The sequence below is a fragment of the Macaca mulatta genome, chromosome X, assembly GCF_049350105.2.
Source record: "Macaca mulatta isolate MMU2019108-1 chromosome X, T2T-MMU8v2.0, whole genome shotgun sequence".
In the NCBI taxonomy this organism is placed as follows: domain Eukaryota; kingdom Metazoa; phylum Chordata; class Mammalia; order Primates; family Cercopithecidae; genus Macaca; species Macaca mulatta.
The window spans coordinates 124,307,659-125,423,942 of NC_133426.1; the positions used below are offsets into that span (position 1 = coordinate 124,307,659).

Below are 1,116,284 nucleotides of genomic sequence, written 5' to 3' on the forward strand. Positions count from 1 at the left end.
GTGCTATGCTGGTTTCAGGTCTGACCCAGTGCAGTCCCCGTGGTGGTAGCTACAGGGGTGGTTGTGTCACCCCTCCTGCAGCTCCAAATACTTACAGCCAACTGATCCTCAACAACGCAAACAAAAACATGAAGTGGGGAAAGGACACTCTATTCAACAAAAGGTACTGGGATAATTGGCAAGCCACATATAGGAGAATGAAACTGGATCCTCATTTCTCCCATTATATAAAAATCAACTCAAGGTGGATCAAGGACTTAAATCTAAGACCTGAAACTCTAACAATTCTGGAAGATAATATTGGAAAAGCCCTTCTAGACATTGGCTTAGGCAAAGATTTTATGACCAAGAACCCAAAAGCAAATGCAACAAAATCAAAGATAAATAGGTAGGAATTAGTTAAACTAAAGAGATTTGGCATGGCAAACGCAACAGTCAGCAGAGTAAACAGACAACCCACAGAGCGGGAGAAAATCTTTACAATCTATACATCTGACAAAGAACTAATATAAAGAATCTGCAAGGAACTCAAATAAATTAGCAAGAAATAAGCAATCCCATCAAAAAGTGGGCTAAGGACATGAATAGAGAATTCTCAAAAGAAGATATACAAATGGCCCACAAACATATGAAAAACTGCTCAACATCACTAATGATCAGGGAAATGCAAATCAAAACCACAATGTGATACCATTTTACTCATGCAAGAATGGCCATTATTGAAAAATCAAAAAATAATAGATGTTGGTGTATAGGCAGTGAAAAAGGAGCACTTTTACACTGCTGGTGGGAATGTAAACTAGTACAACCACTATGGAAAACAGTATGAAGATTCCTTAAAGAACTAAAAGTAGAACTACCATTTGATCCAGCAATCCCATTAATGAGTATCTACCCAGCCAAAAATTAGTCATTATATGAAAAAGATACTTGTACATGCATTTTTACAGCAGCACAATTCACAATTGCAAAAATGTGGGCCCAGCCCAAATCAATCAACAAGTGGTTAAAGAAACTGCGGTGTAATATATATACGATGGAATACTGCTCAGCCATAAAAAGGAATGAATTAATGTCATTCACAGCAACCTGGATGGGATCGGAGATGATTATTCCAAGTAAAGTAACTCAGGAATGGAAAACCAAACATTGTGTGTTCTCACTCATAAGTGGGAGCTAAGATATGAGGATACAAAAGCATAAGAATGAAACAGTGCACTTTGGGGACTCGAGGTGGTAGGGTGGGAAGGATGTGAGAGATAAAAGACTACAAATTGGGTTCAGTGTATACTGCTCAGGTGATTGGTACACTAAAATCTCACAAATCACCACCAAAGAACTTACTCATGTAACAAAATGCCACCTGTCCCCCAAAAACCTATGGAAATACCAAATTTTTAAAAAAAATTAAAAAAGACAGAGTGGCTGAAGGGATTTTTTGAAAAATCAAGACCCGATGATCTGTTGCCTACAAGAAACACACTTCACCTGTAAAGTCACACAAAGGCTGGAAATAAAGGGATGGAAAAAGATATTCCATGCCAATGGAAACCATAAAAAAGAGCATGAATAGCTATGCTTATAAAAGAAAAAAAAACAGGTTTCAAGGAAAATCTATAAAAAGAAACAAAGAAGGTTATTATATAATGATAAAGTTGTCAATTCAGCAAAAGGATATAACAACTGTAAACATATATGCACCCAACACTGGAGCACACAGATATATAAAGCAAATATTCTGAGAGCTCAGAGTGAGATAAACTTCAATATAATAACAACTGGAAATTTTGACTCCTCATTATCAGCATTGAACAGATCCCCCAGACAGATCTCCCAAGAAACATAAGACTGAATTAGAACTATAGACCAAATGGACCTAGTAGATATTTACAGAACATTTCACCAGGGGCCACAGAATATGCATTCTTTTCTTCAGCATATAGATCATTCTCAAAGGCAGATCATATTTTAGGCCACAGAACAAATCTTTAAAAGCTCAAAAAACAAAAATTACATCAAGTATCTTCTCTGAACACTATGGGATAAAATTTGAAGTCAATAATGGGAAATTTTGGAAACTTTACCAACACTTGGGAAGTAAACAATATGTTCTGAATGACCAGTGGGTAAAAAAAGAAATTAAGAAGAAAATTGAAAACATTCTTGAAATTAATGATAATGGAAATGCTACATACCAAAACGAAGAGGATATGGTGAGAGCAATAATAAGATATAACTATAAGCACCTACATCCAAAAATGGAAAACTAATAAACCACCTAAGAATGCATCATAAAGAACTAGAAACTCAAGCACAGACCAAACCTAAAATTAGTAGAAAAGGAATAAGAATTACAGTGAAAATAAAAACAATTGAAATGAAGAAAATAATACAAGAGATTAATAAAATGAAAACTTGGCTTTTTGAAAAGATAAACAAAATTGACAAGCCTTCAGCCAGACTGAGAAAAAAAAGAGAGAGAGAACATGCAAATGAAATCAGACATGAAAAAGCAGACATTGTAACTCAAACTACAAAAATTCAAGGGATAACTAGCGACTACTATCAGCAACTATATGCCAATACATTGGAAAACCTGGAAGAAATGGATAAATTCCTAGACACATATAACCTACCAATATCTAGCCATGAAGAAATCCAAAACCTAAACAGACCAAAAATAAGTAACAAGCTTGAAGCTGTAGTAAAAGGTCTCCCAGCAAAGAAAAGCTCAGGACCCAATCTTCACTGATAAATTCTACAAACATTTAAAGAAGAACTAATACCAGTCCTACTCAAACTATTCCAAAAAATACAGGAAGAGGGAATACTTCTAAACACATTCTATGAGGTCAGTATTATCCTGATGTCAAAATCAGAAAAAGACACATTAAAAAAATAAAACTATAAGTCAATATCCTGGTTAACATTGATGCAAAAATCCTCAATAAAATACTAGCAAACCTAATGCAAAAACACATTAGAAAGATCATTCATCATAACCAAGTGGGATTTATTCCAGGGCTGCAAAGATATTCAGCACACACAAATCAACCACTGTGATACATCATATCAACAGAATGAAAGACAAAATCATATGATCATTTCAATTGATGCTAAAAAGCATTTGATAAAATTAAACATCACTTCATGATAAATGCCCCCAGTAAACTAGGTATAAAAGGATCATACCCCAACACAATAAAATCTATATAGGACAGACCTACAGCTAATATCATACTTAATCAAGAAAAATTGAAAGCCTTTTCTCTTAGATCGGGGACACAAGGATACCCACTTTCACTACTGTTATTCAACATAATACTGGAAGTACTAGCTAGTGCAATTAGACAAGACGAAGAAATAAATGGCATGCAAATTGGAAAGGAAGAAGTCAAATTATACTTGTTTGCAGATAATATAATCTTATATTTGGAAAATACTCTACCAAAAAACTATTAGAACTAATAAACAAATTCAAGATAATTTTGTATGTTTCAACTAATAAACAAGTTGCCGGATACAAAATAAACATATAAAAAATAATGGCATTTCTATTACCAACAAGAAACAATCTGAAACAGTAATTTTAAAAGTAGCCGCATTTACAATACCCAACAAACAAAATCAAATACCTAGGAATTAACTTAACCAAAGTAGTAAAATATTTCTACAATGAAAACTATAAAACACTGATGCAAGAAACTGAATAGTACATAAACAATGGAAAGATATTCCATGTTTGTGCATTGAAAAAATCAATATTGTTAAAATGCTCATGCTACTTAAAGCAATGTACAGATTCAATGCAATCCTTATCAAAATACCAATGACCTTCTTCAAAGAAATAGAAAATAATCATCCTAAAATTCATATGAAACCACAAAAGACCCACAATAGTCAAAGCATTTCTGACCAAAAAAACAAAACTGGAGGAATCACATTACCTGTTTCAAATTATACTACAAAGCAATAGTAGCCAAAACAGCATGATACTGGTGTAAAAAGAGACAAATAGACCAATGGAACCGAATAGAGAACCCCGAAAGAAACCCATACTTCTACAGTGAACTAATTTTCAACAAAGATGTCAAAAACATACGTTGAGGAAAGAACAGTCTCTTTAATAAATGATTCTGGGAAAACTGGATATCCATATGCAGAAGAATAAAACTAGAACCCTATCTCTTGCCATATACAAAATTCAAATCAAAATGAATTAAAGACATAAATTTAAGACTTCAAACTATGAAACGACTAAAAGAAAACATTGAGGAAACTCTCCAGGACACTGGGCTGAGCAAATATTTCTTGAGCAATACCCCACAAGCACAGACAACTAAAGTAAAAATGGACAAATGGGATCGCACCAATGTAAAAAGCTTCTGCACAAGAAAGGAAACAACAAAGTGAAGAGACAACTCACAGAATGGGAGAAAATATTTGCAAACTATCTTGACAAAGGATTAATAGCCAGAATACATAAGGATTTTAAACAACTCTATAGGAAAAAAGAAATTAATAATCTGATTTAAAACGGGTATAATAGGACCAGGCATGATGGCTCATGCCTGTAATCCCAGCACTTTTTGGGAGGCCAAGGTGGGTGGATCATGAGGTCAGGAGATCGAGACCATCCTGGCCAACATGGTGAAACCCCGTCTCTACTAAAATACAAAAAGTTAGCTGGGTATGGTGGTGCACACCCGTAGTCCCAGTCCCAGCTACTCTGGTGGCTGAGGCAGGAGACTCACTTGAACCCGGGAGGCAGAGGTTGCAGTGAGCCGAGATCACTCCTGGCAACAGAGCAAGACTCTGTCTCAAAAAAAAAAAAAAAAAAAAAAAAAAAAAAAAAAAAAATGAGTACAATATCTGTATAGACATTTATCAAAAGAAGACATACAAATGGCAAACAATCATATGAAAAGGTGCTCAGCATCACTGATCATCCGATAAATATAAACAAAAATTACACTGATATCTCACCCCAGTTAAAAACATTTATCCAAAAGACAGGCAATAGCAAATGCTGGCAAAGATGTGGAGAAAAGGGAACCTTCGTGCACCTTTAGTGGGAATATAAATTAGTACAACCACTATGGAGAACTGTTTGGAGTAGCCTCAGAAAACTAAAAATAGTGCTACCATGGGTAGGCATAGTGGCTTATGCCTATAATCCCAGTACTTTGGGAGGCTGAGGTAGGCAGATCACTTTAGGTCAGGAGTTCAAGAACAGCCTGGCCAACATGGTGAAACCCTGTCTCTACTAGAAGTACAAAAAATGGCCAGGCATGGTGGTGGGTGCCCGTAATCCCAGATACTCAGGAGGCTGAGGCAGAAGAATCGCTTGAACCAGGAAGATGGAGTTTGCAGTGATCTGAGATCGCACAACTGAACTCCAGCCTGGGTGACAAAGTGAGACTCCATCTCAACAACAAAAAATAGTGCTACCATATGATCCAGCAATCCCACTGTTAGGTATATGCCCAAAAGAAAGGAAATCAGTATAGTGAAGAGATATTTGCACTTCCATGTTTATTGCAGCACTATTCAATTAGCCAAGACTTGAAAGCAACCAGTGTCCATTACCAGATGAATGGATAAAGAAAAAGTAGTATATATACACAATGAAACACTATTCATCCATAAAAAAGAATGAGATCGAGTCATTTGCAACATCATGGATGGAACTAGAGGTCACTATTTTAAGTGAAATAAGTCAGGCACAGAAGACAAACTCATATGTTCTCACTTATTTGTGGAAACTAAAAATTAAAGCTATTGAACTTACAGAGATAGAGTGGAAGGATTGTTACCAGAAGCTGGCAAAGGTAGGTAGTGGTGGGGTGAAGATAACATGGTAAGTGGATACAAAAATATAGATAGAATAAATAAGATCTAGTATTTGATAGCACAACAGGTTGACTACAGTCAACAATAAAGTATTGTGTATTTCAAAATAGCTAAAAGAGTAGAATTGGATTGTTTGTAACATGAAAAAAAGATAAATGCTTGATTTTTAAAAATCTGTTGAGACTTGTTTTCTGGTCTAATATGTGGTCTGTCTTTAAGAATTTTCCATGTGCTGATGATAAGAATGTGTATTCTGTGGTTGTTTGGTTAAATGTTCTATAAATGTCTGTTTGGTCCATCTACTCTATAGTGCAGCTTAAATCCAATATTTCTTTGTTGATTTTCCCTCTAGATGATCTGTTTAATGTTGAGAGTTGGTTGGTAAAGTTCCTATTCTTGTATTGCGGCTACCTCTCTCTTTAGTTTTAATATGTTTGCATGTATATCAGAGTGCTCTGTATTAGATACCCCATTTACCCTGATGGATTACACATTGTATGCCTATATCAATACATCTCATGTATCTCATAAATATATACACCTACTATATACCCCCAAAAATTAAATATGAAAAAAATTAAAGATATAGAATGACTCCATGGGTAAGAAAACAAGACACAAATATATGCTGCCTAGAGGAAAATCAATTCATCTGTAAAGACACAGAGAGACTGAACTTGAAATAATGGAAAAAGATATTCTATGCAAACAGAAAACAAGTGTGTAGGAGTAGTTAAACTTATATGAGATAAAGTACACTAAGTTAAAACTGTAAAAAGAGGCAAAGAACATCATTATATTATGATAAATGGATCAATTCAGCAAGAAGATATAACCATTGTAAATATATATGCCCCCAATGCCAGAACACTCTGATATATAAAGCAAATATTATTAGAACTAAAGAGATAGACCTCAATACAATAATCTTTCTTTTTTTCGTTCATCTAGAGAGAAAATCAACAAAGAAATATTTAATTCAAAACTCTCTGTAGACGAAATGCACCAAACAGGAATTTATAGAGCATTTTACCCAACAACTGCATAATACACATTCTTATCATCAACGCATTGAACACTTTTAAAGATAGACCATATGTTAGACCAGAAAACAAGTCTCAACAAATTTTTAAAAATCAAAAAATCAAAATCATATCAAATATCTCCTCAGACCACAATGGCATAAAACTAGGACTCAATAACAAAAGGAACATTGGAAACTGTACAAATACATGGAAAGTAAACAACATGCTCCTGAATGATCAATGGGTCAATGAAGAAATTAAGAAGGAAATTTAAAAATGCCTTGAAACAAATTGAAATAGAAACATCACATACCAAAATCTATGGAATATAGGAAAGACAGTAATGAACGTGATTTTTATAAAAATAAATGCTTACATCAAAAAATTAGAAAGATTTCAAGGAACAACCTAACGCTACACCTCAAGGAACTAGAAAACCAAGCAAAAACGAATTCAAAATTAATAGAAGTAAACAAAGTTAAGAGTATAAATAAATGATAGATTAAAATAGTACAAAAGATCAACAAAAATGAAAATTTGGTTATTTGGAAAGATAAACCAGGTTGACAAACAATTAGCTACACTAATAAAAAGGACCTAAATAAATACAATCAGAAAATAGGAGACCTTACAACTGATACCACAGAAATACAAAGGATCATTAGAGACTACTATGAACAGATATACATAGACAAATTGGAAAACTTAGAAGAAATGGATAAATTCCTGGACACATACAACCTATCAATACTAAGACAGAAATAAATAGAAAACCTGAAGAGATCAAGAGCCAGTAATGAGACTGAAGCAGTAATACAAAATTATCTCATCAAAGAAAAGCCCAGGATCTGATGGCTTCACTGAATTCTACCAAACCTAAAAAAAAAAAAAAAAAAAAAAAAAACTGACACCAATTATCAAACTGTTCCAAAAACTTAAAGGGCATGAAATTTTTTCAAATTCATTATACAAGGCCAGCATTATTACCCTGATACCAAAGCCAGAGAAGGATAAACACACACACACACACACACACACACACACACACACACACACTTTACAGGCCAAAATGCCTGATGAACATAGATGCAGAAATCCTTAGCAAAATATTAGCAAACCAAATTCAACAGCACAACCAGAAGATTACACAACATGATCAAGTGAGATTTATCCCAGGGATACAAGGATAGTTCAACATATGCTAATCAATAAATGTGATACATCGTATCAACAGAATGAAGGAGAAAATCCATATGATCATTTCAATAGATGCAAAAGAAGCATTTTACCATTTCATAATAAAAACCCACAACAATTAGGTATAGAAAGAATGCACCTCAACACAATAAAGGCCAGATATGGCAAACCCACAGCTAACATCATACTCAATGAGGAAAACTTAAAAGATTTTTCTTTAAGAACTAGAACAAGACAAGGATACCCACTTTTATTACTCATTCAACATAGTACTGAAAATCCTAGACATTAGACAAGAGGAAAAAATAAATGGCACCCAAATTGGAAAGGAGGAAGTCAAATTGTCCCTGTTTGCAGATGATATGATCTCATGTATAGAAAAACCTAGACTCCATCAAAAAACTCTTAGAACTGATAAATTCAGTAAAGTTGCAGAATACAAAATCAACATAAAAACTAACTAGTGTTTCTATACACGAATAACAAACTAACTGAAAAAGAAATCAAAAACGCAATTCCACTTACAACAGATACAAAAATAAAACAAAATACCTAGGAATGAATTTAACCAAGTAGGTGAAAGATATCTACACAGAAAATTACAAAACACTGATAAAAGATATTGAAGAGGAAACAAAGAAATGTAACAACATCCCATGTTTATTGATGGAAGAATTAATATTGTTAATATGTATTGAAGCAATCTACAAATTCAACACAATTCCTATCAAATTACTAAGGCCCTTTTCCCAAAAGTAGAAAAAAAAAATTCTAAAAGTTGTATGGAACCACAAAAGACCCAGAATAGCCAATGCAGTTCCGAGCAAAAAGAACAAATCTGGAGGCATCACACTACCTGACTTCAAAATATGCTACAAAGCTATAGTAAACAGAACAGCACGGTACTGGCATAAAAGAGACACATAGACTAATGGAACAGAATAGATAACCCAGAAATAAATCCATGTATATTAATCCAACTGACTTTCAACAAAAGCAGCAAGAACATACACTGGAAAAAGGACAGTCTCTTCAATAAATGGCGCTGGGAAAACTGGATGTTCATATGCAGAATACTAGACTAGGCCAGATTGCCACTTTTCATCATATACCAAAATTAACCCAAAATGGATTAAAAACTTTAAGACAATAAACTATAAAACTCCCAGAAGAAAACACACAAGAAACACTTCAGAACATTGGTCTGGGCAAAGATTATATAGCTAAGATCTCAAAAGCTCAGGCAACAGAAGTAAAAGTAGACAAATGAGATTATATCAAACTAAAAAGCTTTTGCACAGCAAAGGAAACAGTTAACAGAGTGAAGAAACAACTGGCAGTATGGGAAAAATATTGCAAGCCATTCATCTGATGGCCACGCATGGTGGCTCATGCCTGTAATCCCAGCACTTTGGGAGGCCAAGGCGGGTAAATCACCTGAGGTCAGGAGTTCGAGACCAGCCTGCCCAACATGGAGAAACTAAAACTGTCTCTACTAAAAATACAAAATTAGCCAGGCGTGGTGGTGGCACATGGCTGTAATCCCAGCTACTTGGGAGGCTGAGGCAGAGAATCGCTTGAACCTGGGAGGCAGAGGTTGCAGTGAGCCAAGATCATGCCATTGTACACCAGCCTGGGCAACAAGAGTGAAACTCCATCTCAAAAACACACACACACACACACAAAACTATTCATATGACAAGAGATTAATATCCAAAATATATAAGGAACTGAACACAACAGTAGAAAAACCCAAATAACCTCATTTAAAAATGTGCAATTGACCTGAACAGACATTTCTCAAAAGACATACAAATGGCCAACAGATATATAAATAAATGCTCAACATCTCTAATCATCATGTAAATGCAAATCAAAGCCACAATTTGATATTATGTCACTTCAGTTAGAATGGCTGTTATCAAAAAGATACTGTTCAAAAAAAGAAAACCCCGAAGAATGTAGTTTCCAAGCATCAAATAAATAAATAAATAACAAATGCTGGTGAAGATGCAGAGAAAAGGGAGCTCTTAGACACTGTTGGTAGAAATGTAAATTAATACAACCATTACAGAAAACAGTATGGAGGTTCATCAAAAAACTAAAAATGCACTACTGGGTATATACTCAAAGAAAAGGAAATCAAGATGTTGAGACATCTCCACTCCTGTGTTTACTGCAGCACTATTCACAATAGACAAGATATGGAATCAACCTAAGTGTCTGTCAACAGATGAATGGACAAAGAAAACGTGTTATAAATACACAATGAAATACTATGGAATCACAAAAAAGAACAAAACCCTGTCATCTGCAGCAACATGGACAAGCCTGGAGAACATTAAGCGAAATAAGTTAACCACAGAAATACAAATGACCCTCCATATTCTCATTCATGCGCAAAAGCTAAAAGTTGGATCTGATAGAAATGGAGAGTAGAATAGCGGTTACTAGTGGGGAGTGAGGATAGAGAGAAGTTGGTTAACAGATACAAAATTACAGCTAGGTAAGAGGAATAAGTACTAGTGTTCTATAACACTGTAGTGTGACTACAGTTAACAATAACTTACTGTACATTTTCAAAACATTAGAAGAGAGGATCTTGAATATTCCCAGCACAACTAAATGATAAATGTTTGAGATGACAGATATGGCAATTACCTGATTTGATCAACATGTGTTGTATACATGTATCAAAAATCACATTGTACTTCATTAATATGTACAATTATCATGTGTCAATAATTTTTTTTAAAAAGGTTCCCAGGATAGCAACATTAGCATCATCTGGTAGCTTCCTAGGAATTCCAATTCTTGGCCTTCACCCCAGATGTAATGAATCAAAAGCTCTGAAGGTACAACTAGATAACCTTTGTTTAATAATTTTTATTTCAATAGCCTTTGGGGTACAAATGGTTTTTGGTTACATGAATGAATTGCATAGTGGTGAAATCTGAGATTTTAGTGCACCTATTACCCAACTAGTGTACATTGTACCCAATATGCAGATTTTATCCCTCACCCCCTCCTACCCTCCCGCTTCTGAGTCTCCAAAGTTCATTATACCACTCTGTATGCCTTTGCATATCCATAGCTTAGCTCCCACTTACAAGTGAGAACATATAGTATTTGGTTTTTCTTTCCTGAGTTAGTTCACTTAGAATAATGGACTCCAGCTCGATCCAAGTTGCTGCAAAAGACATTATTTCATTCTCTTTTACGGCTGAGTAGTGTTCTATGGTGTATATATTCCACACTTTCTTCATCCACTCATTGGTTGATGGGAACTTATGTTGGGTCCGTATCTTTGCAATTGTGAGTTGTGCTGTGATGGACATACACATAGAAGACTCTTTGATATAATGACTTCTTTTCCTTTGGATAGATACCCAGTAGTGCGACTGCTGGATTGAATGGCAGATCTGCTTTCAGTTCTTTAAGAAATCTTCATACTGTTTTCCATAGAGGTTCTGCTAATGTACACTCCCACGAGCAACGTATAAGTGTTCTCTGTTTACCACGTGCACGCCAACATCTCTTGTTCTTTGACTTTTCAATAATGACCATTCTTGTAGGGGTAAGGTGGTATTTCATTGTAGTTTTAATTTGCATTTCCCTGATGATTAGTGATGTTGAGCATTTTTTCATATGTTTGTTGGACATTTGTATATCTTCTTATGAGAAATGTCTATTCATGTCATTTGCCTACTTTTTCATGGGATTAGTTTTTTCTTGCTCATTTGTTTGAGTTCCTTGCAGATTGTGGATATTAGTCCTTTGTCAGATACATAGTTTACAAATATTTTCTCCCATTCAGTAGCTCATCTGTCTACTCTGATGATTACTTCTTTTGCTATAAAGGAGATTTTTAGCTTAATTAGGTCTCATTTATTTCTTTTTATTTTAGTTACATTTGCTTTTGGGGTCTTAGTCATCAATTCTTTGCCTACACCAATGTCTAGAAGAATTTTTCCTAGGTTATCTTCTAGAATGTTTATGGGTTTCAGGCCTTAAAGTCTTTGATCCATCTTGAGTTGATTTTTGTATAAGGTAAAAGACAGGGATCCAGTTTTCCCAGGATGATTTATTCAATAAGGTGTGCTTTTCCTGATTTATACTTTTGCCAGCTTTGTCAAAGATCAGTTGGTTATAAGTATTTGTCTTCACTCTTGGGTTCTCTATTCTGTTCCATTGGTTTACATGTCTACTTTTATAACAGTATCATTCTGTTTTGGTAACTCTAGCCTTGCGGTATTATTTGAAGTCTGGTAATGTGATGCTTACAGATTTATTCTTTTTGCTTAGGATTGCTTTTGCTATTCAGGATCTTTTTTTGGTTCCATATGAATTTTAGGCTTGTTTTCTCTAATTCTGTGAAAATGTTGGTATTTTGATAGGGATTGCTTTGAATCTCTAGATTGCTTTGGGCAGTATGTCTATTTTTATGATATTGATTCTTTCTATCCATAAGCATGGGATGTGTTTCCATTTGTTCGTGTCATCTATAATGTCTTTCAGCAGTGTTTTGCAGTTCTCCTTGTAGAGATAATTTGCCTCCTTGGTTAAGTATATACCTAGGCATTTTGTATTTTTGCAGCTGTTATAAAAGGGATTGAGTTCTTCATTTGATTCTCAGCTTGCTCATTGGTGGTGTATAGCAGTGCTGCTGATTTGTGTAAATGATCTTGTAACCTGAACTTTACTGAAGGCATTTATCAAATCTATGAGTCTTTTGGAAGAATCTTTAGCATTTTCTAGGTTTACAATCATACCATTTGCAAAACGCAACAGTTTGAATTTCTCTTTTCAAATTTGGATGCCCTTTATTTCCTTCTCTTGCCTGATTGCTCTGGCTAGGACTTCTAGCACTATGTTGAATAGAAATGGTGAAAGTAGGCATCTTGTCTTGTTGCAGTTCTCAGGGGAAATGCTTTCAACTTTTCCCCATTCAGTATAATGTTGGCTGTGGGTTTGTCATAGATGGCTTTTTTATTTTGAGGTAAGCCCCTTCTGTGGCTAGTTTGTTGGGGGTTTTATCATAAAGGGATGCTGGATTTTTCCAAATGCTTTTTCTGCATCTATTGAGATAATCATGTGGTTTTTAATTCTGTTTATGTGGTGTATCACATTTATTGTCTTGCATATGTTAAACCATCTCCGTATCCCTGGGATGAAACCCACTTAATCATGGTGTATTATCTTTTTGATGTACTGATGTATTTGGTTAGTAAGTATTTTCTTGAGGATTTTTGCATCTATGTTCATCAGGGATATTGTCCTGTAGTTTTCTTTTTTGGTTATGTCCTTTCCTAGTTTTAGTATCTGGGTAATATTTGCTCATAGAATGAGTTAGGAAGAATTCCCTCTTACTCAATCTTGTGCAATATTTTCAGTAGGACTGGTACCAATTCTTTGAATGTCTAGTAGAATTCAGCTGTGAATTCATCTGGCCCTGGGCTTTTTTTGTTGGCAATATTTTTATTACTTATTCAATGTCACTGTTATTGGTCTGTTAATGGTTTCTGTTTCTTCCTGATTTAATCTAAGAAGGTTGATTCCAGGAATTTATCTGTTTTGTCTAGATTTTTCTAGTTTTTGTGCATAGAGATGTTCATAGTAATCTCAAATAATTCTTTGCATTTCTGTGGTGTCAATTGTAATGTCTCCAGTTTCATTTATAATTGAGCTTATTTGAATCTTCCTCTTCTTTGCATGATTAATCTAGGTAATGGTCTATAAATGTTGTTTATCTTTTCAAAGAACCAACTTTTTGCTTTATTGATATTTTGTATTTTTTTGTTTCAAATTCATTTAGTTCTGCTCTGATCTTTGTTATTTCTTTTCTTCTGCTACTTGTGGGTTTGGTTTGTTCTTGTTTCTCAAGTTCCTTGAGGTATGACATTAGGTTGTCAATTTGTGATCTTCCAGACTTTTTTATGGAGGCATTTTATGCCACAAACTTTCCTCTTAGCACTACTTTTGCTGTATCCCAGAGGTTTTGATAACTTGTGTTACTATTGTCCTTCATTTCAAAGAATTTTTAATTTCCATCTTGATTTCATTGTTAGCCCAAAAATTGTTCAGGAGCATATTGTTTAATTTCCATGTATTAGTATAGTTTTGAGGGTTCCTTTTAAAGTTGATTTCTAGTTTTATTGCACCATGATCTGAGAAGATCTTTGATATTATTTGATTTTTTTAATTTATTGAGACTTGTTTTGTTGCCTATAACTTGGTCTATCTTGGAGAACATTCCATGTATTGATGAGAAGAAGTGTATATCCTGAAGTTTTTGGGTAGAATGTTCTTTCACTATCTGTTAGGTCCATTTGTTCTAGAGTGTAGTTTAAGTCCATTGTTTCTTCATTGACTTTCTGTCTTGATCTGACTAGTGCTGTCAGCCGAGTGAAGTCTCCCACTATTATTGTGTTGCTGTTTATCTCATTTCTTAGTTCTAACAGTAATTGTTTTATGAATCTGGGACTCTAGAGTTAGATGAACATAAATTTAGGGTTGTAATACCTTCTTTTTGGATTGATCATTTTATCATTATAGAATGACTTTCTTTGTCCTTTTTTTACTGTTGTTCCTTTAAAATCTGTTTTATCTAATGTAGGAATAGGTTCTTCTGTTCACTTTTGATTTCCATTTGCATGGAATATCTTTTTCCACCCCTTTACCCTGAGTTTAATGAATCCTTATGTATTAGGTGAGTCTTATTTTTCCCCTCCAAGACAGAGTATTGCTCTGTCACCCAGACTGGAGTACAATGGCGTGATCTTGGCTCACTGCAACCTTTGCCTCCCGGGTTCAAGTGATTCTTGTGCCTCAGCTTCCCAAGTAGCTGGGGTTTCAGGCATGCACCACCACACCCTGCTAATTTTTATATTTTTGGTAGAGACAGTGTATCACCATTTTGGCCAGGCTGGTCTTGAACTTGTGAGTTCAGGTGATGCACCCAACTCGGCCTCCCAAAGTGCTGGGATTACAGGCCTGAGCCACTACACCCAGCCTGATGAGGCTCTTAAAGATAGCAGATATTTGGTTTGTGATTTTTTTTAACCATTCTGACATTCTGCATCTTTTAAGTGGAGCATTTAGGACATTTATGTTCAACATTAATATTGATGTGAGGTACTGTTCCAATCACCATGTTAATTGTTACCTACTTTGTTTTTTTGTTATTTGTGTGTGTAATTGTTTTATATGCTCTGTGAGTTTCATGCTTTCAAGAGGTTCTATTCTGGTGCACGTTTACTTTTTATTTCAAGATTTAGAACCCCTTTTATGATTTCTTATAGGGCTGGTCTGGTAGTGACAAATTTTCTCAGCATTTGTTTAAAACTAACTTTATTTCTCCTTCATTTCTGAAATTTAGTTTTGCTGCATACAAAATTCTTGGCTGACAGTTATTGTGTTTATGGAGGCCAAATATAGGACCTCAGTTCCTTCAGGCTTATAAGGTCTTTGCTAGTGCTTTTAGTAAGCCCTCCATATGCTTCTAATGCACACTAAAGTAAGAACCACTGAATTAGAGAACTGGCTGCAGTACTCTATGAGTCCTAGAAATCGATTCAAAGTCTTAAGTTAATCAACTCTGGGTACTCCTTGTTATTGTCAGTCTAATTTTCCTATGAGAGAAATATAACCATAAGGGATCCCATTTCCCCTTCTGATCCATATCTTTTCTTAAAGGATTTTTTTTTCCAAAAGTGCAGTAACAACTGACAAACACTCCCCTTACCAACAAGTCAAGCTATCACCTAAGCACATATTTGCTCATTCACCCATTCATTCATTTACTCAATCATTCACTAATGTGTTCCACAAGTATTCAAGAACCTCTTATGTGTCATCCACTGGTGCTGCATACTAAGGATATGGAAAAAGTTGATAATGACAACCACAAACAGGAAATTGCACAGTATATGAGACTGAACTTTGACATGTGGCAGCAGTGCTGACCACTTCAAAGGCTATGACTTGATACAAGTAATGGCCATATCAGTTCAAATGACTGAGGAAATTAAACCCTATGAGGAGTACACTATTCTTTTGTTTTATTACTGGTTGTTTCTCATCAACAAAGGTGTGCCTGGAACATGAGATAAAACACTCTAGGAATAAAGTTCAATTCTATAGTCCCCCAGTGAAGTGTCAGCTAGAGGTTATTGCCATATGCCTTTTTCGACATCTCCCATGTGACATAGATATATACTACTGTAATAGTTGGTTTCACGTCATCAAAATTTATTTACTATGAGGCTAACACCTGAAAAGACCTTATTTTTTAAAAACACTCCAGGAAAGACCTTTGAAAGTGTGGTGATATATAGCCCCACTTCTAGAATGTAAGCTCCATAAAGGTAGGAATCTTATTGTTTATTTTGTGCCCTAATATATTTCAGGTACTAAGAACGGTGCTCAGTACATAATAGGTACTCAACAAATATTTGTTGTAAATTATTCTAGCCTGTCCTAATTTCATATAACTTCATATAGCTATTCTTTTTATAATAAAGAAGATTTGTCAAATTTGTCAACTATATGTTACTTTATTTGTGTACCTTGGTCGGGCTTTTCACACATGTAAATTTCTCCCCTCAGAAGCCATGGTTAAATCATTTACCATGTTTTGGTTTAGGAAATATGGTCATCTCACTTACAGCACATACCCGCTGAATCTTGACAAATAAGCCAAGAATTAAGTTTGGAAAAATAAATCACTTAGGGGCACACAAGCCAGATACAGTTTCTGGTCCCTAGAAAGTCTTTCCAACTGGAGAACTCTTATTTTCTCGCAACAAGCCAGGAAGGCTGAGAACACAGGGCTTGCCCTTCCTGGCTGGCCTCTGGAAAAACCAGGCTGACGTAAGAAAGCCTCTGGTGCCTGTTTCCTTTTCCAAAGCTGTTGCTATGGATACCTAAGGCTAGAAAGCAATGGGCAGAATATCAGATGCCTAGGTTCAAGTTATCAAACTCAGGGCAATGATGGGCTAAGGCAGGAGCGGCAGGGAAAAAAAGATTTGCACTCATATACTAGCCAGAGAGGAGGTCCTTGGCAGAGCTGGCGGTCCTTGGAAAGGTCTTGACAAGATGTGTGTGTGTGTGTGTGTGTGTGTGTGTGTGTGTGTGTGTGTGTGTTATCCAAGGCTCTTCCTAGTGTTAAGATGCCACAGACTGAAATTCATTATCAGAAGATTACAGGATGCACATGAACTCAGAGTACAGACAAGATGGTGTCTCTGGGTAAAAAACTATATTTTACCCAGGCTACAGTGAGGCCTATCCCCCAGTTAAGGAAAAGGCTTCCCTGATGCCTGAAATGTACATTCCTCCTAGAATCTGTGTCTGAGTCCCTCTGACCCTGGTCACTCTTGGCTTACCTTGCTGTCTCTTCTTTTTCTGTTTCTCTATTCTTCCCTTCAATTAATAACACTCATTTATACTACAGTCAGTCTCTTCTCCTAATTTCTAGCTTGACTCACAATGTTCTGTCTCTAATTATTATGTGTTGATTGTATGAGTCAATATTTTGACAATCTAAGGATTCCTTACCATTGCCTCCATGTGTGGGCTTCAACACAATTCCATATTTTAAATTGTTTATTAAGCCTCAGAGTGTAATATATATATATATAGAGAGAGAGAGTGAGGTAACACCTCTTAGATCTGAAGATAGATGTCCTTGTTGTCTTGGTGTATACCTTACCCCACAGATGAGAGGAGTGTGCGCAGGGTGAGACAATGAGAGAGAGAGAATGAAAAAGACAAAAGAGAAAGGGGAGAAAGATACCTGATTATCTGTGATCAGAGCTACAGGTGAAATAAAACCACAAATGTTAGCTAGTGAATTCAGAGAGACTAACACTACTGCCCATGCTTTGTGTAGCTAACTCTTCCAGCTACTTCCAGACTGTTTCACAAAGTGTGTGTACTAAAGCAGGCTCCATTGGGTCCTCTTTGCTCATTCTGATGCTCCCCTTCCTAGATCATCAGGGTGATGATTATCTCATATATCTGTGGTTGCTGTATCTCATTCACGTTCATAGGATTTTGTTGAAGTTGTGTATCATATGGCTATAGGATTCCTAATGAAAGGTTCATGGCCATGATATATTTTCTTGCTATTTGTTTTCCCAGCATGAAATGGAAACTGAACAAACAAATGATTCTTTCTGAAATTGTTCTCTCTCCTAGGGACTCAGTGGAATTACCACACAAAGCCAAGAACTCCTCTGCCAGAAGTCACAGAGAAGACTGGTTATTGCCTGGCTAAGAAGAGAAGCTTCACAAAGGCTGATGCCACAGAAGATGGGTAGGGATCAATGAATCCTTTGTTTTGTACCTTATGCCCAGGGGGAAAAAGCTACTTCTTTATTCATTATTGATTCAACTCACCAAGCATTGAATGAACACTAGTAGGTACTGTAGGAGACAAAATAATAAATAAGGAAGGTCTCTGCCCTCAAAGAGCTTGAAATCTAGAAAGGAAGATGTATATTTGAAAGAGTTGGTAGGACAAGACATTGGTTTAAAAATGGCACAAAATACTGGAACAATAAAGAAGAGAGAGCGATTACACCAATTAAAATTGTTTTGTGATAACATCTGCCAGGACAACAGACTGGCACCATTTTTTTTTTTCAAATGATGTTGACACACATCCTGTCTGCTCCAATTAAAGTCCCCAGCTTGACGTCCTCTTTAGTAGAAAAACCAAGGTGTTCTGCCAGTATGAACAGAGAAAGCAGAAACTCAGGAAGGAAAAAAGGAGGAGATGCTAGGAAGAATAGAAGATATAAGTCATTGTTTGATTTATCAAAACAGGAATATTCACGCCTCATTTTAATCCAAAAAGCACTGCTTAGAAAAACGAATTGAGTTGGAAAGAATCTGAGTCCTTATCTCATTTCACTCAACCACTGTGTAATGCTTCAGTTCCCTTTACAATATCCCCACCAAACAGATGCCTCCTAAGGGAGATATCAAAAAGTTTTACGGAAGAAAATGGCATTTCAACCAGGTCCTCAAAATATTGAATTTTGATGTTTGAAAACAAAAAGGATGAGGAAATGACAAAAACCTAAGGGCTCTAAAAATGTACAGGTCATTTACAGGGCGATAAATGTTACAAGCTGGATGGAGTATACAAGGATGTAAGGGAAGGAGTGGATAATGAGGACAGAAATCACAGGAGGAGTTAGATCATGAAGACTTTTGAATCTGGCCAAGTAATCTGGACTTGATTCAACAAATAATAGGTAGCTACTGACAATTTTAGAGCAGGAAGAAGACATGATTAAATGTAGATTTAGGAAGATGAATCTGGCAGTGAAGTGGAGAACAGATTGTAGGACAGAAAGACTGAAGGCAGAAACATAGGCTAGTAGACACTTGTAGTAGCCAAGGAAATGGATATGAACTCTGGTTGTGGGAGAAAAGTGCAAATAGAAAAAGGACAGAATTTCATAACTATTCCAGAGATAAGACTTGGTGACTGGTGGTGGGTGTGTGGGTAAGAGAGTGTGTGTATATGTGTTCAATTTAAAGATTTTCAAAGAGCTAGAAAATTATTTCCTTTGATCCTTCCAATAACTTTATGAAGTCGGTAAGACAAGTATTTTGTCTCCATTCTCTAGATAAGGAAGTGCAACCAGACATTCCAACTTATGAGAGGTAAGTGTCATATTGAATAAAATTAGCCTCAGGATCCGGGCAGGTACTGAGACCTCCCAACAACCAAAGCAACATCTTTCCCTTTATACTCACAATCGTACACTTGTACTCCAGGCTTTGTGAAACATTCTACCAATAAGAAAACTTCTCTTTTCGCTTGTAGATGATCTATTTTCAAAAAATATTTGCTTTTGTTTGCTGAGTATAAATTGCTTATGACAGACTAACCAACTTTCATTAGTTTGTCTCCTTATCTTAAAAACAGTTCCAGGTCAAGGTAATCTATTCCCTGTAGCACTTTAATCTCACCTGAGTCATATTGTTCTGTGGATGAAATACACCAAGGGAAGAGCATTATTTACTCAGCCTTCCCACAAAATAAGTGGTCGCTGGTACAATACAGTAACGGAAGCCTGCACTGCTATGAGAACACCACCTCTTTTTTCAATTATTGATTTAGAGGATTTCTGCTACAAATAAAATGAAAACCCAAGAAAAATCCCATCTGGGGCTTTTAAAATTGCTACCAAATGAAAAGCAATGTGATGACTTACTGCCAAACTTGGCCTGACCGTGAGAACAGACATAAATGAACACAGAGGAACTTTCTAGATCAGTTCCAAGCAGAAGACAGGAACAGTTCCTGGTCTAGGGGAAAAAATGAAGGGCAGGTAGCAAGAGTTCAAAAAGAGATTTCTAAAGAAGGTACCAAGAGACCTTCAAGGAAGTTCTAAAGGCCACATTTTAGGAAGGGAACTGAGACTGAAAACCATATGGTTCAGTCAGGCATGAAAATGCAGTAACGTGGGTAATGGATAAGGCCATTCATTCAGTAATTTTTCTTCTTGTAAACAGTAGGTGTTTGGCCTCTTGATGCTCAGAGGAACCACTCAAGTCTGTGCTATTCATGGATTTTTCCCCTTATAACCAAAAACTTTTCCTGTCTCTGACTATATGCCTTACAAATAGGTTCTGGTTGAGAAATTTGGGAGTAAAGGTATCAACCACCCTTGAAATAAAGTATTTATAAAGTGCAGCTGGGACACACTTATCTCAGTGAACCCTGGGCATAAGTAGCCCAGTGCGGTGGAGAAGGAAGAAGGGAATTACATCCCAGTCTCAGCTACCAACTCACAATGAGAACTTCCTGTTAGCTTCCTTCCCTTGTTAATTCAAGTACAGATATGCCCCAAAGCAAGTGTTATCTGCTGGGCTCCTGGGTCCTGCTCAAAACCCAGAGCAGGTTTGTGAAAAAAGTGGTAAATCTTGGCAGTAAGGTAATAAGATTATGCCTTTCAAACCCACCTGGGCATTTCGCTATGTTTCTTACGTCAGTTGTATCGCTGCCCTAAGCTTACCAAAAGGAGCTTCTTCGGGCCACTGATAGGAGGTAATATGACATAATAAAAAGATATCTGAACATGACAGTCCAAGTACATAGATTTAAGTCTTAACTCTACTACTTACCCCATGTCTCTCCCAAAGCAACTCACTTCACCCTCTGAGCCTTAATCCCTCATCTATAAAAAAGGAGTATTTATTCCTACCTTTTTTATAGTTAAGTATGGCGTAGATCTGTGGTTTGCAAACTTTTATTAAGCAGAAGAATCGTTTTTCCTAAATGAAATCCTAGTTGAAACACTAATACCAAAAAAGCAGACAGAAATGGAACTACTCTGTTCAAAGCTACCCTGGAGAGTCCAGGAGCTCACCTGCTGGGCCTCCACTGCCCCTGCTGGCACTTGTAGGAAGTGATTGGAAGATCACCTGACCAACAAAAAAGAACCTGCCCAAGGGAGGAGTCAAGAAATGAAATATCGGCAGGCACGGTCGCCTGTAATCCCGGCGCTTTGGGAGGCCGAGGCGGGCGGATCACGAGGTCAGGAGATTGAGACTATCCTGGCTAACACAGTGAAACCCCGTCTCTAGTAAAAATACAAAAAATTAGCCAGGCATGGTGGTGGGCGCCTGTAGTCCCAGCTTCTTGGGAGGCTGAGGCAGGAGAATGGCATGAACCTGGGAGGCGGAGCTTGCAGTGAGCCAAGATGGCGCCACCAGTGCACTCCAGCCTGGGCAACAGAGCGAGAATCCGTCCCCAAAAAAAAAAAAAAAAAAAAAAAAGAATTATCTCATTTTGGTTTACCAATAACTAGCTGAAATCCCATCTTTAATACCATATCTCATCAGGTTAAGGCTTTGATACCTGGTGAAATCCTACCGCACTCTCCTTTCTCAAAAGAATGATATTCAGAACTCTTGCCAGTGATTCATATCTCAATGTGAATAAAGAATATCAAAAGGGACTCTTTGTTTCCTTTTAACAAAAAGAAATCTATTTTTGTTTTTATTGATCATAAAAGTAAGGCATACTTGTTATAAAAACATAAACACCACGGAATATAAAATATAAAAGAAACCTTTTCCTTAGAAACCCCATTCACACCAGCTACCAGTTGATATTTGGTAAAACGCTTTCCAGATTTCTAGGATTACAGCATATACATACACATGACCCTGGGGGTGGATACACATGCTTTTTAAAACCCAAGTGTATTATCCTACATCCTACATCCTATCCTGTCTTTTTAAACAGCTGCTTAGCTTCTGCTTGCACCTTATATAAGTTATCTAACCTCTTATTGCTAGGTCTTTAGGTGCTTCTACCTTTTTTGCTATTGAAAACACTGCTACAAACACAGATCTTCTCACAATCTCTTGATTGATGGTGGGAGTAGAGAACATGAGGACCTTAGTTGCTGGTGGTGAAAATACCAACACCAAAGTCACAAAGGATAGAGAGTCTGGGTCACCAGAATTCAGCCTAGGCCTCCTTCTTCATTTTGTTGGTCTTTCTAAATGATTTCTTTTGTCCCTGCAAAAGTCTGAGGCAGGTTTTTTTTTTAAAATTTATTAACACACTGCTTAGAAATTCAGCAATGGCTTTTCCACTTTTCTCAAAAGTTAGTGTTGACTATATAAAGGCTATCTCAGGCTTTCCGGATTACCAAACAAAACCAAATGGCCTGGTGATAATTATTATTCAAGCCTCAAGCCCATGGGTCAACCCACCTATGAACTAGACCTCTCAATGACGTTGACTTTCCAACCCCTCTGGCCTCCCACTCATCAATAGGAAGTGGTGCATGACCGGTCTTGAAATTTCTTCATGGTGAAAGACTGAAACAGCCATAAACCTCACCTTAATTTAGTCACTGATTACACTAACCATGCACATTCATTTTAGAGCTTCCTAGCTTATGGGTTTTCACTCCATTTACTTTCCAAAGCCCATCCTGTTGAATATGAAATTTATTGCCAGCCAAGACTTCTCAGTGACTGACGTCAATACCAATTTGGAAACAAAACTAAAGAAACACAGATCCCGTGCCAGCACTGTGGATTGAGTGAAAAACTACTTTCTATCTTTCCCAGAGGATCATCTGGTCAGATGCTTCTTGAATTCTTCCCAAGAAGTGTTATTATACATTTTTAAATGCATTTCCAGAAAATAATTTTTGTTCTGTGCACTTCTGTACCTCAGCTTTGCAAAAAGGGTGGTTTCACGGACCTATCAATAAGCATCAAAGTGCCTAACATGACCAAGACAGCTACAAGATGTTGAGGTTGCACAGATGAACAAAATAGAATTCTTATTCTCGGAGAGCTTAGACTTCATTGTAGGTATGTAAGACCTGCACATATCATTGACACAAAGATGAGGAAGAAATATATTTCATGAACTTTAAGAGAAAAATGGTGGAGCAAGCAAGAAATTTCACGTTATAATCAGCGACCAAGTCTTTTATGGAAGAGAAGGTATTTGACATGGCCCTGAAATGATGATCAGGAATTTAAATTGGAGTGGAGGATTTCTCAAACTGAGATGCCTTCAGAAGCCCAGTGGAGAACATAAATAAGTATAAATGGGCTACCTGTAAGAAAATAGCAAATGGGCCTGTAATCCCAGCACTTTGGGAGGCCGAGACGGGTGGATCATGAGGTTAGGAGATTGAGACCATCCTGGCTAACACAGTGAAACCCCGTCTCTACTAAAAAATACAAAAATCTAGCTGGGCGAGGTGGCGGGCGCCTGTAGTCCCAGCTACTCGGGAGGCTGAGGCAGGAGAATGGCGTAAACCCGGGAGGCAGAGCTTGCAGTGAGCTGAGATCCGGCCACTGCACTCCAGCCCGGGCGACAGAGTGAGACTCCGTCTTAAAAAAAAAAAAAAAAAAAAAAAAATAGCAAATGGGGCCAGGCACGGTGGCTCACGTCTGTAATTCGAGCACTTTGGGAGGCCAAGCAGGGTGGATCAGGAGGTCAGGAGATCGAGACCATCCTGGCTAACACAGTGAAACCCCATCTCTACTAAAAATACAAAAAAATTAGCTGGGCATGGTGGCTGGTGCCTGTAGTCCCAGCTACGTGGGAGGCTGAGGCAGGAGAATGGCGTGAACCCAGGAGGCGGAGTTTGCAGTGAGCCAAGATCGCTCCACTGCACTCCAGCCTGGGTGACAGAGTGAGACCCCATCTCAAAAAAAAAAAGCAAATGGTGGGATATATGATGAATGAGTCAAACATGTCCCCATTTAAAAGCAGGTAATAAACATTTACAGACCAAACAACACGTATGGTAGGCAGACTTTAGATGTAAAAATGCTAATCTGTATCAGTGGAAGAAGGGAATGGGGAAATTTCAGGAAGAGGCAATGACAAAATCAAAAGTAGGAGTTTGGAATGAGTAAATTATGCTCAAATAAAAGATACTAGTTTGATTAGATCACCCTGGAAAAGGGGAAAGGTGGGGTGGGAGGTGAGGAAAGAGAAAGGAGGAAGGAAAACGAAAAGACAAAAAGAAATTTATTTAATTTCAAGTATCACCTACATTGTCCTATTTGATCTCTGCATCTGCCTTTTTAAAGTAGCTATTATCTTTCTCCATTGTTTGTTCTTGCCATCTGCGTCAAAAAACAGTTGGTTGTAAGTGCTTGAATTTAATTCTCTGTTCTCTACTCTGTCCATCAGTGACAGACTGGATTAAGAAAATGTGGCACATATACACCATGGAATACTATGCAGCCATAAAAAAGGATGAGTTTGTGTCCTTTGTAGGGACATGGATGCAGCTGGAAACCATCATTCTTAGCAAACTATCCCAAGAACAGAAAACCAAACACCGCATGTTCTCACTCATAGGTGGGAACTGAACAATGAGATCACTTGGACTCGGGAAGGGGGACATCACACACCGGGGCCTATCATGGGGAGGGGGTAGGGGGGAGGGATTGCATTGGGAGTTATATCTGATGTAAATGACGAGTTGGTGGGTGCAGCACACCAACATGGCACAAGTATACATATGTAACAAACCTGCACGTTATGCACATGTACCCTACAACTTAAAGTATAATAATAATAAATTAATTTAAAAAAAAAAGAAGGATTAAAGTTGAAATCTAGGGCCCACCAAAAAAAAAAAAAAAAAAAAGAAAAAAGAAAAAATACTCAACATCATTAATCATCAAAAAAATGCAAATCAATACAATAATGAGATATGAGATATCACCTCACCACAATTAAAATGGCTATTATCAAAAAGACAAGAAATAACAAATGCTGGCGTGGATGTGGAGAAAGGGGAACTATTGGTGAGAAGGTAAAATAGTATAACCATTATGGAAAACAGTATGGAGGTTACTCAAAAAATTAGAAATAAAACTACCATATGATCCAGCAATTCCTCTACTAAGTATATATCAAAAGGAAATGAAATCCGGATGTTGAAGAGATATTTGTACTCCTATGCTCATTGTAGCACTATTCACAATAGACAAGATATGGAATCAACCTAAATGTCCATCAACAGATGAATGGATACAGAAAATGTGGTATATATACACAATGGAATACTATTCAGCCATAAGAATGAATAAAATCCTATCATTTGCAACAACATAGATAAGCCTGAGAACATTAAGTGAAATGAACAAAGCACATCTTTACCTTTGCTCACTCCACTCAGTGTGATGTAATGGAAAGAAATTTTAGAAATAGGGAAGGTTTGGTTTGTTCCCTACCTCTCCCACTCTTACCTGTATGGTTTTGAGAAATTTAGCTACCTCTTTTATATGAGTTTTATTTTTCTTTAAAATGGACTGTTAATACCTACTTTTTTGGTCTAAATTTTAAAATTGGTTTTAATTGACCCAAAATAATTGTACATATCTATGGGATATGCAAATACTGCATATTCTCACTCACATATGAAATCTAAATTTATCACACAGATGCAGAGTAGACAGTGGTTACCAGAGGCTGGAGTGGGGATAGAGGAGGGACGATATAGGGAGAGATTGCTCAACAGGTACAAAGTTACAATTAGGAGGAATAAATTCTGGTATTCTATTGCACAGTAGGGTGACTATGATTAACAACATTGTTTTGTATATTTCAAAATAAGTAGAAGAGAGGATTTTGAATGTTCTTACCACAAAGAAATAATAAATGTATGGTGATGAATATGCCAAATACCCTGATTTGATTTTTATATGATGTATGTACACATCAAAACATCACACTGTACCCCATAGATATGTACAATTATTTGGGGTCAATTAAAAACAATTTTAAAATTTAGACCAAAAAAGTAGGAATTATCAGTCCATTTTAAAGAAAAGTAAAACTCAGATAAAAAGAAGTAGCTATATTTCTCAAAACCATACAGGTAAGAGTGGGAGAGGTAGCGAACAAACCAAACCTTCCCTATTTCTAAAATTTGTTTCCATTACATCACACTGAGTAGAGTGAGCAAAGGTAAAGCTGAAAATTTAGGATCAGGTTGTAAAGGTCCTTACAAAAAGCAATTAGCTCAATGAAACATTTAGTTGTAGAAAATCAGATAAAACATTTAAAATGTTATACCTTTCACAGGTTCCATATGCTATGAATATGGAACTTATAACCATTTCATATGAAAGACATGCTATTTTTATACTGCCTTTCTCTGCCCTTTTCCTACTTGTATCTCATTCCACTTTGCTAACTCTAAATCAAGCAGTGCTATGTTAATAATCAGATCCTGGCACCAAACTACTTGCATTTGAATTGAATCCTAACTCTGCCACTACTGAGCAAATTATTTAACCTCTCTGTGCTTTGATTTCCTTGTCTATAAAATGGGGATAATAACAGTCTACGTCATAGCATTGTTGCGCAATGCTTGGCACAGAGTAAGTGCTCAATACATGTTAGCTTTTCATTTTATCTGAACCAAAAGAAAACCCAGTTACAACTAATAGGAACAAGAGGAGTCTTAATGATAGTCCCAAATTGAGTTTTGGAAAGTAACAAATTTGGATATGAAGTTAGACGAAGAGCTGGATTGGCACTGTGGCAAGGACTGTTTGTTGCTTCCCAACATTTATTCTCCCTTCTTAACAAAGAGAACCTCGAGTTTTAGCTGAGAATATTCAACACAGAAAATACTGGATTTTCTAGGCTCCTTTTCAGCTAGGCGAAGCTATGCTCCTAAATTCAAAAAAGTGAGATGCAAGCAAAAATATTACATGGAACTTCTGGGAAAGATTTCTTCAAAGGGGGCACACTGTTTCTTCTTTCTTCTTCCATTCTGCTGCCTGGAAAGTAGATGTGATAGCAGGAACTCTAGTAGCCAACTTGAACTCTGGCAGTGGGTTCTCCAAGATGATTCCAAAATACACAAAGGTTTAACAATTTGTTTATATCTAATGTGAATATTGCCTTCCATAAAAATATAAATTCATTAAGACTGTTCAATTCATAATATAAATGATTTTATCAGATCCTTTTTTAGGAAAAAGTTTATGAGATATAAACAGTATCAGGATAACAAATGTATCAACCTGTTTTCCCTTCACTTATCATGATATGTAATTATCCATCTTTTCCACTAGAATGTAAGCTTCATATTATCTAGTAAAAACTCATATTTAATATGGGCCAGTCAATCATATATAGTCCTCATAACAATCCTATGAGGGAATCTACCATTATTCCCATTTTACAGATGCAGAAACTAGGGCACAGAGAGGTCAAATGACTTGTCTACTATCAAACAGCTGGGAAGAAGCAGTGCCAGAATTCAAACCTAGGTAATCTGATTGCAGAGTGAGCATTCTAACTGCTGCTCTATGTGGCTGCTTTGTGAAAATTGAGATCTTGTATTGTTCACAACTTGTGTCCTCCATGCCTAGCACAATGTTTGAAAAATACTCAAAGCTCAGTAAACACATTAAATGAAGATTTATTCATTACACATTATATGAAGTTATCAAAATATCACATGTTCCCTGAAAATACATACATCTATTATGTATCAATGAATTTTTTAAATAAACAAAAAAAATGAATGAGGGAAAAGAACAGACAGAAAAACTGACAGACACTAGATTTGATTTCACATAATTCATAATCTTGGCTCCAGGCAAAGTTCTTCCAGAAATAATAAAGAATATAGAAACTTACAATACTGTGGGGATCTAGATCCTACAGACGAGGCTCTGAGAGCTTTCTCCACTGAGGTTGTATTGGCTTTAGCCAAGAACTCTTGTTAGACGAACAAGATGAAGTTTCCCTGATAAGACTAATTTTGAGAAATAGAGTTTACAAGGGTCATTTCTATCTAGACCTCAGCAATAGAAGTTATCCTCCCTTTACATCCCTTGTAAGTTGGATTCTGAGGTATTTTATTCTCTTTGAAGCTATTGTGAATGGGAGTTCATTCATGATTTGGCTCTGTTTGTTTGTTACTGGTGTATAAGAATGCTTGTGATTTTTGCACATTGATTTTGTATCCTGAGACTTTGCTGAAGTTGCTTATCAGCTTAAGGAGATTTTGGGCTGAGATGATGGAGTTTTTTAAATATACAATCATGTCATCTGCAAACAGGGACAATTTGACTTCTTCTTTTCCTAACTGAATACCCTTGATTTCTTTCTCTTGCCTGATTGCCCTAGCCAGAACTTCCAACACTATGTTGAATAGGAGTGGTGAGAGGACATAGATGCAGCTGGAAACCATCATTCTCAGCAAACTATCGCAAGAACACAAAACCAAACACTGCATGTTCTCACTCATAGGTGGGAATTGAACAATGAGATCACTTGGACACGGGAAGGGGAATATCACACACCGGGGCCTATTGTGGAGAGGGAGGAGGGGGGAGGGATGGCATTGGGAGTTATACCTGATGTAAATGACGAGTTGATGGGTGCTGACGAGTTGATGGGTGCAGCACACCAACATGGCACATGTATACATATGTAACAAACCTGCACGTTGTGCACATGTACCCTAGAACTTAAAGTATAATAATAATAAAAAAAAAAAAGAAGTTATCCTCCCAACCTGATCTCTGAGGCAGTTTTCATAGACTCTGGTTGGCCAGGATCACCAATTAAACCAGAAATGTAAAGAACACTGCTAGCCTCTTCCAACTCTCTTGCTCTGCGCCAAACAGGATGATTTAATCCAGAATCAATGTAGTGACAGCTACAATCAAGCAAGTAATAGCAACTTCGGATCACCAATTTAACCAGAAATGTAAAGAACACTGCTAGCCTCTTCCAACTCTCTTGCTCTGTGCCAAACAGATGATTTAATCCAGAATCAGTGCAGTGACAGCTACAATCAGGGAAGTAATAGCAACTTCAGATCACCAGAGTTGGGAAAGGGGAGCAAATAGAGGCCTGTCATTGTCTCAGATACCAACATGAACTTCAATGAGCCAGGGACATTCAATTCCTGTTTTTAAAAGAAACAAATGCCCCTAGGAGAAAAGAGAGTTTATTTTGTCAAAAGTAGGAGGAACCTTGTTTTACATTCAGGGTTCAAAGTATATTAAAATTTTCAAATACTCCTGTTGTTTTCCAAGAACACATTCACAACATTTATATAAGATCCAACTGTGCATTTAAGCCTTTTATGTACTCAGGGCTCTCCTAGTGGTCTCTCTGAGACTGAAAGAGCTCTTTCCATAATATTAATGGCTTCTCCTTAATGAAGCACTTTACCTGGATTTGAAGATAAGAAAAACCCTTCCTCTACACCCCATGAATTTTGGCCACTTTGTTCTTAGTCTAGGAAAAGTTTGTAAAGTTATTTATTTATTTATTTATTTATTTAGAGCCTCATCCTGTCATCCAGGCTGGAGTGCGGTGGTATGATCTCTGCTCACTGCAACCTCTGCCTCCCAGGTTCAAGCAATTATCCTGCCTCAGCCTCCCAAGTAGCTGGCATTACAGGCACGTGCCACCAAGCCCAGCTAATTTTTGTATTTTTAGTAGAGATGGAGTTTTGTCATGTTGGCCAGGCCGGTTTCGAACCCCTGGCCTCAAGTGATCCGCCCACCCCAGCCTCCTAAAATGCTGGGATTACAGGCATGAGCCATCTCGCCCAGCAAAGAGTTTGTAAGATTCTTAAAATGTACACACTTCTGAAGTTTCATGTATGAAATAGGAATATTAAGCAAAGATACTGATTACATAAGCCACATGCCATGCTCTTTATGGTTCAATATGGCACTTTACTTCCATTATCTTCCCATAAACACATTATTCTCACAATGTGCAGTTCCTATAGCAAAGTGGCTACAGCACCGGATATAGTGAACAAGGAAAACTCAGCAGACTTTACTGGGGTTAAAACTGGTCTTACCCTATTTGAAATCTCAGCAACTGACAACTACGGAATCTTAAAAGAAGCAAAATGTTCAATAGGTGAAAGGCAGCATCCTCTTTCACATATAATAGAAGCTTTAATGAATGTTCCCATATTGATGAAATCTGAACATCCCTGTTTTCCTAAGAAGAATGGTGTCTATAGTTTCTGCAACAGTTTGTACTTTAAGTATTCCATTCCATTGTCTCCTTAAGTACACTAAAATTTGTCAGACCATGTGTACTCACTTGCAGTTGGAAAATATGGTCACCACATTGATAGTTTGAACTATGCTAGACAGCTGTTACACAAGTTCTGAAGAAAGATGAGAGCAGAGCCAAAACATGCCACAAATTTGTCACTCAGGAGCTGATAAAATACTGAACTGGGGTTTTTCACCTGGCTGCAAATATGCAAACGATACTCAGCACAGTAAAGAATTTAGATATAGCTTCTCTGTGTAAACCAAATCTTAACAAAAAGAAGACATTCACCCCTCAGAAGGAAGAGAAGTTTGTGAGTTCTACTTCAAACTCTGTGATCTCAAGTATTTCTTCTCTGTCAAGCCCTCAATACTGTTTCAGTATGGCCTTGGCATAAGGTTCATCAAGAAGGGGATACCTCAGTATTCAAAGGGATAGATAAATCATTTAGAAATGCACCATGCTGATATGAAGCAGAGCTTAGTTGTTTCTTCATACAAAACATCTGTATAACAAACAAGTCTTTTTCATCAAAAGATCAAATACTATTTCAAGTCAGGAATTATTTTACAGACCTAAAACAACTAGTAAAACGAGAGGTTTACATTAGAGTGGCTGTGAACTAAAGGAAAACCAAGCAAGCTTTATCAATAATGCAAGAAGTGAAAGGAATAAGAGGGAAGGATACAGCAAAAACAAGAAGGGTCAAGGAAAAACAAAGAGTCATAAACAGAAAGCAAATTCTATAAACTTAAATAATAAATTGAAATCAAAATTTTAGAGGATTGCTGATCTCTATTAAAGATCCCTATTCTGCTTTGAAATTTAAATAATCAAGTGGAGCTAAAAATAAGAAAAAATCTACAATGGAGCTTTTAATAAAAGTAAGTGAACAATGATACAATGCCTTTCATGACCACTTGTATACCTTTCTATAGTTCTTAATTTCATTTCCTTTCTTAGTTCACCAAGGAAAACATCTCCAGCTCACCCATGGAACATAACCTAGATTCCTCTTCCTGACACCACGCCCCATGAATGTGGCTACACTGTGATCTCAAACATGTGACATTCAATACTTACCTCGGACTTTTCTGGAAAAATTCATGGGACAGCCTGAAGGGGTGATATCAGCAACTCCTGTCATGCTTTGAAACACCCTCTCTCCTGCCAGTTGAACTTGCTTACTGACTGAAGTAGCCACACCAGTCTCTGGATTCTGTAGAACTAATGAAGTTATTCCCACAGATAACCATTTTGAACAAACTGCTTAAGTCTAAAGCAATACAAATATCCTATACACACATCTCATACTTCACTAAAATGTTCCAGATCAGTGATAGAAAAGTTATCTCACTAAAACCTGACACTCTTCAATGCCTTTGATTTCTAAGTTAGGAAGGGCACTCCACCCAACAGACCAAACAGCGACCTTGGTGATCTTGAAGTTCCAGAGTCCTCTATCTGTAACATCATTAGAGCTATTTTGTTTGTTAATGAACACCTATAGATTAATAATACATTCAAGAGGGCTTGAGGCCCTACAACCCTTTGTGGTCCAAAATGCCCTCATCAACATAGTGTAGTAAAATGAGCATGTACTGAGAGTCAGATGGGCCCAGGTTCAAATACCAATTTTGTTACTTCTTACCTATGTGACCTGGTCAAGTCACTCAAACCGAGACTCAATTTTTCTTCTTATAAAATGAAGCTAATGAAGATAATAATAACCATATATCCATAAATGAATATAATGTAGGTAAAGCACATGGCACCATCCCTGGCACATAGAACCAGCGGCCACTCCAGAAATTCTGGAAAGAGGGTCTCAAGCGTAACATTCTGGTGGAAAGGGGCTGGTGAGGGAGACTCAATAAATTTAGTTCTCATCAAAGCCCATACCATTGTAAAGGTCAGAGATTCAGTGTCTTTCGAGGCTGGAGTCCCTTTAAGAACTAATACCAGTACAATATTCTTTAATCCTGACAGTTCCACTCTTTTGAACACAAAATCCAGAAGGATTTTGTTACTTGGTTTTATCTAGCTGGGATCAACCCATTGAGGCACATTCAGGAATAAACCAGTCTATTACCATAAAGTAACTGAGTGGTTGTTACAAAATCACATGTGCAACATGTATGTTCAGGTCCATAAATTCAGGCTATTTTTCTTTTGTAAATGATAAACAAAATTAGCAGCTCTCTTCAGCCTTTGGCATAAAACATAAAGGAGCTAAATTGACCTGAACTCAGAATGCTTGAAAATAATTAACAACAACTGCAAAGCCTTGTAGACCTACTGTTTAGCTCAGCCTGTATCTAGGAAGCTTGATCAAAAAGATATATACCAGAACATACCAGAGACTCAGTCCTGAGGTTCTGCAAGGATCTTGCTTCCTTGGCTGTTACCAACTAACAGAACATGGAGGGCAATTCTTGGCATTCAGAGAATAATTCCTTTTCACTTCCATCTTTGATTCAAGCTTTACTAATCCTACATATTGCCTCATTCAATGAATATTTACTAAATAGTGTGATATAATGGATGTGGGGTTTGGAGTCTAATGAACCCAGGTTAAAGTCCACTTTGCCCCATACCAGTTGCTACATACCAACTTAGAAGGGAAAGGACAAGCTGTGATATTGAAACCAAATAAAAAAACATGTGCGTGCCTGTAATCCCAGCACTTTGGGAGGCCGAGGTAGGTGGATTGCTTGAGTCCAGGAGTTTGAGACTAGCCTGGGTAGCATGGCAAAACCCGATCTCAACAAAAAATACAAAAATTAGCTGGATGTGGTGGCATGCACCTGTAGTCCCAGCTAATCAAGAGGCTTAAGCCCAGGAGGCAGAGGTTGCAGTGAGGTAAGATTGTGCCACTGCATTCCAGCCTGGGTGACAGAGTGAGACTCCGCCTCAAAAAAAAAAAAACAAAAAAAAAACAAAAAAAAAACAAAAAAAAACCATAGGCATACATGTGCCTTGATTTCTTCATTTAAAATGAGAATAATTGCTTCAGAGGGTTTTCATTTAGCACAGTGTCTGATATAGAATAAACAAGAAATAAAAATAGATATTTATCAAGTGCCCACTGCCAGACACTATTTTAAATGCTTTATATGCAAAAATAAACAAATGGTAATTATTTAAACTCTATAATAAAATCATAGCTAACACTTATTGAATGCGTAGTACCCCGTACTCTATTAAGAACGTATATTGACTTTGTAAATCCTCACAACAACCCTATGATTCTGATTTTATAGATGAGTAAGTTGAGGACCAGTTGAATACATTGATCCAGGATCCTGCAACTGGAAAATGGCATAGCTGGACTCAAAACCAGATAATCTGACTTTAGAGTCCATGAGAGCTTCTGAGCAGCTGTTATCCTGCCCTGAGTTACACTTCATCCCCTTCACCCTTCATTCAAAGCTGCTCCATTGCAGCATAGCGTGGAAGAACTATAATGCAGCCCAGGTGATAACAGCACATACCATTTATTAGCTTTTATTGTGTGCTAGATACTGTGCTGGGGTGTTTTGCATATGCTATATTGAATCCTTACATCAATAACATACTGTGATTACTATTAACATTGTTTGTACATTAGAGTAATGAGGATGCCCAAATTTACAGCTACGTTTCTTGCTCTCTGCAAACCCCAATTCCTCTGACTCCAAGCTACATGTTCTTTATAATTCTTCATGCTGATCCCTCACTGCCCATATCCATCCCCATTCTCTACCTCTAGAATGGACATGGATCATTAACTAGAAGAGAATGGATTTTTTTAATTCCTTTTTTAAAATGTCTTAATATAGTTTCTGCACAAGAAATTTCTAGCCATTGCATGCAAAAATACGATTGTATCTGGTGTTTATCTGAAAAGTGACTTTTTAATGCTTTGTTTTAACCAGGAGTGGCACTCAGCTATCAGGATACAAGAATCTTGAAATGTTCTTTGCCAATCTGGACATCAAGGTACCTTTTAGACTCCAATTTTAAAAAATTATCATTTCTCCCTTTTCAGCCTCATAAATTATGACTTAGTATATCTGCTCCATACTTGTACAATGTTCATCCTCTTCCCAGGACAGAACAGGGGCTCCAAAGCATAAAGGATGTGGGTATGATGTGTATGCAGGTTGGGGAGATGTCTTTATATTTCTGAGGACTGAAAGTTCCTTGAAATATGGAAAAACTGGAAAAATATCTCTTTGGTTAGTAATTCATCCAACTGACTAAAAATGGTTCAGAGCAGCTGGATAGCCTAAATGAAGGACCTTGAAAAGAATTAAGCTTTAGGAGGTATTAAAATGAAATGAAGTTTTTTCTGAATTCAACAGAGAAACTATACATTTTATGTCTTAATAAGTGTAGTTCATCTAGTTGATTTTTTTAATCTCTCTATCTGAAAGCTCAGTGTCAAAAATCTTCGAAGGAACCTTATTATACCCAGCTGTCATCACTTAGAGTACTGAAGCAAGTGCAAGACCAGGCCTCAGGAATTCCAAGTTCTAATCCAGGCCTCATTGCTGGCTCACCGAATGGCCATTAGAAATAGTGTAAGATCCTTGCCCCAGTTTGTCAGTGTTAGCAACGGTCAGATCACAGGTGGGATCAGTGAAGAAAATCTGCCTGTTCTCATGCTAAAAGGGAATAGATAGAATAACTACTAAAAATGTGCCCAATGTGAAGTCCAGATTGAGTCCTCTCCCTGTAAATGACAAAAGACCCCTTCTCCTTATTCCTGCCATCAGGAAAAGTGGGCTTGGTTAATGAAGAACATGAGTCTTGGGCAAGAAGTTTGAAAAAGAAGAATGTAGGTTATTTTTCTTCTTTGATAATCTTACCAAAAAATAGAAGTCATATGCCTAAGTGTTATAGGTAATACTGTTTACTTTTCTAGATATATCTATAGACACCCATGAGATACAGAATAAAGGCTCTATGCCGAGGCTATGGGCCCCACAGAACCCACTCTAATCCATGCTTTTCTTCAAAATCTCTGATTCCTTCAAAATAAACTCAAAATTTGTTGAATGAATGAACAAATAATAAGATTGTCCTACTTACCCTACTTAGAAAAGGGACTTCAAATCATAGGAATGACTGACAAATCTTTAGAAACTCACTAATGCTCCTAAATTTGGGGGAATAAAACAGTTATAGATTATCACAGGATATACTGCTAACAAGCACTTACCCTAAAATAAAAAGATGTAGGTGTGAGATTTTGCTTTGACAACTTACTCATAGCAGTTAAACAAGTCACAACCCCTTGTAGTTGCAGTGTGCTGATGAGCAAAAATGGAAATAATACCTGCATCATTTATTTAGTATTACTGTTGCTTATTTATTCATTCACTTCTTTAACAATAATTGAATGCTGACCATATCCCAAATACTGTGCTAGACACAGTGGCAGATGCAGAGGAATAATACAAGCACTGGACTTTTTTCTTTATGCAGTTTTTGAAACATACGAATAAACAGAAATACTATGATGATGGTGACAGTTGATCTTTCTTGATAAAATAAATCCTATTTATTGAGCACTATTTTATACCAGGGACTATGCTCTTCATAAATTACAACATTCTTTAGGAATTGGCATTATCATATTCATTTTACATATGCGATAACTAACTTGCCATAGATCACACAGCTTGTAAATGGCAAAACTGGAATGATTTCAACCCAGGACTGTCCAAACTCTAAACTTGTACTCTTTCCACCTTATCACACTGTCCACAGACGCAGCTATTAGCTGGATATTGTTTTTTTTTCTTTCTCATCAAATATACCAATGACTCACAAATGTATTTTTTTTGCCCAATCCACCTTCTGAAAAAGACAACAAGTCTTTCTTAACTCAGCCTTGGCACAATGCAATCTGTCTGAATTGTCCTCTAAACATGAAGGACAGTGTGTGTACATATAACATATCTTGCAAGAGTGAAGATGACCAAAATAGTCCTAGGCAAAAAAAAAAAAAAAAGCACCTCAGCCTAATCAGGGCCACGTAAAATGACACATACAGCATTTATTACCACCAGAGAGGAACTGGATGTGCACGGTTTCTGGAACTCAGTGTCAGGCCAATGATGGATTGAAGGGACAAATGTGCTTCCATTTTTCCTTCAGGGATTATCATAATCATTTAGCATCATTGGTGGCATGGCAGTCGGTCATAATGTAGTGTGAGCAGCAGTTGTCTGGATCACTTGTGTCGATGCAGGTCATTGGGCAAAGAAACCTTAAAATTCTTCCTCACACAAGTCACAGTTGCTACCATGAGGTCCAAGTTTAAACATTAACTCTTCATTGATTCACATTCAGACAGCAGTAATATTTCCACTGGAACAACTATGTAGCTGAAGGAACCAGATACTGTATAAATGGTTAACAGACTATGCTCATCGACTGTTAATTGTATTAGGTCAGGGCTGAAAGGAAACTTAGAGGGCATCTGACCTAACTCTCACTTTACAGGTGAGAAAACGAGCTCAGGAAAGGGAAGTGACTTCCTCATGTCATACAGTCATTGCTTACTACTTACTGCAAAAAAAAAAAAAAAAAAATCAAGTTGGGGGAAGGGATAGGATATTAGAGGTGAACTAAACTATTCATCCTTCTCAGTCAAAAGGTGAAAAATAAAAGAGGGACACAAAAGTTATTTTGTGTTACAGATGTAACCAGTAGAAGAACTGAAAACAAAATCAGTCCCGATGAGACCACAACCTACCTATGTGACCTTGTGTTAACTCCCTGAATTTCAGTTTGGTCGTCTATAAAATAGGGATGCTGTCCCTGGTGCAGCTCATTTCCTAAGGTTCTTAACGAAAAACAAACAAGATGGTAGATGTAGGAAATGGTGATAATTCTCAAGTCAAATCCAGGGACGGTTTCTTAGCAATTTTTTCCAGTTCATTTATATAATAGGGCTCCTGTAACAGCCCATCAATACCTACACTGACTGCCTTACCGAGGATGTCATCCAATGCTATAGTCTACCCTTTCTAACCTCGAGTTAGGAAAAATTCAGTCTTTGAGACATAAGTACAATTAGAAAATATCCAATTCAATGGTCTCTCTCTCCCTTCCCCCAAATCAAGATTTCCATCTGTTACTGGGTTTTCTCTTTGGAGTCTGAGATTCCTTATTCTAGAATTTACTCGCTGTACATGGAAAAAAAAAATCTACCCTGGTTTCTTTCCCTTTGTCAAAGAGGTGCTGAGTAGAGTAGCAAGCAATATAGGAGGACAAATACCATTCTCTCTAAAGGGTTTTAAAGCCAAGTTGGAGCAATTGTGAATGGAAGTTCATTCCTGATTTGGCTCTCTGTTTGTCTGTTACTGGTGTATAAGAATGCTTGTGATTTTTGCACATTAATTTTGTATCCTGAGACTTTGCTGAAGTTGCTTATCAGCTTAAGGAGATTTTGGGCTGAGACAATGGGGTTTTCTAAATATACAATCATGTCATCTGCAAACAGGGACAATTTGACTTCTTCTTTTCCTAACTGAATACCCTTGATTTCTTTCTCTTGCCTGATTGCCCTAGCCAGAACTTCCAACACTATGTTGAATAGGAGTGGTGAGAGAGGGCATCCCTGTCTTGTGCCAGTTTTCAAAGGGAATTTTTCCAGTTTTTGCCCATTCAGTATGATATTGGCTGTGGGTTTGTCATAAATAGCTCTTATTTTGAGGTACGTTCCATCAATACCGAATTTATTGAGCGTTTTTAGCATGAAGGGCTGTTGAATTTTGTCAAAAGCCTTTTCTGCATCTATTGAGATAATCATGTGGTTCTTGTCTTTGGTTCTGTTTATATGCTGGATTATGTTTATTGATTTGCGAATGTTGAACCAGCCTTGCATCCCAGGGATGAAGCCCACTTGATCATGGTGGATAAGCTTTTTGATGTGTTGCTGAATCCGGTTTGCCAGTATTTTATTGAGGATTTTTGCATCAATGTTCATCAGGGATATTGGTCTAAAATTCTCTTTTTTTGTTGCGCCTCTGCCAGGCTTTGGTATCAGGATGATGTTGGCCTCATAAATGAGTTAGGGAGGATTCCCTCTTTTTCTATTGATTGGAATAGTTTCAGAAGGAATGGTACCAACTCCTCCTTGTACCTCTGGTAGAATTCAGCTGTGAATCCATCTGGTCCTGGACTTTTTTTGGTTGGTAGGCTATTAATTATTGCCTCAATTTCAGAGCCTGCTATTGGTCTATTCAGGGATTCAACCTCTTCCTGGTTTAGTCTTGGAAGAGTGTAAGTGTCCAGGAAATTATCCATTTCTTCTAGATTTTCCAGTTTATTTGCGTAGGTAGTACCATTCAGGACATAGGCATGGGCAAAGACTTCATGTCTAAAACACCAAAAGCAATGGCAGCAAAAGCCAAAATTGACAAATGGGATCTCATTAAACTAAAGAGCTTCTGCACAGCAAAAGAAACTACCATCAGAGTGAACAGGCAACCTACAGAATGGGAGAAAATTTTTGCAATCTACTCATCTGACAAAGGGCTAATATCCAGAACCTACAAAGAACTCAAACAAATTTACAAGAAAAAAACAAACAACCCCATCAAAAAGTGGGCAAAGGATATGAACAGACATTTCTCAAAAGAAGACATTCATACAGCCAACAGACATATGAAAAAATGCTCATCATCACTGGCCATCAGAGAAATGCAAATCAAAACCACAATGAGATACCATCTCACACCAGTTAGAATGGCGATCATTCAAAAGTCAGGAAACAACAGGTGCTGGAGAGGATGTGGAGAAATAGGAACACTTTTACACTGTTGGTGGGATTGTAAACTAGTTCAACCATTATGGAAAACAGTATGGCGATTCCTCAAGGATCTAGAACTAGATGTACCATATGACCCAGCCATCCCATTACTGGGTATATACCCAAAGGATTATAAATTATGCTGCTATAAAGACACATGCACACGTATGTTTATTGCGGCACTATTCACAATAACAAAGACTTGGAATCAACCCAAATGTCCATCAGTGACAGATTGGATTAAGAAAATGTGGCACATATACACCATGGAATACTATGCAGCCATCAAAAAGGATGAGTTTGCGTCCTTTGTAGGGACATGGATGCAGCTGGAAACCATCATTCTTAGCAAACTATCACAAGAACAGAAAACCAAACACCGCATGTTCTCACTCATAGGTGGGAACTGAACAATGAGATCACTTGGACTCGGGAAGGGGAACATCACACACCGGGGCCTATCATGGGGAGGGGGTAGGGGGGAGGGATTGCATTGGGAGTTATACCTGATGTAAATGACGAGTTGATGGGTGCAGCACACCAACATGGCACAAGTATACATATGTAACAAACCTGCACGTTATGCACATGTACCCTAGAACTTAAAGTATAATAATAATAAATTAATTTAAAAAAAATAAAAATAAAAATAAAAATAATAAAGCCAAGTTGGCAGAGCATCAGAGGTTGGTTGGGGCCCCAAATAGTCATCTCAGAACATGTTGTGGCACTAAGAAACAGTAGAAAAACATCATCTGTGCTCCTCTTTCCAGTGTTTATTATTCATAAGCCTGAAAGGAAACTGCTGATCTACCATTCTAGTCTCCAGAGATATGTTATATGTACACACACACACAGGCAAACATGCACAACATTAACACATAGGCTCACACTCTCCCTCACCTTGTGGGAAAAATTTTCCAGCCCTCTGAAAGGCTTTTTGGCATTAACAGATTATATAGTCCCACTAAGCAGAAAATCAGACTTATATTTTTGTAGAGAAATGCACACTTGTTCCAATTTTTCTGTCTAAATTATCCAAGCCCTTACAGTGGTTCACTTAAAGATCATTACTCATGTTACTGAGTGGGCTGCAGAGTGATCATGCCTACGCAAGGTATTCTTCTGGGTGTTGGAAAAATGACAGGAGTTAGCTATATCATTGAATGTGCTGAGATTAAGTCAAACTTGCAAAGTTACATCAGCACCATATAAGGCAAGATATTTATCCTGCAACTGAAGTCAGGAAGGGAAAGGGGGAAGGATGGAGGTATTAAGTGATTTATGATTGAAAATGTTCAAATTGGCAGACAGGCTAAAGGTCCCACAGGAAGCTGCTAGCAATTAACAATATAATCATTTGAAGCTGTGATTAACATAAACCACTAATGCAAAATTAGAAGAGTTTACTAAAAAAAAAAAAAAAAATCTGTCAAAGTTTCCCAATTTCTTTTTTTTTATTTGGCACATAAAGACTACTTTCCATGTGTCAATTTTAACTATGATCAAACAAGCATCATTTTAAAAGAAACTGAAGAAATTATCACCTGAACATGGAGGAGAAATTACTTTTTAAAAAGTGAAACAAATCGCAGTTAAAAGCTTGTTGTTTCTTATAACACACCCCAAGAAGTGTCTCAAGTCTTAATTAGCTTTCCTCCTTATCTCTGGTAAAATGGGTTTACAAAGTTTTCCATGTCATTTCCACGAAGGAATGTGAAAAATATGCGATCACCCACCTGGAAGATGTGTAAGTTCATTTCCAACCTATTTGAGGCTTATTGCTGGCAATGTGTGTACATTTGTACATTTTGACTAATGATTATATAAAATTATGGGAGATGCTGTCAGAAAAATTGGTTCCATTACATTAGGAAGGAATATTCTTCCAATATTTCTGTAGTCAGAGTTCTAATATCACAATAATTTACAAAATGAATTTCAAGTCATTTTAATGAAAATTATACTTTAAACTAGAATTATATACTCATTCAGAATTTGATGCTGTTCCATTGTGTTCTTAAAAATACAACCATTAGTTAATTGAAATTTATTTCAAAAACATTTGATACACCCAAAGGATCAGTTTTTGAAGAGTTAGTTCCCTAAATAAAGGTATCTACAGGTATCCTGTGTTGCTTCTTACTCTTCATTAGTCGACTGCAACTTTTTGATAATTTGGCTAATATATTCCTTGCCAAACTCAAATACGTATGGTATTGCTACTACTAATGAGACTCTGTTGCCAGTCTTTCCACATTTAAGATTATTATTAGCTCCAGTTGAAATGCACATTTTAAAGTGTGACTCATTTCATTCTTCTAAAATGTTTACCCCACATTTCACAGAGTTCTTGTTTGAGTCTGGAGCTAAAATCTGAACGGAGGTTAATCGGCCTCGATGCCCTCTTGCTCTAAAAGCAAACCAGGCTTCCCATGGGTAGAATATTTGGATTGGTGATCATCAAATGACTTCTTTTTATCATGCAGGAAGTTTGTTATTATTATAGTTTTTAAAATGTATATTCCAAGAATATCCACAAGAGAGAAAAGAGAAAACAGAGGGATTTATAAAGCTCACCTCTCATATTCTGTATGATCTTAACCCACCTCTCAGTGCTGCAATAGTTCCTTTGCCCCACAGCAATATTTGAGCATGCCCCAGGCTGGTAGAACCCAGCTGCTTCTCCGTGGCCTGGTTCTAGCTGTGTAGCCGCCTCAACCCAGAGACAGTTATGAACCTTGATCATTGGTGTGGAATATAACACAAGAGACAATATATCAATGTGATTCCCATTGAATTCAGGGTTGTGGTTTCTGTAACATAACTAAGGCAGGCCTATTTCAAATATTTCAGTCCCACTTTATAGTAAGTCTACATCTCTTTTAAATAGATCACCCTACACATAGCTACATCAAGACAGTCTCATAGCTTCAAATTGCACCATTTGGCTAATCCTTCTATTAATATAATTTTAAAGTAGCCATTTTTAAAATACAGAGGAACAATAATTATTCATATAATAATAATGACTATTATATGGCATGATAGTAATAATAATAACAGCTACCATTTATCAAGTGCTTACTGGGTTTCTGGTGCCATGCTATGTGCTTTGTGGACCTTATCTCATTTAATCTCTACAAAAATCCTGTGAGGTAGGTACATAATTATGTTCATATTACAAATCAGGAAGCTAAGGTTCAGAAAGATTAACTTAACCAATATAACAGCAGCCAGTAAATGAGAGAAATGAGATTTGAACATAGCTTTGTTTTAAACCCACTCTCCTAACCCCCAAACTGGTGATTCTTAACCCAGTCTGCAAATTAGACTCACAATTGAATTTGTATCTTTGGAAGTGGGACCCAGTCATTTTTAAAAGATCTCCATATGCTTCTGTATAGCCAAAAGATTCTTGAAATTCTACTGAAATTCTATGCTTGAAAATATTTGTGGCAGTTTGGTTACTTTTATAAGTTGGTAATTGGCCATATTGGACCTTCAGAAAATTACTTCACCTATTCAAGAGTCACTTTCCTTATGATGGAGGTGGATTGGGGAGCTTTAAAGACCTAGTCAGGCTTAAATATCCCAAGATCTACAGTTTAAATTAAAACTTGGGAAGACCCATTTACCTAAAAACCTAAATCTAGAAGATTTTAATGGTCATATATATGGAGCTAGAGCAGCCTAACTAAACTATTCCACCACTGAGGGCATTGTTGTTTGAGTAAACCCTTCCACTTCCCACTCTTTTGAGCACATTTTGATTTTTGCCTGCTGGACACCCTACCCTGCCCTTTGGTGCCTGATGCTGGCCAGAATTTCTTGTGGCCTTTGTCCACGTTCACATATAAATTCTTACTCTTCAGGCATAAGCAGTCACTACTAACTGTTCTTCCTTTCATTTCTTCAACAATTTGCTGGGTGGATACTATGTGCCTGGCACTGTTCTAGGAGTAAATATATTAAACGTTAATGTAACATTGAATGCACCAGAAAAAGCCCTGCCTTCACGAGGCTTATATTCTCACGGCAGAAGACAAATAACAAATGAGTAAGCAAATACAATATATTTGGTGGTGACAGGTGCTAAGGAGAAAAAAAGACAAAAGAAGGAGTTAGAAAGCCGAGGTGCTACTTTGGATAACGTGTTAAAGGAAGGCCTCTCAGAGAGGGTGCTGCTTGAACAGAGGTTTGAGTGAAGGGAAGAGCAAGGCCATCTGGTGGAAGAATATTCCAAGCAGCTGGAAGAGAACATTTTTCTAGAACCACACCACAAAACTTCAGGGGACATCTCATGGGTGAGGATTGGGCCAGAGCTGAAAATGCATCTATACAATTTGGAGATCAGATGAGTTCACCTTAGCCTAACCTCACCTTCTTAGCTCCTACCTCTGAGGCCTTTGTTATCATATGCTCATTGAAATAATCTTTGAAATAGGTCTGTTCAGAAAAAGTAGGCTAAAAACCATAGCAATAATTCAAGGCATAATGGCTAATTGGCTAATAACAGAGTTTATGTGTGACAGACATGGAATCTGATCTCCGCTCTACCTCCTAAGAGCTGTTTGACCTTAACCAAGATACATCAGCTTTCTGTACCTTAGTTTCTTTGTCTGGAAAACAGGAAGAGTGAGTTAATAAAAATATCTTACAATATCTGGTGCAAAAAAAAAATGCTCAATAATATAATTATTATAATTCAAAACAGAGGAGTAGAAAGGGAATCTGGGGTAATGTTCTAGTTACATCACTTACTAAACACGTGACCACAAAAAAGTCACTTAACTTCTCTGGGCCTCAGATTCCTCTTCTCAAATATGGAAATGGAAATAATGATTAACACTTGTTATGATTTGACTTTGTGTCCCCACCCAAATCTTATCTTGAATTGTAACCCCATAATTCCCACAGGTTGTGGGAGGGACCCCGTGGGAGATAATTGAATCAAGGAGGCAGTTTCTCCCATGCTGTTCTCATAATAGTGAGTGAGTTCTCTCAAGATCTGATGATTTCATAAGGGGCTTTTCCTCCTTTGCTCAGCACTTCTTCCTGCCACCATGTGAAGAAGGACATGTTTGCTTCCCCTTCCACTATGATTGTAAGTTTCCTGAGGCCTCCCCAGCCCTGTAGAACTGTGAGTCAATTAAATGTCTTTCCTTTATAAATTACCCAGTCTCGGGTATGTAGTTATGGCAATGTGAGAAGGGACCAATATAAAACCTAACCTCAAGGACTGGCATATCAAACAAAAAAATTAAAAATTGTAGAACTGTTTAAGAGTGGTTTAGGTAAAGAGTAAGCTGTGATCTGAGAATTTGTATTGGCTCAAGGCACAGGATTTTTAACTACCAATACTTGGCAACACAAATAGCCATTCCAAAGTAATTTTTACAAAATTACAAACACAGGCAATTTGTTTCCTCTTCAGCATGAATTCTTACATTTTCTAGTCACCCAAATCTGATAAAATCGTTTTTAACATGTGGAATGATTGGAATACAGACGTTTATAACTGACAGGATTCTCAGAGATCATCCTATCCAACCTTATCTTTGTACAAATAAGAAACTTGAGACCCAGAAAGGTAAAGTGATGAGGTATAGGCACACAGTTACTTAGTGGGAGATCCACAAGCAAAATCCAGATCCCCTGACTCTCTCCAGTGTTCTTCAGAGTACAGAAATATTCTCTATTTCTTACTGTTTCTTAGCCTCGATCTCACATAGTTTATTGTGTTTCGAAAAGGGGTTTTGCTTACAAAATGAACTCCCTAGGTATTTTTCTCAAGATATGTATGTTTCCTTATCTGATATAGCCACATATACATATGAAAGAAGTCTACTGCAAATCTCTCACAATATTTCACATTCGCAGTTAAGATAGTACCAACAGTTGGACTGCATTCAATTATACATTCATTTTTTTTTTTGTTTTGTGTTTTGAGACGGAGTCTCGCTCTGTCGCCCAGGCTGGAGTGCAGTGGTGTGATCTCGGCTCACTGCAAGCTCCGCCTCCTGGGTTTACGCCATTCTCCTGCCTCAGCCTCCCGAGTAGCTGGGACTACAGGCGCCCGCCACCGCGCCCGGCTAATTTTTTGTATTTTTAGTAGAGACGGGGTTTCACCGTGGTCTCGATCTCCTGACCTTGTGATCCGCCCGCCTCGGCCTCCCAAAGTGCTGGGATTACAGGCGTGAGCCACCGCGCCCGGCCTACATTCATTTTTATGGAACTGTTTCAACAGACTACAATAAAATTCCTCTTATCATCATAAAAATAATATTTGAATATCAGAAAAAAGGAACCAGTGGTTTTATAATGTCAAAGACCATTAAAACCCACAAATGGGTTAAATCACCAGAAAAATTCTAGCATTCCCAGGGGAAAAAAAAAAAAGCATGATAACTAGCCAAAAGTTGGCTAAATGTAAGGATTCCTATGGAGAATAACAGTAAGCACCTGATAGACAAAACTTGTCATCTCACTTGACACTTTCTTCCAAAGCCATGGAAGCACTTAAGTCATAGATATGGTTTTCCCTAATGACATCATGCTGTGGGCAAATAATGGACAGAGTTTTCACCAAAAGATCTCCACATACCTTGCAACACAATGCACTCAATAGAAGCTGTACTATAACGCCTAGATTCAACCTCCTATGAAGTTCCGGACATCATCTGAAAGACTTGGTAAAGATGAAGAGGTCAGTGGAGTATGAGAATGTTCTGCAGCAGGACTAACAGAAATTCTCACAGAAACAATTCCTTTTCTTTCCTGTAGATTCAGGACCGGAGTAATTGTTCAAGAGACTGACATTCTCCAGCCACCTAACTAAATTAAATTTTAGAAATGTTTCCTGCTGAGGCAGCACCTCTTTTTGTGGTGCCAAAGGAAAAAAAAAGACCCTAGCTCATATGGTGCTTCCTTCCTGCCCCACCTCACTGGTCAATAGGTCTTATATGCCATTCAAAGACAATGGTCTCCTCTCCTGAGTTAGAAATATCACATGCCATTTCAGATGCTGATGCTATATAATAATGCTAATCACAGTGATAACAGATCATGCTTATTGAACGCTTTGTGCAAAGTAACTCCTACCAGGTCATTTAATCCTCATAGCATTTGGAGGTAGATACTATTATATCTCATTTTTGCCAGTAATGAAATTGAGGCTCAAAAAGGTGAAGCAAGTTGCGTGAGGTTATGGACTAGTGAGTGATAAGTAGGAATTAGGTCCCAGCAAATATGACTACACAGCCTACCTTCTTAACTACTCATGCTTGTTTTAGAGGTTAAAACCCTATATGATCTAAAAGGCAAGAAGATAATTCAAGCCTAGGAGCAAGGGCATAAAACAAAGAATACTAATAAGATTCTACACGCTGTCCAGGAAACCTCCCTTTCTGATGGTTCTTGTAAACAGCACACCTCTTTCGACAGATTCTCTCTCTCCCTCCCACCCCCGCCCCCACACACAAATATAGAGGGGCACAGCATTGTCGGTATACTAAATACCACAGAATTGCATACTTTAAATAAGGTTTTTATGTGGATCTCACCTTTAAAAAAACTGCATTTGAGAAAGATGTTATTTTTATTCATGGAAAACTTCTATCCCTCCTCTACCCCCCAAAATTGAAATGTTTTTCCTAGCATTTTGAGAAAATCAAATACAAAAGAGAAAGAGAAATTCTACTTGAAGTTCATTATTTCCTGATATCACACAGAGAAGCTCCGTTACTGCTTCGGTAAAGCTATTTCCATTTTTCAGAACCTACAATATCAGAATTGGAAAAGAGCATGGAGGTCATCTGGGAAACCTCCTTCCCAAAGCAGGAATCGTCCCTATAGTGTCCTTCACACATAGTCATCCAGCTTCTGTTTAACTCATTCAGTGACTCAGAACTCACTACTTGAAAGTTGGCCATTCTATTTGTAAATAGATCCAATTAGTAGAAAGGTCTTGCTTATGCCAAATTAACTCTACTGGCCTGGTGCTTCTGTACATTTTTCCCTTTTTTTTTTTTTTTTTTTTTTTGAGACAGAGTCTCACTCTGTTGCCCAGGTTGGAGTGCAGTGGTGGGATCTCGGCTCACTGCAAGTTCATCCTCCCAAGTTTGCGCCACTGGGACTACAGGCACCAACCACCATACCCAGCTAATTTTTTGTATTTTTAGTAGAGACGGGGTTTCACCATGTTAGCCAGGATGGTCTCAATCTCCTGACCTTGATCTTGTGATCCACCCGCCTAGGCCTCCCAAAGTGCTGGGATTACAGGCATGAGCCACCATGCCTGGCCACATTTTTCCTTCTTTAACCTTCTAGAGCTGTTCTGTCCAACTCAGCAGCCAGCAGTCAAATACGGCTATTTGAATCTAAAATGAGTACTATTTTAAAAAATTATAGATTAATAAATTTAAATCTCAGTTCCTCAGATGAAGTAGGCATATATCAAGTTCTCAGTAGCCACTTGTGACTAGTGGCTGCCATATTGAATGGTATAACTATAGAACTTTTCCATCAGCTCAGAAAGTTTTATTGGAAAGCACTGCTCATTAATAAAACAGACTACTTCTTTCACACGACAAACCATCCAAATGTTCCCCCTCAGTCATTTTTTATCCAAATTAAATATGCCTAGTTCCTTCAACATTATGGAATTGTGTACAGGCTCTTCCTGGCTTACAATGACTCAATTTAAGATTTTTCGATTTTATGATGGTGTGAAAGCAATACACATTCAGTCCAGGGTTAAATCTGGATGAATGTAACCCTGAATCGTAAGTAGTTACTTGTGACATTTTCAACTTACCATGGGTTTATTGGGACAGAACCCCATAAGTCAAGGAGCATCTGTACTAGTTTTCTATTGCTACATAAAAATTACTACCAATTTAGCAGCCTAAAACAACACTCATTTATTACCTCACAGTTCCAAGGCCGGAAGTCAAGCTTAACTGTGTTCCGTGTTTTGAGCCTCACAAGGCTGAAATCAAGATGTTGACCAGGCTAGGCTCTGGAGTACAGGTCCATTAAGTCATTGGCAAAATTCTTTTTTTTTTTCAGCTGGAGGACTGAGCTCCCCATTTCCATTCTGGCTGTCAGTCAGGGGTGCTCTCAGCTTCTAGTCACTCCTTCCATGTGGACTCCTCTATCCCCTCATCTTCAAAGCCAGCAAGAGTGCATCAAATCCTTCACATGCTTCCAATCCCTCTGACGTCCTTTTATAGTACCAGCTGGAGAAAATACTCCGTTTTAATGGCCTCATATAATTAGATTGGTCCCACCTGGATAATCACCCGATCTTAAGGTAACCTGTAGAATCCCTTTGTAGATATGTCATCGTATTCACAATCTGGGGATCTAGGTGGGAAATCTTATGGAACCATCATAAAATTCAGCCAACCACAAATGTAACTATCTAATCATGGCTCTGATGCTTATATTTTCCAGAGAGCTATTGGGCCTATGTCATTTCTTCCTTTGGGTTCTACAAAACAGGTGTTACCTCAGCTGGAAATATTTCTAAAATTTAATTCCAACCAGAATTCTAGTAAGGTGCATAAGTGCAGTTTGAGGCCTCCTAAAGATAAGTAATTTGCAACAGGATTAATACCCAGAACTAAAGATCTTTTTCCACTACCTCACTATTTAAAGGAACTAGGAGATCACAGTTATTCATTTAATGATATTCACATGTGCTCAACTAGTATTCAATGAGAAAACATGAATCCAAGGAGAATTTAAATAGGATTGACTTTGTGTGTCTAAAACAAAGTGTATTAAGAGAAAATAAAGCAGATTTTAATAATTGCAAATTTAATACAGAAACTCAGGCAAAATTATTAGAGGCAGTGGAGTTAGAAAAGGGTTAGCAAAATATTACATTTAATGGTAATATAAAATTTTGACTTTTCTATTACCAGCACAGTATTACCCTTGTTAACTCTTTCTAAATGCCAAACTTCACAGAAATACTTCCCTCTATTGTGGCTTCTTGCAGAAGACAATTATTATGACTTGGGACACCTTAGAAGTAGCGGAATGATATTCTAAAGAGTTTGAATATGTTCAAATGGTGAGTCAATGACAACATTCTTTCAGCCAGAAATAACTATTGGGTGAATATCCAAAACATCACCAAGCATTCTCCTTTGTAAAAAAGTCAATAGTCATATCTACTTTGCCTACCTCAGGTGCACAGAATAGATAGGAAGAAACAAAGTAATAATGACTAAAATGTGCTTTGAAAGGATAAGAGTTCTATATGAGTAAAGGTGTGATAATAACAATGGTGATGATTGCTATCACTATTTTTACTATTATTACAGTACACAAAACTGAGGGGGAAACCTACTTCACTGGATTCCTGGAACTTCAGGCAAAGCCATAGGAACATATTGCTCTGCGATTTCCTCATCTTGAAAATGGAGACAATGTATATATAAACAATTCTGCAATAGACTATGACTTATATTTCCTGGACAACAGTGTTGTTCTGATTGGAAAAAAAAAATGGTTTATAGACACTGCGAGTGGATAATACTCAGATAAAAGAGGGATCCTCCATTACCATTTCCCATAGTGCATGCTGACCTCATATCCTGCTCCCAACATCATCCCTTATCCCCAATATCCAATAGGATGTCATACCTGCTAACAAGGTAATACTTATGGGACTGGCCCTGGCTACTTTGTAAAGGGATTTCACAAGTCACCATTATCTCCAGAATTATTTTCAATCCTACTACCTCCAAAGAAGTTGTCCCTCCTTCGACATCCCTGTTTCAACTTTTCCCAAGGTTCATTTTCCTCAACATGTACAGTTGAGGTAGAAGTAATGCCATAAAATTTCAGAACTTTGAAGCATCGTTTAAAAATCGAGCTTAATTCCATATTTTCTAAACGAGGAAATTGAAGTGAAAACAGGTTAGGGTCATAGAACTCAGTCCCATGTTCACACTCATTGTTTCACAATCATCCCTCAGCCTGGCCTAGGATTGTCATTACCCGTATATGTAAAGACCTGCAAAATCTGACTCACTCATAAGGCCAAAGAAGAATCATGGATCAGACTAATACCCACTAGCAAATGCTGAGTTTAGCTCCACTATGGCCGGTTTATTTCATGTTGGACAGTTAACATTGTACGTATAAACTTCAGATCATTTTTAACTTCTTATTCTAAAATAATTTTGGACTTACAGAAAAGGTGCAAAAATAGTCCAGAAAGTTCACATATACCCTTTACCTAGCTTCTTTAATGTTAACAACTTGTATAACCTTCATAAAATTATCAAAACCAGAAAATTACATTGACTTAATACTATTAACTGAACTACAGACCTTATTGGAATTTCATCAGGTTTCCGGCATGAATGTCCCTGATCTGTTCTAATCCAGGTCCCCTATTGTAATAGTTGTTGTATCTCTTTGGTCTCTTCCAGTCTGTGATGGTACTTTAGTCTTTGTCTTTCATCACCTGGATACTCTTACTGATATTAGTCAGTTATTTTGTTGAATGTTTCTCAATTATTTTAGATCATTATAGAGAAGTCTGAATCTCATGGTTCAATAAATTGGAGTTCTCACTTCCCATTTTCATCAGTTTCACCTCTACTGAAGTAGCGTCTGGGTTTGTTTTTCACTTATGACCATTCCCTAGATGAATGAAGTGAAATTTATCATCACTCATTTGCCAAAATTAGACTTGCTATTCTTTAGGTGCCTCTGGAGAATCACTTTATGATGCATCGTGAGTAATGAGAAACTTGTCAGGGTATATGATGTGAAGTTTATTAATATGTTAATAATAAGTCTGTGTTGTTATCTTGCCTAGTTTAATTGTGATAGAGTACTGTGGTGAAGCTGAACAACTGGGCAACGTGGTGCAGTTAAAAGCCATGAAGAGATGATTTGTATGTTACTTGAAAAGCTCTGGAAATGCAAACCACAGGAGGGCCAAACAATGTTAAGCCAGCCATATCCCAGAGCACCAAAACCTTCCAAGTTCTGGGCGATATTGGGCATGATGGACAGCAATAAACATTCCATACCACACCCCATCCTTTGATACATCATGTTTCCATCATAAAATAGAGGGTATGTGTCTATGGAAGGTAGCTGAGAAGAAGTCTGCCTGGGTAAGTGATCTTAAGCAAATCTCTTAATATCTATGAACTTGAGTTCCCTTATCTGTGACATGGGATTAATAGAGCTAGCTACATTTGCCTCACAGGTCTGCTGGCAATGAGGATGAGGGAGGGAAGACAAATGAGAGGATATAAAGGAAAAGACACTAGATAACACAAAGAGCTAGTGTGGCAGAGTCATGTAAGGGATAATTTGATAGCATTATCTGTGGCACCAAAATGCCACTCTTCTCACAAAACCTTTTACTAATACAACCATGGTTGACATTTTGACAATCTTGTTGACAATAAACTCTTGCCTTATCATCAGGCTTCTCATGCTTACTCCCCTGTTTCCCCAGCTCTGTGTATGAGCTCCATGGCAGCACCTTTTTCCAGGTGGGTTTTCCCTTTGACACTGAAAACTTCTTGGGAGGAATGGGCAAGGCTACCATTGGGACATACATGGATCAATAAATGTTGGTCAAATGAGTTAATAAATGAAGAATCTGTTGCCCAATAACCCCGAAAAGCAAGCAGGATAGATATTATTTCCACTTTAACGAAGAAAATGAGACTTAGAGTTTAGAAGACCTGCCTGAGGTCACATGACTTAAGTGATTTCCACAGTGCTAAACCAGGGAAAATAAAGAGAATGACCTGCATTAAATGCCAAATTTGTTCCATGACTTATGCTAACTAAGCCAGTAATAGCACACTTAAATGCCTTTAAGGATAATCTTAATGTGGGCTATCAGACAGTGTTAGACAATAGGAGTGGTAGGGGAAGTGGCAAAGTGAAGTGTGTGCATGGTGCAGCACAAACAAAATATGCCTGCAGGTCACATTCAGCCTGAGGAACTGGCAGGTCATGACCCTTGTGGGCATGTTTACACCCAGGATCTCATTTTACCCTTATCACAACCTGTAAAATCTGCATTATCATTTCTCTTTTACAGATGAGGTCACTGGGGTTTAGAAATGCTAAATGCCTGGTACTGCTGTGTGGGAGGATGGGCCTGGGCATTGCTGTGTGGATAGGAGGGTGGATGGGAGGACAGATAGGCCTAGGAAACCAAGAACTGGAGATGCAGAATATTTAACTTTTATAACTGCAGACAAGTAGAGGAAAAGTCAAAGAGAGAAACTCAGCAAGGCTGCAGCTATGGATAAACGTTGTGTTTTGCCAAGTATCCAATATAGATCCTCTAACTTCTAGCATATTAGAGCAGAAAAATATCTTAAAGACCATCCAGTTCAGTGTTCTTCAAACTACCAGTCACCACTCTCAGGGTTGTAAAATCAGTTTCACTGAGTAACAGCAAACAATTAAAATAACAAAAAAGAATAGCACAAAAAAATATCAGGGTCTGGGAGGCCGAGATGGGCGGATCACGAGGTCAGGAGATCGAGACCATCCTGGCTAACATGGTGAAACCCTGTCTCTACTTAAAAAATACAAAAAACTAGCTGGGCGAGGTGACAGGCGCCGGTAGTCCCAGCTACTCGGGAGGCTGAGGCAGGAGAATGGCGTAAACCCGGGAGACAGAGCTTGCAGTGAGCTGAGATCTGGCCACTGCACTCCAGCCTGGGCGACAGAGCGAGACTCCGTCTCGGGAAAAAAAAAAAAAAAAAAAAAAAAAAAATACCAGGGTCACTCAACCAAGAGTAGTGCTGAATGCTATTTTGTGAAACTTGTAGTCACAATTTGAAAAAAGAAAAGGTGGAAATGGAAAGTCATTTCTCCATTTTACTCTCTTCACAGATGAAGAAACTGAGTGGAAAAGTGACCTGTCCAAATGGAGGGAAAAGACAAAGTCAGAATGTGATTGGTCAAAGGAGAATTCAACTAAACCCCCTACCCTAGGTGAATCTGAGAGTGAGAAATGAAGACAAAAACTCTCTGGAAAAGCCATTTCATAGAAGGCAGAATACAGCAGAGGTTGCTGCTGGATGGAAAGAGATTGATTATGATACATGATCATGAGCCTCAAGGTTCTAAATAGATAATGTACCAACTGCTTTTATTGTGTGGGTTTTCTTTCTTTCCTATTTCAAAGCTGGCACTCTTCAGATCTTTCGAATTTTTAAGCTATATTACAGGACCAACTTCTTTGTGCCATCTTGTTCTCCTTCTGCTTTTATTTTTCTTCATATTTTTAGATATGAGCTCTCTGTGCCTGGCCTCCAGGATAGAGTCTGTAGGGCTAAATACTTCTTAAACCAGATAGTTAAGTGATTTATGGATGCCAAATCAAAGATCTATTCTTGTGGAGAAATGGGGTGGTAAAGGAAAGAATGGAAATGGGACTAAAGATAACTCAAGGCTCAAGGTTGAGACTGGACAAAGAAATGAACAAAAACAAAACCCAGGGACATCTTAGGATCTAGGTCACCACCAAAATTAATTCCAGTGATGGCAAAGAAGCAAAATGGCAGAATAGAAGGCTCCACCAATTATTCTCCAGCAAGCACACCAATTTAGCAATTATCTATATAGGAAAAAATCACCTTCATAAGAACCAAAAATGAGGAGAGCACTCATAGTAACTACATATTACTGAAAGAAGCACTGAAGAGAAAGGAAAAAGTTCTGAATCTCCAACACCACCCCTCCCCTACCCCCAGCAGCAGCAGCAGCATAGTGCTGAGAGCATCTCTGGGAACTAGGGAAAGGAGAACACAGCAATTGTGAGGCATTGAACTCAGTGCTGTCCTGTTAGAGCAGAAAGAAAAACTGAACAAAACTCAACTGATGCTCACTCATGGAGGGAGCATTTAAACCAGCTCTAGCCAGAGGAGAATCACCCATCCCTGCAGTCTGAACTTGAGTTCCTGAAAACCTCATCACCTAGGGCCAAAGTAAATTTGAAAAGCTAATTTGAAAGTAAATTTGAAAAGCTGTCTAGGCCATAAGGACTGCAACTCTTAGTGAGCCCTACTGCTGAACTGGACCCAGATACAGTGAACTGTGGGAGGCAAGCAACATACTGAGACACAAGCTGGGGCAGCTAAGAGAATGCTGACATCACCCCTCCCCTAACCCTAGGCTGCACAGATCTCATCTCTAAAAAAGACACCTTCATTCTGCTTGAGGAGAGGAGAGGGAAGAGTGGGGAGGACTCTGTCTTGCATCTTGGATACCAGCTCAGCCACAGCAGGATAGGACACCAGTCAGAGTTGTGAGGCACCCGTTTCAGGTCCTAGCTCCCAGACAACATTTCTAGACAAACCCTGGGCCAGAAGGGAGCCTGCTGCCTTGAGGGGAAAGGGCCCAGTCCTGGCAGCATTCATCACCTGCTGAAGAGCCCATGAGCCCTGAATAACCAGCAGCAAAACACATGTACTATGTTGAGGGCTGATACGGTTTGGCTCTGTGTCTCTACCCAAATCTCATCTTGCATTGTAATCCCCGTAATCCCCAGTGGGAAGTGATTGGATCATGGGGGCAGTTTCCCCCATGCTGTTCTCACGATAGTGAGTGAGTTCTCATGAGATCTCATTATTTTATAAGCATCTAGCATTTCCCCTGCTTGTACTTCTCTTGCCTGCCACCATGTGAGAAGGTCCAAGCTTGCTTCTTCTTCGCCTTCCACCATGATTGTAAGTTTCTTGGGGCCTCCTCAGCCATGTGGAACTGTGAGGCAATGAAATCTCTTTTCTTTATAAATTACCCAGTCTTTGGTATTTCTTTATAGCAGTGTGAGGATGGACTAATACAAGGGCCTTGGTGAGCCTCTGGGATTTGCTGGCTTCGGGTGAGACTCAGCACATTTCCAGCTATGATGACTATGGGGTAAAACTTCTTCTTCAGAAAAGTGGAGGGAAAAGTACAGGATATTTTGTTTTACACCGTAAGTACTGGTATAGCAATAGTGGGGGTAGAGCACAAAGTGGGCTTTTGGGGTCCTTGATATCAGGACTTGACCCTTGGATGGCATCTCTGGACCTGCTCCGGGCCAGACGGGAGCCCACTGCCCTGACAGGTGAGTCCCAGAACAGGCAACATTCACCACAAGCTGACTGAAGACTCTTGGGCCTTAAGGGAACATCAGCAGTAGTCTGGCAGAACTCCTCATGGCCTGTGGTAATGGTGGCTATGGGGTGAGACTCCTCTGCCTTTGGAAAAGGGAAGGAAGACTGGAAGGACTGTGTCTTGTGGTTTTAGTGCCCACTAGGCTGTAGTACAATAGAATACTGGGTAGACTTCTAAGGTTTTTGACTCTGGTCCCTGACTACCAGACAGCATCTCTGGACCCACCCAGGGCCTGGGAGAACTCACTACCCTGAAGGGAAGGACACAGGCCTGACTGACTTCGCCACCAGCTGATTGTAGAGCCCTGGGGCCTTGAGTAAACCCAGGCAGTAGCCAGGGAGAGGTTACAGCAGGCCTTGGGTGAAACCTAGTGCTGATGTGGTTTCAGGTCTGACCCAGTACAGTCACAGCAGTGGTGGCCATAGAGGTGCTTGTGTCACTCCACCCTCACATTTAGGTAGCTCAGAACAGACAAAGAGACTAAGTTTCTTTGAGGGAAGGTAAGGGATAGGAACAAGAGTCTCTGCGTGGTAATCCAGAGAAATCTTTCAGATCTTGTCCGAGAACATCAAGGTGGTACCTCTACAAGTCTGCAGGAACACAGTGTTACTGGGCTTGGGGTGCCACCCAAACCAGAAGAAGCTTAGGTCACAACACCCAAGTCCTTTCAAACACCTGGAAAGCCTTTCCAAGAAGAAAGATTACAAATAAACCCAGACAGTGAAGACTATAATAAATACCTAACTCTTCAATGCCCAGACATCAAAGAATGTCTACTAGCATCAAAACCATCCAGGAAAAAATGATCTCACCAAATGAGCTAAATAACGCACCAAGTACCAATCCTGGAGAAACAAGGATATGTGACCTTTCAGACAGAGAATTCAAAACAGCTGTGGTGAGGAAACTCAAAGATATTCAACATAACACAGAGAAAGTATTCAGAATTCTATTATATAAACTTAATAGATAGATTGAAGTAATTAAAAAGAATCAAGCAGAAATTCTGGAGCTGAAAAATGTAATTGGCATAGTGAAAAATGCATTAGAGTCCTCTAGTTGCAAAACTGAACAAGCAGACAAAAGAATTAGTAAATTTGAAGACAGGCCATTTGAAAATACACAGTCAGAGGAGACAAAAGAAAAAATAATTTAAAAAAGAAGCACACCTACAAAAGCTATAACAAAGCCTCAAAAGGGCAAATCTAAGAATTACTGCCTCTAAAGAAGAGACAGATAAATAATGGTAGAAAGTTTATTCAAAGGGAGGATTCCCTCTTTTTCTATTGATTGGAATAGTTTCAGAAGGAATGGTACCAACTCCTTCTTGTACCTCTGGTAGAATTCAGCTGTGAATCCATCTGGTCCTGGACTTTTTTTGGTTGGTAGGCTATTAATTATTGCCTCAATTTCAGAGCCTGCTATTGGTCTATTCAGGGATTCAACTTCTTCCTGGTTTAGTCTTGGAAGAGTGTAAGTGTCCAGGAAATTATCCATTTCTTCTAGATTTTCCAGTTTATTTGCGTAGAGGTGTTTATAGTATTCTCTGATGGTAGTTTGTATTTCTGTGGGGTCAGTGGTGATATCCCCTTTATCATTTTTCATTGCGTCGATTTGATTCTTCTCTCTTTTCTTCTTTATTAGTCTTGCTAGTGGTCTGTCAATTTTGTTGATCTTTTCAAAAAACCAACTCCTGGATTCATTGATTTTTTGGAGAGTTTTTTGTGTCTCTGTCTCCTTCAGTTCTGCTCTGATCTTAGTTATTTCTAGCCTTCTGCTAGCTTTCGAATGTGTTTGCTCTTGCTTCTCTAGTTCTTTTAATTGTGATGTTAGAGTGTCAATTTTAGATCTTTCCTGCTTTCTTTTGTGGGCATTTAGTGCTATAAATTTCCCTCTACACACTGCTTTAAATGTGTCCCATAGATTCTGGTATGTTGTATCTTTGTTCTCATTGGTTTCAAAGAACATCTTTATTTCTGCCTTCATTTCGTTATGTACCCAGTAGTCATTCAGGAGCAGGTTGTTCAGCTTCCATGTAGTTGAGCGGTTTTGATTGAGTTTCTTAGTCCTGAGTTCTAGTTTGATTGCACTGTGGTCTGAGAGACAGTTTGTTATAATTTCTGTTCTTGTACATTTGCTGAGGAGTGCTTTACTTCCAATTACGTGGTCGATTTTGGAGTAAGTACGATGTGGTGCTGAGAAGAATGTATATTCTGTTGATTTGGGGTGGAGAGTTCTATAGATGTCTATTAGGTCTACTTGCTGCAGAGATGAGTTCAATTCCTGGATATTCTTGTTAACTTTCTGTCTCGTTGATCTGTCTAATGTTGACAGTGGAGTGAAGAACATCCCAAAACTAGAGAAAGATATCAATATCCAAGTACAAGAAGGCTATAGGACACTAAGTAGATTTAACCAAAAGAAGACTACCTCAAGGCATTTAATAATCACACTCTCAAAGGTCAAGGATAAAGAAAGGATGCTAAAAGCAACAAGAGAAAAGAAACAAAGGGAACATATAATGGAACTCCAATATGTCTGGCAGCAGACTTTTCAGTGGAAACCTTACAGGCCAGGAGAGTGGCATGACATATTTAAAGTGCTGAAGGAAAAAATCATTTACCCTAGAACAGTACAGCTGGTGAACGTGAAGGGGAAATAAAGACTTTCCCAGACAAACAAAAGCTGAGGATTTTCATTGTTTTAGTCCACTCTCATGCTGCTATTAAAGACATACCTGAGGCTGGGTAACTTATAAAGGAAAGAGGTTTGATTGGCTTACAGTTCAGCATGGCTGGGGAGGCTTCAGGAAACTTACAATCACGGTGGAAGGGGAAGTAAACACATCCTTCTTCACATGGTGGCGGGAAGGAGAACAAACGAGAACCAAGTGAAGGAGGGAGCCCCTTAATCAGATCTTGTGAGAACTTACTTACTATCACGAGAATAGCATGGGGGAAACTGCCCCAATGATTCAATTAACTCCTACCCTTCCATCACACATAGGGATTATGGGAACTACAATTCAAGATGACATTTGGGTTGGGACACAAGAAAACCATAACTCATCAACACCAGATCCGTCCTACAATAGATGTTAACAGGGGCATTTCAGTTCAAGTGAAAAGGGTGTTAATGAGCATAAGAAATCATCTGAAGGTACGAAATTCACTAATAAAATAAGTTTACAGAAAAGCAGATTATTATAACAGTGTAACTGTGGTGTATAAACTACTCTTATCTTAAGTAGAAAAACTAAATAATAAACAAATCAAAAATAATAACTACAAGTTGTCAAGATATAGATAGTCCAATATGATATAAATAGAAATAACTGAAAGTTTAAAAGCAGGGAAACAAAGTTAAGGCATATAATTTTTATTGGTTTTCTTTTTGCTTATTTATTTTTATGCAAACAGCATTAAGTTCTTATTGAGGTAAAATAATGGTTTACAAAATAGTATTTGCAAATCTCATGGTAACTTCAAACCAAAAATCATACAATGGAAACACAAAAAAGAAAAAGAAAGACACTAAATCATATCGCCAGAGAAAATCACCTTCACTGATGGAAGACAGGAAGGAAAGAAATACAAAAGAGAACAACACAAAACAGTCAAAACCCAGATAAGAAAATGGCAGGAGTAAGTCCTCACTTATCAATAATAACAATGAATGTAAATAGGTGAAACTCTCCAATCAAAAGACAGAGTGACTGAGTGGATGAAAAAAACAAGACCCATTGACCTGTTGCCTACAAGAAACGTACTTCACCTATAAAGACACACATAGACTGAAAATAAAGAAATGGAAAAAGATAATCCATGCAAATGGCAGTCAAAAAATAGCAAGAGTAGCTATTCTTTTATCAGACAGTGTAGAATGTAGATTTCAAGGCAAAAACAATAAGAAGAGATAGAAGTCACTATATAATGACAGAGGGGTCAATTCAGGAAAAGGATATAAGAATTGCAAAAATATATGCAACAAACATTGTAGCACTCAGATACATAAAGCAGATATTATTAGAGCTAAAGAGAGAGATAGACCAAAATACAGTAATAGCTGAAGATTTCAACAGCCCACTTTCAGCATTGAATGGATCTTCCAGACAGAAAATGAACAAAGAAACTTCAGACTTAATCTGCACTGTAGACCAAATGCATGTAATAGATATTCATGGAACATTTCATTCAACAGCTGCAGAATACACATTCTTTTCCTCAGCACAGGGATCATTCTCAAGGATAGACCATATGTTAGGTCACAAAAAAAGTCTTAAGGCATTCAAAAAAATTGAAATAATATCAAGCATCTTCTCTCACCATAATGGAATAAAACTAGAAAATAATAACAAGAGGAATTCTGGAAACTATACAAATACATTGAAGTTAAACAATATTCTCCTGAATGACCAGTGGGTCAATGAAGAAATTAAGAAGGGAATTTAAAAATTTCTTGAAACAAATGATAATGGAAACACAATATACCAAAACCTATGGGATACAGCAAAAGCAGGACTCAGAGAGAAGTTTATACCTATAAGTGCCTACATCAAAAGAGAGGAAAAACTTCAAATAAACAATCTAACAATGCATCTTAAAGAACTAAAAAAGCCAGGGACAGTGGCTCATGTCTGTAATCCCAGCACTTTGGGAGGCCAAGGTGAGTAGATCACCTGAGGTCAGGAGTTCAAGACCAGCCTGGTCAACAAGGCAAAACTCCCACTCTACTAAAAATAGAAAAAAATCTACCCAGGCATGGTAGTGTGTGCCTTAATCCCAGCTACTTGAGAGGCTGAGGCAGGAGAATTGCTTGAACCTGGGAGACGGAGGTTGCAGTGAGCCAAGATCACACCACTACACTCCAGCCTGAGTGACAAAGTGAGACTCAGTCTCAAAACAACAACAACAACAACAACTAAAAAAGCAAGAGCAAGCCAAACCCAAAATTAGTAAAATAAAAGAAATAATAAACATCAGAGCAGAAATAAATGAAATTGAAATGAAAAAATTACAAAAGATCAATGAAACAAAAAGTTGGTTTTTTGAAAAGTTAAGCAAAATTGACAAACCTTTAGCCAGGCATATCCAAAAAAATAAAATTTATTTATCCAAATAAATAAAATCAGAGGTGAAAAGGAGACATTACAACTGACATTGCAGAAATTCAAAGGATCATTAGTGGCTACTCTCAGCATCTATGCCAATAAATTATAAAATCTTGAGGAAATTGCCAAATTTCTAGACTCAAATAACATGCCATGATTAAACCAGGAAGAAATCTAAACTCTGATCAGACCAACAACAAGTAATGAGATTGAAGCTGTAAAAAAACTCTTCCAGTTAAAAAAAAAAAAAAAAAAAAAAAAAAAAAAAAAAAAGCCCAGAACCTGATAGCTTCACTGCTGAGTTCTACCAAACATTTAAAGAAGAAATAATACCAATCTTACTCAAACTATTCTGAAAAAATAGAGGAGTTGGGAACACTTCCAAACTCATTATATGAGGCCAGTATTACCCTGATAGGAAAACCAGACAAAGACATATCAACAAAAGAAAATCGCAGGCCAATATCTCTGATGGATATTGATGCAAAAATCCTCAACCAAATACTACCAAACTGAATTCATCAATATATTAGAAAGATCATTCATCATGACCAAGTGGGATGATTTATCCCTGGGATGCAAGGATGGTTCAACATATGCAAATCAATCCATTGTAATACATTGTAATCCAATGTAATACATTGTATTAACAAAATAAAGAATAAAAGCCATGTGATCATTTCAGTTCATACTGAAAAAGCATTTGATAAAGTTCGACATCCCTTTATGAAAAAGCCCTCAAAAACTGGGTATAGAAGGAATATACCTGAATATACTAAAAGCCATATACGACAGATTCACAGCTAGTATCATACTGAATGGGGGAAAACTGAAAGCCTTTACCCTAAGATCTGAAACACCACAAGGATGTCCATTGTCACCACTGTTATTCAACATCCTCCAGGAAGTCCTAGCTAGAGCAATCAGAAAAGAGAAAGAAATAAAGGGCATCCAAATTGGAATGTAATAAGTCAAATTGTCCTTGTTTGCAGATGACATGATCTTATATTTAGAAAAACCTAGACTCCATCAGAAAAGCTGTTAGAACTGATAAACAAATTCAGTAAAGTTGCAGGATACAAAATCAACATATAAAAATCGGTAGCATTTCTATATTCCAACAGCGAACAAACTGAAAGAGAAATTAAAATGTAGTTCCATTTTTAATAGCCATAAATAAAATTAAATACCTAGGAATTAGCTTAACCAAAGAAGTGAAGGATTTCTTACAGGAAAACTATAAAACACTGATCCTAGAAATTGAAGAATACATGATCATGGATTGGAGGAACCAATATTATTAGAATAGCCAACTACACAAAGCAATCTACAGATTCAATGCCATCCCTAACAATATACCAATGATGTTCTTCACAGAAATAGAGAAAAAAAAATCCTACAATTCATATGGAACCACAAAAGACCCAGAATAGTCAAAGCTATCCTGAGCAAAAGAAAAAAACTGGAGGAATCACATTACCCGACTTCAAATTATACTACAGAGCTATAGCAACCAAAACTGCATGGTACTATCATAAAAACAGACACATAGATAAATAGAACAGAATAGAAAACCCAGAAAAAAAAATCCACATACCTACAGTAAACTCATTTTCAACAAAGGTGCCAAGAACATATGCTAGGGAAAAGACAGTCTCTCTTCAATAATTGATGCTTGGAAAACTGGATATCCATATGCAGAAGAATGAAACTAGACCCCTATTTCTCACCATATGCAAAAGTCAAATCAAAATGGATTAAAGACTTAAATCTAAGACTTCAAACTATGAAACTACCATAAGTAATCATTGGGGAAAATCTCCAGGACGTTTCACTGCACAAAAATTCCTTGAGAAACACCCTGCAACTACAGACAACAAATGCAAAAATGGACAAATGGGAATCACATCAAGCTAAGAGGTTTCCGCACAGCAAAGGAAGCAATCAACAAAGTGATTGTTGATTATTTAACCCACAGAATGGAAGAAAATACTTGCAAACTACCCATCTGGCAAGGGATTAGTAACCAGAATATATAAGGAGCTCAAACAACTCAATAGGAAGAAGCCTAATAATCCCATCAAAATAAGGGACAAAATATTCGAATAGACACTTCTCAAAAGAAGACATACAAATGGCAAACAGGCACATGAAAAGGTGCTCAACATCACTGATCATCAGAGAAATGCAAGTCAAAACTACAATAAGATACCTTCTCACCCCAGTTAAAAGAGCTTTTATCCAATAGACAAGCAATAACAAATGCTGACGAGGATGCAGAAGAAAGGGAACCCTCGTACACTGTTTGTGAGACTGTAAATTAGTACAATCACTATGGAGAACAATTTGGGGGTCCCTCAAAAATCTAAAAATTGAGCTATCATATCATCCAGCAATCCCACTACTTGGTATATACCCCAAAGAAAGGAAATCAGTATATTAAAGAAATATCTGCACTCCCATGTTTGCTGCAGCACTGCTCACACTAAGTTAAGATATGGAAGCAACCTAAGTGTCCATCAACAGATGAATGGATAAAGAAAATGTGCTACTTATACACAATGGAGTTCTATTCAGTCATAAAAAAGAATGAAGTCTTGTCACTTGCAACAACATAGATGGACCTGAAGTTCATTATGAAATAAGTCAGTCGTGGAAAGACAAATATCACATTTTCTTATTTTTTTGTGGAATCTAAAAATCAAAACAATTGAACCTGTGGAGGTAGAGAATACAAGGATGGTTACCAGAGGCTAGGAAGCGTAGTGGAGGAGCTGACGTGGGGAGGGGGGGCGGTTGGGAAGGCGAATGGGTACAAAAAGTAGTTAGAAAGAATGAATAATAACTAGTATTTGATAGCACAACAGGGGGATTATAGTCAATAATAATTTCATTGTACATTTTAAAGTAATCAAAAGAGTATAATTGAATTGTTTGTAACACAAAAGATAAATGCTTGACCAAATGGTTACCCCATTTTCCATGATGTGATTATTACACATTGCCTGCCTGTACCAAAAGTTCTCATGTACCCCATAAATATATACATCTACTATGTACCCACAAAAATTAAAAATTAAAACATTTTTAAAGTGCTTTAAGGCATACCACATGCAGCCCCCCTAGTCATTTATAATAGTGGTAGGCTTTGTTTCTTGGGACTTGATTGTTGTCACTTAGTCCTAAGAGAAGCACTAGGAAGGAAAAGCAGATTGATAAAAGGAGATGAATGCAGGTCTTAGGGGGACCAGTAGGTGGAAAGACAATTAAGCACACATTTAACCAGAAAAACAGTGGGATGGCGGTTTAAGATAAAGAATCAGCCAAGACACTGGTTTGCATAAAGGAAAAGCTAACAGTCAGGGGGCCTTCTGGGAAGGCAGCTCCCTGTTTAGAGGGCACGTGGACTAGACCTAAGGTCAGGGGAGCAGCGGGCCCTTATCAAAAAAATTAAAGCTACTGAATGTGCAGCTCTCAGTGGGGAAATAGCTAAAACTGGAATGCATGCCAGGTGCTTATTCCAGCTAATTACAAAAGATTATTCACCATTATAAGATACAAGTTCTTTACTCTCACCATAAAAGGTATCTCTTACATTATCATTGCATTATTTGAGATCTAGTATGTATTATCCTGGAGGGGTGATGCCACATGAAGCCTACCACTCATTTTTGTGTTGCCAGGATCATGAACCATTTTTCTGGCTTAAGTGGTTGAGGAAACCTAGGAGGACAGTCAGAGCTGCTGATCCCAGTGGTGGTGGTGGTGCAAAGAAGAGGTCAGTGGAGATAGGTGGCTTCCAGTGAATCAAAGAGCCAAATCCTACATAGATCCCCAGTTTAGAAGGAAAGGCTTTGCATATACCTTTTCTGTATTTAATGAGACAGAAAACCTGGGCAAGAATCTTGAAGGGTGTAGGTATCCTGAGGCCTCCACAGCCACATGAGACTTGTCATTTCCTCATTCCTGAACACAGACATGTAAGTCACAGGTTCTGGTCCTCCTGAGGTCTATTTCTCAGGCCAAGGACTGTGAGGCAGAAGGGGCAGTGTCAGGTGGAGGAAGACTGGATATGAATCCTTACTGATTAGTATATGCTTTCTGTTTGACGAAAGACCAGTATCTTTCTCTTTACTTCCAGGTATCCCTGCTAAACCTTTTCTGGGAGTTCCTGGCCTCCTGTACTCCAGATGGTCCAGCTCTAGGCTGCCTATCTCCCTTTTGATACATGTTTCACTTCATTTCCACCATTGCCCAAATCAACTGTGTTCTTTTTTAAAAATATATATATATTTACTGAGCACAAGTGCTGTTTTATTACATGGATATATTGTGGAGTGGTGAAATCTGGGCTTTTTGTGTACCCTCACCCAAATAGTGTTCATTGTACAAAATAAGTAGTTTTTCATTCCTCAGCCCCTTCCCATCCTCCCACCTCTTGGAGTTTCTACTATTATTCCATTCTGTATGTCCATGTGAATGTATTATTTAGCTCCCACTTATAAGTGAGAACATGCAGTGTTTGATTTTCTGTTTCTGAGTTGTTTCACTTGAGATAATGGCCTCCAGCTCCACCCATGTTACTACAAAAGACTTGATTTCATCCTTGCATTTTTGACCTTCCTAAACACCGAGGGTCAAAGGTGCTGCCAGATCCTCTTGTTACGTGTTGCTGCAATGTCAGACTTCAGGCCAACTCTCTTGACTCTTTCTTTGATTAGAAATTCCACACATTCTACCGTGGACTCACCGGAAGGCAATGGTGGACACAGTTACAATTTCACTGTTTTGACTCTATACAGTCTCATGGACCACACACATTCTACCTTGGACACATGGAAAAACAACAGTGAAAACAGGTAATATTTCACTATTTCTTTGTCCCACTTAAGAATGGAGGGAACCCCAGTCTTTGCTTAGTCACCATTCCCAACAGAGCCTCTGTCCTTGATACTATGCTAGTAATTGAGAGGCCTCTGCCCATGACTATTAGAGTCACTGTTGCTCTTCTCTTTTCTCCAGTGATTAGCCTTTAATCACGCTCTTATTACCGTGTCAAACCCTTCCATGGCACTGCCACTTTCACATGGGCCTCTCTAGTTGTGATAATGCTCACTCTTGGTGAAAAATTCCTCAAGAGGTGGTTGCCCACCTTGTATTGCTGCTATTTATAGTTCAAAGGAACTATAAATTGAGTTATTCTCAATTCTTGTGAATGACCATGAGTCTGTAGCTAAGCCAACCTAGGGCTGATTTTTCCTCCGTTTTCCGCTGTCAAGGACTGACAAGAGGCCTGGATCCACCTCTCCCTCACTTAACAAAAGGACCATTTTCCAGAGACACTGATGTCGTGAAATGGGCTCATTGTTCTACAACCTATTGTGCTCTTATATCTAACTCTTTGTCAGTCCACCAGTATCCTCCAGCACATTGGGCCATACAACTGTTTGTTTCCTTTATATGCTTAAAATCTTAGCGAACTAGGTGGGTGGCTCACTGAGTTTTCAGATCTTTGTAAGCTGTCTGATCACTATATATAGAAAAGAACAGATTGGTGGCTCCCGCCATAATGAGTAAAACACTAATTTGGTAGCTTTACTAAAAGCCACCCATTGCTCACTCCTTCATGGTGTGTTGGAACATTTTAATTTTCCAGGATGCCTTGTTGGATTTTTGTCTACCACAAGACAGCCCCTCCCTGACTATGAAGCAGCATGAGTAATATGGCTGGGATTCCCCATATGAATGGGTGCCCAAGTCTCATTATGGCCACCCTCACAGATATACAAAAACATGAGTGGTATGTGTAAGACTCAGTCTATGCCTTTGAGGCTGCTATCTGCTTCACAGTGAAGAGGAAGGTAGCAAGATGTAGAGGCTCCTTGATCAATGTGTTTGTGAGGCAATTTTTCCTGCTTCCTTACTACCTTCAGACTTCTAAGGGATAGTTCACTCTTCATAACCCACCTTCTACAAAGGGATCAGTTCTTCGATTTATATGCCCTGCTAGCTCATTGAAATCTGTTTTTTTAACCTGTGACAACACATAATTTTTGCGTTGGAAGCAAAATTGGTAGTGGCTTCCTGATGGATGAGTGCATGTTCTTTCAAATTCCAGAGACTCTTGATATTTCTATATATCCCCCCTAAAGTTACTGCCAGATATGCTCATGAAAAAGAACCAGTCCTGATAACTCACATGAAGAGGTAAGTAACTGATGGAGATTAAAATGGGAAACCGTCAAAGAGTAGAAAACAAAAAGAACAGCCAACAGATGTAGGAAATGTACACAGTCATGTATTCTAGCCATGTCCCAAGGACTCCTGACAAAATATTTCTTCCCTGTTCTCTCTGGATGGAATTGTGCCCTGGAGCTGATTTACACTGCCTCAGGAGAAATTATTATTTACATCTCTTCCTAACTCCACTTTCAGGAATGGTACATAGTAGCTTAAAATCAACCATGGTGGAAATATTTATACCACAAATGATATAAATGGGGGCACCTCCCTTTCTTTTCCCCAGATTGTTAAAATGTTTGCCTGCATACCACTGAGTATAAATAAATGATTGAGCTTAAATATGAAGAATCCCAAAAAGTAGGGGAACACAGAAAGCAGTCAGAAAACACAATTATGTCACAGAGCCCCAAGCATTTCACAGAAGCGATTCACCTGGCTCATCTCTTGAATATTTTCCTGTGTTTTTTTGGTCCAATCTTGGAGAATGGATATGAAAAGCCTCCTGCAATAGTGATCAAAATCCTCCTGTTTGAGACTATGGTACACAGGGTCTATGCCCTGCTTCAATAATTTATAACAAATTTCTCTTTACCATTCCTTGCGCATAGCTATGGGTTTTACGTTTTTTCTCTTACCAAAAAAAAAAAAAAAAATCAAACCATACCTCAGAGGTCATGACTCAGTTTCTTCCTGTATTTTGCTCTTGATTCTTCACTTGACACGAGGCTGAATTACATTCAGCCCATTCTGCTGAATAAGCATAGCTTACAGTTCCCTGACTTTCTGATACCCTAGCACTGTGCTTATATGCAGTCATGCGCCACATAACGTTTTGGTCAACAATGAACTGCATATATGATGGTGGTCCCACAGGATAATAATACCATATTTTTACCATACCTACTCTATGTATGTATACAGAAATACTTACCATTGTGTTACTATTGTCCATAGTATTCAGTACAGTAACATGCTGCACAGGTTTCTAACCTAGGTGCAACTAGGCAGATGCATATAACCTAGGTGTGTAGTAGGCTATACCATTTAGGTTTGCATAAGTATACTATGATATTTACACAACTATGAAATCACCTAATGACATATTTCTTAGAATGTATCCCCATCATTCAGCAATGCATGACCGTACTTCAGGAACTCACCTACGAATTAGTGGCAAAGGTAAAAGTTATGAAATTTTTTACACCTGCTACCCTGACCTCACAGTCTGAAGTCATAGCCAATGGGGGTTCCCTCACTGATATGTGCAAAAGCAGCCCATTCTTGTCCTCTCTCTAACTTTAAGATCTCATATACTCGATGAGATCTTTTACTCACAGACCCTATATGATATGCTTCCAGTTCCTTGGAAACAGCCTGTATCTGAAATCAAAGGTGGAACTCACTATGGCTGGATCTGCTAGCGCTTTACCACAATTTTTCCCTTTCTTCAGAGTTCAACCTTAGCCTATATTTCCTACTCTCCTTGAAAGTAGTGTGAGAATTAATGTGCACTACATCCAGATCTGGCCAACAAATCTTCCCACCTGCTCTTCAACTGATCCATCCTCCCCTGTTCTTACTCAGCGGCTTGGAGATGATAATGGCTGTTTGGGAAGCCACAGATAAAAGACAGTTCCTGAGTGACTGCACGGAACACAGCTACCCTTAGACCTGGAACACAGTGCTTAACTCTTCTATGAGTAAGAAGTAAACACGTTTTATTTGAGCCATTTTCATTTTGGGTGTGTTTGTTACATTAGTTTAGCTTACTATAATAAATATAAAAGCTCACTTGTGTTCAATGCCATAGATTTCCCAGGCATACTTCTCAGGTTTCTGGCTCTGCTTTTGACAGCTCTGAAAAAAATCACCCTCCTGAATCCCTGATGAAAATTTCTATTGTTAGAAAATTTTTCACTGGTGGTGATCATTAGCCTTTTGAGCCCTTGGGCTACAACAACCCCACCTTCCACCACAGGACCAGCGTGTTCAGAGACTTGGCTGAGACATCATACATAGATGGTGCCTACCTTTCTTACTTTTGTACTAGCGAATATTCTAAAATTGTCCTCTTGGGCCACAAAGCCCTCTTCTATTCTGGCTTGAACAAAGGCTTGTATGAGATAGTTGGGGAATAACTGGGAAATGTTAATATTTAGTGCATATTTAAATGTGTACTGTGATCAAAATTATGAATTTTATTAGGTAGGATAATGGTGTTTGTTTTAAGAAGGAGAATTCCTTCAGTTGTAAATATACATACCAAAGTATTTAGGGGAGAAAGGTCATAATGTTAATTATTTACTTTAAAATACTTTAACAAAAATTAGATTAAGCAAATATGAAAAAATGTTTACAATTGTTACATGTAAATGAGTATGCACCTGCTCATTACACCATTCTCTCTACTTATCAGTACATTTGAAATTTTTAATATTAAGAATGAAATGAAAAATAAAGTCTTTATTCCTTGTAAAAAGCTCTCAAGTTATGGGCTTCCTTGCACAATCAAGTTTGAAATATTATGGTGCCCATCTTCTGTCTCTGGTCATTTTGCTATTATGCCTCATCCTGGCATAAGAGGCACAATGGTTTTGTGAAATGGGTAGGAGGGCACAGTAATAAAATGTCTCCCTTCCCCGGCTCCCCCATGACTCTGACTGTGTCCTTCCTAAACTCATCCAGGCCTACATGGAATATCTAAGACTCATATTGACCTGAACACTTAGCATGAGGGAGAAGGCAGAAGATGGGTGTGTATGCATAAGTCAACTCTTCTTGCCAACTCACTGACTTGAAAAACCTGAAGAACAGATCTCTATCTATGACCTCCTCTACCTTCTTCACAGGATGAGTTTTGCTGACGGCCCACCACTACCACACCTCTAGGAATTGCCATGTCCTTGGAAACCTTTTGTATCTCTATCAGTTGTCCCAAACATTTTATTCTGGGCCCCAAACTAGTGGAGACTTATGACCTATATGCAGGCATTCAGAAGCCTTCCAAATGTATCCACACCTTCCTTGCAACCTTCTTAATTCCTCCAGCAGGATAGTATCTTATCATCTCACTGACATGAGGGTGTCAAAAGTCAATTAGGTTTAATACGGGCAATCTTCTAATAAAGGACCAGAGAGGAGACACAAAATATGATAAGGAAGGTCACAGATATCCCAACTTTATGACTTCTTGCAGACTTCAGGCACCTGCTCCTGTGTCCGAGTGTCTTGACCTCCGCTCACTCTAATTTGTCCCACAGAAACAGCTCTAGAGCAGGGGATTTTCTCTCTGATGGAGGACACAAGCCTTTTTTTTTTTTTTTTTTTTTTTTTTTTTTTTTTTTTTCAGCACTGTGCCTCTGCTTCTTCCTTCCTGCCATAGAGCATGAATATAAATGTTTAAGGCTAGAACATGCTAAATGTGTTTGGGTGCCCTGCTGCCACATTCCCAGCTATTCCAGACTGAGCCTTATTACTAAGATTTGCTACAGCAACTTCATCACATATTTGTTTTGTTTAACTAAGAGCTTGGTGGCTTCCTTTTTAAGTAGTCTAAAACAAATGCTTTGAAATGTTAGCTCAGATTATGCCGTATTTTGTCATTTTGCACTTGTTTTTTCTACCTAAATCAAGATAGCATACAGTGAAGGCAATCCATTATGAGATGCAACAGTGCAAATTCTCCCTCCCTGGTTGCCTCCCATTCTTGGCCATAATGATGGCTTTTTGAACACTGGGAAGCCTGAATGCATGCCCAAGCTTTGGTGAGGTGGAAAGTAGAAAATGGTATGGTACTCACCGACTCTTGAGTAGAGATCAGCTCTCTTCATGGACTCTGTCAACTTTTTAGAAATATCTGGCCTCTTGACTGGCAAACACACACATTTCCCTTTGGACATCAGGAGGGTAACTGTACCTTGACCTAGCTATTGTTGTAGACATCAATTTGGGGGACTGCTTGGCACAAATAACTTCCTCGTTCATGGAAAAGTATCTTTTGTAGGGATTGAGTCACCAGCATTCATATCAGCACTCAGGCCCTTTGGCAGAGCCCTTGCTTATTGATCCAAAGGTATTTGAGCTAAACCTGGTCAATGACTGTGATTACCAAGGAGTCTTTAACTGATGATGTGGAGTGGGTGACATTTTCTTTATGGTGGGGAAAGCTGGAAGTTTTGGGAGCTCCCAATCACAGTCAGTACCATGTCAAGGAAGCTGGTCTGCAGGAGGAGGTAATGAATCTCACCCTCAGAGAAAAGCAGAGTCATAGAGTACTGTCAGCATTTGTTTCTTTCTCCAGTTTTTACTGTATCCTAGCTTCAGTCCTGGTCTTCCTAAGGGTTTGAGAGATGTCCCACTACTGGTCTACTATGTTTTTCCTTTTAGTGTAAGCTGGTTGGAGTTTAGTTTCTGTGGCTTACAATCAGGGCCTCTTTTCATTCCATATTCACTAATGTCTACTAGAACTACTGTTCCTTTTGGGAAATGCCTTCATTAAGAGATTTGTATGAGGAATTTAAAAGCCTGCTACTAAGATTGTGTACCATTTATGGTACATTTGGTGTTACGTGTTCTCCTCTAATGTAGCTATCATGCAAATTCCTCTAAGATCAGGAGGGAACCTATAGGTAGTTGTCTTCCTCTGGGTTTTGGTTTTCATTACCAAGGAAATGAGTAAGTTTTAAGACATGAGAACTGAGAAATCAGACCTTAGGTAATGTATCTCTCTGCATCTTGCTCTTTGGTATCAGGACTTTGAGCAATCAAGAAAGCTTCAGTGTGCTCCTTGGTGGTGGTGGAAGGAAGGCTTTTGTTATACAGAGTATGGTCAGCAGCTAGTGAACAGTGTTTTCAACCATTTTTGATCAGGCCCCACATTAAGAAATATTTACATTATTTACATTGCAACTGTGTGTGTGTCTGTATGTGTATTGTTTTGTGAACATTATTATATATACCTACATGGGTATGTATATGTGTATAAGTATATATGTATACATAAATATGTAATATGTATATATATACACATATATAACCAAAATAAAAATTCACAAAAAACTTAAAATTATGATGTATATAGTACACTCTATGTTTTATTCCATTTCTGTAAAAAATGTTGCTAAATCAATTTTAGAACTAACACCAGCTGTACCAGCTGTTCTCAATCTTTCTGGTCTCAGTACTCTTTTACACTCTTAAATTTTTTGAGGACACGGAAGAGGTTTTATTCATGTGGATTATATCTACTGATGTTTACTGCATTTCAAAATGAAATATGGGGATATTTTTAAATAAAGCATGTATAAACTCATATTCTATTACCTGACTGATCAACTATATCATTATGCATTCTTTAGCCTCTGGAAAACTCCACTGTACATTTGTGAGGAAATGAGAGTGAAACAGGCAAATGTCTTACTATTGTGATGAAAATGATTTTGACTTTGTGAACCCTCTGAAATGGTCTCAGGGACACCAGTGTGCCTAGACCACATTTTGAGAATTTTTGTACTAATAAGTTATGACCAGACTTTGAAAAACACTAATCTAGAAAAAGCCCAAGCTGATTACAGACAAACTGAACAAAGTAAATCCAATTAGCTAAATTTCGTTTCCCTATGTGTTTTCCTTTTGTTCTTCCTGACTGAGAAGGGTATTATGGTTAATTCCATAATGATTTCATATAAGATAATTAGTCTAAGCCAATCCATGCATGAAATTCCCCTGGCAACTGGGCCAGGGGCAGTCATATCTCCTAAGTTGACTCCATCAGACTGAAAAGAAGGATTTAAATTTCATGGTTGGGGAGAGGTTTTCTCTCTCTGGGTCTTAACTAGACATGATACTGGCAACACAGTGTTTGCAAAGCTATTGTAAACGGAATGTGAAGAAAAAGAAAAACCCTAGGTGTTTGAGGACATTTAGCTAATTATACCATGCCTGAGTCTTCTTTTACCTCCAAAAAGGCATTGAAGATTTGTGAGAAAACACATTTCCGTATTGTTAAAAGTTGGGGTTTTCTGCTTCTTGTAGTAAAAAGCACCCAGTACACTAAGGATTTAGAGAAACCATATGAAATATTCCATCCTGATTTTTGCTGAGTTACAGAGTATTTTGAAGGACAAGTTGTATATGACTCTATCTAGCACAGAACCAGCAGGTTGGTAGTTGGTGTAATTAATGAGAGATTTGCAACAGGAAGTTGTACCTCAGAGGATAGGTGCTAGGATTTCAATGAGAGGTTACCCTTTCCCTATGAGTACTCTCTCATTTCCACATTTGTGGCCACAGAAACTGTATTTTATTAGGGCAGGTCCTCATTTCTTTATAGCCTTCCACTCATTTTACAAAGACCTATTTCTATGACTCTGCTCAGATGTTGCTTCTTTACACCCATCATAGCCTCAAGCACAATACAGTGTAAGTACCTATCTCCCCAATTAGATTGAGCTCATGACAGCAGGAATTGTTTTATTCATCTGTGTAGCCTTAGGACTTTTCACTGACTGATATGAAATAGGATCACAATAAATTTGTGTTGAAAGAATAAAAGAATGGTAATGAAATATGCTTTTGTAATGCAGGGGTCAACAAACTACAGCCTGTGGACCAAATCTGGTATGGCTCATGAGCTAAGAATGGTCTTCACATTTTTAAATGGTTGAAATAAGTCAAAAGAAGAATATTTTGTAATACATGAAAATAATATGAAATTCAAATTTCAGTGTCTATAAATAAAGTTTTATTGAAACACATTCACACTCATTCATTTACATATTGTCTGCATCAGCCTTCACACTGCAACAGCAGAGTTGAGTAGTTGTGATGAAGACCATATGGCCCACAAAGATTAAAATATTTACTGGCTCTTTACAGAAAGTTTGTCAAGCCCTGTTGTAATATCCCCTCCTTTTTTCTTTCAATAAATGTATGGCCTTTAGTCTCACTTTTTTAATTCAATCTTTGTTAATCTTAATCTCATTGCCAAATAACACATACAAGGTAAAGATACATTTGATAAAGCTTTGATAATACTTGACAATACATGATTAAGGAACACTAAATGTAAATAGAGATGAAATATCCACTATGAGATATGAATTATGCAAATTAGGTTCACTGATGAAATAAGTGTTTTAATTGTCTGGCATCACTATTGCTTAATTACACAAACATCTGATTTGATCATGTCAATATTCAGTAATTTTTAAACTGACAAATGCCCAACACATTACCTAATTGTTAAACTTCACTTACTACACATTACAAAATTGCATCCTAAATATTGCATTGATGTATTTTGTATCAGACGTTAATGCATGGGTGTATTAGAATGTATTTTATACCAGAAAATGATGTATTGATGTATCAGAACATACTTCATATAGTATATACAAAAATCATGCTGATTTTTAAATAATTGTGTATAAACAATATACTCATAATTGGCAGTAGTGATCTTGATATGTGGAAGATGCTGGATGACTTTTTTCTTCTTATACTTTTCAATTTTTCTATATTTTGCATTTTTATAAATACCAGAGGTTTTAAACACCAAATTATTTGACCAATTTAAAATAAAATTCCCTTAGTCTCTAAGAACTTGCTTTGCATTTACTTTTCTTCCTGCCTACTCACAAAGCTATTTGATGTGCAAAGGACTAAACCTGTGGTTTAGGCATAGGAACTAAGAATAAAATTAGAGGCACAGCCAACTTTGCACACAAGAATGTTTGCTTACTATTCTTGTGGGAGGAAAACATGCAAAGGCCCTTGAAATGAGAAAATAAAAGGTCACATGGTGGAACTAATTAAATAAGACAGGACTTAATTTCCCTGTGGTGCACCCTGTTGTAGGCTAATATAGAATCATTTTAGCAACTCCCAAAGAAATATTACATATGTATGTATTTATGTATGTATGTATATTTTAGTCTCTAAAGTAATTTTAGAAAGGAAAGAGTTTCAGGTCATAATTTCACTTTTCAGGGCAAATACTGATTATCAGATGAATTTTCTAAAAATTATAGAAATAGGCAAATTCTTTCTTCATTTTTCATATTCCAGTAATCTTGACCAAGAAGGAAAATCACAAACCTTTTGAGATTTAGTGAATTCTATAACTCCTCTTTCAAGTAGGCTAAGAACTTAAGAAGAGCAAATGTGAGAAATGCTTATAAAGCCAACTAATAACTGGCAGGTATTTTTTCATAAAGACAAATAGTTAATTCACTGTAAAGCAAAATGTGTAATAATTTTCCAGGTGTTAGAATTGTTTAGTAATAGCAACTACAGTAAAGTGTGAACTAAATTATATTGTAAATAACATACATAGATGCAGAAAAGCTACGTTGTCAAACAGAAGTGGATATGTATGTTTTGTGTTATTCCCTGTGGCAGACTGCTAGAAGATCATCAGCCCCATTTCTTTGTCTTTCTGGGCACACGACTGTCTGATATTTTCTAGTTTCTTTTGTGTTTATATGTAGCCACAGAACTGACTTCTGGCCACTAGAATGTGGGGACAGGTGATGTGAGTAGAGGTAATGTATGCTTCTTTCAAGCCTGACCACTATAGCCCTCCCACCTGCAACCCTCGATTTTTCTTCTTCTGACTGAATGGAGAGGACTCTGAGAACTTAAAAGGGGAGGCCACAAGATGGAAAGAACTTTTGCTGCTTGGAGAAGAGCCATTTGATCAGGCATGCCCCCATGCCTGATCATTGTTTCTGAATTATCAATCTGTCTTATATACTCCTTGTATTAGTCCATTTTCCCACAGCTATGAAGAAATATCTGAGACTGGGTAGTTTATAAAGAAAAAAGAGGTTCAATGGACTCACAGTTCCACATGGCTGGGGAGGCCTCACAATCATGGCAGAAGGTGAAGGAGGAGCAAAGCCACGTCTTACGTGGTGGCAGGCAAGAGAGCGTGTGCAGAGGAACTGCCCTTTATAAAACCATCAGATCTCATGAGACATTTTCACTATCATGAGAGCAGCATGGGAAAAACCCCTCCCCATGATTCAATTACCTCCCACTGGGTCCCTATGGGAGCTACAATTCAAGATGAGATTTGGATGGGGACACAGCCAAACCATATAATGCCTCCATTTTTAGACAGGTGTTAACTATGTGCAAATGGCTGAATCCACTCTGCCTATAAACAGATAACTGATACCATTGACCAGCTGCTCTGGCTTAAGAACAATAATGCTCAAGAGGGATTTTCAAATTCATAACAAGCTTTCCTAATATTCAAATGTACTGCTACTGAGAAAATTGTTTACTTAATTATTTAACTCAAGATAGAGGCAGTGACATCTGCACTGTTAATTACCCAATGGTAAAGAAATTTGGAGACTCACTAGTTGTATTTTCATAGCCCTAAATTTTTGGCTCAGATTTAATCCGATCATCTGCAGATAAAGTAGAGAAGATCACAATATGATGCTAATATAATTCTCAAATAATCTTTCACAAAAACATTTTTCCTTTGGGATCCTAGGTCAAGACAAATCTCTAAGATAATTTTACACAATCCCTTCTCATCAGGCAAGATGGATCCTCTTGAAGATCAGGGAGACTAAACTCAGAATTGTAATTGCTCTTTTGGTTTAGACATGGTTGGCAGTTCTGCGGTGATGAAAAGCCAGTTAGCATCTTCCATAATCTAATTCCCCAAACACCACCAGCAATGAGTTTTGATGAATAAAGTTAGACTTTGTCAAATTCTTTTTTTCCTTGAATAAAAAGGCATAAATATTCACTCATCCAAGCTGCTCAGAGCTGTAAATTCTGATCACATTTTGCCATGCCAAAAATATAGATATTTAATCAAAGGAAGTCAAATCAGATAATAATGGGATGTCTCAGACCAAAATGACATTAAATGTTTTTTATTGAACAAAAAAAGATAAAACATGGAAGTTGAATTTGTTGAGCAAAAGCAGCTCTCCAGGTGAAGCTGCTACAATTTGTGCTAAATAACCTTATGAACTGAGTATACAGAATACGTATAATATGCAAGTTACCTCAACAGCAAAGGAGAAGGAGTAGAATACAATTTTTGAAGATAAAATCTGGTCAAGTGACAAATTTTGTTGCTCAAAATTTCTAGCCCTTATCCACCTAAATTCTGTATGGTTCTACATATATGCATTCAGTATGTGCATACTGAATTCCCATTTTAATAGAAGCTGCTTTTTGGAAGAATTCTTTTTAATTTCACATTTATTTGATGTGCCACTCAATTAAAAAAAATATATTTGACATATGTGTGTGTATGTATGTGTATGTATGTATACACACTTTAAAAACACCAAACCCTTGTTTATAAGTAGAGGGTTCATGCTGCTTTTTAAATTAATATTAGTGAATTTAAGCTATTTCTCCTGTGTGTCTAAGAAACTTTGTGTTCCCAATGCACCCACACAGTCAAGTGGGTTGACAGATATGTCAAAAATACTTTATGAAAAGAGGGAGGTAGCTCATGCGAGTTGGCAACCTTTTGTGTATTGTTTCCTGTTCAAGCAGGCTGCCTCCCTTTGACATCTTACAGTCAAAGATGAAAGGAAAACTTTTACTTTGAAGCCTAGTGAGCACAGTTGTACATTTACTATAATCCACCTTCAACTTGGCTTATTGGGTTTACTAATGCAAGATGACAAATACCTTACACCCAATACACAGCATTTAAAAAGTACTGAAGAAACATTTTATAGACGATACTTTTTTTTCATATGTTAAACATCAGCTTCTATGGGATACATTTCCAGAATGGTTGTGTTACCACTTTATAAACACTCTAGGCCAAACAAACAGCACAAATAACATCAATGTTGTCTTTTTTCCAATATCTGTATCAATTACTGGAGGCTAATCCTAACATATATACTACTTAAGGGGGAAAAAGAAGAGAATTTATGACACATTGCAAAGATAGAACTACAGCATCTTAGTTGTAGAGATGATCTTAAGGTGCAGAAAGAGGGGACTCTCTAGAAGGTGATGGTGTGGTTTCTTCTGGTGGAAAAACTGTGAGTGTGCAAGCACGAATGCCGCCAAGGGATTCTGGGAGATCAAAAACCTTATGCCATTCATCTTTATCTGGATCATATTTCTGCACTATCTCTACCATACAACGATTATTCCAAGAATACCCCCCAACCACATAGATTTTATTTTCAAAGACAGCGACCCCAACATCACTCTGCCCTCTTAACATGGCAGCAATTGGGGTCCACTGGTCAAGGATAGGTGAATAGTATTCACAGCTTAGGACATCATCATAATCACTTGTTCCTCTGAAGTGATTGCCACCAATGACATAGAGCCTTTCTCCCACTGTACACATGCAATGCAGACCTCTGACCGTGGTCATTGGCGCCTTCTGGATCCATTTGTCAGTATCAGGGTCAAAGCACATGAGCTCCTTTTGGAAAGTATCATGAGTAATTCCTCCTAAAGAATAAAACAATAGGTGTGAAGTAAATAGATTGTTATAGAAATGCAAAAATAATTAAAAGAGCTCTGTCAGAGATAATTAACTTTTAGCCACATATTATGACATATAGCTTATCAATACTGTTCTTAGGACTGTCTTCCCTCCATAAATACATTCTCTGGATCAAAAATAAAGAAAATAGCATTTTCATCTTCTTAAAGAACAAAACAATCACATTATTGCAATGACTTTCTCAAATGGAGATCCATGGTGTTTTTAAAAGACTTTGCTGAAGGAAAATATATTTTGGTCACTGATAGAGTTGGATCTGTAGTAAATTCCATCTACAAAGCATCATTCACTCCTTACTGCCTTTTAGTGGGTATCCTCCAGGTGCTGAGCACTGGGCTAGAGCACATTAAATTCCAGGCGCCCATTTCCTCACTTGCCACAAAACAATATCTACTCCAGTTATTGCATCATGATTGTGACTCTGAAGTGAGGTATTTCTCAAAAATGCCTTGGAAAAGTTGAAAGTCTTGCACAAGTGTACAAGCTTATAAGAATATTCAGAATTGTTTATGTTTATAGAGTTTTCTGTGGGCAGAGTGAGGATAGATAATGTCATCTGTTATCAGAATGCATGTTTAAAAATCTAAAGAATTAGAATGCTGAATATACGTGGAATTTTATACATGCAGCAATTTGTTGTTAATCTTATTGAGTCTGTATCATCTACAAAGTGTACTCTTAGATCACATATAAATCAGCCTCTACAACGAAAGTATCAAACTATACCTTCTGTAGACAAGGGAGAGAAGTAAGCTAATTTTCAGTCAAATTATTCAAAGTTTTACTGTCAAGTGGCCAGATGGCAGTCACTATCACTGTTTTCTTCTGCTTTTAAAAAATATTTTCTCTGTGCTTTACAGATTTCCCAGAAAGCAAAACAGTGTTCATTGTTTTGAAAATCAGCCATACTTTCTAACCACTCTCAATTGGGAAGGTCATTTCTGCAATACACGCCAGTTATGCCAAAGCACCACTAAAACAATTCAGGTGTCATTTTTCTCAGAGGAGTTGGAGCTCTCATTATAATGGTACAGCAGCTGCCCACATAAAATAGATAGATGGTATAAATCACGGATTAATGGGAGCAAATTTATTACCTGTATGGTTCTTCCAATATAAGACATTCTGTAGTTGCTCATGAGTTTAACACCAGAAACCTGCCAATCATATGCTACAGGCCTTTCATTGATTCTTATTGATTACAGATTTCATAAGGCAGTGGTCAGACAATCAGGCCACAAATATCGCCTTTACACCTTTGGTCTCTAGTAATGTAGCTGCTGGCCTGGCACTGGCAGGCCTTCATTCAATGGGGAAGAATTGTCCCATGTAGAGTGTGTCAGGGCCAGGTGATAATAACCTGACTAACAAAGTTAAATGTCAGTACCAGAGGTGGTCTTTACATTCAAGTGAGACTTCTTCCTAAATTTTACAGGAGAACAAAAGCAGAAAATGCATTAAAAAAAAGAAAGAAATTTGACAGTAGGTTGATTTAAACACCAACAATTTGAGAATGAAAGTTGCTGCTGGGACACTGTGAATAAACTATATCCATTTCAGAATTTTTTAACAGAAAAATATATCTTCATGTGCATAAAATACAGATAATCAGCACAGAAATATTTATGCAATGACACCATAGTAGAATCCTCTTATAATGCTAAGGAAGAAGGAAACCCATATTATGGGCTATACTGAAAGAGAGAATGAATATTATTATGTACTATTACGCACACTGGAAGCATGTTTTATGCATAGGAGAGCTTATATGTTATATAATGATACACTCCTTCACACAGTTTAGCTAAACCTTAAATAAAATGAATTAACTGTTGCTACAGAAACTATGAATGGTGCTTATTTGAATACAGAGCATGGGAACTGGAAAGCAAAATTTGAATGCTTTTCAATTTCTTCTAAGTTATACCTTATAACAGGATTGGTTTACTAGTACTCTTATAAATCTACAGAATGCCCAAGGCATTCATATGCAAATACACACAAAAATAGTTTCTAAAATCGACATAAATTGTATTTTGATTATCCATTTTTCTGGATTTTTTTTTTTTTTTTTTTTTGAGATGGAGTCTCGCTCTTTCACCCAGGCTGGAGTACAGTGGAGTGATCTCAGCTCACTGCAACCTCCGTCTTCCGGGTTCAAGAGATTCTCCTGCCTCAGCCTCCCAAGTAGCTGGGATTACAGACGTGCACCACCACACCCAGTTAATTTTTGTATTTTTAATAGAGACAGGGTTTCACCATGTTGGCCCGCCTGGTCTCAAACTCCTGACGCCTGAATTATTATTATTACTACCACTATACGGAAAGATAACCATATAGTTAAAAGCTTATATATTATATTGTGTTAACATAATACTTGTTTACCTGAAATATACATCACTCCTCCATACACAGTTCCAGCATGGCCATAGTGGGGCTCACTCATTTTGGCAACATAGGTCCATTCATTTGTTCTTGGATTGTAACATTCTACTGTAGCTGTTTAAAAAAACAAAAAAGAAATAAAATGAATTTTAGCTTCAAATTTAGCAATTAATTATTTTTCTCTTAAGTGGAACAGTAATAGTATCCAAACACTTTACACATATCTATTATAGCTATGATAGATACGTGAAAGACTGTGGGGGGAGCTCTTATAGTAATTATTGAGACTATATTAATAATATAAACTATTAGTACATGTTACATTAGACTAGATAGTGTAAGAATCTAACAAATTTCTGTCATTGCAGAAATCACTAAGATTTATTCTGTAATCTGTTTACATATCAATAATTTGACATTTCTCCATTTTCTTTGCTCTAAAAACATAGGAAGAAAGGATGAAAAAAATCAAAAGGAATGAAAAACTCCTCAATTCTGGGTCCCCATGTTGATATAAACAAACGTTAATACATAAGAAGCAAACTTTTACATTGAGAATGAAAGTATACACACTTCTTGGTTCATGTTCTGAAGCCCACTGTTTTAGTTCATATACAGACTACAAAGTGGACGCTGATGACAATTTCTCTACATTTATACTTTAAAGCTGATAGTTTGTATATACCCACCATCATTGCATCCAGTACTACTCTTAACCTGAAGATGGTTGGCGGCATAATACAAAGGTCTTTATTAAGAATACTTCCTCTCAGTAATATATGTATCATCTTTTAACATAATGTATTTGGAGAAGTGATCTCAACTCACTTAAGTATCTTTCAATCAATCTGTTATAGCCTCAAGAACAGAACAATGTCACCAAGAAAGATGGAAAATGTAATCACTTTTTAAAAGGCAGAAAAGCTATTAAGAGAACTCATCAAAAGCATGAGGTCTAGATTAACTTGAAAAGTTCGTATTATTTATTGCATACACTGCCAACTGCTAATCCAATTTCTTGCATCCCCCAACCCCACTTTTTTAAACTAACAGAACCACAACACTGCTTAGGGAAGAACTGCACCAAGCTAAAAACGAAATTTAATTTAGCAGGTTCCCTTGAAGCTTTGGTCAACCGTATGATATAGTTCTGGGCAGTGATGGGTAAGCAGAAGTTTATTGAGTAGGACAATTTGATCAAGCCACTGGAATTAGGTTAGCTACTTGCAACCAAATGCAATCCTGATGAATCAACCTTTGAATGAGATTCTCTACTTAAAAAAAAAATAACATGGTGACAGGCAAAACACACATACATACACACACACACACACGGGGGGGGGAGAGAGAGAGAGAGAGAGAAACTACTTTTCCACTCTATTCAATAATTTCATTTCATCATCAAACTCACTATGCAAAGTATGCTTTTCTCCTCCAACCACACCTATATTATGCCACTTCTTGTATCTCTCTACTGACTTCCTTTTCCACTTACTTTAGCTTTGAATTTTCAGTCTTATTTCAAAAGCTTTTACTATTCTCACTTTTACCTACTGCTTTGTTGGCTTTGTTCATTGCTTTAGGCCTGGATCCTTGCCAATTCTATTTCTTTTAAACCCTATTTCTAAAATTAATAACAAGTTAAACTGCCACATCTCTCTCTCTCTCTCTCTCTCTCTCTCTCTATATATATATATATATATATATATATATATAATTTCTCTATATATAATTTCCCTCTCTACATAGAATTTCTATATATATATATAATTTCTCTCTATATATATATAATTTCTCTCTCTCTCTCTCTCTCTCTCTCTCTCTCTCTCACCACATAACAGAAAACCTAGTGCATTGATTGGTACTTGGCATTAGCAAAGCCATTAATGGGAAGGTTTTAGAAGTAATTAAACCATACATCCTGTCAGAAACGGGGTCTAAAAAGACTTCCAGATATCATCTTCTTCATCTACTTGAAGCCAAAGGCAGGATTCAGTATAGCTTTACACTTTTCTTAATGCAGGACTCTGACTTAAACTTTGAAATTTTTGGATTGTAACTTTCCTTTCTTATGTTTAATTCAAACAGGATTCAGTATAGCTTTACACTTTTCTTAGTGCAGGACTCTGACTTAAACTTTGAAATTTTTGGATTGTAACTTTCCTTTCTTATGTTTAATTCAAACTGTTCCAATGTGATTTCCTTTAGTTTCTTCTTATTCTTTCTATAGTGGAGTTAGAATTTGAATAGTTATTCACTTTTTATTATTATTAATATTTTCCAATGTAGAAGGATAATTCCTCTGTCAGTGACTTAATTGCATCTTCCCCTAATAGTGGTTATAAGAATCCATTTATACTTTCTCATACAGGAGCCCCTCAGTGCAAGATAGCTATTAACCACCAATAACAAAATTACTATATAATAGTCCATCATTCTTGAACTTTTTTCCAGCTAAAAATCTATCTCCTTTAACTGTTCCAGGCGTTTAATTTTTATTGTCAACTTTTATTGTCATGCAATTCTCCATGCAGAATTGCTATTGTTATCAGTAAAATCAATAGTATTTTATTTTAAAATAAAATACATCTAATTAAAAAGTAGATACACATGCTCTTATTTCCATTTTCCATATTTATAAGACACTCAGATATAGGTTAGTACCAACAACTCTGATGGGAAGAGGAAGCAAGGGATGATGCAAGGCAAAGAGTTGGAGCCACAAAGCAGTGCTTCAATCATAGTCTATAAGAGTTGGAAGTGGTAAAGAGGCAACTGGAAAAATCTAGAGCAGGTGGCAGCAAACCTCAGTCCATAGGCCAAATCCAGTCTACTTCCTGTTTTGTAGGGCCCACAAGATAAAAATATGAATGATTTTATATTTTTTACACATTGAAAAAGAATCAAGACTATTTTGTAACTAATGAAAATTCTATAAAATTCAAATTTCAGTGTTTACAAATAAAGCTTTATTGGAGCACAGCCTCACTCATTTGTTTATGGATTATGTAGGGTTGCTTTTACACTACAACAGCAGAGTTGATTACTTGTGACAGAGATTGAATGGCCCACAAAGCTGGAAATAGACCCTTTCTGGCCCTTTACAGAAGTTTGCTGGCCCCTAATCTAGAGAATTAACTTCAGTAGTCTGGTGGCCTAGTGTTTACATTAAAGAATCTCTCCAATTTAAGAATTACACTTAGGTTGGTTATCTCACATATATCAGGAGTTCTTATTTTCCGAGATAATTCCATAGAAATCCAGAATCGGTCCTAAAAGATGATGTGGAATTTATTTGTTCTTTAAGATTAGGAAAGAGATTAGCCTAAAGAAAATCATTTGAACAATGATGGCTCCCTTAGAGGGGAGATGGACTCTAGAAACAGAACGCTGGTGAGTGACCAAGAAACCCCCAAATCCTTTGGGGGGTATAGAGGCATTTAATAAAATTTAGTAGTTTTATTGTGCATTTATTTGAAAAACATCTAACATGCTTTCTGTAAGTTATTTCATTATTTGAAATCTTAACTTATTAATATTTAACTGAAGTGAAAGATATTGGAGCTGTCATATTCTTCTTCAATATAGAAAACTTCAATGGAAGATTGATTTTTTTATATGACACAATTTTGAAAGATACCAGAAATAACTGACTTCTTTTACACTTAAGTGACAGCTACTCTAAACTTCCCCTAGTTTCTCATTGTAACAAGTGTCAAAGGAAAGCAGCATTTTGAAGGAATTATATTTCAGCACGAAACCAGGTGAGCAGACGTGTGCTAGTGCATACACACGCGCACACACACACACACACACACACACAGTCTTTTTTTCATGAACAATGGGCTTAGGTTTCCTTTGGTCCAAGTACCCCATGAAAAGATTTTCAAAGACCAAATGCATTAAAGTGATCTAAACTGTCTTGCAAATGTTTCCACTGTTTTCTTTTTTTAATTTTTAATTTCTGTGGGTACATAGTAAGTGTATATTTTTATGGGGTACATGAGATGTTTTGATGCAGGCATGTAATGTATAATAATCACATCATAAAAGATGGAGTATCCATTCTCTTAAGCATTTATCCTCTGTGTTACAAATAATACAATTATATATACTCATACTTATTGTAAAACATACAATTAAATTATTATTGACTATAGTCACCCTGCTGTGCTATCAAATACTAGGCTTTATTAATTCATGCTAACTATTTTTGTACCCATTAAATTTTTCTTTTTATAATTATATACAGGCAATGGTTACTGTGTGTAAGAAGTGATATATTGGTACTAATCAACCTGTTAAATGACTTTCCCATCAGTCCCCTTTTCCTGCTACCCATTCCCATCACCTCCTTCTATTTACAAAGGCATATGAACGTGTCAACTTAATCAGTTACAATGGGAATGTTAATTTATTATAATAGATGTTAATGTGTGCGTTGAAGGGGGAATTCTATTTTTAAAAAGCACTTGTAGGGTAAGGGAAATGTTAAAAACTCAGTTTCTGGAAGGAACATTCAGAAATATAGGCGAGTTTCTTTAGAATCAAAATCTGCTATTCTGCAAAAACAATGGGCCCAAGAAAACTGGAAAAGCCAACTAATACAAATTCACTTTTTATTTATATAAAGAGAAAGAAGATCAATAGATAAAATTCAGGAAATTTCATTAATATTATTCTTTGGGAGCAATAGTAATCAAGGCAGGTTTCATCAAGTTTGGTTACCTCAGTAATATAGAATGTGACATGACAAGACAAGCTACTTCTTGCTTCTATTTGAGTATAACATAGAAAGAACTCAAAGTGGGTGGAGTGGATCAGAAAGAAATGAAACCTCTTGCTTCTTGGCTTTCTCTGATGACTCTCTTTGACCTTTTTTTCTCCTGAAATCAAGACTCTAAATTTGAGTGCACTTACTAAGTCAATCACAAAATATTTTTTAAACTTCCAATGTATTGTATAATAAAATGTTAAGTACAGAATGCATTTGATGGGTATGCTGATTTTAAGGGACACAATCATTTTCTACAAAAGTTTAGCTACTTATAGATTACAAATCTATAAGATCATTATAGATTTGTAATCTATAGATCATTTCAAATGGAATAAAATATCAAATAATTGGATGATAACTAGAATTAGAATTCTTGGAATAGATGGTTTGTGCCTGTATTATAATGACATGTGTATTTTTTAAATGCAGTTTATGAAATAAGATTAAAATGAACCTATATATACCATTAGAGAGGAAATTTTTTAAGTCATCATCCTTAGGTTGAGCTTTAGAAATTTTATTGTTAAAGCCTAAATATGAATTTAGGAATATCCTAAGAAAAGCATGATTCCCTTGTTTCTTTTCCCTTTCAAAATGAAACACAAAAGACTGTTTTAAATCAGAGATGGAGGGGTGGTTTCTGAAGGTCAGGAGTAAGGATTCCTGTGTATGAGCCATTTGCCCAACAGGGTGGTCTATTTCTAGTTCCTAGATGGGTATACCATAGGAGCAACTGAAAGAGGGTTGGGATAAGTTAAAAAAAAAAGCCTCTAGCATCTTGGTTTTATGTAATGACTCTCCTCGGCCTGAAGATTATAAACTCCCAGAAGAATATGGCTTCTAATTAGTGTTAGGAACTATATATTGAAAACTAAGTAGCTGCATATTAACAGGGGTGATAATATGAACAAGCAAGGACCGACTTTGAAAAACGGAGCTATTTCCTCTGAGAAAAGAAGACTGCCCAGGTTAATGACCTATTATTTGTGAAGAAAATATTTAAGAAAAGATTATCTTATACAGGGATTTTCTAAGAAACAACCAAGTCACTACTTGCACTTTCTAGATATTTCCAGATACCACAAATTTAAAATAGTATAATAATGTGAAAATAATGGGTGTAGGTTGACTGAGGAGGCCTAAAGGACAGTTGTACACTAAGGACACTTATGGCTTAACTGCTTTTAAAAGTCCAATTATTAAAATATATTGGAACACCTATGCAGTTCATGATCATGCAACACAGTCCAACAACCTAGAAAGTCTGGTCTTAGAAAAAAATATCATTGTAACAACAAAGGAAAAAACTTTGGGTAGAAAAGATCAGGAAAAAGACCATGTCACTAATAAGAAAGGGTTTTATAAACAGGAAAGTATAAGAGCTGAGAACAGTTAATCTTTTCTCTGATAAATAGCTTAGTCTCAAATACATTAAACTATCTTTTATTTCTTAGAATATTGAAAAATAAAGATTCTGAGAACTACTCTGAACTTATCCAGAGCCAATCTCAATATTTTGAACTATTCCAGCTCTTTGGAGCCTGGAATTGATCAACTACAAGGACTTTATTTATTTATTTATTTATTATTGGGTTCAAGCAATCCTGCTTCAGCCTCCTTAACAGCTAGGACTACAGGCATGAGCCACACCTGGCTGGCTTGCTTGCTTTTCTTTCTTTTCTTTCTTTCTTTCTTTCTTTCTTTCTTTCTTTCTTTCTTTCTTTCTTTCTTTCTTTCTTTCTGTCTGTCTTTCTTTCTTTCTGTCTTTCTTTCTGTCTTTTTTTGTATTTTTGTATTTTATTTATTGACTTATTTATTTTATTATACTTTAAGTTCTGGGGTACACGTGCAGAACGTGCTGTTTTGTTACATAGGTATACACGTGCCATGGTGGTTTGCTGCACCCATCAACCCGTCAGTTACATTAGGTATTTCTCCTAATGCTATCCCTCCCCTAGCCCCCCCACTCCCCAACAGGCCCTGGTCTCTGATGTTCCCCTCCCTGTGACAGACTCTATTTATAATAGAGAATAAAAGAATTGAAAACAAGGCCAAACAATAATGGCAATGACAAATATATGTCATAACACAAAATGTGGACTTCCTGCCTTTATTTTTGGAAAAATTATACTATCCCAATTTTATCTGAAATAATAAAATTATACCTTTTTCGGTTAATTTATATAGCCAAAGTATTCTGTATCAAAGTATGTTTATGGTCAATTTTATACTGGGAAGACAAAAAAGTGACCATCAAATAAAGCTTGCCAGATGGGCTTATGGTAAAGAAAACTATCTGATATTATGTCAAGAGAATTGTTTTTAAAACAAACAGTCATAGATCATAATATTCACAGTGAATAAACTTCGTATAATGTTGGACTTTGTACATTTAATCTATAAAAAAAATTATCTATCTGACCTCTAATAGGTAACAAATTTTGTAAAAGAAGAAACAATGAAAGTTTTCTGTAATGAAGGATTGTAACCTGTTGAGTAAAATATCATGTGGCCTTTTAAAAACAGAAAATGAGAAAACATGCCAAACTTCTATCCAAGACCTTATTATAATTTAAATGAGCTAAGTATACGTTTTAGATGAACCTTCAAGATGAAGACCACATACGCTGCACAAGTAAAATATTCTACAATATACTGATGTATTTGTAAGATACAATTTGTTCCCTCACCAACGATATATGCCCAGATAAGGCATAAAGATGGTCTCCAATATTTTCTCAGAAAAATAGTTTTTAAATGAAACCCTAGCTAGCTACATTTTTATCTGATTTTACAGGACTGCTTATTTTATGATTTGATAAGAATTTCTGAGTGAAGAAATTTGTCTCTATGCTTAATATAAATGCACACTTACGCAGTTCACCTGCTGCATTTCGCCCACCAACTGCATACAGATATCCTTTGAGGGCACTTAGGTGGAAGAAGGTACGCTTTTCATTTAAAGATGCAACTTGCATCCATTTATTGTATCGAGGATCAAATCTGAAGACTGTATCAACTGCCGTCTTCCCTTTTGTATCATAATTACTCTGTCCACCAACGACATAGAGAAAATTTCCAATGACGGCAATGCCATGCTGGTACCTTGGGGCATCCATGGGGGCTAATGATTTCCACTCATGGGCCTTTTCATCATACATGCGCAATTCCTTACTGACAACCAGCTGCTGCCTCAGCACTCCTCCTAGTGTAACCAAGTGAGTGGTGTCAGATCTAATGGCAGTTCTGTCTGACTGCATAACTGGCTGCATATATGGCATCATTTGGTAATTGCTGGCTTCCAAAAGCAAATTCACACAAGTATTGTCAGTTCTCATGAAATCCACCGTTTGCACGTAATTAATGAGCTCCTGTGGTGTCATCAGTGGAAATCGTATGTTCTTCATTAATTTTGCAGCAAAGTCCATCCGAGGCTCTTCCAGGCGAAGCCAACGACAGGTAGCCTTAAAGAGCTCAAGTTCAGTACAGTGCTTAAGGCTATTACTGGAAAGCACAAAGGCAAGACGCTCAAAAGGGAGTTTCAAGAACTCCCCCGTGCTCAGCAATGCAGGAAAATTCTTCAAGACGAAACTGTTAACGTATTTATCCACTTCGGTTAGATTGTAGGTGTTGGCAATCCGTCCAACTTCAACACAATTGTCTAAAGTGACCTATTAAGCCAATTTAAAAAAAATTAAAACATGACTACTTTCATGGCAATCACATCTTGATACCACAAATACCTGTTCTAGAATAAGAGTAAATTATGTTTTTAATGTTCATTTAGATGCAAATAAGGATTCTTATCTAAATGTATCAATGATCTACATACAAATAATCTGCAAACCACCTTTACTTAATCTGGTAGAAGGCTAACTAAAAGAAAATGATCAAAGTCAGTAAGTTAGAAGTTACTCTAAGAAACAATGTTATAAGTGGAATATGGCCAAATTAATTACTCTTGTCTCCTCAAAAATGTATTCCACCCCCACCCCAAAAATACTGATAGAATTCCTGCTAGATGGAAACATGGGAAAATAGAAAATTATTCTATTATGATTCATGTCAATCCACTTCTTAGTCATTATTCTTAAAAATGCTACACAGCTAGCAGATCCATGAACAGAAAAGTTCTAATACCCAATCCCTAGATTTCCCGTTCATGTAAATAGGCATCACTCATTACTATCATTCATTTTGGTTCCTTCAAAGTTATTACTCATAAGAAAAATAATTTAATAAGATAATTATTCCTAGGGTAAATTAATTTTCAACATTATTTATCTGGAAATATAAGCAAGGAAATGTCTTTCTTAAGGGCAGAGGGGCATATCTACATCAAATCTCTCCTGTAAATGAGATTTTGGTATCTGTGATGACTGCTTCCATCTGGGCAACATAGCTTTCCTTAGCCACTCTTACTTTCACAGCACATTCTGTTTCTCTCTGGCGTCAACATGTGCCCAGAACCATTTCCCCACCATAGAGCGAAATATACCATAAAGCGAAAAGCTAACAAAGAAGAGAAGTGACGGAGAGGCCTTTCCTCAGTAGAACCTCTTTTCAATGCTCTAATAACTGACTGGTCAAAGGAAAAATAGGAAAAATAATATTAGCAAATATAATACAAAGAACAAACCACAAAAACAAGCCTACCATAAAAAATGCCAGTGTGTATATATATGTATATATACAAACAGACACGAATCACAGGCAAAAGACTTAAATGTTTGGTTGTTTATAAAATTTTGTCAGGTTATGTGTCCTCAATGTCACACAAACTTTATCAATGTATTGTTAACCTCATAACTGTATTGTTAACAGATTTGGCAGATGGTTAAGAGAAAATCAAATAATCCTTCTGTTGACATTTCTTTAAAAACTGAAATAAAGCTAAAAACATTACTCCTCCACATAAAATGACAGCCTAGTTAGGATATAATATCACTGAAATCTCTAAGGTTAACACACACACACATTGCTATTTTCATAGATTTTTAAAAATAGACTTTAACTTATGGGATATATGTGTGGAACGTTCAGGTTTGTTACATAGGTATTACACATACCATGATGGTCTGCTGCCCCCATAAACCCATCATCTACATTAGGCATTTCTCCTAATGCTATCCCTCCTCTAGCCTCCCAGCCCCCGACAGACTCTGGTGTGTGATGTTCCCCCCACCGCCCCCCCCCCGCCGTGCCCATGTGTTCTCATTGTTCAACTCCCACTTATGAGTGAGAACATGAGGTGTTTGGTTTTCTTTTCCCATGTTAGTTTGCTGAGAATGATGGCTTCCAGCTTCATCCATGTCCCTGCAAAGGATATGAACTCATCCTTTTTTTATGACTGCATAGTACTCCATGGTGTATATGTGCCACATTTTCTTCATCCAGTCTATCACTGATTTATTACTCAAAAAGAATTTGTGCTCTTTTAAGTAGCTGATTTGCTTTACAAAAATGTTTAATTGCTTATTTTACTTAGTAGCCATATATTTTAAGAATACCTAAAACATAACTGCAACATAAAAAAATAGAAAAATAAATTAACAAATTATGAGTCTCTAGAAATAGACAGCATAGCACTGTATAAATACCCTGGATTTCTAATGTGGTTAATAAAAAGTCCATTTTAATCCAATTTGAGGAGCTGCAGGTTGGTGGTTCAAAAATTTAAGTTATGTAAATGGAGTTACAGTCAATACCTGTTTTCCCAATTCACCCTGAGTGGAAGGAATTTGAGGTCATTAATTCACTTCCCAAGACAAGTAAGAATGATCTCTTCCCCAGAGTGAAGGTGATTTAAACTTTTGAAGACGTTTATTAGTACAGTTACGCAAAAGTTGATGACAACACAGATATAATTCCCAAGTATGCAAATTCTCATCATTATTGATATGATTACTAAAAAACAACAAAGAATGGGTACTTTAAGCCAGCAAAATGATACTACCAGTTGTTAGTCACCAATCTGAAATCTAAATTTATAGCATGTAAAATAGAGCAAAATTAAATATTAAAAGCCAAACTGTGTAATTTATAGCATGCAACATAGAGCAAGATTAAAGATTAAAAGCCAAACTGTATAATTTAGAAATGGGATCAAAGGTATTTAATTCCTTCACCTTTTCCCTCTTCAAATTTATCCAGTGAGAAAATGATTGCTAGAATAACAGGAGAAAGGAACTTACATTTTATTTACCGGCATTTGGAAAATACCTTCTGTATATCAATACATTCATATATACAGACACACAAGACTAGAAAAGACTTTGACAGACCATCAAGCCAATACAAATAGCTGCCTACTTTTTTCTTTAAAATCACCAGAGAATGGTATTCCATAACCTTTCAAACTGTTATCTTCTTGATAGAAGAACTATTTTCTTTTTTTATTTCTTTCCATTTTTAATTTTTGTAGGCACATAGTTGGTATATATTTATGGAGTACCCAAGACTAAGTATTTTCTATAGCTCATGTACAACAGCTACCATACTGTGAGTATGCAACAAAGGCTAAATACTACAAATATCAAAAATATAAAAGGTACGATGATGGATGCAATTAAAAATAGGATACCTGTTGAATTAATGTAGCAAATTACTAGAACCTTATTAATTTCAAAATGAGACACAGACAAGAAAAATATTTAATAGGAAATTAATTCTTAGCAAGTATATGTAATCAAAGCTTAAAAATTAATCATAGAATATAGAAATTAAAGAAGCAAAGCCTACAGTAATAATTAACAATATAAATAGACCAAAACTGATGGAATTATAGTAAACAACTTTCAGAGAAATACATAATATTCTGTTATGGTTCATTTTAATCTACTTCTCCACCATGATTCTTTTTTTTTTTTTTTTTTTTTTTTGAGACGGAGTCTCACTCTGTCGCCCAGGCTGGAGTGCAGTGGCCGGATCTCAGCTCACTGCAAGCTCCGCCTCCCGGGTTTACGTCATTCTCCTGCCTCAGCCTCCCGAGTAGCTGGGACTATAGGCGCCCGCCACCTCGCCCGGCTAGTTTTTTGTATTTTTTTAGTAGAGACGGGGTTTCACTGTGTTAGCCAGGATGGTCTCGATCTCCTGGCCTCGTGATCCGCCCGTCTCGGCCTCCCAAAGTGCTGGGATTACAGGCTTGAGCCACCGCGCCCGGCCTCCACCATGATTCTTAAAAATGACTCAGCTAGAAGATCTCCAAACATTAAGCCTAGATAGTATTTTTAAATGGATACATGTATTTGTGTATCCATTGGATACATAAAAGGATAAATGGATAACTGGATATCCATAAGTGGATAATTGGATTTATAATGCAATTTATATATATAATAGAATGCACATTGAAAATACAAAATATGAAATTTAAAGCTTATTTAAAAAATGTCTAAGTAGAAATTTCATCTGAGTTCATCTTTTATTTCATCTGAAAACCCGGCCACAATTCCAAAGAAGGTACACTTGAAAACAGAGTTATAACAGAAGTTAATCCAAATAACACATTGGCATTTAAAAAGAACAACAAGGCTGGGCGCGGTGGCTCACGCCTGTAATCCCAGCACTTTGAGAGGCCTTGGCAGGTGGATCATGAGGTCAGGAGATCGAGACAATCCTGGCCAACATGGTGAAACCCATCTCTACTAAAAATACAAAAATTAGCCAGGTGTGGTGGCACACGCCTGTATTCCCAGCTACTTGGGAGGCTGAGGCAGGAGAATCGCTTGAACCCGGGAGGCAGAGGTTGCTGTGAGCTGAGAAAGCACCACTGCAATCCAGCCTGGTGACAGAGCAAGACTCCCTCAAAAAACAACAACAACAACAACAACAACAACAACAACAAAGGATAAAATTCTTCGAGCACCTGTGGGAACCTATAAAATTGTTCGTAAAATAATCAACTGCTCGTTTACATTTCCTTGATATAAATTAGTATAAATTATTCTTTTATAACCAAACAACATTCATAGTCATCCTAAAGGCACTTCCAACATCATAACATTGCAAGTGGTATTCTCAGTAACATACTTGTCCTCACTGCTGCTGTACTATTCAAATTATATCTGATGTGCCCAAAACACTGTCATTAACATAATTTGCTATTTTAATGAAAGATTTCATCTGAAATCTAGGACTTTTTTTAAAGATTGGTGTTTTATACAAATAAATTCCCATTTAGAAAAAAATGGGTATCTGCTCTTTTTTTTTTTTTTTTTTTTTTTTGACTAGCCAAGGGAAATGCAAAGACTAAGAAATCTGGCAAAATGCAAAGACTAAGAAATCTGGCAAAAATTTGGGGAACTCCTTAGCCATTCAATGTGCCAAATTCTACTTGGTGCTATCTAGTTTATTAAAATGACAGGCTGATATCTAGTACAATCAATGCAGTGAATGAAACCATGTCCACAGAATCAGGCTGGGAAGAAATCAAACAAGATACTTTAGCGGGCAGAGGATGTACAGGTATCTTTTCTCAAGCCTCCTTCCACAGATGAGACCGGCACAGGACACAAAGAGACACTTTGGTAAGAACAGAGGGATAACTGAATAATAAACACCTCTCTCTCTTTCAGTCTTTGTCTTTCTTCAGTTTCTAAATGCTATTTGAGGTGAATGTCACTGGTGTCTCCAGCCCAAAATATTCAATTCTCTATTTCTTTGCACTTCGAATGCACTTCCTTTATTGAATACAACGTTAGTTATTACAATGGCTTTTGTGAGGCTGAAGTGGTTCGAGCCCAGGCTACGCCTCTTCTTCCCAGACAGAGTCCCAGATAGCAGATGGGCAAGAATGGGTGCTCAAGGTTATAGGCGTGATATTTAGAATATTTAACAAGCACACAACATGGGTATCAACCAATCAAAATGGATGGCCGACCATAAGCAACGGGGATGACCTTCTATGTACTATTTGCCCAATATCAGCCCTGGCAATAAGGAAGTCAAGACTGGTTTGGTTGGGAGGGAAATAATTTTGATTCATTTTTAATTTTAATTATCTATACAATTTGTCTCTAACTTGCATTAAATTGCCCTCAAAGGTGAAAAAAATATCTTAAAAAACATGTCTATTAATCTTTATGGGTAAATACAATTTAGATTAAATGAGGAATGTGAAATATATGTACTATACAGGAAATCCTCAGTAATTTAGTAATGGAGGCAAAGCAAAAGGAACTGTCTTCTCCAATGACATCTGATTCTTTTTGTTTTTCTTTTGAGGGAAACATATTCTCTCTATTCCTCTCTCGTCTCCTTCCCACTTATGTACCTCCTTTATTTTCTGTCTCCAACTCTTCATCTCCTCCAGTCACCTCAATAAACTTTCTCTCTACTTCACTGCAAGCTCTCCACCTCATCACTGATAACAAATGTGCAGGTGGAACCAGTAATCTACCTGCATCAAGTGGGGAAAACACAATCAAAAAATTATTTTAAGAACGATTATCCCCAAGTCTAAATTCCAATGACATCTTCATTCTCTTGTTAAAAAATGCTTTTATACAAACATAAAGTGATTTATTTCTCATCTTTATTCTGTTTTGTTCATTCTATATACTTGTATATTTAAATTGTAACCTTTTGAGTTCAATTACAGATGCCCTGTTTCAGTAACCTAACATTAAATTAGGCTGTTTGTGAACTAGCCTAATATCCTCCATAACAATAGTTCCATGGGACAAATGCTAGATGCTAAAAATTTCAAATTGCAAACAAAGGATAAACAAAAAACTTACACAACTTTCTTATAAACTAGTGAATGGGGCCGGGCGCGGTGGCTCACGCCTGTAATCCCAGCACTTTGGGAGGCTGAGGTGGGTGGATCACCTGAGGTCAGGTGTTCGAGAGCAGCCTGACCAACATGGAGAAATCCTGTCTCTACTAAAAATACAAAATTATCCAGGCACAGTGGTGCATGCCTGTAATCCTAGCTACTGGGGAGCCTGAGGCAGAAGAATCACTTGAACCTGGGAGGCAAAGGTTGCAGTGAGCCGAGATCCTGCCATTGCACTCCAGCCTGGGCAACAAGAGTGAAACTCTGCCTCGGAAAAAAAAAAAAAAAAAAAGCAAAGAAAAAGAAAAAGAAAAAACTAGTGAATAGGTGCACAGTATTTAACATGTTGTAGTTATACAATGTCCTAAGGACAAAACCAATGCAATTTTTAGGTATGACTAAACAAAGGTAATTTTCCATTATCTCCATAGTATATAAAAAAAGTGGTTTTAGCTTTACAGAAATTTTTACCTACTATGCTTCATATCTATCCTTCATTGTCATCCTTCTGTATTCATTTCATTGTCCTCTTTTCCATAACTCCCAAGAAAATAACATAACAAAAACAAAAATGCCACATCCTATAAACTATCATACTAATTACCACCCTAAGTAACACTGCAAAGGACGGCAAAGTTAGATGGGAGGTTGGTTCTTGTTCTATTAAGACTGATGCTCTGTTATAGAAAACGGTATCTCTATCCCACCAAAGGTGAGTATGGCTTTACTACTGTATCTAAAGTTATCATTCAAAACTAATACATACATGTTTTCTGGGTTATTCACTGATTCGCGTTTTACGTACCACTGCTACTGATCCACATTTTATGTACCACTGTTCCTCTTCCTCCACACAAATGATTGAGAATAGGATAGAACAGAATTGTATTAGAAGGGAATTTTTCTGTCTAAAAGTTCAAACCCAAATAGTGTTTTGGTTATGTGAACTATAATATCACTATATCGTTAAAAACATAAATCCCATTTCCTCTAAAGCATCTGATTTCAGCACACAGTTCTTAAACATGAGAACGTTGTATTAAAATTTATCAATAATAACTTAGCTCATGGAAGAACTTCAAGAAGTCCTCCTTTAAAAAATATAGTATCTTGGGACTTTCAGTTTTTATAAGTAGAAAATACACTGGGTTACTATTTTTCTTTTTTCACTTGATTGCCGAGAAGGAAAGGGGAAATAAATAGGGCAAGGCTGAACATAGGTTTAACTAAAAAACAGAATGCATGAAAGAAGGGTAAAGGAAAACTTGGATTTTGCATGTTCCTGGAACTAATCATCTGCCAGATTTTCTCAAAAATTACCATGGATTCTGAGAGATAAGAGATTTCTACTCTAAAACCATACAGACATGTCCTCCGCAAAAAAGGATGAAGGACAAGTAAGATAGAATAATACAAAGAAAAGAGGTAATTCCTAAAAGTTCATAGGCAAGAAAATTCTAAAACTGAGAGGTAGGAGCAAACTCTACCACAAGTAATCTTTGCTAGAGAGAAGCCTCTTCTCCATTAGAAATAGGTTTTAGGATGTCTGCAAAGGATGCAAAAAAATAATGAACATGAGATTTAAGGCAATATTAAGTGTTTATAAAAATGAAGACATTTCTAAATTGTTAAACAATTATAATAAATGTTTCAACACAGGTTAAGGAACCAACAGTCTAATTGCTGGAAATTAGCATTACAAAGTGACTATGGCCTCATCTTTAAATAAAATTGCTTTAAATACAGTTATCTAGAACAAAATTCTTTTCTATTATTGTGACAATAATATTACTATAACTTTCTTGTATTGTGTATTATCCAGTTTGGTCCTTTTCTTTCAGGTAAAGGAACTGATCACAATCAATATCTGAAGTTCTAAGTACTAAACTTTCGTATTAGAGGATAGGCCAACAATGTCTCTTGTTAATGAATAGTTCCAAAGAAATCATGGCACTTTCCTTAATTTGGCTCACCATGACCATGTGTTGCTAAGATCAGTATAAAGTAATGTTAAGAATCTATAAGTATAAGCTTTAAGTGTTACTGCTAAATTAAATTCTGGACTTGAGGCATTTTGAAAATCACATTCAATACGATTCATTTTTCCTTGAAATGAAGTTGTTATATCATGCCAGTGACACAACCACAGGTGAGATCCTAATAGCTCTTGAGGGAATGGGCCTTGTATGATCAAATTAAAATAAAATTTAGCACCTAAATTCAGTAATGGAGGCAAGCAATAGCATGGGAATTAACCAACCTCACTTGGGCTACTTGTGCAATAAAGAAGACAATACAAGTCAACAATATAGCACTATGCTGCCATAAAAACCCTTAAAAGTGGCAATTAGTTCAAATTTTATAAGTAATTGTGAGACAGTAGTCTGAGTTTCCTAAAATCAAACGTACAAAAAACACACTTTCTTTTTTTTTTTTTTTTTTTGAGACGGAGTCTCGCTCTGTCGCCGGGGCTGGAGCGCAGTGGCCGGATCTCAGCTCACTGCAAGCTCCACCTCCCGGGTTTACGCCATTCTCCTGCCTCAGCCTCCTGTGTAGCTGGGACTACAGGCGCCCGCCACCTCGCCCGGCTAGTTTTTTGTATTTTTTTAGTAGAGACGGGGTTTCACCGTGTTCGCCAGGATGGTCTCGATCTCCTGACCTCGTGATCCGCCCGTCTCGGCCTCCCAAAGTGCTGGGATTACAGGCTTGAGCCACCGCGCCCGGCCAAAACACACTTTCAATAGGCCAGTTAAATTAGTCATTGGCTGACTTTGTAAGATAGTAAGTACCTTAATAATAAAATAATTAAGGACATGTTCTCTTGAAAGTTACTGTTTTAAAGAAGGTTCCATGTTCAAAAAACGTACGTTGCAAAGATCTGACAGCAATTATTTACCGATGCTAAGATTGATATGAGTTAAAAAAAATTATAGAAAACATATCCGTCAACATAATGAGTTAGAAAATATACCAAAAATTACTATTGCCAGAATTCTTAATCAGAAAAACAAGCTCCAGACCTCTGGAAGTCTTGGCAATATTTCTGTAAAATGTAGCCATTTATCTTCCCAGAAGTAAAATTTAAGGGCCTCAGCTAAAATAAAACACTCTCTTCAGGAACTGGGCGACTACCACTAAGTACTTCACTGATTAGTGGTTGTATGTGCCCTATCTTATTTATTAAAAAACGGCTAAACACTATTCAGTAGGTGATATGTTTCTATGGAATCAAGACTGACATTCTTACAGGTTTGCCCATAGGTATTAGTTCTTCTTAAGATCTAGCTCCCATATTAAAAGATGAAATTTTAAAAGAGTTCTAGAAGTTCAGATTACTTTTCCATTCAATTACATTTAAGAAGCCTGCTTGTATAGTCATTAAGGTGAATAAAACCAGATTATGGTACATACCATTATCAAACAGTTAAAGTATATATCTTTATCAAACATTATTAGTATCTAATGTCATTTGATTACACAGAGGTTTTTTTCTTTCTTCCTGAGATGGAGTCTCACTCTTGTTGCCCAGGCTGGAGTGCAATGGCTCGATCTCAGTTCACCACAACCTCCACCTCCCAGGTTCAAGTGATTCTCCTGCCTCAGCCTCCCAAGTAGCTGGAATTACAGGCATGCACCACCATGCCCAGCTAATTTTTGTATTTTTAGTAGAGACAGGGTTTCTCCGTGTTGGTCAGGCTGGTCTTGAACTCCCGACCTCAGATGATCCGCCCACCTCGGCCTCCCAAAGTGCTGGGATTACAGGCGTGAGCCACCACTCCCAGCCAACACAGAGGCTTTTATTAAATGATTCTATTTCATACAAATGCACCTGTTTCAATCTCACCTTGCTTACAGATCACATACTATAAGACACACCTGTCTAATGGCAAGTTTCACATTCCTGCACAGCAGATTTCATGAGTCCTAATCTAAACAGGCTACATCAGACTCTACCACAGAAGAAAACAGATTTCAAAATATCTTACCCCAGATATGAGAAATACTTTACAGAAGTCCAAAACTGGCAGAATCTGTAGAAAACTGGCAGCTTCCAGCGTGTCTTGAAGGTTGTCCATATTAAGAGAAAGTTTTGCAGTATAAATGAAATCAATAATTTTCCTTAGACCAACTTTGCTCACACCATGAAGTTTAATGCACATTAAATCTTGTTCTTTCATTCCACCTTAAATAAAAAGACATTCAATTAAATGAAGGTGGATAATTATGGTCAAACTCACTTCTGCTGCTAATTAGATGCAATAAAATCAAGGGAAAGTCTTATTTTATATAAGCAGTCGTATTAGAGTCAGTCTGCTGCACATTTTACCGTTAAAATAAAGTACTTAAAAAGGATAATCCTATACTAATGGAGGTCATATATGATGCAAGTGCTTCCAAAATGTTCTCACTTCCTATCTTTTGATATAGAGTAGAGATTGTATTAGCAGGACACAGAGTCTCTAATGGCCCACTCAGATATGAGCTTGAAAAAGAAAAGCTGTGAGATAAAAATGGACAGTATGAAAAAAAGTGCATCAACTTTCCATGTTAAAACAGCACCACCGAAAACCATACATACTGTTGTATACTTCTTTTGAAGTTATTTCCAAAAGAACTAAATTTCAGGTTAGAAATAAAAAAGATTTAAACACAGATTTTTCATATTGTTTTAATGTGGCTTCAGAGTTTTAAAAGGCAAACTACCTGTGAACATAGCCTTGAAGTAATCGCTAGCAGATGCCATCATGACTCTATGCACAGGGAAAGCATCATCTGTGTCACCTGGCATCAGGGTCACATCGCAAAGCAATCCTTCAAGTCGAAGCTGGTCAAAGCCCTACAACAAGAACATGAGTTGAGTCATTAATCAAGGTAAAATGAGGTTACAAATCTTTGTGTGCTAAAATTGTTTGAATATTAATGTGGTGCAACATATGTGGAACATAAAGGCAATAGAATAATTATTCAGGAGAAGAAAAAATAACTGCACAACTTTCCTGATATGTGACACTGCATATTTTCTTTCACTGCAGTAATAACACAAAATTAAGATTAATTTAGGTTAAAAACGATTAAGGAAAGAGTATATATGTTTGCTTATTTACACAATTTTGAGATTTTACCTTATTTTGAAAAATAATTACAATGTGCACTTCTATTTTCCCATCTGCAGAATGAGAGTATTAGACTGTCCAACATTCCTTTTCACGATAATTTAATAGTCCTTTTATAGTGCTTGACTGAAGCATCTTGGTTTTGTTTTGTTTGGGGGGAGGTTGAGAAAGAAAAGTAGAGAGCAACTGTACTGAGCACATGATAGGAGTTCTTTCTACTAATTGTATTGTTTCACCTCTCTGAGAAGGCTGTACTCAGTACATTGCTGCTGCCTGACCAAATATCTTTCAAGTTTCAAGTTTGAGACTTAATTATCTTTGGGGGAAAAAAGCCCAGGAAACCCCAACGTGAGACTTAATTGTCTCCAAATGCATAAAGGTTTAGTGGAAAATTAACAGGCTAGCAGCCACAATTCAGAGGAATGACAGAGCTCTGGTGAGAAGAATCCTTGTTGATTAGCTTTTCCACTACACCCTGATGGTCTCAACTAATGACAGACAAACAGTAGTTCTATTGATATAAGTTAGAAGAATGACAATCACTTTAAGATTATAACAGGTTGAATCTACAACATACACATCTTTCAAAACATCATGTTTTTCGTTTTTTATCTTTTATTTTTAATTTTTATGGGTACACAGTAGATGTATGCTTTAGGGGATGGATACCCCATTCACCATGGTGTGATTAAAATATCATGTTTTACATGACAAATTATATATAATGTTTATTTGTCAATTAGGAATAATGAATTTAAAAGGATTATAACAGACTAGTAAAGTACACCAAAAGGGGACAATATACAATTTAATAATGATGCAAAACAAATGAACATTTTGGCAAGATTGAGTCTGTAGTTTCAAAGATAGAAATGTTTCATTATAAAAAATCAGGAAGACAGATACACAAATTGCTTTCTAATAATAAAATACAGTAAGAATCAATAGCATTGATTACTCTGTCCCCTTCATATTTTAACGACTTCAAATAAAACTAAGGTTACGTTTCACAGATTTAAAGAGCAAAAGGCGTAACATATTAAGAACGCAGTTTTAAAAATATTGATCCTACACATATGTGTAATATAAACCCCAGTTAAGTTTCTCATTTTAATTTTAAAACTGCTTTTTAAAGAAAATGCTTGAATTACAGAACTGGAACTTCAAAGAGATGATCTGATCCAGCCACTTTCCCTCTAGGGAAAGAGATGAACATTTTCATTCCAAAACTATTTACACATTATGCATACACTTTAAAACAAGTGTATATATCATATTTTTCTTTTTCCAACAATGATTTACATGTTTGTTAACAAATATCAAATCTTTCACAAATGTCCTTTTTTCTTTGTAAACATTATATACCCTATGCCACTATTTTTATTTTCCATTGCTAATTCGTCTGCTGTTTCTGTTATTTAGAAGAGTAGAAGTAAAATAATAATAGCTCATCTTGTAAAAAGAGATGCCAATTTTACGGGAATATTCTCATGCTGAAGGCATGCGAAGAGCCATTTCAGCTCTTTTAAAATTGATATATGGGGTCTAAATTGCAATAAATTTGTGGGAATCACCTTTCAAATGTAGAGTATTGGGAAGTACTCAGTGAGGACACTAGGGTGTGGGAGAGGATAGTCAAGTATCAGCTGAAACAGTTGAGACTAGCATCTTTGAATTCCCCAGTGTTTGGCATATTGTTGGTACTTAATATGTGTTCCATGAACACATTGTTTGTTCCATGAACAAACAAACAAAATTTCACTCAGAAGCTACCACTGGTAACTTTAAATCCATGTAGCCACATTGGGTAGGATGTAAACTTTGCAACAAGTTAACTGGAAACCAGGAACTTATTTGTGAAACCTCTTCCAATAATAAACTGAGTTGTGCTTAAAGTGTTCGTTTGTGGTAGTTTGTGGTAGTGGTAAAGGTTAAGGTAAGAGAAAAGGTAGTGAACCAGGAGCTGGGGAGAAAACATTGGCTCCCAAACTTGTGTTTGTTTTCTCCCTCATATAAATTTCAGGTTTAAAAATTTAATATGTGCTTGTATGTTTTTTGAAGTCAAAATACAGAAGGATATAAGTTTAAAACTTAAAGGCTACCTCTTTCGCTTACTAGAAGTAACTACTGTTAACAGTTTAGTAAGCATACTTCAAGACCTCATTCTCTATGTATCATAATCTACATTATGCTTGTATTAAAATATATAAAGGCCTTTTTAAAGTGGGTTACTATACATACTGTTGTGCATTTTAAAATTCACTTGAGCAGATAACACAGATAGTCTTCTATCTCAGTGCACAGGACTTACTTCATTCTTTTAGTGCATGCACAGTAATCTATAGTGGGGGCATGTCGTAAGTTATTTATCCATTCCCATTTAGTTGAACACTCAGGTTTTCCCTCAATTTTCGCAGTTAAAAGGAATGCTGCAATTAACTTCCTTGTACATACCCTTAGTTGTCTAAGTATATCTGTGGGAGATAGTCTCAGGATTGAAGTTGTTGGTTTGAAGGACATTTAGTTTTAAAGTTTTAAAGAGCTAATGGCAAGTTAAAGGATTTGATTTTTCTTGGGAGAAATAACATACCTTGGGCATTGGCATAAAAGAGAGATGACTAATGAGATGAGCCTAGGTACTGTATGCCCCCTTTATTTTTATTTATCAAATAGGTTTTTATTCTTCTTCTCTAAAGCATACGTAGACAATATCTTTATAAAGCAATTCTGGCTTATTTAATCAAAATCAATGATTGTATCTGATCCAATATTTTCTTCCACTAAAGAACAAAAACAAACCAAAAAAAAAAAAAAAAAAGAAAGAAAACCTTCTTGGCTTATTTGCTAGCCTCCTGACTTTAAAATATTCCTGCAAATATTTTACAATTGTATTGAATAGTCAGTATGTTCCAGTCCTACTATGTATTACTTCTTTTTCCCTCTGAAAAAAGAAGTAGCTAATGCATCTTGTATCGTTAGCTGTGTAATTTCTTGTTTTGTCCATATTCCATTCAAACTGCTTGTGGAGGTATGAAATCAATGCTCAAGATCTGGACAGCTTTGCTCAGCTAAGACACCGGGAGCTTTTATCCTCTTCACAGATTTTATCATTTTGCGTCCCTTTACACTATCATTTTTTTAAAAATCCTTTAACCTTTCTCAGTATAATCTGGTGTCCCAAAAGAAAAGAAGTTGAGGCACCTACAGCATTTTTAACAAATTCGGAGTATCTTCTATTCCACGCTTAATTTATCTACCTTTGGCAAGTTATCTGCTTTTGTAAGGTTTTGCATGTATTTTCACAACATACAGCGTCCCTTTCTAAACATTTCATAACCTTTATTTTTATATGCATAAATGAACCACCCCACTATCCAATTCCATATTAGTGAATTTTATTCTACATTATGTCTATCTTTATCCAAATGATATCTGTCAATTCAGATTGTTTTCAAACAAATTCTAAACATCTTGTTTGTATATCATTTTCCGGATATCCCAGTTCTGTCTAAAGAGAAGCTCCTTCTGACTATACACATTGTTGTGTACAAGAAGGTAGTCATTTCTCTAAACAACTTTTATTCTCTAATCTTCTAGTGGAGTATGTATACATTAAAAGAAAAAGAGAGAGGTTCATTATCCTCCAAAATTCTCATCTGCCTTCTACATATCTACCTTTTGCTTTCACTCATAAATCTTTTCCCAATTTAAGAAGTCTTTCAAAGATTCCTGCCCACTCGAAATAAGTCCTTTTACTGTAAAATCATTTTCTTTCACCAAATTTGTACTCACTCTTCTTGAAAGATTTATATAAACATTTTTGTCTATTTCCATATGCTGGTATACCATATACCTATGCAGCTCTGCTTTAGGCAAATTGTTCAGTTTCCAATTAGTTTTTCAGAGTGTCCTTAAAACTGCTTCTGTTGATTTAAACTCATCATCTTTCCAGTCTTTCTATCTCAACACTTATCTTAGTTCTCTACTTTGCTGTCTCTGTGCCTTGGGTTTGATTTAAGAGGGGCTTGTCTGTCTTCAATTTCTTTAATATTTCCCTTTCTTCTTCTATAAATCTCCCCATATCTTCCTTTATTTTCTTCTCCATATCCTGGAAAAATAGCATCATTTAATGCTATACTGATGCTGGAAAACAGCATTAAAAACATGTTTTTTCTCTTCACTGTATTAAACTTACCTAATGTATCAAAACTTCAACCTCTATTAAATAGAGAGAGGTACATATCTAATACCAGGAAACAAACAAAGACCGAAACATACTAATGAGTTTGATAAATTTTAAAATGATCATATTAAAACAGAATAGAATATGACTTGACATTACAGGATTGTAACATGGAAACCAGACAAGCCATGAATAATTTGTATAAAAATTGCTTGGATGTCAATAGCTTTCAAGTGAAATATAATGCTATTTTGAAAAAAAGCTACATTGATACTGTCAGTATTTAAAAGGAATTTGATAAACAAATCATTCAACTAAATTCTACATTAGAACAAACTTACTACCATATTATATCTAGTTTTGATCATTGTCATTTTAAGTAGAGAAAAAACGAAACGCATCCTGAAAAGAGTAGTGAAAATTATAATGGAAAATATGTTCTATGAACAAAGATTAAGGAACTAAAGAAAAGCAAGTTAAGAAATGGCTTTACTCCAATGTTATGTAAATGTAATGTGTTCGATAAAAACAATACCAGCCATGTTTTTATGAGGCTGCTTTTCATTTTATTCAAAGGACAGAAAAAGGAACAGATGCTCTTAAGTTAAAAGAAATACATAGGCTGGACATAGATGTTTGTATTAGTTTTAAACTCTGTGCTCATTATTTAACACTGCTTAGACTTTAAAAACTTCTTAAAGGCTCTCACTGCATTACAGCACAACTTCTGGCTGCCAGAGACTTCTTTCATCTGACCCCAACCTTATTTTGTATTAGTTCCCTATGTACTCTGACCCGTCTTATCAGGTTGTTCTCCAAACTATCTTATTGGTAATAAAATTTTTTTTTCACTTGGAATATCCTCCCTCCTTCAAAGACTAGTTTAAATTAGACCTCCTTTGTTGTCGCTGTTTTGTAGAAAAGGGGTCTCGTCATGTTACCCAGACTGGCCTCAAGGATGCCCCCCAACCGCCACCTGTCTCAGCCTCCCAAAATGCTGGGATTACAGGTGTGAGCCACCACACCTGCCCAAATTTCACCTCCTTTGTAAAGCTCTCTCTCACACAATCATCTCTAAAATAATTAGGCATTTTTAGTCTGGATTTCACCATTACTTATTCAATTGTATCCTATAAATTTGTTTCCAGTAAGAGAGATTAGACTTACATTACCTCCTGAAACTCTTTAAAATCAGACAAAAATATATGGGAAAAAAGTTAAAAACACTGAAGGAAAGGGATCTGTGAAAGATAAGAAACAAATTAGGTGAGCCCTGGGACTGTCTAAATTTACTGCCTACGGATTCCCGACAGAGGTACAGGGAGTGGGAACCCAGGCAAAACCTAGTATTCTCCTAGAGCTGAGATTCGGGGGACGTCAAGGCAGATAGGACAGAATATAAGAAGAGAGATCAGCACAGAGAGAGGATTCCAGAGCTCGGAAAACAGTCACCCTCAAGTATTTCAGCGAGTAATGATAAGCATATTTGTCTGCAGAAAGAACCGCCAAAAAGGAGCACAAGGAATACTCTCCAAGGATCACAAAGGGCTGGAAGTCGTTTCTATTCAAACCGTAAGAGTGGAAACCTTACAAGGCTGGGGCCTTAGGTAGAGTGCTCAAAAGGATTCTGTCTCAGTACTGGGGGAAAGTTTGCTCTAGAATAAATGCTGTCCTGGTGCAATTTCACGAAGCTTAAAAGTAAATGAAAACCACATGTTAATGAGAGATGAATTGAGAATGAAAATCAGAATGCAAACTCTCACCAAGCTGATGGTGAGTCCCCACCCCACCCCCTATCTTATATTTCCCAGTGTACCCCAACCTGGACTTATAGGGCATCATGTAACCCGGAAACAGTCACCTGTCAACAGACAGAAAAAGCTCCAGGAGAAGCCCCCTACTTCTTCATTTATTTATTTATTTATTTTTTAAAAATTTTTTGAAACAGAGTCTCACTCTGTCGCCCAGGCTGGAGTGCAGTGGCGCGATCTCAGCTCACTGCAACCTCCGCCTCCCCCAGGTTCACGCCCTTTTCCTGCCTCAGCCTTCCGAGTAGCTGGGACTTCAAGCGCACGCCGCCTGCCCGGCTAATTTTTTGTATTTTAGTAAAGACGGGGTTTCAACGTGTTAGCCAGGATGGTCTTGATCTCCTGACTTCGTGATCCGCCCGCCTCTGCCTCCCAAAGTGCTGGGATTACAGGCTTGAGCGACTGCGCCCGGCCGTCCACGTCCTTCTTAAAGAGAAGATTCTCAAAGCTTAGACAGCTTGGAGAGGACGCCTCGCCTTGCTTCGCCCCGCCCCGCCCCCTCCTCCTTGGTCAGAGAAGCAGTGATTGTCTTTCTGTGGTGAATATTCAATTCAATTCCTCTCTGTCTTTGGACCAAGATGTGGGTGCAGTCATGATAATTGTGTGGCAGAGCAGGGAAAATAAGGTCCCAGCTTTCAGGCCAAAGGGCCAAAATAGAGCCCTGGCAACTGGAAAGAATCCGGAAGATGGTCCAGGTGGAGGAGCATGGAGAAGAGACCTCACAAAGTTCCATACCATGGAATACTGCTCAACAGTAAAAAGGAACAAACTATTGACATACATAACAAAATGAATGAATCTCAAAAATATTATACCAAGTAAAATAAGCCAGCCCCAAAAGCTTACAGACCATACAATGTCATTTATGTAACATTTCCAAAAAGACAAAAATAAAGCGACAGAAAATAGACCAGTAGCTTCCAGGGTTTAGGGATGGTGGTGGGTATAATTACCAAGGGATAACATGAGGGAGTATGCTGAGGTCATGGAATGGTTCTGTGTCATAATTCTGGAGATTAAATGAAACAATATATATGTTGAAACTCATAAAAGTATGTACTAATAAAAAATTGACTTTTACTGTATGTTAATTTACAAAAATAAAAGTAAAAGGATAAAAGACATACAAAGCAAACACTAATTCAAATAAACCTAGCATGACTACAGTATCAAACAAAATAGATCTCAGAGCATAGTACCAAAAATTAAGCAGGTAATTTCATAATAAAGGTCAGTTTACCAAGAGAACATAAATTCCTTAGATGTTTGTGTGTTTAATAGCAGAGTTTCAAAATGCATGAAGCAAACTCTGAGAGAACTACAAATGGAAATAAATTTACAATTATAATTGGAGATTTCAATACCATTATCTCAATAATTGATTTTAAAGGTGACAGAAACCAGTAAATATATAGAAATTAGCAAGGATATTGAAACAACACTATTAACCAATTGACCTAATTGGCATTTACAGAATACTTCACTGAAGAACAGTAGAAGGCAAATTATTTTCAGGTATATGTGAAACATTTACAAGATAGATCATATTCTGGGCCATAAAACTAGCCTTAAAAAATTTTTTAAGGATTTAAGTCATACAAATTATTAATATGTTCTCTGACCCCAGCTTAATTATATTAGAAATCAAAAATAGAAAAATCTCTGGAAAATCCCCAAATGTTTTGAAACTAAAACATACTTCTAAATAACCCATGAAGAAATCAAAAGACAAACTAGCAAGCATTTTGAACTAAATGAAAATATAACATCAAAAATTGTGGAGGGCAGATGAAGCTCCACTTAGGGGAAATTTATATCAGTCAATGACTATATTAAAGAAGAAGAAACATCTCCTATGAAAGATCTGTTTCTTTCTTTAAAAACTAGAAATAGAAGAGCCAATTTATCCCAAATTAGGCAGAAGAATTGCAATTATAAAGATCACAGTGGAAATCAATGAAATAGAAAACAGAAAGACAGAAAAAGCAATAAGACCAAAAGCTCTATAAATCTGATAAAACTCTAACAAGACTGATTAGGGGAAAAAAGAGAGAAAATACAAATTACCAATGCCAGGATGAATAGAAGTGGCACAAACTAGAGATTCTACAGGTATTAAAAGGATAACAAGGAAATACGAACAACTTCATGCCAATAAATTTGACAACTCAGTTTACACGGACAAATTCTGTGAAAGACACAAGCTACTAAAGTTTTAGAAGAAATAGATAAGCTAAATAGCTACATGTCTACTATAAAATTAAATTTTAATTTAAAATTGTTTCCCCAAGGAAAACTCTAAGATGAAATTGTTTCACTGGTGAAATCTATCAAACATTTAAGGAAGAAAGAACACCCATACCCCACAAACAAATCCAGACTATTAGGAGGAGAGCATATATCCCAAGTTATTCTACATGGCCAGCATTACTCTAATACCAAAACCAGACAAGACAATCACAGAAAGCCAAGATCAAAATCCGCTGGGCACAAAGATGTAAAACTTTTCAACAAAATTTTAGCAAGCTAAATTTACTGATATATAATAATAATAAATACATCATGACCAAGTGAAGAGTTTATACCTCCAATGCAAGGTTGTTTTCACAATCAAAAATTAATCAATATAAATCACCATACTAACAGACTGAAAAAGAAAAATGCTAAGATCATTTCTTAATTGCTACAGAAATAAAAGGCATTTGTCAAAATCCAACATTCATTCCTGATTTTTTTTTTAAAGTAAACTCGCCAGATGTGGTGGCTCATGCCTGTAATCCCAGCACTTTGGGAGGTCAGGCAGGAGGATTGCTTAAGCCAGCTGTTTGAGACTAGCCTGAGCAATATAGTGAGACATCGTCTCTACAAAAAAAAAAATTAAATTAGTCGAGTGTTGTGGCACACACATATAGTCCCAGCTACTCTGGAGGCTGAGGAAGGATGATTGCTTGAGCCTGGGAGATGGAGGTTGCAGTAAGCCAAAATCATGCAACTGCACTCCAGTCTGGGTGACAGAATAAGACTTTGTCTCAAAAAAAAATTAGAAAAATAAAATAAATTTTTAGCAAGCTAAGAATAGGAGAGAACTTCCTCAAACCTACAGGTAACATCATACTTAATGGTGAAAGACTGAATGCTTTCACCATTTTTCTGGAAGTTTTATCCAGTGCAATAAGGTAAGGAAAAAAAGGCATCAGACTGGAAAGAAAAAAGAAAAGAAATAAAACAAGAAAAGAAGAAAAGAAAAATAAAGGAATAAAGGGGAAAGAAAAGAAAGCAAGGGAGGGAGGGCAAAGAAAGGAAGAAAAGGAAGAACAAAGGAAGGAAGGAAGGAAGGAAGGAAGGAAGGAAGGAAGGAAGGAAGGAAGGCAGGCAGGCAGGCAGGCAGGCAGGCTGGCTGGCTTATTTATAGGCGAAATGATTGCCTATATAGGAAAACCTATAGAATCTACCCAAAAAAGCTGCTAGAACTGATAAGTCAGTTTACCAAGGTTGCACAATGCCAGATCAATAATTAATAACAAACTGTATTACTATATACTAGCAACAATCAGAAATTCAAATTACGTATTCCAGCATATTTGACTTTCAAGTTGGTATGTGAGAGCCCTCTCATCACTTCGACACTTGCAAATAACCAAAAATACTCAATTGAGAGAGCAGGACAAGAACACACAGAAGTGGCCTAAAAAGGGAAAGCGGCAGACAGTCTTCCAACTTTTATCCTAAAGATGCACAGTCAATTCAAAGAATAAGAATAATGTATTGTACCCCAACCTGAGTGCCCCATGAGCTATGCCCAAGAAAAGCTATAGACTCATTTCCCTATATTCTAGCTGCTATTCAGGAAATGAAAAGAAATTAAAAGTATCATTTTCATAAAAACCACAAGAATCTAGACTGTTTGAACTCTTATTTTATAAAACGTAAATTATCTTAATCATTATGCCTGTTTCTTTTGTTAACAACGTATTAACAATATATTTTTAAAGCTGTTTATTTTATTATCATAATGTTTAGAAAAAGGATATACTTCATCAACATGACATTATCAGCAACCCAAGCATTTACCTAAGGATAAACATTCAGAGAAGTTAACCCAGGGAAAGGCAACACATGTTAATCTGTATAGGCTCTTAGAATAACCCATTTCTTTAACATTCTATTAGCTAGATGATAACTTAAGACTATAAAATGATATCTTACATTGACTTTAGAACTAAAAATGAAGAGAGAAAGTAAATAGCTGTAAGGGAGGAAAACACAAAAAGAACAGTCCAATAGGCACCAATCTTAAAATGAGAAAATGTCAACTAGAAGCCTACATAGCCAGAGTAACAAGGCATTTTCAACCTTTATAGGTTTGAGTAAGTATCGCCAGTAATCAGGAAATGATTTGTTTCCATATACCTAAGTATTCTGTAATTAATATACAGTGCCACCAGCTGAAGCATGATACCCTAATTATGGCCTCCAGGTCTTAAGGATGAAAGGGATGTTTTCAACTGGCAGTTAACATTTTTCTCCCTGTTTTTTTCTTTCTTTGTTGTTGTTGTGGTTGTTGTTGTTGTTTTCTTTTCAGCAGGGGAATGGAAGAAAGGCAGGCCAGCAAGAAGACATTCTGCATAATTCTGCTACTTCTATCAAGAATAAAATATTTATTATATCATTCATTCCAAACTTTTAGCCTTTGCTAATACATCTTTTTACATTTATAGTTAATGAACACAATATTTATAAACATTGTATTTTAAAAGGTAAGACAATTTAGAGCAAGACCAGTAGAAATAAAAATACAAAACTATACCATCATCAAATCTGGGTTCAAGTCTCAGTGTTTATCACTTACTGGCTATGTGAACTTGGGCAAGACTCCTAATCTCTCTGAGCTTCAGTGTCCTTATCTATAAAATGGAGATAACAATTCTTGCCTTTTATACCTCATAGCATTTTTTCAAGTATCAATGAGGAAAGTATATATGAAACTGATTTATAAGCTGCCATCCAAATTAATTTAATCCACAAACAACATCAATAACAGCATTAAAAAGGCACTGAGTACTTTCTCTATCCCAGGGCTAAGCTCTTTATATGTATCATTTCTTAATAAAATTTAATTTTTAATTATAATTGACACATAATAATTGTACACATTTATGGGGTACAATGTGATGTTTCAATGCATGTATACATAGTATGTATAATTAGTATGCTAGTAATACAAAAGGTGGACATTTATTAATCAGCATCATGTACTGATCACAGGCATACAGAAACAACAACTTAGATCCTAGACCTTGAGGAGCTCACTGATAGGTGATATTTATAACAGATAAAATGTATGAATAGAAGAAGCTACTAACTCTGCTTGGGTCAAGAAAAGTTTAACAGAAGAGGTACCATCCATTTAAGATGGATCATATACACCATGGAGTACTACACAGCCATAAAAAATAATGCAATCTTGCCCTCTGCAGTAACACGGATACTGCTGGGGGCCATTATCCCAAGCAAATTAAGGCAGAAACAGAAACTGAAATATCGTATGTTCTCACTTATAAGTAGGAGCTAAACATTGGGTACACATGGACAAAAAAATTGAAATAATAAACATCGGCGATTCAAAAAGGAGGAAGGGAGAAATGGGAGAAGGGTTGAAAAACTACCTATTGGGTACTATGTTCACTACTTGAGCAATGGAATCATTAGAAACCCAAACCTCAGCATCACGCAGTATACCCATGTAACAAACTTGCACACGTCCCCCTGAATCTAAAGTAAAAATAAATACTTTTTAAAAAGAAAAAAAGATAGGTCATTATAAATAAATTGAGGTTTACCAGACAGGAAAAGTAAAGTAAGGGCATTCCAGGGAGAGGAAATGTGTACAAACACACTAACATATAAACACACAATATATGTTTAGGGAATAGTGAAAAATCCAAAGCCTTCCAGGTATTTTCCTTGACCTTCTCTCCTACTAACTTTGCCAAGATAATACAGAAGCAAAGATTATATGGCTGAACGGATAAAGAATTGGAGATTGGCAAAGCAATTAGCAGAACAAGAAGGGACCATAAAACTGAAGATGCTTGGAGAAAATGCTTGTAAATCATGTACCAGATAACGGATTTGTATCTAGAATACATATATATGTAAATATATATATGTAATATAATATAACATATATGTGTGTATGAACTCTTACTACAGAGTAATAAAAAGATAAACAACCCAACTAAAACATGGGTGAAGGATTTCTTTTTCTATTTGTTTTGGTTTGTTTTCTTCTTTCCTGGTGACTTGGCACAGAACAAGAATAAGATTTGTTTTTTCTTCCAGGATCACATACAAATGGCCAAAAGCATTAAAAAAAGATATTCAACATCATCAGCAATCAGGGAAATGCAAATCAAAACTGCTTCACACCTACAGGGATGGCTATAATACTTTTAAAAAGACAGTTAATAAATGCTGGTAAGAATGTGGAGAAATTAAAAACCTCATGCACTGCCAGTGTGAATATAAAATGGTGCAGATACTTTGGAAAACACTGGCAGTTCTTCAAAAAATTAAACAGAACTACCATAGGATCCAGTAATTCCACTCTAAGGTATATATGTCCTCACAGACACTTACACAAGAATATTCATAGCTTTTATTCATAAAAGCCAAAATGTATGAAAAAAGAAATACTTATCAATTAATGAATAGATAAACAAAATATCCACACAATGGAATATTGTTTGAACACAGAAAGGAAGGAAGCATGTCATATGCCACAATATAGACGAACCTTGAAAACATTATGGTAAGTAATAGAAACAAGTCACAAAAGACCACATATCGTATGATTCCATTTATATGAAATGCTCAGAATAGACAGATCTATAGAAACAGAGAAAAGATAAATGGTTGTTGTATTAATCCATTCTCACACTACTATAAAGAAATACCTGGAACTGGTCATTTATGAAGAAAAGAAGTTTAATCAGTTCATCATTCCACAGGCTATACAGGAAGCATGGCTGCGGAAGCCTCAGAAAACGTACAACCATGGCGGAAGGTGAAACAGGCATATCTGACATGGTGAGAACAGGAGGACGAAAGTGAAGGGCGAGGTGCTACACACTTTCAAACAACTAGATCTCTTGAGAACTCACTCACTATCACGAGAAAAGCAAAAGGGAAAATCCACCCTCATGATCCAATTGCCTCCCACGAAGCCCCTCCTCGGGGCTTACAATTTGACATGAGATTTAGGCAGGGACACAGAGCCAAATCATATAAGTTGCTATATTGAGAAAAGAGTTGGGGGCAAGTGTGGAGTGACTGCTGACAAATATGGGCTTCTTTTTGAGGTGATTATAATGTTCTACAATTGATTGTGGTGACCGTTGCACAATCCTGTGAATATACTGCAAGCCATTGATTTGCACAATAAATGGGTGAATTATATGGTATGTGAATCATATCTCAATAAAGCTATTATTTTAAAAACTGAAGGTGCTAGGAAGGGTATCATTCAACGAATTACCATAGGATAGGACAATAAGAGAAAGATGCTGACAACTTGGTATAATAGGGAGAAGTCAAAGAATAGAAAGTTTCCATGAAAAATAACCACAGATGTAGTAGTAGCCAAGGAGTGAGTGAAATGAAACAATCCTTGATTTTACCAATTACTACTTAAGCTAACCCTAGTTAATCTTTCTTACTTGAGTAAAATTCATTTGCCCTGCTAACTCAGTCATGGATTATCCTGGAAGTTGTTCAAGATTCTAGGAATCCAAGCCTGTTAGGTATCAAATGACTTTCTAGGAACTTTCTTTGACAGCCTAGTTTGCTGAAGCCATTCAATGGAGATGAGTAACCTGCTAGACCTGCTCAAGCCAACTATTTGCTCAAGCCAACCAGATAGATACCTTATTTGGTATACCCATAACTTCTTTTTTTATTATATAATCACATATTAATACATAATCATTTAATTCATTAACTATTTTCTGTTTTCTTCAATAGTCATCGCAGAAAATAAGTGGCCTCATCCATCTGCCCAATCTTATCCAGTGGGAGACACCATGACTCCTACCCTCACTGCTCTGCTCTGCGTAGGTGGGACTTAAAGAGAAAAAGGAAAGACCCTAGTCTGAGAGGAACCACATCCCATAGCCAGAGCCTGGTCCATTAATGACCCAGGGGCTCAAGAGTTCCCTGTGATATATCCATAACTTCTGATCAGCTCTATTTCCTGTGAGACCGTCTCCATTTAGCTCAAGTGGAAGGAAAATAAATGAATATTTATTATGCACCTTATTTCCATAAATTATGACATTTAATCCTCAAATCTCTTACCCAGATTACAAATAAAAAAAGCTGGGCCAGAGAGTATAAATGACATTCCCAAAGTCACATAACTAGCTAATAAGGGGCACGATTAGAATTCTAGTTTTGGCTGAAACCCATGTCCTTCTCACTACAATTAGACAGTGGGTAATCCTGCAGAGTGAGACTTATTACAACAGTTTCTCCCCATGGATCAGTTCCCCTGACAGCTACTTTCAATGCCTTTTGAAGCTGGAGTATGTGTTATTGCTAATTTTAAAACAATGATAACATTTACACATTAAACACTTCTCTAGCTTGTTCTCTTGACAACCACACACCTAAGATTAGATTTAAAAAAATGTTCCCTGTTAGTGCTTGGCCTTAAAAATCGCAATTTGTGAGACCATAATTTTTAATAAACTTTTAAACAGAACATAGAAGGGTTTTAATAGCAATATAGAGTGCTATCTCTATGCTACCACAGGAGACATTGTAACAACATAAAAAATCAGTGGAAGAAAAATTATCTTCAAGTAGCACAAAATTTCAGGTTACTTTCATATAACTGTTCTTTCTCAGCCTAGACCAATGAGCTAAGGCATGGCAGAGCTAAGGGCTCTGAGACCCAGCTACACTTGTTTTGTCGGCTGTTATGTATTTTTTTTATTACAAAGGTTATGCAGAAAAATATTTCCATTGTAAATAAAAATTAAACACTGTAGGATTTTACAGAGCAAAATATGACAGTATTCCTCAGCTTCCCTAGTGTTTCCCTACCATTTGCTATGCATTCACATTCATATGTATACATATTGTATAACTTTTCTACTGATAAAAAGGATTATATAATACATATTGCCTTATTACATTTCTAACAGCTTTATTGAGATATAATCTGAATACCATACAATTCACCCATTTAAAGTGCACAAATCAATGGTTTTAGTATATTCACAGATATATGCAACAATATCCAGAGTCAACTTTAGAATATTTTTATTACTGCAAAAAGAAACCCTGTACCCTTTAGCTTTCATTCTCATATCCCCCCAATTTCCCTAGCTGTAAGCAACCAATAGTCTACTTTACATCTCTATAGATTTCTTTATTCTGGACATTTCATACAAATGGAATCACATAAAATATGGAATCACAGAAAATATGAACTTTGGTGACTAGCCTCTTTCAATTAGCATAATGTTTTCAAAGTTCATCCATATGATAGCATGTATTAGTACTTCATCTTTTAAAATAGCTGGATCATATTACATTGTATAGATATATCACATTTTCCCTGTTACTTTTTTAAAATATCTTATATTCTTTCCATTGAATGTGTACAGATATTACTCTTTTTAGTGACTGCACAGTATTGCATGGTTTTGGTGCAACATATTTCATGTAACCATTAACCTACTGATAGATATTTAAGTTATCTCTAATGTGTATCCATTGTAACAATAATTTATAACCTACATAAAATATATAGCGAGAAAAGAAAAGGCCATGACTCTTCGTGGAAGAAGGTCCCACCTCTAGAACAATGGTCTTAAAAGTATGTTCCCTGACCTGCAGCATCATCTAGGAACTTGTTAGAAATGCAAATTCCTGGGCCTTATCCCCAGAGTTTTTGATTCAGAAATTCTGGTTTGGGACCTAGTGTTCAGTGTTTTAACAAGCCCTCCTGATGATTCTGACATGCACTAAAATTTGAGAACCATTGCTCTAAATATCTCTCACTGCACTACAGTGGCAATCATTATTTGGTTTCCAGTAAATTTTAAAAATTAGCAGGACTACAATAATTGGCTTTAACTCATGACTACTATGGGCATTATTACATAAGGTAGGAATATAGTAGTGAGTGGGGTATTTCTTATTTTTCTTTAGTGAGAGCACTTTAGTATACCAAAAACACTTCTTCCTCACATACTTTTCCTGTTTGACCCCTTATTCTCTCTTTCCATAACTTGAAAAATCAACAAGTAAACCATTTATACAGCTTTTTTTTGAGCACCTTAAAAATCTATCCTCAGATATATAACAAACAAAAATAGTCAAAGACTCGTTTTCATATATTGGAGGATTAGAGGGATTTTTTTTTTTATACTTTAAGTTCTGGGATACATGTGCAGAACATGCAGGTTTGTTACATAGGTATACACCTGCCATGGTGGTTTGTTGCACCCATCAACCCATCATCTACATTAGGTATTTCTCCTAATGCTATGCCTCCCCTAGCCCCCCACCCCCTGACAGGCCCTGGTGTGTGACGTTCCCCTCCCTGTGTCCATGTGTTCTCATTGTTCAACTTCCACTTATGAGTGAGAACATGTGGTGTTTGGTTTTCTCTTCTTGTGTTACTTTGCTGAGAATGATGGTTTCCAGCTTCATCCATGTCCTTGCAAAGGACATGAACTCATCCTTTTAATGGCTGCATATTATTCCATGGTGTCTATGTGCCACATTTTGTTTATCCAGTCTATCGTTGATGGGCATGTGGGTTGGTTACAAGTCTTTGCTACTGCGAACAGTGCTGCAATAAACATACATGTGCATGTATCTTTATAGTAGAATGATTTATAAATTCTTTGGGTATATACCCAGTAATGGGATTGTGGGTCAAATGGTATTTCCGGTTCTAGATCCTTGACGAATCACCACACTGTCTTCCACAATGGTTGAACTAATTTATACACCCACCAACAGAGTAAAAGTGTTCCTATTTCTCCACATCCTCTCCAGCATCTGTTGTTTCCTGACTTTTTAATGATCAACATTCTAACTGGCATGAGATGGTACACAATCTCACAATATACAATCATGTCACCTGCAAACAGAGACAATTTAACTTCCTCTCTTCCTATTTGAGTAAACTTTATTTCTTTCTCTCACCTGATTGCCCTGGCCAGAACTTCCAATACTATGTTGAATAGGAGTGGTGATACCATCTCTGTGGTTTTGATTTGCATTTCTCTAATGACCAGTAATCCTGAGCTTTTTTTTCATATATTTGTTGGCCACATAAATGTCTTTTTTTGAGAAGTGTCTGTTCATATCCTTCACACACTTTTTGATGGGGTGGTTTGTTTTTTTCTTGTAAATTTGTTTAAGTTCTTTGTAGATTCTGGATATTAGCCCTTTGTATGATGGATAGATTGCAAAAATTTTCTCCCATTCTGTAGGATTTCTGTGCACTCTAATGATAGTTTCTTTTGGTGTGCAGAAGCTCTTTAGTTTAATTAGATCCCATTTGTCAGTTTTGGCTTTTGTTGCCATTGCTTTTGGTGTGTTAGTCATCAAGTCTTTGCCGATGCCTATGTCCTGAATGGTATTGCCTAGGTTTTCTTCTAGGATTTTTATAGTTTTAAGTCTTACATTTAAGTCTTTAATCCATCTTGAGTTAATTTTTGTATAAGGTGTAAGGAAGGGGTCCAGTTTCAGTTTTCTGCATATGGCTAGCCAATTTTCCCAACACCATTTATTAAATAGGGAATCCTTTCCCCATTGCTTGTTTTTGTCAGGTTGAACAAAGATCAGACACTTGTAGAAGCATGGCATTACATCTGAAGCCTCTGTTCTGTTCCATTGGTCTATATATCTGTTTTGGTACCAGTATCATGCTGTTTTGGTTACTGTAACATTGTAGTATAGTTTGAAGTCAGGTAATGGGATGCCTCCAGCTTTGTTCTTTTTGCTTAGGATTGTCTTGGCTGCACGGGCTCTTTTTTGGTTCCATACGAAATTTAAAGTAGTTTTTTTTTTTTTTCTAATTCTGAGAAGAAAGTCAGTGGTAGCTTGATGGGGATAGCATTGAATCTATAAATTATGTTGGGTAGTATGTCCATTTTCATGATACTGATTCTTCCTATCCATGAGCACAGAATGTTTTTCCATTTGTTTGTGTCCTCTCTTATTTCCTTGAGCAGCAGTTTGTAGTTCTCCTTGAAGAGGTCCTCCACACCCCTTGTAAGTTGGATTCCTAGGCATTTTATTCTCTTTGTAGCAATTGTGAATGTGAGTTCACTCATGATTTGGCTCTCTGTTTGTCTATTATTGGTGTATAGGGATGCTCGAAATTTTTGCACATTGATTTTGTATCCTGAGACTGCTGAAGTTGCTTATCAGCTTAAGGAGATTTTGGGCTGAGATGATGGGATTTTCTAAATATACAATCATGTCATCTGCAAACAGACAATTTAAATTCCTCTCTTCCTATTTGAATAAACTTTATATCTTTCTCTTGCCTGATTGCCCTCGCCAGAACTTCCAATACTACATTGAATAGGAGTGGCGAGAGATGGCATCCTCGTCTTGTGCCAGTTTTCAAAGGGAATGCTTCCAGCTTTTGCCCATTCAGTATGATATTGACTGTGGGTTTGTCATAAATAGCTCTTATTATTTTGAGATACGTTACATCAATACCTAGTTTATTGAGAGTTTGCAGGATGAAGGTGTGTTGAATTTTGTCGAAGGCCTTTTCTGCATCTATTGAGAAAATCATGTGGTTTTTGTCATTGGTTCTGTTTACGTGATGGATTACATTTTATTGAGGAGTTTTGCATCTATGTTGATCAGGGATATCGGCCTGAAATTTTCTTTGTGTGTGTGTGTGTCTCTGCCAGGTTTTAGTATCAGGATGATGCTGGCCTCATAAAATGAGTTAGGGAATATTCCGTCTTTTTCTATTGTTTGGAATAGTTTCAGAAGGAATGGTATCAGCTCTTCTTCGTACCTCTGGTAGAATTTGGCTGTGAATCCATCTGGTCCTGGGCTTTTTTTGGTTGGTAGGCTATTAATTACTGCCTCAATTTCAGAACTTGTTATTGGTCTATTCAGGGATTCGACTTCTTCCTGGTTTAGTCTTGAGAGGGTGTATGTGTCTAGGAATTTACCCATTTCTTCTAGATTTTCTAGATTATTTGCATAGAGGTGTTTGTAGTATTCTCTGATGGTAGTCTATTTCTGTGGGATCAGTGGTGACATCCCCTTTATCATTTCTTATTGTGTCTATTTCATTCTTCTCTCTTTTTTCTTTGTTAGTCTGGCTAGAGGTCTATCTATTTTGTTGATCTTTTCAAAAAACCAGCTCCTGGATTCATTGAGATATTGAAGTGTTCTTCGTGCCTCCATCTCCTTCAGTTCTACTCCGATCTTAGTTATTTCTTGTCTTCTGCTAGGTTTTGAATTTGTTTGCTCTTGCTTCTCTAGTTCTTTTAATTGTGATGTTAGGGTGTCAATTTTAGATCTTTCCTGCTTTCTCTTGTGGGCATTTAGTACTATAAATTTCCCTCCACGCATTGCTTTAAACGTGTCCCAGAGGTTCTGGTATGTTGTGTCTTTGCTCTCATTGGTTTCAAACAACTTATTTATTTCTGCCTTCATTTCGTTATATACCCAGTAGTCATTCAGGAGCAGGTTGTTCAGTTTCCCTATATTTGTACGGTTTTGAGTGAGTTTCTTAATCCTGAGTTCTACTTTAATTGCACTGTGGTCTCAGAGACTGTTATGATTTCTGTTCTTTTACATTTACTGAGGAGTGTTTCACTTCCAATTATGTGGTCTGTTTTACAATAAGTGTAATGTGGTGCTGAGAAGAATGTATATTCTGTTCATTTGGGATGGAGAGTTCTGTAGATGTCTATTAGGTCTGCTTGGTGCAGAGCTGAGTTCAAGTTCTGAATATCCTTGTTAATTTTCTGTCTCTTGAATCTGTCTAATATTGTCAGTGGGGTGCTAAAATGTCCCACTATTATTGTGTGGGAGTCTAAGTCTCTTTATACATCTCCAAGAACTTGCTTAATGAATCTGGGTGCTCCTGTATTAGGTGCATATATATTTAGGATAGTGAGCTCTTGTTGCATTGATCCCTTTACTATTATGAAATGCCCTTCTTTGTCTTTCTTGAACTTTGTTGATTTAAAGTCTGTTTTATCAGAGACTAGGATTGCAACCCCTGCTTGTTTTTTGTTTTCCATTCGCTTGGTAAATATTCTATCCCTTTATTTTGAGCCTATGTGTGTCTTTGCACGTGAGATGGGTCTCCTGAATACAGCACACTGATGGGTCTTGACTCTATCCAATTTGCCAGTCTGTGCCTTTTAATTGGGGCATTTAGCCTGTTTACATTTAAGGTTAATATTGTTATGTGTGAATTTGATCCTGTCATTATGATGCTAGCTAATTATTTTGCCCCTTTATTGATGCAGTTTCTTCATAGTGTCAATGACCTTTACAATTTGGTATGTTTTTGCAGTGGTTAGTACCGGTTATTTAGTGCTTCCTTCAGGAGCTCTTGTAAGGCAGGCCTGGTAGTGACAAAAACCTCTCAACATCTTCTTGTCTGTAAAGGATTTTGTTTATCCTTTGTTTATGAAGCTTAGTTTGGCTGGATATGAAATTCTGGGTTGAAAATTCTTTTGCTTAAGAATGTTGAATATTGATCCCCACTCTTCTGCCTTGTAGGGTTTCTGCAGAGAGATCTGATGTTAGTCTGAAGGGCTTCCCTTTGTGGGTAACCCGACCTTTCTCTCTGGCTGCCCTTAACATTTTTTCCTTCATTTCAACCTTGGTGAATCTGATGATTATGTGTCTTGGGGTTGCTCTTCTTGAGGAGTATCTTTGTGGCATTCTCTGTATTTCCTGAATTTGAATGTTGGCCTGTCTTGCTAGGTTGGGGAAGTTCTCCTGCAGAATACCTTGAAGAGTATTTTCCAACTTTGTTCCATTCTCCCCGTCAATTTCAGGTACACCAATCTAACTTAGTTTTGGTCTTTTCACATAGTCCCATATTTCTTGGAGGCTTTGTTTGTTTCTTTTCATTCTTTTTTCTCTGATCTTGTCTTCTCACTTTATTTCATTAAGTTGATCTTCAATCTCTGATATTCTTTCTTCTGCTTGATCAATTCGGCTATTGATACTTTTGTATGCTTCACAAAGTTCTCGTGCTGTGTTTTCAGCTCCATCAGGTCATTTATGTTCTTCTCTAAACTGGTTATTCTAGTTAGCAATTCCTATAAACTTTTTTCAAGGTTCTTAGCTTCCTTGCATTGGGTTAGAACATGCTCCTTTAGCTCGGAAGAGTTTGTTACTACCCACCTTCTGAAGTCTACTTCTGTCAGTTTGTCAAACTTATTCTCTGTCCAGTTTTGTTCCCTTGCTGGCGAGGCGTTGTGATCCTTTGGAGGGGAAAAGGCGTTCTGGTTTTTGGAATTTTCAGCCTTTTTGTGTTGGTTTTTCCTCACCTTTGTAGATTTATCTACCTTTGGTCTTTAATGTTGGTGACTTTCAGATAGCTTTCTGTGTGGATGTCATTTTTGTTGATGTTGATGCTACTCCTTTCTTCTGTTTGTTAGCTTTCCTTCTAACAGTCAGGCCCCTCTGCTGCAGATCTGCTGGAGGTGCTAGAGGTCCACACCAGACCCTGTTTGGCTGGGTATCACCAGCAGAGGCTCAGTTGGAAATGTAGAAATCACCCACCTTCTGCACTGATCTTGCCAGAAACTGCAGACCGGAGCTGTTCTATTTGGCCATCTTCCCTTTTCCCTACACAGCTTCAAGATGCCAGGAGATGGAAAGATTTTCATTCCTGACTCTCAAATATCTATTGATGATACCCACAGGACAATGAAACTTAGATAGACCTCAGCTCCAATTAGAAACTGAAATACTGGGGAAATGGGATTTTACTGAATTCAAAGATTGAAACTAGAAGGAAATTTAGAGGTATGCTAGTCAGAAGTCACATTTTGGAGAAAAAGAAAATGAAATCTGGTGAAATTACATTTAAACATAGAGGATGCACAGCAAGTTTAAACCTTGTCCCTCATTATATTATATGCTATATACAGCTTTACTATAATGGTTCTTGATCAGGGATATGCATGAAATCCATCTGGGGAGATTTCTTTTAAATATGCATTTAGAAAGACATATTTTCATTATCTTACTAAGAGTAGTAAGAGGATAGTTATATCTTTATAACTATAAAAGATAGTTATAATTTAACTATCTTTAGAAGACATTAATGGACATCCAGTATCATATTGCCCTCTAATTCAGCAACGCCCACAGAAGTTGGAAAATGTCCACAAAGGTCAGAAGTACTTAGGCTTCTAATCCCTGTGCTAAGTAGTTCCAGATTGCTGTGTTTCATGTTCTTTTGGCTTTCTACTGTGTTTCTGTCCCCTGCTTTGATTTTAGTTATTACTTATTGTATGTATCAGAGGGTTTGTATCCAGCAGTCCTAACCTCTACTCCCACAGGTACTACTACCAATGTGAGTTGGGGCACCAAATAAATACAATCTTTAGAACCATTACAAAGATGATAGTAAAACAGGCTGTGAATGAGGAACTAGAAAATTCAGTGTAGGGACCCTGTAATACTTACTTTGACTGCTATGGAATGAAATCAGATATGGTATTCTGTAAGAAAGTGGCATACTGGCAAAACGTCCTTTACACAAACCAAACAAAAAAATTGACTCTGAGGATTTTTTAACCTCAGGAATGTGTGCATTCCTCCACCAAGATTTCTCTCCTGGTTAGTTTTTGTCTTTGTTTCTTTATTTAATAAACTTCATTTTTTAGAGCAGTTTTGGGTTCACAGCAAAACTGAGCAAAAAATAGTTACCATATATTTCCTATTCACACATACATACCCACAACCTCCCCCACTTCTGACATCCTGCACCACAAAATCCATGGTGGGTTTTTTAAAGCTATGTAAATACTACCAAAGAGACAGCTTAAATTACCTGTAACACCACAGAACTGTGGGTATTGCTGGTAAAGATGCGTGTAGGTCCTGCCTTGGAAGACTGCAAATGGGATGAGAGGCCCATTTCACTGCCTCCAAGGGACAATTTCATGTGTTGGTCTTCCTCTTCCACAAGAGATCTGAAAGTTTTTTTACATAAGAAAGAAGGGGAAATTAAAACTTGTAAAATTTACAATGAGATCATTTAGAAAAAAAATCAATCACTATTGCAATCATATGACCATGCAATATGGTGAATATTGTTTCACTATATTATATGCTTGTATCACTCTTTATCTTAGAAGAAATGTATATTTGTAAAATGCTTTCCAAGTACAGAAAATACAGATGATAACTGAGAAATCAACTTAAAAGGTGGTTCAAAATTATAGTCACAGAGTTTTTAGAGGCCACAGTAATTACTGTTGATATTTTACTATTTAGATAGCAATGCCATCAAATTGTGTTGCATATAGTTAAAATTAATTTGGAACACCTAATTTTGAAAAGATAAAAATAATAGCTACCATTTGTTGAATAGTCATTATATAGCAGGTACTTGCCAATAATTTTATACACAGACTAAAGAAGGGTCAGAAACCACTTACCTGGGGTCAAAATGTTATTAAAGTGGTTGGCCCATGGTTTGAATCTAGGTCTAGTCTGATTCCCACTCAAAACCCCCATTAATAAAAGTAAAAGATTAGTTGTGATATATTAATGCATTACTTTCTCTTCTGTTATTAGTAATAGTTCCAGTCAACCTCAACTGAACAAAATTTTTCACATGAAATAATTTCTTTTTCTAACAGTATCTCTCACTTACCAGTTTGAGATTTTTTGTTTTGTTTTGTTTTTGTTTTTGTTTTGTTTTGTTTTGAGACGGAGTCTCACTCTGTCGCCCAGGCTGGAGTGCAGTGGCCGGATCTCAGCTCACTGCAAGCTCCGCCTCCCGGGTTTATGCCATTCTCCTGCCTCAGCCTCCCGAGTAGCTGGGACTACAGGCGCCCGCCACCTCGCCCGGCTAGTTTTTTGTATTTTTTAGTAGAGATGGGGTTTCACCGTGTTAGCCAGGATGGTCTCGATCTCCTGACCTCGTGATCCACCCGTCTCGGCCTCCCAAAGTGCTGGGATTACAGGCTTGAGCCACCGCGCCCGGCCGGGATTGTTAAATAGCTACAATCTAGTCACATTTCCACCTTTTCAAAGAAATGAATACTAAAAATATAAATACAGACAATTCTGTATTTGCATATATTGCAGTAATAATATTTTCAAGGGGCATAAGTAAGAGGGGGGAGAAACTTAGTCAATAGGTCACTTAGTTGCAAAAAGAATATGACAATACATTTGGCAGTTTAAAAATCTCAGTTAGGTTATACTAAAAATGGGCCATTATTAACAACCTTTCATCATTTCGTAGAAGAGATCTTGTGTTTCTCCATAGGTATACATTGCTAAAACAGTCTCTGGATCACCTGCCTAAGAGTGGGGAGCCCATGGCTCATGAATTTGGTTCTGCATTCATAATATAGACTGCTAAAAAGACTGCTAAAGTAGACATTAGGAAAAAAGGAGAGCAGATTTTCAAGCGCTGGAACGCTTCATCTTTTCTATAATTTCCTCAATTTTGGATTATTTGCTTTTCTAACTGTCTAATTGAGCTATCCAATATCAGAAAGGTTTCACCTTTTTTTCCTATGATACCTATAACCCCAAGTTGATCAGTTTTAACAAGAAAAAGACTATACTAAAGATTCTACTTTTTGAATTATGACAACAACCAAGTGGTTTTAAGTCTTGCAATAATTAGCAAAAATTCTGGCTTTAAGGGTGACATCAATTCTTCTTAATGATATTAGAGCCATAGTATAACCAAAAATGAATTAATAATACATAACCATGTTTAATTCAATTCTGATAGATATTTAATAAAGAAGAGAATTTAAGTAAGATTTTAAAAAGCATAAAAGAAAATGGATATAGCCTTCCACCAGAGCATCAGAAATAGCTTTAAAGAGAATTAAGTTATATTTATGATATATAGCACACACACACACACACACACTTTTAAACAACTTTTGTGGACAGGCATTTAAAATTACAGAATCAAGTGGAAAAGTCAGAAATTGATTGATGGTGACTGGTATCCCTAACCAGAAAATGTCTATTCATCCAGATTATATTAATAGGATATTCAAGCAGACTGTTTTATTAGTTTCTGTATTCCCTGCACAGAGCCTGGCATGAGAGACTTAATATATGTCCTCTGAATGAATACAGAATCTTCTTTCTGTAGATCATTCCAAAGACATTTCTTTATTATGCAGTGCTTAAATGACCATCAATTTTATAAAACCATCAATTCTTACAAAACCACAGATGTAAAAGAGATAGGAGTAAGGCTGAATTCACATTGCCAAATGACATATGCTGGAAATTGCTTTTTTGAGTAAACTACAGATAACAACTTGTTTACTTTGTCATTTGTCTCTTGCTCTTAAAAACAGAAAGCAAAAAGTGAAAATGCAGCCCTTTCTTGCCAATATAATATACTTGCCTTTTTAATTAATTACTTCAAAAGCTGAAGAAACCTGGACTAAAATTATCTTTTTCATGATGTTTTATCAGTATCTTCTGACTTTTTAACATTCAAAACACTCCCTACTAATTTCTGCATTGGTAACAGTACATGCCATGTTAACCTTCTTAGCAGATTCAATATTCCCATCTATCTCCCCTTTATTAAGTTTATTGATTGAAAGTGAAGCACACTGCTCTTCAACATTGCAAAGAGGTAACACTTCTCTGCAAACCTCAAGCCACAATTATATCAATCTATACTTAAAGGAATGATTATCTGAGTAATGCCAAGAAAAAAAATTACAGTTTTTAATCTGATGTTTTTTCAACTCATATGGTTAAATACAATTACATGCAAGTCATTCCCAACGTGGGCAGGGGGAGCAGAAGGCATTTTGCCCCTCCTCCCACCCCCATGATTCGTAATGTCTACAGACATTTTTCACTGTCACAACTGGGGATGCTGCTAAACATCTTACAAAACACAGGACAGTTCTCTAGGTCAAAGCTGTTCTCAGGCAAAAAAGTCAAGTGCCAAAGGTGAGAAATCCTAATATATAGGAATTTACTTTCTCAAGCAATTTCATGACTTAAATAATTTCCCCATCATAGGGTTGAATCCATGAGGTAATGCTAGCAACATGAAACACAGCAGGATTATTAATTACCACTAATTCTTCCAAGGCTACCTAACAGAGTACCTCTGCTCTCCACAGGCCTATCAGTTTGAAAATTCAAGTCTAAGAATAAAGAAGTAGATAATGGCTTTGAAGTTTATAAGAAAATTATGCAGCAAAGCTTTTGTTTTACATAAGCCCATGTAAGAATAATAATTTCCTAAATCTGCATAAAACAGTTGTTATTTGGATCCACTTTTACATGTTAAGTTAGAATCTGGCAAATTCTGTCTAAATAGTCCCATTTCACCAACCCTATACAATTATTCATGGGAGAGACTATATTAACCAATTTTGTTTCTCAACATTAAATCTCTCTTTTCCCTACAATATTATAGTCTGTATATTGCTTGCATGCCACCCCCGGCCTACCCCATCACCACAGCACACATCTTATTCTTGAAACAATGGCCAACCATAAACCTCAAGAGCAATCTTTCACAAAGAATCGCTCAACCGTGCTTGCTCAAAGAAAACAACTACTTTTTTGATGAGTATTAGCTTAGAGATGGAGGCACTGTCTGATCATTTTACTGAAAGCCTTGTAAACGTGGTCAAACCAAACATACACAGACTGTGGCATTTCTCTGCACTGCATTTAAAGACAAAGGGAAAAAAAGTCTCAGCCATTGTCATATGTTAACAAAGGGCTGCCAACATTGTAATCTTGCCTCGAAATGTCCACATATTTAAAATTACCCGAAGGGAAACATGTAAGTGATATGAGCACACAATTCACAAAGATCAAGGTACAAATGGTTAGCAGATAGAAAAATGTTCAACCTCATCAGTATTCCAGAATATGCAAATTAACACAAAGATTCTATCTTTAAACCTGCAAAATTATCAGAGTACAAGATATACTCTCAAAATTGCTAGTGCAAACATGTAATAAACTCCTACTACTGTCTGCATAGAATTGTTCATCCAAATGGATTTTTTCAAAGGAAATTTAAAACTCACTAAATGGACCAATGTGGTTTTTTTAATAGCAAGCAACATGACAATGAAGAATTGTGTCCTGGTATCTATGTCCTGGTAGGTAGGCCACAGCAAGAGTGTTCTGCTGATCTGATTTAAATGTGTTTTCTTCAATGAATCTCTCTGTAGAGGTTTAATTGGAAGAAGTTCTATAGAAAACCATGTACTCTTATAATTCATTATAGTAAACATGTTTGTTGGAATGCTATATGGGGAAGGAGAAAGCACCTCTTAATTGCATCATTTGGCTCAAAATCTACAAATAATCTTCCAATGCTCCTCAATCTCCATACCTAAATAAATCCCATGATAATCCACTGAAACCAGTACCATTGTGTTTAAAAAATAAGATATCATCTTGATAAATTATAAAATATGTACCTCAATTTCTTGGTTTCTACCATTGCAAATAGCAGTTCATGTTATACAGAAACCCAGGTGTGGTCAAATTTCATTGTCAAGGAAAAGGGAACATTTTAGTGCTTCTTGAAATTATTATCATGAAAACACAATAAAAACACTTAATTTTTCTTGGTAGAGAGGTTACGTGTGCCAACTCATGCATTGGTACATTAATGTCTAGCTCACATCAAATAAAAAGCCACATCTTGATACTGCTATGAATAAAAGATTGTCCTCTACACTTTCCTGTACTATTTGTAATTTCTGAGGGGAAAAAAGAAGAATTAGAGAAAAGCTAGAAAGGTAAAAGTATATGAACAACACTTTTCTATTTAGTTCCCTCATTTGTTTCATAGTGCTTCACTTGCCATCATTTCATTACCAAAAAGGTTAAATCTAACAATATATTCTAAAAACTCAGTTTCACTGCAACAAAAGAATGAAAGTCCCAGGCCGGGCATGGTGGCTCACGCCGGTAATCCCAGCACTTTGGGAGGCCAAGGCGGACAGATCACCTGAGGTCAGGAGTTCGAGACCAGCCCAGACAATATGGTAAAACCCCGTCTCCACTAAAAACACAAAAATTAGCCGTGCACGGTGGCAGGCGCCTGTAATCCTAGCTACTCAGGAGGCTGAGACAGGGGAATTGCTTGAACCTGGGCAGGGGAAGGTGCAGTGAGCCGAGACGGCGCCACTGCACTCCAGCCTGGGTGACAGAGTGAAACTCCGCCTAAAAAAAAAGTCTCTTGCATTAGTGTCAAAAGTATAACATAGATATTTGAAGTTCCCAGATTAATAATATTACCTTAACTAAAGTTAGTGACAGTGGGTTGGTACACAGGAACAATAACAATAACAAAACAAAATGAAAACAAAAACAAGAAAGCTATGAATGGTTTAACAATACAACAAAACAGGTTGGTTAATCAAGGCACTGACTATCCACTACCCAATCCCCAGGAAAATAAAATACATATTGCTCACATTCACAATTTAAAAAGAAAATCAAGAAAACAGTTTTCTTCAAAGTACTTTCCATCCATTTGCTTTTCTGCTCTGAAACAGAGAAGTGTCTGCTAGCAGCAGCATTTGCTAAATGAAACATTTCTTGTGATAAAGTTGCATGGCAGGTGGAGAAGAAATTTCACCACCTGTTCTCATACTCATTTGAATGTCAGGGCTAAATCTGTCAAGGTATTTCCTTCCACCCTTGAGAAATAAATTAAAAACTTAAGATGGTAGAAGCCATTTCCCATTGGCTTTTCAAGATAGAGTCAAAGTATTCATACTGCATTGAATTTTAAAGATATTAATAGCTTTTCTACTCCTCTCTTTCTCCACATTTCCCAAACAAAAGCCGAATGATATCACACAAGTTTGAGTGTACACATACTCAACTTTCATTACGAAGAAAAGGAACATGTTTTGAAAAAAATCGGGAACAAAATTTCCAACTCATGAAGTAAACTAATGTATATAAACTAAGCCTGGCATTTTTGTTGAAAAAAATAAAAACTTAAAATTTCAAATATTGAAAGATTTGTCCCCCAAGTAAAATGTCATTTACAGTATCATTACACAAAGAAATTATAAATATCATAGCAACTTCACTCTCTTTTTTCTTTTTCAAATACCAACAAGAGTGAGCTTGAAAGTAATATCTATTAATAAGGCATAAATTAATTGTTGTTTAAAGAATATATCTTCTTAATGAGGTGTTTGCCTGAAAGGAATCAAGAAAGATAAAGCTTTTGTTAGTTATTTGTAGTTTTTTTAATGACATAAATATATTATCATCTACTTGAAATCATTTCACTAATGGAACTCTTTAGTTACAGATGAGATTTTATAAAATAGCTGCTATCTTTCCAAGGCTATAAGAAGCTATTACACGGGCTATAAGAAGCTATTGCACAGGCTTCTTATACGCATGTCTGTCACATTTAAAATAGAATCATATTAATAAATAGCTTATGTCTGTTTTTAACATAGGAATAAGATCGTTTACCCAGCACCTGCTGTGTACTAAGCACTGTACCAGGCACATTCTAGTATCCTACTTAATCCTTGTAATAATCTCATTTAAAGACAGGGAACTGAAGCTTGGAGAGTTTAAGGCCTCACCATGAGTCTGGTAACTATGATTTGAACCCACATCTGAATCGAGAGCCCACATTGTTCCCATTTATACCAAGCCTAAAAAATTAAAAATAGCAGACAGTAGAGGCGATAAGTCACTTAGCATTTCAATGCTTAATTTATAAGCACAAGGAGGATATCAGAGAGATACACTCTGTTATAGGCAAGTAATTTTCTGGTTTAATTAATTCAATCTGAAGATCACTTACTTTTACCATTCTATTTCCATAAAAACAATACCAACACTAAAAATCTTTCATGCTATTGTCCCAACACATATGGGGTAGGGAGGTAGTAAATCCTAGAAAATAACTCAGATGAAATTTGGGGAGAATTTCACACGCTGATATCAACATTTAAAACAACAGATTCTGAACTCTAATGCCAACCATCACAATAACAGATATAACACTATGACATAGATAAGGGAATTGGGCTAGACAAATGATACTCCATTAGATAACTGTAACAGGATAAAAGTTAATTACCCAAATCAAAAGGCATTTCCACTGAATATCTCAATCTTGTCCTTAAAGAACTTCAAAAGTAATATTTGCTCCCTCTACTTACCATATTTCAAGATTCTAGTATCCCTTTGTCTTTTAAAATTTATGTACCAGTTAAACTGCATCATGCCTAATTCATCTTGACCAAAAATGTTTTCTATTTAGAAAGCTTAGTTTATATATTAGTTCTCATTCTCCACATTTCTTATATTTGTGTGAAAGCAAGATAAGTAGATGGGTAGATTGGTAGGTAGATGGATGGATGGATGGATGAATGGATGGATGGATGGATAAATGGATACATGGATGGATGAATGGTAGGTAGACAGGGTATGTAAGAATCCATTATATTTTCTGAATGAGATAATTATTTTATTTCTAATGAAGTAATTTAAAAATAATTAGAAGAATGAATTTCTAAATGTTGATTCCATACCTTCTATACAAACAAGTGAATTCAAATCTTCCTTGCTTGTATAAAACCACATAGGTGAAGGAATGCACATGTAGTAATGGTGGTAGGGAGATGGCAATATGTAGAAGTGGGATGGGAGAAACAGCATGTGCTCCCATCACTGTCAAGAGTCCCCTTCCCAGTGTACAGAGGAAATAGTTACAATCCTCTGGTGAAGCATAGGCCCTCTGGAAGGACGCTTCGCCCTACAGCTAGCACTGCCCTTTGAGAAGTCTCTATATCTGCAGCAGTGAGCTTGCCTTCTCTTTCTTTAATCCAAAAATGAAGAAACTGGAATGGGTATTCCAATCCCTTCAGTGCCCAGGCCAATTTTCTAGGAGCTTTGCTTCCAGAGGATTTGTTAACCAAGGTGTCATTTTACTCCCGTTATCTGTAGCTCATCAACTTTAAAATTTGACTATTTTGCTAAGGTGCATTAAAATCAAAAAGCATGTTAAGAAAGAATTGTGTTTCACCTCCCTAAGATTTTTATTAAATATTCAAACATCTGAGTTACCCAATTTTAGCGTTTATTATTAAAGCAGATTCTACAAACGCAAAGCCAATTAAAAATAACTGAGACAAATCTATTTGGGAACAGGAGACTCATTAATCAACTGCTAAAAGGTGTTGAAAATCCTATCCTTTTCTGAATTTCCCAGTTCTATTCAACTTCACAAAGTCAATAATTCATGACCAGGTCTTAAGAGAATGTTTATTTATCTTTTAAAGGGAAACATGAAAAAAACTAAGAGTAAGACTCACAAAGTAATAACCGTTGCATTCCATGTTATAAGAAATATAGCTGGCAGCCCTAAGTGTCCCAATGATTCTATGTATTTAAAGCCCATAATAAATTTACCAAATCTCAGTCTTGACTTTTTTAATGGCCTGGAGTCATCTCTAATTATTTCAATGAATGTAGGAAAAAATCAGTATCAAATCAATCATACGTTTTCAATATGACAGCCAGTATTTTTAAGACAGGGGAGAATAATACAAAAAAAGAAGACAGGCTCTCAACCTAATGAGTCTGGGAATCACTCTTAGGATAGTTCTTTCAAGTGCATCACAGATATGGGGCTCAAGGGAAGCAAAGACTCTAATTTAAGTATCATTTTTTGACATTAAAGTTATTGTCCCTTTTCTGCATATCTGCCTCATCATTAAGGGTTTTTTCCCACAAAATTTTGTTACAAGACTTCAACTTACCCCTTTTGCACTATGCTTCCCATAAATAAACATACCCATTGCTGGCCATAAGCTCTCAGGTTGTTAGGAGATGCAAAAAGTCTTTACTGTTACTTACAGCCCCCTCACCTATCTACATATTTAGTTATCATACTCTAAGAGTACATATGTGGTCTTTAACTCTAGAACTGGTTCCTGGTTTTTATCCTAAAATGTTTTAGAATCCACCATTTTACTACACTCCTAGAAAGCTATTTTGATTAAGATCACTATAATATTCCAGTCCATATCACAGAGCAATTTCAGGATCTAGTCACAGACAACTCTGCTAATGTGAATAACAAAAATTGCTCTACCAAAACTACCGTAAGTGTTTATCCATGGTGCAGTAACTCTAAAGAAGGATTCATCTGGGCAAAGTATTTATGTGTCATGACTATACATCATTACCTAAAACATTAAAATTTATTTACAAAATGTATAATGTTTTTCTGGAAGGTAGACTGATTATTTGGGAAGGAGCTATTCCAAATTATAAATCATTGAGGAATTTGCCTCTTTGAGGGTAAGATGTTTATTTTTAGAAACACCATGTTCTCTGGCTAAAAGAAGGCTATGTGTTCTTGGGTAGAACATACCATTGTGATAAAAAAAAAACATAGTAGGCATCAAGCATTCAAATCTCCTGGTCATTTAAATGGGAATTCTAAATTGAAGATAACTGGAGCATTTTCAGATTGTGTGTACATGTGTTTTGCAAAAGCAATCTATGAATTATGAAGTAGTAATGAAGTACTTATCTTAATCTGTGTGAGATAAATGAAAAAAGAGAAGTATTCCTTTCCTTCCTTTTATGCAGTCCTTTAAAGCAGTGTTTCACACTCCAAACTATATATATATATTTTTTTAATTTATTTATTATTATTATACTTTAACTTGTAGGGTACATGTGCATAACGTGCAGGTTTGTTACATATGTATACTTGTGCCATGTTGGTGTGCTGCACCCATCAACTCGTCATTTACATCAGGTATAACTCCCAATGCAATCCCTCCCCCCTACCCCCTCCCCATGATAGGCCCCGGTGTGTGATGTTCCCCTTCCTGAGTCCAAGTGATCTCATTGTTCAGTTCCCACCTATGAGTGAGAACATGCGGTGTTTGGTTTTCTGTTCTTGTGATAGTTTGCTAAGAATGATGGTTTCCAGCTGCATCCATGTCCCTACAAAGGACACAAACTCATCCTTTTTGATGGCTGCATAGTATACTATAATTTCTGACTCTCAGTGCAGGTGAGAAGCAGACACAAGGGGAGAAGAGTCACCATGTAGATGAGAGTAGCAAGGAGTCAAGGTGTTAAAAGTTTCCCTAGCTAGTTGGAAAATGCTACTACCCTCACTCACTCCATCTCCATGAGCTACTTGTTGAAGCGATCATCATTTTTACATCTTCAAAATCCAATCTTTTCATATGTCAAAGATATGCTTAATGGTAATGAATTTGACTACATACATATTTCTTAATGACCATTCCTAAAATGTTGGTCAGTCAGAAGAAATTTCAGGAATCTCCAATGTATCCTGATATTATACATTCAAGAGAGCTACAGATAAAATATTTGGATTCTAAAAGACAATTGCTATCACCAAAATTATTTGACCACCTTTGACCCTTGCTTCTTCCCCATCTCCCATGTCCAATCAACTGTTAAGTTCGACTGAATCTCTCTCTAGAATGCTCCTATCCCTCAACCCCCATCCACTCTCACTGCCTCTACCATAGTTCTTGTCTCTGTTACCTCTTACCTGGATTTAATTATAATTTTCACATACATAATGGTCTTTATATATACTGTGATTGTATTTATAGCTCAGAAAAGCACTCCCTTGCTCAAAGGTATTCAGTGAGTCACTGCTTGCTGAACAAAAGCCAAATCCTACACTCTTGAAGTCAAGGCTTCCTGGCCTAGCCCTCCTTAACTAATTGCACATTCCAGCAAATTATTCACAATAAATGTTTAATGACCATAGAACAAACAAAAATCCAAATTTACTTACAAACTACCAATTGTTTTGCTTTGGAATATATTGCTTTTACAAATTTACAGCTATGCATTTTTTGTCTATTGCTAAACAAGCAATGTGTAAAAGCCATTGTATTTAATCATTTTTAATAGAAAGAAAATTCGTTTAATTTAAATCTAATATCAGCTAAACCTTTATGGTTAGGTTGAAGCCCTTTAAGTATAAAAAATTCAGAACATAAATGTAAATACTTTTGTGAGTGTTAATTTTTAATTTATTTCTCCTAAACCCTAGTCAGGTTTTCTTTTTCTCTGAGTCAGTGATTTCTTTTATCAAACTATACACACAAAACACATTATCATTTAAGTACAAGCATATTAGCTTCAAAATATAAATATCTCAAATAGTTTTCTGCATTATGATGAACGGCATGTAAAAATAAGTCAAATAACTCTTAACTTTGAGAGTAGTTTCCATCGTAGAACAGATTAAAAAAACTTATTTTCCTTATCAGTTACAATTTGATGAACCATCACTAAAGCATTTTGGTCACTGGTAAATTGCTTCTAGTAAAATTACTTTCAGTCTGTGCCAGCATCATGGTATTTCTAAGCAACAATGAACAGAATCTGGATTTTTGATTAGTTCTTTTCATAGGAAATACAGTCATAACTTACTCTCTAACAAGACCATGATACGCAATAGCCCCCATTATTCGGTGGATACATTCCAAGACCCCCAGTGGATGCTTGAAACTATGGATATACCAAATCCCATATACACTACATTTTATTCCTATACATACGTAACTACCTGATTTATAAATTAGGTACAGTAAGATATCAACAATAATAACTAATAATAAATAGAACAATTATAACAATATACTTTAATAAAAGTTATGTGAACGTGCTCTTTTTCTCTCTCTCTTTCTCAAAATATCTTATACTGCACTCACCTATTTTCATGCCATGGTTAACCACGGGTAACTCATTCCAAGGAGTTAGAAACCATGCATAAGGGACAACGACTATATTCAATTACTGCATATATCAGATGAATAAACTTAACACTCTCATGTGAAGTAATTTGCACAGAGGTACAGACCTAAAAACTATTCTCTAAATTCATTTATAAAATCGACATTTATTGAGCATCAGCTATGTGCCAGGCACTGCACTAGACGATAGGAAAACAAAGAGCAGTCAGGATACTTGCTTGCTAAGAGATGATAATAAAAAACAATTACTTTCCAAATAATTAAATGATATAAAATTATAATAAATGTTTGCCATTATTTACTAACAAATATCATGTTGTATAATTCATATAAACCACAGTAACAAAACAATTGCCAACTTTTTTCTCTAATCCAGAAGAGTATCAGTTCATATTTAGCATATAAGCACCAAATAAAAATAAATAATAACATCAACTTTCCTTACTATTATTTTAAAGGAGTACTTGTTCCATATCAGGCTATCTGCAGGGCTGGATCAGCAATCACACAATATTCACTATTCAAAAAAATAACCTGCAATTTTAATTACATGGAAGAAAGTCAAAACTCTTGATGATGGGACAGTACCTCATATCATTTGAAAAAAGACACTCTAATTGCATCTATCTATATGCTTCAGCAACATTTCTATGAAAAGTATATTAATGAGCCAAGTCTCCAGTCTACTTAAAACCAAACCTTTGTTTCCAATTCCACGAACTTTGTTTAGCTGTGAATCATTCAGAAATGACTGCATGCACACACCCTCTGTAGGAAAGTGATCATAATGAATGAGAAAGTCACTTCAACTTGATGATTCTAAGGGGTTATCTATCGGACAATGATTCACAATCTAGTGTCATCTATATACTTTTCAAAATTGTATTTCAAATATTTTGTAGGTCCACCCAAACTAAAGCTAGATCAGACTATTAATTAAGAACAAGTTTCACTGTCAGACAAGAGAAAAGCTCTGATATAATCACATCTAATAATCACATCTAATAAAGAGAAACCTAGTTAAGATTTTGTAGTAAGCTGATCTTTAACATTAATTTTAATGCAGTTGAAGAAATGGTATTTTAAAAAGGAAATATAAATTAAGACTGGATTAAATAATCAATACAAATGTACACAGATGGAGGAAAAGTGATCAGGCCTTAATATCACATTCTCTTTCACGGTAAATGGTATGACCAAAAGGGTGATTTCTAAGGTTCCTATCAGCTTGTGGATTGAAAGAATCCTGAGTGAGATAATTATGTGCATTATATGATGTCAAGGTCTTATCTCATTGATCAGTGAAAAGCTCTATATTTTTGAAACCAGAAAAAAAAAGTGAAAATAAAACATGTTACAAGGCAACTTGTAAATGATTAGCCAAGTTAACTTAGAATTTTTAGAAACAGCTGTGGAGAGAGACTTAAATGTGGGAAGCAAGAAGGGAGTGCAGTTAGGTACAGAGGGATCGCATAAGCACAAATTAAGCCCAATTGCCCATACACACTCAACTGAGCTTGCCACTCCAATTCGCCATTCTCATAATATTTGGTTCTCTAAATTTTAGTGCTCTGAAACACAATATTTTCAATCTAAACCTTTTAAATTTAAAATACCATCAGAAGGCCAAGTGTGGTGTCTCATGTCTGTAAACCCAGCACTTTCGGGGACACATGTGGGGTGGCAGGGGGTAGCTTGAGGCTAGGAGTTCATGACCAGTCTTGGAAACATAGCAAGATCCTGTCTCTACAAAAAAAGTAATAATAATAAATTAAAATACCATCAAGCCCCTGCACCTGCCATAATAGGAAAACAGACAATATCTAGAAAGTTTGGTAACCAGATCTGAGACCAGAACTTTCCTGGATGCACCTCCAAGTTTAGAAATGCCACTTTTGAGGCCATAACTTGCTGAAGAATAAAATATAATGGTCAATGACTGAGTAGCATAGACAGTCCTCACCTGTTATTTAAGTGTTCCTATTTCACTCAGTAGATGTTAATTGACGTTCAAAATTTCAATATTTGCCCCCTGCGCCTGCCAAAAACCAAACACTAAAGTGCATTAGCAAAAACCACATAATCATATGCCACTGCTAGCTAATTATGTACTATGTTTTGAAGATTTTTTAAGGTTCTCAACAACCCGTATTATTTGAATTTCCAGAGACATGCAAGGACCTTCTAGTTGCTAACTATTATTTTCTGGTAGCCTTTGTGTTCAATCTGATTTTGAACAGTCTTTTGAATAAACTGAAAATGTTTTCAGAAGGTAGAAATGTAGAGTCCTTTGAAATTTTTTTCAATGCAATAAAATGCAATCAACCTCAACCAACTTGTATTATGCACACGTTTAGTACTTTTTTTTTCGTTTATTTAGTGTTATTTATTTTAATATTTATTTGCTTTTCCCTTTTTTAAATGGCTCTGATAACAGCAGAATTATTCTGAATGATTGTTTGTTGCGTCAAATTTTATTAAGAAAACTAATTTCATGATTTTATTCAAAAGGTAGCACTATTACTTATTAACTTTTAATAAGAGACTTGGGCTATGTGAACCATCTCAAAATAGCCTGCATTTTAAAAAGAAAAAAATACAGTTTTTAAATTACTAGTATCTTCGATTTCACTCACATCTGTATTTTACATGATTGTACATGCTTGCAAAATTGATGTAATCAAAGCAATTGTGCCTATTTTATAAAATGTATAGCACAATAAAAGCTCTAATAGGAGAAACTTGTTTTCATGATACTTTCAACACAACCCCAGATTATAGTTCTGTCACTGGATAATTCCACTTTTTAATAAGATTTCCAGGAAATCATTGTTGCAAGGGCTTATAACTGCCTATGTAATGTTTAAACTATTATACTTTTCAAGAACAAAACTACTGATCCAGAGATTAATAAATATGGTTTAGTTACAGGAATGTAAAATTTGTAGAACCATGTGGGTTAATTGGAACACTTTCTACAATGCACGTGTAAGCCTAACATGATTGTGTTCAACTAGAGTGTTGCAGATAGAACAAATGACCTCCTAAAGATGTCCACATCTTAACCCCAGGAATCTGTGAATATGTTGTTACATGGCAAAGGAGACTTTGAAAATGTGATAAAGGTTACAAACTTTGAAATGGGGAGTGTCTTGTTTTATCCATGTAGCCTAATCTAATTACATGAGTCCTGAAAAAATGGAAGAGGAAGGCAGAAAAGTGAGCCGGAAAGCAACGTGAAAAGGATTCAACCTGCTTTGGTGGCCTTAACGAGAGAGGAATAGGGCCAGAACGCAAGCAATCTCTAGAAACTGAAATTGTCCTTTAACTTACAGCCAACAAGATGATAGAAAACTTGGTCCTACAGCCACAAAGAATGGAATTTTGTCAATGACGGGAATAAGCAGGAAACAGATTCTCCCCTAGAGCCTCAGCCTTGCTGACACTTTGATTTTAGCCCCATGAGACCAGTACCAAATTTCTGACCTGAAAAACTGTAAGACAATATGCCAAGCATGGTGGCTCATGCCTGTAATCCTAGTAGTTTGGGAGGCTGAGACAGGAGGATAGCTTGAGCCCTGGAGTTTGAGACCAGCCTGGATAACACAGCGAGACCTCATTTCTACACATAAAACTAATAATAATAAGCTGGGTGTGGTGGTGCGTGCCTGTAGTCCCAGTTACTGAGGAGGCTGAGGCAGGAGGATTGCTTGAGCCCGGGTGGTCGAGACTGCAGGGAGCCATGATCATGCCACTGTACTCCAGCCTGGACAACACAGTGAGATCCCCACCTCATAAAAAAGAAAACTGTAGGACAATAAATGTGTGACATTTTAGGCCATTCGTTTGCAGTAATTTGATATGGCAGTAATAGAAAAGTAATACATAGAGGTTTGAGGGTTTTTTTTTTCCCATTGAGTATTTACATGCAATTAAGTAGTGGGAGGATAATGTCCACAGGAAAGTACTAAACATATTGACTGGGGTAGAACCCTTGGAACGTGCTAAAAAGAGTACACCAGCTACAGCACTGTCTATGGTAGCTAATTGCCATGAGTGGGAAATGTGTGTAATCAGTGAAGGTGGAATAATGCTTCAAGCAACTATGGAAACATCAAGAGACATGAAGTTAATCCCGATATCATATGAGCAAGTAAAGATAATTGCTTCAATATTTTCCTTCAACTTCACCACTTGACAGTATTCAAGTAAAGCTTTCTAACCTCTTCCTATACCACCACCCAATTCAAAAAGCTTTTCCCATCTACCATACTTCCCTTTTCTTCTAATCCTAGTAAGGTATTATATAATTAATAGATGAAATGAAAGTAGCAAAAGTCCATAAAAATGAAAAGGCACTGGAGAAATTACGAGCTTTGAAATCATGTGGCCCTAAATTTGAATTTTGGCTCAACTTGTGATTTGATGTGTAACATTAAGCAAGTTAATTAACCTCTCTGAACTTGTGTCCTTATTTGTAAAATAGTGAGAAGATGTACACTTATAGGGCTTTTTGGGAGGAACCAAATTAAGTGCTTAGCACTTCTATAATAGAAGAAAATAAATTGTATTATATTTAACTATGCTAAACTAGGACATTTTAAAACTTTGGAATATGTCTCGTGAAATTTAGAATATCTGTTATACATGCTAGATTAAAATTTAATATAGAGTTCTGAAACTTGTTTTTATTTTTATTTTTTTTTTTGTTATTGAAGGTAAGTTACTTCATTACTCCATTGAACTATATTATAAGAACTGCTCTCCAATAAATTGGGCATGTTCTTGCCTTAGCATGACATAAATGTGGGGGGGAAATGGGTTAAAAACAACAGATACCCTTATCATAGTAAGTTATGCTGGGAAAAATACTTTAGTATAATTGGAAACACAGTATAATTTTATTTTAAACTAAGATTCCATCTTAGAGTTTGAGATCAAATTATTACTGCTTGGAAGGTAATATATGTACCCTTGTGTGCTATAAAGCACATAAGTGCATTATTTCCTGAACAGTACATTATTCCCTGTCCAATGTAAAGAATAGTATTCCATTCTTGTTGTTTAAAAAGATACCATCAAATTTAAACATAAATTGCTTCATTTTCCATCCTGTGCAATATGCACTTTAAAATGTGTTATCTACCTCCAATCCAAGTCTCCTCATTTAGTCCAGATAAATTTTTCTTCTGTAGTGTTTTCATTGCCCTTAAATCCATTATCAATATTGAAAATACAGTAAGCAAGAATTTATTTAACCTGTTTGTCTTGGTCCCAAATTTTCACGGCAGTAGAATAAATTCAGCTATTTAATTGTTTATGAATGAAGATAGTATGGAAGATAAAAAATAATCACTTTGAATGATCGTAAGGACTATGCGCCCCTAATCATCAGCAGAGTTATGCCTGGCACATAATAGACAGTTGAGTAACTGCTGAATGTTATAAACTTAACATACAGGGTGATTGAAAAAGAACTGAGCACTTTCTAAAATGAATTACTTAGTAACTTATTTATGTACTGATTCCCCAAGAATCTCATGTTTATACCACCTCTATCTCAAAGTCTTGAGGATATAAAGCAACACACCATGGCAGCCATGTCAATCTAAAATGTTATATGTATGTTGTTTGTAATTCATAACTCTTTAACTGCAAGTCATTAGTACAAATACTTGCCTATCCCATACTTCTTTCTCATCTCTCCCTCTCCCCAAGTTTGGCCGCATTTAAGTCTCTATTAAATATTCTAGGTTTCAAGCAGAATATGTGAAATTCTCAGTAACTCCGTATTTCCCCTGATGGTATGGAGATTTGAAATTCTGCCTCTCTTCCCTCCGTAGAAAGTGGTTTCTTTGCAGTGGGGGGAGCGATTACTTGGAAGATACACTAAGTATAAAAAAATGAATCTAGATAAATTATTGACCAGTGAATGTCTTTGAAATATTTGAAAGTGACAGGAACACTAGCTCTCTGTCTTGCAAGTGTCTTGTGTGCAATATTTTTCTGTTACATTAAATGATTTCAAGAGGTCTTTTAAAAAACATACACAATAGGCTTTAAAACAAAATGTTAACTTCACTTGCACATGCCAGGCTTCCTCAAACTAAAAGATCTGAAGAAGCTAAAAGAATAAACACAGACAGTGAGGAGCAAGCAATCTGATCATAAAGCCTTCAAAAAGGCAATTTGCAAACTGTAAATTCACTAGGGGCCAGTATGAATCCTGTAATTAAAAAAATATATAATCTCAGGCCCTTTAAGACAAGCAGAGCTTCTGCTTAAAGGAAGAGAACTGTCTTCTATTTGGACCCCATGTGGAGCGACACATTCAAATGTAGTATCTTAAAGATTAACATGAAAAAACCATCCAAGTGAGGACAACCAGGAGAGTGAAGGGTCTGAAAACCTTGTCACATGAGAAGACACCTAAGTGTGCATGTAATAGATGTTTTTTCTATATAGCTCTATAAGGCTACACTGGGAATGGGAGATAAAAGATACAAGGAACTGATTTTGTTCAATGCAAGGAAAAGCTGTCCATGAATGAAGGGTGCAGCCTTGGTGAGGTAGTGAGCCCTTTGTCACTGACAGCGTTCAAGAAGGACACGGAATGCCATCTTCAAGAGGTGTCATGGAATGAGTTCCTGTGTTAAAAGGGGTTCGGACTTTCTAAATGACTTCTAAGGTCACTTCCATCTCTATGATTTTCCATTAATAAATGACAACCTAGTCCTTCTGCAAGCTCAGACAATGCAAATTCCCAAAGAACATGCCACAAAAGTTGCAGACTAACACAAAATTTATCTTAGGTGTTAGCTGTGTTATTTTTCCACGTAATTTCGTTAAATTGTGCATATGTAATAAAAACAAATTAAGTAGACACAAGCAAGAGTTTATGTTTTGAAAGCAACTAAACATTCTTTTCTATTTTGAGATAATCAATTTAATAAGTATTTTGCTAGATAAGAAATATTTATCTAACCATGAATGATTATCAATTTAATAAGTATTTTGCTAGACAAGAAAGATTTCTGTAACGACAAAGTTTTGTTTTATTTACTAAATTAGAAAAAAAAGACAATCTTACGGGATAGAAACATGTCAAATTTAGAAAATTCATATTTTTATTATGTCTGTGCCGTGAATCACCTACAAACAAGGAGCATTTATACAATATTCACAATCTTTTCTCAGGAAATGCCAGGCACTGAATTTTATTGAAGAAATTATAGTAGCAATTACTATAAAACGTTGTGTTATTGGCATTTATCATAAAAATATTTTTTACATATCAAACAAAATAATTATAAATAGGAAGCTAACTGAATGTAAGTGCAGAGTCTAAAGGAGAACAAGCCTAGTTCACTAACATTCATTGTCTTTTAGACTGAGAAAGGTAACATTCTAAGGAAAACAACTCACAGGGCCTGTCTTGCTAGAATTCATTGTTATATTTCACTGGTTAATTCTTACCTAATTGCCTTCCTGCTTGCCACACTATTATTGTCAAAACTCGCTGCTGGAAAAGAAAAGATAAAAGGATCACTAGTGCTAATTTTGTTCTATTTCAGTGTGTCCTTAGCATCTAACAAGGCATTAACCCTATAATATTAGCCTGAAGGAACCATTTGCTGTTTTAAAACAATGAATACCTAAACACCATAAAAACACTTAAGATGTGATTGCCCTTTCAGCTTTATTAATTTAGGCAAAATGACAGAGTAATTTATATGGTTTGCACCTGACAGGGGCAGAGTCTTTACTAATGCAGTTTACACTGAGCAGGAGATCCTCCCTCAGGCTAAGGTTGAACTTCAACCTACTGTTGAGCAGAGTGCGAAGCAAACACATGTCACCAAGTACTCTATTTCTATCAAGACAATCCCTTCAGAAATCCACATAGATGGCACACCACCCTGCAAGTGCTCAAACCTAAAGCTGAAAGAATATATGTACCCAATAAAGACTATTTGATCATCAATCAATCTAGAGACTGAAGTATTATTTTCCTGAATCTTTTGTATTTAAGATATCCCACTTTTCTAGTATGACATTACAGCAAATTTTTAAGTGCTTTATACTATATAAGATGTTATTTCTCCTAATATTGCCACAAACACTACAGTCTTCGTCATAGAGAAATCTTAAAAATGTTGGGACATTTCAACTGTCATGCAAGTTCTAAACAAACAGAAAGAAAACAAACATGGACTTTAAACCCACAAGGAAAAAAGTAAAATAGTCTTGCTGTTCAATGTTTGTAGTAAGTAAAATGTTCTCTATTGTAGCCTTCACTAGCACAGCAGTACTGCCCTATCTGTAGCATCAATGAAAGAGTTACAGCGAAGAAGCACATACACTGGGTTTAGAAAGAGACCATAAAGAGCCTTTAGATTTTTCCCACACATGCTCAATCACTATAACACATTTTTACTACTACCTAAAAGATTTCATATTGAAATTTCAGTCTTTGACAAAGTATGCAAGTCTTCAATGAAAATCACGTAATATATATTTGACAAAGCATGGTAAGTAATGATAAAACATTACAAACCAATACTGATGCTATGCAAGCATACATACAAAAAGATTTTATATCACCTATGAAGAATTCTATATTCAAAATAATACTTTAAATACTTACACATGATTTTACAGGTAAATTTCCTATATATCACAATTTATTGAGGAGTCAGAATTGAACAATTCCATTTCAATGCAAAGAGTTTAGACCCAAAAGACACAAGTAACCATTTAAACCTATGTCTGCCAGCCAAATTGTGAGAACAAATATAATGTTACTTGACACAGTAATCTAATTTAGTCTTTATCATTTTTGAAGTGAAATTATGCTATACTTAAGTATCATTTTGTGTGTAAATGTGTTGAGGAATATAGAGAAGTACTGATGAGAAAAACATGTTAAACATGATGCTTTTATTTTTGGCCAAGTGAGGTAATGAACTGTGATCTAAAACGGTCAAAAATTAAACAACATATTTAAAAACCTGATTTAACCTCCCCAAGCTAGTCTTGCTACATTTCACATAAATTTCTATCTGTGCATATTTACTTACTATTAAGTATTAATATACATATAAAGAAAAGTTAAGACCAATTCAATAATGTGGTGTTAAAATGTCAAAATAGTCTGTAACAATGTCAAAATACTCCAGCCTACCATAAGCTCTTCAAATATATTTTTCCATTCTACCTATGTGCACTACCAACAACCAATAGTCAACATGCAAGATCTATTATATTTTGTAGGTTCTATCTTCTAAATTGATTCACTCATACCATCAGGTCAAAGAGGTAAGTACTTAAAAGGAAGAAAGTGATTAACTTAAAATGTTGTGTTGAGTTGTATCTGAGCTTGTGGCTAGTATGAATTAATAAAATAGGGGCATTTATTTCACCATCTCTAAAAGTCGACAAATCAGCTACAATAAGGGCTGCAATTTGGATCTTTTGGACATTCAAATATAGCAGGAATATTAGAAACATTAAAAACCATTATTAATTTTAACCTGATTTTAGTGAGGTTTTGTTTTGTTTTTATAATAAAGTTGCTTTGGGTAAATCTTTAGTCATTTCTTGCCAGTTAAGATGCATAAAGTCAGGAAGCATCCTATTTTCTCAGATTATTTGAAAGAGCTCCATTAACTTCTCACCTCCATTAACTTGTCACCTCTATTAATTTGTGCTTTTGACAAACACAGTTTTTGAAAAACAAATATAGCTGGTTTATTTTTACAAACTAGCCTATTTTTTTTACTTCATAGAAAACAAGTGTAACACCCAAAGAGATAAAAATATCCTGGAACATAAACAGAAAGGAGCATTAAAAAATCTGAAAATAAAATGATGACAGGATTTAATTCTGAAATGGCCTCATTTTTCAGCACTTTCCAGGGAGTTGCTTCTTTTGGACTGAGAGCATAACCACACTTTCTCAGCATCTGAAAGCCTTTCAAAGAATGAGATAGATGTAATTGTGCATCTCTACCTCACATAAAACAAAAACTAAGTTAAAAAATGGCAACTCACCACAGCTCTAAATACACAATTAAACTAAGGCAGGAGAAGTTTTCCACATCTTTCCTACTGATAAATATTTTTAAAGGAACACTCAAATTTAAAACATTCTTTTCAAAAGCTTTTCTCGTACTAATATTTTCTTTTAAAAAAGATTCGGTTTTACTCCACCAAAAAGGATCATGAACAAAAAGAACATTTTATTATATCTCCTGGATTTTGCCTTTAAAGCAACACTGCACATTTAAAAAGATTTTCAAAAATTTTGAAAATTTCTAGAAAGACTTCCCAGTGCACTTCAGTACATATTTACTTAAAATACATTTTTAAAACAGACATTTGTAGAATACTTTTTCAACCCCCATAATATAAATAACTGCTCATAGAGATATAATATGCACAAATTCAAACTTACACTTGAGAACTTGAATGATAAAGCTGAGAAATATGTAATATTAAACGTATTAATATTCATACACAACTAAAGTATAAAAGTCTCAATTAAAAGACTCATTTTCTGATCCATGTTAACTCTGCTTTTAATTCATGAAAAAATAGTATAGAGGCATTGCCATATTTAACACACCACCATCAGTTTTTTAATGCCATTACACAGAATAAGTCATCCTAAGTGTTTTAGATATTCAAAAATTCAAACAAATCCAACATATGTTAAATATTAAAGTTAATTCTTTTGCAATTCCTTAGTTACGCCTTTGTACTTTCACACTGGTAATTAGATTGCCATTAAACACTTTAAATAAACATAAACTTTAGAAAAACAAAACAATGATGAAGTGTGGGCATGCCAACATCTTTAAATGTAAGCAAGCTTGAGGTTTTTAATCCTGTAGGTTTTTGGATTTTGCTGTTTGGGGGCTCCCCCGCCCCCGTTTTGCCACAAGGTAGATTCATGAATGAAATACCACTTTAATATCCTATTTTCTCTCACTTACATGTATGCTGGAGAAAGTGGAGTTGACCTGGATGTTTTAAGCACAGGAACTGGGAATTTCCAGATAGCAGGAGAGCTCGTTTTCCATTTCAATGGCATGTTGTCACCACGGTACTACAATAACAGTAAAGAGCGTTTCCATAACAGACTACCAACTAGGACTTCCATTCCACACTGTACTGACACAGCAGTGGCTGCCGCGGAGAACAAGCAAAGGATTCTGCCAGTGCCCTTAAACCGATGCTTCCAATCTGTAAAATAGGGCTGTAAGGTACCTCCTTAAATTCTTCTGTTCCCTAAAGCAATATGATGATTCTATCATTTCAACTCAACAATAGTGCCAGAAAAGCGCTGACTGCAGTATATTTTTTTTTAAGACTGCACTATGCATACCATACAATGCAGCTTTATTTAATAAAAGCAACCAGGCTTTTTTTTTTTTTTAAGCTTGCAATACCATTGTTCTACCTTAACAGGGATACTGCAGCACTGTACTATATTCTGCACCTATTAACCTGATTTCTGACCAATAGTAGCAAGAAAAAACATAGATGGGTTTCATATGAAAATGAAACAACATACCTACTCAGAATACACTTGTCATCCTCTGAACAATCTTCTTTTGAGCTGCAACAATACAAATGAGATATAAACCTCAGCATAGCCTTAGGCCACCGCTAACAGAGATCAGTGACTAAATTCAGCAGCCTGCTTTCCTCCTGTGCAAGCTCTGGCCACACAATACAAGAATGCCATTATGGGAAAAGCCCGTTTCAAAAATTCCAGTCCCTCTGTTTTCCAGCTAGGAGAAGGCAAAATGTAAGAAGAATATAAACTGCTGCAGAACTCTGCAAGCTCTTCTAGTAGCTTCTGATTCAAGTTGCTCTCATTTCCCTATTCTTATTTCCAAGCTGAGATGAGCAAAATCTCATACATTTACAACACGCTATAGTAACACAAATATCACTCTGTCTTCTGCAGCAGAGAAGTACAGAGTAGCATGATCTTAATAGCAGTACTCAGAGGGACGCTATCAACAATCTAATTCAATACTGCCCTCCCCTTCTCTCTCCTTTCCCCTCTTGTTCACCCCCCTTACTCCTCCCCTCCCTCCCCCGCAAACAGCTCACAAATTGCCTAGAGGAAAGACCAAAGCCGCTGGCCAAGCAGGTGTCCAGCAGGGACCACTCCAAAGCTCAACAGCGGGTCCGGTAACCTATAGGGATTAGCGATTGTCAAGGAGGTTCAAAAATTGAAGCTGCTGTCAAAGGCAGCTTGAGGTATTTCATGAAAGCAATGGCAAATAAAGGGTTCATCTATATTGTTTTAAAATACTGCCAGAAAACAGCATTGTAAATGCCCTGAAAGTGACTTTTAAGCTTCTGTTTAAAGCACCAAAACAAACTCACAAATTTTCTACACAATTCTAAAAAGTGAATACAGGTTAAATGAGTATTATGCTGAACTCTTTATTTATAGGCTGAAGAATTTTACTTCTGATATAGGCAATTCACGATCATAGTACCCTTCTGCTTCTACCTAAAAACAGAATTATCCATTTCCATCAATGCAAGCTTAGTAAAGGCAGACCATGATTGACATGAAAGCCACTACCTATTTTAAAAAATCACGCCGGGCGCGGTGGCTCACGCCTGTAATCCCAGCGCTTTGGGAGGCCGAGGCGGGCGGATCACAAGGTCAGGAGATCGAGACCACGGTGAAACCCCGTCTCTACTAAAAATACAAAAAATTAGCCGGGCGCGGTTGTGGGCGCCTGTAGTCCCAGCTACTCGGGAGGCTGAGGCAGGAGAATGGCGTGAACCCGGGAGGCGGAGCTTGCAGTGAGCCGAGATCGCGCCACTGCACTCCAGCCTGGGCGACAGAGCGAGACTCCGTCTCAAAAAAAAAAAAAAAAAAAAAAAAAAAAAAAAAAATCACTGCAGGGACAAAGAGCTCATATTTACTTTCAAGCCTGTATCCAAACAATAAACTCATGCTTCCAACTTAAATAGTCGGCTTTTGGATACTCTTTCCAAATTATTCCTAGTTTTTAAAGATTGAGATTTAGTCCCCAAAGAGGCTTTTTCATCTGCATTTTAGAAACACACATGAATGTTTCTATAGTAAGGAACTATTTTCAAAAATTCCAAAATACCAAATTTAATATATGAGAAATACAGCATGAAGTCAGCTAATGTAATCACAAACACCTTCCTTTTAAGATACAGACCAATATCAAGGCAAAAAGACAAACTACTATTTTCCTGTGAAGCACAAAACATATATGTACATGCAGTATGTACATATACACACACATACATACATATATGGAAAGAGAAAGCGTACTTTGAAAGACTGACAAGTAATATATGAACTTTGTAAATATTAAAATTATGTCAACCATCATTACCTTACATACAATTTTTATTCAACCTATCATACAAAAGAAACAGCCCTCAAAAACCCAGTCAAGCAATTTAAAGGGTTGAATTATATGTCCAACTCCTTTTAGTACTCGCACACAAAACGGACTCATAGAAATTGTCAAAGGAATCAGAAAAAGGAATATTTATCAATGCGTTAGTGGCCAAAATATATTTAAAAGTTTTTTTAACCTGCCACTAATATGCATAAATTATAGTCAATATTTTACATTAGAAGGCTTTCTGCAATAATCCTTAATGGTTATATAGCAGAAAGCCCTCAGGTATAATCAGCACGGGCAACTTGTTTGAAATCCAAAGAAGGAGAAATACATACACACACACGCACGCACACACACAGCCACACACACGTATGAACACATCAAGTTTGAAATGTCTTACTCCGCAGTGAGTTTCAAACAAATTTTCAAAACCCGAAGCATTTGCAAACATTTAAAAATATAAAACATAAAGCAGCTATATATTATGTAGTAAGGAGGTGATGTTTTAGAAAAGAAATTCAATCATTTTCCAGCTTATGAATCTTTTTGTTTGCTTGCTTTTTTGAGATGGAGTCTCCCTCTGTCACCCAGGCTGGAGTGCAGTGGCACAATCCAGGCTCACTGCAACCTCTGCCTTTCAGGTTGCAGCAATTCTCCTGCCTCAGCCTCTTGAGGAGCTGGGATTAGATGCACCTGCCACCATGCCTGGCTAATTTTTGTATTTTCAGTAGAGACAAGGTTTCACCATATTGGTCAGGCTGGTCTCGAACTCTTGACCTCAGGTGATCCACCCGCCTTGGCCTCCCAAAGTGCCAGGATTAAAGGCGTGAGCCACCGTGGCCGCCCTACTTCACCTTCTGAGAATAAAGATCCAAAAACCTGTGTAAAAACATGGTAGTGAAGTGTTTCCAGCAGTTTATCTGTCTATGAAGGCTTCTCAAACATTGATGAGTGGAAAACAGGCAAGTTAAGGTCGAGTTTTCCAAATTCCCAAAAAGGGAACCACCACAAACAAGTGAAGATCACTTTATTGTAAAGATTATTCTTCTACAAGAATATTCTTCTATAAGTTATTATTCTTCTATAAACAATCAACTGATTCAAAAAAACCAACATATTTTTGTCTAATTTCATTAGGCTCCAAAGAAACTATCTAATACCACGAATCTTCTATGTCAATTTTCAGTCTAGATTCCTTGCAGACTTAATATTTAATATTTGTTTCTGTGGTACTCCAATAATTTTATTATTTGTTCAGAGTGAAAAGAAAGTATGGCTGCCTCCCTACACCCATCCTCAGCACTCTAAAACACCTAAAACCCTAAAAGCATTATATCTGATGGTGGAGATGTATACATATTCAGTTCTTACTTTTCCTTTAATAAATTATTAAGTCACTTATAATTACCTCTCATGAGCAAACAACTATTATGCCAAAGTCCTTAAAAATAATCCCTTTAGGCCGGGCGTGGTGGCTCACACCTGTAATCCCAGCACTTTGGGAGGACGAGGTGGGCAGATCACGAGGTCAGGAGATCAAGACTATCCTGGCTAACACAGTGAAACCCCATCTCCACTAAAAGTACAAAAAATTAGTCGTGTGTGGTGGCAGGTGCCTATAGTCCCAGCTACTTGGGAGGCTGAGGCAGGACAATTGTGTGAACCCGGGAGGCGGAGCTTGCAGTGAGCCGAGATCGTGCCTCTGCACTCCAGCCTGGACGACAGAGTGGGACTCTGTCTCAAAAAATAATAATAATAATAATCCCTTTAATCAGAAATACAGTTCATGAACAATACTTTACACTATTAATTCACTTAACAACACTATTCCTCACATATCATTTAGAAATAAACTTCAGCCAGGTAAAATCATCCCAATTACGAGTTGGCAGCATCCAAACAAATCAGATGTTACTACCCTGGTGGAGAATCCAGTCATAACTATGGAGTGCAATTATAATTCCCATTACATTCTAGAACTAAAAATATGTTCACCTATGGAATGAACAAAAATGATTAAACACATATTTTAAATATAATTTTATGCAGGCCCAGTGTCCCACTACTTTAATATTTAGAATAGCAAATGTCAAAAAACCCTTGGTCACATCATAGGAAACACTTATTTTGATTACAGAACACTTGGTTTCTATTATGTACAATTGCATAAAACAGGAGAGAAAGACATCATACATAAAAGCTCTTCAACACATTTTATGAACATTAATCAGTTAAAAAATACCTGTGACATGCATAGCTCAGAGATGTAACAAACAAAGGACAATGATGGGTCTTGGCCAAAGCTACAAAAAGAGCCAACTCTTAGAATGTAAAAGGAGAAGATTTTTTGAAATTTTAGGACTCTAAGAATTCATTTTTCTCAGTACCCTTATTGCATAAATGAAAACACTGAAACCCAGAGACGCTAACTTGCCCAATGTTGTATCACAAGCTAGCAGCAAAAGAGGAACTAGAAACCAAATTTCAATCTCCTAGTACAGGACTCTTGTAGAATCCCTACTGTTCTTCCCAATGAGACCATTCCACAAGATGCATGTTTCTATTTGAAGTGAACCACATTCTATAAATGTCTCAACGTATTCTAAAGAAACAGGACTACAAAGAGATATCAACTCTTCCAATTCTATGTTCAATGAAAAATAGAAGTGGGAGAAAAATACCATAAAAGAAAAGCTGTGCATGAAGAACCATTTCCAAAATCTTAATTCCAGAAGATGTTTAAGAATGTTCAGGGCCGGGCGCGGTGGCTCAAGCCTGTAATCCCAGCACTTTGGGAGGCCGAGACGGGCGGATCACGAGGTCAGGAGTTTGAGACCATCCTGGCTAACACGGTGAAACCCCGTCTCTACTAAAAAATACAAAAAACTAGCCGGGCGAGGTGGTGGGCGCCTGTAGTCCCGGCTACTCGGGAGGCTGAGGCAGGAGAATGGCGTAAAAACCCGGGAGGCGGAGCTTGCAGTGAGCTGAGATCCGGCCACTGCACTCCACCCTGGGCGACATAGCAAGACTCCGTCTCAAAAAAAAAAAAAAAAAAAAAAAAAAAAAAAAAAAAAAAAAAAAAAGAATGTTCAGGAAAAAAAAGTAAGTATAACTTAAGCAGTCACGGTATGAGAGAAAAGGTAAATATATTGCCAATACTCTGATATTTTTTCTCAGTGTAAATGTTCCTAAATAATTTTATAGCAAAACTTAATTTGCTAACTGACTGCTACAATTTGTACCACCTCACCAAATGAACTAACATATCGTGTTTCTAATCTCTTGCTCCATTTTTTTCCTGATGTCCCCTAAGAAATTACCTACTTTTTCGTGCAAGTTTTGGTTAATCCTGTGGTAGGTACAGCTAAAGACTAATAGCCCTAGTCAGAGTTTGTATGAACAGGCACTGTGTAATCTTTTCAGTTCTGAAATGTCTCTTCAGATTAATCTAAAATATCCATGTTATTCACAATGCTCAGACAAGACTGCAGATCATGCCAAACTGTGTACTTTGTTTATGTTCCACCAATCAGTAAAAGTACTTGGATGGCAACCAAATAGGACTGTTAAACCCTTTAAAACACACAAAAAATTCTGGAGAGCAGAGCAAAATTCTTGATACATTAAGGGTTCCTTCTTACAGGAAATAAAATTGTTCACATTCATGGCTATGTACACTTATACAGTTACATGCATGTGTGTTTGTGTGTATCTTTTATACACATATACGACTATATATTCGTGCATGTGTGTGTCTCCTTTGTTTCAGGAAATCATCAGATATATTAAAAATTTCTTACTAGATACTCAGATATGTAGCCTTGCCACAATAAAAAATGGAAAATCCCAGATATTTCTCAAAGACAACTACACTGGAAAGTTTTACATTGGAAATTTCCTTAACAGAACTATGTGAAACCTAGTAGGCCAACAAAGAATCTACAAAGACATCCCCTTTTGTAGCTATGACTATGCCTTGGATTTATATCAAAGGTATCAAACAATATAAATTAGTCAAAATCATCAAACAATACAAACAATGCTATGCAGGCACACACTCATGTATATGCACAGAGAATTCCTCACACCATGATGGCGTAAGCAATGTGAAGGGCAGTATTCTTCCTATCTGTAACATTTCCATAGGATAAGAAGATAAATATCCCTTATCTTATTAAGATAAATAAATAAATATTTATTTATTTATTTCCATGTTGAGCAGAGAGAAAACAGCAATAAGAGATGCTGGTGTGTTGAAAAGGCAGGAACACTAGGTAATGGGTCCAAAGGAGAAGACAATAGGGGTGAGGAAGGTAATGACTGGCTGTAAGGGGAAAGGAAAGCCAGAGTGGTAGTAATTGCTGAAATTTACATAATACTTTTTATAGTTGGGTGTCAGATGAAAGAGGTTATGGGGCTAAGACAGGAACTGGGGCAAGTGGGCAAAAATACAGAGACTGAGCAGAGCACAAAGATCCAGTTGTTGGGGGCCCAATGATCCACAGATTCTGACTACCTTTACTCTTTCACTAAGGCTGAAAAAAGGAGTAACACTGAATGGGAAATTCAGAAGTTCTTGCCCTTCCTTCTTCATTTTGTTTTCTGGCACTATCTATACTCTTTATGGCTTTTCTTTCTTTCTTTCTTTTTATTTTTCCTACCCGTGTATGCTTCAAAGTATTCCCATCTGTTTATTTAAAAAATGCTTTAAACTCCAAACCAGGATGTTTGTGTATGCTTGGGGTTGTGGTAGTGGAAACCAATGGTTTTTATTTTATTTTATTTTATTTATTTATTTATTTTTGAGACAGAGTCTCATTCTGTAGCCCAGGCTGGAGTGCAGTGACACGATCTTGGCTCACTGCAACTTCCGCCTCCTAGGTTCAAGCAATTCTCCTGCCTCAAACTCCCGAATAGCTGGGATTACAGGCATGCGCCACCACGCCTGGCTAATTTTTTGTATTTTTAACAGAGATGGGTTTTTATCATGTTGGCCAGGCTGGTCTTGAACTCCTGGCCTCAAGTGATCCACCTACCTCGACCTCTCAAATTGGTGGGATTACAGCCTTGAGCCACTGCACCTGGCAAATCAATGGTTTTTAAATATATATACTATTTACTATTTACATATGTGATTTTAGATTGCCTTTTTTAAACTGTTTGATAAGAGCAATACAGAGAGACAATTTATCATCATCAGTAGGGGTAATATATCCAATTCTCCAAAAAGATGCCATGCTATTACCACACCCTGTGCTATAGACATTTTACTTCATCTGCCCAGGATGTCTTTCCCAAATTCCTATGTGTCCCTCAAGAAGGAATCCCTAAATCTTTGTATCTTCCTAATCAAGCACCATTCCTGGCCCATTGGAAAGCACTCAATAAGTATTTGTTGAGTAAACTGAAAGGGAAATTTATAAGCAGAAGAGTGAAAATCAGAATTATATATTGAAGCCAGAATATATCCTGAAGGATTTTTAAAACACTTGTTAAACCTGCTATTACCACAAGCAGAAGAGGGATATTTATCTGTTAATTTGATAATTGTAGGCTATAATCTCCTTAAAATGAAAAAATATATAGAAATATACTATCTTATTAAAAATAAGCATTATTGAAGGAAATCGTCCAGAATATACATATACTTTCTTAAATAAATCATTCCAATAAGAAAAACTCTATCACCTGAAATAGTGATCACTCACCTGTTTAATCATCTCTCAGCAACTTCCTAAGCATCTCCTCAAACTACTTTGAGTAAATAAAATAGTCAAGCCATTGTTAGCTTTTCTGATTGAATCTGTAAACTTATCAAAATAAAAAGCCACTTAAAATGTACAGTGCAACTGAACAATTAAGAATATGGCACTAGTGAATGAAAATACATTCATATGAAGCTTTCCAAATAGTTTCACTTATTTGTTTTAATTTTGGTAGCATCAAATATGGAAGCAAGACTGCCAAAGTGGCATGAAGACGACATAAGGAATACTGAAAGCTTTATATTTGTAAATCCTGCACTATTTTGGTAAGAAAAAAACAATTTCTAACAATGTTTATTTATGATGGTTGAAAAATTTTTCAGTAATAAGCACATCACCTACCAAATCTCAAAAGACATGCCAGTTAAACAAATTCAACATTTGCCATGTTCTATATGATTTCAGAAATATCTATACTTTTATAAAAATCTGAATTTCTGAAAGATCTTTAGAAGAGTATATTTTCTTCAACATCCCAATTTTAAATTAATGAAATAATGCTATTACCTTGAAAAATGTATATTTACATCCAAAAAGTTATTATAACATTCACACGTGCATCATAAATGTTATAACCCAAAATGAGGTTAGAAGATTACCTGGTTATCCAATCTCTTCCTCTTCCTATTTATAAATATCGTTTAAAAATACTGATAGAGTAGTCAAAATAACATTTTGCTAACCAGCAGCACTTTCACAGAAAGCTAATCCTAATGACTAATTAAGACTATTTAACACTATTTAAATTTTCTATAAGAGCTGTTTATATTCAATTGCTTTAATTTTTTACCATTTCATAGACTTAATCATTAAAACTGAATTTCCTATACATATATCCACAGAAACTATTGTTGTCTAAAAATAAAAGGTTTTGACCAAATAATGAATGAGAAAATCTTACACTTCATAAAAGGCTCAATTTCAAACTTGAACCTTGTGACCCATTGCCATAACATGAAACCCAACAGTTTTCTTAAAGATATCCTATGGTCACGTTATTTGCCCACTATGGCACTATCCAAGAGACTTAGCAACCTGGCCAATACCTCTGTTTTCATGACTATTTCCAGATCCTTTTCATTTTCCAATTTAGAATTCTTCTCTTTAGTGATTTTAAATTCTACAAACAAGTAAAGAGTACAGAGACAGTTATACTGAAAGATGCCAAGTGTATGGTCATAGGTCTAAATTGTAGACTCTAGCTGAAAAGTGTGTAATATAAAATTGCTATGCCTGCAAACAGAAATTCAATTAAAATCCTATGATGTACAACATCATTAGCACATGCCACATCAAGTGTTTATGTGTTGTAAAATAATCACAGCTTGTTTTGGCATTAGGTTTAGCTTTATTATTTGGATGCAATGGCTATCCAATAAAAGGGAAATCGTTTCTTTTCCTTTATCTCATGGTCTGTTACTAACTAAAGTAAATTCCATTTTGAATAAAAACAGAATTCATCTTCTAGGCTGAATCTAGATTTAAGCTAGAGGTAATCTAAATCTGGGTTTCCTGACTTCCTTTCTATGTCTGTTTACTTCAACTAATAATCAGAACCACTTCATGTCTTCAAAATCAAATATATGTTTTAAATAATCAGTTACTTCTCATGGAATTCTGAAGCTACATAACACTGAGTAAAATACATTTTCCCTTTAGCTAGCATATATTTATTCATTAATTCCTTATTCAGCTTGATTTAAGTCAGAGACACTTGAGCATTTTTATGAGTCTCCCACTACAGGGTCTAACCATTTGTTTAAATTTCTATGATATTGTTCAGAAATTAAACAAAAATATTTATGTTTAGGGGTTTCTAGAAATACCGATTTTTCATATTCAGATTTGTAAAGCACAGAACAACATAACATGTATTCCAAAAAGGGTGAAGAGGCAAGATCAAGCTTGAATGGATACTCTAAACAGGGAAAAAGTACATTTATTAATTAGGACCACACTTTCACATCTGTCAACTAAAATGCATTTATTTCAACTGAAAACTTCTTAGTATATTAACCATTACTGACAGTGCAAGATAATCTCCATAACTTCACAAATGAAATCAATCAACTTACTCTGCCTAGCCCAAAACCCCTAGAAAGGAGATACATGCTGAATGAGTTATTTCAGTCATCAATAAGTATCAAGAACTTATGACTTTGCTAGATGTTACAAATATACAAAAGAACACATGTTCCCTGGCCACAAGACCATTATAATCTAATCAGGCAGACTAGATATACACATAGGAAACACAAATTAGTGTAAATACATTGTTACAGTAAACCCATAACTACCAGAACCCTGAATAGCCTAGTTTTCTATACAGTTTTTTAAATTACTTTACAGTAAAAACAACTGGGAGAGGTTATTAAAATATCAAAACTCACTTATTTTTCACCTTTTGGCAGAAATCTTTCTGCCCCTCATGTCTAAAATATACACAAACCTTTATAAAATACGTCAAAGTACCACAATTAACAGTAGCTATTGTGACATGCTTCAGATGTACATACAGCAATGTGTGCAAATAATATCTGTCATTCATCACTCTGGCTTGCCCCTTGCTTCCCACTGCCATGGTTAATATGGTTTTACATGGAACACAGAAGTTGCTGAGAGAAAAATGGCTCTTTTCTTTATGCTGCAATACATATACCAAAAGAAAAGTTGTTTACCTTTAAGGCAGATGTGCTTAAACATTAGTGTGCATAAGAATCACATGAGGTGATTATTTAAAATGTAGATATCTGGAGGTGGGGCCCAGTACTCTGCATTCTCAACAAGTACTACAGCCGGTTATCACACCAGGTCTACTAAACTATTAGAGAAACACTGCTTTAAAGTCAAGGTTGCTAACCCCTGCTGAATATCCCTTAGCTATAGTAAGATTGTTTTCTTTCTCAGTCCCTGGCCTTCCTTAGCATATGAACACTGGCTGCTCAACACCAGTTGTCATAGCACACTGTACAGCCATTATCTTGCCCTCCCACATTCCAGATCTTTCTAGGTCTGGGAGAGTCTGAAAGTAAGGTCTCCAGCTGGCAGACAGATAGGCGCAGAGGCAGACAGACAGATGCAAAGTGGGAAACTGAGAGGTACAACAATTAGAAAACAAATTATCTTGATTGTGTAATACAGATTAAAAAGTTAAAAACTTATTTCAAACTTTTTTCATGAGGAAGAACGCAGAAGAGGACAGAGCTAGTCATCTGTGGTCCAACTGCAGCTGTGTCCCTGATTAGCTTTCTGACCTCCAGTGTTATCTTCCCCCATCTGTAAAATAGGGAAAATGCTGCTTTCCTTGCCCATCTCACAGTGTTTTCATGAAAACCAAAGTAATTCATATTTGTGAAAGCATGTTGGAAAATATAAGGCACAATACAATGATGTGTGGCATTTTTAACAGCATGATTTACATATTTTTTTTCTAATAAACACAGTGCCCTAGACATTACTGTAACTATACTTGATAACTGTCTTCTAGTATTCTCAGGGTCTTTTGTGAAAACAAATTCGCATTGGAAAAAAAAAAAAAGATGAGGAAAAATGCAGACCCCTGGACATACCCTGAAGTCGATTTTTTGAATATATCCTTGAAATCGGCTTGTTTTAATGACAATTGCCTCCGTCTCCTGAAAGTGGAGTGCAAAAAGAAACCTGGTTAATTGTGGTTTTATTATATTTAGTTCAAATTTTTCAAAGCATACCCCGACAGCATTTTACCTGTAAATTAATAAACCATATGTATAAATCCTGAACAGTTAAAACCACACAGAACGATTTTAAACTACGTAAATTAACTTTTAAAAACCCTTAACTAGAAAGCCATAACATTCTATTTATTTTTAGAAGCTTTCTTAATGTCTCAGAAAGTCTGGAATAAAGATTGGCATTAAGTATAACAATTATTGGCAGTTGATCTAAAATACTAAACTAGCCAAATTAGGACACAAGGAGACAATTCTCCAGTAAATATATACTCGCCCCTTGGAATAATTTGTCATTTTGTAGCTTTTTAAGCCTAAAGGTCAATTATTTGCTGATATACTGCTTTGCCATAAAACCCTGAAAGCAAATGACACATATTACAAGCTTTCAGAGAACAGATGGCTAATGTTCTTCTAGGTTCATTTACTACCAATTTTTTTTATTTTCATACTGCTTGTAATTAATAAAAAACATATAAATAGATATACTGTCTCCTAACCAGAAGATGTGGTTTTTGTTAAGTTCTATCATATATCTAGCTCTTTTGGGCTAATACAAAAATTAGCATTGGATAGACATACTTCTGGTGCTGCCTCAGGAATCCAGTTTTAAAAATAGAGACTACTACAGAAGCACTGCAGTATAGGCTGTTGACAGTCAACTCTCTTTAAAAATTAAAGTATGCTGGCAGATGTTTGATGAGCTCTAATAAAAATTTCACTTATTTCCATTTATTTCATTTATGTTGTTATCAGCATATAGAAAGTAAGCATTAGCCTTATCTCACGTTTTTTTCAAAATAAACTGTCTTGATTTTTTTCTGGGTCATCTCACAAGCACTATTGCATTATTAAATCCATAACTATATCAAAGTCATAGTTTAACAATATCTTTAGAAAGACCTTGACAAAGACCTTATCCAAAATGTGATACTAAATCTAATGACTTCCTATGAAGAAAGGTAGGTGGAAAATATTTTATTTCTTTTTTGGAATGATAAATTCAAAACAGCATCTCCTTAATGACAGTACTATTTGAAAGTATACTTTTAAAATGCTATACACATAAACATTATTGTTGAATGACAAAAAGCTGTAATAGGTCAAATTCATATCTGTCATGTTTTACAATTACGCCTTACCAAAAAATAACAATTATATTATTTCTTTGCTTAAAAACGCATCAAATTGTCTTTAAATACAGCTTATTTTATATCCCTATTAATATTATTCCTTTTCCTTGTGCATTTAAAAAAATCTGGTATGCCACCTTCTGGCAACTGAGTGAAATTATGTATTTCTACATAAGTCACTATTCTTTATTTTAACTTTTTAAATATATGTATATAGAGATATTTCTTACCTGCATTACATTTAAGCTATATAAATAAATCTATAACACAGTCTGAAGTAAAATAAAATTCCCTTAGAAATCTTATTCAAAATCAAGCTTTGTACATGCTTCCTATGATTTTTGCATGGTTACCAATATGTCTCCTGAATTCTACAATACATCTAAAATTGATTTTTGTATATCGCTTCACAGCCACATATGGAAATAACAGGCTTGCTATTTTAATGAACAAGTAACAGCAGTAAATAAAGGAAAAGAAAGATCTCTTACCAATAAGCCCATTTTTCTCTTAAGGTTTGAACTCTCATCATTTGTCATGTTCTTGTGGATCCCTCTCTCATCAAATTCTCTGGAGTTTTAAAGTTAAGAGCTGTGATGCACAGCTAGGCTCTGCTACATAGTAGCGCACCCCAGTGCATCTGCCTGGTATAACACTTCAGTTGTAGCTCCCAAAAGCAGAAACAGGCTTTATATATATATATTTTTTTAAAAAATCCTATGTACTGTATACCTTCCCTTGATAGGAAATTGTAGTCAGTGTAGTTGAACTATTTATATTTCATATCTAAACTGCTGGCCAGATATGAAAATGAGAAGCACACATATCTTGAGCTTAGTTCCGGTAAGCTGAACAGGAACAAAGTGTTCATCTTTGGAGCAAAGGTGGAATGAGACAAATACTAACACCAGGAAGTCTGACTTAGAAAAAAAAATGTTTACCTGAAAGTAACCTTACTTTTTTAAGGGTCACTATCCTGCTACTTGTTATATTATCTTAATTTTTTATTATCTTTAATTCTTACCTCTCTCTTGCCCATAGTTGCCAGTCATTAAGTCCTATCTTTTTTTTCTTTATCAATCTCCCAGGAATCTAGCCCCTATCTTTTTTAAACAAAGGAGCTACTTCAAAAAATATATATAACTCATCTCCCTGCATTGCCCATCTTCAATCTGTCAATCCCATTCCATCTAGATCACTTTTTAAAAATAAAACTACACGTGATGTAAAGTAAATGATCACTGAATATTTTTCAGTATGTATTTATTGATTTGGCTACATGTTAGGTACTATATTGGTGGTATGGATGTAAAGGTGAACCAGACACAATCCCTGGCCCTCAGGAAGCTCATAAGCTGAGTGAGGGAAGCAGGCATGTATTCTGACGACACAAAATATAGTGTAGAAGCTTTAGTGATATAAGCCTAGCATTCTACAGCAGCAGAGGTATAACAAAAATTCCGTTGCAACTGAGGCTGAAGAATGAAGCATACATCAAGTAAACTCTAGAAGAAATAGCCTGTGCAAAGAAAGAAACATGTGAAGGAGGACAACATGTTGGAGGGATCAGCAAGTTCTTCGATATGACTGGAAAGAATTCAATATTACTGAAAAGTGGGTACATAGTGTTGAGTGGAGTATATTTTAAGGGATGCAGAAACCACATTACAGAAGACCATGCATGCCAGAAAACAGGTTTGGGTTTTATCCTGTGGGCTATGAGAAACAATCTGTTGAATGAGTAGATCAATCAAATAATTAATCAAGTAACTAAGCCTAGCACTAAGAACTCAGTACAAACCGGCCAACCTACTCTTCTAGTTTACTGTAGTAAATCATAACACCAACTTCCAGTTCTCTATCTCAAAAGCTTTCTTTGTTCTTTCTCATCTTTGCTCCAGAGGTCCCTCTTGCATGAAATCTCTTCCCCACTCCACTTTTCTGAACTCAACCCATTCTTCCAGATCCAGCTCAAATTCCATTTGTTTCTGTGATACCTTCCATGGCAATTTGAGTCTATGGTTTTAAAAATATTATTTCATCACAGGGACCAGAAACCATGCATTCTTGCTAAAGTTTAGCACTCAGTGTTGAAGAAATCTTTTTGATCCTTTGCCCACAAAATAAAAGAGGATGGTGAGAAAATCACACTAAGGCAAAGGTCAGAGCCTCAGGTTAAGTAAGCAGGTCCCTGAAAGCCCACCTCCCAGACTTCATAGTGCACACTAATCTTAGTAACTTCCTTCACCACTCTGAGCCTGAAAAGGAATTGTGAAGAGAGATGGACCTGTATTGGGCAGCAGCTCTAAATTACTATGCAACATTGCTGGCTGTATACCTCACAGCCCTGGTTCAAAAATTCCAAGGAATCGATGAGAAAGGGATACCGACAGAAGAGCTGAATGATGGAGCTGTGACCTTTGGAAAAATAGAGCGGTAAGTGGACAGAAATTGTGATTGTGCTTTACTACTCATAGTAAACCAAGATAATTCACCTAAAGATCCATATAATAAACAAAGAATTCATGAAGATCTCGAAAAGAGATGAGTGGGTGAGTGTAGGTGCTTGGGTATAGAAGGTTTAGAATCTCCAAGGGTGAGCTTCAATAGGGGGAAATCCAAGTGTAAGAAAGGGGTGTTTCAAAAAGGGTTAACAATGTTAGCCAGGAGACTGGGATAAGAAACTATCAGAGAAACAGGTCCTTGGGGGTAAATATTTAGTATTCTCTCTCTGTGGAACCACATTCCATTATGCTCAGTGTCAAATACCCAGTAAGTACGCAAGCTTTCGTTGATTTTGGCACTTAACATTCAGCTTTGTCTCATCGTTTTTATTTATGCACAATCTCTTAGATTTATGCAATGATGCAAAAACCATGGTGCTTTCTTTTATGTAGACAAAATCTTTCCATCTTAGTCAACCATTTTATGTTAAAATGGATTAAAAGATTCTGCCAATAATTTCAAAAAGTAGTTAACACTTAAAAATATTCTCTCAATGACTTAAAGAATTCCCAGATAAAAGCTGTCTACGCCTTCCTCCGTTTTTCTTGAGTGAAAAAACTGACCAGTTGTCTTTCCACTAACTTATAAGGAAAAAAAGCAAGTACAGAATAAGAGGAGAATGTGAGTTGGTGAATGTGCCACATTTTCCAAATAATCTTCAAAAACGGGCAGTACTTGGGGGACATTAAAATGATTTAATCAATAGCATCTTCAGAAGAATGGTTTTAAACTGGGTATCAATGGCACCATAGATTTCAAAACAAAGAGAAAATAAGCCAGATCATTTCTTCATTTAGTTTTGTGAAAAACAGACAAATTGACAGATTATTTCCTTAGGGCCTGCTAGAAAAATCTCAACAACCATTTTATATTATATTTTGACTAGAATAGGTGTTTTATCCAAATTCACATAACTAGTTCATCCCTAAGTTGCAAAGGCAGAAAGGCGGGGAGGGGTAACTACCTCTTGGAAGTCCACAAGTGTCATATAATATTAGTGATTATGATGACAGGGTCAATACTAGTCTAGTATAAATAATTCAGTTACATTCCATTTAAAATACCATTGTGTTATCTCATCCACAGCAGTACTCTTTCCCTTTCTTCTGATGTATGTAAGATGGTTCAGAGCAGGATGACTTAAGTGGTTTACAGAATCTTCTGTCCTGCTGAAATATCCATAGTGATAGATTTTGAGAACCACTGATCTAAAGAAGGGTTAGCCAGGGGTATTTATATTGGGAGCAATTGCTCATACTCCTATAGTCTAGAAGTTCATATTTCAAGTGATTTATCAGATTTCAGTAGATTACCACTCAATCTAATGTGGGAGATGGGGGTCAAAGGAAATAAAATGAATGGAAATGTCATTTTCTGCTACTAATAACTGCTGCCTGCATTGTCACTGAATTAGGAAAAATGGCAAAGAAGGCAGAAGGCCAAAGTCTCATAACCTCCCAATCCTAATTGAATGAATCAGAACCCTCTTATACATTTCTAAAATGGAATAAAACTCGTGTCCTACCACCAAATGGAACCATAAATGATAGACAGTAACTCATTAGTAATTCAAACTACTTAATGGGTATGAATTATTCAAGATTGACTATGAAATATACCAACTTATATTTTACTCACCTAAATCTTAAATCAATTGCTATTTAATAGTTATACTGAGAATTTAAAAGAGCCAAGATATACATGCCAGAACATTAGGAAGTTTAAAATTTTTATCATGTTAGTTTGGAAACATAGAAATAAGCTAAATGACATTTCAAAGACTAAAGGGCAGACATAGAGGGTTAATGAGGAAGTAAGAATTATTTTCCAACCTAATTTTCCTATCCAGATACTCCACAAAGTATTTTACTTGCTTTAAATGTCAGTTTAACCTCAGCCAGCAGAATTTCAAGTAAAAGAGTTTATTATGCCTCTTTATTTTTAAGAGTTTCATTTTCATTTTCAACCTGATCCTGAGGCAGGCAATGCAGGCGTTAATATTCCCATTTTACTCATGAAGAAACAGAGCTGTTAAATGACTTGGCTCAAGTGACATAGCCGCTGAGAGAAGTGGAAAACAATAAGCCAGGTCTCCTGATACCTAATTTGGTGTTTATTAGTCACCTCTGTATTGCATTAATATTTATATTAATATTTATTTTAGGGGGGAAACTACAAATATGACTCCTAAACATCTCCCCTCCAAAAAAAAAAAAAAAAAGGTCTTCACATACTAAAGTAAATGTCTGGAGGAGGGGAGAAGTAAGTAATAGTTAATGGAAGCTACAGAACAGCTATATGACAAAAGTTACATAAATGATCAACCTATATCTGTGCCAGAAATACCTTCCCAATGCCAATTACACAGAGCTCCCTTTCATCTGTCAATTAGCAATTTCTTGGTATACATTTCAAACATGTCATACTCCTTCATGCCTCAGTGGCTTTACATCTGATTCCACTTGGAATTCCCTGCCCTTCTACTCTATCAAGCAAACTTCTAGTCATGCTTAAGTGTTCAAGCAAACCTCCCTCAGTGAAACTTTCCCTCACACCCCTTAGAAGATGCAGGTAATGGGTTTGCTATCCTCCTGTGGTACTTTGAATATTATAGCTCCTGTCTCTTTGGGTTAAAACTGCTTCTATGTGTCCCTAGATTATAAATTTCTGACAACCGAGGTTGGGCCTTCCTTATGTTTGTATTATACCTAACTCAGTGCCTGTCACCTAGTAACCCAATTATAGGAGGTGATTTTGGTGAAATCAAGCCAGCAGAGGTAAGTTCTTCCCTCCTCCATGCCTAACCACACTTTTCTGATGATAATTAAATAAGAAATCATTAAAGGGCCTTTTCCTTCCAAAACTAAGATTTGAATCATAAGAAAAAATAAAATGTTACAATTGCACATACTATACCTAAATGGCTCCTTTTGATGTTTGCATGAAAGACCCTATGTGCGCCTGGCAGGGTGCCCAGCATAGTAGGTATATAATAACTTTATGATAGATGAATGAGGATGGGGGTGTGAATAGGTCAATAGGTGACTGCTGAAGTGAACTGAGTAAGGAAAACACTTAGCTACCATAAGGAAGGGAAATGTCAGTAATCAGTTTTCTAAGTCAAGATAGGATTGGTAAGGCAAAGGAAGGAATGCATTTTATTAGTTTGTCACCACCTAGGCCAGGGAATATTGAAAAATGAAACAATATCTCCTAAAAGCAGTCATTTTGTGGACTGGTAAATGAAAAGGACAAAAAGTATATTCTTTGGACTGTTAAATCCTATTAAATTACTGTTGCAACAAGTGCTGATGAAAGAGTAAACCACAAAATTCAATTTTAACAATCACTGCTCCACTACATGGAGCAAAAAATGAAATAGCAAATTCAACCAAGCAAGTCACTGCACATCACCCATACCTGGTAATGTAAATGGTATGCTGAGCAGTCAAGAGCAAAATATACAAATGATACACACGAGGGCCCAATGCTAACAAGCCCTTTTAATGTTCAAAATAGAGAAAAACATACATATTTGATTAAAGATCTATGAATCCTGTTCCAATGAGAGAATTACAATTTAGGCTTAAGGAAGTGTCTCAAATCCCTTTCTCATCCCATTTTCTGGCTTCTCCTTTGTGCAGACTGGTGGAGGAGAAATATCAAGAACATTTACATAATGAACAATATAAAGAATAAAAGACAATGGGGTTCCCCAAAGGGAAGAGCTTATCTACAACACGGTTTAACATGCACAGGTTAGGGAGTGGGTGTGGAGGTTCCTGCAGCTCTGAGGGCTAACTGATGCAGATCATTAACCACTATCTCCAGTGTGTTTTGGGGGTATGTTTGGAAAGGCTGGAAATTTTCATTTAAAAGTTTAAAAAAAAAAAAAAAGTCTTATAAATGAGAGTTGGGTTTTGCTAACATTAGACTTGAATTTTGGGACACAGAAACATAATGTATAAGCCCTTATGTGCTAGTTGGGAATACAAAAGTCATAAAAGCTTCTGGGAGCATTAATCCTGAAGGAAGATTGGGTCAGGAGCTACAGAGAACAGACAGCCAGGGAGAGAGACACTAACAATTAAAGATGAACCATGAAAAATGGTAACCAGAAATACGATTCTGAATAAACCAATCCCAAGCCAAAAGTAAACAAAATACTCCATCATTTCTAATTCAAAATTTAGAATTCATTATGCCTCCTTTATTGGTTTCATCATCTTAAGCTTTTATTCAAAAACTTTCCATGACTACTTATTTCTATGGATGTATTTGTAGACTCCACTTTCAAGGTCCCCTCAACCCCCAGCCCCATCTTATCTATTCAATCCTATTTCCCATTAAACGTAATCCCAGATTTGCATACAACTAAAAAACACAGTACCACCATACCCAGAACGCTACAGAAGTTATTCTTTAAAAATAATGGTAATAAACAACATGCAGCCTATAGTAAGTCTGTGAAGAGGAATACACGAGAACAATCTGGGGGAGGGAGGTGGAGAAGAAAGGAAAATTAGGCAAAGCTCTTGGCCAAAGCTTTCCCTGTCTCAAAATATCTTCTCCTACAGTGAAACTCTCTCTCTCTCTCTCTCTTTCTCTCTCTCCCTCTCTCTCTCTGTAACCCTCGCCCCCCTCCCACATTGTTTGCTCTGTACCAGTGCCAGAAATTCCAGCAATTACAGGTTCATTTGAGCTAACAAGAAGGCTGTTAAAATTGTAATAAGTACAGCTGCCAGGATGAGGTGGCTATCAGTTATTCACACACTAGCGTGAATGAGTTTAGTCAAGTTTCTTCAAATAGCAAAGAGCTGTTGCCCTGAGGGAATGAGGCAGGCTGGAGGTGAGAGAGAGCCTTTTAGAGCCCTAGCAACTTTGGGTGGGGTTCTGTTTCAAGGAAGTTAGCAGCATGGGGTGCCTTGAGAGATACAGAAACTTTCTCTTAGAGAAACTGAGATGTTAAAAAAAAAAAAAAAAAAAAAAAAAGGTGCAGAAAGGGTCATAGGAGAACAACAAATCTCAATTTTCTCTATTACTCTGTCTTCTAGCCCAGAATCCATCACACCTTTCCTGATTCTCTGTTCCCAGGCTCTGGAGCACTATCCCTGGGATAGTTCACTATTAAGTAGGTTAAATACAATATTTTGAGCTGGCTAGAAATGATGTATATTATGTGTCATGTCCAAACAAATGATTTGTAAATAAATCTTTAGAACACACCCTGTTTATAGGTTATGATTTACTTGTATTTTTCAACATATACCTTTCCCCCATCAACACACACACACACACATCCTAATTAGACTGGTCTCTTCTCTGTTTTGCTAAGGCTGAGTTTTGTTGGTTTTTTTTTTTTTTTCTTTTTTTTCTGTCACCACCCATTCAACTCATAAAACATCCCTTTTGCGTAGTAGATTGTGGCTGCCCCTCTGTTCACAGAAGTTCTGCCTATTCTTAAGTTCTATATCAAGCTCCACCTTTTTGAAGTCAAATTTTATTACCCCAGCACTCACCAAATGCCCTTTTCTTTCTAAACTCTTGCAGCACTTACTACACAATGTTCATAGTTAGTCATCCGTACGTGTGTTCAACTTAGCTTCCCAAATGAAGACTGTAAACTAGCTTTCTACAGGCAGAGGCCATTCAATAATCCACCCAAGCACTTAATAAGCATCTACTTTATACCAGGGGCTGTGTTTAGGGTGGACGTTCAAACCTCAGCAAACCCAGTTTCCCACCTTCAAGGTGGACACAACCCAGGGAACATCAGGTACAGTCACAGTACTATATAAGCTGTGCTATAAATGAGATACGTTCCAAAGGATATAAGTGCACATGGAAAGCCCTAAGTGGACTAGCACAGAGGATCAGGGAAAGTTTCACAGAGGTGACATCTGAGCTGAGTATTTCAGAATAAGCAAGAGTATGTCAGGCAGTCAAGTGAGACAGAGGGGATGGTTAGGAGAGAGGGTGAGGGTGCAAGACTCGTTAAGGCACAACTGCAATTGTGACAACATTAGATCTTAAACTAAGGCAATGGTAGTGGGTGACATTCAAAAAGATTTTTAGGAGATAAAATTGACAGGATTTACTGACTGGAGATGATGATAATGGCTAACATTTGTTTGATCACATACCGTGTGCCAAGCAGTGTTATAAATGCTTACCCCATTTAATCATTTAACTTATTTAATCCTTACCAAAGCCTTAAATGCAGTTACTATTAACATCCACGTTTTACAGAAGAGAAAACAAACACATAGAAAAATCAAGTGACATGACTAAGGTTACACAGTGTGTAAATATTGGAACTGGAATTTGAACCCAGGCAGCAGTCTAGCTCCAGAGCATACATTCTCAAGCCCTCTACTATTCTACCTTTAAATGATGAGATTGTTAGGGAGAGAGGAAGCCCAGAGGACTGTCAAGTTACTGAGAGAGAAAAAGGTAGAGGCAAAAGGGACCACAGTATATGAAACTTGATTACATTATCTGTTTTTCGTTTGTTTGTTTTTGTTTTTTGTTGTTGTTGTTTTGTTTTTTTGTTTTTTTTTTTTGAGATGGAGTTTTGCTCTTGTTGCCCAGGCTGGAGTGCGATGGCATGATCTCAGCTCACTGCAACCTCTGACTTCTGGGTTCAAAGAATTCTCCTGCCTCAGCCTCCTGAGTAGCTGGGATTACAAGCATATGCCACCATGCCCGGCTAATTTTTATTTGTAGTAGAGACAGGGTTTCTCCATGTTGGTCAGGCTGGTCTCGAACTCCCGACCTCAGGTGATCCACTCACCTCAGCCTCCCAAAGTGCTGGGATTACAGGCGTGAGCCACCACGCCCGGCCTGTTGCATTTATTGAGTAATTTTGCTCCCTGTTTCTAATTTTAAAAGCAACTTTTGCTCTAAAATGGTTTCCCACCAATTCCCATCTTTCCATCAACCACCAATGCCAATATTAAGTTGGGGTTTTGTTTGCACTTATACATAGAGTTTATTTAATTTCTTCCCATATATCCTAGCATCTTCCTTCCTCCCTCCCCTTCTTCCTTTCCTTCCTTCTCATTTTTAGTAACAGGGTCTTGTTCTGTCACCCAGGCTGGAGTGCAGTAGTATGAGTATAGCCGACTGCAGCCTCAAATTCCTGGGCTAAAGTGATCCTCCCACCTTAGTCTTCTGAGTAGCTGAGACTACAGGTGCTTGCCACAATGCCCACTAATTTTTTACTTTTTTAGAGATGAGGTCTCGCTATGTTGCCCAGGCTGGTCTTGAACTCCAGGTCTCAAGCAATTCTCCATCCTTGGTTTCCCAAAGTGCTGGGATGACAGGCAAGAGCCACTACACCCAGCAGCCTATTCTAGCATATTCTTAAATGGTACTGGTAATCAAACCAAACAGGTACCTGGTCTTGGCCTCAGTCTGTTTGTCCTCTGTTCCAGTCTCACTGGGCACATTCAGCTTCTTCCTTGAATTATTTATAGATTTGGCTTATCACCTTTAGGTTGAAAGTTTTTCCTTTTTTTTTTTTTTTTTTTTTTTTTTTTTGAGACGGAGTCTCGCTGTGTCTCCCAGGCTGGAGTGCAGTGGCGTGATCTCGGCTCACTGCAAGCTCCGCCTCCCAGGTTCACGCCATTCTCCCGCCTCAGCCTCCCAAGTAGCTGAGACTACAGGCGCCCGCCACCACGCCCGGCTAGTTTTTTGTATTTTTAGTAGAGACGGGGTTTCACCATGTTAGCCAGGATAGTCTCGATCTCCTGACCTCGTGATCCACCCGCCTCGGCCTCCCAAAGTGCTGGGATTACAGGCTTGAGCCACCGCGCCCGGCCGAAAGTTTTTCCTAAGGCAAAAGTCACATCTCGTTCAACTTTGATAAACAGCAACTAGTGTCCAATATGTTGTCACTAAAACTTGGCCAGGCACAGAGGCTCACGCCTGTAATCCCAACACTTCGGGAAGCTGAAGTGGAAAGAGTTCAAGACTAGCCTGGACAACATAGTGAGACTTCGTCTGTATAAAAATTAAAAAAAAAAAAAATAGCAAGGAGTAGTGGTACACGCCTGTGAGTGAGGCTGAGGTGGGAGGATCACTTGAGTCATAGAGTTCAAGGCTGCAATGAGCTATGATGGTGCCACTGCACTCCAGCCTGGGCAAGAGAGCAAGACTCTGTCTCTAAAACAATAATAATTATAATAATAAAATAATAAAAATTAAAATTAATTGGCTTGAATATAAAACAAAATGTCTCTTTGAAGCTGCCATTTTTCATTCATTTGTAAATTGCCTTCATTTGTCACATCAGTACCATCTTTCTTATTTTTTCTTTAAAACTTACATTTATCTTTAAAGGAAAACTTATTACAGAAAACAGAAAACTAATAATTTCTCATAAAGAGAAGGGAACTGTAAAAATAGATACTTAACTCCTGTAATAATAAGAAATGCTTATGAACAACTTAACATCATCCTATTCCCCATAAAATGTCCCACATACCACACTACTGGGTAAGTTGTTGTTTTTTTTTTTTTTTCCATACTGAGGTGAAATCCACATAAGATAAAAGAAGTGATTTTTTTAAATTTTTTATTGTACTTTAAGTTCCAGGATACATGTGCAGAATGTGCAGGTTTGTTACATAGGTATACATGTGCCATGGTGGTTTGCTGCACCTATCAAGTAAACAATTCAGTGGCATTCAGTGCATTTAGAATGTTGCACAACCACCCCCTTCTATCTTGTTGCAAAACATTTTCATCAACCCCAAAATAAAACCCATACCCATTAAGCAGTTGCTCCCCATTCTCTCCTCCCTGCCCCTAGCCCCTGGCATCTACATTCTGTCACTATGGATTTATCTATTTCAGTATTTCACAAAAATTGAATCATATAGTATCTGATCATTTGTGCTTAGCCTCCTTTCACTAACATAATATTTTGGAGGCTCACCCACTATGTATATCAGTACTTCTAATATACTATATGGCTGAGTATTCCATTATATGTACATACCACAATTTATTTACCCATCCATCAGTTAATGGGCATTTGAGCTCTTTCCACCTTTGGGTATTGTGAATAGTCCCTCCCTGAACATGGGTGTACATTTGTTTGAGTATTAGTTTTTAATTTGGGGGGATATACACCTAGGTGTTTCTGAATTTCTGGGTCATATAACTCTATGTTCAACTTTTTAAGGAATCTCTCAGATTTTTGTATAGCATACTTTGTGTTTCAAAAAAGCACAGGATTAACAGGTGTCACACCAGATTGTGTGTCTCTACACATTGACATACAAGGAAAGAGGTTCGTTCTCATCATACTTATGAAAATATAAATTTCAAATACTTTCATCAAATTTGTGTGATAGTTGTTTTCTTTGCAGTTGGTTCTTCTGTAACAGTAGCAGACGTTTCAGACAATTTGCTAAATTTGGTCTTCAAGTTTGTCTAAAGATACTTGACTAACTTCATCAAAATCTTCCCCTAATAAGATTTCCCTCACAGTCTGCACCTTTACATTTTAAAAATTCAATTTTTATCCACTGATCCATGCTGGCCTCAACAAGAAAACAAAAAAAGAGCACAGAACTGATTCCAATTCACAATTATGTATGTTATAAATACTTTGTATATTTAAATATTACTATTTTCTGGGAATAGAGTGTTGCTGCATCTATGAAAAGAATGCAGCAATACATTCTCGGGCATGCCTGAACACTGCACCAGTAATTCACTTGGTCTGGGTGAGGTGTTGTTACCTGCATAGTCTTAACTTCAGTAATATCTAAGAGATGACAAGTGTGATATACCAGCCTTTTTTTCCTAATCAGCATTAAAATAAGTAACAAATATATTCAAATTGTGTTAGTCTGTCTATTTCCAGGGGGTACATATACCACCAGTAGCATGCACATAATACTTCAGAAAACACTGATCAAATCATAGCCTATTTTAAAAAAAAAGAACTACATGTGCTAAGTTCACATATTATTTGCCAAGGAAACAGGACATTTCCATCTCATCTGCAAAAAGATAAAGTATGGGTTCATCACAAAATATTCAAAACTAAAGAAGGGTTCCTAATAAATCTGAAGACTCATCCATCTTGACTTTCTAAGATAAAGGATTAAGTGTCTTTGGTGGGCATCTCACAGAATCCAAGCTATAAAGACAAATGCTTTGGGGAAGACTCACAGTCACTTGCACTTTGCAACATCTTCCACTGGGAGATGCACTCATCCTGTGATTTGACAGGATACTTTGCATTCAAAGAGTAACCACCCCTAATTTAAATAGTATGCTACATTTTTTCATAAAGTATGCCATCTCCTAGAAGCCTACTGACACACTCTCTTATGGAAAAAAAAAGAGAGAGAGACTGAGTCATCAATTTTAAACAATACGTTTCCCTTTTTCAATATAGAGATTATCATATAATCTATTTACTCTAGTTCTCAGGTGAAAAGTGTTTAACTATCTTTTAAAATGTAAGTATCCATGAATAAATATAAAAATAGAAAATAACTGAAAAACAACATAAAATATAATGTTCTATCTGTGGATTTTACTGCCACTGAGTTTTCACACATAATTGGAGGTAGGTTTCAATTAAAAAAATAAAACAAATGAACAAAAATCTGTCTTCAAGCAAAATATTTTGAAATCAGTATAAGACATAATAAAATAATTTAAGAATATAAGGATGAATGTAAAGATTCAATATGAGAATATATGTAAAGTACGTATCACAAGGCTCATTTGTGCCACAAACATTTAATAAATTGCAGCTAAGGTCCTTCAAGGTCAGATGATTCTCCTTGGAAATAATCCATGAATCCTCAGGCCACAATTAAATTCTAATTGTCAGGGCTCCTATTTCCTCATTTGTTCGCCTATTTTAGCACCCAGCACATTCAGCCTTGTCTAATAATTCTATGTACCAATGTATCTATTTTATTAGTTTGTAAGTACCCCTGAAGGTACCCACAAAGCTCTTAAAATAAAACATAATTGAAATTTTGAAAACATAGAAAACTATTTAATAAACACAAGTAATATCACCACTTTGTATGGTACTCTACTAATTACACAGCACTTTCATGTCCTTGATTTCATTAATTTATGATCTTTTATATCTCTGCCTCACCAAAACAGAAATTGAGATGCAGGGAAGTCAAAAGCAATGCTGGGGTTGGAAACTAAGTGTATGAAGGCAAATAGATGGAGAAGGAGAGAAGAGTGAGAACTCACAGTGAAGGTGGTAGGACATGAATATAGAGAACGAGAGACAAATACATAGGTACACAGAGACCCCATGGGAAGAACAGCTAAACTTCATTGGATTTTGAGACATTTCCCTAAAAGATATTTGAGTTTTTTCAGCTACAGATACAATGGTATCATCTCTTAAGAATTGCCTTGCCAGTGATACATGGTGGCTCAAAGAGATCTTTAATTGGTTGCAACTGTCTGGGTCTACTCAGGAGAGAGAAACCACATAGTAATTTGAACAGGGAGAATTGTACATAAGGAATTATTAACTATGACAGAGGGTTGGAATAAAAGGAAATTGGAGTAACGAGAAATTGGCTAGTAATAAGTAAAGAGATTCTTTAAAAATCATAAGAATCAAAGAATCACAGATATCAGGAGCAACTACCCCTAGGGCTGAGAAAGAGGACCAAAGAAAGTGACTTCTGCTCAAGGCTGAGATCTAGACATTATTGGAGAGGGCACAGTCACAGCTCGATGAAGCATAGAGAAGCTGCTGTGGTGTTCATTAGCTGGAATCTGTCAGAAACCTACCCTTTGGAACATGCTCAAAATACACCTTCTGGAAAGTGTCCTACCAGAAATACTCTGCTATAAAACTGTCTCTGGGGGCACCAGGAGAAGCTACTGACTACTGGGTAAAGAAGCTGAGCACTGGTGAAGATGCCCAAAAAACAGCCTGCTGAGCAAGCACACAGGGAACCATGAAGTAAAACCATATAAATGCTATGTAAATTATACATATCATATATAACAATTATATAAACATATAAATATTATATAAGCAACTATATAAACATATAAATACTATACAAATTTGTACCATACAATTATTCCTCAAAATTATGATTTGATACGTTATAGTGGTCACCATTGTCAAAGTACTTCCTTCCTGACATGCCTTTCCAGCACCCTCTACTGACAAAACTTCAGTGTCAGGTGGTAAAGGAAGCAACCATTCAAAAGGTTCAAAACAAAACAAAGATAAAAACAAAAGGTTCAGGTCCATTTTCGCAGAGCAGGCAACAAAGGGTGAATCTGAAGCTAAGGGCCAATAAATAAATAACTGGCACACAGAACAGAGAAATACTGTTTTTAAGCAAGAGCCAAATTATAACACAGTTAGGTCAAATAATTGTTTTACCAAGTCTACTTTCTAGACAAATTTACTAGGACAAGAATTGTGTAACTGTGTTGTTTTGATTCTATTCGTTCATACTATATAACTTCTTCTTTAAGATTATTATTTTATATGCTAATGTGATCTTCATTGTCAAAGTACTTTCATAGCTCCTAACTCATTTTATACTTGTGAGATGGGAACTGTTAACGCCATCTGATGGATAGAAACATAAGCTACAAACGCCAAAGATTAATCAGTTAACCTAAGTTCATGTAGGTATTTAACATTGCCCTTACCCAAAACAGACCAATCTCCTCACTAATCTATTTGGCCAAACAAATACAGCCAGGAGGACTTGTCAAGCTAGAACCCATGCCTATCAGAGAATCCTAATCCATCACTGGGAATTGTGGATGGATTCAGGCTGCAACCTTCTCTCCTGCCCCAGCGTCCTCAAATTGCTACAAGATAAACTTATTTTCAATCTACTTTGATTAAAAGCATTTTTGGAGATTTTTTACAATATCCAAAGATTATAACCAACAACAATTTATTTCCTTGCAAACAAAATAGAGAGGAAAAGTATTATTGGCTAGGGATGAGTGTTAACAGTAATGTTATACTCACTTCAATAGCTTTCAAGGGCTGTTTCCCATGCTTTTGGATTTTGTGGACCAATGTAATTTCAAAAACATTTTGGGGTCCTACATAGGATACTCAACTTTATTTTACAAAGTCAGGACATTTTAAAAGGCAACCCCTTATCCACAATTTCAAAATCCAAACACTTGGAAATCAATTTTTTCTTGCCTGTAACTCATTTGGCAGCAAAATCTGAACTGATATGAACTCATCTGGCAGTCAAGCTTGACCTGAACTGACGCGAGGCTACTCACAGGCTTTTTCTCTCACTTAGTATAAATATTCTTTTATTTCACTGCAGAAACATTACTGTAACTGATTATGGGGTGTCACCTCAAACCCTACTGGGGCTGTTATGTAATATAGGACACACAGACTGTTACCTTTCTAAAATCCAAAAAGAATGTAAGTTCTGAAACATATTTTGTCTCAAGGGTTTCATATAAGGATACAGATACAGTCCTTGATTACCATCGTAAATTTAATTTCATTAAATTAAGGACAAAAGAGCATTTGAACAAGCAAAAAGTGTAAAGAATAATCTCAGAAGAAAGGATGGTCCTTTGCAATCAATAAAGTTAGCTCTCTGGTAGATAATCACTACACTGTTGTTTCTCATACATCACTGCAGACCTGTGGCAATATCCGTAACAAACCAGCTTCCATGAGTTAACTGGCATATGAGAACCACTGCCATTAGAAACCTGTCTACTCAGATGGCTTCAAACTCAAAAGATGACCTTTGGAACCTTTTCATAGTCTGGGGTAGGACTATCGTAATAGGATCTGAAGATATTCTATGATATCCGTTAAGATATGATATCCGTTAAGATTTCTATGGCTCCTGCAGGCCATGGATAGATGATATTTAAGCAGCAAAAGAGCCAGTGGTAATGTGATATCCATCCAACAACAGAATTTTTCATTGTTTTCTCCTTGAACTGTTTTAAGTGAAGAAATCAGAAAGTACCTACAACTCTGATCCAAATCTAACTGAAAAGATTCTTTGATTTTTAAAGAACTAATGCAATTGAATGAACATAAGTATACAAGGCTAAATCCTGATTGTCAGAACACTGGACAAGATGGAAGAAAAAGCCACCAGCTAGGTCGGGTATGGTGGCTCACGCCTGTAATCCCAGCATTTTGGGAGGCTGAGGCAGGTGGATTGCTGGAGCTCTGGAGTTCGAGACCAGCCTCAGCAACATGATGAAACCCTGTCTCTACCAAAAATACAAAAAATTAGCTGGGCATGGTGGCACATGCCTGTGGTCTCAGCTATTCAGGAGGCTGAGGTGGGAGGATCGCTTGAGCCTGGGAGGTAGAGGTTGCAGTGATTGTGCAAGCCTAGATCGTGCCACTGCACTCCAACCTGGGTGAGAGCGAAGCCATATCAAAAAAAAAAAAAAAAAAAAAAAAAAAAAAAAAAAAAAAGGGGCCTCCAGTAAATCATCGTGTTGCATAAGAATCTTACATATTTTTCAGATTTCTTATTTCTGAACACTGCCAATTCTCTGAACAGTTTGATATATTAACAAACTGGACTGCCTGGACGTGTCAAATTCTATCCGAACAGATACTAATGAATCAAGTGTGATGACAGTTTAAGAGACATAATTTAATCTCTCCTATAAAAGCTACCACCTGCATTATAAACAAGACAATAATTATTCAGTTTAACAACACTTAATGAGTCTCTACTTTGCCTAAATCACCAGGTTAGATGCAGGAAACAGGTGGCTAGATGGGAAGATGTCATTTTCCTCATGGACTTCATGGTTTGGTCAGGAGAGATGATTAAAAAAATTATTATACAAAGTGTTAAGTGTTATGATAGATGTGCAATAAAATGCTATGGGATGGAATGTCATGCAATTCTCTCAGAGGCAGGGTTCATAGTGCTAAGATCCATCAAGAGCAAAGGCACAGAGAAGGGCCTAAAATAACATACAGGGGCCTGAATTACAGAAAAGGTTATGGTGCTCCCTCACATGTATTTCAAAATATAAATAATTCTAAACTATGAATTAAGTGTAAGGAAGTTCAACAAAGATCTAATTTCCTTGATGATGACATGAAACATCAAATACTCTTTTTCTTCCTCATTGTTTAGTAGCTATGTCTGCTTGGTGTTCCAAGCATGTGCTTGATCTACCTTCTGGGTAATCGCACACTAACACAGAAATACAAAAAAAATGTGGCACACTTGGGGAAGGGTAAATAATGTGGTACAGTAATAGCACAGAGTACCAAAATGAGAAGCAGCAGAAACTGAGGCTAGAAAGGAAATTTGAGAACACAATGTGAACAGCTTTCTATGTCATGCTAAGGAAATCAGACTTTTTGAACTCATATTCCTAACCCTAAATAACCAGGAATAGGTTACTGTGCAATAGGTTTTTAAAATACCTCTATTCAAAAATGAAAGGCTTCACTCTGGCCAGGCATGGTGGCTCACACCTGTAATCCCAACACTTTGGAGAGCCGAGGTGGGAGGATCACTTGAAGCCAGGAGTTCAAAACCAGCCTGGACAACATAGAGATCCCATCTCATTTTTTTTAAAACTCTTTCTTCTAAGCCAGCTTTGCTGAGAGTTTATATTTATCAGTGCTGTTTGTTTGGTTAGTGAAAAGAAAAAAATTAAATAAAAAACATAAAAATAACAAAAAGAAGTATTATGAGAAAGAAGTAGTGATTATACCATAATTATGTGAAAATCATCTTATTTCCAGTTGCCTCATTTTTAACACCTTATTAGTTAAAAATCAAGCCAGTGATAATAATAAACCAGTAAACAAATTAATATTAATCTGAAGAAAAGGACTCAAATTGACAAGCAAAAATCTCATAAATTATAAATAATAAACCAGTAAACAAATTAATATTAATCTGAAGAAAAGGACTCAAACTGACAAGCAAAAATCTCATAAATTATAATTTTAAAATGTGGATGTTGACTACAGGAAAGCAGAATTTATAGGAACTACAATAGAAAATAAATATCCAGTACAAGGGTAGTAATCCTTACAAATCATAGTCGTAAGGAAAAAGGTGGCAACAACTCATCAAAGTACAGAAAATGTTCCTTCCCTTCCCCTTCCTGAACGGTTCAATCCATTAGTAGGGCCAAGCAAAGTAGGCATGCCCTGTGAAGAGGGCACCATAGAGACTCTTTGTGGGGCTTGAGAAGATGAGGAAGGTGTCATTGCAGGAAGACTACATCAATGGTAGACTGATGTGGTAAGGTGAAGTGCAAACAAAATGAGGGTATTCATGCAGGGAGGTGGCAGCTACAGCCAGGATTTCTGGAAGTCAGAGTTGGGGAGGCAAGGGTATGTCAACAGGGCATGGGCTACATGTGAAGGAACTGGTCAAATAATAAGAGAGATGTTTCTTAATGTTAGCAATTGAGAAGTTGGCAATTGAGAAGTGAAATCATGAAAAGGGAGAAAACTAGAATGAACCCTATGGTATTGGGTTAAAATTGAAGGTATTGGTCAGAACTCATGGTTTCAATGGATAAATATATAGGCATATATGTATAAATGTATATACGTATTTATGTGTGTATATACATGTATACAAATATTTCCTAGCTCTCGCCATCAAAAGGGCCTTGGAACAGCAATACTGGAATAGCAATGAGCACTCCTAGCAAACAGATTTTGGTTCAAGACATGATTCTCCACTAAAAGGAACCATGATGTCTGATTCCAGAGCTAAGGCAGAGAAAGTACAAGATGAAATGGAATGTAATGAAGCACTCAGAAAGTACAAGATATACTCCGAACATAAGGAAGGATGATTGAGACTTGTCAAAAAGATACATAAACCAGCTAGAAGGGGATCATACAAATATGGGACCACTTGGCATCAAAATAAATCAAGGATTGTAACTGAATAAAATAGGAAAGTATGACTCCATATTGATGCAATAAATGAAATATTGAAAGTCTGATAAGGAATAATACATTCGTATAGTCTCAAAGTATTCTCAACCTCATGAGAAATGCTATGAATTAGAAATAAAAGAAAAAGTAACCTTGCAGTGGAGAGGCCTGACAGATACCACCCTAATCACGTTATCAAGTTGTATGGGACAAATCAATATCAGGTGCCACCTGATAGGATGCAATGAGAAGATTATGTCTGTGCAATTCCTGCTGAAGAAGCAAAACCTCAATAATATCATGAGGAACAATTAAGACTAATGCAAACTGAGGGGCATTCTACAAATTAATTGGCCTGTAATCTTCAAAAGTGTCAAGGTCATAAAAGTCAAGAGAAGACCGAGAAAGTGTTCTACATGGAAAAACATTAAAGAGACATTACAATTAATTGCAATGCCTAATTCTGAAGCTGAGCTTTATCCTATCAATAACACTTTTGGGATAATTGAAAAAATCTGAATGGCCTTTGATTAGAATGTATTAATGTTATCAGGGACTTGAGCATATGTGGATTTTTGTAGCCTCAGGGGGTCCTGGAACCAATGCCCCACAGATAACAACAGATGACCGTATATATAAAATATTAAACAATTATTCATAATGGCTGGAAACTATCTTGCATGGAGGGCATTGGGACAAAGATTTGTGATAAATATTTTTGAAAATAATTTTTTAAGTTGAAAACAGCCATTATCTTAATACCCTCCGAAAGAAAACTCACAGTATGGTATAGTTGACATAGACATAGGGTGTGGTAGACAGGATGATGGGCCCCCAAAGATGTCCACATCTTAATTCCTGAGACCTGTGCATATGTTGTCTAACACAGTAAGAGACGATGCAGGTGTGATTAAGTTAAAGACTGTGAGATGGGGAGATTATCCTGGATTACTCAGTTGTGCTCCTTAACATTGGAAGAGGAAAGCAGCAGAGGTTCAAGTGAGGAGATGTGAGAAAGATTTGACTTGGCACGGCTGGATTTGAAGATGGAGGAAGAGAGGCACGACCAAAGGCACATAGGTGGCCTCTGGATGCTGGGAAAGGCAAGGAAACGGATTTTCACCTACAGGCTCCAGAAAGGAACACAGTCCTTTAATTTTAGGCCAATGACCTGCAGAACTGTAAGGTAACAAATCAGTGTTGTTTTAAGGCACTGGATTTATGGTAATTTGTTACAGCAGCAATAGAAAACTAAGACATGGGCCTATAAATAGCTGGAAAGAAACTGTGTAATGATTTTAGCAGTCTTTTTTAGGGAAGACAAAACAACTGAGGCAGGAGAGTGAAGCGTAACTGAATTAACAATGTTGTTAACAGCAAGGGCTGTGCCTGGATATAGGTGTGTCATTAGATATATGTTTAAGGCCATATAATACATCAGAATTGCACACATTGCAAAGTTTAGAACAGACTGGGTTGAGTTTCCATTCCATTTTTATCCATCTCCCTACCACCCAGTGATTATTAGATCAATACTTACTTTCTATCCAACCCACAGAAAAGAAACTACTGGAACTATTTAGATAAGAGGGAAAGTATTTTACATATAAAAAGAGTGGTTAAGGCTATACTAATTTAACTATAAATACTAAGTTCATCGCATGGACTGTACAATAGTGACAGTCTAACAGAATACATTTTACCAAAGAAGGGCTTTATTTTGCATTAAATATGTGAAATGCAGATTTCTGAGGCAAAAATAACTCTTAAATGTGCCAAAAAACAAACAAACAAACAAACACCAAACCTCTGGGTACTCATGTCTTGGCCCTTTCCCTTGCTATGTGAACTTGGACAAATGATCTCACCTTTGAATATTAGATTCCCTGTCATTTTACATTTGAGAGGGTTAACACTATCTCTACAATCTTTTCCTATCTAAAAAAGTGTAGTATGTTATTTGTGGAGCCACAGCTATTCTTAGAAAAACAAATAGTCTTAACTCTGCTTTCAGCTCCTTTCAAAAAAATCAGCTTGAAGTTATTCAGGGTCCACCTTTCAGGGAGAACATAGTGATTCAAGCATATCATCTCATTAATTTTCAAGACAGGAGAAAGTATTTTTGTTCTGACAACAGGAATAAGAAAGAAACTGGTACCACTGTTAAGTTGGCAGAGTCAAGACCAGAAAACAGTGGTTTTCAAACTCCACACTCAGTATCACATTCTGCCTTTACAACAGAAAGGTCAATCAGGTAAATAAACTACCCTTAAAGGGAAATGGGAAGGAGTATAGGGTCGAAAGATAATATTAATATACTTTCCCCTTTGTATCACATAGGTAGAGGATAAATGTAACATTGAGGGGCAGGCACTTGGGGCCGGAGACCAAATAATTATCGCTCCCTAGAGGCCTTATTAGACTTAGCACTGCTTCAGGGAATCTAGGGAGAAAAGAGTGTTCTAGGTGACCTCCCACTGATTTGAGTAGCCTCCCAAGTTTGAGAAGTCAGAAGTAGGAGTCAGTCAGGTGAAGTGGCTCATGCCTATAAGCCCAGCACTTTGGGAGGCCCAGGTGGGAGGATCGCTTGTGGGCTAGGAGTTCTAAGCCAGCCTGGTGAACACAGTGAGATCCCATCTCTACAACATAGAAAAAATTAGTCAGGCATGGTGGTGTGCACCCGTAGTCCTAACTATTCAGGTGGCTGAGGTGGGAGAATCACTTGAGCCACTGTACTCCAGCCTGGGCAACAGAAGGAGACTCTGTCAAAAAAAAAAAAAAGAGAGAGAGAGAGAGAGAGAGAGACCTGCCAGCCCTGGAAACTGGCTGATCTCAGCCAAATTTGGGCAAAATTATATATTAGTATTTTCAATAATGTGCCAGGGAAAAAGAAATGACACTGTCTACATCTAGGCACAGCTCTTCCTGTCAAAAACAACATTAAATTTAATTTGGATTCACTCTGCTGCTTCTGTTATTTGTTTCCCCTAAAACAGATTGCAAAGATCACCAGAGGATTGTATTGTAGCTACCTATAGCTCATATCTATGTCAGCTATGCCATGCTGTGCTGATATAGGACAACATCTTTACCTTCAGGATCATGCATTTCATAACACACCATGGATACAGAGGGCCTCAGGAAGGGAGGAGGACACATTGCCCTTCTCTCAATGGTGGATTAAGGACTCTCAGAAGAGAATCATAGTAGGCCTATCTGTGGATCACAAAGCCTTTAAATTGCCATAGCTATTAATAAGTGCCAAAGACAGGCACAGAAACTATAACCCAATGAAAAGGTAGATCTTCCAGGGGAAAAAAGGTATTAATCTTTTTCTTTTCATTTTAATCTGAAACAAAGCAATGGTACAAAGAAAACCAAGTGCCGAATGGAGGGAAGGGGTCAAAATATCACACAGCACTGATAACCAGAAAGACAAAGGAAAACTTTGTCCTCTGGCTATATATTTTTAAAAGCATCCACATTGAGGCTCTGAATTATTTCATGGGTCCATATTCCTGGTCACATGTAACCCAAAATAGAACATTCCACAACTGTTGTTCAGGAGCCTTTGAAAATTTTACATAATCTTTCTAACGATCACCTTGTAACTACATTTGCTGGGAAGATGAAAAGGGGAAAAAATAAAAGACTGAAAAGGGAGGGAAGTGAAAATTTGTTAAAAGAAAAAATTTCTTTTGTCAACTTCCAGGCTTCCAACTCATTAATAGTACTTAACCTATCAGTGTAAATGTATGCACACCCAAAATAAGCAGAACTAGCTTGGCCTTAGGGTAAACGCCATGGGTGTCTATTACAATGACTCTTGCCAATACAACCAATGTACTACTAGTATTGGAACTTTAATATCTACTACAGACACCACAGAAATAAGATCTAATACTATGGGAGCTGTAAGAAAGGGATACCTAATTCTGCCTGGAAGAGACAGGAGGACACATTCCGCTACATTCACTTCCTGGCCTCTCTAAAAAGATCATCATGGGAAGTGTTTATTACTACCATGAATTAGTTGTAGGTAATGAGACACAGGAGAGGTGATACAGGACAGGCAAAACCCTTGTCCTCAGGGAGTTTGCATTCCAGGGAAGGAAAAAGACTGGCATATGGCTAAATGCAAAGACTCTGGAGCTAGACTTCCTGCATTTGAACCCTGGATCCATGTTTATTTACTGTGCGACCTTAGACAATTTACTTAATCTCTCTCTGCCCCAAAGTCCTTGTTTGTGAAATGGGAATAATATGAAGTGTCTACTTCATAAGGTTATTATGAGAATAACATAAATTAATATGCATAAAGGTTTTGTACCTAGTACAAAGTAACGCTATTTAAGTGTTAGCTATTATAATGACTCTTGCCAATACAACTACTATGAGTACTGGGACTTCAATCCCCCCTGCCAACACCAAAATGTAAGAGTCAATGCTATGGGAGCCATTAGAAAGGGATACTTGGCCACATGTGGTGGCTCACGCCTGTAATCCCAGTACTTTGGGAGGCTGAGGTGGGTGAATCACTTGAGCCCAGGAGTTGAAGACCAGCCTGGGCAACATGGCAAAACCCCATTTCCAAAAAAAAAAAAAATAATACAAAAATTAGCCAGGCATGGTGGCACATGCCTGTTGTCCGAGCTACTCAGGAGGCTGAGGTGGGATAATCACCTGAGCCTGGGAAGTCAAGGCTGCAGTGAGCCATGATTGCACCACTATACTCCAACCTGGGTGACAAAGTGAGACGCTGTCTCAAAATAAATAAATAAATAAGAAAAGGACACCTAATTCTGCTTGGAAGTGGCATGGGATACATTTCAGTGAAAGTTTCACAGAGAGGTCCTAAAGGATAAACAGGAGTGGGTTAGGCCCAACATATGAGAGAAAGCATTCCAGAAAGAAGGGTGGCAATATGAGGGAACGTGTCACCTTCCAATGTTGGGGAAGGCTGCAGTGCATGCTCTGCACAGGAGAAAAGCCTGGTGAGGTAGAGAGGAGCCACATAAGAGACCTTGCCACACTGGGAGCCACTGAAGAAATCTAAACAAGAAAACAATATGACCATATTTACATTTCAGAAAGATCATTATGGCTGCAAAGAGAGAGATAAACTGTCAGGGTAGAAGGGGAGGGCTAAGACTAGAAGAAAAAAAAAACAGATTAGAAGGATATTTTAATGATCTACCTGACAAATTATGTGGGCCAAAACTAAGGAAGTGATAATAAGGATAAAGCAGCAGGGGGAGTGAATTGGAGAAATAATTGGGAAGGAGAAGTGGACTTAGTGACTAACTGAATGTGAAGGATGAGAAAGAGTCCAGGATGATGCCCCAGTTTCTGAGTCAGGCACCTGAGTGAATGGTGGTGTCATCAAACAAGACCAAGACTATAGATGAGAAGGCAGGTACTCAGGGCTAAGATTACATGGGATTGGACATTAGATATGCCATGCTTACAATACTGGGGAATCTTTGTGTTGAATAAACATTTGTATTTATGAGATCTGAAATATTAACAGCACTTTCAGTGCAGTGGGATTACACTTTCCTATAATTTTTCCAAATACTTCTCAATTAGCATAAATTATACAATTGGATAAGAAAGATATAAATACTTGAATATTCAATTTTAAATAACAAATAGCTAGTTACTTCTGATCCTGCCTTGCCCAACTTACTGTTGAGTTAATGGGTGCAGCACACCAACATGGCACATGTATACATATGTAACAAACCTGCACATTGTGCACATGTACCCTAGAACATAATGTATAATAAAAAGTATATATCTTGAAGACAGAGTCAGGAAAACCAGTGCCAGCACTGAAACTGAGACCTGGCAATGTTGTTGCTTTTTAAAGCAGCCAGAGTTCTAGTACCTTTTACTGTGTGGCCCTTTCTGACCACCACCACCATCAATTCCTCTTTGTGCTTATATCAAGTCAGAAATTACAGCTCCTGGTATATATTAGGAAGCCATTGTGCCAGACTCTGAAAATGGGGCATATTAACTTATTTCCACTGTGACAAATGATCACAAACAGTGGCTTTAAACAACCCCAATTGATTACCTTACAGCTCTGGAGGTTAGAAGTCAAAACTTAAGTATTAGCAAAGCTTCAGGGGAGAGATGGTTTTCTTACTGTTTTTGTTTTCCAGATTCTAGAGGCTACCTTCATTCTTGGCTTGTGGCACCTTCCTATATCTTCAAAGAGCATCACTCCAACCTCTGGATCCATCATCACATCTCCCTTTTCTGACTTGCACCTGTGTCCCTTTTATAAGGATCCTTGTGATTGCAATGGGCCTGCCTGAATGATCCAGGATAATCTCATCTCAAAGACCTTAACTTAATCACATCTGCAAGTCCATTTTGCCATGTCATAGTCACAGGTTCTGGGGATTAAAATGTGGACATCCTGGGGGGCCTATTCTGTCTACTGCTGGTAGTATTTGTCAGATTTCTTCACTATAAAGTTATAATATTTTTCCATTCCACATTCTTGTCTTTGTAAGCGAATCATTAAATTAACACCCAGTGGAAGGAGAACAAAGTTCTAGCATATAAAGAAGATATATATACAAACAAACATTCACAAATAAAATATGGAATTCTTCTGTAAGGAAGACTTATCTCTTCTACCCTACTTATTTATTCAATCGTTTATTTCTATTAATATTGACTCATGGATAAAAGAGAAAAGGGTGGGATTAATACACAAGAGCATAGACAGAGGGGAAATGGTTAATTCCTTTATTCATTCATTCAGCAAATATTTATTGAGCAACTCACGTGTGTAAGAAATGGTTGCAGGTGCTGAGATTAAAACAGTAAACAAGTCGAACAAGATGCCTGGCCTCTTGGAGCTTCTATTCCAGTGAAAGGGGATAGAAAATAAATAAAGAAGGAAAATATCTAATAGTTGGAGGGATGAGTCTTATGCAGAGAATTAAACTGGGATGGTGTGACAGTAGACAGTACACAGGTGGCCACTTTAGATTGGATGGTCAAAGGAAACCTCTCAGAGGAGAGGATATTTAAGTAAAGATCTAGACAACAAGAGTCAGCCACATAAAGACCATGAACAAAAAACATTTTAAACAACAGTACAAAGGCCTTTCAGGGAATCCTTCTTCCTTTAAGAATGAACAGACAAAAACAAAAACAACTAGCATGGAAAGCAGTAATGGAAATATATTGAAAAACACTATTTCTTATTGAATACAGAAACATGACTTCAATGAGCCAGGAAGAGAAAGCCAAGTAAGACAAGATGAGGAAAGATATAAATTATGTTGGTCGAGGAAACTAAACCAATGTGATAAACAAAATGTACATTAAAGGGAGTAAAGAGAGGATTTGACACAGTATAGAGCAAAAAACAATACATAGAAGGAAAATAGATAAATTATAACAGATATGGAAGGCACTACTACAACTAATACCCCCAACATGGAATCAGCCTAAATATCTAATATCAAGACATGGTTTGTACCACAGAATGGCTTATACTATCCAGCTATTATAACTACAAGTCTTTACTGACATCAAAATATTCAAAATCTAGTAAGAAAAACAGGGAGGTACAGACATGATATATAGTATACCAAAACAGTAAGCACTTCCATTTACTGAGTATTTACCATATGCCAGGAACTTAACTATCTTACAAACATTTTATTTAATCCACAGAACAATCCTATACAGTGACATTACTTTATTTTATAGATGAGGAAATAGACTCATAGGAGTTAAGGCACTTTCCAAATTTCACACAGCTAGTAAGTAGCAGAGTTCGAATGAAATCTATATTTGGCAGACTTCAGAGCCTCACCCTTAACCACACTACTATAACCAGATCATATTCAATAAGTAAAACCTTAGTTACATTTAAAAATGTACCAGAAGACTAGAGTGAGAATACATCAAGGTGTTAATAGAGGTTATCTTATGTGATTATTTACCCTGCATATATATAATTTTCCATTTTTCTAAGTGTTCTATAATAAATACGTATTATAATAATATAATATATAATATAATGTACTATAATACATATTTATTATAGATAATTATAATAAATATATTTATTTAATATATAAATAAATAACTTTATATATTTATAAAGTTATAAATATATATAAATACATATTTATTATAATTATTTACCTATAATAAATATGTATTACTTGTAGAGTCCAAACAAACAAAAAATGGTGGAGGGAGAAAACAAACAACTTTTAGTCTGGGACTCAGAAAAAATTTAGACTCGAGCTATAAATGAAAGGTCTTCAGTATGTAGGCAAGGACTGAAATAATTGCGGTAGATGAGATTGCACAGCAAGAATGTAAATATGAACAGCAACACTCAAGAAGAGAAACTGGAGTAGCAATTATTCTCCCCAAGAACAGATACACTTTCTATGACCTGGAAAATTCCTCCAAATATAGAAAACATGCAACGTTACTAACAAGTTCATATCCTTTGTATGAAAGCACCCAACTCTTCAGTTATAGGAACAAATATGGTGATAAATTTCATGTGCATCTACCATAAGATCTTATGACAATAATAATGGATAACCAAAACCTACAGAATTTCTAAACCAAAATAATTCCAATGTATAAAAAGTAACTGGTCTCAGAATTTCATGTGTTACCCTCTTATTATTTTTATTGGCTAGATCTTCTAGCCAAAGATTTGGCTTACAATTATTGCCACGCTTATTTCACAGACGATAAAACCCTCGTAAGTTTTTAATCTTCAAAAAACACAGAACAAATATCTTCATTGAAAGTGAGAAAACCAAATTATGATAAATTAATAAAAGGACATCTCCAATGGCTGATCACCTTGTTAAATTTGTTTTATATGAAGTTAATCACATATGTGTTTATTTACATACATTATGGTAATGTACTATGTGCTTAGGCTTAAAAATATAATTTTAGACTTTTAAAACAAAAGGAAGACTTCCATCTTCCAATTCTTAAATTTTACAGATGAGGATGCCGTTTGACAAATAGTAAAGGCTAAATATTTTTAAACATGGAATGACCTGATTCCCAGTCCTGTATTCCCTTGACATTCTACACCATGAAGACATGATTATACATTATGTCAGTACAAAAGTCTGGGCTTATTCCTAGAATCTATACTAAATTCAATTAGCCTATTTTACAGTTTTAAAGACTGTCACTTAATATTAAATTACTTAACTATAAGTAAGAGTTAACTGTGAGAAACAAAAGAAAACTAACCATTTTACTGAATAAAATCACCAGCCAGTAATTGTTGAAAAATGCTATAACTTCTACAGGTATTTACTGAAAGCTTATTGGTGCAAAATCCTGCATTATGCACAATACAGGATATAAAAATACATTAGATGCAGCCAGTCACTCTCTGAAAGGGCTCCCTTAGGCATAACCAAATAAAGGCTCAAATTACTTCAATGCAGAACCAAACATGATAAAATTCATTGCAGTGGTAAAGCAGTTCAGAGGCAAGAAGCTCTCCTGATCATGTGATTGGATTGATCAGATGAGACTTTATGCAGGGTATGGAATTCAATATGGGTCTTGCGGAACAAGTAGGATTTTAATAGTCATAAACAGGAAAGGACAGTCTAGGTGACATTATCGGATTAACAATTTTAAAGGATCATTCTGACTAGAGTGTGAAGAATCCAGTTGGTTGCCAAACATTGTAAAATTTATCCCTAAGTATTTCACGAATGCATTCCCTTTCATTCATTCCCACTGCTATCACCTTTGTTCAGACTCTTCATTTCTTTCTTTGACTACTACCACTGGTCTCCTAATTTTCCCATCCTCCTTCCCCAAATAATCCACACAGCCACCAAAGTGATCTTTCTAGCAGTATAAGGCAGATCACATCACTCTTCCGTTTGTAAGTTTCAGTAGATCTCTGCAGTCTGTGAAGTATGTATACTCCTCAGCATAAACATAAACATAAAATGCTTCTTAACTTGGTCCATACCTCCCTCTCCTAACTCATCTCCAGCCTTTTCTTACTTTGCTCCTTATCATTACAATTAATAATCATCTGATTTTGATTATAGCTCTGTGAATACATCATGCTTTTTCATGTCTTCATGCATAGTAGTGCAATGTGAGGTTAACACTGGATGTTATCCTAAAATTAAGATACAGCTATAGAATAATTTGAAAGTGAAAAGGCAACATGGCTAGATTTGAATTCTGAAACGAGAACTCTAATTAGAACCCAGAGAAAAATGAACTAACCCATTGGTTATTGCAGGATGTCAGGCAAAAGACGAGAGTAGCTTGAACTAAGATGGTGGTAGTGGAGTGGAGATGGAGAGAAGTAAAGGAAACATGACTTCACTTATAAAGCCTGCCCTGACCACCCCCCTCCACAAGACCAGGTGTATATATGTGTTATACACATTCAGTAGCACCCCATACGTCCTTTCAACAGCACTTAAGAAACACAATTATTTGTGTGTATTCCCCACTACACAGAAAACCATGTATTATCATTCACTGCTATCCCTAGCACCCTACCCAGTAAATGGTGAATAATATTTGTTAAAATGATAAAAATATGATTGTGCAGTGTTTGGTATTCTTTCTCCTGTGTTGGAAATACCAGGCAATATTTTATACTGTGTTTCATCTACAAAAGACTACTTTTAGAAGACTGAAACTCTGTCAGAGCATTACAGAAATGCTTATTAGATCCAGGAATGCAATCAGAAAATACTGCCACAACAAACTGGTGATTCTCACCACAACGTGTCCTCCTAGACATTACCATAATGTATGCATGAGGATGTTCAGATAAGTATACTGTTTGCATCAAAGCAAGCCACATGTGGCTGACTTCTCCCTATACCTCATAAAGCACTAGAATAAAACTTCATATAAGGTAAAATATATGATGGATGGTAGGTTACAAGACTAAACACATGCAAGACTGATAAGAGGTTAATGCCCTTCTACATTGACCTCTGCTCACTCTTAACTCTTTATCTTGCCACCTGTCTTATTAATTTTTCATAATAATTTTCTCCATGACATATATTTATCATCTGACCACACCACACCCCCAGAAGGAGGTCAGTGAGTAGAAGAACTCATCACTTTTCATCATACTTTTGCATGTGAAAATGTTTAGTTCTTATCAATTACACAATAAATATTTGTTGAGTCAGAAACAGAACAAATACAGATTTTTTACTAGTCCTTCATTTATTTAGTAAATTAATGAGCAACTACATAGCAGACATTGTACTAATCATGGAGATACATTTCTTTCAGATATTCATTATCTTATTGAAGATTTGCTTCGCCAAATTTTTAAATATCCTACTAAATTTATGTAGAATGTACATGATAATTTGGAAAGAATGTATCTCTTCTTAGCATTTAGTCTTTTATCAAGAACCATGGTATGTTTAATTCTGCATTCTTAAAATGTCTTCTTCCCTGTCTCTGAGTAGAATTTTTAAATATTCATCATATAAATCCTAGACATTTTTGTTGGGGTTATTACTAAATATTTATATTTTGTGGCTATTATAAATTGTTTTCCATTATATCTTCTAAATGGTGATTTCTGATACAAATAAAAGGTACTGTTTTTAAAAAACTTTTATTTATATCCAACTATTTTTTATAACTCATTAGTTCCAGCACTAAGGGGTTGTTTTTAAGACTTACTTTGCATAGATATAGAAGCCTAAACTTTTTTATTTATTTCTATTTTTATTGCATATATTTAAAGTGTACAATATGATGTTTTGGTATACATAGACAGAGTGAAATGATTACTATAGTTAAACAAATTAATATATCCATCACCTTCCACAGTTGCCTTTTTGTGTGGTGAGTACACCTAAAATCTACTTCCTTAGCGAATTTTCAGAATACAACCTATTATTATTAACTATTGTCCTCATGCCATAGATTACATCTAGACTTATTCACCCTACCTAACTGCACATTTGCATGCTTTGACCTTCTTCTTCCCATTTCTTCCCACTCCTGCCCCTGTGTTTCTATCTATTTGACATTTACAAATACAGTATTTTTTGTTCGAAGTCTGCCTTATTTCATTTAGCATAATATCCTCCACATTCATCCATGTTGTTGTAAATGGCATTATCTCCTTTTTTTATTATTATTATACTTTAAGTTCTAGGGTACATGTGCACAACACGCCAGTTTGTTACATATGTATATATGTGCCACGCTGGTATGCTGCACCCATCAACTCGTCATTTACATTAGGTATATCTCCTAATGCTATCCCTCCCCCTTCCCCCCATCCCATGACAGGCCCCAATATGTGATGTTCCCCACCCTGTGTCCAAGTGTTCTCATTGTTCAATTCCCACCTATGAGTGAGAACATGCGGTGTCTGGTTTTCTGTCCTTGCGATAGTTTGCTCAGAATGATGGTTTCCAGCTGCATCCATGTCCTTACAAAGGACATGAACTCACCCTTTTTTATGGCTGCATAGTATTCCATGGTGTATATGTGCCACATTTTCTTAATCCAGTCTATCATTGATGGACATCTGGGTTGGTTCCAAGTCTTTGCTAGTGTGAATAGTGTCACAATAAACATGTGTGTGCATATGTCTTTATAGCAGCATGATTTATAATCCTTTGGGTATATGCCCAGTAATGGGATGGCTAGGTCAAATGGTATTCTAGTTCTAGATCCTTGAGGAATCGCCACACTGTCTTCTACAATGGTTGAACTAGCTTACAGTCCCACAAACAGTGTAAAAGTGTTTCTATTTCTCCACATCCTCTCCAGCACCTGTTGTTTCCTGACTTTTTAATGATCACCATTCTAACTGGTGTGAGATGGTATCTCATTGTGGTTTTGATTTGCATTTCTCTGATGGCCAGTGATAATGAGCATTTTTTCACGTGTCTGTTGGCTGCATAAATGTCTTCTTTTGAGAAGTGTCTGTTCATATCCGTCGCCCACTTTTTGATGGGGTTGGTTGATTTTTTCTTGTAAATTTGTCTGAGTTCTTTGTAGATTCTGGATATTAGCCCTTTCTCAGATGGGTAGATTGTAAAAATTTTCTCTAGGCATTATCTACTTTTTAAAAGACTGAATAATATCCCATTGTGTGTGTGTGTGTGTGTGTGTGTGTGTGTGTGTATCACAATTTCTTTATCCAGTCATCCATTGAAAGTTGTTTCCATATCTTAGCTATTGTGTATAATGTTGCAATGAACATGAAAGTACAGATATCTCAAGGAAGTGCTAATTCCATCACTCTTGCATATATACCCAGAAATGGGATTACTGGGTCATATGGTAGTTCTGTATTTAGGTTTCTGAGGAACTTCTGTACTGTTTATCCTAATGGCTGCATCATTTTATATTCCCACCAACAGTGTGTAAGGGTTCTCTTCTCTACATCCTCTCCAACACTTGCTATTGTTTGTATTTCTGATAATGGCCATCCTAATAGGTGCAAGGTGATATTTCACTGTGGTTTTCATTTACATTTCCCTGATGATGTGATGTTGAGCACCTTTTTATATGCCTGTTGGCCATTTCTATGTATTATTTTAAAAAATATATCTATTCAGGTCCTTTGCTCATTTTTAAGTTGTGTTATTTGGTGGGTTTCTTTTCTACTGAGTTATGTAAGTTATGTTAAGATATTAACCCTCATCACATACATGGTTTGCAAATATTTTCTCCCAATATGTAGGCTGCCTTTTCATTTTGTTTATTGTTTTTTTTCCCATGAAGAAGATTTTTATGTTGTCCCAACTTGTTTATTCTTGTTTCTGTTGCTTAAGCTTTTGGGGTGATATCCAAAAAAATCTTTGCAAAGGCCAATATCAAGGAGTGTTTCCCTTGTGTTTTCTTCTCTTTTTTGTGACGCTCTTCCTGATAGCTCTGATCCCTTGTGTTTACTTTTAGAAGCTTTATGATTTCAGGTCTTACGCTTTGGTATTTAATCCATTTTGTGTTTATTTTTGTGTACAATGTAATATAAGGATCCAGTTTCATTCTTTTGCAAGTGGATATCCAGTTTTCCAAGCACTATTTATCTTCTAAGAATTGGTAATTTTGTCTTCTTCCTTCCATTAGTTATGCCTCTTTACTGACATTGGACAGAATTTATAGATATATATTAAATACTATGTTGATTGTGGGCATCCTCATTTTATTGCTGCCTAAGGAACAACTCTTACATATGACCATTAAGTGTGATGCTGAATTGTTGTCTCAGAGAGATATTTTTTTCTTATTATAAGAGCAAGTTTCCGTCACTAATCTTTTAAGGGCTCTTTTCTATTCTTAAAATGAGCATTTAATTGTTTTCAAACACCTTTGGATTTTCACTTTTGGTTCTCATTATATCTATGCATTCTTTTTTTTTTTTAATTATACTTTAAGTTCTAGGGTACATGTGCATAACGTGCAGGTTTGTTACATATGTATACTTGTGCCATGTTGCTGTGCTGCACCCATCAACTCGTCAGCACCCATCAACTCGTCATTTACATCAGGTATAACTCCCAATGCAATCCCTCCCCCTCCCCCCTCCCCATGATAGGCCCCGGTGTGTGATGTCCCCCTTCCCGAGTCCAAGTGATCTCATTGTTCAGTTCCCACCTATGAGTGAGAACATGCGGTGTTTGGTTTTCTGTTCTTGTGATAGTTTGCTAAGAATGATGGTTTCCAGCTGCATCCATGTCCCTACAAAGGACACAAACTCATCCTTTTTGATGGCTGCATAGTATTCCATGGTGTATATGTGCCACATTTTCTTAATCCAGTCTGTCACTGATGGACATCTGGGTTGATTCCAAGTCTTTGCTATTGTGAATAGTGCCGCAATAAACATACGTGTGCATGTGTCTTTATAGCAGCATGATTTATAATCCTTTGGGTATATACCCAGTAATGGGATGGCTGGGTCATATGGTACATCTAGTTCTAGATCCTTGAGGAATCGCCATACTGTTTTCCATAATGGTTGAACTAGTTTACAACCCCACTATGAATAACTTTCATGATCTTAAACCATTCTCATGCTGGGATAAAACTTTCTTAGTCAAAAAGAGTTTATTCCCTTTATATATTCTTTTTTATTTTCAGAGTCTTGCTCTGTCGCCCAGGCTGGAAGGCAGTGGCACGATCTCAGTTCACTGCAACCTCCGCCTCCCAGGTTCAGGCGATTCTCATGCCTCAGCCTCCCAAATAGCTGGAATTAGAGGTGTGCACCACCACACCCGGCCAATTTTCTTTGTATTTTTAGTACAGACAGGGTTTCACCATTGACCAGGCTGGTCTTGGACTCTTTACCTCAGATAATCCACCCTCCTCAACCTCCCAAAGTGTTGTGATTCCAGATGTGAGCCCTTTCAGATATTTCTGAATGTTTTTGGTTTTATTGTATTTAGAATTTGAAATTGACCCATAATTTGTATATGGATGCAAGCAACGTTTTTCTCAAGTTTTGGCATTTGAATTATGCAGCTTCCCATTATTTTCTATGTTCTGGATCACTTTACTTAGAATCAGAATTATATTTCTTTCAAAGGGGCTTTATTTATAAGAAAGGTTACAAGAGAAGAAAATCAAAAGTCATTGTGTTATAAACTAGGGGCCATAAGACTAGGTCTCTCTGTAATGCCAGATTTAGCTCAAGATATCATTCAGTTACCTTGCCATTTACAAAGGTATTAGCTTAGAATTAAAAGTACAAAGAACTTTTCTTCTGTAAAGTGGTCTTATTAATTACTTAGATCCTATGTGGAATCTAGTATGTACATTCACTTCTCTGGTTTGTGGCCAATAATGCATTTATAATGTGTAAAACTGTAAAGAAAAAAAAAACTGTAAAACTAAAACTGTAAAACTTTTGGAAGAAAGCCTCAAATTTGGAAAGGCAAAGATTTCTTGGGCAAGATACAAAAAGCACCAAGCATAACGGAAGAAAAATGATAAACTGAACTTCATTTAAAAAAGAACTACTGCTCATCAAAAGACACAAATACCAGAATGTGAGGGTAAGTCATGGACTGGAAGGAAATATTCACAGTACAAACACCTATATATCCAGAGTGAATTAAAAACTCCTAATAATCAAAATAAAATAACAACCCATTTTAAATGGCCAAAACACTTGAACATATGCTTCTAAAATATATCCAAATAGCTAATAAACATATGAAACCTATTCATATCATTAAACATGAGGAAAATGAAGAGTGAAAACCATAATGAGGAAGTACTACGCACCCACAGAATGGCTAAAATTAAAGAAGCTAACAATATCAAGTGTTAGTAAAGATTCTCACTTATTATTGGTGGGAGTATAAAATGATACGACTATTTTCAAAAAACATTTGGCAGTTTCTACAAACGTTAAACAACAGTAGCTTACTCTATGTCCCAGCAATTCCACTTCAGTATACTGTAAATCTAAACAAAATGAGTGCATGTGGCCAAAATAAGTTTTACACAAGAATCCTAATAACAGTTTTATGCATTACAGCCAAATGTTGGATACACCTTAAATGACTATCAACAGGAAAACAGATAGAATAAATTGTTGTATATTTAAACAATGAAATATTACATAGCAACAATAAAGAAGGAGCTGCTGATACATGCAGCTATAAATTCAACATCCTCTGATCTACTCCTGTTTTCACCCAACATGGCCACATATTATCCCTGCTATGATTTCCCTATTTTCTATATCTGTGAGCAAGTCTATTTTATAGCTCCTAAGGTGAATATTCCACCCTAGCCCACGTGATAGTACAGTAGTCCCTGCTTATGCATGGTTTCACTTTCCCCTGGTTTCAGTTACCCACGGTCAACCACATTCTAAAGAAAATATCAAGTAGAAAACTCCAGGAATAAACAATTTATAAGTTTTCAATTATGTATAATTCTGAGTAAGGTGATGAAATCTTGCACTATCCTACTTCACTCCACCCCACCCACAACATGAATTATCTCTTTGACCAGCATCCATGCTATAAATGCTACCCACCCATGAGTCACTTAGTAGCCAGTTCAGTTATCAGATCAACTGCTGAGGTATTTCAGTGCTTGTGTTCACGAAACCCTTATTTGACTTAATAATGGCCCACAGTGCAAGAATAGTGATACTGGTGACTTGGATATGTCAAAGAGAAGTTATAAAGGGCTTCCTTTAAGTGAAAGGGTCAAAGTTCTTGACTTATAAAAGTATGCTCTCCCTCCACCAGGACACATGTTTACCTACGTAAGAAACATGCACATCCTGCACATGTGTCCCAGAACTTAAAATTAATTTTAAAAAATCATATGCTGAGGTTGCTAAGATCAACAGTAGCAAAGAAATCTTCTGTTGGTGAAACTGTGGAGAAGGAAGAAGCAGCTCGTGCTAGTTCTGCTGTCACAGTAAAACTGCAAGTTATGACCGCAATGCATGATAAGTGCTTAGTTAAGATGGAAAATGTTTATATTTGTGAGTAGAAGACATGAGCAGAAATATGCTGATTGATGGCAGTTGGATTTGGTACTATCCTCAGTTTCAGGCATCCTGGGAGCCTTGAAATGTATCCTGCATGGATAAAGGGGAACTACTTATACATTCCAACAAACAGGCACCCTCATATTATATTTCCCTAATGGGATTATTATGAAAAATTCCCTCTATGGTATCTGTCAAATAACAGTGACTTTATATATGTTCCCTTCTTACCTCAACCTTTCCTACATTTTCTTTACATCTTACAACATGCCTGTATTTTAAAATACGTCAGAATTGAAAAACACTAATACTACATTTTCAAAATAATTAAAATCTCACTTTTACATTTGAATAACATGAGGGATCTTCAAAAAGTTCATGCAAAGTGTGTATTTTGAAAAAAACTGTGCACGGATTTCAATTTTTTTGCACGAAAATAAACTCATAGTAATGTGTTCTAACATGCCTGAACAGGACCTGGTTTGAAGCACTAAGAAGTATAAGACATCAGTTTGAAAAGAGACCCTATCAAAGAAACATGAATTCTGCTAAAATTGAAACAAGAACAAACATCAAATTTTTCACAAAGTTTGGGTGGAAGAATGGTGAAATCGTTGATGCTTTATGAAAAGTTTATGGGGACAATGCCCCCAAAGAAATCAGCAGTTTACAAATGGATAACTCATTTTAGAAAGGAATGAGATGATGTTAAAGATGAAGCCCGCAGCAGCAGATGATCCAAATCAATTTGCAAGGAAAAAATTAATCTTGCTCATGCTCTAATTAAAGAGGACCAATGAATAACAGCAGACATGATACCCAACACCACAGATACCTCAGTTGGTTCAGCTTACACAACTCTGACTGAAAAATTCAAGTTGAGCAAACTTTCCACTTGATAGGTACCAAAACAATTACACCCAGATCAGCTGCAGAGAAGAAAAGAGCTTTCAATGGAAAATTTTAAACAAGTAGGATCAAGATTCTGAAGTATTTCTTCAAAGAATTGTAACATGAAATGAAACATGACCTTACCAGTATGATTCTGAAGACAAGCACAATCAGAGCAATGGCTAGGAAAAGGTAGAAGTAACCCAGTCAAAACAAAAGCAGAGTGGTCACGAGCAAAAGTCACAGCAACAGTTATTTTGGGATGATCAAGACGTTTTGCTTGAGGATTTTCAGAAGGGCCAAAGGACTATATCATCTGTTTATTATGAGAGTGTTTTGAGAAAGTTAGCCAAAACATTACCAGCAAAATGCCTAAGACAGCTTCACCAGAAAGTTCTTCTTCACCATGACAATGCTTCTGCTCATTTCTCAAACAAGGGCAATTTTGTGAGAGTTTTGATGGGAAATCATTAAGCACCCTTCTTACAGTACTAATTTGGCTCCTTCTGACTTCTTTTTGTTTCCTAGTCTTAAAAACCCTTTAAAGAGCACCCATTTTTCTTCACTTAATAATGTAAAAGAGACATCACTGATATGGTTAAATTCCCAGGGCCCTCAGTTCTTTACAGATAGACTAAATGGCTGGTATCAACACTTACAAAAGCATCTTGATTTGGGTGGAGCTTATATTAAGAAACACTTGTTTTTTATTTTTATCTTTTATTTCCATTTTTCCATGAACTTTTTAAAGTTCCCTCATACTAGCTTATATATACTGCTTACTATCTGCCCAGCTCACTCACTCATGCCTGCTCTCCATTTTTTTCTCTCTCTCCACACATACACACACACTTTCACACATCCCCCACCTTTCACACTTATTTAATCTTCACAACAACCCTGCAATGTAGGTACTATTATTAACACCATTTCATAGGTGAGGAAGTTGAGGCATAGAATGACTACGAAACTTGCCCAAGGCTACACCACTATAAGCATCAGAGCCAGGATACAGAAAACTCTAACATACTATTCCAAATGTTTCACCTAAACTGTACAATTAAGCTACTGGGAATAAGAGAGACTCTGTCATAGCTGCAAAACAAGGCTATTTTTCTTTAAATAATAAATTTAAAATCCTAGTGTGTCAGAAGAAGCTTTAAATATCTCATAGTAACTCCCTGAAAAGGTTTTAACTGGATTTTTAAATAACATAAATATATACAATCACAGGACAATCCTATTTTTAAAAATGTGTTGTTGGCACATCTATTCTTAAGCTATGGATACCTCTATTTATTGAAAGATATGCCTTTAAAACTGAAAATTCAAATAAATATCTCCAATGACTGTATTCCAGCTGTTCATAATTTATATCAGTTATATTTTCTAAATATATTCTCTATTTTTTCATTATCTCAAGACACATTGTCACTAACATCCTCTTTATTCGATTTCTTTGTCACTTAGTCATTCTCTAATTCATTCATACAGTAAACACTTATTTTATACCAAGTATTCAACAAATATTTATTGAGTGCCTGCTATGTTAGGTATAAAAATAGATAGGAAAGACATTATATAAGTTAAACTGTTTCCATAAATATACCGGTTACGAAGTATTGCAGCAACCAATTCCCCTCTATGCAGATGATCCATCACCTCTAAAAGTTGGATAATGACCTGTTCAGGAGGAAAAGAAGCCAATATTTACTATGAAGATTAATACTAGAGTTTTCAAACTGTTCTGTTTTTATAATATTTTTATATATTTCATGGTTGAATTAAAGGCAAAATGTATGCCCCTGTACTTAATGTCCATATTACATCTTAAGAAAATTAAGAAATTGAATCTTAGTTAAAAAACTTAAAGTAAAAATTCTACAAAATTTAATAGTGAATCACTAAATACTATTGACTAAATTTCATGTGAAATCAGTAACTAATGATTATCCATGGAAAAGCAACCAAGTGGAATAGTCCTCCCTTATCCATGGTTTGGCCTTCTGCAGTTCAAAAAATATTAAATGGAACATTCTGAAAATAAACAATTCACATGTTTTAAAATTGCACACCATTCTGAATAGCAGGATAAAATTTCACACTATCCTGCTGCACCTCACCTGAGATGTTAATCATCCTTTTGTGCAGCGTATCCATGCTATATATGCCACTTGCTTGCTGACCACTTAGTAGCAGTCTCAGTTATCAAAAAAAAAAAAAAAAAAAAAAGTATATATAGGGTTTGGTACTATCCCCGGTTTCAGGCATCCACTGGGGGTCTTGGAACATACCACCTGCAGACAAGAGGGACTATTTATACAGGACATTGGAATAAACTGAGAATCAGAAGACCTAAGGAGTCTGTGTGAAGTTGGGTTAGACAAGAGAAGTTAGAAGGTGGGAGGTGAGGCAAATACATGCCACATAGATACAGACACACTGATTCCCATGTTACCTGGGGGACTTGGGTCTGAGAAGTCTATAAACAGGGAACACAATTTTAGAATTGGTTGCAAAAAAATATAAGCTAGAAAGGTATAGTACTTTGAAATTCGAAAGACATAAAATAGGGCATAGAAATATTTTCTTGGCCTGGGTTGAATTTTTGTTTCGGTGATTATTTTTGTAGGAGAAGAGTAGATGAGTTTTGGTAAACTGAACTATATCTAAAATACTTACATTTTAGTAATGCCAGTGTATAGCACTGGGAAGGTAGAGATATTTTATGTATTTATTCCATTCATTTCAGATATATTGGGAAGCAAAATGTATATTCTACTTAAATATCTCTTGTTAATAAAATCAATTTATTACATTGGGAAGATAAAAATGCATAATACACAATTTGGTTTGTTCATAAAGTTATGATGGCTGGGTGCAGTGGCTCACGCCTATAATCCCAGCACTTGGGGAGGCCGAGGCGAGCAGACTGCTTCAGGCCAGGAGTTTGAGACCAGTCTGGACAACATGACAAAACCCCACCTCTATAAAAATACAAAAATTAGCTGGGCATGGTGGTACGCGCCTGTAGTCCCAGCTACTCAGGGGGCTGAGGTGGAAAGATCTCTTGAGCCCAGGAGGCAGAGGCTGCAGTGAGCCAAGATCACAGAACTGCACTCCAACCTGGGTGGAAGAGTGAGACCCTGTCTCAAAAAATAATGATAAAAGAAAAAGAAAAAAAAGTTATGTGAAGATCTAAAATAATTAAGCAAGCAGGAGGAGGGATTCTTCATTGTCACCAGCCCTCTTCGCCCCTGAATTTAAGGAAAAGAAATAGAAGAGGAAAAAATACTCTGTTTATTGGGTTTTCATAATTCTAAAAGGAAATAAATCAAATGACATCATTTATGTTTATTTGTACAATCATTTTTCTGCTTATAATTCTGTTATTACAAGTAAAGAAACTGAGTAGGCTAAATGAAATTAATATTTTACAGAATCTCACATGAACTGATCTTTGATTTACCTTCTCTAAAACATGTTAAAGTGATGAGAGAATTTGAGATGTTAAAATGTTTTAATTATGTTTAGACTATACAATTATTTAGAAGATGTTGAAAAGGGAAAAATCTATATCTAGATGACTGCTAGAAATCTGATAATGTAAAACTAAATAACTCATGCCCTGTTTCACTAATTGCATCTAGGATGAAACATATAGGTCCTGAAATTGGGCATGCAAATTTTCTCTTAATCTCCACTACGGTTTGAATGTGCCCCCAAAAAAGCAAGTGTTGGAAACTTGACCTCAACACAGCAGTGTTGGGAGGTGGGGCCTAACAGGAGGTGTTTGGTCATGGGGGCACCACCCTCATGAAGGATTAATGTCATTATCATGGGAGTGCGTTCCTTATAAAAGGACAAGTTCAAGTTTATCCTCCTCTTGTGTGTCCTCTCTCTCTCTCTCTCTCTCTGCCTCTTTTTGCCCTTCCAACTTCTGCCATGGGATGACACAGCAAGAAGGCCCTTGTCAGATGCCAGCCTCTTTATCTTGAATGTCCTAGCTTCCAGAAATAAATTTCTGCTCATTGTAAATTAATATGTTATATTTAAATTATAATGTACTCTGTTATACACAAAGCACAAAACAGAACAACACAGTATTCTTGTTTCAACCAATCCTCATACTGTGCCTGGATTTTGAGTCTGGGACATTCTCATTCAGATTCTCTAGAAAATAAACTTTTTGGTCTCCTAAGGAGCACGGAGTAGGTGACAGAACATGGAACTGCAGCCACTTATCAAAAAGATTTTCAACAAATAACTCATGTATCCAATCTCATGACACATTCCTGCCTTCCACAGACCAGGTGCCTCCAAATCTTAAAATATTAGGAGTTCTATGGGAAGAATTAGCTGGTTTCTCTCAGAAGTTCATGTAGAAGGAGATATTTTGAAGTTGAAACTTCCATTGCAATAAGTAAAAGTTAGAACCTTACATCTATCAATGCTTCTACTCCTGTTCTCTTTGTGTTATTGAGTTTTTCCACGATCTTACGCTCGTTTTCATGGAGTTAGGAAGGGAGAAGTAAACATATGTGATCAAATTTATCTGGGAATTAACTTTAACCAAAATTTTTAGCCAGGGAACATACATATGCATGTGTGTGTATATATATATATATACACACACACACACACACACACATATATATAGACAAATATATATTTGAAAATCAGCACAGCTCCAATATGGGGATAGAAGAGAGATAGACTAGATATCTAGAGATCAGTTAAGAAAGTTCTTCTAGAGTCAAGAACTGAGATAAGAGCCCAGACAAGGTCTATGGGAATAGCCAGAGTGAACTAGGACTGATTGACTAAAAGATCATGAATAGATATTACAGGGATAGGGATATCATAAACAAAATCACAAAATCTGTTTAAATAACTGGGATGAGGATGAAGATATCAAGTGAGGTAGCACATAGACAATCAGGAAAAATATTGCAAAAAGGAGAACAATCGTCTGATATACACACATTTATGTACCATAGGACACACCAAACAGTGTCTAACAGAAAATTGAAAAGATTACATCTAGATTTAGATTGGAACTAGAAGTGTCAATGTAGGAATATTTAGCCAATTAAGTAACAAGGGAAGTGATGAGATTGGGAAATGTTACTCAAGTGAAGGCAGTCAGAGCAAGATGGCTGAATAGAAGCCTCAAGTGATCATCCCTCCTGTAGGAAGATGAAATTGAACTATTTACACCTAAAAGAACTTTCATAACAACCAAAAATCAGGTGAATGATCACAATACCTTGTTTTAACATCATATTAAGGAAAGAGGCCCTGAAGATGGTAGGATATGCAGCCTGTAATCACCTACACCACTCCGCCCTCCATCCCCTGGCAGTGGCGTGGCCACATTGTGCAGAGGGAAAATCTGTGCACTAGAGGAGAGAGACTGCAGTAATGGTGGGACTTTCCTTGGGAACTCAGTGCTACCCTGTCAGAGTAGTAAGCAACAAGGGGAAAAACTCAGCCAACAACCATGGAGGGAGCATTTAGACCAGGCATAGGAAGAGATAAATTGCTTATCCCAGTGATTAGAACCTGAGTTCCATCAAGCCCTGCTACCATGGGCTAAAGCACTCTGGCATTCTAAATAAACTGAGAAGGCAGTCCAGGTCACTAGGACTGCAATTCCTAGGCAAGTCCTGGTGTTGTGCTGGGCTCAAAGCCAGTGGATGTGGGGTGTACATGACCCAGTGAGATACAAGCTGGTGCACCCAAGGGAGTGCTTGCATCAGTCCTCCCATAACCCCAGGCAGCACAGTTCACAGCTACGGGAGAGACTCCTTCCTTCCACTTGAGGACAGACGGGAAAGAGATGATTTTGTCTTGCAACTTGGATACTAGCTTACCTACAGTAGGCTAGGGCAGTAGGCACAGTTCTGAAGCCCCCATTCCAGGCCCTAGTTCCCAGATGACATTTCTACAGACACCCTGAGCAAAAAGGAAACCTGCTGACTTGAAGGGAAGGATCCAGTCCCAAGCAGGATTCATCATCTGCTGATTAAAGGGCCCTTGGGCCCTGAAAAGTCAGCAGTGGTGGCGAGGCAATACTCACTGTGGGTTTTGGGTGAGACTCAGAGCCATGCTGGCTTCACGTGTGACCCAGAACATTCCTAGATGTGGTAGCTATATGGAGAGACCACAGTGGGGTAAAGGACCAAGCAGGCTCCTACAGTCCCCAATTCCAGGCCTTGACTCCTGGACGGTATTTCTGGACCTGCCCTGGCCAGAGGGGAGCCCACTGCCCTGAAGAGAAAGACTCAGGACAGGCAGCATTTACCACAAGCTGACTGAGGAGCACTTGGGTCTTGAGTGAACATCACTGGTAGCTAGATAGTACTAATTGCAGCCGTGGGGTAAGAAAAGGCTCCTATAACACAGTGAAATATAATTACAAGGAGTGGCTCCTCTGCTTCAGGAAAGGAGTGGGAAAAGTGGGAAGGACTTTGTCTTTCAACTTGAGTGCCAGCTCAGTAACAGTAGAACAGAGCACCAGTTAAGATTCCTAAGGTTTCCGACTCTAGGCCTTAACTCCTAGACAGGATCTCTGGACACACCCAGGGCCAGGGAGAACTCACCATGCTGAAGGGAAAGACACAAGCCTGGCTGCTGGATTCACCACATGCTGATTGTAGAGCACTTGGGCCTTGAATGAACATAAGCAGTAGCCAGGAAGTGGTTACCATGAGCTTTGGGCAAGACCTAGGGCTGTGCTAGCATCAGGTGGGACCCAGTGCAGTTCCAGTGGTGGTTGCCATAGAGGTTCTGGTGTCACTTCTCCCTCTGCTCTAAACAATTCAGAAAAGAGAGAGAGAAAGAGAGAGATTGAGAGAGAGAGACTCCATTTGTTTGGGAGAAATTAGAGGAAGAGAACAAGAGTCTCTGCCTGGTAATCCATAGAATTCTTCTGGATCGTAGCAAAAACAACCAAGGCAGTATCTCCAAGAGTTTGCAAGAGCCACAGCATTGCTAGGCTTGGGATGCCCACTAATGAAAATATAGCCACAGTGACCAAAGGCTTAGATCACAACACCCATTTCCCTTTAAATACCTGGAAAGCCTTCCCAAGAAGGACGAGTAAAAACAAGTCCACACTGCAAAGATTACAATAAATACATAACTCTTCAACGCCCAAACACCAACGAAAATCTACAAACATTGAGACCACCCAGGAAATATGACCTCACCAAACAAACTAAATGAGGCACCAGAGACCAGTCTTAGAGAGACAGGGATATGTCACATTTCAGATGGAGAATTCAAAATAGCTGTTTTGATGAACCTCAATGAAATTAAAGATAACACAGAGAAAGAATTCGGAATCTTATCAGACAAGAGCTGAAAAATACAAATGCCATACTGAAGAATGAGTCAGAGTCTCTCAACAGTAGAACTGATAAAAGAGAAGAAAGAATTAGTGAGCTTGAATATAGGTTATTCGAAAATAGAGAAACCAAAGAAAAAATAAAAAAGAATAAAGTATACCTACAATAGCTAGAAAAATAGTCTCAAAAGGGCAAATCAGGGAGTTATTGGCCTTAAAGAAGTGGTAGAAAGAGAAATGAGGATAGAAAGTTTATTCAAAAGGATAATAACAGGGAACTTCCCAAACCTAGAGAAAGATATAAATATTCAAGTATAAGAAGGTTACAGAACATCAAGCAGATTTAGCTCAAAGAAGACTACTTCAAGGCATTTAATAATCAAACTCCCAAAGGTAAAGGACAAAGAAAGGATCCTGAAGCAGCAAGAGAAAAGAAACAAATAACATACAATGGAGCTCCCATACATCTGTCAGCAGTCTTTTCAGTGGAAACCTTATAGGCCAGGAGAGAGTGACATGACATATTTAAAGTGTTGCAGGAAAAAAAATCTTTTACCCTAGAATAGTATATCTGGCAAAAATATCTTTCAAACATGAAGGAGAAACAAAGACCTTCCTTGACAAACAAATGCTGTGGAATTTCATCAACACCAGATCTGTCCTAGAAGAAATGCTAAAGGGAGTTCCTCAATCTGAAAGAAAAGGATATTATTGAGCAAGACAAAATCTTCAGAAAGTACAAAACTTACTGGTAATGATAAGCACACTGAAAAACACAGAATATTATAACACAGTGAAATATAATTACAACTTTTCACAGCATAAACAGTATAACAAGATATAAATAGAAACATCAGGCCAGGCACAATGGCTCATGCCTGTAGTCCCAGTACTTTGGGGGGCCAAGGTGGGTGGATCACTTGCACCCAGGAGTTCAAGACCAGTCTGGGCAACATGGCAAAACCCTGTCTCTACAAAAAATACAAAAACTAGCCAGGCATGGTGGCGCATGCCTATAGTTCCAGCTACTAGGGAGGTTGAGGTGGGTGGATCACTTGAGGCCAGGAGGTCTCAAGGCTACAGTGAGCCGAGATCACACCACTGCACTCCAGCCTGGATGACAGAGTGAGACGCTGTCTCAAAAGGAAAAGAAAGAGACAACAAAAAGTTTAAAAGCTAGGGGAAGAAGTTAAAGTGTAGAGTTTTATTGGTTTTCTCTGGTTTTCTCTTTGCTTATTTGTTTGAGTATTTACACAATCAGTATTAAGCTGTCAACAGTTTAATGAGTTATAAGATATTATTTGAAAGTCTCATGGTAACCTCATATCAAAAAACATATATCAGATATATAAAAAATTAACATATACAACCAGAGAAAATTATTTTCACTAAAGGAAGACAGGAGGGAAGGAAAGGAGGAAGAGAAGACCATAAAACAACCAGAAAACAAATAACAAAATGGCTGGAGTAAGTCTTTACAACATTGAATCTACACAACTAAATCCTACAGTCAAAAGACATAGATTGGCTGAATAGTTTTCAAAAACAAGACCCAAAGATCTGTTGCCTACAAAGAGTACACATAACCTGTAGAGACATACTTAGTTTGAAAATAAGGGAATGGAAAAAGATATTCCATGCAAATGGAAACCAAAAAAGAGCAAGGATAGTTATATTTATATCACGAAACATATTTCAAGACAAAAACTATAAAGAGAAAAAATGGCATTTTATATTGATAAAGGGGTCAAGTCAGCAAGAGGATATAAAATTATAAATATATATGCACCCAACACTGGAGCACCTAGGCATATAAAGTAAATATTAGACCTAAAGAGAGCGATAGACGCCAATACAATCAGAGCTGGAGACTTCAATAACCCATTTTCAGCATTGAACATATCACCCAGACTGAAAAATCAACTAAGAAACATTGGACTTAATCTGCACTATAGAACAAATGGAACTAATAGAAATTTACAGAACATTTCATCCACCAGCACAGAATACACATTCTTCTCCTCAGCATATGGATCACTCTCAAGGACAGGCCATATGTTGGGTCACAAAACAAGTTTTAAAACATTCAAAAAAACTGAAGTTACATCAAGCATCTTCTCTGACCACAATAGAATATAACTAGAAATCAATAACAAGAGAAGTTTTGGAAACTCTACAAACACATGAAAATTAAAATATATGCTCCTGAATGATCAGTGGGTCAATGAAGAAATTAAGAAGGTGTTCTCTCATGGCAGATTTTATAAAAAGAAATTAAGAAGCAAATTCAAAAAATTCTTGAAACAAATGATAATGTAAAAACATACAAAACCTGTAAGATACAGTGAAAGCAGTACTAAAAGGAGAGTTTATAGTTATAAGTGCCTACATCAAAAAGATATAAAACTCCTAATAAACAACCTAACAGTGCATCTTAGAGAACTAGAAAAAAGCAAACCAAACCCAAACTTAGTAGAAGAAGAGAAATCATAAAGATCAGAGCAGAAATAAATGACATTGAAATGAAAAAAATACAAAAGATCAACGAAATGAAAAGTTGGTTTTTTGAAAAGAGAAACAAAACTGACAAACCCCGAACCAGAAAGAAAAATGAAGACCCAAATAAAGAAAATCAAAGAAGAAAAAGGAGACATTACAACTGATACTGCAGAAATTCAAAGGATCATTACTGGCTACTACGAGCAAATACATGACAATAAATTGGAAAACTGAGAATAAATTAATAAATTTCTAGACATATACAACCTAGTGACTGACCCATGAAAAAATCCAAAACCTGAACAGACCAATAACAAGTAATGAGATTGAAAGTGTAATAAAGTGTCTCCCAGCACAGGAAAGTACAGGATCAGATGGCTTCTCTGATGAATTTTACCAAACACATTTCCAGAAGAAATAATGCCAATCCTACTCAAACTATTCCAAATAATGGAGGAGGAATGAATACTTCAAAACTCATTCTACAAGGCCAGCATTGTCCTGATACCAAAACCAAACAAGGACACATCACAGAAAGAAAACTATATGGCCCAATATATCTGATGAACATTGAGGCAAAAGTCCTCCATAAAATATTAGCAAACTGAATTCAACAACACATTAAAAAGACCAGTCATCAAGATCAAATGAGTTTTACCCCAGGGATGCAAGGATGGTTCAACATACATAAATCAATCAATGTGGTATATAATATCAATAGAAGGAAGGACAAAAACCTTATGATCATTTCAATTGATAATCAAATGTATTTGATAAAATCCAACATCGCTTCATGATAAAAAGAAAACCCTCAAAAACCTGGGTATACAAGGAATACGCCTCACCACAATAAAGGCTGTTTATGTCAGACCCACAGCTAGTATCATATTGAATGGGGAAAACTAAAAGACTTTCTTCTAAGATCTGGAACAAAATATGGATGCCCACTTTCACCATTGTTATTCAACATAGTACAGGAAGTCCTAGATAGAGCAACCAGACAAGAGAAAGAAATAAAGGCTTACAAAATGGAAAGGAAGAAATCAAATTATCCTCGATTGCAGATAACATGATCTTAATATTTGAAGAAACCTAAAGGCTCCACCCAAAAACTATTAGAACTGATAAATTCAGTAAAGCTGCAGGATACAAAATTAACATAAAAATCAGTAGCATTTCTATATGTCAAAGTGAACAATCTGAAAAAGAAAACAAGAAAGTAATCCCATTTACAATAGCCACATATAAAGGAAAATGCCTAAGAATTAACCAAAGACATTAAAGATCTCTACAATGAAAACTATAAAACACTGATGAAAAATTGAAGAGGACACAACAAAATGGAAAGATATTTCATCTTCATGGATTGGAGGAATCAATATTGCTAAAATGTCCATACTACCCAATGTCATTTACAGATTCAATGTAATCCCTATCAAAATACCAATGATATTCTTCACAGAAATAGAAATAATAATCCTAAAATTAATAAGAACCACAAAAGACCAGAATTGCCAAAGTTACCCTGAAGCAAAAAAAAAGGAAAACGAGAAGAATCACATTACCTCACCTCAAATTATACTCTAGAGCTACAGTAACCAAAACAGCATGGTGCTGGAATAAGAAAAGACACATAGACCAATGGAACAGAATAGAGAACCCAGAAATAAATCCATACATCTACAATGAACTCATTTTTTACAAAGGTGCCAAGAATATCCATTAGGGAAAGGACAGTCTTTTCAATAAATCATGCTGAGAAAACTGGGTATCCATATGCAGAAAAATGAAACTAGACCCCTATCTCTCACCATATACAAAAATCAAAAACTATGAAACTTCTAAAAGAAAACATTGGAGAAAGACTCCAGAACATTGGTCTAGGCAAAGATTTCTTGATCAATACCCAACAAGCACAGACAACCAAAGCAAAAATGGACAAATGGGATCACATCGAGTCAAAAAGCTTCTGCATAGCAAAGAAAACAATCAACAAAATGAAGAGACAATGATAGATGGATAATTTGCATCTATTTTTCCCACATGCAAACCATCCATCTGACAAGTGATTAATAACCAGAATATGTAAGGAGCTCAGCAACTCTATAGAAAAAAAATCTAAATAATCCAATTAAGAAATGGGCAAAATAGGCTGGGTGTGGTTGCTCACGCCTGTAATCCCAGCACTTTGAGAGGCCAAGGCAGGCAGATCACGAGGTCAGGAGATTGAGACCATCCTGGCTAACATGGTGAAACCCCATCTCTACTAAAAATACAAAAAAATTAGCCAGGTGTGGTGGCGGGTGCCTGTAGTCCCAGCTACTGGGGAGGCTGAAGCAGGAGAATGGTGTGAACCCAGGAGGCGGAACGAGACTCCATCAAAAGAAAAGAAAAGAAAAGAAAAGAAAAGAAAAGAAAAGAAAAGAAAAGAAAAGAAAAGAAAAGAAAAGAAAAGAAAAGAGAGAGAGAGAGAGAAAGAAAGAAAGAAAGAAAGAAAGAAAGAAAGAAAGAAAGAAAGAAAGAAAGAAAGAAAGAAAGAAAGAAAGAAAGAAAAGGAAATGGGCAAAATATCTAAATAGACATTTCTCAAAAGAAGACATACATATGGCAAACAGGCCAATAAAAAGGTGACTGATATGATTGATCATCAGAGAAATGCAAATCAAAACTACACTGAGGGCCAAGCATGATGGTTCACGCCTGTAATCCCAGCACTTTGGGAGGCTGAGGCTGGTGGATCACTTGAGGTGAGGAGTTTGAGGCCAGCTGGCCAACATGATGAAAACCCATGTCTACTAAAAATACAAAAAAACTTAGCTGGGCGTGGTGGCGCATGCCTGTAATCCCAGCTACTCAGGAAGCTGACAAGAGAATTCCCTGAACCCGGGAGGCAGAGATTGCAGTGAGCTGAGATTGAGCCACTGCACTCCAGCTTGGGCAGCAGAATGAGACTCTGTCTCCAAAAAGTAAAAATAAAAATAAAAACTACACTGAGATATCATCTCATTTCAGTTAAAATGGCTTTTATCCAAAAGACACAATAACTAATGCTGGCGAGGATGTGGATAAAAGGAAACCCTTCTCCACTGTTGGTACATTAGTACCACTACTATGGAGAACAGTTTGGCAATTCCTCAAAAAACTAAAAATAGAGCTACCATATCATCCAGCAATCCCACTGCTAATTACAAACCCCAAAGAAAGAAACTCTATGTATCAAAGAGGTATCTGTAATCCTATGTTTATTGAAACACTATTCAATAGCCAAGATTTGGAAGCAACCTAAGTATCCATCAACAGATGAATGGATAAAGAAAATGTAGTACATATACACAGTGGAGTACTATTTAACTACAAAAAGAATGTGATCTTGTCAATTGCAACAACATGGATGGAACTGGAGGACATTGTGTTAAGTGAAATAAGCCAGACACAAAAAGACAAACTTCACATGTTCTCACTTATTTGTGGGAGCTAAAAATTAAAATGATTGAACTCATGGAGACAGATGGTAGAATGATGGCTACCAGAGGCTGGGAATGGTAGTTGGGTAGGGAGGAGTGGGGATGGTTAATGGGTACAAAACTACAGTTAGATAGAATGAATAAGATCCACTATTTAATAGCACAACAGGAGCAACTATAGTTAATAACAACTTAATTGTACATTTTAAAATAACGTAAAGAGTATAATTAGATTGTTTGTAACTCAAAGGATAAATGCTTGAGGGGATGGACACCCCATTCTCCATGATGTGCTTATTTCCCATTGCATGTCTGTATCTAAACAGCTCATGTATCCCATAAATATATATACCAACTATGTGCCCACAAAAATTATAAATAAATAAAAAGCCAAAAATGAGTATATTCACCATGAGAAAGTGGAATCCCAAAGAAATGGAAGAAGACAAACTAGTAAGGAAAACAGAGAGAATGGTAGGAGGAAAACTATGAGAATTGTGAGATAAAAGCTAAAAAAGAAGAGTAGTTCAAGAGCATTCCACAAATTCAAGACCAAGTAAGATACATCTACTTGATTTAACAATTATGAGTGGTGACCTTTACCAAGAGCAGTTTCAATATCAGTGGGGAGAACCTTTTGCAGTGACTTGAAAAATAAAACAGAAATAAATAAATAATTTCAAAATCTTGTGAGAAACACAAATATAGCAGGTAATTACTCTGGGGTAAAGATGGCCTTTCAAACAAGTAAGAGAACAGGGGGGATGATTGAATAAGTGATTTCAGGACAACTGGGTAGCCATTTGGTTGTGTTTATTTTTTAAAAAAGCAGAGGTTATCCACTATTTCACTTGTTGCCCTGAAATACATTCCAGAAGGATCAAAATTTAGAGGTAACAAAATGAAGCTGAAAGAGTACCAAGAGAAAACCTAAGTGAAATTATTTCTAATCATGCAGTGAAGAAGGCAAGCAGCACCTGAATATCAGAAATCATAACATACTATTCAATCTGACCACAGAAAAAAATTAAAACTCTGTACTTCAAATATGCCAAGGCCCTCAGGCAACTGATAAACTAGGAAAAATAATTCATAACACACATGACAGGCAACAAAGGGCTAATAATTTTAACTTACACAAAATTAGTGAAAACAATAAAATATAGTCATAAGGTAAGGAAATAATATAAGCAAGAAGCACATATAAAGACAATATTAGGTTGGTGCGAAAGTTATTGCGGTTTTTGCCATTAAAACTGCAATTACTGTTTATAACATAAACCGCAATTATTTTTGCACCAACCATAATAGAAATAAGAAACAAATAAATGCTATTTTAATTAAGGCACTGTTTTCACCTATGAATTCACTCACATGTGCATGCACAAGCACAACACATAAAGCCTGTTTATAGCCTTTATTTGTGAGAAGGAATATGAGATGGGAGGGATGTTTACTTTTCATCCTGTACTTTTTTGCTCAATCTATTTTGAAATAAAAATATAAAAAGGATCTGGTAAAAAGAGTAAGGAGAGGCCATGGGCTAGAAGGGAAACCAAGAAGGTGTGGTAACCCAGAAGACAAAATAAGGTGTTATATGAAGAAAAGAGTAAGCAAGTGTGTCAGATGCTGCTGAGAGATTAAGTAAGGAAGTGAGAAGTGACAACTTAGTGTAGTAACATAGAGACAACTGGAGACCTTGTTAAGACTGGGTTGTGTGGAGTGATGGAGATGAGTTGATTAGTGTGAGTTTAAGAATTAGGAAGGGAGAGAGAAAACAAGTACATGCAACTCTTACAAGGAGTGTTCCTTTAATAGAGAGTAGAGAAATGGGTGGCAGTTGGATGAGACATAATGCACAAGTAGTTAATGTTTTGTTTTATTTTGTTTTCAAAATGGGAGATACTAGAGCAGGTAAATCTGAATAGCATTACATTAGACAAAAATGTAAACTGAAGAAGTTCAAGTACACACATGTACACACATATACATATACATACACACACACACACATACATACACACAGATATAGAAAAAGGACAAAAATAATAACGGAAATGATAAATACCAAATTTTGGACAGTAGTTCCCCCAGGAGAGGAAAGTAGGAAAATGTAAATGTGGAAGGATACTCTAGGAGCTTCACCTGTATCTTTTTTGTTGAGGATCTAAAACAAAAATGGCGAAATTTTGAGATTTTTACACAGCTACATGGTGGCTACATGGGCAACTGTTATATTGTACTTTTCTGCATGTTTGGAATTTTCTAATAAAGAAGAAACAAAAAGTAGAAAATATTATTTCTGCCCTAAAGTCGGGACTCTGTAGGTGAGCAGACAGGATATGACATAGAAAGGCCAACATTTTTTTTAAGAGCTTTCAAAGAAATAAAACCAGACAGAACAAAAATATAACCAGACAAGTGTTGTAATTAAAAATGCACACTTTCCCCTGGCCATGACACCCTCATGAATAAAAGGGAAACTAATCATTACTCAGAGCACATACCTGCCAAAGACCTAATTGTAGTTTTGCCCTTAAAATATTCAATATAGCTCACCAGAAATAAAACTGACAAAACTGCTTATGGTAGTTGAGATATCTTGCATAAGTTCAAGCAATTTTATTCATAAGTATTTAAGTAACTCACAAATCTAATATTTCTCAAGCACCTATCTTAGATAATATTTCAAATAAAGATTCCAGTTTATGACCTAGCATTTAATTAAAACCCACTGTATCATTCTTTCCTACTCTGTCCAAAATCCAATAGCTTTAAAATAATCAGATTTGAGATATCCTTAGCCAATTTCACACTACATAAGGTAAGTCTCACTTATGAATTAAACTGATGCTATATTAAAAAATTTTTAGGAGTTTCTCTAGCACTCTGTCTTCAAATAAAATTTTGATAAGTACTGTGGTAAGAAAAGAAAGCTGACAGAAAGGATTAGTGAAAAATGCTAAACATGACAAAATCAAAAAACTGCAAAATCTACAAAAACTGTACATAATTGCACTCCTCTAAATTAAGTTATATATAGCAGCATCACAAAAATTCAAAATCATCTTGAAAATGCAAAATCTGAAGTTTAACTAACAGAATTGTGTTCTTTAAAAAATAGTTTGTTAGACAAAAGTTGATTTTTTTAAATGTCCCAGAGTGTTAGATCATAGAATCATTTAGCTTATACTCCCCTCCCACCTGTGGCACTAAAGAGGTCTTATCCTAAAATACCTGAGCACTAACTGTTGCATTGGGTGGTGATTTTTCACTACAGTAAATCTAAAAATTGATAGGTCTATCTGGTATGCTCCCACATATGCACCCCTAACAAAATAACAGTTGCACTATACTAAAGGTTGCAGCTAAAGCCTACTTCAGAACACTCATTTTAAGTACATGATCAGCCTGCCTGGTTTCCCCTTGACCAGCATCTTATGCTACAACTAGGGGGTCCAGAGAGGTATGTCCACAGCTACTTTTAGGTCTAAACTCCTACCAAAAAGACCGGATTCCCATGTTTCTTAAGTTTCTCCCTTTTCCTGGCCAAGTGCCAGAGTGGCTGACACACTCTTTTCAACAATTTCAGCTTCCCTGTTATAGTCACTAAAGCAATCTGCCCATGTCACCACCATGCGGTCACTATCATTTTACTTTCTGTCAGCTATAGGTATACACCATACACCATGCAGTTCCACTGCTTAATATCATTCCTCCTGTCTTTTCTTTATTTTTCCTTTTTTTTCTTTTTAGATAGTAGAGTTTCACTATATTGCTCAGGCTTGTCTCAAACTCTTGGCCTCAAGCAATCCTCCTGTCTCGGCCTCCCAAAGTGTTGGGATTATGGGCATGAGCCACCACACCTGGCCTCCTTTCCTGACAAGATCCCCTGGTAGTCCCTTCTCATGTTGTCATTCATAATAGGCTTTAGGAATGCCTTTGAGGTATATTGTTGGCTCATGGTATCATTTGACTCATCATTGCAATTGGCTTTTTTGCCAATATTGAAAGTATTATCCTTCTATTAATGCAATTCTATATGATTTTCTAATGGTTGTGACCCTCATATTGCAAAGACTGAACTTCATCTTACAAACATTCATTAAATATTAAATGCCAGGCTTAGGATTAGCTGTCTTTATTTCTTGCAATTTCATCATGTTACAATTCTTACTTATCTATAGGAGTGATCTTACTTTGAATCAGATTTCCCTCTGTCAACCACTAAAATCCTCACCCTAAATTGTATACTTAATTTCTTTCTCTCTCTCTCTGATTTACTTTTTCCTTATTCACTTAATTAAGGAATTAAGAAATTAAGGAATAATTCATGTCTCATCATTCCCCTCCCATCTTACCCATGGATGATAGCGATGTGTCTCAGCCTATTCAGTCAGTGCTCATTCTATGTAATCCATTGAGCCCTGATACACACACATCTTGCAATTTTTTTAAAAAAGTGAGAAATGAAAATATAAGCAAGACAGCATAAAATTATTGTTTACATCAGTGGTCTCCAAACTTGAGCATACATCAGAGTTTGGAGACATGTGAAGCACAAATTGCTGTAAAGAGTTTCTCCTTCAGTTCCTGTGGGATCGGTCTAGAGAATTTGCATTGCTAACAAGTTCCTGAGGAATGTTGCTGCTGCAGGATCATAAATGATTGTCTAAAAATTAATGATTTATAGATAACATAAGGTTTATGGAAAATGCAAAAGAATCAACTGAAAAACTAGCACAATGAGAGGCCCATTACAAGAATGTCAGGTCCATGAAAACAAGGATTTCTTATATTCCACCAATATCTTATTCTAAAAGTACTGGAAAAAAATATCATCTACCTGAGAGCAGCAAAGTTTGTAAAAAAAAAAAAAAAAATTACAAATATGCTTTAAAAGATGCATGAAAGACATATGAAAAATAAAATTTTTGGCTGGGCGCGGTAGCTCACACCTGTAATCCCAGCACTTTGGGAGGCTGAGGCGGGCAGATCACGAGGTCAGGAGATCGAGACCATCCTGGCTAACACGGTGAAACCCCGTATTGACTAAAAATACAAAAAAAGTTAGCCAGGTGTGGTGACAGGCGCCTGTAGTCCCAGCTACTTGGGAGGCTGAGGCAGGAAAATGGTGTGAACCCGGAGGCAGAGCTTGCAGTGAGCCGAGATCGCGCCACTGCACTCCATCCTGGGTGACAGAGTGAGACTCTGTCTCATAAATAAATAAATAGAAAAATAAAATTTTACTGAAGCACATAAAATAATAAATGACCCTGAATAAATGGAAACACATGCGCTCACGTGCACATACACACACACACCCACCATATCCAGGAACAGACAAACTCAAAATCATAAAGATGCAAACTTCCCTCAAATTTAATATATAAATTCAATATAATTTCAATCAAATTTCCAAAAGAGTCAGATTTTTTGTGGAGAAGGTGGATATTTTGTACATTGAATCTATAGTTGATTGGGAGAACTGAACACATAAAAATTGTCTAATAAGCTTAAAAAAGAAAAATAAGCCATAAACATACTTACAACAGGGTGGTTGGGGAGGCAGAGGCAAGAAAACTTTTTCCAGTGGATATTAAAATGTAGTAAAAGAAATATAGTAACTATTACAGTGTGGTACTAGTGTGGGAACAGACAGAGGAATGAACAGAACAGAATCTAAAAATAGATCAAAATACATATGGTTATTAACTATATCATGAATGTGGCAGTTGAAATCAGTAGGAAGATAAAACTTCTCAAAAAACACTTTAGGGAAAATTGGCTATGCTAGGGAGAGGAGATTAAAATCCTATCTATACCATATGTTCCAGATAGATTAAATATTGAAATATGAAAAAGTAAAATTGTAAAAGTAATAGAGGCCGGGCACAGTGGCTCACGCCTGTAATCCCAGCACTTTGGGAGACCAAGGTGGGCAGATCACGAGGTCAGGAGTTTGAGACCAGCCTGGCCAACATGGTAAACCCCGTCTCTACTAAAAAAAAAAAATATACAAAAAATTAGCTGGGCCTGTTGGCGCACACCTGTAATCCCAGCTACTCAAGAGGCTGAGGCAGAATTGCTTGAACCCAGGAGGTGGATGTTGCAGTGACCCAAGATCGCACCACTGCACTCCAGTCAGGGCAACAGAGCAAGACGCCATCTCAAGAAAAGAAAAGAAAAGAAAAAAAAAGAAAAAAGAAAAAAAAAAACTAGTGGAAGATAGAGGAGAATTTTTTTTTTTTTTTTTTTTTTAGTTTTTTAATGAGTCACAAAATCTTTCTAAGGGCTGACACAAAACTTAGAGACCATAAAGAAAATAATTTTTAAGTTTGTTGGTTAAAAAACGTTGCAATTCTATATGGTACAAAATGCCATAAACATAATTAACAAAAGGCAGGAGGGTGTGAGGTTGGAAGCAAGGAGATCTGCAACATAGGCAAAGGTTTAATATTCATCATACATAAAACAGTCTAAAAACATAATGAAACAAAGGTGAGCAACTCTGTGAGCAAATATTTCAACAAGCCTTTCACAGAAGAATGGCAACAAAAAGAATAAGCATAAGAAAAGATGTCCAATCTCAATTTGTGTGTGTGTGTGTGTGTGTGTGAGAGAGAGAGAGAGAGAGAGAGAGAGAGAGAAACCAAGAGAAAATCTGAAACCATAGAACATAAAACACCTCTCAGGGTCCTAGTTATCATGCAAAATCCTATTTCTCCCACAATAAATTACAAACAAGAAAAAGACAATGGAGAAAGAAGAAAAACACTTACAAAAGATTTTAAGTGGAAGTCTATAGATAAATTGAGGGAAGATAAAAAACTGTTGAGTATTTTATAGGGAAAATTAAATGGCTTCATGTGTTAAGTGGCTTTCAATTTGGGATGCGTTTAAGCAAGCAGGTGCAAGTTGTTTCTTTTTTTCCTCATCTCCATGCTAACAGGCTATAATTCAATTTGTCCTCCATGTTCCAAAGGGTAAAATGCTTAAGTGCTTTTATATTACAGTAACCACCTTATCAGAAAGCTGTTTATCCAAGCAAAATGAGATTCACAAACTATCTTAAAACAAAAATGCCTATTATCTCTAATATAATAAAATATGATTAAGTTCTAAGTAACTCTTCAAATCTAGATGTGAGCAGCATTTTTATAACATGACATTCTTCAAGTATAGTAAAAGAAAAACACATCATTTTGCTTTCTTTGTACAAGAGATCTTTAAGCTGAAGGATTCTGGTTTTTGAGTGAATCTATAGCTGAAATCTAAAGTCCGTGCTCTAAACACTAAGCAACATCTAAATAACAACAAGAAGACATAAAAGTATTTCTTCAGCAATGACAAGTTTATTATTGCATTTCTTAAAAAATAAGTATTAATCATTTGCTGAAATGACATAGACTAATATGAATTAAGAACCCTCTTTAAGGTCCACTCCAATTTACATATCACAGTCAGTCTTAGAAATATTGTGAGTACTGTATTAAATTATAAACTGTCTCCTTAAGAGTTTATCATATTCCTCAATATTACATTAAAAAGACAAAGCATTTCCTTCTAAATAGGTACAACACTGTTTAACATCCTATTCAATCAAAAGCCACAAGTCAATTAAATGTAAAACAATTAAAACCTGTTCTGATAAAATTCATATAGTCAATTTACTAAAGTTTTAACTCTTTTTAATAAGTGATTTTCAAATATGGTTAAAAAAAAAAACTGGCAAATCACCAGTCAGAACTCCTTAGAAAGCAGCATTTCAGATACAAATATTTCCAGCAGAAATCACCATGTTACCAAATTAGGTCACTCTACGTTTACTGTGCAAGGGATTCAAGGGAGTACAGCATGCAGGTCTGGATAAAGGTAACAGTTTTTCTGGATCCATAACAAATATTTTTAGCAAATTTAAGAAAATAACAGAAGGCATAAAGGGAAGTGTAGGTAGCTCTATCTTTTCCACAATCTTCATAGCCACAGTAGAAGCCATCTTATGGAACACATTCAGACCCACAGTTCAACAATAGATAAAAAATGTTAAAGTAGGATATGGTTTACTTTATCATTTGATATAGAACTAAGGCTTTTGATTTGCACAAATGCCTGTTAATTAAATCTTGGCATGGCATCTTATTTCATAAATTAACCTCACTACCATGATGAATGCATGAACTGTCACTTACAGATTTGGTTTCTTTAAAACAGATATAGAATGTAAAGACACTTGCAAAACAACCTGAATTCAGAATCTTTAGGACTTTTTACAATTTCCTCCAAATCTTCTATAACCACAGGGCCAAAACTGATGTAAAATAAGTGAGGGTCTCACCTCAACCACAGAAATTTAAGGGGTTGCAAAAGAAATTCAGTAATAAAGATGAATATGCTAGGCATAGTGGCTCATATCTGAAATCCCAGCAACTCAGGAGGCTGAGGCAGGAGGATTACTTGAGCCCAGGAGTCTGAGACCAGCCTGGCCAACACAGCAAGACCCTCAGCTCTAAGAAGAAAGATGAATAATAATTTAATGTAATATTTTTAAAAATCTACAACCAACACTATACTTGATGATAAAACATTAGATGCTTGCCCCCTAAAATCAGGAACAAAACAAGGATGTCTGCTCTCACTGCCTCTATTCAACATTGTGCTAGAAGCTCTAGCCAGGGCAATTAGCCAAGAAAAGGAAATGAAATTCATCTTGGAAAACTCAGGGAAATAATTTTTTCAAAGAAAAAAAGGCACCCATATTGGAAAGGAGGAAATAAAACAATTTTTACTTTATTTTTTTAGAGCAGATGACATGAGCTTGTATGTAGAAAATCCTACAGAATTGATGGAAGACTATTAGAACTAAAAAAATGAGTCCAGCAAAGTTGTGGGATACAAGATCAATATACAGAAAAATAAATTTTATTTCTATACATGTGCAATAAATAATCTGAAAATGAAATTTAAAACAATTCCATCAATATAAATATAAAATACTCAGAAACAATTTTAGCAGAGAAAGTACAAAATTTATATTCTGGGAACTATAAAACATTGCTGAAAAACAAAATAAGATCTAAATAAATGGGAAAACATACCATGTTCATGGATTGGAAGCCTTGATATTGTTAAGATGGTAATACTCCCCAGAGTGACCTGCAGATTTAACACAATCCTCATCAGACTCTCAACTGACTTCTTTGTAGAAACTGACTAGCTAATTATAAAAGTCATATTTAAGTACTCAAAAGCCACACGTAGCTAGTGGCTATTGTATTGGACAGCAAAGCCTTAGCTGTCCTGGGTAAAAAAAAATTACCTTTTTACCCTTTGAATTAATTTACAGTAGATAATATACTTATAAAATAATTATTTATATTAAATTCTCTTTGTTCAAATAACTCATGTGATTTCTTTCTCTTGATTAGACCCTGGTTGATACATTTATTCAGGTAGTTTAATTATCAAGGCAGCATGGTAATAGGCCTGTAGAAGCTTAATGACATAAGTTCAGTTGTCACCTTCTAGCTGCACAAGCAAATTACTTCATTTTCAGAATATTGCTAGGTAAAAACGGGGAGCCAATACCCACTTCCTCAAGTTTGTTGTGAGAATATATGAACAGCTGACATATAATAGGTGTTCAATATATTTTACTTTTTTATTCATTTCTTTATTATCAGCCTCCAAGCACTTAAATGTATCTATCTCAGCTACAGCCTCCCAGAATATTTCTTCCCCTGTCAAAACCACACTGTACTTTGTCCCTTTCCTTGGGACTTTTTTTTTCAGCAAAGGTTTATCTTTAAGTGTAATCACAGCAGAACAAGCCTGGAGGACTCACACTTCCCAATTTCAAAACTTACTATAAAGCAGTGGTAATCAAAACAGTGTGGTGTTGGCACAAGGATAGATCAATGGAACAGAATCGAGAGTCCAGAAATAAAGCCATGTGTCTACAGTTAACTATTTTCCATAAGTGTTTCAAGATCATTCAATGAGGAGAGGAAAGTCTCTTCAACATATGGTGCTGGCACAACTGGATAGTCACATGCAAAAGAATGAGGTATACACCATATACATATACATTTGTATATACTATATACAAATCTTAACTAAAATGGATCAAAAAACTGTTAGAGCTAAAACTCTCAGATAAAAACAAATTTTTATGACCTCGCATTTGGCAAAGGATTTTTAGACAAGACACCAAAAGCATGAGCAACAATAGATAATTTGGACTTAATCAAAATGTAAAACTTGTGCATCACTGGATATTATCAAAAATGTGAAAAATCAGCTGGGCGTGGTGGCTCACACCTGTAATCCCAGCACTTTGGGAGGCCGAGGCAGGTGGATCACGACGTCAGGAGAGCAAGACCATCCTGGCTAACACAGTGAAACCCCACCTCTACTAAAAATACAAAAAAATAATAATAATTAGCCAGGTGTGGTGGGGGGTACCTGTAGTCCCAGCCACTCAGGAGGCTGAGGCAGGAGAATGGCATGAACCCGGGAGGCAGAGTTTGCAACGAGCCAAGATTGTGCCACTGCACTCCAGCCTGAACAACAGAGCGAGACTCTATCTCAAAAAAAAAAAAAAAAAGTAAAAACTCCTACTGAATAGGAGAAAATATTTGCAAATCATATACCTGACAATAAATTATATGTAAGGATATACAGCAACAACAGCAATTTAAAACTGGACAGCTTCCTTTAGGCCCAAACAGTCATCTTCCAGTAACCTGCCAAAATGATGAATATAAAGAGAGAGAGGCACTGGTACACGTTTTCTACGCTTTTTAGAAAACATGAAGTTGTCCAATATCAAAATAGCCAGAAGTGATGACGCCAGGAATCTAACCCAGAACTGTCTGATTTTAAAGCCTCTCCATTACATAGTTACCAACTTAGCCCTTTAAATTCTGATGTCAGCCCACTGTTTCTCATACTGATGTCAATAATTGCAGCTCAAAGTCAACAGTCTATTAACAGTTTTGATTTGCCTTCTAAACATGAAACTACAGAGTAATACCTCCAGAAATCCCTTCCCCTACTCTCCCCATCATTTTTATTTCTCTTACACAAAAAGTATACCACACTAATTTAGTGCTCTGTCTTTATCAGCTTCCACCTTCCTATTACGCTCTCTTTTATTTCATTCTACAGCTCCTCTCAGAGTTCCTAAACACCAAGTACTTTAATAGTTCTCTACTCTTAAATCCATGGCTAGTGTCTTGATCTTTAAAAAAAATTATAATCCTTTGCTATCTTGATGAGGTATTACTTCTTCTGGGTCAATAACTACAGTTCAGTTATGCAAGGTGTCCAAATGAATGCTGGTCATGAATTTATCACCCAAAATATTTGTTGACTTTTCCTTTTAAACAGGATAAATTAAAGCACAATTTCTTTCATTAAGGCAGAAAGAATTTTACTTTCCAATAATAATCAATTACAAAATGTCACTAAAACAATCTACTGGAAAAGTACCTGAGCTTCTGACTATTAAGCCACACTATCCCTTTTAATAGACAGAATGAAAATTGACAGTATTTTATAATATAATGTCTAGAATGAAACAATTTTGCAGTAACTTCATCTCTTCAAAAGACAGTAAAGAAACAAGTAAAAAAGAGGCCTCAGAGACAGAATAGATATCACAAAGCTCAAGCACAAATGCACATTCATGTTAGTAACTGACACACCCCTTAGTCCTTCACGTACAATTCTAAACCTCTTTGGCCAACTGGTTTTGATCATGCAAAAAATCAGAAGAAGGAGAGAAAGAGCTGAAGGAAGACACACTGAGGCATGACAGAAGAAAATGCAAAAGCTGTTCAAGGAACATCAGAAGAGTACAACAATCTGGGATCATATGTTGTAGAAGCAAATAGTTCTACAAGTCTCAACAGATCCTACAGCATCTCTAAAACACTTTACTGTAAGAGCTGTAATGACAGCCATGAGTCAGCAGGTAAAAATTTAACCAAAGTATTGGAAATGAAAAATACATTGATGTTAAGGAGATAAAATCAGTTGTAAATAAAAATACAATAAAACAAAATTCTGGAACAGTTCATCTCCTAAGCATTTAAGAAATCTGAAGTTTTAACTGTTACGAGTAGCATCTTCACTTTTCTTCTCATGCTGTTTTCACTACAAATATAGCAAATTCCCTAAAGTTACATCAATCACCTTAACCCTGCTATCAATGTATAAGGGAGCACAGTCCATGATGACATCCATTTTAAGCGATTTGGGGGCTTACAAGGAAATTTCACTCTCTATCACTACAGAAATATATTTTTAATGAAGAAAATGCATTTTGGAGACACAAACTTTATCTAAACCTTCAATACCAGTAGTACAAATAATATAGCAGAGTATAACATCTTTTCCAAGCATCAGGACATGCACACACACACCCCCAACTTGCCTCCAGGTAAAGTGTGCTTCGGGTTCTCGGTCCTACCAATTAAATGCTCCAAACTCTCTCTCGGGGCTACACTGACCTAAAATATACTAGATGATGAAACTTCTATTCTCAGGGAAGAGACATTATACTATAATGGTTAAGAGCATGGACCCTGCAATTAAGCTATCATGGTGTTCAATTCTAGCTCTACCACTGAACTGTGTTACCGTGAGCACTTAACTACTGTCTGTAAAACAGAGACAGAGACAGCATCTAGCACTTAGCATTACTCATAAATGCTGGTAATATGTAATATGGCACATCTACAAAGAATCAGGCACTGTGCAGAACGTTAGGAATATAAAGATGAACGAGGAACAGTCACCACATTCAAAGAGCTCAGTCTCATGGAGAAAACAGACATAACGGAGCATATAAATGCTACGACTGAAGGTATGTGTGCTATGACACTATGGAATACAGAGGAAGAATGCTTATCTCCGCATATTCACAGAGGACAGGTATACTGTGTCTTAAAGGAAGTTATGTAAGCAAAACAAAGGTTACAATAATATCTCTTGAGGCACAATGAGGGTAATCCTTGTGCATCACGTACACCTGGATGTGAGGTACTATGACTTTGTAAAGTGTTATATGTACATTATTGAGTATAAAGGTATTGAAAAAGCCCTATGACCCGCAAATCTCTCCCTCATCCACCAATCAGGCAGCCTGAAATCCCCACAATAAATGTCCATCTAACAAGTATGCCATTACATCATTTTTGGAAATGCAAAGTACACCTAAAAATGGAAGCAGATGAAAAAAGAAGTATTATTTATAGAATTCTTCTATGTACCAGACACTTTACATTATTTACCAAATCTTCACAACAACCCAGAGAAGAAAGTATTATTATCCTCATTTTAGATTAAAAAAAAAAACGGAGGCTTCTCAGAGTTCATTAATATGCTCAAGGTCACCATTGCTAAGTGGCTGATTCAGAATTCTAACCTTGAAAATCCGAACTGCAACCACTAAATTATACTGCTATCTTGGCATACTAACATGGAGATAACACATATTAAGAAGTATCAATCAGTCACTGTATTAGTTTGCTGGGGTTGCCATAATAAAGTACAAACTGGGCAGCTTAAACAACAGATTCAACATGTCATCACAGTTGGTTTCTTTTGACGTCTCTCTCCTTGACTTCCAGATGGCCATCTTCACATGGTCTTCCCTCTGAACCTGCCTATGTCCTAATCTCTTCTTAAAAGGACACCAGTTACATTGAATTAGAGTCTACCATGAAATACCCTATCTCCACACATCACCACATTCTGAGGTACTGGTGGGGTTGGGACTTCAACATTTGGATTTCAGGAGGGCACAATTCAATCCACAACAGTCACACTGAAAAAAGACTCCTCTTCCAAGAGAAAATGGGGATTAACCTTAAGTGTTTTTAAATCATAAATAAAATTTGTGGAGGTTGTTTTTTAAGAAACGTAAGCATATACATTTAGCTAGGAATAGCCAATGAGTCCAATACCCCTGAGGAGCATTTTGGAAATGTGTGGGGTACTTTTACCACTCAAAATTATTGAGAGAAACCACTAGCATTTGGTGGGCAGAGGCAAGAGCTATGGAATACATGGAGCAGTCCCAAACAATAAAGAACGGTCTCATATTCCAGAAGAGAGAAATACCCTGCCAGGTGAAACTTAACACAATAAACACAAGGAACACTGCTCTGTATACTAATACAGGTAGATTTGACAAGAAATTAAGAGAAAAGCCCAATAATTTAGGGCAAAGTCTTTATGGAGGCAGAAGCTTGAATCAAATAAAGACATTGTCTCAAAACTAAATTATATATTCACTCTATGCACTACATAGTAGAGCATTTCTAATTATGTATTTGTTGAAAAGAGTTTAGTACAATAGTGCAGTTACTGCAAAGGCAATGAAACCTCTGCAAAAATGGCAGAGGATATTTGAGTCCATTCTTAAAGATTACAAACAAACCGTTATTAAATTCGTAGAGACACATGAACCACAGGGATCTCAATAAAAATTACTGAAGTTGAATTCTGAAGAGCAAATTTTTAAAAAGAATACAAATTACTTAAATGTTTCAAATTACGAAATTTTATGTGTTAAAAAAAAAAGTTTTGTAACACTAAGAAACATATCCTGTAAAAACCCATATTGAAAGTATTCATTTGGTGATTGCCTGTTATTTTTCTATCTTTTTTGTATAGAGACATCTACTGCCCCATCTTCTCCATAGCTTACTGTTTTATTGTTTATCTTTCTAATCCATCCTTTCTATTTCTCATCACCTAGAGAAGAATTTGGTCATCAAGGTCTTTTGCGTTACCAGAAACCTAAACCATGTCTTAAAGTGCTAGTATTTCAAAATAGGAAATATGCTTTCTGTGATACCTCATCCGTGTCTTGTTCTCCATCACAATATAGGAAATTACTTTGTCACTACCCTTATAAATGTGGCCCAAGTCCTTTGTGAGAATATCATACTTCCTCATTTTCGATTTTGAGAGTCTAATTTGTCATGACATGTTTTCTCAGCTTCAAGTATTTCCTTCTTTCTCTTATTATATACAAACAAGTCTGGTCTGTGGTTATTTATTCTAACATTTTTATGTTATGGTCCACATGTACCACTAATTTTTCATTTTCTGTAGCTTTCTATGCAGAATTACCTTGTTACTTCTCATAAACCTGAACTTATTCTTTAGAAGTAGGTACAAGCATTATTTCCAAGATTAGGCTACAGACATAAAAAAAGAATTTTTTTTTTAAAAAGAAGTAGGTACAAGCATTCACTACTTCACTACATCTTCTAGTACAGTTGGGCCCTCACAGTCATATCCTGAAATATGTATAGTTTCATTATAAATTATATTTATTTATTCTTTATATTATAATCATGGTATTATGATTTTGTTATATGTATATAAGTAGGTCATATTACCTATAAATTCTATTTCCCATTAATTAAACAAACTGTTACAAAATGTTTAAAAGGGTAAGGTCAAGGTCTGATAGGGTTGAAAGCCACATATGGTGACTTACAGAGACCAGAACCAGGAGAACACAGAAACTGTCCCCGAATCTGGTGACAAGGAAAAGGAAAATGTTATTTTCTACTGGTCCTCTGACTAAAGAGCAAACACAGCTAAGAAACTGTAGCCAAGAAATTGGAAGCAAAGAATAAGTAAAAGAAAAAAATAGAGAAGTGGTTTATAAGAAACCAAACAATTAACTGTGAATATGCAAAACTGGTAGTGTTTTTAGATCTAACCTAGCAGCAGCCTAGCATTGGGGTTGATTAAGGGTTGATCTAAATAGATATGAAGAGAGACTAGTTAGAATTTCAATCCTGAAAGACTGCCAATAAACTGGATTTGACTAATAGGTCAATTAATTAAATCCATAAACCATGCTCACCGCTACAGTAAAATTTGGTTGTACATCAACGAACCTGTATATGTGCTGTACTTTAGAGGAGTGGAAAAAGGGAATCAAGAAGTCAGAGAGAATAAAAGGTCAAAAGATCACAATACCAAGAGTTTAGCTTCAGAAGAAGAAAATTGTGTCACTAATAAGCTCCCATCCTGTCTCCAAGCTTACCAATGAGGAAAACATTAGAGGTACTGAGATGAACTACAGAATACAATTGGTTCAACCCATTAACTCTAAGTGGGCTTCATTTTCCCTACACTGGGCCAATATCTGGGCCAGTAACTCAGCGTTACTTTTAATTAGGTACTTTCAGAACAGAAATGCTGAGAGCAGTTTGGTCAAAACTCTTTATGTTTGATGCTTAAAGTATGTCATGCTATATTACTTTGTCCCTAGAAAAGGTAGCTTGTAAAGGAATAGCCACACTATTAAAGAACTAAAATAGCATGATTTTGGTTGCTCCTTTTATGCCCTAAAGGGTAGCAGCAATGTGAACTCTGGAGCATCTAGCTCATCCTCATCTCAAATTCCTCTATTTCACAAAGGTCGTTGTGAATTCTTAATAAAGCATTAAGCTAGATTTACTTTATATCAAATTAATTTGAAGTCATGAGCCACATCTGATCAGACTACTTACAAAGAGAGCACAGTCTTACCTTTTGCTAAAGTCTTAATGCATATTCTTCACCATGCAGAGACAAAAATTATTATAGTTATTTTAGCAATTACGCCCTATCAGCTGTTATACATTTTTTCTGACTAAGTCTGAAGTTACAATAAACCAAATAATTGCTCATTTTAGTTGTATGGACAAGGCCATTTAGGTTGATAAATTAGAAGGTAAACCATCATTAACTCACAGGTAAAACTCACAAATATTTGAAGGACAGTTTTACCTCTATATCATCAATACCAGACAACTTAAACTGTTTTATGTAACTATTACATAAAGCATTTATGTTATAAAATTTGTCTTTAATAATAATTTCCAAAGCATACATATTTTCTGATTTTTTACTTAAAAATGTGTTTTTGAAAAATAACAGGTTTCAAGTGGATAAACATGGAAAGCTTAATATACTGCCTTATACTATTTAGCCAGTCTTTGCTTTCCTCTTCTTGTTTGTTCAGACTAAAAAAGAAAGGTCAGCTTTCCCTTTTTCCCTCCAATTCCCAATTTAGCATGCATTAAGGTTTAGAATATAAGGTTAAAAAACATTTCTCTCCAAACTGAAGAAGCCACTGCTATTTTTAAATATTGATTTATCACTGTAATGACCTCTAAAAAAAATCCATGTGCTTAAGTGACTAACATTAAGTAACTGATATGACTCTCTTTTTGCTCCAGATATGGAGAAATGATTATCATATGTTTGCCACTGAGACTGTCTTAAGTATACAGACAAGAAAATGAACTGAATAGCTTCTGCGTAGTCCTATTTATAGCCTCTTTTAGAAAAGTTTAATAAATGTACTTTCATACCCCCAAACAGTAGAGTGAAGAGAGAAGAAACTGTGGAGTCACACAGACTTGAGCTTAAATGCTAGCCTCACTACATATTTGCTAGCTGTTTTCTGTGAGTTTTAGTTTCTTCACTGCTTCTAGGATAATAATGCCTACTTCTCAAAGCGTGGCTATAAGGGCTGAATAGAATAAAATATGTTAAGTGACTGACTAGGCAGAGACACAATAAATGTTGAGTCTCATATCTTCCCTTCCTTGCAAATTGGAATTTTAATATATCTAAATGAAAACTCTGCAGAGGTAAAATTGTAATGCATGTCTAATATTTTAAATATTAATTTTCTTTAGCCTGTAACACTTTCAACTGCTGGATCGACAAGACGTTCAGTATGTGGATGACTGCCACCTTTGAAAATAAAGAGTACTCTGTGGTCAATATATTTGACTAAATTTCTATGTGTTATATAAGTTTAATTATTTTTAACATGAAAGTAATAAAAGAATAGTCATCCTTTGATGTCAGTGTGACTTTCCTAGTTTTGTAATCCTTAACTTAGTTTTTATTTTTTTAATACAATGAACTTTTTATAAACTATATTCTGAAAACCAAATTAATTAAAATTCATTTTAAAAGGTAAATGTATACCAACCAGCATTTTGTGAACTTGCAGTAGACCCAACACCCTTCTCAGTCTATGAGAACTGCATACCGTCTACCCACAAGGCAAACATGGGTTGTTCTTTCTGATCTAACTACCTTTGGGCCATGCTGATTCGAGCAGAAGTGGAACTTGTCCTAAACTAATTATATATACTATCTCTCCTGGGAATTGGAGCAGAGCAATTCTAGTCTGGCCAGAAGTAATCTCAAGGTCTCAGGGCAGTCATATGCACAGAGAATCAGAGAAAGCCAGTCTTCAGAAAGAGAGAGGTGTAAAGGACTCACATAAAAAGAAACAGAGCCAATGTAGCCTGGAACACAAATGATACAAGAAGCAAGAATAGCTCCCAAGGTTACTGAGCCCTTCTAGCTTCCTGCCCTTGGCCTCCCTAGGCCCCATTAGGGTAGAGCAAGCTCCAGTGTGTTTCTGCTACGTAGAAGTAAAAGAAACTTAACTAAGACAGGAATAGGTAATGAAACACAAATACCGAAGAGTTATAGCTCCTCCAGGACTGGACATCGCTATTTTAATAGATACTAAAATTCTACAGTATCACAATAAGTTCCTTCTATTACTCCATTTACTGTTTTTTTCTGACAACATAGCTGACTGTATATTATCTAAAAATTTGTAAAGTCATAACAAAAATTAAACTGTGTTTAGAGAAAAACCAAGTAGAATTGTTACAAAGCAGACAGAACAGGGTAATGACAGGTAATATTTATTTAGTAGTGGAGGTGCTGAAGATTGTGAGTTCCAATTCAGAAAGATAGTTAAGCCAGTATGCTTTTTAAATTATCTGGATCCAGTCATGAGACATGAAATCTGTTTAGTGGGTCAGGACAAGTGTTTATTTTTAATGAAACAGAACTACAGGGGTAAAATAGTAAAAATAAATATTGGTAAGTATTCTTTCATGACACAATTTGCTCCAGATACTACACACTTTTAAGTCACTGAACTACGAAATCAACTATAGTTCTAACTTCTGGCCAGGGTCAAAAGAGCTTAAATGTCACTAACAATCCCATGCTTCCAAAATACCAACTGGAGGCAATAACTCCCAGTAACACATTTCCATAACATATTTATTTTGTGAGTTAGACAAATAAAAGTATTCCTAGCAAATAAATCTTATTTGCTTTAAGTTAACTCAAAGTGGATCACAGATCTAAACATAAAATACAAAAATATACAACTTCTGGAAGAAAAGATGGAAGAAAATCTTCAGGATTTTAGGTTAGACAAAGATCTTGTAGCTATGAAAAACATGATCCATGAAAGAGAAACCTGACAAAATGATCTTTATCAAAATTAAAATATTTTGTTATGAGAAAATCTACCTAGAAAATGAAAAGACAAACCACAAACCAGGAAGAAAAATTGCAACCCACACATCTGATGAAAGATTTACATCCAGAATCAATAAAAAAAAATACAACTCTACAATGAAAGACAATCCAGTTTTTTCCCTTAATGGGCAAAAAATCTGAACACATACTCAAAGATATATGGAATAACAAATAAATATATGGAAAGATGCTCAAAATCATTGGTCATTAAGGTACATGCCCATGAACACAATGAGACAATTCTTTATTCTTCCCATTAGTATATACATAGAGTTTCCAATAGTTTCTCATTATAAGTACAGTCATGCATCACTTAACAATGGGGATAGGTTCTCAGAAATGTATCATTAGGTGATTTCATCATTATGCAAACATCATAGAACACACTTACACAAACCTAGATGATATAGCCTATTATATACCCAGATTATATGGTATAGCCTATTGCTCACAGGCTACAAACCTGTAATGCATGTGACTGTACTGAATACTGTAGGCAACTGTAACATAATGGTCAGTATTTGTATATCTAAGCATATCTAAACTTAGAAAAGGTGCAGTAAAAATATGGTTTAAAAGATAAAAAATGGTACACCTGTATAAGGCACTTAGCATGAATGGAGCCTGCAGGCCTGGAAGTCAGTTGCTCTGGGTGACTCAGTAAGTGAGTGGTAAGTGAATGTGAAGGCCTAGGACATTACTATACACTATTGTAGACTTCATCAACACTGTACACTTAGGTACACTAAATTTATAAAAATATTTCTCTTTCTTCAATAATAACCTTAGCTTACCGTAACTTTTTTACTTTATATACTTTTTAATTTTTTTACTTTTTGCCTGTTTTGTAATAACTTAGCTTAAAACACATATACAGTTGTAAAAAATATTTTATTTCTTTATATCCTTATTCTATAATCTTTATTCTATTTTTACATTTTTTTTTCACTTTGTAAACTTTTTTAAAACTAAGACACAAGCACATAGGCCCACACAGGGTCAGGATCATCAATACCACTGTCTTCCACCTCCACATCATATCGCGCTGGAAGGTCTTCAGGGGCAATAACATGCATGGAGCTGTCATCTCCTATGATGATAATGTCTTCTTCTGGAATACCTTCCAAAGGCCCTGCCTGAAGCTGTTTACAGTTAGGTTTTTGTATACATAGAAGGAATATACTCTAAAATAACAATAGAAAGTATAGTAAATATATAAACCAGTAACACAGTCATTTATTATCAAGTATTATACACTATATATATACACATGTATATATATACACACACACACACACATATATATATATATAAAACAGTGTTGCTATACCTTTATACCACTAGAAGCAGCACAGTGGGGTCGTTTACACCAGCATCACCACAAACACGTGAAGAATGCTTTGCACTACAACATCAGGAGGGATCTGACTTCACTAGGCAATGGGAATTTTTCAGCTCCATTATAATCATATGGGACCACCATTTCGTAGGCAGTTCATCACTGGTCGAAAGGTTATGTGACACATGACTATAATATCGCATTCTTATTTACACATCTTTGCACACACACAATTTCTGTTGGATCCAGTCTTCAGAACAGTATCACTAGAAAAGCGCAAAGGGTAGAGAGTAAGATGGCCGACTAGAAGCCCCTAGCCCTCCTCCCTTCCATAAAGACAAGCAAAACAACAAATAAACAGTTATATTTTAATGAAAATAACTAATGAAGAACACCAGGGTACGTCAAAGGAGTAACACAAACCTTGGTGAGCACAGAAACTCAGGAGAGTCACATAAAGAACAGAAGGAAATACTAGGACTCCATCACTCCATCCCCCATGTGAGATCACCTGGGAACCAGAAGGAACTTTTCTCTGTGGTGCAAAGGTAGGCAAGAGGATCCCAGCAGCCCCCATCAACCCTTTGGATACCTACAGTCCTCACTACTGGGGTCCCCTGCAGTCCTCACTAGCATTAAGCTCAACTGAGGGAGCTGCCTAGAGACCACAAAGCTGTGATCCCCCCACAGGTAAGAAGCCAACACTGTGCCCCACCCCAAGTGGCCCACAGGTCTACTGCACTGAGAACTAATACTACAGTATGTCTTGCCCCAGGATGAGTACGAGTAGTCACAGCACATCTTCTTCCCTGAGACGAAACTGCCTTCAAACCACCCCTGCTTAGTGGCCCTATATCCCCAAGTCCAGCTGTGAACAATTGTCCCTTCCCTGTGGGGCCAAGCAATGGTGGAACTGCTCCACCCACTCCTTCCCCCACCCCCTCAGGCAGAGTTGAGGCTGCACAGTCCCTCCTGGGGAACCCACACTTTGGCAGAACAGCTCCATCTTCTCTCAGCCATGCCTGCACCCTGCCCCTAGGGACCTGAGCTGAATCTGCACACTGCTGCTGAGCAAACAGCGCTTTGGTGGAGTCCTGCATCCTGGTGAAAACAGGGCCACCCAGAACAGTCACACACACACACACACACACACACACGCGCGCGCGCACACACACACACACAGGCGCGCGCGCACACACACACAGGCGCGCACACACATACACACACCCTCACCTGAACTGAAACTGACAATTGCCCCTTGGGAGTTGGTGCCTTCACTGAGCTGAGCAGCTGCACATCCCTTCAGGAGGTATTCCAGAAAAAAAAAAAACATTGTTACCATAGGAAATGACAGCTCCATGCACGTTATTGCCCTGAAGACCTTCCAGTGAGATAAGATGTGTTAAGTGGAAGGCAGTGAAATTGATTATCCTAACCCTGTGTAGGCCCAGGCTGATGTGTATGTTTGTGTCTTCGTTTTTAACAAAAAAAGTGTAAAATGTAAAAAAAAAAAAAAATAACGATTTTAAAAATAGAAAAAGGCATATATGTGGTAAAAGCCAAGACTTCACCATTATACAATATACCCATGTAACAAAAGTGCACTTGTACCCCTTACATTTATACAAATAAAAAACAATATTAATTCTTCCAGTTCATGAAAAAGGAAAAATGCTTACATAAAGAAATTATATGTATATATATATATATGGATATAAAAAATGAATTTTTGTATAGCTGTGCAATATGTTTTTGTTTCAAGCTAAGTGTTATTACAAAAGAGGCAAAAAGTTTTAAAAAATTAAAAAGTGTATAAAGTAAAAAGTTACAGTAAGTTAAGGTTAATTTATTATTAAAGAAAAAATATTTTTTATAAATTCAGTAGAGCCTAAATGTATAGTGTTTATAAAGTCTATAGTAGTGTACAAGAATGTCCTAGGCATTCACATTCTCTTCTCACTGACTGACACCCATACAACTTTCAGTCCTGCAAGCTCCATTCATGGTAAGTGCCCTATGCAAATGTACCATTTTTTATCTTTTATACCATATTTTTATCATACCTTTTATATGCTTAGATATATTTAGATACACAAATACTGATCATTATGTTTCAACTGCCTATAGTATTCAGTACAGTCACATGCATTACAGGTTTGTAGCCTGTGAGCAGTAGGCTATACCATATAGCCTAGGTGTGTAGTAGGCTCTACCACATATGTTTGTGTAAGTACACTCTATGATATTCACACAATTACAAAATTGCCTAAGGATGCACTTCTCAGAATGTATACCTGTCCTTAAGTGATGAATGCTCTGTAAGCATTTAAGGCTACAAATTTTCCTTAAGTTTTGCTTACGCTGCACCTCACATGTTTTGCTATGCAGTGTTTGTTATTGCTCAGTTTTAAGTAGTTTACATTTCTATTAGGATTTCTTTGACCCTATGTGTTGTTTAAAAATGTTTTTCAATATCCAAACATGGCTATTTTTAGTTATTTGTTTCTTATTTTTAGCATAATTGCACAGTAACCAGAGAATATACTCTAATTTTCAGTCCTTTTACTAGTTGTTGAGACTTGTTTGATGGCCTAGTATATTAAAATATGGTCAATTTTAATAAATGTTCTGTCTGTACTTGTGAAAAGACATTTTCTCCACTTGCTGAAATATTCTATGTATACTCAATAAATTAAGCTTGATAATTATATTCAAATTATGTATAACCATACTAGATGTTTTTTGTCTGCTTGTTCTATCAGTTACTGAGAGAGGTGGTTTAAATTTTTCCATTCTAATTGGTAGATTTGTCATTTTTTTATTGCTCAGTTTTGCTTTATGTATTCTGAAGTTATGCAATAGATCCACAAAATTTTAGAACTGTTTTCTCTGCGTGATGAATTGAAGACTATATCATGATGTGGTCAAATGGAGAAAGAGGTTGGGCATAGTGACACATACCTGTAATCCCAGCACTTTGGGAGGCCGAGGTGGGAAGACACCTGAGACCAGGAGTTTGAGACCAGCCTGGGAAACATAGTGAGACCCCCATGTCTCCAAACATTTAAAAATTAGCCAGGTGTGGTGGTGCATGCCTCTATTCCCAGCTACTCAGGAGGCTGAGGTGGGAGAATTGCTTGAGCCCCGGAGGTCAAGGCTTCAGTGAACCAAGACTACACCACTGCACTATCACCTGGGTTACAGAGTGAGACACTCTCAAAAAAAAAAAAAAAAAAAAAAAACCCACAAGTGAAGAAAGAAGTCCTCATTCCCTCTATTTCTCCCTTCTCCCCTATATTAGTCTGTTTTCACGCTGCTGATAAAGACATACCCGAGACTGGGCAATTTACAAAATAAGGAGGTTTAATGGACTTACAGTTCCATGTGACTGGGGATGCCTCACAATCATGGTGGAGGGCAAGGAAGAGCAAGTCACATCTTACATGGATGGTGGCAGGCCAAAAGAGAGCTTGTGCAGGGAAACTCCCCTTTATATAACATCAGATCTCGTGAGACTTATTCACTATCACAAGAACAGCATAGGAAAGACCCGCCCCCATGATTCAATTACTTCCCACTGGGTCCCTCCCACAATACGTGGGATTCAAGATGAGATTTGGGTGGGGACACAGCCAAACCATATTATCCCCCAATATCATCCTCTCTACATACACTTGGCTGTGGATATGATAGTAGATTGACTGAAATTTTAGACCTATCTATACTGGGGGTTGCTGTTAACATTATTGTGATACAAATGTAGAATGTAACCATAGAAAGTCATAGAAGAATTAAGGAATAATTCTGAAAGTTGAGGGAAGGGATGTTTGGAAAATAATGGTTAAACTTCCTAACAATATAAAGTTGGCTATCCAGACTGTATGTCCAGCTTAGTTTTATAACTTTTACTCACTTCCACCAGTCATGACTTCCCATTTCTCTTCCTTGCCAGTAATTGTCATGTGAGCCTGCCTCTATTTCACCCTCGTATCTGTCAGGGAGGTCACTCTAGATCAAATCATATTGTTTCAGTGCTGGGACAGACCTTAAAAGATTCTATTATCTTCCTACCCTTAACATACTTTATAAATGAGGAACCTGGGTCCTCATAGCTAACTAATTTTTAGCAGAGTAGAGATTAGAAACAATGTCTCTCCTTTCTGACTCCCTTGTCCTATTTTTTCTGCTTTTTTCCATTTTAGTTCCCCATTATAGTCACAGATTTTGCTATCTGCTAATTACTGGAATGTTCTACCTATATAAACTGTTAAAAAAAAAAACTGTTTGTTTCTCCTTAGGAGTCTCCTTGGTGTGAAAGAACACTATGACCTTAGCAGAAATGTGGGTTCTACCTAAGGGTTTGTTTGTGAAGTAAAATCCTCAACCATAAATCTGTCAGCCCTTGTAGGTTGAGAAAAAACTGGTTCTCATAAGGGTCCAGAATCTCTTTTAATGCATATTTATGAGTCTGACCTGGCAGCAGACATTCATGTGCATTTCATCTAGTGTAATAAATTTGTTGGCCTCATCCTGCTGTGGGGGTTGCACCTGCATTTTTCTTAGTAAATCGTGCTTTCTTCACTTATCATGCAAACTGCCAGGCCAGGAAATTTTCCATGGATGTTCCCACTCCTTTGGATTATGCCACTGCTTTCTGTATGAGCTGGCTGGAGCAAGATAGGGTAAATATCACATGTCTTTCAAGCCGGTCACTGAATTTATGACCATGGCAAACATTTTCCACTGGTGATTTTGTAGGAGCTTACTGCCAAGTTGTAAACTCTACAGAAAATATCTGTGCCCATAATTATTATCTACATTTGAAAACTGGACCTCCAATAAAGTCATTTTTGATTCAATGCCACCCACCCCCAAATTGTTTCACTATAAAAATTTGATAAGATTTTCTTGGGGTCGTGAGGTTGCTTCTATTTTATTTCTTTCTTTTCCCCTGTCCCAACGTGGGCACATTTAATTATCCCTCCCCAAGTGTTCCCTTCCCTTCTAGAGATTCACTATTTATATTGGGAGTTACTGATAGAATGCACTACACATATGAATAGTATGGGAGAAATAATACATTGAGAACTACTGGTTCAGCCCCTTTGGATTGGAAATTGTTTAGACGGTCTGTGAGGCTTTTTGACTCAGTATCTCAGATCACTGCTCTTTTCCCAAGCTCAATATACTACAGTTAATATTCTTGTGTCTGTGACGCTTCTGAGAGGTGACAAAGGTTTATTTCAGTCTTTATTAGACAACATGTATGGGTTAACTAGGCAAAGTGGGGAAGGGAGTGGGCATTCCAGGCTGAGGGAGTCACATAAGGGAAATAAAACATAAACTAGAGCAGAGAAGTCAGTTTGTTTGCTGTGTGTAGAAGATTATGAGAATTAGCAAGTGACCAAGTCCATACTGAAGGGTTTATGTGTAACTCAAAAAAAGTTTTTTTTATACTGATGATACTGGGGAGCCACTGAAACACTTTCAAGTAAGAGTGACTTCAGAATAGCATTAGCAGTATTTATGAAAATGCAGTTGAACAAACTGAAGGAGGGCAAGTCCTGAAGTCAGTGGATCAATTAGAAAACTGATAGAGTAATTCAAACAAAAGAGTCTGAACTAAGATAAAAGAGAGAGGAGGGATGAATTGAAAGCTATTGGACGGTTTCACTACTAGAATGGATGCAGGAGTGAAAAGTGGGGAGGAATAAAGAATAAAGCTCGGGTTTCTGGCTTGCACTACTTGGTGCAAGACCTGCCATTCCCAGTGGCATGGAATAAAAGAGGAAGGGGGAGAGGAAAAAGAAAATCATGTAGGATAGGATGAAGAGTTAAATTCTGGGCAGGTTAAAATCAAGGCACTGTGTGCCATCCAAGTTATCTAGTAGACACAAAAGAATTAATAAATTTCAATGAGATCTTTCTTATTATCAGGAGATATTCTAACTGAAGGTTCGGTATGCTTTACCAAAAGTTCATTATTTGCTCACTAGTGTAATAGTATGCTAGATTATATTTCTGTGTCATAAGATATTTGTGGGGAAAAACTGTTTTTAAATGCTTCATTAAAATAGTTAAGACAGTTTTTTTTTTTAAGTAAAAGCAAGTTTATTAAGAAAGTAAAGGAATAAAGAATTGCTACTCCATAGGCAGAGCAGCCCAGTTTCTAATTTTATGTTTATTTGAGCACTAGGAATTTCAGCATTAGTGATTATTAATATTTATACTTTATTTTACAACAGTTTTTGTCTCTTCTATTTCTTCTTTCTTAATAAGGTTAAACTGCAGTTTCAGTTGAGGTCACTGGCACCTTATTTAGAAAGAGTAGCATAAGAAGGGAATGTTGTAATATGTTCCAGGATTGAGGTTTATTTTGAAATTAATTCTTCTGAGAGGTTTTTTTTAAATGTGACTGCAATGTAACAAAACTAACCAATCACAAGATAAATTATTATACACAATTGGGATTTATCTGCAACTTTAAAATAACTTGGAAGTTTTTTGGTTATGTGATCACTATAGTTTCTGAAGCATTATCATTTAGTTAGACCTTTCCAGGAATTTGTTTAGCATGCCTTAGATAAAACTGCTTCCTTTTTAAGGAGGTGGCTCCAACAGCAGTCATTGCATTGGGAGAAGGACTGGGAAGAAGAGACTCGTGGAGCATTTTGTAGAGAAAAAAGGGTCTAATGGTTAATTTGTGTGTCAACATGGTTATTTGGTCAACCATCATTCTAGATGTTTCTGAGTAAAGTAGGTTACTTTGCGTAAAGTAGGTTATCCTTCCTAATGTTGGTGAGTCTCATCCAATCATTTGAAGCCCTTAATAGAAAAAAAACTGCTCCTTTTTCTGTCCCCCATCCCCAAACAAGAAGACTGCCTTTGGCTGGAGCTTCAATATTAACTCTTCCCTGGGTCTCCAGCCTGTAGGCTTCCACAGTTCCTTAAAATCTTTTTTCTCTTTCTTTTCTTTCCTCCTCTCCTCTCCTCTCCCCTCCCCTCCCCTCTTCTCTCTCTCTCTCTCTCTCTCTCTCTCTCTCTCTCTCTCTCTCCTCCTCCTCCTCCTCCTCCTCTCAACCCCTATCCCTTGACAGATAATCTCCTAATGGTTCTAATTCTCTCTGAACAACCCCAATTATTAACACAGGGAGAAACATACTTTTGCTTTATTACTATATTTTGCTTTCCACATCCACCTCTGTGTTTCCTCTTGGCTTGGTGCTTTCTGGAATCATGTGGCAAACTTGATTATGGCTGAACTTCAGTGAAAGTGCTAAGACCTTACAGTATAGCAAGGCACACTGCTTGCTAGCTGGTGTGATGGGTCTCCAATGAACTAGGCTAAGTACTTAATGAGTTTACAACTGGAAGCAATCAAACATCTATATGAGACAATGCCAAATGTGATCAATTCTATAAGAGAAAGTTAAGTAGCATGCAGTGGGAATCTACAAAAAGTAATTACTTCTGCTTGGGCGAATGAGGACGTTTGGGGCTGGTCCTTAAGGATGGATGAGGTTTAAATTACTACCTTGTTGTGGAGGGTGTGGGAGTATAAAAGTATATTCAAAAACGAGGGAACATGGTGAGAAAAGGCCTGGGACCAGGGAAGTAGGGGGTGCATTATGAATAAGGAAAGATGTTACTTATTATGCACCAGTATTTTGTGGGGAGCACTCACCAAGGAGATATGCTCAGAAATAAACAGGCCCTAGAAAGGAGACAGCCTGCTGTTTTCTCTCAGCAGCCATGGAATATAAATGTGTACAAATACAAGTTTACATGTATTCTCTGTTTTCTTCCATCAAAGTTGCTTCTGTTTGGGGACACCACAGCCTTACCATATAATTTGGTCTGTTCTGTCTGGGACTAATTTTTACCTCTGGGTTAAGTGTCACTCAGGGAAAAAATGAACCTTGGGGTCTGACAATCCCTACTTCACAATTGCATTCATAGTCATAGGGGCTTGCAGCTTCATGGGAACATTTACTCTTTGCTAGTGAGGCATTCTTTTGCAATAATTCAAAATGAGATGGCATATATAAAAGTACCTTACAAACTCTAAAGTAATGTACAGATGCAGACATTATTATAAGTTTTTTTTCTAGAAACAGTGGATATTATGTGAATGCCATATTCAAGTTTTTGAGCAAGGTTCTTACTCTAACTTTCTGCAATCGAATATCTGTGTAACAACTTTTGTTTTAAAAGTTACTTTTATTTTCAAATTGGCCATTTTTGAACCTCATTCAAAGGATTTACTTAGTAGAGGTAGCAGAAGGGGTTCCTTATAGTTTAGTGTCACCTATAGCAGTTTGTTGGCAAGTTCGTATTTCATAATCACAAATGATGGTCCAATTTATAATACAAATCACATGGGTTTAATTTTAAACATTTTAATTAGGTGTATTGAGGTGTAATTTACATATGGAAAAATTCACACTTTTTAGGTGTACAGCTGAGTTTTGACAAACATATAATAGTCATAATTACAACCATAATCAAGATACAGTATAGAACAATTCCATCACTGTACAAATTTCCTTTATGTTGAATCACTCACTTTTCACCCCCATTCTCCAGCAAGTACTGACTTGTTTTCTGTCCCTATAATTTTGCCTTTTCCAAAATGTCATATAAATGGAATCATAATATATTTAGCCTTAATGAGTCTGACCTCTTTTAGTTGATTAGCATTAACACCTTTGAGATTCATCCAAGTTTTTGTATGTATCAGTACTTTGTCCCTTTTTATTGTTAAGTAGTATTTTTTTGGTGTACATATACCACTGTTTGTTTATTCAATCACCAGTTGAAAACCACTCAGACTGTTTTCGGTTTAAGGCAATTATAAATAAAGCTGTCATAAACATTTATATACATATTTTTCTGTGAACATAAGCTTTTACTTGTCTAGGGTAAATACCTTGAAATGAGATTGCTGGATCATATATTAAGTGTATGTTTAACTTTGTAAGAAACTGCCAAATTATTTTCCAGGGTACTCATACCATTTTGTACTTCCATCAGCAATGTATGAGAGTTTTACTTGCTCACAATCCTTGCCAGCACCTTCGCATTGTCAGTTAGGTATTCTTTTTTTAATTTTAGACATTCTAGTAGGTTTCTAGGGGTATCTCATATTTTATTGCAGGTAAATTATACTACAGTAAAATTGATCATCTAAAAATAAAAGACAATCAACAAAAAAGGATAAAATAATAGTAATATGCAAAAGTGACTAAGAATAAAAATTCAAAGGAGAAAAAGAATTCACAAAATTCAAAAGAAAAGCACAAATAGGGCAAATGATTTGAAATTGTAAATTCGCCGAAAAAGAAATGTGAATATCCAAGAAGCACAAGAAAAGATTCAGCCATCTCTAGCTAAATATCAGGACATAAAATAAGGCTTAAAAGATGTATAGGAAGTCTAGCCAGAGCAATCATGAAACAGAATGAAATAAAAGGTATCCAAATAGGAAAAAAAGAAGTTAAACTATCCCTCTTTGCTGATGATATAATTCTATCATTAAAATACCCTAAAAACTTCACCAAAATGCTACTAGAACTGATAAACCATTTTAGCAAGATTTCAGGACACAAAACCAATGTACCAAAATTATTAACCTTTGTATACACCAAAAACACCCAGGCTGAGAGTCGAATCAAGAACACAATCCTATTTACAATAGTCACAAAGAAAATGAAATACCTAGGAACACCGAGAACCAAGGAGGTAAAAGATCTCTACAAGAACTATAAAACACTGCTGAAAGAAATGAAAGACAACACAAATAAATGGAAAAACATTCCATTCTTGTGGATTGGAAGAATCAATATCATTTAAATGGCCATATTACCCAAAGCAATTTACAGATTCAACGCTATTCCTATGAAACTACCAACATTATTCCTCACAGAATTAGAAAAAAACTATTCTATAATTCATATGGAACCAAAAAAGAGCACAAATAGCCAAGGCAAAAGGAAAAAAGAAAAAAGCCAGAGGCATCACACTACCTGATTTCAAATTATACTATAAGGCTACATAACCAAAATAGCATAGTACTGGTACAAAAACAGACACATAGACCAATGGAACAGAATAGAAAACTCAGAAATAAAGCCACATACCTACAATCATCATATCTTTGACAAGGCCAACAAATACTAGCAATGGGAAAAGGACTCCCTATTCAATAAATGGTGCTGGGATAATTGATTAGCCATATGCAAAAGAATGAAACTGGATACTTGCCTTTCACCATATACAAAAATAATTCAAAATGGATTAAAAAGAACTCAAAGTATAAAAAGTGTAGAAGAAAACCTATGAATACCCTTTTTTTTTTTTTTTTTTTTTTTTGAGACGGAGTCTCGCTCTGTCACCCAGGCTAGAGTGCAGTGGCGTCATCTTCATCTCGGCTCACTGCCAGCTCCACCTCCCGAGTTCATGCCATTCTCCTGCCTCAGCCTCCCGAGTAGTTGGGACTACAGGCGCCTGCCACCACGCCCAGCTAATTTTTTTCTTTTTTTTGTATTTTTAGTTAGAGACGGGGTTTCACTGTGCTAGCAGGATGGTCTTGATCTCCCGACCTCGTAATCCACCCGCCTTGGCCTCCCAAAGTGCTGGGATTACAGGCGTGAGCCACCGTGCCCGGCCATGAATACCCTTTTCAACATCAGCCTGGGCAAAGAATTTTTGGATAAGTCCCCAAAAGCAATTGCAACAAAAACAAAATTTGACAAATAAGACCTAATTAAACTAAAGAGCTTCTGCACAGCAAAAGAAACTATCAACAAAGAGACAACGTACAGAATGGGAGAAAATATTTACAAACTATGCATTTGACAAATGTCTATTATCCAGAATCTATAAGTAACTTAAACAAATCAATCTGCAAGAAAAAACCCCATTTTAAAAATGGGCAAAGGACATGAACAGACACTTCTTAAAAGACATACAAGCAGCCAAAAAGCATATGAAAAAATGCTCATCACTAATCATCAGAGAAATGCAAATCAAGACCACAATGAGATACCCTCTTACACTAGTGAGAATGGCTGTTATTAAAAAGTAAAAGAACAACAGATGTCAGTGAGGCTACAGAGAAAATGGAACACTTACACACTGTTGGTGGGAATGTAAATTAGTTCAGCCGCTGTGGAAAGCAGTTTGGAGATTTCTCAAAGAACTTAAAACAGAGTTACCATTTGATCCAGCAATCCCATTACTGGATACATACCCAAAGGAAATTAGATCATTATACCAAAAATACACATGCATTTGTATGTTCATCATCATGCTATTCATAATAGCGAAGACATGGAATCCACCTAGGTGCCCATCAATGGTGGACTGGATAAAGAAAATGTGGTACATAGACAGCAAGGAATACTATGCAGCCATAAAAAAAGAAAAAAAATCATGTCCTTTGCAGCAACATAGATGCAGCTAGAGGCCATAATCACAAGCGAATTAACACAAGAACAGAAAACCAAATGCTGCATATTGTTACTTAGAAGTGGGAGCTAAACATTGAGCACATTTGGACATAAATATCGAAACAATAGACACTGCAGACTACTAGAGAGGTGAGGGACAGAGCGCAGCATGGGTTAAAAAGCTACCTATTGGGTATTTTGCTCACTACCTGAGTGCGACATACTCATGTAACAAACCTGCATATGTATACCCTGTATCTAAAATAAAAGTTGAAAATATTTTTAAATACTCCCTAATAAGAATAAATTATTTTTCTATCAAATTGTGTGTACACCTGTGCCAAAGAAAAAAGTACATCAGATATGTCAAGGGGGTGGGCAGATAGTTAAACTCACTCATCATGGGAGCATGACCTTTGGAACAACTTGTCAATATCTATAAAAAATAAGAATACAAATACCACTTGTTACAGTGGATTTTTTGTTTTTTTTAAAATTGATACATAATAATTGGACATATTTTGGGGGTACACATAACATTTTTGATACAAGCATACAATGTGCAGTGATCAAATCTGGGTAATTGAGTTATCTATCACCTCAAACATTTATCATTTCGTTGTGCTGGGAACATTTCAAGTCTTCTAGCTATTTTGAAATATTCAATAAATTATTGTTAACTACAGTCACCCTACTGTGCTATTAAACACTAGAACTTATTCTTCCCATTTAACTGTATGTTGGTACACATTAACCAACCTCTCTTCATTCCTCCTGCTACCCTTCCCAACCTCTAGTAACCATCATTCTTCTCTCTACCTCCATGAAGTCAACTTTTGTATATGAGTGAGAACATGTAATATTTGTCTTTCCATGCCTGGCTTATTTCACTTAACATAATGACTCCCAGTTCCATCCATGATGCTACAAATGACAGGATTTAATTCTTTTTAAGGCTGAATAGTACTCCATTGTGTGTGCGTGTGTACATATACATATATACGTGTGTGTGTGTGTGTGTATATAAGCTTTTCTTTAGTCATCCTTTGACATACAGTTAGGTTGATTTCATATCCTGGCTATCGTGAATAGTGTTGCAATAAACATGGGAGTGCAGATATTTCTTCAATATGCTGATTTCCCTCCTTTTGAATATATAGTCAGCAGTGAGATTGCTGTATCACATGGGAGATCTATTTAGATTTTTTTAGGAACCTTCACACTATTTCCCATAGTGGCTGTACTAATTCACAACTCCACCAACAATATGTAAGTTCCCTTTTCTCCACATCGTCCCCAGCATTTATTTTATGTCTTTTTGATAATAGCCATTGTAACAGGGTGAGATGATATTGCACTGTGGTTCTGATTTGCATTTCTCTGATGACTAGTGATGTTGAGCATTTTTTTTAATATATCTGTCGGCCATTTTTATATCTTATTTTGAGAAACATCTGTTCAGCTCTTTTGCCAATTTTTAATCATATTATTTTCTTTTTTGCTAGTGAGTTGAGTTCCTTATATATTCTGGATATTATCTCCTTGTCAGATGCATAGTTTGCAAATATTCTCTCACATTCTGTAGGTTGTCTCTTCACTCTTGTTTCCTAGCTATGTAGAACCTTTCCAGTGTGATGTAATCCCATCTGTCTATTTTTGCTTATGTTGCCTGTGCTTTTGAAGCTTAGCCAAAAATTTCTTTCCCCAAAGAATTTCAGACAGCACTTCCCCTATGTTTTATTGTAGTAGTTTCAGGTCTTAGATTTAATTTTTTAATCCATTTTGATTTGATTTTTTTGTATATGGTGGGAGATAAGGGTCTACTTTTCATTTTTCTGCATATGGACATCCTATTTCCCCAGCACCACTTATTGAAGAGACTGTCCTTTCCTCCACTGCATGTTCTTAACACCTCTGTTAAAATCAGTTGGCTGTAAATATGTGTATTTCTTTCTGGGTTCTATATTCTTTTCTAGTGGTCTATGTGTTTGTTTTTATGCTAGTACCATGCTGTTTTCCTTACTCAGGCAATGTGATTCCTCCAGTTTTGCTCTTTTTGCTAAGGATAGCTTTGGCTATTCTAGGTCATTTGCTGTTCCATATAAATTGTAAGATTGTTTTTCTCTATTTTTGCAAAAAACATCATTGGTATTTTGGTAGGATTACATTGACTCTATGAATCACCTGGGGTAGCCAATATAGACAGCAGTATGGAGGTTCCTCAAAAACCTAAAAATAAAACTACCATATGATCTAGCAATCACAATTCCTGAGTATACACATGTATATATCATCATATCAAAAAGATACCTGCGCCCTCATGTTTACTGCAGTGCTATTAACAATAACCAAAATATGGAATCAATCTAAGTGTCCATCAACGGATAAATTAATTTTTTAATGTTATATACATACACAATGGAATACTATTCAGCCATAACAAAGAATGCAACCTGTCATTTGTGACAAAATGGATGAACTTAGAAGACCTTATGGTAAGTGAAACAAGACAAGAACAGAAGGACAAATACCACAGGATTCCACTCATAGTGGGGAATTTTTAAAAAGTTTATCTCATAGAAGTAGAGAACAGAATAGTGGTTACCAGAAGCTGGGCGAGAGTAGGGGGTGGGTAATGAGGAGAGGCTGCTCAACAAAACGTTACAGTTAGATAGAAGGAATAAGTTCTAGTATTCTATTGCATAGCGGGGTGACTACAGTTAACAATAACGTATTTTAAAATAGAAGAGAGGATTTCAAATGTTCTCACCATGAAGAAATGGCATATATTTGAGATGACTGATATCCTAATTACCCTGATTTGATCATTATATAATATATATGTATCAAAACATCACATTGTATCCCATAAATATGAACAATTGTCATGTATCCGTTAAAAACAAAATAAAACGTTTTTAAAAGGCTAAAAATAGATGCACTATGCATCTAGTTTAATAAGCTACAAAAACAATGTTATAAATATCAAAGAAAGTACAAATGTAGAAATAATAAAAAACAAAAATAAATGAAATAGAAAACTAAAACAATAAATGATCAAGAAAATCAAAATGTGAGTTGTTGTAGTGGCTCACGCCTATAATCCCAACACTTTGGGAGGCCAAGGTAGGCGGATTGTTTGAGGCCAGGAGTTTGAGATCAGCCTAGGCAACATAGTGAAACTCTGTCTCTACAAAAAAATGTTTACAAACTTAGCTGGAAGTGGTCACATGCACTTGTAGTCCTACCTGTTCTTGGGAAGCTGAGGCAGAAGGATCCCTTGAGCCCAGAAGTGCTATAATTGCACCTTTGCACTCCGGCCTGGATGACAGAGTGAGACCCTGTCTCAAAAAAAAAGTTGGGTTGCTGAGGATTTTATTAGCTGAATAATAGTGACAAACTTCTTAAAAGATTGATCCAGAAAAAGAGAAATAGTGTGAATATATTAGGAATAAAAATGAACATCACAATGCTACAGAGATTCAAAAGACTTTAAGAAAGATTGTGAGGAAAAAGGTACTTAGAGGAATAAACTAATGAAACTTCTCTGAGGGGCAATGAGGATATATTTATAAATGCACATGCCTTTTGCTGCAGAAATTCCAACTCTCAACGTATATCTCACAACTGTACACAGAAATGTGCAAGGCTGTTTTCAATATCAATCACAAAATCCATACCTAACTATAATGTCTCTATGTAGCAGACTATTTAGATACATTATAAAACATTCAAATGACACAGCACTATGGAGTGATTAAAAATAAGGTAATAGGCTAGGTATGGTGGCTCACACCTATAATCCCAGCACTTTGGGAGGCCGAGGCGGATGGATCACTTGAGGCCAGGAGTTTGAGACCAGCCTGGCCAATATGGAGAAAACTCGTCTCTACAAAAAATAGAAAAATTAGCTAGGCATGGTGGCACGTGGCGTAGTCCCAGCTACTCAGGAGGCTGAGGCAGAGAATCACCTGAACCCAGGAAGCAGAGGTTGCAGTGAGCTGAGATCATGACACTGCACTCCAGCCTGGGCGACAGAGCAAGACTCTGTCTAAAAAATAATAGTAATAATAATGAGGTAACATACCACATAAAAAAAATTGTACACAAATGCTAACAGCAGCTTTATTAATAATAAGTAAAAAGTGAAAATAACCCAAATGTCCATCAACCGATAAATGAATAAACATAAGTAGTAGTATATTCATACCTTGTAGAATTATTCATCCAGAGAAAGAAGAAAATACTAATACATGCTATAACTAAGACGAACATTTTAAACGTTATGCTAAGGGAAAGAAGCCAGACACAATAGGCCATTTATTGTATTATTCCATTTATATAACATGTCCAGAATAAGCAAATCCATAGAGACAGAAAGCAGAATCATAATTGCCAGGAACTGGGGAGAGGGGAGATAGGAGTGTCTGCTAATTGGGTACAGGGTTTCTTTTTTTCCTTTTTTGAGAGTTTAGTACAGATTCAAACTTTATTATAGAACAAATGGGATGAGTAAAAGGATATATATATTTTTTTTTTTTTAATTTCAATAGTTTTGGGGGTACAAGTGGCTTTTGGTTACATGGATGAACTGTATAGTGGTAAAGTCTAGGCTTTTAGTGTACCTGTCACCCAAATAGTGTACATGGTACCCCATAGACAGTTTTTCATCCCTCATCCTCCTCCCAGTCTCCATCCTTCTGAGATTCCAGTGTCCACTATATCACTCTGTATGCTTTTGAATACCCACAGCTTAGCTCCCACTTAAAAGTGAGAACATATTATATTTGCTTTTCCATTCCTGAGTTACTTCTTTCAGGATAATGGCCTCCTGTTTCATCCACATTGCTACAAAAGACATTATTTCAGTCTTTTTTATGGCAAAGTAATATTCCATGGTGTGTGTGTTTAGATATATATATATAATATATATATTTTATATATATATATATAATATATATATCATATATTCTTCATCCACTCATCAGCTTATGGTCACTTAGTTTGATTCCCTATCTTTGCAGCTGTGAATTGTGCTGCAATAAATACATGCATGAAGATGGAATTTTTTTTTTTTGAGATGGAGTTTTACTTTGCTGCTCAGGCTGGAGTACAAAGGCACAATCTCGGCTCACTGCAACCTCTGCTTCCCGGGTTCAAGCGATTCTCCTGCTTCAGCCTCCCAAGTAGCTGAGACTACAGGAGTGCACCACCACAGCTGGCTAATTTTGTATTTTCAGTAGAGATGGGATTTCACCACGTTGGTCAGGCTGGCCTTGAACTCCTGCCATCAATTATCTGCTCACCTCGGCCTCCCCAAAGTGCTAGGATTACAGGCGTGAGCCACCGTGCCCGGATGTCTTTTTTATATATGGCTTTTTTCCCCCCTTTGGGTAGATACCCAATAGTGGGATTGACAGATTGAATGGTAGATCTACTTTTAGTTCTTTGAGAAATCTCTAGACTGTTTTTCTTAGAGGTTGTACTAATTTACATTCCCACCAACAGTATATAAGCATTCACTGATGAAAATGTTCTAGAATCAGATCACTGTAATGGCAGCACAACTTTGTGAACATACTAAAAGAAACACTGAATTGAATACTTTAAAAAGTTGAATTTTATGGTATGTGAATTATATCTCAATTTTTTAATTATATAAGAAATAAAAGAATAAGGATATGTATTTATGTCCTGATATAGAAATATCTATAATATAAAGTTTTGTTAAGTAGCTATAAATCAATGTGTATCATGTACTTCCATTTGTGTTTAAGAGGATATACACACATGCTTGTATTTGCATAGAAAACATCTGTAAGCAAAGCAAATGAACAAAACAATACAATGGCTGACTCCAGAGACAGAAGACTTATTTTTCATGGATATTTTGGGTTTCTGTAAATGTTCTCCCATGTGTTAGATGGCTTTATAATTTAAAAAAAAAATAGAAAGCATATGAAATATGTACATTGAAATTCTTCCAGTCTATGAGGCATGTATTAAAATGTGTTAGCCCTATATGTACCTATGATGAAATACAAATTTGGTGAAATTATAAAACATAACCTTAACAAATAAGGATGTTACTCTACAAAAAAAACTTTTATTTTTTACTGTTAGACATGACACTTAAATACTCTAAAAATTGGAAAATAGAGGATTTCTCTTATCGAAAATGAGAAAAATACAATATTTAAACTATGCCCAAGTCTCCAAAGTTTAGGTAAAATTTGAAATAATTCAAATCATAAAATCTCAAAGTTGAAATGGAACCTTCCAGATCAAATTGGTCCTGCCGCTTACACAATGCTTAATTTCCCTCTAAACTCTCATCCCTGTTAAGAAGTTAACTAGCCTTCCCTTAAACCACCTCTAGTAATGGGAACTCCCTATAATTTGAGATGGCCCATTCCATATTTCAATAGCTTTATCAGAAAAATCTCCTTATACTGAGGTGACATCTAACTCTTTGAAACTTCTACCCACTGAATCTGTTCTTTAAAATATATATATTATATATATATATACACACACACACAGACATATATATATATATATATCTTCTGTGAGTACATTTATTCATTTATCTATTTACTTATATAAATTTATCTTAGGTTAATTAAATTATGAAACACTCTAAACCAGACATAGTCATCCACATTTTTATCCCAAGAGTATACTTTTTCAAAATAAAAATTAATAAATTTGGGGACCTCTTTATCTAAAAGAGTCTGGAAATAAGATTTCTGACTTCTTTCCTTTTATTTATGTATGCATAATACAAAATTAAAGCACATCTTAAATGCTTAAAGAATTACATTTCAAAAAACTTTATCTGAATCTCTGTTATGGGAAAGGTCACTTTCTACCAAGTATTACAATTACTTTCACCCTTCCCATCTGCTCCAGTAGACTCTTTGAGGGCAGCTTCCAGGTCTGATTCTTCCCTCACTGTACCAGCTAATGGAAAATATAGTGGCCCCAGGATCAGGGAATCTGAATTTGAGTCCCAGTTCCTTCTAAGTAGCTTGTTGCTTTTCCCAGGTCTCTTAACCTTGCTGGGCTTCAGTTTCCTCATCTATAAACTCAGAGGGCTGATATATAGAGAGTTGTATTCAGCTCTGAATATTTTACACTTTTAGGTAAATTTTACTTATGACCGTCAATGGATCTTCTTCCCCTTTATCAGTGGATTTCAACTGCAAGAGCAGGGGAAAGCAATGCCACTGATACTATTTTGAAGCCATACTATCTAACTCCTTTAAGAGTAATACAACAGAGAGGCCAAGTAAATTCACTGTAAGCTACTGAAGTACCTAGGAAATTTATTGTTAAAGCAGATAGTCTTTCCCTCAATCCAATCTACATTTACTGTTTCAAAGAATGTAAAGCAATACCCTGTGCCAGTATTTTACATCTCTAAAAAGTTTTGATGAGAATTATGTGATTACTAGTTAACCAGTACTGCAATAATGTATATGTTAATCATTACTTAAGCATTATACATAATACATTACTGAATTCAGTATGATACTCATCCCTATTCTGACTTCAAAATTTTTCTCTCATGAAATCTGTCATCTATATATCACTTCACTTTTATTGCCCTTAACGCAAACAGGATTTTAAATAAGTAAATTCTTAAAGATATAACAGACACATATGTGGTACATGTTTCTTAGATTTAGCATTTTGTCTTACAAACTAAGGAACTGTTGCCTACATAATGATCACTTTAAATAACTCTATTGACAAAGCAGCAAAAGAGAATATAAAGCCACTCCAAAATGTCTCCTGAGTTAGGACAAGGAATAGTTTCTGGTTTCAAGATACAATTAAACTATAATAACTTACAAAAAATTCAGCAAGGCCAAAATAAGTCAAAATTCCTCTGGAAAGATGAGAGAGATGCATTTTTTCCTTCTTTCTCCTACAAAATATGGCTAACAACCATGGATATTGTATATAAAAACAGAAAATGGTTCTGAAAGGTGGCAGGAAGAAGCAGATGAGCTAGGGACCTCAGGACCCAAGGAATAGCACAGTGGAGATTTTCCTGGGCATTCCATTTGCCTAATATATTCAAGGCATAAAGCTGAAGAAGTTGGCAACCTAGAAATGACAGTAAGTACAAACCAAGAAAAAGAGCAGAATGTCAGGACAGGAAACTTTTAGACAATAATTACTCTACTCCAGCTAAACACTACAGAAAAAAATATGGCTGCACCCTCATCCACGTCACCAAAGGCTTAGTGGGAATCCTAGACTTCCACCTTCACAATGCTGTAACGAAACACACTCCTTTCTGCCCTGGGATGGGGTCAGAAGAGGCCCAGTGGAGAGCCAGGACTTTCACCACTATCCAGTGGCTGAGAGACCATTCCCCTAATGATGTCAGTAAAGGCTATGTGTAAAGCAGTAACAAGGCAATCTTAGCCCTCTCAGGCAGGGAGATATCACTGGAAGTCTAGTGAGGAGCCAGAACTTCCACCCTCACCCACCAGTAAGGAAAAACCACCCTCTTAGGTATCAAGAGAGGTCAATTAGGAAACCTGGATGTCTAGACCCACCTGGCAGTAATGAGGCAGTGCCCTCCCTCCCCTGACACAGCAGTATCAGATGAAGCCAGCTAAGACAGAAAGTTTCATTCATACGGCAAGATTTTAAATAAAATTAAGTAAATAAATAAAACAAAAAGTTTCAATGAGATCCAGAATCTTATGACATAATGCCCAAAATGTCCAGGTTGCCATCAAAAAATCATTTGCCATACCAAGAACCAGGAAGACTCAGCTGCATTTAAAAAGTATCAATAGGGCTGGGTGTGGTGGCTCACACCTGTAATCCCAGCACTTTGGGAGGCCAAGGCGGGTGGATCATTTGAGGTCAGGAGTTTGAGGCCAGCCTTGCCAACATGGTGAAACCCCATCTCTACTAAAAATATACAAATATTAGCCAGGTATGGTGGCGTGCAAGTATAGTACCAGCTACTCGGGAGGCTGAGGCAGAAGAATCTCTTGAACCAGGGAGGCAGAGGTTGCAGTGAGCCAAGATCACACCACTTCACTCCAGCCTGGGCAACAGAGCAAGACTCTGTCTCAAAAAAAAGAAAAAAGAAAGTACCAATAGATGCTGACAGCAAGATGACAGAGATATCAGATTTATCTGACAAAGATTTTAAAGTAGCCAACATAAAAACACTTCAATGAGCAATTATGAAAACATTTAAAACCAAGTCTCAGGAAAAAACTAAAGTCTCAGTAAAGAAATAGAAGATATAAAGAAGAAACAAATGGAACCTTTAAAAGAAAAAAAATACAATAATTGTAATAAAATACTCAACAGATAGGCTCAACAGCAGAGTGGAAAAGACAGAGGAAAAATCAGTGAACTGTAAAATAGAACAACACTAATTACCCAACCTGAAAAACAGAGATAAAATAAACAAAAAAAAAATATGAATACAGAATTAGGGACCTTAGAGCTATAACAAACGATCTAACATTTGCATTATGAGAGAAGAAGGAGAGAGAAAGAGGGTGGGGCTGTAAAAGTACTCAAAGAGATAAGAAACCTACAGAATCAAGAAGCCATGCAAATCCCAAATAGAATATACCCAAGAAAATCCATTCTAGGATAAAGAAAATGTGATAAATATATATATATATATACACACACACACACCATGGAATACTACTCAGACATAAAATGGAATGAAATAATGGCATTCACAGCAACCTGGATGAAGGTAGCATCATTATATACATATCAGAATATTCTAAGTGAAGTAACTCGGGAATGGAAAACCACCAAACATCATGTATTCTCACTCATATGTGGGAGCTAAGCTATGAGGATGCAAAGGCATAAGGATGATGCATAAGACTTTGGGGACTCAGGAGAAAGGGTTGGGGGTGGCGAGGGATAAAAGACTTCACACTGGGTACAGTGTACACTGCTTGTTCGATGGGTGCAACACAATCTCAGAAATCATCACTAAAGAACTTATTTATGTAACCAAACACCACCTGTTCCTCAAAAAAACCTATTGAAATTTAAAAATACATAAATAAAATAAGAAAATCGACTCTAAACCATATCATAATCAAACTTTTGAAAGTTATTAAAAAATAAAAAATTTTAAAAGCAGTGAGAGAAACACCTTACCTACCAGGGAAACAATTCACATGACAGCAGATTTTTCATCAGAAACCATGGAGGCCATAAGGGACACACAGGATTTTTCAAGTGCTGAAAGGTAAGAACTGTCAACTCAGAATCCTACATCAAGCAAAAAAAAAAAAAAAAAACTTCAGGAATAAAGGGGAAATTAAAGCATTCTCAGACAAAGGAAAACTAAGATTTTGTCGCCAGCATACCTACCCTATTAGCTAAAAGAAGATATCTAAACCAAAAGAAAATGATAAAAGAGGGTATGTTGGAACATCAGGAAGGAAGAAAGAACATGGTAAGCAAAATATGTATCAATACAACAAATTTTCTTTCCTTCCTCCTCCTGTTGAGTTCTCTAAATTATGTCTGTTGTGGTGAAACATTTCTGTATCTTCATTGTGAAGGCAGTTACATGAATCCATACTGTGATAAAATGTCACAGAACTATACACATACATTGTACCAATATCAATTTCTGGGCTTTGAAAATATACTATAGTTACATAAGATGTAGTCATTTGGTGAAACTGGGTGACAGGTACCCAGGACATCTCTATACTGTCTTTGCAAGTTCATGTGAATCTGTAATTATTTCAAACAAACTTTTTAAAAAGTTTAGTCAAAACCAGGCTACTTCCTAATAGTGAAACAATTTTAAAACAAATTCTATCGGCATGAGTTAAAGGCAAAGTCATTCATAGTCTGGTGGTCTTTTTTTTTTTTTTCATTTTCTTTAATTATTTGCCAAAATAATTGACCATAATAATGAGTAATTTGCCTGCTAAAAGTGACCCTTACTAATTGATAACAATTAAATTGCTAATTTGTCATTTACCTCATTCTTTATATATTTCTTCTTGTACAAATGTCTTAAATAAAATGGCTAGAAAGATAAATTTGAAACTAAAAGCCAAAGTTCCTTTCATAACCAGGTAATACTAGTTATATAAAATAATAACTAACATTTATTAAATCTTATCATATTCTAGGTACTACGCTTAACACTCACATACACTACTTTATGTATGCTTTTGAAGGTTTCCCCCAAAAAATAAGTTGTACAAATTTTCTAGATTCAAATTAATACAACTTAAAACTTCATTAAACTGAAAATTTCCTTCCAATTCCTAGGAGAAAGACAAATGATAATATAAACTGTTTTAATTAGGTCCTAAAAAGTAAGTATTAATATGTGTCTGAAGCTATAAACTTAGAGACTTTCAAAAGCCTAAGTTAAAGCCAGCCATGGGTTAAAGCCATGATTTTAAGTCCAAGGGTACACAGCTATTAAATAAATACACTCGGCTGGGCAAAGTGGCTCACACCTATAATCCCAGCACTTTGGAGGCCGAGGCAAGTGGATCACTTGAGGCCAGGAGTTCGAGACCAGCCAACCTGGGCAACACAGCAACACCTCGTCTCTAATAAAAATTTAAAAAAAAAAAAATTAGCTGGGCATGGGTGCACACACCTGTAGTCCCAGCGACTTGGGAAGCTGAGGTGGGGGATTCCTTGAGCCCTGGAGGCAGAGGTTGCAGTGAACTGAGATGGTGCCACTGCACTCCAGCCTGGGTGACAGAGCCAGACCTTGTGAAGAAGGAGGGGAGGAGAGAGGAGGGGAGGGGAGGGGAGGGGAGGAAGGAAGGAAGGAAGAAAGAAAGAAAAGACACTCACCCTTGACTATACAAATGAGCTATACTATTTATATAATAAATCTTTCTCTATGTACATACTTTTTGTCTATACAAAGTCAAAATTCCCTCACAGGCACACGAAGTAAAGGTTCTCTCTTCACGCTTTTCATTTTTAGATGATGCCTAATATACTATAGAGAGCTCTGCTTATTGTTCTTTGTAATTTTTGGCAAAATACAGTATACCATTTTCACTTTCTACAAAACAATTTTTGAACAATGGCTCCAAAATGCACCGGGAGAGTTCATGCCACTAGTTAATGTACCTAGTCTCCGAATGGCTGGCAAAATAGCACAGGCTGATGCTGCAGCTGCTACCACGTTCTCAGTTGCTTCTGGAATTTTTATAGTTTATTGGCGTAATATGAGAATGTATACAATTATCTATAGTATGTCATGACTAATACATATGCAATACTAATACTATAAGCTTGCTACTTACACTTACTTTCTCCATTAAGAAAAACACTGACACCGTTATGTTAATTATCATGGGAATTGATAGTATATCACATTTTTGCTTTTGAGCAAAAACGAGAACCCATTAAGTTCATATTTTTTAAATGGCATATTAGACAATATGTCAGTTTCATGACCCATTCAGCCTTCAACCCAGCCCACCTATCAGATACAATATAAAAAAATTGTATTACTCGCCTACTTAAAACTGCCAATGATTTCCCTCAGCAGCCTGTTATTCAAATCCCTCCATTTTCTAGCCCAATTTTTCTGTATTCTCTCTTACTACTAAATATCACTCAACTAAAGAGATCTCAAAATTCTCCCGTATATCCTTGTCTTTCCATTTTTATTTATACATTGCCTATATCTTGAATGTCTTCTCATATCAAAATCCTACTCAGCCACCAAGGCTCACTGTAAAACCAAGATCCTTGGTCAAACCTAACTTGACTATTCCAATCATTTCTACTCCTTCGGCAACTTTTTCTCAATCACCTCTTTCATGTCTATATATATCATCTGTCTAACAATATTGCAAGATCCTTGAAAGTGGAGGCCCTTGAGCAACTAATTTAACTTCCTTCTATGTATTAGTCATGTGTCCTTTTAAAATCTTTTAGAAGGGCTGGATTAAACGATCCCTAGGGCTCTTCCTAACTCTTACACATCAATTGTTTGTGCCTTCTATAATTTATATATTAATCAACTGATGTTTATTTCAAATTATTTTATCAACACCTTTTACAAAATTACCCAGTCCTAGCTACCAGAAAATACTCTAAGTATTGCAATTTCCAGATGGTAGATAGGAAGAGTTGACATCTTAATCAAAGAGTCATAATTAGTAAACTAAATATTCATTCATTTTCTTACCAACAAACATTAACTAAAGCTCAACTCTGGAGCAGGTATCATGCCAGACAATACAGATAACTGAGTTGGCCCCTTCACTCAAGGAATTCACAATCCAGGGAGAGAGATACAGAAGGAAAAACACTACTTATAATAAAGGTTGCTAAAGAGAGTCATGAGCAATACTATGGAAATACATGAAAGAAACACATAACAGGGGTTTGGAGTAGAGGAGGCTCAAGAAAACCTTCCCAGAAGAGGTGCTATCTAAACTGAACCCTGAAGGACAAAAAGTAGTCAGCAGTTTAGGCTAAGTAATGATATGGTTTGGCTCTGTGTCCCCACCCAAATCTCATCTCAATTTATAATCCCCAAATGTCAAGGGAGGGACCCGTAATCCCCATGTGTCAAGGGAGAGAGGTGATTGGATCATGGGTGCAGTTTTCCCCATGCTGTTCTCATGATAGTTCTAACGAGATCCGATGGTTTTATAAGTGTTTAGAAGTCCCTCTGTCACTCTTCTCTCTCCTGCCACCTTGTGAAGAAGGTGCTTGCTTCCCCTTCACCTTCCACCATGATTGTAAGTTTTCTGAGGCTCCCCCTCCATCAAAACTGTGATTCAATTAAAACTCTTTCCTTTATAAATTATCCAGTCTTGGATACTTCTTTATAGTAGTGTGAAAACAAACTAATACAAGTAGCAAGTACAAATGTGTGATAAGAGAGCATGGCCAGTTTGGGGAAGTCCAAGTAGTCCCCATAAGGCTGTAACTTTGAATGGGGTGAGACAGGAGCTAGACGTACAGGCAGGAGTCAAGTCATGATGGGCTTGTATACTCTGCTGAGAAGTTTTAATTTTTACCCTGAAGCAAATGTGTAGCTGATGTCATAGAGATAATATCTCCAGATAAGAAATTGATGAATGATTAAAGGTTTACATTATGGACAATGTATAGCAGAGAGTGTTAGTTATTCCCCAATATCTGTTCTTCCCAGCTCATATAGTAATAAATTTTTTGATTGGTACATATCCATGTAGTGAAGGGCCACATTTTCCAGCTTCTCTTGTAGCTAGGTATCACCAGAGGATTAAGTTCTGGCCAGTGGGGTATGTGTGAAAGTGATGTGTGCAAATGCTAAATTACATCCTTAAAGGAAAGGAGTGTGTTTTCTTCTGCCGCTTTTCCTATTCCTTTGAATGTAACGTTCTTAGAGAAGATCAAAGAGAGTGCATATAAAACTGAGAGTGCCTCACAGAATGAAGATAGAACTTTGTTCACCACTGCATCCCCATCACCTGGGTTAAAGAAAGTACTTGCTAATTTCTGTTGAATTAATTTGTGTAAAATACCTCATTTTCTCTCATTAGAGAAACAAAGTGCTGCCCTACATAGTAAGGCTAATTAAAGCTAGCGAATCTTCTTTATGTGCAGATAAAGCAGATCCCCCTATAAAACAGGTAGATGGACCTAACCTACATGCAGAGTCATTCTAAATCACTTAAGACTTTACCATTTTAGGCACTGATTTAAGCAGAAAATCAAACTATTGTGAAGTAATAGTTTATGAGTATAATGTAATAGGTTCATTTGTTAAAATCAATAAATGATACATTAAGTCACAGAAAACTCAATATTCACATTACTCAAAATCCTCTCTCCTAAATGATGTGATACTTTCTCATTCAGCATGCCCCTCTTATACCAGACCAATTTCGCTTGCCTTAAATGAACAGGCTTCTAACCTCTTTTAACATAGCCCAATATCACAATGGCTAATAACCAAAAGCTAGCCGTGAGGAAAGGTAGCATCATACACACAAGCCAGAATTTCTAAATCAAGTAAGCTTTTTGTTTTTAACTCTGCGGCACCTGACTCCCTGATTCCAGGTGATGTCAACTATTGAGCTTAGCATAAAGAGGCGCCTCCACCTAATTAATATAAAGGTGTGCTTCGTTTTTTTATTCTAGTGACAGCAGTGCCATCTTAATTGATTCTATCCTACCTACTAGCTGTGAAATCACTACACCTTTGCCATACATGGCAAAGCAGAAATTCCATCTATGCAAATAAAAAATATACTTAAGATTCACAGGAAATCATTTTATCAACTCACTTTAATTTCAACTAAAACTACTTTGACCCCTGAGTAGAAACAACCCAAGTATATAATAGGCATTTAAAAATATCCAAAAAGTGTAAAATGACGTTTCAAGATCATTCTGAAAGAAAAATTCGGTAAAATTAAAAGTAGGAAAAATCATAAAAAGAAAAAGAGAACAACCTAAGATTAACTCATTTTAAAAGACACTTATGTTCTTTAGGACATTTAATTATGTCTGAAGGTCATTTTTTAATAATAGAAGGAGATAGTAATTATTTAGTCTGAAAGATACACTGACTGTAGCCTATTACTTTATTGAAGACCTGGGAACAGCCTGCCTCCCCCAACACACACACAGATGTTTGGTTTGGTAACTCCCACTGGACAGAAACACAGTCCTTGACTATAAACACTAACTGTATGTTTTTTGAAGTCTAAATAGCTGAAAAGTCAGTGGCCAAACTTTTTTTAATTCCAGTTGTTTCATACTATCTGTACACAGTATCATGGAATACATTTTATAAGATATTTTTCAGCCACATGCAGTTGCTCACACCTGTAATCCCAGTACTTTGGGAGGCCAAGGTGGGAGGACCACTTGAGCCCAGAAGTTCAAGAACAGCCTGGGCAACATACCGAGGCCTCATTTCCACTAAAAAAAAAAAAAAAAAAAAAAATTGCTAGGCATGTTGATGTGCGCCTGTGGTCCCAGCTACTCAGGAGGCTGAGGTGGGAGAAACATTTGAGCCCCAGAGGTCAAGTCTGCAGTAAGCTGTGATCATGCCACTGCATCCTAGCCTGGAAAACAGAATGAAGCCCTGTCTCAAAAAAAAAAAAAAAAAAAGACATTTCCCACAACACACCACCCCAATACTATGCCCCAGCCAAACAAAAGGTGTGGGGGAGTTGCTTTTACCTCTATCATCTGTCCACTAGTAACCTATGCCAGGTATAACCTTTAGAAGTATTTAAAAATATCAGTGTATACACATAAAATTTCTCAGAAATCTTTGGCTCTGGCCCATTATAGAGCATACACAGACAAGGAGGCAGCCACTCATACTAGTGGGTTTAGCAGTTTTGTTTTAAATACAAGTCTGGCTTTGCTATTTAGAACTAAGATCAATACCTTTATGACAAATACAAATATACAATCAACTTGAATTGAGAATTCAAAATTAGATCAATCCATAATCCCTTGAAAGACTGTCACCGATCAAAATTAAATTAAAAGGAGGAAGAGCTCTACAGCAATTTGGAGCTAGACTGCAGAAAAACGGCATGAGGTCTGTTAGACTGAGCATAAATCATGAATATTTTGATAGAGAAGCAGTAGTACCAACAGACACACTAGTTCCATCCTCTTTGTGGCCACATTTGTTTCAAAGCAAGTTTCTCTTTTTGAGGTGATAAAAATGTTCTAAAATTGTGGTGACAGTTGCTCAGCTCTGTGAGTATACTAAACACTACTGAATTATATTAAACAGGTAAATTGTATGATGAGTGAATTATATCTTAGTAAAGCCGTTAAATATTTTTTTCAACACAGGATTGTGAAGTCAAATATTGTACACAAAAACAGAGCTCTGATTAGCTGCCAGTAAAAAGATTCCCAGTTTGTTTTAACCTCTAAAGTTTTTTTCCAGTTTAAAATAAACACGCCCACACACACATATACAGACATGCATCTGTGCACACACACATGCACATATGTACACATAGCTTTGGGCATTAAAATATTCAGAAATATGTTCCTTGCTTTTCAATAAGACCTCCTTGAAAAGTGCCTTCTTCAAAATATCTTTCCAACTTTAACACCCTCATCTGATCATTTCTCTGTATTTCTCTAGAATCTGTTTTCTAACATGCCTTTTTTAAATATCATGCTCTCTTATATAATGGCTTCTGTCAGAGACAGAATGAAAGGAAGTGTTGTGGTTAAAAGCATAGACTCAAGAATCAGACTACATGGATTTTATTCCTAGCTCTTATATTTATTAGGTGTGTAACCACAGGCAAGTTATCCAGCATCTATGTGCCTCAGATTCCTCATCTGTAAAGTGGAGCTAGTAATAGTTCCTACCTCATCATATTGTTATATGGTTTAAGTGTATCAATGCATCAGATGCACTTGGAAGGGTCCCAGGCTCATAATGAGTGCAATAATGATTTATTAGTCACTGGCTGGTTGGTAATAATATTAGTATTGGCCGATATCAAATTGACTCATGTTCTCTGTTGCCCCTGGCAAGATTATAACCTATTTCAGGGCAGTGAACACATTTTCTACCTCCTAGTAGAGTGCTTAATGTATAATTGCTTGTTCATAAATGTTTACATGGATACTGTACCTATATGATACCAAAAGTACTTATAAAATTCTTACTAAATCCAAAACTCATTTTGATAAATACCAAATTGTGCAAGAAAGTGTATAGGTATAGAATGTAGGTATCACAACTACTGACATTTTGCTTTAACCCCATCAATTGAAAGGCTACAGATATTAAAGGATCCTTTGGGCTAAAGAGCTTTTAATATCATTAGTACAAAAGCATTGGATTAGAAACTAAAGGCCTACTCTTAGCTCCACCTCACAGGATGCAACCCTTCTGCAATTTACTTAAACTCACTGTGCATATTCCACAGGAATAAACAGAATAAGGACAGTTAATCATGCTTCAAAAGAAAGATGCTCTAAAAATAAAGGGTATTATCTTTATTTAAGGTTTCAGCTAATGACCTAATGGTAGAGTAAGTCTAATTTTTCTAAAATATATATATATTTGACTATTGTCTTTTTATCATCAAATGATACTGAGTATGATAGCTATCTATAAATGTAGGTATCACTGCTAATAAATATTTCATCAATATAGTGAGCTAAGTTTTTCAAGCACTTGGATATACATTATCTTAATAACAGTCACAAAAACCTGTGAATATACAGTATATGACCAATGTGTTACCTGGTCTTTTCCCTTCTGTGCACCTGTGGCATTTCATAACCAAGGATTATCTGTCTCATCATTTGTCTGACATTGGAACCAAAGGGCATCATGTAAGAAAGTAGGAAAGATACATTCATGTACTTTCAACTTAAAAGATTAGTCTATCCCTCTAACATCTAAAGCTGTTCTCAATACTCCATTTAGATTTATCCATTCATCAAAGCTACTATCAAACTTTTATCTTCTCTTAAAGTATTATTTGATTTGCTATTAGAGTAATCATGATAAAAACTTGAAATAACCATAACAACTCAAAATGCATAAAAAGACATTATTCACAACAGAATTATACCTCTTCTCAATGACTTAACTATTACAAATGCTTCAGTATTTTCTTCTTTGGCGACTTAAAATCTGGAACAATTAGCGATAAATCAGAAAAATGTGTGACCTCTGTGATTATCAGAAGACCAAATGTTTTCATGTTTAAAAGACAACATTGTTCATAGTATACGTTATCCTGCATATCCCTTTTCCTTCAAAATGGATATTAAAATTTAAAATCCTATTAAACCAAACAGTATCACATTTAAATAAATATTGGGTTAATTGTATTAAAAACTGACATTTTTCTTGGATTCAATGTGATGCCATATTTGAGTAAGTAATAAGCCAAGCATTCACCGTAAACTTTCTCGTCTGCCAGAAAACTAGTGTTACTTCTAAACAGTCTACTCACCACTTACGAGATGCACATTCGAAAAACAGCATTCCAGCTAGGATTAAGACAATATAAACAAAGAAGACACACAATATCACATTTCTGCTTCATATATGATTGGCAAAGCTCCTATAGTATGCTCCAAGTTATCAACTAATTCAGCCACAAATCGATGAAAATAGTCAATAATAAGTAAAGTTATATTTCATATGTGGCTTAAGTGTGCTTAGCACTCTATATGCGTTATTAATTTAATCTTTAAACTAGATGAGATAGTTGACAAGGGAGATAAACAAGGTTCAGAGAGGTGAAGCAAGTTGCCCAACAAGAGGCAGTCAGGATTTGAACCCAAGCCTATGATTCCAAGGTTCAAGATCATAGCCATTAAGCTCTACTGCCTTTCCACTAAGAAATATCCAAGAGTGAGGCCAGGTGCAGTGGCTCATGTCTGTAATCGCAGCAAATTGGGACGATGAGGATTGCTTGAGCCCAGGACCAGCCTGAGCAACATGGTGAAACCCTGTCTCTACAAAAAATACATAAAATTAGCCAGGCGTGGTGGCATGCACCTGTAGTCCCAGCTACTTGGGAGGCTGAGGTGGGAGGATCAGTTGAACTTGGGAGGTTGAAGCTGTAGTGATCCTTGACTTTGCACCACTGCACTCCAGCCTGAGTGACAGAGTGAGACCCTGTCATCTTAAGAGAAAAAAGAAACATCCAAGAGTGGAACAGAAAACTTTGTTGAAATGATCTTTAGAAATGTATCGCCATTTTTTAAAAGTGGGACCAAGAAACAAAACTCTACAAGCTACAAGCAAAACTCTTATCTCCTTTTACTGAACAGACTGTAAAAGCACTTCACACGTAGACTATAAAGACCATCCATTAATCACAATCCTCTATACCCATGTCCTTACAAGCTTTGAGCAGTAACACAACAATATAACAATGTCAGGCCCTGTGAACTATGCCTGGCATGGAACAACAACAATGAAAGTGGAACTGCAATAATGAAAATCAGTTGAAAGATTTAGTGTTTGACTTACTCCATTTACTTTCATCCCCTTTCTTCACTGCCTTTTTCTTCTTCATCTTTCTCATCTGGAGCAAATTAAACCATCACGTTGTAACAGGCATTCCTCCAATGCTCTGCTGGCCTATTTTCAAAACCATCTCAAACTGTAGAAACCTTTTATCAACCTCAAAGCACATAATCCTTGACAACTTTCTTCTAGTATTAACTATTTCAGTGGCCAGCAATTAACAAAGCAATTTGTATCCTATGTTGTAAATGAAAGCAACTTTAAAGTTAGCAAAAGTGAACTTCAAATCAGTGAGACAGGCAAGTGTGCACAGAACAAGGCAAAGGTTTGACACCAAGAACTGTGCTGCTTTAAGTTCGTGGTCCTTGTGTTCTAATAACCTCTAACTTTTTTTTTTTTTTTTTTTTTTTTGAAACAGGTTCTCACTCCATCACCCAGACTGAAGAGCAGTGGTGTGATTATAGCCCACTGCAACCTTGAACTCCTGGGCTCAAGGGATCCTCCTGCCTAAACGTCCCAAGTAGTTGAGACTATAGGTGTGTGCCTCCATGCCCAGCTAATTTTTTAATTTGTTGTTGTTGTTGTTGTTCTTATAGAGACAGGGTCTCGCTTTGTTGACCAGGATGGTCTTGAACTCCTGGGCTCAAGCAATGCTCCCGCCTAGGCATCCCAAAGTGTTGGGATAACAGGAGTGAGCCACTGCGTCTGGCCTAATAACCTCTAATCTTAAGATATCATTCCCTAGGCAGGTCCTTCTCAGTCACCCTTAGCCATTACCCACCAACATTAAAAACTCTGTAAGAACTCAACACATGTTTAGATTTAGACCATTAGACCAAGGGTAGCCAATATGTACCCTTGAAATTGCGCAACAGAGAAAAACATTAATATCCATTAACTTTTCCACAGGACATCATGGGAATTTATGGCTATGAAAATGTTTGGGTGTTTGACTAAAAGAACAGATTCGGGCAGTACAGCACCACCTCAGTGTTTTCCAAAGGGTCATCTCAGGGTTACCACAGCTGTCCTTGTAAGCAGAGACTTTCTCTGAAATATTGGGGTTTACCTCAAATTTTCTATGAATATTGTGTTCTAAGGCAAATTCATGTATCTGAATTTGCTTAAAGATTTTTAAATAGCTACCAGTTAACGTTCTCCTAAATCTCTGTGTAAAACAGATGCTTCAAGAAAATACAAGCTGCTTTATTTTGCGGCTCCTGGGTGCACTACCTTGTCACCACCCTGCTCAATCAGTACATGTGCTCCACTTTGAAGGACCCAAAGTAATGGAAAGAGCACTAGATAGAGATTCTGTTTGTTTAGACTAGCACAATGCTTGGAATATAATAGGCACTTAATAAGTATTTGTTGAATGAATTGGCAGGATGGTTTCAAGGACTAGTTTTCAACTGCAAGAAAATTGCAGAAAAAATCCTTTGAGACATATAATTACTAGCAACCCCACAAAAGTAAAGAAAAAAAAAAACAGGCCAGGTACGGTGGCTCATGCCTGTAATCCCAATACTTTGGGAGGCCACGGCATGAGGATCACTTAAGGCCAGGGGTTCAAGACCAGCCTGGGCAGCATAGTGAAATATCTCTACCAAAAACAAAAACTTAAGAAAATATACCAATTGTATATTGGTAAAGAACAAGAAAATCCATTTTGTTTTAGTTTAGTCAGAAAAGAAAATGCTGTCAAGATGTTATATAAAGATAATACCATGGGGGGTTGTGTTAAGATAATTAAAACCCAGTTCATATCATGGACACCAAGAAGAGTTTTCAATTAACTCTTGGGTTTTCCTTTGCATGTTTTTAATCTTAATGATGTCAAGTTTACAGAGGAAAATAAAGAATTGTAACGCACACTCATGTTCCCATGTAACCATGCAGGGCGCTGGGGCTAAGGAAGGTCAGGAATCATGTCTCATTTGTTTTCTACCTTTCTCTTGCTTTTTTTTTTGTTGTTGTTGTTGTTGTTGAAATTGAGTCTCACCCTGTCACCAGGCTGGAGTGCAGTGGCACGATCTTGGCTCACTGCAACCTCTGACTCCCTGGCTCAAGCGATTCTCCTGCCTCAGCCTCCCGAGTAGCTGGGATTACAGGCACATGCCACCACACCCAGCTCATTTTTGTATTTTTAGTAGAGACAAGGTTTCAGCATGTTGGCCAGGATGGTCTCGATCTCCTGATCTCATGATCCACCCGCCTTGGCCTCCCAAAGTGCTGGGATTACAGGCGTGAGCCACCATGCCCGGCTTTCTCTTGCTTTTAATACAGATTTCTATACACATTAGCAGTTCAACAAATGTTCAACAACTACAAAAAAAAATAAGTGTCTAATCACATTAAATAAATTCTTAACTGAATTTCTTACCCTCGCCCCCACAAAAGACTCTCTTGTGCTAAAGAAGCATAGTTTGGTTTAAATAACAACAGAAAAACAAAAAGTAAAGTGCTCTGAATGGTATCAGATGAGAGTACCAACAGACGAGTCTTGGCTCATTTCAATTACATGACCCTGCCATATCTATTTCCCTATGACATGAGGACCATTCAGCGAGTCCTCTATTCACAGAGTTACTGCATGAGTCAATCAGTACATATTTACATGGTAACTATTATGAGCAAGCTATTGTGGAAAGATAAAGTAGTTTATTTACCTCCCTAATCACCACCCACAGCAACAACATACTATGTGCAAGGCCCTGATTGAAGCAGTTTACTGCAAGGTGTACAATCTCATTTTAAAATCTTGGTGCCAGATGTGTTTCTGAATTTAGGAATGTCCAAAGCTTTAGACAGGAAATAAACTTCATATACCATATGTTATGTAATACACCATTAGGGTCTATGGTGCAACCCCATAAACATATTAGCAATTCTATAGCAAAACAAAATAAAGATCAACATTAAGTAGAATAAAGACTATAAATATCCTATGCCAGTTTAAGTCAGGTTTTGCCACCACATGAGTTTTGGCATCTAAGTTACCAAATAACATTTTTATCAGTTTTCAGAGCTTTTGAAATTTAAAAATTGCAAACAAATTGTGGGCCTAGGCCAGGGGAGGTGGCTCACGCCTGCAATCCCAGCACTTTGGGAGCCCAAGATGGGTGGACCACCTGAGGTCAAGAGTTTGAGACCAGCCTCGCCAACACGGTGAAACCCGTCTCTACTAAAAATAAAAAGTTAGGCCAGGAGCAGTGGCTCACGCCTGTAATCTCAACACTTTGGGAGGCCGAGGCGGGTGGATCATGAGGTCAGGAGATCGAGATCATCATCACTATCATGGTGAAACCCCGTCTCTACTAAAAATACAAAAAATTAGCCTGGTGTGGTGGCACGCACCTGCAGTCCCAGCTACCCGGGAGGCTGAGGTAGGAGAATCACTTGAACCCGGGAGGCAGAGGTTGCAGTGAGCCGGGATCATGCCACTGCACTCCAGCCTGGGCAACAGAGCCAGACTCCGTCTCAACAAAAAAAAAAAAAAAAAGAAAGAAAGAAAGAAAGAAAAAGAAAAAGTGGGCCTAGCTAATTCATGTAATCTTAGCAAGTACCATAAGAGGCAAGTTCTATTATCCCTTTTTTACATATAAGATAACTGAGGTACAGAGAGGTTTACTAACTCACCCAGTGTCCCACAACTATTAAGTCTCCTAGCTGGAATTGAAACCTAGGTGGCCTAGTTCCAGAGCTTGAACTCTGAACAAGTATGCTCTACAACCTCTCTCAGAAACCACTTCAGAACACCAGACAAACACATGAAAAGTATATCAAAAAATTAATAGGAGAAACATCACAAGACAGCATTTATTCATTATTCAATAACTATTTATAAAGTGCATACCATGTGCTGGGTGCTCAGAATATAACAGTGAGCGAACCAGATAAGGTCTAGGTGGCCTTCATGAAGCCAGAGGCAAGTGGGGAGATGGCCAGGCACCAAAATAAGCATAATTATGACACAACAGGGCAAGTGCTGTTCACCTTCAGATGGGGAGATCTAGTTCAATGAGGAATAGTGTAATAGGACCTGGGATTCCAAATGACAAAAAAGAAAGACAAGGCATCCATTTGACAAGCACCTACTGTGCACCTACTCTATGCCAGGAATAATGCTAAGCACAAAAGTTCCAAACTGGGGAAAATCAGTTTAAACCAATAGAGATTTGTGAAAGAGAATAATAAGGACATATGGGAAAGTAGGCTGGGATCAAATCATGGAGGATCCTTGCTTGAGTGGCTCAGTTAAGGAGGAAGTTGACCCTGCAGGCACTGATCAAGGTTATTTTGCATGTTATTCCCCCACAATATTAGGATTTACTCCTGTGGAATGTCAATAATCATCTGCATTCCTATTTGGGACCAACTAGACCTCAAAGCTGGATTGCTTTCAAGGAAGGGCTTAGGGCAATAAATTCATTGAAGCTTCAGGAAACACAGTAGCCCTAATCTCTCAAGGAATAAAAGTATGGCCATTTGAAAATGTTGGAGAGGCAACAGGTAAAAGAAAATGATAAGCCCTTCTTAAAATTCCAAAGGCCCTTTCTAAAACCTAGGTTATTCCTTTACACACAAATAAAATGTCCAACCTTCCAAAGGAAACATATTTCCATGAGAAAATAAGACATCATTCTTTGAAAAATAAATTCTTAAGTTGAACAATGATCTGATTTTTAATAAAGTTGGTGACAACTTACCTTGTAGCACAAGTCACAATGTGACAGTGGAAAGTAAACTGCCTTTTAACATACTCACCTCAGTGTTCCCATTCCCCCATCCCCTTACCAAAACAGAGTAGAGGAACTGGATTACATGATTATTTAGCATATTGATCATACAGTTTTTTTTTTATTCTCAGGTATTAATATAAATGACTGAGTGAGTAGACATTCTATTTATCCTCTGCAAAACTTTTTTTTAATTTCCTTGGATAATTTTTTTAAGCCAATGACCTTCCCCAGGAAAGACTCTTCAGTGGCTTCCTATTGTTCTAAGAATCAAACCCAAATTCTTTCTCAGGACCTCCAAGTCCTATTTATCTGTTATTGAGCTGCTTCTAGGCTCTGTAACATCTTCTTTAATCACTATCAGCTCACGAGGATCCAGTCATGCTGACTTGCTTTCTGCTCTTCAAAAACGCCAAGTCTCTTTTTCCCCCCTCAAGGCCTTGGCTCTTACTCTTCTCTCTGCAAGAATGTTATCTGGGGAATGTTCTCCCAGATTCTGACAAGGTAGGCCTATTCTCTCTTCTCTTTCAGGTCTCTGCTCAATCATCTTCTCTGAGAGGCCTTTCCTGACTTCCGACACTAAAATAGGCCCTTCCTAGTTATCTGTATCATATTCCCCTACTTATTGTCATTGCTGTTACTACAGTCTATAAGGATCTTCTTCATTTGTTTGCTTGTTTATTGTCTATATTCTCTGGTAGAATATAAGCACTGTGATACTCCACAAGAGCAAAGATCATGCTTTATGAGGTTTATCATTGTGCCTAATACAGGGCCTTGGCACACAAGTACCAAATAGATTTTGTAAAATGAATTAGTAAATGAATGAATGATACAAAAAAAACTGATTGTTATGAATATCAGTAACTTGAGAAAGCCGTTCTTATAATTTTGAGATATTTTCTCTAGGGCTATTCATTTCTCTACAGTCTTTCCACATTTTCTGAAATAATTCCTGGAAATTTGTTGTATTATTTCATAGCAATAAAAATACATCGGTTTCAATCAGTGGATTTAAGAAAAAAATATTTTCAAGAGGTTTTAGTGGCTTACCAAACATCAATAAAAATCAAACAATTTGAAAATTGGTCAGTCTCATTTCACTACCGCAAGTCAAATTACATGAAGAGAATGTGAAATGTAAATAAAATGAGAAAGAAGATAATCCAATAAATAAGTGCAGTTACATTTAGTAATAACAGAAATATCTAGTCTGATAATCTCTAGGTGTACCAGATGGACTATCAAACACATATTGAGTCATATTGAAGATTCAGAGCAAAATGTTTATGGCTAATTCACATCCACCTTTATTCTTTTCCTGGCAAATACAGTCTTACTATGCAATCACATTACTAGCAATCTTAGCTTAGATTTTGTATCAATAACAATCATGAAAAGAAAAAAGTAAGAAAATAGTATAAACTCTTTTCCTTGAAAAAGTTGTAAGTTTTTATGTCTTTTGAGAATGGTTTGCTAAGAAAATTACAGATTTAGAAAGGTGGGCCTATTAGAATAAGTACCCTTTCCCTACTACATTCCATTTTTTAATAAACCTCAAGTAAACCCAGGAATTTACCAAATCAATTGGGAAACTACAAATCATCTGCAAGTTATCTAACTAAATGGATAAGCAATAGGCTTTACTTTTCTTGTGAAAACTACTTTCTTCAGAACATCAACTAAGCCTTATATAATCACACGACACTTTTTGAAGTGTGTTTATAAAAATGGCAAATTAAAAACCTTGGGCTTTTTAATAATTGAAGCTCTTATTTATCTGTTTTTTAAATACATCATTTGATGCTGCAGCAGAAACTACTCTCATCTCACTGCCATAAGAAGTGCCACCGGGACAGTGAAATTTAGCCATTATCTTCATTCACAACCTGGTTTCTTCTGAGATTGCTGCCAATTAGTGCACACTGTGTCAATGGCAACACTAGGTCACACATCAGGCAAACAACTCTTTTACCGTTAAGTATGAGGCTATTAATAAGAACTTGCAGTTAAGGGAGCTAATATTTTTAGATGTAAAATGATGTCATAAATGCTGAATTATTTCATTTTTCTCAGTTTTTAAATTTGAACACTAGATACAGCCTATTTCCAAAAACACAGCTGCATATGTCAGCATGTGCTTGTTCACTGGTATTTGCCTCCACTGTGTGCTTCTCCATTCAGTTTTCTTCACACACTAATTGCAGTATGGAAGTGAGCAAATGAACCTCAGTATGGGAGCTAACACCACAACTACATGGGGAGAAAGTGATATCCCTAAGAGTGAGTAGTCTTTTTTGTAACTACGTGGTTTTAAAATACGCTGCTTTTAGACGGTTTATACAAATATGAAATCTACTGTTAAGAAACTGTGGCTTCAAAAAAATAATAAATTTTTTAAAAAGCAGGTGCTCTCCAGAGACAGTTTTAAATTCCAGCGTTTCTTAGTCTCCATTCAATGTGCTTAGTTGCCAGCCTATGCTAACTTGAACGACTTTATCCCAAACCACTAAAGTCCTCTGACTACATTAAAACTATGAACATCCCAGTTTACAATTAGAGAAATGGAGCCAGGCATCACAAGCCCCACCAATCCTCTCTCTCAGGCCTGTTCAGCAGCCAGGGAATAATCAGATTTAGGACCATGTACGAAAATTGCGTACAAACATATATACATACATTTTAAGTGACTATTGTTCTTGGGCTAAGTTAATGAAACCTAGAAAGAAACTTTAAAGTTCCCTAGTTGATATTTACTAAGGCTATTTAGTGAAGGGATGATCTCATCACTTTCAGTAAACTGTAGCCTAGACTATAAGCCTCCACGAAAATCATTAGTCAACTGTGATTAAACAAGCAAACAAAAAAAAAGTCAAAATATTCAGAGCTGAAGACATTCAGAGCGAAGTTAAAAGCTTCGAGGAAGAAGAGGAGTGTGCTCCTGACTTGGGAGCCAGGAGAGGAGCCTCCTAAGTAAGAAGCTTCTGAAGGAAGAGATGGATTAGGAGGCACAAAGCAGAAACTGTTAGAGGGCAAGAGACAGTGGGGCCGGGGCGGGCAGAGGGACCCCAGACCGTCAGGGCAGCAACAGCGAGGCCCAGAGAAGAAAATCTTGGAGAGATGACAAAGAAGCACAGGAAAGCCGGCTTCTGGGGTCCTAGAAAAACCCAGGCGTCCGACGGAGCCAGAAGGACCGGGAGAACGGGATGCGAAGGTGTAAGGATGAGGGCGCGCACCAGCACGCGGGAGAAAAAGAGGGGGCGGCGGGCAAAACGAAGCTGGTTCCCTGCTCCTCTACTCCTCTGCCCCTGGTACAGATCGCAACTCCTCGCCGCGCACCGCGCAGCGCCAGGTCCGGAGGCAGGGAAGCGGCTGATGGAGCCCCTGTGACTTCGGGACCCTGCCTCACCTTGCTCGCCGCGTCCTGGCGTCGCGCCGCTTGTCCGCCGGGTGCTGCGCTCCGAGGGCCAAAGAGGGAGTCTCGCGGCGCAGCCGGGGCTCCCTCCTGCTGCGAGGCACCAGCACCCGCACCTTCGCACCCTCTGCTAGTCCCGGCCACTTCACCCTGTCCTGGCGCAAGCGGAGAGCACGGACCCTAACCCGAATGCCGCTCCAGTTATTTTCAAAACTCCCCGTTCCAGGCTTCCCGGGAATAGGAGCTGAGCTACTGCGGCCGCAGCGGCAGAGCCTCCGCCTGACCTCACCAGGGTGTGGGGGGGACTGCTGAGGGAGGGGGGGCGGGAACCCAGTTGGGGAGGGAGGGGGCAGTGGGGGGAGGGAGCGCGCGGGCGGGGGAAACATGGCGGCGGGGGTGGCCCCGGCGGCGCCTGCGCGGGAGGCAGGGTGGCGGGGAGCTGTGGCTAGGACAGTGTGTGGGGTCCCAACGGAACTCCCGGGCTGTAGCCAAAGCTTGACAGGGCTGGACCCTGAAGCTGAATGACCGCTAAGTGGCCCTCACGCCTCCGAACCCGGGAGGGTCGAGTGTGAGCCCACATGGCTTCTAGTGCCGGGAGGCAGAGAAAGTGAAAAGTGTCAAGTATCCAAGGACAACAGTGCAGCCGCCCTGGGTGAGCCACTCCAAGGAGGTCCACCCGTGCATTCTGCCAGCCGTGGCCTCGGCCTCCTCATAGTCACGGCAGGGCCCCGGCAAAGGGTGTGCTCTGGAAGCGGTGCCACCTCACCTCAGTGGGGCCCACGTCTCAAAATAAGCCTGACCCAGGCTCTCACACAAATACCACTCTTCTGGTGGGATAAGCGCTTCATCCCTCCCCCTCCCTGCTGCAGTACACAACATTAAGAAAGAGGAAGGATAAAAACTACAAATAACCGTTTAACATTTTACTGAGCGTCTGCTATGAACCAAGCACTGAAGCTTCAACTTACCTAATTCACAGCTACTCTGTAAGTTACACACTATTGTCTCCATTTTACAAGTGACAAAACTGAGGTGTATAGGTTAAGCAAGTTGCCAGAGGTTACGTAAATAGTGACAGAGCGGGACTCAGGATCCCAAGCGGTGTGATTCTGGCACCCAGGCTCTTAACTATGCGACCTGCTTCCCAACTCTGGTGGGACTGCTCTTCTAAGTCAGAATCTTGATTCTGTTCTATCAGCCTAGCCCCCAACAAAAACCCCCGTCAAGCCTGTTTTTCCCCTTGCTTGTCTTCTATTCATTCTTTGCCTTCTTGACGGTTACAGCCTGGGGCCACCTTCTTACACCTCTTCCTTTGCCCTTCCTTGCCTTTCTACTTATAATTCCAGACTCCTCCTTGGGAAAATAAAGGGAGTTTGCTCTTAGCAACCAGTTTAATCACTGTTGTGATTTTTTTCTTTGGCTGTTTTTTGGTTTTTTTTTTAAGGAAGTGATGCGGTGAGTGTGGAATCTTTATGTTTTCTAGGATTTCTCCCTCTGGGATCTGAGATCTTCAACATTGCTGACTTTGTATTTCAACTTACATACACTGAAATTCTAGTAGAAGGTTTTAGGTAAATTTGAGAATAATCAGCTACTCAAAAACTTGCTAGAACTAAAGATAATACCACATTGTTGGACTTTACCAAATATTCAAAGAACTCCAAATATACATAGAATTTGCATTATTACCTTTTACCTGCAAGTGTATTGAACCCAATTCCCCTTTGTTAACAGGAATGCATCCATTGGCTTCTCCACTATGCTTATTCAATAATTATTGTACAGCTACCTTACACACTAAATGCTTATTAGGTAGAAAGCACCTTTTACAGAAGTTTACAATCTGACTGAGGTGATATATTTCAAGCAATCACTTTTAGCATGTATCAAAAACCTGGCACATAAGTTTAAAATAAAAAAAGTACAAACTGAGCTGGTGTACACTCGAGTCACTGCTTTATCCTGCCATTAAAAGGTTCAAGTGGGGTTAGTTTATAATAAGTTTCTCCCACAGAAAGGCCAGTAAAAATGGGACAATCCAGTGTGGCCAAGCAGGCCTTATCTACACAAAGAGAAAACCCTCATAGCAAGGTTGTTGAGATGGGGGCAACTACAGGATCTGCATTTGAACTACCAGTAGCTTGCACAGATTCTCAGTTAAAGAAGAAGAAGAAGAAGGAGAAGGAGAAGGAGAAGAAAAAAAAAGAACTGGCAGTAAGATATTACAAATATACTTATCCAATAGAAGTCCATTGCTGTTTGTTTGGGTTCAGGTGCTTTATCTGAATACTTAATCTACTGGATAGAGCACTAGACTTGGAGTCAGAAGACAATTTATGTGCTATGTGACATTAAGTTAGTGCTCTGAGAGTGTTTTCCCAAATTTCCAGTGGGGAGTAAAATAATACTGGTCTGATATGCCCCACAGCATTGTTTAGGATTTCAAATAAGATAACCTATGGGAGAGTAAGTTGTATTTGGAGAAATGGTCTTTAAAGAGGTAATTCAGTTAAAGTGATGTCTCTAAGATGGGCCCGAATCCAATATGACTGCTGTCCTTTTAAGAAGAGTTTAGGACTTAGACATATATGCACACAGAGGAAAGACCATGTGAGGATGCAGTGAGAAGGCAGCCATTTGCAAGACAAGGAGGGGCTTCAGAAGAAACCAAACCTACCAACACCTCGATCTTCTAGAATTACAAGGAAATAAATTTATGTTGTTTAAGTTACCCAGTCCATGGGGTTACACTTTGTTATGGCAGGTCTAGCAAATGAATACAATGGGGAGCATTTCAAATGCCAGCTAGAGTATACGCTGACTTCGTTATTGTTCGTTGCTAAAAACACACACATTAATTATCTGTTTCCATGTGTCAGGAGTCCAGGTATGGTTTAGCTGGGTGCACTGCTCAGGGTCTCACAAGGCTGCAATCAAGCTTTTGGCTGGGCTGTGTCCTCATGTGGAGCTCAGAATCTTCTTCCAAACTCATTCAGATTGTTGGCCAAATTCAGTTCCTTGCAGTTACAGAATTAAGACCCGTAGCATTTACTGGCTTTAGAGGCAGCCCCTCTCCATTAGCAGTTGACAACATGGTTGTTCTGCTTAGCCAAGGCCAACAGAAAAACTTCTTTCTCCTCAGGAGGGGTCTAGTGCCTCTTTTAAGGTCTTTTACCAGATTAAGTCAGGCCCTCCCAAGATTATCACCCTTTTGATTAATTCAAAAATTAACTGTGTGCCTTGATTACATCTGCAAAATCTCTTCATCTTTGCCACATAATATAACCTAATCACAAGAGTGATAGCCCAGCATATTCACAGGTCTCAACCACACCGAAGTGGAGAATGTATAACAGGAGACAAGAATCTTGGGACCATCTTAGAATTCTGCCTACCATGCCCCAAATATTTGACAGCACCAATTAATTATACAATTATAAAAATTAACTAACAGACCATACAGGCAGATGTGGGCACACACATAACATACATACAAACACACACACACACACACACGCACACCCCCAAAGTGCACAGAGCTGGTAGCTGATCTCTAATCAGTCTAAAAGCATTTGCAAGCTTGCTGTGTGCCTAATGTGAAACTAAAAGATTTCAACTGCATTAACTCTGATTAAATAACAAATTGAAAACTATTTAGGATACATTTTGTCTCTCTGGTAAATTTGCGTTTCTTCAAAACACTCATCTCATCAATTATTGAATGGAACCTATTATTGAATGGAATCTATTTTTTAAAAAACCCTCACAGGGCTTTGGGTAGCATACACAGAAGGGTCTTGCTTTAGAAGTTAGAGATAAATCTGACTAAAGAGGTGCAAGACCTGTCCTGAAAACTTTAGGCTTGAATAAATGTAGAGATATACTGTATTCATAGGGCAGAAGAATTGATATCATTAAGATGTCAATTCACTCCTAATTGATCTATAGTTACAGCACAACCCCGATCAAAGTCCTAGCTGGCTTTTTCTGTAGAAATCAACAAGCTGATTCTAAAGTTCATATGGAAATGGACTAAAATAGCCAAAACAACTTTTAAAAAGAGCATTAGGGGGATAATACTACCTGATTTCAATTTTTACTGTAAAGCTACAATATTCAAGACAGTGTAGTATTGATCAATGAAACAGAATAGAGTCCATAAGCAGACCCACAACATATATGGGCAAGTGATTTTCAACAAATATTCAAAAACAATACTTCTTTCCATAGTGAGTACACCAATTTACATTGCCACCAACATTCTCCACATCCACATCAATACCTGTTATTCATCCTTTCTATAATAGCCATTCTGACAGCTGTGAGGTAATATTTCACCGTGGTTTTAATTCGCATTTCCCTTGATGATTAGAGATTTTCAACATTTTTAAATATATTTATTGGCGATTTGTATCTCTTCTTTTGAGAAATGTCTGTTCAGATCCTTTTCCCCGCTCTGGGTATATATTCAAAGGAATTGAAATCAGTATGTTAAAAAGATATCTGCACTCCAGTGTTTATTTCAGCATTATTCATAGTAGTTTAGTAGTCAAAACATGGAAGCAATCTAATAATCCATCGATGAATGAATGGATAAAGAAAATGTAGTATATATACACAATTAAATACTATACAACCTTAAAAAAAGAAATTCTGTCATTTGCATCCATGACAACGTGGAAAGAATTGGAGGAAATTATGCTAAGTGAAATAAGCCAGACATAGACAATACTGTATGATCTCACTCATATGTGGAATCTAAAAAAGTCAATCTCATAGAAACAGAAAGTAGAAAAGTGGTTATCAGAGGCAGGGGAAGGAGTAGGAAGCATGGGGAAAGTGAAGATGTTGATCAAAGGGTCCAAAGTTTCAGTTAGACTGGAGAATAAGTTTTAGTGACCTATTGCATGGCATAGTGACCGCAGCTAATAGTGTATATTTCAAAACTGCCAGAATAGATTTTTAAAATTCTCTCCTCCCACAAAAAAAAAAAAGATGAGTTGGTGAGGTGATGGATATGTTACTTATCTTGATTAAATCTTTCTATAATGTATACATAGACCAAAACCTCACATTGTATCCCACAAATATACACAAGTATTTTTTGTCCATTTAAAAAATTTAAAGGCAATTCAGTGGAGAAAGGATAGCTTTTTTCAACAATGGTGCTGGAACAACTGGACATCCATGTGAACTAAGATCCACACCTAATACCATCTACAAAAATTAACTCAAAATGCATCAAAGACCTAAATGTAAAATCTGGAGCTATAAAATTTCCAGAACTTTGGCAAAAACCTTTGTGACCTTGGGTTAAGCCAAGATTTTTTAGCTGTAACACCAAAAGCATGATCCACAAAAAGACAAATTAATAAGTTGAACTTTATCAAAATTGAAAAGAAACAACTCTTCTATAAAAGACACTGTTGACAGAAAGAAAAAAGAAACTACAGACTGGTAGAAAATATGCAAAAATCATATCTAATATTAAAAGACTTGCATACAGAATAAAGAACCTTCAAATCTCAATAACAAGAAGATGAACAACAAATTAAAAATAAAAACAGGTAAACTATTTGAACAGACACCACTAAAGAAGATATATCAAAAAAGCATGACAAACAAGCACATGAAAAGATTCTCAACATCATTAGTCATTAGGGAAATGCAAATCAAAGCCACAATGAGATAACACTACAATGTACTAGAATACCTAGCACTAAAAAGAATAATTGTAATAAGTTTCTGCAAGGAACTACAACTCTCATATGCTGCTACTGTGAATGAAAAATGGTACACTCATTTTGGAAAATAGTTTGGCAGTCTTTTAAAAAGTTAAACATACACCTCCCATATCATCCAGACATTCCACTCCTAGGTACTTACCCAAGAAAAATGAAAGCATATGTCCATACAAAGACTTGTACATTAATATTCATAGCAGATGTATTAGTTATTAGCTAAAAATAGAAACAACCCAAAAGTCCATCAACAAGTGAAGTGATAAACTAGTACATCCATAAACTGGAATACTACCCAGCCATAAAAAGGAATGAATGTACTACAATATGATATGCATAACAATATGGATGAATCTCAAAATAACTATATCCAAGCGAAAGATGCCACACAAAAAAGTATTCGGTGTATTATTTCATTTATATAAAAGTCTATAAAATGAAAATGAATCTGTAGTGATAGAATGCAGATCAGTGTTTGCCTTGGGGTGAGATTGGAGGGAGGGCAGAAAGGACAATTGGGTACAAGGGAATTTTTGGGATGATAAGTATATTCCTTATTGCTTTTATGGTAATGTTTTCACAAAACATGTCAATATTTATCAAATTGTACACTTTAAATATGCACAGTTTATTGTATGTCAGTGATACCTCAATAAAGCTGTTAAAATTAGTCATGTGCCTTGACAAACTGCAGTATCTCTAGTTTACTCCCTTTTTGTGAACAAGAATACAAAGACAGGAATACAGGCAAGGCTCAGGAATGGTTTGGAATCAGGGACTAGAGTGCTGGAAGGACTATCTCTGTCTCTTTTCTGCACAGTACCAGGAAATCTATTTCATTATTCTCTTTTATCACAGATGGGGATTTTATGCTTTCCCGGCTGCATGATAGGACTCAGTTGGTCACATATCCCTGGGTTTTATCTCCTCTATTCAACAGACCAGACAGACTGAGGCTGAAATCTCTGAAACCTAACTCTATATTCCATTGGAGTTATCTCTGACTGGCCATTTTGGTATCAGGTACCCAGTTCTGGATCAATGAACTAATCTCTGGCCTAGATTGAATCTAAACTAGATGGAGAAAATCTTAGCATAGCTGTTAAGAATTTGGGAAAACAAGCCGGGCATGGTAGCTCACACCTATAATCCCAGCTAGCAGGGAGGCTGAGGTAGGAGGATCACTTGAGGCTAGGAATTGGAAACCACCCTGAGCAACACAGCAAGACTCTGTCACAATAATAATAATAATAATAATAATAATAATAATAATAACTTGAGGACATAGTGGTCATGACTTCAAGTCAGTATTGAGGTTTCAGTTAGCTCCAAGAAGGCTTTTGTTATTTGCAACCAAAAGAGTTCTAACAAAATCACCTAGCATTTGTAATGGAGATATACGGTAAAAGCTAGAGACATCAAGTAGGCAACCACAATTTCTAAGGTCTCACCAAAAGACCTCCTGAGGCCTCCTCTTGCTATAAAAAATGTATTTCATGATTCTCATTGTAAACTCAAATTCTACCATAATTAGTAGAATGCATAACGGGGCATCCAGAAATTTAAGAGAAGGGAAGCCTCCTATCTTCTGTTTTCACCCTACCACATAGTTTTCCACCCATGCTCTGAAGTTAGGACCATTAAACAGAGAACAATGGGAAAGACTAGCTTTTAATCAAATTGAAGAAAGGACATATCATTCTCACTATAAGTAACTACACTGTTGTAAGTAGCAAGAAATTTAGGATGCCACCTAATACAAGAGGGATCATTGCTCCCCTCACACAACACCCTATGAACACAGAAAATGACATGGATGATGTTGGAGTTCAGGGGGCTATTTTATTATTTTTAGAGAAAAGGTCTCCCTCTGTCACCCAGGCTGGAGTGCTGTGGCATAATAAGAACTCACTGTAGGCTGGGCACACTCATCCCAGCACTTTGGGAGGCCGAGGCGGGTGGATCACTTGAGGTCAGGAGTTTGAGACCAGTCTGGCCAACATGGTGAAACCCCTTCTCTACTAACAACACAAGAATTAGCCAGGTGTGGTGGTGCGTGCCTATAATCCCAGCTACTCAAGAGGCTGAGGCAGGAGAATTGCTTGAACCTGGGAGGTGGAGGTTGCAGTGAGCCAAGATCGCGCCACTGCACTCCAGCCTGGGCAACAGAGTGAAACTCTGTCTCAAAAATAAATAAATAAATAAATAAATAAATAAATAAATAAATAAATAAATCATTGTAACCTCGAACTTCTGGACTCAAGCGAGCCTCCCTCCCCCGCCTCCCGACTAGAGAAAATGCCATTTTATTGTCCATACATTAGAGAATTTGTTAAATACCACTCACAAACTACAGTGGCATCATATTATACCAAACGTTCTATAGAAAAAAAAATGAAAATTATAAAGGGTTTGCATTGCACATGAAACCCCAGCAGTTATACTACTGACCACTCGGAAGAGAGATAGGCAGCAAGAGCTGCTTACTGAGTATATCAAGTTTAGAACTGAACACTTTTTTTTTTTTTTTTTGAGATGGAGTCTCGCTCTGTCGCCCAGGCTAGAGTGCAGTGGCGCAATCTCGGCTCACTGCAAGCTCCACCTACCAGTTCACGCCATTCTCCTGCCTCAGCCTCCCGAGTGGCTGGGACTACAGGCGCCCACCACCACGCCCGGCTAATTTTTTGTATTTTTAGTAGAGACGGGGTTTCACTGCCTTAGCCAGGATGGTCTCGATCTCCTGACCTCGTGATCCACCTGCCTCAGCCTCCCAAAGTGCTGGGATTACAAGCATGAGCCACCACACCCAGCCCAGAACTGAACACATTTTTAAAAGAAAACAATATTTTGTCTACATTTGTGAAGACTTGGAACCACAGACAGTTTTTAAGGAAAAAAAAAATTACATTACTTTCAAGTATTTAGAGAAATGCAAATTAGATTGGCTAAGAGTTCATAGAAACCCTTAATAGACCGGCTATATTAATCAGAAAGATAATCAGCCAAGTAAGGTATCCAAGTCTTCTCATATATTGTTTCCTGTAAGGACACTATTCCCCAGCCCTATTCGCCTAGACAACTTCCACAAGTCTTTAAGTCTCAGCTTGGTGCTTTTCTCCAGAAGACCTTTCCTGATACCTTAGACTAGAATGAGTATTTCTGTAATATTCCCAAAGCACCCTGTACTCTTCAAATCATAATGTCATCCTGTTAATGTAAACCATTATTTATCTTCTTGCTAGAATGTAAGCCCCATGAAGACTAGGTCTGTCTTGTTCTGTTACTGAATCCCAGTGTCTGAAGTAAAGCCTGTTACATTGGGACTGCACAAATAAATACTGTCGATTTAATTTGTTAACTCAACTCACTAAAGAATTATGTTGTGTGATGGACTAACTATATTAGCTTACCAACTGTACCTAAAAGAGGACATCAACGGTATTTATTCTTCTAAGTTCTTTATACTCTCCTGATACAATCTTGTCTATAATACTGATGTTCTTGGCAATGCTTTTATTTTTCCACAGATAGGGCAAACTCTCAGTTTCTGTCTAAATATTCTCGGATTCTCAACTAGTGAAGTACACATTAATGAAGCTATACTGCATTCTGATTAGATTATTCTTGAAACTTCCTAATAACCACTTCATTTCAGGGATTAAAAAGTTTCAGAATGTGATGTGTCTACTCAACATGAATGATTTTAACTATACAACTCTTTTTTATTCAGGCCCTGTGTACCTTAGCTGCCTAAATACGGAATTTTGGTATAAATCCCACATTCATACATCCAAGATACAGGAAATTACATTTCAATGGCATTTGTAATTTATTGGCACTTTTAGTAAAATTGGTTTTTTTACAACTGTTTCCTTACATTATAAATTATATCCAGCCAGAGGCTGCTCTTTAAGTATCCACACTCATCTTGCTCAACGTCAACACTATGCTAATTAGAAGTGTAGCCTCATTTGAGTGTCAGAAAAGCCCTGAACTCTTCTAGGCCTCCCATCTCACTCCTCACCCCAACCTGCTTACCAATCAGTACTTGTCGTTCTTGGGTTTGACATCCACTGATATTTCCTTGATTATTCTTAATAATGAGAATGAGTTGAGTTTATTATTTATTGAGTGCTATGATATGGCAGATACTGTACTCAACCCTTTAAAAACATTATCTCATTCAGTCCTTGAAACAATCCAGTGAGGTAGATGCCGTTAATGTTCCCACTTCACAGAGATGAGATCTGAAGCACAGGAAGTTACATAACTTCCTTAAGGTTTCACGAGTATTAAGAGACAGGGATGGGCTTCAATCCTGGGCAGGGCATCTCCAGAGCCTATGCTACAACATTTTTATGAAAATGTTAGTATATTGTTGTCACTCAGGGGAGGGCTTTCCCTCACCTTCCACCTTGCTCTGGCCTTCTCAGTGAAACAGGAAAAATAAATAAATTATATTACTTTTACTTGAGATACTTGGGTACAAACATGGCCAAAAAGAACATCTATTTTTTTTCATTTTAAGTTTCATCATCATTCTTCTTCCTAATCTCTACCTACACTCTATGTATTTGAAAATTACTATGGAAGATTCTCTTTACAACAGGAAAGTTATACACAGAATATCAATTTATCCCCACATTCCTTGTTATTGACAGTTCTTTCTTCCATGTTCAAACTTAACATTTAAAAACTGAGTCTGGGAACAGTGGCTCGCACCTCTAATCCCAGCATTTTGGGAGGCTTAGGTGGGTGGATCACTGGAGGCCAGGAGTTTGAGACCAGCTTGGCTGACATGGTGAAACCCCATCTCTACTAAAATTACAAAATTTAGCCAGGCATGGTACCAGGCGCCTGTAGTCCCAGGCGCTCAGGAGGCTAAGGCAGGGAATAATTTGAACCTTGGAGGCAGTGAGCCGAGATAGCACCACTACACTCCAGCCTGGGCAATAGCGCAAGACCCTGTCTCAAAAATAAAAACAAAAACCGAGTTATGCCAGGAGTGGTGGCACCTGCCTGCAATCCTAGCTACTCAGGAGGCGGAGGTGGGAGGATTGCTTGAGCCCAGGTGTTCAAATCCAGCCCGGGCAACAGAGCAAGACCTAGTCTATACTAAAAATAAAAAACAAAAATAGCCTGGCATGGTGGTGTGCACCTGTATTCCCAGCTACCTGGGAGGCTGAGGTAGGAGGATCATTTGATCATTTTCACTGCAGTCTGGGCAAATGAGTGAGACCCTATCTCCAGATTGATGGATGGATAGATAGGTAGATAGATAGATATTTAATAGATAGATTTTAATTTTAAAAAATAAATTAATTTTTAAAAATTATATGAATAAAAAGTATTAAATTTTTGAGTTGGAAAGAACCTTAAAGACGATCCAACCTCTTCATCTTACAAGTGAAGGTCTCTGGATCAAGACTCAATATGCCAGGCATTTAGTTAGTTAATTCTGCAAATATTTATTGAGTACCAACTATGTATTTGAGATGGTGCAGAAGAGACAAAATTATGAGTTTGAAAAGCTTATATTCTAGTAAGGTAAGATAATAATCAAGAAATACCATAACATGATAATTCCAGGTAATGATATGTGTCATACAAAATAAAACAAGGAAATGTTTTATAGTAAGTGAGCAGTATACGTAGTGAGTGATCTGGGATGGGAGAAACTAATTCTGAAGGGATAGTCAGGAAAAACTGCTTTTAAGAAGTAAAATTTATACCGAGCTCTGAATGTTGAAAGGAAGTCATGCCAGCAAAGATCCGAGGGAAAATCATTCCAGAGAAGGAATGGTAAGTGAAAAGCCTTGAGGTGGGAATTAATTCAGTGCATTGAAAAAATAAAAAACAGCCATTATAGCTGAAGAATGGTAAATCATGGCAGAGTGGTAGAACATGATGTCATAAAGGTCAATCAAAACAAAATCATTTAGGGTCTGTGGACCATATCAGAAGATTTTGATATTATTCTAATTGCAATAAGAAACCATAAAAACGTCGGGTGTGGTGTTTCACACCTGTAGTCCCAGTACTTTGAGAGGCCGAGGCAGGCAGATCACCTGAGGCCAGGAGTTCAAGACCAGCCTGGCCAACATGGTGAAACCCAGTCTCTACTAAAAACACAAAAATTAGCCAGGCGTGGTGGCGCTCACCTGTAATCCCAGCTACTCAGGAGGCTGAGACAGCAGAATCGCTTGAACCCAGGAGGTGGAGGCTGCAGCGAGTGAAGTTTGCACAACTGTATTCCAGCCTGGACAAAAGAGCAAAGACTCCATCTCAAAAAAAAAAAAAAAAGAAAAGAAAAGAAAAAAATAAAAAGAAACTTTGGAGCAAGGCAATGATATGCTCTTAGTATTTTAAATGACTAAGTGATGCTAAAAGCTTAAGTCTGAGTACAACAATAGTTATACTTATCACTATTTTTCATTTGTGTACAGAATTGACCAGTTATGAGTTGAGTTTATTATCAATGTTTTAAGAAAACAATGCTGCCTGTGACATCCCGCCCCGGGGGCTAAAAGTGTCTGCCACCTTTATCTGCAACAGCATGGCCATCCAGGAGCTGTTCGAGTGCATCTCGGAGCAGTTCGCCGCCATGTTCTGGCGCAAGGCCTTCCTGCACTGATACACGGGCGAGGGCATGGACGAGATGGAGTTCACCGAGGCCGAGAGCAACGTGAACGACCTGATGTCCGAATACCAGCAGTACCAGGTGCTGGTACTGTTGAGGAGGAGGACGAGTTCGAGGAGGAGGACGAGTTCGAGGAGGAGGCCGAGGAGGAGGTGGCCTAGAGCCTCCAGTCACCAGGGAAAGCACCAATTCTAGAATTGGTGCTGTTAAGTAACTAGTTAACTAACTAACTAGAATTGGTGCTGTTTCAACTTACCAACAGCAACTGTTTACCCAACTCCAAACAACACTACATGGATGTTCCTAAAGGCTAGAATTTACAACAGTTTAGCTGTTTAGAAAGCTTTATCACCAAACACCACTCCCTTTGTTTCCTTGTCCTTGGGAGCCAGTATATAGACCATTAGTTCTTTTAATTTTTTTTTTCCTTTTTCATGGAAAGGTGTGCACTCTTTATTCACTCCCAGCCTGCCCCGCTGTGTGCGCACTTGCTGTTTTCCCTGTCCACATCCCATGCTGTACAGACACCACCATTAAAGCATTTTCATAGTGAAAAAAAAAATCAGTTAATCAGTTTCATAGTGGAAAAAAAAATCAGCGAAATAAAAATCAGTTATCTAGTTAACTAACTAGTTATCTAGTTAAACTTTTCTGACCTACCCGCCTAGGATGACCCTCCTACATAACTATCATTATTTATTTCTCATGTATTCTTTCAGAATTTATATTTTTTATTTGAGAGCTAAATCAGCAAAACTATATTTTTATGGTTTTTAAAGTAGTGAATGGAGCAAAATAGGGAAGATATGATGGCATTTGTTAAAAGAGAACAATTTCTGCATAGTATGTTTGCTATTGGGTTTTATTAAGTAACTAAGGAAGTATTTGTTAAGTCTCTTCTCAAGCATGATTCTAGGTGATGGCTATAAATGTATTCCATATAAGAACATTATCAATATACTATGGTGAAACCAAAATTAGGTTTTAATGGACAACTTTAATTTCATATGTAATAAAACAATTTTTATAAATGCAATATTCTCTAATCAAGAAATCCAAATTTTCTACTGAACATGTTAAAGGAAAGTGAACATTTAGAAAACAACTGATCAAATACAAACAACTGGAAAGAGTAAATGAGAAGTTAAAGAAAATAAAAATACAGGAAACTTGGGGAAATAGCTTTAGGAATGTCCATAGTCATTAGCTTTCAGCCACCAGGAAGATGTCCAACCAAAACTAAGATTTAAATGCCTTCAGGGAAGAAGGAGTTTCAATATTTAGCAGTTTAGTTACTAAGAGAGTATCTGACCTAAATTCACAGTAGAGTAGCTCATATTTTAGGTTACCTCATACTAATTCATTTCTCAAGCTTTTAACTACATTTGTGATATGATGGACACAAAAACATTTTAAAACAGAGACCACACAGGAATTTTAACATTAATCTGTATTGGGCTAGCAAACTAAATAATGTACGTCCTGATAGAAATCATAACGCAAAGCAACTACATCACATCATGCTGCACACAATGCCAGAAGAAAGGTTTGGTTAATCACGAGATATCACCACTCACATTAATTGTATCCTTGTATTCCCCTCTGGGTCGTGTGAAAGAACTTTCACAACTGAATCAGTTCAAATATGTCCACAATGTCTTTAAATATCCTTGAGGGTTCAGCATCTCATTCTCAAGTGAATACTTTTCCACCCATTTGTGTGAGTATGCTCAAGGTATTTTTTTTTTCCTTTTTTGATAGAATTGCAAGGAGAAATATGGTCAAATTTTGATATCAAAAGCAAGCAGATTTTTAAAGTAGATTTTTTAAAATGTACTTCATATGAAGTTTCCCAGCTCTGTTACTTTCTTCTATTATCCTTATAGAACCAGATTGTGGGGAGGTAGAGATACTATTAATGGAATAGTTTGGATGGAACACAACATAAGCAAGTGATGCCTTTCAGTGGAGTGGAATTCAGGTAAACTTGGTATTACACAACTGTATTAGTCAGGGTTCTCCAGAGAAATACAACCAATAGGAGAAATATATATACATACACACAGAGAGAGAGAGAGAGAGAGAGAAACTTATTTTAAGGAATCGGCTCACCTGATTGTGAAGGACGGAAGGCTGGAGACCCAAGAAAGGGTTGCTGTTGAAGCTCCAGTGGAAGGCAGTCTGTTGACAGAGTCCCTCCGTCTTGGGGGGCTGGTAGTGAGTCTTTGCTTTATTAAGGTCTGCAGGTCAGGTCATGTAAGCTGGAGTTCAAGGCAAGAATTGAACCTCAAATTGAGGAACTGGAGTGAAAATCAAGAACCCACAGCAAGAGGCTACTTCTTTAGACTGAGCAAACCAAGTCGGGGTTAGAAGGAAAACTTGGAGTGAGTATATTCAGGTTTCACTTCAGGTCTACGGATTGGATGAGGTCCACTCACATTGTGGAAGATAATCTACTTTACTCAAAATCTACTGATTTAAATGTTAATCTCATTTTTAAAAATACCTACACAGCAACATCTAGAATAATGTTTAACTAAATATCTGGGTGCCAAGGCCTAGCAAAGCTGACACATAAAATTAACTATCAGTACAACCAATCACCAACAAATATTTCTTGAGCAATAGAGATGTTCCTGGAAAGTGGTACATACATATAATTTTTATAGATAGAGGCCCCATGGGGCTTCATGCACTAATGTCTTTCCACCTGTAGCCCAGTCCTGCTAGTTTTTGAGGAATCCAAACAAAGGCAAACAACCCAATAAATGGTAGATTCAGCCACCCTATGCTTCAGACCTGGGAGATTAGTGGTCAAGCTTGAGAAGAGCAACAAGCTGGAAGACCTGAAGTGAAGCCTGAGCATACTGCTTTGAACTTTGGACTCTTTATTATTTTCTTTTTAAAGTCAAGGACTTGCTCTATCTCGACTTGCTCTATCTCCAGGCTGGAGTGCAGTGGCATGACCATGGCTCACTGCAGCCTCGCCTTGAACTCCTGGGCTCAAGCGATCCCCCCACCTCAGCTTCTAAAGTAACTGGGACTAAAAGCATGCACCAACACATCTGGCCTTTTTTTTGTTTTTGTGTTTGTTTGTTTGTTTGTTTTTGTTTTTGTTTTTTTTGAGAGAGGGGGGGTCTTGCTACGTTGCCTACACTGGTCTTGAACTCCCAGCCTCAAGCATTCCTCCTGCCTTGGCCTCCCAAAGCACTGGGATTACAGGTATGAGCCACCATACCTGGACTGGATTCTTGATTTTTTCACTCCAGTTCCTCAATTTGAGGTTCAATCCCTGCCCTGAAGTCCAACTTTTACTTGACTGGAGCCCAAATGCTCCCCTTCCCCCATGAATTGGTGCTGTTTCAACTTACCAACAGCAGCTATTTACCCAACTCCGAACAACACTACATGGATGTTCCTAAAGGCTAGAATTTACAACAGTTTAGCTGTTTAGAAAGCTTTTTCACCAAACACCACTCCCTTTGTTTCCTTGTCCCTGGGAGCCAGTATATAGACCATTAGTTCTTTTAATTTTTTTTTTCCTTTTTCATGTTCTACCCCTTCTCCACTAGCCTGTGCCAGCTTGCATAGATTATGGAAGTAGATGAAAAGGGGAAAAGGTAAAAATGAATGATCCAATTGTGAAATGAACAATCTCACTTATCCATTCTGCAGGATCAGATTCCTGACTATCATATTTTCACAGAACCAAGTACATTCATATTTGAGTGTGGATTCAGGTACACCTTCTAGAACAAAACTGAGAAGCATACACTATAAACAATACAAACGTGATATATTTCATAAGTCTTACTTTAATTCTATCACAAAGGGACTTTCTTTGTATGGGAATCACATATTCTAAAATTATGATCTTAACAGAAAAATGAACTACAAAAAAAGATTTTCAACGGTGATTCATAAAATCATTTTAAATACATTTATATGCAATATTAAACCAGATTTGTCCAACAGTGCCTAGTTTGTAAATCAGATACCTATGAAAGACACATTTTTAGCTGATGTATATTTTTTATATACTGGATGATAATTTTTTTTTTAATTGGAGTTTCGCTCTTGTTGCCCAGGCTGGAATGCAATGGTACGATCTCAGCTCACTGCAACTTCCGCCTCCCGGGTTCAAGTGATTCTCCTGCCTCAGCCTCCCGAATAGCTGGGATTACAGGCACGCACCACCACACCTGGCTAATTTTGTATTTTTAGTAGAGACAGGGTTTCTCCATGTTGGTCAGGTTGGTCTTGAACTCCTGACCTCAGATGATCGGCCCACCTCAGCCTCCCAAAGTGCTGGGATTAGAGGCGTGGGCCACCATGCCTGGCCCTCAAAGCATTTTCATAGCCATTATTTCACCTGGCAGAGATGAGGACTCAGACACATGAAAGAAGGCAAGAAGCCCAGCTGTCAGAAATGGTGAAACAATGTCAAGGCAACAATGATAACCCGATACTGAAACTCAGATGGCTAGGCTAGAACTGCCCGACTTGCCCCTGTCTAAAATCAGGATTGGTCCAGAGACACAGGTGGGATTGAATCCGTGAGTGGGTGGCAAGCAAGTTAGTTCCTGTCTGTGGAGGCAAGCAATGGGGCTATGAAATAGGCAGCACCTGATGGCAATTTCATCCAAAAAGGCAAACAGCTCTAGACATCCAAATGAAGGGACATGTTGACTTTGGCACCCTGGAGAATGTGACAAATTGGGCTGAACCTTTGAGAATTATTACCTGCAGCAAATGCAACAGAACTTGGAGTAATCAAGTTGAACAGAAAATCCTTAGCAGCAGCTGATGTTGTTGTTCACCATCACTTCTTGTTGAATCATCCCCCCGTTGCTCCCCAAGATTTCCATGATAGATTCTCCTGCTTTGCCTATTGCCTCTCTGGCTACTCCTTCTCTGTCTCTTGCAAGTTCCTTTTATTGTCTTTCAATGTTCCCTAGCTCAAAGAATAGTACCACCAGCCACCTAATTATGCAAACCAGAAATTTAGACACTTTCCTTAGCATTTTTCTCTACCCCCGCCCCATGTCCAAATTACCGTGAATTACTATAAAGTTTACCTGGTAAATATCTCTTTAATCTATTCACTTCTCTCCATCACCACTACCCTGGTCCCAGACACCACCACCTCCGACCTTGAATACTGGAACAGCCTCCTGGGATAGAATCTTGGCTCTCCCACATTCCAGCTATGTGTTCTTCAGCAAGTCTATTCACTTCTCTGAACTTCAATTTCCTCATAGGTTAAGTGGGGACAATAACAGTAGCTACCTTGCGGGGTTGTTGCGAAGATTCAGTGACAAGACATATAAAATACCTTTCAACAGTGCTTAATACAGTAAGTGCTACATCAATGATAGCTTTTAAAATATTATCTGCATTCTCACTCAACCCCCTTCATTATTCGCACTGTAGCCAAAGTGGCATTTTCCAAAATAAATATGATCATACTCTCCCCACCACCACTACACACAAGCACCCACAGAACACTCTGACAGATTCCCATTGCACTTAAGATAAAGTCAAAACTGCTTAACATAGACTAGAACAAGGCAGTGCATGAATTTCTGCAGCATGAAGCCACAAATGAATTTTCCATTGTACTCTTTCACCTTCCTACTAGCCTACTAGCCTACTAAGCCTTCTCTTACTTCCTCACACCCAACCTGCTTCCTGTCATCCCATAGCCTTGTTCTGCCTACCTGAAATGCTTTTTCTTTCTTTCTTTCTTCTTTGAGATGGAGTTTCACTCATGTCACCCAGGCTGGAGTGCAATGGCCCGATCTCGGCTCACTGCAACCTCCACCTCCTGGGTTCAAGGGATTCTCCTGTCTCAGCCTCCCGAGTAGCTGGGATTACAGGCACCTGCCACCACACCCAGCTAAGTTTTGTATTTTTAGTAGAGATGGGGTTTCACCATGTTGGCCAGTCTGGTCTCAAATCCCTGACCTCAGGCGATCCACCCGCCTTGGCCTCCCAAAGTGCTGGGATTACACGCATGAGTCACTGCGCCCAGCCAATGCTTCCATTTTTTAACTGCACCTTATCCTTTGGTTTTCAGCTCAAGCCTCACTTCCCAAGGAATGCTTTCCTGACCAAAGATGTATAAAATGCTCTGAAGCAGCCACATACCTCTCCCATTGTGTATATCACAGTGGTCACTTTTTATTTCTTTGTATGATTAGAGGATTAGTTTTTGCTTTTCTGACCTGACGGTAAGTTTTGTGACAGTAAGGAACTTGTTTTTGTTCACTGCTACCTCACCAGCATGTAGCACATATCTAGCACATAATAAGTGCTCAACAAATTGACAGACTCAATGAAAGAACGAGTGAACCACACTTGTGCATAAGGATCAAATGGAAGCAAAAAAGGAAATTGAAAGTTGTAATCATATCTGTAGATAAGATTGTAAAATGGTCTGAGCCTTGAAACAGACTGTGAAAGCTAAACTTCTTTTTTCTTTTCTTTTCTTTTTTTTTTCACTTTGAGATGCAGTCTTACTTTGTCACCCAGGCTGGAGTGCAGTGACAGGATCTCGGCTCACTGCAACCTCTGCCTCCTGGGTTCAAGCAATTCTCTGCCTCAGCCTGCCAAGTAGCTGGGATTACAGGCGCGTGCCACCCTGCCCGGCTAATTTTTGTATTTTTAGTACAGACAGGGTTTCACCATCTTGGCCAGGCTGGTCTTGATCTCCTGACCTCGTGATCCACCCACCTAGGCCTCCCAAAGTGTTGGGATTACAGGCATGAGCCACCACACCTGGCCGAAGCTAAACTTCTTAAACCGAAATCGTGTTTAAAGAAAAACAGGACAGAGAAAAATGGAGCTTAGACTAATAAGAGAATCAGGGTGGAAGAGAGAGGATTGTTGAATCCACTAAATCACGACAAAACAACGAAGCACGATTTTAAAGTTGTGTGCACACGCGCGCGTGTGTGTGTGTGTGCGCAGACATGCATATTTGCATTTAACAGTCTTTCACTTTCCAGGTTTTTAATCACTCCTAAGCTATTTTTGACGGGAAAAGAAAATTCTAGGAAAAAAGGGAGAAAAGAATTAATAAGGATTATTTTTAAAAATTGAGCAGCTAATGTATTTTTCTGACTCTGAGGCTCACACCATAGCAGTTTATAATAAAGCAAACATTCAAGCTAAGAGCCTAGGATTTGAATCCAAAGTTGCTGATGTCAGAGAGTTTTTATCCTGAGTCCAAGCCTACAAAATTCATTTGAAAAAGAAAAAACTGTTTGCACAGAGACCATAATAAAGCCTAACTATGTTTGAAAGATGTTTTTTGTTTTTTGTTTTCATCTTGCAGGAAATGTAAGACCAAATTAAAGTTGCATACAGCACATGGATTGGGGTTTTTGGCTTTTAATTTTTTGCTTCCTGTATGACATTTGTAGTTTCAAGATTTGTTATAAAATATTTTTTAGAAGAGCAAAACAACACTGAGACTTAACACCATAAATGTTTTCCTAGGGCACAAACACACACATTTTTCATTATTATGTTGTTCAGAAATCCTAAATCTTTGACAAAGTAGCTATAGGTCATTAAGCAATTTGCCTCCCTATTCTGAGACTCAGTTTAGCATTTACAAAATGAGTGAGTTAAAATAGATAATGTCTAAGTTTCCTTTAATGTTTTTAAATGTTAATTGTGGTAAAGAACACAAAACATAAAATTTACCATCTTAATCATTTTTAAATGCATTGTTCAGTGGTGTCAAGTATATTCACATTGTTGTCCAACCAATTTCCATAAATTTTTCATCTTGAAAGACTGAAACTTTATACCTATTAAACAATAACTCCCCATTTCCCCCCTTTGCCCAGCTCCTGACAACCATCATTCTGCATTCTGCGTCTAAGAATTTGACTTTAGATACCTTATATGGGTGTAATCATACAGTATTTGTCTTTCTATGACTGGCTTATTTCCTGCATGCTGATAATCAACCATATGAAAAAATAAAATGTGACTGACTGCTTATTTCACTTAGCATAAAGCCCTCAAGTTTCACCCTTGTTGTCACAAATAATAGGTTTCCTTCTTTATTGAGGCTGAATAGTATTCTAATATGTACACACACCACTTTTTTTTTTTTTTTTTTTTTTTTGAGATGCAGTCTCGCTCTGTGGCCCACACTGGAGTGCAGTGGTGCAATCTTGGCTCACTGCAACCAGTGCCTCCCAGGTTCAAGTGATTCTCTTGCCTCCAACTCCTGAGTAGCTGGAATTACAGGCATGTGCCACCAAGCCCAGTTAATTTTTATATTTTTAGTAGAGATAGGATTTCACCATGTTGGCCAGGCTGGTCTTGAACTCCTGACTTCAAGTGAACCGCCCACCTCAGCCTCCCAAAGTGCTGGGATTACAGGTGTAAGCCACCACGCCTGGCCCACATTTTCTTTTTTAAATAATTTTTAAGAGATAGGCTCTCACTCTGTTGCCTAGGCTGGAGTGTTGTAGCATAATCATAGGTCACTGCAACCTCGAACTCCTGGGCTCAAGCTATCCTGTTTCAGCCTCCCAAGTAGCTGGGACTACAGGAGCACACCACCACACGTGGCTTCCCCACCCACCCCCACCCCACAGACTGGGTCTCTATGTTGCACAGGCTGGTCTCAAACTCCTGGGCTCAAGCAATCCTCCTGCCTCAGCCTCCCAAAGTACTGAGATTACAGGGGTGAGCCACCGTGCCCAGTCTACACTACATTTTCTTTATCAGTTCATTCATTGATGGATATTTACTTTGCTTCCACCTCTTGGCTATCACGAATAGCTTCTATAAACATGGGTGTGCAAATATCTCTTTTGAGACCCTGCTTTTAATTCTTGTAGATATATGGTCTGAAGTGGGATTGCTGGATCATACAGTAGTTCTATTTTCAATTTTTTGAGGAAACTTCATACTGTTTTCCACAGCAACCACACCATTTTACATTCTCACCAACGGTGTATAAGGGATCCAATTTCCCCATATCTTCACCAATACTTTTTATTTTCTATTTTTTTAAGAGTAATCATCCTAAAAGACGTGAGGAGGCTCTCATTATCATTTTGATTTGCATTTCTCTAGTGATTAGTGATGCTGAACATCTTTTCATGTGCCTGTTGGCCATTTGTCCGTCATCTTTGGAGAAATGCCTATGTAAGTCATTTGCCCATTTTATAACTGTGTTGTTTTTGTTGTTGAGTTGTAATTCTTCATATATTCTGGATATTAACCACTTATTGAATATATGACTCGCAAATATTTTCTCCCATTCCATAGGTTGCCTTTTTACTCTGATAATTGTGACCTATAATGCACAAAAGTTTTAAAGTTTGATTTAGTCTATTTTTGCTTTTGCTGGCTGTACTTACATGCTATATCCAATAAACCACTGCCAAATGCAATGTCATGAAGTTTTCCTCTATGTTTTTCTTCTAGCAGTTTTATGGTTCTAGGTGTTACATTTAGATCTTTATCTATTTTGAGTTAATTTTTGTATATAATGTAAGGTTGGGGTCCAACTTTATTCTTTTGCATGCAGATATTATTTTCCCAAAACTTTTTTTTTGTACAGACTGTGCTTTCTCCATTGAGTGATCTAGTACCCTTGTCAAAAATCATTTGACCATATTCACTAGGGCTTATTTCTGGGCTGTTTATTCTATTCCATTGTTCTACGGGTTTGCCTTTTTGTCAGAACCACACCATTTTGATTACTACAGCTTTGTAGTATGTTTTGGCATCAGGAAATGTGAGATGTCCAGCTTTTTTCTTTTTCAAGATTATTTTAGCTATTCAGGGTCCCTTGAAATTCCATATGAATTCCAATCCATGAACACAAGGTGTCTTTCCATTTATTGGTGTCTTCTTTAATTTCTTCTGGCAATGTTTGTAGTTTTAGCATACCAGTCTTTCACCTCCTTGGTTAAATTTATTCCTAAGTATTTTATCTAAGTATAGTATCTTTTTGATGCTATTGTAAATTAAAGTGTTTTCACATTGTTCATTACTAGTGTATAGAAACGCCACTGATTTGGGGGTATTGATTTTCTATTCTGCAACGTTGCTAAATTCATCTAACAGGTTTTTTTTGTGGAGTCTTCAACATATATGACTATGTCATGTATGAGCAGCGACCATTTTACTTCTTTCTCTCTAATTTGGATGCCTTTTCTTTTTCCTGCTTACATACTCTTGTTAGACCTTCCAGTACCATATTGAATCCCTCTAAACCTTATCAATTTCTAAGTAAACATTTGTATATTTTACAAATTGTTAAGCTGACAGAGTTGACAGCCTCTTCCTCCTCTATCCATGTTCTTATCATTCACTGATGGCTGTCAACTCTTTTCTCCTTTTGTTCCTCCTCTAGCATTTCTCCCCCAACAACTCAGCTCAGACTCCTTTTTTTTCTTTTTTCTTTTCTTTTTTTTTTTTTTTTTTTTGTTGTTATTGTTGTTGTTTTTGTTGTTGCCCAGGCTGGAGTGCAATGCCGCAATTTCGGCTCACTGCAACCTCCGCTGGGATTACAGGTTCCCGCCACCACGCCCGGCTAATTTTTGTATTTTTAGTAGAGACAGGGTTTCACCATGTGGGCCAGGCTGGTCTCGAACTCCTGACCTCGTGATCCACCCACCTCAGCCTCTCAAAGTGCTGGGATTACAGGCAAAAAAAAATATTTCAATTAGCCAGTTGTGGTTGTGTGAGCCTGTAGTCCTAGCTCTCAGAAGGCTGAGGTGGGAGAATCATTTGAGCCCAGGAGATTGAGGCTACAGTGAGTTATGATGGCACCACTGCACTAACTCCAGCCTGGGTGACAGACACTGTGTCTCTCAAACCAACCAACCTACCAACCAAATAAATAAATAAATAAATAAAACATGGTTTTGGCTTTTTGTATTCCACTGCTACATGTGATTATAACTGATCTTTGTTATCCAGAAGCACCTCACATAAAGAACATGTACTGGGCCAGGCCCAGTGGCTCACTCCTGTAATCCCAGCATTTTGGGAGGCCAAGGCAGGAAGATGACTTGAGGCCAGGAATTTGAGACCTGCCCAAGCAACACAGTGAGACCCCTGTCTCTACAAACAATAAAAGAAAAAATTAGCCAGTCATGGTGGTATGCTCCTATAGTCCCAGATACTCAGGAAACTGAGGTGGGAGGATTCCTTGAGCCCAGGAGTTCAAGATCAGCCTGGACAACATAGGGAGATCCCCGTCTCACAAAAAAAAATTTAAAAAGTAGCCAGGAGTGGTGGCGTGTGCATGCAGTTCCAGCTATTTGGGAGACTGAGGTGGGAGGATCACTTGAGCCTGGGAGGACAAGGCTGCAGTGAGCTATGATGACATCACTGCACTCTAGCCTGGGTGACAGAGCAAGATCCTGTCTCTAGAAAAAACAAAAACAACAGTTTATTCTTCTACTTCTAATAATCCCTACTCCTAATAATACCAATAAAATATTCACAATAGACTCTTCCTGTTACCAATGCATACATTTAAGTTCACAGGCCATAGAAAATTCTCAAAAAAAGTCCCCTCACCACTTGTTAGTTGCTAACTCAGTTCATCTTCCATGAAAAGAAAACTTATCTTGTCATCAGTCCCCAAGATAAAAAAAAAAAAAAAGGAGGGAGAGGATTATGCGTTATGTCCTTGGCTGCCTCACAGAGTTGACCAGCTTGTTCTTTATGTCTTTGGGCCCATAAACACAAGCAAATAGATATTAATACTTTTCTCGAAGGTATTCAGCAATTCCTATATAAATGTTCTTTTACCTCCAGGGAGATGACTATAAATATGAATGGTGCTTTAAGCTATTAAATGTTAATATGCTTAGCTCATTAAATCTTCTTAGGAATAATCTGCAGTAAGGGAGGGTCTATTAACATTCATATGCCTATCTGTATGTCTGCCAGAGGCATATGTGGTATCCAAAGAAGTATGGAGTAAGTCTCAACCAAAGCACAGCCTGAGTATGAATGCTGCTAAGTGGTACACCTGCTGCCAAGGGGAGCCAGCCAGTCCCAGATGTGAGTAACATGGAGGAGCACTAGAGTGCTGAATATGAGAGTCATGGTGGATCGGGCCTCTTGAAAGAAACTGTCTGCAACATGTGAAAAAGAAACTGGGAAAAGGAGGAATGGGCTACAACTTGGATTATCCTTACAGGATATTCTTATTTTTCAAAATACCTCTAGATCCTCACAATTTTTAATTATTAAATATTAGATACCTACAATAGAATGTCTGTAATGTGTATGCAAATTATAAAGTATAGCCATAATACCTGTAAACCCAATGTCCGTCAAGGAGATAACAGAGTTCTGCTTTTGGCCTCTGTATTCCGGCCAAGTCTGTTATTTGGTTTTGATTTGGGGCTAGGTCTTTGGAAAGCTGAATAGCCAAGCCCACATCAACATCCTTTCGGTTTCCCTGAACTTGTGCATGATCAGAGAACAACATTTGGAATTATTATATCAAAATATCAAAATATTCAGCTTCAAATGTAAGCATTCCAGATGATAATTGGACTGAAAATTGCCTCTGTTCTCTAGATGTCAAAATTCTCAATCACTTGGAGCATAAATACACATCTATGCAGGAGTAAAATGCTGCACTAATAAATAATGATTGAGGAAGCTGTTAAATTTATGTACAAGCACAATGACTATGCACATCAAGTAGGTAAATTAACAGGGGATCCTAGCTACTCAGAGGCTGAAACAGGAAAATCACTTGAAGCCAGGAGTTCAAATCTAACCTGGGCAACATAGCGAGACCCTATCTCTTAAAAATGAACAGTAGGCAAATAGATTGAGAGTTAGTATAAATAATTTAAAAGAGTGTGTTTACTTGATAACTATATGAAAAAATTATATACTTTTCAAGCTAATAAACGTTCATAAAAATTACATAATAATTCCAGAGCAAATAGTATAGATTAGGTTGGATAGTAATTCAAATATTTTTTATTTGTTTGATGTACTCGTGTTTCCCACATGACACAACATCATCTTTAAGGAGTGAATTTAATTTCAAGTATCTAATTCCATATAGGCCATAAATAAGACTTTTAAGGAAAAGTCCCATTTGAGGCCTTAGTATTTTGTGAGGATGAATTAAAAATCAGCATTGTTGCCTCTAAGTTTCACAAGGAGGAAAATTCCAAAATCATTTATGACTACATCCATGACAAATCGTCTTCAACTATATACGTAATAGAGAATATACAGAGTATAACAAAGATGAAAATATTAAAGAAAATTGAAGCACCCTAAAAATAGCTTGGTTCTGTAGTGACCTCAGTTGACAGTGAGCATCTATTTAGTTTCATAAGTGTGTAGGTCAGTGTCCACAGGAGCAATCTAACAGTTAACAGTGTTTAAAAAAAAAATTGTTCCTATACTGAAGGTAAAACTAAAACAACTGGGATATTAAATGGCTTAATAATGGAAGTATAGCAATAATACATTTTTTAAATGAAATTTCAGACTTGTTCTATCTCAGAAGTTCATTCTACAATGATGATATTTGGTTTGGGCTGAATATTACACTAGACCTTTTAGTATTTTGTATTTGTCATTTCTTCATTGTTTTTTATTGCTTTACCACGTGTATTGCTTAGCTTTGCTCATAATTGAATGTTCCATTTTTAATTTTTAAATATATATTTGTGTGTGTGTGTATATATGTGTGTGTATATATATACACACACACATATACATACATACATATAATTTTTTTGAGACAGGGACTTGCTCTGTTGCCCAGGCTGGAATGCAGAAGTGCAACCATGGCTCACTGCAGCTTTGACCTCCCAGCCTCAAGTGATCCTCCACCTGAGATCCTCCCACCTCAGCCTTCTGAGTAGCTGGGACTACAGATGTGTGCCACCATGCCTGGCTAAATTTTTTTTTTTTTAATAGAGACAAGGTCTCCCAGTCTGAACTTTCTATAGATGATATTATACTACATGAAACATTCTGGATGTTGACACTGGAGGTGAAATTGCTTTTTTCACTCAATATTATGTTTATGAGATTTGTTTTCTTTCCTACATCATGTTTCATCTTATGTTTATGCGTAAATTTATTTATCTATTTTCTGTCAATGGACATCAGTGTTGAACATCGAGGCTGTTTATTTCTCTATTGTTACTATTATTATCAAAGCTGCTCTAAATATTTGTGCCCATGCCTCTTTATTTACATGTACAAGAATTTCTCAGGAGTATTCCCTGGAGTCGAACCATTGGGTTGTAGAGGACGTACATCTTCACTAGACAATACCAAAGTGTTTTTGAAAGTGGTAACACTAATTTATACTCTAACCACGGTATCCATACCTATTCTTTCCATGTAACTTCACAGCAATCTTGTGACAATACTAAGGTTTACAGGGAGAAAGGACCTGGGATTGTGAAATAAGAATTATTATAGGTGCCAGAAGGTCTGCTTTGGGTTCTGCTACTAACTTGCTGTGGAACTTTAGATAAGCGGCTTCACTTTTCTGGGCCTCAATTTATTTACCTCTCAAATGAAATGTTTGGGTAAGGAAATCATTGTGAACTTTCTTTCAGTTCCAAAATTATCTTATCTCTAGTTTACAGTTGAGAACACTAAAACACAAAATGATTTGCTCTGGCCAAAATATAGCATATCGGCAGAACTCAAGTTCCTCATATGTGAAGGGAGGCTAGACAATATGATCTTGGATAGCACTTCCTATTTTATAGTTCTTCTGCAATAGTCCATAATTTCAGAGCCAAGGTTAATCACCACGCATCGCATTAACTGATCTATTACTACAAACATTAATTAAGTACATTCTATGTGCAAGTAAAACATTATAGATACCAAGGAGAGAATGGGACATGTCCCTTGCCTTTCAGGAGCTAACAATATAACACAGGAGACAGGTGGGTAAACCAAGACCTATCCCACTATAGTGAGACAAGTGCTATGATGCAAATGTGCACACACCATGGTAGAAAAGAATACTAGTTGAAGGAAGTAATGCTTGAATGGCATTTTGAAAGGCGAGTTATCTAGATGATGGAGCAAAGTCTCCAGAACTTATCCCATATTATAGGTTACTGACTGTCAGCCCTCTGAAATGTAATTTCTGTGAGGTCTCAAATTGGACTTTGCCTGCCTTGTTCTTTGCATTTTTCCAAGCATCTAGTGCAGCGCTTGGTGCAGCGTAGTCTCTCAATAAATAGTTGTAAAATGAATGAAGAGTAATAGTACCTTATCATCCTAAAACATGTAATAGTTTACAAAAATGCTACTCTATACATTATTGTAATTGATCTTATCAGGTCCTTTTGGTACAAGCAAAACACATGGGATTGAAAAATGGTCCCTCAAATGGTAAGCATGAAAAGAGATTTTTAAAACACCTGATAAAGTTGTTGTTGTTATTTTAACTATACAAATCTGTTCTTAGCAGAAGATGTTTCTTATATATGAGGAAAAATTAAATCTGAAATGAGGAAAAAAACTCTCTGAAACATAGTATCCTCCATCATTCCTGATTGCCAAAACAACTATCTCCTATTAAATGCATGAGGCACTCTCTTCCATATTACTTCCCTCCCTCTTTTGCCTGTATATGCTCAAGAAATCAGAAAACAGATGTAGGACTAATTGCTATGAAAAATCAATTCCTGTCGTTTTCTATTTTTATCATGACAATGAATGTTGGATTGTTGTATCTGAATACAAGAATGGGTATTGTTCATGCAGAAGAAATCAGACATGAAACAAAGAGCAGCTCTGTATAAAGAGTGGAGTTGAACATTTCTGAACTACTTCAGAAGTACTGCCTGAGATACCTCTTCAGTGTCTCATTCCTATTAATACCTTATTTTCCTACAAACTGAACTGCTGCTTCAGAGCTATATTTTGGGACAATTATTCCAGATCTTGGCAAAGACCCAATCTGGGTCTCTGAGAATCTACAAAGGGGTTGGCAAAGAGTAGAGGCGGTGAGACTGCTGTTTCCCCAATCTAAATAGAGTCATTTGGTTACTTTGTCTCTTAGCACCTGTGTTCCCTCAGGTGCTAAGACCTTTATCACAATAAAGCTCCAGTTCACCCAAAGGTTAAGTTCTAAAATCAGCATATGGAGTAAGAGTCAAGATTACTATTAATAACCACTTAAATCTCCCATAAAATAGCATATAGTTGGTTTGTGAGTACTACCTTGTATGTAAATGTATTCTGTGAACAGGAATATTCTGTATATAATAAGTTACATAGGGAAAATATAACTTTCCATATTTTAACTACATAAAAAGGAGGGTGTTCAGAACAGAAATCACAGAAGTGCACCTATTCTGTTACTCTGTTTATTGGTGTAATTATTTAATGCTTATCACTCCCACTAGTCTTCTATCTCCACAAAGCCAGGAGACATATCTGATTTTGATGGTTTCTGTATCCTAAAATGCCTACCTCAGCTGTGCTCAATAAATAGATGTCAACTGACTGACTTAAAGTTGAAATGGGAGGACACAGTCAGGATAAAAGGTTCATTTCAGAACCAGGCTGTTCTGCCACCATAGTGACCTCAATGATGACAATGTGTCCTATGAGCTGTTGGGCCCTAAAGATCACCCTGCTGGTTAGCAACACTCCAGCTAGCTTCTATAGCACTCTGCTTCCTTCCTGCCAGCCTGAGAGGTGGACCAGAAGGAGATCTGCAATGGGTGGCATGTGTACACTAAAGGCCAAAGGCCAAATGATAATCATTTAACTACAGTTATTTCTAACTTGGGTCAATAAAAGTGTGGACTTTTATTATTTTATAAATTTAGCCTGCAATTTTACTTTGAGAATTTCTATGTTTACTGTTTTTAATCACTGCTACATGTGAATTTTATCATTTCAGAAAGGTACCCCTTCAGTTTCCAGCTCAGAGAAGGCCAAGGTACAACCTTCTTCAGTCATCCTGAATCTGGGCTCATCTAACACCAGCTACCTCATCATGCCACCTAAGTTCAACCCCAATGAGATCAAAGTCATATACATGAGGTGCACTAGTAATGAAGTCGGTGACACATCTGCCCTGACTCCCAAGATCAGCCCCCTGGATCTGTCTCCAGAACAAGGTTGGGTATGACATCACCAAGGGAACTGGTGACTGGAAGGGTCTGGGGATTACAGTGAAACTGACCATCAGAAGAGACAGGCCCAGACTGAGGCAGTACCTTCTGTCTCTGCCCTGGTCATCAAAGCCCTCAAGGGACCAGCAAAAGACAGAAAGAAACAAAAAGCGTTAGACACAATGGAAATATCACTTTTGATGAGATTATCAACCTTGCTGGACAGATGTGGCACTGATCTTTAGCCAGAGAACTCTCTGGTACCATTAAAGAGATCCTGGGGACTTCCCAATCTGTGGGCTGCAATGTTGATGGCTGCCACCACCATCATGACATCATAGAGGACGTTAACAGTGGTACAGTGGAATGCCCAGCTAGTTAAGAAGTACAAAGGAAAATATTTCAATAAAGAATCATTTGACAACCAAAAAAAAAGGTGGGGGGAGGGCAGATAGTACTCTTGCTCAGGCCTTAACAAGATCTAGAAAAATGACAGATAATCTGCTCCCATCTGTCAGTTAGGTTTCATTGCACTGACAACCTCAGCTAGCATCATGGACCATGAAGAAACAAGCTGAAAACACACAGGAGGGAAAACCTGAGACTTTTTTTTCTAGGCATGTAATAAACACATACAAATAAAATGCCTTGATAGACCAAAAAACAAGGGAAATGGGATTATGAATGAGCTTTATTTTCCTTCTTATATTTTCCTGTGTTTTTTATAAGTGTTCTATAATGATTATATGTTTTTTTAAATCAGAAGAAGGCCAGATGCAGTGGCTTATGCCTCTAATCCTGGTACTTTGAAAGGCTGAGGGAGGAGGATCAATCGAACTCAGGAGTTCAAGACCAGCCAGGGGAACATAGCAAAACTCTGTTTCTACAAAAAATAAAAATAAAAATAATTAGCTGGGCATGGTGGCATGTTCCTGTAGTCTCAGCTACTTGGGAGGCTGAGGTGGGAGACTTGCTTGAGCCCAGGAGTTTTAGGCTGCGGTGAGCTGTGATGGTGCCACTGCATTCCAGGCTGGGTGACAGTGAGACCATCTCTAAACATGAAAAAAGAAAAGAAAAAAAAGATTGTGAAAAAGAAAAGTTAAGAGACACTGAAAATCTAACTGTGATTATACTATTTTAATTGTGTAAAGATGCTACTTGATTATTTCTAACTTGGGTCAATAAAAGTCAGTCTCTCCCAATTAGTACTTTTTTTGAGACAAAGTTGCAAATTGCACTCTGATCACGCAACCATCTCTTGACTTAAGTTTGTCTTGCATTTCATTCACCACCTTGAAATAAGTACGGTTTCTAGGATGTTATAAATGAGAGGCTTAGTGAGCGTCAGTGAAGAAAGAGACCATGGCCAGGCGCAGTGGCTCACTCCTGTAATCCCAGCACTTTGGGAAGCTGAGGCAGGCAGATCACCTGAGGTCAGGAGTTCAAGACCAGCCTGACCAACATGGAAAACCCTGTCTCTACTAAAAATACAAAATTAGCTGGGTGTGGTGGCACACACCTGTAATCCCAGCTACTCAGGAGGCTGAGGCAGGAGAATCGCTTGAACCCGGGAGGCGGAGGTTGCAGTGAGCCGAGATCACACCATTGCACTCCAGTCTGGGCAACAAGAGCGAAACTCCAAAAAAAAAAAAAAAAGAAAAGAAAGAAAGAAAGATAGGAAGGAAGGAAGGAAGAGGCAGAACAGCCACGCTGCTTATTTCCATACATTTCAAGTGTGACTACCACCTTCTCACCAACCACCCCTTAACTTTTAGCATATTGACATTCTTTTTTTTTTTTTAAACAGGTTCTTGCTCTGTGGTCCAGGCTGGAGTGCAGTGGTGCAATCTCGGCTCACTGCAACCTCCGCCTCCCAGGTTCAAGTGATCCTCCCACCTCAGCCTCCCACGTAGCTGGGACTACAGGCATGTGCCGCCACACCCACCTAATTTTCATATTTTTAGTAGAGACGGGGTTTCACCATGTTGGCCAGGCTTGTCTCAAACTCTTGACCTCAGGTGATGTGCCCACCTTGGCCTCCCAAAGTGCTGGGATTACAGGCATGAGCCACCACACCCAGCCTAGTTACATAGATCATTTCCTTGCAAATTTAGCTACCATTTGTATAATCCACATTCTTCAACTGCATTCTATAAATGCAAATACATATGAGGAGAAATAAGGAAGTAACTGAATCACACAGGTAAAAAGTCATGGAACAGTTGTAGCTTCCTCATCTTACCTCAGGTCAAGCACTGGCATGATACATATACATCCTTTTAGAGATAAGGTTAATTTCCTTTATATGCCTCGAACCCCACTGAATTAGAGAACTACTGTATTGTAGTTTAAAATTAAAGGAATGGGTTTAGATGGAATGCAATATCATGGGAAGCACACTGGGCTGACCTCAGTTCTGAGCTCCGCTACCAAGTAAGATTTTGGGTTAAATGTTAAATTAGAAAGTTGAAATAAAAGAACTCCATAGGCCATTTGAGTTCTAAAATTTCATTATTTTTCAGATCCTAAACTGTGAGCATACCACAATATGTTAAGTGACAGCTCTTTGTTAGCAAATATTTTTTTTTTCTCTAGCAGCACTGGGAGTTTTGCATGATGTCTACAACTCACATCATTCTGGCATCTATCTAAATATTCCTACTAGTGAAACATAAACCTCTTGTAGTCTGTGGCAGATTGGGCATGTAGCTGTATTATCTTCATCTGTGATCCACTTATGGCTACTTAATTCTACCAGGTGAAGCTGAGTCAACGCTCTGACACGGGTCTTCCAAGGTACACCTAGGTCCTGCGTCTAAAATTAAGCTGGAAAAACACTACTCAGTGCAATTCCAACTCACTATCTAGCACAGACTGAGAGCAACGATGTCACTTCATTTAAGATGAAACAAAACTTTGTAAATCGGCATCATGATGCAATTTTACATGAAGAGTATTGGCCAAGGCCAGGCAAGGTGGTTCATGTCTGTAATCCCACACTTCAGCAGGCCAAGGCAGGAGAACTGCTGGAGCCTAAGGATTCATGGTTATGGTGACCTATGGTCCTGCCCCTGCACTCCAGCCTGGGCAACAGAGTGAGACTTTGTCTCTAAAAAAAAATGTTTTTAAAAAACAATAATCTCACTATACTTCTATTCATAGTTTGCATAAGCAATTTTGGGGCCTTATCTGTTCTAAGTGGATCACTCCCAAATCTTCATCTCCATCTCCATCTCAGAATAATCTTCTGAGTTCTAGACTCATATCTCCAACTGCTGAATGGCATCTCTCCTACTTTTTTGTCCACAGACACCTGAGACTCGACATACTCCAAAATGAACTCATCATCTTCTGCTTCTGTTCCTTAAATTGACTCCTCTTCCTGTGTCTATGATCTCTGAGAACAGCAATGCTTTCATCTTAGGGACTTGGGTTTTAAACTTCAGCACATCATCTTTGACTCCTGTTTCTCATAAGTAATTAGTTGCCATGTTCTGTCAAGTCATGTCAATCAGCCCTTCAGCATCTCTGTTATCCATCTGCTCCGCGTATCCAATGCCCTATCCTCTAGTTAGGCACTATTCTCCCTAATTCTAGTCTCCAATTTCTCCCCATCAATCCATCTCTCACATTGCTGCCAAATAAACTTTCCAGAAGCACAGATATAAGATTTCTATTCCCCAACCCCAAAACTTTCAGAGGTCCCCACTTCCTATAGAATATTGGTTTTCAGACATTTTTATTTTTCAAAAGCAAATGAATGCTATCTTAGACAAAAACTTGTCACAGAACTCCGGTGTATAAAACACACGAAAGTGATATCTTATTGAAACCACCATTGCAGGTTTGTGGCTGGGACAGTGAAAGAGATCTGATCTAACCAACTCCATCTTGCTTCTGGCCTCCAAGCTCTCCTCGTTCATTCCTGGGTGTAGGCTGAAATAACTTTGGGAGGAACTTAGTTTATAGTATATAGTTTAAAACAAAGATGATAATAGCCCTTTCCCAAAACAAACCTTCTTGCCTGTGGACTAGACTGCCTTTGTAGGACTAACAAATTAGCCACAGAATTAGAAGTTACGGTTTAGGAGTCACGCAGCTGGAGGCTACAAGATTCTGACCCTCCCTAAACTGCTCCTAAGATCAGTGCTTGAGATATTTTGCAGACCCTGCACTCGATGGATCAGCTGGTACCACCCAGATCAATAAACTGGCTCCTCTGATCTTGTGTCCCCCACCCAGCAACTGACTCAGCACAAGAGGACAGCTTCAACTTCCCACGATTTCATCTCGGACCCAACCAATAACCACTCTTGACTCACTGGCCTTCCCTCACCCGCCAAAGTATCCTCTGATCCCTGAATGCTCAGGGAGACTGAACTGAGTAATAATAAAACTCCAGTCTCATGCACAGCCAGCTCTGCATGAATTACTCTTTCTCTCTTGCAATTCCCCTGTCTTGAGAAATCAGCTCTGTCTAGGCAGCAGGCAAGGTGAGCCCATTGGGTGGTTACATTATTAACATGAATTTATTTTGTAAGTTAAAAATCATTACATCTATGTATTTTGAAATCCATCAGTGAGAAAAATGGGGCTCTTTTGATAAACACAAAAACCTGAAATCAAGAACTACGTTCTTATATTAACATCCAATTTGATTCTGTTTTTGTTTTTGTTTTATAATAGAGCTGGGTCTTAGGCTGGAGTACAATGGCTATTCACAGGCACTACCATAGACCACTGCAGCCTGGAGCTCCTGGGCTTAAGCAATCCTCAATCTCCCAAGTGGCTGCAACTACAGGTGTGCCCCACCATGCCCCACTTACTTCTGTTTTGTTTTGTTTGTTTGTTTGTCTGTTTTTTTGGTGGTACAGTATTGAGAAAATTCTTACTCATAGATAAGTAGCTGCAAACGCTAACAATTTTAGCAGTTCATCTTGTAAGATACTTTATTTGTATAAGACGCTTTACTATAAAGTCTACACAAAATAGGTCAAGAGGTAGCATAATTTTAATTGTCTCTAATATGTTAATTTTTATGTATTTTACATGGTTTTAATTTTATTACAGTTTGTGTGTGTGTGTGTATATATATATATATATATATATATATATATATATATATATATGAGACAGGGTCTGGCTCTATTGCCCAGGTTGGAGTGTAGTGGCACAATCTGGGCTCACTGCAGCCTCCACCTCCTGGGCTCAAACAATGCTGCTGCCTCAGCCTCCTGACTAGCTGGGACTACAGGCACATGCCACCACGCCTGGCTAATTTTTGTATTTTTTGTAGAGACAGAGTTTTGACACATTGCTCAGGCTGGCCTCGAACTCCTGAGCTCAAACCATCCACCTGCCTCAGCCTTCCAAAGTACTAAGATTATAGGCATGAGCCACCATGCCGACCTCAACATATATTTTTAAAGGAGAAATTTAAACCAAGCATCTGTGGACCCCAGAAGCACTTATATAGAATCTTAAAGCTCATGAAATGTAATTTGAAACCCTTGCCATAAAAGAATGTGCTTGATGGTCTAGCCTCAATCTATTTTTCTTATCTTATTGTTTTCTATTGCCTTTTACACTTTTTTTTTTTTTTTTTTTTTTTTTTTGAGACAGGGTCTCACTCTGTCACCCAGGCTGGAGTGCAGTGGCTCAATCTCAGCTCACTACAACCTCCACCTCCCAGGTTCAAGCAACTCTGATGCCTCAGTCTCCAGTATAGCTGGGACTACAGACATGTCTCACCATGCCTGGCTAATTTTTGTATTTTTTGGTAGAGAAATCGTTTCGCCATATTGGCCAGGCCAGTCTCGAACTCCTAATCTCAAGTGATTCACCCGCATCGACCTCCCAAAGTACTGGGATTACAGGCATGAGCCACTGCGCCCGGCCCTTTCACACATGCTTAAAAAGAAAGAAAAGTTGTTTTGCTTTTTCTAATTATTGCTGTGAGAATGTATATGTAAGAAAAGAAAATAATAAAACAGAGAAAAATTCCCCTTAATCCCTAAACCCAAGTATAACTACTATAAATGTTTTAGTGTAATTTCCTTCATAGTATGATTGATAGTTAGGTTATAGAGAACTATGCCAAGCACTTAAATAGAACTGTGCCAAGCACTTAGATATTATCCCATTAAATACTCACAAACACCCTATTATGCAATTAATTTTATTATTTTCATTTTACATTAAGGAAACAGAGGATAAAATAGGTTGAGTAACTTGCCCAAGGTCACATAGTAAATTGCAGAGCCTGGCTTCACACCAGTATGTCTGACTCCAGAGACTATGTACTTAACCACAACATTGTATGGCTTTCCTTTTCATGCCCTCTTTCACTTACTTTAACTCTGCCCACGTTAATTTACTATTCCCTGAAGGCATCTCCCTCTGCTCATGCCATTTCCTTTGCTAGGATTTCCCTTTTCTCCATTTCTGCCTAGTCAAATCCTGCTTATCATTTACACGCCACCTACTCCTGAAAGTCTTCTCTAACCCACTTCCAGCTCTCCCTTCTAGAATGCCCTTCTAGAATTCCTGGACTTTTTCATCTACTCCCTTATCCTGTATCAACCTCCTCCCCTTCCCCAGCCTCCCACACTCTAACAAAGACAGCAGGAGTTTACTATATTTGTCAGTGCTGAGTGACTAGTGGCCTTTCTCCAGTTCCCACGCTTTGGACCTAGGGCTGAGCAGTTACTCTAGGATGCGGCTACTGGGACAGAGGGAGGTGGCTTGGCGCTCTAATACTAAGTAAAAACTGGAGCTCCTCTGCACAGAAGTCAAGAAAACTATTCCTTCTGTGATCTTGGCAAAGCCAATCTGCCACTCCTCCCCCTACTCCCCAACACTGCACCCCCGCTCCCAGGGCTCCCTTTTGCTTTTTTAACTTCTTTTCCCCCTCAAGCCTGCCCTTGACATTCCTTTGAAGAGGATTTCCTCTTGATAAGTCATTCACAATGTGCGATAATGCCAGCTTTGTGATCTGCTCTGGCTTCTGCAAGGGCAGCCTTGGTGGCTAAACAAATTTTCTTTGCCTTATTTCAAAGTTTTTGTGGCCCTCTAAGGAGACCATTACAATTGAAAAGCAACGTTCTGGATCTGAGATTATGAAATGTAGTTCCATTGGAACTGTGTTTCTGAGCTTCACAAGTCATCCCTAGGGATCCTTGAAAGTGAGGACATGTTTATCCAACTCACTTGTTAAGGGTGAAAGCAATGGATCGTCTGTACATATGCCAACTGGAATGCAGCAGCCTCAAGTGACTGGGACTAGAAGCCATGAACCTTCTGGGTGCATGCCATTTGTGGAAAGACAGTTTGCTGATGTATTTCTGATATACCACATTCTTATTACAGGGATGTGGGAAAATGTCAATCTCCAGCCTGAACTTTGCCTTGAATTCAAGATTTATACATCCAACTGCTTACCAGACATCTTTAACTGGATATAGGACAGACATCTCAAATTTAACATGTCTAAATGAGTTCCTGATATTCCCTCCTCCCTCACCTACCCCACCCCCTAGACACAAACCCTTCTCTCCCCTCAGTCTTCTTATCTCAGCTAAGGGCAACCTCATTCTCTGATTGCTCAGATCAAAAACTTTAGTGTCTAATGTGGTAATGTATTTGGGAAAAAAACAAACCTTAGTGCCATTTTTGTCTCCTCTTTTCTCTTTTCCCTTCCACCTCAAGGTTTTGTACTTGCTCTTCCCTCCACCTGGAAGGCTCTTTCACCAGATGTCCACAAAGCTAGCTCCCTCACTCCCTCCAAGTCCTTATTGAAAACTCATCTTCTCATTGAGGCCTTCCCTCACCTCTCTCTAAAATGGAAAACAAATACCATGACACTTCCAATCCTCCTTCTTGTTTTACTATTCCCCTCAGGACTAGGGAGAGTTAACAAACCATGCGTTTTACTTATTTAGCATGGTAGTAGGCTGACCACTCCGCTAAAAGTTTAGTCCCATCAGGGCAGGGAATTTTTATCTTTTTATTCACTGCTTTATCAGCAGTGTCAGAACACTACCTGGCACATAGTAATCACTCAACAAACATCAAGTGAATAAATGTTGAATGAATGAAAGATGCCAGACCTGAATGAAGAACGGTTTCACCCTAGTTTAAAACTTTTCAAACTGCTTTCAGAGATTACAAGGGGAAGGGACCCAAAGGAGTAAGTTTCTGGACCTCCAATCCCCTGCCTTTACCAGAAAAGACCCAAATCTTACATAGTGGTCTTCCATGCCAGCCTTATTTTAAAGGAAACATTACTTGGATAACATTTTTTGTTTTGTTTTGTTTTGTGATGGAGTCTCGCTCTGTCACCCAGGCTGGAGTGCAGTGGGGGAATCTTGGCTCACTGCAACCTCTGCCTCCCGGGTTCAAGTGATTCTCCTGCCTCAGCCTCCCGAGTAGCTGGGACTACAGGTGCGCGCCACCACACCTGGCTAATTTTTTGTATTTTTAGTAGAGACGGGGTTTCACCATGTTAGCCAGGATGGTCTTGATCTCCTGACCCCGTGATCTGCCTGCCTCAACCTCCCAAAGTGCTGGGATTACAGGCATGAGCCAGCATGCCTGGCCAGTTTTTTTTTTTTTTAAACTACTGTTCTAATTCTAAACAAATTAGATATTATAACCTCCCCAGGCTAAGAACAATGACCTTGCTTCAAGGGGCTGGATCCACAAGATACTTCCTTTTTTAAAAAATTATTTTCCTCAGGAGACAGGCTCTCACTGTGTTGCTCAAGTTGGACTTGGAACTCCTGGCCTCAAATGATCCTCCCACCTTAGCATGTGCCACTGCATCCAACTATACTAGATACTTTCTAGTTCCATGTTCCTCAAATTGGGATCCTATGATGTGACTTGGGTGTCCCAGGGAATGCCATGGAATATAAAAATGACACATTTTCCTGAGCAGCAATTTTACCCCAAAATTTGAGAGCAAATAATAATTTTCTATTCAAACAAAGGATGAAGCAGAATAAAAAGTTCTCATATATTTAGACAGTAAAAGACAAGCTTTAACAGAAATTATGTACTTGCAAGAAGCCACTTTAAACTACTCCTTGACTTGACAGAGGGTATATACTTTCCCTGACTATCAGAAAAAGTAGAATTATTTGAGAAGCACTATGTCCAGGTAATCCTCTGTACTGTGAGGGGAACAGAGGAGATTAGAAATAAAGAGGTGTCAGGCTGAGTGCAGTGGCTCACACCTATAATCCAAGCACTTTGGGAGGCCAAGGCAGGAGGATCACTTGAGCCCAGGAGTTCGAGATCAGTGTGGGCAACATAGCAAGACCCTGTCTCTACAAAAATAAAAAATTAATTGGCTGTAGTGGCATGTTCCTGTGGTCCTAGCTACTCGGGAGACTGAGGTGTGAGGATGGCTTGAGCCCAGGAGTTCAAGGATGCAGTGAGCTATGATGATACCGCTGCACTCCAGCCTGGGCGACAGAGACCTCACTGCTAAAATTAAATACATAAACAAAATAACATAAAATGAAAAATAAATTTTAAAAAGTTTAAAGAAAATATGCTATAGCTGGAGCCCTTAAGAGCATGTAGACAGAACTACTTCCCCAAAGAAGCCTGGGCCAGTGGAAAGAACAGCAAAACCTGAAATTGCAGTGAAGTATTTATTCCATTCAATAGATACTTACTGAATACCTACTCCATATTCAGTACTAAAATTTAAAAAGTATAACATGAGGGGTTTTTTCTTCTTTTTTTTTGGTCAACCTACTCACCAAACATGGTTTTTTAAACATTAAAATGTTTTTAACAGTTACCACAATTATAGTTATCTAACCAACTAAAAACAGTGCTGGTAGCAATTAGGGACAGTGGAGCTGGCAAATATATAAACATCTTAAGTGCCCCTACTGATTGATAAATCTGAGAACTCATTGGCTATAATGAGTCTGCATCTAGGAAGCATAATTTTTACTGGCAGCATTTTCCATCATGGCTATCATTTATAGTGGGTTCATAATATTTATTGACTTCTTAGGAAGGAAAGTACCAGAGTCATGGATGAGGGGATGGTTGATCTCCACAACTGATCTATGTAGCTATTCCACAGTCACAAATAATAAAGATGAAGAGCTCTGGATTGAAAAGAAGAAAGAAACCCCAGCTCTTGTACTAACTCTGCCACTAAATCACTGTGTCACTTTCCCTCCCCTAGGCCTCAGTTTCCTCATCAGTAAAATGAGGACTTTGGTGGATGAGATCCTCTCAAATGTTCTTTCTAGCTCTGATATTCTATGAGTCTATAAAACCCACATTCATAGCCAAGCCACTTAGTGCATGTACATATCTGAAACAGTCAACAACCACCACCACTGTGTAAGCGAATAAGCAGTCAGGGAAAACCCCGTTAAACAAATGGACTTTACTCCCTATTCTCATTTTCAACAGAGAGGAGAAAGAGTTCAAATTCCAAGAAACACCCGAAACACCACCACTTCACCCTCCTCCCACCACGTTCCAACACAAGGTTATTCTTTAGCACTTCAAAAGTCATATCAGAGATTGTCACAAGTCCAGATCCAATCTACCAAACCCCACTTGGCATGTTGGCAGATATGGAAAGCATTGAACAGAATGTGGTCAATTACTATTAAAGATTTAGATATGATCTGGATTTAAATCTACCATGGTCTAAACAAAAAGTTAAGAAGACCACAGGCCCACATAGGAAGGTGAGAAAGTCCACATGGGAAAAGAAGTGGACGCCCGCTCAGTCCTTGGCTCCACTTCAGTATTCTCTGAGAGCAACAGCATTTCTTTCTAGATGCTGTCTGGCCACACACCCACCTGACCTCATTTCAGGGGTTTAAAGCATTTAGTTTTCAGGTTGGGTTTTTAAAATACTACCAAATAATGAAGGGTCATAGCTAGAGGGCCCTCAGAGAGGAACTAGGCCAGGGCTCCAACTGGCAGCAAGTGGATTGTATTCAGCACATTTTGTGAGATCAGCATAGATTTAAAGAAATGGTGGATTTTAAAAATATATTTGATAAGAGCACAAGCTCTCCTGTTCCTCCAGGTAGTCACCACTCCTGGACTTCCACTGAATAGCGTGGGATCAAAACACTCTTGAGTTAGAGCTAAGACTCAGAGACCAAACTTTCCCATGACACCATTGCTGCCCTCTAGTCTCCCTCCCTTTGCAGCCACAAGCCTTTTCACCAGCCGCTATCCAAAATCAGCTCAAGCCTTCTCTGAGAAGACTCTTAATTTGCACCTGACAGTGCTTCCCCCTTCACTTCCTTCTATACTTTAGCATTTCAGCAAATGTGGGAAAGCACTTTTCAAGTGGGCCTATGTACCAACCCATGGGTCTTTCTCCCCATTGCAGACAGGCGACCAGTGTAAGCCACCGTGGGGTCAGCAAGGTGTTTTGGAGCTGCCAACAGCCAGAGCTGAAGGTTCAGACACTCATGCAAACACAGGAGCCTCTGTGTATTTGCAATTCACTAGAAGGCAGGTCCATCCAAGGGGTTTTAGTTACCAAGATATTGAAAAAGCCAAAAATACAAAAAGACCTGGTGACAGAGGGCTGCCGCCTGGAAAGTAAGGAACATAGTGAGTCCCTAAGGTACTTTATTTGGGTTTCTGTAAGAATGTCTGCCATGTGTCCCACATTGTCCTGGACATTCCCACATTTCAATACTATGTCCCACTGTCAGATCATGTGTTCCAATTTGTTGTTTCAAAAATGTAAGTACTAGGCCGAGACATGTATTAGTTCTCCACGAGGAGAGCAAGACAGTCCTGGCAATATTTATTTGGTGAGGAGATGAACAAAAGTATCTCAGGTTTTTTTCCTTTTTCTTCCCTTCACATTTATTTTTTTTTAATAGAGACAGGGTCTCACTCTGTTGCCCAGACTTGAATGTAGTAGCATGAACACAGCTCACTTTAGCCTCAACCTCCTGGGCTCAAGCTCACCTCAGCCTCCCGAGTAGTTGGAACTGTAGGCACACAGCACCACGCCTAGCTAATATTTTTTTTTTTTTTTGGCGGAGTGGGGAGGAGACAGAGGTGTCATCATCTTGTCCAGGCTGTTTTCAAACTCCTGAACTCAAGTGATCTTCCTGCCTTGGCCTTGCAAAGTGCTGGGAAGCCACTTCAATGGGCCTCAAATTCATTTCTTACCTCTAACACAGGCTGGCTTTTACTCTCACTCTCATTTCAAACTAAGACATTAGAATTTGTACTTGGCAGTGATAGAAGCTGGCATAGAAAAGATAAAAATTATAAAATATTATTTAAATCAAATGACGCAAATTGGAGGCCTAGAGGCATTGTCTATGTGGTGCACATGGTTTATTGCTTCTTTTTTGTAAAAGGTACTAACATTTAAAAAGCGGGAGATTTCACATAAAAATCTATATTTCCATCTTTTCTTGAAAAATCAGAAAGTCAGGCAATACTGAGCCCATATGCTCCTGTGGCAATGATTGGCCAGAGCTGAAAAGAAACTGCCCCATTAGACCAGATGTGTATTCTCTGTGCATGTCGTGAGGTAGCCACATTCCTCGCCATTCCCTATTGCCTCCTTGACACTGCAGTTGGGTATCAGGAGCCCTTTATCATTGCATTTGAACTGTTCTTTTCCTTCCAGTAAAGAAGGTGAAATATTTCTCCTATCCATGCCTAACAAAAATAAGAAAACAAAAGATAAATATGGACTCTATATTTCAAGAAAAAAAATGGGGAGAAGAGCATTTTTTACAGAAGTGAAGAATATTACTACATATTCAATATGCAAAACAAATGTGTCTTTCATGAAAATCCAATCTGGCTTGCATCACTCATTTAAATCACCTGTCTGCCCTGACAGGCATCTGAGTTGCCACTTCTACTTTACATGAACAAATATTAGTCCTAGTGCCCTTTGCAGCTAAGAGGACAGTGCCTACTTAGGTTCCAGAATTTTATTCTGTTCTATTATTTAAACAGATGCTGACTCAGGAAATTAGGCAATAAAACTCTTTCCTTAGCTGGGCAGGGTAGTGCCCACCTATAGTCTTAGCTACTCAGGAAGCTGAGACAGGAGGAACCCTTGAGCCCAAGTGTTTGAGGCTTCAGTGAGCTGTGATCATTCCACTGCACTCCAGCCTGAGCAATCGAGTGAGACCCTGTCTCTTAAAAGAAAAGGGAGGAAGGAGGGAAAGAGATAGGAAAGGAAAGGAAAGGGAATGGAAGGGAAGGGAAGGGAAGGGGAGGGGAGGGGAGGGGAAGGGAGGCGAGGGAAGGGGAGGCGAGGGGACGGGAGGGGAGGGGAGAGAGAAAGAGAAAGGAGGGAGGGAATGAAGGAAGAAAAAAGGAAAGAAAAGACCTCTTTCCTTTTAATTTTTTTGTTTGTTTACCTTTCCTATGGTGCTGATCCTTTTTATTTACAATGCTCCAGTTGTGTAAGCGTATCTAATCCATTTTAGAATTATCTAATGTATCTAATGCCACAAGGAATACACACACACACACACACACACACACACACCCCTTCTAGTTGATTTTATCTGTATAATAAACTCTCACTCTGAGGGTGGAATTTAAATGATGCTATGCTGCTCTTTGGTATCCTCCACAATAAGAGAGCACGAAATACTGGACAAGCACTGATACACTCCTATACACTTAACATTTTGCCCAGAGCTCTCTTATGGTATATACCACTTTTCTATTATGTATTAGACAGTTTGTAACTCTCCCACTCAATCTCAAGTTGGCTGAAAATATAATTTGTGTCTAGTTCATCTTGATGTTCTTATGGCACATAGTACAGAGACTTTCCCTGAACAGGTACTCAAACTATATTGGATGGATGGATGGATGGATGGATGGATGGAGAATGGATCAATGGATGGATGGATGACAGAATGAATGGCTCTCTCTCATCATCCATCACTGCTTAACCATTTTGTTCTCTTGCTTCATCATTTTTCCTTTGAGGACCTGTGGGTGGAGTCAAAAATCTGGCTACAAAAGCAAGTGAAGGTAGTAAAGAAAAAATGAGTTTTTCACACTTAGATGAGGCATAAATACAGTTCCTTAGTTCAACACAGATACAGATATATAAGACCATTCAGTCAGTCATGATCAAAACCATCTGCTACTCTGAGGCCTACCTCACCCCAGCTGGCTGTTTCACCAGTAATTTGTCTCTTAGTTCAGCCTCATAATGATCTCCTGTGAACACTAGTTCTGAAAGGCACTGCCTAAAATACTGGGCTCTGTTTCCACGCAACCCTGGCCCAACAACTTACAATATAATTGAGGATATAAATTTTGGAGAGAACATAGTTTGATGGTATCCATATTCTGTCCTTTGATTACTTTTAGAGTAGACCATGTTTCAATGTAGTATAAAGGTAGCTAACACTAATTATGCTTTTCAATTTTTTATTTATTTTTATTTTTTGAGACAGGGTCTCACTCTGTTGCCCCAACTGGAGTGCAGTGGCACGATCACAGCTCACTGCAGCCTCAACCTCCTGAGCTGAAGCCATCCTCCGCCTCAGCCTCCCAAGTAGCTGGGACCACAGATGCATTCCACCACTCCTGGTTATTCTTTTATTTTTTTGTAGAGACAGGGTCTCACTATTTTGCTCAGGCTGGTCATAAACTCCTGGGTTCAAGAAATACTCCTGCCTCGGCCTCCCAAAGTGTTGGGATTACAGGTATGAGCCACCCTGCCCAGTCATGCTTATTTTTTAAAGATTACCTCTTTGACAGTCTTTTTTATTATTAGTTAGTTCTGCCATGTATGGATAAAACCATAAGTGGTTACTAAGACTATACCTGGTTTTTAAATCATATTCCTTTCCATCCATTCAAATGGTCCTTGTTCCTAACCACCGAAACATTTATCCTGGATTTTTCCTAGACCATAGACCATTATAGCCAGAAACAATTTTAGAGATTGCCTAGTCCAACTCCCTCATTTTACAATGTGTTAGTTCCTTATTGATGCTCTAACAAATTACCACACACTTAGTGACTTAAAACAATACAAATTTATTTTCTTATAGTTCATAAGGCTAGAAGTCCAAAATCAGTCACACTGGGCTAAAGTCCAAGTGTTGGCAGTGCTGGTTCCTTCTGGAGGCTCTAGGAGAAAGCCCTTCTCCTTGACTTTTTCAGTTTCTAGTGATTGCCTGTATTCCTTGACTGATGGCTCCTTTCTCTATTTTCAAAGCATATCACTCCACCCTCTACTTCTATCATCACACTGCTTCCTCCTCCTCCTCTGAATCCTCTTGCCTCTTTTTATAGTGACCATTGTGAATATACTGGTCTCACCCGGATAATCTAGGCTGATCCCACCATATCGAGATGCTTAATTTAATCACATCTACAATGTCCCTTTTACCGTATAAGGTAACAGACACATCTTCCAATGATTAGGACATGATCATATTGGAAAGGGGCATTATTCAGCCTACCACAATAAATGAAAAGTTTGGGGTCCAGAAAGGGGTAGTGACCTGGCCCACGTCAAGTACTTAGTTAGTGGCAGGCAGAGCCTGCACTCTAGGTCTCCTGATTTTCCAACCACCATTCATGATACAGCAAATCTTTACAGGATTAAGTACTTTGTGTCTTCCAAGGTAACAATCAGCTAATCTGATAAACCATCTTGAAATGGCTAGAAAACAATAATCAGGATCCACCTCCCTTTTCCAGCGAATATCTTTTTATTCTAGCATGGCCTTCCAGAGTTACCTTATAGTGAGAATGTCAGAGTAGATCAAGAAGTGGAGGTCAATGGGAGTGACACAGAGGAGGGATGGGCCAGACGAGACTTCTTAGGATGATCAAAAGTGAGGAGGCTGAGCTGATTAGCAGTAATGTATAACCTTGTCGAGAACTCTGAAAATTACTTTATACAAGTAGAATATAGAATCCATTACAATCAATACATGAACAAATTCATGAATAGTATATACCTTCTCCTATTGGCATCCATTAAAGATCAGAGAAAATAGACATTTTTCAACAGGTAACAAAAATAAACACATAAGGGAAATTATAAAGTATATTCATGAACAATGAATCAAATTAGTATAATTAAGCTCTTATCAAAGCAGATGCATTTTTTCCTAATGGTATTAATGATATACTTTTTTTTTTTTTTTTAGACAGAGTCTCGCTCTGTTGCCCAGGCTGGAGTGCAATGGCCAGATCTCAGCTCACTGCAAGCTCCACCTCCTGGGTTTATGCCATTCTCCTGCCTCAGCCTCCCGAGTAGCTGGGACTATAGGTGCCTGCCACCTCACCCGGCTAGTTTTTTTTTTTTTTTTTTTTGGATTTTTTAGTAGAGACGGGGTTTCATCGTGTTAGCCAGGATGGTCTCGATCTCCTGACCTCGTGATCCGCCCGTCTCGGCCTCCCAAAGTGCTGGGATTACAGGCTTGAGCCACCGCGCCCGGCCAATGATAGATTTTTAAAGGATCTTTTGAAATACAGTAGTATGGTGAGCACCATATTCCTAAATAATTTCCTTCACACGTAAGCCGAATCTATAAATTTCATATTCATGACACGTTGAATTCACCACCTCCTAGCCTGACTGTGAATGAGTGGTTGTGACATTTCAGAGAACATAGTGGGAATACTGAAAACTTTCACTTTTCATTTATTCTGACACTACATAGAAAGCACATATTCTATTTACAATAAAGAACCATGACAAAGTAGCACTCCATCTTTTGGTTACAGTTAAATTCACACTAAATATAAAATTATTGATTGCTGCCCAGACATAAGCTACAAAACATAATTCTAAAGATCAATGAATTTAAATGGCACCAAAACTGTAATGAACATCCAGTCAGACAATAAATTTAGTGTAGTATATCCCTAAAGGGAAATTATCATTAGATTCAATACTTTATCTACATGGGCAAACGTGTCTGTACAGAAACGGTACATTCCTCTCTACAGGCAAGCCATAGAAATCCAGTTTATGTATTCCATTACTAACAAAGAATTCACAATGAAAACAAAAAATAGCCTTTTGAAGAAAATGGTGGGACCTCCAAGCAAAACAAAGTCAAACAAATTCGATATCTTAACACATAAGTCTGACTCACAACCATCAGATTCTTGTTTCTTCTCCAAGTTAATCAGCTAACCTTTAACCCAGTCATTGGAGACACAAGCCCTCCCTCGAGGATGCCAGGTCCTATCCTTGTTCAAACACAAGGCATCTTCTCTTCAGTCACCCAAGCCTGATCTACCAAGGTCCCTGGGGCTGTCAGCCCTTCTTTAAGAAGCCTCCTTTCTCTTGCTGTGTGGGGACTTTCCATCCTCTCTAAGCCTCAATTTCCTCATCTGAAAAATGGGGATAAGAAAACAATAAATATCTCATAGATTTACCATGAGAATGAAAGATGTAATTTTAATATAGAGAACCTGGCTGGGTGCTTGCCACACAGTAGGTGATTATTAAAATATAACTAAAAATGATAACAGCAATGACAATTATGAGTTTTCTCCACTTAATTTATCTCCACCTGGACAGATGAGATCCTCACACTTGCTGTGTTTCCATCAACTTAGATACAATAATTCCAATTTTTTCTGCAAGGTCTTTTACTTGGCCAGCTCTACCCCCCACCCCATATCTGGCCTGAACATAACTTCTGGTCAACTGCCAATCTTTACAAATGATGAAATTAATGTATCTAAAGCCCACAGTTAGACTGACACAAAATCATGGAATGTTAGAGCTGGAAAGTACCTGAAATATCAATATCACCTAGTCCAAGGTTTCCCAACTTAGATTGTATTGTGGTCCAGGTTAGTATTGAAATTCTTTACCCTGGACAGCAGGAATAAGATAGGGAAGGTGAGGAAGGGCAAGGCAGGAGTCAGGATTTGATTTAAAATGTTGACTTGCTCTATTATGGATTGGCTGTTTGGAAAGATCAATCAAACCCAAACCTCTTCTTATTACAGAGGGAAAATCTAGGAGTCATGCAGGTTAAGCGATTTGCTCCAAATTATACAAAACATTAGTGGCATAGGTTGAATTAGCATCCAAATTTCCTGGCTCCCAATCCAGTGCTCCTTCTTCTATACCATGCTGCTTCTGGGCATATCTTTATATTTGAATAGACTCTATCGAGGGTGAAGCTGTAAAAAATTATTAACATGCCTGGTCTAATAATTTGAGCTGTGTATTCACACCATTAAAGGTCTTTTAAGCAGCCAGGTTCTCCCCAAAAGGATAAACTCTCAACTGTTTGCCTTATCTGCACCAGGGCTCCAGCTCTATTCAACTCTAAACTATACTGGCTGCTGGCTCTGCTACTCATCATATTCTCTACCCACCTAGCCCTTTATAGCTACATGTTATTTTCCTCCTGGTAATAATCTGTGGTATCTGGCCCTTAGTAACTATTCAGTGTGGAACTGCAGACTAACAGACCAAATGAGTAACTACAAATTTGCCTCTCTGTATTGACAATAGAGCCTCATGCATCCTTGGATAACAACCAATTTAGATTGACCCAATTCTCAGGACCTTCCTACACAGCAGCAACTATAGGGGCTGGGAAGATGAGACTCAGGGAGCTCATTACTTAGTAAAGGCAAGACTAGTTCGCAAGCTGATGACTGATGGTGGGTAATACAGCTCTTAAACAGGATGAGTTCATGTCCTTTGCAGGGACATGGATGAAGCTGGAAACCAACATTCTCAGCAGACCATCAGAAGAACAGAAAACCAAACACCGCATGTTCTCACTCATAGGTGAGAGTTGAACAAGAAGAACACGTGGACACATGGAGGGGAACATCACACAATGGGGCCTGTTGGGGGTGGGGGGCTAGGGGAGGGATAGCATTAGGAGAAATACCTAATGTAGGTGACGGGTTGATGGGTGCAGCAAACCACCATGGCACGTGTATACCTATGTAACAAACCTGCACGTTCTGCACATGTACCCCGAACTTAAAGTATAATAATAATAATTTTTAAAAGACTGGTTTTAAATCCTAGCACTTTGGGAGGCCAAGGTGGGATGATCACTTGAGACCTAGGCAATATAGTGAGACCCTGTCTCTACCAAAGAGAGAGAGAGAGAGAGAGAGAGAGAGAGAGAGAGAGAGAGAGAGACTAGTTTTGATCCTAACAAGTTGACACATTTTTGACCTGGTCACTTTTTACTAGAGTTTTTTATAGGTTTAACTTCTGCCTGATTTCTTCTTCAGTTTATCTTTCTTCACTGGACAACCTTAGCAGAGTACCTGGCAAATAGAAGGCAAGCACTCCACAAAGGTGTAATGAACTCAACTTCTTCTTGCTACTTGAAATCTGCTTCCCAATCTTCTCCACGACATGTGACTGGGAGTCGTACGGAGTTCAGTTATCCTTAAAGTCAAAAGAAAAAGAGACCAGGCGTGGTGGCTCATGCCTGTAATACTAGCACTTTGGGAGGCTGAGGCAGGTGGATTGCCTGAGCTCAGGAGTTTGAGACCAGCCTGGGCAACATGGTGAAACCCTGTCTACTAAAATACAAAAAAAAAAAAAAAAGTTGTGGCAGCACGCACCTGTAGTCCCAGCTCCTCAGGATGCTGACGCAGGAGAATTGCTTGAACCCAGGAGGCAGAGGTTGCAGTGAGCCAAGATCATGCCACTGCACTCCAGCTTGGTGACAGAGCAAGACTCCGTCTCAATAAATAAATAAATAAATAAATAAATAAATAAATAAATGAAAAAGAAAGATGGTCTTCAGCATTATGACCTTTGGTATGCTGGATTTTTAGCAGTGCTGACCTTGGTTTTTGCTTTGTTGGCTTGGAGGGTTTTTTTTTCTCCATTTTCTGAGACATATGGCCTTGCCTGCCTTAAGCAATATAAGTGTAGGAAGCTGCCTGAGTTTAGGCAATCCTTCCCTCCAACCTCAGCCATGACATATACAACATAGTAGAGGCAAGATGCTAGCTATGTGGAGGGCTTTGACAGCTACCAGACTTAGGTTCAATTCTTGGCTCTACCACTTACTTCCCAGCTGTGTGACCTTAAGTTGTTTCACTTTTTTGTGCCTAAGATTCCTTATCTATAAAATAAGAATAACAACAATACCTACCAGTGGTATAAGAAAAAAAATATACTTGACTCTGTCCCCGGTTCCTGGCACAAAGCTCCTAAAACCCCTGGAATTTCCTGAGTGATAGGAGTGTCTTGTTATTCATAACGAATCTTTCTCAAACAGACCTGGGTTTATTCTATTCAGCTGATGCAGGGTAGGGCCCCTAGATAGCTTCTGGATGGGAGCTGTTCACAAGAAAGACTAAATGTGACTAGAGTGTTGGAACTTTCAGTCGCACTCCCAAACCTCCAGGGAAGGGAAGAGGGCTGGAAATTATGTCCTATAAAAACTCTTGAAAAAGGAGATCTAGAGAGCTTCTGGTTGGTTAACATGTTAATGTGCTGGGCAGGAGGGCATGGAAGCTCCATGTAGCCCCCACCCCAGGCCCTCATGTCATTTCTTTCATTTGGCTCTTCCCAAGTTGCATAACAAACCAGTAATTATAAGTAAAATATTTTCCTGAGTTATTTGAGTTTTTGTTTGTTTGGTTGGTTGACTGGTTTTTTGTTTCTGTTTTTGTTTTTGTTTTTGTTTTTTTGAGATGGAGTCTCACTCTGTTGCCCAGAGTGCGGGGGCACTACATCAGCTCACTGCAACCTCCACCTCCTGGGTTCAAGCGATTCTCATGTCTCAGCCTCCTGAGTAGCTGGGATTATAGGTACCCACCACCACGCCTGGCTAATTTTGTATTTTTAGTAGAGACAGGGTTTTGCCATGTTGGCCAGGCTTGTCTCGAACTCCTGACCTCAAGTGATCTGCCTGCCTTGGCCTCCCAAAGTGCTGGGATTACAGGAGTGAGCCACCGCGGCTGGCCTGAGTTCTGTGAATTATGGAATTATTGAACCAGAGAGGGGTTGTGGGAATCCCTGAATTGGTAGTCAGCTGGGCAGAAGTGTAGGTCATCTGAGAACCCCATTTGTGCCTGGTGTCTGAAGTGGGGGCAGTCTTGTGTGATGAAGCCCTTAAACCGTGAGGTTTGGACTAACTTCAGGTAGCTAGTCTCAGAATTTAATTGAACTGTTGGACGCCCAGTTGATGCCCACAGTGAACTGGAGAATGTTTTTGTGTGTTTGAAAAAAAAACACCCTGTATTTGGTGTATTTGACACCAGATACAGCTCAATCTTGGCCTCCTCTCCATCTCCACGGAATCTCAGCATGCCTCACAGCTGAGTATATATGGGTTTGACTTAAAAGGCAGAACAAGACACTAAAAAAAGCAACAGACCGCCTCACAGAGTTGTTGTGAGGATTAAATATAACTTGTGATATACAGATTAGTGATTAATAAAGAACAGCTATTACTATTAGTTGCATGACCGCTTCTTCCATAGTTTCTGAATCATAACCAATGTCTTCTGTCAGAACCCCAGCCAGGTTGGCTATGACCCTCAATCCCCATCTAACCCTAACAACTGCTTTTCTTCTTAGACCAGACCTGTATCTCTCCTCTCTCCTCTCTCCTCTCCTTCCTCTCTCTCTCTCTCTCTCTCTCTCTCTCTCTCTCTCTCCCCCCACCCCCAGCTACTAGCTGAATTCCTGCTGCTGAAATTAGATGGTCATCCATACCCAGCCATCTACCCCAAATCATGATATTGCCATGTGCCTCACTCATAGCTCCACCTGTGCCACTAGGCCCAAACCCTCAGATGAGACCCTCTGGACATAAATACTTGCCAATTCCAGGTGAAATTTGCTCCATCTCCTCAGATGCTGGGACGTGGATAGCAGGCAACTATCCTTGGATGAGAGCCTTAACTGCTGATTCAGCTCCGTCTTGACCTCCTCCCCATCTCCACTGAAACTCAGCATGCCTCACAGCTGAGTACATATGGGTTTGACTTAAAAGGCAGAACAAGACATTAAGGTAATGGTGGTCTCATGACTTTCAGAGTGGCTGACACTAACAAAGATCTTAACTCTAACTTCAAAAAGAATTTAAGACTAAGTACCAATCTTCCTGGAATGTTCAAGATGGTTACCTTTTGTCTAAAAAAACAATCATTTTTTTCCATGTGATTCACACATTATCAGAGGTCTCTGACTTCCTTTTGAGTGTCTAGATATTCCAGCAAAAAATTTTAAATATTACACTTTCTACTAACACCCCCCAGAGAAGAAGTACATAGAAAGGACTATTGAGACCATTATGGCTCTCCTGCAACAAGAATCTGCTTGTCTGAGACCACCACAGGAGGCAGAATGAATGGTACTTCTCTGTTGATTTTTCTTAAGGATCCTAATCCAATTACCTTCCGTTCTCAAATCAAAATAAGACTTTCCTGGACAAAGATAGAAGTGAATTCATTCGGACAAGTGAAGTCTGTTGGTTCAAAACCAAACCCCCAACCATCATACATATGTATCTTTCTTTATATAAGTCTTGTTTCTAAATGTGCTGCACGTGAAAAGGCTTTTTAAAAATAAATTGGCCCACATTTCAAGCACACCAGAGGAGCTTGCTATTTAAAGGAATCTCTGTGAGACATTTTGTACAGCAAATAACCACCCATTAATTTATTTGCAAAATTTGGATTTCCACACATTGCCTTTACTTTAAGGGAAAAATGGTAACATATTTTCTACTGATTCCCAGAAGTACAAAATTATGACCCAATCATGCCAGAATCTTATCATCTCTGCATTATAGCAACAATCAGCTAGAATTGTCTCAGTTCCTGGTTACTGACACATAGTGCCATAGAATCTCAAACGGCCTTGACAACCAGGATCCCACTCTACAACAGATCTAAAATAAGCTGCCTCCCCAGAACCGAGATTACCAAAAAAAATGACCAATCTGGCCACAAAGATATTTTCATGCCTATTCCAAGCACAGATCACAGATCATATACCAGGTAAAGGTACACATTCTAATCAGAGGGATAAATGCTAGAATCATGTGCCAAAAGTGGTACCAAATGTGGCACCCAAGATGGCTGCAGGACACTTACATTCTAGTGCAATCAACAACGTGTGAATGGGCCAACATACACCGGAGTCACTGGTAAACGGCAGCCAAATTTTCTATAGGGGATGTCTGGAAGCCATGAGGAAGAGAGCAGCAGTCCAATTTAGAATTGCTGAGCTGGGGGATATTTAGAAGGAATGAGATGAAGAGAGAGAAGTTTTCTCACCCTTTCCCAGGCAGCCAGCACCCTGTCCCATTTACTGCCCTAAGCTTTTCTACTTTTTACAACTTCTTTATACTTTTTGACATTTCAGAAGCCACAGGCATCCAAAAGCCCCACATTTCCTGACAGCGCTCTCTCTCTCTCTCTCTCTCTCTCTCTCTCTGCCTGCCTCCAGCTTACCTATCAAACAAACCCTCAGAGTTTCTCATCTTTGTTAACACGTACAGGACTCAAATGGTAGGATTAATTTTGTCTAATTTAAACAGTAATTCACTTTGAATATTTATGTATATGCTCCTTTCTCCTATCAAGGACTTGAGATAGCTTTCATTTGAAAACAGAAAACAACAGAAGAGAAAGATAAACACAACTTTGGGGGTTTTTTGAGACAAGATCTTGCTATGTTGCCCAGGCTGGTCTTGAACTCCTGGGCACAAGAGATCCTTCTGCCTCAGCCTCCTGAGTAGCTAGGACTGCAGGCATGTGCCACTGAGCCCAGCTGAAACACAATTCTACAATGGCAATTTTAAGGGGATGGGGTGTAATGAGGGTGGAGAACAAAGCAACATAGTTCAGTTAGGTAGCTTTTCTGGACTAAATACAGGGATATAACTAAATACAGGGATATAACTTAGAGAATCCTAGGGAATAAGTGGTAAATTTATGCCTTTGACTCTCCCTCTCAAATATCAACTGTCTCAGTCAGTCTTTCACTGAGAGAACAGGGATATACTTGAACTGGGCTATAATTGGGGAGATTTCCCCAAATAATTAAGTGGCAAACTGAGTGGCAGTCGGTGCTCTCAGAGATCAGAGGCAGAGAGATCACTGGGCACTATAGCAAGTGGGCAAGTTTTCCTGGAGCAAGCCAGAGAAGAGGCTGGAATTCTGCATGCCTGAATGACTTATTTTCCACTACTCTTTCTCAATGATCATGCCTATCCTCCCGGAAGCTTGGTAAAAAGGGGTCCTGTTGCCCATACAGCTACTCAGCAAATGAATGAACATCCCATCTCATAAACATTTCAGGAGATTAAATCTAAATCTTTATACCTGATAAGTGAAAACATTTGGCCATTTGGGGTCCAGAGGAGTCAAATAATTGGCCACTATAATTGCATGGCCTTCACTAGAATGGAAGCAACTGCCCCTGAAATGACCTGTTATCTGTAGCCCGGGGAAACTGTGTCTATAACTTGCTCAGGTGCCTTAACTCTTGGCAGAACTGATATTCAACAGTCCTGAGGTATGTATGGGGTCATAGGCTGGGTTCCCTGCCCAATGTGCATATCTGTCTAAAGACTCTACTTCTCAGCCTACCTGATTTGGCCTGCCAGAGACCACACATATTTATACATGAATTCAACACAGCTCTCACCAGAAGGACATCTATTATGTACTAAAAATAATTAAGAATAGGTAACACTTCTATAGCACTTATTGTGTGCCAATAGCTATTCTAAGCTCATTACACATATTAAATCATTTAATAATCATAAATTACCTCATGAGGTAAATATCATTATTATTGCCATTTCACAGATGAGAAAACTGAGGCACAGAGAAGTAAAGGGACTCGCCATGAGTTTCACAGTCAATACATGGCAAAGTGGCAATTTCAGCCCAAGCTGTCTGGCTCCAGAGTCTTTGCTTTTAACAATTACATTATGCTTTCTGATCTGTAGAGCAAGAGGCAAAGGACTAACTATCCTGTATTACCCACGTTGGTTAAGATGGCATATAACATATAGCCCAGATAGCACGGTGATTATCAAAAGAACACAGACTAGGCTACCAACCACATGTTATAATTTGAGAAGAGCTGGACAGGATCTCCCACCCAAAAATCTCTCTCACCTCCTGCAAAAATACCCCAAATTTCCACCATTAGAAAGTCACTTCTCAGTCGGGCGCAGTGGCTCACACCTGTAATCCCAGCACTTTGGGAGGCCGAGGTGGGCGGATCACCTGAGGTCAGGAGTTCGAGACCAGCCTGACCAACATGGTGAAACCCTGTCTCTATTAAAAATACAAAAATTAACTGGGCATGGTGTTGGGTGCCTGTAATCCCAGCTACTTGGGAGGCTGAGACAGGAGAATTGCTTGAACCCGGGAGGAGGAGGTTGCAGTGAACCAAGATTGTGCCACTACACTCCAGTCTGGGTGACAGAGCAAGACTCCATCTCAAAGAAAAAAAAAAACGGGGGGGAGTCACTTTTCTATATCTTAGAGTCTTTTCCATTTTCAAAAATCCCCTATGAAAAGGTATCACTGAGAAAAGTAATCTCTTAAATAATTATCAGGCATCTACAGTGTGATTTTTAAAACAGTAAATTGGGCTTCCAGTTAGAAGAGGGGTTCTAATTCTGGCTCTGTCAATTATTACCTATGTGACCTTGGGCAAAACGAGTGGATCTTAAATGGCAATGGCAATGCTACCACCTTCTGCAACTCCCTCATGGGATTGTCATTGGAATTTAATGGTTCCAAAAGCATTTTGCAGACTTTAAAAGATTATACAACTATAAGGTATTATTGTGATCAGCTAAACCTCTGGTAAGATTAGATAAGTTAGTTGACAACCAGAGAAATGTATGCAGCCAGTTTAAGGTGGACAGACTGACAAGGCATGGTCCAAAAAGAATCATGTCACAAGCTAAGCATGGTGGTACATGCCTGTGGTACCAGCTACTCAGGAGGCTGAAGTGGAAGAATCATCTGAGCCCAGGAGTTCAAGGTTCAAGACCAGCCTCACAACATAGTAAAACTCCATCACACATACATACACACACACACACACACACACACACACAGACGAATTATGTCACAGGCAATTCAAACTTGTCAGCCCAGGCAGAGATGGCCACCACCTGACTGAGTCTCTTTCAGGCAGACTAACACTTTAGCATGAATCTCCTCTGGTTGTCCCTGGCTCTTCTTGGCTGTGGCCTCTATGACTGGATACTCTGGATTGGTATTTCAGAGCCCCAGGTTTGGTCCTAGGTTCTAGGCCTTGGTGCTCTTTCTCGAACTTTCTCCTCTAGTGTGCTGGTTCTGGCAGCAGCTCCACCTATGGTCCAATACACCTTTCCACTGACTTCCTCAACTCACTCAGCCTTCCAGTTACAGCAACGCCCCAGATCCTTGCTTCTCTGCCTCAGTCAACAAGTATCTATTAAGTGCCTGCTATGTGATGGGAACAGTGCCCCTCTACCAGGTAAGTGGTTTCTATGTCGGTAACAGCAGGGAACTGGAGGTGACAGGCAGGGCACAGGGGCACCAAGATGCAGGAGAGGCACATGGAAAAGTAAAAGGCAAAAAGGTAGATGGGAGCGGTGGCTCATGCTTGTAATCCCAGCACTTTGAGAGGACCGCTTGAGGCCAGGAGGTCAAGACTAGCCTGAGCAACAGAGAGAGACCTAGTGTCTATAAAAAATGGTTTAAAATTAGCCAGTGGTAGTGACATGTGCCTGTGGTCCCAGCTACTTGGGAGGCTGAGGTGGGAGGATCGCTTGAGCCCAGAAGTTTGAGGCTGCAGTGAGTTGTGATTGCACCACTGCACTCCAGCCTGGGCGACAAAGTGAGACCCTGTCTCAAATAAATTATACAAAAAAAAAAGTAACAGGTAAATAAAAATAGTCTTGTCTGCTTCACTCTTTTGCAGAACAGAATGTAATTGTTACAGAGGGAACTTGATGAAGCATTTACTGTGTGTTGCACACTTGGGACAGGTATAAAGACATGCTCCCTGAACTAGAAAGACAATATAATGGGGGTAAATAGACAATTACAACTTTCTGCAAGGGCCTAAGCACCTCTAAGGAAATATCATTTTGTAAAGAATCTCTCTTTCATTGGTCACCAGTTTCTCCCCCTAAAGTTGCTAAAGCCTAAAAGGACTTAGGTAAAACATAATACAGCAGTTTGAATTGAGGGGCCAATGCTGTGTTTGAAATATAAATTGTGATAGGCTACTTTTTTTCTGCCATATATATTTTCCCCTGGTTTCTTTTTAAGTTTTATTGGGATATAACCTACATACAGTAAAGTGCACAAATCTCAAGTGAATCACTCAATAAAATTTTACTTATGTATATACACATGTAACCACTGCCCACATCAAGCTAGAAAATATTATAGCACACCAGAAACTTCTCTTGTACCACAAGATCAATCCCATCTGCACCACAATGAGGTAACCACTATTTTGATCTCGTGTAATAGTCTTTTTTATATATTTTTAGCACTGGGAAGTTAGATTTGTCTGGGGAGCTCTAGCTCCTGAATACTGGACCTTCTTCAATGTACTTGGGCAGCCCAACCTCTAAATATTTTGCCATCTTCAGTGTGCTCAAGCTGCTCAGACTCTATTTTTCTGACTACTCTCCCTCCTCCATAACAACATCCAGCTGTCACTAAAAGAAGGAAGGACAGCCAGAGGAAACAGACACAAATAAGGTTTATTCCACTGTTAGAAATTACTGACAAAGTGTTATCACTTTGCTAGAGGGCCAAGAAAGGACTCAGCTTTGTTCGAGAGCCCATGGGGTATTTAGGACAACTCCACCTAATCTGTTACCCTATTGACAGCATGCCTTACTTGAAGCAGAATGAAAATGTCACCGTTATTTCCCCTTTGGGTTAGAGAATGTCCCTTTATCTTCTCCACTGGAACTCAGGAGAATGGAGGGTATCATCAAATTTGCTTGTGATCTGTCCATACACTGTGAACCCGTGTCGTGCTCTAAAGGTCTGCCCAACTAACAAGACTGCTCTTTGCTTCACCTGTGCAATGAAGGAATGAGTATGCAATCAAACCAACACATAATAGAAGCAATCGTTACACAATATCAACTATAATGAAGGTTGATACATGGTACAATGGTATACAAGAGGAAGGAGAATCTGAGTGCAAAAATCCTTCCCAGAGGAAGCTGTGCTTGAGTTCATTTGAAAGAGGGAACAGCGGCTGGGTGCGGTGACTCATGCCTGTAATCCTAGCACTTTGGGAGGCCGAGGCGGGTGATCACGAGGTCAGGAGTTCAAGACCAGCCTGGCCAAAATGGTGAAACCCCGTCTCCACTAAAACTATAAAACTTAGCCGTGCATGGTGGCAGGCGCCTGTAATCCCAGCTACTCAGAAGGCTGAGGCAGAGAATTGCTTGAACCTGGGAGGCAGGGGTTTCAATGAGCCGAGATCGTGCCACTGCACTCCAGCCTGGGCAACAGAGTGAGCTCCGTCTCAAAAAAAAAAGAAGGAAGGAAGGAAAGAAGGAAGGAAGGAAGGAAGGAAGGAAGGAAGGAAGGAAGGAAGGAAGGAAGGAAGGAAGGAAGGAAGGGAGGGAGGGAGGGAGGGAGGGAGGGAGGGAGGGAGGGAGGGAGGGAGAAAGGAAAGGAAAGGAAAGGAAAGGAAAGGAAAGGAAAGGAAAGGAAAGGAAAGGAAAGGAAAGGAGAAAGGAAGGAAGGAAGTGCATGGGCACAGGTTTGGATATATGAAAGGACATGGAATTATCTGGGGACTCAGTTCAATGTTGCTATAGCATGAAAAGATAGACGTATGAGGAGATAACTCTAGAGAAAAAGATAAAACCCAGATCATGAAGGACTTTATATGACCTACAAAGAAGTTCAGATTTACACCCTAGGCAATGGAGAACCACAAAAGTAAAGAATTTTTAGTTCGAAAATGACCCAATCAGATTTGTATTTTTAAAAAGTTACTCTTCCAGCAGTGTGGAGAACTTAATAAAATAGGGGTGCAACTGAAGACTGCCGCAACGATCCAGCGGGGGCCTGATGAGATGCCTATAGAACATCCAGGCGGAGATATTCTATAGACAGTTAGACATGCAGGTTTGGAGCTTAGAAAACTGGGCTGAAGGTAAGCTTCAGAGTCATATGTATATAAATGATCGTGTTTAGACTGTTCAGGGAGAAATACAGGACAGAGTACAAGGTCAAGGTTAGAGCTTTGTGAAACAACACTGAAGGTGTCAGCCAAGGAAGAGGAGCCAGAGAATGAGGTAAGGGGTAAGATATATAAACAAAAGTTGAAGATTATCACAGAAGCCAAAGGAGGGAAGATTTTTAAAGAGGGAGTGGTTAATATTTCATATGCCGTAATACATTGCAAGATAAGAAAAGTATCCAGTGGTTTGGCAACATGGAGGTCACTGGTGACCTTAGTGAGAACAATATCAGTACTAGATCACAACACATTAAAGAGTGAACGGGAGTGAGGAAGCAGAGGGAAGTAGTTAGCTTAGCTAGAGCAGGAAGAAAGGAAATAGAATATCTAGAGGGGAAAACCATAGCTAAAAGGGGCTGTGCATATGATGGCATATAACATTGCCAGAAAATATTATTCCACTGGAGGTGTTGTAAAAGGGAGCCAAGTATCAGGTTAAATATTGGCCAAAATAACTTTTAAGACAGAGATTTTATGATTCCTACAGATAAAGGGTGATATGGCTGGAGCTTCCAACATAAAGGTTTTCTCAGGTTCAGAGGAGCTTCCTGAACTGTCAAGGTGGAACAAAATAAATTAAATACATTTATCTTTTGTTGTAAATATAAAAAATGATTGGAAAGTGAGAATGCAACAGAAACCATTTTTAGGCCTTTGGTTTTTAAAGGCCTAAAAGGCTAAACAAAAACACAACCTATGCAAAGGTGGGATACAAATCATTTGTCTTTCTAGGATTTTACCAAATTGGTATATAGATAGAATTTTTTAAATCCTGTATGGCTGTAATTTACTGACAGAAAAAGCAAGTCAAAATACAATGGCCCAGTTGGGTATGGTGATGCTTGGCTGTAGGCCCAGCTACTCAGGAGGATCACTTGAGCCCAGGAGTTCAGGACCAGCCTAGGCAACATGGCAAGTGACTCTGTCTCTTTAAAAAGGCCTATAATTTATAATTTAACATATTTCTTTTTTGTTTGTTTTAGAGACAGGGTCTCGCCATCTTGTCCAGGCTGATCTCAAACTCAAGCGATCCTCCTGCTTCAGTCTCCCAAAGTGCTGGGATTACAGGCAGGAGCAGCCACACCTGGCCTATTTTTCTTACTAAGTACAGGAAAACATCTTTGACATCTTCACAACATGGGCTAGGAAGATATGTAATTAAAACTGAGAGCTAAAATACTCATGGATGATTCATATATTCAGTCAAGAAACATTTATGGAGCACCTATGTGAGCCAGGCATTGCTCTAGTCACTGGATGTTAACGACAACAACAACAAAAAAAGATGTATTTTTGGCTCTTGGTACAATGAGCAAGAAAAAAAAAAGATGTTTATGTAATTCTTTCTAAAACTTGATCAACACAGTTAGAAGAACTGCCATCTTTTCCAAAATATTTGGGTTTGTGGTAATTTATATTTAAGGCCGTATTTATCTTACTATATTTAAAGCATGGTATATTAGAACAGGGGGACCATAAAGGATCACTGGCCTATCCTATCCCATTTCACAGATGGCAAAAGTGAAGTGACAAGAAGTTTAAAACACAACTTTCAACTATTAGAGCCAGGGTTAGAACCCAGAATTCAGCCCTCTCTGTACCAATGAAAATCACACAACTAAAACCACATCTCTCCCCAACACCTGCGCTCACCTCTACTACCTCTTTTCATCAGTTTTTCAATAATCAGTTCTACATTTTTCTCAAAAATAAATAGCAAAGTGTCTATGGCTCTATGACCCTTGGGCACTTGGCCCAGTTTTATAACATACAGCTTAGTAACTGCAAACATCTCTCATCAATGCCTTCGTTATTGGGAGGTGGGAGCGGGGGCAGCTGGCAAAGATTGCCTAGCTTTGGGCATTTAGCTAAAACGTCCAAAATTCCAGGAAGATATCGGGGATGTTTTATCTTCATTGTCTGGCTTCTAGGGAGGAGAATGTGTTGTCTTAAAATTTCTATTCAGAATTTTAATTAAATTGTGGCCCGTGGCAAAATAGAAAGACATTAAAATCAAATGCTAGTGTCTTTTTGTTTATTTTATGAGCTCTCGTCTCTGACTAGTTCTTGCTGAAATAATTAAATGTCTTTTTCGGCAAATGGACTGTTCAGGCTATTTAGTTTAATGTTTCTTATAACCTGGCAAGTATGCGCTTTATAATTCAGTAATTTCTGTTCTTCCCCCACCCTCATTCCCACATATACATACTTTTCTCCTCTCTCCCCACACAGCCTGGCTAGAAGGTTTCTGTCCATCAGAATGGCATGAATGCACCTGAAGACCAAAGCTTCCTCACACAAACTGGTGGAGATTGTTGGAGGCTGAGCACATTGCATTTGACATTAATGGGTCAGAGGTGCTTCTAGATTGAAATTGGTGAAGGTGGGAAGAACTCACAGTGTAGTTAATGAGGCCTCTTGGTCTGAGACTGACGCCTGAAATCTCATCTTTACTGATCCATTGTATTGCATGAAGGGAAAACAGATCCTAAAAATATATAAAATCTAGGTCGGGCGTGTGGCTCACGCCTGTAATTCCCAGCACTTTGGGAGGCCGAGGTGGGTGGATCACTTGAGGTCAGGAGTTCAAGACCAGTCTGGCCAACGTGGTGAAACCCCATCTCTACTAAAAATACAAAAATTAGCCAGGTGTGGTGGTGTGTGCCTGTAATCCCAGCTACTTGGGAGGCTGAGGCAGGAGAATCGCTTGAACCCAGGAGGCAGAGGTTGCAGTGAACTGAGATCACGCCACTGTACTCCAGCCAGGGTGACAGAGCAAGACTCCATCTCAAAAATAAAAAATAAAAATAAAAATTTTATATATATATATATATTCCACATGGGAAAGGGGACAGCAGAATTTACCTGGAGGGAGTAGGGGAGATGCTGTTCTTCTGTCTAGTACAACACCATTATACACCCTTTGGTGATAAAGCCAAAGCCTGAGGCACAGTCTGAAATGGGGAGATTTAGTCAAAGGGGTCTGACTGCCTGGATAATAAAGTAGAAAGGAGAACTTTCTCGGGATAAAGAGATTGTTCTTGTGCAAAATTATTTTTGCTTCCCCTGAATAGAGCCCCAGAAATAGGAGCTGGAAAGAGAGTGCAAGAAGAGAGGATGAAGATGGTAAAAAAATTAACTCTGTAATTCTAATAGCTAACTTCCAGTGCATGTTTACTATGTTCTTCCAGGCATGGGGCTAAGTGCCTTTCTCCATTACTTCATTCAATTTTCCCAACAGTCTTATGAAATAGTAACCATTAGTCTCTTCATTTTGCAGATCTGTAAGTTGTAGTTCAGTGATATTATATGACTTACTGAAGAGCTCACAGATACTAAGTAACAGAGTGGGCAGTCATACTTGTCTCCTCCTCTAACTTCTCCAAATGAAAGGGGGAAATAGTGTGTACATTTAAAATCTGGGCCTACAATCTCTTAGGCTCACTTCACCTGAATGATAACGTTGATAACAACGTTGGCAACAGGCTGACAGGAATTGGATGCTCATTATGTGCTAAACTCTGTGCTAAGCATTTTACACAAGTCAGTTCATTTACTCTTCATAACAATACTGTGGAGAAAATATTTTAATTCACTCTATTTTACAAATGAAAAAAAAAATGAAGTCTTCAAGGTGAAGCAACTTGCCCTAGCTAGGAAACAGAAAAGCTATGGAATAAGAGCAGCCCCCCCACAACATGGTGGAATACTAGGGCTTAACAAGAGAACCAGCTACCAGTAGGACGTTCTTATAGAGACAAGAGACAGCCAAGGCTCCCCCAGAGAAACTGCGCCTTCAAGCCTAAAACAGCCTGAAGGCTGAAAAAATGGACTGCTGGACCCGGAAGAAGCCCACCCTTTCCTAACTGATTCTTTCTGAATAAGCCCACCTGCGCACTGGGAACATAGGGTGGAACCTCGGAAGTTCTCACCCTTTGCAAGTGGGAGGAGCCTGGCCTTTCCTGTTCCTGTGTAGGAACCTGGGATTCAATCTATGAGGCGTGAAACCTGCTAGCAGGACTCTCTCGCTTTGCTAAGAGTTATTTTTCATTTTTCCTTTTTGCCTAATAAATTCCATTTTCTTCACCCTTGTATGTGTCGGTGAGCCTAATCTTTCTTGATCATGTGACAAGAGCCCAGTTTTAGCTGAACTAAGGAGAAAGTACTGCAACAATGCTTTATAATAGGATGTGGCCAGGAATCTTCTGGAACCCTGATATTTGATATCAAATTTTACATTGCTCCTACTCTATACTGTGATCTATCCTGAAAAAGTAAAGCTTGTAACATTTATACCCTATGCAGTGGAGACATAATAGAGAATTAAATATTTCAGTGTTGGGGTAAGGACTGCTAAAAATAGAGAAAAGAAAAAAAGAAATTTTTGGTGAATGAATGAATAAATGAGTTCTATCTATAATCAGAAGTTTTCCATTTTTAAATTCTGCTGCCCTGTAAGCTCCGTCTCTATGATTAGTTGAATCCTTTTACATGAGTTTTGAATGCACCGAAGTTTTGAATAATGAAAGATAATGAATAAGGGAAAGGACGTATTTGTGCTTAGATAAATAGGACGTGGAAAAATCTAAAAGGAAATAGCTCTCCCAAGGCTCTCATTGTCTTGGTAAGGAGAAATCTGCTGTGAGAGCCAGGCATCCAAGGAGAGAAGAAAAGTAAAGAATGCCAAGAGGAAGGATAGAAGTGAGCTAAAAGGGAACCAACACTTACTGAGTGCCAGTACCAGGCCCTTTTATATACTATAACTCGTGTAATTCTCACAGCAATCCCAATATCTCTATTTTATAAGTAACAAAATTTAGATTCAAAAATTAAATAACGTGCCCAAAGATTCACATATAGAAAGAGATGGAGCTGGAGTTTCCTCTCTGGCCTGACTTTGAGTTTGAACTCTGTCTAGAACACTCACTGCCTCTTCAAGTAGAGAGTTGAAAACAGAAGGGCATTTTAATTAAGTGAAGAAAAGAAAACATTTCAGGCTTAGAAAGACAAAACATATGGCAAAGAACTTGTGGAAAAGTTCAAACCAAAAGACAAAAAAAGACCTTAGGAAGCTGAAAGGCAGGCTTTGACTAAGATAACCTTTAGGAAAGCAGTAAAGCCTGGAATTCTAAATTCTCTGTTATCAGTATTTCCTCACTTGGTAATTGTAGCAACTCAGCTGGAGCAAAAGAGTAACAACTGTGGCCAAAAAGGCAGACCACAGCAAGCAATGCAAGATGGTGGCAGGTAAAGACAGCAGTGTCCCCAAGGCTACTGCTCAGAGACCTTTCCCTAGCCTTTGAATAGCAGAAGGGATGGCAGGGCTTACAGTCAGCCCACAGCATCTACCCCTCACCTCTCTTGACTTTATTCCTGATAATCCGGCCCTGCCCATACAGCTATCAACAATTAGTTTTTTTGGAGCCTCATAGTTTTCGGTCTTCTTTTCAGGATTACACTAGGTCATGCAAGTCGTATCTAGCCCTTAGAAGTAAACACTGTTCCCTACATCTAAAATACCCACTTCACTTGTGTTTTTCCAGTTCCTCCAAGGAGTATATGTCAAGACCATATGAAACATGGAAAGATGTTATTATGGGAAATGCAGGTATGAAAGAAAATCAGGAGGGAGCTATGATGAAAGTCTGACCCTGAATGAGGGAGAGGAAGAGGAGGTTGGGTGGAAGCATCCTAGAGTATTGTGTAGACTAAAGAAGCTTCTTGAGCCAAATTTGCAAATTCTTGAGCCAAATTTGCAAATTCTTGAGCCAAATTTGCCCAACAAAGGTGTCCACATGTCTCCCAGGAATGAGTCTGTCTTACTATTTCCACAGTACTCAGTTATGGGAGGCGAAAGCCCATGGGAAGTGCCAGAACACATCAGCTGAGGCCCTCTGTCAATTACACTCTCTATTTTAGGAGGTCTTCCAGGCACATTCTAATGGCCCCCACACGATCTCTGTCTTCTCTATCACTTCTTCTTCCACATATCTAAGCTCAAGGATCACTTTATAAGAGATACCTTTCCTGACTCCAACCCTCCATCCCAATCAAAGTAAACTTTCCTTCAGAGAAGTCGTCTCAGTTTATATTTATATATTCATTAGTGTGATTATTAGATTAATGACTATTTCCCTTGCTAAGTTTTAAACTCCGCGAGTGCAGGGACCATGACTGTCTTTTTCACTGCTTTGTCCTCAATGCCAACCACAGTGACTAATAGGTACTCAATGAATATCTGTTGAATGAATGGATGTGGATAAATAAATGTCAATGAACAGATATGGGTTAAATAACCAATTATGTTCCTCAACCTAATGGAAACTATATAAAACCCAGGGCTGAGATGAGGCAGACATAGCTTTAAGAGGTGGGAGCAAATATGTAGGTAGCTTCAGGATAAAATGGCGACCAAGGATTCTCAAGCTGACATGAGCAACTACAAGCTGAGGCTGGCACCTGCTAGGCCAAACTGACTGGGATTCATGCCAGGGGAATTACGGTTAAAAAAAAAGAAATAAAGAAAGAATGACTGAGAAGTAAGGCCATGCCAACAAAGTCTGTGGATCTTGGCCTTATTTTTAGCTCAGGTCTTCCCTGGTAGCCCCTCCTAGTCTTAAAGGGACCACATCCTCTGATGAGGAGAGACTGGGTGATGCGGTGGTAGTCATTGCTTAACACCCATCTATTGACAGCCCTACGATCCTCCAAGAGCTTCTTGAAATTTCACTTTTCTGAGACTCAGCTTTCTCTTCTCAAAAAGGGACAAAATTTGACCTCATAGAATTCTTAGATTAGGATTAGATAGAATAATATGATATTATTTCAAATAATATGTCATGGGATCTAACATACTTCCCTGAAAACTCTTAGTATCTTTGTGCCAAAAATAAAAGGAATAATAAAAATTAAAACAAAACAAAATCTTCCAGTGATTCTCCTGATGAAAACATGGCTTTGGACACGAGTATACACAAAATCTTCACACATTTCAAGACATTTTGGAAATACCTTGTTAAAATGGACAATCCCTAATTTAGTGGACTCTGAGTATTGGCCTGTAGGTCAGAAGATATAGAAAATCATAGAATTCTAGGATCTCTGAGCTGAGAGAGTCTTTTAAGATTAGTCCAGTTTGCAGTAGTGAGCTTCAAGGATGCTAGAGAAAATCACTCATTGTCAAGATCCCATGTATCTGTACATCTTCACAGATTGGGACTTTGAAAGACCATTGCTAAAATTCATCGTCTTCCATAGCTGGAGCAAAATGTGAATTTAGTCTGCAGCCAAGTGTAACGAGGATAAAGCTAACTTCAGCCTGGGACTAGGGTATAAACTCATGCATATTTCTTAGAAAAGTCATGCTGCGTCATTAGGGTAATTAGCCAACACTGTTGAAAATCACATAAACAGTTAATCTGTTCCAATTTCTGATTGTAATTAAGTGATTATGTGGTCCTTAAAGTCCAGAGTCTTGTTCTATTCTTGTCTGTTTTACTGACTCACCGAGTGAGGGGACTAACTCATTTAACCTTTCTGTGTCTCAGCATCTGTAAAATATGGACTACAAATACTTAAACTGTGTACAAAGCCACTTATACTTCATCAGTTCATTCAGAGCATAACACATCACCTTCTAAGTTAAAACAATAATGCTTTTGTTAAAACACATTAACTCCAAGATGGACTTCTATTGATTTTGTCGATTATTTCCTGGAGCCTACCACAGTGAGAACACAAGTCAGAATAAAATGCAGTTCCCGTCCTAAAATGGTGAGTCCCGAACACCAGTCCACAGACTTCAACTGGTCTGTGACAATGTTTTCACAAGTCCATGGCAAAATTCAAAGAAAAACAAAGAAGATAATGAGGGGAATGTTTCATGACTTTAAATTTATATTCAGTTTTAAAGACTTTCCTTTATTACAAGTCTATTATGAGTATTTCCTTTCCATTTTTTTTTCTTGGCAATGAAATGTTCTTTATTTTATTGTGGCAGTTGTCTCTTTTTAACATCCTCACTTAGCATAACAAAAAAAATTGGCAACTCTTGGTCAGTCTATTTTTTTTCTTTGAATTTTGTTGGTCTGTTAACTCAAGATGTATGTGAACCACTAAATCACTTACCACCTACTTAAGGAATGTGATTAATCCAGTTTATAGTTTAATCTAGAAAATTGCTTACATTTGTTACTTAGAAGTTCTGTTCTGGGAATTGTTTGTGTTTATAATTAGAAGCTCCAGAAAAAGAGAACAGATTTTAAGCTCAAGATATTGCTAAAAAAAACAAAACAACAGCAAAAGGAACAAAGCCAATAACAACCAAATGGTGTCAGTCATGTAAAAGACCCTCAATAAATATTTGTCGAATATGTAAATAAATTATCAAATGAAACAAATATAGATTCAAATAATACCTAGCCAGCAGCTACTAAAAAAATAAGCCTGGGCCGGGTGCAGTGGCTCACGCCTGTAATCCCAGCACTTTGGGAGACCAAGGCAGGCAGATCACTTGAGGTCAGGAATTCGAGACCAGCCTGGCCAACATGGTGAAATCCCCTCTCTACAGGAATACAAACATTAGCAAGGCGTGGTGGCAGGCACCTGTAATCCCAGCTACTCAGAGACTGAGGCAGGAAAATCGCATGAACCTGGGAGTTGAAGGTTGCAGTGAGCTGAGATTGGGCCACTGCACTCAAAAAAAAAAAAAAAAAAAAAAAAAGAAAAGAAAAGAAGAGAAAAGGAAAAGAAAAGAAAAGAGAAAAAACCTGACGGGCAAAAGCAGAATTTTCACTCTTTGGTCAGAATAACGTGAAAAATGGCTTCTTTTCAGCTAGAAATAACTACTGAGTATTACACCCTCAGCCTAGGAAAGGCCTGTAGCTCATTTTTCTCTCTTGATAACAAGAAATTAAAGCGGTCAGAGAAAACTGAAAACATTTAGAAAATTATTTAGACTCATAGAAATTAGGGACAGAGACCAGAAATCACCCAACTCATTGCCTTCAATTTAGATAAGGAAATAGGCTCAGAGAAACTTCTCCAGGTTACCTATGCTTTGGGGTTTGGACCATAAGAACAAAACCAAGATACTGCTGTCATCTAGTGACAGGATACCCTAATTGCAGGGAAAATTATCTAGGCATTGTTTTAAAGATTTATTGAGTATTCAAACTACAAACTTAAAAGTTTTTAAATACTTCCAAAGGTCAGAGGAAGCAGAGACATAAAGATAGGAAACATTCAAATTAGAATTCATGGAGGAGGGAATGTACTCTGAGGATAGTGAGCTGCAGAAGAGCAACGGGTCTAGAGACAAAGATGAGTATAAAGTATTTGAGGAATATTGAGGGGTAGTAAACAATAATTGACTTGTGAAAATATCTACTATCTTCAGATTTCTCCTTTGATAGAATTCATCAACACCAGATTACCTAAGAGCTTTTACTAGTAACCAGCCACTAGAACATGGAAATAGTCTTGCTCAACTGAAGCTCACATTAAAATTAATACTCATGTTACACAAAGATACACTGAGTAAATACAAAATAGCATATGTGCAAGGTCATTGGAGGGAGTGTTGTTTGCAGTAGCAAGGGACTAGAAACAAATGTCCACCAATAAAGAACTAGTTGACAAAAAATAGCAGATGTTGGCAAGGATGTGGAGAAAAGGGAAAGTTTATACACTGTAGTGGGATGTAAATTAATACAACCTCTATGGAAAATAGTATGGAGATTTCTCAAAGAGCTAAAAATGGGACTACCATTTGATCCAGCAGTTCCACTACTGGGTATCTACCCAAAGGAAAAGAAATCATCTCAAAAGATACCTGCACTTGTATGTTTATCACAGCACTATTCACAATAACCAACTAAGTGTCTCTCAGTGGATGATTGGATAAAGAAAATATGATTATCAATGAGATACCGTCTTACACCAGTCAGAATGGCTATTATCAAAAAGTCAAAAAACAACAGCTGCTGGTGTGGCCACAGAGAAAAGGGACCCCGCTGGTGGGAATGTAAATTACTTCAGCCACTGTGGCAGGCAGTGCAGAGATTTCTCCAAAAACTTAGAAATATCATTCAACCCAGCAATCCCATTACTGGGCATATACCCAAAGGAAAATAGATCATTGTACCAAAAAGACACATGCACTTGTATGTTCGTCGTCATGCAATTCACAATAGCAAAGACATGGTATCAACTTAGGTGCCCATCAATGGCGGACTGGATAAAGAAAATGTGGTACACATACAGCATGGAATTCTGCACAGTCATAAAAAAAGAACATAATCACGTCCTTTGCAGAAAGACAGCTGCAGCTGGAGGTCATTCTCCTAAGTGAACTAACTCAGGAACAGAAAACCGAATGCCACATGTTCTCACTTACAAGTGAGAGCTAACATTGGGTACTCACGGACATAAAGTGGCAACAGTAGAAACTGGGGACTACTAGAGGGTAGAAGAAGTGAGGTGAGCAAGGGTTGACAAACTATTAGGTGTCCTGCTTAGTACCTGGGTGACAGGGTCATTCGTATCCCAAACTTCAGTATCATGCAATATACCCAGGTAACAAACCTGTATATGTACCCCCTGAATCTAAAATAAAAGTGGGGAAAAAAGAAAATGTGGTGTATATATACACAATGGAATATTATTCAGGCATTAAAAGAAGAATGAAATCATGTCTTTTGCGATAACATGGAAACATGGATGTAACTGGAGGCCATAATCTCTTTTTTTGTTTTTTTGAGAGAGTCTCACTCTGTTTCCCAGGCTGGAGTGCAGTGGTGCGATCTCGGCTCACTGCAACTGGAGGCCATAATCTTTAGTGAAACAACCCAGAAACAGAAAGTAAAATACTGCATGTTCTCACTTATAAGTGGAAGTTAAACAACGGGTACACAAGGACATAGAGCATGGAATAATAGGCACTGGAGACTCCAAAGGGTGGGAGGCAGGTGGATGAGAAATTGCTTAATGGTTTTAATGTACACTATTTGAGTGACGGTTACACTAAAAGCCCAGACTTCACCACTATGCAATGTATCCATGTAACAAAACTACAGTTGTACCCCTTAAATTTATGCAAATAATAAATAAACTTACATTTAAAAGGACTAGTTTAATAAACCATGGTACATCCACACGATTGGCACTATACAAGCTGTTAAAAAATAAAATAATGAGGAAAATTTCTATATACTGATATATCTCCAGTATCTATTATTAGAGGGAAAAACAAGTGTAAAACAATGCTCCTCGTATGCCACTTTTTGAATAGCCTACTCTAAAGGAAAACACACACACACACACCCCTACATACAACATATTTGCTTATAAAGATGGTTATCCATAGTGGGAGGCGACAGGGTAGAGGGGAGGGATGGCCTTGAGACTTCTTTAAATATATCTGGTTATATAGTTTGACTTTGGAACAAAATTAATCAAAAAGAAAAAAAACCATCCCTAAAAATAGAAAGCAAACTGAAACAAATGAACTTAACTTTACAGTAAGTTGATGACAAATCCACATAGAGAAAAAAAATTTCAACTGCACTTTAAAACACAGAATTTTGACTGTTCATTCCTAATTGGACATATTCTCAAGACACAGAGAACCACAAAGAAATTCTAAACTGCATTTAGTAGTTTTATTGTTTTTTTTTTTTCATAGCATTAACTATTTGATTTATTTATTTATGTATGTATTTAGAGACAGGGTCTGGCTCTGTGGCTCATGCCGGAGTGGAGTGGTACAATCATGGCTTACTGCAGTGTCAACCTCCCCCAGGCTCAGGTGATCCTCCCATCTCAGCCTCCTGAGTAGCTGGGCTTCAGGCACGCACCATCATGCCCAGCTAATTTTTTGTAGTTTTTGTAGAGACAGGATTTCATCATGTTGCCCAGGATGGTATTGAACTGCTGAGCTCAAGCGACCTACCTGCCTCCGCCTCCCAAAGTGCTGGGATTACATGTGTGAGCCACCACGCCCAGGCAGTTTTCTTGTTAATGGTCATTAACAGTTTTCTTGTTAACAACAACATTTTGTTGTTTCTATTTTGGAACTAGTATAGGTAATTATGTTAACATTATTGAGAGCCAAGATGTTCAAAATAAGAGAAAGGAGATACTCATATAAATTCAAAGAATTTAAGTAAAAATCCTGTAATCTTACATTTGAATTAGAAATAGCACTATAAAGTTGTTTGTTTCTTTTTTTCTTTTTAAACAAAAAGGTAATTGCTATCTCTGACCACTACAAAGACCTAAAAGTAATAACTACTAATAGCAATGAGCACCACTGGCACACAAATTGTAATCTCTGAATATCATTCCCCACAAAATAAAACCACCACTCCTTAGAGAAATGGCTGACTGCAGGTCTGGGGCAGGGACTGTACTAGATGAATCAGGAATGTCCTCTTGTACTAGAAAGCAAGGAAGTGATCAGCAACTACTATGATCATGTCAAAAAGCCTCAGGAGCCAACTTGAAAGGGCTCCCACTGGCCTAGTATGGGTCAATTTGGGTATCAAAATTAAAAATCACTGTGATTTATGGAAATACATCAAATACATAAAAGCCCATAAATTTATAATGATCTAATACAAACACATTAGTCATCGTTGGAGCCTGCTAGGACACCAAATCATCCTGAAATTTTTTAAGTGAAAGGCAAGAATCAAGTAGTTGTCCTGCCTTTCCTGTAAGAACTGTACTTTAGGGCTGGGAGCAGTGGCTCATGCCTGTAATCCCAGTGCTTTGGGAAGCTGAGATAGGAGGATCACTTGAGCCCAGGAGTTCAAGACCAGCCTGGGGAATATAGTGAGACCCTGTTTCAACAACAACAAAAAAATAATAATTAGCTGTGATGGTGGTACCTGTAGTCCTAGCTACTCAGGAGGCTGACGCAGGAGGATCGTTTGAGCCCAGGAGTTCAAGGCTGCAGTGAGCTACCATCACACCACTGCACTCCAGTCTGAGTGACAGAGTGAGACTCTGTCTCAAAAAAAAGAGGAAAAAACAGAACTGTATTCTATGATAGCCACATAATTGATGAGGGAAATTTCTTCTTTTTAAATTTATTTTTATTTTTTTCTTGTATTGGGAACTGCTCCATTTCCATTTTTTTTTTTTTTTTTGAGGAGTGGGGGTTCTTCTTGATAGAAGCATTTCCACTAATAAATTCAGAAAAAATAACAGCACTGAAAAATCATTAATTTCCAACCCCTAATGAAATAATGGATCTAGGCAATAATCATCAGTGGATGCTAAAATCATTAATTTAAAGGTTGATGGGGCATTTTCTACCGCAGGAATCAGTCTGAAACCACCTGAACCCCGCCAATCAATCTTAGTATTGTAAAAAGTGAGACATCCTGACTTACATAGGCTTTCTGATGGGATGCAATAAGGAATAAACACCACCACTCATGAGGGATTCTTGCCTTAAATAGTGAACCTGATTTGTTCCAAGGAAGTGCATGAGAAAATAAAAGTGAACCTGAATCTAATCAAATCTCTAGTGGGGGGATTATAATCATGGAAACAGAGTTTTATTTGTATTTTATTAAGGAATAAAAGAGCAAAACAATCCCCACAGCTAGGGCAATTTGACTGCCCCCAAATTGACTCCTATAGACTCAGTCTGCCCCAAGCTCTTGAACAAATCCTATTTATTCATTAAACAGAAATTAAGGAGCCTGTTTTCCGTAACTCAGATGACTGCGTGGGGTCAACGGGGTTATTAACCCTCCTATAACACTGTGTCTTAAACTCAGATCCAATTATTGGTTGCTTACCTTAATCCTTGTTCCTACATTCCTATCTGGTTAATTTGCCTGCTGCCTCAGTTGCTCTGAAACAGGGGCTTGGCTTTACTCTTACTCAGACTAGGGCCCTGACCTTGAATCTCAACCCAGCTTCTGGGCCCCCACTCCCTGTTGCTAACCACCTGCTTGCACCCTTGTGTCTTGCCTACTCCCTGGCTGCCTGTTTTAAATTTCTTGCCATTTTATTGGGTGTTTCTTGACCTGAAATCTTGTGTCAATTTGACCCATACTCTTAAGAGTTGTATAAAATATCAGACCATGTTTTGTTAGTTTATAACATTTTGAGGCAGGTTGGTGACATTATTCTTGTTTAGAAATAAGACTTAAACAGCATGTAAAATATTTGTTTCTGGCCCCACATCACATCTGGGGCAGCACCTCTACAAGCATCTTCAGTCTCCTTAAATGAGGAGCAGTAGACTCAGCTCTGAATTCTGCTGCAAGATAGTTGGCAAATGATTCCATTCTGTCCAAGCCACAAATCCCTCCCCTTCCTCTTCTCTGTGTCACTGCTGTGCCTTCCTAGCCATCTGCTCTTTCTCCAGTCCACTCTACCCATGCTCTGATAGTAATGCTTTTTCCTCTCCCTATCTTTAACAGCTTCAAGCATACATGTCCGTTTCTCAGTGACTGTTTTGACTCCGTGGATATGCACTTCTATTTTTAAATGCTTTCTATTGTAAAGTAAAACAGATAAGGAAAACCACACAGACATATGGCTTAACGAATTTGTATAAAGCAACACTCTTGTAACCATCATCAGGTCAAGAAATAGATCTTTGTCAGTCACCCCAGAAGCCCCCTCCATGTGTGCTGCCCAGATCATAAGTCCCCTCTTTGCTCATACATAACGATTGTCCAGATTTTTATAGTAATCAACTCGTTGCTTTTAAAAAAAAAATCATTTTATCACATAAATGTGCATCCTTAGATATTATATTTTAGTCCTGCTCATTTTTAAAAATTGATATTTCTTTTAAGTCTCTTTTAATCTACAGATTCTTCCTCCATTCTTTTCTTTTCCTTATAATTCACCTGTTGAAAATCCCAGGCTCTTTGATGAATAGAGTTCCTCGGTCTGAATTTTGCTGATCAGTATGCCAATTAACTGGTTATTTTACTGAACTGAACTTTGGCTTCCCCTCTTCCCACCCATCTTACTATGGCAGGATTGCTGCTTATAGGAGCTCTCTAGGAGCTCTCACTTCACTCTCTAGCATGACTAATTGAAAGAAAACAGTTGCCTTGCCCCCAGCTGCTGCCACTGAGGGCTCCACCTGGCTGTTTGAGTAGCTGGCTGGCTGATATCAGGAGCTCATCCACATGCCTCCAGTGTCCACTTCATGCTTTCCCTTCCTCTTGATGAGAGATGCATTGTGATTCCTGAGAACTGGAAAGGTAGAAACTGGAACATCCAGAGTGGTATTGCCCCTTGAATTTCTGAGAACCCCAATCTCTCCCATTGCTGGCCAATTTCTAGTGGTGCATTTGGAGGATTAAGCAGCATACAAAGCCCCAGTTGAATTCCTAAATGTTGGTCTGGTTGGTTAAGATTCTGGGGATTTGATATATTTTAAAGGTATTTTATATATTTAAGTGTACTTTATGCAGCTTAAAAGAAAAAAAAGTGGGCCAGAAGCGGTGGCTCACATCTGTAATCCCAGCACTTTGGGAGGCTGAGGCAGGTGGATCACCTGAGGTCAGGGTTCAAGACCAGCCTGGTCAACATGGCAAAACCCCATCTCTACTAAAAATACAAAAATTAGCTGGACATGGTGGTGGGCACCTGTAATCCCAGCTACTCGGGAGGCTGAGGCAGGAGAATCACTTGAACCCAGGAGGCGGAGGTTGCAGTGAGCTGAGATCGCACCACTCTACTTTAGCCTGGGCAACAGAGCAAGACTTCGTCTAAAAAAAAAGAAAGAAAGAAGAAAGAAAAGAAAAGAAAAGAAAAAGAAAGAAAGAGAAAGAAAGAAGTTTAAAATCATAAATACAATATTTCAGTCACACTCTGTGTTAAATTGGGCTTTTGTGGGCACACCACAAACTCTAATCAAATATAGCATTGTTTCTATGGGAGACCAAATGCCAAATTCCAAGTATGCCACTAACAAAATGTGGGAATAGTCCCTTTTTATAAGTTTCAGGCCTGCCCATCTGGTCAACTATATCATTTTAGATTCCCGTTTAGGCGAACTGGAACCTGGAATTATTGTCTCTCTCAAGGCCTTTCCCTAATGAAGGCTTACATGTTCTTACCCCTAAGCATCTCCTCAAATGACTTAAAATATAATTTCTTTGTCTATATCCAAATAATGGAAAATAATGATTCTCTGTGATGTAAAAGGAAGACCAAGAATATTATTGCTTCAGGCAACCAAATATTCAAAATTTGACCACCATAAAAACATCATGATACTCACCAACCCACTAAAAGCTCTGGAAGCCAATACAGTTATTAGACAAACTGAGCATCTCTCCAGGAAAAACAACCCCTCCCCACAAACCTTTTAAATTTCCAAGCAATATATGGAATTATTTAGGATTTAAATGTGAATCAGTGGCAGCTGGGAAATTTCTAGATTTTGAAATATGATAGTTTCCATTTGCTTGCAACCGGTTAATAATCTGTTCCACTTTAAAAGCATCACATCAAAGATAGAGGCAAAATGTAATAATAATAAAAACAAGATTTCTTTCATTCTGGAACTCCATGGTAATGATTCTTCAGTTTCTTAGATTTATGACTAATTAAATTGGGTCCAGAAACACCAAGTTCATTTTTAAGGCCTTTCAAATAAGCCAAATAAGTATATTGAGCCAAGATTCATTCATATTCAGATTTCTAGGACACTCTGATTTGATAATATATGTTCCATACAATGCAGTAATGGTTAAATCAGGGCTCTACTGAGGCATGAGCCTCATGTAACAGAGCTGCAATTTAATGCAGCATGGCCTTTGAGTGCTATAGCAACAGCACCTGCTATCTTTTTTTAATAAGATCCAGGAGATATTCTGGAGGTTTCTATTTTACTAAATTTTCACTTTGAGTTCTAGCTCTGTGTAATATTCTTGTAATGTGAAAAGGGAGCAAGAGACTTTAGCAAAGCTAGGAAGATTCAAAATTTGCTATGGGAATACTAGACAGTCCAGGAAAAATTGCTAGGATGGCATTTTCATATGTCATGTTCTCCCTATCTAAATGTGTCATTATAACAAATAATACAAAAGTGTAGATACTCGAAATACTATTCAGTATGTATACTTAACAATTTAAGATTTCTAATACATAAAATCTCATCCATGCCTTAAAAGAAAAACAGCGACCCAAATGAATTACATAATTCATGATCAACAAAAGTGAAATGTTTATTATCAAAATATAAAGAAGGCTTCAAAGCTAAAACTTTTGAATCCAGTAATTATACAGAAGAGTTTTTCTGATGAATATTTACATAATCTTGGACACAAAAATTTTAAAATACACATTTACTTTTAAGCACATATGGAACATCTACTGTACAAAAATTGACCCTGTAATAGGCAGTAAAGCAAGTTTCAGATCACACCAAAGAATCAATATCCTACTGACCTCACTAGAAAAGAATAACAAAATAATAAAAATTACATTGGAAAGGAAGAATATTTCTAAATGATTCATTAGCCAAAAAGAAGAAATCCTAATGGAAATTAGTCAATGCACAAAACTGCAAGTGAAAACACTATGTATCAAAACCTGAGGGACATAGCTAAAGCAGTAATTATAAGTAAACTTATTTCTCAACGCTTGAAAAGAACAGTCTGGAAGTTAGTTCATAAGTCCTCTTTCTGCTTAATAAAAAAATAAGTAAATTAGTGACCATGTTGTCCAACCCAAGAAGTTAGAAAAAGTAACAAAGATTACAGAACTTAATAAAATAATTTCGAAAACAAAAACAGTGGCCAGGCCCAGTGGCTCATGACTGTAATCCCAGCACTTTGGGAGGCCAAGGTGGGAGGATCCCTTTTGAGGCCATGAGTTCAAGACCAGTTTGGGCAACAGAGTGAGCCTTCACCTCTACAAAAAAAAAAAAATGAACAAAATTAGCTGGGCATGGTGATGTGTGCCCATATACCCAGTCCTTGGGAGGCTTAGGTGGGAGAATTGCTCGAGTCTGGGAGGCAGAGGTTGCAGTGAGCTGAGATCATGCCACTGCACTTCAACCTGGGCAACAGAGCAAGACCTTGTCTCAAAAAAAAAAAAAAAAATTATATATATATATATATAGTAAAGAGGTATAACAAAACCAAAAGTTTATTTTCTAAATACACTAATAAACTTTAGGAAGAGACTTGGCAGAAACTTTGGGCATCTCAAGCGCACAGCTGATTTTGCCCTCAGGATATTTTATGATATAGGTCAAGCTTGTGAAAAGTAGTGTAAAGCTCACTATACAAAGATTAGAGTCTGGGACCCACCCAGGACATGGGCTCCAAGAATAACTATAAAATAACTCTATTTTATAGCTCAATAAAATTGAGGAAAATATGGAAAAAATAAACAGATGAAAAGGTGGAGAATTTCACCAGAGAATTGAAACACACACACACAGACACACACACACACATTTAAATAAATATTCTAAAACTGAAAAAATAAAATATATATAAGATTAAAAGATATAAGGGTAGGAGAAAAAACAACATTGTCATTATATTCAAATCATATGATTAGATTGCATAAAGGGACTAATAAAAGATATTAGCAATACTATTAGATAAAAGATTAATATGAAGATATCGGCAGGCACAGTGGCTCACGCCTGTAATTCCAGCACTTTGGGAGGCCAAGGCGGGTAGATCACTTGGGGTAAGGAGTTCAAGACCAGCCTGGCTAACATGGTGAAACCCCATCTCTACTAAAAATACAAAAATTAGCCAGCCAAGGTGATTCGCGTGGTGAGCCTGAGGCAAGAGAATCGCTTGAACTGGGAGGTGGAGGTTGCAGTGAGCTGAGATCACACCACTGCACTCTAGCCTGGAGGACAGAGCGAGACTCTTGTCTCAAAAAAAAAAAAATAAACAAATAAGAAAATATCTATTGTGTTCTTATGTGCCTGCAGCAAATAGAATATGCAAATTAAAAAGAAGGCAAACTTTAAAAAATAGCAACAAAATTATAAAGTATCAAAAAATAATAAAATATATAAAAGACTTTTGGGGAGAAAATCATAAAACTTTACTGGAAAACAAAAGACCTTAAAAAGAGAGAACTATATCATGTCCTTGAATGGGAAGGCTCACTTGGTGTGGTGGCTCACACCTGTAATCCCAGCACTTTGGGGGCCAAGGCGGGCAAATCACCTAAGGTTGGGAGTTCCAGACCAGCCTGACCAAAATGGAGAAACCCCATCTCTACTAAAAATACAAAATTAGGCAGTGTAGTGGCACATGCCTGTGAGGCACGAGAATCACTTGAACCCAGGAGGTGGAGGTTGCAGTGAGCCAAGATCACACCATTGCACTCCAGCCTAGGCAACAAGAGCAAAACTCCGTCAAAAAAAAAGAAAAGACAACTGGCCAGGTGCAGTGGCTCTGTAATCCCAGCACTTTGGGAGTCCGAGGCAGGTGGATCACCTAAGGTCAAGAGATCAAGACCATCCTGGCCAATATGGTGAAACCCCGTCTCTACTAAAAATACAAAAATTAGCTGGGTGTGGTGGCGCACACCTGTAGTCCCAGCTACTTGGGAGGCTGAGGCAGGAGAATTGCCGGAACCCAGGAGGTGGGTGTTGCAGTGAGCCAAGATCATGCCACTGCACTCCAGCCTGGTGACAGAGAGAGACTCTGTCTCAAAAAGAAAAAAAAAGAGAGAGAGAGAGAGAAAGAAGGCTCATTGTCATAAAGATGTCAACACTGCCAAATTAATCCTTAAAGTTAAGCAATTCTGATCAAAATCCCATTACGATTCTTTTAGAGATTTTGTAAATTGATTCTAAAATTCACAGGAAAGAGCAAAGAGCCAACAAGAATGATGACACACATGAAGAAAAGCAAAGCAGACGGAACTGGCTTTACAGATTTTATTCTAGAACTAGAGTAATCACAACAGTGTGGCAATGGTGTAGGACATACAGATAGCCCAATAGAGAAACAGAGTCACCAAATAGAGAAACAGACTCACGCAAACTTGATACATAATAAAAGTAACATTACATATGAATGGGGAAAGAATGAAGTATTCAGTGAATGGTGCTATTTATCATTTAAAACACACACAGAGGCCGGGCACTGTGGTTCACGCCTGTAATCCCAGCACTTTAGGAGGCTGAGGTGGGAGGATCACATGAGCCCAGGAATATAAGAACAGCCTGGACAACATGGTGAGACCCTGTCTCTACAAAAACTAAAAATAATTAAATATAATTATTAAAAAATAAACATAAACATACACACACAATTCAATATAAATATGAGAATAAAGCCTAAACATTTAAAGTCAGGGTCTTTCTCTGTAGCCCAGACTGTAGTACAATAATGCAATCATAACTTACTGCACCCTTGAGCTCCTGGGCTCAAGTGATCCTCCTTCTTCAGCCTCGCAAAGTGCTGGGATTATACGCATGAGCCACCAGGCCCAGCCCCCAAACATTTTTATAGGAAAAGGAACTATCTCTATGACTTCAGGATAGGAATTTAACAGGATACAAAATGTACAAAAACATATAGGAAAACAGTGAGATATTGTCTCATTGAAATCCTAAATGTATGCACACTATAAAAAATGTAAATACAAACTACAGATCGGGAGGAAATAATTGCTACCCACATAACAAAGGATTTCTATAAAAATATATAAGAACTCCTGTAAATCAATACCAATCCAATAGGAAAATTGGCAAATAATAGCTAACATGTATTGTGTACTTTGTATTAGGCACTGTTCTAATTGTTTTTTATATATTATCTTATTTAATCCTTAAAGGACATGAATAGGTAATTCACAGAAGAAGAAACTCAAATGGTCAATAATTTATGAAAATAGACTCATTAATAACTATTAAAATAACAAAAGTTTTTTTTTAAAAAATAACTAAATTAAAATGACAGGGGGGCGGAGCAAGATGGCCGAATAGGAGCAGCTCCAGTCTCCAACTCCCAGCGCCAGCGACACAGAAGACGGGTGATTGCTGCATTTTCAACTGAGGTACTGGGTTCATCTCACTGGGGAGTGCCGGACGATCGGAGCTGGTCAGCTGCTGCAGCCCGACCAGCGAGAGCTGAAGCAGGGCGAGGCATTGCCTCACCTGGGAAGCGCAAGGGGGAAGGGAGTCCCTTTTCCTAGCCAGGGGAACTGAGACACACAACACCTGGAAAATCGGGTAACTCCCACCCCAATACTGCGCTTTAGGAAACAGGCACACCAGGAGATCATATCCCACACCTGGCCGGGAGGGTCCCACACCCACGGAGCCTCCCTCGTTGCTAGCGCAGCAGTCTGTGATCTACCGGCAAGGCAGCAGCGAGGCTGGGGGAGGGGCGCCCGCCATTGCTGAGGCTTAAGTAGGTAAACAAAGCTGCTGGGAAGCTCGAACTGGGTGGAGCTCACAGCAGCTCAAGGAAACCTGCCTGTCTCTGTAGACTCCACCTCTGGGGACAGGGCACAGTAAACTAAGACACACAGACACCTCTGCACAGACGCAAACGACTCTGTCTGACAGCTTTGAAGAGAGCAGTGGATCTCCCAACACGGAGGTTGAGATCTGAGAAGGGACAGACTCCCTGCTCAAGCGGGTCCCTGACCCCTGAGTAGCCTAACTGGGAGACATCCCCCACTAGGGGCAGTCTGACACCCCACACCTCACAGGGAGGAGTACACCCCTGAGAGGAAGCTTCCAAAGCAAGAATCAGACAGGTACACTCGCTGTTCAGAAATATTCTATCTTCTGCAGCCTCTGCTGCTGATACCCAGGCAAACAGGGTCTGGAGTGGACCTCAAGCAATCTCCAACAGACCTACAGCTGAGGGTCCTGACTGTTAGAAGGAAAACTATCAAACAGGAAGGACACCTACACCAAAACCCCATCAGTACATCACCATCATCAAAGACCAGAGGCAGATAAAACCACAAAGATGGGGAAAAAGCAGGGCAGAAAAGCTGGAAATTCAAAAAATAAGAGCGCATCTCCCCCGGCAAAGGAGCGCAGCTCATCGCCAGCAACGGATCAAAGCTGGACGGAGAATGACTTTGACGAGATGAGAGAAGAAGGCTTCGGTCCATCAAATTTCTCAGAGCTAAAGGAGGAGTTACGTACCCAGCGCAAAGAAACTAAAAATCTTGAAAAAAAAGTGGAAGAATTGATGGCTAGAGTAATTAATGCAGAGAAGGTCCTAAACGAAATGAAAGAGATGAAAACCATGACACGAGAAATACGTGACAAATGCACAAGCTTCAGTAACCGACTCGATCAACTGGAAGAAAGAGTATCAGCGATTGAGGATCAAATGAATGAAATGAAGCGAGAAGAGAAACCAAAAGAAAAAAGAAGAAAAAGAAACGAACAAAGCCTGCAAGAAGTATGGGATTATGTAAAAAGACCAAATCTACGTCTGATTGGGGTGCCTGAAAGTGAGGGGGAAAATGGAACCAAGTTGGAAAACACTCTTCAGGATATCATCCAGGAGAACTTCCCCAACCTAGTAGGGCAGGCCAACATTCAAATCCAGGAAATACAGAGAACGCCACAAAGATACTCCTCGAGAAGAGCAACTCCAAGACACATAATTGCCAGATTCACCAAAGTTGAAATGAAGGAAAAAATCTTAAGGGCAGCCAGAGAGAAAGGTCGGGTTACCCACAAAGGGAAGCCCATCAGACTAACAGCAGATCTCTCAGCAGAAACTCTACAAGCCAGAAGAGAGTGGGGGCCAATATTCAACATTCTTAAAGAAAAGAATTTTCAACCCAGAATTTCATATCCAGCCAAACTAAGTTTCATAAGTGAAGGAGAAATAAAATCCTTTACAGATAAGCAAATGCTTAGAGATTTTGTCACCACTAGGCCTGCCTTACAAGAGATCCTGAAGGAAGCACTAAACATGGAAAGGAACAACCGGTACCAGCCATTGCAAAAACATGCCAAAATGTAAAGACCATTGAGGCTAGGAAGAAACTGCATCAACTAATGAGCAAAATAACCAGTTAATATCATAATGGCAGGATCAAGTTCACACATAACAATATTAACCTTAAATGTAAATGGACTAAATGCTCCAATTAAAAGACACAGACTAGCAAACTGGATAAAGAGTCAAGACCCATCAGTCTGCTGTATTCAGGAGACCCATCTCACACGCAGAGACATACATAGGCTCAAAATAAAGGGATGGAGGAAGATTTACCAAGCAAATGGAGAACAAAAAAAAGCAGGGGTTGCAATACTAGTCTCTGATAAAACAGACTTTAAACCATCAAAGATCAAAAGAGACAAAGAAGGCCATTACATAATGGTAAAGGGATCAATTCAACAGGAAGAGCTAACTATCCTAAATATATATGCACCCAATACAGGAGCACCCAGATTCATAAAGCAAGTCCTTAGAGACTTACAAAGAGACTTAGACTCCCATACAATAATAATGGGAGACTTCAACACTCTACTGTCAACATTAGACAGATCAACGAGACAGAAAGTTAACAAGGATATCCAGGAATTGAACTCATCTCTGCAGCAAGCAGACCTAATAGACATCTATAGAACTCTCCACCCCAAATCAACAGAATATACATTCTTCTCAGCACCACATCATACTTACTCCAAAATTGACCACGTAATTGGAAGTAAAGCACTCCTCAGCAAATGTACAAGAACAGAAATTATAACAAACTGTCTCTCAGACCACAGTGCAATCAAACTAGAACTCAGGACTAAGAAACTCAATCAAAACCGCTCAACTACATGGAAACTGAACAACCTGCTCCTGAATGACTACTGGGTACATAACGAAATGAAGGCAGAAATAAAGATGTTCTTTGAAACCAATGAGAACAAAGATACAACATACCAGAATCTCTGGGACACATTTAAAGCAGTGTGTAGAGGGAAATTTATAGCACTAAATGCCCACAAGAGAAAGCAGGAAAGATGTAAAATTGACACTCTAACATCGCAATTAAAAGAACTAGAGAAGCAAGAGCAAACACATTCGAAAGCTAGCAGAAGGCAAGAAATAACTAAGATCAGAGCAGAACTGAAGGAGATAGAAACACAAAAAACCCTCCAAAAAATCAATGAATCCAGGAGTTGGTTTTTTGAAAAGATCAACAAAATTGACAGACCACTAGCCAGACTAATAAAGAAGAAAAGAGAGAAGAATCAAATCGACGCAATTAAAAATGATAAAGGGGATATCACCACCGACCCCACAGAAATACAAACTACCATCAGAGAATACTATAAACACCTCTACGCAAATAAACTGGAAAATCTAGAAGAAATGGATAATTTCCTGGACACTTACACTCTTCCAAGACTAAACCAGGAAGAAGTTGAATCCCTGAATAGACCAATAGCAGGCTCTGAAATTGAGGCAACAATTAATAGCCTACCAACCAAAAAAAGTCCAGGACCAGATGGATTCACAGCTGAATTTTACCAGAGGTACAAAGAGGAGTTGGTACCATTCCTTCTGAAACTATTCCAATCAATAGAAAAAGAGGGAATCCTCCCTAACTCATTTTATGAGGCCAACATCATCCTGATACCAAAGCCTGGCAGAGACACAACCAAAAAAGAGAATTTTAGACCAATATCCCTGATGAACATCGATGCAAAAATCCTCAATAAAATACTGGCAAACCGGATTCAGCAACACATCAAAAAGCTTATCCACCATGATCAAGTGGGCTTCATCCCTGGGATGCAAGGCTGGTTCAACATTCGCAAATCAATAAACATAATCCAGCATATAAACAGAACCAAAGACAAGAACCACATGATTATCTCAATAGATGCAGAAAAGGCTTTTGACAAAATTCAACAGCCCTTCATGCTAAAAACGCTCAATAAATTCGGTATTGATGGAACGTACCTCAAAATAATAAGAGCTATTTATGACAAACCCACAGCCAATATCATACTGAACGGGCAAAAACTGGAAAAATTCCCTTTGAAAACTGGCACAAGACAGGGATGCCCTCTCTCACCACTCCTATTCAACATAGTGTTGGAAGTTCTGGCTAGGGCAATCAGGCAAGAGAAAGAAATCAAGGGTATTCAGTTAGGAAAAGAAGAAGTCAAATTGTCCCTGTTTGCAGATGACATGATTGTATATTTAGAAAACCCCATTGTCTCAGCCCAAAATCTCCTTAAGCTGATAAGCAACTTCAGCAAAGTCTCAGGATACAAAATTAATGTGCAAAAATCACAAGCATTCTTATACACCAGTAACAGACAAACAGAGAGCCAAATCAGGAATGAACTTCCATTCACAATTGCTTCAAAGAGAATCAAATACCTAGGAATCCAACTTACAAGGGATGTAAAGGACCTCTTCAAGGAGAACTACAAACCACTGCTCAGTGAAATCAAAGAGGACACAAACAAATGGAAGAACATACCATGCTCATGGATAGGAAGAATCAATATTGTGAAAATGGCCATACTGCCCAAGGTAATTTATAGATTCAATGCCATCCCCATCAAGCTACCAATGAGTTTCTTCACAGAATTGGAAAAAACTGCTTTAAAGTTCATATGGAACCAAAAAAGAGCCCGCATCTCCAAGACAATCCTAAGCCAAAAGAACAAAGCTGGAGGCATCACGCTACCTGACTTCAAACTATACTACAAGGCTACAGTAACCAAAACAGCATGGTACTGGTACCAAAACAGAGATATAGACCAATGGAACAGAACAGAGTCCTCAGAAATAATACCACACATCTACAGCCATTTGATCTTTGACAAACCTGAGAGAAACAAGAAATGGGGAAAGGATTCCCTATTTAATAAATGGTGCTGGGAAAATTGGCTAGCCATAAGTAGAAAGCTGAAACTGGATCCTTTCCTTACTCCTTATACGAAAATTAATTCAAGATGGATTAGAGACTTAAATGTTAGACCTAATACCATAAAAATCCTAGAGGAAAACCTAGGTAGTACCATTCAGGACATAGGCATGGGCAAAGATTTCATGTCTAAAACACCAAAAGCAACAGCAGCAAAAGCCAAAATTGACAAATGGGATCTCATTAAACTAAAGAGCTTCTGCACAGCAAAAGACACTACCATCAGAGTGAACAGGCAACCTACAGAATGGGAGAAAATTTTTGCAATCTACTCATCTGACAAAGGGCTAATATCCAGAACCTACAAAGAACTCAAACAAATTTACAAGAAAAAAACAAACAACCCCATCAAAAAGTGGGCAAAGGACATGAACAGACATTTCTCAAAAGAAGACATTCATACAGCCAACAGACACATGAAAAAATGCTCATCATCACTGGCCATCAGAGAAATGCAAATCAAAACCACCATGAGATACCATCTCACACCAGTTAGAATGGCAGTCATTAAAAAGTCAGGAAACAACAGGTGCTGGAGAGGATGTGGAGAAATAGGAACACTTTTACACTGTTGGTGGGATTGTAAACTAGTTCAACCATTATGGAAAACAGTATGGCGATTCCTCAAGGATCTAGAACTAGATGTACCATATGACCCAGCCATCCCATTACTGGGTATATACCCAAAGGATTACAAATTATGCTGCTTTAAAGACACATGCACACGTATGTTTATTGCAGCACTATTCACAATAACAAAGACTTGGAATCAACCCAAATGTCCATCAGTGACAGATTGGATTAAGAAAATGTGGCACATATACACCATGGAATACTATGCAGCCATAAAAAAGGATGAGTTTGAGTCCTTTGTAGGGACTTGGATGCAGCTGGAATCCATCATTCTTAGCAAACTATCACAAGAACAGAAAACCAAACACCGCATGTTCTCACTCATAGGTGGGAACTGAACAATGAGATCACTCGGACTCAGGAAGGGGAACATCACACACCGGGGCCTATCATGGGGAGGGGGGAGGGGGGAGGGATTTCATTGGGAGTTATACCTGATGTAAATGACGAGTTGATGGGTGCAGCACAGCAACATGGCACAAGTATACATATGTAACAAACCTGCACGTTATGCACATGTACCCTACAGTTTAAAGTATAATAATAATAAATAAATTAAAAAAAAAAAATAAAATAAAATAAAATGACAGATATTTCCTAGCTACTAGATTGGCAAACATTATAAAGTCTGACAATATCAATTGTTGATGAGAATGTGAAACTATGTTAACTCACACACGACTGGTAGATTTACTACACTAGTGCAATTACACTGGTTTAAATTATTACCTTTACTTTGGAGAGTAATCTGTTGATATCTGCTAGAGTTGAAGATGCAAAATTCCACTCCTGTATATTCCCTAGAGAAACTCTCATACAATGCACAATGTATAAGAATGTTCACTGCAGCAATAGCAAAAGAAAAAAAATAGAAGTAACCTAAATATCCATTAACAGAAGATAAGATAAATTGTGGCATAGTCATACAATGGAATTTCATTTTTACTATAGTCAAATCAATGAATAAAACTCCATTAATTCATCTGAATTCAATAACACAATGGTGATCATTTAAAAAGGCAAGTTATAGGCCTGGCACGGTGGCTCACGCTTGTTAGCCTAACAATTCGGGAGGCCGAGGCGGGTGGATCACCTGAGGTCAGGAGCTCAAGACCAGCCTAGCCAACATGGTGAAACCCCGTCTCTATTAAAAATGCAAAAAATTAGCTGGGCATGGTGGCACACACCTGTAATCCCAGCTACTCAGCAGGCTGAGGCAGGAGAATTGCTTGAACCCAGGAGGCGTAGGTATCAGTAAGCCGAGATCGTGCCACTGCACTCCTGCCTTGGCAACAGAGTGAGACTTCGTCTCAAAAAAAAAAAAAAAGGAAGTTATAGAAGGTTAAATACCAGGTGGTCCCAATAGTAAAGTTTGAAAACATGTAAAACAATATTTGGGGGGTTTTATTGTTTGTTTTCTTGAGACAGGGTCTCGTTCTGTCACCCAGGCTAGAGTGCAGTGGCATGAACATGGCTCACTGCAGCCTTGACCTCCTGTGCTCAAATGATCCTCCCACCTCAGCCTCCCAAGTAGCTGAGGTTGCAGGTGCATGCCACCAAATCTGGCTAATTTTTTTCTTTTTTGTTTTTGTAGAGACAGGGTCTCTTTTGGCTGCCCAGGCTGGTCTTCAACTCCTGGCTTCAAGAGATCCTACCACCTCGGCCTCCCAAAGTGTTGGGATTACAGGTGTGAGCCACCGCTCTTGGCCTGACAGTATTGTTTATGGATACCTTCATAGATGTAAAAACTACTAAAACAAACATGAGAATGATAAACACCTAATGCAATACCCTGGGCTGCTGTTGGAAACTCCAGGGAGAGTAATTCACATTGTACAGCATAGAACTGTTTTTCAGGAAAAGCCATTCACAGACTGAAAGGAAGGAAAGAGGATGGGATTCGAAAGATGCAGCCAGGGAGCTTCAATTGTACCTGTCATGTTTTATCTCTAAAAAATAATAATATTAATAATAAGTAAATAAAAAGAAGTGAAGAAAACAAGGCAAAAATGTTAGATTTGAAAGAAGTGGGTGGTGAACACCTAGGTGTTCCTGATGTTTTCCTCTATGCTTTTCTTCATTCTTGTAATATGTCATAATAAAAGATAAATGGATGTGGAGCAAGGCACTCATCCAGCAGCTCAATTGCTAAACAGAACCAAACTGAGAGAGACAAAGAAAAGAGCAACAGTGAAATTGGGAGTGCTCATCACTGATTTAATTAATCTGAAGAGATATTTTTCCTTGATGTCCTTCCACAAATTTTGTTAAATTCGGTCTTCCTATGCATACTACACTCCTACAGATCTTTCCTTACCGCCAAACCCTGCCCCCGCCCACCAGCACTTCTTAGATGTGTCCAGTATGGGTATTCCCAAGAATACCCTTTTTCTGAGCTCTTCCTTCCCTTCAATAGTTAGGGGTGGGGAGTATTTTGAGCCCCCACTCCAAGTATTAAGAGAAGTCCGTTGCTCTTTCCCACAGCTGATATTTATTGCGCACTTAATTATGGGCCTGGCATTATTCCAAACATTTTACCACCATTACCTCATTTAGTCCTCACAGCAACTTTATGAAATAGGTTCCTTTTTTAGCCCCACTTTCAGGATGAGGAATTGAGGCTCAAGGGGTTAGTTGACTTCTTTACGGCCACACTACTAGTAAGCAGTGGCCCCCCCAACTTGGTCTAATTTCAGTACTCTGAAATTTCAATTTCTCATTTCCACTAATCTCTTGATCTCAGTAACATCTTGACTTTTATAGCCATTCTTTTCTATGTCTCATACAGACCTAAACATAGAATGAAGCTCTTTTTCCATTAATCACCCCTATCAAAAGGATACATGTAGAAGCCTTTTGAAAGAAGATGACACTACTCACAACATAGTAAACAACTTAACATGAAATATTATCCTTGTCCAGTCCCATCTCACTGAATGTCTCATTGTTGAATTTTATTCCGCATGTTTCCTATCTGCCACGTTGCACCTCTCTTTCCCTTCTCTTTCCCCCATCTCATTATTCTTACCTCCCTTCCATCTCACATCACCTCCATTAAACTCCTGTTTTTCTTTTTTTTTATTTATTTATTTTTTATTTTTTTATTTTTTTAAATTTATTTATTATTATTATACTTTAAGTTGTAGGGTACATGTGCACAATGTGCAGGTTTGTTACATATGTATACTTGTGCCATGTTGGTGTGCTGCACCCATCAACCCGTCATTTACATCAGGTATAACTCCCAATGCAATCCCTCCCCCCTCCCCCCTTCCCACGACAGGCCCCGGTGTGTGATGTTCCCCTTCCTGAGTCCAAGTGATCTCATTGTTCAGTTCCCACCTATGAGTGAGAACATGCGGTGTTTGGTTTTCTGTTCTTGTGATAGTTTGCTAAGAATGATGGTTTCCAGCTGCATCCATGTCCCTACAAAGGACACAAACTCATCCTTTTTGATGGCTGCATAGTATTCCATGGTGTATATGTGCCACATTTTCTTAATCCAGTCTGTCACTGATGGACATTTGGGTTGATTCCAAGTCTTTGCTATTGTGAATAGTGCTGCAATAAACATACGTGTGCATGTGTCTTTATAGCAGCATAATTTGTAATCCTTTGGGTATATACCCAGTAATGGGATGGCTGGGTCATATGGTACATCTAGTTCTAGATCCTTGAGGAATCGCCATACTGTTTTCCATAATGGTTGAACTAGTTTACAGTCCCACCAACAGTGTAAAAGTGTTCCTATTTCTCCACATCCTCTCCAGCACCTGTTGTTTCCTGACTTTTTAATGATCACCATTCTAACTGGTGTGAGATGGTATCTCATTGTGGTTTTGATTTGCATTTCTCTGATGGCCAGTGATGATGAGCATTTTTTCATGTGTCTGTTGGCTGTATGAATGTCTTCTTTTGAGAAATGTCTGTTCATATCCTTTGCCCACTTTTTGATGGGGTTGTTTGTTTTTTTCTTGTAAACTCCTGTTTTTCAAGCCAACGATTTGTATAATGAGAAATTTAATTCTTTCTTCTTTGTTTTATTTTCCCCTTTCAAACAATGTCCAGAGTTGGGGTGAGGGATATTGGATTCACCATTCAAACTCAAACATGCCATCTAGACATTTCCTTAAACAAAGAGGTATCTCCCTGGACATGAATGATGCCTCTTTTCTTTCATTTTTTTTCTCTTTTTCCTATTTCTGTAACAATCCTGACACCATACATGACCCTTTTCTTATGCAAAAGTGTCTGCAGTTGATTCTTGTTTTAAACAAAGAGTTTCTTTTTCTTCTTACCACACCAATGCCTATGAGATTTATTATCCTCTTTATTTCATATGATTTGCATCACTTGATTTTATGTATCTAATTTGAAAGTCTGACATTAAACAACAGTTTCCTCAAAATAAAGCAGACTCCATAAAACTGGTGAACCATCTGCCTGACTAGTGTTATGTGTCCTCCTTAAAATTCATATGTTGAAACCCTAACCCCCAGTACCTCTGAATGTGACCTTATTTGGAGGTAGGGTCTTTACAGAGATAATGGAGTTAAAATGAGGTCATTAGGGTGGGCCCTAATCCAATATGACTGCTGTCCTTATAAGAAAAGGAAATGTGGACATGGGCATGAATAGTGGGAAGGCCATGTGAAGATACAAGGGAAGATGACCATCTACAAGCCAAAGGAGAGAGGCCTGGAACAGATCCTTCTCTCACGGCCCTCAGAAAGAACAAGCCCTGTCAATTCCTTGATTTCTGACTTCTAGGCTCCAGAACTATGAGAATAAATTTCTGTTCTTTAAGCCACCTTATTTATGGTACTTTGTTACAGTAGCCTTAGCAAAATTATTATCACTACAGAGTACAAGTTCTTCGGCTTAAAATTCAGGGACATCCAAAATGTGGTCCCAACCTCCTTCTCCAGTATTCTCTTACCTATGTACTTTAAACCACCCAAAGCTCCAAATGATACCACTTGCTATTACTGCATTTGGCTCCACCCCCTCCCACATGCATGCCTTTGCTCAGGCTCTGACCTCTTGCTTGGATGGATCTCTGCCTCTGGCCATCTACTGTCCTTTAGGGTCCACCTCAGATTCCACCTGCTTTAAAGACTGCTCTCAGTTGTCCACCTAGAAACTCCCTGAAGCCAATCAGACAGATCTAGGTTTGTTTTGTTTTGTTTTGTTTTTTGAGACGAAGTCTCACTCTGTTGCCCAGGCTGGAGTGCAATGGTGTGATCTCAGCTCACTGCAACCTCTGCCACCCGTTCAAGCAGTTCTCCTGCCTCAGCCTCTCAAGTAGCTGGGACCACAGGCACGCACCACCGCACCCAGCTAATTTTTGTATTTTTAGTAGAGACAGGGTTTTACCATGTTAGCTAGGCTGGTCTCGAACTCCTGACCTCAATTGATCCTCCCGCCTCCACTTCCCAAAATGCTGGGATTACAATTTGAACCTAGCTCTACTACTTACTATTCGTGTGGCCTTGAACAAGATGCTAAATGTATCAGAGTTATATATGAGCATGAGAAAAGTTACTCATTTCATAAGGTAAGTGTTGCAAAGCTTGAGTGAGATGATGCCTGTAAGGCGCTTAGCAAAGTGCTTGACACAGAGAAAGCATTCTGGAAATGCAAGCTTTTATTCTTATTTTGTATTATCTGAATCACAATGGCATTTTATATAAACCTCCTGTATGCCACTTACCACATCTGTAATGTCTTGTTAATGGGATAAATCATGTAAATTGCTACTGATTTAAGACAATCATGCACAGTCTCCTACAGAATCAAGAGAGCTATCAATCTGTCAGTCCTGACAGTCCTTTCCATATCCAGGCCAGGTGAAGTTTCCACTCTTGAGTCAAATTCAGCCTCAGGCTCCACACCTGGTGGTGCCCTTCCGTCAGATCCTCTGAGTGTCAACTCTGCAACCCTACCCTCTGTTATCTCACCCCAAGGGACCCACAGGCTTTGGTTTCTTGGAGGCTGCCCAGCAGGTTTTCATGCCAGAGTCATTGTTAATAAGTTTGGTATTATAGTCCTTTGCCAATTAGGACTTTCAGCACCAGACAAACCTGGGCTTTATTCCCAAGACCATCATTGTAAGCAGTGTGACTGACCTTGGGCAAAGTACTTGACATCTCTAGGACTCACTTTACTTATCTGTAAAATTAAGATAATAATTATTCTACCTAATAGGTGCCTGTGAGGAAGCAGTCTAGGGAAATGGTATTTGGCACTACTGGCACTAAGCAAAAAATGCCATTATCACCACATTTCTTATAATTCGTAGTAGATTATAAAGTCCTTGAGGATGGAAAATATCTGCACATAGTAGACTCTATAAAAGTTCGTTGAATTAAATTCTGAATTTTAATGTAAACAAACCTGAAGAGTTTATATCCATGACATTTGTTCTGAAAGAAACAGGCTTGCATCTAAATGAAATTAGAACAGAGAAGTACATTGTTTGGATATGATCAAACTTAAGTTATAATACTATGCAGCTAACGGATAAAGTGGGTTGGAATTTTTCATGTCATTTTTGCTATTTAGGAGGAGGACCAATGAAAAGTGTCGAATGAACAATTCACCGGGCTGTTTTATTTGAGCTACATTTCCACAGTTACGAGAAGATATAACCACTTGAAATTTTAATTGTCTTTCCCAGGTGATGATGGCCAGATCTGGTAACATGAATTAACCTCCATTTTTAACATCCCTTTTTTGGTGGGCTCCGTGGCTCACAACTGTAGTCCCAGCTACTCAGGAGGCTGAGGTAGGAGGATTGCATGAGCCTGGGAGTTCAAAGTTTCAGTGAGTTATCATCATGCCACTGCACTCCAGCCTAGGTGACACAGCAAGATCCTGTCTCAAAAAAAATCCCTTTTTTGATAGTTGACATTGTCAAATCACCTTTCCTCTCACAGAGATTTAAAAGCAAAAACAAAACAAAACTTTTATGGTATAATTGTACAGTTCAGGGGGAAACTGAGCCAGGGAAGTTGATCCATAGCCTGGGGGTCTATAGGCTGCAGTATACCAGGGGGGTCCATGTGGAAATCCAAACCCTTGAGATATTTTTTTGAAACCTCAGTAGATAGAAGCTGGGAGAAAAGAAAAGCAGTAACAACAAAATGCTATTTCTAAGTGGCAAGCAGTTTCTTTCTAGCAAGTAGTGGAGTTGTCAATGTTCCTTTAAAGGAGACTTTTCCTTTGTTCTGGGAGAAAACACCCAAATGAATCCTCTATCCAGATGTTAAACAAAGACTTTCTTCTGAAGTGAAGATGGGAATTCAATTTCCTCCTTTCAGGGTGATAAGGTTAAAGGTACCCTCTTGGAAGCAGAGCTACATCTCTGTAGACCAGGATACATTAAGAGAAAGTATGTCTCTGGTAGAAGAGAAGTGGCACAGTGTCCATCCCCTGCCACATTCTCTGGACCCATTTTGGGCCTTGTAGTTAGAGAAGTGGGTCAGAAGTAAATTGTAACTCTTTTCAGAGGAGATTTTATGATATTCTATACATAAGATAAACTGCTTTGGGGCCAAGATGACAAAATGAAACAGAGTTGGGAAAAGGACCATTCTCTTGGCCTCTTCATCTGTCTTTTCATTCATATGTTCAACAAATCCTTATCACAAACCTGCTTGGCACTAGGCACTGTACTAAGTGCTAGAGAGAGTGGTGAACCAGATATTCCAGATGGCTCCCTTTATATCCCTTACATTCTGGTGGTATATTAGTTATCTATTGCTGCATAACAAATTATCCCAAAATGTAGTGGCTTAAAACAACAAATACTTATTATCTCACAGTTTCTATGGATCAGGAATAGTGCTGTGGCTTAGCTGAATGCATCTGGCTCCGGTCTCTCACAGGGCTGCACTTGAGGTATCAGCCAGGGTTGCAGTCACCTCAAGGCTTCATTGAGGAAGGACCTGCTTTCAAGTTCACTCACATGGCTGCTGGGCAGGCCTCAGATTCTTGCTGGCCATTGGCCTGAAACATCAGTTCCTTGCTACATGTACCTCTCCATAGGGTTACTCAAAAGATGGGAGCTGGTTTCCTCCAGAGTGAGGGCTCAAAGAGGGAGAGATGCAAGAAGAAAGTTACAGGGTTTTTTTTTTTTTCAATCTAATCTCAAAAGTTACATTCGGTAATGCTTGCAAGACTCTGTTTTATAGAAGCAAGTCCAAGTCACTAGGTTGAGCCCACACACAAGGGTAGAAAGATACATAAGGGCAGAAATTCCAGGAAGCTAAGATCACTGGGAGCCATCTTAAAGACTATCGACCACAGGTAGCAGAGTCAAGCACTACTCTAGCTCCCCACATATCACTGGCCATTGTGAATGTGTATTTTCCCATTATATTTGAAACTTGTTTTTGTTGGTATAGTAGAGGAAAGCTACAGTTTTGAGGGTACAGGCATCATTCATATTTAGTGCCTAAAAACATGTTGGCTAACAAATTTCCAAAAAGCAGAAGCCCATACTCTATTGCTTATTTGGGGGTTGTTTTTGTTTTTTAGAGATGGGGTCTCACTCTGTCACCCATGCTGGCGAGCAGTGGCATAATCATAGCTCACTACAGCCTTGACCTCCTGGGCTCAAGCAAGCCTCCTGCCTTAACCTCTCAAGTAGTTAGGAATATAAGCACATGCCACATCTACATTTTTTGGGGGGTAGTGATGGGCTGCAAATGTGGCTATGTTGCCCAGTCTGTTCTCAAACTCCTGGGTTCAAGCTATCCTCCCACCTCAACTTCCCAAAGTGCTGAGATTACAGGCATGAGCCACTGCTCCCAGCCGAGTTTATTGTTTCAAACTTTAAAAATGTGTTCCCAGCCTATCTAGTAATTCCATTTTCCTCAAATATCACTAAAACACTTCAGATACCTGTATAGTCATCAATCAATAATTTCAATATAATGCAAAGCATTTAAAAGAGTAATTACCTAATTAATTAACCCTCAATGACTCCATTTGTGGCTATGTTTGCATACAATATGCAAAGATACAGTACAGTGTCAGATGCAATAACTTTCCTTCTAAGCTGCAACAATCACATTCTTTAATGTAAATAAACAATAAAATAATATGTTAAAGATATATAATTGTTACAAATGACATTTGGTAAAATAAACATAGTGGTAAAATTTTAAATGATGTATGCATATGGGTCCATTATAGCAGGTTTTCAATTCAGATAGTGAAATCTGGGCATAAATTTTTATGTCAGTTTAGCGACTATTTGGATAGTGAGAGTGAAAGCTACCTGTATTTTTTATTTATCACGTTTCAAAAATCTCTCATTAGTAGTAACTGACTTTCAGTTCATTGTCTTTTTTTTTTTTTTTTTTTTTTTTTTTTTTTTTTTTTTGAGACGGAGTCTCGCTCTGTCTCCCAGGCTGGAGTGCAGTGGCTGGGTCTCTGCTCACTGCAAGCTCCGCCTCCTGGGTTCATGCCATTCCCCTGCCTCAGCCTCCCGAGCAGCTGGGATGACAGGCTCCCGCCACCACACCCGGCTAATTTTTTGTATTTTTAGTAGAGGCGGGGTTTCACTGCGTTAGCCAGGATGGTCTTGATCTCCTGCCCTTGTGATCCACCCACCTCAGCCTCCCAAAGTGCTGGGATTACAGGTGTGAGCCACCGCGCCTGGTAGTTCATTCTCTTATAGTTTACAAAAGGAAATCAAAGTGTCACTAAATAATGACCATTCTTGCCTCCACCTTGTTCAATAGCTAGACTTCTTGTTTCTACTCTTGGCTTATAACATTGGCTATAAAGTAAGCCCTGTTAAGGTTAGCTTTATTGAATAAGTAAAAAACACATGCCATGTTTTTTGATGGAAAGTTTAACTATAATAAAAATGGTAATTCTTGTCGGGCGACAGAACGAGGCTCCATCTCCAAAAAAAAAAATGGTAATTCTTCCAAAATGAATAAAGTTAATGCAATTCCAATTTGAATTCCATCATTTTTGTATTGCATTGTTTTATAACAGTACATTATCTTCATGCTTAGATAGAAAAATAAATGTCTAACAATATCTAATAAAATTATAGAAAAGACAAATAGTAAATGATATTTGCCATCCCAGTTTTAAAATATATTACAAAGCTAGCTGGGCGCGGTGGCTCACGCCTGTAATCCCAGCACTTTGGGAGGCCAAGGCGGGCGGATCACGAGGTCAGGAGATCGAGACCACGGTGAAACCCCGTCTCTACTAAAAATACAAAAAATTAGCCGGGAATGGCAGGCGCCTGTAGTCCCAGCTACTTGGGAGGCTGAGGCCGGAGAATGGCGTGAACCCGGGAGGCGGAGTTTGTAGTGAGCTGAGATCGCGCCACTGCACTCCAGCCTTGGGGCTACAGAGCAAGACTGCGTCTCAAAAAAGTCAGTGGGTGCAGCACACCAACATGGCACATGTATACATATGTAACAAACCTGCACGTTGTGCACATGTACCCTAGAACTTAAAGTATAATAAAAATAATAATACATAATAAAATAAATAAATATATTATATATATATATATTACAAAGCCTTTGCAGAATAATATAATATTGGCATATGAATACACAAATAGTTCAGTGGAACAAAAAAGTATAGAAATAAAGACCTGTGTATATGAGACTTCGATATATGACAAAGATGGCAATTCAATTGAGTATGAAAGGGTTAGTTTATTTAATCAAAAAGTATCTGGCACAATTGACTATCATCTAAACTAAAATTAAGTTTCACTATCCACCATACTCCACTTTTAAAAGTAAATTTCAGACATGGTACAAGAATAAGTTTAATAAAATAATGACTGCAAGAACATTTAGGCAAACATATATGTAATGCAGTAGATTTGGCAACCTTTTAACTGAGACAGAACACCCAGAAACTATAAAGCAAAGCCTAAACATACTGGTTATATAATTTTTTAAGCATTTCTATGAAAAATACCATAAACAAATTGAAAGACAAATAATATGTTGGGAAATAAACATAATACATATGCCAGATAAAAGATTAGTATCTAAAATACTCAAATAGCTCATTCAAACTCATAAGACAAACAACATGGTAGGAAAATAAACAAAGATATGAAGTACAAATCCAAATGTTCATTAAACAATAGCAGTTTGATAAATGCAAATTTTAAACACATAAGGAGATATTTCTCACTCATTTGATTGGCAAATATTTAAGTGCTAACACCCACTGTTTGGCAGGACAGGAAAGGAGAACTATACTCTAATATATTAATGTGAGTATTTACACCCTTTTGGGAAAGCAATCTGGAAATATCTATAAAAATCAAAACTACCCATACCCTTTGTCTCAGCAATTCCACTCCTGTAAATCTATCCCAAATTAAAAAAAAAATGAGTATGAACAGAGTTACACAAATATATACACAAAGATATTTACAGCAATATTGTTTCTATAGTGGCAGAAAACTAGTAACAAAAGGCATGCCTTTCCACAGAGAAAGAAATGAATTAATAGTGACTCTACACCAAGGAATAGTACAGGCATTAAAAGGAATTAATTAGATCTGTACCAGTAAATGTGGAGGAATTTTACTGTTGAGAAAGAAAATCTAGAGGCAAGGTAAAGTATATAACTTGATACTTTTTTATGAACAACTTTTTATTTTTTAATAATTATTTATTTTTTATTATACTTTAAGTTCTAGGGTACATGTGCACAACATGCAGGTTTGTTACATATGTATACATGTGCCATGTTGGCGTGCTGCACCCATTAACTCATCATTTACATCAGGCATATCTCCTAATGCTATCCCTCCCCCCTCCCCCCACCCCATGACAGGCCCCTGTGTGTCATGTTCCCCTTCCTGTGTCCAAGTGTTCTCATTGTTCAATTCCCACCTATGAGTGAGAACATGCGGTGTGTGGTTTTTTGTCCTTGCGATCATTTGCTGAGAATGATGGTTTCCAGCTTCATCCATGTCCCTACAAGGGACATGAACTCATCCTTTTTACAGCTGCATAGTATTCCATGGTGTATAGGTGCCACATTTTCTTAATCCAGTATATCATTGATGGACATTTGGGTTGGTTCCAAGTTTTTGCTATTGTGAATAGTGCCGCAATAAACATACATGTGCATGTCTCTTTATAGCAGCATGATTTATAATCCTTTGGGTATATACCCAGTAATGGGATGCCTGGGTCATATGGTATTTCTAATTCTAGATCCTTGAGGAATCGCCACACTGTTTTCCACAATGGTTGAACTAGTTTACAGTCCCACCAACAGTGTAAAAGTGTTCCTATTTCTCCACATCCTCTCCAGCACCTGTTGTTTCCTGACTTTTTAATGATCGCCATTCTAACTGGTGTGAGATGGTATCTCATAGTGGTTTTGATTTGTATTTCTCTGATGGCCAGTGATGATGAGCATTTTTTCATGTGTCTGTTGGCTGCATAAATGTCTTCTTTTGAAAAGTGTCTGTTCATATCCTTTGCCCACTTTTTGATGGGGTTGTTTGAGTTCTTTGTAGATTCTGGATATTAGCCCTTTGTCTGATGAGTAGATTGCAAAAATTCTCTCCCATTCTGTAGGTTGCCTGTTCACTCTGATGGTAGTTTATTTTGCTGTGCAGAAGCTCTTTAGTTTAGTTAGATCCCATTTGTCAATTTTGGCTTTTGTTGCCACTGCTTTTGGTGTTTTAGACATGAAGTCCTTGCACATATCTATGTCCTGAATGGTATTGCCTAGGTTGTCTTCTAGGGTTTTTATGGTTTTAGGTCTAACATTTAAGTCTTTAATCCATCTTGAATTAATTTTTGTATAAGGTATAAGGAAGGTATCCAGTTTCAGCTTTCTACATATGGCTAGCCAGTTTTCCCAGCACCATTTATTAAATAGGGAATCCTTTCTCCATTTCTTGTTTTTGTCAAGTTTTTCAAAGATCAGGTGGTTGTAGATGTGTGGTATTATTTCTGAGGGCTCTGATGAACAACTGTTTTTAAACCCTACATATGTATATTTTTTGTTTGTTTGTTTGTTTGTTTGAGACGGAGTCTTGCTCTGTCACCCAAGCTGTAGTGCAGTGGCGCAACCTCTGCTCACTGCAAGCTCCACCTCCTGGGTTCATGTCATTCTCCTGCCTCAGCCTCCCAAATAGCTGGGACTACAGGCGCCTGCCACCACACCCGGCTAATTTTTTGTATTTTTAGTAAAGATGGGGTTTTGCCATGTTAGCCAGGATGGTCTCGATCTCCTGAACTCGTGATCCGCCCACCTCAGCCTCCCAAAGTGCTGAGATTACAGGTGTGAGCCACTGCGCCCGGCCTATATGTCTATCTTCTAAAAAAAAATTTTAGACACAGGGTCATGCTATGTTGCCTAGGCTGGACTTGAACTCTTGGGCTCAAGCAATCCTCCCACCTCAGCCTCCTAAGTAGCTGGGACTAAAGGCATGCGCCACCATGCCTGGCTTTATATCTACTTATTTTTAACATAGTTATATGAACCTGAAGAAAGAGATGAAGAATATACACACCCAACTGTTAACACTGGGTTAACTAGGGTAACAAGGAAGCAACTAAAAATTGTAAAACTGCATGTGTGTGTAAATACACACAAGAAGTGAATGAGAAGAGGGCAACCAACATATTAATGGTAGTTATTTCAGGGTGATGAAATTGCAGGTGATTTTTCACTTTGTTCCTTATATTTTTCTCTATTTTATTTTTGTATTTTTAACCACAAACATGTTAGTTATCTAATCAGAAAAAAAGAATGTCTATTTTTACGGAACAAAAGACAAGAAGAAAAAAAGCAGTATTTAGTTTAGTTTTTTGTGTGTGTGCCAGTGTCTCTTGCCAAAATAGTGTTTAGTTTTAAACAGCTGTGCATGGATGGATTTGAACACAGCTAGAAACAGAGAAAATGATTTGGAAGCTATCACAATAGTGTAAGTGTGCCATGATAATGATCTGCTCTAGGGTGATGGCTAATCAAACAGAAAGAAAGGAATATAGTTAAAAATTGCTTCGGAAAAGGGACCAAGAAGGCTTCGCAATTTGGAGGCACCCGCATGTCCACGCACACCACTCCAAAGCTTTAAACCAGAGCATGCAGGACAGTTCTTCAGTTGCATGGGTCAATGGCATTGTGGTACTGAGGTTTGTGCCTCCCAACAGTTGGTATTCCCTAATAGTTAAGCAAAACAGGCAGGGTTAGAGCATTTTTATTTTCACTAAGAACCTCATCAGTCCTTAGCCAGGCATATTTCCTTTGCTCAAAAGTGAAAGGGGGGAAGTTTTTGTTTTTGAAGAGGAATAGGGAGCGACTATAGTAGACTTTGCTGTGGGATCATTTTTATCAGTTAAGCTGCTGTACAAATTCTTATAAGTGAAATGCTCATGTATGCATATATAAATGTACATGAGTTTATAGACATAAACACAGTCGTGCTCCACATAAGGACATTTCAGTCGAGTATAGATTACATATATGATGGAGGTGTCATAATAACGGGAAATTACTGAAAAATTCCTGTTGCCTAGTGACATCACAGCCATCCTAACATCATAGTGTCACACATTACCTTTTATATGTTTACATATATTTTGAATATTTAGCATTATGTTACATTTGCCAACAATATTCAGTGCAGCAATTTGCTGTACAGGTTTGTAGCCTAGGAAAAATAGGCTATACTTATGGTTGAGGTGTGTAGTAGGCTATTCCATCTAGGCTTGTGTAAGGATACTCTGTGAACTTTGTACAAGAGAGGAATCATCTGATAACACATTTCTCAGAATATATCACCATCATTAAGCAATGCATGACTACATATGTTTTTCTACCACTTTATCTGCCTATATGCCTATCTATGTATGTATTTAAACTTTCTTTTGTTCAGGAAAGGATTTAAGGTGGTTCCTAAATATAAAACATTTTGTACTTTCAAGAGAGCTACCTCTTGAAAAATAAGTTCTTTCAGCCTTTATTTTCAGGCCGTGTCTCTCTGTCTGTAAGGACCAGGAAAGAGCATTATCAATCTGGTGACTTTGCCTAACTGAAGTGCTAAAGTAAACCTTCTGAGAATTGTTCCAATCTATCACTGTACAAATTATTTTGAAGATGGTAAACAGTCTAAATCCCATTTGCTGCAGCCAAGTCAGTCAATAAATGCTTGCTGAACTGCATGTTATAGTCAATGTAAGCAGGCCCTGAACAATTCTAATTTCAAAAGCAAGTCCCAAAAGAGGAGACAATCATCTGTAAAGTGCTCCAAAGTCAGGCAGTTCTGGTCATAGCTAAAGTGAGATCCTGCTGACACAAACCCTGTTCATCTCCAGCAACGTTTGCTTTTGCCTAGAATGTATTTCTATATCCTCACTGCCCCCTGCTTCTTCCCCATGAAGGCAGCTTGATATAGTAGAGACAGGGAAGCCTGAGTTCAAAGCCTAACTCTGACATGGACTAGCTGTGTGACTTTAGATGATTCATTTGGTCTCTCTGAGCCTTAATTTCCCCATCTGCAAAATGGAAATAATCATAGCTAGATCAGAAGGTTTCACTGAGGGTTAAGTCTAAAGTTCCTGGCTCTGATTAATATTAATTCATTCTCTTACCCGCTTCTCTGCCTTGAGAAATTCTACTTATTCTTCTAGGCCCACTAAAATTGTCACCTCCTTTGTGACACCTTCCTTCAACCTCTCTACAGATATAGTTAACTGTGCCTTCCTCTGCACATTCATAGCACTTGGATCAGATCCATACTACTAGAGTACTTACTTACCACTAGACTACTTACCACATTAAATGATTTTCACATCTGTCTCAATAGAGTCAAGGCTCTTTGAGGCCATAGCCTATATTGTATTCATTTTTATATGTCACAGTATCTTGTAACTGTGCCAGTGCTCACATATAATACGCAATAAATATTTGCCAATAAGTGTTCAGGTATAAGCAAAGAAATAATGCCAGCTTGATATTTCAAATAAGTCTGGTGGTATGACCTAGTTAAGTGTCACACTTTGAGGTTTTGGTTTGCTTTTCCATCATTCATCTATAGAGTTGTCTGAGAGGGTAAAGAGACCTGTTGGCAAGAGAAGAAACAATGTGTCTACTTTATTTAGATTTTTAAAAGGCCTCTGACAACTAGGCATAATTCCAAGGAAAACTTTGCATGTAGGCAGAAAACTGCCTCTGCAGCCACTTCACCTCCACATGCTGAAATCTTACCCTTTCCCATGCTGTCTTTGGTATCACTTCCTCCAGGAAGCCTTTCCTGATTCCCCCAACCTCATGGGGTTCCACACTGCTCTGGATGGCAGGGGAATTTTGCCTGTCCTCTTTTGTGGCACATCGAATAGTTTGTTTTTCATATATAGAGTTCCTTGAATATGTGTCTAATCCCCCTACCGGGCAAAGAACAAGAGAGAAGAAGTGGGTCTTACCTCTAGCATCCCTGCAGCATCTAGTATGAGACTGTATACATAGTAGGTATGTAATCTACCATTGTAATCAATGGATTGAACATATAAACAAGTGCCCGCTGAGTGAGAAGAGACTGCATGTAAAAGCCCTGCTAGAATGGTCAAAGGTGAATCTCCCAGGAGTGTTGACATCAGAGAAGGTAAAGAGGAAAGAAAGGCAACCAGCTTTTACTGAGTATGTGCTCTTTAAGCTCTTTCATATGCAGGAAGAAAAATCGATTTGGGTGTCTATTACATGCTAGGCTCTGTGTTAAGCATTTGGTCATACATTGTCTCATCTGGTCTCCTGACAAGAACCCTGAAGGACAGTCTTTTTCTCCCCTTCATCACTTTTTTCCCTTCTCTCTCTCTATATATATATGTGTGTGTGTGTGTGTGTGTGTGTGTGTGTGTGTGTGTATGTACATATGTATATATCCTGTATGTATGTATATACACACATATATATAGTGTGTGTATACACATACACACACACACACACACATATATATGGAAAGGAAAAAAGTGATGAAAGGGAGAATAAGACTGTCCCTCAGGGTTCTTGTCAGCTGAGAATAAAGGAATATATATATATGTGTGTGTGTGTGTGTGTGTGTGTGTGTGTAAGCGTGTGTTGAAAGGGTCTGATATAATAGATATATAAAATATCAACACATATAGATATCAACATATATGTGTGAGTGTGTATAAATATATATGTGTGTATCCTTCTACTGTATCAACCCCTTTCAAGGGTCTGATTACATAGATGCATATTTCAACATATATATATCAACATATATATACATATATCAACATGTATATATGCATGTATGTATATCTTTATATTATATCAGACCCACAGCCAAGGAAAAGACACAGTTCCTGATCATAAGACATTCACCAGATGAGTGAGAAAGACATTCATGTAAACAGACAATCACAATACAGAACAATAAGAAATACTTTGTAAAAGAACTTTGAGAAAGTTCCATACTTAAAGATTTTTTAAGCCTACTATGTTTGTTATCAAGACAACACTTAAAAGTGCAGTCATGACTTCTGTACTCCAATCTGTCCTTCATTTCCTTTATTCTCAGCGGATGGCTTAGTCTTCTCACTGGAATGATAAAGATCATCCTGTATGAGCAATCTGGCTGCTGCATGTCACCTTTAAAGCTAGGCCTGAGATAACCTGGGGATTACAAACTCAAAGCCCACCCTGGCTAAGCAGGCCGAGTGTGAGTACATCTGCATACATGGTGTGAGGGGTGGGTCTGTGGTTGATTAGAGAGCAAACAGTCCATCTAAAAGGGGCAGTAGCAACTCAGCTCCAGCTGACCCACGTGAACTAATGCAGACCTAGTGCTGCCAGAGCGTCTGGATTTTTCAAGAGAAACCAGAAATTTGAATTTGTAAATTGTAAAATCTCCCAGTTTTTCATTGCTGACTCAAAATGTTTGGAATGTTGTATAGGCCAAATAAAACACAAACACCATTTTGTGCTCTTTAATACAATAAAAACAACACAAAAAATTAACTATCATGGACTCGACCTCAACATACTGTACCTTGCTGAATCTCTCCTGGACTCTGCATATGAAAGCACTGCCATCATCACTCCCTGCTATCCACATCCTTAGCCCTGGAACCAGTGACTTCCTTTGAAACAAATCCAGGGCCTTTTCTCCATTCTTATAAGCCTTGACCACTGCAGCACTTAGCCAATATTGCTATAAGACTCCAGTTACTACTTGGACCAAGACAACAGAAACAAGTTTGGATCTCCATCCCCACTGCTACTGCCTTATATCCAATCATCTTGCTATCTCCCAGATAGAAACTGTGGGTTTCTGCCACATTTCCTGACTGTGTTTGATGCATTGTGCTTGAGCATCTTGAGTCCTCTTTTAATACCTTAGTCTCAAAAACACAAACCTGATCATGTTGATTCTCTATTTAAAACTCTCCACTAGTTTCCACTCTCTTCCAGCAGGATGTCCAAGGCTCTTCGTGCCCCAGCCCCTTCTTGTTCCTTCAGTCTCATCTCCCATCACTCCACACCTTCCTTAATCCCTACTTTTGACTTAGCCACGCTATTAAAGCTCCCTGTAAATGCTACGCCCTTCAATGCCCCAATACCTTGGCACATACTGCTACCTTTGCCTAGAAAATCCTTCTCCCAGCCCCCTTCTCCAAGGAAACTCCAACTACTCCTTGACCTCAACTCAGATTCAGCTTTCCTGGGACCAGCCCTATCAATATACCCAACTATGTTGTACTCTCCTATGGCCCTCTATGAAATGATCAGAGCACTTATCTCACTGCTATAATTGTCTGGCTCTTCTGCTAAACTGTAAAGACCTAAAATATGAGAACTTTTAAAAAAAATCTCTGTATTCCCACTCTCCAGCATAGTGCATGGCACATGGCCGACACAATAAATGGCTGCTGAATGACTGTGAATTTTCTGTATTAATTAATAAGTGTCTTTATACCAAAAAAAGTCCCATCTCAGTGCAGCCTGGCATGAGACAAAAACAGCATGGAACACACAGAAGAGGATATGTAGAACTTAGACAAGGAGAAAAAGATAGAAATCCAGAATACGCCAGAACAGCAACAATTTCCTAATCACAAAAGATAGGGGTCTTCCCCAATTCCTTACTGAAGAGGAAATTGAAAATAACATTAGAACCTGAAGGGGCACAGTGGCTCATGCCTGTAATCCCAACACTTTGGAAAGCCGAAATGGGAGTATCACTTGAGCCCAGGAGCTCAAAAACAGCCTGGGTAATATAGTGAAACCTAGTCTCCACAAAAAAAATTTTTTTAATGTAACCAAGCATGGTGGCACATGCCTACAGTCCCAGCTACTTGGGAGGCTGAGGTGGGAGGATGACTTGAGCCTGAGAGGCGGAGATTGCAGTGAACTGAGATTGCACCACTGCACTCCAGCCTGGGCAACAGAGCTTGATCTTGTGTCAAAAAAAAATAAAAATAAAAACCTGCCAATATAGGATCTGTGGTTTGTTATAGATAATTATGTTTCAGTTTAAATTACACTGAATTCTATATAATCCTTGCCTGCATTGAGTCATTTTTAGCTAGGTCTTTTTGTTGTGTTAAAGTACTGTTAGCTGAACTGTATGGATTCCACCTGGCAAATGCAGTTAAAGTTCTGACGCCCAGAGGGGGAAGACCAGGAAAGGAGCAGATTTTCCCAAATGGGACCTTGATGTGGCTTATATTTCTGCTTGGGAGTGCTACCAGGACCACATTCGCAGCCGCTCTCACATTTGCTCCTCACAGCTGCACTGAACACTAAGCCGAGGAGGTATTATTATCCCCATTTCAGAAATGAGGAAACGAAAACTGCAAGATTAAATAAGTTGATTTTTGTTCCTCCTGCCTGGGGCCCCCAAGCATAACAGCAGCAGCTTCAGCAATATTCCTGCACCTGCCTTAATCCAGTCCCTCCTATGGTAATCCCCAAATTTTGGAGCTAAGAGGCTTCAGTAATCATCTGGCTCAAGCCTCCGTGTTTCACAGTGAACTCATGTTTCTAGCACTTTCACCAACCTGAGGGAGGAAAAGCAAAGGGGATTGGCCAGAAACCAGCTCCTTAAATCCCTTGGTTTCTCCAGCAGAGGCTCAGGGGGCATCATGTGCTCTTGCCAGTCACGGAGATTTTCCTCTGCAGTTGCTGGTATCCATCTGCTCTATTTGCGGCCTTAGCTCATCTCTGCTGCTGTGGCCCCTAGCCTCAATGTATTCAAATAACAGAAACTGAGCAGCAGAGCAGTGATGTGACTTGCCCTGTGACTCCAGGTAAGGGAGGAGCAGATACTGAACTTGACATCAGTTTTTCTGACTGCCAGTGAAGAGCTCTGTTTACCACACCATGCTATCTTTTAAAAGGCAACAGAAGCTGGGGCATGTCAAACAGTATCGTATCACATGAAGAGCTTTGCTGCTGCTTTGAATATCAAATATTATAGCCACCCTTTATCAAAACGCTAAAATGGAATTTCAACATCCTTTGAGCATGGAGAAATTTTTAATCAAAAAAGACTCTACAAAAAGGAAATTAAAAACACAAACAGATACCCAAAGAGGAAAACTAGAGGCAACGTGCTGCTATAGAAAGAGGGTGTTAGACAAACCACAAAAATGTATCAGCAAAACCACTTCTCTTCATTCTAGCTCCAGGAACCATCTGCAACAGAAACAATGCACATGCTGCTCCTGCAGAGAACCCGGGTGAGCAGTCAGCCCAGCCCACAGAAAGAGTGACCGAAGAGTCACAGGCTATTAACTCAAAAAGAACTGAGGACTACAAGCTATAAGCAGAAAGTGACAGAGCCCTCAGTCAATCTGCAGAGATTGACTGTGTGTTCATTAATGTCTCTTCACAATAGTCCAATGAGCATGGTCCAGTGTTTTAAAGCAGATCAAGACAGTGGCTCCTCACCCTGCAATGCTGCTGAGACCAGGAGGTACGTCAGTGTCTTAGGGAGAGAAGGTAGTGCTGTCAGTGAATTCCCCAAAACACCCCAAGATTGGGTGTGTGTGCAAGCGTGTTCACACACAATCATCTCTGGGCATTATAACTATAAGATATCCATTACATACCCCTATAGGGCCTAGCTCACAGGAATCACTAAATTAAATTGACCCAATATTAATAATAGCCAATAATTATTGAGCATTTTAATGTATTATCTCCTTTAATCCTCTCAATAACCTTCTGAAGTATGCACTCTCATTGTACTCATTTTACTGCTTGCACAGAAAGGTGAAGGGGGCCAGGCGCAGGGCTCACACCTGTAGTTCCAGAACTTTGGGAGGCTGAGTTGGGAAGATCGCTTGGAGCCTAGGAGTTAGAGACCAGCCTGGGCAACATGGCAAAACCCTGTCTCTACAAATAAAGTATTAAAATATTAGCCAGTTGTGATGGAGTGAGCCTATAGTCCCAGCTACCCTGGAAGCTGAGATGGAAGATCACCTGAGCCCAAGGCTTCAGTGAGCTGTAATAGAACATCTGCACCCCAGCCTGGGAAACAGAGTGAGATTCTGTCTCAAAAAAGAAAAGAAAAGAAAAGAGAAAGGAAAGGAAAGGAAAGGAAAAGAGAGAGAGGAAGGAAGGAAGGAAGGAAGGAAGGAAGGAAGGAAGGAAGGAAGGAAGGAAGGAAGGAAGGAAGGGTGATTTGCCCAATGTCATATAGCTAGTAAATATCTGAGCTGGAGATTCACCAACTGGCTCTAAAGCTGAAGTTCTAAACTACTGCAGACCATAAGGCCTCCCCATCTCTGGGTTTTATTCCTCAGTAAATACACACCTCTCTGATTCTGAGATAGACTGAGATGCAAAGAGTTTATTCTTTATTTTAAAAAAATACATAGCTTCCATTTATTGAGCATGTACTATGTGCCAGACACTGTTCCAGGTACTGTATTATTTCATCTAACCCTTACAACAATCCAATGAGGTATGTGCTATTTTTATTCCCAAGTTACAAATGAGGATACTGAGGCCCAGTGTGGTATGGCAACTAATTGTTCAGAGGCACAGACAGAAAATGGTAGACCTGCCTGAATGTAATGTGAAAGATTGCATAAGGAGTCTCCTTGCTTATACCAACACTTGGTACAATCAGCCTGTAGTGTGTTGATAAGTGTTTAACAACTGGATCTCCAAGGAAGAAATAAAGGGCCCTTAGCTCCAGGCAATATGGAGTAAGCATACTCCACCCTCTGTTTCCTACTGGACAGAATTCATGGGGCAGCTATTTGAAGATGCTGAAAAGTAGATAGTAGCAGGCTGTTTGGCGAAGAAAACCTGAATTCAAATATTACCAAATCGATGGTGAGTTTACTACTACCCCCCAATCTACCCACCCCTCCATCTCCAAGATATTCCCCAGCCTAAACACAACATAGCCTGAAACCTGAAAGTAGACATCAGCACAGCACAGAGAAAGCTCCAGGAACAACTCTTGTTTCTGGCTTAAGAACTAGGAGAAGAATCTCCTAATGGTCAAAGAGGTGTCTCTCCCTCTCCCTCTCTCCCTCTCTCCCTCTCCCCCTCTCCCCCTCTCCCCCTCTCCCCCTCTCTCTCTCTCCCTCTCCCTCTCCATTCTCTAATGACCTAATCCCCTGGCAACTCAGCAACCGTGGTGGCAGAAGAGCCTGCATGGGCCCAAACTTTCCTTCTTGATTGGTGAACCTATGACTCCAAGAAGGTGGGGTCATGCCACATCTAAACCATGCTCTTTTGTTGTTATTATTGTTCTACTCACAAAAGTGTGTAACAGAGTGGAGGAACTAAAACCCCTGATTCCTGGCTAAATGAGCCCCAAGGAACCATAATGTATCAGGGAGATTGCAGAGAGGGAGGAGCTCAGGAAAGTGACCCCATAAAGTAATGCTTGGGCTCACCCCAGCTGTGCATGTATGGATCTGATCCTAATCACCCTGATCCTAACGACCCTGCCAAAAACTTCAAGAACTGAACCACAAGATGGGTAAATACTCAGGTCTCAAATTAATCACTGGGTGGCAAAAGCGTAGGACAGATTCAAATAGCAATGCAAAGGTTTGAAAACGGAACTGAACTACAACCACAAGAGATGGGTTGGAAATTGCAGACCAAATCTAACCAGGTCAATTGTCTGCTAAAATATCAACGTCTTTCATAGGACTTAAACAAGAACCAGAGTCTTATAACATCATATTCAAAATGTCCAGGATGCAATAAAAAAATACTTGGAATATGAAGAACCAGAAAAATCTCAATTTAAATGAGAATAGACAATCAGCAGATGCCAGTGTCAACACATATGTAGTAATTATCTGACAATAACTTTAAAATAGTTATCATAAAAATGCTCTTGTAAGCAATTGTAAACATTCTTGCAATAATTGAAAAAGTAGAAAATCTCAAAAAGAAATAGAAGATATAAAAGAGAAGTAAATGTAAAATTTATTTATTGATTTGTTTCTTTTTGAGACAGAGTCTTGCTCTGTTGCCCAGGCTGGAGTGCAGTAATGCAATCTCACAGCGGCTCACTGCAACCTCCACTTCCCAGCCTCAAGAAATTCTCCTGTCTCAGCCTCCCGAGGCATGCACCACCAGGTCCAGCTAACTTTTTCGTATTTTTAGTAGAGACGGGTTTTCACCATGTTGGCCAGGCTGGTCTCGAACTCCTGACCTCAAGTGATCTAACTGCCTTGACCTCCCAAAGTGCTGGGATTACAGGCGTGAGCCATCGTGCCCAGCCCAAATGTAAAATTTAGAAATGGAAAACACAATAACCAAAATTTGGAACTCACTCTAGGGGATCAATAGCAGATTGGAGATGACAGAGGAAAGAGCCAATAAACTTAAAGATCAATCAATAGAAATTATCCAATTGAACAAGAGAAAGAAAAGAGAGTTTTAAAAAACATATCTGATTTGTAGTGTTTGCTGATTCCATACTGAAAATATTTCCACCATGGCCAATGTCAGGGTACCAACTACACATCAGGGAATGCAGAGTCGGAAAGAGATGCACACAATTGGCTCTTATCCACAAATATTGCTCACTCCCCAGGCAAAACCAGCAGTACCGGAGGCTATTGAGTCTCAGCCTTCTGACCACACACACCCTGAGGCTGTTGATCTCCTTTTTAGGCACTCTCAACTCCATCTGAGCTGTCCCTGGTGTTCTCCTCAACCTGATTTCAAATGGATAAAAATGTGCAGAAGGCATACAGTAGAATTGCCAGGGCCATCCCCTCCACCTCTAGAGGAAGTCTGTATGCGTGAGACAACATTTCTCCAACAAGGAAATGAGCTAAATGACTTCAGCTAAAACCAACAGTACATTTCTCAAATTAGGAGCCTGATGTCTGACACAGATAAAATGTGGAAAACAAAACCTAGATGAGCAAGTACAGGGTGGGCACACACCCTATATATGGAATGGCAAAGCTGGGCTTATAATTGATCCTCAGATCTGTCTTGTCACTGTGGAGCTTTGGACCAAAAGCCACTGTAGCATTTCCAAGTACAACCCCATGTTAAAATTACTCAGCACCCTCAAGAAAGGCTGAAAAACACAGTAGGCTGGAAGTTTCAGGGACAGGGATGCTATTCTGCATAAGAGTCCGTTGTTTGTCAACAAGCAAAGTTTCAGGGTAGGGACGGTTCTGAAATTCTTATACAGGGCTCCATGGCATCAAAGATCCAAGATCTAGAGCCCCTGCAATGGCTTATGAGTTTTAAATCCTCAAAGCCACAAATATCCCAAAAATTCCTCTCTAACCTAACCATCTCACTTGTACACAAGACCCAAAGGTCCAGAGCGAACGAACGACTTTCTCAAGACATTTTATGACCTTGAGAGGTCATATGGCTTTGTTATGAGCCATAACAAAAAACGAGGTCTTCTGATTCCCAGTCCCGTGTTTTTTTTCCTGACATCACACTTCCTCTTACACTTCCTTCCCTGAAAAAGATTTATCTGGCCAATGGTAATAGAGATGAAAAAGTGTGTGGTTTAGAGGAGAATAAAAAAAAAAAGCTAGTGGGCCAGTCACAGTTGACTCTGATAGCATCAAGGAGGAGGTCAAGCTAGTGATATTGTTGTTGTGTAAGCTAGAAAATGGAAACGCATTGTAAATTGAGGAATTTGGATAGTCCCCTCTAAGAAGTTAGCAGGAACACTGTTTTAAGAAGTTCTCAGGGTGCAGCTGCAGTGTTATTACAGGGCTGTTGGGAAAGCTCAGTGCCCAAGGTGGTAAATGTATCCTGGGTGCTCCCTGCTACCACCCCGCCTCTGTAGTATACACTGCCAAGTCTGGCCAATTGTTTGACAAGGCAGCTGTGTGCGTGCCTGTTAATTACACTGTGGAGCACCAAAGTGCAGTGTCAGGCAGCTGCCTAGAATATCAAAAGGCTGCTAGTGGAACAGGCCAGCTATAAGGGCTCTCTTCAGAGAAGTCCATACAGCAGCTGACTCTCCCTCCCCACCTCCCTCTACCCTCGCCTACGCAGCCCCCTTTAAAGTCTCATTATTAAGGTTGGAATTATATATTTTCACAGAGTTACATTAGAATCCATAATGGAACGAGTGTTGTTGATCTTTCTGACATGTCTGAACGAGATGAATGTGAATATTATCTTACATTTCTGCCTCTCCTAACGGTAATATTTCCCTTGAAACCAATATATCCTCTGCAATATATTTAGCCCATCTGATTAGAATTAGTTTCAACTAATTCTATGCTTCCAAAATAATGGCAGCTAACACTTACATGGGGCTCCGTATGTGCCAGGCATTTTATATAAAGTAATTTATTTACTCCTCACAATAGCCCCAGGTATATGTTATTAGTATCCCCATTTTATAGATGAGGAAACTGAGACTTAGAGGTTAAGTAATTTGTCCATATCACACAGCCAGTGTGCAGCAGAGCTGGTATTGAAACCTAGGCATGTGCCTCCTCCATTTCCATGCTTTTTTGTTGGTGGTGGTGGTGTTGTTTTGTTTTGTTTTGTTTGACCAAGTCTCGCTCTGTCACCAGGATGGAGTGCAGTGGCACGATCTCGGCTCACTGCAACCACCGACTCCCTGGTTCAAGCGATTCTCCTGCCTCAGCCTCCCGAATAGCTGGGATTACAGGCACATGCCATCACGCCCAGCTAATTTTTGTATTTTTAATAGAGACAGGGTTTCACCATGTTGGCCAGGATGGTCTCAATCTCCTGACCTCATGATCCACCCACCTCAGCCTCCCAAAGTGCTAGGATTACAGGCATGAGCCACTGTGCCCAGGCTGCTCCATGCTCTTAACCACTACAATGATACTGCCTCAACCAAAGCTAATGGTGCAAGCCCATCAGCCAACATTAATCTAGCTTCTATAATATACATATGTTTGATATTTTGTTCTACTTGCTGCCTTTAGAGTCAATTTTCTCCATCTCTTTTTCCACAAATACAAGGAGGGAAAATTCAGTGTCCTGGGGTGACACTGGGTGATCAAAGTTGACTAGGGTGATCAAAGAAGCCTTCATGGAAGAGGCGGATTTTGAGTTGGACCTTGAAAGTTTCAAGTCCGCCTATCAGAGGTTAAAGGAGTTAGAGAGGAGAGGTTATATCTGGCAAAGGGACCGATATGAGCAAATTCACACAGGTAGCAATGTTCACAGGAAATAAGTTAAGCTGTGAGGCTGAGGTACTGCTGGTGCGCCTGGATCACAAAGAGATTTAGCCCCGATGTGAACTATGGACTGATAGACTGGTATATGGATAAGGAGAAGGAGGAACAAAGGAAAAAGTTGAAGCGTACGTATGTGTCTGTGTGTGTTTAAGTGTGTGTACATGTGTACGTGTGTGTATATGTGTGTACATATGTGTATACATGTATGTGTGTATATGGGGTGTGTGTATGTGTGCATGTGTGTGTATGTGTGTGTACGTGTATGTGTGTGCATGTGTCTGTATGTGTGAGCATATGTGTATGTGTCTGTATGTGTGTGTCTGTGTGTGTGCATATGTATGTATGTGTGGTATGTGTGTGCACATGTGTGTATGTGTATACCTGTGTGTATGTATATGTGTGTATGTGTGTACGTGTATCTGTGTGCATACATCTGTGTATGTGTGTAGGTGTCTGTGTATGTGTGTGCACGTGTGTGTGTGTGTGTGTAAAATAAGAAAAAGCTGCAGAAACTGGTGATCATTCACCCATAATTTGTTTTCTCTCCCCCCTCCTTCCACCAAGACTCTGTCTGTCCATCACATGAGTTATTCACTGCCAAGCAAAAGCCTGATACTGCTGCATTCATCATTCTCTGAAAGTTAAAATCCAAGAGATTACAATTTTCTATTTCTGCCCCCTAAAAACAGGATTAAACTTTTTATGAAATTCTAATGCCTAACCTAATGTCCCAGCTTACTGAAAGCCCCCTGATATGCAGCCACAGCAGTGCATTTTCCACACTCTTAAAGCTTACTTCCTTTCAATACCCTCAACTTGTAAAAAAAAAAAAAAATTGATGTACCATTTACATACAGTAAAATTCATCTTTTGTTAAATTAGTTCTATGAATGTTGACAAACCTCCAACAAAATCAAGATAGAAAACTGTTCCAATTCCCTCATGCTTCCCCTTTGGCCCCACCCCGCAGCTCCTGGCAACCACTGATCTATTTTCATATAAATGGAATTATACAGTACGTAGCTTCTTTCACTTAGCATACAGCATTTGAGTTTCATCCATTTCATCATGTGAATCAGGTGTTTGTTCATTTTTATTTCTGAGTAGGATTCTACTTTATAGATGTTCTATAACTTTTAACCATTCACCAGTTGTAAGACATTTGGGTGGTTTCCAGTTTTTAGCAGTTATGAATAAAGCTGCTATAAACTTTGGCATACAGGACTTTGTATAAACGTCTAAGTTTTCATTTCACTTGGGTAAATACTTATCTGATAAAAGGCTTATTCCCAGAATATATAAAGAACTCGGAAAACTCAATAATAAGAAAACAAACATTCCAATTTTTTTAAAAAGTCGAAATATTGGCCAGTCATGGTGGCTCACGCCTGTAATCCCAGCACTTTGGGAGGCTGATGCGGGCGGATCACGAGGTCAAGAGATCGAGACCATCCTGGCTAACATGGTGAAACCCCGTCTCTACTAAAAGTACAAAAATTAGCCAGGCGTGGTGGCGGGAGCCTGTAGTCCCAGCTACTCGGGAGGCTGAGGCAGGAGAATGGCTTGAACCCGGGAGGCAGAGGTTGCAGTGAGCCGAGATCGCGCCACTGCACTCCAGCCTGGTGACAGAGTGAGATTCCATCTCAAAAAAAAAAAAAAAAAGGTTGAAATATTTCAACAGACATTTCATCGAAGAAGATAAACTGATGGCAAATAAGTCCATGAAAAGATGCTCAATATAATTACTTGTTAAGGAAATGCAAATTAAAACCAAGATGATATACCACTGTGCACTTATTAGAATATAAAAAAAAAATTAAACTGAAAATACCAACTGGTGGCAAGAGTACAGAACTACAGGAACTCTCAAATATTGATAGTAGAAATTCAAAATGGTACAGCCACTTCGAAAAACAGTTTAACATTTTCTTATAAACATAAACTTGCCATACATTCCAGCAATCCCACTACTAGGTGTTTACCCAAGTGTTTTCAATCACATTTCCAGGATGGGGCTTTTTTTTCCTGCCTTCTTAATCAGAGTAAAGTGAATATAATCTAATTATAGCTTGATGACTTGGGTCTAGCATTATAAGCACTATTGGATTATACTGGGATCCTGTTTTAATGTCTGGCTTCCGGGAAGAGAAAAGCTGTGTCTACTTTATACCACTTTATGTTTTAAGTACTAAGAATACATATAGAGAGGCAAGAGAGTCTTTATCTTATAGGTAGAGATAACACTCAAGGCTGTTGCGGCCCATATGATTATTTGTCTTTTGCTCAATAGCCTCTAACTGCTGAGCTTTTTCCAGTTTTTGCATATGTCTTTTAAAATTCTACTCCACCCTTGCATTCAAGATTTTGGCTGTTATTTCTCCTGATTCTCAGTGGACCTGCTGCTAATAGCTTCTCATCTAATTTGCTGTGGGCCAGCAAGCCAGATAATGAAGTCTATTAGAATTGTGTACAAAATAAGGTTACTGATTAAAGTTAGGATCTGACTGCCTCTCCTGATGCTTCTCCCACAGGATAAAGTCCGTGGTCTAGATGATAGTTATTTTGACCTCTTAAAGGCCTTCTTTGTTTCCTTCCAGGTTCTGGACATCTTCCAGAAAGGCTACCTAAGATTATTGGCAGTCTAAACTACAGGTAATGGGGATGTTATCACAGTTCACATCTACCACAATCTAATCTGTCGAAATCTTTGTTCTATCTCCATGCTGTACAGAAGGACAAGTGAGCTTTATGATCTAGGGGAACTAGGTTTGCATAACCTTAATGTAGTTAACAACAGAACAATAGAGAACAAGCCATTAACCCAAAGAGCAAAGGCAAGGCCTGTTAGGACAAGAAAATGAGTGAAGATAAAATATATGCCAAGTTCTGCCTCCTATGCTCAATAGTCTCTATTTCTCATTGGGACTACTGTATTTCAAAGAAAGTGCGAGGTTTTTTTTGTTTTTGTTTTTGTTTTAAGTGTGTATATCCCATTTTCTATCCTTCTTGAATGGAAAGTCATTCAGCACATGCATCAGCCTCTCACTACAATTTACAATTGTCCTTCTAGATTTGAAAGGCTTTGTGACCTCTCAGAGGGACTGAATTACAACTAAAATTTAGCAGTAGAAACAGCTGTTTCTATGGATGCTTTTTCCCTCTTCCACCTTGTTAGAGAAGAGTAAATCTTCAGAAATTTAAGTAAAATAAAGAAACTACTTACTTTCTTAAATAATTTCTGCTTTACCAAACAGAATCAGACCTTCTATTGTCTCCCTTTTTTAAAAAATCAGTGGGTTTTGGGCAAGGTCCGCTAGAGAAAGGAGTCTAAGATTTATCTTTGCTTTGTGCCAAATACATTGTCTCAAATACATCAGCGATTTCCATTCCAATGAAGAGTTCAGTCAGTTGCTGAATAAAATAATTTTCCACAGCACAGGAAATGAGGAGAATGGATATTCTATCAGATGGGCAACTGAACAAACAGGGCTCCAGGTGGCTAATGTCACAGGGATGAAGGCACCCAGGGGAATAAGGAGGCTTTGGGGTTTCAATGGGCTTCTCTTCATCAACATCCAACACAACGTAATTGCATTTCCACCACGATAGCAGAACTTTTCCAACCATCCCCCAGATAATAATCTATTCTAATGTAATGCAGTTCTTTAGAAGGACACAATTTATTGCAATACTGAGCTATTTATTTCCTTCCTTTCCTTTAATTATCTATCTTTGACCTTAGTCTTTAAAAAAAAAAAAAAACTCTCTTTTTGTTGGCTAGTTCCAGCTAAAGTTACCCTATTGAAGAAAATGGACCCCTGTTATTTCTATGAAAGATTTTAAAAGGTTGAGAAATTATTTTGTCCGTTTTATTTTAATTAAAATTGACTATGACATTTTTCTTTCCGAGAAACATCATTTCCAAGCTCTGCTTCTGACGTAATTGCATGCTTAAAAAAAAAAAAAATCCCTAAATGACTTTGTGTCAGCGAAGTGACTAATAGCATTCACCACTCATAAAAAACAGCTCATTTATGTTAGCTACATTTAGATAGTTCTCTATGCAACATGAAGTTAATTCGATTAACTTAGCTGAGCACTGTACTGCTCATGGCACATCTTCTTCAAAACCCTTAAATCATATTAAGGAAATACTGTCGGCTCTTTTGTGTGATCATGGTTTTGTGGTTATGTTTTTGTAAAAAATCTTTATGTTTTAGGGACACATGTATGAAACAATAGGATACCTAGGATTTGCTTCCAAATAATAAGGGGGAAATGGGGCATGAGATTAAATGAGAGTGGCCATAAGATGACAATTGCTGCAGCAGAGTGATGGCTGCATGAGGAGTTGCCATATTGTTCTGTTTACTTTTGTATATGTTCAAGATTTTCCATAGCAAAAAGGTGAAAACCTTTAATCACTCTAATGCCCAAAAATGTATCAACTTCTCAAGACAGAAAGGCTAAAAAGGAAATAAAATTATAAAGAAAAAGAAAAAAAATTTTAAAGTATCAACTCCTTAGTCTGTCTTTCAAAGCCTTGGTTAAACTTTGCATTTACAAAGCTAATTTGTAAACCTTGCCTCTCCCTATTTCCACTCATGCAACCTCTGCACCAGCCAAACTGGACTACTGACAATCTACTGAAAAATATCTGGTATATACCCACTTCTGGATTTTAGCACATTTGATCCCCTCTGCCAGAAATATCTTGCCTTTCCCATATCTACCTCTGTCAAATCCCATCCAGTCCCATATCAAATGTCACTTGTTCCATGAAGGCTTGCATTAATCCCTCATTGGAAATCAAATCTTTTCCCATGATAGTCTGTTTGCATTGTCTGTTTAATTATTACATGATTACCTCATTAAATGAGGTATAAATTTAATGGCAAAATTGTTCACAGAAAATAATGATTTGGTATAGTTCAGTGTAAAGATGGTATTAGATCAAAATTTTATTGAATATTTACCTGAGATGCAACGGTGTGAGCTATTCTTGGGGCATTATATCAAGAATGGAATCTGGTCCCAAATTAAGTATATCTGTACTTAACTTTTAATCACAGATTAGAATGATGGAAGGGAAAGCATGACATTATCAGTAAGCATTTACTGGGTGCCCGTCAAGAAATGGGAATGCCCAAACACTAGTCGTAACCATTTGCACAGACACAGTTTCTATCCCTCCAGAGCTTTCAAACTAAGCTTTAAAATACAATTGTCCCTTAGGATTCATGAGGGCTTGATTCCAGGACACCTGCATATACCCAAATCCTTGCATACTCAAGTCCCACAGTTGGCCTTGTGGAACCACCGTATAGGAAAAGTTGGCCCTCCTCATAGGCAGTTTTGCATCCCAGAAATACTTTTGTTCCTCATTTGATTGAACAAAAAATCTACACGTAAGTGGACCTTCGCTGTTCAAACCTCTGTTGTTCAAGGATCAACTGCAGATGCAGATGGACAGGCCCAGATAGACAACAAGTGTTTCTATTTCAAGAGTAAGCATATTTGACATGGGAAATCTTCTCACGATACAATATTAAGTTAAAAAAAGGGCAGAATACTAAACTATATATATATATATAAAAAATATGACCCTATATAAAAACATGACCCTAGTTTTGTAAGAAAAAAGCAGTTTCTATATATAGAAAAAAAGAAAAAGGAATTACAAAAAAAGTTAACAGTAGTTATTTCTAGGTGATAACATGAGAGATAATTTTTCTTTCTTTTAGCTTTTTGGTACCTCTAAAATTTTTATAATGTGCAGCTATATTTATATGAGGGAAAAATAATGATTTTTAAAGTATATTTAGAAAATTAAATCTCATACCATATACCAAATGGATTAGATATTTGAATCTGAAGTACTAGAACCATAAAAATACTAGAATAAAATGTGGGCAAATTTTTTATGATTTCAGGGTGGGAAAGATCTAAGATGCCATATAGCCCAAAAGCCATAAAAGCAAAGATTGATCAATTTGACTATATAATCTAAAAAAATTGTATCACAAAAAAAAATCATTAGCAGGAAATCAAAGACAAACTGGAAAAAACAGCAACACACCCCACAAACAAACGGCCAGTTTCCTTAATATATGAAGGACCCCTACATATCAATAAGACTAAGGCCAAGAGCCCAATTACAAATTAGACAATGGATAAATATAGATAATTCACTTAAAAAGGAAATAACTATTTCTCTTAAATATATGAAATATGTTCAGTCTCATGAATGTGCAAACTAAATCTAGAATATGTACAACTACAATATGTATCAGATAAAGAAAGATAAAAATAACACATTCTGTTGCAAGAGTGTGGGGAAATGGGCACCCTCATACATTGTTGATGGGATTAATAATTATTTTGATTGCAATAGAGACAATTTGGTAATTTCTATCAAAATTAAAAATATACCCACCTTTTGACCCAGCAATTTCCATTCAAGGGATTTAACCTACAGATATACTCCCGTATGTGCAAAAAGACCTTTACAAAAATAGGCATTAGAGCAATGTTTGTAATAGCAAAAGATTTGAACCATCTAGACGTCCATTAACAAATTATGCCTCATCCATACATTGAATTGGGCATTTTTACATGTACTGATATGAACTACCTCCAAAATAATGCTAAATGAAAAAAGTTGAGTGTTGATGACTATATAAAGTATGTTATTATTTGTATTGTATAAATGCTTAGAATGTCTTTGGAAAATAAATACAAATTGGTGGTAGTTATTGCCCTGGGAAAGGAAATCGAATGGCTCTGATTAGGATAGAAGGACAACTTTTCACTTTTTGAGTTTTTTAAATGTATTTACTTATTTTTACTGCTTGGGATTTGCACCATATGCATGTTTTGTTATTCAAAACTTATTTAAAAGTGATGAAAGTTTAAAAATCCCTTAAAAAGTAGATATATGGGAGAGTAATAGTTCAAAATACCCATGTTCCAACAAGCTTTGGATCAGTGTATGAAAGCTTAAGCCAGCAGATGGAGGGCAAGGTCACCGATTTTTTGAATATAGAAAGAGAATGTTAAGCTATCAAAGTTAAACAATGATCTGAGAGCATCTGTAAGTTAGAAGAGGAGAAAATCCACATAGCCCTACAAATGCAATATAACATTCAACCAAGATTCATGAATAGAAAAAGAAGAAAACTTAAAAAAGAATATATATATACCTAAGAAAGAATATAAGTATGTTACCCGAAAAAAAATCTCCTGACACTAATGACAGAGATATAAAAAGAAGTATTAAGGAGGTAACAATAAAAATTCGACTTTCCATTGTATTGGGATACAATCATGTTATTAGAAGCTCTGGTCCAATTTTTTGATAGGGGATTCAGGCTCTGTCTATAACCAAGGGGAAGTCTTGGGTCTTGGGCAATTTGTGGTCAGGTATGCCACAGAAGAATCAGTGATTACTTTTCTTCCCTGGGAATCGACCCAGCACACACACACACACACACACACACACACACACACACACACACGCATATGACCCGCAGTTCAGCAAGAAGCCCTTTCCTTTTTCTGTTGTTGCTTTTATTTGTCACGGCTTTTCTGCTCTCTTGACCCCAATGCCATGCAGATGAATCATCTGACAGCATCATTGACTTTAACTTTTGTTATTTATGATCTTTATTACAGTCTTACCCTTCACTGCTCCACTAACAGACCCACCCATTTTGCCCCAGGAGCAAACCAAAAGAAATGTGATTTACAAGGGAAACTGTAGTCAATCAGAACCATGCTGATTCGTTTAAGAACAGTGAACAGACAGGATCTAGGGAAAATTACATAAACCTTCTAAATAAGTAAATTAAATATCACTCAAGACACAATGGCTTCTCTCAAATGCACACTAAGAAGGCAGCCAGAAACAGGTTTTAGGAAGAGCCACAAAAATGATCTAACTTACGCAAAACCAATAAAGCAAATTCCCTTGTGGTAGGTGGACTGCTGAGAAGCTTTCTGGGTGAGGTGTTATTCAAAAGTGAAAAAGTACAGAGTAAGCCACAGGACACTAGGAAATGCCCAGAATACCCTCTGTGTGCCACTATAAGCTATTTAAAAGACCTGGCTATATTTGGTCTCATGAAACCACAGACTAAGTCTAGATTTTCACACATATATTCCAAAACCAAGTCATATGAAATGTTTATTGTACCTTGTCTACATTTTACATGTAAATTATCATATGGTTTCTACAACGGTTTGCTTTTCAGTTTTATCAGGAATGCTACCTGAGTAGAAGGTTGAAGCAGAGTAGGAGCCTTGACATTGTCTCTCCTGACATCTAGTGGATGGATACCAGATACCACAGTAATTATATTTTCAAAGGATTAATTTTGAGCATGATGGATATTCTCTCTCTCTCTCTCTCTCTCTGTCTCTGTCTCTGTCTTTCATATGCTTTTTAAAAATGATCAAAGATTTTTTAAATCATGTTTAAAGGTAGAAAGCAAAACTAAATCCCTATTGAATTACACATATATACTGGTCAGTCATATCCACCAAACGGTCATGTTTTTCTTTCTTCTTCTTTTTATTTCCGTTTTTCTTTTCTTTCTTTCTTGAGACAGGATCTCGCTCTGTCACCCAGGCTGGAGTGCAATGGTACAATCTCAGCTCACTGCAGCCTCCGCCTTCTGGGTTCAAGTGATTCTCGTGTCTCAACCTCCAGAGTAGCTGGGATTATAGTCGCGCACCACCAAACCCAGCAAATTTTTGTATTTTTAGTAGAGACGGGGTTTTGCCATGTTGGCCAGGCTGGTCTCGAACTCCTGGCCTCAAGCGATCCACCTGCCTTGGCCTCCCAAAGTGCTGGGATTACAGGTGTTCACCACCGTGCCTGGCCTACAGCCATGTTTTCCTATTTTTCCTTAGGATGACCCCATAATTCCACAGGCTCTCTTTTTGTAGGCATCCAAGACAGCAAGGCCTAGTGATGAAAAGCATAGATTCTGTATTCATTTTCTGTAGTTGATGGAGCAAACCATTACAAACTCAGTGGCTTAAAACAATACACATTTATTACCTTACACTTCTGGAGGTCAGAAGTCCTAAAAAATCAAGGTGTCAGTCTAGCTGCATTTCTTCTGGAAGCTCTAAGAGAAAATACAGTTTCTCACCCTTTCTGGCTTCTAGAGGCTGCCCACATTCCTTGGCTCCTGGCTCCATTTCTCCACCTTCATACTTCAGGATGTATATCTTAGTCAGTGACCCAACCTTCAATGACACGACAGTATTTGTTTGTCTTGGATCAATGTCCAACTTGCAATGATCAGTTAAATTATAAGAACATTTCTAGGGGCAGAGGCATTGCTCTGCAGGAGAAAATCATCTTTAGTCCCTAGAAGATGTGTTTGTTACTCAATAGTTTTTTAGGTACATTGGGCATTATATAGGGGTTCAGGAAATCTGGCTCCTAATTCTAGATCTTTTACTTATCTGGGCACTTAGATGGAGTATACAGTTTTATATAAAGACACCCAGAGAATTGCCACCTAATTTCCAATCTCCCCTAATTATTTATTTTTCCCCAGCTTTATTGAGGTATAATTGACAAATTAAATTGTATACATTTAAGGTGTACAATGTGATGCTTTCCCTAATTTTTTCGTAGAGATAGTGTCTCACTATGTTGCCCAGGCTGGTCTTAAATTCCTGGACTGAAATAATTCTCCTGCTTTGTATTGCCAAAGCACTGGGATTACAGGTGTGAGCCACCACATCCAGCCAATCTAATTATTTTTCGATACTTGAATTTGGAGGAAAAAAGGCAAGGTGCAAGAAGTCATTTATTCAACAAATGGAGGTAAGATAATATGACAATAATTCTGGAAAAAGATGACATTGAGCCTTAATGCAAATAACGAAATGACCTATGCTGGGTGCAGTGGCTCACATCATAATCCCAGTGCTTTGAGAGGCCAAGGCAGGAGGATCACTTGAAGCCTGGAGTTCCAAACTAGCTTAGGCCAGCATAGTGAGACCCTATTTCTACAAAAAACAAAATGAAAAACTTAGGTGGTCATGGTGGCAATCACCTGTAGTCCCAGCTACTCAGGAGACAGAAATGGTAGGATCTCGAGTCTGGGAATTTGAGGTTACAATGAGGTATGATTACACCACTGCACTCAAGCCCAGTTGACAGAGTGAGACTCTGTCTCTAATAAATATATAAATAATTTTGAAAAGAAAATGCTCTATATAAGATCCTTTCCTGTAAACGTATTTTGAAAAGTCAGAGGAAGGAGACAGTGCAAATGCCTGTCTTCAAGCCCTGAAAGGCTAAGGGCTTGAAGTTTTGATTGGGGAGAGGCCAGGAATACCCATGGCCAACAGTCTCCTTCATGAAAGTACAGACGGCTGGCTCACTGTGAGGAAATGTTTAAGATCTTTAGAAATGTTATGACAAATACAAAAACCTTTTGCTCCTGAGACAGTGACTCTGGAGATGAACATTGTGTGACGAGATATTTACTTGCCTCTTGAGGAAGTTCCTTTCACGAGACCCTTATCCCTCCATTGCACACCTTTTCAGTGAAATAGCACTAGAGATAAAAAAAAGAATGCCATGCCCTTCAACCAAATGGGAAAGAAGTGTGGACTAGGTTCATCCAATGGGGACCAGAGTGGCCACAGAGAGAGACAGCATTTATGGCAAACTCGAAGAATAACAATCAAGAAGACCAAGTTAAGTTACCAGTCCCATTGTAAGAAAAAGTCGACTTCTGCAGGACAGGAAGCTCTCACTGAATAGAGCTTTTGGCAAGGCCTGACAAAACAAAAGCTGTCATCCCTACTGAAGTGAGGTCAACATGGAGATATGAGGAAGGGGCCATTTCACTTTTTCCTTGACATGTTATTCAGTAAGTATGCGTGAAAATGGTCTGAAAAGCAACATCCCTTCCCCAAAGCCTAATGCCTATCAAGACACCAGTGTCACAGCTTCCAAAGCACCAAGATATCTTTAGCCACCCCAAAGGAGAAAACTTCATTTTGTGCACAGTCTAAAAGGTTTGAGACCTGAGTTCTGGGATAACTTACATGGGAGAAATTATGGTTTCCGGGTATCCAATACTTTTTTTTTTTTTTTTTTTTTGTGGAGTCTCACTCTGTCGCCCAGGCTGGAGTGCAATGGTATGATCTCGGCTCACTGCAACCTCCACCTCCCGGGTCCAAGCAATTCTCCTGACTCAGCCTCCTGAGTAGCTGGGACTATAGGTGCACCACGCCCAGCTTATTTTTATATTTTTAGTAAAGACTGGGTTTCACCATATTGGCCAGGATGGTCTCGATCTTTTGACCTCATGATCCACCCGCCTCAGCCTCCTAGAGGGCTGGGATTACAGGCTTGAGCCACCACGCCTGGCCCCTGGTATCCAACTCTTTTATAGGCCAATAGTCAGGCCCATTAGTGTGAGAAGCCAATCAACACTGAATAGGCAGAATAGATTCAGTCTGCCCTATTTATTCCTCATCATGGTATTCATTATTCAACAAGAAACTACCTACGACTCTGCAGTCCAGGAATAGAGCTGGGCCTCTAAGCAATAAAGGGGAATAAATTGTTGTCAAAGGACATACATTCTAGGAGAGAAGGACAGACATCTACAAATACAGTTAAAAAAAGTATGTGCCTTAAAAGTGGTGTGAATTATGTGCTGTATCATGTTATATAAAGCAGAGATTATTTCTGCCTTGGGAAGGAGGGGTTGAGAGAGACACAGGGAAGCTCAACTCAGAAATTTGATTTTGAGCTGAAACTGAAAGGTGGAAATACTCTGAACATGGTTTATTCTCTTCTATTATTTATCTATTTATTTCAGGGAATGTAGTTCTGGCCTAGCCCCATTACCTAGACCACTCTGCCACACACACACATATTTGGTCGGTTCTCCTCCCCTTAGTCTGCTTCACCTACTAACTGTTACTGCCAGCTTCCCTGGCTCTCATCCCCCCATGCTTCCTCTATTTATTGGTGCTTAAAATCACCTGTTGCAACAGTAATCCTTTGGGAATTAGGGTGACACAGTGAAGAAAGCTGTTTATGCCAACTCACAACACTCCCCTCTGACAAGATACCGTCTTGTATCAAACAAACTTTCTGTGACTGAAGATAAGTTGATAATGAAAGAGTCCAAATTTAAAGGAGCAACAACTGCCCCTCCTCCCCCCAAAAAAAAGAAAAAAAAAGAGAAGAGAGGAAAATTTATTGCCCCATTCTAGACATAGAAGCCTGTAAAAACTGAGTAAGGTTAAAAAATACTCTTCTACAGTTTGAGATGCCCAAGTCAAGAGTAACAGTTTAGTTGAGTGACAAATACATATGATAAATACTTAAGTAAACATCACTTCATGCTACAAAATGTCTGGCTTATTTATCTATTTACTTATTTATTTATTTTTAACTTATTTATACACTGTACTGCACTTGCTTCTGAAAAGATTTGATACAATTTGTAGTTTTTAAAGTGCATGGATACATGTACCAAAGATGATGAAAATAAAGCTATAACTTACATACATCAAATCTCTAATAGAGACAGGAAAAGTGAATTTATCAGGAATCAGGGATGAAATAACTACTATTCAGTATTCAATAATCGAGTATTCAGTTTCCCTCTGAACATCCTGAGGGCCAAAAATAGCTAAGCCGAGGCAACCCCTCCCCCTAAAAAATCCATAGCTCTTGCTGCCTCAATAACTCTGATTCTACCATAGAAATAAACTTTTTCCAGGTACTAAATTCAAGATGGCATTTCTCATGAGAGTTCTTAGGTAAAGACAAGGAATATTGCAATCATTTTCAATAAATCATTCTCTGAAAGATACAGAATTGCTTTATGTGACCATTTACTATACTACCTCTCAATAAAAGTCACAGATATGATGTACAACTGTATTTAGAGAACCTGAGGGAGTGTCTGCTTAACATCTTAGTGGCTGTCTCTCAGATATCTTCAACTACTCTTTCATAGAAGCTGACCGAAGTCATTTCAAGATGGAGTTCACCGGTGAGTGCCTCAAACACAATGTTTGAGACAGGGGTCAGCATGCCTCTGCAACAGAAATTGGGGAGCCAGGATAGTGAAAATCAAGGAGCATGGTATACATTTTATCATTCACACAGCTGGTTGGCAGGACCAACTTCTGTGTCTGTGTATTTTTTACTTTTTCAGCAAGAGTGGCCATTCTGCACAAAATGTTAAGACAAACCGGAACTTCCCAAGGCAAGGCTGTGTGTCCTATGTGTCCTATCTGAACTCTCTCTTTCATCAAATTTTGCCTGTCCTATTTCTGTCAGTGCAATTCTGCTTATTAACAGTTATTCCGTAAAAATAGTTCTAGTTGTCCAATGAAGATTCAAATGAACAGATAAATGTTAGTCAGTATCTCTACAAAGCAGATTCCAATGTATTTACAGAGTAAAATTACAATCAACATCCTAACCCCACAGTAAAATGAACTAGGAGAATTTTAAGGTCATCATTTCCTGCCTTAGCAATATACATTCAGCTTGACCTTGAAAAGTGACTAGTCTATAGTGCTTCCTGTTGATCAGTGTTTCCTATCAATGGAGGTAGAGTACAGAGTGTAAATAGAACTGGTATAACAAACAGATTGTACAGAGATGGTAGATCTAATTGTTCCACTGTGAATGAAATTTAACAATGATTCTGTTGACTCATATCTCCATCAACAATTTGAGATCTCATTGCTATACCCTATCTTGCCTTTCAGTCTTCCAAATGGAAGAAAAAACTGGATCCATTCCTTACACCACAAACCACAAACCAGGATAAATTCCAAATGAATTAGAGATTTCAATGTAAAAATAGAAATCATTTTTTAAAAATGAACTCTTTCCCACTTGGGAGGCTGATGCAGGAGGATACCTAGAGCCCAGGAGTTCGAGGCTGCAGTGAGCCAAGATCACGCCACTATACCCCAACCTGGGCGCTAGAGCAAGACCTGTGAAGAAGAAAGAGGAGGAGAAGAAGAGAGAAGAAGAAGAAAGAAGAAGAAGAAAGAAGAAGAAGAAGAAGAAGAAGAAGAAGAAGAAGAAGAAGAAGAAGAAGAAGAAGAAGAAGAAGAAGAAGAAGAAGAAGTAGAAGGAGGAGGAGGAGGAGGAGGAGGAGGGAGGAGGAGGAGGAGGGAGGAGGAGGAGGAGGAGCTGGAGCTGAACAAAAATGTGTCATAACTTTCTTTTCCTTTTTTTGACTTTTGAGGCGGGGTCTCGCCCTGTCACCCAGGCTGGACTGCAATGGCACGATCTCAGTTCACTGCAGCCTTAAACTCCCAGGCTCAAGTGATTGTCCCACCTCAGCCTCTCAAAGTAGCTAGGACTACAGGCACATGCCACCATGCTTGGTTAATTTTTTAATTTTTTGTGGAGATGGAGGGTCTCACTATGTTGCCCAGGCTAGTCTCAAACTGCTGAGCTCAAGCGATCCACCCGCCTCTGCCTCCCAAAGTGCTGGGATCACAAGCGTGAGCCACTGCGCCAAGCCAATTAACTTCTTTTTCTAATAAAGGAAACTAATACTAGGTTACCTGCAAGATGGTTAAATATACTTTATTAAAAATTGCAATTCATAATTACAAAGTTAATTTGGGAGAAAGAAACAAGTAAGAATAGGCAAGAAACTCCTGAAAAATAAGAGCCCAGGGGAGGAGCACTAACTCCATCTGATATTAAAATATACCATTAAAAACCTCTATAATTAAAATTGAATGATAAGACAGACCAATAATAGAATATAAAATATGGAAATAGATCTAATTACATATGCAAGTTTGGTTTATAATGAAATTAGCACCTCAAATCAGTGAGGAAAACATGGACTTCTTAATAAATGCTATTGAGATAACTAGACAGCCATAAGGACAAAAGGTAAAATTGGATCCATTCCTCACACCATAAACAGGATAAATTACAACTGGATCAGAAATTTAAATGAACAGAAAACAATATCAGTAGTAGAAAATACGTGTGAACTTCTCTGTTACCTAGGAAAGAGAAAATTCTATGACTCAAATTTTAACAGCAAAAGAAGATAAATTTGATTACATGAATTTTTTTCAACTTTTGCATGCCAAAAACCCATAAGCAAAATAAACAGATAAAGACAGAAGATGTTAATATCCAGTCCTGAATTTGAAATGAAAATATGAGTTGAATGTATAATAATTTCCTAGCTTTGTTCACTGAAAAGATCTGGAAACAACATTCAGCTCAGTAGTAATGAGCATACCAAATGCCCTGATTTTGGTATCTAATAATATTCTTCATTAAAAGGAACCATTTCTCCTTGAAGAAGTGGCAGATTTCAGGACTGAGCAGGAAATGTATATGTTGAGACTGGAACATCTTGTTACACCAGACATGAAGGAAGCTATCAAAGGCTTCTAGGACCATGTCAAAAGGAGTCAGAAGCCAGATTGAAAAGTCCCAGTTGCCAGAGATGGTACAATTCCAGTATCAATAAAAATACTAGCTGCAGTGTACTGAAGCCCATCAAATATATTTAAACCTATGAGTTCATAATAAGGCTAAAGGAAACAAAATTTGGTCACTCTTGGAGGAAGCAAGTAAACCAATGCATTATTTTGAAAGATGGCAAATGGTGGAAAGAACTCCAGCACTCATCCTGCTTTGTCTATATAACCTGTACCTCAAGGTAACCAAATGGAAGATATAGGAGAGTTTTATTTATTATGGAAGTATTCCAGCTGATAAAGAAGGGATGATAGAATTAGAACATCACCATTTTGCAACCTTTAATGAGTTAATATATGTAGATACTGATCATCAATGGCAGGTGACTAACATTCTAAAAGAGAAAACCAGACCTTGTGCGCTTTCTAATAGAAAATCAACAAAACCACATAGTTGGAAACTTCAGGACAAAGGATCCAGTTTCATGAACAAATAGATTACAATAAATTAAGAGATAGAGAGACAATGTATAGATTAAAAGAATTAAGATACCTAGAAAATAATCACAAAATCTGGTTCTTTTTTGGGTGCTGAGTTAAACAAACAAGCAATGGAGAAAATGGCATTTATGGGGCAATTTGAAATACGAACACTGACCCAATATTTGATTGTTTAAGAAATTATCAACTTGCAGGTACGATAGCAGTATTATGGTTATTTTTAAGTGTCCTTATCTTTTAGAGATACATACTAAAATGTTATTGATGAACTTTATTTTATCTAATTTAATTCATCAAAATACTATGTTATTGATTAACTTTATTTCATCAAATTTAAGTAATCAAAATACTATTTTGCCTTGAAATAATAAAGGTGGGGAGAAATGGGCGAGGGTAGAGATGAAACAAGACTGACTATAAGTTGATAATTGTTGAAGCTGGGTGATAACTACATGAGGACTCATCACACTAGTAGTAGAGTGCTGGATCTCAACCTTCCTGCTCACAAAAGCCCATTTTTTTTAATTTCCAAGAATTTTGTCATCACTTTCATAGTTTGAAATTGACCATGGTGGGAGTATTTACATCATGAAAACACATGCTACAAATCAGCCTCCTCCCCAAAAGCCAGTTGTCAAAACATTTGCCAGCACACTACTGCTACTCTGTCTACTTTTGTACATTTCTTACTCAACAAATATTTATTGAGCACCTTCTATGTGCCAGGCACTGGGCTGGATGCTAGGAATACATCAGGGAACGAAATAGACACTATCTCTGCTTGTATTGATTTCCTAGAGCTACTATAACAAAGGAGCATAAACTGTGTGGCTTAAAACAAACAAATTTCTTCTCTTGCAGTTGTGGAGGCTACAAGTCCAAAATTGAGGTGTTGGCAGGGTTATGTTGTTCCCTCTGAAACCTGCGGAGGAGTCCTTCCTTGCTTCCTCCTAGTTTCTGGTAGTTTACCAACCATCTGGCATTCCTCTGCTTGCAGCTGCATAACTCCAATCTCTGCTTTTATCATCATACAGCATTTTTCCTATGTGTCTGTGTCTTCACATAGCCATCTTCTTATAAAGACACCAGTCATTTTGGACTAGGGGCCCACTCTACTCCAGTATCACCTCATCTTTTTTGTTCTGTTGTTGGCTTTGTTTTGTTTGAGACAGGGTCTCACTCTGTTGCCTAGGCTGGAGTGCAGTGATCTTGGCTCATTGTATCACTGCAACCTCCACTTCCTGGGCTCAAATGATCCTCCTGCCTCAGCCTCCCTAGTAGCTCGGACCACAGGTGTGCTCCACCATGTCTGGCAAATTTTTCCATTTTTTGTAGAGATGGGGTTTCACCATGTCACCCAGGCCAACCTCATCTTTTTAAATTCATTTTTAATTTTGTTAGAAAAAAACAGAAAATGTATTGGCGGGAATGTAAATTGGTATGGTCATTAAGGGAAATGGTATGAAGGTTCCTCAAAAAAATTTAAAATAGACCCATCATATGACTCAAATGAAATCAGCGTTTCATAAAGTCATCTGTGCTCTCACATTCACTGTAGCATTATTCACAATACCCAAGATATGGAAAAAACCAAAGTGTCTGCCCACAGATGAATGGATAGAGAAATCGTGGTATACATATACAGCAGAATATTATTCAGCCTTCAAAAAAGGAGATCCTGACATTTGCAACAACATGGATGAACCTGGAGGACATTATGCTAAGTGAAATAAGCCAGACACAGAAAGACAAATACTACATGATCCCACTTATGTGCAGAATCTTTAAAAAGTGGAATACATAGAAACAGAGTAAAACAGTGGTTACCAGGGGCAGAGGGCTGGAAGGGAGGGGAAATGGAGGCCTATAGATCAAAGGGTATAAAGTTGTAATTATGTAGGATGAATAAGTCAGAGATTTAATGTACAGCATGATGACTACAGTTAGTAATATTGTATTGTATACAAGAAATATGCTCAGAGAGTAGCAAGAGTAGAAGGAATAAGGTGCTCTTACCAGCAAAAAGTAGGTATGTAAGACATATAGGTTAATTTGCTTGACTGTAGTAATTACTTCACTTGGTATCATTGTATAGCAAAACATCATGTTTTATGCTTTAAAATATATACAATATAAATAAATAAAACAAAAATAAATGTTCCTTCTTAATCATTTTTAAGCATAATATTTAGTAGTGATAAGTATATTTACATTGCTGTGCAACAGATCTCTAGAATTTTTGCACCTTGCAAAACTGAACCTCTATGCTCATTTCCCCTAGCCCCTGGCAACCACCATTCTACTTTCTGTTTCTATGAGTTTTACTCCTATGGATACCTCATATGAGTAGAATCATATAGTATTCATCTTTTTCGTGATTGGCTTATTCCACTCAGCATAATGTTCTCCAAGTTCACCCATGTTGCAGCATGTGACAGGATTTCCTTTTTAAAGGCTCAATAATATTCCATTGCATGTATATACCATGTTTTCTTTCTCCATTCATCTGTTGATAGACACTTAGCTTGCTTCCACCTCTTGGTTATTGTGAATAATGCTGTATTGAACAGGGAGTGCTAACATCTTTTTGATACCCTGCTTTGAATTTTTTTCTTTTGTACATGTTTTTATATTCCAACAACAAAAGTAAAAAATATGTAAAGAAATAGATAAAGGACTATAATTCAGGGAATAAAATACATGGAAAGCATAACTAAACTATGATATAAATGGGATTTTTATAAGTATTAAACTCAATTTTTTAAATAGTCTATCTTTTCAACAGTTATGTATTGCTCTTACCTAGAAATAGAAGCAACTAGAACTAAATAAGATTTTCTAAGCAAACATTGCTTTTTGCAAAATAACTGTAATCGATATACACATATCAAATAACAATTCTTCATTCTGGCATATAAATCAATGAAAGTAAAAATGAATTTTCTTATCATATTCATTTTCCAGCACATAATGTTGGTATTCTGTTTTATGTACAGGAACAAACACTTGAATTGGATGCCTAATGATTCCTTTGATTGTGAATACTGAATTGTAATTAAAATGCATACACTTAGCTCCCATATTTGTGTTGTCTCAGTATTTGTGAGGATGTAAATTCAAACATTTCTCAGTTTCAAAATAATTGTGATTATTAGAGTTGAAGTGGCTCTTTTCGTCTTTGTATTTTGCCTGGTTTTATGTCAGTATAAATTAGCATAAAATAAATAGTGAATGATAGGGTTGAAATATGGTTATTCTTTTCATCTAATGCGTTACAATGGAGGAAAATAAAACAATCATTAGTGAGTGAATGGGAAATCAGATGGAAGAGATTTAGAGTACCAGTGTTCTGTGTTTCAATAGTTTAAGAACCCCATGTATGATTCAGAATTATGAATATTTGTTTCCACAGACAGTCTTCCAAGACTGCCCTTGGTTCATATGACTTGGCTCCACATTTGTTAATTTTTTACATTTTTTTTTTTTTTTTTTGAGACAGAGTCACACTCCGTCACCCAGGCTGGAGTGCAGTGGCGCAATCTTGGCTCACTGCAACCTCTACCTCCCAGGTTCAAGCGATTCTCTTGCCTCAACCTCCTGAGTAGCTAGAATTACAGGCGCACACCACCACGCCTAGCTAATTTTTGTGTTTTTAGTAGAGACATGGTTTCACCATGTTGGCCAGGCTGGTCTTGAACTCCTGACCTCAAGTGATCTGCCTGCCTCGTCCTCCCAAAGTGCTGGGATTACAGGCATGAGCCACCATGCCCAGCCCAATTTTCTACAAATTGTAGATAATAATATGATCCTAGAAACTATACTGGTTTGTTATTCTTGATCTTGTATGCCTTCAAGATATATGCATGCCATTCCCATGTAGGCCTAGAGAACTCAAGGAATTGGTATGAAAAGTCATGCCTTCAGCAAATTTTTTTTTCTTAGATACGGATGCAATTTGGTCCACATTCCAGGGGAAACCTGTGAGGATGTAGAGCTACAAAATGGCTGCAGATATCTAAAAGATTAAAAGCGTGCTTGGGCAAATACCTATTCAGCAGGAGCACATAATGAACAATCATGTTGATACATCCTCTGTCTCAATAACACGGCCAGGAGCACAGGCACAATGCAGAGAGCATGCTGGGGGGACTCAATAGGCCACTGGGAGAACAGAGCAAGCTGATGGGGAAATGTGCCATGGACCACTTCAGTCTTTGCCTACTGGCTTACCCTAACCTGTTTAGGAGTACTACCCCACACTCTACAACAACGGCAGAACTAAAATTTTAAAAGTACGTTGGAGACAGGCAGCAGCCAGAGGTTAGAAAAGAGAACTAAAGCCCTTGCAAATCTGGCCTGGGGCATGCCAGCCTATAATTTTTCTGCTAGAAACTGGCTGTAATTCTTCTCCCAGGGTACAGACTTGCCACCTGTGCTCTCCTCTAATTATCCTTGATCAGGTTTATGCAATAGGAAGTTATGTTTCAGTGACTGTGATTGGGCCCAGGGCATGGCTAAGTCTATAATTACTAGCTGGTTAAATCAGAGCGCTTCTAGAATTTAGCAGCCATTTGTGTAAACTGCCTCAATATTTTTAGACTGCAAACTTGTCCTTTTATGCCTCTGTAGGAACTCAGAGATGAACAAGTAATAGTTAAGAAAAAGCAAATTTTTCAGTGAATTAACAAATGTGCAAAACTAAGAGAGCTAGCCACAGACAGGAAAAATGAGTACTCACTGTAGACAGAAGTTACATACTCCCTCAATAACCTTTCATGAGGTAAAAATGTATGCTTTTAAGGATACTTCCTATTTTGGAATACCAATACTTTAAAATGTGTTCCTCCAATTGGCCGCTGAGAATATTAGTTGAAAGATAGCTGTCAGAAAACCCAGATTCAAATCTCAACTCTTCCACTTATTTTCTAGCTGTGTGATGTTAAAGGAAATCATTTCATCTCTCTGATCTTGATTTCTCTTTTTAAAAATCTTCCTAACAATACCACAGAGCTGTTGTGAAGATCAAATGAAATAACATAGAACATTTTGGTACAGTAATGGCACTTAATAAATGCTTGTTGATGAAAATAATAATAGATTCTCTTATTAAACTAAACAGGTTTTCTGGGGTCCCTAGGAGAGAAGGGAGATTCCTTTGCCTGTGTCCCCTCTCATCAACCCCACCCTTTGATTGCTAATTAGAATTACATGGCAGAGTTAATGAGGGGAATTCTTTCTAGCTGAAGTGAGCAAGCCATGTTTCTCCTCCAGATTGAGAAAGGCTATTCCCAAATGGTGTGCTCTTTTTTCTCCCTTTATAATGCCCCTGAAATGGTACAGTTGATGAGGTTAAAGAAAATGGTACATAAACAACGAGCTCATTATTTCCAAAGGACATGAATACTCATATAATTTAATGCAGGTGGTGCTTAATAAACAATCCTTTCACTGAGTAAACAAAAGAGGGAAATTGTGGGTAATTTAGAGACATCTAAGTGAAATCACTTATGGTTCCTTATGCATGTATGTCTTAAGACTTATCTATCTATTTTACTGCTCACCTCTCAGATATGTGCCATTGGAAGAGCCTGGCAACACAAATACATGCAAATATCCTTAATCAAATGCATATGTGTAGATCCTGCACTTTGCCTAGAGAGGTGAATAAAAAGAATTGGAGTCACTTGTTTATGCACTTGGGCAGCTGTGCTGTTGGACCAGTGCCACACTGATTCCCCACTGAAACAAAGGAAGCAAACTCTGTTTTCAAGAAAATAATGCCTAACGCTTTGGCCAAACAGTTGTCTCCAAATGTTAACCTCCTTAAAGAACACCATGGTAATTATGAATATATGATTAAACAACATTTGGAAAGATTACCTGTGTGGGTGAGAGATATTTAACTTTTCTCATCTTAAGCCACCCGTACTGTGGTCATTTACTTGGGCTTTAAAGGGCAATGCCTGACATTTGGCCTTTGGTGGATTTTACAGGCTGCTTGTAAGCTTAAAGGTTTTGCCTGGTTAAATCAAGTTTTATCACAGAGGCTATTTGCAACCTTATGCTCTGTCTCACAGAAATGTCAGTGTTTGCCTTTGCTCTGAACTGGGCATAGAAACTCAAGGTACATCCCAGACAAGCTCTGAAAATAGAACATCCTTGGTTTTAGGTCTATGTTTTTAACGTACCACAAACAACCTGTATGAAGCATTCATCTTCACTAAGAATGCTGTAAGGCTTCTGGATGACCGAGCAACAAGTCTTTTGGGAGAGACTAAATGCTCATAACTCTCCACCACATTGTAAATTGCCAATGTGTGTTCCTTTATTCTCTTCCTGGTGGAGGAAAAACATCTTTGATAATAAGCTTGAGAAATACATTTTCTATGGATTCTGTGGAAATAACTATCTCATTCAGTATGGGAAGTTGAACCTCAGCTGGGCTTGCACTGCAGCTTGGCAGGCTTCTTGTTGACTCCCTCGGGAATTTCTTAGAACAGTTGTTCTAAATCCAAACTGTTTCCCCTGCTCTCAAGCCCCCAGTCCTACTCCAGCTGTCCCTCTTCTCACGTATGACCTCACCACCTACTTCACTGCAAAGACTCTGGCCATGTAGGCTCCCTCATTCCCCTTCCTTCTTCAAACTGCATAATGCATGACACTTTTGCCTGAACTCTACCACAACCCTTCTGTCTCAAAAACAAACAAACAAAAAAACAAAAACAAAAACAGCACTGTATCTCGGGCATGTCCTCTACTTGGATACTTGATCCCAACCCTTCTTCGCTTCTGAGATAACTTGTTCCATTATCTATTTTTAGTGGCTTCTTCCCCAAGGTCCATGTTCAGAGCTCTCCTTACTTTTGACCCAAGTTGCCATCCTATTTCTCACCTTCTTTACACAAGCCAGATTTCTCACTGACTCTTTTCTCAGCATTAGGTCACTTCCTAACCCTCTGCAACCTAGTTTCCACCTGCCACTCTATGACACTCTATTCAAACTGCTGCCTTGAAAGTCAGCAATGACATAACCACTGGCAGATTCAATGTTTTTTTTTGTTTGTTTGTTTTTGTTTGTTTTTTGTTTTGTTTTGTTTAGAATTCACCATGCTTGACCTCACTGAGGCTTTTACCAATGGTGACCCCTTATCCCTTTTAAAACTCTCTCCATAGCTTCCATGGAATTACCCTGATTATTATTTTTTTTTAATTTATTTTTGTAGAGACAGGTCTTGCCATGTTGCACAGGCTGGTCTCAAAATCCTGGTCTGAAGTAATCTGCCCGCCGTGGCCTCCCTCAGTGTCGGGATTACAGGGATGAGCCACTGCACCTGGGCCAGGCTAATTTTTCTCCTGCCTCTTTGACTGCTTCCAGTTTGTTTCCTTTGTTGGCTCCTCTTCCTCTTTCTATCCCTCAAATGTAAGCACTCTCCACAGGTCCTGTCCTTAGCCCTCATCCTTTCTACTCTCTCTTTTAATGCATGTATTCACTGTGTCTTTTGAGGGAGGATAAATTTTTGTTGCTGTGAGTTGAATTAGATATTTGGGACAGCTACTTTAGGTGATCATTTCACATATTCAATTACCTTCTCAACATGGATGACTACCTAATTCCTCTCATTCACTCAGGTATACATCCATCGATTATTCACTGAGCGCATACCATATAAGTAGAGTTGACAATACAATTTATTCTTCCAATTGGTATTTTTGAGCATGAAAGGAGGCACTGTTAATGCTTATGTCAGCACAACAGGCATAAATTCAGATTGTTCTGGACAAACTGAGACATATGGTAATCCTAAGTATAATAGTCTCCAAATAGTGTGAAGCTACAAAAGTAAATTGTCAATCTATTCTGTTCTCAAAGAGAATTTAGCATAGTAGAGTGATAATACATGCACATAAATAAACAGAATACTATTAGAAAGTGATAAATACCCTGAGAGAGGTGCAGATAACTGTACTGAATTTTCAGGATGAGAAGAGATTGTTTTCATCTTGAAAAATCAAGCAAAGCTTTGTAAAAGCAGCACTCAAGTAGTCCCTGGACACATAAAGATGATAGTGAGTGTGAGTTTCACGTGGAGGGAACAGCATGAGCAGGACTCCACTCATGATTCTCCAGTTTGTGTGCTGCAGAAGAATGCCACACCTAAGGGGACACTGTTCACATTGTGGACATTTTGAAATTTTTTATGTTTTAGATGTGTATTTGGGGTTTTCTGAGATATGGTCTTTCTCTGTTGCCTAGGCTGGAATGCAGTGGCATGACCTCAGCTCACTGTAGCCTCAACCTTCTGGGCTCAAGCAATTCTCCCACCTCAGCCTTCCAGGTAGCTATGACTACAGGCATGTGCCACCATGCCTAGCCAATTTTGTTTTATATTTTGTAGAGAATGAGTCTCACTATATTGCCCAGGCTGGCCTTGAGCTCCTGGCCTCAAGCAATTCTCCTGCCTCAGCTTCCCAAAATGCCGAGAATACAGGCATAAGCCACCACACCTGGCCAAAATTTTCATGGTAATAACTTTTTTGTTATTTCAAAGATAGATAATTTGTATATTTTTTACAAAAATTTTCTAGTAGGTGGCAGGAGAATGACATTTCCTAACAATCAGTGTATTACAACAGTTTTCAGACAGATGGAAGTAAAGCATTTTGAGGAAGAGACACCTTTTTCTATTTTGTGCCAAGAATCCATATGGGCTGGCGATGATCCTGAGTATGTGCAAAAGCATCAAAGAGAAAATTGTGGAGCATAAATAGGACAGAGAGAGTACATCAGTCTGAGTAAAGCACAGGTGCCTGAGAAAACACAGTGAATAAACAAACTGGGAAAGTAGATTCAAACCAGATTGTGGAAGTCCTTGAGTGTCAGCATAAAAAAGTCAGACTCTAGTCAGTAGTCACAGGTCAAACTGGTTTTAAGGAGTGACAATGTATAAAGTAGTTTCGAAAAGCAAGGACTGGAAGTGAAGACACCTGTTAGAAAGCTATGGGCCTTCTAATGTAGGCAAACATTTCCCAGAGTGAACTCTGTAGAGCTAACTCTATTTCTTCTGGATTTCAGTAACACCAGACAGCAGGAAAGCAGAAGCAGAGAAAGTTGTCATCTCTCCATAACTCTAACTCTTCTACATGTCTACCTGAATAACCCGCCAATACTTCATATTCACATGCCCAAAATCAAACTCATCCTCTCCCTCCTCAAAACTATTGCCTCGGAAAAAACCCTATTTCCTCTATGAGCATAGACACAAAATAAGCGTGGCTTAAGTAAGATAGAATTTCAGAAGTCAGTAGTCCAGAGCTAGCATGGCATCACCATGAAATCTTCAGGGACCCAGATTCCTTCTCAGTGTATACTCTGTCATTTCTAAGGTATGTGTCTTCGTGGCCCAAGATGAATATTGGTATCCAGCCATTACATCCATGTTCCTGACAGTGTACTGGAGAAAGAAGAGAAGAAATGTGTGATTTCTACCTTTTAAAGGAGAGTCCTTGAAAGTATCACATAACATGACCACTTTAATCTCATTAACCCGAACTTAGTCACATGAACACATGCAAAGAAAGCTGAGAAATATATTGTCTTTTTGCGAGTGACAATTTTCTCAACTAAAATTATTTTTGCTTTACTAAAAAAAGAGAATGGATATTGGTTATTGGGAGGTAACTGGCAGTATCTGCCACAGATAGTAAAATCTTTAAGGCTGAGAGGGAGAGCAAGGCAAAGGAGGAGATGTCAAGGATGACAAGTTTTCTAGTCTGGGTGGCTGGGAGAAGAGTTTTTCTCTTATTTACAACTGTACTTAATCCTGACATACTCTGGAACAGATTAATTTATTTTAAAGAAGAGCTTTAAAATAGTTTCCCTACTTGGAGCAACACAGAAGACACTATACTAATAAAGTCTCACTAGCAGGAGATTTAGTTATAGCTATGCATATAAATTAGAACTAGAAAAGAGCCATTTGGAACCTTAGCTATTATAAACTGCATTAGCAGGAATCACAGTCTATATCACCAGACTTCCAAACAGATGTTATCATGCAATGACCCTGTTTTATTATGATTATGCCTTGAAATTATATTTCCAAGAAGTTCAAATGCATTACTGCTTCTGATTTTTAATCTAATATACATGATAGGCATATAAGCTACATAGGAGACAAGTAATTTAATACTGATTTTATGGTAGGGTTATGAATAAATTAATGCTTATGGTCATAGGATTTCTCAGATAGCTTCAACCACCAAGTCTTCTTCTGGGCTCTCTAGCAAACAAGTCCATTTCTCCCAAGCAGTTGGTGATCCTAACCTTTCCATCTGTTACCTCTCAAATGGGGCCTGAGTGTATACCATGAGTCAGGGACAGAACTAAGATTAGGCCTACATCCCTCAACATATCCAGTCTAAATTACATGGGCCAATATGATTACTCAAAACAAAGTTATTTCTCTCCCAAAGAGAAACTCCCCATTTGCACAGGCCAAGCATCCAAAAGTATATCTTAAAAATGGTGATGGACTGACTATTCAAGTCCCAGACCAAGAGAGATGACAACCATCTTGATAGGGACCTTTTCTACTCCATACTTGATCAACAGATATGGGAAGAAAGGAGATTAGGGAGTAAGAAACAGACAGGGAGTAGAAAAAAAAAAAAAAAAGCGGGGGTGCTTATATTTTGCTTTGCTTTTGGATTTTTTAAAAAAATGTACTGACCTAAACAGTATCTTAATGAGGCAGGTCAGTATTTACAGTCTTTCGAACCCCATTTAACCTTTCTGTGCCTCATCTGTGAAGCATCTTGGCCAAGATCACATACCAAATCAGTGACATAGTCATCATGAGGACTCAAGCGCCTGGTTCCCAGTTTCATATTTTAAAGAAGCCAAGTGACAGAAGAAAGGGAAAAACTGGGTCAGAGAAACAAAGTTGGCCTGAAAAATCTGTGTTTCAAAATAAAGCCAATTACATAAAGACATGACATTTCTCAGCTAAACAGAAAAATTAGTCGAGGTCCCAACATATTTCTTTTCCAATTGACATATACAGGCACTTTTCAATGGCAAGAAAGCAAAATGAATCTAGCATCATTGTTAATTATTTTATCTAATGAAGCTCCATTACTTGTAAAATTTGAGTAGAGTTATGGAAACAAACAAGCTAAGCAATTGGCTAAAACAACAGAGCTATAAAGATCCAACTAAGTAAAAAAGGTGTGTAAGCTGAACAAAACATGCCTAACACCAAAGAGAGTTTAAAAATATTAGTTGGTAGAATCTGTGCTTTAGATTCCTGATCATCTAAATTCTTTGTCACCGTTTTCTTCTCTTGTCTCCTTCAGGAATATTTTTAGATTTCTAAATTTGTACTCCAGCTTTGATAGCTGCCTCGAATCCTATCAATCATGGTGCCTCCTTTATAATTATTTTTTTACCCTTGGCTTTCTAGCCCAGATAGCAATTCTTCCGGCTCCTTTGACTTTTGTCTCCACTTTCTCACTCTCTCTCTCTCCCCCTCTCTGTGACAAACATACACACACACACACACACACACACACACCAAGGAAGGGGAAACTCAGGCAGGTTTCCAGTGCTTTGCCCTGGGGAATATGAAAGAGGCCCAATTTTTCTTGTTCCTGGGACTAAAGCACTGTGAGGAAACATTGCAGTGATGGAACCAAGCAGCTTTACTCTAGGCAAAACCGATGACAACCAAGCAAAGTTGCTAGTACAACTGTGAATGTGCCCACTTACCTGTAGTACTGCTCTCTAAACATACACACCAATGCCCCCCACCCAAATTCTTTTTTTTTCTTTTTTTTAAACTGTCCCTTCCTCTGGAGACCCACCAAAAATCTAGGGGATGCCAGCAAACTTCCATATTTTCTTCTACAAGTATAGCCATTCAGAGACACCAGGACTCACAACTGGCCTTAGTTGGGGGAGAGGGGAGAACTGAGCAGATGATTATTCCCAGGTCCTCCGTAACCAAAGTGATTCCTCTACATCAACCACCAACCAGAGAACCCCTCTGGAGTACTATGCAGCATTCTTGGCTGTTATATGTCATGAATATAACATTATTGCATGCCAGAATATGGAGAATGCAGGAATGCTACTGATAAGCCCATAACCCTGCAATGTCACCTGTTGAGAATTGCCCAGTACTGCAGGAAAAGGGAGGGGCCTACCTCTGACCCATCAAGACTCTGCATGCCACTCCACAGTCCAGACCCAGCACAACAACCCCAGACCAGAAACTTGAGTGCTGGCCTCCAAGCCACAACTCAGGGGCCATGGACCAGAAGCAGAGTCCACCTCAAGCACACCACGGAACTTCTCAGGACTCTCACCCTGGCAACTCTGGGAATGCTTAGCCTTGCTCTCCCTGAGGGGGTAGCTTCCTTTCTTTCTAAGCAATTGTTCAAGATCACCTAGTGCCGCTGTTGCCATTGTTCTCCAATCAATCATTTATGCGTGCTCTCATCACCTAGAATCTGGACTCTTGGCTCCATAACCCAATGTCAATACCCATATGTGTGTGTCCCCTCCTTCAGTTTTGGTGACAATTTGGGTTCCCCTCGAAGATGAGAGGTTTGGATCTAACCTAGATTTCAGCTGTGCTTATTTTGTTTGTTCTTCCAAAATTGAAGTCGAGTTACTTTATTTTGATTGTATAAGTACTCTATCCTCAGTGAAAAAAAAATTTAAAAAAATACAGAGCACCCAATAGAGAATGGAATAAAGATGAAAAAATTATCCATGATTCCACCATCCTGATGATGCTTTCTTCTGCCTCAGCTAAGAATTTCCTAATAAAGCCTTGAGTAACTCCACCCATTCATGTTGTGCCACCTCTTGCAATTAGATTTGGTTCAGTAGGCACAGAATGAGAGGATCCAGAACTTTGGTCCTGAAAAAGGTGAGAATATTTGGAATTCTCCCTCTCATTGTGTGCTGGCCATAAGGTGTATAAGTGGGTCCATCATCCCTATCACCATTTAAGTCCCATAGCCATGTTAGATACCTGGGGCAGACATTGGGGAAATGTAAGTAAATAACTTCAGGCATCTGACCTGGACCTCCCCAATCCTCCCCACAGAACAAGCACACTCAGACATCAATTTGAGACCCTTAAGAAATTTTGGGGCTGGGCCTGGTGGCTCACACTTGTAATCCCAGCACTTTGGAATGCTGAGGTGTGAAGATCATTTGAGTCCAGGAGTTTGAGGTCAACTTGGGCAACATAACAAGACCCCGTCTCTACAAAACATACAAAATTTAGCAGGGTGTAGTGGCGTCCCTGTAGTCCCAGGTACTCAGGAGGCTGAGGTGGGAGGATCACTTGAGCCCAGGAGTTCAAGGCTGCAGTGAGCTGTGATTGCACCACTGCACTCCAGCCTGGGAAACAGAGAGAGACTCTGTTTCAAAGAAAAAAAAAAAAAAACAGAGAGAGAGAGAGGGAAAAGTTTGGGGAAACGGAGATGTGTCTGCTTGTGTGTGTGTGTGTGTGTGTGTGTGTGTACATACATACAAACATATTAGATATTCATATGTAATATGGTTTATTACTCAACTCATTTTAGCTTGTGTGATTTTTTAAAATAATTTCTAATAATTTTTGTTTGAATCTAAAATCTTCAAATAAATGTGTTGATTTTTCTAGAGGCAATTATTTCTCTATTACAAGATATTTAAAGTTGAAACTTTTACAGTTTCATTCTTTTTTTTTTTTAAAGGGACGATTTTTGTGTACCAAGACAGCCATCAATTTTAAACTGCTTTCATTACTCTCCCTCCATCTGCTCATCTTAAAAAGATGAAACTGCTTGTGATTCTAGAGTAAGGAAGGAGCTCCACCCGGTGGTAAGATTTTGAAGTGCACCAAAGAAAATACCACTAAGTACACTTTCTGAACCCAATTTTCTGTCTTCCCTCTTTGTCTCTCACTCCACCTACAGGATTTTTAGAATCGTCATCCTAGAAACTCATAGAGAAGGGGGGTTAAAAATGCAGATTACATCCTTCAACGGACTGTAAATCGTCTTCCACAATATGCTCAAAATGCCAAAATGGACAAAACTAAGAATTTATGCAGGAGGTTGCAGAATGTTTGTGTGCAAAATCAGACCTTGGCAACGACCTTGAGCAGTAGGATATACATAACTACCACAAGCTTTGTGTTCCAATAATGAAACACTAGGCATAAATGGGTTAAGCAAAACCTTTCACTTGATTCCTACACTCGATATTGGGTAAGAAGCTGCATTTAATCCAGTAAAACAACTGGAGCCTTTTTAACTTGATACAAAACATAATAATAGCTAACAATAACTGAGTACTTGTGTAACAGGCTGCTCTATGTGATGTGATGTGTGTATAAATTTAATACACAACCTTATAGGGGAGGTAATATTATCAGAACCAGTTTGTAGATGAAAAAACTGGGGCCTAGAGAAAATAAGTAAGTTGCTCAAGGCCACAAAGTGGTAGAGCCAGACTTGAAGTCAGCTAGCCCAGGCTCTAAACCACCATGCCATACTGCTTCTCTATAACTCAAATTGGACATAATCTCTCTCAGAATAAACAACTTGAGGCCAGGATCTTGTCCACATTCTTTCTCAAAAATAGCCAAAGGCGAGACAAGACCCCTGGTTCTATTTTTATTCATCCTATGGTCATTACAGATTTGCAACTCTGGCTTACTGCCCTTGTTCTTTCCCTACTCTGACAATAATTCTGTTTGTGAGTTTCAGTAAAAACTCTTGTAGCTGAAAGCCTAGGTTTTATGTCTTTTCACCATTTATCTTGTGCCTTCTCCCCCAACTCCCACCCTATCTCAGCCCCAGCCTCCTCAAACATCATTCATTTAAAATCCTGTTGAAATTGACGCATTCTTTAAAATCCACCAATATTAATACAATCAAAATCAGAATTTTTCCTAAAACATTTGTGTGTGTACACACACACACACACACACACACACAAGCACTAATTCTCATGGAAAACCTTAAATGGTATTTTACAGTACTTTCAACATTGCTACCAAAACCATATTCCATTAAGGGAAAAAAATACCTTTTCTCACTCATTCATCAACAAAAATTTATTGAGCTTTTACTTCTCCTAAGCTGTGGAGACACAACAATGAAGAAGCCGAATATGCTTCCTGCCCTGATGGAACTTACAGTTCTGAATATTATTCAAGATATATAAGAAAGAAGGAGATGACTCTGACCTAGGGATGCCTTCTAGATTTTTTTAATGCACTACCTTCAAATTAGACCTACCAGTATGCATACCCTCAAGCTAGATGACAAAAATGAAAGTTTACAATCTTTGTAACTCCACTGGCAGAAAATAAAACCTATGAATATTCCAATAGGAGGAAAACAGGATTGTATTCTATATTCAAAAATTACCAGATGACAATTTTCTCAGACTGCCAAAAATGGAAATTAGAGAGGCATAGGGCTGCCCTGGAAGCCACCTTGCCATGGCATCTTGCCTTTTGCATTTGGAATTCCTTGCTAAACTAGAGGCAATCTGAAAGTAGCTCAGCCTGATCCAAATGAGAACCTTGGGTAAATTCCTCCTTGTCTTTTTATGCCTGTGATCCTTGGGTACCACCCAAATTGCAAACTCTGGCTGACATCAACAACCCAACAATTTTTCTTGATGCCACTCCTCTTTACTGCCCTTCTCTACCCAATTTCGTGCTGCTCCTCCGTCTCCCAACATTTCCACTACACCATCTGGATCTTGTTCCATTGTAAACAAAGTCCACTTCTTCCCTCCATCTCATCCCATCTCACTCCATGCTCATTCCATCTCCTTTTTTCTAACTGAAAGCTGGCTCTCTACCCTGCAACCCCATGTCCCATATAGCCATATCAAGGTTGGTCTTTCTTGCACAATGTGCATACTGCGCAAGGATGAGGGTTAGGGAGAGTTGTGTTACCATTCTCCTTAGTCCCCCATTGCATTTTCTAAACAATGAAGAAGCCAAATATGTATGCTAGGGACCATATTTGGCTTCTTCATTGTTGTGTCTCCAGAGGTTAGGAGTAGTAAAAGCTCAATAAATTTTTATTGGATGAATGAAGAGGTAGGCAAACATTTTCTTTTTCTTTTTTTTTTTTTTTTTTCTCTTTTTGAGACAGGGTTTTGCTCTGTCACCCAGGCTGGAGTACAGTGGCATGAGCCTAGCTCACTGCAGTCTCAAAGTTCTGGGCTCAAGCAATCTTCCCACCTCAGCCTCCTGAGTAGCTAGGACTACAGACATACAACACCAACATGCCTGGCTAATTTCTTTTTTAGAGATGGAGTCTTGCTATATTGCCCAGGCTAGTCTCAAACTCCTAAGTTTAAGTGATCCTCCCACCTTGGCCTCCAAAAGCACTGGGATTACGGGCAGGAGCTACTGCACTCAGCCAAATATTTTGTTAAACTACCAGAGAGTAAATATTTTAGACTCTGCGGAACATACCAGCTGTGTTGCAACTACCTGACTCTACGGTTATGGCTTAAAAGCAGCCATAAACAATATATAAACAAATAAGCATGACTGTGTTCCAATAAAACCTTTATTTGTTTATATTTTTTATCTTCAATTTTGTAGGTACATAGTAGGTGTATATATTTATGGGGTAGATGACATGTTTTGATCCAGGCATGCAATACATAATAATCCCATCATGGATAATGAGGTATCCATCCACCCAAGCATCCTTTGTGTTACTAACAATCCAATTACACTCTTTTTGTTATTTTTAAATGCCAATTAAGTTATTGACTATAGTCACCCTGTTGTGCTATCAAATAGCAGGTCTTAGTCATTCTTTCTAACTATTTTTTGTACCCACTAACCACGTATATGAGTCCGTTTTCATGCTGCTAATAAAGACTGGGCAATTTACAAAACAAAGAGGCTTAATGGACTCACAATTCCATGTGGCTGGGGAGGCCTCACAATCATAGTGGAATATGAAAGGCACATCTCACATGGCAGCAGACAAGAAAAGAGAGCTTGTGCAGGGAATAATATCTAGTTATATGTTAAATGAGATAATGTATGTAAAACAATTAACACAGTACCTGACACCCAGGGGGTGCTCAATAAATGACAGCTAATAATAAGAGCTCAGATTAGCTGGTGACTATATTTCCTCCCTCACTAAGACCTTTAAGTGTTTCTTAGCCTGGGTTTCCCAGAAAGCAGAGCAATGGTTATGTGTTACTATTTGGATGAAGCGTAAAAAATGCTGAAGTTCAACCATTTTGACATACAGAAACCATATTGTTCAACTTAACACGTTATTAGAGACTACAATCCCCGGGAAGCAGAAGGGAGGAAAAAGGGAAAGATGAAGGAATGAGAGTCTATATAAAGGTGCGTTGGTAATCAAGCTTAAGCCCCTGGGACCATTTTCAGAGAGATAGTATAAACATGACTTGCATCTCAGATCAGTGGACAAGCAAGATGGAAAGAGAACTAGAACTCAATGTCCAGTTCCAACCTTTTTTTTTTTTTTTTTTTTTTTTTTTTTTTTTTTTGACGGTCTCACTGTCACTTACCCAGGCTGGAGTGCAGTGGTGTGATCATGGCTCACTACAACCTTGAACTCTTGGGGCTCAAGCAATCCTCATGCCTCAGATTCCCAAGTAGGTGAGACTACAGGCACATACACCATGCCTGACTAACTTTTACTTTTATTTAATTTTGTTAGTAGAGATGGGGGGGTCTTACATTGTTACCCAGGCTGGCCTTGAACCTCTGGCTTCAAGGGATCCTCTCACCTCTGTGCTGGGATTACAGGCATGAGCCACCACACCTGGCCCCCATCTTTTATGAATCAAAGGTTTGCTCTAAAGAGAGGCAGCGTTAATTCCCCTGCATCTCTAGGCTGCACTCTGCAGCAGCACCCCAGCCAGAGGCAGAGTGGGCATGCAATGCAGAGCTGACTGTGAACCCCCACATAAGTCACTCAGAGCCCACTCAAAAGCAGGGGCTGAGACTGAAGCAATAGCCAAGAGCCCCTGACATGATGATGCCAAGAGGATCCTGAACTGGTGTGTAACAAGTGGTTGATACACAGAGTGAAAGTCCTCGACTTCCTTTTCACTCCTCAAACTGTCCTGTAACTGTAATACACTATTCCTTTCCATAGGAGGAAGGGACACCTCTCCTCCTGTTTAGGGCTACTGTCCATCCCTCTACCCACTCCCTACTTTTCCCACTCACATCTGTACTCTCAATTTCAATCCTTCCCACCTTCCCCAGGAACTTTTACCTTCAACTTCTCCCACTCTCTTGATCTCTTCCCCTCTGCCTACTTATGTCTGCTCAGGTCTTTCCTTTCCTTAAAATAGCTTTCCTTTACTTTGTGCAGGCTTCTAGCTACTTCATTTTCTCTTTCTGTCTCAGTAAAATATCTTAAATGAGTAATCCAAACTTACCATCTCTACCTCAGAACAATATGAACAGATCTCATTGTTCTACTGAAACACCTTTGCTGAGGCCATCACTGACCTCCCTATGGGCGTATCGAATAAATACATTTCTGTTTATATCTATCGTGGTTTCTCTGCAGCATTTGATTCCATTGCCTGCTCTATTCTTACTGAAACTCTTTGGCAGTTCAGTTACCATGATACCATTATTAGCTACTTCTCCTAATTCTTTTGCTGGCTTCTTTTCTCTCAGCCTTCATCCAGTCCGTAAATGTGGAGTTCTCCAGAGTCCTTTCCTCAGTCCCCTTCTTCTCTCACTCCACATATCCTCCCTGGAATTCAAGTATATTTTGTGCTGATGATTTCCAAGTTTATATCTCCAGCCAAACCTCTTCCTCGGCACTCATCTTCAAACATATGTATCCAGCTGCTTAATGGGCATTTCCAGAAGACACTTGAAACCATTTTAAAACCTAAATTCATTATCTCCCCAACAACCTCCACCCCAATCTTGCCTTTTTTTTTTTTTTTTTTTTTTTTTTTTTTTTTTTTTTTGAGAGGGGGTCACTCTGTCGCCCAGGCTGGAGTGCAGTGGCATGATCTCAGCTCAGTGCAACCTCTGCCTCAAGGGTTCAAGCGATTCTCCTGCCTCAGCCTCCTGAGTAGCTGGGATTACAGATGCCCACCACCATGCCTCGCTAATTTTTGTATTGTTAATAGAGATGGGAGCCTGCCAACCATGTTGGGCAGACTGTTCTCAAACTTCCGACCTCAAGCAATCCACCTGCCTCAGCCTCCCAAAGTGCTAGGATTACAGGCGTGAGCTACCGCAACAGGCCACCAATCTTGCCTTTAAACCCTATCTGCAGATAATGTCTGTTGTCATCATTACACTTTACATTCTATTCAACAATTAATAGTTAAGCACCTACTCCATGCCATACAGTGCTCTAGATGCTTGCTCTGGTCTCTCTGGTTTTTTGTCGGGTGTTTTGTTTTGCCGCACCTCATCTGGAGCTCTGGTTTCTCTGACTTTGCCATATCCCAGCACCTGATATTTGGTCCTGGTCCCTTCCATTTTGGCTACCCTTTAAACTCCTCCACCAGGGAAGGATTTGGACCCCAGGAACTGGAATTGCTCATACAAAAATCTTGGACTCCTCCTGGCACCACCAAGGTCAGATGAAGCATCTGGACCAGAGTAGGGCTACAGTCCAAAAGAGCACACTCTTCACAGGGCCCAGCACAGGGCACAGGGAGATGGGCAGTGGGGGATGGAAATGAGGATGAGAAGGAATAGTGATCTGCTCACTGTAGCTCTAAGAAGCTAGACCTATGCCCACCAACAGGTACTAGGCACTATGTAAAATGCATAGCCAATAACCCTTAGCATACTCAGTTCAAAGACTAAGTCCTGAACTTCTCAGCCTGACACACACCTTCTATCCCATTCTATCTCTTTAGTCTTCCATACACAGACTTCAAATAGTCTTTCTCCACATTATGTCCTGGAACTGGATACAGATTGAATCCCAGGTTGAATTTTGGCTCTTTCCACTTAAAATTCTGTTACTGGTACCGGCAATGTTCTGACTACCTGCACTGGCCCAATGTTGAGACTCAAGAACAAGTGAGGGAAATGATTGGTTAGGCGAGATTACAAAGTGCCTTGGATATCAGATTGAGAACCAAGGATTTAAACTTGTAAGAGGTAGGGAGTCTAGGAGGTTTCTAGGCAGGAAACCAAGATGATAAAAACAAAAGCCATGTTTTAGAATCTGGTAGAGTAGTAGGAGTAGTTGTAGTGAAGATTGACTAAAAAGGAAGACTGGAAGCAAGAAAAGCCATTAGAGACCTATTTCAGCAATCCAGGAATGAGGTAATTAGCCTATCCCAGTCAACTACACTTGCCTCATCTCTTCAGGCTTAATCCCTCGTCAAACAGACCATGAAATCTAAATGGGGAACCTTCAGGCGGCATTGGAGGACAGATGGCCATATTTGGAACAAGTTCAGAACATTACATGACCAGTAAATGAAATTGATATCACTGCAGATCACTCGTTGGATGGCTTCAGTTTTTAAATAGGGGTTCTTTTCCACTGTAACATAAATATCTGAAGTGTCTCCTTTACTTTGAGCACTAACATTTGGGGCTAGCTATTTACTAGGGCACTACCAATAATAGGGGATGACTCTCTCCTAGATTGTCCAAGCCTTATTTTGCAAGTTGTCCTTCATCAGGCTTTCATTTTAGAATTGTATTACAGGGTCTAAAAAATAAACTGTCTGATTACTCACACAGCTTTTGCAGGGATAGCCTTCAAAAGGCAATATTAATTAGTTATACCTCTAGATCTGAACAACAACTAATGTTACAATATTTATAATGATTTTTGACCAATAAACTCCAGTTTTATTTATTCATATAAGGAAATAAATTTTACTTATTTGTTCCTATATATAACTGACTTCTCATTTGAATCTTACCATCAATGGTCCATGGTTACTGTAATCAAGATTTAGAATGAAGGGGTGGAGCTAAGAACAGTGGCTCATGCCTATAATCCCAGCACTTTCGGAGGCCAAGGCAGGAGGATCACTTGAGGCCAGGAGCTCTAAACCACCCTGGGCAACATAGTGAGACTCTGTCTCTACAAAAATAAAAATAAAAAATAAAATGTAGGGGTAGAAGAGAGTAGTAGACAATCTTATAGAGAAAAATTATAAGCTTCTATTTGAATAGTAATTAGGAAGCCAATTTGATAAACTAATAAAACAAAGATAATTAGAATTAGGAATAATATCCATAATTTCCTAAAATAAAATGTCTTGTGAGACAAACTTTAATAAAGTTATTGGAACATATTTTTACCTCAGCTGTAATGTATATACTGTACATGATATCTAAAAGGCTCAGAGATATATTACATAATCTACAATAAATTAGTATGAGATACAGTTTAATAACATCATCTAGATATAGTTAGAAATAAGTTCAAGCAAAAGACACATCCGATAAAGAACTGTTATTCAAAATATACAAAGAACTCTTAAAAGTGAACAATATGAAAACAAAAAAAACTCAGCTAAAAGATAGGTAAAAGGGCTGGGAGCAGTGGTTCACACCTATAATCTCACCACTTTGGGAGACTGAGGCAGGAGAATCGCTTGAGCCCAGCAGTTTGCGACCAGCCTGGCAAACAAAGTGAGACCCTGTCTCTTTAAAAAGTAAAATAACATAATTAGCTAGATGTGATGGTGCACTCTTGTGATCCCAACTACTCAGAAGGCTGAAGCAGGAGGACTGCTTGAGCCTAGGAGGTCAAGGCTGCAGAGAGCCATGTTTGTGACGCTGCACTCCACCCTGGGTCACAGAGGGAGACCCTGTTTTAGAAATAAAATTAAAAATTTTAAAAATAGGCAAAAATCTGAGCAGACCTCATCAAACAAGATATACAAGTGATAAATTAGCATATGAAAAGATACTCAACATCATATGTCATTAGGAAGTTGCAAATCAAAACAGCAATAAGATACCACTACACATCTATTAGAATGCCCAAAATTCAAACCAATGACAACACCAAATGCTGATGAGAACATGGAGCAACAGGAACTTTCATTCATTGCTGGTAGGAATGCAGAATGCTACAGCCACTTTGAAAGACAATTTGGCAGTTTCTTACAAAACTAGATATACTCTTACCAAATAATCCAGCAATCACCCTTCTTTGTGTTTGCTCAAAGGAGTTGAAAACCCATGTCCACACAAAAACCTGTACACGGACTGGGCACAGTGATTCATGCCTCTAATCCCACCACTTTTAGAGGCTGTGGGAGATTCACTTGAGCCCAGGAGTTCGAAACCAGCCTGGCAACACAACGAGACTCCATCTCTACCAAAAAATATTTGAAAATTAGAAGAAGAGGTGGAACAAGATGACAGAATAGAAGGCTCCATCAATACTCCCCCCAGCAAGGACACCAATTTAACAACTATCTACACACCAAAAAAAAAAAAAAACACCTTCATGAGAACCAAAAATCAGGTGAGCCCTCATGGTACCTGGTTTTAACTTCATATCGCTGAAAGACATTCTGAAGAGGCAGAAAGGAGAGTCCTGAATCACTGAGGCCACTCCTCCCCCACTTCCCAGCAGACAAGGTGGTGTGGTGCAGAGAGGATCTCTGGGTGCTGGGGGAGGAAAAGCATAACAATCATGAGGCATTGAACTCAGTGATGTCCTATTAGAGCAGAAAGGAAAACCCGGACCAAACTCAGCTGACTCCTGCCCACAGAGGGAGCATTTAAACTAGCCCTAGCCAGAAAGGAATAACCAGTCCCAACAGTCTGAACTTGAGTTCCCACAAACCTCACCATTGAGAGCTAAGGGGCTCTGGGTCTCTAAGAAAACTTGAAAGGCAGTCTAGGTCACAAGGACTGCAACTCTTAGGCAAGTCCTAGTACTGAACTGGACCCAGAGACAGTGGACTGGAGGCCTGGCAACACAATGAGACTCCATCTTGTGTTGCCTCCAGTATGTCACAACGTGACATATTGAGACTCCAGCTGGTGTAGCTAAGGGAGTGCTGGCATCATCCCTCCTCTATCCCAGGCTGCACAGCTCGCAGGTCCAAAAGAGACCCTTTATTCTGCTTGAGAAGAGAAGAGAGAAGAGTGGGAAGGACTTTGTCTTGCATCTTGGATATCAGCTCAGCCACAGCAGGATAGGGCATCAGTCAGAGTTGTGAGACCCCCATTTCAGGCCCTACCTCTGGGATGACATTTCTAGACTTTCCCTGGGCCAGAAGCAAACCTGCTGTCTTGAAGGGAAGGACCCAGTCCTGGCAGAGTGCATTATCTGCTAAATGAAGAGCTCCTGGGCCCTCAATAACCAGCAGGGATACCCAGGTACTAGGTCAAGGGCATTGGGTGAGCTGCTAAGACTTGCTCGTTTCAGATACCAGCTCAACCACAGGGAGTTAGAGAACTAAGCAGGCTCTTAGGCCCCTCAATTCCAGAACATGATACTTGGATGGCATTTTTGGACCTGCACTGGGCTAGAAGGGAGCCCACTGCCCTGAAGGGTGAGTGACAGACCAGGCAACATTCACTATAAGCTGACTTAAGAGCCCTTGGGCCTTAAGGGAACATCCGTCAGTAGAGTCTGGTAGTAGTAGTAGACCCATGGCCTGTGGTGACAGTGGCTACAAGGTGAGGCTCCTCTGCCTTTGGAAAGGGGAGGAAAGAGTGGGAAGGACTGCATCTTGTGGGAAGGACCTCATTTTGTGAGCTCTAGTCAGGGACTAGAGTCAGAAACTTCTAAGGGGCTGGGGGATCTCGTTGCCCTGAAGGGAAGGACACAGGTCTGGCTGGCTTTGCCACCTGCTGATAGCAGAGCCTTAGGGCCTTGAGCGAACATAGGTAGTAGCCAGGGACTGGTTACAGTAGGCCTTGGGTGAGACCCAGGGCTTTGCTGGCTTCATGTCTGACCCAGCACAGTCATAGTGTTGGTGGCCACAGGGGTATTGTGTCACTCTACCCCCCAGCTTTAAGTGGCTCAGAACAGAGAGAGAGACTGCATTGGTTTGGGAGAAAGTAAGGGAAGAGAATAAGAGTCTCTGCCTGGTAATCCAGAGAATTCCCATGGATCTTGTCCAAGACTATCAAGGCAGTACCTCTATGGGACTGCAAGAAACACAGCATTACCGGGCTCGGGGCGTCCCCTAAAGCAGTTACAGCTTAGAGCACAACACCCAAGACCTTTCAAATATCTGGAAAGCCTTCCCAAGAATAAAGGCTACAAATAAATATAGACAGTGAAGACTACAATAAATACCTAACTCTTCAATGCCCAGAAACCAAAGAACATCTGCTAGCATCAACACCATCCAGGAAATCATGCCCTTACCAAATGAGCTAAATAAGGCACCAGGGACCAATCCCGGAGAAACAGATATGTGACCTTTCAGACAGAGAATTCAAAATAGCTGTGTTGAGAAAACTCAAAGAAATTCAAGAGAATACAGACAAGGAATTGAGAATTCTATCAGATAAATTTAACAAAGAAATCAAAATAATGAAAAAGAATCAAGCAGAAATTCTGAAGCTGAAAAACTCAATTAGTATAATGAAGAATGCATCACAGTCTTTTAATAGCAGAATTGATCAAGCAGAAGAAAGAATTAGTGAGCTTCAAGACAGGCTATTTGAAAATGCACAGTCAGAGGAAACAGATAAAAGAATAAAAAACAATGAAGCACATGTACAGGACCTAGAAAATGACCTCAAAAAGGCAATCTAAGAGTTATTGGCCTTAAAGATGAGGCAGAGAAAGAGATGGGGGTAGAAAGTTTATTCAGAGGAATAATAACAGATAAGTTCCCAAACCTAGAGAAATATATCAATATGCAAGTACAAGAATGTTATAGAACATCAAGCAGATTTAACCCAAAGAAGGTGATTTCAAGGCATTTAATAATCAAACTCCCAAGGATATGGGGTAAAGAAAGGATTCTAAAAGTAGCGAGAGAAAAGAAACAACTTACAATGGAGCTCCAATACTTCTGGCAGCAGACTTTTCAGTGGAAACCTTACAGAACAGGAGAGAGTGGCATGACATTTAAAGTGCTGAAGGAAAAAACTTTTACCCCAGAGTAGTGTATCTGGCAAAAATATTCTTCTAACATTAAGGAGAAATAAAGATTTTCCCAGACGAATAAAAGTTGAGGAATTTCATCAACACCAGACCTACCCTACAAGAAATGCTAAAGGGAATTCTTCAATCCAAAAGAAAATGGCATTAATGAGGAAAAAGAAATCATCTGAAGGTACAAAACTCACTGGTAATAGCAAATACAGAGAAAAACAGAATTACTGTAACACTGTAACTGTGATGTGCAAACTACTCTTAAGTAGAAAGACTAAACAATAAAGCAATCAAAAATAATAACTACAACAACTTTTCAAGACATAGAAAGTACAATAAGATATAAATGGAAACAACAAAACGTTAAAAAGTGGGGTGAAGTTAAGGCATAGAGTTTTTATTAGTTTTCTTTTGGCTTGTTTGTTTATGCAAACAGTGGTAGGTTGTTATCAAGTTAAAATAATGGATTATAAGAGAATTTGCAGCAGGGCATGGTGGTTCATGCCTGTAATCCCAGCACTTTGGGAGGCTGAGGCGGGTGGATCACCTGAGGTCAGGAGTTCCAGACCAGCCTGACCAACATGGTGAAACCCTGTCTCTACTAAAAATACAAAAAATTAGCCGGTGTGGTGGCACATGCCTGTAATCCAAGCTACTTGGGAGGCTGAGGCAAGTGGATCACCTGAGGTCAGGAGTTCCAGACCAGCCTGACCAACATGGTGAAACCCTATCTCTACTAAAAATACAAAAAATTAGCCAGGTGTGGTGGAGCATGCCTGTAATCCCAGCTACTTGGGAGGCTGAGGCAGGAGAATTGCTTGAACCTGGGAGGCAGAGGTTGCACTTAGCCAAGATTGAGCCATTGCACTCCAGCCTGGGCAACAAGAGCAAAACTCCGTCTCAAAAAAAAAAAAAAAAAGAGAGAGAATTTGCAAGCCTTATGTAACTAATATGGTTTGGCTCTGTGTCCCCACCCAAATTTCATGTTGAATTATAATCCTCAATTTTGGGGGAGAGACCTGGTGGGAGATGATTGGATCACAAGGGCGGGTCTCCTCCTTGCTGTTCTGGTGATAATGAGTGGGTTCTCACTAGATCTGGTTTTTTAAAAATGTATAGCACTTCCCCCTTCTTTCTCTCTTCCTCCTGCTCTGGCCATGTGAAAACATGTTTTGCTTCCCCTTCTGCCATGATTGTAAGTTTCCTGAGGCCTCCTCAGGCTTGTAGAAATGTGAGTCAATTAAACCTCTTTTTATAAATTATCCAGTCTTAGGTAGTTCTGATAACACTGCGAGAATGGACTGATACAATAACTTCAAACCAAAAAATATGCAATGGACACACACAAAAAAAATACAAAGCAAGAAACTAAATCATATTACCAGAGAAAATACATTAAGTGAAATAAGCCATGCACAAAAAGACAAACATCACATGTTCTCACTTATTTGTGGGATGTAAAAATCAAAACAATTGAACTCATGGACATAGAGAATAGAAGAATGGTTGGCAGAGGCTGGGAAGGGTAGTGAGGAGTTGCGGGGAGAAGTGGGGACGGTTAATGGGTACAAAAAAATAGGAAGAATGAATAAGACTATTTGATAGCACAACAGAGTGGCTTTAGTCAATAATAACTTAGTTGTGCATTTTAAAATAACTAGGCCAGGCATGGTGCCTCATGCCTGTAATCCCAGCACTTTGGGAGGCCATGGCGAGAGAATTACTCGAGGTCAGGAGTTCGAGACCAGCCTGGACAACATGGTGAAACCCCATCTCTACTAAAAATACAAAAATTAGCTGGGCATGGTGGTGTGCACCTGTAATCCCAGCTACTCAGGAGGCTGAGGCAGGAGAATCGCTTGAACCTTAGAGGCAGAGGTTGCAGTAAGCTGAGATTGTGCCCCTGCACTCTAACCTGGGTGAAAGAGAGAAAAACTCCATCTCCAAATAAATAAATAAAATAACTAAAAGAGTATAATCAGATTGTTTATAACACAAAGGATAAATACTTGAGGGGATGGATGCCCCATTCTCCACAATGTGACTCTAACACATTGCATGCCTGTACCAAAACATCTCATGTACCCCATAAATATATACACCTATCTACCCACAAATTTTAAAATTTTTAAATGTTTTTAAAAACTAAAAATTAGCTGGGCGTGGTGGCACGTGCCTGTAATCCAAGCTACTCAGGGAGGATGAGGCAGGAGAATCACTGGAGCCCAGGAGTTCGAGGCTACAGTGAGAACTATGATTGTGTCACTGCATTCCAACCTGGGTGACAAAGTGAGACCCTGTCTCTCAAAAAAAAAAAAAAAAAAAAAAAAAAAGCCAGGAGTTTAAGACCAGCGAGGGCAACATAGCAAGATCCTACCTCTACAAAAATAAAAAATTAGCTGGGTGTGATGGCATACACATGTAGCCCTAGCTACTTGGGGGACTGAGGTGTGAGGATCGCTTGAACTCAGGATTTTGAGGCTGCAGTGAGCTATAATAGCACCACTGCACTCCAGCCTGGGTGACAGAGCAATATCCTGTCACCCCCACCAAAAAAAAAAAAAAAAAAAAAAAAAAAAGGCCTGTAAAGAGATGTTTCTAGCAGCTTTATTCATAATTGCCAAAACTTGAAAGCAACCAAAATGTCCTTCAGTTGGTGAGTGGCTAAATAAAATGGAGTAATCCAGACAATGGAATACTATTCACGCTAAGAAGAATTGAGTTATCAAAACCTGAGGAAATATGGAAGAACCATAAATGCATATTACTAAGTGAAAAAAGCCAATCTGAAAAGGCTACATACCTTATTATTCCAACCATATGACATTCTGGAAAAAGCAAAACTATGGATACAGCAAAAAGATCAGTGGTTGCCAGAGTAAAGAAGGAGGGAGAAATGAATAGGCAAAGGACAGAAGATTTTTAGGGCAGTGATACTACCCTGTATGATACTATAATAATAGATACATGTCATTATACATTTGTCCAAATCCATAGAATGTACAACACCAGGAGCAAATCCTAATGTAATCAATGGACTTTGGGTGATGATGTATCAATGTACTTTCATCAGTTGTAACAAATATACCACTATGATGTGGGATGTTGACAGTGGGAGGGGCTAGATTGTGGAGTAAAAACAGTTGAAACGACAATGTATAGACAAAATATTAAATGTGTAGGGTAAAGTGTGCTAAGATCCTTGTGTTGGTAAAGAGAAGGACAGAACCATTAAGTAACTTGTTGAATTTATTAGAAAAATTACATTTAAGTATCATAAAATTGTAAAGAAATCCTTAAAAGGATAAAAAATACAATATATAGCTTCTAAACCAACAGAAGAAATTAAAGGAATATGGAAAGCTTTGTTAATCCAATAGAAAGTTTGGGAGGGAAAGGAAGAGGGAGAAAGTTAGGAAAATGTGTGGTGAATAGAACCTAAAGTAGGTGGGAAAAAGCAAGTTGCAGAATGATATGTATATATTGACACAATTTATATGAAGTTTTAAAAGCCCAGAAAACACTTAAAGCCCACCAAAGGATCTGAATAGACATTTCTCAAAAGGAGAAATACAAATGGACAACAAATATGTGAAAAAAATATTCAACATCACTAATCATCAGGGAAATGCAAATCAAAACAACAATGATATCTTACCTTACCCCAGTTTTAATGACTACTATCAAAAAGACCAAAAAAAAAAAAAAATGCTAGTGAGGATGTGGAGAAAAGGGAACTCTTATATCTTGTTGGTAGGAATGCAAATTCATATGCCCATTATGAAAAGCAGTATGGAGACCCTGCAGTAAAACTGAAAGTAGAACTACTGTATTATCCAGCAATTCCATTAATGGATATTTATCCAAAGGAAAGGAAATCAGTATATCAAAGGGATATGTGCTCCCCTATGCTTACTGTAGTGCTATTCACAATAGCCAAGATATGGAATCAACCTAAGTGTCCATCAATGGACGAGTGGATAAAGAAAATGTGGAATGGAATGGAATATTATCCGGTCATTAAAAATGAAATCCTTTCATTCACAGCAGCATGGATGAGCCTGGAGGACATTGTGTTAAGTGAAATAAGTCAGGCACAGAAAGGTAAATGCCACATATTCTCACTTATATGTGGGAACTAAAAAAAGCTGAGCTCTGAGAAGCAGAAAGAAGAATTGTGATTATTAGAGGCTGGGAAGCATAGGGAGGAGAGGCGGATAAGAAGATGGTTAACAGATACAGTTATAGCTAGATGGGAGGAATATGTTCTACTGTTGTATAGCACTATAGGGTTACTACAGTTAATAATTGTATATTTTTTTAAACTAGGAGAGAGAATTTTGAATGTTTTCAGCACAAATAAATGATAAATGTTTGAGGTGATGGATATACTAATTACTCTAACTTGATCATTATATATTATATCAAAACATTACTCTTATCCCATAAATATGAACAATTATTACATGCCAACTAAACAAAAGAAAAATAGCTAGAAGAGAAGAATTGGAATGTTCCAAACACAAAGAAATGATAAATGTTTGAGATGATGGATATTCCAGTTACCCTGATTTGGTCATTACACATTGTATACAGGTATCAAGATACCTCATATACCTCAAAAATATGTACAACTATTATGTATATTTTAAAAATGAATAAAATACATCAGGCAACAATAAATAAAAATCAAACAAAAAACACAAAGCCCATAATATTACTGTTTATGGATACCTAAATAATAAACACAAAATTTGTGATAACAGTTATTTCTGGAAAGAAAGGAGAATGAAACCAAGGAAGGATATACAGAGGTTATCAACTCTCTGTAAATGTTCATTCTACTTTTAATATCTAGTTTTGTTTTTTTATTATACTTTAAGTTCTAAGGTACATGTGCACAACGTGCAGATTTGTTACATATGTATATATGTGCCATGTTGGTGTGCTGCACCCATTAACTCGTCATTTACATTAGGTATATCTCCTAATGCTATCCCTTCCCCATCCCCCCACCCCACAACAGGCCTCAGTGTGTCATGTTCCTCTTCCTGTGCCCGAGTGTTCTCATTGTTCAATTCCCACCTGTGAGTGAGAACATGCGGTGTTTGGTTTTCTGTCCTTGCGATAGTTTGCTGAGAATGATGGTTTCCAGCTTCATCCATGCCCCTACAAAGGACATGAACTCATCCTTTTTTTTGGCTGCATAGCATTCCATGGTGTATATGTGCCACATTCTCTTAATTCAGTCTATCATTGATGGACATTTGGGTTGGTTCCAAGTCTTTGCTATTGTGAATAGTGCTGCAATAAACATATGTGTGCATGTGTCTTTATAGCAGCATGATTTATAATCCTTTGGGTATATAGCCAGTAATGGGATGGCTGAGTCAAATGGTATTTCTGGTTCTAGATCCTTGAGGAATCGCCACACTATCTTCCATAATGGTTGAACTAGCTTACAGTCCCACCAACAGTGTAAAAGTGTACCTATTTCTCCACATCCTCTCCAGCACCTGTTGTTTCCTGACTTTTTAATGATCACCATTCTAACTGGTGTGAGATGGTATCTCATTGTGGTTTTGATTTGTATTTCTCTGGTGGTCAGTGATGATGAGCATTTTTTCATGTGTCTGTTGGCTGCATAAATGTCTTCTTTTGAAATGTGTGTGTTCATATCCTTTGCCCACTTTTTGATGGGGTTTTTTCTTGTAAATTTGTTTGAGTTCTTTGTAGATTCTGGATATTAGCCCTTTGTCAGATGAGTAGATTGCAAAAATTTTCTCCCATTCTCTAGGTTGCCTGTTCACTCTGATGGTAGTTTCCTTTGCTGTGCAGAAGCTCTTTAATTAGATCCCATTTGTCAATTTTGGCTTTTGTTGCCATTGCTTTTGGTGTTTTAGACATGAAGTCCTTGCCCATGCCTATGTCCTGAATGGTATTGCCTAGGTTGTCTTCTAGGGTTTTTATGGTTTTAGGTCTAACATTTAAGTCTTTAATCCATCTTGAATTAACTTTTGTATAAGGTATAAGGAAGGTATCCAGTTTCAGCTTTCTACATATGGCTAGCCAGTTTTCCCAGCGCCATTTATTAAATAGGGAGTCTTTTCCCCATTTCTTGTTTTTGTCAGGTTTATCAAAGATCAGATGGTTGTAGATGTGTGGTATTATTTCTGAGGGCTCTGTTCTGTTTCTTTGGTCTATATCTCTGTTTTGGTACCAGTACCATGCTGTTTTGGTTACTGTAGCCTTGTAGTATAGTTTGAAGTCAGGTGGCATGATGACTCCAGCTTTGTTCTTTTGGCTTAGGCTTGTCTTGGCAATGCGGGCTCTTTTTTGGTTCCATATGAACTGTAAAGCAGTTTTTTCCAATTCTGTGAAGAAACTCATTGGTAGCTTGATGGGGATGGCATTGAATCTATAAATTACCTTGGGCAGTATGGCCATTTTCGCAATATTGATTCTTCCTATCCATGAGCATGGAATGTTCTTCCATTTGTTTTTGTCCTCTTTTATTTCGTTGAGCAGTGGTTTGTAGTTCTTCTTGAAGAGGTCCTTCACATCCCTTGTAAGTGGGATTCCTAGGTATTTTATTCTCTTTGAAGCAATTGTGAATGGGAGTTCACTCATGACTTGGTTCTCTGTTATTGGTGTATAAGAATGCTTGTGATTTTTGCACACTGATTTTGTATCCTGAGACTTTGCTGAAGTTGCTTATCAGCTTAAGGAGATTTTGGGCTGAGACCATGGGGTTTTCTAAATATACAATGATGTCATCTGCAAACAGGGACAATTTGACTTCCTCTTTTCCTAACTGAATACTCTTTATTTCTTTCTCCTGCCTGATTGCTCTGGCCAGAATTTCCAACACTATGTTGAATAGGAGTGGTGAGAGAGGGCATCCCTGTCTTGTGCCAGTTTTCAAAGGGAATGCTTCCAGTTTTTGCCCATTCAGTATGATATTGGGTGTGGGTTTTTCACAAATGGCTCTTATTATTTTGATATATGTCCCATCAATACCGAATTTATTGATAGTTTTTAAAATAATAAAACATGCTAAGATTTTATAAAGATGGGTGGTGGATACCAAGGCATTTGTTATATTTTTTATTCTTGTCTCTCCATTTGAAATAATTACTTCTTAGAAAAATAAGTTGAAAAAGAGAGGGGAGCAAAGAATGGAAAACCTTATGTATCTATTGTATATGAATAATTAAAATAACATATATATGTTGAGATAAGCATGCAAAAATGGCTAGAAAATATAGACCCACTCTTAACAGTGATTATCTTTGAAGGATAAGATTGCAACCTACTTCCACTGTATGTTCTATATTGCTATTTTTTATTTTGTTTTGTCTTATAATGAGCATGCATTACTATGTTAAGCAGTAAAAGAATAGTTTTTTTTTTTTTTTCAAGTAGAGACAAAGAAAAAGAAAACAAGGGAGTCTGAACACAACTTTAGTTTTCATTAGGAAAACTCAAAGCGACAACAGTTTTTAAAAAGCAGAAAAAGAACATATTTTAAATGGCATTTTGAAGCAAGTTCTCTCTGTATTTAGTGTTATGCTCCATTGTGTCAAAATGCTGGGAGGAGTTATTAACTAACTGATGCGAAATGTAGATATTTATTGTATTCTTGCTAAGCATTTCCATGGGCAAAAATGAAAGAATGAGATGATGTGATAATTTTGATTAAAGGGATGTCTGTGCTATCTTATGGCAGCTGGTTTTGAAGATTAGGACATTCTTAGGCTGTAATTGGATAATGCTGGCTTTGTTGATTTGAAGTAGAAGGCTAATCCCAGGAGTTTACAGTGACAACCAAACTGTTAGATCGCTGGCATGGTAACAAGAAAAGAGGAAAACAAGATGCAATGATAGACTGGAACAGTCCTCTTGCCCGTATCTCATGCCAGTGGCAGTATAATGTATTATACATTGGGTTGAAAGTATATTTATATTTAATAGAAATTTTACATATTCATAAGTATGAAGATCACAGCATAGATCATGAATGAATACACCGTAACATGAATGTTATAAAGTGGAGGGCTAATTTCAAAACAAAAATCATAGTTCCAAGATGTAACCTTTGTGCTAAGTAAACGCATTTTGAATAGAACTATATTGCACATAATATATAGGATAATTACATTCTTTCAATATTATGTTACAATATCATTGTAAACATATTTTATAAAACGTATCCATGAGTGAGTTCATTATCTTTAATGGAAAAGGAGAATTGCCTTAATCATAACTCATAATCCTATTGCTGAGATGGAAATGAGTCATATGCAAGCTGTTAGCAGAGAAGACCAAAAAGGAAAACAAAAAAGATTTGCATCAAACAATGTAATGCCAAATATATAGGGTTTTTTTTCAATATCAGTAGTATGTTTTTCATTAAATTTTTAAGAAAGTCTAATGGGTAAAGTTTAAAAGATCATTTTAGATCAGCATTTTCCTAAAATGAATATAAAAATTACCCAGAATGGGCCTCTATAAAAGACAGGACAGAAGAGGGTCCACTATGGCCCTCTAAACAACTTATAGATTCATCAGGAGGAAAAGCAGTCTCTGTGAACATGCTCCATCTTTTGCAGGAACTGTCATCAAGTTAAAAGCCACTGTGAAATGTGGCAGTATTTATTAAAATTTTACATGTTCATAACCTCTGATAGAGCTTTTGGCTTGCAGGAAATTATTCTACGGAATGCCATAACTGCACAAAGATGCATACACAAGGATATTCATTGCAGTATTGTTTGTAGTTTTCTGCAATAGCTAAAAGTTGGTAGCAATCCAAATATTCATCAACAGAGAAATATTTAAATAAGGCATGGTATATGCACAGAATGAAATGTTACACACACACACACACACACACACACACACACAGATATTTTTAAGTACCCACATGGAAAGATGTGCTTACACAATAAGTGGAAAAAGTATGCTGTGCAGTGCCATGTTGAATATGATCCCATTTTCATTGTTGGTGTCTGTACATAAGAAAGAAAAATTAGAGGAATAAGCTGTAAACTGTTAACAGTGGGGGCTATGTAGCACTTTCACTTTTCAATTTACATGTTTATGAATCTTGTATAATGTACACATTAATTTTGTAATCCGAAAAGAAATTAAAAATTAGACCTGCTGGACTGATGAGACAGATTCTTTATACACATACACAAACACATACACACAAACTAGTTTGACTAACAGGCCAAATTGATCACAAATATGTGTAGAAACAGACTAGGCTATACAGGCTTGATTTTTTTTACGGTGGTGTTACGGACTGAATTGTCTCCTTCCAAAATTGACATGTTGAAGTCCTAACCCCCAGTAGTTCAGAATGTAACGCTATTTGGAAATAGGACCTCTAAAGAGGCAATTAAGTTAAAATGGGGTCATTAGGATGGCCCCGATCCAATATGACTGGTGTTCTTATTGAAAGAGGAAGAGATCAGGACAAAGACACATAGACAGAGGGAAGACCATGTGAGGACACAGGGAAGCTAAGGAGACAGGCCTCAGATGAAACCCAACCCGCCTCCAGAATTGTGAGAAACAAATTTCTGTTGTTCAAGCCACCGAGTTTGTGGTATTTTGTAATGGCAGCCCTAGCAAATTAATACAAATAGTAGACTGAAGGCACATTATAAAAAACACTCTAAATCTACATTTTAAAACTGACTTTATAACAACATGGATGAACTTTGAAAACATTATGCTAAATGAATGAAATCAGTCACAGAAGACTATGTATTATATGATTCCATTTATATAAAATGTTCAAAATAGGCAAGTCTACAAAGACAGAAAGATATTAATGGTTGTCTAGGCCTCAGGGCTTCGGAGGGGAATTAGGAATGACCACTAATGGATACAGGATTTCTTTCAGGATGTAGAACATGTCCTAAAATTGATTGCGGTAATGGTTGCATTTCTCTGTGAACACTAAAACCATTGAATTGTACTCTTTAAATATATGAATTGTATGATTTGTGAATTATATCTCAATAAAGCTGTTTTAAAAACTTGGTTTCAGGCTAGGTGCAGTGGCTCACGTCTATAACCCCAGCACTTTGGGAGGCTGAGGCAGGAGGATAGCTTGATCCTAGGAGTTCAAGACCACCCTGGGCAACACAGTGAGACTCCATCTCTACAAAAAATTTTTTTAAAAAATTAGCCGGGTGTGGTGGCACATGCCTGTGGAGGCTGAGGTGGGAGGATCACCTGAGCCAGGGAGGTCGAGGCTGCAGTGAGCCATGATTGTGCCACTGCACTCCAGCCTGGGCAAAAGAGTGCAATATTTGCCTCAATCAATCAATATTGTCTCAGTCAATCAAACAATAAAACTTGGTTTCAAGGAATAAAGAGAACAATCACAAAATTCAAAATAGAGGAGTAACCATAGACAGATGAAATCAAAAGAATTATACAAGAATTTGTACAACTCTATACAAATACATTTTCAAACCTGGGTGAAATGGACTACTTCCTATCAAAATGTGAATTATCAAAATTAACTCAATTCATTGGAAAAACATAACAAAAGCTACACAAAAGGAAAAATGAAAGAAAAAAATTTACTCAAGAGTGATTGAAATAAACAACCAATTATTCTAAATTATTTTGAAAAATGGTGTCAAAGAGTACCCTGCAAAATAAATGAGGCTCAGAAGTTTCAGATAAGTTCTACCAAATACTCAAGCATTGAATAACTTCATTGTTACCACACCTGCTCCACAGCACAGGGAAGAATACAAATTATTTTCTTCAAAGTTCAATGAAAGCCATAGCTCAATCTCACTCATGAATATCAATGCAAAAATCCTGTACAAAATATAAGCAGAATTAGCCCATGGGAGGAATAACACACCAATTACCAAGTAGTTCTATTTCTGGAAGTCAAATTTATTTTAATGTTAGGAAATTTGTTAATATAATTCACTATATTAATAGAACAAAGAAGAAAAAATAATGTGATCATCTTCATAGGTGCTGAAAAGGCATTTGAAAAAATTCAACATCCATTTCTGATTTAAAATACTCTTTATAAACTAAGAATAGATACATACTTACTTACCATTATGTTATTTTAAAAAGTTTTGATACTGATGCATAAACAAACAGAAACACATAGCAATGGAACAGAATACAGTCCAGAAATAAAGCCAAATATATATATGAGACTTTAGTAATAAAAGCCACATTTCAAATCAGTGGGGGAAAAGGATGTATTCAACAAACGACACAGTGACAACTGGCGAGACATAGGTTGGATACCTACAACATTCCTCGCACCAAAACAAATTCCAGATGGGATTAAGGGATTCTTAAGAAACTAAAATGTATTTTTAAATTAGTTGGATATATTTATGACCTTAAGACAAGGAATGTCCATTTCAACACGACACAAAATGCCAAAAGTCATAAGGACAATTTTGATATATTTGACTAGATTAAAAATTAAAATGTTCTCCAAGGGAAAAAAAAACTTCTTACCTCAAAATAATTCTAGATGCATGAAAGACTTAAACATTTTTTTAATCATAAAAATAACATGGAAGGATTTTTAATAACAACATCATAGAGCTCTTTGCAAAGGAGGATATGAAATCCAAAACCATGAAGAAAAGACTGACAAATTTGAGTGAATAAAATATTTAAGTGGTTTGCATGGAAAAAACACTATAACCAATGTGTAAAGAAAAGCTGGGCAAATATTGGCAATTCATACCACAGATGCAGCACTAAAGTTTTTAATAAATAAAGAGCTCCTACAACCCCAAAAGAAAAAGACCAATAGCAAAATAGGCAAAAGAAATGGACTGACAGTTCACAGGAAGAAAAAGAAATTGTTTTTATTTTTATTTATTTATTTATTTATTTATGAGAGATGGAGTTTCACCATATTACCCAGGTTGGTCTCGGATTCCTGAGCTCAGGCAATCCACCCACCTCTGCCTCCCCAAATTCTGGGATTACAGGTATTTTTATTTTTCTTAGAGATAGAGTCTCCCTCTGTTGCCCAGGCTGGAGTGCAGTGGCATGATCACAGCTCACTGCAGTCTCCACTTCCCAGGTTCAGGTGATCTAGTAGATGGGACTACAGGCCCGTGCCACATGCCTGGCTAATTTTCATATTTTTTTGTAGAGACAGGGTCTTGCTATGTTGGCAAGGCTGATCTCAAACTCCTGGCTTCAAACAATCTTCCCACTTCATCCTCCCAAAGTGCTGGGATCACAGGTGTGAGTCACTGCACCCAGCCAGAAATTGCATTTTTTTGTTTGTTTGTTTGTTTTGAGACAAAGTCTTACACTGTTGCCCAGGCTGGAGTGCAGTGGCGCAATCTCGGCTCACTGCAACCTATGCCTCCTGGGTTCAAGCGATTCTCCTGCCTCAGCCTCCCGAGTAGCTGGGATTACAGGCGTGGGCCACCATGCCAGGCTAATTTTTGTATTTTAGTAGAGACGGGGTTTCACCATGTTGGCCAGGCTGGTCTCCAATTCCTGACCTCAGGTGATCCTCCCGCCTCAGCCTCCTAAAGTGCTGGAATTACAGGTGTGAGCTACCACGCCCAGCCAGAAATTGCTTTTAGAATATGAAAATTGCTGAAGTTTACTCATAATGAAAGAAACACATGTTTACAAAAATACGCCATTTTTACCTATCAAATTGCCAAAGATCCAAAAATATAACTATTTTTCTGAAGGGTGTGGGAAAACAGACACTCTCCCACATTATTTCTTCTTCTTCTCCTTCTTTCTGGGTTATTTTTTTGAGACAAGGTCTCCCTCTGTCGCCAAGGTTAGAGTGCCTGGCGTGAACACAGCTCACTGCAACCTCCATCTTCCAGGCTCAAGCAATCCTCCCACCTCAGTCTCCCTGGTAGTTGGGACTACAGGCACAAGCCACCATGCCCAGCTAATTACTGCACTGTTTTTGTAGAGACAAGGGGTCTCCCTATGTTGGCCAGGCTGGTCTCAAACTCCTGGGCTCAAGAGATCTGCCCGCCTCAGCCTCCCAAAGTGCTGGGATTACAGGCATGAGCCACAGTGCGCGGCCCCACATTTCCTTTTTTTTTTTTTTTTATTATACTTTAAGATCTAGGGTACATGTGCACAACATGCAGGTTTGTTACATATGTATGCATGTGCCATGTTGGTGTGCTGCACCCATTAACTCGTCATTTACATTAGGTGTATCTCCTAATGCTATCCCTCTCCACAATAGGACCCAGTGTGTGATGCTCCCCTTCCTGTGTCCAAGTGATCTCATTGTTCAATTCCCACCTATGAGTGAGAACATGCAGTATTTGGTTTTCTGTTCTTGTAATAGTTTGCTGAGAATGGTTTCCAGCTGCATCCATGTCCCTACAAAGGACACGAACTCATCCTTTTTTATGACTGCATAGTATTCCATGGTGTATATGTGCCACATTTTCTTAATCCAGTCTGTCACTGATGGACATTTGGGTTGATTCCAAGTCTTTGCTATTGTGAATAGTGCTGGAATAAACATGTGTGTGCATGTGTCTTTATAGCAGCATGACTTATAATCCTTTGGGTATATCCCCAGTAATGGGATGGCTGGGTCAAATGGTATTTCTAGTTCTAGATCCTTGAGGAATCGCCACACTGTTTTCCACAATGGTTGAACTAGTTTACAAGGTATCTCATTGTGGTTTTGATTTGCATTTCTCTGATGGCCAGTGATGAGCATTTTTTCATGTGTCTGTTGGCTGTATGAATGTCTTCTTTTGAGAAGTGTCTGTTCATATCCTTTGCCCACTTTTTGATGGGGTTTTTTTTTCTTGTAAATTTGATTGAGTTCTTTATAGGTTCTGGATATCAGCCCTTTGTCAGATGAGTAGATTGCAAAAATTTTCTCCCATTCTGTAGGTTGCCTGTAATGTGAGTTTAAATTGGTGCAAGCAGCATGGAGATCAATCTAGCAATATCTATCAAAATTTAAAATAATTGACTCAACAATTATATTTCAGGGGTTTTAACCTACTCCAGTATTTGCACATGACATGTACACAGATATTTATTGCAGCATTGTTTGCAACAGCAAAGGCTGGAAACAACTGAATGCCCAACAAACAGGATACAGTTTGTATAAGCAATCTCTAGAAGATATGTGAAAAATTGTCACAGTGGCTACTTCTGAAGAAGGAAACTGAAGGGCTGGGGATCTGCAATTAAAAAGATTTCTTTTTCATTGTATATTTTTTCTTTTTTTTCTTTTTTTTTTTTTTTGAGACGGAGTCTCGCTCTGTAGCCCAGGCTGGAGTGCAGTGGCCGGATCTCAGCTCACTGCAAGCTCCGCCTCCTGGGTTCACGCCATTCTCCGGCCTCAGCCTCCCGAGTAGCTGGGACTACAGGGGCTGCCACCTCGCCCGGCTATTTTTTTTGTATTTCTTAGTAGAGACGGGGTTTCACCGTGTTAGCCAGGATGGTCTCAATCTCCTGACCTCGTGATCCGCCCATCTCGGCCTCCCAAAGTGCTGGGATTACAGGCTTGAGCCACCGCGCCCGGCCTGTATATTTTTTCAGTACCGCTTGAACTTTTTACTATGTCTACAGTTTGCCTATTTTAAGATGTTATTTTGCTTAATAAACATATAGAAATTAGTTTGCACCAAGTATTATCAACTTTCCAAATATTAACTCAGATATTTTTCATTAAAACTCTATGAAGTACGCACTTTTATTGTCTCCATTACACAGGTGAGGAAACCCAGGCATGCCAGGCCAAATTATGATTTCCATTGGCCCTGGTCACTTTGGCCTTTATGGGATCATTCCTGCATTTAAAAAAAATATTAATAGCCGCCAGGTGAGGCGGCACATGTCTGTAGTCCCAGCTACCCAGAGGGCTGAGTCAAGAGAAAGCCCAGGAGTTTAAGACTGTAGTATGCGTTTCCCAAAGCGAGGCCAGAGTGGAAAAGTGGTTATTCGCTGAACTTCTCAGAGGGTGATGGCCGCCGAAGCTAGGTACTGTTGAGGGGCCAAGAAAGCCCAGCAGCAGGGCCTAGGTTCTCAGAAGAAGGGCTGTCCCCCTCCAAGTGGTGGTGACTCCCAATGCAGAACCACCACAGTGATCTCACATTTTGTGAGATTATCCTGATGGAGATGGAGTCCCATGATGCAACCTGGCCTTGCCTAGAGTCTGTGAACCCATGTTTGGACCAGTCTCATTTTTAATAAGGTTAAAAAGAAAAAAAAAAAGTCTAGAGAAAAAACTGTTTTTGCCATGTGATGTTCCACAAGTGCAGCTATAGAAAAGTGCTTGTCAGTTGAATAAAAAATACATTTCATAGAGGAAAAAAAAAAGACTGTAGTATGCTATGATCGCACCTGTGAATAGCCACTGCACTCCAGACTGCACAACATAGCAAGACCCTGTCTCTTAAAATAAATTAAAAATTGTATTTTACAATTGATTTGGTATATAAAAACAAATATAATCTGAGCTGAATTCATTATTATATATTCATTATTTAATATTCATTTTTTTCCTCCTGATTTTAAAAGAAAACACTTTCATGAGCTCCTAAAATTAAACAGGTTTGTGGGCTCCTAAAAGTTTGTAACAGGCCCTAGGCACTGTGCCTACCATGCCTAATGTTTAAGTCAGCCCTGCAGGCACAGAGTAACTTGCCCAAGTCACACAGTCAAGTGGCAGAGCTGAGATTTGAATCCAGATAATGTGGTTTCAGAATCTCTGATTTTAACCTCCATGCTAGGCAAACGAATCACAGGAGGGAAATCCTGTACATACTATGTGTTTTGTTAGAAAGAAAATTTATACACATATATGCCTAGGCCATCTCTGGAAGAATTCACCAAAAAAAAAAAAAGTCTGGGGAAAGGAACTAGGAATTGGGATCATGGCAGACTTAATTTTCATTGTACGTTCCTTTGTACTGTTAATTCTTTTTTACTATGAGCATATATTTCTAAATGAGGAAAGTGAGTCTTAAACAGGATTAAGTGACTTGCCCAAGGTTACACAGGAGTAAAGAAACCTCAAAGTTTACTCTGGCATGAATGAAATATTTAAGCTTGTTTTCTTGATGGAACATTTGGGCAAGGAGCATATAATTTTGGTTTCTTAAAATTAAACTTCTATTTAAAAATAACTCAAGGTAATAAGGGTTATAATTTTTCCCTATGCTACACTTTTTAGGTTCTCTGGAGGTATTGCTCTCTACCACTTTCTCCACATCCACAAATCAAAATACCCCCAGAATTCAACAGCTTCATATTAGAGTCAATTTTCAGGCTAGATCACTTATTATAGAATTGGAAGTTTATAAATATGAGCAATTATTCAGCCAATAAATACATCCTCCTTCCTAAATATAGGCCCTTCCTGTATCCCTATTAAATTTCATCATTTTGGTCCATAGGACCAGTCAGCCAGCCTCTTTTTGTATCATGATTCTGGATCCAGTGTATTCATCTTTATGGCACCCTTAAATCTGGCAAGCATGTTTTCCATGTTTCATCCAAATAATTGATTAAAATATTTAACACATGACAAGACTTAAGCAGAGCCCTGATAATGGGACTAGAGCTCTCTCCAGGATCACATCAATCCATTGCTTTGGCTAATAAGCTGCCAATCCAATTGATTGTACCATCTATCATTCCACTCACATCCCCTCTTCCCCCTTTCCCCATAGGATGTCTGGAGATCCAAATGTTTTACTGCAAAGTATCCATAACATTCCATTTCTCACTGTGCTGCTCAGAGCAGGAATTTGAAACTAACAAAGGATTGGTTTCTTTACTACATTCTGCAGGCTTCTGAATTTTACAGCCTGGTGAATACCCCAGAACTCAAACACAAACTGTTTAGAAAAACTAATTCCCCATGGTTCCCAAATCTTTCATAACACATTTGTATAGAACATTTTAAAATGCAAAGATATGCAATCATTTCCCCCTAGGATCAACCCACTGCCACCCAAAATAACCCAGACAACTGAACACAGCAGCTGGCAAAAGGATGGAGGTCTCTAACCGTGAGGGCAGAGAGCTAAATGCATGCCACAAGGAATTACTGAAGAAGCATTCTCTGTAACAACCCCTTGCTCTATTTCTAGCTGCAACACGCAAGCTGCAGTCAAAGTGTTGGGAGGAGAATATATTTTCCGATTTCCCCTGTAATCATACACACTGTCATTGAATATTTACAGCAGTAACCCTAACTTAACACAATTGCTATGTTTCTAAAAAGTTTACTATAAAATAGAATTTACTGAACAAGGAATTCATTTTCACTGACTTGTCCTTCCACCTCAATTGTCCTTGGTATTAAAAAATATATACACTTACAGACATAGCAGAATTTTCAATATTAAAGAATCATGATTAACACTAATAAATAACATGTTTTACTCAAAATGTCACAGAAAAGAATGACTAAAAGTAAAAAAAAAAAAAAAAAAAAAAAAAAAACTAGAATGTCAGCTATTCTGGCAATAGGATTACTTAGCTAATATTGCCTCACATATAATTTCATTAGGAAAACTCAGTTTTACACCATTTCTAGTATTTCTTCCTGTTTTAGAGTTACCATCTTTTTTTCAGACCCCTTTAACAATCTGGGCATGGTGGCTCACATCTGTAATCCCAGTAACTTGGGAGGCTGAGGGAGGAGGATCACTTGAGGCCAGGAGTTCAAGACCAGCCTGGGCACCACAGAGAGACCCTGGGTCTCTGTCGTGCCACTGCACTCCATCCTGGCAGACAGAGTGAGACCCCCATCTCAAAAAAAGAAAAAAAAGGCAGAACAGATATCTTTAACAGCTGAAGTCTGTATGGTTTGTTAAAGGATTTGTTTTAATATGAGAAAATAATACATAAAGTAGGTCTGTTTAGATATGCAGTTGATTGGCCGTTGATTAATGTCCAAAAAATGATTAGTAAAATTAAATTGTGCCTCTGCTATTCCTAACGTAATGGTTAAATGGAGGTGCTGCTTTCATCAAGGTATGTTATTGCATCAGAATAGTGTTTGTTGAGATGACAAAGTACTGATTATAGTTAGATATTAACTGCTTGCTGTCATTTGTCATTCCAAGATAGGGTTAGTTATAATAGCTAACTTTTACTGAGCATTCACTAAATACTAGACACTGTGTGAAGTGTTTACTTATATTAATCACATTTAAAGCTGACGACAACCCTATGAAGCAGAAAACATTATCATCTATATACTATAGAAAAAACAGGCACAGAGAAGCTAAGTAATTTGACCAAGATCACATAGCTAATAACTGGTAGCACATGATATGAAATCACGAATTTCAGAGCCTGACCTCAACCACTATGCTGAGAAAGGAATTTGGCATTTCTGCTGATGACGAATGGGGAAGTAGATAACTATAGCAACAACTTTGTTTAAAAAGAAAAAAGAATTTGTTCTTTGTATCTTACTAAATACATAAATTTCTTGATTTCAAAGTTTCTCTAGATCAATCACCATAGAATGAGAGACATCTAACTACTCAGGCTGGACTCTGTCAAGATTCTCTGCATCTGTAAATGGCTTTTAATTAGATTATAATTGAACCCTCCCCTCAATATAGTAGATTTGATGCCTTTATGGTAAGTGACCAAAGAGTGCATTGCTATAGAGAGGGGCTAGAAAGAGAAATGAGAAAGGTTATTTTCCTGAGGCTTGACTGAGGGACATGGCAGAAAAGGCCTGGAGGCCTACTTACTAGGAACACATTAGACCAATGCTCTTCAGACTCAACTCTTTTGCACATAAATTACTTAAAATTTTCACACAGCTTGTAATAATCCTCATTCTATACTACATTCACCAGAACACAGTTCTAACTAAATATGTTAATATACCTAATACTGATATTTAAGATTGTTTCATAGTTGAAGCCATATGAGAAATAAAGATTCTAAAACAGTAATCCTGTTTTTTTGAGTGATGTACTAATAAAAATATACTAACAAATTGAGCTGGATCCTGACATCCTCTGAATTACACACAGATCCTGTCCTTTTTTTCCCTGTTCTCCCCAGTTTTCAAAATGATCTCTCCTCTCTATATGGTCTCTCAGAGTCCCTCTTGAACAACAACAGTAGACTGATCATCACAAAACCAATCCTACATCTTTTCCCCTAAACTATATGCAAAGTACCTATTTTTCACGCTCACTCCAACAGAAATAAATCTAGCTTCCGTATCCCAAATCAGTTACTGCTTTTATGCTGTTTCTTCTGATTTAAGGGCGGCAACAATTATTATTTCCAGTATTAGTCATGGTCTTCCAGAGACTAGCAAGGCTATAATTCATGCTTTACTGCAATTGGTAAATCAGGCAAGTGAAAAACAGCAAAAGCCCCATAATTTAAGTCCTCTCTGGGTTCTTAATCTAAGACTCTGGCATTTGAATTAGGATCAGTAATATATGGGTAAAATTAAACCATGAAGCAAGTGTATATAAATTACTATAAAATCTAACTCTATCACTCTGAAACTCGTAAATTAAGAATTGAGATGGAAATTCTACTTTTCTTTTTTTTTGATGTTAACATTTTATTTTTTAAATTATAGATTCAGAGGGTAAATGTGCAGGTTTGTTATTTGTTATATGGATATAATGCATCATGGTGAGGTTTGGGCTTCTAGTGGACCCATCACCCAAATAATGAACATTGTACCCAAGAGGTCATTTTTCAACCCTCATCCCTTCCCAACTTTTCTCCTTTTGGAGTCCTCAGTGTCTGTTATTTCCATCTTTTGTGTCCATGTGTGCCCATTTGTTTAGCTCCCACTTATAAGTCACAGCATGCAGTATTTGATTTTCTGTTTCTGAGTTATTTCACTTAGGATAATGGCCTCCAGCTCCATTCATGTTGATGCAAAGGACATGATTTCACTCATTTTTATGGCTGCATAGTATTCCATGATATTTGAGCATGTATATGTATAAATACCCCATATATACACATAAATGTGTATTTATATGTATATATACACCACATACATGCGCGTGCATGCGTGGGCACACACACACATTTTCTTTATCTAAACCTCTGTTCATAACCACTTTGGTTGATTCCATGACTTTGCTATTGTGAATTGTGCTGTGATAAGCATATATGTGCAGGTGTCTTTTTGATACAAGGATTTTTGTTCCTTTGGGTAGATCACACTCAGTAGTGTGATTGCCGCATCAAATGGTGTTCTATTTTTAGTTCTTGGAAATTCTACTTTTAATCCTTTGTATTAATCTTAATACTGTAGCATATACTACACTAAATAGATGTATATCTTGTTTTCATTTAAACTGCCTGTTAACATAGATTTGGGCCTTTTGATCTAAAACAAAAGCCAATAGTGTGCAGATAACAAGTTATTCCTCTGAAAACATATTTTTCCAGTTAAAGAAATTCCAGAAACATTTTTTATGTCATCAAATCTATATGCCATTAATTCTAAGCAGTGGGAATGATATCCTATTTTCTCTTAGTTATGAATTAGGTCTGGACTCTTCATTCCCATCCTCTCCTTTTTCCCTTTGAGTCCTGCTTTTAAAGAATTGTATATAAACTAAAATTGTATGAGATTGAGATATTGCTGAAAAACAGAAGAATGGCCAGCCTATTTCAGGTGACACAAAGGAAGGTGGTCTTTGATTACGTGCCCCCAAATTACCAGTGAATAGTTGCCTCATGGGTCTGGAAATCAACGTTCCTCTTTTCTTTCCTATATTACGGGGGCTCTCCTCGTCTAGCTCTTTTCATCAACCGCTACGTTTCCTTCCACTACCTAGTATCTCTTCCACCTAATCCTAGTTCAATTTTGTCTAAATGCTGGCTAGCAAATGAAGACAGGCAAAAAAAAAAAGTGGGGAGGGGGCGCGAATGCTACTAAGGGAAAGGGAGGAACTAACATTCCTTCAACATCTTTTTTGAGCTGGCCACTGAACCAAGCATTTTACACATGCCATCTCATTTAATTCTATAGCAGCCCTACAAAATTGTGCTATTGTCTTCATTAGACAGATGATGAAACTAAGGTTGAAAGACTTCAAGAAATGTGTCCAACACACAGCTAGCAAATGTCAGGAAATGAATAAGAGATTGAAAAACTAAAGAGTAAGCAAACTCTGCTCACTTGACTCCTTACTACCTCTCTCCAGCCCTCACCCTGGGTTTATCTTCAAGGGAACAGGTGCCAGTTGCTACCAGCTTAATAACCTCAATGAGACTTAAACTGTAACTCTTAATGTTATCTTAGACTTAATGCTCAAATGTTATGTACAATAATGTCATACATACACAGTCTCAGAGACAAATGAAAGGATGAGAATACCTTTGGACTTCCATTTCAGGTAATATGGAGCACTAGATCTCCTGAAAAATCTTCTGCTAGAAAATACCTACAAATTCTGTAGGTTTATTTTTAATCTTTTTGATGTATAAGATAACAGCCAGCAAGAGAGAAGAGGAAAGCTCCAGAGATCAAAAAATGAAAAAGAAGAAGAGAGCATAACTGTAATGGATGCTAATGCTTCAACAGCTCTGAGTGTTTTTGCACTTGCCAGTAATCAATATTCAAAGAGCTATTAGCAGAGAATTTTCAGAATTATAAAAGCTATAAATCTCCAAATTCAGAAAACATAAATCCTCTAATAGAATTTTTAAAAGAAAGAAATTCCACATCTAAACACATCACTGTTAAATAAAATAATAATAATTTAAAGCAACCAGAGAGAAAAGATAGATTATCTAAAAAGGAAAAACAAACTGACAGCATGCATCTCCACAGCAACAATAAAATACACAAGACAATAAAATAGTATCTTCAAAGTGCTGAAAGTAATTGTCAACTTAGAATTGTGAAGCATAGCAAAACGATCTATCAAGAACAAGGGCAAAATAGACATTTTCAGACAAATGAAAACTAAAAGTTTCATCAATAGACCCTCACCAAAAGAAATTCTAATGAATATACTTCAGAAAGAAAAATGAACTCCAACGGCAGGACTAAGATTCAAGAAGAAATTGCTTATAAAGAAATTAGAAAATGTGGTTAAAGCCAAACAATTATCGACTGTATGAAACAGTAATAACGATGTATAATTTGGATAAGGAGGAGGTACAATATTGAACAGCAACAACAAATAAAATGTGAGGAGATTGAGTGGAGTTAATGCATTCTAAGGTTCTCATTTTGTTTTAGAAGAGTAGAGATGTTTATTTCATTAGCAAACAGACTGTATTCAGTCAAATATGGGAGGCCGAGACGGGCGGATCACAAGGTCAGGAGATCGAGACCATCCTGGCTAACACGGTGAAACCCCGTCTCTACTAAAAGTACAAAAAAAACTAGCCGGGCGAGGTGGCGGGCGCCTGTAGTCCCAGCTACTCGGGAGGCTGAAGTTGGAGAATGGCGTAAACCCAGGAGGCGGAGCTTGTAGTGAGCCGAGTTCGCGCCACTGCACCCCAGCCTGGGTGACAGAGCAAAGACTCCGTCTCAAAAAAAAAACAAAAAAAAACAAAAAAAAAAAAAAACTTAAGAGTAATAGTAAAAGAAAAAATGTTTAAAAATTAAAACAGGCCGGGCGCGGTGGCTCAAGCCTGTAATCCCAGCACTTTGGGAGGCCGAGACGGGCGGATCACGAGGTCGGGAGATCGAGACCATCCTGGCTAACACGGTGAAACCCCGTCTCTACTAAAAAAATACAAAAAACTAGCTGGGCGCGGTGGCGGGCGCCTGTAGTCCCAGCTACTCGGGAGGCTGAGGCCGGAGAATGGCGTGAACCCGGGAGGCGGAGCTTGCAGTGAGCTGAGATCCGGCCACTGCACTCCAGCCTGGGCGGCAGAGCAAGACTCCGTCTCAAAAAAAAAAAAAAAATTAAAACAAAACAGCCTTAATCAAGCCAAATATAGACCCAAAGGAAGAAAAAAAGGAAATGGGGAAAAAGTAGAACAAATAACATACAATAACATAGTGAAAATATATCCAAATATGTCAGTAAATATAATAAATATAAAGTAACTTCAAAATGGAGATTTTCAGGTCAGATTAAAAATAAATTCAGTCAGCTTCCAGAAAGATAGGTAGATATACTTGTTTTATATATATTACATTAAAATATATATAAGGCTATGAAAGGAGGAGAAAATTAGACAGAGGGGTTAGGGAACTTGGGGTCCAAGAAATGACATGATGCTAAGGTCTTTGGGTATTCTTTTTGCCTTATATATGTCAGGCTTCAAGCTGAAGAAGCTGACAACTAAGAAACAACAATGGGTACAGACATAAAAAGCCCTAACAAAACACTGCTCTCTCCATCTAAAGACCTAGGAAAGGGGCAGCCTAGTAAGACAGAAAACTTTTAATTATCTGCAGGCAAACACCATAGAAAAGACTGTGGCCCTATCCCTTCTCCTGATACCAAAGGCCAAGTGGAAAGCCCAGACTTCTATCCTCTCTCCAGGCTGTAACAGGGTGTCCCAATAGCTCTCCAGGTTGACATCAAAGGGGACAGAGTAGGGAACCAAGACTTTCATTTCTGGTGGATGATAATGACAGCTTACCCACCAAAGGTAGAAACAGAGACTGCAATGGGAGCCTGTCAATAACAAGGTGCCCCTCCTCTTCCTGGCTAGGATGGGCTAGGATGGTGTCAGAGGAGGCTTAGAGGAGAGTCAGGACCTTTAACACTGCCCATTGGTAATCAGGTTATCCCCCACCATTATGACATCGGAGACCATGTGGAGCGGAGACAGTTAGGTATGAGTGGAGGCCTAGGTGGGAACTGGAACTCCCACCTCCACCCAGCATTAGCAAGGAGGAAATCCTCATGAGTGTCAAGAGAGACCAAGTGGGGAGCCAGGACTCTTACAATCCACCTGGTAGTAATGAGGCAGTGCCCCTCTTCCCTTGTCAGAGTGGTGTCAGAGGAAGCCACCTAAAACAGAGTTTAAATAAGATCCAGAGTCTCATAACATAATACCAAAAATGTTCAATTTCAATAAAAAGTTACCCCTTATACCAAGAACCAGGAATATTTCAAGCTGAATTAAAAATAAAATCAATAGATGCCAACACCAAGATGATAGAAATATTAGAATTATCTGACAAGGCCAGGTACAGTGGCCATGCCTGTAATCCCAGCACTTTGGGAGGCCAAGGAGGACAAATCACTTGGGGCCAGGAGTTCAAGACCAGCCTGGCCAACATGGAGAAGCCCTGTATCCTGGTGGCTGAGGCAGAACTGCTTGAACCCAGGAGGCAGAGGTTGCAGTGAGCTGAGATCATGCCACTGCCCACCAGCCTGGGTGACAGGCTGATACTCCATCTCACAAATAAAATAAATAAATAAATGGTTTCTGCAAGCAATTATGAACACACTTGAAACAAATTAAAAAGCAGGAAATTTTAGCAAAGAAACAGAAAATATAAAGAAGAACCAAATAGAAAACTTGGAACTGAAAAATACAACAGTTGAAATTTTAAAATTAAATGGATAAGCTCAACAGCAGAATAGAGAGGATAGAAGAGAAAATATCAGCAACCTAGAATAATGAAAATTACCTAATTTGAACAAGAGAGAGAACATAGATGGGGAAAAAATGAACAGAAGTTTATGGGACTGTAACAAAAAATATAACAGTCACGTCAGGGTTCAAGAAGGAAAGGAGAAAGAGGGCAGGTTGAAAACTTCCCAAATTTGGCAAAACATGCAAGCCTACAGATTCAAGAAGTGAGTGAGCCTCAAACAGGATACATTCAAAGAATTTCACACTGAGACACATCATAGTTAAATTTCTGAAAACTGATAGCAAAGAAAAAAATATTGAAAGCAGCAAGGCAGAAAAGACGTCTTATACATAGGGGAAATATAATTTGAATGTGTTGGGGTGATCAGACCCAACACCAGGTCATGGGGGCGATGAAGTCCAGTGGAGTCAAAGGAATGAGAAAAAGACAGTTTGAGAGAGAAAGTGGGAGCAGGGGGCCATCACGAGTGTGGAGGCTGCAAAGGCCGGGAGCTTTGGGAGCCTACGCTATTTATTGGCGCTCAAAGAAACAGGTGGTGAGGATGTGGGGGTTGAAAGGAAACAATGTATCAAGTGAATGAGAAACATATGGCTGCTTGAGATATGGCAGTGCTAGAAGCAAGGAGCCAGCAAGTCTAGCAGACATGCAAGCCCTGCCTCAGCTTCTCTCCCAACACTCAGCTTTCCTCCCAACATGCCCCCCTTCTCTTTTACGTAAAAACTGTCACAGCTATCATTATTAGCATAAGGTGGCCTCTTTCTTAAATTAATTGAGCAAGGCAATTGCAGGCTGTGCAGCCCTTAATTGCTGGTTGATGATCCAGCTTCATTTTTCTTAGCCCTTATTCAAAATGGAGTCACTCTGGTTTGAATGCTTCCTACATATCTCCCTTTTCCCTTTTACAAGAGGACCCTTAATCCTAAGGGTTGCAGAAGGATGACGGTCTGTCTTCTGTAACTTCTTCATGCTGAATAGGGGCGATGATACTCCTGCCTACCTATTAGGGTCTCTTGCTTTCAGGGTAGAGAGGAGTTCAGTCAGAAAGTATTGGTCCGTTAAGCATCTATAGGTAAAATCCTGGCACTCCAACAGTTCTGTGTCCGGAATTTGTGGGTTCTTGGTCTTGCCAACTTCAAGAATGAAGCCGCGGACCCTCGCAGTGAGTGTTGCAGCTCTTAAAGATGATGTGTCCAGCGTTTATTCCTTCTAGTGTTCAGACGTGTCCAGAGTCTCTTCCTACTGGTGGGTTCGTGGTCTCACTGACTTCAGGAGTGAAACTGCAGACCTTCACAGTGAGTGTTACAGCTCTTAAAGGTTGTGCGTCTGGAGTTATTCGTTCCTCCTGGTGGATTCGTGGTCTCGCTGACCTCAGGAGTGAAGCTGCAGACCTTCACCATGTTACAGCTCATAAAGGCAGTGTGGACCCAAAGAGTGAGCAGCAGCAAGATTTATTGCAAAGAGCAAAAGAACAAAGCTTCCACAGCATGGAAAGGAACCCAAACTGGTTGCCACTGCTGGCTAGGGTGGCCTGCTTTTATTCCCTTATCTGGCCCCACCCACATCCTGCTGATTGGTCCATTTTACAGAGTGCTGATTGTGTCTAGCTAAAGGTTTGTAAATGCACCAATCAGCAGCACTCTGTGTCTAGCTAAAGGTTTGTAAACACACCAGAGTGCTGATTGGTGCATTTACAATCCTTTAGCTAGACAGAAAAGTTCTCCAAGTCCCCACCGGTCCCAGAAGCCCAGCCAGCTTCACCTCTCACTGACACTGGCCGCAGGACTTTGCAGCACCTAGCCCGGGCACTCCAGCAGCCCAGAGGGAGCTCCTCCCAGACAATCAAGAGGAAAAGAGGGGAAGTGAGAAAGAGACAGACCTGCTATCATGGCCAATGATCCCACAAAGAGGGAATGGTGGTCCACACAGGGGATTCAGCCTCCAATCAAGCCCAGAAGGCACTGGCCGGCCATGCCGAGTGCGGGGCTTGCGGAGCCCGTGCTCACCTGGAACCCGCGCCCGCCCCGAGTGCTGCCTGCAGCCCCAGCTCCCGCCCACGCCTCTCTCTTCACACTTGCCAGCAAGCAGAGGGAGCCGGCTCCAGCCTCAGCCAGCCCCAGAGAGAGGCCTTCATCATGCAGTGGCGGGCTGAAGGGCTCCTCCAGCACGGCCAGAGTGGACGCCAAGGCCGAGGAGGCACTGAGAGCCAGCGAGGGCTGCTAGCACATTGTCACCTCTCAGTTTCTCACAGCATGGCTCATACTGGGGGAACCCGGTCCATGATTGGGATCCATGGGTCCTTTCACTCTCCTGTTCTGTGGTCATACACATCTTGAGGGCACCTGCACAGTTTGTTCATCTCCTGCAAAACCACAAGCATGCCCTCACCCCCATGTTAGTAAATCTACTGAAACAGAAGCAAAATCTTTTGTGGCTGTAGCCAGGAGGCATGCCATTGCTGAAGCATTTGTAACTCAGCTTCTGCCTCTTTAGTTAATTACCGTGGGGTAAAACTTACCATTGATAATGAGAAGCAGGCCCCGTCTAACAGAAGGCACAGAGAAAGCAAATCAAGGCCTAAAAGCAATCCTTAAACCTTCAATTTGCACTGTACAGGTGGGTCCACTAGATGCTGTGGCTCATGATAGATCTTCAGATGTTTGGTGAGCACCCACACAGGCACCTGATTGTCACCTGGAGAGAGACAAGCAAATCCTCTTCCCCATAAAATTATCTTTCCTTTTTCCCAGCTCTATGTATGTACATCCCTCCACCATATATCTTGTCCAGACTTTTTATTTTCCTTTTGTCCTGTCAGGTGTTGTTCAGCTGCAGTCATGGGTTGATCTTTATGTAAATTTAAAAAATTTAATGTTAATAAAGCTAAATGCAGTTGCATATGTGGTGTCTTATATTCTTGGTCCCCTCCCTTTTGTTTTGTATTTGAGTTTTTAAAGTACGATTAGCTCTTTCCACTATTGCTTGTCCTTGTAAGTTATATGGAATACCCACAGTATGGATAATATTCCATTGTTGAAAAAAATGTATCCATGGCTTTACTACAGTATCCTGGGCTGTTAACAGTTTTGATTTTTCCTGGGATTCCCATAACCGAAAAGTAAGATAAAAGATGTCTTTTAACATGAGCTGTGGCTTCCCCTGTTTGACATGTGGCCCACATAAAATGTAAATAGGTATGTACTGAAACATGAACAAAGGACAATTTTCCAAAAGCAGGAATATGTGTTACATCCATCTGCCAGATGGAATTTGGAGATAAACTTCTAGGGTTAACTCCTGTTCCTTGATGTGGCAGATGCAGGGCTTGGCAGGCAGAACAGTGTTACACAATTTCTTTAGCTTGTTTCCATGACAGACCATATCTTTTTCTAAGGCTTACAGCATTAAGATGGGTTAAAGAATGAAATGTTTCTGCCTCAGCAAAGGCTGTAGACATGAATGCATCTACCCTTTTATTAAGTTTAAAGGGCCAGGGAGGTTAGTATGTGCTCTCATATGAGTGATATAGAAAGGTGAATGCCTTTGTTGTAGTGCTTGCTGTAAAGAATGAAATAAAAGATTAAGTTGTTCATCAGTCACATTTCAAATTAAGGCACATTCAATATTTTGCATGGCTTGTACTACATAGGCTGAATCAGAAGCAATGTTTACTGGCTGTTTAAAAGTTTTTAACACTGTTATCACAGCCATAAGTTCAGCCCTTTGAGCAGAAGCAAAGTCAGTTTGAAAAACTTGCTGTTGAGGTCCTGCAAATGAGGCTTTTCCATTACCAGATCCATCAGTAAAAACAGTAATGGCCCCTTCAATAGGGGCTTTTTGAGTAATAGAAGGCAATATCCAGGATCTTAATTTTAGAAACTGGAAGATTTTATACTTAGGATAATGATTATCAAGAATGGCAACAGAACTGGCCAAATTAACTTGCCATTCTTGGAATTAATATAGGCTTGTTGAATTTGTTGTTTAGTTAATGGAACAATAATCTGATTTGGATCATATCCCATTAGCTTTGTTGTGCGCAGCCTCGCTTGTCCTACTAACACAGCAATTTGATCTAAGTATAGAGTGAGCATTTTGGTTGTATTGTGAGGTAGAAAAAGCCACTCAACCAGATCATCCTGTTGAACTATAACTCCTGTAGGCAAATGCTTATTAGGAAAAACTAAAAACTGTAGTGGCTGTTATCAGGTTAATCCGTTCTACTTGTGCTTGCTGAATTTTTTCCTCAATTGATTGAAGTTCCTTCAATGCTTCTTTGGACAGGGAGTGTTTACTATTGAGGTTAGAATCACCTTGTAAAGTAGAAAAGAGGTGAGACATAGCATAGGTAGGAATGCCTAAAGTTGGATGAATCCAATTAATGTACCCTAATAATTTTTGGAAATCATTTAAGGTTTCTAAATTATCTCTTCGAAATTGAACCTTTTGAGGTTTAATAGCACTTTGCTCTACCTTCATTCCTAGATATTGAAAGGGAATCGAAGTTTGGATTTTATCAGGGGCTATAATTAACCCTGCTGCATTTACAGCCTTTTCTAACTGTTTGTAGCACAACATCAATTCTTCCCTAGTTTCAGCTGCACACAGAATATCATCCATGTAATGGATAATGTAACATTTTTTGAACTGTTCTCTAACTGGCTGAATAGCTTTCCCAATGTAAGTTTGACAAATAGTCAGGCTATTTAGCATGCCTTGTGGTAGTACTTTCCAATGGTATCTGTCCATTGATAATTATTTATGGTGGGAACAGTAAAAGCAAATTTTTCATACTCTTGGGCAGCTAAAGGAATGATTTAAAAAAAAATCAATCCTTTAGATCTATCACTATGAGAGGACAGTATTTTGGGATCATTGTTGGGGAGGGCAGCCCCAGTTGTAGGATGCCCATGGGTTGAGTCACAACATTAACAGCCCTTAAATCTGTTAACATTCTCCATTTCCCTGATTTTTTCTTAATGACAAATACAGGAGAATTCCAAGGGAGAAAGTAGGCTCTATATGTCCCTTTTGCAATGGTTCCTGCACCAGTTCTTTTAAAGCCTCCAGTTTTTCCTGTTTCAGTGGCCATTGCTCCACCCAAACCAGTCTGGCAGTTAGCCAAACAAGAGGAATGGGAGCTGGAGGATCAACAATGCCACTCCTAAAATTGACACCTCAATTTGGTCCAATCTGTTTGCCCTTTTAATTCTAAAGTTTCTGATTGGCCATTTTTATCTTTTCCTAGTCCTTCTCCCAGGCGATATCCCATATTTTTCATCATTTGTCTACTATTATTACTATATTGAACCATAGGAATAGATATTTCAGCATCCCATTGTTGCAATAAGTCTCTACCCCATAAAGTGACAGGAATAGGTATAATGACAGGCTGAATTGTCCCTTCCTGACCATCTGGCCCTTGACATGGTAAAATCAAAGAACTCTGAAAAGCTTCCAAGGCAGCTCCTACTCCAACAATAGCAATGGATGCCTTTTGCTTAGGCCAGTGCCGGGGTCATTGATTTATAGTAATAATAGCGACATCAGCTCCAGTATCTACAAGTCCTTCAAAATCTTTTCCCTGAATAGTTACTGTGCAAACAGATCTTTTATCAGACACTTGATTAACCCAATACACAGCCTTTCCTGCTGGATTAGTATTACCAAAACCTCCTGTTCTTTTCACTGTGCTCCTTCCTAGTTTTATGTAAGGTAACAGCAACAACTGAGCAATTCTTTCTCCTTGGGAGGCAGACCACAGAGTCGAGGAACTAATAACTAATTCAATTTCTCCAGTATAATCAGAGTCAGTTATTCCCATATGTACAGTAACACCTTTTAAATTTAGTCTAGACCTTCCAAGTAATAGACCAACTGTTCCTGAGAGTAAGGGTCCCCAAACTCCCATGGGGACCTTCTCTGGTGGCTCCCCAGGAAGAAAGGAGACAGGAATTGTGCTGTAGAGGTCTACAGCAGCACTGCCTGCTGAGGCAGGGGACAATTGTTGTACATTTGTAAGGGCACTGGCTGTGCCAAGTATGCCTCAGTTTGTTGAGGGGCTCAAGACGGGGCCCCCTTCCCATTTCCCGAAAGAGGTTGCCCATCTTTGCTAAATTTAGAATGACACTGACTTGCCCAGTGATTGCCTTTCTTACATCAGGGACATACACTGGGACGTTTCTGTTGATTGATGTTAATACTTTCTGTCTTTTGATTTCCTTTTCTACTTTCCTTTCTTGTGTGTCCAAATTGCCCACAATTAAAGCAAGAGCCTGAGAAACGGGGCATATTCTTTCCTACTCATTATTCAGCCACAGCCTGAGCTAAAAGAGTAGCCTTATGTAAGTTACCTCCAATGCCATCGCAAGCCTTAATATATTCAGCTAAATGAGCCCTCCCTCTCAGGGGTCTAATAGCAGTTTGACAGTCTGCATTAGCATTATCGTATGCAAGAAGCTATATTACAACATCCTGAGCCGTTTTATCAGTTATGGCTTTATATACAGCCTCTTGGAGCTGAGCAATAAAATCAATATATGGTTCTTTAGGTCCTTGTCGGACAGAACTGAAAGAAGGATATTTTTCTCCTGTAACATTTATCCTTTCCCATGCCTGTAAGCACACAAAGCGCAGCTGAACAATGGCAACATCCTCCATTACTGCTTGATTCTCTAATCGACCCCAATTAGGGCCAACTCCCATTAACTGTTCAAAGGAAACAGGCACAGGTGGCTGTGCTTGTGTGTTTTCCCTTGCCTGAGTTTGTGCTTCCTCAGCCCTCCAGGTTTTAAACTGCAAGTACTGAGATGGAGTGAGAACAGATTTTGTCAAAGTATCCCAATCATATGGTATTAATGTATTATCAAGAGCCATATTTTTAAATAAAGTTTGCACAAAAGGAGAGTTTGGTCTGTATTGACTAATGGCTTGCTTAAATTCCTTTAGTAACTTAAAAGGAAAAGCGACCCAATTAGCTATATTCTGTCCTCCCTGCTGGATTATAATAATGGGAAATTGCCATGCTTCAAGGTCTCCCTCGGCTCTAGTTTTTGAATAGAATTTTGTATAGCACCACCAATTGCTCCAGGTTTTAATGTTGCAACTACAGGAGCAGCAAGTTTTTCAGCTAATTTATTTTGTCACCCATTAACGGGAGAAAGAGGAGGTGGCCATTCACTTAATTCAGCAGGTGGAGCCGACGGGCTAGTAAAACATACTTTTTTTTAGTTTTCCTTTCTTTTCTTCAATCTCCTCTGGTAGCTGTTCCTCACACTCAAAACTGAAGCTAGTTTTTTACACTCGTCCTCCTCTTCGTCATCTGAATCTGCCTCATCATCTGTTTGAAATGGCTCAAGAGCTGCCTTTATTAGTGCCCACAATGACCAAACGGAAACTGGAATTTCTGCTCCCTCTTTATACGCCTTTTTAAAATCTCTTCGAATTCTCTCCCATTCATCCAACTCCATAGTCCCTTGTTCACGAAACCATGGGCAAAACTGCTTTACTGTACTAAAGAGTGACAAATTCTGAGTACTAACTTTCACTCCCCCTCTTTATAATAAATGCCTTAAGAAATTTAAATAAGCAGAATGTCTGCTTTCACTTTGTCCCATTGTTACCCTGGTTCTTCCAAGAGCTCAGCTTTCCCGCCGAGCTTCTTTTAGACAGCCTCCGGTGTCCTTTGACAATGTGTCCTCTGCTTTCACATGCTCTAGCATTCCTTCACTGGGGTCTTTATCATCCCACGTTGGGCAGCCAGGAATGTTGGGGTGATGAGACCCAACATCAGGTTGTAGGGGCGATGAAGTCCAGTGGGGTCAGAGGAATGAGAAAAAGGTAGTTTGAGAGAGAAAGTGGGACCAGTGCACCACCGCGAGTGTGGAGGCTGCAAAGGCCCTGAGCTCTGGGAGCCCACGCTATTTATTGGTGCTCAAAGAAACAGGTAGTGAGGATGTGGGGGTTGAAAGGAAACAGCATATCAAGTGAATGAGAATGACTGCTTGAGATAATGGGAGTGCTAGAAGCAAGGAGCCAGCAAGTCCAGCAGACATGCAAGCCCTGCCTCAGCTTCTCTCCCAACACTCAGCTTTTCTCCCAACAGAATGACAATGGTTTCTCATGCGAAACCATGCAGGTCAGAAGGAAGCAGCGTGCTGAAAGAAAACAATTGTTAACCCACAATTCTATATCCAGCAAAATTATCCTTTAGGAATAAAGGAGAAATCAAGACTTTCTTACATGAAGAAAAACTAAGAGAATGTATTAGTAGTTGCCATACCCAAAAAGAATGCTATAAGGAAGTTCTCTAAATGAAAAGAGAATAATTTTTTTAGAAAAAGGAATCTTGGAACATAATAAAGGAAGAAAAAATATAGTAAGCAAAAATATGGATAAATGGAATTTTCTTCTGCTCTTGAGTCTTCCAAATTATGCTGAACAATTGAAGCAATAATTACAATACTGTCTGAATTAGTTCTAAATGTACATAGAGGAAATATTTAAGATAAATATATTGTAATGAAGAAGTGTAAAAGAACATAAAGAAAGGTAAGGTTTCTATACTCCACTCAAACCGATAAAGTAGAGACACCAGTAGCCTGCGATAATATGATAAGACAGGTAGATGCATATATGTAATGTAATACCTAGAGCAATAACTAAAACAGCTACCCAAAGGGATACACTCACAAACACTGTGTATAAATCAAAATGAAATTCTAAAAAATGTTGAAATAATCTATAGGAAAATAGGAGAGGAAAAGGAAAACAGAAATAAAAGAGGGGAAGAATAAGTTGGCAGATTTGAGTTTAAAGTAGCAATAGTTATATTAAATTTAAATGGTATAAATGTACCAATTAAAAAACAGAAACTGGCAGAGTTGGTTAAAAAACATGATCTAACTATATGATATCTACAAGAAACTCACTTTAAATATAATGGTAGAGTCATTGAAAGTAGAAGGATAGAAAAGTAATATCATGCAAACATTAAGCAAAAGAAAGCAGTAGTGGCTACATTAGTATCCAAGTATATACAGAGACATCACATACACACAAATATATTAGCAATATGTATGTAATATGTCATTACATATAATTAGTATATATTTTAGGTTAAATTAAATACATATTAACATATAAATAAATAATTAGTATTAGAGTATATAGAGAGACACTACATACACTCAAATATATTAGCAATATATATGTAATATGTCATTACATATAATCAGTATATATTTTATGTTAAATACATATTAACATATAAATAATAGTAAACATATAGACAGGGTATGAAATAAAATTCATTTCAGACCCCAAAGATTTACCCAAGACAAAGAAGGATATTACATAATGTTAAAAGTCTCAGTTCATCATGACATGACAATCCCAAAGTATATGCACCAAACAACAGAGCTGCAAAATATGTAAAGCAAAAACTGTTGAGCTAAAAGGAAAAACAGGCCAGGTGCAGTGGCTCATGCCTGTAATCCCAGCAATTTGAGAGGCTAAGGTGGGCGGATCACTTGAGGTCAGGAGTTTGAGACCAGCCTGGCCAACATGGTGAAACCCCATCTCTACTAAAAATACAAAAATTAGCCAGGTGTGGTGGTACACACCTGTAATCCCAGCTACTTGGGTGGCTGATGCAGGAGGATCACTTCAGCTCGAGAGGCAGAGGTTGCAGTGAGCCAAGATCTTGCCACTGCACTCTGGCCTGGGCGACAGAGTGAGATTCCACCTCTGAAAAAAAGGGAAAAAAGGATAAAAATAGTTAAGATGGTAAATTAATGTTATGTGTGTCTCACCACAATTATAAAGTTTTAAAACTACATTTACCGTATAACTTTAACCTTGTGTGTTATTTCCAATAGCTGCAAATAGTGCACTATAAATTTCTATGTTGTACAAACCTAGAGGTTATTCTAAATATTAACATTGCACAATATTATCCATGTTAACAAAAAACATTAAATTTATTAAATGTGTACATTTAAAATATACCACAAGATTTAACCCTTGTTTGGTATTTATTTTGTAATATATCCATACGAATAAAATTGGCCATTTTTCTCTAGACCTCTGAGAGTCCTTCCTCCTCTCCACACACCCCATTTCAACCACCATTCCCTTTCTGCAAACTTTGTTCTGATTCTTCACCCTTCTATTGCTCCCATACTATTTCTTTCCCCAGATTTCTCACCCCGGAAGTCCTCAACCCAAGAGTTCCTGTAATTTCTGCCTCTCGTCCCTACCTGAGCCTGCATTCACCTTACTGAGCTAGAAATGCAAACCAGGGAGGCTGTCACTGGCTGCTTAAATTTGGGGAATTTCCAGTCCTGCTCATTGGGAACTGGCATGTCATGTTCTAGAACTAGAGTAAGGAGTGCTATGTTAGAAGGTAACAAGGCTTTCAGGCCAGTCATGATGGCTCATACCTGTAACCCCAGCACTTTGGGAGGCCAAGGAGGGAGGATCTCTCAAGCCCAAGGGTTCAAGACAAGCCTTGGCAACATAAGGAGACACTGTCTTTACAAAAAAAAAAATTAAATAGCCAGATGAGATGGCACACACCTGTAGTCCCAGCTGCTCAGGAGATTGAGGTGGGAGCATCATTTGAGCCTGGGAGGTTGAGGCTGCAGTGAGCTGCACTCCAGCCTGGGTGACAGAGCAAGACCCTGTCAAAAAGAAGAAGGAGAGGAGGAAGAGGAAGAAGAAGGAGGAGGAGGAGGAAGGCTTTCAGAACTGACTTCTGCATGAGGCTGAAGTCAAAGCTTACGAACTCCCTCCAAAGTGAGGAGGAAAAAGTTGACAGAGTTGGCTAAAGCTCTTACTGAACATTGATAGGACATATTCCTTTATTTAACTAAAACACAACTACAGTCACTAATAGGAAACTACATAGCCCACGAATAAAGGGACAATTAATTGAATCCATGCTGTACCCCTACCAAACAACAATAATTATAATATAATTAGTGGAAGTCCTAATAATTAGTAGAAGTTAGGACAGATAGACACTGATTCCAGACACATAATTAGAAAAACTATCAGTTATGTATAGCAGACCCTGGAGGAGAGAGGCCCAATATGAGTCCCCATTAAGCATGTTACTCTACATTGTTCTGTAGCTAGTAGCTTTATTTGTGTCTCTGGATAACAGTATTCAGAGTCAGGCTTCCCCTCTGTGTGTGACCACAGACCCAGCTTCAAGGTAGTGAACCTGTGCAGTCACACAAGGTCCCCCACTAAGAAAGGCCCTGGCTTGATTTAATTTTGTTATCACCACCTTAAAATTCTTAATATTTTTTCTCTATCAACTCATATATTGTAAGTGATGTTCAGTGGGACAATGGATTGCACACATAAACAGAGAAGACATGTAGATGCAGGCTCATGAATGTTCATTGCAGCACAGCGCACAATAGCAAAGACATGGAATCAACCTAAATACCCATCAATGACAGACTGAATAAAAAAAATGTGGTACATATACACCATGGAATACTATGTGTATATAGTCCGTTTTGACACTGCTGATAAAGATATACCCAAGACTGGGCAATTTACAAAAGAAAGATGTTTAATGGACTTACAGTTCCACGTGGCTGGGGAGGCATCACAATCATGGTGGAAGGCGAGGAAGAACAAGTCATGTCTTACATGGATGGCAGCAGGCAAAAAGAGAGAGAGCTTGTGCAGGGAAACTCCCATTTTTAAAACCATCAGATATCGTGAAACTTATTCACTATCATGAGAACAGCATGGGAAAGACCCACTCCCATGATTCAATTACCTCCCACCAGGTTCCTCCCATGATAAGTGGGAATTGTGGGAGTTACAATACATGATGAGATTTGGGTAGGGACACAGCCAATCTATATTGTTCTGCCCCTGGCCCCTCCCAAATTTCATGTCCTCATATTTCAAAACCAATGCCTTCCCAACAGTCCCTCAAATTCTTAACTCATTGCAGCATTAACTTAAAAGTCCACAGTCCAAAGTCTCATCCAAGATAAGTCAAGTCCCTTCCACCAATAAGCCCGTAAAATCAAAAGCAAGTTGGTTACTTCCAGGATACAGTGGGGATATAGGCATTGGATAAATACAGCCATTCCAAATGGGAGAAACTGGTCAAAACAAAGGGGCTACAGGCCCCATGTAAGTCTGAAATCCAGTGGGCAGTCAAATCTTAAAGCTCCAAAATGATCTCCTTTGACTCCAGGTCTCACATCCAGGTCACGCTGATGCAAAAGATGGGTTCCCATGGTCTTAGGCAGCTCCACCCCTGTGGCTTTGCACGGTACAGCTTCCCTCCTGGCTGTTTTCACAGGCTTGCATTTCGTGTCTGCGGCTTTTCCAGGCACATGGTGCAAGTTGTCGGTGGATCTACCATTCTGGGGTCTAGAGGACAGTGGCCCTCTTCTCACACCTCCACTAGGTAATGCCCCAGTAGGGACTCTGTGTGAGGGCTCTGACACCACATTTCCCTTCTGCACTGCCCTAGCAGAGGTTCTCCATGAGGGCCTTGCCCCTGCAGCAAGGCATTTCCATACATCCTCTGAAATCTAGGCGGAGGTTCCCAAACCCCAATTACTGACTTCTGTGCACTCGCAGTCTCAACACCACATGGAAGCTGCCAAGTCTTGGGGCTTATACCCTCTAAAGCCATGGCCTGAGCTTTACATTGGCCCCTTACAGCCATGGCTGGAGTAGTTAGGATACAGGGCACCAAGTCCCTAGGCTGCACACAGCACAGGGACCCTGGGCCCAGCCCATGAAACCACTTTTTCCTCTTAGACCTCTGGGCCTGTGATGGGAGGGACTGTCATGAAGACCTCTGACATGCCCTGGAGACATTTTCCCCATTGTCTTGGGGATTAACATTCAGCTCTTTGTTACTTATGCAAATTTCCACATCTGGCTTGAATTTCTCCTCAGAAGATGAGATTTTATTTTCTATTGCATTGTCAGGCTACAGATTTTCTGAACTTTTATGCTCTGCTTCCCTTATAAAACTGAATGCCTTTAACAGCACCCAAGTCACCTCTTGAATGCTTTGCTGCTTAGAAATTTCTTCTGCCAGATACCCTAAATCATCTCTCTCAAGTTCAAAGTTCCACAAATCTTTAGGGCAGGCACAAAATGCCACCAGGCTCTTTGCTAAAACATAACAAGAGTCACCTTTACTCCAGTTCCCAACAAGTCCCTCACCTCCACCTGAGACCACCTCAGCCTGGATTTCATTGTCCATATCATTATCAGCATTTTGGTCAAAGCCATTCAACAAGTCTCTAGGAAGTTTCAAACTTTCCCACATTTTCCTGTCTTCTTCTGAGCCCTCCAAACTGTTCTAACCTCTGCCTATTACCCAGCTCCAAAGTTGCATCCACATTTTGGGGTATCTTTTCAGCAGCACCCCACACTTGGTAACCAATTTACTGTGTTAGTTCATTTTCATGCTGCTGATAAAGACATACCTGAGGCTGGGCAATTTACCAAAAAAAAAAAAAGATGTTTAATGGACTTACAGTTCCACATGGCTGGGGAGACCTCACAATCATGGTGGAAGGCAAGGAGGAGCAAGTCACATCTTACATGGATGACAGCAGGAAAAGAGAGAGCTTGTGCAGGGAAACTCCTGTTTCAGATCTCATAAGACTTAGTCACTAACACCAAAACAGCACTGGAAAGACCCACTCCCATGATTCAATTACCTCCCACTGTGTAATTGAACGTGGGAATTGTGGGAGTTACAATTCAGGATGAGATTTGGATGGAGACACAGCCAAACCATATCACTATGAATCCATAAAAAAGAACATGGTCATATCTTTTGCAGGAACATGGATGGAGCTGAAGGCTATCATCCTTAGCAAACTAACACAGGAACAGAAAACCAAATACTATATGTTCTCACTTATAAGTAGGAAGTGAATGATAAGAACTTATGAACACAAAGAAGGAAGCAACAGACACTGAGGTCTACTTAAGAGAGGAGGGTAGGAGGAGGGAAATGAGCAGAAAAGATAACTGTTGGGTACTGAGCCTAATATCTGCGTGGTGTAATAATATGTATAACAAACCCCCATGGCACATGTGTATCTATGAAACAAACCTTCACATGTACCCCCAAACCTAAAATAAAAATTTTAAAGACATGTAGAAGGAAAAAGCTTCATATTTTAGCAACTTTAACAGCAATTTCTTCTTGATTTTGGGGGAAAAAAAAAAAGCATTTTTACTTTGCACAAGGCCCTGCCAATTAAGCAGCCAGTGCTATGTAAACACCACATTTTCCCTGCAACTCTATCACTTGGCACCCAACACACCTCAACGACTGCCTCAAATAGGTCAACAGATACTCTAGTTCTGCCTCAAGGAAGCCACTTTGTGCTTTTCCCCCCTTAATTTTGCAAAATACTTTTATCAGAAGGAAATAAGAAAACAAGGTTGATCAAAATATATATGTATAAACTATTGCTAAGTCTGATATCCAGAGATATTAATATTAACATTTTGGTATATATCATGTTTATATGCACATATACTCATTTATGTAAAAACAAATGATATTAAACCACATGTGTTTTAGTGATCTCTTTTAATCTTCCTGTCACTAAATATATACATTATTTTTATTTTTGTAAGAACCCAGGTTCAGGGCTTATAGTCCCAGCTACTCAAGAGGCTGAAGCAAGAGGATCACTTGAGTGAGTTTAAGGCCCAGGAGTTTAAGGTCAGCCTGGGCAGGCCTTAAAGAGATTCCATCTTCAAGAAAAAAAAGTCTTAAAAAGAAGAGAAAATAAGTTTGTTGATGTCTCCAGTCATAAAAATAATAGCTCATTCTGAAAAAACATTAGACAATACAGAAATGTACAAATAAGAAAAAGAAAATTCTACTTAATCTCGCCATTCTATCACTCCTAGTAATTTGGAACAGATACTTTAAGACTTTCTTCTATGTATATAAATACATACACAAATAAATGAATGATGTATTACATATGTATATTTTTTTTTAAATGGGATCACACTCTATATGATTATATAATCTTTCTATTTTCCTATATAATAAGGATATGTTTCCATGTTAAGTATATATGAATATATACTTTTATATAAATGAATCATTCTACATTTAATATTCTCCATCTTCATATTATTTCCTAACATGTCTTAGATAGGTTTCCCATGCCAATACATATAGATTTCTCTTATCCTTTTTAACAAGTAAGGAACATTTCATTGTATGAATTTATTATAACATAACCGTTACAGAAACACTGGGGGTTCAGTCTAGGTCCTACTGCTCACCACACAGAAAGCCAATCACTGAGACCAGTATTACCAAGGAATAAGGCTTTAATCGGGTGGTGCAGCTGAGGAGATGGGAGATCAGTCTCAAATCCACCTCCCTAATTGACTAAAATCAGGGGTTTATATGGCAGGGGAAAAAATGTAACTATGTGTGGGAAAACAGGGACTCCAGAGAAGGAATGAGGGACATGGCATTTCATTGTCTGGATGTGATGATTTGGTGAGTTTTAGTTCTTTGATACTTTTGAGAGGCCTGAGGGTCCTTTCCTGAGGAAAGAACTTAGATAAAACAAAAGTACGTTTCAAGTTTCAAAACAAGAAGGGTTGTAATATTCCTTATAAAACTGGTTAAAAAAAAAAAGGCAGAAGAGTCCATTTCTATGTTTTGCCAAGAAAAAAAATGTCTATGGGACTACTAGGTCAGTTTCATAACTATTCCTCAAATGATAAGCATTTAGATTGTTTCCAGATTTTCAATTTTTAAAAACCTATGATAAACTTTTTTTTATATGTATGTATATGAGGGTGTATCCTCGGACACTTGTCCAATTATTTCTTTAGAATAAATTGCTAGATGTGTAAAGGCTGGATTAATGGCTATGAACATGAAATTGACATTTTATAATTCATGTTGTGCAAATATGTGCAGCTCCTCTATTTTTTTCTATCTAAAGTTTCTCACAAATTCCCATCTTTCTGTATGATACAGGAGGCATGCAGATGTAAATTTGCCAATTAAAGATATCTGACTTTACAAGTTTAAAAAAACAACATCTTCTATTTCAAATCATCTCCTTTGTGTAAATGCTCAGACATTCAAGTTTTATCCCCTTTCTCCTTCCCAAGATGTCCTCATGGCAATTGAGGGTGGGATCCTGACAGCTGGCTGTCCTTTGAGTCTCTGCTGGTCATTCATTCTATGTTGTCTCTGGGCAGCTCCTGAAGACTATGGGTGCTAGTGCTGGTGTTTTCACCTAGTCTGGTCTTTGAGGCTGGTGATGTCTACCTTATTGGTTATATCATATGGCACCCCAATCACAGTCTACTTGTATAGGAGCGCCTACACATACATGACAACTATCCCTAAGACAACTCTAGAGATTAGTCACTCACAGCCTCTGCTTGCTGTCCTCTCATCTCACTGTCATTTGAGAAGTAAGCCTGTCCCAGGTCCCAGTAACTTTCCAAAGCCTTCTCCAGGTCTTAGTTTTGCCGATGGTAGTGCAATGGAAAACTAGGGGATAATTTTTGCCTTCTTCCAACTTGTTATGCCATCGTACCATTTTTATTTTATTTATTTTATTTTATTTTTTGAGAGAGGGTCTCACTCTGTTGCCCAGGTTGGAGTGCAATGATGTGATCATGGCTCACTGCAGCCTTAAACCCCACCCCCAGGCTCAGGTCATCCTCCCACCTCAGGCTCCCAAGTTCCTGGGACTACAGGCGCATGTCACCATGCCTGGCTAGTTTTGTATTTTTGTACAGATGAGGTCTTACTATGTTGCTCAGGTAGTTCTCAAACTCCTGGGCTCAAAAGATCCACCTGCCTTGGCCTCCCAAAGTACTGGGATTACAGCCATAAGCCACTGCACCTGTCCATTGCACCATTTTTAATCTCTTATCTGAGTGGCATCATGTTGGATGTGGTACTTGTCCAGAGGAACTATCATTTTCCCAGCCTGCACTTGGGGATGCAAGAAACTGGTTCTAGCACTCTAAGAATCTACCAAACTTACTTGGAACCACCCCCTTCTTCTTCCTATGCACCCTCCTCTAGGAACCAGAAAGGGCTATATATGACTTCCTCTTCCTATATGGATAAGATGAAATGTGCCCTCCTTCTCAAGGTGGCATTCATCTTATCCATTCCCTGGCCCCTTAATAATGGAAAATTATCAGATTACAAAAACAAATACATTGAAAGGTACTTGAAAAATTATTATTATGCATATCACATACATTTTAAAGCCTTACTATATATTACCAAATTACCCTGCAAAATATGATACCAATTTAAACTCTCAGTAGCAGTATATGAAATGTTTCCTTCCCATTGTCCTTCAACAGTGAGCACTAAACTTGGCCAACCTGTCGGGCAAAATCTTGTAATCTCAATCTTTTAATTTGCATTTATATGAGTACAGTGAAGTTTACATTTTTGATACATTTATTTCTTTTGTAAATTTTCTGTTCATGATCTTTGCTCATTGTTCTATTGGTCTTTTCACGTTTTTCTTATTAATTTATGAAAGCTCTATATATAGTAAGACTATTAACCCAAGTTTGCCTTTGCCTTTATATTTTACTTGTGACATTTTTGGCTTTTCAATTTTTTATTTTTATGAAGTCAAGTCTATCGGACTTTTTTTTCCTTTTATGTTTTCTGGTTTTGCTTTCATGCTTAGAAGGGTCTTCAACATATAAATATGATATAAATATGTATCTACAAATTATTCTGTACTTTAATATTTTAATGTTTTCATTTAAGTATTTAATATATTTGAAATTTATTTTGGTGAAATATATGAAGTAAGGTTCTTTTTTCCCAAATAATTAACAGGTTGTCCTAATGTCGTGGTGCCCTTGTTAAGGAAGAAAAATATTATGTTCTTAACTTTCCAGAACACTGTGACCTCAATACAGCAATTCTAAGTGACTAGCATAAACTTCCCTTAGTTTCTGACATTACACCAACTCTGAGGAACCTAGATCTAATCAAACTAATCTAACCTTCTAGGCAGGCACACACCCATCTGGATTTAGGTGAGTGGTAAATAGAAAGGGCTCTTCCAGATTAATCTTAGAGAGGCAGAATATCTCATAATGCCCTCTGCCCTGTGTAACACATCCTAACCAATCAATGGGATTCCTCACAACCTCCTAGCCAGAGTTTTACTAGTCTCGAAGAATATCTTGAGCCTTAGCTGTCACGATACCATCCCTGAGCCAAGCCAAAGATGTTTCTTTTGGCCAGGTGCAGTGTCTCACGCCTGTCATCCCAACACTTTAGAAGGCCGACAAGGGCAAATCTCGAGCCCAGGAATTCAGGACCAGCCTGGGCAACATGGCAAAACCCTGTCTATTAAAAAAAAAAAAAATTAGCCGGGCATGGTGGTGAGCACCTGTGTTACCAGCTACCCAGGAGACTGAGGTGGAAGGGTCACTCAAGCCTGGGAAGTCAGGTGCCACTGCACTCCAGCCTGGGCGATAGAGTAAGACTTTGTCTCAAAAAAAGAAAAAAAAAAAAGATGTTTCTTTTAGAAAGCATAGAATTGCAAAGGATATTCAATATACTGGACAATGTACCAATTATATTGAAGTGGAAACCTCCCTGAACTATTAAGAACATCAACCAATTACTGGAGTTCCCCCTATTTTCCACCCTAATAACTCTTCTAATAGACCTTTTAAAAAGGAAGGAGGGGTTTTTACGAGGTCCCTGGCTGCAGCCACAGCATGCCACAACTGAAACTTCTGTTTATCTTTCCCTTTATCCTTGCCTAGCCTGCCCCAACATGCTCCTAAGTTATCAAGACCAAACTCCAATTCTATGGAGACAGCCATTTAATCCCCCATTTCCTCCAAAGTATATTACCTTACTCTTTCACCTACTTTCTTAAGGAATCTGGCTTTGGTTGAAGTTAAGTACATACTGTTCCAGGTAAAGATATACTACTTTAAAGTCCTCAAGTCCCTGTGATTCTAAGGTCAGACACCATTGACTAAGTAACTAGGCAAATCCAAAAACTCAGTTTTTGACAAACAGAGTAGTATTTGTAGAGATGTTTGAGTTTCACATCTAATATAGGTGGAATCACTAAGCAAATGCCGTGTCACATAAGCCAAATTCAAGCTCCTTGGTTAGCTTGGCAATCAACATCCTTCACAATCTGGCCATAAGCCGTTTTGTTTCAAGGTTCTGTCATTCTTCTCCAGGTCTCCCCAAATGAGCACCACACTAGCCTATGCTACTCCCCAAAGACACCATGAATTTTTAGGTTCCGTGCCAATCCTACTCCATATTTTAAATTTGCCCATTCAAATCTACCCTCAACGTAGCTAACACAATGGTTGCAAAATGAACATCTGATCATGTAGTTTCCCTCCTTAAAACCTCTCCATGGTTCCCCTTCACTTGAAGGATGAAGTTCAAACTTTATAACATGGTACGCAAAGCTGTCCGTAATCTAATCTCTTACTTCTCTAATCTAATTCCTCACCATTATCTGCCTTGCATTTCATGATATGGCAATTCGAACTGCTTGTAGTCCTCCACTTGCACCATACTACTCATCTCCCTGCCTTTGCTGGTGTTCTCTCTAAGAATGCTTCGGTCACACCCATCCCCTTCATCAGCCTAATTCCTACATATTCTTTAACACTCAACTCAGAGATCACCTTCAGGAAATATTCCCTGGTACCTTCTCTGCAAAGGCTGGCTTCAGTATCTCTCATACATCCTCCAATAATATAAAATGCAAAGTTCCATCACAGTTTTTAGCTCATTGTATTATGACTATATTTTTGTGTGCCAGCAAATCCATTTGATAAGTAGCTCTCTAAAGGGAGAGATTTTGTCTTATATCTTGGTGTATTCCCAAGGTCTAACAATATCTGGCACGCAATAGGCCGTCAGATGCTTGCTGATTAAATTTACAAATAAATGAACTGTATCCTGTCATTGGATAGGTAAACCAATCCCCCTCCCCCAATTCAACAATAAAGTGCCTGCCTTGAGGGAAGAAAAAAGTCTGCTACAAACCCAGTCATAAACATGTTTTGAAAAACTTGTCAGATTTGGCTAAGACTGTTTAGTATTGTGCATATATAGCTTCCAACCCAAATACTTGGCCATAAGGCGATCGCTTGAACTTACTTATGTAATGAAGAATAATTTGTATTCTACATAATTTCTTATTGTGATTATCTGTTTATGTGTCTGCATCTCCCTCAGGAAGTTTGGACCACAATCCCAAAAGACACAATCCTGAATGCCATAATCTTGAATGTTGAAATCCTGAAAGATCAAAATCCCCAAAGTCCAAAATAAACAAAATGTAAAAAATAAAAATAACAAAATCCCTAAAGTCTAAAATCCCAAAAGACCAAAATCCTGAAAATCTAATTCTAGAAAAAAATAATTTTAAAAAATTATTTAAAAGACATTTATTTACATTTTTAAAGGGATTTTTTTTTTTTTTTTTTTTTTGAGACAGGGTCTCACTCTGTTGCCCAGGCTGGAGTGCAGTGGAGCTAATTTTTGTATTTTTAGTAGAGACGGAGTTTCACCATGTTGGCCAAGCTGGTCTTGAACTCCTGACTTCGTGATCCACCCACCTCAGCCTCCCAAAGTGCTGGGATTACAGGTGTGAGCCACCGCGCCCGACTGACAAATTGTACATTTTTAAACTGAAGTTTTTGTTGTTGCTGTACTGCATGGCCAATCCACTCATCTTAATTTTCTGCCAAATGCATTGGGTGGAATAGAAAAAATAAACTTTATTGGTAACATCTTAAAATTCACTTTTAGAAGCTTTGATTGCACCTAATTCCAAATCTGTGGTTGTGGTTTGGGGATTCCATTAGATGTCAGATATTTGACATTTTAGGAATTTAGATTTTGGGGATTGTGTCTTTCGGATTGCTATAGGCAATGCCCACAAGATTAGGAACTTCTTAAAGCCCCACATCCAGTACAATGCTTGACACATAGTAGGCACTCAGTAAATGCTTGCTGAATGAATGTGTAAGGCATATATTTACACTGTTTGCTCTACCAGAAATGCCTCTTCTCCCACTCCATTTCTACCTGAAAAAAATACTTGACTTTAAAGCTTCAGCTCAAATGTCAACCTTTCTAACTCAACAGAAACAGAACTAATTACTTCCTCCTCTGTGCTACCATAGTTCATTATACATATAATTATTGTAGCACTCATTACATTGGAGTATAGTTAAATTTAAGAACCATCACCCTACTACTTGTGAACTCCTCAAGAGTGGGAACTTTGATTATTTACATTTGTATCTCTCTATACTGTACCTGACATATAAAAGGCCCTAAATAATAGTTTGTCAAATTAGATTGAAAGGGATGACAGTAAGAATAGAATGGAGGAGATATATGTCATAACACTGGGACAGAGACCAAATCAAGAAGAATTTCTGAATGAAGGTAGTATGAGCAAGGAAAGAAGACAGAAAATCAAGGATGACTTAAGGTTTTGAACTTGAATAACCAGAATAATTGAGTCATTTGAGTCTGAATAGCAGAAATAAAGAAATGAGTACTAGGCGCAAGTTTGGGCAGGTGTGGGCAATCAGGAGTTTACTGCTGAGTTCAAGGTTCCAGGAAACATCCAGCCTACATTTAAGTCATCTATGACTTAGAAGTCATCTATGGTTGGAGCTATCAAGACTAAGAGACAAGAAAAAAAAAAATACCCACTTTCACCACATTGGTCTAAATAAAAATAATTAAAAAAAAAAAACTGAGTGCTAAATATTGGAAAGGAAGAGAATATGTATTTGCTGATAATATCATAGTCTATCTAGCTGGAAAAGTGAAAAGTATAATATAAAAACTATTAAAATCACAGGAGTCAAGATGAATACGCAAAAATATATTTTTTCAGTATAATGATAACTAATTAGAAAATGCAATAAAAAACTATTTGTGGGCTGGGTGCGGTGGCTCATGCCTGTAATCCCAGCACTTTGGGAGGCCGAGGCGGGCGGATCACGAGGTCAGGAGATCGAGACCATCCTGGCTAACACGGGGAAACCCCGTCTCTACTAAAAATACAAAAAAAAAAAAAATAGCCGGGCGAGGTGGCGGGCGCCTGTAGTCCCAGCTACTCAGGGAGCTGAGGCAGGAGAATGGCGTAAACCAGGGAGGCAGAGCTTGCAGTGAGTCGAGATGGCACCACTGCACTCCAGCCTGGGCGACAGAGGAAGACTCCGTCTCAAAAAAAAAAAAAAAAATCCATTTGTGATAATAAAACCACAAAACACTTAGAGAAATGTGAAAATCTACATTAGGAAAGCCATAGAACTTCACTAAAGCACATAAAAGAATATTTTTAAAAATGGAAGAGCATACCAAGTTCCTGGATGGGATGATGCAATAGCCTAAATAAAACAATTCTTCCAAAATTAACATGTAAATCTAACGTAATTTTAATCAAAAACCTAAAGAACATTTTTGGAAATATGAAAAATTAATTCTAAAATTCATCCGTAAGAGTATATTCCAAAACTTTTTTTGGAAAAAAAAAAAAAAGAATGAGAATGGACTTGCTCTGCCAGAAAGCAAAACTTACATAAAGCAACAACATTGAAAACAATCCAGAACATATCTATGTTTATCTGGGGGGTTCATATGTGATAATAGTGAAGTTTTATATCTGAGAGAAAAAAATACTATTCAGTAAATGGGGTTAGAACAGTTTTTTATTCATTTGGAAAAATTAAGATATACCATATACAAAAATGAATTCCAGATGGATTGAAGATCTACGTGTAAAAAAAAAACACAGAAGGATAGAATACAAAAGACTCATGTGACAATATTGAGGTAGGAAAAGCTTTCTAAACAACTCACAACACCTCCAGGCTATAAAGTGAAAAAAGCAATAGCTCTCGCTGCATAGAAATCTAAAGTTGTACAACAAATGACAGCATAGACAAAAATCAAGAGTTTTTTTAAAATAAAAAAAAATTAGAGAGAAAATATTTTAGCAAATTAAAGGATTTAAGATACATAAAAAATAGAGTTCTTTCAAATCAATAGGAAAAGAGAATCCAAAGGAAAAAATAGGCAAACAGGCAATTCAAAGATAAGTACAAATTTTTAATAAAACATTTAAAAATACTCAGCCTTGCTAGTAATAAAAAATACAAGTAGAAACAATGAGATCGTTTCTTTTTACTATCAGGTTGGCAAAAATAAGAATGATTAAACATTAATTAATAACCAGTGCTCTTGATGAGGTTATAGAGAAATGGACTGCTTTAAACTCTGTCAGTGAGAGTGATTGTAAATTGCTTCAGACTTTACAAAGGCAAATTATTATTGACTATTAAAGCTCTACATTAAAGCTCTACTATTAAGGTCTATTAAAACGTTAATCATTTATTTAACCATAAGTAGCCTTTTTTTTTTTTTTTTTTTTTTTTTTTTTGGTTGGGGGAACAGAGTCTTGCTCTGTCACCCAGGCTGCAGTGCAGTGGCCACATCTCAGCTCATTGCAACCTCAGCCTCCCAGTTTCTAGCAATTTTCCTGCCTCAGTCTCCTGAGTAGCTGGGACTACACACACGCACCGCCACACCTGGATAATTTTTTTTTATTTTTAGTAGAGACAGGGTTTTACTGTGTTGGCCAGGCTGGTCTCGAACTCTTGACCTCAGGTGATCCACCCACCTTGGCTTCCCAAAGTGCTGGGATTACAGGCATGAGCCACCGTGCCAGGCCAAGTATCTACAACAATTTTAAATGTATAGACCCAATCATCCCCCAGTTCCATAGTGTGCCATTCATATTGCTATGGACTGAATGTGTTTCCTGCCAAATTCATACATTGAAACCCTAATCTCCAATGTGATGGTATTTGAAAGTGGGGCCTTTGGTAGGTAACTGGGTTTAGATGAGACCATGAGGGTGGGACCCTCATGATAGGATTCGTGTCCTTATAAGGAGCTACATCAGAGAGCTTGCTCTCTCTCTCTCTCTCCCCATCATGTAAGGATACATCAAGAAGGATGTGGTCTGCAAGTCCGGAAGAGAGCCCTCACTAAGAACTGAATCTGCTAGCACTGTGATCTTGGACTTTCCAGGCTCCAGGACTGTGAGAAATAGATATCTACTGTTTAAGCCATCCAGTCAATGGCATTTTCTTATAGCCACCTGAACAGACTAAGACACATATCATATTTTCTTCAGTCACACCAGACATCCGAACCTCTCATCTATCATAATTTAAATCTTAATTCCCATACCACACTCTTCATCTTCTATGATAAACCAATATCTCCCTTTCTTTACCCTCCCAAATTATTGTATGTCTTCTGGAACTCAGTTTGTACCAAATTAAACTTTGCTCTATCCTTAGCCTCTTCCTTAAACGTTCCCTTCACCTTTTTGTTCTAACCAAAACTTCACATGTCCCTGAGGACACTGTTTTCCCTGAAGCCTTCTCGAGTGGAGGCTGTCCTCTTCCACATAAGTCACACAAACTAGAGTTGGAGGAAAAGTGCCCATTGTCCTCACAGCCATGTCTAATTCATTATTTCTTAAAACTCACCAGCTCCACACCTGGCCGTTGTCATCTAGCCCTTAGTCATCTATGGCTTTGCCAACAGTCCTGCTATCTTGTTTTCTACCACTACTGCTGTCATTATTTTTGGTGACTTTGACATTCACATGGATGATCGATAAAACCCACTAGTCAATTAGTTCCTTGACCTCCTCCCATCCAATGATGTTTTCCTCCAAGCTACCTCAGCTGCTCACTTCCATTGCCATAACCTAAACCATGCAATCACCATAACTTAACCACTTCTCAATGTAACCCTGGAATCTCAAAGACTATAGAGTAAAGCCTTCAAAATTCTGAAGAAAAATTATTTCAGAATTAAAATACCTAGTCTAACTACTAATCAAGTGACAGGATAGATTAAAGATATTTCGAACAGGCAAGATCTCATATAACCCCTGATGCCTGGATCAGCTGAGGATTCTAATTTCACCTCACTCAAATGTTAGGCTTTGAACTATTCTTAAGAGCTGGAGGTTGACCATGGTGAGTTTAAAATATACGGAGCAGCCCATTCCCTCCGGTCATATTTCTGCAGGATGTTCAAAATCTGGTCTACACTGTAATCTTGCCAAACATCCTGACCATTGTGAACCATGTGTTTCTCAGGCCAAGTGGTATCTGGTTAGCTGGCTATCCAAAAGTATTTTTTAATTAAAAGAAAAAGCCCTGACAGGGTGCAGTGGCTCACACCTGTAATCTCAGAATTTTGGGAGCCTGAGGCAGGAGGATTGCTTGAGCTCAGGAGTTTGAGACCCGCCTGGGCAATATGGTGAAACCCTGTGTCTACTAAAAATACAAAACTTAGTCAGGCCTGGTGGCGCACATCTGCAATCCCAACTACTTGGGAGACTGAGGCACGAGAATCACTTGAACTCAGGAGGTGGAAGTTGCAGTGAGCCAAGATCACGCCACTGCACTCCAGCCTGGATGACAGAATGGGATTCTGTTTCAATCAATCAGTCAATCAATAGAAAGAAAAGAAAAGCCCTTATTTTACAGTTTGTCAGTTTTAATGACATAAACATTTCCATTGTGGGCAATTTTTTAAATTTATTTTTTAATTGACAAAGGTAGTGTATATTTATGATGTAAAACATGATGTTGTGAAATATGTACACATTGTGAAGTGACTAAATTTAGCTGATTAACATGTGCATTATCTCACATGCTTATCATTTTTGTGGTGAGAATACTTACAATGTACTCTCAGCAATTTTCAAATATATAATACATTGTTATTAACTATAGTCACCATGTTGTATAACAGATCTCTCGAATTTATTCCTCCTGTCTAACTGAAATTTTGTGTCCTTTGACCAACATTTCCCCATCTCCAATCCCACCCTCACCCCACCCCCTGCTATATATATGGGCAATTTCAAGCTGCTGATATAATATCGGTTTTCTGAAACCATCAGCCAGCTCCAGCACTCCACTGTGTGACACGGCAGCTCTCACGACTTTGCCCACTAATTTCCTTAGAAGGAATTCTCATAAACTCTCAGGGAAGCAGAAGACAAGCTGTGCCCCAGAGACTCTTCCTCCGGGATCTTTTATTTAATAGTGACAATACTGCCCTTTCCTAACACAGCAAGTTTAGTGCTTGAGACTCACTTTTTTCAAAATGAAACAATATAATATATGTATATGGTTCATATATAAAGAAAAAAACACAAAGAAATGTTTAAAACAAAAGGCAAGACACTGCCTCTGTTGGTGAGGGAGGGGGAAGTAATTGAGGAGGAGCTCACAGGGGCCTTCTAAGACATTGAAAATGTCCTATTTCTTAAGCTGGATGGTGGATACGTAGGTGTTTACTTTATTATTAAGCTTATGTTATTTTTATGTGAGATAAAGTTAACAGCTAAAAATAATAAAATAGAAAAAATGAAAAAATGAAAAATTATGTATTAAAACACAGTAGAATATTTTTATATAATCTTCATTTGGGAGGAACTTCCTTAGCAAGACTCCAAATTCACAATCCAAAAATTGACAGATTTGATGACATAAAAATTAAAAACATCTGTACAACAAAAGATAACCAAAACAAAGTTTGGGGGTTTTTAGATACAGGGTCTCACTTTGTCACCCAGGCTGGAGTGCAGTGGCTCTATCATAGCTCACTGAAGCCTCGAATTCCTGGGCTCAAATGATCCATACCTGCACCTCAGTTTCCCAAGTAGTATGTGCCACCATGCCCAGCTAATTTTTTAAACTTTTGTAGAGACAGGGTCTCACTATGTTGCCCAGGCTAGTCTTGAAATCCTGGCTTCAAGCAATCCTCTTACCTTGGCCTCCCAAAGTGCTGGGATTACAGGCATAAGCCACCACACCCAGCCTAAACAAAGTTAAAAGACAAGTAACAGAGCAGGAAGGAAGATTTTATATTGTGTGAGAAAAGGATTAATACTTTAAATATCTGACAAGACCCTATAAAACAATGAGAAAAAGACAAAAAAATCCATGAGAAAAATAAGTAAAGAATATCAACAGACAATTCACAGAAAAAATATGCAAACAGTAAATATATTTTAAAATGTTCAATCTCACTATTTATTAATATTTACTAATATTTCCTAATAATTAGAGAAAATAAATTAAACAATAATGAAATGCCAATTTTCACCCATCTTGTTGGCAAACATAAAAAGGATCAATAAAATCTAGGGTTGGTGAGGGTGTAAAGAAACAGGGTCTCTCACACACTACTTGCAGGAGTGTAATTGGGTACCTTCTTCTTGAAGGACAATCTGGTTTTATATCTAACAAAATCTAGCATTTTCAACCTGCTAGAATTCAGGTTGAAATTTTCCCTGCTAGAATAGTAGCCTTCAGATGCACTCAGACAGGTGCACAAAGTATAGGTGAAAAATAAAACTGAATGCCCATCAACTGGTTAAATGTATTGCAAGATATTCACACAATGGAATTTATGCATTTGTTTAAAAAAGAAGATGGGATGGGTGTGGTGGCTCATGCCTGTAATCCCATCACTTTGGGAAGCCAAGACCGGAGGATCACTTGAGTCCAGGAGGTTAAGACGAGCCTGGGCAACATAGCGAGACCCAATCTCTACCAAAAAAAAAAAAAATTCTTAAATTAGCCAGGCATGCATGACTATAATCCAAGCTACTCCAGAGGCTGAGGTGGGAGGATCATTTGAGTGTGGGAAGTCAAGGCAGCAGTGAGCCATGATAGCACCACTGCACTCCAGCCTGGGCAACATGGTCCCCATCTCAAAAAGAAAAGAAAAAAGGGAAGGGGAAGGGAAGGGAGGGGAGGGAACGGGAGGGGAGGGGAGGGAAGAGGGAAGACGGAAGAGAAGAAAAGAAGATGCACAGACATGGAAAGATGCCTCTGGTTTATTGTTACATTTTTTAAAAGCAACATGCAGATTAATATAGTATGCTTTTATGAAAAAATATCTATATAAATATATGTGCATTTGTATGTATACATATATATGTATATAAAAGAAAAATATTTTGAAGGAAACTCACTATACTATTCATTATGGTTATCTCTTGTCGGGGAATGTGACTGGAGGAAGACTATCAATTTTCTTCCGACACTCTACACAGTGGCTCATGCCTGTAATCCCAACACTTTGGGAGGCTGAGACGGATGGATCTCTTGAGCTCAGGAGTTTGAGACCAGCCTGGGCAACATGGTGAAACCCTGACTCTGCAGAAAATATGACAAATCAGCTGGGCATAGGGTGTGTGCCTGTAGTCTCAGCTACTCGGGAGGCTGAGGTGGGAGGATCACTTCAGCCCAGGAGGTCGAGGCTGCAGGGAGCAGAGATCACACCACCGCACTCCAGCCTGGGTGACAGAGTGAGATCCTGTCTCAAAAAATTAATGAAAATTATAATTAACTTCTATATTGTTTGAATCTTTATCAGCATGTATCTGAAGATTTCTTGTGTAATTTTAATATTAAAATGTTCATATTTGCATAGTTGGGGAGGAATTTTTACCAAAACATGTATTTGACAATGTACAATTTAGTATATACATTTGATTGGGACCTCTTTTATGAGTAATCCAGATTACTTTTGTCAAAGTAGCCTATGGGTAATATGGGATCACAATCATAATGACAAAATTATATATCTCTGACTCTTCTCTGATCTGCTCTGCAGAAGTTATAAATAACCATTCTTATGTTTTTCCCAGCTATTTATAGAAATAAGTTATTAGAGGCTATCTTACATGTGTTCTATAAATGAGTCAGTTTGGCTGCCATGTGGTGCCTGCCATTTTCCTCCAATAATGATGTCTCCTGTTCTTGTCATCACCAAGAGCAGCTAGTATGTCAACAATGCCCACAAAGGTTTCATGGGCTCATGTCTGAGCTAAAGGCGCCAATGCTGTTTGTCAAAGTTACTGAGGATACTATTGCCATCAGAGCTACTCCCCTCAACAATGCCACTACAATACTGCTGCCACCATCACCATCATCTTGGTACCTCTTTTCCCTCACCCCCACATCCAATTTATCTAAAAGTCCTATGGATTCGACCTCCAAAATATACCTCAAATATGCCAACTTCTTTCCAAGTCCACTATTACCTCCTTGGCTCAAGCCACCACCATATCTTATTTGAGCTACTGCAATTATTCTATTAATTGATCTCCTTGTTTCTACTATTGCAGTAATCCAATACATTTTCCACAATAGTCGTATGAACGATCCTTTAAAATATAAATTAGGGCCTGGTGCGGTGCCTCACACCGGTAGTCCCATCACTTTGGGAGACCGAGGTGGGCAGGTTTCTCAAGCTCGGGAGTTCAAGACCAGACTGGGCAACATGGTCTCTACAAAAAATACAAAAATTAGCTGAGCATGGTGGTACATGTCTATAGTCTCAGCTAATTGGGAGGCTGAGGTGGGAGGATTGCTTGAGCCTGGGAGGTCAAGGCTGCAGTGAGCCATGGTTGCACCACTGCACTTCAGACCAGGTGACAGAGTGAGACCCTATCTCTCTATATATATACACATATATATATATTGAGCAGGGAAATTATAAGACCTAGACATATATATATATACACACAAACACACACACATATATATATACACACACCCGTGTCTAGGTAACACACACATATATATGTCATATAGGTTTTATACATATATATGTGTTACCTAGACACATAGATGTGTGTGTGTGTGTGTGTGTGTGTGTATGTATATGTCTAGGTCTTATATATATAGGTTATGTATATATGTTAAATATATGTTATATTTATATATATATATATGGTCTTAACATTTCCCTACTCAAAACAATTCAGTGGCTCTCCATCATACTTATATTAAAATTTAGACTCCTTATCATGATTTCCTTGGTTGTATATGATCTGCCCTGACTACATCTAGAATCTCATCTTGTGCCATTCTCTCCTCAATCAATTTGGTCCAGCCACACTGGCCTCCTTTCTATTCCTCAGACATGCCAAGCTTTCTTCTGTCTTGGGGTTGTTGTATTTGATGTTTCTTTGCCTAGAAATTTCCTCGCCCTATTCTTCATATGGTTGACTCCTTCTTGTCATTCATATCTTAATTCAAATGTTACCTCTGCAGAGAGTAACTTTCCCTGACTTACCAATCCACATAGGCACCCACTCATTCTACTACATCATTCTATTTCAAGTTCTGCACAGCACTTAGCACTGGCTGACCTTGTTTTTGTTTATTTGTCCATGTCTATCAACAGAATCACTAGAATCTATGATCCAAGAAAGCAAGAATCTTGTTTATCCTGTTTTCCCTCTATCCTCAGCACCTATGTGCCTGGTGGATAGCATAGGTTCTCAATAAAATTTTGCTAGATGAAGGGGTCATCATCACTGTGATGGTTAATACTGAGTGTCAACTTAAGTGGATTGAAGGATGCAAAGTGTTGTTCCTGGGTGTGTCTGTGATGGTGTTGCCAAAGGAGATTAACATTTGAGTCGGTGGACTAGGAGAGGCAGACCCACCCTCAATCTGGATGGCCACAATCTAATCAGCTTCCAGCGCAGCTAGAACAAAAGCAGGCAGAAGAACATGGAAGGACCAGACCGGCTGAGTCTTCCAGTCTTCATCTTTCTCCTGTGCTAGATGATTCCTACCCTAGAATATCAGACTCCAAGTTCTTCAGCTTTTGGACTCTTAGACTTACACCAGTGATTTCCAGAGGCTCTCGGGCCTTCGACCACAGACCAAGGGCTGCCACACTGTCGAAAACTTGTGAGGTTTTGGGAGTCGGACTGGCTTCCTTGCTCTTCAGCTTGCGGACAGCCTATTGTGGGACTTCACCTTGTGATGGTGTGAGTCAATACTCCTTAATAAACTCCCTTTCATATAAACATCTATCCTATTAGTCCTGTCCCTCTAGAGAACCCTGACTAATACAATCAATCACCAATACTGCCAGTGTTTTGTCAATGTCAAGCTTGGCTGCACATAGAATTACCTGAGGAAATTTAATAAATATTAATGCCTTACCTAGTCCCACCCTAAGAGGTTCTCATTAATTGCTATGGGATGCATCCTGGGCGTCAGGATTCTTTAAAGTTCTCCAGGTGATTCTGATGTGTAGCCAAGGTTGACAACCACTGGTTAAGAATAAAATCTGTCACAGGGGACTCTGATTCCTCATATAAATAGATTCCTGGTAGAGCAATGTTAAGTCCTCTTGACTCTTCTTGAATTACAACGAATAATAACTCTAGGCTCAAGCTGGAACCCTTGGTGCATAGATGTACCACCACTCGCTAATACTGAAATTATTAATACATTAATATTTTTACCAAATCCAGGGTCTTGAATATCCATTTCATGATGACATTAACTGAGACAGGGCACTTTTAAGAAATGTAGTGTGTACTTGTTATCACTAGAGGGCTGTCAGGTAAGGTAAGCAAAAGTGCAAGAAAAGAAAGTTTTCAAATTTGCTAAGAATTCATTTCCCCCCCCCGCCCTCAGTTACTATCACTTTGATGAGTATAAATCTAAATTTCCCCTATCCAGCTCTGTCCCTCATTTAAATCTATAGTGCTGTATATTCAAGTGCATCCTAGTGATGTCTTCCTGATTGTCCATCACTCGCATTTAACCAAACACAAAAATCAAACACAAGCCTCCCAAAACTGACTTCCCTTTCTGAGTTCTATTTCTGTCCATGTTTTTATTCTTCCAGTCACTTAAATGACAAACTCCACATTCCCGTGCCTCTTTTCCCCATGTGCTTCCTCCCTCCATGCTTCAAGCTGATTTTACTTCCCAAGTATTTCTCACATCCATTTCTTCCCCTTTATCCCTATTGCCATGGCCTCAGTCCAGACCCCCAGCACTTTTCACCTGGATTATTGTAATAACCTCCTGAGTCTGTCTGACTCAATTTGGGGTCATCTACTCCTTCCTTAATACTGCCACCAGAGTGAGATTTTAAAACCAAAAAGTTGGCCATGCATAATGGCTCACACCTGTAATCCCAGCACTTTGGGAGGCTGAGGCGGGTGGATCACCCGAGGTCAGGAGTTCGAGACCAGCCTTGCCAACATGGTGAAACCCCATCTCTACTAAAATACAAAAATTAGCCAGGAATGGTGGTGTGTGCCTGTAATCCAAGCTACTCCAGAGGCTGAGGCAGGAGAATCACTTGAACCCGGGAGACGGAGGTTGCAGTGAGCCAACATAGTGACACTGCACTCCAGCCTTGGCGACAGAGTGAGACTCTGTCTCAAATAAACAAATAAACAAATAAAACCAAAAAGTTGATCATGCCATGAAACTAAAGATAAAATTAAATTAAACTAAATTTAAAATCTGATCATGATTATGGCAGTTCACTGCTTAAAACCCTTCACTGGCTCCATAAAAAATATAAAAAGTACAAATGTCTCTTCAGGGCCTTTTAAGATCTGGCTCCTGCCTACTTCTCCAAACACATCTTTCACAGCCCCTTCTCTCGCATGCCAAGATCTGACACTTCTGAACTTCCAGTTCCTCCATCTATGCATTCGCAAGTGCTATTTCCTCTGCCTATAATGCCCTTCCTCCTCTTTTTAGTCTGGTGAGCTACTCAGCATTCAAGATTCAGCTAAGAGGTTTCCTTCTCTTTCCAGGCAAAAATAGTCACTTTGAAGGCCGGGCGCCGTGGCTCACGTCTGTAATCCCAGCACTTCGGGAGGCCGAGGCAGGCAGATCACAAGGTCAGGAGATCGAGACCATCCTGGCTAACACGGTGAAACCCTGTCTCTATTAAAAATGCAAAAAAAAAAAAAAAAAAAATTAGCCGGGCGTGGTGGCGGGAGCCTGTAGTCCCAGCTACTTGGGAGGCTGAGGCAGGAGAATGGTGTGAACCCGGGAGGCAGAGCTTGCAGTGAGCCGAGATGGTGCCACTGTACTCCAGCCTGGGCGACAGAGCCAGACTCTGTCTCAAAAAAAAAAAAGTCACTTCGGTGCTGCCTGGGCATCAATATTTTTAAAAGCCCTCTGGGTGATTCTGATGTGCATCCCAAGTTGAGAACCACAGTCACCATATATCTTTAACACTATACTGCATTTCAGCTAGTTTTTAGCATATCTGTGCTCCCTTCTAGACTATAAGGTGTTTGAGGGAAACCATGTCATATTCAATTTTGCAATCCCAGTTCCTGTTGAATGAGTGCATAAATTCTACCAGTAATATAAAAGCACAAATTTCCACTAATATTCTTGTTGTATCATAAACATATATAATTCGCTTTTGTAAAATATAATGTAGCATTACCTTATAAGAGTATAAGAACTGTCTTGCTGATTTAGACTAAATATTGTTATCAATAGTGTAAAAGAACATGGTTTTTCTCACTGACATCAACCTCAACCTGCTCAGAAATATACCCATAATAATTCTAACTTCCTGTAATAATTTATTATAAAACCATTATAAGTGAATTAATATATCTATTCAGAAGCTATTTATAATTTCAGTTAGTCCTACTTCCCGGGGATAAATTTACTATTGGCATGCAGCAACATTCCAGGGCCTGGTAACAGACTCAGAGTGCAATGAAGCCGCCTAAAATTTTCTTTTTTAGATAGAACTCAATCCTGGCACCAAGGACAATTTATCCCAAGAGCAGTTTCCCTAGATGGCTTCATTACACCATCACATTCTTATCAACAGCTGCTTAGCTAAAAAGTCCTGGGGACAGTTCAGCCAGCCCAGCTCAAAAAACTTGAAGATATTTCTGGAATTACAAGACAGATAGGAGGCCATGGAAATAGAGAACACCTGTTGTTGTCATTTCACAACAAAAAAAAGACACTAGAAAACTCGAGCCTTTATCCTAGGTAGGAGTGCCTAACCATAGTTTGGAGGTCTTTGACAATGGGGAAATGTGAAGACCTAACCTGAGTTGGGTCTAGGACATGTATTCTTCAAACCTGCACCCTGCTTTGGCAGGGGTGTCCTGTTAAAGGGCCCTCTCAACTCCTTTCAACTCATTTACCTAGACGCATATAGTGTATATGTGGGCCAGGACCATTACCTCTTTCCAAAAGAACAGGGACCTGAATATTTTCTAGGGCCATGAGCTGGCAGCAAGACAGTGCTTTGTTCACCTGTATTCAGTTCAAGAAGGCCAGGGTTCAAAAGTAAGCCGGGTGCGGTGGCTCATGCCTGTAATCCCAGCATTTTGGGTGGCTGAGGCGGGTAGACCACCTGAGGTCAGGAGTTCAAGACCAGTCTAGCCAACATGGTGAACCCCGTCTCTACTAAAAATACAAAAAAAAGTAGCCAGGCGTGGTGGCACACGCCTGTAGTCCCAGCTACTTGGGAGGCTGAGGCAGGAGAATTGCTTGAGCCTGGGAAGCAGAGGTTGCAGTGAGCCGAAATCGCACCACTGCATTCCAGCCTGAGCAACAGAGTGAGACTCCGTCTCAAAAAAAAAAAAATGTAGTTGAAATACATATCAACAAACTTTTATGTAGCAACATAGTCTTAAGGTACAGACACAAGGTAGCTAGATGTTGCCTCAACCATAGTCTGAGGAGGACTCTTTGGGATAAAAATGACAAACATTCTTCCTATTTTCAATACTTAAGGGGTGAACATCTTTGTTCCTAAACTGAAAGCTTGATTAGGGTTGCAGATGCAGTGAAATGGACCTGGACACCCTATAGCTGACTCCAACTGGCTCCCTCAGTCTATTCCAGAACGCAACCAAACTGAAAGCCATGAAAGGAGAATTTGGGGAAGGGCTACTTGTACTTGTAGTGATGGCAAATGATTGCTTAACTTTGCACAGGTGAGACTACTAACAAAGTCCTTCCAATATTCACTGTTAACACTCCCTCTATATAGTCACTCGCCCCTGAATTTGAAGTCTTAGTTTTTCAAATTAATCTTCCCTACTTCCAATTTTCAGTTCCAGATTACAATACAGGCTTTTACTTCCTTTTTGGTCTCTCAAGAGGCAAAGTCCTTTGTTATCCGGTCTTCAACAGACACAGTTTTTTTGGCTTCTGATTGAAAGAGCACTAACTTCCTGACTACCTCTCATCACCCACTTGACTAGTTTCCCTCTGGCTTCTCCTAGGATGTCCTGTTTCTCCCTATCTCCTCCTCCCTGCTTGTGACAGAGGCTCTGCTTCCAGACTATTCCTGATCGCTGTCCACAGGGTTATAACATACTGAATAGTCTGCAACTGTCCCTGGATCCTGCACTTTGCAGCCACCATCATATATTCTGTACCCAGCTCTCATAAGCTTCTTCCTGACCCTGACACTGATCATCTCACATGTTTTTTTGTCTCTTTTTCCCAAAAACACTCTTGAATTTGGGGTTTGATTTTTTTTTTTTTTTTTTTTTTTTTTGACAGAGTCTCAGTCTGTCACCCAGGCTGGAGTGCAGTGGCGTGATCTCAGCTCACTGCAACATCTGCCTCCCAGGTTCAAGCAATTCTCTTGCCTCAGCCTCCCAAGTAGCTGGGATCACAGGCTTGTGCCACCACGACCGCCTATTTTTAGTAGAGATGAGGTTTCACCATGTTGGCCAGGTTGGTCTCGAACTCCTAACCTCAGGTGATCCACCTGCCACAGTCTCCCAAAGTGCTGGGATTACAGGCATGAGCCACAGCGCCCGGCCTTGGATTTGCTTTTTACAAGTCTACACCTACAAATCACTCACCTACCATGTTGGGCTGCATGTGCTTACCTTCTTCCAGTTTATACTTTCCTCCCATTCAAAAATTAACAATACACATCTTCAAAAGCATGCCCACCACCACTAATTGCCACAAGCATTTACAGATACTTAAGATTCTTACGTTTATATTTTAACACTCCCATTTTCTGAACTCTCCTCTCCAAATTTCACAGTCACTTGGAGGAAGGCAGGCATTTGTCCATAGACGTCTCCGAGTATTTATGGCTAGAATCCTCAACCTGACAATGAAATGACAAGTCTTCACAACACGAAAATATAATGCATTGCTCCCTCAGATAAACATTGTCTAAAGGGTTACCTAAGGACCACCTGCATCAGTCATTTTGGGGAAGCTTCTTAAAATGCTGATTTTGGCCGGGCGCAGTGGCTCACACCTGTAATCCCAGCACTTTGGGAGGCCGAGGCAGGTGGATCACAAGGTCAGGAGATCGAGACCATCCTGGCTAACATGGTGAAACCCCGTCTCCACTAAAAATACAAAAAATTATCCAGGTGTGGTGGCAGGCGCCTGTAGTCCCAGCTACTCAGGAGGCCGAGGCAGGAGAATGGCATAAACCCAGGAGGCAGAGCTTGCAGTGAGCCAAGATCGTGCCACTGCACTCCAGCCTGGGCGACAGAGCAAGACTCCATCTCTAAATAAATAAATAAATAAATAAATGCTGATTTTGGGGATCTCCCAGAGATCAGAATTCAACAGATCTGGAGTGAAGTCCCAGAATGTGTATTCTAACAGGCTCTCCAGTTGAGTGTATAGTTTGAAAACCACTGCAATAAGAGATGCTGCTTAGGTAGCTTTGTTCACTTTAGGCATCAGGATCTTGACTGTGGTCAGCAGGCAATGCACCCATAACAGTGTGTGATGTATGGAAAATTCTTTAACTTGAGACTTTATGAAGTCAGCAGAGATATCTGTTAAAAGTAGCTGAAACTGGCTGGGCATGGTGGCACGCGACTGTAGTCCCAGCTACCAGGGAGGCTGAGGCAGGATAATTGCTTCAATCCAGGACGCAGAGGTTGCAGTGAGCCGAGATTGCGCCACAGTGCTCCAGGCTGGGCGACAGAGCAAGACTTCGTCTCAGAGAGAGAGAGAGAGAGAGAGAGAGAGAGTAACGGAAAGTGAACTCTAACAACAAGAACTATATACTTGTTCATGCACACACACAGATACACATTACTTGTTTACTTACTACATGTATTTTAATAAAGCAAACTATAAGGGTCTGTGGTGGGTTTTGATATCAATCTCCAGATCCTCTTTTCTCAGGAGCAGACTCTGCATACATTTTCCTCTCAGATTCTGGGAATCATTCCCTATGTCTCCCAAGTAGTCATCCCAATGCTGACTGATGTAGGGGAACCAATTCTTGCTTCAGGGTGCTTACTAGGAATCCCATGCACTTGCTCTAAGTATCAAAAATTAATTTATTCCTATGTTAACCTTTATTTTCTTCTGATGTGCTCTGCAAATGGCTGGCTACCTGTTGTACTAGTTAATAGGAATTTGCAATACTTTTAGGCAATGTCTAACCCAACAGTTCCAAAAGTGGGGGTTGGCTGGAAGGGAAGGGGATATATGAAAATTATCTGAGGAACTTTTTCAAGTGACATGTGCTTTCTGCTCAGGATACATGAGATTTTGTCAAGACCCAAGTTTGTGGATGGGGGATGGGGGTCGAGAATCCCTGGTCTAGCCAGCAATCTGTGTTCTCTGAAGCTGTTGTATTCTATCATTTTTAAAATCAGCATTCTTCAAGGTGAGACAATGGGAGGTGCATTTTAAATCCCTTCTGCTTTTTTTTTTTTTTTTTTTTTTTAAAGCCACTCCTGGTTTGGAGTCTAAGCTGAAAACAAATTTTCCCATTTCCTTCACTACACAGGTCCATAACAAAACACTTCCTGAATAAAACCATGAACATTCCTCCACTACCATCTCAACCCTTACTCCTGGGGGAGCACCGGCTCAGGGTATTACTAGTTAATCACTTCTTGCCTTCAACCCCCTAATATACAGAATGACTTTTGGATTCACAATGGGCATCCTCAGAGATTGATAGAGTCGAAAGTCTTTCCCAGGGCTGATATGATACATGGTCTAGACTTCAGGTTTCCTACCTATGATATATGACAAGGGGAAACTGGTTTCTGTTACTGGCCTCATTGACTTTCATCCCTCATTGAATGGCTGTCCACTAACAAATGTAGACTCAAAGGAAGAAAACTTAGATTTCAATCAAAGAAATCAATGACCCCTTTTAAAAATGTATTTATTTATTTATTTAAGACAACATAATTCATAGGTTCAGACTCCTTTTTAGACAAAAGTTGTGGATCCTCAATCATAAAGTAGCTCAGTTCAAATGGATTGAAACTCTATCCTTCCTGGGCAGACTAGATAGCCTCACACTCTCTTGGAAAAAAATGAACTCTCGCCTTTTACCCAAACAGTGTTTGATCCACTTTCTGCAGTTATCCAGCCCAGAAAGTAACTGGCCTCTTCAAGGACTTGCTGCTAGTAGAAGTAGCTATGGCACACTATCTGATCCAGGACTTCAAATACCATTATTTTCAAAGATACTTGATATAGTTTGGATCTGTGTCCCCACTCAAATCTCATGTTGAAATGTTATCCTCAGTCCTGGAAGTGTTGCCTGGTGGGAGGTGATTGGATCACGGGGGTGGTTTCTCATGAATGGTTTAGCACTGTCCTCCTAGTGCTATTCTCGTGATAGAGTTCTCAAGAGATCTGGTTATTTAAAAGTGTGTAGCATCTCCCCCCACTCTCACTCTTCCTCTTGCTCCAGCCATGTGAAGTGCTGGCTGTCCCTTCACCTTCCACCATCATGGTAAGTTTCCTGAAGCCTCCCCAGAAGCTGCTGGCCAGCATGTTTCCTGTACAGCCCGTGGAATTGTGAGCCAATTAAACTTCTTTTCTTTATAAATTACCCAGTCTCGGATATTTCTTTATAGCAGTGTGAGAACGGACTAATACAACACTATAACAACATATCCACTGCAGCAACTATGTAATAGCCTAATCAATACAGCCCCAAAAGCAGAACTTGTATACAGTTTTACTTTCTGCCTAAAAGACTGCCTCCACGACAACTCCATCAGAGCTTAATCCAACCTATCCAAATCCCCATCTTTCTGTGGAATAGAATTTAACTGAGGTTATATGGCAGAAGAGATAGCCAAAGAAATATCACCCAGTATAGCACACCTTAAAATGATGATAAATTATAGATGGTAGATAGATGGATAGACAGAATATATCCTTTTAAATGCATGACTGATAATTGAGATGGCGAGAATAAGAGCCAGTAAAGATATGTTAGGATTAATCCAGAAGGAAAAGGAAGCTATGAATCTGGCATTTCCCTTTGGATAGCTACTGGTTCCTAGCAACCCTAGAGAGCAGGGTTTTTTTGTATGTTTGTTCTTTTTTGGTTTTTTTGGCTTTTTATTTTTTTGAGATGGAGTCTCACTCTGTCACCCAGGCTGGAGTGCAGTGGCGTGATCTCAGCTCACTGCAACCTCCACCTCCCGGGTTCAAGCAATTCTCTTGTCTCTGCCTCCCGAGTAGCTGGAATTATAGGCATGCCCCACCACGCCTGACTAATTTTTGTATTTTTAGTAGAGACGAGGTTTCACGATGTTGGCCAGGCTGGTCTCGAACTCCTGATCTCAGGTGATCCACCTGCCTCGGCCTCCCAAAGTGCTGGGATTACGGGCATGAGCCACCATGCCTGGCCCCTAGAAAGTAGTTTTAATGGATCACTTAAGTGCATGGGGCAAAGGAGACAACTCCCAGGGCCCAAGCAAGATTATAAATTGGATCAGACACACACCATCCCCTTTCTTCTCTGGTTAAAGTCAGACCCCCAAATGGTAATGGATGAACAGGGGGTAAAACTACCACTCAGAGGCAGATGGTAGAGGTATGGGCCTGCCTCGGTTTTAGCTCTGTGAAGTATAGGGAAAAAAATGGGGGAAAAAAAAAAGTCCTTGAAAGCTTCATAACCCCAAACTTGTACTCAGATAGGTCTAGGTTCAACTTCCACATTATCTGTATGATCAATACATTTCACACTGGAAATTAGGCCTAAAATCATTCTGGATTGATAGTATTCACCAGTTACTAGCAGGGTTAAGTGCAACTATTCTCTGGAAGAATACACTTTAAACCTAGGCCTCAAAGAATTTCCAAAGAGAAAGTTCCAATGAATATATGTTCACAAATGAAGATCATAGCACACATTTTAAAAATACAAAACGGCCGGGCCCGGTGGCTCATGCCTGTAATCCCAGCACTTTGGGAGGCCAAGGCGGGTGGATCACGAGGTCAGATCGAGACCATCCTGGCTAACAAGTTGAAACCCCGTCTCCACTAAAAATACAAAAAAAAATAGCCAGGCGTGGTGGCAGGTGCCTGTAGTCCCAGCTGCTGGGGAGGCTGAGGCAGGAGAATGGCGTGAACCTGGGAGGCGGAGCTTGCAGTGAGCCGAGTTCATGCCACTGCACTCCAGCCTGGGAGACAGAGCAAGACTCCGTCTCTAAATAAATAAATAAATAAATAAATACAAAAGACAGGTTAAAGCATATGGGGGCTATAAGAAGAAGGAGCACTGTGCATCTAATGTGAGCTCTAGAAGAAAATATTAAGCAGAATAGGAGAAAGGCAATATTGAACAGTTAATGGCTGACAGTTCTCCAAAATTAGCGAAATATACAAATCTTCAGATTCAGGCCACATTTAATTATCATCTTCACTCTGTCTACTGAATTAATTAGGCTAATGCCAACCCTTCATTAGCTCACACGAGAATCCTGGACTGACCACAGTCAAGGTACCCAGCCATGATGTCAGCCTTTAAAAGAGCAAGGGATAATGAGTTAATTGCTTGAATAAGCCTCATGGGTTGTTTCAGAATACTAGAACTGAAATTATGTATGGTCAATGCAGACTTTTTTTCAGAATCGGAAGCAGCATCCAGTAGGTGAGCTCTGTTAATTCTAACTCCTAGCTCAGCCATTCTGCAATTTCCAAAAGGAAAAATAGAGATAAAGGTGTGCATTTGGTGTGGAATACCAGGAAAAGCATGCACTTAAGGCTCAGGACTCACGTAAGTCAAATTTTGACCCTGCCACTGTGCTTTAGATTCCTACCTACACAATGAAAATAAAAATACAGTGGAGAAAGGTTTGAGAATTAAATTGAGAGGCGACAATGTGCTAGCAGCCCTCGTTCTCCACGCCTCCTCAGCCTTGGGGTCCACTCTGGCTGCGCTTGAGGAGTGCTTCGGCTCACCGCTGCACTGTGGGAACCCCTCTCTGGGCTGGCCAAGGCTGGAGCTGGCTCCCTCTGCTTGCGGGGAGGTGTGAAGGGAGAGGCGCTGGCGGGAACCAGGGCTTGGCAGGGGGCTCACAGGCCAGCGTGAGTTCCAGCAGGCGCGGACGTGGGCTCAGTGGGCCCAGCACTCAGAGCAGCAGGCCGGCACCACTGGCCCTGGGCAGTGCCGGGCTTAGTACCTGGGCAGTGCCGGGCTTAGCACCTGGGCCAGCAGCTGCAGAGGGTGAGTGTGCTGGGTTCCCCAGCAGTGCTGGCCTGCCAGCACTGCCCTCCAGTTCTTGCCAGGCCTCAGCCGCCTCCCCATGGGGCAGGGCTCAGGACCTGCAGTCTGCCATGCCCCAACCCCACCCCCCCACCCCCCCACCCCCCCACCCCCCCCACTCCCCCACCCCCCACCCCCCCACTCCCCCACCCCCCACCCCCCCACGCCCCCACCCCCACCCCCCCCACCCCCCCACGCCCCCACGCGGCCTGAGCCTCCCTGACGAGTGCTGCTCCCTGCTCTGCCACACCCGGTCTGGTCAACTGCCCGCGGGCTGAGGAGTGCGGGTGCATGGCATGGGACTGGCAGGCAGTTCCACCCAGGGCCCTGGCACGGAATCCACTAGGTGAAGCCAGCTGGGCTCCTGAGTCTAGTGGGGACTTGGAGAACATTTATGTCTAGCTAAGGGATTGCAAATGCACCAATCAGTACTCTGTGTCTAGCTCTGGGTTTGTAAATACACCAATCAGTACTCCCTATCTAGCTAACCTAGTGGGGACTTGGAGAACTTTTGTCTAGCTAGAGTATTGTAAATACACCAATCAGCACTCTGTGTCTAGCTCAGGGATTGTAAATGCACCAATCAGCACTCTGTCAAAACGGACCAATCAGCTCTCTGTAAACTGGACCAATCAGCTCTCCGTAAAATGAACCAATCAGCAGGATGTGGGTGGGGTCAGATAAGGGAACAAAAGCACGCTGTGGGAACCAGTCAGTGGTAACTGGCTTGGGTCCCCTTCCAGCTTTGTTCTTTTGCTCTTTGCAATAAATCTTGCTGCTGCTCACTCTTTGGGTCCACCCTGTAACATTCACTGCGAAGGTCTGCAGCTTCAGTCCTGAAGCCAGCAAGACCACGAATCCACCGGGAGGAATGAACAACTCCAGACGTGTGGCCCTAAGAGTTGTAACACTCACCGCGAAGGTCTGCAGCTTCACTCCTGAAGCCAGTGAGACTATGAACCCACCAGAAGGAAGAAACTCCAAACACGTCCGAACATCAGAAGGGAACAAACTCTGGACACACCATCTTTAAGAACTGTAACACTCACCGGGAGGGTCCGCGGCTTCATTCTTGAAGTCAGTGAGACCAAGAACCCGCCAATTCTGGACACAAAATGACTGAGATAACTTGTAAAATACAAGGTAGATCATAGGTACAGACTAAATTATTATTCCCCTTTTACCCCTATCCCTCTTCTTAGGTCATGACTTTCAGACTTTTGCCCAAGACTGAGGCCAGATCCATGGTTCATTTTTAAACAAGTTGTCTGCTCTTTTGTTGTGTTGTGTTGTGTTGTGTTTTGAAATGGAGTCTTGCTCTGTTGCCCAGGCTGGAGTACAGTGGTGCGATCTCGGCTCATTGCAACCATTACCTCCCGAGTTCAAGTGATTCTCCTGCCTCAGCCTCCCAAGTAGCTAGAAGCTGGAACTAGAGGTGTGTGCCACCATGCCTGGCTAATTTTTGTATTTTTAGTAGAGACAGGGTTTCAGCATATTGGCCAGGCTGGTCTCGAACTCAAGTGATCTGCCTGCCTTGGCCTCCCAAAGTACTGGGATTACTGGCATGAATCACCGCACCTGGCCACAAGTTGTTTACTCTTCAAAAAAATGATCATTTTGGGTATAAAACTTTGTCAGAAAATCTGAAAAACTAAAATTATGTCTACTATTTCCCAACTTGAAGAGGTATATGGCAGGTCTAAAGGAATAGATATTCCCAACCATACCAGCCAGCCACTGTGACTTAGGTGGGCAGTGTGTAAAGGTGGACAGGATGACAGAAGAAGGCAAAAAGTCCAGCAGGGCAAGCTAGGTTTCAAGTCCAAACTTAGTACTGGCCAGGAAACGAGGAAGACTATAGTCACAGCAGGCTGATATGCTGGAGATTTGGCTTCAAAGGTGAGGAACATAGGCAAAAAACCATAAGTGAAAAGTTAGGGATTTCGTTTTTCAGGGACTGGCCAATGACTAAGGGGAGCCCCATCCCCAGATGATATGGATCATGTGTCAGATTCCAGGCTTAGACAATGGAGATGAAAAGCTCAGTCAAGGACTGGGCCATACCACTGTTAACCCAATATGTAGTACAATACCTGACATGTAGTAAGCCCTTAATCTGTTGTTAATTCTGTTGAAGTGATTAATGATCGTGCAACCATAGTGACACCAGACAATGACACTGGAAGATCAGTAGTAAGATTAACACTGAGGAATACTATTCAGCCTTTAAAAAGAAGGAAATACAGTCATTTGTGACAACACAGATGAACCTGGAGTACATTATGCTAAGTTAAATAAGTCAGGCACAGAAAGCAACTACTGCATGATATCACTTACATGTGAAATCTAAAATGTCAAACTCATAGAGACAGAGAGTAGAGTGGCGGTTGCCAGGGCCTAGGGGAAGTAAGGGGCCACAGCCAGGAAATGGGAAGATATTGGTCAAAAGATAAAAAGTTTTAGTTAGACAGGAGAAATAAGTTCTGGAAATCTATTGCACAGCATGGAGACTATGGTTAATAATAATGTATTATATACTTGAAAATTGCTTGCAGCCATAAAAAATTAATGAGATCATGTCCTTTGCAGGGACACAGATGGAGTTGGAGGCCATTATCCTTAGCAAACTAAGGAACAGAAAACCAAATACCACATGTTCTCACCTATAAGTGGGAGCTAAATGATGAGGACACATGGACACAAAGGTGAACAACACACACTGGGACCTATTGGAGGGAGAAGGTTTGGAGGAAGGAGAGGATCAGAAAAAACTAGTGGGTACTAGGCTTAATACCTGGATGATGAAAAAATCTGTACAACAAACCCCTATGACACAAGTTTACCTATGTAACAAACCCACACTTGTACCCCTGAGCTTAAAGTTAAAAAAAGAAAAAGTGAAAATAAACATGGAAAATGAGACCCATGCCTAATATAAGTTACAGAAAAGAGAACAGAGAAAAAATAGGAAGCAGGAAATTAGCAAACAAATGATGGAGAATTTGCCTGATTTGAAAGGTGTGAGTTTTCAGTCTGAAAGAGTTCAGCAAGTGTTCGGCATAATAACACACACACACACACGAATACATCATTTGAAAGTCTAAGGTATGAAAAAAGAAAATTGCTGAAAGTAGATTTTAAATGTTCTCACCACAAAATAGTGATACATATGTGAGGTAATGGATGTGTTAATTACCTTGATTTAATCATTTCACAATGTGTGTATATATATTTAAAACATCAGATTGTATACCATAAATATATACAATTTTTATTTGGCAATTATACCTTAAAATCTGAAAGTATTTGGAATGAAAAAATTAAAGATTGACATTGGAACTGAGCGCAAGTTCTAAAGGCAAGCAGATTCACCCAATGGGAAAGACCACAGAAGCAGGGATCAGGCAGTCTCTAACATCACATGTGTAGGAGGATTGCTGGGGTTCTGGGGAACATTTTGTAAATGGGGTTGGATTTGGGGTACAGTGTATGTGTAGTGTATATGATGCTAAACATTTCTTTCATATCTTAAATGCATGTTAGGTTATTTTTTTGGAATTTGATGTTTTTCTCTTAAGAGAAACACACCGTAATGTTCACTCCAGTGTTACATTTATTCCTAAGGGCACTCAAGGACTTCAGAAAGCAAACAGTCCATGTTGATGTATTTACATGTGCTTTTATCATGACCTACCTAGATCTGTGGTTCTTAACCAGGAGAGAGGATAAGGATATTTATCCCTGTAGTAGTTTTCTATTGCTTCATAACAAATTACCACAAGGTTAGTGGCTTAAAACAATGCCAGTTTATTAGCTCACAGTTCTGTAAGCCAGAAATCTGAGGACAGTGTGACTGGGCTCTCTGCTCAGGGTCTCACAAGGCTGAAACCAAGGTGTCAGCCAGGCTGCATTCACATCTGGATCTTGGGGTCCTCTCCCAAGCTCCTGCTGGCTGTTGGCAGACTTCAGTTCCCTGCAGCCACAGGACTGAGGTTCCCATTTCCTTGCTGACTATTAGCTGTGGATTCACTCTCAGCTCTTAGAGGCCACCCACAATCCACACCGCATGGCCCTCAGAGGCAGTGCACAGTATAGATGTTTGTTTTCATCTAGGCCACCCAGAGTGCATTTTTCTGACTTCCTCTTCCCCATCAGCCAGAAAAAAAAATCTCTCTGCTTCTAAAGAACTCATGTAATTAGGCCAGATCCACCTATATAATCTGCCTAATCTTTTTTTCTTTCTTTCTTTTTTTGAGACAGAGTCTCACTCTGTCACCCAGGTTGGAGTGCGATCTCGGCTCACTGCAACCTCTGCCTCCCATGTTCAAGCGATTCTCCTGCCTCAGCCTCCTGAGTAGCTGGGATTACAGGCATGCACCATGATGCCCGGCTAATTTTTGTATTTTTAGCAGAGACAGGGTTTCACCATGTTGGTCAGGCTGGTCTCGAACTCCTGACCTCGTGATCCGCCTGCCTCAGCCTCCCAAAGTGCTGGGATTACAGGCGTGAGCCACCATGCCCAGCCTAATCTACCTAATCTTAAAGTCAACTGATTTGGAACTTGAATCACATCTGACAAATCTCTTCACAACAGCATCTAGATTAGTTTGGGACTGAATAACTGGGAGATGTGTGTACACCAGGGGCTGAGAATCCTGGGGGCCATCCTAGAATAATGCCTACCACAACCCCCCAATGTTGAGATGTACCCAGTTAGATAAAGCATACCATAAAAAATGAAAAAAAAAATCAAACAATTGCTTTTTTACTTGTTGCAATATTATTATTTTAGATACTTCACTCATTAACATGCTTCATTTGTTGCAGGCTAATAAAACTCCAAACTCTGGAAAAGTAATGAAAAAATAAAATAATCAAATCAAATCAAAGTGTAACCTGAGGCATGTCACCACTTTCAACATCTCAGTTTTCACGTTTGTAAAGTAAAGATGATAATATGATCTTTCCTACCGTTAAAGTGCTTAAGAGTTCAGGCTCTGAATTCAGCAGGCCTTGGGCTCAAATCCTAACCACTAAAAACTAGCTGTGAAACACAGGGCAAATTACTTAACTCTTCTAAACCTGAATTTCCCTACCCGTAAAATGAGGATAATAGTAGCATCTTCTTCATATAGTGTATGAATTAAGTGAAATAATATATGCAGAGTACTTAATGTGGTTCCTGTTACCTAGTAAGCACTAATTTAATGATAGTGATTATATTATCATTAAATAATAGATGAAAGTGTCTTAGAAAGTATGAAGAACTATTGTTATATAACATATAATTGGCCGGGCATGGTGGCTCACGCCTGTAATCCCAGCACTTTGGGAGGCTGAGGTGGGCAGATCACGAGGTCAGGAGTTCGAGACCAGCCTGGCCAACATGGTGAAACCCCCTCTCTACTAATAATACAAAAATTAGGCAGGCATGGTGGCGCATGCCTGTAATGCCAGCTACTCGGGAGGCTGACGCAGGAGAATCACTTGAACCTGGGCAGTGAAGGTTGCGGTGAGCCAAGATCGCACCATTGCACTCCAGCCTGGGCAACAAGAGCGAAACTCCATCTCAAAAAACAACAACAATAAAAGAAACAAACAAAAAAAAATTATTACTAGCTACACATAGAGAAGATACCATTAAACAGAAACTACACATATGGTGGACATGTATAGTATCTACACATATTATTGCATATTTATTTAATGCACCACCTTAATTGTGTAGTCAAAATTCCCATTTATCTGTCTCTGAACACATTCAGGTAAACGTATCAGTATATATTCCCAAGATAAACATACTACAGAGAATTGATAACCATGTTTGAAAAGATGAAAGGTTTTTGTATGGACTTAGTAACCAGAATCATAACCAGTGGATGAAAATTATAGAAATGTAGATTTGGGCCAAAGGAAATGAAGAAATCTGCTAACATTAGAGGTTACCAAAAAATTGATTGGATAAATACTAAACTCCATGTCCTTGAATGACCATTTATTGGTGAAGTTTGTAGAAGGAATTCATCTATGAGATATGAGGCTTGAACTAATGACCTTTAAAGTTCCTTCCCACTTCCAGATACCATCACATTGGGGATTAGATTTCAACATATGAATGAATTTTGAGATAACACAAACTGTCTATAGCACCAGAAAATTCTAGTTGTTACTGTTGAGTGTGTGTGTGTATGTGTATATTAGCCTGGTGATTGATATTTCTATATAAATATTTGCTGTTAGATTGAGTTTCAAACATTTAAAAAAAATAAAGATGCCATGGGTGGTGGACAAAAGACATCTTCTCAAGTTTGTGACCCAGAATAATTTTTTGAAGGATAAAGTTCATTATGTCCTTATTTATTTCTCTTTAGATCATGCCATATATACTTAATGTTTTGAAAAATAAAATTATGCTTAGTACATATTGTTAGAAGTATACCTCCAACCTTGCTCCAAAAACTCCACATCTGTTTCACAGATTCCCCATTTCTAGTTGCTTTAGAAATTGCCATTACTTATTCTCTTTATGTGTCAGGCTTGCAGTGCAGAAAATATGACTTTCTACTGGTAGACTAATTGCATTTCAAGATTTGCTTTGTGGGTATTTTTCAAAGTTCAGCTTCTTGGTGGTATTTATTGAAGTGTTCCAGAAACTGTTTTACCTACATTAGGCCCAGGACTCATAGTTATGCACTATGTTGGAAATTAATTTTAGATCTTAATTTTGTATGTAAATCTACCTTGTATATGATAGGTTATATGTTTTCTTTTAATAATTCCCTCTTATTTAAACAAAGTAATACATATTCGTTGTAGAAAATCATTACACAAAGGCACAAATAAGGCACAAACCTCTTATTATTGTTATTATTTTAGTCAGCAACAAAAGATGCTCGCTGTAAATCCTTTGTGAATATTTTTCCAGAATTCTCCATACACAGAGGTATACACATGTGCATAGATAAATGATTGACATGAATGGGATTATTCTATACACAGTATTCTGTAACATCTGTTTTCATTTAACACTTTATGAGCTCTTTTCATGTCAATGTATATAGACTTACCCCTTAATAACTTATATAAACATGTTGCTACTGTCTGCTAGTATCCTTTTGCTTGTTTGTTTTGCTAGTATCCTTTCCTTGAAAGCACATCCACTGAATATTCTATGCAGTCCTAGTAAGGAAGATAACCACAGTAGTCTCTCCTGATTTGGTGAGTGGCAAGGAATCAGCTGACCCAGGCCTGAACAAAGGAGAGTTCTGTATGCTCCTAGCTAAATGGGCCTCCTAAGACCAATCAACATCCTCTCTGAGATTTAATATATAAACACTGACAGAGAAAGTCTTACTTCCTTTGGGACTGAGAGTTATTAAGACATTATAAGCTAAAGTTCCTTGCAGCCATCTTTACTAACTACAAGAAGGAAGTTGTTTGCAGTAGGAAAATCGAAGCCAAAGCACAAGAAGAGGCAGATGGACAGAAAGAGAGAGCATATTGATATATCTTGGGCCCTGGATCCAGCCATGCCTGAAGCTACCACATCTGGACTACAGTCAGTTCTGCTATAAAGGGGCATGGGCATTCCTAAAAATCACTCTGCTATGCAAAATTGTTCAATAAAAACCACAAGGCTTATGGGGAAAATGGGGTAGGGGCACAACATTCAAAAATTTCATCAGTGATATATACACAAAAAGATATGAACCTAATAAAAATGGCAGTACAGTTTTACACATGTAAAATGATTAGGAAATACATAAATGCTACAATAAAGATGGCACTTTATTTTGAAAAAGACCTGAAATTTGCTTGTGGAAGTAGGTATCAGAAGGGTTGCAGGTTGTAGACCAGGTACAGTGGCTCATGCCTGTAATCCCAACACTTTGGGAAGCCAAGGCAAGAGGATCACTTGAGGCTAAGAGTTCAAGACCAGCCTGGGCAACATAGTGAGTAATATTAAATCCTTTGCTGTCAACATTATGTCTCATATCACCTAACACTGTAAATAAAAAAATATTTTTCCTGAGTTATCACTTTAGCTCTTGTTTGTAACAAAAGGCTACATGCATTAGGATGTACTTGGAACACTGATGTTCTGAGTGACTTGTTACCCTTGGGGTTGAGGCAAAATTGGCCTCAAGGATGTTGCCAGTTTGTATTATTCTTGCCAAGAGGAGAGAATGAACATCTCACAGATAAGTTGTTCCATACAGTGGCTGTGACATCCAGTCTTTGGAGAGTAGAGTACTTGCTATGCAGATAAGCAATTTAGTTAAGCATAAAAATTTTCCTTAAACCCACCTTACCCTTAGATCTATGAAATTTTAATAGTCATTGGGAATGAGCTAGGGAGGAAAGGTTTTATTCTTATCTACACACATGATTTTGCAGCATCATATGATCTGCTGAAACCATTTAATTTGAGGGTATTTTTAGTTCTGAGGTATCCTAGAAAATAGTATCTTATGAACCAAGGATCTGCAAATTTTTCTGTAAAAAAGGCCTGATAGTAAATATTTTAGGCTTTGTGGGTCACACAGTCTCTGTCCCAGCTACTCAACTCTGCCATGATAGCGGCCATACGCAATACACAAACAAATAGTCCTGGCTGTGTTCCAACAACATGCTATTTACAAAAACAGAGAGTGGGACAGATTTGTCCAGTGGACCATAATTTGCCAACCTCTGCTTTGGACCAATAGTTTTTCATTTGTTCTTTTTTTTTTTTTTATCGGGCCTTAGGACAGTCTCTGGAGATTCAAGGAAGGTCAAACAGACAGGGACCTCAACTTTGAAACCCTGTTTCAAATACAGCAGTTTTTATTTTGTATACTACATGGACTTTTGCATAAAATTAAGTTCGATTAAGGTTCCATTTCTAATACAGAGAAAAGCTTCAAAACCACTGCCTTGGATGATACTTAAAATCTGCTGCTTTAAAACTCAAGAACTGATATTTCAGGCGAAATAAACACATCTTTTACATTTTTAAAAGTGATGATGGGCAGTATTTATATGTGTTTTAACGTTTCCAGCAATTCATTCTAGCAATTGGCTTTCTCATGCAATTGATAAAAGCATTTAAACAGACAACTTTAAAAGCTCTAAAAATGTTACCAGTTTATCATTCCTATTCGTTTTACCTTTTTCTAAGTATAATGTTTAAGGCAGCTTAAAATGTCCAAGATACGGTATATTGAAAAAAAAACACCAAAAAACAAAAAAAACCACCAAACTAGGACTCCGTATTTGTCTCCACTGCTAGATTATTAGCTCCTTGTAGGTAGAAACTTAAGTTATCTTTTTCTGTTTTGTCTTTGTTACTGTTGCTGTTGTTTTTGAGACAGGGTCTCACTCTGTCGCCCAGACTGGAATGCAGTGGCGCGATCTCAGCTCACTGCAACCTCCACCTCCCGGGTTCAAGCGATTCTCCTACCTCAGCCTCCCGAGTAGCTGGGACAACAGGCAAGTGCCACCATGTCTGGCTAACTTTTGTATTTTTAGTAGAGACAGGATTTTGCCAGGTTGGCCAGGCTGGTCTCAAACTCCTGACCTCAAGTGATCCACGCATGTCCACGCATCTCGGCCTCCCAAAGTGCTGGGATTACAGGTGTGAGCCACCGCGCCAGATCTAGTTGTCTTTTTAATCTATGAATTGTCCTTAGCATCTAGAACACCGCATGACACCAAATTGTGTATGTTTACTGGACTGAGTGACGGGTTTCCATACACGGATTTTTTTCTTTTCTTTTTTTTTTTTTTTTTTTTTTGTGAGACAGGGTGTGGCTCTGTTGCCCAGTCTGGAGTGCAGTGGTGTTATCTCAGCTCACTGCAGCCTCAACCTCCTGGGCTCAAGCGATTCTCCCACCTCAGCTTCCACAGTAGTTGGGACCATAGGCACATGCCAGCACACCCAGCTAAATTTTGAAGTTTTTGTAGAGACGGGGTTTCACCATGTTGCCCAGGCTGGTCTGAAACTCTTGGGCTCAAGAAATCCGCCTGCCTTGGCCTCCCAATGTGCAGGGGTTACGGGCGTGAGCCACCGCGCCTGGAACTAACACCTCTATCATATAGAGAAAACTAACTTTTTTTTTGGAAGCCATAAATTCACTATTAGATAACTAGGAAGAGAATACATTCAGGTAGTTACATCTTTCCATAAATATATCTTTCCCTACCTTATATCTTGCATCTTTCCATAATCCAAAAATAAAACAAAAAAACCTATCTTAGCAAAACGTTTTTAAAAGTTAGTACTTTGAGTTACATTTTTATATCTAGAAAGTTAATTAACATGTTTAAGACACATAAAACCTACTAATTTTTAGGTTTAACAAAAGTCATACCCTCACAACGATCCACAAATCCCTTGTCTCCAATTCTGAAGCCCCAAAAGCTCTGGAAACCAAGTTTCTGGGGTTTTATAAGTAATTTATTTGACAGTCAAATAAGTCTGTCCTAAACTTATCTGGCAGAAGCGTCTGACTCAAACTGAATGAGGTTATTTACTTGTATTTATTTATCCCGTACGAACAATCATGTATCTTGCTGCAAAAATATTAATATATTTGATTATGCAGTGTTTTCCCTAAACTCCCTGGGGTATTACAGAATATACAGTATATGACATTTGGTTTTTACCGAAGTCCACCAGACCACAGCAGACCTTGCCCTGATTGCTTGACAAAGTCTAGAGCCCCTTTCCAGCCTCTCTGAGGCCATACCCCTGGCTCCAATCCAGCCTTTTCTTGAGTAGTAATTGAGGCTGCTCGAACAGCTCAAAATGCCTATCATGACGTCAGTTGGAGAAACAAATATGCTGTGTGATCATATTGAAAGTCAATGTTATCACCTTGATGGTCAATGACCCGTGGTTTAAGAACATTTCGGTTTTTTAAAAAGTACCTTTCTATTTTTATCACCGGACGCTGGGCAGTTGAGGATCAGAATTAAGCCATTAGCTCGTAGGCTTGCAATGATATCTGCTCAATAAATATTTACCATTTAGCTGACGCACATCTTGGGCAGTAAGAACTTCTCTCACATCGTGTCGGCAGCGACAGACATGTGCGGAGAAAAAGTAACCGGAGGCCTTATACTGGCTCAGCTCCAGCAATAAATCCATCATTACTCCATGGAATTGGCACACTCCCCGGGTATATCTCAAGGACCCCACCCTCTGGCCGGCAGGATCGTATCTAGGGATCTCAATTAAAGATCTCGTAGTCAATAAGGGCGAGTTGTTCTAGTAACGCCAGAGATGGTGGACCTGCCGACGCCCTAGGGTGGGACATTCCGGGCTTGGATAGTAAGACATCGTAAATATACGCCAAAATGTCCACACCAACGTTTCCCGAGAGCACTTCTTTACAAGAAAAAGACCGACCCAAAATCATCCCTCTCAAAACGCGTCTCTTTGGAACTGCAGTTAGGGAGTAAGGCGTTCTGACTGACCCCACCTACGTCGGGCGCGCGCTCTCAAATCCCAGGCACCACGGTGCTAGACTCCTCCCTTCGGGAGGCTCAACCCCTCCCTTCTCGGCTACTTCCGGTCCTCACCGAACGCCCTCAACGCGCTTGCGCCGTTTTGATAGGCTTCCCAGGCAGAAGTAATCAGAGCGCTGCCTCTCTGGAACCGCCCCCGCCACCTCTTCGCCCCGCCCACGTGTTACCGCCCCTCCCGAAATCTCGCGAGGGTAGGTGCGCGTCGGTATTTTGCGGGCAACTAGCTCTTCCAGCTGCTGTAAATTGCTGCTGCGGGAGAAAGTGGAGCCGCTGTCGCCGGCGCGCCCTTCCTCCCCCACTGCGAAGAGCCACCGCCTCTTTTGCGCTCCTTATACACCTATCACTGGGAGCGGTGGCAGCAACAGTCCGTGGACCCACCGCCGCCTCTTCAGGCGGCCGCTTTGCCGGTCATTCCCGAAGCCCGGCAACTGAGGGCGGCCACCTTTCCTTAACAGTCTCCTCTCTTCAGATCGTCTGCTCCCTCAGCCTCGCCCGGGACCCACTTCCCCAGTCTCGCCCGGGTGGAGGTCGACGAGGAGGAGACAAGAGTCACCCTTCCTCCAGGCGGCGCCGGCCCCCTCACCCGCGGGTGTGTCCTATAAATGGCGTCGGAAAGCGACACCGAGGAATTCTATGATGCCCCTGAAGATGTGCACTTAGGGGGCGGCTACCCCGTGGGGTAAGTAACTGCAGCTGTGGCCAGGAAGCCGGGCATCCCAGACCCCCCGCATCTCCTGTGCCTTCCCCCTACACCCCTCCCAGGTCCCGCTGTGTCCGCCACCGCTGTTCCTCTCCGTTTCACTGGAGCACTTCAGAACCCAGACCTGGGGCTTCTTAGGGTGGGGTGACGCGGAGAAGGGGGAGTCGCCCACCTCGGGCCGCCTCCCGGCCGTTTCCCTACTGAACGGTCCCAGGGTCTCTCTCGGAGCCCGTTTCTCTTCTGATCCAGCCTTCTGTGAGGGGGAACAGCTTACGTGCCTGAGAGTCGGAGATTTGTATCTGTGGGGTTCTGAGCTTACCTTTCAAACATCCGTTTTGGCCTCGGAGACCGTAGATTAAAGGAGCAGTAACAGGAGAAATGTAACTTGTAGTTTTTTATCCTCCCGTTTACCGCTAACTTACCTATTCACTTCAGAGGTGGCTGTAACTCTCCCCTATTTGCCGTCCTCTTTTTCTTGCACACAGCGAAAATGAGCGGGGGGGAAGGTTGGGTATTTGCTTAAGAAAGTCCTCTAGCGAATGTACTCTAGATCAACAGTGTTTTATTAAAATAACACCTTGTCATGAGTTAAAGGAAATCGAATACACGGTCCCTATTAGGAAGAATGCGGTCTAAAAGGATGGCCAGACAGAAGAAATGTGCACAACTGACTGCAGAGGGACAAACAAGTGCTGAGTAATCTGGTGATTGGAAGGAGAGCCCCAGCTTTGTGTTCTTTATCTAATTCTGCACGATGTTTTAGTGGTGATTAATATGGGTGATTCTGAATAGGAAGTACAGTAGTTGGAATGCTCGCTTGACTAGGACTTGTATTTACTTACCCACTTCTCCACTTTTCAAAGTTGGAGTAGTGCTTTAAAGCAATTTCGCCGAACTCCCCTATGAATGTACGTGGAAGTAGAGGCAGTGAAATATATTTTCATGCTGTACGAACTTGATGATTGGTAAAATTTGTATGTTAGTATAAAGGACTAATATGGTTCCAGAAGTTCACTGCCTTCAATTCTCATACTTACTCCGTGGGAGAAATACCCCCTGTGATGCAAGTATAGTTAGCCATGCATGCTAGAAGTCATTCTAAAAACTAATGTGTGTTTATACACAATATACACCAAAAAGTTACAGTAATAAAATCAGAAAGCAATGTACTTTGGTAGATTTCAGATATGTGTCTTTCCAACAACCTTCATGTCACTGTTGTGGGATTTTGGGGTGGCAATGGCCAATCTTGAGATGGCACCGAATCTCCTTCAAGTTCAATATCTGAGACAAGTTTAGAGCTAAGTGCAGAGGATAGGAAATACATTTGGGTTTTGAAATGTATTGGATTTCCGTGAAATTTAATTTTTTGTGTGTGTGGTTTTCCCTTCACAGTAATGAACTGACAATTCAGATTAAATGAGAGACCAAGTCCTTTGGTACTTTTGTGTGTGTGTATTGGGGTGGGGGAGGGAAATCATCAGTTTATGAGATGGTCAGTTTAGAACTACTCTGTGGATATTGTTTCTTTCCATTGAGTAAGTTTAATTTCAAAGGACGCAAGTTATGTCAGGACCTGTGTAAACTGTCTAGTCCAGTACCTGGGCACAGAGAAAGCATTCAAAGTGTTTGTGCTCGTCTCCTTCCTTTCTTGGCATTGGCATATTTGTTAACTTTACACAGAGCTTACTTTGGGAGATATATAGAACTTGGAGCTATTTTACTTATCTAAACCGGATGAGTCATTTTGACAGAATTGATAGAGTCACTTCTTCCCTCATGAGATAATATAGCTTCTCAAGCACTTTGATCCTCTGATATTAGGTGAAGACTAAAAAAGTTTCTCGGAACTCAGCTTTCTAATTTTAACTTTAACCTGCCCAATTACTAAGTGTGTTGAGCTCTATGGATAAAACTACAGGGTCAGTTTGTGGATTTCAGGGCTCCTTTCTGTATTAGAGGATTGGAAAGAGAATAGACTAATCTGGAGAATTGCATCTGAAAAGAACTGGCAGCACTGAGAGGGCAGAAAAAGGTTAGCATCATTTACATGTTCCTCTGTCCTTTGTGAAAGGTTGTATCATTTGCATAAGACACTATGAGGAGATCTGGGTGGGCAACTTACAACCTGGAAATGTAGTGAGAAATCTTGATTTGTGGAGACAGATTGCGTAACTAGATACTGGTCATCAGAAATATGTTCTGTTCCTTGATATGATCTGTAGTGGCAAACTATACAATTTCTAAGGTTAATAGACTGAATTTGGGCACTTCAGAAATGTTCCTTGCTGTTGTGTGTTTGGGGGTACACAGACTATGTCAACAAATTGTAGTAAACTGAATAGGCAGTGGAGACTTATCTTGTGTTTTGTTAATTAGCACATTCCTAATACACAGGCTGTTTCCTAAAATTAATTTATGTCTTGCATTTTCCTTCCAATGATGTCTTCGGCTTTATTAATCTACTCTTTGAAAGCAAATTTAATAAGAATCAGCCCGGTTTTTTTAGACTTTTAATTCCAATATAGCCTACTTTTCCACAGTGGCAGATCATCTTCACTTGCCCAGCTTTGCAATATATACCATATTTATAATGCTTTTTTATTGATATTTTAGGTCAGGGTTTCTTTATTATTTTCTTTTTTCTTTTTCTTTTTTTTTTTTTCTTTTTCAAGACAGGGTCTCACTCTGTTGCCCAGGATGGAGAGGTGGCGAGATGATGGCTCACTGCTGCCTCAAACTCCTAAGCTCAAGTTATCTTCCCACAGGTGCATATCACCCTGCTCAGCTAAAGGCTTTTTTAGAGATGGGGTCTTGCTATGTTGCCCAGGCTGGTCTCAAACTCCTGGCTTCAAGCAGTCCTCCCACCTCAGCCTTCCACGGTGCTGGGATTACTATCAGGCATGAGCCTTCTCGCCAGGCCCAGGTTTTCTCATTTTTATCTTCATTTTTACCTTCATTTTTACGTATGAGGAACTTTTTTTTTTTTTTTTTTTGAGACGGAGTCTCGCTCTGTCACCCAGGCTGGAGTGCAGTGGCGTGATCTCTGCTCACTGCAACCTTCACTTCCCGGGTTCCAGAGATTCTCCTGCCTCAGCCTCCTGAGTAGCTGGGATTACAGGTTGTGTGCCACCACGCCCAGCTAATTTTTGGTAGAGACAGGGTTTCACCATGTTGTTCAGGCTGGTCTTGAACTCCTGACTTCGTGATCTGCCCGCCTCAGCCTCCCAGTACTGTGCTGCGCCTGGCCTAGGAACCTTAGACTCAGAGACGGTTAAGTGAATTGTCCTAGGAGAGAGCTTTTAAGTGGCAGAACTGGGATTTGAAACCAGCTCTTCAGACTCCTAGTCCAGTATTTTTTTTTTTTTTTTTTCTGTGGAGGGCAGTGAGAGCAGGGACAGAGAGGTGGAGAGAGATCCTCCCCTGGTAGATTCTGGAGTAAAATGCTTTAGGACCAAGTTGCTGAATTTAACTGATACATCTTTAAAACCAGCAGCCCAAACTTTTTTGTTCTCTTGGCAAGAAATTCCACTTTCTTTCAGCAAAGTGTGTTTTCGTTTTGTCAGATAGGAATTTTGCAAGATCATACTCTGTTGCAGCTAGAAGGGACATCTATCTAGTTAAACTCCTTCGTGTAAAATGTTGTGAAAACTGAAACCTAGAGAGAGAAAGGAACTTGTAAAAGCTGCCACAGCAAATTAATGGTGGAGCTAGGTCTAGAACCTGATCAGTTTGACTGTCTGGCGTTCTTTCTGCTACCGGGCTGTCTTTTGATAGAGCAGGAAAGAGAGGAGGAACTGTGTGGTATACTAGAAAAGAGCGCTGGACTGTGAGTCATTTATTTCCTCGTCTTTAAATTGAGGGGATTACACTCTTGAGAACCCTTCCAACTCTAAATGTCTTTATATTGAGGTTTAATAGTGTGCTTGTATTGATAAGCTTTTATTGTTGCTAAATCTTTCTGTGATTTTTTTTTTTTAACCTTTTAGTTTAACTTAATGGTGTTTGGTACATAGTTCAAGACCCATAAATTTGAAATTAAGTATTCACTGGGTAAATTATATATGAGATGAATGCCCCTGCTAGCTCATGTGGTTTATACTTACACATACTAGAGGCTGGCACTGAGAACATGTTGTAAAAATAAATGTAACATTTTCAGCACTCTTTTTTTTTTAGTGGCAGCCAAAATATTTTTGAGGCCTTGGAAGAAGGATAGAATCATAACATTTTTAGAGTAGGAAGGGACTGGAGATCATTTTAGCCCAGCCTTCCCTTTTAACTGAAAGTGAAATTTAGATCTGAGAGGGGAAGTGACACATTGCTAATAAGGGCAGACTTGGAACTAGCGCCCAGGTCTCTTGATGCCTCACTTATACCATGCTACCATGCCTGTGGATGGAGGGAAAGTATTGCTGGGTATTCCTGCCATCGGTTTCTGGCACTTACCCTATTAGCTGGGCTCTTAAGGTGATTTACTTGACTGTTTCTTCATACCTTGCCTATCAGAGGCCTTGAACTGTTGTAGAATCCTAAGTTTTGCCCACTAGTTTTCTCCAAGCCAGGGTGAAAAACAATGGCAAAATAGCTTGTCTAAGAACAGTGATTATTTGTATTATTTTATTCTTAGGCGTTTAGTTAGTATTAACTGCAGTCTATCACATTCAGGTTGGAATAATGATAAAATGTTAAGTCATGGGAACTGAGACCAAACTGTCCTGAATAATTGTTAGGTCTGAAAAACAAAAAGGTGTGTAGCTGCCTTTGTTGAAAACTCAGCTTCTCACTTTACTTAGGTGTCAGAAACACTGAATTGAAAATTGATACAAATTTTAATTTTAAAAATATCTGTGCAATATTTATTACTTTAGGAAAATTTCCTTAAAAATGGCTGTTTGTTGATGAGTTGACATTTGATCACAAATTTGATTACTGAAGGTTTTGTGAAGTGATAGAAATATATTTACCAATGCTGTTTTATCACACTCATGTAACATCATATTGAAGTGAGAAAAAAAAAAACCCTCTACATATTAATTAGTAAATTCAAGTTCTAAATTTTTTTTTTTTTTTTGAGACGGAGTCTCGCTCTGTCGCCCAGGCTGGAGTGCAGTGGCCGGATCTCAGCTCACTGCAAGCTCCGCCTCCCGGGTTCACGCCATTCTCCTGGCTCAGCCTCCCGAGTAGCTGGGACTACAGGCGCCCGCCACCTCGCCCGGCTAGTTTTTTTTTGTATTTTTAGTAGAGACGGGGTTTCACCGTGTTAGCCAGGATGGTCTCGATCTCCTGACCTCGTGATCCACCCGTCTCGGCCTCCCAAAGTGCTGGGATTACAGGCTTGAGCCACCGCGCCCGGCCTCAAGTTCTAAATTTAGTGACATACGGCCAGGCACCATTTTTCACGCCTGTAATCTCAGCACTTTGGGAGGCTGAGGTAGATGGATCACCTTAGGTTAGGAGTTCGAGACCAGCCTGGCCAACGTGGTCAGACCCCATCTCTACTAAAAATACAAAAATTAGCTGAGCATGGTAGCACACACCCAGCTACTTGGGAGGCTGGTTCAGGAGAATCACTTGAACCCGGGAGGCGGAGGTTGCAGTGAGCCGTGGTTGTGCCGCTGCACTCCAGCCTGGGCAACAGAGCAAGACTCCATCTCAAAAAAATAAAATAAATAAATAAATAAATAAACAAACAAGTTATATTTAGTGACTTCCAACTGTCAATTGATAACTCATGGGGGTAGGATAGTCCATAGTGGCATGGCAATTTGGGGGCTCAAGTTGAATCTGTATGAACTCCTGTAAATTGAAAATTTTATTCTCTTCTTGTGATAATCTACTTCATAAGATAGGACAGATACAATTTGTTTTCTTTTTTTGCTTTTTGAGACGGGTCTCACTCTGTCACCCAGGCTAGAGTGCAATGGTGCAATCTCAGCTTACTGCAGCCTCAACCTCCCCAGGCTCAGGTGATCCTCCCACCTCAACCTCCCAAGTAGCTGGGACCACAGATGTGCACCACCACGCCTGGCTAATTATATATATATATATATATATATATATATATATTTTTTTTTTTTTTTTTTTTTTTTTGTAGAGATGAGGTTTCACCATGTTGCCCAGGCTAGTCTCAAACTCCTGGGCTCAACTGATTGACCCAGCCTCGACCTCCCAAAGTGCTGAGATTACAGGTATGCACCACTGCGCCTGGCCTTTGATTTTAAAAAATATTAAAAACCTAAATAGTTTTAGGATGTGAAGTACAGTGGTGGTCTTAAACAGAAAATAATTTCTAATTACTGGTATTTTAGACTTACTGTATAACCTTTACATTACCAAAGACATGTGTTTGTACTCTTCAGTTCATTAAGACTTTGACAAAATCAGGTGAATTTGCCAGGGAAGCACCTTTAAGAGGCTGTTTGTTTCTTCCTCATACTCTGCAATTTTGGTAGTTACTTCCTGGGGTAGTATTAGAGGTGAAGGAAGGGAGTATAAAGAGATCATGCAGGTTGTGGTGATGGAGGTGGAGGAGGTAAAGGTAGCCCCAGCAGTAAGTATAGAGACCAGGTTACAGTGCTGCTTCCTAGGGCATGGATAACTGAGATACGACAAATCCCATCATTTTGATAAACATGTTCACAGCATGAATTAAATAACCCCTTCTCTAAGAGATTAATAACCTATAAGAAATACCTCAAATCAAAGTTAAAGTAACAAAAATTGTAGGTACTTTATGATGTCCTACTGATATTTAGCTTGAATTGATAAATAACCTATGTTTCTCATTTCTATCCATAGTTAGGCTAATATCTACAAACTTTCACAAGGTCTGTTCCCCTCTCACTGTTGGATATTATTCAGCTAACCAGCTACTCTTCAGAGTGAAACTCTTTCTATTCCCTTATTTCAAACTCAGCAGTCTTTGTGTTAGTCTGTCATCTCATGATTCAAAACCGAGGAAAAAGCACCTACGACATAATGTGGGCCTCATACCTGATGGCAACCCCAGTGTTTTTCCTCAGTCAGTATACAAATTTATCTTGGTTACTATAGCAACCACTCTATCAGTTATTCTTCTAGCTCTTTTGCCTTCTCTCAGATACTAGGATTACCATATAATCAGGTTCTGCCAGAGCGCTTCAGGTCTTAGAGTTCTATTACCAGCGGCAACTGTCTGGCAGTTCACAATTTGGCATTCCATCAGAGTCAGTTGTTTTTTAAGTCCACAAAACCTTTTTGTCTCCAAACCTTTTTAAACATTTTCAACATATACAGTTTAACAAAAACATGTTTAGGCAGCAATTTCCTCATACTAATTTTCTCAATCCAGTGTTAGTCATTGCCCTGAAGATTGAATGCATTGCATCACTGCATCCAGTAGCCATCCCTTTATAATAACAGGTAGAATTGATTTCCAGATCGAGGGTGACCATTTACGAAATATATTTGCAAATGTGATTTTAGACTCAGTATCATCACAAACTAGCTAAAATGACTTAAAAGCATCTTGATCATTAGCAGCTACCAAATAACCCAGCTTTTAACAAAAATGATTTCTGTAGGTTGTAGAAAGAATGTTTAGCCTTTAGATTAATTCATTTTAATTTGAGAGAGCTGTTTAGAAAACTAATAGGAAGTGTTATCTTGCTTTTGTAGCCCTTGAATAAACAGGAAGAGAACAGTAAAGACTGAATAGTTGTATGGGTCTTTATTTTTTAAAAGCCATATGTCTTTCATTTTTTAAATATTTATTTGACATACTTTTTTAACTCTTAAAAACCTCAGAATTCATGTAACTAAAATAGTTTTAAATTATAAATATGTTTACCTGTTATGCTCAAAATAAGGATTGGCCAGGTACAGAAGCTCATGGCTGTAATCCCAGTGCCATGAGAGGCTGAGGTGGAGGGATCACTTGAAGCCAGGAGTTTGAGACCAGCCTGGGCAATGTAGCAAGACCTCATCTCTACAAAGTTTTTAAAAGTTGTAGTAGGGCATCATGGTGCATGGCTGTAGTCCTAGCTGTTTGGGAGATTGAGGCAGGAGGATTGCTTGAGCCCGAGAGGTCAAGGTTGCAGTGAGCTACAATCACGCTACTGTACTCTGGCCTGGGCAACAGAGCCAGACTCTGTCTCTTTAAAATAAAAGCAAAAACAATAAAACTATAAATTATGATAATGCTTCAAGGAAATCTTTAATTGTACAAATAGACTTTAGAGCGGTTTCACTTTCTCCAGAGTCCTGATCTTTAAACTTTTTCAAAGGAGGAGTCAGTTTTTAAAAAACTCTGAGGATGAAATATAAGATTTTTTGAAACTTCTAAGGGAAAACTTGAATGGTTTTTTTTTTATTATTATACTTTAAGTTCTGGGGTACATGTGCAGAACGTGCAGTTTTGCTACATAGGTATACATTGAATGGTATTTTCTAATAGGTATCCTATACAGAACAAGCCATACCTGTAATAAGCTATCTATATCTGTATAAAACCTACCTGGCCGCTACTAATTGTAATAGACTATTCCAGTACAAAACTCATTGAATCGTGGGCATTCTTATGAACCACAAATCAAACTTTCTAGAGAACATATAAACAGTATGCAGTGCTATATGCAAACTCACTGTCTCAGAAGCAAGCATCCTGATTACTAAGCAAGCTCAAGAGAAGAGGTGAGAGTATTCTTTCTGACATTGTTCTTGAACTGGTAAGAATAGCTGTGGATGAACTTAATATCCACAGTCGTCTTAATTCTGTGCCTGAAAGTATTCATCGAAATTGGAAGACTGAGGGAATCATCTTTCTGGTTATTAGCAGTACTGTTAAAAATTGAATTTTTTTTTAAATCTGTCTTTTAAAATATATTACCTATCCATGCCAAACTAAAATGGCAGGTGGATTGAACATTTCACTCAGCCCCAACTCCACCCCTTTCACTGCCAGCTTTTTCTTTCCTAGCTTACTTAACGTCATTAGTACAGAAATTTCCTAGTATAACTACTTCTTGTCCCTTAAAACTGAGAAGGGCAGTGATGGAAGAAATATAAAGGGTGGGAAACTTTTGGAAGGAGTAAGGAAAAAATTGGTTACATTGGATATGGTGGACAAGTTGATAAAGATTGTTTAGTGTTACAGGTGGGGCTTAGTCTTTGGATTAGTTAAAGATAGGTGAGCAAAATGAACAGGTAGCTTGATAAAACTAGTAGCTTTGTGAGTGAAAGCAAGTAGGTTTGTCTGTATTTTGCAATCGGTATTTTATCTTTATTAGCTTGGCTTAAGGGTTAAGGTTAATGATTGAGATCAGTTCTTTTTCCTTTAAGTGCATGTTACTGTGCCTGTTATGTCCCAGATCATAGCCCTTAGCTGTTGACTTTTAACCTTTGCCTTATTTCCCAGCATAGTCCACAGTTATGTGTACTAGCGCACACAAGGTTTAGTTGGGGAACAGGGTGGTGAGTAAGCATGCTCTGTGGTATCTACTGCTCTTCACAACTTCTTCTGCTTTTGAACTTCCTGGTTCTCTCCAATCTGCAGTTACCCCTAACCACACACAGGTACCAGTTCCTATAAGAGGAGGTAGGTAAGGAAGCTGAGGCAAGGAGAGTGCTTTGGATGTATAGGATCTTCATAACTTAGGGACATCCTATACCCAGTAAATATTAAATGTTAACAAGTGAAACCTTGGGAGGTGTTGCCAGTTATCCTGCATTCCTATCAGTTCCTTGTTACCAACTTTTTTTCAGGAATGAATGTGTTCACAGTAAGAAAGAAATATTATAGTGCTACATGTTACATGCAAAGAACGATAACGCCATAACGCTAACTAACGGTGGGCGTCTGTTTTCAAAGTTCTTTTAAAAAGTTACTGTTTCAAACAATAAAAAGCAGTATTTTTATGCCCTTCATTTTAAGCTTTGACATAATTGATTACGGTATGGTAGCCAGGTCAGAAAATGACCTTGCTTCTGAAAGAGCTGGAATCCCAGGCACTGTTCACTGCATTTCAAAGGGTTATGTTCTTTGTTCCTAAGGGAAACCCCCTCAGGATGTGAGCCATTGCTGATTTGGGTTTCTGTGCCATGTCAAAAAGTCTTAATCCCAGATTTTTTTTTTTTTTTTTAACTATAATTGTTTTATAGATTGTTGTCAGTTGCTTAGTTAGGCCACAGTACTGTATTGTGTTTTGTTTTTATTTTAGTGTAACTGATTCATTTTTTGGCCGCAAGCCTCTAACTAGAAACACAAATGTTTCTTTTTCCCTTTCCCTTCAAATGTGTTTTGTAGTAGTCACAAAGAGTGTAGTTATTAACATTTTCTACCTAATCAAACCTCTATTGGCTTTCAAACTAATGGGAAAAATGTATTCCTAATAGCTGGGTAATTACAAAAAAATTAAATGATTAGTAATTACTATTTAAGATATAAATAAGATTGAATAATTTTTAATAATAAATAGTAAAGGGCTTGAACTTGACCTACGTAGTGTGTTCTGTAGGTAAGCATTCTAGATAATTGAAGATTTTTGTAGAATATATATATCAAGTAATTGATATATATTTCTTTCTTTTTTTTTTTTTTTTGAGACAGAGTCTCGCTCTGTTGCCAGGCTGGAGTGCAGTGGCACGATCTTGGCTCACTGCAACCTCCGCCTCCCGGGTTCAAGTGATTCTCCTGCCTCAGCCTCCCAAGTAGCTGGTGTGCCACCATGCCCAGCTAATTTTTGTATTTTTAGTAGAGACGGTGTTTCACCATGTTGGCCAGGATGGTCTCGATCTCTTGACCTCGTGATCCTCCCTCCTCGGCCTCCTGAAGTGCTGGGATTACAGGCATGAGCCACTGCACCTGGCCTGATATACATTTCATTAGAAAAAGAATATAGAAGTAGAAATTCAAGTATATAAAGCATAGAAATTAAATTTAGAAAATAATAGCAAATTTTACTGAAATATATTTGAGTTTCTGTTATTCATGGTATTGCAGGAAAACACGAATAATTAAAAGCTACCAGTTACACGACAGTCTCAGTTCTGTCATTAGTTTACAACTTTCCCATCAAAACTTTTATCAAAGATAATAACAGTAAGTTTTCTTTAATTTTAAAAAATAAATAGTTTGGTTTGAGTTTTGTTCCTCTGCTCATTTTTGGTGATGAGCAGTGAACTCAGAAGAAGAAAAACAAGAAATCTTGAAGTCTGTGTAATCAGTTCACTAATAGAATTTATCAATTTAAATTTTTAAAAAGGGGGGCTCGTGATAGGTGCTTTAGAATGCTAATTTTTATTTAGAAGTTACTGGCATTTACTTTTTAAAATAAGTACCCCACCAGGTGTGGTGGCTCATGTGTGTAATCCCAGCTACCCAGGAGGCTGAGGCAGGAAGACTCCTTAAGGCCAGGTACTTGAGACCACGCTGGCCAACATAGTGAGACCCTGTCTCTAACATTTTTTTTTTTTTTTTACTTAACCAGGCATGGTGGTATTTGCCTGTAGTCCCAGCTAGGTGGGCGTAGAGGGGGGTTACTTGAGCCCAAGAATTCAAGGCTATAGTGAGCCATAATCGTGCCACTGCATTCCAGCCTGGGCAACAGAGTGAGACCCTGACTCTTAAAACACACACGGCCGGGCACGGTGGCTCATGCCTGTAATTCCAGCACTTTGGGAGGCCAAGGCGGGCAGATCATGAGGTCAGGAGATCAAGACCATTGTAGCCAACATGGTGAAACCTAAAAATACAAAATTTAGCTGGGCATGGGGGTGAACACCTGTAGTCAGAAACTAGCTAAAATGACTTAAAAGTATCTTAATCATCAGCAGCTACCAAATAAGCAAGCTTTTAACAACAATGATGTCTATAGTTTATAGAAAGAATGGACTTTAGATTAATTCATTTTGAGAAAGCTGTTTAGAAAACTAATAGGAAGTGTTATCTTGCTTTTGTAGCCCTTGAATAAACAGGAAGAGAACAGTAAAGACTGAATAGTTGTATGGGTCTTTATTTTTTAAAAGCCATATGTCTGTCTTTTTTTATATTTATTTGACGTAATTTTTAACTCTTAAAAACCTCAGAATTCGTATAACTAAAATAGTTTTAAATTATAAATATGTTTACCTGTTTTGCTCAAAATAAGGATTGGCCAGGTACAGAAGCTCATGGCTGTAATCCCAGTGCCATGAGAGGCTGAGGTGGAGAAGCCAGGAGTTTGAGACCAGCCTGGGCAATGTAGCAAGACCTCATCTCTACAAAAAGTTTTTTAAAATTAGCTGGGCATAATGGTGCATGCCTGTAGTCCTAGCTATTTGGGAAGCTGAGGCAGGGGAATCACTTGAACCCGGGAGGTGGAGATTGCAGTGAGCCTCGATCACACCACTGCACTCCAGCCTGGCTACAGAGCAAGACTCCATCTAAAACAAACAAACAAAAAAGGAAAAACCACCACACCACACAGATTAGTACTCCATTTAATGTTTTAGGTAACTTACAAAATCATATTAATATGGCCAGTCATGGTGTATCATGCCTGTAATCCCAGCACTTTGGGAGACCGAGGCAGGTGGATCACTTGAGGTTAGGAATTCCAGATCAGCCTGGCCAACATGGTGAAATTCTGTCTCAACTAAAAATACAAAAAGCCGGGGATGGTGGCACAGAGGAGCTCCTCCAGCTACTCGGTAGACTGATGCAGGAGAATCCCTTGAACCCGGGAGGCAGAGGTTGCAGTGAGCCAAGATCACACCACTGCACTCCAGCCTGTGCGACAGAGTGAGACTCTGTCTCAAAACAAAACAAAAAAAAATTTTAGCACTTTAACTTGATAAAGCTTCTATAATACAGCCTGTAGCCCAACATCTCGTTTACTTTTTCAAAAGTAACAGTGATCTAGCATGATTGAATTAGATATTGATTTTTCTAGGCAGGCATAAATTTAGTTATCTGTTTCTGTCTCGATTTTACTGGAAATTACTTTAAGTCATTAATAGATTTATTCTAACCTACTTTAACAAATTGGGACATTGTGATATAACTGCCTTACCTTGGTGTTATTGTTTTAATGTAGGTATTTATTGAATGGTTGTGAATGTGCAGAATAGAATGTTTTTATTTTGGAATTCTTGAGTAGGCCCAGGAAAATGGTTTTCTCTTTATGTCAGTAAATACATTATCAAGCTGTTCCTTTAGGAATATGGCATAAATCTGCCCTACATATATCATTTTTGAAAAATCAGGTTGTCATTTTAGATAAGATATAGTTGTGAAAAGGTCCACTTGAAGTTTTGTAATTACCTTGTATGTGAAGAGATGTATATTTCACAACAAAGTTTCCTTTGATTTCATTAAAGATCATTTACAAATATTGCCACAAAACCTTTCAAAAAACATAGGGCCATTGTGCCAAATTTTCTATCTGTTTCTATTAATATCATTGATAAAATAATTATTAGTTAATTTTAGATATATTCTACGCTTTCATAGTATTTAAAATTTAAATGTCCTTTCAAAAGGTAATAAAAGTAACAATTCACATCTTGAAGATTCAGCTAATTTTCTATTAGATAATTGTCATAACTATATTCTCAGCTTTTTGTGAATGTTGTCAATAAACCAGTATTGCTTTGTATCCAAGAAAATTCGAGTGATTTCTATTTTCTACTGCCTAGTTACATGACATTTTGGGATGTACTAGGAAAATCAGACTAATTTATGATTGCCTAGCACTTATTTTTTTACTGCTGTTTTTAGACTTTTCAGATTTAGTTGGGATTATCACTTTTGGTAATAGTCAACTTAAAATATTAGTAGTCAACTTAAAATAGGACTGTGAGAATGAGAGTGATACTGTTACAAATGATTTGGGTTTGAAAAGCCAGCAGATGATTTTTCTCTTAGATGCCATTTCTTCAGTTTGAGTAGTACTGTCTTTAGGTTGAAGGTGCTTATATACATTTCAACTCCAGTGTACAGTATTACATACCAAAATTTAAAAGCTGTGCACTTAGAGCAAGATTTAAGAACAAAGCAGAACAGTCTCTTGTTCTCTAAACTTGAAGTGTTTTTAATTTTTGGTTCAACCTAGGGTTAGTTTTGTTTGTTTTTATTTTTGTTTTTTGCTTCATTTTTTGTTGTCGTCGTTTTTCTGCCTGGCCTCAGTGGGCCCAAGAAAGAGTTCTTGTTAAATGTTTTCCGAGCACCAGATACCCGATTCCCTGTTCAGACTTAGCACTTCAGTGTTGATCTTAGTTTGCTATCAAATCTTACTGTTTCAACTTGCTGGGCTTTAGAAATCAAAACTCTTTAATTAGTTGCTTACTTTAATGACTGGCTAAGTCCTTATCTATGCTCATACCCTGTTCACCTCAAGGACCTTAGAATCCTAGCACCTTCTTTGTACAGGCAAGCTATTCTTTGCTCTGCTTGATTCAGTTCCTTGGTGCACTGCTTAAGCTCATCTTACTTTTGTGTTTCCCTTATAACAAAGGATAGAGGGGGATAAAAACAAAATCAAGCTGTAGGGTAATTTCCTGGTGAACCTTTTGTAGTCACTTTCATGTAAGAAAAGTGTTTCCCAAGCAACCAGCTTTATTCTAGCTGACTCACTTTATACTCCCTCCTTCCATGTCATTGCTCCTTTTTACCTCTTTAGGAGTCTGTTAGGAATTTTGCAACCTGACAAAAGGCTTCTGCAGAGCCAACCACCTTTTTTTCCTCAGGGCCTGAAGAAAAAGTGAGTCTTCTTACTGACAGGAAAAGAAAAAGAGACCTTGTTAGTCAATTTTTTTCTGTATGTTCAATTGTTCTGGTATATTCTTTTCATTGAGTATAATGAAAAGTCTGAAAATAATGGTAAGTGTGAGATTGCTCTCATATTTCCTTTTTGTACTTTAGGAGGTGGTTCTTTGAGTTCCTAGTTGTTTAGTTGAATATGAAGCAGGTGGCAAATGTAGGTTTAGTCTACACACTGATTCCTTCCTATTCGCAGAATGGTTTGTGTGTTTGTTTTTAGATAATCTTCAGGTAGGGAATAGAAAAACACCAAGCCCAAGAGGCAGAAGAATCTGTCTATAGCTAATGAGTGAGAAACTAACTGTAGGATGGTTTATGGTCTCTGGTTCTTTGAAACCACAGAAATTTAAAGTTATTTTTAAAAAGCCAACTTGGCTGGGCACAATGGCTCATGCATGTAATCCGAGTCAGGCAGGGAGGCCAAGGTAGACAGATTTCTTGAGCCCAAGAGTTCAAGAACAGCCTGGGCACTGTGGCGAAACCCCATCTCTTCAAAAAAAGAAATAATAATAAAAATTAGCCATATGTGGTGGTGCACACCTGTAGTCCCAGCTACTCTGGAGGCTGAGGTGGGAGGATCACTTGAGCCTGAGAGGCGAAGGTTGCAATGACCTGAGATCATGCCACACTGCGCTACAGTCTGGGCAACAGAGACCTTGTCTCAAAAAAAAAAAAAACAAAAAAAAAACAAAAAAACAAAAAAAAAACTACGCCTAAGCACTTACACCATTATTTTAAGTCCTGATTACCTTAAGGCCATACCACATGAGGGCTGAAGATCTGAGTTTAAAATTGGAAAAGGTGTTCCTATAATTGCCTGGAGAAAAACCAGTAATTGCCCAGAGAAAAACCACTTGCAGAAGCTATGAAAAACCAAGTTAGATTCCTACTATAGTCGGCCATGTCAGTAGCTGATTTCAAAATATGAGTTTTGCAGTAAGCCAAGCAAGACAGTGCAAGTAGCTTCTGTTTGGGGAATCTAATCTATATGGGTTCTTAATACATACTTGTATTGATTGCCATTCAAATCTAGGAGTTATTAGTGCTTCAGTTGTGGGAAAATTGTGAGATTATGCATTGACAGAATTGAGAAGCAAATTCTACTTCGTGTTACAGAAGACTCATCAGATTTTAGATTGATATAGAAATAATATAACTGAAATATTTCTACTACCCTTTTTGTAAAGTGAGGAGACCGTTCTAAAGTGACTTTGTATATGTAATAACAATCCCTTTTTAATGACAAAATAATTTTAATTGATATTTATCTAGAAAGTTGGCTGTTGATGGTTATTTGACATGTACAGGTTGACCTCATTTTGAACATGTTGACTGAGAACAGTTTCAGTGATTATAAGTCAATTCACGTATCTAGAGATTTTGTCAATGTGTTACAGTAGCCATATTGGTTTTGTGGGGCAATCTAAGCCAAAAATAATGAAGCTGTTTATACACCTTCCTGCTTTTTGCTGAGCATTTTTGATAAATGTACATAATACCATACATACAGTATTTGCATTTAAGCCTATTCAGTGCATGCACAGTCTGGAAGAGCTCTGACTGAATAGACACGTGCAAATTTTTTCCCCATTCAGTGAACACTATTAAAAAATCAGATGAATATTTATACAATGGCATTGGCCATGCAATTCTTCCTGCTTTGTCCCTTTATCACACACTAACAGAATGTAGGATTAATTATCCACCTAATTCACTTGGGGGTGGGGTAGAGTTGCTGGATAAAGTACAAGACACTCAGTTCAATTCCAATTTCAGATAAACATACTAAAAATGTGTTCATTGTTTATCTGAAATTGGAATTGAACTGGGCATCCTATATTTTTAATTGCTAAATCTGGCAACCCTAGGTGGGGAAGAGGGAGGAGACTAGTAGATATAGGCACAGTTGTGAGATTTAAATACACCATGCGATGACAAGAGTAACCTTTACTGTCACGGGAATACTAAGGTTTTTTTTGGTGCAATGGTGTTTATTTTAGTGTCTAACACTTTTTTTTTTTTTGGAAAATGCGTCAGTGCTCAAAGCTCAAAAATAGTAAAATGTGGCTTGCACCTATAATCCCAGCACTTTCGGAGGCAGAGAGGCAGACAGATCACCTGAAGTCAGGAGTTCAAGACCAGTCTGGTCAGCATGGCGAAACCCCATCTCTACTAAAAAATACAGAAGTTAGCCGGGCGTGGTGGCAGGCACCTGCAATCCCAGCTGCTTGGGAGGCTGAGGCATGAGAATCGCTTGAACCCAGGAGGTGGAGGTTGCAGTGAGCCAAGATCACGCCGTTGTACTCCAGCCTGGGCAATAAGAGTGAAACTCCATCTCAAAAAAAAAGGGAAAAAAGAAAAAAATAGAAAAATGTAACAATATATTGTTTAGGGATACGTGCATGTATGATGAAACTATTTTTGAAAACAAAAAATTAAGGGAACAATAAGTGAAATCTGGGATAGTGGTTACCTCTAAGGGAGCAGCAGGCAGATGGAATAAAGCACATAGTAGCTGCACTGGTATTAATGCTAATTCTCAGTTAATGTGGTGAGTGACAAGATGTATTTTTTTATGCTAAATAATTACATGTACACATTGCACATATCAAATATAGAATAACATTTTAAAAGATAAGTTAAAACAGAGACTTCAATAAGAAAATTAGCCTGTGTGCAACATTTAACTGTATATACTTTCTAAAATAAATCCAAAATCCAAAAAGTAAGGTCAAAAGGCATTCTGAAATTTTACCAGTTGGCTAAAGATTATATCGAGCAATTAATAGATTCTAGAATGATTACTTGTCTGCTGTAATACATCTAACATAATTAAACTCTTTGGTTTGTGAAAATTTCATTTTTATTATTTGATGTCTACAGTGGTGAATCTTCAGTTTTTGTCTTTACTTGGAAAGATTACTGATTGTTCAGATATATTATACACCAAATTAAAGGAAAGAAAAACACCAGCTAGAGCATGCATTAAGTGATTAATTCAAATGAGCTAGGCATAAACTTTAGGATTCCTAGAACAAAAAATCAGAAATCTGGTTTTTTTTAATTTATTTTTAAAAGTTAGATTTCTAACTCCTCCTTTGTAAAAATTATTACAGCAGTCTACAATATCCATCAGTAAGCAGAAAAATTCATCTTTGGCCGGGCGCGGTGGCTCAAGCCTGTAATCCCAGCACTTTGGGAGGCCGAGACGGGCGGATCACGAGGTCAGGAGTTCGAGACCATCCTGGCTAACACGGTGAAACCCCGTCTCTACTAAAAAATACAAAAAACTAGCCGGGCGAGGTGGCGGGCGCCTGTAGTCCCGGCTACTAGGGAGGCTGAGGCCGGAGAATGGCGTAAAAACCCGGGAGGCAGAGCTTGCAGTGAGCTGAGATCCGGCCACTGCACTCCAGCCTGGGCGACACAGCGAGACTCCGTCTCAAAAAAAAAAAAAAAATTCATCTTTAGCAAGTGCCAGTTGAGAGCAATAAGCTGAAGTTAGTGTTTAGTGTAAATTTATTTAGTGTTTTAAAGAACTTCTATAGTCTTATATAATTTTGTCTTGTAGAAATAGCTGGAGGGTCTATTCTAGAAAGCCTATCCAAATATGTCCTCTTCCCCCACTTACATACACACTTAGGTGCCCCTCCTCTGTATTTCAAGGTTATCATGTGCTTGTGTCTCTCATTGCAATTGTTACCTTATATTGAAATTATCTGTTATATTTTCCTCAGCTTATCAGATTATGACCTTTCTGTGGGCAAGGGCTGGATCTTTCTCACCCTTTATATTTCAATGCCCGAAAGTGCCTGGCACATGGTAGATAACCAATAAGGATTTGTTGACTGAATGAAGGGACCTAAAGGCTCAACTAATACAACTCCTTCATTTTACAGGTGTGGAAACTGAGGTTTAAAGAGATTGTGACTTTAGAAATAGAAACAAGACCACAGAGATTGTCTGTTCCAGCCTTCTGCAATATCCCTATTGAGACATCATTGAGTTTCTGTTTTAATACTTTATCAAGGAGGCAGCTCATTGCTTTTTGTAAACTCAAGTTGGTACTGAGATTGTTAGGTTGAACAAAAGCCTATCTCTTTGTAATTTCTACCCTTAGTCCTAGTTCTGCTGCATGATGCTTCAAACATTTGAAAACAACTACTTTTCTTCCTTATCTTCTTCTGGTTAGCCATCCTTAGTTCTTTATATCATTCCACTCAGTTTCTAGATAGTTCTTTATATCATTCCACTCAGTTTCTAGAACATTCACCAAATCGATTTCTCTTTTGAATATGTTCTATTTCATCAGTGTTCCTTTTAAAATGAATCTCAAAAAGTATATGATGTTCCTAAGTGTGCTTTTATCAGTAAGAAGTAGAATAGAATTTACCATTCCCCTTGCTCTGGACATGATAGTTCTGATAATTCAGCCTAAAAACATAGTAGTTTTGGCAGCCATATCACAGTCTTTGTCTGAGCAATCAACCAAAATACCCAAGTGTTTTCACATGATTTGCTGTTAAGCCATGTGTCTCCCATCATGCATTTTACATTTATCCCTACTGCATTTCATACTGTTAAGATGTGACCCATTGTTCTAGCCCATTGAAATATTTTGGTTGCTGGTTGCAGTGGCTCATACCTGTAATCCCAGCACTTTGGGAGGCTGAGGCGGAAGGACTGCTTGAGCCTGGGAGGTCGAGGCTGCAGTGAACCATGATCGTGCCACTGCACTCCAGCCTGGGCAGCAGAGCAAGACCCTGTCTCCAAAAAAAAAGGAAGTATTTTGGGGTCCTGTCAGCCAGTATATTACCTGTCTCTCCCAACTTTGTGTTATCTGTAAATTTAGTAGATATGCCGTCAGTGTTCTCATCCAAGACATTAGTAAGAACATCAGGTAGGGTAGAAAATTTAGTGCTTAAAACCAGATTTTTGTGTGTATACAATATTCTCTTTTATTCTAGGCTGGTAACCCTATCAAAAAAGGAAATTAGGTTAATCTTGCATGATTGGCTTCCGTGAATGCTTGCTGACTCTTAATGAGTATCTTTTCCCCTTGCATAGGGCTCTTAAACAATTAAACAGTGCTTAAGAAATTTGTTTGGAATTGACATCAAATCAATCTGTCTGTAGTTGGTGGCATCTAGGCATCTACCTGCTTTACAGAGTTGACTGTTAGTGTTTTCTTTACATCATCCCCTTCCATTCCCCTGATTCTTCAAAGATTTTAGATGGAAATTGAGCTCTGTAAATTCTCAGATACACTCGGACATAATTTGGGCGAGTAGAATGGAAGTCACCTATAATATTAATAGTTAGGTACTTTTATTTCCTTGAATGCTTTGGGATTCAGTTTCCTCATTCTACAATTTGTTTTTCCCTTTCTGGTTTGACTATCAGTAATCTTAATAGAATAAAAAAGTGGAGATAGCCTTTTACATTATAATAATGTATACTTATCAATATATAAGTAGACCTGCACTTTATATTTGTTGTGCTTGTTCTGAGTATAAATTAAAGAAAATCTTTGTCTCCAGTATTTTTTTAAATCTTAGCACATTCTGAGTGCCAGCCTTTCTGATAATGTTCTTACAGGTTTTTGCAATTTTTCTTGGATTTCTGCCCATTCCATCCTTCCAATCTCTCATGCATGTTTTAAAAAAATATATTTCTTCTGACATGTCACCATGGAGATGTAATCAACAAAATTCAGACATGAGAAATTCTACAGGATGAACAACCTACTTTCTTTAACACATGAATTGCAAGAAATAAGAGAGATTGAAGGGGAACCTGCTGATTTATTGAAAGAGACATATCAACTGATTGTAATATACGGATCTTATTTGATTGACATAAGCCAAATGTAAAAAAATTTGGGCAGTCTGGGAAGTCTGAATGTTATATAACAGCGTGTTATATATAATATATATAATCTCTTAATATAATATATTGTATATAATAAGGAATTGTTAAATTTTATAATAGTGTTGTGGTTATGTTTTAAAAAGAAATCTTTGTCCTTTTTAGATGCGTACTGAAATATTTATGGTTAAAAATGAAATGGTTTCTGGGATTTGCTTCAAAATAATCTGGCTGAGGGGTGGAAGAGGAGTACTGATATTGATCATTGTTGAACATGATCAACATGTACATTTGGGTTTATAATATTATTCTTTCAATTTTGTATATATTTGAAATAGCCATACGTAAATGTTGGAAAAACTCCCCCTAAATATTTATTGTCACATAGATTTGTACTGGCAGATTTGGGACTAAAACTCAGGTCTCCTGTTTCCGCTCTTTTGTTTTATTGTGTAGCTAAAATTATAGCTCTTGTACTTTCAGATTGATGTCATGTTGTCCTTTCAGTCTCTGGGACCCCCAGGCTTTCCCTGAGAAATTTGTGGTGGTACTTCTAGATAAATTAAGGCCTTACTAAAGGGCCATAGTTTCACTTGACTGGCTACCTACCTATGTGAAACCATAAGGGACATTAGACTTACTAGTGTAGAGAGGCTGCATGGGTTATTAGAAGCAGCAAAGAAACTTGGGTCCTAGTCTTCACTAGGTCTTAGCATAAGTTCTAAGATGGCAGGGACCATGTCTGTTTTGTTCACTACTTTATACCCAATACCTGGGACCATGCCTGGTACATGGAAACAATCAGTAAATGTTGAATTAATGGATTAATTTAACCCATGGCATCATTTCCCTCACATGTAAAATGAGACAGTTGGTCTAAATGATTCTTAAGTTTCCTTCAGATACCAAAAAAAAAAGTACTCTTGCCTTCTGACTGATTTTTTTAAAAATCCTTTTAGGATTTTAAAAAGGATTACTGTGAATTTCTTTAACACTAGGTAATATCAGTAGGTAATGTGCTCACTTTGAATAACTGTGATAGAAAAACCACAGTTGTTATATTGTATCGAAATCTTTTTAAAAATAGACTGCTGTAATATATTTTCTGTCAAATTGGTATTTATTTCTATAAAGTACATGGATACCTTTCTCAACATACTAAATTAGAGAGTCAGGTTTAGCAAGTTCCAAAGTGTAGCCATCTAAGAGGGTTACTAAAATGTTCCCTTTGTTTGCATACTTGTACTTTTTGCTTCAGTTGTATTGAATGCAGTACTATTATGTCAGAGTTTATAAAGAATTTGACATTTTGCTTCCCATGGAAAAATCAGTGGGCAACTTTTGGTTAAGTTGTAGTTATTGTCATCTTAATCAATGACTAGGCTCCTATCATTGGGAATAATGACCTTATTATGAAATTTTGCTTCACGTATCTGAAGGTTATCACTCAATCAGGTCAGAGTTTATTAAAGAAAACTAATTCCTATACTGTTTTATAAAATCACCAGAACAGTGTTTTGAAGTCATGTACATTTTTTGAAATAGTGACTTTATATATATATAATATATCTAATTTTTTTTTTTTTTTGAGATGGAGTCTTGTTCTGTTGCCCAGGCTGGAATGCAGTGGCGTGATCTCAGCTCATTGCAACCTCTGCCTCCCGGTTCAAGTGATTCTTCTGCCTCAACCTCCTGAGTATGCTGGGACGACAGGTGTGCACCACCACGCCTGGCTAATTTTTTTTTTTTTTTTTTTTTTTTTTTGGCAGAGATGGAATTTTGCCACATTGCCCAGGCTGGTTTCAAACTCCTGACCTCAGATGATCCGCCCGCCTCGGCCTCCCGAAGTGCTGGGATTACAGGCATGAGCCACCATGCCTGGCCAAAAAAATTTCTATAATTAAAATGCTAAATGAATAGGGACTGGAGAAAGCATGTGATAAACTATTTCATATTCAGACATGAGCTTTGTTAATATAAACTAAATGTTAGTGTATGAAAATAATTTTCTTTCTTTCTTTTTTTTTTTTTTTTTGAGACAGAGTCTTGCTCTGTCGCCTAGGCTGGAATGCAGTGGTGCGATCTCGGCTCACTGCAAGCTCTGCCTCCCAGGTTCACGCCATTCTCCTGCCTCAGCCTCCCGAGTAGCTGGGACTACGGGCACCCACCACCACGCGTGGCTAATTTTTTGTATTTTTAGTGGAGACGGGGTTTCACCATGTTAGCCAGGATGGTCTCGATCTGACCTCGTGATCCGCCCACCTCGGCCTCCCAAAGTGCTGGGATTACAGGCGTGAGCCACTGCGCCCGGCCGAAAATAACTTTCTAATAGAAAACAGGATATAATACATTAAAATGTTCTATTTATATTGAAAGTTGCTGAAGTACTAATCTTAAAATTATCTTTATATTCAAAACCTAAGTGGAAAACACACTAAATTTTAGTATTTGATCTGTAAGCCATGTGGGTTTTTTAGTAGAATATCAGTACTTATTTGAATCAGAATTCATTTTGAAGCTGTTTCAGTGCTGCTTTTTATGTTTAAATTCAGTTCCTGCATTGATAGACACTGTCTTCAATTTCAGAAACTATGTTGCAAAATCAAAAATTTGCTGTTTTTGACATTAGACAATGATTTTTTAGATTTAACCCCAAAAGCATAGGCAACAAAAGCAAAAATACACAAATGAGATTGTGTCAGACTAAAATTGGTCTGATAAAATTGCACAGCAAAGGAAACAACAGTGAAAAGACAACCTACAGATTGGGAGAAAATATTTGCAAAGCATATGATATGGTTTAGATGTTTTGTCCCCTCCAATTCTCATGTTGAAATGTGACCTTCAGTATTGGAGGTGGGCCTGGTGGGAGGTGTTTCAGTCATAGGGCAGATCCCTCATGAATGTCTTGGTGCTGTCCTCACAATGAATGACTTCTTGGCCTGAGTTCACGCAAGATCTGGTTGTTTAAAAGTGTGTGGCATCTCCTCCTCCACTTTCTTCCTGTCTTGCTATGTGATGCACCCCTTTGCATACCACGATTGGAAGCTTCCTGAGGCCCTCACCAGGAGCAGATGCTGGTACCACTCTTCTTGTACAGCCTGCAAAACCATGAGTTAAAATAATAAACCTCTTTTTTTTTTTTTTTTTTAGACGGAGTCTCGCTCTGTCGCCAGGCTGGAGTGCGGGGGTGCAATCTCGGCTCACTAAAACCTCCAACTTCCTGGTTCAAGGGATTCTCCTGCCTCAGCCTTCCCGAGTAGCTGGGATTACAGGCATGCAGCACCATACCCAGCTAATTTTTGTATTTTTAGTAGAGACGAGTTTTCACCATATTGGCCAGGATGGTCTCGATCTCCTGACCTCGTGATCCACCCGCCCCAGCCTCCCAAAGTGCTGGGATTACAGGCATGAGCCACTGTGCCCGGCCTAAACCTCTTTTTTTTTTTTTTTTTTTAATAAATTACTCAGCCTTAGGTATTTATTTATAGCAATGCAAATGGACTAACACACCATACATCTGATAAGGGATTAATACCCACAGAATGTAAGGAATTCAGATAACTCAGTAGCCAGAAAACAACCCAATTTAAAAATGGGCAGAGGACCTGAACAGACATTTCTCAAAGGAAGACATACAGACAAATGGCCAACATAAGAACGGAATCGTGTCATATGTGGCAATATGGATAAACCTAGAAGACATTATGTTAAGTGAAATAAACCAGGCATAGGAAGACTGCTACTGTATAATCTCACTTATATATGGAATGTAAAAATGATGAACTCATAGAAGCAGAGAGTAGAATGGTGGTTGCCAGGGGTTGGGGGAGTAGGGAGCAGCTGGGGAATGGGAAAATATTGGTCAAAGGGTACAAAGTTTTAGACAGACAGGAGGAATAAGTTCTGGAGAACTATTGCACAGCATGATGACTATAATAATTATGTTTCAAAATTGCTGAGAGAGTAAAATTTGAATGTTCTCACCACAAAAAAAGATCAGTATGTAAAGTGAAAAATATATTAATTTGCTTGATTTAAAGATTTACCATATTTGTAATTAGTATTAATATGTTGGAAGTTTGAGTTTTGTTTTGTGTCTGCTGTTAGGTGAGCAAGGAAGCCTAGCCCTTGAAAGTTATATTTTTGTTCAACTTTGTAAGAAGCATATTTATTTTTTAAATATTTATTGATCAGATAGTAAATGCATCAGAAATATTTGATTTAAAGGTGCCCTATGATGAAAGCTTTGGAAAGGAAAAGTGAACTTTTGAAGCTCTCATTTTGGTTTGTCAGGTTTTCTTTAAAGTGGTACATACCACCAGTACTCAAATATGTCTACGTGTAACTTCAGAGTTTTCTGAAAAATTTTCCATGTATGTGTGGTTTAATAATGTTATTTTATGTAGATATTTGAACTTTCTCTGGGAAAAATTACCTTAATATGTAAAAAGGATAAATCTAATTTACCCCATTTAGTATCTACAGAATATTTTGAAGAAATATTTTTCTATTTCTCTTTTTTTTAGCTCCCTACTATCACTGGAGAAAAAAAATATTTTTCTAGTTAACTAGATGTAGCATTTCTGGGTATGTACATGTATGTCAGATTATATCCATGTTTTATATATTTCAACTTTAAGGGAAATTAGAGGATATAATATTTAGATCATTAATCATGGTACAAATTATATCTTCACTCTCAAACTAATGAAGGGTCTTAAGACAAAATTCCCTGAAATTATAGGAACTCTAAAATCCCTTGCTTAAGATATTTCTGCTAGTTAATGAGAGAGCTAAGAGTAGAACTTAATTTTCTTGACATCTAGTTCCCCATTTCTGCCTCCCATCCCCAAACTTGAACATGAATAGTTGTTTTCTTTAGGCACATAAACACTGAAATAGTCTACTGTTATTGTCTCTACTTTGACATTAGAGACTTATTTACAGAGAATTATTGAGTTGTTTAAGGATACTGAAGATTAATAACACCTCACTTATCTGGTGGCCACCTCTGTGGTAATGACAGTTCTCAAGATACAGCTGAAAACAAGAAGTAAGCATTTTAAAAGCCTCTGAACAGTTCAATTAAAAAACAGTGCCACACAAAATAAGGTTATGTATATAAAGTCTCATGGGGAGACCCTTAGGATCCCTAGATTCTCCCTTCACCATACAATTTCATATTAAGGAAATCTGATTTCCCAGCTCAATGCAGATTAGAAGCACAAGTGAGAAGGATGTTGGGAAGAAAGCTTTTAAATGCAGGCGCATGGTTGACTGTAATAAGCAACTGTTTATCGGCTGGGTGCAGTGGCTCATGCCTGTAATCCCAGCACTTGGAGAGGCTGAGGAAGGCAGATCGTCTGAGGTCAGGAGTTTGAGACCAGCCTGACCAACATGGAGAAACCCCGTCTCTACTAAAAATACAAAATTAGCCAGGATGGTGGCGCATGCCTGTAATCCCAGCTACCTGGAAGTCTGAGGCAGGAGAATAGCTTGAACCTGGGAGGTGGGGGTTGCAGTGAGCCTAGATCATGCCGCTGCACTCCAGCCTGGGCAACAAGAGCAAAACTCTGTCTCAAAAAACAAAACAACAACAACAAAAGAAGTTACCACTTAAAGTGAGGAAGGAAATATAAAACTATAAAACACAGACATTCCGGGCATGGTAACCTAGGGTCCTTGAAGGCAAATAAATCTGCACTTTAGTGTCCCTAAAGTGTATCAAAATATATAGTGTAGTATTTGAGTGTGATAATTAAGAAGGAAAATTGTATATCCTTTGTTTAAGAAGATATTTTCAGGGAAAGAGTACTGAAACTATAAGGTTTAGCCTACTCATGTACTTATTTACAAGCTGCTTTTGAGATTTTAAATTCAAAAATAGTTATATTATCAAAAATTTGGCACTCAAAAGCTTCATCTCTCTGGAAATTTTACATGTGGAACATTTCATTATTTCATTCCCTAACAGTGCCAAGGCAATTAGGTGTTAATTGTAGTTGTTAAAGGCAGGTCAGGATTCAGAGCCTTTGACTTAATCAGTTTAGTTCAATTCAAGAAGCAGCGCTAATTGCCTTTACTTTGGTGCTCATACACAGCTCCAGTTACAGTGTTTTCATAATTATCTTCTTCTAAGTCCTTACCCAGAAAGGAGGCAATATTGTAAAGTGGTTGAGAGAATGGGCTCTGGAGTCAGGCTTCCTAGGGTCAAATTCTGGCCCTACTGTTTACTAGCTGTACAATGTAAATGACCTAATCTGACTCAAGCCAGTTTTTTGTTCTGTAAAATAGAGAAAGTAATATAACCACCTAATAGGAGGACTGTGAGGACCAAAGAAGCTAAAACACGTCAAGTGTTACAGTTTTTGGCAAATGCTTAATAAATGATGGCCATTGTTTTATTATTATTTTTTTTTCATTATACTTTAAGTTCTGGGATACATGTGCAGAACGTGCAGGTTTGTTACGTAGATATACATGTGCCATGGTGGTTTGCTGCATCCATCAATCCATCACCTACATTAGGTATTTCTCCTAATGCTATCCCTCCCCTTGCCCCCCACCCCCCGACAGGCCCCAGTGTGTGATGTTCCCCTCCCTATGCCCATATGTTCTCATTGTTCAGCTCCCACTTATGAGTGAGAATATGCGGTGCTTTATTATTTTTACAAGGCCCCTATTAGGGAAGTTTTGTGTGGTAATACTAATGTTTTTTATTGCTTCTTAGGGTGAAATGAATTGGTTTTTTTTCATCTTGGCACATGATACAAATCATTTTAGCCAACTTTACAAGTTATAAATATGCCTTCACTTTTTACTAGGCATTAATGTTTTATAAATGGATTTAGAAATTTGTCACAAAAGAATTCTACTCTCACAGACTACCCTGTTAAAGACAGTTTTAGGCTTAATAGACTTGAAATTGTAGTAGTTTGAAATGTTCCTACCTACCAAGGTCTTAACAACTTTGTAACATTTTAAATATACCTCAAACATGAGTGTCTTTTGTTACTAGTTTTTTATTTAGTGATGTCACCCAGTTGCAAGCAGGATCCCATTTTAATCACCAGCTCAATATGATATGGCTTTTTCATGTTCCCTGTTGTTAAATGTGCTAGAACTTGACAGGCTGTGGGGGACCTTTGCTGTATTCCAGAAATTGGTTTCAGGCTCCCCACTACTGACAGACTGCCAAAGTGCCTTTGAGAAACTTGGAGCATTTCAGAGCTGCTGAAGAGACTACACTATCATGTGTGCCCCATGTACTCACTCACTTCATCCTCATAGCAGTTCTATGAAATAAATGGTTTTACCCCCTTTTGCAGAGGATGAGATCGAGGCTTGGAGAAATGATTTGATCACACATAGGATAAATAGTAGAAACAATATTGAAGCAAGGTTCCTCTGCTCAAAAGTCTGTATTTTACTGTCTCCTTGTCTCTCAAAAGGAAATAATAAGTAACTCTGTATAGTTTGTACACAGTTATATGTAAAGCCCTACCAGAACCAATCCAGAGTATTTCCATGTGTGTCAGTAATTAACCAATAACTTTGATCCTTTGAATCAACAGCCAGAGAGTACTGTTTTTGAAACCAGTGACACACAAGAAATAAATGTGGCTTCCTGGTTTTTTGTTTGTTTGTTTGTTTGTTTGTTTGTTTTGACAGACAGCTAAAAAACCTGTTCAGATATCTCAAGGTGTGAGGGTTGCTGGAAAGGTCAAGTTTCTTCCCTTCTCTACCTCATATGGGGCTTAATTTTAAAATATCTTACCCTTCTTGCCTTTATGCCTTTGTTGCAGGTGATTGGCATTCTGAATTTGTACCACATGGAAATTTGTGCCCCTTAAAGGTTTTTCAGGCTAGGTGCAGTAGCTCACCCCTGTTATCCCAGCACTTTGGGAGGCTGAGGTGGGAGGATCGCTTGAAGCTAGGAATTCAAGACCAGCCTGGGCAACAAAGTGAGATCCCGTCTTAAAAAAAAAAAAAACGGTTTTTCATTTTTGCTTTTTAATTGTTGTTGTTTTGATTGCACTTGTGTTATTTAAGACATCGATTTGTGTGGAATCTTCTTTCTTTTTTTGAGTATGGATTAGCTTCAGTCCTAACTAATCAACTCTAGATAAATAGGATTTTGATACATTGCAGTGTAAGTTTGTCAGGGGACCCAAATAATTAGCAATATATGTTTTCATTTCTGAAAATTGTTCTTTGTTAACACATATTTATATTGACCAGACATTGTAATTAAATGGGTGCTATTTTATGACAACTACTTTTTTTGTTTTCTAAACAAATTTAACCCCCTCCCCCAAACTAGAATTGTATCTCATTTATCTTTGTATCTCTAGTCTTGGTACATAGTAGGTAACTCATAAATGTCAGCTTTGGGTGTCTGGTTTTGTTTTTTGTTTTGAGACAAGGTCTCTCTCTCACCCAGGGTAGAGTGCAGTAGCACAATCATGGCTCATGGCTTCTGGGCTCAAGTGATCCTCCTACATCAGCCTCCCAAGTAGCTAAGAGTACAGGTGTGCAACCCCATGCCTGACTGGTTTATTTTTATTTTGTAGAGATGGGGTGTCACTATATTGCCCAGGCTGGTCTCAAACTCCTGAGATCAAGCGATTCTCCCGCCTTGGCCTCCCAAAGTGCTGGGATTACAGGTATGAGCCACTGCACCTAGCCTGTAAATGTTTGTTGAATAAAGGGATTAATTTTTTGTTACTCAAAAGTAATTTTTTTAACAAACTTAAGTTTTTATTAGAGGTCAAGGATTTCTCTACCAAATGTCATTACCCAATTTGGCATATAAAAACATGTTAGTAGGACTCATTGCTTCTCTTGCTTGTGCTACAAAATATGACTTTCAGGAAAAGTCACTTAATCTCTTGGAATCTCAGTTTCTTGATCTGTAAAAAGAGGCTGTGTGATTAGATCATCTTGAAGGTGCCTTTCAATTCAAATTTGCATCATGTAATCATTAGATTTTACCCAAAAAATTAGGAACGGCATATTGATTATTTAAAACTTTCTTATTGCATAACCCCAAGGTATAACTAAGTAGCCTTATGCTTTGAAGCAGATATCAGACTGTTCCTATTCAAAAAAATAATGTGGGGGAAGGGGTGAAATGGTGAAAAGTTACTTTTAAAAATTATTACATCCAGGCTGGGCATGGTGGCTCCCTCCTGTAATCTCAGCAATTTGGGAGGCTGAGGCGGGTGGATTGCTTGAGCCCAGGAGTTCGAGACCACTCTGAGCAATATGGCAAACCCCGTCTCTATACAAAAGTGGAGAAATCAGCTGGGCATGGTGGCACATGCCTGTAGTCCCAGTACTTGGGAGACTGAGGTGGGAGGATTGCTTGAGCCCAGGAGGTTGAGGCTGCAGTGAGCCGTGATGGTGTCACTGCACTCAAGCCTGAGTAACAGAGTGAGACCCTGTCTCAAAAAAATATACATTACATCCAGAGTAGTCTGTTTAAGAACAGTCTTGCTCCAGTAGAAAAATGAGCAGAGAGCAGTACACAGTGGTTCGTTCCTGTAATCTCAGTACTTTGAGAGACTGAAATGAGAGGATTGCTTGAGCCCAGGAGTTCAAGACCAGCCTGGGCAACATAGTGAGACACGTCTCTACAAAAAAAAAAAATACAAAATAGTAGCTGGGTGTGGTGGCACATGCCTGTAGTCCCAGCTACTCAGAAAACTGAGGCTGGAGGATCGCTTGAGACCTGGAGGTCGAGGCTGCAATGAGCCAAGATCACACCACTGCACTCTAGTCTGGGCAACAGCGAGACTCTGTCTTTAAAAAAAAAGAAAAAGTAAAAACTGAGAACAAAAATGGGTATCTGTCTTCAAAAGCGATATAAATGTCTAATACATATGAAAATTTTCATCCACACTGGAAATCAAAGTACACATTAAAACACCAATGAGATATACTTTTGCCTGTCAACTTGGTAAGAAAAAGTTTAAAACAACATTCATTTTTGGCGAGGGTATTAAGAAATAGGCATTCATAGAGCAGTAGGAGTGTAAACAGGTACAACTGTTACAGTTGGCAGTTTGAAAGTTTCTCAAATTTCTGGAAAGTTTGTATACTTCTGACCTCTAATCCCACTGCTAGATAAACTTATTTTAAGGAAATGTATTATGGAGGTGCACAAATTTTCGTTTATAAAGGTATTTGTTGTAGTGTTATGTCATATACAAGTATATATACATATGAAGACAAAAGATACTGAAATCTCTAGGTGATAAGATTATGTATGAATCACGGTAATTTTCTTCTCTTTTTTTTTTTTTTTTAAAGAGATGGGATCTTGCTCTCTCCCCCAAGCTGGAGTGCAGTGACACAATCATGGCTCACTGCATTCTTGAACTCCTGGGCTACAGCAATCCTCGTGCCTTAGCCTCCCAGGTAGCTGGGTCTACAGGCAGTAGCCACCACACCTGGATAATTTTTAAATTATTTGTAGAGACAGGGTCTCATTCGGTTGACCAGACTGGTCTTCTCCACTTTTTTTTTTCTTTTTCTTTTTGAGATGGAGTCTCGCTCTGTCACCAGGACTGGGGTGCAGTGGCATGATCTCGGCTCACTGAAACCTCCACCTCCCGGTTCAAGTGATTCTCCTGCCTCAGCCTCCCAAGTAGCTGGGATTATAGGCACGTACCACCACGCCAGGCTAATTTTTGTATTTTTTGTGGAGGTGGGGTTTTGCCATATTCAGGCTGATCTTGAACTCCTGACCTCAGGTGATCCGCCCGGCTCAGCCTCCCAAAGTGCTGGGATTACAGGCATGAGCCACCGCACCCAGCCTCTTCTCCACTTTTTGTTTTCCACATTTTCTGTATGCACATAAGACTTTTCAATCACAAAATATACACACACTTTTTAAATGTGGACTTGTCTGTAATAAGTGTGTAGAAGTATTTCTCTTCTCATCTCCTCTATTCAACACCTCCTTACTTTTATTTCTGAACAGGTCTCCAGGAAAAGTTGGGCTTTCAACATTCAAGGTAAGTTGTGCTTTCTGAAAGTTATGTTTTTAGAAATTGTATACTTTTTATTTGTGTTTTTATGTAATTCTTCATTTTCTTGCTTTTGCTTTTTTTTTACTTATTTTTTGTTCAGTAATATTGTCATTATGTCCTACTTGGTATAAATAGGTACTCTAGAAATACCTAACTAAATATTATGCTGTGAGGAAGGAACTGTGAGTATTTTTTAGATTTCTACTAATTTTTACTTGTTTTATGATGTCTAGAATAAAAGAACGTGTGAGAGAGTGTGTGTGTGTGTGTGTGTGTGTGTGTGTGTGTGTGTGTGTGTTGAAAAAGTAATACTCGGCCAGGCATGGTGGTTCACACCTGTAATCTCAACACATTGGGAGGCTGAGGTGGGCAGATCAGTTGAGGTCAGGAGTTTGACACCAGCCTGGCCAACATGGTGAAACCCCATCTCTACTAAAAAAACAAATGCAAAAATTATCCAGGTGTGGTGGCGCAGACCTGTAGTCCCAGCTACTTGGGAGACTGAGGCAGGAGAATTGCTTGAACCCAGGAGATGGAGGCTGCAGTGAGCTGAGATCATGCCACTGCACTCCAGTCTGGGCGACAGAGCGAGACTCCACCTCACAAAAAAGCAAAACAATACTTGCGTGACAAAAAATGTACAGTAACTGAAATACATGTATACTTCTTGTGGGCCCATGCACCATCACTATACATAAAAATCAATCTCAGCTTATATTCAGGCAGAGGAGTTTGGTATTGAGATATTATGCCACTCAGAGCCATTTTAAGTATAAGATATCATGAAACAGAATTATTTATATCAGACAGAGTATATATTTTTTATGTATATGTGTATTTGTATGTATGTGTAATCCCAAACATGCTGTAGTTTTTTCAGTTCCAGTATACCGACCTTCTATTTATACACATTGGATACCAGTCTCTTTGATAAATTATGATATATTTATATGAAATATTCTACAGTAGTAGAAATGAATGAATTAGTTATATACAATGACATGGATGAATTTCAGCACTAGAGTGTTGAGTGGGGGGTAACTACTTATAGAAAAACATATATAGTAACTTTCCATTTATATTAAGTTCAAAAGCGTGCCAAACTAAAGAATATATTGTTTAGAGAATAGATTGTTTAGATATAAAAACATGGTAAAACTGTGAAAAATTACCAGGGAATGAGAAATACAGTATTTAGGGTATTGGTCATTCTCTGAGGGGGAGACATTGTAATGGAAATGGAGAAGGATACACAAGAGACTTAAAAACTAATAATAATGTTCTTTTTCTTAAATTGAGTGCTTAAGAAAGGTTATATCATAACGCTTTTCTTATGTTAAATAAAAATTATTTTGTATTTACTTAATATTTAATAAAAACAGTCTTTAAAAGTAATAACATGTGTAGGGTTGAAATTTACTCAGGACAAAAGGTATATGGTTGAAAATGTAGCTTTCCCCACCTCTCAAACTTCATATCCAGAAGCAATTACTGTTTTTGCTTGTAGGTCTTAAAAGCCATTTAGCTCTAAGATATTTTTATATTATAACAAATAGATTTGGAGAATTTACTTTAACCCAGTAATTATAGATTGTCCTTAACTTGAATGAAATTAGATAACAAGTATACATATTTAGTAAATAAATATGAAGTTGGATATTCATTTTTTTAACTTTTTATTTTGAAATAATTATAGATTCACAGGAAGCTTTAAAGATAATGCAGAAAGGTCCTGTATATTCTTCACCATTTCGCCAGTGGTTATAGCTTAATTATAGTACAATTTTAAAATGAGGAATTTAACATTGGCGCAATGTGAGTGTATAGTTCTGCGCCAATTTATGATATGTGTATGTTTGTATAACCAACACAATGAAGATGCAGAACTATTTCATCATCACAAAAATCTCCCTTGTACTACCCCTTTGTAACCACATCCACCACCTTCCCCATATCATCCCTAAATCTGTTTTCCGTCTCTATAATTTTGTCACTTGAGGAATGTTCCATAAATGGAATTGTATACTATGTAACCTTATGGGATTGGTTGAAAGGGTCACGATCCATCCAAGTTGTTGTCTGTATCAATGGTTTGTTTCTTTTTATTGCCGAGTAGTATTGTATGATAAACATGTACTGAGGCTATTGAGTGCATATTATGAATAACAATACATTTATTAATACCATAATATAAAAGAAGGCTTGATATAGTTCTGATTGTTGGTGATTTTACAATCTGATGGAAGAGACATTTATACAAAAGGGCAATTTATGAGGTCTTGATGTTTGTAAAATAGAATAGATGTGTTAACTGCCACAAGGGGTTTGGAGGAACGAGAGGAAGATAGAGTTGACGGTGAGAGCACTGTTACCTGGAATAGCAGAGAAAAGTTTCAGGGAGGAAATAGAACTTTCGCTGAGCTTTGAAAATTGGGAGAGGTTTGCATAGGTAGATAGAGAAAAATTGGGAAAGCATTGTAGTTAGGAAATAGTAGGGACTAATTAATATGCAAAAGCATGGGATTTACTAGGAGCATTGAAAGACTAGTGTGACCAGTGTAAAAGTTTTAGCAGTAGAGTATTGGAAAAGTAAATTGAGGCCAGATTGTGATGAGCCTTGAATGTCAGTTTACCTGATTTGATCATAATACTATGTATACATGCATTGAAACATCACATTGTACCCTGTAAATATGTATCATATAATGTGTCAATTAAAAATTAAATTATAATTTAGGAAAGAGGCCGGGCGCAGTGGCTCACACTTGTAATCCCAGCACTTTGGGAGGCTGAGATGGGCAGATCACCTGAGGTCAGGAGTTAGAGACCACCTGGCCAACATGGTGAAACTCCATCTTTACTAAAAATACAAAAATTAGCCACGCGTGGTGCCACACGCCTGTAATCCCAGCTACTTGGGAGACTGAGGCAGGAGAATCACTTGGACCTGAGAGGCTGAGGTTGCAGTGAGTCAAGATTGCGCCACTGTACTCCACCCTGGGTGATAGAGTGAGACTCTGTCTCAAGTTAAAAAAAAATTTAGAAAAGATCTCTGATCTTTACAATTTTGAAGCAGGATATTTTTGGGTTTCTTTCTTTTCTTTCTTTTTTCTTTCTGTTTTTTTTTTTTTTTTTTTTTTTTTTGATGGAGTCTTACTCTGTCACCCAGGCTGGAGTACAGTGATGGAGTCTTGGCTTACTGCAACCTCTGCCTCCTGGGTTCGATCAGTTCTCCTGCCTCAGCTTCCCGAGTAGCTGGGATTATAGGTGCCAGCCACCACGCCCAGCCAATTTTTGTATTTTTGGTAGAGACGGAGTTTCGCCATGTTGGCCACACTGGTCTCAAATGACCTCAAGTGATCTGCCCATCTCGACATCCCAAAGTGCTGGGATTACAGGCGTGAGCCACTGGGCCTGACTAGGATATTTTTGGTTTTTGAAGGTCTCACTCTGTCACCCAGGCTAGAATGCAGTGGCACAATCACAGCTCACTATAACCTTGAACTCCTGGTCTCAATGACTCCTCCCACCTGAGATTCCCAAGTAGTTAGGACTACAGACTCAAACCCCACACCCAGCTATTTTATTTTATTTTTATTTTTTAGAGACAGGGTCCTGCTAGGTTGTCCAGACTGGTCTGAAACTCCTGGCCTCAAGCCATCCCCCTCCCTTGGCCTCCCAAAGCATTGGGATTACATGAATGAGTCACTGTGCCAGGCCTAAAGTGGGATATTTAAAAAGTCAATTTTTATATGTCTTACAGCTGTGCTGCCCAAGGTTTTTTGTTGTTGTTGTTTTGTTTGTTTTGTTTTGTTTGGCTGGGGAATTAAGAAAACTGGTGGAAGGGTAGAAGAAAGTTTGGAGGAAAAAGACTTCGGTGCAAAGAAAGCTGTCAAGAGGCAGTTAAAATGTCAAGACATGAGACTCCGACAAAGGAAACAGCATTGAAAGGAATGGATGTATGGATATGACAGTGATTTAAGGGTTACTTTTTAAAACAATTTTCTCAGCAAAAAAAGAGTGGAAGTCACATTTCTAAGTTTTTCTTTTTTAAAACAAATTTCACTTTAGTAGCTTCCCTTCCGTTACTACTAAAAATTACAAGTTACCTGAATTTTTCTATAATTAATGTTTTTAGCTTAATGTTCTTTAGTAGGTAATAAGATTTCTGTGAGTGTAGATCACTTTCATACAAATAGTTTGTTGGGTGTGCTTATTAAAATTAAAAAGCTGAAATCTTATAACCAAATACTGCAGGGGGGTTATAGACAGCTCTATAATATCCAACACAGATGGAGGTAACTGTGATGTGAATTGCTGAAAATTGAATAAGCTACCATACCTTTTAAGGAAGCAAATTTTTGATACTGTGAGAGATAGGAGTTAGAGAAATTGCCTAATAGTGGGGAAGCTGGGATTTAGTAAGTACTGCATTTAATAATGGGTCAGAACATCACCAGAAGTAGGTAATGGACTGTCTCAAGTATAGCTAAGTTGGCGTTGGTTGTCTATGGACACATGCTTGGCTTGCATTCCTTTGTCCCAAAAGCCTGATCAAGGTGTTAGAAGGACCTGGACCTTATACATCACTGAGAGAGAATCATAGTTGACTATATATCCTAAGTCTGATTTTATTAAGAAGTCTTCTCTGGAGATCAGGCCCTCTGGTAGGTGCCATATCACTCCTTTAAACTTGTGACTTAAAACAGCAGAGTACCTTAGGAGTTACTATCTTTTAAAAGTTCAGACTCCAAGAGAGTTTTGTTAAAGCCAAATAAAATAGAAGTCTAATCACTGCTTGGCAGTTTTGGCTAGTGTAGGAATGTTAATCTTTTTAAGTAAATAATTGAAACAAATTAGGCCGAGTGCAGTGACACATAGGCCGAGTGCAGTGACTCACGCCTGTAATCCCAACACTTTGGGATGCTAAGGTGGGAGGATCGCTACATTCTAGCCTGGGCAACTGCGAGACCCTGCCTCTAAAAATCAATCAGTTAATCAAATTGAGGTCCAAAGATTATTAATGTGTAATTTTATGTAGCTTAATTTAGGGAAAATATCCACAGAATTATGTCGTACAATGCTTCTGATTTTCCTACTGATAAACAGTTATTAGAAAATAATTGGATAAAAATAGTGGGACAGTTGAAGGTTATTTTGCATCAACTGTTACTTATTTTTTATTTTTTCCTGTGGACCCTGTTCTGCTGAGAGCATCAACTATTCTTAATGGTGATCAGCTTCCAAGTATTTCTTTTTTTTTTTTTTTTTTTTTTTTTTTTTTTGAGACAGAGTCTTGCTCTGTCCCAGGCTGGACCAAGTATTCTCTTAATAGTGATCAGCTTCCAAGTATTCTCTCTCCACCTTGTCAAGGTCATCTTACCAGTTGGTCTTGGTTAGATTTTTTTTTTTTTCTTTTTCTTTCTTTTTTTTTTTTTTTGTTGTTTTTTTTGTTTGTTTGTTTGTTTATTTTTTTAGAGACAGGGTCTCGCTCTCTTGCCCAGGCTGGAATGCAGTGGCATTATCATAGCTCACTGCAGCCTCAGGCTTCTAGGCTCAAGTAATCCTCCCACAACAACCTCCAGAGTAGCTGGGACTGCAGGCACATACCACCATGCTTGGCTAATTATTTTTTTTTTTAAAGGCGAAGTCTCACTATGTTGCCCAGGCTGGTCTTAAACTCCAGGTCTCAGCCTGTGCCTGGCCTTCTTTCACATAAAACCAGGATCCAATTAAAGCCTATGTAAACTTAAGATGTATGTATTAACTGAAGAAAAAACAGAGCATGCATCATTCAACATTTATTCAGCAAATGATTATTTAGTGTTGGACACTGTTTTAGGTACTGAACAAACTGTAGATAGAACAAACAAGGTCCATGCTCTCATGGAACTTACATTCTAGGGGGACAGGGAAGAGACAGAAAATAAGCAAGTAAATAAGGTCATTTTGAATGAGAAGTGCAGTGAAGGAATATAGGATGATGTTTTCCCAGCACCATTTATTGAATAGGGAAGCCTTTCCCCATTCTTTGTTTTCATCAGGTTTGTCGAAGGTCAGATAGTTGTAGATCTGCAGTCTTATTTCTGTATTCTCTATTCTGTTCTACTGGTCTATGTGTCTGTTTTTGTACCAGTACGATGCTGTTTGGTAACTGTAGCCCTGTAGCATAGTTTGAAGTCGGGTAGCGTGATGCCTCGAGCTTTGTTCTTTTTGCTTAGGATTTGCCTTGGCTATTCAGGCTCTTTTTTGGTTCCCTATGAATTTTAAAATAAAATTTTCTAGTTCTGTGAAGAATCTCAATGGTGGTTTAATAGTAATGGCATTAAATCTATAAATTGCCTCGGGCAGTGTGGCCATTTTAACGATACTGATTCTTCCTGTCCATGAGCATGGAATGTTTTTCCATTTGTTTGTGTCATCTCTAGTTTCTTTGAGCAGTGATTTGTAGTTCTTTCACCTCCCTAGTTAGCTGTATTCCTAGGTATTTTATTCTTTTTGTGGCAATTGTGAATGGTGGGAGTTTATTCCTGATTTGGCTCTCGGCTTGACTGTTATTAGTGTATAGTAATGCTAGTGATTTTTGCACATTGATTTTGTATCCTGAGACTTTGTTGAAGTTGTTTATCAGCTTAAGAATCTTTTGGGCTGAGACTATAGGTTATCTAGATATAAGATCATGTTGTCTGCCAACAGGGATAGTTTGATATCCTCTCTTCAATCCAATTACTGGGTATATACCCAAAGGAATATACATCATTCTATTATAAAGACACATGCACACAAATGTTCATTGCAGCACTATTCACAATAGCAAAGACATGGAATCAAACCTAAATGCCCATCAATGATAGACTGGGTAAAGAAAATGTGGTACATATACACTATGGAATACTGTGCAGCCATAAAAAAGAATGAGATCATGTCCTTTGCAGGGACATGGATGGAGCTGGAGGCCATCATCCTTAGCAAACTAATGCAGGAACAGAAAACCAAATACTGCCTGTTCTCACTTATAAGTGGGAGCAAAATGATGTGGACACATGAACACATAGAGGGGAACAACACATGTTGGGGCCTATCAGGGTGAAGGGTGGAAGGAGAGAGGGGATCAGGAAAAATGACCAATGAGTACTAGGCTTAATACCTGGGTGATGAAATAATCTGTACAACAAAACCCCGTGACACAAGTTTACCTATGTAACAAATCTGCACATGTACCCCTGAACTTAAAGGTTTTTTTTTTTAAAAAAAAAAAAAAAAGGAAAAAATAGGATAATGTGATAGAAAGTTAAGGGGTCAGATAAGGCTATTTTGAGATGGTCAGGAAAGTATTTTCTGATAAAATAGCACTTGAGCTGTGACCCTAATGGCAAGGAACCATCCTATTGGCCAGAGTGTAATTGTGAGGGAGTGGTATGAGAGGGAGATGAGTGTAGAAGATATCAAAAATGTAGGCAGAGGCTATGTCATGTTTAGGCCTTCATGGGCCTTCGTACTGTTTGGATTTTATCTAACACTTAAGAGTCCATGAAACAATTTTTTTCTAGAAGAATCTGTGTAACATTGGTAGTATTCCCCAAATTCTGGGGGAGGAATTCAATGCTCGAAGATATTGCAGGTCCTACAGAAATTTCACTGGCACGTTAAATCTTTAACATTTTAATAATCTCTGGAGTAATTTTATTATTGAGCCTATTGTGATCATATCCTGATACGTGTATAAGTGCCACCTAAATAATTAGTGTGCCTTGAGTCCCTTATCTAAAATGGTTATAGTGACCTTCGTCTAACAAACTCTGTGATGTACACAAATAATTATGATTTTTTTTCTCAGTATCGAGTAGCATTCAAATTGCTGTACTTACTTAAGATTGAGAGGAGTATTGTATTGAGATTTGCAAATATGTGATTGTCTTATTTTACCCTAATTTTTTCCAGCAGAAATGCAGTATCCATTTCTAACCTCCCAAATATATATATATATGTACGTATGTGTATATAAATGTATACGTAGATATATATGTATTTTTGGTGGGTTTAATTTTTTTCATCTTTTTTCATACTTAGGGGCTTCGTTTAACTTCTGGTTAAGTCTTTATTTCTTTTATCTAAAGCATGTAGAATTTTAAGAAAACTATTCCCTGAATGTGGTTTTCTGTGTTATATACTTTTGTATTTGTGCATATTTATGGAGCAATGCTTTGGGAAAAATAACAATTTTTATTCAACCCCTTGCTTAAATCCTTAATCCTTTTTAGCTATAAAAGTACTTAGAAGTTCTTATCTTCCATTACAGTTTTTTAATGTTAAAAAGTTGAGCAAGTTTTCACATTTAAAGGTAAATCCTATTGCAGAATAATAGAATATTGCTGATGGGTAACTTTCTTATGCAAATTACATTGTACCATGGCATAAAATTTCTGGGCATCTATCAGTATTCGGAAATCTAAGCCCTTTAGGCTGGGCACAGTGGCTCACACCTGTAATCCCAGCACTTTGGGAGACTGAGGCGGGTAGATCACATGAAGTTAGGAGTTCGAGACCAGCCTGGCCAACAAGGTGAAACTCTGTCTCTACTAAAAATACAAAAATTAGCCAAGTGTGGTGGCACGCGCCTATAATCCCAGCTACTCGGGAGGCTAAGGCAGGAGAATCACTTGAACCTGGGAAGCAGAGGTTGCAGTGAGCCAAGATTGTGCCGCTGCACTCCAGCCTGGGCAACAGAGTGAAGCTCTGTCTCAAAAAAAAAAAAAAAAAAAGAAGAGGAAGAAGAAATCTAAGCCCTTTAAGGACCTTTGAAGCCCTTTAAGGACCTTTGATTTATTAATGCTACATTTTCTCATTTGTATCCCTTTAAAGCATATTTTTAAAAAAAATATCATCATTTGGTCTCTATTTCTTTTCTTTTTCAAACAGGAAACAGAGAACACTGCATGCAAAGTTGGAAATGAGTCCCCTGTACAAGAATTGAAACAAGATGTGTCTAAAAAGGTTGGAAAGATACAATGTCAATATTAGTTTATAACAGACATCATATTTATATGGTATATTTCAAACAGTTTTTATATTCTTTTAGGACAGCGCTCTGTACATGATTGATGTTCAGTAAATGTTTCATGAATCTGTCACATTTGTGGTTGAAGACATTTCAGTCCTTTTAGAAGTCCTTTTCATATTCTAATTGGTAATTTATCCTTGAAACAGTATTTTATAAAATGCTTTTATTTTTTATTCTTGTATTTTTATCAGAATAAGTCCTAACTATTCTTGAGGTTACTACCAGGAGTTACAGGTATTGAAAAGCTCAGTGCAGCAACATTCTGATGTCTTTAGTAATCAGAAGTTATGAGAAGTCCTTACTCTGATAGTACCTTTGATACCTTTTAAAAAACTGATGCTATGAAGCTTCAAAGGTTGGTTTACTAGAAGAGACTGAGCACAAGATCAATCTTTTGAAAATGTGCAGTTCACAGTATCAACATAAAACTCGAAGAGAAAGACAGGATGGTGTGTTTTTATTCATTTATACAAGTTTTAAGTGTTTTCTGTGCCCTAGGCAATCTTCTAGCCAGTGGGTTTCCAGAGGCTAACAAAATGACACATTCTTCACCCCAGAGTTTCTCCAGTAGTGGCACTCGACATTTTGGGCTAATAGAGGGTAGGGGAGGGCCTGTTGTGTGCATTGTAAGATGTTTTAGCAATATCCCTAACTTCTATTTACTAGATGCCAATAGCATCCCCAATTCCCAATTATGACAACCAAATATATCTTCAGATGTCTGGGAGGGGTATGGAACAAAATAACCCCTAATGGAAAACCACTCTTCTATCCTTATGGAATTTAGAAATTTAATGGACTACATTTTTTGGGGTTTTTTTGTTTGTTTGTTTTTTGTTTTGTTTGTTTCTTTTTTTGTTCTGTCGCCCAAGCTAGAGTGCAGTGGCACGATCATGGCTCACTGTAGCCTCCACCTCCCGGGCTCAAGTGATCCTCCCACCTCGGCCTTTCGAGTAGCTGGGACCACAGGTGTGTGCCACCACGCCTGGATAATTTTTGTATATTTTGTAGAGACAAGGTTTTGCCATGTTACCCAGGCTGGTCTCGAAATTCTGAGCTCACGCAATCCACCCACCTCAGCCTCCCAAAGTGCTGGGATTATAGGTGTGCAACACTGTGCCCAGCTGGACCACATATTTTAATATTGATCATACTTTTTTCTTTAAAGGAAAAATGTTCCCTTTTGGGACAAATGGTGGATTGCATAGCAGTGTACATAATAGGAATTGAACCATTTTTTTAAAAAAGGAAATTGCCTACAATTCTATACTATAACACACAGGTGTCTTGATTTTTCAGCATTTCCTTCTGGTTCTCACCCATTAGCGTACATTTTTTCTGCCTAATTGTAGTGTAGGTAGAATTTTATATTCTGTCTTTTACCATTTTTAGATTTTCCTCATACTTCTATATTATTTCTGTACTCAGATGCATCAGTTTCCATCAAGTAAATGGATTACAATGTATCTAGCCATTTTTATTGTTGAAACTTAAAATATTCCTGTTTTTTCCACTATCGCTTTTCTTATCTTTTTAAAGAATGTTTTTCTTAGGATAAATTACAAATGCGTAACTATCTATAGTTAATGGGGAAAAAGATGATTTTAAGGAGAGTTTAGAAGATTAATTCAAGTTGTTTAGCTCTGAACTCAAGCTTATGACCCAAAAACCAGCAGATGCAGGGAGATTAACATTCTTAAACAGACTACACCTAAACTCTACTATTTGGACTGATGGCAAGACCATGGAAAGAGTTCACCTTGTCTTTTCCCTTCCTTTCTTTCTTTTTCTTTTTTGAAATGGAGTCTCACTCTCTCACCCAGGCTGGAGTGCAGTGGCACGATCTCGGCTCACTGCAACCTCCGCCTCACAGGTTCAAGCAATTCTCCTGCCTCAGCCTCCCTAGAAGCTGAGATTACAGGTGTGTGCCCCATGCTGGGCTAATTGTTGTATTTTTAGTAGAGACAGGGTTTCACCATGTTGGCCAGGCTGGTCTTGAACTCCTGACCTCATGAGATCCACCCGCCTCGGCCTCCCAATTACAGGCATGAGTCACTGCACCCGGGCCCCTTTCTTTCTTATATGTAGCTTAAAATATAAACAGGCTTTCTATTATCTTCTACCAACATTTAGAAGAACAGAAAATATATTTTCTCCCCAGTCCTGTCATTACTAACATTAAATCTTCCAGATCAGTTATCCTGCTCCATCTCAAAAAAAAACATTTGGACTGGCTAAGATAGGAGAGAAAAGGCATTACTGAAGGCATGGAGGTGGGGAATGTGCAGAACTTTTGAGGATGAGCCTAGAGAGCAAAGTTAGGGCCAGGTTATAGGAATGCCTTATGTCATACTAAACTGCTTTTTATTTTTTTTGAGACTTGAGTCTCGCTCTGTTGCCCAGGTTGGAGTGCAGTGGTGTGATCTCAGCTCACTGCAACCTCCACCTCCTGGATTCAAGCAATTCTTCTGCCTCAGCCTCCCGAGTAGCTGGGATTACAGCCACACACCACCATGCCAGGCTACTTTTTAATTTTTATTTATTTATTTATTTATTTATTTATTTTGTATTTTTAGTAGAGACGGGGTTTCACCATATTGGCCAGGCTGATTTCGAACTCCTGACCTCAGGTGATCCGCCCACCTCAGCCTCCCAAAGTGCTGGGTTTACAAGCTTAAACCACTGTGCCTGGACACAGTGAGCTTTTTGAAGCAAACAATGCTTTAGCATAATCATCTCTGTGTATGTCTTGGTTCTCACTGTTCTCTTAGTCTTTCTCTTTTCACTATTTCCTAAAATCCAGAAAAGAAATGCCAGGGCTAGGCACCATAAGAAGGTGTCATGAGGCATATCAAGAGGCAGAAAACACGGACCTTGCTCTCCAGGTACTAATTATCTGGTGTAGAGAAAATAAATAGAGCTAGCCCATATACAGCTCTGTATTTGTATTATAGTTCATACTATACTGAACAGTAAGAATAGTAATAGAAGTGCAGAGGAGGGAGAGATTATTCTCAGATAAGGGATTGGGGAAGACAGGGGTTTCAACCTCATTTTGACCCCTCTTGTGACACAGACATTTCCATTATGCGTAATGATTATTTCAAACCTTTATACTCACCTCATGCTCACTGTACCCACTCACATCCCCCTCATTTTCAGGAGATAACCTTGTTTCCTACTCCACGTAAATATTAGAGGCTAAAAAGCCTGAATCCATTCCTTTGTATCATCTTTCACTTCTTTTACCTACATATTTATTGTCATTTCTTACCTCTTTTTCATGTCATCCATCACTGATGATCTAGTATTCTTGTTTTCTGTCCAAAGTAGTGTGGTATAATACAAAGATCACTGGACGTTTAAGAAAGATCTGGATTTCAGTTTTGGCTTTGTAGCTTACTAATTGTGGGACTGGCAAATTTCTTAAAGCCTTTACCTCAGAGTCCTGCTTTTCTAGGAGGGAGGTAATCCAGCTACCTAACCCAAAGGTCTATATGGCAATTAAATGAGAATTTGTATACTAGGTCTAATACACAGTAGGCCTTCATTCCTTTCTTTTCCAGAACATTGCTCTGTTATCTTCTTTTCCAGTGGTTCCTTCCCTTCAGGTTATAAAAGTGCTAGGACACTTTATTGAAATCTTTTTGCATTTATATCTAAGCTTTTTGAAAACTCAGACCGTGCTAATGTCTCTATATCTTCACCTCTTATTCATTCTCAAATCCACTGGAATATGACTTCTGTTATCACTGTTATCATTGAGGTTCTCCGCGCTCAGTAACCACCTAATTGACAAATTGGTTGGACTCTGGTTAGTTCTGGTGAAAGCAAGGTAATTTCTAAGGTTAACAATTTGAAGATTGAGAAAAACTAACATATAGAACATGCTAAGAAATCCGGGATGAATATTACTGAGCAGCAGTAATATCCAGTTCAAGTTAGCATGAAATTGTAGTAAACCAGATTAGGATGGTTCTGTGATACATTCCATTAACTTTCTGAAGCCAAGGAATTGAGAAAGCAGAAGTTGTTCATGGTTGGGCATGGTGGTGGGATAACTGATCTGGGAGATTTAATGTTAGTAATGACAGGACTGGGGAGAAAATATATTTTCTTTTCTTCTAAATGTTGGTAGAAGATAATAGAAAGCCTGTTTATATTTTAAGCTACATATAAGAAAGAAAGGGGCCCGGGTGCAGTGACTCATGCCTGTAATCGGGAGGCCGAGGCGGGTGGATCTCATGAGGTCAGGAGTTCAAGACCAGCCTGGCCAACATGGTGAAACCCTGTCTCTACTAAAAATACAACAATTAGCCCAGCATGGGGCACACACCTGTAATCTCAGCTTCTAGGGAGGCTGAGGCAGGAGAATTGCTTGAACCTGTGAGGCGGAGGTTGCAGTGAGCCGAGATCGTGCCACTGCACTCCAGCCTGGGTGAGAGAGTGAGACTCCATTTCAAAAAAGAAAAAGAAAGCAAGGAAGGGAAAAGACAAGGTGAACTCTTTCCATGATCTTGCCATCAGTCCAAATAGTAGAGTTTAGGTGTAGTCTGTTTAAGAATGTTAATCTCCCTGCATCTGCTGGTTTTTGGGTCATAAGCTTGAGTTCAGAGCTAAACAACTTGAATTCTTCTCCTGGGGATTTGGATTATCATGGTTTTGCTAAGTGGGCTCAAACCAGTAGGCTGGTATTACAACAAGTTTGGCATAAATATGTAAATGAATCAGGATATTGAGTCTTAATGTAAGTTTAGGATTGAACTTTATTAAAATCACCCTTGATTAAAATCAATCACAACTTGATTAAAATAACCCTATAAATAGGGTTATTTGACCTTTTGTACCTAAGTGTTAACACAAATTCCCTATTATGAGGGTTAAGAGTATAGATGCTGGAATCAAACTCCCTGGGTTTATACCTGCTTTATCACTTACTAGCTTTGTGACCTTGGACAAATCATTTGATTAGTTCCCTCATTTATAAAAGGGTGACAGTAGAAGTAGAATCTCTTAAGATTGTCGTAAAGATTAAAATATGTAAAGTATTAAGAACATTGCCTGGCACTTACTAAGTACTGTGTAAATGATTAGCTATTATTATGTTCTTATAAATAGCTTCATTTTAAAAAACTACTTTTAACCCTTTCATCAGATTATTGAAAGTATTATTGAGGAGAGTCAGAAAGTACTACAGCTTGAAGATGACTCTTTGGATTCCAAAGGAAAAGAACTCCCTGATCAAGCTACTGCCAGTCCTGTTGTGGCTAGAACAGATCTGAGCAATATACCCGGACTGTTAGCCATAGATCAAGTACTGCAGGAAGAATCCCAAAAGGCAGAGAGTCAGAATACATTTGAAGAGACTGAATTAGAATTTAAAAAATGCTTTCCTTCGGATGAAACCTGTGAGAAACCAGTAGATGAAACCACAAAGTTAACTCAAACAAGTTCAACTGAGCAGCTTAATGTGCTTGAAACTGAAGCAGAAGTATTGAACAAGGAAGCAGTGGAAGTCAAAGGAAGTGATGTTCTAGGACCTGTGTCCTCAGACTCCTTATCTACTAAAGATTTTGCTGCTGTGGAAGAAGTGGCCCCTGCCAAACCCCCGAGACACCTTACTCCAGAGCCTGATATAGTGGCTAGTACAAAGAAGCCTGTTCCAGCACGCCCACCTCCTCCAACTAATTTCCCACCTCCTAGACCCCCACCTCCATCTCGACCTGCTCCACCACCAAGAAAAAGGAAAAGCGAATTGGAATTTGAGACTTTGAAAACTCCTGATCTAGATGGCAAGTATTAATTGAGAAATCACTCTGTTGGTTGGGCACAGTGGCTCACGCCTGTAATCCCAGCACTTTGGGAGGCCGAGGCGGGCGGATCACTTGAGCTCAGTTCAAGACCAGCCTGGGCAACATGGCGAAACCCCATCTGAACAACAACAAAAATAATACAAAAATTAGCTGGCCATGGTGGCACGCGCCTGTAATCCCAGCTACTTGGGAGGCTGAGGCAGGAGAATTGCTTGGGCCTGGGAGGCAAAGACTGCAGAGAGCCAGGGTCATGCCATTGCACTGCAGCCTGGGTGATCAGAGTGAAATCTTGTCTCAAAAAAAGAGAGAGAGCAATAACCCTTTGCGGTGAAATTTTGGAGTTGAAACTGTTTACCTTTCTGCTTTTATTTCACTTTATAAAACTCACTGGCAACCAAGTTATTAAAATTATTTCTTTAGTAATAGACAAAATGTAAAAATGTTTACATTGGTGAAAGTTACTTTACTATAATTGAACACTTCAGCAGACTTCAAACTTTCGAATCTGTTGCCATCTGAGAGAGAGTGGCATGTGAAAAAAACATGGGATTTGGAGACCTAAAGTCTGAATTCAAGTCCTGCATCTTTTTTTTTTGTATGAGCTGTATAGTCTTGAGGAAATTAAATAACTTGTTTGAACCATGGTTTCCCTGTATAGGAAATGAGAGTAATCAAACCACTTTCCTCACAGGGTTGTTATAAGAATCAAACAAAAAGGGTTGTTATTGTTATTATTATCATTGCAGTTCCCAAAGAGAATATTACGTCTGATTCTCTCCTAACTACAAGCATGGCTTCAGAGAGTACGGTCAAGGATTCTCAGCCTTCTCTTGATTTGGCAAGTGCTACCAGTGGAGATAAAATAGTTACTGCCCAGGTTGGTGAATTAGTGTTCTATTTCATATAGACTTTATCAGCTGCCTGCAAGTGGCTGGTTTGTTGATTATGGAGCGTTCTATATTCTGCAGGCCAAATATTTCTTTGTCCTCCAAACCTGACCCCCTTACTTCCCTTGATCAGCTGTGCTACACACTAACTGGGTGAGCCTACCAAGCTGTTTGGCATCTGGATCTCAGATGCCCCATCAATAAAATGGAGGAAAAATCCTTCCTTGAGGGTTTGAAATGAGCTAAAATATGCCAAGTATCTAGCAGGTAATAGGTATTCAAAAAACGACAGATGCTAGCAGGTAATAGGTATTTGAAAAACGACGATGCTACTATTTGTAATATTGTTGGTACTAATAAACACCAACTATAGTCTATATTTGTCCTGTATTGGTCAGAATTGAAGACTTTTTTTTATAATTTCCTTTTCCTAATCATAAAAAAACTTTATATGCTAGGAAGTGGGCTACACAAAAGACTTGATAACGTTAATTTTACCACAGCCAGATTCTGGGACTCAGAGCTACTTACATGGTAGCTATGGTGGGCCGGGCTACCAGACTACAACATATGACACTATAGTCTTGTTGTAGCCTTAGAGCAGGGGTCAGTAGTGGCCTGCTTTGGTAGGATCCCCAAGCTAAGAATGTTCTTTACATTTTTAAAGGTTGTTTAAGAAGAAGAATATGCAACAGAGACTCTATATGAACAAAAATGCCTTAAATATTTATAATATGGCTCTTTATAGAGAGAAGTTTTCTGACCCCTACCTTTGAGGTAGCCACATACAGTCCAGATTAATAGCAGTCTTAGTAGAGAAATGCTTTTTGGCTAGGTTCAAATAGAACATTTATTTGTTTTCAAGAATACTAAGACATTATTTCATGAGCAGCAATAGTTTTGGTTCCTAATGTTTTTCAGCATGCTGGGAAAAATGAAGGACTGAAATGTAATGTTCCATTTAGATTTTCAGCAGACTCCATTATTTGAATTATGAAATTCTTTAGAATTATGTGTGGTAATAATTGAACATTTATAGAAATTGATTCAGTCTAATTTCTGTTTATAAAATTATATTTCCAGGAAAATGGAAAAGCACCTGATGAGCAGACTGTAGCAGGTGAAGTGATGGGCCCTCAGAGACCTAGATCCAACTCTGGGAGAGAGCTTACTGATGAGGTAGAAATAGATTTTTTTGTTCTTGTTCTTAAAACATAAAGTACAAAAAACATAATGGGAAGATGAAAACCTTCTGGAGATGGATGGTAATGATGGGTGCATAACAATGTGAATGTACTTAATGACCCAGAACTGTACATTTAAAAATGGTTAAAATTGTAAATTTTATGTTATGTGTAATTTACCACAATTTATTTTTTTTTTAAGTTTATTGCTGTTACGCAAAAAAAAAAAAAAAGGAAAAACTGAAAATTGAAGATTGTCTTTGTTTTGTTGATATGCTGGATGTTGCATCTCTGATTTAAACTTCCCCTTTCACTCAATTGCATAGTGGAATAAATATATTGAAAGCAAGGTTTATATTTTATAGAAAGTGGGCTTTAAAAGAACTTGATATTGAGGCCAGGTGTGGTGGCTCACTCCTGTAATCGCAGCACTTTGGGAGGCCAAGGCGGGTGGGTCACTTAAGGTCAGGAGTTCGAGACCCAGCCTGGCCAACATGGCAAAACCCCATCTCTACTAAAAATACAAAAATTAGACAGGCATGGTGGTGCGCATCTGTAATCCCAGTTACCCAGAGGCTGAGGCAGGAGAATCACTTGAACCCAGGAGGCAGAGGTTGCAGTGAGCCGAGATCGCACCACTGCACTCCAGCCTGGGCAACAGAGCAAGACTCGGTCTCAAGAAAAAAAAGTTTTAATGATAATAATAATAAAAGAACTTGATATTATAAATACATGTTATACCAACATAAATTTTATTATTTTAATGGTTTCTTACAATTAAAACTTAGTATGCATGTATTAGCCAACTTATTCAGAATTAAATTTTACAGCAAAATCTTAGTTTATGTTTCTTTAAAACAATACATTTTTTAAAATATTGCACTTTGGAAGACAGTTTGGCAGTTCCTCAAAATGTTAAACATAGTGTTACCATGACCCAGCAGTTCCATTCCTTTGTATATACCAATGAGAAACGAAAACATATGTTCACACAAAAAATGTACACAAATATTCACAGCATCCTTATTCATAACAGCCAAAAACTGGAAACAACCCAAATGTTCATCACTGATTGGATGGATAAATAAAATGTGGTATATTCATACCATGTTGTATTTTTTAGCAATTAAAAGGAATGAAGGAATAAAGTACTGATACATGCTACAACATGGATAAACCTTGAAAACATCATGTTTAGTTAAAGAAACCAGATGTAAAAGGCCATATATTACAGGATTTGATTTATATGAAATGTCCAGAATAGGCAAATCTATAGAGACAGAAAGTAGATTAGTATTTGCCAGGGGCTAGGAAGAAAGGGAAATGAGGTGTGACTGCTAATGGGTAGGGAATTTCCTTTTGGGGTGCAGAAAATATTCTGACTTAGTGGCGATAGCTGTACAACTCTGTGAATATACTAAAAACCATTGAATTATATGCTTTAAATGAGTGCATTTTGTGGCATGTGAATTGTATCTCAATAAAAATGTTAGAAATTATTGTGTGCAGTATTGAATGTATCTAAAAAGCCTTTAGCTTAAATTTTAGGGGATTTTGTAGACTCAAAAAGATAATTAAATTGCAGGTCATCTTGGTGTGATTGTTCTTTTTAACCTCAGGAAATTTTAGCCAGTGTAATGATTAAGAACCTGGATACTGGAGAAGAAATACCTTTGAGTCTTGCAGAAGAGAAACTACCAACAGGCATTAATCCTCTCACTCTACACATCATGAGAAGGACAAAAGAATATGTAAGGTGTGGCCTAACGTTGTTATTTGTCATTAATAGTATTTCAGAGTTGTTAAGATTTCTCTGTTAATGAACTATGACAATCCCTAATTTGGTTTCATTCAGTGTTTTTCTTTACTCTGGAATTAAAATAGAGTTAGATAAGGTAGGTATTCTTTAACTTTGCTCTTCATTATGACTGTACAGTTACTTGGGGGAATAGTATAAATATTAAATCCCATAGCACTTAGTTTCTCTTTTTTAATTATTTAAATTATACTTGGGACAATATAAAAACAGTGAGGGATTACATGCCTGTAATCCCAGCACTTTGGGAGGCTGAGGCAGCACTTGAATTCAGGAGTTAGAGGGGCCTGGGCAACATAGTGAGACCTCATCTCCACAAAAATAAATAAATAAAAATAACAAAAAAAAAATTGAGGCTAAAAAACTATATAGAATGAACACTTAGTCTTCTGAAACTTTGCTTTAAGGGTCATAAAATGGTTTAAATATTTGTACTGTTTTTGTAGGATCAGAAAATGGCTTTAAAGTGAGATGAGTGACTTTACTGCGAGATGTATGTAGATCTAAGGAATCATTTCTGTAAAAGCAGGAGCTATTTTATTAAATGTAATGCAGGATGTACTTAATGAGTGGGGAGGAAGATACCTACAAGTTACTTTATTATTTCACTACAGCACATTTTGCCAAGCAAAAAGCCTTGTTTGTAGTAGGTTTTTCACAAATTGCTAAATTGTATTCATTTATATGTTATACATTGCACCTTGCTTAAAGATTCTTTTCTTCAATTTCTGAAGCCTGTAAGTTGTCAGGTCCATCATTTAAATTAAATTATATGGGCTGAGCACAGTGGCTCACACCTGTAATTCTAGCACTTTAGGAGGCCAAGGCAGGTGGATTGCCTGAGCTCAGGAGTTCAACACCAGCCTGGGCAACATGGTGAAACCCTGTCTCTACTAAAATACAAAAAATTAACCAGACATGGCAGTGTGCACATATAGTCCCAACTACTCAGGAGGTTGAGGCAGGAGAATTACTTGAACCGGGGAGGCGGAGGTTGCAGTGAGCCAAGATTGTGCCACTGCACTCCAGCCTGAGCGACAGAGCGAGACTCCCATCTCCTAAATAAATAAATAAATTTATGTAAAGCTTATTAGCATAGTTTTTCTTATTCTGATTAACTGGTTATATAGTAAGTATAAACAGAGATTTTTAAGAAGAATAGAAGAAATGGTTTATTTTAAAACAACTTCCCCTTCTTACAGTAATGACGCGGCACAGTCAGATGATGAAGAGAAGTTACAGTCTCAGCCAACAGATACTGATGGTGGAAGGTTAAAACAGAAAACGTGAGTTACAGTACATCCCTTTTCTTCATTTCAAGTTTTTATTTAAAAAAATATGAGAACTACCATACTATTTTAAATTGTACTCCATATTGTTTTTATGTCTACCCACCACCACTCCTCCCTGTCCCTCGCTGATAATAGTAATAAAGCATCTGACACACAGAAAGTGACCAGTAAGTGTTGCACCATACCTGTGTTTTTCTACTGGTAGGTAGGTACCAAAAGTGTTAGTAGAAGAACATGATTGTCCTTGAAGTTGTCTTTTCCCTTTCTCTTCATCTCTGCAATCCTATTTGTCTTTCTAAACCCAACTATAATGAGATTCTTCCTGACTACTACAGTCTATAGCAATTTTCTTTCTTTTCTCAATTTTGGGAATACCTGTAGTCTATAACTTACTTTTTCCCTTTACAATATATTGTCTTAAACTGTTTTCAGTTAAACTGTTTTCAGACAAATACACGTTAAACAATCAAAGGGTATGTTGCAAAAGGATTCTGATTATGCCATCCTTCTGTTTCCCCTACAAACTTCTAGATCAATGGTGGGCCTATACATTTTGTTTGATTATACACAAGTCTCTAAATTGATAATAATTAACTCTAAGGTCCAAAGGGAATTCTCCACTTGAGTCCTTTTCCTAGTGTGTATCAAAGCATTTTCCTAGTGTGTATCAAATAAAGAATTTTTAGGAAACATGTACCTAAAATGCAGGCATATGGTAGCACCTTAGATATTTGGAACTTGGCCATCTAGTAGTTGCAGTTATCAGGAACCTGAGAATAAGGAATTACTACAATTATTCAGAGACAGATAAACATCCAGAAGAGATGTCACGTAGTCCATGCACTAAAGCTCATTATTTTTCTAAGAGAAAAGTTCCTCAGGTTTATTCAAAGCCATTATGCTTATTTCTTACATCATTTTTTAAAAACTCTGGTCAAGTGTCTGAGCTTACTGCAAAATAGAAGCATCGAACTGTGACAACAGGTAAGTTGACACATAAGAATGTCAGATAATCAGAAAAATGATAAAATAACTCATAATATAGGTGGGTGCCGTGGCTCACGCCTGTAATCCCAGCATTTTGGGATACCACAGTAGGAAGATCACTTGAACCCAGGAGTTTGAGAGCAGCCTGAGCAACATAGGTGGACTCACTCTTTACAAAAAAATTTTAAAAATTAGCCGGGCATGGTGGCACACACATGTGGTCTCAGCTACTCCGGAGGCTGAGATGGGAAAATTGCTTGAGCCTGAGGGGTCGAGGCTGCAGTGAGCCGTGATCACACCACTGCACTTCAGCCTGGGTGACAGAGCAAGACCTTGCCACCCCCCAACAAAGAAAGAACTCATAGCATAATCATCATATCACAGTGCTTTTCAACCTTTTATCATGCCATGACACACAAAGAACATAATAGTATTTGCACTGAATGCTGGGGTAAGCTGATAAGGTAGCTGATGGCCAGAGAAGATTGGCCCAGGCTTCCCTCGGCCCTGCCCTGTTGCCTTGAAGGCTGAGTGGGGAACCAATAGTATGGCCCACCTGCAATGCATTAGAAAGGCTCTGAATGTATTAAAGAACCAAAATGATGGTAGCAATGATCTTATCCATCAAGGAATGAAATTTAGGGAACATAAAGTGCCATTTAAGAAGGCATAAAAGTAGATATTTTAGAACTATTCTCATCTGAAAAAATTAAAATATCTGTTTTCTTGGCTTTTAAAGTGGTAGTAAACTTATCCAGAAAATACAGCTTCAGAGTTACAGGTAGCAGAGACCTTATAATGGTTTTAAAAATGGTTTATCATCTATGTTTTCTGGTTATCAAAAGAAATACAGAAATATGTAAAATAGAAAATGAAAGTTTCTGATAATCTCAGACCCAGAAATCAGTTTTAATAGCATAGTGTATTCTCCATAGAATTTTTTGTTTCTCATAAAAGCAGCGCTACTACTCTATGTCTATAATTTGTCAACTTGCTGTTTTGTTTTGTTTTGTTTTGTTAAGAAAATCAGATATATCATAGACATGTCTTTATATCAGCACTAATAATATATATATTGCAGTCTTTCTGAGAGCCAGATATGAGAGTTAAGTGCTTGGGATATAACAGTTAAGACATTAAGAGGCCGGGCATGGTGGCTCACACCTGTAATCCAGAACTTTGGGAGGCCGAGGTGGGTGGATCACCTGAGGTCAGAAGTTCAAGACTAGCCTGGCCAACGTGGTGAAAGCCAGTCTCTACTAAAAATACAAAAAAATAGCTGGGTGTGGTGGTGGGCACCTGTAATCCTAGCTACTCAGGAGGCCGAGGCAGAAGCATTGCTTAAACCCGGGAGGCAGAGATTGCAGTGAGCTGAGATCATACCATTGCACTCCAGCCTGGGCAACAAGAGTGAAATTCTGTCTCCAAAAAAAAAAAAGACATTCAGGATGGGTGCAATGGCTCATGCTTGTTATCCCAGCACTTTGGGAGGCCGAGGCGGGTGGATCATTTGAGTCCAGGAGTTCAAGACCAGCCTGGGCAACACGGCAAGACCCCGTCTCTATAAAAAATACAAAAATTAGCCAGGCATGGTGGTATGCACCTGTAGTCCCAGCAACTCAGGAGGCAGAGGCAGATGGGTCCATTGAACCTGGGAGGTCAAGGCTGCAATGAGCCGAAATCATACCACTGCACTGTAGCCTGGGCAGCAGAGCAAGACTCTGTCTCAATTTAAAAAATTTGAAAGAAAAAGACATTCGTGGTCTCTGCCTTCATAGAACTTCTGTTAAATGGGAGAAATAGGCATTAAACATATAATTGCACAGATAAATCTAGATACATTTGTAGTGACTGCTATAAAAGTAAAGCTCCAGGTCCTGTAGAAGTATTACAGTAGTTCCCTCTTATCCATGGGGTATATGTTCCAAGATCCCCAGTGGATACCTGAAATCACAGATAGTACCAGACTTTGCTACTATGTTTTTTCGATCTGATAACCAGGAAGGCTGCTAAGTAATGAGTGGGTATCGTCTACAGCGTGGAAACACTGGACAGAGGGATGATTCACATCCCAGGTAGGATGGAGCAGGATGGTGTGAGATTTCATCATGCTACTCAGAATAGCACACAATTTAAAACTTACAAATGGTTTTATTTCTGGGATTTTCCATTTAATATTTTTGGACCATGGTTGACTGGGGTAACCGAAACCATGTAAAGTGAAACTTTGGATTAACGGGGACTATATAACAAAAACTCCGTCTAAAGTTAAAAAGACCATTTTGAGAGAGCTGTTTGATCTGAGACCTAAAAAGTGAGTGGGTATTAGCCAAGGGAGAGGTGTTCCAGGTGGAAATAACCACACATGCAAAGCCCCTGAGGTTACTATAAGAGCTTGGCACATTTAAAAAGCTGAGGTTTGCTCATTCATTTTCTTGTATTTCCTACCAGCACTTATTTATCTATTCCTCGATTGACAGAAAATTTAGTTTATTTCCACTTTTTGACTATTCTAAACAGGGTTACATTGAACTTCTCTGTGTATATAACTTAACAACTTTTAAAAATACTGTCCCTCATGTACTGTGCTCTGCTTTTTATAATCTTAATATATGAAACCTGAGACTTAGCTAATTGAAAATGCAATAAATAAATTCTATTTATGGAAGCTTGAGATGCATACTTACATTACCTCATGTTTGGGAATACCTACCAGGAAAGCTCAGCCTAATTTTATTACATACACTTACCCAAACTGAAAGAGACCATCTTCAGCTACCAAAGCATTCTATTTTGTAAGGAAATATCTCTTTACTCTTTACTAGTAAAATGTGTTTTTAAGAACAGCTCGCTAAAACAGTCTTCTCAAAGCAGTTCTCACCTCAGATTCATGGCCTCACCCCCAGACTCTCTAAATTGGATTATCTGGGGATGGAGCCCAGGTACCTACACTTTAAACACTCCCCTCTCCACACTACCTCTGCCAATCAATTTTATTCACCATTGAAAACCAAAGCTCTAGAATATATGAATATGGTAAATTGGGGGAAAGGGTGTATGTTTCCTTAGCCATATTGACTTGAATATGTTTATTCCATAGAATAAGGCATTTGGAACTCAAACACCTATTATTTATGTTTAAAAAAGGTTATTTCAAAGTAGTGTACTTTATCAGTCACAGCTAATACATTTGTCTGCAAATTGTTGAACTTTTACAGTTAACTGAGTTGATACTTTTTTCATTTTTGTTAAGGACTCAACTAAAGAAGTTTCTTGGAAAATCAGTAAAGAGAGCAAAGCACCTTGCTGAGGAATATGGTGAACGTGCTATAAATAAAGTTAAAAGTGTTAGAGATGAAGGTGAGTTAAAACAGAACATTTCAACTGAACATTCAATTAATTTGTAATCGTCTAAATTTAGCCTGTAGTTTATAAGAAGCATTCTATTTAAAATAGTAAACCTTTATAGCTGACATCTTAGTATTTCAATAAATAAGGTACTCTATCACTTAATTTTATGAGTTTGAAGAAAAATGAATTTATACATATTTTGTGACTTTGACAGTCTGAAAGGGTTGAGTGTTTATTTAAATAATCAGTTATAAATTAGGTTTTTTTTGGGTTTTTTTGTTTTTTTTTTGTTTTTTGAGATGGAGTCTCACTCTTTCACCCAGGCTGGAGTGCAGTGGCATGATCTCAGCTCACTGCAAGCTCCGCCTCCCAGGTTCACACCATTCTCCTGCCTCAGCCTCCCAAGTAGCTGGGAGTACAGGTGCCCGCCACCATGCCCAGCTAATTTTTTGTGTTTTTAGTAGAGATGGGGTTTCACCGTGTTAGCCAGGATGGTCTCCATCTCATGACCTCGTGATCTGCCCACCTTGGCCTCCCAAAATGTTGGGATTACAGGCGTGAGCCACTGCGCCCAGCCATAAGTTAGTTTTTTAAGGCTATTTGGTTTTGGGTTTTTTTTTTTTTTTTTGAAACAGTCTCGCTCTGTCACCCAGACTGGAGTGGAATGGCATGATCTTGGCTCACTGCAACCTCTGTCTCCTGGGTTTAAGCCATTTTCCTGCCTCAGCTTACCAAGTAGCTGGGATTATAGGCACACACCACCACACCTGGCTGATTTTTGTATTTTTAGCAGAGACGGGGTTTCGCCATGTTGACCAGGCTGGTTTCGAACTCCTGACCTCAGGTGATCCGCCCACTTCTACCTCCCAACGTGCTGGAATTACAGGCATGAGCCACCATGCCCGGCCAATGCTAATTTTTTCTTTTTTTTTCTTTTTTTTTCTTTTTTTTTTTTGGAGATGGAGTCTCGCTCTGTCACCCAGGCTGGAGTGCAGTGGCATGATCTCGGCTCACTTCAAACTCTGCCTCCTGGGTTCAAGCAATTCTCCTGCCTCAGCCTCTTGAGTAGCTGGGATTACTGGCACCTGCCACCACACCTGGCTAATTTTTGTATTTTTGGTAGAGACAGGGTTTTACCATATTGCCCAAGCTGGTCTTGAACTCATGACCTCAGGTGATCTGCCTGCCTCAGCCTCTCAAAGCTCTGGGATTACAAGCGTGAGCCACCGCAGTTGGCCAACTATTTGGTTTTTACAAATACTGCCAGTTCTCTGTATCCATGGGTTCCACATGGAGGGATTCAAACAACCACAGATAGAAAAATATTAAAAAACATAAAAAATAACAATACAAAATAAATAAATAAATAGTAAATAAATAAAAATTTATTAAAATAAAATATAAAAAATATTTAAAATATTTTTATTTTTAAAATAAAAATATATATAAAATAAAAATAAAACGTAAAAAATAAAACAATAGAAAAAATAACAACTATTTATATAGCATTTATGTTGCAGTAGATATTATAAGTAATCTAGAGATTAAAGTATACAGTAGGGCGAGGCCTGGTGGCTCATGCCTATAATCCCAGTACTTTGAGAGGCCAAGACAGGAGAACTGCTTGAGGCCAGGAGTTTGAGACTAGCCTGGTCAAACATAGTGAGACCCTGTCTCTACTGAAAAATAAAAATTAGCTTGGTGTAGTGAAGTGTGCCTACAGTCCCAGCTACTCAGAAGGCTGAGGAATAGGATTGCTTGAGCCCAAGAATTCAGGGCTGTAGTGACCTATGATTGCACCACTGCGCTCCAACCTGAAACCCTGTCTTTAAAAAAGAAAGAAAGTACATGAAAGGATGTGCATAGGTTATATGCAAATACCGTGCCATTTTATGTTAAGGGATTTGAGCATTCGCAGATTTTGATACCCATAGCAGGTCTTGCCATGGATACTGGGGAATAACTGTATTTTCAAAATTAGGTAGGTCTGGGTATGGTGGCTCATATCTGTAATCCCAACACTTTGGAAGGCTAAGGCAGGAGGATCACTTAAGCCCAGGAGTTGGAGACCAGCTTGGGCAACATAGTGAGACCCCCCTCTGTATAAAAATAAATAAATAATTTTTTTTTAATTAGGTAAATTTTCTAAATTTGCAAATATCTTGACCTCCTATGCCTTTGTCATTATTGTACTCATTTGTTTTATTTAATGAAACTTACATAGTACTTATTCAGTGCCTGGGACTGTACTAAGCACTTTTACCTGTATTAATTCATTTAATCCCATAGAAACCCTATGAGGTAAGTACCATCATATCCCCATTTGATAAAACTAAGAGGCATCCAAAGTTGAGTAACTTGCCTGTGGTCACACAGATAATAAATGACAGAGCTGGATTTGAACCTGGCAGTCTGGCATTAGACTCCATGTTTTTAACCAGTATGTTACATAATAAATAAATTTTGCTCTTCCATTTAATGAATTTTCTTGGTATACAGGAAATATGAAACTATGATAGTAGCAATATCTATATTAGCTAGTAGTGATTTCTATTGCTTTTCTGTTCAGTGTTTCATACTGATCAAGATGATCCTTCATCAAGTGATGATGAAGGAATGCCATACACAAGACCAGTTAAATTCAAAGCAGCACACGGTTTCAAAGGACCTTATGATTTTGATCAGATCAAAGTGGTGCAAGATCTTAGTGGTGAACATATGGTAAGCAACTTTTTCATTTTTTAGGATTGATACTGTTTTTGTTAAGAGAAATACTTTGGCTTCTACAAAACTATCTCTATGTATGTAACTTTGCTAGCCTGACTCAAGAACGGTGAATTTATGTTAACATGATTTAATGAATAGGTAATACAGAGTCTGTCTCTGAAGTATTCCAGAAGTGACTTATCGGCCAGGTGTGGTGGCTCACGCCTGTAATCCCAGCACTTTGGGAGGCCAAGACAGGCGAATCACTTGAGTTCAGGAGTTCGAGACAGCCTGACCAATATGACGAAACCCTGTCTCTATGAAAAATATAAAAATTAGCCGAGCATGGTGGTGGGTGCCTGTAATCCCAGCTACTTGAGAGGCTGAGGCAGGAGAATTGCTTGAATCCGGGAGGCAGAGGTTGTGGTGAGTCGAGATCGTACCACTGCACTGCAGCCTGGGCTACAGAGTAAAAGACTCCGTCTCGAAAAAAAAAGAAAAAAGAAAAGAAAAAGAAAAAAATGAGTTATTGAATAAGTAAACTCTCAGCCTGTATCACTAAGAAACCTATGCAAAGGCACCAAACTTTAAAGCAGTTAAATTAGAGGGTGGTCTGTAACTTTGAAAAATGTTTAAAATGTTCCCAACCATATTTTAAATAATTTACAAAATACATCAGAAGCTCAATATATGTTGTAAAGTGAGATATTCAGCTAAAACAAGGAGAGAGGTAAAAGTTCAAGTGCTCCTTTAGAGTTCAAAAGTACCAATGTAGATGCAATTGCACAAACTGTATTGCAGTTAACCCCTGAAAATGCTAGGAACACAAGGAAGGCAGTGATAAAATTTAGAACTGAATAATGTTGTACCCTTGATTAGGGAATCTGTTTACATTTTAAGTCTAAAAGTTGGCTTAACTGGAAGGAAGCAACCATAAATATATTGGATGGCAACCAAATTCAAATTTAAATTTTGATGCTTACAATCTACAGATAAAATGTTTGAGTTGATTTTAGTATTTTCCTTAAGGAAATTGATAAATTTCCTAGTACTGTATTGACTCGTTGTTTCCTGTTTTAAATAAAATCTCATTGTAGTAGGCTCCAAATGACTCATTTTTAATACACTTGAATTTTGTAGAAGTGAATGGTTATTTCAATAAATGGGCTGTGGCATAATCTTTTTGATACATCTGAATGTGTATATAATAGTATTTCTTGTAATAATATTTGGTCTTTCCAACTTAAGAGGTTCGTGTTCTTTCTCCCTTCTCCTCTACCCCCACCACACACACATACTTTCCTACTGTTTTCAGTGTCTAGAGATTCTGGCCATATACTTTGAAACCTTGTTTCTAGAGAAAAAAGTAGGATGCACCATTCTAATACTACTACCTTTTTTTTTTCCTTTTTGTGGCAAAGTCTTGCTCTGTCACCCAGCTGGAGTGCAGGGGCGGGATCTCTGCTCACTGCAGCCTCTGCCTCCTGAGCTCAAGCAGTCCTCCCTCCTCAGCCTCCTGAGTAGCTGGGACCACAGGTGCGCACCACCATGCCTGGCTAATTTTTTGTGGTTTTTGTAGAGATGGGGTTTCACCATGTTGCCCAGGCTAGTCTCGAACTCCTGAACTCAAGTGATCCACCCACCTGGACCTCCCAAAGTGCTGGGATTGCAAGCACGTGCCACCATGCCCAGCCCATTCCAAAACTGTAATACTTCTAAGTACCTGGTGCTATGAGGGTCACTGCCAAGGTGGGCTTTAGTCTTCCTCAATCCTGCTCAGTTGTTAGTGCTGTGCTGAGGGCTCTGCCACCCATCTTTACGTTCAGCTAGGGGACTGAGATCCCCAACTAGGATTTGTGCTTTTCCAATGAAGATTTCTGACCACTTTAGAACTCCCATTTCTGTTAATATGTGGACAGGGTTTGAGTTCTTGAAGTTGTTAGTTTGGATTATGGAACACCACAACTATCTTACCCTACCTTTCTTCTGAAAGTCTACTTTCGTGGTATTAAAGCACCATTGAACTTTTGGACTTAAGTAGTGTTAGCAATGTGAGGATTATTTTAGTATACATTATTTGGCATAATTTTAAACTTTGGCTTTAAAGTCTTGTCTCTAAATTTTATTTTATTTATTATTATTTTTAGATGGAGTTGCGCTTTTGTTGCCCAGGCTGGAGTGCAATGGCACGGTCTCAGCTCACTGCACCCTTCACCTCCCAGGTTCAAGTGATCCTCCTGCCTTAGCCTCCCAAGTGGCTGGGATTATAGGCGCCCACCACATGCCTAGCTAATTTTTGTATTTTTAGTAGAGATGGGGTTTTACCATGTTGGCCAGAATGGTCTCGAACTCCTGACCTTAGGTGATCCACCTGCCTCAGCCTCCCAAAGTGCTGAGATTACAGATGTGAGCCACCGTGCCCGGCCAAAAGTAAAGTCTCTAAAGTTGTAAAGTATTAACTTTGAACCTTCTTTTGTTTTCATAGGGAGCTGTTTGGACCATGAAATTTTCTCACTGTGGCCGATTACTTGCCTCAGCTGGACAAGACAATGTAGTGAGAATATGGGCTTTAAAAAATGCTTTTGACTATTTCAACAATATGCGAATGAAATACAATACTGAAGGTATTTTTCATGTATTTAAAAATCTACAGAAACCTGAAGTTTTTACATTTTAGGTATACTGATGCCCTACTTTTCTGGCAGTCATTTGCAGCAACCACTATTTATGATAATAGCCAAAAACTTGAAAGTAAGACAGACGTCAGTGGTAAAAAGTCTCTAAACCCAATGAAAAGAGCTGCCACAAAGCTTTTGATTTATCCCTTTCCAGGTGTAGTGTGTAGTTAATTTCATCAACTATTGAGAACATGTTATTTGGTTTCCTCTGGCAACCTTCAGTTCTATCCTAGGTTAAAATAGAATTGCTAATTAACTAGAAAAAGAATGAAAATCATATATATAGATCTCTCTGCAGTAAGTAAAAAAGATTAAGGAAAGAGTCATGGAAAATGAATGTGAATTGTCAATACATCAAGGGATATATGAAAAAAATGTTGAAAAGAGAAGCCTCAGAACATTATGTTCACACTGATTTCAACTATGTACATGTATGTAGAGTTGATGTAAATTTGGGCTTTTAAGTTTATGGGATTCTTCTCTAATAACTATTTAACTGTGTAATAAGTTTTTTCCACACCCTCCCTGCCATCAAGTAAGGCTGCAAACAAGAAGTAAAGCATAGGAGGAAGGAGAAAAAAGGTGGCCGTGGGTGAGAGTGAATAGTCAAAGCACCAATTTGAGGAACATAGAAGTCTAGGGAGATTCACTAAACTGGCAAGCTAGGCCTCATATACTTGAGTACATCCTGTGAGTATTGCTTGCATTATGTTTCAATACTTAGTTGAAGATGACAATAATTTGACAAGAAATTAAACTGTGTTTACTATATGGTGAGTTTTTCTAGTCCTCGCTGTTTGTCATTTCTTTTACTGCCCTGCCTTAAGCGAAAAGACTATTTTCAGTGGCCCTTGAGACTAACTGCAGCCCTGACCCTTTCTGCTCCTTTATTGTTCCTCTTGCTACTTGTCATGATTAATAAGAATGTGTTCTATTTGAATACTGAGGATTTAATGGTATTTTGTTTACTAAAGTAGGGAAATGGTTAAGCCATTTTATGAAGTTTTTATGTAAAAATGATTAAAACAAATATTTTGGCTTTTATGGGGTTATGCCTCAATTGTTAGTGTTTTTCTAGAATACTATATTCTCTAACTATTAGACATTGCTGTGTCATTACTTCTGAATGTTGTATTTTGGTGGGTCTGTGTGTGTACATACATCCCTTTTTTATAATTATTATGTTGTTTTTAGGACGTGTGTCTCCATCACCCTCTCAGGAAAGTCTAAGTTCATCAAAATCGGATACAGATACAGGGGTATGCTTATTGTTTTATGGTTACTATGTGAAATGGTATGATTTAATTTGTTTACCATAAAGTATTTTTATGTATCAGAAATTACAGTTGCATGAAGACACTTAATTAAAATTAAGATGTATCATTACAAACAGGAGTTTCTTCAATTAGAAGCAATTAGCAAATGAAAATTTTTGATGTTTAAATGTTGCCAGACAGTGAATACTATTCCTCAGGGTACTATACCACTAATGTAAACTTAAATAATACAAAAGCCCCTCCCCTCAAATCCATGTTAGATATTTTTAAAATAATGATAGTAGATACCCAAATAAGAGATAATTAAGGAAAGAAAAAAGATATTTAAGTATTTTAATTTTCTAATCTCCTTAGTTTAATAAACACTTTATAACAGTTTCAGATAAGGTATCTTAATGATTTTCATTTGGTTTTAGAGCTGGAAGGTTAAATATAACCAATTTTAAACCTAAAAAAGCAGAATATACAATATTGTACTAAGTTGTCACCTGTGCTTTTTGTGTATTGCATTAGGTAAGGGTGATATAAACAAGAGAACCTAAAATGTCTACCTGCGCAACAGTATTTTCCTGAGATTTCATTGGCTCCAATATTTGACACTACCTTTTCCCCTTCTCCTGGCTTTCCATGGTTCTGTTTTCCCTTATTCTTTTATACTCCCACTGTTTCTTCTTCCACCTCCTTACATTTACTGTTTATCAGGGTCTGTTCTTGGCCATTTTCAATATACATATTTATGCACTTCTAGTTCTGAACTGACTTTAGATCTGTAATTCTTTGTTTACTTTCAGTAACTTTATGATTTTTAAACAAGAACATTATTGTGCTTGCTGCCTTTTCACATAGCAATATATAGGATCTCTCCACCTACATGTAATTCAGCCACATCAACTAATAGGTCCAAAACTAAACTCCTTCGACAAATGTCTTCTGAGTGCCTGCCATATGTGGCAGACACTGCTACATGCTATAAAATCAAATGAGACATATTCTGTCCTCAGGGATCTTGTGGACTAGTGAAATGGGTAAACTCACAATTACAGTATTAGATGGTGATATTCTACAGAAGGTACTACACAAGAATAGGTTAGCCTTATAAATCACAGTATTAGGAATAGTTTCCTGGAAGCTTGTTATTTGAGCTAGGATTTAGCTATATGAGAGAAGAAAGGAAGGAGCATATCAGACACAGGGAATAGCAAGTACAAAGGCATGGAGGCTAGTATGTTAAAGGTACTACAAGGAATTACACATGGCTGGGAAAGGTGCATGTGTGAGATTGGTGGGAGAGGTAGGCAGGAGTGGGATTTTAAATGACTTTCTGTGTTAAACGAAGACATTGAAATTTTATCCTGCAAACTACTGGGAGCAGGGTGGGGTTTTGAAGGATTTCACTTAGAGGCGTAATTACCATGTTCAGATTTTTGTTTTAGAAAGAGTATTCTGGTAGTAATGTGAAGGATAGACTAGGCGGGGGCTTCAGGTTAGAGACAGGGAGACCATGTAAGAGGCTGTTAACCCAGAGAAATGGTTACTTCCAAATATGATGATTATGATAGCAGAAGATCTAGAAACTGTAAAGATAAGCTGAATTGAGAGATGTAAAATAAGTCTAATTTGTAGGACTTGGTGACTGACTAGCTGGGGTAGTAAAAGTGAGTAGCCTAGGATAAATCACAGGTATCTGGCTTGAGTAGTTAGCTAGATGGTAATGGTCATTCATAGAAATATTTTTTTATTTTAATTTTTCCATAAGTTACTGGGATACAGGTGGTATTCAGTTACATAAGTTCTTTAGTAATTTTGGTGCACCCATCACCCAAGCAGTATATGCTGCACCTATTTGTAGTCTTTTATTCCTCGCCCCCCTCCCACTCTTCCTCCCAAGTCCCCAAAGTCTGTTGTATCATTCTTACCTTTTTGCGTCCTCATAGTTTAGCTCCCACATATCAGTGAGAACATACGATGTTTGGTTTTCCATTCCTGAGTTACTTCTCTCAGAATCATAGTCTCCAGTCTAATCCAGGTTGCTGCAAATTCTGTTAATTCATTCCTTTTTATGCCTGAGTAGTATTCCATCGTGTATATATACCAGTTTCTTTATCCGCTCGTTGATTGATGGGCATTTGGGTTGGTTCGATGTTTTTGCAGTTGCGAATTGTGCTGCTATAAAGGTGTGTGTGCAAGTATCTTTTTTCCAATAATGACTTATTTTCCTCTGGGTAGATACCCAATAGTGGGATTGATGGATCAAATGGTAGTTCTACTTTTAATTCTTTAAGGAATCTCCACACTGTTTTCCATAGTGGCTGTACTAGTTTACATTCCCACAGGCAGTGTAGAAGTGTTCCCTGACCACTGCATCCGCACCAACATCTGTTTTTGATTTTTTATTATGGTCATTCTTGCAGGAGTAAGGTGGTATCACATTGTGGTTTTGATTTGCATTTCCCTGATTATTAGTGATATTGAGCATTTTTTCATATGTTTGTTGGCCATTTGTATATATATTTTTTGAGAATTGTCTATTTATGTCCATAGCCCACTTTTTGATGGACTGTTTTTTTCTTACTGATTTGTTTGAGTTTGTTGTTGATTCTGGTTATTAGTTAGTCCTTAGCTGGATGTATAGATTGTGAAGATTTTCTCCCACTCTGTGGGTTGTCTGTTTACTCTGTTGACTGTTCCTTTTGCTGTCCAAAAGCTCTTTAGTTTAATTAAGTCCCAACTATTTATTTTTATTGCATTTCCTTTTGGGTTCTTGGTCATGAAATCCTTGCCTAAGCCAATGTCTAGAAGGATTTTTCCAATGTTATCTTCTAGAATTTTTATGCTTTCAGGTCTTAGATTTGAGTCCTTAATCCCTCTTGAGTTGATTTTTGTATAAGGTGAGAGATGAGGATCCAGTTTCATTATCATACACGTGGCTAGTGGCTAGCCAATTATCCCAGCACCATTTGTTGAAAAGGGTATCCTTTCCCCACTTTTTATTTTTTTTGTTTGCTTTGTCAAAGATCAGTTGGCTGTAAGTATTTGGGTTTATTTCTGGGTTCTCTATTGTTTTCCATTGGTCTATGTGCCTATGTTTATACCAGTACCATGCTGTCTTGGTGACTATGGCCTTATATTATAGTTTGAAATCAGGAAGTGTGACACCTCCATATTTGTTATTTTGCTTAGTCTTGCTTTGGCTATGTGGGCTCTTTTTTGGTTCCATATGAATTTTAGAATTGTTTTTTCTAATTCTGTGAAGAATGATGTTGGTATTTTGATGGGGATTGCATTGAACTTGTAGATTGCTTTCTGAAGTATGGTCATTTTCACAATATTGACTCTATAACCATCCATGAGCATGGGATGTGCTTCCATTTGGTTTGTGTCATCTATGATTTCTTTTAGCAGCCTTTTGTAGTTTTCCTTGTAGATGTCTTTCACCTCCTTAGTTAGGTATATTCTTTTTTTTTTTGCAGCTATTGTAAAAGTGATTGAGTTATTGATTTGATTCTTCATTTGGTTGCTGTTGGTGTATACTACTGATTTGTGTACATTAATCTTGTATCTGGAAACTTTGTTGAATTCTTTTATCAGTTCTAGGAGCTTTCTGGAGGAGTCTTTAGGGTTTTCGAGGTAAACTATCATATCGTCAGCAAACAGTGACAGTTTGACTTTCTCTTTACCGATTTGGATGCCCTGTATTTCTTTCTCTTCTCTGATTGCTCTGGCTAGGACTTCCAACACTATGTTGAGGAGGAGTGGTAAGAGTGGGCATCCTTGTCTTGTTCCAGTTCTCAGAGGGAATGCTTTCAATTTTTCCCCATTCAGTATTATGTTGGCTGTGGGTTTGTCATAGATGGCTTTTATTACACTGAGGTATGTCCCCTGTATGCTGATTTTGCTGAGAGTTTTAATCATAAAGGATGCTGGATTTTGTTGAATGCTTTTTCTGCATCTATTGAGATGATAGTGTGATTTTTGTTTTTAATTCTGTTTATGTGGTGTATCACATTTATTGACTTGCATATGTTAAACCATCCCTGCATCCCTGCTGTAAAACCCACTTGATCTTGGTGGACTATCTTTTCAATATGTTGTTGGTTTGGGTTAGCTAGTGTGTTGTTAAGGATTTTAGCATCTTTGTTCATCAGGGATATTGGTCTGTAGTTTTCTTTTTTGGTTGTGTCCTTTCCTGGTTTTGGTATTAGTGGGTGATGCTGGCTTCATAGAATAAATTAGGGAGGATTCCCTCTTTTTCTGTCTTGTGGAATAGTGTCAAAATAATTGTTACCAATTCTTCTTTGAATGTCTGGTAGAATTCTGCTGTGAATCCATCTGGTCCTAGACTTTTTTTGAGATGGAGTCTCACTCTGTCGCCCAGGCTCACTGCAGCCTGTGCCTCCTGGGTTCCAGCGATTCTCCTGCCTCAGCCTTCCTGGTAGCTGGGATTACAGGCGCACACCCCCATGTCCGGCTAATTTTTGTATTTTTAGTAGAGATGCGGTTTCAACATGTTGGCCATGCTAGTCTTGAATTCCTGGCCTCAGGTGATCTGCCTGCCTTGGCCTCCCAAAGTGCTGGGATTACAGGCGTGATCCACTGCACCCGGCCAGTCCTGGACTTTTTTTTTGTTGATAATTTTTAAATTACCATTTCAGTCTTGCTGCTTGTCATTGGTCTGTTCAGGTTATCTAATTCTTCCTCATTTAAGCTGGGAGGGTTGTGTTTTTCCAGGAATTTATCCATCTCTTCTAGGTTTTCTAGTTTATGTGCATAAAGGTGTTCATAGTAGCCTTGAATGATCTTTTGTATTTCAGTGATGTCAGTTATAATATCTCCTGTTTCTCTTCTTAATGAGGTTATTTGTATTTTCTCTCTTATTTTCTTGGTTAATCTTGCTAACAGTCTGTCAATTTTATTTATTTTTTCAAAGAACCCGCTTTGTGTTTCATTTATCTTTTGTATTTTTTGTTTGTTTCAATTTCATTTAATTCTGCTCTGATCTTGGTAATTTCCTTTCTTCTGCTGGCTTTGGGTTTGGTTTGTTCTTGTTTCTCTAGTTCCTTGAGGTGTGACCTTAGAATGTCAGTTTGTGCTCTTTGAGTCTTTTTGATGTAAGCATTTATAGGGCTATGAACTTTCCTCTTAGCACCACCTTTGCTGTATCCCAAAGGTTTTGATAGGTTGTTTCATTATTGTCATTCAGTTCAAAGAATTTTTAAATTTCCATCTTGATTTCATTTTTGACCCAGTGGTCATTCAGGAGTAGGTTATTTTATTTCCGTGTATTTGCATGGTTTCGAAGGTTCCTTTCGGAGTTGATTTCCAGTTGTATTCCACTGTAGTCTGAGTGCTTGATATAATTTCAGTTTTCTTAAATTTATTGAGGCTCATTTTATGGCCTGTCATATGGTCTGTCTTGGAGAAAGTTCCATGTGCTGTTGAATAGAATGTGTATTCTGCAGTTGGATGGAATGTTCTGTATATATATATCTGTTAAGTCTATTTGTTCCAAGGTATAGTTTAAATTCACTGTTTCTTTGTTGACTTTCTGCCTTGATGACCTGTCTAGTGCTATCAGTGGAGTATTGAATTCCCCCACTATTATTGTGTTGCTGTCTATCTCATTTCTTAGGTCTGTTAGTAATTGGTTTATAAATTTGGGAGCTCCAGTCTTAGGTGCATAAATGTTTAGGATTGTGATATTTTCCTGTTGGACAAGGCCTTTTACCGTTATATCATGTTCCTCTTTGTCTCTTTTAAATGCTGTTGCTTTAAAGTTTGTTTTGTCTGATATAAGAATAGCTACCCTTGCTCGTTTTTGGTGTCCATTTGCATGAAGCGCCTTTTACCACCCCTTTACTTTAAGTTTATTTGAGTCCTTATGTCTCCTGAAGACAGCAGATGGTTGGTGAGTTCTTATCCATTCTGTGTCTCTGTATCTTTTAAGTGGAGCATTTAGACCACTTACATTCAATGTTAGTATTGAGATGTGAGATACCTCATAGTATTATTTGTTTCCTGTGTACCTTGTTTTTTTGTTTTGTTTTGTTTTTGCTTTTTAACTTACATTTTTGTTTTATAGGTTCTGTGTGATTTACGTTTTAAAGAGATTCTGTTTTGATGTGTTTCCAGGATTTGTTTCAAGATTTAGAGCTCCTTTTAGCAGTTCTTTTAGTGGTGGCTTGGTAGTGGCAAATTCTCTCAGCATTTGTTTGTCTGAAAACGACTGTATCTTTCCTTCACATATGATACTTAGTTTTACTGGATACAGAATTCTTAGCTGATAATTGTTTTGTCTGAGGAGGCTGAAGACAGGGCCCCAATCCCTTCTAGATTGTAGGGTTTCTGCTGAGAAATCTGCTGTTAATCTGATAGGTTTTCCTTTATACATTACCTGGTGCTTTTGTCTCACAGCTCTTAAGATTCTTTCCTTTGTCTTAACTTTAGATAACCTGATGACAGTGTGCCTAGGCGATGATCGTTTTGTGATGAATTTCCCAGGTGTTCTTTGTGCTTCTTGTATTTGAATGTCTACGTCTCGAGCAAGGCCGGGGAAATTTCCCTTGATTATTCCCCCAAATATGTTTTTCAAACTTTCAGACATCTCTTCTTCCTCAGAAACATCAATTATTCTTAGGTTTGGTTGTTTAACATAATCCCAGACCTCGTAGAGGCTTTGTTCATATTCTCTTATTCTTTTTTCTGTCTTTGTTGTATTGGGTTAATTTGAAGACCTTGTCTTCGAGCTCTGAATTCCTTTCTTCTACTTGTTCAATTCTATTGCTGAAACTTTCCAGAGCATTTTGCATTTCTATAAGTGTATACAGTGTTTCCTGAAGTTCTTATTGTTTTTTTCTTTATGCTGTCCATTTCTTTGAATATTTCTCCCTTCACTTCTTGTATTGTTTTTTGGATTTCCCTGCATTGGGCTATGCCTTTCTCTGGTGCCTCCCTGATTAACTTAATAACTAACCTCCTGAATTCTTTTTCAGTTAAATCAGGGATTTCTTATTGGTTTGGATCCATTGCTGATGAACTAGTGTGATTTTTTGGGGTGTGTTAAAGAGCCTTGTTTTGTCATATTACCAGAGTTGGTTTTCCGGTTCCTTCTCATTTGGGTAGGCTCTGTCAGAGTCTAGGGCTGAAGGCTGTTGTTCACATTCTTTTGTCCCACAGGGTGTTCCCTTGATGCAGTACTCTCCCCCTTTTCCTATGGATGTGGCTTCCTGTGAGCTGAGCTGCAGTTATTGTTATGTCTCTTCTGGGTCTAACCACCCAGCAAGTCTACACAGCTCTGAGCTGGTACTGGAGGTTGTCTGCAGAGAGTCCTGTGATGTTTACTGTCTATGGGTCTCTCAGCCATGGACACCAGCACCTGTACTGGTGAAAGTGGCAGGGGGGTGAAATGGACTCTGTGAGGGTTCTTAGCTTTGATGGTTTAATGTTCTATTTTTGTGCTGGTTGGCCTCCTGCTGGGAGGTGGCGCTTTCCAAAGAGCATCAAGCTATGGTAGCATGGAGTGGAAATGGCGGGGGGTGGGGCCCTAGAACTCTCAAGAGTATATGCCCTTTGTCTTCAGCTACCAGGGTGGATAAGGAAGGCCCATCAGGTGGGGACAGGGCTAGGTGTGTCTGAGCTCAGAATCTCCTTGGTTGGGTTTTGCTGAGGCTGCTGTGGGGGATGGATGTGATGTTCCCAGGTCAATGAAGTTGCGTACCTAGAAGGATTATGGCCACCTCTGCTGAGTCATGCAGGTTGTCAGGGAAGTGGGGGAAAGCTGGCAGTCACAGGCCTCACCCAGCCCCCATGCAAACCGAAGGGCCAGTCTTACTCCCAGCATGCTTCCTCAACAGCCCCAAGTCTGTTTCCAGGCAGTGTGGGATCCGGCCTGAGAACTTGCCCCAGGCTACCCACTTCCCAGCTGCTAAAGAAAAGGGCTTGGTTCTTCCCCCACCTATGGAGTCTGCACACCGGATTTGTGCCCTCCCCCTTCTGGCCAGGAGGCTTCTTGCCAGTTCAAATTGTTACAGAGTTCAGCTGGAGACTTCCTTCTCCCTATAGTGTTTCCCCTCCCTGCTCCTCTGGTGCCCTCCCGAAGGAACCCTGTGGTGCCAGACAGGAATGGCCTGCTTGAAGACCCGGCGAGCTCCCAGGGCTTTCCTGCTGCTTCCTCTACTTCTATATTTCGCTGGGCTCTCTAAATTGACTCAGCTCCAGGTAAGGTCAGAAACTTCTGCAAACAGCCCTTCAGTTTCCCCAGTGGGGGTGTGTGTTCAGGAGAGGAGGATCTCCCTTTCCTAGTTATGCAGTTTGGGCACTCACAGTATTCAGGGTATCTCCTGGGTCCTGCAGGAGCATTCTGCTTCCTTCAGAGGGTCTGTGGGTTCTCTTGGGATTCCTGGTTCTTTCTTGCAGTCGATCTGCAGCTAAAATTCATGGTGTGAGCCTCCACATGCTGCTCTGTCCATCTGAGTAGGAGCTGCAATCTAGTCCTGCCTCCTGTCTGCCATGATGGCATCCCATTATGTTTAAAATGTTTCTTATAGATAGCATATAGTTAGATCATGTTTTTTTACCCACTCTGCCAGTTTCTGTTTTTTAATTGGTACATTTATACCATTTAAACTTAATATAATTATTGCTACTTTAAACAAATCTGTCATCTTTATGATCATTCATTGAAATATTTTCATCATTCACCCACAAACCTGCTTCTCCTCACTTCTGAACCTTATTTAGTGGCATCAACATCTATCTACAAGTTACCTTTTCAACTCAATCAAAAATACTCCATTACTTTTTCTTCCTTACCCACATATCAGATTAGTAACAAATTCCTAGCCACTCTACCCCCACTCACAAATACCTGTGGAACTTACCCCCTCATCCCTAATTGTCACACATATCATCTAGGACTTTAACGCTCATTTAAATGCTTGCCATAGTCTCCTAATTGTTTTTTCTGCCTCTGGTCTCTACCCAATTCAGTTTCTACACTGCCACCAGCCAGCCAGGTTTTTCGAAACAAATTAACTGTGCCATTTTGTGGTTTAATTTTTTTTTTTCTTTTTTTTGAGACAGAGTCTCGCTCTGTTGCCAAGGCTGGAGTGCAGTGGCATGATCTCGGCTCACTTGCAACCTCCGCCTCCCGGGTTCAAGGGGTTCTCCTGCCTCAGCCTCCCAAGTAACTGGAATTACAGGCACTCACCACCACACCCAGCTAATTTTTGTGTTTTTAGTAGAGATAGGGTTTCACCATGTTGGCCAGGCTGGTCTTAAACTCCTGACCTCAAGTGATCCTCCCACCTCGGCCCCCCAAAGTGCTGGGATTACAGGCATGAGCCACCACGCCCGGCTTTGTGGTTTAAAATCTTTTGACGGCCCTTTATCGCCTTCACAATAAGATTCTTCCCTATATTGCCTAATCTTAACTTTTGACTCAGTTCCAATTCCCTAGTGCCTGTACATCCTACCAGCCATGCCTGATACAGGTCTGTACACTAAACACTTTCACCTTCATGTCTCTGTCCCTGCTGTTTGCTTTGCCACAGATGCCCTCTGTTTCCTTCACAGGGCAAAGCCCTACTTATCCTTCAAGATTCAGCTCAAATATCTTCTTATTTTCCCTGAATCCAGCAGGTAAAATTGTTCTTCATTTGTATTCTAATAGTACATCATAGGTACTTTTATACCGATATTACCACATCTTTCTTATTAGTCTCCCTGGGTAGGCTCTGGGCTGATTGAAGGCAAAGAACTGTACTTCACAGATTTTAGTATCCTTGGAATCTAATTCCGTTCCTGACTGTAGTAGGCCTGTAATCATGTTGAATTCCTGCCTGTGGACCTTTATTCCTATTGTTCCCCTTATTTGGATGCCTTGATCGTCTTTCTATTCAAAGCATGCCCATTCTTCATGGCCCACTTCCTCCATAAAGCCTCACTGACTAATGTGGCAGTGATAATTTTAACTGCTTTGCTTTAGGGAAAAAGACTTGCTTTTATTAGTTTAATTTACCATACAGTTTCCAGGCATTGATTACTATTAAAAATAGAGACTATCTGTAGTATCTTTTATTGTGCTTATTTCAGCAATCCTACTTATAGATCCTTAAGTACATCCATCTAACCCCAAACAAACCTTAGTAACTCAAATTTTATTGAATACAAAGCCTTTTTACATGAGAAATAACATTTATATCCATTGTTTTCGGGAAGAGATCATTTGGGGTTTGTTTCCCTTCTGTCATTTTATTTGGGGACAGTTAAAAGAGGCTTCTATTTCACATGCCATTAGAGTTTGACACCAGGAATTATCTTTTAACCTAGTGCTAGCCACAGTGAGGCACAGTAAACACAATGGAATTTATGTTCCTGATGTGTGTATTCTTTTTTTTCTTATGATGGTGATATCTTTTTCATCTCTTTTGAAGTACTTTTTCAGTCTTTTGTCTTAGCATCTGTGTGAAATATAATATATAAAAGTATTGTACAGTTGAACATACAGAGGGATGTACCCAAGATCGCTCACCTATGCATTGGTAATGCCAAGCCTAGAATTCTGGCTATTTTCTGTTTCTGTTGATTTTCAAAATTAGCTCAACAAATGTAAGAAAGTCAGGAAGAGGTAGAGGTACATGTTTAATATACTCCATTATCTTAGAGATTTATAAAGTAGGGATTTTTTTAGTAGTTGGCTTTTGCAGAGACTGTTAGACCTCATGGTTTCTAAGAATTGATAATTGCGTCAGATTGCAAATATGAATATACTGTATCCATTTTAATAAGTATAAAATTTCTTTTTGATACTAGAAGCTGCAAGTATGCTATTTACCTAGAAATTAATGTTTTTCTTGCAAATTTATGTTTAATGTGCATGATTAGGGGAACATTAGCATAGGTGTTATAGCATTTAACTGCTGCTTAAAATTTTTGAGAATAGGCCAGGTGCAGTGGCTCATGCTTATAATTCCAGCACTTTGGGAGGCCCAGGCAGGAGGATCGCTTGAGTCCAGGAGTTTGAGACTAGCCTGGGTAACGTAACAAGACTATGTCTCCATTAAAAAAAAAAAAAAAAAAGCCAAGCGTGGTGGCATGTACCTGTAGTCCCAGCTACTTGGGAGGCTGAGGCAGGAGGATCACCTGAGCTCAGGAGTTTGAGGTTATAGTGAGCTGTGATCACCACTGCAGTCCAGCCTGGGCAACAGAGCAAGACCCTGTCTCAAATAAATTTTTTTGGGCCAGGCACAGTGGCTCATGCCTGTAATCCTAGCACTTTGAGAGGCTGAGGTAGGCGGATCACCTGAGGGCAAGTATTCAAGACCAGCTTGGCCAACATGGTGAAACCCCGTCTCTACTAAAAATGCAAAAATTAGCTGGGCATGGTGGTATGTACCTATAATCCCAGCTACTCAGGAGACTGGGGCAGGAGAATCGCTTGAACCTGGGAGGCGGAGGTTGCAGTGAGCCAAGATCGTGCCATTGCACTCCAGCGTGGGTGACAAGAGCAAAACTCTGTCTCAAAAAAAAAAAAAAAAATTCTGAGAGTATATCATTAGAATCTAGAACTTGGGTAAAGAAAGTTAACTATAAGGGAGTGAGAGAGAATTTTTGTGAAATGTAGGTACGCAGCATTTGATACAGATTTTTCTTGGTACTATTCATAACCTCACTTTACAAATGAAGGTTTAGAGCTGTTAAGTAACTCAACAATTTCACACAGTCATAGCATCAGAATTAGAACCCTGCTCTGTCTCTAGAGCTTATGTTTTTAACCATTATGCTCCAGTAGTTGACATCTTGAGGTCTGGGACTATGTCTTCATTCAGTCTACAGATGTTTATTAAGTGCCTACTATTTTTATTAATCACTGTTCTAGGAGCTAGAGATATAGTAAGTGAACAAAAGAGACAAAAATATCTGTGAACAAGAGACAAAAATAGAATGGAGCATGCATTCTAGTGAAATAAGACAGAAAATTAAAATAAGTAAATTTTATAAGGTTTTTTTTGTTTGTTTTTTTGAGCAGAGTTTCACTCTTGTTGCCTGGACTGGAATGCAGTGGCACAATCTTGGCTCACTGCAACCTCTGCCTCCTGGGTTCAAGCGATTCTCCTGCCTCAGCCTCCCAAGTAGCTGGGATTACAGGCACACACCACCACTCCCAGCTAATTTTTTGTATTTAGTAGAGACGGGGTTTCACCATGTTGGCCAGGCTGGTCTCAAACTCCTGACCTCAGATGATCCATCCGCCTTGGCCTCCCAAAGTGTTGGGATTACAGGCATGAGCCACTGCACCAGGCTATAAGTTAATTTTTTAAACCACTTTATTAAGGTATTATTGGTATACGAAAAGCTGTATATATTTATTATATAGAACTTAATGAGTTTGGAGATAAGTATATAAGCATGAAACCATCACCACAATCTGTGCCATAACCCAAGCATCACCTATAAAAGTTTATTCTCATCCTCTTATTTATTAAGTATACGATACGGTATTGTGAACTGTAGGCACTGTGCTATATAATAGATCTCTCGAACTTATCATTCTGAAAGTGAAACTTTGTACCCTTTGACTAATACCACCTGTTTCCCCAGCCCCAGGGCCTCGCAATCACTGTTCTACTCTGCTTCTATGAGTTTGATGTTTCTAGGTTCATCATATAAGTGGCATTACGTAGTATTTGTCCAAAAAGTATCTGGCTTAATTTCACTTAGCATAATGTCTTCCAGTTTCATTCATGTATCACAAATGCCAGGATTTTCTTTTTATGACTGAATAGTATTCTGTTGTGTGTATATGCCACATTTTCTTTATCCATTCATCTGTCAATGAACATTTAGGTTGTTTCCATGTCTAGGCTATTGTGAATAATGCTGCAGTGAACATGGGAGTTCAGAAACCTCTCTGACATACTGATTTTATTTACTTTAAATATATACCCAGAAGTGGAATTGCAGGATCATATGGTAGTTCTATTTTAAATTTTTTCAGGAACTTTCATACTGGTTTTCATAGTAGGTGCACCAATTTACATTCCCGTCAACAGTGTGCAGGGTTCCATTTTATCCACATCTTCACTAGTGCTTGTTATCTTTTTTTATATATATATATAATGGTCATCCTAATAGGTGTGAGGTGATATATCATTGTGGTTTTGATTTGGAAGTCAAATCACCTGATTAATTGGTGATGTTGAGCACCTTTTCATATACTCATTGGCCATTTGTATGTCTTCTTTGGAGAAATGTCTATTTAGGTCCTTTGCCTATTTTAAAAATTGGGTTGTTTGAATTTTGGGGTTTTTGACATTCAGTTGTAGGAGTTTCTTATATATTTTAGATATTAACCATTCATTAGATATGGTTTGCAAATATTTTCTCCCATTCTGTAAGTTGCCTTTTCATGTTGTTGGTTGTTTCTTTTATTGTGCAGAAGCTTTTTAGTTTGATACAGTCCCCTTTGTCTATTTTTACTTTTGTTGCTGGTGCTTGTGGTGTCATATCCAAGAAATCATTGCCAAGGCCAATGTCAAGAAGCTTTTTTCCTGTTTTCTTCTAGGAGTTTTACAGCTTCAGGCCTTACATTTAAGTATTTAATACATTTTGAGTTTATTTTTGTATATGGTGTAATATAAGAGTCCAATTTCATGGGGTTATTTTGCATGTGTATCTCCAAAGGTAATCAGTATTGTGAAGAAAAGTAAAACAGACAAAGTGGGATGTCAGGGAGTAAATAAGGTGGGTGAGCAAAGCTTCACTGAAAAGTTGTTGTTCAAGCAAAATACGAAGGAGGTAAGGAAATGATCATATGATAAGACCATTCCAGGTACAGAGAGCAGCAAGTGAAGCTGCTATAAGGCAGGAGTTCTGGTGTGCTCAAGAAACAGCAGCAAGGCCTGGTCAGCTGGAGCCAGTGAGTGAGGAGGAGAGGAAAATAGAAAAGGAAAACATAGAGGTGTGGATGCGGGGATCAGAACATACAGGCCGTTGCAAGGACTTTGGCTTTTGCTCTGAGTAAGATGGGAATTAGTGGGTTTTCAAACAGAGAATGACATAATCTGATATATTTTAAAAGGATCATTCTGACTTCTATACTGAGAAAAAACTATAAGAAGATGAGGGCCAGGCATGGTGGCTTATGCCTGTAATCCCAGCACTTTGGGAGGCCAAGGTGGGCAGATCACCTGAGGTCAGGAGTTCGAGACCAGCCTGACCAACAAGGTGAAACCCCCGTCTCTACTAAAAATACACAAATTAGCCGGGTGTGGTGGCAGGCACCTGTATTCCCAGCTCCTCGGGAGGCTGAGACAGGAGAACCACTTGAACCTGGGAGGTGGAGGTTGCAGTGAGCCAAGATCGTGCCACTGCACTCCAACCTAGACAACAGAGCAAGACTCCATCTCAAAAAAAAAAGTTAAGAAATGTCTTGTTCATTCTGGTGTTCCAAATAAGCAATACAATATATCTGCTACATATTGTATATGCTAATGAATGTCAAAAGCCTTATAATTTTCCATAGCAACCCAACTTTATAATATCTTTAGATAGGCCAGGTGTGGTGGCCCACGCCTGTAATCCCAGCACTTTGGGAGGCCGAGGCAGATGGATCACCTCAGGTCAGGAGTTAGAGACCAGCCTGGCCAACATGGTGAAACCCCGTCTCTACTAAAAATACAAAAAAATTAGCTGGGAGTGGTGGCGTGTGCCTGTAGACCCACCTACTCCAGAGGCTGAGGCAGGAGAATCACTTGAACCCGGGAGGCGGAGGTTGCAGTGAGCTGAGATGGCGCCACTGCACTCCAGCCTGGGCAACAGAGCGAGACTGTCTCAAAAAGAAAATCTTTAGATAATTAGAAAATTTGAGTATGGATTAGATACTAGATGATATAAATGGTATTTTTTAGGCCTCAGAATGGCATGGTAATCATATTTAAAAGAAGGGTTATCATTTGGCGGTATATATAGAAGTGTCTACTGATAAAATTATTAGTGTCTAGATCTTGCTTTCAATGCTGCAGCAAAACTAAACAAAAATGGGAAGATTGATAAAGTAGGTAAAATTTTGATAATTATCAAAGCAGGTGATGGATGCATGGGGTTCATTATATTATATGGAGTTCATTATACTCTTCCATCTACTTTTGTATATATTTAAAATGCCCATAATAAAAAATAGACAATGGCCGGGCATGGTGGCTCATCCCTGTAATCCCAGCACTTTGAGAGGCAAAGGCAGGAGGATCACTTGAGCCCAGGAGTTCAAGACCAGCCCATGCAACAAAGAGAGACCCTGTCTCTACAAACAAACACAAAAAATTAGCTGAGTGTGGTGGCACATGCCTGTGGTCCCAGCTACTCAGGAGGCTGGGGTGAAAGGATCGCTGGAGCCCAGGAGGCGGAGGTTACAGTGAGCCGAAGCCATGCCACTGCACTCTAGCCTGGGCAACAGAACAAGACCCTATCTCAAAAAAAAAAAGAAAGAAAGAAAACTAGAAAAATATATGTATATAACATTTTACTTGGTAATTCTACCTTTAATAATTTATCATAAAGGAATAATCAAGAAAAAATAAATACCAAAAAATGGAACAAAAAACAAAAAGAAACCAAAAAATTATTAGATATTCTGAAAGATAAGTAAAAAGATTCTCATCTCATAATAGCTAAAATTTGAACAACTTTAATTTCTTTCTTTCTTGAGACAGAGTTTCACTGTTTTTGCCCAGGCTGGAGTGCAATGGCGCTATCTCGGCTCACCGCAACCTCCGCCTCCCGGGTTCAAGCAATTCTCCTGCCTCAGCCTCCCGAGTAGCTGGGATTACAGGCATGCGCCACCACCCTGGCTAATTTTGTATTTTTAGTAGAGACGGGGTTTCTCCATGTTGGTCAGGCTGGTCTTGAACTCCCGACCTCAGGTGATCCACCTGCCTCGGCCTCCCAAAGTGCTGGGATTGCAGGCGTGAGCCACCACACCCGGCAACAACTTTAATTTCTAACAGTTGGAAAATAAAAACTGGTATAACCCATGCAGTAAAATACATGCAGTCCTTAAATTGTTTTCAAAGACTATTTAATGATGTTAAAAATGGTCACAATAAAACATAAAGTGAAAAAAGCAGAATGTAAAATTGGATACAATATTATCACAATTTTGACTAAAAATCACCTATAAATATACATATATTTTTTAAGGGGTAAGAATCTCCCTCTGTCACTCATGCTGGAGTGCTGTGGTACCGTCATAGCACATTGTGACCTCGAACTTCTGGGTTCAAGCAATCCTCGCACCTCCCACCTCAGTCTCCTGGGTAGCTTGTGCTATAGGCAAGCACCACCATGCCTGACTTTTTTTTTTTTTTTTTTTTTTTTTTTGAGACGGGGTCTCTCTCTGTCCCCCAGGCTGGAGTGCAGTGACGCTACAAGCTCCACCTCCCGGGTTCACGCCATTCTCCTGCTTCAGCCTCCTGAGTAGCTGGGACTACAGGCGCCTGCCACCACGCCCGGCTAATTTTTTGTATTTTTAGTAGAGACAGGATTTCACCTTGTTAGCCAGGATGCTCTCGATCTCCTGACCTCGTGATCCGCCCGCCTCGGCCTCCCAAGTGCTGGAATTACAGGCATAAGCCACCACGCCTGGCAAAATGGGCAGACATCTGTAACTAACTCATTAGTTCATATTATTGACAGAAACTGCTCGAGCCATCTCAGTACATCCTCTCCACCATGAAGTAAGCTCCAGGAGGGCAGGAAGCTTTTTTTTTTTTTTCTTCTTTTTTTGAGATGGAGTCTTGCTTTGTCACCCAGGCTGACGTGCAGTGGCGCGATCTTGGCTCACTGCAAGCTCCGCCTCCCGGGTTCAGGTCATTCTCCCGCCTCAGCCTCCTGAGTAGCTGGGACTACAGGCGCCCGCCACCACGCCCGGCTAATTTTTTTGTATTTTTAGTAGAGACGGGGTTTCACCATGTTAGCCAGGATGGTCTCCCTCTCCTGACTTCGTGATCCACCCACCTCGGCCTCCCAAAGTGCCGGGATTACAAGCGTGAGCCACCGTGCCTGGCCTATTTTTTTATTAAAAAATAATTTTTGGGCTAGGCACGGTGGCTTACACTTGTAATCCTAGCACTTCGGAAGTCGAGGTGGGTGGATCACTTGAGATCAGGAGTTCAAGACCAGCCTGGCCAACATCGTGAAACCCCGTCTCTACTAAAAATACAAAATGTAGCCAGGTATGGTGACAGCCACCTGTAATCTCAGCTGCTTAGGAGACTGAGGGATGAGAATTGCTTGAACCCAGGAGGCAGAGGTTGCAGAGAGCCAAGATTGTACCACTGCACTCCAGCCTGAGTGACAGAGCAAGACTCCATCTCAAAAAAAAAATTATTATTATTATTATTATTTTTGTAGAGACAGTCTCACTATGTTGTCCAGGCTGGTCTCAAACTCCTGGCCTCAAGCAATGCTCCTGCCTCAGCCTCCCAAAGCACTGGGATTACAGGGACAAACTACCATGCCTGGCCCTATAAATATTCATAGATAAAAGACTTTAAGGAAATACGCTAAACATTAAAAAAAAAAAAACAGAGACTATAAAAGTTTCAGGTTTGAACTTTATGACCCAGTAATAACCCTAATATAAAGATAAAGAAATAGGCCAGGAGCACTGGCTCACGCCTGTAATCCCAGCACTTTGGGAGGCTGAGGCAGGTGGATCACTTGAGATCAGGAGTTCAAGACCAGCCTGGCCAACATAGTGAAACCCTGTCTCTACTAAAAATACAAAAATTAGACAGACGTGGTGCCGTGTGCCTATAATCCCAGATTCTTGGGAGGCTGAGGCAGGAGCATTGCTTGAACCCAGGAGGCGGAGGTTGCAATGAGCCAAGATCGTGCCACTGCACTCCAGCCTGGGCAACAGAGCAAGACTCAGTCTCAAAATAATAATAATAATAATGATAATGATAAGGAAATAGTCAAATATGGATAAAGATTCATGTTCCAGGGCATTCATTGAATTGCTGGGTTTTATTTGTTTGTTTGTTTTCTGTTTTTGAGGTGGAGTCTGGCTCGGGTTCTAGTGATTCTCTTGCCTCAGCCTCCCTAGTAGCTGGGATTACAGGTGCACACCACGCCCAGCTAATTTTTGTATTTTTAGTGGAGATGGAGTTTCACCATGTTGGCCAGGCTGGTCTCCAACTCCTGACCTCAGGTGATCTGGCTGCCTCAGCCTCCCAAAGTGCTGGGATTATCCCAGGCATGAGCCACCACGCCTGGCCAAATTACTGTTTTTACTAGCAGAAAAGTTGGAAATATCTAAGTGACCAACAAAGGAAGAATAATTAATCGTGATGCATCCATATTATGCAGCTACTAAATGTTTTCAAAGCATGAAATACAGAAAATGCTCATGGTATAATGGGAAGGTTGGTAAATTTCATGTTTAATATGATTTCAAATACATTTTTTAAAAATGAAAAGTTGAAGAGAGAGACAAAATGTTAGCAGGTTTGGGGTGATTTTAATTTTTCTGTTTTTTGTTTTCCGAATTGTCTACGCTGATCATGTATTACTTTATAATTTAAAAAATTTAGGCCGGGTGCGGTGGCTCACTCCTGTAATCCCAGCACTTTGGGAGGCCGAGGCGGGTGGATCATGAGGTCAGGAGTTTGAGACCAGCCTGGCCAAGATGGTGAAACCCCGTCTCTACTAAAAATACAAAAATTAGCCGGGCACGGTGGTGGGCTCCTGTAGTCCCAGCTACTCGGGAGGCTGAGACAGGAGAATCGCTTGAACCCAGGGGTGAGGAGGTTCAGTTAGCCAAGATCGCACCGCTGCACTCCAGCCTGGGCCTGGGCGACAGAGTGAGACCCCGTCTGGAAAAAAAAAAAAAAAAAAAAACTTTAGTCTGGTCGTGGTGGCTCACACCTGTAATCCCAGCACTTTGGGAGGCCAAGGCGGGTGGATCACCTGAGGTCAGGAGTTCAAGACCAGCCTGGCCAACATGGTGAAACCCTGTGTCTACCAAAAATATAAAAAATTAGCCAGGCGTGGTGGCATGTGCCTGTTACCTCAGCTACTTGGGAAGCTGAGGCAGTAGAATGGCTTGAACCTGGGAGGCAGAGGTTGCATTGAGCCAAGATCATGCCATTGCTCGCCAGCCTGGGCAACAAGAGTGAAACTCCAAATCTGATTTGTATGTAATGAGGGAAGCCTATTTAGCTGTATGTCTCCCGCAGTGCTCACTAATCTGGTAGCAAAATTGAGGGGGGCGGGGATGGTAGTCATCTAGCATTAGAAGTGCTTGGCAAAGGTTACAGGAGTCTGTGTTGGTGGTCTACCTCCATGGTTGATGTGAAGATTTTTATAAACTATAAAGTTCTACATGAATAATAGTGGTAGTTTTTAATCTATCCCCATGCCACTGTCCTAATTCAGGCCCTCATTATTCTTACTTAAACTTATTCACTACTTTTCCTGCCTCCATGCTCTCTCCAAACCATCTTTTACATTACTGCCCAGAGTTCTTTTTCTGAAGCACCAGTAAGATGGTGGTGTTTTTATTCCTTTCAGAAACCTGTGTTGGCTCTCCATGTCTGAACTTTTAAGCCACAAATTTGAGGCCTTTTTATTATTTTATTTATTTATCTATTTATTTATTTTTGGAGACAGAGTTTCGTTCTTGTTGCCCATGCTGGAGTGCAATGGCGTAATCTCAGCTCACAGCAACCTCCGCCTCCCAGGTTCAAGCGATTCTCGTGCTTTAGCCTCCCAAGTGGCTGGGATTACAGGCATGTGCCACCATACCCGGCTAATATTGTGTTTTCAGTAGAGACGGGGTTTCTCCATGTTGGTCAGGCTGGTCTCAAACTACCAACCTCAGGTGATCTGCCTGCCTCGGCCTCCCAAAATGCTGGGATTACAGGCCTGAGCCACCGTGCCTGGCCGAGGCCTTTTTTTTTTTTTTTTTTTTTTTTTTTTTGGAGACGGAGTCTCGCTCTGTTGCCCAGGCTGGAGTGCAGTGGCCGGATCTCGGCTCACTACAAGCTCCGCCTCCCGGGTTTACGCCATTCTCCTGCCTCAGCCTCCCGAGTAGCTGGGACTACAGGCGCCCGCCACCTCGCCCGGCTAGTTTTTTTGTATTTTTTAGTAGAGACGGGGTTTCCCCGTGTTAGCCAGGATGGTCTCGATCTCCTGACCTCGTGATCCGCCCGTCTCGGCCTCCCAAAGTGCTGGGATTACAGGCTTGAGCCACCGCGCCCGGCCACCGAGGCCTTTTTAAACGTGATCTCAAAGTACCTTTCTACCCTAATTTCCAACTACATCTCCATATACTGTTTTCTCTGTCCTCATCATCCTAACTACCTTTCCCTAAATATGCAAGGCTTAGCTAACCCTCTGTTCTTGCTCATGCTACGTCATGTAAAACATTTGAAGGACTAACTTTGGACGTACAGTTAGATGACTTATATTACTGCTTTGGTTCTGCTGTTCACAGGTGGCTGTATGGCCTTTAAAATATTATTTTAACCTCTTTGATCCTCAGGGGGTTTTTTTGTGTTTTGTTTGTTTGTTTATACTAATTTCTTTATCTTTATAATGTTAACACCTACCTCACAGAGTTGTTAGAATTTATTCAGATAATGAACATGAAAGCATGTTGTAACTAGATGCACAGTACACATGTATAGCATTATTTTCTACCTACCTCTGTCAGTATGCTTTTGACTTCAAATAACAGAAATCCAACTGAAAATGGCTTAAACAATGAGGAAGCAACTCTGGAGGTAAGGCGGTTCCAGGGTTGGTTAATTCAGCAGCTCAGTAGCATCATCCTGCTGTCTCCTTGCTTTGTACTCTTTGTTTTGTTCCATTCGGCTTTTTATGCTCATGGTCTTAAGATGGCTGCTACAGTCTTAGTTGTCACATGAAGACAGCAATGTTCAGATGCAGGAAAGGAGGAGTCCTATTAGTATGCCCCTTTTTAAGGGTGAGAAAATATCTCTAGAAGCCTCCCCTCATCCCCACCCCATAAACTTTGCCCAATGTCTAATTAATGGAAATTGTATCACAGGCCTAACAAGTCATCACTGGGAACGGAAATCAGCTAATCTTCATTAACTTAGACCAATCATGATTCACCCCGGTACTGGCCCTCACCTCTCCTGAAGGAACAGTTGCTTAGAAAAAGGACAAAGTGGGGGCTCTATTAAGGAGGGAAAAGATTGTGATAGCACAATGTCTTCAGGGATGACCCTGGTTTGTTAGGGCAAGAAGATGAAGAGGTACTAAGTAGTAAATCAGCGTAAAGGGGAGCTTGCTTTTGGTGACTCAAGATTTCAAGCAGGCATCATACAAAATGGTGAGAGAACAGATGGGGTGGGAAGAATGTGAAACTAATTTTACATTGCAGTTTCAGAGTTTATCTTTATATCCGAATAGGTATGCAGTGGAACTGATGAAGACCCTGATGATAAAAACGCACCCTTTCGGCAACGGCCATTTTGCAAATATAAAGGGCATACTGCTGATCTCCTTGATCTTTCATGGTCTAAAGTAAGAAATTCTTATTTGAATCATATATTAATTCTGTGTGTAAGGAGCTGATACTGTAGTCTTAAAGCAGAATTTCTTCTCTGGGAAACCTCAACTGATTGGATGAGGCCCACCCACATAGTCAAGGGTGATCTCCTTTACTTAAAATCAACTGAGTGTGGATTAATTACATGTGCAGAATACCTTCACAGCAACAACGAGATTGGTGTTTGATTAAATAATTGAGTACTAGCTTAATAATTAAATAATTTAGTACTAGCTAAGTTGATACATAAAATTAACTGTTATAACCACCTTCTTACCAGAATTAATACCTTTTCTTTGAACTCATTCTCCTTAACCTTTCTCTGGCATTTGATGATTTGATGCTATTGATCTTTCTTGAACTACTTGATTTTGGAGCACTGTATGTTCTAGATTCACTTCCTATCTCACTGACTATTCCCTTGTTTGCTTCATGGAGGAAATATTTAATAGTTTAAAAAAAATTGAGAACCTGTGCAACTATACCTGCTATGTACCAAGTACTTTTCATTCACTCAAAACATATCCGTTGATCATTTTACCACCTGGTTAAGAAATGACCTCTGGAGCCAGACTCCCAAGGTATATATTCTTCCTAGTCTGCCCCTTATGTTGTGTGACCTTGGGCAAGTTATTTAACCTCACCATGCCTCATCTGCAAAATAGACATAATAAAAATATAAAAATATATAATATAAAAAAATATAAAATATATTTTTGAAAAACCCTCATAGGGTTATAATAGGGAAAGATTAACTGAGCTAGTAAATATAAAACACTTGCCTAGAACATAATAAGTGCTCAATTAATATTAGCAATGATGATAATGATTAACTGAGTTAGTAAATATAAAACGCTTGCCTAGAACATAATAATGCCCAATTAATATTAGCAGTCATCATCATTATCATCATCACTATCTGCCAAGTAGCATTTTAGCCACTGGGGACACAGACAAAAGTTAAGTACTTTACATGTGCTCTGTTCATACCCTCAAAACAACCTTATGAGATTGTTGACATTTCTTTATCAAGGATTTTAAAAAACAAGGGTCATGTGTGTTAAAGAACATGCCTAAAGGCGTATAGCTAGGGAGTTACGGGAGTTTAGGTTCAAACCCCATGACTTTGGAGCATTACTCTCTAGCCCATTCCAGTGTCACAATAGCTAATCACTACAAGGAAACAGGATGACAAAAATAACAAATGTTGGACACATTGAAAGTTTTAAGAAATCATAAATTTTTTATACTTTCTTTCCATTTTATACTTTATTTCCATTCTATCTCTTAGGAGGCAGCAGTAATATGATTTAGTATCTATCCAGCTACCTAATTGTCTCAAGTGAGTAATGTGCATTTTTAAGGACTAGTGCTAGCCTATAAACCACCTGGTCTTCCTGGTCCCTGACAATATGAATATAGAATATCAGTCTGTGAAGAGATAAGTGCAGAAACCAAGAGTAAACTATTTAGAAGTGTTTATGGCAGTTTTCACATTAAGTTTGTACCTGTTCAGTCTTTTAAAACCTGGGCTTCTATTTTGTATAATAATACAAAATGGGGCTTATATTTTATATGCCTTTTATTTTTATTTCATTTTTCTAGTAAATGTTTTCTGTGTTTTAAAATAGTTTCAGTCCACAACTCACTGGAAATTTAAAAAACAAAAACAGTCCTTCACCAGAAATAGTCTGAGAAGCACTAGTCTCTAGATGAGTTATTTCAGTGAGGTGCTGCCCCATACAGGAATGGTTCCTAAAGGTCTATCCTCATACCCCAATCCCTCCACCCCACCTCCATCCAGAGGAAAGCAACAAAATTTCTGCAACAAGATTCTAAGCCTCTCCAGGGTAGGAACCAGATATTATTAACACCAACTCAAACCAGATATTGTTTCTCTTTAATGTCTTTCACAGTGCGTATAGTGAGTTTTCTATTTGTTGAAGATGTATTTTGTGCCAGTAACAAGAATTACCCTGTTAATTCTTACAATAACAACCCTGTGAGGTAGACAGTCTGATTTTGTCTCGATGAAGAGATTGAGCCCCTGTGACCTATCTAAAATCACAAAATTAGTTATGGGTAGAACTTAGATTTTAATCTAATTTATCTGACTTCCAAGATCAGTGCTTAGTTTAAGAAAGTTACTTAATTTCATTTATTTAATAATAAGTACTTATTAAATACTTATAAAAGAACAAGCCTTTCTTAAAGAATACTTATTTGGAAGAAATCTTAACATGTCTTCAGCACCTTCACTTAATATTTTAGGGATGTCTTCATACCTCTTTCATATGCTCAAAGCAAAGAACTATTGCAGGAATTGAATACAGTCAGTTTCTGTTTTTTGGGGTTTTTTTGTTTTGTTTTGCTTTGTGATTTTTTGAGACGGAGTATTGCTCTGTCCCAAGGCTGGAGTGCAGTGGCATGATCTCAGCTCACTGTAACATCCATCTCCCAGGTTCAAGCGATTCTCTGGCCTCAGCCTCCCCGAGTAGCTGGGATTACAGGCATGGGCCACCACGCCCAGCTAATTTTTTTGTATTTTTAATAGAGACGGGATTTCACCATGGTGGCCAGGCTGATCTCGAACTCCTGACCTCAAATGATCCACCTGCCTCAGCCTCCCAAAGTGCTGGAATTACAGACATGGGCCACTGTGCCCAGCCAAATAAAGTCAATTTTAATGAACATAGGTTCATGGTGTGCCATAGGTTAAGTTTTTATACAGTAGTTATTAATCAACAGGAAATTATAATGCAAACTGCATGTACTCTTCAAAACTTTTCTGGAACTGAGTGGATCTTGAAAATAAAAATGATTGTTGTTAGATATTTCAAAGATTATTGTAAATCTTCCAAATTCTGTTTTTTAATTCTTTACTTTTAATCATAAAGTATACCATCTATTTGAAAACAGGTATACCGCAGTGTACCTACCTCATAGTGTTGCTATATTATGCAAAGAACAATGCTTAACACATAGAAGTATGCGATAAATATCATCATTGCCTTGATGTGTTTAGTACCTTTAGGCACACCAAAGAATACAGAGGTGTCATTTGAGTTTTCTCCTTCAGTATAACTCATAGTTCTCCTCCTTAAATAGATTATGTTTAGGAATTAATGAGCTTCTGCCAGCTGAAAGTTTTTGACAGAAATGTTTGGTTCCTGGGCGATGGGGCCATCACAGTGCCTAAGTCAGTTACACTACCATGTTCTAGCCTTGAACATTCTGTGGTCTATTCTGAAAGATTTGACAATTTTTGTTCTCTAATTTTCTTGCCTAGAGTATGACAGGTGCACAATAACTTTTCATTTCCATGCTGCATTATAGGGTAATCTTTTTGAAGACATTTTAAATGACAATTAGAGATCTATGTGAGTTAAAATTCACCAGTGTTATCAGTGTGAAAATAACTGAAGTGACAATAAAATGAATAAATACCTTATACTGATAGCTAAGTTCCCATATGTGCAGGTGATAACAACCAAGGCACACGTTAGTTCTCTGCTGGTGCCTGGCAGATTTCTTTAGACATTGATAAGATTCATCCGAATTTCAGAACAGGTAATGTCAAAAAGTTTTAGAATCAATGAAATACGGTATTTAACTGTTTAGGGGAAAATAGGATCTTCCAAGTGAATTTGATAATCTTTTGTTCTTTCCAGTGCTGCATTTAACAATAACAAAACTGTTGGAATACAAAAACCAAAAGTTCACTTTTATTGTATAAATAGGGTTCTTTTTCTTATAGTGATAACATAGTCAATGTCATTTTCTCCGTAGAACTACTTTCTTCTTTCTTCTTCAATGGATAAAACAGTCAGATTATGGCACATTTCTCGAAGAGAATGCCTTTGCTGTTTTCAACATATAGATTTTGTCACTGCCATAGCTTTTCATCCAAGAGTAAGTAACTATTTATACATGTTTTTGTTAACCTCTAAGGAAGGTGAGAGAACCTGGTTTCTCTGGAGGGCAATTGGACTACAGGAAAAAAGTTATTAACAGCTACATAGTTATGAGCAATTTAATTTTGTGTTTCATTTTGCTTTAGAAATGAGAAAGGAAATATTCTGCTGATCTGCATTAGAAAAACTGGGGATGTTATATCTCAAATCTTTATTAAGACATGCAAGGTATAAATAAATGAAATAAACTATCCTATTAAAGATGACAGATATTGGAGATGGAGGAAGAAGGGGAAGCAGATGGATAAATGAGAAAGGGAAGTACCTAGACAGAAATAGTGAGATTGGGGAGGGAAGAGACAGAGAAAAAGACTGAAAGAGGCAAAGATGAAAATTCATTACAAGATATACTGAATTTGTATTGTTAGTCTTGATATCCCTTCTTTATTCCTTTTCAGTATAGAAAATCCTTTCATATCTTTCCCCCAGAAAGAAAGTATTTCATATGATTTCAGCCAAATGAGAAAAATCTGCTATCATAGAATTGCAGACCTATTGTATGCCCCTAGAGGATAGGGCCACCAAATGCTTAAGGCTAAATTAGTTACAGATTTTTACAACTGTAAGCAAAAGGGAAATCACATGTCGGTGCTGACTGCACTAGCTCAATTAAGCAGAGGACTTGAGCTGACCCTAGCAACAAGTTTCCCTTACCTATGTTGGTGTTATAATTACATTTCCAGTGGTGTCCTCATCTTTATATGTTTAACACCCATTATCTTTTTAATGTAACATTTTAATCATATTCACATTTCTTCATCTCCCCCAAATTAAGGAGAAGACTGACTTGTTTTCAATATACTTTCCTTTCCTGAGCAGGCTTATAACATAAGCAGTGATAATTCCAAACCGTTGAAGACTTGGTTAAGGGCCAGGCGCGGTGGCTCATGCCTATAATCCCAGCACTTTGGGATGCCAGGGCAGGCAGATCATGAGGTCAACAGATGGAGACCAACCTGGCCAACATGGTGAAACATTGTTTCTACTAAAAATACAAACATTAGGTGTGGTGGCAGGTGCCTGTAGTCCCAGCTACTCGGGAGGCTGAGACAGGAGAATCACTTGAACCCAGGAGGCAGAGGCTGCAGTGAGCCGAGATTGCACCAGCCTGGGCAATAGAGCGAGACTGTCTCAAAAAAAAAAAAAAGAAGAAGACCTGGTTAAGAATTTTGGTGGCTCACGCCTATAATCCCAGCACTTTGGGAGGCTAAGTGGGAGGATGGCTTGAGGCTAGGAGTTCAGGACCAGCCTGGGCAACACAGTGAGACTCCACCTCTATCACAAACAGTAAAACTATGTTAATTCTTACCAGTTTTGATGATCAAGTCATTAGAGTCTTCTTTCTGAATAACACCCCCACCCCTGTCCCCTATACACACAACAAAAGGATGGATTTACCCCATCAGCAACTGTGAGCAAAATCTTTCCATACATGAATCTTTCCATAACTCTGTTTTAGCTATAAAGTATCAGGTTGGAAAGAGATATTTAGTTGTGATTGTTTTCTTTCTCATTGTTTTTCTTTTCTTTCTTTTTTTTTTTGTTTTTTGTTTTTTGTTTTTGAGACAGGATCTCACTTTGTCACCCAGGCTGTAGTGCAGTAGTGCAGTCTCGGCTTACTGCAGCCTCAACTTCCCTGGCTCAGGTGATTCTCCTGCCTCAGCTCCCCAGGTAGCTGGGACTACAGGCATGCACCACTGTGCCTGCACTATTCCTGGCTAATTTTTGTATTTTTAGTAGAGACAGGGTATTGCCATGTTGCCCAGGCTGGTCTCAAACTCCTGGGCTCAAAGTGATCTGCCCACCTCGGCCTCCCAAAGTGCTGGGATTAAAAGCATGAGCCACTGCACCCATCCGATTGTTTTCCATGTGGTATTTTATTATTTATTAAACTTTCTGTTCAGCCATGAATTTTTTTTTCTTTTTTTTTTTTTTTTTTTGAGACAGTCTCCAGGCTGGAGTGCAGTGGCACAATCTCAGCTCACTGCAACCTCCACCTCCCAGGTTCAAGTAATTCTGCCTCAGCCTCCCAAATAGCTGGGATTACAGACATGTGCCACCACATCCAGCTAATTTTCGTATTTTTAGTAGAGATGGAGTTTCACCATGTTGGCCAGGCTGGTCTCTAACTCCTGACCTCAAGTGATCTGCCTGCCTTGGCCTCACAAAGTGCTGGAATTACAGACGTGAGCTACTGCGCCTGGCCCAGCCAATGATTTTTTTATAGTGCTTTTATTTGGTTTTATTTTGGAAACTATAAAGCCCTATTTCTAAAAATCGTACTGACCTGGAGTGTTTTTAAGGGGCTAGGAAAGAATAGGGTAGTGATGACTTGGGTTTTTTTGTTTTTTTTTTTTTTTTTTTTAGGAAATATGACTTTTATTATAATGTTAAAGGAAGAAAGGTAGCAGAGTTAGAAAAGAAATAGTAAAATGGGCCGGGCTTGGTGGCTCATGTCTGTAATCCCAGCACTTTGGGAGGCCAAGGTGGGTAGATCACCTGAGGTCAGGAGTTCAAGACCAGCCTGGCCAACATGGTGAAAACCCATCTCTAATAAAAATGCAAAAATTAGCCAGCCATCGTGGTGCATGCCTATAATCCCAGCTACTCAGGAAGCTGAGGCAGGAGAATTGCTTGAGCCCGGGAGGTGGAGGTTGCAGTGAACCAAGATTGTGCCACTGTACCCTAGCCTGGGTGACAGAGTGAGATTCCATCTCAAAAATAAAAAATAAAAATAACAACAAAATGGAGATACACACACATAGATGTACGTATGTGACAATTACTAAGTTTTTACTTGTTCAGCTCTTCTACTGGTACACATTGAGTGACCCTACTATACCATAGCCATGAAGATGTCCATCATTTGTAGATTGTCTTTGACAGGTTTCAGAGATGGGTAAGAATAATAATTTTTGGCAAGGAACAGAAACCCTTAGGGCGGGGGTGGGGGGGTGGGGAAGGAAAAAAAAAAAAGAAGAATCATCATCTTGGCTGGGTATGGTGGCTCCCTCCTATAATCCCAGCACTTTGGGAGTTTGAGGCAGGAGGATCACTTGAGGCCAGGAGTTCGAGACCAGCCTGGGCAACATAGGGAGACCCCATTTTTATAAAAAATTTTAAAGTTAGCCAGGTATGGTGGTGTGCTTCTGTGATCCCAACTACTTGGGAGGCTGAGGTGAGAGGATCACTTGAGCCCAGGAGATCGAGGCTGCAGTAAGCTGTGATCGAACGTCTGTACTCCAGCCTGGGCAACAAACTGAGACCCCATCACCAAAAAATAAAAATAAAGAAAGAAAAATTCTTACGTTGCCAAAAACAAAACCAGCTTAGTGGTAGGACTGATTTAGTTTAAGGCAGGTTTCTCAAGCCTAGTACTGTTGATATTCTTTGTTACACGGGGGAGAGAAGGCTGTGCATTATAGGATATTTAGCAGCATCCCTGGCCTCTCCCCACTAGATACTGGTAGCATCCTGATCCTCCCACCAGTTTCGACAACCAAAATGTCTCCAGATAATGCTAGATGTCCCCTTTGGGGTCAAATTGCTGCAGGTTGAGAATCCCTGATCTGAGAGCAGAATTTGAATAATGAAGTAATTCTCTGTTGGCATGGTGCTAGGGTTCCAAAAATGACTGGTTTGGGGGGCCACTAACTGATATTTCTCTTTATCCAAGTGTTACATGTATCCCAGAGGAAGGTATGATATAGGATAGTGTTTCTCATAGCATGTTCCTGAAAGGTCTAGCATCTCCCCTAAACACGCCCCCCCAAAAAAGTCTGTGGTTAAATATGTTGAAAAATGCTACCTGTTTTATCCTCTCTTTGGAGATTCAAAATGCAGGTTAATCGAGTTTAACTTTCTGTAACCCAGAATTTCTCAAACTTACTTGACCACAGAACCTTCTTCCATTCAATACACACTCAAACACGTTATCTATTAACATCCCTATCTTGCAAAAGGGCAGTTTAAGGATATGATAATTAGAATTTTATTTCTCAAAGTGAATAGTGAGGTTTCTAATTGTTGTTACTGCTTTCAGTGCATAAAATAATGCTTGCTTAAAGAATAAAAATTTTTAAATGAAATCTTTTTTTTTTTTTTGAGACGGAGTCTCACTCTGTCGCCAGGCTGGAGTACAGTGGTGCGATCTTGGCTCACTGCAACCTCCGCCTACCGGGTTCAAGTGATTCTCCTGCTTCAGCCTTCCGAGTAGCTGGGACTACAGCCGCACACCACCATGCCCAGCTAATTTTTATGTTTTTACTAGAGACAGGATTTCACCATGTTGGCCAGGATAGTGTCTATCTCTTGACCTTGTGATCCACTGCCTTGGCCTCCCAAAGTGCTAGGACTACAGGTGTGAGCCACTGCGCCCAGCCCTGAAATCTACATTTTTAAACTATTCTAATAGACTTACTGATTTGATTTGCTAATGAGTTTTTTCTTGATGTGGTAAAATGAAAGCTTTCTCTTTTGCCACCTTTTTAGGATGACAGGTATTTTCTAAGTGGGTCTTTGGATGGAAAGCTCCGCCTTTGGAACATACCTGACAAAAAAGTGGCTTTGTGGAATGAAGTAGATGGTCAGACGAAATTGATCACAGCTGCAAACTTCTGTCAGAATGGCAAATATGCAGTGATTGGGACATATGATGGCAGATGTATTTTCTATGATACAGAGGTAAATGATTGTTTTTTGTAAATTACATAATTATATACTTAGTAAACACTTTCATGGTTTTGGACAAGTTATTTATCCCCTCTGGGCTTTAACTGCATTTTCTCTAAATAGGGACAAATAATACCATGTCTGTCTTAAGAGTTGGAACAGATGCAGATGACTTTTAAGATGTCTTCTCATTCTAATTTTTAAAAAAATTTTTTTGAGATGGAGTCTCACTCTGTTGCCCAGGATGGCGTGCAGTGGAGTGATCTCGGCTCACTACAACCTCCGCCTCCTGGATTCAAGTGATTCTTGTGCCTCAGCCTCCTGAGTAGCTGGGACTACAGCCATGTGCCACCACACTCGGCTAATTTTTGTATTTTTTGGTAGAGACGGGATTTTACCATGTTGGCCAGGCTGGTCTCTAACTCCTGACTTCAAGTGATTCACCTGCCTCAGCCTCCCAACGTGCTGGGATTACAGGCGTGAGCCACCATGCCCAAGCAAAAAGAATTTTTTTATAGAGACAAAGTCTCACTCTGTCACCCAAGTTAGAGCATAGTGGTACAATTATTGTTGCTCACTACAGCCTCGAACTCTTGGGCTCAAGCAATCCTCCTGCCTCAGCCGCCGGAGTAGCTAGAATTACAGATACAAGCCACCACACATGCTCCTAATTCTAATATGTTAAATGTATGATTTATTTTTAGCATTTGAAATACCATACACAAATACATGTACGATCCACTAGAGGGCGTAACAAGGTTGGAAGAAAAATTACTGGCATTGAGCCTTTACCTGGAGAAAATAAGGTACTACAGTATTCAAAAGCATCTCTCTCCATACTATATGTAGATTCTTGGAAGTTCTTAATATCTTGGCAAAAAAAAATGTATTCTCTTTCTTGTGGAATACCACTTTTCTTCTGGTTTTGAGGTATATTTGTTTGTATGTGTGTAGCACCCTTTTTGGGTTGTAACTTAGCTTGTACTAAAACATAATATTTTTAACTTTTCATTTGATCTGCTTTTAGATATTGGTAACCTCAAATGACTCCAGAATCAGACTATATGATTTGAGAGATTTGTCACTGTCCATGAAGTATAAGGGTTACGTCAATAGCAGCAGCCAGATCAAAGCAAGTTTCAGGTAAATTGGCAATGAGATATTCCCAAAAGAGATCAGAACATTTCTCCCCTACTTCCATTTTTCCATTGGTCTATGCCTTATGTTTAATGGGGTTCTTTTCACTTTTGCAACTAGTATTTTATCATGCGATACTTACCTTGTCCACCTATCTAGTATATAGAATTTGAATTGCCCCTATTCTGCAGATGAAGAAACCAAGACTCAGAAAGTTAAGTGATTGGCCTAAAGTCATAGTTGTAGAGCTGGGATTAGAAGACTCTCATCTCTAGAGTTTTTGCTTTTGTACCTTTGTTTACCCTTTTAAGAAGGGGCTTATGGCTCATCCCACCACCCCCATCCCCGCCCCATTGCCTTGAACCTTTTAGGAAAGGAAGGAACCTTTTAGGACTCTTAAGAAAGCATTTTAACACCCCACAGCACAGTGTCTTGTATTCAAAACTTTACATATCATTATTATTTAAATTTCTAATTTGGGTTCCGGACACTCTCCTGAAGGTTAGCTACCTTTTCTTCCTTCTAGCCCTCTTCTTTCAGTCCTTTTCTTACCAGTTCTTTTTTCTTGAATTATACAGTAATTAACTCAATTGGTAAAGTATTCTGCTCCTGTCTTTCACACCTTAAATCATCATTCCTCCCAACATGGATTAACTAATGTCACAGTTACTTAGAGCTTTGATGCAAATACAAGTGCCAGGCCACTACATCACACCTACACATTTAGAACATCTAGAGTGAGACTTTGAGTCTACATATTCAACAAGCTCCTTCAGGTGTTATTTTAGGTATCACAAAGTAGGAAGCACTGATAAAGGAAACCGTTAAACATATACACACACATTTTATTTGCTTTTCCTTTCTTCCCCAAATTCAGCCATGATTTTACTTACCTCGTTAGTGGTTCAGAAGATAAGTATGTTTATATCTGGAGTACTTACCATGACCTAAGCAAGTTTACTTCAGTCAGGAGAGATCGTAATGACTTCTGGGAAGGTATTAAAGGTAAGTAAATACTTGCTTTTGTGTGTCTTAAGAGAATCAAGTTAAAGTGGGTATGTGCTAGAAGTAAATTCATAGCCGGGCACAGTGGCTCACGCCTGTAATCCTGGCACTTTGGGAGGCCGAGACTGGCGTATCACGAGGTCAGGAGATCGAGACCATCCTGGCTAACACGGTGAAACCCTGTCTCTACTAAAAATACAAAAAAAAAGTAACTGGACGTGGTGGCACGCACCTGTAGTCCCAGCTACTCAGGAGGCTGAGGCAGTAGAATTGCTGGAACCCAGGAGGCCAAGGTTGCAGTGATCCGAGATCGCGCCACTGCACTCCAGCCTGGGTGGTAGAGTGAGACTCCGTCTAAAAAAAAAGAAGAAGTAAATTCATGTAGGCATTATTTTAAGAGAGGCAGTTTGACACTGATAAACTGCTTTGCATTTGGCTTTACTTGTTTTATCTATACTAAGGAAGAACTTTGGTCTAAAATTTGAGAAGTCAGGGAATTTCAGAACTTATATGTAATGTTTCTTAGAAAAATTTTTGGGTTTTAAATCACTCTTAGTTACTTCTGTGTTTTTAAGGATATTTGGCATATAACATACACTATCGTGTTTGTCTTGGTATCCAATTTGTCAGTTATCCTGAAGTAAATTTTTTCTGCAGCCCACAATGCAGTTGTTACATCAGCCATCTTTGCACCAAACCCAAGTTTGATGTTATCTTTGGATGTGCCATCTGAAAACTCAGAAGGGAACGAGAAAAGTGAAGATGCTGACTTTTTGGATCTCACACATTCTGGTAAATCTTTATTTGTCCTATATTTTTTTCTAGTCAGCATTTAGTAACCTCATTTGTCTCATATGAGTATAATGAGGTTTTCACTAGTATAAAGAATATTTCTTTTTTCTTTTTTCTTAAGACAGAGTCTTGCTCTGTCACCCAGGCTGGAATGCAATGATGCAGTCACAGCTCACTGCAGCCTCAACCACCCTGGACTCAGGTGATCCTTCCACCTCAGCCTCCTGAGTAGCTGGGACTACAGGCCTACACCACCATGCCCAGCTAATTTTTTTTTTTTTTTTTTTTTTTTTTGTGACGGAGTCTCGCTCTGTCGCCCAGGCTGGAGTGCAGTGGTACGATCTTGTCTCACTGCAAGCTCCGCCTCCTGGGTTCACGCCATTCTCCTGCCTCAGCCTCCTGAGTAGCTGGGACTACAGGCACCCGCCACCACGCCAGGCTAATTTTTTGAACTTTTATAGAGATGGAATTTCACCATGTTGCCCAGGCTGGTCTCAAACTTCTAGGCTCAAGCAATCCACCCACCTCAGCCTCCCAAAGCACTGGGATTACAGGCGTGAGCCACCAAAGAATATTTCTTGTTTGCAACTTAATGGTTGTCAGATACCCATTTCTGAACTTTTCAGTAATATATTTCCTCAAAGTTTTACCTGTTTTAAATTCACCTGAGAATTAAAAATGAGAAATTTGGGCCAGGCGCGGTGGCTCACGCCTGTAATCCCAGCACTTTGGACGGCCAAGGCGGGCAGATCACGAGGTCAGGAGATCGAGACCATCCTGGCTAACACGGTGAAACCCCATCTCTACTAAAAATACAAAAATTAGCCGGATGTGGTGGCAGTCGCCTGTAATCCCAGCTACTCGGGAGGCTGAGACAGGAGAATGGCATGAACCCGGGAGGCGGAGGTTGCAGTGAGCCAAGATCGCGCCACTGCACTCCAGCCTGGGTGACAGAGCGAGACTCCATCTCAAAAAAAAAAAAAAGAGAAATTTAGATGTTCATAACTATAGGTAACCATTCTCTTTAGAGAAGTGCAAACAATATATACAAATATAAAACTTCTTTATTATCTGTCTCTCTCCTACTAGTCTGTAATCTCTAGAAGACAGAGACTTTTCATGTCTTATTTATTGCTGTATTGCCAGTGTCTCACACAGTGCTTACCTTCATATAGTAGGCGCTTAATGAACATTTGCCGACTGAATGAATTAAACCCAAATGAAGCAGAGCTAATTTTTCTAGTTGCCACAAGTTAACAGCTTCTTGAGATAGATGGCTATTTACAAGTTTGTAATTTCTTGCCATTTGTAGCATATATGCTTTGAGAATGAGTATTAATTCCGGTTATATAAAGTGCTCATATTAGGAAGGGAGAACAAACTGTCAACAAGTAATATCGAGTGCCAATCAGTTATATAAAAATCTGGGCCAGCTGTGGTGGCTCACGCCTGAAATCCCAGCACTTTGGGAGACCAAGGCGGGCGGATCATGAGGTCAAGAGTTCGAGATCATCCTAGCCAACGTAGTGAAACCCCATCTCTACTAAACTGCACAAATTAGCTGGGCATGGTGGTGCGCACCTGTAGTCCCAGCTACTCAGGAGGCTGAGGCAGAATCGCTTGAACCAGGGAGGCGGAGGTTGCAGTGAGCTGAGATCGCGCCACTGCACTCCTGCCTAGCAACAGGGTGAGATTCCATCTCAAAAAAAAAAAAAAAAAATCTGTAACTAGTCCTGCTCGTCCTTAAGAGTATGGTAAGACCATGCAGATTTGGATCAATTATTAGTGAAAACAAGTTTGTATTATTAAAACCAGTTGTGGCTGAGTGTGGTGGCTCACACCTATAATCCTAGCACTTTGGAAGACCAAGGTGAGCAGATTGCTTGAGGTCAGGAGATCAAGACCAGCCTGGCCAACATGTTGAAACCCTGTCTCTACTAAAAATACAAAACGTAGCCAGGTATGGTGGTGCATGCCTGTAATCCTGGGAGGCTGAGGCAGGAGAAGTGCTTGAACTCGGGAAGGTGGAGGTTTCAGTGGATGGAGATCGCGCCACTGCACTCCAGTCCGGGTGACACAGCAAGACTCTGTCTAAAAAAAAAATAGTTATGCCAGGCGTTGTGGTGTGTACCTGTAATCCCGGGTACTTGGGAGGCTGAGGCAGGAGGATTGTTTGAACTCAGGAGCTCGAGACCAGCCCAGACAACATAGAAGGACACCCAACTCAAAAAATATATATATATTTTTTTTTTTTAATTTTTAAATTGATTGCATAATAGTTTATTGACTGTATTGTCTCATGCTACAGATTACAAACAGGTCATAAAGCCACAGGAATAGATACAATGTACAAAGAGTGCTTCTAATGTATTTGAATGCTAAAAAGTTATCAATAGTTTAATCTCAAGTAATTTTTTGTACTATTATTTGCACTATCTACTCTACTCACTACACACTATTCCTTCTGTCTGTGAAGAAAAATTTTGATAACAAAGATGAACTTGAGTCTAGCATTTCTTTCAGTACAAGATACAAAAATAAACCAAGTTAGAATGATTAAACCTTTACTAAATGCCTGTTTAACTGTTTTCTGTTTTCTTTTTCTTTCCTTCTCAGAATCAAATCCAGCTTCTCTCTTCTAACTTAGGTCATTTACGTTTTTTCTTTTTTTTTTTTTCTTTTTACTTATGAATGAATGAATGAATGAATGACATGGTGTCACTCTGTTTCCCTGGCTGGAGTGCGGTGGTACAGTCATAGCTCACTGCAACCTTGAAGTCTGTGCTCAAGCAATCTTCCTGCCTCAGCATCCCAAGTAGCTAGTACTACACGTACTACCATGCCTGGCTAATTTTTTTTTTTCTTTCTTTTTGGTAGAAATGAGTTCTCCTTATGTTTCGCAGGCTGGTCTCAAACTTCTGGCCTCAAAAAGGTTAGTCCTTCTACTTTGGCCCAAGTGCTGGGATTACAGGCATGAGACATCACACCTGGCCTTTTTTTTTTTTTCTTTTCTTTTTTCCCCAGTACTACCTTTTTACATTCTATATACTTCCCCTGCATATTCCACAGGAAATTCTAGCTTTTAAAACAATTTGAGGAAAAGCAAAAGGTACAGGGTTTTTTTTTTTAACTACTCAAAAATGTACCACATTAACAAGGCTCACTTAACTAACTGGGTCCTTTTTTAAGAGGCACAAATTTTAGTGGGTTGTACTCAGATTTGTGTTTGTCATTTTGTACCCATGTAGGTGTAGTCTAAGAATAAACTCTCTTAAACCCGAAATGGAGGATCACAAAATATATCCAATTGCCCTCTCTCTTTGTTCCTGACGTGTTTGGCAGTTTGAGCCTCAATTTTCCTTATGCGTAAAATAATCATGATAACCTAGTTTATAGAGTTTCAATAAGAATTAGATATGACATGTATAGGCTGGGCATGGTGGCTCATGACTGTAACCCCAACATTTTGGGAGGCCAGGGCGGGAGGATCACTTGAGGCCAGGAGTTTGAAACCAGCCTGGACAACATAGCAAGACCCTGTTTCCACAAAATATTAAATAATTAGCCGGGCACAGTGGCACATGCCTGTAGGGAGGCTGAGGTGGAAGGATCCTTTGAGCCCAGGAGTGTGAGGTTCCAAGTGAGCTACGATGGTGCCACTGCATTCCTGCCTGCACAACAGAGTGAGGCTCTATCTAAATATATATATATACTTGTATGCGTAAAAGTGCTTAGCAAAATGCCTCGCATGTAGTAGGCATTATTGTTATTTTCATTATTATTATTTTCATTATTATTGTGTCTTACAAAGCATTTTATATGTATGGTGAATTCTTCTCTATCCTTTCTCATATTCCTAAGTCCTTTGCTGCTGCTGCTACTACCACTGCACAGTACTGCTATGAGATATGCCAAAAGGGTGGTAAAGGAATGTTCAAAGACTTAGGATATGTTTTTAGCACATCTAAGGGAAACCATTTTGTGTGACTCATCCTGTCCACAACTTTCCAGTTAAAGTTTGGATTATTTTCTTCTTTTTTAAATCTCAAAATCTCAATTTTCACCTATGTATAATAGAGTTAGTTAACACTGAATTTTTTTATTAAATGCTTTTATGCAACTGGCAAATGTAAGAGGTAAGCATTTATGCCATTCAGCATAGTTATATAGCTTTTCAGTAAGGACCATATGGCAAAAGGTGCTGTCAGCATTCACACAGCAAATGTGTACTTCATTTCATGGCACTTTCAGTATGTCTGCTATACAATAACCCTTACTGGCAACCTCGCTAGATACCCCTGTTAGCAACAGACTTGCCCAGCTGATCCCATTCTGCCAGCACTGCAGTCCTGAGGTTGAATGACACACTAGCTTCTTGCCATGCAATGAAGCATTAGATGACTTAGATGCCTGGGCTGCCTAGGAATAAGTCCAAGCATCCAGGCCCCAGGAGACTGTAATATCCTCAAGCCAGGGAAAGACCAGCCAAGACAAGGTAAGTGGAAGTGAGTCTCAGAGCAGAGGAGAGATTCAGCAGAATGAAAGAATTACAGGAGCCAGCCAGAAAAGGAGACTGAAAAGGTCGGGAGATGATATTCTCCCCTGAAGGTGGAGGGTCATGGGCATGTGATAATTGTGGCAGCAGGCTTCATATTCCTTTAAAAATCAACTTAAAACTATTTTTTATGCTTTTAAGGTATTATGAAGACAGATAACACAGAAGTTCTTCTCTCTGCTGACTTCACTGGAGCAATCAAAGTGTTTGTTAATAAAAGAAAAAATGTATCTTAATTTGAAATGGCATTTAAAATAAACATATCAATAAGTTTCTATATGTATCAGAACTGAAAAAATATAGTGTTCCAAGCTAACATACTTTTTAAATTTTTATTGAAAGTTGTTCAAATATAATATATTTTTTGAGAGGCAGTGTTAATGATCTAGGAAACCCCAGGCCGATAGAGTAGAAAGGAATATGGCTAGAATAACATTGCCAAACATTAGGCTTTATTGTTTTGTTATGTTTGTGTTTTCGTTGTATAATTATGAACATGCACAAGTTTCTGCATGAAAATATATTAATATATTAATCACATGTATGTGCCTTTTGGTTACATGCATTAAATCTAACAGAGTTAAATTATTTCAGTGGCTCTTTTGGCCTCTTACTAGGGGGAATAGTCTTGTTTCTAGCTTAAACAATTTTTTTTTGCACAAGATTTCATTTTTAAGAAAAGTAGTATCTTTTGACTGAGTTATTGTTTTGAAAATGTTATATAGGTTTCCAATAGGTCAATAACCATGTGTAAATGGTTTTTATAAATTTCTCAATTTGGGGACAAGATTTTTTTGTGGTCTAAATTGTGGGCTTAAGATTCTTTTCTTTATATATGTACATATAATTTTTTTTTCTTTGCCACACTGGAGCACAATGTTTCTATGTAAAGAATTATTTTCATTCTTTATCCATGAGCACCAGGCTTTGCTCACTTAAAAAAAAATTAAGCCACATTAAGGAGTGAGTCTTCTTTTTTACAATAATGTAAAAATGAAACTGTTTACATTTTTTTAAAGCATTGTAGTTTTTAAAAATTAAGCTGTTTTGTTTTGTGTTGTTGAATTTGAAAGCCTTTGTAAATATCAATATAATGTACCAATGAAATAACATCTGGGGCAATGAAACCCTGATCATGTTGTTGATGGTTAGCATATGTTTCTGAAATTAAATATGTATTATTAAAAGTTGGTCTCCAACACTTGTTTAAACATGACTTTATTTTTAATTGACTTCAGTAAATCAAGGAATGCAAGAAAAATAAACTCTTGTTTTAATCATTTAAATTTTAGCAACAGAAGACCAGATTTTAGATCCCTAAATTATAATGCATTAGTTACATGCCTTTAAAATTGTTTTAATTCTAGCTTTAAATTGAACACTGCTAATAATTCATCTGTATGCTTATGTGTTCTTTACTGCATTTGTTTTCAGCATGTAAGTGAGAAGTTGGGGAGCCACGGACATATCCTTGTTGATTAGCATGGTCTTAGAGTGTTCTAGGCTTTCTAGTAAATTACATATTGTTTGTTGCTTTCTTCTTGCCAGTACTGTGCTCTCTCCCTCTCCCTTTCCCCCTCCCCTCTCCTCATCTCTCTTTGGTTACTTTGGCCCCCTCACTCTCTTGTACTCTCCCTTACTGAATTGTTACGCTATTGGCTTTCTAAAAACCAGGCACAGTTTGTTTAGTCTCAAGGTCTGGGTGGCATTGTGATTGATCCAGTGTTTCTTTTTTAAACTTGATGTCTTCAGCTCTTTGAGGCAGCTTGGCTTTCACTAACTTCTGCCTGAGAACTTGTAGTCAGCTGTGGTGTTGATTGTTTTAACTGCATATAATCAGGGTATTATTATATGACTTATCTCCTGATAGGTTTTGTATGGTTACTTGACCAAAAAGATAAAACGAGTTGGGTTGCAAGCTTAAAAGCATAATGCTGGCTGGACATGGTGGCTCATGCCTATAATCCCAGCACTTTGGGAGGCCGAGGCAGGTAGATCACCTGAGGTCAGGAGTTCAAGACCAGCCTGGCCAACATGGTGAAACCCCATCTCTACTAAGAATACAAAAAATTAGCTGGGCGTGGTGGCGAGCAGCTGTAATCCCAGCTACTCGGGAGGCTGAGGCAGGACAATCGCTTGGACCCAGGAGGCGGAGGTTGCGGTGAATCAAGATCGCGCCATTGCACTCCAGCCTGGGCAACAAGAGCGAAACTCTGTCTCAAAAAAAAAAAAAGCATAATACCGACACTTGTTATTGCTATATGAATACACTGAATTTGAAAAGGTAGCATCAAAGTATATACAAAAAAGTTGAACACTATTTCTCTTTAAAATGAGCATTAGATATTCTCTATAATAAGTGATATGGTATTATAAAAAAAAAAAGGAGCACAGGTTCTAGAGTCAGGTAAACTTGGATTTGCTTCCTTCCCGTTAGCACATTCCTTGGGCAAGTTATTTATCCTACATTACTACTACTTCCTTATCTGTAATATGGGAATACCTAACTTAAAGTGCAAAGATTTGCTAAGAAATCATGTATGTGTAAAGCTTGGTGCCTAACCAGTAGGTAAACTCAACAGATGTACATTTCTTACTGCCTGTCACAAATCCCTGAGTACTCTCCCAGACCAAAAAAAAAACATAATATGATATATGGAAACGTTTTCTTTTTGAGATGGAGTTTCGCTCTTGTTGCCCAGGCTAGGATGTAATGGCGTGATCTCGGCTCACCACAACCTCTGCCTCCCGGGTTCAAGTGATTCTCCTGCCTCAGCCTCCCGAGTAGCTGGGATTACAGGTATGCGCCACTATGCCCAGCTAATTTTGTATTTTTAGTAGAGGTGGGGTTTCTCCATGTTGGTCAGGCTAGTCTGGAACTCCCGACCTCAGGTGATCCACCTGCCTCAGCCTCCCAAAGTGCTGGGATTACAGGCGTTAGCCACTGCACCCGGCAAGAAACACTTTCTAGACATAGGGATTTCATGGACACACAGAATTTTAGGGATTGACATAGGGCACCGACATTTTTTAACATTTTTAACAGACATCATCTACTATCCCCAATAAAAGAGAAGACATTTTAATGCTAAAAACGTAGGCCAAGCACTATCATATAATCTTAGAGCAACCAATAGTCTATTAAAGTGAATAAACTTAACTTTTGAAACAAGTAGTTATATTCCCTTATTTTTCTTACGATACCATGTTATATTTTTCAATTAAAGAACCAATATTGGTATATTATTATTAACTCCACACTTTGAATCAGATTTCACTAGTTTTTACCCATATTTGGTCATCATGTGTCCTCAGACCCCTCTTAGCTATGACAACTTCTCAGACTTTCCATGCTTTTGATGACCCTGATAGTTTTGAGGAGTACTGGTCAAGTATTTTGTTGAATGTACCTCACGTTGGGTTTGTCTAATGTTTTTCTTATGATTCAACTGGGGTTGTGGACTTTCAGGAAGTGAATTGCTCTTTTCATTACATCACATCGAGGGTACGTTCTTACACCTGGCTGAGGTAGTGTCCATCCTATGGGCACAATTTAAGCAATCCATCAAACATTCAGGTTGTACCTGTTATTTATTACTGTGAATAACAATAGGAGATAGAGAAATATATATCTTGTAAGAATTTCCAATTATTGATCGAAGGTGGTCCTTAAAATGAAAGTACAAAGCATGAACTCTTAACAGTAAGCACCAGCCTGGGCAACATGGTGAGAGTCCGTCTCTACAAAAAAAGAAAAAAAAAATAACCAGACATGGTGATACATGCCTGTGGTCCCAGCAAATTGGGAGGCTGAAGCAGGAGAATGGCTTGAGCCCAGGGGGTCAAGGCTGCAGTGAGCCATGTTCACGCCACTGTGCTCTAGCCTGAACAACAGAGTGAGACCCTGTCTCAAAAAAAAAAAGAAAAAAAGAATAAACAATGTATGAATTACAAGAAGTTCCTGCATAGAAATTGGGAACCCCAATTTGTAATCCTGGTTGTGGTGGCCTTGTGACTTCAGGAAATATAAGTAGTTCTCTGCAAGTCTATTAAAATGAAGTCTTTGGACTAAGATTTCTAACTCTGATGGTCTATGTGCTTGCCGGCAGTCCTTCAGAAACAGTGCAGCTGAGGATTTCCTCACTTTCTCATTCATTTATTCAAATTCCTGCTGACATTATAACTTGTGATCTTCTGTGGCATCAGAATGGCACAATCAGTGACTTGAGTTCTACTACAGTATCTAATTACAAGATCAGTATATTGAGAAGCATTTTTCCTGATTTTTTTTTTCTCAAAATATGTTCATCAACTGGATCAGTATACACTGTCTCCTCTAGATGGTACCCAACATTTAAAATATTGCAGTGTGTATTATTTGGATAAGAAGACCAAAGGCATAATTTAAAATTGCTAGGAGAAATGCCTTAGATTTTCACCATCCCTACTTGGAGAGGGGGAAGAACATTGCAACAGATGTCAGTGCTTTGCTTCTCTTAGGACCAGAACCAAACAGAAAAGGGACCAAGAAGCAACAAAGAATTATACTATTCTATTGAACCTCTGAGCAGATTTCAAATATTAAGTTTTCAGTGAACCATTAAACTAACCTAAGTTGTTTACAAAACAAAGTGAAGCAGTGCAAACTAGAACTGAATCTGTTTTCTAAGCCTGTTGAACATTAGTAAAACTCAACTATTGGCTGGACACTGTGGCTTACACCCGTAATCCCAGCACTTTGGGAGGCTGAGGCAGGTGGATCACCTGAAGTCATGAGTTCGAGACCAGTCTGGCTGTTGGCCATGGTCCAACATGGTGAAACCCGTCTCTACTAAAAATACAAAAATCAGCTGGGCATGGTGGCATGCGCCTGCAATCCCAGCTTCTCAGGAGGCTGAGGCAGGAGAATTGCTTGAACCCAGGAGGCCTCTGGAGGGTGCAGTGAGCCGAGATGGTGCCACTGCACTCCAGCCTGGGCGACAGAGTGAGACTCTGTCTCTGGGGGGAAAAAAAAAACTCAACTATTTTAGGTATGGCCAAAGTGAACTTAAATTGAACCTACCCTTGTTAAGTCAGAGTCCTTAATTAGGACAGTCTTCTCTAGAGTGAGTTTTGCATGAGGCCAAAAAGAAAGGCACACTTGGTCATAATGAAGCTCTGTGTGTGGCAAGAGCAGGAATGGTGAAGTGGTATGGTGGCGAGAGGTACAGACCACTGGAGAGGCAGCAGCAGCTGGGACAGACAGAGGTGGCAATGAGTGGAAGGTGGTGGGAAGCCTCAAAACTCACAGGGGATGAAGTTGAAGCAGATGCAGAAGAGAATCATTCCACTTTATTGATTATTATGGTTGATTTCACCCATAGAATATGTATGAAAGTCAATCACAGGTCCTTGTAAGTAATGTTCAAATATTTGATCTGAATTGAGTCTACTGCAGTGCATACAACAATATGTAAAAGAGTAATTGAAGAGATGTTGGAAACTGACTTCCTTGGGTCAGTTTTTGCCTTAACATAGTCATTCACTTATCAGTGGAATAAACCGTTAGATAAACCATTGAGTCAGCCAAGCTTCCATGCATCTTCATTAGGGAAATGAGTTATTTTAAGCTTATAAGCAATTCTATGAAAGCTTTCACTCTTGTGCACTAATGTCAAGAGCAGGATATTTCGTTTTTCCTCTTTCCAGGTCATCTCCTTTCAACCCCATGGGGACTTCTAAAATTGTGGTCTGCTATGCCTTCCTCAGAAGCACCTGGGAATTAGTTTAACGTGCACTGAATCATAGTCTGTTGGAGAAGGGATGCAGGAATCTGTTTTCAACAACTAAGAATCCCTGAACTAGGAATAGAAGTTTAACAGCTAACTCATTCAGGTAAAGGCCAAGAGACAGACAGTAGGGACATGAATTGCCCAAGGCCTACAGCCAGTGGTGTACTAGTAAATGTTTCACAGTCCACCCTCCAAAAAAAAAACAAATTTGTAATATTTGCTAATTTCCATGGTATAAATACTCCCATGGTGGCCAATTTTTAAGCTAACAATGTGACATCACCTAACATGGTGCACTGTAGCACTGTTACATAGTATTTGCACCATAAAGATAACAATAAATAATCTCAAGATCATAAATGGTAGTACAACATAGTATGATAATCAGGAAGTGATGACTTTTTAGTAATTTTTACCTGTATCTTTATTATAACTTCATTGTAATACTGATTTTAATTATGGATGTGTTTAACAAATGGCTTGCAAATTTTATTGATCACCTCTCACCATTACCTGAAAACATTCTTGAAAAAGACACACATCCCTCCTTTGGCCTGTGGACTCATCATAGCACCCACGTGAGCAAGCTTAGAGAACCTGCCATGTATCAAGTGAGGAAGGAGAAGTGTTAGGGGAGGCATTGTTTAGGGATGGATTTGGCCAGTAATCAACAATCAGGAAGAGCTGTTATTGTGTTCATTCCCCTGGGGCCTGTGTGGCCACACAGAACCAAGTAGGCAGCTTAGCCTCCTCATTCAGAGGCTTGCCCTAGAGTCACGCCTGTAATCCCAGCACTTTGAGAGGCTGAGGTGGGCGGATCATGAGGTCAGGAGATTGAGACCATCCTGAGTAACATGGTGAAACCCTGTCTCTACTAAAAATACAAAAAATTAGCCGGGCGTGGTGGCGGGCACCTGTAGTCCCAGCTACTCGGGAGGCTGAGGCAGGAGAATGGTGTGAACCCGAGAGGCAGAGGTTGCAATGAACCGAGATTGCGCCACTGCACTCCAGCCTGGGTGACAGAGCGAGACTCCGTCTCAAAAAAAAAAAAAAAAAAATCCCGTCTTTACTAAAAATACAAAAAATTAGCTGGACGTGGTGGCACGTGCCTGTAGTCCCTGCTACTCAGGAGACTGAGGCAGGAGAATCACTTGAATCTGTGGGGTGGAGGTTGCAGTGAGCCAAGATCGCGCCACTGCCCTCCAGCGTGAGCGACAGAGCAAGGCTATGTCTCAAAAAAAAAAAAAAAAAAAAGTCTCGGGCCCCACCCCAGACCTCCGGAATCAGAATGTCTGGGAGCCTGATCTGGAATTTGCATATTTAGAAACACACCAAGCAAGTCTGATGAGCACTAAAATTCAAGAACTCCTGGGTTGAAGCAGCTGTAGTTAAAGATAAGTAAGTATACATACCCCTGAGGGTGTATGAAGATTTTTCAAGGCATATGTAGGCACAGATAGTTTTAAAGGAATCAATTTCCAGATCATTCACTTTCATATGTACTCAGATTCCCAAAATCCATCTGCCTGACGAAGTGGCAACCTGCAGAATCTTTCCCACCTCCCCTTTCATGATTGCCTATCTCTACCGTCAATAAAGAAAACCATACTTCTCGCCCATCCCAAAAGTTAGTATGGAGCATTGCCACAGGGTGTGAGAACCTCCAGAGATATAAATAGAAGGACAATCCAACATATTGGTGTTGGTGCTGAGAAAATTAGTGATACTCTGATAATGGGATAGCATGTCTTTTTCCCAGTCAAGTGGTTTCTAATTCATTGCTTTCAGTAACATTGAAGGAGGACTTAATTGCCAGCTAATCATTAAAAATAACTTTGATCATAGAATACTTTTTTATATGTAACTTGGAAAGGGTTCAAAGAAATGGGTGGCATTGCTATAAAAAAATTCCATTCTCATCTATTTAAATTTGTGAATGAGGTTCCTCAATGCTTATATCTATAAAAGAAAAGAAAAATAGGAACAAAGTTGATGTCGAACCCTGTCTTCCAGCAGTAAAAGTAATCCACAGAAACATGAACTAAAAATGGCCCCATACACTTTAGAGCTGTGTTTCCAATAAAAATGTACTCCTCATGCTTAATAATTATTGATTAAAATTGTTGTGGCCAGGTACAGTGGCTCATGCCTATAATCCCAGCACTTTGGGAGGCCAAGGCAGGCGGACCACTTGAGGTCAGCAGTTCGAGACCAGCCTGGCCAACATGGTGAAACCCTGTCTCTACTAAGAATACAAAAATTAGCCAGGTGTGGTGATATGCACCTGTAATCCCAGCTACTTGGGAGGCTAAAGCAGGAGATCGCTTGAACCTACGAGGCAGAGGTTGCGGTGAGCTGAGATCGCGTCACTGCACTCCAGCCTGGGCAACAGAGCGAGACTCCATCTCAAAAAAAAAAGTTACATTTTTGTTGATTGTCTAATAATATAACTTATAAACAAATCATCTGTAAAGCTATTTTAATTCAGAAGAAAAGTGTTAACATTTTAGAGCATTGTGGTGACAAAATTAAAAATCATTTCAAGTTTAACATGTGTATCTGATTATTTGCTGCAAGGAAGTATGACAAGATGATCTATATAATCACTTTCAGAATACAAAATATTAGAATAAAAATCTGTGGAGGAAGAGGAATGGACTTACATGTTCAAAAAGAAAAGAGAATGATGTATAGCCTCCAACTGTTAAGGAGCTTGTCTTCATGTTTTTTAGAGGAATTATGCTGTCAAATTGATATGATATGAGCCCTATGGTATGATAAATATATCTTAATGAAGTTGTTATTTTTAAAAAGAAAACTCCTAGGGCAGTAAGATTCCAAAAGTAATGTAGGATTTCTTCTAAAATATTTACAAAATGCCACAATTGCATTCTCTCCAGTATTTTAATTTATGATGTAAAAGTTTAGATGTCAATTTTAAAACATGTCAGGAATTATGTTGAGCAACAAACGTTGAAGACCACTGGGGTAGAATATGAAGGACGAGGAGGACTGGCATAAGGTAAGCTGGGTCTGGGTCCTTTGAGCTTTCACGCATTGTTCTCCTTTTTTTTTTTTTTTTTTTTTTTTTTGAGAAGGAGTCTCGTTCTGTCACCTAGGCTGGAATGCAGTGGCACAATCTCGGCTCACTGCAACCTCCGCCTCCCAGGTTCAAGCGATTCTCCTGCCTCAGCCTCCCGTGTAGCTGGGATTACAGACTCCCGCCACCACACCCGGCTAATTTTTGTATTTTTAGTAGAGACGGGATTTCACCATGTTGGCCAGGCTGGTCTCGAACTCCTGACCTCAGGCGATCTGCCCGCCTTGGCCTCCCAAAGTGCAGGGATTATTACAGGCGTGAGCCACCACACTCAGCCGTCATGTATTGTTCTGAGAGCAATGGGCTGCTCTCATGTGAAGAGTGGGGTGGGCAGAGGGTGTCAAGAATGGGTAAGACCAGAGGCTGAGCAAGCAGCTAGGAAAATGGGCAGTAATCCACGCAAGAAATGATAGTGTCCTGGACCAGAGTGGTAGAAGTTGGAGGACAATTCCTTCCCAGGATTAGTTTGAGGATAAAATCTTGAGTATGAAAAGGATTGAGTGGGACACAACTGGAAATTGCTAGTGCTGTTATTAAATACAAACCTCATAAAGCAATATGACAGCTTATATTGCTAAACCAAATTGCAAATCAACAAGATAGCTGTCAGATACACTAACAACAATGCAGTACATCATTTGGAAGGTCGTCATTATTCATTAAAAAGGTACCGGCCGGCCCGGCATGGTGACTCACGCCTGTAATCCCAGCAGTTTGGGAGGCCGAGGCGGGAGGATCACGAGGTCAGGAGATCGAGACTATCCTGGCTAACATGGTGAAACCCCGTCTCCACTAAAAAAATACAAAAAAATTAGCTGGGCGTGGTGGCGGGCGCCTGTAGTCCCAGCTACTCGGAAGGCTGAGGCAAGAGAATGGCGTAAACCTGGGAGGCGGAGCTTGCAGTGAGCTGAGATTGTGCCACTGCACTCAAGCCTGGGCGACAGAGTGCGACTCTGTCTCACAAAAAAAAAGAAAAAAAAAAAAGGTACCAAAATCCTCCCAGCTCCATCACATCAGCAGGTAAAAAGACATTTCAGGTCTTTTTTTTTTTTTTTTTTTTTTTTGAGACGGAGTCTCACGCTGTTGCCCAGGCTGGAGTGCAGTGGCGCGATCTCCATTTCAGGTCTTTTATTTAAACTGGTGTACACTACTTAGGACAGTAACTTCTGAATTTACACCTAGAGGGCCTGTGTATTGTAGACCTTAAGCTGGGGCTCCCCAACTGCTGGGCCACGGACTGGTAATGTCCATGGCCCATTAGGAACTGACCGCACAGCAGGAGGTGAGCAGCAGGCTGGTGAGCATTTTACCGCCTGAGCGCTACCTCCTGTCAGATCAACAGTGGAATTAGGTTCTCATAGGGGCATTAACCCTATTGTGAACTGTGCATTTGAGGGACCTAGGTTGCACACTCCTTATGAGAATCTAATGCCTGATGATCTGAGGTGGAACAATTTCATCTCAAAATCATTCCCCACCCCACCCCACCCCACCCTACCATCCATGGAAGAATTGTCTTCCACAAAACTGGTGCCTGGTGCCAAAAAGGTTAGGGACCACTGCGTTAAGCAATTATCTCTTATAACCCTGTCCCACATTCAGAACTGCATAAAAATTCATTTGAAGTCACAGAACCATCATTTGGATCAAGTCCATCCCCCTCAACTTCCATTTCTTTGGATGACAGTTTTTTGTTGATCACTTTTTCTTTCAACAATTTTGAAAATAATTGGGAATGGAGTGAGATGTATGATATTTTGAAATAACTACTAACTGTCCATCCCTATTCCTGAAAGTAAAGTTCTGAAATATATATATATAATATATGTAAATATCTTTATATATAAAATATATATAAGGTGAAAAAATATTACAAAAATTAAGTCAATTCTTATGAATTAAAATGGGCTTTTTAATAGAAAAGTTTTTAAAAATTTCTTCAAAATGATGCTGCATATCAGGGAGTAGAGTGTGTTCTGGCTCTGCCATTAGCTTTATGACTTTGGGCAAATAGCTTCCCCCTCCCTGGGCCTCAGTTTCCCTCTCTGCAAAATAAGGGATTGGACACAAAGATATTTCAATCCCTCCAACTCTAACTGTGGTGATTTCACCACCTAATTTACCTATAGCTGTTTCTTTTTCCCTCTAGGCTTGCTGTGTGTAGGCCATTGTATAATTTCATTTCACCTCCACTAGAGGGTGGCCAGGGAAAGGAGATGAGGCTCAAACCAGCTATTTGTATTCTTTGCTGGCAAAACACAAAAAATAACGTTGGCAGAAGAAATTGATACTACATGGACAAGAATAAAACTGGGATTTCAGTTGGTTTCATTTGTCTTAGCTGTTATGCTCCTATGTTATACATAGGAATTATGAGAGAGGTGTTTTACAGAATTTTCTTTTTAATTAATATAAGGAGATCAAGCACAGTTGACCATCCATATCCTCAGGTTCTGCATCCATGGATTAAACCAACCTCAGATCAAAAACATTCTAAAATAAAAGGAAAAAATGACAATAAATAATAAAAAGTAATACAAATGTTTAACAATAGAGTGTATCTACATAGCATTTACATTGTATTAGGTATTATAAGTAGTGATGATTTAAAGTATACAGGAAGGCCGGGCCCGGTGGCTCACGCCTGTAATCCCAGCACTCTGGGAGGCCAAGGTGGGCAGATCACTTGAAGCCAGGACTTTGAGACCAGCCTGGCCAACGTGTTGAAACCCTGTCTCTACTAAAAATACAAAAATTAGTCGGGCATGCTGGTACGCACCTGTGATCCCAGCTACTTGGAAGGCTGAGGGAGGAGAAGTGCTTGAACCCGGAAGATAGAGGTTGCAGTGAGCTGAGATCATTCCACTGCACTCCAGCTTGGGTAATAGAATGAGACTGTGCCTCGGAAAAAATACATATACAGGAAGATGTACATACGTTATACAAATACTACACCATTTTATATACGAGACACGAGCATCCATGCATTTTGGTGCCCATGAGGGTCCTGGAAACAATTCCCTTTGGATACCGAGGGATAACTGTATATACTTGCCTCCTCCAGACTGTATGTCCCCAACTAATACATCCAGTCTCTACCAAATCAATCTTCGAGCACACCCTTTTCCCATTCTTTGTACTAGAATTTCCAGTCAAGAATTCTGATCAGGAACCTTCACTGATTCCGATTTGCTTGCCACAGAAAATTCTAGCTCTCTGGCCAACTTTCTGACCAATTTTGTTTCCCATTACTTCCCAGAAAATATCCTGTACCCAAAAGACAGCTTTTCATGAAGATCCCACAAACGTAGCCTTGGTGTTTTCAGGGCTGACCTACCGTGTCGTGATACAGCTGTAAGCTGGAGTTGAAAGATCTTAGTGTACCAGAGCTTGTTAGAGAATGGCTGATTCCAGGGCTGGGCAAGGTAAGCACAAGGTGAGCCTGGAGCATATTTTTATGCCAGAAATTAAGGAAGTGCTCAAAATAAATGATGGTGGTATGTCACAAGGACAGGTACCACCTTGAAGGGACCATGGGCCAAATCTGGGAAAATTGAGATTCAAAATAATTAAATACAGTAATGAATTAGGACATGTTAAAAAAAATAGTAGGCCGGGCGCGGTGGCTCAAGCCTGTAATCCCAGCACTTTGGGAGGCCGAGACGGGCGGATCACGAGGTCAGGAGATCGAGAGACCATCCCGGCTAACACGGTGAAACCCCGTCTCTACTAAAAAATACAAAAAAACTAGCCGGGCGAGGTGGCGGGCGCCTGTAGTCCCAGCTACTCGGGAGGCTGAGGCAGGAGAATGGCGTGAACCCGGGAGGCGGAGCTTGCAGTGAGCTGAGATCCGGCCACTGCACTCCAGCCTGGGTGACAGAGCAAGACTCCGTCTCAAAAAAAAAAAAAAAAAAAATAGTAAAGATATAAGTTCATACCAATAATAGATTAAAAAATAGCTAAATAAATAAAATGAAGAAGGGAGAGAACTTTACAGTAGAATTCAATTGTGAATGTGGAAGAAGCGCTAGAGTTGGAAAATCAATATTTTGCAACCATCATAGTAAATATTGGTTCAGACAAGAGTCATCAATGGATTTAGATGAGAAGTAGGCTATTTGCATGTTCTTAAAGTATTACCCCACTGGCCAGGCATGGTGGCTCACGCCTGTAATCCCAGCACTTTAGGAGGCCGAGGCGGGTGGATCAACTGAGGTCAGGAGTTCAAGACCGGCCTGGTCAACATGGTGAAACCCTGTCTCTACTAAAAAATACAAAAATTGGCCAGGCGTGGTGGCGGGTGCCTGTAATCCCAGCTACTCAGGAGGCTGAGGCAGGAGTATCACTTCAACCGGGCAGGCAGGGGTTGCAATGAGCTGAGATCACGCCATTGCACTCCAGCCTGGGCAACAAGAGCGAAACTCTGTCTCAAAAAAAAAAAAAAAAAAAAAAAAAAAAGGTATTACCCCACTGACTTCTTGTTAATTGCATAGCAAAAGGAATAACTATACAGTCAAGAAACTGGACATCACCTTGACCAAGTGATCGAAATTAATATCACCAGTGGGACAGATGGATAATATGTGCCTCTGGTTTGACACCCTGAGAAAGACCCAGAAACATTTGTGTAGTATTCTAGCTGAGAATGCATCACCTGAATCTAATCAGGAGGAAACACCAAAGAAACTCCAAGTAAGAAACACTATTTAAAAAAAAAAAAAAAAAAAAAGAGGACTATATTCTATCTCTCTTTCTCTCTCTCTTTTTTTTAGATGGAGTCTCACTCTGTCACCTAGGCTGAAGTGCAATGGTGCCATCTTGCAACCTCTGCCTCCTGGGTTCAAGTGATTCTCCTGCCTCAGCCTCCTGAGTAGCTGCGATTACAGGCACCCGCCACCGCGCCCAGCTAATTTTTGTATTTTTAGTAGAGATGGGGCTTTGTCATGTTAACCAGGCGGATCTTGAACTCCTGACCTCAGGTGATCCACCTCGGCCTCCCAAAGTGCTGGGATTACAGGCGTGAGTCACTGTGCCTGGCCTATATTCTTAAAAAACAGTGATGTTATAAAAGACAAAGCTGTCCTGGTGGAGTGCCTTACGCCTGTAATTCTAGCCCTTTGGGAGGCTGAAGCGAGAAGATCACTTGAGGCCAGGAGTTCAGGAGCAGCCTGGACAACATAGCAGGATTCCTAATCTACAATAATAATAATAATAATAATAATATTAAAAATAAATTTTAAAAAAGACAAAGCCCGGGCATGATGGCTCATAGTTGTACTCCCAGCACTTTGGGAGGCCAAGGTGGGAGGATTACTTGAGCCCAGGAGTTTGAGACCACCCTGGGCAACATAGCAAGACTTCTACAAATAATTTAAAAATTAGCCAGGCATGGCGGTGCGCACTTGTGGTCCCAGCTACTCACAATGTTGAGGCAGGAGGATCAGTTGAACCTGGGAGGTCAAAGTTGCAGTGAGCCATGATTGCACCACTGCACTCCAGCTAAGACCCCATTTCAAAAAACAACAACAACAAAAAGACAAAGACTGTAGAAATGTGTCCAGATTTAAGGAGATTAAAGCAACATGACAGATAATGCATACCAGATCCTAGATTGGATCTTGGAGGGGGGAGATGATGCTATAAAGGACATCATTGGATCAACTGATAAAATGGAAATATGGACAGTAGATAAGAAAAAATTATTATATCAATATTAAATTGAAGTTAACTGTACTGTGGTTATGTAAAATAATATTGCTAGTCTTCAAAATATACAGGCAGGAGGATCGCTTGAGTTCAGGAGGTCAAAGCTGCAGTGAGCCATGTTTGCACCACTGCACACCAGCCTGGGCGACTTAAGTCTTTAGGGGTCATAAATCATGAAACTTAATCTCAAATAGATGGATACAGAGAGAGAGAGCATGCTCAAATGAGCCATAATGGTAATAATAGCTGAATCTGAGTAAAGAGAGTATATGGAGTTCTTCGTACTGTTTTTGTTTGTTTGTTTGTTTGTTTTGTTTGTTTTTTGAGACGGAGTCTCCCTCTGTTGCTCAGGCTGGAGTGCAGTGGTGCAAACTCAGCTCACTGAAACCTCCACCTCCGGGGTTCAAGTGATTCTCCTGCCTCAGCCTCCCGAGTAGCTGGGATTACAGGCACCTGCCACCACACCAGACTAATCTTGTGTATTTTTACCAGAGATGCGGTTTCGCCATGTTGGACAGGCTGGTCTTGAACTCCTGCCCTCAGGTGATCCACCTGCCTCGGTCTCCCAAAGTGCTGGGATTACAGGGGTGAGCCACTGCGTCCGGCCCTCTTCTTTTCTTTTCTTCAATTTTATTTTTTGAGACAGGATCTCACTCTATGTCCCAGGCTGAAGTGCAGTGGTGCGATCTCAGCTCACTGCAGCCTCGGCCTCCCAAGTGATGCTCCCACCTCAGCTTCCTGAGTAGCTGGGACTAAAGGCACACACCAGCACGCCTGGCTAATATTTTGCTTTTTTGTAGAGACAAGATTTCACCATGTTGCCCAGGCTGGTCTCAAACTTCTGGGCTCAAGCAATCTGCCTGCCTTGGCCTCCCAAAGTGCTGGGATTACAGGCATGAGCCACTGCGCCTGGCCAGCCTGGTTTCTAGGCTCAAGTTCAGGTCTGCTCCATTTCAGGACCCATGCCATCTCTCATTTCAGGACCCATGCCAAAAAGGAAGTAGGTACCTGTGGCATGCTTGTCTTTTAGTGGATAGCAGGAATACAAGATGCTTCTTAAAGCCTCTGCTCAGAACTGATACGCTACCACTTTGGCCCATTGGTCAAAATAGGACACCTGGCCAAGCCCCAAATTCCTGGAATGGGGAAATATACTCCACCAACTCTGCTGGGTGGCATGTACTACAAAGTTGCATAACAGAGAGTGCAGATGGATAATTCCCTAGGGAGAAGGAAGAAATGAGAATAAGAATCCAATATTCTAGAACTCTTGTCCATACACCAGAGTAGAGTTGAGGTGGCTGTGAAGTCCTGTTTACGTTATTCTGATTATAATTATTCATGCATTTGTGGCTAACTGATTTAAGACCTATCTCTTGTACTGGATATGAGCTCCTTGAGGGCTGGGATAGTGTCAGGTTTTGCTCATCATTGAATCCCCCGCATCTAGGACGGTGCCTAGTATGTAGCAGGCATTCAATAAATGTTGTTGAAATCATGGATGAATAAATGGATCCCTGTTTCTGTTAGAGTATTACATGACTCATCTCTCTTTCGAGAATCTCAGAGCATTTCACAGTTTTGTCAAAAATGTCCTGCAATCAGGAGACTCGTTTGAACCTGGGAGGCAGAGGTTGCAGTGAGCCGAGATCGTGCCACTGCACTCCAGCCTGAAGAAAAAAAAAAAAAAAAAAACAAGGAAAAGGAAATGTCCTGCAATCACTTTGGAGAACAGAGGTCACACTAGGGTTTGGAACAAAATATTACAAAAGGACAAAAGTTTTTTAAGAGATTCGGGAAGAGGAACCTACACGCTAGAATTTAGGTGTGACTCTAAAATCATAGATGGTATCTGGAAAGCCTTGATAAGAAAGATCTCCCTAATGACACTTGATTCTGGCATCATCAAATAAAGTTGAATAGAAATACATCATCCAGTCTTGCACAAAAACTCTAGGACACAAACCAAGTAGGCAAAGGAGAAAAACGGATTACATGAGCTTTGAGAGGAAAAAAGAAATTATTACTGCCCATTTACTTAGTCATGGTGAATAAATCTTGAGTTGTTAAATAAAACGGATCTTATTCTCAGTTAACCCCCCTGGGGTCCCCTGAGCAATTGGAAAGAGATATTCTGGGAATAACCCAATCATTCAGATACTGGGAGGAATCAAATGCCTACCTAACAAAGAAGCAAAGGGATGCCCTTCTGCACTTTCCACATCTTTCCACAGAAGTATCCCAAAGCACAAATGTATGAATGCAGTAAGCACACAATTTTGTTGAACTCACAGGTATTATTCCAAAAATCCATGCAAAGTTTGCTTCCTGCTCCATAACATACCCAAATGCGTTTTAATATAAAAATACTATTTAAAATTACTCATTATCAGCCAGGCAAGGTGGCTCATGCCTGTAACCCTAGCACTTTGGGAGGCCAAGATGGGTGTATCACTTAAGGTCAGGAATTCGAGACCATCCTGGCCAGCATAGTGAGACCCCATCTCTACTAAAAATACAAAAATTATCTGAGTGTGGTGGCATGCACCTGTAATCCCAGCTACTCGGGAGGCTAAGGTGGGTGAATCGCTTAAGCCCAGGAGGTGAAGGTTGCAGTGAGCTAAGATCACACCACTGCACTCCAGCCTGGGGAACACAGTGATACTCTGTCTCAAAAATAATAATAATAATAATAATAAAATTACTCATTGTCTAGTAAAATGGAAACTCCAGGAAGATGCACCTTGTTGCTTTACACACGACCCCCTTTCCCAGCCTGTTCTCTTCCCCAGGTTTACTTACCTCTGTTTGAGAAACAGACCTTTTTATCATTGTGTTGAAGCTGTTAACCGTATTATAATATTTAAATCAGCCTGGCTAGATTTTGCCACCTTATACAGGAAAGATTTCCAAAGGTGATGTCAGAAGGGAATCAAGGGACTCTTTTGCAAGTGAAAACCAAAATAGAATCAATGAGAATGAGACTGCCCCAAAGGGATTTCAGTATTTCTCTAGAAACTCTTTTGCTATTCTGCCCCTGTGGCCTAACTTGGGCGATCACTCTAAAACCTTATGCTTCTGGAATCCCCACCCCTACATAAATCACCCAGCCTGTTTGTGCAGTAGAAATATTGGCCAGTGGAGTATAGGTCATCCAATAGCATTAGAGAAGAGGCTTCTTTTTCTGACTACAAGAGTAATTTTTATTCATTGTATAACAAATTTAAAAGTATAAAAAGGCAGGAAAAAAAATAAGCTGGTGACCCAAATCCCTTTTTGGCATATTTTCTTCCAGCTTTTTTTCTGCTTTTTTTTTTTTTTTCCAGGATAATAGCGATTGTACCATACATATAATTTTTTTTTTTGGTGGGGGCAAGTCCTCACTCTGTCACCCAGGTTGGAGGGCAGTGGCATCATCAGGGCTCACTGCAGCCTTGACCTCCTGGGCTCAAGCAATCCTCCTACCTCAGTCTCCTCAGTAGCTGGGACCACAGGCACTTGTCACCACACCCAGCTTATTTTTGTATTTGGTGAAGACTGGGTTTCTCCACGTTGCCCAGGCTGGTCTCAAACTCTTGGCCTCAAGCAATCCTCCCACCTCGGCCTCTGAAAGTGCTGGGATTACAGGTGTGAGCCACGACACCTGGCTGACACAAGTAAATTTTTATCTTGGTATTGCCACTTTTAATATTACAGCATTTCCCATATCCTTAAATGCTTCTCTAATGATTCTGTTTAAAGACTATTCAGTTTCCTGATATCTAGCTGTATCATAATTTACTCAACCATTCTCTTAATGTTAGAGGTTTAAATTATTTCCAGTTTTTCAGTTTTCTATTAATAACACCGGCCAGGTGAGGTGGCTCATGTCTATAATCCCAGCACTTTGGGAGGCCAAGGTGGGCAGATCACCTGAGGTCAGGAGTTCGAAACCAGCCTGGCCAACATGACAAAACCCCGTCTCTACTAAAAACACAAAAAATAGCTGGGCATGGTGACATGCGACTATAATCCCAGCTACACAGGAGGCTGAGGCAGGAGACTTGCTTGAATCCGGGAGGTAGAGGTTGCAGTGAGCCGAGATTGTACAACTGCACTCCAGCCTGGGTGACAGGGTGAGACTCCGTTTCAAAAATCAATCAATAAATAAATAACACCTGGGCCAGGTGCGGTGGCTCACACCTATAATCCTATTACTTTGGGAGGCCAAGGTGGGTGGATCACTTGAGGTCAGGAGTTCAAGACCAGCCTGGCCAACATGGTGAAACCCTGTCTCTACTAAAAATACAAAAATTAGTTGGGCGTGGTGGCATGTGTCTGTAATCTCAGCTACTCGGGAGGCTGAAGCAGGAGAATCGTTTGAACCCGGGAGGTGGAGGCTGCACTGAGCCGAGATTGTGCCACTGCAGTCCAGTCTGGGTGACAGAGCAAGACTCCATCTCAGAAACTAAATAACACCTGGATGAACATCTTTGTGTACAAAATTTTGTCTGCACTATAGAGTGCACACTTAGGTAAATATCTAAGACTGAAGACTCAAAGGATTTGCACATTTTTTTTTAGAGACAGGGTCTTGCTCTGTCACCCAGACTGAAGTGCAGTAGCATGATCTCGGCTCATTACAACCTCTGCCTCCCAGGCTCAAGTGATCCTCCTTCCTCAGCCTCCAGAGTAGCTGGGACTATAGACTCACACCACCATACCTAGCTAATTTTCTTTAAAAAAAATTTTTTTTTGTAGAGACAGGGTCTCAGTATGTTGCCCAGGCCAATCTCAAACTCCTGGGCTCAAGCAATCCACCGGCCTTGGCCTCCTAAAGTGTTGGGAGCCACTGTGCCCAGCTGATTTGCACATTTTTAAGACTCTTGATACAATTGTCTATTAGGGTTTTTAGTCACAAGTAACAGAAGCTGACTCTGGGAGACCGAGCAGAGAAGTTGTTTACTAAAGGATATTGAGTCTTTCACAGAATTGTTGGAGGGACTGGATAATCAAGGCTAAGCTGCCAGAAATACCCCAAATCAGGCCACAGAATAAGCTGATGGAAAAGATACTATAGCCTGTAATCCCAGCACTTTGTGAGGCTGAGGCTGGCAGATCACCTGAGGTCAAGAGATCGAGACCAGCCTGGCCAATGTGGTAAAACCCCGTCTCTACTAAAAATACAAAAAATTAGCCGGGCATGGTGGCAGGCACCTGTAATCCCAGCTACTCAGGAGACTGAGGCAGGAGAATTGCTTTAACCCGGGAGGCAGAGGTTGCAGTGAGCCGAGATCGCGCCACTGCACTCTGGCCTGGGCGACAGATATGTAAATAGCACTCCCTAGACTTATACATATGTGGTAGCCCTGAACCCCACTCTAAAAAAAACCCACTGGCACTGCTGCCAGCACCCAAAATAGATGGCTCCCTCCTTTCATTACCTCTGTCAGCACAAAAGGAAGCTCCATGCAGAGCCTGGTTTAATCATCATCATCACTGCCTAATATAAGTTTCCTGAAAGCAAAGCCGAGACCACATGCTTGCAGGCTAGCTGAAAAGGACACTAAGAATTCGATATGAGCATTATAAACTTGGAATTTCCACAAATATAGGAAATAAGTTTGCCAGATAAAATACAGGATATCTGGTTAAATCTGAATTTCAGATAAACAAATAATAATTTTTAATATAAGTGCATCCCAAACATTTATGGGACGTATAGTCAAAAATTATTTCTTGTTTATTTGAAATTCAGACTTAACCAAGCATCCATGTTCCTATTTGCTAAATCTGGCAACCCTAATTGAAATGCTATTCAAAAGATTATGGTCAGCTGTGCAGGAATATTTCAAACATCCACTACGCTATCGTATTGCTTTAGCTAAATGAAGCACCAAAAATGAACAGAAGTTTCTAATTCACTAATAGTCTTTAAAAAAAAGTTTGCTGGCCGGGTGTGGTGGCTCATGCATGTAATTCCAGCATTTTGGAAGGCTGAGATGGGCAGATCACTTGAGGCCAGGAGTTCGAGACCAGCCTGGGCAACGTGGTGAAACCCCAATACAAAAATTAGCTGGGTGTGGTGGCAGGCACAACGTATAGTCTCAGCTACTCGGGAGGCTGAGCCAGGAGAATCACTTGAACCTAGGAGGCAAAGGCTGCAGTGAGTTGAGATTGTGCCATTGCACTCAAGCCTGGGTGACAGAGAGAGACTCTGTCTCAAAAAGAAAAAATATTTGCTAATTTGATAGGCAATAACTGATAGTAATATTTATTTTCATTTACCTTTCTTTGATTTTTAGTGAGGCGGAACAGTTTTTCCAATCTTCATTATTTTTATCTCCCTCTTGGTGAAGAGATCTTTCATGTGATATACATTGGTCTATTGGAGTCTTTCTGTTTTAATTATCAAAGACAGCATTAGCCCCCTTACAATAAATATATTATCCCTTTACACAGTTTATTGTCTATCTTTTAATTCATGATCCTTTTTTTTACAGAAGTTTTATTTTACTTTTAAATATATATATTTATATTATATATATGTGTGTATATGTGTGTGCGTGCGTGTGTGTGTGTGTGTGTGTGTGTGTGTGTGTGTATGACCTCCTGGCCAGGCTGGTCTTGAGTTCCTGAGCTCAGGTGATCCGTTTGCCTCAGCCTCCCAAAGTGCTGGGATTACAGGCATGAACCACCATGCCCGGCCTATTTTTTAAAAATATTTTGAATAGAGATGGAGCATCTCACTCTGTTGCCCAGGCTGGTCTCAAACTCCTGGTCTCAATCAGCCCTCCTGCTTCAGCCTCCCAAAGTGCTGAAATTACAGGCATGAGCCACTGTGCCCAGCCACACAAAGGTTTTGTATGATCAAGTTTCTTGCTGTTCCCCCCACGTTTAGAATAATTTTACCTAGAGATTGGATAAATGTTTATTTATTTCAGTTTTCTATGTATGATTGATATTTTCATTTTATTATTTTTTTTTAGACGAAGTCTTACTCTGTTGCCCAAGCCGGAGTGCAGTGGAGTGATCTTGGCTCACCGCAACCTCCACTTACTGGGTTCAAGCAATTCTCCTGCCTCAGCCTCCCAAGTAGCTAGGATTACAGCCATGTACCACCATGCCCGGCTAATTTTTTGTATTTTTAGTAGAGACGGAGTTTCATTATGTTGGCCAGGCTGGTCTTGAACTGCTGACCTTATGATCCACCCACCTCGACCTCCCAAAGTGCTGGGATTACAAGCATGAGCCACCATGCTCAGCCTTTATTTTACTTTTTAATGTGCATGGAGGTTGGGTAATGATTAAAGAGGCCTTTTCCTAATCGTTAGCTAACAAATTATCCTAGTAGGGTTTATTGAACAAACCAAGGGGTATCTTTTTCAAAACACTTGTCAACGTAGTGAGTTTCTCTCTTTCATTACCTAATAGCACTGAGCCCTTACAATTCCTTCTTTTAGCATATTCCTATGACCCTACCAATAGTAACATAAATCTCATTTGGACTCCATAATATTTACTCACTTTATACATTTAGATTCATAAGCAAAGACATTCAGAAGCTCTCTCTTAGCCAGGTGCAGTGGCACATGCCTGTATTCCCAGCTTCTTGAGAGGCTGAGGTGGGAGGGTAGCTTGAGCCCAGGAGTATGAGCTATTGAGAGGTGAAGCCAGCTGGACTTCCTGGGTCGAGTGGGGACTTGGAGAACTTTTCTGTCTAGCTAGAGGATTGGAAACACACCAATCGGCACTCTGTAAACATGCACTAATAAGCGCTCTGTGTCTAGCTAAAGGATTGTAAATGCACCAATCAGCACCCTGTGAAAATGCACCAATCAGCACTCTGTGTCTAGCTAGAGGATTGTAAATGCACTAATCAGCACTCTGTAAAAACGCACCAATCAGCGCTCTGTGTCTAGCTAAAGGATTGCAAATGCACCAATCAGCACTCTGTGTCTAGCTAAAGGATTGTAAACGCACGAATCAGCACTCTGTAAAAACGCACCAATCAGCGCTCTGTGTCTAGCTAGAGGATTGTAAATGCACCAATCAGCACTCTGTGTCTAGCTAAAGGATTGTAAACGCACTAATCAGCACTCTGTAAAAACACACCAATCAGCAATTCTCTGTGTCTAGCTAGAGGATTGTAAATGCACCAACCAGCACTCTGCGTCTAGCTAAAGGATTGTAAATGCACCAATCAGCACTCTGTAAAAATGCACCAATCAGCACTCTGCGTCTAACTAAAGGATTGTAAGTGCACCAATCAGCTCTCTGTGTCTAGCTAAAGGATTGTAAATGCACCAATCAGCACTCTGTGTCTAGCTAGAGGATTGTAAATGCACCAATCAGCACTCTGCGTCTAACTAAAGGATTGTAAGTGCACCAATCAGCTCTCTGTGTCTAGCTAAAGGATTGTAAATGCACCAATCAGCACTCTGTGTCTAGCTAGAGGATTGTAAATGCACCAATCAGCACTCTGTAAAAACACATCAATCAGCACTCTGTGTCTAGCTAGAGGATTGTAAATGCATCAATCAGCACTCTGTGTCTAGCTAAAGGATTGTAAACGCACCAATCAGCACTCTGTAAAAATGCACCAATCAGTGCTCTGTGTCTAGCTAAAGGATAGTAAATGCACCAATCAGCACTCTGTAAAATGGGCCAATCAGTGCTCTGTAAAATGGACAAATAAGGGAATAAAAGCTGGCCAACCCAGCCAGCAGCAGCAACCCACTCAGGTTCACTTCCATGCTGTGGAAGCTTTGTTCTTTTGCTCTAAATCTTGCTGCTGCTCACTTTTTGGGTCCGTGCCACCTTTAAGAGCTGTAACACTCACTGCGAAGGTCTGTGGCTTCATTCTTGAAGTCAGCAAGACCAAGAACCCACCAGAAGGAACCAACTCTGGATACACTATGATCTTGTCACTGCACTCCCGCCTGGGAAACAGAGTGAGACCCCATCTCTTAAACACACACACACACACACACACACACACACATATCTCTGTTTACTCCTGAGAACTATACCTGACATTCATGTGACTCAAATGATGATGGGATTACATCTTTGGGAACAAGATGACCTACATCTACATAGATGTAGACAACTAGATGAAAAAATAAGAATAATTTCTCTCATAATTTTGATTTTCTCTAAAATAAATCTTTTGTTATAATAAAATATTGTTGTTGTTGTTGCTGTTGTTGATAATTCTTGTTTTTGAGACAGGGTCTCACTCTGCCACCCAGGCTGGAGTGCAGTAGCATGATCGTAGCTCACAGCAGCCTCGAATTCCTGGGGTCAAGTGATCTTGCCACCTCAGCCTCCCAAGTAGCTGGGACTACAGGTGTATGCCACCATGCCTTGCTAATTTTTTAATGTTTCATAGAGATAGAGCCTCATCATGTTGCCTAGGCTGGTCTCAAACTCCCAGGCTCAAGTGAACCTCCCACCTTGGCCTCCCAGAGTGCTGGGATTACAAGCATCAGCCACTGTGCCTGGCCTATATATTATTTAGGGATAAATGCATATGTAGGAAAAGTATATAACATTGCTTTTGGAGTACATAGACTTTAGGTAGTGATAACTTCTAAGGGAGTAGAGGACAGGATTGAGGAAAGGTGTAGAGGGACTTCAAATGTACTGTTTTATTTCTTGAAAAACTCTGAAGTCCATATGACAAAATATAAAGATTTGTCAAATCTAAGCAGTGATGAAATCATTTATTCTCTGTAGTTTTCTATGTTTTTGAAATATTTCAAAAGTTCAAAACATTAAAAAAAATCAACACAACTAGGTGATGGATAGAACGTGGGTGTGAAGTCAAGAGAGGAGTCAAAGATGACTCAGGTTTTATGTCTGGTGCTGACGTTAGTGACAGAAAAAGAGAAGCTACGGAAACTGGCTTTGTGGAAGATGATGAGTTATATTTCAGACAAGTGAAGCTGAAGGAAACAGCAGAACATCCCTCTGGAAATGTACATGAGGCTGTGTGAAGCTGGGGGTCGGGAGAGAAAACAGGCCTGTCAAGATGGAGTGGCGAAGCAGGACATTAGCCCTGAGCCCCACCCTTTCACCTCTTCATAGGCGCCAGCCCTTTCAACATTAAAGAGTATTTCATTAAGAGATCCAAGAAGGGCTGGGCGCGGTGGCTCACGCCTGTAATCCCAGCAATTTTGGAGGCTGAGGCGGGCAGATCATTTGAGGTCAGGAGTTCAAGACCAGCTTGGCCAACATGGTGAACCCCCATACAAAAAAAAAATTAGCTGGGGATGATGGTGCACACCTGTAATCAGGAGGCTGAGGCAGGAGAATCACTTGAACTGGGGAGGCCAGGTGAGACTCCATCTCAAAAGAGATCCAAGAAGGAGAGGAGGAGGAACAATGAAGAAGTCAGGTAATGAGGACCAAGGAAAGGTTACTGAGTATGGTGATGACTTTCAGATGAGAAGATATTTTGCTGTTGTTTAGAGATGGGGTCTCACTCTGTCACCAAGGCTGGAGTACAGTGCCACCATTATAGCTCACTGTAGCCTCAACCTGTTGGGCTCAAAGGATCCTTTCACCACAGCCTCCTGACTAGCTGGGATTACTGGTGCACACTCCCAGCTAATTTTTTTTCAATTTTTATAATTTTCTTAAAATTATTTTTTTGTAGACACATGGTCTTGCTATGTTGCCAGGGCTGGTCTCTAATTCCTGGGCTCAAGCAATCCTCCAGCCTCAGTCTTCCAAAGTGCTAGGATTACAGGCCTGATCCAACGCTTCTGACTTCAGATGAGAAGATTTTTGTCAAGCAGTTATGAGAGGCCAAGTGGCAGGCAGCAAAGGATCAAGTGAGTAGCAAAAGGAGGGGAAGCAGTGGTAGAATATTCATTTTACGAGATGAACAATGAAAGGGAAAGGAGCTACTGTACAGTATTTATGAATAAATATACAGGTAGTAAGAGTATAAAAACCAGCAATGGGAAGTACAGACACTGACTTCATATGTAAATGTACATGGATGTATGTGTATACACATACATGCATGCACATTTGCACACATGCATGTGTGTATGAAATGTATACTTAGGCTGGGTGCCATGGCTTTCACCTGTAATCCCAACATCTTAGGAGGTTAAGGCAGGCAGATCACTTCAGCCCAGAAGTTCGAGACCAGCCTGAACAACATGTTGAAACCCCATCACTACGAAATTAAAAAAAAAAAAAAAATAGCTGGGCATGGTGGCATGCAGCTATAGTCCCAGCTACTCAGGAGGTTGTGGGAGGATGGCTTGAGCTTGGGAGGTTGAGGTCGCAGTGAGCTGAGATCACCCCACTGCACTCCAGCTTGGACAACAGAGTGAGACCCTGTCTCAAAAAAAAAAAAATGCATAATGGAACATATTTTATTCATTCACAAACACTAATTCATAAACTTCAAAATCTGTCACAGTGAGCAAATATATATATGCACAAATATGATGTATACTTAATGATAGATATGTATATTATGCCTGTGTACAGTTTTACCTTGTGTGAAGAGGGAACCGGGAAAGAACTAAGCATTTAGGATGATCTCCACCACAGAGTTTTTAAATGGACTACCATTCATGAGTGTGGAAAATGAAAATCTCAGAAAGCTTCTCGCCTGGAGTACTGTGAGGGGGAAAGAAGTCAAAAATATACCCGCTCAGGAGACATTTTCAGCCATTTCAAGAGAAAGATGAAACCAAAGTCAATAGCCCTTAAGGATAAGATGCAAAAACAAACAAACAAACAAAAAGAAACAAACCCTTTAAGAGGGAAACATTAAAAATTGCTCCCTAACTACTAGCGTAAAAGCAATGCAATGGCAAAGCCCTCGAGGTGGAGATCTTTTTTGTTGCATGCACAAGTCAGGGAAAGAGCAAATGATGACGTGAAGTCACTGAGCTGGAGGAAGTCCAGAAAATGAAGTAAAGAACTGAGAAGATGAAATAGTTTCCACAGAATAATACACTAAGGAGCATTTCCCACATGTATTTGACCAAGGAACCTTTAAAATTCTCGTATGTGACTGGAGTTCCACCAGGAACTCAAGATATAATGCTCATTTGAATGAAAGTAGACAACCAGGGCAGGGCTGGGCGCAATGGCTCATGCCTGTATCCCCACCACTTTGGGAGGCCAAGGTGGGTGGATTGCTTGAGCCTAAGAGTTCAAGACCAGCCTGGGCAACATAGGGAGGCCCCCCCTGCCACCACATCTCTTAAATAAATAAATAGCCCGGCATGGTGACTCATGCCTGTAATCCCAGCACTCTGGGATGCTGAGGCAGGTGAATCACCTGAGGTCAGGAGTTCGAAACCATCCTGGCCAACATGGTGAAACCCCGTCTCTACTGAAAATACAAAATTTAGATGGGCGTGGTGGCAGGCATCTGTAGTCCCAGCTACTTGGGTGGCTGAGGCAGGAGAATCGCTTGAACCTGGGACGCAGAGGTTGCAGTGAGCTGAGATCACGCCATTGCACTCCAGCCTGTGCAACAGAGGTAGACTCCATCTCAAAAAAATAAAATACATACATACATACATGCATACATACATAGAAAGTAGACAAACAACAAAAATGTTTTACTAGTGAACTAATTGCCACAAAAAAACTGTTACAATTTGATTCACATGCTTGAAAAATTTCATAAGACATCAAAATACCTATAACATTACAATGATCGAAATATTTTTATTTTATCGAGAACAAATATGAAGTTCAGATATCTTATATTTTTATGTTTTGTTATAAAATGTGGCATACATGAAGCAATGTTGAAACAAGGGAGCAGTGTTTATGTCTTTTCATTACATACTTCATTAATATTATGACCAATCGTCCTGGATGAAAATGTTATATAATGTAGCCATTCAACAAATATTTACTGAGTGCCTACTATATGCCAAACACTGTTCTAAGTGTTGTGGATATATAGTGATGAACAAACACACAAAAAGCTTTGCTCATACAGAGCTTATAATTTACAGGGAGAGACAAACACTAATAGTTTTGACTTTAGGTAGTGATAACTTCTACATACGGGAATTTACATACGTAAATTATAAGGGCGCTGTGGCTCACACCTGTAATCCCCGCAATTTGGGAGGCCGAGATGGGTGGATCACCTGAGGTCAGGAGTTCGAGACCAACCTGACCAACATGGAGAAACCCCGCCTCTACTAAAAATACAAAATTTGTGGGGCATGGTGGCTCATGCCTATAATCCCAGCTACTCGGGAGGCCGAGGCAGGAGAATTGCTTGAATCTGGGAGGTAGAGGTTGCAGTGAGCTGAGATGGCACCCATGCACTCCAGCCTGGGCAATGAGAGCGGAACGCCATCTCAAAAAAAAAAAAAAATATATATATATATATATATATATGTATATATATGTATGTAGTAAGTGCTATGGAGAGAAAACAAAACGGGGAAGAAAGAAAAATAGGTAGTCTGGGGGGTGAGCTACAATTTTAAATAGGATGGAAAGGGAAGGCCTCACTGAAAAGGTGACATTTGAGAAAACGCTGGAAGGAGGGGAGAAAGATAACCAGTCTTCTGTCTAGGGTAACAGCATTCCAGACAGAGGGGACAGCAAGTGCAAATGCCTTGGGGCTGAAGCATGCCTGGCATGTTTGAGAAGGAGCAAGGAGGCTGGTAAACGTGATGTGAGTGAGCGAGGGGAGAATAGAGATGAGAGTGGAGAGGTCACCGGAGGTGAGGGTGTGGAATCATTGTAAGGACTTCGGCTTTTGCGGAGTGAAATGAGGAGCCAGAGGAGAGTTCAGAGCAGACTGCTGTGATCTGACTTCCATTTTAACAGAATCACTCTGGCTGCTGTGTTTTAAACACTGAAGGGGCCAAGGGTATAAGCAAGGAGACCATTTAGGAGGCCAGCACATTCTTAGTAAGAGAGGATCCATCCATCATCTCAGTAAGAGATGATAGTGCTTTGGACCAGGGTATTAATGGAAGTGGTGAGAAGCGGTCTTATATTTTGAAGGTAGGGCCACCAGGATGTGCTGAAGGATTGGATGCAGGATGTGAGAGAAGGAGGAGTCTGGGACGGCTCCAAGGTTTTGGGCCTGAGCAACCTGAAAAATGGAGTCGTCATTAATTGAGATGTGTAAGCCTCTGAAAGGTTTATTGGGGGAAGATGGGTAGCTTCATTTTGGACATACTACACACACACACACACACATATAAAATATATATATTATAAATATCACACATATATATATATATTTGAGACAGAGTCTCACTTCGTCACCCAGGCTGGAGTGCAGTGGAGTGATCTCAGCTCACTGCAACCTCTGCCTCCCTGGTTCAAGCTATTCTCGTGCCTCAGCCTTTAGAGTAGCTGGGATTACAGGCATGCGCCACCATGCCCGGCTAATTGTTTTTGTATTTTTAGTAGAGATAGGGTTTTGCCATGTTGCCCAGGCTGGTCTCAACTCCTGCCCTCAAGTGATCTGGCCGCCTCAGCCTCCCAAAGTGCTGGGATTATAGGTGTGAGCCAGCGCGTCCGGCCAAAAAAAATTTTCAAGAAAAGTTATAAACAAAAACCACTATTATGGGGCTCAAACTGTGTCTGAAACTAACAGAGTCAGAATAATTTCAAGAAAATGTAAACGATGAGAGCCTTTGATTTCTAAAAACTCAGGAGGTGAGATATCTAAAATGAAACAATAATGATTTCTGAAACAGCCGAATTAAAGAGTGCCTAAATATTGTAAAACAGGGGATTTGTGCTCCTCTCTTTGCTCCAATGAATCTATTCAAAATGGTTTACTCATTTTAAGCTGCAATTAAAACAAAATATAGTGGGGTGGTGATAACATGAATATATACATATATATGTGTGAATATATATACACACATATATACATATATAAAATGAATGTGTGTTATCTTTTACAATTAAAGCACAATAAAGTTGAATGTGTATGTGTGTATATACGTGTATGTGTGTATCGCGAGGTCAGGAGATCGAGACCATCCTGGCTAACACAATGAAACCCTGTCTCTACTAAAAATACAAAAAATTAGCCAGGTGTGGTGGCAGGTGCCTGTAGTCCCAGACACTCGGGAGGCTGAGGCAGGAGAATGGTGTGAACCCGGGAGGTGGAGCTTGCAGTGAGCCGAGATCCCGCCACTGCACTCCAGCCTGGGCGACAGAGTGAGACTCTGTCTCTACCAAAAAAAAAAAGAAGAAAAGAAAAAAAATTTTTTAATGTATTTTTTTGGAGATAGAGTCTCTAGAGTCTCACTCTGTCACCCAGGCTAGAGTGCAGTGGTGCAATCATAGCTCACTGCAGCCTCCAACTCCTGTGCTCAAGCATTCCTCCCACCTCAGCCTCACAAGTAGCTGGGGCTACAGGTGCACACCACCACACCTGACTTATAACTCTTCTTTCAACCAGACATCTCTGGGGAATGAAAATAATGAGTTTATATAGCACAGGGCCCCTTGTATAGGGTTCAACAGACTGTCTCTACACAATTTTTTTTTTTTTTTTTGAAATAGAGTTTTGCTCTTGTTGCCCAGGCTGGAGTGCAATGGCATTATCTCGGCTCACCGCAACCTCCGCCTCCTGGGTTCAAGCAATTCTCCTGCCTCAGTCTCTGGAGTAGCTGGGATTATAGGTGCCCGCCACTATGCCTGGCTAATTTTTGGCATTTTTAATAGAGATGGGTTTTCACCATGTTGGCCAGGCTGGTCTCGAACTCCTGACCTCAGGTGACCCGCCCACCTCAGCCTCCCAAAGCGCTGGGATTACAGGCATGAGCCACCGCTCCCGGCCTCTACACATCTTTATACATCTCCAGGGGAGTGCCATTCACATAGTCTATGATGTGATTGGCATCTCCAGAATTGTTCCATGTGGCAACACTTACCAATACAACATCATACTGAGATATATTGTCCTCCCCAGTGATGGCAGTTTCCGTGACATTATTCAAATTATGTACTAAACACATGTACCACCAGGGTTGCATTGATTTTCTATTATGTTTTCATTCTCCTGGTGATCTTTTACAGACTTTCAGTAGTCTTTGGCCATGGCACACCATTTTAAAAGGCAGATAATCACATAATAACTATAGAAATGTATTCCCTTAGACCTCATCATTCCCAACACACTCTGGCTTCTTGGCAGTCGTTCCCCTCCCCCGTCTTTATCCGCTCCAAAGCAGCACACATGGGCAGTTTATTGGGGCATGATTAACCTTTGGACTTTTAGTGTAAGGAAATTTCTGGAAACAGACAATATATATCATATTGCTACAGTTTTACAAGCACAACTTCTCTCTTTACTCTTAATTATGGAAACTTTAACATACAACATACACAAAAGCAGAAAGAATGGCATAATTAATTCTCATGCACCCAGCATTCAGCTTCCGCAATTATTAGCTTTTTGCTAACGTTGTTTCATCTACCACCATCCCACCTTTTTTTTTTTTTTTTTTTTTTTTTAACCGGGTCTTGCTCTGTCACCCAGGCTGGAATGCAGTGGCATAATCATGGCTCATTGCACCCTCAACCTTCCAGGCTCAAGCAATTCTCCCACCTCAGCCTCCCAGGTAGCTGGAACTATAGGCACATGCCACTGCACCCATCTAATTTTTTTTTTTTTTTGAGACAGAGTTTCGCTTTTGTTGCCCAGGCTGGAGTGCAATGGCGTGATTTTGGCTCACTGCAATCTCCGCCTCCAGGGTTCAAGCGATTCCTGCCTCAACCTACCAAGTAGCTGGGATTACAGGTGACCACCACCACGCCTGGCTAATTTTTTGTATTGTTAGTAGAGACGGAGTTTCATCATGTTGGCCAGGCTGGTCTCAAACTCCTGACTTCAGGTGATCCACCTGCCTCAGCCTCCCAAAGTGCTGGGATTACAGGAGAGAGCCACCGCACCCAGCCTACACCCATCTAATTTTTTTTTTTTTTTTTTTTTGGAGAGACAGGGGTCTCCCTATGTTGCCCAGGCTGGTCTCGAACTCCTGGGCTCGAGCGATCTTCCCATCTTGGCCACCCAAGGTGCCAGGATTACAGGCTTGAGCCACACCCTGCACAGTCTTTTTATTCTTTCTTTTTTTGAGACATGATCTCACTCTGTCATCCAGGCTGAAGTACAGTGATGCGATCACAGCTCACCGCAGCCTCTACCTCCTGGGTTCAAGTGATCCTCCCACCTCAGCCTCCCAAGTAGCTGGGACTACAGGCACTCACCACCTTACCTATCTAATTCTTTTTAAATTACTTTTTGTGGAGAAGGGGGTCTCCATATGTTGTCCAGGCTGGTATTGTAGTTTTTAAATTGAGCTGGAATTTGCATAATATACAGTTTACCATTTAAAAGTACACAGTTCTGTGTCATTTCGTGCATTGAAAATGCAGTGCGACCACTACCTCTCTCTAGTTTCAAGTGTTTGCATCACCCCAGAAGAATATCCTGTACCTATTAAGTAATTACTCTTTATTTTCCCCCTCCCTGACCCCCGGCAACCACTGATACGCTTTCTGTCTCTATAAATTTGCCTATTCTGGGCATTTTATAAGAAAGGAATCATACAATATGTGACTTTTTGTCTCTGGCTTTTTTCATTTAGCATTTTTTAGAGGTTCATTCAAGTTGTAGCATGTATCAGTCATGCATTCCAATTTATGGCTGAATAATATTTCAAAATATAGATGAACCACAATTTATTTATCCACTCATCCATTGATGGACATTTGGGCTGCTTCCACCTTTTGACTATTATGAATAATCCTGCTATAAACATTTGCGTACAAGTTTCTGTGCAGACATATGTTTTCATTTCTCTTGGAAATATACCTAGGAGTGAAGTTGCTAAATCATATGGTAATTCTATACTTAACTTTCTGAGGAACTGCCAAACTCTATTCCACAGCAGGTGCACCATTTCACATTCCCACCAACAATATACAAGGGTTCCCATTTCTGTACATGTGACCAACACTTGTTATTTTCTCTCTGTGTTTCTCTCTCTTTCTGTGTGAGCGTGTGTGTCTGTGTATTATAGCCATCCTAGTGGGTGTGAAGTGGTATCTCATGGTTTCGATTTCCATTTACCTAATTACTAAAGATACTGAGCATTTTTTTTTTTTTTTTTTTTTTGAGATAGAGTGAAGCTCTGTCACCCAGGCTGGAGTGCAGTGGCCCCATCTCAGCTCACTGCAACCTCCACCTCCCGGGTTCAAGCGATTCTCCTTCCTCAGGCTCCCGAGTAGCTGGGACTATAGGCACATGCCACCACGCCAGGCTAATTTTTGTATTTTTAGTAGAGAAGGGATTTTGCCATGTTGGCCAGGCTGGCCTCGAGCCCCTTGCCTCAAGTGATCTGTCCACCTCAACCTCCCAAAGTGCTGGGATTACAGGCGTGAGCCACTGCGCCCAGCCTAGCATTTTTTTCATGTGCCTATTCGTCATTTGTATATCTCCTCTGGAGAAATGCCTGTTCAATTCCTCTACCTATGTTTTTGTTTTGTTTTGTTTTCTTTGTTTTCTTTGAGACAGAGTCCCAGTCTGTCACGAGGCTGGAGTGCATTGGCGCGATCTCAGCCCACTGCAATCTCTGCCTCCCAGGTTTAAGGGATTCTCCTGCCTCAGCCTACCGAGTAGCTGGGACTACAGGCACACACCACAATGCCCAGCTAAGTTTTGTATTTGTGGTAGAGACAGGGTTTCACCATGTTGGCCAGGATGGTCTCCATCTCTTGACCTCGTGATCCACCCGCCTCAGCCTCCCAAAGTGTTGGGATTACAGGCGTGAGCCACCACACCGGGCCTTTCTTTTCTTTTCTTTTTTTGAGAGAGGGTCTCACTCTGTCACCCAGGCTGGAGTACAAGGGCACGATCATAGTTTACTGCGGCCTCAATCTACCAGACTCAAATGATTCTTCCACCTCAGCCTCCTGAATAGCTGCTCTACCCATTTTTAAATTGGATGATTGGCCCTTTTCTTACTGAATTGTAAGAGTTCTTTACATATTCTGAATACTAGACTCTTATCAGAATTACATTTCCCATTCTGCAGGTTGACGTCTCACTTTCTTTATAATGTCCTTTGATGTACAAAAGTTTTAAATTTTGATGAAGTCCAATTTATCTATTTTTTTTCTTTTGCTGCTTATGCCTTTTGGTGTCAAATTTAATAATTCATTGCCAAATCTGAGGTCATAAAGATATATCTCTATGTTTTCCTCTAAGAGTTTTATCATTTCAGATCATATATTTGTTTGTTTGTTTATTTTTATTTATTTATTTATTTTTTGAGACATAGTCTTGGTCTGTCACCCAGGCTGGAGTGCAGTGGTGTGATCTCGGCCCACTGCAACCTCTGCCTCCCGGGTTCAGTTGATTCTCCTCCCTCAGCCTCCTGAGTAGCTGGAAACACAGGTGCCTGCCACCACACCTGAATAATTTTTTGTATTTTTGGTAGAGATTTCACCATGTTGGACAGGCTAGTCTCAAACTCCTGACCTCAAGTGATCCACCTGTCTTGGCCTCCCAAAGTGCTGGGATTACAGGCGTGAGCCACCACACTCAGCCTCAGCTATTATATTTAGATCATTGATCCATTTTCAATTAATTTTTGTATATGGAGTGAGATAGGGATCCAACTTTATTATTTCGCATGTGGTTTTCCAGTTGTCCCAGCACCATTTGGTGGGGAAGAGATGCTTCTTTCCCCCATTGTATGGTCTTGACACTTTCTGTAGTATTTTAAAGCAAATCCTAGACATCATGTTGTTTCATCTGTAAATACTTCAGCATTGATCTCAAATCGATAAAGACTTCATTTATTTATTTTGAGATAGGGTCTCACTCTGTCACCCAGCACAATCATGGCTCACTGCAGCCTCAACCTCCCAGGCTCAAGCGATCCTCTCACCTCAGCCTCCTGAGTAGCTGAGACCACAGACATGCACCACCATGCCCAGCTAATTTTTGTATTTTCTTGTAGAGACAGAGTCTCGCTATGTTGCCCAGCTGGTCCTGAACTCCTGTCCTCAAGGGATCCTCCTGCCTTGGTCTCTCAAAGTGCTGGGATTACAGGTGTGAGCCACCATGCCTAGCCAGTTTCATCTCTTGGTTTTTTTTTTTTTTTGAGACAGAGTCTAGCACTGTTGCCCAGACTGGAGTGCAGCGGCACGATCTCAGCTCACTGTAACTTCCATCTTGCTGGTGCAAGCCATTCTCGTGCCTCAGCCTCCCGAGTAGCTGGGATTACAGGCATGTGCCACCACGCCTGGCTAATTTTTGTATTTTTAGTAGAGATGGGGTTTTGCCATATTGGCCAGTCTGGTCTCGAACTCCTGACCTCAAGTGATCCACCCACCTTGGCCTCCCAAAATATTGGGATTACAGGCGTGAGCCACCACACACAGGAAGCTCCATCTCTTAAGTGGTTTGTTTTCTTTTGTCTGAATTAATCCTGGTCTTGCCTTCTGTACAAAGAAGCAGTGTGAACTAGAATCTAGTCACTAGGCAATTTCTTTTCTTTCTTTCTTTCTTTTTTTTTTTTTTTTTTTTTGAGACAGAGTCTGGCTCTGTCACCCAGGCTGGAGTGCAATGGCATGATCTCAGCTCACTGCAACCTCTGCCTCCCGGGTTCAAGTGATTCTCCTGCCTCAGCCTCCTGAGTAGCTGGGACTACAGGCACGTGCCGCCACACCCAGCTAATTTTTGTATTTCTAGTAGAGACGGGGTTTCACCATTTTGGCCAGGATGGTTTCGATCTCTTGACCTCGTGATCTGCCCGCCTCAACCTCCCAAAGTGCTGGGATTACTACAGGCATGAACCACAGGGCCTGACCTCACTAGGCAATTTCTAAGGTCTGATCCAACTCCACGTATCTACCTTCCCTGTCCTTGCTCCTGCTCTGATCCTAGTCCCTGCAATGTTCTGGATACAACTTATCTGTCCCTAAAGGCTCCTGAAAGTCCTTCTTTGCTCTTTTCAGTTGTGCCCGGGAATAATTTCCACTGGACTTGTCCAGCACCAAGTCCTCATACCCTTTCCCCAGCCTGGACCATTTGGTGTCTCTCTTTTTTTTTCATATGAAGACAGCACTAAACCATTTGGTCTCTTTATAAGTAAGTTTCCCATTCAGCAGTCTGGGTAATAGTGTGAGATCTCATCTCTAAAACAAACCTTAAAAATTAGCCAGGCACAGCCGCATGTACCTGTAGTCCCAGCTACTCAGGAGGCTGAAGCGGAGGAATTGCTTCAGCCCAGGAGTTCAAGGCAAAAAAAACCAGTTTCATATTCAGGAATATACATGTGCATAATAGAAAGCAATACCTAATGCTTTCTACAACATTTGAAATACTTAAGAAGCTTACATTGGCATTTTCACAGACATATCATTAGCTTCCTGCAAGGGAAAGGGTCATTTTGAAAACCACAACACTTTATGGATGGAGAGTATTTTTTTTTTTTTTTTTTGAGAGGGAGTCTCCCTCTGTAGCCCAAGCTGGAGTGCAGTGGTGTGATCTCAGCTCACTGCAACCTCCACCTACCAGTTCAAGCAATCCTCCTGCCTCAGCCTCCCTAGTAGCTGGGACTACAGGTACCCACCACCACACCCAACTAATTTTTGTATTTTTAGTAGAGATGAGGTTTCGCCATGTTGGCCAGGCTTGTCTCGAACTCCTGACCTCAGGTGATCTGCCCGCCTTGGCCTGCCAAAGTCCTGGGATCACAGGTGTGAGCCACTGCGCCCAGCTGAGTTTTTTCAATATTTGTTGGTGGTTAAGTATATTAGGACAACATGCTAAATTTGGACTTATCCCACACTCCCACTTTCCCATTCTGACAAGTCTGGGGACTGCCCTCCCCACCCCATCTGCCTTAGTCTCCCAGACATGCTGGCTATCTGGCTATAGCCTAGAATTGACTCAGCAAACAAGCAAATGTCAATACTCATTGAATCTTTCTGGGGCCATTCCATGGAAACAGAAATATATTAAGTTTTTCTGCCTTTGAGAAAACACTATAGGGCACATCCATGGGCAGATATATTTGGTGGCTCTTAGACCCCCTGACATACACCCACGGACCATCCTGATCTATTTGCTTTCTGGCTTCTGATCTGGGCCCTTCTTGGGAATAGTTTTTCTCTGACCCTAGAGTCTTGACTAAAGCCAATTGGACATTCACTTCCCATTTTTTGTTTTTTATTTCCCCATTTGTCTGGCAGTTTCTGTCCTGGCCTCCCCATACTTGGGCTCTCCTATCTTGGATTCATAATTATATTTCTAGCCACTCTTTCTTTCTGACTTCTTTAGCTCTTATTTTCTTTTTTTTTTTTTTTTACAGTTATGTTTGTATAAATTTAAGGAGGACAAATGCAGTTTCGTTATGTGGCTACATTGCATAGTGGTGATGGTTAGGCTTTTAGTGTATCCATCATCCAAATAGTGTACATTCTACCCATTAAGTAACGTCTTATCCCTCACCCCTCTTCCACCCTCCCACCCTTCTGCATCTCCAGTGATTATTCCACATTCTATGTCCATGTGAATGCATTATTTAGCTCCCACTTATGAGTGAGAACATGCAGTATCTGACTTTTTGTTTCTGAGTTGTTTCACTTAATGGCCTCCAGGTCCATTCATTTTGCTGCAAAATTCATAATTCCATTCTTTTTATGGCTGAATAATATTCCGTTGTGTACATATATCACATTTCCTTTATGCAATCATTCACTGATGGACACCTACTTTGATTCCATAGCTGTACTGTTATGAATAGTGCTGTGATAAAAGGTGAGTATAGGTGTCTTTTTGATATAATTACTTCTTTTCCTTTGGGTAGTTTCCAAGTAGGATTGCTGGATTTAATGTAGTTTTATTTTTAATTCTTTGAGGCCTTGCATTACACCGTTTTTTTTCTCCCTTTTCCCCCAAGTAGCCTCTGAGCATTACATGCCTAGTCATCCTCTGCCTGGCTCAGCTGATGGTCCTAGCATCTCCCACTGATGGGCTTTTTCTTGTTCTCCTGAAGAGTTTCATATGGCTTCACAAGATACAACTGCATTTTTATTATGATTCTCATAGATTTCTGCTTTGCAAAAACCAAACAGACAAAACCCCACAACTGAGGAAACCACGTTGATATATTTTTTAAAAGTCTAGTTCCGACTATTTTTCTATTCTCCATTGGCTTTTACTATTCAAAACCCCTCGCTTGCCAGCAGTGGCATTACACCTATCCCCACCTCTCTTAGCTGTGGGGCTAAAGGATAGAACATTCTATTTGGCTAAAGAAAAAAGGTCATCAGATTGAGCCCAGAGATGTACACGTAGGGGCTCATAAACAAAACAACCTCGTTTCACTCTTTTACAACAGAATTTTAGCTAGGTCACTTATAGTAATAGCCATCTATTGGGGGAATATTAATGACTATCAATTTACGAAACAGGATGATGGAAAATTTTTCAATGAGAGCTACATAGAGAAACTATTGGGTTAATCCTCCTCAGTGACCTAGAAGTATATTGAAAAAACAAAATAGTGCATTTCTGATAATGAAACATGACAACTGTACCTAACCTTTTAAAATTAACAGTGGTGCATGTATACTGTGATCTTTTCAAGGGCAGCAGGACCACATCTGAATCATTTTTTCCATAGATTATCTTGAGGAACATGATAGTCAAATGTCCGTAGGTATCTCCACCCATCTGGGCTTTGGGTCTTGAATTGATGCTTATACAGGAACTAGCTGCCATTAGGTAGAGCAATTTGAAGTCCAGTAGGTCATCTCGAAGGATATCAGATCAGGAGGTTTAAGAACTCCAGATGTTTTAATTTAGGTGAGTGCATCTACAAGGCTGCTAGGACATTAACAAAGAACTGATTGATAGAGAAGAAAAAGTCGCTGGTATTAGATAAGATGATGGGAGGGGCCTGACGTCTGGTTGCCAAGGCACCTAACTCTTCACTCAGTAGTCCCCCAAGCACAGGATTCATGGCTTTCGTGGCTCCATCTCTTGGGTGTGGAGCATAATCCTTAGCTGACCTTTGAAAAATGCAACCTCAGGCTTGCCCGGCTTCTGGTACTTCCAACTCTTCTTTGCCATTATTATAAACACAACTACCAGTCTTTGAGGGGAGGCTGATCTTTTAGTTCAGATTTCCACAGTTCAGATTGGCAGGTGTCCTTTGTCATCTCATAAAGGAATTAAAGTGACCTGAGAAAATGTCCTCTGGGTAAGATCAATGCCACCTGTACTCTGTCCTTGCCTGAACTCTCTCATCAGAGCTCTCATGTGCATCAGCCCTTCCCCACTCCTTTCAAGCCTGTACAGCCTGGGTGTGACAATGAATTTGGTCCTTTAGCAATAGCATGTACAACTCCCAGGTTATTGTCTATCCTTTTTGAGAACTCAATAGGATTATTATTATTATTATTATTATTATTATTATTATTATTTTGAGACGGAGTTTCACTCTTGCCCCCCAGCTGGAGTTCAATGGCACAATCTCGGCTCACTGAAACCTCCGCCTCCGGGGTTCAAGTGATTCTCCTGCCTCAGCCTCCCGAGTAGCTGGGATTACAGGCTTCTGCCACCACACCTGGCTAATTTTTGTATTTTTAGTAGAGAAGGGGTTTCACCATGTTAGCCAGGCTGGTCTCGAACTCCTGACCTCAGGTGATCCACCTGCCTCGGCCTCTCAAAGTGCTGGGAGTATAGGTGTGAGCCACTGTGCCCAGCTGAGTGTGTGTGTATATATATATGTGTGTGTGTGTATATATATATATATATATATTTTTTTTTTTTTTTTTTTTTTTTCTTGAGACAGAGTCTCACTCTGTTGCCCAGGATGGAGTGCAATGGCATGATCTCAGTTCACTGCGAGCTCTGCCTCCCAGGTTCACGCCATTCTCCTGCCTCAGCCTCCCAAGTAGCTGGGACTACAGGCGCCCGCCACCACGCTCGGCTAATTTGTTTGTTTGTTTGTATCTTTAGTAGAAACGGGGTTTCACCGTGATAGCCAGGATGGTCTCTATCTCCTGACCTCATGATCCGCCCGCCTTGGCCTCCCAAAGTGCTGGGATTACAGGCATGAGCCAACGCACCTGGCTTAAAAAATATTTTTAATAAAATTTAAAAATATTTTTAAAATATGTTTTTAATATTTTTTTTAAATATCCCTTTGAAGGATAAAAAAGTGAAAAAGAAGGTGATGACTTTGGGAAATAAGGAATCTCTCATTATTCCAAGTGGTACCATAGGCGATTAATATATATTCAATAAGTTTTATATTATTTAAAATATCTTATAATTGCAATAGGGCTTTTAACTTTTTCAAATACTCATATATTGCCTATATTATTGTATCCAACAATATACAGTTATCTGACAGATTAAAATATATATGACAATCTCACTATAAATTCAAGACTAATGGAGCCGCATAGAATTAAAGTAAGATGGAGATTCTCCCAGGGCCCCTAAGGTTAGTCAATGCCATGTGGTGCATTTGAAAGAGACCTAAAAGACCTGGCTTCTGTTTCTGGCCCTGCCAACTACTGTGTGACTTATCTGTAAAATGGGGAAAAATCATCTTGGCTCTGTTTACCTCTCCAGATTGTTCTGAAGACTGAATGAGATAATGGATATAAATATGCTTTGGAGACCATACAGCTCTCCACAATTATAATTTGGTTGTAATAAATGTCTCAACAACACACAGAAGTGAACATGGTATCACGATTTCTTTTGTTTTGCTTTATTTATCTCATTGAAGTCATCATGAATATATTCTGATCGGAGAAGCTGCACATAATTTGTATATAATAATTAATTATTGAGTGACCCTTAAGTGCTGAGCACTGTTCTAGGCCTGCCTTGTGCAACATTGTGGCCACTAGTCACACATGGCTATTGAGGACATGAATGTAGCTCATGCGACTGGGGAAATGCATTTGTAATTTTAGTTAATTTTAGTTAATTTATACTTAAATACAAAACTGATATGAAATACAGTTATTAGAATTGTTTTTTTTGACAGGGTCTTGCTTTGTCACACATGCACCCATGCACAGTGGCACAATCATGGCTCACTGAAGCCTCAAACTCCTGGGCTCATGTGATCCACCTGTCTCAACCTCCTGAGTAGCAGGAACTACAGGCGTGTACCATAATGCCCAGCTAATTTTTTAATTTTTTGTAAAGATGGGGTCTTGTTATGTTGATCAGGCTGGTTTATTTATTTATTTAGACATGGAGTCTCACTCTGTCGCCCAGGCTGGACTGCAGTGGTATGATCATGGCTCACTGCAACCTGCACCTCCCGGTTTCAAGTGATTCTTCTGTCTCAGCCTCCAGAGTAGCTGGGACTACAGGTGCATACCACCACACCAGGCTAATTTTTGTATTTTTAGTACAGACTGGGTTTCATCATATTGGCCAGGCTGGTCTCAAACTCCTGACCTCGTGATCCACCTGCCTCAGCCTCCCAAAGGGCTGGGATTACAGGTCTGAGCCACCATGTCTGGCCAATTTTTTGTATTTTTAGAGGAGACAAGGTTTCACCATGTTTGTCAGGCTGGTCTCAAACTCCTGACCTCAAATGATCCTCCTGCCTCAGCCTCCCAAAGTGCTGGGATTATAGACATGAGCCACCGCACCCGGCCATTAGAAAACTTTTTTTTTTTTTTTTTTTTTTTTTTTGAGATAGAGTTTCACTCTTGTTGCTCAGGCTGGCATACAATGTCGTGATCTCGGCTTACTGCAACCTCCCCCTCCTGGGTTCAAGCAATTCTCCTGTCTCAGCCTCCTGAGTAGCTGGGATTACAGGTGCCCGCCACTATGCCTGGCTAATTTTTGGTATTTTTAGTAGGGATAGGGTTTCACCATGTTGGCCAGGCTTGTCTCGAACTCCTGACCTCAGGTGATTCGCCCACCTCGGCCTCCCAAAGTGGTGGGATTACAGGTGTGAGCCACCATGCCCAGCCTAGAAAACTTTTTAAGTATGTTTGGAACAACTTGAATTTGTGAATCTACTCTTTCATAAGTTTATGAAGTCTAAATACAGATCCTCATAGATTTCTGAAGAAAATTTAATATCTAAATTACAGCGTAAGGGTAGAGTACACTCCAAATTTTGAAGACTTATTATGAGAAAAAGAGAGCACATTATCTCATTAATATACTGACTCCATCTTAAAGGCTGGAGTGCAGTGGCTGGAGTGCAGTGGTGTAATCTCAGTTCACTGCAACCTCTGCCTCTTGGGCTCAAGTGATCCTCCCACCTCAGCCTCCAGAGTAGCTAGTACCACAGTGTCACACCACCACACCTGGCTAATTTTTTGTACTTTTGGTAGAGACAGGGTTTCACCATGTTGCCCAGGCTAGTGTCAAACTCCTGAGCTCAAGCGATCTGCCCACCTCGGCCCTCCAAATTGCTGGGATTACAGGTGTGAGCCACCACACCCAGTGAAAATATACTATCAAAATTAATTTCACCTGCTTCTTTTTACTAATTTTTAATGTGGCTACGAGTGAATTTATAATTACATATGTGCTCATATTATATTTCTGTTGGGCAGTGCTGCTTTAGGCACTGATGATAAAGCAGTGAACAAAGCAGACAAAATATTCTGCTTTCGTGGAACGTGCATTTTAGTGTGGAAGACAGATGATAAAATAAATATATAAACATATATAGTATATCAAACGGTGACAAGTGCTTTGGAGAAAAACAAAGAAAGCAAGTTAGATAGGAGATGGCAGGAGGGTTGAACCTTTTTTTTTTTTTTTTTTTTTTTTGAGATGGAGTCTCACTCTGTCGCCCAGGCTGGAGTGCAGTGGCTGGATCTCAGCTCACTGCAAGCTCTGCCTCTCGGGTTTACGCCATTCTCCTGCCTCAGGCTCCCGAGTAGCTGGGACTACAGGCGCCCGACACCTCACCCGGCTAGTTTTTTGTATTTTTTTTAGGAGAGACGGGGTTTCACCGTGTTTGCCAGGATGGTCTCGATCTCCTGACCTCATGATCCGCCCGTCTCGGCCTCCCAAAGTGCTGGGATTACAGGCTTGAGCCACCGCGCCCAGCAGGGTTGAACTTTTAAATACGAAGGTCAAGGAATGCCCAAAACCTAAAGATGTTGAGAGAGTAAGTAATGAAGCTTCTTTCACTGGGTAGAAGGAACAGTAAGTGAGGAGGCCTTCATGATGGACAAAGCCTTGGCAATTCAGGGACCTGCAAGGAGGCCTCTGTGGTAGATCATGGAGTGCAAAGGAGAGGATCAATAGGAGATGAGATCAGACAGGTATGGGAAAAAAGCTGTAATGCTGGGTGAGACAGGTCAGGTAGATTGTGATGGGCAGTTCCTGACATGGCTCCAGATGATTCCTGCCTCCTAGTATTAATACCCTGTGTAATATCTTCCCCTTCAATGTGAGCTGGATCTAGTGAATAAAATACAGTAAAATTGATGGAATGCTACTTCCAAGTTTAGGTTATAAAAGACTGTGGCTTCCAATTGCAGGTAGTCTTTCACTCTTTCAACTCTCTCTTGTTTGCTCACTTTTTTTCTTTTTCTTTTTTGACAGAATCTCACTCTGTTGCCCAGGCTGGAGTGCAGTGGTGGGATCTTGGCTCACTGCAAGCTCCGCCTCCTGGGTTCAAGTGATCCTCTCACCTCAGCCTCTCCAGTAGCTGGGATTACAGGTACGTGCCACTACACCCTGCCAACTTTAGTATTCTTAGTAGAGATGGGGTTTCACCATGTTGGCCAGGCTGGTCTTGAACTCCTGACATCAAGTGATCCATCCGCATTGGCCTCCCAAAGTGCTGGAACTATAGGTGTGAGCCCCCACGCCTGGCCCTGTTTGCTCACTTTGGTAAACTGCCATGTTATTAATTGCCTTCTGGAGAAGCTCATGAGGCAAGGAACTGAGGCCAGCCTCTGGCCGACAGCCAGCAAGGAACTAAGGCCCTTACTGCAACAACCTGTAAGGATCTGGATGCTGCCACAACCACTGAATGGCCTTAAAAACAAATTCTGCCCCAGTTAAACCTTGAGATGGGTGAGGTCCCTGCTCTGACACCTTGATCAAAGCCTGTGAGAGATCCTGAACTCATACCTTGATGGCAGCCTAGCGAGAAACTCTGGTTTGGACAACCCAACTAAGTCATGCTTAGATTCCTGAACAACAGAAACTGTGAGATAATATATGTGTATTGTTTTAAGCTGCTAAACTTGGGAGTAATTTGTTACACAGCAAGAAATAACACTAGATATTGTAGGTCACTGTAAGTAGAAACTGAACAGGGGGTTGGTGGGAATCACTGGCTATGTTGCAAATAGACTACAGGAGGGTAAGGGTGGAAGCAGGGAGGTCAGTTGAGAGGCTATTGACGTAAGCTTGCTAAGGGTTGCTGGTGGTATTGGTAGAGATATTAAGAAGTGGTTGGGCCGGGCGCGGTGGCTCAAGCCTGTAATCCCAGCACTTTGGGAGGCCGAGGCGGGCGGATCACGAGGTCAGGAGATCGAGACCATCCTGGCTAACACGGTGAAACCCCGTCTCTACTAAAAATACAAAAAAAAAACTAGCCGGGCGCGGTGGCGGGCGCCTGTAGTCCCAGCTACTCGGGAGGCTGAGGCAGGAGAATGGCGTAAACCCGGGAAGCGGAGCTTGCAGTGAGCTGAGATCCGGCCACTGCACTCCAGCCTGGGTGACAGAGCAAGACTCCGTCTCAAAAAAAAAAAAAAAAAAAAAAAAAAAGAAGTGGTTGGATTTCAGATGTATTTTGAAGGCAGAGCCAACAGGCTTTGCTGTTGGTTGTATAAAGGGTGTGTAGGAAATAAGATGACTCTAAGGCTTTTGTTCTGAGGAACTAGAAAGAATGATCATATACTGAGATGGAGAAAACTATAGAAAAACTAGATTCGTGGAGAAAGAATAAGACTTCGATTTTAGGCATGCTGAATTAGAGATACTTACTAGACATCCCAGTGGGGATGCTGAGTTCAATATACAAGTCTGATGTTTGAGGCTGGAAATATACATTTGAGAGTCTTTGGCATTTAGATGATAAAATTTAAGTCTCTTTGCTCCCCACTTACACTTCCCACCCATGAGGCCCTCACTATTAACTCATGTATAGGGTCATACATGTACACACACACACCACACACACTTTTTTTTTTTTTTTTTTTTTGAGACAGAGTCCCGCTGTATCCTCCAGGCTGGAGTGCAGTGGAGCAATCTCGGCTCACTGCAATCTCCACCAATCTCCACCTCCTGGGTTCAAGCGATTCTCATGCCTCAGCTTCCCAAGTAGCTGAGATTACAGGGTGCACACCATCATGCCTGGGTAAATTTTGTATTTTTAGTAGAGACGGAGTTTCGCCATGCCATGTTGGCCAGGTTGGTCTCAAACTCCTGGCCTCAGGTGATCTGCCTGCCTCGGCCTCCCAAAGTGTTGGGATTACAGGCGTGAGCCACCGCGTCTGGCCCACACATACACATTTTTATAAATAGAGTCATTCTGCAACTTGCTTTATCAATGAATATCCTTTGGAGCTTTTTCAATGTAAGTACATACATATATATGTCATTCTTTTTTTAATAGCTGAAGAGAGTCCCTTCGTTTGAATAAATCACATGTATTCATTCATTCCCTGAACAACTATTTTTTGAGCACCCACTATTTTTTTGTGCCAGGCAGTGGTCTAGGGACTGATCATAAAGAAGTCCCTTTTAGATGGACATTCAGGTTCTTTCTAATATTTTGCTATTACAAACATTTGATACAATGACCATCCTTATACAGGCATCTGAGTTCACATGTGCGAGTTTTTATTTGGCGTTGATTTATACAAGTGGAATTTCTCGGTCAAAGGGCTCAATGGCATTTCTAATACTTGTATCTCAGGTTCAACTAGGATAGTCTTAAGGCAGCAGCTAAATTTGTGATAAAAACCTAATATATTTAACAAATGTAGAAAAGAAATCACCCAATAAAATGCCCCATTGGAAGTTGTAAGATTGCACCTACAATTTCCCTTTACTATGTGAGTGTAGTTATATCCAAATCCTACCCATTCCGCAAAGTCCAGCTCAAACACTCCCTGTTTCAGAAAGCCTTTCATAGACCCTAAGCAGGTATGATCTCCCCTGTCTTTTTTTTTTTTTTTTTTAATCTTTTTTGAGACGGAGTCTCACTCTTCTTGCCCAGGCTGGAGTGCAATGGTGCAATCTTGGCTCAGTGAAATCTCTGCCTCCCGAGTTCAAGCAATTCTCCTGCCTCAGCCTCCCAAGCAGTTGGGATTACAGGCGCCCGCCACCACGCCTGGCTAATTTTTGTATTTTTAGTAGAGACAGGGTTTCACCATGTTGGTCAGGCTGGTCTTGAACTCCTGACCTCAGGTGATCCACCCACCTCAGCCTCCCAAAGTGCTGGGATTATAGGCGTGAGCCACCGTGCTTGGCCCTTCCTGCCTCTTTACCTTGAGTATGGTCTGTATCACATACTACCTTGTACCATAAATACATTCTGTACTAGACTTTCTTTTTTTTTTCCCAGAAGGAAATAGTGTCTTTAATTCATACTGCATTCTCCCTCAGTGCGTAGCACCATGCTCAATGTTTATGTACTTAAATAGAAGTCTTAAACCAGAAGAAGTGAAATCTACAATCTCAAGAATGAGCATAGAGCCTGCACAATGGCCAGATGGTGTTTGTGCACCATCAGTGTGACATATGTTTCCCATGGCTCACAAGACTCTGCAAAAATTGCTTCCTTCTCCTACTCTATCTTGTACCACTCCTCTTCCTTCTATGCTCCAGCCACACTGGCCTTTTTTTGGTCTTTGAACATATTAAGTCTGCTCCCATCTCTAGGCCTTTGTTCCTGGCATTCCTGTAGCCTGGAATGCTCTACCTGCTGTTCTCTGCTGATTGCTTCTTTTTCTTCAAGACTCAGCTCAGTGTTTACCTCCTCAAAGAAGCTTTTCTTGATCATCTATTTTAAACTAGGTCCCCAACTCCAGTTACTCTCTATCAACTCACCTTAATTCTCTGCATAGCATTTATCTTTCTGAAATTAACATGTTCATTTCGTTGCGCTCACATTGAGCTCCAAGAGAGGAGGGACCTTGCCTGTCTTGTTTAATGTGATGCACCTTCAGTGGCTACAATAGAGCCCATAGTACTAAGAATGCTTTTGCCTGAAAGTAACAAAATATTCATCTAAAAGTGGCATAAATTGCAGGGGTTTATTTTTCTTACATAAAAAGGAACTCAGAGGTAGGCAGTATCAGGCCTGGTTCAACAGTTCAATGCTGTCTGGATTCTGGATTGGCTTCTCTGAGATTGTCTTGGCCTTGCCTCATGGTTGCAATATGGCTGCCAAGGGCCAAAGCATTGCAAGCAAACATCCCTCTCAGGAAGAAAGTGGGGCCTGGACCTCTCTCCTTTTTATTTTTTTTTATTAAGGTACAAAAACTTTCCCAGGAACCCTCCTCTCACACTTCCCTCTTTTATCTCCTTGGCCCAAACTGAGTGGGAGTCCAGACCATCCCACTAGTCAATAAGAGGGAGCTTATCATGGTTTTTTCATCAGTCATGATTCATCACCTGGAGTTGGGCCTGCCTTCCCCAAACCCTGTGGCTCTGCCCTATACCTGAAGTGAATCTGGGCTCTCTTCGCAAGCAAAAAGTGTTATAGCTATTGTGGCAGTAACAAACAGCATGAGCCACACAGGCATTTATGGAATAGAGGGTATGAATTCTTGGAGATCTGCCTACGTGCAACAATTAACAAATTTTACACATACTGTGCAAAACTAAGATTTGTGACAGAATGTCTTTAGAGGACTTCCAGGTCCCAGGCCCTCTAGGAGCCTCCACATATGCTTTATTGAGACTGATGTGATGACTGAAATAGGCTTACTGCGAAGACACTTGGCCTTTTCTGGGTTCAAAGAAACCATCACCACGCATGCGCTTGTTTCCATAATAAAGTCCCCTAAAAGACTGTTTGGTCTCTGAGGGTGGGGAAAGTGCCCTATGGGTGGTGGTAGGACTGCTTTCAGAAGGGCTGCTCCATCCCCCAGACTGAGGGCCATTTCCAAACTCTCAACAAATGAAATAACCAGATAGAAAACTGCCATCATCAGTGGAGCCTTTCACTCTGCACTTCAGGAGGTCTGACAGGGTCACTAGTACTTCAAGATTCACGTCCCTATTTCTGTCTTAAGCATGTTCCTTTTATACCCTGTTATGAGATGTTCTTTGATTCTTGGAAAAACAATTTCTTGGAAGCTGAAAAGGGTAAGGAGATGAATAGGAAATGGAGAGGTGAGTGCAGGGCACTTGTAAAAGCTACTAGAAGATTGGTAAGTCCTCCAAACCCAGGGAGATGGCCTTCCTAATGCCACCCCACCCCCACCCCACTCCTGGCGCAGTCAGTGCTGACCTAGGGACCACCTGCCACAGGCTCAGGCCCCACCATCCAGCTCTCGCCCGTGGGGCACGGAGCGAGGGGTGCCGCCACAATAAGTTCCCATTTCCAGAAGCATGCTCTCTCCCCAGTGTTGCCCCTAGTTAGGTGAACTAACTGGGTAGGAAAACGGTGTGGGCGAGGAGGGGGACCCAGGCGAGCCGCTCACGCTGGAAAGCCGCTGTATGTCCTTCGACATTGGTGCGACCCTTCCCCACAGAGCACACAAAAGGCGGCTGCTCCACGTTGTTTTCCAGCCCCTAGCCGCCTGGGCCCTGGGGGCTTGCTGGGTGGGGGGACATGAGAGTTCTCCAGCCCTCCTGCGGGCATTGCAGCTTCGAGGCGGGAGAGGAGCACTAGGGTAGAGCACGCCCCACTCTTGGAGACATTTCATCACCCCTCTCTGTTCCCCCACCCCACCCCGCCCCGCCCGCCCCACTCAAGCGGAAAAAAAAGAAGCAGCCCAGATCTCCCCTCCCGGATGCGGCTGCACCAGCAACATCAGCTGCGGGCGGAGCCCGAGCGGTAGCCACTTCCCCCCTCTTCCCTCGTGACCCTCACCCCCACCTCCAGTTCTCCCTCCCCCTCTACACACCCTTCCCCATCGGACACACCCTCCTGCTTCGGCTGGTGGGGATCGGAGCTCGGGCCCTCTAGGGGAGGGAGCTGCCGCCGCCGACGCGGTGGGGCAGGACAGTGAGCGGGCGAAGCGAGCGAGAAAAGGAGGGAAGGAGAGAACGAGGGAGGAGCAGCGGGTGGGAGGTGGGAGGGAGGAGCAGCGTGAGCCGCGCCGCCGCCGAGCTGCGATGTGGCTGGCCGGCCGGCGAGTAAACAGAGGGAGCAGCAGCGGCCGCGGCCGCCGCGGGCCGGGGCAGTGAGTCCGCCCGCTCGTCCGCCAGCCGAGGTCGGCCAGCCAGCCGAGACTCGCCCGCTGCCGCTGCCATGGCCGAAGTGCGCAAATTCACCAAACGGCTCAGCAAGCCTGGCACGGCGGCTGAGCTCCGGCAGAGCGTGTCTGAGGCCGTGCGGGGCTCCGTGGTGCTGGTGAGTGGCCGGGGGACGGGGCATCCCGGGGGACGCGCTCCAGGCGGGAGCGACGCGGGAAGGGGCAGGAACGGCGCCAGTGCGGCCGCCCGGTGCGCCGCGCGCTCTCTTTCTCCGCTCCAGTAAGTTTTCGCACCGGTAGCCGCCGGCCGGGGTCCGAGTCCCAGGCGCCCGCTGACAGCGCTCCGGCCGCCCGGCACGGCGGAGGCGTGCGCCGGGATGGAAGCGGACTATCAAAGCCGGGCTCGGACTGCTGCGGAGGAGGCGGAGGGGGAGGCGGGGGCTCCCACCCGGTGTCGGGGCCGGGGGTGTGAGCTAAAGAGCTGACCTCACGCTGCTCTGGACTCCGCACAAAGAGCCGGGGATAGGGGCAGAACGAGATCCCGATCGCCTCCTGCGAGCACCTGAGGCAGCCTAGGCGGAAGGATGCGATGAGCGTTTGGCACACACACTCTCGCGCGCACACACACACACCGTGTACACAAAAAAGAACCCCACCCAGAAAGCCCCGGGCGCCCAAGCTCGGGCGGGCGGTGAGAACAGAGGAAGCAGAGCGACTTCCTCCTGCAACTGGGGAGAGAGAGGGTGGCGATGGGTTTTGAAGGGGTGCTGCTGCGGAGGGAGGGCATTAGAAACAACGGGGTTCCACGACAGAGTGGGCGCGGGGTCATCTGCCGCAGGGAGAGGGTGTCCCTCGGGGACCCGCGAGCGCTCCAGAGGCAAGGGGAAGGTGCCGTGGGGATTTGGGGGGAGACTGGGTGTGTCAGTCCAGGGATGGAGGACCTGGGGTCAGAGCTCCCCAGCTCGGTACTGGGGGATGGGGATTCGAAAGCGCGCTGACTCCCTGGGAACCCTCCCAGAGCACCCTCAGCCTTACCCGGATTGTCTGACTCCGGAGAAAGGCGAAAGGGTGCTAACTGGCACTTGCCCCTTCTCTTGTTTTCAAGACACTCGTTGCCAGTTTCCTGGACAAGCGAACAAACCCTGAATAAGATATCGGACTGATTAATTTGTGTTTGTTTTGTTACTTTGTTTTTTGTTGTTGTTTTTGTTTTTGTTTGTTTTTGTCTCCCTCAGCTCCATTTTACAGCGAGTCGTTTACTGTGTTTAAGTTTCACCGTTTAAGAGAGGGCTCTTTTTGTTAAAACAACTTGTCATCGGAAGGGAACTTCACAGCTTTTCCTTGTAATTTTTCTGTTGATCTTGTAGAATCAGCAATAAAACCCAACATTAAAGGGAGGCCAGGGGCTTGATCCCAACAGTGGAGAAAGTTGACATTGGTGGGAGTTCTGGAGGAGAATCAAAGGTAAACTATGTACCTTTGAGATAAAGATCTGATCCCTAATAGCTACAACTGTGCAACCCTAAATGACTTTAAAGAAATCTCTTTATTGTGGCTGGACCCTTGAAAGTTTAATTCTGCTGTTTAGTGGAGCTAAATCCAGACCTTTAATGTTATTTTAATGGACTTGGCTTATTGTGTGTTTCAGTCTGATTTTGGAGTGAGGACCTGTTGAGGTCAGATTGGAGCCTTGCCTGTCACCACAGCCAGTTAAGAGAGGAAGGCAAGCTGTGTGCAGAGCATTTATACCAGGGCTCTCATCTTGGGCGATTGTTAACAAGTGATTCAATCTACCTAGCAGAGAACACTTTCCTAAATTCGGAGAAAAAAACAAAAACAAAACAACAACAACAACAACAATAAAACTTCCTTGAGCAGGGTTGGCGGCCTTCTACCACAACACGCGAAGAAAGTCGTAGGTAGACAGATTTCTCAAGAGAATAAATGGGACTAAGAAAACTTCCACTGGGATTTGATCAGCGCTTGACCTGCCACCCTAGCAGCAAAAAGTTAACATTAGCGTTCTTTCCCATGTTTTTAGGTTTTCAAAAGAATTTTGTGCATTGCAGATTCAGCGGCTCCTTCCTAACCATTGATTCTATGGCAAAGCAGAAAAAAACTGTTACTGGCAGAAGTCTCTTCTAGGAGACGCTGGCAGTGGCCATGGTTCCCTTGTCAGCCCAGCTTACTTGGGACCAAGGCCATTGATTTTTACCATTTACACCAGGCAATGCAGAGGAATATTTACTCATTACTCTAGTATGTGAAACATTGAGATTTTGGGAGTGAGGCAGAACAGATTCTAGTAATCTAACTCAATGAATATCTATTGAGCCCTTACAACGTGCCAGATACAATGCTAGATGCTCTATAATTACGAGAATGCAAATGATCTTTTTCTTCATTTGTTTTCATTAGTTACAATCTGGGTTGGTTGTGTGTATGGGAATGTCTTTGTCAATAGGACACCCAGATTAGGCACACAAATCAACTTTAGATTCTTCATAGAGCCTTAGCGAATGCTATTTGTAAGCAGTTTAGTCAATGAAAAAATAAGGAAATAGTTCTTACATGGAGTGTATGCTCCTAAATGACTCTCTCTCACAAAGAGCTGTTAACCAAAGTTAGTAAAACCACGAGTGGCTGGAGAGTGAGGGGACCATGTTGCAGCTGCTGCCATAACTTCTGATTCTTTTAAGGGACAGCTGAGGTAGGATTTACACTTGTGCTATAAACCCAAGATACTCACGTTGGGGCTTCAATATGAGATAGAGCCATTACCGCAGCAAGTCAAGCTTTCCTCTGGTGTATCTCTTGTTAGAACGTGGAAAACCCACCAAGCTGTACAAATATACAGTATTTCCTGTTTAGGTTTTTTTTTTTTTTTTTTTTTTTTTAAGGATTTTAGAATTACACCCTTATTGGCCCATTGCTAATTTCATTCAGTGTTTCCTCACTGTTCGAAAAATTCAGAAGGCTGGGCCTGGGCTATATATATAGCATGTTGTTGCACATTCAAACTGTTACTCAGTTATTAGTACTTCCACGAATGTATTAACTAACTACATAATAAAGCAGACAGAGAGACTGTACCACTGTTACTGCATTTTCCTGTAAGTTCAGCATTTTTACGAAGGTCAGTTTTAACCCAGGGAAAGGGATAATTACAGAATCATCATTGAGAGATTTCTCAAGAGGGGATTGGGGAGAAACATTATAACCTGAGAGTGTCTGTGATTAAGAGAGAAGTGTTTACATATATACATGTTTAAAATGCAGAGTTTTAAATTTTTAAATTGATTTTGTTGTAATTCAGGATGTAGCTACTGGTGCCGCAGGGGAACAAAGGCATTTTGCTAAACATGTTGTATGATGGCTGCCCTTTAGAGAAGCCACTTTATCAGCCTGGAAGAGTCGCCTAGTAGCTGTTTAAATACTGTTTACTGCTGAGCTTACCCTCAATTCCTTGTGCGCCAAAGGATCGGGAAAGAGTTGCTAGATATTAGGGGTTGTAGCCCTTGCAGGCGCCGTAATGCACGCAGCGTCCCCTGGCTGGCATCAGCCAGATTTCGTTCAGTAGCTCCAGTAGAGAAAAGCTCTCCAGAAGCTGAGAATGGCTGAAAAGCGTCTGCAGCTGTTGACTCCCCCAACCCGCTGCTCACAACTACCTTAGCATGGAATGTTTGTTATGTTTGCATTTAGGGAAGCACTGAAAACGGAACCACTCCTCTGCTCACTCTTCCCAAGGGAATTTGTGGAAAGTAGGTAATATAGGACAAAACCCACAGCCTCATCTGTAAGGAGGTGAGAACAATACAGAATAAAAGCCGGTTTCAACTTGGGCTTCTTGACCAAGCCTTTCCAGTTCAGAGGCTCTCAGTGAACTAAGCTCTCAATAAACTGAGGGTCAGGAAAGTTAACCAGAGTATTGGCACCTAAACATAAAATAGTCTCGCTACTGGAGGTTAGTAGGGCCCAGAGCAAGCCAGTCCACCAGGATCTGTACAAAAGACCGGTGCAGGTTGCTGTGAAGCCAGAGAGGCCTCCTTGCTGAACCCTTGTTTAAGTACCAAATAGGAAAATTTGTTTTCTAAGACTAACATGTTAAAAAATTCTCTGGATTGAGTCTTTTTCTATTCTGATCGTCAGTGAACCTTTGTTATTTAAGCTTTCATTGCTTTTTTTTTTTTTTTTTAGACGGAGGCTCCCTCTGTTGCCCAGACTGGAGTGCAGTGGTGATCTCCGCTCACTGCAAGCTCCACCTCTCGGGTTCACGCCATTCTCCTGCCTCAGCCTCCCGAGTAGCTGGGACTACAGGCGCCCGCCACCTCGCCCGGCTAATTTTTTTGTATTTTTAGTAGAGACGGGGTTTCACCGTGATAGCCGGGATGGCCTCTATCTCCTGACCTCGTGATCCACCCACCTCGGCCTCTCAAAGTGCTGGGATTACAGGCATGAGCCACTTCCCTTGGCCGCACAACCTTTAAATAATTTTTTTTCATTTATCAGTATCTTATTAACATTTTTTGACGTCAATAAATACAAATCTATATAATCATATTTAATGACTGCCTAAATTTTCATTATGGGTGTATCACAGGTAATTATCATTTATTGTTTGATATTTTGATAATTTTTCTAATTTTGTGCTGTTATAAACATGAACTATAAAGGTAAATAGCTATATGTCTTTCTTTACTTTTAAATTTAAATTAATTAAAAGTAATCATACCCAGGTGTGGTGGCTCACGCCTATAATCTCAGTACTTTGGGAGGCTTAGGCAGGCATATCACCTGAGGACAGGAGTTCGAGACCAGCCTGGCCAACATGACACAACCCCGTCTCTACGTAAAAAAAATACAAAAATTAGCCAAGTGTCATGGTGCATGCCTGTAGTCCCAGCTATTCAGGAGGCTGAGGCAGGAGAATTGCTTGAACCCAGGAGGTAGAGGTTGCGGTGATCTGAGATCCCATCACTGCACTCCAGCCGAGGTGACAGAGCAAGACTCAGACTCAAAAAAAAGTAATAATAATAATCAGTTTCCAAATTTCACTTGCCACAGTTCAAGTGCTCAATAGCCACATATGGCTAGTGGCTACTATATTGGACAGTGCAGATATAGAGCATTACCATCAGTACCTGAGTGAATGTCTTTGAGAAGGCATTTTCAAAATTGCCAGATTGTTCCCTTAGGATAAATTCTAGCAGTGGACTTGCTTGCTCAAAGATTACACTGTATACATTTTTAGTATTAAAAATTCCTCTTATGTACTGTTAAATTGCTCTACAGAAAGTAGCTTCAGTTTATTTTTTTACCAGGAGAGTGTGAGGGTGTTCATTTTCTCTCTCCCATGCCAACGCTTGTTAGTAGTATTTTAAAATTTTTTGCAGTTTGATAGGAAATAAATGGTACATCACTGTTCTAATTTGCATTTCTTTGATTACCCTTAAAGTTGAACAGTTTTTCATGTTGATTGGCCTTTCATAGTTCTTCTATTGAGGCTTGAATGAATCTTCTTACAGACTTATTTCCTCATATGTGATTCTTGCAATACAGTCTCCATCCCCCAAGATTCTGTTTTGCTACGTCTGGGGTGGGGCCTGCATCTGTATTCTTTTAAATGACCCCAGGTAATTCTTATGTGCCCAGAAACACTCATCTAGACCGTTTGTCCACTCAAGGCAGGAATGTCCTTTCCACCCACCCCTGACAAATGATTATTTAGCTTCTCCTTAAACACCCCTGCCTGTTAGAGGGCTATGTTAGAAAAGGTTCTTGGGTCGAAATTTACTGTGTAAATTTCACCATGGGCTAGACCTAGCTCTGCTGTTGGAGCCACGCATGATTGCTTCCTTCCTCTTTCGCATAACAACCTCTCAAATATTTAGAGACAGCCACCATGTCATTTTTAAATTCACTCTTCACAAGGCCAAAGAGGCTTCATTTCTTTCCTTTGTTCCCCACATGACTTGCTTTCAAGATTCTGCATATCATGGTCATCCTGTTTGGGCTCTTTTCCAAGTTTTCTGTGTCCTACTTTAAGATGTGAGAGACAGAGCATAAGCTAGAGGATCAGATCTGGTCTTGAATCCAACATCTGTCACCTGCCTGAATTGTGAACAGAGGCAAGTAACCTGGTCTCATTTTCCTTATCTGTGAAATGGGGATAAATAGTAGTACCTCCCTTGTGGAGTTCTTGGGAATAACGAAGGTAACATATGGAAAGTTTCTAATGTATAAGTGATTCATGAAGGTTAAAAAAAGAGATCTGGTGAAAAAAAACCAAACAGTATTCCAGAAGGATCTGCCACTGAATATAGTTGGGGAGGGGGCAATGTTTTGTATCAATTCTGGGTGTGAGCCAAGAAGCCAGGGGCTGTGTATGCATTTTTATTCCCAGCCCAGCCCCTCACACAGTGCCTGGAGTGCAGTAGATTCTTAGGTGTTTTGTGAAAATACACTGCCAACCTTGGGTACGATGGACTCATTGTTGGGAGAAGAGCCTGGAGGCCAGGAAATGACTTAAAATACGTTAATATAGTTCTGGAGAGAGATAACAAAGGCTTTTTTTTTTGAGATGGAGTTTCACTCTTGTCGCCCAGGCTGGTTTGCAATGGCTTGATCTCAGCTCACTGCAACCTCTGCCTCCTGGTTTCAAGCGATTCTCCTGCCTCAGCCTCCCAAGTAGCTGGGATTACAGGTGCGTGCCACCATGTCCCAGATAATTTTTTGTATTTTTAGTAGAGGCAGGGTTTTACCATGTTGGCCAGGGTGGTCTCGAACTCCTGACCTCAGGTGATCCACCCACCTCGGCCTCCCAAAGTGCCGGGATTATAGGCCTGAGCCACTGTGCCAGGCGAACAAAGGCTTTTAACTGAGGCAATTACAATGGAGATAAGGGAGAAGACATAAGAAATATTGTGCTGAGAAAATCAACAGGATTTGGTGATTCTTAAAAGGGAAGGAGAAGGGGGAGGAAGAAACAGGAAGAGCGGAGGTGGAGTCAAGATAATTTTGAGGTTTCTCAGCTTGGGTGAACTGAAGGAAAAGCAAGTTTGTTGATAGGGGAAGGGAAAAGAAAATGAGCAACTTCTATTTGAGAGGGTTGTCAGGGCAAAGCCAGGTTACAGTTAAGCAAGACGGTGGCTGAGCATATAAGGTTGTCTTTTGGCAAAGGACTAGGGTTCTTGAGGGCAGAGGTGGGAAGTGTTTCAAGTGGGTTCAGGAAGGAGAGGAAGAGCCAGGAAAAGGCCAGGGCTGAGTGGACGGAGATGAGATTGTAGGTGAGATTAGCTGATTGAAGAGGTTTGCACCTTTGGGGGTGATTAGGGAAGTGGGAGGCAGGGTGTGGAGAAATGATCTGGAGGCCAGCCCCAGACTTCCAGTTAGAATGGGGATGGGAAGTGAGTTCACTCCTTGGGCAGATCGCACTCTGGGGTGGGTCTGAGCAGCAGTTGCCCTAGAGGAGGAGGGGGTCAATGAGGGGTTGACTTCCTGCTCAGGTGCTCAGGAAGAAGTTAATAGGATAGTTCCTGCTTTTTTTTTTTTTTTTTTTTTGAGACGGAGTCTCGCTGTGTCGCCCAGGCTGGAGTGCAGTGGCCGGATCTCAGCTCACTGCAAGCTCTGCCTCCCGGGTTTTTATGCCATTCTCCTGCCTCAGCCTCCCTAGTAGCCGGGACTACAGGCGCCCGCCACCTCGCCCGGCTAGTTTTTTGTATTTTTTAGTAGAGACGGGGTTTCACCGTGTTAGCCAGGATGGTCTCGAACTCCTGACCTCGTGATCCGCCCGTCTCGGCCTCCCAAAGTGCTGGGATTACAGGCTTGAGCCACCGAGTTCCTGCTTTTAAGGGAGACTAGAGGTATGCAAATAACCTAGAGGAGATAGAAGCCAGATAGGAGGCCAGTGGTCAGTGGTTTCCCAGTCTTCACCCCATCTCCGACCCCCACCCCAACCCCCAGTGCTCTCTCTTGAGATCCTTAACATTTTTCAAGACTTTTGTCCTTTTTGGGTTTGACAAGGTTAAATAGGCCTTTACTAATGAACATTGTTCTGTCTGTGGCATTTCCCACATTTATTTGACCACAGACCCTGCTCCGCTTCCCCGGCTTTTTATGGAAAGTGGAGAGCAAATGGTAATGTCTAACAGGCTGAGAAATTCCTATATAGTGTGCCTGTGTAACTAACTCATCTTGGCATTCTCTTACTTGACCTCTGTGGATTGCAAGCAGTGGTTGCTACTTTCCCATGCTCCACTTCAAGAACCACCCTTGCTGTTCAGTTCAGAGGAGTAATTCACCTGATTGTGCTTTCTCTTGAGCTGTAGAACTGTCAGCAAGGCATGTTGAAAGTTTATTAGTCTTTTTAAAGAATTTGTTTATCATGGAAGGGGAGGCCAAAACTACATGAGGGTATAGCGCGAGCCATTTCTTCTTTTCTGTAAATCCTAAGGGTACTTAGAATACGTTTCTCTTTGAGATTTACACCTCTTGGTTTAATTTTTATCAGACATGCAGAGGAGTTGGTGGGTAACATTAGCCTGCCGTTTATATCAGCCTACAGCCAGATGCCTTTTTGATTCCTTGCAGGACCCCACCCTGGACGCTCCCAGATCAGTAGCTTGAATGGAGCAAAGAGACAGCCTCAGTTAGCTGCCATTGCCTGTAAGCTTGTGCTTCAGAGCAAAGTGGTTAAGAGAGTAGGCTCTGGAAGCATGCTGCCCAGGTTCATAGTTCAGCCGCAGATGACCTTGGGCCAATTATTTAACCTTCCTGGGCAGTGGTAACCCCCCTCAGGAGCTTGTTGAAAGGCTTGAATGAGTTATTTTTGTTTGTTTGTTTTGTTTTGTTTTTTGAAACGGGGTCTCGCTCTGTCACCCAGGCTGGAGTGCAGGGACACAAACTTGGTTCACTGTAACCTCCGCCTTCTGGGTTCAAGCGATCCTTCCACCTCAGCCTCCCTAGTAGCTGGGACTACAGGTGTGCACCACCACCGCCCGGCTAATTTTTGTGTTTTTAGTATAGAGACAGGGTTTCACCATGTTGATCAGGTTGGTCTCGAACTCCTGACCTCAAATGATCCACTTGCCTCGGACTCCCGAAGTGCTGGGATTACAGGCGTGAGATACCATGCCCAGCCTTGAATGAGTTATTATAGTATTAATGTATACTATTTAAAGCACTTCGAGCGGGGTTTGGCAATTGTTAAGTACTGGTGACTGCTGGCTGGCATTATCATCCCCAGGCTTTATGGTGGGCAAGATACGTCTTTTGTGTATGTATTACAAGTCAGCAGACAGAAAAGTTACCTGGAAGAGAGGAAGCAGATACCCTTGCTTTAATTCCTTGCTCCAGATGATGCCCCAAAGGGGTGAGCCACATGGCTGAGCCAAGAATCATACCCTTCGTGGAAGAACAAGCCGGCAGACCCCTCTGCACGAGGTTCTTGCCAATACCCGTTCCAGTCTGACTTAGTCATACCGAAAAGCGTAGTGGATGGGAGCAAGGGTTCTGGGTTTTTGGCATTTTCCACCTTCACACCAGTTTAATGAGTGAGTGGGAAGGCTGGTCCTCAAGTGGGGAGAAGCGCTCTGTCCTGTGCCTGGGCCGGAAGGCTCTCCAGACTGGGGAAACTGTACCTGTGGCCTTTGGCAGAAGCACTTACCTTTATGCCAGCCTGTTCAGTGTGATTTATGCAAAGGGGTGAATAGAAGAGAATTGAGATCTGTGTGGAAAAACAGAGCTTGGATATGCCTACCTTTCCCTTTCAAACCTTCGCTGACGCCGGGCACGTTAGCTTACACCTGTAATCCCAGCCCTTTGGGAGGCTGAGCTGGGAGGATTGCTTGAGCCTGGGAGTTCCAGGCCAGCCTGGGAAATACAGGGAGACCCCCATCTTTACAGAATTAAAACAAAAATGAGCCAGGCATGGTGGCACATGCATGTAGTCCAGCTACCTGAGAGACTGAAGTGGGAGGATTCCTTCAGCCCAGGAGTTCGAGGCTGTAGTGAGCCTTGATTGTGCCACTGTACTCCAACTTGGGTGACAGACTGAGACGCTGTCTCAAAACAAAACAAAACAAAACAAACAAAAAACCCCCAAAACCCAAAAACCTTTATTGATATCAGTTTCACTCTTAATCCTCACATTTAATAGTAAAGTGAATATTGAAATTGAAATACTTTTTTAAAATTCTATTTTGGGGCTGAGCGCTTTGGCTCACACCTGTAATCCCAGCACTTTGGGAGGCCGAGGCGGGTGGATCACTTGAGGTCAGGAGTTTGAGACCAGCCTGGCCAACATGGTGAAACCCTGTCTCTACCAAAAATATAAAAATTAGCTGGGCATGGTGGTGCACGCCTGTAATCCCAGCTACTTGGGAGGCTGAGGCATGAGAATCGCTTGAACCTGGGAGGCAGAGGTTGCAGTGAGCTGAGATCATGCCACTGCACTCCAGCCTGGGTGACAGAGTGAGGCTGTCTGAAAAAAACAGAACAAAAAAATTATATTTCAGAAACATACTTTTTAATAGGAAACTTTAAAACTTAAAGCTCTCTTGAGAAATTATTCTTTTATATTGGGCTATTCTGGTTTTGTGGTAGCAGCATAAGTTCTGTTAAGGATAGTGTGGGGCTGGGCATGATGGCTAGTGCCTAAAATCCCAGCATTTTGGCAGACTGAGGCAGGAGGATTGTTTGAGGCCAGGAGTTCAAGACCAGCCTGGGCAACAGAGTGAGACCCCCATCTCTACCAAAAAATAAAAAGAATACTGCGCACTGGTTCCTAGCAGAGTCAATACAGTGGAAAACATGCCGACTGCTCCAGCTCCACGTGGTTCATCTTTTGTCTGTGTACAGCCTCGCACAATCGTGCCTAAATTTGCTATTAATGATTTCCTGCCATTCTTCTCCACTTTTATTGCCTATTGAGTTTATTGTTCATGGGAAGTTATGTGCTTTTGCCTTTTTTGACTTCTGTTGGATTGTGTATATGTTTCAAGCTGCTAAGAAATGTTAGAAGATATTCTGATACTTCAGCTTTCCCATCGCATTGCTTTCCCTAATGACTGGAAATATTTTACTGGGTAAGATTTAACTGAGAAGTCAAGTGTTCTTCCAAGTCTCTGAGACAGAACATCTTTATTTGAAGTGTTTCGGTGAAGTGTGTCAGAAGGCTGGGGAATTCTTTTGTATAAGACTTCTTTTTTTTTTTTCCCCCGGAGACAGAGTCTTGCTCTGTCACCCAGGCTGGAGTACAGTGGTGCAGTCACAGCTTACTGCAACCTCCGCCTCCTGCGTTCAAGCGATCCTCCTGCTTCAGCCTCCCAAGTAGCTGGGATTACAGGAGCCCATCACCGTGCCCGGCTAATTTTTGTATTTTTAGTAGAGACGGGGTTTCACCATGTTGGCCACGCTGGTCTCGAACTCCTGACCTCAGGTGATCCATCCACCATGGCCTCCCAAGGTGCTGGAATTACAGGCATGAGCCACCGTACCCAGCCCATTTTTTAAATGATGACAAGACCTTGAGATTTTTTATAGCCGAAATCTTAAGAAGAGTTAAAAATGCTGTTATATCTATCTGTGACCTCATAGGTCTACAGGTCACTACTAAACACATATCACATAGTCATCACCCCTCTTCTGTAAGTGGGGAAACAGAGGCATGGTTTTCAGTGGGGCAGGCCATGGGTTATTTATATTAATGAAATGACAGAGCAGGTAATAAACTCCAGGTGTCCTGATTCCTTTGGAGTAACCATGTGAAGCAGCACTAGAGGGATGCCAGATTCCACAGTCGATCAGGTGGAGGAAGCTCTTTCCATGTGGTTTTGGTGATGATCTCGCTCTACTGGGAAACAGTGTTTATTTCTAAACAAGCTTAGGTCTCCTTAGTGGGAAAGTAGGAGGTGAGGGCAAAAAAAAAAAAAAAAGAGGGATGGGGTTGTTATTGAGAAATGTGGGCAAGATCAGTATAGATTTCTCCTTGCCAAAGTAAGCCTAAGGATTTTGAGAACTGTTTGCAATTGGCCATTCTTCCTTACTTTGCTATTTGAATAACTATATGGAAAAAAAATATCCAGAACACTGGCTCTGCAGAAGTACCTGGGATCATTTTCATGGAACTGTTTTTATGATTTTTTTTCAAGGGGGTGAGTGCTGTCCAAAAATAACAACATATATATTTCTCTCCATGCCTTTTATATTAATAGTTTAGTTTTCCCACTTGAGAAACTGCCAGCTTTATTCCTTGCAGGGCCTGTTGTCACAGTGTTCATGGTGTGAATGGAAGAGTGCTGTTGGCATGGCCAGTTTACTTTCATAGGTGAACACGTTCCTAATGCTTCAGTACATTAAATAGTTTCCTAGAGATCTGAAGGAGGGAATGCCACCTTCCAAGGTACCTACCTTCCCACCAAGAAAGAACTTAAGTCCAAGAAGGTTCTAAATCAACCGGTGCATACATGGAACTGAATCGTTATTTGAAAGCTCACAGGGGCCAGTAGCTCTCGTTGTGTCCAGCCGAGTGTTTATGGCATGCTCTACAGCTTGTGGAGCAAAGAAAGCCCTCCCTGCTAACTTGACCCTGGGGAGACTTGCTCCTCTACTCCTAGTGACCGACATGACCACTTGCAAGGGAACTTGGCCTCCGTCTGTCCCTTCCAAATGATCTGGCAGAATTCTCATCGGGAGAGCCAGAAGAAAATTCCATAAGGCTTCTCGCTTCAGTTCTGTAATAACAAACCCAGCTCCCTCTCCCTGCCTGCCCTGCTTCCTTTGCTCAGTACTGCCCCAGGCTCAGAGACATCCGGGAGTCTCATACTCAGAGCCCAGGTTCTTCAAGTCCATAGGCTGCTGGTTCTGCCCTGCCTTTAGAATCCATTTTCGGTCACTGGATTTGGGTCTTCTTCCTTGCCCCCTTGTGTCATTGTCTCACTCACTATATCTCTGTCTGGGCTCCCCTAGCCTGTCCATAGCTAACCCCCTGCCTCAGTTTTCTGGCTAATGGCTCAGTTCCTCTAGGAGTGAGTTCTTGTCTTGTTGCTGGCCTTCCTGAGGAGGGATGCCTTACCCTCACCAGGACCATATGACTGAACCCAGCACAGTGGAACTGTGGATTGAAGGGGTGAGTTTCTCTCTCTCTTTTTTTTTTTTTTTCTGGAGACAGAGTCTTCCCAGGCTGGAGTGCAGTGGCGCAATTTCGGCTCACTGAAACCTCTGCCTCCCGTGTTCAAGTGTTTCTCCTGCCTCAGCCTCCCGAGTAGCTGGGACTACAGGTGTGCACCACCACTCCTGGCTAATTTTTTGTATTTTTAGTAGAGACGGGGTTTTACCATGTTGGTCAGGCTGGTCCCGAACTCCTGACCTCAAGTGTTCCACCTGCCTCGGCCTCCCAAAGTGCTGGGATTATAGGCGTGAGCCACTGCACCTGGCCTGGAGGGGTGAGTTTCTGCTTAGAGAACTCAAAGGAGGCAAAGTGCCTGGGATGATGCAGTCCAGCAAGTGGCCCTGTTGAGGACTGGACTAGCTTTACGGTCTGTTAGTTTCCTATTGCCACTGTAACAAATTGCCACAAACTTAGTATCTTAACACAGATTTATTCCAGTTCTAGAGATCAGAAGGCCAAAATTGTTTCACTGAGCTAAAGCCAAGGTGTCCAAAAAGCCTCACTTCCTCCAGAAGCTGTAGGGGAGAATCCATTGCCTGGTCTCTTCCAGCTTCTAGAGGATGTCCACATTCCTTGGCTCATGGCCTCTTCCTCCATCCTCAAACCAACAATGACTGGTCGAGTCTTTCTCACATCCTATCAGTCTCACACTGCTTCTGTCATTATATCTCCTTCTCTGACACCAACTCTCTTGCCTCCCTCTTTGACTTATAAGGACCTTGGTTCCACCTTGGTAATCTAGGATAATTGCCCCGTCTCCAAACCCTTAATTTAATCATGCCTGCAAAGTCCTCTTTGCCAGGTAAGTTCCACAGATTAAGATGGGACCATCATTGAGGAACCATTACTCTGCCTATCATGCAAGATGTCACCCAAGTTTGAGGAATGATGGAATCCTGGGGTCAGATGGGTTCCCAACACAGGTCCTGACATTACAGTGGAGGAGGAACAGGGATCTGGCAAACAGCCAGGTGCAGAAGTCTTGATAGAATTCAAATGAGGAAGCACAATCCCTTTTGCGAATTTTGGCTGAAAGAAAGCAATACAGGTCTGCAGTCTGCAATTTCAATTTGCATGTTTTCTTAAATTCTTCATAACTAAATGTCTTTACCCACACAGGACTCCCTGAGCCTGGAGTTCTTATGGTGGGCACTGCTTTCAGACTTGAGGTGTTTTAGGATACAAGCTGGCCAGACATTTTGTGGGCATTTAGCCAGCTCAGGCCTATGGAATTTTCCACCTTCAGTTAAAGAAAAGAGCAAAAAGGTAGGGATGTGTGGGGGTGTGTGGACGTATGTGTGTGGCGAGGGGGTCAGCGGGGAGGTGTTTAAAAGAGAAAGCAATGGTTTCACATCACATAAAATAACTCTTTGGCGACAAGTCCCAAGATGCCTCTCATATGTCCTGTGTAAAGAGATGCTTTGCCCAGCCTCAAGGTCAAGTTAGACTGGGCATGGTCCTTCTGCATTTTCAAGGTAATCACAGAATCCCTTCCCAGAAATGGCTTTCTAAAACGCATGATTGGAGAAGCAGAAGGAAGGACTGGAAAATGTCTCTGAGTTCTTTCTGGTTTCATGATGATTTCAATTAAAAGAAAAATGGAAACTTCCCCTCTCTACCACATCTAGTCACTGCCATCTTAGAGACACATACCACGAAAGTTTCCTGGCTGGTCACATTTGCATCAGCCCTCCTCACACTGGCCAGTATGATGTCCATGATGGGTCTGATGGCACAGAGCTTTGCTGTCCTGAAGAAGCACTCTACCGTAGATGTGGATTGCATTTCCTATTTTTACATTGGTTCTAATTGGCCACAGCCATATTTCTCCCAGGCCCAGCCTATCTTTTTTCAGGCCTCTGGCTAAGTGACCTGGCTGTAATGCACTGAAAATCGTTATAGAAAAGGTTGGGGAAACTCACAGATTTTGTTTGAAAATCTGTAGAGACAAAATACACATTCACCATCTTCACTTTTCTCATGTTCTATTTTTTCTTTTTTTCCTCCTCAATAGGAAAAGAGTTTCAATTCTCCTTATAAGCCATCTCAGGGTAAATATTCAGATGTTTTCAATGGGATTGTGTTATACCATTTTTTGAATGTACTTATCTACAATGAATATCTACTACTTATTAAATGTGAAAGGATATTAACTGGAGTACTATTTAAGTCTTTTTTAGAAAATGGTGTTCATTTTCTGTAAATTGTGGGTTTATTCTCTTCAACTGGCTTATTTTGTTTTGCTGATTTACTACTTCCTGCTTTGGAGTTTCTCCTTTTCTCTATTGTCTCTCAGCTGAACTTCACTGAGGCTTCTGGGTACTGTGCTAAGTTAGGTCAACGAGCTTCAAGACAGAGTTGACGCCTAGGAACCCTGAAACCTCTGGGGCTGTGTTATGCAGCAGAAGGAACTAGAAAGGAGGGCGTTGCTGGAGAGTGAGCTAGAGAGAGAGAAAGTTGTGCTGAGCTGTGGAAGATGGGTCCCCTGACTGAGGGAGAAGACAGATACCGTCATTCAGTGCATGCTCAAATCCCAAGGGAAATGCTTGTGAACTGTTGTTTGAAGAGAAGCAGAGAATCTATTTCCGCTTATTTCTTTTCTTTTCTTTTTTTTTTGAGAAGGAGTCTCACTGTCTCACTCTGTCGCCCAGGCTGGAGTGCAGTGGCGCCATCTTGGCTCACTGCAACCACTGCCTCCGGGATTCAAGCGATTCTCCTGCCTCAGCCTCCTGAGTAGCTGTGACTATAGGTGCACGCCGCCGTGCGTATATTTTAGTAGAGACAGGGTTTCACTGTGTTGCCCAGGCTGGTCACGAACTCCTGAGCTCAGACAATCCACCTGCCTTGGCCTCCCAAAATGCTGGGATTATAGCGTGAGCCACCATGCCCTGCTCCGCTGATTTCTTTTTAACAGATCAAACCTACTTAGGACAAGGAAGTAGGGGGAATGGTGGAAGGCAAGACCAGGGCTTAATCTCAGGAAACTGAAGGATTAAAAAGGGGCAAAAGGAAGGTATTTTTTTCCATTACAAAGACCAAGAGACCAGAGATTAAAATATTAACAATATTTAATGAGTGCAGCCGTATATTTTTAGATTCAGACAGGAAGAAATCAAGTCCTTTAGAAATTGTGCTTAATAAATGAAACAGTTTTGTCTGGCACCAAAGGGGTGAGTAGATACTTATTCAGGGGCTGGAGACAGTGCATATACTGTCAACTTGCATAATTCAGTAGTTAAGGAATTGAGAAAATACTTGTATGCCATTCAGCATATAGGATAGTTGGAACATAGTCATTCTCCAACTTCAATGGAGATCAGAGACACATGACCATCAGATACCCATAGGGGCCAGATTTCTGTTGGGAGCCCAGGGTAGAGGGACTCAGGTGCTAGGTCTGCCTGCCCTCCTTTCTTCCATCCTAGCCTCTACCAGGGTAGAAGGGGAGCAACAGCTCATGCCTCTGCCAGACCCATGTTTCTCAAGGCAGCAAACCCTGCTTGACAGGAATGGTGGCCATAGAGGCTGCCACTCTGAGCCCTTGTGACTTTCTATGAGAGCGGCCCCCACTAGGACTGGCTTCCTCTTACTGACTACATTTTCTTTCTTGCAAGCTACTGTCTTTCCCTTTCCACCTTCTACTATTCTCTAGCTGCTTTCCCCTCATTCTGATTTTCCTCAACTGCTGCTCCTGGTGTTCGCCTCTGCACTGCCACCTACCAGGAAACTCTTCTGTGGATCTGGCTGCCTGATCCAGCCCCTTGGCTTCTCCCTTCTACCATGCCCAGGGAACCATTCTTTGACTGGCCACACTCCTTCTCTCCCCTTCTCATCTTTTTCTCACCTCTTCTTTATCTCCTCTGTTTGGCTAAGAAGTGTGCTTTGTGGCACAGAGCCATCACTGTGTTTATTTTTTTTAAACCTTTTCTTTAGCCAAGGATGGAAAATTCCAAAGGCCTGAGCTAGTGATGGCTGGATGCCTTTTCTGGAAATCCAATGGCCTGGGTGCCAAGGGAATGTTGTGGAGCTACACATCTGGCAAGGTTGTCCCCTAAAATGTCCTGGCTTTGGATTTAGTTCCATCTGAAAGAAGGGGAGGTTCTATCTGGAATTACGGAATCAGAATGAAGAGTTAGCTAGGTGTGGTGGCACACGCCTGTGGTTCCAGCTACTCGGGAGGCTGAAGCAGGAGGATCACTTGAACCCACTTCAAGGCTATGGTGAACTATGAGTACACCATTGTACTCCAGCCTGGGTGACAGAGCGAGACCTTGTCTCAAATTTAAAAGAAAAATGAAAAGTTTATGAAATTATGTAATTATAACCCCAGAGCCCAGTTTATGTCACTGTTTTTTTCTGCTGAGTTTAATTGGGAAAGAGTGGCCTTTGACTTAGTAGATCTTTCAAAAGTGAAACCTTTTGCATGAGAGTCAAATAAAGTTCTTGCAGCTCAGTTTAATCATGATTTTGCTTCATTGGGGTTATCATTTGGCAGAGGCCAGGCACACTTCAGAGCACCTGGAGTGGGCCTCGTGGGGGAGCAGCAGCATCCTTCCAGTTGTTACCAGGTGCTGTTGAGTAGGCCTACCCCACCTTCATGTTTCTTGCCCCCTCCCTGGAGAAATGATGATATGGTTTGGCTGTGTCCCAACCCAAAAATCTCATCTTGAATTGTAATCCCCATAATCCCCACGTCAATGGTGGGAACAAGTGGAGGTAACTGGACCATGGGGGCAGTTTCCCATGTGCTGTTCTGGTGATAGTGAATGAGTCTCACGTGTGTCTGATGGTTTTATAAACGTCTGACCTTTCCCCTGCCTGCACTCACTCCATCCTGCCACCCTGTGAAGAAGGTGCCTGCTTCTCCTTTGCCTTCTACCATGATTGTAGGTTTCCTGAGGCCTCCCCATCAGTGCTGAACTGTGAGTCAATTAAACCTCTTTCCTTTATAAATTACCCAGTCTCGGACAGTTCTTTATTAGGAGTATGAAAATGGACTAATAGGAATAAGTTGGCTAGAGTTTTGTCCACACATCCCTGAGGGCTGAAACAAGTCAGAGTTGACCACCTTGATGGTAAGCAAAAAGTTATTGTCTTGAAATATCTAGAAACTGTGCCATTCTGCTACCTCTTGGGAGGGTGGGGGAGATTAACAAAATACCCAAAACCATAAAAATGCCAACTCTGTCTGCACTGGCTTCACGTTGCCATAAACACCCAGATTTCCTAGAGGGGCCTTCATGGCCCTTCATGTCCACCAGTAAGGCCCATACCACCTTTGAAGTTTCTTCTCCCACCACATCCCTTCCTTTGCCCCGTAGTCTGGCCACATTGAACCATCACACTTTTTCAAACACATTCTATAGTTTCTCACCTACATACCTTTGTGCATGCTGACTCCTCATCCAGGGATGCCCTTACAACCCCTTCCCTGCTAAAGGGAGTCCTATCTGTCCTTCGCGGCTTAGGTCAAATGGCCATCTTCTCCATGGCCACCATATTTGGAGCTAATTGCTCCTTCTGCAGACTTACAGCCTCTTACTAGTTGCATTGGCTTCCTGTGGCTGCTGTAACAAATTACCATAAATTGGGTGGCCTAAAACAAGTTTGTTCTCTAACAGATCTAGAGGCCAGACGTCTGAAATAAGTATCATTAGGCCTCACTCCTTCAGGAGATTTTAGGAAAGGATCATTTATTGCCTCTTTCAGCTCTGGTAGCTATAAGCATTCCTTGGCTTGTGGTTGCATCACTCCAATCTCTGCCTCTGTGGTCACATTGCCTCCTCCTTGGTCTGTTTCAGATCTCCCGCTGCCTCTTTCTTGTCGAGATACTTGTGATGGCATTTAGGGTCCCCCCCAATAATCCAGGATGTGCTCGTCATCTCAAGATCCTTAATTTATTTCATTTTGTTTTGTTTTTTTTGAGATGGAGTTTCGCTCTTGTTGCCCAGGCTGAAGTGCAATGGCACAATCTCAGCTCACTGCAACCACCACCTCTCGAGTTCAAGCGATTCTTCTGCCTCAGCCTCCTGAGTAGCTGGGATTACAGGCATGCACCATCATGCCTGGCTAATTTTGTATTTTTAGTAGAGACGGGGTTTCTCCATGTTGGTCAGGTGGGTCTCGAACTCCTGACCTCAGGTGATCTGCCTGTCTCAGCCTCCTAAAGTGCTGGGATTATAGGCGTGAGCCACCACGCCCAGCCAATTTATTTCACATCTGTAAAGACCCTTTGGCCATATACCATTTGCAGGTTCCAGGGATTAGGATGGGGGGAGGCATTTTTTCAGCCTGTGCATTAGTTCTTAGGTTTTAGACAGGATTGATGTCAGTACTTTCATTTTAAAGAGGATTGATTTCATTAGGCCTCCTAACAATAGTTGTTGATAGCTTCTCTATTGTATTAGAATGTAAATACCTTAAGGGGCTGGTAGGAGACTAGAAAGCTATTGCTTAGTAGTCAGTGCCAGAGGGCCCCGCAATTCTTCTGACAATCTGTGTTACCTTGGGCAGACTGTTTGACTTTTGGGGGATCTCTTTTGCTCATTGGTAAACATTGGAAGAATAACATGAACATCTGTGGGCCTTGCAAAGATGTTTATAATAGCAAAAACACCCAAAAAAGTTCACCTAAATGTTCAAAAGTAAGGATTTGGGCAACTATGTATATATACATTCTTACACCAGAAAACTGTGCAGTCCTTAAAATGACTTTTTTCTTTCTTTCTTTCTTTTTTGAGATGGAGTCTCGCTCTGTCCCCCAGGCTGGAGTGCAGTGGCGCGATCTCAGCTCACTGCAAGCTCCGCCTCCCGGGTTCATGCCATTCTCCTGCCTCAGCCTCCCGAGTAGCTGGGACTACAGGCGCCCGCCACCACACCTGGCTAATTTTGTTTTGTATTTTTAGTAGAGATGGGGTTTCACCATGTTAGCCAGGATGGTCTTGATCTCCTGACCTCGTGATCCACCTGCCTCGGCCTTCCAAAGTGCTGGGATTACAGACGTGAGCCACTGCGCCCAGCCTCTTCTCTTCTCTTTTCTTTCCTTCTTCTTTCTTTCTCTCACCTCCTCTCTCACACTCACTCTGTTGCCCAGGCGGGAGTGCAGCTGCATGATCTTTGCTCACTGCACCCTTCCCCCACTGAGTTCAAGCAGTTCTCCTGCCTCAGCCTCCCTAGTAGCTGGGAGTGCACTACCATGCCCAGCTAATTTTTGTATTTCTGGTAGAGATGGGATTTTGCCATGTTGGCCAGGCTGGTCTCGAACTCCTGACCTCAAATGATCTGCCCACCTCAGCCTCCCAAAGTGCTGGGATTACAGACATGAGCCACCACACCCGGCTGACATCTATATTTATTATTGACAGTGGTAAAAAATTTACATTATGAAATGGCATGCAAAGTGTGATCCTATTTTTGTAAAATAATACATATATGATATATGTGAATTTACTTACCTAATCGCTCTGTGCCTCGTTTTCTTCATCTGTAAAATGTATATAATGATAGTCCTGACCTGAGAGGGTTGTTGTTGTAAGGTATGAGTAAAATAAGACATTGAAGCATGAAGAACAATGCCTAGCACATAGAGAAGCACTAAATAAATGTAGCTATTAGTATTATTGTTATATTCAAAACAACATTCCCAAAGGATGTTGTATGTTGATAACATATGTGTATATATAATATATATGTGTGTGTATAATATTAAGAGTGCTGGATGGGCACACTGGCTCACACCTGTAATCCTAGTGACTCAGGAGGCTAAGGTAGGAGGGTCATGTGAGCCCAGGAGTTCGAGACCAGGCTGGGCAACATAGCCAGACCCCTGTCTCTTAAAATAATAACAATAATAAAGTTAGCTGGGCATGGTGGTGCGTGCCTGTAGTCCTAGCTAGTTGTGAGTCTGAGGCAAGAGGATTGCTTAAACCCAGGAGTTTGGGGTTACAGTGAGCTATGATCGTGCCACTGCACTCCAGCATGGGTGACAGAGTGAGACCCTGTCTCAAAAAAAGAGAAAAGGCCGGGTGCGGTGACTCACGCCTGTAATCCTAGCACTTTGGGAGGCCGAGGCGGGCAGATTATGAGGTCAGGAGATCGAGACCATCCTGGCTAACACGGTGAAACCCTGTCTCTACTAAAAAAAATACAAAAAATTAGCCAGGCATGGTGGCGGGCGCCTGTAGTCCCAGCTACTCAGGAGGCTGAGGCAGGAGAATGGTGTGAACCCAGGAGGTAGAGCTTGCAGTGAGCCGAGATTGCGCCATTGTACTCCAGTCTGGCCGACAGAGTGAGACTCCATCTCAATAAATGAATGAATGAATGAATGAATAAATGAATGCATGAGTGCCTATCTTGGATGGTGGGAATATGTTATGAGGAAATTTTATTTTTGCTTTAAAAACATTTGTTCATTTATTTTACTCTGAACATTATTATTTTTATAAACAGAAAATGTAGCGTTCAAGATAAGAACCATACTTTCAGGATTTCTAGATTTATGTGACACACATGCGTGTGCACACACAACATACGGTCTCTATAATTAGCTATTATTATTATTAAGATAATTTTTCCTATAATCCCGCAGCTCCTTGCCTAGTGCTTTGCATATCTCAGATTCTCTACCTGCTAGATCATTAAAATTAGGACGGGCTAGAGATTAGAGACTTTAATTCCCACTTGCTTTTCATTCCTATCTAGTTATTCCCTAAACTTTGATTATAATGTGTTTTCTTTAAAGCGAAGTGTTGAAGAATATATGTATATACTCTCACACTAGATATTTGCCTGTACATCCACATATATCTATATATTTCATATTATCTTTATAATTTTGGGGAGGCATAACTGCCTACTCTGAATTTTCTGAACTGTAAATTAAGATAGCTGCCATGTTGCATGTGAAATGTGTCTCAGGTTGTTGATACTGGAGTTCTCTTTTGCTGCCATTAAGAAGAGGAATCACTAGAGGGACTTAAGTTTCAAGTAAAGCTAATTAATTTGCATTGAAATTGCAAGGATTTCTGGTCATGATTTTTCTGATTTTGAACATACTGAATCTTTGTTCTTTTATTTGAAATAATCTATACCTTTCGTGGATTTAAAAACAAATGTATGGGAGAATTACTTATGAATTATGAGCTTTGAAATGGAAGGTCTTGCCTCTGACATTTAAAGCAATTAGATTATGATTAGGCAGGGGCTCTTTCCCTCCGTACTGTGTGCCTCTTTTTTCTGTCAGCACACACGTCCTTCAGTTCATTTCTTTCTTCCTTCTGTTCTTCTGTCTTCTCTCCACTATGTGTCTCTTTTTCTTATAAGATATATAAAAATGATTTGTTATGTTTGGTGTTCTGTGCCTGTAGTCTCAGCTACTCCAGGGAGACCAAGGCGAGAGGATTCCTTGAGCCCAGGAGTTCAAGTCCAGCCTGGGCAACATAGCGAGACCCCCTTCTCTTAAAGAAATGGTTTATTGTATTTAAACTGGGATTTGGATATTTCCTCTTTGTAACTGAAAAAGTAGGGAGAATAAAGGGATGAATAAGTGAAGCAGAGAGGATTTTTAAGGCATATACTACTGCAATGGTGGATACATGCCCTTATATATTTGTCAAACAAAACCCATAGAATGTACAGCACCTAGATTGAGCCCTAATGTATCCTATGGACTTTGTGTGTTATGATGTGTCAATGCAGGGTCATCGATTGTAACAAATGTACCAATCTGTTGCCTGATGTTGATAGTGGGGGAGGCTGAGCCTGTGTTGGGGCAGGGAGCCCGTGGGAACTGAACTCTCTAATTTCTACTTAATTTTGCTGGGAACCTAAAACTGCTCTGAAAAATAGTCTATTAAAAAAAGTAAGATCTATGAAATTTTTTTTTGTCAAAAAATATCCTAAGTGTATTTCTTTTGCATTTCCGTGGACCTTTAATTTTTCTGCCTGTCAGTAGTCCTAATATTTTTTTTAAAAACCTTTTGTCCCATCTCTGGTAGTTTGGAAGCTTACATTCTCAGCTGTCTTGCTGACTTGTTCAGCATAATTATGAAGACTTATAGCAAATGAGAATTGAACACTTTGAAGGCTTTGGATGAAAGGTGTCAGGTAAAAGCAAAGCAATTTTATTGTTAGAGTGGGGGATTCTGAGTCAGAAATTTTAAGGTCAGCCACGCGCAGTGGCTCATGTGTGTAATCCCAGCACTTTTGGAGGCCAAGATGGGCAGATCACTTGAGGTCAGGGGTTCAAGACCAGCCTGGCCAACATGGCGAAACCCCATCTCTACTAAAAATACAAAAAAATTAGCCGGGCATGGTGGTGCACACCTGTAATCCCAGCTACTTGGGTGGCGGAGGCAGGAGAAATGCTTGAACCTGGGAGGTGGAGGTTGCAGTGAGCCACTGCACTCCAGCCTGCGCAACAGAGCTCGACTCTGTCTCAGAAAAGAAAAGAAATGTTAAGGTCTGCTCCTCACTGTGTGACCCTGGAGGCAAGGTGCTGATGAAATGAGTATGTGAACCACCAAAATCATGGTGAAGAGGTACCTGCTAACCAAATTCAGGCTTTGGTGCAGCTGTGTTTCCTCAATGTGGCCCATATGTAAATCAAATTTGGGCAAATCACGTCATTTCGCATATACCATGGGAATCTGATTTTTGAATGAACTTTATTGGAATCCTTTGGAAAGGCAAAGCATCCTTTTGTAATGCAAATGACCACCCACTAATTTATATCTTTTTTAAGGCAGGGTTTTGTGAGGTGGGATTTCAGTTTTTGTAACACACTGACACTCCTCTGCCATTTAAAATCAGATTACACCTGGGAGAGAAGGCTCACTCTGGGAAGTTGCATTAACTCCTTCAGACCTGAAGAAGGCATTTAGTCAATTATTGTTTCTGGGAACTAAATAATACCCTTGTCACTCGAAAAATTTAAAATAGCCTCTGTAAGTGGCTCCTCAGTCTCTAAGAGAACATGACTCATTCCTTCTTTGTAACTTGAAAGAAATCCAAGTGTCAGAAGATACCAGGAAATGAACTTGAGTTACACTTCTAAACATCAGTACTAGAGGTCTTAAATATTAGGAAACCAATATGATATTGGTTTAAAGTTGATGGTTGGAGCCACTATATTAGGATGAAAGGGCAAGGGCTAGACTGGCAGTGCTTTCTAGAATATTCCTTGGGGAAATTCTTGCTGGCAGCATTAAGGCTCCTGAGCTCTGGCTATACTCTGTGTACCATAGACCGTCCTGTTCTTTTGTCCAGAAAGCCCACTCCCTGCTTTTCTAACTGCCCCATGGTTACACATGGCCTCATAATGTTTCTTCTGCCAGCTTAATTTATGGTTGCTTTCCCCTCAAGCAGCCTTTGGATCCATCTTCTGCATATAATCAGTGAAAAGAAACGGAGCATATTAGAAGATGCCTTGCATTAGTGCTGGGAGATAGACTGCATTCCTGTACTTCTTAAAACCCATGTCCTTCATAATACAAGATGGAGCTGTGGAGGGTGAGGTTCTCCATGTCTGGGTTGGCCTTTGCCTTTCATTGACCTCGGTGGCTGCCAGTCAATGGAAAAATATGATCAGGGTTCACCCTATGGAATCATTGCTTAATATCATAGATGACTCATTGGAATTAGTGTTGTTAGAAAATCACTTCCAGATGTGGAGCAGAAACTTTTCCAAAAGAGAGAAATACACTCTGGAAAACTGGGTTTTATTATTATTTTTTTAATGATTTTAGGGCCAGAATTAAATCTGCTTGTGCCTGGTTAGTCAACATATATTTGGAGTTCTAAGTACGATCCTGTTCACTTCCTTTAGACTGACATCCACGTAAGTGGGGGCGGCCTTCAGCCTGCCTCCTTATCCTCTGTCAACTTCTGCCCTCTCCACGTCTCCCATCTTCTCACAATGATGAATGGCTTGGAAGCCTTATCTACTCCCTCAGGTTCCGGTCTCTCATTCCTTATCATTATCAGCAAACATTTATTGAGCATTCCTAGATACTGTGAAGGATGGAAGAAACATCTAGTTGGAAAGCAACAGAAGTTTTGGTCATATAGCTGAGTGACTGAGAATGAGCTCTGGTGTCCACTTCTGAGTTGAAATGCCACTTTCTGGCTGTGGAATATTGGGAAACTTACTCAACCTCTTTAAGTCCCAGTTTCTTTGTTTATAAAATAGGAGTGATGGTGATAATCATACCTACTGCATAAGGTAAGCATGAGGCCTAAGGGCATAATCCATGGTCAACCCTTGGCATAGGCTAAGTGTTAGCTATTATTATTCATCAATTCACCTCCGTGTGTAGTTTGTGCGTGAAGGGGGAATATGAACCATTAGTTCTACACTGACACTCTCTAAAAAGCAACCACAGTGTTTGAATTTTGGAATTCTCTTTAAGTTTATTTCACTGCAGCAGAGAATTCACTGGCTTCTCATATTCACTACATTTTTAGTTGAGCCCTGTTAAAAGAGGGAATGAGTTGTCATCTCCTCGGAAGCATCACATGACAGACTTTGTAGTTCACGCAATAGTCAGAAGAAAAGTATTTGTAGGTAGCATACCCTGGAGTTCTTGCAAAAGCCACGTCTATTCTAATAAGGTGTTTTTGGTAAATGAAATCTTATGTTTCCATCCTACTTATTTTCCACAATGTACCTATTATCAAATTGTACTTCAGCAGTTTTCTATTGATTGTGTATTCTCCCCTCCTTCCATCTCAAATGTAACATATCAATAAGTGTGTTTCTATACTAGAATGTGGTAAAAACAAAAAACATTTCTAAAACTTGAAAACTGCACTAGAAGAGGAAAAGATCATAACCATTACTATTACATAGAGATTTACATTAATATCTATACTCTTTGAAACATTGAAAATGTTTGGGAATTCATGAAACTGCTGCAGAATCTACTGTAGTGGTTAAGAGCATGCACTTAGCCGGGCTCATGCCTGTAATCCCAGCACTTGGGGAGGCCGAGGCAGGCAGATCACTTGAGGCCAGGAGTTTGAGACCAGCCCTGCCAACGAAGCAAAACCCCATCTCTACTGAAAATACAAAAATTTAGCCGGGTGTGGCGGTGGGCACCTGTAGTCCCAGCTACTCAGGAGGCTGAGGCAGGAGAATCACTTGAACCCAGGGGGCGGAGGTTGCAATGAGTGATATTGCACCACTGCACTCCAGCCTGGGGACAGAGTGAGACTTTGTCAAAAAAAAAAAAAAAAAAAAAAAAGCATGCACTCCAGAGTTAAATAGAGCCTGACTTTGAATCCTGACTATACTGGTTTTCTGTTGCTGCATAGCAAATTACCACACACTTAGCAGCTTAAAATAACACACTTATTATTTCACAGTCAGAAGTGTAGGCATGGCTCAGCTGGATTCTCTACTCAGCGTTTTACAGGTGTTGGCAGGACTGCATTCTTATCCAGAAGCTCAGAGCTTTTCCAGGCTCATTCAAGATGGCACAATTTGGTTCCTTGAAGTAGTTGAAATGGTCCCATTCAGCTAGGGGTTGCTGTCACCTCCTAGAGGACATCCTCAGGTCCTGGACAGATAGGCCTCTCATCACATGGCAGTTTACTTCTTTAAAGCCAGCAGGTATCTCTCTCTCTTCAGGATGGGCCCAGTTCCTCTTCTAGAGATCACTTGATTAGGTCGAGCCCACCTGGGGTCCTCTCTGTTTTGATTAACTCACAGTCAGTTGATTCCTGACCTAATCAGGGTAGCGATATCTCTCAATATTCACAGGTCCCACTTACATTCAAGAGGAGAATTAAACAGAGTGAGTAGACCAGGGGACAAGAATTCTAGGGGCATCTTCGAATTTGGCATACTACACTGACTCTATTTGCTCACTTGGGGAAGTTTCTGACCTCTCTTAATCTGTTTTCCCATTGATAAAATGTGAGTAGTGATACTATTCTCTACCTCATAGGGTCATTGCTAAAATTAAATGAGGTAACGCATGCAGTGCATTTAGCATAGTACCTGGTGCTTAGCAAGCTTTCAATAAATCTTAGAAGCATAATAGAAAAGAGTTACATTTCTTCCTTCCGTCCTACATTTTCTTTCATTCCCCCACCCTCATAATGAAATGGCTTTGGGATAGGACATATGATCACATGCTAAAGAAGTTGAGTTATTGCCCTTAGGATTTGAATTAAATACAAAAAAGAACTTTCTGAGCATAAAGGTTGTTTAACATTGAAATTTCTAAGCCATTTGTATGTCTAGGTGGATACCTTTCTAGAAATATCCTTCTCATTGGATTCTTGGTTAAATGAATGCATGTGCAGCAGGCAGTTCATGGGGTTTTAGGTGTGTTTTCCTAGGTAAGAAGAAGATTTTAGGTTATTACTCTGTTATGAAAAGACAGTTTGGTAGGCTGGTGATCTGTAATTGACAATAACTTTCAATAACAAATCAGGACTTTGTAGAACGAGAAATTTCATTTTACAGGACCTGCACTGTACACTGTGTTTCTCATGTTCAGTAAGGATAGTCAACAGTTCAGCCTCACGATAGTCCTGAAATTTATTCACATAAGCCCTGAGTTTATTCACATAAGCTACTGAGACACAGCCATTTCTAGAGGATTTGAGTATAGTTCTGGGGCTAGTCCTAGAAGAAAATGAATATGTATTGCTTTTTCTCATTGCCTGTATAAATTGATCATACTCAATAATACTTAGAAAGCAAACTCCCATGTGACAAAGGCCCATTTTGCAGGTGGAACTGAAGAGAAAGGAAACAAGGGGCAGAGAGACAAGAAGGGGAGTTTGATCCTCCGAGATGGAGCTGAACTTGGGTGTCACTTTTCACAATAATTACTCAAACATTCCTCTCCATTCAGTAGTGACAAATCTGCATGTTTATCTTCTATGTGAGAAGTTTGGAATTTTGAGTGTGTAGTTAAGAACCAGCCAGAAACAGAGAGCTGGTAGGGCTGAGGAATCATATAAGCCTGTGACATCTATGTCCTCCCCACCCTGCCTGTTTGCCCTTGCTGGGCTCACAACCACACCCAGTATGAGTTTCCTCTCTGTGACTGTCATTAGTACACAAGTGCCCTACCGCATCAGCTGCCTAAGAAGGAGCCAAGTTGGGGGAGGAGTGATGAGTTTGTGACCTCATTGAGAATACCTCAGTTCTTGTTCCTTCACCTACAGAAGGGTGAAAAGGAGGTATTAGGCGTACCTTCTCCATCCATATTTCAGGCTGTCTGCTTGCTCCCTAAAACTTCTACCCATATCTTCTTTAAAAAATAAAGTTGATTACATTAACTTTATTTGTCAGTGTCCTCTGATTTTTTTCTCAAATCAGAGGACACTAACAAGAGAGTAAAAAGGCAACCCACAGAATGGGCAAAAGTATTTGTAAAGCATATATCTGATAAGAGATTAATATCCAGAATAGGTAAAGAACTCCTGTAACTCAACAACAACAACAAACTCGATTTAAATCAGGCAAAGGACTTAAATAGACATTTCTCTGAAGATGGTAAACAAATGACCAATAAGCATGGGAAAAGATAGTCAAAACCATTAGTCATCAGGGAAATACAAATGAAAACCATAACAAGATACCACCTCACACCTATTCTGATGGTTGTTATTCAAAAAACTGGAAAATAAGTATTGAAGATGTGGGGAACCTGGAATCCTTGTGCATTGCGGTGGGGAACATAAAATGGTACAGCCACTATGGAAAACAGTTAAGTGGTGCCTCAGAAAGTTAAATATAGAATTATCATATAATAGGCTGGGAGAGGTGGCTCACACCTGTAATCCCAGCACTTTGGGAGAGGCGGGCAGATCACCTGAGGTCAGGAGTTCGAGACCAGCCTGGCTAACATGGTGAAACCCCAATCTCTACTAAAAATACGAAAATTAGCGGGGCGTGGTGGCGTGTGCCTGTAATCCCAGCTACTCAGGCGGCTGAGGCAGGAGAATTGCTTGAACCCGGGAGGTGGAGGTTGCAGTGAGCCAAGATTGCGCCACTGCACTCCAGTCTGGGTGACAGAGCAAGACTGTGTCTCAAAACAAACAAACAAACAAACAAAGAAAACTGTATAACCCAGCAATTCTACTTCTAGGTGGAATTGGAATTGGGAAATTCTCCCCAAAAGAATTGAAGGAAGGGACTCAGATACTTGCACACCACTGTTCATAGCAGCATTGTTCACAATTGTCAAAAGGTGGACACAGCCCAGTGTCCCTCAGCAGATGACCAATGGAATATTATTCAGCCTTAAAAAGGAAGGAAATTATGACACATGCTACAATATGGATGAAGCTTGAGGACATTGTGCTGAGTGAAAGAAGCCAGTCACAGAAGGACAAATTTTATGTGATTCCACATATATGAGGTACCTAGAATAAGCAAGTACATAGAGACAGAAAATAGAATAAAGGTTTCCAGGGATGGGCGGGGGCGGTGTGGAGGAATTGCAGAGTTGAGTGGGTACAGAGTTTCTCTTTGGGATGATGAGGAAGTTTGGAAATGGGTAATGATGAAAATTGCAGAGTAATGTAAATGTACTTAATGCCAAATGCAGACACTTATATATAAAGTATATACTTAATGAAGTGTATACTTTAAAATAGTTAAAATGGTAAATTTTATGTATATTTTTACCACAACAATTAAAAAAAACAAATTAAGTTGATTGTTTTGGATTATACCAGCGATACTTGTTTGTGCTAGAAAACTCTGGGGGAAAACAGCAAAGGAAAAAAAGAAAGAAAGAAAGAAAGAAAAAGAATGATCCGTAACGCCTCCATTTGGAATACATCAACCTTTAATGTTTTGATTTGACCATATTTCCTTTTAACCACCCTCCCCTCGTCAGCAAAAATGACAGTCACTTTCTACCACTTCCTGTATAGGTGGCAAAATAGTGTCTACCTATTCCCCGTGAAATGTCAGTGTCTTAATTCACAAACAGAAAAGAAAGAAGAAAGACCTGAGCAGTGAAAAACATCACTGCCCTGCTAGGCATTCTGTTGTAAACCTATCCTTAGCAGGGCAGTGGTTCCCAGGCCATGACCACATCTTGGGAGCAGCTGCCGAGACAAGCACAAGGACCTGGGGTCAGCAAGGTCTGGCTTCCAGCTCCAGTCATATGAAAGATACGAGCCAGGGCTTTCAAGTCTTCGGTCCTTCTCACGTCCCTTACTAAGCCGCAGAGCAACACCACATTTAGCCGCATTGAATCAAGTCCTCCTCATACCGAGCATGGCTCTTGCTTCAGAGACGTGAAGGCTGTTATCTCTTGTGTTCTTTCTCAGCTAGCTGTTCTGTCAACGGACTGTCCCCAGGGCCTTTCAAAAGGAGCTCTGGCCAAGGGTCCCTGAGGGAGAGAAAGATGCTGGAGTTTTACAAGGGCTGCCTTTGCCTGTTTGTCCGATGACTACTTGCTTACAATCTGTAAGTGGCTGCTCTCAGGTTGTGGTGTTTATAAGAAAGCAGGGGCCAGCCCCTGACCTGGCCAGAGGCTGTAGCTTCTACAGTAGTGCCAGTACATTCCTGGGTTCTGGGAAACTTTACTGGGCTAGGCCCAGATTGCTCCCTAAGAGAAACCTCCCAGGGGTCAGAGGAAAGAGGAAAAGCCTCGTTGATTTAACAGAGGACAGGGTGACTGATAGAGAAAACCATTAAACATTTCAATTGGCTCTGCCTTGAATTTTAGAAAGGGACTTATTTGTTTTCCCACTGGAAAATGGGATATTATTTAAATATGGGATGAAAATTGCATTGGAAAGGCTGGACTTAACTGGCCAGAAGTCCTTCAGTTGACCCAAGCAATAATCCTGTTTTGCCAGAATTCTCTCAATAGTGAAATATGTAAGCAGCAGTGAAGTAATTACACCAGTCTTCCTCCTTAAACATGATAGGACTCCAGAAACATACCAGTGATGTCTTTTGAATTGTCACCCACCACAGGAGGCCACATAATCACTCCCTAATGTTTTCATTGCTCTAAAACCCAGGAATTTCTATCTGTAAGTTTATGAGTCGTGTGAGATACCCAGGGCCTTTACTATATAGTCATATTTCGTGTACTGTATATACTTTTATCATTAGATGAGTGTCTGCATTTTGATAGTAAAGGAAAACTACCATTTAAACAAACAACTTCTACTGATTTTATTGTGTCTCTCCAAGACTATAATTACATCTGCCTTTTTTTCTAATTGTTATAGATCCAGTCATTTTAAGTGAAAAGATGTTCTTTCTTAGGCTGGGGCTTCACATAGCCTATTGAAATCCTTAGAATTTTTAAACACCTTGTGTGAAAACTTAAAGATTTCCCTCTCTTACATTTGGAGCAACAAATATTTGTTGGTGGATACATCTTGGAAATCAAAGGAGTTTTTGAACTCTGGTCCAAGGTTCCTTGTAGTCAGAAATTTCTCTTATATTACTGGGAACACTGTAACTGCTAGAAATCAACTTAATCAGCATTATGAATCCATTTTGGAAGGAGAAAAAATGAAGAGATGGAGAACATCAAAATGTTACCAGTGGTCATTTATGGATGGTGGTTTTCCAAGTGACTTATATTTTCCTCCTTATATTTTTGGATTAAAAATTCTTCAACAAACATGTATTGCTTTTATAATTATATAAAACCAATATGTCTTATATGATGACAAGGCAACCTGTTTATAGGAAGCTAGTAAGGCAGTAGATCGTAACCTTTCTTGGGCCACACACTCCTTTGAGATTCTGGGAAGCTTCGAACCCTCTCTCCAAAAAGATGTACATACAGCGCCTTCCATATAATTTTAGTAGTTTCACAGATTCTGTGTAGCCCATTCAATAATTGACTAAACCCCAGAGTAGGAACTACTTTAGGAAGTGGATAGAGTAGTACCCCAAAAGGTGTTGACTACAAATAAATGTAGCAGGAAGCAGAGTTATATGCATGTTGTTGGCATCATTGTGGAGGCATCTGATTCAGGGCACAGCCCTGACATCGGACTATGCAAATTAATTGGGACACCATTGCTATCGTAAGAGAGAGGAGTTTTTCCATTCATGAAACCTCAAGTGTACTATTCTATAGGCTGAGGCATGGGGAGCTGCCAAGGAGTAAGTCAAAACCTTGAGGGGCAGGCCTGAGAGCCCAGTTGATCCCAGGGCTTATATCTATGTGAATGAAGCCGCCCCACCCCTGGCACCCAGTTGGGATTTTCTCCAGCAGCTGCAAAGGCTGGAAGCCCCTTGGAGAAGCAGCAGAGAAATAAATGAGAAGGGGATTTGATCCAGGGCTGGAGAGTGGCGGCGGATGTGGTTCAAAACGACAAGGGGTGGTGGGGGAAGAGGTCCCAGTTGAACTGAAAATGAAAGCAAGACAGGAACGCACCGTCACATTGAGAGGATGGCATTTTAGTTGGAGAACGTACAGGAGAAGGTGTAGACATCGTTTTGTCTGTATCAGACATCTTGATAACAAACACTATAGCTAGAGGCCTCTGGAGGCAGGATTGCTCTTAGTCTAAGGTCTTATGGTAGTATTTGCAGGGGATACTGGTTAGCATTACAAAATGGGGATGCTTAAGGAAGGGTGTGGGGGAGTGCTTCTTGCTGTTACTTCTTCTAACCAAAGCTAGTCTAGGCTTTTGGGTATGTTCAACACTGCATGGCCTTTAGAGCACTTTTATGGGAAGAGGTAAGACAATGTTCCTGTGGGCACGTTTAGCACACAGACTAAATGTGAGTTTCAAGGAAGGGAGGGTGGGTGGGATAGACAGAGAGAGAGAGAGAGAGGTTGTTTAGGAGGAAGTTTGACAAGGCGAAAGCTATTGCCAGCACGCATGGAGTTTTGCTTGAGTCATCAACTTCTTCTTAGGTTTAATTCAAGTGCGCAACTGATACTATTTTTCTTTTTCTTTTCTTTTCCTTTTTTTTTTTTTTTTTTGAGATGGAGTCTCGCTCTGTCGCCCAGAATGGAGTTTAGTGGCACGATCTCAGATCACTGCAACCTCTGCCTCCTGGGTTCAAGCAACTCTTTTCAGCCTCCCAAGTAGCTGGGATTACAGGCGCGTGCCACGATGCCCAGCTAATTTTTTTTTTTTTTTTTTTTAAGTAGAGATGGGGTTTCACTGTGCTCGCCAGGCAGGTCTCGAACTCCTGACCTTGTGATCCACCCGCCTTGGCCTCCCAAAATGCTGGGATTACAGGTGTGAGCCACCACACCCGGCCACCAATACTATTTTCTACCTCCTAACATTTCTTCGTGGGGTGCCTTGTTCTATGGAAACTTCATATATGGCATTGTGAATTTACCAAAAGATAAATTAGTGAGTGATGATTCATACTATTAAAAGTGTTCAGTAGCAGAGCTCCTTTGGACAGCTACCCTAATGTTTGCATTTCAGTATTTTGGAGATTGTGGTCATTTAGGAAAGATTATAAGAGGCAGAAAATCTTAATTCTGAAGGTTAGGAAAATATTGACCATGGATTCATACTTTGCTCATTTGAAGAGCTGGGGACAGAGCAGTGAATAAGACAATTGACACTACAATCATAGAACTTTCATTGAAGGGGGTAGAGAGACAGAAAAGGAAACATCAGGCACTGCACCTTGGCACCTCTGAAATGGGCTGAGATGGCGAAGGAAGCATAGGAAATAGAATAGCTCTGGGTTTCAGAAGGTGCACTGAATAGGAAGGAGTACTGTACTTGGGTAGATCAGGCAACCTCTTGGGGTCTTGAGGTGGGGGGAGTAGACATAACCAGGCAGAGAGGTCAGGATCATCAAGTATGAGATAACATGACCCATTAGGAGGTCAGCCCACCATGGTTGGAGGGCACGGGGCTGGAGGCTGAAGATGGAGACCAGATCACAAGGGATCTAATAAGCCTTGCTGAACAGTTTGAGCTTTATTCCACAGACTCTGGTGAGCCACTGAAGGGATTGAAACAAAGGAATACTGTGATCCAACATATTTCTCATCAAAAGTTGTACCATTTTGGATCAAATTAGCCATAGAAAAGGTGTTGGGAACAAATTAAGTACAGATTGGCGGCTGATCTTTTCCAAATGAAATATTCTGGTTAATCTCTATCACACAAGGATGATGCAAACATTTTCTCTCCCTTAAAGAAAGGCTTTTCACATAAGCAGAACCCTCACTTTATTGTCCTCAATAGTTTTGTATGCAACTCTAATGAGTAGTTTTCCATAATTCAGTGTATTACTCCTGGAAAATATAGACAATAGGACAAATTTTTATCCTATGCTGTCATTTTATGGATTAATTTCCATTAATGTTGACCTTCTGGTTTTCAGTGGATAAATATGAGTAAAACATCTGTTCGTGTCATTCCCTTGCTTAAAAAACCTCTTCTGGCTCCCCATCACCTACACTAGGAAACAGTCTAAACTTATTGACTTGGCATATGTGGTCCTCCATAAACGTTCCTTCTCAACTCATCTTGGCCATTCCTCCCTGTTCTGTCCACCCCAGAATCAACGAACACATGGCTTTCTTCTTCTTTGCTAAGACTTATGCTCTCTTTCTTGCCTGCCACGGGATTTTTATTTCATCCTTCAAGTCTCAGCTCAAAAGCTGTTTCCTCTCTGAACTACCTTCACCAGTGGCATGAATCACTCCCTTCCCTATGTCTGCATGGCGCTCTCTGTATCCCCTACCCTAGCCCTTACTCTGTTGCATCGTAGCTCTTGATTTAGGGATCTCTCTCTCCCTCTAGCCCATGACTTTGTTAAGGGCAGGGCCCACATCTTGCCTGCTTTTGCCTTCCCAGCTTTGTAGCTCCACTGCCTGACACATGATTAATGCTCAGTGAATCTATAGAACTAAGTTCTATGTTTTCTATTTCTGTTTATAAGCATTCCAGAAGAGCCCTCAGGGAATGACAGAGCAGCAAGCCTCACTTTTGTAGGAGGCTGGTCTGTGAAATATATGGTTACGGTGTAGGAACCTCAAACATTGAAACCTAACCATTCAAATGAAAAGCAACATGATTTCTGTACTGAGAACTCATCTCTTACTAAATATTGGAGATTGGTTTTTTGTTGTTGTTGTTGTTGTTGTTTTGTTTTTGTTTTTGGATGTATAAGGAAGTGAGGTTGGGTGCAGTGGCTCATGCTGGTAATCCCAGCACTTTGGGAGGCTGAGGCAGAAGGGTTGCTTGAGGCCAGGAGTTTGAGACCAGTCTGGGCAACATAGGGAGACCTCGTCTCTACAAAAATTAAAAAAAAAAAAAACCAGCCAGGTGTAGTGGTGGATGACTGTGGTCCCAGCTACTCAGGAGACTGAGGTGGGAGGTTGCCTTAAGCTCAGGAGGTTCGAGGCTGCAGTGAGCCATATATTTAAAAAAAAAGAAAAAAAAAGGGGGGGGGAAGTGAAGCTGAGTAATTTTTTGTTTCACTTTTCTTGACAGCCTTTGAGACATAATCCTCATTCTATACAGCTCACCCATTTGAAGTGTGTATATATATATTGTTTTTTTGAGAGAGAGTCTCGCTTTGTCTCCCAGGCTAGAGTGCAATGGTGCCATCTTGACTCATTGCAACCTCCGTCTCCCAGGTTCAAGCGATTCTCCTGCCTTAGCCTCCCGAGTAGCTGGGATTACAGGCGCCCGCCACCACATCTGGCTAACTTTTTGTATTTTTAGTAGAAGTGGGGTTTCGCCATGATGGTCAGGCTGGTCTCGAACTCCTGACCTCAGGTGATCTGCCCACATCAGCCTCCCAAAGTGCTGGGATTACAGGTGTGAGCCACTGCACCCAGCTGAAGTGTATATTTTCATTTTTAGTATATTCAAAGATATGTGAAATCATCACCACAATTTTAGAACATTTTCATCACCTCAAGGTTATTTGTTTAAGACAGTCAAAAACCTTTCATACAGGTCAGCTCCTAAGACTTCTTTCAAATGGTATCTCTGGTGATGGGGGGTTTGTCATAGGGAAGGGAATTGGCTTAAAGAAGAATATAAAGATTATAGATAGGGGCAGTCTTTTTTGTTTCAGAGGAGGATGTGTAAAAAAAAAAAAAAAACAAAAAACTGAAGACCCAAGGGATGGTTTAACGGATGCTAGTCTGACTTAACACCCTTTCTAAGGATAGAGAGAGGCTAAGCTATAAGAGCTTTCATACAGTGAGGCCCTATAAAGCTAAGGAACATGGACAGGAAAGTGAGACATGAGTTTCTAGAGAGACAAGAATTGGGAAAATAATTACAACTTACTAATAGGAGAGTATGCTGTAAGCTTAATTGAACTTGACTGAAGCTACATGAGAGCAATTGAGGACCAGGGTGTGTTAGGGCCAATAGAACAGTAAAATTCAGGGCATGATCAGGAAGGGCTTTTTGGCAGCCATCTGTAGACACCTGCCTCACCTCACCAAGAAAACCTAGTTGAAGAAGGCGTGCCTGTTTAGTCATGAGTGGGATAGACAGGATAAACGTAAATCACCTCACCGTATCCTGAAATGTTATACCACAAGGTGGAGCATCTCCTGATATTTTAAAGAGGTAACCTTAAGAAAAGTCAAAGGAGCTATCACTTTATTTACTTTACATAGCTTTTATTTGTTTGTTTGTTATTATTATTTTTTGAGATGGAGATTCGTTCTTGTTGCACCGGCTTGAGTGCAATGTCATGGTCTCGGCTCACTGCAACCTCCGCCTCCTGGGTTTAAGCGATTCTCCTGCTTCAGTCTCCCGAGCAGCTGGGATTACAGGCGCCCACCACCACACTTGGCTAATTTTTATATTTTTAGTAGACACAGGGTTTCACCATGTTGGCCGGATTGGTCTCTAACTCCTGACCTCAGGTGATCCGCCCACCACGGCCTCCCAAAGTGCTGGGATTACAGGCGTGAGACACCACACCTGGCCTTACAGAGCTTTTAGAATATATTATCTCATGCAGTTGTATAAACTTAAAATATTGGTGGACTCAAGAAAGATAGAGAGAATTTCAATTAATGGGTAGATTCAATATGATGAATTGTGGAAAACTAAAATATTTGTAGAAAGGTGCATTTTTGCCCCTATCAAGGTTGATTTTCAAACTAGAGTCTGTCAGTTTTCTTTACTCGATTATCAAGAGCAATTTAATGAGATGGGTAGACCAATTGTCAGATCCAGTGCGGAAAATGATGTGTGGCTGCTTTATAGATTACTGAGCTTCTCTAATGGAGTAAGTTTATGCTACTGTGTTCAAATGATACAAACAGGACCTCTAGGCGGTTATGATTTATTGAATGTAAGTGATTTAGATGGCTAAATCTACATACCTATAGAACGCCTGTGCACTTCACAGTTTTTTTCTGCTTAAGAATGCAAGGTATGTTAGAGTTCTGTTTATAACTCAGGAAAAAGAGATGTCTTGTTGTTGTTGTTGTTGTTACAAGTTTAAGGTGAGCACTAAGATCCAAGGCAGGTTATAAAATAGTTGATAGGCGTAGAATGAGTGCAATCTCATTTCTCCTTGCAGGAATGAATTATTTGCAATAATTTGTGCAAGTCTTTGTGAACTCGTTAAAATCTTTGATTTGTTAGAAAGTCATTATGTATCTCCAAGGCACATTTTTTTTCTGTCAATAATGGTGTACTAAAGAATAGAAAAAAAAATTAATTTTAAAAAGGCTCTTTGCCATTCTAGCCTCTCAATTATTCAGGCCCCTCTTTTCATTTCTTAAACCTCTTTTTGTTTTACTTTTGAGTCGTTTAAATGCTTATTAGCACAGAGTGAACACAGAAAGCCAGGAGAAATTGAATTCAAATCAGTTTTCCTACCTGTCAGCCAGTTTGTCGAGTAAAGTTTCGGCTACATTGAGTTTTGGGGTAGAAAGTTCATGAAAATTATACTTATTCATTTGTAGATAATCAAGGTTATTTGCATAATATTTGAACTGGCCGTAATGAAAAACGTTTGTTAACCGAGTGTGAACTAATCATATAGTGTATAGTCTTGTTTCTTAATTTTTTATAGTAAATTATTTGTAAGTTTTTAAAAATAGTTCTTGAGTTTTTGTAAATAGTTAAATATACTTGGAAAGGGGAAATGATTTGGCAGTTAAAACAATTTCTTCCTTATGCTAAAACTCTTAAGGGAAAAAATGGGTTTTATTTTTCCTTAATGTTTCTATGTTACATTTAAAGGCCTTTGAAATCATATTTTGCTGATTCTTAGAACATTAAGTTGTTCCTAAATTAAAGCTAGGAACTGAAAATTTAATTCTGAAAGCATCAGCAACAACTTGTCCTTCTGTCCTTGTGTGCTGCCATTTTAGCTTGGAAGGCATATGTGTAAGATCAGTCTCTTTGTACTATTCAGCTGGTTATCCCTACACAAAAGCTTCTGGCTTTGTGGTTCTCAGGGCTCTCTGCTAGGTTGTGTGGAGGATATTGAGGTGAATTAGACATGGTCCCTGGACAATAGCGTACTGTTGTTTTTTTGTAATTTGATTCTTAACCACTTGAAAATGAATCTGCCAACTCCTTTCCCCCAAGTAAAAGACCTAAGGTGCTAATCCCCACTCATTGATGACAAATGCTAAATTGGAAGCAACAGCTTAGAAATGCAAAACTCCTTATCCAATTACATTACAAGCTCTCTAAGCCAGTCATGTTCAGCATCTTCAGGGCGATGGGAAGGCAAGATCTCACTTTGGTAAGAATGATAGCGTAGTTTGAGTCAGTGTTAGACATTTCTAAAATGCAAAGTTCGTTCAGGGAGATAAAATGTGGTAGGAGCTGAGAAAAGTGATTTGCTTTTGTTAAGTTCAACGCATAAATGTTTATGTGGATCATGGTTAAGAGCACTGGCTCAGGAGTCCATCAGATAAAGATTTGAATCCCAGCTCCACAAATATGTAACACTGGACATGCCTAAGCCTCAATTTCCTCATCTGTAAAATGGGCATAATAAAATAACCTCTCACAGGATTTTGGGGCGAATCAGATGAGATCATAGGTATAAAATGCTTAACGGGGTATACAGCAATGCTCAATGTAAGTGGTAAGAGAAAGTACAAGGCACTGTTTCCTGACCAACCCGGTGTTTTTGATCCTGCCTAGGAGACTAAGTAAACCATCCAAAAAGCAGTTAAATATCCAGGGAATGTTATATATGAGTAAATGCCACAATAGATGGGAAAGACAATAAGGGCTGTTGGGGAGTGAGGAGGGCTATGCTATCATAAGAATCAGGTGAGCTAAGTGTGGGTTGGTAATAAACATGACCCACTGGTCTCATGGAAGGTATGACTTTTCCCTTAGCTGTTTGTTTTAAGAAAGGTCAGTGTCCTGAATGCAGTTTGTATTTAGATTCTTATGCCAAGATTTTCCCCGGAAAATAATCTTTGCGAAAAGATGTTCATGTCTATTTTGCCAAGTTGGGTTCCGCTAATTAAAAAGATGCCTCCCGCCCCGCCCCTCCACATCATTAGATTGTAGTTATGCGAAGCTCCTTCAGTAATTGGAGTTCCTATTGGGGAAGAGACAAAGAGATGAGCTGCTGAAAGATGGTCAGATTTAGAACAAACAGGGTCATGGTCATCACAAAGTCAAGTACTCTTTATTTGAACCTTATGAAGAAATTTTTTACAAGCTGGACACAGTGGCTCATGCCTATAATTCCAGCACTTCGGGAGGCTTGATGGGTGGATCACTTGACCTCAGGAGTTTGAGACGAGCCTGGGCAACATGGCGAAACCCCGTCTCTATAAAAAATACAAAAATTAGCCTGATGTGGTGGCACACACCTGTAGTCCCAGCTACTCGGAGGCTGAGGTGGGAGGATTGCCTGAGCCCAGGGAGGTTGAGGCTGCCGTGAGCTGTGATCAAACTACTACACTCCATCCTGGGCAACAGAGTAAGACCATGTCAAAAAAAAAAAAATTCCTTACAGTTATGGTTCCGTTATTGCCATGCTGTATAGGGCTCCTCTCTAGCAGTCTCTAATCTACAGTGGTGGCATCTCTCACTTCTGTGAATCATAACACAACTTTCGCTTCTCCTCATATTCACACACCACTCTTGACAGTTACCTAGTCTCCGATCTTACAGGGTTTATGAATAAAACTAGAAGGCAAGATGAAATGATCTGAGACCACATAAACAGATACGGTGAAATTCTTCTGATTGATCTAATGGGGAATAGATGGACTCACACATTTTAGTGTGCAAACACACTTGTACAGTTCCTTTTTTGGAAGAAGATACGGCTATCAAAGGGCATGATAGATGCACAGAAATTAACAACAGACTGTGATCAGCTCGCACATCTTGGGTTTATCTGCCTTCCCCGCGAGACTGTGAACTTCTCAAGGGCAAGGTGGTTCTTTTGTTTTGTTTTATTTTTTTCCACCTCTGCATTACCAGGGGCTAGCACAGGGCCAGAACCTCAGTAGGAACTCAATAAATGCATCTTTATGCTGAACTCACTTTGTTTTCCGTGCTGCCGGAAATTGCATGCCCCCAGTGGCCATTTTGAGTGCAAAGTGTTATTTTAAGATGCTCTCTGGAGAAAGCACTCTAGCCTCTGCTTAAAGATATCTGAGAGGAAAGGAGAGCCAAATGACTAGGGGGTCTGGAGAAATTCCTAAGTGAAGGCGGTGGAGAAATGATGGGAAGGAGAGACTCACCTCTTTTTGAGTGTGCCACTTCTAACCCAAGACTGTTGTTATTTTTCATAAGAAAATGCTCAGATGTCATTGAAGCTGTAGTCTGACTGCAATACTGCAAAAAAGAACTTTTGGGCTAATCATGCTCTTTCTGAAACCAGTAGTTGCCATGTTCCTCCTTGTGCTGAAACTCAGTTTGGAGGATGGGGTGGTGGTTGTGGTGGCGTGGTGGCGCAGGGATGTTTTTGAATTGGCCCTGTGCCATACTGCTAAGCTTTCTGCCTGCTTTCTGGTATCCCTCCCAGTGTGATAAAGGAGCGATTCTACGAAGCCAGTGTTCACTTCAGACTTGCAGAAGAGACATTCTTAGAATTCTTAAGGAGAACTAGTTTCTAAAGTAAAAGATTTACCGGTAAACTAATGACCTTTGGTATGATATTTAAGCAGAAGTAACCCAGGCTCATTTTGCATTGCTTACAGAGAAATATTGTGTGATTATTCTTGTGTCTTACACATTTCTAATTATAACATAAATATGCTTGCTAGTCAAATACGCTTTTGGATACATGAGTGGTTGGATGGTTGAATATATACATTCACGTACCTTTTTATGTATTTATTTTAGTATTACAAGCCTGGTTTTATATTTACACACATACAGTTATGATGATGAAAGATCAGTCATCCTGTACTGTGAATGTACAGGAACCACCACAAAATTATAAAGCCTAAGTGGTGATGCTACCAGTGACCCTCAGTGAGGATCCATTGTTTCCTCTCTTTGGACCAGGAAGTGGACTGCAACTGAATCTATTCTGACGAGTTTCCTTTTTTGCTATCTGTCCTTTCCACCTATATTAGAAATAAAGTTATCTCAATTTATGGAGCTGTGCATTTCTTCCCATTTGTAGAGTTTGCACATAGAAAGCTCACTGAGATTTGGTCCTTAGTGGCCTGAATAAGCAATGGAAACGTGTACTGTATCCCATGCCGTGGTACCAAAATTGGCATTTTTATTTTACTAGAGATAGAAAAATGCAATTTATTCTCCTTTATGGGTTGACATGAAGCTTTCTTTTTCAATAAACGTTTTCAATTAAGAAAATATTTGATTTGAAGAAAAATATGAAGTAAATGATAATACATGGTATGGCAAATATGAGGATTACATGTGAATAAGTTCAGGAAACTAATAAAAACAAGGATCAGGAGTTGGGAGACCTGGGTTTGAATCCTGGTTCAGCTCCTAATGTAGACAGATGAACTTAGACCTCCGAGCCAGTTTCTTGATGTATAAAGCTGAAATGATGGTATTTTCCTTGTCTACTTGACAAGCGTTTGGTAACAAACAGAATGCATATGAAAGTGTTTTCTTAAGACTGCAAAGTGACATTGAAATGAATTAGCAAAAAATACTAGTATTACTAGCAAGTTATTCAAGAAAGCTTAGGAGTCAGTGAATGAAAACGTTCAAGAACAAATCGTTTTGTTTTGTTTCGTTTTCCCCATGGTGAAAACTGAGCTGGTTCCAAATTTAGGTTGACGGTTTTCCTGTCACTACTTACGGGAAGAAGACTGAAGCATATGCTCACTTCTTTCCAGATTGCATAAATGCCTTCGCCTTATACTTAGCACTGCTCTGGAACTGTATGGAAGTTGCTATTATTTGAATGTTTATGAAGTACCATTTATTGTAACGGGTTTTTGGAGTTATGAAAAAGCACCTTTGCGGGCTAATCAGTGTGCACACTGGCAGAAAGGATAAATTACAAACCTGAAAGAAAGACCCTCTTTGAGTGTAGTAGAAGCTTTTATGTATAAGTCTAGTAATAGAATGAGAAAGCCGAATGGGAAAGTTAGATAAGGGATATGATGGAGACTGCTGGGCAGAGCCACCATTAAATCATGATAATTCTATAGGTCATAGATTTTCTTTGTCTCTGAGGCCTTCAGAGTTATAACTGAATCCTACTAGAAGGGAAATGTAGGGTTCAGTCCCTTCTCATCTTTCTTCTTGGAAAGATGAATCCTGATTCACAGGCCTAAATCTCCTATTAGGGGAAGCTTTGTGGGACCCAGAATAGCCACCCTAACTTTTCCACAATTGAGCAACCCCCGACAAAGGAAGTAGGCATGAAGACCCAGAATGCTTAGTTTAATCAGTTTTAAATGAAAAGTGAAACTTTGTTTTCTATAACATAAATATATGACCTTCAAAACATGTGGTAAGCTGTTTCATTTTTAGAAGGTATATACTATACATTTAAATAAATGAGTAATTCAGGAAGTGGAGAACATTACCCTGAGTGACATATGTCACGCAAAGAAAGACAAATACTACATGATCTCATTTATATATGAAATCTAAAACAATCAAATTCATACAAGCAGAGAGTAGAATGGTGGTTACCGGAGGCTGGGGGCAAAGGGGAGATGGTAGTCAATGGCGGGATACAAAGTCTCAGTTAAACAGGAAGAATAAGTTTGGTTTTTTTTGAGATCAACAGTATATAGCATGCTGAATATGCCTAATAATTGAGTACTGTACATCTTATCACTAAGAATAAATTTCTTATGTTTTCATCACAAGGAATGTTAAATACTTGAGGTGATAGATATAACTAGCTTAATTTCATCATTCTATATTGTATTAAAAATCAGGCGTGAGCCACCACGCCTGTAATCCCAACACTTTGGGAGGTCAAGGCAGGTGGATCACCTGAGGTCAGGAGTTCGAGACCAGCCTGGCCAACATGGTGAAACCTTGTCTTTACTAAAAATACAAAGATTAGCTGGGTGTGGTGGCGGGCGCCTGTAATCCCACCTACTCGGGAGGCTTGAGGCAGGAGGTGGAGGTTGCAGTGAGCCGAGATCACGCCATTGCACTCCAGCCTGGGCAATAAGAGCAACATTCCATCTCAAAATAAAATAAAATAAAATAAAAGCAAAAAGAAAGAAAGAAAAGCAAAAGTAAAGCTGAAGGAGGATTTTCTTTTTTTTTTCTTTTTCAAATATACCTGAAGTAGGTACTTGTGAAATTATTGTACAGAGAAGTTGACAGATTCAGCAGGTTAAAACACTGAAATTTGAGGACCGTTTTTGCAATCTGTACTAGGAAAATAGTTGGCACCAAAAGCAAGACTTAGATTATTTTTAGTGCCTCAAGCTTGCTTTCTTAGATAGGGCTTATACATTCAACTTCTCTGAGAAATTGATCTCAGACCGGGAGCGTTAGAACTGGAAGATACATTCAGTTTCCTTTTGTTTGAGTCCATGGAAACACGGTAGGTATAGCTGAAAGGGGTCAGATTTTCCTGTCAGAAAATCTGAATTCCTCAAATAGGATTTTTTCCTTTTATTTCAACTCATTTTGCAGCAGTATTTGCAGACGTGAGAGGGATGATCAACTTGCTTTGATCTTTGTAGACATGGGTCTACAAATCCAAATTTGAGACTTGAAATAAAGCATAAAGATTAGGATCTTTTAGACTTGTTGAACACTGAGCTCATTGGTCAGAGTAGTTTACTTTAATCTTTCTAAATAATCTTCTACAGGAAACTCTGAGATGCCCTTCAGATATGGAAATTGGGTATAGCTGTGACCTGTTGTGAACCATGTATAAAAACTATTCTCAACTTTTCTATGGATATAGTGATACTAGAGACTACCTCAAATACTATGTACACAAATACAAGTATAATCCCGATGCTATTATAATATTAAGTCTTAATATAAATGATATTTGGAGTTTTTATACAGTTTTTATTATAAAATTTTAAGGAAATAATTTCATATGAAACATCATCATTAAAAATTACTACTGTCTGCCCAGCTTGGTTTAGAATGTGAGACATGTGAGACATGGCTCTGGTTGAATCTAAATATCTCAAAGTTCATCAGCAATCAATGACTGGATGCCTATCATGTGCCAGGTATTCTAAGTGCTGGGATTAAAGAAGTAAACAAATAAAAGAAAATCCCTGCTCTCAAATAGAGAGGTGAAATAGATGGTATATCAGATTGTGGTAAGTTCAATGAAGGAAAAAAATGATAGGAAGGTAAATAGTGGGATCCCATTCCCAGTTCAGTACCATGCACATGAGAATCTTGGTATATTTCTTTCTTCTATCCGCCCCCTAACCCCCCCGCAGTTGCAGGGGTCAGAGCTGGTGGTATGCATGCATGACAGCTGTGGGTGCATGTAAGCAGTGATGGCCAGTGGTGGAAGTCAGGATCACCTCATATGGCTGTGGGGGTTGGGGCTTATGGCATGCACACCTGTGACAGTGAAAATTAGTGATGATAGACATTGAAGTCAGTTGCACGTGTACACACAGCTGCAGGGTCAGCCATGGGTGTGCAGAAGTGGGAGCCGTCTTTGTGTGTTTCTGAGGAGAAAAACAAAAGCAGAGCCTTTGCAGTCACAGACCTGGGTTTGAATTCCAGTTCTGAAGGCAGGCAAGTTACTTAACCTCAGTTAGGTCCAGAGTCTTTGCATCTGTAAAATGGGGATAATGATTCAATCTGTTTCATATTGCTATGAGTGTTACATGCAAAAATGTACAGAAAGCGCTTAGCACAGTGCCTGGCATATAGAAAGGACTCAGTAAATGTGAACTGTTACCATTACTCTTATTATGTTACATCCTGGCTTTCTTAGCATCACTGACCCTGCTTCTTGTTACTTTAGCTTCAGGCTGGGCCCTACTGTCAATGGCCAGCTCGCCTAGAAGTCCAGCAGGGATCCACTGACTTTGTCACCTTGAACCTCACCCTTTCGTAACCTGCCCACGGGATCAAGCATCTCTAGTACCTATGCCTGCCCCAGCTATGCTGGAACTTAGTACGCCCATGGGACAGTGTCCCTGGTACAGAGTAGGAATATGAATGTTGATACTTTCTCCCCCAGCGTTGCCCAGAGAGTAGTGCAGATGCAGTAAATACCAACAGGCAGACTTCCAAGTATGCCACTTTTTGTTTTACTTAAAATTCAGTAATTTTTAGAAGGCACACAAATTAAGTAGAATAACACAGTTCTTTTTTTTTTCTTTTTTTTTGGAGAGACAGGATCTTGCTCTGTCGCCCAGGTATAAGTGGCACAATCAAAGATCACTGCAACCTCAACCTCCCAGGCTCAAGTGATCCTCCTGCCTCAGCCTCCTGAGTGGCTGGGACTATAGGCACGAGCTATCACACCCAGCTAATTTTTCTACTTTTTGTTGAGATGGAGTTTTCCCATATTGCCCAGGCTGATCTCTAATTCCTGGGCTCAAGTCATCCACCTTCCTCAGCCTCCCAAAGTACCGGGATTACAGGCATGAGCCACCATGCCCAGCCAGAACTCTTTATCTTTAGCAAGAGAATATCTGTATGTGTGTGTGTATGTGTTTGGGGTGTGTGTCTAGCTATGAAGAATATTTCTCTTGTGAAATTGTCTCCATTAAGTACTTAAAAGTATCAGTATTCCCTTCTTTTGAGAAGTAATGTATCTTTAGTACGCAGAAAAGAATTTAACTCTTGTGGGTTTGATCATAGTAACTTTATTTTTGTCTCTTATAAAGGAAAAGGCCAAAGTTGTTGAGCCCCTGGACTATGAAAATGTTATTGCCCAAAGAAAAACCCAGATTTACAGCGACCCCCTCCGAGATCTGCTTATGTTTCCAATGGAAGATATATCTGTGAGTTCACAAGCACTTCTTTAAAGAAAAAAGCCCCTATTTTTCAAGCCAGTTCTTACAGCAAGAATGTTCTTTATGTTCTAGATCTCGGTAATAGGTCGTCAGCGCAGAACGGTGCAGTCTACTGTACCAGAAGATGCTGAAAAGAGGGCCCAGAGTTTATTTGTCAAAGAGGTAAGAGGCTCAAAGGCCACAGAAGAATATTCTTCATATATTTAAAATATATACAATATTTATATGTCTTTATATATTTGTAACCTGTTTATAAATAAATAAATGTAAAATATTTAAAGTAATCTTCCTTTAATGTAAAGATAAAATAAAATTATTAACATTAACTGGCCTAAATAACAAGTCTATATGATGTTAACAAGTCTATATGATGATAAAGCTTAAACATTTCCACAAGGTGCATATGACCTTAGTGTTTTCCTTTTGGATTTGTATACTCTTTGCACTGGGAGTCAGAGTATTCGAAGGGCATATGAATTGGGATTTATTGCCAGCACCTGGGTAAGAGAGGCACAGTTAATCCATAAAGGAAGATCCCAGTACCAGTAATTGCCAAATGGTTTTAAAAAGCCTGTCGACATAGTACCAGACTTTTAAAAGGTGGACATATATTTACTTTTCCTATATTTCAAATTCAAGATTCCTATTTTCTTTCAGTGTATTAAAACCTATAGCACAGATTGGCACGTGGTAAACTACAAGTATGAGGACTTCTCTGGGGACTTTCGAATGTTGCCATGGTAAGTTTAGCATTCCAGGTAAACATGCAACAGGAGAATTATTAAGCTTTTTTACCTTGTTAAAACCACTTGTCAGCCGGGCGCGGTGGCTCAAGCCTGTAATCCCAGCACTTTGGGAGGCCGAGACGGGCGGATCACGAGGTCAGGAGATTCGAGACCATCCTGGTTAACACGGTGAAACCCCGTCTCTACTAAAAAATACAAAAAACTAGCCAGGCGCGGTGGCGGGCTCCTGTAGTCCCAGCTACTCGGGAGGCTGAGGCAGGAGAATGGCGTGAACCCGGGAGGCGGAGCTTGCAGTGAGCTGAGATCCAGCCACTGCACTCCAGCCTGGGCGACAGAGCAAGACTGCGTCTCAAAAAAAAAAAAAAAAAAAAAGAAACAAAACAAAACAAAAAACCACTTGTGAGGCTGGGCGCGGTGGCTCATGCCTGTAATCCCAGCACTTTGGGAGGGTGAGGCGGGTGAATCACGAGGTCAGGAGATCAAAACCATCCTGGCTAACATGGTGAAATCCTGTCTCTACTAAAAATACAGAAAATTAGCTGGGCATGGTGGCGGGCACCTGTAGTCTCAGCTACTTGGGAGGGTGAGGCAGGAGAGTGGTATGAACCCGGGAGGCAGAGGTTGCAGTGAGCGGAGATCGTGCCACTGCACTCCAACCTGGACAACAGAGTGAGACTCCATCTCAAAACAAACAAACAAACAAACAAAAATCACTTGTGAAACCTTTCAATTATAATTTGTAATAAAGCAAGTATTCAAATAACCTGCATGTTTGGTTAAATGCAATGTTTTGGTTAATTGAATAGGTTTTAACTTTCATCTTTGAAATTCTTTCCAAAATGTACGAGAGCTCACTTTTTGGCTTTAGTGAACCTGTATTGATCATAAACTAAAATTTAGCTGATGGTGGATAATGTAGTGAGCATTTTCTAGTAGTGTCAGTGAAAAATCTTGATGATAATTACTTCAGTTTGGTGAACCTAGCCATCCCTTGGAAAAAGTACATCTCTTTCAATTGAATTGAAGGAATGGCATGAGCACACTGGCCCAGGAGCCAGACTGTTGGGGCTCAAATCTTATTTCTACCACTTACTAGCTGGATGACCATGACTCAGTCACTTAACCTGTTTGAACTCTCCATTTTCTCATCTCTAGTACTGATTCCTCACAGGATGTCATATGGGAAATGTTTTTGGAACAAATAGCAGAGGAATAAGACATTTGTTTAGCTTTTTGTAGTTTTCAGAGCACTTTCCAAAAGAGGAGAAAACTGAGTCCTATATGGACAGCCTGGTCCTTGAGGAAAAAAAAAAAGAAAAAGAAAACAGAGTCCTAAAATGACCCGTCCAAGGTCATACCACAAACAAATGCAAGAGCCAGAATTACACTGTTGCCTTTTTTTTTTTTTTTTTTTTTTTTTTGAGACGGAGTTTCGCTTTTGTCGCCCAGGCTGGAGTGCAGTGGTACGACCACTCCGCTCACTGCAACCTCCGCCTCCTGGGTTCAAGCGATTTTCCTGCCTCAGCCTCCCGAGTAGCTGGGCTTACAGGCACCCACCACCACACCCAGCTAATTGGTTTTTAAATTATTTTTGGTAGAGACGGGGTTTCACCATGTTGACCAGGCTGGTCTTGAACTCCTGACCTCAGGTGATCCACCCGCCTCAGCCTCCCAAAGTGTTGGAATTACAGGCGTGAGCCACCACACCCGGCCTGTGTTGCTTTTTGACCCGGGGAAGGAGAAGTTCTGCCACCACTAACAGCTCTGGCACAGGATCCTTAGCAACTTCTGCCCTCCCTAAGTTTCTGGGCTTAGTTATGTCTTCCCTGCTGGCCACATATGTGGAAGTCCTTACAGAAATAAAAACTTGCAGTAAGTTTACTCAAAGGGGAGAATCTGAATTTGGAAAGGAGAATAGGATGTCTTGGCATTTTCTTGTTTGTGAAAGAAAGAAATCTGCTCATCTTGCTTTAACTGTTGTTGTCATTATTGTTGTGTTTTTGTTGTTGTTGTTGTTTTTGGTCTGTTCTGTTTAGTTTCTAAGACAGTTCTCTTATATTTGCAGTAAATCTTTGAGACCAGAAAAGATTCCTAATCATGTATTTGAGATAGATGAAGACTGTGAGAAAGATGAGGTAAGAATGGGGGCAACAGTGAGGTAACTGTGCTAGTTTTCTCACGGTCACTTTGCTGAAAAAGATTTCAAAGGGAATTTCTTGAGAAAATATGAAGGAAAGAATTGTTTTGGAATGATCTGTGGCCAGCTTTCAAACTGGGTGCTTTTCAATTTTTTTTTTAATTACTGTATTTGCAAGTAGGAAAAAAATCAAGTGAGAGGGGCTATGATTTGTACATAAACATGTTCCCCCACCTGTGGGACATGCTTGTGGAGTTGCTTTTCTCGAGTTGGGCATGTGGTGTGGTGATTCATCTGGACTCTCCTGCCTGATAGATTCCTCTTGGGACAGATGGCCCGGATGTCTGTGACATTTCGAGGTGCAGTTCGACTGTTTACATAATGCAGAAGAGTTCCCAGAAGAGAGCCCATACCATTCAGTAAATACTGAGTGCCTACTGTGTGCATAGCACAGAGCCTTTCATTCTACTGTCAACTATTTTAAATCCTCGTGGGGAAGAGGGGACTTTAGGTTTTAATTAGGAAACGGTCAGGGCCTCATTCTGTGCCCCTAAATGTTTGGCTAATTAGATGGCAGGCTGGCTGTTGTTTTACTGATTATTTTTGTTCTATTTCAGGACTCATCTTCTTTATGTTCTCAGAAGGGTGGTGTGATAAAACAAGGCTGGTTGCATAAAGCAAATGTAAATAGCACCATCACAGTAACCATGAAGGTAGGAAGTAGTTATTATATTATTCCATCATTTTAACGATATTGGCATTAAGTAGCCTACCTGGAAACAATATTTATTTTACAAAGAGCCCTAGCAAAAAAAAAAAAAAAAAAAAAAAGAAAAAAAAAAAAGGAGAGGATTCTCACAGACGTATGGAATTTAAAAAATCTAAAACATCAGGATAAATTTAGAAGTGTAACTTTTTTAAAGACATATAATGTAATGATTATCTGGTGAATCAGGATGTTTAAAAAGGAGGCTGTCAGTTGAAGGAGGAAAATAGCTTTGAAAAATGGGCATCAAAGTTTCATATGTAGAAATGACCTTAATGAGTGGAAGGACAAGTAATCCATTTCTTTAGCAAACATTAATTAGGTGCTTATTACATATTAGTCACTGTGGGGAAATATGTAGATATCTAAGATGGGGTCCCTGGTCTCAGCCTCCAGACTAGACAAGAAATATACTATTTTAACTAGTATACAAAGCAGTCCTTTAGTGCAGTCAGAACAGCCTAACTAGACAGTTTTGTAATTTGGCAGGATAGTGAGTTTGCATAAGGGGTTTATGTGAGATAAAAGTTGAAACGTTGAAAAGAGTAACATTGGGCTGGGTGCAGTAGCTCACACCTGTAGTCCCTCCTCCTTTGGGAGGCCAAGGTGGGTGGATTGCTTGAGGTCAGGAGTTCGAGACCAGCCTGTGCAACATGATGAAACCCCGTCTCTACGAAAGATACAAAAATTAGGCTGGCGTGATAGCACACACCTGTAGTCCCCGCTACTCAGGAGACTGAGGTGGGAGAATCCCTTGAGCCTGGGAGACGGAGGTTGCAGTGAGCCGAGATGGCACCACTGCACTCCAGCCTGGCAGCAGATAGAGAGTGTATCTCAAAGATAAATAGATACTTTTTTTTTTTTTTTTTTACAAAAAAGGAAAAATTATGCAGAACCTTGAACACCTTGGACATGAGGTTCACTTATTTGGGAGGCTGTAAAGAGCTGTTAAAATCCAAAAAGAAAACAAGTTACATGAGGATTCTGAGCAGAAAAACAAATTATGCTCTGATACCAAATATAACTGTTCTTTCAGATATTCAATATAAAATCATGTGGTTTTCTGAGGATGATTCACACTTGCATTAAGTATTGAAGGTCATTCTATCTTTCACACAGGCTGCAAGTAGAAACCATGGGTATCTACCAAGGGAAGACTCAAATTTTATCTTAATTTAATATTTTGCCTGCTGCCTTCCCTTTGGTGATCATGTCCTGTTCTCACTTTCATTTTCAAGCCCTGAAAATAATGAATCCAAGTTGTAGGATGCTTCCTGTATATCGCTTGCACCTAAGCATGGGCCTCAGCAAGTGGTGATAATAAGAGAACCCATTTATTGAGGACTTAATATGTACCAGGCACCATACTGGGTGTTTTATATTCTGTATCTTGTTTAATTCTCATGGCTGCCCTATGCAATACGTACTGCTGACTATTCTTAGTTTATAGATTTGGAAAGTGAAGCTCAGAGAAATTCAATAATTAACCAAAGGTCACACAGCTCCAAGTTTTCAGAGGTAGGATTTGGACCTAGGTAGGCTGTAGTCAGAGCCTATGCTCTTAACCAGTATACTGTCAGTGCTCACCAGCTGAATGAGACTCAAGGCTTTATTACAATGTATTTCCTACCAGAGTTATCAGGTTCAGAAATGTACGTGTGAAGGTTACGTTTCTGTGTGGATTATCAGAAAATGGTTGTATAGTTTTTGACTGCATTCCCCTTCCCAAACATTCTCAAAATATTCAAATAGGGCCAGGCAGGGGGCTCACACCTGTAATCCCAGCACTTTGAGAGGCCAAGGCAGGAGGATCGCTGGACCCCAGGAATTCGAGGCTGCAGTGAGCTATGATCGCGCCACTGCACTCCAGCCTGGGCAACAGAATAAGATGCTGTCTCTAAATTAAATAAATAAATGCATGAAGGAATGAATGGTTTTACCCACATTTAAGCCTTAGCCCCACATTAAGTAAATGTGTGAAAATCTGGATTCATAAGATAAGATGTTAGGAAATTAATATCTTTACAGAATAGTTCGCCACAGGTTCCTTTAGTTTAATACCTTTCAACTTTAATTTGCCTTACAAATAACTTCTAATTTTATAGGAGTCCATATAAGGCAAAAAGCACATGCTTTACATTTTCTCTCATAATTTGTGAAATACACATTGATTGATTGATGTGATAGGAGGAATTGATGGCCTCTCAAAGATGTCCATGTCTTCATCCTTGGAACAGTCAGTGGTCCCCTACATGGCAAAGAGGAATTAAAATCACTAATCGACAGGAGGGAGGGTATCCTCAATTATGTGGGTGAGCCCAGTGCAATTTCAAGAACCCCGTAAGTGGAAGAGGGAGGCAGAAAAGGACAGTCAGAGAAAGAGATGTGAGAACAGAAGGAGGGCCAGAGAGAGATGCCGCATTGCTGGCTTTGAGGATACAGAAAGAAGTCACAGGCCGAGAAATGCAGGCAGCTTCTAGAAGCCGAAAAAGGCAAGAAAATGGATGCATGCATCCAGAAAGGAACATAGCCCCGCTGACACCTTGATTTTAGCCCCGTGAGACCCATGTCAGACTTCTAACCTGCGAAACTATAAGATAATAAATTTATGCTGTTTTAAGCCATCAAATTTGTGGTAATTTATTACAACAGCAATAGGAAACTAACACAAACTAGGCAAAGGTTGATTGTTCAGCTTGTGGGTTTCATCTCCCTGAGCTTGGGAACTCTAGCACTAACAGTGGCCAGGCAGGAGCCATACATTCATAGAGAGTGTGGTGAGTCCAAGGCAACCTGGTGACCACATAGCCCACAGCTGAAGGGGACAGCTGCCACTTGTCTCCAGCTAATTGTTGTTTTGCTGTAGCTGAGCTAGACTCTTTGCTTTGCCTCTTTTTATCCTCAGCTGCTCATATTCTGGCTGTGTGTGTGTGTGTGTGTGTGTGAGAGAGAGAGAGAGAGAGATCATTAACATATAAAAACATTTATTATTATTATTATTTTTGAGATGGCTCCTGGCTCTGTTGCACCAGGATGGAGTGCAGAGGTGCAATCCCAGCTCACTGCAACCTCCACCTCCCGGGTTTAAGCCACTCTCCTGCCTCAGCCTCCTGTGTAGCTGGGATTACAGGTGCACGCCACCATGCCTGGCTAGTTTTTGTATTTTTATTAGAGACGGGGTCTCACCATGTTGGCCAGGCTCGTCTCGAACTCCTGATCTCAAGTGATCCATCCGCCTCGGCCTCCCAAAGTGCTGGGATTACAGGTGTGAGCCACTGTGCTTGGCCTATTTCTTTCTTTTTAAAACCTCTACCAAACAGTAGGCAAAGGAAGGGAAAGAGGAATAAACCAAGTTAATTGATTATAGGAAGCTATACAACTTTTGTCTTTATTTTTATCATTTATTTATTTGGTTTTGAGACAGAGTCTCACTGTGTCGCCCAGGCTGGAGTGCAGTGGCGTGATCACGGCTCACTGCGGTCTCAAACTCCCAGGCTCAAGTCCTCCCACTTCAGCCTCCCAAGTAGCTGGGACCACAGGCACATAGCACCATGCCCAGCTAATTTTGTTTGTTTGTTTGTTTGTTTGTTTTTGGTAGAGATAAGGTCTCCCTATGTTGTGCAGGCTGGTCTCAAACTCTTGGACTCAAGTGATCCTCCCACCTTGTCCTCCCAAAATTCTGGGATTACAGGCATCAGCCACCATGCTTGGCTACTGCACAGCTTAAAAAAATTAATAGGAAATACTTTGAAATGCAAAGGCCATATTGAGGTTTGGGAACTGTTTCTGGTTATGAGTTTCATTTATCCCCACTCTTTTCCATTATAGATTATGAATCTCCATTTTGGATTTCTGGGAGCTAAATATATATCCTTTACTCTTCTGATTTCATCTCCTGAGCCATAGCAGTAGTGTTGTATTTCAGAATTTGTCACAGCTAGAATGGGAATCACAGGAAGGTTCAGCTACAACCTTCTGAGGCGTTTTGCCAATATTACTTTTTCCTATAATAATTGTATTTTGGGCCAGGCGTGGTGGCTCATGCCTGTAATCCCAGCACTTTGGGAGGCCAATGCGGGAGGATCACTTGAACCCAGGAGTTTAAGACCAGCCTAGGCAACATAGCGAGACCCTGTCTCTACAAAAACAAACAAAATTAGTCATGTGAAGTGGTGCTCCCCTGTAGTCCCAGGTACTTGGGACATTGAAGTGGGAGGGAGGATCACTTCAGCCTGGGAGGTCGAGGCTGTAGTGAGCGAGATTGCACCACTGCATTCCAGCCTGGGTGACAGAGTGACACCTTACCTCAAAAAAAAAAAAAAAAAAAAACATGTTTTAACTGTTATTTAGTTCAACGTTATTGAAATTAATTGGAACTGCAGTGCTGACACATCATTTTTTTCATGTTCTCTTTCTGTATCAATACAGGGCATGTGAGTGTACAGGGCAGAGGATTGAAACGGGGGAGCAGTTAGATAGTTTCCAGGCTAGAACTTGAAGTGAGGGCCAAAGCACAAGTCCAGGCCTATGAAACAAAGCACACTGGGAGAGTCTGGTTTGTACCTTTCAGTGCTCTGTTACAGGGTGGGGGATCGTATACATTTTTCCTGCGTCAAGTCTGGATTGTTTCAGGCATAGGAGGCTAAAGCTAAAGATGGGGTGAGCAGCTGACCCAGCTCTTGGATAATTGGAAAAGGCGGAGGCAGAAGAACTGAGACAAAGGGTTGGCAGAGTTTGAGACACTCTGAAAGGAAAGTTTCTATGTATTTTTTTCTACTATGGTAATGTTTGAAGTGAAGAATACTAATGAAGCTCATAAGCAAATGGGAAGATGACTCAGGTGTGCTATTATCTGAGTCATTTCCCCAATCCTGGAGGCAGGTTTATCCTTAGAGCATCTGGAGTTCCCTGCCCGCTAGGAACTCCAGCCCACACTGGTAAGAAGCATTGGTAGATTTAGCAACTAGCACCTCAGGGCCAGAGCTTGCAGAGTTGAGAGAAAAGAACCTTTTCTTTTTGGAAAATCCAAGCTTTGATAGCCTCTGCACACTCACGGCAGACTAACTGGGAAGCAGCAGCAGATCTGGTTGTTAATCATGACTCAGTGGCAAATAACAGCCTCCATAAGCCAAGCTTCTTCCCTGTGTTTTATCTGAGCTTATTTGATGCCCTGTGGCTTGACACTGGCCTGCAGATCCCTCTGGAATTGCTAGGGAATAAAAAAGCAAGGCATCTTGATGCCTTTTAGAGAGAGGTGTACGTTTAAGGGTCTTTATTCATTAAGAAATTTCTAAATTTTAAAAATTATGTGCAGGGCACAGTGGCTCACGCCTGCAATCCTGGCACTTTGGGAGGCCAAGGCAGGAGGATTGCTTGCATTCGGGAGTTTGAAACCAGCCTGGGCAACATAGCAAGACCCTGTGTCTTCAAAAAATAAAAAAATTAACTGGGCGTGGTGACGCATGCCTGTATTTGCAGCTACTTGAGAAGCTGAGGTGGGAGGATTGCTTGAGCCTGGGAGGTCAAAGCTACAGTGAGCTGTGATTGCATGACTGTGCTCCAGCCTGAGTGACAGAGCAATACTCAATCTCTTAAAAAAATTATAATCAGTTCTTTGGAAAGTTTGAAATTATGCACAACTTTAAACTGATTTTAGAAATAGATCTGAGTTGTTTTCCTGGACATTTTGACTGTTAGAAATAAAGGAATCTGCCCAGGTGTTCATGACCAGCCTGAGCAACATGACGAAACCTTGCCTCTACAAAAAATACAAAAGTAGTTAGCCAGGCGTGGTGGTGCACTCCTATAGTCCCAGCTACTCTGGAGGCTGAGGTGGGAGGATCACCTGAGTTCAAGAGGTGGAGGTTGCAGTGAGCCGAGATTGTGCCACTGCACTCCAGCCTGGGTAACAGAGCGACACTCTGTCTCAAAAAAAAAAAAAAAGAAAAAAAAAAAAGAGGGAGGGAGGGAGGACTCTAATAGCAAAGAAGGAGGAATTGTATTATGAGAGAAAGTGCAAAAATAAAACGAAGGAAAGAGTATTAGAAGAGACTCAGCAAAGTGCAGTTGATAAAGGGAATTAGAAGATTCCAACTTTATAAGATCTTTTGAGAAAGGCAACCACATGGTTTTAATGCAACCTAAATAATATAGCCAAAGTAATTTGTATATGGGTTGCTTTAGAAAGTTCAACCTTCCTAGCTAGCTTGCCAGTTTTGCAAGAACATTCAAGTCGATGGTTCTTGCAATGACTTGCAATGCATTCAAGTCGATGGGCTCTAGGTAAAAGACAGGCTGGTAGAGGAACTAGGCTGAATTCTTCGTATTGGAAGATTATAAGACCCCATATTTATGGAATAAAAATTTATATTTTCCCCAATATATAGCTTTCCACCTGCTCTGGTCAGTTGTTAAGATATAATCTACGCCACCTTCTGAAATGGGCGTATTTTCCCAGAAGTGCTTGCTGAGTATAACCTCATTGTTGGCTGAGAAACTTGCCCTGAGGAGCCTGGGCTACAGGAAAGTTGCGAATAATGTGCATCACTCCACGAGTCACAGTGCTCCGTGCCCAAGCACTTCCTCTCACTGAAGAGGATGCTGGTATCATGCAGTTCTTGCAAAAGCTCCGTTGCGCTGGGTGTGGTGGCATGTGCCTGTAATCCCAGCTACTCAAGAGGCTGAGTCAGGAGGATCACATGAGCCCAGGAGTTTGAATTGAGCCCAGGAGTTTGAACCTGCAGTGAGCTGTGATTGTGCCACTGCACTCCAGCCTGGGCACAAAGCGAGACCTCATCCCTTTAAAAACAAAACAAGGGCCGGGCGCGGTGGCTCAAGCCTGTAATCCCAGCACTTTGGGAGGCCGAGACGGGCGGATCACGAGGTCAGGAGATCGAGACCATCCTGGCTAACACGGTGAAACCCCGTCTCTACTAAAAAATACAAAAAACTAGCCGGCCGAGGTGGCGGGCGCCTGTAGTCCCAGCTACTTGGGAGGCTGAGGCAGGAGAATGGCGTGAACCCGGGAGGCGGAGCTTGCAGTGAGCTGAGATCCGGCCACTGCACTCCAGCTCGGGTGACAGAGCGAGACTCCGTCTCAAAAAAAAACAAACAAAACAAAAAAAAAAACAAAACGAAACAAACAAACAAAACCAACGCTTTGTTGGTTGTTTGGGTGCAGTGAACATTTAGCACTTATAATTTGCTCTGTTCTTTGTATTCAGGTTAAAACAGGACAAGCCTTATCATAGCGATTAATTTCTTCAATTTGTGGTTTCTAGTTAATGAGGATGTACCTTGTTGCCACTCTTCAATTCCTGGAAAAGTATTAGAGAGAAGTTTTAAGATGTCGTAGAGAATGCATGATCCTTTAGATAGAAACCGCAATCCTAACAGACCGCTATTCATTTATATTCTCTTTCCCAAGTAGCTGCTAGAGACATCTGCTTTATTCAACTTCTTTTCATATCAACGAAGGAATTTAATGTGGGCTTAGATAGCTGTGATATTGGACATAGCCTTCCCCTGGTATTTAGAACTATTTTTTCCTAAGAGATATAATGATATATGGAGGAATTTAATCTTCAGGGTGGTTTTTGCATTTTTGAAAAATTGCTGCAGATTCTTGGCCAACTCCTGGGACACCCACCTTTATGCATCTTTTTGGCTCAATTTGGTCACATTCCTCTAGCTCTCTCCTCCCCATTCTCAGCAATTAAACGTTGAAGTGCCTTGATATGATATCGGGGTTGCAAGTTCAACTGGTTGATGTATGACTCACTTCTAGTGCCCTTTAAAATTTTTTTTGGCACAAAAGAGAGCCATTTGTTATATATCCAGAGTCCAAAAGTCCTTAACTCCTTAACTCTTCCGGGAGGGATTTTCCCTCCTCTGCAGTGGGAGAGCATCAAATCAAATGAGGATTTGACCTAAGAAAGCACATAAGATATTAAAATAATTGCTAGGAGGTCAAGGTCACTATGTGTATTAGAACAAAAGGAAGAGAAAATATTTTATTTTTGATATGTTAGTCCAATTGTATTCTCAAATCTACCAGACTGTCTCTTACAGCTAACAAATGGATTGCATTCCTTTATTATGCATAAGAGATTTTTTCACTGATTTGTTTTTTATGTTTTGTTTTCCCTCATTCATATTACTTCTCAAAAACCATTTATTAGGTGCTTCCTATGTGTCAGACACTATTGGGTATCAACAAATTCATGACCAAATAGGTAATTTCTTAATTTAATTTTTTCAGAGACAAGGTCTTACTATATTGCCCTGGCTAGAGTGCAGTGGCACAATCATAGCTCCTTGCACCCTCCAACACCTGGGCTGAAGCGATTCTCCTCCTCAGGCTCCCAAGTACCTGGGACCAGAGGTGCATTCCACCACGCCTGGCTATCAAATAGATATTGAATGCCTTGTTAATACAAGGTATTAGCATTGTGAAGGGTAGAGAGAAGTGTCAGATGTAGAGCTTAAAACCTTTTTGGGACGGTGGGCTGGGCACAGTGGCTCACACCTGTAATCCTAGCACTTTGAGAGGCCGAGGTGGGCTGATAACTTGAGATCAAAAGTTCGAGACCAGCCTGGCCAACATAGTGAAACGCTGTCTCTACTAAAAATACAAAAATTAGCCAGGCGTGATGGCGTGCACCTGTAATATCAGCTACTCGGGAGGCTGAGGCACGAGAATCGCTTGAACCCGGGAGGCAGAGGTTGTGGTGAGCTGAGATCGCACCGCTGCACTCCAGCCTGGGCAACAAGTGAGACTCTGTCTCAAAAAAACCCAAAAAAACAAAAAACAAAAAAACACCTTTTTGGGGAGGTGAGACACACACTAACAACAATTGTTTAAAGATGGTACAGTGACCAAGTGCTACATGAATCTAGATCATTGTGGCCTGGGGTCAGAGAAGGCTTCTTGAAGAAGGCGGGACCTTGAAGGAAGTGAATCAGAAAGGAGAAAAGTGAATGTGCCAGGTAATATGTATAAGGCAGAATGGTTAGGTGAAGCTGAGTAGTCACGGGAGATGAAGTTGGTTTGGTCCTTTGGTATCACCTTGTGCCTCCATTTCTCTTCTGTAATATGGAGGGCATAAGAGTAATGACCACACAAATTGTTACTTAGGATTCAATGAAATAATACAAGGAAAGCACTTAACCAGAGACCATAATGCACAAAGCACCCCACAGATGTTAGCAATTGTTGTTATTTTATATTATTAGGGTTGTGGGAGGGCCTTGAGTGCCAGTGTCTGGCATGTGTGCCTTATTATGTGAGTAATTGAGAGTCATTGATTATTTGAGCAGTGTTATGCCATGCTGAAATACATCTGATAAAATAATTTGTGTTTAATGAGAAAGGTGGATTGTAGACCCCTCCTACTAGACTTTGCTTTAAATCAAATAGTTGAAGAACTCTTCAGTGCCCAGATTTGGTAGAATTATTTAAGAAAAGCTATTTGATTTTTACTCAGTTTCTCAGTGGGTAGGACAGTGTCATATATTAAAACTTGGGCCCGGGTATGGTGGCTCATGCCTGTAATGCCAGCACTTTGGGAGGCCAAGCCAGAAGGATCACTTGAGGTCAGGAGTTCGAGACCAGACTGGGCAACATGGTGAAACCCTGTCTCCACCAAAAATACAAAAAGCTTAGCCAGGTATGGTGACACACACCTGTAGTCCCACCCACTTGAGAGACTGAGGTGGGAGGATCACTTGAACCCAGGAGGCTGAGGTTGCAGTGAGCTGAGATCGTGCTACTGCACTCCAGCCTGGGCGACAGAGTAAGACTTCATCTCGAAAGGAAAAAAACAAAACAAACAAACTTGATAGGACTGTAAATGACATGAGGGAGAGAGGTGAGTGATGTATCAGGTTACCAACGTAGTGGTAGGGGATCTTCAGCAGGATGAAGTTCCTGGCATTCTGGTATTATTACTGCAACTCACTTTTCTAAGTCCTGTGGTTTTTTTCCTCATTGTTTCTTTCATTTTTGTGCAGAACAGTTCTAAGACCCAGTGTGTCTCTGTCTCTCCTGCTTTCTCCTTTTCCTTGCTGGCTCTTCCATTGTGTTCTGTCTGAGACATTAGGCAAGTTCCCCCACATCATTTCTACATTGCTCCTGGCCTACCTACTCCGCCTCTAAACCTTTGAAGCATCCTTTCTAAGGGTTTCTAGTTCATGCAATTTAGCAGTAAATAATTACCCCTCTAGGTAACACACAATAGGTAAACACTCTTGGGATTTGTTGTATAGAATGATAAAAGATTTTCCTACTTTCTTTTCTTTTCTTTTTTTTTTTGGACACAAGATCTCGCTCTGTCACCCAGGCTGGAGTGCAGTGGCGCAATCTCTGCTCACTGCAGCCTCTGCCTCCTGGGTTCAAGCACTTCTCCAGCCTCAGCCTCTCAAGTAACTGGGATTACAGGTGCACACCACCACGCCCGACTAAGTTTTGTACTTTTAGTAGAGACGGGGTTTCACCGTGTTGGCCATGCTGGTCTCGAACTCCTGACCTCAGGTGATCCACCGGCATGGGCCTCCCAGAGTGCTGGGATTACAGACGTGAGCCGCCACCCCCAGCCGTTTTCCTACTTTGAGGTGCTCCAACTTTCCTTCCTTTGTTTAATCTTTGATGCCGCCGAATGACAAAAGGCCTTTGTTCCTGCTCCAGAAGGAGTTCAAAAAGGTTGTCATCTGGCCAGGCACAGTGGCTCACACCTGTAGTCCCAGCACTTTGGGAGACTGTGGGTAGATCACTTGAGGCCGGGAGTTCAAGACCAGCCTGGCCAATATGGTGAAACCCCATCTCTACTAAAAATGCAAAAAAAAAAAAAAAAAAAAATTAGCTAGGTGTGGTGGCATGCGCCTGTAATCCCAGCTACTTGGGAGGCTGAGGCAGGAGAATTGCTTGAATCTAGGAGGCGGAGGTTACAGTAAGCCGAGATCATACCACTGCACTATAGCCTGGGCAACAGAGCGTGGCTCTGTCTCCAGAAAAAAAACAAAACAGTTCGTCATTCCAACAGCTTGGGACCTTCAGCAGACTTGGCAGGACCTGATCCTATAGAATCAAATCCTTTGGCTTGTTCTCTGTTTTATTCTTGTGGGTGGTCTGAATGGGCCACTCTTCACTGAGTAAGCTGGGGCATTTTCGGCTGTGTTCACCATCTAACAAAAATAATAAAGACAAGGAGGAGGAGAAAGAAGAGTATGGGCATTACAGAGGAACGCAATTGTGTTGGATGAAACCACTGGAGAATCTGCTGGGGAATCTGTGCTGGAAATGGGATTATTCATTCATTGTTTATTCATTTTGAAGCATTTTACTGAGTCCAGGCATTGTTACAGGTACTGGGGGGATAACAGCCGTAGATGAAACATGAAACTTCATGGGCTAGAAAGATATGGCAAATAAAACGGATAGATGAATAACATATTTGTGTAGGGATCACTCCATGAAAAAGACATAACTGGGTGCTATGATGAGGGCAGGTGGTACAGAAGGCCTCCCAGAGGAGGGGAGATTCAAGCAAAGACCTGAAAGGAGTAAGAAAGTAAACTGTGTGGATAGTGAGGAAAGAGGATTCTAGGCTGAGGAAACAGGAAGTACAGAGACCTGAAGGAGCTCACTTGAGATATTTGAGTAACAGCAGATAAGCCAGTGTAGCTGGAGCAGAAAGATTAGAAATAGAGTCCAAGGAAGGCTGGGCATGGTGGCTCATGCCTGTAATCCCAACACTTTGGGAGGCCAAGGCGGGTGGATCATGAGGTCAGGAGATTGAGACCATCCTGGCTAACATGGTGAAACCCCATCTCTACTAAAAATACAAAAAAATTAGCCGGGCATGGTGGCGGGCGCCTGTAGTCCCAGCTACTCAGGAGGCTGAGGCAGGAGAATGGCCTGAACCTGGGAGGTGGAGCTTGCAGTGAGCCGAGATCGCACCACTGCACACCAACCTGGACGACAGAGTGAGACTCTGTCTCAAAAAAGAAAAAAAAAGAAAGAAAGAAAGAAAAAGAAAAGAAATAAAATCCAACAAGTAATCTGAGGCCAGATCCTGTACAGTGTTCTGGGCTATGGTGAGGATTTTAGATCTTACTGTAAAGTAAGGTGGGAAGCCATTGGAGGATTTGGGCAAGATTCTCTTTGTAGCCATTATCCTATTCTGATTTCAGTTCTATCAGTGACTTGCCTATGTGAACTTTTTTTTTTTTTTTTTTTTTGAGACGGAGTCTCGCGCTGTGTCACCCAGGCTGGAGTGCAGTGGCGCGATCTCGGCTCACTGCAAGCTCCGCCTCCCAGGTTCACGCCATTCTCCTGCCTCAGCCTCCCAGTAGCTGGGACTACAGGCGCCCGCCACCACGCCCGGCTAGTTTTTTGTATTTTTAGTAGAGACGGGGTTTCACCATGTTAGCCAGGATGGTCTCGATCTCCTGACCTCGTGATCCACCCGCCTCGGCCTCCCAAAGTGCTGGGATTACAGGCTTGAGCCACCGCGCCCGGCACTTTTTTTTTTTTTTTTGAGACGGGGCCTTGCTCTCTCGCCCAGGCTGGAGTACAGTGGTGTGATCTCGGCTCACTGCAGCCTCCACCTCCCGGGTTCAAGTAATTCTCTCACCTCAGCCTCCTGAGTAGCTGGGATTACAGGGGTGTGCCACCATGCCTGGCTAATATTTTGCTTTTTTAATAGAGACACAGTTTCACCATGTTGGCCCGGCTGGTCTCGAACTTCTGACCTCAGATGTTCCACCTGCCTCGGCTTCCCAAAGAGTTGGGATTACAGGCATGAACCACTGCTCCTGGCTGCCTGTGTGAACTTGAACGAGCTCTTGGTCCCTCAGTTTGCTGTTAGGTAAAATGTGGGTAATGATACTTATCCCCAAGAGGTATTAAAACGATTAGCTATTGGTTACAAAAGACTTGCAGCCTTCGAATGACAGGTATGGTATAGAATAATTACCATTATTCTGTATAGTCGTTATTTTAACACCTGTCTTCTTTTAGAAATGTAAAAAAAAATCTCTAAACGTATACCCTAAATAGCTGCATTGTAGAAATTTTTTAAATGTCCAGGAAGTTATGTTTCTGATTTCCCTTTGATTTCCATGTGAGAGATTTAGGATATTCCTTTCTTCTTTGCAAAAGAGATCTTAAAAGCTTCTCAGAAGTTGAAACCCAACATATATCATAAAATATTAGAATGAGAAGAGATCTTAGAATGTGTTGGGCAGAGTCTGATTTCTACATAGAGATGACTTTTAAAAATATTCCTTACTGTCCAAACTCTGTGTTTCCAGTGTATGAGAAATCACGTGGGGAGAGTAGCTTCCAGGCTAGGAAGGCTGCTGTGTTATTTGTTCAAGTTGAATGAAATTATTTGTAGATTGTGGAAAAATGTGATCTTACAGATCATCTGGTCTGATCTCATCATTTTACAAGTGAGTAAACTGAGAGAAGCAGAGTCTTGAGGACAATTTCACTGCTGGTTAGCAGGAGATACTGGCTGAGAATCAGTATCATAAGACTTTCAGGCATCTGCTCTTTCTGAGTGCTCTTTCAGGCATCATGTTCTCTCCCCAGATTCATAAGCTACCTACCCTTGTGTCACATTTAGATATAATTGCAATGTTACAGGAAGTGATTTGCTGTAATTTCATATCCCTATCTCCATTGTAATGATGTGCTTTGCTAATATTGGAAGTGGTGGCTGCCACAGAATTTCTGTGCTTGGTGAGGCAGCTGTACGTGAAAAAAAAATTTCCCAGACTATAATTTGACTGTATGCCACAAATGTTTTGCTCTGTATTTTCTCTTCTGCCTCTCTCTTTGTTGCTGGCTGTTGACTCTGCAAGTGGATTCTATAGGCTGTCCCACTGAAGCAGCAGAATTTCGGTTTTAGATTTGAACAATTCAAATCTAAATTTTTTCATATTTTTTTCATGTTACTTTTGGCCTGAAAGACGTATTTTAATTTTGTTATAGATAATTATTGTGATAACTTTAAAAAGCAATGTGTTACACAGAGTTAGTGCTCATTACATGTTTATTCATTTGAAATGACCTCAGCATGTAATTTTAAGCCTTGTATTCCCATGATTTTAATGATAGATGTGAACCATTGTCATGAAAATGAGCAAATAGGCCGGGCAGTGTGGCTCACGCCTGTAATCCTAGCACTTTGGGGAGCTGAGGCAGAAGGATCCCTTGAGTTCAGGAGTTTGAGACCAGTGTGGGCAACATAGGGAGACCCTGTCTCTAATAAAAATAAAAATAAAATAAGGAAATATACATATATCATCACCATTATGATTAACATTTTCCTTTAATATTAATCTAGATTTCTTCCAACAAACTTAAATGTGGATTAATTGAATATGAGAATATATGCATATATTCTCACATATATGAGATATGTAAATATGTGAAAGATATAAATATGCCCACACATTCTCTTTCTGTTCCTTTGCATACTAATACAATAACATTTAATTGACTGGAATTGCAAAACAAGGTGATGTTTTCTGCTTGGACTCTTTTTTTTTTTTTTTTTTTTTTGAGACGGAGTCTCGCTCTGTCTCCCAGGCTGGAGTGCAGTGGGGCGATCTCAGCTCACTGCAAGCTCCGCCTCCCGGGTTCGTGCCATTCTCCTGCCTCAGTCTCCTTAGTAGCTGGGACTACAGGCGCCCACCACCGCGCCCAGCTAATTTTTTTTGAAGTTTTTAATAGAGACAGGGTTTCATCGTGTTAACCAGGATGGTCTTGATCTCCTGACCTCGTGATCCACCTGCCTCGGCCTCCCAAAGTGCTGGGATTACAGGCGTGAGCCACCGCGCCCGGCCTGGACTTTTTTCTGTTGATAGCATATAGCCTACGTGGCCCCTTCCTGAGCTAGAAACTGTAGCATTTATCAGTCTAACCTGTTAGGGTATTCCTTACACTGATATATATTTTTGTCATTCATTAAAAAATCAATGATATTTATACAAGTCAAAAATAACTATTAATGTTATTAATTTTTACTGGTTTTTTCTTTTTTTTTTTTTTTTTTTTTTTTTGAGATGGAGTCTCACGCTGTTGCCCAGGCTGGAGTGCAGTGGCGCGATCTCGGCTCACTGCAAGCTCCGCCTCCCAGGTTCCCGCCATTATCCTGCCTCAGCCTCCTGAGTAGCTGGGACTACAGGCGCCCGCCACTGCGCCCGGCTAATTTTTTGTATTTTTAGTAGAGACGGGGTTTCACTGTGGTCTCGATCTCCTGACCTTGTGATCCGCCCGCCTCGGCCTCCCAAAGTGCTGGGATTACAGGCTTGAGCCACCGCGCCCGGCCTTTACTGGTTTTTTCTAAAAAGAAATGCCCCTTAAGGCTTTTATATATTTTGCTTGATCATACTACAGAGAAATAAATTGATGTTTCAGGTACTTTGCCAGACATTAAGTTGTTGGCAAGAATGACCTTGCCAAATAATACTCTTTGCATAATTAAAGTTCTCAAAATGATCAGGGATCATATTGGATAATCAGATGGGTGATTAAAAGTGACAAGCTTAAAAAATTTTTTTTTTTTTTTTTTTTTTTTTTTTTGAGATGGAGTCTCGCTCTGTCACCCAGGCTGGAGTGCAGTGGCCGGATCTCGGCTCACTGCAAGCTCCGCCTCCCGGGTTTACACCATTCTCCTGCCTCAGCCTCCCAAGAGCTGGGACTACAGGCGCCCGCCACCTCGCCCCGCTAGTTTTTTGCATTTTTTAGTAGAGACGGGGTTTCACCGTGTTAGCCAGGATGGTCTCGATCTCCTGACCTCGTGATCTGCCCGTCTCGGCCTCCCAAAGTGCTGGGATTACAGGCGTGAGCCACCGCGCCCGGCCGACAAGCTTAAATTTTAAAGCCAGGTTCTTCAAATAAGACAAGATGCATAGGAATGCATTTCTTCAATAATCACCAGGAGTCTATTTCCTAGCTGCTCTTCCCATCCCACCCTGAAGTGATTTCAGATCTATCATCCTGGGAAATTGCAACTTGAATAAGCTCTGCCTTTCACTGTGACAATTGCTTGACATAGCCTGCAGTTTGTGACTTACTGAAAGAAGCATCAATTCATCAGAGAGCTCCTAATCCCTTTTCTCACCTCTTTCATCAGGCTCTCAAAGTCTGTTTTTAGGGGAGATTAGAGGGACGGCATGAACTCATCAGGCAGTCCCCAACCTTTTCCCGTTCCTGTGGGCTTTGCTGTGAGTTGTAGCAACAGGCTTCTCCTTAACTATTGTGAATCCCTAACTCCAAACAAACGGCATAGTTCCATTAGGACTGTTGATTTAAATGTCAGCACTTGGGGCGGTCAACAACTGGTAGGCAACTAATGAGTCTGTGCTTCCCTGTGAGTGCCCTGTAAACTGGACTTTCAGAAGCAAGGACATTGGTACAGTGTAGATGAGTGCAGTAGGAAGTGTAGGTGAGATGGAAACATGTAATGTGGGTGTATATATAATATATATGTATATATATGTGTATATGTATGCTTTTTATATTTATTCTTGAATTCATGGTCCTAGAAACCAAATTTAAAGGATCTAATCATGGTTTGCAATTAAATGGGAAAAGAATGCTATAGTGAAAGGGTCAGGAGATTCAGATATCAAAATGCTTTATACATTTCAAAGTGTTAAATCTTAATTACTGTTCTCTAGGTATTTGATTAACTGAGGGTAAATCATGTGACTTTCATTCACTATCTTAAAAAAATGAAGATAATGATAATTCCTAACATCTTGTCAGGGTTGTCTGAAGATTGTCCAGGCACAATGCCTGGCAAGCCTTTGAGGTTTTTAGTTCAGAGAAACTATTCAAATGCAATGTATATGTAACAAATGTATCATTGCTGGGTTTTCCCCACGTAGGTATTCAAGAGACGATATTTTTACTTGACCCAACTTCCTGATGGTTCATATATTCTCAATTCCTATAAAGATGAGAAAAATTCAAAAGAATCGAAAGGTTGCATCTACTTGGACGCCTGCATTGATGTTGTTCAGGTAAGGCCATCGAGGTAATCCTTCTCTTTTTCTAAGAGGGTGACTGATAAACAATATTAAGAACCCCAGATGGCTGGGTATGGTGGCTTATGCCTGTAATCCCAGCACTTTGAGAGGCTGAGGCAGGAGGATCACTTGAACCTAGGAGTTCATCAGCCTGGGCAACAAAGAGACCCCGTCTCTGCAAAAAAATATAAAAAATTACCCAGACATGGTGGCATATTCCTGTGGTCCCAGCTACTCTGGAGGCTGAGGTGGGAGGATCACTTGAGTCTAGGAAGTTGAGGCTGCAGTGAGCTGTGATTGCACCACTGCACTCCAGCCTGGGTGACAGAGCAAGACCCTGTCTACAAAAAAGAAAAGAGAAAAAAAGAAAAAGTGACTGGGTGCAGTGGCTCATGCGTATAATCCCTGCACTTTGTGAGACTGAGGCGGGCAGATCACTTGAGGTCAGGAGTTCGAGACCAGCCTAGGCAACATGGCGAAACCCCATCTCTACTAAAAATCCAAAACTTAGCCGGGTGTGGTGGCACGCGCCTGTAATCCCAGCTACATGGGAGGCTGGGAGAATCGCTTGAACCCGGGAGGTGGAGGTTGCAGTGAGCCAAGATGGTGCCACTACACTTCAGCCTGGGTGATGGAGTGAGACCCTCACAAAAAAAAAAAAAAAAAAAAAAAAAAAAAAAAAGGAAAGAAAATGAACCTCGGCATTTTTCTATCTTGATTGATGGCATCTCCATCCTCCGAAACATCCACACTAGAAAGCTCAGAATCCTTTTCAGTGCCCTGTTCTTGCTCAGTGCCAATATTTAAATGTTTATCAGGTTTCTTTGAGTCTGGCTCTAAAGTGCCTCTTAACCTCTTACCTCCGATTTTCATTGCCCTTTCTCCGGTTCTCCCTTTTATCATCACTGGCCTAAAGTTGCGCTTTTATGCCTCCTGATTTCTTGTCTTGCTCCAGTTCAACTTCGTAAGATATAGATTGGGTCAATCATTTGCCTTCTCCAAATCTTTTGGCTCTTGATTTATTGTCTTACAGAGTCAACTCTAAAGCTTTTGCCATGACATTGAAGGCCCATAGTGATTTGGCCTCACGGTACTTTCTAGCCTCATCCCTCTTGAACCCCCTTGTGTATTCTGTGCTCTGGTCACACCAGGCTAAGCATTCTAAGGCGTTTCACACATATATGGCTTGCCTTACATTTTTTCCCTCTTCTTGCTGCATGTAATTTCTCCTTCTATTCCTGTTTGAACCTTATCTTTTATGACTCAGCTTAAAGACTACTTCTGCCATGAAAAGTTTTGTGTTTCCTTCCTCAACCTCATGACTACCAAGTAGAATTAAGCTCCACCTCTCCTGTGCTAACCATTTTGCTTTTCCTTCTGTCATACAACTGAGTCACATTCTAATTTTGGTTTATTCTACACATTCCTTTTGGGATTACAGGGACAATCTCTTACTCATTTCTGTTTCTTCTATAATAATTACCAGGGTTCCGCGCACAGTAGGGACTTAATGAATGTTTGTTGATATGAATTACTGAGGGGACACAGACAAAAACAGGGTGGGAAGTAGAGGGCAGAGAGATAATCTGAATGGGAAGTCAATTGACTGTGAAACAGAAGTCATTATTACAGAGCCAGGGTGGTGTGGTGGACTAGAAGGATGGGCTGATTAGGAGGAAAGCGATGTTAGTTCAGCACTCTCAATTTACCTGTATCTTCATCTTCAGAACTGTGAAGTGGGATTAGTAATATCTATATACTCCATCAAACAAGATTGTTGTGAGGATCAAATGAGAAAATACCTTTAGGGCATGATGCTGTGTGCCTGTAGTGCCAGCTACTCAGGAGCCTGTGGCAGGAGGATTGCTTGGGCCCAGGAGTTTGACGCTGCAGTGAGATATGATCATGCTTGTGGAATAGCCACTGCACTCCAGCCTGGGTAGCACAGTGAGATCTCATCTCTAAAAGGATAAGTTAAAAAATTCTAATAAATGAGAAAACACTTTTTAAAAAGTACAAAGATCTATGTGAATAAAATGTGCTTATATGTATGATTATATATTATCTATTCATATATATGAATTCATATATATAAAGAAGACCTTTCATATCTTACTGGAAGAACAAGGCACACACAATTTCTGGATTGACCTTTCTTTGAAGTGCTTCCCTCATCTATTTATTTTTATTATCATTTGGAAAATTTTTTTCTTTTTTTTTTTTTTTTCGAGACAGAGTATCACTGTGTTGCCTAGGCTGGAGTGCAGTGGCTCAATCTCAGCTTGGCGTAACCTCTACCTCCTGGGTTCAGGCGATTCTCCTGCCTAGAGTAGGTGGGATTAGAGGCACTCGCCACCATGCCTGGCTAATTTTTGTATTTTTGGTAGAGATGTTGTATAACTTTCTCCTTAGTTCAGTTGAAACTGGTTCTTGTCACATAACCAGGAAAGATTAGGCTTATGGACACATAGAAGGGTAAGAAGTGGAATTTACTTGGTGAAAAGGAAAAATAACTCTCACCAAAGTGAGAGAGTCCTGCTAGCAGGTTTCCCACCTCACAGATTGAAGGTTTCACCGGGGACCCTTGGCTGTCTCCTGTCTCTATCAGAGATGGGCTTTCTTCATGTTGGCCAGGCTGGTCTCGAACTCCTGACTTCAAGTGATCCGCTCACCTCAGCCACCCAAAGTGCTGGGATTACAGGTGTGAGCCACCATGCTCAGCCCCCCTCATCTATTTATGATACCGCCTCCCAAATATTTTCAAATGTATAAATCTTTATGACTTGAAACAGCAGTTTAATTTCATCCTTTCCTAGACTCCGAAGATTAGAAGGAGGAACTTTCTTGCTTCCTTCTTGAATAATGACCATGCAGTGGAAAATTATTGATTCATGAGCATTTCTTGAAATTAATGCTGTGGGATTTGAAAAGGGTAGTATGTCATTTCTTTTGTCGTGACAGAGAAGGTGGTAAAGTAAAAGAACGTATCAGCGTGTTTGAGAAAAGGAAGAGACTTATTTTCCTTGTGTGGTGGTATTCAGCACAGGTTACTTCCTTGTATTTTACGCAGAGTCACAGTTTAATGTGAACCAACTATGGTTGTATGGTCTTACTTTTTCTTTCTTTTTTTTACCAAGCCCTTCCTCCTCCTCCTCCTCCTCCTCTTCCTCGTCTTCTTCTTCTTCTACCCCTTTCACTTACCCTTCCCCTTCCCCTTCTTCCCCTTCTTCTTCTTTCTCTCTGTCTCTCCCTCTCTCTTTCTTTCTTTTTTTGAAACAGAGTCTTGCCTTGTCTGGAGTTGCAGTGGCATGATCATATCTCACTGCAGCCTTGCAGCCTTGAACTCCTTGCTGCAAGGAATCCACCTTAGCCTCCAAAGTGCTGGGATTACATGCATAAACCACCATGCTTGGCCTTCTCTTTTTAATTTTTAATTATTTTTTTGAGGCAGGATCTCACTGTATTGCCCCGGCTAGAGTGTAGTAGTGTCATCTTGGCTCACTGCACCCTTGAACTCCTAGGCTTAGATGATCCTCCCACCTCAGCCTCCCGAGTAGCTGGGACTACAGCCACGTGCCATCACGCCTGGCTAGTTTTTCTTTTTTGTAGAGATGAGGTTTCACCACTTCACTCAGGCTGGTCTCAAACTCCTGGGCTCAAGCAATCCTCCCTCAGTCTCCCAAAGTGCTAGGACTACAGGTGTGAGCCACTGCCCCCGTCTTTACTTTTTCATTGTTATGGATATGGAATATTTCTACATATTTTGGGGGTACATGTGATAGTTCAATACAAGTATACAATATGCAAATGATCGAATCAGAGTAATTGGGTTATTCATCACCTCAAGTGTGTATCATTTCATGGTGTTAGGAACATTCCAAGTCCACTCTTCTAGTTATTTTGAAATATACAATAAATTATTGTTAACTATGGTCGCCCTATTGTGCTGCTAAACTCTGTAGTCTTCTTTTATACTACTGTGATACAGTTGATACTATGCGTGGTAAAATGGGTTAGGATCTATAGTGCCTTTTATGGTGAGACATAAATTAAGTATCAGATTTGTTTCAGGTCATATTTAAATTTTTTAAAGTACTGACTTTGAAAATCCTTAACTATTCAAGGAAAAGTTTGAACAGGCTGGACGTTGTAAAATATTTGCTTACTTTTTTGGTGGTACTTTGATTTTCTAAATGTGAAGGATGCCAAAAGGCCTTAAATGATAATACTTAACAAGTATTGTTTTCTGCCAACTTTATGCATAGTCATACTACTGTGCTCAGTCCTGAGGGGAACAAAAAATATATTTAACATAGTCATTTGTTGTCTTAGAGTGTCTGTTTCTTACTGAAAGAAGCAGTTATTTAATGAAAGTCTTGACGCACATATATACTAAGCTGAGATAAAAATAAATATAAACTAATGAAATCTAATAGTAAAAGGACAACTAAACTAACTGAACACATGCTTTTTTTTCCCCCTTCTAGTGCCCCAAAATGCGCCGTCATGCTTTTGAACTCAAGATGTTAGATAAGTATAGCCATTATCTGGCTGCTGAAACTGAGCAGGAAATGGAGGAATGGTTGATAACTTTGAAAAAGATTATTCAGATCAATACCGACAGTTTAGTTCAAGAGAAAAAGGAGACGGTAGAAACAGCACAAGGTCAGAATTTTAAAGTGATTTATTATTGAAGTAAAGCCCTTGTCTTTATTCCATGGAAATGTCCTCTGTGCAGGGTGAATAGAGAACTGTTAATCTTAAAAGTTGACCTGCTTCTTCATTAATAAGTGACTGTGGAGGTTGATAGACTTTTTAAAAATAGTTGATGCTGTATGGGCTCTGACACATGAAATATAACCAGACTAAAACAGATAGAAAATTCATGGCAGGTTTTCAAAAGTCCATTAAAGTTTTCCCTATGCTTTCATAATAGAAATTCTTTGCAATAAATCTAGTAGGAGAGGATGGGTGGGAGAGATAGTTAGGATACTCCTCTTAGGTTATTAGTAATGGTCTGTATGGTTTAGAACATCTGCTTTTAATGAATTTGCAGATGATGAAACTAGCAGCCAAGGAAAAGCCGAGAACATCATGGCAAGTTTGGAAAGGAGCATGCATCCGGAACTGATGAAGGTACATCTTTCATATGGCAACTTGCCTTCAACTGAGATAATGCAGGATTAGCTATTAAAGTTTTAATGCTGGATTCCATTTGGCAATGTCATTTCCACGTTAAAAACCACAGCAAATTGGTGAAACAGGTAGAGATTGTAAAAGAAAAGTTGCACTCCTGAAGACTTACTTGTAAGTACCAACTGACAGTTTGAAAAAATCTTATTTTTTTCCGGACACCAAGAAATACTTCCAGGCTTTTGTGACTTCATTAATTTTATCTGCTAGTTCTTATTCAATTTAATTACTGTATATCATTCATAAAATATTCTTCAGAAGGATAATGATGCAGCTCATGCACATGATATTTAATCTATGACCAACATATGTTAATCTCACATGAAAATCATATTCTCTATATGTAAATATATGTGTATATGAATGATGCAATCTGACAAAGATTTTGCTGCTGTTTGAAGTCTGAAATGAACCAATTTTGAAATTGTAGAGATGATTGTTCTGAGTATCTCACCAAGATATTATATTCTGTAGACTCTATATTATAGTAGATTAGTAGGTTGTGACCCATTTATTCATTTAAATCATTGTCAAACCTATTTATATTTTTACTTTATTCATCTTCCTGGACAAATTAGTTATACAAATTTGGAAGCACTCTTTTTTTTTTCTGTTTTAAATTTACTCCTCATAAACTTCAAAGCTATTTTTCAAAATTTAGAGACACACTCATGATTCTCTAATCTAGGATTTTTTTTTTTTTTTTTTTTTTTGAGACAGAGTCTTACTCTATCGCCCAGGCTAGAGTGCAGTGGTGCGATCAGCTCACTGCAACCTCTGTTGCCCAGGTTCAAGTGATTCTCCTGCCTCAGCCTCCCGAGTAGCTAGGATTACAGGCGCCCGCCACCACGCCCAGCTAATCTTTGTATTTTTAGTAGAGACAGGGTTTCACCTTGTTGGCCAGGCTGGTCTCGAACTCCTGGCCTCAAGTGATCCACCCACTTCGGTCTCCCAAAGTGCTGGGATTACCGGCATGAACCACTGTGCCTGGCCTTATCTAGGATTTTATAAAATGATTTTATAGATTTTAGTTGCATTCCCTCTCAATCTTTGTCATCCTGGATTGTGCAGCTCGTTAGGTATTTCCCAAAGTGATGGAATCAGAATTACATATAATATTCTATAGCTAACATCATGGCTATGAAAACTATGGTGATTTCTCTTTTGTTTATTTCTCCTTTGCATCCAGAGTCTCTTGCATTCCTGTTTTGTACTGACTACAGGACGAATGGTGTATTTTTGAAGCTGTGACAGATTGATAGTTTCACATAAACTATACATTTAAATAGTGTTTAACACTGTTTTGAAGGAAATGAAGTAACATACGTATTTTTTTAAATTTTAGTATGGAAGAGAAACTGAACAACTAAACAAACTCAGTAGAGGAGATGGAAGACAGAATCTCTTTTCTTTTGATTCAGAAGTTCAGGTATTAATGATAATGTTTCTTTAAATAGTCCTAGAATTACTGCTTATTCAGATAAACAACATCTTTGAAATGTTGAACTCACTGTTTTTTGCACCAGTGGGGAATACAGATTGTTTTATATTTGTCTTGTTTACTTTGAACAGGTAACTTAACAATTAACTCTTCACTCAAGGGGACTGTCACATATGCAGATAATTTGGAGCTGAATTATATACACACACACACACACACACACACACACACACATATTTATCAGTTTCTTGTATTCTTTTCTCTTCCTCTTGCTCCTTAAAATAGATAAATTAAAGCGCTATTAAAGGTGGTTACAGTGTTCTTTTAGCCCATGAAATACAATTGTGATCTAGTGGCAGAAAATATCTCCAGTATAAAGAACACATGAGTCATATGAAACATTTGTTTTTCACATTTGATGTAGGCCTGTAGAACTAGGATAATTTTCATGTCTGGCTTAATCACACTTTAAATGGAGGGTGGTGCAGGAAGGTGCAGGTTTATATGCAGATGTGTATTTTAACCTCTTTCATGAGAGTTAGATGTGTTTTGTACTAAGATACACGCAGTGAATATTTAATTCTATGGCACTTTCTAAGTAAGTTTTTAATTTGTTTAAGTGGGAAAGGTCTACAGTATTTAAGTATTACAAATATTTTTCCTAATGGAAAATACTTTTTGAGAAAATGAAATTGAAGAAGATGAAATTTTTTGGCTTTCTTTTGCCTTTTCCTACATGAGATTTCGAATGAAAATTTTTCATTTTGTTTGAAATCGGAAAATGTGCATTACAGTTTTTTCTTCCATGAAAATATGAAATAATTTGGGGAAGTCTGATTTTGTTGTTGTCGTTTTTCCTTTTTCTTTTCTTTTCTTTTCTTTTCTTTTCTTTTCTTTTCTTTTCTTTTTTTTTGAGACGGAGTTTTGCTCTTGTTGCCCAGGCTGGAGTACAGTGGCACAATCTTGGCTCACTGCAACCTCCGCCTCCCCAAGCGATTCTCCTGCCTCAGCCTCCCAAGTAGCTGGGATTACAGGCATGCGCCACCATGCCCGGCTGATTTTGTATTTTTAGTAGAGATGGGGTTTCTCCATGTCGGTCAGGCTGGTTTTGAACTCACGACCTCAGATGATGTGCCCGCCTCAGCCTCTCAAAGTGCTGGGATTGCAGGCGTGAGCCACTGTGCCTGGCCTCTTTTTCTTTTTTTTTAAGTGTAGTCAAGTATAGTAGTGACAAGGGGAGAAAGAGTAGAACAAAAAGTTCAATATGTAATTGACTGAACAATCAATTGAGATAACTTACTACCTTTGGACCAGCCGTTGTTGTTTTTTTGCTTCGTATGGTTTTCTAATTAAAAATTTAGTTTAAAATGGAAAAAGTATATAGGCTATAAGTAATGTAAACATTTTTCCTTAATGAAAATATCATACAAGAAAATGGAATTATTTGGAGAAAATAGATTTTAAAAAATAATTTCATTTCCCTTTTTCCCCCCACGGAGTTAAATATTGCTTTAGTGCAAGTTATGTGATTTTTTTTTTTTTTGTAAAAAAGTAATAGTATAATGGGCCTCAGGGATGTTTGTTCTGAGATATTCATTCAGAAATTTACTTGTTCCAAGCATGTCTGAGTCTTTGATCCTCCCACCCATGATTGGGCTCTAGTTGGACATGTCAGGCTGTTTCATTGTATACAAAGGAGCCAATTGACTGTGGTTGAAACTAAGGCCAGTATCTTTACAAATTTGTGGTGTAGCATTTTTGTGGTAATAAAACTGAACTGGTTTTATGTCTGAGTTGTTTATCAGTGAGCTATGGTAAGGGAGAAATTCGCAGTTGTGATGAAGCTTTAAGGAGAAGAAATTGAATGTAATGTTGGTTACGGAAGGCAGTCTCACCTCAGAGAAACCTATGTTGTTATCTGTCAAGTACCTTTTCTAGGTGAGGCGCCATCCCGTAATTTCACCTTTTCTTTTGGCCATAGTTCATTCTTTAGAGACATGACCTTAGAGAATAAAGAAACACTGGCTGACTAAAGGGGATGGCTCAAACTTTGAGCTGAAGAAGGCCATATGTCCCAATATTTGTACTCACAGGCCTTAGAATGGAAAGGATTTGAAGGCTGGAGTGGTTTGGTCCAGTTTCTCTTTCCATTCTACTGTCTGAGTAAGACAGAAAGGAGAGCAGATAAATGGGTGGAAATTAAACTTGATTTCCATGGCAATGACTTGCCTCCACAGATAGATATATGTTCAAGAGGGAGCTGTCTAGTCCCACACATTCACATTCCTTTTGTAGATAAATAGATTCAAAGGGGAAGATGTCATGCTTTCAGGCACAAATCTTACGCATTGGGTCCTTTTAAGGAGGTTTCAGTCATACCGGGTAGGTTAGAACAGCTATAATTATCCAGTATTCTTCAGGCATAATACCTGTTTTGGCTTGATTTACTTAGGTAATTGAGAAAAATTTTTGTGTGTCTTGTCTTGAGTTTTCCATACTGACAGTGTCATTCTGCTCAGATCCATCCAATCATTTTCTGCCTACAATGGCTACAGCCTTAATGGAAGTATAGTAAATTGACCCCACAATCCACACTTCCCTGCCCCTTTGTGAATAGAATAGAAGTCTGTTAAGACATTCAGCATGAACAGATGAACTTAGATTGCCTGAGCAGTCTTTTGCTTTGAGAGACAAATTCCTCCCCTACTGAAAGGAATTCCTTTACAAACCCCATATCTTCTCCTTAAACTTGTTTTTATTTCAAAATACCAATAATTTTTAAAAATTGGTTGCTGTGGCAGCCCAGGTCCATTGCCCAGCTCTGTTAGCTGAGTTCAGTGTTGCTCAGTTTCCTAAGCAGATACCTCTTGCTCTGTTCATATTAAACATAGGTAGTCCATGGGGTTCCAGCCTTTTGTGCCTCTCAGCCTAAATGCTGCTGACTCCCACATCCAGATCTCTAAGTCAGGCCTCTCCCATTTTTCCAACTACCTGCTACCATCACCTCGAATACAACACATTCCATACTGAACTCACTATTTGTACTCACTGTACCCCCAAATCTGCCATTCATTTGTATTTCACGACTAAGTTCATAACATCACTATGTATTGAATCTCCCAAATTAGAGATCCCTGTGTTAATCTTTTTTTTTTTTTTTCTGAGACAGGGTCTGACTCTGTCACCCAGGTTGGAGTGCAGTGGCACCATCATAGCTCACTGTAGTCTTGAACTCCTGGGCTCAAGCCGTCGTCCCACCTCAACCTCCCGAATAACCGGGACTACAGACCTGTACCACCGTGCCTGGCTAGTTTTTATTTTTTTGTAGAGGCAAGGGTCTCACTGTCTTGCCTAGGCTGGTCTCGAACTCCTGGGCTCAAGCCATCTTCCCTCCTTGGTCTACCATGTTAGTTTTGATGCTTCCTATACCCATTCCTGTCAATTTTGCCTCCTGCACAGCTCATAAAGGAAAGCAAATTTCGACTGTCCTGGAACATATATTGTGTGTGGAACACAGAGAATAAACACATAGGAAAAGTAATATTAGAAAGATAGAGAAAGGGAGTATAGACGGTCAGGGAGTGTGCAGTTTTCTATAGGGAGTTAGGAAAGGTCTCCCTGCAGAAGAGTCGATTGATCAGAGACTTGGAAGTGAGGGAGCAAGCCATGCAGCTATCTGAGGGAAGAGGGTTCCTGACAGAGTAGCAAGTGCAAAAGCCCTGGCGTGGGAGTGTCTTTGGTGTGCTGGCAAAATAACCAAGGAGGCCAGTGTGGCTTGAAGAGGGAAGAGGGCAAGTGTGGTAGGAGATGAGGTCAGAGCGGTGTGAAGAGACAGGGAATCATGCCATGTAGGACTTTGTAGGCCGTAGTACAGACATGTGACTTTTCCATTGCCTTTAGATCCGAGTTTCATCATCTCCCTCTAGGATTTCTCCATCACTGTTTAACCTTAGTGTAAAAAGTCGACAAAGGCTTGTTAAATGAAAACATAAAAAGGGTTCAAATGAAGAATGGACAGAGAACTGTTGGATTTTTGCCATTTTTGGTATATTGATGTAAATCTATGTTAATATGAATCCTATCTTTTTTTGAAAATGATTCATACTATCTCTTTTATAGAGGTTGGACTTTTCAGGAATTGAACCTGATATAAAGCCATTTGAAGAAAAGTGCAACAAACGTTTCCTGGTAAATTGCCATGATTTAACTTTCAATATCTTGGGCCAAATTGGAGACAATGCAAAAGGACCACCCACAAATGTATGTATGACTTTGCCTTCTACCCTCCTTGCATCAGTGCATTAAAGAAATGTCTTTCTCAAAATAATTTGTAAAGCAAACCTCCGTGACATGCAATTTACCTATATAACAAACCTGCACATGTACCCCTGAACCTAAAATGAAAGTTTTATATATATAAAAAAGAAATCTTATTACAATAAAAAATGAAGAAACATCTTTGTATGACTGAGAACTATTAATAATTGACTATGTGAAAATGCCAGCGCCACATATTATGATAAATTTGACATGCAAGAATTTTATACATCTCTTTCTTTTGCCAAAATATGACTATGTTCTCATTTTGAGGATTCGTGAAAATCTTACCTACTCAGAAGAGCAGATAGAGTAGGCTCTTGATGTTCAAGAGGAGCATGTCTCCCAAACTTGCAAAATCCTCAAATGCGTAAATTCTACTAGATAATATGTTTTCTTCTATGAAATTGGCTCGTAGCAATAAGTAAGGATCACCATAACCATGCTGGGATACAGATGCTGTGCAGTCTGCTAGGCTCGGTCACTATTCTATAGCATTAGATTCATTTTGGTCTACAGAGAAAATTCTAAGTGATGGCTCTCATGGATCATTTGAGTTGCTTAAAAATCCTTGAAACTGTAAGTGTAAAACCTTCCAAGAGACTGTTTTTTATGTTCATCTTTATTTTTTGGTTCTAGTTTTGTCTATTAAAAATAAAACAGTGATGATAGACTCTCTTACAAAATAGCTTAAAAGTACAGCAGACTTTTCTGTGTGTAAAGGGTTAATCTTTATGCCATCTGGCATGAAATTTCTCTTTGTGACCATCTTTCAAATGCCATCTGTAGAGAGGAATCATGTCTTCCAAAATTGCTGATAGGGCAAAGCTTTTGTCAAGTAATTTGATGTTGATTGTTATTAGCTCTTATGAAATGTATAGTCAAGTAAGTTGGAACATAACAGAAGAGAATATTTATTTCTATACTGTAATATTGGCATTATTTTTTAGGTAGTTTCAGTAAACGTGTAAAGAATTAAATTTTATTCATAGAACATTTCGTGTTATTTAAATGTAGCTTTTGATTTCTAATTCTTTTTGTAAACTTTATAACTTGTGAAATTATCTACACCTGACAGAAGTTAAAATGTGATGAAGTCTGTTGTTTTGGAATACTCTTTGTTCTGTGCAGATAAGCCATAATATAATTTTAGCTAAGTTTTGAACTCAGAAAGGAATTGTAGTCACAGAAACTGGAGGAATAAAAAACTTATTTTGCACTTGTGCGCCTCCCCACCATGCCCCTACTAAAGTCTCAGTTTTAAAATATAACTTTTTATTCCCAGGTTGAGCCCTTTTTTATCAATCTTGCCTTATTTGATGTAAAGAACAATTGTAAGATTTCAGCAGACTTTCATATAGACCTGAATCCCCCATCTGTCCGTGAAATGCTGTGGGGCTCTTCAACCCAACTGGCCAGTGACGGTAGCCCAAAGGGCTCTTCACCCGAATCTTACATTCACGGAATTGCCGAATCTCAGTTACGCTACATACAGCAGGTAATGAATGACCTTTAGTCTTAGCAGCACGTTCAGAATAAGAAACAGAAATATTCTTGCATTATTTCGTGGTTTCAGACCAATGTTTTCATGACATTCTCTCTCATAAGGTCTTTCGATAGATATTTTTCTGGTGACTGAAGTTTGAGGGCAAAAATGGAAACCAGTGAACATGCTAGTAACATGTTATCAAAGGAACATTTTTAATGGGACCATGATGTGAGATACAAGGGAATTATTTTGCGAGATACAAAGCTGATACAGGCCAGGCGCAGTGGCTCACACTTGTAATCCTGGCACTATGGGAGGCTAAGGTGGGCGGATCACTTGAGGTCAAGAGTTTGAGACCAGCCTGGCCAACATGGTGAAACCCAATCTCTACTGAGGGTACAAAAAAAATTAGCCGGGCGTGGTGGTGTGCGCCTGTAATAACAGCTACTCTTGAGGCTGAGGCAGGAGAATCGCTTGAACCCAGGAGGTGGAGGTTGCAGTGAGCCGAGATCACGCCACACTGCACTCCAGCCTGGGTGACAGAGCAAGACTCCGTCTCAAAAAGAAAGCTGATACAAACACACATAAACACACCTGCACCCACACTCATGTGTATACTTCTGAGCAAGGCAATAAGTGCTTGAAAGTTTTGGTTTTTAAGAAAAATTGACCCTAAATTAACTCTCCCACCCCTAATTTTCATGTCCATTCTGAGTATGAGTAGGTCATTTGAATGGAGCGTATGGTCTCTTTATACAAGGAGTTTTACTTGAAAAGCAATGAGTGGGAACTGCTTGTGTCATAGCTGTAATGCTATACTCTTCTGTTTTATCTGGAGCAAAGATTCCCTTTCAGAAAGAGCTTAACTGTTCCTTGGAATTCTGACCTCTGACCAGACTGGAGGCCATAAGAAGTTAGCGGAGTGGATTGATCATCTGCTCGCTAGACTTTTGCAGCTAAAAGGAAATGAGAGCATGGCATAGAATTAAAAGGAGAAAGAGGCATATGAACAAAACTGTTCATGTTGTAAGGAGATTGATTTTTTTTTAAATAAAAATATCATTCTTTTTTTTCCTGATTATAATAAGTACATTCTTATGTAGAAAATTCAAATAATATAAGAAGTGTAAAAAAGAAAGTAAAATTCGCCACCAAAAGACAATACCTATTAACATTTTGGTAAACATCTTTTCAGACATCTCTGTTGTGTATATAGAAATACATACACATTATGTATATGCTTATAAAATTATATTCATGCTGTTTTATACCTACTGTATTCTTTTAATATGTTTATCATCCTACATCAATATCTATAGATCAGTCATGTTTATATTAAAGGCTAACATGACATTTCATTGATTTAGCTACTTAAGACATTTCTAATTATTTGCTGTCAGAAATAATGCTGCATTGAATCTCTTGTGCACACATCTTAGCTCACTTGTTGAATTATCTCCTTAGAATAAATTCCAAGCATTGGGATTTTTAGGGTCAAAGATTATGCTGATTTATATAGATGATCAAACATTGGGGAAGACTTCTTTACATGGACTGTCACTGTCTTTTTGGGGCTGTGGATTTCTGGTGGCTTGTCCTCAAGTTGTCCCTTATTCCCTGATAGCCCCTTAGCTTGTTACTGAGACTGTAGTTGTCACCTCTGTGAACATTCCACAATGATGGTGGATGCTTCTGAAAGGGATTGAGCAAGTAAAGTGTTGTAAATATTTGAGAACCTGCTATTGAATTTTATGTTTAAAATTTCCTGCACAATATCAAATAAGTCATTTCAAGCCAATGTGTATTTCCCATATTACTTCAGTGTGTACCACTCAGCTGTATGTTCAATGCAGGAAGTTTAAATTATGATTTCAGATGTCATCCAGTTTCTAATTTGGGACAGGAAGAAAATCAACATTTGAAAAAGATCTCCTGTGTGCCAACATTATTCCATCAGTGTCTCGTGTAATCATAATAGTTTATGAAATGATATAATCACTACTGTTTGACAGATGGGGAAACTGAAGCTCAGGGAGGTTAAGTAAGCTGCTCACCATTACACAGCTAGTAGTGGTGACAGTAGGATTTGAATTTAGGTCTGTTTGAAATAATTTGATCAAGAATAGTAGATGAATGTAATTAAGTGCTGAAATATAGAACACATAGCACACGCCCTGCCACACCCTGGGAGCTTTGTAAGTGCTGGTGGCTGGGGTAGAGGACCTGGCCCATTCTCTAGCTGGAGGGGCCAGCAAAGTGGATAAGAATCGCCCTGGGGTGGGGAGGCATATTCATGCCCCTTGGTGGGAAACAAGGACTGGGCCATAGACCTTGTCCTAAACGGCCAGACCTCCAGCCCGCGTGGGATTTCTGGGCTCTCTCTGGCCACCTTTTGCATTCTGGGGACAGGGAGAGGACCAGAAGCTGATGGGACAAAAGGTAAAACAACCCCAAAGAGTGTCCCCCATCATTGGAATCCCTGGGCAGTTAGAAAATGGACATCTCTGTGCCTCAGCATCCTCATCTACAAGTAGAGGTGGTGACCATACCTGTGTCCAAGGGCTGTGGGGAGGCACAAACAAGGTGCGTGGTTCTAAGAAAACACTCAGCACTGTGATGGGCACACTGGGTTTGGTCAGTGCAACGTAGTAGCTAGGAGTAGTAGCAGTAACAGTGATCTCAAGCAAGTGAAAACAGCAAGCTTTTATCAATTATCAACTACCTTAAAATTATAGTACTCATTGCTGGCATCAGTAGGAAATGCCTAGAGTACTGGGAATGGGAAGCCATAGGTGCTCAGTAAATGTTAGCTATAGCAATAATCAGTATTACTGTTCTCAAACTCCTGGGCTCAAGCAGTCCTCCTGCCTCAGCCTCCCAAAGTGCTGGGATTACAGGCATGAACCACCACACCCAGCAGTATTACTGTTCTAATCTGGCCTCATCATATGAGATGTTGGGTGTATGGACCTCAGGGCTGAGAGAGAATATAGCTTGGGCTGTATAATCTGGAAGCCTGGACTGCAGTCTTCTTCACCCACTTACTCACTGCACAAACCTTTCTGAGCCTCCATTTCTTAATCTATAGAATGTGTATATAGTAGTGCCTACATTTCAAGGTTTTTATGAAGACTGAATGAGATAAAGCATGAAAACCATCTAGCATGGTTATGTGGCAGTGAGCGTAACACCGCACTCAAGGCGTACTGCTCAGCATACCTTCTGCAGGGAAAGCTCGGGCAGTCTGCCAGCGCGGTCAGCCTCACAGCTCAAACAGCATGTTCCCGGCAGTACTAGAAGCCAGGTTCTGTGACCTTGGGATGCTTTGGTGGGCCACCTGGGTAATAACAAGGTACCTGATGTGCATTACTTCATTTAAGCCATACAAGAGATGTATGAAGTCACTACTATCATGCTATTTCACAGATGAGAAACCTGGGACTTAGAATGTGACTTGCTTAAACCCATAAATGTTGGAGCCAGAACCCAAGAAATTTGACAAGCAATTTTGAACCACTTTGTTCATTTTCTCAAGCAAATTTGAACCACTTTGTTCCGTGCTTGCTGCTTGGGAATTCAAAGCTGAGTCAGCCATTACTTGGGACCCTTCTAAGCTATTTGACTTGAGGGGAATTATTAGCCTTTTACACTCAATTTTCTATTCTGCCCTGTCTAGCTTCAAGGGTTCTGTCTGGTACAAAGGAGATAATGTGTCTGAAATGCATTGGAAACTGGAAATCACTATATTAACAAAGTTGGTAATATACCAAGGAAAAAACGAAATTTTAGTAGAGACTCAGTGATAGATTTTTTCGCTCGAATTCATTAGTGATGCCCCTTTAAACAACAGGCATAACCAACTAACATGCTATGTAGAGGATATTATGTTTGGAAGGAGTCAAACTGGACAGGAGGTGTTCCTGTTCCACATGCATTCAAAGAAAAATGTAACTTTGGTTGCATCTGCATTAGTACGTTTAAATAAAGTGTATGGGGACAAAATGAGTTTTGGATTCTCTGTCTCCCACCTTTGCATTGGAAGCACAAGAGCTCTTGAACTGCAACAAAGGAATGTCCTCTAGAGGATAATTTAGCTTTTCCATATTAGAGCAATAAAGTTTCTGTTTCCTTCTTAGTGGAAATAAATATTAGTTAACTATTAATTGCTCTTGAGTTACATGCAGCTGCATTTAAAAACATATATCTAGTTCCACTTGAGAAATGTACACTATTTTAACACACATCAATTAAGCCAAACAATGTACATTGTATTAAATTAGGTCAAAGAACTCACTTTGCATACACAACCAAACCAAAGAGGCAAAGCAGCAGCAGTGACACCTGCACTACGGAGGCTAACAGATGTGAGGTTGGTGACAAGATATAAAATCCATTTTGAAAAGAACGTTGGAAGCTTTGAAAACTGTGTGAAAGGAGATTCTATCTATTTCTAGGGTCCTGGACACGATCCTTTGTTGAATATGAACATTCTTTACTAAAAATCATGAACCATAAACAACCATATGTACAAGGTTACGTAAGAAAGTCTAACGGAAGTACTTTTTTCCCAGGGAATTTTCTCAGTGACGAATCCACATCCTGAAATTTTTCTAGTTGCAAGAATTGAAAAGGTGCTGCAGGGAAACATTACACACTGTGCAGAACCCTACATCAAAAATTCTGATCCAGTAAAGGTAATTTATAAAGATTGTTGATCGACATTTCACCTTAATGTAAAATTTGCCTTTTACTGATATTTTAAATGCTATTGCTTTGAGCATGCTATATATTCTGAAAACATTGTATACTGTGTATGTATGCTAAAACTTGAACATGGCATATTTTCCTATTGTCATTGATGTTCTTTTAATGTGATAATCTGATTTCTGCTTGATTATCAAAATAAGAGCCAAAAGCTTTTAGGCAACATCTGCTAATTGACACCATGTCCTTGACAGTAGCCGTTCTTTTCCTTACAGCCCTACATAAAGCCCTAGAATGAATGTCAGAGCTGGGAGATTAAAGATGATCCAGTCCTATAGTTCCCAAATGTCAGTTCATACCCAGATTTACTCCTGTCTGTGATGAAACGGGAAAGGAAAGACAGTGAACATTTCATGAAGCTAAATGTGTTTAATTCGGAGGGCTGCCCTTTATTCTGAGATCTTTGCCCTTCCTGCTTTTTAAAGGTTATGCATATCTTCCTTTCATGAAATGTTGGCATATTAAATGGCAGGGATTTAAAAAATTGTTTTGTTGAATGTCCTTAAGTGGCAATATTAAAAGTTGGCAACCCTATATTGTCATCCACATTTCTAGAAAATTGTGAAATTCAAATGTTTGGAAATCACTGCTCTAATCTCATCCTCTCCTTTTATAAATGGGAAAACTGAGACCCCAGGAGGGAACGGTTCATGGTTGAGTTCATTAGTAGCACTCCAGCCACTGTGTATTTATGAAACATCAGTCTGTTGTACATGGCATTTCGTTGTGTACCCAAATACTGTTTATTAAGTGGAAGTTGCCGATGTGATGGGACTAATTTGTGGAGGAAAAATGTCTCAACAATATAGATAAAAGCCTCCAGCACTCTGTATCCCTAGGGATAAGCATCCAGCCAGCATTTCGAGGTCTGTTTAGACTCTATAGGCAGTTTGTCTCCTTGTCATCTCTCCGTGCCTGTGCAAACAGCAGCTCCTGCCCACACTTAGACTAATTGCATTGACTCCTGGTGACTTGCTCCTTATCTTGGGAGTAGAAAGGGCAGCTGTATCCATAAGAAACTTCTCCCAAGAATGATGAGCATTTGCCTGCTATGTGAAATAAAGTACATGTTAAAACCAGTGAACATTTTTCCAGTAGAGGTCTTTGGTGCAAAGTGTGCCCTATATCTATTTTGTCTGTCTTCTGCTGTAAATGACAGAAGCTCTGTTAATGAGAAAATCCAAAGCCTTTATGAAATACTTTGGACTTGAAAAATGGCTGGCTGATGCATGGTGTTCTGCTTGTGGCTATTTCTATGGTTTTTTTTTTTTTTTTTTCTCCCCGAGATTTTTGATGTTTTATAACGGTAAGTTGGGGAAATTATTATTCTGGGTGGGTCCATGGCAGTTTGAACAAATACAAGCCTATCTTCTTGTTTCTGACCTTAGACGGCCCAGAAGGTGCACAGGACAGCTAAACAAGTGTGTAGCCGCCTTGGACAATACAGAATGCCCTTCGCTTGGGCTGCCAGGTTTGTACAAATATAATCCTGACCCGCTCACTCACGTTCATATGTGAAGTTAAGGGCTGTTATACTTAACCAGCATTCAACAGTGTGTTTCTGGCAGGCCAGTTGTATCTTGGGACACTTGGGATGTAATAATTATTATTTTTGTTGTTGTTTTTGAGACAACAAGTTTCACTCTTGTTGCCCAGGCTGGAGTGTAATGGTGCAATCTTGGCTCACCACAACCTCCGCCTCCCAGGTTCAAGCGATTCTCCTGCCTCAGCCTCCCAAGTAGCTGGGATTACAGGCATGTACCACCATACCCAACTAGTTTTTGTATTTTTAGTAGAGACGGGGTTTCACCATATTAATCAGGCTGGTCTCGAACTCCTGACCTCAGGTGATCCACCCGCCTCGGCCTCCCAAAGTGCTGGGATTACAGGCCTGAGCTACTGTGCCCAGCCAAGAATGCTTTCTCTTAAACTTTGCTGTGCATCAAACACCCTCTCTCTTTTTTTTTTTCCATATGTCTTGCTTTAGGGAAGTTTTCTTTGGCTTTGGTTACTGTTCTGACTGACACCACTTAATTTTACTGCATTTAAAAGCAGAGTTTATTTGGTAGTAATGGAATTTTTTTTTTCAGAAAAGCAGAAATTACAGAGGGTTATGTGCAGTATGCCCCCTGTTTCAGAGTTGGTTGGGTTTATGCTTTGAAAATCTATCGTAGAATATTTCTGGAAAACATACTGAAAATTCAGAGGCAAATAATGAAGTCATTAAATGTGAGTGTGTAATTAATAGATTTTCTTCCTGATGACAAATTCTGCCAGCATGTGTTAACTATATTTCATACCTGATGGTAGGTTACATTATTTTATCCAAAGTTTGTAAATGCATGCAGGGATGACTTAAAACAGGTTTCTTGTTTATCCCCCTTTTTCAAGTACAGTTTCACTGACTTGTTTGTGGTACAGCCTGTACAGCTCACCAGGGCTTCTGCGGAAAGGGCACCGTGTTCTGAATAATTCAATCAATTATGTTCAGTGGGTACTAGGGAGTAGCATAAGGGTAGGAGATTCTAAGTTAATTAACTCTTTTATTTGTCACTATTCATAATCATTTCATTTTGGACAAGGTCTCAAAATGTATTGTATGATGGTAGATGAAAGATCACTATTGTCCTTGTGTTGCAGACTGGTAAAAAAACAACGATAACTAGGGATAGGTGAATGGCAAAGAGTAGCAGAGGTTGGTGTATGTAGGCATTATAGAAGGTGAGGTATGGCTTGTAAACATCAGCATATTTTTAAAGCTCCAGCCTGAAAAGTCCATTGCTGCTGCTGCTATTATTATTGTTAATAGTTATTGGCCGGGCACAGTGGCTCACACCTGTAATCCCAGCACTTTGGGAGGCCGAGGCAGGTGGATCACAAGGTCAGGAGTTCAAGACCAGCCTGGCCAACATGGTGAAACCCTGTCTCTACTGAAAATACAAAAATTAGCCGGGCGTGGTGGCAGGCGCCTGTAATCTCAGCTACTTGGGAGGCTGAGACAGGAGACTTGCTTGAACGCGAGGGGTGGAGGTTGCAGTGAGCCAAGATCACAGCACTGTACTTCAGCCTGGGCGACAGCAAGACTCCGTCTCAGGGAAAAAATATATATATATATTTACCAAGTGCTAACTCTGTTCAAGGCACTTATCTACGTGCTTCATGTCTATTGTCTTAAAAGGTGGGTACTGTTATCCCTGTCTTTGAAGATGAGGAAATTGAGGCCCAGAAGTGAAGCAGAAAGACAAAAATATAAATTATTTTCCAAGTTCACACAGCATGTGGCAGAACATGGATCAGAACCCAGGGCACCTGCCTTCACAGTCATCTCTAGACCACTGTGGCATACGGTCCCTCTTTGGGCCATACCAGTAGCTGTTTGATGCCGTTTTACCAGTAGAAAAAATAATTTTGAAGTCTTCAAAGTTAGAAGCTTTGATTTCCAGTTCTGATGAGGAATTAAGGTATTTTTTTCCTCCTGAATTGTTTTGGTTCTCAGCAGTAGTAAAAACTTAGTCAAAAGGCTGGGCTGGATGTTTAAAAGATATACGATAAACCCCTGTTTACTAGAAATAAAGGAGGCTTAGCAAAGGATATGAACAGACACTTCTCAAAAGAAGACATTTATGTGGCCAACAAACGTAGGAAAAAAAAGCTCATCATCACTGGTCATTAGAGAAATGCAAATCAAAACCACAATGAGATACCATCTCATGTTAGTTAGAATGGTGATCATTAAAAAGTCAGGAAACAACAAATGCTGGAGAGAATGTGGAGAAATAGGAATGCTTTTACACTGTTGGTGGGAGTGTAAATTAGTTCAACCATTGTGGAAGACAGTGTGGCGATTCCTCAAGGATCTAGAACCGGAAACACCATTTGACCCAGCCATCCCATTACTGGTTATATACCCAAAGGATTATAAATCATTCTACTCTGAAGACACATGCACATGTATGTTTATTGTGGCACTGTTCATAATAGCAAAGACTTGGGACCAAACCAGATGCCCATCAATGATAACTGGAAAAAGAAAGTGTGGCACATATACACCATGGAATACTATGCAGCCATAAAAAAGGATGAGTTCATGTCCTGTGCAGGGACATGGATGAAGCTAGAAACCTTCATTCTCAGCACACTAGCACAAGAACAGAAAACCAAACACCACATGTTCTCACTCATAGGTGGGAGTTGAACAATGAGAACATATGGACATGGGGAAGGGAACATCACACACTGGGGCCTGTTGGTGGGTGGGGGGCTTGGGGAGGGATAACATTAAGAGAAATACCTAATGTAGATGATGGGTTGATGGGTGCAGCAAACCAGCATGGCACGTGTATACCTGGGTAACAAATCTGCACGTTCTGCACGTGTATTCCAGAACTTAAAGTGTGTGTTCATATATGTGTGTGTGTGTATAAAGTATATATGTATGAAGTATGTGTGTGTGTGTGTGTGTGTGTATATATATATATATATATATATATATATGAAGTAGGAACAGTGGGGTTAATTAATGCCTATAACCACATCTTCAGAGGTACTGCCAGGGGGGAAATATGTTTCAGGCTATAGCTGCTTCCAGTGTGTTGGGTGCGTGTATATTGTTTTCCATTTTAGCAGTAGAACAGTTGCTTAAAAATGGGAGAAGAGGAGGGGAAGGGAATAATCAAGTTCATATGAGACACTATACATACATAGTCATCCCTCAGTATCCGTGGGGCATTGGTTCCAGGATCTCCCACAGATACCAAGATCTTCAAATGCCGAAGTCTCTGCTATAAAATGGCGTAGTATCTGCATGTAACCTACTCACATCCTCCCATGTACTTTAAATCATCTGTAGATTACTAATGCAATGTAAATGCTATATAAATAGTTGTTATACTATACTGTTTAGTGAATAATGACAAGAAAAATCTATTTGTGTTCAGTATAGACACAGTTCTTTTTTCCAAATAATTTTATCCATGGTTTTTTGAATCCACAAATGCAGAGCCCATGGATACACAGAACTGGCTCTATATTGTAATCGCCCCATATAAATTTATCCTTATGCTTTTTATGAACTTTATGGAAATATACTTCACCTTTGATAAAATTTACATATTTTAAATGTCTAGCCTCATGAATTTTCACGAATGTATACAGTTATGTAACTATCACCCCAACCAGATATGGAACATGTCTATTACCCCAGAAAATTTCTTCATGTCCCTTGTCTATTCAACCATCTTATCCCTGTCCCAGGCAACCACGGATCTGATTTTCACTACAGATGACTTTTTTTTATCTCTTCTGCACCTTCATATAAATGGAATAATGCAGCATGTCCTCCGATGTTTGCTTTCTTGTACTCAGTGTTCTTGAGATTCATCCATATTGTTGTGTGAATCAGTAGTTCGTTTCGAGCAGCATCTCCTTGTGTGAATATACAACAGTTTGCTTACCCATTCACTTTTTGATAAATATCTGGATTATTACTAGTTTGGAGCTATAGCAAATAAATCGTCTGTGAACATGTATTTATATAGATTTTTGTTAAATTGCTGCTGCACAAATTAAGAACATTCATGTACCATGTGGAAATATGCCTAGGAGTGGAATTGCAGGATTGTAGAGTGATGGGTGATTAACTTAACGAGAAACCGCCAAACCGTTTCCAAAGTGGTTTCACCATTTCACATTCCAACCATTGCTAATTTTATCTTAATTTATCAACATGGAATATCTTTTTTTTAAAATGCTTCTGTTGCTGTTTTAGACCCATTTTCAAAGATACTCAAGGCTCTCTCGATCTGGATGGGAGATTTTCTCCTCTGTATAAACAAGACAGTAGCAAGCTTTCAAGTGAAGACATTCTCAAGTTGCTCTCAGAATATAAGAAGTAAGTGTTTGGTGTTTCTGCAGTAAATAAATATAATAGATGAATCCTCAGTTCTTTCAAATGATGAATGTGAGTCATATATGGGAAAAGCAGAATGCTTAAAATTGTAAGTTTGGATGGAGGGGTAACCAGTGCATTCAGTAATCATAATTTTAACTCTAAAATATTATTATTTTATACCCAGGCCAGAAAAGACCAAACTGCAGATTATACCTGGGCAGCTAAACATCACAGTAGAATGCGTTCCTGTGGATTTATCAAGTAAGAACGTATTGCAAATAAACCTTAAGCATAATGTTTGACTGTCAGGTTGTTATCCTTTCAATATTTTTCTTGAGGTTTACATGGCATATGAGTTTCCCAGGGTTGCCATAACACAAAATATTATTACAAATTGGGTGGCTTAAGACAACAAACATTTATTCTCTCACAGTTCCAGAGGCTAAAAGTCCAAAATGAAGGTGTTCGCAGGGCCATGCTCTCTCTGAATGCTCTAGGGAAGAGCCATTCCTTGCCTCTTCCTACCTTCCAATAACTCCCGGCTAACCTTGGCATCAGTTGGTTTGTGGCCATGTCACTCCAACTGCTCCTCTGTCGTCGCATGACCTTCTTATAAGGACACCAGTCATTGGATTTAAGGCCCATCTAATCTCGTATGACCTCATCTTAACTAATTGCATCTACAAATATCCCATTTCTAAATAAAGTCACATTCTGAGGTTCCGGGTGGATATGAATTTTGAGTGGGGGTGGGGATGCTTTTCAACCCAGTATGCATGATGAATAGTTACAGATTAGGAAGTGAATTGAGTTGATTTTTATCAGATGCTGTTTCATATATATGAAGTTGTGAGTGTGTCCCAGTCAGGTTCTGTTGCCTTTTGCCTTGGGTAACTTTTACTTCTGTCATCAACTAAGAGATGAAAAAGGAGGATTTCTTTTCTTGTCTGAGGGCAAGAATCCAGGATCCCCGGAGAAAAATAGAAGACACAAAACACAATTTGCAAGAGATAAAATGAAGTAGCTAGTAAATATGGGAAAAATATTCAATCTTAGTAATAACAATGCCAGTAAGGCAAATTAAACAATATGCTTTTGCTCATCCATCAAATCTATTAAAATGTTTAGAGTGAAGCTACCTAATGCTGGCTAGGTTTTGGTCAGGTGTTATCACCTATCATGAGGAGGAGTACAGTTTGGTAATAGATATCCATAGATGTTCATAAGTAGGGCATTCCAATTTTGAGAGTATATTTATGCATTGATTCACTGAATAACTATTGAGTAAACATTTATTGACTACCAGCTAGGTGCTTTAAACTTAGGGAGTTTAAAGTCTAGAAGGAGTGACAGATAGTATACAAGAAAACAAGTTGTATTAGTCCGTTTTTCACACTGCTATAAAGATACTACCCAGGCTGGGCGCGGTGGCTCACGCCTGTAATCCCAGCACTTTGGGAGGCTGAGACGGGCGGATCACGAGGTCAGGAGATCGAGACCATCCTGGCTAACACGGTGAAACCCCGTGTCTACTAAAAAATACAAAAAAAAACAAAAACAAAAAAAACAAAAACCTAGCCGGGTGAGGTGGCAGGCGCCTGTAGTCCCAGCTACTCAGGAGGCTGAGGCAGCAGAATGGCGTAAACCCGGGAGGCGGAGCTTGCAGTGAGCCGAGGTCCGGCCACTGCACTCCAGCCTGGGCGACAGAGCGAGACTCCGTCTCAAAAAAAGATACTACCCAAGACTGGGTAATTTATAAAGGAAAGAGGTTTAATTGACTCACAGTTCTGTATGGCTGGGGAGGCCTCAGGAAACTTACAATCATGGTAGCAGGAGAAGCAGGCACGTCTTTTGTGGTGGCAGGTGAGATAAATATTGAATGAAGGAGGAACTTCCAAACACTTATAAAACCATCAGATCTCATGAGAACTTACTATCACAAGAACAGCATGGGGGAAACCACCCCATGGTACAGTCACCTCCCACCAGGTCTCTCCCTCAACACCTGGGGATTACAATTGATGATGAGATTTGGGTGGAGACACAAAGCCTAACCATATCACAAGGGCAGCTGTAAAAAGGGTAGCCAGGGAACACCTCTGTTAAGCTCAGGAACTGAAGAGGGAGAAAGAGTGCCAGCATGTGGTGATTGGGACTGTACATTTGCAGACTGAGGGCATCACATACGTTGTAAATACCTTGAGGTGAGACCAAGCTGGGTTTGCATGAACAGAAGGGAATCTAGTATAGCTCTAGTGTAGTATGTGATAGGAACAATGGAGATAGGAGATAAAATAGGAAGCATCAGGTCACGTAAGGAATTGTATTGACTGTGGTAATGCCTTAAAAAATTGAATTTTATCCTAAATGCAGTGAGAAGTCAGTAAAGGATAGTAAACAGAGGTGTGGCATCCACTTTATATTTTAAAACATCTAAGAGTACAATGGATTATATTTTTCCTAAAGAAGTAATTGAAATCTAGGCAGAAATGGATCCATAAAGATGTTCTTTGCAGTGTTACTTATATTGGAGGAAAATTGGAATCAATCAGAATCCAACACTGTCAGTGTGGTTAAGATAATGACGCCACACTGATACCATGAAACTTTGTTGCAGCCATTAAAAGCAGTGTTTACAAAGAGCTCATGGAATGAGACATCAGATAAATGTCAAAAAATTAGGATAAAGATCTATACATAGAGTAGGATTTTCATATTACTATATAAAATATGCATAGAAAGAAGACTAAAAGAAAACATGCCAAAGTCTCAACAGTAGTTATCTCTGGGAAATGGAATGAGCAACTGTCCCTGTCTACCTTTACTCTCTACTTCCAGGTGCTCTGTTATAGGCATGTATCACTGTAATAATCAGAAAAGCAAATCCAACAAAAAATACAGCATCCTCAGGTCCAACTCTCCCTGGGACTTCCTTCTTCATCATTACTGCTCCGCAGTAACGACCAGCAGTGTTAGAGCCCCTTAAGTATATGAATAACCTTTACTACAGTGACAATTTCAATAACACATGCTGCTAAACTTCTCTGAGGCTTAGTATTTTTTCACGGTCAGGAGTATTGAGTTTATCATTGGTAACACATCGTAAGATCTGTAGTTTCAAAAGGCCTCCATTATTTCTTAGGTGAAAATTTGCACCTGCACCAAGTTAACTTTTTAAAAGTGACTTGCCATGAATTAATTGGAAGCATAAATTTACCGTTATTTCCCTGATACCAATAAAAATTTGCAGTGAAAGCTAAATTGCTGCCACAGGAGGGAAAATGAAATGGATTTCTTTGCAGAGTTTAAATTTGTCAAAATTATGATGTGTTATATTTGGCAAATCACTCGACATTGAGAACGAAATAGCACTCCACGTCTGGTATGAAGGGTTCCACTAAAATCAGCATCAGACTACTCAATCTTGTCCTTTTGGGTTCTTAAAGTTGTCGTGTGATTTTTTGGTCATTTACTAAGAGTTATATTTTTTAAATCGCTCTTTGAGAATACAACTCATGTATATTTTTATACATGCAGGAATGTGTTAATGATTACTAAACTGAATGATCTTTGCCTGTTTTTTTCCCCTACTATAGATTGTATTACTTCTTCATATGTGCCCTTGAAGCCTTTTGAAAAGAATTGTCAAAATATTACTGTGGAGGTTGAAGAGTTTGTTCCAGAAATGACAAAATATTGTTATCCATTTACTATTTACAAAAACCATCTGTATGTATATCCCTTGCAATTAAAATATGATAGCCAGAAAACATTTGCCAAGGTAACCGTGTAAACTATACATTTTTGGAGTATAAAATGTTATTTATAATCTGCTAATTGTGTGACTCATTTTGACTGATTAATCATTTTAGGCAAGGAACATTGCAGTCTGTGTGGAATTCCGGGATTCAGATGAAAGTGACGCTAGTGCTCTAAAGGTTTGTTTATGATATTGATAGACGTATGTTTTCAGTAGAGATGGAGATTTTGGTAATCAGTAGTCTTATGCTCCAAGTTTAATTGTATCAACATCAAAAAGAAAATGTTCTAAAGTGACAAATGTAATACTTTCTTTTTTACTCTTACATATTAACTATAAGGCTTAGTTTAAATATTAATGCAGTAGGAGCATATATAGCTTTAAAAATACCAGGTTTTGGCTTTTGCTCCTTTTTGATTTTGCAATTGCTTCAATGCCCAATTGCAAGGTCGTTTTCTTATGACCTGATAGTTTATAATGGTACCATCAAGGGACTATAAACTCCTTTCTCCTTGAAACCTGAATAGGCTTTGAGCTGACAGAAGCGCAGCATGACTGCTTTGATCTGAGATAGGACTTCTACTCCATGACTGGCCAAATAGTGCCTCCAGTCTTGGATTGTGGTCTATGAAAAGCAGAATCTCAGTCTATCTGATACAGCAATCCTTAAATACCTGCCACACCACAGTGCCTTTATATTTTTACTCTTTATAACTGTAACCCATCAATCAGGGACCTGAAAGAGAAGTCAGAACATCTAGCCAGCAAGACGTGTTTATCTGGCTCCCCATTTCTCTTGCATGAGCCTAAATCAGACAGATGGATGCCGGGTCTTACACTCAAACCACCTAGGGAAACAGGCTGGAATGCTCCTGACTAAGTAATTGAATAATAGCCCCCACCTTTGAAAAGAGATTTTTTTTTTTTTTAACAGAGAAACTTAAATTAAGGATTCACTGGCTCAAATTCTATATGTTTTGTCTGGTTTTCTGTTCAGTGGAGATGGGAACAACTGCTGTATTTCCTACTTGCAGTATCCTTTTGTAGACCCAATGACTCTTAGGTTACTTCTCAGCAGTTCTCGCAAATTGCCTTCATAACCGTATTTAAGAAGAGTTGGATATTCACTCATATGGAGTTTCAATTTCATTTCTTGGCTGGCCTGGATTGCTCGCTCTAAAGTAACAGAGTGAGGCAATTAGTGCATTGGCATGCTGACTCCATATTCATCCTTGAGCCTATTAGGCCTATAGAAGTGAAAAACTCCCACTAGAAATGAAATTGGATCTTTCCATGGAACCATAGAAAGCCTTACATTTATTTTATTGGTATAACAGAAAGCCAGTGATATTTTAAAATGTGGCTCATAAAGTGCCACATTTAAAAATGTGAGAGAACAGCAAGCTTGTCTGTAGCTTAATACACATTCAATTTAATTCCTTTAGGCCAGGAATGTGTCTGCTAGGACTTTTTAAACATGCTTCACCTTGCCCACTGCACAAAGAGCATTTAACAAATGTTGCCAACTGGTTGATGGGGAGCCTCTCATATTAAGAAATGCAAATAGCATAAGAGAAGTAAGCTTTACAGGCCTGGTTTGAGACAAGCGTTTCCCTTCCAAATGACTAGGCCTATTCAGCTCCTTACTATCAAGTAGTTTGAGATTGTGTTTCTTTGATGGCTGGAAATTCAGAAGCATCCGTACAGCCAAGTTACATGGTGTCCGATTTGGTGTCTGGAGTGACGGTGTAAATGATTGGGAATTTACAGGCTCATGGTGACTGCCAGGTGGGCTTGGCCATGGCCGTGTACTGACAGATGCCACTAACTATATGTGGTTCCATGGCATCACATTTACAGACCTGCATTTGGAGTGGTGACTCTGTTTCCTTCTTTTGCAGTGTATTTATGGAAAACCTGCAGGGTCTGTTTTTACCACAAATGCTTATGCTGTTGTCTCGCATCACAATCAAAATCCAGAGTTCTATGATGAGGTAAAAATATATTATCCTGACATTTTTAAAATGCAGTGGTTGGAATTCTTTTTCTCTTTGAATCATTTTCATCATTTTACCTGCACTTTCAATCCCTGAGTGTTTTGTTCCATGAAAACAGAAAAGATTACAACGAAACAGAGTGCTACTGGCCTGCTTGGTGCCTTTTGATGGTAGTAGAAGATTTACTCCCCAATTTAAGGGGCTCTTCGACTTGAGGTGACAATGCAGGAGACAAACACGAGAGTGGAGCTAGGGTTCTAGCCCTCCTAGCTTTGACAGTGCGGGCTCTATAACATCAAGTCACTTCCCCCTCCAGAGTCTCCATTTCCTCAGCTTTAAAATGAGAAATTCAGAAGAGGTTTTCAGAATGCCTTTCTCGCTCTTTCCCCTTACGGTTTTACATAGTAGGGTGCAGTCTCTCTGTAACTGAAATACTAGGAGAGACAGTGATACAGCTGGGCCACCAGAATCCCACTGGCTGGCCTGCATGCTTCGGTGCAAAGCACAAAAAGGGGTATGGTTGGGTCTCTGAGTATCTGTGCTTCCTCCTGACTCAGCCTCTCAAATTGTGTCTCTGCCTTTGAAACCCTGTCTCTGCCCCTCTTTCCTTCTTCCTACTTCTCCACGTCTACGTCTCTGTGTGCTTCCCAGCATGTCTCTTAGTTTCTCTGTCACAGCCACTTCTGGTCTGTATGTATCTGGCATATCCAAATCTGTAGTCTCCTTTTGATTCCTATATGTCTCTATGGAACCTGGATGGGCATCCCAGCCCAGATGCTCTACTGTCCCTGCTCCTCAGTCCACGTGGCTCCATTCTTGGCTTGGTCTGAAACCATCCCCCCCCGCTGTGGTGATTTTGCCATGTCCACCTGCTGTTGAATGGAAGCCTTATATCACAGCCTTAGACCTTGCTCACTTTCTTTCAATCCAGTGTCCCTAGTTTCATGGGGGACGGGGAGGGGATAGTATTGCCTTGTATTTTTGCCACCAAGGGAGGGGGTATGCCCATATTTATGTGCAGCAGAGCATTACATGCCCAGATGGTCTGGATGCTGTGAATAGGCATGTCCTGTAGTGAAGTATACCTAAAACAGACATTAGTTATAACATCAAAACCATGCCTTGTATGAATGATAATTGGACCAGATGTCCATCACCAAGTTGTTAAATATGTGTATCTCTATAACCAACATCAGTCACTACAAAAAACTTGACCATGTAGTAAGTAACCCACATTATTTTTAGGATGCCTAAAATGAACATGCTTTTCAATCATTCACTGTATATTGACTGAGAGAGACAGAGAGTATTTGCATGTGTACCTTGGTGGGTACGTGCATGTGCATCAAATCATTTAAATCTGTAATTTCTCTCTTACATACTTTCAGGAGGCATTACAAACATTCAGTTGGGATCTGATTAGAAAATTACTTGCGATGCTTTATTACAACCATTAATTTTTTACTAAATGTATATGTCATGGCTGATAATTTTCATCTTTAAGAGCAAAGTTGTGTTTTTCTTCTAGAGAAATTTCTATAAACTATAATTTGTGGATACCATAAGACCATAGTTACTTTTTGCATATTTATTTGTAATGGCTTAATTTTTTCATGCAAAAGAGAACAACAACTTGGAAAAAAAGTAGCCTTTCAAATTCAGTGTACATTTTAAATGGGTTGCATTCATTGATGCAGATTGAGTTGCATAGTATCCCTGGGCTGTGAGGATGTGGTTTTGACTTAGTGTTTTAGAAAATTATGCTGCAAAATTGAATCCAGGAGAATCCATTGTACTCTCCAGCAAAAGTAATAAATCAACTCTCACAACTCAGAATATTGCTGTCAAACTGAAACTGACCAGAAAAGCATTTGGAATATATTTAAATGATACTATTTGGCCACTTGGCCAGTCCTTTAGGAAGTATTTTTGGAGCAGTATGATGAAACTGAACTAAATGTCTGATAGTTTCAGCTTGAGAAAACAAAGTGCCATGTGTAATTTTGCTTTCATTTCAGATTAAAATTGAGCTTCCCATTCACCTACATCAAAAACATCATTTGCTTTTCACTTTTTATCATGTAAGTTGTGAAATTAACACAAAGGGGACAACCAAAAAGCAGGACACAGTTGAAACTCCAGGTATGTGTACTCTTTAAATGCCTCTCTCCTACAGTTATTTGAAATGGAATTGTACAGGATATAATCTCTTTTCATTATGCTATAGACCACTTCTTCCCTTGACCAAAAACCACTGTATTCATTCATTTTCATGCTGCTGATAAAGACGTACCCGAGACTGGGAAGAAAAAGAGGTTTAATTGAACCTTACACTTCCACATGGCTGAGGAGGCCTCAGAATCATGGCAAGAGGTGAAAGGCACTTCTTGGCAGCGGCAAGAGAAAAATGAGGAAGAAGCTAAAGCAGAAACCCTTGATAAACCCATCAGATCTCATGAGACTTATTCATTATCACGAGAATAGCACGGGAAAGACTGGCCCCCATGATTCAATTACCTCCCGCTGGGTCCCTCCCACAACACTTGAGAATTCTGGGAGATACAATTCACATTGAGATTTGGGCTGGGACACAGCCAAACCATATCAAGCACATTTCTAATTTTAAAAGCTCATTGGTAAAATGCATATTATATGTTCATTTTAGTATCATTTCTACCAAATATCATTGTCCATATGCTTGCCAATGTGCTTAGACTACTATAAGCAACATAAAGTAATATTGCTATTCTCAAAAAGAAACACATATTGCGATATAGTATTTTTGTTATTTCTTTTATGTAGAATTGCCCAGCAACCAGAATTTTCCAGTTCTGCTCACTGAGGAAGAGGGAAGTGAGCCCAGACCCAGGGACATCTGTGAGCCAGAGGGAGGTGGGGGGTTGACTAGTTCTAATGAGAAGATAACTGATTTAACAAACTTGAATAAGCTTCAGTAGTGAAGCTCTCGTCATGGGCCCATTCAGCAAGGCTTTAGGTAAACCAATGGGTAGCATCCTTAGCAGAAATAGAAGGCCTTGTGAACACAGCTTGTATCACAAGCACTTTATGAACATCAGCATGTCCTAAGATTCAGATCCCAGCTAGTCTGTATTATTCATTGATTCATTCAGCAAATATTTCTGCATACAGGTTGAGCATCCCAGATCCCCAAGTCCAAAATTCTCCAAAATTGGAAACTTTTTGAGCACCGGCAAGATCTTCAAAGGAAATGCTCATTGGAACATTTCATATTCTGAATTTTTGGATTTGAGATACTCAACTGGTATAATGCAAATATTCCAAAATCTGAAAATATCAGAAATTTGAAATACTTCTGTTCCTAAAAGTTTCAGATAAGGCATACTCAAACTGTATTATGTACAAGATACTGTAGTAGGCACTTTGGAGAATATAGTGGAGAATCAAACACAGATCTCATCTTCAGTGAGGATATGATCTAGTAAGGGAAATGAGTCCTGCGTAAACAATTATAATACAAGATAGAAAGTGGTGTTTAAGAAAGTAGTGCAACGTGAACTCAGAAGAGCAAGTTATTCAACTGGTGGAGGGACGAGTGGCTGAGAATTAGAGAAGGCTTCTAGGAGATGGTGTTTGAGTGAGGCCTTAAAGGGTTGGGTGGGGTTCAATAATGCGAGTTATTGAAGAGCGAATTATTCAGCTGGTGGAGGGACGAGTGGCTGAGAATCAGAGAAGGCTTCTAGGAGATGGTGTTTGAGTGAGGCCTTAAAGGGTTGGGTGGGGTTCAATAATGCAACGATGGCAGGAATGTAGGGGATTATGAGGTGAAGGAGCAGCTTGTACAGAGGCAGAGTATCAAGGAGCATGGACAGGAAACCACAAGTAGTTCACTAATCCTGGAGCACAGGGTGCTAGGAGGGGGATCATAGGATGTCAGGTTGAACAGGAGGCATCAGATTTTGGAAAGCCTTGAATACCAGGCTATAGATTTGATTTTATTCCATCACCACAATGGAATTATTGGAGAGTTTTAAACATTAGAGCTGTTTTTCAGGAAAACCAATCAGGCAACAGTATAATGGGCAAGGCAAGTAGGAGCAGGAAGAGGAAGAAAGGAAAACCAGTTAGAGGGTTATTTCAAAGGTCCAGGAAAGGAAGAGGCCGCACTATGGCGGCAGTGGGGTGGGTGTGGGGTGGGCAGAGAGAAAGGGAAGTGCAGAAGAAGAACATATTGGACCTGGTAAGTGATTGGCTATTAGAGAGATGATTTAGTTAGCAATGAAGTTTCAAAACTGGGTGGTTGGAAAGAAGGCATTGCCAGTAGCAAAACTGTGGGTAGGGATGGCAGGTTTGGGACAACATCAGTTGAGTTTTAGGTGCTAGTGAGACATTGGAGTGATACCTAGCAGGCAGTAGAACTGAAAATGAGGGAGTTCCCTTTGCAGGTAGTGTGGATCTATTCTTCATCCCCATAGAAATTGCAGTTAGTTCAGGGTTGGGGCTTTGAGGATTGAGAAGAAAACTAGCAGAATGATAAGAACCCATGACCATGTGTACATCCTGAAAGCTAAATTACCGATTCGTTGTCCAAATCCTAGACAGAGGTGGACAAGATGCTCAGTGGAGCATGAAATGGTTATTCTGGGAGCCACTCATCACTTTGAACTGTCCATTCTTTAAGTGACTTCCCACCTTTGAGCCAGATGGTGTGCTTGACATTGTGCCTTTACAGCTTCCAAGTGCTCTCTATGAGTTTTGAATAGGGGACATGCTTGGTTGTGCTCTGATTCATTTACAGTACAAAAATGTTGCCTAAGCAGTCCCACAGAGACAGAAAGTAGACTATCAGTTGCCAGGGTCTGGGAGAAGAGGGAAATGGGGAGTGACTTCTAAGGGCTATGGGATTTATTTTGGGGGTGATGAAAATTTCTGGAATTAAGTGGTGGTCATGGAGATACAACTTCACAAATATACTAAGAACCACTATATGTACACTTTAAATAAATGAATTGTATGGTATATCTGAATGTGAGGTCTCAATAAAAATTTCTGTTTTAAAATGTTGCATAAGAACAAGAAATAGATTTTCCTTTCATTTTCCTATTTTCAGGGCTGGAAATCTTTTCTCATTCATCAAATTTTTAGTTTAACTACTTTGACAGAGTCATTTCTAATGGTTCTTCTGCTCATGTTACTTTCCTCTGCCTTTTATAAAAGAAAAGGTCTGGGTAAACCATTTGTGTAGTTGAACTAGTAAAGATGCCCATCAGGCACATTTCGGAGTCTGAGAAAGCCATTTAGTCTACTTAAAGAAGCAATGTTTTAGTCTCCTTTTAAGAATTAAAGCATTTGCCAAATTAAACACATAAATGAAAACATTCTAACCAGATTTGTGTTGACTTCTGTGTTCACAGTATCTCACACACACACACACACACACACACACACAGTCACACAAAGAATTTTAAAGAATCAGAAAGCAGTGGCTTTAAAAAATGTTCTCCAGCCAATACCCTCTGTCATATGCCAAAACTCAGTCCAGAGCAAGCTTTTTTTACAGCTGAGTTATAAACACTTGAATCCCAGAGTAATCTCTATAATGGAAATACTGACACCACTCAACTTGAGCAACACAGATGGCTCTGGCTTTTTTAGCTAGAACATGATGAGTTTTCTAATTGAAAGCCAAAAGGCTCTTTTGGGGAGAACTGTTAAGAAATGTAGAGATTGGGGAAAATCTCTTGATAGATTCAAGTCTCTTGATAGATTCAAGTCATAAACACTATTCCCTGGCTGCATTCTCCTACCTCCACCTACACCTCTTCCTTCTGTAATCAGGAGAACTCTGCCTAACTAAATGATTTATGCCTACTGCCTTGTATAAATATGGAGTGTGACCGTGACTTTGTGACCTTCATTTTCCAGTTCCTTACCCTAGGGTTGCCATAAGAAATTCTGGAGCATGTGATTGTTATCTGAAATAGTCTCAGCCATGAGACTCTGTACTCTTAGTGTAAGAATGGATGAGAACTATCTGAGCCTTTTAAAAATAAATCTACCAAAAATATTTCCCAAAGCATAAAGATAATGATATTGATGCACTTATAAAGTTTTAAAGTGTTTTCATGTAATCTCACTTTGGTTTCTCAATAATTCTTGTAGATGAAAAGATGAAAAAGATTCTTGTGTTGTTATTCCCGTTTCTATGGTCAAGGAAATAGAGTACATAACTTGTTAGTGGTCAGGCTGGGATTGAGAGTTCATCCAAACCCCATGGTTCCTTCCCCAGTACTCAGTTGCTCAGCACCTGAACTCCCACACATAGATCCCTGGAGACATCACCACCCTGCCCTGCCCCCTACTGATTGCATTTGTTCTTTCCTTTCTCACGGTTGGTTATTATCTTGGCAGTTGGGTTTGCCTGGGTACCTTTGCTGAAAGATGGTAGAATCATCACATTTGAGCAGCAGCTGCCAGTTTCCGCCAATCTTCCCCCAGGCTACTTGAATCTGAATGATGCGGAATCAAGAAGGGTAGGAAAATACTGCATTTGTTGAAGTAATCATGATTAAATGTGCAAAAAATAGAATTCTGTTGGTCTCGATTGTTTAATACAATGTTACTCAAAGTGAGGTCTGAGGGCCGGTGCGGGTCCACAACAGAAATAAACATGAAATGTGCATGTTTAGAATTTGTAGCAGTTTGACAAAGTAATTTTATGTCTGTTGATTTTAATAACAATTTTTTAGTGGGGCTCAGATTTTGTGCATAATATTAAAAAATATTTAAGTAATTCATTTTACTGTAATTTATGAAAATATCAGTCTGCAAAGGATTGGAAATTTAAAATGATTTATGATATATTTATTCTAAAGGTAGGGTATTTTCTCCAATAATCTCTTGGTATGAAATTAATGCATTCATTTCTGAAAAAATGTTTAAATGCATAAAGATATTATATGTTGTTCATCTATCCATTGTTATGTTACAGAAACTCAATTTTCTGTTCACAGCAATGTAACGTGGATATTAAATGGGTAGATGGTGCAAAGCCTTTGCTGAAGATTAAAAGCCACTTAGAATCTACCATTTACACTCAAGTAAGTTGCATCGTTTGAATTTTGTCAATTTTTATACTTGAGTTTGTTTGATTAAAATAGACCACATTTGATTCCTACAGCCTTAGAGAAGATGTGACCTGCAAGATTTTCTCATTAATAATAACACCTGGCCAGGTGCAGTGGCTCATGCCTATAATCCCAGTACTTTGGGAGGCTAAGGCAGGAGGATTGCTTGAGCTCAGAAGTTCAAAGCTGCAGTGAACTGTGATTCCGCCACTGCACTCCTGCCTGGAAGACAGAGTAAGACCCTGTCTCTTTAAAAAAAAAAAAAAAAAGTCATTCTGTCTCAAATATTATAGTTCTCTCAAATTACACTATCTTTTTATTCTCATTAACTGATTTGAGCCTCATTGAACTCTGAAAGGAATGTGAAAGCCATCATCTCCATTTTATAGGTGAGGAAACTGAGGCTCAGGCAGGTTAGGTGACTTACCCAAGGTCACAGAGTAGTAATCAGGGGAATCAGGTCAAAACACACATTTCATTATTCTAGTTCCTGATGTAGTCCGTGCTGTCTACAAAATCAGTATATATGGATTCCACATAGGACAGTTGGACTCCCTTGCCAGTGAAGTGCCATGGCAAATTTGGGTATTGAATGCCTGAGACTATTGTTCTGCTAACTTCCTGCTGCTATCTTTTCTTTATCAGTTCAGATCTTTATTATTTATTTATCTGTATATTTTTCAGTTCAGACCTTTATTTCTGCTTATTTCATTAAAATGGAGAAGCAGCCCAACTTCATAGAACACACTAGTCAAAGTCGGAATCAAATGAATGTTTAGCTAGTTGGGCATAAATGGTGGCCTACCGGCCGGGCGCAGTGGCTCACGCCTGTAATCCCAGCACTATGGGAGGCCGAGGCGGGCGAATCATGAGGTCAGGAGATCGAGACCATCTTGGCTAACACAGTGAAACCCCGTCTCTACTAAAAATATAAAAAAAAAAAAATTAGCCGGGCGTGGTGGCAGGTGCCTGTAGTCCCAGCTACTCGGGAGGCTGAGTCAGGAGAATGGCGTGAACCCGGGAGGCGGAGCTTGTAGTGAGCCGAGATCGCGCCACAGCACTCCAGCCTGGGCGACAGAGCAAGACTCCATCTCAAAATAAATAAATAAATAAATAAATAAATAAATAAATGGTGGCCTACCCCATGTGCTTATTATGTACATGCCAGATTTACCTGGTTTTGCTGCTTTGTGTGGTGGTCAAGAGCTGCTGAGCCCGGGCATTAAAATACCGGATAAGTAGGTCTGCAAGATACAGCAGGAGGGAAAGGTAGAGAGCTTGCATTTGAGGATAATGAATCAAATTTCATATGGCTGTTTCCATCTGTGTTCCAGGATCTGCATGTGCACAAATTCTTCCATCACTGCCAGCTGATTCAGTCAGGCTCGAAAGAAGTTCCAGGGGAGCTCATTAAATATTTAAAGGTAAATGAACAGCAGCTTTCTGCGAAAGGTTTGTCTTTCTTATCTTTCTGTTGCCACATTTTGGTGTGGGGAAAAAAAAGCAAACAGACAGTTTAAAATATTTTTGGCTGTATTTCCTCAAGAGAATACTTTCTATGATGTATTTTTCCATCATGTGGCTGTTTAGAACCAGACAGCAGAGTGGCGACATTAGGAAGAAAATGTAATAGCAACAACGCAGCATCATATTTTTGAAACTCTCATGAAAATGTTTATTTTGGGTCCATAAATTGATTTTTCAGGGCCTTTGTCTTCCTGCTGACTGCCCAATAAAGGTGGAGGACGCTGTGGGGGAAAGGGCCAGAGGAATGGAATCACTTTGGCTTGGAATGAAATGTGAAATTGTTCTTGTGTCCATGGGTGATAGACTAAGAAAGGGGCTGGCTAACGAAGACACATACTTTATGCATGTTGGAATATTGTGTCTTACCACATGTATAGAGGACCTAACACGTGATTTTTTGCCTGTGTGCTAGGACTACAGTGCATGTCATAATTTGCCTGACAGTGGCTCTCTTCTTTTAATTGTTCCTTTAATAAGATAGCTATAGCAAGTCTGAGGAAATTTTATTTTAAATCACACATCTTTAGGATTTACCTTTGGACATATGCTGTTACTTAATGATATACTCAGGAACAAAAATGTTCATTTCTTTCAGAGAGGTCGTATGAGATGAGATCAAATATATGGGTTCTGGAATAATAAACTGAGCTTGTATCCCACATGTCACTTACTAGCTCTGTAACTGACCATGACCAAGTTACTTCTCTGAGCCTTTGTTTCTTCATATGTCATGTGGGGATAACAATAGTGCCCATCTTGTAGGATGATTGTGAGACTTAAATTAGATAATGGGGCTGGGCATGGTGCCTCACACCTGTAATCCCAGCACTTTGGGAGGCCGAGGCAGGGAGATTGCTTGAGCTCAGGAGTTCAAGACCAGCCTGGCCATCATGGTGAAACCCTGTGTCTGCTAAGAATACAAAAATCAGCCAGACGTGGTGGCAGGTACCTGTAATCCCAGCTACTCAGGAGGCTGAGGCAGGAGAATCGCTTGAACCTGAGAAGGCCGGCGGAGGTTGCAGTGAGCTGAGATCGCGCCAGCCTGGGTGACGGAGCGAGATTCTGCTTTTTTGTTTGTTTGTTTAAAAAAAAAAAAAAAGATTAGAGCATCTGCCAGATAGTAATCGTTCATGCCACACTTATTCCTTTAGTGCTTCCTATGGGCCAGGCATCATTTTAAGCATTGGAAATTTAAGTGAAGAAAACAAATAATATCCCTATTGTCAAAGAGCTTACTTGTTGAGAGAGACAGTAAACACATAAGTGAATAAATATATACGTCATCTCATATGGTAATAACTGTTATAAAGAAAACCAGCACAATGAAGGGGAGCAGAGATTTACAAGGGGTCCCTGTTTTAAAGTGGCCAGAGAAAATCTCTCTAGTAAAGGCACATTTGAACAGAGACCTAAAGGAAATGAGTGCCAGCCATGTGGATATCTCGGGGAGAGCTGGGAACAGAAAGTACAAAGGCCCCCAGGAGCTTGGCTTGATGTGTTCGGGGAACAGCAAGAATCCCAGTGTGGCTGGGACACAGAGTGATAGGACATTACCTCGGGGAGGTTGCTGGGAGCTTGTCAAGTAAGGCCTTATAAGCCATGGCGAGGAGTTTGAATTCACTCTGAGTGAGATAGGAAGCCTTATGGAGCTTTGGACAGAGGTGTGACATGATGTGACTTTGGTTTTTAAGGTGTCATTCTGCTTACCATATAGAAAACATACTGTTCAAGAGTAGAAGGGAGACAGTCAGTAAGTGGTGGCTATATGACTATATGTTCTTAACCATCATTAAGAAGTATTATAGGCCAGGTACAATGGCTCATGCCTGTAATCCCAGCACCTTGGGAGGCCCAGGCAGGCAGGTTGCTTGAACCCTGGAGTTCGAGACCAGCCTGATCAACATGGTGAAACCCATCTGTACAAAAAAATACAAAAATTAGCCAGGCATAGTGGCACATGTCTGTAATCCCAGCTACTTGGGAGGCTGACGTGGGAGGAGGTTGAGTATCCAGTAAGCTGTGATCATGCCACTGCACTCCAGCCTGGGCCACAGAGCAAGACCCTGTCTCAAAAAAAAAAAAAAAAAAAAAAAAGGTATGATAATCATCTAACTTTTAAATCCTTTCCTCAGGTAAATGTCTAATACCTCAATATGTATGAATGCTTTGTTAATGCTTGTTCTTCACATGGGAAAGTTTTATAAAAGTTTTGATCAAGTGGAATGGAAAAGAACATCATTTTCATATATACGGGTATTCTTAAAATGGAAAAGCGCTCGTATTTGGTTTTTTGAAGATGTGAAATTTCTGATATTTATGTGACCTACACTCTCCCTCTAGTGGCAGTCAATGAAATACCTTGTGATTTCAGAAATAGCCAAGCTCCTCTATATAACCTTAGTGCGGAAAAGGATTCTCAAGATTTTTTTTCTTCTTTCTTTTTTTGAGACAGAGTGTCGCTCTGTCGCCCAGGCTGGAGTGCAGTGGTGCAATCTCAGCTCACTGCAACCTCCGCCTCCTGGGTTAAAGTGATTCTCCTGCCTCAGCCTCCTGAGTAGCTGGGACTATAGGTGCCCGCCACCATGCCCAGCTAATATTTTTTTTTTTTTTTTTGTATTTTTGGTAGAGATGGGGTTTCGCCATGTTGGCCAGGTTGGTCTTGAACTCCTCACCTCAGGTAATCTGCCCATCTGGGCCTCCTAAAGTGCTGGCATTACAGGTGTGAGCAACCACGTCCAGTCAAGGCTTTTTTTTGGTTTTTTTTTTAACAGATGAGGAAGCTGGGGCCCAAGTAGAGGTGACTTGCCTGTAGTCATTCAACTGGTTAGTAGCAGAACTGGGGTGAGACTATGACGAGTCCCATGTTCTTTCTACTACACCTTGCTATCTGTTGTTCCTATAAATGACATTGTTTCAAGAATTCATTTACCATCCACTTTTTGAGCTCTTCTTATATATTTAGTATTTTCCTAGTTCTTTGAGGCTTACAGAGAAGAATAATTTAGGGTTATTGTCCATAGGGGAACTTATAGTCTAACTGAAGAGACAGGACACACATAAGTTAAATGACAGTCTGTCAATAATACAATTAATAGTTCAAAGCAATATATGATGAAATGTCCAGTATGTGATACGGTGTACAAGTGCTGAGGGTTTGGTGAACTGAGGAACTACTGTAGGCTAGAGGGCTCCTGTCTTTTTTTGGGGGGAAGGGGAAGACAGAGTCTCACTCTGTTGCCCAGGCTGGAGTGCAATGTTGCAAACTCAGCTCACTGCAACCTCTGCCTCCCGGGTTCAAGCTGTTCTCCTGCCTCAGCCTCCCGAGTAGCTGGGACTACAGACATGCGCCACCATACCTGGCTAATTTTTGTATTTTTAGTGGAGATGGGGTTTCACCATGTTGGCCAGGCTGGTCTCGAACTCCTGAGCTCAAGTAATCTGCCTACCTCAGCCTCCCGAAGTGCTGGGATTGCAGGCCCGGCCTAGTTTATTATTTTATTCATTTATTCAGTAAGTCACCAAATATTTATTGATCGTGTAGTATGGGCCATACATTGTTCTGGATGCCATGAATTGAATGGGGAACAGTTTAGACAGCATACCTTTTCCAGTTGTGGTAGAGAGATTATAAGCGAGTGCCATGAAGAAAAGAGCAGGTTAATGGGATCCAACATGACCGGAAGTACACTCTACATAGAGTTGTCAGGGAAGGCCTACTGGGGGAAATGGCATTTCAAGCTGAAAGGATGAGAGGAAGACAACCTTAGGGGGTAAAGCCATGTAAACACCTTACATCAGCATGTGTGAAGGACAGAAAAATAAAAGAAAAGACCATGTAGCTATAGTACAGTGTGCATTGTTGGGGGAGGATGGCAAGTGATGGGTTTGGAGGGACAGGCAGGGTATGTCGTAGGCATGGAAGCTTATGACAGCTCTTTGTTCGCAGTAGTTTGTTTTGTTTTGTTTTTAACAACAGAAAGATGGCAATGTCTAATTTGCATTTCAAAAAGAACACTCTGGCTGTCATGTTGAGAATAAATTACAGAGGACCGCTACTGGTAGCAGGGAATGCCCATCTCTCTTTTCTACCTGGCACTATTCTATTTATCATTCACCCTTTCCCATCTCTAAGGCCTTACCAGACATTCCCCACCCACTTGCACACTCAGTTGCACACTCAGTGGCTTCTTTGTGAATTTTGTATATCCCATGATCATGGTATTTACTGTTGATATTGCAGTTATTTAGTTCCATGCCTTTATCCCCTGTACACTGCAAACAACTTGATGGTAGAAACCATGGCCTTTATTTGTTTGGGTTTACTTTTGTTTTTGGTGTGCTTGGCTATCGGGAGTTCATTTGTTTTCCCTTTGTCGAATGAGAAAATGAATGGTTTCCCTGAAGTGGTCGTTTGTACTTGCCTTGAAAGAGTGGCCAAGATTTGGCTAAAAACTATGAACAGACACAAAGGTAGGAAAGTAAATGATATATTCAAGAACAGTGAAGAAACCAGAGATACCAGTTTGGCCTTGTAGAGAACAGTGATGATTGTTTAGGCTGAAAATGCCAGTTAGGTCTGAAATAACTTGGTCTTAATACTCTAGGCCAGGATTTCTCAATCTTGGCACTATTGACATTTTGGGGTAGAATAATTCTTTGTACATGAGGGTCTGTGTGTGCGTTATAGGATATTTAGCAGCATTGCTGGCCTCTGACCACTAGATGTCAGTATCACTCCCTGGTTGTGACCACCAAAACCGTTTCCAGACATTGCCAAATCTGTTGGGGACAAAATGGCCCCTGGTTGAGAACCACTGTCATAGGCTATGGGGAGACATCGAAAAAATCTTGGCAGGAGGTGGTCTAATGTAACGAGTATTTGAGGAAGATTAATTTAGAAATGAGAGTTGGATGTATTGAGAGTAAAGAGAAATGGTACAGAGACCTGCTAAAGAGAAAATGATTTATACTATTTTGGTTATCGATTAGAAGGTCTTGAAGACAGATTGTGGCAAGAGTCAGGGAATCTGGGAAAGAGAACTTATGAGTTTTTTAAGTACAGAGACTTGATTTATCCACCTCTCTATTTCACCTAGCACTACACATTGAATTGATATAGAAAGATGCTCAGCGAGGTTTGTTTCCTTTTTTTGGTTGACTGGTTGAGTGAGTGAATGTGGAGAGAAGGGAAGAAAGAAGAAAGAAATTGAACAACTTTCACTATTTGTATAATTTCTCTGTATATATGATCACGTTTCTTCTTTTTGATGTTCGTAGCGCACTTATCATTGGAGACAGAGTGTTAGCACTTTGAAGGAAATGTATTATAAGATTCTTAGACTGCAAACGTGCTTCCGTTTTGTAGTGGTAATGGTGTACAGCCAATTACATATAGAACCACTCTTTATTGAATTCCACTTAACTTGTCACCAGATTAACTGATGCCCACCTTCCCCTGCAAAAGATACAGAATGCCTGGGGGTTAGTAGATGCATCTCTAGTATCATCTCCAAACATGTCTGTTCCTCCCCACTGCCCCAGGCAATTGAGTGTTGGTTTACCAGGAGTCAGTTGTCAATTTTCCAAAAACTGTTTTATCCAAATTATACTTATTACCTTTAGTATTTAACATGAAATAAAATCTGAGTGCCAAATAGAGGTGTGGATTAATTAACAAAAAGCCCCCATCCCATGGAAGGCTCACTTTTAATTGAACTTATACGCTAGTCAATGTATTTCTCATTACTTAATTTTTTTGTTGTTTCACATGTGCAAATTTTATCATATTTCTGTTTGTTTTTATAACTAATAATGACTTAATTTTAGTGTTTGCATGCCATGGAGATCCAAGTCATGATACAGTTTCTGCCTGTAATTCTTATGCAACTCTTCCGAGTTCTCACAAACATGACTCATGAAGATGACGTTCCTATCAACTGCACCATGTGAGTTTCGGTGTTATAATACCAAGATGCTGTTTGAAATCTTTCTTATCTTTTAATAGAGGTATTCATTACTAGAAACTTCCCTCTTAGAACCGCTGTTGCTGCATTCCGTAGGTTTTGGTATGTTGTGTTTTCATTGTCATTTGTCTCAAGATATTATAAATTTTCCCTTTTCTTTTTTGACTCAGGAACATGTTTAATTTCCACCTATTTTGAATTTTCCACGGTTTCTCCTGTGATTGATTTCTAGTTTCATTCCATTGTGGTTGGAAACAACATTTGATATGATTTCAGTCTTCTTAAAATTCTTAACGCTTGGTGTGTGGCCTAACATATATGGTCTAGCCTAGAGACGATTCTGTGTGTTCATGAAAAGAATGGATATTCTGTTGCTGTTGGATGGAATGTTCTGTATATGTCTGTTAGGTCTATTTGGTCTAAGTGTAGTTCGAGTCCAATATTTCCTTATTACTTTTCTGTCTGGTTGATCTGTCCGTTGTTGAAAGTGGGATGTTGAAGTCCTCTATTTTTATATTGCAATATATTTCTCCTTTCATGTTCATTAATATTTGCTTTATGTATTTAAAAAGATAAATATCTAAGTTCCAATTGAACTTTCTCCAATTATGTAAATGTTCTACACTTGTGTTGTTCAGTATAGCAGCCACCAGCCACATGTGGCTATTGAGCACTTCAGCTGGGGCTGGTTCAGCTGAGGAACAGAATTTGTTTTTTTTTTTTGAGATGGAATTTCGCTCTTGTTGCCCCAGCTGTAGTGCAATGGCGCAATCTCGGCTCACTGCAGCCTTTGCCTCCTGGGTTCAAGCGATTCTTCTGCCTCAGCTTCCCGAGTAGCTGGAATTACAGGCGCCTGCCACCATGCCCGGCTAATTTTGTATGTTTAGTAGAGATGGGGGTTTCACCCTGTTGGCCAGGCTGGTCTCAAACTCCTGATCTCAGGCGATCCACCCACCTCGGCCTCCCAAAGTGCTGAGATTACGGGCGTGAGCCACTGCGCCCTGCAGGAACCGAATTTTTAATTGTGTTTAATTTTAATTTTAATCAATTTAAATAGACACAGGTGACTAGGGATGTATATTTAACAGAATGTGGCCCTAAGCCATCAATTTTTACTTGAAAGAATAAGGAAGTATTATTTTTATATGAAAACAAACAAGGATGTATTGTAGAGTAGAATGCACAATACACCTGAATTTTGAAATCAAAACAGGATACTTAAATTGTGGGCTGAGTGCTGGAAGTTTCTTGCTTTGCTGCCTCTGCTGTTGCCACAACCTCTTCCACCAGACCTCACACCACAGCCGCACACCATTTGCGTGCATTGCTGCTGTTGGGGATAGTGTGGTTGAAAATGGAAGAAACTTTAGGCCAGTGGTTTTCAAAACATGGTTCCCATACCAGTAGCATCAGTATCACCTGGGAATTTAGTAAAATTGTTAATCATTGAGCTTCACTCCAGACCTACAAAATCAGAAACTCTGGGAGAAGGGCTGAGCAATGGAGTCAAAGGACCCACCACGTGCTTCTTATATGTGCTGAACTTTGAGGACACTGCTAGTCTCTTACCCCAATTATAGTTCATATCATTACACCTGCCCCAGCTCTCCCTTTTCCCCCTGTCTGTTGACATGCTTTTCATTGCCTTTCTTTCTTTTCTTTCTTTCTTTCTTTCTTTCTTTCTTTCTTTCTTTCTTTCTTTCCTTTCTTTCTTTCTTTTTCTTTCTATCTTTTCTTTTCTTTCTTTCTGTCTTTCTTTTCTTTTCTTTCTTTCTTTCTGTCTTTCTCTCTCTCTCTCTCCTCCTTTTTTTTTTTTTTTTTTTTTTTTTTAGGTGGAGTCTCGCTCTGTCACTCAGGCTGGAGTGCTGTGGTGCAATCTTGGCTCACTGCCACCTCTGCCTCCCGGATTCAAGCGAATCTCCTACCTCAGCCTCCCAAGTAGCTGGGATTACAGGTGCCCGCCACCACACCCAGCTAATTTTTGTATTTTTAGTAGAGGCGGGGTTTCACTGTGTTGGCCAGGCTGATCTCAAACTCCTGACCTCATGATCCACCCGCCTTGGCCACCCAAAGTGCTGGGATTACAAGCATGAGCCACCGTGCCGGGCCTTCATTGTGTCTTTCTATTCTCTTCCTTTTATTCTCACTAGAGGGTATCTCAATATTTATCTAATTTGAAGTCTTTTACTGCATAGTAGCTACCACCATGCTTCAGGCACATACAGAGATTTAGAAACAGACGTCAAATCTGGGTTGTCAAATTAAATATCCTTCTTTTGAACTAGGAAATATATTTTATAAGACCCGAGCATGATAGATGCTGAAATCTTTCGTACACCTAAACTATCACCATTATATTTAATGCAGTCATCTCACTTTTAATTATTTAGGCAGTGTTAGATGTTCTGGGGGCTACACATGACAATCTTAAGAATCAAAATATGGTAATTCATTATAGTATGACATGCTGACTCTTGTGAATGTCGTTTCAGGGTTCTCTTACATATTGTATCAAAGTGCCACGAAGAAGGCTTGGATAGTTATTTAAGATCATTCATAAAGGTTTGTGGAGTAAAGTTTCTTTCTGAGCAATTTGTTTTATGTGACAGTTTTGTCTTACAGTTCATTTTTTTGTTTGTTTATTTGTAGTATAGCTTCCGACCTGAAAAACCGAGTGCTCCTCAGGCCCAGCTGATACATGAAACCCTGGCTACTACGATGATAGCTATATTGAAACAGTCTGCAGATTTTTTATCAATAAACAAATTGCTAAAGGTGCGAACACAGGACACAACAAGGAACGAGAGCAGCCATAGACACACTTTTTTTTGATACCCTCCCGTTTCGCTTCTAGTCTTTCATCAGTTTCACATGTGACCCGTCCTCTCCCCACCACTTTGCCCATGCATCCTTTTCCTGAAGTTCTCCACAGAACCTTCTTCACCCCAGCTACCCACCCCCTGCCCTCATTTAAATGTGTAAAAGAAAGACTTTTGGATCAGATAGACCTGAGTTAGAATCCTGTATCCGTCACAAAATAGTTTTGTGACCTGGGGCCAGTTATTTAGCATTTCTGAGCCTCCAAATCCTCATTGCTAAAATATAAGTAAAGCATTCAACACATGGTTCCTGGCACATCGTAGGCACTCAAGAAATTATAGCTGTTATTATTGTCATTATTTTTATTACTTCTTTTATTAATGGTAGAATTTCGAGTATCTTGGAGTATATCTGATTGAGGCTTCTCTCTACTCTTCAAGTTATATGACGTAGGCAAACATCTAGGCTACTTAGGCTGCACAAATGTCACATCAAAGGCAGGGTTGGGGCCCAAGCTAGGTGCAGGTGGTAATAAGATTCATTGAGCATTTAAAAGCGGTAACAAGATAAACTAGAAGTTAGTTTGCTCTTAATACCACATGTGGGCAATTAGAAACAATGGTGGGGATAAAATACTCCCCAGTGGGACAAAGGTTCCCATCCTTCCTTTGTATATTACCAGTCAACCCTGAAGTACAATAGTACCTTTTTGCTAAAACCATTGGCAGATATTCTGTGAGACTTTGATAGTGACTTGGGATCACTTGAAAATGTTAGTAAAATTCAAAGACAAGACCCATATTGATTTGTCAAACTTTGCTAAACTTCAAAGATTTGGTAACAGTTAAAGATTTTCTTTTCTTTTTTTTTTTTTTTTTTTTTTAGTACTCATGGTTTTTCTTTGAAATAATTGCAAAGTCGATGGCCACATACTTGTTGGAAGAGAATAAGATTAAGGTAAGTAAATTAAGGTAAAGAATAACTTTCAGTTGGCAAATGATAATTGTATATATAAGAATAATATTTGATGTAGACAAAAAAAGCTAATCTTACTCTCAGATAGCCATGCCATGCAAATCCTGTTTTATATTTAAAGGCTCTGAGTGCTTAGCTTTTTCAATGTTGCTTACAAAAACAATGGATGTATTGCGTAAATCTGAGGTCTTGCAGTTGATATGTTCTCACCATCTAATCTGCAGAGACTTTTCCACATAGATTCTTTCCTATAATCATTTGCCATGTACAACTCATTACCTTTGAATCTTTGCCTTTGTCTTATGGCTTAAAAATGTCTCTTGAGAAGACTCATTGGGTTAAATCAGACATAGCATTTGCCCATGCACGTGCAGTGTTACAAACACTTTATGCACTAGATATGATCCCGGAATGTGATGTATGCAATTTGTTGTAATTTTTAATTGTTTGAAAGGTAAAACAATTTTTCTTATTCATAGGAATCATAAAGCTAAGACTTGTGAAGTACAAAATATTTACCTTATACTTAATTATTTTTTATCAGAATTTATATAATACGTTTACTGAAATTGAAGTGCATGCATACTTTGTGTGTCAGGAAAAAAGTGGAATGAAAACTGGGATTTGTCTGTAACTCAGAAGCATGATATTCCAAAGTTGGGGCAGAACAACCCATTCTTGCTGATAACCTCAGGTAGATTATTAGAGATCCAGAGAGTTCCTGTAATTATAGAGAGTCAAGTACATCTTGAACTAGTGATGTCATTTTTAGGTTGGGAGAACAATTGTACATCAGTTTTAAGATATATTTATTTGTAGAATGTGTTTGAAAGTAAAAATGGCAACTTAGACCTTTCAGAAGTCTGACTTTTTTCTGTGCCTATTTCATTTCAGCTTCCCCGAGGCCAGAGATTTCCCGAGACATATCATCATGTCTTACATTCACTGCTTCTTGCAATAATTCCCCATGTGACTATTCGGTATGCGGAGATTCCCGAAGAGTCCAGAAATGTGAACTATAGTTTGGCTAGCTTCCTGAAGGTGAGTTAAAGGCAGCTGGAATGTGGTAAGGAACTCCTCTTCATTGACAGGAAGCCCAAGAAAAAAATTAAGCACCTTCTAGAGACTCAGCTAGGTCTTCATAAGACTACTGGAAAACTTAGGTTGCTTACAAACGTTGGCTATTGTGAACAGTGCTGCAACAAACATGGGAGTGCAGATATCTCTTTGATCTACTGATTTTCTTCCTTTTGGGTATATACCTAAGAGTAGAATGTTGGATCGTATGGTAGCTGTATTTTCAGTTATTTGAGAAACCTCCATAGAAGACATTGGCATTGGCTTGTGTTCTATGTGGCGATTCAAAAATGTGAGAGGCCGGCCGGGCACAGTAGTTCACACCTGTAATCCCAGCACTTTGGGAGGCTGAGGTGGGCGGATCACATGAGGTCAGGGGTTCGAGACCAGCCTGGCCAACATGGTGAAACCCTGTCTCTACCAAAAATACAAAAATTAGTTGGGTGTGGTGGCAGGCGCCACTAGCTACTTGGGATGCTGAGGCAGGAGAATCCCTTGAACCTGGGAGGTAGAGGGTGCAGTGAGCCGAGATCACACCACTGCACTCCAGCCTGGGCAATAGAGTGAGACTCCGTCTCAAAACAAAACAAGAAAAGATGTGAGAAGCTATCTTAGTAGTCAAATTTAACTATATATACAAGATAAAGGTGATAACAGTCATACCAGAAATACAAACAAATCTGTTCTTGATAGTGGTTGTACTAATTTACATTCCCACCAATAGGGTAGGAAGGTTCCCTTTTCTCCACATCCTCACCAACACTTGTTATTGCCTCTTTTGGATAAAAGCCGTATCTTTTAGCTTAACTGATCACAGCAAATTTGTCCCCATCCCCCATTGAAATGACGAATTGATGAAATCAGAGGACACATACAGGTGGCCTAGTCAGAAGACAAGTGTTGCTTGTTGCACACAGTGTTTTTAAACATAGTTTAAATGCTTATTTAAATGGGAGCACATACTTTCTGAAATGTAGAACATTAGCTTCTTCCATGGAGTTTAAACTTGAAGTTTACTATGTAAAGGGAACAGAACAGTTTTGGTTTAGTAGCAGCATTTACTTAATTCAAGTCAGCAAACATTGGCTTGTCTTTTTTTTTTTTTTGAGACTGAGTCTTGCTCTGTCGCCCAGGCTGGAGTGCAGTGGCGTGATCTCAGCTCACTTCAAGCTCCGCCTCCCGGGATCACACCATTCTCCTGCCTCAGCCTCCCGAGTAGCTGGGACTACTGGTGCCCGCCACCATGCCCAGCTAATTTTTTGTATTTTTTAGTAGAGATAGGGTTTCACCGTGTTAGCCAGGATGGTCTCGACCTCCTGACCTCGTGATCCGCCCACCTCAGCCTCCCAAAGTGCTGGAATTACAGACGTGAGCCACTGCGCCTGGCCCATTGGCTTGTCTTCTGTGTGGCAATTCAAAGATGTGAGAGGCCGTGTTAGTGGTCAAATTTGAATATATATGCAAGATAAAGGTGATAACAGTAACACCAGAAATACAGACAAAATACTATAGAAAAACTAGAAAGGGAGAGAGAGATTATGACCAGGCAGCATGAAACAAGTAGCATAGTGCAGAGTTCCCCAGGACAAGAGTTGAGCATGTTGCAGTTAGAGGGTCCCTGAGCAAAGATGAAATTTACATGTTCAAAAATTATTTAGGGACGAGTGAAAACTCATTGTGTGATGAGTTTAGGAAGTATGAAGAAAGAGCTGGAAAGGCCATCTGGTGCCAATAACAGAAGGCCTTAAATGTCAGGTTAAGGAATTTGGACTTTGATTCATATGCAATGGAGCAACACCAAATACTTCGGAGGATACTTTTCTTGCTGTTATGATAGATGAAGTGAGGAAGAGACCCGAGCCGAGTCAGGGCAACTGATTAGAAAACCAATTGTCCGCCTGGCACAATCCACTTATCTTTTAGGCTCAGCTCTTCCCTGGCCTTTCCATGCAGTGTTGATCACCCCTTCTGTTGTTCATCTGTCTTTTACATAGTTCTATGGCACTTCTTATTGTACACTATGTTTTCAATATGTGATTGTCTTCACTATTAGACATGATTATGGACCATGCCTTATTCCACTTTGTATTTCTCTAGAATGTAATACATTGTCTCAAACATAGTAGATCCTCTAAATGTTTGTTGGATGCTGGAATAAATAAATATGAGCCTAACTCAGTAATCCAGATGACAGGTGATGAGGGTCTGACCCTGGGCAGTGGCAGCAGAAGTGGAAAGGAGAGTATGAGATGCAAGATGCAGGTAGCTGGTTAATCAAATATTGAATTATTTGGATTTCACAGAAATATTGTAGGCACTATGAAGGATATAAAGGAAAAGATCATTCTTATTGTCCAATCTAGGTGAGATGACAGGAAAATAGTAAAATACAAGCTAATACTGAATAAAGTGTTTGAAGGGATCCATGGACCAATGTAGTTAAGGAAGATGGGATTTCATGAGAACCTTAAAGAATGAACAAGATCAGATAGAAGTAGCGATAGACTTGCTAGGTGTGGCATGAGTCAAAGACCTAGAGGTGGGAATACACAGTGCATCTCGAGGGGATAATAAGTGAATGATGGCTGAGCATGCTGGTGCCCGCCTTAGTCCCAGCTACTTGGGAGACTGAGGCAGGAGGATTGTTTGAGGCTGTAGTGCGCTATGACTGTGCTACTACACTCCAGCCTGAGTGACAGAGCAAGACTCTGCCTGTCTCTCTTTCTCTCTGTTTTTTTTTTTTTTTTTTATGTTTTGAGACACAGTCAAAGGAAGTCAATGAGATCTGTTGGCAAATGAAGCTGGACAAGTAAGTTGGGACAAGATTGTGAGTGTTCTTGAATGCCAAGCGAAGGAGTTTGAAATTATATTAGAGACGATAGGGAACTATTGGAAGCTTTGGGGCAGGAAAATGACACGATTAGGGCTGGGACTTAGAGGTTAATCTGGAAGCAGATGGATGGAGACATGAGAGACATGAAGACTGAGGAGGTTAACTACAGTTTTTCAGTTGCAAGGCAGTGAGAGCCTTAACTAGGAGAATGACAGCAGGCAAATATGAATAACTTAGGGCTGTCACAGAGAAGGGAGGTTTTACGCCTTGACTTCACTGAACACAAAAACCCTTTTGGTCTGAATTATTAATATTTACATAGGCAAGTCTCACTTTCATCAGCTAACAGACTACCTTACACTTCCCTTCGGAAGTGGGAGTTGACCAAAATGAGGTCAACTCACTTGGGCTTTGGGAGTTGACCAAAATGAGGAAGTGTAGCTGAATAGATTACAGATATGTATGTGTGTCTGTGTATGTATGTGTGTATATGTATAGATAAATGTGTATTTGTGTGTGTGGCTATATATACATCTTATTCTGAAAACTGTATAATTGAGGCCCTTCAGTCCCGATTCCAGTGATGCCACTTGACCTTTATCTTTTTCTTTAAGGTCACCTGAAGCTCAGACAGTTATCTATAAAAACAAAAATGTCTTTCTTTTTGTGTGGAACCAATTTTGAATTTTTAAAACTTTACATTTTTTAAATTTAGACTTTTAGAATTGTGTAACTAACCCTTAGTTTTGTTTTGGTTCCTACAGCGCTGTTTGACACTAATGGATAGAGGATTTATTTTCAATTTAATAAATGACTATATATCTGGATTCAGTCCCAAAGATCCTAAGGTAAGTTATGAGGACATGATCGTAGTGGATGTCAGACATCTGAGCATAAGACCAAAAGTGACATTTATTCTCTTCTAGGGGATTAGGAACTGCTGTTTTTATTTAGGTACTTGGAGTATAGACATACTTAAAAGCAAGGAATACTGGACTGTGTTTTGGGGTCCCCAGGACCCCCCATATGTTCAATAGCTCATTCTAAGGATTCACAGACTCAACATATAGCTGTATTGATGGCTAAGATTCATGAGCGTGATATGATGAGGATACTCAGCTGAATCGGGAAAGGAAAAGACATCAAATGGGGTGGGTAGCAATCCACACGCAGCCTTTCTGAACTCTTTCCCTCCTGTGAAGGGTCTCACAGAGCACAGCCTCCTTCTAGCAGTGAAAATGCACTTGTAAGTGTGCAATATTCCTGTTCAAGGAAGGCCTGTTTAAAACTCAGAGTTGAGGGGTTTTATTGAGGGCTGATTATGTGTTGGAGGCTGGTCAAAATTCCAGACTCTCAGAAAGGAAAGCAAAGCAGGTGTTCACTATAAATCACATTGTTTGTACAAACAGTCTAAGCAGGCTGACACAGAAGGCGCAACTTATCATGTAGGGAACATTTCAAAATTTCATTTTTTAGATGCCAGCCAACAAGCAGGCCTTTTAAAGGATAGCAGTCTTGGACCTGCTATGTTAACTCTTTCCTGCACAGGTCGCATCTCAAGGTATGCTTAGAATACTAAGCACTTCTGTTGTGAAAAATAATGCGCTGTATTAAATTCTTAAAATAGCAAATGCCTACTAAATATGAGCTAATGTATCATTTCTTTCCATTTAGGTTCTGGCTGAATACAAGTTTGAATTTCTGCAAACAATTTGCAATCACGAACATTACATTCCTCTGAACTTGCCAATGGCATTTGCAAAACCTAAACTGCAGCGGGTTCAAGGCATGTATTTGCATTTTCCATCATTTGAGTTTGTTTTTTTCCATGTTTTGCTAGCGCTAGTGTAGTATAATGTTTTCTAGTTGAACCAGTCAACGTGAAGGTAAATTCAGAATTGTTACTATCTGAAGTCCTTTAATGTTTTTCTGCATTTCCTTCATAATATCAGTAATAATATTCATAGTGTGAAGAAATCAGGTGTGTTAATAGATTGCTGCTTAAACACAGATGTCAGATACAAGTGAAATTACTTTCTGTAGTAGTGTTTGGGATCTTGTATAAGACTAAATTAAGAAAAAGGCATGTAAATGCATTTCTCCTCAAAGCATCAAAAAATGTAAAGGTAGAGTAAAACAGTAACATGTTTGTGCTAAATTTATGAAATGCCTTCAGTTATCTCCATTGCTAGTTTTATTGAATGCTTTGTTGTATAGCACTATTCTTATGTTACTATGTTTTTTATTTGTCCCTTTTCTTTTCATATATTAATTAGATTTTTTTTCATTTGCGGTGGACCGTTTGACTTCAGTAGGTAGGTTTAACTCGGTTCACTCTAAATTAGCTTGCTGTTTTAGAAAACAATTGATTTGATGAATTGCTAAGATGGATGGGGGCTTTGTTTGCTTTTCAAATCCTCCCTAGCCAAGTACCCAGAAAATCTAGGAGGCAGTGTGTTTGTTTAGTTTTAAAATAAAATTGAGTGTTGCTAGAGAAATCAACTTTAAAACATCTTCCTTCAAAACACAAGTTCCTGCTGCAAGCCAGCATAGAGGTCATGAATGGGGAACTGGAAGTTACTTGTGTGTGTGTGTGTGTGTGTGTGTGTGATGTGTGTGATGTGTGTGTGTGTGTGTGTGTGTGACCTCTCTCAGGCTTTCCTCTGTCTCTTAGATGCTGTTTAATGATATCTTGGCCAGAATTCTGCAGGTGTAGATGAAACCACCTGATTGGATTTATTCAAATCACCAAAGTAACAAATTGATTACCATTTGTAAAATCTACTCACATAAAGCCACCTTTGTTAGTCCTGGCCCTTATGCGTAGAAGGTGATAGGGATTCACAAAAAAGCATGACCAATGCAGGAAGAAAATAATCTGCCTTGGTCTGTGTAGAAGTATTTGCTGAGTGGTGGTTTTAGTGATGGAATTATAGCCAGTGAAAATGGAGAAAAAATATTTTTAAACCATAGTACTTCTATTCAACTACCCCCTTACTTGATTCTGAGCATGTGTAGCTCATATACTTCACCCAATATTTATTTATAACTATGAGGAAGTCAGGAAAAAGAAGGCGTGGACAGATCATCAGGATTTAGGATTAAATTGGACTACTCGCAGCATTTATTAAGTCCCAGCTGAATATAAAGCATTATATTAAGTGCTGAACAGGCCAAAAGAGAAATAGAAAGCATATTCTTCGGCTTCATGGCCTATCTAATTAAATAGTACTGGAGAGGAAATAAAGATAGTAGAAATCTTCCATAGAAATTACTAAACTTGGCTGGGCGCGGTAGCAAATGTCTGTAATCCCAGCACTTTGGGAGGCCAAGGCGGGTGGATCACAAGGTCAGGAGTTAGAGACCAGCCTGGCCAATATGGTGAAACCTCGTCTCTACTAAAAATACAAAAAATTAGCCGGGCATGGTGGCACATGCCTGTAGTCCCAACTACTCAGGAGGCTGAGGCAGGAGAATTGCTTAAACCTGGGAGGCAGAGGTTGCAGTGAGCCGAGATCACGCCACTGCACTCCAGCCTGGGTGACAGAGATAGACTGTCACAAACAAACAAACAAATTACTAAACCTGATCACAATCCCCTATAAGTACTTATAAAGCAAGTCCCAACCATGATATTAACATCTGAGATTTAAAATAGACTGAGGATCTAGGCCAGGCACAGTGGCTCATTCCTGTAGTCCCAGCACTTCAGGAGGCCAAGGCAGAGAGATCACCTGAGCTCAGGAGTTCGAGACCATTCTGGCCAACATGGTGAAACCCCGTCCCTACTAAAAATACAAAAAAAAATTAGTTGGGCGTGGTGGTGCTCATCTATAGTCACAGCTACTTCAGAGGCTGAGGCAGGAGAATTGCTTGAACCCGGGAGGCAGAGGTTGTAGTGAGCTGAGATTGTGCCACTGAGCTCCAGCCTGGGCAACAGAGTGAGACTCCATCTCAAATAAATAAATAAATAAAATAGACTGAGGATCTTAAAAGAAGGGAAAGACATAGTTCGAAGTGATTATTTTCTGATATAAATTATTTGTTTTTGAGTGATGATGGATTGGAATGGAATGAGACTGTTTTCCTTATTGTTCTTATGTCCCATGTATATTTTCAGCCCAATATATAATATTTACTGAAACAGTCAATACTGTCAGACTATTCAGTTGTTTAGTTTGTCTTTTCCCACTTTATAAGTATAAATGGATAAGTAAGTCAAGCATTATTGTATAGAATTTTTCAAATGTATAGTTGTGACAAAATCTCTTCAGCTATAAAGAAATCTGTTAAAACGTTGCAAAATATATAATTATCTTATTGTAGGTTCTATCATAAGATTTCTATGAGTTCAAAAGAATGCAGGGGAAAAAAAAATCTAGGGACTTTCTTCCTGACTGAAATGATCATTAAAGTTATCGTCTAGCCCAAAATATGAGTGCTCTTGTCTTGTAAATTTTGCATGCTTATTCTAGATGATAAAAGAACTGCTCAGAATCATTCATAATAAAAATTATAGCTCTTGCTAGCATGATCACATATTATTAAATAATACAGTATTTTAATTATAATCATTTTTTGAATATTTTCATAAATGGGTTTTAAATTTCATTGTACTGCAGATTCAAATCTTGAATACAGTTTATCAGATGAGTATTGCAAGCATCACTTCCTGGTTGGTCTACTTCTGAGGGAAACTTCCATTGCTCTTCAGGACAATTATGAGATCAGATATACAGCTATCTCTGTCATAAAGAATCTTTTGATAAAACATGCATTTGACACAAGATACCAGCACAAGGTAAGGATATCCATGCAGTCATCAGTATCACACTATGATTTTTTATAGAAGATGAAGCTTTTTTAGCAAGGAACATTATATAAGCATTGAGGAAAATTTATTTTTGCTTCAAATCACAAGGTTTTTTTTTTTTTTTTTTTTGGGGGGGAGACAGAGTCTCACTCTGTCACCCAGGCTGGAGTGCAGTGGGATGATCTCGGCTCACTGCAACCTCTGCCTCCCAGGTTCAAGCGATTCTTGTGCCCAGCCTCAAATCATTAGGTTTTTAAAAATACCATTTAGGACTGGGAGCGTGGCTCACGCCTGTAATCCCAGCACTTTGGGAGGCTGAGGTGGGTGGATCGCTTGAGGCCAGGAGTTTGAGACCAGCCTGGGTAACATGGTGAAACCTCATCTCTACTAAAAATACAAAAATTTGCTGGGCGTGGTGGCACACACCTGTAGTCTTAGTTACTTGGGAGGCTGAGGCAGGAGAAGCACTTGAACTGGGGAGGCAGGAGGCGGAGGTTGCAGTGAGCTGAGATCGTGCCACTGCACTCCAGCCTGGGTGACAAGAGTGAAACTCTGTCTCCAAAAAAAAAAAAAAAAACATATATATATAGTTTAGTTAACTATTAAAGAAATACACTATTTTCTCAAATCATACTTAAAGAATAACATAACTGCTTCATGATTATTATATCAACTAAGAATGTTTAAAAATTATTCTATAAAATATATGCTTTAATATATCTTTAAATATGTATCATGTAAAATATGTAATAAGTTTTCTTCTTACTGAAAAAAATGTTAATGTGATGGTGTTACTATAAATAGCTGTGGGTGTGGCTGTAAATTTTACATACATTACACTGTTTTCTATGAGTAACGGTCACAGCTGCAGTTTCTATTTACTGCACTAATTTTTTTTTTTTTTTTTTTTGAGACGGAGTCTCGCTCTGTCCCCCAGGCTGGAGTGCAGTGGTATGATCTCGGCTCACTGCAACCTCTGCCTCTCAGGTTCAAGCAGTTCTCCTGCCTCAGCCTCCTAAGTAGCTGGGACTACAGGTGCACGCCGCCATGCCTGGCTAATTTTTGTATTTTTAGTAGAGATGGGGTTTCACTATGTTGGCCAGGATGGTCCTCATTTCCTGACCTCATGATCCGCCCCAGTCAGCCTCCCAAAGTGCTGGATTACAGGCGTGAGCCATCATGCCTGGCCTATTTACTGTACTTTTAACATATATATTGAAATCTTACTGATATTAAATCCTGTTGGCTTGGAAAAGTAGAGTGCAAACTGTATGGATTTAGAAGACTCTAATTTACTTCCACGGTATCATAACTCACTCTAGGAAGCATAATATTGTTTCACAATAAATAATTTATCCTTTTCTTTTTACATTCCAATATAAATAAAATTATGATGTCATTTATCATCACAGTCATTTTGGAAGGCTGACTTGGAGCTTTTATTCTTTTTCTACAGTATTCCCATTTGTCCTTTTTAAACAGAAAATGCCTGCCAGTGACATCTACTCATATTCCTTTAATTACAGTGATTTTCATACATGTAAATCTTGCTAGTTTTCTTTATGTGATTGTATCCTAAAGTAGATTTAAACTTCTTAGCTTTAAGATGTAATTCATTGCTTACTGCAGTTTGCTTTGTTTTTGACACATTATAACATACCTCCACTTAGTGTAGTTGACTCAGTTATATGCCATTTTCACTTTTTGTGAATGTTGATATTGACTTCACACAAATTAGCTGGTATGATATATCCAAATAAAAATATATCTTAAAAGTCCTCCAGTCCAATCAAGCTTGGTCAAGCCTTTAAAAATGCATTATCGCTGAGTTCTGGCTAACTACTTGCTTACGCCTAGGAGTGGGGAAAAGGATCTTATGCCATGTGGAGGAAAATGTCTTTAGCCATGATTTTAAATGATTCACTGGAAAAGTACAAAATGAACTTCCCCTCTCTGAAGCAGAAAGTTGTATGTTTCTCCACTGCCTCTTCACATGAAAGTGAAAGAAAACTGGATTTTGCCAGTGGGATTCTCACCACCTAGAGGCGGAATTAAATATTTTACATCACAAATTTGGACACTTTTAACTTACTTTTTAAATTCTTAGAGCTGTATGTATACACATGCAGGTATTGTTACCTGTAAATAAGTTAGACACTCTGAGCGTTTGAGGTTTTAAACTATAGGAAAGATTGAAATGCCAAGCCTTACTACTCCTTCAGTGACTTCTGAAGCTCTTTCCTCTTTGTTCAGAGGCTTCATACAGGCATTAAATGACGATAGAGTTTTCTCCATGAGAAGTTTGTTTACTTCACGGGCTTGGTTAACCAAAGCTTCAATTCCAGATTATTGGATGAGGATAATAAAAGGTCCTTTGTCTGTTTTGTGCAGTTTCCAGACAGCCTGGGTAAGAGTTCATTTATCAAATACATCCAAGTAGAGCATGTTTCCTATTAATGATGACACCAAGGTGAGGGATTGGAGGGAGCCTTAAGCCCCCATATTTTCCATCAGTTCTCTAAAGGGACCCCAAAGTAATACACCAAAAAAAAAAAAAAAAAAAAGAAAAGAATGTTTCCTATGAAAAGCCTACTTCGAGACTCAACTCCCTAATCACTCCCACCCTTTCCAGCCAATTGCCACTCCTAAGCCCCTGCTCTTAGGAAATTTTGGTCCCTGTTATGTGTTACTCATAAACTATTTAGCAATCTCTCTCTCTCTCTTTTTTTTTTGTGACGGAGTCTCGCTCTGTAGCCCAAGCTGGAGTGCAGTGGCATGATCTCAGCTCACTGCAGCCTCCGCCTCCCGGGTTCCAGTAGTTCTCCTGCCTCAGCCTCCCGAGTAGCTGGGGTTACAGGTGTGCACCGCTACACCTGGCTAATTTTTTGTATTTTTAGTAGAGATGGGGTTTCACCATGATGGCCAGGATGGTCTTAATCTCCTGACCTCGTGATCGCCTGCCTTGGCCTCCCAAAGTGCTGGGATTACAAGTGTGAGTCACCATGCCCAGCCAGCAGTGTCTCTTGTTATAATTACCATGAGACATTTTTCCTTTTCAGAACAAGAATGTTCAATATCTAACATTTACCCTGGGGCCTGTATAGTTCTTGTACCCACTACAAGTAATGTTGATACCTAAGAGAATTGCAGATTCTACTTCTAGTTGGGCTGTGGGCAAATCTTTTTACCTTTTTTGAAAAAGTAATCCATATGCATGGTGAAAAACAAAAATCAAAATGCCTGTCTCCCATTCCTTACCTCCACTCACCAATTCATCTTTCCAGAAGCAACTACTCTTATAAGCTTATTTATACTTCTATTTTACACAAGCACAAGCCTATATGATATATATGTATAAAATATAACAGAAACCATTATACATTTTTCTTTTTTCATTTAACAGTACAGCCTGAAGGTTAGATCTACTGCATTTTAAAAAGTAGCTGCATAGTATTTTATCATATGGATATACTTTATTTTATTTATCTAACTAGTCTTCTATTAATAGATTCTTCGGTTATATTCTATTTGTTGTGCAGGCGAAATTTTTAACATATTTGGCAATGACTTTATGTTTTCCTGTGTTCCTGCTTCCCTGAGAGAGTTGTAATTTCTCTTCCCCTAGAGATCACTCACTATCAGAACTAAAATGGACTCCTATTTAGAAGCCATAATATTAATAATAGCAGCTAAAATTTATTAAGGGCTCACTATATGCCAAGCACTATTTTAAATATCTCACATTAATTGACATCATTATTATTACCCCCATTTTACCAAAGAGAAAACTATAGTTAAATGACTTGATTGTAATCAAGTAGCTAGTAATGGGAGAACTGGGTTTTGTGCATGTCTCTAACTGCAAAATCTGTGCTGTCAGCCACTAGCTATACTGCCTTTTAAATCTCAACTTGGGACATTGAAAAATTAGAAAACCACCAAAAAAAAGGGTAATCACTAAGTGAAAAATCTTGACACCAAAGCCATGGAACAAAGGAAAGTAATGAGAGTTAAAAGGCCGGGCGCGGTGGCTCACTCCTGTAATTCCAGCACTTTGGGAGGCTGAGGAGGGCAGATCACCTGAGGTTGGGAGTTCGAGACCAGCCTGGCCAACATAGTAAAACCCTGTTTCTACTAAAAATACAAAATTAGCCAGGCGTGATGGTGGGTACCTGTAATCCCAGCTACTTGGGAGGCTGAGGCAGGGGAATCTCTTGAACCCAGGAGGCGGAGGTTGCAGTGAGCTGAGATTGTGCCTCTGCACTCCAGCCTGGCTGACAGAGTAAGACTCAGTCTCAAAAAATAAAAAATAAAAGAATGAGTTAAGATGATTCGTGGTAACTATATTCACATATTTAAAGGGTTGCCATGCAAAAGTAGAAGTAGACTTTTTCTTGTACTCCAAAGGGCAGAGCTATACCTAGGAGGTAGAACTTATGAGGAGTGTATTTCAGATAAAGGACCTTTCTAATAGAACCCATGAAAGGGCTGGAGTTTTAAAGAAGTTTAAAAAACTGTTTGTCAAGGATACATGTAAGGGCCATTCATTCCTGCCTTCAGCAGAAAGTTGGACTAGGTTAGTGGTTCTGAAACACATCAGCATCATCTGGACCAGTCCAGACCTGGTAAATCAGAATCTTCTGGTGGTAGAGACTATTACTGATGGGGTACTATGTTGGAAGAAAGTCTGTTAAGAAGGGTTTTTGAAATTCACAAATGAAGTGCAAATGGCCAATTAACACATGAAAAATTGTTCAACCTCAATAGTAAATGCAAACTAAACAATAGTAAGAGACCAGTAATCTTCTATATTCTACATGTTGACCATTTTGCCCTAGAGGGCCTTATCTAATTCTCCAGAAAAACCTGAAGTCATGAAAGATGGAGGGCAACTCTTGTGCCACCACAGCTACTATTTTCTCTGATTTGAGTGTATATACGTATCTGGCGAGGAATGTCCATAAGCTGAGGAAAGCAATAAATAAATTTGTATAAGAGGTACCACATTAATTAAGAGTCCTGGTGGTCAGTTTTATTTACATATTTACAAATATATCAATCTCCCAAGTCTTATAATTGACTTAGGGGACTAAGTTCGTATTATTGTAATTATAGCTTTAATGGAAGCAAAAAATGTTTCTTGAATGAATACAGTAACTTACCATTTTTTCACTTCTTCCACTTACTCATTCATTCCTTCAGCTAATATGTATTGACCATCTGCTATGTGCCCAGGTACTGGGGATGAAGCAGTGAACAAGACAGACACTGTCCCTGCTCTCATGAAGCTCAATCCTCACTGGAGCTGAAAAACAGGACTAATATCATCTGCTTTCTATACCAACTTCTATTTTTTACAAAAACCTTTTACTTCATGTAGTTATGCTTGAGGGATGTAATTTGACTCTGTATCATGGATAAATCCAAATGCCAACAAAGTTCTGTGGTAATTAGTTTTCGTATAAATAGACTCATGCTTCAGTAATTTGTTATGGATGTTAGCCTACTTTTTAGTCTTTAAGTTGATATATGAAGCCAACTCCATTTATTTGTAATATATACATATTATATACCTATTAAGCTTTCAATAATTATTTTTTCAGAACCAACAAGCCAAAATAGCACAATTGTACCTTCCCTTTGTTGGACTACTTTTGGAAAATATACAGCGATTAGCAGGTCGAGATACCTTGTATTCTTGTGCAGCCATGCCTAATTCTGTAAGTAGTAACGTGTTTCTGTTGGAGTTTTATCCTGTTTTATTGAATGCATTTGGAATTAGGGTCATATGCTATATGATCTCAACCTTAAGAGTTCACTTTTTTTGGTTTGTTTTTTTAAGCCAGAGTCTCGCTCTATCACCCAGGCTGGAGTGTAGTGGCACAATCATAGTTCACTGTAGTCTCAAACTCCTGTGCTCAAGTGATCCTCCTGCTTTGGCCTCCCAAGTAGCTGGGACTAAAGGCATACGCCACCACGCCCAGCTAATGTTTTAAATTTTTAGCAGAGACAAGGTCTCACTGTGCAGCCCAGGCTGGTCTCAAACTCCTAAGCTCAAAGAATCCTACCGCCTCAGCCCCCTGAAGTGCTGGGATTACAGGCATGAGCCACTGTGCCCAGCCAAGAGTTCATTTTTTACTCCATGTACACTGTTTTTCCTAATACAGTGCTTTGCAAACTTTAATGTGCATATGAATCACCTGGGGAATTTGTTAAAACAGATTTTTTTTTTTTCAAGACAGAGTCTCGCTCTGTCACCCAGGTTGGAGTGCAGTAGCGTGATCTCGGCTCACTGCAGCCTCCACCTCCTGGGTTCAAGGGATTCTCCTGCCTCAGCCTCCTGAATAGGTGGGACTACAGGTGCCCGCCACCATGCCTGGCTAATTTTTTTGTATATTTAGTAGAGATGGGGTTTCACCATGTTAGCCAGGCTGGTCTGGAACTCCTGACCTCAGGCGATCCACCCACCACGGCCTCCCAAAGTGCTGGGATTACAGGCATGAGGCACCACGCCCAGCCAACAGATTCTAATTCAATAGGCTTGGGGTGGGACTTGAGAGCATGCATTTCTAACAAGCTTTTGACTGCTTCTGGTCCTAGGGTTGCACTTTGGATAACAAAGTCCAAGAGAACACCACAAATCCTTTGAACCCTGTGTTTTGTTCTAAACATTTTCTGTTGTATGGCTTCATACATTTATTCAACTTAAACTGAACAAAAGATTCTCTACTTCCAAGATATTAGGCACTGGGGACTCAACTGTATTCCTTATTCCTTTGCTTCTCCTTTCCCTTAGTAGTCTCCTTCAGCACTTCTTGGTGAGACTCTTAGTTTATCACAATTGGTCTGTGCTTTTTTTGCTCCCCTTAGAATTTTAAGAATTGGAAGGAACTTTGGAGGTGATCAGTCTCCTATTTGGCAAAACAACCTTTTGCCATTGTAATAATTTAAACATTCCTTCTCACATTAGACCTAAAAGGTTTCCTATCCACTGGTCTTACTTTTGTCTTCTAGAGACACATGAAACACATCTGTTCCCATCTCCAAATGTACCCTTTCCACATGTGCCTTCTAAATTTTTCTCCAAGCTAAATATCTCCACTAATCTGTCATTCCAAATCCTTTACTTTTTTTTTTCTTTTTCTTTTTCTTTTTTTTTTTTTTTTTTTTTGAGACAGAGTCTTACTCTGTCACCCAGACTGCAGTGCAGTGGCACAATCTCAGCTCACTGCAATCTCTGCCTCCTGGGTTCAAGTGATTCTCCTGCTCAGCCTCCTGAGTAGCTGGGATTACAGGTATGCGCCACCACACCCAGCTAATTTTTTTTGTACTTTTAGTAGAGATGGGGTTTCACCATGTTGGCCAGGCTGGTCTTGAAATCCTGACCTCAAGTGATCTGCCTGCCTCAGCCTCCCAAAGTGCTGGAATTATAGGCATGAGCCACCGTGCCCGGTCCCCAAAACCCTTTGCTTTCTTGGTCACCCCTTTTCTGAATGTGCTCCAGTTTACCAGTAACCCTATTAAAATACAGTGTCCAAATTATACACTTTATAGTCTGCCCAGTGGAACTGTTAACTTCTGCCCCCATCCATGTTCTATATGGCCCAAGATGACCTGTGCACTTTGGCTGGCCATGTCATATTGTTGGATAGCAGGTTAAACTGCATCATTTACAGCTTCCCCTGCAAATTCCCCCTAGGAAATGCTACAGCCAATTTGTCATGCCTGCCCTGCGTTCCTGAGGACGCTGCTTTTAAACTTTTCTAGTGGCTTGCTCGCTCGTGACTCCCAGTCATGTCAACTGGCTATGTGTATACTACACCTACCTGAACGTCAGGCTGGTCTTGCTTTACAAATACAGTATCTCATGCTTATGCTCCCTCCACATATATCTGACAGCATTATTTGGAAATATTTCACTTCTCTGTACTCTTTGCTGCTCAAGTTTCCTTAGGGCTTCTGGTCACACACCTTCTTCTAGCGTTGCCCTGGTTCTAAGGAGGAGAACTGAATGATGTTGAGACTTTACCAGGCTGGGCGCCGTGGTGCATGCCTGTAATCCCAGCACTTTGGGAGGCCGAGGCAGGAGGATCACTTGAGTCCAGGAGTTTTAGACCAATCTAGGCAACATAGCAAAGCCCCATCTCTAAAAAAAAATGCAAAAATTAGCTGGGTGTGGTGGTGTATGCCTGCAGTCCTAGCTAATCTGGAGGCTGAAGTGAGAGGGTCGCTTGAGCCCAGGAGGTTGAGGCTATAGTGAACTATGATCACGCCACTGCACTCCAGCCTGGACTACACAGCAAGACCCTGTCTCAAAAAACAAAAACAAAAAAGACTGTACCAGTTGCGGCTATCTAGAATTTATGTCACTTGGCTAGAGGTCATGGTTAAAACAGTATGCTAGTAGCTTTTTTTTTTCTTTAAAGAGTCACCTAAATACTAATTACTAGTATCTGATTTAGACTTTCACAGTGAGCTTTGTTTAAAATCAGTGTAACATTTTGTTCTGTTAATTCAGGTTTCTTATCCTATATACGAATGTGTTTAAATGACACAGGTATCATATTCATTACAGACATCCAGAGATGAGTTTCCATGTGGCTTTACTTCACCTGCCAATAGAGGGAGTCTGAGCACTGACAAAGACACCGGTAATTAAACCGTTTGGAGATGATACATTGCATGGGTGTTTAGAAATGTACCCTCTACTTCTTAGTATTTTTGATATATTTCATAATAAAGACCATACGTAGCTTGATTTCTACTAAAGTTTAATTAAAATCCGACTCATATTTGCAGTCAAATTTATTTGCCAAGGTTTCCTTGTCTAAGCTTATTTAGAACATAGCTTGGCATGCTGACAAAATAGAGGATAATGAGAAAAATACTGGTTTCTTTATCTGTCACCAGTTTTAAGCCAGATACCTCCCTTCTCTGGGCTCAAGTTTCCTTGTCTATAAAATTGTCTTTTAAATTGTGTGGCTTTATTTTATGGCTTCCAAGGAATTTCTTGTCGTTTTGTACGTGCTAAAGTGTTTTGAAAGGTGAAAAGTTGCTTCACTTTTACATGGTTTCTTATGGTGTTTTCATATAATAAACTTCACATTTTAGATGTCCAAGATCTATTCCCTATATTAATGTCTCTACTTAAATTAGTTCAATACTTATTTTTTAAAAATATTTCTGACAGTTCCTCCTCTTGCCAACAAAGACTTGACTTTTTTTTTCCAGCTTATGGGTCTTTTCAAAATGGACATGGAATGAAGAGAGAAGATTCAAGAGGTTCCCTCATCCCAGAAGGAGCAACAGGATTTCCAGATCAGGGCAACACTGGTGAAAATGTAAGAACTTAAATATATAGGATAACCCTAGTGACACATTAGGCTGCAACTTTTTTTTAATAATATAAATGTGAGCATCTCTACTCTCCTGTAGTCCATCCTGGCTCTGCAAAAAGCATCCCATAATTCTTAGATATTTTAGCAGTATCTTCCTATACTGGCAGCTGCTACTTCAGTGTCTTAAACTATTTATGGAGAATGAGGCATTCATCCTCAAGTGTTCCAACTCTGAATATCTCCTTTAACCCTAGTACGCTATTTTAGTGAGGGGAAATTCAAGTTTAAAATATCTAATGTGCCTTGTTATTTAAAACAAAGCACATCCTGGCAGGATTAATGCAGTCATTCATTCTTTTGTAATAGAGTAATGATATTAATTTTGGAGGAAAAAATATAGGTCCCGAAACTGATAATCTTAGGGTCCCAGCATCACTTAATCAGAATATATCCTCCCAACTCTTCTATCAAGTTGTTTCACGCCTACCATTAAAGTTTGAGATGTGACTGCCTTAAGACAGAGAGACCTCATTTTAGACTAGTAAAGTTTTGCCATGTGATGTAAAATCATTGAATCGTATAAAATTATATTAGAAGGGTCTATAAATAAAAAATTCCAACTCTCAATTTACAAATGAAAACTGGGATTATGACTTAGAACAACCAGCTATGGCAGGACCATACTCAAACCTAGATTTTCTAATATGAGCGCTTTTTCTCCTATATCACGGTGCTCTTAGTGTGCATCAGGATCACTTGAAGGGCTTAAAAAAATAGATGTCTGGGCCTCACCCCAGGGTGAGATTCAATACATCTGGAATAGGGCCTGCTAACATGTATTTCTAAGTTCCCAGGTGATGTTGATGCTGTTGGTTGGGTATTGTTACCCTTGAGAGCCAGTGAACTATACTTCCACTGGTTCCTTGAGCCTTTGGGTAAACAGTAATTTACTCACAAATGTTTCTCTTTTACACCATTTAGAAATTGTGACAACAGGTACTGTCATAGCTAAGGCAAATAAAGGTCAGAGAGGTTGAATGACTTGCTAGTAGTCACATAGCAGCTAGGCAAGCAATCAGAACCTCAGTCTGTTTGCTCCAAGTAAAAGTTCTTTCTTAGTAAATTCCACCTTAGTCAATGGTGCATCCCCAGTTTAGCTCAACTGAAAGTATTAGTTTTTAACAACTGCAATTTTGTAAGGAGATTATTGTTATTCTATTCATATAAATCCCCAAATAAGTCAGATCTTGTCATGCTTAATTTCTGATTTTTTAAAAAAGTCATTAAATAAGAGGAACACATCAGTACTTTGTAGAGGTGCTAATTTTGAAGTATTACTGGGTACTCCTAAGTGTAATTACCATAATATAATTAGCCCATTTTATTTATTTATTTATATTTTTTAGAAATAAGGTCTTGCTTAGTCACCCAGGCTGGAATGCAGTGACAGATCAGTGTGCTCACTGCAGCCTTGAACTCCTGGGCTCAAGCAGTCTTCCTAACTCACCCTCCCGAGTAGCTAGGACTACAGGCATGCACCACCACAGCCCAGCTTTTTTTTTTTTTTTTTTTTTTTTTGTAGAAACAAGTTTTGCTGTATTGCCCAGACTGGTCTTAAACTCCTGGCCTCAAGTGATCCTCCCACCTGAGCTTCCCAAAGCACTGGGTCTACAGGTGTGGGTTACCATGCCTGGCTTCTATTAGCTCTTAAGATAGATTTTCTAATGTATGATTTTGATGTTGGATTTTAATAAACTCTAAGGAGAGATTCAAATGAAAAAGTTTAAGATGTTTCTTATGCTTTCACTCCATGTAAAAGTTATCTTTCCTTAAATAGCCATGATTATTTTAAAATTTTACCGCTAAAACACATGGCATATGAGAATGAAACACACACAGTATTCATGGCTATATCTTTGTGAAGACCCCAAGGTAATTTCTAGTGATATTACTAGCTATTACTAGGAAAGAAAGATTCAGCCCATTCACCTTCAAGTTGTGATATAAAATTTAGATTTATGTTTAGAATTTTCCCAAACTGATCTAATGATAAAAAAAAGAGTTACTGAGTTAAAGGCTGTGGAAAATTGTGGTACAGATACTATTTCACAAACATCCTGTCCTTATAGACCCGACAGAGTTCTACAAGGAGTAGTGTATCCCAGTATAACCGCCTGGATCAGTATGAAATCAGAAGCCTCCTGATGTGCTACCTGTATATAGTAAAAATGATTTCAGAAGGTGAGTTACCAGCATATTAAGCATGGACTGTACTAGACATACACCCTCACAGGTTCACAAATTCATGCAACAATATTTGATCATCATCTGGAGGTAGAGCACATGCACATTATAAACAGATATTTGGAGACTCTGACCTTAAAATGTTTCTTAAATTGAACCTCAAAATAGGTTCATGTCAGTCACACAAGTTCGAGTCTTTGAAATAATTTTAACATAATTTTGCAAATAAATTTCTAAAATGAGGCAATGGTTTTAGAAGTGCTAAACATTTTGTTTTCATGCAGAGCATTTAATTCATTAAATGACCAATGTAACTGAAAGGAAATAATAACCACCAGAATTCATATTTAATACTTCAGCCTTTATTTAACCCAGGATTTGACAAATAAGAAACAAAAAAACAGGAAGAGTTCTCGAAGGGTAGCGAATGTCATCATTATCTTTGCAGCAACACTGTATGATATTGTCTGGTATCACGTTGTCAGGCTCTGTCTTTTCTCCTTGGTGTAGAGCCATATTTACTAGTGTTACCAGTTCCTCTTTATACTGTATGATGGAATACAACCAAAGGACTTTCATAAACTGCATGTCCTCAGGAAGTAAAAGCAGGTTATTTCCAAATACCACATTTACTTAGACAGTTCCCTCCTTTGTCTTCCTTTTCGCAATACTTTTGCTTAAAAAAAAAAAAAAAAAAGAATGGAAAACATAAAAGCACCTGGGATCATCATAGTGATTGCTATGTTTTACTCATTTTCTATTTTTTATTTTCAGTAATTACTACTTGTTTTAAATATTTTATGATAATGCAGGATGTAAAGACATAAAATAAGTTGATATAGTAGCTATAGAAACATTAAAATAAATAGCTAGATATGAGTAAATTCTAAAGTTCGTTAATAAAATAAAAATAACTGGAATATTGAAGTTCTAGGAATGTACGATTTAGCATAAACATCAAAGATTATGTTGTGGAATCTGGAAATTGCTAACATTTATGGAGTTTCTTCTTAAGGCAATGAAAATGTTCTAAAACTGGTGAAGGTTTCACTAGTCTTTGAAGAAACTATAAACTATTGTACTGTTGTGGGTTATTTATGTGGGCATTTTTATGGTAAATGAATCGCTCAATAAATTTATTTTTTTTAAAAAAAGAGGCCCAATCTTTATCTCTTCTCCACTCCCATTGCCTCACTTGACTAGCCTTAAAAAAAAAAAGGTCCAAGAGATACGTTAGGAAAAAAAGCGGAACTGAACAAAAAAGCGGTTGAATACCACCATAGCCCAAAGAATGAGGGAGAGAGAAGGTAGGAGGAGGGGAAAAGCTGCATTGCCGACTAGTTCTCTCCCCTCCTCCACTGTAGGTCTCACACACACATACACACACACATACACACACATACATCACATTCTGTACTAACCAGAGACAAGTCTCTGGTTGTTTTATTTTAATGTCATGGGTAAAACCATGACTGTTTTTTGTTTCGTTTTGTTTTGAAGAGGGAGTCTCACTCTGTTGCCCAGGCTGGAGTGCAGTGGCAGGATCTCAGCTCACTGCAACCTCCACCTCCCAGGTTCAAGCGATTTTCCTGTCTCAGCCTCCGGAGTAGCTGGGACTACAGGCACCTGCCACCACGCCTGGCTAATTTTTTGTATTTTTAGTAGAGATGGGGTTTCACGGTGTTAGCCAGGATGGTCTCGATCTCCTGACCTCGTGATCCGCCTGCCTTGGCCTCCCAAAGTGCTGGGATTACAGGCATGAGCCACTGTGCCTGGCCCATGACTGTTTTATTTCTTGTGCACTTGATAGTTCCTCTTATTCTTGCAAATGTTGACCATGCTTGCTCAGTGGCAGGTACTCTGTGCCAAATATTCGGTCTTTGCTTTTTGATTTTAAAAAGCACATTTTCAATAACTAGTATACAGTCTATGTCACCTCTTTATCTTTTATATGTATAAAGTCATGCTGTATATCTGTAAAGTCATATTCATTTCGTTCTAAGAAATGTCTTCTTCTAGATCCTTCTCAATGGATGTATTCTAATTTGTCTTGTCCAGTAAAGATTCTGTTTTAGTTACTCTTTATGCATTTAAATATTGATCTCTTTGAAGTCCACACTCTTGAGGTCCTCTCTTGGCTTTCTTTTTTATGGAGTCATAAACAGTAGCAACTTTAATATCAATGAAAAGATGTTCTATCTCTATACTTCTATATGGATTCTGGAGAATAAATTTCATTATCTACTTGTAGCTGCATTTTATTAACTGACGAAAATTTGCTATTTCAAAGTCTTAGATTCATTTGCCAAATATTTTCAGGCCTTATTGCTTAGTTTATTATATCGTGAGAAAAGGAGTAAGAGTCAGGAGTTACCAGTTAGGAAGTCTGAATTGACAAGAAGACTGTTCTGTTGGAAAAGTAAAACATTGTTGCTTCCTTGGGGGTGGGGGGCGGGGGCGGGGACAGGGAAGGGGACAGGGAAGGGGAAGCTACTTCCTCTTTCTTTGTGACTGTGTCTTCACTTTTCTCTTTAGCCCAGACCCCAAAAAGACACTCTCAGTATCACATTGAGGCTTATCGGCACCATTCCCTGCACTTGTAGATTCATAAATATTCTCCGAAGCAGACTGTTCTTTGGAAGGTATCAGTTTAGAGCTATCTTTCGCTGCAAATTTGGTGCTACAAGGAATAGCAACCACTGCTCTTCTTTTTGTACTAGATTTTAAAGTAGAGTCTAAAGGCAAGGCATTCAAAGGGATTGTTTTCTTTTCCTTTGTAAGAGGGTGACATGAGGTTATCGAATAATCCTCTAAAGTTTCCAGTAAAGTTTCAGATACATGAGTTGGGTATTCTCCTGGGGAGACAGCGGAAGGGCTCCATGATACACCAATCTGAGTTTCTTTTAGGGGGCAGACCTTCGTTTCAAGTGTCCCTTTTGGCTGGCCAATCTTGTCTTCATGAGGATTGAGAAAATCTTGAAATCCATACCTCTTTTGATGACTAAGTGAAGTTGTTAAAAGAGAACTTGCCAGTAGCTTCTGGCTAGCAGGGTCTTCTGTGTTAGGCTTAGAGGAACTTTTCGCAAAAGGGGTCTCTGGCACTTCAAAGAGGTCTTGACTAAAAGATGGAACTGGAAACTCTGAACTTTGTTGCAGTTCCTTTGTGCTCGTAGGTTTCATCTGTTTACTTTGTGACTGGCTTATTGATTTGATAGGCACATGCCTCTGCCTTCCTTGTGCAGGCTCCCTGACTGAAACATCTGACATAGTCATTTGACTACCAGAAACCAAGTCATCACTACCATAAGTCTGAAACTGTTGTTGCCTCATTATTATTTTAGAAAGCCTTTTATTTTCTTCTCGTAATTTATTTGTTTCTTTAGTGAGTTCCGCAATAAAGAAAAGATTTTGTTGTTGGATTTCAGAATAGTCTTTCTCCAGCGCAAGCCTGTATGTTTCTTTCATTGAACAGTTGTCACAGGTTTTTGCCTTTAACTGATCTTTCAAGTCATTAATGGTGCTCTGCAGGACTCTCTGCTGTTCAGTCAACTCTTTAATTTTGGCTGTGGAGCCCGTCCACCTCCCATCTGACAATCGCTGTTTCCTCAGACTTGTTAATTTTGCCTGTAGACGCCTCAGCTCTTTATCATGGAGCTCTTTCAGCGTCAGCCATGCTTTTTTAAAATTGTCAGATTCCAAATCACATACACTAAGCTGTGATGACTCTCTTCCTGAAGATTTCTTACAACCTCTCCTCCCTCCTTCACCCTCGTTCCCTGCCTGCATCATGTTTCACAGATTTGGAAATGGGAGGGATGGCCTTGTCGCTCGATAACAGTGCCGTTAAGAAAATGGCGGACTTGCCGTGGATTGGAGCTAGTTCGCTGTGAGGGCGAGCCCTTCTACCCCTTTCACAGACCTTCTCCGAAGCTACCTTAGGACACGGGGCGAGGGAGATGGGTGCTCACGGTTGGATGGAAAGTCCCAGGTTTTCGCTGGAAAGGAGGCACCAACTTTCCGGCTGGAAGAGCTAACGCACAGGAGAGGGAGGCCACCACCCTCAGGCAGTGGCGCAACAAGCTGCCCTTTGACCGGAGGCCGGAAACGCAGGGACTTCTGGGGGGAACCCAAGCTTCTGTGAGTAGACACCCAATGGCAGATAGGTGAGAGCGGAAGTCACTGCTAGCTTAATATACTTTTTTTAATTTTATTTTTTCTTTAGATGGAGTCACGCTCTGTTGAGCCCAGGCTGGAGTGCAGTGGTGCGATCTCAGCTCACTGCAACCTCCGCCTCCTGGGTTCAAGCGATTCTCCTGCCTCAGCCTCCTGAGTAACTGGGATTACAGGCACGCCACCAAGCCCAGCTAATTTTTGTATTTTTAGTAGAGACAGGGTTTCACCATGTTGGTCAGGCTGGCTCAAACTCCTGACCTCATGATCCGCCCACCTCAGCCTCCCAAAGTGCTGGAATTACAGACGTGAGCCACTGGGCCTGGCCTAATTTTTAAAACAAGTCACATTTTGATTCTATTTTCAGTTTTATTATTGATGATTAGCATTTTGTGTTAATTGAAACCTAGCAATATTCGTGGTCTTATAAAACAATTGGAAAAATAGGCCGGGCGCGGTGGCTCAAGCCTGTAATCCCAGCACTTTGGGAGGCCGAGACGGGCGGATCACAAGGTCAGGAGATCGAGACCATCCTGGCTAACACGGTGAAACGCCGTCTCTACTAAAACATACAAAAAACTAGCCGGGCGAGGTGGCAGGCGCCTGTAGTCCCAGCTACGTGGGAGGCTGAGGCAGGAGAATGGCGTGAACCTGGGAGGCGGAGCTTGCAGTGAGCTGAGATCCGGCCACTGCACTCTAGCCCGGGTGACAAAGCGAGACTCCGTCTCAAAAAAAAAAAAAAAAAAAAAAAAATTGGAAAATTGGAAGTAACTAAGTCAACTTCCCAGCATGCCTCATCCTCCTTGCCCCTCCATAAAGCCAACATTGTCTTGTCTTCCATCTTTATCATTGAGAGGTTCTAGCTCAGTTGGGAATTAAGTCATTTGCTTGCTTTTGTGACACCTATGCGATTTTTACAGTTAGAGGAGGGTCTGCTGACACCATTAAGCTCCATCAAAGTAGGATAAAAAAGGAATGGAAAGTCAAGTGGTGGCACTGTTTTTGTTTTGTTTTGTTTTGTTTTGTTTAAATCTTAGTAAGTAGGTGTGTTGGGGAAGAAATGGGTAAGAAAGAGAAGTATATGTGATAGATTTAAGAGACTTTTGTGTCTGAAATAGTTGTTCCACAGATAGATAGGACATCAGAATTTATAATGCAAAGACAAAGAGAAAAAGGAAAGTTATCTGTCTCTTATTCTGAAATTTAAAATTCTGGGGTTTTTTTTGTTTGTTTGTTTGTTTGTTTTTTGAGATGGATTCTCACTCTGTTGCCCAGGCTGGAAGTGCAGCGGCACGATCTCAGCTCACTGCAACCTCCACCTCCCAGGTTCAAGTGATTCTCCTGTCTCAGTCTCCCGAGTAGCTGGGATTATAGGCGCCCGCCACCACGCCCAGCTAATTTTTATATTTTTGGTAGAGAAGGGGTTTCATCATGTTTTCCAGGTTGGCCTTGAGATCCTGACCTCAAGTGATTCGCCCACCTTGGCCTCCCAAAGTGCTGGATTACAGATGTGAGCTACCGCAACTAGGCTAAAAGTTTAAAATCCTTAAACTTTTTTATTCACAGAGCCCTCTGAGTAGCAGGCAAAGGCATTTGACCTTCTCAGAAAAATGCACCTAAACACAGCATCTTGCATAAAATTTTAGGGAGTTCATTAAAAATACCTCATCTAAAGTAAAAACACAGCAACTTCCCTTACTCTGTCTTCAGAAATGATACGAAGATTGGGATAAGCGACCCAAAAGGACATACACAAAACACATAAAAAGGATCATTGATGCTGAACTAATTACCAATTAAATGATTTATTTGGAATTAATTCAAAAGAATACAGAGTGTGTACTGGGCAGTGGGAGGGGAGAGGAGAATATAGATGAAACAAGATTTGCCTTGAGTTGATAGTCCTTGAAGCTACATAGGACTTGGGGATTCACTGTGCTATTTGCTGTAATTATTTGAAGATCTAACACTTTATTTATTCCATTTTCAGATACTCTCTTAACTTACTGGAATAAAGTATCTCCTCAGGAGCTCATAAACATTCTTATACTTTTAGAGTAAGTTATCTTAATTTATCTTCATAAACTTTCCCCTTATTTGGGGAGAATTCAACTGTTACATTTTTTTCTGTTTTTAATGGCTTATTTGCTAATAATGTAGAAAATGTTAAATTATTCTGATAATATAGAGCCTGGCATAGTGGTTCTTTATCTGCAGACAGAAGAAAAATGTGAACGTGGAATACTTTCTATATTGCTGAAAACTCTAGCTAATAATAAACCATCTTTACAGCCCAGCAAAAGACTTTCTGTGATCTGAAAAACTAGAAGTAGTATCAGCTGTTCTGCATCATTCATTTGGAACAGATGCTGGAATAGTGGAGCAGTGTAAATGATTGGAATTTAGAATTTGTACTTTCATATAGAGCTGAGTAATTCTACCCACTGCAGAAATGTGTCTGTGTATTTGTGTGTGTATACACACACACACACACACACACGTATATAAGTATGTATTCCAAGACACTTGGGGGAAAACCTAGTCTGGAGATGGGAAGTTGTCCTACATTTCATCCTGAGCTATTTTTATATGATTATTGGAAGCTAAAAGAAAAATTAGACATAGAATGAAATGCAAGAAATTTTTTAATAAATAGTACACATATATGATTGGTATGTGCATGTCTACAAAAACAAAGCATATCAATACAAACCTTTGGATTAAAGTCTTACAAACTTTAGCGGAAAATGTCAGGATAATAAACAACAGTTAAGATTTTTTTTTTGAACTACTGTAATTGTACTCAAATATTTACTAATGAAAATATCTGATGTTGGGGATTTGCTTTAGAAACACAGGGGCAGGGAGGGTGGAGGGATATATCAGGGTACCTATTCAGGGCAGAGGTCAAAAAAGAATAGCCATGAGTTCAATCATTGTTGAATCTGGGGGTGATTGGGTATGTGGGAGTTAACTATGGTACTCTCCCTACTTTCATATGCGTTTGAAATTTTTAATAATATAAAGTATTTTAATGTTATTATTTAAAATGTAGAAATTGCCCCAAGTTTTAGTGCGGAAGAACCTTTTAGAGATATTATTGACTATGCTGGTGGGCCAGGCATGGTGGCTCACACCTATAATCCCAGCACTTTGGGAAGCTGAGGCAGGAGGATCACTTTAGCCCAGGAGCTTGAGGGCAGCCTGGGCAACATAATGAGACCTGATCTCTACAAAAAATAAAACATTAGCTGGGCATGGTGATGTGCACCTGTGGTTCCAGGTACTTGCGAGGCTGAGGTGAAGGAATCATTTGAGCCCGGGAGGTCGAGGCTGCAATGAGCCGCACATGATCATTCCACTGCCTTCCAGCGTGGGTGACAGAGCGAGATTCTGTGTCAAAAATAAAAATGACTGATGGAGACCTTTGCTATGATAAGTTATCGAGCATAAAGGGTGATTTGCATTGACAGGTTTTTTTTTTAACCTGTCATTAAAATTGTATATGAAGACATGATGTAATTGTAGCAAATAAATGTAGAAAGATAGAATATGGCAAGCCCACAATTAATTATCTATGTATTTCTGTGTAGCAAAACACGTATCATTATATAATTTAAATAGGCCATTCTTTGTAACTCATGACTTTTAAAATATCACTTGTTAATCTGTAGAGGATGTTAATATATTACTAACATGCTATTGTTTTTCTTTCTAGAGTATGCTTGTTTCACTTTAGATATATGGGGAAAAGAAACATAGCAAGGTAATTCCCATAGCACTGCAATTTCTACTTTTTCCTTCTCTTCCAACAGAGGGCAATCTTACTCACGCCATGTAAAATCAAGGTTATATATTTTGAGTTAACATTGAGATACCCGTGATTTAGTTAACATGTCACAACTGAAAGTTTAAACGAATGGGAACTTTTACATTTTCAAGCATACAGGTTTCTACCTTGTGAGATGCTTATCTTTTCTAAAGGAATCCAGAAGGGGCTAGGTCCAGGGGAAGGCAGGAAATCATAAAGTGAGGACAACTGTAAGGTCTGTACTTTTGTCTGAAGACTATCAATACGCACCTCAGTTACTAAGGCAAATAGAAATCCCCAACAGCAATTGGGACATAAATGATATATTATCTATTTCCTCTTTTTGTCATGTAAGTCCTAGTGAAATAAATACTTAAGGAAATATTTGAGGGATTCTAAGGTGAAGACGGTTACTTGCTTATTTCAATGAGATATATTTTAGGGGTAGAGATAGTCATTAAAGGAGCTTAAAAATAGTTTTTAAAAAATGTTTAATTTTTAAGAAGCTGTGTGGATGGGGGGATTATTGCTCAGTCTCTGGAACATCCTAAGGATAGGTAGTTTGGGCGGTGAGGGTTCCAATTTCCACCATCTTTTCCCATAACTTGGAGTTGGTATGGCCATTGTTACCATGAACCTCAGTCTTTAGGATTCTGTCAACTCTCCCACTACGTTTACTAGAGGATAGATAAACTACTTCTTCCTTAGTCCATGTATGACCCAGTTGTAATTTTTTAAATGGAAACAACATTAAAGTAAAACAAAGAAAAGCTTGTTTATCTTAGCAATAGACATACCTACAGAGTAAAAATTTCTAATCCAAACTTACCTCAAGTCCAGAAACAGATTAGATTGGCATTCATTCTTGAACATCTGACTCTAGGATTTTCCCCTCTCATTTCAACCTTTAGTGAACCTCTGGCTATCTTCTTCCCACTCTTGACCTTCCTCATCTCCCGTGAAAAGATTGAATCTTATTGGAGTGTTGGCCACTTATCTCTGATGTTTTTGAGAAGAAGGGAAGTGGAAGCTCTTTCTAAATTCCTTAATTATATTCATATATGCTATTTTAAAGATACATTAAAACTTCATCCAATTTCTAGTGACACTTCATTTAATCCTTGAGTATACTACGTTTATGTGAAAACCTAATTTTTTTTAGTTAAAAAGATTATAACATTGAGATATGTTATTAGAGAACTCCAGTTCCTGACTTTAAAATTTATTTTAGGGTGCATGATGCCTGGCTGTCAAAACACTTCGGAATAGACCGAAAATCGCAAACCATGCCTGCTCTTCGAAACAGATCAGGAGTAATGCAGGCCCGGCTTCAGCATCTTAGTAGCCTAGAAAGTTCATTTACACTCAATCACAGTAAGTGAAAATGTGTGTGTGGTACCCATTTGACCTTAAAGAAGTCCTGGTTTAAATAATAAAAACTGAAGGTGATGGATACTCTAAATACCTTGATCATTACACATTATATGCATGTAACAAAATATCACCTGTATCCCTTAAATTTGTATGAAGAAAAGAAGTCCTGGTTTAAATTGCCAATGTGATTGGAAATGATTTCCCATACATACATGTATTTGCATCTTTCTGCTATGTATGTATGTATATAATCAATTTCATCATACATGACTATAAAATGATAAAATACACATGGATTTTTGAACAATTTTAGGTCATGGTGTTTTCTTCATAGTGTTAAAGAAATTAAATTTTTCCCACGAATTGCTGTTCTCATAATATTTTTATATTGGGTGTTCTTCATTCCTACTGTTTAATGCAAATATTGACATCTTAATATAATAGTATATGTAATATTTGTTTAGTTACTTTTGGTCATTTAATGATTAGGGAATGAACATGCTGAGATGACTGCAGAAATCAGTGAACTCTAAATACTAGTTTGGCAAAGGTGTATTTCAGACAGGTTGAAGTATTGACAAGGCAAATAGGGCAAGGAGAGAAATCTTGCCCAACTGCGGAAGCTAGAGGGTTATATAAATGGAAGCTCTCCTATGAAAAGCAAATATTAATAACAACTCAAGGAGTGAGAATGTTTTGTTTCCACACAGTCCTCTGAAGGTTTCAGAAAAGGAAGTTAGCAAAACTGGCTTTGTGGTAAGACCTAGTAATAAAAAATAATGTTTTGCTAGACGCTGAGCTAATAGACTCAGGACCTTTAAATCTGCATGTTTTAAAGCCTTCAGCTTCTTGTAAAAATATGATGAACCTATTTCCTTCAGTTGCCTCCAAGATACCTTGTTTTCCTTCTGATTTAGAAACAAATCTCATATAATCAGCATAATTGAAAATGTCTGACCATAAGGTACTACTGTTTATCTGTAGCTGAATTTCTATTTAGTGGTTTCTCATTTTTACCCACATAATTAGTAGCATGACTTAAAAGGCCTCCCACATTATTTCCTAGTTACATCACCAGAGTTCATCACTGAAACCTTGTCTCCAAAGAGGTGGGCACCTAATTATGTCCTGCAAAGCTGTTGATACAGAACTGTAATAAAAACTAATGAAATTGATTAACCCAGACTATATTTGATGAAGGAGTTAAATACAGTATGACACTGTGAGCCCCCTTTCTTTTTTTTTGAGACAGAGTCTCACTCTGTCGCCCAGGTTGGAGTGCAGTGACGTGATCTCGGCTCACTGCAACCTCCGCCTCCCAAGTTAAGTGATTCTTCTTCCTCAGCCTCCTGAGTAGCTGGGATTGCAGGTGCGCACCACCATGCCAGGCTAATTTTTTGTATTTTTAGTAGAGATGGGTTTCACCATGCTAGCCAGGCTGTTCTTGAACTGACCTCATGATCTGTCCGCCTCAGCCTTCCAAAGTGCTGGGATTACAGGCATGAGCCACCACACCCAGCCGAGCCCCCTTTCTTGTCTTAAGTCTTTGGGTAGAAAGTCATTCAGCACCATTATGTGCATCTTCATGTTGGGAAAAGTTTAATTTACTTTTTTAATCCTAGGTTCTACAACAACTGAAGCAGACATTTTCCACCAGGCACTTCTTGAAGGCAATACAGCTACTGAAGTTTCCCTAACAGTACTAGATACCATATCATTTTTCACTCAGTGCTTCAAGGTAAAAATGAAGAGTTATAATCCAGTTGGTACCATTGCAAAGTAACATTATACAGAAATTACCTAGTCAAATGTGGGGTAGTGCAGTGAAAAAGGCTGGCATGAATAGTCAGGAAATGTGGATGGCAGTTCTAGTTTGGTTTTCATGTGACCCTGAAAGTCACTGAGACTCACTTGTGTCATCCATAAAGGGAAGGGAATGGACTAACTTGCCCTTAAGCTCTCTTCTACCTCTTAAATTCTATTAGATTTTCATGTTTAAAAACAAAGTTTCCATACTTTAAGTAGCCAGCAATTTTTAGCCCAAAATATGATTGGATCTGTTTGCCCAAATACCCATTGTGATGAGGTGTCCTGTCAGGGTAGATGGGGTCCAGGCAGGCTGGCTGGCTTCCCTAGCCATGCACTTAGTGTTTTTTCTCAGATGTTTGCCTCTCAGTGCAAATCATCATTGCTATGATTTTAAAAAGAAGGTAAAAGCACTTATCTAACAGGATTATTGGAGGGGGGAATGCAATAATGGACGTGTGCTTTGAAAAGTAAAAATGATGTGACTATAATGTAAGAACTCAAAGGTGAAAAATCTTGCTTGCTTTCATTTCAGTTATACAGATGTGTTTTTTTGTTTGTTTGTTTGTTTGTTTTGTTGTTGTTTTTTCCTTCTTCCCCTCTTCTCTGAGTAATTCAGTTAATTGTTTCAGCGACCTCGAGATTTTCTATGGAAACCTGGCCTGTGCTTTTCAAAGAGGCTTATAAAGGAAAATTGAATTAGATACTAATACAAAATAGGCTGCAGAATACCTTTAATAAATAGGTTACAGATCCCTTTATGAAGTATTAGGTTTGTTCTATATTAAAATGCAACACAACTCCATGTTTCATCGTGCCAATAAATAAGGAAGTCATTAGATCTCATGATGTACATTGTATTCCTTCCTCCTATTCTGATACCTCTTATTTATTTAACAAACATTTATATAATCTCTTGGTAAATATCAGGCACTGTCCTAAGGGCTTTACAAATATTAACTCACTTTTTCATTGTGAGGCTGGGAATGAGAAAGGGGAGTGATCTTTTTTGAAACAATGGAAATGTTCTAAAATTATATTGTGGTGGTCACCCAACTCTGTTGCCGAATTTACTAAATGTAATTTAATTGTATACCCGAAACTGGTGAATTTTATGGTTTGTAAATTATATCTCAATAACTTAAAAATACAAATATGAACTTACTTTTAATCCTCATAATAGCCTTATGATGTAGATACTGTTATTCCCTTTTGAAAATGGGGACACTGGGGCCCACAGGAGGTTAATGCCATACAGCTGGGCAGTGGCAGAATCAGGATTGAGATGTAGGCCAGTTATGAGAGACCATGATTCTAGCCACTATACCATGCTTTGAAATATACTAAGGAAAGTGCCAGAAAAATCAAAATGCTATTCAGGGATTCTGGCTGTCAGTATTATCATTAGATTGTTGTTGTTTTGGGTTTTGTTGTTTTTGGCCAGGTTGTAACCTGCTGGTTACTTTCTTGAGGGGTAGCAGGATAGAGCTGGAGAAATTAGCCATTGCTGATTAAAACAAAGTTGACAAACTGATAGGTATTTATCTACAATTTGTTGTTTCTTTGCAAGGGGCATTTAAACAATTTACATAATTCTGTTCAATTGTGATACCTGTTAATTATCTCTACTCATAGAGGGTTTAATTTTTCATGAATGGCTAACCATATAGTAAACATACTTTTAAAGTAAATTAGATCATAATCTAATAAAATAGAATTGGTATTTTCCTTCATTTATACATTATAATAGTCTCTCAGAAATACAAAGGCTGATTGGCTTGTATTCATTTTGATTTCTTAATTGAGAAGCAATATGGTATAGGTTAATAGAAAATACTGTTCCCATACTAGTCCTGTATATTGTTGTGTTGCATTGAAAAAAAAATTCCACCTGTTTAAAATGTTGGGATTAAGTATTCTAGATATCATGTATGTAGTATTTGTTTGAGATTTCCAAGTTGAAAGATGGCACAAATATTTTGAAATTATATGTAAGAGCCTTTTATTTTCCTGAAACTTCCAAACAGTGGTTTCATAAACAGGTACTGGTGAAATCAGTTCTATCATTCTCAGTGGGGCATAAACCATATTTTTTAATGTTTTATAGACCCAGCTTTTAAATAATGATGGCCATAACCCATTAATGAAAAAAGTGTTTGATATACATCTTGCTTTTCTTAAAAATGGACAATCTGAAGTGTCGCTGAAACATGTATTTGCCTCACTAAGAGCTTTCATCAGTAAGGTAAGGACAGAAGCTTGGGAGCAGCTGGTGGGCTGTCTTCATTGCAAAAAGGAAAGATGGGACAATGGGGGTCATTGTGGTGACATATACAATGCCAGCTCATGAAGCCATTAAGTACTGCCTTTGTAAATAGAAATACAGAGCAACAAAGCACACACAGAGGGCCTGACCATGAACCCCCTCAAATCAGAAGCTACTTTTTATTTCACCCCATAATACCTTCCCTTTTCCATTAAGCTCCTTTGAAGAGTATCATTTTAAAATTAGCAAGCCTGCCAGTTCTCTATTTTGCTTCTTTTTAAAAGTATTGTCATGTTGGAGGTATATAAGCCATGAGTGCACTCATGTCTAAAGACTTTGAAAGGATCCAACTTTTGTAATCCCAGGGTCTTGTATAATATCTTGGAAATGGTAAGCACTCAGTACATGTTCAAATGGATGCATCCTGACTTTCAATGCTAGTTGTAACTAAGGGCCCTAAATGCAGTCCACTTGCCCCAGCTGAACAATAACCTCAGACTTGGCTTTTAGGAAGAAATATGACTGAAACAGACAGCAAAGATTTGTTTTCTGTGCTCAGGGGCTTTTTAAACTTAAGAATAAACATAATAAACCAAGATAGAGCTAAGGTTATGGAAAGGCACAGTCCAGATCTTCCACTGGTTTATGTAACTACAGTAAGACAAAGAAATTCAGTTACGTTATTTGTGTAATAGGCTAGCTAAGCTTTGAAAACTTTTTGCCATCCTCATTATTTATATAGCAGCTAGTTGCATTTAATAGATACAGAAATTAGATGAATTTGAAGCTTTTTATTGCCATTCTTTAATATAATTTATGAATTAAAAATCTATGGGAAGCCGAGTTCAACACAAGCATGTTACAAGAAACCAAGGGAAGGAGATTCAGAAATAATTCATTTAACAAAAACTGTGTAGGTACTTACTGGATATAGTCCCTAAGGGCTTATTGTCCAGTAGAGGGAGGCACACACACATCAAGATACACGTACACAGAAACAAATACCATCAGGATAAGATAAGTCTGTATAGACCTGTGGGGGTGGGCAGGAGAAAAACTCTAATTTAGCAAAAGTTTTTCTGCAGCAATGGAGCTAGGATTTAATATGGATTCACCAAGAGATGAAACTAAAGATGTAAATGGAGTACAGATCATGTGGACTCATCTTAAGAGTTGGATTTCATCTTTCAGGCATCAGGTAGTCACGGAAGGGTTTTAAGCAGGGAAGTAACACAATTATATTTGTATTAAGAGAGAATTGGTAAGGACAGGGGAAAGTCTCTTTAAAAGTTGTGTTGAAGAAGGATTGGTGACAGTGTCAAAGGCAGTAAAAAGACTAGCTGCAGTAAGCTAGATAAGAAATGAGGGCCTGAAGTAAGGTAGTGACAGTGGATATATGAAGGGTCAAAGGCAGATGAGACATGTTGAAAAAGGATTTACAGGATTTGATCATCAGTCCACTGATAGTATGGTGGAGTGTGGTAGTTGATATGAAATACAGGGGAAAGACTACATTTGCAGTAAAAGTTAATGAGTCCTGTTTTGTAGACCTGTTGAATTTGAGTGCCTATGGGACATTAAGATGTGTGGATCTTTGCTCTGGAGAGGGATCAGATTGGAGAGCCAGACTTGGAGTCATTCTCCATTCATCCGTACTATATTTATTGAGGACCTTCTCTGTGTCAAGTGCTGTACTAGGTCCTGGAGATGCAATGGAGATACAAAATAAATAATAGTCTTCGCCCTCATGAAGCATTCAGTCTTAGTGGGGATAGGGGAGACAGAAAAAAAAAAATAAAAGAATTAGTAATTATGAGCCGGATGTGGTGGCTCACACCTATAATCCCAGCACTTTGGGAGGCCGAGGCGGGCAGATCACCTGAGGTCAGGAGTTCGACACCAGCCTGACCAACATGGCAAAACTCTGTCTCTACTAAAAATACAAAAATTAGCTGGGCGTGGTGGCGGGTGCCTGTAATCCCAGCTACTCAGGAGGCAGAGGTTGCAGTGAGCCAAGATGGCGCCATCGCACTCCAGCCTGGATGACAGGGCAAGATTTCGTCTCAAAAAAAAAAAAAGTAATTATTATATGTTCTAGGAGAGGAACAAACAGCGTGCTGAGACAGTAAATGATTTGTGGGAGATAATCTTATCTTAGATAGGTTTGTCACTTTTAAAATGAGACCTGAATCTGTAATCCCAGCACTTTGGGAGGCTGAGGCGGGTGGATCACAAAATCAGGAGTTCAAGACCAGCCTGGCCAGCAAGCATAGTGAAACCCTGTCTCTAGTAAAAAAAAAAAAAAAAAAAAAAAAAAAAATTAGCCGGGCATGGTGGCGTGCGCCTGTACTCCCAGCTACATGGGAGGCTGGGTTACTTGAACCCGGGAGGCGGAGGTTGCAGTGAGCCGAGATTGTGCTATTGCACTCCAGCTTGGGCAACAGAGCGAGACTTCGTCTCAAAACAAAAAAAACCAAAGAGACCCGAATTATTGAAAAGGGGCCAGCTGTAAAAAGAGCTTACAGAAGAACTATCTAGGGAGAAGGACATACATGTGCCAAGGCTCTGAGTTGGGAAACAGTTTGGAATATTCTAAGAACTAAAAGGCTGGTATTTTTGGAGCATAGTGAACTAGTGGGAGCATCAACATACAAGTGGTAGTCGAAGCCATGAGAGTGGTTTGATTTTCCCTGGATAGTAGATTGAAGAAGAAGAACAACAACAACAAAAATCAAAAGCAGAACATTGGAGAGAAATAACGTAGAAGGGAGGTTCAAAGACGAATCTGTAAGGGAGATGAGAGGGAGCAGTCACAGAGGTCGGAAGAAAGGTAAGAAGGAAGGATATCATGGAAGCCAAAGAAGGAAAGAGTTCCAACATTGTCATGACGTGTACAGAGTAGTCAAATAAGATAAAGGGGAAAAGAGGTCTGTTAGAATTGGCAATTAGGAGGTCATTGATGATTTTGGCCATTGCCCACTCAGAGAAGTGAGTGATGTGGGTAGAAGACTTAGTGTAGTGATGAGCTACACTGTAGCTATGCTCTCCCTTAAATGTTTATTTTCATACCAGAGTACCTGCTTCATCCAGAGTTAGTTTAGTCTGGTGAAATTATTAGTGAGATTTCCCAATTGCCAATCAGAAAACATTTATTAAGCATTCATTATCTGCATAGAATTACACTTGGTATTAAGGTGAAATAAAGGGTAGATTCCTATAATGTGGGTCTAAATTCAGGGTTCCTAAGAAATAATTTTTAAAACATGGCCCTCTAGCTTCACTCTCTGAAAAACATCTATTGTGTACCCTGAAGCAGCTTATTATTTGCTTGCCTAGACCTATAAGCACAGGAAATTGTAACAAGTCTATTGTGTCTTCCACAAAGCAGACCGAATACATTCTTAAAGGAACAGGCCACTAGTCTTTTGGGACAATTAGTCACTTTCGTACTCCCTTTCTATGCTAAAATGTATCTTAACTATCAGTGTTTATGTGAAGAGGATACATGTGTGTATCTCCTGTATCCCATTTTGTTAAAAGATGAACTTCACTTGCTGAGTAGATTTTAGCTGTAATTTTCTCAGCACTTTGATGTTCACAATAAAGGAACTGTTGAAATATAAACCAAAAGAGTAAGTAATGAAGATTGACCTTCCCATTTTTAAGCCCACATTTGAGATCCATCATTCATCATTTCAGGCATTCTTTCAAAACATATTGAGAACCTGCTTACGGTATTATGGTGGTGCAAAAGTAATTGCCACTATATAGTGGCAAAAACCGCAATTACTTTTATATATATTATATTATTATATACAATAATATAATATGTTGCAGACTCTCTTGAGCTCTTCTCACATCTACAGCATTTATATTCAGTACTTTTACATCTTTGTAATAACTTGTATACTGACTTAAGTTCTATTATTATCACATGCTGGTGTTAATGTTAACTAGTTCAGGCTCTCTGGAGAGTAGAGCCTGCTTTATGTTGATTTTGTATCCTTAAAGCACCCAGCATAGGTTTAGGTGAGGATATAGAGGGCACTTGATACTCTATTGATTTTATGATTGGATTTTAAATACTTATTTCTGTTTTCCCTGTTCTTTAGTTTCCTTCAGCATTTTTCAAAGGAAGAGTAAACATGTGTGCTGCATTTTGCTATGAGGTTTTAAAGTGCTGCACGTCGAAGATTAGCTCAACCAGGAACGAAGCATCTGCACTTTTGTATCTTTTGATGAGAAACAACTTTGAGTACACCAAAAGGAAAACCTTTTTGAGGACACATCTACAGGTCAGTGAAAATAAAAGAGCCTCTTCATCTTTCTTCTCTTCAATCTTTAACCTCTAGATCAAGATCCAGAGCCACCCAACCCAGTCCAATACAGTGTGGCCATCTAGCACTTGATGTATGGCTAGTCTAAATTTAGATGTTCTGAAAGTGTAAAATATGCTATGGCTTTTGAAGACTAAGTATGAAAAAAATAGAGTATCTAAATTGTTCTATATTGATTGTATGTTGAAATGATATGTTACCTATATTAGGTTAAGTATATTAAAATAAGTCTCTTTTTAGTGTGGCTACTAGGTAATTGATAATTACATATGTGGCATGTGTCATATTTCTACAGAATAGAGCTGCTCTAGAGCAGAGACATTACGACCATAGGCTCTATTTCAATTTTTTTTGTTTTTTTTTTTGTTTTTTTTTTTTTTTTTTGAGATGGAGTCTCACTCTGTTGCCCAGGCTGGAATGCAGTGGCGTGATCTCAACTCACTGCAACCTCCACCTCCCGAGTTCAAGTGATTCTCCTGCCTCAGCCTCCCGAGTAGGATTACAGGCATGTGCCACTATGCCCAGCTAATTTTTGTGGTTTTAGTAGAGACGGAGTTTCACCATGTTGGCCAGGCTGGTCTGAAACTCCTGACCTCAGGTGATCCACCCACCTCAACCTCCCAAAGTGCTGCAACTACAAGCATGAGCCACTGTGCCCAGTCTCTAGTTCAAATTTGAGGACTTCCACATACTATGTGACCTAGAACAAGTTACTTCCTTAGCCTCTCAGTGCCTCAGTTTCTGCAAATGCAGTAGGGTAGATATTGTTACCTAGCTCATAGGATTTTTATGAGGATTAAATGAAATGATTAAATAACAAGCTTGTTAGATTTTACAGAACAGATAAGACAGTTTATGTTTCTCATGCTCCAGTATGCCCACTTATTTTAAAAATGAGAGATGTCTCAAAGTTTAGTGGAAAGCATGGACTTCAGAATCAGGCCTACCTGCGCTTAAATCATAGCTTAAATCCTTACATGCCGGGTGACCCTAAGCAAATCAATCAATCTGGCTAAACCTGTTCCCTTATTTGTAAAATGAGACTGAGTATTTCACTTTGCAGCATTACCCTGAGGATTAAAATAAGTTGTGTATGGTGCCTATAGTGCCTGACACAATGTGTAGCACAAGATAGCTACTTCCTACATGATAGTTATTATTCAGCATCTCCATACTTTTGGGTTTATTGGATGAAATAGCTCTGAACTAAACCACAATTGGGACTGCTTGACTCAGTAGCCCTCATTATAATATGGGAAATCCTTGGTCCTATTTATATCTTTACTGTCATGGTCTGTCCCATTGGAGCTGTTTACTGGAGACAAGATTATTAATGGGGGGACAACCATAAGCAGCTTGTTGAAAAATGTCATCAATAATGTGAAAATCCAATAGGAATACTGTGTATGCTTCCTGTAAAAGTCTGCTATATAATTACTTTTGCATGTTAGAGTCAGCCATCATTACACATTAGCTCCTTTACTATTTGCTTTTATATGAGATGGCACTTGGAAACCCACCTTCCCCCAGAGCATTGTTCTAATTTGTGTGCCAATATACCTGAAATTCCCCCATTGTTATTCATTCTTCTGGGTCAAAGCATCAGTTTTCTTTAAGTCTTTTATTCAAATATAGACAAATTAATAAATGTGAAGACTTAGAACACTGGCACATAATAAATGCTCAATAAAGGATTAACTAGTACTCTAATGGTTATCATCTCTTTCATCCTCTACAAAGTAGGGATTTTTATCATAGCCACTTTACAAATGAGAAACATGAGGCACAGAAAGGTTAAATAGCTTTCCCAAAGCCACACAGTGAATTATTGATAGTCAAGATTTATATCTAAGGCATTCAACTCTAGAGCCCATACCCATGGCTATTACTGTATCTTGCTTCCTAGGACCAGTGGTAAAGCATCCAGCCATTAACATCTTAGCATGAATTGTTTTGGCAGTCACCCAAGAGAGACTGAGAGATTTAAAAGTCCCGTCAAAGGCGGTGGTTCATGCCTATAATCCTAGCACTTTGGGTGGCATAAGTGGGTGGACCACTTGAGCCCAGGAGCTTGAGACCAGCCTGGGCAACATGGCAAAATCCTGTCCCTACAAAAATATAAAAAATTAGTTAAGTGTGGTGGCACACATCTGTAGTCCCAGCTACTTGGGAGGCTGAGGTGGGAGGATCACCTGAGCCTGGGAGGTCGAGGCTGCAGTGAGCCAAGATCATACCACTGCATTCCAGCCTGGGCAACAGAGTAAGACCCTGTCTCAAAAAATAAAAAGTACCATCAAAGTCCATTGCATAAACTTTTGTTAAACTAGGTAAGCCCTGGTCAAAAACAAAGAAAGTTGCTGAGGCACTGGACTTGGAATTCCAGCCAACAAATAGACTAATGAAAAAGAATGAGAAATCATCAAAGAAAAACATGATTTATTCTCACCTTTGCCACAGCTACAACCTAAAAAGCATATTTAAAATGGAGACCTGACTACCATTGTATCAGTTCACTATTATGAAAATAGTTTTAGATCTGGCTGTCCTGTGAGTTTTGAAAAATTGTTACATCTAACCAAGAAAGATCCTTTAAAATTTGAAATGAGGCCTTTCAAGTTACGATTTCAGCAGAAGAATGTAAACCCCTCATATATGAAGAAAATACATTATGCTGGTACAGTGTAGAATCTTTAAAAGAAGCATTTCTTGTGAGTGCTTATGTATTTATAAAATGATGAGCATAGGCAGCATTTGTTCAAAAGGTATTTGGAAAATAATGTTTACTTCTTCCCACAGATAATAATTGCTGTAAGCCAACTGATAGCTGATGTAGCACTAAGCGGAGGATCAAGATTTCAGGAGTCTTTATTCATTATCAATAATTTTGCAAATAGTGACAGACCTATGAAGGTATGTTCTCATTTCAAATAATAAATTATAACCACCTTTACTATCAGGGAAGTCTAAACTCTTAAACTGTCATTGGATTCACAACTTTTCTATGATTCATAGAATGTACGGAATGTGAGTTTTATGAGTTAAGGGCTTTGTCTTGTACCTCACTATATCTCTAGTGCCTAGAACGCTGCCTGGTACATAGCAGATATTCAATATCAGTTTAGTGGATGGATGAATGAATATACTGTGTATTCATTGTTGTTATGGCAAGTTGAATCTGAATTTTTTTTCTGGGCTTCATTTCCAAACTTGCTCAGAAAATATATGGATCCTTTATTTCTTAACAATTGTCACCACTTTTAATATTGGTTAAATAAGCACCGAATTTGAAATTTCACAAAATTTCACTTAGAACAGCTAACAGTTGCCTGATCCATTGCCAATGGATGAGGAATGGCACAGAAGGGATTCATTATTTGATGGTTTTGTGAGTTTTGAAAATTATCTGTTAACACCAAGGCTGTTGCTCTTAAGCACCAGTTTGCTGAGGCCAAACCCAAGACTCTGACCACTGTTCTGCTTTCTTTCCTATATGCTTAAAACTTACATAGCACTGTAAAAATGCATCTATTGCTTCGTTGCATAGAGTGCAGGTTCTGATCTTCGGTGACACATGTATACAAGGGAAGAAGAATCCTTTCCCAGTAGGACTTTTCCTCCCAGAAGAATGAATCATCCCCATTCTTGGGAAAGGTCATCTTCCAGCACAGTTTGACAATATTGTGTAAAATCTGAAAAAAATTAAAAGCTCATAGTCACAGCGTATTTGATGTTTAGATGTGTAGAATCTATGTACCAAAAAATATTCCCACAGGAATGTTGCTTGCACTGAAAAATAACAGTGTGTAGTGCCAACCGCTCTCAGGCTGGGAAAGTTTGCTTTCCAGCCAGTTCTACTAGTTCCCCAGGGGATCAGTATATGCTCCAGCTAATCTCGTGAGCATAGAAACAAGTTACACCACTTATGCTTATACTCTAAGGAATTGTTTTTACCGGTTGTTACCATCCTTAATACTATGTTATATAGGTAGATTGGTAAGTTTTTCTGGGTAAATGGGGCTTGGATACTCTCTCCTTGATAGGAAATCTTTTTCTTTTCCATAACTCATTTATGAAATGACTTAGTTTTATTCTATTATGGCAGTCATTACCAACAAACCTTATTACAAAAAGATGTGCCTTTGCCCTGGTAAATGGGATCTCTATTTATGGAAAGGAACTTTATGTATATAATTATTATTTTTCAAGGGATTAAGTTTTTATTTTTTATTTTTATTGTATTTTTCCTTATTTATTTATTTAGAGATGGAGTTTCACTCTTGTTGCCCAGGCCGGAGTGCAATGGCCCGATCTCGGCTCACTGCAACCTCCACCTCCCGGGTTCAAGTGGTTTTCCTGCCTCAGCCTCCCGAGTAGCTGGGATTACAGGCGCCTGCCACCACGCCTGGGTAATTTTTTATATTTTTAATAGAAATGGGGTTTCACCATGTTGGCCAGGCTGGTCTCAAACTCCTGACCTCTGGTGGTCCACTTGCCTCGGCCTCCCAAAGTGCTGAGATTACAGACATGAGCCACTGCTCCTGATCAAGAAGGCAGTTTTTCAAACCATTTCCCCCACATACTGTGTTCATATTGACAAGCGCCCTAACCCCTGTACCTGTCTCTTCGTCATCATCTCTGAATCATATAGATAATTGTGATTACTCCTGTGGGGGTTAAGAGGATGCAGTAGGACTTCCTTAGCAGTGGCTAGGGTAAAGAGGAAACTCTGGTATTCTTGGCGCCAAAGACAAACTTTGAAAACTTAATGATCTCTCTAAACTTTCTGGAATGTTCTGTGATTCATGACCTCCCATTTGTGTAAATAGAAATTTCTGCAGTATGGTTTTCACCTTAGTGTATGTGGTAGTCAGTGGATGGAGTAGGTATGCTCATCAGAACGGAAGGCTAGCTAAGAGCACCAGCTCTAGGGCCAGACTGCCTAGGTGAAAATCCTGTCTCTACATTTACCAATTTTGAGACTTTCGTCAAGCATTTAAACACTTTTTTATAATAGTACTTCACTCATAGGGTTGTTGTAAAAATTAAAACCTATAAAGAACCCAGACCAGTGCTTGGCACATAGTAAGCTATCAGTTTTTAGTTACTGTTACAAGAAATCGGCAAACAAAGATCACTCCCATGGCTGTGGAGTTCACAATGGAGGATCTGGGATTCAAAGCCAGGTAGTCTGACTCCAGAGCTAATGCTTTTATGTCCTGTGAATATACTGCCACCAAGGTTAGAGCCTTTGAAGCCTGGGCTAGTTACATATTTTAAAAATAATTTATTTAAAATTCTTTCAGTGTACTATATGCAATATACCAAGAACTGTAACAGGAAGTGAAAATCATATTATGTCCTCACCATTGGATGACAAGCCTTAGAGCACATCAATATTGTTGTCAAACATGTCTTTTTTGTTTGTTTTGAAATTAGGCAACTGCCTTTCCCACAGAAGTCAAAGACTTGACGAAGAGAATCCGCACTGTTCTTATGGCCACTGCCCAAATGAAGGAGCATGAGAAAGATCCTGAAATGCTAATTGATCTCCAGTATAGCTTAGCCAAGTCCTATGCAAGCACCCCAGAGCTCAGGAAAACCTGGCTTGATAGCATGGCCAAAATTCATGTAAAAAATGGAGATTTTTCAGAGGTGACTACTTAAAGTTTTGTTCTAAACAGCCTTTCAAAATACCTTGAGCATGTTCTGACAGTTCTTTCTCTGTCATCCTTTTTCAGGCTGCGATGTGTTATGTCCATGTAGCAGCTCTAGTTGCAGAGTTTCTTCATCGAAAAAGTAAGATATTTCTGTTTTTAGAGATGGGGGGATTTTCATTTAGCATAATAGTTTTTTATCTTTGTAGTTTAACTGTGATATAATTGAACGCTGAAGAATATGTTCACCCTTGGCCTCATTCAGTGTTAAAAATAAGCTGTTACAAAAGAAGACTAGATTGTTCGTTGTCCCTTCTGCTTTCATTAGAGATTACAAGAAAAGTGAAATAGTACAGGGTGGCCAGGTGCAGTGGCTCATGCCTGTAATCCCAGTGCTTTGGGAGGCCAAGGCTGGAGGATTGCTTGAGGCCAGGAGTTTGAGACTAGCCTGGGCAACAGAGTGAGATCCTGTACCTATTTTAAAATAAAATGTAAAATATAAAAAAAAAAAAAAAAAAAAAGTACAGGGCCAGGCCTGATGCCCAGTGTTTATTTTCCAAGACTGTCCCTCCCTGGAAGGCTGCCACAAATTAAATTCTTCTCAAGGCTCAAGTCAAGATAACACAGATTATTTGTTTCCCCCTCATGTGTCTTAACATCACCGACTACCCATAGACTATGTCTCTCCAGCCACTTTAGTGCAGTGACACCTGGGTACGAAAAGGGAGTCATACTCTTGAAGGGTTTCAGGTCCAGCAGCCCTGGATTCCTAATTTAAGATTCCTAATTCAGGAAATCTACTTGGAAGTGTTCCTTTCCATAAACAGTATTGTTGACTACGCTCAACCGTATTGTTGAACAGATTGCATCTGCTCAAATAGTAACCCAGTTGAGTTAGGTTTAAACATCGATTGGCAGTGGAGATGGCAGCCAAGAAATCTCTATCTCAATGTCCAAGCTACTTCCTTTAAGGCAGTGGAATGAGTAACAATATGGCAAAAGGAAACCAAATTATTAAAGGAGTCATATCACTCTGGCTTCAGCTGTAGGAACACAGCCACATTTTGTTTTATTTTTTAATTCCAGAATTCCTATAGTTAACTATATATCTGTCATTTCACACTGAGGCTCAGTGTTTGATTGCTTCACATAACACCCATGTGGAGAATCTTTTTCTAAAAGGATTCTTGGCCGGGTGTGGTGACTCATACCTGTAATGTCAACACTTTGGGAGGCATGGGTAGGTGGATCACTTGAGCCCAGGAGTTTGAGACCAGCCTGGGCAGGAATGGTGAAACCCTATCTCTGCAAAAAATAAAAAATTAGCTGGGCATGGTGTCACATGCCTGTGGTTCCAGCTACAAAGGAGGGTGAGGTAGGAGCCATAGCTTGAGCCCAGGACACTGCACTCCAACCTGGGTGACAGGACAAGACCCTGTCTCAAAAAATAATAAATAAATAAATAAATAAAATTTTAAAAATATTCTTCTCAAATATAATTAAAATGTGGATTTGTTTTACTTGTATTTTAAATTAACACTTTCTGTCTGACTCTGGAATTGTTTTGAACAATCTATGTGTTTGATATACTTTAGTTTTCTCCTTTTAGTATACATATGTGAGTTTTAAACAGAAAAATAGATTAATTACCAAAATGAGGCCCCATTTGAGGGTTTTTAAAAAAATCACTGGTATGCATATGAAATCACAGTATAAGTAAATATTGAAATTACACACCTGAAATTCCAACTAAACTGACAGATATGAGAATCTTAAATGGAGTACTGTGATTTCAAGTATGTCTTCAGAGAAATAGGTTAATATTATCTCATCTTTTTAATTAGTAGAAATCTGGCCAGGCATGGTGGCTCATGCCTGTAATCCCAGCACTTTGAGAGGCCGGGGCAGGTGGATCACCTGAGGTCAGGAGTTTGAGGCCACCCTGGACAACATGGTGAAACCCTGTCTCTACTAAAAATACAAAAATTAGCTGGACATTGTGGCACACACCTGTGATCCCAACTACTTGGAAGGCTGAGGCAGGGGCGCTTGAACCCGAGAGGCAGAAGTTGCAGTGAGCCAAGATCTCGCCACTATACTCCAGCCTGGGCAACAAGAGCAAAACTCCATCTAAATAATAATAATAATAGTAGAAATCTGAAGATTTTTATGTCCACTATGTCTAAAACTGTACTTTTTAGATTTTGAAAATAGTTAATTATATTAAAACTATTTCCCTGGAATGTTTTTGTTTTTTTCACAAGTGCAAAGACATTAAAGCTAAGGAAAAATCAAGAATTATTTATTTGTATTATCAGTCCTTAAGCTTTAGAAATAGAATTTCTTGCTATGGTTTTTCTGGATATTATCATGAGGCAACTAGCATAAACACCAAACTGATACGTTTCAGGAAGTGGGAATAATATTTTTAACTAGCCGTTTATGTATTTCATAATACACTCAAGGTTTTTTAGAATTTATCCTTCATAGAAATCAAAGCACTCTTTGCTAATGAGAAGAAAATATTGTTTTGAATGTTAAACAAAAAATAATGTTTAAGAGAATTTACATGTTTGTTTATAGGTGTCATCTATTTTTTAATTTCTTCTAATTAAATTTTATTTTATTTTAAGTTCTGGGATACATGTGCAGGACGTGCCGGTTTGTTACATAGGTAAACATGTGCCATGGTGGTTTGCTGATGCCATCTATTTTTAAACCTGGAACACTATTTGCCTAAATTAGAAAATCTTATTCTAAAATAGTGGTAGTAGTAAAAGTCTTGAGGGTTTTCCCCACTTAGTTTCAGTGATCCAAAACACCTTTTTTTTCTTAATTAGCTGATTCAACTATACTAGCTATACCAAGGTCGACTACTGATTTAAAACACAAGTTAAAAACGTAAACTGAGTATTATTCTAAGTGAACTAACTCAGGAATGGAAACCAAATATCGTATGTTCTTGCCTATAAGTGGGAGCTAAGCTATGAGGATGCAAAGGCATAAGAATGATATAATGGACTTGGGGGACTGGGGGTGGGGGCCAGAGAGGAAAAGACTACACATCAGGTACAGTGTATACTGCTCAAGTGACAGGTACACCAAAATCTCAGAAATTACTGCTAAAGGACTTATCCAGGTAACAAAAAATCACCCATTCCCCCAAAACTATTTTTTTTTAAAAAAAAAACCTGTTCTCCCATCCATTCTGAGAAAGCATTAGTGAGCTGTTTGAAGTCTAGATAAGACCTGGCAATTGACAGAGTCAATGAAAATACGTTTGAGTGCAGAACTGAAAAAAAATCATTGAATTTACACTTAAGACCAACGTATTTGACAAAGATAATTTGGCACCTTTAGAACTCTTTGTTTTCTATCATTAAGTGCCCTTTGATAATGAGGCCAAGAGGGAAGGAACATTAGAATATATTTTAAATCTGTTACATATCCATTGCCAAAAATGTTTTGTTTTCTCTAATTCCTAACCAGTTTCTCTTGAAGTAGATTATAAAACATTTTTAAATCAAGATGGAATAAAATACTACTCATCAGTTGACACATTGGAAGCAGATGTTCTACTGTGTAGCATTTTTAAGGGAAAAAATACTTTGTCCTATTGGATCATTGCCTAAGCAGGGAAGGGCTTAGGGGCCCTTGCCCCTCGAAGGTGACTACACAGCACCCACAAGGGACCATTTCCAGGTCCTTTTCTTCACTGGGTCAGGCACTGAACTGACAGGAAAACGGAAAGGTGGTATGCAGTTCTCCCTGCCCCCGCTCTCACCCTACCCTAAAACTTCTTTCAGGCAGCCTGAGCTCTTGCTTGTTCTACCAGAGAGACTTAAGGATCACTAGACTTAAGGATCACTATTCTCTTCCCTTTATTGAAGGCATCTCAAAGTGGTAATACTGAGTGTCAGCTATTCTCCTCCCTCCCAAAAAATATAAAATAAAAATGTCAGAATTTGCTTATTTTTGTTTGAGAACCTCAAAATTTCTAGATCACATTCTCCCTTTTTTCTTTTCCCAAGAGAGGATACAAATGTTTTCCCCAGGGAAGACAAGAGTCAAGTTTCTGCATTCTTTCACCACCAAACAGTATCCTAGGTTCAGCAAAGCTTCAGGCTTGCAAGGATTCACCCATCAACTCAGGAAAAGGAATTTCCTTTCCCATAGAGTCTGTTTTTTTTTTTTTCATTCCTTATAGGGTAATGTTGTTCTCTTTCCCAAGTCTTTCTATCCAGGATCTGATAGCTTGAGTTTCATGAAGCTTTTTATTCCCTCATTCTTTCCTAGTCATAGCTTTTTCCCTTCTTATCCTCCCCTCAGGACTCTTAGCTCTTATCCTTCTTCTGACTAGCCATCCTTTTTTATCAAGGGTTGCACTGCTATCCCATCTTCCACACCCCTTCCCACTTTTTTTCACAGGATATCTTGTATTCAGGATTGTGGTTTCTATTTGAACAGTTTCGATCTTGTTTTCCCTAGGACAGCAGTCAGGAATACAGAAGTTACAGCTATAAACGGCAAGGTCAAGAGTCCTGGTCAAATACCAGAGAAACTGACAGCAGACTCTCCAGGACCACCCTCTACAGGGCTGCATAGGTCTACATGAGATCCCTCAAACAGATCCCTCCTTCTGTTGGGATATGTACGCTGGCCAATTCTAGACTCAACAACTTGTTTCATCTGAAAATCTTTCTAGAACTAAGAGGAATCAGGATTTTCTCCAAGCATTTTAAAGAATCTAACAAGCAAAGGGTCCTGATATATAATTGGATATTGATGGGTGTTGATAACTTTAGCAAAAAGGGGGAGGAATATAGTCATCTCTGGGTAGAGATACATTATCAGGCAGATGCATTAAGATAACACATTTAATAAGAATATTGGACTCTGAAGCTGAAAATTCACGATAGTAGTCTTTGCACTAGATAACCCAGACACAACTTTCAAAAGTGGGTGTTTATGTCTTTGTTCCTGAGATAAGACATAATTTTCCCTACTTCTACTTAAGATACACCAGAAGACTCTCTAGCAAGATGCTTTTAGCCTCATCTCATCTCTGGCATAGGAGTGTGCCTTTCTTCATCCTCCCTTAAATCCCAGCATTCTAGAAAAGCCCTACATTTGGAAATGACTTAAAGTAATAATCTCTTTTGAACAGATGGGATTTTTTTTCCCAGTTATGGACCTAGCTGCCTGAGGCCTTCAGGGTTTGACTATCTTCTTCAATAAAGGCTTTGTTCTTTGTCTCTTCACTCAAGTCTTGGGCCCTCTTCTTTACAGCCGAGCTCTTGACTTGATAGTGGTGATCAAGTGGAATGGTTTTTTCTACATTTCAAGAAGTTCTCCTAATGCACTACTGCACAAAGAGTATCCTACAAACCAGCTGCTAGTCTGAGAACTGTTTATCACATGTTTACAACAAGATAAGGAGTATCGTCTTGAATGTAAATGAACCATGTCACTAAACACTCTGTTTGTCCAACTGACTTGTTCCTTTTCATAGACTTTGTTGAAGAAGGAAATGAGGAATTGATTTACATTCTGGTGAAAGTTCCTTATCTTTTTATGGTCCAGTACTTTGAATAGAACTCTCTAGAGGTCTGTAACAGACCATTTTAGTCATGCTTATCTTCAGAAATGAAGCAGGCTATGTTTTATCTCAGTGCGTTTTATTTCTTCTTCTTCTTCTTCTTCTTCTTCTTCTTCTTATTATTATTATTATTATTATTTTGAGATGGAGTCTTGCTGTGTCACCAAGGCTGGAGTGCAGTGGTGATCTCGGCTCACTGCGAGCTCTGCCTCCCGGGTTCATGCCATTCTCCTGCCTCAGCCTCCTGAGTAGCTGGGACTACAGGCACCTGCCACCACGCCCAGCTAATTTTTTGTATTTTTTTTTTCAGTAGAGATGGGGTTTCACCCTGTTAGCAAGGATGGTCTCGATCTCCTGACCTTGTGATCTGCCCATCTCGGCCTCCCAAAGTGCTGGGATTACAGGCGTGAGCCACTGTGCCCAGCCGGATGCCTTTTATTAACTACTTTATTTGAACAAAAATGGTCCTACAGCTTGGTGGGTCAAAGTAAATATCATTTTCATTCCTGGGTCTCCTTCTTCCTTAATTAAAACTCACTGACTACTCCCATGTATTTCTCCCTTCTTGAAAAAGTATTTCAAAGCCAGGCGTAGTGGCTCATGCCTGTAATCTCAGCACTTTGGGAGTCCGAGATCGGTTGGATCACTTGAGCTCAGGAGTTAGAGACCATCCTGGGTAACATGACGAGACCTGGTCTCTACAAAATATATAAAAATTCGCCGACTGTGGTGACTTGCACCAGTAGTCCCAGCTACTGGGGAGGCTGAGGCGGAAGGATGGCTTGAGTCCGGGAAGTCAAGGCTGCAGTGAGCTATGATCAGGCTACTGCACTGCAGCCTAGGAGACGGGGTAACACTCTGTCTCCAAAAAAAAAAAAATAAGTGTTTCTAAATAACCCTATCTTCCCCTAGCAGACTTTCATCTTTCTCTCAAAGAAGTGTGGTTCCTACTTCTATGTGTGGTTCCTACCCATGTTCTGTCAAGCATCTTACCCAGAAGATATATGTCTAGTGATTAGGTTTCATTTAGACGAGAAGAGTTGGAAAAATCCAAGCCCTGATATATAACCTCTTTTCCACCAGAATTCTGAGAAATCTCTTCAACTTGAGGTCTGATTTTTTTAAACCTTCCTTCTTCCTTCCCCATCCTCTAACAGGAAGATTACCAGTACTTAGTTGTAAGTAAAGGTTATTATTTGTAAGTATCACTGTTAGATTGTAGAACAGTAGATTGCGACAGCCATTTGTGTGTGTGTGTGTGTGTGTGTGTGTGTGTGAGTGTGTGTGAGACTAGCTCCTATTGGAAGGAAACTTTTTCATTGAAACTTTTTCAATGGTTATGTTATAAAGAGGCAGAATTTTCCTTGAACTCTAAAAGTACAGCCCACTTAGATAAAGGTCAAGGCAGACACAGTAGGAATGTTTACACATGTTCCCCTGTCTAGAATCTATAGGGGAACCATGAGGCCTTTACACCTAGACTCTTGCTTGACAGTGACAATTTGGTCCAGAAGCCTACAGCAGGTGTTCTCAGCTTGAGTTCACTTCCTACTTCCCAGGAGTCCAGCTGGCAGCAATTATTTTATTCTACCTTGAGAAGGCTAGTTTATTTACTGGTAGGCTTATTTGCTAATAATAATTCATTGAGTACTTATGTACTAGGCTCCATTCTAAACACTTTACATTTCATTTATAGCATAGTTATTATTCCTGTTTTATAGATGATAAAACTTTTTATAGTCCCAGGGAGATAAGCATTAGCACAAAATCACACAGTTAGTGATAGAGCTGAGTCTATGTAACCGCCAAAGTAATGGTTCTTTCAGTGCCCCATCCTGTTTTCTCTAGGATGCTTCATCCCTGCCATCTGTTTTATTTCCTGACTCTTAAAAGTCCTAGGCCAGACCTTCTCCAACATCTCACTTCCTCTCCCACATCTCAGTGAAATTAGGCACTAGACATGGTTACCAAAGATCACTTAGTGGTTACCTGAAAAGTGCCTGCCCTCTTGTTTAGATGATAGAACACAAATGTATATAGGATCAAAGTTTAAATAAATGTTTAGATTGTACTAGGTGAACATCTATACTAGCCATTGAAGATGATACATAGTCAAAGAATAAAACTTACTCATAAGTAACTTAAGCTCACTTTGTAGGGGAGAAGCTAATAAAATATGTAGTAGATGGAAACAAATTAAAAAATTTTTGCAAGTGAAAATTGTACTTAAGACTTTGATTCTTACAAAAATATGTTTTTATTTTAAATAGCCCATCTCTGTAAGGCTCACTGTTATTTACTAAATGTTTTCTCATAAATTTACTCCACTGTTTTTTTTATTCACACAGAATTATTTCCTAATGGATGTTCAGCCTTCAAGAAAATTACTCCCAATATAGATGAAGAAGGAGCAATGAAAGAAGATGCTGGGATGATGGATGTCCATTATAGTGAAGTAAGGATTCCAGGGCCTGCGTTGCCAGTTATATAAATTTCACTTCATAAAATTCATGTATATTAAATAATTATTACAGCTAACCTAATTTTGAAGGTAACTAAGGGTTAGTGAACTTTAAGTATTAAAACTGTCCAGGCCAAAGATGTTCCTGTTTAGAGGACCCTGTCTCTTGAACTGGTCCCATTGTCTAGTTTTAGAAATGCAGCATTTGCCATCCTCAAGTCACCATCCCAGTAACTAGATAAGAGTCAACATATGTTGGAAATTTTTCCATAAAAAATAGAGTTAACATTGTTTTTTTCTTCAGCTAAGACAGAGTATGTCCAAAAGTATTTTTAAATGGAAAATTTCTGCTCTAAATGCCACATGGATAGAAAACAGCTTTGGCTGTCAAATCAACCACCAAAGATTTATTGGACATTAACTTAAGAGCAAGGCCCTGGACTTGGTGACCTAGGAGCTTTAAATAATTAGATATGACTAGTCCCTGACCTCCAAGGTCCACCTGAAGAGATAATACATGTACATGAAATGGAAAAAAGACTTTTGAATAATATTTGAATAATATAGACAATATGTGCCATGCAAAGTCAAAGGTGAAAGATGCCTTAGAGCTCAGGTAGACTAGCGGAGGTATGATCAGAGAGGGACTGGAAGAATGAGGACAGCCTGAAGGCATTCTAAGAGACAGGAGAAGAGCAGAGACCATGACTAAGAGGTAGGGAAGTATAAGACATGTTTGAGGCACAGTAAGTGGATCCTTTTGGCTATAGCAGTAGGTTCCCATAGAGAAGAGTATTAGTTGAGGCCAGATTTTGAGAAACTTTCAATGTTTGGGCTTTATTTAGTAGAATATTGAATTGGTATCAAAGTCTTTTTTTTTTTTTTTTTTTTTTTTTCAGGAGTCTTGCTATGTCGCCAGGCTGGAGTGCAGTGGAGCAGTCTCGGGTCACTGCAACCTCTGCCTCTTGGGTTCAAGTGATTCTCCTGCCTCAGCCTCCCGAGTATCAGGAACTACAGGCGTGCACCACCATGCCCAGCTAATTTTTGTATTTTTAGTAGAGATGGGGGTTTCACCATGTTGACCAGGATGGTCTCGATCTATTGGCCTCATGATCCGCATGCCTTGGCCTCCCAAAGTGCTGGGATTACAGGCGTGAGCTACCACGCCTGGCCTCAAAGATTTTTGAGCAGGATAATGACTACATGAAAGCAAGGAAGAAGGAAGGCTAATTTGGTGATGATGTGGGAGATGTACTGAAGATACAGGGATAGGAGCTAGAGGCAGGGGCTAGAGAGAAGGCTGCCCTAATTATCCAGATACGAGTAGTTAAGGCTTAAACCAGGGTAGTGAAAGATTCAGGAAACAGTGTGAGGAAAAGATGATGATTTGCTGGCTGTGGGAGGGGAAGGGTCAAAGGTAGCTCTAAGATTTCAGATTTGGAGGTTAAGGAGAAATGATAGATGGATGGTTTTGCAAGAAAAATGATGAATTTCATTTTATAGGTGAGTTGATTTTGAAGTGAAAGCTTATCAATATGGAAATAACCATCAAGCCATTAGAAATGTGGAACTGAGACCGGGCTCAGTGGCTCATGACTGTAATCCCAGTACTTTGGGAGGCCGAGGCAGGTGGATCACCTGAGGTCAGGAGTTCGAGACCAGCTTGGCCAACATAGCTCTACTAAAAATACAAAAATTAGCCAGGCGTGTGGCACCTGGCTATAATCCCAGCTGCTGGAGAGGCTGAGGCAGGAGAATCACTTGAATTCAGGAGGTGGAGGTTACAGTGAGCCAGGATTGTGCTACTGTACTCCAGCCTGGGCAACAAAGTGAGACTGTGTCTCAAAAAAGAAAAAAAAAGAAATATGGAACTGAATATAAGGAGAGAGTTTAGGGTTAGAAATGCACATCTGGAAGTCATATCCTTATGAGAACCAAAGCAGACTGAATGTTAGACATAATACAGTGAGTGAAGACCAGAGAATCAAGGACTGAACCATGGGGGAAAGTTCACAAAGAGTGTGAACATAGAAAACAAGAAAGAAACACAGAAAAGCAGAGATTGCAGTTATAGTGCCATAAAATTACATTTCTTAAAAAACTTGTATTAAACAATGAGATTAAAATTACAGTGACATACTTCATAAATACTTTATGAGTTGATTTTTAAAAATACACAAATCTCAACTTAGCTCTGGTTTATTTAATGATCCACCTAGAAGCTTTACCTACTATTTATACATAGTCTCTCTCCCTATCAGTAAAATAAGGACAATAATACTATTGTGGTCACTTCACAATACATGTGAAAACTTAAAAAGTCATGAAGTGTGAGAATAATGTCAGGTTTTATCATTGACCTACTTGGCAGTGAGATTTCTTAAAGGCAAGTTGGTGTCCTTTTACCCTCAGAACCTACAAGGAGAGATACTTAAAATATGTTTGCCGAATTAATTGATCATAACAGAGACACAAGATACTTGAATTTTTATTCCAGCTCGATTTTTGACTGTGTAGCCTTGGACAAGTTAATTCATGTTTCTGGATCTTAGTTAGATGATTTCCCAGAGACCTGCAGGTTTTACAGGCTGACAGCAGAAAGATTCAGAGGATTTCATGGGGCTTAACTGGTTCAGTACAATTGAACTTATATCCTTGCCTTCTAAACAGTAGCTTCAGTGTATTCATAGAAACACCTTTGAGCTCAACCCTTTTTTATACTCTTAAGGAGAGCAGTAACTTTTCTTAATAATCAAAAACCATAATTAGTTTTATGTATAAACACATTTGTTGGAAATCTTTTGAGTTCTACAAGTAATTTATACATACTTTGATATATACAGGTAGAATCATGTTCTATCAAGTGCCACTTTATGTTTCAGTTTGCATAATAAGGCTTCTTCCTTATACCCTAGCCAATTAAAAAAAAAAAACTAACACTGATTTAGAAGTTACATTGAAATGAAAAATACAAACTGTTGTCCATTTAGTGCTTGTATTTACATATGTGAGTTAAACTGGTAATAATGCAATGTAACTTGTTTCCAAAAATGTATTTCTGACTTGATTTGCAACAGTCTTTTTTTTTACCCATGACACCACCTCAGGAGGTCCTGATGACATGTGCCCCTGCAATAGATTTTAAACATATAATTAATATATAATTGGGCTGGGCATGGTGGCTCACACCTGTAATTCCAACACTTTGGGAGGCCAAGGCAGGCAGATCACTTGAGGCCAGGAGTTCAAGACCAGCCTATCCCACATGGTGAAACCCCGTCTCCACTAAAAATACAAAAATTAGCTGAGTGTGGTGGCACAGGCCTGTAATCCTAGCTATTCGGGAGGCTAAGGCACAAGACTCTCTTGAACCTCAGGGGCAGAGGTTGCAGTGAGCCAAGATCGTGCCACTGCACTGCAGCCTGGGCAACAGAATGAGACTGTGTCTCAAAAATAAAATTAAAAATTATATAATTAATACATAGTAAAATCTTAAACAATTTGATGAATTTTGACAGTTGTATACACCCATGTAACCATGTAATCAGAAACAAAAAAATAGAACATGCCCATTCCTTCGGGAAAGGTTCCCTTGTGCCCATTTCCAGTCAGGCTCCCCACCTTCACCATCTGATTTCTATCACCATGAATTAGTTTTTATGGCATATAAATGGAATCATTCAATATGTACCTTTTTTTTTATCTGACTTCTCTTGTTTAACCTAATATTTTGAGATTCATCCATATTGTTGGGTATATCAAAAGTTTGTTCTTTTCCATTTTCTTTATATACAAATTTTAAATCCATTCAGTTAATGGGATTTTGAATTGTTTCCAGTTTCAGGTTGTTATGAATAAGTCTACTTTAAACATTCCTATCTATGACTTATTGTTGACATATGCTTTTTTTCTCTTGGGTAAATATCTAGGAGTGGCATTGCTGAATCCTAGGGAAGATATATATTTAACTTTTAAGAAATTTCCGAAGAGCTTCTCAAAGTGGTTGGACCATTTTATACTGTTTGCCAGTAGTAGATGAGAGTTCTATTTGCCCCACATCCTCCCTAGCATCTGATATTGCTAATCTTTTTAAATTTTAGCCATTCTATTAATATTAGATGTGAATCAACATCTCATTGTGGCTTTTATTTGTATTTCCCTAGTAACCGATGATGTCTACCACTTTTTCAGATGTTCATTGGCCTCTTTTATATTTTCTTTTGTGAAATGTTTGTCTTTTATCCATTTTAGAAATCACATTGCCTACTTTTTATTGTTGTTTTGTGGGAGTTCTTTCCTGGATATAAATCCTTTGTCAAGATGTGTGTGTTGTATATTTATTTACCAGCTTCTGACTTGTCCATTCACTTTCTTAATTGAGTCTGTGGTTGAGCAGAAAATTGTGGTTTTGGTTGTAATTGATGAAATCCAGTTTATTATTTTATAATAATTTGTTCTTTTTGTATCTGGTCCCAAAAATCTTTGCCTACCTCAAGATCCTGATAGTGTCGTCCTGTGTTTTCTCCTAGAAACGTTGTTTCCGAGTTTTGTTTAGGTCTGTAATATATTTAAAGTTCATTTGTGAGCATGGAATGAGATAGAGGTCAAAGCTTTTTTTTTTTTTTTTTTTTTTTTTCTGGACAGTTAGGTGGTACATACCATTTGGGGAAAAACAAGACTTCCCTTTTGCCACATTGAATTTACTTTGGCACCTTGGTCAAAAGTTCGTTTCTTCATATTTGTGTGGGCTATTTCTGGATTCTTGGTTCTCTTCCATTGCCCATCTTGATGCCAGTATCACACTTGATTACTATAACTTAAGTCTTGAAATCAGGTAGTGTTAGCCGTCCAGCTTTATTGTTTTTCAAAGTTGTTTTGGCTATTCTACATCCTTTGAATTTCCATATAATCTTTAGAATCGTCTTTTCTATATCCTCAAAATAGCCTGAGAGTGGAGAGTTTAACAATATTGAATTTCTCAATCAATGAACGTTTATTTGGGTTATCTTTAACTGCCAATAATATTTTGTAGTTGTTAGGGTAGAAGTCTTGGGTTAGATTTATTGGTAGATATGTGATGTTTTGATGCTACTGTAAATAATATTGTTTGCTTTTACATTTTCATTTTTTAATATGTTGTTGCTAGTATATAGAAATATAATTGATTTTGTATGTTGCTCTTATGTCCTGCAACCTTACTAAGTCTGCTTATTAGTTTCCGTAGTTTGTATGTTTTTTAGGATTTTCTACATACACAATTATGCCATATGCACAGAACAATTTGACTTTTTCTAATCCTGTATGTCTTTTCTCTTTCTCTTGCCTTATTGTACTGGCTAGAACCTTCAGCATAATGTTGGATATAAGTGGTGGGAGCAGACATTCTAACTTGTTCTCAATCTTAGGAGAAACATGTCTAGCCTTTAGATTTTTAGTAAATGCCTTTTATCAGATTGAGGAAGATCTCTTCTGTTCTTTGTTTCTTGAGTTCTTTTTAAATATCATGAATGGATGTTAAGTGTTGTAAATGCTTTTCTCCTGCATCTATTGAAAGAGATATGATTTTTCTCTTTGATTCAGTTTAGGTGGTTGTATGTTACATTTTTTAAAATTGTAACCTAACTTTACATTCCTGGGATAATTCATACTAAGTGTGTACCTTATATTTAATTCCCCCAATGTTTGTCCCAAAATTGCTGGAAATTTTAATTTGGCTAGCAGGCATTAATATATAGATATTTTATTCAAGTAGCAACATTTATTTCACATATACTATCCAGTGACACTAAAATAATTACTGGAAAAGCCAATATAAGTAAAATATTGTCCCTACTCTCAAAGAATCACAGCCTATTGGAAAAGTCAGATATGTAGATAATATGTAAATAATGTACAAATATAGTGATAAATCCTTACCAAAAAATTAATGAAATAGAAAAAAAGATGTGTAGTGTCTTGCCTACCCTGTATTGATAAGGAGAAGGATCCTGGAAAAGGTGATACCTAAAGTGTTTTAAAGAGATTAACCAAGTAGAAGGGATTAAAGGGAGGAAGGCACAGCCTGAACAAAGACATAAAGCTAAGACACACCATTGTGATTCAGGGAAACTACTTAGTTCACTGTTGTTATAACATAAAGTACAAAGTTTGGTATGATGAATGATGAGATTATGGAAGTATCAGCCACATCATTGCAAGCTTTGTGTCCCACATGAAGGAGCATGTCCGTTGTTCTGTGAGTGATGCGCAGCCATTGCCAGATTTTAAGAAAGGGAGAGTGACACGCTCAGGTTTGCATTTTAATCAGAACCCTATTGCAGATGTGTGGAAGATGTATTTGAAAGGGCCAAGACTGGAGGCAGGAAGATAAATTAAGAAAAAAAAAATAGGGAAATTTTGCACCTTAGCAATAAGAGAAATGGAGAGAAAGGGTCAGATTTGAGAAATATTTAGGAAGTAAAACTGGCAGGACTTGGTGATGAACTCATTATAGAATGAGTAAAGAAAGAGGGTGTGATAGTTTCATAGATATCTTAGCCTATTTGGGCTTCTGTAACAAAATACCAGAGACTGGGTAGGTTATAAACAACAGAAATGTATTTTTCACTATACTGGAAGCTTAGTAGGTGAAAATAAAGGTGTTGGCTGACTTGGTGTCTGGTGAGGATCCACTTCCTAATTCATACATGGTATCTTCGCACTGCACCCTTATGTGGTGGAAGGGGGTGAGCTAACTATCTGGGGTTCTTTTTATTAGGGTACTAATCCCATTCATGAGGGCTCTGCCCTCATGACTTAGTCATCTCCCAAAGTCTCCACCTCCTAATACACCATCACCTTGGGGGTTAGGATTTTAACATATGAATTCTGAGTAAACACAAACATTCAGGCTGTAGCATTAAGACTGCAACATCAAAGTACCACAAATTAGGTGGCTTAGAACAAGAGAAATTTATTGTCTCACAGTTCTAGAGTCTAGAAATATGCAGTCAAATTGTCAGGGCCATGCTCCCTCTGAAACTCTGGGTAGAAGCCTTCCTTGTCTTCTGGTGGTAAGAGTTGTTCCTTGACTTCCCTTGACTTGTGGCTGCATCACTCCAGTCTCTGCCTCTGTAGTCACATGGTGTTTGCCCTGTGTGTCTCTGTCTTCATATAAAGATACCAGTCATACTGGGTTGGGGCCCACCCTACGCCGGTATTGCTTCAACGATCATATCTGCAATGACTCTGTTTTCAAATAAGGTCACATTCTGAGGTGCTTGGGGTTACAACTTCAACTTACCTTTTTGGGGGACACAATTCAGCCCATAACAGATGATCAAGTCAAAACTGCGCTTAGTTTGCTACCTAAGGGTCTATAGGGTATTGCCACTGGCAAGATAGGAAACACAAGTATAAGAGCTAGATGATGAATTCGATTTTCTAAAGGACATACGGGAAGAGCTGTTTTAGCGATCAGTTCTATAGGTCTGAAGTGCATCTCTTTAAGATAGAAACAGGCTGTTATGACTTATGGGTAGCATCAGTAATTGGCTTCATGTTTTCATGGTTGAGAACATGAGATGATGGTTCACAAAAGAGTTTTATAGCAACTGTTATTCTGGCAGGGCTGGTGATCTCTATCTTGAGCTGTTATCCTATCGTTCTCAGTAATTTTAGAACCATCAGTTGGGAAGTGTTCTTTATCAAAACTGAATCATTTTAATACCAACCCACAAAAATAAAAACTAAAAAAAAATTTAAAACATCGAATCATTTTAATAAACACCTAAATCACCAACACAATATTTGAAAATGTTGCCAATTTTTCTTAAGACTGATATGGGTAAATATTGTTTTAATATAAAAAATAATGGATGTTAGACATTCAGACATCCTCAATTTGGAATAAACAATATATTCCCTTTTTAAAAATATTCTTTCTCTATGTGTTAACATTTGCAACTGTAGTTAACATCTTCATTATGTGAATAAACAAAATAATCATAGTTTACTATTGTTAACATCAATTTTATATTTTTAAGAATGTTTTTAACTTTAAATACTTTAAATATTTGATTTATAAAATATTGTCACACAAGTATGTTCCTTTTGTGCATCTCATTGAATTTAGTACCATCTGTTTGTTTTCTACCAACTTGAAATGCTTCAGAATTTATTTGCCCAAAACTCTAAAACTATTTTTAATTCCTAATTGGATTTTTCTCTTAATGCAGGAAGTCTTGCTGGAGTTGCTAGAACAATGTGTGGATGGCTTATGGAAGGCAGAACGTTATGAAATAATTTCTGAGATTTCCAAGTTGATCATTCCAATTTATGAGAAACGTCGTGAGTTTGAGGTAGACAATTTGAACATTTTTATCATTGACTTACGTATTTTATTTTGGTTTTAGGGAAAACAGTAATATAGTTCTGTTACTATTATTCTACTCGGTGTCCTCTGAAGAATATAAGGTTCATTAGATTATGACTTTTGTATTTTATCATAGAATATAGATAGTCTATCATTTTGACACATTTGTCCAATTTCAAAGTGACAATCCCTAAAAAGGCTATTAAATCCTAAGATTTTTTTAATGTTTTCACCACAAAGGAATGATAAATGTTTGAGATGATACATTTACTAATTACCCTGTTTTGATCATTACACAATGTTGGCATGTATGGAAATAACATTCCCCCCATAAATTGTACCCCATAAATATGTACAATTATTGTGTGTCAATTAAAAACAACATAAAACTTCCTTTGGTCCTGCTTATGAAAAGAAAATAAAGTGAAACTTAAAAAGTCCTACCTTATATTCATTTATGTTTTCCGAATGAAATTAAGGCTAAAAGATCCAAAATAGAAATTGAGATTTAAATTAGACCAGTGGTTCTGAAAAAAAAAAAATTTTTTTTTTTTTGAGATGGAGTCTCACTGTGTTGCCCAGGCTGGAGTGCAGTGGCACAGTCTTGGCTCACTGCAACCTCTACCTCCCAAGTTCAAGCAATTCTCCTGCCTCAGCCTTCCAAGTAGCTGGGATTACAGGCATGCACCACCATGCCCCACTATCTTTGTATTGCTAGTAGAGATGGGGTTTCACCATGTTGGCCAGGCTTGTCTCGAACTCTTGACCTCAAGTGATCCTCCCGCCTTAGCCTCTCAAAGTGCTGGGATTACAGGCATGAGCCACTGTGATGGGCCTGAAAATATTTTCATCTAGCACCCTCCCCTCTTTCTGTCAGAGCACAAAATAATCAGTGTTGTTTTCACTAAACCTTCACTTTAAAAAGCTGTCAAATTTCCATGTTACCCAGGGAAGAGGCATAGACATGATTGTATTCTTTATAATTCAGTGGAGAAACTAAAGGTGCTGGCAGATGACAGTGGGGTGGGTAATAATACACTAGTAATAGCCCTATTATGAGAATTTTAAAATTTTGACTTGCCAAATAAACTATTGATAAAGTATAGTTAATAAAGAATAGTAGTATCATGAACAGCAATTGGTACCAGCACTAAACATGATTTTTTAAATATTCAAGTCTCTTAGTCCATATCATAATTTCTATCGCTGCTGTACTGGGAAGGGATGATTTAGGATTCAAGCCATTTTTAAAAAGCAAGGCAATTTACTCTTAAGTAAAGCAGTTAGGCCTTTCCTTGTTGACAGTTTCTAAGAGTGAACACACATAGATTTAATATAATCTGAGCAGTGTTTTTGTCTCTCCTCCAAACTGGCTCTGATCAAACTCACTTTTTCTTCCTAGATTCTAGGTCTTCCTCTCTTTCTGCCATACATTTGGTGTAAATGGGGCATGCCTGAAAACTCATAGTAGAATTCAAGTGAATATGGTAATAAGCTGAAGTTAAGTATAGGTCATACAGATGGCAAAGAATAGCCTATGAGACAAAACTAGATTTGCCATTACCCCTCCTATCAAAGCATTACATCTGAAGAACCTTTGTAGTAATTTCAAAATAAAGTCCCCATTTTCTGACTCTTAGGATGAAGGAAGTTCTGGCTTTTAGAAACCCAGGGAGCCTTTTGCTACTTAGCCAACCAATAGGGAAGAAAGAAAAATATATCTTCTCTACACATTAAAGAAAATTATGTTTTCTATAGGGGAACTACTCCTGTTTCCTTGGAGGGGTGTAAGGGTCTGTATAAATCCCCTAGCACTCTGTATAGATGAAGTAATTGTGTTTAGGACTGATGTAGCTGGAGCGTGGTAGTGCACGCCTGTGATCCCGGCCATTTGGGAGGCTGAGGTAGGACGATTGCTTGAGTCCAGGAGATTGAGGCTGCAGTGAGCTATGATTGAGACACTGCACACCAGCCTTGGCTAAAGAACAAGATCCAATCTCAAAACAAAACCAAAAAATAGAACACTGATTTATGCTTTTCCAGTGTATCTCTATGGAATGAGCTGAAAACTATCAGAGATAGCAGCCAAGGTAAGGAAGATTTCCCTCCAATTGAGCTCAATTGTAAAATAGAATATGGGAAGAATTTTAGAGAAAGAAGCTTGTGTGTTCTTCCTTTTTTATTGAGGTGACATTTATATAACATACAATTAACCATTTTAAAGTATAGACGTCAGTGGCATTTAATATATTCACAGTGTTGTGCACCCACCACCTCTTTCTAGTTTTAAAACTCCCCAGAAAAACACTCCATACCTATTAAGTAATTACTCCCCACCCCACTCCCACTTTCCAATAACCACTAACCTGCTTTCTGGATTTGCTTATTCTGGATGTGTCATTTAAAAGGAATACAGATTGAGTCTCCCTAATCTGAAAATTCGAAATCATAAATGCTCCCAAATCTGAAACTGTTTGGGCATGGTCATGATGCTCAGTGGAAATACTCACTGGAACATTTTGGATATCAGATTTTCAGATTAGACATGTTCAGTTGGTAAGTCCAATGCAAGTATTTCAAAATCCCAAACACTTCTGGTCCAAAGCATTTCAGATAAGGGATACTCAACCTGTAGTATAATATGTGACCTTTTATGTCTGGCTTCTTTCAGTTAGCAATTTTTTTTTTTAATTGAGACACAGTCTCACTCTGTCACCCAGGTTGGAGTACAGTGGCACGATCTCAGTCACTGCAACCTCTGCCTCCTGGGCTCAAGTGATCCTGACACCTCAGCCTCCCAAGCTGTGAGGCGCACACCACCACTCCTGGCTAATTTTTGTATTTTTAAGAGAGATGAGGTTTCACCATGTTGTCCAGGCTGGTCTCAAACTCCTGACCTCAAGTGATCCACCTGTCTCAGCCTTCCAAAGTGCTGGGATTACAGGCGTGATCCACCGCACCTGGCCTGTTAGTGTAATATTTAGAGGTTCATGTATCAGTTGTAGCACATATCAGAACTTCATTCTTTTTTATGGCTGAGTAAGATTCCATTGTATGGATACACTGCAGATTGTTTATCCATTCATCCACCGATGGGCATTTGGGTTGTTTCACCTTTTGTCTATTATGAATAGTGCTGTTGTAAACATTCACATACAGGTTTCTGTGTGGATATATAATTTCAATTCTCTTGAATATATACTAGGGAGTAGAATTGCTGGATCATTTGGTAATTCTGTGTTTAACTTTTTGACACCCACGAAGCTGTTTTCCACAGTGGCCGTACCATTTTACATTTCAATCATCAGTGTACTAGGATTCCTATTACTTCATATCATCACCAACATTTGTTATTTTCTGTTCATTTTATTTTGTTTTGTAAAATCCATCCTAGTGCATGTGAAGTGGCACCTCATTGTCTTGGTTTGCATTTCCTTAATGACAGTGAGATTGAGTGATTTTTCGTGTCCTTGGCTGCTTGTACATCTTCTTTGGAGCAATGTCTATTCAGATCCTTTGCCCATTTTTAAAATTGGTTTGCATATATTTTGTTGTTGAGTGGTAAGTCCTTAAATATTCTGGGTACTAAACCCTTATCGGATCTTTGATTTGCATATATTTTTTTCCATTCTGTAGGTCGTCTTTCACATTTTTGATAGTGTTCTTTACACAATGTGCTCTCTTTTTCTGGAAGTGCAGAAAAACATATCCTTTGGAAATATCTGTGAACTTGCATAAAAGCAGCCCTCACTGCAGCTTACACCATTACTTATTGTTATATTTGCATTTTATTTTCCTCTTTAAATACGTGGATTGTTTATTCTCGTGTCTCTCTACCTGAGGGCTCAAGCAAAGCATTTGGCTGCCCTTTCAGTTAAAAATATTGAGACCCTGTAGAAAATAGTAGTTGATAATACAATATTTCAAAATTAAAAATGTCCATTGAGATGTGAATAAAATGAAGCATGATATTAAAAAGTACAATGTTATTGAGGAACAGAAAACCACATACCGCATGTTCTCACTCATAAGTGGGAGTTGAACAATGAGAACACATGGACACAGAGAGGGCAACAACACACACAGGGCTTGTTGTGGGGTGGGGGGTGGGGGGTGAGGAGAGGGAACTTAGAGGACGGGCCAATAGGTGCAGGAAACCACCATGGCACACATATATCTATGTAACAAACTTGCACTTTCTGCACATGTATCTCCCCCCCTTTTTTTTTTAGAAGAAATTTCTTTTAAAAAGAAATACAGTGTTATTTTACCATTTTAAGTTCTACCCTTAGACCTAAAGTTGTTGAGGACTGTCTAATTGTTACAAAGGGAGATGAGTAGGAATGACCCCACCAAGACCATTTTGAAAAGAATATACTGGTGCTTTTTATTCTTGTACATTCATCTTGAAGACATTTAGTAATTAAACAAAAAAACAAAGCTGATTTGTATATTTTTATTTTTCAGAAACTTACTCAAGTTTATAGAACTCTTCATGGAGCTTACACAAAAATTCTGGAAGTTATGCACACAAAAAAGAGACTTTTAGGCACTTTCTTCAGAGTTGCCTTTTATGGCCAAGTAAGTGTACTTGAGTTCATAACGTTTTCCTTTTTAAACATTCACCTTTGAATTACTAGTTTACTGTAGCAGCTAGGATTCTGTCCAGATAGAATGCCTATTACAACAGCAGAGAGCCTCTTTTGTATGTATAAAGTTCATTTTGGTTCTCATATCTAAATCCTTCAGGTCAGAATACGACAGAGAAGGTTTTGATTTCTGTCAGCTTCATTTTCTGTTAAGCTTTTTAAAGTACATATTAAATATATAGTAGTTAAAACTTTTAAATAAAAAACAGGTAAGTGTACAGGGAAGGAAAAAACCTAGTTTGGAAATCTTCCTCAGACCATATGTTTATATGATTATAAATTTGAAAATTATCAGGAATTTGAAAATTCTCATGTATTTGAAGTTCAAAGGGTAAATACATGCATGGGACTTTTAGTAATATTATTCAAAATGTGTTTCAAAGATATTATTACTAGTTATTTAATAGATTTTCTTTACATGTTGTGTTTGCTCATATTATTTATAAGTTATTATTTGTTTAACTTTATAATAGTCTTTTTTTGAAGAAGAAGATGGAAAGGAGTACATCTATAAAGAACCAAAGCTCACTGGCCTCTCAGAAATTTCCTTGAGACTTGTTAAACTTTATGGTGAAAAGTTTGGCACGGAGAATGTCAAAATAATTCAGGATTCAGACAAGGTAACACATACCCTGCATTTTGAAATCATTATTTGCTAGTTCCAGGCATTGTACATTGCTCCTGACTTTTTCCTTTTTTAACTGGTAGAGAAGCATGAAAATAGAGCTTTCCAGATAATAAAGAACAGGGGTTTTGGAGTCAGAGATAACAGGTTTCAAATCTCTACTCTCTGCCACGCACTAGCTGTGTGACCATGGGGAAGGTACTTAACTCTCTGTGCTTCATCGTTCTTAGTAATAAAGTGGAGATAATAGTAGTAGTATTTTCCTCATGAGGTTGTTGTATGGATTAGATGAGTTAATATACAGAAAGTATAATCACCTTCCTGGTACATAAAAAGCATTCGCTAATAATAACAAGCTAGCGTGCTCACTAAAGGGTTAGATATTATCGTAAATGCTATTGTACATCATGATTCTCCATTACATCATGATTAAAATCCTCTCGGAGCACACATTTTACTCTAAGATGTCCTTGGTTCAGTAATAGTGACTGTAGTTAACATTTGCAATGAAATAGGTTTAGGAGAGATCCTTGAGCCTTGCTCTAAAAGTTATCCATCCCTCTGGGCCCTGCCAAGGCTTAGTGAGAAGGCTTACATCATAGCAAGAGAGGCCCTTTCCTAAGAAATGCATAGTTCTCTATAGACAGGATTTGGGGGAAGCACTGTAGGAATGCCTAACTGTCCTTAGTTGCCTTGGGTATGCCCAGACTTAGAGCTGATTTTTAAGGGTAGGAAGGACATATAAAATTGAAGATTTGTATCCACAGCAATATTTACTGAGTGACTATGATATGCACAGTGCTATGCAGAACACTTAAAAGCTAGCAGGAAGCATCACCATCGTGAAAAAGCCCATGGCTATTGTAAAGACACTTCATTGTCTACCATGAAAATAATCTCTTCACTTTGTAGACTTACATATATCTCTTGGAGATGACTTTGTCTTAAACATAAACCTAAGACATTTAAAAATAGATTTGGTGGTAGTTTCAAACGTAATATATGGCAAACACTCTCTACTTCTTATCAGTTTCACTCTTTTGTGTTGTTTCATTGCATTGAAACAACAGAAGATTTTCTCCCCTTGCAGCCAGATAGTGTTAGACTTGTTCCCACAGTATTGATTACTGTATAAATGGAAAGGTAACGAAAAGTCAGACTTTCTGTGCAACATGCAGTTTTCTACCTTATTCTGCCTCTGAAAACTGGGCCAAAGAATGCTAGTGACAAACCACTATCAGGTGGCTGGACCCCGGATGTTTGTTATGTATCATGTTTTAGTAGTTCCCTATAGGCAACAGGCATAATAAGCAGTTCCTGCTTTTAAAATATATTTATTGTTTTCTCAATGTGCGAAAGTGAAAATTTAAAATACTCTTTTCCCTTGCCAAAGAACAAAATCTGCATAAGGGCAAAGGCAATTTGAAGAGGAGTTTGGCAATGTCTTCCAATATTTTAAATGTATGTGTCCTTGGACCCAGCAATTTCACATTTAACATTTTATCTTGTAGATGTACACATATAAATATATATGGTTAAAGTTGTTCACTGCCACAAAATTTATATAGCAAAAACCTGGAAGCAGTCTAAACGTTTGCTGAAGAAATGGTGGTCTTACCCGTATAATGGATATAACCACCTAGGCATTAAAAAGCACGAGAGATTTGTAAGTGTCCATATGAACCTATCAAGATACATATTTTTTTCTTTTCTTTTTCTTTTTTTTTTTTTTCGAGACAGGGTCTCGCTCTGTTGCCCAGGCTGGAGTGCATTGGTGCCATCTTGGCTCACTGCAACCTCTGCCTCCTGGGTTTAAGCAATTCTCCCGCCTCACCCTCCCTAATAGCTGGGATTACAGGCGCCCACCACCACGCCTGGCTAATTTTTGTATTTTTAGTAGAGATGGGGTTTCACCATGTTGGCCAGGATGGTCTCGAACTCCTAACCTCAAGTGATCCACCCGCCTCAGCCTCCCAAAGTTCTGGGATTACAGGCCTGAGCCACTATGCCTTGCCGCTTTTAATTTCTTTCGAGACAGGGTCTGGCTCTGTCGCCCAGGCTGGAGTGCTCTGGCAGGATCACAGCTCACCGCAGCCTTGACCTCCTGGGCTCAAGCGATCCTCCCACCTCAGCTTCTTGAGTAGCTGGGACTACAGGTGTGTACCACCACACCTGGCTAATTTTTGTTTCTTGTGATTTTTTTTTTTTTTTTTTTTTTGTAGCGATGGGGTCTCACTATGTTGCCTAGGCTGGTCTCAAACTCCTGGGTTCAAGCAATCCTCCTGTCTTAGCCTCCTGAATAGGTGGGAGTACGGGTGTGTTGCCACCATACCTCAGCTAACTTTTTTATGTTTCTTAGAGACAGGATCTTGCTATGTTGCCCAGGCTGGTCTCAATCTCCTGTGCTCAAGCAGTCCTCCTGTCTTGGCCTCCCAAGCCTTGGGACTACAGGCATGAACCACTGCACCTGGCCCCATGTAAATCTTTTAACTAAGCAATTTCTTTTCTAGGAATTTATACTAAGGAAAAAATCAGAAAAACAGAACTTTATTTACAATAGCAAAAAGTTGGAAAACAGCCTGTCTCCACTAATGAGAGAATGGTCCAATAAGTCACATTTATCCATATAGCCATTAAAAGTGACTATAGTACAAACTGTTGGCCAGACATGGTGGCTCATGCCTATAATCTCAACACTAGAAGGCTGAGGCAGGAGTATCACTTGAGCCCAAGAGTTCCAAGCTAGCCTCAGCAACACAGCCTCTACAAAAAAAAATTTAAAAATTAGCCAGGTGTGGTAGTGCATGTCTGTGGTCCCAGCTACATGGGAAACTGAAGTGGGAGGATCACTTGAGCCCAGGAGGCTGAGGCTGCAGTGAGACATGATCACACCACTGCACTTGAGCCTGGGCAACAGAGCAAGACTCCATCTCAAAATAAATAAATAAATAAGCTATGATACCTGTGTTTTTATTGAGGTGTAATTCACATAATGCACAATCAAAACAATGTTTAGTATGACCTCAATTTTCTGAATACATATACATAGAAGAAAGATTAGAAGGAAATATATAAAAATGTGAATAATGGTCATTGCTGGGTAGTAGGATTACAGTTGTTTTTTTTTTTTAATTTTATTTTTATTTATTTATTTTTTTTGAGACGGAGTCTCACCTTGTCACCCAGACTGGAGTGCGGTGGCGCAATCCCGGCTCACTGCAACCTCCGCCTCCCAAGCTCAAGTGATTCTCCTGCCTCAGCCTCCTGAGTAGCTAGGACTACAGGCGCATGCCACCCTGCCCAGCTAATTTTTGTGTTTTTAGTAGAGACGAGGTTTCACCGTGTTGGCCAGGCTGGTCTCAAACTCCTGACCTCAAGTGATCCGCCTGCCTCGGCCTCTTAAAATGCTGGGATTACAGGCATGAGCCACCGTGCCCGGCCAATTACAGTAATTTTTAATTTCTCCATATGTTTCTGTAGTCTCCAAATAGATTGCTGTAACTTCTTTATAATCAGAAGTAAGTGATTTTTAAAAAGAATGAAGACCCCCCCTTTACTGGAAACACAATTATAATGGCAATGTTCCTCACTTGGTCTCAAAGAAGTTAGTAGGTTACCTTATCTCCTTTTCCCTTCCATTGAATAGGATTTAAAAAAATAATAATAAACCGGCCGGGCGCGGTGGCTCAAGCCTGTAATCCCAGCACTTTGGGAGGCCGAGACGGGTGGATCACGAGGTCAGGAGATCGAGACCATCCTGGTGAACACAGTGAAACCCCGTCTCTACTAAAACTACAAAAAACTAGCCGGGCGAGGTGGCGGGCGCCTGTAGTCCCAGCTACTCGGGAGGCTGAGGCAGGAGAATGGCGTGAACCCGGGAGGCGGAGCTTGCAGTGAGCTGAGATCAGGCCACTGCACTCCAGCCTGGGCGACACAGTGAGACTCCGTCTCAAAAAAAAAAAATAATAATAATAATAATAATAAATTAAATTTTTTTTAAAAACCTTTCTTATTTTATAGGTAAATGCCAAAGAGCTTGATCCAAAATATGCTCATATACAAGTTACTTACGTGAAGCCTTACTTTGATGACAAAGAACTCACAGAAAGAAAGACCGAGTTTGAAAGAAATCATAATATCAGCAGATTTGTTTTCGAGGCCCCTTACACTTTATCAGGCAAAAAACAGGGCTGTATAGAAGAACAGTGCAAACGCCGTACAATCTTGACAAGTAAGTACAGTTTTACATGTTAACTTCTTATTTGTCTTGGTCTTTTTCAGTATACACGAGTAGCAGCTGGCCAGCTGGACCATATAACTGAAATTTTAATTATTATTTGTTCTGCTGTTCAGTTACAAGTTAGCACAAGCACGTCCATGTGATAAACCATCATTTTTCCATATGTCATCTATGATTGCCCAGAGGTGTCTCATAAAGAGAATTTCTCTCTGAATCCTGAAGTACTATATGGGACCCTCAGTCATCTTCTAGATAAAGCATGGGGAGAGTTAAGCACAATAGAGTTTTTTCTTTAATTTGGCTATTTGAACAAATGATTTTCTAAGGACAGTAAATCAATCTTAACATTTTAATAGCTTCAAACTCGTTTCCCTACGTGAAGAAGAGGATTCCTATTAACTGTGAACAGCAGATTAATTTAAAACCAATTGATGTTGCCACTGATGAAATAAAAGACAAAACTGCAGAGCTGCAAAAGCTTTGCTCCTCTGCTGACGTGGACATGATTCAGCTCCAACTTAAATTGCAAGGCTGTGTTTCTGTGCAGGTACGCTGGTCGTCCAACATGTGTTAAATGTTTCTTGATGTTTCTTTTGCTTTTATAAGGGCACAGAGCAAGCATTAATTGTAATTGTGTGTTGGGCACTAACTGAGTGGAAAAACCTGTGCATTATTTTTTATTCACTTAATGAAGATATTACATTGAATTTTTATAAGTTTTGTGTTATGTCAGAGGACTTTAACATAAGTCTGATGACTGTAGCGAAGCCCTGTATGTACATATCAGAAATCACTCACTTACTAGAGTATCATCTTTGTAGATTATTTTCTTTAGTTAATGGTTTTTCGAAATAAACTTGTAATAAGCATATATTTCTCAGATATGGATTTCTTGTATATTTTTGGATTTTTAATAAAAAAAGAGAAATGCCAAAACTTCTTTGATTATTGCATTCTGGAAACACTCTAATTTTTCTTCTATTGTAATGTAGGTCAATGCTGGTCCATTAGCATATGCAAGAGCTTTCTTAAATGACAGCCAAGCTAGCAAGTATCCACCTAAGAAAGTGAGTGAGTTGAAAGACATGTTTAGGTAAGTGGTTTATAGTTTTCAGGTTAGACCCGTATTCTTTTTCTCTATTTTCTTCTTTTAAAAAACAGCAAAGTATTGACCAAATGATACCCCTCCAAAAAGGGATATTCTCTGTGGTCTTTTACAATGTCTAAGTGACCTCCTAAGGGCACTTTAAGTAATGAGAAAATGTGTGATCTGTTTCATCCTGCAGGACATTAACAATACCCTAGTGACCCAAGAGATTAAATCTTCCAGTTTACTATATTGCTTTGGATATTTTAAGTGACACAAACACAAGCCTATGTTCCTTATGTGCTTTCCTTCTTCACCCAGTTGACCTCCTGTTACAGCATTTCAGACCATTTGGGGTAGGAATAGAAGTGGGGCAGGAAAGATTGCATATGCTCACTCCAATCCCCTGTCCTTACTTCCACTTGGACACTGCCAAACTAGGGCATGCAATATCTTGTCTTCAGTGAGCAGCTCTGTAAGCTAAGGCATGTATGAATGCTCTTACATTAGAGAAATATCTTTAATATATAAAAGTTTTCATTCAGAAGAAGAGAAACAGTTGAGTAATATGGACTAAGGAGAAAGATGATAACCTATCCACTCATTTGCTCCCGACTTATTTTGTTTACTTTTCCTGTCTGTGTTTTATCAGCTGTTCCAGGGTGCAGAGTAACTAGTAGTCATTCATTCACCAGTATTTATTAATGCCTGGCACATGCAAAAGACTATTAGTTGCTATGACAGGGATATAAAACAAATGGACAGTGAAGTACTTTGTCCCCTAAGACCTACACTCTAATTGTGGACATTAAACATAAACACATGAAATAATGGAAAAATACTTTTATGATAGGTCATCAACTCTCTGTTCTCCTTAGCAGCCCAGGGAAGATCCTTCATACCTGTACCACCCAGCACTGTACTAGCCACATAGTAAGCTCAAAATAAATTCTTTTTGAATGAATGACTCATTATCTACAGGTGCAAATTAATGTCAGCACAACTTTAGCTGATAGAATGCCAAGTAAATGATTGAGCAAGTAGGCTTTCCAGAGGGTATGTGTTTTGAGCCAAGTCTTGAAGGAGATAAGAAACAAAACCATAAGGCAAAGGTGGAAAGGAAAGAAGGCATTTCAGATTTAGGAAGAGACATTAATAAATGCATGGTGAGAAAAGAGAGGATTCTGATCTTCTTTCTAGGCAAGCCATGGCTAAACTGAGTTACCAAGTGGATTGTCAGTGAGACTTCCTAAGAATAAATAACAAAACCTTTATCTTTGATATTCATCCATAGGAAATTTATACAAGCATGCAGCATTGCACTTGAACTAAATGAGCGGCTAATTAAAGAAGATCAAGTTGAGTACCATGAAGGGCTAAAGTCAAATTTCAGAGACATGGTAAAAGAATTATCTGACATTATCCATGAGCAGGCAAGTATTAGGGTGACTGAAACTGAAAACATGATCTGCGGGTCCCGAAATTGTTGCTTAGCAAAATATAATGGTTCAAAATGCATAACCTTAAAGTCTATATTTTAAATTTTTTCCATATTATCTTTAATCATTTAAGTGATACAATACAAATAAAATTTGCAGCAATTATCTGAAGTGGTTAGTGATGCGATTATCAGTAAGAAACCATTTTGTTTTTTGTGCTCCAGTGTCATTAGAAGCGAGAGGTTGAACTGAGGTATACCATTATCAAATAGACTACATAGTTTGTTTTTAGAAACTATCTAGTTGATGAGTTTCTATTCCTCATAATGCACAGAAAAAGCAGCAAAAATTCCTCCTTCACAAAAGATGTAAGACAATTGCACATGCTATTTTAAGTGAATATCTACTAGATTACAGTTATTTCATTTGCATGCAGCTTCATGACCTAGTGTTGAACTCTAAATTATTCAAATTGAAAACAAATTATTCAGTTTACTGTTATTACTGTGATCAAGATATTCTGAGTGGCCATTTTATAAAATTTTGTTTTCCTTTTGAAGCATGGATTTTTCAAATCCCACTTGTCTGTATCAGTTATTCCTATAAAACATGGCTATTTCTCTTAGATATAGAGACCAATAATTTAGATTCTTAATATTATGTATTGATAGCTAACCAAGAAAACTCTTAGTTTCTATTGGCTTATATTTATGCAAGCCATCCTGTCATTATGAACCATACTTGGGTGTGCCTTACTTTTGGCAAATGTTGACTTTATAGTGAATTGAGTTTCATATAAGAGAGAGCCACTTTGTAGTCATACACTTTGAGGCATATATTAATACTGAAAAATAAGACAAGTGTTAATGTGTACTGAAATTTGAAATATTCTCTTGAGCTCCATAAACGATTACTTGACAAAAAGTCATGGCTGGATATTTCTTGTCCCCTTTCAATGTAATCTGTTACAGAATACCAGAGTATATAGTCCTTTCAAAAAATTCAATCTTTTGATTTTTTTTTTTTTTTCTTTTTTTGAGACAGAGTCTCACTCTGTCGCCCAGGCTGGAGTGCAGTGGCGCAATGTCAGCTCACTGCAACCTCCGCCTCCTGGATTCAAGTGATTCTTCTGCCTCAGCCTTCCGAGTAGCTGGGACTACAGACACGTGCCACCACACCTGGCTAATATTTTGTATTTTTAGTAGAGATTAGGTTTCACCATGTTAGCCAGGATGGTCTCGATCTCCTGACCTCGTGATCCACCTGCCTCAGCCTCCAAAAGTGGTGGGATTACAGGCGTGAGCCACTGCACCTGGCTGCTTTTGATTTTTAAAAGGATTTATATTGTCATAAAGCTATAAATTGCAGTTTTCTTAGATAGAGTTGGGGGTGGTCATTGTAGCATCTGTTGAGTATGTTTCGTAATTTCTTAGCAATAAGTACCCTCCTTGCCTGTCACATCTGACCAGCATAGATAATCAATTATTCATCTCTTAATATTCTAGTATGCTTTCAGATTAGTGTCACAAGTTAATATTTTTGTAAGAGGAAATTTCTCTATTATAAATTTTATTTAAGCCTTATGATTTGTAGCAACACAAATGATATGTCTCAATACTGCCACTATAGATCAGTCTGTGGGCTTAATACTGAAGTTTCACAACTAACTTGAGAACCAAGTATTGAAAGCTTGAGACCTAAGTTAGGACTTTATGGTAAAGAGACTGGATATAATGTATTTACTGTTTTTTACCTCAATCTACTTTAAGTACAAGATTTCTGTTGCCTTTTCTTTGGATTACACAAAATGGATCATTTAAAAAATATTTAAACTAATATGAATATCTATGTTTATATACTTATTGGAATACAATCTTTAAATTTTATATTTATAAAGTTCTTCCTTTCCAAGAAAAATCTTCTATATCAATTAGCTTATACAATTATAGTGTGTCTTTAGAAATGTGCACTTCAGACTTTTATCTTCATTTGCTATTATTTTCAAGTCTCCAGGGAAGGAACATGGGTATCTGCATGTTTCAAAAGTCCCATAGATGATTCTGAGAACCACTGTGTTAGATCATTCATAAACTCATATCAGAGTCTACCGTTTAGAGCTCTTGTTATAACCATCCGTTAAACAATATTTTAAAGATTGTGTTACCTCGCTTTTTGTTGAATTTTGCATTTTACAGTCTTTGTTTTTCTTAATGAGTAACTAGGTATTTTCTGCTTTTTTGATATGCTGCCTTTGTAATACAGCTGTGAAGACTTAAGTCGGTAATGTTATTCTTTGCTCCCTCTGCTTTCTGTCTTTTTAAATAACTAAGTGTCAGTGATAAATTGAAATATGCCTGCAATTTCATATACACATTCTTTTTTTGGCAATGGCTTCATGATAACCATGCTGATTTCTTTTGTTTTAGATATTACAAGAAGACACGATGCATTCTCCCTGGATGAGCAACACATTACATGTATTTTGTGCAATTAGTGGTACATCGAGTGACCGAGGTTATGGTTCCCCAAGATACGCTGAAGTGTGAGGAAATGCAGATGTACGTGACAATGAGACTGACCTTTCTCAGGAATATTTGGAGCTGTGCAAATGTTAAAATTTAAAGATTTGATATACATGGAGTGTTTCTTCTTGACACCAAAATTTTCATGTGTTCCAACAGGGTGCTTACGTATTTGTAAATAAGCAACTTGAAAGTGCCTGGAAAATTGCACCACTGTGCTTGGTTTGTACTTTTTTAGGTAAATCTATATGCTGAAAAGTAGAGCTCAAAAACAGTAGTTCAATTTGCTTAATTATTGCTTAAAATAATAATGGTACTATGTAAAATTGTATAATGGAATACAATAAAAGGTAAAACTTATTTGTAATTAGAAGTGAAAGAAATAATACTTTGAACTTAGCATTTTTCTTGACAAGAAGCTCAATTCATTATCATAGTAATCTTTGGTAGGAGGAGAAGAAAATTGGTAACATTTCCATAATACATGGACATTTAAAATTGGGGAGATCATTTGAATCCTTGCCAATTAGTAGTCAAGGCTGGGCTAAAGGAACTAAAAGCATTATTTAACAGGAAAATTTCAAAAGGAAAGGATATACTTATAAATATACCAAGCTTAGGCTGGGCGCGGTGGCTCACACCTGTAATCCCAACACTTTGGGAGGCTGAGGCAGGATCATGAGGTCAGGAGTTCAAGACGAGCCTGACCAACATGGTGAAACCCCTTCTCTACTAAAAATACAAACATTCGCCGGGCATGGTGTTGCATGCCTGTAATCCCAGTTACTGAGGAGGCTGAGGCAGGAGAGTCTCGTGAACCCAGGAGGTGGAGGTTGCAGTGAGCCGAGATCACGCCACTGCACTCCAGTCTGGGCAACAGAGTGAGACTCCATATATATAACATACATATAATAGTAAGCTTGAGATAACATATATATATGTTATGATCTGATGATGCCAGGTAATCTTGTAGGTCTCCCTTCTACATACAAGACATGCAAGGGATTTATATAGGGCAAGCAGCATTTGTTGCCAAAGCTTTATCATCTGGGGCCATCTACAAAGCTAAACAAAACATTCCTGAGATTACAGTCAGTACATACCACAGAACTTCAGAGCTTTGACAGCAGTCTGAGGTAGGAATTTGTAATGATTATTTTCTTCAGTTATAAAATTAATAAACATTTTGATTAGAACTTAATGGTCGCAGCATGTCTTGGGTCAATGTACAAAACCACCACAGATTTGGCATAGTAGCTTGGGATTATATTTCTATCTATGAAGAAATCTCAGATTGCCTAAATAATTCAGGAGAAACCAAGATGTGAATGACGTTTTTAGCTTGAAGAATTCATATAATTTTGGCTGCCTTCTATGGGAACTTCAGATTCTAGACTTTTTTTTTTTTTTGAGATGGAGTCTCGCTGCAATGCCCAGGCTGGAATGCAGTGGCGTGATCTCAGCTCACTGCAACCTCCACTTCCCAGGTTCAAGCGATTCTCCTGCCTCTGCCTCCCAAGTAGCTGGGACTACAGGTGTGCACCAGCACGCCTGGCTAACTTTTATATTTTTAGTAGAGATGGTGTTTCACCATGTTGGCCAGGCTGGTCTCGTACTCCTGACCTCAAATGATCTGCCTGCCTCGGCCTCCCAAAGTGCTGGGTTTACAGGCATGAGCCACCATGCCCGGCTTACACTTATTTTCCTTATGTGGTTTAGCCTATTTTACAGATGAAAAAAACAGTCACTGAAATATAAATGGATTCCACGGGGCCTTGGCTTTTTGAGCACTTTTTGATCAAGTAAATCCTAGAGGTTATGCTCCTGGCCTGGCCATTTTTCTTTTTACTTTTTTGGGGGGACCATTTTTTCTTTCTTTCTTTCTTTTTTTTTTTTTTTTGAGATGGAGTCTCGCTGCAATGCCCAGGCTGCTGGAATGCAATGGCGTGATCTCGGCTCACTGCAACCTCCACCTCCCGGGTTCAAGCGATTCTCCTGCCTCAGTCTCCTGAGTAGCTGGGATTACAGGTATGTGCCACCACCCCGGCTAATTTTTGTATTTTTAGTAGAGACAGGCTTTCACCATGCTGGTCAGGCTGATCTCGAACTCCTGACCTTGTGATCCGCCCGCCTCAGCCTTCAAAAGTGCTGGGATTACAGGTGTGAGCCACCACGTCCAGCCCATTTTTTCTTTATATGTCATTTTTAAGCTTTCAGGAGAGCATGAACTTATTTATTAAAAGTTAATTTTGTATTTTAATAGGGGACTCACAAGTATTTCTGAGGCAGTTTATAATTCCTTAATATCTTAGAGTAACCTGTAGAGTTAGTTTCACCTTTAAAGTGATTGTATTTGGTATGTATGTGTGAGGAATTATCACCTCTAGTAAATGCTGCAATCTGAGAGTTTGGCATCTTGAGGAGACTCCAGCACCCTTCTGTCTGTAACTAGTCCCTGTCACAGCCCCCAGCACAGCAATATGCACTGTGGGTAGATTTTTTAATGTAATAAATGGCCCCTATTCCTAAGGATCTTGCAGTCTAGTTGAGAAAGCAAGATACACAAAATTAAATAGTACAAGAATTAACAATGTAAGACAGGAAAAGTCATATATGAGTATTGCCAAATGAATGACAGCATTCATAACTCAATCACATTCAAAGAAGGAGAGATCACTGTGAATTGTAAATGTTCAGGGAAGGTTTAGTGAAGAAAAGTTAAGCTTTGAACAGGCTTCCAAAGAGGGAGAGGGGAATTCTAGGCAGGAGGAACACCATAAGCAAAGGTGCAAAAAGAATTTGTGGAGGTTCAGGGGATGGTAAGGAGACCAGTTTTGTCCAAGAGGTGGTAGATGATAAATCTAGAAAATACAGGCTGTGCGTGGTAGCTCATGCCTGTAATCCCAGCACTTTGGGAGGCTGAGACAGGCAGATCACTTGAGCCCAGGAGTTCAAGACCAGCTTGGCCAACATGGTAAAACACCATCTCTACTAACAATACAAAAAAAAAAAAGTTAGCTAGGCATAGTGGTACACACCTGTAATCCCAGCTACTTGGGAGGTTGAGGCACAAGAATCACTTGAACCCGGGAGGCAAAGGTTGCAGTGAGCCTAGATCATGCCATTGCATTCCAGCCTGGGCAGCAGAGCGAGATTCTGTCAACAACAACAACAACAAAAAAAAAAAAGAAGAAAGAGAGAGAGAGAGAAGAAAGAGAGGGAGGGAAGGGAAGGGAAGAGAGAAAGGAAGAAAGGAAGGAAAGAGGGAAGGGAAGGAAGGAAGAAAGGAAAATACATTTGGACGGAGATTTTGGAAGGTGTTGAATACCAGGCTAATGGTATTTGGAGTTTACTCAATAGGCATGGGAGAGCTAGCCAAGGTTTTTAAACAGATTACTTAATTAAATGTTATTTTTGGAAATGTAATCTTTTATATTGCTGCCAGATGTATTTGAGGTAGAGAGAGATGGAAATTAGGAAACCAGTTACATAGATATTGCAATGAACTAAATTCAATAAACCTCTAGATGTGAGGGATATGGCAAGAATGGAGAAGAAAGGACGAGTCCCAGAGACATTATGTGGAAGGACTAGATAAGACTCGTTGGATGGCCAAGGGGGGGGGAAAAAAAAAAAGAAATGTGAAAGATAATTTTGTGTCCTGTGACCAGTGAGTTTGCCGTGTCATGGCACAAGTTCACTAGATTTATTTTTCCAACTTTCAGACTAAAGGTAGCAAGCTGTAGAGAACAGGGTGGGCTCAAATAGAGAAAGCTAGGTAAATCTGTTTTTTAAACACTACATGTATTAGACATTAAAGTGTATATAGTTTAATTATTTCTTGAAGTGATTTGTCCTCTACAAATTAATTCACACCAAAGAATACATTTCTGCTATACTGATTGTTTTGCAGTTAAGCTTGAGTCCAATTTCCCCTGGAAGTTGTTGTTTTGATAGGCTTTGAACATACTGTGAAATGTGATTAAGTCACCCTTGGTAGTGTTAGTTTATCACTATGGTGAAAAACCATAGAGAAAATAAGAAATTCCATGTAAATTTTCCTAGTAACCAGTTGTCACCTATGGCATCATGTATATAGATGGGATTGTTATTGTTACTGTATTTATATGATTTGGCTGCCTATCAAAATATTACATATTTTCAAAAGTGAAACAGAAAGCATCAGTGGTAGTAATGTCCTTGGAACCTTGACCAACAACACATCATCCTAGAACTAGAGATGATTCTAATTTAGTTTCTTACTAGAGACCGGGCGCAGTGGCTCACGCCTGTAATCCCAGCCTTTGGTAGGCTGAGGCGGGTGGATCACGAGGTCAGGAGATCGAGACCATCCTGGCTAACACGGTGAAACACCATCTCTACTAAAAATACAAAAAATTAGCCGGGCATGGTGGCAAGCACCTGTAGTCCCAGCCACCCAGGAAGCTGAGGCAGGAGAATGGCGTGAACCTTGGAGGCAGAGCTTGTGGTGAGCAGAGATCGCGCCACTGCACTCCAGCCTGGGCAACAGAGCAAGGCTCCATCAGAGACAGAGAGAGAGAGAGAGAGAGAGAGAGAGAGAGAGAGAGAGAGAGAGAAACAGAAACTAGATAGGTCATCATAATAAGAACCCACATTTAAAGAAAACACACATTTTGTATCTTTTTTTCTTCTAACTTTTAAGTTCAGGGGGTACATGTGCAGGTTTGTTACATGAGTAAATTACGTGTCACTCAAACCTAAGCTTTTTATTATAAATGTTAGCTTTCTCTGAGATGAAGAACCTGAGTGATGTAATAGATTAATAGGAATTTCCAAACTATTCAAAACATTAATAATTAGACATATGTCACGGGCTTCTGATCTGCAAAATGTTGGGCTACCTTTAGTCTCAGTCTTGTTCTAACAGTACACTAGTTCAGCTATCAAAAGACAAGGAGAGGAAAAGAGTAAAAGTTGGTTGTGGATGGACAGCGGGTTTGTGTAACAAAGCTATACCCCTATCCTGGGAGTTGGTGAGTAAGAGTGCTTTATTTATCTGTTTTTTTCTAGTCCCTAAGCACTTAATGGTCACTCTCTAAAAAAAGTGTATCTATGTTTGTTCATCTCCTAATTGGAGTCGTGGCTAAGTTCTTTAAAGATTTTGCCTCTGTGCATGGCATTTTAAAACTTTTCCAATTTTTTTTTTTGCTTTGTTTTTCCTTTTTATTGAGATATAATTCACGTACCATAAAATTTACTCATTGAAAGTATACAATTCAGTGTTTTTAAAAATTACATCCACAGAGTTGTGCAAGTATCACTACAATTTAAAACATTTTTATCACCTGAAAGAGACCCCATACTCATTAGCAGTCACTCCTACCAGTCATCTTCCAACCCCTGGCAACCACTAATCTACTTTTTGTCCCTATAAGGTTTACCTGTTCTGGACATTTCATATAAATGCAGTCATACAATATATGGCCTTTTGTATCCAGTTTATTTGACATAGCGTATTTCCAAAGTTCATCCATGTTATAGCATGTATCAGTACTTCATTCCTTTTTATGGTTAAATGATAATCCATTATATAGATACACCATATTTTATCTTCTCATAAGTTGATGGACATGTGGGTTATTTCCATTTTTTGGCTACTGTGAATAATGTTGCTGTAAACACTCACATTCAAGTTTTTGTGTGGACATGTTTTTAGTTCTCTTGGGCATGTACATAGAAGTGAAGTGACTGGTTCATATGGTAACTCCATGTTCAACCTTTTGAAGAATTGCCAGACTGATTTCCACAGCAACTGCACCACTTTATATTATCACTAGCAGTGTATGAGGGTCCCAGTTTCTCAATATTCTTGACAACACTTGTTATTATCTGCCTCTTTGATTATCGCCATCCTAGCAAGTGTGTAGTATCTCATTTTGGTTTTCATTTGAATTTCCCTGATGTCTAATGATGTTGAGAATTACTTGATGTGGTTACTGGCCATTTTTGTATCTTCTTCAAAGAAATAATCTTTTTTTAAGTCCTTAGACCATTTACTTTTTTGAGACAGGGTCTTGCTTCGTTGCCCAGGCTGGAGTGCAGTGGTGCGATCTCAACTCACTGCAACCTCCCCATCCCGGGCTCAAGCGATCCTCCCTTTTCAGCTTCCCAAGTAGCTGGGACTACAGATGCACACCACTATGCCTGGCTAATTTCTGTATTTTTTGTAGAATTGGGGTTTCGCCATGTTTCCCAGGCTGGTCTCGAATTCCTGGCCTCAAGCAATCCACCCACCTTGGCTTCCCAAAGTGCTGGGATTACAGGCATAAGTCACCGTTCCTGGCCCCTTAGCCCGTTTTAAAATCAGGTTGCTTTATTATTATTACTATTATTGTTGAGTTGCAGGGTTCTTTATTCTAGATGCAAGTATATGATTTAAATATATTTCTCCTGTTCTGTGTGTTGCCTTTTCACTTTCATGATGGTATTCTTTGAAGCACTCAAGTTTTTTAAAATTTTGATGCAGTCCAATTTATATCTATATTTTCTTTTGTTGCCTGTGCTTTGGCATTGTATCTAAGAAGACCTTGCATAATCCAATTTCACAGAAATGTACACCTATGTTTTCTCTTAAGAGGTTTATAATTTTAACTCTTACTTTTAGGTCTTTGGTCCATTTTGAGCTAATTTTGTATATGGTGTGAAGTAGGGATTCAGATTCATTCTTTTGCATGCGGATAACCAGTTTTCCCTGCACCATTTGTTGGAAAGAATATCTTTCCCCCATCAAATTGCCTTGGCACCCTTATAAAAAATCAATTGACCAAAAATGTGTGGGTTTATTCTGGACTCTTAGTTCTATTCTATTGACCTCGTATATCTGTCCTTATGCTAGTGCCACAAAGTCTTAATTACTGTAGCTTTGTAGTAAGATTTTGAAATTGGGAAGTGTGAGTCCTCCAACTTTATTCTTTTTCAAGATTGTTTTGTATATTCAAGGCCCCTCACATTTCCATTTTTATTTTATTTTATCTTATTTTTTTGAGACGGAGTCTCACTCTGTCCCCCAGGCTGGAATGCAGTTGCACAATCTCGGGTCACTGCAACCTCCACCTCCTGGGTTCAAGTGATTCTCCTGCCTCAGCCTCCTGAGTAGCTGGGATTACAGGTGCATGCCACCACGCCTGGCTAATTTTTGTATTTTTGGTAGAGGTGGGGTTTCACCATGTTGGCCAGGCTGGTCTTGAACTCTTGACCTCAAGTGATCCACCCTCCTCGGCCTCTCAAAGTACTAGGATTACAGGCATGAGCCACGTGCCCAGGCCAATATTAATTTTAGCATCAGCTAGTCAATAGCTATTTAAAAAAAGGCAGCTGGGATTTTGGCAGGATTTGCTGTGAATCTGTAATTCAATGTGGAGAGTATTGCCATCTCAATAATAATAAGTGTTCCAGCCTATGAACACAGGATGTTTTTCTATTTATTTAGATCATCTTTAATTTCTTTCAACAATGTTTTACAGTTTTCAGTATATAAGTCTTATACTTCTTTTGTTTATTCCTTATGCCCACAAGGAAATTTATTCCTTAGTATTTTATCCTTTTTAATGCTATTGTAAGTGGATTTATTTTCTATTTATTTATTTATTTATTTATTTATTTATTTATTTAGTGAGACGGGGTTTCGCTCTTGTTGCCCAAACTGGAGTGCAATGGTGCGATCTTGGCTCACTGCACCCTCCGCCTCCCAGGTTCAAGCGATTCTCCTGCCTCAGCCTCCCAAGTAGCTGGTATCACAGGCACATGGCACCACGCCCAGCTAATTTTTTTTGTATTTTTAGTAGAAATGGGGTTTCACCATGTTAGCCAGTCTGGTCTCAAACTCTTGACCTCACGTGATCCAGCTGCCTCGGCCTCCCAAAGTGCTGGGATTACAGGCGTGAGTCACTGTGCCCGGCCTGATTTGTTTTCTTAATTTTGATTTTGGATTGTTCATTGCTAGTTTATAGACATACAAATGGTCTTTGTATATTGATCTGATATCCCAAAATCTTGCTGAATTTCTGTATTAGCTTTAATCTTTTTTTGGTGGCTTCTTTAGGTTTTTCTACACATAAGATCATATCATCTGCAGATATAGTTTTACTTCTTTTTAAGTCTTGATGTCTTTTATTTTATTTTGTTACCTAGAACCTAGCTAGAACTTCCTGTATAATATTGAATAGCAGAATTGCAGAGAGCCTTGTCTTGTTCCTGATCTTTGGGAGAAAGCTTTCAGTCTTTCACCTTTCAGTATGGTGTTATCTGTGGGTTTTTCGTGGATGCTTTTTATCTGGTTCAGGAAGTTTCCTCCAACATGATTTGCATCTATTTTCTGATTCAGTCCTCCTTATATATGTCATATAGGAATCAATTCTTCATGTGAGCCTATATCACATATAAAGAAATGGATGCATAAATGGTTAAGAAATGCACTCAAGACACACAGGAAATTAGAGATGAGGTCACGGTATCCTGATTTATAGTCTATTGTTTTCAACTCTACTTTTTCCTTTGGTCTTCTGCTTCAACTTCTCGCAACTTTCTAGAGACTAAAATGGGTTCATCTTTTCCACTTTTTCATTTAAAAGGTAACCTCCATATGGGTAGAGTCTGGATCTGAATTTTTCACCTCTGTTTTCCCAGAACTTAGCACAGGATGAGTGCTTGAGCAATCTCAAGGAAATAAAGCCAGTTTAGATAAACAGCACCTCTGGAGCCTTTATTATGTGCAAGGTATTGTGGGCAGATATCCCAGAACTCAGAGAGATTGTGGTTGAGGGAGATAACAAATAGTCACATTAAAAAGATATTATGGGCCAGGCAAGGTGGCCCATGCCTGTAATCCCAGCACTTTGGGAGGCCGAGGCAGGTAGATCACCTAAGGTCATGAGTTCGAGACCAGCTTGGCCAACTTGGTGAAACCCCATCTCTACTAAAAATACAAAAAGTTAGCCGAGCGTGGTGGCACGCCTGTAATTCCAGCTACTGGGGTGGGGGTTGGGCAGGGGAAGGGCTGAGACAGGAGAATCGCTTCAACCCGGGAGGCGGAGGTTGCGGTGAGCCGAGATCGCACAACTGCACTCCAGCCTGGGCAACAGAGCGAGACTCAGTCTCAAAGTGTTATGAAGAAGTCTGATAATAGCAAATCAGTGGTAGTTACAAGTGCTTGAAAAGGCAGAGTCTTTCTAGATGTAGACTGAAAAAGGCTTCATAGAGGAAACGCCATGAATGGAGCCTTGAAGGATGGGTAGGAACTAGCGTGTCTGTGTTGGGGAAGTACTTTAGGCCAGGTTTTTAACAGGAAGTTTAAAAAATTAACTTCTTCATTTTTATCGTTATATGAATTCCAACAATTAAAACCAATCCATAGTACACAGAATATGCAAAGCAAAAATAATAAAGTGCATATAAAATCAGGTAACATTCTCTATATGGTTTTTCTCAGACTCTCTCATCCTATTTTGGTCTTAGACACAAGCCAAGTTAAGTCAGCTTTTTCTTTTTGTCCAGAAAACTCATGCTCAATTTTCTTCATCCTCCTGATAGAAAACTTTTACAGCCAACCTCAGTCCATTTCTGATCGACAAGTCTCATTCTTTATATACCACAGTGTTTTGTAATAGTCACTGCTTTAGTAGCTCTCCTAGGATTGAGTCTTACAGGCTCTAGAATTCTCATCCTGCATGCTCACCGCATGTGCCTTTCATAGAAAATCAGTGAAAACTATCATATGAGCAGGTAAAGGCTGCAGTGTGGAAATCGCAGACCATTCATTCATCCATCACACATTTGTTGACCACCCACTGTGAACCAGGTATATGAATGATCAAGGCAATGTTTCACAGGCAGATATGCAGATGCGATGTTATAATCTAAAAGATAATTCAAAAGTAGTCTTCTTCTGTCAATAATCTTCCAAATTCTGTATTCTTGAAGAGAGACATCTTATGTCTCTGATGAATGTGAGTAATAGTTCCTAGTACTGATATATTGGAACAGTTAATATATTGATTGAGAAGCAAAAGCTTAGCCAATATAGATGTGGAGTTATGTTCAATGCAGAGCTGGCCAGCTCCTATAGTACTCGTGCAGTGGATTATTTCAGAATTCTTCTGTGGTGTAGTCAGGATTGGAGGTATCTCCAGAGCCACTATGATATCATGTAATAGTACTATGTCCTCCCTCCCAATCCCAAACTAAATCTAGACACAATATACATGCAGTGAAAGAGGATTAGAAAAAAAGGTGGAGTTGACAAAATTATCCCTATCAGAACAAGGAAAATGAAAATGAAGCCGGGCATGGTGGCTTACTCCTGTAATTCCAGCACTGTGGGAGGTCAAGGTGGGAGGATCATTTGAGCCCAGGAGTTTGAGACCAGCCTGGGCAACATGGCGAAACTCCATCTCTACTAAAAATACAAAAAATCAGCCAGGCGTGGTGGCATGCACCTGTAGTCCCAGCTACTCAGGAGGCTGAAGTGGAAAGGTAACTTAAGCCTGGGAGGCAGAGGTTGCAGTGAGCCAAGATTGTGCCACTGTACTCCAGCGTGGGCAACAGAGTAAGACCCTTTCTCAAAAAAAATAATAATAAAGAAAATGAAAGACTTCCAGAAGAAAGCATTGCTGCAGTTTGTTCCACAGCAACTTCCAAGTAGTCACAGAGCCAGTTGAATACAGTTCAGGTCACATGTAAGAGAATTTTAAAAAATTGTACCCACATTATTTGTACAAACTTGTGGAGTGCATGTGAAATTTTGTTACATGTATGTAATGCGTAGTGATCAAGTCAGGGTATTCCATCTCCCAAGTACATTTTTGTTTAACTAGAGTCACCCTATTCTGCTATCAAACATTGAGTTTATTCCATCTGTCTAACTGTACCCTTTAACACACTTCTCTTCATCCTCCCCTCTGAAGAGAAATTTTCATGGAAATGATTTTGGATATTTACACAGAATGTTTTATTTTTTAAAACAAAGTAACCCCTCTACCACCACCACCTCTTCCTTTGTTGTAGAAACAAAACTCAGAATTGAAGTTTTAGCCCTAGAATATCTTCAGGAGGGGAAATTCCAGCTCTCCCCATTGGTTTAACCATCTTGTGATTTTTCTCATTTTTATTAGAACTGCCACTGCCATGATGGCCTCCAGGCTTATTTCATTATAGCTCTGTGACTCTAGATGAGGCTATTGGGTTGGGGGGATGCTGCTGGGGGAGGGGGGTAGTTAGGGGTACCCATACCTACCTGGATGTTTTGGCTGCTCTCCCTCTAGTGATTATTCTCATCTTGAGAGTTTTGGCATCCCTACTGTACAGCACATTTGTTAAGAACACAAATTCTGAAGCAGGTCGACTCGGTCAGAATCCCAGTTTTGTCATTTACCAAATTGTGGGACCTTGGTCACATTACTTAACCCCTCTAGGTCTTCATTTCCTCACCTGTAAAATGCGGGTATGAATTGTCCCTACCTTCTAACATTGTGAGGATCCCATGAAGCCAAGTATATAAAGTATGGAGAATGATGCCTGGACTGGGCGTGGTGGTGTGTGCCTTTAACCCTAGCACTCCGGAAGGCTGAGGTGGAAGGATCACTTGAGCCCAGGAGTTTGAGGCTGCAGTGAGCCAGCGTGCCACTGCACTTCAGCCTGGGTGACAAAAGCGAGACTCTGTCACTAAAAATATAAAAATAATTTTTTTTAAAAAAGGAATGGTGCCTGGAACATCTACATAATCGTTACATCTATATATGTGTTATTTGTAAGTGTAATCTTTCCCCCACAGCATAGGAGAATTTTACCAGCCATGATCCCCTCTGCGTCTCTGGGCCCATCCCTCCACCCAGGTAGGGGTAATGGATGGGTCAAGGTCAGGCAATTTTTGCCACTTGATATTTTACAGGTCACCTCTGGCCTCCGTAGATCTCACCATATGGTGAAGATCTGTGCTCCCATGAAGGGACATTGTTTTCTGTGTGGTGATATAAGTACCGACAGATATACACAGATGCTGGCTGTTAGCAACTAGTACTGCCATACTGGTGCGTCTTGGCTGAATATCAGCCCTGCTCCTGTGTCTGTTTTTTTGTTTGTTTTGTTTTGTTTTGTTTTGATATGGAGTCTCACTCTGTCGCCCAGGCTGGAGTGCAGTGGCATGATCTCCGTTCACTGCAACCTCCACCTGCCGGGTTGAAGTGATTCTCGTGCCTCAGTCTCCCAAGTAGTTGGGACTACAGGCACGCGCCACCACGCCCAGCTAATTTTTGTATTTTTAGTAGAGATGGAGTTTCACCATGTTGGCCAGGCTGGTCTCGAACTCCTGATATCAAGCGATCCACTCACCTCAGCCTCCCAAAGTGCTGGGATTACAGGTGTGAGCCACCGCATCCGGCCCTGTGTCTGTCTTGAACAAAGCCAGTGGCTTATCTTTATGGCTTTCATATGCATCTGAGGATCAATGAAGATTCCCATGTGCCACCTAACTATAGGAATTCTCTGCTTACTGGCACTTCCTTTGGCTTTGTTACACTACCAGAACTACACAGAAAGTGGTTCTGGATTTGAAATTCAACTAGTGGGACTTGCTCAGTATTCCCTCCATAGAGAGCCTCTCATACACAGCCTCCTACAGTTGAGTTTAATTTATTCCCCTCATTTGGATTGCCCTGTCACCATTCACAGATTGCTACTTTATGGCTCACAAGTAGATCAGAAAGGTTTTCGGAGTTCCCCTTCCACACCTCCTACCCATTTCTCTGTAACTACAGACATCCTTTAAGGGAAACTTGGCCCAACCAATCTTATTTGAAGACATTTCATTTTCACTTTAGGTAATGGGGCTTGGAGTTGAGGTCTACCTTTTCGTTGCTTTCTAGTAAAGCACTGACCACTATCTCACAGCACTCTCCTAGGCCCTGTCCTCCCTGACACCTTAGTTGCTTTATCTTTCCAGGAGCACCCTCACATTCCTATACTGTGCACCTCAAGACAATTTCCCAGTGTCCACTTCCTGGCTGAATCAATTTCCACAACCATGACGTGTAACTCCAGCTCATCTCACCAAAGGGCATTTTAGCAAGTCACTGCAGATGCTGCAACTTGGAAAGACACGTTTAGTTAGGATCTGATGAGTCTTCTCCATTAGATAAATGTTGTGAGGTGGAACTTACTGTAATTTCCTTCCCTCCACCCAAAATCTAAAATTGTTCTCTGAGTTGGCTCCCTCTCTACCTTCAGTCTCTCTTCCTGGAAGATTTACCTCAGCAAGGATGTCTTCCTTCAGATGAATATGAGTAAGTTAGTTTCTGCCCCTGTTCTGCTGCTTCCTCCTCCTACTCTGATGTTGGCACATCCTTAGGAAGTCAGCTACTCCACCCCCTCTACCAAGATGTGGCCCAATGAGGGTAGGGTATCTTTCACTTCCCCTTTCTGGGAGGCCAACTGGCCAAGACTGAACTACCTAGACTCCCCACCCTTACCACTGTCATCCTACTGACTGATCCCACATGCTGACTTTTTTGGTTGTTTGCTCCGTTATCCCTGAGATCTTAGAGGAGGGGTTCTTAACTGGGGATGATTTTACCCCCTAGGGAACATTTAGCAATGACTGGAGACATTTTTGGTTGTCACAACTGGGGCAAAGAGGTTGCCACTGACACCTGGTGGGTAGAGGCCAGGGATGCTTTTAAACATCATACTATGCACACCTAGCCTCCTACAACAAAAACTCACCTGGCCTCTGCTATCAGTAGTGCAGATGTTGAAAAACAATGGCTTAGAAGGAACACCTGCCTCACTGGAATGTGTGATGGCTACTCCACCAGTTGGTTTGTCCTCAAGGAGCTTTTGCTGGTCAACCCACCAATAAATCCACTGGGAGATCTCTCCAACTGATAGCTGTTTGTACCCTCATTTACAACTGTCTGCCCCTCACATGTTTGCATGCCACAGGTAGTGGTGGTCTGCTCAACCTTCATTCCTAACTCTGCACTTCATCTGCAGGTTGGCCATACTCAAGAACCTGAAGGTGCTCAAGGTCTGCTTCATGATCTCTGTGGCTATCCCTTTCACTTTCTGGTGAAGTAAAGGCTTTCTCATTACTAGAAACCATCCAAGTTAACTAGGCCAAACAATTACAATTTGATTGCTACTACCACCTATGAGGCAGTATAGTTTATTTAATAAAACAAAACCTAAGACCTCTAAATTATTAGCCCTGAAGGAGAAGCAGTAAGTCGGGAGGATTTGTCTACTGAAGGACAAAAACATAAACTCCCAAATCAATGGAGAGACATATTTTGTTAGAATTATAAATATGTGACTTCTCTCCTTAATATCTGTCAATTCAATGCCACCCTAGTCAAAATCCCAGAAGGATTATTATTATTATTATTTTTTTGAGATGGAGTTTTGCTCTGTTGCTCAGGCTGGAGTGCAGTGGCGCAATCTTGGCTCACTGCAACCTCCGACTCCTGGTTTCAAGCGATTCTCCTGCCTCAGCCTCCCCAGTGACTGGGATTACAGTGCATGCCAACACATCCGGCTAATTTTTGTATTTTTAGTAGAGACAGTGTTTCACCATGTTGGCCAGGCTGGTCTTGAACTCCTGACCTTGTGATTCATCTGCCTCGGCCTCCCAAAGTGCTGGGATTACAGGCATGAGCCACTGCACCTGGCCAGGATTTTTTTTTAACTTGGCAAAATGATTATAAAATTTATCAGAAGCACCTGTAGTCCCAGCTACTCAGGAGGCCGAGGTGGGAGGATAGCTGGGGGCCAGGAGTTCAAGACTAGCCTGGGCAACATAGCAAGTCTCTGTCTCAAAAAAAGGAAAATTAAAATAAAAAATAAAATTTATCAGAAGGAATCAAGATGTAAAAATAGCTAAGAAAATACCAAAGAACAGGAATAAGGAGCAGAAGCTTGCCCTGGCAGACATTAAAATGAATAATGTAGCTAATTAAAATTGAACATTTTACCCATAAAAATTAAAACTAAAAATAAATTAGACATTTACTAATACAGAAATAGGCAGAAGGATGTAATAGGACACAGAATCTGTATGTATATAAAAATATACATGATAAAGGTTGTATTTCGGCCAGGCGCAGTGGCTCACACCCGTAATCCCAGCACTTTGGGAGGCCGAGATGGGTGGATCACCTGAGGTCAGGAGTTCAAAACCAGCTAACATGGGGTAACCCCATCTCTACTAAAAATACTAAAAATTAGCTGGGCATGGTGACACAAGCCTATAATCCCAGCTACTCAGGAGGCTGAGGCAGGAGAATTGCTTGAACCTGGGAGGTGGAGGTTGCACTGAGCCAAGATCGTGCCATTGCACTCCAGCCTGGGCAACAAGAACAAAACTCGGTCTCAAAAAAAAAAAAAAAAAGTTGTATTTCAAGAAATAACAGTGTTGAGATTATTCAACAAATGGTGTTGGGATAATTAGCTAAGCATTTGCACCTTTTTTTTTTTTTTTTGAGACGGAGTCTCGCTCTGTTGCCCAGGCTGGAGTGTAGTGGCGTGATCTCAGTTCACTGCAACCTCCACCTCCTGAGTTCAAGCGAGTCTCCTGCCTCAGCCTCCTCAGTAGCTGGGATTACAGGTGCGTGCTGCCATACTTGGTTAATTTTTGTATTTTTTAGTAGATATGGGGTTTCACTATGTTGGCCAAGCTGGTCTGGAACTCCTGACCTCAAATGATCCACCCACCTCAGCCTCCCAAAGTGCTGAGGTTACAGGCATGAGCCATTGCACCCGGCCTTATGCACAAAATTTGAGGGATCTCTACACAAAAATAAATTTCAAATTGATTAGAGATTTAAATGTAAAAGACAAGATCCTTTAAAAACTAAAACTGGGCATAGATTACAATATGTGCAGTCTTGAGGTGAGGAAAGTCTTTCTAAAGAAGACTTAAAAACCAGAAGTCAAAAGGAAAAGCAATTAATAAATTTGATCATATAAAATTTAAATTTAAAAGATTATAAGCTGGGCATGGTGGCTCACACCTGTAGTCCCAGCCCTTTGGGAGGCTATGGTGGGAGGATCACCTGAGGCTAGTTCGACACCAGCCTGGCCAACATGGTGAAACCCCGTCTTTACTAAAAATACAAAAATTAGCTGGGCATAGTGGCGTGTGCCTGTAGTCCCAGCTACTCGGGAGGCTGAGGCAGGAGATTCACTTGAACCCTGGAGGTGGAGCTTGCAGTGAGCCAAGATTGCACCACTACACTCCAACCTGGGCGACAGCGAGACTGTCTCAAAAAAAAAAAAAAATTATAAAGTCAAAAGGAAAATAATAGTAAAATATTTGTAGAATACATGATAGGGTAAGGATAAATATTCCTATTATAAAAAGAGCTCTTACAAATCAATAAGATGAAATTTCTCAATAAGAAAATGGGTAGGCTGGGTGCAGTGGCTCACACCTGTAATCGCAGCACTTTGGGAGGCTGAGTCGGGTGGATCACAAGGTCAGGAGATTGAGACCATCCCGGCTAACAGGGTGAAACCTCGTCTCTACTAAAAAATACAAAAAATTTAGCTGAGTGTGGTGGTGGGTGCCTGCAGTCCCAGCTACTCAGGAGGCTGAGGCAGGAGAATGGCGTGAACCTGGGAGGCGAAGGTTGCAGTGAGCCGAGATCACGCCACTGCACTCCAGCCTGGGTGACAGAGCAAGACTCCATCTAAAAAAAAAAAAAAAAAAATTCGTTGGGCATGGTGGCACCTGCCTGTAATCCCAGCTACTTGGGAGACTGAGGCAGGAGAACTGCTTGAACCCCGGAGGCAGAGGTTGCAATGAGCTGAGATTATGCCACTGCACTTCAGCCTGGGCAACAGAAAAATACTCCTTCTCAAAAAGAAAAAAGAAAAGGAAAGAAAATGGGTAAAGGACATGAATAGGCAATTTGCAGAAGAAAAAATTCAAGTGGTCAATAAACATAGGAACTAATGTTCAATGTTATTATGAAACAAATATAAATTAATACTAGACAAAGGAGGAGGAAACATCTTTTTTAAACTCTAAGAAGAAACAAAATGATAAGCATCCGAGACATCTAATCTAAAAAAAGGTTGGTACAACTTCAGAGACAGTGGGTTCCTTGCTTTTTCTCTCTACTTCTTACTCCCCATAAACCTACTTCTCCCCACAGGAGGTGCCTTCTAGACATCTTGACATCGTGGTGAAGATGGAAAGAGAGTCTTACTAGACATGCCAAGAAAGGCTCTCCCTCCCAGTTCAAGTGTGCTTGTTTGGTTGTTATTTTGTTTTGTTTTTTGTTTGTTTGAGAGACAGACCTTTTTACCAAGGCGGCTAACACAAAGAATTAACTTGTCCAGGTGAGAACTCACCCCTGAGTCACAGAGGTTTATGTTACTCTGGTTAACTCAAACATAGAACCACATCTAAGCAAACCGCAACAACTGTGGCATTCATAAAACAAGAATCATGCTTAGGCAGTCATTCAAGTGGGCTCATCACAGGACAGCAAATAATGACAAAAGAAAGGAGGGTGTGGAAGGGAATTGTGATGTTAATAACTCGTACAACGCTTAAATACGTGCCCAGCACTGTTCTAAATTAACTCCTTCAATGATCACTACAACTTTGTTAGGTAATGACACATATCCCTTATTTTATGAACGGGGAAACTAAGGCACAGCAAAGCTAGATAACTTGTTTGAGATAACACAATAGGTGGCAGTGCTGGAATTTGAACCCAGAGAATCTGGTGTAACAGTTCACACTCAAGCCACCACGTTGAGAGGAATCAAGGGAAAAAGAAGAGAGATCTAAGAGAACAAAAACGGGAGGATGGAGGAGGAAAAACTCAGTTCACTAACACCTGAAGGCAATTGCTACATGGTACCCAGCCTCCTTTTCAGGCCCACACCCAGGTCTTTGCAATCCCCATGTCTACCTCTGTTATCAAGCTTCCTAAAATGACATGATTTGGGGATAAGTGTTCAAACAATTTTTTTTTTTCAAAAATAAATGGTGTCCAGAGGAATTGATGTTGTTTCTTTTTTTCTTTTTTTTGAGATGGAGTCTCACTCTGTCACCCAGGCTGGAGTGCAGTGGTGTGATCTCCACTCCCTGCAACCTCTGCCTCCCAGGTTCAAGTGATTCTCCTGCCTCAGCCTCCCGAGTAGCTGGGATTACAGGTGTGTGCCACCACACCCAGCTAATTTTTGTATTTTTAGTAGAGACAGGGTTTTGCCGTGTTGACCAGGCTGGTCTCAAACTCCTGTCCTCAATTGTTCACCCTGTCTCGGCCTCCAAAGTGCTGGGATTACAGGTGTGAGCCACTGCGCCCGGCCTGATATGGCTTCTATTGTATCTTAGATTCAGGGGGTACATGTGCTTGTCTGTTACATGAGTATATTCTGTACTGGGAGTGGGCTTCTAGTATAGCCGCTACCCAAATAGTAAACACTGTACCTGATAGGTAATTTTCCAACTCTCTCCCCAATATTATTTATTATTATTATTATTATTATTATTATTATTGAGATGGAGTCTCACTCTGTCACCCAGGCTGGAGTGCAACGGCATAATCTCGGCTCACTGCAACCTCCGCCTCCTGGGTTCAAGCGGTTCTGCTGCTTCAGCCTTCCGAGTAGCTGGGATTACAGGCACCCGCCACCTCTCCTGGCTAATTTTTGTATTTTTAGTAGAGCCAGGGTTTAACCATGTTGGCTAGGCTGGTCTCAAACTCCTGACCTCATGTGATCCACCCGCCTCGGCCTCCCAAAGTGTTGGGATTACAGGCATGAGCCACCGTGCCCGGCCTTATTATTTTTTATATTACAAACGACAGTTGTTTTCAGAAGGAATCCATGTGAATTCATGAACATAAAAATGCTGCCTTGGCCAGGCACCACGGCTTACGCTTGTAATCCCAGCATTTTGGGAGGCCGAGGTGGGTAGATCATTGAGGTCAGGGGTTCAAGACCAGCCTGGCCAACATAGTGAAACCCCATCTCTACTAAAAATGCAAAAATTAGCCGGGCATGCTGGTGCGTGCCTATAATCCCAGGTACTTGGCAGGCTGGGGCAGGAGAATCGCTTGAACCCAGGAGGCGGAGGTTGCAGTGAGCCAAGACCACGCCACTGCACTCCAGCCTGACAACAGAGCAAGACTCTGTCTCAAAAAAAAAAAAAAAAAAAGATGCTGCCTTTTTGGTTTTAGTTTTCTTCCCTCTGCCTATGTGCAACCTAGAGCACCAAAATCAGAAGATCCACTTACGCCTTTTCTGCAGCACTAAGCTATAATTTAAACCGGAAAAGGCAAAGTTGCAGCTTTTGAACAGCCAGAAGCCCTTACATCCTAGTAAGATGGCAGACTAAACTGTAGATAACTCCAGCTTCTCAAATTCTTAAAAGCCCTCATCCACCCCGTGCCATGTCTTGAGGATTCTATAAGACAGTAAGACTTTATTTCTAAACCAACTACTGAGAGTGAAGATAAAATTGGAGCTTTAAGTCCCTTACCAAATTAATGGGAAGAGACTCTGGAAATTTGGAAATTCACTTCTGGAGTAGTGGAAGAATGGCGATATTCACCTACTCATCTACAGTGGGGCCTCTCTCTGAGCTCGGGTGCCTAATACCCAGCTGTTTGCTGAGCTTCTCTCCTTAGGTGATCCACAGGCACCTCACAATCACCGTGCTCCTCTTTCCTCTCAACCTGCTCCTCCTCCTCTGTTCTCCATCTCAGTTGAGGACGCCCCTTCCTATCCAGTGACACTGGCCAGAAACTTACAAGTCACCTAGACTAGTGGTCAGTAGGCTTTTCCTACAAAGGATTATTTGTAGAAATATGTGAAGCTTTGCAAGCCGTACACTCTTTGCTGCAACTACTCAACTGCTGCTGCAGGATGAAAACAGCTATTGAACAATATGTAACAAATGGGCAGGGCTGTATTCCAGTCAAATTGTGTGAGTGCTAAAATTTGGATGCCATGTCATTTTCATATGTTACAAGATATTCTTTTGAGTTTTTTCCAACCACTTAAAAATGTAAAAACCACTCTTAGCTCACAGGTTGTACAAAAGTAGGTGGGCTGGATTTGGTATACGAAGAGCTTGCTGCTCTAGAATCCTCACTCTCCTCACTTCCCCACATCTGATCAGAAATGTCCAACAACCTCACTTTTTTTTTTTTTTTTTTTTTTTTTTTTAATTTGAGAGGGGTCCTTACTATGTTGCTCAGGCTGGTCTCAAACTCCTGGTCTCAAGCCATCCTCCTGGCTCAGCCTCCTGAATAGCTGGGACTACAGGTGTGCACCACCACACCTGGAGATCTCACTTTTTAAATGGTTGTTGAATCTCTTCATCCATCTTTACATCATTTTAGTTCAGGTACTTGTCCATTTTGCTTTTTTTTTTTTTTTTTTTTTTTTTGAGACACAGTCTCGCTCTGTCACCCAGGCTCAAGTGCAGTGGCACAAACCTGGCTTACTGCAACCTCTCTGCCTCCTGGGTTCAAGCGATTCTCCTGCCTCAGCCTCCAGAGTGGTTGGGATTGCAGGCACACACCAAGCCTGGCTGATTTTTTTTTTTTTTTTTTTTTGTATTTTAGTAGAGACATGGTTTCACCCTGTTGGCCAGTCTGGTCTCAAACTCCTGACCTCAAATGATCTGCCTGCCTTCGCCTCCCAAAGTGCTGGGATTACAAGCATGAGCCACCGTGCTTGGCCCATTTTGCTTTCTGACATAGACAGCTAAGCAAAACTGAAAACTATAAGGAAAGATCCTCTACAACTGTGGTACATGGAAGTACATGTCCTTCCCATGTTTTTCAAGTTCCTTATAGTGTAAAGCATAAGTTACAGATTAGTTTTCCCCTTCCTTCAGCTGGCACTGGATAAATAATATGTTAATGCATGCCACCATTTTCTGCTGTGGCCTGGGAGGAGAGGGCAAATGGTGCTCTATCAGCTACCCCCAGTGAAAGGGTCTACAAAGCAGAGAGTGGGAGACAGGACTTGAGAGCATGCTGGTTGTTTCTAACCTCAGGGGTTGGCTGGACTATGTCTGGCCCCTTCTTTCCAGTGGTCTCCAATCTGGATATTCAGATCTGCTTTCTCTTGGAACCGCACATCTGCATGTGGCTAAGACCCAGCTAATCTGCCAAGGACATTTGAGATATTTGCTCCTCAATTTCTAGTCCTCTGCCCCATCTATACCTTTAATAAGGCATTGGACAGCAATAGCATTCTTGTCTGGAAACATGACCAGCGGGCAAATATCAAGGGAACTAGTGCTACCTACATGATGACAGTCACCACATCATGATGACAGCGAGCAAGAGACATTAGGTAAACCACTCTTTGACGTCACTCCTTCTGTGTAAAGGGGAAAAAGAGGAAATCCAATCCAGTTCCTATTTTATTCAATTACTGGAATATAAGAAACATTTCAGGCCGGGCACTGTGGCTCACACCTGTAATCCCAGCACTTTGGGAGTCCAAGGCAGGCGGATCACTTGAGGTCAGGAGTTCCAGACCAGCCTGGCCAACATGTTGAAACTCCGTCTCTACTAAAATATATAAAAATTAGCTGGGCGTGGTGGCGGGTGCCTGTAATCCCAACTATTCGGGAGGCTGAGACAGGAGAATGGCTTGAACCCAGGAGGCAGAGGTTCCAGTGAGCTGAGATTGTACCACTGCACTCCAGCCTGGGCAACAGAGTGAGACTCCATCTCAAAAAAAAAAAAAAAGAAAGAAAGAAAAGAAGCATTTCAAATTTGTGATTGTTTCCTTTTTCTATGGTGTCTAATCAGTTTATTTTATTTATTTATTGTTCTACTTTTTAAATGTTTTTGTGGGGATGGGGGTCTTACCATGTTGCCCAGAACTGTTCTCGAACTCCTGGTCTCAGGTGATCCTCCCACCTCGGCCTCCCAAAGTGCTGGGATTATAGGCGTGAGCCACCATGCCCAGCCAGTCAATGTCTTAATAAAGCATCTTCTGCCTGATTTTGGACAGGATGATTATATCTACTTATCTTTCAATTTAAAATTACTAGCCGGGTGCAGTGGCTCACACCTGTAATCCCAGCACTTTGGGAGGCCAAGGCAGGCGGATCACTTGAGGTCAGGAGTTCAAGACCAGTCATGGTGAAATCCCATCTCTACAAAAATGCAAAAAAAAAAAAATTAGCTGAGCGTGGTGGCACACACCTGTAGTCCCAGTTACTCGGGAGGCTGAGGTGGGAGGATCACCTGAGTGTGGAAGGTCGAGGCTGCAGTGAGCCAAGATCGTACCACTGCACTCCAGTCTGGGTGACAGAGGTAGACTCCATCTCCAAAAAATAATAATAATAAAATAAAATTACCTTTTTCTTCATTACAAAAGTCAGCTATGACAGCAAAACTTGCTCAATGAATAACACAAAAACCCTTTCCACAACAAACACCTAGAAATGTGAAATATAACATCACAAATAGCTATTTCATATCATCTCCCCTTTCCTCAAACCCTGTTTCCTCTCCTGCATCTCACTGTCAGCAAATGATCTTCTTTCTGATTGCACTGAAAAAAAAAAAAAAAAAAAAAAAGGAATCAGAAGAGAGTATCCTCCTCCCACTGCCAAATCTACCAACCTCCCTGCTGCCTTTCCTGATCTCATCCAATCTCATGGTCATGTATATAGGCTTATGGCTCCCAAATTTGAGTCTCCAATCCAGATTTCTGTAAACGCAAAAATATTATGCCTGGCCAGGCGCAGTAACTCTTGTCTGTAATCCCAGTATTTTGGGAGACCGAGGCGGGTGGATCACTTGAGGTCAGGAGTTCGAGACCAGTCTGGCCAACACGGTGAAACCCTGTCTCTACTAGAAACACAAAAATTAACTCGGCATGGTGGCTCACACCTGTAATTCCAGCTACTTGGGAGGCTGAGGCATGAGAATTGCTTGAACCCGGGAGGCAGAGGTTACAGTGAGCTGAGACTGTGACATTGCACTCCAGCCTGGGTGACAGAGTAATACTTCTATCTCAAAAAAAAAAAAAAAAAAAATTATGCCCAATTGTATTATGACCTTTCCCATTGCATATCTCAAATTTACCTTGACGAAAACAGTACTCACAATCTATCCCACAAGCCTGTTCTTTTCCCAGAATTCCCCATGTCAGTAAATGGTGTCACCACTCAATTAATTGCTCAGACCAGAAACCTAGGAGTTGCGTCAGCCTCTCTCTTTCTCTCATACCTTGTATCTAATCCTTCACTAAATATTTGTGTCTCTCCCTTCAAAATATACTTTTTATCTCATGCCTAGCCAACCACAGTAGCCTTCTAACTTATCTTCCTACATCCACTCTTTACTACCTTAGAGTCTATTCTTAACAGCCAAAGTGATCATTTAAAACATCATGCAGGCTGGGCACAGTGGTTCACACCTGTAATCCCAGCACTTTAGGAAGTCAAGTGGGCAGATTGATTGAGCTCAGCAGTTCCAGACCAGCCTAGGCAACATGGTGAGACCCCATCTCTACACACACACACGCACACACGCACACGCACACACACACACACTATATATATATATATATAATTAGCCAAGTGTGTTGGTATGCCTGTAGTGCCAGCTACTGGGAGGCTGAGGTGGGAGGATTGCTTGAGCCCAGGAGGTGGAGGTTGTAGTAAGCTGAGCTTGCATCACTGCACTGCAACCTGGACAACGGAACTAGACCCTGTCTCAAGTTTTAAAAAAACAACAACACATAAGGCAGATTAAGTCATGCCTTTGTCCAAATCCTCCAATGGCTTCTCTTCTCATTCCAAGTAATCGCAAAAGGCTATGAAGCCCTGGCTAATCTGGCACTTTGCTGCCTCTGGAGAACAGCTGCTATCCCTGTCCCACTCCACTCCAGTCACTCAGGCCTCCTTATTGTCCCTTGTACACACCATGTCCACTTTGACCTCAGACCATTTGTACTTGCTCTTACCTCCATTTAGAATGCTCTTGCCCAAAATGATACCATACCTTTCTTCCTCATTTTAGGTCTCGACTCACATGTCGCCTCATCCATAGAGGCCTTGCCTGAAAAAAAAAATAACCACTCACCCCACTCCCAGGACCGCCCATCCACTTAACCTGCTTTATTTTTCTCCATACCAGTTCACACCCTCTGACATCATAGTATTACATTTTCTGGATTATGGTCTGTTTCAAAACCCCCAACTAGAATGTATGCTCAATGAGGGCAGGACTTTCATCTTGTTCACTGCTGTATCTTCAGCTCCTAAAACAGTTTACAGCACATAGTAGATGCTCAATAAATATTTGTTGAATGAATGGATAAATGAAAGGCACAACTAAGTGCAAGAAAAGTAGAGTCCAGAAAGGATGAAGGAACTGAAAACTAGAGGGATATGCAGGTGAACTGTGATCTGGTGATTTGAGATTCAAACCCTGTGGCCAAGACTATTAGTTCTGCTCTCTCTTTCTTTCTCTCTCTCTCTCTCTCTTTCTTTCTTAGACGGAGTCTCACTCTGTCGCCCAGGCTGGAGTACAGTGGTCCAATCTCAGCTCACTGCAAGCTCCGCCTCCCGGGTTGACGCCATTCTCCTGCCTCAGCCTCCCAAGTAGCTAAGACTACAGGCGTCTGCCACCACACCCAGATAATTCTGTGTATTTTCAGTAGAGATGGGGTTTCACCATGTTAGCCAGGATGGTCTCGATCTCCTGACCTCATGATCCACCCGCCTCAGCCTTCCAAGGTGCTGGGATTACAGGCATTAGCCACCACGCCTGGCCTCTTTCCTTCCTTCCTTCCTTCCTTCCTTCCTTCCTTCCTTCCTTCCTTCCTTCCTTCCTTCCTTCCTTCCTTCCTTCCTTCCTTCCTTCTCTCCTTCCTCCCTTCTCTCTCTCTCTCTTTCTTTTTGAGACAGAGTCTCGCTCTGTCACCCAGTGGTGCAATTTCAGCTCACTGCAACCTCCACCTTCTGGGTTCAAGCGATTCTCCTGCCTCAGTCTCCCGAGTAGCTAAGATTGCAAGCATACGCCACCATGCCTGGCTCATTTTAGTATTTTTAGTAGAGACAGGGTTTTGCCATGTTGGCCAGGCTGGTCTCCAACTCCTGACCTCAGGTGATCTGCCTGACTTGTCCTCTCAAAGTGCTGGGATTATAGGTGTAAGCCACTGCACCCAGCCCAAGACTATTAGTTATTTTCTAACACCCTTTCTCCTCCACATCCACAGAAATAGAACTACTGATTTTTAACTGTATACATGGCTACCCAGAGTAATGACCACGGCGACTAACCTCTGACCAAGGGGATGTAAAAGCAAATTTCATGTGGAAGCTACTGGGAATCTCCCTTAAAAGATAGCTGCCATGTTCCTTTCTTCTTGACTCCTTAGTTTTTCCTGTTGGCTGGAATGTGAAAGTGAAGCCTAGAGCTGGAGGAGCCATCTCGGACCGTGAGATGACCTGAGAAATAGAGGTCATATAGAGTAGAACAACAAGATCAAAGGAGGCTGCAGTGCCTGAGAGCATTATGAGGACAAACAGTCCACACTGGCTTTGGACTGCCGTTCTCTGGACTGCTTCATGAGAGATCAATTTTCCTCTTGTTCATGCCACTATTATTTTAGAGCTCTGTTTCTCTCAGCTGAACCTAATACTAACCAATACGATGAATATACAGAGAGAAAAGCCAAGGCCCTGGAACCAAGAACCCATATAAAGCCTGGATCTTCAATTACCCTTTCCCTCAGTGAAATGGTGAATTAGAAAAAAATCACGTCAGACTTGGGACAGAGGGGTGGCTCACATCTGTAATTCCAGCACTTTGGGAGGCCGAGGTGGGTGGATCACCTAAGGTCAGGAGTTTGAGACTAGCCTGACCAATATGGTGAAACCCTGTCTCTATTGAAAATACAAAGAGTAGCCAGGCATGATGGCGGGCGCCTGTAATCCCAGCTACTTGGGAGGCCAAGGCAGGAGAATTGCTTGAACTCAGGAGGCGGAAGTTGCAGTGAGCCGAGATTGTGCCACTGCACTCCAGCCTGGGCAACAGAGCGAGACTCTGTTTCAAAAAAAAAGAAAAAAAAGAAAGAAAGGAAAAGAAAAAAAAGAAAGAAAGAAAGGAAAAGAAAAAAAAGAAAGAAAGAAAAATCATGTCCATTGGTTTCCTGCCTAGGCCTGAGTTCTGGGCAGAAAAATAGAGAATCCATAATCCCTAATGGAGAATATTTTTTTAAAAGCAGGATATAAAAAGCACCACCCAAAGAGGGAGAAGATAAATCTGAGTGTATTAAAATGAAAAATACACTTCTGAATGACAAAAGACATCATAAATGAAGTTACAGACAATGCCACAGACTACATAAACAACAAGGGATTAGTGTAAGGAAACATAAAGAACCCCACAATTCAATAAGTTAAAAGACAGGCAATCTGGTTTAAAAAAAAAAAAAAACGAATGGGGAAAGAACATAAAGAGGAGTTTCGCAGAGGAGGAAACCTGAATGACCAACAACCAAATTAAAAGGTGCACAACCTCGATACTGAGTATGGAAATGTTAATTAAAATGATAACTCTGCCGTTATTGAGTCCCTACTATGCATCAGGCAACACTGTAAGTGCCGTACATATCAATTTACATCCATCAAATTGGCAAAACTGTTTTTTGTTTTATTTTTTGCTTGTTCCTTCTCTTTTTGTTGTTGTTTTATCTCTCTTTCTTTCCTTTTTCTTTCTTTCTTCTTTCTTTCTTTTTTTTTTTTTTTTGGCAAAACGTTTTAAAGCACAACAAATAATCAATTTTGGCAAGGCTGTGAAGCGATGGAAACTTCCAGCCACTGCTGGGGAGAGTACAACCAAATTATAGGGCAATGTGGCAATATCTAGTGAAGTTGAAGATGCAACTCACGGCCGGGCGCGGTGGCTCAAGCCTGTAATCCCAGCACTTTGGGAGGCCGAGACGGGCGGATCACGAGTTCAGGAGATCGAGACCCTCCTGGCTAACACGGTGAAACCCCGTCTCTACTAAAATACAAAAAAAATTAGCCGGGCGAGGTGGCGGGCGCCTGTACTCCCAGCTACTCGGGAGGCTGAGGCAGGAGAATGGCGTGAACCCGGGAGGCGGGGCTTGCAGTGAGCTGAGATCCGGCCATTGCACTCCAGCCTGGGCAACAGAGCTAGACTCTGTCTCAAAAAAAAAAAAAAAAAAAAAGATGCAACTCACTTTGTTTTTTTTGTTTTGTTTTTTTTTTTTTTTGAGATGGAGTCTCGCCCTGTTGCCCAGGCTAGAGTGCAGTGACGCCATCTCAGCTCACTGCAACCTCCGTCTCCTGGGTTCAAGAGGTTCTCCTGCCTCAGTCTCCCGAGTAGCTGGGACTGCAGATGTGTGCCACCACACCCAGCTAATTTTTGTATTTTTAGTAGAAACGGGGTTTCACTATGTTGGCCAGCCTGGGCAACTCACTTCTAGAAGGATACTTGGAGAAAGTTTTGCATGTGTGCTCAAGAATATGCAGCCCTTGGCTGGATACCGCAGCTCACACCTGTAATCCCTGTAATCCCAGCACTTTGGGAGGCCAAGGCAGGTGGATCACCTGAGGTTAGGAGTTCGATACCAGCCTCATCAACATGGTAAAAATCTCTCTACTAAAAATACAAAAAATCAGGGCCGGGCGCGGTGGCTCAAGCCTGTAATCCCAGCACTTTGGGAGGCCGAGACGGGCGGATCACAAGGTCAGGAGATCGAGACCATCCTGGCTAACACGGCGAAACCCCGTCTCTACTAAAAACACAAAAAATTAGCCGGGCGAGGTGGCGGCGCCTGTGGTCCCAGCTACTCGGGAGGCTGAGGCAGGAGAATGGCATAAACCCGGGAGGCGGAGCTTGCAGTGAGCTGAGATCTGGCCACTGCACTCCAGCCTGGGCGACAGAGCGAGACTCCGTCTCAAAAAAAAAAAAAATAAATAAAAATAAAAATAAAAATAAAAATACAAAAAATCAGCCGGGTGTGGTGGTGGGCATCTGTAATCTCAGCTACTCAGGAGGCTGAGGCAGGAGAATCACTTGAACCTGGGAGGCGGAGGTTGCAGTCAGCTGAGACTGCGCCATTGCACTCCAGCCTGGGTGACAGAGTGAGACTCCATCTCAAAAAAAAAAAAAAAAATGCAGCCCTATTTGTAATAACAAAAAAAAAAAAAAAAAGGAAACAATATAAATGCCCCCCACCAGGAGAATGTATATAAGTCAACATACATACTCTGGATTATTCTACAAGGAAGATGAATGAACTAGAAATATGTATCAATATAGATGAGTGTCACAAGCAAAATGCTGAAAAAGGCAAATTTGGAGATGATATGTACATATTACCATTGGTATATAATTTTAAAATATGTGTAACAATCCTGTAGTCTTTATGGACACCCTCATTGTAGTAATAGTATAAAAATATTTGAGATAATGAATATCTAGGGAGATATGGGGTAGGACAGACTCTGGCAAGGGTGTCAACTCTATATTTTCATTCTTAAAAAGAAAGGAAACTCAGGGAAATATAGCATAGGGTTACAGTTTGATAAAGCTACAGTCAGGCACAGTGGGGCACCTGTAGTCCAAGCTACTGGGGAGGCTGAGGTGGGAAGATGGCTTGAGCCCAGGAGTTCAAGGCTATATAGTGAGCTATATTTGTTCCTGTGAATAGACACTGCACTGCAGCCTGGGCTACATAGCCAGACCTCGACTCTAAAAGGCAACAACAAGGTTAAAACCAAGTAGGGGGTATATCTGTGTTCATACGTTGGTCTCTACACATTTCTGTATACTTGAAATATTAACAGTAAAAATATAAAAGAAGTAATCCAGTCATTTTGAAAAAAATAGAAAATAGCAAAGAACTACATAATCCCATCATTTAGAAATGTTAACATTTTGATCTAAAATGTGTCATCGATTTCTAGTACTTATTGAACCACTACATTGTGCCTAGTCAGGACACTGGACATTCAAGATACCCCAAGCCAGTAATACTATGCCATTTCTGGATGACACCTTGCCATAGGTACTGTCGAAATCTGTCAAAAAGGTCACAGCTCCATAAGGAAGTATCTTTAGAGTGTATGTTTCAGATTTTTCACTGAATTAATAGTCAATATTTGTCAAAGGGACCGCCCACTGTTTTCTGGAAATAACAATAACCAACACTTTTATTAAGTGTTTGATATGTGCCAGGCCCTATTCTGAGAGCTTTACATGCATTAACACAGTTTGTTTTTCTTGTTTCGAGACAAGGTCTTGCTGTTGCCCAGGTTGGAGTGCAGTGACACGATCATAGCTCACTGTAACCTCAAACTCCTGGGCTCAAGCGATCCTCCTGCTTCAGCCTCCCAGTCGGGAGCTGGGATTATAGGCATGCGCCACCAGGCTTGGCTAATTTTTTAACTTTTTTTTGCAGAGACGAGGTCTTGATATGTTGCCCAGGCTGGTCTTGAACTCCTGGACTCAAACTAATTTTCCCACTTTGGCCTCTCAAAGTGCTAGGATTATGTATTGACACATTTAATTCTCACAACTACCCTCTGAAGTAGGTGCCACTGTTTTCATTATCATCCCCATTTTCAAAAGAAGGAAGCTGAGGCACAGAGAAGTAACTTGCAAAAGTCACATGGCTACTAACGGGTTCGGGGGCGGGGGCGGCCAGGATTTCTACCAGGCAGTCTGGCTCCAAAGCTCTTGCTCTTAACTACTGTGAAATCTTATTTTCAGAATCACTAATTTTATGGCAATAATACTTTTGGTTATTGTTGTGTGGCAAGTGGAATCATTAGCATGAGTTGAGATTTGAATTCTAATATGGCATCGCCTAAATTGATCTCATTTCATGTAGTGTGTATGGCCTATCTCCTTAATCAGAGAGCAAGCTTCTAAAAGGCAGACAGGAGCTGGGCATGGTTGCTCATGCGTGTAATTCCAACACTTTGGGAGGCCAAGGTGGGTGGTCACCTGGGGTCAGGAGTTTGAGACCAGCCTGGCCAACATGGTGAAACTCCGTCTCTACCAAAAATACAAAAATTAGCCAGACATGGTGGCACATGCCTGTAATCCCAGCTACTCAGGAGGCTGAGGCAGGAGAATCACTTGAAACTAAGAAGTGGAGGTTGCAGTGAGCTGAGATCGTACCTCTGCACTCCAGCCTGAGTGACAGAGATTCCGTCTCTAAAATAACGCCAGGCACGGTGGTTCATGCCTGTAATCCCAGCACTTTGGGAGGCTGAGGCGGTTGGATCACGAGGTCAGGAGTTCAAGACCAGCCTGGCCAAGATGGTGAAACCCCGTCTCTACTAAAAATAAAAATAAAAAGTAAAAAGCTGGGCATGGTGGTGGGCACCTGTAATCCCAGCTATTCAGGAGGCTGAGGCAGAGAAATGCTTGAGCCCAGGAGACGGAGGCTGCAGTAAGCCGAGATCATGCCACTGCACTCCAGCCTGGGTGACAGAGCAAGACTCAGTCTCAAAAAACATAATAAAATAAAAGGCAGACACCATTTTTTTAAGACAATATCTTTTTGTAGGCTGGTATTTACCTTCAACAGTGTTATTTGCCTAGAGAAGGTTTTCAATAAATGCTTGTTAGCGGTGGAACGTATCCATACAGCTCAGCAGCAACCTCAATTCTTGCCTCCTCAGAAGAAAGAACTCGACTGATGGGCATAAGGCAGAAGGAGAGACTGAGGGAAGTTTTAGAGCAGGAGTGAAAGTTCATTAAAAAGCTTTACAGCAAGAATGAAAGGAAGGAAAGTACACTCAGAAGAGGGCCAAGCGGGCAACTTGAGAGACAAGTGCCCAGTTTGACCTTTGACTTAGAGTTTTATAGGTTGGCGTACTTCTAGGGTCTTGTGTTACTTCTCCTCACTCGCCCACCTCCTGAGACCTTATCGGGAAGTTGCTGATCACCAGTTTCAGGTGTTTTCTATTAGGAGAAAAGAATTAGAGAATTCTTTCCCTGGCACCGGCTGTGACCAAGTATTACTTTTTTTTTCTTTCTTTTCTTTTTTTTTTTTTTTTGAGACAGAGTGTCCCTCCGTCTCCCAGGCTGGAGTGCAGTGGCGCAATTTCGACTCACTGCAACCTCCACCTCCTGGATTCAAGCTATTATCCTGCCTCAGCTTCCTGAATAGCTGGGATTATAGGTGCACACCATCACGCCTGGCTAATTTTTTTTGTATTTTTAGTAGAGACGGGGTTTCACCATGTTGGCCAGGCTGGTCTCAAACTTCTGACCTCACGTAATCCGTCCATCTTGGCCTCCCAAAGTGCTGGGATCACAGGTGTAAGCCACCATGGCTGGCCACAATTATTACTTTAGCAAGACAGTTAACCACTCACTGCCTGACCATCACGGGATGGTTGCCTGATACTGCTGGTGTGTGTGTCAGGGGAGCCCTCTCCTGCCCTGCTCATACCTGACTAGCTATCTACTGTAACATACTTACTGAACAATTGAAGAGAAACACAAGAAAGCCCACCTACCTTTCCACACAGAGGCAAAAAGTTTAATTTCCTTGGTCAATCAAGAAAGATAGTCCCAAGAGTTTTTTCTATTATTTCAGTTTTCATTAACTTTTTTGTTGAGATATAATTCAGTGATTTGAAGTGAATTCACACTCTGGGAGGCCAAGGCGGGCAGATCACGAGGTCAGGAGATCAAGATCGTCCTGGCTAACACAGTGAAACCCCATCTCTACTAAAAAATATAAAAAATTAGCCGGGCGTGGTGGCGGGCGCCTGTAGTCCCAGCTACTCAGGAGGCGGAGGCAGGAGAATGGTGTGAACCCGGGAGGCAGAGCTTGTAGTGAGCTGAGATCGCGCCACTGCACTCCAGCCTGGGCGACAGAGCGAGACCCCATCTCAAAAAAAAAAAAAAAAAAAAGTGAATTCATTGGTTTTTAGTATATTCATTGAGTTATAGAGCCATCACCACAATTAATTTTAGAACATTTCAATGAAATTTAAGACATTTTCATCAACCCCCCCAAAAACACTTGTGCCCATTTGCTAATGTGCCCATTGGCAGTCACTCCTCTTCCCTAATTCCTCCCCCAACAGTCTTCCCGCCAGTCCCTGGCAACTACTAAATTACTTTCTGTCTCTATAGACTTGCCCCTTCTGAACATCTTATATAAATGAAATCACAATATATGGTCTTTTGTGACTGGCTTCTTTCACTTAGCATGATGTTTTCAGGGTGGTATATTCATACAATGAACTATTAACTGGCAAGAAAAAGGAACGCAGCCAATTTATAATGTATTGCAAGATTTCAGACATATTTATACATTTTATTTTGTACATTTTTATTGTGGTAAAACACACATCACATAAAATTTGCCATTTTAACAATTTTGAAGTGTACAATTCCATGATATTAAGTACATTCATATGTTCTGCAATCATCACCACCATCTGTCTCCAGCACTTTTTCATCATCCCAAATTGAAAACTCTGCATGTGGCTGAGTCTGGTGGCTCATGCCTTGCTAACCCCAGCACTTTTTGGGAGGCTGACGCAGGAGGATCACTTGAGCTCAGGAGTTTGAGACCGGCCTGGGCAACATGGTGAAACCCCGTCTCTACAAAAAATACAAAATTAGCCAGGTGTGGCAGCACCCATCTGTAGGAGACTGAGGTAGGAGGAAATATTGAGCCCAGGAGATCAAGCCTGTAGTGACCTACGGTTGTGCCACTGCACTCCAGCCTGGGCAACAGAGTGAGACGCTGTCTCCAAAAAAAGAAAAAGAAAACTCTGTATGCATTAAAAAATAACTCCTCATTTCCCCTCTCACAGCCCCTTGTAACCACTATTCTACTTTCTGTGTCTATGTATCTGACTATTCTAGGTACCTTATTTAAGAAGAATAATATGGTATTTGTCCTTTTGTGACTGGGTTATTTCACTTAGCATAATGTCTGCAAAGTTCACATTGTAGCACGTGTCAGAATTTCTCTCCTTAAGGCTGAATAATACTCCATTGTATGTGGATACCACATTTTGTTTATGCATTCATTCACTGATGGGCATTTGGGTTGTTCTCATCGTGTGGCTATGGTGAATAGTGCTGCTATGAACATGGGTGTACAGATATCTGTTCAAGTTCCAGCTTTCAATTCTTTTGGTTATATATTTAGAAATGTAGTCGTTGGATCATATGACAATTCTCTCTTATTTTTCGAGGAACCTCCATACTGTTATCCATAGTAGCTGTACCATTTTACATTCCCATCAGCAGTGCACAAAGATTCTAATATTTCTATATCCTGTATGACTCTTGTTATCTTCTGTTTTTTGATAATAGCCAAACCAACCTAATGGTGCGATGTGGTATCTCATTGTAGTTTTGGTTTGCATTTCCCTAATGATTATACCTTGTTTTTTGGTCTGTTTTACTTTATTTTTAATAAATCATATTATCCGTTAAATACCTTGAGAGAATTCAAGAATTTATTTACGGCCAGGCGCAGTGGCTCACGGCTTTAATCCCAGCACTTTGGGAGACTGAGGGGGGCAGATCACAAGGTCAAGAGATCGAGACCATCCTGGCTAACACAGTGAAAACCCGTCTCTACTAAAAATACAAAAAATTAGCCGGCCGTGGTGGCGGGCGCCTGTAGCCCCAGCTACTTGGGAGGTGGAGGCAGGAGAATGGCGTGAACCCGGGAGGCGGAGCTTGCAGTGAGCCGAGATCACGCCACTACACTCCAGCCTGGGCGACAGAGCGAGCCTCTGTCTCAAAAAAAAAAAAAATTTAAATTAAAAAAATGTTTACAAAATAAATAATCCTTACGTGTCTAAAAATTGTTTAACTTAGTTTGTTTAAAGTCCAGTACATTTGCGAGTGAAGAAACTAATTGCTGCAGTCATTTAAGCATTAATATGGCAGGCATTGTGCTGGACAGTTGTCACAGCTGAGGTTCCCCAGGAAGAAAACTCTGAGACAGGTGGTTAAGTAAGGAGTGCTCTGGGGATGAATACCCTGTGGGAGAGAGGGAAAGAAAGCAGGAATCAGGTCTTCCATAATTTTTGAAACTTTAAAGAGGTCTCGAGATCAAAAATTTCAGAGCCACTGGTCTACAGCATACTAGGGGAGGTAAAACCCCCTCAGAGTCACTTCAAATCAAATATTTATCTGGCTACTAATAGTGGAAGACCCTCTCTGCTGTTCATCTCTCTCCCCCTCTCATTCCCTACTTTCTCTCTCTCTGTCTCTCTCGTCTCCTTTCCTTTACCCACTCTTTCCTAAAAGTCCACCTCCTATATGTGTTTCACTCTGCATCCCTGTGTGTTGGTCTCCCATGTATGTTCATTCATCTTCTGCTCCTCAAATCTTTTCTGTGGATTGCAAGAAACCAAACTGCTCCTGTTTCTATGCTCGCAGTATCATTGTCTTTGATAAAGATAGATATGATAGATTATATATAGTTTGTTTCTTAGAACTTCTGAATAATATAGAGGCATTTTGTTATTGTAGATGCTAGCAGTCAGAAATATATTGCATTTCATCAGGAATATATTGCATTTCATCTACATTGTAAGTTGACATTGTAGTTTTGTAATGAAGAAATTTCAAAAATTACCAACAGTGTCTATTTAAACTTTACTGTGAAGAATGATAGCATATGCTTAGTTGTTGTCATCAAAATATTGGACTCTCAAATTGTCGTGAGACTCGACTGAAATATGGAAGTTCGGCACCTCTGTTTATTTCAATCCAAGTGTGGAAACCACCAGAAAACAGAAAAGCACCCAAAACTCCACCAAGTGCCAATGTTCCTCCAGTGACACAATGAATCTTGAAAGTACGTCATGCTACAAAGGACATGAAAAAGCAAAATCTAAAGCAACTAGAGAAAGGAATCTCTACAGCAATCAAATACCAAATTAGAAGAAGGCTTTTTGTTGTTGTTGTTGTTTTGTTTGAAGAGTTTTTGCTTTTTTGGAAACAAAATGTTTTGCTTTCTCCATGCATCATGAAGGAAACAAAAATACACAGCTTGTTAAATTTAGTTGTGGCTCTGTCACAACAATGATGACAAAATTTTCCTCTGACCACAATGTGTTTGAGTACAAATGGTTCCTCTTTCCAGGCTCTGGCCTGTGCATACACAAATTCCTAGTGAGGTGAGACCCACTCCCCCACAGTGGCACAGCGGAGCTCTTTCTTGAGAGTAGAGAGTGAGGATCCGGCTATCCTTCATATGTGAAGGTGCTAAGGAATTCAACTGTATCCTAGTTGGTGAACGCTATGGCCTTTAAACTCATTCATAAAAACCGGTGATCCCAGCTGATCTAATTTCACCATGGCCAGCCAGGAATGGCACCCAGCGTTGACTATGTGTACCTTTGCCAGCTTGTGGAGTGGGGATCAGTAGACGAGGCACTCCTCCCTGACCCTGTCCCTGCTGTGCCACCAAGACCCTTTACATTGACTCTCTTCCCCAAAAAGGGCTTCATCATTGCAGCTTGTGCATGTAGCTTGCCTGGGGATGAAAGGGTAAGAGGAAACAGGAAATTGAGTGGCAATAAAGGAGAAATGAAAGAAAAAGGACTAAGAACAAATGGGACAATGTCAGCAGAAAGGAGAACAACAGAAGCGGAACCGCAAGAGACAAGGGAACTGTAAAGATGAAAGAGTACTAGAAATTCTAATAATAGTTCCCATTTATTAGTGATTACTATGTGCTAGGCACTGGCTAAACATTTTATGTCAGTTTCTTCATCTCATTTAATCTTTACAATAAACCCTGTGGTAGGCACTATTATAGCATTATGCCTAGTTTACAAAAGATAAAACATGCTCTTGTTATGAAAAAAGGCCAAAAAAACAAATGCCCACAACATTTAGCAGAATTCTAGAAAGAAGAAGATAAAAAGAAACAGAAAAATGGGACAAATAGAAAGCACAGAATCAGATGGTAGATATAAGTATAAATATATTAGAAGTTTGGCTGGGCATGGTGGTTCACGCCTGAAATCCCAGCACTTTGGGAGACCAAGGTGGGAAGATCACTTGAGCTCAGGAGTTCAAGACCACATAGGGAGCCACACAGGGAGACCCCCATCTCTACCAAATTAAGAAAAAAGAAAGAAGTAAATATAAGTGAACTAAAGTCTACAGTTAAAAGACAACAATTGCCTATTGTATAGAAAAAAACAAATTTGCACTTTATGCTGTTCCCAAGATCAGACCTAAAACATAATTGCACTGAAAGGAAAATAAGGATGTAAGAAAATGTACCAGGTACATACTAACCAAAAGAAAGTTAATGATGTTATAATAAATTAGTCAAAATACACTTTAAGACAAAGAATAGTACTTCATTGATGAAAGGTACTTCATAGTGATAAGTGGTTTGGTTCACGAAGAAACTATAACAATTCTAGATTTGCATATATTCGATGAAATAGCCTCGAAAAAAATATATAAAGCAAAAATTAACAGAATTATAAGAAGAATTTGACAAACGCACCATTATAATATCATAGTGAGAATTGTAACACCCATCTCTCAGTAATTAGCAGGTCCAATGGAGCATAAAACCAGCAAGTATGTTGATTTGACCAACACAATCCACAAACTTGACTTAATGGAACGTATAGAACACTGGGCCCAGTAATTGGAGAATATGCATCTTCCTCAAACACTCATGGAACATTTGCAAAAACAAACTATATATTGTGACATAAAGCAAACCTCATCACACTCGCAAAGACTGGTACCATCCTGGAAACTGGGAATGAGAAGAAGTTAAGGAGTGGTCCTTGCTTCTGTGGCTGAGAAGTAGCAAGGCTGGTGCAGTATAGCACCAGGGATGCCAATGAGGTCACACTGTAGTCAACTTGCTCTATGAATGAGGGTCGGAATATGCAGTCCAGGTCAACGACTATGGGAAAGATGGGTTTAGGCAGGGACTAAACTGGGGTGGGTTTTGCTGCTCCTCCAGAAGCCTGGTATTTTCCAATCCACAAATGAGGCCTCAATTCTGTGCTTGCATTTGTATCTGTCCAATAGCTAAATACGCAGAGTGACCTCTGGGGATGCAATTGGGATATGCAAATGAGAGCATACATTCCTGGGGTAGAGTCACAGACATGCAAAGGGTCCCTTCCTTGGAGAGGCGTTGTGGATTGGGGCAAGAGGGACTAGAGGCTTCTTTGTTTAAATGAAAATACTAATTACCCTACACTTTCAAAGCAAACAATGGAGACCTTTCAAGGCAAGAAGGTGCAGGTGACTGACACACAAATGGAGCATATGAATCAACCAACCTTCCTTCCTTCCTTCTTTCCTTCTTTCTCTCTCTCTCTCTTTCTTTTTTGCCAGTCTTACTCTGTCGCCCAGGTTGGAGTGTAGTGGCGTGATCTCGGCTCACTACAATCACTTCCTGGACTCAAGCCACCCTCCAGCCTCAGCCTCCAGAGTAGCTGGGACTACAGGCATGTCACAGTGCCTGGCTAATTTTTTTTTGTTTTGTTTTGTTTTTTTGTTTTTTTTGTAGACATGGAGTCTGGCCATGTTGCCCAGGCTGGTCTGGAACTCCTGTGTTCAAGTGATCAGCTTGCCCCAGCCTCCCAAAGTGTGAACGTTTAAACTGAGGAACCCGAAGGCCGAGGAGAGATCCTAATGCCAGGGAACCGTGTGGCGAAGCACTAACGGAGCTGGTAAAGGCTGGTAAATGTGCAAGGATTGGACCTGTCCTGCCTGGACCAAAACAGGGGACAGGCCCTACGTAGAGTTTTAGATCCAGGGCGGGGAAAGTACAGTGAAAAGATTGTAGGGGATCCTGGCTGAGATGCCAGGGTAGTGGTAGTGGTAGTGGCAGTGATGACAGCAACACAGCCAGAAGCTAAAGGAGGGGCCCTGGATGCTAAGACACAGAGGCCCTTCCTCTTTCAGAGACTGAAGTGTTGGAAAACAGAGTAAGGCCAACTCCAGAGAGGAAGGGTTGGCAGCCTGGAGGAAGTGAGGCCAGGGAGCTTCTGAAAGAAATAATGAATGCTTTCAAGAGGAGCAAGAGAGGGTAGGGGCTCCAGGCCCCAGGAACATGCTCCCGTGTAGAGCAGCACCCCAAGTAGTTTTGCCCAGGGAAGAATCAGCCTCCTGGAACCTGGGCTCTGACTGAGGGAGCCAGTAGTTTGCCTGGAGGCTGGCCCTGTCCCGGGCTGCCAATACCTCAAATAGTCTTTCCTGGGCCTTCTTACCTCCAGACAAGAATTAATGAAGTCTTGGTAATTCATCTTAGAAAGCTAAACACCACATATTATGTCAGCATCTTGTTTGTAAAAGTCTGCTGTGACTTCTTATTGCTTATGAGGTCAAGCCATAAACTGACTGCTCTCTCTCTCTCTCTCTCTCTCTCTCTCTCCCTCCTCTTAACCTCCTTCTCTCATTCTGGTCATCCTTCAAGGTCTAGTTCAACTCCCACCTACTGTAAGAAACCTTCAAAAGCAATTTCAACCACACAGGCCTGTGTCACCTTTCTTTGAACCTGCACCACAGAAGAGCATTTGTACCATTTTTGTTTGCGTTTTGCATTTTCTCTAATTGCTCTCTATACCTTTCCACAACTTAGACCAGGAGTCTCCTAGGAGCAGACCTTTGGCTTGTTGGTTGGTATTCTTCACAGTACCTAGAAAAATGTATAATTTATTTATTCAATTAAAATATATTTATTGAGCGTGTATTATGTACCACATGTAGTTTTGAGTGCTGGGGATCCCGCTGGGAACCGATCAGAAAAAACTTCTTGTCCTGATGGAGCTTACATTCCAGTGTAGAGAGCAAATGACCCAGGAAGCGGGAGGAGAGAGAGGAAGTGGCCATGGGGCTTGCAGTTTTCAATGGGGTGGCCAGGACAGGCCTCAATGAGAGATCTGACAGAAGCCAGGGAGTGAGGCATGAGGATATCTTGACAGGGAGAGAGCAAATAGCCAAAGAAAAAGTCAAGGCAAAGACCCTCGGACAGGAGTGCATTTAGCTTGTGTGAGGAACAGCCAGGCGGTCAGTGTTGCTGGAAGAGAGTAAGGGAGCCAAGGACAGCAGTAGGAGAGAAGGTTAGAGAGATAATGGGGTCAGATAGGGTAGGGCCTTGGAAGCCATCTTGAGGACTTTAGCATAGGAGAGTTCTGGGTAAAGAGGGTGCCGTGTTGAATTAAAGAGTTAATTTAATAACTGCTGTAGGCTGGGTGCAGTGGCTCACACCTATAATCCCAGCACTTTGGGAGGCCACGGCAAGTGGATCACCTGAGGTCAGGAGTTCGAGACCAGCCTGGCCAACATGGCGAATCCCCATCTCTACTAAAAATACAAAAATTAGCCAGGCATGGTGGCAGGCACTTGTAATCCCAGCTACTTGGGAGGCTGAGGCAGGAGAATCTCTTGAACCCAGGAGGTGGAGGTTGCAGCGAGCTGAGATCGCACCACTGCAGTCCTGTATGGGAAACAGAGCGAGACTTCGTCTCAAAACAACAACAACAACAAAAACTGCCGTAAGGTTTGGAAGCCCACAGGTCTATGGGTTTCAGGACACTGACCCAGTCACCCAGAAGCATGCCAACTCTCAGGCAAAACCCAAAGGGTCCTGTCAGTGGCCTCTTGTGCAAGCAACACTCCCTTGAGTGAACTCCACTAAAACTGTAGAAGAAAACCACTTGCTGAAGAGCAAGGACCTTTAATTGAATTAAACCCAAACACTGAGAACGAGTTATGAGTCACTAACCATGTTCCATTCATCTTTATATTCTCTGTGGTACCGGAGGATGCCTTCCTCCAAGCTCCCCCGACTCAATCCACTCAGAATCTAAGTAAGAGTAGAGCTCTTGCTGTACACACATGGCTCCAAGACAAGGTCCCTGGGGATTGTTCCTTTCAGTCAGATTACCACCACTAAGCTCCTCCTAGGTAGAAACCCTGGAGTCACCCTGGACAGTCTGGCCTCCAGGAGCTTGAATCCAGTGGCAGAAATAGTCATGCACACAAACCTCTGTGTGATTTGATCTGATAGAGGAAGGTGTCTGGTGCTATGAGCACACACACAGGAGGAAGCAAAGAATTTTGCATTTGGGAGTTAGAGAAGCCACTAAAAAATGTGACACTTGAGAAATGGAAAAGCATTTTAGATAGAGGGAACAGCAAGAGAAAAGGTTTGTAGTGAGAAAATATCACAGGTGACAAACAAGAACCGGGCAAGTCGTAAGTGAGAAAACACTGACTAGGCCAGGTAGCAATAGGGAGCCCTAGGGCCTGTGCAGACAGGAAGTACATGCCCTGTTAACAAGGTGGCAGCCCATCTGACATCTGCTGACTGTTTCCACACTGAAACAGGTCCAACATTACCAGGACTTTTGATTTCTTAAGAGAAGCTGAAAATTTGGGGCCTTAGGCAAAATCTCGTCTTAAAGAAAATTTTGGCATCTAGATTCCCATGAATTCCAACATGATATGGACCAAACACAATTGCTCACAAGGGAGATTCAGCCTGAAAGTGGCCAGTCAGCCACCTGGGACCTGGAAGCCTGGCTGGAAGTGAAGCTGGGAAGAGTGTGGGGAATCTATCCTGAAGAGGCAAGCCTGCAGGCAGAGGAGCTGAGACTGCCTTTTGTGGCATTTGATGAAGGGAGGGGTGTCACTTAAGCTTAAGCTGAGGAATGACATGGACAGATTTGCTCATTGGGAAGATCTGTCTTGTAAAGAGTAGATTCTCATGGCCAGTTTGAAGACTGTTGCTGGAATGGTGATAAAGGCCTGAAATAGAACCATAGAGGTGAAATTGGCTGGTGCGGGGAGGAATAGATCTGAGATGTTTTACCATCTAATAAGTGACTGCAGGGCTAGACAGTGGATGGGGAACTGGGGGTATGAGATACAGGAAAGGGAGTTGTCAAGAGTAAGTACTTTTAGCGTTCATCTCTAATTTTGGCCAGGCATGGGGGACAGTGGGTGGGTGGGGAGCAAATACAAAAGACAACAAAGAGTATTCTAGCTTAGGATCTCTCACCTTTGGCACTGTTGTCATCTTGAGTAGAATAAGTTTTTGTTTTGGGGGCAGTCCTGTGCATTGTATTAAGAACAGCATCCCCCGTTCCTGCTCCAGTCTTGACAACCAAAAATATCTCTCCATATTGCTGAATGTCCCCTGGGATGTAAAATTGCCCTGGTTGGGAGCCACTGATCCAAAATCAGGAGGGAAATTCCCTGTTTTCAACTTCTCCTTTTTCTTTGTTTCGCAGTGGTGTGAGGTTTTGCTTAGAGGACCCTTTGTGAGATTTTTGTCTAAGGGACCAGCACTTTTAGCTAAGCCCTTGGAATATGCTGGTGTCTGTGTCCTTTTTGGACTCAGGAAGGTGTCTCTAACTGGATGGAAGGACACCTGACTTTGGAAAGAGGGACATCATTCTTTCCTGCCAGACATTTTCTTGCATATGCCCTTTTCAGCCTCCAGTTACAGAAAAGGATGAAGCCTTAGCGAGAAGGGCAAGGGTCAGAACAGTTCAGTGGAGTGGCCTAGGTACACAGGGCAGCACAGAACTCCGGCCACCCCAGGCCAAAGTGAAAGAAAGGCCACTGGTAGTCTCACACCCAAGTCATCAGGACTCTAAGGGTTAAACTTGATGTTGACTCATCATGATTTTGATTTACACAAAGCCAAACTGAAAGCTCCTTGTCTACTGCAGTTCCTGGAAAGCCTTCTATCTGTCTTCATTCTTCCTGCAGACCAGGGCAGTGGTCTGATTCAGTCCAAGACGCTCTTTGAATCACAGTATGTGGAGATTACAAATAAAAGTTTTATGTTGAAGAAACAGCACTCCTGACTCTTTCCACACCCTTCCAAAAATTTGAAAAATCGTTGCATGATCTTTAGGGTTGGGAAGAAGGGAAAGTAATGATATAGTCTTAAGTCCAGCAGGCCAGAACTGTCTTGGTGAAAAGAAATCAGGTCTCTCCCCTCTCCACATTGCCCTTTGTTTTTTTCCTCACAATGTTCAAATTCTCAGGGCTTTTCTGGAAGCTCATGATAAGTTGCAATCCCTATTTTTCTAATCATTTGCTACCATTACTGTTTTACTAAGCACTTGGTCAATCTATGCCAAGCAGTGCCCATGATGGGACTCAGCCAGTCCCCAGGGGCTCCTGTTCCAACTAAAGACTCCTTAAAAGGCAGATGACATAACCATTTTGGAAACGTTATTATAAACTTATCGTATAATGTTTATAGCAAACGTCGACAAGTGTATATGTTTGTGGTGGTGGGGGAGGAAAGGTCTTGGGTTACACAGTGGCTGACCTATCTGTGGGAGGGATTTAGAAATAATGACACTATCTCTCAGTTCTACAGGCCTTGATACTTTACAAACTGTTTTCATAAACATTATTTTGTTCAATAACATATGCAAGCCAGGATTTATTATTATTTTTTTTGAGAACAGGGTCTCACTGTTACAAACCTAGGCTGGTTTTGAACTCCTGGGCTCAGGTGATCCTTCCACCTCAGCCTCCAGAGTAGCTCGGATTACAGGTGCATGCCACCATGCCTGCATTCTGGAATTTATTCTGAACCATTAGCCACAAGAATCAACATCCTGAGATTCAGCACAGTAAGGCCCTCCTCCTGGAAGCTTCCCTTGCTCCTTCCCTCCCAAAAGGCACCCTTTTTGTATCCCACAATTCCTTGTTCTTTCCCTTATCACAGCCCCTCAAACTGACTGCAGCTTTCTGTTAGCAGAGCTTGCTTTTGATGAGTGTCTTCTACAGTTCCTGGAACGATTTCATAAATATTTATTGAATTTGAGGGCCTTTATTTCAAGAGTGGAACCTTTGTTTTGAATAGGTTAAACATCCCTGTGCCCTTTGGGTGGGGTCCACACTAGGTATATTATCAGCATTTTTATTGGTATACTTTTTGTAACTGTTTTCAGGTATATGCATTGGCTTAATTCGGCCAAAATACACCTCATTATGGTTCTCATCATCCATCTAGACATGACTCTTTTTTGGGAGAATGTGATAGAATAATGTCCCCCTCCCATGATTCCATATCCTGATCCCCAACACCTGTGAATATGTTACCTCACATAGCAAAAATGACTTTTCAGTTATGATTAAATCAAGGATTTTGAGATGGGGAGATTATTATGAATTATCTGGTCGACCTAATCTAATCACAAGGGTCTTTATAAGGGAAAAGGGGAAGTAAGAGGGTCAGAGTCAGATACGACAAGGGAAGCAGAGGTCTGAGTGGTTCCGCAACAAGCCAAGGAACGTGGGTAGCCTCTAGAAGCTGGAAAAGTCGAAGACACAGATTCTCCCCTAGAATGTCCCGAAGGAATACAGCTCTGCCCACACCTTGATTTCAGCTCAGTGTCACTTCTGACCTCCAGAACTGTAATAAAATAAAACTAAATTTGTGGTCATTTGTGACAGCAGCAGCAGGAAATTCCTAAGGACTCTTGTTTTCCTTCCTCCTAGCCTCACTGACCCTCATAGGCGCCCAAGTATCAATGTGTATTCTTCTGACTCACCTCCCAACCCCTTGAAAAATATGTAGAAAGCTGGTCGTGTGCTTTAAAAAACGCACGTATGGTACCCTCCCTCATGTTTGGAATGTTCCTTTTAAAATCAACAATATGTATTGCCAGCTTTCAAATATGCCCTTTGTCCTTTTCACAAAGCACAGTGCTGCCAGGGTCCCCAAGTCCACCCAGTGAAGTAGGGCTGGTATTACTAACCCTGGAGTCAGCGCTAGCAAACAAAGGCTCATAGGTCAAGGGCTGGAAGCCACGTTTCCAGATTCCCAGGCCAAGGCTGTTTTCCGCAGATGACTCGGTCCTGGTGTCCGGCAGGGCACAGCCCCTAGCGCTTCCGAGGCCCGGCAAGTGTGCAGGCAGCGGCGACGCCGGCTCCGCCGCGCGGAGGGAGGGGGCCCGGGTAGCGCCCGGACTGGGCGGCGACGTGGTGGAGGAAGTTTTGTTCGGTCAGAGACCGGACCCGGGAGCTGCGGGTGAGCCAGGTGTCGAGCCTTGGGAGCCCTAGGAGCCATAGGAGCTGCCAGAGCCGCCGGCGCACCGCCCCGCCTTGTCCTGCTGCTCTCGCCAGCTCAGGTTACCTGAGGCCGGTGGGCGGGGCGGCCCTTCCCGTCTGCGCCGGCCCCCAGCCTCCAGGGCGGCGGAGCCGGGAAGTGGAAGAGGGAGCGAAGGAGGCGGGGACTGCCGAGGCTCCAGCCCCGCCGGGCTCCGAGGCGAGAGGCTGCATGGAGCGGCCGGCGCGGCTCTGCGGGCTGTGGGCGCTGCTGCTCTGCGCCGGCGGCGGGGGCGGGGGCGCCGCGCCCACGGGTGAGTGCGACCCTCTGGGCCCGAGGGCTGAGGGCGGTGAGGGTCACGAATGAAAGGCCCGGGAGGTCACCGCCGGGCGGAGGGCCGAAGCTGGGGTGGGTGCTGGGGGCTGCCCTCGCGAGGCCCCGCGCTTGGCGGCTGCGGCTTCCCGCGCGGGGTCTCTGGGGCCCTGTACTGGGGCCGGTTCGAGGTGGGACCTGGGAGCTGCGGGGTTTTCCCGAACTCCGGGTGTGGCGGAGGTGGCGGCACCGAAGTAGCAGGACGGCGACTTGTCGTCGCACTTCCCTTGGGCCGTCGGGAAGAGCCAAGGAGGCTGGCGTCCAGGCTTGCAGGGGCGGGGGGCCCGAAACATGCCCGCGGGGTCAGAGGGCCGCGGGTCAGCGCCCGGAATGTCGTCTGTGAGTCCCGGAGGAAATGAGGAGCCAGAGCAGGCGGGGACCACGACCGAAGTCCAGGCGAGCTGAGAACGCGCTGGGGCTCTTTACCGGAGGCCGCGCCAATCCCCACTGTCTAAGGGTGGCTCTTGCGGGTGGAAGTTGAAGGGAACCTCTAAACATCTCAGTCCTTGTTGAAAAAGGACCTGACGATCATGACCTCCTCTGGCGTGGAAGAAATCCTTTGGGAAACCCAGAACAGCATCCCGGCAGATGATCCCCCCACCAGATGCTCCCCCTGCCCCACTCTCTTTAATAAACCTTATATTTTAGAGTAATTGTAGATTTATGGAAAAGTTGCAAAGATAGTTCAGAGAGTTCCTGTGTATCCCTCACCCTGTTTGGTAACTTCTAATCAACCTGACAGTTGTGAAAATTTGGGAGTTAATGACTTCCTTAGGAGCAGCTCCTGGAAGGAATGGCCTTCTGTATGTTTCTGGTGACAGTGAAAGCCCCAAACTGTATAGGTTTTATTATCACATTGACACAAACACCTACATATGCTTAGTGTGTTTTTACCAATGTGCTTTGAAATCCAACTTGAAATGTTGATTAGGAAACCTTGATGCCCTCTATGGATTCAGTCAATAAAATACATGCTGCCAGGCAGTGTTTTAGAGGCTGAGGATGCAGCAGTGAGCAAAACAGATCAGGTCCCTGCCCTCAGACATATGGGGGGGTGGGGGTAAATATGATATGTCGGAGGGTGCTAAGTAGAGAAAAACACAGCAGCTGGGAAGGGATTTGCCATTGTAAAAAGGGTGGATCGAGAAGAAAACATGTTGCTGAAAGGTGGCATTTGAGTAGAGACCTGAGGGAGACTTGAAGCTTGTCAGTCAATAATTATTCAGGTGTCTGCCTTATTTAGTACTGAGCCAGGCTCTTTAGGTTGACTTAGAACCTGAGAGTGTATAGCAAAATTCTTGCCCCACAAGGGCCTCTAGTTCAGTTGGGGACACCTGATTTCCATAATCATACGGGGACATTGCAGTCCAGAGAAGGGAAGGGACTTGTCTAAAGTTACCCATCTCATTAGTCTCCTGATTTTCACAGTGCCACTCCAGCACCCTCCCTCCTACAGACTCACTCCCACACACACCTGAAACAACAGCTGGCCATCTAGACAATAGTGGCAACTCCCAACTTCATCAGTTTTGTCACAATGGTTTGTTGTTGTTGTTGTTGTTGTTTTTTAATTTATTTATTATTATTATACTTTAAGTTGTAGGGTACATGTGCATAACGTGCAGGTTTGTTACATATGTATACTTGTGCCATGTTGCTGTGCTGCACCCATCAACTCGTCATTTACATCAGGTATAATGGTTTGTTGTTAACTTGCTTCTTTAGAAAACAGTAACTTCTCTCCCCGTTAAAAGTATTGATAGAATTGCATTGAGATATGGTGGGAAAAAATTAGATGTTTCCAGTGAGACTTGAGTTTTAGTGGTTCTGGGCTGGTCCTTTCCTCTCTGTTGTGCTGCAGTTAGTTTTCTCATCTGTGAAATGAGGAGGTTGAACTGCATAACTTCTAAGAGCTCCTCCAGCTCTAATCCTCAGAGTGTTTATAAAAGTGATTAGATTACTAGCTTAGTTTAACCTGTCCCACTCAATGGCCCACACTGTGGCATGTCTTAATTATATGTATATGGCATGTATGCCCAGCAGTTTTCTAACTGCTTTACTTGTACCATTTCATTTAATCTTTACCAATAATATAACCTGTAGGTGCTGCTATTAGTCCCATTTTGCACACGAAAAAGTTGAGGCACAGTGCGACCAAGACCCTTGCCCAAATTCTCATAGCTGGCAAAGTGGAAGAGCTAGGTTTCCAACCCTGGCAGCCTGATTCCAGAGGCCACGCCCTTAACCACTGTACTCTGTGCTTCTGCCCAGCAGAAAAGACACGAGTCTTTAGCTGAACACCTCCCAGGGTAGCAGGGCAGGACTGCTTGGGACCCACGAAAGTATGTGCAAGCCATTTGTTAAGAAGCTAATGATACTATATTAGGCCAGGTGCAGTGGCTCATGCCTGTAATCCCAGCACTTTAGGAGACTGAGGTGGGTGGATCACTTGAGGCCAGGAGTTTGAGCATGGCCAACATGGCAAAACCCTGTCTCTACTAAAAATACAAAAATTAGCCGAGTGTGGGATTACATCCCTGTAATCCCAGCTACTCAGGAGGCCGAAGCATGAGACTCATTTGATCCTGGGAGGCAGAGGTTGCAGTGGGCGAAGATCAGGCCACTGCACTCCAGCCTGGGCGACAGAGCAAGACTGTCTCAAAACAAAAAAAAGAAGCGAATGACAGTACATTGGAGACTGGCTTTATAGTGGCTGGGCTGTGTGGTCCAAACAACTAGTACTATAGGCATTCAAAAGAGAAAAAGCTGAAGGTTGGTAGTTTTATGGAAGAGGTAAAACTTGAGCTAAATCTTCTGGATGAGTGGGTGGAGAATTTATTCCGGGTGGGGGGAATAGCAGGAGCAGAGACCCAGAAACGAGGGTAAGGTGCTCCTTTGTGGTCAGGAAGGAGCCTGGCTTGGCAGGAGAGTGCATTGGTAAAGTCAATCCAGGCAGAATAGCTTGATTTGCCCTTGAAAGCTCTGAGTCCGGAACAGCATGAGGAAAATAACACAGGAGGAGGAAGCAAGCAGGGAGACGACTGGGTAGGGGAGCCCCTGGAGTGTGAAGCTACACAGGAATCTATGGTTGCAGGTCTCCACTAGAAAAATGTGCTGTGAACCCTTCCTGTCCAGGACCATGACTTACTGGTATCTTCCCACCTGGTGGGGCACAACAGAGTATATTTGCATGATTGGGGTAACTAAGAAAGATGTTGCAAGAAAAAAAACGAACAGGAGTTGATGCCTGAGTGGATGTAAGGGAAGGAGATAGATGACTCATATATGACTCTTGTGATTTCCTTAACTTTTCCCGAAATGTGCATGCCTCTGCCAGCTGCTGTGATTGGACAGGCGAGAGCAAAAGCTATAAGCTAAGCAAAATGCCTTCTTATTAAACAGTAGATTGTGTTAACTCTTAATTTAAATAGGATGTTGTGCTACATGACTGTACAGACTTGGGATTTGAGGTTTAGATACAGACATACTTGGGTCCTTTCCTACTCCCTTTTCTGAAGTCAGTGGTGCAATCCCCAAGAAATCGTTGAAATTCGGTGCCTAAGGGAAGCTTATCAGGTAGAAGGGATACTTGTTCTGTCTCAAAGGCCAGGGACATATATAAATTCAACAGAAAACCAAAGCAACCCTGGCCAGGCGCAGTGGCTCACGCCTGTAATCCCAGCACTTTGGGAGGCCGAGGTGGGTGGATCACTTGAGGTCAGGAGTTCGAAACCAGCCTGGCCAACATGGCGAAACCCTATCTCTACTAAAAATACAAAAATTAGCCAGGCATGGTGGTGCGCACCTGTAATCCCAGCTACTCGGGAGGCTGAGGTGGGAGAATCGCTTGAACCCAGGAGGCAGAGTTTGCAGTGATCTGAGATCACACCAGCGCACTCCAGCCTGGGTGACAGAGCGAGACTCCGTCTCAAAAAAAAAAAAAAAAAAAAAAAAAAGAAAGCAACCCTTTAGAATTGTTTTGTCTTAAAGAAATAAAGCAGATAGCTAACACATAGCACTTACTGCCTGTGGGCGCTGTTCTAAGCACATTGGTTGTATTAACTCATTTAATCCTCATAATAACCCTTTGCAAGAGGTTACTATTATTATCCTCATATTAGAGATAAGAAAAGTGAGAGGTTAAGTAATTTGCCTGCTGGCAAGTAGTAGAGGTGGGATATAAACTCAGGCAGTCAGGCTCCAGAGTCTGTGCTCTTAAACAGTACACTATGTTGAAGTTATCCACGAAGAGCTGTTAGAGACCTTTACGAGTAGTATAATCATCACTTATTCGTGTATATATCTAGGCATGTTGTACACACACACAGCTCACATGTATTTGTATATATTTAAACATTTGGAGATTATATTTAAAGTTTCAGTGCCTGTATTTTTTTCAATTTTTTGCTATAAAATACACATAACATAAAATTTACCATCTTAACCATTTTTAAGTATACAGTTCAGTGTTACTAAATACATTCATAATGCTGTGCAACCATCACCACCATCCATCCCCATAACTCTTTTTATCTTGCAAAACTGAAACTCTGCACCCATTAAACAACTACTCCCCATTTTCCCCTGCGCCTAACCCCTGGCAACCACCATTCTACTTTCTGTCTCTATGATTTTGACTACTCTAAGTATCTCATATGAATGTAATGATATACTATTTGTCTTTTTTGTGACTGGCTTATTTCTGTTAGCATAATGCCCTCATGGTTCATGTTGTATCATATGTCAGAATTTTTCCTTTTTAAAAGCTGAGTAATATTCCATTGTATGCATATACCACATTTTGCTTATCCATTTATCTGTCGATGGACACGTAGGTTGCTTCCATGTTTCAGCGATTTCACAATACTGTTATGAACTCAGGTGTAGAATATCTTTTTGAGACCCTGTTTTCACTTCTTTGGGTATATACCCAGACATGGAATTACTGTATCATATGGTAATTCTATCTTTAACTTTTTTGAGGAACCACCATACTGTTGTCCATAGTGAAATTTTACATTTCCACCAACTGTGCACTGGGGTTCGAATTTTTCCATATCCTTGCCAACATTTATTTTCTATTTTTTGATAGTAGCCATTCTAATGGGGGTGAGGTGAAATCTCATTGTGGTTTTGGTTTGCATTTTCCTAAATATTAGTGATGATGAACACCTTCATGTGCTTATTGGCTATTTGCATATCTTTGTTGGTGAAAAATCTGTTTAAGCCTTTGCCTATTTTTGAATTGAGTTTTTTTTTATTGTTGAGTTTTAGGACTCCTCTCTATATTCTGGATATTAATCCCTTATTAGATATATGATTTTCACATATTTTTCCATGCTGTGAGTCATTTTTTTTTCTGTGAATATTTTGATGCACACATTTAATTTTTTCCATGAAATCCGATTCATCAATTTTTAATTTTGTTACCTACATTGTTGGTGTCATATCCAAGAAATTGTCACTGAATCCAATGGTGTGAAGCTTTTGTCTTATGTTTTCTTCTAAAAGTTTTATAGTTTTAGTCTTACAATTTAGGTCTCTGATCCATTTTGAGTTTATTTTTTTACTTGGTATTAAGTAAGGGTCCAATTTCATTCTTTTTCATATGGATATCCAGTTTTCCCAGCATCATTTGTTGAAAAGATTGTCCGCATTGAGTGGTCTTGGCACTCTTGTCAAAAATCATTTGACCATACATGTGATGGTTTATTTCTGGACTGTCTATTCTATTACATTGATTAGTATGTCTATCTTTATGCCAGTACACACCGTTTTGATTATTGCAGCTTTGTATTACGTTCTGAAATCAGGAAGTCTAAGTCCTACAGCTTTGTTTTTCTATTGCAAGACTGTTTGGCTATTCAGAGTTCCTTGAGGTTTCATAAGAATTTTAGGATGGATTTTTCTATTTCTGCAAAACTATGCCGTTAAGATTTTGATATGCATTGAATTGAATCCATGTATCACTTTGGATAGTATTGACATCTTAACAATATTAAGTGTTCTAATACATGAACATGGGATGTGTTTCCATATCATCTACAAACAGAGATAATTTTACACCTTATTTTAACTGGATGTCTTTTATCTCTTTTTCTTGCCTAATTGCTCTGGATGGAATTTCGAGTACTATGTTGAATAGGAGTGGTGAAAGTGGGCATCTTTGTTTCATTCCTGACCCTAAAGGAAAAGCTTTCAGTCTTTCACCATTAAGGGTGATGTTTGCTGTGGGTTTTTCATATATAACTTTTAAGTCAATTTCCTTATACTTCTAGTTTGTTGAGTGTTTTTATCATGAGAGGTAAATTTTGTCTAATGCTTTTTCTGTATCAATTGAGAAGATCAGGTAGTTTTTTTCCCCTTTATTCTGTTAATGTGGTATATTACATTGATCGAGTTTTGTATGTTAAAACATCTTTGTATTCCCGGAATAAATCCCACTTGGTCATGGTCTATAATCCTTTTGATATGCCCCTATATTCACTTTACTGCTATTTTGTTGAGAATTTGTACATCAGTGTTCATAAGGCATATAGGTCTATAGTTTTCTTTTCTTGTAGCATCTTTGGCTTTGGTATCAGGTAATGCTGGCCTCATAGAATGAGTTAGGAAGTTTGAGAAGATTTGGTATTAGTTCTTTAGATGTTTGGTAGAATTTTATCTGTGAAGCCATCAGGTCTAGGGCTTTTCTTTGTTGGGAGATTTTTTATTACTGATTCAATCTCCTTACTACTTATAGGTCTATTGAGATTTCCTATTTCTTTGTGATTTAGTATTGGTGGTTTTGTCTTTCTGGAAATGTGTCTGTTTCATCTAGGCTGTCCAATTTGTTAGTGTACCGTTGTTCGTGGTACTCTCTTATAATCCTTTATATTTCTCTAGAGTCAATAGTAATGATTCTAGAGAAATACTCATTTTCATTTTTGATTTTAGTAATTTCAGTCTTCTTTCTTATTAGTCCATCTAGCTAAAGGTTTGTCCATTTTGTTGATCTTTTCAAGAAACTTTTAGTTTCATTGATTTTCTCTATTTTTCTATTCCCTTTTTCTTTTATCTCTGGTCTAATCTTCATTATTTCCTTCCTCATGATAGTTAAAGATTAGTTTGTTCTTTTTCTAGTTACGTAAGTGGTAAAGTTAAGGTTGCTGATTTGAGATCTTTCTTGTTTCTAAATATAAGTGTTTATAGCTAAAAATTTTTCTAATAGTACTGCTTTCACTGCATCATCTAAATTTTAAATGTTTATATTTACGCCTTTCATCAAATTTGGGAAGTTATCATCCATTCTTCTTTCTTTCTTTTTCTTTTTCTTCTTCTTTTTTTTTTTTTTAATTTTGAGACAGAGTCTCACTCTGTCACCCAGGCTGGAGTGCAGTGGTGTGATCTCAGCTCACTGCAACCTCTGCCTCCCGGGTTCAAGCAATTCTCCTGCCTCAGCCACCCAAGTAGCTGGGATTACAGATGTGCACCACCACACTCAGCTAATTTTTGTATTCTTAGTAGAACTGGGGTATTGCCATGTAGGCTAGGCTGGTTTTGAACTCCTGGACCCAGGCGATCTGCCTGCCTTGGCCTCCCCAAGTGCTGGGATGAGCCACCACACCTGGCTCATTATTTTTTCAAATATTCTTTCTTTCCTTTTCTCTTTCTTCTCCTGGAACCACCATAATGCGTACACTGGTCTGCTGATAGTATACCACAGGTCTCTTAGACTCTGTTCACTTTTCTTCAATCTTTTTTTCTTTCTGTTCCTCGGACTCAATAATTTTTATTGCCCTAATTTCAAGTTTATTGATTCTTTCTTCTGCCTGCTCAAATCTACCTTTGATTCTTTTTAGTGAATTTTTCATTTCAGTTGTTGTGCTTTTCTGCTCCAGAGTTTCTTTTCGGTCTCTTTTTAGGTTTTCTGTCTCTTTATTGGTATTTTCATTTTGCTTACATATCATTTTCTTGACTCTCTCCACATCTTCCTTTAGTTCTGTGAACATCTGAAGATATTTGTTTCAGAATCTTTCTTTAATGTATTTGCCATCAGATCTTTTTCAGGGACAGGTTTGGTGTCGTTTAACTTTTTTTCTTTGAATGGGCCATAGTTTCCTGGTTTGTTTGTTTGTGTGTTTGTTTTTTTGTCTGCCTTGTGATTTTTTGTTAAAAACTGGACATTTAAATCTGGTTTCTCTGGAAACCAGATTCCCCCCTTCCCCCAGGATTTGCTGTTTTTTGTTATTGTTTTATGTATTGTTTTTATTTTTTTGATTATTGTAGGCTGTGTGTTGAGCATCAACCTGAAGTGTAAACTTAGTCTTCTCAGGTTTTTTTCTGGGCTTTCCCTGAGCATGTGTGGTCACTTTCTATTTTTCTCTGTATATGTAGTTTTGTTTCATTTTGTTTTGTTTTGTTTTGTTTCTGAGAGACTTAGTCTCGCTCTGTTGCCCAGGCTAGAGTGCAGTGGTGTGATCATAGCTCACTGTAACCTCGAATCCCTGGGCTCAAGTGATCCTCCCACTTCAGTCTCCTGAGGAGCTGGAACTACAGATTCATGCCACCACACCTAGCTAATTTAAACAAACAAACCAAAAAATTGTTTTGGTAGAGATGGGATCTTGCAGTGTTGCCAGGGCTGGTCTTTGACTGCTGGCCTCAAGTAATCCTCCTGCCTTGGCCTACCAAAGTGCTGGAATTATAGGCGTGAGTCACCATGCCCAGCCTCTGTCGTCATTTTAGAATTTCTAATCTTTAATGCCTGGCTCCCAAAAGTGGAAAAGGAGAAAAATGAGGTGACAAGGGAAGAGCGCCATTCTTTTACATCTTCTGGAAATCACTTTAGCTAGATAGGGAGGGCTTGCAACAATGGGGATAGGTGCAACCACAATGGCTGCCAGCCTCTTTGTCTGTACCTCTGTGATCAGAAGCAGCAATCAGTAATCAGAATACAAATCCCTGATATTTGGAGGACAGAGTACTTTTGCCCACAGAGCCCACAAGCTGTGGGCAGAGGGCTCCAGGAACATGTGCACAGCTGCCTGCCGTCGGGTTGGGGATGAAGGATGGGCAGCTACTACTGTGTAAAAGCTGACATTGATTGAAATTTATTGCAATTTGTTGTTCAAGCGTTTCCTTGGAGATTGCAAGCCTTCAATATAAGTGTTTCCTAATATAACTCTGCAGTCTTCCAAAATTGTTACATCAAACAGATTCTGCCACTACCATTGTTATCTAGGTGAGGAGACAGATGTCTGGTACTTCCTACTCTTGCCATATTCCCAGAATCCATGTGTGTGTGTGTTTAAAGTGTAGGAAGTAGAAAAATCAAAAGATATGGAGGGAACCGGAAGAGAAAAAGAAAAGGATAGCAGATAGCTCCAAGAAGCCCAAAATGCAAACTAGTTAGAAGATCTGACCAAAGGACACTTCAAAACAGATGGGAAAATATTAATCCCATTTAAAAGGTTGAATATAGGGCAGGCTATTGTTTTATTTCAAAACTGAGGTTAAAGTAGGTTTTAAAAGGTTTTAAATTACCTTGAAAATTGGAGTACAATTGAAATGAACCACAAATAGGTATATTTTTATTATCAGGGCTTTAATATTTGTGTGGGAGTGGGAGGTAGGCGGGTAGGGAGAGCACTGGAAGTGCTAAACTAGGTATGTTGGATGTGTGTCTGGGAACTGCAGAATAAGGCAGATAATCCTACCGTAAATAGTAGTCTCCAGTAGGAACAATGTTTTTATTAGAGGCTCTCTACCTGACAAATGATTTGTCTTCAAAAATATCATTGATATGGTGTTAGAAAGGCCAAAATGGAAAGTCATACATGCTTTTAATCACTTAACATCCTAACTATAGCTCTGTTGCCTGAGCCATTGGTGCTTCCTGGTACTAGCTCAGTTTTAATGCAGTGCAATAGGAATTCTTTGCTTCCACAAGGCCTTATCCTGCTGTGGGCTGCTCCTTCTCACAGTTGGACCTTGGGAAAAGCTATTGATAGTAGAGTTAGAAGAGGGAATGATTTTTTTTAATTTCAAATTTTATTATAGATTAGAGAGTACATGTGCAGATTTGCTACATGGGTAAACTGCATGATGCTGAGACTTGGGGTCCCAACTATCTGATCACTCAGGCTGTAACCATAGTACCCAACAGGTGGTTCTTTGGCCCCCAAACCCACCTCCCTCCCTCCCCTGTCTAGTGATCCCCAGTGTCTGTTGTTTCCATCTTTATGATCATGTGTATTCAGTGTTTAACACCCATTTATAAGTGAGAACATGCGGTATTTGGTTTTCTATTCTTGCATTAAATCACTTAGGATAAAGGCCTCCAGCTCCATCCATGTTGCTGCAAAGGGCATGGTTTCATTCTTTTTGTGGCTGCATAGTATTCCATGATGTATATGTGCCACATTATCTTTATCCAATCCACTGTTGGTGGGCCCTTAGGTTAATTCCGTGTCCTTGCTTTTGTGAATAGTGCCGCAGTGAACATACAGGTGCATGTGTCTTTATGATAGAATGAGTTATTTTCCTTTGGGTATATATCAGCTAATGGAATTGTTGGGCTGAATGGTAGTTCCATTTTAAGTCCTTTTTTTTTTTTTTGAGACAGAGTCTTGCTCTGTTGCTCAGGCTGGCATGCAGTGGTGCGATCTTGGCTCACTGCAACCTCCACCTCCTGGGTTCAAGTGATTCTTATGCCACAGCCCCCTGAGTTTCTGGTATTACAGGTGCACACCACCATGCCTGGCTAATTTTTGTGTTTTTAGTAGAGGTGGGGTTTTGTTATGTTGTCCAGGCTGGTCCCGAGCTCACGGTCTCAGGTGATCTGCCCGCCTCAGCCTCCCAAAGTGCTGGGATTATAGGCGTAAACCACCGTGCCCGGCCTATTTTAAGTTCTTTGAGAAATCTCTAAACTGCTTTCCACAGTGGTGGAACCTGTTTGCATTTCCACCAACAGGGTATAAGCATTCCCTGTTTTCTACAGCCTCGTCAACATCTGTTTTCTGACTTTTAAATAATCACCAGGGAATGAATGTTGAGGGTCAAGGGCCTTTGTAGACTGCTGACCAAGTCAGTGCTATGAGAAAACTCAACTACAGAGTGCCTGTGAGTTTGATGTTTTGGGACAAGTGGAATTTTTTGCTCAGTTAGAGAGGAAGGTAACAGTATAAATATTGCTGATTATGTAACAGGCCCAACGCACTCCAAAGTATTAGTGCATAGAGTACAAGATTTAACTCTTATCATTTGGTAAATTACTATTACTATAATCCTTAAGTAATTAATAATGATTCCGTTCATCACTTTAGAAAATTTGGGGGAATTATTTTCAAATAACTTTAATAAACTTCTATGTTGAAATAATTTTTGGTTGACAGAAAAGTTGCAAAGGTAGGACAGAGGGTTCCTGCACACCCATCACCCAGTTTCTGGGGGATGATTTTGATAGTCTTGGTCTCAGGAGAAGTTCTCAGGAAAGTTTAAAATTATGTTTCACAGTTCCTCCTGTTTCTCTTCCCTCTTCAGATTAGTCAAAGCTCTAGCTCTAGCTGTTTAGTGTCAGACCTCAGGGGAACAAGGGCTGCTAAGTCTCTTTCTCAGTACTTCTTTGGAAAAAGCTATAAAAAAACAATTACCAGGTCATGTTAGCAAGCAGAATTAAAGATGAGCTTCTTAAACTTACTTATAGAACTGCTGAGATTTTGAACAATCTGTTTTTTGTTGTTGTTGTCATTGTTTTTGAGACGCTGTCTTGCTCTGTCACCCAGGCTAGAATGCAGTGGCATGATCTTGGCTCACTGCAGCCTCAAACTCCCGGGCTCAAGTCATTCTTTTGCTTCAGCCCCCCAGTACCTGGGACGATAGGCATGTACCAGCATGCTTGGCTAACTTTTGTAACTTTTTTTGTATAGACGGGATTTTGCTATGTTGCCTGGGCTGGTCTCAAACTCCTGGGCTCAAGCCACTTGGTCTCCCAAAGTGCCAGGATTACAGGTGTGAGCCACCGTGCCCAGCCTGAACAGTCTGTGTTGAGTGAGGTGTGTATCCCAAGGTTAGGGAACCCCAAATTCCTGGAAGAGGACAACTTGGAAATATTAGTATTTAAGAATATCACTCTTTTCTATGAAAGTGGTTAAGAATGTGACCTTGGGGCCACACTTTTCAAGTGACAGTCCCAGCTCTGCCTCATTTACTGTAACCATGGTATATGGAACAAATGACTTCACGTGCCTGTTGCCTTAGTTGCCTCATCTTTAACATGAGGCCAGTAGGCCGGGCGCGGTGGCTCACACCTGTAATCCCAGCACTTTGGGAGGCCGAGGCGGGTGGATCACTTGAGCTCAGGAGTTCGAGACCAGCCTAGCCAGCATGGTGAAAACCCATCTCTACTAAAATTACAAAAATTAGCCAGGCGTGGTGGCGTGTGCCTGTAGTACCAGTAACAGGCTAGATGAATCACTTCACCCCAGGAGGCAGAGGCTGCAGTGAGCTGAGATCGTGCCACTGCATTCCAGCCTGGGTTACAGAGTAAGATTCTATCTCAAACAACAACAACAACAAAAAAACATGAGGCTAATACTAGTCCCTATCTCAAAGATTGTTGTGAGGATTAAATGGATTAATATGTGTAGAATATTTAGAATAGTCCCTGGCCCAGTATATGTTAGATATTGTTAACTCAGCTATTACTATCTTGCCCTCCAGAACTTGGGAGAATTATTAAGCAAACCATTAACAATACTGTTGATAAATTCATTTTTTTGTCCTTGATTTGAACAGAAACTCAACCACCTGTGACAAATTTGAGTGTCTCTGTTGAAAACCTCTGCACAGTAATATGGACATGGAATCCACCCGAGGGAGCCAGCCCAAATTGTAGTCTATGGTATTTTAGTCATTTTGGCGACAAACAAGATAAGGTAAGTTTTCTGCAACATGTTACATTGATGAGGTAAAGTGAACACTATGAATTGGAGCCAAGAATAAGCCAAATTCTAATCTTATATCAAAGTGGAAATTATATTTTAGGGTGTGTTTAAATTTCAGTTGGAGAAATTACAGAAGCAACTATTGACACAAGTGAACACTTAAAAATATTTCCTAATTGTTTGACAATTAAATGCAATTGAGATTGCTTTGACAGGAAATATTAGATATCTTTTTCTCTAAGGTACTCAATAAATAATTACGTTATTGTTAAAATTTGTTCCTGTGTTCCTGTCTGTAGCTATATCGCCTTGTATCTCTATAACACTTCATTTTTCAGGGAATTTTTACATTTACCATCTTGCTAATCACATGGACAAATAGCTATAAAAGCACTATGTGGCGTAAAAGTAAATGGCCGTATGGAAAGTGAAAAAGTAAGATGTCAGTGGCAGGTGTGTTTGAATAGAGGGTTCCATAATGCCTGAGGAAAAAGGAGGAAGAATTTCAAGATTTCTAGTCAACTGATATAAGTGAATTTTTGTTAATAGGTTTGGATAATTTCAGGTTCTTTATGATAATCTTATTCAACTGTTTTTTTTTTTTTTTTTTAATGTTTTCATACCTTCTTTCAGTGTGTATGTGTTTGTTGCAGGGTGGCGACGGCGAGGGGGTTGGGTGTTTGGGGTTGAGTTTCTCCGGGATTTTGAGTAGGCAGAATGAGAAGTTATTAGCAACAGTGCTTTGCGTTGGTGAATTGTAGAAGCACCAAGTTCAGGCAGCTTTGGTGGCAGGAAGAGTCAGGAGAACTAGCTTCTGGTTGGCACTGTCACTCTTAACTGACTCTATAGCCCGGGATAAAGTGCTTAACCTCTCTGAGCCTTTGTTTCCTTACGTATAAAGTATGGCTTTACTCGTTTCCCTGGCTTGCCGGAACACAGAAAATAATGTATATAAAAGTTTAATAGTCAGGATGGAACATGCTCTTCGTCTGGAGGGAAATTTGCTATCTGCCTTCCTCTCCCTTGGCTTGCTGAGGTATTACTTATGGCTTAGGCGTTAATTGATGAAGAATTGAGGCTTGTCAGAAGTGTTTGCATTTTAAAAGAGGTCTTCTAAATGTGGAAGCCAATGATACTACCAGCAGTGAGACTGGAGTTCACCTTTACATACTGTTGGCTTCCTCTTGTTCCTCCTAAGGAAGGGCCTTAGGCATTTGGAGTCTTAGTGGTGATTTTTGGTAATTGAGCCTTGAGAAATTCAGAGAGAGACCCTAAACGCCTCTGGATGTAAACCCTATAATCACCCAAGTGTCTAACTGAAACCCTGAGGAGAGGTTGCTTTTCAGGTCCCTTTTTCTTAAGTTGTCAAGGATCAATCAGGTAGCCAGGCTGGTATTCTAGCCTAGAAATCGGGCTATTTCCTTAGTGTATGTACAGAAATTTAGAGTTAAATGTAATTTTAGGAGACAGTAGAATCAGATAGAATTGTGCTTGAAATTTTATCTCTTCCCCTTTCAAGCTGTTTGATTTTGGGCAAATCACTTAACCTCTCTGAGCTCCCATTTTCTTGTTTGTAAAATATGGGGTTGTTGGGGGCAGGGTGGGTAATAATAGTACCTACTGAATATGGATGGCATGTGCGTTAAAGGAGATGAGGTTTGTAATGCACCTGACGCAGAGTTAGTGCTAGGTAATTGTTAGCTTTTATTATTGTTACCGTTGTTAGGTTGAGCCATGTGAAATTACCACTTTTATGGATCAAAATGGTTGAATGTTGTCAGTATTATTTGGTTCAGCCTAATATTATCATTTAATCTTGTTTCTTCCATTTTACCCCTGAAGAAACCAGATAGAGACCAAAAAGGGGGACCTCTGCCTAAGGCCAGCTCATTTATTTTAGCCATTTGACAGCATTGATGGCCATCAGTCCTACAGTTGTGATGAACACAGATTATTCCTTCCAATCAGTGATAGGAGATATCCTGTCTGGACCTTTTTCAAGTTTATCATCCTGAGGCTGAAAATGAATGGCAGAAGTAATTTTCCTCTCCTCTTTCTGTTCTTTGGGTACAGCATTAGCATCATGGGGCCAAACTGAGGTATATTTATCCCTGAGGCATATTGAAGTGTTGACATTATGATAGTTCATACATTAGGGGGCTTAGGAAAGTGTTCAAAGGTCCCAAGTTGCTAAATGAGATAAACTCTGGAGGTCATTTTCAATCTTAAGATTGGAGGCTCATCAAGTTGAGAGACAGGGATTTGCAGAGGATCTTTGAAAAAGAAAAGATTAGTGTAAATGGCTGCCCTCCACCATTTTTTAAGTAATGTCTAATAGTTCCTCAGCTGGCAAGTAGAAGGAGGATCTGGCATCAGATTTTAGATATCTTTCATCACTAAGAAATGGGCAAGTCCCATTAGGCAAATGAAAAGGCCAGGCATCCAAATAGGAAGATGCTGAAGCTAATTCCCTTTCTTTTTGAGAAAGGAATTCTGGAGTTGAGAGAGGTGCAGTCCAGCCAAGTGAACATCGGTCTGGGGAGATCAGTTCAGGACTCTTGCCTTGGTTTTTGATAAATTTTAAAAGAGAACCAGATTCCCTACAGGGTGGAGCATAACGTCATACAGCAGCTACCAGTGGGAATGATTCACCAAAGCCAAAAGTCACGTGGGAGCCATCACACATACCTCATCAAGATTCGATGGAAGGGCTGGGCATGGTGGCTCATGCCTGTAATCCCAGCACTTTGGGAGGCCGAGTTGGGTGGATCACCTGAGGTCAGGAGTTCAAGACCAGCCTGGCCAACATGGTGAAACCCCCTCTCTACTAAAAATACAAAAATTAGCCGTGCGTGGTGGTGTGCACCTGTAATCCCAACTACTTGGGAGGCCAAGGCAGAAGAATCGCTTGAACCCAGGGGGCAGTGGTTACAGTGAGCCGAGATCATGCCACTGTACTCTAGCCTGGGCAACAGAGCAAGACTCTGTCTCAAAAAAAAAAAAAAAATCTAATGAAAGGAATTTAGGAATTTAGTTTCTTGTGTGATACAGAGAGGTATGCTTGACTTTGGCAGTTGTTAATAATCTGGGTTCCTACTATATTAGTGCCAATTTAATATTGTTTACCTTGAACTTTGAAAGAAATTTTAAAAAATTATTATTTGAAAAAATTTTCCCTCTACTGTCCCTTTTCTGTGTTATTATTCATATGCCTAAAGCATAAGGTTCAGATTTAGATACTAAGGCATTTTAAAATTTTTTATGTTATTTTATTTTGAAATGGAGTCTGCTCTGTTGCCCAGGCTGGAGTGTAGTGGTGTGATCTCAGCTCACTGCAACCTCTGTCTCCTGAGTTCAAGCAATTCTTGTGCCTTAGCCTCCCAAATAGCTGGAACTACAGGTGCATGCCACCACGACCAGCTAATTTTTTTGTATTTTTAGTAGAGATAGGGTTTTGCTGTGTTGGCCAGGCTGGTCTCAAACTCCTGACCTTAGGTGATCCTGACCTCAGGTGACCTTGGCCTCCCAAAGTGCTGGGATTACAGGTGTGACCCACCATGCCTGGCCACTAAGGCATTTTTTAAATTAAAAATTCCGTTGTGATAATTTTTGTGTGTTAAAACTCTGTAACCCTCTAACTGGAACAGTGTCCATTATAATATGAAAACTGGGGTTATTTTCATGATGATTCTAATTTGACTATATTTGACTGTACAGTCTAATTTGACATTTGACTGTGCATTTTCCCCTGGTGTCTTCAAAGGGCAAATATAGCTTCCAAACAAGAATTGCCATGGATCCTTGGATAAAGGTGGCTTCTTCAGAGATATATAGGACTTGCGCTTAGTAAAATTGTGAGGTTGGTAAAATTTGTATTCGAAGCTTTCCTGCCACCATTACCATGATCCTGGAGGCAGGTCTTCAGCTTCACGTACTCGGAAACCTCATTTCCTCAGCACACATGCATCTCTCAAGGGCTAATTTTTTACTTTGTTGTGAAAATGGTAATGATAATGGTGAAGCAGTCTAGGAAGATTTCTGTCAGCATAACTGGTGCATTTCATCCCTGTCAGCAGAGCCTATATAGGAGGCCAAATGTTAAGTAGATTTCTTGGTGAGGAATCAGAAATTAGTTGTAAAAACGTACTCGTCTAAGAATAGCTGGAGGCCCTACTGAGGGTAAACAGCTTTGCCAGTGGGACAGAAAAATTCAATGTCCACATTCCTGTGTCACCCCCTTTTTCTTCCCTGTCAGGATTTTGCTCACAGACATTTCTTTTTCTGTTCTTCCAGGGCTGACCAACTCCCTTTTCAGAGTGCTGTCTTGACTGGACCTAAGAGCTATTCTGGTTCTATAAAGTGATTTTGTTTTTGTGTCCTTGCTATGATTTATTCATTGTTGACTTGCTAGTTACTTCTCAGAGGCCATCCATATGTCCTGGTTTTGGGGATATCTCACAGTTGCCCTCATGCTCAGCTGGCAGCAGGCATGTGACATGGCAGAATAGCTCCTTACGGTAGTAGATAGAACTAACTGTAGCAAATTTTCCCCTTCATGGCCATCAACATGTAGATGAAATAGTATCTCTGACTTGAGTCAGAAGCTATTGCAAAACAGGAAATGCTCTCCTTGGAGCTCTGATTAAAAGCAGCTCCATTCTTAATTATTCCAACTCTGTCAATTTGGGAAATGTTTGTTTCCCAGACAGCCCATTAATCTCATTATTCTAAGTCATAGTAACCAGGCTGGTGATTTATGTCTCTATGATGTCTACAAATTGGCTTCCTATGGTTCCACAAAGCATATCTACTTTTCAGAATGAGAATGTATATACTCAGCACGTATAGCAGTGTTTGAAATTTATACATATATATGAGGTAGTCAAAATAGTCAAACAGTAGACAAAGAGGTTTAATGAAAAGTCTCTCTTCAGCCGTCAGGTCCCCCTCCTTTACTTCCTTACCCAGAAGTAACCATGATTACTGGATTTTTATTTTTTGAGACAGGGTCTCACTGCATTGTCCAGGCTAGAGTGCAATGCTGCAATCTTGGCTCACTGCAGCCTCCCCCACCGGGCTCAAGTGATCCTTCCACCTCAGCTCCATGAGTAACTGGGACTACAGGCATGAGCCACCATGCCTGGCCAATATTTTTTTTTGTACAGATGGGGTTTTGCCATGTTGTCCAGGCTGGTCTCAAACTCCTGGGCTTAAGCGATCTGCCTGCCTAAGCCTCCCAAAGTACTGGGATTACAGGCGTGAGCCACTGAGCCTGGCATGATTCCTGGATTCTTAAAGCATTCCTTTTTTACCTTAATTTTCATGGTACAGTGCATCTACTTCTAAGTGAATTTTGATAATCATACTGTGTTTCCTTTAGAATTGTCTTTAGAGAGTTGATATGTTAGCATTGTAGATTTATAGGTAAATTTCATGTTTATACCTTTAAAATGTGGGAAATTATTTTATCTACACCAGGGTTTCTCAATGGTGACACTACTGACATTTGGTGAAGGGTTTGTTGTAGGAGGAGGGGGGCTGTCGTGTGCATTGTAGGATGTTTAGCAGCATCCTTGACCTCTACTTACTAGACGCCGGTAACCTCCCCCTCCCAAGTTAGGACAATAAAAAATGTTCAATATTGCCAAATGTCCCTGAGAGTGGCAGGGAGAACAAAATCGCCCCCAATGGAGAATCACTGATCTATACCATTTGAGGACTTTTTTAATTAGAAAAACAAAAAACAAACAAACAAAAACCAACACATTTGGACATGTAATGTTTCATTATTTAAGTGTGTGTTTGCTGAAGCAATGCCTTTTACAATTTTCTAACCTTAGAAACTAGCTCCAGAAACTCGTCGTTCAAAAGAAGTGCCCCTGAATGAGAAGATTTGTCTGCAAGTGGGGTCCCAGTGTAGCACCAATGAAAGTGAGAAGCCTAGCATTTTGGTTGAAAAATGCATCTCGCCCCCTGAAGGTAACAACTGAAAGCACTATCTCTTGGTGTTTAGAGAATAAATCCAAATACTCCAATGCTTTTGTGCATCGTTCATTAATTCATTCAATTCTCAAACATTTTCTGAGTCTAATAAGTGCCAGGCATTATACTAGGTGCTAGCAGCTCAATGAAAATATGAGTATGTCTCTGTCTTGAAGAAGCTTACAAACAACTTGAATAACAATACCTAATAGTTATATAAAATTTAATAATTTAAAAAATGATATACACATGCACGTGTATGCATGTGCACATGAGCACACACGCGCACACACACACACACCTCCCTTAGGTCGAGACTCACAAGCTTATCTTGGGAAGTGAGTAAGGCATGTATTATTACCCTGATCCATTTTATGAGGAAGAAAGGAATTGAGTGACTTGCTATATGTCTTCACATTTCAGTCCCAGTGCTTTCAAAATGAAAAACAAAATACTGTCTTACCCATTATATGTGATAATTAGTTTGATATGCAGGATATATTTGGGAAAAGGTGTTTAAAGAGAAAAATAGTATGCTGGCCTGGCTCCAATACAAGTCTAGACAAGATAATACAAGACAACCCTAGGAAAAGCTGTCAAGTAGTGAGGATGATCATTGTTCCCCAATCCCACCTCACCCAGTGTCCTTCTGGCTCTTATGTTACATACAGGGAGTAGCATATACTGATTAAGTGCAGGGCTACCAGAAACCAACTGTCTAAGTCCCAGCTCTGCCAGCTATTAACTGTGTAACCTTGGGCAAATGTCTTAGCCCCTCTGCACCTTAGTTTCCTCATCTGTAAACTGGGCATGATGATGGTATCTCTGGATGCAGTGGCTCACGCCTGTAATCCCAGCACTTTGGGAGGCCAAGGCGGGCGAATCACCTAAGATCAGGAGTTTGAGACCAGCCTAGTCAACATGGAGAAAAAAATAATAATTAGCCAGGTGTGGTGGCGCACACTTATAGTCCCAGCTACTCAGGAGGCTGAGGCAGGAGAATTGCTTGAACCCGGGAAGTGGAGGTTGCAGTGAGCCAAGATCGCACGACTCCACTCCGGTCTGGGTGACAGAACAAGACTCTGTCTCAAAAAATAATAATTATTATACTATGCTATGACATAAAATGATTGAGGATGGCTCAGCGTAGTACCCCTTCAAGGATCATGAGGGATAACAGATTTACGTTTTAAACAGAGGTGTTTAATTTAAAGACATTATACCTTAACTAAAATGGCTTTGTAAAGATAGAGATTTTAGGTCAGAAAGATATTAGGGCTGTTAAAGTCATGACACATAAGAGGCAACTACTAAGAGTTAAGTTAGGCTTACCTTTGCCCAGAATTGCTTTAAGAGGAATGTTTGTTTATTTATTTATTTAGAGACAGAGTCTCATTCTGTCACCCAGGCTGGAGTGCAGTGGCAAGATCTCGGCTCACTGCAACCTCCACCCCCCCGGTTTAAGCAATTCTTGTGCCTCAGCCTCCCGAGTAGCTGGGACTACAGGTGTGTGCCACCATACCCGGCTATTTTTTTGTATTTTTAGTAGAGACAGGGTTTCGCCAATTTGGCCAGGCTGGTGAACTCCTGACCTCAAATGATCCACCCTTGTTGGCCTTCCAAAATGCTGGGAATACAGGCGTGAGCCATCCTGCCTGGCTGAATGTTTCTTTAAAAAAAAAAAAAAAGTGTCAGTATTGACCAAAAGACAGAAAGTTAAATTGTACCTCAATAATTTTTTTAAGACAGATGTATACATAAGGGTTGTTTGTATATCCACATTCATTTAGGAATTGTGTGGATATTGTCTATGATTGAAATAGTTTTTGATCTTTTATCTCTCCCTCCAGTTACGGGTATTACTTAGGGTCCCTCAGGGATAGGGAAGATGTTTTCTTTGTATCAGGAGGTAAGAGAGAAGGTTGTGAACAAATTAGATTTGGGTTTCCTCCATCCTGGGTGACTTCTGGGTAAAATGGGGTGAAAGATGAAGAGTTTGCTTTCTGACGAAGCAGCATGAAGCACTCTCATCATCCCCCATGCCAAAGAGTGATTCGCTACTTTGCATTACAAGGAAAGAAGGGTCTTAAACTCTTGGCCTGGATATTGTAGGTGATCCTGAGTCCGCTGTGACTGAGCTTCAATGCATTTGGCACAACCTGAGCTACATGCAGTGTTCTTGGCTCCCTGGAAGGAATACCAGTCCCGACACTAACTATACTCTCTACTATTGGTGAGTATGTACAGTACAATTACTGGAAGACTGATTGTGTTGGGAGCCTTTGGATCCAACCTAGTTAAAAAAAAGAACGGTCTATTTTTTTCTGCAAACCCAACAAGATGGACAATTTGCTTCAATGAAAAATGCATCTGCCTTTGGTGTCTACTTTTTAAATAAACTTTCTATTTTCAAGTATAGATCCTATATATTACCAGAAAAAATGTACAGGGAGATCCCATATACCCTTCACTCAGTTTCTCCCAGTGGTACCATCTTGTGTAACTATAGTGCATTATCAAAACCAGAAAGTTGGCATTGGTACAATCCGAAAACCTCCGTCCTATTTCAGCAGTTTTACATGCACTCGTGTGTGTGTATATGTATAGTTGTATGCAGTTTTATCACATGTGAAGATATACAATGGTTCCATCACCATGAGGAGTTGCCCTTTTGTAGCCACACTCACCATCTTTTTTTTTTTTTTTTAATTGAGACGGAGTCTCGCTCTGTCTCCCAGGCTGTAGTGCAGTGGCACGATCTCAGCTTACTGCAAGCTCCGCCTCCCAGGTTCATGCCATTCTTCTGCCTCAGCCTCCCAAGTAGCTGGGACTACAGGCGCCCGCCACCATGCCTGGCTAATTTTTGGTATTTTTAGTAGAGACAGGGTTTCACCGTGTTAGCCAGGATGGTCTCGATCTCTTGACCTTGTAATCCACCCGTCTCGGCCTCCCAAAGTGCTGGGATTACAGGAGTGAGCCACCGCGCCCAGCCTCACCTCCATCTTAAACCATCTCTCCTTGTACACCCCTCTCCCCCAATCCTGTAACCTCTGGCAACCACTAATCTGTTCTCCATCTCTTTAATTTTATTATTTCAAGAATGTTACTGAAATGGAATCCTATAGTACATAACCACTTAAGACTGGTTTAAAAAAAAAAAAAACTCAGCGTAATACCCTGGAGATCTGTACAAGTAGTTGTATATCAAGAGGCCACTCCTTTTTATAGCTCAGTAGTATTCCATGATATGGATGTACCAGTTTTTTAAACCATTCATTCATTAAAGGATATCTCAGTTGTTTCCAGTGTTTTGCTATTATGAATAAAGCTACTGTAAATATTCACATACAGATTTTTATATGAACATAACTTTTCATTTCTCTGGAATAAATGCCCAAGAGTGCAATTGCTGGGTCATGTAGTAATTGTGTATTTAGTTTTTCTTAAAAAATGCCGAACTATTTTCTGAAGAAGCTAGTTCACCTTACATTTCCACTAGCAATGTATGAGTTATTGATACCTACTTTTAAAAAGGAAAGTGATATCATGTCTGGGGTCAAAAAGTAGTTTGTTTGTTTGTTTGTTTATGTTTTTGAGATAGAGTCTTGCTCTGTCACCCAGGCTGGAGTGCAGTGGTGCGATCTCGGCTCACCTCTGTCTCCTGGGTTCAAGTGATTCTCCTGCCTCAGCCTCCCAAGCAGCTGGAATTACATGCATGCACCACCATGCCTGGCTAATTTTTGTATTTTTAGTAGAAACAAGGTTTCAACATGTTGGCCAGGCTGGTCTCAAATCCCTGACCTCAAGTGATCTGCCCATCTCGGCCTCCCAAAGTGCTGGGATTACAGGTGTGAGCCACCACACCCAGCCTCAAAAAGTAGTTTAGCTTCCTGCAAAATAACTTTGATATTTTGATATTTGATACTTCAGTATTTGGTATTTGTGACTGTATCTACTACAAAGTTTGTTAAATTTCTAAGTTAGTCTTCCATCATTCCCTTTAGAGCCTAGAATTATTAGCAACAGAACAAGGAAGAAAGACCAGGTTAATCCAATTTAATTCAGTAAACTTTTATTTAGAACACTTTGTGGATAAACCACTGAATGCACAACAGAGACAAGAAACATATCTCTTCTCTCCTAAAGCTTAAACTATAGAGAAGATAGTGCCTGATACAGTGACCTGCATTAAATTAAAGAAGACAGTGTATACCGAAGGCTGTTGCAGAGGGATAGATTCCTGTGGGAAGTTAGGTTGAAGCTTGGGTTGGTGGTCGAGGGGAGGTGGATGGGTGGATGGAGAGGGGACTGGGAGGCTTTGATGAAGGAGGCAGACTGCCCAGATGGGGAAGTTTCTCTGAGGCTGGCCTCTGAGGAAGAGCGTTTTGAGAAATGGAGATATTTAATCATTGTGATATCAGGGTGGAGAAGGGGAGACCTAGCATAGGCAGTCTGCCTCCACATGGCCTTGTTCCCTGACTGTCATTTGTTAAGACTGCTTCTGAGAGAATGGGATGTGGAGGGCCATGTCCAAGACTTGTGAAGCTACTGGATAGACATGGCCTTTCATGCTAGAGTGTCTGCTTTGCCTGATGACATGATGGAAAGCATTTTTGATACATTAAAACACTCATGGCTATACCATGGAATAGAATGCAGAACACACACACACACACACACACACACACACACACACACACTTTTGGATGAAAACCTCCAAAGTTGCCCCAGGATTCACATCCGCACTCCTCCCTGGTGGAAGGATCCTCCTGGCAAAGTTGGGAAGTCCTGAAGGTGGAGCCAGAAGTTCTGTGTGGTTGTGTCTGAAGTCTGTTTCTTTTTTTCCCCCTGATGTAAATCTCATTTGAGGTTTTGTAGTTTCATCTGCTCACTCTTGATACCTGTTGTTTCTCCTTTACTGAAAACCCTTCAGTGGCTCCCTGGTGGCTTTAGGTTAAAGTCCAAACTCTCCAGCATGACAGACAAATCGCTTTATGACCGACCTGGCCCCTGTCAACCTCTCCAGACTCGGTTGCATGTGCCTCCACGCACCCCCGCCCCTCTTGCAGCCTACCGTTTGCCCACAGCAAACTTCTTTCAGTTCCTCAGACTGCTTTCTTCAAATACTCAAACAGAACACTAGATTTCAAACAGAATATTCACACAGAATAGTGGAAACATTCTGCATCCTCTTGTAGCCCAGGCCTTTCCTTTCCACTTGGATGCTTCTTATTTGTCTTTATCTTTATTTCAGCCCAGACACCATTTCCTCTCCAGAAAGTCTTCCTTGACCTCTCAAGTCTAGACATGTGCCCCTTCCTCTTGTCCCACGGCACCTTGCAATTTCTTGTGTCATACTACCCAGCACATTGTGTTGTCATTTCCTGTTACTTGGTGGTAACCTGCCAGGCTTCAGTTTCTCTTGAGAGCAGGAGCTGTGTCTTGTTTCTCCTGGTGCCTGATATTTAGTAGGTATTCTATAAACAAGTTGTGAATGTTTGGTAGGATCCCAAGCTAGAGAAGATTTCAGTGATGACTTACGAGGTATAAGCAACTGAGGAGTATTATCGTTCATGAATAAAAAGAGAGAAGGATTGAGTAGATCCAGATCCCTAAAGAATTGCTAAGAAGGGGCCAAAAAACTAAACCTTACTAAGAAGGAGTAGCCTGGCTATTGATGTTGCAGTAAAGTTTAGGGAAAGCTGTTACACAAGCTTTTAAGATGTCTTGTGAGTTGGTAGCATCCATGTGTTTATTATGCTATTAACCCCTGTTGTTTTCCCTGGAGTCATTATTGGTAAAACCACAGGGAAAACCTTTAAAGAATCTATGTCTATATAAGGGGCTGGAAAAGAAGGGAAGAAGTCTTAAAACTGTATCTCATTCCATGGCAGACTGGGTAGGAAATTATCCCAGCTATTAGAATCAGGGTGCCACTGGAGGCAGATGGTGGCCTAGTCCTTGGGGTTCTTCTAAGACAAAAATAGGGAAGTGCCTTGGGAATATAGTAGCGAAAACACAGTCTCAACGCAAATTGTTAAAAGAATGTTTCCTCTGGGTGAATGAATTACAAAAAAAACGACTGACCAATTTGAAAAAGCATTCCTCTTCCTCTGGGCTGAAGCAGGCTGTCACCAAAGCTGAGAGCAGATGGTACTTGGGCTGGCTTTCAGCCCTCAGTTGATGTCTTTTTGCAGGGAACAATCTGTATAGCCACTGGAGGTGGCTCAAGCCACAATCCCAAGATAGTGGTGGGTCACTAGCATCCAAGGGAGGCAGGTATCAAGGATCCTACTTTTTTTTTTTTTTTGGTGATAGGGTCTTGCTCTGTTGCCCAGGCTGAAGTACAGTTGGTGTGATCATTGCTCACTGCAGCTTCAACCTTCTAGGCCCAAGCCATTCCCCCACGTCAGCCTCCTGAGTAGCTGGGATCACAGGTGTGTACCACTGTACCCAGCTAATTTTTGTGTTTGTTGTAGAGATGGGGTTTTGCCATGTTGCCCAGATTGCTCTCAAACTCCTGGGCTCAAGCCTGCCTCGGCCTCCCAAAGTGCTGGGATTACAGGCGTGAGCCACCGCACCTGGCCTACTTCTTGTCATACACAGTCCCAGAGCTGGTCATCAGCAGCGGCTCTTTCTGTAAGTGTAGTTCTGTGCCATCCAGTATAGGAGCCACTGGCTACATGTGGCTAGTTACGTTTTAATTGAAATTAATTAAAATTGAATCAAATTAAAACTTCAGTTGCATAGTCTCACCAGCCACTTTCACAAGTGATGAGTGGCTCTTGTATTGGACAGCACAGATAGCAACCATTTCCATAATGCCAGAAAGTTCTGTTGGATGGTGCTGGTATAGGTTCTGTATCTTATCCCCTTACCACCTCACAGCTTATTCTTTCTGGGCCACACTGCTTGGGTTGAAATCCTGGCTCTCTTCCTTACTTTAGTGTGATTTTGGGTAAGTCCCTTCTCTCTCAGCCTTAGTTTTATAATCTGGGAAATGGAGATAGTAATAATAGTGCCTGCTTCTTAAGGTTATTGTGAGGGCCAGTGTTTAGAGCCATGACTAGCTGCTAGCATATGTAAAGTAAGCACTCAATCCATGATAGCTCTTATTACCATTGGCTGGGCGTGGTGGCTCACTCCTGTAATCCCAGCACTTTGGGAGGCCGAGGCGGGTGGATCACGAGTTCAGGAGATTGAGACTATCCTGGCTAACATAGTGAAACCCTGTCTCTACTAAAAATACAAAAAAAATTAGCCAGGTGTGTGGTGGTGGGCACCTGTAGTCTCAGCTACTCAGGAGGCTGAGGCAGGAGAATGGCGTGAACCTGGGAGGCAGAGCTTGCAGTGAGCCGAGATCGCGCCACTGCACTCCAGCCTGGGCGACAGAGCAAGACTCCATCTCAAAACAACAACAACAACAACAACAACAACAACTAATTATTATTGTTATTCATCTCCACTCCCTTGCAGTTGCAGTCAGTACACAGTGCTGGCCTCTTCCCCTGTCTCACAGAATTGGTACCTAACCCATACTCCCTTCTTTCTTGCTCTCCTCTAGATAGATCCTTTCTAATCAAAACCACAAAAGAAAGGGAGTCAAGACACAGTGCCCATTAGCAAGCACCAGAAATGGTTGCTTATGCAGGTACCAGTATAAATCACATCAAACAAACTGCCAGAAACTGTTTTCCCTAACCCCCAACCAGAAAATATACAGTCTCTCTTTGTAGGTTTTTTTTTTTTTTTTTTTTGGAGACAGAGTCTCATTTTATCGCCCAGGCTGGAGTGCAGTGCAGTGGTACGATCTCGGCTCACTGCAGCCTCCGCCTCCCGAGTTCCAGTGATTCTCCTGAGTAGCTGGGATTACAGGCGCGTGCCACCACACCTGGCTAATTTTTGTATTTTCATTAGAGACAGGGTTTTACCATGTTGGCCAGGCTGGTCTTGAACTCCTGACCTCAAGTGATCCACCCGCCTGGGCCTCCTAAAGTGCTGGGATTACAGGCGTGACCCGTGACGCCTGGCCTGGAGTCATTTTTTGAAATCAAAATAATTCATTGCAGCCCTAGAGCAATGACTTGTGTTCCTGCAGGGACAGTCTGGCATTGAACAGACCCTAGCCTGAAGAGCTGCAGACTAGTCATACCAATGAATTTTAGGGAATGTTTTTTACCACATTAATCATCTTCTGAGTTGGGAAAATAGTCTTTAATTTGTCAGTTTCCTTCTCATAGCTGCAGTGTGACTCTGCAGATGAATTCAGTATATAAATTTTAACAGGAATCACCTGCTGTTTTAGGTTAATGTTTCACAAGCATTCAAGAAATGTTATCTATTCAGAACCAGTATTTTCCCTTCTATAACTATTTCTAAATTACAACCAAATTGTTTTAAAATTTCATATCTGAGATCCATGAGCATATGCAGAATACTCAGGGTGCAGAAATGAAAAAGGGATCAAGAAGATTGTGCATTCGAGGAGTTCCTTTCATCATTAAAAAACAATTTTACACATGGCTTTCTTTAGTTATGTAAGAAAAATGTCATTAAATTTCTTCAGTTTCTGTTTTTGGCCGTGGGCGGGAAACATTCCAGGACTGTCTGATCCAAAAACTAGTCATGACAACAACTTCATTTTTACAACACTGTTTTCTTCATAAACCAGAGGGAGCTGCAACTAGGGGGAAAAGCTCATGTACTACCTTTTGAAGGAAAAAAGCATTTTCTATATTGAAGCATTTCTTTGTGCTGCCTTTGAAGGAATAAATACATTAGCTCTGAGTTTTTTTGTTTTTTGTTTTTTAAACTGACTTGCAGCAGAATCTCCTGGAGAATTGCTGTTCAAATACTGGTTCCTAGGTCCTGGCAAAACCTTCTAAATCAGACTCTCTGGGAGAAGGTTTGAGGAACCTGCATCTTAAAGTAGTACAGAGGATTCTGAGTAACAGGTTAGGGATTTGGGACTCTTTACTCTTAGTTCATTTTTCTTAAAATCGTCTTCCTTTTCTGCAAAACCTTTGTGCAACTCCCTTTGTGGCTGATGATGTAAGACTTGACTTGTCTTCTGCCAGTTACTATAAAACAGTTCTCTGATAGCCTAGATTAAAAAAAAGAAGTGTAATAAACACATTGTCTGCCTGTGCTGGGCTAGATGCTGATGATCTTTGGGGAAAGGTATGTGTAGAGGAGAAATGGTAAATAAGGTATCTACAATACTGCTTATGGAAGACAGTTAAAGCCACACAGTGGAGTGAGACACTTAGAAAGCCATTGTGTTTTAGAACATTGACCTGGCAGTGATTGGAGGGCACGAATAATGAAGGTCAGGGAGGTCAATCTGAAGAAGCAATGGAGCCTGTAGTCATTAGGGTGTGAATCTCAGGGTGTGGGCAATGGGAGTATCATAGAAGACGAGGATCCAGGAAGCTTTGCAAAGGAAGAAAGAACAGAATTTGGTGATAAAATACAGGGAACAGAGGTGGGGGGAAAGGTGATTTTAATTTAAATTATCTAATCTAGGAGCCCAAAGAAAATGAGCTCTGACTGATGGAAATGGGAAGGTTGGAAGAAAAAACAGTTTGGTGGGGAAGAGGGTGCATGATGTGTTTTGGACGCTGGATTTGAGGCAACGGTAGAACACTCAAATTGGAGCAGTTGGAAATCTGAGATTAGTTCTGAGGTGAGATGTCAGGATTAGGAATTCCCAGCATAGAAACTGTAGTCAGGATTAGGAATTCCCAGCATAGAAACTGTAGTCGAGGGATAGGAGAGTGATAAACTGGAGGTGAGTGAATGAGGGAGTCAGAAAGAGAGAAGAATGTGAGTAGTCCTCCTACTCCCTCTCTGCTGGAAGAGGGAGGAGGGAGTGGAACAAGCCAAGAAATAAGGAAGGAGCAGGGCAGAGGGACCAGAGGAGGAATCATAGAATTCAGCAGATAGGCATTTTCAGGAAGCATGAAACTTCTAATCCCAGCCTTAGAATGTCTTCTCTTATACAGAAGAAATAGGCCTCCTGTAGTCTCCATAGCTGCTGATAGTACCAGTGTTCATCAAAAAGGAACAATCTAGGCTGGGCGCAGGGGCTCACGCCTGTAATCCCAGCACTTTGGGAGGCCAAAGCGGTGGATCACTTGAGGTCAGGAGTTTGAGACCAGCCTGGCCAACATGGTGAACCCCTGTCTCCACTAAAAATACAAAAATTAGCCGGACATAGCAGTGCGTGCCTGTAATCCCAGCTACTCAGGAGGCCGAGGCATGAGAATCACTGGAACTCCGGAGGCAGAGGCTGCAGTCAGCTGAGATTGTGCCACTGCACTCCAGCCTGGGCAGACAGAGTAAGACTCTGTCTCAATAAATACATAAATAAATAAATAAATAAATAAATAAATAAATAAATAAAACAGAAAACAGTCTTTTCTTCCTAGCATATGAAATGAGTCACATTGTAAAATAGGGTTGTTTATTTTTAAAGTTATCTTGCCTATTGCGAATATTGCTTTTCATGGACATCTTCAGTCATTAAAAAGAATTCTGCCTTTTTTTTTGTGGGTCTCACTGTGTCACCCAGGCTGGAGTGCAGTGGTGCAATCTCAGTTCACTGCAACCTCTGCCTCCCAGGTTCAAGAGATTCTCCTTCCTCAGCCTCCTGAATAGCTGGGATTACAGGCGCCTGCCACCACACCTGGCTAATTGTTATATTTTTGGTAGAGACAGGGTTTCACCATGTTGGCAAGGCTGGTTTCCAACTCCTGACCTCAAGTGGTCCGCCTGCCTCGGCCTCCAAAAGTGCTGGGATTATAGGTGTGAGCTACTGCGCCCAGCCTGCTCTTATTTCTTGAATACCTTGTTGAATATAATGCAGAAGATTGTCTCATTTTTTCTCGTAGGCACAGAAGCCTGGAAAAAATTCGTCAATGTGAAGAGATCTATAAAGAAGGCCAATACTTTGGTTGTTCCTTTGATCTGACCAAAGTGAAGGATTCCAGTTTTGAACAACACAGTGTGCAAATAATGGTCAAGGATTATGCAGGAAAAATTAAACCATCCTTCAATATAGTGCCTTTAACTTCCCGTGGTAAGTTTTAGAAGTCCTCTAAAACAATATGGATAAAAAGTGTGTTATATCTTTTGCACAATCAATACAAATAATAGAAAACGATGATTTTGGATTTAAGATCTTCTGAAACAAGCGACTATATTGATGTATAACTTTCTTTGATAGATCCTTTTTAAAGAAGCAAACTTGGAAGTTCTTTTTATTGAACACATGTGCCAGATGCTTTATCCTTGTTTACTTATGAGTACACTGAGAGTTAGAACAGTTAGTTGTAGAATCAACATTGGAATTGTCTCAGTTCATTGTTTGTTTCGTATTTTCTGGTATTCTGTTGTTTATAACAGAATACCAGAAACCGGGTAATTTATCAAAAAAAAGGAATTTATTTCTTACAGTTCTGGAGACAGGGAAGTGGAAGGTCAAGGGGCCAAATCTGGTGAGTGCCTTCTTGTTTGTGGGGACTTTCTGCAAAGTCCCAAGGCTGCACAGGGCATCACATGGTGAGGGAGTTGAGCATGCTAGCTCAGGTCTCTCTTCCTCTTCGTATGCATCTACCAGTCCCACTCCCATGATAACCCATTAATCCATTAATCAGTGAATAGATCAATCCATGAAGGCAGAACCCTCATGACCCAATTATCTCTTAAAGGCCCATCCTCTCCATACTGCCACATTGGGGATGAAGTTTCAACGTGAGTTTGGGAGAAGATAAACATTCAAATCATAGCAGGAATCAGGCCGTCTGACTCTAAGATCTAGTCTCTTGATACTTAAAGAGGATGATGCTCATAATGATCATATATAGTTCCTGAATAATCTGTCTCTTAGAAAAGGCATAGACTGAAGGTAGTGTAATCGGGCGATATTCCAAATATTTAACATTCTGTATGGCATGGGAACTGATCAGTTAGAAAAACCAGTATAGCCATAACTGTGGGTGCCAGCTGCATGTCAGCCTGTTAGAAAGTACCCTCAACTTGAACACAAAATATCTGATTAGGTTCTAACTCCTCCACTTTGGGCAAGGCATATAAACCCCCTTCAAATATTTCCTTATCTGTGAAATGGAATATATAATCTCTCTCTATCTAAAAACATTGCCATAAGGTTCAAATGACATAAAGCGTATTAACACATTTTGTAAATTGCTAAAGCAAATTCCATAAGCGTAATGGGTTATTTGTTGAAATATCCCAACTGGGAGCTCAGATTCTGGCTAAGATAGTCATAGAAGTGAATTCTAATAGGGTACCAAAGTCAGCCTACTTTGTAGGCCAAGAGAGTGAGGTTGGAGTATTTTGCCCAGTGGGGTAAGCTGAAGCAGAGCCCTTTTCTTTGTTTGGCAGATTATCTTAAATGACCTTTTAAGGCTCATTTTGCTGTTTTTCTCCCTGGATATTAATGGTGATATAAAGGGAGAAGGAAGATCCTTCTTAAATAGAAGATGATATCTTCAAGTTGTTTTCTGTTAATTACCCATTATCTTCTATTGCTTGGTCTTAAGTATAACTGACTCCTGAAAAAGTAAATTGACCAGGCTAATGCTTTTTAAAAAATAAATTATTTTTTCTTTTTCTGAGACAGGGTCTCTGTTGCCCAGGCTGGAATGCAGTGGTGTGGTCACAGCTCACTGCAGCCTTGACCTCCCGGGCTCAAACTATCCTCCCATCTCAGCCTCCCGAGTACCTGGGACCATAGGCGTGTGCCACCACGCCAGGCTAATTTTTGTATTTTTTGTAGAGACAGAGTTTTGCCATGTTTCCCAGGCTGGTCTCAATCTCCTGAGCTCAAGCGATCTACCCACCTTGGCCTCCCAAAGTGTTTTATTCTTAATTGTGGTTATAAACACACAGCATTAAAATTACCATCATAAACATTTTAAGTGTACAGTTCAGTAGTGTTAAGTATATTCACATTGTTGTGCAGCGGATCTTTAGAACTTGTTCATCTTGCAAAACCGAAACTCTGTTCATTAGACATTAATTTCCCCTCCCACCCCCCGCCCTTGGCAACCACCTTTCTACTTGCTGTTTCTATGAATTTGACTACTTAAGATATCTCATAGGAGTGGATTTATATAGTATTTGTCTTTTGTGACTGGTTTGTTTTACCTAGCATAATTTCCTTGAGGTGCATTTATGTTGCAGCGTGTGTCAGAGACTAAGCCAATGTTTTAATGGTGGTCTTTGATTGGCGTTAGTAAGTGACAACTAGGGAAGCCCCTTGTAGCTGGTGCCTTATTACTCATCAGGTGGAAGTACATCTGGATCCAAGCCCTTCTTTATTCTCTATGTTGCATCTAGATGTCCTGATTATAACCCTGGCCATTTTCTAACCAGATGCAGGTCAGAGTTCATATCATCTGCTAGATATCCCAAATATGTTCCTTAAATACATTTTACTACACAGTTTTAAATAAACTTCTTCCATAATTGTGGCTAATCAGAAATTCTAAAACTATATATCTGATCATGAAAGGCCACTAAATGCATTAGCTCTGTTTTGATTTAACTTTATGAACCCTACATATATATGCAGTTGTCTCTCAGTATTTGTGGGGCATTGCTTCCAGGAACTTCCAAGGTACCAAAATCCATGGATGCTCAAGTCCCTGATAAAAAGTAGCATAGTACTTGCATACAACCTATGCACATTTTCTCATATACTTTAAATCATCTCTACATTACTTATAATACCTAATACAATGTAAATGCTATGTAAATAGTTGTTATATTATCTAGGGAATAAATGAGAAGGAAAAAGTCTATACATGTTCAGCACAGATGATATTTTTTTAAAAAATATTTTCAGTTCATGGTTGGTTGAATTCATGAATGTGGAATCCATAGACTGTGTGTGTGTATAATCAAACTTTGGAAGCTTACTTGTGTTTTATTTTTGTTTTTCAGTGAAACCTGATCCTCCACATATTAAAAACCTCTCCTTCCACAATGGTGACCTACATGTACAATGGGAGAATCCACAGAATTTTATTAGCAGATGCTTATTTTATGAAGTAGAAGTCAATAACAGCCAAACCGAGACACATAATGTTTTCTCCGTAAGATTTTAAAATTATTGTTTTTATTTGGCTATTTTTCTTTTACTTGAATTTCTTACATTGAAATATCAATGAAACATAGCTCTTACATTTGTCAACTTACGATGATGATGATGGTAATGAAACTTCTTGTCTAAAATAAGGCATGGTGGAAGATTTGAAGATTTATGGTATAATAGTATCAGCTGCAAGTTTCAAGCCATTTATTAATTCATCTGTAAGCCTGTTGAAAAGGCCTATTAAACAGTAATTCATGTGCTCAACACGTTCTTATTAAATGTTCACCATATGCCAAGCACTCTTTTGTGTGCTGGGGTAAGGCAGTGAACGTGACACCTGACAAGTTTTTTTTCTTCATGAATCCTACATAATAGAAAACGTATGTAAATCAGCAAGCTAATTTCAGAGCGTGAGTGCTGTGAAGAAAATAAAATGGGCTGATGTAGTAGAGTGACTGGGAGAACCAGAGAGAATATTAGGTAGGGAAATCATCTGAGGTAATGACATTTGAGATGAGACCAGAATGATGAACAGACACTAGCCATGTGAAGATCTGGGTGTAGGGGGTCAGCAGATACAGACTCCGAGGCAAGAATGAGCTTAGCATGTGTGAGAGACCAGAAAGAAGGGTGGGTGGTGTGGTCAAAATGTAGCAGGAAGAGATGTCTAAGCAATAGGCAGACATCAGATCATGCGGACACTTTGGAGGCTCTGATAATACCATTCTGTTTTCTTGGAGTTTGTGGCAACTAAAGTAATCAGATTTGAATAGTCAATATTTGTTGGATTATGTGCCTGTATGCTATTCAGAATCAAATGCAGAACATGCTAATTAGAGGTCCTGTAGGACACTGACCAGAATGTGCTATAATCTCAGGACATCAGTCTAGTTGTTCTGCTTTAGGGTAAAGGTCACAAACTAGGGCCTCACACTTTTTTTGTTTGGAGCACAAAGTCGTGATTTGTTTGTTTCTTTGTTTACTAGATTTGAATTTTTTTGCCCAGATTTTAAATCATAGTACCTTAAGAGTGTATGTCCATAAGATGGCGCCTTAGGACCATGAAGACTACACCACTCACTTGTGTGCTACCTGCCTGGACCCTTTGTGTGTTTGAGCTTTGGAGGTTAGAAGTGAAGTGTTTTATAGTGGCTTTTAAAGGAGCCTAGCATCTCGCACGTGGGTAAATTCCTTGGTCCAGTTGTTTCAGCTTGTCATGGAACTTTCAAAATGCTTGCTAAAATAAGCCAGTGTTGACAGGCTGTAATTCCAACTCCAGAGGGAGTGACCAAGTCCACAGCAGAACAGAACAGCAAATGCTCTTCTGGGCATTTGCATTATGAATCCTTCTGCTGAAATATAATAATCATTATTAGTACCAGAAATTAAGTGCCCCAGGAAATACAGCAAAGGGAAAAAACTAAGGGCTTCCATGTGGAAGGGGGTTGGTGCTTGAATTTACAACAAAAGCAGTTATCAGAAAACTGAAATACACTTGTTTACTCCAGTCTTTACTGTTCTCTCCTTTCTGAAATCCTGAGATGCATGTCTGAAATCCCGAGATTGTATTCATTTTGCCACTCAGTTATTTTCTGCTGTTTAACCTATCACATGTATGCATTTTCCCTCCACTGAAAATATAAACTACAGAAAACCAAATGCCACATGTTCTCGCTTATAAGTGGGAGCTGGATGATGAGAACACATGGACACATGGAGGGGAACAACACGTACTGGGGCCTGTGGGGGTATGGCGGGGGAGGGAGAGCATCAGGAAGAACAACTAATGGATACTGGGCTTAATACCTGGGTGATGGGTTGGCATCAGGAAGAACAACTAATGGATACTGGGCTTAATACCTGGGTGATGGGTTGATCTGTGCAGCAAATCACCATGGCACACATTTACTTATGTCACAAACCTGCACTCCCTGCACATGTACCTCAGAGTTTAAAAGTTGGTATTTAAAAAAAAAAAAAAAGAAAGAAAATATAGACTCCTGTAGGAAAGTCGAGTGCTGTCTACTTTGTGCTGTTCCTGCTACTAAATAGCAGCTAGCATGTATTAAGTGATTACTATGTGCTAGGTATCTTAATAAGCACTGTATCTGAATTGTTTCATTTAATCCTCACAATAATCCTAAGGATCTAGGTCCTGTTATTTTGCCTCCATTTTACAGATAAGAAAACTTAGTTACTCCTAAGGTCACATTTCTAGTAAGTGGTAGAATCAATATTTAACCAAAGTTGTAACTCTAAAACTTAGATTCTTAACCACTAGACACCACCTCAATACTTCCTCTTAACAGCAATAGCTGTCATTCATTAAGTGTTTATGGAGTGCTACAAAGATGCACTTCTATGTGCTTCTTCATACAGTAGCTCATAGCAACCCATGAAATAGAAACTATTTTAACCTATATTTTATTGAAAAACTAAGGCTCAGAGAGGTTAAGTAACTTGCTACAAGCCACACAGCTAATAATTCAGTAACACTTCAAAGTTTGGTTGGTTTCCATGTATTTAACTTTGACCAAGAATACTTAGCATAACATCATGTGCATAATCATCATTTAATATATTATTATTGAATTGAGTTACTTTTTTTTTTTTTTTTTTTTACAAACTTCTGAACTGAAGAGAACACATACACTATGGAAGTTATCTACCTATATCAGAACTATTTTCTATTTGGAATTAACTCTGTACACTTGAGTTTAATGTTCTCTCTCCTAGCAGATGTAGAATGTCATCAGTTTTTTGTGTGTTCACAGATTTTGAGCTCTGCTGCTTAGAATTTTTTTTTCCTTTTGGAGGAATTATTTTGTCTGGTGTTACACTTAAGAGGGGGAAGTAAGTGGGAACATGAACTGGCACTATCACATGGGGGCTATGGTTAGAGGTAGCTCATGACAGAATTATGAAGTAAGGAACAACTTGTCTCTGACCACCCCCCACCCCTCAACCTTCCCAGCAAACTATCTTCTGGGTGCCCTGACTTTCCTTCTCTTAGTGGTCTCTGAATAGCCAGTAAACTATGCAGGGGGATTTACATTTGAACAAGAACCTAGAGACCTAAATCTATAGGTTGATTCGCCAAGTTTGCAATTTCTGTATATGGGAGATGGTCCAGGGGAGGAGGGACATCAATTTGCAACTTGATCCCTCAACTGGTAGTTGACGCTTGTGATTCCCCAACAGGTCTACTATTCTAAATGGCCAGTAATAGGGTATACTAGCCCCCTGAGTGGGTTTTTTTTTTCTCAACCCCTGTATGAAATATTGAAAGGATGTCCCTTCATCATTTGCTTGGCCTCTCAGCTCTTCACACATGCTGGTAGGAACTATTTAGTGAATGACATTAAATGTCAAAAATAATAGCTGTGTGTTCTGGTCTTGGTTCCAAGTTTAAACATCTCTTTGATAGAAGTTGACTATTTAAGCAAACAGATTTTCATGTGTTTTTTACTCCATTTTGGAAATACTTGCATTTAAGGAAATTAGTATTCTCTTTACATTAGACAGCAAGTGACTTTTATTATGTGGAGGAGAATTTTGCATTACACTTTCTTTTCTCCAACCCAGTCACGTTTTATATCTTATACTCTCAACAAGGGACACTGGTTTCTCGCTCCCTGTCTCTTTTTTAGAAGTTTTTATTGAGGTACAATACACAATCAAAATTATACAAATCATAACCTATAGCTCAATGATTTTTCACCTATGTAACCAGCACCACAGAAGCCCCCTCATAATCCCCTTCAGTTGCTATCCTCCAGAAGAGCAGCTACTATCCTGGTTTCTAATCCCATAGATTGATTTTGTTGCTACTTTAAAACTTTATATAAATGGAATTATAGAGAACGTACTTTCTTTCCTTTTTTTTTTTTTTTCCGAGACAGAGTCTTGCTCTGTCACCCAGGCTGGAGTGCAGTGTGGTGGCACAATCTCAGCTCACTGCAACCTCCGCCTCCCGGGTTCAAGCGATTCTTCTGTCTTAGTGTCCGGAGTAGCTGGGATTACAGGCATGCGCCACCACACCCGGCTATTTTTTTTTTTTTTAAATTTTTTAGTAGAGACGGGGTTTCACCATATTAGCCAGGCTCCTGGCTCTAGAACTCCTGGCCTCATGTGATCCACCATCCTCAGCCTCCCAAAGTGCTGGGATTACAGGGATGAGCCACTGTGTCTGGCCCAGAATGTACGTTTTTGTGTTTGCCCTTTTTTTCACTCAACATTATGTTTATGAGATTCACCAATGTTGTTTCTTATAGCTGTAGATGGTATGTTCTCATTACATTCATTCCATTGTGTGAATATACCATACTTTATCTATTATCCCATTGATGGACATTTGGATAGTTTCCAATTTGGTTTTATGAGTGGAGTTTTTATGAACATTCACATACTTATCTCTTGGTACACATGTGCGTACATTTGTGTGGGGCATTTATATAGGCATACACGGGTCATAAGGTTACATATGATTGTCTCTAACAGATAATAACAGTTTTCCTAGATGGTTGTGTCAGTTTACACTACTAAGCAGAAATTGTGAGTTCTAGATGCTTCATATCCTCTCACAACACTTGTTGTTGTCAGGTAAGTGTGTGTATTGTTATCTTGTGGATTTAATTTGCATTTTTCTCATGACCAGTGATGTTGAACACTTTTTCAGATGTTTATTCACAACTTGCTTATCCTCTTGTAAAGTGCCTGTTCAAGTCTTTTGCCAGTTATTTTTTTAAATTGGGTTTTCTGTCTTTGCCTTATTAGTTAGTAGGGTAAGAAAAAATATATATGCAAGTCCTTTGTCAGAAATTGCAAATATGTTCTCACACTCTATGCACTGCCTGTTTATTTCCCTAATAAGGTGTCATTTGATCAACAAAAGTTTTTAATTTTAATATAGATGACTTTATTTAAAAATTCCCTTTATGGTTAATATGGGAGGTTTTTTTGGTTTTGTTTAAGAAATATTTCCCTTCTTCAAGGTCATTAAGATAGTCTATGTTTTCATCTAAAAGCTTGCTATAGTTATGTATTTATTAATTTATTTTATCTTACACATTTAAATCTGCAGTATATCAGGAACTGATTTTGTGAGTAGTGCGAGGTAGGGGGTCAAGATTCGTTTGTTTTTCCATATGCATATGTAATTGACCCAGCACCATTTATTAAAGGCCAACCTTTTTTCACTGTTCTTGATCATCTTTTAATAGGATAAAAGGAAAGCTTGTTAGAAGTGACTAAGCGATGGAAAATGGGTTTTTAAACATTTAGAACTCATTAGTTTGTTTATTTATTTTTATTTTCAAGGTCCAAGAGGCTAAATGTCAGAATCCAGAATTTGAGAGAAATGTGGAGGTCGGTAAATTCAACATTAACTATTTGGGCTTAGACTTACAGCAGTTGGGGGTGGAGCATAGCATAAATATGAGCTGCTTTGAGAAAAACAAATTACTTTGTTCCATGAGTTATTGCCAATTTTTTTGAAGAGTCAAAAATAATTTGAATTGCAATCCAAGTCTTAATCATAGACAGAATTTAGCAGATAATTATATTATGATTCAATAACAGTGAAAAAGAATAAGCTGGTAATATTCCTTGTGTATTTTTATTTTATGCCTAAGAATACATCTTGTTTCATGGTCCCTGGTGTTCTTCCTGATACTTTGAACACAGTCAGAATAAGAGTCAAAACAAATAAGTTATGCTATGAGGATGACAAACTCTGGAGTAATTGGAGCCAAGAAATGAGTATAGGTAAGAGAACAGAATTTTTATTAAAATGTAAAACATTGATGCATAAAAACTAAGCTGAAGCAGAAAATAGACCGGGGAAAGGGGCTGTCATGCTCTCTTGATGTGAGGAAAAGAGTACTTACAATTGAAATTTATTTTCTTTTTAATCACTTTCAAATCACCCAGGCAGGGTTAATTTACGTATACAGTTTTTTAGAAAACCATAATCCAAATGGTTTTGTGTTCTTCTCTATCTCATTTCCATTTTTATTAACAAACTGAACAAAAATATAGAAAGCAGGCATAGGCTGCACACAGTGACTCACGCCTGTGATCCCAGCACTTTGAGAGGCTGAGGCAGGAGGATCGCTTGAGCCCAGGAGTTGGAGACCAGCCTGAGCAACATGGTGAAACCCCATCTCCACAAAAAATACAAAAATTAACCGGATATAGTGGTGCACGCTTGTGGTCTTGGCTACCCAAGAGGCTGAGATGGGAAGATCTCTTGAGCCTGGGAGGAGGAGGTTGCAGTGAGCCTAGATTGTACCACTGCCCTCCAGCCTGGGTGACAGAGTAAGACCCTGTCTCAAGAAAAAAAAAAAAAAAAAAAAGGCAGGCATAATCAAATCTGCACATTGTACAGTACTAGAGACTGTCCTACAAGTGGTTGGCAGAAACAAGAGTGGAGCCATTTAATAGAGAGAAACCTGTATCTAAGTTTGAAAAAAAAATCATTTATTAATTGAAAGGCTGAGCAAGCTAGGCTCAAGTACTGGACTGGAAAGACCTGTGCTTTATGGATGTGTGTGTGGTGGGGTGGGATACAGGGCTTTATTTGACTGTAAGTGCAATGTGACTCAACATTGTAACCTTAAATGTGTCAAAAAGGCAAATATAATCTTAGGAGTGATAAGTGGAGCACCCGGAAAGGAATGCTGCAGGTTGGGGCACAGAGCTATGGCCACATCAGAATTGTGCAGTATTCCATTCCAAGGCAACACATTAAAGGAGTTGCCTTGGCAGACCAGAATCTATCTTTGAAAGGGTAATCAGGATGTTGAAGAATCTCAAAACTTGGCAAGGAACAATTGGTAAAGTAACTTTGAGGAGTCATGATTGCTGATTTCTAATATTGGAGGTATTGTCAGGTACAAGAAGGAATAGGCTTTACTTTTTATGTCTCCAAGGGGCAACACAGAACCAACTTAAGAACTTTTTAAACAGCTGTATATGAGCCAAACAGGTTGTTGAGGTAGCCAATTCCCTATTAATTGAGAAGCTCAACAAGTTATGTGCCAGGCATGGTTGTATTAGTTTATTTATTGCTGCATAACAAATTACTCCAAAGTTTAATGGCTTAAACCAACATACATTTACCATCTCACAGTTTCGGTAAGTCAGGAGTCAGGAGTCTAGCCACAGCTTAGCTGGAGGTCTCATGAGGTTGTAGTCAGGCTGCAATGAGAACTGAAATCTGTCTGAAGGCTTGACTGGGGACAGAGAATCCATTTCCAAGTTCACTCATACAGTTGTTGGAAAGCCTCAGTACCTCACTGGTTGCTGGATGGAGGCTGTCGCAGGTTAAATTGAATCTCCCAAAAAGATATATTCGTAGGTTTCAACCCCTGGTAAATGTGAATGTAACCTTATTTGGAAATAGGATTTTTGCAGATATAATCAAGTGAGGATGAGGTCATGCTGGATTAAAGTGGACCCTTCATCTAATGCCTAGTGTCCTTATAAAAAGAGCAGCCACACAGAGCACAGAGGCACACAGACACACAGGGAAGAAAGCCATGTGAAGATGGAGGCAGAGATTGCAGAGATGCAGCTACAACCAAGGAACACCAAGGATTCCCAGGAGCTACCAGAAGCTAGGAAGAGGCAAGGAGGGATTCTTCTCTAGAGCCCTCAGAGGGAGCATAGCCCTGCTGACACCTTCATTTTGGACTTCTGCCCTCCAAAACTGTGAGATAATACATTTCTGTTGTTTTAAGCCATTCAATTTGTGGTAATTTGCTTCCCTTAGTTCCTTGCCACTTGGACCTCCCCATAGAGCTAATTCCTGACATGGAAACTGGCTTTCCCAAGTGAGTAATCCAAGCAAGAAACAGTGTGAGAGAACACCTAATATGGGAACCATGGTCTTTTATAATCTAACCTTAGAAATGACATCCCATTACTGCTGCTGTTCCGTTTTTTAGAAGTGAGTCAATTCGTCTAGCCCATGCTCAAGGAGAGGAGATTACACCAGGGTATGAATATCAGGAGGCAGGAATCATGTGGAGAAATCTTAGTGACTACCTAAAACAATGGTGCCAGGCCTTGATGATCCTTTCTAGATGTTCATGACCTAGTGGGAAAAATGAATATGCATGTAGACAAACGACAGTCTATATGTTAGATGTAGCAAGGCAGGCTTTGGAATTGCACAGTGTAACTGGAATTTGAGGCCTGATGCCATTATTTACTAAATCCTTCTGGATGACTTACTAAACCTCTCTGAGCCTTATCTTTCTCATCTGCTTAAATGGGAGATAATGCTATCATTATAGCATATATATGAGATAAGCATGCAAAACCACCCAGTATGGTATCAGACGTATGGTAGGTGCTTATTTAAGAATAATAGTAGTTGTTGTTAGGATTATTTTAGGTATTTTAGTAGTGGTAAGTAACCAGTAAAATATGTAGTCACTGTTAATGAGATGACATATTTAATATAGCATCTTTGTTAATAGTGTTTAAAACTAGTTAAGATCTTCCGATTTACCTGAGCGGGCGGGGAAACCCGCCCCATGAGGATCCCCTGGGCTCGCCCAGTGCACAGGGGAAGCGTCCCGTGGCTGGGCCCCTCTTGGTCAGCCCATGCAGCCGCCATGACCTGGAGCATCACAGCCGGGGGTGCCCGCCAGCTCAACACCACCACATTCACGCGGCAGCGCTTCCCCGCCTGGCAACCGCTGCTGTTGGCCAGCATTACGCTGCAGCTCTTCTACGTGGGCCTGGCCTTCTATTACTCCTCCAACAGCATCAAGGAGCTGGAGTACAACTACACTGGCAGCCCGGGCACCAGCAACTGCTCGGTGTGAACTGCAGCTGGCCAGGGCTGTGCGCCACCGCCCACCTGCTCATGCGCCTGGTACTTCTCACTGCCTGAGCTCTTCCAGGGCCCCGTGTACCCCTACTACGTGCTGACCAACTTCTACCAAAACAACCGGTGGTATGGAATGTCCATGACAATGCGCAGCTGAGCAGGCTGCCCAGCACGCTGCACCACCCGGTCAATGAGTGCACCCACTGCGCCGCCTGCCCATTGCGCACCCTGCACCATCATTACCAACAGCCTCTTCAACGACTCCTCCTCGCTGTGACACCAGCGCCGGCCGGCGGGCCCTACGTGGAGGTGCCGCACTACCGCACTGCACCTGCATCGCCTGGTAGACCAACAACTATCCCATCAAGTTCTGCAACCCGCCACTGGTCAACGGCAGCCTGGCACTGGCCTTGCATGGCACGGCACTCCCGCCCAACTGGCACCGGCTGGTCTACGACGAGCTCAGCCCCATCCCCAACAACACCGGCTTCATCAACCAAGACTTCGTGGTGTGGATGCACATAGCAGCGCTGCCCTCATTCCGCAAGCTGTATGCGGACATCCACCAGGGCAACTACTCAGCTGGGCTACTACGGGGTGTCTACTGTGTCAACATCACCTACAACTACCTGATGTGTGCATTTGGCGGCCACAAGCTCCGCATCTTCAGCAGCATCTTGTGGATGGGTGGCAGGAACCCCTTCCTGGGCATCGCCTACCTGATCATCAGCTTCCTCTGCATCCTCACCGGCTTTGTCATGCTGATCATCCACATTTGCTACCAGGACCAACCAGAACGATGACGACAATGGGGAGGAGGGGTGATTCCAGCTTTCCAACGACCCTTCCTGCTTCTTGCCAAAACTGTTGCAAGCTTCTTTCAGCCTCCCCACTTTACCCCTCATCCTATTCCAACTTCTCCTCACTTTTCCTCCCTTTGTGAATGAGGGTACCAGAGGAGGGAATTACCCGCTTACTCTTGGGGGCTGCTAAACCTTGTTGCCTGGTGGTGGAGGGTTGACTGCAGAGTGAAACATCCTTGCAAACTCTCCCCACCTCCTTCATCATACTGAGTTGCCATGTTAGGTTCTCCAAGTCAGAGAGTGGAAAGGATCCCTATAGAGACTCATTTTCAACCCCTACCAGAGGAAGAGATTGAGAGACCTAGCAACATGAAATAACTCAGTCAAGATCAGGCAGCTGGCAAGTGGTTCCTGACGCTAAGGCTAAAGCTTTTGCCACTACAGTACAGTGGTTTTCTTTCCTTTGTGGGGAGGGTGGGTTGGGATGGAGAGAGACCCACAAACTGTCTGCAGAGGCATGGAGGGGTGTGGGAGAACATATTTGTTAAATATGCAGATAGATGAGGAGTCACCAACCCGAGATTCTGACACAATAATGCTGGGGTGAGATGCTTGAAACTGTGTTTTAACAAACTCCTCTGGAGATTCTCGTATTCTCTCAAATTTGGAAATCACTACCCTGAACCAGGTTGGGCCTGAAGCAGTCACCTGAGTCCAGTTTTTCAGATAGTAATTTGTTCCCAGGGACAGTGACACCATAATGTTGCAGGTTTGGTCTGGCACTCTGCCTTAAATGACCTGTGTACGCTCTAATGACTTGTGGAATGAATTTTTTAAAAATCACTATCTCTGGGCTGGGTGCTGTGGCTCATGCCTGTAATCCCATCACTTTGGGAGGCTGAGGTGGGTGGATTACTTGAGGTCAGGAGTTCAAGACCACTCTGACCAACATGGTGAAACCTTGTCTCTACTGAAATATAAAAATAAGCTGGGCATGGTGGCAGACGCCTGTGGTTCTAGCTCCCGGGAGGCTGAGGCAGGAGAATCGCTTGAACCTGGGAGGCGGAAGTTGCAGTGAGCCGAGATTGCGCCCCTGCACTCCAGCCTGGGAGACAGAGTGAGACTGACTCTGTCTCAAAAAAATTAAATTAAAAAAAATCACGATCTCTGGAAAACTAGTTGGTGTACAGATTTGTAGGACAGGGTTTGTGTTGATTTATTTGATATTTTAGTATAAGCAAACAGGCAAACTTTACCAGATCCTGTGTAGAAACTTGAAAATGTGAGGCCAGTTTGTACATTTCAGAGGGAACTGTAGAATCAGATAGCTGGAAGGGATCTCTGAGGGAAAGTACTTTCCCTAGTCACATCTGTGTCTCCTGGCTCAGTCTTCTTCATCATTTAATTTGTGTGTTTGGGTGTGTGCACGCGCGCATGTGCGCACTTACAAAGGGCTTCATTCATACCTTTTCTCTTGGATCTGGAAAAAAATGTTTATGTTTTCCAATGAGATACGTTTGTAGTAATCATATTTGAATCAATACTAAGGCATATATAGTTTTATATGTAAACTAGAATCTTAAAATTATTTGAATCTTTGAGATAATGTTAAAAGTCTTAGCTAAAATCATTCCATTGATTTTATCAATTGACTAATATCAATGTTTAAAGTTATTCTAAGAAGGAATATTTTTATTTAAAAAAATCTTTCATGGCAAAATAGCTTAAAAGAACTTTTAAAAAAACCCTTTGTGATATGTTACCAGTTTATTTGCTAAAAGCAGTTATTTGGTATTTGTCAGACAGAATTATTCAGTGCCTGCTGTCTATTATAACTATTTTCCAGTTACTACTAATTCGTTTATACTCCTTCCTTTAAAGCAGTGCAAGATCTTGAAGTTGTTTTTTTTTTAATCAGTTAAGAAATATCGAATTGTATTGAATAGTTTACATAGTTTAGTCTGTTCTAGTTCTTTGAAAGTTACTGAACAATGGACAATGTGCATGTCACTGACATCTGTCTCAGATCTTCTGGGACAATCATGATTTAAGACATTCTATGCCATTATTACATATGCCAAAAAAAACTTGGATAATTCCAATGTGTTGGCTTTCCAACTTCTGAACACTACATAATTTTACTATCAGTTTTTGAATAGTGATTTTAGGCTATGAAAACATTATTATATGTACATAGAGAAATTTTTATTTGTTATGAATGTTTGAGCTCACTAGCCCAGCCCTCCTCTATTTTGAATAAGAGAGTTTACTACATTTTTTTACTATGTAGTTGAAAACAACATGTATTTTGTCATTTTTAGAATGGTTAGTCTATTTCTATAAAATTTTAAATGAGGCTGGGCACAGTAACTCATACCTGTAATCCCAGCACTTTGTGAGGCCGAGGCGGGCAGATCACTTGAGGTCAAGAGTTTGAGACCAGCCTGGCCAAAATAGGGAAACCCCATCTCTACTAAAAATACAAAAATTAACTAGGTGTGGTGGTGTGCACCTGTAGTCCCAGCTACTCGGGAGACTGAGGCAGGAGAATCGCTTGAACCGTGGAGGCAAAGGTTGCAGTGAGCTGAGATTGTGCTCTTGCACTCCAGCCTGGGTGACAGAGTGAGAGACTCTGTCTCAAAAAAACCAAACCAAACAAACAAAAGTTTAAATGAGACCATCAATTTTAAGGGATTCTGATTCAGATTAAATTAATCAATATGGTTCCAGGCCCTAGTCTCTGAGTTTTTGAAAGAGAATAAAGCTTATATTTGTCTTTTTAAAAATATCCTGATTTCAGGTAATCTTTTAGGTATTTGTTCACCCAGGGAAGTTCAGGCACCAGAGGAGGACTTTTTTTTTTTTTTTTTTAAACTATTAATTTAACAGAAGATAAGATAATTGAAGAGTTTGGGAAAATAGGTTGGGGGAGGGAGCAGAAATACTTGTGATCTTACTAGCTAATGGAATTGCTGCTTGGTTTATTACTAAAAGGGTTTTATTTCTCAAGTCTTTCTTCTGTTTGCTTTTCATTCTCCAGGTAAGAAGCGCAATTCCACACTCTACATAACCATGTTACTCATTGTTCCAGTCATCGTTGCAGGTGCAATCATAGTACTTCTGCTTTACCTAAAAAGGTAAGGTAGCTGCCCAGGCAGGTTTTGCAGTTTCTGATAGCCTGTTTGCTATGGTTATTACTCTTAGTGCTTGTGTTTTATGTCTGCCCAGTATATAAGAAGCATGTTGCCTGTAAGTAGCTTTTGGGAGCATGACATGACAAGGAAGTATTACTGTGCCCACTTTCTTTTCCTTTTCTTTTTTCTTTTCTTTTCTCTTCTTTCTTTTCTTTCTTTTTTTTTTTTTTTTTTTTCCTGAGATGGAGTCTCTGTTGCCCAGGCTGGAGTGCAGTGCGGTGGTGTGATCTTGGCTCACTGCAGCCTCCGCCTCCTGGGTTCAAGCAATTCTGCTGCCTCAGCCTCCCGAGTAGCTGGGATTAGAGGTGCCCACCATCACGCCCGGCTAATTTTTTGTGTTTTTAGTAGACAGGGTTTCACCATGTTGGCCAGACTGGTCTCAAATTTCTGACCTCAAGTGATCCACCCTCCTCAGCCTCCCAAAGTGCTGGTATTACAGGCATGAGCCACTACACCTGGCCACTATGCCCACTTTCTAATGAAAAATGCGTTGGATTAGTTTTCCAGGGCTCCCTGCTCAAGCATGGCTCCCTTTGCATGTGTTTAGGATTGTTGAATAGGTCCTATGTTCACTTAATACTCTTTCAAATACCTAATCTATCAAGTTAGTCAGTAGTTCTTGGAATGAAGTTTTAGAAATGGAGACCATTACTAATAAAATGACTGTCTAGTATTAATACAAAGCAGGCTACTACTTAATATTGTGGGAAAGAGAACTTCATCAAGTTGTCATGAATGTATGGTATCCATTCCTTGAGAAGGTATTATTTTCTCTATCTCATTATAGGACTGTTATTTGCTCTTGCAGTAAATAACTAAGGTTGGAATAAGGTTATTAAGCTAGATCCAGAACCAATATTTTATCATTATTTCAACATTGATTCAACATATATATATATATATTTTTTGAGTGCCTAATTGTGAACCAGGCAGTGTTCTAAGTGCTAAAGTTACAGCAGTAAACAGGACAAAGTCCCCATTTGCATTCTAGAGGGAAAGATACACACACGCACATACACACAGACACACAAAATAAATAATAAATACTATGATTTCACATAGAAGTATAAGTGACAGTACCGGGGTACGGCTAGGGAGGTGCATTTTACGTAGGATGGCCAGAAGACTCCTCTCTGAGGAAGTGACATTTGAGGAGAGACTCCCAATAATGTAAAGGAGTGAGTCATTCAGATATTCAAGGAAAGAGCACTCCAGGCCATGGGAACAGCAAATGCCAAGTCCCCAAGGCTGAAATGCACTTGGTTTGTTTGGCTGGAGTGGAGAGTGCAAGGTGGAGAGTAGCAGCGAGTGAGGACAGAGGTTGGCCAACCAGATCACACAGGCCATGGCAAGGAACTGCGATTTTATTCTAAGCATGATGAGGAGCATTGGAGAGTTTTGAGCAGAGTTGGCACATGATCTGAATTACTGTCATAAAGATCATTGTAGTTGCTGAGTGAAGAACTGACTTGGGCAAAAGTGGAGGCAGATGGAGTAGTTCAGAGGAATTGCAGTGTTTTGGCAGAAAGATGAGGATAACCTATACTACGGGGTTAGCAATGGAGATAGCAAGAAGTGGTCAGAAATAGTATATATTTTGAGAGTAGAATTGATAAGACTTGCTGATAGCTGCCTGTCTGTGGAGGTATGAGGGTAATTGAGGATTCAGAGATACCTCTTAGATTTTTGGCTTGAGCAACTGAGTGAATGCTGGTGCCATTTACTGAGACAGAGAAGACTGTGAGGAAAGCTGGGTTTGAGGAAAGATAAGGACTTCAGTTTTGCACATGTTAAGTTTGAGATGCTTATTAGATATCCAAATAAAGATGTTAAATAAGCGATTGTGTGCATGAATCTGGAGTTGAAGGGAGAGGCCTGGGCTGGAAATCTAATTTTGGGAATCCTCGGCATGTGAATGGATTTAAAGCCCAAAGACTGAAGGGAGTGCTCATAAAGTGAATGAGATAGACAAGAAGACAAAAGACTGAATCCTGGGGGCACATCCATGGACACTCACTGGGAGATGGAGGCAAGCCCATTAAAGGGTGCTATAAGATTGGAAAATGGAGAAAAGTTGGAAGAAAAAAGAAACGGGAATGTATCCTGTTCTCAGAAGATTATTTTTTTTTTCAAAATTATACACAGCAAGTGCCCATCTGGTCTATTAAAAGTAGAGCAGCATTATTATTTAGATGATAGGGTATAAGTAATTCACTTATTCTGATGGCCCCTGTGCTCCACCTATGGGCAAGAGTGGAACTTAATGACCTTAGAACATTGATTTTTGTGTACCCTATTTTAGAAATTTCTTCACAACTGCCTTGTCAATAAAGATGACTTGTGTACCATGTCTTTTGTCTGTGCCTTCTTTTAATATGGTGGTATTTATGTGGGACACTGCTATGGACTGGAAGGTTTGAATCAAAATGTCTCTGTTTTCTTAAAGGCTCAAGATCATTATATTCCCTCCAATTCCTGATCCTGGCAAGATTTTTAAAGAAATGTTTGGAGACCAGAATGATGATACTCTGGTAAGAACAGATTTCATGGGGCTTAAAATTGTTTTGTTTTGTTTTGTTTTGTTTTGGAAGCTATGGGATTTTTAAAAAATGTGGTAAAGTATCCATAACATAAAATTTATTATTTTAAGCATTTTTAAGTATACAGGCTGGGTATGGCGGCTCACGCCTGTAATCCCAACACTTTGGGAGGCTGAGGCAGGAGGATCACTTGAGGCCAGCAGTTTGAGACCAGCCTGGACAGCATGCCACTGCACCCAGCTAATTTCTGTATTTTTTTGCAAGATCCTGTTTCTACAAAATATATAAAAATTAGCCGGGTGCAGCAGCATGCATCTGTAGTCCCAGCTACTTAGGAGATTGAGGTGGGAGGATCCCTTGAGCCCAGGAGTTCAAGATTGCAGTGAGCCATGATCATGCCACTGCATTCCAGCCTGAGTGACAGAGCGAGACTCTCTTAAAAAAAAAAAAAAAAAAAAAAAAAAAAAAAAAAAAGAGTATACAGTTTAGTGTCATTAAATGCATTTGTAAGTTGTGCAACCATCACCACTATCTCTTTCCAGAACTTTTTCGTCATCCCAAATAGAAACTGTGCCTGTTAAACAATAATTCCCCATCCCCTCATTCCTCCCACCCCTGGTAGCCTCTATTCTACTTTTTGTCTCTATGAATTGAATATTCTAGATACCTCCTATATTTGTCCTTTTGTGTCTGGCTTATTTCATTTACCATAATGTTTTTAAGGTTCATTCATGTTGTAGCATGTATCAGAATTTCATTTTGAAATTGGTTCTTCTAAAGTACAATTTATTTTTAGAAATTTGAAGAAGAGCTGATTTAAAATATAGTATCTGAGGCCATGCATACCAGTGAAGAAGTCTTCAGAATACTTTGCTCATCTTATATGACTGGACTCCATTCTCTCTCTGGTTAGGGGACATATTTTATCAAAACATGCAGGAGGGAGGGCCTCCTTTATAAAGCTAGCCTAATGAGCAGGCCTTCTGACTCTTGGATAATTTAAAAAACTTGATGTGGGGATATATAAACATAGGGTAAGCAATTGAAATGCATTGTGTTCATGTTGTTTCTTGGAAGGCTAGACTCCAGAGACATAGAAATGGAGCAGCCCTACCCCAACTGTTATAGTTGGTTTCCTGCAGACTCTCATGCTAGAATTTGTGGCTAGAAAACTTAAGACATTATGGGAACAAAAGGGTTTGAGGCTTCTGTGATAAATCCAACTAAAGTTAGATTTCAACTTTATCATCCACCCTACTGAAATAATAAAAACACTAAGTGAAATAAATATTATTATCATTATGTATATCTTAAAGGAATAATAACAAGCATAGGGCAGTTAATTTAGGGAAGTAGTACTGCATAGTAGATAATAGCCTGGTTTCTGGAGTCAGATTGTCTGGATTCATATCCCTGCTGTGTCATTTACCATCTTTTTGACCTTGGATAATTTTCTTAGCTTCTCTGTGACTCAATTTTTTCATTAGTAAAACGGAGGTAACAATAGCACCTGCCTCATAGTGTTGTTATGTGGATTAAATTAATTTAATACCCAACAGGTGATTAAATGGAAACTGCTTAGCCTACCTGGTACATTGTAAGTGCTTAATAAGTGTTAGTGATTAGTATTACTATTGATGATAATTTATTTTTGTCTTTAATTCCCAAATAATTATTGTAATAATGGGCAATTCTCAATGGTAGTGATGATATTTGGTTAGGGAAGGAAGGCAGAGAGGCATATATGCTATCAGAGGAGGATTCATTTGGATCACTTTTTCACCAGGTCATCTTCACAGACAGTAGATAACTCTGCCAGACCCTGGGAGTCAGGGCATGTAGATCCAGAAGTTAGGTACCTGATAAGGACATTGTATGCCGTATCTGGAGCGAGTATGATAACTATGGTTCTCTAACTTTAGTTGAGTCACAATCAACTGGAGTGCTTATAAGAAATACAGATTTCTGGACCCTACTTCCAATCCCCTGACCTGACCTGATTTGGCAGGTCAGGGACGAGTTCTAGGACTCTGCATATTTAACAGGAGCCCGCAGATGATCCATGTCCCGCTAAGAGAGTCTGTAGACCACACTTTGAAAATCACTGATAAAGATATTTACCCCTGTCTCTTACGTCATTTCACCAGCTGTGATAGATGCTGGAGGTTGGGAATTGTACTCTAACAACTTTAACCAGCTATTGAAAGTCTGCTATGTGTCAGACTATTATGTATTAAGTGCTTTGCCTATATTACCTTATTGAATCTTCATAACCACCCTGTGGAGAAGATGCTGTTGGTATTATTTTACAGATGAGGAAATGGAGCCCCAGTGAGGTTAAACAATTTAGTTGCAGTCACACAGCTAGTTGGTGGTAAGGTAGAATTTGACCCAGGGCTGTCTTATGCTAGACTTCTCTTGGTCTTTCTACTAGGCTGCATTGCCTCTTGTAAGATAGAATGCCTGTCCTGAAGAACCTCACCATCTTCTAAGACATCTGTATGACAGAAGTAGAGGGTTGGGATAGGGGATTTCTGAGAAAAAGATTTGGGGTTATATTATGAATAGCTTTAAATGGGAAGATATTGGCATGTCTTGTGTATATTAATGGCACTTTTCATGCACTGCTGCTGGTGGGCCTGTAAAATGATAGATATCCTTTCTGGAGGGCAAACTGGTAAAATGTAACAGGAATCTTTGAGCCTATGATTATACTTTTGGGACCAATTTTGAGGAAATAATCCAACAGTGGCACAAGAGTGGTCAATGCAGCATTTGCTTTTAACATGAAAAATTAGAAGCCAGTGAAACATAACAATTGAGAATTAGTTTAAAAAAATTAAAATTAGGTTTTCAAGGCATTTAATGTTGTAACAAAATACTCAAGATACAGGAGTAAGAAACAGACTATAAACATGTGTATTACAATCATAATTTTTATTAAAAATGCTTTAATATATACATAGAATGAGGGGAAGGAAATGGGTCTGAATGAATGATCATTTCTAGGCAAAGGGGTTGTGGGTAACTGATATTATTCTCTCTCTACCTTTCTAAAATTTCCAGATTGCCTATAGTGAGCATGTACTACTTTTATAATAAAAGAAACCCTGTACAAGTCATTAAGGGAAAAAGAAAATACTGTAGTCATCCAGGTCTGAGAGATAATAGGGACTTGAACTTAGGAGGTAGCAGAGGAGATTGACGTAAGAGACATTATTAAAGGAAATCAACTCATTATGATTTGGTGAGTCTGTGTGGGTGATGAGAGGTAGGGAGAGTAAAAAATAATTTCAAGTTTTCAAGTCTGAGTAATAGAGTGAATGATGGTAACACTGACAGCAAAATCAGATCAATTATCTTTCTCAGAGATGGGAAAATTGCTTTTTTCAATTTGCTGTCTAGAGGATAATATGTTGTTTCTGTCCCGATGAGTCAGATAATTCTGTAATTTGGTGACGCAGGTATACTGACAATATGGGCCATTAAAAGCACAAGGTATTTTTGTTTTGTCCATTGCAGACCATTAAACAAAATCAGTTCTTTAAAACTAAAAGTATAATAAAAATTCCAGAGATGGGGAAGGGTAAGAGAACAAATTTTTATGTCTGCTTTTAACCAAATGGCATATGCTGCATATTCTTTTACTTCTAGCATCATTGAATTATTGAATGAACATAGCCCTAGAGGTCATCTAATGAGGTGGATGTTGACATGTTTAACTATTTCCCTTTAATTATAAATGTTCAAAACTCGAGATTCTCACTCATCTCCCGAGATGGGGACATTAGGAGCCACAGAGAAGTTTCTTAAGGACTGTCACTGTTTTAAGCCAATCTTGTATTGCTATAAAGACATACCTGAAACTGGGTAATTTATAAATGAAAGAGGTTTAATTAGCTCATGGTTCTGCAGGCTTCAAAGGAACTGTGGTGCCAGCATCTGCTTCTGGTGAGTACCTCAGGAAGCTTACAGTCATGGTGGAAAGTGAAAGGGGAGCAGGCATCTCACGTGGTGAGAGTGGGAACAAGAGGGGGTGGGAGGTGCCATACACTTTTAAACAAACAGCTCTCATGAGAACTCACTGCTGTGATGACAGCACTAAGCCATGAGGGATCCATCCCTATCACCCAAACACTTCCCACCAGGCCATACTTCCAACGGTGGGGATTACAATTCAGTATGAAATTTGACAGGGACATATATCCAAACTCTATCAGTCACATAGAGAGGCAACTGCAAAACCTGGACTAGAACCCATATAGCCCAAAGTTACCAACTTCCAATCCAAATAAATAATCTTTGTTCTTTTTTAAACACTCTTTTCTTCCACACTGCACCATTAGTAGTTGTTCTTATAGGACAACTTTTTAGTTATGGCCATAAATAAATTAAATCTTCAGTATAGTTTTCCTTAAAGTTACTCGTGTTTTGATGATGTTTTGTTCATTACTGTAGTAACGTTTTGGCCAACAGCATTTCTTTCTGTTGCTTTGCTATTTGCCTTTTCCTTATGACTAATTGGGCTGTTGGCCATATTGAGGGGAGGTAAGGGGAGTTGCAGAGGGAATTGCTTCTCCTCTCTATCTGCATTTCTTTTATCCATAAAAAAAAAACTATTCTCCCCCTGCTTCTTGGAAACCAATTCTTATTTTCAGCATTGTGCCATTTTTATATTCCTGATCAGAAAGGAGCTTTTTAAAACATGGGGATAACATCCAAATACTGCTGATTATTATTTTTTTACTTCAGTGTGTATCTTTTTTTCTTTTTGGAGATGGAGTCTCATTCTGTCACCCAGGCTGGAGTGCAGTGGCAGGATCTCGGCTCACTGCAGACTTCGCCTCCCAGGTTCAAGTGATTCTCCTGCCTCAGCCTCCCGAGTAGCTGGGACTACAGGTGGTGCCACCATGCCTGGCTAATTTTTGTATTTTTAGTAGAAATGGGGTTTTGCCATGTTGGCCAGGCTAGTCTCAAACTCCTGACCTCAGGTGATCCGCCTGCCTTGGCCTCCCAAAGTGCTGGGATTACAGGCGTGAGCCACCATGCCCAGCCTCAGTGTTTATCTTTAAAAACTAAGAATGCTTTCCTACATAGTCAAAATAGCATCACTGTACTTTAAAAATCATTAATTCCTTAATTTCATCTAATACTCAGTCCATATTCAAGTATTTCCAACTGCCCAAATTGTCAGGAGACAGATATTATCCAGTCGTCTCACCACTGACCACTAACACAGTGGTTGAGATTGACCACTATATTTAAGGTGATAATAGCATGTCCCCTCCTGCCATCTGCACTTATTTCCCCTGTTGCTTCAACACAGATAATCTGTGTAGCGTAGTGTTATGCTAGCACCTTGTCAAGTCTTCGGCTAATGCTTTTTACATCAGTTGATATCATTGCTTGAATCAGTAATTTCCTTAGGGGTTGGGTTGAATATTACAATTTTTCTCTTTCTGTCATTTCTACATTTACTTTTGTTTGTTTGTTTGTTTTGAGACAGGATCTTGCTCTGTCACTGGGGCTGGAGGGCAGTGATGCAACCTCTGCTCACTGTAGCCTCAACCTCCTGAGCTCAAGCAATTTTCCTGCCTCAGCCTCCTGAATAGCTGGGACTATAGTCATGTGCCACCACACTCAGCTAATTTTTAAATTTCTTTTGTAGAGACGAGGTCTCACTATGTTGCCCAAGCTGATCTCCAATTTCTAGGCTCAAGCGATCCTCCTCAGCCTCCCAAAGTGCTGGGACTACAGGCATGAGTCACCATGCCTGGCCCATTTCTACACTTATCAGCTGGCACTTATCTATAAAGTGCTGCTTTCAGTCATCAACTGAGCTCTTTAGTTGTTCTGAAATTTAGTTCCTACTAAAAAGACAAGATGCATATTTAATTATTTCCCTTTGTCAATTTTTAAGGTGAGGAGTTAGATTAATAGACACCTCAGATAGTACCAAGTTGTTCCTCTCCATACCACCACATTCAACTTGTTTTATTGTTTTTTTTTTTGAGACAGGATCTCACTGTGTTGCCCAGGCTGGAGTGCAGTGGTGCGATCATGGTTCACTACAGCCTCAACCTCCTGGGCTGAAGTGATCTTCCCACCTCAGCCTCCCAAGTAGCTGGGACTACAGGCGTGCACCACCACGGCCAGCTATTTTTTGTTTGTTTGTTTGTTTGTTTTTTGTAGAGATGGGGTTTTGCCATGTCTCCCAGGCTAGTCTGAAACTCCTGGGCTCAAAAGATCTGCCTGCCTTGGCCTCCCAAAGTTCTGGGATTACAGGCATGAGCTACCATGCCGAGCCTCAACTTGTTCTTTTTCAAGTTGCAATGATTTTAAGGTGTGGAGATCTACAATTCATTTTGTATAATTTTCTGTTTTGAATGGTAATCTAAAGACTGGGGCATGAAATAGGTAGACTTGTATACCAAGGCCAGTGTTTTTGCATGGGGCTAAGGTACATGAAGCTGTCTTCACTTCTATAGGCAATCCACTCTGGAAAACATCTTTTCCAAATCTTGAAAGTAATCTTAAATTGAGACTTGATGTTTCGTTGTACTACCAAATTTATGCCTTTAAAATGTAAAAGCCTATATAACATGCTGTTTTTCTGGGCTCAGATAATTACCAACTGAAAACCAGTTGTGTAAGCCCCCTAATCACTGATTTTCTTCATCTATGATGTTTTTCATCTTTGGCCATTACTCTGTTGTTGATTACTTTGTTTTTAAAATTGGCAGTAAGGATTGAATTTTGGACTGGTAATTGTGTGGATTTATTTATTTTTTCCTACAAGTGGTTCAAAGGGTTTTAAAATTAGACAGGTGTATAATTCACATAATTGAATAGCAGGAGAGAGCCATTGCATTTATTTCTTTTACCTCACATGGACATATTCATAGAAGCAGTACTCAGGAAAAGGCCACTGTGTTGATAAAGGGTGGAAATGAGAGTAATTCCAATTTTGGGGATGAAAAAAGGCAATCAGAAAGATTAATGTATTCTGAAAAGCCCCTTCTGTTGTAGCGTTCACCTCATTAAAACAAATTGCTTTTTTCTTGTTCAGCACAGCCAAGTGTTGGGTCTAATGCCCAGAAGCAAAAGTGTAATTTTCAGGGTGCATTTTTAATAGTTATACAGTTTTAATTTATGAAAAATCCATGTCACACACACACACACACATATATATATATATATATATATATATACACACTTCACCACTATACTTTCATGCATTTTTTAACTTTTTTTTTTTTTTTCTGATCACTTGGGAGGCTGAGGCAAGCCAATCACCTGAGGTCAGGAGTTCGAGACCAACCTGGCCAACATGGCGAAACCTCGTCTACTAAAAATACAAAATTAGCCGGGCATGGTGATGCGTGCCTGTAGTCCCAGCTACTTGGGAGGCTGAGGCAGGAGAATCGCTTGAGCCCGGGAGGCAGAGGTTGCAATGAACCGAGATTGAGCCACTGCACTCCAGCCTGGGCAACAAGAATGAGACTCCATCTCAAAAAAAAAACAAAAAACTAGAGATAATCAAGAGAGAAAAACAAAATCACTCTTAATCCTGTCACCCAGATAAAACTATCTTAATGATATGTGAACAACATAGGGAAACTGAAATATCTTTAGTAATAAATGGAGTAATAGCAACCACAATAACAATAGGTCATACTTACGGAACCTTTACTATATGTCTTAATAACACTGTCATCTTGAATTGTATTTGAATATAACAAATGAGAATTAAAAGAATTTCTGAACTTTTGATATATTATAAAATAATTTTAAATGATGTTTGAAAAGCTATTTTTCCATATACTCTCCCCATTTGCTCTCCATTTTTGAAGTTGTTGAGCATCTCCATTGTGGGTGTCCTCATATAGATCCCTCATTGAGTCTTACTTCAATGTGTGGAGATACACTTGATGCTCACTACCATTTTTTATGTCAACATTGCTCCAGTCATTTGGGTTGTTTGAAGCTCGAAAGTTTTCTCAGGAAGGATTCATGGGACCAGCATTTCCTGAATTATTTACCAATTGATGGAATTGGCTACCTTTATCATTGAAAGTCATTTTGGCAAGATATAAAATCCATGGCTCATACGTCCTGCCTTGCGTATCTTAAATGTGTCATCCATTTTCTTCTGGCATAGTATGTTTTTGTCAGAGTCAGCAGACAATATAATTTTCCTCCTGTATTAAAACGCTTGGTCTTTTTGTCTGGTTGTCAAAGGATTTTTTTCTTCAAAGTCCAATAATTTTACCAGAATACGTGTTGGTGTTGTGATTTTCTGCAGTATATAGTGTGCTTTCTCAGTATGTAATTTTAGATCTGGTTTTTAAAATTTTAGTAAAAGTTTCTTCACTTATAGATTTTAGTTATTCTGTTCCCGTGTTTTCTTTGACCTTTCACATCTTCTTTTTTGTTTTGGCACAGGGTGTTGCTCTGTTGCCTGGGCTGGAGTATGGTGGCACCATAATAGCTCATTGCAGTCTCCAACTTCTGGGCTCAAGTGATCCTCCCAACTCAGCCTCCTGAATAGCTGGGACAGGCATGTGCCATCATGCCTGGCTAATTTTAAAATTTTTTTTAGAGACACGATCTTGCTATATTGCCCAATCTGGTCTTGAACTACTGGATTCAAGTTATTCCCCCACCTGGGCCTTCCAGAGTTGAGGGATTATAGGTGTGAGCCACTGCACCCAGCCCGTTCAGTCCTTTCACATCCTCTTGAATAATTTTCATCCACCTTCATTTCGTTTTTGTTAAAAAATCCTACTTTTTATCTGTTTCTTTAAGGTCTTATCTGATGATATGTTGTGTTTATTTGCCCTGTGTTTCTTCTAGCTTAGTCTTCAATTTTGAAATGATTATTTTCTTTTACTTTTATTTTATTTTATTTTATTTTTTGAGATGGAGTCTCACTCCATTGCCCAGGCTGGAGTGCAGTGGTGCGATCTTGACTCATTCCTAACTCCGCCTCTCAGATTCAAGTGATTCTTCTGCCTCAGCCTCCCAAGTAGCTGGGATTACAGACACGTGCCACCACGCCTGGCTAATTTTGTATTTTTATTAGAGATGGGATTTCACTATGTTGGCCAGGCTGGTCTCGAACTCCTGACCTCAAGTGATCCACCTTGATCTCCCAAAGTGCTGGGATTACAAGCATGAGCCACTGCGCCTGGCCTTCTTTTACTTTTAATTCTCCTGTGAGTTTTGTCATCCCATTTCTGAGTTGTTTATATTGACTTTTAATATATTCTTCTACATTGTTTACTTTTTTTCATATCATGTAACTTTTTTAATATACCTCAGCTAGTTTTGAAATATTAGATTATAGTTTTCATCTGTTTTGTGGATATACATTCTGTTATGTTTTAATTCTGTAAAAATATTATTCTGTGACTCATTTTTATTTTATTCTTTAATTTTAAACATTTTTTATTTTTTAAAAAATTGTCACTTTGGGAGGTTGAGGCAGATGGATCACAAGGTCAGGAGTTCAAGACCAGCTTGGCCAACGTAGCAAAATCCCATCTCTACTAAAAATACAAAAAGATTAGCCAGGCTTGGTGGCAGGCGCCTGTAATCCCAGCTACTTGGGAGGCTGAGGCAAAGAGAATCGCTTGAACCTGGAGTCAGAGGTTGCCGTGAGCCAAGATCATGCCACTGCACTCCAGCCCGAGCAACAGTGTGAGACTCCGTCTCAAAACAACAACAACAACAACAACAACAACAAAACATTGTATTTTTTTTTTTTTTGTAGAGGTGGGGTTTCACATGTGTATTGCCCAGGCTGGTCTCAAACTCCTGGGCTCAAGCAATCCTCCTGCCTTGGCCTCCCAAAGTGCTGGGATTATAGGCATGAACAACCACGCCTGGTTTCTGTTGTTCATTTTTGTATGAAATCAGTTTCCTGAACTTTTAGAAGGAGGCTTGATTGAGACAAGTTGTTGTTTTTTTTTTCCCCTAATTTTATGGCTATAGAGCTCCATCCTCTAGTGAATTACATTCTGAAATCTCCTGGCCCTTTCTGTCTACCTTTTCTGCTTTAATCTAGGCTTTCTTTTATGTCTCTCTTGTCCCTGTCTGGCCAATTTGTAATCCAGTCCCACCAGTTTCTCCTCAGAGTGCAGCTTTGCCCTGGAAGGGATCAAGGATTAGTTTTGAGAGTTTCTGGAGGCCCAGGCTGCTTTCAGTCTAGACAATGAACTCCTTGCACTCAATCACTGTTTGAAAAGATGCCAACCCTTCCCTTTATTAGTTGCTCATAAATTTGCTTGCTGAAGTTTGAGTTGAGTTGTTTTACAGTTCTCAGATCTATAGGATGCCATGTTGAGTCCGTTTATATACTCTTCCACAGCTGATACCATTTTGGTCCTGTAGCTCTCTCTGATTTATCCACGCTCACTCTTACTTTGAGGTTCATGGGGGAATCATTTTCATCTTGTTTTGTTGTAGATTTCATCTTGTGTTGGTAGATTTTGGATTTACTTTCCTATTTATATTTCCCACTTGTGTTTTTTTATGGTGATATTTGGGAAGATTCAAAAATTATGCCGCTACCACCATCTTCTTCGCAGAATTTTTCTGCAAACTATAGACCAAGGGGCAAATCCTGCTTGCCACTTGTTTTTGTACAGTCTTTAACCTAAGAATGGTTTTTGTGCTATTAAATAGTTGGGAAAAAAATCTAAGAATACTGTTTCATGGCACATGAAATTAAGATTTCAATGTCATACAGTTTCGTTGGCCAGGCCCATTCATTTATATATTGTCTGTGGCTGCTTTCATGCTTCAACAGCAGAGTCGCGTTATAGGCACAGAGACTATATGGCCCCCGAAGCCAAAAATACTTTTTATCTAGCCATTTTCAGGAAACGTTAGTCAACCCTGGTCCCCTATAATATAGTTTTTAGTGGCTAAATAATATTCCATTGTGTGCACGTATTATAATGTACTTAAAAAAATTCCAATTGGCATTTGGATGAATCCTAAATTTCATTGTATAGGCATCATTTCACAGCTAAGTATAACCATATGTATTAATATTTTATTACTGTCTTAGGATACATTGTTACAAGCCAAATTGTGTGATCAAGGGAGAGGGCATATATATTTTAAACTCTTTGATACAGACTGAGTATTCCTAATCTGAAAATCTAAAATCCGAAATGCTTCCAAATCTGAAACTTTCTAATGTGACATTCAAAGGAAATGTTCATTGCAACATTTTGAATTTCAGATTTTTGCATTAGTGATGTTCAGCCAGTAAGTATATAGTGCAAATATTCCAAAAACTGAAATACTTCTGGTCCCAAGCATTTTGGATAAGGGATGCTCTACCTGTATTGACAAATTGTCATCCAGAAAGATTGTACAGATTAAATTCCCATTAAGGAAACTGGCTAAATAAGTTACGGTGCATTCGTGCAATGAAATATTACGTAGAGGTTAAAATGAGGTAGATAATTTTACTGATGTATAAAAATATATAGCATACACTGTTAGGTGAAACACCCAGGTTACATATGGAGAGTATGATTCCTTTGTGTTAAGGAAACTGGGACATTAAAATACACAAACTTAAATTTTTTCATAAGAAGCATAGATTACAACTAAGTTGTGCCAGTTCATGTACCTACCAGCAGTATGTTCGACTGGTTGTTTGACCATACTTTTGCCAATATGATGTTATCTAATTTTAAAATTCTTGCCAAGTTAATAAATGAGAAAAGAGCGTCTTAATTTTATAGTCAGGTTTTGTACTTTTTCCCAAGTTCATTGGCTTGAATTAATTCTTTTGTGAAATTCTTGTTCCATGTCCATTTTTCCTTGTTGTATTCATCTTTTGGTGGTTTGTAAAGTTCTTTACATATTAGATATTAACCCTTTGGCTTCTTATCCATGTTTTCCTTTGTGTTGTATTTAGGGTAATTAATGATGTACAAAAGGGTTTTCTTTTTTTATGCAGTCAAATCTTCCTGTAGTTTTAGGTGTAAAGAGCCCTTTCCACCTTAGATTTATATAGTTGTTCCTCTACATATTTTTCTAGTACTTATTTGATTTTGTTTTTTTATATTGAGATCTTTAATCCATCAGGGATTTATTCATGTAGGCTATGAGGTAGGGTTTAGCATTGTTTTCAAATGCTTATATTACCCAGTTGTCTTAGTGTCATTTATTAAATAAGCCATTTTTTCAAGGTTATGTAATTTTTTTCAGATTGTTTTTATTAGAAATCTGTATATTTCACGTTTTAAAATCAAGTTTGACGTGTAATTTACAGTAAAAGTTACTCTTTTTTGAGTGTTCAGTTAGAAGAATGTTAGCAAATATATGCAATTTTGTAATCACTGCTCCAATAAAAATATAGAATATTTCCATCATCTCCTAAAAGTTCTCTTGTGGTCCTTTGCAGTCAACCCCCTCTGTTAATCATAGACCCTTGCAAACACTGATCAGTTTTCTGTCCCTAAAGTCTTGCAAGATGACCTATAAATGAAATCACACAGTACATAGCTTTTTGAGTTTGGCTTCTTTTACTCAGCATAATGCGTTTAAGAGACATCCACATTGTGGTGTGTGTCAGTAGTTCATTTCCTTTTATTGCTGAGCAGTATTCTATAATATGGTTGTAACACAGTTTAACCATTCACTTGTTCAAGGACATCAGAGTTCTATCTAGTTTTTATCTATTACTAGTGAAAATGCTATAAACATTCATGTAGAAGTCTTTGTGTGACATGTTTTCATTTCTCTTGGGTAAATAACCTGGGAGTGGGATTTCTGGGTCATGTGGTAAGTGTATGTGTTATTTTATAACCAAGTGTCGGACTGTTTTCCATAATGACTGCACTGTCTTATTTTCACCAACAATACATAGAGATCCAGTTTCTCTGCGTTCTTATGAGCACTTGGAATTGTCGGTATTTTTAATTTTAGCCATTCCAGTAGGTGTGTCAGGGTTATGTAATTTATTTAGAATAATTTGCATATTTTCAGCAGCGTTTCCCAACTTATCCCCTCATCTCTTAACTTGCGCAGTCCATCTTCAATTGCACAACCTGAGGCAGTTCTTGTTTCTGTTTTCCTTCTTTCTATTTCTTTTCCTAAGAACATCTGTGCAGAAAACGAGCTTAGACATAATCTAATGCAGGGTTTGGCAGACTTTTTTCTGTAAAGGGCCAGATAGTAAATGATTTTGTTTTTGCAGGCCATTCAGTCTGTGTCACAACTCTACCATTACAACATGAATGCAAGCAAAAGCAATATAGAAACAAATACAAGCATTCAGCCAGATTTGGCCTGTGGATCATAGTTGGCTAACCCCTGGTTTAGTCTAACAACTTTATTTTACAGATGAGAGGACCGAGCTCATGTTTCACCCTTTCCTCTGATTTACAAGTAAAAGTAAAAAAAAAGACAAGGACCAGGATATTGGCTTTTACCATAAAAGACATGCTTGAATTGGGTTCAAGATAAGTGTGCTTTATGTGTAATTTCCTGTTCTAGCAAATAATGTTAGATGAAGCTCTTAATATAGGGTCTTTCAACAATTTCAGTTGCAGTAAGACTTTTGGAACATCTTATGTTTTGCCATTCATCTCAATGCTACTTGACTTTTTGAACCTGTTATGTCTCTGGAACAATGACATTAAGAAAGTAAAGGTAATAAAGTTCTCAGCGAAACAATTGGAGTAAGAAGGGCATGACATCGTTTTATTCTTCTTAATGGATTTTATTTCCAATGTTGGAAATGTCCAAATTTGTTTATTTCTGGAGATAGTCATTGTACATCATGTAACTATCCCATGATTCCCACCTCCATTTAATGTTAATTCCTGATTGTTCTGTTTCATTAATCATTCAGATAGATAAAGATTCTTAGGTCAAAAAAGAAAAAAACAGGAAATCATACACTTATGGTTCCATGCACACCAACCTAAAAATAAGCATTGGCACTAAGTACTCAGGGAAAGAACACTGTTTAGAAATGTCATTTTGTGTGTGTTTTTTCCTCCCTTCTAGCACTGGAAGAAGTATGACATCTATGAGAAGCAAACCAAGGAGGAAACCGACTCTGTAGTGCTGATAGAAAACCTGAAGAAAGCCTCTCAGTGATGGAGATAATTTATTTTTACCTTCAATGTGACCTTGTGAAGATTCTTCCCATTCTCCATTTGTTATCTGGGGACTTATTAAATGGAAACTGAAACTACTGCAGCATTTAAAAACAGGCAGCTCATAAGAGCCACAGGTCTTTATGTTGAATCGCGCACCGGAAAACTAAAAATAATGGGCGCTTTGGAGAAGAGTGTGGAGTCATTCTCATTGAATTATAAAAGTCAGCAGACTTCAAACTAGGGGACAAAGCAAAAAGTGATAATAGCAGTAGAGTTAATCTTATCAAGAGTCGTGACAACTTCCTAAGGGATCTATACTTGCTTTGTGTTCTTTGTGTCAACATGAACAAATTTTATTTGTAGGGGAACTCATTTGGGGTGCAAATGCTAAAGTCAAACTTGAGTCACAAAGAACATGTAGCAAACAAAATTGATAAAATCTGATATCTATTATTTTGGATCCCATTGAACCATGTTTGTGGCTATTAAAACTCTTTTAACAGTCTGGGCTGGGTGCGGTGGCTCACGCCTGTAATCCCAGCATTTTGGGAGGCCGAGGCGAGTGGATCACTTGAGATCAGGAGTCTGAGACCAGTCTGACCAAAATGGTGAAACCTTGTCTCTACTAAAAGTACAAATTTTAACCGGGTGGCATGCGCCTGTAATCCCAGCTACTCAGGAGGCTGAGGCAGGTGAACTGCTTGAACCTGGGAGGTGGAGGTTGCAGTGAGCGGAGATCACACCACTGTACTCCAGCCTGGGTGACAGAGCAAGACTCTGTCTCAAAAGCAAACAAACAAAACCAAAAAAACCTCTTAATAGTCTGGAGTCATCATTCCCTTCGACAGCATTTTCCTCTGCTTTGAAAGCCCCAGAAATCAGTGTTGGCCATGATGATGACAACTACAGAAAAACCAGAGGCAGCTGCTTTGACGAGACCTTTCAAAGCCTTTCAAAGGCAGTGGAGGTAGAATGACTCCTTGGGTATTAGAGTTTCAACCATGAAGTCTCTAACAATGTATTTTCTTCACCTCTGCTACTCAAGTAGCATTTACTGTGTCTTTGGCTTGTGCTAGGCCCCCAGGTGTGAAGCACAGACCCCTTTCAGGGGTTTACAGTCTATTTGGGACTCCTCAGTTCTTGCCACTTTTTTTGTTAATCTCCACCAGTCATTTTTCAGACCTTTTAACTCCTCCACAGCTCCCACACTGATTTCCCCTTTTGCATTCTCCCCCCTTCCCTTCTTGTAGTCTTTTGATTTTCATTGGAAATTAGGAGGTAAATCTGCTCAGGAGACCCAGAGGAGCAGAGGATAATTAGCATCTCAGGTTAAATATGAGTAGTCCGAGAAACAGTGACTAATTCTTGCATATTTTGTAACTTCCATGTGAGGGTTTTCAGCATTGATATTTGTGCATTTTCTAAACAGAGATGAGGTAGTATCTTCACTTAGAACATTGCTATTCGCTTGAGAAAAAAAGAATAGTTGAACCTATTTCTCTTTCTTTACAAGATGGGTCCAGGATTCCTCTTTTCTCTGCCATAAATGATTAATTAAATAGCTTTTGTGTCTTACATTGGTAGCCAGCCAGCCAAGGCTCTGTTTATGCTTTCTGGGGGCATATGTTGGGTTCCATTCTCACTTATCCCCACAACATATCCGTATATATCCCCTCTACTCTTACTTCCCCCAAATTTAAAGAAGTATGGGAAATGAGAGGCATTTCCCCCACTCTATTTCTCTCCTCACACACAGACTTATATTACTGGTAGGAACTTGAGAACTTTATTTCACAAGCTGTTCAAACATTTACCAATCATATTAATACAATGATGCTACTTGCAATTCCTGCTTCTAGGGGAGGGGAGATAAGAAACCCTCACTCTCTACAGGTTTGGGTACAAGTGGCAGCCTGCTTCCATGGCCGTGGAGAAGCATGGCGCCCTGGCTTCTCTGAGGAAGCTGGGCTTCATGACAACGGCAGATGTAAAGTTGTTTCCTCCTTGTGAAGTCAGGTTGAGGCTGGGAGACAGCCATTGTAGATGCTCTACTTTGTTCTGCTGTTCTCTAGAAAGAATATTTGGTTTTCCTGTATAGGAATGAGATTAATTCCTTTCCAGGTATTTTGTAATTCTGGGAAGCAAAACCCATGCCTCCCCCTAGCCATTTTTACTGTTATCCTATTTAGATGGCCATGAAGAGGATGCTGTGAAATTCCCAACGAACATTGATGCTGACAGTCATGCAGTCTGGGAGTGGGGAAGTGATCTTTTGTTCCTATCCTCCTCTTTTAGCAGTAAAATAGCTGAGGGAAAAGGGAGGGAAAAGGAAGTTATGGGAATACTTGTGGTGGTTTTACAGTCACTAAAAAGTGATCCCTAGGCCTTGGGAACTCTTGGAGGCCTCTGTATCAGTGGATTTCCCATCCCCCGTGGGAAACTAGTAGGCTCATTTACTATTTTAGATCTAACCTATGTGGATTTTTTCCTAACATACCTAAGCAAACCCACTGTCAGGATGGTAATTCTTATTCTTTCATTCAGTTAAGTTTTTTCCTTCATCTGGGCACTGAAGGGATATGTGAAACAATGTTAACATTTTTGGTAGTCTTCAACCAGGGATTGTATCTGTTTAACTTCTTATAGGAAAGCTTGAGTAAAATAAATATTGTCTTTTTGTATGTCACCCAAATGTTTTCCTTTGGTCTTATTTTGGGGAAATGCTGAGAGGTAGAGAAAATGGGAGTTAAAAGAAGAAACATTATGAAAAAATTCCAAGCCAGCTATTTTATCTTATAATCATTCATCATGAGCTTCTTTGATGTTCTGGCTGTTCTGGTGTGCCTGTGTTTTCTGATAAGGCCATGAATACACTTAGTTTAATATTAATTTAGCCTTTGTAAGCAGCACCTAAAGGGACTTAAGTATTCAATAAATTATAGTTATGATAATTGATGGAAATGGAGGGTTGGTCCTTTCTAATATTAAGCTAAAGTGGAGTGCAATATGATTAATCATATACATGATGTGGACCTCTAGTCACAAGGTAATAGATTAGCAGGTTAGATTAGAGACTAAGAAAACCAGTTTTTGGCCGGGCGCAGTGGCTCACGCCTGTAATCCCAGCACTTTGGAAGGCCGAGGCGGGCTGATCACGAGGTCAGGAGATCCAGACCATCCTGGCTAACACAGTGAAACCCCATCTCTACTAAAAATACAAAAAAATTAGCTGGGTGTAGTGGCGGGTGACTGTAGTCCCAGTTACTCGGGAGGCTGAGGCAGGAGAATGGCGTGAACCCAGGAGGTGGAGCTTGCAGTGAGCCAAGATGGCGCCACTGCACTCCAGCCTGGGCGACAGAGCGAGACTCCGTCTCAAAAAAAAAAAAAAAAGAAAATCAGTTTTCAATAGCTGTCCTTTTAAATGCTGGTGATACTGTTTCATATTTTCTATAACTACTGCAAAATGGTTTTAATGTCATGGAGGTTTTCTTCCCCTCATTTGTGTTAAGCTCAAGGAATATGTTTTCAATCAGATCACATTTGCTAATTACCCTGTATCTTTATAGAATCCAAACCCTAGGGTAAGAGTGAGGGTGCTGATCTTGGTCAAGTTACTTCTTTAACTATCTAGAATTATCCAGGAAGATTCTGAAAATCTGTTTCCAGGTAAGTATAGCTGTTTTGTTGTTGTTCTTGTTGTTTTAAAATAAGAAACCTCTTTTCTGATTTTTAACACATCATCACTGAGTGTTATAATGGAAAACATTTAAAATTGAGAACCCCCTTGAGGTCATAAATTTGTATGATATCTATGGAAAACAAATTCCTGTAGCCACAAACATGATCACTTTGTCTCAGGGGTAGAGGAGCCAGAATGATCTAAGCACATTTGCTTTCCAGAGTAATTTATCATTTCCTTGTTTCCATGAACTTTTGCTCTTTTAAAGGTGTAACTTGTGCTCACATGAAAAGCACATTATGCTACTAGCTTATTAGTAGTTTTTAAAAAAGCCAGAGGACAAGAACATTTATTTCAGAGACTCTGTTTTAAACCCTAATGGTTGGGTCAAGCAAAGTTTTTCTTGTAAATTCCGTAGCTAAATCTTAGCATGCTTTTACTTTAAGCAGGGGAGGAGTTTTACTGACATTTGGATGTGCTAGATATTTTTGACATCAATCCCCAAGATGATTTCTTCCTGAAGGTTCTTTGGCTTTCACTATCTTTCCTAATGGTCACATTTTTAGTTTACCATTAGCAACAGGAAAATATTTAACTGCTGGTTTTCAGCATTTATTGGGTAGACCATTATACAAAAAGAGAAAATTAATAGTTTCTGAGTGGCTGCTATGCGCCAAGATACATGTGTGATTTCACATAATCTCTATGCTGGTCACATGAGATAGGTTGTGTTGTTAACGTCATTTTACAGAGGAAGAAACTTGAGACATAGAACGATTAGCTGTGTATGCAAGATCACATATCTAGTAAGAGACTAAGACAAAATTGGGAAACAAGTCAGTCTGACTTTAAAGCCTGTATAATATAGTCAGTGGGATATTTACTTGTTCCCAAAAGGCAGTTACCTAAAGAAAAAAAAATCTTATTTCACATTTTTGCCAAATTGCTTATCAACTGGAAGATTTCTGATTTTAAATCATTAATTGCAAAGTGAGCATTTTATAGTGTCTTTTTTTTTTTTTTTTTTTTTTTTTTTTTGAGATGGAGTTTTGCTCTTGTTGCCTAGGCTGGAGTGCAGTGGTGTGATCTCGGCTCACCGCAACCTCTGCCTCCCGGGTTCAAGCGATTCTCCTGCCTCAGCCTCCCAAGTAGCTGAGACTACAGGTGACCACCACCACGCCCGGCTAATGTTTGCATTTTTAGTAGAGATGGGGTTTCTCCATGTTGGTCAGGCTGGTCTCGAACTCCCAGCCTCAGGTGATCCGCCCACCTCGGCCTCCCAAAGTGCTGGGATTACAGGCGTGAGCCACTGTGCCTGGCCTATAGTGTCTTTTAAGAGATTCATTTGTGCATTCATTTATCTATGAGCTAGGCAATGTGCTATGTAATAGTAATTTAGAAGTGAATAAGATTTGGCTTAGTATGAGGTAGGTAGTTAAGGGAAGGCTACTTTGTATAGGGGAAAGAAACCTGGATTAGCATTTAGGAGTTCCAAATTAATGTGGGCAGATAACTTTCTCTGTCTGGGTCAGTTTCCCTATCTGTAAAATGAAGGTGTTAGACAGTGATGTATAATCCCATCCATGACTCCTAACAGTGACCATAGGTTGTGTAGTTCATTTGAAAGTGAGAATTTTTGCTATCAACACTGGCTCTGGGCATCTCTAGGCATCAGTGTTCTCATCTGTAAAATGAGGAGGTTGGACTAGCTTAGCTCTATTAATTTTGACATCCAATAAAGGCTAAGATGATTTTTGTTTTACAAATCAAGAAAATGCCTCTTACTTTCACTACAGGATGGAGCGAAACTGCCAAAAATAACCAGAGGAGCAGGCCCTTTAATGCAGTGGGAAGAACAAAGGAATTAATACATTGGATGAAACCTGTGGTCCACCCAAATCAGGATTTTCACAAGGGCCCAGCCATGATTGTGTCTAACAAATATGTATTAATATGCATGTATGATACTTTAAAAGTCAAAGAGTATTATAGGGCTTATCACTTAAAAAAAGCAGTCTCCTGTCCCACTCCTCCTTACCCCTGATTCCTGCTCCTAGAAAAGATGTCAACACCCTAATTCTGGGACCTGTGACTATGTAACTTTGCATGGAAAAAGGAACTTTGCAGATGTAATTGTGGTTCAGGCCTTAAGATAGATTTTCCTGGATTGTCTGGGTGAGCCCAATATCAAGCCCTTAAAAGCAGAGAAATTGGCTGCTTTAGCTGAAAGCAGAAGAGGGAGAATGAGTCAAAGCACAAAAAGGGCTCAAAGTGCTGTTGCTGGCTTGAGGATGTAAGGGGCCATGTAGGAAGTGTGGGAAGGAACTGGAGACTACCAGTAACTTGAATGGGCCTGGATGCAGATTTTCTCCCAGAGCCTCCATATAGGAGCACAAGCTGGCAGACACCATAATTTGGGCTTTGTGAGACCCTCAGCAGAGAGAGCAGCCACGCTGTGCTGGACTGCTGACCTACAGAAGTGTGATATAATACATTTGTGTTATTTTAAACTACATTTAACATGTTTTACCTGTTTCTTTTGGTATATAACCCTTTACTTTTCAATAATACCCTAATATTGCAATTTCTTATCTTTATTTAGGTTTAGAAATGATCTAACTTCCTTCTGTGGAAGATGAGGAATTAGCTTGCTCTTATGCCTCTTAACACACACGTGCACACATACTCACACTTCTCTTCCAAAAATATAAATATTTTGGTTAAAATAGTCAATATTTGCATTATATTTATGTAAATACTGCTTGTGGTTAACTTATGCACTGTACCATTAATTATATTTTCTTTGTTTTTTTTTCCATATTGTCTCCCTTTCTTTGATTTGTTTTTTTATGTACCTGTCATGAGTTCAATCCCAAACTTTTCTGAAGAACCATAACACTTCACTCAATATGATCAAACATATTAGGTAATCCATGAGTTTCATGTATTTTTGGGGGGAGACAGCCCTCTTTAGAGTTTGCTGCCCTCCTGATCCATCCTGAAATGGTTGTTCTCTAGGCCAAGCACCCAGCTGCCATCCTGGGAATTCCCTCCGCTTCCAGCTTCTGTTTCCTGCATTCCCAGTTGTCCCCCTTCTTGGATTATGCCCTGGTTTTGCTGGACCACACCGTTTACTAAATTCCTTAGAAAGGCTGCACGGGAGGTGATTTTATTTTATTTTTTTTAGACAGGGTCTCATTCTGTTGCCCAGGCTAGAGTGCAGTGGCATGATCATGGCTCACTGCAGCCTCGACCTTCCGGGCTCAAGTGATCCTCTCACCTCAGCCTCCCGATTAGCTCGGACTCTGGGCACATACCACTATGCCCGGCTAAGTTTTATTCATTTTATATTATTATTTTTTTGAGACAGGGTCTCGCTTTATCACGCAGGCTGGAGTGCAGTAGTGTGATCTCGGCTCACTGCAACCTCCACCTCCCAGGTTCAAGCGATTCTCCTACCTCAGCCTTCCGAGTAGCTGGGACTACAGGCACTTGCCACCATGCCCAGCTATAATTTTTATTTTTTTGTAGAGATGGGGATCTCCCTATGTTGCCCAAGCTGATCTTGAGCTCCTGGGCTCAAATGATCCTCCCACTATGGCTTCCCAAAGTGCTGGGATTACAGGCATGAGCCACTGCTCCCAGCCAAGGTGATTTTAGTAAAATCATTTTTTGTCTAGATATAATCTTCACATATGCTTAAAATTTTTACTAGGTGAAGAATTACTAATTGGAAACAATTTCCTCTGAGAATGTTGAAAGCATTATTCCGATGTGTTCTTGCTTCTAGTGTTGCTTTAGAAATGTCTGATTGATTTCTAATTTTCTACATGTAACTTTTATCTGCAAGGTTTTCTCTTGGCCTCTTTCTCTTGGTGTTTTAAATTTTAATAATATGCCATATTGTGGATCTTCTTCCATTTACTGGGCTGGACTTTGTGAGCCCTTTCAATATAAAATCTCATGCTTCATTTTTGAGACATTGCTTTCTATTATTTCTCACATAATAGCTTCTCTTCTATTTTCTTTATCTCTAGGATTCCTATTAGTTGTATATTGGACATCCTGGACTGATTCTGTAATTTTCGTATCTTTTTTCTCCCATGTTCCCTCTATTTGTCTTTTGGTTCTGCTTTTTGGGAGATTTTCTTAACTTGATCTACCTGAGGCTCAGTCCTCATCTGTAAAATGTTGATAAAAGGACCTACCACATAGGGTTGTTGTGAGGTGTCCATGAAATAAAACATAAAATGCTTAGCACAGTGAACTTTAATAAATGGTAATTGTGATTGCACGTACTGTTGTTCTGGAACCAATTTTTTCTCCCTTCTCATGTGAAAGTGACAATCCTGGTTTACAATATCATATTATACTATACTATTTGCCTTCATTGTAGTGAATTTGTAATGGCGTGGCATTTTCCAATTACACTGCTTTTAGAAAAAAATTATATGGTATAAATCCAGTTAGCAACATTAACTCTTATTTATACTTCTACAAATACTTAAAAGTATTTTTTTCTTTTTTCTTTTCTTTCTTTCCACTCTCCCCTCATCCCCGGGGTAGATGAGAAATGGAAAAATAATGCTGGATATCCACTCCCTGACAGTAAAATAGGTAGTTTGGAGCCCAAATTACTTTCTCAGGATGAGAATGCAGATCAAACCTTTAACATGTGAGGGTTGCCATACACTCTGCCTGCCATGCGGCCCCAAATAAGGCTGGCTAGTATCTGGGGGCACTGAGGAGGCTAATGGATAATTAACAAACATCAAGTCCAGAGGAGGCCTGAATTCGCTCTAAGCTTCGCAGCCAAAGGTGGCCCTGCCTGCCCACTTAGGGCCCCATGAAGACTAGAACTAGAATTACAGAAAAAGAATGTCTGCAAGTCAAGAACAATCTGGCTTTACTACTTTATTTTTGTTCATTCAGCTGTATAATTGGGGGCGATATTAAAGCTATGCGATATGGGCACCAACCAATCAGGTCAGATGCTGGCTATAATTACTTGGTAGGTATGTATCAACCCTGGATTCAACAGATATTTATTGAGTATCTACCATGTGCCAGCACTGTGCTACCTACATACTGTATGATGCAGGACGAGTTTCTTTCTCTGAGCTTCAGTTTGCTCACCTGTGGAAAAAAAAGAGTAAGTGATCTACAGGGGCTCCTTTAGGTCTAACATTCGCAATCAATAAAATGGTAACTTTTGATTGTTTTGGGAAAATAATGGAAACAGGTATAGAAAAGCAGCTGACCTAAGACTTGCAGATTTGAAAATGGGGGAAAAATCAGAAAATTATTCTGAGTTATTGTTTGACTTGAGAATTGGATTAAGAATCAGTTCTACATGTCTTATTTTCATGATGTTTCCAAAGGGAGGCAAAGATAGCTCTAATCAAGGGGTGAGTTTGTTTTACAGCCTTGAGCATTCAAGCTCCACCCTACTATCCCCCACCAACATGCATATACAAGACACCTTCCCCCTAATAAATCTACTACTTTCTTTTAGCATCCTCTCTCCAGCTGCTACACTTCCAAACCCTTTCGTTCAGTGGTTGGCAACAGCTTGTCCACTCTGGCAAGAGTCCATGTTCCAAGCTTTTCTTAACTCTTTTCAGACTTGTCCTGCCTCATTTCCTGTTCCTTGTGGCCTCTGCCTCCTCCTAAGATGTTTGATCAATTCATCTTTGCTAATGTAGCCAAGGAGGGCTAAGAAGTTTGTGGGTTACTATTTCTGGATAAAATTAATATTACAAGGGGATATTACAATATCCCCAAACCATGCTACCATTTTTATGGTGGATTTAAAAAAATATTTTATTATGGGAAAGTTCAAACATGTAGAAGTAAGGAATCTGTTACAGTGAATGATCATATACCCGTCAACTAGCTTCGACAATTATCAAAATGGTCAATCTTATTTCATCTATACCACCACCCATTCCCTACTTCCTACACAATGAATTATTTTTAAGCAAGTCCCAGACATCATATCATTTCATCGGTAAATACTTTAGTATATATCTCTACAAACTAAGGACCCTCTTTATTTTAAAAAACTACAATACCATTATCACACTTCAAAACTAAATGAGAATTGCTTAATATTCTCAATTATCTAGTCAGTGTTTACATTTCCCCAATTGTCTCATAAGTCTTTTTTTTTTTTCCTACAATTTCCTTGAATCAGGATCCAATAAGGCTCGTGGTAGTTTTTTAAATAATGATGCTTTGTGATATACAGGGGTGAGAATTTGGGAACAAATGATTGTTTGGCCTTTAAAATCATACTACATTGACATTTAGGAATGAATACAGCCCTGCTGCCACAAAGTAGCTCTTTTTCCCTTCCAGATTGCTTTGACTAAAAATTTGTTTAGCATCCCATTGGATTCTGGAAATTCTTCTTGTTTTCTCTTTTCCTTCCTTCCTTCCTTCCTTCCTTCCTTCCTTCCTTCCTTCCTTCCTTCCTCTCTCGTTTCTTTTCTTTTTTCTTTCTTTTTTTTTTTTTTGGAGTTTTGCTCTTGTTGCCCAGGCTGGAATGCAATAGTGTGATCTCAGCTCACTGCAACCTCTGCCTCCCGGGTTCAAGCAATTCTCCTGCCTCAGCCTCTCAAGTAGCTGGGATTACAGGCGCCCACCACCATGCCTGGCTAATTTTTGTATTTTTAGTAGAGATGGGGTTTCACCACGTTAGCCAGGCTGGTCTCGAACTCCTGACCTCAAGTGATCTACCCGCATCAGCCTCCCAAAATGCTGGGACTACAGGCGTCAACCACGGTGTCCAGCGAATTCTGGAAATTCTTTATTAAGTGTAGTCAGACATCTGTGAAAGAAGTGAAAACTCAAGTTTGGCCTTGAAGCTTAGAAGTTCTCACACAACCAAGACATAGTCTTCCTTAAAATAGAAAAAAAAAAAACAAACAAACCAGCTATGCATACACACACACACACACAAATGCCAACTTCTAATATGTCTATGGAATGTTTTTGCAAATGGTAGTACAGAGCATATCTGTGTTGTATAATTTTTTCCCACGTGATAAGGACCAATATAAACAAATTGGAAATGTGATACTAAAAGAGATTACTTCAGCATGGATTAATTAAGGCCAATATGGGGCAATCCTTTTTTGATATTTTAAAATGCACTCAAAATTTTAAAGCAGGGTGGAAAAATAGGCTTATGGGTCTGAATGTTAGGTTGAGAAAAATTAGCTGTGGTCAAGTGTGTGCTTTGTAAATCTGCTGAGTTTACACTTGATCATGCAGTTTTCCATAAGTTGCTGCCTTGAATACCACTGGGAAATATACAAACCATGTGACTATGAAACCAACCCAATTGTCCCACAGAGCTGATGTTTCTGATCTCTTTGAATAAACATAGAAATTGATCCTTCCAGTCTTAAAACTTGAGAATGTTACATTTGTCTTACCTGAGTTCCTTTCTCAGGAAATACGCCATCAGGCCTCCCAGATAGTATCAAGGATCTGAAAATCACCAAATCACCACATCTGGACAGTGAGAAGCCAGATCCCTGACCCATCTTGATTGGCTGATGAACCAACTGCTTCCTGTTGACCAACTCTTCTTCCTTATCCCTCCCTAATTCCTGTTTTCCCACACATGGTTTCACATCTTCCCTGCTATACAAACACCTAATTTTAGTTGGTCGGGGAGATGGATTTGAGACTGATCTCTCATCTCCTTGGCTGCTGCACCTGATTAAAGCCTTCTTCCTTGGCAATACTCATTGTCTCAGTGTTTGCCTTTCTGCACAGTGAGAAACAGGACCTAGATGGAACTCCTGATGTTTTGGTAACATTACTACAGACCTCTCAGAATGTCTAAAATAAAAATAATGACAACACCTCAATAATAGTAAGGATGCAAAGAAATTGTATCACTCATATATTTCTTAAACTGCTACTCTGAGAAAGAGTGGCAGTTTGTTTAAAAACAAAGCATGCAGCTATCACATGGCCCAGCAATTGTACTTTTGGGCATCTATCCCAGAAAAATAAAAACGTATGTTCACACAACAACCTTTACAGAAATGTTTATAATGGTTTTATTCATAATTTACAAAAACTAGAAAAACTCAGATATCCATCAATGAGTAGGTGAATGAGTGAACAATTTTTGTTATAGTCACATCGTGGAATACTACTTAGCAACAAAAGTGAATGAACATCACCTCACACTCATTAGGATGGCCACTATTAAAAAAACCCATAAAATAAAAAGTGTTGGTGGGGATGTGGGGAAATGAGAATCCTTGTGTGCTATTTGTGGGATTGTGAAATGGTGCAACAGCCATGGAAAACAGAATGGTAGTTCCTCAAAAAGATCTACCTGGGCCATGTGCGGTGGCTCATGCCTGTAGTGCCAGCACTTTGGGAGGCCAAGGTGGGCGGATCAACTGAAGTCAGGAGTTCTAGACCAGCCTGACCAACATGGAGAAACCCTGTCTCTACTAAAAATACAAAAATTAGCCAGGCGTGGTGGCGGGTGCCTGTAATCCCAGCTACTCGAGAGGCTGAGGCAGGAGAATCGCTTGAACCTGGGAGGTGGAGGTTGTGGTGAGCTGAGATTGCGCCATTGCACTCCAGCCTGGGCAACAAGAATGAAACTCCGTCTCAAAAAAAAGAAAAAAAAAAGAAAAAGAAAAAGAAATAGATCTACCATATGACTCAGCAATCCCACTTCTGGGTATTTATGCAAAAGCATTAAAAGCAGGGTCTTGGGATATTTACACACCCATATTCATATCAGCAGTATTGAAACATGGAGTCTGGGAGCAGCATTCCTATTATCAATGTCTACTCTATTCCACTTTGTGCTTTTATTAATTCATTCAAGAAGGCTTTTGATTAGTGTAGATCCTGTACAAGATGCTGTAGTAGATTCAAAGAAGAATAGGGCATGCTTTCTTTTCTTTTTTAAAAAATTGAGATGGTGTCTCACTATTTTGCCCAGGCTAGTCTCAAACTCCTAGGCTCAAGTGATCCTCTTGCCTGCCAAGTAGCTGGGACTACAGGTGCAGTGCATACTTTCTGTCCTATTATTGCTGATAGTCCAGCACAGGCATGGCAAATTTGTTTCATTTTGTGGATCGGTTCTTCTGGAATACTGTTTCCAGAAGGATCTTGAGATTGGGTTTGGGCTCAGTGGGAAGATGGCTAAGATCTATTAGTGATGTCTCTTGTTGGGTACTGGTTGGGGGGGGGGGTGTTGATGTACTTGTGCCACATGGTTGCCACCTTGGCTAAGGGCTAGAGTGACATATTCATGTATATAAATAATGGATTATTAACAAGGCAGAATATTAGCAATTAGAATTATGAAAGGAGGTCCAACTAAAGTGCTGTATATAGGCAGTGGAGAAAATGATGGGGGTGTCAGGGTTGGGAGGATACCCAGAAAAGTTTTTTGAGGGCAGTGCTAGTTGGTCTGCACATTAAAGCAAGAGTAGGATCTGAAGAGATTAACAAAAGGGGGGCATCCCTGTCCTCAGAAGGACTTTGAGCAGAGTGGAAGGATGGATTGTGATAGAAAGATGACAGAGATAAGCAGATGACCTAGGGATTAGGCAAGAGGTGGAGAGGATCTGCTCCGTGCCTGGCAAACAGGAGAGGAGGGCACAGATTTGAAGTAGTTTAGAGGTGGACTCACCAGGACTCCATGAATGGGAGGGAGATGCTCAAAATGTTATAGAGAAGCAGAAGTTTGGGTGGGGAATGGGGAGTAGATGAGAAATACGAATTTCATTTTGGACATGTTCACTGTAGTATGCTAGAAGGAACCATTAGGTTATGATTTCCTACAGGGTTGGGGACACTCATGGATGGCAATGAGAGGAGCGCAGCTTCAAGAGTCAGGGTTATGGGAGCCAGCTGCCAGGGAAAGACCAATGAGGTCATTCCCAAAATAAGACACATTGCAAGCCCTCTCAGCACAGTGTGAGGACAACCCAAATCTAAGCTAGCTCTGGGGGCAGTCATGGGATGGTGGGTTAGATGTCAAAGCGGAGCCTTCATCAGGAACTTGGCAGCCCAAGAGTAACACACTGCTGCCATCTGGGGGCTGCGTGTAGAAATTGTAATGGCAGCTTGTGAAAGCCACTTAGTGAGAGAGGACATTATTTTGGAACCACCAAGACCCTTCCTCTCAAAAGCCTTTTATAGTTCTTCCTTAAATTCTTTTCAGCCTAGTTCTACTTCTCTGTCCCCAGTGAAGGAAACAATGGGTGCACATGTTCTGTAGCATATTTCCAGAAGGGCTGAACCCCTGAAAGCAGACTACTTTCAGTCAGCTACAGCATCCTAGCACTGAATTGAGATCCTCCATGCTGCTGCTGCTACCGTACTCTAGCAACTGACCAAAGTTCTTGCCTGAACCACCCTCTGCCGGATCTCCCAAATCCCCTCATTTTGACTTCGTCACTGCCTGGTTCTGACCTTTGATACTAGAATACTGCATTTTTGCCTCCAGGGGCACAATTTACTCTTCCATGTTGTCTTTTGCTAACATCTTTTTCCCAAGTGGAACTGGATCTTCATTTACTCATTTTTCATTCAGCAAACATTTATTGAGTGGCCATGGTGTGTCAGGTACTAGGATACATTAGGGAGCAAAAATAGATGGGGCCCCTCAGAAACCTGTATTACAGTCTAACTGTAAAGACAGAAAACAATCATTTTAAATGTGATAATTGCTATGAAGGAAAGGTCAATGATGCAGTGAGATGTAGTGAGGTGAGATGAAGAAAAGGTTGATGAGGCTGTGAGAACAGGTAACAGGGGATTCTGACCTAGCCTTGCAGGGTAGCAAAAACTTTTCTGAGGATGTGACATTTAAGCTGAAATTTTAAGGATTGGTAGGAATTAGCCAGAAATTAACTGTTCTGAAAACTATGAAACCCATAAGGCTGGGAAAGGGGCCATCCTCCTTGTTCCTCTGTCTTCTACAATGACAATACAGCAGGGAGATTCAATTGCTTTACATAAGACAGTCTCTGGGAAAATCTTTCATTCTGAGTTAGCATGTCAACTACAGTGAAAACATGTCTAAAAATATCAATTACAACAACAACTAGAAAATCAGGAAATGTAGAAATAAAGAAACCCCCCTAAAACTCCTCCAAATTAGACTGCCCTAATGAAAATAGGAATAGGTATAAACAAAGAAATACTAATGTTCTTGAAGTCTTGAAATACTATCATTTGGTTTATTTCTTTCCTTTTTATTTTTCATTTAAATAATTGAACCGATTTTTTATTTTTTGAGACACGATATTGCTCTGCTGCTCAGGCTAGGGTGCAGTGACACGATCACAGCTCACTGCAGCCTTCAATTCCTGGGCTGAAGCAATCCTCACACCTCAACCTCCTGAGGAGCTGGGACTACAGGTGTTCACCACCACACCCACTAAATTTTTTTGTGTGTATTTTTAGTAGATACAGGATTTCAACATTGTTGTCCAGACTGGTCTTGAACTCCTGGGGTCAAGTGATCTGCCTGCCTCAGGCTCCCAAATTGCTAGGATTACAGGCGTGAGCTGCTGTGCCCAGCCTAACTGCTTTGTAAAAATCTCCATATACACTTATTTGAACAACTTGATCATTATTTCTTAAATCTTTTAACACATCAGACCTGAACCAAATCAAGGTACCAAAAACCCACCTGAGCTTCAGACGCCTCATCGGTAAAATAGGTATTGTAGTATAGTAATAGCTATATCTTATGGCTTTTGGAGACTTAATGAGTTGACACTTACAAAGCACTTACACCATTGCCCAGCCCATTGTAAGTGCATAATACATGTTAATATTATTATTCCAGGGCCGACCTGTTTGTGGAAGATGTCAGGGGAAAATATTTCCAGGCTGATGGAACGTTGAGGTTGCTTCAACCTCATGCCATGGTTGGTTACTTCAGCTACCCAAGGACCGGCCCTGACATGAGAAATGATAAGTGAAAAAAAAGAGAATCAAGCCCAGTACATAGCATATAATTCACCTGGCTTGCAGAAGTACACACAAAAGCTTATTCTGTAGTTCATATTCAGAAGAGATCTCCCCTCCCTCATTCCTAACAGGTAATCATCTAGTCTCTGCCTAAATCCTTGCAGCAACAGGGAGTGCCTATTTTTGGAGAAAGGCCATTTTATTTATTGATAGTTCTAATTTTCTGGATCTATCTTCAACTTCCAGAGTGAAAAATCATTTTTGTCATGTATCTTCCCATTAATCTTCCTTCTGCCCTGGAGAACCAAACAGAACAACAACAACAAAAAAATCCTCACTCAAAATTGGCAAAATGGAGTAAGGACATAGATTACAATATTGCATCACTATTAAGTGTCCTAATTTTGGTAATGGTCTTCTATAAGAATGTCCGTGTCCCTGGGAAATATGCATTGAAGCATTAGGGAGTAAAGTGGCATGATGCTTGTGACCTGCCTGCAAATAGTTCCTAAAAAAAAGAACATTAATATGTAAGTAATAAGAGAGACTAATAAAAACAAATGCCAAAATGTTTAAAATTGGTGGGATCTGCATAGATGGTATATGGGAATTATTTGTTCTGCTTTTACAACTCTTCTGTAATTTTTAAATTATTTCTTTTTTTTTTTTTTTTTTTTTTGAGATGGAGTCTGGCTCTGTCGCCCAGGCTGGAGTGCAGTGGCCGGATCTCAGCTCACTGCAAGCTCCGCCTCCCGGGTTTACGCCATTCTCCTGCCTCAGCCTCCCGAGTAGCTGGGACTACAGGCGCCCGCCACCTCGCCCGGCTAGTTTTTTTTTTTTTTTTTTTTTTTTTTTTTGAGACGGAGTCTCGCTCTGCCGCCCAGGCTGGAGTGCAGTGGCCGGATCTCAGCTCACTGCAAGCTCCGCCTCCCAGGTTCACGCCATTCTCCTCCCTCAGCCTCCCGAGTAGCTGGGACTACAGGCGCCCGCCACCTCGCCCGGCTAGTTTTTTGTATTTTTTAGTAGAGACGGGGTTTCACTGTGTTCTCCAGGATGGTCTCGATCTCCTGACCTCGTGATCCGCCCGTCTTGGCCTCCCAAAGTGCTGGGATTACAGGCTTGAGCCACCGCGCCCGGCCATTTTAAAATTATTTCTAAATAAAAAGTTAATAAAAATCTTGGGCTGGGCATGGTGGCTCACGCCTGTAATCCCAGTACTTTGGGAGGCTGGGGCGGGTGGATCGCTTGAGGCCAGGAGTTTGAGACCAGCCTGGCCAACACAGCTAAACCCCATCTCTACTAAAAATATAAAAATTAGCCAGGTGTGGTGGTGCACACCCGTAGTCCCAGCTACTCGGGAGGCTGAGGCAGGAGAATCGCTTGAACCCTGGAGGCAGAGGTTTCAGTGAGCCAAGATGGTGCCACTGCACTCCAGCCTGAGCGACAGAGTGAGACTCTTTCTCAAAAAAAAAAAAAAAAAAAAAAAAAAAAAAAAAGAGAGAAAAGATAATAAAAATCCTCTCTCTTTCATAGAACAGCTCTTCAAAGGTTTGAGAGCAATTACATTTATTCTATTCTACTTTTCTATCTCACTCATTTGTTTGCTCTTCACTCATTCATTTATGCTTTGATAAATATTGATTGAGCACTTGCTTTGTACTATGCCCAGAGCTGGGCACTATGGAAGTGGTGGAGAAGAAAGTCAATTCTACCTGGCTCTCATGGAATTCAGGGGCACTTGGTGGAGTCCAAAGGTAATCAAATTATTCTACAAGTAATTGCATTATTTCTAACTCTGATAGGGCTATGAAGTAAGAATCAGGGAGGGTGGGGTGGTATAAGAGAGCCTGCCACAATGTTCTGAACCTACTAAGTGGCCCCAGCATTTAAGGTTGTAGGGGTGCAAAGGGCAGTGTGCCAAAGAGATTAGCATTCCTTTATGAAAAATCTCTTGACGGAGGGGAAGGATTTCTAAGCCCAGGTGAGCAGCTTTGGACAAGCCGTTCCATTTGTCAAGTCGTTCCATCTGCTTCCTTAAATGTCACAAAGTATTGAAGAGAGATTGCCTGGGCTTGAATGACAGCTGCTGTTTCCTAGCCATGTAGTTGTGAAAGAGGATAGCAGAGCCTTGGTGCCTTCATGCAGATTGAGACCCTTGTCCCCCATCGATCACAGCTATGCCTGATGGCATGGCTATGGCAGTTGGGTCCGTTGCCACACAATTTCAAGCCTGGGCCTCAGTTGAGCCCAGATGAGTCCTGGGAACAAAAACTCCAACAGGAATCATGCCAGTTTCTGTAACAGGATTTGCCTTGCAACCTAGATGAGAAAACCGATTCTTTAGAGTCATCAGCATGTATTTTTTCCCCAAGAAAAATAGCCATTAAATGTGGGGGTGGATTTGAAGATCAAGCTGAGAATGTGCATGTGAAGCCTAACACTTAGAACATAATATGCCTCCAACAAATGGCAGCTATCATTCTTTTCATCAGTGATACCAAGGTGGGCTGGGTGAAGAAGAATGAGGCGGCTGAGGATGCTGGATATTTAATATCTCCAGGGCACTGTCAAGGGACAGGGGACAGGGCTCCAAATGGAAGAATGAAAGAACTTTCTTTTTTTTCTTTCTTTTTTTTTTTTTTGAGATGGGATCTTGCTCTGTTGTCCAGGCTGGAGAGCAGTGATATGATCTCGGCTCACTGCAGCCTCCACTTCCTGGGCTCAAATGATCCTCCCACCTCAGCCTCTCGAGTAGCTGGGACCACAGGTCTACATCACCATGCCTGGCTAATTTTTTATTATTTATAGAAATTGGATCTCCCTATGTTTCTCAGGCTGGCCTTGATCTCCCAGACTCAAACAACCCTGGCACCTTGGCCTCCCAAAGTGTTGGGATTACAGGCATGAGCCACTGCAGCCGGCCAAGAACTCACTTTCGCCCATCTCATAGTTTTGCTTGTCATGATCATCTAGTATGCTAAACAGTCAGTACTCGAACTCTAGTGCAATATTATTCATTCAATGAATGTTTATTGAGTGCTTGCTATATGACAGACACTGTCCCAGGTGCTGGGGCTACACAAGTAAACAAAACAAGTAAACACTTAGCTTCATATTTCTATATACCTTGAGAGTTTTCACAGTGCTTTCATGTCAATGATTTCATCTGTTCCTCACGATAATCCAATGAGATAGGTACTATTATTATTTCCATTTTATGGGTGGGGGAATGGATATATCCAGAGGTTAATTAATTAGCTCAAGAGTGACAGAGCCCAGGCCCCCAGACTGTAGTTTAGTGCTCCCTTCACCACACACACATTCAGAATGGCCACCATCCTGATCTACTTCTTGCCAGTCTCCCTCTTGCCAGTGGGCCCCCAGGGCTTTCCAGCCTGACTTCTGCCTCTGGACCCCACCCTCCTCCCCCACTTTCTCTAGATCTTGTCTCTGCCACAGCAGTCCAGTTGATCAGTCACCAAGGATTTCTGAAACATCCAGCACCATGATTTTACCATGATTTCCCAAAGGGCTACTTGGGTCTCAGTCATCTCAGTCAATCCAGACCAGCAGGCTGGACTACATTTTCTGAGGTGTTGCAGCTATGCAGAATTGGTTGGACTGTTTGCTGAGCCCCTCTATGGTGGTGCTCTGGGAGGACGCTCTCCTGTGTTCAGATACCTGGTGCAGAATTAGAGGAATTGACAAAAAACAGTTTTGGATGCCAGGTTCCCCATTAGGAGTTTGACTCTGCACTCCCTCAGATTTGGTGGCATGTGCTCTCCTGTTGGTAATACACTTCCTGTGACCTGGAAATCCTACTGCTATATTCCTTAGGTTTGGCCAGACTTTAAAACCTGCCAGATCATTGCAACTTAAGCAACTTCTAGGAACATCTCTTTACCAGGTGTTATTTAGGGAACGCGAGAGATTTAGGTCTGCTCTGAAATGGTACATTGGCACTATATAAACTTTCCCAGTACACAAAGCACTCAGGCTTTTGGACATGTTTTCTCCTATTAAGTCATATAAATAGCTTAATAAAACAGTATTTGGTTAAAAACTCTTTGATTTCCCCACTGAACAATGGTTACATTCAACTCCAAGAAAACATGGAAAGTGCAAAGGCTTTGGAATTAGATGGATCTGTTTTCAAAACATTATTCCACCTCTTAAAGCTGTGTGACTCTAGGCTTCTTACTTAACCTCTCTGAGTGTGTTTCTATTACACATACCATGCCTGTAATCCTAGCACTTTAGGAGGCCAAGCGGGGTGGATCATTTGAGGTCAGGAGTTTAAGACCAGCCTGGCCAACATGGTGAAACCCCATCTCTACTAAAAATACAAAAATTAGCCAGGTGGTAGTGGTGCATGCCTGTAATCCCAGCTAGTCCGGAGACTGAGGCAGGAGAATTGCTTGAGCCTGGGAGACGGAGGTTGCAGTGAGCTGAGATCACGCCACTGCACTCCAGTCTGGGCAACAGAGTGAGACCCTGTCTCAAAAAAAAAAAATGCAATTGTAATATTTTCATGTACTGTATCTACAATAAATGGAAAATAGGACAATAACAGACATACAACAGGGACTCAGAATTAATGCATCTCATAACGCGCTTTAGGAAGAAATAATAACAGATGCCAGTTATAGAGCACTTACATGTCAAAAAACATACTCAGCTGGGTGTGGTGGTAGGCACCTATAGTTCCAGCTACTCGGGAAGCTAAGGTGAGAGGATCGCTTGAGGCCAGGAGTTGGAGGCCACAGTGCGCTATGATGAGTACAGTGAATGGCCACTACACTTCAGCCTGGGCAACAGTGAGGTCCCTTATCTAAAAAAAAAATTCACAAGGTATTACAAGGATAATCTTCTTTAATATGCACAGTAACATTTTAGCTAGATGCTATTATAATCTCCACTTACAGATATGGAAACTGAGGCCCAGAAGGATTATGAAACTAAAAATTAAGTGGTAGATGCAGAACCTATTTGGTTTGGCTGTAGAGCCTGCATGCTTTATCACTAATTCCCTATCTTTAGTGCTTTGCACAGGAACCAAAGAAGTACGTCTTTTAGGAAAGTCAAATCTTCCTTCTCCTCTACCCAACACTCTCTCCACTCCTATTCTCTCTTTTAATCTTAGGGACACTTAATTTAGGAACCCTTTTGTTGAAATATCTGGAATTGATAGCCTGGCTCAGTCCAATATTTTAACAATTCAGTGTAGTCCACATACACTCAGGTGAATGAGTTTAATTTTAACAGTTTATTGAAAATAAAACAGATATACAGAAATGTGCATAAAACATGTATGTAGATTTTGACAAATCGTTAGAAAAGAAATACCCATGTAACCACCAAGAAAAATCAGAAATAAAACACTAGGATGCCACAGAAGCCCTCTGTGGTTCTCTTTTTAATCAAAGCTCTTCTCTCATCCCCAGGCGGAACCACTAGTCTGACTTTTATAGGAATAGTACTATACTTTCTTTTAGTTTTCGATAATCTCTGTATGCACATTTAAGCAATATAGTTTAGTCTCACCTTTGTTTGAACTTTATATAAATGGATCCACACCGTAATTTTTTTTTTTTTTTTTTTTTGAGACGGAGTCTCACTTTGTGGCCCAGGCTGGAGTGCAGTGGCGCAATCTCAGCTCACTGCAAGCTCCGCCTCCTGGGTTCACGCCATTCTTCTGCCTCAGCCTCCCGAGTAGCTGGGACTACAGGCGCCCGCCACCACGCCCAGCTAATTTTTTGTAGTTTTAGTAAAGACGAGGTTTCACTGTGTTAGCCAGGATGGTCTTGATCTCCTGACCTCGTGATCCGCCCACCTCGGCCTCCCAAAGTGCTGGGATTACAGGCATGAGCCACCGCGACCGGCCCGTAAATTTAAAAAAAAAAAAAATCTTTATTGTGATATAGTGCGCATCTTTAAAATTCATCCTTTGAAAGTGTACAATTCAATGGTTTTTAAATATATTCAGTTATATGACCATCATCACAATCAATTTTAGAACATTATCATCACCACAGAAAGAAACCCTGTACCTATTAGCAGTCACTCCCTTTTCCTTTCTCCCCCCAACCCCTGGCAACCTCTAATCTACTTTCTATATCTGTGGATTTGTCTCTTCTGAACATTTCATATAAATAGAATCATACAATATGTGGCCTTTTGTGTGAGCATCTTTCGTTTAGCATAGTATTTCCAAGATTCACCCATGTTGTAGCGTGTAACAGCACTTCTTTCCTTTTATCCATTCATTAATTGATGGATGTTTGAGTGGCTTCCCCTTTTTGGTTATTAATAATGACACTATGCACATTAGTATACAAGTTTTTGTATGGATATAGGTTTTTGATTTCTTTTGGATATTCACCTGGGAATAGAATTGCTGGGTCATATGGTAATTCTATATTTAACCTTTTGAGGAAATTTCCAAACTATTTTCCAAAGTGACTGCACCATTTCACATTCCTGTGAGCAATATTTCAGGATTCCAATTTCTCCATATCTTTGCCAACACTTATTATTATCTGTCTTTCTCATTATAGCCATCCTAGTGAGTATAAAATGGTATCCAATTGTGGTTTTCATTTGCATTTCACTGATGACCAAATAATGTTGAGAATCTTTTCATTGGCCGTTTGTATATCATACGTATTCCCTGGAGAAATGTTTACTCAGATCCTTTGTCCATTTTAAAATTGTCTTTTTATTGTTGAGTTGTAAAACTACTTTATATATTCTAGATAAAGATCCTTCATCAGATATATAATTTCCATATGTTTTCTTTCATTCTGTGGATTGCCTTTTCTCCTTCCTGACAGTGTCTTTTTTTTTTTGGAGACAAGGTCTGGCTTTGTCTCCCAAGCTGGAGTGCAGTGGCGTGATCTCGGCTCACTGCAACCTCTGCCTTTCAGGTTCAAGTCATCCTCCCACCTCAGCCTCCTGAGTAGCTGGGATTACAAGCACATGCCACCATGCTGGCTAATTTTTGTATTTTTTGTAGAGATGGCTTTCACCATGTTGGCCAGGCTGGTCTTAAACTCGTGAGCTCAAGCAATCCCCAGCCTTGGCCTCCCAAATTGCTGGGATTACAAGTGTGAGTCACCATGCCCGGCCCTGACAGTGTCTTTTGATGCACAAAAATTTTAAATTTTGTGAGCTGAGATCGTGCCACTGCACTCCAACCTGGGTGACAGAGCGAGATTCTGTCTCAAAAAAAAAAAAAAAAAAAAAAATTAAATTTTGATGAAGTCCAGTTTATCTGTTGTTGTTGTTGTTGTTGTTGTTGTTGTTGTTGTTGCTTATGCTTTGGTGTCATATTTAAGAATGCTTTACCTAACTCAAAGACACAAAGATTTACTTCTATGACTTCTAAGAATTTTTATAATTTTAACTTTTATTCTTAGGTCTATGATCCATTTTGAGTTAATTTTTATACATGGTGTGAGGTGGTAATCCAAATTCATTCTTTCCATGTGATATCCATTTGTCCCTGCACCATTTGTTGAATGGACTTTTGTTTCCCCATTGAATGGTCTTGTCATCCTTGTCAAAAATTAGCTGACCATAAATGTATGAGTTTATTTCTGGACTCTCAATTCTATTCCACTGATCTATATATCTATCCTTATTCCAGGACCACACAGTTTTGATTGCTGCAGCTTTGTAGTAGATTTTAAAATTGGGAAGTGTCAGTTCTCCAACTCTGTTCTTCCTTTTCAAGATTGTTTCGACTATTCTGGGTCTCCTGCATTTCTTTTTCTTTCTTCCTTTCTTGTCTTTCTCTTTCTTTCTTTCTTTCTTTCTTTCTTTCTTTCTTTCTTTCTTTCTTTCTTTCTTTCTTTCTCTCTCTCTCTCTTTCTTTCTCGCTCGCTCTCTCTCTTTCTTTCTTTTTTTTGAGATAAGGTCTCACTCTGTCACCCAGGCTGGAGTGCAGTGGTGTGATCTTTGCTCACTACAACCTCCACCTCTCGGGTTCAAGCCACCCTCCCATCTCAGCCTCCTGTGTAGCTGGGACTACAGGCTCAGGCTTGCACCACCATGCCTGGCTAGTTTTTGTATTTTTAATAGAGACAGGGTTTCACCATGTTACCCAGGCTGGTCTCAAACTCCTGGGCTCAAGTGATTCGCCCACTTCGGCCTCCCAAAGTGCTGGGATTAGAGGTGTGAGTCACCACACCGGGCTCCCTGCATTTCTGTATGAATTTTAGGATCAGCTTCTCAGTTTCTACAAAGAAGCCAGCTGAAATTATGCTAGATGCAACATTGAATCTACAGATCAATCTGTAGATTGCCATTTTATCAATATTTGGCCCTCCAAACCAGGATGATCAAATGTCTTTCATTTATTTATATCTTTAATTTCCCTCCACAATGTTTTGCGATTTTTAGTGTAAGCTTTACACTTTATTTGTTAAATTTATTCATAAGTATTTTTGATGTTATTGTGAATGGAATTGTTTCCTTAATTTCATTTTAGATTGTTCATTGCTAGTGTATAGAAATACAATTAAATTTTGTATAACAATCTTGTATTTTACAATCTTGTTGAACTCATCTGTTAGTTCTCATAGTTTTTCAATGGTGTCCTTAGAATTTTCCATGTACAAAATGATGTCATCTATGAATACAGATGCTTTTATTTCTTCCTTTCCAATCTGGATGTCATTTATTTCATTTTTATCTTATCTAATTTCCCAGGCTAGAACCCCTAGTACAGTGTTGAATGGAAGTGGCAAGAGAGGACATTCTTGACGTGTTATAACATTGCTTTCTATTTAACTAATTTCTATTTATCATATCATTTTTAAATTTTATTGGGCTTATTTTCTCTGCTTTCTTACATCTTGAGATGGACAATTAATTCATTAACTCATTAACTCATGGATTTTCATCATTGTTTACAGATACAAGGGTGGGTTTTTTTGTTCTGTTTTGTTTTAGACACAGGGTCCGGCTATGTTGCCCAGGTTCGTGCAATCTTCCTGTCTCAGCCTCTTGAGTAGCTGGGACTACAGGCATGCAGCACTGTACCCAGCTCCCACAATTTTTGATATAAGTATTTCCATTATTGTTCAGCAAAAAATATTTTTAATTTCACTATCATTGTTCTTTGACTCATCAGTTATTTTAGAGTATGTATCTTGGTTTCCAAACATACTGACATTTTCCAGTTATCTTTTTATTATTGGTTTGTAACTTACTTGCATTGCAATCAGATTTTAATTCTTAGAAATTTGTTGAGGACTGCTTTCTGGCCTAACATATGGTCAAATTTTATAAGTGTATTGTATGTGTATTCTGTAGTTGTTGGCTGCAGTATTCTATACATTGACTATTAGTTCGTTATTAATAACATTGTTCAAAAATTCTATATCCTTAGAGACATTTTTTGTCTCCTTGATCAACTACTGAGAGAGGTGTGGTAACACTTTCCATTCTAATGTTATATTTGCTTATTTCTCCTTTGGCAAATTACTTTTTCCTTTATATACTTCAAGGCTTTGTTATCAGTGCATAATCATTCAAATTTTCTAAACTTCCTGGTGAGTTGAAACTTTTATCATAATAAAATAACCTTCTATATCTCTCATAATGCTTTTTGCTTTTAAGTATATTGTGTCTGCTATGAATATAGCTATACAAGTTTTCTATCTGTTATATATTATTTGCATGATTTATCTGTCTCCATGTTTTTACTATCAACCTACCTGTACCCTTATATTTGGGATTTGTCTCTTTTCAACAGCATTTAGTTGTGTTTATTAATCCCATTTGATAATATTTTTAAATTTGAGCATTTAGCTCTTAAAATCTTTTATGTTTTGTAACTTAAAAAATCCTTTTATTGATACATACTATTTATACGTATTTATGGGATACATGTGATCTTTTCATACATGAATACAATATTTAATGATCCAGGATAATTAAGATACCTATCACCTTGAACATTTGTCATTTCTTTGTGTTGGGAACATTTCAAATCTTCTCTTCTAGCTATTTTGAAATATATAACATATTGTTTTTAACTATGGTAACCCTATTGTGCTATTGGACACTATAACATATTATTTTAATCTAAGCCATTAACTGATCTCTCTTCAACCCTCCCCACCACACACACTCTTCCCAGCCTCTGGTAACAATCATTCTACTCTCTACCTCTGTGAGATATACTTTTTTAGCTCCCACAGATGAATGAGAACATGCAATTTTTATCTTTCTGTGCCTGGCTTATTTCAGTTAACATAATGACTTCCGGTTCCATACATGTTGCTGCATATGATAGGACTTTATTCCTTTTTTATGGCTGAATAGTATTTCATTGTGTATATACACTCCATTTTCTTTATCCATTCATCCACTGATGGATATTTAGGTTGATTTCATATCTTGGCTATTGTGAATAGTGCTGTAATAAACCTGGGGGTGCAGGTATTCATTCAATACGCTGATTTCATTTCCTTTGGCTATATATCATATGATTTCTGGATGGTATGATAGCTCTATCTTTCGTTTCCTGAGGAACCTCCCAGCTGCTCTCCATAGTGGCTGTACTAATTTACATTCTCAGCAACAGTGTATAAGAGTTTTCTTTTCTCTGCATCCTTGCCACAATTTTTAATTTTTGTCTTTTGATAATAGCCATGCTAACTGGGGTCACTGTGGTTTAGATTTGCATTTCCCTAATGATTAGTTGAGCATTTTTTCATATATTTCTTGGCCATTTGTATGTCTTTGCTTGAGAAATGTCTGTTCAGATCCTTTGCTCACTTTTAAATGGGATTACTTGGGTTTTTTGATGTTGTGGATCATAAACATTTAATAAAATTATTCATATATTTGGGTTTAAAGCTATAATTTTATTTTGTGCTTTTATTCATCCCATTTATATTTCTTTTTTGATTTTAAAAAAATTGAAAATTTTGTATTGATTATTCAACTTTTTCCGCTCCCTACTATCAATAGCTTGGAAATTTACATCCTGTTGCTATTATTTTAATAGCCACATACTATTAATTACTAGATATATAATTACCTTATCAGAATGTAAATTTAATAAATACCTAAATAACTTCCAATATGATACCAGCCCCTTAGAAAAGTTGAAATCCATTTAAGCCCCTCCTGACATTTTTTTCTGATTGTATGATACATTAAGTTTATTTTTTAAAAAGGAGAATAGATGTTTTTCTGATTTCTTCTTCTACCAATGTTCTCTTACATTGCCCACGTACTACCACTTTCTTTGCTCTTCATTCCTCCCTGTATTTATTTCTTTTAAGGTCATGTTCCTCCTGAAGAACATACTTAAGAATTTCCATTAGCTTGGTTTGCTGGTTACAAAATCTCTGTTTTGTTTGTCTAAAAATAACTATTTTATCCTCTTTTTGAAAACTTTTGTGAGTGATGCTGCCTTTAGAATGCCAGGTTAATATGTGCAGCATCTCCCACAAGCACCCCCATCCAGTCTTTGATATCCGTGAGCCAAAGCCCGAGTTTGAAGTGACCATATGCTCTCAGAAACCTTGGTGGAATAACAATGCCTATCTGAATAGGTTTGATGAAGCACTTATATGAGATAAGGATGGAAAATTCCTGGCACAGAGGTTGAAGGCAACAAAAGGGAGTTATTATTCTTTCAACTGAAGGCATTGGCTCTGAACCTTCAGGATTTGAAGGGGGTTTTTTTTGGTGTTTTTTTTTTTTTTTTGGCAATTGGAAAATGAAATGTGGTCTCCTTAGAACCACCAGAGCTAGAATTCTTGTAATTGGAAGCCCCCTTACCCCCAACCCCTCTCCTATAATACGAGGCCAGAGATAAGGTATGCTCTGTATCCAACTGGAGCCAGTTTAGCAAATGGTCCTCCAAGCCCTATATGAAGAGACTTCTGCTTGGTTCTGATGACCCAACCCAGGCACCTTTACAAAATCAAAATTTTTTGCACAGCTCTGAGATACAGTCTTCGTCCTTTCTGATGCCACCAGGTCCAACTGAAGAACACCTGATTTGGCGATAAAGCCAATTTAAATGCAGAACAAGATTCTGCTTAGAGGCCAGGGTCAGATGTCATAGTATTGGGGAGCAGAAGCAAGAGTCTGAAGAAAACCCCTAAGCTATTACCAGCATCACCCCCGACTGTGTGAAGTAAGCAACCTGCCTTCTCTGCACCTCCAAAATTCTCCACCCACCACCACCGCCATTCCAGTGTTCCATCCACAAGAGAAAGGTCATGCCCCTGAGATGAAGGTGCTTTGTCTTAAAATGTAGATTGTTTACTCCAAGGAGTTCTAGGTATTGGAGTTGGAAATAAGAAGGCAGAAAGAAGCAGGTAAAGTACCTTGGCAGGCTGAAGCTGAACCTAACAGCAGCTGAAAGGCATCAGACTGTTCACTCACTTCCAAACACCAGGAGTCAAGAACAAGCAACTCCTTTGCACTTGGGCAGTCCAAGTGCACGTGGCCTTGACCCCGCAAAGTTCCCACAGGAGTCTTTTAACCACACTTTACATGAGAGAAGGAAGGCTTGCTTCCCCAGAACCAGAAGTAAGGGAAAATGGAGTGCTGCAGGCTGAATTATGTTCTCCCCAAATTCACTGTAGTCCTAACCCTCAGTACCTTAGAGTGTGACTGTATTTAAAGACAGGGCCTTTAAGGAGGTAATTAAGGTAAAAATGAGGCCCTTAGGGTGGGCCCCAATCTGACTTGTGTCCTTATCAGAAGAGGAAATTTGGACACACTGAGAGACCCCAGGGGCACATATGCACAGAGAGGATGGCCATGAAAAGATTCAGCAAGAGAGCAGCCATGTGCAAGCCAAGGAGAGAAGCCTCAGGAGAAACCAACCTTGCTGGCACCTTGAAGTTGGACTTCCCAACCTTCAGAACTATAAGCAATACATTTCTGTTGTTTATAAACCACCCAGTCTATGGTATTTTGCTATAGCACCCCAAACAGACTAAGACAGCACTGTAACAAATTATCACAAACTTGGCTTAAAACAAGAGAAGTTTAATTTCTCACAGTTCTAGAAGCCAGAAGCTTAACATCTGTTTATCTGGGCTGAATTCAAGGTGTCAGTAGGACTGTGCTTTATTCCTTGCCTCTTCCAGTTTCTGGTGGCTGCTAGTATTCCTTTGCTTATGGCCACATTACTAATCTCTGGTCATTGCCTTCTCTTCTTGGTGCACCGACTCTCCCTCTCTTATAAGGGCACTTGCGATTTAGATTTCAGTCTGCCCGGAAAATTAAGTCGAAAAGCCTTAACTTAATCACACCTGCAAAGACCGTTTTACTTTATAAGGTAACATTGACAGGTTTCAGGGATTAGGACTTGATACATTTGGGTGGCCATTATTTAGCTTCACACAGAGTCCAAAATCTTTGCATACAATTTCAGGAAGATCATGGATTGCAGGTAGGCGCATCTGCTCTGGAGTTGCATTTCACCACAGATACCTTTCGACAGATATTGGAGAGAGGCTCATTTACTTGTTCACAAACCTCGCTACACCTCAGAACCAACCGTAGGGCTGGTTAAAAATACTAAATCAACCCAAATGTCCATCAGTGACAGACTGGATTAAGAAAATGTGGCACATATACACCATGGAATACTATGCAGCCATGAAAAAGAATGAGTTCATGTCCTTTGTAAGGACATGGATGCAGCTGGGAACCATCATTCTCAGCAAGCTATGGCAAGAACAGAAAACCAAATACCGCATGTTCTCACTCACAGGTGGGAATTGAACAATGAGATCACTTGGACACAGGAAGGGGATCATCACACACCGGGTCCTATTGTTGGGGGGGGCGGGATAGCATTAGGAGATATACCTAATGTAAATGACGAGTTCATGGGTGCAGCACACCAACATGGTACATGTATACATATGTAACAAACCTGCACGTTGTGCACATGTACCTTAGAACTTAAAGTATAATAATAATAATAATAAAATACTAAATATAAAACCACACCCCGACCCCTAGTCCTAGTAAATCTGAATTCACCAGAATTGGGGCCCAGAGCCTACATTTCTTTTTTTTCTTTCTTTTTTCTGAGACGGAGTCTTGCTCCGTCGCCAGGCTGGAGTGCAGAGGTGCGATCTTGGTTCACTGCAACTTCAGCCTCCCAGGTTGGAGCGATTCTCTAGCCTCAGCCTCGCGAGTAGCTGGGATTACAGGCACGCACCACATGCCCAGCTGATATATATATATATATCTTTTGTATTTTTAGTAGAGACGGGGTTTCACCATGTTGGCCAGGATGGTCTCTATCTCTTGACCTCGTGATCCGTCCGCCTCGGCCTCCCAAAGTGCTGGGATTACAGGTGTGAGCCACCACGCCGGGCCAGAAGACGCATTTCTAACAAGCTCCCCCAAATGACTCTGATGTCTTGCACCCATACTTGAATGGGTATTGGTTGAGAGCCTTGTTCTCCAGCTCTCCGCTCTGTTAAATGGACATACTGATACTTCCTTCACAATAAAAGAGGAGATGTCTGTGAAAGCCTGTTTCCGCAATGCACGTGCTAATGCTCTTCCCGCCCCTTCCCCTCTTCCCCCTCTTTCTCCTATACCAAGGTGAAGAGCTTTTATTATTCACTTGATTTTGGACCCAGTTCGTGTTTAATGCACCTGGCCTAAGATGTAGCGTTGAGCCCAGGGAGAAGGGAAGGGTTGGGGGAGGAAGAAAGAGTCGCAAATTCCCGGGTAACAGGCAGATTGGCTCCATAGGTCTAATCAAGCTGCACTTGACGCTCCGCGGGCCTGCTGCGCCCCTGCCCCCTCGGGCGAAAACTCGCCTCTGCCCAAGGCTGTGCCGGGCGTCCGCCCCCGCACTTCGCTGATTGGCCGCACTGGCCCGCTCGTCACGCTCTTTTGTCTCAGCTGGCCCAGGATAAAAGCCGCCGCGGCTGCCTTGGGAACCGCGCTGTCTCGTCTCGGCTACCCCTGGTTGGGCGGCCGTGCGAAGCAGCTCCTTCGGGCAGCCCCTGGTCGCTTAGCGGCCAAGGAGGCTTCAATTCTTTGCCCCCCTGCAGGGCGGAGGAGACCAGAAGGCGGAATCTACAGCTGGCGACGCGGGAGCATCAGCTGCCCACCAGCGGAGCACAGGTAAAGAAGGGGGGTGCGATTGCCCGGCGGGGAGAGGGGTGGGGGAAGACCCACCAGTACTGGGCGGCGCCCCGCTTGGAGAATCGGTGACTGCGAGGCAGGGGTAGGAGTACTCTCTTGGCCCGGCTGCGCTGAGGGAGGAGGTGGGGTTCACCTGGATACTGCGGACTGGGTAAGATTTGCCTGGATTTGGGGGGGGGGCAGAGGCGAGGGGTAGCGGTGGGGCGGGGGGGTGGGTAGGAATCTCAAGCTGTTTGCTTCGAACCTCCTTTGCATCTACTCATCTCTTTCTGGGAGGAATATGTGGGTGGGTGTGTCCAACTCCTATTCCCTTTCTCCGTGGCAGGCCATCAAAGCCGCATCTGAACTTCAATTCTGTGCAGCTGATTGCAGAGCTGGTAGGCCGACGGCTTCCTGGGGGAGATGTAATGCTGGGGGTGGGGGGCTGGTGTCTGGCTTATAGTCAGGAGGGGGCAGAGAGAATTTTTCGCCTGGCAACAGCGGAGGTTGTGGGTAGCAGGATGATGGGTGAAGCTGCTACTAACCCTTCCCTTCTCTGGCCTTCTCCGCTGTGGCGCAATCTTGAAACCTCGAGGACCCGGATCTGCGACCCCCTGTGGACAGAGGTTGACCGTACCCGGAGAGGAGCTTTCCCACGGAGGGCACTGGTTGCAGAGGCTGGAAATGAAATAAAGGCGCGCTCTTGTTTCAGAGTTCGTGTAAGAATCTGAGAAATAAAGAGGGAGACGGGGGTGGGGGGCACTTTGAGAAGGGGGTGTGGTTGAGACCAGAGACCATGAGGTTAATGAGATTTTATTTCCACAAATCTGCGATCATTGTACTCTATTTGGAGAGCCCAATATCAGCTCCAGACACTGCTACACCTAGAATTTGAAGCAACAGTTGCCCTCCCTGTTGGAGGACTGGTGGGAGGGATGGATGTGGCTGCAAAAAGCACCTTGCTAGCACGCAGCCATCGGGTAGCTCTGGGAGGTTGTAAGTGCCAGTCTCCTACAGGATTATTTTTAGGGTAGTGGGCAAATATAAAATGTACTGCAGGATATTCAGGTAGGGAGAGAATGCAGCTGCAGCCTGCTCCCTTATTAACCAGCTCCCCTTTCTTTTTTACAGCCCCTGCTGAGATAGGAACGCAGAGCCACCCCCTCTCCTCTCCCGCCTGCAGATTAAGCTTCTCTAAAAAGTCTAGGCATCTTATATTCAGATACCCTATCGTCGTCAGTCATGGCTAGCATCATTGCACGTGTCGGTAACAGCCGGCGGCAGAACGCACCCTTGCCGCCTTGGGCCCATTCCATGCTGAGGTCCCTGGGGAGAAGTCTCGGTCCTATAATGGCCAGCATGGCAGACAGAAACATGAAGTTGTTCTCGGGGAGGGTGGTGCCAGCCCAGGGGGAAGAAACCTTTGAAAACTGGCTGACCCAAGTCAATGGGGTCCTGCCAGATTGGAGTATGTCTGAGGAGGAAAAGCTCAAGCGCTTGATGAAAACCCTTAGGGGCCCTGCCCGCGAGGTCATGCGTGTGCTTCAGGCGACCAACCCTAACCTAAGTGTGGCAGATTTCTTGCGAGCCATGAAATTGGTGTTTGGGGAGTCTGAAAGCAGTGTGACTGCCCATGGTAAATTTTTTAACACCTTACAAGCTCAAGGGGAGAAAACCTCCCTTTACGTGATCCGTTTAGAGGTGCAGCTCCAGAACGCTATTCAGGCAGGCATCATAGCTGAGAAAGATGCAAACCGGACTCGCTTGCAGCAGCTCCTTTTAGGCGGTGAGCTGAGTAGGGACCTCCGACTCAGACTTAAGGATTTTCTCAGGATGTATGCAAATGAGCAGGAGCGGCTTCCCGATTTTCTGGAGTTAATCAGAATGGTAAGGGAGGAAGAGGATTGGGATGATGCTTTTATTAAACGGAAGCGGCCAAAAAGGTCTGAGTCAATGGTGGAGAGGGCAGTCAGCCCTGTGGCGTTTCAGGGCTCCCCACCGATAGTGATCGGCAGTGCTGACTGCAATGTAATAGAGATAGATGATACCCTCGACGACTCCGATGAGGATGTGATCCTGGTGGAGTCTCAGGACCCTCCACTTCCATCCTGGGGTGCCCCTCCCCTCAGAGACAGGGCCAGACTTCAGGATGAAGTGCTGGTCATTGATTCCCCCCACAATTCTAGGGCTCAGTTTCCTTCCACCAGTGGTGGTTCTGGCTATAAGAATAATGGTCCCGGGGAGATGCGTAGAGCCAGGAAGCGAAAACACGCAATCCGCTGTTCCTATTGTGGTGACGAGGGTCACTCAAAAGAAGCCTGTGACAACGAGAGTGACAAGGTCCAGGTTTTTGAGAATTTGATCATCACCCTGCAGGAGCTGACCCATACCGAGATGGAGAGGTCAAGAGGGGCCCTTGGCGAATACATTGACTTCTCTGAGCCACTCTAAGGAACCAGCTCCCAGATTTCAGTGAACCCTTACCTATATTCAGCATCCAGTAGTGGGAAAACTGGGTTGGGGTGGGGGCGGGGCTTCTAACTGCATGAATTAATCCACAAAGTGGCTATCTTTTGGGGTGGAGGAGAAAGGGTCTTGGATACCAGCACATTGGAGGGAGATAGCCTGACCTCTGTCCTTGCTCCTTCTCCCTGCAGCCTACGGGTCTGTTTTCTGTGTGTGCTCACTTCCTTGACAGCTTTATTTTTTGTGAAAGTGGTATAATTTATTGTTAAATCTTTGAACAATAAAAAAGTACAAAAAGTGAAGTACAAATTACCCAAATCTTTCCACCCTTATGTAATCATGGTCAACCCTTTGATGAGTGCCCTTCTAGATATTTCCCTATACCTATGTACCCAGATAGATATATGTATAGATAAAAGTGATGAAATATAAGTGCTGTTCTATACTCTGTATTTTTTCACCAAACAATATATGTTGTGAGCTGCTTTCTATGTCAATAAATATATATATCAGCATCTACCTTATTGTGTCTGTGTTGTTATTTTAGGAAGAAGTAAAAAAATATATAGTAAACTAAAGGGAGTTGTACTCTGAGGTGGAGTTTTTAATCAACCGCATTTTGCAGATGAAAAAAAAAAAAGAAATGGGCTGAGAATATTTCCCAAAGGTAAAAGGACAGAGTCCCCTTACCACAACTAACCTGTCCCTTCGCTCAGAGAGTCAAATTGTGACACCCACTTGTTGACAAAACACCAGTGCTTTCTTCTCTGATATACTCAGGTGTCTGACGGGGGACGGGGGAGTCTGGTGCTGGGGTAATAGCCCAATATGGGGATTCCAGGGGCTTCATTTCTGTTCACTTTGGGGATGGACAGTTCTTCATCTGGGCAGATTCCTTAGATCATTGTTGCTGTTGCTGCCTCTGGACAACGTCCTGGTCACAAGAAGGAATCTCTCCTGTGGGCTGACACCACCTTCTGCCCCCTCCCCAGTTAAGGAAAAGAGAGCAGCCACTCACGGGAGCTCAGCATTAGCAGGCTCAGCTCCTGAGGGTGCAGAACTTCCCCCTGTAAACTCTGAAGCTATGTGCTAGAGGACACCAGCACCCCACGGACTGCAAGTTAGCTTGGGAGGCACGAAAAGCAATATATTTGCTGGGGCATGTGAAGGAACATGGGAATTGGAAAGCCAGGAATCTCCGCACTCTATGTGAGCAGAGCTAAGGGCATTCATGGGAGAGGGAGAGAAAAGAGGGACCACCTCCTTGTCTCATCCTGGAGGGTGATAAAAGAGGACTTGTGTGTGACCTCAGGCCCCAAAGGTCCCTATGTTTCTTGTAGGTGCCTAGGTCCCCATTTTTGCGAGCAGGACGAGGCTGGGGAGTGGGGTGGAGATTGTTGCACTTAAGGCAGGGGTCGAGTGTGAAACGAATATGCAGATTTGGGACCCTCAGGGAGTAGGGTCTGCCGGAAATAGGGGCTCCACGGAGCTGAGAGGATAGAGTATGCAGCAGTGAGTGCTGGTGTGTCGGGGAGAAGCACAGGGCTGGATAGGCAGGGGAGAGGAGAGAGTGCTGTGCCCAGTCAATTCACAACTACATTGACTGGGACAGGGAGCCTGGGAGATATCATAGACCCTAGGGTTTCAAACCGGTCTCTGGGCCGTGTTGTACCAGAACTGGCTCAGGTTGAAGGTCCCATGGAGGGGTGTTGGGGTTCTGATTATGTTGGCAGTTGATGGCCCACTCAGTGGGGACAAAGGGGGTTCAGGCTGAGGCCCCGAGGAAGGAGTGGTAGCCAGGCACTACAAGAAGTCTTCCCTGGGCTGCCATGCCAAGAACCTGGCGTGAAGTGCTTCTCTTTCCAGTAACAGGCTCTCAGCTACTCCCTGGCTTATGGCCCCTGCTCCACTCATGACCCCACCATTTGACCTTACAACCACCCCCCCCCCACTGCCCTCCTGGAGCCACATACAGCTGCTGGGGGAGGATGTGGAGGCTCAGTCTCTTGTGGTCTGCCCAGTCTCCCTTCCCTTCTCCCCACAGCATTCAATGTTTACCTTAAGCCTCAGCCTCCTTTACCCTCATGGCCAAAAGGAGACTGGGAGGGCCCTTCTGCCTCTGACCCTTTTTATTTGAGACGGAGTCTCACTCTGTAGCCCAGGCTGGAGTGCAGTGGCATGATCTGGGCTCATCACAACCTCCGCCTCCCGGGTTCAAGCGATTCTTTTGCCTCAGCCTCCAAGTAGCTGGTATTATAGGCGAACGCCATTGTGCCTGGCTAATTTTTGTAGTTTTAGTAGAGATGGGGTTTCGCCATGTTGGCCAGGCTGGTCTTGAACTCCTAACTTCAGGTGATCCGCCCGCCTCAGCCTCCCAAAGTGCTGGGATTACAGGTGTGAGCCACCGTGCCAGGCCTCAGCTTCTGACCCTTTAGCTTAACAAAAACTGAGTCAGGAGCAAAGATCAAGAGGGCCACTCCTTGCATCCTTCTGGGGCATCTCTGGGCCCCTGGCAGCAATCTCAGTCTCTCCAGAGCCAAGAGGGACTCTTTGTGCACCCCCAGATAGGAGGCAGCTCCACCTAGGCCCCCAAAGCCAAAGAAGCCCCCAACACTCTCCAGCTTGCATAGAGTTTAACCCTTAATTCCTCCCTAAATCTACTCCTGGGTGATATCTATCCTTCTCATCTAGTCCAGATTCAAATATTGTTCCATTTCCTGCTCACATTTTTTGGTTTTACTCTATAAACACTTGTTGAGTGATTTGTCCAAAGGCACAGATTATGCTGCTATTTCTTTCTATTACCAGGGGGAGTAGAAAAATGAAAAGAAAAATGAATAAATCCTATCCATACCACTACCTTCCCTTTCACTGGAGTGAGCTTGGATGTTTAGTACAGACCACTGCTTTCACTGCTTTGAAAACCTGTTTTGTGACTCATCCTCTTTCACCCTCCCCCCGCCTTTTTTTTTTTTTTTTTAACTTTGTGTGACACTGGCTTTTAGTTTATTCAAGAAATATGCATTCTTCCTAATTGGATACCTGGGCATTCAGATCAGATGAATAGAGTTACCTAAAAGGCTGTTAGATAATTTTGTGTCAGATAGCCTTCATTTAAAGATATGGGCTTATTTTCTTCCTTTCTGCCTTCATTCTCATTGGTCGCTATGAGATGAGAAATTGTTATTTCATCTTGTCAGAAGAAACCAGTCTCTGAGTGCCCTTTTACACAATCTCCCCGCTTCCTGGCATCTTGTCCCTCCGTTTCCATGACATCCCTCTCTCACAGTTTCTGTTTCCTGACCTTTTGATGCCCACTTCTCGGTCTCCTTTGCTGAATCTTCTTCTTCTTCCTGATCCTTCCATAATAGTGATACAATAAACATAATTAACATTTTTATTTTTTTGAGACAGGGTCTCGCTCTGTTGCCCAAGCTGGAGTGCAGTGGTGTAATCACGGCCCACTGCAGCCTTGACCTTCCCGGCTCAAGCAATTCTCCCATCTCCCGAATAGCTGGGACCACAGGTGCATGCTACCATGCCCGGTTAATTTTTAAATTTTCAGTAGAGACAGGGTTTTGCCATGTTTTCCAAGCTGGAAAATTGCTATTTTTAAGAGCTTATTGTGTGCCAAACATCCTGTATCAGGCCCTTTGAAGGCGTTGGTTCCTTCAATCCTCATCTTAACCTCATATTGGTATTGCCATTTTTACATATTTTAGATGAGGAAATAAGCTGGAACATTAAGCAGCTCACCTAGGGTCAGGCAGCTAGTTCTTGGTAGAGCCAGAGGTCACATTCCTGGGGACTGACCCCAAAACCTATAATTCTCTTTTCTTTCTTTCTTTCTTTCTTTTCTTTCTTTCTTTCTTTCTTTCTTTCTTTCTTTCTTTCTTTCTTTCTTTCTTTCTTTCTTTCTTTCTTTCTTTCTTTCTTTCTTTCTCTTTCTTTCTTTCTTTTCCTCTTTCTTTCTTTCTCTTTCTTTCTTTCTTTCTTTCTTTCTCTTTCTCTCTCTCTCTCTCTCTCTCTCTCTTTCTTTGAGATGGAGTCTCGCTCTGTCACCCAGGCTGGAGTACAGTGGGGCGATCTCGGCTCACTGCAGGCTCCGACTCCCAGGTTTACATCATTCTCCTGCCTCAGCCTCCTGAGCAGGTGGGACTACAGGCGCCTGCCACCATGCCCGGCTAATTTTTTTTTTTTTTTTGTATTTTTAGTAGAGACGGGTTTTCACCATGTTAGCCAGGATGGTCTCGATCTCCTGATCTCATGATTCACCTGCCTCAGCCTCCCAAAGCGCTGGGATTACAGGCGTGAGCCAACGCACCTGGCCCAAAGCCTATACATCTTACATGTCTCTCATGTTCACAGCACCCTATCATGTAGGTGTTATTATCTGCATGTGACATGTAACGAAATTGAGGTTTGTAAATTCGGGATAATAAGGCCTGCCTTTCCAGGTGTGCCCTTTATATGAGTGATTAACACAGGGTTGGTCCATTGTAGACTTCCATTCAAGAAATGGCAGCTACTGGGCCTCTGCTGAAATGCATTACTCTGCTACTGAACTAAGGGCAGGAAAAGTTAAATGCTGTCCATGCCATGCATACAGTGCTTATTCAGTGTTAATCTAAGGATGTGACAGTCTGGTTTCAGGAGCTATACTGAACTTGGCCCCTGACAGGCACAAGAGTGGATTCAGAAATGCCTAAGAGTTTAATAATGATGGCAATAGGACGATAAGGGAGTACTTAGTGAATGTTGAAGTAGATTCCTTGGACAGGAATGACAGTAGCTCACCCCTATCCCCTACACGTGGTTTGTATGTTCCCAGGGAATTTCTCTTTCCCCCACAAGTCAGAGGCACCGCTATCTTTTCAGATAGCTTAAGACTAGCAACGTCTTCCTCCACCAAAACCATTCCCCTTAGCAACAGATGGGAGCGAGGGATGAGTGGTGCTGATCTCAGAGTGACACAGAGGTTCCCCCATGCATGGTAGGAAGGAGGCATGCCTCAGGTCTGAGGATTCCTTTACAATTCAGGTAACCCTGAAATCCTGCCACTGCCAGGGTTCTCAGGGGCAGGATAAAAGGAGGCAGCAAGACTGTCTCTGGGTCTTGAGTTATCATCCTAGCAGGAAATATGTATGGATCCTTAGCTGCAGCAGCTCATTGCAGACCAGAGATGACAACTTAGGTTGGCCTCACACAAATTCTCCTTCCAGATATGTAACATGTTCACCATCTCCATTTTACAGACAAGGACATTGAGGCACACACAGTTATTGTCACTTGCCTAAGATTACACGGATAGTAAGGGTTGGGGCTGGAATTGAACTTCAGATCTACCTCTCTCCAGAGCCAGAAGTCTTTACAGTTATACTATAAAGTCCTTCCTAATGGGTACAATATATCTGATCATTCTATCGATTGCATCCTGGCAACCAATTTCTAATTGCCATACTCACAACCAAAAGCCTGCACGGTAGCATAGCCTCGGTCTCATTTCTTTTATTAAACAAGACAGAAAAAAAAAAATGATCAGTTTAGGAAAGCTCCTTCTTAGAGCCTGTAACCATCTTCTCTTCATATTTATTTTTATATACAATTTCTGGGATAAGATAGTAAAAATAACAAACTGTTGATGAGGATGTGGACAAGCAGTCTCTCTCCTACACTGCTGGTAGGACTGAGGATTGAGGCATTCTTGCTGCAGGAAATGCATCGAAGGCTGAAATATAAAAATCTCTGGATCCAACAGTATGATCTGCTGAAACTGATGCTGAGAACATAGCTGAACAAGTGTAAAAACTTTTTTTGAACAAAGATGTTTACCCTAGTTTATTTTGTGTAATAGTGGAAAACAGGAAACAAGTTAAAAGACCATAAGTAACACTTGGGTGAATAAATTAGGCTTCATACCTGCAAGACAATGCTCTGCATTTACAGCTCTCAGTGTGCCTTCAGATCATTGAGTCTAATGGGAAAAAATTAAATGTGGTCACTCTAAGAATGGGCTTAAAACACCAGGCCATCTGTGTTCTCTCTGACCCCCAGTGTGCTGCTCCATCCGTCTGGAACTCTTTTCACCTGGCAAAACCCTTGTCGAACTTCAAGTATCCTCTTATCTGGCACTCCCTTGGGCCAGCTTGCCCTGACCCTGCTAAAACTCATTCCCCGAATCTTAGGTAGCATTTATCATTTTATTGTAATTGCTTGTATAACTAGCTGTCTTCTCCACTAGGCTTTTATCCTCCTAAGCTTAGTACAACGTTGTTGGGGCATCTTGACACAGACTTCAGGCACGCTCCCACCTCACCGGTTTGCACTGGTTGTTCTCATTGTTCCTCCAAATAGCCCTGTGCCTTAATCATTCCCCATGTTCCCGTACTTGCTCAAATGCCATCTTCTTATTGAAGCTGACCCTGAACATCCTGTTTAAAACAGCACATCTGATCATCAGCACTCCAAATTCTCTCTTGCCTGCTCTATTTTTCCATCACATGCCTTTCTTCTAGTATACTGCATAATTTACTGACTTATATTGTACATTGGTGTCTCTCCCCACCAGACTCAACGACAGCAGACATTCTAGATAACTGCAGCATCACCAGCTCCTGGAACACTCCCTGGAACACAGCGTATTCTCAATAAATATTTGTGGGTGGAATGAACAAAGTGCCTGGCACACAGTAGGCACTCAGTGAATGCCAGCCTTTGTTATTGCCTCCTACCTGGAACAAGTGCTGCCAGAGAGGAGATAGTCAATGAGAGAATAGTGCACATTGCTGAGCCACCACCCACCTAGCCGATGAAATCAGAAACCTGGAAGACATTCTATATCCATTACTTGGTTCTCACTTCCCCCAGGGTATCACTTATTAGTTGGACCATTCACTCCTAGCATGGCAGAAAGTGGGGAATGGGTTTCTTTGTAGCTTCATCTATGTCACATCATCAAACTTTGGGTTTAAGAGTTTCAAATCCCCAGGCCGGGCCTGGTGACTCACGCCTGCAATCCCAGCACTTCGGGAGGCCAACGCGGGCGGATCACGAGGTCAGGAGATCGAGACCATCCTGGCTAACACGATAAAACCCCGTCTCTACTAAACATACAAAAAATTAGTCAGGCGTGTGGCGGGCACCTGTAGTCCCAGCTACTCGGGAGGCTGAGGAAGGAGAATGGCGTGAACCCGGGAGGCGGAGCTTGCAGTGAGATGAAATTGCACCACTGTACTCCAGCCTGGACAGAGTAAGACTCCGTCTCAAAAAAAAAAAAAAAAAAAAAAAAAAAAAAAAAAAAAAAAAGAGTTTCAAATCCCCAGTCATCCCATGTGAATTTGTTTTGTAATCCCATGGGCATTTGCAAGATGCCCCAACAACATTGTGCTAGCACAGGGGATATAAGCCTGATAATAACTCATAGGTTCTGAAGCTAAACTGCCCAGATCTGAAGCCCAGTCCCAGCATTTACTAGTTGTGATCCCAGTCAAGGTGTTTACCCTCTCTGTACTTCAGTTGCCTGTCTCTAAAATGCGGACAATAACAGTACCTATCTTAGAGAGTAGTTGTAAGAAATAAACAAGTTACTATATGTGAAACACATATTACAATGCCTGGAAACAGGCAAAAGCTCTATAAATGTTAACTACCATAAGCCATTATCATTTAATAAATATGAATGCCTATAGGCACGAGTTTGAGGAATGAAAAAGAGGGAAGTGGAGACATTAAATTTATGTTTTTCTTTACCCAACTCATGAAATATGGGGAGATCAGAGACAGGCTAATATAGCTAAAGACAACCGCGGGGTCAATTCAAGCATGATACTTCCTTTATTAATCCCCATTTCCTGGAAAGTTGCCCAGTCCTTCCTTTTCTGCTCCTATGTAGACTTTCACCATAATACATATAAAACTGTCACAAAGGCTGGGCGCAGTGGCTCATGCCTGTAATCCCAGCACTTTGGGAGGCCGAGGTGGGTGGATCACCTGAGGTCAGGAGTTCAAGACCAGCCTGGCCAACATGGTGAAACCCCGTCTCTACTAAAAATACAAAAAATCAGCTGGGCATGGTAGTGGGTGCCTGTAATCCCAGCTACTCGGGAGGCTGAGGAAGGAGAATCGCTTGAACCCGGGAGGTGGAGGTTGCCGTGAGCTGAGATCGCGCCATTGCATTTCAGTCTGGGCAACAAGAGTGAAACTCCATCTCAAAACAAAACAAAACAAAACAAAACAAAAAAACCTGTCACAAAAACGTGTTTGTTTTGTTATTTACTCATGTGTATAATATCCACAACATTCATTTTTGCATGTCTTTTCTCTATCCTAGAATCCAGGCTCCTTGAGTGCTGGGGCTATGTCTTATTTGTCTTTATAAAAGGATTTCTTTGTTAGTGCTTTATTTTTAGAATATGTTCACATGCTTTAAGTAAGGAAAACCACTAAAGAGAGAAAGACAAGGAAATGGCTAAATTCCTTAAAAATATGAAGGTACCCAGGTTTGGGGATGGTAACTGACCAGGAGGGCATTTTTTTTTTTTTTTTTTCTGGAGACAGTGTCTCACTCTGGAGCCCAGGATGGAGTGCAGTGGCGCAATCATGGCTCACTGCAGCCTTGACTTCCCGGGCTCAGGTGATTCTCCCACCTTTGCCTCCAGAGTAGCTGGGACCACAGGCATGTGCCACCACACCCAACTAATTTTTGTATTTTTGGGGTAGAGACACGGTTTTACCATGTTGCCTTGGCTGGTCTCAAACTCCTGGACTCAAGTGATCTGTCCACCTCGGCCTCCCAAAGTGCTAGGATTACAAGTGTGAGCCACTGCAACCGGCCCATTTTATCATTTGACTGGGGTTTTGGGAAAGTATGAAGAGGTTAAGAAGGGAAGCTAAGGAAAATCATAGCTAGTAGTCCCAACTTCCTCTATAAATTTTAACATAAGACATCTCCAAGAGACTATGCTTAACCGAGGGAGTAGAATTTGGTGAAGTCTCCTTGAATGTGCCTAACTTCAACTCCTTTTCATGAACATTTTCACCACCTATTGCAATTTCCCTGCAGTTTACTATTCTCTTCCAAAGAGCAGTACTATACAGAGTATTCTAGATGTCATCAGATCCATATAGTGGGACTAGCACCTTCTTCAAATGGAAATAATAGTCTCAATCACATAGTGTTGTAAAAATTACATGAAAAATTTAAAAGAAAATAACTGTCTTGAAAAATATGAGGGTTTTGGGTATTTTGTGCTATTTTCCTTCTATTAAGGAACAAACAAGAGAGAGAATAGGACCGGGCTGGCTCAGGCCTGTAATCCCATCAATTTGGGAGGCCAAGGCACACAGATCACTTGAGGTCAGGAGTTTGAGACCAGTCTGGCCAACATGGTGAAATCCTGTCTCTATTAAAAAAAAAAATTAGTAGGGCATGGTAATGTACGCCTGTAATCCTAGCTACTTGGGAGGCTGAGGCAGGAGAATAAATTGAACCTGGGAGGCAGAGGTTGCAGTGAGCTGAGATCGCACCACTGCACTCCAGCCTGGGTGACAGCCTAAGACCCCGTCTCAATTAAAAAAAAAAAAAGATAACAATAAATATGATTTTCAATCACTATGTATTGAACAGGTCAATAATATAGTAAGAATTCTTAATCCCATTTAAGAGAAGATCAATGAGTCTCAGCAAAAGATAGTAACAGGACTAAGGTCATACAGTCAGTAAGTGAATGGTAAGTTGGGCAGCTCCAAAGCCTGTGAGCTTTCCATCACATATTTTAAGGAAAATACTGACATTGCTTAGAAAAACTGAATCATAATGGAAGATTAGTTTTTGGGGCAGGAGAAATAAGCAGATATGAATATTTCACCAATTTCCTATTCATCAAGCACAGGGCAAAGCTGTTTGAAAAACTGTAAGTAAAGGAACTTAAATTTTACTAGTGGGAACATGGTAGAGGTTTTTTTTGTTGTTTGTTTCTTTGTTTTTTGAGACCGTCTTGCTGTGTCGCCCAGGCTGGAGTGCAGTGGCACGATCTTGGCTCACTGCAAGCTCTGCCTCCCGGGTTCACGTCATTCTCCTGCCTCAGCCTCCCCAGTAGTTGGGACTACTGGCGCCCGCCACCACGCATGGCTAATTTTTTGTATTTTTAATAGGGTTGGGGTTTCACCGTGTTAGCCAGGATGGTCTCTATTTCCTGACCTCGTGATACGCCTGCCTCGGTCTCCCAAAGTGCTGGAATTACAGGCGTGAGTCACTGCGCCTGGCCAGAGGTTGGTTTTAAATATCCTGGGTGGACCAAGATCTAATTTTGGCTCAGGAAAATATAACTTAAGATAGAATCTTGGGGCTGGTTATGGTGGCTCATGCCTATAATCCCAGCACTTTGGGAGGCTGAGGCAGGAGGATTGCTTGAGCCCAGGAGTTCAAGGCCAGCCTGTGAAATACAGTGAGACACCATCTCTACAAAAAAACTTAAAAATTAGCCCGGCATGGGCCGGGCACGGTGGCTCACGCCTGTAATCCCAGCACTTTGAGAGGCCGAGGCAGGCGGATCACTAGGTCAGGAGATCGAGACCATCCTGGCTAACGCGGTGAAACCTCGTCTCTACTAAAAATACAAAAAAAATTAGCCAGGCATGGTGGCGGGTGCCTATAGTCCTAGCTACTCAGGAGGCTGAGGCAGGAGAATGGTGTGAACCCGGGAGGTGGAGCTTGCAGTGAGCTGAGATCATGCCACTGCACTCCAACCTGGGCGACAAAGTGAGACTCCGTCTCAAAAAAAAAAAAAAAAAAAAAAAAAAAATTAGCCCAGCATGGCGATGCATGCCTGTGGTCTCAGCTACTTGTAGGGGCTGAAGCAGGAGAATAGATTGAGCCCAGGAGGTCAAGGCTACAGTGAGCCAAGATCATGCCACTGCACTTTGGTCTGGGCAACAGAATGGGACCAATGTCTCAAAAAAAAAAAAAAAAAAAAAAAAAAAGAATCTTGGCCAAGTGCGGTGGCTCATGCTTGTAATCTCAACACTTTGGGAGGCCCAGGCAGGAGAATTACATGAGGCCAGGAGTTCGTGGTTGCAGTGAATTGTGACGTCTGAACCTGGGCAATAGAATGAGACTATCTCTAAAAACAAAAAAAAAGAAAAGAAAAGACATGTAAACGTTTTCCTTCTCTGTTTGCCAGAATGTTTGTAAAACTATTTTGTTTATTAAGTAGTTTTAGGTTTGTTATAAAAGTTGAATATTTAGAATGTCACAAAAGTATGCAAAATATCGTTAATATTTAAATAATCATAAAAATATATAGTAAAAAAATAAATCATAGGTAAACACTGAATATTTGGCATGTTTCTTTTATTTCTTTTTATTTCTTTGTTATTTTTTGAAGACAGAGTCTGGCTCTCTCACCCAGGCTGGAGTGTAGTGGCACCGTCTCAGCTCACTGCAACCTCTGCCTCCTGGGCTCAAGCCATCCTCCCAACTCAGCCTCCCAAGTAGCTGGGGCTACAGGCATGTGCCACCACACCTGGTTAATTTTTGCAGTTTTAGTAGAGATGGGGTTTTGCCATGTTGCCCAAGCTAATCTTAAACTCCTGGACTCAAGAGATCCTCCCACCTCAGCCTCCCAAAGTGCTGAGATTACAGGTGTGAGCCACCATGCCTAGCCTGGCATATTTCTTTTAAATCTTTTTTCTAACCCTGTGAATGTAGATACATGTATAATTTACTTTATTGGGATTGTACTCTCTAAAAAGGGAGTTTTACATACAAAGTATTTATAAAATTGTTTTTGTTCTTTTTCTAATGACAAATGTGATAATATTGAGAGCAAAATTAAAGATTATTTGTCAAAAAAGAGGAGTAAGGGGGTAAAGCCAGAGCAAATATAAAAACATACTAATAAAAAACTATAATAAACACTGTGTTGTTACTGGCTGACAAATACCCATCATAAATTGTAATAAATATGACTCTTTTCCTAGAAAAAGCAAGAGAATTGATGGAAACACAGCTGAAAATAAAACAATGAGGGACAATAACATAAAAGTGAACGACTTAGGAGAAGAAAATGATACCACTCTTTTGAGTGCACCTGTTAGAAGATTTGAATGAATGGAGAAAACTTAAGCTTAACTGGAGGGTGGTGGGCCTGGTGGCTGGGGCAAAGAGGAAGATATCACCATGAAATCATCCAGGCCCCAACCATATCATAGGCTAACCTCACCATTACAGTGCAGTGACCTCTTGCTCAGTATGTGAAGTAGTTCACTGGGAATGAAACAAGTGTGAGGCCCAGCTTGGTGGCTCGCGCCTGTAATCCCAGCACTTTGGGAGGCCGAGGCAGGTGGATCACTTGAGGTCACGAGTTCAAGCCCAGCCTGGACAACATGGTGAGACCTCGTCTCCACTAAAAATACAAAACGTAGCCAGGTGTGGTGGCATGTGTCTGTAATCCCAAGTACTTGGGAGGCTGAGGCAGGAGAATTGCTTGAACCTGGGAGGCGGAGGTTGCAGTTAGCCAAGATCATGCCACTGCAATCCAGCCTGGGTGACAGCCGTGCAAATGCTTAGCTAATTATTCCAACACCATTAATTGAATTAGTGGGAGGATCGCTTGAGGCCAGTAGTTGGAGACCAACCTGAGCAATAGAGCAAGACCCCATCTCTAAAAAAATACAAATCAAATGCTGGCTCCCCATATATCACCAATGCACCTAATGATATGATGAAGCTGCATTTATTGCTTCCCTCACTATGGGAGAACACCACTTCGTGAAGCTTTAGCAGTGCTTCAGACAGGAAAAGAAAGATCAGAATTTACTGAGAAATGAAAAATGGGCTTAAGGCGGTGAGTCTTTCAATGTCGGGATTTGACTGGGATTGGGTAAGAACCACGAGATACCAACATTCTAGGATTGGTGTTAACAGCAAGAGGAGGATTTTAATGAGAGGCATTCAAAAAATTTTAGAGTGCAAACTGTTGGTGCTGTCCATTGACAAGTTGATGGGTCTTTGCGGAAGATCCTGTAATGCAGAAACCATTTGCCTGCAGAGAACGTTCTGGAAAAGTAATGCGAATGAAGACAGTGGACTAGCAAAGTCCTTTTATGTAGATGCTAACGTGGGGTTTTTGATTCTCAGTGTCCAGACCGAGTTTGGGGATAGACAGTTTTAATTTCCATATACATACATTTTTTAATGGACAGTGCACCTTAGGCACGTGTTTATTTTATAGTGTCAAAATCCTTTCATTTCTCGAAGGTGTTTGAGACCTGAGTTAGTTGCTAAACTAGCTAGTTTAAAGCTAAACAAGTAGCTTTAACCTGTCTGCTAAAACCTTCAGGTGGATTATTTCATTTGATCCTCACAAACACCTGTGAATCCTCACAAATACTTCACCATTATTGTCCCTATTTTATAGAAGAGGACAATGAGACTCAGAAGTAATAATTAGCTCACAATCTCGGGGCTACAAATACATGTTTTCAGGAACATCAGCAAAACCCTCTTAATCAAACAAACAAACGTAAACTCCAAAACCCTGCCTTATTCTTCTGTTTTTGCACAAGGGAGCTGGAATCCAGGTTCAAGATAATTATCTGGCCATTCTGTCTTCGCAGGGGTTCTTTTCCATTTCGGGGGAAGGGAGGAAAGGGTGGAAGCCGCTTCCACCCACTACAGTTCGGGCTTGGGTCAGCTCCCTAGGTGTCGCGGAGCGCGCCCCGGTGCCACCGACGGGGCCATTTCCGCCGCGGAGGCCAAGACAGCGCCGCCGGCTCGCGAAGGGTCCAGCTGACCGGCAGGCTCGCGCTCGCGGCGCCAGCTCTATTCTCTTCTGGTCACCAGGGGGCGCCAGAAGCAATGGCGTGTCCCGAAAGGGACGGCGGCCACGTGACAGGGGAGTCACGCGCAGGGTCGTGGGGGACCGCCTGGGGATTCCCGGACGGCTGCCAGGAGTGAGCGGCAAAGTGCCGAGCCGGCTTGGGCTGCTTTCCTCCCTCCACCGCCTGCTCGTTTCGTCGTGCGCGGGCCGGACGGTGGGGCTGCAGCGGCGAAAGCGACTGAAGTTCCGGAGCAGTCGCATGAGCTTACCGGTTACCAGGAGGCCCCGGGAACAGACACCTCACCCTGACATTGTGGCAGGTTTGGCCCTTCCCGCAATGCAACAAAGGAAGGACTTTGTTCCAGCCTTTCCCCTAGCCAGGAGAGGTGCTGTTAAATCCCATTGTGCCTCCCCACTGGCCTTGGAGAGATGAGCTTTCCCCTGTAGTACCCCAGGGGACAGGTCGACGGGATGGACTTTGTATCTCTTGGCTGATCTGGGCGGACATCCTTGCCCAAACATCCTTGCCCAATAAGAACTTACCCAGTTGCCCACCCTCCAAAAAAAGGAGAAAAATCAAATCAGTAATTTGATCGATCATTTTCATAGATATGCTGTAATAGAACAATTCACCTGGTTGTGAACTGGGCTGGGCAGTTTCAAGACCTGAGTTTGTTAACTGACTAGTTTCTTGCTTGGTGTAGAGGCCTTAGGCACTCTCACACTTAAACTGGCAGAGAGGCTAGGGACTATCTAGACTACACACTGGCGTCACTCAACTGGAAACACGTTTTACACCTCAAGACATCCTACAATTTCACAAACTGAGATGCTGGCTGTGATGTCTATGCAGCACAGCCCCAAGTCCCAACCGACAGAAATGGCTCAGAAACTTAATTCACCACGGTTCTTTTTTTCTTTTTTTTTTTTTGAGACAGAGTCTTGTTCTGTGGCCCAGGCTGGAGTGCAATGGCGCGATCTCAGCTCACTGCAACCTCCGCCTCCTGGGTTCAAGCAATTCTCCCGCCTCAGCCTCCTGAGTAGCTGGCCACAAGACCCGGCTAGTTTTTGTATTTTTTAGTAGAGATGGGGTTTCACCATATTCACCAGGCTAGTCTTGAACTCCTGACCTCAAGTAATCAGCCCACCTGGGCCTCTCAAAGTGCTGGGATTACAGGCGTGAGCCACCGCGCCCGGCCTCACCACGATTTTTTTTTTTTTTTGAGACAGAGTCTGGAGTGCAGTGGCACGATCTCGGCTCACTGCAACCTCTGCCTCCCGGGTTCAATCAGTTCTCCTGTCTCTACCTCCTGAGTAGCTGAAATTACAGGCATGCCACCACCACGCCCGGCTAATTTTTGTATTTTTAGTAGAGACGGGGTTTCAAGATGTTGGCTAGGCTGGTCTCGAACTCCTGACCTCAGGTGATCTACCCGCCTCGGCCTCCCAAAGTGCTGGGATTACAGGTGTGAACCACTACCACCAGCATCACCACGGTTCTTAATAGAAGTAGTCTATTTGAGGAAAAATGGTTAATTTGTAAAGAAACTGAATAATGTAATAGATTGAGGAATTTTTTTCCCAGCCTTGTTCTTTATATACCATCAAATCCACTGATTTTAAGTGTACAATTTAAAAAATAAATTTAGCCAGAAGTGGTAGCGCACACCTGTAGTCCCAGCTACTTGGAGGCTGAGGTGGGAGGATCACTTGAGTCAGGGAGGTCAAGGCTGCAGTGAGCTGTGATTGTGCCACTGCACTCCAGTCTGGGTGACAGATCAAGACCCTGTCTCAAAACTAAACAAATAAGTAAAAATAAATTTATGGAGTTATGCAACCATCACCACAATACAGTTTTAGAACATTTCCCCTATCCCCCATGAATTCCCAGAAGCTGTTTGCAGTTAATCTCCTCTCTCATATTTAGCCCTAGGCAATCATTTGTCTGCTTTCTGTCTGTATATAGTTGCTTTTTCTGGACATTTCATATGAATGGATTCATGCAATATGTGGCGTTTTGTGTCTCTGTTCTTTCACTTAACATGATGTTTTCAAGGTTCATCCATTTTGTAACATTATCAGTACTCCCTTCCTTTTTCTAGCTAAATAATATTACATTGATGGATATACCATATTGTTTTTCCACTCATCAGTTAATAAACATTTGAGTTGTTTCCACTTTTTGGTTGTTATGAATAATTCTGTGAATACTCGTATACAAGTTTTTGTGTGGACGTATGTTTTGGGTTCTCTTGGGTATGTACCTAGGAATGGAATTGCTGGGTTTTATAAAGTAACCGTATGTTTAAATTTTTAGGAACTTCTGGACTGTTTTCCAAAGTGGCTGCACTGTTTTCTCTCCTCACTGGTAAATGTATGAGGATTTCTATTTCTCCACATCCTTACCAATACTTTCTTGTCTGTCTTTTTGATTGGTGTCTCATTGTGATGTTAATTTGCCTAGATTGAGTGATTTTTGGTTGTATTTGGTTTAGCTAGTTTCACTTCATTTAACGAATGCCTTTTTTAGTGTTGTAAAAAATAGGAGCTGAAATGAATAATACATAGTCCTTCCTTGCAAGGAGCACAATGACAGTACAGCTTGTTAAGTGCTCTGAAGGGAGTTGAGGACAAGATGCTCTGGGGAGCAGAGAAGAGAACACTTAACCCTGCTTGAAGGCAGGTGGAGGAAAGTATTAAGGAAACCTTTTCCAGAAGGGGTCTTAATGTGCCTCTGGTTTTCTTTTGCTTATTTTAATCAAAATTATACGAGTACATACTGTAGGTTTTTTGTTTGTTTTGAAACAGCATCTCGCTCTGTCACCCAGGTTGGAGTACAGTGGCGCGTGCAATCACAGCTCACTGTAGACTCAACCTTTTGGGTTCAAGCAATCCTCTCACCTCAGCCTCCCAAATACCTGGGACTACAGGTGCACACCACCACGGCTGGCTAATTTTTAAATGTTGTGTAGAGACAGGGTTTCACGGCTGGGTGCAGTGGCTCACACCTGTAATCCCAGCACTTTGGGAGGCCGAGGTGGATGGATCCCCTGAGGTCAGGAGCTCGAGACCAGCCTGGCAAACATGGCGAAACCTCATCTCTGCTAAAAATACAAAAATTAGCTAGGTGTGGCGGTGTGCACCTGTAATCCCAGCTACTCAGGAGGCTGAGGCAGGAGAATTGTTTGAACTCAGGAGGTGGAGGTTGCAGTGAGCTGAGATCACGTCACTGCATTCCAGCCTGGGTGACAGAGCAAGACTCCATCTCAAAAAAAAAAAAAAAAAAAAAAGACAGGCTTTTGCCATGTTGCCCAGGTTGATCTTGAACTCCTAGGCTCAAGCAATCCTCCCACCTCAGCCTCCCAAAGTGCTGGGATTACAGGTATCATACTGTAGTTTTAAAAAAATCAAATAGTTCTACAAGATTTGCTTTTTTAAAAAAGGAATCATTTGCTTTCCTTCCCGTTCCATGTTGCCCCCAAAAGCAACCACTTTCTGTTCTTTTAACTCTTTGAATATTTACCTATATATCTTTAAAGAGCATATTTTTATTTGAGAAAAGGAAGCCCCAACATAGGCCAATTACTATCCTCACTTGCACTGATTTTTAAATTGGTCAGCCTTATTAAATATTAACACATGGTTAATTATGAAAGTGACCGTCACAATGCAGCCTACCTTCTGTCCATCTAAATGAAAGAAGACAGGCATGCTCAACAGCTAGCTACTAGAATAACTGAAGTAACACAATACATACTTTTTTAAAATGTGGGCTGTGCGCGGTGGTTCATGCCTATAATCCCAGCACTTTGGGAGGCCGAGGTGGGTGGATCACCTGAGGTCAGGAGTTCAGAGACCAGTTTCGAGACCATAGGCGAAACCCCATCTCCACTAAAAACACAAAAATTAGCCAGGTGTGTGCCTGTAGTCCCAGCTACTTGGGAGGCTGAGGCAGGAGAATCGCTTGAACCTGGGAGGCAGAGGTTGCAGTGAGCTGAGATCACACCACTGCACTCCAGCCTGGGCGATAAAATAAAATAAAATAAGATAAAATAAAATAAAATAAAGAGTGACTGAGGAATTGTTTTCCTCATTGGTGCTTTACTATCATATAGCTCCAATAAGCCAGCACCCAAATGTAACTGTCAATTATGAGGAATGTTATTTTCACTTAAACTTTAAAAGAAAAGCAAACCACAAACAAGCTGCATGATGTAGTATAGGAATTGGCAATCTATGACTTGTGAGCTAAGAATGTGTTTTCAGATGAAAAGTGACAACAAATTTGATGATAGGGAACACTAATTTTCAACCCCAATGAAGCAAAATGTTATTTTTCTATTCTAATCTTTTCATTAGTAGAACTGTATTATGAAACCTTATAGTCAATTGTTATTACATTTTAAATTTCATTAATTAAAAATTTGTACAATTTTGTTTTCTCTCATTATGTAAATACTTATATGGTATCCTCGATCTTGCTTCTTGGTTCGTAAATTCTAAATTATTAACTCTCTGACCTTCACAGAAAAGCTTGCCAACTCCTGGCTTAATAGAATAAAAAGTTGGGCTGGACGTGGTGGCTCACGCCTGTAATCCCAGCACTTTGGGAGGCCGAGGTGGACGGATCATGAGGTCAGGAGATCAAGTCCTGGCTAACGTGGTGAAACCCCGTCTCTACTAAAAATACAAAAAATTAGCTGGACGTGGTGGCGGGCACCTGTAGTCCCAGCTACTCGGGAGACTGAGGCAGGAGAATGGCCTGAACCCAGGAGGCAGAGCTTGCAGTGAGCCGAGATCATGCCACTGCATTCCAGCCTGGGCGACTCCGTCTCAAAACAAACAAACAAACAAAAGGGCTGGGCGCAGTGGCTCACGCCTTTAATCCCAGCACTTTGGGAGGCCGAGGTGGGCAGATCACGAGGTCAAGAGATTGAGACCGTCCTGGCCAACATGGTGAAACCCTGTCTCTACTAAAAATACAAAAATTAGCTGGGCATGGTGGCGTGCAACTGTAGTCCCAGCTACTTGGGAGAGTGAGGCAGAAGAATTGCTTGAACCCGGGAGGCAGAGGTTGCACCTCTGAGTGCAGTTGAGCTGAGATCACACCACTCTACTCCAGCCTGGCGACAGAACAAGACTCCATCTCAAAAAAAAAAAAAAAAAAAAAGTATGGAAAACAATTGACATATACTTGCTGTGTGACCTTGGGAAGTCACTTTATGTCTCTGGTCTTTATTTTTATTTTCTATAAAATTGAGCTAAAGGGTAATGGGTTGATGAGATAAACTCTACCATGAATCCCCGACCCCCTAAATTTTTTATTAATTAATTATACAAATATTTATTGAGTTACTGTTATGTACCAAGAACTGTTAAATGCATTGGGGATACAGCATGAAACAAAATTTTTGTCCTGAAAGAAGACACTGTTTCCAATGAAAAGAGACTTAAGATGCAGCGTGTGGTCTGAGACTGGATCATGATTTAAACAAACTTGCTTAATGGGACATTTTTGGGAAAATTAGGGAAATTTGTATATGGATGGTTATTAGATGATGTGAAAACTTATTAAGATGAAATGGTGGAGGTCATTAACTGAAAAGGGCAGTTGTAAAACATTTTGTACAGTATTTCATTTTTGGAAGAAAATGCATATATGTATTACATATACTTAGAATATCTGAAAAGATATATACTAAGCTGTTAACAGTGGTGATTTCTGTGTGATGGGAACACAATGTTCTATTTAGTTATTTTTGCTTTCGAATTTTTCACAATGAATATATACTGTTTTTGTAAAAATAAAAGATTATTTCTAATTTAAAAAATAATCTCTCTTTTCACAAAGCTTATAGCTAATGCCTCTTGTAAGTATTCATATTGCCAATTTGTCACTTTTTTTTTTTTCAGGGCAGGAAAACATCTAAGAATGGAGGCTCCCCCTTCCCTCGCAGGTAACAATGTATCAGGGTGATCTCTGTAAAACAGCTACTGAATGTAAACTGATGCTACTTGCCTTCCTCTGGGACTTTTACTGATAAGTAGAGCTTTCATAGTCTTCCCAATTTCAGACAACTCGAGATTGAATTCCTTCCTTCCTTCCTTCCTTCCTTCCTTCCTTCCTTCCTTCCTTCCTTCCTTCCTTCCTTCCTTCCTTCCTTCCTTCTTTCTTTCTTTTCTTTTTTCTTGTTTTTGACAGAGTCTTGCTCTGTCACCCAGGCTAGAGTGCAGTGGCACGATCTCGGCTCACTACAACCTCCACTTCCTGGGTTCAAGCGATTCTCCTGCCTCAGCCTCCCGAGTAGCTGGGATTATAGGCACCCACCATCGTGCCCGGATAATTTTTGTATTTTTAGTAGAGATGGGGTTTCACCATGTTGGCCAGGCTGGTCTTGAACTCCTGACCTCAGGTGATCCGCCTGCCTTGGCCTCCCAAAGTGTTGGAATTACAGATATGAGCCACTGCACCTGGCCTATATTGGATTTCTTATCTTGCAAAGCCAAGGTGAAGTCCAGACCCTGAAAAAGAAAATGTATCAAGATAAACGCTGCCTTGTGAGCCCTATCGATAGTCCTATCAATAGCTTTCTAATAATGGAGGATTTCAAATGAGATGGGTTTTGTTTTTAGGGTGACCAGCAATTAAAAAGAAGTACTAGAGAGGCAAATATTGGCAGTATACATCTAAGCACTGGTCAGAAAAGAAGGAACCCAACCCAAGAACTTGCCCAATCTGATACTGGAGGTAGGTGTATCTCTGTTGCATCCATGAACACATTGGGCTACCAAAGCCCGATGTGATTAAGCATTTGAATCATGTAACTGCTTCTCTTATTGGTAGGCCAGGAGTCAGCAAACTTCAGCATGTGGACCAAATCTGGTCTGCCATCTATTTTTGTAAATAAAGTTTTATTGTTTATTTGTTTATATATTGTCTATCACTGCTATTACCCTGTGATGGAAGAGTTGAGTAGTTGTGACAGATACTGTATATGACCTACAAAGCCACAAATATTTACTATCTGTCCATTCATTCATTCATTCATTCATTTATTCATTAATGAGACAAGGTCTCGCTCTATCACCCAGGCTGGAGTGCAGTGGAGTGATCACGGCTCACTGCAGCCTCGAACTCCTGGGCTCAAGCAATCTACCCACCTCATCCTCCCAAGTAGCTGGGACTACAAGTGCACCCCCCCATGCTCAGCTAATTTTTAAATATTTTGTAGGGATGGGGTCTTACTGTGTTGCCCAGGTCGGTCTTGAACTCCTGGGCTCAAGCGATCCACCCGCCTCAGCCTCCCAAAGTGCTGGGATTACAGGCATGAGCCACCATGCCCAGCCTATACGGCCCTTTAAATAAAAAGTTTGTGGACCCCTCCTCTAGATTCACCAGAAAACTGCCTCAGTAGGCATTACCATGGAAGAGAATAACCACTTGCAGTTATATTATTTTCTTTTTTTTTCCTATACATTTAAGTAGTGTTCCTTTCATCCAAGGGAAAATGAAGAAAGGGACTTTCTTTGGTCCCTGCCTGTGTTCACCTTTGCCAAGGACCTTTCTCTCAGGAATCCCTCTCTGCTCTTTTCAAGGAGGGTTTCAGGTTCTGTGTTATCACCCAAATTGTGACCTTTATAAAGCCCCACTGGTCTGCTTGGAATTTCACATGATGTGCCCTTCTCTAGATTTAGGTCTTTACATATAGTACTCGCTTATTTAAATTTTATTTGTCTTTCAAGGTGCCGCTCAAGAACCACTCCCTCCAAGATGCTTTCCTGGATTTCCTCAGCCTAAAGTAATCCCTCTTTTTCCTGAGTGAGTCATATCTTTTAGTTTATTCGTCTTGTTTGGCTCATATTCACTGATTTACATCCATACTCATTGCTTTGTGCTTATTTGTATTCGTGAGTTACATTCTCTACCAGATTTTAAATTCCTTGAGGGTAGGTACATATGTTGTTCAACTTTTTTTTTTGAGACAGATTCTCGTTCTGTTGCCCAGGCTGGAGTGCAGTGCACGATCTCAGCTCACTGCAACCTTCACTCCCCGGGTTCAAGCAATTCTCATGCCTCAGCCTCCCGAGTAGCTGGGATTATGGGTGCATGTCACCACACCTGGCTAATTTTTTTTTTTTTATAGCAGTTTCTTCATGTTGGCCAGGCTGGTCTCCAACTCAAGACCTCAAGTGATCTGCCCGCCTCGGCCTCCCAAGATGCTGGGATTACAGGCGTGAGCCACTGTGCCTGGCCTGTTGTTCAACTTTAAATAAATAAAAGAGGTTCAACAATAAAATAAATTGGTAAGTTCCCCCATGTACTTCAGATCTAATCTTTAGTTCTCCAATGTTTCCACTGAGGATTTTTCCTGTGAAATGCTGGAGTCACTTCCTTTGTCCCCAGTGATCTTTGTAATTTCAAGCGCCAGGCTTTGATTTTCTATTCCATTGCTTTGGTGGAGTTACTTCCACTAGGGGGAGCTCCTTACTTTGCTATATAGTCAATTTCTTTCTCTTTAGGAGACAAAAGAATGGAGACTTCCTCAGACAAAATGTCAAAACAATGGTAGGAAGTAGAAACTAAAAACATCTCCTGGGGCTTGACTAGGTCTCAGCACTAGCTTGCTCCTCAAATGCCATTTCACTTGTCATATTGCGTTTTGGTATAATTCTGGCCCATGTGTCAAGATTTCCCCCTACTCAATCTACTTCATTCATTCCATTTACAAATACATTATTGAGTGCGTACTTTGTGTCAGGTATTGCTGTAGATGCTGGGGCTTCATCTGTGAATAAAACAGACCAAGTCCCTGACTTTATGGAGCTTATATTCACATATGGGCAGCGGACAATAAGTGAGATGAATAAAGAAAATATACAGTCTATTAGATAGGGATAAATATAAAAGAAAAAAGCAATCCAGCATCTTGTAGGCTAGTGTAAGAATTTTGAATGTGATGGGAAGCACTGGGAAATTTTGAGTAGGGGAGTGATGTGATCTGACTTATATTTTATAAGGATTGCTGTGATTGCTTTGTGGAAAGTAAATTTAAGGGGGCAAGCTTGGGTCAGGGGAGGACAGTGGACTTGGGGAGAAGTTGTTGAATTTTGGATACATTTTGAAGGTACAGCCAACTGGATTTGCTAACAGATCAGATGTAGGATGTAAGAGGAATCAAGGAAAGCAGGGTCACCATATGGCATAACACTAATAGCAGTGACAAAAAAGTGTCTAGTGCCCCCTGGAGTTCTGTAATATAGCATCTCTGTCCAAGATGATGCCAAGGCTTTTGGCCTGAATGGTCGGAAAGATAGAGTTGCCACTAACTGTAATGGTGAAGACTGTCAGATGAACAGGGTTGGGAGTGTGTATTGGAAGCTCAATTTTGGATATGTTTAATTTGAGCTGCCAATTAGACATCTAAGTGAGGGTGTTGCATAAGCTGTGGGATGTATGAGCCTGGCCTTCAGGGGAGTGGCCCGGGCCAGAGATAAAAATTTTTGAGTCATAGACATCTACATAGTATTTAAGGTATGATACAGATGAAATCACCAAGGAGTGAGAAGAGTTAAAGAGAAGGAGACCGAGGACCAAGCCCTGAGGCATCTCAACATTTAGAGTTTAGGAACGTAAAGAGGAACAAACAATGGAGGCTAAGAAAAACTGGCCAGAAGGTAGAAGGCAAACCAGAAGACAGTGGTATCCTGGAAGCCAAGTGAAGAAGGTACTTCAAGGAAGAGAGAATGATCAACTGTGAAAAATACTTCTGGTTGGCCAAGTAAGATTAGGTCTGGGAATTTTTGGTAGAATTTAACAACATAGAGGTCACTAGTAGCCTTGATAAAAGCTGTTTCAGTGGACAAAAGCTTGATTAGAATGGTTCAAAAGGGAAAGAGAAGAGAAACATTGTAGACAGGGAGTATAGACAAATCTTTTGAAGATTTTTGTTTTAAAGGTGAGCAGAGAAATGAGTCAGTAACTCAAATGGTATGTGGGGTCAAGAGAGGGTGTTTTGAGTGGGAGAAATAATTGCAGATTTGCTCCAGGAGTACTTAGTGAGAGTTGAGTTCACTTGTACTTATTCACCTGCATTTCTTGGGGATAGCACCCAGTAATCCTCGGGGAAGGTAGCAATCACAGGACGGGATGTTGCCAATAGGTTTGAGTGGAATGAACTCTAAGGGGAACCCATGGATGCCCTTTAATACAACTGAATTCCCAGAACCTCTACAGTTAACAGAGCAGAGAGTATCTTCATGTATGGAAAAATTGGGGCTGTGAGGTCCAGCTATCCCTCTCACCCACATGGTGATTCCAGCCTCCTTTGCCAACCTTGAAAGATCTGGCCTCAAGTTACACTAAAGAGAGTCTGAGGGTCTCCTTCCAGAAACATTATCTATTGTATGGAAGGGAGGGGAAAAGAAGTTCTTACAGGTGCTGTGAAGCTGACTAAAACCCCAGGGAGCGTTTCAACTAAGTGAGAAACTTGACATAAATTTTCTGGCCACAGATTCACTGGTCATTTCCCTGTTCCTTGGTGAGAAGTGGCCTCAGCAGTAGAAGACAGTTTAGTGCTGGGCTTGCTTCTTAGCTTTGTACTTTAGTAGTGGTGGCTTTGGAGACACATACAAGTTTTACTGGTCTCCATGTAGCGTTTTGGTTTGAATTTTTTAAAATTATTTTTATGTTTTTGAGATACAGTGTCGCTCTGTCACCCAGGCTGGAATGCAGTGGTGTGATCTTGGCTCGCTGCAACCTCCCCCTCCTGGGTTCAAGCAGTTCTCCTGCCTCAGCTTCCCGAGTAGCTGGGACTACAGGCACCTGCTACCACGCCTGGCTAAATTTTGTATTTTTAGTAGAGACGGGATTTCACCATGTTGGCCAGGCTGGTCTCGAACTCCTGACCTCAAGTGACCTGCCTGCCTCAGCCTCCCAAAGTGCTGGGATTACAGGCATGAGCCACTGTGCCTGGCCTGAATTTCTTTCCTATTCTCATACTTCAAGGCCCAGATCATATGTTACCTGCTCTACAGAGCCTTCTTTGAGCTCCCTCAGGCAAAAGTCATCATTTCCTCTCTGCATCTATAGTATTTTTTTCTCTTGCTTTCTCTTAGCACATATCACATTGTGTTATGGTTGTGTGGTTATAAACTGATGAGGCAGTAGAGTATAATGATGAGAGCATGGGTTCTGGAGCTAGGCTGCTTATATTCAAATGGTGGCTCTTGCAACTTGCTTAACCTTCCTGAGTCTCAGTTTCTTATCTGTCTCATCTCAGTTTAATAATAACAATATGACTGGGGTCTCATAATAGGGATTTTGTAAAGATTAACGAGACTAACAATGTGAAGTACTTAGAACAGTGCCCAGCTTACTATTAAGCACTTACTTAACAGTGAGTGCTTAGTGACCGTTCATTGTTTGTTTCTCTTCTTATTGAGGAATAGGACCATATTTTTTCTCTTTGTACCACTAATGCTTAGCACTGGGCTTGGCAGAGAGTACTGGATATCTACTTAATCAATTTTTGTGTGAATAAACCAGGTTTCTAAATGAAACCAATTTCAGTTCTTATTTAATAGTTTCATAGGTATATAGCCCTTTTATGAGATCACTCATTCATTCCTGTGTGCCACTCTGTGTAGTAGTTAAGAATGGAGGTTCTGGAGCCTGATCACCTAGTTTGTATTGTTGCTTTGCCAGTTATTGGCTGGATGGGGTTAGGCATGATATTTAACATCTCAGTGCCTCAGCTCTCTCACCTGGAAAATGAGGAGAAATACAGGATATTAAACATAGAGTTTCTGAACACTCAAAAGTTAACTATCAGTATTATTCATCTTATCAGCAATTAAACAACTTAATGAACACCTACAATGTTCCAGTCATTGTGCTAACAACGGGGATGCAGAGATGAAAAAGGCTTGGTCCCTGCTCTCAGAAATCCTATAAGCTAGTGAAGGAAAGAAATGCGATCAAATCAGTATGTATGCAGCCTAGCAGAAGAAGGGATCAATTTAACAGGCGGGAACAGGAACAGGAACAGGAAAAGGCAGGGTAGTAAGACTTTATAGAGGAGGGAAATCCTGAGCTTCGTATCTGTGAGTTGGCAGGCCTGGGATATTAATGTCAAGTACACATTGAAATCTCTTTTATGGTTCATCAGAGATGAGTTTTATAACAGATTTCTCCCATCAGATTTTCTTTTTTGTTTGTTTGTTTTTGTTTCACTGAAAGCATTTACCTGGAAGATGTTCTTAATAGGACCACTTAACAACCCTCCAGACAGTGATGATCCCCTGTCCTCACTTGGAAACACGGTGACTGTACTGCTGTGCGGCTCCTCGTTCTCACCTTGCCTTCTGAGAGATCTGGCTGGTTGTAGGAGCATGATTACTGGATTCAACATTGCATCCAGACTTGAGAGTTCTGTGTTCATATCTGGTTTGAAAAAGAATTTTTGAATGACTTCTGTCTGTCCTGTTTGCATGGAAACAGAAACAGGGCTAATTGTTTCAGGGACCCCCAATCTGCTATTTAAATGAATATTATGATAAATGCATATAACCAAGACCAGTATTGATATTGCCTTCTAGTTAGGGGACCTAAGAAAACTTTTAATCCTTCTCAGAAAATATGGAATTATCATGTGAATAAATCTTGTCTGATGCCTAAAAAAGAAAGCCTCACCCTGGCCTGGAGCGGAGGCTCACGCCTGTATTCCCAGTACTTTGGGAGGCCGAGGTGGGTGAATCACAAGGTCAGGAGTTCAAGACCAGCCTGGCCAAGATGGTGAAACCCCATCTCTACTAAAAATACAAAAAAAAATTAGCCAGGCGTGGTGGTGGGCACTTGTAATCCCAGCTACTAGGGAGGCTGAAGTAGAGAAGTGCTTGAACACGGGAGGCGGAGGTTGCAGTGAGCCGAGATCACGCCACTGCACTCCAGCCTGGGCGACAAAGCAAGACTCCATCTTAAAAAAAAAAAAAAAAAAAAAGTCTCACCCTGCATTTTGAATCCGAGAGAACCTGTTCTGGGCCAACAATGCACCACCAGCCTTTCCCAAGTGCACCAAACATAGTTTTGAATAGTTTTCCTTGGACAAAGCTCCTCTTTCCTTTTGAACTTCAGCCAGAGAGCCCTCACAGGCAGAAGACTAAATTTCAGATGCTTCTGTCTTGCCCTCTCCCTCCCTCTCAATAAATTTTCAGGAAAAGTTGGCATTTAGATTCTTTTCCCACCCTAACAATCAGGCAGGAAAGAAGTAGAGAAAATAGCATATGTTCTAAGCAAAGGCCGGGGTCCCCTTTCTAGCTCGCCCTTTTAATAGAGGCCTCTCAGAGATGGTGGGACTGGAGCTACAATTAAATTATTGAGATCAAAGACAGGGTGCAGATAGATAAAAATCTTAATGTCTTTTGTCTCTCAGAAAACCAATAAAGCCATCGAAGCTTGTCTAGTTCCCCCAAGTAGTTAATGAGAACAATAGAATTTTGAGTTCCTGGTGTTCCTTTGGAGCTGATTTTGGCAGATGACAAGCGGTTTGTAAAAGGGCTTATTATTCGAGTAGAGCTTTGGCTGCCTGACTTTTAAGGTTGATTATTTGTTTTGCATGTTGTATAACAGGAGTGTTGGGCAATGCTCAGAAGAGGTTTTCGGGGTCAGAGATGTAAGGACTTCTCTGACTGTCTTCTCCCAACAGAACTAGATTCCAGCTGCGGAGCAAGAGGCAAGCTTGTACACAGGACCCAAGCCATGGCTTTTGGATAGCCCCTTATCAGCAGACAGGCCTTTTCACTGGTTTCTTTAGGGGGAGAATATATCAAAATTTCTATCAAGTCAGTAACCCAAGAAAAATATTTCTCTGTGTATGTAAGTTTACAAATTTTCATTGGTGATGTGACCTGCTTTTTAAAGAAACATTTTTAAAGACATAGTTTGGTCTTTTCCAATAAGCAGTTGTATATGGGGTCGCTGTCAGCTCAGTAAGTAGATGCTCTGAAAGGTAGAGCCTTCAACTGGTTGTAATGAAAAACATTTAAAAGAAGTCTTCCCTCATTGGTGAAGAGTGCCAAGTGGAAGTGGTCCCAGCCCTTTCGTTTTCAAGGTTTTAAGTGTTGTGCTTCCTGGCCAGGTACAGTGGCTCACACCTGTAATCCCAGAGCTTTGGGAGGCTGAGGCAGGTGGATCATTTGAGGTCAGGAGTTCGAGTCCAGCCTGGACAACATGGCGAAACCCTGTCTCTACCAAAAATACAAAAAAAAAAAATTAGCCAGGCATGGTGGTGCGCACCTGTAATCCCAGCTACTGGGGAAGCTAAGGCAGGAAAATCTCTTGAGCCCAGGGGATGGAGATTACAGTGAATGGAGATCGTGCCACTGTACTCCAGCCTGGGTGACAGAGTGAGACTCTGTCTCAACAAATAAAAATAAAAAAATAAATGAAGTGTTGTGCTTCCTATCTTATACTGGACCTGCTGGCTCACCGAGACATATAGAGAGGCAAATATTAGACATTTTAGAGACAGTGAATGAAGGAGGTTCCTCTCCCTCCTATTCTAAACTTTAAAAAATACACTGAGCCAGGGCCTACAAGAAATTGAGACTTTTTTTTTTTTTTTTTTTTTTTTTTGAGATGGAATCTTGCCATGTCATGGAAGCTGGACTTGAATTTCTGGGCTCAAGCAATCCTCCTGCTTCAGCCTCCCAGGTAGCTGGGACTACAGGTGCTTGCCACTATCAGATGTCTTTGATAAGCAGAAACTTAGTTGTGTCTCCTTTTTTGTTTGTTTTTTTAATGGGAACCTAATATATGAGGGAGTTCTGTGTATAAAGGCTATAAGCTAGCATTTGTGTCCAGTGCCGTCAGTAAAATGGGAAGTGGCAGAAGGAGATGATAGGTACCTAGGAAGAGATTTCATGAGCTATTCAATAAGTTTTGGATGCTTTTTGATATTTGGAAGATGTGTGTCCTTAGGAGAGATGGCCTCTACACTTGAAGTTACTAATTCATGGCAAACCATTCTCCTTCAAAGACAACGTTTTGTTGAAGAGAGTCTTGGGAAGCATGAAATCTGATCATCCTGGTAGAGTTTGTGTCTCTAAAAGGAACTATACATTGTGGGTGTGAGTAGCTTAATTTCTTGCACTAAAGTCTTTGGCATCCTAAATGAACACTGCTTTGGTGCCTGTATTAGTCAGGATAGGCAAGACCGATACAGAAAATAACAGAGGTTTATTTGTTGCTCACATAATGTTTGATATAGACTGGTTGGCCTTCTTCTATCTTGTAGCTATGCCGTCTGGAACAGATGACTTCCAAGGACACCGTAGCAAAGAAAAAGAGAACCGGAAGCCCATGTGCCTTAATCGCCTCATCCCAGAGGTAACACAGAACTTCTGCATACATTTCATTGGCAGGAACTAATCACCTAGCCCCAATTTAACCACAAGGAAGACTGGGATATGTAGAGGCATACCTAGTAGATTTCATGTCTATTAACAGTCTCTGCTATACCCCCTCAGTACCAACTGACCACTAACTTCCCACCCCACTCACCAGGAATGTATAGCTGCTGCTAATTTTTCGAATTCAGTAAGAGACTGGATTGTGAATATTAGACCACCTCTTCAGTCTAACAGACAGTGCTTGTTTTACCTAAGGCAAGGAGGCAGCACAGGCAGTACTCACTTGTTTGTCAGTTACAGTCCTTTTCCTTTCCCTCTCTCATTACTCACCGTAAAACACACATTGTCCCTTCTACTTCTGTCCCAAGCGTCACACTCATAAGAACATAAGAAGTGCCCCCAGATCAAACAGGAGTGCTTGAATAGAAAGTGAGATATTTCTTCTTTATGAGGTTGACCTTATAAGGCTGAGGCAGGTTGTGCCTAATTATGTAGGGACCCTAATGTCTCATGGTTGTGTCACCATAAATTAATTAATGATTAACCCTCTAACAAGGCTAAGTGAACAGAATTCCCCAGTGTCCTGAGAGAAGGAAAGTTAATGTGGTCTTTCTCCCAAGAAGAGGATAACCAGTGGATCCTTTTCCAGATTTCTCACTAGAAGTAAAGACCAAATTTCCAGAAGGAACCTGGGAGATAAAAAGTGGTTGGCTGCTCCTGACCTGACTCATAGTGTTTAACTGAACCATACTACTAGTGTATACTAGTGTGTGTGTATGTACATGCACACACACATTCACACACAATCCTATGGTATTTGGTGACTTTGGATGCCCAGCTCTTGTAACAATTTCCTGCTGTCATTCTTTTTCCTTTGAATCTCAGGGGTGAGCAAACTAAAGAAATACTATCATCTTACTGCCTTTAGTGTCTTCCTTAGAAAAGGAGTGGCTGGAGTCAGTGTAGATCAACCCAAGTAGTGCAAATCTGCCAGAATTGCAGCTCAGCTTCCTTACCTCCAACATGTGTACCTTTCTGAAGGGTAGGCTGTTAAGCCAGACATAGGTAAGTTATCCACTCTGTGCATAACTGTCTGGCTTGGCTTAGAAGCATGAAAGGGGCAGAAATGTAAGATGGGTAAAGGAGGGCTGCATCTGAAATAGGGCCATGATGATTAGTTCTCCCTTTCCTTCCTTTGGCTTCATTGCTGTATTCCATGTGGGTCTTGATATCTTGAGACTGGATGCGATACCCAAATAGTCAGTCCTTGAATGTAAATCATATCCTTGTACAGAATCACTGCCAAACTCAGTATGGTTAAAAGATTTTTAACACCCAGCTGCAGCATTCACTCTGGTTGGAATTGGCCATTTAAATTTATTTCACATATGTAAGTATCATATCCTTTATAATGCATTCTTAATTGTTGCTCGGTTCTTCCAGATTGAATTCCTTTGAAAAATTCCTTATGTAATCTTTTAATTCTAGTTGGAAAACATCACTTGACAGTTGCTGTTTATACAGGCATGCCTCGTTTTATTGTGCCTGGCTTTATTGTACTTTGCAGATACTGTGTTTTTCACAAATGGAAGGTTTGTGGCAACTCTGTATTGAGCAAGTCTGTTGGCATCATTTTCTCAACAGCATGTGCTAACTTTGTCTCTGTCTCACATTTTGGTAATTCTCTCAATGTTTCAAACTTTTTCATTATGATTATATCTGTTATGTGGAGCTGTGATCAGTGATCTTTGATGTTACCATTATACTTGTTTTGGTGTGCCACAAACTGTGCCCAGATAAGACAGTGAACTTAATTGATAAATGTTTTATGTGTTCAGACTGTTCCACTGACTGGCCCTTCTCCAAACTCTCTCCCTCTCCTTGGGCCTCCCTATTCCCTGAAATATAACAATATTGATATTAAGCCAAGTAATAGCCCTACAATGATTTCTAAGTGTTTAAGTGAAAGGAGAGACACATATCTTTCACCTTAAATCAAAAGTTAGAAATGACTAAGCTAGGTGAGGAAGGCACGTCAAAAGCCCAGCGAGGCCTCTTGTGCCAGTTAGCCAAGTTGTGAATGCAAAGGAAAAGTTGTTGAAGAAATTAAAGTGCTATTCCAATGAGCATGTGAATGATAAGAAAGCAAACAGCCTTATTGCCGATATGGAGAAAGTTTTAGTGGTCTGGATAGAAGATCAAATGTTTTCTTAAGTCACGATATTCCCTTAAACCAAAGCCTGCCTAATCCAGAACTAGGCCCTAACTTTCTTCAATTCTATAAAGGCTGAGAGAGATGAGGAAACTGCAGAAGAAAATTGTGAAGCTAGCAGAGGTTGGTTCATGAGGTTTAAGGAAAGAAGCTGTCTCCATAATACAAAAGTACAAAGATCTGCAAGTGCTGATGGAGAAGCTGCAGCAAGTTATCCAGAAGATTAACTAAGATAATTGATAAGAATAGCTGCACTAAACAACAGATTTCCCATGTAGACAAAACAGCCTTATATTAGAAGAAGATGACATCTAGGTGTTTTTTTTTTGAGACAGAGTCTCGTTCTGTCGCCTAGGCTGGAGTACAGTGGGGCGATCTCAGCTCACTGCAACCTCTGCCTCCTGGGTTCAAGCAATTCTCCCCGAGTAGCTGGGATTACAGGTGCCCACCACCACGCCCAGCTATGTTTTGTATTTTTTAGCAGAGATGGGGTTTTACCATGTTGGCCAGGCTGGTCTTGAACTCCTGACCTCAAGTGATCTGCCTGCCTCAGCCTCCCAAAGTGCCGGGATTACAGGCGTGAGCCACCGTGCCCAGCCAGCATCTAGGATTTTAATAGCTGGAGAGGAGAAGTCAGTGCCTGGCTTCAAAGCTTCAGAGGACAGGCTGTCTCTTCTTTAGGAGCTAATGCAGCTGGTGACTTTAAATTGAAGCCAATATTCATTTATCATTCTGAAAATTCTAGGGTCCTTAAGAATTATGCCAAATTCTGCTTGTGTTCTATAAATGGAACAACAAAGCCTGGATGACAGCACATCTGTTTACAGCATGGTTTTCTGAATATGTTAAGCCCACTGTAGAGACCTACTGCTCAGAAAAAAAGATTCCTTTCAAAATATTACTGCTTATTAACAATGCACTTAGTCACCCAAGAGCTCTGATGGCTATGTACAAGGAAATTAACGTTGTTTTCATGTCTGCTAACACAGCATCCATTCTGTAGCAGATGAATTAAGGAGTAATTTAGACTTTCAAGTCCTATTTTTTTAAAAAATACATTTTGTAAGGCTACCATAGACCTATTCCTTTGACAGATCTGGGCAAAGGAAATTGAAAACCTTATGGAAAGGATTCACCGTTCTAAATGCCATTAAGAACACTCGTGATAAACAGGAGGAGGTCAAAATACCAACATGGCCTGTAATCCCAGCACTTTGGGAGGCCAAGGCAGGTGAGTCACTTGAGGTCAGGAGTTCAAGACCAGCCTGGCCAACATGCTGAACTCCTGTCTCTATTAAAAATATAAAAAATTAACCGGGTGTGGTGGTGGGCGCTTGTAATCCCAGTTACTTGGAAGACTGAGGCAGGAGAATCTCTTGAACCCAGAAGGTGGAAGTTGCAGTGAGCTGGGATTGTGCCACTGCACTCCAGCCTGGACGATGGAGTGAGACTCCATCTCAAAAAAACAAAACAAAACAAAAGACAAAGCAAAAAACAAACAAAAAAAACCCCCACATTAACAGGAATTGGGAATAAGTTTGATATGGTTCAGATCTGTGTCCCCACCCAAATCTCATGTCAAATTGTAATCCCCAGTGTTGGAGCTGGGGCCTGGAGGAAGGTGGTTGGATAACGGGGGTGGTTTCTCATGGCTTAACACCATCCCCCTTAGTTGCTGTCATCACATTCTCGTGAGATCTGGTTGTTTAAAAGTGTGTATCACTTCTTCCCTGCTCTCTTTCTCCTACTCTGGCCATCTGAAATTACTTGCTCTTCCTTCGCCTTCTGCCATGATTGGAAGCTTCCTGAGGCCTCCCCAGAGGCTGATGCTGCCATGCTTCCTACACAGCCTGCAGTACTGTGAGCCAAATAAACCTCTTTTCTTTATAAATTACCCAGTCTCAGGCATTTCTTTATAGCAATGCAAGAATGGACTAATACAAAGTTGATTCCAACCTTCATGGATGACTTTGAGGGGTTCAAGACTTCAGTGGAGGAAGTCACTGTAGATGTGGTGGAAATAGCAAGAGAACTAGAATTAGAAGTGAAGCCTGAAGATATGATTGAATTGCTGCAATCTTATAATAAAACTTGAACAGATGAGGTATTGCTTCTTATGGATGAGCAAAGAAAGTGGATTTTTGAGATGGAATTTACTCCTGGTGAAGATGCTGTGAACACTGTTGAAATGACAACAACAGTTGCTGTGAACACTGTTGAAATGACATAAACTTAGTTGATAAAGCAGTGGCAGGGTTTGAGAGGACTGACTCCAATTTTGAAAGAAGTTTCACTGTGAGTAAAATGCTATCAAATAGCATTGCATGCTATAAAGAAATCTTTTGGGCTGGGTGCGGTGGCTCACGCCTGTAATCCCAACACTTTGGGAAGCCGAGGTGGGCAGATCACGAGGTCAAGAGATCGAGACCATCCTGGCTAACGGTGAAACCCTGTCTCTGTTAAAAATACAAAAAGATTAACTGGGCATGGTGGCGCATGCCTCTAGTCCCAGCTGAGGCAGGAGAATCAATTGAACCCGGGAGATGGAGGCTGCAGTGAGCCAAGATTGCACCATTGCACCCTAGCCTAGTGACAGAGTGAGATTCTGTCTAAAAAAAAATAATAATAAAATAAAATAAAATAAATAATCTTTTGGGCCAGTCGTGGTGGCTCATGCCTGTAATCCTAGCACTCTGGGAGGTTGAGATGGGCAGATTGCCTGAGCTCAGGAGTTCCAGACCAGCCTGGGCAACACAGCGAAACCCCATCTCTATTAAAATACAAAAATCAGCCAGGTGTGGTGGCGGGCGCCTGTAATCCCAGCTATTCAGGAGGCTGAGGCATAAGAATTGTGTGAACCGAGAAGGTGGAAGTTGCAGGGAGCTGAGATCCTGCCACTGTGCTCCAGCCTGTGAAACTCTATCTCAAAAAAAAAAAAAAAAAAAAAAAAAAAAAAAAAAAAGAAAGAAAGAAATCTTTTGGAAAGGGAGAGTCAATTGATGTGGCAAACCTCATTGTTGTCTTATTTTAAGAAATTGCCCCAGCCACCCTAACCTTCAGCAACCACCACCCTGATCAGGCAGGGGCCATCAACATCAGCAAAAAGATTATGACTTGCTGAAGGCTCAAATGATCATTAGTATTTTTTAGCAATAAAGTATCTTAAGTTAAGGCATGTTTATTGTTTTTATAGGCACAATGCTATTTATTGCACAATTACTACACTATAGTATAGTGTAAACATGACTTTTATATGCACTAGGAAACCAAAAAAATTGTGTGACTCACTTTATTACGATATTCACTTTATTACAGTGGTCTGGAACCCAACCCACAATACCTTCAAGGTATACCTGTATTTCTGCTTTCTTTCCCAGTAACAAAATTTTAATTCTTCAATTTCACATTTTCCTGTCTTCCTCTTCCTCTTTTGATCCCTGCTGTTGGTTGCCACTTTCTTTGCTAAGTTTTCTTTCCTTTCCCAACATCAAATTCTAAGTTTTATTCCCTTTTCTGTGTATTTAATTTCAGTCATTTTGTGCAATTTCTAGCAAAACTTTTAAGTGACTCAAGATATATAACTCTGAGCCAGTTAGAATTCCTTAGACTTATGTGATCCTTCCAAGGAGTTCAAAGAAATTCACCTTAAAAATTAAACTATTCTACTGTAGTACTTCATTTATCATCTTCAGATATCTGGAGACTAAGTAGGGGCGACTTTTACCCTTCCTATTTTAAGAATGGACAAATCGAGATTCAGAGATGATAAATAACTTTTCCATCATTATTATCCTGCTGGTTCTTTGATGTCCAGACCAAAGTGGTGAAATGATGACCTGTGAATTCTGCATTATTACCTCCTTGACTAAAACTGACACTGGGACAGGCTGAGGGAGATTGCTGTGCATTGTATGGGGGTGAATAATCTGGCAGAGGCAGAACTCTGTAGTTAGGCATCCCTAAAAGGCAGGGACCCCAGCATCTAAACGATCCTCCTTTGATATCCTGTGTCTGGCTGGGCTTTTGGCATCTGGCCCAGCCCTCCCAGCGGAACCCTGTGGTAATCCTTGCCTACAGAGTATGGGGATGCAGTAAATATTTAGCTGCCAAGAATGTTATAGACAATAGAAATAGAGAAGTTTCAAGTGTTCCTTCCTAAAGTAGCAAGTGACAGCTTAGGATGGGAGGGAGAATAGCCTTCTCTATAGCTTACCAAATGAGTTAGTGACTATGAAAGTGGTTTCTAAGTAGTAAAAATATGGAACACACGATGGTTATTGCTGTGACATTATAAATTACATGTGTTGTTTTCCCCCCAATGTTTGTAAGGAAGACCACAGAGATCTCAAGTATTGCTACAATCATGAGCTCAGCCTCCTGAGTATCTGGGATTACAGGTGCCCGCCACCAGGTCTAGCTAATTTTTGTATTTTTAGTAGAGACAGGGATTTGTCAGGTTGGCCAGGCTGGTCTCTAACTCCTGACCTCAGGTGATCCACCAGCCTCGGCCTCCCAAAGCCCTGGGAGTACAAGTGTGAGCCACCGCGCCCAACCAAAATCACATTTTCAATTTCCTCAACGCTTATAGTTCCCCTAGGTGCAATGCAGAGATGCTCCTCTGTGGAGGTTAGAGCAAATTCCCCAGGCTAGTGTTACCCCTGCTTTGTCAGCACTTATTTCTTTTTCTGAAAGAAGAATCTGGCGTGGCTTCATATTTATTCCTAATTGTTCTTCCCAATTTTCTGTCATTCAAAGCCCTCTGAGCTCTAGGGAGTTGAGTAGAGGACAGGGGAGCATGAGGCATGGCCTGATTCCAGGTTTATATTCCACAGCACAGCATTATCCCCAGGTCAGGCCTCTGGCACCCTCTGCTCTCTGAAAATCTGCTCCAAATCTGAATGGAAGAAACAGTCACAAACTCCCTCAAACACACAGAGGTAGCCTTACAGCGTTACAGGTCTGTTATTCTCCAGACCTTTTCTAGTGCCTTGTTTATAACATAGCTCTAAAGAGTCCTGTAATCTGGTTACCTAGGTGCACAGATTAGAAGCAACAGGCAGATATATTGCAGTGGGAGAGGGAGGGAAGAAGCTCAGACAAACTGATGGAGGAAGTGCTTGCTGAAGGCCTGAAATCCTGGGAGGAGACCGGAAAACAAAATAGCATAACGTAATGAAGGATGTGATTGTGATTACCCTGAGTAAGCTGGAAAAAGGTTCGAGTGGGCTGAGAAATCTGGCAAACATGTTATGTAAACATGTATATTTCACAAGTCATGATAATACTGTTTAAAATTTTTGGCATTTAAGGGATAAGTTTCCCTTATCTGTACAAATCCAATTGTTTCTAAGTCTGCCATAACCCACCGAAACCAGAATTATGAGTATTTCCTATAGCAACAATATAATGCTTTTTTATAGTAAGGATTTGAAGCCCTGGTTTTGTGAGTGTGATTCAGGCATTGGGTAAGAATGTGATTGAAATGCTGAATTCATTCATTCCCTGATTTGGTACTCATATAGAAGTGTTAGCCAGGTGCAGTGGCTCATGCCTGTAATCCTAGCACTTTGGGAGGCCAAATTGGGCGGATTGCCTGCACTCAGGAGTTCAAGACCAGCCTGGGCAACATGGTGAAACTCCATCTCTACTAAAATACAAAAAATTACCTGGGTGTGGTGGTGCACGCCTGTAGTCCCAGCTACTCAGGAGGCTGAGGCACGAGAATCGCTTGACCCTGAGAGGCAGAGAGGTTGTAGTGAGCCGAGATCGCACCACTGCACTCCAGCCTGGGTGACACAGCAAAACTCTGAGTCAAAAAAAAAAAAAAAAGTGTCACATTTCAGCCTTCATTCAAGGCTCTCTCAACCGCCCTTAGGCTTTTCCTCACGTTTCTTTCATCGGCCCAGGAGTTGCCTTTGATCCTTCATGGAAGCCTGAGCTGTGGGGGAGTGCATCTCAGGACTGGAGGTCCCAAACAGGAAGTGACTTCAATCTTCAGGAAAGTCATTGCCTTGTTGTCACCTGGATTCACGTTCAGTGTACCAATGAACTAACTAGCCCAGTGCATTCGTCACTGCTTCTGAGTCAAGCCTGGGCAGGGCACAGAGGCTGGTATACAGATTCTACTCTTGTGGTCTGTCCTGTTCGCAAGGCCATAAGCTTTCTGACCAGCTGCTGTGAACTGGCAGGCGCTGGGCGGGAGGTGATGCTGGTTGTGCCAGAGCTTTCTGGTGCTGTCATATGCTTCTACAATTACCTCCCTTCTTTTGCTTGTAGATTCATAGTTTGGCCACACATCTTTGCCAGCAGGAAGGTCTGTTTTATTCACTCCTCTCACTGATCCTCCCCCCAATCCCACTCCATGACAGAGAGTATGATTGACTTGGCTCAAAGCAAAGAAGCAGCAAGACTGCAGAGCCCATAAAGCAGTCAGAAACATGTCTCACTTAGCCCTTGTAATTGTGATGTCTTGGCTTGGCCTTTTGCCACCCTTCCCTGCCCTGGCCCTTAACATGCTTCACCGAGAGGTAGTTGCTAATTGGGAAATTTAGTGCATCCTTCTTTGAGGATGATTGTTGTGGCTATAGAACTACAAAATAGGGCTCTAAAATGTGGTAGAGTACTGGACTTAGAATCAGGAAGCCTGGTCCTGATTCTAATCAGATTCTGGTCCTGAGTCAGCTGTGGATTGCTGTGTGATCTTGGACAAATCTCTTCCTCATCTGCTGGAGGGGCAAGGGGACAATGGTTATACTAGTCAATCTCTGAGATCTAAGCATTAAATCTTCCATTTTCTTTCCTGTTCATACAGACAGAAATGTTTTGGTTCATTTCCTAGAATATCTTCTCTTTTTCTCTGTATCCATGTCTCTTTTCACCAGAACCTCTCTTTTGGTGAAGCAGTTATTCACCTATTTCATTTTAAAGCTGCCCTGGGAATATGGAAAGATTGCATAGAGGTGCCTAGGGTCTAGGAGTTTTTATTTTGAAACCGATGTATGGAATTCAAGATTAATAGAGTTATTGTAGTCCCATCTGGAATTTTAATCACTGAATCACAGGGAGAGCAGCCAAGCTAACCATCCATGATGCAGTTAGATTTGGAACTAGACATCTCAGCCTCAGTTCTCTCCTGCAAGTGACTGGGGTGGGAGCAGAAGGAATATGCTATCCCATCACCTCCCATCATTAGCACTGTCCAGAAAAAGCAGGGGAAAGACTGAAAAGGGTGTGGTAGCAAACTTGGACAAGGATACCAGACAAGTGGCAGACTTTATGAAATGCCCACTGTTTGGCAAATGAGCCAGGCATTGTGGGGCAGGGAGACTAAGGACAACTTTCTACAAACAAACCCTGCCTGTTCTTGCTTTTGGGCCTATATCAAGTTTTCTCCAATTGGCATGCCCTCCTTTTCCTCCTAGCTTATTCAAAGTCCTACCCATCCAGCAAACTCCACCTCTTCTATTTAAGTTCAGCAGACCTTTATTGAGGACCACCCAATTTTAAGACCCAGCCCTCTTTTAAGGATACAAAGATGAATAAAAACTTAGTGCCTGGCCTCGGGCTGACAGTAATATATTGTCCTGCTTGGGTCACTGTTGCTTCATGTATGTTTCTTTTTCCTCTGCAGCTAAACTGTAAGCTCTTGGAGGGCAAATTGTGTTTTGAGGGGTCCCGCAATCACCCCAAGTTGGGTGATTTACTAGAAAGACTCATAAGACTCAATAGCAGGTTTTACTTACAGCTAAGGTTTATTACACCAAAGGATACAGAACAAAAGCTGCAGGAAAAACATGCATAGAGTAGGCACAGGTTTTCAAGTCCTTTCTTATCCAGGGCTGCACAGGAATACCTAACAAATTAACAGCAAACTACAGGGACACCTGTGAAATGTCTCTGTCTAGGAAAGCCCACCCAAGTCTCAGAGTCTCTGAGGACTTTTGCGAAATGACACTCAGGATCCCAACATCAAAACCAGGTACATCATGAATCTTGCAAAAACAATCCAGAGACGTCCTGACAAGTAGATTCAGCATACCCCATTGCTCTGGATGTATAAAATGACATCAAGACATCATCAATTGGTGACATAAAGAACATCTGAGGGCTGTATTCCCAGAGGTAGACCTAGGGGCAATCATAATTCTAGGCTCCCCTGGAGACGTGCAAGGACTGATCAATTAGAGCTTCTGTGTTAACCCTTTCTTCAACGCTGTGTCTTAGACATTTCATGCATCCCCTCAGAGTGCTTAGCAAAGACAGGTCCTCTTCTCTAAGCCCAAGACTCATATATTTCACTATCTCTTCTCGTGTTCATGCCCATAGACATCAGCACCTCAACATGTACAAATATGAACTAGATTTCCCCCCTTACCCCACTCTTCTCCATCTCAGTAACTGTCAACATCATTCACCCTGTTGCTCAAGCCCTCAAATCTTTGTGTTTTCCTTGATTCTCCTCTCCCCATCACCTCCCACAACCAATCAGGAATTTCTTTTGACTCTAACTTTGAAGCATATCCCAAATGTGATCTCTCATTCTCTCAGCCACCCTGGTGTAAACCATCATCATCTTTCATCTGGACCACTTGCCTCCTAAATGTTTCAATTTGTCTCCTCTATAGCCTGTTCTCCACTCACCACCAAGAGTGATCCTTCAAAATGTACATCAGACTATGTCGCTTCCGGCTACTCACAACCTCCAATTGCTTGTTAATATGCTTGGAATAAAACCGAAACATTTTACTCTCCTGCTCACTTATTGTGCTCTAGCCTGAGACCCAGTGAATGAGTATGTTTCCTTCTCACATGGCATTTCTTCTTCCAGGACTATTCTTCCTCTAACGCTTTAAATGCCTGGATCCTTTTCCTTTAAGTGTCACCTTCACTGTCAGCCCCTCATGGAGACTTTTTCTGGTCACCCTATCTAAGGTAGCCCTGCTCCTCTGCTCACCTGAAATCATAATTGTTTTTTTATGTGTTTGTTGTCACTCTATACTGACTAGACTATAAACTCATGAGAGAAGACCTTTGTCTCTCATTCATAATGATATCTTCAGCACCTAGCACTATGCCAAATTTAGAGTAGGCTTCCAATAAATATTTGTTAATGAATATCATAGGTTATTAATAAATATGTTTGATTACTTAAAAGTGAGGAACTGGCCTCTGCCCTTAAAAGGTTTATGTTCTACTGAAGAGTTGAGTAGGAAAGAAACCCAAAAGAGATGGAAAACCTTTCTGTGTTGTCCGGGATCCAACACAGGACATATCAACATTCTGGACAGCAGAAACCAACAAGCAACAGAGGGACCACATCAAACAGCTGGAATCTGTCCAGTTCAGCATTCTCTCTGGCAGGGGTTTCTGGGGGCTGTTTGAAGAGAGATACTAGAAGCTTGGAAATTTCATGTGGAAAGCAAGGATCGTGGAGAGTTGATGTCTTCTTTAGGGTAGTGGCAGTGGAGTTTTTGCCAGCGAAGCACCCACAGTATGGCTGCATCTTGTTTCTGGCCTCTTCAGGGCCTCGCTTTATGGGTCTCCAAAGATCCTGTGGGTGGTCTAATACTGTTTAATAAATTTCCTTTCTGCTTAAACTAGTCAGAGTGGATTTTGCAGTTTGCAATTAAGAACTCAGACCTATCTAATAGGTTGAAAAACAAGGTTGAACTTCAGAATAATGACTTGTAACTGACATCTAACTTTGATAGAAAGTGTTAAAATTATACTGATGTTGGAGGCATTACTTCAGAACGGAACCAAAACATATAACCATATCAAAATGACATGCTAAGTTTGAGATAAAGCAATTTCTTTAGTCACATCCATGGGAAAAATTGTGTATGTTTTCATGTATCTGTAAAGCACTATTGTCAAAAATGAGCATTTTTAAGCATTTACTTCTTTAAGTTGATTGCTATTATAGCCTGGTGTAATTTTTATTACAAGTATATTGGCAACTAAGTGAAAAACACTTAAAATATCTTTAAAAGGCAAAACTAAACTATTACGTTTAAGGTTACAACCTGAGTGATAAAACTATAATGAAATCAAGGAAGAGAGGAAGAGATTTCCATAGAAGTCAGCATAGTGGTTAATTTTAGGATTGGGATGGGACATGGGCCAGGCTTCTAAGGTAGCTAGCAAAGTTCTATTTCTTGACCTAGAAGTAAATATCTAAAAGTGTATTTACTTTATAATACTCTATTAAGATATGCAGTTTTCTATTATTATATCTTACAGTTAAAATGGTTAAAAATATGTATATCAACTACTCAAATGTGAATTATTTTTATGGAAATGTCCCCTGTATGTTTTCATTTCAGGATCCCTGAGGACTTTCTTATGGATTTTTGTCTGTGGGAACTTGTGAATTACTGTATGAGCTTAACAGGAGAGTTAACTTAAAATGTTTATTGTCCCTTATGACTGGGCGCGGTGGCTCATGCCTGTCACCCCAGCACTTTGGGAGGCAGAGGCAAGCCAATCATCTGAGGCCAGGAGTTGGAGACCAGCCTGGCCAACATGGTGAAACCCTGTCTCTACTAAAAATGCAAAAATTAGCCAGGTGTGGTGGTGCATGCCTGTAATCCCAGTTACTCGGGAGGCTGAGGCGGGAGAATCTCTCGAACCCGGGAGGCAGAGGTTGCAGTGAGCTGAGATCACATCACTGCACTCTAGCCTGGAAAAAAAAAAGAGTTTATTATCCCTTATAATCAAAGTTATACAAGTGAAAACAAGACACCATTATTCCCCATGAAATTGTCAAAGACGTTTTAAAAAGTGTTATTACTCAGTGTTGATAAAATGTTGATAAAACTCTGGAGAAGTGGATACTTATATGTGCCCTGCTGGCAGAAATGTAAATGACTACAATCTCTCTTTTTTTTTTTTTTTTTTTTGGACAGAGGCTTGGCCTGTTGCCCAGGCTGGAGTGCAGTGGCGCAATCTTAGACCACTGCAACCTCCGCCTCCTGGGTTCAAATGATTCTCCTGGCTCAGCCTCCTGAGCAGCTGGGATTACAGATGCCTGCCACCATTCCCAGCTAATTTTTGTATTTTTTTTTTTTCAGTAGAGATGGGATTTCACCATGTTGGCCAGACTGGTCTTGAACTCCTGACCTCAGGTGATTCACCTGCCTCGGCCTCCCAAAGTGCTGGAATTACAGGTGTGAGCCACCTCACGCGGCCGACTACAACCTTTTCATAAAGCTATTTCAAAGTCTGTAACAAGGGCCTAAAAATGCTCTTTTTTTTTTTTCTTTTGAGATGGAGTCTTGCTCTGTCACCAGGCTGGAGTGCAGTGGCACAATCTTGGCTCACTGCAACCTCCACCTCTTGGGTTCAAGTGATTCTCCTGCCTCAGCCTCCCAACTAGCTGGGACTACAGGCACGCACCACCAAGCCTAGATAATTTTTATATTTTTAGTAGAGACAGGGTTTCACTATGTTGGCCAGGATGGTCTCCATTTCCTGACCTCGTGATCCACCCACCTTGGCTTCCCAAAGTGCTGGGATTACAAGCCTGAGCCACCACACCTGGGCCCAAAATGCTCATTTTTAGGAAACTTTAATCCAGTAAACTCAATCCTAGGAAGTTTATGTTAAGGAAACAGTCAGAGGTGTACAAGAAGATATATGTACAGGGATGTTTCTTGCAGTAGTTTTGTAATGGTGAAATTTTTGTAACAACATGAATGTTTAACCCTAGGGAAATGGTACAGTCACAAAACAAAATATTATACAGCCATCAATATGAGTAGTTTTGAATATGTACACATAGAATATAATAATGATGGTGATGACCAACATTTATTGATCACTCACTATTTTCCAGGGACTATGAAACCTCTTTACATGAATTCTCTCATCCTTGAGATAATACTGTGAGGTGGGTACTACGATTATTCTCATTTTATAAATAACAAAACTGAGACTCAGAAAGTTTAAGTAACTTGCCCAAGGTAAGTAAGTAAGGCTGAATACTCCAAATTTACTTAACGATTGTTAACCCTAGTAATCTTTAAGTGATGGGATTATAGTGATTTTTGTTTTCTGCTTTATATTTTATTTATTTATTTATTTTTGAGACAGTGTTGCTCTGTTGCCCAGGCTAAAGTGCAGTGGCATGATCTTGGCTCACTGCAACCCCCACCTTCCGGGTTCAAGCAACCCTCCCACCTCAACCTCCTGAGTAGCTGGTACTACAGGTGTGCACCACCACACCTGGCCAATTTTTTGTGTTTTTACTAAAGATGGGGTTTCACCATGTTGGCCAGGCTGGTCTCGAACTCCTGACCTCCAGTGATCCTCCCACCTCAGCCTCCCAAAGTGTTGGGATTACAGGTGTGAGCCACGGTGCCTGGCCTCTATATTTCCCTTTATGCTTATAATTTTTTATTTTTTAATTCATAAATGATAATTCTATATATTTATGGGGTACAGTGTGATGTTTTGTTTGACACATGAATATATTGTGAAATGATCAAGTCATGGTAATTAGCATACTCATCACCTCAAACATGTATCATTTTTGGGGGTTGAGAGAGGATTTAGAATCCTCTTTTCTAGTTATTTTGAAAATCTTAATTTTATAAAATAACCACTTATTACTTTTGTAATCAGAAAAAAAAAAATAGCTCCTCCTAGATATTCTTGCCACACAGAGGTGCGCTGACTTCTGGAGAAAGTGTCCTGGGATGAGGGTAGAGCCGAGGGTCTTGACGCAGGAAATAATACAAAATAGCTCTGTCACCCAGGCTAGAGTGCAGTGGTGCGATCTCAGCTCACTGCAACCTCTGCCTCCCAGGTTCAAGCAATTCTGCTGCCTCAGCCTTCCAAGTAGCTGGGATTACAGGCAGGAGCCACCACGCCCGGCTAATTTTTTGTAATTTTTGTAGAGACAGGGTTTCACCATGTTAGCCAGGATGGTCTCAATTTCCTGACCTCGTGATCCAACTGGCCTCGGCCTCCTAAAGTGCTGGGATTACAGGAGTGAGCCACCACAGCCAGCCTGTTTAATTTTCATTTTTTATTGTTTTGAGACAGAGTCTCACTCTGTCGCCCAGGCTGGAGTGCAGTGACACAATCTCGGCTCACTGCAACCTCCACCTCCTGGTTCAAGCGATCCTCCCACCTCAGCTTCCCGAGTAGCTGGGATTACAGGCATGCGCCACCATGCCCAGCTAATTTTTGTAGTTTTAGTAGAGATGGGGTTTCGCCATGTTGGCCAGGATGGTCTTGAACTCCTGACCTCAGGTGATCCACCCGCCTTGGCCTCCCAAAGTGTTGGGATTACAGGTGTGAGCCACTGCGCCTGGCACAAAATAGTTTTCTTGTGCTCAGCTTCCCCTTCTCTGTGAATAGTCCAATTTTTTCCTAAGAACATGACCTCCCAACTACAGACTAGGAACGTGGCTGCCTTGGTTTGGACCCTTGCTTCTGAGCAAGTAGAATCTTGCTGAGGAAGGGAATGGCATGTGGAGCAGTGACAAAGGGCAGAACTACCTGCTTTCTGAATTTCCTGCTAAATTTCCTACTTAAAGCCCCGCATTTCACACTGTCCCCCTCATAGCTGTGGGTTATGCATCAGGAGTTCTGATTTGGTGCCTCTTGTTTACTTCTCTGCCACCTCTGCCTCCAGACCCAGGGTCAGGGAGCCTCCTTTTGGCTCTGGCTGGGCAGCCACCTTGGTTAGTCCAGAAGGACTCGTGGCTTCCAGTGGGTCATCATAGCTTGGTACCATTCCATCTTATGTCAGCTACTCCACCTTCCACCTGATCACAACCAGTCTTTCCCCAAACCTGGATCTTTTGAGGAAAGATGAGACAAGAAAATGTAGCAGACTCCACGTGAACCCTTCTTTAGGCCTAGGAAAACTTATTAAATACTTCTGCTTACTAAGAGCTAAATCAGTATAGGAAAGAAAGACACTCAGCAAGTTTGCCTGAAGGTTAACTCAGAGACCTGGGAATGAAACCTAGCTCTCCTGCTTCCTAGGCCCCTCTGTGCCATCTATTTTTAGCCAAGCTGCCCTGAGCCTTGTCTACCTTGTCTGAAAGCCAAAGTAGGCACACAGTTTGCTCATAAACATTCCTGTGCTTGCCAGCTCATGCTAGCCAACCATTTAGATGTTGGTTTTAAAACTGTGAGCCTTCCCTTGTACCTACCTCCTAGGGCCTGCAAAGAATACACACCAAGGGATCAACAGCCTGAGTTTTTCCCAAACCCAGTGACCTCAGTCAAATGCCCTCAATTGAGAGGCGTGTCTATTACTCGTTCATCTTGGCACAGGGTGCAGCAAATGACTCCCTCTCAGAGCCACTGTTCCTGGTCACAGTTCTTTGAGTGTGCTGACCTACTTTCTCCCCTTCACAGGAAAAACAGAAACCAATAAATGTCTCCAGTGAGTAATCTTGCTTTCAGGAGCACTGACTCTGTGTTTTGGCCTCTTGTCCTTTCCCTGCTCCATTATCACTCTGCTATAACCATACGAAAATGATTCATGACTGAACTAGAATTCTGCTTGTTGTTTACTGTCCCCATTCTGTAGCTGGGTTTTCAGAGCAACTATGGCCCACATATCGCAGGGGGGGGGGCAGAACCCTCCCTACCTTTCCTTTCCCTACTACAATTCATTGCTAAATAGCATAATATGGACTAAAGTCGCTTCTGCACAAGAATGTTGGGAATCAACAGAGTATCTCTGGTTTGGCCACACATGTTATGCGACTGGTAGCATTATGGACTGAGAGGCATTCAGCTTGAGACTCCTGACTTGACTTACTATACACCTTTGGAGTGGGCCTCCGAGAAGAGTTAGGTGGCTCAACTCAGTTGCCTTGACAAGCAGAACCTCTTTGCTGGGCATGTACAGGTGATTCTCAAATACCCACACTGAGATTCTCTGTGGCTAATGGATTATTTTAGGCCTTCCGTACCCTTCACAATCTTCATGCTATTGCCCACTCCCTCCAGCCATCAGCTGGAAGCAACTTGGAAAATATATGTTCGTTTTAATGTCAGTCTGAGAAAAGTTAACTGGAGGAATAAATCTACTGGGGTTCAGAGGCAAGGTGTTGATAGGACATATAATGTATTCCAGAGTACCTTTTGGATTATCTACTGGTTTTAATAATCTGGCATGTCTGTTCTCCATGACCATGGATAACTGAGTATATCTTATTTTGCTTCCCTATCCCTGGGCACTGTGTCTCCTTTCTTCCTCACTTGTCCTTGTGTGTACAAGATTATAACCAGCTTGCCTTCTAGAATCCTGTCAAATTTCATTTATATCGAATGTGCTGGCCAGGTGTGGTAGCTCATCCCTGTAATCCCAGCACTTTGGAAGGCCAAGGTAGGAGGATCACTTGAACCCAGGAGTTAGAGACCAACTCGGGCAGCATAGCGAGACCTCGTCTCTATGAAAAAATAAATTAATTAATTAAAAATAGCCAGGCATGATGGCACATGCCTGTAGTCCCAGCTACTTGGGAAGCTCAGGCGGGAGGACTACTTGAGCCTGGGAGGTTGAGGCTGCAGTAAGCTGTGATCATGCCACTGCACAACAGCATGGACAACAAAGCAAGACCCTGTCTCAACAAACTGGAAGTGCTAACATGGGCTTTTAAAAAGGTTCCAAGTCCTTTCCACCAGCTCCAAAGTTCTATTTGAAGTCTGGGCAACATGGCAAAACTCGTCTCTACAAAAAATACAAAAAAATAGCCAGCCATGGTGGCACACACCTGTAGTCCCAGCTACCTGGGAGTCTAAGGTGGGAGGATCACTTGAACCTGGGAGAGGGAGGTTGCAGTGAGCTGAGATTGTGCCACTGCACTCCAGCCTGGGTGACAGAGTGAGACCCTGTCTCAAAAAAAAAAAAAAAAAAAAAAAAAAAAAAATCAATCAATCAATATACATTAGGAAGCAATGAGGTTATTTTTTTTTAAGCAAGTTGTAGACAGATATATACTGGATGCTAGTATTTTTCCCACCTTGGATTAATACACAAACAAGAGTATCTTTTGTTTACGGATAGGTATATATGTAGCAAAACACAGACTGAAAGACTAAGCCTAATTCATGATAAGTCATTTCAACTACTTTGTATCATTCCATCTTGTAAACATACCCTGATTATTTATATATTATCTTTTTGATGGACATCAGCTTATTTCCAATTTATGTATTTTGCAAGCTGTGCTGCAATGTACATCCTTTTATGTGTCTCCCAGTGCATATGGGCAAAAAGTTTTCCAAGACCAATGAATACCTAGAATTAGAATTGTTGGGTCCTGTAGTATGCTTACTTTAAACTTTACAAAGTATTGCTAAATTATTTTCCAAAGTTGTTGTACCAGCTGGGCACAGTGGTTCACACCTGTAATCCCAGCACTTTAGGAGGCCAAGGTGAGAGGATGACTTGAGGCTGGGAGTTTGAGACCTGCCTGGACTACATAACAAGATCCCATCTCGATTAAAAAAAATACAAATATAAAATATATGTAAAGAAAAAAATCATATTGTAGTCATAGTGGCCACAAGAGGCTGTACCTCAGCAACTAGCTGATCTCAGGCCAGCTGGGCCAGGGTTATAGTGAACCCTTCCTCTGAAGAGCTGGGCAGGTAGCAGGTGGTGAGATAGGACATGGCTGCAGGCAACAGCCAGGAGTCTCTACTTCTAGAGTAGCCATTCATACTTGTGGTTGTAAAGTGTCTGTCCCCCACCCAATCATCTGAGTTGGAGGTAGGATGTGGATGAATGACAACTAGGACCTCTGCATTGACAGAACTGGAGAGGGGAGGGGGCAACTGGGATGGGGAATGAGGATGAATCACAAGCAGCAGCAGAAGTGAGGGGAGCAGTAGGGAGATAGGAAGGGTGATATTGCTAGTCACCAAAACAATGGGACAAAGATCCCAAAGACATTTCAGAGATCATTGAGTGGGTTGTCCCTCCCATTACAAGTTCAGAGCAGGGCCTTAAGGGCAGGGTTTCCAGAAAGGTGCCCACCAGACCTCAGCATTCACTGCCCAGGGCCACCTCAGGACTCTGCTTCCCATGTGTTGGTACAGAGCTCCTTGGCTTCTCCAGCCATGGCTCAAATGAGCCCATGTGCAGTTCATTCCACTGTTCTGGAGGGCACAAATGTAAGCCTTGGCAGCATGCACCTGGTGCTGACTCTGGAAAAGTGCTGAGCACATGAATTGTGGGGCCATGGTGGAATCTACCTGGATTTCAAAGGATGTATCAGACAGTCTGGGGGCCCAGGCAGAGACTTGTTGCAGAGGCAGAGCCACTGCAGAGAGCCCCTACTAGGGCAATGCCTAGTGGAGCTGTGGGAAGCAGGATCCTGCAGAGTCTCCACTAGGGCAGTGCCTAGTGGAACCATGGGCGTGGAACCACTACTGGGACCCCAGAGCCGTAGAGCTACCAGCATACAGCGCCAACCTGGGAAAGTTTCAGGCATGAGACTCCAATCCGAGACAGCTGAAACATGTGCTGAGCCCAACAAAGCCATAGATAGTGGCAGGGCTGCCTGAGACCTTGGGGGTCCAGCCCCTGTCTTGGTGTGCCCAAGATGCAGGACATGGAATCAAAGGAGATTATTCTACACCTTTGAGACTTAATGTGGTTTTCTGTGTTGGGTTTTGGACTTTCTTGGGATCCCTTTCTTCTTGCCTATTTCTCCCCCTTGGAATGGGAATATCTATCCTATGTCTGTCCCACTGTATTAGTCCATTCTTACACTGCTATACAGAAATACCAGGCTGGGCACGGTGGCTCACGCCTGTAATCCCAGCACTTTGGGAGGTCAAGGGGTGCAGATCATGAGGTCAGGAGATGAAGACCATCCTGGCCAACATGGTGAAACCCCATCTCTACTAAAATACAAAAAATTAGCCAGGTGTGGTGGTGCGTGCCTGTAGTTCCAGCTACTTGGGAGGCTGAGGCAGGGGAATCGCTTGAACCTGGGAGGTGGAGATTGCAGTGAGCTGAGATCACGCCACTGCACTCCAACCTGGCAACAGAGCAAGATTCCATCTCATAAAAAAGAAAAAGAAAAAAAGAAATACCAGAGATTGGGTAATTTATAAACAGAAGAGGTTAATTGGCTCCTGGTTCTGCAGGCTGTATGCAGATTCTGCAGGTTCTGCAGGAAACATGCTACTGGCATCTGCTCAGCTTCTGTGGAGGCCTCGGGAAACTTTCAATCGTGGCAGAAGGTGAAGGGGAAGCAGGCATGTCTTACATGACTGGAGCAGGAGGAAGAGAGCGGGGAGGTGCTACACACTTAACCAGATTTCATGAGAACTCACCATCATGAGAACAGCACAGAGGGGATGGTGCTAAACCATTCATAAAGGATCCACCCCCATGGTCCAATCACCTCCCACCAGGCCCCACCTCTAACACTGGAGTTTACGATTCAACATGAAATTTGGGCAGGGGCACATATCCAAACTACATCACCCAGCATTGTATTTTGTAAATAAATAACTTGTTTAATTTTAATCTGTTTCCTCACAGCTGGAGGAAAATTTGCCTCAAGGTGAATTATGCCTTGAGTCCCACCCATATTTGCTTTAGATGGGACTGGACTTTGGATCTTTGAGTTGACACTGAAACAAGTTAAGAATTTTCGGGCTACTGCAATGGAATGAATGTATTTTGCATTGTGAGGACATGAATTTTGGGGACCAGAATAGAATGCCATGGTTTGAATGTGTCTCATAAAGTTCATGTGTTGGAAACTTAATTCCCAATGGAACAGTGTTGGGAGGTGGGACATAATAAGAAGTGATTACGTCATGAGGGCTCTACCCTCATTAATAGATTAATGTCATTATCTCAGGAGTGGGTTAGTTATTGCAAGAGTGGCTGTGTTATAAAAACAAGTTTGACTCTTCCTGTTCCCTTGCTCTTACCCTCTCTTGTCCTTCTGCCTTCCATTATGGCATGACACAGCATGAAAGCCCTTATCAGATGCTGGCTCCATGCTGTTGGACTTCCCAGCCTCCAGTACCATGAGCCAAATAAATTTCTGTTTATTATAAATTACCTAGTCTGTGATATTCTGTTATAGCCATGTAAAACAGACTAGGACACTCTGCCTATTTCAAAACCCTCCAGGGACTTCCAGTTACATTTTGTATAACATTCAAACTCTTTACTTTGACCTAATAAGATATAGTAGCCCTTACCAAAATATCTGATCTTATCCCATACTATGCTGTTTGCGATGCTTCCAGCTATAATTTGTTCTTTCTTCAGGGCCTTTGCACCCTGCGTAAAATGTTCTCTCACCATCTTTCTCATCATCCACATCTCAGCTCTAGGGTCAGCTCCTCGGAGAGGCTTTCCCTGGTCATCCCAACTCAGGAGCCCCCTACTGTGATCAGTATCTCATCACATCACCTTGGTTTTTTTTCTCTCTTTTTTTTTTTTTGGCGGGGCTAGGGGGTTGACCTGGGCTATGGCTGGGTCAAGTGCCTGCTTTATTCAATGGGAAATGCCCAAGTGGGACTCACCCCCACCTTTCACAATATAAAGTGAGCAGGGAGCTAGGCAGGAAGCTAGAAAAATAACGCATGGATCCAGACGATCCAGAAAGACCCTGCTAAGTCAGCTCAAGGCCAAGACTGGTCGGCATGAGAGAACAAAAGGTGACAGAAAAGCCTTGGGCAGCCTGAGCCACGATGGGCCTAGCAGAAGTAGTTGGGACATTCGTGGGCAACCAAATGCCAGGTTTGATTAAAAGTGTCCATGGCAGTCGGTTCCATGGGCCCTTTCTCCATCGCTGCCAAGTTCTGCTCCAGCTTCTCCAGGCTGGACATGCCCAGGATGACCGCGTCTCCATGGGCACCCTGCAGCTGTAAGTGGTGGTACATCCACCAGAGGGTGGCCGAGGTCATACTGGGGCACTGGCACCATACACAGCCTGCATGGCCTTCTCCACCAGGGCAATGGCCTTGAAGTGGTGCTCCTTCCAGAAGCGATTCCTGTAGGTCTCAGCCCAGCTATTCCCAAAGAAGTGGCCCCCGGGCTGTTTCTTGCCCTGGCCTCGTACTTGCCGGTCAGCAGGCCCCCAGCCAGAGGGTGTAGGCATAGAACCTCAGTCCAAAGTGCCCGAGGCAGGGGAAGAGCTCCATTTCCACCTGCCAGGTGGTGGCATTGTACATGCCCTGGTACACAGTGGGCAGGATCCAGCCTTTGCTTTTATTTATTTATTTATTTATTTCTGAGACGGAGTCTCACTCTGTCGCCCAGGCTGGAGTGCAGTGGCACCATCTCAGCTCACTGCAAGCTCCGCCTCCCGGGTTCACGCCATTCTCCTGCCTCAGTCTCCCGAGTAGCTGGGACTACAGGTGCCCACCACCACACCTGGCTATTTTTTTTTTTTTGTATTTTTAATAGAAACGGGGTTTCATCATGTTAGCCAGGATGGTCTCGATCTCCTGACCTCGTGATCCGCCCACCTCGGCCTCCCAAAGTGCTGGGATTACAGGCGTGAGCCACCGCGCCTGGCCCAGCCTTTGCTCTTGCAGAGCATACAGATCCCCGCCACTTCTCAGCCGGCATAGTTGGAGAGGCCAAGTTCCATGAACTTGCCCTCCTGGTGCAACTGGTGGCAGGCACACAGTGTCTCTTCCACTGGGGTGCTGTGGTCAGGTGCATGTAGGTAGAAGAGGTCCACTTGGGGACACTGCAGCCTCTTCAATGACGTCTCCAGCTGGGACCGGACATTGTCAGGCTTTAGTGATTTTCCCTCCCAAGGGTTGGCCTTGGTGGCAAATTTCACTCAGTAGTCGCCGCTGCCCAGCCCCAGCCCCAGGCCGCCCAGGATGGTTTTGGACTGGCCATCGCTGTACGTGAAGGCCATGTCCAGCTTGGTGTGGCTGCACTCCAGGAAAGCGCGCATGGCCGTGGCACTGGCGGATGCGTCCATGTGGCCCCCCATCTCCATGGTGCCTAGCACCATGGCATGCCGGGCCAGGATGCCTAAGGCGGCCTGCGTTGGCGGTGGACGGGACATGGCTAGCATGCGGGCATCGGGTGGCAGGGAGCGACCTGCGCAGTGGACCGCAGCGTGGGGCATGGTGCGAGACTCGGCGCTCAGCATGGCGTGGTGCCTGCCCCTCACCCTGTTTTATTTTCTCCCTACCACTTAACATTATCTCAAATTGTCTGTCCATTTATTGGTTTGCTTATTATTATATATCTTCACCACCACTAGAATGTAAAGTTCATGAGAATGGCAATCTTATTTGCCTCTGTCCTGCTGAATGTCTAGCAACTAGCTCAGTACTTAGCAGGTGCTCAGTGGATTATTTGTTGAATAGATGAGTCAGGATATGGACCGGCGTTGTTGAAACCATGGGAAATATGTGATCATATGATCACTTCAAGGAGAGCCTGAAGAGTTAAATGTAGATTATAAAGGAGGGAGCAGAGGAAAGAATGCCTACAAAGCAATTTGGAGGAAAAACCAGGGTGGTAGGAGGAGAAACAGGAAAGTGTGATGTTACAGAAGGCAATCCTACTTCTCTCCCCAAAAGCAACCAATGCTAACAGATGGGTGGGTATCCTTCCAAATCATGTTCTATATATTTACATACATTCACAAATGTTTATATTATATGCATATGTAGTTTTGGTTTTTATATAAATGAGCTCATAGTACATGTATTATTCTATCACTTGCTTTTTAAAAAAAAAACAGCTTTTTTGAGCTATAATTCGTACACTACACAATTCACACATTTAAAGTGTGCAGTTCAATTGTTTTTAGTATATTCATGGATGTGTGCAACCACTGCCATAGTCAATTTTTAGAACATTTTCATCACCTCAGAAACAAACCCTGTATCCTTTAGCTATCACCTCTTTATCCCCCAACCCTTAGCAACCACTAATCCACTTTCAGTCTCTATAGATTTCCCTATTCTGGACTTTGATATTAATGGAAGAATATGTAATATTTTGTGACTGGCTTATTTTACTTAGCACAGTGTTTTCAAGGTTCATCCATGTTGTAGCATGAATCAGAACTTCATTCTTTTTATTGCTGAATAAAATTGCTCTTGCAGGCCAGGCATGTTGGTGCACGCCTGTAATTTCAGCACTTTGGGAGGCTGAGGCGGGTGGATCACTTGAGCTCAAGAGTTCAAGACCAGCCTGGGCAACATGGCAAAACCCTGTCTCTCTGCAAAATACAAAAAAATTAGCTGGATGTAGTAGTGTGTTCCTATAGTCACAGCTACCCAGGAGGCTGAGGTGGGAGGATTGCTTGAGCCTGGGAGGCCAAGGCTGCAGTGAGTCATGATTGTGCTACGGCATTCCTGCCTGGGCAACAGAGTGAGACCCTGTCTCAAAAAAAAACAAAAAACAAACAAAAAAACCCCCCAAAACTTGCAACTTGCTCTTGGCATATCCATTGTGTGGATATACTACATTTTGTTTATCTATTCGTCATTTGGACATTTGGGTAGTTTCTACTTTTATTTTTTTTTCTGAGATGGAGTCTCACTCTGTCACCAGGCTGGAGTGCAGTGGTGTTATCTCGGCTCACTGCAAACTCTGACTCCCTGGTTCAAGTGATTCTCCTGCCTCAGCCTCCTGAGTAGCTGGGATTAGAGACCCACTTATGGTGGGAGATGCACCACCACACCCAGCTGCTAATTTTTGTATGTTTTTTTTTTTTTTTTTTTTTTTTAGTAGCGACGAGGTTTCACCATTTTGGCCAGGATGGTCTCAATCTCCTGACCACATGATCCAACTGCCTCGGCCTTCCAAAGTTTTGGGATTACCGACGTGAGCCACTGCACTGAGCCAGTTTCTACATTTTGGCTATTATAAATAACATGCCTATGAGTATTCATGTTTCAGTTTTTGTGTGGACATATATTTTCATGTCTTTTGGGTATGTATCTAGGAGTGGGATTGCTGGGTCATATGGTAACTCTGTATTTAACATTTTGAGGAACTACTGGATTGTTTTTCAAAGTGGCTGATCAATTTTATGTTCCCACCAGCAGTATATGAGACTTCCAGTTTCTCCACATCTTTGCCAACACTTGTTAGTATCTGTCCTTTTGATTATAGCCATACTAGGGACTGTGATATCACTTGCTTTTTTATTTAATGTGTATGGATTTTTTTCTGTATCAGTATATATAGATATCCTACTTTTGTGTGTGTGTATGTGTGTGTGTGTGTGTGTGTGTGTGTGTGTGTGTGTGTGTGTGTGTGACAGAGTCTCACTCTATAGCCCAGGCTGAAATGCAGTGGCATGATCTCGGCTCACTGCAACCTCCGCCTCCCAGGTTCAAGTGATTCTCCTGCCTCAGCCTCCTGAGTAGCTGGGATTACAGTCTCCTGCCACCATGCCTGGCTAATTTTTGTATTTTTAGTAGAGATGGGGTTCTACCGTGTTGGCCAGGCTGGTCTCAAACTACTGACCTCGGGTGATCCGTCCACCTGGGCCTCCCAGAGTGCTAGGATTACAGGCATGAGCCACCATGCCCAGCTGATATCTTACATATTTAACTGCTGCATAACATTCCACAGAAACCATGCTTTTCAAGATATTCCTGCCTATATCATTGTGTTATTTCTTCCACCAGGGCTCAGCAGCGTGGAAATAGAAACAATGGTGGTGGATCAATTCAATTGATCCAGATTTGGAAGTTGCATGGCAGGTGAGAAGGATTTGGATGGTAATGGTGAGAGAGGATTTGAAATAATTTATCAACAATGTGGTGCAGATCAATCCTGGTGTGTAAGTGACTAACAAGGAACTGGAGTGGATGGCATAGCATAGTGACTAGAACCCTAAAAGAAGGGGTTTTACATGAAAGTGGAAAGATAGCTTTTTGTTTTGTTTTACATTTACCCATTCCCTCTGTTGAGTTTTTTTGTTTGTTTGTTTTTTGTTTTTGTTTTTGTTTTTAATACTGAGTTATTCACTACTTTGCCCTCTGTTTTTTTGAGACAGAGTCTCATTCTGTTGCCCGGGCTGGAGTACAGTGGCAATCTCGGCTCAATGCAGCCTCCACCTCCTGGGTTCCAGTGATTCTTGTTCCTCAACCTTCCGAGTAGCTGGGATTATAGATGCCCACCACCATACCCAGCTAATTTTTGTGTTTTTATTAGAGATGGGATTTCACCATGTTGGCCAGGCTAATCTCGAACTCCTGACCTCAAGCAACCCGCCCACCTCAGCCTCCCAAAGTGCTGGGATTACGGGCTTGAGCCACTGCGGGTGGCCTGCTTTGCCTTTTTTTTTTTTTTTTTTTTGAGGTGGAGTCTCGCTCTGTCGCCCAGGCTGGAGTGCAGTGGCCTGATCTCAGCTCACTGCAAGCTCCGCCTCCCGGGTTTACGCCATTCTCCTGCCTCAGCCTCCGGAGTAGCTGGGACTACAAGCACCCGCCACCTCGCCCGGCTAGTTTTTTGTATTTCTCTGTAGAGACGGGGTTTCACAGTGTTAGCCAGGATGGTCTCGATCTCCTGACCTCGTGATCCGCCCGTCTCGGCCTCCCAAAGTGCTGGGATTACAGGCTTGAGCCACCGCGCCCGGCCGCTTTGCCTTCTTAAACAGATGATTCAGAACATAATATAACCTTGTCTTGTGACTCAGCGTGGCCATTATGATCATCTGCTTTTGCCCTGGACCTCTGAGGCATGTAGGAATATGTCTTTCCTTATGTCTTCTCCCTAAGTGTGTTCTGGATTTTTGTGCTTTTGAAGAAGTTCTGAGATCAATGTATTCTTGGTTCTTCTAATGTGTAGCTGTTTGACTAAGGACTGACTCCGTGCATCTCCTATGAAGTAAAATTCATGGGTTTTATGACAGCAATTTTACATGCTGCTTAGATGCTTTTTTCTCATCTAGGTTTTTAGTTATATAATGGCAGAGATTATAAGAAATCTGATCTCCAGAGAAGTGTTGATACTTCTTTAATTTGGCATAGACTATTTTTGGCAAGCTAGTTTTCTAGCATTGAACAATTTAATGAATAGGTTCATAGTCACCCTATCCACATTCTTTTTAATGGTAGAAAACAGTCTCTCGAATACAGTAGCCATTAGCTGCATGTGGACTGAACAATGAGATCACTTGGACTCGGGAAGGGGAACGTCACACACTGGGGCCTATTATGGGGAGGGGGGAGGGGGGAGGGATTGCATTGGGAGTTATACCTGATGTAAATGATGAGTTGATGGGTGCAGCACACCAACATGGCACAAGTATACATATGTAACAAACCTGCTGTGCACATGTACCCTAGAACTTAAAGTATAATGAAAAAAATTTAAATATAAATTAATTAAGAGTAGGCTGGGCATGGTGGCTTATCCCTGTAATCCCAGCACTTTAGAAGGCCGAGGCGAGTGGATCATTTGAGGTCAGGAGTCCAAGACCAGCCTGGCCAACATGGTGAAACCCCATTTCCACTAAAAATACAAAAATTAGCTGGACATGGTGGTACACACCTATAATCCCAGCTACTCAGGAGGCTGAGGCAGGAGAATTCCTTGAACCCAGGAGGTGGAGGTTTGCAGTGAGTCGAAATCTACCTCTGCACTCCAACCCGGGTGACAGAGCGAGACTCCATCTCAAAAAAAAAAAAAAAAAAAAAAAAAAAAAAAGAAAAAGAAAAAGAAAAAGTTCCCTTATTGTACTAGCCACATTTCAAGTGCTTAGTAGTCACATGTGGCTAGTGGCTACCATACTGGAGAGTGCAGATGTAGAACATTTTCATCATCAAATAAAGTTCTATAGAGTAGCAATGGTTTAGACATTGAGCCAGTCTCTTTTCAGGCTTCTTGTTTCCAAACTAGAGTCTCATGGTTTAAGTGCATCCTTGTACAAGCAGCCATGCTCATACTATTCTCCAACACTCTCTGACTTCCAACCCCTGAGCATTGTCATTTGCCCTCTATTAGTGTTAATTTCCTATGGCTGCTATAACAAATCACCACAAGTTTAGTGGCTTAAAACAATATAAATTTATTATCATATATGACATAGTTTTGATATTTGTCCCCTTCAAATCTCATGTTGAAATGTGACCCCTAATGTTGGAGGTGGAGCCCATTGGGAGGTATTTAGGTTATGGGGGTGGATCCCTCTTGAATAGCTTGGTATCGTCTCCATGGTAATGAGTGAGTTCTCACTTTATTAGTTTACAGGAGATCTGGTTGTTTACAAGTACATAGCATGCCTCCCCTCTCTCTCTCACTCCCCCTCTCCCCATGTGACATGCCTGCTCACCCTTTGCCATCTGCCATGAATAGAAGCTTCCTGAGGTTCTCACCAGAAACAGATGCTGGCATCATGCTGCTTGCTGCTTATACAGCCTGCAGAACTGTGAGGCAAATAAACCTCTTTTATTTATGAATTACCCAGTCTCAGGTGTTCCTTTATAGCCACACAAAACCAACTAAGGCAATACAGTTTTGGAGATTGAAGTTCAAAATCAACCATTTTCCAGCTTCTAGATGCTGCCTACATTCCTTAGTTCATAGCTCCTTCTTCCGTCTTCAAAGCCTACAGTGTAGCATCTTCAAGTCTCTCTGTGACTCTCTGACCTCTGCTTCCATAGTCACATGACCTTCTCTGACTCTGACCTTCCTGCCTCTTTTATGAAGAGTCTGTAATAAAGATTAGGTCCCCTTCACTAATCCAGAGCAATCACCTCATTTCAAGATTATTAACTTAATAACACCTGCAAGTCCCTTTTAGCATTTTACCATTATGTTATACCGGTATGTTGTGAGGACCACTATTCAGCCTGCCACAGACAGTTTTCTACAGTGGCATTTTGTTTTCCCGTGATGGACAGTGATCCAGTGGTCCTTATTTTCCAGGACTAGTGATGCACAGAGTATGATGATATCCCAAGGTTTTATATAAAGGGAGAATAATGTTTTAAAATCTTATTTTATGTGAGAAAACATTTTAAATGGTCCATTTTCAAGGTTTGATAAATCTAAGTACTGACAGCCAGCCTGCAAACGTGACAAACCGCACAGCTCATGCACCTAGAAAGTCACAATAAGCAAACAGAATGTAGAGGAGGAGTCAGCCTATAAAGGGGAAGAAAAAGTTTCCAAAGTTATTGGAAAATCGAAACTTAGGCAGAGAAGGGGACTGGGTTATAACCTTATAAGGGATAATGAAACTTAGGTGACATCCAGGAAGATTGTAACCCCATAGTACTTGACCAGTGAGCAACAGGGGGAGGGAGGGACTTGTGTGCTAGGAGATAAATTACCTGCTGTAACTGCCCCAGGTGTGCCTGCCTACCAGACACCCAATCTTGCAAGATCACCGTTAAAAATCTCACTTGCACTGTTCTTTGTGTCTCTGAGTCCATTCTTTGGGTTTGGACAGATGAATGTGTTTCTCACAAACTTGGGGGCCCATCTGGGATCTCTGTGCCTGCGTGGAGTTGGACTCCGGCTGAGAGGGGACACGCGTCCCACCTGATTTAAGTGGCCTGCTCTGTCTGGGAAGCCCGGCTTCCTGCAGAGGCCATAGAGACTGTTATTCAGGAGGCAGTGGAGGTGACACAGGAAGAAAAGCAGGCACCGTGGCAACCAGGCAACCTCATGTACGAGCCAAGGTAGGAAAATTGGACTGTCAGTATTGCCTTGGTGGTTGGGCATTTTTGGAGGTTGAGTGTGTGTGACTGAGATGTGTCCTAGGTATGAAGCAAGTGTGGAGACCCAATTTACGGTTCTGTTCTCTGCCAAGGGAAACAGCCAGAGAAGGATGGAATGATTCTCGGTGTGTGCAAGAAACCTCCAGTGGGGGGCTTGAGTACACAGGGAAAAGCTCAGACACAGAGACTGACGAAAATGGGAAACAGAAATTCTAGGCCTAGGGGACGATGGAAAGAGGGAGCCAAAGAGACTCCCTCTGACATTCCCCCAGATAGTCCTTTGGGGAGAATGCTGCAGGTTTGGAGGGACAACCCTCGAGCCAGGCTCAAGGAAAAGCAAAAGATGATAAAGTATTGCTGTTTTATCTGTCCCAAAGACCCCATTCATAAGCCTTCAGTCTTTTGGTTTAAGTTTGGCTCAGATGAGGATTGGGTGTGCCAAGCTTTAATTCTCTATATGAATGATAAAACCCCATCCTAGGCCAGGTGCGGTGGCTCATGCCAGTAATGCCAGCACTTTGGGAGGCTGAGGCAGGTGGATCATGACATCAGGAGATTGAGACCATCCTGGCTAACATGGTGAAACCCCGTCTCTACTAAAAATACAAAAAATTAGCCAGATGTGGTGGCGGGCGCCGGTAGTCTCAGCTACTCAGGAGGCTGAGGCAGGAGAATGATGTGAACCTGGGAGTCGGAGCTTGCAGTGAGCTGAGATCATGCCACTGTACTCCAGCCTGGGCGACAGAGCAAGACTCCACTCAAAAAAAAAAAAAAAAAAAATCCTCACAAGAAGAGATACATTATGCTCTCTGCTGGGTCAAAGAATTAACCCCCATGTTCCCCATCAAAGAAGAAGAAAAAGAGTCCAGTAAAAAGCCCTTGCCCAGTGAAAAGCCCTGGGACCCCCTATCATGCTTGCCCTTCCATACAGCTCACAAAATAGGGGACAGGAGGATCAAGAGGGCAACAGGAGGGTTAGAGGAAGAAAAACCTGGAGACCATGGGGGAGCTGAACCAATTGCTCCTTTAAGTCCTTATCCAAATTTAAGGAAAAGAACAGTGTGAGAGGGATATTGAGAACTTCCCTATCCTTTCCACACAGCAGGCATCGAGCATGCTCCCTCTTAAGGAAGTTCCCATGGGACAGGGAGAGACTGGCTTTGTAAATGCTCCTCTTACAAGTACTGAAGTTAGGAATTTCAAGAAGGAGATGAAACCACTCCTAGAAGAGCCCCTCGGTTTAACAGACTAGCTGGACAAATTCCTAGGACCCAGCTTTTACACCTGGGCTGAAATGATGTCTATCATGAATATCCTGTTCACAGCAGAAAAAAGGAATGATTAGGAGAGCAGCCATGACCATCTGGGAGAGGCAACACCCTCCCGGGCAAGGAGTCTTGCCATCCGAACAAAAATTTCCAAATGTCGATCCTAAATGGGATAATAATGATCCCAGGAACTGGGCCCAAATGCAGGACCTCAGGGAACTAATAATTAAAGGGATCAAAGAGTCCACTCCTAGGACACAAAATGTCTCAAAGGCATTCAAGATTCAACAAGAAAAAGAGGAAACTCCCTCTGCATTCCTGCAGAGGCTCCTGAGAAAATACTCTAGATTAGATCTGGAGGACTCCATAGGGCAAGGCCTTTTTTATATTTTTTATTATTATTATTATTTATTATTTTTTTATTATTATACTTTAAGTTCTAGGGTACATGTGCATAACGTGCCGGTTTGTTACATATGTATACTTGTGCCATGTTGGTGTGCTGCACCCATCCACTCATCAGCACCCATCAACTCGTCATTTACATCAGATATAACTCCCAATGCAATCCCTCCCCCCTCCCCCTTCTCCATAATAGGCCCCGGTGTGTGATGTTCCCCTTCCCGAGTCCAAGTGATTTCATTGTTCAGTTCCCACCTATGAGTGAGAACATGCAGTGTTTGGTTTTCTGTTCCTGCGATAGTTTGCTAAGAATGATGGTTTCCAGCTGCATCCATGTCCCTACAAAGGACACAAACTCATCATTTTTTATGGTTGCATAGTATTCCATGGTGTATATGTGCCACATTTTCTTAATCCAGTCTGTCACTGATGGACATTTGGGTTGATTCCAAGTCTGCTATTGTGAATAGTGCCACAATGAACATATGTGCGCATGTGTCTTTATAGCAGCAAGATTTATAATCCTTTGGGTATATACCCAGTAATGGGATGGCTGAGTCATATGGTACATCTAGTTCTAGATCCTTGAGGAATCGCCACACTGTTTTCCATAATGGTTGAACTAGTTTACAATCCCACCAACAGTGTAAAAGTGTTTCTATTTCTCCACATCCTCTCCAGCACCTGTTGTCTCCTGATTTTTTAATGATTGCCATTCTAACTGGTGTGAGATGGTATCTCATTGTGGTTTTGCTTTGCATTTCTCTGATGGCGAGTGATGATGAGCATTTTTTCATGTGTCTGTTGGCTGTATGAATGTCTTCTTTTGAGAAATATCTGTTCATATCCTTTGCCCACTTTTTGAAGGGGTCGTTTGGTTTTTTCTTGTAAATTTGTTTGAGTTCTTTATAGGTTCTGGATATTAGCCCTTTGTCAGATGAGTAGATTGCAAAAATTTTCTCCTATTCCGTAGGTTGCCTGTTCACTCTGATGGTAGTTTCTTTTGCTGTGCAGAAGCTCTTTAGTTTGATGAGATCCCATTTGTCAATTTTGGCTTTTGTTGCCGTTGCTTTTGGTGTTTTAGACATGAAGTCCTTGCCCATGCCTATGTCCTGAATGGTATTACCTAGGTTTTCTGCTAGGGTTTTTATGGTATTAGGTCTAACATTTAAGTCTCTAATCCATCTTGAATTAATTTTTGTATAAGGAGTAAGGAAATGATCCAGTTTCAGCTTTCTACTTATGGCTAGCCAGTTTTCCCAGCACCATTTATTAAATAGGGAATCCTTTCCCCATTTCTTGTTTTTGTCAGGTTTGTCAAAGATCAGATGGCTGTAGATGTGTGGTATTATTTCTGAGGACTCTGTTCTGTTCCATTGGTCTATATCTCTGTTTTGGTACCAGTACCATGCTGTTTTGGTTACTGTAGCCTTGTAGTATAGTTTGAAGTCAGGTAGCGTGATGCCTCCAGCTTTGTTCTTTTGACTTAGGATTGTCTTGGCAATGCGGGGTCTTTTTTGGTTCCATATGAACTTTAAAGCAGTTTTTTCCAATTCTGTGAAGAAATTCATTGGTAGCTTGATGGGGATGGCATTGAATCTGTAAATTACCTTGGGCAGTATGGCCATTTTCACGATATTGATTCTTCCTATCCATGAGCATGGTATGTTCTTCCATTTGTTTGTGTCCTCTTTTATTTCACTGAGCAGTGGTTTGTAGTTCTCCTTGAAGAGTTTGTAGTTCTCCTTTACATCCCTTGTAAGTTGGATTCCTAGGTATTTTATTCTCTTTGAAGCTATTGTGAATGGAAGTTCATTCATGATTTGGCTTTCTGTTTGTCTATTACTGGTGTATAAGAATGCTTGTGATTTTTGCACATTATTTTTGTATCCTGAGTCTTTGCTGAAGTTGCTTATCAGCTTAAGGAGATTTTGGGCTGAGATGATGGGGTTTTCTAAATATACAATCATGTCATCTGCAAACAGGGACAATTTGACTTCTTCTTTTCCTAACCGAATACCCTTGATTTCTTTCTCTTGCCTGATTGCCCTGGCCAGAACTTCCAACACTATGTTGAATAGGAGTGGTGAGAGAGGGCATCCCTGTCTTGTGCCAGTTTTCAAAGGGAATTTTTCCAGTTTTTGCCCATTCAGTATGATATTGGCTGTGGGTTTGTCATAAATAGCTCTTATGATTTTGAGATACGTTCCATCAATACCGAATTTATTGAGCGTTTTTAGCATGAAGGGCTGTTGAATTTTGTCAAAGGCCTTTTCTGCATCTATTGAGATAATCATGTGGTTTTTGTCTTTGGTTCTGTTTATATGCTGGATTACATTTATTGATTTGTGTATGTTGAACCAGCCTTGCGTCCCAGGGATGAAGCCCACTTGAACATGGTGGATAAGCTTTTTGATGTGCTGCTGGATTCGGTTTGCCAGTATTTTATTGAGAATGTTTGCATTGATGTTCATCAGGGATATTGGTCTAAAATTCTCTTTTTTCGTTGTGTCTCTGCCAGGCTTTGGTATCAGGATGATGTTGGCCTCATAAAATGAGTTAGCGAGGATTCCCTCTTTTTCTATTGATTGGAATAGTTTCAGAAGGAATGGTAGCAGCTCCTCCTTGTACCTCTGGTAGAATTCAGCTGTGAATCCATCTGGTCCTGGACTTTTTTTGGTTGGTAGGCTATTAATTATTGCCTCAGTTTCAGAGCCTGCTATTGGTCTATTCAGGGATTCAACTTCTTCCTGGTTTAGTCTTGGGAGAGTGTAAGTGTCCAGGAAATTATCCATTTCTTCTAGATTTTCTAGTTTATTTGTGTAGAGGTGTTTATAGTATTCTCTGATGGTAGTTTGTATTTCTGTGGGGTCGGTGGTGATATCCCCTTTATCATTTTTCTATTGCATCTATTTGATTCTTTTCTCTTTTCTTCTTTATTAGTCTTGCTAGTGGTCTATCAATTTTGTTGATCTTTTCAAAAAACCAATTCCTGGATTCATTGATTTTTTGGAGGGTTTTATGTGTCTCTATCTCCTTCAGTTCTGCTCTGATCTTAGTTATTTCTTGCCTTCTGCTAGCTTTTGAATGTGTTTGCTCTTGCTTCTCTAGTTCTTTTAATTGTGATGTTAGAGTGTCAATTTTAGATCTTTCCAGCTTTCTCTTGTGGGCATTTAGTGCTATAAATTTTCCTCTACACACTGCTTTAAATGTGTCCCAGAGATTCTTGTATGTTGTATCTTTGTTCTCATTGGTTTCAAAGAACATCTTTATTTCTGCCTTCATTTCATTATGTACCCAGTAGTCGTTCAGGAGCAGATTGTTCAGTTTCCATGTAGTTGAGTGGTTTTGATTGAGTTTCTTAGTCCTGAGTTCTAGTTTGATTGCACTGTGGTCTGCGAGACAGTTTGTTATAATTTCTGCTCTTGTACATTTGCTGAGGAGTACTTTACTTCCAATCGTGCAGTCAATTTTGGAATAAGTGCAATGTGGTGCTGAGAAGAATGTATATTCTGTTGATTTGGGGTGGAGAGTTCTGTAGATGTCTATTAGGTCTGTTTGGTGCAGAGCTGAGTTCAATTCCTGGATATCCTTGTTAACACTCTGTCTCGTTGATCTGTCTAATGTTGACACTGGAGTGTTGAATTCTCCCGTTATTATTGTTTGGGAGTCTAAGTCTCTTTGTAAGTCTCTAAGGACTTGCTTTATGAATCTGGGTGCTCCTGTATTGGGTGCATGTATATTTAGGATAGTTAGCTCTTCCTGATGAATTGATCCCTTTACCATTATGTAATGGCCTTCTTTGTCTCTTTTGATCTTTGATGGTTTAAAGTCTGTTTTATCAGACACTAGGATTGCAACCCCTGCTTTTTTTGTTCTCCATTTGCTTGGTAGATCTTCCTCCATCCCTTTATTTTGAGCCTGTGTGTCTCTGCATGTGAGATGGGTCTCCTGAATACAGCAAACTGATGGGTCTTGACTCTTTATCCAGTTTGCCAGTCTGTGTCTTTTAATTGGAGCATTTAGTCCATTTACATTTAAGGTTAATATTGTTATGTGTGAACTTGATCCTGTCATTATGATATTAGCTGGTTATTTTGCTCCTTAGTTGATGCAGTTTCTTCCTAGCATCGATGGTCTTTACATTTTGGTATGTTTTTGCAATGGCTGGTACTGGTTGTTCCTTTCCATGTTTAGTGCTTCCTTCAGGGTCTCTTGTAGGGCAGGCCTGGTGGTGACAAAATCTCTAAGCATTTGCTTATCTGTAAAGGATTTTATTTCTCCTTCACTTATGAAACTTAGTTTGGCTGGATATGAAATTCTGGGTTGAAAATTCTTTTCTTTAAGAATGTTGAATATTGGCCCCCACTCTCTTCTGGCTTGTAGAGTTTCTGCCGAGAGATCTGCTGTTAGTCTGATGGGCTTCCCTTTGTGGGTAACCCGACCTTTCTCTCTGGCTGCCCTTAACAGTTTTTCCTTCATTTCAACTTTGGTGAATCTGACAATTATGTGTCTTGGAGTTGCTCTTCTCGAGGAGTATCTTTGTGGTGTTCTCTGTATTTCCTGAATTTGAATGTTGGCCTGCCTTACTAGGTTGGGGACATTCTCCTGGATGATATCCTGCAGAGTGTTTTCCAACTTGGTTCCTTTCTCCCCCTCACTTTCAGGCACCCCAATCAGATGTAGATTTGGTCTTTTCACATAATCCCATACTTCTTGAAGGCTTTGTTCATTTCTTTTTCCTCTTTTTTCTTTAGACTTCTCTTCTCGCTCCATTTCATTCATTTGATCCTCAATCGCTGATACTCTTTCTTCCAGTTGATTGAGTTGGTTACTGAAGCTTGTGCATTTGTCACGTATTTCTCGTGTCATAGTTTTTATCTCTGTCAGTTCGTTTATGGCCTTCTCTGCATTGATTATTCTAGTTATCCATTCTTTCATTCGTTTTTCAAGATTTTTAGTTTCTTTGCAGTGGGTACATAATTCCTCCTTTAGCTCTGAGAAGTTTGATGGACTGAAGCCTTCTCTCAACTCATCAAAGTCATTCTCTATCCAGCTTTGATTTGTTGCTGGCGATGACCTGTGTTCCTTTGGAGGGGGAGATGAGCTCTTATTTTTTTAATTTCCAGCTTTTCTGCCCTGCTTTTTCCCCATCTTTGTCGTTTTATCTGCCTTTGGTCTTTGATGATGGTGACGTACTGATGGGGTTTTGGTGTGGGTGTCCTTCCTGTTTGTTAGTTTTCCTTCTAACAGTCAGGACCCTTGGCTGTAGGTCTGTTGGAGATTACTTGAGGTCCACTCCAGACCCTGTTTGCCTGGGTATCAGCAGCAGAGGCTGCAGAAGATAGAATATTGCTGAACAGCGAGTGTACCTGTCTGATTCTTGCTTTGGAAGCTTCGTCTCAGGGGTGTACCCTGCTGTGTGAGGTGTGGGGTGTCAGTCTTCCCCTAGTGGGGGATGTCTCCCAGTTAGGCTACTCAGGGTTCAGGGACCCACTTGAGCAGGCAGTCTGTCCATTCTCAGATGTCAGTCTCCGTGTTGGGAGATCCACTGCTGTCTTCAAAGCTTCAAAGACTTCAAAACGACAGGGTTGTTTGCGTCTGCAGAGGTTTCTGCTGCTTTTTTTTGTTTGTTTGTTTAGCTGTGCCCTCTCCCCAGAGGTGGAGTCTACAGAGACAGGCAGGCCTCCTTGAGCTGCTGTGGGCTCCACCCAGTTCGAGCTTCCCAGTGGCTTTGCTTACCTACTGAAGCCTCAGCAATGGCGGGTGCCCCTCCCCCAGCCTCGCTGCTGCCTTGCCGTTAGATAGCAGACTGCTGTGCTAGCAATGAGGGAGGCTCCACGGGCGTGGGACCCTCCCGGCCATGTGTGGGATATAATCTCCTGGTGTGCCGTTTGCTAAGACCCTTGGTAAAGCGCAGTATTGGGGTGGGAGTTACCAAATTTTGCAGGTGTTGTGTGTCTCAGTTCCCCTGGCTAGGAAAAGGGATTCCCTTCCCCCTTGCGCTTCCCAGATGAGGTGATGCCTCGCCCTGCTTCAGCTCTTGCTGGTCAGGCTGCAGCAGCTGACCAGCACCGATTCTGCAGCACTCCCTAGTGAGATGAACCCAGCACCTCAGTTGAAAATGCAGAAATCAACCGTCTTCTGTGTTGCTTGCGCTGGGAGCTGGAGACTGGAGCTGTTCCTATTCGGCCGCCTTGCTCCTGATTGGGCAAGGCCTTTTGAAGGTTAACTTTGTAACTAAGATCTGGCCAGACATTACAAAAAAATTACAAAAGGGTGATGAATGGGATGAGAAACCAATTGAGGAATTACTGAGGGAAGCTCAGAAGGTCTTTGTAAGGAGAGAGGAAGGGAAGCTGAAACAAAAAGTGAGAATCATGGTTTCTGCTGTGGAAGAGGTAGTCAGAAAAAGGTTAGATCAATATCCCTCTTGAAGGAGACAATGGAATAATAGATTTCGACACAGAGAAAGAAGGGAAAAGCTCCTAAGACTATGAGTGGACGTTACAAGTGTGGAAAACCAGGGCCTTTTAAGAGAGAATGTCCTGAAGGGAAAAAAGAAGAAAAGGTGATCCCCTTTATGACCGTTGATGAAGACAAGAGGGGTCAGGGGTTCCTTCTGAGTAGGACCCTCCAGGAACCCTTGATAAATGTGAAGGTGGGACCCGAGGGAGAAGAAGTGACATTTTTTGTTGATACTGGGGTGGCTTGCTCCTCCCTAATTCACCAACCAAGGGGTACAGAACTCTCTAAGGAAAAATTGACAGTATCAGGGGCAAAAGGGGAGGGATTGCAGGTTCAGATATTCAAGGAAATGTTAATTAGATTGAGACCTGAACAAATTGAGGGGTCACTCTTACATGTTCCTGAAGCAGAAACTAACCTCCTTGGTTGAGACCTGATTGTGAGATTGGGTTTAGGATTAGGAATAGAGGAAGGACAAATAAAAGTACTGATGGGCCTCCTAACAAAGGAAGAGAAAAAAAATTAATCCTTTTGTGTGGATTAGGGAAGGCAACAGGGGATGGTTAAAAATCACACCCTTACAGATTAAACTAAAACAACCAGGAGAAGTAGTTTTCAGAAAACAGGCCATGCGCAGTGGCTCACGCCTGTAATCCCAGCATTTTGGGAGGCCGAGGTGGGCGGACCATGAGGTCAAGAGATCAAGACCATCCTGACCAACATGGTGAAAGCCCGTCTCTACTAAAAATACAAAAATTATCTCGGCATGGTGGCACGCACCTGTAGTCTCAGCTGCTCAGGAGGCTGAGGCAGGAGAATCACCTGAACCCAGGAGGTTGCAGTGAGCCGAGATCATGCCACTACACTCCAGCCTGGCGACAGAGTGAGACTCCGTTTAAAAAAAAAAAAAAAAGAAAAAAAGAAAACAATATCCCATTTCTGTTGAAGGGAGAAAAGATCTCCAACTGATAATAGACGGATTGATTAAAGATGGACTATTAGAATCCTGCATGTCACCATACAATACTCCAATTTTCCCAGTCAAAAAGCCTGATGGGTTCCCTAGATTGGTGCAAGATCTAGGGGATATGAATCAAATTGTCCAGACCCACCATCCTGTGGCGTCTAACCCCTACACCCTCCTTAATAAGATACCATGAACATAAGTGGTTCAGTGTGGTGGGTCTAAAAGATGCATTCTGGGCATGTCCCCTAGATTTTAGGAATAGGGACCTCTTTGCCTTTGAATGGGAAAATCCTATAACTGGGAGAAAACAACAGTACCACTAGACTGTGCTGCCACAAGGTTTCATGGAAGCCCCAAACGCATTTGGTCAAATCATAGAAAAAGTCCTGGAGGAATTCCAACCTTCCAGGGGAATGCAGTCATTAAAATATGTAGATAATCTTTTAATTTCTGGTGAGAGGAGGGCCAAGGTATTAGAAACCACCATAAGCTTTCTTAATTTCCTAGGAGAAAGGGGATTGCAAGTCTCTAAGAACAAATTGCAGTTTGTAGAAAAAGAAGTTAAATATTTAGAACACCTGATTAGTGAAGGGAAGCAGATAATAAACCCAGAGAGAATATCTGGAATAATGGGCCTGCCTTTGCCTAAGACAGAGAGAACTCCGAAAATTTTTAGGTTCAACTGGCTACTGTAGGTTATGAATTGACTCATATGCTCAAAAGACAAAAATTCTGTATCTCAAGTTACTAGAATAGGAGCCTGATCGCATGCAATGGTCCCCAGAGGAAATTCAGGCAGTGAAAGAGCTAAAGCAGGCCCTCATTACAGCCCTGGTCCTGGCCCTCCCATCTTTAAAGAAACCATTCCATCTGTTTGTAACAGTAGACCAGGGTGTGGCCTTGGGGTGCTCACTCAAACCTGGGGAGGGAAGAGACAACCTGTTGCTTTTGTCTCCAAGCTTCTTGAGCCTGTCTCTCGGGGGTGGCCTGAATGTGTGCAAGCAGTAGCTGCCACAGCTCTGCTGGTAGAGTCAAAAGCTAACCTTTGGTGGGGCCCTAATAGTAAGCACCCCACATCAAGTCAGGAATATATTAAATCAAAAAGCCGGGAGGTGGTTAAAGGATTCCTGGATTCTAAAATATGAAGCCATATCACTAGAAAAAGATAATTTGGTTGTAACAACAGATACTTGCCTGAATCCAGCCAGTTTCCGATGGAAAGGAGAGGAGAACAAAGAGACATCAGACCATAACTGCTTAGATATCATAGAATACCAAGTCAAAGTTAGACCAGACCTTAAGGAAGCTCCACTATATGGTGGGATAAGGCTGTTTGTGGATGGGTCGTCCCAAGTGACAAATGGCAAGAGACATAATAGTTATGCTGTTATTGATGGAAATAAATACTTTAGTTAACCAAATAATGACTCTAAAAGCGTAGAAATAATTGAGGTAAAGGATTTAAGGCAAACTTTAGAAATTGAGACAGCATACAGGGATGTGAATGCCTGGGTCAAATGGGTCAAATTTTCGGTACAAGCCCTCAACAAGACTAATTGCTGGCTGGGCGCGGTGGCTCATGCCTGTAATCTCAACACTTTGGGAGGCCGAGATAGGCGGGTCACAAGGTCAGGAGATCGAGACCATCCTGGCTAACACGGTGAAACCCTGTCCCTACTAAAAATTCAAAAAATTAGCCAGGCATAGTGGCACGTGCCTGTAATCCTAGCTACTCGGGAGGCTGAGGCTGAGGCAGGAGAATCGCTTGAACCCGGGAGGCGGAGGTTATAGTGAGCCGAGATCACGCCACTGCACTCCAGCCTGGGTGACAGAGCGAGAGTCCGTCACACAAAAAAAGAAGTAATTGCTATGTGTGTGCTGCGGGACGACCTCAAGCACAGGTGGTTCCATTTCCCCGAGGATGGGATACCGATCCTGAAGGCATGCATTGCATGGTGGCTGTATACCAGGACGAAGATGCATGGGGAAATGAGACTTGTAAGAGCCTGTCATTGCTCTTTCCCGCATTGTAGAGGTCAGATCCCAGAGCAATCCCCTCATTCTCTACAGGGAATATGAACCTAGGCACTCCTCTTGTCTCTCTAGGCAGGGGGCAGAGTTCAATAAGCCCGTGGGAGAACTCTCATACTTGTACCCACATCCTAATCATCACTGGTGAGTCAGGCAATGGCAATTACTCAGCTCTCCGTATACTCTGGGCTGACGTCTGGTGGTATTGTGGGAAAAGGGACCTCCATAACCTGTTAGTTACTGTCCAATTGGACCAGGACTTGTGCTTTAGTCCAATTGGCCATTCCTTTCACCCTGGCATTTCATAAGATACCCGAAAATACACATGGCCACCAAAACCAGAGAGATTTGACAAATTCTTTTGATCCCAATGTATATATTGACTCGATAGGAGTCCCTAAGGGGGTGCCTAATGAATTTAAGGCCCGAAGCCAAATAGCTGCTGAGTTTGAGTCAGCACTCTTTTGGTGATCAACTATTAATAAGAATGTGGATTGGATTAACTACATCTGTTATAATCAACAGAGATTCATCAATTCTACTCAGGACGCCCTTAAAGAGGTGGCTAGCGAGTTAGATGCCACCAGCCAAATGGCCTGGGAAACAGACTTGTGCTAGACATGATACTAGCAGAAAAAGGGGGCGTATGTGTTATGTTGGATGGGAAATGTTGTACTTTCATTCCCAACAGTATTGCCCCAGATGGGACCATCACCAAAGTTTTACAAGGACTGGCAACTCTAGCCAACAAACTGGCAGAAAATGCTGGAATTGATGACCCATTTACAGGCTAGCTAGAAGGTTGGTTTGGAAAATGGAAAGACATTATAGCTTCAATCCTTACATTTCTCATAATTGTGGCAGGAGTCTTAACTGCAGTAGGATGTTGTATTATCCCTTGTGTGAAGGGAGTAGCACAGAGATTCATTGAAACAGCTATTAATAAACAAATACCAATGACTTACCAGCAAAATAACCTGCTACTGTTAGAAACCAAATTAAACTCACTCTCCTATAAGGAAGAAAGTAGACAACTTCTAGAGTGATTCAAAGACCAAAAGGGTTTAGATGAAAATGAGACCAGAGGAAGTAAATAAAAAAGAGGAAGGAATTTGTGAGAAAACATTTTATGTGGTCAATTTTCAAGGTATGATAAATCTAAGTACTGGCAACCAGCCTGTGGACATGACAAACCACATGGCTCATGTACCTAGAAAGTCATGATAAGGAAACAGAATGTAGAGCAGGGGTCAGCCCATAAAAGGGAAGAAAGTTTTGTTATTGGGAAATCGAAATGTAAGTGGGGTAGGGGACTGGGGTATCATCTTATAAAAGATAATGAAACTTAGGTGATGTCTGGGACTATTGTAACCCCATAGTACTTGACCAGTGAGGAACTGGGGGAGGGACTTGCATGCTAGAGATAAATTACCTGCTGTAACTGCCCCAGATTTATCTGCCTACCAGACACCCGATTTTGTAATACTGCCTTTAAAAGTCTTGATTCCACTGTTCTTCGTGCCTCTGAGTCCATTCTTTGGGTTTGGATGGGTGAATGTGTTTCTCATATTTTCTGCCTTTGGCCTATATGGAAATACCAAAATATGATTGTTCTGACTCTCAAAATATGATGATTCTGTGAGTATAGTGGTATAGGAGTATCTTATCAGCAAGACAAATCCACAGCTAACTCAATATCCTATCAGAGTGTTTGGTTACTGTAATACAGTCATTTCAGGGTTAATCTCTGCCAGCTTTTCTTCTCAAACACACACACACACACACACACACTGATATGGATGCACCCACCAACAAAAAACTGGGGGCTTCATATATTAACCAAAGCAAAGTCTTCTGAGCTTCTTTTTGCCCCCAAAAAAGGATGATAAATGAAAGTCTGAATCATTCCTAGGAGAAGCAGCAGCAGATACCAATGCAGAATTGGTTTTCCACTTCCAGTCTGGACAAGATGGCACAGACTCATTTCTCCCTGCTTCTCCCAGGTAAGCCCAACCAGAAATCCTGGAGAATTCTAAAAGGTGTAAAGGGGAAGGCAGAATGATTAGGAATCCCAGAACTGGAGGAACACCATAGTAGCAGGGTACCTTATGACTCTCAAGCCAACCAAAGAATGTGACCCAGGCCCCGCATTTCTTAAACCCCAGCCTAGCAACAGAAAATGGTTCCTGTGAGTTCCTTTCTCCTCTGCATTGAATGGGACATCAACAGGTAAGCCTAGCAACTCCAGCAAGTGGGATTTAGCAAGGCGCCCCACTGACAATAAGTAGCCAGCAGAAGTGCTGTCCTTTCCCACCAAGATCGGAGACTCCCCTACCCCACTGAAAGATACTCTCCAAGCAAGCACACCATCAAGGGGAAACATGACCATGACAAGTAGCCTGGCCCAGGAAGCCTGTTTGTCTTCATGGTCTTGAGGCTTCTCTCTTCCTCTGAGAGATACCAGGAAGGCAAGCAGCAAAGTCAGGGGAGTCCCACCAGAACCAGCAGAGACAAGAAAGATTCTTTGTTTCCACAGACTAGAAAAATCACTTCCCCCACCTAGAGGCACCAGGCAACCCTATCTGAGGAACACTGCTTCCTCAGGCAGCACCAGCAGGGAAGAGTGGACCCATCAGCACCACATGAATCAAGCAGACCAAAATAGCACTACAGAGGCTCTGAAACTAAATTGTCATTGGAATCACAGCCTTCAAAAGTAGGCCAGGACCTAAACCTATTTTTATGCTAAACCTAAACAAACTGACTGCCTGCTAAAGTCAAATATTTAAGTAGGAATTAGAGTCTTCTAACATAATAGTCAACATATCCAGAATATGATAAAAATCACCCTAAAACAATCAACCAATGCCAACACCAAGATGAATTAGATGTTGAAATTATCTGACAAGGGTTTTAATGTAGCCACCACAAAAATGCTTTAATAAGTAATTGCAAAGTCTCTTGAAATAAATGGAAAAAATATAAAATCTTAGCATAGCAATAGAAGTTATACAAAAGAATCAAATATACTCCAGGCCAGCCTGACATGGCACATTCAGTCTCTGATTAGGAACGTGGAGTAGGGCAAGGACAGGATAAGATGGGAAATACATGTGTGGTTCTGTGATGGAGCTGCAGCTGAATTATTTCATCACAAGGGGCTCTTATGTTGTCAAAGGACACAGACCTGAACCTTGACTGAGTAGTTTTCTGAGGGGCATTGAGCACTTCCTGGGGAGTCAGGAATTGGGAAACTTGGTTTTGACCTTTGTGTGGCTGTGTGACTATCTCTCATCTGCCTCTTTCTGAGAATAGGAACTACTTCGAATCCAGGAAGGGAGGCTGGTCAAATACAAATAACAATCAACAGCCCAATGGCAACCCTTCCTTGCAGTGAGTACTCACTGTGTGCCAAACACTGAACTAGATCTCTTTGTAAGCATCCATTCATGGAATCCTCACAGCAGCCATCCACTGAGGGCAGTTTTGAGATGTCAGGTTTAATTGTGTTAAAGTTCCCTCAGTAGACAGCTGGGGTAGCTACCAGTTACAAAGCCCTGTGCCAGATACAGGTATAAGTGATACTGTGATGACACCCTTCATAGACACACGTGACTAGAGCTCACAGCAGGTGGGGGGCAAGCAAGTTCCTGGGATGGAACAACATGGGGATCCCAAGGAACAAGTGGCCACATTCTGGGAGTGTTTGGGAAGATTTCCCCTTGGCAGGGTATTTAACTTCAGCTTCCAAATACTGGTGAAAGCATGGGCTTTGGCATCAGGAAGACTTGGATTCAAGTCCCAACTCCTTTGCTTCTTGGCAATGGGACCTTGGTTAAATAAATTAACCTAAAAAAAAAAAAAAAAGAAAAAGAAAAAACCTTAACCTGACTAAACCTCAGTTTCCTCATCTATAAAATGGGTGTAAGTATTGCTATAATCATTGTTGGGTTGTTGTGAGGAAGAAATGGGAAGACGCTCAGAGCAGCCCTAGGCGGGGATAGTCTGTGCCTCTTTACTTGAAGGCCCCTTCTGACACTCCTTCCTCCAGGAATCCTTTGATCTCTTCTTCCTTCAAACTCATACATAATCAGGCATTTTATACATGATTAAAACACCTGTTCACATTTTTTTAAAGAACCAAATGAAAATTACAGAACTGAAAAATAGATTTTTTAAAATTGCTGGATAGGATCAATTATGGAGTGGAGATGGCAGAGGACAAAATCAGTAAGCTTGTGTATAGATCAATAGAATTTACCCAGCTTGAACAACAGAGAGAAAATAGACTGAAAAAAAAAATATGGATAGGGCCTCAGGGACCTGTTGGAAATAACAAAAGATCCAACATTCATATAATCAGATTCCCAGAAGGATACCAAAACCGAAGACAGTACAAAGCAAGAAAACTATAGATGAATATCTTTCATGGACTTAGACACAGAAACTGCCACAAAATAATAGCCAGATGAACCCAACAATGTAGAAAATAATTATACTCTGGGGTTTATTCCCATGTATGCATATTTCAATATTTTAAAATTAATCAATGTAATCCACCATATCAGCAGACTAAAATCATTTGACCATATCAACTGGCACAGAAAAAGCATTTGATAGTAACATTCAACTTTTTTTTTTTTTTTTTTTTTTTGAGACAGGGTCTCGCTTTGTTACTCAGGCTGGAGTGCAGTGGCACAAACATGGTTCACTGCAGCCTCAACCTCCTGGGCCCAAGTGATCCTCCCTCCTCAGTCCCCCCAGTAACTGGTACTGTAGGTGTGTGCCATCATGCCTAGCTAATGTATTTTTTTGTGGAGACAAGATTCCACCGTGTTGTCCAGATTGGTCTCGATCTCCTGACCTCAGGCAATCTGCCCACCTCAGCCTCCCAAAATTGCTGGGATTACAGGCATAAGCCACCACACCCAGCCTAAAGTTCAACATTTATTCATGATTAAAAACTCTCAGTACACTAGGCATAGAGGAGAACTTCCTTAATCTCATAAAGAACATCTACGAAAAACCTACAACTAACATTATACTTAATGGTGAAAGATTGAGTTCTTTCTCAAGTCAAAACAAGGCAAGCATGTTTGTTTTCACTACTTCTTTTTTTTTTTTTTTTCTTGAGGTGGGGTCTTACTCTGTCACCCAGACTGGGGTGCAGTGGCACGATCTCGGCTCACTGCAACCTCTGCCTTCTGGGTTCAAGCGATTCTTGTGCCTCAGCCTCCCAAGTAGCTGGGACTACAGGGGCCCACCACCACACCCAGCTAATTTTTGTATTTTTAGTAGAGATGGGGTTTCGCCATGTTGGCCAGGCTGGTCTTGAACTCGTGACCTCAGGTTATCCACCTGCCTTGGCCTCCCAGAGTGCTGGGATTATAGGCATGAGCAACCGCGCCTGGCTGTTCTCACTACTTTTATTCAATATTGTACTGTAAGTTCTATCCAGTACAATGGCAAGAAAGGGGGGAAAGTAGCTCTTGCACAACAAGGCAAGAAAAGGAAATAAAAGGTATATGGATTGGAAAGGATCAAGTGAGACTGTCTTGATTCGTGGAAGACTTAATTGTCTACGTAGAAAATCACAGGGAATCTTTAAAAAAAAAAAAGAAAAAAGAAACCTCATAGAAGTATTCACTGAATTCAGTAAGGTCATATGATACCAGATAAACACATAAAAATCAATCACATATATATACTAACGATGTGGAAATCTAAATAAAGAACACAATACCATTCATACTTGTGCCAAAGAGCAGGTATAAACTTAACAAAACATGCAAGGATCTGTATGTAGGAAATTATAAAACACTGAGGAAAGAACTCAAAGAAGACCTTAATAATTGCAGAGACATACTGTGTTTGTGGGTTAAAAGACTCAACACAGTAAAGATATCAATTATCTCCAAATTGATCTATAGGCAAATGAAATTCCTATCAAAATCTCAGCAAGGATTTTCATAGACATAGAAAAGCTTCTTCTAAAATTTACATGGAAAGGCAAAGGACCTAGAGTAGTTAAAGTGATTTTCATAAAGAACAAATTGGGGGGAATCATTCTTCCCAATGTAAAGGGTTACCATGTATGGCTATAGTAATCAAGATACTGTGGTACATGGATATAGAGAGTGGAAATGATAGATCATGGATACTTGGAAGGGTGAGGGGTAGAAGGGAGGAAGATGATGAGAAATTGGCTAATGGGTACAATGTATGTTATTCATGTGATGGATACACTCAAAGCCCTAACTTGGCCACTGAGCAATCTATGCATATAATAAAATTGCACATGTACACCAATATTGTACAAATAAAAAGAAAAGAGAGTGTGGTAATGGCAGAGAGTACACACATAGATCAATGGAACAAAAAACCCAGAAATATACCAATGCAAACTTGCTCAACTGATTTTTGACAAAGGTATAAAAGCAACTTAATGAAGGAAGGATAGCGTTTTCAACAAACAGTTCAGGAGCAATTGATATCCATAGGCCAAAAAGTGTACTTTTTACCTGAACATCCCACCTCATACAAAAATAACTCAAAATGGATCACAGACTTAAGTGTAAAGCATACAGCTATAAAACGTTTTAGAGGGAAAAAAAAGAAAAACACAGGAGAAAATCTTCATGATTTAGGGCCTAGCAAAGTGTTCTTAGGCTTGACACTAAGGTTTATCCATGTAAGAAAAAATACATTAAATTGGACTTCATAAAAAATTAAAAGCTTTGATCTATGAAAGGTCCTATTAAGAGAATGAAAAGACAAGCTATAGACTAAGAGAAAATATTTGCAAGTCACATACCCAACAAAGGACTCGTATCTAGGATACATGAAGAACTTTTGGGCCAGGCATGGTGGATCATACCTGTAATCCCAGCACTTTGGGAGGCCAAGGCAGGCAGATCACTGGAACCCAGGAGTCGGAGACCAGCCTGGGCAACATGGCAAGCTACAATCTCTACAAAAAAATATAAAAATTAGCTGGGTGTGGTGGCGCGTGCCTGTAGTCCCAGCTACTCAGGAGACTGCGGCAGGAGAATTGCTTGAGCCCAGGAGGTCGAGACAGGAGGTACCACTGTGCTCCAGCTGGGCGACCCTGCCTCTGGGGTGGAGATAGATTAAGACACCCTATTTTGATTTCCTAGTGCTGTACCCAGGTATGAAGATTTATATAGCAAAGGCCTGTTTTTTTCATTAAAGTGATGTTCAATTAAACTTGGTTACTGAGAAATTCCAGAAGGCAAACAATTCTTCTTTGGATTACCAGGGGCCCTAATGTGCTACATACTCAGGTTTGGGGAGTCATTCTTCTTTGTAACTATCCAACCTGGTAGCCAGACGGCCAATGAGTTTCATGCCTGCACAATGAGCCAGAAAATGTTCATGGCCCCGAATTTTTGTTTTTATCTTTTTTTAAAAATTAAACTTTCTATTTAGAGATGACTGTAGGTTCACGTGCAACAGTCAGAAAGAGCACATTGAGATATTATGTACCCTTTATCCAGTTTTTCTCAGTGGTGACATCTTATAAAACTGTACTATAGTATCACAACCAGGACATTGCTACAACCTATCACTCTTGTCCAGATTTCCCAAGTTTTACTTGTAATCATTTGTTTCTGTTTATGTGTTCTATGTATTTCGTTATATGCATTTTTTAAAATAACAGATCTTTTTCACTAGAAGTTTTATGCAGTTGTATCACGTGTAGGTTCATGTATCCACCAACACAATACAGAGGTGTACTTTCACCACAAGGAAGCTTTTGTAACCATGCCTACATTTTTTTTGAGACGGAGTTTTGCCCTTGTCATCCAGGCTGGAGTGCAGTGGTGCAGTCTTGGCTCACTACAACCTCTGCTTCCCAGGTTCAAGCGATTCTCCTGCCTCAGCCTCCTGAGTAGCTGGGATTACAGGCACCTGCCAACATGACCAGCTAATTTTTATATTTTTAGTAGAGACAGGGTTCACCATGTTGGCCAGGCTGGTCTGGAACTCCTGATCTCAGGTGATCCACCCCCTCGGCCTCCCAAAGTGCTGGGATTACAGGCATGAGCCACCGCACCCGGCTGCCATGCCTACCTCCTATATGATCCATTCCCTAATGCCTGGTACCCACTAATCTGTTCCCCATCTCTATATTTTTGTCAAGAGTGTTATATAAATAATCATACAGTTTATAACCTTTTAAGATTGGCTTTTTTTTGTTTCACTAAGCAAAATTCCCAGGAGTTCATTCAAGTTATTGCATGAACCAATACCTGATTTCTTTTTTTCTTTTTTTGAGACAGAGTCTCATTCTGTCACCCAAGCTGGAGTGCAGTGATGTGATCATGGCTCACTGCAGCTTTGAACTCACTCAAGCAATCCTCCCACCTCAGCCTTCTGATTAGCTGGGACTACAAGCATGTGCTACCACACCCAGCTAATTTTTAAATTTTTTGTAGAGACAGGGTTTCACTATGTTGCCCAGGCTCATCTCGAACCCCTGGGCTCAAGCAATCCTCCTTCCTCAGCCTTCCAAAGTGCTTGGATTATAAGCTTGAGCCACTGTGTCTGGCCCCTGATTTCTTGTTATTGCTGCATAGTATTCCATGGCATGGATGAATTATAATTTGTTTAATCATTAATCTGTTGAAGAATGCCAACAATGTATGAATGATACAGTTTTTCTACTTATTTGCCAGCATGTGTGTTGTTAACTATTTTTTACTTTTAGCTATTCTGATAGGTGTTTAGTGATATCTCATTGTGATTTTAATTTGTATTTCCCTTATGGCTAATGATGTTGATTGAGCATCTTGTCATGTGTGTTTGCAATCTATATATCCTTTCTGGTGAAATATCTATTCATATGTTTTGCTCATTTTCTAATTGGATTGTTTGAGTTTTGAGAGGTTTGTTTTTTGACAGGGTCAATTTTGCATTGCTATAAAGAAATACCTGAGGCTGGGTAATTTATAAGAAAAGAGATTTAATTGGCTCATGGTTCTGCAGGCTGTACAGGAAGCATAGTGGCATCTGCTTCTGGGGAGGCCTCAGGAAGCTTCCGATCATGGTGGAAGGCAAAGCAGGAGCAGGCATATCACATGGTGAGAATGGAGTGGCCAGGACCGAGAGAGGGAAGTGTGTATGTGTGTGTGGAGAGAGAGAGAGAGACACCACACAATTTTAAATGACCAGATCTCATGTGAACTCAGAGTGAGAGCCCACTTATCACCAAGGGGGTGGTCCAAGCCATTCACAAGGGATCTGTCCCCATGATCCAAACACATCCCACCAGGCCCCACCTGTAACATTGGGGATTAGATTTCAACATGAGATTTGGGTGAGGACAAATATACAAACTCTATCAGTTATACTGCATAGTTGATGAAGTCTGGGCTTTTAGTGTACCTATCACCCGAATTGTATACATTGTACCCAATAGGTACTTTCTCATCCTTCACCCACCTCCCACCCTCCTACCTTTTGGAGTCTTCTCCAATGTGTATTATTCCACCCTCATTATAGAGTTCTGAAACCAGAAATCAGCATCTTGGGCTGCCTGAACTATTCTCAGATCACTTCTCTCACCAATTGGGGAAACTTCCAGGACAGAAGAAGCCAGCTGACTTCTGTACATATATATGGTTCTTGCCCAGGAGCCTCCATGTGATTCTAGAGCCAGTCCTACACACACACACACACACACACACACACACACACACACACACAAAATAGGTACAACTGCCTCAGGAAGTCATATTTTAAGGAATTCTTAAACTGCCCTCCTGAGTACCCCAAAATGTCTCTTGCTAAAGTTTAATCATGTCTGAACTTTCCAGCATCAGAATCATTTGTCTGGACTAAGGAATTCCAGAAGACCTCCCTAAAAATGCAGATGTGTCACTTATGAGGACATTCCATGATGAAGTTCGGCTCTGTGGGATTAGAATGATACCTTTTGATTTGAGCTGTGTGAAAGGTCTGAAATGGTGCTCAATGCTAAGAAATAGGAACTCCAGTTTACATTAAGAGGTGGGACAGGGAATGATCCTGCCCAGCCAGGTGTCAGCAGGAGATGCTGGGACTCAGACAGGTGGGCCAGAAGGGGAGGAAAGTGCCAAAGGAGGAGTGGGGGCATGCTGAGTACAAACTTTGCCTATTTCATAAATATGCCTGGATCATGCCCTGGTGGGCCCCTCTATTGAGTTGGGTAGCTAGATGCTTGTTGACTTCTGCCTTATCTACCTACCAGAAAAACCCTAAGTAAAAGCTTTGAAATTGAATTCAATAAAAATGAGTTTATGAATCCAGTGTACTTAGCCAAAATGAGGGATGAGGACGCCTTCTGGTTGCAGGAGGGCTTTATTCTTTGTTTAGTTTCCTCTTCTGTGTTTCCCCTTTCTCCTCAAAGGCAAGCCATCACTGAGGTCCTAAGGAACTCAATTGTCAAGTATCGAAAACTGCCAGTTTCTATAAGGAAGGGAGTCAGTCTCAGGTGGGAGGATTTAACCTGGAGCTGAAGGCAATAGGACAATCTTTGCACCCTGCCTCCAGAAGTAAGCATCCCTTCTGGCCTGGCGCGGTGGCTCATGCCTGTAATCCCAGCGCTTTGGGAGGACAAGGCGGGCAGATCACTTGAGGTCAGGAGTTCAAGACCAGCCTGGTCAACATGGCAAAACCCTGTCCCTAGGAAAAATACAAAAATTACCCGGGGATGGTGGTGTGCACCTGTAATGAGGCGCTTGAACCCGGGGAAACAGTGGGAGAATACATCTTTAAAAAAAGAAAAAAAGTAAGCTTCCCTTCTGCCTGGGATTAACCAGGGTCATGGTCTTTTTCACCTTTTTTTTTTTGGAATGAGTCTTGCTCTTGTCGCCAAGGCTGGAGTGCGGTGGCACGATCTTGGCTCACTGCAACCTCCGCCTCCTGGGTCCAAGCAATTCTCCTGCCTCAGCCTCCTGAGTAGCTGGGATTACAGGCGCCCACCACCATGCCCAGCTAATTTTTGTACTTTTAGTAGAGAAGGGGTTTCACCATGTTGACCAGGCTGGTCTCGAACTCCTGACCTCAGGTGATCTGCCTGCCTCGGCCTCCCAAAGTGCTGGGATTACAGGTGTGAGCCACCACGTCCATCACCAGTGTTATTTTATAGCTCCCCTCCCAACCACAGACATAAACAACTAATGAAGTAAGGGTGTGTATGTCCAGCAACACAGCTAATTTCCGTCAATTGACCAATGCTCAACAATTGACAAATTAGTAGATTGTGCTTGAGTTGACACTTTTACAATCCAATGCTTCATAAAACAGATGGTTGCTTGTTTTATTCATATATAAGTGACTCTTAGTACATCAAAAGGATGTTTAAAACAACAAAAGAATAATCAAAAGCACAATTTATCACCTCGATTCTTAACAGACTCAAGCCATATAATGATACCAGCCTTTGGTTAAATAAGCAAAATGACAGATTGCCAGCAGAGGTATTGAGGCAGGCACAGTCCCACTCCTGATGGATTCTGGCCGTGACACCTGTACACCAAGCTGGTGTGTTTAGGTGTGGCCCAGGAAGTGGGAGATCTGAGCATGAAGATATTCCAGACCTCTTCACATTAGTAGTCATAAAGGAAGTGCAATTTGAGAAACAGCAGAAATAAAATACACTTAGGAAGCTAGTAAGGTGTTCTGAGACCCAAATGAGAATGGGAAAGAAATGCATCTTTAGTGCCGATGCAGTCAGGAGCCTTTCATGTTGAGCCTTTCACAAATGAGGTGTGAACATTTTCAACTGGGGTAACAACCTCTCCTCCATTTTTGTTGATCTAATTTTCCATTTCAGTTGCTCCTTCTCTGTACCCAGCCCCACTGTGGGACTGCATGCTAATTATCTCATGGTGGTTATACCATCTGCTGAAAAAGCTGGCAGCTGGGCAATCCCCATCTTCCAACATTGTGGCCTCCCTCTACCTACCCTGGTACAAAAAAACAGAAGGCAGCGTGTTGACCCCTGTACCCTGCTCCAGGGACTGAATCACCTTCACAGATTGGAGCAGAAACCTAGAACTTAACCCATTCTCCAAGCTGGAGCCTCTGCCTGTGGGGTTCCATACTGAGGTTTTGGGACTCAGCATATATCTATACATTGCCTATGTGGTGGACCCGATGACACGGTCAGTATGACACAGTGAAAGTAATTGATAAGAGTACCAGGCATGTGAGGTTTGTGATCCTAGGTCTGATGTAAAGGAACTAGTTAATTTCTTGGCTACTGCTTTTACCTCTATCAGTAGCCACCTGGGTACACATGATAGCTGTTTGGTCACAAGAGTGTGAGAGAGTATAGATGATTCAGAATAATCTCATCCTCAACCCTAGCAAAAGAACTGAAAGGACATGGCTTATTCATAGATCAGTTGTATCATCTTTTCATAGAAAGGACAGCACAGGCTGAACATAGTGGTTCATGCCTGTAATCCCAGAATTCTGAGAGGCTGAGGCAGGAGGATTGCTTGATGCCAGGAGTTCAAGCCCAGCCTGGGCAATATAGCAAATGTCATTTATAAAAAAAATGATTAAAAATAGCGAGGTGTATGGCCAGGCACGGTGGCTAACACCTGTAATCCCAGCACTTTGGGAGGCTGAGACGGGCAGATCACCTGAAGTCAGGATTTCAAGACTAGCCTGGCCAACGTAGCGAAACCCTGTCTCTACTAAAAATACAAAAATTAGCTGGGCGTGGTGGTCCACACCTGTAATCCCAGCTACTCGGGAGGCTGAGGCAGGAGAATCACTTGAATCTGGGAGGTGGAGGTTGCAGTTGGCCGAGATGACGCCACTGCACTCCAGCCTAGCGACAGAGTGAGACTCCATCTAAAAAAAAAAAAGAAAAAATTAAGATATGGTGGTGTATACCTGTGTCCCAACTACTTGGGAGGCTGAGGCAGGAGGATCGCTTGAGCCCAGGAGTTTGAGGTTTCAGTGAGCTGAGATCATGCCATTGCACTCCAGCCTGGGTGGCAAAGCAAGACTCTATCTCAAAAAAAGAAACAATGAAAAAGAAAGGCGGTGTGATCTTTATTCACACCCCCTCTCTAAAAGTATTCTTAAACTTCAGAATAGAAGCAAGGAACATAGGTGTTACACTGGAAAATCATTCCAAGCTGGCAGTATGGAAGAAGGTGAGCAGGGCACACTGTCTCTAGACTAATTTCCCTCCAATTAAGCTTTGAAGGTTTGGTAAGAATAGTTGATGAGATGAGAACAGTAGTTATACACCCTTTCTTTTACATATATTAAAATATTCTAGGCTGGGCACGGTGGCAGTGGCTCAGAGCTGTAATTCCAGTACTTTGGGAAGCCAAGGTGGGCAGATCACCTGAGCTCAGGAGTTTGAGATCAGTCGGGGGTGTGGGGGTGAGAACATGGCAAAACCCTGTCTCTACTAAAAATACAAAAATTAGGCTGGGCATGGTGGCTCATGCCTGTAATCCCAACACTTTGGGAGGCCGAGGTGGGTGAATCACCTGATGTCAGGAATTCGAGACCAGCCTGACCAACATGATGAAACCCCATCTCCACTAAAAATACAAAAATTAGCCAGGTATGGTGGCACGCGCCTATAATCTCAGCTACTCAGGAGGTTGAGGCAGGAGAATCATTTGAACCCGGGAGGCAGAGGTTGCAATGAGCCAAGGTTGTGCCACTGCACTCCAGCCTGGGTGACAGAGTGCAGTCGCACTTTAAAAAAAAAAAAATTAGTCATGTGTGGTGGTGCACATCTGTAGTGCCAGCTACTCGGGAGGCTGAAGCAGGAGAATCGCTTGGGCCTGGGATGCGGAGGTTGCAGTGAGCCGAGATCATGCCACTGTACTCCAGTCTGAGCAGCAGAGCAAGACCTTGTCTAAAAAATAAATAAATAAATAAATTATTAACACTTTATGACAACTGTGAGAGAAGTAATGAAGAGAGAACAATATTCACTATCACCTCAAAAATTAGCAGAATTAGGGAGTAAACTTTGATTTGATCAGGAAAAAAAAAGTGGTTTGTTTCCCTCTTTTGAGCCATTGATTTGATCTCAAGGGGACACACCCTTATTGTTGTACAGCTGAGCACTGATATTAATAACAAGAGGTCAATCACATTTTCCCCTATAACTCTCACTTCCTTTTACTTACCATATTTTGTGACTGGGTTTTTGCAATTTTCTTCTATTGTCATGACCTTGAAAAGAATATAGTCAGCTTCTACCCATTTGTATTAATGTAGGAGAGAAGTGATACAGCTACAAGAAAAGTGTAGATAAACCAAATGTCAAAGAATCATAGGCTGTTCCAACTGGAAGAGCCATAGAAATAACTGAAGCCAGTTCATCACGTTTATGTTTGGAAAACAGAAACCCAGAGAGAGAAGGTGGCAAACCTGATGATTTCCATTCCTGTTCTCTTTCCAGAATATGATATATGACTTTATTGCCACACACTTTCCTTTCTAATTGTGATTTGTAAAGGTTATTAGCATTCCTGGGACATGTAGCCAATTTGGTGTTAAAAACAATAGATCCAGAGCCATACAAATGGTAGGGAAAGGTAGACCCAAATTAAACATTAATCCTGAACGATCAGATCCAGAGTCGACTCTAGCTTTCATTGGTTAAGTGCTGGCTTTCTCCTAGGTTCTGTCCCTGGCCCTCTTTTCTTCTATTTAGAGTAGCTTTACATTCAGGGTTGGTCTATCCGGCAAAAGTAAGTCTAACTCTGAATTAGCCCCTCCTGCCCCCTGGCAACTTCCATCCTATTCTTTGCCTTTATGAATTTGTGAATTTGATTATCTCCTATTCCAAATACGAGTGAGATCATGCAGGTTTTCTCTTCTGTGTCTTGTTTATTTCACTTAGTATAATGTTCCCAGCTCCATCCATGTTGTTGCAAATGGCAGAATTTCCTCCTCCTCCTCCTCCTCCTCCTCCTCCTCCTCCTCCTCCTTCCCCTTCTTCCCCTTCTTCCCCTTCTTCCCCTTCTTCCCCTTCTTCTTCTCTTTCTCCTTCTTCTTCACAGTGTCTTGCTCTGCAGCCTCAGTCTCCTGGGCTCAGGTGATCCTCCTGCCTCAGCCTCCTGAGTAGCTGGGACTATAGGTGTGTACCACCACACCTGGCTAATTTTTCGATTTTTTGTAGAGACAAGGTCTCATTATGTTGCCCAGGCTGGTCTCAAACTCCTGAGCTCAAGCAATACTCCTAGCTCAGCCTCCCAAAGTGCTGGATTGCAGGTGTGAGCCACTGCACCCAGCCTTTCCTTCTTTTTGAGGTTGAATAATATTCCATTATATATCTATACACCACAGTTTCTGTATCCATTCATTCATCAAAGGACATTTAGGTTGTTTCTACACCACAGCTACTGTGAATAATGCTGCAGTGAACATGGAAATGTAGCTATCTCGTCAAGATGCTGATTTCATTTCCTTTGGATGTATACCCAGAAGCAGGATTGCTAGATCATTTGGTAGTTCTATTTTTAATTTTTGAGGAGCCTTCATATTATTTTCCATAATGGCCGTACTAATATACATTTTTACCAGCAGCGTACAAGAGTTCTCTTTTTTCCACATCTTCACCAACACTTATGTTTTCTCTTTTTGATAGTAGACATTCATTCTAACAGGTTTGAAGTGATATCTCATTGTGGTTTTGATTTTCCTTTCCCTGATTAGAGATATTCAGAATCATTTCATATATCTATTAGCAATTTGAATTTCTTCTCTTGAGAAATGTCTATTTAGGTCCTTTGCCCACTTTTTAATTGGCATATTTGTGTTTTTGGCATTGAGCTATATGGGTTCCTTATATATTCTGGGTATTAATCCCTTATTGGATATATAGTTCACAAATATTTTCACCCATTCTGTATGTTGGCTTTGCATTTTGTTGATTATTTCCTTTGCTGTGCAGGAGATTTTTAGTCTGATGAAGCCTCACTTGTCTATTTTTCTTTTATTGCCTGTGCTTTTGCTGTCATGCCAAGACCAATGTCAAAAATACTTTTCTCTGTTTTCTTCTAGAGTTTTGTGGTTTCAGATCTTATGTTTAAGCAATCCATTTTGAGTTGATTTTGTATATGATGTGAGCTAGGGGTCTTAGTCTTTTTCTGATGCTGTAACAGAATACCAAATATTGGATAATTTATAAACAATAGTTTATTTGACTCACGGCCTGGAAGCTGGGAAGTCAAAGAGCATGGCGCCTACATCTGGCAATGGCCCTCATGCTCTATCATCTCATGGCAAAAGGGCAAGACAGAGAGAAAAAAAGGGGACTGAACTCCCACAATAACTGCATCTCCATTGATAGCAGCATTAATCAATCCATGAAGGTGAAGCCCTTATGTCCTCCTAATCATCTCTTAAGATCCCACCTCTTAATACTCTGACAATGGCAATTAAATTTCAACATGAGTTTTGGAGGGAACATTCAAATTATAGCAGGGTCCAATTTCATTCTTCTGCATGTGGATATCCAGTTTCCCCAACACCATTTGTTGAAGAGACTATCATTTCCTCATTGTGTGTTCTTGGCACCCTTGTTGAAGATCAGTTAACCATAAATGCATGGGTTTATTTCTGGGCCCTCTATTCTGTTCCATTGGTCTGTATGTCTGTTTTTCTGTCAGTACCATACTGTTTGGATTGCTATAGCTGTGTAATATAATTTGAAGTCAGGAAGTATGATGCTTCTAGCTTCTTGAATTATTGTTTTGGCTATTTGGTGTTCCATACAAATTTTAGGATTCCTTTTCCTATTTCTGTAAAACATAATTGGGATTTTGGTAGGGATTGCATTTAATCTGTAGATTGCTTTGGCTAGTATGGACATTTTAACAATATTAATTCTGCCAGTCTGTGAACAGGGGATGTCTTTCCATTTATTTGTGCTTTTAAAATTTCTTCCATCAATGTTTTATAATTTCTAGTATACAAATTTTTCACCTCTTTGGCTAAGTTAATTCCTAAGGATTTTATTCTTTTTGCTGCTAATATAAATGGGATTTTTTAAAATTTGCATTTCAGATAGTTTGTTGTTAGTTTATGGAAATAACATTAATTTTTCAACTTTTATTTTAGGTCCAGGAGTATATGTGCAGATTTCTTATTTAGATAAATTGTGTGTCGTGGACATTTGGTGTGCAGATTATTTTGTTGCCTAGGTAATAAACATCGTACCTAATAGGTAGTTTTTTGATCCTCACCTTCCTCCCACCCTCCGTTTTCAAACAGACGCTGGTGTCTGTTGTTCCCTTCTTTGTGTCCATGTGCACTCCATGTTTAGCTCACACTTATAAGTGAGAACATGCAGTATTTGGTTTTCTCTTCCTTCATTAGTTTGCTTAGGATAATGGCTTTCAGCTCCATTCACATTGCTGCAAAGGACATGATCTTGGGTTTTCTGTTTTTGTTTTTGTTTTGTTTTGTTTTTGAGACAGGGTTTCACTCTTGTCACCCAGGGTGGAGTGCAGTGGCACAATCTCAGCTCACTGCACATTCCATCTCCCGGGTTCAAGCGATTCTCCTGCCTCAGCCTCCCGAGTAGCTGGGATTACAGGCGCCTGCCACCACACCTGGCTAATTTTTGTATTTTTAGTAGAGACAGGGTTTCACCATGTTGGACAGGCTGGTCTTGAACTCCTGACCTCAGGTGATCTGCCTGCCTTGGCCTCCCAAAGTGCTGGATTACAGGCGTGAGCCACCGCGCCTGGCTAATCTTGATTTTTTTTTTTTTTTCAGTATCTTGCTCTGATGCCCAGGCTAAAGTGCAGTGGGGTGATCTCGGCTCACTGCAACCTCTGCCTCCCAAGTTCAAGTGATTCTCCCACCTCAGCCTCCAGAGTAGCTGGGACTACAGGCGTGTGCCACTATGCCTGGCTAATTTTTTGTATTTTTAGTAGAGATGGGGTTTCACCATGTTAGCCAGGATAGTCTTGATCTCCTGACCTTGTGATCCGCCCGCCTCAGCCTCCCAAAGTGCTGGGATTACAGGTATGTGCCATCATGCCTGGCCAATCTTGTTCTTTTTATGACTGTACCCCATAGTATATATGTACCACATTTTCCATGGTATGTATGTACCATATTTTCTTTATCCATTCTACCATTGATGGGCATTTAGGTTGATTCCTCTTTTCTATTGTGAGTAGTGTTGCAGTGAACATACGTGAGAAATGACACTAATTTTTGCATATTGGTTTTGTATCCTGCAACTTTACCCAGTTTATTTATTAGTTCTAGCAGTTATTTTGGTAGCATCTGTACGGTTTTCTGCATATATGATCATGTCATCAGCATATATAAATCATTATACTTCTCTTTTTATTTGGATGTCTTTTATTTCTTTCTCTTGCCTAACTATTCTGGCTAAGATTTCCAGTACTGTGTTGAATAGCAGGACAAGAGTGGGCATTCTTGTCTTGTTCCAGATCTTAGAGGAAAAAATTTCAGTTTTTCTCCATTGCTTATATGATGCTTGTGATGGTTTTTAATATTTGGCCTTTATTTTGTTAAGGTAAGTTCCTTCTGTACTTATTTTGTTGAGGGTTTTTATCATGAAGGGATGTTGAATTTTGTAAAATACTTTCTTTGTGTCTATTGAAATGGTCATATGGTTCTGCTTTCATCTAATTAATGTGGTGTATCACATTGATTGATTTGATATATTTGTGTATTGAACTGTCCTTGCATCCCACTTGATCATGGTGTATAATCCTTTTAATGTGTTATTGAATTTGGTTTGCTAATATTTTATTAAAGGTTTTTGCATCTATGTTCATTAGGGATATTGGCCTATAGTTTTCTTTACTTGTGATGTCTTGTCTGGCTCATGGTATCAGAGTGATGCTGGCCTTATAAAATGAGTTTGGAAGTGTTCCTTCTTCCATTTTTTGGAAGAGTTTAAGAAATTTTGGTATTAATTATTCTTTGAGTGTTTTGTAGAATTTTCCAGAAGCTTGTCTAGTCCTGGACTTTGCTTTGTTGGAAGCTTTTTGATTACTGACCCTATCTCTTTGTTTCCTTTCTTTTTCTTTTCTTTTTTTCTTTTTGTTGAGACAGAGTCTCACTCTGTCACCCAGACTGGAGTGCAGTGGTGTGATCTTGGCTTATTGCAAGCTCTGCCTCCTGGGTTAACGCCATTCTCCTGCTTCAGCCTCTCGAGTAGCTGGGACTACAGGCGCCCGCCACCACGCCTGGCTAATATTTTTGTATTTTTGGTAGAGATGGGGTTTCACCATGTTAGCCAGGATGGTCTCGATCTCCTGGCCTCGTGATCCGCCCGCCTTGTCCTCCCAAAGTGCTGGGATTACACGTGTGAGCCACTGCACCCGGCCTTATCTCTTTGTTTCTTATTGGTCTCTTCAGACTTTCTATTTCTTCTTGATTCAGTCTTGGTAAGTTGTGTGTTTCTAGCAATTTATTCATTTTTTTCTAGGTTATTCAACCTAGAAACCTAGGTTGTTCATAATAGTCCCTTATGATCCATTTTCTGCATCATCCATTGTAATGTCTCCAGTATCATTTCTGATGTTCTTTTTTCTTTCTCTTTTTTTTTCTGTCACTGTCTACCTAGAGATACATTTCTGATTCTATTAATTTGTGTTTTCTTTCTTTTTTTTCTTAGTGTAAGTTTGTTAATTTTATCTTATTGATTGCCTGTTTCATTCCACTGCTGTCTGAGAAGATACTTGGTATGATTTCAATATTCTTAAATTTGTTAAGACTCATTTTGTGATCTAACATGTGATCTATCCTGCAGAATGTTCCATGTGCACTAAAAGAGAATATGTATTCTGCTGCTCTTGGGTAGAGAATTCTGTAATGTCTGTTAGGTCCATTTAGTCTATAGTGTTGTTCAAGTAAGCTGTTTTTTAATTGATTTTCTGCCTGGATGTTCTATCCATTATTAAAAGTGGGGTATTGAAGTTTCCTACTGCTATTGTAGTACTATCCATTCCTCCCTTCAGATCTGTCAATATTTGTTTTAAATATTTAGGTGCTCTGATGCTGGGTGCATATATATGTATAATTATTATATTTTCCTGCAGAGTTGATCCTTTTATCATTCCATAATGACCTTATTTGTCTCTAGTGACAGGTTTTGACTTAAAGCCTATTTTATCTGTATAAGTCAATCATGCATTTTTTAGCACTTATTCTGGAAGCCTGTTTTCACAAGTTCCGTTAAGCCCCATGTAGGAACACTTCACTTGAAGCACATGCAGCAGTTCTCCAGTGGTAGCAACATTTTTGCTCAATGGCTAGACCAGGCAATAGAATGTTCCATTAAGTGTCAGGATGTGGAAACTAGTAGATTCCTAGAACTAAGACGCCACTCTGGGATCACCAGTTTTTTAGGCTTCATTCATGTGAGGGTAGAGAGACGTGTCCATCCATATATCTAGAACACCATTTATTTCATGAATGAATGACTCTTTTATGTGAATGAGCAAACCCTCTAGTGTAGGTTTAGGTAGATTGGTTGCAGTTTTTCAGTAGCTGCCTCTGGAGTGTGGACTCACAATTAGTGTCTTTATATGCAAACTAAGTGCGGCTGGAATGTGTTCATCACTGGGGGTACTTCAGATATTAACTGCCCCTAGAGTATATGTATATCTACATGTACATGTATATAAGTGTTTGTGTATCTCACACTGTCTCTGCAGAGTATTTTTAAGTAAATTGTAGGTCATATAACAAATCTACTCTCCCATATATATCTGTCTACATGGTTCCCCTACATAAAACTCTTTTCTTCTATGATTCCTTGTTGCCTACAAAATAAAGTCCAAATTCCTTCAAGTGACCTATAGAATGCCCCTGTCCAGAACAGCCCCTACCTCTTCCTTGCTTGTGCTTTATGGTCTAGTGGAGAATTGCCAAACTGCTTGTAATTAGCCTCCATCAACAATACTGCTGTATGCCTGTGTTTTGTGCTCATGCTCTCCCCCTGCCTGGTAAACCTTTCCCATCTTCACCTGGCTCTTTTTTTTTTTTTTGAAACAGAGGCTCGCTCTGTTACCCAGGCTGACGTGCAGTGTAGTGGTGTGATCTCGGCTCACCACAACCTCCAACTCCCTGGTTCAATTGATTCTCCTGCCTCAGCCTCCCGAGTAGCTGGGATTACAGACACGCACCACCACGCCTGGCTAATTTTTGTATTTTTAGTAGAGACGGGTTTTCACCATGTTGGCCAGGATGGTCTCAATCTCCTGACCTCGTGATCCGCCCACCTTGGCCTCCCAAAGTGCTGGGATTACAGGCGTGAGCCACCGCGCCCGGCCCTCACCTGGCTAACTCCTATTCATCTTCTGTGACTCAGTTCCAGGCATCAGTCCTTCCAAAAAGCTTTCCCGTAACCTCATTTGGAGTTAAGCTTATTCATTTTATCTAACACTTGTATAGTGCTTACTCTGTGTCAGGATTTAGTCTAAGCACATTTAATCCTCACAACTCTATGAATTAGGTTTTGTTATTATCTTGGTTTTCAGATGAGGAAACTGAGGCACATAGAGGTTTAAGTTGCCCATGTTCACATAATTTGTAAGTGACAGATTCACACTTCAGATCCAGGCTATCTGGCTTTGAAACTGCCTTTGCAAAAATTTTAACAGTGAGAAAATTATGGCAATGGGGGAGATCCGATCTAGCCAGTCCCCATCTTGCCTTTGGCCTTCAAGCTACCCTTAATTATTCCTGGGCTTAGGCCAAGCTAACTTTGGGAGATATTTAGTTTATGTTTTATTTTTATTTTTATTTTGAGACAGAGTCTTGCGCTGTCACCAAGGCTGGTATGCAGTGGTACGATCTCGGCTCACTGCAAACTCTGCCTCCTATGTGCAAGTGATTCTTGTGCCTCAGCCTCCCAAGTAGCTGGTACTACAGACGTGCACCACCACACCTGTCTAATTTTCGCATTTTTAGTAGAAGCAGGGTTTCGCCATGTTGGCCAGGCTGGTCTGGAACTCCTGGCCTCAAGCGATCTGCCCACCTCAGCCTCCCAAAGTTCTGGGATTACAGACGTGTGCTACCACGCTGGGCCTATAGTTTAAATGCTAATAGCCCTTCCCCAAAACTCAACTTCCTTTTAAAAGCTAATGAGAGACCACCAGGTTAGGAGGATAGAGGAGCCTGAATTCTGCCAAAGTGTAGACATAAATGATTGCCAACCATTATTCCAGAGATCACCAGATATGCAACTTCCCCATTTACTCCTGCAGATAACATCGCTATTGTAGAACCTAAGATTGGCTTTTTGAGATATCATTTCAGGTTTTCTGTGTGTCTGACGGACTGATGGCTCCACCTGAACCTGCCAACCACTCCTGTGGTCTCAACCAAAAGTGACTCAGTGCGCATGAGGACCATTTCCCACATCCCCATGTTTGCACCCCTACCAATCAGCAGCAAGCACCCGTTGCTTAGCTACCCCCACCCCTTCTCCTAAACTGTCTTTGAAAGACCCTAGCCCCTAAATTATCAGGGAGACTGATTTCAATGATGACTCCATCTCTCACATGGCATGGCTAGCCTCATATCTATTAAATTCTTTTTTTGGGGGGTGGGGGCGGGTAGAGGGTCTCACTTTGTCATCCAGGCTGAGTGCAGTGGTGCAGTCATGGCTCACTGCAGCCTCAAACTCCCAGGCTCAAGAGATCCTCCTATCTCAGCCTCCTGAGTAGCTGGGACCACAGGTATGTGCCACTGCACCCTGCTAATTTTTGTATTTTTTGTAGAGACAGGGTCTCGCCATGTTGCCAAGGCTGGTCTCCAACTCCTGGGCTCAAGTGATCCACCTGCCTTGGCCTCCAAAAGTGCTGGGACTAGAGGCATGAGCCACTGTGCCTGGCCTAAACTCTTTCTGTATTGCAATGCTGTGGTCTAATTTTGTCTGTGCTGTGGGCAGAAGAACCCATCAGGCAGTTATAGCTTTGGAGTCTGTGCTCTTAATCCATATGCAGTGCTACTTCCCAAGGGCACATCCTCTGTATTCCGGCAGCACCCTAGGCATGCTTGTATCTTAGCATTTAGCATAATAATTCAAAAATGCTTCATTTTGTATGTGCCTGCTAGTTTACCATGAGGCTCTTAAAATGTATTAATATCTGAGGCAGTATGGTATAGTGGTTAAGATCATGGAGTTTGGAATTAGATAGAATTGGGGTTAAGTTCCATCTCTGCTATGTATTGAGTGTGTAAACTTAGGCAAATTATTTAACCTTTCTTTTCTTTTCTTTTTTCTTTTTTCTTTTTTTTTTTTTTTTTTGAGACAGAGTCTTGCTCTGTTGCCCAGGCTGGAGTGCAGTGGCATGATGTTGGCTCACTACAACTTCTGCCTCCCAGGTTCAAGCGATTCTGCTACCTCAGCCTCCCGAGTAGCTGAGACTACAGGTGTGCACCACCATGCCCAGCAATGTTTTGTATTTTTAGTAGAGATGGGGTTTCACCATGTTGACCAGACTGGTCTCGAACTCCTGACCTCAGGTGATCTGCCTGTCTTGGCCTCCCAAAGCGCTGGGATTGCAGGCATGCACCACCATGCCTGGCCAAATTATTTAACCTTTCTATGACTTGCTTTTTTCACCTGTAACGTGGGTATCTTCTCATTCCTAGCTGGTGCTTTTCCCTAGGCTTGAACATTTCCAGTCTATTTCTGAGCCCTCCATGGTTTGTTTCTGACCATCTGGACAGAAAAAGAGAGGACAATTCCAGCCTTGTCCTGAACATAAAACCACTAGCATCGACCTGAGTTTATTTTGTGCACTGTGTGCTTTGACTCATGTCCAGATCCTCTTCCTCACTCTGGAACCCCCTACAGATCCCTCATGATCTGGCTAGAGACCATATAAAGTGGGGCTAAGAATACCTCACAGGGTAATGGAAAGAATGAAATGACATGATGTATCTAAAGCACCTGGCAGAGGGTCTTACATAGTAAGAAACTCTGAGTAATGCTTGACACTTATAACTCATTATTAATATCTCTCCATCTCCAGCAACCAGCATGGTGCCTGGACAATAGACATTTGAGAACTATTTGTTGAACTGAACTATTTTGGAAAACTTTAGGCTGACATAGATATCTGACGCATATCTTAGTATATATGATTTCAGAAATGATTCTCTGTAGTTAAGTAGAACGTGCTACCTCACTTTGCTAGGGCACCCAAAAGAGTTTTACCTCCAAAGAGTAAACAGCCCTGTAACTCTCCAGTCATGCAACTAATAAGCATATCTTTCTGGTCCTTGAAGCCATCAATTTTAATGCAGCTGAAGCTCAGATGGGATAGCTCATCACTTTGAAGTGAGACTTGTTATCGTAAGTCATCTCATCATCATTCAAAATGAAAGAGAACCCCATTTCATTTCCTTTCCTTAGAATAAGGGCTTCAGAACTCCCCAGGGCTAGCTTGTCTCATTGGATCTCTGACCTTTTCACTATTGAAATTCCTATGCAAATTTCCTTCTCAGCATCCCAGGGCTTTGATCCTTTATGCGATGAATTTTATTTGTCAAATGGATGAAAAATGCAGTTATCAGACATGCCCAGGTCACCTTTGGAGAGTGTTGTGGTAACAAATGTCCCCAAATGCGACCATTGATTTTCTCTTCCTTTGAGAATCTTGAAGAGCCTCTAGGTCAACCCCATTATCATCAGTGATCACTTCTCAGAAGTTTAGGTAGAGAGAGAAAGTGGATGAAATTTAACTGAATTTGTGTCAATCCCAGTCATTGTCTAAAATCTGGCAGTTCAACTAAACCTCTGATAGTTGGTTATGTTGTCACTTTTCTCTTTTTCCTGAAAACTGGTATATGGAACCTCCCACCTACCACCAACATGCACGAAAAAGCCCAACTAGCGGAGGGTTATGGATACACAGGTGCTGAGGGGATTTAATTTGAGGAAAGAATGACTCTAGTGTGGTTTTGATCAGGAGAGGCTGCCTGGAGAAGGTCTCTAGCCAGACCGTGAAGGACTGGTAGGGGGTTCCAGAGTCGAGGAAGAGGATCTGGATGTGAGGCAAAGCACGTAGTGTGCACATAATAAACTAGGGTGGATGCTAGTGGTTTTATGCTCAGGGCAAGACTGGGATTGCCCTCTCTTCTGTCCAAATCATCAGAAACAAACCATGGAAGGTCAAGAGACACAGAGGCTGAAAATGTTCACCCCTAGGGAAAAGCACTTGCTAGGAGTGGGAGATACAATTTCTTTTCTTTTCTTTTCTTTTCTTGGAGACGATGTCTTGTAATATTTCCCAGGCTGGAGTGCAGTGGCTATTCACAGGCACGGCCACAGCTCACTGCAGTATTGAACTCCTGGGCTCAAGTGATCCTCCCACTATGTCCGGCAGAAAATATGATTTCTGATCTTTATTCTACCACTGACTTGTTCTGTAATGATGGTCAGGTCATTTAAACCTCTCTTAGATCATTTCCTTGTCAATAAGATAGATGTATAATCAGGCTACCACACAGAACTGGTGGGAGGATTATATGAGAGCTCACAAATATCCATCAGATATAAGTTACTGAGATACTATTATTAAAATGTAGATATCACAGGAAGAGAGACCACCTTCAGTCTTGTCAACTTGCATCCTATTGGATAATTAATGCCAGCTGCTCAAGGACCCCACGAAATCAGCATCAAGTACAGAGAAGAGAGAGAATTTTTTTTTAAACAAATGAAGAAACCAAATCTCAAAGAGCTTTAATTGCTACCCAGTTGTTAAGCAGGGACTATGCCAAATTATTTATCATAAATGTAAATTACTTCACTGTTTTGTGCCAAGACCCTGGAAACCTATTTGTATCTCTTCGGAAGGCCCTGCCTTCTACAGGAAGGTTCTGCCAGACATGGTGGGAGGATCCCTTGAGCCCAGAAGTTCGAGGCTGCGGTGAGCTATGATTGTGCTGGAAATTGGTGAGAATTTCAAGGGTAAGTGGAAAGTTACTGAGGAGAGTATTTTGGAGGTTGGCAGCTAATCTCAGATACAAATAGTTTAATCACTTCATGTGCCTTAATCCACACTGATCTCTGAGTGACTTGATAGCCCCTTAAACTTCAGTAGGTAAACCTGTTTACTTCTACTGGTACAGAATTCTAATAAAAATAAATGTATTTTGTGTACTTTTGCACAACTTTGTAAATTTTGATTCTATTCTATGTAAACTACAACTATATATCATTCCTTTGAGCCTAACTTAGAAGAGAGAACTGGGAGTTGATAACACTGAAAAAGGTGGTAATATCATAGGCAAACATAGCAAACGTTTTTATAGGGAAGTCTCAGGAGAAACGAAGCAAGTGAAAGTAAAGTGAGCATGGCAAAGAGTTGCACTTGGTAGGATCAGGGTTCAGGGAGTTCAAGTTTATATCAAGGTATGTCAGCATGTGCCTAGGTAGACGGAGAGGAAGAACGAGAGGCAGAGAAGGCAGAAAAAGGGAGAGGAGAGAGAGGGAGAGAGAGAGACAGGAGAGAAGGAGGTAGAAGGAGAAGGAGGGGGGCAAGAGGAGAGGAGGAAGCAGGCGCGCACACACACACGTGTACCCACGTGTGCATGCAATCCTGCTGCTCTCCCACACCTGGTAAGTGTGTCAGAGCCCTCCTGGTGCTTGTCCTTATTCATCAAAGCCACTCCAATCCTCTTTCTAGTCTAGTCAATCACTCCTCTTCTCCGCTACCAGGGACACTTGACTGAGAGGAAGAGAAAGCTAAAGAAGTATCAAATTCCTCTCTAAGACATCTTCACTAGTCTTCCAGAACATCTCTCCCTTGAGAAGCAGAACTCTGAGGTCCGGGAAGACCTTCCGACCACTCCACTGAGACATTGCTATGGCTGCCTCCTCTTCACTTTCTGGCCTCTTGAGCCAACATGCAACATGATCTTCATGAGAGGTTGTCAGTTACCTTTCTAAAAACGTACTTGACTAGATTTCTTCATGATATTTCAAAATATAAAGGCAGAAAAGAACTTAAACTTTAAACAAATTTAAATTTAAACAATCTAAAAGGGAATTTAAGTAAACGTATGACTTTGTTGCAGAGGTTCTAGGTTTCCTTTTTTACAAAAGGATGGGAGATTTTAAAGCAACTGCTCTCTTTGACTAACCCAGAAAAATCTTTCTTCCTTTATCTCCTTTGTATTTAGCCCCAATATCTGAGAGAATTTTAAACATAGTTTTTTCTAGGATTGGTGCCTAAGAGTCATTCCCTTAGGAAAACCCTACAGTTTTTTACACCTTTGTTGAATGAAGGAGCTGGTGGAAGTTCACATTTGTATGTTAACATGTGACTTTAATTAGAGTCTGAGGATGGCCACTTGTTAGTAATTTCACACTGCATCATTTTAAAAAAACAGCACTTTTGTTCTGGTGAAGAGAGAGGCACTGGAATTCATCCCCATTGTCCGCTCCCCACCCAGTGTATTTTACAGAAATTCTTAACAAGTTTAATAGTGTGCTATTATAACATAATTGCAGCATTACACCAGAAGCATTATCAATACTAAGTATTCTCCAATTTAGAATGCATGAATAAACTCTCTAAAACTCTTAAGAGTATCAATTTTTCTTAGCTAAATAAACTAAGTTCAAAAGGTAAAAGGAATATTTCTTCTTATATTGAAGGTGGCATGTATTTGGGAGTAGTGTTTTGATAAGCGTTTGTGAGCTCCCTGCTGGTGAATTTTAAAACCTCCTTGGCAATCTCATGGTAACTATGAGGAGTGCCAAAGTGTCTAGAGAATTATTATGTATCTGTTATGGTAACACTAGCTCCGTCACTTTCAACATATGGCATCAGAAGTCACCCTGGATGCTGACAACCAGTCAACACATGAGAAATGAGAAAGAGTGGCTTCTTAGATTGGCCTGAATGTCATACATACCTGTCATAAGGTCCCACCTAGATGCAAGAGGAACTAAGAAATGGTAGTTCTGATCTGCAGAGCCACCTCACTGCCACAATTTAGCATAATGAAAGGACGGTACTGGCAGTACTGATATTTGGGGGATAGTTAAGTGGCTTTGCCACAGTTGTATTTTGTCAGTTATTAGGTTATTGTCTCAGCTCTGAACCCACTTTTTTTTTTTTTTTTTTTTTTTTGAGACTGAGTCTTGCTCTATCACCCAGGCTAGAGTGTAGTGGCGGAATCTCGGCTCACTGCAACCTCCGCCTCCTGGGTTCAAGCAATTCTCCTGCCTCAGCCTCCTGAGTAGCTGGGATTACAGGCGCCTGCCACCACGTCTGGCTAGTTTTTGTATTTTCAGTAGAGACGGGGTTTCACCATGTTGGCCAGGCTGGTCTCGAACTCCTGACCTCAAGTGGCCCGCCTCCGCCTCCGCCTCCCAAAGTTCTGGGATTACAAGAGTGAGCCACCGTGCCTGGTTCCAAACCCACTCTTCTATACCCTACTTCATGATGCTAGCAATAGGACACTGCAAACCACAAGTCAGTTTTGTCTGCTGGCTTTGTGTTAGCTTCTGACAATAGGGGTCCATAGAGGGGGATTGTAAAGCTGAAGGAGAAAAGGACTTGCTCCTAGGTGTTTGCTGACTGTGGGTTGCCTGTCTGCTTGTAGTTCCTATGAGCGCCACCCTGGCCTTGCCTCTTTACCCTGGAAAGAGCAAGTCCTTTCTATAGAATTGAGTGAGTCCAGTTTGCAGTTTTTCCATCACTTGAAAGAACCAATCTCGGCCGGGCGCCGTTGCTCACGTCTGTAATCCCAACACTTTGGGAGGCCGAGGTGGGCAGATCACGGGGTCAGGAGATGGAGACCATCCTGGCCAACATGGTGAAACCCCGTCTCTACTGAAATACAAAAAATTAACTGGACGTGGTGGCACTTGCCTGTAGTCCCAGCTACCCTGGAGGCTGAGACAGGGGAATCACTTGCACCCGGGCGGCGGAAGTTGCAGTGAGCCGAGATTGCGCCACTGCACTCCAGCCTGGCGACAAAGCAAAACTCCCTCTCAAGAAAAAAAAAAAAAAAAAGTAAGAACCAATCTCATCATGCCCTGCTCACAGACAGCACCAACAGTCTGTGCCTCTCCTTAGAAGTCTGGGTCCCAGCATCACAGGGACCCTCTTCCAAGCTCAGAGATTTCAGCACCAGCAAGCAGATGACCCCTTTTCTGAAGTATGGGTTTTAGTGGCCGGGCGTGGTGGCTCACGCCTGTAATCCCAGCACTAGGAGGCCGAGGCGGGCGGATCACGAGGTCAGGAGATTGAGATCGTCCCGGCTAACGCGATGAAACCCCGTCTCTACTGAAAATACAAAGAATTAGCCGGGCATGGTGGTGGGCTCCTGTAGTCCCAGCTATTCGAGAGGCTGAGGCAGGAGAATCACTTGAACCTGGGAGGCGGAGGTGGCAGTGAGTCGAGATCGCACCACTGAACTCCAGCCTGGGCAACAGAGCGAGACTCCGTCTCAAAAACAAAAAACAAAAACAAACAAAAAAAACAAGTATGGGTTTTAGCTCCTTGCAGCCCCTCCCCCAAGTTTTAATAATTACAACTCCCTTTCCCCCCTAGCCTAGGCTTCCTAGGCTTCTTGATATGTTTTTAGATTTCATAAAATTTACAGTTGAAAATATGGATTGGCCAGGCTCAGTGGCTCATGCCTGTAATCCCAGCACTTTGGGAGGCCGAGGCAGGTGGATCACCTGAGGTCAGGAGTTCAAGACCAGCCTGGCCAACATGGCAAAACTCTGTCTCTACTAAAAATACAAAAATTAGCCAAGTGTGGTGGCGTGTGCCTGTAACCCCTGCTACTCAGGAGGCTGAGGCAGGAGAATCAATTGAACCCGGGAGGTGGAGGTTACAGTGAGTCAAGATTGTGTCACTGTGCTCCAACCTGGGTGACACAGTGAGACTCTGTCTAAAAAAAAAAAAAGAAAAAAGAAAGAAAGAAAGAAAATATGGATTCACATACTCAAGTTGTTCCAAGCATACTTAACATTTTTCATTAGCAGAATTATAAATTTGTAACTTTTTACTTTGGGATAATTATACACTCAAAAGAAGTTGAAATAAATAGTACAGAGACGTTCCATGTACCTATCACACAGCTTCTCCTATTGGTGACATTTTCTGTAATTATAGTGTATTGTCAAAACCAGAACATTAACTGGCACAATGCAACTAACCAGACTGGAAGTCTTAATTAGGTTTCACCAGTTTTGGCATGCACGTATTGTTTTTTTGTATGTCTTTGTGATTATATAACATTTCCTCACGTGTATAGATTTTAAAAAATTGTTTAATTTTATTTTTTGTGCGTACATAGTAGGTGTATGAGGTTCATGACATGTTTTGATACTGGCATGTAATGCATAATAATCACATCATGTAAAATGGGATATCCATCACCTCAAGCATTTATCCTTTGTATTATAAACAATCCAATTATACTCTTATTGTTATTTCAGAATGTACAATTACATTGTTCCTGACTATAGTCACCCTGTTGTGCTATCAAACATTAGGTCTTCTTCATTCTTTTTATTTTTTGTATGCATTAACCATCCCTAACTCCTGCCCTTCCCCTACTACATTTCCTAGCCTCTGGTAAGCATCCTTTTACTCTCTCTCTCTCTTTTTTTTTTTTTTTTTTTTTTTTTTTTTTTTTTTGAGGAGTCTTACTCTGTCGCCTAGGCTGGAGTGCAGTGGTGCTTTCTCGGCTCACTGCAACCTCCGCCTCCTGGGTTCAAGAGATTCTCCTGCCTCAGCCTCCCGAGTAGCTGGGACTACAGGCATGTGCCACCATGCCTGGCTAATTTTTATATTTTTACTATAGAATGTGGTTTCGCCGTGTTGGCTAGGCTGGTCTCCAACACCTGACCTCAAGTGATTTGCCTGCCTCGGCCCTCCAAAATGCTGGGATTACAGGTGTGAGACACCACACCTGGCCACCATCCTTCCACTCTCTGTGTCCATAAGTTCAATTGTTTTGAGTTTTAGATCCCACAAATAAGTGACAACATGTGATGATTGTCTTTCTGTACCTGGCTTACTTCATTTAACATAATGACCTCCAGTTCCATCCATGTTACAAATGACAAGATCTCACTCTTTCTTATGACTGAATAGTACACCATTGTGTGTAATTACCACATTTCTTTATCCATTCATCTGTTAATGGACACTTAGGTTGCTTCCAAATCATGGCTATTGTGAACAGTGCTGCAACAAACATGGGAGTGCGGATATCTTTTTGATATACTGATTTCCTTTCTTTTGGGTATATGCCCAGTAATGGGATTGCTCAATCATACGGTAGCTCTCATGTGCATAGATTTGTGTGACCACTACCACTACAATGAAGAGACAGAACTGCTCCATTACTACAATGGAAGTTCCTCATGCTTCCCCTTTATTTTTACTTCCTCCCTTCCCTACAACTAACCCTGGCAGCCACTTATGTATTCTCCATCTATATAATTTTGTCATTTTGAGAATATTATATAAATGGAATCATACAGTATGTGACATTTTGAGACTGGCTTTTTTTTTATTTTTTTATTTTTTTATTTTTGAGACCAAGTCGCACTCTGTTGCCCAGGTTGGAGTGCAGTGGCGTGATTCGGCTCACTGCAACCTCCGCCATCCAGGTTCAAGTGATTCTTGTGCCTCAGCCTCCCGAGTAGCTGGGACTACAGGCACAGGCCACCACACCCGGCTAATTTTTGTATTTTTAGTAGAGATGGGGTTTCACCACATTGGCCAGGCTGGTCTCAGACTCCTGACCTCAGGTGATCCACCCACCTTGGCCTCCCAAAATGCTGGGATTACCAGCATGAGCCACTGTGCCTAGCTGAAACTGTCCTTTTTATTCAGCACAATGCCCATAAGCTCCATCTAGGTTGTTGGACGTAGCAATGATATGTTCCTTTTTTATTGCTGAGTAATATTCCATGGTATGGATGTACCACAGTACATTTAACCATTCACCTGCTGAAGGACATTTGACTTATTTTTAAATTTTGGTTATTACAAATAAAGCTGCTGTGAACATCTGAGTAAAGGTTTTTCTGTAGGTATGAGTTTTAGTTTCTCTGGGATAAATGCCCAGGAATGTGATTGCTGTGATTGCTGGGCCATATGGTAACTCTATGTTTACCTTTTTTTTTTTTTCGAGGTGGAGTCTCACTCTATCACCCAGGCTGGAGTACAGTGGTGTGATTTTGGCTCACTGCAACCTCCGCCTCCCAGGTTCAAGTGAGTCTCCTGCCTAAGCTTCCTGAGTAGTTGGACTACAGGTTTGTGCCACCACGCCCGGTTAATTTTTTGTATTTTTGGTAGAGACGGGGTTTTACCATCTTAGACAGGATGGTCTTGATCTCCTGACCTTGTGATCTGCCTGCCTTGGCCTCCCAAAGTGCTGGGATTACAGGCGTGAGCCACCACGCCCAGCCTATGTTTAACTTTTTAAGAAACTGACAGAATGATTTCTAGAGTGGCTCTACCTTATTATTATTATTATTATTATTGAGATGGAGTCTTGCTCTGTTACCCAGGCCAGAGTGCAGTGGCATGATCTTGGCTCACTGCAACCTCTGCCTCCCAGGTTCAAGCGATTCTCCTGTCTCAGACTCCTGAGTGGCTGAGATTATAGGCGCCCGCCACCACACCTGGCTAATTTTTGTACTTTTAGTAGAGACGGGGTTTTACCATGTTGGCCAGGCTGGTCTTGAACTCCTGACGTCAAGTGATCTGCCCACCTCAGCCTCCCAAACTGCTGGGATTATAGGCGTGAGCCACCGTGCCCAGCCTGCCTCTACCATTTTACATCCCTACCAAAAATATATGAAAGATCTTATTTCTTGACATCTTCATCAGCATTTGTTGTTATCAGTGTTTTCTTTTTCAGCCATTTGAGTAGGTGCATAACAGCATCTCATTGTGGTTTTAATTCACATATCACTAATGGCTAGTGATACTGAACATCTTTTCATGTATATATCTGCCACCAGTACGTTGTCTTTGGTGACATGTCTGTTCAAGTATTTTACCCATTTAAAAACTGGGTGGTTGGTTTACTACAGATGAGTTTTGGGAGTTCTTTATATATTCTGGATATATATTCTTTGTTAGAGATGTGATTTGCAAATATGTTCTCCCTGACTGTAGCTGTTTTTTTGTTTTTTTTTTTTTTTTTTTTTTTTGAGACAGGGCCTCACTCTGTTGCCCAGGCTGGAGTGCAGTCGTGTGATCATGGCTCACTGTAGCCTCAATCTCCCTGGCTCAAGTGATCCTCCCACCTCAGCCCCCCGAATAGCTGGGACTACAGGTGCATGCCAGCATGCCCAGTTAAAAAAATTTTTTTTGAGGCAGGGTCTCATCTTGTCACCCAGGATTGAGTGCAGTGGCATAACCTTGGCTCACTGCAGCCTCGACCTTCTGGGCTCAAGCGATCCTCCCACCCTAGCCACCAAGTAGCTGGGACTATGGGTGCATGCCACCATGCCTGGCTAATTTTTGTATTTTTTGTAGAGACGGGGTTTCGCCATGTTGCCCAGGCTGGTCTCAAGCTCAAGCAATCAGCCCGCCTTGGCCTTCCAAAGTGCTAGGAATACAGCCATGAGCCCTGCACCTAGCCCCATAGCTTGTCTTTTTATCATCTTAACAGAAGTCTTTCATAGAGCAGAAGTTCTATGAGTTTTCATCAATGTATTTATGTTTTTTTCTTTTTGTGCATTGTGCTTTTGGTGTCATGTCTAAGTTCCCTTCAGCCAACTCCTAGATCACGGTGATTTTCTTTCTACTGTGTTTTCTTCTTCTTCTTCTTCTTTTTTTTTTTTTAAGACGGAGTCTCACTCTGTTGCCCAGGATGGTGTGCAGTGGCATGATCTCAGCTCACTGCAACCTCTGCCTCCCAGGCTGAAACGATTCTCCTGCCTCAGCCTCCCCTACTGCTGGGATTACAGGCATGCACCACCACACTTGGCTAATTTTTGTATTTTTAGTACAGGAAGGGTTTCACCATGTTGGCCAGGCTGGTCTCGAACTCCTGACCTCAGGTGATCCACCCACCTTAGCCTCCCAAAGTGCTGAGATTACAGGCGTGAGCCACCGTGCCCAGTCTCTTCTTTTTTCTTTACCTTTCTTCTTTCTTTCTTTCTTTCTTTCCTTCCTTCCTTCCTTCCTTCTTTCCTTCTTTCCTTCTTTCCTTCTTTCCTTCTTTCCTTCTTTCCTTCTTTCCTTCTTTCTTTCTTTCTTTCTTTCTTTCTTTCTTTCTTTCTTTCTTTCTTTCTTTCTTTCTTTCTTTCTTTTTTCAGTGTCTTGCTTTGTCGCCAGGCTGGAGTGCAGTGGCGCCATCTCGGCTCACTGCAACCTCTGTCTCCCTGGTTCAAGCAATCCTCCTGCCTTAGCCTCCCGAGTAGCTTGGGACTACAGGCATGTGCCACCATGCCTAGCTAATTTTTGTATTTTTAGTAGAGATGGGGGGTTTCGCCATGTTGGCCACGATGGTCTCCATCTCTTGATCTCGTGATCTGCCCGCCTTGGCCTCCCAAAGTGTTGGGATTACAGGCATGAACCACTGCACCCGGCCTTTTTTTTGTTTTTTTTTTTGAGACGGAGTCTCACTCTGTTGCCCAGGCTGGAGTGCAGTGGCATGATCTCAGCTTACTGCAACCTCTACCTCCCAGTTTCAAGTGATTCTCCTGTCCCAACCTCCTAAGTAGCTGGGATTAGAGGCATGCACCATGATGCTCCGCTAATGTTTATATTTTTAGTAGAGACAGTGTTTCACCATTTTGGCCAGGCTGGTCTTAAACTCCTGAACTCAAATGATCGGCTCACCACAGTCTCCCAAAGTGCTGGGATTACAGGTGTGAGCCACCATGCCCAGCCTCCTGTGTTCTCTTCTAAAAGCTTTATAATTTTACATTTAAATCAAAGATCAAATTTGAGTTAATTTTTGTATAAAGTATGAGGCTTAGGCATAGGTTTATTGTTTATTTCTGCCTATGGATGTACACATTTTCCAGCACCATTTGTTAAAAAGAAAATTCCCATGTTTCTGGGGTCCCATGACCACCCCAGGTTTAGTGATTCACTAGAAGGAGTCACAAGAGTCAATATAGCAGGTTTTACTCACTGCTAAAGTTTATTAGGAAAAGGAAACGGAGCAAAAACAACAGGAAAAATACATGCATTGGACAGAGTCCAGAGAGGTCAGGCATAGACTTCCCTATCTGAAGCCACACAGGATGTGCTTTCTCTCTTGCAGTTAACTACAGGAGCATGTGAGGAATAACTCTGCCCAGAGAAACCTGTTCAAATCCCGGGGTCTGCGGCTTTTATGTGTGGAGAAACAGCTCTGTCATGGCAACCTGACAACAGAGACCACACAGACAAAGACTTGACCTGCAGTTTATCTGAATCTTGGCAGAACTCCTTGTGATCTTCTCAGTATACAAGAGGATAAGAGGTCTCTTTTGTTTTGATGTCATCCTTTTTGGTGTGTGAAACAAGGACCACAGGGAGCTGGCACCTTTGGCTACTCTTCTTTTCACTCTCCACGTAAGTAATAAACTGTCTGAATCTTAAAAGTGCTCATGGTGTCTTTTTTATTGGCGAAGTCTGTCAGGCCTTAGCCTTTTCTCACACTTCACCAAATTACTTTTGCATCTTTGTCAGAAGTCAGTTGGATGTATTTGTGTGGGTCAGTTCTTTCTAACAGCTTTACTGAAGTATGATCGGCATACAATAAACTGCACATATTTTAAGTGTACAATCTCACTTTGACCCTCAAAGGGTCTCACTTTGTTACCCAGGCTGGTGTGCAGTGGCACAAACACAGCTTACTGCAGCCTCGACCTGTTGGGCTTAAATGATCCTCCCACCTCAGCCTCCCAAGTAGCTGGGACTTACAGGCATTCACACCATGGCTGACTAATTTTTTAAAAAAATTTTAGTACAGACGAAGTCTTACTATGTTGCCCAGGCTAGTCTCAAACTCTTGAACTCAAGCAATCCTCCCACATTGGCCTCCCAAAGTGCCTAGGATTACAGGCATGAGCCACCTTGCCTGGCCTAGTTTGTGTTTTTTAAGAATTTATGTTTTGCCTGGGCACAGTGGCTCATGCCTATAATCTCAGCACTTTGAGAGGCCAAGGCAGATGACTCAAGGTCAGGAGTTCAAGATCAGCCTGGCCAACATGGTGAAAATCTGTCTCTACTAAAAACAAAAAATAGCCAGGAATAGTGGCACACACCTGTAGTCCCAGCTACCTTGGTGAGGTGGGAGAATCCTTTGAACCTGGGAGACGGAGGTTGCAGTGAGACGAGATTGCGTCATTTCACTCCAGCCTGGGCAACAGAGCGAGACCCTAACTCACAAACAGCAACAACAAAAAACAAAAAAAGAATTTATACGTTTTGATTCATAGATTGATTGAATCATACATCAATTTTTTTCTGACTTCTTTTACTGAGCATAATTATTTTCAGATTCACCTATGTTAGTTTTATTTTTTGTTGTAGTTTTTTTTTTTTTTTTTTTAGAGACAAGGTCTTGCTACTGCCCAGGCTGGAGTGCAGTGGTACCAGCTCGGCTCGCTGCAACCTCCGCCTTTCCGGGTTCAAGTGATTCTCCTGCCTCAGCCTCCCTAGTAAGTGGGACTACAGGTGCACGTCACCACACTCAGCTAATTTTGTATTTTTAGTAGAGACAGGAGTTTCACCATGTTGGCCAGGATGGTCTCCATTTCTTGACCTCGTGATCTGCCCACCTCGGTCTCCCAAAGTGCTGGGATTACAGGCGTAAGCCACCACACCCGGCCACACCTATGTTATTATATATATATCTCTCAATAGTCCTTTTCTTTTTTTGCTGAGTAGTATTTTGCTGTATGGCTATACCACAATTTGTTTATCCATTTACCTATTGATACACATTTGGGCTCTTTCCAGTTTGTAGCTATTGCAAATAAAGCTTCTATGGCCATTTGTATATAAAACTGAAGTGCAGTGGTGTGATCCCTAGGATGAAGTGCAGTGTCGTGATCTCGGCTCACGGCAACCTCCGCCTCCTGGGTTCAAGTGATTCTCCCACCTCAGCCTCCTGAGTAGCTGGGACTACAGGTGTGTGCCACCATGCCTGACTAATGTTTGTGTTTTTAGTAGGGATGAGTTTTGACCATGTGGGTCAGGCTGGTCTTGAACTCCTGACCTCAAGCAATCCACTTGCCTCGGCCTCCCAAAGTGCTGGGATTACAGGCATGAGCCACCACACCCGACCTAAATGGTATTTTAAAATTTCAATTTCAATTGTCTATTACTAGTATATATAAATGAAATTTTAAAAAACATTAATGATGTAGCCTGTAACCTTGCTAAACTCACTTTTAGTTCTGGAACTTTTTTTAGATTGTAACTGGTTTTCTGCATATGAGCAATTATATCCAAGTAAAGAGAGTACTTTATCATTTGTGAGCTTTTATTGCATTTTGTTGCCTAATTTCTCTGGCCAGACCCTCCAATACAATGTGTGCTATGGTCTGGATGCATCCCCCAAAATTCATGTGTTGGAAACTTGATCCCTAGTTGCAGCAGTGTTGGGAAATGGGGCCTTTTGGGAGATGTTTAGGTTTTGAGGGCTCTGCCCTCTCAATAGATTAATGCCATTATAAAAAAAGGGCTTGTGGGAGTGGGTTTGTGCACTTCTGTCACATGAGGACACAGCATTCCTCTCCTCCAGAGGATGCAGTGTTCGAGGCATCATCTTGGCAGCAGAGAGGTCAGGCTCTAACCTGCTGGTGACTTGATCTTGGACTTCACAGCCTTCAGAGTTGTCAGTAATTAATTTCTGTTCTTTATAAATTACCCAGTCTCAGGTATTCTGTTATAATGGCACAAAACAGACTAAGACAATGCTGAATATAAGAGGTGAGAACAAACATCCTTGACTTGTTACTGATTGTATATGGAAAGCATTCAGTCTTTCACCATAAAGTTTGTTACGTATAGGATTTTCACATATGTGCTTTAATCAGTTGAGGAACTTTCCTTCTACTCCTATATTGCTGAGAGTTGTTATCAGCCATAGATACTGGTTTTGTCAAATGACTTTTCTGCCTCTATTGAGATGAGCTCATGGCTTTTCTTTGTTAATTTATTAATATGGTCAATTATATTGATTGATTTTCAAATGTAAACCAACCTTGCATTCCTGATATAAACCACACTTACACATGATGTATTATTATTTTTTTAATTTTTAATTTTTGTGGGTACATAGTAGGTGTATGTATTTATGAGGTACATAAGATGTTTTGATATGGTCATGCAATGTGAAATAAGCACACCATGAAGAATGGGGTATCCATCCCCTCAAGCATTTATCCATTGAGTTGCAAACAATTCAATTACACTCTTTATTTTAAAATGTACGGTTATTATTGACTATAGTCACCCTGTTGTGCTATCAAATAGTAGGTCTTAGTCATTCTTTCTACTGTTTTTTTGGACCCATTATGTTTTTTATATTCTTATATTGCTAGATTCAATTTGCCAAGATTTTGTTTGGAGGTTTTTGTTTCTATGTTCATGAGAGGGTATTGGTTTGTAATTTTATCTGTCTTGCTTCAGTATCATGGTAATGCTGTCCTCATAGAATGAGTTAGGAAATATTCCTTCCTTTCAGTTTTCTGGAAGAGTTTGGGTAAAACTGATGTTATTTCAAACCTTAAGTTTTTGGTAGTGATAACCAGTGTAAACATCTGGGTCTGGAGTTACTAAACTGGAGTTTACTAGTGAGAAGCTTTTTAACTACAAATTCCATTTCTATGATAGGTTTAGGGGTATTCAGTTTTGTGTGTTTGTCTGTATGTGTGTGTATGTATCTCTATACATACAGATAGATAGGTAGATAGATAGACAGAGATAATGATATAATCTCCTTTAATGAGCTTTAGTAGTTTATATCTTTCAAGCAATTAGCCTATCTCATCTAAGCCCTCAAATTTATTGCTAAAAATGTGTTTATAATATTCCCTTATTAACCATTTAATATTTGTATAATCTGTGTTAATATTTTTATCTCATTTATGACATTGGTAATTTGTGTCTTCTCTTTGTCCTGATCCACATAGCCAGAGTTTTATCAATTTTGCTTATTATCTGAGAGAATCAGATTTTCGTTTCATTAAATTTCTGTAATGATTTTCTGTTTTCTATTTTATTGATTTCTACTTCTTACTTTTTGCTTAATTTGATCTACTTTCTCAATTTGTTAATGTGGAAATGATGTCATTTATCTGAAATCTTTTCTTTTCTTACATATGAATGTAGTGTTAGAAATTTTCCACTATATAGTGCTTTATGGTATCTCATATTTTGATGTATTGTATTTCCATTTTCATTCAGTTAAATATGCCTCTCAATTCCACTTTTGATTTTTTTTCTTGGATTCATGTTTTACTTATAAGTATGCCATTTAGCTTCCACATATTTGAGTATTTTCCAGCTATCTTTCTGTGTTTAGAATATAATTTAATTCCATTGACATCAGAATATATACTTTGTATGACTTGAATACATGTTTTGCTTCATGTATTTTGAAGCTTTGTCAAGTACACAAACATTTAGGACAGTTATGTACTGTCGATGGATTGACCCCTTTGTTATTATCATCCCACCGTGATATTTGCTGCTTTGAAATCTACTTGTCTGTCACTAATAAAGCCATCTGTCTTTCCTGTATCTGGTGTTAGCATTAATTAACTAGATCTATTAGTTTCCCGTGGCTACTATAACAAATTACTGAAATGCTGGTGGCTTAAAAAAATTTCTTCTCCCATGGTTCTGGAGGTGAGAAGTCTGAAATCAAGGTATAGGTAAGACCACACTTCCATCATAGGGTCTAGGGGGGAATATATTCCTTGCCTCTTCCAGCTTCTGGTGTCTGTCAGCATTCGCTGGTTTATGGCTACAGCTCTATCTCTTTCTCTGTTTCACGTTCATATTGCCTTCTCCTCTGTGTTAGTGTAGCTAAATTAGCTCTCTTTCTCTCCTATAAGGATACGTGTGATTGCATTTAGGGCCTACCTGGACAAGTTCCTCTCAAAAGCCTTAAGTTAATCACATATTTTGACATGTAAGGTAATATTTACAGGTTCTGGGGATTAGAACATAAACATATCTTTGGGGCCACTATTGAGTTCACTACACATGGTATATCTTTCTCCATCACTTTATTTTTCACTGGTTTGTGTATTTAAAGTGTGTTTGTTGTGAACAGCATACACTTAGGTCTTGCTTCTTTATCCAGTCTGATGGTCTTTTTCTTTTTCTTTCTTTTTTTTTTTGAGACAAGGTCATGTTCTGTTCCTCAGGTTGTAGTGCAGTGGCCTGATCATGGCTCACTGTAGCCTCAACCTCCTGCGTTCAAGCTACACACACACACACACACACACACACACACACGTATATCTTTAACTTACTGTAGTCTCCCTTCAAGTGATATTATATCACCTCACAAATAATATAAGAAGAGCCTTCCAATAGTATACCTACATTTACTCTCTCCTGGCCTTTATACTGTTGTTTGCATATATTTTACTTACACATAAATTATAAAGCCCACAATTCATTGTTACTATTTTTGCTTGGTCAATTATCTTTTAATGATATTTATGAAATAAGAAAAATATCATATATATTTATCCATGAAGTTTCTGTTTCCAGTATTCTTTATTGCTTTAATATAGATCCATATTTTCATCTGGGGTCGTTTCTTCTGCTTGAAGGATGTCTTTCAGGCCAGGTGTGGTGGCTCACGTCTGTAATCCCAGCACTTTGGGAGGCCAAGGCAGGTGGATCACCTGAGGTCAGGAGTTCGAGACCAGCCTGGTCAGCATGGTGAAACCCCGTCTCTACTAAAAATATAAAAAATTAGCTGGGCGTGGTGGTGGTTGCCTGTAATCCCAGCTATTTGAGAGGCCAAGGAAGGAGAATTGCTTGAACCCAGGCAGGAGGCAAAGGTTGCAGCAAGCTGAGATTGCACCATTGCACTCCAGCCTGGGCAACAAGAGTGAAACTCCGTCTCAAAAAAAAAAAAAAAAAAAGATGTCTTTCAACATTTACTGTAATTCAGGTCCATTGGTGATGACTTTTTAAACCTTTTGTATGCTTAGAAAGTCTTTATTTTGGGCCGGGCGCAGTGGCTCAAGCCTGTAATCCCAACACTTTGTGAGGCCGAAGCGGGCAGATCACGAGGTCAGGAGTTCGAGACCAGTCTGGCCAATATGGTGAAACTCCATCTCTACTGAAAATACAAAATTAGGTCGGGCGCGGTGGTTCATGCCTGTAATCCCAGCACTTTGGGAGGCTGAGGTGGGCGGATCACGAGGTCAGGAGATTGAGACCATCCTGGCTAACATGGTGAAACCCTGCCTCTACTAAAAATACAAAAAATTAGCCAGGCGTGGTGGCGGGCGCCTGTAGTCCCAGCTACTCGGGAGGCGGAGGCAGGAGAATGGCGTGAACCTGGGAGGCGGAGCTTGCTGTGAGCTGAGATAGCGCCACTGCACTCCAGCCTGGGGGACAGAGAGAGACTCTGTTTAAAAACCAACCAAACAAACAAAAATAAAAATTAGCCAGGCATGGTGGCATGCACCTGTAGTCCCAGCTACTCGTGAAGCTGAAGCAGAGGAATCACTTGAACCCAGGAGGTGGAGGTTGCAGTGAGCCGAGATCGTGCCACTGCACTCCAGCCTGGGCGACAGAGAGAGACTCTATCACAAAAAAAAAAAAAAAAAAAAAAAAAAAGAAAAAAAAATTAAAATTGTTGCAAACTGCACATAACACAAAATTTAGCATCTTAACAATTTTCAAATGTATAGTTCAGTGGCATTAACTACGTTCACATTGTTGTGCAACCATCATTATCAGTCATCTCCAGAACTACTCTTATTTTGCAAAACTAGAATTCTATATCCATTAAACAGCAGCTCCCCATTATCGTCTACTCCTAGCCCTGACAACTAGCATTCTATTTTCTTTCTTTCTTTTTCTTTCTTTCTTTCTTTCTTTCTTTCTTTCTTTCTTTCTTTCTTTCTTTCTTTCTTTCTTTTTCTTTCTTTCTTTCTTTCTTTCTTTCTTTCTTTTTTCTTTCTTTCTTTCTTTCTTTTTCTTTCTTTTCTTTCTTTCTTTCTTTTTCTTTCTTTCTTTGTCTTTCTTTTTCTTTTTCTTTCTTTCTATCTTTCTTTTTTTCCTTCTTTCTCTTTCTTTTCTTTTCTTTTCTTCCTTCCTTCCTTCTTTCTTTCTCTTTTTTTTTTTTTTTTCAGGGTCTGACTCTGTCACCCAGGTTGGAGCGTAGTGGCATGGTGTCGGCTCACTGCAAGCTCCACCTCCTGGGTTCAAGCGATTCTCCTGCCTCAGTCTCCCCAGTAGCCGAGATTATAGGTGCCTGCCACCACACCTGGCTAACTTTTTTATTTTTAGTGGAGTTGGGGGTTTCACCATGTTGCCCAGGCTGGTCTTGAACTCCTGACCTCAGGCGATCCACCTGCCTTGGCCTCCCTAAGTGCTGGAATTCTTCCTCCTCCTCCTCCTCTTCCTCCTCCTCTTCCTCTTCTCCTTCTCCTTCTCCGGAGTCTCACTCTGCTGCCCAGGCTGGAGTGCAGTGGTGCGATCTCAGCTCACTGCAAGCTCCACCTCCCAGGTTCACACCATTCTCCTGCCTCAGCCTCCTGAGTAGCTGGGACTACAGGACCCTGCCACCACGCCGGCTAATTTTTTGTATTTTTAGTAGAGATGGGGTTTCACTGTGTTAGCCAGGATGGTCTCAATCTCCTGACTTCATGATCAACTCGCCTAGGCCTCCCAAAGGGCTAGGATTCCAGGCGTGAGCCACTGCTCCCGGCCTGGCATTCTTTCTGTCCCTATGAATTTGACTCATTCTAGTACCTCATATAAGTAGAATCATACAGTATTTGTCTTTTTGTAACTGGCTTATTTCACTTAGTATAATGTACTCAAGGTTTATCCATGTTGTAAAATACGTCAGAATTTCCTTCCTTTTCAAGGCTTAATATTCCATTGTATGTATATACTGCATTTTGTTTATCAATTCATCCAACAGTGGACACTTGGGTTGCTTCCACATTTTAGTTATTGTGAATAATAATGCCATGAACATAAGTATACAGATATGTCTTCAAAATCCTGCCTTTCCATTCTTTTGAGTATACACCCAGAAGTGGAATTGCTGAATTATATGGTAGTTCTGTTTTTAATGTTTTAAGGAACTGCCATACTGTTATCCACAGTAGAGACTGTACCATTTTACATTCCCACCAACAGTATACAAGGGTTCTAGTTGCTCCATAGCTTCACCAACCTTTTTTTTTGTATTTCAAATGGGTGTGAGGTGGCACTTTTTTTTTTTTTTTTTAACAGAGTCTTACTCTGTCACTGAGGCTGGAGTGCAGTGGCATGATCTCAGTTCACTGCCACCTCCACCTAGGTCCAAGTGATTCTCATGCCTCAGCCTCCTGAGTAGCTGGGACGACAGGCAACCGCCACCACCCCTAGCTAATTTTTGTATTTTTTGTCACGACGATGTTTCACCATGTTGGCCAGGATGGTCTTGAATTCTCAGCCTCACGTTATCCATCTGCCTCGGCCTCCCAACGTGCTAGGAATACAGGCATGAGCCACTGTGCCTGACCAGCACTTTTGTTTTTGAAAAGTGTTTGTACTGGGTATGGAAGCTTTTTCTTCTTTCTTTCAACTCTTTAAATATATTTTTCCGCTGCTTTCGTGGTTGTGTTGTCACCCACAAGAAATCGCCCATCATCCTTGTCTTTGTTCCTTTGTACATTCCTTTTTTCTCTGGCTGCTTTTTAACTTTTTCTCCTTACCACTGGTTATGAGCAATTTGATTACGACCTGCCTTGGTAGTGTTCTGTTCATGTTTCTTGTGCTGGGAGTTCATTGAGATGCTGTGATATGTAGGTTTATAGCTTTCATCAATTTTGGAAAACATGGGCAAATATTTCTTCATATGTTGTTTTGTTTCCCCTCTTCTCCTCTCCTCTGGGGATTACAATTATACATATATTAAGCTGCTTGAAGTTGTTCAATAGCTCATTGAATCTCTTTTCATTTTTTAATAATTATTTTATTATTCTCTCTTTCATTGGATAGTTTCTATTGACATGTTTTCAAATTCATTTATCTTTCCTACTGAAATGTCTGATCTATTGTTAATCCTATCAGTGTATTTTATTTCAGATACTATAATTCATATCTAAGTTTCATTTTCATTTTTTAATATATTATATGGTTCTACATAACCTTTTTACCATTTAAAATACAATTATAATAAATCTTTAAATATCCTAGTCTACTAATTCTAACATCTATGTTATTTCTGGGACTATTTTAATTAATTGATTTTTAAATTACTTGAACATAGTTTTATCCTTTTCAGTCTTTCTTTTACGATCTGTTAGGTTGGAGCACAGCAATGTTTTTTTTCTAAGGCTAATTATTTCCCACTACAAGGGAAGACCCTTCTGAGTAATCTATCAATTTACAATTAATTATGAGGTTTTCCAGTCTGCCTATTTGGGACAGACAGTATTCCAGGTTCTGAGTATATGTTGGGTACTTGGGTACTGTTCCTTTTTTTTTTTTTTTTTTTTTTTTTTTTTTTTGAGACGGAGTCTTGCTGTGTCACTCAGGCAGGAGTGCAGTGGTGCGATCTCGGCTCATTACAGGCTCTGCCACCCGGGTTCACGCATTCTCCTGCCTCAGCCTCCCGAGTAGCTGGGACTACAGGCACCTGCCACCACGCCCACCTAATTTTTTGTATTTTTAGTAGAGATAGTGTTTCACCGTTTTAGCCAGGATGGTCTCGATCTCCGGACCTCGTAATCCACCCACCTCGGCCTCCCAAAGTGCTGGGATTACAGGCGTGAGCCACCATCCCCGGCCGGATACTGTTCCTTTTAATCCTCTTGTATAGTCCTTTCCTTGGCTTCTGGTAGTTTCCTCATATGTACACACCTATCAGTACTTAAAGGTGATCCACCAAAGCTCTCTAGAGTTCTCCTTCTGTGTACTTCTCTCCTTCCAGGTATTCTTCCCTGCAGTCTAGCTGCTTTGAGCTTCCTGAACTCTCAGTCCTGTCTCTTCAAGTCAGGAAGTCCTCCTGGCTCTACCTCCCCTTCTCTGTGCCACAGCCAGGAAACTGTCTTCAGTCAGTAATCTGGGACAATCCTAGAGCTCACTTATTTCTCTTGTCCCAGGGATCACTGCTCTTCTTGTCTGCTGTCCAGTGTATTGGAAACCATTTCATATATTTGATCCAATATTCAGTTGTTTCAAATGTGAGGGTAAATTCAGTCTCTATTATTTCATACTGGCTAGAAATGGAAGTACCAACTAATGGTTTCTAAATATAAATTTAAATGAATTAAAATTAAATAAAAATTAAAATTCAGTTCATCAGTTGTCCTAGCTATATTTCAAGCACTCAAAAGCTGCATGTAGCTATTGTATTGGACAGCACAGTCTTATCTGTGCTGGGTAAAAATGTTATCTTTTTACCCTTTAAGCTACTTCGTTAACAACTATAAACCTAGTTAATAATTATTTATATTAAATTGTCTTTGATCAAATAGCTCATGTGATTTCTTTCTTCTGATTAGACCCTGCTTGATACATTTTTTCAGGTAGTTTCATTATCAAGGAAATATGGTGACAGGCCTTAGAATCTTAATGACATGGGTTCAGTTGTCACTTACTAGTGGTACAAGCAAATTACTTCATCTAATTCTCAGAATATTACCAGGAAAAATGAGGATAATATTACCTGCTTCCCAGAGTTTGTTGTGAGGAGATATGAAAACATCTGACACATAGTACATGCTCAATATATAGTATTTCCTTCTATTAATTTCTTCATCATCTTTCTCCAAGCACTTAGAGTTATCCATCTCAGCAACAGCCTCCAAGAGTATTTCTTCCCATCTTCCTGTCAAAACCACAATGTACTTTGTCCGTTTTCCTTGGGACTGTTTTTCCACAAAAGTTTATCTTAAAAAGCAATCATGGGTACTGCAGCACACTGGCTGGAGAAGAGGACTTCAGATGCATGACTCTCCTACTCCCCAAAACAGCCCCCCAACTTGCCGCCCCGCACCACCTTGGCCCAGCTCCGGTGACATGTATACCTGCCAGAGCGCGATGATGGGTGTTTGGCTCTTGTTTCTGCTTTGAGCTCTTTTCAAGGGGCCAGGACTCTAGCTGCATAGTTGTTCAGGGAACTATGCACCAAAAGCAAGTGAACAAGTCTGAATAATAAGAGTTACGTGGATCGATTGCTTACCAGTGCCAGGCACCACCAAAAGAAATTTGCACACTTTATCCTGTGTAATCCTCCCCCTGGGCCTAAAAGAGCAGCTGTTGTGACTGCAGGCACCCACCTCACGTCATGGAGAGCTGAGTGTACGCCTATGGGGGCTGTTGAGATCCCAGGTGTGCCTGGGAGGAGAGGAGGAAGATGAAGGCCCGTGCTCCCCCACCTCCTGGAAAGGCTGCCACTCTGCACATGCACAGCCACCAGAAGACCCCAACAATGGGGCCCTCAGGTTGCAGCAGAACCTGGTCCGCATGAAGGAGGAACTGAGGGCCAGCAACCATGGACGTCACCGTGGTCCTGCCCAGGGGGCTGGAGAAGAGGAGCGTGCTCAATGGGAGCCATGCAATGATGGACCTACTGGTTGAACTTTGCCTTCAAAACCACCTGAATCCATCCCACCAAGCCCTTGAAATTTGGTCTTCAGAAACCCAACAACCTTTGAGGTTTAAGGCAAATACTTTGATTGGGACCCTGAATGTGCATACTGTGTTTCTGAAAGAAAAAGTTCCTGAAGAGAAGATTCAGCCTGGTCCCCCTAAGGTGCCTGAGAAATCTGTGTGTTTGGTCGTAAATTACTTGCAGACACAAAAAGCTGTTGTGCCTGTGAGCCCTGAGGTTCCTCTCCAAAATATTCTCCCAGTCATTTGTGCAAAGGGTGAGGTCAGCCCAGAGCACGTGGTTCTCCTCAGGGACAACATTGCCAGGGAGGAGCTAGAGCTGTCCAACTCCCTGAACAAGCTTGGGATAAAGGCGCTCTACTCGTGGGACAACAGAAGATAAACCTTTAGAAAATCATCACTTGGCAATGATGAGACAGATAAAGAGAAGAAAAACTTTCTGGGATTTTTCAAAGTTAATAAAAGAAGCAATAGTAAGGCTGAGCAGCTCTTGCTCTCGGGTGCAGACAGCGATGAGGACACCTCCAGGCTGCCCTGGAAAGGGGTTTGAATGGCTCTCCCAACTCTCCATCCATGCACTGACATTCCATTACGCTGGGTCCATCCCTCTTGCTGGGCAGCATCTCAGAGGTGTCCATGAAGTCAGAGATGAAGAAACGCCGAGCCCCTCCTCCTCCGGGTTCAGGGCCACCTGTGCAAGACAACGCATCAGAAAAGGCTGGGCACAGTGCCTCACGCCTGTAATCCCAGCAGTTTGGGAGGCTGAGGCAGGAGGATCACCTGAGGTCAGGAGTTCGAGAGCAACCATGGCCAACATGGTGAAAACCCGTCTCTACTAAAAATACAAAATTAACCGGGCATGGTGGTGCAGGCCTGTAGTCCCAGCCATTCCGGAGGCTGAGGCAGGAGAACCACTTGAACCTGAGAGGCAGAGGTTGCAGTGAGCCGAGATTATGCCACTGCACTCCAGCCTGGGCAACAAGAGCAAGACTCCGTCTAAAAAAATGTGTGTATATATATATATATATATATATATATATATATATATATATTTTTTTTTTTCTAATGTGACTGACTTATTTTGAGTTCTTCATGATATGTTAGCTGCATTTTCATAAAAAGAAATTCAGGCATGAATGGTACCTTTTTCTTGTACGGGTCTATGATAAGATTATGCAAATGGAAAACACGAAGCTTTTTCTTCTGATTAAAAAAAAAAAAAAGCAATCATGGCAGAACAAAGCTAGAGGACTAATACTTCCTGATTTCAAAACTTACTATAAAGCTACAGTAAAAACAGTGTGGTACTGCAAAAGACAGACATATTGACCAACGGAATAGAATAGACAGCCCAGAAATAAACTGTCACATATATGGTCAAATGATTTTTGACAAGGGTGCCAAGAACTATTCAATGGTGAGAGTACAGTCTTTTCAACAAATGATGCTAAGAAAACTGTATATCCATCTACACGTTAAAAGAATGAAGTTGGACCCTTACCTAACATTATACACAAAAATTAACTAAAAATGAAATTAAATACATAAATAGAAGACCTAAAAGTATAAAATTCTTTTTTTTTTTTTTTTTTTTTTTGAGACGGAGTCTCGCTCTGTCACCCAGGCTGGAGTGCAGTCTTGGCGCGATCTCGGCTCACTGCAAGCTCTGCCTCCTGGGTTGACGCCATTCTCCTGCCTCAGCCTCCCGAGTAGCTGGGACTACAGGTGCCCCCCCACCATGCCCAGCTACTTTTTTTGTATTTTTAGTAGAGACGGGGTTTCATCATGTTAGCCAGGATGGTCTCGATCTCCTGACCTCGTGATCTGCCTGCCTCGGCCTCCCAAAGTGCTGGGATTACAGGTGTGAGCCACTGCGCCCAGCTGAGCTCAGGAGTTTGAGACCAGCCTGGGCAACATAGTGAGACCTCATCTCTACAAAAAAAAAAAAAAAAAAGAAAGAAAAAAATTAAAAATTAACTGGGTGTGGTGGTTCAGCCATGTAACCCCAGGTACTTGGGAGGGTCACTTGAGCCTGGGAGGCTAAGGCTGCTGTGAACCATGATCATGCCACTGCACTCTTGCCTGGGCAACAAAGTGAGACCCTGTCTCAAAAAAAAAAGAAGAAGAAGAAGAAGAAGAAGAAGAAGAAGAAGAAGAAGCAGAAGAAGCAGCAGCAAGAAACAGTATCAGCAAAGTAAAAAGCTAACCTACAGAATGGAAGAAAATATTTGCAAATCATGTATCTGATAAGAGATTCATATTCAGAATACATGTGGAGAACTCCTAAAACTTAAGCACAACGACGACAAAACAAACAAGTCAATTCAAAAGTGGGCAAAGGACTTGAATAGACATTTCTCCAAAGATATACAAATGGCCAAAAAGCACAGGGAAAGATGCTCAACATTACTAATCATTAGAGAAATGCAAGTCAAAAGCACAATGAGATACCACTTCACATCCATTAGGATGGCTACTATAAGACACACACACACACACACACACAGAAAATACAAGTGTTGGTGAGGATGCGGAGAAATTTGAACCCCTGTGCACTGTTGGTGGGAATGTAAAATGATACAGCTGCTATTGAAAACAGTATGATGGTTCCTCAAAAAATTAAAAATAGAAATACTATATGAGGCCCGGCATGGTGTCTCACACCTGTAATCCCAACACTTTGGGAGCCAAGGTGGGTGGATCACGTGAGGTCACGGGTTTGAGACCAGCCTGGCCAAAATGGTGAAACCCTGTCTCTACTAAAAATACAAAAGTTAGCTGGGTGTGGTGGCGTGCACCTGTAGTCCCAGCTACGCAGGAGGCTGAGGCAGGAGAATAGCTTGATCCCTGGAAGTGGAGGTTGCAGTGAGCTGAGATTGTGCCACTGCACTCCAACCTGGGCAACAGAGCAAGATTCCATCTCAGAAAGAAAAGGAGGAAGAAAGAGGAAGGAGGAGGAAGGAGGAGAAAGGAGGAGGAAGGAGGAGGGGGAGGAGAGGGAGGAGGAGGAGGAGGAGGAGAAGGAGGAAAAGAGAATAAGGAGGAGAAGGAGAAGAAAAGAGGAGGAGGAGAGAAGAGGAGGAGGAGGAAGAAGAAGAAGAAGAAGACGACGACGACGACGACGATGACGACGATGATGACATAATACTATATGATCCAAAGAAGAAGAAATAATACTATATGATCCAGCACTTCCACTTCTGGGTATATACTCAAAAGAATTGAAAGCAATGCAGGCTGGATGTGGTGACTCACACCTGTAATCCTAGCATGTTTGGAGGCTGAGGAGGGTGGATCGCTTAAGTCCCGGGGTTCAAGACCAGCCTGGGCAACATAGTGGGACCCCATCTCTATAAAAAGAAATACAAAAATTAGTGGGGCATGGTGGCATGGGCCTGTAGTCCCAGCTACTCAGGAGGCTGAGGTGGGAGGGTCGCTTGAGCCCGGGAAGTTGAGGCTGCAGTGAGCTGCGATCATGCCACTGCATTCCAGCCTGTGTGACAGAGGGGGGACCTTGTCTCAAAACAGAAAAAGCAATTCAATTATTTTCTCTAAGAGCCTCAAAAAGATATTTGTATGCCTGTGTTCATAGCATCATTATTCATAATAGATAAAACATGGAAGCAACCCAAGATGAATGGATAAGTAAAATGTGGTATATACATACAATTGAATATTATTAACCTTATAAAAGAAGGAAATTCTGATACATGCTACAACATGGATTAACCTTGACGATATTATGCTGAGCGAAATAAACCAGTCACAAAAAGAGTATATGATTCCACTTGTATGAGATGCATAGAGCAGTCAAAACAATAGATAGAGAAGGTAGAATGGTGGTTCCCATGGGCCAGAGGAAAGGGGCAATGGGGAGTTAATGTTTAATGGTTTAAATGTTGCAGATACCAAGATAAATTCACTTTTGTCAAACCCAAACAAATTGGAGCCAGGAAAGCAGGAAGGAGGAGAGTTCATGCCTGCCTGTATGAGATAAAGACTGTGTCTCAAGGACCTTCTAAAATAGCCCCACAAGATATTCCTTTTATAGGACTGCAGCAATTCAGATAAGATGGTCTGGAAAGTACACTTGCCTAGCACAGCATCTCCATCAGTGAACTGATGCCAACTCTGATTTCGAACCTCCTGAACCAATGAACTTCGTGTCCTACAGCTTATGTGAACTTATTTTCGCCAATAAAAGCTTCCCCTTCCTGGAATGCAGTGGTGTGATCTCCGCTCACTGCAAGCTCCACCTCCTCGGTTCACGCGATCTCCTGCCTCAGCCTCCTGAGTAGCTGGAAATACAGGCGCCCGCCACCACACCCGGCTAATTTTTTGTATTTTTAGTACAGACGGGGTTTCACCGTGTTAGCCAGGATGGTCTCGATTTCCTGACCTCGTGATCCGCCCGCCTTGGCCTCCCAAAGTGCTGGGATTACAGGCGTGAGCCACCGTGCCTGGCCCCGCTTCCCCTCCCTTCTTCAGATGCATCTCTGGCTTGCCATAGCTGTACATTCCAGATTATAATCCTCTTTGCTTACTACTAAATAAATGCTTCAAATTAGGAGATTTTTTTCCTGGTATCTTTCTTTTATTATTATTATTATTATTATTTTTTTTTGAGACGGAATTTTGCTCTTGTTACCCAGGCTGGAGTGCAATGGCACAATATCAGCTCTTCAACCTCTACCTCCCAGGTTCAAGCGACTCTCCTGCCTCAGCCTCCTGAGTAAGCTGGAACTACAGGCGCCCACCACCATGCCCAGCTAATTTTTTTGTATTTCAGTAGAGACGGGGTTTCACCATGTTGGCCAGGATGGTCTTGATCTCCTGACCTCGTGATCTGCCCACCTTGGCCTTCCAAAGTGCTGGGATTACAGGCATGAGCCACCATGCCCGGCCACCTGGTATCTTTCTTTAAGGTTGATAATGGGTGGCCTGATGTGGTGGCTCACGCCTGTAATCCCTGCACTTTGGGAGGCTGAGGTGGGTGAATCACCTGATGTCAGGAATTCGAGACCAGCCTGGCAAGCATGGTGAAACCCCATATCTACTAAAAATACAAAAATTAGCTGGGTGTGGTGGCGGGCACTTGTAATCCCAGCTACTCAGGAGGCTGAAGCAAGAGAACTGCTTGAACCCCAGAAGTGGAGGTTGCAGTGAGCAGAGATCATGCCACCGCACTCCAACCTGGGCAATGAGAATAAAACTCTGTCTCAATAAATAAATAAATAAATAAATAAATAAATAAATAAAGTTGATAATGGGTATAAAATTCCAGTTTTACAAGATGAAAAGAATTGGAGACATGGAGGGTGGTGATGGTTGCACATTATGAATGTGGTGAATACCTACACACTTAAAATGGTTAAGATGGTAAATTTTGTTATATGTATTTCACTACAATTTTTAAAAATGGAAAAAAAGTAATTATAGTTCATTGTACACAAATTATGATGGCTTAGAATGTTCCCTTTCCCAGAAAACCAGAGGAAGTAATATATTTTAGGTACCATGGTGGGGTCAATAAAGGAGATATTAGTGGTGGAGGCAAACTTCTGATTGCCCCAGCCTAGCTGACAGAGTGGCTTCTGCATGGAACCAAGCTGAAGGATGTTAAAACTGACTTTTTTTTTTTGGTGCCGTGAAATCATTATCAGCTCTAACACCTGATATGGCCAACTTTTTATTATCTGGGTATAAATTATCCTCATCATCATTTAAATGCCCCCTGCATCATATATGCCACCTGCAACAAAAGATATGTTTGTGTACCCAGTCAGGCACATATTTTTATCAATGGTTCTCAACTAGAGGCAATTTTGCCTTCCAGAGGACATTTGGCAATGTTTGGAGACAATTTCTGTTGTCACAATTTGGGGAGGGGGTTGTCATATCTCGCGAGTAGAGGCCAGGGATGCTACTGCTAAACATCTCTACAAGGCATAGGACAGCTTCACACAACAAAGAGTTATCAGGCCTTAAGCCGGGCGCGGTGGCTCACGCCTGTAATCCCAGCACTTTGGGAGGCTGAGGTGGGCGGATCACGAGGTCAGGAGATTGACACCATCCTGGCTAATACAGTGAAACCCAGTCTCTACTAAAAATACAAAAACTAGCCGGGCGTGGTGGCGGGCGCCTGTAGTCCCAGCTACTCGGGAGGCTGAGGCAGGAGAATGGCGTAAACCCGGGAGGCGGAGCTTGCAGTGAGCCGAGATCGCGCCACTGCACTCCAGCCTGGGCGACAGAGCGAGACTCCATCTCAAAATAAATAAATAAATAAATTAAATTAAATAAGTTATCAGCCCTTAAATGTCAGTAGTGCTAAGGTTGAGAATCACTGGCCTAATCTGAGCTCAAAGGGAAATGTAAATCTGCTCTGCAGCCCCAGAACATAATACCATGCTTTCCAGGGTTTGATACTATTGACTTTTGGATTTCACATGCTATTGTTTCCACTTTTTTTGGATGGAAACTTGAAGGTTGACTATGTGGTGGAAATATTCTTAAATGTAATCCAGAGCAGCCGAGTTTTTTTGTTTGTTTGTTTTAAGGTTTCCACTTTGTTTTCTGTTAACCTGATAAATCAATGATTTTACACAAAATATTTTACATTGATGCTTGTGAACTGCATTCTGCAGAATGCAGTTTCAGTGGACTGAATGTTCATGTCCTCTAAAATTTCATATGTTGACATTCTAACTCCCAGGGTGATAGTATTAGGAGGTGAAACTTTGGGAGGTGATTAGACCATGCAGGCAGAGCCCTCCTGAATGGGATTGGTGCCCTCATAAAAGAGGTCTCAGGGAGTTAGCTCACCCCTTCTACCATGTGAGGACACAGTGAGAAGCTGCCATCTGTGAACCAGGAAGCAAGCCCTCACCAGACACCAATCTGCTATTGCCTTGGTTGTGGACTTGCCAGCTTCCAGAACTGTGAATTATAAAATTCTGTTGTTTATAGGCCACCTAGTCTCAAGTATTTCGTTACAGCCACCCCGACACACTGACAGAGGTATTTCATGGGTCTCATTAGAAAATGGATGAAAAAAGAGCTGAGAAGTCAAAGTTTTGACCCCCACGCTATCTTAGTCAGAATTGCTTTGTTTTCATATGTTATGTGTGGCTATTCTCTGCGAAATTTGTTTGAAAAGAAGTTCAACTGCTAAGAAGAAAAAACATATTTGAACAGCCCTGCTTTATATAATAGGTAAGTGATTGAACATGTGAATATAAATATAACTTTTTATTTCTCTGTGCACTGGGAACACATAGGGAAATAATTTGAAAAAATATTGCTGCATTCTTTGTAAAATCCATATCTGTGGATTTTCATGAGTCTGAAATAATTAAGAGTGTGTAGGATGAACAGCCTTTAAGGGTAGTGTTGGGGAGGGGGTGGGGCAGATCTGGGGAAGGACATTGTATTATTTCGCTGTTTTATGCCTTAGCAACAAGATGTAACTTCAGTACAGCATCAGAGTCCCTCAGGATTACAAATTACTTGAGGGCAGAAACTCTTTTCTGTAGCTCCTTCTTTTCTGTAGCTCCTTCAGCTCCCTGTCATGATTCTTTAAATATTTCATGTGCAAATGAGTCAATAAATGGTAGGAAGACAGAGCAGGAAAATTCTTTTCCTTCCTATTATCTCTTGTCCCCTACTCTTTAAACTCACTGGGCTCGGCTCTAGACAATGAGGTCAAGTTTATCTTTGGCACCCTTTGCTTTAGCAGGCATTCCTTTCTCCCAAGTGCCCAGTGTATTCTCCTACCCAGGGTCATTTCACTCTCAAATCCCAGAAAGGGCTATCTTCCGATATAGTATCTCATGCCTCAGACCTTTCCTAATCCTCTAGGAGAGGCTCTAGGACCTCTAGGCTTCCTTGTTATGAGTTCTACTTCTTGCTGTCTATAACCATTTTACAGAGTTAGCATCAGGCCACCTAGAGGATGAAGATTATAGAGAAGAGAGCCTTCAAACTCTTGTCTCTGAATGCAACTAGAATAGAACACTGCCCACCATCGCTCATTGTATCTAAGCACTTAACCCCACCCATGTTGAATAACACTTACCTACCTCCTGAGACCTTTTTTCCTCCAAGGACAGTTTTGGGTGATCCCAGCGTCATTTGATTTTTAAAGGCAGGTAAGCTACAAAAACATAGGGCATCCCTTTCTTGGGTTATCATATCTCCCACCCCTCATGGCTCAAAGTTACTGTCCTTCAAATCGATATATTGAGAAAAGCATGAGCTGCTGCCAGAGCAGCCATTTCTCTCCCGGTGTGTGGTTATCCTGGCCTACTTTGGCTCACAGGAGTGAAGGAAACAAGTTGCTTGTTTAAATTATCGAGAATCAGGCTGGGTGTGGTGGCTCACACCTGTAGTCTCAGCACTTTGGGAGGCCGAGGCAAGTGGATCACGTGACGTCAGGAGTTTGAGACCAGACTGGTCAACAGGGTAAAACCCTGTCTCTACTAAAAATACAAAAATTAGCTGGGTGGTAGTACATGCCTATAATCCCAGCTACTTGGGAGACTGAGGTAGGAGAATCACTTGAACCAGGGAGGTGGAGGTTGCAGTGAGCAGAGATCGTGCCATTGCACTCCAGCCTGGGCAACAAGAGCAAAACTCCGTCTCAAAAAAAAAAAAAATATGGAGAATCAGTACTAAGGAGTTACTCCTTTAGTTTTTCAAACAGATGGTCATCATGTGCCTGCTATATACTAAACCTATTAACCCACTGTGGTAGATTCTGATATAATTAACTTCTTAATGTATCATTTTGTTTTCTGTTTACTCTTTCAGCAAAATTCTTTAGGGAAACTTATGTAACTGGTTCAGTAACAAAAGCAAACAACACTCAAACATACTTAAAACTCATGTAGCTTTTAAACCACTATCTGCAAATATTTTCAGTTTAAAGGCAAAAACAACTTGAGTACCAGGTGTGACTACAAAATAAAGTGATTATTATCTTTTGACAACAAACATAAAAAAAAAAAAATAGGGTGTACCCACTCAAAGATATAATCTCTCCTTTAATGTAGCCACCATGAGAGTCCATGCCTTTGTTCTACTGGTATGGCAACAACTGCTTGTCTTTTGGGACTAAAATTAGACATCACTTCCTTCTTTCAGGAAGCTGGCCCTCACTCCTAAAGCTGGGTTTCATGCCCCTCTTCTGGGCTCCTGTGCTTGCATCAGTCAAAGCACTTGTCACACTGGATTATCTCTCTCCTTCACCTGGCTGAGTGCTCCCTGAAGATAGGGAGGATGTCTTGTGTGGTTTTTGTACCCCTGGGGCCAAGCATGTACAGGACTAGTTGCTCAGTAAATGTTTGTTAGTTGATTGAAAAATATCTCTGTATCACATTTTTGGACCATCTTCAACAACAGCAAATTTTCATTCTTTTAATGGAGAATGATTTTTGGAAAACAAATGTTATTCAGAAACAAGTTGGGCACATAAGGTACTCATCTAGCTTATTTAAAAATTAGTTATGATCATAATATATTGACCAATTTTCTTCTCTGATTTATAGACTGGCTCTGAGAACAACTCCAAAGAAGGAATTACAAAAGGTTCTGAACAATTGTAGCTTCCCAGGGCAACATCTTTTTTTTTTTTTTTTGAGACGGAGACTCCCTCTGTCGCCCAGGCTGGAGTGCAGTGGGGCCATCTCAGCTCACTGCAAGCTCCGCCTCCCGGGTTTACGCCATTCTCCTGCCTCAGCCTCCCGAGTAGCTGGGACTACAGGCGCCCGCCACCTCGCCCGGCTAGTTTTTTGTATTCTTAGTAGAGACGGGGTTTCACCATGTTAGTCAGGATGGTCTCGATCTCCTGACCTCGTGATCCACCCACCTCAACCTCCCAAAGTGCTGGGACTACAGGCGTGAGCCACCATGCCCGACCCGGGCAACATCTTTGAAGGACTACATTCATTTACATGTTTAAGTTACAACATGTGTTTAGAGAATAGTCAAATAAACAAATATTTGCGATGATAATTATCGAATACATACTCTAGGCAGCAGAGCATACCTTTAGATGTTAAGAGCATTACTCTGGAGCTGGACTGCTTGGATTCAAGTCCTGGTTGTGCAGTTTATTTAGCTGTATAGCCTTGGACAAGTTATTCAACCAGTGGGTACCTCTGTTTCCTCATTTGTAAAATGTAGATTAAACAGTACTTCCCTCCTAAGATTGTTGTGAGATTAATTGAGTTAATCATGTAATATACTTAGAAACAGGGCCTGGTACATAGAAAGTGTTCAGTACAGGTTATTATTGTTTTCATCATTACCTTTATCATTATTACTATGTTTGAGGCATTGTGTTAGTAATACTAAATATTCATAAAAGGGGCCAGGTGCAGTCACACATGCCTGTAATCCCAACACTTTGGCAGGTAGACACACGCAGATTCCTTGAGCTCAGGAGTTCGAGACCAGCCTGAGCAACATAGCAAAACCACTGTCTCTACAAAAAATACAAAAATTAGTCAGGCATGGTGGCATACCTGTAATTCCAACTACTTGGGAGGCTGAAGTTAGAGAATTGCTTGAGCCCGAGAGGCAGAGGCTGCAGTGAGCCATGATTATGCCACTACACTGCAGCCTGGCAACTCTGTCTCAAAAAAAAAAAAAAAAAAAAAAAAAAGAAAGTTCCTTCCCTCAGTAAGTTCACAATCTTATGAAAAACATATACATGTGATTTATCTTATAATACAACTTGATGGGTGCTCTTAGAAAAGCCAACTGTCATTGTAGGGAGGGATCTAGTAGTGGTAACATCTCAGTAGAGTTCTATAAGCACTGAATGCCCTCAATTCAAAACATTGTGTCTCAGGAATATGAGTGTCAGTACAACCAGATACCTGATATTCATGACAGTGATAGGAGCAGAAAGACCTGACTAAATTTTTTTTTTTTTTTTTTTTTTTTTTTTGAGACGGAGTCTCGCTCTGTTGCTAGGCTGGAGTTCAGTGGCGTGATCTCGGCTCACTGCAACCTGCGCCTCCCCAGTTGAAGCAATTCTCCTGCCTCAGCCTCCCGACTAGCTGGGACTGCAGGCGCATGCCACCACGCCCAGCTGATTTTTGTATCTGTAGTAGAGACGGAGTTTCACCATGTTGGCCAGGATGGTCTCGATCACTTGACCTTGTGATCTGCCTGCCTTGGTCTCCTAAAGTGCTGGGATTACAGGTGTGAGCCACCACGCCTGGCCTCATTTGTTTTTTAAACAAAGTAATAGTATGTGATGTTAATACCTGTGAAAGTATTCAGTGTACCACGCATCACTCTGAATAGAATCCATTCCGGACAGGTAATTCACAGATTCTATCATTAATATGTCTCTATCTTTAACAAAAAACCAATCCCACTTTCAAGAACAAAGATATAGTGCTGCTCTGATCCTTGAAGTGAATAATCTAGAAGGGCTTGCCAGTTTACCAAAATAGCTTACAGCTCTACTATGGAATAAAATTGAATCAAAATTTAAGAAGAGTATTATTTAATAATGACATAATCTACATTTGGGAAGTATATTGTTTCTTTCATTAGTGTGTCATTTATTTTAATGTGCAGAAAATATTTTTCCTTTTTTTTTTTGTTTGAGACGGAGTCTTGCTCTATCGCCCAGGCTGGAGTGCAGTGTTGCGATCTCGGCTCATTGCAACCTCCGCCTCCCGGGTTCACACCATTCTCCTGCCTCAGCCTCCCGAGTAGCTGGGACTACAGGCACCTGCCACCATGCCTGGCTAATTTTTTGTATTTTTAGTAGAGACGGGGTTTCATCATGTTAGCCAGGATGGTCTTGATCTCCTGACCTTGTGATCCGCCTACCTCGGCCTCCCAAAGTGCTGGGATTACAGGTGTGATCCACCGCGCCCGGCCCAGAAAATATTTTTCAATTAAAATATTGGTTTCCTTTTTTTAATTAAGAGTTTTTCTCTCTCAGAAGTAGTTATGATGATGACAATATATATTGCAATCAGTTATTTGGTATGATTCATGAAGAAACACTTTAAAAATAACTTTGTAATAAAGACAGAAAACTGTTTCTTCACGATTGTGATTCATCATAATTATTTTTGAACATTTGGTAAATCTTATTTCTGTGAACTTTTTTTTCTTGAGACTTGGGTCTCGCTCTGTTGCCAAGGCTGGAGTGCAGTAGTGCAATCATTGTTCACTGCAGCCTTGACCTCCTGGGCTCAAGGTATTCTTCTACCTCAGCGTCCTGAGTAGCTTGGACCACAGGCCTGTACCACTATGCCTGGCTATTTTTTACTTTTTTTGTAGAGATGGGGTCTTGCTATGTTGCCCAGGCTGGTCTCCAACTCTTGGTTTTAAGCGATCTTCCCACTTTGGCCTCCCAAAGTGCTGGAATTACAGGCATGAGCCACTGCACTAGACTGTGAACTTTTAAGAACTTTAAAACCCTTTCAGGGCTTATTTCAGGCCCTCCTTTATGAATTCTGCAAAGGCTTCACTTTGTGAAGAAAATGGACTTGAAGTAGTAAGTGTAGTATGAAACAATGTGGTTACACATATGTTCCTGCACACTTACCTTTTCAGTTTGTCTTCTGAGAAGTTCAAAGAAGTCAAGGGATTATTTGGGGGAATTAAAGTAATTGCAAAGAGAAACAGTGTGGGCCAGCAACCCTTCCAAAATGACATGCTCTGTGCTCTGGGCCCAAGGGGCAAGCAGGAGGTAGGGTGTTTGTTGAAAGATTTCTCTTTCACAAGAGAAGAAGGTAAGGTTACTATATCAATTCTTTATTTTCTTTTTTTGAGACTGAGTTTTGCTCTCGTCGCCCAGGCTGGAGTGCAATGGAGCGATCTCAGCTCACTGCAACCTCCGCCTCCCGGGTTCGAGCAATTCTCCTGCCTCAGCCTCCCAAGTAGCTGGGATTACAGGTGCCCGCCACCACACTTGGCTAATTTTTTTAAATATATATTTTTAGTAGAGACGGGGTTTCACCATGTTGGCCAGGCTGTTCTTGAACTCCTGACCTCAGGTGCTCCACCTGCCTTGGCCTCCCAAAGTGCTGGGATTACAGGCATGAGCCACCGCGCCCGGCCGGTTACTATATCAATTCTTAAGAAGAGATCTGTAGTGGAGCCCTAGATGTGTTTTCTTCTGAAAGAGAAACAGAATATGGCAATGGTAATTGGGGCCATGTACTATATTTGGCATTTGTTCCAGGTCTACTTAGTTAAACTGAATTTTCTGCTTAAAGTTTGGAATTACTATTTTGGAAATGGGGAAGATGCCACTGTAAGTTGTACAGAACTAGTACACAGCTGTCATCTTTATTTCCCCTCAACGGCTATTAACAGTTTATCCTAAAGTGATGGATTTTATTCTGCTACATGGATCATGTGTAGTGCAATCATAAAGCGTATTAATATTGTGAGGAAACTGCATTCTGAGTATGTACACGATTAACACCGTTTCTGGACATGAATAATGATGCCTAGTGTTTCCAACCTCACCGAGAACTTCCTAAAGTTTCAGAAAATGAAATTTTCACCAACTACAACTACTATAATTTCTGTTGTCCTTCTAATATCAAGATTAAAAAAAAAAATCCAAGCATGCACTTTCAGTCATGATTGCTACTTTAGGGCTGCCTGGGTCCTTTTCGTGTTGAAATGCCCCACCTAGACCGGGCGCGGTGGCTCATGCCTGTAATCCCAACACTCTGGGAGGCTGAGGCGGGCAGATCACGAGGTCAGGAGATCGAGACCATCCTGGCTAACATGGTGAAACCCTGCCTCTACTAAAAATACAAAAAAATTTAGCTGGGCGTGGTGGCGGACGCCTGTAGCTACTTGGGACCTTCCAGAACCTGACAATCCCTAGGAGGGGGATAGACAGACAGACACACACACACACAACAGTACACACACATATATATGTAAATAACAGTAATGTAAGACAGACTGTGAGATATAGTATTGCATAATATGGGAGAAGGCATTGATGCTAACTAGAGAGTACCTAGGAAGCCTTAACTAAAAGTAGAAACAAGGCTACCAACCCTCAAATCCCTGGACCCTTCCCCTTCTCTGAACAACTATCTTCAACAGATTCAGAGATTAGGTCCACTGAACTTTAATTTTTTCTCTTTTTTCTTTATTAGGAAATATTTCAGACCTGCAAATGGTCTATAAAAACCATCATAAATACCCATGTGCTCACTTAAGCAAGAAAATGTTACAGACATAGTTGAAGTACCCACACAACTACAACTACAATTCTTTTACTAACATCCTCTGCTCTTATTTAAATTTTTTTTTTTTTTTTAATGGAGTCTCACTCTGTCACCCAGGCTGGAGTGCAGTGGCACCATCTTGGCTCACTGCAACCTCCACCTCCCAGGTTCAAGCAATTCTCCTGCCTCAGCCTCCCAAGTAGCTGGGATTACTGCTTGCCACCACACCCAGCTAATTTTTGTATTTTTAGTAGAGACGGGGTTTCACCATGTTGGCCAGGCTGTCTCGAACTCCTGATCTGAAGTGACCCACCTCTCTCGGCCTCCCAAAGTGCTGGGATTGCAGGTGTGAGCCGCCATGCCCCACCATCCTCTGCTTTTACTAGCAGCTCTGAAAGATGACCCTCAGTGAACCCTGTCTTCTGGTATTTGTGCCCTTGTATCATCCTCTCCCCCTGACTGTGGGCTGGACTTAGTGACTTGCTTCTAATGAACAGAATATGACAAAAGTTGTGGGATGTCAGTTCTGTAATTAGGTTACAAAAGACTGACTTCCATCCTGCTAGCACTGTCCCTCGCTCATTCTGATGAAGCCTGCTGCCATGTTGTGAGATGCTCTACGCTCTTGATTCCTCCACATGGCAAGGAATCAAGGGAAGCCTCTAGCCAACACCTTGTGAAGAGCCGAGTCCTTCGTCCAACAGCCCACGAAGAGCCAAATCCTGACAACAACCATGTGAGTGAACTTGGAAGCAGATCCTCCTGGTGAAGTCTTCAGGTAAGACTGAACCCCCGGCTGACACCTTGATTGCAGCCTTGGAAGAAACCCTGAAGCAAAAGACTCAGAGAAGCCATGTCTGGATTATGTTTTGAGCTCCTGAATTTTGGGGTAATTTGTTAATTTGTTATGCAGTATGAACTAATATACCTTCCAAGAGGTAACCACTGTCCTAAATGTGCTGTTTATCATTCTCACACATCTCTCTCTTTCTCTCTCTCTCTCTCTATATATATATGTATGTATGTATGATCATTCCCATGCATGTGTATATATATAAATTGATTAAATGTTTTTATTCCAGTCTGCCATGGAATAAGCATATATAAGTTGTATTAAGTGTTTTAAAAATCCATATAAGTGCCATTACAATATTTGTATCCCTCTGGAACTAGGTTTTCCCTTATTCATTTTTCTACTGCCACCACTCAATCTTTGCTCTTCCAAGAGGTCTTTCTCTCACAGCCCCTATGACTTCTAGTCTCCTTCCCCAGCCCAGCCTTTGGTGTTCTATTCAGTTTACGTGCAACAGTCTCAAGCCATTGAATTAAGCCTGGTCCTACCTTAAACGAAGCTCAGCTTCTTCCCATATTGCTCTCTAAACCAAAATCTGGGCCTAGGCTCTTTAATATTACATGGGCTTCTAGGCTTATCTAGATCATCACTTTGGTTTTCTTTGATAATGCTGCTTTCAATAGCAGTGTGCATGTTAAAGTTTAATGTGTGCAGGAATTACTTGTGGATCTTGTTAAAGTGCAATTGTGATTCACTAGGTCCGCAGAGGCCCTGAGACTCTGCATTTCCAAAACACTTTCAGGTGTTGCTGATGCTAGGTCCGCAGAGGCCCTGAGACGCTGTAGTTCCAAAACACTTTCAGGTGTTGCTGATGCTGTTGATACATGGACCACATATTTAGTAGCAAGGTTCTAGAAGCTAGACATCCATCTCTGTCTTTACAGAAATTGTTTTAACTTGACATTTTAATTTATATAGTGCAGCAATAAAGGAACTTAACATAAGCTTACCCAATGATTGAATGTGATAGCTTTCAAAGAAGGGAAGGTAGGCCGAAACAAAAACAAATAATGTAAGGAAACATTTTACTCAGTGTTATTTACCTAAAGCAAGTGAAAAGAAGAGAATAATTAGAGTGAAAATTAACAGACTAGATAATAGGAAAACAATAGAGAAAAATCAATGAAACTAAAAGCTGCTGCTTTGAAAAAAATTAACAAAATTGTCAAACCTTTAGCTACATTGACCAAGAAGAAAAGAGAGAAGACTCAAATTACTGTTACCAAAACACCCGAGGTTCGGTCTAGATCCTGCTGCTCCTGGCACAGAAAGCCACTCACTGAGACAATGAATATAACCAAGGAAGAAGGCTTTAATAAGGTGGGGGTGGGGGGGTGCTGCAGTTGAGGAGTTGGGAGATCAGTCTCAATTCCATCTTCCTGGCTGACTAATATTAGGGGTTTATTTAGTGGGGAAGAAATGTAACTGTGTGGGAAATCAGGAACTAGGGAGGGGTAAGGAAGCAATCATGAGGAATGAGTGGTTTGGCACCTCATTGTCTGGATGTGGTGATCTGTTGAGTTTCAGCTGTTTGATACTTTTTGAGAGGCCTGAGGGTCTTTTCCTGAGGAAGGAACGCAAATGAAACAAACGAAAGTTTCAAGCTTTAAGGACAAAAGGATCAATTTCTATGTTTATCTACAAAAACTGTCTCTGGGACTATTGGGTTGATTTCATTGATAGAATTACAAATTAAAGAGGGAACATTACTACTGACTTTACAGAAATAAAATAGATTATAAAGAAATACTATTAACAACTGGACATCAATAATTAGATAAAATGAACAAATTCCTAGAAAGATGAAAACTACTGAAACTGACTCAAAAAGAAAAAACGAATATCAATAGACCTATCACAAGTGAAGAGATTGAATTAGTAATTTTAAAAAACTAACCACAAAGAAAACTCTAGGCCCAGATAGTTCACCACTGAGTTCTAACAAACATTTAAAGAAGAGTTAATTTAGCTGGGTGCAATGGCTCATGCCTGTAATCCCAGCACTTTGGGAAGCCAAGGCAGGCGAATCATGAGGTCAGGAGTTCAAGACCAGCCAGGCCAACATGGTGAAACCCCATCTCTACTAAAAATACAAAAAATTGGCCGGGTGTAGTGGCCCACGCCAGTAATCCCAGCACTTTGGGAGGCCGAGGTGGGCAGATCATGAGGTCAGGAGATGGAGACCATCCTGGGTAACACAGTGAAACCCCATCTTTACTAAAAATATATATATAAAAAAAAACTTAGCTGGGCGTAGTGGCAGGCGCCTATAGTCCCAGCTACTCAGGAGGCTGAGGCCAGAGAATGGCGTGAGCCCGGGAGGTGGAGCTTGCAGTGAGCCGAGATGGCACCACTGCACTCCAGTCTGGGCGACAGAGTGAGACTCTGTCTCAGAGACAATAAAAAATTAGCTGGACATGGTGGCAGGCGCCTGTAAGCCTGTAATCCCACCTACTCAGGAGGCTGAAGCAGGAGAATTGCTTGAACCCGGGAGGCAGAGGTTGCAGTGAGCCGAGACCCTGCCACTGCACTCCAGCCCGGGAGTCAGTACGAGACTCCCTCTCAAAAAAAAAAAAAAAAAAAAAAAAAAAGGTTAATTTAACACCAGTTCATCATCACAAAGTATCCCAAAATAGATGATGATGGAACCCTTCCCAACTCATTCTATGAGACCAATATTACCCTGATACCAAAATCAGATAAAGATATCACAGGAAAAGAAAACTAAAGATCAATAACTTTTATGAACATGGATGCAAAAATCCAAAAAAAAAAAAATACTAGAAAACTGAAACCAACAACACAAAGAAAACAATGCAGTATAAAAAGTGGGATTTGGCTGGGCACGATGGCTCACGCCTGTAATCCCAGCACTTTGGGTGGCTGAGGCGGGCAGATCACTTGAGGTCAGGAGTTCAAGACCAGCCTGTCCAACATGGTGAAATGTACTAAAAATACAAAA

The 1,116,284-nt window shown here is 39.8% G+C and overlaps 8 protein-coding genes, 7 long non-coding RNA genes, 1 other non-coding gene and 3 pseudogenes across 57 annotated transcripts; 14 read left to right on the forward strand and 5 right to left on the reverse strand.

The window, feature by feature from the left end:
* Positions 1–76,869: 76,869 nt before the first annotated feature.
* On the reverse strand, positions 76,870–501,663 carry KLHL13 (kelch like family member 13). 21 transcript variants are annotated; one of them, XM_077989505.1, is made up of 11 exons: positions 501,208–501,663; positions 458,360–458,483; positions 421,579–421,707; positions 285,600–285,748; positions 158,350–158,415; positions 123,636–123,777; positions 100,149–100,281; positions 99,431–99,627; positions 88,542–89,337; positions 80,890–81,003; positions 76,870–78,449 (listed from the first exon to the last, which is right to left on the reverse strand). In XM_077989505.1, exons 6-11 carry the CDS (start codon positions 123,747–123,749, stop codon positions 77,962–77,964), a joined length of 1,842 nt encoding a protein of 613 aa, XP_077845631.1. In that variant the 5' UTR covers positions 123,750–123,777; positions 158,350–158,415; positions 285,600–285,748; positions 421,579–421,707; positions 458,360–458,483; positions 501,208–501,663; the 3' UTR covers positions 76,870–77,961. The 21 variants fall into 21 exon arrangements, with proteins under 21 accessions (XP_077845631.1, XP_028698293.1, XP_077845624.1 ...); XM_028842460.2 differs by lacking the exons at positions 285,600–285,748; positions 421,579–421,707; positions 458,360–458,483; positions 501,208–501,663 and adding exons at positions 199,068–199,141; positions 204,064–204,273; positions 271,101–271,393; XM_077989498.1 differs by lacking the exons at positions 285,600–285,748; positions 421,579–421,707; positions 458,360–458,483; positions 501,208–501,663 and adding exons at positions 199,068–199,141; positions 219,871–219,928; positions 271,101–271,393.
* Positions 263,340–271,360, forward strand: LOC144338795 (uncharacterized). The gene is made up of 2 exons (XM_077989508.1): positions 263,340–263,555; positions 266,769–271,360. Exon 2 carries the CDS (start codon positions 270,898–270,900, stop codon positions 271,288–271,290), a length of 393 nt encoding a protein of 130 aa, XP_077845634.1. The 5' UTR covers positions 263,340–263,555; positions 266,769–270,897; the 3' UTR covers positions 271,291–271,360.
* Positions 300,505–301,004, forward strand: LOC114674817 (large ribosomal subunit protein uL11 pseudogene; annotated as a pseudogene).
* On the forward strand, positions 496,719–501,693 carry LOC144338797 (uncharacterized). Its single transcript, XR_013413169.1, has 2 exons — positions 496,719–498,057; positions 500,470–501,693. It is a non-coding gene; the product is annotated as an uncharacterized LOC144338797 (long non-coding RNA).
* Positions 501,694–501,871: 178 nt separating this feature from the next.
* Positions 501,872–514,842, reverse strand: LOC144338796 (uncharacterized). The gene is made up of 2 exons (XR_013413168.1): positions 514,642–514,842; positions 501,872–505,194 (listed from the first exon to the last, which is right to left on the reverse strand). It is a non-coding gene; the product is annotated as an uncharacterized LOC144338796 (long non-coding RNA).
* Positions 501,919–604,068, forward strand: WDR44 (WD repeat domain 44). 12 transcript variants are annotated; one of them, XM_077987901.1, is made up of 22 exons: positions 501,919–502,390; positions 531,632–531,724; positions 534,046–534,079; positions 543,014–543,088; positions 548,311–548,947; positions 549,715–549,845; positions 550,939–551,034; positions 552,659–552,795; positions 554,058–554,141; positions 558,388–558,494; positions 561,055–561,206; positions 563,677–563,815; positions 565,064–565,128; positions 586,585–586,698; positions 590,513–590,635; positions 595,189–595,380; positions 596,073–596,174; positions 596,396–596,511; positions 597,383–597,510; positions 598,168–598,302; positions 601,180–601,234; positions 602,999–604,068. In XM_077987901.1, exons 1-22 carry the CDS (start codon positions 502,314–502,316, stop codon positions 603,015–603,017), a joined length of 2,811 nt encoding a protein of 936 aa, XP_077844027.1. In that variant the 5' UTR covers positions 501,919–502,313; the 3' UTR covers positions 603,018–604,068.
* On the forward strand, positions 542,035–542,142 carry MIR1277 (microRNA mir-1277). The gene has a single exon (NR_128283.1). It is a non-coding gene; the product is annotated as a microRNA mir-1277 (primary transcript).
* Positions 604,069–651,697: 47,629 nt separating the features above from the next.
* DOCK11 (dedicator of cytokinesis 11) lies at positions 651,698–841,292 on the forward strand. Of its 5 annotated transcripts, none has more exons than XM_028842425.2 (54): positions 651,698–653,272; positions 698,165–698,281; positions 698,366–698,455; positions 698,951–699,033; positions 701,105–701,174; positions 701,794–701,889; positions 718,845–718,979; positions 723,473–723,650; positions 724,042–724,121; positions 725,524–725,607; positions 729,739–729,879; positions 731,222–731,434; positions 735,997–736,119; positions 737,578–737,660; positions 741,957–742,079; positions 742,264–742,340; positions 745,676–745,860; positions 745,952–746,017; positions 747,741–747,833; positions 749,855–749,978; positions 754,227–754,348; positions 754,829–754,915; positions 756,277–756,366; positions 762,296–762,414; positions 764,925–764,994; positions 765,082–765,207; positions 766,138–766,209; positions 767,122–767,268; positions 770,902–770,985; positions 771,812–771,923; positions 772,414–772,452; positions 774,760–774,938; positions 780,554–780,670; positions 783,526–783,601; positions 784,182–784,291; positions 786,418–786,529; positions 792,693–792,759; positions 794,421–794,468; positions 795,745–795,887; positions 797,510–797,625; positions 799,801–799,938; positions 804,072–804,254; positions 807,093–807,206; positions 809,733–809,948; positions 810,035–810,092; positions 817,898–818,004; positions 826,227–826,349; positions 830,831–830,944; positions 831,486–831,632; positions 835,658–835,868; positions 836,234–836,424; positions 836,870–836,970; positions 838,259–838,397; positions 840,830–841,292. In XM_028842425.2, exons 2-54 carry the CDS (start codon positions 698,258–698,260, stop codon positions 840,947–840,949), a joined length of 6,066 nt encoding a protein of 2,021 aa, XP_028698258.1. In that variant the 5' UTR covers positions 651,698–653,272; positions 698,165–698,257; the 3' UTR covers positions 840,950–841,292. The 5 variants fall into 5 exon arrangements, with proteins under 5 accessions (XP_028698258.1, XP_077845635.1, XP_014983560.1 ...); XM_077989509.1 differs by having other exon boundaries at positions 651,698–651,966; positions 838,259–838,409; XM_015128074.3 differs by having other exon boundaries at positions 651,698–651,966.
* Positions 664,948–671,170, forward strand: LOC144338800 (uncharacterized). The gene is made up of 2 exons (XR_013413172.1): positions 664,948–664,977; positions 669,227–671,170. It is a non-coding gene; the product is annotated as an uncharacterized LOC144338800 (long non-coding RNA).
* On the forward strand, positions 758,430–760,298 carry LOC144338799 (uncharacterized). The gene is made up of 2 exons (XR_013413171.1): positions 758,430–759,121; positions 759,878–760,298. It is a non-coding gene; the product is annotated as an uncharacterized LOC144338799 (long non-coding RNA).
* On the reverse strand, positions 800,379–801,789 carry LOC144338798 (uncharacterized). The gene is made up of 2 exons (XR_013413170.1): positions 800,864–801,789; positions 800,379–800,704 (listed from the first exon to the last, which is right to left on the reverse strand). It is a non-coding gene; the product is annotated as an uncharacterized LOC144338798 (long non-coding RNA).
* Positions 841,293–883,319: 42,027 nt separating the features above from the next.
* LOC114675089 (uncharacterized) lies at positions 883,320–885,085 on the reverse strand. The gene is made up of 2 exons (XR_003726189.2): positions 884,715–885,085; positions 883,320–884,368 (listed from the first exon to the last, which is right to left on the reverse strand). It is a non-coding gene; the product is annotated as an uncharacterized LOC114675089 (long non-coding RNA).
* A 119-nt stretch (positions 885,086–885,204) lies between these two features.
* On the forward strand, positions 885,205–950,606 carry IL13RA1 (interleukin 13 receptor subunit alpha 1). Of its 6 annotated transcripts, none has more exons than XR_013413173.1 (11): positions 885,205–885,317; positions 898,154–898,293; positions 904,143–904,281; positions 906,397–906,517; positions 915,177–915,364; positions 918,256–918,407; positions 923,726–923,773; positions 924,040–924,199; positions 931,012–931,188; positions 933,692–933,776; positions 947,826–950,606. XR_013413173.1 is itself a non-coding variant. In XM_077989512.1 (11 exons), the coding sequence occupies exons 1-11, from the start codon at positions 885,236–885,238 to the stop codon at positions 947,916–947,918; spliced, it is 1,335 nt and encodes a 444-aa protein (XP_077845638.1). In that variant the 5' UTR covers positions 885,205–885,235; the 3' UTR covers positions 947,919–950,606. The 6 variants fall into 6 exon arrangements, 5 of the variants coding, with proteins under 5 accessions (XP_077845638.1, XP_014983563.1, XP_077845637.1 ...); XM_077989512.1 differs by having other exon boundaries at positions 931,062–931,188; XM_015128077.3 differs by having other exon boundaries at positions 924,040–924,172; positions 931,092–931,188.
* Positions 926,820–928,194, forward strand: LOC100429453 (cell cycle control protein 50B). The gene is given in 5 exon segments (XM_015128072.3): positions 926,820–927,385; positions 927,388–927,470; positions 927,472–927,538; positions 927,541–927,578; positions 927,581–928,194. Coding segments are annotated over 5 exon segments (1,095 nt in total). The 5' UTR covers positions 926,820–926,949; the 3' UTR covers positions 928,052–928,194.
* An 837-nt stretch (positions 950,607–951,443) lies between the features above and the next one.
* On the forward strand, positions 951,444–955,893 carry LOC144338801 (uncharacterized). Its single transcript, XR_013413174.1, has 2 exons — positions 951,444–951,586; positions 953,396–955,893. It is a non-coding gene; the product is annotated as an uncharacterized LOC144338801 (long non-coding RNA).
* Positions 955,894–978,524: 22,631 nt separating this feature from the next.
* Positions 978,525–981,695, forward strand: ZCCHC12 (zinc finger CCHC-type containing 12). 2 transcript variants are annotated; one of them, NM_001261787.1, is given in 4 exon segments: positions 978,525–978,710; positions 979,057–979,108; positions 979,306–979,429; positions 979,842–981,675. In NM_001261787.1, a coding segment is annotated over 1 exon segment (1,209 nt). In that variant the 5' UTR covers positions 978,525–978,710; positions 979,057–979,108; positions 979,306–979,429; positions 979,842–979,952; the 3' UTR covers positions 981,162–981,675.
* Positions 981,696–994,033: 12,338 nt separating this feature from the next.
* On the forward strand, positions 994,034–1,010,514 carry LOC144338533 (uncharacterized). Its single transcript, XM_077988417.1, has 8 exons — positions 994,034–994,057; positions 994,794–995,316; positions 997,314–997,364; positions 1,000,910–1,000,953; positions 1,001,630–1,001,744; positions 1,002,740–1,002,815; positions 1,003,144–1,003,300; positions 1,010,290–1,010,514. Exons 1-4 carry the CDS (start codon positions 994,034–994,036, stop codon positions 1,000,924–1,000,926), a joined length of 615 nt encoding a protein of 204 aa, XP_077844543.1. The 3' UTR covers positions 1,000,927–1,000,953; positions 1,001,630–1,001,744; positions 1,002,740–1,002,815; positions 1,003,144–1,003,300; positions 1,010,290–1,010,514.
* Positions 1,010,515–1,032,320: 21,806 nt separating this feature from the next.
* On the reverse strand, positions 1,032,321–1,033,738 carry LOC100429542 (aflatoxin B1 aldehyde reductase member 2 pseudogene; annotated as a pseudogene).
* Positions 1,033,739–1,079,439: 45,701 nt separating this feature from the next.
* LOC711307 (protein cordon-bleu-like) lies at positions 1,079,440–1,098,985 on the forward strand (annotated as a pseudogene).
* Positions 1,098,986–1,116,284: the final 17,299 nt, after the last annotated feature.

What these genes read in the sequence shown, in the direction of transcription:
- LOC144338795 (XM_077989508.1), top strand. Translation starts at nt 270,898, where the DNA reads ATGCGAAGGTGTAAGGATGAGGGCGCGCACCAGCACGCGGGAGAAAAA.
- WDR44 (XM_077987899.1), top strand. Translation starts at nt 502,314, where the DNA reads ATGGCGTCGGAAAGCGACACCGAGGAATTCTATGATGCCCCTGAAGAT. An exon ending in GTATTTTCTATGATACAGAG is followed by an intron (nt 595,381 to 596,072) that starts GTAAATGATTGT and finishes ATTTATTTTTAG; the next exon opens with CATTTGAAATACCATACACA. An exon ending in CTTCTGGGAAGGTATTAAAG is followed by an intron (nt 597,511 to 598,167) that starts GTAAGTAAATAC and finishes TTTTTTCTGCAG; the next exon opens with CCCACAATGCAGTTGTTACA.
- DOCK11 (XM_077989509.1), top strand. Translation starts at nt 651,865, where the DNA reads ATGGCCGAAGTGCGCAAATTCACCAAACGGCTCAGCAAGCCTGGCACG. An exon ending in GACTTTCGAATGTTGCCATG is followed by an intron (nt 699,034 to 701,104) that starts GTAAGTTTAGCA and finishes TTATATTTGCAG; the next exon opens with TAAATCTTTGAGACCAGAAA. An exon ending in TTCATTTACACTCAATCACA is followed by an intron (nt 795,888 to 797,509) that starts GTAAGTGAAAAT and finishes TTTTAATCCTAG; the next exon opens with GTTCTACAACAACTGAAGCA.
- ZCCHC12 (XM_077987909.1), top strand. Translation starts at nt 979,953, where the DNA reads ATGGCTAGCATCATTGCACGTGTCGGTAACAGCCGGCGGCAGAACGCA.
- KLHL13 (XM_028842460.2), bottom strand. Translation starts at nt 204,171, where the DNA reads ATGGTAACCACTTCCTGGCTACTGCTTATGTTCATTCAAGGCCCAAGT. An exon ending in TTCAAAAAATCGACTTCAGG is followed by an intron (nt 123,778 to 158,349) that starts GTATGTCCAGGG and finishes AAAAACTTTCAG; the next exon opens with ATCTCTTGTGGAAGAGGAAG. An exon ending in CTTCAAGGCTATGTTCACAG is followed by an intron (nt 99,628 to 100,148) that starts GTAGTTTGCCTT and finishes TTTTTATTTAAG; the next exon opens with GTGGAATGAAAGAACAAGAT.
- IL13RA1 (XM_077989511.1), top strand. Translation starts at nt 885,236, where the DNA reads ATGGAGCGGCCGGCGCGGCTCTGCGGGCTGTGGGCGCTGCTGCTCTGC. An exon ending in ATGCATCTCGCCCCCTGAAG is followed by an intron (nt 904,282 to 906,396) that starts GTAACAACTGAA and finishes TGGATATTGTAG; the next exon opens with GTGATCCTGAGTCCGCTGTG. An exon ending in ACCAGAATGATGATACTCTG is followed by an intron (nt 933,777 to 937,700) that starts GTAAGAACAGAT and finishes ATGGTTCTGCAG; the next exon opens with GCTTCAAAGGAACTGTGGTG.
- LOC144338533 (XM_077988417.1), top strand. Translation starts at nt 994,034, where the DNA reads ATGTCGGGATTTGACTGGGATTGG. An exon ending in CGGGATTTGACTGGGATTGG is followed by an intron (nt 994,058 to 994,793) that starts GTAAGAACCACG and finishes CTGTCTTCGCAG; the next exon opens with GGGTTCTTTTCCATTTCGGG. An exon ending in TCACCCTGACATTGTGGCAG is followed by an intron (nt 995,317 to 997,313) that starts GTTTGGCCCTTC and finishes TTAAATTTTTAG; the next exon opens with GAACTTCTGGACTGTTTTCC.